This window comes from Chiloscyllium punctatum, chromosome 49 (assembly GCF_047496795.1).
Source record: "Chiloscyllium punctatum isolate Juve2018m chromosome 49, sChiPun1.3, whole genome shotgun sequence".
Lineage (NCBI taxonomy): Eukaryota > Metazoa > Chordata > Chondrichthyes > Orectolobiformes > Hemiscylliidae > Chiloscyllium > Chiloscyllium punctatum.
Window position 1 is genome coordinate 24,203,474 of NC_092787.1, and position 931,124 is coordinate 25,134,597.

Consider the following 931,124-nt stretch of genomic DNA (forward strand, 5'->3'; position numbering starts at 1 on the left):
CTTCCAAGGTATTTTTGGGGTCTGGGAGGCCTTGGTTTGGCAACATGAGACATCTAGGAGATAGTGAGGACTGCAGATGCTGGAGAGTCAGAGTAGATAGATCGTGGCGCTGGAAAAAGCACAGCAAGTCGGGCAGTATCTGAGGAGCAGGAGAGTTGGCGTTTTGGGAAGGACCCTTCACCAGGATTCTTTCTGGTACAATTGAGGATTTTTGTGGCTGATAGACACGAGTCACTGTCTATCTGGAACCAAGTCAGTTTGTGAAACCGGAACCAAGAGACTTTTTTTGTGGATAGAATTTAATAACTTCTCACTGTTACAGCTCCTATCACACAACAGTCTTACCTGTTCCACCTGCTATGTCTACCCAGTCGTAGAAACGTTGCAGACAGGAGCAGAAGTAGGCCATTCGATCCCCCCGAGCCTGCTGCTCCATTCAATATGATTGTGGCTGACGATTCAGCTCAAAGCCCTATTCCTTTCCTCTACCTGGATCCCTTGATCCCTTTAGCCACAAGAGCCATTCCTACCTCCTTCGAAAACACATAATGTTTTGGCCTCAGCCACGTTTTGTGGAGGAAATTCTACAGGGTCACCACTCTCTGGTGAAGACATTCCTCCTCATATCAGTTCTAAAAGGGTACCCCATAAACTCCAACCCCTGGTTCTGGACTCCCCCACCATCAGGAACATCCTTCCTGCATCTAACCGATCTAGTCCTTTTAGAATTTTATATCAGATTATCCTCCCTTCTAATACTCTTCTGAACACCAATGAAGCCAATCTTAATTAACTCAATCTCTTCTTATTCATCACCCCTGCAATCCCAGGAATTGATTTGATAAATTTTCATTGTTCTCCCTCTATAGCAAGATCATTCTTCCTTAGATAAGGAGACCAAAACTGCACATAATATTCTGTGTGGCCTCACCAAGGCTCTGTATAATTGCAGTAAGGCATCCTTGTTCCTGTGCTCAAATCCTCTCGCTATAAAGACTAACACACAGTTTGCCTTCTTTACTGCCTGCTGCACCTACAGGCTTACTTTCAGTAACCGGCGCATGAACCTGTTACAGAATTTCTTATGTTCCCGCAAGCTTACTCTCACACTCTAATTTCACCTTCTTAAACAATCCCTTGGTCCTCCTTTGCTGACTCCCAAATTGTTCCCAAACTTCGCGTCTATTGTTTCTCCTTACCAATTTGTATGCCTCATTTGTTTGCACCCAATGCTATTTCTAACCTCCCCAATAAGCCATGGTTTGGCCACTGTTCTCTTTGCAGACAGGAAGAACAGTTTTTCTCGTTCACCATTTGCTCTTTGAATGTTTGCCATTGCCTATCCCTTGTCACGCTTACTTTCAGCAACTAGTGCATGAGGGAACCCAGATCTTATTGAAAATTCCCCTCTCTCAATTTATAGCCATTAAAATAATGACCTGCCTTCCTATTTTTGTTCTACTAAAGTGGATACCACGCATTTATCCAAATTATATTGCATCTGCTGTGCAGTTGTCCACTCAGTCAGCCTGTCCAAATCACACTGTAAAATCTCTGCATTGTCCTTATAGCTCACGCCAGCCAGCTTTGTGTCACCTGCAAATTATGAAATATTCATTTAATTCCATCATCTAAATCATGAACATATATTGTGAATAGCTGAGGTCTTAGCACCAATTCCTGTGATACCCACAATCACTGCCTACATTTGGAACCTCAGGTCTGTTGTTTTTCCTCACAGATTTGCATGTCTCTTTTTTACATCAAATACAATCTCTAACTTCCCTCATAAGTTCTGTTTTCATTCTTGTGGTGAACAGGAATAAACAATTTTTCTAGTTCATCCATTTGCTCTTTGAATGCCTATTTATTGTCATTCCATTCAGTAACATTTCCCAAATCATCAAATTAACTCAATTAACCTCAAAAGCCTGCATATTACTTGCTTTATTAAAATATTTCCCTCTTCTCTTTAAGTAAAGCTTTTGAGAGGGCATTGTGACACAATGGTAGCGTCCTTATCTCTGATCCAGAAAATCCAGGCGCCAGCCCCATCTGTATTGACTCTGAATAGGTTGATTAAGAATAATTAAAAACTTTTTGAGACATACAATCAGTGCTTGAACAAAACTAATTAAAATTAAACCATTCTTGTTCATATTCTAAATTTTACCTTTTAATACAACCAATTAAGAAGAACATTTTTTTTTAGAAAAAAATCCATATAACGCAAGCAACTTCCATATTCCTTCATCTTTCTTTGAACAAAAAAAGTAACTTGCTAAATCACAGAGTGAGCCTGGCAGAATCTGACAAAATCTTCTAAAATTTTGCCTGTGACACATGTCAAGCTCTTTTTCCTGCTTTCTGCCTCCCTCCCTTTTGAACAAAAGAGTTACATTAATTGTCTTCCAGGGCCTTCCCTGAATCAAGGAATGTTTTAGATTAAATTACATACAGTGTAGAAACAGGCCATTTGGCCCAACAAGTCCACACCTAGACCCATTTCCCTCTGACTAATGCACTATCACTATGGCCAAACTGCACATCTTTGGACTGTGGGAGGAAACCCACACAGACACAGGGAAAATGTACAAACTCCACACAGGCAACCACCTGAGGCTGGAATTGAACCCAGGCCCTGAACACTATGAGGTAGCAGTACTAGCTACTGAGCCGCCAGGCTGCTTTGTAAAATTAAAGCCAATATATCACCTTCTTTTAAGATCCTGGGATGATGTCCATCTGGATCCAGGCACTTGTTAGCTCACAGCCCTAGCAATTTATTCCATATCACTTCTCTGGTTATGTAAGTTTCCTGAGTTCCTCCCTCTATTCCATTTCCTGATTTGTGATTGCCACTGGGATGTTGCTTGCATCTTTTACAGTGAGGACCATTGCAAACTACATCTTAAGTTTACCTGCCACCTCCATATTTTCCAGAAGTTATTCTCCAGACTCACTTTCTCAAATGCTCAATTTATTAACTCTTCCATTTTAAAATACAAATAGGAACTCTTCCAATCTGTTTCTCTCAAACTCAAATGTTTCCTTCCTCATTAATTTTCAGGTTATTCTTTGTTTTTTTATTTAATCTGTCCAATCTTCTGACCTGCCTTTGTCTTTGCACAATTATAAGCTTTTTATTTAAATTTGTCACTATCTTTAACTTTTCTAGTTAACCACAGATGATGCTTCATCAATGACCTTCCCTCCACCATAAAGTCAAAAGTAAGGATGTTCGCTGGTGACTACGCAATAAGCAGCATCATTCATGATTCCTTAGATACTGAAACAATCCTTCTAATAAGATTTGGACAAAACCCAGGCTTGGTCTCACAAGTGGCAAGTAACTATTATGTCATGCAACTGCAAAGCAATAACCATTTCCAACAAGAGAGAATCTAACTATTGCCTCCTGACATTCAATGGTATCACTATCATTAAAATCTCCCTATCAACACATTATGAGTTACCATTGACCAGAAACTGAACTGGACTAGCCGTGTAAACACTTGGCTGCCAGAGGAGGTCAGAGGCTAGAAATCTTATAGTGAATAAGTAATTGACCTCCTGACTCCCCAAAGCCTGTCAACTATCTACAAGGCACATGTCAGGAGTGTGATGGAATACTCCCTACTTGATGGGTGCAGCTCCAACAACTTTCAAGAATCTTGACACCATCCAGGACAAAGCAGCCTGCTTCATTGGCATCACAACCAAAACCATTCAGTCCCTCCATTCCTGGAAGAAGCCTGGTTATAGTCTAACAGGTGCATTCTATTTTGATCAAAAAGCATACAATCTGTGGACAGTCAATCGATGTGGCATTCTATAAATTCCTACTTTGGAAATAAAACCAGTCTGACTCCAGAACAGAGACAGACTTGAAACACACCTAAAATGCATTGTCTGACCTGAGATGTTACCTCTTTTATTCTGATAAATCCTTAAGTTATCTTTGGACAGTGATTTGAAAGAATTTACGTATTAATCAATCAAAACCTGCATCTCCATTCTAACTGATTAAATACTAACAGCCATCTAGGTTTGTCCAATACTTTTGCATCAATTGTATGGCCCTTTAATGTTTTTTACTTATAAATTCTGTGTCCAATGTATTCTCTCTCATTAGCTATATAAAGAAGGAGTGGGGCTCAGAAAGATTGTAGTTTCAAATAAACCTGTTGGACTATCTACTGGTGTCGTGTGATTTTTGACTTTGTCTACCTCAGTCCACTGGCACCTCCAAGCACTAAGAGAAGCAGCAGTTTGTGCACCATCTGCAAGATGCTCTGTAAAAATCCATCAAGACTCCTAAGACAGCCACCTCGAAGATACAAGGGCAGCCAGTACATGGAAACACCACTATCTGCAAGTCCCCCTGTAAGCCACTCAGCATCCAGACTTGGAAATATATTGCTGTTCCTTCATTGTTGCTGGGTCCAAATCCTGGCATTGTGAGTGTACCTACACCAAGTGGGCTGCAGTGGTTCAAGAAGGCAGCTTACTACCTCATTACAAAATCTTTTTTTTTGCAAGGATCTGATGCAATTTGTCAGGGTGTGATTAATACTTTCCAAGTAAGACTGCTGATCCAAAGGTAAGTGTCTGACCCTACATATTTAAAAGCCCCGGAAGTCTGATTTCCAATCTTAAATTCCCTTTATATTTTATCAATCACACATCTTTCAAATTCCCAGAACCTCCTCACAGAATATCATTAATGTGTATCATTTAAAACCAACCAGTTTTTCTCTGTGATCCAAGTGGATCGTTACTGGATCTGCATTAAGCTGAATGCAACCTAAATTCAGTAAGGTGAACCTGAGAAATATCTGACCCTCCCGACAACATTCAACTCATGAACACATTTGATAATTTCTATGGTTTCTCCTTCAAGGCGTCGGCTTGTTTTGATGGTTTCAAAAATATTTCCCTTTGAAACTTTTCACCTTGCAAAAATGCCACTTTTACATCCCAGGGATTGACATTCCCAGAAGTGTGCTGCTAAAAGAAAGTCTTAAAGAACATTTTTCCAGCAAGAGAGGAATCAACTCTAACACCTCAAATCACCCAAGTTTTTTTCTCTGACACCTTGAGCCACTAGTCTGGACTTCGCCTTGTATCCCATCAGGAAGCAATTCTGCACATATCCATATATATATAAAATAAGGCTTGCTGACCCCTATCTGGCATCTCAGAGTATGCACCAAACTCATTCCAGCTCACCTTTTGTTCAGTATCCATGATCAATTTATTTTTTAATTTATTTGTAGCCATTAAAATTCATAAGGGCTTCTACTTCTCATGGTATTCTGAGCCTGTTCCATTAACCTTATTCTTGTCAAATAATGACCTCTACTTGTCCTCCTATCTCGCTCGAGAGCACTGCTGCAAGATCCTCATTGTGCAAATACCTTTTGCAAGTTCACAATCATTTCCTAGAACCATGTTCACTTCCAGGTCCTCTTTCACAACTGATACTGTGGTTTCTGGCCTTCAATATTTTTACCTTGCTTTGTATCCATGATCCATGTTCCCATCTTGCATATTTAACCAATATTTGTATTTATTGGATGTTTCCCTGCTCTCCCTAAATTTATGATATCCTCCCATTTGCTGTCTTCTTCTGCCATTTATTTCATATTGGTGTCAACTTTGGCTGTTACCTCTAGGGCAAATAGCCTTGCCTTGTGTTCTCTATCAGTTTGTCCATCTTGAGTTAGCCCTTTATCTGATGTAATCTGGTCCACATAATTATCCAGCATATGGGGCTGAGAGGTGACCTTATAGAGATTTGTGAAATCATGAGGGTATGGATAAGGTGAATAGCAAAAGTCTTTTCCGTGGGGTGGGGGAGTTCAAAACAACAGGCGTATTCTTAAGTTGAGAGGAGAAAGATTTAGAAAGAACGTGAGGGCAACTCTTTTACACAGATTGTCGTTCGTGTGTAGAAAAAACTGCCAGAGCAAGTGGTGAATGTGGGTGCAGTCACACAATTTAAAAAATATTTGAATAAGTTAATGAATAGGAAAAGTCTAAAGGGATACAGAAAAAGTGCAGGTAGGTGGGACTAGTTTAGTTTGGGAACATGGTCTGCATGGACTGGTTGGTCCAAACAGTCTGTTTCCATGCTGTGTGACTGTATGATACCACATCACTTTCTATGACATGTTCAAAGTCATAGAGTCATAGAGTCCTACAGCATGGAGACAGGCCCTTTTGCCCAAACTAGTCCAAAATGTCCACCAATGCAAACACCACTTCCCTGCACTTGTTCCATATCCTTCTAAACCTTTCCTACCCATGTATTTGACCAAATGTCGTTTAAATGGTGTTAATGTACCCATCTCAACCACTTCCACTGGCAGCTCATTCCATATGCATACCATCCTCTGTGTAAAAATGTTGCCCCTCAAGTTTCCTTTTATTCTTTCCCCTCTAACCTTAAACTGATGACCTCAAGTTTGCGATTCCCCAACTCTAGGAAAAAGACTAAGTGCATTCACTCTATCTATACCTCTCATGATCTTATACACCTCTATAAGCTCCCCCCTCAGTGACACATAGTGCCAAATAATCTTGAGGAGCACACCCTGACAGTTTGGATGTCACATTTTTCGTTCATGACCTAGAACCTTTCCCAAACCTTTGCATTCTTTCTGACCTTCACCTATGTCCTTGGATGATAATTTATTTCTGACGACCTTGATGGATGTTGTCAGGCTTGCCAAATTTTACCTCAGACCCAATGAATGTCCTTCTCCCTGCATGCAGAGCATTCAAATGATCAGAAAATGTGAAGCTAACTTGTAAGCCAACTGATGATCACACATTACCAAAAACTGATTGATATGCATTGTAACCCACAAGTACTTGCAGTGGGTTCTTTGCATAGACTTTCCTTGCCAGGACAAATGTTAATTTAACAACTTGGTTGGTCTACCATGAAAGATGTCATCCTTTGCCATGTGATTTATTTCACACGTTCTGTTATCAAAGGAATTTTCTGCTGCTACTGTTAATTACCGCAAAGCATTTGATTGGACCTCCAGTTTCAAGAACCTGCCCATTGACTCTGAATGAACAGTGAACTATCTCCAGGCCAATGAAAGGCTCAGCCACTTCAAAATATTGATTTTACTCAGTTTTTCATCATCGATAGGTTCTTGACCCAGAAACAAACTCTAGCTTCTCACCTCCTTGGTAATAATTTAGCCTTATTTTAATGCAAACAAGGTATATTTTGTTAAAGGTTATAGTTTCCAGAAAACAGAATCTACTCATTCAGCAAACAGCAAACTGAGCCTATTTATTCAACAAACACCATTATTTAACAACCTACAGCAAACAGGGCTCATGACCAAAAGTTATGAGCTAAGTTTCCTGATGAAAGGGGGATGACATCGCAACCCAAACTGGTGAGAAGAAGATTGTTGATAATGCAAACAAGATGCTTAAGGTCAATCACAGTCATTCACATTAGTGTGCTCTCCAGGTGTTAATGACAAGGAAACTGTCCAATCATCTGAAATAACAGCGAAATATGACTAATGCTGGAAAGCTCTCTGTGGAAAAGCTGCCACAGATACTGCAGGACCTGCTGAGTTTCTCCAGCATTTTCTGTGTTTGCGTCAACCAGCTCCCTCCCTAGCCAGGATTGTGATGTCGGCAGCCTTATGTTAATGTACATCCAACTGTAGAAGTACCACAGCAATGAGCAGCTGAACAGCAAACGAAAAGCAGCTTTTCAGCGTGCAATCCCATTGAATACACTAGATTCAATTACATTGCAATTTCCTGCCAGCCCTCTCTCATAGTTGTATCAAAGTGCAATTAAATAAGGATCAGGAGCAGAAATGCATTTCTGAGCTACTGTAAAGTTTGACATTTATTAGGCTGGACAAGAAAAATAACATTTTTCATTTTGGATTGGAAATAAGGATTGTGTTTCATTGTTTTGAATGCCATGGATTTAGAATGCAAATATTCATTCAATCATTAGTTTCAAACACAAGTTTCAATAAGCTTTACTGCTGTTTGTTTCTGGCTAACTGTGCTGAAGAATTATTGCTGCATTACTTCTGAGAAATATATCTATAAGTTCTTTGGGATTTGGTTTATTCCTCAACATGTTGGCAGATCTGAAATTTGATCAGTGCCAAAGTTGTAATGGTTCTGTTTATACCATGTACTAAAAGTTAATCCTACACTGTATAATGTAAAAAGTTTATAAGTTTAAGCGCAAAATAATGGTGTCAGTGGTAGACCCTCTGGGTTGCGCAACTCATAGAATGGAGCCTATTAAGTTGGAAATTAAATGATGATAAGACCCATAATAACAGTAAAGAACAAATGGAATTTCCCTATAATACATGCTACAATTGCTAAGATCAACATAATATTACAGTTGTAACAGTTCAGTACAGCTACATGACACAGATCTTTATCTACATTAAACCACATGCAGGCTGTACCACCTTCTGTAGTCTCGGTATGATTGAGTCATAAAGAGATGGGTACAAAACACAGCTGAGGATTTGCTTTGCCAATTTCTCAGGTGACTTTCTGCATGAAACTGAAGATGTTGAGGGACATTTAATCCTCTCTTGAGTTTAGGGATTCTAATATATAGAACTCTGTACTTCTGAAATCTCCTCAACTCCACAACCTCCAAGATCTATGCAGTTTCCCAATTCTGGCCTCTTGTGGATAGCCAATTTTCATTGCTCCAACACTGCAGTTCCCTTTGCCCTGAGCTCTGAAAGTCTCTCCCTATAAATGTCTCTCTCATCTAAGACATTCTCAAAACCTACCTTTTTGGCCAGTCATTTGGTCACCTACTGCAGCTTGTTGTCAAATTCCATTTGATTACCTCTTTTTCGTAGCACCATGAGACGTTAGAACTAACATAAAGATACTTTCAGAATGTAAGTTGTTCTTGTAGTTGGGAAGCTTTCTGCGGAGCTGTAGAAAGTTAGTCCTGTAAAGAAAGTGTTTTTGTGTGTGTATGTCCATTCCATGGAAAGGAAACTTCAAAAAACTTGTAGCTTTTTGAGTCTGGGTGTTAAGGATCTCCCCTGGTGCTTTGGGACAGAGATGTCTGTTACTGGGAAGAGGTCTATGCCTAGATTTCTTATCTGTAATTCTTACTGAGGAGCTGTCTGAGATTTCTAACTTTCAGCCTTCGTCCTGCAATCTTTTATCACAGGAGAGAAGACTTGATTTTCATTTTAATGGGATGGGCATTAAATTTTTAACAGATTTCCCAAAGGGAGAAATTTCCACATTAAAAGGTAAGCTATGGAATCATCACATATGATATTAATATCAAATACCGTGGCTACAGTTGTGTAGCATTGTGGGACTAGACCAGTAATCCAGTGTCCAAATCCCATAAGGGCAATTTGCATTTGCTATTAAAAATCTGGAAATAGTAAAAGTGATGGTAAATCTGTTGGATTGTGGTTAAAAAACACAACTGATTGATGAATGAGCTGTTAGGAAAGGCAACCTGCTATCTTTACCAAATCAGGACCATATGTAGTTCCAGACTTACACCAAACAAGTTGATTCTCAGTTGCTCTGTGAAGGAGCCTTGAAAACCATTCAGTTGTACTAAAATCTCAGGTCAACTTGGGTCACATGGGGAATGACTACACTGACACAAAACCTCACCTGTGATACCCACAATCTGAGAATGAATGAATAATGTTGAGGCCACATCCACAGTTGTCACAAAAAAATAAAGATTTGAAAATAAGTACACAAACATTCTCCAATTTACCTGATTTTCAGACCCAGGTTGATATAAAACGCAGGTCATGCTTCTGAATGCAGGAAGTATGGTCGGTAAGTTCGCAATTGACATGCAATTTGGTGGTGTCACATACAGCAAGAAGGAAAGCCTTAGACTGCAGGATGAAATAGTGACAATTGGAATTTAATCCCAGGAAGTACAGAGGATCAGAGGGACCACAATGTGCATGTCCATAGATCCTTAGAGGCTGCAGGGCAGGTAGAAAAGGCAACAAAGAAGGAATATGGGATACTTGTCTTATTAGTTAAGGCATCGAATACAAGAGGAAGGAGTTTATGATGGAGCTGTGTATTATGTTAGTTTGAATTTCCTGATGAAGAGCTTATGCTCGAAATGTTGATTCTTCTGCTCCTCGGATGCTGCTTGACCTGCTGTGCTTTTCCAGCACGACACTCTTCAACTCTGATCTCCAGCATCTGCAGTCTTCAGTTTCTCCTAGTTTGAGCTTTAATTCTGTGTGCAGTTTTGGTCGCCATACAATTTGGGAAGGGTGTGATTGGTCTAGAGAGGGTCCGAGATTTATCAGGATGATCTGATATCAAGTGATTCAGCTTAGTAAAGAGGCTCAGTAGGCTGGCATTATTTTCCTTAGTCCTAAAGAAGAGTTACACCTGGAACGTCGACTTCTACACCTCCTGATGTTGCTTGGCTCGCTCTATACTTCCAGCCTCCTGCCTATCTACATTGATGTCCTTACAGCAGGGAAGGCTGAGGCTGGGCCTGATTGAGGGTTACAGTGTTATGGGGGACATAGATAGGGAGAAATGTTTCCCCTGAATAGAGGGGTCAGCAAACAGGGGCACAGTTTTAAGGTAAGGAACAGGAGGTTTAGAGGGTGTTTGTGGAAACAATTTTTCACCCACAAGTGGTGGTTATTTGGGACTCGCTTCCTAAAAGCAGAGTGAATGTGGGAATCCTCATAATGTTTCAGAAACTTTTAGATGAGCACTTAAAATGCCGTAGCATACAAGGCTATGGGACAGATGCATGAAAATGAGACAAGAAGAACATAGAACATTACAGCGCGGTACAGGCCCTTTGGCCCTCAATGTTGCGCCAACGTGTGAAAATAATCTGACGCCCATCGAACCTACACCATTCCATTTTTATCCATATGTATATCCAATGCCCATTTAAATGCCCTTAATATTGGCGAGTCTACTAACATTGCAGGTAGGCCATTCTTTGCCCCCACTACTCTCTGAGCGAAGAAACTACCCCTAAAATCGGTCCTAAATCTATCACCCCTCAATTTAAAGCTATGTCACCTTGTGATAGCCTTGACTATCTGAGGAAAAAGGCTCTCACTGTGCACCCTATCTAACCCTCTGATTATCTTATATGTCTCAATTAAGTCATCTCTCAACTGTTTCCTCTCCAGCTAAAAGAACCTCTGTTCCCTTAAAGTTTCCTTGTAAGACCTTCCTTCCATACCAGGCAACAACCTAGTAAATCTCTTCTGAACTCTTTCCAAAGCTTCCACATCCTTCCTATAATGCGGTGACCAGAACTGCATGCAATACTCCAGGTGCAACCTTGCCAGTGTCTTGTACAACTGAACCAGAACCTCATGGCTCCAAAATTCAATTCCACCTTCCAATAAATGGCATCACACCATATGCCTTCTTAACGACCCTATCAACCTGGGTGTTAACTTTCAGGGATTTATGCACCAGGTCACCGAGATCTCTCTGTTCATCTACACTGCCAAGAATTTTACTATTAGCCCAGTATGCTGCATTCCTGTTACTTCTTCTGAAGTGAACCACCTCACACTTTTCTGCGTTAAACTCCATTTGCCACTTCTCAGCCCAGCTCTGCATCTTATCTATGTCCCTCTGTAACCCATAACATCCTTCGGCACAATCCACAACTCTGCCTCCCTTAGTGTCGTCCACAAATTTACTAACCCATCCTTCTACACACACATCCAGATCATTTATAAAAATTACAAACCCCTGTGGCCCCAAAACAGATCCTTGCGTTACACCACTGGTAACTGAGCTCCAGGATGAACATTTCCCATCAACCACCAGCTTGCCAATTTCTAATCCAAACCACTAAATTATCTTCAATCCTGAAACTCTGTATTTTGTGCAATAGCCTACCATATGGAACCTTATCAAATGCTTTACTGAAGTCCATATACACCACATCAATCGCTTTACCTTCATCCACCTGTTTTGTCACCTTCTTGAAGAACTCAATAAGGTTAGTGAGGCACAAACTACCCTTCACAAGACTATCCCAAATCAAATTGTTCCTTTCCAGATGATTATAAATCCTATCTCTTAAAACCTTTTCCAACACCTTACCCACAACTGAAGTAAGGCTCACTGGCTTATAATTACCAGAGTTGTCCCTGATAAGAGAAAGATGTTTGATGATTGCCAAGGACATGATGGGCTGAAGAGCCTCCTTCCATACTGTAAAACCTCTATGACACTCTATGATTCAGATGAGACTTTGTTACTCTTTGGGATATTAAGTTCTGATGAGACCATTTTTGGGCTTCAGGAGAGCTCAGCTCAGCAACAGCCCTCTGATTTGTCAGATGGCAGTTTAACCCACACCTGGAAAGGGGAGTGCAACAGAGAAAAGGTGTCCTGGAGCTGGACACATAAACATTTCTCTCTCCCCGTCTCTGGAAAGGTGCTCTCTTTAATTTTTGTCAGAAGAGCAGAAAGAAACTACATTTGGAGACATTGAAGGAAATAATTCTAAAATGCGAAGACAACAAGAAAGGTCCAAGTACAACCCATCAACCAGTGAGCTACAGATTGATCATTGCTGTGCAGATAGCATCAAAGCAGCATGGGACAATCACAAGGACCGTGAAGCCAACCCATCTAGTGTTGTACTTTGGACCTGGTGATACTGCTTTCTCCTGACTTTAGTTTATCCTCCATTCGTGGTGTTCATGTTTAGTCTGTCTTTTTTTTCTGGATGTCTGTGCGAATGTGTGCAAATTTGAAGTTAAGAGAATTCCGATAAAAATAATTATTCTTATTTTTACTGAAGCAGCTTGATGGTGATTTGCTTTTAGCCTGGGTAATAGTCAGTCAGAGGCAAATTCACATTTTTGGTTGTTTCATTAAATCTTCATATTTGTACTGGGGACAGTTTGACTTGATTTCCAGTGAACTACTCTATGAGTTATGACCATATTTTAAAAAATGGGAATGTATAATTGTGCACTTTGCAGCAAGAGAGCAAAGAACTGAATTGAATTGAATTAGCTTTGTTGTCACATGCACTCAAATGAGTAACAGATACAGCAGCATCTTATGTACAAGGTACCTCGGTACAGATTCTTTAGTACAAGTTCTTATGAAAAAAAATTAGAAAAATAAAGACATTAGAAGTGCAGCATTGCAGATTTTAGGAATAAATTAGAAAGATAGAGAAATAAAAAGTTCAGAATTATCAGTCCTTCCAACCTAGTCCACACCTTGGCTTCAGTCCACGACAGGCCCTGAATCACCTGGGGCCAGACCTCTGGGAGATTGCTATGCCGACCCGAGAAGAAGCTACACTGGGTCAGCACTAAGACCGGGAGTTTGAGTCTGTGTTGAGGCTGAGAGTTTGAGTCCATGCTGTGGCTGGGAGTCTGAGTCCGCCCTGAGGCTGGGAGTCCAAGTCTGCACTGAGGCTGGGAGTCTGAGTCAGTGCTGTGGCTGGGAGTCTGGGTCCACGCTGTAGCAGGGAGTCCGAGTCTGCACTGAGGGCGAGATCCAAGAATGTGCTGAGGCTGGGAGTCCGAGTCCGTGCTGAGGCTGAGGGTCCGAGTCCTTGCTGAGGCTGGGAATCTGAGTCTGTGCTGAGGCTGGGAGTCCGTGTCCCTGCTGAGGCTTGGAGTCTGATTCTGTGCTGAGGCTGAGAGTCTGAGTCCGTGCTGAGGCTGGGAGTCCAATTCTGCGCTGATGCTGGGAGTCCGAATCCGTGCTGAGGCTGGGAGTTCAGGTCCACGCTGAGGCTGGGAGTCCGAGTCCACGCTGAGGCTGGGAGTCCGAGTCCACACTGAGGGCGGGAGTCCAAGTCCACACTGAGGCCGCGAGTCCGAGTCCACACTGAGGCCGGGGGTCCGAGTCCATACTGAGGCCGGGAGTCTGAATCCACACTGAGGTCAGGAGTCTGAGTCCTCACTGAGGCCGGGAGTCTGAGTCCACAATGAGGCCGGGAGTCCAAGTCCACGCTGAGGCCGGGAGTCCAAGTCCATGCTGAGGCCGGGAGTCTGAGTCCACACTGAGGCTGGGAGTCCAAGTCCACGCTGAGGCCGGGAGTCCAAGTCCATGCTGAGGCCGGGAGTCCAAGTCCACACTGAGACTGGGAGTCTGAGTCCATGCTGAGGGCAGGAGTCCGAGTCCACACTGAGACTGGGAGTCTGAGCCTGCGCTGAGGCCAAAAGTTTAGGATGTTGCTGAGAAGAAGGAAGAGGAAAAACCACAAAAGAGAAAATGAACAGGAAAAAAGAAAGAGAAATGAGCTAGCACCGACTAGATGGGTCATATGGCCTACTTATGGTGAAGAGTGTCATTGCAGCGATGTCAAATGCAACCACTAACCACATGTGGCTAATGAGGAATCCAGAAGTGACAAATTTCATCTCTGATTATTAAATAAAATTTAATAATTGAAATCACATTTGCATTGTGTATCCATGACAACGTTAAGAAACATATCAGATTCAATGGTGGAACAGACTTGATGGGATGAATGGCCTAATTCTGCTCCTATATTGTTTGGTTTTTATGATGTTGTTATTGTCTAACCTTATTGAAGCATTATTGATAAAATTGTGAGGCGGTAAACAGAACACGTAAGTGCCTGATTGTTCTGAGTGCTTTACTTTCTTGCTTACTGAATTATAGTAGCGATTTGTGAGGGAAGTTTGAGTGTGGCTAAAACAGATTGACATGGCTTATCAGTGATTTCTATCAGATAACAATGTGTTGGTCAACTATTGTACATTTACCAATTAACTTAGTGCTCTTCAGAGAACGCAGCTGAAATGATCAAACCCAGACAATTGATGCCAGTTGAACATCATCAACATCAGTGATCCATTGCAGACGAGGATGACTCTCTTCCACTCTCAAGGTGAGTCTGGAGGTGGCTGTACAGACTGATGCAGCTACCACAGGCTCTGTTACACTTGGGGTAGAAAGTGGTTACGAGAAGGGATGGGAAGGGGCATCGGTGTGCCTGGCTTCCACATTTTCCCGATGGCAAGACCTTCCCACATGCTCCTCCCCCACTTTGGATGGTCTTGGGCCAGTGTTTCCCAGGTGTCTGTGGGAATGCCACACTTCCCCAGTGAGGCCTTGTGGGTATCCGTGATGGGCTTCCTCTGTCCCCTTGGGGCTCGCCTGCCATTGTGGAGCTGGGAGTAGAGCACCTGCTTGGGGAGTCTTGTGTCACTCATGGGGATGGCGTGCCTGGCCCATCGCAGCAAATCAAGGAGGGGGTCAGTGTCTCGATGCTGGGGATGTTGGCCTGGTGTGGGTGCTTCCTTCTTCCCAGCAGACTGAATGTACAATATTTATCAACACAGGCAGCACTACCTACTTTTGATCTAAAAGGTTGGTGTCTCAAATCTTACTCCAGAAATGTAATGCAAAATTCAGGGGTGACACTGCAGTGCAGTACAGAGGGAGAGCTGCACCCTGGACAGAAATGCCACTTTTTGAAGGAGATAGTGAAGAAGGCTACATCTGTCACATCAGATGAATGTAAAAGATTCTGTGGGACCATACCCATTAAAAAAACCAGGCAGTTTGTTCTGATCTCCTGGCCAATATTTGTCCCTCAGTCAATATCACTTCAGACAGCTGGTTTGGTCATTATCACATTGATGTTTTTGGGAGTTTGCTGTTACAACAGTGACTACAAGTTAATTTGGCACTCTGGGATGTACTGAGACCATGAAAGATATAACTGTCTGGCTTACGTGACCAGCTTTGCTCTCTTCCTTCATTTCCCGACTCCTAGGTTTTCATAGTGACCTCTTCTCAGTTTTACTTTAGTCTATTTTCCTCCCTAGCTTGTCCACACCTAGCTTGGTGTGAGTCTGCACATCTGGCAACCTATTTATATTTGCTGGCTGTTTTTGTGTACCCTTCCTCAAAATATTTTCTTTTTAATAAAGTCTTGCTAAATCTTCTCTTTGATTCTCTTTTAATAGATTGTTCAAGTGTCCTGAACTGTAAACTCACTGTGAGTAAATGGCTGCACAGTTTGAAGTCAAAGTAGTTTATAGAGTTAGCTGTGTTTACATTGAGTGATTTCTCCACAACTATTTGAACCAGTGCATCTGAAACTTTTACACTTGCAACAGTGAACTTCTGTTTATGACTGACCGTCAATTTGTCTGAAATTTTGTAGACAGAGAGTTTGGTTGTTGGTTGGAGTTTATGTTCTCAATGGCCCATTTGCTTCAATCAATCTCACTTACTTCAAATGTTTAATCAAACTCCAGATAGCTAAAATTTTCCCCACATGCGCAATGCTACTAAAGATAGCTCAAGTTAACTTAAATTGGTCGCACGATTTTATCCATCACGTGATTCAATGCTTTTCATAAGTGGTTGTACCCCTGGTAAGATAATTGAAGACAATGGAAAATGTATGGAACAATACATGCCAACATGAAAAATCTGCAGGAGCTGCGCAGTGTTTCATTATAGTAGGCATGGGGCCCCAGAAAGGCTGGAGAAAATAATAATTGCACAGTTAAATAGAACATTTTCTTGTTAAGTTTTGGGGTAAGTTCAAGAAAGGAATGTCTTTTTACAACCTCAGCATGTCACAAAGTGCTTCAGAAGCCAATGGAGTACTTTTCAATTATAGTCATAGTTACAATATAACGAAAACTCCAGCCATTTTGTGCACCACAAGATCCCCCAAGCAGGAAATAGAGTCATAGAGACATAGAGATTTACAGTATAAAACAGACCCTTCGGTCTAACCCATCCATGCCGACCAGATATCCTAAATTAATCTAGTGCTAATTGCCAGAATTTGGCCCACATCCCTCTAAAACCTTCCTATTCATATACCCATCCAGGATGCCTTTTAGATGTTATGATGGTACCAGCTTCTCTCATCTCCTCTGACAGCTCATTCCATACACACACCACCCTCTGCATGAAGGGATTGCCCCTTAGGTCCCTTTTAAATCTTTCCCCTTTCATCCTAAACCTATGCCCTCTAGTTCTGGACTCCCCCAACTCAGGGAAAAGACCTTGTCCATTTACCCTATCCACGCCCTTCATGGTTTTATAAACCTATAAGGTCACCCCTCAGTCTCTGAACTCCAGGAAAATAGCCCCAACCTATTCAGCCTCTCCCTATAGCTCAAACCCTCTAACCCTGGCAACATCCTTGCAAATCTTTTCTGAACCCTTTCAAGTTTCACAACATCCTTCCTAAAGCAGGGAAACCAGAATTGCACGCAGTTTTCCAATAGTGGCCTAACCAATGTCCTGTACAGCTGCAACATGACCTCCCAACTCCTGTACTCAATACTCTGACCAATAAAGATGGCATGCCAAACACCTTCTTCACTATCCTATCTACTTGTGAATCCACCTTCAAGGAAATGAAATGATCTGAAATCCTGATTTAATGTTGCTATTGAGGGATAAGGAGACCACAGGGGATCTCTTCTGTTCTTCCTGGAATTGCATCAAGGGACTTTCTAGAGCTAAAGTGGAGCCTGGATTTAATGTCTTACCCAAAAAGGTATGTTCTCTGACCATGCAGCCTGCCCTCAACTCGACTCCCTGATGCCAGCCAGGATTGTGGTCTTATGTACAAACAGAAATTGTTGGAGAAACTCAGCAGGTCTGGCAACATCTATAGGAAGAAAGCAATTAACATACAGAATCTGGTGACTCGGTTCATGAAACATTAACTCTGCTTTCTTCCTACAGTTGCTGCCAGACCTGCTGAGTTTGTCCACAATTTTGGTTTTTGCTTCAGATCTCCGAGCATCTGCAGTTCTTTGTTTTATATAGATGTCTCTGGAATGGGACTTCACTCATCACCTTCAGACTTAAAGGCAAGAGTTCTACCAACTGAGCCGAGGCTAACACTTTGTTCAACAATCCTTTCCTCAGTATCAGAGGAATAGAGAACAAAGTTATACAAAAACATGAAAGGAGATGCAAGTATTGAAAGCACCAGAGTTATTTTCTGAGGGACATATGAGCCAATGAACTAAGAAGTGACAGATGGAGTTTAACTTAAATAAATGTGAGGTGCTGCATTTTGGGAAAGCAAATCAGGGTAGAACTCATGCATGTAATGCTAAGATCCTGGGGAGTGTTGCTAAACAAAGAGACCTTGGAGTGCAGGCTCATAGTTCCTTGAAAATGGTGTCGCTGGTAGATAGGATAGTGAAGAAGGCATTTGGTATGCTTTCCTTTATTGATCAGAGCTTCGGGTATAGCAGTTGGGAGGTCATCTTGCGGTTGTACAGGACATTGGTTAGGCTGCTTTTGGAATATAGTGTGCAATTCTGGTCTCCCTTCGATTAGAAGGATGTTGTGAAACTTGAAACAGTTCAGAAAAGATTTATAAGGATGTTACCAGGATTTGAGGGCTTGAGCTATAAGGAGAGGCTGAATTGGCTGGGGCTGTTTTCCTTGGAATATTGGAGGCTGAGGGTGACCTTATAGAGGTTTATAAATCATGAGGGGCATGGACAGGATAAATAGACAAGGTCTTTTCTCTGGGGTGGGGGAGTCCAGATCTAGAGGGCATAGGTTTAAAAGGGACCTAAGAGGGAGGAAAGGGAGGAAAGATTTAAAAGGGACCTAAGAGGCAATCCCTCCGTGCAAAGGATGGTGCTTAGAATGAGCTGCCATAGGAAGTGTTGGAAGCTGGTAAAATTACAATATTGAAAAGGCATCTCAGTGGTTATATGAATAGGAAGGGTTTAATGGGATATGAGCCAAGTGCTGGCGAATGGGACAGGGTTAGTTTAGGATATCTGGCCGGCATGGACAAGTTGGACCAAAGGGTCTGTTTCCGTGCTGTAACTCTATGAGTTTATGATTTTAAATGTCTGACAACTTGCACTCCTCCTGAATTTTAGAATGATAACACTTTATTTGAAGCATTTTCTTAATGTGGTGAAATTGGCAGTGGCAATTTTTAGAAGGTTAAAAATCACACAACACCAGGTTATGGTCCAGCTGGTTTATTTGGAAGCACTAGCTTTCAGAGCGCTGCTCCTTCATCAGGTGGTTGTACAGTATAAGATACTCCACAACCATCTCCTGAAGGACCAGCGCTCTGAAAGCTAGTGCTTCCAAATAAACCTGTTGGATTATAACCTGGTGTTGCATGATTTTTAACTTTGTACACCCTAGTCCAACACCGGCATCTCCAAATCAATTTTTCCTGATGTTACTGAAAGTTATTTTTTCATTTAGGAATTAATTACTTCTTATATTTTACACTTGCTTTGCATACATAACTTTGTATTCCTCGCTGTATTCAATCACCCTCTGATCTTTGTGATTTTGTATGATATGATTTGCCTGTACTACATGCAAAACAAAACTTTTCTTCATACTTATGTACATATGCCAATAATAAATCAAATGAAATCAAATGAATTGCAAGAAACAGTGTAATCACTGGAAAGAAGAAGGAAATGTGTGATAGCACAGTTGAAATGCCCATTAGTCCATTAGACTGATTAGGGATGGTCAACATGGCTTTGTACGTGGGAAATCATGTCTCACGAACTTGATTGAGTTTTTTGAAGAAGTAACAAAGAGGATTGCTGAGGGCAGAGTAGTGGATGTGATCTATGGACTTCAGTGAGGCGTTCAACAAGGTTCCCCATGGGAGACTGGTTAGCAAGGCTAGATCTCACAGAATACAGGGAGAACTAGCCATTTGGATACAGAACTGGCTCAAAGGTAGAAGACAGAGGGTGGTGGGTGGAGGGTTGTTTTTCAGATTGGATGCCTGTAACTAGTGGAGTGCCACAAGGATCGGTGCTGGGTCCACGACTTTTCATCATTTACAGAAATGATTTGGATGCGAGCATAAGAGGTACAGTTAGTAAGTTTGCAGATGACACCAAAGTTGGAGGTGTAGTGGACAGCAAGGAAGGTTACCTCAGATTACAACAGGATCTGGGCCAATGGGCTGAGGAGTGGCAGATAGAGTTTAATTTAGATAAATGTGAGGTGCTGCATTTAGGGAAAGCAAATCTTAGCAGGACTTATACACTTAATGGTAAGGTCCTAGGGAGTGTTGCTGAACAAAGAGAACATGACGTGCAGGTTCATAGCCCCCTGAAAGTAGAGCCAACAGATAGATAGGATAGTGAAGAAGGCATTTGGTATGCTTTCCTTTAATGGTCAGAGCATTGAGGCTAAGAGTTGGGAGGTCATGTTGCAGCTGTACAGGATGTTGGTTAGGCCACTTTAGGCTGGGGCTACTTTCCCTAGAGCATCGAAGGCTGAAGAGTGACCTCAAAGAGGTTTATGTTATCATGAGGAGCATGGATAGGATAAATAGACAAAGTCTTTTGCCTGGGGTGGAGGAATCTAGCACTAGAGGGCATAGGTTTAGGGTGATGGTGAAAAGATACCAAATGGACCTAAAGGGCAATGTTTTCACGCAGAGGGTGGTGTGTGAATTGAATGAGCTGCCAGAGAAAGTGGTGGAGGCTGGTACAATTGCAACATTTAAAAGTCATCTGGATGGGTATATGAATAGGAAGGGTTTAGAGTGATATGGACCAAGTGGTGGCAAATGGGTCTAGATTAGGTTGGGATATCTGGTCGGCTTGGACAAGTTGGACTGAAGGGTCTGTTTCCATGCTGTACAGCTCTATGACTCTATTACAGGAAAAGCTGTAGGCAGCAAATATAAATTTCTTAGTGCCAACAGTTGGTTATGACTTAAGGGTAGGAAGATATTAAACTTTTACAAAAGTGGTGCATTCAAGTAATTTTGTGCAATCTTTTATTCAACATTTGATTGATTGTTCATTGTCATCCCGACAGCAGAAATATCTATGATGGGATTTGATTGACACATTCAAAATTATATGAGCATGTTTTTGGTTAAATAATTTGGAGAAAGGTTGGTAAGCATGGGACACAGAATTCAGTTACTTGGCAGAAGAACCAAAAGTGATATTAGGATTGGGGTTCTGCAGTGAGTGCTATGATCTGGAATGCACGACCTGAATGGGTGGTGAGGGCACATTTAATTATAACAATTGGAACAGCAAAGTGGGTAAATATATGCAGAGGAAAAGTTTGCAGGGATATGGGGAGAGAGCAAATGTATTCCAATCCTGTAATTCTCACAAGTTTTTTTTTATTCTTTCGTGGGATGTGGGCATTACATTTTTAAATATTCCAAAAATATACGTTATTCATAAAAAATCTATTTGTATATATACATTGTCACAAATGCCATTCGGTCTGTACAGTTGCCTAACAAGTAAACAAACAGACCATTGGACTTTGACTCAATCCAAAAAAATCAATAACCTCTCTTATACATACAGTACTAATATTTACATTTACATGAGGCACTAGGATGGTCCGATAATTGAACAGACTGCCCTTTACTATCAGCAGAAAGACCTCAAATAGTGGCCTTTCCCAACTGTGCCTTGGTGGCAGCTGCCCATCCCTAATTGCCCAGCGGGCAGTTAAGAATCAACCGCATTGCTGTGGATCTGGAGTCACATGTAAGTCAGACCAGGTAAGGACAGCAGATTTCCTTCTTTAAAGCACATTAGTGAACTAGATGGAATTTTAATGAGAATTGTTACAAAGTCATGTAATATTAGACTAGCTTTTCTAAAAAAAATTTCACATTTTTGAAATTGCATTCAAATTCACGAGATGCCATTGTTGAATTTGAACCGATATACCCAAGAACATTATCCAGAGTTTAAGCATCACTGCCACCATCACCATCAGCTTCACCCCCTCATGCCATGTACACATCCCCACATCAGAAAATCCTGCCCCATACATTATGAGGTCCCTACAGCCCCTTGACTGGTGTCTGTCTCCCAAAAATCCAACCGTTGTCCCAATAGATGGAGCCCTTCCTTTCCTCCTCTAGGGAACCTAGCTACGATGATCAACTTGTGACTTATGGAATTTTATCAGAGACAGATCCCATCATTTCTTGCTCCTCTGTGTCATTTTGGTCACAAATGATTTTGTTCTAGTCTGTCCAACCTCTAGAATAGAGCTTCTGTTTACAAACAGTGGATATTTCCTCCCTACTCCCTCACTTAAAGGGAAAGGGTTCTTGCCAAGACAAGTACCTTAGAAGAGATTTTGTCTGGCATTGATGAATGATATATTTGAATTAGCAATTTAGGTTGAAGAAGGAGAAGGAGTTCATGTCATTTACTACAAGAGAAAATATATATCTATTGCCAAACCTCCCACTCTGAGAATGATGAGCCAGCTTTGAATCTGATACATCTGTTGGTGGTTTATGGCAGGATGCTTTTAACTCTCTGTCAAAATAAAATACATTCCCCACAAAGATCCTGGATGTTGAATTAGACATGTGACAAAATAAGAGACAAATTATGTTCTTCTGGATAACACAAAGTATAATAACAACACAGAAGGAAACCATTCAGCCCATCAATGTCCAGGTTGGTACTTCGTAGACCAATCCAGTCAGACCCAAATCCCTGCTCTAGCTCTGTAGCCCTGAAAGTTTATTTCCTTCAAGTGCTCATACTATGGAAATCATTCATTGGCTCTGCTTCTAACATCCATGTAAGCAGTGGATTTGAGATCCTCTGTGTAAAGAAGTTCTTTCCCACATTCCTTTACATTTCTTTTCCAAAATCTTAAATCTTTGTCCCCTGTTCATAACGAGAGAACTAATCCTTCTCTGACTTACATTAAACACTGTTTGTAACCTTGTGCATCTCTGCGACATCTCCCCTTGCTGTTTTTGTTCCAAGGGAAATGACTCCAGTTTCTAAATCTAACCTTGTAACGAAGAACCATTTAATTGACTCCCCTCCTTCCTTTTTAAGGATTCTTGTGCCCTCCCTGAAGTGTAGTGACAAGAACTGGATACAGTATCCTATTGTGGTTCAACCAGAAGTTTATAAATGGATCAGCTACACATAATTGAGGACTATAAGTGGTGCTGCCATGTTTGGCTTTGGTCCTTACATTTCTTCAGGAACAAATTGATCTTGCCAGGAAATAAAAGATTGGCTCAATGAATGTTTCAATGCTACATCTGGTGCCACACACAAGACTTGCATTGTGTACTGGGTAAGGACAAAGGCCAGGATTTCAGGAGATAGCAGCCAATGAAGGAATGCTGAATGTCTGCATGGGCTTTTCTGATACTGGGCAGAGTGTATATGGGCAGAAAGGTCAATGATGTTGGGCAGGGAACCACTGAACTGATTTGTTTTGCAGCGTTTAGTCTAACTGGGTATCATTCAGTTACCTGCTTTTAAATTTTATTTTTTCGTGAGAAGCGGGTGTCGCTGGCAAGACCTGCATTTGTTGCCCATCTCTAATTGTCCTCAAACTGAGCATCAGGCCATTTCCGAGGGCAGTTAAGAGTCAGCCATATTGCTGTGGGTCTGGAGTCATATCTCGGCCAGATCAGATAAGATTGGCAAATTTCCCTCGCTCAAGGAGCCGAATGGATTTTTATGACAATCAATGATAGTTTCGCAGCAACCATTAATGACACTAGTATTCAATTCCAGATTTGAATGAATCGAATTGAATTAGCTTTATTGTGACTTGTACTCAAATGAGTACAGTGAAAAGTTTATAATCACCACTTCTAGCACCAATTTAGGTACAAGGGCACCTCAGTACAGCTTCTTCAGTTATAAGATTAGTTGCAGTGTAATAATGTTAACAACACATGACACCATCTTAGGTACACAGAACCTAAGTACAATCCTTAGTCACAGAATAGAGAAATGAAGATAAAAAAGTTACATTGCAGCTATACACAGTAATAACCATAAGTCAGAAAAACAAAAAACAAAGTTAAAAAGACAAACATCGCATCTACTAAATGAATTTAAATTTTACCAGTTTCCATGCTGGGATTTGAACTTGTGTCACAAACTCTTTAATACATTATTAGGTGACCCTCTAACCTGCATTACTTTTGTTTGGTAAATTCTCCACCAGCCCTGAATGTACTCAACTTTTCCAGCTGCCTTTGAAGTTTACAGCTTCACTGATGTGGAGTAATTACCCTTGGCATGTTGGAATTGCCAGCCTGTTGATCCTGAGAAACCACATAATGTGCTCTTAACAGGTCGGGTGGCTGCCATTGGATTATGTGGGGGAATCTGCATCCAGGCATCACATTTAAAACTGCAGTGTCAACTACAATTCCAACCATAATTTGCTGCAGTTTACCTTCACATGACTGAAATATTTGGGTCAAGTTAATCAGGTAATCAACTTCTTGGTTTAAGTTCGTGGGGAGATGGTGGAATGTTTGCATAGATTCATTCAAAATGTAAATGGGAAATATTTTTGTTCTGAAATAAATCTTTGAAGCTGTTGTATAGGATAAGTTAAGACCTGAAGTGTAGAGAGTACAATAGGTTTAGGTAGGGTTTTGGATGTATACTTCCCAATGTCCTCCATCCAATAAATATTTGAGTAAATTGTGTTTTCTCATCAATACAAATTGGTTAGTATGATTAGTCAAAATCTCCATTATTGTTGTACAGAAGCTTGACTCCATCAAGATAAGTAGACCACTTGATGAGCATCCCATCCACCATCTTCAACATTCACAGCCTCCATCACTGCCACACGATACTAGCCATGTTTACCATCTGCAAGATGCACAGCAGTAGCTTACCGAAGGATCCTAAATAGCACCTTCCAAATCTGCAATCTACCACCTTGAAGGACGAGAGCAGCAGTGGTACACATCTCAAAAAAAGTACACTATCACCTGCAAGTTCCCCTTCCAGGTCACGCACCATCCTGACTCTGAACCATATTGCCATTCCTTCAGTGTTGCGTGGTCAAGATCCTGGAACTCTCTTCCTAACAGCACTGTACGTATACATTAAAATTGAAAGCATGGCCTACATGAAGAGAAGAGTCATGAGGCTGATTACTGGTATCAAAGGATTGAGTGAGGAGGAAAAATTGGAGAAACTGAGCCTCTTCAACTGTGGAAACAGTGCATGCAAACGTACAAAATAGGAGCAGAAGGTGACCATTCAGCCTCTTGAGACTGTTCCACCATTCAATAAGATTATGGTTGATGTGTTTGTGTTTCAAATCCCTCATACCCATCTATTCCTGACAAACTTTGATTCACTTGCCTAACAAGAGTCTATTTACATTTACTTTAAATATATTTGATTATCTGGCCTCTGCCAACTTCTGAAAAGACTGTGACAAGATCGTAGAGCATGCAAGATATTAAACAGCAAAAATTAGGTAAATCTGTCATGCTGTTTCAAGCAGAGAGTAGGGTGAATAAGTTAAATGATTTTGCAAAAGATAATTCACACCAGATATCCAGAAGAACTTCTTCATGTAGAGTGGCCAACTTTGGAATGCTTTTCCATGGAGAAAATGGAATGCATGCTATGATAATCAAGATGGCCGGCAAAGATAGCCACCACCTGAGCATATACAAATTGCACCACTTCCTGCTGGCATTTAGTGGGGAAGTGATGACCTAGTGGTATTATCGCTGGACTGTTAATCCAGAGACCCAGGTAATGTTCTGGGGAACTGCATTTGAATCTTATCAAGGCAGATGGTGGAATTGCATTCAATAAAAATCTGGATTTAAGAATCTAATGATGACCATGAAACCTTGGTCAATTGTAGGTAAAACCCATCCGGTTCACTAATAGGTATACAGAATACAGGAGCAGAGTTAGGCCATTCGGCCCATTGAGTCAACTCCACCAATTGATCAAGGATGATTTGTTCTCACCCCTATTTCTCCCCATATCCCTTCAACCCATTACCAATTAAACATCTTTAAATTTACTCACTGTCCCAGCAGCCACTGCACTTTGGGGTAGCGAATTCCACAGATTCATAACCTCAACTCTATTTTCAGTTTGCTACCCCTTATCCTAAGACTGTGATCTCTCATCCTAGAATGCCCCACAAGAGGAAGCATCCACTCCACGTCTACCTTATCCATGCCTTTTATCACTTTGAATGCTTCAATTTGATTTCCCCTCATTCTTCTAAATTCAGAGTATGGGCCTAAACTGTTCAATCTCTCTTCATACGACAAACCTCACATCTCTGGGATCAATCAAGTGAATCTCCTCTGAACTGCAAAACTCCGCACAATACTCCTGGAGCAGTCTCAACAATATCCTTTAGGGAAGGAAACTGCCATCCTTAGCTGGTCTGGTCTTCATATGACTCCAGTCTCATGCTAATGTGGCTGACTCTGAACTACCTTCTGGGCAGATTAAGGGTGGGCAATAAATGCTGGCCAAGGCCAGTGATGCCCCCATCCCATGAGCGAATTAAATAAATTATCCCTTTCACCTTGGCCGCGAATCAGCAAGTGAAGGGTCACAGCAATCACAATGGGATATCCTTTGCACAATAAAGAAGGTTTTTGGCTGACAACAGTCTTGATGGGGTAAAGCTCCGCTCCCACTGGCTCCTTCACGATCACTGAGAAGGAAACCCAGGTGGAAAGTAAGAAAGAAGGCAAAGAACACAGCAGACGGGAAACAGCGTTCGTGACAAAAACAGCAGGAAAGAAGCCCACTGCCAAAAACAAGCAAATTGCAAATGTAAAACTCTGAACCTAAGTACTCTTGTCAGAGCCACAACATCTGTCTGAACAGAGCTGAACCCACAATGCTCCCTGTCCATACGCCAGGCTTATTCTTAATAGAAGTTCAAAAACGATTCACAAGCATGTTTCCGGGGTTAGAGGGTTTGAGCTACATCTAGATTAGAGTGGTGCTGGAAAGGCACAGCAAGTCAGGCAGCATCCGAGGAGCAAAATGCCCGAAATGTCGATTTTCCTGCTCCTCTGATGCTGCCTGACCTGCTGTGCTTTTCCAGCACCACTCTAATCTAGAGTCTGGTTTCCAGCATCTGCAGTCCTTGTTTTTACCTGGTTTGAGCGACAGGGAGAGGCTGAATAGGCTGGGGTTGTTCTCCCTGGAGTGTCAGAGGCTGAAGGGTGACCATATAGAGCAGACCTGGGCATTTTATGGCCCGTAGGCCATATCCAGCTCTTTGGTCGTTCCTGTCCGGCCCGCATGAGGTCAATCTTAAATTAGACCATAAATGAAAAAGTATTTATGCCATTCACACAATACAACTGTGTTGCTTTTGTTTTGAAAAGGATTCTTTTTGTATTTACGTATGGACACACATGTGCGTGCGTGTGCGCGCGTGTGTGAACAGCTAAAAGTGATGCTTGCTGGCTAGCCTTCAAAATGTCAGCTCACGCCAAGGCAAGTTATGTCATATCCCACAAATCGCCAGAAACAGTAAACCGTTTTCTGATGGAGAGTTTATTAAGGAGTGCTTGTTGGACTCTGCAGAACTAATATGCCCGGAGTAAAAGGAGGCATTTGAGAATGTGCCCCTCTCCTGACACATTGTAACAAGAAGGATTGGGGACATCGCGAGAAATCTGGAGCTTCAGCTGTAGCACAGAGCAGTCAACTTTGACATTTTTTCCTTGGCTTTGGATGAGAGCTGTGACGTACGTGACACAGCCCAGCTACTCATCTTCGTACGTGGGATAACTACGGACTTTAAAATCACAGAGGTGCGGGCAGCCACCTGCTGGCAGTCATGCAGTCAATGAAAGGAACAACAACTGGTAATGATTTGTTCACGGAGGTAAATGCATGTTTGGACATGTTGGGACTAAAATGGGACAAGCTGGCGGGTGTGACAACGGATGGTTGTCCAAATCTAACGGGAAAAAATGTTGGACTCTTAAAGAAAATGCAGGATAAAGTGACAGAAATTGACCCTGTACAGAAAGTGGTATTTTTGCATTGTATTATACATCAGGAAGTGTTGTGTAAGTCAGTATTAAAAATTAACCATGTGGTTAATGTTGTAACTAAAATAGTTAACTTTATCAGCGCAAGAGCTTTGAATCACTGGCAGTTTGTTGCATCTGGTCAGCATGGATGAGTTGGACCGAAGGTTTTGTCTCCGTGTTGTATGTCTCTATGACTCCATGACTACTGCGAGTGTTGACTTTTGTCTGAATTTAATGTTTGCTAAATTCCCGCTTTCCCTGTCATAACAAAACTGTCTGGTGGATATTTCAGTTCATCTTTTTGCGCGTGCTGACATTTTGGATTACCTAGAGGTGGTGTTTATAGATTTCATAGCCAGGAGAGTAACGGCAGCTAAGACACTGAGGGCTTCAGAATGGGTAGGTGTGAGGGAAGGAAACTAGGTGGCTGAACTTGTGACGAATGATTCATTCTCATCTGTGACACTATGGAACAAAAAGCTGCAAATGGTTTTACAGAGTTTTGAATGCACAACCTAGACTTAAGGAATGTCAGGATACAGCGATATTAAATATGAAAAGCTTTCCTTCTGTGTTTCAAGGCAACTTTTTTGATTAGTTCATGGAATGTGGGTGTCACTGACTAGCCCAGCATTTATTGCCCATCCCTAATTGCTTATATTAAGGCATTTAAGAATCAGCTGCCTTAAAATAGATCTGGAGTCACATGTTGACCAGACTGAGTAAAGATGGCAGAATTCCTTCTCTAAAGAATATTACTGAATCAGATGAGTGATGGCAATTAATGTCTTCTTTAAAGGCAAATGATACATTATTGCTTGACTCATAGCACATCATCTGGCCTCAAAAAGTGTCTTAATATTAGGGTTCGCTTTGGGTTTTCTAACTTCTTGGTAGCAGCACCAATAATTCAAGTGTTTGTGAAATAAGACCTTTATATAGAGGACAGAATTAGACCATTCTGCCCATTGAACCTGTTCCACTGTGCAATCATGGCCGATATGTTTCTCAATCCCATTTTCCTGCCTTCTCCCTGTAACCCTTGACCCCTTTTTCAAATCAAGAACCTGTCTATCTCTGTCTCGATTGCACTCACTAGTGATGAAAGGGTAGTTGTCTTTTGTAAATTCTGTTTATTACTCCAGTAAGTTTTGATGTCTGTGGAACAAGCCCAAATAAATGTTTTTGATTTCCCTATTTTGTCCACAGCTTTACATTTTGCTTATTTCAGTTAGATTCCAGTTTCCCACTCACCAAATTAAGGAAACAGTTCATTGTCTGCTGTTGCTATCTGCATATATACTAATTGGATTCACCACTGTATTGTGCTGAGGAGTGAGCGAGCCAGCAGCAGGATGGAAATCTCGTCTCAACATGTTGGTATTCTCACATTAATAACTCAGCAATAAACATCTAGTGACTACATTCCCAGTGAGCTGCTTCAGCAGAAATATCTGAATAAAAGCAAAATACTGCAGATACTGGAAATCTGAAACAAAGAATCACCCTTCTTTAAGAAATGATATCAGTTTGTTGGTGACAGTTCTGAGAAGGTTTACCAGGATGATTCCTGGGATAGAGGGATTGTGTTATGAGCAAAGGTTAAACACTTTGGGATTTTAAAAGAATGAGAGATCATCTCATTGAAACATTGGGGATTCTAAAGGGACTTGACAGGGTAAACGCTGAGAGGATGTTTCCCTGAAGCAGAGGTCTAGGAGCAGAGGGCACCGTCTCAGAATAAAGAGGAGTCAGTTTAAGACTGAGAAGACACCAAATTTCTTCTCTGTGGGTTGTGAGTATTTGAAACTCCTTGTCACAGGAAGTTGTAGGGGGCATGCTTGTGTAGAAAGATTCTTGACCTGTAAGGGAATTCAGAATTATTGGGAAACACAGGGAAGCAGATACGTGGAATGTTGGATTAGCCATGATCCTGCTGAATAGCAAAGCAGGATTGAAGGGCTCTACAACCTATTCCTGCTCCTCTTTCTTCTGGTCTTCTCAAACTCTCCCCTCACCTGGAGTATGGTGACTCTCCAGGTAAACCAATACCAGTCATCTCTTTCCCTCTAATGAGAGAACAGCCCTCTAGTCTGGTAGGATATTGGCAACTTTACCTGTTCAAAGTTTGGGAGAAGATTTGTAGCTCGGATGCTCGTTGTTGTGGTTCTGTTGGCCGAGCTGGGAATTTGTGTTGCAAACGTTTCGTCCCCTGTCTAGGTGACATCCTCAGTGCTTGGGAGCTTCCTGTGCCTCATCCACAGGCTCTTTCAACAAACACATCGACCTGGACCCAATATACCAGGCACTACAGCGGACAGCTGGAACTGACAACCGGAAGCGGCAGAGACAGGCCACTATAAATGCCGGAGGAAACATCACAGAAGCGCTTCACAGGAGGCTCCCAAGCACTGAGGATGTCACCTAGACAGGGGACGAAACATTTGCAAGACAAATTCCCAGCTCGGCGAACAGAACCACAATAACTTTACCTGTTTTGTGTATTTGTGGATTTTGCTGTGCTCAAAATGTCAGCAAGTTTTTTTTTTATTTATTCAAGGGATTTAGCATTTATTGGCCATCCCTAATTGCTCTAGAGAGAGTGGTGAGATACCTTATTGAAGTGCTGGAACTCTTGTTGTGTAGAGACACCCACATGCTGTTCGGAAGGGATTTCCAGACTTTTGACCCAATGACAGTGAAGGAACAGTAACTTAATTCCAAATCAGGGTGATGATTGGCTTGGAAGAGAAATTGCAGCTAATAGGGTTCCTATACATCTACAGGCCTTGGCCTTTGAGGTGATCATGATCAAGGGCTTGGAAGGTGCAGTCAAATGGACCTTAGTGAGTAAATGCAGTGAATCTTGTAATCAAATGAGCTACTTTAGCCAGGATGGTATTGAGCTAAGTGAACCTTGTTGGAGCTGCACTCATTCAGGCATCAACTACTGACCTGTGCCTCACAGGTGATAGACATGTAGTGGGGTGGCAGGAGGTATGAGTTACTCACTTCAGAGTTCCTGACCTCTGATCTACACTTGTAGCTACAGTATTTATTTGCTTGGTATAAAGATTTGATCTTTTTAGATATTTTTATTATGGACTGAGATGGGAAAATGACTGGTTAAAAGTCAAGTATTGTTGCACTTCTTAAAAGCAAGTTCCCTTACACTCATTGGAAGTGCTCTTTTCACAGCTGTTGTTTCAAGCAGTGGGGAAACAGTGTTAGAGAGAGGCTGGATCTGAAGGCTGAGTTTAAGTGACAATTTGACTCATCACAAGTAGCTGATTGAACTGTGAAATGTGACCAGTTAACAATGACAAAGACCACCTGTCTACTCACAATTATGTGATTTGGCTTCCAGGTAGCTGAATTACTTGTGGTTGTGAATATTGAGGTCAAAAGCCAATGGACCTCAGGAAGGGAATAATTCATAGAGACTCTTACAGCATATAAACATGCACACGCACACGCACACACGCACATGAAGCAGCACATCCACCTTTGTTTCCTCCATGGGTATATGTGTTACCCATTACTGAATTGAGATTCTTGCTGGTCCATTCAGAGAATCAACCACGTTGCAATGCACCTGGAGTCACATATGCAGGTCAGACTCGATTAAGGACACCGGATTTCTGACCCAAAAGGACATTGGTGAACCAGATGGATTTTTACAGCAATTGATTATAGCTTATGGTGATCATCATCATCATTGGTGGTCCCTCACAGATGAAGATGATTCTGTTCCAATCTCAGGTTGAGTCCATAGATGGCTGTACAGACCGATGCAGCTACTGCAGGCTCTGTTACATGTGAGGCAGGTGGTGGTCATGGGAAAGGGGTGGGTAGGGTGTTGGCGTGACAGCATGCTCCTTTAGCTGTTTCTGCCTGGCTTCCATTTTTTCCCCGTTGCCAGTTTCGAGGTGCTCGACGCCTGCCCGAATGCTCCTCCTCCACTTTGGATGGTCTTGGACCAGTGATTCCCAGGTATCGGTGGGAATGCCGCATTTCCCCAGGGAGGCTTGTGGGTATCTCTGAGGCGCTTCCTCTGTGCCCCTGGGGCTCACCATGTAAAACAAAGAATAGCAGAAACTGGAGACCTAAAGGAGAAACAGAAATTGCTGGAGAAACTCAGCAGGTCTGGCAGCATCTGTGGATAGAGAAACAGAATTAATGTTTCAAGTCCAGTAAAGCTTCTTCAGACACAGTTCAGAGTGAGAGTTTTAGCCTGGCCTCTGAATTACTTGTTTCACCACATTAGCACCGTATCACCATCAGAACAGTCTGATTCCGATAAAGAGTCTTCAAACTCGAACATGAACTGTGCTTTCTCCCCACAGATGCTGGCAGACCTGCTGAATTTGGTCAGCAATTTCTGTGTTTGGGTTCATATTGTACATCTCTTTGTTTCCAACTCTGAACATCATTTCCTGAATCTTGGCCTCCAGCTCAATTTCTGTTAAGGCTTGGAAAAAAAAACAGCAATTTGGAAACCAATTATAGAAATATTCTACTTATTATCCAATTATCTGTAATTCCATTAGCTGACAGATTGGTGACTTCAAATGATGCTGCCCTAGATTCAAGCAAATCTTGTATAATTTACAAAGGAATATATTGAATGATATTTCCATAATCATGCAATACTGTACCTTATCACAGTGCTTATTATGGGGTATTTGGGAGTCTTATTAAATTAAACAATCCTCTTTGAAATTAATGGAGGAAGCTCAGTATGCTTCACATCTTAATAAACATGATCACTTCTCAGTTGCTACGTCCAAAGGATATGATGACAGGAAGGACAGTGATGAAATCAGGGAGCAATTTAGCTTTCAGTTGATCCCATTACTGGTTTACTTTTCAAAGGGTCAACAGTAATAGTAATGTTATTGGGTTAATTAAAGACCCAGGTTAATGCTGTCAGTGTTTGGGCCAAAATCTCACCAAAGCAGGTGGAATTTAACTTCAATTAATAAATACAGAAGGGAGATAGAGGGTTTGGTGATGTGGTGCAATGAGAACAATCTCTCTCTCAACGTCGACAACTAACCATTGTCTTTCGAAAGAAAGGAGGAGAATACACTCGAACCTACATCAACGGAACTGAGATCAAAAGGGTGGAGAGCATCAGGTTCCTCAGAGTGACAATAACTGACAACCTGTCCTGCCACGTAGTAGTGACAGTCAAGAAGGCACACCAATGCTTCATCTTCCTCAGGTGGCTCAGGAAATTTGGCATGTCCATGAGGACCCTCACCAACTTCTACAGATGCACCATTAAAGCATACTGTCCGGGTACATAATAGCCTGTTATGGCAACTGTTCTGCCCAGGACCATAAGGAACTACAGAAGGTGGTGTGCACAACTCAGACCATCATGGAAGCCAACCTTCCATCCATGGACTCCAATTACACAACTCGCTGCTGTGGAAAGGCTGCTAACATCATCAAAGATCCATCGCACCTCTTCTGACAGACAGAAGGTATGGAAGATTGAAAACACGCACCAGCAGGTTCAGGAACAGTTTCTTCCCAGCCATTATTAGACTGATGAATGGACTGTCTAGCCTCCAATAATGCTGACCTTACTAATCTTGATCTCTTTTGTATGCCCTGTACAATGTAATCTCTGTGCCTCCATCTAAATCTTAGGATCTGTATGTCATTGCTTACTATCTGCCTACACTGCTCGTAAACAAGGCTTTCACTGTACTTCAGTACAAGTGACAATAAATCAATCAATCAATCAATCAAATCTTGAATTAAAGGCTCATTCTCAGTAATACTAACCATGAAACCATGATTGATTATTTTCCTTCAAGGAAGTAGCTTTTCCACCCCTCCTTTACTGGGTCTACATGTGACCCTAGACCCACAGCAATCTGGTTGACTCTTAATGTCCTCTGAAATTGCTGAGCAAACCACTCAGTTTAGGGACAATTATGAATGGCGAAAATGTTGGTCTTGCCATGATGCCCAGATCCATGAAAGAATATGTGTTTTTTTTCACCAAGAATAAGAATTTCTGTTTTTACTGATTAGGCTCAGCGGACTTTTTTTTAGTGGAGCTCACAGGATGTGGGCATCACTGGCTAGGCCAGAATTTATTGCCTGTCCCTAACTGCCCTTCAGAAGGTGGTGATGAGCTGCCTTCTTGAACCGCTGTAATCCATTTCCGGTAAATAGAACAACAATGTTGCTCGAGAGGGAGGTCCAGGATGTTGACCCAGTGATATTGAATGAATGGCAAAGATTTCCAAGTTCTTCAAAAATGCAGCAAGCAAAGTGGATAATGGGGATCCTGTAGATGTAGCATATTTGGATTTCCAGTGGCATTTGATAAAGTGACACGCAAAAGGTTAATTCACAAGGTAAGCTCACATGGGGTTAGGGGTAGTTTATTAGCTTGGTTAGAAGTTTTGCTAACCAACAGAAGACAGAGAGTTGGGACAAATGGGTCTTTTTCCTGTTGGTTCTCAGACCCCTATTATTTATAGTCGAGATTAATGACTTGAAAGCACTGACAGAGGTACTATATCTAAATTTGCCAATAACACCCAAATAGGTAAGGAAGTAAATTGCAAGAAACAAGAAATTTACAAATGGATATCGATAGATTAGGTGAATGGGCCAAAATGTAGCTGATGGAGTTTAACGTGGAGAAGTGTGAGGTTATCTATTTTGGTCTGAAGAGTAGAAAGGTTATATGGAGAGAAAGGTCAGAGTGCATTGCTGCAGAGGGATCTGGGTATCCCCATGCTTGAATGACAGAAAACTAATATGCAGGTAATATAGAAGGCAAATGAAATTTTGGCATTTATTGCTAAAGGAATAGAGTATTAAAGTAAGGAAGTATTGCTGCAACTGTACAAGGCATTAATGAGACTGTACGTGGAGTATTGCATATAGTTTTGGTCCCCTTATTTGAGGAGGGATGTAATTGCATTGGAAGCCATTCAGAGGAGGTTCATGAGATCGGTTCTAGAGCTGAGGGGTTTGTCTTATGAAGAGAGATTGAGCAGTTTAGGCCAATACTGTCTGAGGTTTAAAAGAATGAGAGGAGATCTAATTAAGAGCTATAAGGTTCTAAAGGGGCTTGACAAAGTAGACATACAAAGGATGTTTCCACTTTACAATGAGAGGTCATAGTTTTAGGATAAGGGCGAACAGAGTTAAAACAGAGATGAGGAAAAATTGCTTCTCTGAATCTGTGGAAGTTGTTATCCCAGATTGCAGTAGAAGCTGGGACATTGAGTAAGTTTAAGGTGGAGATAGATAAATTTTCTCATTTGTAATAGTTTCAGGGTTATGGAGTGTGGGCAGGGAGGTGGAGATGAGGCCAGCTATGGTCATATTTATTTCTATTCATTCATGGGATGAGGGTATCGCTGACTAGGCAGCATTTGCTGCCCATCCCTAATTACCCAGAAGGCTACAAAGAGTCAATCACATTGCTGTGGGTCTGGAGTCACATGTAGGCCAGACCAGGGAAAGATGGCAGATCACTTCCCTAAAGGATATTAATGAACCAGATGGATATTTCCAACAATCCACATTATTAGACACTTACTTCCAGATTTTACTGAGTTCGAATTGCACCATCTGACATGGCAGGATTCAAACCCAGGTCCTCAGAACATTACTTGGGTCTCTGAATTAACAGTCTAAAGATAATACCACTAGGCCATTGAATGGCAGAACAGCCTTGAGGGGCTGAATGGCCTACTCCTGCTCCTAGTTCCTATGTTCTGAAGTCAGGATGTTGAGTGGCTTGGAGGGGAACCTGCAGGGGGTGGTATTCCTATGCCCTTACAATAAATTATGTTTTTAATTGGTCACACAATGTGGGCATTACTGATTAGGCCAGCATTTATTACTCATTCCTAATATCCCGGGCAGTTTCCTTCCCTAAAGTAGATTAGTAAACTAGTCTGGACTTAATGCAAAGGGGTTTGGGGTCGGAATTTCAAAACCTGGAGCTCAGGAACTGAAGGCACAGCCACCGACAGAGTTTAGGGGGTGGGTGGGGAATGGAGGCAATCAGAGCCCCACAAAGAGGGTAGAATTGGAGAGTTGTGGAGACCTTGAAGAAATGTCGAATGGGGGGAGGCTACAGATCCAGGGGTTGGGGCCTTGAAGGGATTTAAACACAAGGCTGAGAATCTTAAATCTGAGGTATTGTCAGTCTGGTAGTTAATGTAGGACAGAGGGCATACTGTGTTCATCAAACAGCAATATCCAACCAAACTGACCCCAAAGTTCAAATGGGAGTCAACAATACATTACTCATCAAGAAAGAACTGACACTATCAGCAAGAAATAGGTGTTGTGGACTTTGGGGAGTTCCTATGGGTCGAACTGTAAAGTTTATTTTTAACTAACGCTTTGCTTTGGAAAACTAATAAAGGTGAAAATTTGGTATAGGGTGGTCAATGTGAACACTGTTAGGTTATGGCTAATTTTAATGTTTCAGGAAATGGTACTGTAAGCAGCGGTCAGTGATGATGGATGTTAACTGTAACTGGGGCAGGCACTGAGTAAATACATTGGTGCACATTCCTCATGGCCCACCTTCCAAAATCTTCAAGCGAGAGATTTTGTGGACCGGAGAAGAATAAAACTTACACTTTATTCGGAGTGGTTTCTGCAGCTGTGCATTCCCCGCATTGTAAAACCATAGAAGGAGAATGAAACAGCATGGTAAGCAAACAATTTTGAATCAATGCAATAAAACGAGGCAAAGGGGCAAAGAAAATCCATCCTTACGCTCAACCGAAAATGCAATCTGAAACCTCCACAGAATTCCAAAGGAAGTTCGAAGGGGAAGGGAGGAGGAAATGTTTCCTGTTTATTTACTTTGTACAAGAAGATTCATCTTCCAGACTCTCAAAATTCTGGTAAATTTAAGGTGGGGGGTGGGGGGAGCTGGTTTTCTACTGGGGCAGTAGAAACTGTTTGAGTTGTATGAGTTTGTGAAGCCATCAAGGCATCTGAACTAATGTGCCAGTCCCTGTGGATCACAAAAGGTGTTTGGGACCAGACTTGCTGGATCATTGGGACCATACTTACTGCACCCTGTAGGAATCTTTGCAAATGTTAATATTTTTCACTCCTTGTCTAGTCTATATGGACCAGACACGAGTAAAGCCTCTAACGGCTTCCTCACAAGAATATTTACTGAGGAGTTAGTTTTTGAGTTTTATCATGGCTAATGGTTTTAATATTTGCTAACCAAATTAAACTTACTTTGCTTTTCATATCATTGCATCAAAGAAAACATCAAAACTAGCCCTCCTCAATCTTCACTCACCTTTAAACACACTTGTTCTTTCCATCCTTATGGATTGTGGGATGAAGGTGGCTTTTTGGTCCATTGTACTTGTCCTAACTCATTGAAGGATTGATTCAATAAGGACTCCCTTGCTCTTTTCCCTCAGCTCTGCAAATTTTCCTTTTGGAAGTTTTATTCTAAATCTAATTTCCCGTTCTCATGTTAATGAAATCTCAGTTTAGTATTTTGCTCAGAGAAAGTGTGGGGTGGTGGCACTGAGGTTTAGTAAAGGATTGTTACCAATTTGTGCACCTCAAGTAATCACTGGCTGAGACAGCATGCATAAAGTAATGACTTACTGAGAGTCAAGTGAGGCCCCAGCTGTCAACTTTAGAAAAATGCTGTAGTGACACAGGCTGAAAGAAAGCATTTAATGATATTAATTATGCATATTTTTGCACCACAGGGAATGAATTTAATTTGTGATGATTGACGTTTGGTAGATGTAATGGGGCTACAGAATTGGGGAAATAGGTTACAACTTGGCAGAATGAATGGGCTAAAACACCTTTCCTACTTCTGATGTGAGGAAGGGTCACTACATCCGAAACATTAACTCTGCTTTCTCTCCACAGATGCTGTACCAGACCTGTTGAGTTTTCCCAGCAATTTCCCTTTTCCGTTCTGATTTCCAGCATCTGCAGTTCTTTGTTTTTTTTTTACTTTTCCTCCTCTGTTCGGCACCTTTGTTCCCCCAACTCCTGTCCTAGCCTGAACATTGGTTTGAACACTTCGTTAAGACAAGAGTAGAAACTGAGAATGGGGGAGAGGAGAGGGTCTTTAAAAACTGCAGTGTTAAGATCTAACTGGACTTCTCTCTGTCTAAGTATTTCATAGAATCTTAGAATAACTACTACACACAAGAAGACCAATTTCCCCATCATGTCAGAAGTGTCCCGCCCAATAATTGTTCCCCAATCATAGGGTCCTTACAGTGTGGAAGCAGGCCATTTGGCCTATCAAGTCCACATCAACTTCAGATAAACCTATTGGACACTTACCTAGTGTTGCGTGCCTCCTGACTTTGTCCACCCCAGTCCAACACTGGCACCTCCACATCATGCCCAAAGATCACGGGACATATTATCTAAATAGAGGTGCATCTGTTTCCCTTTACTTATAGGTCAGCCTCTGTCACATATCTTACTGTGAAATCTCCTCTTGGTATCTGATAGGGTGCATTAACATACTTATTGAATCAACAAATGGTTTTTATCTCCATGAAATAGGGAACTGAACAACACAGCTAAAATGTATAGAAGCGACAAGCCAAATTCTCTCCCTGTCCGTTTTAACTTCATAGAGTCATATAGCATGGAAATGGACCCTTTAGTTCAACTAGTCCACTCTGACTATGTTCTCAAACTAAACCAGTCCCACCTGCCAGTGTTTGGCCCATAGTTGAAAACTGTGGTGCTGGAAAAGGCAGCAGTAGAGGACCAGGAGACGTTTCGAGCATAAGCCCTTCATCAGGAATGCAAGAAACGTTGAATCCCCTGCACCTCGAATGCTGCCTGACCTGCTGTGCTTTTCCCGCACCACTCTCTTTGACTCTGATCTCCAGTATCTGCGGTCCTCACTTTCTCCCAGTGTTTAGCTCATATCCCTCTAAACCTTTCCTATTTATGAACTTATCCAAATATCTTTAAAACGTTGTAACTGTAACCATACCCATCACTTCCTCTGGCAGTTCAGTCCACACATGAACCACTCTCTGTGTAAAACATTTGCCCCCACATATCCTTTTTATACCTTTTTCCTGTCACTTTAAAAAATGCCCCCTAGTTTTGAATTCTTCCACTTTAAGGAAAAGATCTTTGCTATTTACCTTATCTATACCTTTCATGATTTAAAAAACTCCATAATGTCATCCCTCAACATCCTACAGTGAAAAAAGTCCCAGCCTATCCAGACTATTTTTATAACTTAAACCCTCCATTCCTGGCAATAACCAAGTAAATCGTTTCTGAACCCTCTCCAGTTTAATAATATCCCTATTAAAACAGAGCAAGCAGAACTGCACACAGTATTCCTAGAGGAGACCTCACCAACATCCTGTACACCATCAACATGACGACCCAGTTCCTATACTCAAAGGTCTGGGTGATGAAGACAAGCATGCTAAACACCTTCTTAACTTCTCTATCTACCTGTGACACAAATTTCAAAGAATTATGTACCTGAACCCCTAGGTCTCTCTATGCTGCAACATTACCCAAGGCCCTACCGTGAATTGTATGATCCTGTCTTTGTTTGTTTTATCAAAATGCAAAACCTTGCATTTGTCCAAATTAAACTCTAACTTTCTACTGGTTTTATTACCATCTCAAGCATAAATATAACTGGTAGAAAAATAAATAGACAAATGCTTCATATGACATTTTCTGTCTGCTGTTTTAACCTCGCTATTGATTTGTTTATTTATAACACCTCCACTAAAATAGCCAGCAAATGATTATTATGTGAGGGTAATAAACGTTTTGTTCGCCATCACTGGAAGCAGCCATCTCCATGTGTGACAGTTCCTAAGTTTTGGTGCAAGATATTCTCTCATGTTTGGGGTCACTCTTGCAAGCAGACCTCCCATCTCTCACAATCCAGACACCTCCCTTTTCCACCCAATCGTTAAATAAACAATCACATGACCGAAGCATTTAAGTGAAAGAAAACTTTTATTCCACTGGGCGGCTACTGCAGTGTCAATGTATTTCAAATGACGCCTTTGGGATCTGTTCAGATTACACAGCCAGACTGGATAAAAACTAGTCATCCAGTCACAGACATTTAATCAGCAATTAGCATTTTTAAAAATACAAGCAGCTTTCACAGTTAAATATATTTAATTTAATAATCCTCTTTAAGCATTGTTTATACCCATACTTTGTACAGAAGGCCAACCTCCTATGTTTTCAGTCTTATAACAAACATTGCTTTCTCTCTAATATGATCATATTTACCATATGTTTACACACCACAACCTCAGACTGACCTGCTTTCAGTGATCACACTGGCATCAAATTCACAACGCCCAGTCTAACAGCTGGTGTCTGTGAGCTAGCAAACATTCTGACCATCTCCTCTCCCCTCCCTGAAAACCACCAATGTCTGTCTGCTAGATGAGGTGGTCTGGGTACCTCTCAGATCCAGCTTCTCAGGTTTTTACCTCAACTCACCCTGGCAAGGCGAAGTATCTCAAACATTTGGACGGCGGGTTAACTAACCTGTTACGCGCTTCTTCCCCGCAGTGGCTAAGTGAATGGTATTTTCCACTAACATGATTAGCCATCTGCCCAGAAACCATGTTCTGCCTGACACCCAATGCAGCAATGTCGTGTATGAATTTCAGACTCGCTGCGAGGCAAGGTACGTGAGATTGTCCAAGGATTGGTTGGTCAAAGCAAATACCGCATTCCTTTGATTTTTCAAAATGGGCAGAGTGTACGGCCCTCATCCAGCCCCTACTTGCAAAACTGAACTTCCAATGTTAGATGTGTTTCCAAATTTGGGCAGCACTTGCTGAACTATTTTGAGTGCACCAAAAGCTGCGCTGACAACCAATTTAAGAAAATAAGTTGAGTTCATAATGTATCTCCCTCTGTTTGTTAGAAGCTACATACATTCATGTGCAGGGACCTGCAAACAAACTGGATATGTTCAAGACTCACGTCTTTTTGGAATTAACCTGGAACTTGGCAAGCCGATAGTTAATTGTTGCTTCCTCCATGGCAATGCTTCAACCAATCAGAATTGATCAGGCAATTAATCAGCAGCTCTTTTCACCTGGAGTGTCACCCATTTGAAATTTGATGGCTTTGTGTTTGTCCTGGTGAGTAAAAGAGGAAACTCTTCACCAACTTATCTCTCTCCTCAGCAGTGTCTAACTTACTTTGCCAAATTCAATACATTGAACAGCAGTGAAAAACCTACCCCCATGTGACGAATTATCTTATACTCAGGCATCAGGGGTCAAAGGACACTGCGTGATCAACACAACAACTTATGTCGTGCATTTAATGCAATAATGATGTAAAAGTGCCAGTGTTGGACTGGGGTGGACAAAGTCAGAAGTCACACGATACCAGGTTATAATCCAACAGGTTTATTTGAATTCACAAGCTTTCAGAGTGCTGCCCCTTCATCAGGTGAAGTGGTTCGTCACTTGATGAACCACTTCACCTGACGAAAGACCAGCACTCTGAAAGCTTGTGATTTCAAATAAACCTGTTGGACTATATCCTGGTGTCATGTGACTTCTGACTTTAATGTAATAAGATATTCCAATGGTACCTCACTGGATAATTATCAGACAAAATTTAACACCAAACTACTTCAGCAATTATCAGGACAAATGTCCTAAAGATTGGTGCAAAAGGTCGGTTTTTAAGTGTTAATATTATGTCAATTTTATTGTTAAGGTTAAGGATGAACGAGTAAAGGATATTGCTTAAGTATTTTGAGTACATATATAAAGAGGGGCTGCACCAAAGTGACATTTTGCTCTTGCTTGGTAAGTTCTGTTTGAAATTTGGTTTTGTTACGGCCCCCTTTTAGGGGCTAGTTTGATTTAATTTGGTTTGGTTTGATTTATTGTTGTCAAATGTACCAAGATATGGTGGAAAGTATTGTTTTGTGTGCTATCCAGGCAAATCGTACATTACGTGAGGATGGAAGAGAGTATAACTAGGCTGGGAGGGGTCTCTGATGATGTTGGCTGCTTTCCTGAGGCAGCAGGAAGTGTAGACAGAGACAATGGAAGGAAGGTTGGTTTTCGTGATGGGCTGAGCTCACCTTTGTTCTTTGGCAGAGCAGTTGCCATACCAAGCTGTAATGTATCTAGATGGGATGCTTTCTGCAGTGCAATTGTTAACAGTCATTGTGGACATGCTGAATTTCCTTAGTCTCCTGAGGAAGTAGAGATATTGAATTGATTCATTTTGCTATTAGTATTCCACTGGTTTACAAGATGAAATAAAGAAAGATCAGTGGTGTTGTGGTGTAGTCAGCGGTATCCTGACTAATATGAGACAGAAGCTCCAATTTGGAGTCCCATCCTAAGATGTAATGGCCAATGAAGATGTATTCATCATGCAGCCAAGCAAGATTAGATTAGCTACAGTGTGGAAACAGGCCCTTTGGCCCAACAAGTCCACACCGACCCGCCGAAGCACAACCCACCCATACCCCTACACTTACACTTACCCCTTCACCTAACACTATGGGCAATTTAGCATGGCCAATTCACCTGACCTGCACATCTTTGGACTGTGGGAGGAAACCAGAGCATCCGGAGGAAACCCACGCAGACACGGGGAGAACGTGCAAACTCCACACAGTCAGTCGCCTGAGGCAGGAAATGATCCCGGGTCTCTGGCGCTGTGAAGCAGCAGTGCTAACCACTGTGCCACCGTGCCACCCACGAATTTGGAACCTGCCTCCTTTTCTCACCAGTGCTGCCTTGTGGATCAGACTGCCGTTAGTCAGGGATCTCAAGAAGACAAAGAAGCAGGTCAATGTGCTCAGGTAATCTTATCAAGATTTGCTAGGATACTGGAGTCTTGGGTAGGAATCAGCACATGTAATGCTGCATTCTATAAATAAACCAACCATCAAGAAAAGGATTTGGTGTGTCCAATTTCAGTTTTTGCAATCTGGCTTTGGATACATTTATCCTTAAAGACTATCTTAATCTTAAATAAGAAGACAGAACTAAAGCAATGGAAGGGTTTTCAGGAGCAGTGCTTGTATCTAGGAAGTTGAAGTTACAGAGGTCGAAAAGGGAGCAATTGAAATAGTGGATGAGGAAGATATCAGAATAGAAGGTGTTGATTTAAAGTCATACAGATGTACAGGACGGAAACAGACCCTTCGATCCAACTCGTCCATGCCGACCAGATATTCTACATTAATCTGGTCGCATTTGCCGAAATTTGTCCCATATCACGCTAAACCTATCCTACCCATCCAAATGCCTTTTAAATGCTGTAATTGTACCAGCCTCCACCACTTCCTCTGGCAGCTCATTCCATACAAGCATCACCCTCTGCGTGTGAAAGTTGCCCCCTAGGTCCCTTTTAAATCTTTGCCCTCTCACCTGAAACCTATGCCTCTAGTTTTGGACTCCAGGGGAAAAGACCTTGACTATTCATCCTATCCACCCTCCTATGATTTTATAAACCTCTGTAAAATCACCCCTCACCCTCCGATGCTCCAGAGAAAACAGCCCCAGCCCGAGGGTGACATGGTGGCTCAGTGGTAGGCACTGCAGCCTCACAGTGCCAGGGACCCGGGTTTGATTCCAGCCTTGGGCAACTGTCTGTGTGGAGTTTGCATGTTCTCCTGTGTCTGCATGGGTTTCCTCTGGTTTCCTCCCACAGTCCAAGGGTGTGCAGGCCAGGTGAATTGGCCCTGTTAAATTGCTCATAGCATTAGATGCATTCGTCAGATGGGTTTACTTTTCGGAGGGTCAGTGTGGACTTGTTGGGCCAAATGGCCTGTTTCCACACTGTGGGGAATTTAATCTAATCTATTCAGCCTCTTCCTATATCTCAAACCCTCCAACTCTGGCAACATCCTTGTAAATCTTTTCTCATAAGAATTTAGGACTGGTGGAGATTACAGAAATAGGGAGTGTTGAGGTCATGGAGGAATTTTTAGCCAGAATGAGAATTTTAAATGGAGCCTTTCACTGGCCACCCCATAGGAAGATGGGGTTTAAGTTATTGTTGTGATGTCTACCTAATGAGGCCTTGGGCCCATGCTCATCTGTAAAGATTTACTAAAGAATTGGCGAATGACAAAATAAAAATTGCCTCTTCAGTAAAACCTTACCTGATCATGAAATATTTAGCATTTATTTTATTTAATTCAATGTTCTATATTTTTCATAAATACAAGTTCTGGCATTAAATCTTCTCTTTGATGGTGTAACAGACAAATACTGAAACACTCCATTTTCACTGTTGCTTCCTGCTTTTTCAGGAAGCCTTTGATAGATTTCCACATTTAAGACCTAATTAACATAAAAGCCATGAAAATACAGGGTGGAACATAGGACTGAATCAATAATAAAGGGCGTGTGAAGTATTTCAAAGAGTTTTGAGATGATAAGAGTTTTGCAAATACTCTCATGCTTTATTATCTTACCACTCTAGGGATGGGTGTAGGCATTGAATGAGGTTTATAGACTGTTGACAATATTATGTTCTTTTTAAACCTGGTATGAGCTGACAAACACACATCTACAACATCACATCATAACCGACTTCCACCAGTACAATTTAACTCTGCTGGTGACTCAACTAACATTGAAGGTCTCATCTATGTCTTTGTTATCCCAAACTTTACAATTTTCATTCAAAAACATACATTTCTAGGGAAACTCAGCATATCTGACAGTGCCCATGGGGTGAGAAACAGAGTTACCATTTCTTGTCCAGTCGCTCTTTTTCAGAACAAAGAGTTTCTCCAGCAATTTCTGTACTTGTTTCAGATTTCTAGTATTCACTGTTGCTTTGGCTTTTTCTGATGCTACTCTGGCTGACCTCCCTGTTTCTACACTCTGCAAACCTGAGATCATTCAAGGTTATGCTGCACTTATCCTACTTTGATTCAAGCCCCTTTCATTCATTCATTCATTCATTCGTTTGTGCATTCATTCATTTATCACTCCTGTGCTCGTTGACCAACATTGGCTCCCAGTTAAGCCAATGCCTTGGACTTTGAAATTCTTTATCCTTGTTCTTAAAACTTTTCATGTCTCATTCCTCCTGGTTTCTTTGATATTCTCTATCCTTCCAGCTCCCTGGGGTCTCTTAGCTATGCCAATCCTAGCTGGCTGAACAGTCTTCATTTGAATTGCTCCTATTCCTGTGGTTGTACCTTCCTCTGCTAAGGGCCATGTGCTTTGCAATTCCCTCCCTAAATCTCTCCACGCCTTCACCATCCTCCTCGCTTTCTACCGACAAGATTCTCATTCACATCTACCTCTTTGGCCAAGCTTTTGATTAGCTGCGATGTATTATCAGATCCAAGGCATTCTATAAATACAGGTGGTTTTTGTTGTACGAAATACTGTTGCAAAGATAATTTCAACTGACTGAATGCTGGCCAAGTTTCTCAATGGCACAAAAATTAATGACAGCAGCAGACAGGCAACAGAGGCCTTTTATAGATCCTTTGATTCGACCTACCATTTGTCATCACTAATTATTATTGAATTAGCTTTATTGTCACATGTACTCAAATGAGTACAGTTGGTTCTGTTATCACACATGTTTCTTCAACATGAATTGGCAATAACATGATTGAAAACTTTAGACCATTATTTATAGAATGCGAACTTTCCTTACCTGTATTGGCTATAACACAATTCTGGTCCCATTGATTTAAATGGCGCTGCTATTATACGATTTTCTTATAACGTGGGATTGCACAGAAACGGAACTATTCCGTTATGTCAAACAGACTGTACAGTGAAAAGGTTACAGTCATTGTATTACTGCACCATCTCTGGTACAAATGTATCTACGTACAGGTACTTATGATTAAATTCGTTTGGAAACAATAAAGAATTAGAAAAGTAAAAATAAGTCTAGTATTATAGTTCAAAGGAATAACTTGGAAAAATAAAGAAGTCAAAAGTTTAGAATATCTGTCTTTCTGACCAAGTCTGTGCCAGCACCTAGCCACAAGGGTGATCTCCACCACCTCACACCTGTGCCAGATGCACCAACATAGGAGTTGCCCCACTTTAGGCTGCTTTAGGCCACCCCATCTCTGTGCTGCTGGTCTCACTTCACTGACCCCACTGAGCCCACACTGTCCCTGCAACCGCGAGTCCTAGGCTCCTCTGTCAGGTCAGGCCGTCCAAGTCGATCCAATGATCTTGTTTCCATAGTCCTTCTCAAATGAGAAAATATGAAATTCCAGTCTGGAACTATCCGTTAACACCCAATCCTCAGGAGCTTTTTGAGAACAAGTGTTCCAGATTTGCATCACTCCTTGCGTGTGAAAGAGTTCACCTCCAACTGGTCTAGCTTTAACTATACATTTCTGCATTCTCCCACAACAGGAAACCGAATACTGAGGAAAGGTTTGCAGGAGGCTTTACATTGGTGTTTGGCAACATGCTTTTTGATGAAAAATGTAAAGCATAACAAGGAAGGGGGAGCTGGCCAAGGTTAGTGTAATCTGGTCCCTTTAGGATCCTAAAAACAGCAAACAGATCAACTAATTAAAAGGAAGCCTTAAAAAGAAACAGGGAAGTCATAGAGGTACCACTTTCAGTGTCTAGACGATGGGAAATGGTCAGACAGGAATTGAGATTTGACATAGAGAAGTGTAGTGTTTCACACGGGGACAAGAGAGTGTTAGCTGCTGACTGGAGGGTGGTTTCTGCCTATGTATGTGGGATTATGGTAGACTTGTTGTAAGGGTGTGCTGCCAAAGAGAATGTCACAAAATGGTATGGAAATTGTTGGTTCCATCTCCATGGTTGGCTGTTAAGCTATCAGTTCCTATTCAGAAGGAAACGGCAGTCAAACTTTCAAATAAGACATATTGGTTGGACTTGGCTTCAAAATGGAGGAGTAGTATGATCAGTGAATCATTTACAAATAAGATACATTTTCTCACTGGTTTCTCCCTCTAGGTAATCTGAATTTGGGGGGAGGTGGGGTTGGGGGATGGAGGGGAGGGCGTTGGGGATTTGGGTGGTGGTACGGAGTAGGGGGGTGGCACGGTGGGAATGAGGGATGTTTGCATGTTGTGCATCTCCAGAAGTGGGGTTGGCAGAGTATTGGAAGTCAGGGTAGATCTTGCTCTCATTGACTCCCCCTTCACTTTGCTGATGCAATTCGATTGATCAAACACGAAGTGCTGAATCAAGGTCCATCTGCCCGCCCAGAATATAATTCTGATGGAGCTACGATGGCAAAGGGATCGTAGCTGACAATGAAATCTGACCTCCAGGTTTACAAATTACCCATTTATTTCTTACTTGGCAAATTAATTTAAAAAGAAAGACTCTATGATAAATACGCAGGACAGGAGAATATTGGTCAAAGGGAAAAAAAACCCAAAGAAAATAAAGAAAATTTACAGCCCAGGAACAGGCCCTTCAGCCCTCCAAACCTGAGCCGATCCAAATTCACTGTCTAAACCTGTCACCCAATTCCTAAGCATCTGTATCCCTCTGCTCCCTCCTCATGCATCTATCCAGACACACCTTAAATGAATCTACCGTGCCTGCCTCCACTACCTCTGCTGGCAATGCAGTCCAGGCACTTACCACCCTCTGTGTAAAGTACTTTCCATGTGTATTCCCCTTAAATTTTTCATCTTTCATCTTGAAAACATGACCTCTCGTTATTGAATCCCTTACCCTGGGAAAAAACTTATCTCTATCTACCCTGTCTATACCCTTCATGATTTTGTAGACCTCCATCAAGTCCCCCCTCAATCTCCTTTTTTCTGATTAAAACAATCCTAACCTACTCAACCTCTCTTCATAGCTAGCACCTTCCATACCAGGCAACATCCTCATAAACCTTCTCTGCACCCTCTCCAAAGCATCCACACCCTTTTGGTAATGTGCGACCAGAACTGTACAGGGTATCATAAATGCAGCCAAACCAAAGTCTTGTACAATTTTACATGACCTGCCAGCTCTTATATTTAATACCCTGTCCAATGAAAGCAAGCATATGCCTTCTTGACCACTCTATCCACCTGAGCAACCACCTTCAGGGACAATGGACCTGAACTCCCAGATTTCTCTGCTGATCAACTTTTCCAAAGGCTTTTCCGTTTACAGTATAGTTCACTCTAGAATTAGACTTCCCAAAATGCATCACCTCACATTTGCCTGAATTGAACTCCATCTGCCACTTCTCCGCCCAACTCTCCAGTCTATCTATATTCTCCTGTATTCTTTGATAGTCCGCTATGCTTTCTGGTACTCCACCAATCTTTGTGATATCTGCAAACTTACTGATCAGACCAACAATGCCCTCTTCCAGATCATTTATATATATATATCACAAACAACACTGGCCCCAGCACTGATCGCCGTGGAACACCCCTGGTCACCTTTCTCCATTTCGAGAAACTCCCTTCAACTCCTACTCTCTGTCTCCTGTTGCTCAACCAATTATTTATCCACCTAGCTAGAACACCCTGCACACCATGTGACTTCACTTTCTTAAGTAGTTTACCATGGGGAAAGTTATCAAACGCCTTACTAAAGTCCATGTGTATGACATCTACAACCCTTCCTTCATCTATCAACTTGGTCATTTCCTCAAAGAACTTTATTAAATTGGTGAGGCACGATCTCCCCTGCACAAAACCCTGTTGCCTATCACTGATAAGCCCATTCTTTTCCGAATATAAATAGACTTAATCCCTCAGTACCTTCTCCAGCAACTTTCGCACGACTGATGTCAGGCTCACTGGTCTGTAGTTACCTGGAATATCCCTACTATCCTTCTTGAACAGTGGGACAACATGAGCAACCCTTCAGTCCTCTAGCACTTCACCTATGTTTAAGGATGCCACAAAGATAACTGTCAGGGCCACAGCTATTTCCTCTCTTGCCTCCCTCACCAACCTGGGATAGATTCCATCCGGTCCTGGGGATTTGTCCACCTTAATATCCTTTCACCTACCCAACACATCCTCCCTCCTTATGTTAACATAATCCAGAGTAAACAAACTTCTATCTCTAATCTCAACATTCATCATGTCCCTCTCCTCAGTGAACACTGATGCAAAGTAATCATTGAGAATCTCACTCATTTTCTCAGGTTCAACACACAACCTTCTTTCCTTATTTTTTAGTGGAACAACACTTTCTCTAGTTACCCTCTTGCTCCTTATATAAGAATAAAAGGCCTTGGGATTCTCCTTAATTCCGCTCGCTAAAGTTATTTCATGACCCCTTTTAGCCCACTTGATTCCTCATTTAAGATTGGTCCTACTCTCCCAATATTCCTCCAAGGCCCGTTCTGTTCTTAGCATCCTGGACCTTATGTGCATTTCCCTTTTCCTCTTGACTAGTCACACGATTCCTTCTGTCGTCCATGGTTCACGAATTCTGCCTTTCCTATCTCTTGTTTTCAAAGGGGCATGCCTATCCTGCACTATCTTCAACCTATCTTTGAAAGTCTCCCACATATCAAATGTGGACTTCCCTTCCAATAGCATTTCCCAGCTCCTGCCGAGTTTTGATATAATTGGCCTTTCCAGTTTAGTACTCTTCCCTTAGGACCACTCTCATTTTTGTCTACAAGTATTCTAAAACTTACAGAATTGTGTTCACTATTCCCAAAGAAATCCCCCACTGCAACTTCTACCATCTGGCCTGGCTCATTCCTCAACACCAGGTCCAATAAGGCCCTTTCTCTCGTTGGACTATTAACATACTGCTCTAGAAAATGTTCCTTACAAATTCTACCCCATCCAGACCTCTGACGCTAAGTGTATCCCACTCAATGTTGGGAAAATCAAAATCTCCCATCATCGCCACCCTGTTGTCTTTACATCTTTCCATAATCTGTTTATCTATTTGTTCTTCTACCTCACTCTCACAGTTGGGAGGCCTGTAATACAGCCCCAACAATGTAACTGCACCCTTTTTATTTCTCAGCTCTACCCATAATGCCTCACTGCTCAGGCCCTCCATAGTGTCTTCATTTAGCACAGCTGTGATATCATCCCTGACCAGCAATGCAACTCCTCTCCCCCTTTTACTTCCCTCCCTGCCCTGTCTGAAGCATCTATATCCTATAACATTTAGATGCCAATCATGCTCTTCCTTCAACCAAGTCTCTGTGATCACAATAACGCCATACTCTCAGGCACTAATCCAAGCCCTAAGTTCATCTGCCTTACCCATTATATTCCTTACATTAAAGTATATGCACTTCAGGCTGCCAGTTTTTTTGCGTTCATCTGCTCTCTGCCTACTCTTTCTTTTGGTAATGCTAACTTCATGATCCTTACAGTCTCTAGTTTCCACCTCACTGTCTGCTAGTCTTCTCTTCTGGTTCCCAGCCCCTGCCACATTAGTATAAAACCTCCGCAACAGCAGTAGCAAAACTCCCCAAATCACATTAGTTCCAGCCTGGTTCAGGCGTAGACCATCCAATTTGTAATAGTCCCTCCTTCCCCAAAACCAGTCCCAATGTCCCACAAATCTGAACCTCTCCCTCCTACACCATCCCTCAAGCCACATGTTCGTTCTGCCTATTCTTTCATTTCTACCTGGGTAGCACGTGTTACTGGTAGCAATCCCAAGGTCACTACCTTTGCGGTCCTCCTCTTTAACTTCTCTCCTGGCTCCCTGAATTCTGCTTTCAGGACCTCATCTCATTTTTTACTTACATCATTGGTGCCTATATGCACCACAACAACTGACTGTTCACTCTCCCCTTTCAGAATGCACTGCAGCCGATCGATGACATCCCTGACCCCAGCACCTGGGAGGCAACATACCATGTGGGAGTCTCATTTTCGGCCACAGAACTGCCTATCTATTCCCCTTACAATAGAATTCCCTATGGCCCTACGAGTCTTTTTTCCGCCCTTCTGAACAGCAGTGCACTGCCTTCTCTGTCTTTTGGTCACCCACTTACTGTCTCCCTCAGCAATTCTAATCTGCGGTGTGACCAATTCACTAACCGTGCTATCCACGGCCTCCTCAGCATTGGGGATGCTCCACAGTGAGTCCGTCCGCAGCTCCAGAGCCGTCATGTGGTCAAACAAGAGCTGCAAGTGTAAGAGTCAGGGACGTCAGCCAGGTTCCTGAGCTCCCACATCAAGCAAGAGGCACATGTCACGGGTCTGAGGTCCCCTGCCATTGTAAGCCTCAGCTTTATATAATCTAACTAAAACCAAACATATATGAAAGAAAAGAAAAAAAGCCTTACCTTACAGAGTCCTTTTCTTATGGTTGGGTGGGGGATGGGTAGGAGGGTGATACTACATGTGTAGTATCTTGGGCTTAGCTGTGGCCCAAATTTATACTAAGTCCTTACCTTCCTGACACCCTCCTGGTCTCCAATGTCACTTCCACTCTGTCTCCCACTGCTCCTGGACAGGAAAAAAGATTAGTCATTGTGCCTGTTCACCACCTTCGGTGGCATGATGGCTCAGTGGTTAGCAATGCTGCCTCACAATGCCAGGGATCCTGATTCAATTCCACCGTCAGGTGATTGTCTCTGTGAAGTCGGCACATTCCTCCCCCTGCCCATGTCACCATGGGTGCCCTCCAGATGCTCTGGTTTCCACCCACAGTTGAGAGTGTGGTGTTGGAATAAAACAGCAGATCAGGCAGCATCTCCAGAGTAGGAGAATCTCCTGCTCCTTGGATGCTGCCTGACCTGCTGTGCTTTTCCAGCACCACACTCTCAACTCTGGTCTCCAGCATCTGCAGTCCTCACTTTTTCCTAGTTGATTTCCATCCACATTCCAAAGATGTGCAGATTAGGGTGGATTGGCCATGTTAAATTGGCCATGTTAAATTGCCCATAGTGTCCAGGGATGTGCAGGCCAGGTGGATCAGCTGTGGGAAATGCATGTTTACAGGGATGGGGTAGGAGAGTGGGTCTGGGTGGGATGCTTTTCAGAAGGTTGGTATAGATTTGATGGGCCAAATATCCTCCTTCTGTGCTATAGGGATTCTATTCTATTCCCTTCTATGATTTTATAAGGTACAAGTCAGGAGGATGATGGAATACTATTGGCGATAGTGAGACCAATAAAATTGTTGTAATTGTACCAGCCTCCACCACTTCCTCTGGCAGCTCATTCCATACACACACCCTCTCTGTGTGAAACAAATGGCTCCATAGGCCCCTCGTAATTATTTCCCCTCTCACCTTAAATCTATGGCCTCTAGTTTTGGACTTCCCTACCCTGGGGAAAAGACCTTGACTATTCACTGTATCCATGCCCCTCAGGATTTTATAAACCTCTATAATGTCACCTGTCCGCCTCCAGTGCTCTAGGGAAAATAGCCCCAGCCTATTCAGGCCTCTCCCCATAGCTTAAACCCTCCAACCCTGGCAACATCCTTGTCAATCTTTTTGGAACCCTTCCAAGTTAATTGAGTCTTCTCTTGGTTTGATCTAATTTTCCTAATCAATGTATTCAGAGATGTTATTACACTCTTCCAGAGCAGGTGAGATTTGAATCTAGGCCTCTTGGTCGGGGGCGGGGTGGGGGGGGAGGGGGCTGTGTGTGGGTAGAAGCATGATGTGCCACAAGAGGGCCCTTCCTTTTTTTTTATTTAAGTCTGCTAATGCTTTCCAGTTATTTTACTGCTCTCAGGAACACTCAGTGCATTAAATGCCCTTTTGTTAAAGAGCCATGGTTGTTGAAAGCCATCTCTAGGGAGATTGTGACTCTTTGCAGGGAGAGCTGTTGGAGAGGCTGCAGGCCACAATAATGTTGAAGATTGCCTGTTGACAACCAAAGACTTGTTGATGAACCCTCTTGGGGGCACTGGGTGGGATGGGGATCAATGATCTGCAGGATCTGCAAACTGTGAGATCTTCCTTCTTTATAAGTTGGCATGGAGGTAGGCAGAGCCATCTACAGTACAGGGTTAACCTCTATCTCCTAGAAGGCCAGCCAGATTGGGATTGGTCATGGCCAACAGGCAATAGTTGTCAATCAGCACGTATTGAATGTCTCTGGTCTGCCTGTCTGAAGCTCTGGCTGGTCTTTCAGGAGGCTCAGGATAGGTATCTTTGGAATCCTAGATGGCCTTCATGCATGCAGATCAGGAACCATTCCAATGATGTTGGTCTCCGCCATGTGGTTTCAACGTCCCTGTGTGATTCCTTTGCTGCTCTGTAAATATGACTGTGGCTTTCTCGGGAGGGAATGGAGAAGCATTTGGTATTTTTGTGGATGTTCCTTCTTGTTTTTTAGAAAAAAGTGATAAGCCATGGCACAGTCTGAGCTACCGTCTGGCCCATCTGCAGGAACCGCACTGGCATTGGTTGAACATTTTTTTTCTTTATTTTGTCTATTTTTGTTTCTCAGTTTGTTTATGAGTTCTGTGGCATTTTAAATAAATAAATAAATAATGTACAAACTGCTTCCCTTATTGTAGGTCTCAGAGCACCCCAGCTCACAGCTTGGTTTAAAGCAAAAATGAAACATATTAGCCTGCCTTTAACATTTTCGTGAACAAAGCGTGTTGCAAACAGGAACAAGTAACATTTTACTGTAATACATGCAGTTGCATTTAATTGGTTCCCCTTTCTCCTCTTAATGGTCCACACCATATTTAGTCAAGAAAATTGGCATAAAGATCTATTCCATACTGGTGACCAGGCTGACACTCTCGTGCAGCGCTGAGGGAATGCTGCAGTGTCAGAAGTACCACCTTTCAGATAAGATATTAAATCAAGACCCCACCTCTCTCAGGTAGATGTACAAGATCCCATGTCATTATTTTGGACAAGAGCACAACAGATTCCTCCATAATGCCCTGGCCAATAGTTACAGAGATACCCAGGGCTTCAGGTACATAATTCTTTGAAGGTTGTGCCACATGTAGACAGGGTAGCTAAGAAGGTGTTTCGCATATTTGCCTTCATTGCTCAGATCTTTGCATATAGAAGTTGGGACTTCATGTTGAGGTTGTACAGGATGTTGGTGAGGCTTCTTCTGGAGTACTGTGCCCAGTTCTGGTTGCCCTGTTATAGGAAGGATATTATTAAGCTGGAGAGGGTTCAGAAAGATTTACCAGGATGTTGCCAGGAATTGAGGGTTTGAGTTATAGGGAGAGGCTGGATAGGCTGGGACTTATTTCACTGTTGTATAGGAGACTGAGGGTTACCTTTATAGAGGTTTTATAAAACCATGAGGGGCATAGATAGGTGAATAGCAAAGATCTTTTCCTGAATGGCAAGTCTTTTCTGTAGGTTTGGACATTTCAAGACAAGGGGGCATCATTTTAAGGTGAGGAGAAAGATTTGAAAAGAACATTAGGGACAACCTTTTTTTACACAGTGTGATGCGTGTATGGAATGAACATCCAGAGGAAGTGGTGGATGCAGGTACAGTTACAACTTTTAAAAGGTATTTGGATAAAGACATGAATAAGAAACGTTTGGAGGGATATGGGCCAGGAGTAGGCAGGTGGGACTAGTTTAGTTTGGGATAATGGTCGGCATAGACTGGTTGGACCAAAGGGTCTGTTTCTGTGCTGTATAACTCAATGACTCTCTACTTCTCAATCAATAGATGTTTTATTGAGGAGCATACTGTTGTCTGTTTGATCTTGCTGTGCACATTTGACGACTACGTTTCCTACAACAGTGACAATACTTTAAAAGTGCATCATTGACTGTAAAAGGTCCTGAGAATGTTTGGAGTTTGTGAAAGGCAATGTAGAAATTCAAGTAATTCTTTGATTCAGTTCCATTATCAATTTATTAAATCTCTAAGAAACCCCCCATGGCATTGCACATGCAAGCTATTTGCTCAGATTAAGATCAGTTTTGTTATGTCCCATTGAGCAGCTGTTTAGCATGCTGCAAAATCCCATAAGCACCAATAAGCAGATTTTGATTGATCCACAGAAGCTAGATAATGCAGATACTGGACACCATAAGACCATAAGACATAGGAGTGGAAATAAGGCCATTCGGCCCATCGAGTCCACTCCACCATTCAATCATGGCTGATGGGCATTTCAACTCCACTTACCCGCATTCTCCCCGTAGCCCTTAATTCCTCGAGACAACAAGAATCTATCAATCTCTGCCTTGAAACATTTAGCGTCCCAGCCTCCACTGCACTCTGTGGCAATGAATTCCACAGGCCCACCACTCTCTGGCTGAAGAAATGTCTCCGCATTTCTGTACTGAATTTACCCCCTCTAATTCTAAGGCTGTGTCCACGGGTCCTAGTCTCCTCACCTAACGGAAACAATTTCCTAGAGTCCACCCTTTCCAAGCCATGTATTATCTTGTACGTCTCTATTAAGTCTGCCCTTTATCTTCTAAACTCCAATTAATACAATCCCAGAATCCTCAACTTTTCCTCACCTGAGACAGAAACATGGAATGCTGGAAATAATCAGTGGGTCTGGTAGTGTCTGTGGAGGGAGAAGCACAGTGAACATTTCAGGTCAATGACCTTTTATGAGAGCTGTTCAAAACCACAGAGGCAGTGATTATATTCGGGTCGGTGATGGCCTGGAGGTATTTTTGCTGAGCTATTAATCCAGGGACCCAGATAATGTTCTGGGGACCTGGATTTGAATCCTGCCACAGCAGATGGTTGAACTTGAATTCAATAAAAAATATCTGGAATTAAGAGTCTAATAATGACCGTGAATCCATTGGAGAAAACCCCATCTGGTTCACTTATGCCCTTAAGAGAAGGAATCTGCCATCCTTACCTAGTCTGGCCTACATGTGATTCCAAAGCCACAGCAATGTAATTGGCTCTTAACTGTCCTCTAGGCAATTAGGGATGGGCAATAAATGCTGGCCTAGCCAGAGGCATCCACATCTCTCTCAATGAATGCAATCAATGGACCAAAGGGCTAAAGATGTCTCGGATACTAAGAGTGAGCTGTAGTGATGGCTTCTGAATTGTGACTTTTGTCCCTCTTGTAAAAAACTGTAGAAGAAAGGAATGACAAAATGACTCTTATTAATACGTTCCAGAATTAATTAAACACAAGGTGAAATAAATGGATCATAACCACAGTGGCTCAGTGGTTAGCACTGCTGCCTCACAGCACCAGGGATTTGGGGTTCAATTCCACCCTTGGGTGACTGTCTGGGTGGAGTTTGCACATATTCCCTGCATGCGCCTGTTTCCTCCCACAATCCAAAGATGTGCAGGTTAGGATGGATTGGCCATGCTAAATTGTCCCATAGTGTTCAGGGATGTGCAAGCTAGGTCAGTTAGCCATGAAATATGCAGAGTTACAGGGATAGGGTAAGGTCTAGATAAGATGTTCTTTGGAAGGTCGGTGTGGACTCAGTGGGTTGAATGGCCTGCTTCACAAAGTAGGGATTCTATGATTTGAACCAGAAGTGAACAACAGGTAAAATTGGTATTTTGCAAATGTATACATTCATGGGATTTGGACATTGCTGGCTAGGTTAGCTTTTGTTGCCCAATCCTAATTACCCTTGAACTGGAATGTTGCAAGTATTTGTAACAGCATCATTAAGTTATGATAAAATTTCAGCTGGTTTAAGTTATTTTGATTTCGGTTCTCTTTTGTTCATGTTTCATTCAGTAGTCTGTAAATAAATTCTGTTTTGTTTACAACTGAGTAGTTGTGTCAGCTGCATCATTCACGGAATATCCACGTAACACCTGCTTAAAACAACTAGACAAGTTAGGGTCTGGGCTACCTTCTGGCCTGGTCCATAACAGAGTGATATGGGCCAAATGCTGGCAAATGGGACTAGATTAATTTAGGATATCTGGTCAACATGGGTGAGTTGGACTAAGGGTTTGTTTCCATGCTGTACAGCTCTATGACTATGTATTGTTTTTGCAAGAAGTGTCTATCTAACTGCTTGGTATACAGGGCCAGTGAATAACCCAACTGAGAACAATGCAGAGCTTTAGCTGTTTACTCAGCAATCATTTTTTGGATTTAGCGCTAATTTCTCTTCTGTGGATACTCAGAAGAAGTTTATAGTTTCACTGCAGCACAGGAGGAGGCCATTCACTCCTCAGGTCCCTACTGACTCTCTGTGGGGTAATCCATACTGTCCCATTCCCACATCCTATCCCGGTAGTCCTGCAGATTTATTTCCACAAGTGGCTGCCCAATTTCCTATTAAAATTATCAACTGTCTCCCCTTCCCCTGCTCCCCACCCAGCCTCACCCCCTTAAAGGTAACAAATTTCAAGTCTCTGTGTAAAAGAAAACATTATTTTCCGTTAAAACAAGATCCTTAATGCTGCGACTGACTAAACTGCTGAGTGGAATCCACAGGGGGAAGCAATGCTGAGGGTTAAAAAAGAGAGCCCACATTGACTGGTGGTCTGTTTGTCCAGAACTACTCAACAGGCAATCCCAGTAATGAGAGAGTGGTGAACTGCATCAGCAGTTGACCTTTGGCCTTCTGGTTTTTGATTTCAAAGTTGTGGGGGACCTACGAGGCATTCCCTCCCTCTCCCTTTTGTGTGCAATGATGCATGGCATGGAAGAATTTATGAGAGAAACTGAAAAATAACTTTTGAGACTGAAAGTAGAGCCAGTATGGAGAGTGACAGTGCACGATGTTATTGAGTAGGAGGCTGTATATTTGTAACATCAACCTGCTCTGTCCCTTAATCCCATGTCGGTGCAGGGAAGTTGAGTTTTCTCAGCCATTTACATAAATTCATGGTCAAACGTAAGGCTGAATGTAGTCTATGGTGCAATACAGCAACAAATTTCTACTAAGTAGAACCCTACGGTAGTGGTTGCAATAAGGTCAGTCAGCCGGACCACATAGAGTATGGGTTCCCAGACTGGGGCTATTAACCTGGTCCAATCTGGGAGCCCTGGCTGACATAATAAGGTTAATTGTCAAAGATGCTGATTCTTTACTGCGCAGAGTCAGCGGTGGTTCACCCTCTCTGAGTCAGAAAATTGTCGGTTCAAGTACTGAGTGCAAAAACCGAGGCTGACACTCCTCAGCAGCACTGAGAGAGTGCTGCATTGCCCCAGGCACTGACATATCCATTAGAGCTCCTCTCTCCTTTTGGAGGTAAAAAAAATATATGTATATATCCTCAATCAGCATCACTAAAATGGCTTACGTCTGATCATTACTGTTTATGGATGAGATAACTCCACAGAGGCTGATATCCCATCGCCAAGTCACCTTTTACTTAAACCTGAACAGTCCTTGACTTCAGTACTGCCTCAACAGAGTCAGGTACCAGAGTGGTCAGTATTTCTGACACTTGATCTTTTTATGCCAGCACAATTGGACCAGATTAACAGCCCCAAACTGGGAACTCAGACTCTATGTAGTTCAGCTGGTTGACCTCATTACAGCCACTACAGTGGGATCTTACTTTGTAGAAAATGGTTGCTATGTTTCCTATATTGCACCATGTGCTACACTTAGAATCGTTGAATCATAGAGCCCCTGCAGTGTGTAAGCAGACCATTCAGCCCATTCCACTCCCACAGTCCAAACACACCTGCCCCTTACGCTATCCCTGTAACCCTGCATTTCCCGTGGCTAGCCCACTTATCCTGTGCATCCCTGGACGCTATAAGGTAATTTCCCATGGCCCATCCACCTAACCTGCACATCCTTTGGAATGTGGGAGAAAACTGGAGCACCCGGAGAAAACCCACGCAGACACGGGGAGAATGTGCAAACTCCACACAGACAGTCGCCTGAGGGTGGAATCGAAGCCGGGTGCCTGGCGCTAGGAAGCAGCAATGCCACCACCTGAAGAGTAATTCACTGGCATCAAACTGATCTGAAATAGTATGGAAAGCATACTAGGAAATAAAACCTGGAGAAATGGAGTAATTTCAGGACAGCAACTACAAGAGCTGCAAAATCATTCAGACGCTCAGAGCCAGATTCACCTCTTGACGTGAGGAAGCCAAAAGAGGGACAAGGGAATTGAAGCAAAGCCATAAAAGTAATCTGAGAACCAGCAGGTGGCCTGTGCACATGAGGTTCCTCAGCAACAGGGATACAAGAAGAACATTATTGAAGAATGTCTATTCGTCAACACATCCCTCCCATGTTCCAGCCCTCTCACAGAAAAGGAAGATATCTCCTTTCGTAAACACTGCTGTCTTGTTTAGAAATGACACTAACCATATTCTTGGAAACCTTTTTTGCAATCCACAGAAGGATATTTGTGTTTGCTCTTCAGAAGCAGCTTCCCAGAGGGTCATTCATCATTCATTCTTCATCTGATTTCTTTTATATGTTTTGCTTTTTAAATTCCTTGTGTATTTTCTCTGTGAAACTAAACAGCATCCTGTAGCCTACTCAGCACTTAGTGTTATAAGAAACAGATCGTGCCTGCACGCTAGAAGTTAGTTTATGGAGCACTGGTTAGTTAAGATGTTTGAAGGTGAAATTCAGAAAGTGGAAGATGATGCAGAATACCTGTTTTATCGTTTGACCTTCACCAAGGCAAGGGAGATAAATGGGCCAAATGGACTCCTCTATATCTTAAAGAGTCTGACTTTATGTTCCAATTCTGTTTAATGCACAGTTTTTGAAAACAAAATCCACAAGAAGATGTGAGGATCAACGAAAAAAGCCAGAATTTGTTACCCATCCCTAAATGGGCTTGAACGGAGTAGCTTTCTAGGCCAGTTAAGCGCCAACCACATTATTGTGGATCTCGAGTCATCTGTGAGCCAGATCCAGTAATGATGGCAAATTTCCTCCTTTCCTGTTAACCAGGTGGGTTTTTGCAGCAACCATTGATAACTTAGTGGTGACCATTACTGAGAACAGTTTTTAACCCCAGATTAACTTTAATTTAAGTTGCACCAGTTTCTATGCTGGCTCTCGAACCCATGTCAATAAGACCATAAAACGTAGGCCATTCACTCCATTAGGTCTGTCTGCCTTCAATGAGATCATGGCTGATCTGATAATCCTCGACTCCACTTTCTTGCCCTTTCCCCATAGCCCTTGATTCCCTTGTGATTAAATATATTCAAGGCTGAGAGAGAGACAGATTTTCAATGTCTCAGCTTCTACAGCCCTTTGTGGTAAAGAATTCAATCGATTCACCATGCTGGGAGAGAAGAAATTCCACTTCATCTCTGTTTTAAACAGTGACCCCTTACTCTGAGATTGCCCTGTCTGATCCTAAACCCTCCCTCAAGTGGAAACCACCTCTTCACACCTACCTCTCAAGTCCCCGAAGAATTGTGTACATTTCAATAACTTTTTATCTCATTTGTCTCGTTTCCAATGAGTATATGCCCAACCTATTAGTCTCCCCTCACAAGACCGTCCCTCCACACCCAGTATCAATCTGGTGATCCTATTTAGACTGTCCCAATGGCAGTATATGTTTCCTTAGATAAGGGACCCAGGACTGTTCACAATATTTCCAGTTATGGTTGGACTGGTGCCTTGTTTTGTTTTAGCAAAACCTCCCTTCTTTTGTACTGCATTAGCTTTGGAATTACGACCAACTGAAAGAATTGCAGATGCGGTAAATCCAAAACGAAAACAGAAATTGCTGGAAAAGCTCAGCAGGTCTGGCAGCATCTGTGGAGAGAAATCAGAATTAACATTTCCACCCAAAATGTTAACTCTGATCTCTCTTCAGAGATGCAGCCTGACCTGTTGAGTGCTTTTTGAACAATTTCTTTTTTTGATTCCATTTGCCTTCTCCATTACACGCTGAAATTGTATGCCAGCTTTTTTGATTATGCGCGTGGACTTCCAAATCCCTCTGATCTGTAGTTTATTTAATCTTTCTCCATTTAAAAAATATTCAGCTCCTCTATTCTTCCTGCACAGCCTCACATTTTCCAACGTTAAATTCCATCTGCTAAACTTTTGCCCACTGACTTAACCTGTCCATATGCTTCTGTCCACAAAGCATTAGCCTGGGGGTCTGGGTTACTATCCTAGTGACATTTCCATCACACCTCTGTCTCCCCAGTGACAATTGACAGGGACCACAGTGATGGGACTATTAATTAGCTTGACATGAGAAGTGCTGACCTCACATAGGTTTGTGAGATACATCATTTAAATGCTCATGCGTGAACTTTGACTCAGGCATTGGGAACATGCCATCTACATCAATGGAATGCTTGGCAGCCCAGCATCACTTAAAGAGCTGTAGTTTTAAGGAAAGCAGGGTTCTGGTCTGGGTCAGTCAGGAAAGAGTTTCCTTTCACACAACCCAACAGTGACAGTCAGGCTTTGCTCAGTGCTAATGGCATGGCTGCAATGATATTGTACCTCAGAAAGCTAGATATTTGTTATCCATCTTTTCCGTAAAGTCCTACAGCACAGACATAGACCCTTCGGTCCAACCAGTCCATGCCAAACATAATCCCAAATTAAACTAGTCTCACTTGTCTGCTCCTGGCCTATATCCCTCCAAACTTTGCCAATGCATGTACTTATCCAAAAGACTTTTAAACGTTGTAATTGTACCCATATCCACCACTTCCTCAGGAAGTCCATTCCACACACAAACCACCCTCTGTAAAGCATTTGCCTGTTACGTCTTTTTAAAATCTCTCTCCTCTCACCTTAAAAATGTACCCCCTAGTCTTGAAATTCCCCACCTTGGGGAAAAGAACCTACCATTGACTCCATCTATCCCTCTCGTTATTTTATAAATTTCTCTCAGGTCACCTCTCAACCTCCTACGCTCCAGTGAAAAAAGCCCCAGCCTATCCAGCCTTTCTTCATAACTCAAACCTTCCATACCTGGCCCCATCCTGGTAAATCTCTTCTGAACCCTTTCCAGCTTAATAATATCTTTCCTATATGTGGGTGACCAGAACTGAACAAAGTGGGGGGGGGAGAGGACTTAGCCTCCACAGATTCAGCTGGGATGGGGAAAGGACTAAGTGCCTCGAACGCACAGCAGCCATTTAGACAGCCCGATCTGTGAGAAAGAAGAAGCCAAAGGACTTAATTAGAGTTACAAAGACACACCTTGCATGCTGCGATCAATGAGTAAGCACAATACTTTACAAAGCTGGAATATAAAGAGTTGATTGTGCTGAAATGGAAAACAGATGGACTTGGCTGCAGGTCTGATTAGAGTATGTAGTGACCGTTGCAAATGAAACCCCTTATCACAAGTGATGTATATGTGTCTGTCCTGTACAGTTTGTAGGGGGCTACAGGCAGATGTAGCCTGGTATCTCTCGGTTGGATATTCCAATGTTCTATGCAGATACTTTTGATACAGAGGGTTGAATCTTACTTTTTTTGGCTCAGTGCCAGTTGATTGATTTATTTATTGTCATGTGTACCGAAGTACAGTGAAAAGCTTTGTTTAGCGGAGGCAGATCATAGTAAGCAAGGATGTACAGATCAAGAAGACTTGGGCAGAGGCAAACAGGTTACATTGCACAGAGCATGTGCTAGGCAAGATCAACATTGGCAAGGCCAGCATTATTTGAGGCTAGGGTCCATTCAGCAGGTCCTGAACCAGCTGGTGTGTGTTCAAGCTTTTGTACCTTCTGCCTGATAGAAGAGATTGTATGATGTTGGCAGTCTTTCTGTGGCAGTGAGCTGTGAAGATGGAGCCCATGGCTGGAAGACTGCCTTCTGTGATGGTCTGGGCTGTGCACACCACTTTCTTATGGTCATGGGCAGAGTATTTACCATACCAGGCCATCATGCACCTGGACAGTATGCTTTCATCTGGTGCATCTATAGAAGTTGGTGAGCTAATGAAGTTGGGTTGAGTTCTTTGAAAGGTTTCTCATTGCCGGGCTTACTGAGACTTCTCACCATATCTTACCAAATGTACCTGATTGACTATTTATCCCACCTCTATGGTGTTTTTCTTATCGGATTCAAGCCCCATCTTACCATGCGCCATTCTCTGAACAAATTGCCACTCAGCAGATACCTGCTAAAGGGCCAGCATCCCTGGTGTCCATACCATCTCTGAAAGGCTGCTGGACACATGGATAAATGTTAGCAATTCAGGCATTGCCCCTCATAGAAGCCCTAGAGTATGGAAACAGGCTATTCAGTCCATCGAGTCCACAATGATGTTCCAAAGAGCATCCCACACAGACCCAGCCCCCACAATACCCCTGTAATCCCGCTTTTCCCATGACCAATCCATCCTAACCTGCAAGTCGTCGGACTGTGGGAGAAAACCGGAGCACCCAGAAGAAACCCACACAGCTACAGAGAGAATGTGCAAACTTCACCCAGTCAGTCACTCAAGGGAATTCTACAGATTCTACAGATTCTACAGATCTTCTACAGATGCACCACGGAAAACATTCTATCTAGGTGCATCACAGCCTGGTATGGCAACTGCTCTGCCCTGGATTGTAAGAAGCTACAAAGAGCAGTATGCACAGCCCAGACCATCACCGAAGCCAATCTCCCATCCACAGACTTTATTTACAGTTCTCGTTGCCATGGAAAGGCTGCTAACATCATCACTGCCACCTGGGTAATGCTCTCTTCCATCAGGCAGAAGATACAGAATCTTGAACATATGCATGAGCAAGTTAAAGAACAGCGTTTTCCCTGGTGTCCTTAGACTGCTGAATGGACCTCTCTAACTTCAAATAATGTTGTGGAGGTGCTGGTGTTGGACTGGAGTGGACAAAGTCAAACGTCACACAACACCGAGTTATAGTCTGAATAAATGTATTGGACTATCACCCGGTATCGTGTGATTTTTGACTTTGTCAAAAGATGTTGATCTTGCTTTGTGCCCCTCCTGTACAGCTGTAACCTTGTATGCTTCGCTCTGTCTGAGCACCCTGTGATCTGTATGTCCTTGTTTGCTATGACCTGCCTGCACGGCTCACAAAACAAAACATTTCACTGTACTTAGGTACATGTGACTACAATAAATCAAATGAAATCTAATCTAATTGTGACCCCTAGTTCTGGACTTCCTCAACAGCGGGGACATTCTTCCCACATCTATCCTGCCCAATTCCAACAGGATTTTATATGTTTCTGTGAGATCCCCACTCATTCTTCTAAATTCCAGTGAGTACAAACCAGTTGATCCATCTGTTGGCCCTGCCATCCTGGGAATCAGCCTGATGAGCCTTTGTGGGACTCCCTCAATAGCACGAATGTCCTTCCTCAGACTAGGAGACCAAAACGGCACACAGTACTCAAGGTGTGGCCTCACCAGAAACTAAGAAATTCTGACGAACAGTCGCTGGACCCGAAGCATTAACTCTGACAACTCGCCACATATGCTACCAGACCTACGGAGATTTTCCAGCCATTTCTGTTTGTGTTTGCAAAATATTCTGCTGGACTAACATACAGAGAAGAGGAAAACATTTTTATCTCGTCGGGTTGAGAGAATTTGGAATTCTTTTCCTTCAAAAGCAGTAGCTGCAGAATCTTTCGATATTTTTAAGTACAGGTAGATAGATTCTTGATTACCAAGTGAGATGAAAGATTATCAAGGGTGTGCAGGAATGTAGGGTTGAAGTTAAAATTAGGTCAGATCAGATTGAATAATGGAGTGAACTCTTGTTCAAATGCTCGTGAGCTCGATAAACTATGACCAGGTTATAGCTCAGGAACCGTGACAACTCTTACTGTTCTCATTTTATCAACCATTTTAATCCCTTGTTGGGCTTCAATTTGATTTATTATTGTCACATGTACCTAGGTACAGTGAAACGTTATGTTTTGTGTGCAGTACAGGTAGATCATACCATGCAAAGTGCATTAGGGTAATAGAACAGAGCAAGGAATACAAAGTTACGGCTGCGGAGATGGTGTGCAGAGAGCAAGGTCAACATTAAATTTGAAACTGAGAAGTCTAATAACAGCAGGGAAGAATCTGTGCTTGAATCTGTTAGTCCATGTGTTGCATCTTCTGCCCAACAGAAGAAGTTGGAAGACATTGTAACCGGGGTGGGAGGGGTCTTTGATGATGTTGGCTGCCTTTCTAAGGCAATGAGAAGTGTAGATGGAGTTGACAGATGGAAGCTTGGCTTGTGTGATGGAGTGGGCTGTGTTCACAACTCTCTGTAGTTTCTTACAGTCCTGGACAGAGCAGTTGCCATACCAAGCCATGATGCATCCAGATTGAATTGTGCCTCTAAAAACTAGCATGAGTCTTTACGAACATGCTGAATTTCCTTAGCCTCCTGAGGAAGTGGAGACATTGTTGTGCTTTCTTGACTGTAGATTCAACATGGGTAGACCAGGATAAATTGTTGATGATCATCATTCCTAGCAACTTGATGCTCTCATCCCATTTCCACCTCAGCTCCATTGATGTAGAGAGGGGCGTGCCCTCCACCTTGCTTCCTGAAGTAACAATTCATTCATGAGATGTAGACATCACTGGTTGAGCCACATTTATTAGCCATCCCATACTGCCTTGGTGAATTGCCTTCTGGGAGTACTAAGGTTCATATGGTATAGGTGCGGTAACCTGACGACGATGATGGAATGGCTTTTTTACTCCAAGACAGGAGATGTAACTTAAACCGATGTCATTAAACTGTGAGAATAATGGAGTTGCTTGTAATTGAAGGGAATTGATAAACCACATACATATGCTTAATCTATCTTAAATATTGATGTGCCAGGAGCACTCATGAATATGCATCACACATGGAGCTTTTGTGTTCTAAATTTCAATTTCTCCCTTCTGCAAGTTTAGATGGAAAGCAGGACTCGATGGTAATAGGATCCAAAGCATTTCATTAAAAACAATCCTATGGCTATCAGAAAGTCACCATCTGCTCCCCTAATCCTGTTTGCTTCTTACATAAAGTTGCCTTAATGTGCTACCAATGCATAATACTCAGCTGGGCAGTAACCTCGGGCCGTGTTCTGTCACACTTCATTTGCAACATTAGGTTACATATGGAAATGAGAGGCAGGCCAAGAGACTGCAAAAGGAGAGGGTAAATCTCCATGGGTACAGATAGTACACGTTTCGAGACAGGATTGAGATGGCAATGATCTCTGAGTTTAATCACTGACTCTGTCCAGAGACAAATATCCACCGTCTTTAAAGATTCTTGAAATAAATATTGGCAAGATTGAAGCACATGTTGTTCTCTGGCCCACATCTCCATGGTAACTGGAGAATGAAAGGTGGCCTTCCCACTCATCAACCTGTCCCATTTTATTGGGACCAATCATTGGAAATCAATGATGTACCCTCCTTACAGCTGCACCACCATGTGAAAGATAATAAAGACTTGTGTTTATATCTCTTTCACTACCTGTAAATATCAAAAGCATGTTTGTCCTTCACACGATATGGGTGTCACTGACAAGGCCAGCATTTGCTGTCTATCCCTAGTTGCCCTTGAGCTGAGTTACTTCTAAGGCCATTTCAGAGCACAGGCCTGAAACCAGATTATTAGTCAGTGCATCGAGGATAGGAGTTGAGAGGTCACGTTGCGGCTGTACAGGACATTGTCAGAAGTCTAACGAGACCAAGTTATAGTCCAACAGGTTTATATGAAATCACAAGCTTTTTGAGCGCTGCCCCTTCCACCAGCAGTGATCATCCCTAGGATATACATGTAACGGGACCCAAAGTTTCCCAGAGTGAATGAGGCATCTCAATGCAATCCAAAAAAGTGGGCAAGGGTCAAATCGATTGTTGTTGAACAAACAGACTAACTCTCAGAGATTATTAGAGAAAGAGATTAGCATTCCATATTCCTCCAATCCTGATTTATTTTGCAGTATTCCATTTTAAAAAAAGGATCGGTGCAACATTCTAATAATGTTCAGTCAACCGGTGATGCTGTGAGGGCAATGTTATGGAGCCTCATGTGACATGACTGTGAATCAATTGATCTTGAGTTTATTTTACGAAGCCGAACACACTTCTTGTTGTGCATGGCCAGACAGGTCGTTGGCAGAGCATTTCCTGAATTGCTAAATTCATGTTACCCCACCCACCTTCACACCAACTTGCTCCAACTATTTCCAATGTTTGGTCAGTTGTTATCTGCACACCTGCCTAACAGGCTGTTCCTCACAACTGCATTTCCATTCCTGTTGTGGTAAGCAACAGAGGCTCTCCATTGCTGTCGGATTGGCCTTTTGGTGGTCAGGGAATGCCTGATCTTTAATTAAATACCTTAATAGGTAAGGTTTATCGTTAAAATCATTACAGCAGCAGGTGCTGAATTGTAATGTCAACGCAAATAAATTGAAATGTTTATAATTCATAATGTAGTTATAGCGAACAATTAAAATACAGAGTGTGACAGACTGGTTGTGTCCAACATTCCCAATAACCTGCATGCGCAGTGCTCTATGACTATCAGCACTCACATGCGTATTATAGAGTCGTAGAGTCATTGAGATGGACAGCACGGAAACAGACTCTTCGGTCCAACTCGTCCATGCCGACCAGATATCCCAACCCAATCTAGTCCCACCTGCCAGCACCTGGCCCATATCCCTCCAAACCCTTCCCATTCATAAACCCATCCAGATGCCTTTTAAATGTTGCAATTATACTAGCCTCCATCACTTCCTCTGGCAACTCATTCCATACACGTACCACCCTCTGAGTGAAAAAGTTGCCCCTTAGGTCTCTTTTATACCTTTCCCCTCTCACCCTAAACCTATGCCCTCTAGGTCTGGACTCCCCCATCCCAGGGAAAAGACTTTGTCTATTTATCCTATCCATGCCCCTCATGATTTTATAAACCTCTATAAGGTCACCCCTCAGCCTCCGACGCTCCAGGGAAAACAGCCCTAGCCTAATTAACCTCTCCCTATAGCTCAAATCCTCCAACCCTGGCAACATCCTTGTAAATCTTTTCTGACCCCTTTCAAGTTTCACAACATCTCTCCGATTGGAAGAAGACCAGAATTGCACGCAATATTCCAAAAGTGACCGAAACTCCAGGTAAATGACTAGCCCCTAGACATGGAGTAGGTAAAGGTGCTGTTGTATCTATTGTTGAGGAGTTAATCTTTAGGAACCTCCGAAGGGGTTTCCTTTAAACCTGTAAGACACCAAGGCTAGATTGGTCATGTGCACTGGGAGCCCTTGCATATTATCAGCAGCACTGTATTGCCAATTACACAGGGGAAACAGACAGTCCAACTCCTCTTAATGGTGTTATGTGGGAGAGGTTCCAACCTTTTGGGAAGGGACTGGCTATAGAAAATCCGCCTGAATTGGCAATAGATTTTTAAAATGGATATTGGTGATCTATATTAAGAAATCAGGAAGTATGTCAAAGTATTTCAAGTGGGCATCAGGAAGATAATAGGGCCAATGTTTATGTAGATCCAGAGGCCTATCTTAAATACTTCAAGGTACAACTGGTCCCCTATGCCCTATGAAAATGTGGTTAAAAAGAGTAAGGCAAAACCAAGCCAACTATTGAGTAAAATATCCGGAAAATTCTCTCTGACCTCTTTAGAAGTTTAAAACATCTCCAGAAAATCACTCTGGACCTGATTAACGTTATCCACTATTTACCTCTGTCTTCATTTTATCAATTCAAATGTTAAACTCTTTTGATTAAATTATAAAGAAAATAAACAAAGCATCAGTCAATAACTAGTTAAAACAACCTTAGCATTTCTTGAATATAACTGTGCCAGCTCTAGTTATCATTAGTACTGGAACCCTAAGCATTGGAAGTTAACAAGTTCAGGCCCTCGGGCTCAAAATGTTTATGGTGAAAGTAATGAATTGAAGTGAAGAAAGACCTCTTTCTTTTATTGGGAGGTCATGCCAGTGCCAAGCTACAAAGAAGCAGAGATAAGGGAGTCAAAATCCACTGGGCAAGAAATGTCCCTTTATCCGGCCAGGATAACAAGATGTTGAAGGACACTTGGAAGCCAATCAAATGAAGGTTTGTGCTTTTGAAGGCTTTCCAAATCTCCTTGGAATGGGGCATGTGCATTCACCTGCCTGCCATGATCAAATGAAGCTTTATTCTGGGATAGATAACCTATTCATTGATTGCTCCTGCAGCTGCTATCAAATGTCACGCTCTCAACCTTTCACCCGATTGCCAAAGGTCTGATTTGTGTGGATAGTAGTGACTGTCAGACGCATGCATTCTCTCTGGTGCCTGATTAAAATTGATTTTAAAAACTGAAAGAACTGTGGATGCTGTAAGTCAGAAACAAGACCGAAGATGCTGGGAAAAGCTAAGCAGGTCTGGCAGCATCTGTGGAGAGAAATCAAGGTTAACGTTTCGGGTCTGTTCTCAGGAAGAGTCACCAGATCCAAAACTTTAACTCTGATTTCTCTCCACAGGTGCTGACTGACCTGCTGAACTTTTCCAGCATTTTCTGGTTTTGTTTAAAATGGATTTTCTTGCTGTCTCTATTGCTGATGAATGTTCATGTCTTTCAAATGGGTTTTGGATGCATTTTTGTGCTGATTAAGGTATTTGATGGTGGTGGCGGGGTCTGGGGTTGTGGTTGGTAATGGAGGGTGGGACTGAGCTCAAATTATTAACAGGTTTTCACTCTTGGCAGCTACATCAATGTTTGATTCTCCCAGGTAAATGCAGAAACTGGTTGCAAATGCTTATGATTATGTCACTTGGCTATTAACCCAGAAGCTTAAACTCTCTGGCACGAAGAGTGAATCCCACCACAGCATGTGGGGTACTTTAAATTATCTCAATTAAATAAATCCACGACAAAAAGGTCTGAAATTACCGGATTGTTGCAAAACCCCTCTAAATGTCCCATAGGGAAGAATATCTGCAGTCTTTCCCAAACATTCGGCTGATTAACGTCTTCAAATTCACAGAAATGACTGTCCCTCTGAAATGGCCTAGCACATCACTTGGCTGTATTCAAGAAGGTGACCACTTTCTCAAGGGCAATTAGCGTTGTACAAACTATGGCATGATGGCTCAGTGGTTAGGACTGCTGGCTTATCAGCGCCAGGGACCTGGGTTCAATACCACCCCTCGGGTGACTATCTGTGTGGAGTTTGCACATTCTCCCTGTGTCTGCATGGGTTTCTTCCGTGTACTCCGGTTTCCTCCCACAGTCCAAAGACACGCAGGTTAGGGTGAATTGGCTGTGCTAAATTGCCCCATAGTCCAAGGTTGTGCAGGTTAAGTGGATCAACCATGGGAAATGTGGGGCTATGGGAATAGGGTGGGGACTGATTCTGGGTAGGATGCTCTTCAGAGGGTCAGTGTAGACCCAATGGATTAGATGGCTTTTTTCTGCACTGCAGGGATTCTATGATTTATTAATTCTTTCCGGTGATATTTGCATCTCATAAATATTTGATCATGAAGTATGCTGGCTGAAAGGCCAATTCCACATCATTGACATCTTTGTGTTTTCCCTCAAACAATGAAAAACAGTACTGCAACAGTGTGGCATTTGAAATTCCCATAGTAGCTGCTCTTAACCTCAATGCCTTTCCTTTGATGTTGAAAGAGTTCTGATGTAAAAGTGTGTAATGTGAGGATGCTGTTGACAGTCTTGCCACAAGCGCTCCTTCAGCTGTCTTTAATGGGACCACAATTCCCCATTGGAACCTTGGTCGGAAATAGTCTCAGCAATAACTTCCAAAAGTGAAATGAGTATTTATGTAAAAAAGCAACATTCTACCACGATAGGAAAGCTTGCACAATGGCCAAATGGCCTCCTCTGTTTCTATGCTGTATGGTTCCTCTATGTGCAGGTCAGAGGTAGGGGGTTACATTTTAACACATATGGTAGACTCTGTCTGCCACAGAAAGCAATGGATCAATGCTCTTAAATCTGAGGTTGATCTTTGTTGGTCAGGACTACATATGGAGTTACGATACAGTTAGCCACGAGGGGCGGCACGGTGGCTCAGTGGTTAGCACTGCTGCCTCACAGCACCAGAGTCCCAGGTTCAATACCAGCCTTGGACAACTGTCTGTGTGGAGTTTGCACATTCTCCCTGTGTCTGCGTGGGTTTTTCTCTGGTTGCACTGGTTTCGTCCCACACCCCAAAGATGTGCAGATCAGGTGAATTGGTTATGCTGAGTTCCCCATAATGTTAGGTGCATTAGTCAGAGGTAAAGGGGTTGGGATGGGTTACTCTTCAGAGGGTTGGTGTGGACTGGTTGAGCTGAAGGGCCTGTTTCCACACTGTAGGGAATCTAATCTAATCTCACTGAGTGGAGAGTTAGGCTTGAGGGACTGAATGGCTCGCTGTAGAAATTAATTGCATGTGTTTGAACGTTGCAAAGTTCGACACTGATATTTCTTTTGATTGGTTGTCATTGCTGAAATAGGGTGTGGTTGATCCCACAAGCTTCCCAGTGTGAAACTGTGTAGAGCATTTTAATGACTGTGATATGCTGTGGGACACTATCAGCACGTGAAAATGATGGGCTGAATCGATTCTTCCTGTTCTGCTCCGTCTGCATCCTAATGGACAGTGAGTGTCTCCATGCTCTTTATGAGGTTAGAACAATCTGGGTTTCATTTCTTGCTGCAAGCTGTGGGCTCCTTCTGCCTTTGCCAAATGGAGCTCCCTAATTTTACTTCCAGGACCTTCTCAGTGAAGAGTTCCAACTCTGCTTGTTTGTATTTCACCTCGAGGCATTTTCCAGCTTCCACTGGGACTATTTTTTTTTAAAGAAGACAGTCTTTTGGAAACAGCTACCCTCACAGCTGCCTCGAAGATTTCCTTTCTGCATTCCCTTTGTACAGCACTAGCTGTTGTATTTTGTTACGGGTCCACTGGCACCCTGGAAGACTTGAGGACATTTAAAACACTTTTCAGTGTGTTAGTGAGTGAGTGTATTAACAGGCAGGGTAGTGCCATGGAGGATGGTACATGAGTGCCACAATGAAATCAGATCAAGGCAGGGATTAGAGTTGGGTCAAATTGGAAGAGGTTGTTGAGTCGGGATGTGCAGTGGTTAGTTAAGGGCTTCAGTGAGGAGACTAGTCAGGTCAGGAGTTAAGGGCTAGTCAGGTTGGGTCAGTTGTACAGGTAGAAGAAAGTGAGGATTGCAAATGCTGGAGATCAGAGTCGAGAGTCTGGTGCTGGAAAAGCACAGCAAGTCAGGCAGCATCTGAGGAGCAGGAGAGTCAATGTTTCAGGCATGAGCCCTTCATCAGGAACCCAGGATAGGTATAGGTACCCAGCAGTTAGACTGGGAACATTTCCTGGAATGTCTGAGTAAATACATTCAAACTGCCTGTGGTCTTTGATGCTAACTCCGAGTTGGAGACTTTTCCAGAGTTGTCTTGATTCACTCATGGGATGTGGGCATCACTGGCTAGGTCAGCATTTATTACCCACCCTTAAATCCCAAGACAACATTTATGAATGATTTTATAGCCACTTCAATTTATGTTTTGCAGTCTTTTTTTACTGGAAGAATTGTTACATTAGATTTTACATGAGAATACAAAGGGCTTTTTTCTTAAATTCATTCATGGGATTTGGGCCATTCCAGCTACACCAGCATTTATTACCCAGCGAGCAGTTAGGATTAAACCACATTACAGTGAGTCTGAAGACACATGCAGACCAGACCAGGTAAGGACCGCAGATTTTACTTTCCCTAATGAACATTAGTGAACTAGATAGGTTTTTACAACAATGGTTATGTGATTATCATGAGGCCAGCTTTGTCTTGAATTCAAATTTCATTGTAGTGGGATTTGAACTCATGTCTACAGAACATTAGCCTGAGGTTCTGGATTTCTAAACTACTGGTATTACCATTACACTACTGAGATAACTCCACACAGGCTGATATCCTGTCACCAAGTCACCCTTTATTTACACGTGCATCGTACTTGACACTGATTTGGCTCCCTCAGAGCCAGCTCCCAGAGTGAACATAACCTCTGACATTCCTGTTTATATGTTGGCCAGGGCTCCCTGATTGGTCCATATTAACAGCCCCTCATATTCTCCGAGGTCCACCTGCCTAACCTCATTACAATCACTACAACTGTCACCGCCCTTGGACCTGGAGTAGGAGAAGTGTCCATTGACAGTTGGAGTCAACATGTGGGATTTTTATAGGGTGCCTATATGCATCTTATTTCCAACAATCAGGAATCAAAAAATCTGGGTTATTGGTTCAACATTCCTGTGATAGAGCTGGTAGATTAACTCAATACTGTTTGATTTAGTTCCTGGGCTGTAGCTCGCTGGAAATGAACAGCCTAATGTTACTAGGGCTCATCCTTGGCCATTTAATCGCATGTTGCTGGAGGTGTGAATTATTAACAGCACAGCAAGTTAAACAGGGCATTTGGGATTCAAGAAAGCAATAACATACCTCCTTAACCAGCACAATTGAAGAATTGTGAAATAAACAGCTCAAGGATTGAAGGAAGTGTACATTGGAGTGGGTGAATTCAATGGTAAAGTAGGATAATTAGTCACAGCACACAAAAATGCCATTAGCACCTCTCTCCATTAGATTATATTTAGCCTGTGCGCACCGTAGTGCAAGCTTAGGGGCAAGGCACTTAGGCAGATCTCCATGGACTGTCAGTCTGGAATTCATTGCCTGAAACTGTGGTAAAGACCAAACCCCACAATACATTAATACATACCTGGATATGCTTTTGAGGTGGAAGGGTATGGATCAAAAGCTGGAAACTGGGTTGAGGCAGGATGCCAAATGACCTCCTTCCATGCTGTAAATTTTTATGGATCTATAATTAATAAAACGGAAGTAGCATTCGATTAAGCTAGAGAAAACCAAGAGACAGAGGGCAAAAATAAATTTGTTTCATGTTCTTAAAATCTCCAACTATGATTAAAAGCTGGAAAAATAAGATTCAAAATTGCATTGCTATGCTTTCGTGCAGTAGACTTATTGACAACACTTGATTGATTGATTGATTGATTGATTGATTTATTGTTGTCACATGTACCGAGAGTTGAAAAATGTGGTGCTGGAAAAACACAGTAGGCCAGGCAGCATCCGAGGAGCAGGAGAATCGACGTTTCGGACATAAGCCCTTCTTCAGGAATGAAGCTGGTGTGCCAAGCGGGCTGAGATAAAGGGTAGGGGGGAGAGGATTTGGGGGAGGGGTGCTGGGAATGTGATAGGTGGGAGGAGGTGAGGGTGAGGGTGATAGGCAGGAGAGGGGGTGGGGACGGAGAGGTCAGAGTCTGGCGATGGAGGAGGCCAAGGACCTGCATGTCCTTGGCGGAGTGAGGGGGGGAGTTAAAGTGTTCAGCCGCGGGGCGGTTGGTGCAGGTGTCCCAGAGGTGTTCCCTGAAACGTTCTGCAAAAATGTACCGAGATACAGGGAAAAGTGTTGTTTTGTGTGTTCTACGAGGAGACTGTACCATATAAGTGCATTAGGGTAGCGGAACATAGCTACAATGTGACAGCTGCACAGAATGTGCAGAGAGAGAGAGATCAAAGTTAACATTTGAGAGGTCTGTTCAAAAGGCTGATATGGACTGGGATGGACAAAGTTAAAAATCACACACCACCAGGTTATAATTCAACAGGTTTATTTGAAAATACAAGTGCTGCTCTTTCGTCAGGTCACTAGTGGGGCAGGATCATAGGACAGAATTTATAAGTAAAAGATCAAAATGTCATACGACTGATGGCTAAGTCTTTAATCACTTAGAATGAGGATGTGGGTTTCAATGGTTTAAAATATAAATCCTAGAATTTCTTGCAAGTCAGAGCCCTGAGATATCTTAAGGTTTTATCAGTGGATTAAAAAAGTGACATCTCAGCCCAGACAATGCATCAAACGTCTGATAACAGCGGAGAAGAAGCCGATCTTGAATCTTTTTGTACATGTATTCAAAATTTCATATTTTCAGCCTGACAGAAGAGGGTGGAAGTCAGTATAACTGAGGTAGGAGGGGCACTTTAGTTGAAGTATTTCTAACGGGTAATCCATACTGAAATGTTTTTACAGTATGGATTTTCACATGGCTTCAAGATATGTTCACTTCAGACCAGACCTCAATTTCTCTGGTGAGTTTAATTCTATTAACTGTGCAAACCATAACCTTGGATAATTCAGTGAGGAGCTGGAGAGCAATATACCATTCTTGCAACTGATGGTGGAATGGGGCATCTCAAAGAACATCTGCCCTCACCTGAAGTTGCTGTATTTTTGTTTAAGACATACCACTAGCTTCACTGTTACTTTGATGATTTTTTAAAAAGAAACAGTAATGTAATTTAACCTATTGGAGCAATTTAAAGAACACATAGATAGCTTATGAGAGCATGTTGCCAAGCTACTTGAAGTTATTCAAACCGACAGGTTCTGTGTGAAGAACCAAAAGCTTGGGTTTGAAGCAGGATTTTCTGGAACAGACTGGTGATGCCTGTGTGACAATGTAACCTTCACCACTTTAATAACTGTTCATGGATTGAAAGAACCAGCATTAACTGTTTTTGGAATAAATTGTTTCTCAAGATAAACGAGACAAGGAGACACGCTTATAAAGAGAGAATTGAAAGGAACATCTGGGAAGAAACAATATCAACAAGCTGTTTCCTGAGAGAGAGGAGGTAACAATTACTTTCACACTTGCTTGATAAACTGGATGCTTTATTGCCCAGCAGAAGAATTCAAGGAATCAATTGCAAGAAAAGCCATGTTTTAAACAGCCAACTACACCTGAATATAACAAGGAAACAGGTGGGCTGCTTCAGATAAGAAGGCAAGCCACAGACCTGAGGTCTCTAGAAATGTAATCAATGTTGGGCGTGAAAGAATCTATTGAATCATCAATAATGTACAAACTTGAAAGACAGAAACTTTTATAAGGACCCAACAGCAGAGCAAGTCAAGAGCAGAACTTTGAAGAATAACACTGCATAAGGATCAAACCGTGGGCACGTCCAGAGACAGACACTATCTGGGTGAAATCGTGACCAGATTCCATCATTCATCGGGTAATAGCCAAGTTGGGTTGTGAGGCTTAACTTGGTTGCGTGAGTGGTCTTATTTTGGTTGCTACATGCAATAAAGTCTAAATTATTGTTTGAATACTTGATTCCCTGTGAGATTTGTTAATTAGTAGCTGAATTGGAGGTAACTTGTGATAACTTACCCATAACACATGCTTTAAACAGCAAAGCTTGAAAGGTTATCAACCTGAAATGTTAACTTTGGTTGTTACTCTATCTATGGATGCTGCTGAGAATTTGCAGTGTAACTTTCAGACTTCGAGTCCTTACTGCATTCCAATTCAACTTGGACTGCCCTTAGTTTTCCCCTCTTTTCTTTCACACTGCCATCCCTATTTGCCTTAGAACTGAACCAGATCGCTTGGCTACTTCAGAGGCAAACCACATGGCTGTGGGACTGGGGCCACCACAGGCAAAGAAGGCACTTTTCCTTTGTGGCAGGGCATTAATGAACCATGTGGATTTTTATGGCAATCAATGATAGCTTTGTGGTCTCTGGCAACTAGCTTTCAACTGGTTCTGAGGAAGGGTCGGCGGACCCAAAACATTAACTCTGATTTTTCTCCACAGATGCTGCCAGACCTGCTGAGCTTTTCCAACAATTTCTGTTTTTGATTTCCAGCCTCCACAATAGTTTCATTTTTAAAATTTAGCTTTCAAATCCAGATTGAATTTAAACTCGCGCATGGTAGGACTTGGGGCCGTGTCCCCAGAAGTCATCTTGGCCCTCTGGGTTACTAATGCAGTAAAGTTACCACCGCACCATCATTCCCTGATATAAGGCCCTGAGTTTCATGTACAGTTAGATAATGTGGAAAGCCACAGAGGTCATTGCTGGGGGGAGTTATGTTTACAGGCGTTAGCACTGGATCACTCAGAACCAGCAATTGCCTCTGTCATTAAAGGGTCAATCATTTAGGATTGAGGTGAGGAGAAATTTCTTCCATCAGAAGGTGGTGAATGTTTGGAGTTCTCTCGATCAGACAGTTGTGGAAGCTCAAAGGCTGATATATACTCAAGACTGAGATTGAGAGACTTCTAGGCATAACAGGATTCGAAGAATGTGGAAATAGTTTGGGAAGTGGGATTGACCTAGAAGTTCAATTTATTGGGTAGTTTAACAAACTCAAGGGATGATATTCCAGCACCAGTTCTTTTCATACAGTATTTTAATAAAATTGTGGTTGCAAATAGACTCTTATATCATTTTAAAGTAGCCTGTCAGCAGACTGATTGTTCAACATTCAAAACAGAAGGAAATAAGTTGAAGTATATTTTCCAGGAATCAGCAAGGGATTGCCTGTGAAGGATCATCCATGAAATTCCATTAATTGAAAAGCATGGTTTGGCCTAGAGAAAATCTGCCTTCTGTTGGTAGCTCAGTCTAGGGTTTGTTACAAAGGAAGTCCCTGCAGTGGTCAGGTGCTGGATGGATAATTAGAATTCAGCCAACCCATTAAATTTTACAAGCCAGAATGTTGGCCATATCCAGCAGAGCTTAGCAACATTAGCAGCTCAAGGCTAGATGCTGGAATATATTTAGCCATCAGTAGATTAACCTGGAACTGAGGCAAGATAAATATGACCAGGTTTCGGCACTGTTCAGCCTCCTTTCCCTTTGAAGGGAAAGATATTTTTAGACGCCAATTTCTGCAATGGGATATTACAAGCATTTCCCATGTTTCATTTCGAAATAGGCCTGATCCGGCTAATTTAAGCCATAATATGCAGTGGGAGAAGCCATCTTCAATTCCTGAAAAGTCCCAGGTTTGCACACCTAATTTTGTTTTCTCTGCAGGGATATGGGAATAAAGAATAAGTACAGGAGAAGATTATTTAACCTTTCAGCACAATCAAGGCTGGTCATTGGCCTCAATTCATTTTCCCAGCCACTTCCTATATCACTTAAATCACTGAGAGATGAACAATCCTGAATATAGGAGACCATTCAGGCCCTGAAGCCTGCTGCTCTGCTTAACTAGAATATATCGAAACAACTACCTCAATGCTATTATTATTGAAAATCTACAGAGTTCTGTCTTGAATTTCTGCATGCAATGACTGCATTTCCTTGATTCTCAGGAAAAAAATTTTCCAAAATCTCACTCCTCTCTGAGTGAAGACCTGTACTCCCTGTGTTCAAGATACCCCAGTCAGGAGACACAAGTAATGGTATAGTGGTATTATCACTAGACTGTTAATCCAGAGACCCAGGTAATGTTCTGGGGATGCAGGTTCAACTCCCAACATGCTAGATGGTGGAATTTGAATTCAATTTAAGAGAAAAGAAATTTGGCGTTAGGAGTCTAATGTTGTCCATTGATTGTTGGAAAAGCACATCTAGTTCACTAATGTCCTTTTTGGAAGGAAACAGCCATCCTTACCTGATCTGGAGAATGTGTGACTACAGACCCACTACAACATTCTTTATTCATTCTCAAGATGAGGGCATCACTAGCTAGGCCAGCATTTATTGCCCATCCCCAATTGCCCAGAGGGCAATTAAGAGTCAGCCACATTGCTGTGCGTCTGGAGTCACATGTAGGCCAGACCAAGTAAGGATGGCAGTTTCCTTCCCTAAAGGACATTAGTGAATATCAGATGGATTTTTCTAACAATCAATTCATGATCATCGTTAGACTTCTAGTGCCAGATTTTAAAAATTGAATTCAAGTTTCACCATCTGCCATGGTGGGATTCAGACCCAGGTCCCCAGGACGTTATCTGGGTCCCTGGATTAACAGTCCAGCGATAATACCATGAGGCCATCACCTCCCCAAATTGGGTTGACTCTTAACTGCTCTCTGGGCAATTCAGGATGGGTAATAAATGCTGCCTTGTCAGCAATGACCTCATCCCATGAATGAATAAAGAGAAAGAAATTGGAATTAACTAACTCGGCCCAAAACTTTAACTCGAATTTCACTCCCAGGTACTGCCAGACCTGCTGAGCTTTTCCAGCAATTGCTGTTTTTGTTTCTGAAGTTCACAACATGGGATTTAAACTCACCCATGGTTTCAGCCACCAGGAATCTTCATTCCTTAATCATTACTAACCTATTCTGATTTCAGAATTCTTTATTTATCTACTACAGGTGTTGACCAAAGTAGCATTTTGATATCCTTGCAATGGTCTGTTTTTGTTTTGACTGCAGTTTTTTTTGCTTGAAATTAAGTTTTCTTGCAATTTATTTTCATTTTTCAAACCGCTGGGGTTGAAGTTTTTTTGATCAGTCATGATTGCTGGAGAAAATATCAGGGCTGTAAATTTGGGACATTTTAAGTACTGGCTATGTTTTTTCTAGTTTTATGACAAGGCTCAAATGACCCTTCTTGGGCCTATTTCTAAACATCTGTTTAGAAACCATCATTTTAAAAAACTTTTCCATTGAACCAGTGTAAAGACACAGTTAGAAGCACTTTAATGGTTGCAAAGTGTCTTGAAACATCTTCAGATTGTAAAAGACACTATAAAGGGATTCTTTATTTTGTGATTTGAGTCCAGCAGTTTATGACATCAATTTTTCTCTGAAATAACTTACACATACTGTTTTATTTACTAATTCTCCGATGAGTATTAAGTAATGATTTGGCATCCAACTAGTTTCAACAACTGTCCAGAAAGAACTTGCATTTACTGTAGAAAGTACCATTCACCTCAGGATGTCTCAGAACACTTTACAATAAATGAAGCACTTTCTGAAGAATTGTCAATATGGTACTTAAGTAAATTCTGCAGCCAATTTGCACACAGCAAGTTCCCAAGAGCAACAATGTGATGCTGATGATGCTTTTTAAGTTGCACTACACAATGATTGTTACAGGCCCACTCTCTCTGAAAACCAGCTGTCTAAAATTTGGGAATGCTCAAAAATGGACAGTGTCACTTTGTTTTATCTTACTCAAGCATTCCTGGACAAGTGGCACACGTTACATTCTTCACTCTTTGCATACAGGTACAAACGCACAATTCCAGTAACCCCTTGACTTCACTTGGTGTGGAGAGGCTCAAGTTGTCCACCATCCACAGCACTGAACCCAAAATCCAACAAAGTCCAAAATATGGCCTAGTCTTGGTCATCAGCAGGGGAGATTTGGACCAGCAAAAATGTTGCCGATGTAGGGGTGGCATGATGATTCTGTGGTCAGCACTGCTGTCTCACAGCGCCAAGGACCTGGGTTCAATTCTACCTCAGGTGACTGACTGTGTGGAATTTGCACATTCTCCACGGGTCTGTGTGGGTTTCTTCATCATTCTCCAGTTTCGACCCACAGCCCAAAAATGTGCAGGTTAGGTGGGTTAGCCATGTGAAACACCTGTTGGGATAGATTAGGGGGTTGGGTGTGGGTGGGATGCTCTTTGGAAGATTGGTGTGGACATGATGATCTCACTTTGGTCCAAGTCAAATGTTTTCCTTGACATAAAAAAAAGCAGAGAATTTGCTTATACCTGTAGAGTAGACTGATTTAAAAAAAAGTGTTTGGAATTTCCAGACAGTTCTTCATGTAGTGGACATATCATCTCTTGCACGTTCCTTTCAGTTTTGATTGAGGAGTTAGACAGTCAGGTGAAAAGACTTGAGGAGAAGTTATTAATGGTGAAATGGTCCATAGCTTAAAAAATGGCAATCTGAAAGGAAGAGAAATATTAATCTGGTGAGGGCAAAGTAATTCACTTTTGACAATGATGGCAATAAACAGTACAATCTTCTGTTAAAATTATGCTTAATTTATGTATGACACAGGTGTGCGGATATTTGCTGATCTTTGCACAATGTTCAGTACAATCTGTGAATCCTCAGTTATGAAAACAGTCCATGTCCATTTGCAGCAAACCTGGACAACACTGGGCTGATAAATGGCAAGTATCATTCACAGCACACAAATGGCAAGAACATCTCCAACAATTGAGAATGTAACCATTGCCTTTGATGTTCAATAGTGTTATGAAGGTGTAAGGGGTACTGTACCTTTAAGAGAGTTGAAAGCTAGCAAAGACTTAGAGAGACACAGAGAGTCCGGAACAAGGTAACAATGTAACACTTGGTCAGAACAGCTAGCACTGGCTGTGTTGCTCTGAGACAAAAACAAATTTAAATTCGACCAATCAATTTAAATTATGCCCCAAGATACCAAATTCCAATCCAGTCTGAATTTGGTATTTTGACAATATTAGAACCAAATGAAGTTTTTCTGATGTTTTGGGGTATAAAACTGGAAAACATTGAACAGTTGGGGGAGAATGCCAAAAGACCAAGAGATGTAGGCTGCTAGTAAGAACTCTGAGAGACACCTGTCTGGAGAAGGAGCTTGCATTAGACAATCTAGCAGAAAACTTGCCACCAGGATACATGAACACCAACTGGCCACAAAAAGACATATCCCATATCACTCGTTTCCATATATACAGACAAAGAAGGACACCACTTTGACTGGGACAACACACACATCCTAGGACAGGCAAAACGAAACATGCACAAGATTTCTTAGAGGTATGGTATTCTAACCAGAACTCCATTAATAAACACATCTATGTCGACCCGATCTACCTTTTCTTGACAAAACGTGGAAATGACATCACCCACCTTAAGAAACCAAGACCTATAAATAGTGAGGCGGGATATACCACCAGCGCTTCAGCGGAGACTCTAACTGACGGTATTACCTAGTGTGGTGATGAAACGTCTGCAAACGAACCTTTAAGCTCAGTGAGCTAACTTGCACACTCTTCCTGACTCCCCGACGCCTGTCCACCATCTACAAGGTACAAGTCAGGACTGTGATGGAATACTTTCCTTACATTTGATTTGGAAAGTGCAGCTCCAACAACACTTTAGATATAAATCAATATCTTCCAAGACAAAGGAAAGTGGAGTCGCAGGTAGATAGGATAGTGAAGAGGGTGTTTGGTATGCTTTCCTTTATTGGGCAGAGTATTGAGTACAGGAGTTGTGAGGTCATGTTGCAGCTGTACAGGACATTGGTTAGGCCACTGTTGGAATATTGCATGCAATTCTGGTTTCCTTCCTGTCAGAAAGATCTTGTGAAACTTGAAAGGGTTCAGAAAAGATTTACAAGGATGTTGCCAGGGTTGGAGGATTTGAGCTACAGGGAGAGGCTGAACAGGCTGGGACTGTTTTCCCTGAAGCGTCGGAGGCTGAGGGGTGACCTTATGGAGGTTTACAAAATTATGAGGGGCATGGATAGGATAAATAGACAAAGTCTTTTCCCTGGGGTCGGGGGGTCCAGAACTAGAGGGCATAGGTTTAGGGTGAGAGGGGAAAGATATAAAAGACACCTAAGGGACAACTTTTTCACGCAGAAGGTGGTACGTGTATGGAATGAGCTGCCTGAGGATGTGGTGGAGGCTGGTACAATTGCAACATTTGAGAGGTATTTGGATGGGTATATGAATAGGAAGGGTTTGGAGGGATATGGGCTGGGTGCTGGCAGGTGGGACTAGATTGCATTGGGATATCTGGTCGGCATGGACGGGTTGGACCGAAGGGTCTGTTTCCATGTTGTACATCTCTATGACTCTATAACAAAGCATCCCACTCAGGTTGCACCCCAATTATTACCATAACATTGACTCCCTCGTGAAATGCTTGGTGGCAGCAGCGTATACCATCTACAAGATGGTATATGCTCAAGAATTAACTCTCAAGAATCCTTTGACAGCATCTTCCGAATCCACAGCCACAGGACAAGGGCAGCAGATGCAGGGGAATGTGAACATGGGAAGTTCAGCTTCATCACCATTTTGACTTGGGAATATATTACTGCTCTTTTTGTATTGCTGGGTCAAAACCCTGGAACTCCCTCCTTAATAGAATGATGGGTGTACCGACGTTACATAGAATGTAGCAGTTCAAGAAGGCAGCTCAACACCACCTTGTAAAGGGGCGATTAGTTTTAGGCATCAAATGTCGATGGTGCCTCCATTCTATGAGAGGATATTTAAGAATGCAGGCTGGAGTGTTCATTCGGACAAAGCATGGGGATTCATCCCTGAAAATCACAATGAAAATTATTACATCAAGATAAAATCTAACCTGATTCTAGTCTCCTATCTTTAGTTTTAGCCTCGCATGATCACTTGTATATCCTAATTCTGGTTCTGCTCCATACTGTTCCAGAAATGTTTGAAAAGCATTCAAGCATAAAGAGCTTGGGGTAACGTGATGGCTCAGTGGTTGACGCTGCCATCTCACAGAACCAGGGACATGGGTTTGAGTCCAGCCTCAAGTGACTGTCTGTGTGGAGTTTGTACATTCACCCTGTGCCTGTATGGGTTTCCTACCACAGTCCAAAGATGTGCAGGCTGGGTGCATTGGCCATGCTGAATTGCCCATAGTATACAAGGATGTGTGGGTTAGGTGGATTAGCCAAAGGCTATTCAGTATGTACTCTGCACTTGTGATTGGAGTGCAGGTTTAGCAGAATTGATAGTTGGATTCAAAAGGTGAAATTATGATGAGAGATTAGATTCATGTTCGCAAACAAAGTATTCATTGGAATTTAGAAAACAGAGAAGTATTTTGATTGAAGATTTTCAAGATATTAAGGGCACCTGAAAGGATAGATAAGGAGGGAGTATTTTCACTGCTTCAGTTATCTAGGACCATTGTCCACAAATTAGAATCAGACTTTGCAGAAGTGGAATTAGAAATCACTTCTCCACACAAAGGGTGGTAGGTATTTCCAGCTCATTAAAGCTGGGGTTGATTGTTTTTCATTATCTAATGATGTTCAGCAACATTGGGCAAAGGTAGGTATACAGTGTGATGATGTCATATGTCACCCAGGATATCATTTAAAAAGTGGAACAGGACTGAAGAACTAAATAAAAATAGAATTGTGGATGCTGTAAATCAGAAACAAAAACACAAATTGCTGGAAAAGCTCAGCAGGTCTGGCAGCATCTGTGGAGACAAATTTATAGTTAACATTTCAGGTCAAGTGACCCGTCGTCAGAACTGAAGAATGAAAGGATCTGGTTCTGTTCCTGTGTCTCAATATTCCAAACTGCTGCAGACTTTGGAAGCAACTAACTGAAACTTGGTGAAGAGAAAGTGCTTGAAACACTCTGAAATGCCTGAGGCACAAACTTAAATGTTCTATTAGGTAATACTTATAGATATGATTGCAGTATATTAATGAAATGGCTGATTAGAAACATCTGATTTTCACTATGAATGGACTGCCTTTCAGAAAACTAATATTTTGGCAGATGTTAGCAACTGTCCCTCCAATGCTCAGGGTTCTTTACACTTTATCAACATCTGGATTCAATTTGTGAAGAAAGTTTAGCCCGCAGAAATTAATTAATGCACCTTTCTCTATGACATCTACATTGGTTGAAATACGTTCAAAACTGCAGTGTGTTAGAGTAGTAAATAACTGTATAATACCCAACAATCCATTTAGTTCAAGCTCTTTACCATTTTGGTTACGTTGATAAGAGTTTGTGTAGTTGTTCTATCAAATGAACATTTACTTCATCTGGTCCTGTAATTATTGTTTTGTATCTGATATCTGCCGTGAAATCAAAGTGATTAACTCCAACTCTTTAATCAGTATTGAGAATGTACAATTGTAGTTATAATTATATTCATCCACACCCCTAGCCTCAACTTCCAGCCATGCAAAGTCAAGTGGAAGAAAGTAAATGCGATTGGATTGAAAAGATTGAAGATATTTTTTAATTGATATTTGTCTCCAATAAAATAAAAAATGTTTTGTTCTGCCAATGGTTTACATTAACTGGAGTTACTGTTGGAAGGACTTATAGAACAATTACAGAACTGATGGTAACTTTCAACACGTCACTTCAGTGCTAGGTCACTGCGAGGGGTGGTGGTGGTATGGTAATGCCAATAGCCTGGATGCCCTGTGCCTCTGGCTCATATTCTGGGGGTCCACGTTCAAATCCTATCACAGCAAATGGGGAAATGTGAAGTTAATAGAAAGCCAATCTAATGGCAATCAATGTTAAGTGTTGTTTAAAAAACCTATCTGAGTCACTGATACCCTTCAGCTAGGCAATCTATCATCTTTACCTGATCTGGTCTACATGTGGTTTCAGACTGTCTGCAGTTGACTTTTAACTAGATTGTCTAGACAGCTTGTTCAAAGGCAACAAACTCACATCCCGAGCAAAAATAAATGGTTTAAAAGATCAATTTAGCTTGTAGTGCTCACCATCTCCCCATAGGTCTGTAAATCTTTTTCTCTTCACTTGCTTATCGAACTACCTTTTAAAACTGATATCCACTTTCTCACACACTGCCAGGCTCTCACTGTTTTTCTTCGTGTCACCTGTGATCCTTTTGCCGATCACCTTATTGTGGTGTCCTGTGACCCCTTGATATGTAGAACATCTCCCAACCATCTCTTCCAAGAGAACAACCCAAACTTCTTTAGGTGAATTGGCTAAGCTAAATTGCTCATAGTGTTCAGGGATGTGTAGGTTAGATGCATTAGTCAGGGGAAATGTAGAGTAATAGGGTAGTGGAATAGGTCTGGGTGGGATACCCTTCAGAGGGTCGGTGTGGACTTGTTGGGCCTAATGGCCTGTTTCCATACTGTAGGGTTTCTATGATTCTTCAGTCTATACTTGCAACTTGAGTCGTTTAATAGGTGAAGTTCTCATAGCTTCTGTTGTAAAACTCAAAGATAAACTATTCCAACCAAGCGATAAGTACTGTCCCAATAAGTCAGGGATCAATTAAGGTCAGAATTGGATGGAGGCAAAGTGGCAGAGTCCCTACCTACTTCCCTCAAACCTGATTAAATGCCCTCCCATTATTATTTTTTAATTCATTCGCAGGCTGGACCCTCATTTATTGCTCATCCAGCAGTTAAGAGTCAACCACATTGGTGTGGGTCTTGAGTCACATGTAGGCCAGACTAGGTAAATCCCCAGGGTGGGATTTGAATCCAGGTCCTCATAATATTACTGCAGTCACTGGATTAACAGTTCAGCAAATAATACCATGAGCCCATTACCTCCCCTGCAGAGCCATAGAGATAGACAAGGTCAATGCTGACTGGATTGCTTGACAGGGAGGTAGCATGAGCTTGATGGGTCAAATAGCCTCCTGCTATGCTTTGACTGACTGCGTTTGTGACGAATTACATCACTAGGTGGAGTACCACATGTGCATACTCAGAATTGGAATGTTGCTGGAAAATAGACATGGAACAGCAAGGCATTGTTCAACAAACAAATCAACAAAGTCCAGAGTTGAAATACAATTAGCTACTAAACGTCATTATAGAGAATCCAGTCAACAGCAAAAACTTCATTCCTGATGAGCTCCATCAAGAAAAGATCTGTTCTGTGTGAGACATAGTACAAACATCATGGGCTCCTACCAAGGGTTAAAAGTCCTGGCATCTAAAACAGACCTCCATCCAATTTCAGAACAAACTCAATGTGTGATTGACCATGCATCCATCTCCTTGCAGAATGTGTTAGAAGATATAACAGCAGCTTTGCATCCAAAATGATTGCCAAAACTCTTTCCCCCATCCCCCTTGTTTATTGTGTTGGAGGCTTTAAGCTACAGGGAGAGGCTGAACAGGCTGGGTCTATTTTCCCCAGAGTGTTGGAGGTTGAGGGGTGACCTTATAGAGCTTTATAAAATCTTGAGGGGCATGGATAGGATGAAGTGCCAACATTTGTTTTCCCAGGATAGGGGAGTCTAAAACTAGAGGGCTTAAGTTTTAAGGTGAGAGAGGAAGATTTAAAAGAGAACTAAGGGGCAGCATTTCCAAGCAGGTGGTAGCGCGTGTATGGAATGAGCTGTCATGTGGTGGAAGTGGTGGAGGCTGATACGATTACAATATATAAAAGCCATCTGGATAGGTATATGAAAAGGAAGGAGTTAGAGAGATATGAGCCAAATGCTGGCAAATGGGACTGGATTAATTTGGGATGTCTGGTCGGCATGGATGAATCTACTTCCCTTCTGTACATTTCAATGACTCTGTTGTTACAGCTGAGTTATGGATGGTGTTGCATTGCATTGGGGCATTAAAGAGGGAATTCGATGATTATTTAAACAGAAACACCGTTCAGGCTCATGGGAAAAAGGTCAGAGTTTGTCAAAATGCGAAGACAGCTGGGGCAAACACCGTGGGCTGAATGGCCTCTTTTTGCACTGTTACAATTCTGTGATTCTCTGGGTGGTCTGAGCACATGAAGTTCGATCACAGCAGTCCGTTTTAATGATGATTTCCTTCTTGCATTGATGACACACGTTCCGAATAACTCCATAATCACTAAAATGAACTAGTGTAAAAGCAATGATTGACACTATCTCAGAATACAATGGGACCTTAAGAATCACTACAGCATGGAAACAGGCCATTCGGCCCAATGGGTTCACATCAACCCTCCATAGAGCATCCCACCCCGACCCATTCCCCATAGCTAACCCACCTAGTCTGAACACTATGGGACAATTTAGCATGGCCAATCCACCTAGGCTGCACATCTTTGGACTGTGGGAGGAATCCCAAGCAGACACGAGGAGAACGTGCTAATTCCACACAGACAGCCACCTGAGGCTGGAATTGAACCCAGGTCCCTTGTGCTGTAATGTAGCAATGATAACCACTGAGCCATCATGCCACCAAATGGCAACTGTGTTCCCATCGCTCTCACACACATTGCCAATGACTCACTGCATCAAAATATTTTTTCTCAAGTCGCCTTTGATCCCTTTGCTCAAGGGGTGACTTGGTAGCTTCATCGTTAGCACTTCTCTCCTTCCTTAGCCTTGATGGACCACATAATCCTTGCAAACTCTCTGCTCAATACCTCTCCCTCTTGTTCCATCCTTTGCGGCACCTATTACAATAATCTTCTAATTATCCTATAACCAAGCATCTAGAATTCGTACAGTCATAGAGTCATAGAGCTGGTACAACACAGAAACAGACCCTTCAGTCTAACTCATCTATGCCGACCAGATATTCTACATTAATCTAGTCCCATTTGCCTACATTTGGCCCAAATGGTTCCAAACCCTTCCAATTCATACACCCATCCAGATGCCTTTTAAATGTTGTCATTGTACCAACCTCCACCACTTCCTCTGGTGGCTCATTCCATACATGCACCACCCTCGGCATGAAAAAGTTGCCCCTTAGGTCGATTTTATATCTTTCCCCTCTCACCTTAAACCTCTGGACTCTAGTTTTGGACTTCCCTGGAGAAAAGACTTGAACATTCATCCTATTCACGCTTCTCATGATTTTACAAACTTCTATAAGGTCACCCCTCAACCTCCGATGTTCCAGGGAAAACAGCCTCAGCCTGTTCAGCTTTTCCTAACAGCTCATGCCCTCCAACCCTGGCACTATCCTTGTAAATCTTTTCTGAACCCTTTTAAGTTTCATAACATCTTTCCAATAGCAGGGAGACCAGAATTGAAAAGTGCCCTAACCAGTGTCCTTTACAGCTGCAACATGTTCTCCCAACTCCTATACTCAAATGCACTGACCAATGAAGGCAAGCCTACCAAATGCCTTCTTCACTATCCTGTCTACCTGTGACTCTACTTTCAAGGAACTATGAACCTGCACCCAAAAGTCTTATTGTTTAGCAACACTTCCCAGGACCTTACTATTAAGTGTATAAGTCGTGCCCTGATTTGCCTTTCCAAAATGCAGCACCTCATGTTTATCTAAATCAAACTCCACTCCTCATCCCATCAGCCCATCTGATTCCCCGACACTGACAAAAACATTCAAAGCAAACTGACCATTTTTATAAAGTTGCAAGTGTTAGTTTTATTGACGACCCTGATGAAAAACTATCAGAGATCCCAGGACCCAATACTCTTCTGGCATTTAGAATAATTTTTTTTAATAATGATATAATGCTAAGGTGGGAGGGGGGGTTGAAATGTTGGGCCACAGGGCGGTTTCAGACGTCCCCAACAGTACCCTTCCACTGACACTCTCATTCGTTTGGCCAAACTGGTCCTCACCCTTAACAATTTCTCCTTTGAATCCTCCCACTTCCTCCAGACCAAAGGCGTAGCCATGGGCACACGTATGGGCCCCAGCTATGCCTGTCTCTTTGTTGGCTATGTAGAATAGTTGATCTTCCGTAATTATACCGGCACCACTCCCCACCTCTTCCTCCGCTACATTGATGACTGCATTGGCGCCACCTCGTGCTCCCGCGAGGAGGTTGAGCAATTCATCAACTTCACCAACACATTCCACCCTGACCATAAATTTACCTGGACTATCTCTGACACCTCGCTCCCCTTCCTGGACCTCTCCATCTCCATTAGTGATGACCGACTTGACACTGACATTTTTTATAAACCCACTGACTCCCATAGCTACCTGGATTACACCTCTTCCCACCCTATCTCTTGCAAAAATGCCATCCCGTATTCCCAATTTCTCCGCCTCCGCCGTATCTGCTCCCTGGAGGACCAGTTCCACCATAGGACACACCAGATGGCCTCCTTCTTTAGAGACCGCAATTTCCCTTCCCACGTGGTTAAAGATGCCCTCCAACGCATCTCATCCACATCCCGCACCACCGCCCTCAGACCCCACCCCTCCAACCGTAACAAGGACAGAACGCCCCTGGTGCTCACCTTCCACCCTACCAATCTTCGCATAAACCAAATCATCCACCGACATTTCCGCCACCTCCAAAAAGACCCCACCACCAGGGATATATTTCCCTCCCCACCCCTTTCCGCCTTCCGCAAAGACCGTTCCCTCCGTGACTACCTGGTCAGGTCCACACCCCTCTACAACCCACCCTCCCATTCTGGCACTTTCCCCTGCCACCGCAGGAACTGTAAAACCTGTGCCCACAACTCCTCCCTCACCTCTATCCAAGGCCCTAAAGGAGCCTTCCACATCCATCAAAGTTTCACCTGCACATCCACCAATATCATTTATTGTATCCGTTGCTCCCGATGTGGTCTCCTCTACATTGGGGAGACTGGGCGCCTCCTAGCAGAGCGCTTTAGGGAACATCTCCGAGACACCCGCACCAATCAACCAAACCGCCCCGTGGCCCAACATTTCAACTCCCCCTCCCACTCTGCCGAGGACATGGAGGTCCTGGACCTCCTTCACCGCCGCTCCCTCACCACCAGACGCCTGGAGGAAGAACGCTTCATCTTCTGCCTCGGAACACTTCAACCCCAGGGCATCAATGTGGACTTCAACAGCTTCCTCATTTCCCCTTCCCCCACCTCATCCTAGTTTCAAACTTCCAGCTCAGTAACTGTCTCCTTGACTTGTCCGACCTGCCTATCTTCTTTTCCATCTATCCACTCCACCCTCTCCTCCCTGACCTATCACCTTCATCCCCTCCCCCACTCACCCATTGTACTCTATGCTACTCTCTCCCCACCCCCACCCTCCTCTAGCTTATCTCTCCACGCTTCAGGCTCACTGCCTTTATTCCTGATGAAGGGCTTTTGCCCGAAACATCGATTTCGCTGCTCGTTGGATGCTGCCTGAACTGCTGTGCTCTTCCAGCACCACTAATCCAGTATTAATCCAGGGACCCAAATAATGTTTAGGGTGAACTTGGTTTAAATCCTGCTATGGGAGATTGTGAATTCAAATGTTAAAAGCAATCTGGAGTTAAGAGACTGTCTTGATTGTTGGAAAATGCCATCTTGCTCTTTAATGCCCTTTAGGTTAGGAAGCTGCCATCCTTCCCTGGCCTATGTGTGACTTCAGACCCACAGCAATGTGGCTGACTCTTGGGCAAGAAATGCTGGCCCAGCCAGTGATGCCCTCATCCTGTGAATGAAAAAAAATAGGAATGTGCACCCTGAATAACAGCTGATATTGTCAAACATATTGAATTGCATATGATCGCATCCTCCAGTTGCCTGCTTTCCTAATCAGAGGAGGACAATGAATTTGTCAAACACCTGAGTGATACATACGATCTCTGGAGTAACAGCAATAAAGACTGTGATAGATAAGCGAGAGTGTTCCCTCCTTGTTAATTGTGAACATGTGCAGGGCCAAGTATGTTTTCAATTAATCTCCTAATACTGTCCAGCAGGAGTCCCCAGATCGGGGCACATGTGTGAGAAATCGTGACATTAAAATGATTTCTTTATAAGAGATTTTTGAGCTATTTGTGTTTTCTGGGAACAAAGAGCTGTTGGGAAAATTGTCCATGGACCACTCAGTATGCATTCGATGGACCAAATAGCTCCATCTGTGCTGTATGACTCTATGACACTTTAACTGCATTCTCGACAGAGTCCATTCACTGAGTTACCAGGTTTGGAACGCTACGTAGCTATTACAGGATTTCCTCAAAGAGATAGTAAGGAGAGCTTTAAAGGGAAAAAGAAAGCATTTAGAGAATTTGAGAGAAGTAATTTCCTTCATGCATTCACAGCCTGATACATGATTGGAACGTGGGACTCAGGCAATGGCCATTCAACCCCTCAAGCCTGCTCCACTATTCAACATGATCTGGTTGTGGTCTCAGCTCCACTTTTGTGTCTGCACCCCCATATCGCTTGATTCTTGTCTGTCAAAAATCTATCTAGCTCAGCTCTGAAGACATGGGAAGTCCAGCTAGCATTGTCCTCTGGGGAAGAGAGCGCCACACTCTAATGACTGTCTGAGACAGAAAGGAATACAAATCTGAGCAAGAGGATATCTCAGTCTGCTTCCTCTCAGTTAGTTCAGGCATTTGTATTTGCAATCCAACTTTTGTGTTGATGGGAAGTGGGTTTTTTTGCTGTACTTGCACAGAATACCAATTGCTGTGTTAATTATAGAGCTGAGGTTATAATACAATTCTGTGCCAATGTGAAGGAGTTTCAGATGTGTATTTAGCCAAAGGCAATGCATGGTCCCAGCCACTACCAAGCATATAAAATCTTCTCTCCTGCAGGAGTCTGATCACACATTGCAATTTACATGAAATACAACTCTCTCCCTCATGGCATCGTGGACCTATCTACACCAAATGAACTGCAGCGGTTCAAGAAGTCAGTTCACCACCACCTTCTCAAGGGCAAATAGGGATGGGCAATAATATGCTGGCCCAACCAATGACACCCATGTTCCTGGCATAACTGAAAAAGCATTTGCATTTAGATAACACTTTCAATGTCAGGGCATTACTATTAAAAAAAAAGATGTGAGGCTGGGCTGTATGTGTGGATATTAGAGCAAGTAACCAATGGCATTTTCAAAAGAGGCATATTTTAAGGAGCATATTGAAGGAGGACCGTGAGATTTAAGGAGGGAATTCCAGGGCTTAGGGCCTGGGCAACAAAAGGCATGGCCACCAGTTGTGCAGCGTTGAAAGTTGGGGATGGTTATAAGAGACGAGAATTCCAACGCCAGTCTAGTCTGGAAATAAAGGTAGTTGAGAGTGTGGTGCTGGAAAAGCACAGCAAGTCAGGCAGCATCCAAGAAGCAGCAGAATCAACATTTCATCATCAGGGTGAAGGGCTTATGCCCAAAATGTCGATTCTCCTGCTCCTCGGATGCTGCCTGACCTGCAGTTCTTTTCCAGCACCACACTGTCGATTCTGATCTCCTGGACCTGCATTCCTCCCTTTCTCCTAGAAACAAATGTAAAAGGTTCAGGTGTAAAGTTGAAGCACTGGACTTTCTGTAAGTGTGATAAGCTTAATTTTGGGTTTTTATAACATTATTGGAAGCATTTGTCACACTTTCACCATTGTCACCTGGTTGGAATTCCACTGAGCACACATCCTTTTGTGCACTCTCCCTTGACATCAGTGTGTTTGGACCATTCTCTTAGTCATCCTGTCAGAATGGAGACCTTAGCAATTACTGACCCCATAAAGAAGGCCCTTAACAGTTCAGAATTTAAAATAGCAATTAGAAGCACTTTTAAAGCATGGGGAAAGTGCTTGCAAATGCTAAATATCGTTACCTGAGGACAGGCTGTTGATAAACAATGAATAAAAACAGAATTCATTCAGAAATACTGAAAGATAATGTTGAGCTGTCTTTTTGAATCACTGCATCCACCTGGTGTATGGATGCCACAATGCCAGTAGGGAAGGACCCAGTGACAGTGAAGGAACAGCGATATATTTTCCAATCAGGATGGTGTGTGGTTAGGAGGTGATCTTGCAAGGTTTTCTGATGAATCAGTTGTTTTGATGAGTAGTCAGATTGGACTTGAAACATTAACTGTGTTTCTCTCTCCACAGACTTACTGAGTTTCCCCAGTACTTTCTATTGGATTTCTATATATCTGCTGTTCTTGACCTTTTTTGGGGGTAGAAGTTATGAGGTTGGAAGATGCTGTTGACAAAATGTTGGTGAGATGCCTCAGTGTACCTTTTAGATATGTCATACCTATGTAATGGTAATTTTTATTTTTTAAAGAAAACTCGGATGTCTCTTAAGGAGACAGACAGAGCCTCACAAAATGCTTTCCAGGGCTATGTACTTTCCCTTTCGCATTCAACTCCTGTTGGAAGTACACTACAGATATTTGAAGAGTAAATACAAGGCACTTTTAAAATTAAGTGAACATTTTTGTGTGGCACGGTGGCGCAGTGGTTAGTACTGCTGCCTCACAGCATCAGGGGCCCAGGTTCATTTCCACCCTCGGGTGACTGTCTGTGTGGAGTTTGCACATTGTCTGTGTGGGTTTCCTCCCACACAAAGATGTGCAGGTTCAGGTGGGTTGGCCATGGTAATTGCCCATAGAATCCAGGGATGTGCAGGATGGGTTAGTTAGTCATGGGAAATGTGGAGGAATAGGTTGGAAAGGTGAGTCTGTGGAGGGAGTTTGGGATGCTCTTTGGAGAGTTGATGTGGTTTCGATGGGCTGAATGGCCTGCTTCCACACTGTAGGGATTTCTATAATTTCCTAGGGCAGACAGAATCTCCCTGGAGACGTGGCAGAATGAGAGTGATTCAAGTTAACAGATGAGGCAGTTGAAAATTAATTATCTTGACTAAAAACCTGTGATCTAGACCTGGTCTAACCCAATACTGAATTTGAAAGCATGATTCAACAGTTTGGAATAGCTGTCATTTTTAAGTGTGGAACTGTATAAAGGTCTGATTAGGAGCAAATCTTTTGTGGAGTAATCTCAGGAGAATCATCTGGACACCAACTGGGAGGTGGAAGGGGGCCTCCAGCTTGACTGGACCAGGCAGAAGGAACCAGAACTTGCTGTGCTGTAAAGGTGAATCAAAGGGACCTTCACAGCTCCCAGGATCTGTTCGACTCAGTCCATCTGTGGGAGCGACCTTCAGCTATTCCACTAGAGAATCCATTGTAGCATCTAAATCTGAGCTCAAACCTTGATCCAATCCTTCACCTGAAGAAAGTTAGTCATCAAGCCTCTCTACAGTAACTGAGACTGACTCATTTTGTCTTTGTACACAACTTTTATCCTAACTTTAAATCTTTGTATCTGTATTTTAATTATTAACTTTATCACATTTTACTTAAATAACTTAGTCATGGATTCTTAGAGCTGTACAGCATGGAAACAGACCCTTTATTCCAACTCATCCATGCTGACCAGATATCCTAACCTCATCGAGTCCCATTTTCCAGCATTTGGCCCATATCCCTCTAAACCTTTCCTATTCATTTACCCATCCAGATGCCTTTTAAATGTTGTAATTGTACCAGCCTCCACCACTTCCTCTGGCAGCTCATTCCATACACGCACCACCCTCTGTGGAAAAGCTGCCCCTTAGGTCCTTTTTAAATCTTTAACTTGCGTCGCTAGTTGTATAATAAGCAAACATTTTATCTTATTTAAAGAATAAAGAAGTGCCACTGGTCATTTTTTAAACATTGATACACTCGGAATCTAAAAGGGGCTACATGCAAGCTTCTGCAAATTTTAAATTCATGGATTACTCTGAGGATGTGCCTTGTTGTGTTTTTGACAGATGGGACACTCTGCTGTCTTGATGTGCCAGTATGATGGACATAGTGAATGTTGAAAGTGGGGGATGTGGTGCCAATCAAATGGGCTGCTTTGTCTTGAATGGTGTTGAGCTTCTTGAGTGTGGTTGGAGCTGCACTTATCTAGGTAAGTTGAGAGCATCCCATCACGCTCTTGACTTGTGCCTTGTAGATGCTAGACAATCTTTCATTAGTCATGACGTGAGTCACTCAATACAGAATTCCTGACATCCAACGTGCTCTTGTAGCCACAGTTGGTCCCATTCACGTTCTGGTCAACGGTAATCCTCTGGATGTTCAGAGTGGAGTATTCAGTGGTGGCAAATGCATCTGAATGTTGTGGGGAGATAGCTAGATTATCTCATCAGAGATAGTCACTTTATATTTAAGTTTAAATATATTCATGAAGTCCAACTTTTAATAGACAAGGAGTTTGGTTTTGATGAGTCAAAAATCTAAAAACCAACCAGTTGCAAATGTCCAAACAGGGATAGTAAGGAGATGAAATCCACCCCACAGAGAAAGAAATAGGCTACTTAAGGGGATATTATCTTTCTCGCCAACTGTTACATTATCTTCCCTGGGACGGGCACTTTCCAATTTTAAAACAAAGCATGAAATTCCTATCTAGCAACTTCCAAATCTCAGACCACTTCCATCTTGAAGGACAAGGGCAGCAGATAAGGGGAATACCATCCTCTGCAAGATCCCCTCCAAGCCACTTACCATCCTGACTTGGAAATATATTGCCGTTCCTTCACTGTCTCTGGGTCAAAATTCTGGAATTCCCTCCCTAAGAGTATTGTGGGTCTATCAGAAAAATAGTGGTTCAAGAAGGCAGCTCACCACCATGTTCACAAGGGCACTGAGGGATTGGCAATAAATGCTGGGCCAGTCAGCACACATCCATTTTCCTGGAAATAAAGTATAAAGCCTCAGTATCTGATGATATGTTTCCAGGGTGATGTTGCCGTATCATTTGATGCTCCTTACAGTGCCTGTTGATATCCCTCCTCTCTACCTGAGAGATGTTGGTGGTCAGATGGCTATCACCAGAGTACGAATGGGTCTCTTTATTCCAAAATTAATTGGAATATTTAGACTCTATCATGTTGACAGGAAGAAAAAAGATGCTCTACGTGCATGTCTGCTGAACTTATCATGGAGTCATAGGGCAATAGAATGGGTAGAGCACTGAATGAGGCCATTCGGCCAATCAGGTGCATACTGGCTCTCAACAAGAGCAACTCACCCAATTCCCTTCCTCTCCTGTAGCCCAGCAATACTTCTCTCTTTAGATAATTAGCCAAGCTCTTCTGAAGGTTTCCATAGGAGCTGCTCCCCAATCCCCTCCCTCCCTCCCCCAAGTACACAATGGATAGGATATGTTTATTGGTATTTTGCTTTGAATCTTTCATCAATCATCATAAATTGGTGCCTTCAGTTGTTGACTTTCCTCAAGAGGGAGCAGTTTTCTCCCTAAATTCTCTATCCAAGTGCCCTCATGAATACCTTCATCTTCATCATCATTTCTCCAAGGAGAACAACCTCAGTTTCTCCATATCCTCTTCCATGGCAAAAGAAAAGCTCATTTTTGCTGCTGTGTCGTCTGGTACCCTAGCAACTGGGTGTTTATTGTCACTGTCCATGGAGGTTGAGAGGGACTGTGAGTCTCGGCTGGTGATGTCACCTCTTGAGCCTTGTATTTCCTAGTGAAGAGAAGAGAGAACTGCTGTGAAATGAAGACATTGTGCCAGTTTATTGAGAGATTCACCTGCGTTATCCTGGCCACAAGACCCGTGTTAGTTGAATAAATGCTCATTGCAATTCACGTGGACCCTCAAGGGGATTGTGTGTTGGAGCACATAGATGACATGTAAGCAATCAATCACACCCTGGACTTCAGGAATTCCTGCCTTTTGGCAAGGATCACAAGTTTCTCTCCAGTAGTTTCTACTTGCCTGTGGGAAAACTATGTAAACTACTCGCTGTTGGAAACAAGGCATAAATCGCTTGCTTTAAGTGTTGACCCACAACAAGCCGATTGATGTGACCTCCACTATTCCTGGCAGTGCCCTGCCTCAGCCTGGGGCTCTGCAACTGCTACTCTGGTACATTTAAACTTCCAACGTAATGCTCCTCCACCAAATTGTTAGGCAGAATGTAACATGAGATTTGAACATGTGGATAACCCAATCATCAGTGAGCAGGGTGTCTTTCTTGCACTGATCATTACAAACATGAAGGGAAATTAAGGTTAAGAACAGGGGATAGCATATTTCCATGGGATTCAGTTTACATCCAATTGAGGAAATTCTTGTCTGACTGATCCATCTCCCATGAAGCTTCCTTCCTTCCTCCAAAAGTACTTTCTCTGTGCAATATCTGTTTGACTGCTTGAGCTCCCCTGCGTGGTGCTCTCCCTTACTATTGCCACCTGCTGTAGAGGTCCCAGCATAACCACTCGAGCTCCCCTGTTCAATGCCCTCCCTCAGCATCACCACTTGCTACTGGAGGTCTGGCACAACCGTTCGAGCTCCCCTGATCGGTGCCCTTCCTCACTATTTCCACCTACTGTAGAGGTCCTGGCACAACTGCTTGAGCTTCCCAGGTTGGTGCTCTCCCTCACCAACGCCACCTGCTGTAGAGGTCCCGGCACAACCATTCGAGCTCTCCTGCTCAGTGCCCTCCCTCAGCATTGCCACCTGCTACTGGAGGTCCCAGCACAACCGCTCAAGCTCCTCTGATCAGTGCCCTTCCTCACCATCGCCACCTGCTGTAGAGGTCCTGGCACGATTGCTCATGCTCCCCTGCTCAGTTCCCCATCACAAGGTCCTGCTGGTGCTTGAGAATATAACTAACCCACAGAACTGTCGGTGCTTTGCAAGACAGTCATCAGTTTTTATCACCTTATTTTCCATGGGATGTGGGTGCCATTACAAGTCCAGCATTGACCATCCATCCTAATTGCCCTTAAACTGAGTGGCTTTCTGGACAATTGCAAGGGCCAGATAAAGCAAACCACATTCAGGGCCCAGGACATGGGAGTTTGTATCATGGCCAGTAAATGGATCTTCAGGCTCTTGAGATCCGCTTTGTTCAGGCTGAGGCCTGAGGGCAGGATTGATGTCCTGGTCTAGGACCAGCACCATGCTCTGTAATTTCTGTCCCTACCACAACTACATTGATATGGCTCTGGGGGCACATGACAGGACCAAGTAACAGGGAAGGTTTCCTCCCCTAAGGAACATTAAGGAACCAAAGGGATCTTTGCAATAATCAATGATAGCTTCCTGGTCACTATCACTGAGACTAGCTTCATACCCTGGATATAATTATGACATTGCCACCACTAACACAATCATTCTATGAATTTGGGTTTGGGAGAATGATTGGAAAGTTGCAAATCCATTTCAGATATTTGTGAACTTATATTGTACAAAATATCAGTCATTGACTTAGGGCTTGTTAGAGATCTCAAAAACAGAAAGATTCAATGCAGTTATGGAGAATTATGTTCTAAATAAGATTCTATAATATTTTACAATGACCTAGTTGACTTAACTTGCACCTTTACTACCCCAGGGAGGCTGTAGTATTGTGGTAATATCACTAAGCCAGCAATCCAGAGGCTCAGCCTAACTTCAATGCCCTGTTATAAATCCTTACAGTGTGAAAGCAGGCTATTCAGCCCATTGTGTCCAAACTGACCCTCCGAAGAACATCCCACCATACCTATACCCCACTGTATCCCTGCATTTCCCATGACTAACCCAACCCAACCTGCACATCCCTGAACATAATGGACAATTTAGCATGGCCAGTTGACCTGCATATCTTTGGACTGTGGGAAGAAACCGGAGCACCCAGAGGAAACCTGCACAGATACGGAGAATGTACAAACTTTACACGGACAGTCACCCAAGGGTGGAATTGATCCTGGTGCTGTGAGGCAGCAGTGCTAACCACTCAGCCATGGTCCCACCCTCTGCATGGATTTTAATAGCTAGTAAAGCTCATCTAGAACACAGGTTCAACCTCAGCTGGAGTATCGTGACCAGTTCTAGGAACCAAATTTTGTGAAAGGAATTATAGAAACAGGAGGGGGCCGTTCAGCCCCTCGTGCCTGCTCTACCATTCAATAGGATCATGGCTGATCCACCATTCCTCATGTCCACTTTCCTACATTCTCCCCATACTCCTTAATAAAGAGATGAAAACATTACAGAGAGTACAGAAGAGGTTTTTGAGAATAGCCCTGTGGATGAGGGAGTTCAGTTATGGAAGCAGTTTGGAGAGGGAATGTGGTGGTGGTGGTGGTGGTGGTGATACAGTGCTTTTCACTTGTAATGCAGAGTCTAAGCCAATAGTCTGGGTACATAGGTTTGAAACCCACCATGGCATCAGATGGATTAAAAAATAAATTACTGAATAGTTCGAGGATTGAGCTCAGGGATGTTAACCCCAAACTACTATAGGAAGGGTTTGAAGGGATATGGGCCAGGTGCTGGCAGGTGGGACTAGATTGGATTGGGATATCTGGTCGGCATGGACAGGTTGGACCGAAGGGTCTGTTTCCCAGCAGTACATCTCTATGACTCTATGACTCTAATTGTTCTCTAAAAGCAACCTATCCAGTTCACGTGTATCCTTTAGGGAAGGAAATCTGCCATCCTTACCTGATCTTGCCTATCTGTGGCTCCAGACCCATAGCAATGTAGACGATGCTTCACTGCGCTCTGAAATGGCCAAGTCAACCACCCAGTTCATGTGCAAGCTGGGGATGGGGAACAAATGCCAGCCGATTTCAGAGGAAGTGATGGCTTAGTGGTATTGTCGCTGGGCTGTTAATACAGATAATATTCTGGGGCACTGGTAGACGGTAGAATTTGAATGCAATAGATATCTGGCATTACGAATCCAATGATGACTATGAATTGATTGTTGGAAAACTCATCTTTGGGAAGGAAATTGCCATCCTTACCTGGTCTGGCCTACATTTGACTCCAGACCTACAGTAATGTGGTTGACTCTTAACTGCCCTCTGGGTGAATAAGGGATGGGTAATAAATGCTGGCCAGGTCAGAGACACCCTCATCCCATGAATGAATAAAGGAAAAAGAAATCCCATGAAAGAACAAATAATCAGAGTGATGCTGTTTGCACTAAGAAAAATATCCACAATATGTGAGTTTATTTCACCATTAATCCTTAAGTCGCTTTTGTTGGATAACTGAGTGGTTTATTAGCCAAACTGGGTTTTCTAACTGTGCTCACACACTCACAGGAATTAGCTGCTCCTGAAACAATAGCAATTTCGATGTAGTGAACCAGAATTCAAATTATTACCCAGAAAGGAAGAACATTTGTATAATTTGGACTTTCAGCTTTTGCACTGCTACACTGTAGTCCCCTTTAAACTAGTATTTACCATAACTGTACGGTTTAAAATTAGGAACTGGTGAAATACTCCATTTGTGACTTCTCTTTCTAATATATTTTCATTTTCTATTCAACATCTAAGTCAACCAGGAATAAGTTTGAGAAGCATTGGCTTGCATTGTTCTATCTTCACCATCACTTCCAAGTTGGGGATTTTCATTGCAAAGCCAGTTGATGTGGGCAACATTACTGATTGCTTGGAAAATATGAAGGAGTTAGACAGAATGGATGGAGAGAAATGTTGTGGGATAATGTTTGAGTGTAGGGTGCCCTGTTTACAATTAAGTGGTTTCCCATTTAAGACAGAGATAAAGAAAGTGTTTTCTCACAGAGGGCTGTGAATCTTTGAATACTTAAGAGCAAAATACTGCGGACACTGGAGATCTGAAATAAAAACAGAATGTGCTGGAGAATCTCATTAGTTGAGAGAGAGTGAAGCAGAGTTACCATTCTGTGGAGGTTTTCACCAGAGCTGATTTGAAGAAAACTCATGTTGGACTCAAAGCATTAACCGTGTTTGTCTCTCCACATTTTATAGAGTCAGAGAGATGTACAGCACAGAAACAAACCCTTCGATCCAACTCACCAATGCTGACCAGATATCCTAAGTTAATCTGGTCCCATTTGCCAGCATTTGGCCCATATCCCTCTAAATCCTTCCTATTGACATACACATCCAGATACCTTTTAAATATTGTAATTATACCCACTTTCACGACTTCCTCTGGCAGCTCATTCAATACACGCACCATTCTCTGCATGAAAAAGTTGCTCCTTAAGTCCCTTTTAAATCTTTCCCCTCTCACCTAAAACCTTTGCCCTCTAGTTTTGGACTTCCCTATTCTGGGGAAAAGACCATGTCTATTTACCCTATCTATGCCCCCCTCATGATTTTATAAACCTCTATAAAGTCATCCCTCAGCCTCTGACCCTCCAGGGAAACAGCCCCAGCCTGTTCAGCCTTTCCCTATAGTTCCAAGCCTTCTAAACAGGCAACATTCTTGTAAATCTTTTCTGAGCGCTTTCAAGTTTCACAATATCCTTCCTATTAGCAAGGCGGCCAGAATTGCACACAGTTTTCCAAAAGTGGCCAAACCAATATCCTGTACAGCTGCAACATGACCTCCCAATTCCAATACTCAATGCACCAACCAATAAAGACCAGCGTACCAAATTGCTTCTTCATCACACTGTTTATCTGTGACTCTGCTTTCAAGGAACTATGAACCTGCACCCCAAGGTCGCTTTATTTGGCAATATACCCCAGGACCTTCTCATTAAGATTATAAGTCCTGCCCTGATTTGCCTTTCCAACATGCACCACCTCACATTTATTTAAACTAAACTCCATCTGCCACTTCTCAGCCCATTGGTCCATCTGAGCAATGTCCTGTTGTACTTTGAAATAAACTTCTTCACTGCCCACCACATCAGCAATTTTGGTGTCATCTGCAATTTGTAATGTGCTTCTGTAATTTGGACTTCTGGTTTTTGCACTGCAACACTGCTGTGCCCTTAAAAGTAGATTTTACCGTAACTGTACTATTTAAAATTAAGAACTACACAGCAATATCTTTTTGTAACTTCTCTTTTTAATATCTCTTCATTTTCTATCCAACATCTAAACCAACTGGGAATAAGTTTAAGAAGCACAGTTTTACATTGTTCTGTCTTTCTCTTCTTGAATACTGTCAAGTTGGGGGTGGATGGATAGTCAGTAAGCAAGGTCATCGGGAACAGGCAGGAATGGAGAATTGATGTTCCGATTGGAAAATCCATTTGGCTCATGGAACGGTAAAGGAGATGTGAAGGGACCGAATGGTCTCCTCCTGCCCCTGAGTGGTAGAAGGTAGGACACAACGGAAGTGGCTGGTACAAAGGAGCATTGAGCCTAAACACTGAGAGTAAAGAGCAGAAGAGTGTCCTTTGAGTGAACATCAATAGAGTTTACCATTACCAAGCATCTCTGGGCATCGGTTCCACTGCATGGAGAATGTCTCCATGCCCAAACTAAACATAAGTTCCTATTTTGGTCAGGCAGTTATGATGAATTATTTCTATGCCACTATAAACGTAAACAGTGACCAAAGTGAGTAAAAATCCGGGAGAATCTGTGCTCATGAAACCAACAGTAAGATGCTTCACAGTGACTGAGCATTGGCTAAGGCAGTTTTTTTAAGAATTTCCTTTCGTGTCTGTATTATTGGTTGAAACCCAGCTCAGCAGAGGACTTGATCATCTCCCATGGATAGCTCCAGCAAATTTGTATAATTTATTGCAAAATTCCTCGCTGCAAAGCCTGGAATAAAATCGATTTGCAAAAGGGGTCAGATGTTGCCACATTATTTACAAAAATACAAGCCAGTGAGAGAAATAAAGGCTTGATTTTTATTTTCAAAGTGGATTTCATAGTTTCACCTGGAATGAAAATGATCTCGATGTGAACAAATGAGCATTTAATGTGTGAAAGTGAAGTGGGTGCCTACCTGATGGACAAAATGAAATGCTTCTATTCTGCACAAATTCCATGTAAAAATGTCAACAAACTGCAGCGAGCTGGTGCCAATGTCTTCAACGATGCCAAAGGTTGTCAGGGACTGAGGACCCATTCACTTTCTTGGAGGCTGCTGAGGATAGTGGTGTCCTCTGTGTTGCTTCCATTGAGCCCACGAGAATGCTGCCAGTCACTGGGACCGTGCTGCCAACCTTCCGTGAAGTGCTACCATTGTTTCTGGAAATAGCTCCTCCTGCCAGCTCTGGCGATTTTGCTGGCTGTCTCCCTCAGAAAGCTGCTGCAGAGTCAGATCCAGGTATTTGACTAATCATCTCATGGAAGCTTTGAGTAAACAGACCTTTGTTACGACCATTAATCCTACGAGAAGCAATCCTCACACCCAGCAATTAACCGACAGAACTGCACCACAAGCTTTCACTCTTCTTTTAAACATAAACAAACTTTATTGTATATCAAACAAGGATGAAACAAAGTCAGCATTATAGCTGAAACAGATTTATGCTGTAAGGCCAGTTCTAATTTTTACATGCCCTCAAGAGTTCTCTAAACAGTGCAAAATTTTGAAGGTTCATTTACTTTTCATCGGACCAGCCCAAAAGTATGCCACAATCTTCCGGAATTTGCTTTAATTCTCTTTAATATTCTGGCTATTCCTCTGAGGTAGGATTTCATTGGTTTCTTCCATCAGCTTTTTGGTCAGTCCATAAAACCATTAAGACCATTACTTGTAGGAGTAGAAGTTGTCCACTCTGCCCATCGAATGTGCTCTCTCATTCAATGAAGATATATCTGATCTGATAATTCTCAACTCCATTTTCCTCCCTTTTCCCCATAACCTTCATTCTCTTACTGTCGATCTTAGCCTTCAATATACTTCGTGAGGAGACATTGAGGACGGCAGATGCTGGAGATCAGAGTCGAGAGTGTGGTGCTGGAAAAGCACAATAGGTCAGGCAGCATCCGAGGAGCAGGAGGATCGACGCTTCAGGCATAAGCCTTTAATTAGGAATCATTCCTGATGATGGGCTTATGCCCAAACTGTCAATTCTCCTACTCCTCAGATATTGCCTGACCCGCTGTGCTTTTCCAGCACCACACTTTCAACAATATACTTCATGTGCCAACCTCAATGACCCTCTGTGGTAAAGAATTCCAGAGATTCACGATCTTCTGCAATAAGAAATTCCTCCTCATCTCTGCCTTAAATTTGCAATCCTTTATTCTGAGATTATGCCCTCTGGTCCTACAAGAAGAAACAACTTTTCCGCATCTACCCTGTCAAGTCCCCTAAGAACCTTGTATGTTTCAATAGGTCATCTCTCATTCTTCTAAATGCTAACAAGTACATGCCCAACCTACTCAACTTCCCCTCATAAAACAGTCCTTGAATACCTAGTATCAGCCTAGCAATCCTTTTCTGGACTTGCTTCAATGCCAGGATATCGTTTTTCAGATAAGGAGCCCAAAACTGTTCACAGTGTTACAGCTCTGCTCAGGCTAGTGCCTTGTATCGGTTTAGCAAAGTCTCCCTACTTTATACACATTCCCTTTGAAATAAAGATCAACATTTCAATTGCCTTCCCTATTACCTGCTGAACGAGGATGATAGTATTTTTCATCGTTCTGGAAGAGGACTCCTACATTCCTCTTTTCCAAGCTTTCTGCAGTTTTTCTCCATTTAAATAACATTCACATGAAACTTTAATTTCCTCTTCACAGACCTTGACATTGTGAATGCTTCAGCTCCTTATTCAGGTTACTTGCAGATCCCCAGCTCCCTCTACACAGCTTTCCAATCTGACTTTGCCACAGGGCTCTGTGATGACCACTGCAGACTGATTTCACTGGCTGCAAGCTAAGGCAAATCTCCCAACAGCCTTTGCCTTGCAGCTTGTCACTATCCAGGACAAAGCAACCTGCTTGATTGGCACAACATCCCCCAAGCACCCACTCCCTCTACCACTGACGCTCAGCAGCAGCAGTGTGTACTATGTTCAAGATGCACTGCAGAAAATTCACCAAAGATCCTCAGACAGCATCTTCCAAATCCACGACTATTTCCGTCAAGAAGGGTAAGGATAGCAGCTACATGGGAACACTGCCACCTGCAAATTCCCTTTCAAGCCACTCACCATCCTGATTTGAAAATCCATCACCATTCCTTCAGTGCCACTTGATCAAAATCAGGGAATTCCTTCCCTAAGGACATTGTGAGTCAACCTACAGCACATAGACTGCAATGATATTAGTGACCAATGGTATTAGTGTAATTCTACTTCTATGACAGCCCTAACTATGACAACCAGTAGGCTTTCTGAACACACTGTAAGACATAGCTTTCACCTTAACAGAGTTACAACTCCCTCCCAAACTGAGCTACTTGCTTCTGTTAGCAAACACACAAAGATACATTAAGCAACAAAAAAAAATCCTGAACAAATATCCACCTTGTATTATTATCTCTGGGAATGTGCCAAGCTTTAGGATGGTTTAACCAGAAATGCAAATCAATTATTTTAGCTTCAACACAATTGTTTGAGTCTGTAATACAAATGAATAATTTCTGTCTCCAATGGGGTTATACAAGCCTCCTTCCTGCAATTTCTAGCTTTTCCCTTGCTCAATAGAGATAATGATAGACACCCCAGCTCGACCAAGAGTTCTAGAAATGAGTCATCCATTGGTCAGTGTTTACACTTCTAACTCTGATCTTCAGGCTAAACATTTTTAATTCATTCACAGGACGAGGGCATCGCTGGTTGGGCCAGCATTTATTGCCCATTCCTAATTGCCCAGAGGGCAGCTGAGGGTCAACCACTTAGCTGTGGGTCTGGAGTCACATGTAGGCCAAACCAGGTAAAGATGGCAGTTTCCTTCCCTAAAGGACATGAGTGAACTAGATGGAGTTTTCCAACAATTAGCAATGGATTCATGGTCATGAATAGTCTCTTCATTCCAGATTTTTGTATTGAGTTTAAATTCCAGTATCTGCCATGGTGTGATTTAGAGTCATAGAGTCATACTGCATACAATACACAAGATGTGGTCACACCAAGGCTCTGTATAACTGCAGTAAGACATCTAAAATGTAGATTTATCTGTATTATCCCAACATGTATCAATGTTATTCACTTCAATGTAGTAATGGATTTTACATTCTCACTTCTCTCTGATTAAAGATGTTTCTCTCGAACTTCCTCAATTATTTGTTCTCAACTCACCCGCAAGTAGAAAGATCTCCTTTATGTCCAGGTTTTGATCTGGTCTCTCCATAGCTTTCTTTTATCTAGGTAGAAGAGCACTGAACATTTCAGCTTTTCCAGACATTTTTTTCATGTATTGCAGTATAATGTGAAGGCCAATGTTAATAGTCAGCTGTCACATTCAACTCAGAATCATAGAATCCCTACATTGTGAAAGAGACCATTTGGCTCATCAAGCCGATACTAACCTCCCCTGAATAGCATCCTAACTGAAGACTCATACCCTATCCCCACACTTAGCATGGCCAATCCATCTAACCTGCACATCTTTGGACTGTGGGAGGGATCCAGAGCACCTGGAGGAAACCCATGCAGACACCGGGAAAACGTCACCCGAGGGTGGAATTGAACCCAGATTCCTGGCACTGTGAGGCAGCAGAGCTGACTCCATTGAGCCACCATGCCACCCCACAAGCTCTTGAGACTGAGAAAAGAGGATGGAATCACTTGCACCATTACTGAGATTAGTATTCTGTATTACAATCGGTAAATAAAAGGATTTGTTAAAACTTCCAAGAATCAGACAATAATCGTTCTTAGCTCAGGAAGAGACTGAGACATAGCACACTAAGAGTGGAGACACTACAGTGTAAGGGAGCTGTCTCTTCATTGTGCTGAATCGAATTGTCACCGTATCCTCACCTAACAATTAGCCTGTTTCAGTAAAGACAGATCAAACCAGGTTTCCTTCTTCATTGTAGAAACAGTTATTTTTTAATTCATTCGTGGGACTTGGATGTCACTGGTTGGGTCAGCATTTATTGCCCATCCCTAGTTTTCTCCTTTGAGAATCCCTACAATGCAGATAGAGGCCATTCGGCCCATTGAGGCTGCACCAATTCTCTGAAGAGCATCCCACCCTGTTCCTATAAACCTACATTAACTACAGTCAACCCAGCCGACCTGCACACCTTTGGACTGTGGGAGGAAACCCACACAGATACGGGCAGAATGTGCAAACTTCACACAGACAGTCACCAATGGGTGCATTCAAACCCAAATCTGGATCACTGGTTTTATGAGGCAGCAGTGGTAACCACTGAGCCACTGTACTGCCTCTTAGTTACACTTTTGAGAAAGTGGGAGGGTTAGCTGCCTTCTTGAACTGCTGCAGTCTATGTGCTGTAGGTAGACCCACAATGCCATGAGGGAGGGAGGTCAAGAATTTTGATCCAACGACAGTGAAGGAATGATGATATATTTTCAAATCAGGTTGGTGAGGGAGCTCGTGGGTGGTACTTGTCGTGCCAGATGGAAGTGGTCGTGGGTTTGGAAGCAGCTGTTTAAGGAGCTTTGGTGAATTTCTGCAGTGCATCTTGTAGATAGTGCACACTGCTGCTACTGAGCATCAGTGGTGGAGGGAGTGGATACTTGTCGATGTGGTGCGAGTCAAGTGGGCTGCTTTGTCCTTTATGGTGTCATGTTTCTTAAGTGTTGTTGAAGCTACATCCATCTAGGTAAGTGGAGAGTATTTTGTCACAATCCTGACTAGTGCCTTGTAGATGATGGACAGGCTTTGGGGAGTCAGAAGGTGAGTTACACCCTACAGTATTCCTAGCCTCTGATCAGTATTGTATCAGTATCTGAGGAATCGTGATTGGGTGCTGAACATTGTGCAATCATTGCTGAACATCCCCACTTCTGACCTTAGGATTGAGGGACCTTTGCACCTTTTCCTGTATCTTTATATCCTTTCAATAAAATGGAGCCTGGAACCGTTCCCAATATACCCCAGGTGTGACCTTACCAAGAATACAAGAAACAGGAGAAGGACCTCCCAAGGCTGCTCCAACAGTCAGTGCAGTCACCGTTAAATTTTTAATTAATGCCAGTTTTCTTCTCTAACATTGAGCCTAAAGACTCAAATACTCTCAGCGACTGAGGATTGATAGTTTTGAGGTGAAGAATCCCAAAGATTCAGAAGCATGTGTATGAAGAAATTGCTCCTCAGTTTGGACCTGTCTGTCTTAGGGCAGTATGGTGGCTCAGTGGTTGGCACTGCTGCCTCACAGCAGCAGGGACCTGGGTTTGACTCCACCCTCGGGTGACTATCTGTTTGGAGTTTGCACATTCCCCCCTGTTCTCTGTGGGTTTCCTTCAGGTGCTCCAGGCCCCCCCCCCAACCCAGTGGAAAGATATGCAGGTTGGGTGAATCAGCTGCTCTAAAAAATTGCCCCTAAGTCTCCAGGGTAGAGCCTTGGGAAATGCAGGGAATGGGGGAGGGGGGGGGGTTGGGTCTGGGTAAGATGCTCTTCGGAAGGTCAGTGCTGTCTCATTGGGCCGAGAGGCCTCTTTCTGCACCGTCGGGATTCTATGAAGTTAATCGTGAGCCCGTGACCTCTACTTCCAGACCCTCCTGTCGGGGGAGAAATCGGTCTCCGAGGTTTTACATTCTCTGGGATGAGAATCCAGCAAGTTTCCGTTCTACACATGTTGGTGCAATCTCTCATCTGAAGCCAAGGGTGTGTCACAACACAGATTGAAAGATCCATTCACTTTCTGAGAGACCACAGAGGGTGAGCAAGCAGCACCCTCTCTGCTGCTCCCAGTGTGTCCACACGGACGCAGCCAGCCTGTGGAACTCCCCTGACAGCCTCTCACAAAGTGCTAGCATTGTTCAAGGAAATGATGCTCACTGCCAAACATCAGTGATTTTTGCTGGCTGCCTCCGTCAGTAAGCTGCCACAGTCTTAGATCCTGCCACTTGCCTAATCATCTTGTGGAAGCTGAAACAGTCTATCAAGTATGTTGAACGTAAAGGATAGTGCAGTGTGTTTTGTTCTACTCAAAGTATCACTAGCAGATTGAGTAAATAGAATGCAGTGAGCTGTTGGCGCCTTAGCTGTTATTTCTGGAGCAGTGCACACACTATTTTAAAGTTGGACCTAGACAAGGAGCATAATCTCTAACAGGAGCAGGAGCAGAATTAGGATATTGAGTGGGAGAGGAAGGAGAACCTGAGGCAGGAAGGGATGTCAAGTGGAAGTGGAATTTTGAGTGGGAGTGGGGAGCTCCAGACCTCCAAAAAGAGAATGAAGGATCTCTTTGTCACAAGGGACTGTGGGTTGGTCTCAGGTGGTCTAGGCTGTGCTGTCTCGCTGTTTATAAAATGTTAAAGCCAAGATGCAGTCTTTCCTTTATGTTTCCCAAAGCCTGAGGGTGTGCCACAAGGCAGTTTAAAGAAACATGTTGACGCAGGGCTGAAATCTTTCTTTCGAATCCAAGGTGAAGGATGTGCCACTTCGGATGCTTTCAAAGCTCGTGCTGAGTTGGTGTCACTCTTTTCCGAAGGCTGGAGTGTGTCATGTGATCGAAATTACACCTAACTGTCCTCCAGAGGATCATGACGTTATTTCATTATGTCGAAAAAGAGATGGGGAAGCAGAGGTAAGAGAACGGATTGTAATGTGTATTGTCCGATGTTGCTGCTTGCTCGGTCAGTTGAGAGAATGGGTAACCGTGTGAGAGTTTTGACGTGAATATAGGATGATTTCAGAACTACAGCACTGAGCTGGTTCCACGTTGAGACGTTGAATGAATACTTGATGAGGACTAACATTGGACGAACCTTGTCATATTGAGGACAAAGCCTAAGCTAGATGCATGTTGCGGGTAATGTCTCACTGTCTACAGGTTCACTGCGAATATAGGACAGTTTAACCCTTGTGCCACCAAGGGACAAGAGCCGTAGCTAATCAGGGAATGTCTGATCTCCAAGGAAGCTTCACTCTGCCTTTTATTGATGTTGAGAGGCTGCTGAAGCTGGTTTGTGCAACTGCAAATATTTTGTTTCTCCACCTTGGGCAAGATCTTGAATATGCTTAGAGGATTACGCACAATTCAGCAACTGTTTAATTTCAAGGACCAACTCCCATTGCTTCTCAGTTGAGAGAGGACATAATTTGGGCTGCCCACTGATCAAGTTACTGCTGCTTCACCAGATATATATCGTCACTTACCCAGCAGTGATCAGTAAAACTAACCATTTAATAGCCAGGAGTGGACCTTCTTGTTCCAGTGGCTGTTGGCTGAGATTTACATGTGGGTGGCGTGAGGTTCCAGAGTCCTTCAAATTCATTGGAACCTCAGGCTGAGAACATTTGTGACAATACAGGCTGCAAAATAACCCGCTCAAGCTATTCTTGTATGGCAATATGTTGTGGATAATTGAAGTTTACTTAAGGGCACATCAGTAAGAGTGTACAAAGTTAAAAATCACACAACACCAGGTTATAGTCCAACAGGTTTATTTGGAAGCATTTGCTTTCGGAGCACTGTTCTTTCATCAGTAAGAGTGAGGGGTGTAAAAATAACAATTCATAGAATCCCTACACTGTGGAAGCAGGCCATTCAGCCCATTGAGTCCACACCAGCCCTCCAAAGAGCATCCCACCTAGATCTGCACCGTACCCTATCCCAGTAACCCTGCACTTCCCGTGGCTAATGCACCTGGCCTGCACACCCCTGGGAAATTTAGCCTGGCCAATCCACCTAACCTATACATCTTTGAACTGTGGGAGGAAACCCAAACAGACACAGGGAGAATGTGCAAAATCCACACAGACAGTCACCTAAGGCTGAAATCACAGCTGGGTACCTAATGCTGTGAGACTGCTAACCACTGAGCCACCGTGCCACCACAGCTTTGGACTGGAGTTCTGTGGAGAGGAAGGGTCACTTGACCCTAAACGCTAGCACTGATTTCTCTCCACAGATGCTGCCAGACCTGCTGAGCTTTTCAAGCAATTTATATTTTTGTCACACAATTCAGAGACATGTGGCTGGAAATGTACATGAACAGACTGTATGCACCATCTTAAACGTTCATTGTGTAAGTGTATGCCATCTACAAAATGCAGCAACTCTGCAAGGTTATTTCAACAGTACCTTCCAAGCCTATCAATATCCATGTGGCAAGATAGAAACTTGCTCAGATATGTCCTGTCCACAAAACACAGGATGAATCCAACCCAGCCAATGACAGTCCTGGGAGTCCACTCTCGATCACCAGCAATGCAATGGAAGGTGTCATCAGTAGAATAATCAAATGGCACTTCCCTGGGAATAACCTGCTCGCTGACACTCAGTTTGGGCTCTGCTATCCTCAGCTGACTACGGTTTTCATTCAAACATGGACAAAAGCGTTGAACTGCAGACTGGGTGACTGTCCTTGATGTCTAGATTGCACTTGATCAAATATAACATCAAGGAGGCTTGGAGTCAATGAAAATGAGGGAAATCTCTCCACTGATTGGAGTCATACCTAATACAAAGGTTATAGTTTTTGGAGGTCAATCAAGTAGGCTCTATTACGGTAGGAGTTCCTCAGGATAGTGTCCTAGGCCCAAGCATTTTCAGCTGCTGCATCAGTGACCTTCCCTCCATCATAAGGTCTAATCACCAATGATTGCACAACATTCAGCACTGTTTGCAACTCATACACTGAAGTAGTCCATGTCCAAATGCAACAAGAATTGGACAAAATTCAGGCTTGGACTGGTAAGTGCCAAATAACATTCACACCATACAAGTGCTAGCAATACTACTCCCATCTTGAGAGAATATAACCATCACCATTGACATCCAAAGGCATTACCCCCCACTATCAGCATCTTGGGGTTTACCATTGACCAGAAACAGAGTAGGACCCACCTGTAGATTTGTGGCTGAAGGAACAGGTCAGAAGCTGGGAATTTTATGGAGTGTAACTCACCTCCCAACTTCCCAAAGCCTGTCCACCATCTACAAAGCACAAACCAGGAGTGTGATGGAATATTCCCCACTTGCCCGGATGAGTGCAGCTCCGACAGCGCTCAAGAAACTTGACACCATCCAAGACAAAGCAGCCCGCTTGATTGGCACCACATCCAACACTTTCAACATTCACCTCCTTCAACAGTGATGCACAGTGTGTACCGTCTAAAAGATACACTGCTCCATGGCTGTTTTGTCTGCACTTTCCAAACCTCTTAGAGGCACAAGGGCAGCAGATGCACAGAAACATCCTGATTTGGAAAAAGATTGCAGTTCCTTCACTGTTCCTGGGTCAGAATCCTGGAATTTCCTCTTAACAGCTCTGTTAATACAACTGCACCAGGGCTATGATCATGGCAAATCCTTAATGCTGCTCACCACCTTCTAAGTGTGAGGCTACAGAGCTTTGGGTAACTTTGCTGACCCCAATCCTACCTTCTGGTATCAGTCTGAGCTTCTGATATCATGTGGAAAGGATGCCCACACAAACACTTTGACAGAAGTGGGGCTTAATCTAGATGAAGAGTAAGAAGATGTATTACTTATTACTTAGTAGCTAGTTACATTAATCTGAGATACATGATTGTCCCTTGTGTGACTATCAGGCTGAACTTAAGATTAAGTGTACATAACTACTTCAGCTATACATTGTTAACACTAAATACAATCATTGGAACACTACACATGAGGAACTCATTCGAAACCATACAGTGTGGAAGCAGGCCATTGGATCCATCAAGTCCACACCGACCCTCCAAAAAGCATCCCACCCAATCCCACACCCTTACCCTGCAATCTTGCATTTCTCATGACTAATCCAACTTGTCTGCACATCCCTGGACGCTATGGAACAATTTAGCATGATCAATCCACCTAACTTGTAAATCTTTAGACTATGGGAGGAAACCGGAGCACACACAGGGGGGAATGTACAAACTCCACACAGACAGTCTCCCAAAGCTAGCATCAAACCCAGGTCCCCAGCACTGTGAGGTAGTGATGCTAACCACTGAGCCACCACACCACCCCAAAATCTCTTCAAATCTCTTCTGGTAAACAGATCTTCATAGCCTGAGGAACAGAGCTTAGCTAGTAATGCCAGTTAATTTTTTCAAGTACTGTACAAAGCATAGAACATAGAACATTACAGCGCAGTACAGGCCCTTCACCCCTCGATGTTGCCTCGACCAGTCATATAAATCTGAAGCCCATCTAACCTACACTATTCCATGTACGTCCATATGCTTGTCCAATGATGACTTAAATGCACTTAAACTTGGCAAATCTATTACCGTTGCAGACAAAGCATTCCATACCCTTACTACTCTCTGAGTAAAGAAACTACCTCTGACATCTGACCTATATCTATCACCCCTCAATTTAAAGCTATGCCCCCTCGTGCTCGCCGTCACCATACTTGGAAAAAGGCTCTCCCTGTCCACCCTATCTAACCCTCTGATTGTCTTATATGTCTCTATTAAGTCACCTCTCAACCTTTTTCTCTCTAACGAAAACAGCCTCAAGTCCCTTAGCCTTTCCTTGTAAGACCTTCCCTCAATACCAGGCAACATCCTAGCAATTCTCCTCTGCACCCTTTCCAAAGCTTCCACATCCTTCTTATAACGTGGTGACCAGAACTGTACACAATACTCCAAGTGCGGCCGCACCAGAGTTTTGTACAGTTGTAGCATAACCTCATGGTTCCGGAACTCGATACCTCTATTAATAAAAGCTAAAGCACTGTATGCCTTCTTAACAATCCTGTCAACCTGGGTGGCAACTTTCAAGGATCTGTGTACCTGGACACCGAGATCTCTCTGCTCATCTACACTACCAAGAATCTTACCATTAGCCCAGTACTTTGCATTCCGGTTACTCCAACCAAAGTGAATCACCTCATACTTGTCTGCATTAAACTCCATTTGCCACCTCTAGCAATGGCACAATGGTGCTTTAACTAGAACTGTAGTCTAATTTAACAAGTCTGAAACTCAAAGCTATTCTCAGGGATAGTGACCATGAAACTATCATTGATTATTGTTAAAACTGATCTGGTTCATTCATGCCCCTTTGGGAAAGAAATCTGCCATCCTTACTTGGTCGAGTCTATGGATCCACATCAATACAGATGACTCTTAATTACCCTCTGGAATGGTCAAGCAAGCCAATCAGTCCAAGGACAATTAGGGATGGGCAACAAGTGCTGTTCACTCCCATGTCCCGTAAGAAACTACAGAAGGTGATGTGCACAGCTCAGACCATAATGGAAGCCAACCTTCCATCCATGAAGTGTATTTACACGGCATGCTGCCCCAGAAACATCATCAAAGACCCCTCCAACCCTGGTAATGCTCTCCTACAACCACTTCTGTCAGATACAGAAGCTTGAAAACAGGTTCAAGAACAGCTTCTTGCCCTGTCATTATCAGACTGATTAATGGATTTCTCTAACTTCAAATAAAATTTATCTTGCTAATGATGATCTTGCTTTGTGCCCCTCCTGTGCAGTGTAACCTGGTATGCCTCACTCTGTCTAAGCACCCTGTGATCTGTATGTCCTTGTTTGCTATGACCTGCCTGCACTGCTCACAAAACAAAACTTTTCACTGTACTTAGGTACATGTGACAACAATTAATCAAATGAAATAAAATTGAATTTGGGATACCCCAAATCACTGGGAAACTCCTTTCTTAACCTTTAAGGTGATTAGAACAAGTTCCAGGAGACACATATTCTCCAATACTCTTCAGGGATCAATGGTACCACTGTTGATTATAACTTATTTAAGTGATTTGGAGGAGAATATAGGTGGCCTGATTAGAAAGTTTTTCGGACAGTACAAAGATTGGGGGAGCTGCAGATGACGATGAGGATACAGCAGGATATAGATATGCTGGAAAATTGAGTGGAGAAATGGCAAATGGAGTTTAAGCTGGACCATTTGTGACGTGATGCATTTTGGAAGATCTAGTGTAGGAGGGAAGTGTACAGTAAATGGTAGAATCTTCAGTTGCATCAACATACAGAGGGATTCAGGTGTAGAGGTCCACAGTTCCCTGACAGTGGAAACATAAATGGATAAGTCAAGAAGGGATATGCCAACAACAGTCCTGATGGGCCGAAGGGCCTGCTGCTGTGCTGTGCTGCTCTGCTTTTTGTTCTTTATTTGATCTTTAGCCTCTGTTGCTCTCCACAATCTCAAAACCAACCATAAAGACAATGTTTCTCCTGTTTTTCTATCCTAAACCCTTGCAATTGGTTTTATATCCAGGTTCTATCACCCTACATAACAAAAAGCTTATCTATCAAATTGTCTCATGATTCCCTCTGTTCTGGTGAAAACAGCTCCAATTTTCCAACCTTTCCCTTGAATTTTCCCATGCATTCAGAACCTTAAAGATACTGAACTGAGCTTTCTGCATTATACCTCCAATAGTATGAAGATTAAAAATGTAAACAGTATTCCAACAGTGGTGTTACTTAGATTCATCTTATATTGGGCTTTCATATTGTACCTCTCTCTCTGTCTCTCTCTTTCTCTCTCTCTCCCACCTTCTCTCTCTTGCTTTCTGTCTCTCTGCCCATCTCTCTTTCTCTGCCCTTCTCTCTCTCTCTGTCCCCCTCTCTATTTCTCTGTCCCTCTCTCTCATGTCTTGCTTTGAAACCCAGTATATTGTTAGCTTTTCTTAATCATCTTATTCATGTGAGATATGCATTTTAATATCCCGTGATTCTTCAAATTCCTCACCCCTTCTAACATTTCCCCTTTTGAAGATTAATCTTTCCTATTTCTTTACAAAATATATTGCTGCATATTATCTAATATTAACTTCCCTGTGCCGTAACTTTGGTTATCAGTATGACCTTAAGAGTAAAACCCTCCCAGCTTCTTGTGATGGTCAAATTTACATATAATGTCTTTATTTTCTTTATCGTTTGCTGATTTGGACCCCTCTGTCCCTAGTCCTAAATTAAAATCATTGAAGAGCACTGGCAGAAGATAAGATACCAAATCAGAACCCTCAGAACAGCTAAAAAAAACCAGAAATGGTGGGAGGAGCTCAATAGATCCGGCAGCATCTGTGAAGACAGAAACAGAGTTAACATTTTGAGGCCATTATGACACTTTTCTAGAGCAACTGCTTTCTGTCAATCACTCTTAACAAAGTGCCCTTAATTTCTTTGTTGTTTCTTCCCTTCCAACGCATTTTTAATCAAGATTTCCATCACATTCTTAGTTTTATACAATCCCTACACTGTGGGCACACACTGTTCAGTCCATCAGGTCCACACTGACCCTCCAAAGGGCTTCCCACCCAGACACACCCCACCCCGGTAACCCTGCATTTCCCATGACCAATCCACCTAAACTGCACATCTTTGGACTGTGGGAGAAAATCTGACAACTCAGAGGAAACCCACATAGACATGGGGAGAATGTGCAAACTCCACATGGACAGTAATCTGAGGGTAGGATCGAACCTGTGTCCCTGGCACAATGAAGCAGTAGTGCAAACCACTGAGCCACCATGCTGCCCCTAATTGTCACCAAAACTTTCTTGTATGGAGCCTTGTAAAAACCTTCCTGAAAGTCCATGTACATCGCCTCTATTGCATTTCATTTTTACAATGTTTGATAGCCCTCTTGGAGAAATCTCTAAGATGTTTCTGAGCATTCTTGCCTTAGACAGAGTGAAGGAACCTGACTGTAATCTAAGTCATTTATTGTCAGAGCTATTTCTGACTGCGAAAATTTCCCTGTTGAAACAAGAAAATTATCTTTGTTAAAGTCGCCAGTAAGAAAATTCAGACCATTCCAGTATTTTTTCTGTACAAAGCTAAGAAAGTATTTACTTTCCTTGGGATTTTTCGGGGGTGGGGGGGGTGGGGGTGGTGTTAGGAAATTATATAACTTCAAAGTAGGATATTATTGCTGATCTCCTCATAACTAGCTTAAGGAAAATATATTTACAAAAATAAAATATCTGTAGAAACCTCTCGGCTCCCTAGTCCATTACTTCTTCAGGTATGACAACTGTAATTTTAATGTGTCATTTCTGCTGCAGTTTGGCCGATCTTCAATGTAGCTGAACATTAATATAATTTTCTTCACAAAAAAAAACCCGTCTCCGTTCCTGAATTCCCCTAAGTTACAAGCCTGGCATGTTATTTGGTCAAGGAAAGCAGAGACAAGCTAACATTTCTGCTGCTACTTCAAATGAAACAGTGCAGGACAGGCGCCACACAAAAAGAGCACTGTGCTGTGTCTGCATCCTTAAGAGGTTAATTCTGTCAAAAAGGGTGTTAAAACTGGAGAGGAGCAGCCATAGAACTTCAACATCATTTCAAAAATCACTGAAGAGTTTGGAAGATGTATCCTTTTCCAAAGTCCAACGAATATTGATGCACATCTCTGCAGTCACTGTTCACTCACAGAATTTGGGTTGCCATGACAATGCACACCTACACATGTATGCTGCAGTCCAGCACATTGGTGATGGAGGCTCCCACATTATTTCCATCAGTAATCTCTCTGCTCTCACTGCTTACTATTGGTGTGTGTCAGAATGAATGGCAGGCTGATACTCTGGATGTCGGAGCAAATTACTGCAGATGTTGGAATTTGTACTGAAACCAAAAAAATGCTGGAAATCACAGGGGGTCAGGCAGCATCCATGGAGAAACAGCAAGCTAGCATTTCGAGTCTAGATGATTCGTCATCAAGAGCTGATACTCTGGATGTTTTGCTGCATTAAGCAAATAAATTAGGTGGAGGATGAGAGTTATTTAGCCCCTAGAGCCTACTCCACTAGTCAATAAGATCATAGCTGATCAGGTCGTGGTCTCAACAGCAATTTTTTCCTTACATCCTAACCCCATAAGTATCTGCCTTTATTGTCCATCACACCCAATTTGCCAGAGTAGGACTTGAACCCAGAGCTACTAGCTCAGAAGCAGGAACTCTATGCGGCAGAAGAAAGATCAGCCGCATTTCCCTCTGAGAAGATTTTACTTACGTTGGCCAACAGTGGCTGTGTCATCATGCGAGTAGGAGGAACAGTTCAGACGTTACTTTAACAGGAAACATCATTCAACGTCCAGCTGCCGAAACGAATTGCCTGACCCACCCTGATTGCATTCTGCTTGTGTATCATACAGACTCAGAAAATAGGAGCAAGATGAGGTCATTCGGCCCTTCAATTCTGCTCCTCAATTCAATATGATCATTCAATTCATACTCTGTTCCTGCTTTTCCCCCATATCTTTAAGTCCAACATCTAACTCCTTCTTGAAAACATTCAATGTTTTTGGTCACAACCACTTTCTGTGGCAGAGAATTCCACAGGCTCCCCACTCTCTGAATGAAAACATTTCTCCTCATCTCAGCCCTAAATGGTCTACCCCATATGCTTAAACTGTGACTGCCCGGTTTTGGATTCCTTGGTTGCGGGAACATCCTTCCTGCATCTACAGTTCTGTCGCACTTACAAAAAGTGGAGCAAAAGGTCTCTGAGCAGAGACCATGAAACCTGTTTATAGAGAGTGGGCCCCATCATTAGATACATCAGCATGGCCACCAGCAATCACCAGACTGGAGAATCGTTTGGAATATGACGTCCAAAATAATCATCCACTGATTGATTCTGTGGTTGGTTGTGCGGACATTTGACCAATTTAGGCTTTAATTGTGGTGGGGTGGCTCTGTGGTTAGTGCTGCTACGAGGGACCTGGGTTCAATTCCACCCTTGGGTGGCTGTCTACATGAAATTTGTGCATCTCCCCGTGTCTGTATGGTTGTGCTCTGGTTTCCTCCCACAGTCCAGTGGTGTGCAGGTTAGGTGGATTGTCCAGGCTAAATTGTCCACAGTAGAAGACTCAGACCTCTGGTGTGACTATTGTCACGTACATTCTGTTGGTCTGCCATCTGACTGTGTGATTTACAATAACTACCTGCATTTGTATAGCACCTGTGCCAGAATGAAATGTGCCCAAGATACTTCATGGGAACATTAGAAAATTAAGTGCAATAGCAAGCCACAAAAGGTGTTATTCAAAGCAAAATAAAAGCTTAATTTCTGAAGTTAAGTCACTTTGGACTCAAAGCCTGTACTCTTCAGAGACACAGCCAGAGCTGTTAGGTTTCTACTGCACTCTCTGTTTTTATTTCAGTTTTCTGCAGTATTTTATAGATCAGATGACCAATAAGACCATAAGACATAGGAGCAGAATTAGGCCATTCAGCCCATCGGGCCTGCTCCACCATTCAATCATGACTAATATGTTTCTCAACCCCCTTCCCTTGCCATCTCCCTGTAATCCTTGATCCCCTTACTAATCAAGAACCTATCCATCTCTGTCTTAAATACACTCAATAACTTGGCCTCCACTGCCTTCTGTGGCAATGAGTTCCACAGATTCCCCACCCTCTGGCTGAAGAAATTCCCCCTCATCTCAGTTCTAAAGGGTCGTCCCTTCACTCTGAGGCTGTAGCCTTGGCTCCTATTCTCTCCTACTCATGGAAACATCTTCTCCACTATCACTCTACCCGGGCTTCCCTAAGTTTCAATGAGAAGAGGTAAGTTTTAGGGAGTTTTCTAAAAGGATGAAAGAGAGTCAGAGGGGCAGAGATGGGGGGCAAGTTCCAGACCCTGGGGGTTCTTGCAAGGCAATTATGATTAGGGGTTGCAACAGGAGCCATAATTAGGAGAGCTTCAATGTCTCTAAGGCTCATGAGGCTAAAAGGGATTGCAGAGATGGTGGGTGGGGAGAAGAGTGATCAGATCTTGCTACCATAAGAAATAAGAATAGGAGTAGGCCATTCGGCCCCTTGAGCCTGCTCGACCTTCAATAGGATCATAGCTGAACTAATATTCCTCACATTCATTTTTCTGCCTTTCCCCTGTGACTCTGTTTCCCTGTCCGATCAAGAATCAATCTCAGCCTTAAATATACTCAAGGACTTTCTACCCGCACAGCTCTCTGTGGCAAGGAGTTCCAAAGACTCACAACCTTCTGAGATCTTCTCATCATCTCAGTCCTAAATTGGTGCCCCTTCATTCTGAGGCCATGTCCTCTGGTCCTAGGCTCTCCCATGGGGAGACAATGGCCAGAAGCCCAGATAACATCCTTGGGACTTGGGTTCGAATGCCGCCACAGCAGATGATGGAATTTGAATTAATTTTTTTTTTAAATCTGGAGTTAAGTGTCTAATGATGACCACAAAACCATTGTCAATTGTCAGAAAAGCCTACCTGGTTCACAAATGTACTCTGGGGAAGGAAGCTGCCATCCTTAGCTGGTCTGGCCTACATGTGACTCCAGACCCACAGCAATATGGTTGACTTTAAACTGCCCTCTGGGTAATTAGGGAAGGCCAATAATTGCTGGCCTAGTCAATGACACCCTCGTCCTGTGAATGAATAAAAAAAAGGAAACATCCTCTCAGTATTTACCCTGTTAAGCCCCTTAAGAATCCTAAATGTCCCAATGACACTATATCTCAAACATACAAAATCTAAATCATGGAGAGATTTGAAAATAGGGAGGCAGAATGGAAAAATCAGGTTGCTGCTTATCTTGGAAGCAATAATTTAGTGAGCACAGGGATGATAAGAAACACGATGATGTGGCAAAATCATATTGATGTTTACATCATGAAAAAGCTATAGCTTCATTAGGATTAATAAAACAATCTTGCTGTATTCCTTCGTTCTTCGGTTTCTGGACATTGGCCAGTGTCAGAGTTCAGAATATAAGTTCCCGAAAAGAAACTGATGTTTCATGTCACTAACAAAATACTTGGAAAAGGAACCAACTAACAGACCTCTTACAGTCCAGAACTTGAGCAGTGATGGAAAGGGAATGATGTTACTGAATCTTTTTGTCTTGCATGCATCAGGACAAATCCATGAATTCCAAATTTCAAATGACCACAGCAATTAATGCCACAGCAGAAAGGGTGCTGAATGGCAAGTCAATTCTGCTTAGCTAATGGGTTGCCATGGAGAAAGAAACAGGGAAGTATTGGCTCCGAAATTCTAACATAATTCAAAAGAGGTGCAAGGTTTGAAAATATTCATTTTGTCATTAGAGGAGTCGCTGTGTATGAATACGTGAGGCTAAAGTGCTTGAGCCTTGTTTGGAGCTCGACTGATTATAGAACCCCTGCAGTGTGGAAAGAGGCCATTTAGCCCATTGACTCTGTACTGACCCTCTGATGAGCATCCTACTCAAACCCAGCCCCTGCATTTACCATGGTTAACCCACCTGATCTGCACACCCCTGGACACTACATAACCAATCCATGCCAACCTGTACATCTTTGGACTGTGGGAGGAAACAAGAGCATCCAGACAAAACCCACACAGACATGGGGAGAATGTGCAAACTCCACACAGACAGTTGCCTGAGGGTGGAGTTAAACCTAGGTGTCTGGTGTTATGAGGCAGCAGTGCTAACCACTGAGCCACCGTACATTATCTGCTTCTGGTAAGATTATCTTAAATTGGTTGTTAGTGCAATAACAACTATTCACAATTTCAGAAGACCTTTCAGATAAGTGTATATAATGGATCCGTGCCCACAATTTCTCAATACACTCTCTATGTAAATGCTGTGTCCTACTGGAGCTGCAATTTTATGAAGTGATTTTTTGGGTGTATATTGGGGCAGCACGGTGGCTCAGTGGTTAGCACTGCTGCCTCACAGCGCCAGGGACCTGGGTTCGATTCCAGCCTCGGGCGACTGTCTGTGTGGAGTTTGCACATTCTCCCCGTGTCTGCGTGGGTTTCCTCCGGGTGCTCCGGTTTCCTCCCACAATCCAAAGATGTGCAGGTCAGGTGAATTGGTCATGCTAAATTGCCCATAGAGTTAAGTGCGTTAGTTAGGGGGAATGGGTCTGGGTGGGTTACTCCTTCAGAGGCTCCATGTAGACTAGGCCTGTTTCCACACTGTAAGGAATCTAATCTAATCTATGTCATAGAGTCTTAGAGATATACAGCACGGAAACAGACCCTTCAGTCCAACTCGTCCATGCCAACCAGATATCCTTAATTAATCTAATCCTATTTGCCAGCATTTGGCCCATATCCCTCTAAACCCATCCTATTCATATACCCATCCAGATGCCTTTCAAATGTTGTAATTGTACCAGCCTTCACCACTTCCTCTGGCAGCTCATTCCATACACGCATCACCCTCTGTGTGGAAAAGTTGCCTCTCTGGACCTTTTTAAATCTTTTCCCTCTCACCTTATACCTATGCCCCCTAGTGTTGGACTCCCTTACCCTTGGAAAAAGACCCTGACTATTCACCCTATCCATGCCCCTCATGATTTTATGAACTTCCCTAAGGTCAACATGTATTGTAACTGACTACACGTGCTGTATAATCTACAATAATGATTTGATGTCATTAACTGTAACCATGCAACAAAATAACTGCACAGAGGCCGGTATCCCGTTACCAAGTCACCCTTTATTTACATGCACACAGTACATGGGATCCAAGCTAGTCCCCAGACTGAGAAGACCTTTTCAAACTCTTGTTTCTATTGGTCAGCCAGGGATCCCTGCTTGGCCCAGGTTAACAATCCCAATCAAGGATCTCATAGTTAATGAGATCCACCTGGCCCTGGTGCCAATTACTACATGGGACTAGTTCAGTTTAGGAAACCTGGTCAGCATGGGTGTGGTGGGCCGAAGGGTTTTTTCCACCCTGTCTGACTCCATTGATGTTATGAACCATTTACTTGTTCTCTGCCATCTTTTCCCAATCGTCCCTCGCAAGCCTTTTTGTATGAGTGGGAAATGTGGAACATCCTTCTATTTGTTGGCATTTTATCTTTATAAAGGCAAAGGTTCAAGAAGGCAGCTCACCCCCACCTTCTCAAGGGGCAACTAGGGATGGGCAATAAATACTGGCTTAGTCAGTGACCCCCACATCCCATGAGTAAATTAAAATAAACTTTTAAAAAGAGAAATTCAAACTTCTAATTCAAAGCTGAAAGTGTAACATGACCAGATTTTTAAGTTTTAAGACTTACTGTAATTTAAGACTAGAAGCACTATTGATTAAACGCTGATATTTAGACAACTTTATATCATAGAAGGGAATTTTTGCCATTTTACTTATAGCAGTATACCTTTCTGGTGTACTCGCTGACCTTAAAATGGGCATTCAATTCTCCAGAAATCAGTTCAAAATGATTGTTAGCTCTCAGTTGTTCACTTCAGCTTTTTTCACTTCTCGGCCTGAATTTCTTTAATCTTAGAATTGTCTCACATAGTATGATTTTCCTAGAAACTTTGCCATTGAGTTAAAGTTACACAAATCCACCAGACTTCATCTAACTATTCACAAACGTCTTTCTAATGTGAGTGTGTGCTCTGTACACTCTAGCCTGGCAAAAAAATGGGATCTTGCTGTCACAGTCTGCTCTCCCCCTTGTGAAATCTAGCTGACTAATTTCTATGGGAGTTTCCTGGAATGTCTTTGAAATCCTTCCTCTCTCAAAATTCCCGCTGACTAGCTACAAGAATCACATGGGCTATGTATCTAGTTGGAAATATTTTCCATGAGACCAAACTTTCTTTTCTCTTGGAAGGAAATGGACATTTTAAAGCACAATTGGTTACAAGCCGAATATCTCAGCAAATTTCTGGGACTTTGGAGGCTCACAATCTATGCATTATTACTGTCATTGTCTCAAAGTGAAACACCTTGCCCTTTCTCAGCAAGTCAGTCTGGATGCTGTTTTGTCTCTGACCATGAAACCAGCCAAGCTTCTTGTCAGGCAGACTTCAAAGCGGTTCAAATGACCCTCTCCATTTTATCTTGAAGACACACTTCCCCAAAACAGAATCTTATAATCCTCATAATTGCAGCAATGCCAAATATCCCATTTACTCCTCAATGACCCTGAATTTTTATACAGTTTATAATTAACAGATGTAGGGTTCCCCTTCTAATTTCTCTCTTGTGCAGGACACAATAAAATGTTTCTCTTTGGTAAGTGATCTGTCTCCTCCAATCACTTTCTCCTCTGTTCAGTCTTTCTTGCCTTCTTCCATGTTACTGATGCTTCCTGATTTCTCTCATTTATAGAGTTCTACAGCACTGAGACAGACCCTTCAGTTTAACCAGTCCATGCTGACCATAATACCCAAGTAAACTAGTCCCACCTGCCTGCGCTTGGCCCATATCCTTCCAAACCCTTCTTATTCGTGTTCTTATCCAAATGTCCTTTAAATGTTGTAATTGTACCCACATCCACCACTTCCTCTAGAAATTCATTCCACACATGAACCATTCTTTGTGTAAGAATATTGTCCCTCATGTGTTTTTTGAATCTTTCTCCTCTCAACTTTAAAATATGACCCCTTGTCTTGAAAATCCCCCACCCTAGGGAAAAGACATCTGCCATTCACCCTATCCATGCTCCTCATGATTTTATAAACTTCTATAAGGTCACCCTCAACCTCATATGGTCCAGTAAAAAAAAATTCCAGCCTCTCCTTATAACTCAGACCGTCCACGCTCAGCAACATCCTGGTAAGTCCCTTCTAACCTTCTCCAACTTAATAATATCCTTCCTATAACAGGGTGACCAGAACTGGACAGAATTTGTATTTCATTTAGTATTTTTCTTGCACAGAAGTGAAATCCTCATCACAGCCTCATAATCATATTCATTCCTTCACCACATGAGTGGGGCTTTTGCCGGGAACGTCGATTTTCCTGCTCCTCAGATGTGTGCCTGACCTGCTCTGCTTTTCCAATATCACTCTAATCTTGACTCTGATCTCCAACATCTGCAGTACTCACTTTCGCCTGATTCTTTAGTGGCCTCAGCCTTCTTACTTTTTCATTTTTTGAAATTGATAAAACCCAAGATTGGCTCCTTTGCAAATCGTTGTCTTCTGATTAACTTCAGCACCGTTTTGTCCTTTCAAGTTGATGCCTTCACTTGGGTTTGTCATATTTAAAGAATTCTTTGGTATCTCACAGAATACAGATTTTTGAAGCTGTGCTTTATGAACCAAGGATTGGATTGTCGTGAGTCTGACAGCATTTATTTGGCAAAGGATTGGATTGTCGCGAGTCTGACAGGCTTTATTTGGCAAAGTTGCTCCTTTGCTGGAATGAGAATGTTAAGGGTCATTTGACTCACACTAAAGACATTTTTGTGACCAGTCTTAAACAGGGTACATAGAGTTGGCACTTTGAAGCATCCTCCTCCTTTTCTGAACACAGTTATCTGAACTGAAGCGTTGGAGGCTCTTTACGCTTTTGTATTTCTGTTTTGAAAACAATAGTACATGTTAACAATGGTCCACATTTCTGTGTGTGTGGGGGCGGGGGGAGGTGGTGGGGGTGGGGGGGAGGGGTTGTGATGCAAACATGGTAAACAAAGAGGTGCCCCAATATAGCTGCTAGTGCGCAAAATCCCGCACTGCACCCACAGTGTAGCCCTGACCTTACTGGTATATGATGCCACACTTCAAAAGGAGTCCTGCTGTTTGTGTGCTTCACAATCTGGGGGTTGGTTAGCTCAGTTGGCTGGAGGGTTGGTTTATAATGCAAAGTCAATGCCACTAGCTCGGTTTCAATTTCTGCATCAGCTGAGGTTACAATGAAGGACTCTCCTTCCTAATGTCACTCCTCACCTGAGGTCTGGTGATCCTCAGGTTAAATCATCACCAGTTATCTCTCCCTAATGAGGGAGCAGTCCCATGATCTGGTAGGACTATGGTAACTTTACTGTATCTCTCGCATGTAGAAGCAGGGAGGTCATGCTGGAACTGGATGAAACACTGCAGAACGGAGACAAGATGTTGCATGTAGCTTTGGTCATTGTATTACAGAAAAGGTGGGATCTCCAAAGACAGCATACAGAGGAAATTTACAAAATCAGAGTCACAGAGTCATAGAGCATGGAAATAGACCCTTCGGCCCAAATCGTCCATGCTGAACCACGTTTCCTAAACTGAGCTAGTCCCATTTGCCTGTGTTTGGCCCATATCCCATGATCACTTCCATCTACGAGGGCAAGGGCAGCAGCAGGATACATGGGAAAAGCATCACATTCAAGTTCCCCTCTGAGCCACTCACCATCCTGACTTGAAAATATATTGCCATTCCCTCAGTGTTGCTGGGTCAAAATCCTGGAATTCCCTCCCTAAGGGCATTGTGGGTCAACCCACAGCAGGTGGACTGCAGCGGTTCAAGAAGGCAGCTCACCCTCACCTTCTCAAGGGCCAACTAGGGATGGGCAATAAATACAGGCCAACCAGCGATACCCAAATCCCATACATGAATAAAGAAAAATAAAATCCCTCTAAACTGTTCCAATCCATGCACTTCTCCAAATGTCTTTTAAATGTTGCAATTAAATGCGCCTCTACAACTTCCTCTGGCAGCTTGTTCCACCCTCTCATTGAAAATGCTGCCCTTTAGGTCCTGGTCAAATCTTTCCCCTCCCACCTTAAACCTATGCCTTCACGTTTTGGACTCCCCTAGCATAGGGAAAAGATCTTGGCTATTCACCCTATCTCACTCCCTCATGATTTTATAAACCTCTATAAGGAGACCCCTTAGCCCCCTAAGATCCAGGGAAAAATGTCCTCTCCGTATAATTCAAATCCTCCAGACTTTGTAACAACTTTTTAAATGATTTTGCATCTTTTCCAGTTTAATAACATCCTTCCTATAGCAGGACAACCAGACTTGTATGCAGTGCTCCAAATGTGGGCTTACCAATGTCCTGTGCAACTATAACATAACGTCCCAGCTTCTGTACTCAATGCTCTGACTAATGAAGGCGTGCTAAATGCCTTCTTCACCACCCTGTCTACCTGCCATTTTCAGTGAACTATGTGCCTGTACCCCTAGATCTCTCTTTGACAGCACTACCCAAAGCCCCACCCTTAGCTGTAGAAGTCCTGCCCTGGTTTGTCTTACTTCTCATTTATTTAAATTAAACTCCATTTGCTATTCCTTGGCCCATTGGTCCAATTGATCAAGATTATTCTGTATTCTTAGATAACAATTTTCACAGTCCACTAAGCCACCAATTTTGGTGTAATCCACAAATTTACTAACCATGCTACCAAATTCTCAACCAAATCAAAATTAATACCAACAATGGAGAATTTTAACAATCAAGAAAGATCAAGTAGACTAGAGTTATTTCTTTGTAACAAAGGAGGCTGAGGGGAGATTTAATTAAAGTGGGTAAAATTACAAGGAGCCTACATTGAGTGAAAGGAAGGCTCCATTTTTCTTTAGCAGGGATTTCGGTGAGAAGGGGACAGAAATTTTAAAGGAATTCACAGAAGGATTATTGGAGAGTTGAAGGGTAATCCTTTTCATTCAGAGAATGCTGGGGTCTTACACAATGGTAGAAACCCTCATCACATATCAAAACACATTTAGGTATGCATCTGAGGTGAATGACCTTAAGGCTGAGAGTTGGAAGGTGGGATTAAACTGGATAAATCAAAAAACAATCTCTGGAGCAATTTAGCAGGTCTGGCAGCATCTGTGGAGAGAGAAACAGAATTAACATTTCGAGTTCAGTGCCCCTTTTTCAGAATTTGAAGCATTCACTCAGCTTTCTCTCAGCTGACAGGCCTGCTGAGTTTCTCCCCACTAATTTCTGTTTTTGTTTCAGATCTTCAGCAGCCGCAGATCTCTGTTTTATTAAACTGGTTAAGCTCCTTTTTTGACTGTGGAGGATGCAATGGTCTCTTCTGTGCCTTAAGTCCTTCCATTTTTAAGTACTTCAGGAACCTGCTACTTTATTATTGACCTGATATGCCAAATTGGTTTGCCAGGAACATATTTGGTGGGCAATTAAGCACGTTGCAGAACACTCAGTCCATATTCAGCTCATTAAGTAGTCCTTAAAGAGAGACCTGCAGACCATTACCAGAAATAAAAAGAGCTGACGACAGAAGCAAGGTTCAGGGTTACTCCCCTTAGCACCACATTAAAAATATGAAACACTTCTCACTCCCAATCACTCCCCTGTTCCAATTTCTGCCTCAATTCTCCTCAGCTGAATGCACTCCCTCCTCTCCCCCTTTCTGGGGTTCCCTTTCGTTCTCTCCCCAATTTTCTCATTCTCTCAGTCACATATGCTGCTAATTTCCTTCATTAGCTCCCTTTCTTCCTTCACTTCCACTGGCAGAACAGTGGGTCAAATACAAATTGTCTTCGCCAGTGAGCTGCCTGGCAAATGTCAATCTGATATAACCAAGGCCCTTGATGATCCAAGAATAGGTCTTTTTGTTTCATTTAAGGCAAGAATCATTCATATCAAAATAGATTTCAGGGCCAGTCCGTGTCACCTTGTTATCTCAACCGTCAGTTTTCATTGAAGCTTTTCTATTTTTCTTTACAATAATCCTTGTCATCAAAAAATCCAAATTTAATTTGTGGCTAATGACTTGGGATTATTTGATTCTTTCCAGATTGCCCTTTGTCGAACTTTGTATTTTATTAATGTGAATAATAATGCCTTTTAGTGCGTCGTTTTCACAAGGCTGCTATTATCTCCATTAAACAAAATGTCAAATTTCATTTACAAAGAAAGGTTCTCGTTGAATAAATTACTGAATTCATTGCATTACATCATCAGTTCAAAATGTCACCTCTGACCGTTTAACCTTCTATAATTTTGGAGACACTGGCAATAAGTGATTTCAGAGTTTTACAGAGCATTACATTCTAAGATTTCTGCCCCTGTCGTCATAACATATTCTCCATTAATAGTCATTAAAGCATTTTTCCACTGCCATTGTAGACAAGCATGACAAGGTGCAGTTTCAATATTAATGGATTTGTTACTGTGGTGTCATGATGCAAGAGGTTACAGTATTATTTGTGCCTGGGTATGACAGGCCACTGACAATGCATATAATGAACCAATTTCGTCTACAGTTGGTGAAATACAGGGCTTGAGTACTTATGAGAAAAGGTCTCATCTAGAACATGGAACATGAAACCGTACAACACAGGAAAGGATGTTGTGGTGAACATGACACCAAATTAAACTAATTCCTCCTGGCCACCCTTGGTCCATACCCCTCCATTCCTTGTGTAGTCATATGCTCATCGAAAAGCCCCTTAAATGCCCCAATCGTATCTGCCTCCACTCCCACCAACTCTGGCGGTACATTCCATCCTCCTACCACTCTGTGCGTAAAAAAAACCACCCCTCACACATCTCCTTTGAAAACTAAAAGAATGGAACTAGCAAAAGCTCTACCCCTGGGTGGTCTCAAACCACCACCCATACAGATAATAGATGAATACACTAACCAATTGTGCCACAGAAACTGCCTTCACAAGCATGCACTGTGGATGCTGGTGTTTTGAAACAACCTCGAACAGAAATAACTGAAGAAACTCAGCAGGTCTGGAAGCATCTGTGGAGGGAAAGCAGAGCTAATGTTCCAAGTCCAGTGACTTGTCTTCAGAACAATATTTTATATGTGAGAGAAGAACAAAGTGCCTCTAGCCATCCAGTATTGTTTTCTCATATAACATTGTACTTTATGCTGGTATTCTTGAGCATCGTCCTGATGAGCACAAGGTGAGAAGGTTTGACAAATTGCATGTTTTCTTTTAATCATGATGTGTAGGTACCGGTATTGGACTGGGTGGATAAAGTTAAAAAACAGGTTATAGTCCAACAGGTTTATCTACTTGTGGAGCAGGATCATAAAATACAGAATTTATAGCAAAAGATCACAATGTCATGCATGCAACAGTTGGTTACCTGTCTCAGAATCAGCCTTCATAACTGTCATTTGAGACCCAGGATTCCTCTTCTATGACAATCACCTTGTGTGTGTATGTGTGTGTGGTAATGAAGGTGTGGCGGTCATGCCACTGAGATAGTAATCGAGGAACCAGGCTCTGTGTTCAAATCCCACTACAGCACCTATTGCCATTTAAATTCAATCAGTTACTAAATCTGGAATTGTAAGTTAGTCTCGGTTATGGTGACCATAATAGCTATCGTCAATTGTCATTAAAAACCCAATTAGTGTCCTTCAGGGAAGGAAATCTGCTATCCTTACCTGGTCTGGCCAACATGTGACTCTAGATCCAAAGCCAATGTGGGTGACTTGCAGCTTCTCCTCTGGCATGATGGCTGAGTGGTTAGCACTGCTGCCTCACAGCACTAGGAGCCTGGGTTTGAGTCCATCTCAGGTGATTGTATTGGAGTTTGCACCTTCTCCCCGTGTCTGTGTGGGTTTCCTCTGGTTTTCTTCCACAGTCCAAAGATGTGTAGGCTAGCTGGATTAGCCATGGAAAATGCGAGGTTATGGAGATTGGGTGTTGGGATGCTCTTTGAAGGGTTGGTGCGGACTCAGTGGGCTTCCACACTGTGGGGATTCTATGAAATATAGGCCAATCTATTTGCCTTTAGACTCAAACCCTGCCATTACAATCCACATCCTTACCCTTTTTAACCTTATTGGCATGGCAACAGTGTTGTCCCAAACCTGTTTTATTCTACTTGGGCTCAAAATGAACTCATTTCGTAGAATCTTGTTCCCCTCAGCCCTGTTGTCAGTCCCTGCAGGGGTGGCCACTACTAGCTCCTCCGTGGCGATGAGAACATGTCTCTGTGCTCCACCAACACCGATCCCCCCTCTCCCCCACCCCCATCAGCAGTGAGATGTCAGTGCCCCAGTTAGGTGTCACCTTGTTCTGCAAGAGGGCAAAACGTGAGTCAATGAGTGTCGCGCAAAATGTGTTTGGATGATACTCCTGCCTTAACTGGATTTTGGTGAAATGTGGATGTGAAGCTTGGAGCAGTATGTGAGGACAGTGGTCAGCCTATGAGGATTTGGGTTATGAAGATGCACTTACTGTCCTTGACTACTCCTGTAAGATCATTAAATGTCTTCCTGAAGGATGTCAGGTCCTCAGGCCCATAATATCCTGGCATTGACAACGACGTTTACCTGCTCCCACTTCCTCCTTGGTGTCTCTCTGGTGGGGGTCTCCTGCTTCCTTATGGGTCAATGATTTACCTCTTCACCTCTTGCATAAACGTCTCGCATTGCCTTCCTGTTCAAGAGATAGACAATAGACAATAGACAATAGACAATAGATGCAGGAGTAGGCCATTCTGCCCTTCGAGCCTGCACCGCCATTCAATATGATCATGGCTGATCATTCCTAATCAGTATCCTGTTCCAGCCTTATCTCCATACCCCTTGACTCCACTATCTTTAAGAGCTCTATCCAATTCTTTCTTAAATGAATCCAGAGACTGGGCCTCCACTGCCCTCTGGGGCAGAGCATTCCACACAGCCACCACTCTCTGGATCTTCCATAACCACCTACTTCTGCTGCTGCTGAATACTGCTCCCCTTTAAGAGGTGCAAGCTGGTTTTAAGTGGTGTTAGTCTGACATGGACATTGTCTCTCCACTGAGATATAAAACTGCTCAGCAGCATGCTGCTTTTTACCATCTTTGGATGGAATCTTCTCAGGAGAAAGTGAGGACTGCAGATGCTGGAGACCAGAGTTGAAAAGTGTGGTGCTGGAAAAACACGGCAGGACAGGCGGCACCCGAGGAGCAGGAGAATTGACGTTTCGGGCCTGAAGAAGGGCTTATGCCCGAAACGTCGATTTTCCTGCTCCTCGGATGCTGCCTGTCCTGCTGTGATTTTCCAGCACTACATTTTTAAACTCTGGAATCTTCTCAACCAAGTCTTTGGCAAAAGGATGGGGGAGGAATCTTTCTCATAAACCTGGTCTGTTGACAGCTCCTTGATGCCTTTCAGGCTCCAAGTGACCTGAGGTAGGATGAGGCAGACAATGGCCTGTATTGTTGAGTTGGAATAACCTTGCGATGATATCATATCGCTGCTTATCACTGAGCCTAAATAGCAGTGTGGGTGGAGTTAGAATACAGTGCACTACTCTATACTCTGGAAGATTCCTGTGAGCAATTGGACACAAACAGACAAAATAATTTAGATTAGCCCTTACCCAATGTGACCATGAATTCTGATAGACCTCAGGATATCTATCATTGATGCATACAGCAGCATTTCGCATTAATGTATAAGAAAGAGCGATTACTTTGAAGTCTAAGCCTGAAGACAGTTCCTGACTTTGCCTCTTCTCCGACAACTCTGCTCTGAATCCAGATGTATAGTATACGTGATACAAAAGGAGTTCCTGACTGCACCAACATTTATGATCCATCTCTGGTTGCTCTGAAGAAGATGGTGGAGTATTGCCTCCCTGAATTGCTGCTATGTATTTGGTGTGAGGACAGCAGCAGTGCTGATGGGAAGGGCGTTCCATGATTTTGACCCAGTGACAGTGAAGGAACAGCAGTAGAGTGCCAAGTCAGGACGATGAGTGGTTTGGTGGGGAAACTTGCAGGTGATGGTGCTGATCCATGTATCTGCTGCCCTTATGCTTCCAGATGATAGGTTTGATCGGCCTGAAAGATGCTGGTGAAGGAGCCTTGCTGCCATGGTGCACCTGATGGTACATGAGGAGCAGCTAAGTGCCCACTTAAAGCAAACTGGGGATGCCAACTGGGATCTTCCTGACTGTGGATGAGTTCCACGCTGAGGAGTTCCCTGGAGTGTCGGAGGGATGACCTTATAGAGGTTTATAAAGTTTTCAGAAGATTTGTAGCTCAGGTTGAGGTTCTGGATGTAGGTTTGCTCACTGAGCTGGGAGGTTCATTTTCAGACATTTCATCACCATACTAGGTAACATATTCAGTGAGCCTCCGAATGAAGCATTGGTGGTATAGTCCACTTTCTATTTATATGTCTAAGTTTCCTTAGAGTTGGTGACATCATTTCCTGTGGTGACATCGTTTCCTATGGTGATATCATTTCCCGTTCATTTTCTCAGGGGGTGGTAAATGGGATCCAAGTCAATTTGTTTGTTGATAGAATTCCGGTTGGAATGCCATGCTTCTAGGAATTCTTGTGCCTGTCTCTGTTTGGCTTGTCCTTGGATGGATGTGTTGTCCCAGTCGAAGTGGTGTCCTTTCTCATCCGTATGTAAGGATACTAGTGCACACTAACCAATCTCCCCTACATTAAAGACATCTCGGAAGTGACTGCCAGGCCACTCAGACCCCTTGGCATCGCAGTAGGCCACAAACCCACCAACACACTAAAACAGCAGCTAATGAACTTGAATCTGTGGAATTCGTTCCCACAGAGAGCTGTTGGGGCTGGGTCATTAAGAGTATTCAAGGCTGAGAGAGAGAAAGATTTTTAATTAGTAAGGGAATTGAGGGTTGCAGGGAAAAGGTGGAGTCGAGGATTATCAGTGTAACAACGATCACACTGAATGGCAGAGTAGGCATGATGGGCTGAATTTCCGCCACCTCCAAAAAGACCCCACCACCAGGGATATATTTCCCTCCCCACCCCTTTCCACCTTCCGCAAAGACCGTTCCCTCTATGACTACCTGGTCAGGTCCACGCCCCCCTACAACCCACCCGCTCATCCTGGCACCTTCCCCTGCCACCGCAGGAACTGCAAAACCTGCGCCCACACCTCCTCCCTCGCCTCCATCCAAGGCCCTAAAGGAGCCTTCCACATCCATCAAAGTTTTACCTGCACATCCACTAATATCATTTATTGCATCCGTTGCTCCCGATGCGGTCTCCTCTACATTGGAGAGACTGGATGCCTCCTAGCAGAGCGCTTTAGGGAACATCTCTGGGACACCCGCACCAATCAACCACACCGCCCCGTGGCCCAACATTTCAACTCCCCCTCCCACTCTGCCAAGGATATGGAGGTCCTTGGCCTCCTTCACCGCCGCTCCCTCACCACCAGATGCCTGGAGGAAGAACGCCTCATCTTCCACCTCGGAACACTTCAACCCCAGGACATCAATGTGGACTTCAACAGTTTTCTCATTTCCCCTTCCCCCACCTCACCCTAGTTCCAAACTTCCAGCTCAGCACTGTCCCCATGACTTGTCCTCCCTGCCTATCTTCTTTTCCACCTATCCAATCCACCCTCCTCCCTGACCTATCACCTTCATCCCCTCCCCCACTCACCTATTGTACTCTATGCTACTCTCTCCCCACCCCCACCCTCCTCTAGCTTATCTTTCCACGCCTCAGGCTCTCTGCCTTTATTCCTGATGAAGGGCTTTTGCCCGAAACGGTGATTTTGCTGCTCCTCGGATGCTGCCTGAACTGCTGTGCTCTTCCAGCACCACTAACGCAGAATCTGGTTTCCAGCATCTGCAGTCATTGTTTTTACCTACCATGATGGGCTGAATGGCCTACTTTGGCTCCATGTCTTATGTTGTGTTAGTCCTCTGGCCCTCTTGCCTCCTGATTGGAATGGGAGGGGTCCCTCGCTGATTACATTGAAATGATGAAACATTTGGCCCCTTGAGCCTGTTCTGCCATTTGTTATGATCACGGCTGACCACCCAACTTAGCAAACCTGTTCCTGCCTTTCATGCTCGAGCGTGATAATATTTCTCTCATTTATACAGAGTTCCAGGTTCAGTTGCTCATTGGCTGTCCTACAGTCTTGTGCCTTTGTGACTTGATCAGTGAGGAACTACCCTCCCTAAGGGCAATGTGAGTGACCCTGCACTAAACAGACTGCAACAGCTCGAGAAGGCAGCTCACCATCACCTTCTCAACGGGTGTCTAGAGATGGGCAAGAAAGCGTTGGTCCAGCCAGCCACGTCCTCATTCTATAAATGAACAGAAAGAAAGGTAAAATTGAAAACATCCAGTTCCTGGCATCACCAGCTTTGGGAACGAACCTGGGTGACCCTAACTGCCCACCCACTTAGTTTCACAAGCCCAAATAAGCATAAAACCATTCCCTATAATTTTATTTTGTTTCCTTCCCTTGGCCATAAAGCGTCCTTTATTTGAAACTTTGCTTCAAGTGGCAAGTGAGGGAGGATGAGGTGACCTTCTTTCAAGGAGCAAATTGTATGTATGAAGGTTGTGATAGCTACACAGAAATCAGTTCTGGCCAGTGTGCAAACACCCCACTAATCTTGCACTGTTTATTGGGAAGTAAATATGCAATGTTTAAAAAGTCTTTCAGTATTTGGATTTCAACAGGAAACACAGAGCAGGTATATCAGTAGAACTGCAGAAATATTAATGAAGGCTCCATAATGGGTCCATTCAGGATGGGCAGATGAAAATACCAAATCCTCCAGGGACTGTAGTTAAGCTTCAGGCTCTTGCCAGAGCTATTTCCAATCTTCCTCTCTAAACTAATGCACTACATAGAGAATTAACAGCACAGTTATCAGTGTTGGGCTGATAGGAACAACAAATGCTGCAGATACTGTGAAATCAATGAGGTAGGGGGCAGAATGCTTGTGAAAACATTTTCAGCTGGGTCTTCGATAAGGAGTTTGACACCGCGTTCCATTTGACAAGCTCTCTTCATCCTTGTTGGTGAAATTCCAAAGATATATATTTCCAAAACTTGCCTAGACTCCAACAATCTCCACAACACCTAACAGGCTCTCTCTGCCTGATAAATCTACAGGCTATATGGACTTTATTTCTAGCTCCTTTTGCCTGTCCCAGATCAGATGGCTGAAGTGGACCTTCTCATCGTGTGGTTTGATGCCACACTATCAATTTGGGATCAAGGCGGACTGTCAAGGAGGAGGCAAATTTAAGAGCTCTTTCCTGGTTTAGACTTTAAACTAACACTCGTTATTATACATTCATTCTAATCGGTGCTGTACATGACAATCATTGCTGTAATGATTTTATCTTTAAAACGTGCAAGTACTAATGTGTCTCTATGTGTTCAGGATGAAGTGCTTTTAAGATTTTCTACAGTTGGAGAGAATGCTTCTGCAGTGTTTTAGCTCCACCCACACTCTTCTATTTAGACTCAAAGGTGTGCAGCTCTGTGACATCATCACAAGGCTGCTCCAGGTTCCTGAAGCCCTCACCCAATACTGGGTATGGCAGCATAATGGTTATATTATTGGGCCAGTAAATGAGATCCCTGAAAGAGACAGGGATGAGCATTTAACTCTAGCTCATTCAATAAATCTGAAATTAACAATGGTGACCCTGCTTCTACTAGCTTGTTGTAAAAGTTTAAAAGCTCATCCTGTTCATTGAAGTTTTCAAGGGAAGTGAATCTGCCATCCTTACTCATGTAACTATATGTAACTACACTGCGATGGCTAAATAATCCTCCCTCAGTATGCCTGTCTGCCTGACCTCTCTGCAGGCCTTCTGCTTGGGCCCTTTGCTTCCTTGGTCTGTCCACCATACGTAATTGGACCAGGCTCCCAGGGGCAGCTCTGTAATTGGCCAGTGAAGGGAAGATCCTGCGTGACGTCCCAGCACAGCCAGCCCCGTGTTCCCAATGCAGAATTGAAGCTCACGTCGGCATTTTGCCCCTTTTGGAAAAGCCACCCTGAAGTTTCAGGTCAATGATCTTTCTTCAGAAGTGGAAACATGAAAACAAGAAAACAAGAAAGAATACATTTACAACGCAGGAGTTGGGTCAATCTCAAGATTCATGCAAGCACATCTTGCTGGCACATTAAACCTGAGCCGGATTTCAAGTTACCAAAAACCCCTTGGAGTTCGAAGAAGGCCTTTAGTTCCTCTTTCCACAGATGCTGCCAGACCTGCTGAGCATTTCCAACATTTTCTGTCTTTAATTCAGATTCCCAGCATTGGTAGCACTTTACTTTCGTATTGATGTCCGAAATGACCCTGTTTGAAATGCCTCAGACTAGTAGATTTCCAGGATTGAACTGAACTAACACACACACCTTCAGTTTCATGTTTCTGGAAGAAAAACTGCATTTAGAATGAAGGAGTTGGGTCAATCTCAATGTTCATTATTTCAAGGATTGTTTAAGCTGCTGACTGGGGGGGCCAGTGTTATTGGCCATCTCCAATCATCCTTAAATGTTGGTGGTGAGCTGCCTTCTTGAATCATGACAGCCTGTGTAGTGATTTGATTTGTAATTGTCACATGGACCGAGATACAGTGAGAAGTATTGTTTTGAGTGCTAACCAGACAGGTCATACCTTACACAGGTACATCATGCTAATAGAACAGAATGAGGAATATAGTGATATAGCTACAGCGAGCGTTACAGAACAAGTAGAGAGAAAGATTAGCTCTAATATATGGTAGCCATAGTGTGGAGTGTTGGACCGGAGTGAACAAGGTCAGAAGTCACACAACACCAGGTTATAGTCCAACAGGTTTATTTGAAATCACAAGCTTTCGGAGCGCTGCTCTTTCATCAGGTGATTTAATTGGACTATAGTCAAAAAGTGTGGTGCTGGGAATGCACAGCCGGTCAGGCAGCATCCGAGGAGCAGGAAATTTTTTGAGCATAAGCTCTTCATCAGAAATTCCTGCTCCTCAGATGCTGCCTGACCGGCTGTGCTTTTCCAGCCCCACACTTTTTGACGCTGATCTCCAGCATCGGCAGTCGTCACTTTCTCCTCCTTCATTGGACTATAACCTGGTGTTGTGTGTGATTTCTGATCTAATATATGAGAGGTCCACTCATAAGTGTGATAACAGCAGGGAAGAAGCTGTTCTTGAATCTGTTAGTACGTGTTTTCAAACTTTTGTAACTTCTGTCCAATGGAAGAGGGTGTAAGAGAGTGTAACCGGAATGGGAAGGGTCTTTGATGATTCCCCAAGTCAGCAGGAAGTGTAGACGGAGTCAATGGAAGGAAAGCTGGATTTGCCTGATGGACTGGGCTCCATTCACAAGTCTCTGTAATTTCTTGCGATCATGGGCAGAGCAGTTTCCACACCGAGCTGCATCTGGATAGGAATCTTTGTATGGTGCATCTATAAAATTTGGTAAGAGTCATCGTGGACACACTGAATTTCCTTCGGTACCTGAGTAAGTACGGGTGTTGCTGTGCTTTCTTGGCCGTAGTGTAGTTGCACCCAAATTTTCATTCTCTCCTATGTACTGCCTGAGACTCGTTGTGTGAGATTGCATTTCTTTGCCCTTAGTTGACACTAACACTAACACTGCCCTTCCATAAGTGCGCTCAGTAATGCAGACAGTGAGGTCTGCAGATGCTGGAGATTAGAATTGAGAGTGTGAGTTGAGATTCCTGATGAAGGTCTCTGGCCTGAATCATCAATTTTCCTGCTCCCTGGATGCTGCCTGACCTGCTGTGCTTTTCCAGCAACACACTCTCAACACTGCACTCAGTAATGGCCCACCCCCTCCTCAATAATGAGTTGACTTGCTGCTTCATTAACTCTCTCCCAGCTTCTTCAACATGTAACACAGGAAAGATTGGCTGAGAAAAGCACGTAACCCTTAAAACTGTACCTTCATTTGATGGGCTGTCAACAGTAAATGAGCACATTAAAAAGCTGAAAAAGTATTTGAACAGTTAAGCACTAAGTACACATAATTACAATATAGTTAGTAACGAATTATCCTTAGCCAGAATGATTTTATCCAAAGATTTCTTGGATAGTCTGCAGGGAGTACTCATTGCTACGTAGCAGTATGGCAGTGATGAAATGTACAGAAACTATTATTAGATTAGATTCCCTACAGTGTGGAAACAGGCCCTTAGCCCAGCAAGTCCACACCGACCCTCTGAAGAGTAACCCACCCAGACCCATTTCCCCCTGCCTAATGCACCTAACACTACGGGCAATTTAGCATGGCTAATTCACCTGACCTGCACATCTTTGTGACTATGGGAGGAAACCCACACAGACACAGGGAGAATGTACAAACTCCACACAGACAGTCACCAGAGGCTGGAATTGAACCTGGGTCCCTGGCGCTGTGAGGCAGCAGTGCTAACCACTGAGCCACCGTGCTGCCCAAAGTTCCAGGATGAGCTGCAATTGAAGTTCATTTGTTGTACTTTATTTCCCTATCAGCAGCACTGTTTTTTCTTGCTGTGGGATGCAAGGAAAATCTAATTTTGGGAACATGTTTATGCATGAGATGTATCCATCATCAATAAAAGCACTAAGGTGGATACAGATTTGGAAACTCAAAGCCAGCAAGGGAGTGGATACAATAAACTGGCACATGAAAATATTTTTTTAAATTGCATTTATATAGCGCTGTTTATGACCATTGGGTGCAACAAAGAACTTTATAGCAAATGAATAAAAATCTTCTCTCCACTTGCCTGGATGGGTGCAGCTCCAACAATACTCAAGAAGCTTGACACCATCCAGGACAAAGCAGCCATCTTGATTGGCACCACATCCACAATTATTCACTCCCTCCACCACTGACACTCAGGAGCAGCAGTATGTACAAACACAAGATGTACTGCAGAAATTCACTAAAGATCCTCAGACAGCCCCTTCCAAGCCCATGACCATTTCCATCTAGAAGGGCAAAGGCTGCAGATACATATGGAATTGTCACCATCTTCAAATTCCCCTCCAAGCCACTCACCATCCTGACTAGGTAATATATCACCGTTCCGTGTCACTGGATCAAAATCCTGGAATGCCCTCCCTAACGGCATTGCGGGTCAACCCACAGCAGGTGGACTACAGCAGTTCAAGAAGGCAGCTCACCCCCCACCTTCTCAAGGGGCAACTAGGGATGGGCAATAAATGCTGGGCCCAGCCAGTGACACCTACATCCCATAAATGAATAAATGAAAGAAAATGGCAGCATGGTGCTAGGTACATAGGTCATGCATCTGAAAGACAAGTGCATCATATCAAACAGCCCTTTCACAACAGGCAAGATACTAACTATGCCCAATTCAACTTTGCTTCCAAAACTCAAAGTACAATTTTCAACATGAGCTCTGATTCCACATTCGGATAACGGTTGCAAAATAATCCCAAATGTGCTGGCAACCATTACCTGAATGTCAGCCAGGTTCAGATTGTGGTGTATTTGTATGTCCTTGAAGATGTTCTGAACTAGTAAGGTATTATCTGAATCAAAATAAAAGTATGGAGCAAGTATGGTTATACCTGTATGTCAATTAGGGGACAAGTATCAGTGTTATTGGAGTCTTGTGATGTGTGAGTTGGAATAATATCTGACTTGAAAGGTCTGACTTGCCTGGACTCTGTCTAGCCAAAATAGCGACATGTATTATGTACATAGAGTCTCTCTCTTTGCAGATTGACTTTATATTTGTAGCAAAAATAGGTGGAAGCCATTCTCCAGTTCATTCCTCTAGATAAGGCCTTGACAAATCAGATTCAACCTAGTTTTAAATTTAAACAAACATTGGCAGTTAACTGTCATTCATCATTGAACAGGTGTGTTCCCCATGGCAGTTCCTCAAATCAATCAAAGTTGTCTTGCCAAATGATCAATCCTCTCTTCACATTCACCACAAAATGTTGTTCCACTTTATATTCTCAATCTTTAAAATGTCCTGATAAACACAGGATGAAAAGCTTTGAAAAGATGTCGGTGATATTCAAGTCCTTTTGGAGTGTAGGAAGCACAACAGTCAATTTGCATGCAGCAATTCCCACAAAAAGCAATAAGACTTACAACCTGGTTTAGTAATGTTAGTTGAAGGATAATTTTTTGGCAGACCCATGCTTGCTCCTTTGCTTTTATACCATCTGGTGTTCACATTGACAAAAACAAGGATGTAGGACCTTGCTTTAACATAGCATTTGAAACACAGCACCCCACTCCAATACTACACTGGAGCGTCAATCTTATTTTGGTGCTTAAGCTCTGGGTTGGGATTGAACTCAGAAAGCTGGTTATCAGAAGCAAATGTGAAACCAATGGAGCCACAAGAATGCACAGCTAATGCCTTCTTTCAATTTGTTAAAGCTACTTTTAAGAATTTGTTATTTTTATGACAAAACATGTATTTTCCACATGGTGCAGTTCCTGTATGAATACCTCTCTAAATCACACTACATATCTTTCTGTTATTGTAACGCAGGTATTAATTAGTTCAGGAGAGATTCATTACCAGCAGGTTCAGTTTTCATGAGAGAACAGCGCCAGTGTGAAATCACATACTAATATCTCTAACAGCATTCACAAGAGAGCTGGTCATTGTATTTGAGGCTGGTTACTAGATTTTTAAAAAATAGTTCCTTAATTCTTACTGACACAAATAGAGAGGTGCCCAGCTGAGAGCCAGAAACAATTCTCTTTTCCTGTTATCACATTCCACACACTTGCTGCGTTGCTTGTGGCACTGCTGCCACACAGCACCATGGACCCGGGCTCGATTCCACCCTTGGGTGACTGTCTGTGTGGAGTGTGCATGTTCTCTACATGAGCTTCCCTCCAGGTGCTCTGGTTTCCTTCCACAGTCCAAAGATGTGTAGGTTAGATATTGGCCACGGGACATGCAGGGTTATAGGGATAGTGTCAGAGCTCTTTGGAGGATCAGTGTGTACTTGATGGGGCAAATGTTTTGCTTCTGTACCTTATGGAAATGTAAACACATGCACAGAATCCCAAACATGCCTGTACTATTATAGTAATAGAGTATTTTTGTCTTTAAGCGATGAAAATTCACTGGAGATTCTCTAAATAACAGTTAATAGCTATTGTGGTGCAATAGTAGTGTCCCTGCCTCTGAGCCAGGTGGTCTGGGTTCAAGTTCCACCTGCCCTCCGAGGTATGTAATAACATCCCTGAACAAGTTGATTAGAAAGTGTATTTTAAATAAAATTAGAAGCAAGGTCCTTCCCTCCTTCCAATAAATTGCATGCCCCATGAACAGGTTTTGCAGGTAAATCGGTAATCGATTCAGAAACCTGGCCGATTCAGCAGTGGAGGATAAGGGAAAAAAGTAACAGGTGATTTGGTGCTGGAAAAGAAAAGGACATGCAGTGATGTGTAAAAGCATCTCTGCGTACAATGAAACAAAAAGGATTTCTTTTTCAAAAATTAAAACAATAAATATGCAATTAGTAGTGAGAGGGCACTTTTAGTGCATGGTAGTGTCCCCACCTCTGGACTAGGGATCAAGTTCAATGTGCTCCAGAGGTGTGTCACGATAACTCTGAACAAGCTAATTCGAGAATGTATAGAAATGGCTTCATATGGCCACTAATGGGAGCAACCATTGGGCCCTGAAGGATGTCCTTACATTTGCTCTTTCTGCATGTCTCCATTCCGTGCTCACTTTGGTCAGAAGAACAGAGGCATAGATGATTTCCTAAGTGGGGAAAGGCTTTGGAAATCTGAAGCACAAAGGGATTTGGGAGTCCTAGTTCAGAATTTTCTCAAGATTAACATGCAGGTTCAGTTTGCAGTTAGGAAGGCACATTCAAAGTTAATACATTTCAAGGGGGCTATACTATAACAGCAGACATGCACTGCTGAGGCTGTATACGGCTCTGGTAAGACCACGTGTGGAACATTGTGAGCAGTTCTAAGCCCTGTATCTAAGGAATGATGTGCTGTATGAGATCACATTCATTAGTGCAGGCATTTGTAAGTCAGGGGTTCATACATCAGGAAATCCCTATATATAGGAGCAAATTAAAAGTGTGATTAAATGAAACAAAATCTGCAGTAATTGGAATTGACTTTTCATGTGTTTTCAATATGCCACTTCTCAGTGACAGACCGGGGACCTGCACTCCAGACTCAGTTTCCATCAATCAAATTCCTTCACTTCCAATAAACCTTTTTTCTCCACTCCCTCTCTGCCCCTGCCCCACTACATCTCAACCCTGCAACTGTGAAGGTTCCAGAACCAGAATGCAGCCATTGGAAGTTCATAAGCACAAGGCTGTAGTGTAGTTATGATGTCTCTGGACTGGTCATCCAGAGACCCGGACTGACACTCTGGGGGCATGGGTTCAAGTCCCATCATGAGGGATGGTGAAATTTTAATTCAATAAAAAACTGTTTGATTCACTAATGTCCTTTAGGGAAGGGAATCTGTTGTTCTAATCTGGTGTGGTCACTCCAGATTCACCACAATGTGATTGGCTCTTAGCAGCCCTAGCAAATCATTCAGAATCAGAGGCAATTAGGAATTGAAGATAAATGTTGGCCCAACCAATGCCCACATCCCATCAACAAATACTTTTAGAAAGTGCTGCATCTAGACTGTCTCTCTCTCTCTCTCTCTCTCTCTTACCTGCATCACCAGGGTACATCCTCTTCAATTGGTATGGTGATGGACTAGTGGTATTGTTGCTGGGCTGTTAATCCAGAGATCTAGGTAATGTTACAGGGATCCAGGTTCAAATCCTGCCACAGCAGATGGTGGAATAAAGAATTGAATGATGGTCATGAATCTATTGTTGGAACAATCCATTTGGGTCACTAATGTCCTTACCTGCTCTGGCTTATATGTAACTCCAGACCTATGGCAATGTGGTTAATACTTAACTACCCTCTGCGCAGTTAGGGATAGGCAATAAATGCTGCCTTAACCAGGGATGCTCTCATGAACTTTTAAAAAAGAAATTCAATGTTCAAGAACCTATATTGATCTCCAGAGTTTCCATTATTGATTACCACTGCACCCTCTGGCCAGTAATTGGCCAATCCTTTGAAAATTGGATCGGTTGACTAATGCCAACACATTGTGCTTTTTCAGGTCTCAGGTTGAATCCCATCATTGGGGTCATGACCCCAAATCAAACACTATGTTAAAAAAAGAGTAATTTTCTTTTTAAAAATCTTCTCAAGTTCATAATGAAAACTGAGCCCCAAGTTAAGTCTCAAAACTTGTTCAACTTCTTTTTTTCTCATTAAACCTAATGCACTGGCTTATTTTGTATGTAAGTCTTTTATATCTTATTTCACCTTTAATTGCAATAGTAAGGGACCTGGGAACACCCCTGATCGTGTGTTTTAGTTCACAGCCATCCTGAAAGGTGGACTTGTTAATATCTTGCTGCTGAGGAAGGAGGGTCAGGAACAATGTGATGCAGTGTTGAAGCAGTTTGCTTATTTTATTTAATTAGAGCGTGTTTCCAGTGAGTCCCAGGTTAATCAGAATATATCTAAACTCAAACACAGCAAACAGGCCAGAGTGCAAACAGAGAGAGGCTTAAAAATACTGGAAAAATCAGAATCGAACGAGAAAAACCACAGGCAAAAGGAAAAGATTCAGCCAGCTGACTCTCTGGAAAGATTCAGTCAAGTCGAAACGAATACCAATCAGGCTGGAGATTGATTGTAAGACATAAGAGGTTATTTTGACTTTGGTTTATTAACAATGATGATTTAGAATCTTCAGTGTCATTTGGGAATTGACCATTCAAAATAATGCTGATGTTTTGGAAAGGATTTGGAGAAGATTGATAAAAAAAATGACTCTAGAAATCATAACCACGTAACTCAACCAAGCCAATGAACTAGGAGTAGCATGAGGCCATTCAGCCCGTCCATCATTCAGTAAAATCAAGGCTAAACTGATTGTGCATTCACATCCATATTCCCAAGTACCATCAACAACCTTTGACTCCCTTGTTAGTCAAGAATCCATCTACCTCTGCCTTTAAAGTGTTTCAATGCCATTCATAATCCACTCCTTGTGTAGAAACACTGATACTGTTTATTATGTGGACCAGTGGATAACACTCTTTTCTCTGAATCGTAACATTCTAGGTTCAAGCCATGTAGTGGATATGCATCTCAAGAACCTGCTTTGACTCTGCAATACTCCAATGTGCGTAACGATCTCCTACAACCTCTTCTCTCAGGCAGAAGATACAGAAACCTGAACATGCATCAGCAAGTTCAGGGACAGCTTCTTCCTGGCTGTTACTAGACTGATGAATAGACTCTCTAGCCTCAAATAACTCTGGTCTTGCTAACATTGATCTCTTTTGTATGCCCTGAGCAATGTTACCTGTATGCCTCTGTCTATATCATTTTCCTGTACATCCTTGCTTATCTGCTTATACTACTCGAAAACAAAGCTTTTCAGTGTACTTCAGTACAAGTGACAATAAATCAATCAACCAATCAATACACAAGTGTTTCAGGGTCAGAGACGCTGTCTTTCATGTGAGATATTAAAGTGGGGACTTTCTTGATTGGATGTAAAAGATCCCCTCGTGGCATTTTGAAGAAAATTGAGGGGAAGATCTCTCAAGCGTCAATATTTATCACTCAATTGATACTGCAAAAACAAATTATCTGTTCATTATCAGATTGCTGTCTGTGGGAACTTCTTGTATTCATTCATGGGATGAGGATCTCACAGGCTAGCATTTGTTGCTCATCACTAATTGCCCAGGGGGCAGCTAAGAGTCAATCACATTGCTCTGTATCTGGAGTCACATGTAATCCAGAGTAGGTAAGGATGGCAGTTTCCTTCCCTAAATGACATGAATGAACCAGCTAAATTTTTCCTAAAATCAACAATGCTTTCATGGTCATCATCACACTCTTAAGTTCCAGTTATTTATCCAAATTCCACCATCTGCTGTGGCAGTATTCAAACTCAGGTCCCTAGATTAACAGTCCAGTGATAATACCATGGAATCCCTAGAGTAAGGAAGCAGGCCACTCAGCCCACTGATTCCACACCCACCTTCCAAAGATCATCCACCCCAGCCTATCTTATTCCAGCAATTCCCCATGACTAACCCACCTAGCCTACACATTCCTGGCCACTATAGCCAATCCACTTAACCTGCACAGCTTTGGATGAAGACGCAGCGCTCCGAAAGCTAGTGCTTCCAAATAAGCTACAACCTGGTTTTGTGTGATTTTTAACTTTGTACACCCCAGTCCAACACCAGCACCTCCAAATAATCTTTGGTCTGTGGAAGGAAACCCATGCAGACACAGGGAGAGTGTGCAAACGCGACACAGACAATCATCCGAAGATAGAATCAAACCCAGGTCCCTGGTCCTGTGAGGCAGCAGTGCTAACCACTGAGCCACCTTGCCACCCCACTGGACCATAGCTCCTCTTGCTGTATATAAAATAATTGCTGCTAATTACAACAGTGTCTGCACTTCACAAGTACTTCTTTGGCTGGGAAGTGCTCTGAGAAATCCAGTAGGTGTGAAAAGTGTTATATGAATGCAAATTGTTCTCTTATTGTTTCTGTGTTATAACCTGAGGGGTTGAAACTTAGTTTAGACAGAAGGCGTGGAAAGAGAAAAATGGACAGATTGTGAATATGGTTCTTTTTAACATTGGATCTTCAATGGGGATGCCCTGAAAACTTTAGTAGTTGTGATTTTTGAGAATTTCTCTCAATGCCCTGTCACCTGATTCATGGAAGATCTGTAGATTCAATGAGAAAGAACATAAGGAGAGCTGCATGTTCCACACCGACTGTGAGTCAGAAAATTACATTCTGATAAAGTGATTCTGCAGCCGGAAGGTAATTCTATCCAAACTGTTCAAGTTTTGACTGAACGTGATGTATTTAGGTTTGCGTTGTTGTACAAATATTAGATCTGGAATGCAGTGACTGGAAGGGTGTTGGAGGCACATTCAGTCATGGCTTTTAAGTGAATTGGAAAAGCACCCAGAGGGAAAGACGCAGGAAATGGGTGGGGAAGAGAGACTAACTGAGCTGCTCTTGCAGAGAGCTGATTCTAGCTTGATAGGCCGAGTGGTCTCCTCTGTGGCATAAACAATCCACGATCCTCTGCTCAGCCAGTCAAAAACTGAACTACCAGAGTGGATGAACTGACAGCACAAATAAGTGGAACTGCTGAAGCCCTTTGTTCAGGTATTTCTGAGTGAAAACACTCAATATCTACCATTTTCCACCTATGGAGACTGAACAGCTGCCAGGTACTAATATAAAATCCACTGCGACCTCGCTTTGCTGTTCCGAACAGCTTCTCTGCATGATAGAAATTCAAGTAAACTCACAATCTGAACTGCGTGGCCTCAGCAATTAAATTCCACCTGGGGTTAGAGGTTTAATATTTCTGTTAAAGAAATGTCTAAGCAGAATTTCTGGTGTAGCTTTAATTGCTTGACATAACACAAAAAAAACCTTAAATTTCAGTCTTACCTGAGAATTGCATGCAAGGGACAAAGTAATAAAGTCATACAGCATGGAAACAGATCCTTCAGCCCAACTCGTCCATGCTAACCAGATATCCTCAATTAATCCAGTCCCATTTGACAGCATTTGGCCCATATCCCTCTAAACCCTTCCTATTCATAAACCCATCCAGGTGCTGTTTAAATGTTGCAATTGTACCACTTGTACCTCCATCACTCCCTCTGGCAGTTCATTCTATATATGTACCACCCCTCTGTGTGAAAATGTTACCCCTCAGGTTCTTTTTAAATCTTTCCCCTCTCACCTTAAACCCATGCCCTCTAGTTTTGGCCTCCCCTACCCCGGGGAAAAGCATCTTGGCAATTCACCCTGTACATGCTGCTTATGATTTTCTAAACCTCTGCAAGGTCACTGCTCATCCTCCAATGTTGGGTAAAAAGCCCCAGCCTATTCAGCCTCTCCCAAAATCTCAAACGCTCCAGTCCCAGTAGTAACTCTTTTCTACACCCGCTCAAGTTTAACAACAATCTTCCTATAGCAAGGAGACCAGAACTGTTAGCAGTATTCTAAAAATGGCCTCACCACTTTCCTGTACAACAGCAACATGACATCCCAACTCCTATACTCGATGTTCTTATTGCTGCATGAGATTGGTTTAACCAGCTCTTTATACTGAGTCAGTTGACAACCAATACAGCAAGAAAGTTCTAAGGATGCTAGTGATCCGAAATAAAAGCAGGAAATGCTGGAGAAACTTACCAGGTCTGTGGAGAGAAAGGAATCAACATTTCGGGCATTACCCTTCATCAGAACTGATGAATGTCGACTCTCTTGCTCCTCAGATACTGCCTGACCTGCTGTGCTTTTTCTGCCACACTCTATTGGGTCTGACTTCTCCAGTATCTGCAGTCCTCACTATCTCCTTCTAAAGGTGTGGTGCAGGAGAGTCGAAGTTTTGAGCATAAGCTCTTCCTGATGAAGAACTTATGCTCAAAACGTTGACTCTCCTGCTCCTTGGATGCTGTCTGACTGGCTGTGCTTTTCCAGCACCACACTTTTAGACTCTGATCTCCAGATCTGCAGTCCTCATTCTCTCCTCACTATCTCCTTGTGGAGAGAGAAACAGAGTTAACGCTTTGAGTCCAGTGTGACTCTTCTTCAGAATGGAAGAGGGAAGTCTAAACAAAATGGGTTTTCTGCTGGTGAAAAGTTTGGGGGAGGAGCAGTTGCAGTAGAAGGAAAGGTGAGGGAGAAGTCGGTCATAGCACTCACCCTCCTATGGTCATTGACTCCAATATGATTCCTTTGCTCTCCAACCCAAGCAAGGGCTTTAATCCTGTGTTAGATGATCCATCATAGTGCTGTCCTCAGCAAAATCCTGAAATAAAAGACACCACATAAAATGGTCCCCAGCAACTTTATTCACATCCAAAGTGCTACTATTCACCAGTGGGGTCTCTCTGTATCCCTGTCTCGTGCAGTGGCCAGTCCTCGTGTTTGCTCCATAAGACCATAAGATATAAGAGTGGAAGTAAGGCCATTCAGCCCATCGAGTCCACTCCGCCATTCAATCATGGCTGATGGGCATTTCAATTCCACTTACCCGCACTCTCCCTATAGCTCTTAATTCCTTGCGAGATCAAGAATTTATCAATCTTTGCCTTGAAGACATTCAACGTCCCGGTCTCTACTGTGCTCCATGGCAATGAATTCCACAGGCCCACTGCTCTCTGGCTGAAGAAATATCTCCTCATTTCCATTCTAAATTGACCCCCTCTAATTCTCAGGCTGTGCCCACGGGTCCTAGTCTCCCCACCTAACGGAAACAAATTCCCAGCGTCCACACCCTTTCTAAGCCATGCATTATTTTGTAAGTTTCCATTAGATCTTCCCTCAACCTTCTAAACTCTAATGAGTACAATCCCAGGATCCTCAGCCGTTCATCGCATGTTAACTCCCAACACCATCTCAGTGACTGAGCTAGGGGCAAGGCAATAGCCCAGTGGTATTATTGCTAAACTATTAATCCAGAAACCCAGGTAAATGCTCTGGGAACATGGGTTCAAATCAAGCTGAAGCAGAACTTGAATTTGAATTCAACAAAAATTTGAAATTAAGTGTCTACTGATGCCCATCTGGCTGCAGTTGGAAAAAAATCCCATCTGGTTTACTAATGTCATCGAGGGAAGGGAGCTGCTGTCCTTGCCAGATCTGGTCAACATGTGACTCAATGCAGTTGACTCTTAATTCTGAAATAGACGAACTGAAATAAATCAGTTCAAAGGCTGGGAATGAGTAACAAGGGCTAACCTAACCATTGACACCTGCGAATGGATTAAACCAGTGGCTGGTGGAAGGCTGTGGGTTTCCACTCAAGGAGACTGCAGATGGCTGAGCTATACTTCCTTCAGCAGTGTCTTACTTTGGACTTCAGCCTGTGTGAAGGGCATCATGGTGGGCTTGACTGAGTGGTAGCAGGCAGGCACTGGCAGCATGGAAAACACCTGTTTCAAAGACTCTCTACAGTACAGAAAGAGCCATTGAATCAGTACTGGCTCTCTAAAGAGCATCCCATTTGGGCCCAGCCCATGCTTCCCATAGCTAACCCCACCCAGCCTGCACAACCCTGGACCCCACAGGCAATTGAGCACAGCAAATCTATCCTGAACTACACATCTTTTGGACTGTGGGAGGAAATTGGAGCACCCAGAAGAAAGACACGGGGAGAATGTACAAATTCCACACAGTCTCCCATGGGTGGAATCAAACGCAGGGCCCCGATACTGTGAGGCAGCAGTGCTAACCACTGAGCCACTATGCCACCCTTGTTGCTGAGAAAAACTGGGACTTTATTTCAATGTACCAAACTGCAACTGAATTCAGCTGCTTCACTACCTGGTGATGTTAGTTTCATCCCTCAGAACACAGGGGTGGGAAATTTGATTCGATTCTGCACGCCGTGACTGAAGTGAGATCCTAATAAATGGAATTAAGTCGGGCAGATTAGGGATTGAGCGAGGAGCGCCTCATCATTGCTTCCCAAAACCTGCACGGTGCATGAACTGATTGTTGAGAGAAACCCATCTAGTTCTCTAATTCCCTTCAGGGAAGGAAACTGCTGTCCTTACCTTGGTCTGGCCTCCATGTGACTCCAGACCCACAGCAATGTGGTTGATTCTTAATTGGCCTTTGGACGATTAGAGATGGGCAATAAATGCCAGTGACACCCTCACCCTATCAAAGGATACAGAAGAAGGACAGTGTCTCCAATTAATTGGTCTTTTTAGTGAGCAAAATTAGGGGGCATGGTATTGGGGGCAAAGTACTAGATTGGGTTGAAAATTGGTTGGCTGACAGGAAACAAAGGGTAGTGATAAACGGCTCCATTTCGGAATGGCAGGCAGTGACCAGTGGGGTACCGCAGGGATCCGTGCTGGGACCGCAGCTTTTTACAATATATGTTAATGATATAGAAGATGGTATCAGCAATAACATTAGCAAATTTGCTGATGATACAAAGCTGGGTGGCAGAGTGAAATGTAATTAGGATGTTAGGAGATTACAGGGTGACCTGGACAAGTTAGGTGAGTGGGCAAATGCATGGCAGATGCAGTTTAATGTGGATAAATATATGGTTATCCACTTTGGTGGCAAGAACAGGAAGGCAGATTACTACCTCAATGGAATCAATTTAGGTAAAGGGTCAGTACAGAGAGATCTGGGTGTTCTTGTACATCAGTCAATGAAGGCAAGCATGCAGGTACAGCAGGTAGTGAAGAAGGCTAATAGCATGCTGGCCTTCATAACAAGAGGAATTGAGTATAGAAGCAAAGAGGTGCTTCTGCAGCTGTACAGGGCCCTTGTGAGACCACACCTGGAATACTGTGTGCAGTTCTGGTCTCGAAATTTGAGGAAAGACGTTCTGGCTATTGAGGGAGTGCAGCATAGGTTCACGAGGTCAATTCCTGGAATGGCAGGATTACCTTACACTGAAAGACTGGAACGACTGGGCTTGTATACCCTTGAGTTTAGAAGACCGAGAGGGAATCTGATTGAGACATATAAGATTATTAAAGGATTGGACACTCTGGCAGCAGGAAACATGTTTCCGCTGATGGGTGAGTGCCGAACCAGAGGACACAGCTTAAAAATAAGGGGTAGGCCATTTAGGACAGAGATGAGGAGAAATGTCTTCACCCAGAGAGTGGTGGCTGTGTGGAATGCTCTGCCCCAGAGGACAGTGGAGGCCCAGTCTCTGGATTCATTTAAGAAAGAGTTGGATAGAGCTCTCAAGGATTGTGGAATCAAGGTTTATGGAGATAAGGCAGGAAGAGGATACTGATTAGGAATGATCAGATCATATTGAATGGCGGTGCAGGCTCAAAGGGCAGAATGGCCTACTCCTGCACCTATTGTCTAGTGTCTATTGTCTATTGTCTTGACAGCGATACTCAGATCCTGAGAAAGGATAACAAAACTCAGAGAGTTGCATCTTTGGCAGCTGAACGATCTCTTATTAATTTAAGAGCTGGAATACCACTTCACTCACAACCTACAAACACTGAGCCTATTCAAACTCAATAGGCTGGGGCTGTTTTCCCTGAAGTGTTGGAGGCTGAGGGGTGACCTTATAGAGGATTATAAAATCATGAGGGGCATGGGTAGGGTAAATAGATGAGGTCTTTTCCCTGGGGTGGGGCAATCCAGAATTCAAGGGTGTAGGTTTAAGGTGAGAGGGGAATTTTGTAAAAGGGACCAGAGGGGCAAGTTTTTCACACAGAGGGTGGTGCATGTATGGAATGAGCTGTCAGAGGAAGTGGTGGAGGCTGGTACAATTACAGCATTGGATTGGTATATAAATAGGAACTGTTTAGAGGGATGTAGACCAAATGCTGACAAATGGGACTAGATTAATTTAGGATGTCTGGTCAGCATGGACAAGTTGGACCAAAGGGTCTGTACAATTCTATGACTCGATGATCCTTGAACCATAGTTCAGTGATTTCTCTTCAGCTGTCCATCTCTTTATATTCCAGCTCATTGTCACTCAGTTATCGTCACTCTTTAACCCCCCCGGTTTCCCCAAATCTGTTCAGCGTCACATGTTTTCTGAGGTCAGGTTGGTGCGGGTAAATTGTATAAATGCTACCCAATCCACTTCAATCAGCACTTAATCAAGCTTGCCTCAATTTTAATGTGATCTCATTGTCAGGCCTAATTTTGGGTGGGAGGTCAGCGTGCTGACTAATCCCAGGAGGTGACCCAAACGGAAGTCAAATTAAGTTTGTGATGCTGTGGATCTACTCAGAAAGCACCAGGGACAGGAGACGGCCTTAGCATTTCGAACACTGCGGGAGAGTTTGCTCACAGGAATTAGCCTGCTGAGGTGTTAAGAAACAAGCGCATTACAGGGCTGTACTGCCTAATTCTGTTTATTAGGATCTCACTTCAGTCACAGTGTGTGGAATCTAATCAAATTTCCTGGCCCTGTATCCTGAGGAATGAAACTGTAACTTAATCAGTAAATGAAGCAGCTGAATTCAGTTCCAGGTTGGTACATTGAAATAAAGGCCCAGTTTCTCTCAGCTATAAACAGGCCCATTCTTACACACTTTCTAAAGGAATTTAAATTGAAGACAGCTGCTGGTGTTTAAGACACTTTAAAACAAGAAGTGAATTGATATCATTTTGATGTTATATTTGGTGCAACAGCTCAGTGTTTTTGTGAGGAAATTGGAGCTGTTCAAAAACAGCCAGTCAGGTGAAAAGAGAGAATCCTTTGAAAGGGGTCACCATGAATGGGAGGTCTGTGGAGGTCCTGAAATGATGAAGATCCACAAGCAAAGCCCGGCAGAAAAGGACTCAGCTTGATCGATGAGGGTTGGACTGCACTTACATAACTCACCTGTACAGAACTGACCTCAGAAATTCTGAGAGAGAGCGAGGGGGAGGGGGAGGGGGAGAGAGAACTCCAGTTTTCAGCAGTAATCGAGAGAGGGAAAAAGCAACTTTCACTTCTTCAAGAACCCAACAGCAACTGCTGAAAGCTAAATCTAAAATGCCTGGTATTGTGGGAGCTTGACTACACCCAGTCAGGCTGCTTCTCCTGTTCCAACTTTAAAAGGATCCCAAAGGCCGCACTAGCTGTTTACTGGCTTTCTAACTAGACAGCGTTCCACCTCTGTCTTAAAACCTCTCTTCAAAAAAAAGGACAAAATAAACTCTTAAAGCCACCATATCATCACACCAACCCCTTTTACAAAGTGAAGCTCCACTACCCCCAATCTCAGACTCAGCTGTCCCCCTCCTTACACTCAGTTTCTGTTGTTTTGTATTCACTTGTGGGACATGGGTGTTGCTGACTGGGCCAGAATTTCTTTCCTGTCCCTAATTACTCCTAGAGCTGCTTCCTTGAACCACTGCAATCCATGTGCTGTAGGTGGATCTACAATGCCCTTAGGGAGGGAATTCCACCAATGAGATTTGAGGAGATTTTCCTGGTTTATTGTATATGGATGTGAAAGAATCGATACCGAATAAGGAGCACACCACATTCCAATATCATATGGATTTGTGGGCAGAATAGCTGAGGATCTCCGTAGAGTGAGACACAATATTTGGTCATCTTCAATGTCCAAATGATCATTGTAACCTGTAGCTAGTTGCTAACATGGAATTAAGTGTAAATGCTAGCTAGAGCTCATCTAGTTAATCCAGGAAGCGGTTTCCCACTAGCACACCAAACCAAGCAGGCCTAGTCTCCTATACTGGAAGATGATGCTGGCAACCAACAAATGCCATCATGGGTAGTTGCTCATACAGTGTTGGGAGGCAGCACGGCCATACAACATGAGTAACTGATTAACCAGCCCCAGTTGGTATCCGTTCCTGTGCCTGCAATGTATGCTTCCTGTTACAGTGCCCACTCAGCAGATAGGAGGTCAGCTAAGGCATCTTCATCCTCAAATCTAAAACTTGTGGTCTTTGTGTGGACATTGTCCTGGAGAATGAAAGAGAAGGATGAGATTTGGTGATGACTTTCACAGCTGTCAGTCGCTCTCACTCATGGGGCCTGGTGAGGGTCTGAAAGGTAATTGCAACCATTTACTTTTCTACCAGTCTTGCCATTCCCAGAGCCCAGGGAATGTCACTGATATCTTCCTTTGCATTCTTCTGCTCCATAACAATCCTTTGATTCTGTAACAAAGGTCAATTGCCACCTTAATTGCTTGCTTGTTCCTGGGTTTAGAAATTGCATTGGGGCACAAACTTAAAGTTGTGTTACCCAAGTTTGACCATCTTATCAATCAAAATAAAATCTTCCCTGAAGTGGTTCAACAGAAAACCTGGAGGCAATACTGTTTGTGTATGATTTTTATCATCAAGGCAAATCCGGTCAAGAGCCAAAATTGGAGTATATTTGGAATAGGTCTTTCAATGATCGTTATTTCTTCAATCCAAACAGTAACCAGACAATGGATTACTAGCTCTGCAGTAGCAATGGAAACATCAAGGGGAGGCAATGACATTATCAAAGGACTGTTAGTCCAGAGACCCAAGTAATGATCTGGGCACTGGGTTTAAATCTTACCATGGTAGATGGTAGAATGTGAATTCAACAAAAATCTGGAATTAAGAGTCAAATGGTGACCATGAATTGTCGGAAGAATCCATCTGGATCACTAATGTCCTGGTGGAAAGCACTCTTCCATTCATACCTGGTCTGGCCTACATGTGACTCCAGCTCCATAGCAATGTGGTTGACTCTTAACTACCCCCTAGGCAATTAGGGGTGTGTATAGCCAACGATGTTGTCATCCTGTGAATGAACAAAAAAATCCTAACATTTTGGTTAATTGTACTGCACAAAAATAAAAATTGTTCTGGAACTGTTTCTGATTGAGAGAATGTTTCTCATAGCGACGTAACTCGGTGTGAGTGAAAGTGAATAACATTTGATTTGATTTGATTTGGTTTGATTATTGTCCCATGTACCGAGATACAGTGAAAAGTATTTTTTTGCGTGCTAACCAGACAAACGGTAACTTATGTAAGTACATCAGGGTAACAGAACAGAATGTGGAATAAAGTGTTGGAGGTTGGAGAGAAAGATCAACTCTAATATACAAGAGGTCTGTTTAAACATTTGGTAACACTGGGGAAGAAACTGTTCTTGTATCTGTTGGTATGTGTTTTGTATTTTCTATCCAATGGAAAAGGTTGGAAGAGTGTGTAACCGGGATGAGAGGGCTCTTTGACGATGTTAGCTGCTTTCCCAAGGCAGTGGGAAGTACAGACCGGATCAATGGATGGAAAGTCACACAAAATGACACTCCTAGTTCTTCTTTATCTTGGGCAATCCCTCGATAATGAGGATGACTTTCTTCCACTCTGGAGTTGTGGGTCCAGAGATAACTAACCAATCTGGTTTTCGATCCGGACACCCTGCCACAGATGGGAGGTTGGGTGGGGGGGACGGGTGTGGTGTTTGCAGAGGTGGGTAAGTGGGAGGCCTTGGTGTATAACGCATTTCTTCCACCCAGGCCGGTCAAAAACGGCTGTCACTTTTGACGATGCGGCTCCTCCAGGTTGGCCTGACCTGGGTGAGGGATTCCCATGAGACAGTAGTAACGTTTCACTTTTTTTGGGAAGTTTTGAGGACACCCTCGAAGCATTCTGTCTGTCCTTCTGTTACTGCTCATCACCTTGAAGCTAGGAGCTGAGACCTTGAGTTGGAATTCTTGTAGCGCATGTGGGGATGATCTGATTTGCCATAAACAGCTGGTCAATGTAACTAATGAATCAATACTGCAGATGTTGGCCTGAGATAGGACACTGACAATGGAACACCTATGGTGCAATTGGATTAAGCAGATTTTGTGAAGGTGACACTGGTGATGATTTTCAAGGGATTTGAGACATCTGCTATACATTGTCTACACTTCCGTTGGTTAGAGAAGGATGGATAATACTCTTGTTCTGGACACTTTGAGCTTGGTGCCAGGTTTGAGGTCTTTGTCATCCAAAACCCTGACTATTGTTGAAATTTTTTTTGTGTGCAATAACATTTCATATTTCATTGTGTAAAATCCCTTTGCATTTCTGGAGACAAAGTGAATAGATTAACAGAAAGGAAAGCAAAACAGAGAAATATTTGTTAATGAGGTGAGGTGGAGTGTCCCAGTCCAGGTGAGTCACACTGACTGGTTCGCTACCAGTCATGACCTGGAACTGGATGATCAGACACCGCCTACTAACAAGAGAATGATGCTGCGAGGTTTCTGGCACGTGAGCCTGAGTTGGAACTGCAGGCAGGTTGAGGTGGAATTTGGACACTTGAAGGGCAGCACAAATGGAAAGAATTAGTGATGAATATGGCCTTGGGAGAAACAGCTGCTGTGTGCTACTGTCTGGAGCACAATGTGAACTTATTGTTAAGACAAAAGAAGTTTGGAACAGCTAATAGGCAGCTTTCTTTGTGCCTCTAAATTCTTTCAAATATGAAAACCCAAATCTACTGAGGTACAGCAAATCCACACAGGAGCTTGTTTGTGCTTTTCTATATGTTAGTCAACGTAAAAGGCACCACAGAGTCAGGTTTGTAGTGAGTCAGATATCTGGAATTTTATTAACAACTGATATGACTGTTATAACATCTCAGATCCTACATCTTACAAATACTGTTTAGATTATAGGCTGACTTCGATTATTTAATGTAAACTTGACTAACTGGTTGACTGACTGGCAGACTGCTGACCCCTTGCTTAATTGCTAACTAAATATACAGAGAGTAAGATGGAAGCCTCTTATGGTGTAATCGAACTGGTTTAAAGATTTATTGTCTTTCTGAGATTGATGTAAAAATACAACATTCCCCTTTTTCCCTTTAAAGAATAGGAAACCTACTCTGATAACTATGTACTAGAATGTATATATCAATACGTTATGTTTATACTGTTTGGATAATGTCACTATGATATTACCAGATCATGGGACTGCTCTCTCACTAGAAAACGATAACTGGTGGTGGTTTATTCTGCAAGTCAGCACACCTCATGTGAGACTGGAGGGAGGTTGAGAAAGGGTCATAGAATCCCTACAGTATGGAAGCAGGCCATTTGGCCCATCAGGTCCACACCAACCCACTGAAGAGCACCCCACCCAGACCCATCCCCACAGCTAATCCACTTAACTTATATATCTTTGGTCTGCAGTAGGAAACCCACACAGACATGAGGAGAATACGCAAACTCCACACAGGCAGCCACCCAAGGTAGAGATCAAACCTGGGTCCCTGGTGCAGTGAGGCAGCAATACCTACCAATGAGGCACTGTTCTACCTTCAGCTGGTGCAGGAATTGAACTCTTCATTGTTGATATTACTTTGCATTGTAAACCAACTGTCCAGCCAACTGAGCTAAACCAGCTGCTAGCTACCTTACAGCTCGGATAATACTTTGATGAGCAAACAGCACAACCAAATCTACTCCTTACACAATTATCATGACTTGACTGTGTAACTTCACTCTCTAGTATGCTATCTGCTATTGTGGTTAGATGGATATCAGGCTTTATGGATGTTTAGTTGCTGATGGTATGACATGTTGAGAATTAGCATCATCATCTTATATCAATGTGTTGTATGTTTCATCATCGGATTTGACAATGGTGTACAATCCTGCCTGGACACAAGGTTGAGTATCCCCTCCATGAACCTGTGTTTTTGTACAAAGATCTCAAACTCTTAGGCTTTGTCCTGTTTCAAGTCTGCACATTCATTGATCATGCTCTGATACCATTTTCTCCCTTGTTTCTTGCATGTGAGGTTGGGTGGTTAGAGTGTGAGATGGAAGAACTAACTGGATCTGACTTCTAAACATGAGAATAACCAATAAGGGGGAGTGACTACTTTGAGGAGTCACATGTAGGCTTAATGTGGCTATCTCAAAATATTGGGAAGTAGCTTTGGATTTAACGATCATGGACTTCACTGGATGAACTGTATATCACACAAGGCATTAGATTGAGATTAGAGGGATGAGGAAGTAATGTGTTGAGTCCCTCACTTCCTGAACATGTCTTGGAATGTTGCACAGGTGTTCTATAGACCGATATCAGACACATTTTGTTGAGGAACACCAAATGTACTGTGTTTTGAAGGTGTAAGGGGTACTGTACCTTGAAGAGAGTTGAAGGACTTAACAAGCACACAGAGTACTGGAGACTTTACAATGTAACATTTGGTCTAGCAGCTAGCAGTACCTGGGTTGCTACGAGACAAAAAACAAGTTTAAATTTGGCCAGTCAGTTTACGTTATGCCTCCAGATACTAACCTCCAATCAAGTTTGAATTTAGTATTTTGACAATATTAAAACCAATGCTTTTGGGTATAAGACCAGGAAAAATTGAACAGTTGGAGGAGAACTGCCAAGCCTCCAACATTTGCAGACTGCCCAGAGAATAGCTCTCTTAAAGGTACCTTTATCTATCAATGACCTGTGAAACAGAAATCCCTAAGAAGAAAAGAAGACAGAGAGAAGATTCAACAGCTGGCTGGTTTTTGAAATTTGAAGTTTTTGGTAAATCTTAATCGGGGTTTTATCGGACTACTATTGTAGAAGGGAAAGTCGAAGATAGGTTAGAGAAAGGAGTTGTAAGTAGTTGTAGGTTAATATTTTATGTTAGACTGAAAGAATAAAGTTGTTAAATATTTTTTTCCTTGAAAAAATGACTTTTGGGATAGTTCTTTGTTGAATTTTAACAGATTACAGCATTGGTTAAATAATTTCTGTGTGGCAGATTTAAATTAGTGGGGGGGGGGAGGATTACCTTATGTCATAACAGTTTGGGGGCTCGTCTAGGATTTGAACTGGTTTAGACAGATTTGAGTAGATTTGGGGATATGAAAAGTCCCAACAGATTTAAACACTTGCAGGTTAGTGTCCTTCATCTTAAATAAAACATAGGTGAGGCAACTTGTTTAATTTTAGTGATTTGTGGTTGATTGAATTAAAGGTGAGAGAAATGGCTCTTAAATTGCTAAAGAGGTTCTAGGATTTGAAGATGATTCTCAAATTTGCCAAGAAAGTTTAAAATGAAAGAAAAACGACAATACTTTTAGAATTAGAAAATAGTTACATTTGGGTTTAACCAAGGATAAAAGTAAAGCTGAAATTGTGAGGGAATTACTCAAACACTTAGATGTGTCAGAGAAACAGACAAGTGCAGTCGGGGTAGAAAAAAGCTTAAATTATAATTGAGAAAAATGGAGTTAGAAGATAAACAAAGGGAGAGAGAAAGAGAAGAAAAAGAGAGAGAGAAGGTTCTTAACTGAGCAAAAAGAGAGAGAGAAGAAAGGGAGAGAGAAAGAGAGAAAGGGGAAAAGAAAGAGAGAAGGTTCTTAGCTGAGCAATAAGAGAAAGAATTTGAACTTGAGAAATTGTGACTTAGTCAGCAAAATCAAGTTAACAGGATGGAGATTAAAAGAGAAGATAATGATATATACAAGTATGTCAAAACTCTGCCACATTTTGAGGAGAAAGATGTTGAGGCCTTTATTTCATTTGAAAAATTAACTAGGCAGATGAAGTGGTCCAAGGATTTATGCATAATGCTAGTTCAGACTAAACTGGTAGGCAGAGCTAGTGATGTATTTGCCGCGCTGTCAGATGAGGGGTCAAAAGATTATGAAGAGGTTAAGCAGGCTATTTTACGTGCTTATGAATTGGTACCAGAGGCATATAGATAGCGGTTCAGAAACATAAAGAAGGAACCAGGTCAAACTAATGTTGAGTTTGAAAGAACTAAACATAGTCATTTTGATGGATGGGTGCGTGCTTTAGAAATAGATAAGACCTATAAGGCTCTAAGAGAGATTATTCTGCTGGAAGAGTTTAAAACCTCACTTCCAGACATGGTGAGAATTCACGTGGAGGAACAGAAAGTTCAGGAAGTGAGAAGGGCAGCAGAATTAGCAGATGAGGACGTGGTGGTCCATAAGACAAACATCCAGCCAGAAATTTGCCCTGTGAGGGATAGAAGTTGGGAGAAGGGGAGATCCTACGCTACCAAACCAAGAGTAGAAACACTGGTAAGAGTTTACCACAGGATAAAAAAGAAGCCCAAGAGGGTGGAAAGGAGGTGAAAGACCGTAAGTGTTTCCATTGTGGTAAAGTGGGACACAGAAAGTCACAGTGCTGGTTGTTAAAGAAAGGCACTGTGGGAAAAGATGTGGTAAAAGAAGCTAAGGCAGTGGCATCAGTGAAGGTAATAAAGGAGACCCCAAGTAGAGCCGAGGAGCTGCAGGAGAGTGCACGGCCTAGGCAGCAGCTGGGTATGGAGTTAGAACCTGATCTCTACAAAGAGTTCACTTCTGGGTTAAAGTTTACTCAGAAAGAACAGGGGGAGAAGGACAAGGAGTTATAATGTTGAGAGATACAGGATCTAGCCAATCGCTGATAGTAAGGGATGAGCAAATATGCACTCTTTCCAATCTTTCACCCAAGAGTGTAGTAATTGTAGAATAGAAGGAGAGAAACTTAACATTCCCATCTGTAAGATCAGGTTGGAGTGCCAACTCAAGTCTCAGGAAGTTACAGGTGAAGTGATTGACAGACTGCCAGTTCCAGAAATTTAGTTTGTTCTTGGGAATGATTTGGCAGGATGCAAGGTGGAAGTGACACCCCAGGTTGTGGAAAAGCCCAAGGAAGACCTTGAAACTGAGGGGTTAAAACAGAAGTAGATTAGAGTTGTGCTGGAAAGCACAGCCAGTCAGGCAGCATCCGAGAAGCAGAAAAATTGATGTTTCGGGTAAAAGCCCTTCATCAGTCCTGATGAAGGGCTTTTGCCTGAAACATCGATTTTCCTGCTCCTTGGAGGCTGCCTGACCGGCTGTGCTTTTCCAGCACCACTCTAATCTAGACTTTGATTTCCAGCATCTGCAGTCCTCACTTTTGCCTAAAACAGTAGTATCCTGGTATTTTCCCAGACTGTGTTGTATCCAAAACCCACTATCATAAGCCACAGCACAAAGCAAAAAGTAAAAAGAAAGAGGAAGGAGTTGAGGCTCAATGAGCGGATATCCTGTTTGACGTAATGGTGCAGGAAAAACCTGAACAGGCAGAGGGTCAGACAGAAGTGTTCAGTCCTGAAAGGCCAAAAGACTTGCAACAGCAAGACAAGACAATAAAAGATATATATAGGTGGATGCATATTCCAAAAAGGAGGCAGAGAATATTCTGGAGGGTTATTACCTGTAAGATTGAATCCTAAGACAGATATGGAGGTCACGGCAGGTTAGTGCAGAGGAGAAATGGGCAGAAGTGCACCAGAATGTGTTACTGGTAGCGTACAGATAGGAAGTGTTACGGGTAGCACATGAACTACCTGTAGGAGGTCACCTGGGGGTACGAAAGACTCAGGCTAAGGTACAAAAACATTTTTATTGGCCTGGAATGCATAAGGATGTGGTTAACTTTTGCTGTACATGTCATACATGCCAAATGGTAGGTAAACCACAGACGGTAATAAAATCAGCTCCTTTATTGCCAACTCCTGCATTCAAAAACCCTTTCATATGGGTTATAATCGATTGTGTAGGTTCTCTCCTGAGATCTAAAAGGGAGAACCAGTCCTTGTTAACCATAATGGATGTGTCTCCCAGATTTCCAGAGGCAATTCCATTACGGAGTATCAAGGCAAAAAGGGTGGTAGAGGAGTTAGTAACTTTCTTCACATGGTATGGGCTACCCAGAGAGATTCAGTCAGACCAAGGGTCAAATTATACTGCAAGGCTGTTTAAGGTGGTTATTGATAGCTTAGGGAGAGAGCACTTTAAATCAAGTGCATATCATCCTGAATCCCAGGGAGCTTTAGAAAGGTAGCGTCAGACCTTGAAGACCATGTTGAGAGCATACTGTCGGGATTACCCGAATGATTGGGATAAAAGGTATCCCATTCGTATTGTTTTCCATTGGAGATGCTCCAATGGAATCTACTCAGTTCACTCCTGTTGAGTTAATATTCAGGTATGAAGTGAGAGACCCTTTGAAATTAATTAAAGAAAAATTGACAGGACCAAAGTTGGAGATCTCATACTTAGATTATGTACTGGAGGTGAGGGAGAGATTAAATCAAGTAAGTGAGTTAGCGAAACAGATTCTAAAGAGGGCACAGCATAGAATGAAGCAAGTGACAGATAAAAGCTCTGAGACTCAGACGTTTTCCCGAGGGGATGACATGTTAGTACTGTTACCAGTGATAGGAGATCCCTTCAAAGCCAGGTTTCGTGGTCCCTATCAAATCAAGAAAAAGTTGAGGCAGGTGAACTATCTAGTAAAGATGCCAGATGGAAAAAAAGATATTGGATATGTCATGTGAACATGTTGAAACCATGTATACTAGAGAGAAAGGATTAGAGAAGGTGTTAGTTACTGCTCTATGGAGTGAGGAATCAAATCCAGATAATGTGGATTTTGATGTGCCTCAAAACGGATTTAAAAATGAAGAGGTGCTTGAGGAGTGGGATAGGTTAGTAAGCTATCTGTCTCATGAGCATTGAACACAGTTGAAAGATTTGTTACTGCAATATAAGGACATATGTAAGAATCAGATGCAGAGGTCTATTGCTATTGTACATGAAGTAGATTTAGGGAATAATGCTCCAATGAATCAACACCCCTATCAGCTTAATTCTTACAAAGCCAGACAGGTCCAGATGGAGATGGAGGCCATGCTTGATGAGGGTATCATTAAACCATGTCAGAGCGAGTGGAGTTTGGCAATTGTCTTATTTCCCAAACCAGACAGGACTCAACGATTCTGCCTGGATTATCAGAAGGTCAACAACATCACAAAATTGGACTCATATACAATTCTGAGATTGGAGGACTGTATCCAGAAGGTTGGACAAGCCAGTTACATCACCAACTTGGACTTACTGCATGGTTAGTGGCAGGTACCTTTATCAGAGACAGCAAAAGGAATTTCTGCCAAGTGGGCTGTATCAGCTTAAAATGATGCCCTTTGATACCCTTTGGAATGAAGAATGCACCTGCCACATTTCAAAGACTCATGAACAGAGTTGTGGCTGGGTTAACAAACTGTGCAATCTATTTGGATGATGTAGTGATCTTTAGTAAGTTCTGGAAAAATCACATGGTATAGTTGGCAGAGCTCTTTGAATGACTATGAGAAGCAAAACTGGTGATAAATTTAGACAAAACTGAATTCGTGAAAGCAGAGGTGACACCTTGGGACATAACATCGGTCAGAGAAAGTTGACCCCACGGAATGCAAAGATGAAGGCAATTGAGGAATTTCCATGACCAACCTTGAAGAAAGAGATGCTTCGAATCTTGGGACTCAACAGATTCTGTTGGAAATTTGTTCCAAACTTCAGCAGTGTAGTGGCACCGTTAACCGATCAGCTGAAGAAGACCACAAAGTTTCGATGGATAGAACAATACCAGGAGCCATTCGGCCATTTGAAAGCCATATTTTTAACCATCAAACCAGTTTTAGCTACACCAAACTTTTCAAAGCCTTTTAAAGTTGCCATCAATGCTAGTGACATAGGAGTTGAAGCTATACTGCTACAGTAAGGTGAAGATGGGATTGAACCACCAGCTGGTTACTTTTTGAAGAAACTCAACATCTACCAGAGGAAATACTCCATGATCAAAAAAGAACTATTGAGTTTTGTACTGGCCTTACAACAGTATAGTGTGCATGTCACAAACAATGTGTCGGAGACGGTTGTGTACACGGATCACAATCCTTTTACATTCTTAGAACACTTTAAAGACAAGAATATGAGACTATTTTGTTGGTGTCTTTTGTTACAGACTTTTAATTTAAAAATTGTACATGTAGCACGTCGTAAGAACATAATCATAGATGTGTTATTGCTGATTTAACTGATAAAGTTTAGATGAGATTTGTATTTATCTAATGTTTTATATATATATATATATGGGAAGAAGTTAAGGCGAACTTAGATTAAGGTTATCTGTATGTTATGGTTATGTGTTTAAAAAATAAAATTAAAAAATGAAGCCATCTTTTCATTATGATGGTTCACTTTTTCTTAAGAGGGGAGGTGTTATGAAGGTGTAAGGGCTTCTGTACCTTTAAGAGAGTTGAAAGACTTAGCAAGTGCACAGCATGCTGGAGAACTTATAATGTAACATTTAGTCCAGCAGCTACCAGTACCTGGGTTGCTTTGAGACAAAAACAAATTCAAATTTGGCCAAGCAGTTTAAATTATGCCCCAAGATACTAACTGTCAATCAAGTTTGAATTTAGTATTTTGACAATATTAAATGCCAATGAAACAATCTGATCCTTTGGGGTATAAGACCGGGAAAAACTGAACAGCTAGAGGAGAACTGCCAAGTCTCCAACATATGCAGACTGCCCAGAGAATAGCGCTCTTAAAGGTACCTTTATCTAGCAATGACCTGTAAATCCCTAAGAAAAAGAAAAGAAGATAGAGGAAGATACAAAGAGAAGATTCAACAGCTGGCTGGTTTTGAAATTTGAAATTTTTGGTAAATCTTAATCGGGGTTTTAAAGGACCAGTATTGTAGAGGGTAAGGTAAAAGATAGGTTAGAGAAAGGAGTTGTAAATAGTTGTTAGTTAATATTTTATGTTAGACTTAAAAATAAAGTTCTTAAATTTCTCATACTTTAATTAGTGACTTTTGTCTTTAAATTTTAACAGATTACAGCACGGGTTAAATCACTTCTGTGTTGCAGGTTTAAATTAGCAAGGGGGGTTTACCCCGTGTCGTAACAACTTAATATGGCAGGTAAAGTGTCAACAACCAGTAGTATCTTTGCTTTGTTCCATAAAAGAAAATTTGGTGAGTTGATCACTTGCCAAGATGCATTCATATCCTTTGACGTGGATAATATCAATCACAATCTCACACCACAGCTCAGGAGGATTTTCATGTGGAATGAAATTTCTTGTGAGGTAGACAGGATAGTGAAGAAGGCATTTGTTATGTTTGCCTTTATTGGTCAGTGCATTGAGTATCGGATTTGAGAGGTCATGATACATTGGTTAGGCCACTATGGGAATATAGCTCACAATTCTGGTCTCCCAGCTATAGAAACGATGTTGTGAAACTTGAAAGGATTCAGAAAGATTTACAAGGACATTGCTGGGATTGGAGGATTTGAACTATAGGGAGAGACTGAATAGGCTGGGGCTATTTTCCTTGGAGTGCCAGAGGCTGAGGGGTGACGTTATGGAGGTTTATAAATCATGAAAGGCATGGATAGGATAAATAGACAACCTTTTTTCATCAGGGTAGAAGAATCCAAAGCTGGAGGGGCATAGGTCTCAGGTGAAAGGGAAACATTTAAAAGGGACCTAAGGGACAACTTTTTCTCACACAGAGGGTGGTGTGTGTAGGGAATGAGCTGTCAGAGGAAGTGGTGGAGGCTGGTACAATGACAACATTTAAAAGGCATCTGGATGGGTACATGAACAGGAAGGGTTTAGAGGGATATGGGCCAAGTGCTGGAAAATGAGACTGGATTAATTTAGGATATCTGATCAGCACGGACAAATTAGACCGAAGGGTTTGTTTCCATGCTAAATATCTCTATGACTCTGTGACTCTAGCAGTGTTGAGGTCAATGGGATTGACATGTTTCACATGACTTGATCAGTTGATTAATATTCTTATTGATGCCAGATTGCTGGAGTCATCTGACCCTCAGTTTCTTGCTGTTTTTCTGTGCCCATGGAGCCAATACGTATATGGTCAAGTGTACCTCAACATAAAGCTTATGGAAGAATCTTCGCCTTTGAACTTAGTTCATGGCTGAATGACCAGAAAGAATGTGCTTGCTCAAGGACCTGTCGAATGCCATTGAATTTTGGATCTGATTGAGGATTTCTAAATCATGCATGGGCTGGACATATTAGATCGGGCAAGCTGTTCCTCCTTGTAAGAGGAAGAGGAATGAGACGGCATAGATTTAAAGCAATATGCAAATGAGGCCAGACTAAAGTGAGGAACAATGTTTTCATGAATGGTTTGTGTCTGGAATGCAGATGTGGTGGTGGCAAGTTCAATTGAAGCGTTCAAGAATGAATCTCATGAGATACAGAGAAGCACATGATCATTAAATGCAAAACTACTGACCAAGATTTTCAGATAGCCATGTTAAATTTACATGCAACTCTTCAACTCACGGCTCACCTTCACTGGTTACTCTCCTGTTTGGAAGTCAGAATTGTTATTGGTTGCAATGGTTTACAGGGATTTGGGAAAATGCAGAAGATTGGCACTGCGTAGTATAGTCAGTGCCGACTTAATGTACCAAATGGCCTCTTTCTGCATTGTAATAATTCAGTGACCTGGGCACACTCTGATTGTTTTTGATCTCCTTGAGCTGTTGTGCTGGATTAGACATAGCTTGCTGGATCTGCTCTGCTTAGCAATCCCCAAAATGAATGATGTTAATTTGGAGAATACCTTCAAACCTAGATGTGACAATGTCCACTTGTAAGGCGAGAAGAATACCTCGGTTCTATTCAGCAGCCTTGCCCCACAGCAGTCAAAAGGAGAATCCTGCAATGATTTTGTATTCTCTGAGCCACCATCACGATCAGGAATACTACCTTCAGGCTATGGATCAGCTGTCATTATCCATTGGGGTAGCCAAGTTCTAAATGGGAATGTTTTTGTTGTTACATGAACCTAATTGAGATTATCTGAACTAATTCCACAGCTCTCTAGATAATGGTTGTAACTTGCCTGGTGAGCTCAGATCTGCCCTGTAACACACCGTCACTTCTTGAGTATGTTATTTGCAAATCTATCCAACTGCTTGGTTTAGCAAACATAGAAATTTACTGTTTGTTTGGTTGTCAAATGACATTGTAGCAAAAGGGAGAGACAGTTAGCAGTAGTTGGTACTCCTTGTGGAATGTTTGCTTACTGTAATCATCTGTAAAATGGATTATTGGTCTCAGCTCAGACACCTTTAGGAGATGGCAACTTTCAGAAGGCACGTCTTCTTGCACTGCCTTCCTTCTCCCCCTAGCGGATAATTCACTGGCAACTACTAAATGGTGATAGGCAAAAGTGGGGGCATAACAAGGTCATTGAAGATACTTAATTAAGTTGGGAACATGTCCTTTGTGTTACGTGAATGACAAAACCATAGTCTTTGGAATATTCCATGACGTGTTCCAAATTAAGGTGCCTGAGCATATGCGGGAGAAAGGAATACAGGTTGTTCTGCTATAACGCACGTTTCATTAACGCAAATTTGCTATAACGTGTTTGATGAATTGGGGACAGAGTTGAATAAGAATTTTAAAACGTTGGATGATGTTTGCGTGGAACAGAGAGTCATTGGACTGAATGGTCTTTTTCTGTGCTGTGTCCTATGTTGTAAGAAGAACATTTGTGCATGTCAATTTTATCAGTTGAAAATGATAAACCTCAATCTTAATATTTATGCAAATTGGGAAAAAGTCAGAGTAAGGAAAAATAGGCACTGTATTGGACAAGTGAACAATGGAAAATAGAGTAAATTTTCTTAAAAAGCATACAGTGATTCAGTCATAGAATCCCTACAATAGCCTATTGAATCCATACCATCAATCTGAAGAGCACCCCACCCTGTCCCTGCCTTTCTCATAGTTAATGAACCTAACCTACACATACCTGGACAAAAGGGGACAATTTTAGCATAGACAATCCACCTAATTTGCACATCATTGGACTGTGGGAGGAAACTAGAGCACCCGGAGGAAACCCACACAGATACAGAGAGAATGCACAAACTCCACACAGACACTCGCCTGAGGGTGGAATTGAACTGCGATCCTTAGGGCTGTGAGGCAGTAGTGCCAACCACTGAGCCACTGTGCCACCCCAGTCATGTGCAGGATAATAAATAGGCAATTATTATACCAGGAAGAACAAGTTATTTTTTGATTACAAAGTTTATAAGATACTTTCAATATCACCCGAGATGGATTTGAAAAAGAGTAATAGTAATTCACAAGGATTTTTTAAACATGCGTGAACTAAAAGGGATTTTAGCAATCCAAATACCCCACATATTAAAAAGTTTTGAATACATTTCAGATTGAAGTATAACAGCAGAGATTATAATGACTATTTTTCTTTAATGGATTTATCAGAAATACTCAGTGACTTAATACTCAGTGCATTGTCATCTTGGCTGGTCACATTACAATAACTGAGAGTATATTTTGCAATAAATTACTTTTAAGTACAGGGATGGCAATGAGGTACTGTATTCACTGCCGACATTTATTACTGCACAAAGAGAGCCCAGGACATGTTCACCAACACTGAAAGTGCACTGTAAAACAATCGAAAATGCAGCATGAAGAATCCAAACCCTTGGAGGAATTAAGTGTTTAAGCGCGAGCACTGTGCCACATCACTGTGCAAGTGGGGATCAAAGCTGGTATCAGACTTGGAGGTGTTATGAACAAGGCCAGAACCCCCCTCAAGTCATTTCAAGAAGGTAGCCTAACTTTTCTAGTCATTTTAAGCAGGTGTAAAGTGGATATTCCAGGAGAGATGCAGCTGGCCCAGCCACTCAGTTGTAAACAAAACAGAATTTATTTACAGACGACTGAATGAAACATGAACAAAAGAGAACTGAATTTAAAATAATTTAGCCTATCTGAGAGGCCACTCGGCTCTATCACAACTTAATGATGCTGTTCCAAATACTTGTAGCATTCCCATAAACAACCTCTTGGCAAGAAAAAAAGTAAAATCAAGAATGGGTTCTTCCAGGAGAGGTGTCAGAGAGAGAGAGCGAGAGAGAGAGGATCAGCATGGAGCTGCTTCTTTGGGTCCCCAGCAACTTCTTTGGGTTCCCAGTAAAACTTGACCAGCAACTGCAAACAAAACAGTTTGCTAAACCCAAACCAAACCAAGCCCTGAACTGGGAGAACTGGCCACTCCCCTTTCATTGTACAGGTGGTTTTAAGAAAACTTAAAGCTTTTTCAAGTAGTTATTTCCAAAGATATTGGAACCTCTGCCTTTTTGACCCCTCTGAGAAAAAAACAAGGACAACATAACCTTGGTAAAGGAGCACCATCGTCACAGAGCGAGCTCCTGCTTGAAGGAGCACAATTCTTTGAGAACCAGCAAGAGAAAGTAGGAAAAAGGAACTGAAGAAAGAGATGCCAATGATCTCAACACCAAGAACCAATTCCACCACCTGCCACTGTGTAGTCAGCTTGGGCTCATCATCCACACAAGGACCCACAGAGCCATGACCAGTGACACAGAATGTCTTTCATGATTGCCAATGATGACAACAATAACTCTAGCAACAAAACAGCTTGTAATGTTATCGTGACTTTAATGTACCAAGTTGCTTCATGTCAAAGTATTGTAAGCAAAAACAAGTTGACTCCAAGCTAATTGGGCAGATCATGGAAGACTCGATTTCATGGGACTTCTGAAAGGAGATGCAGCAATTGGAGGAGTTTCGGGAGAAAATTCCAGAGCTTATAGTCTCAGGAGCTGACCTGACAGTGACCGAAGATAGAGGCATTAAAAATTGTATGTTGTCAAGGTTCCCAAATGTGAGAAGCTTAGATATCTTAGAACATAGAACATAGAACATAGAACATAGAACAATACAGCGCAGTACAGGCCCTTCGGCCCTCGATGTTGCGCCGATCAAAGCCCACCTAACCTACACTAACCCACTATCCTCCATATACCTATCCAATGCCCGCTTAAATACCCATAAAGAGGGAGAGTCCACTACTGCTACTGGCAGGGCATTCCATGATCTTACGACTCGCTGAGTGAAGAACCTACCCCTAACATCAGTCCTATATCTACCCCCCCTTAATTTAAAGCTATGCCCCCTTGTAATAGCTGACTCCATACGTGGAAAAAGGTTCTCACTGTCAACCCTATCTAACCCCCTAATCATCTTGTACACCTCTATCAAATCACCCCTAAACCTTCTTTTCTCCAAAGAAAACAACCCCAAGTGCCTCAGCCTTTCCTCATAGGATCTTCCTACCATACCAGGCAACATCCTGGTAAACTTCCTCTGCACCCGTTCCAGTGCCTCCACATCCTTCCTATAGTATGGCGACCAAAACTGCACACAATATTCCAGAAGCGGCCGCACCAGAGTCTTATACAACTGCAGCATGACCTCAGGACTCCGGAACTCAATTCCTCTACCAATAAAAGCCAGTACGCCATATGCCTTCTTCACTGCACTATTTACCTGGGTGGCAACTTTCAGAGATCTGTGTACATGGACACCAAGATCCCTCTGCTCTTCCACACTACCAAGTAGTCTACCATTAGCCCAGTAATCCATCTTTTTATTACTCTTACCAAAGTGAATCACTTCACACTTAGCTACATTGAACTCCATTTGCCACCTTTCTGCCCAGCTCTGCAGCTTCTCTATATCCCGCTGTAACCTGCCATATCCTTCCTCACTGTCTACAACTCCTCCGACTTTCGTATCATCCGCAAACTTGCTCACCCAACCTTCTAACCCTTCCTCCAGGTCATTTATAAAAATGACAAACAGCAATGGTCCCAAAACAGATCCTTGCGGAACACCACTAGTGACGGCACTCCAAGATGAATCTTTGCCATCAACTACTACCCTCTGTCTTCTTCCAGAGAGCCAATTCCTAATCCAAACCTCCAACTCACCCTCAATGCCATATCTCTGTATTTTCTGCAGTAGCCTACCATGGGGGACCTTATCAAACGCCTTACTAAAATCCATATATACTACATCTACCGCTTTCCCCTCATCTACCTCCTTCGTCACCTTCTCAAAGAATTCAATAAGGTTTGTGAGGCACGACCTGCCCTTCACAAAACCATGCTGACTATCCTTGATCACATCATTCTTATCCAGATGTGCATAAATCCTATCCCTTACAATTCTCTCTAAGACTTTGCCCACAACAGAAGTGAGACTCACTGGCCTATAGTTACTAGGATTATCCCTACTCCCCTTCTTGAACAAGGGAACCACGTTTGCTAGCCTCCAGTCCTCTGGCACTACTCCTGTAGACAAAGAGGACACAAAAATCAAGGCCAATGGCTCTGCAATCTCCTCCCTTGCTTCCCAGAGAATCCTAGGATAAATGCAATCAGGCCCAGGGGACTTATCTATTTTCACCCTTGCCAGAATTTCCAACACCTCTTCTCTACATATCTCAAAGCCATCCATTCTACTTATTCGTGCCTCAGTATATCTTAGGAGGTTCTGAGGCGGAAGGAGATTACAGAGATAGTGAGGGGCAAGGCGATAAAAGCATTTTAGATTCTTAGTGCCATACAGCACAGAAGAGGACCATTGAGACCGTGCTGACCCATCTGCACTGATCTCACTTGCCAGCACTTGGTCCATAGTGCTCATCCACATACTTTTTAAAAGGTTTCCCTCCTCAACTCCCCTCTCAAGCAGTGTATTCCAGATTCCCACCACTTTCAAGATGATTTTTTTTTCTCAAATACCCTCCACACCTTCTGCCTTTCACCTGAAAATGATGCCCCCTTGTTATTGACCCTTTTATGATGGGGAACAGCTGCTTCCTATCCACCCTGTCCAGGCCCCTCATCTTCTTACACAACTCCACCAGGTGACCCCTCTCTGCCTTCTCTGCCCGACCAACAACCCAAGCCTATCCAGCCTCTCTCCATTGCTAAAATCCTCCATCACAGGCAACTTTTTAACTTTGGCAGCACCCTGGTGAATGTCCCTCTGCATGCCCTCCACTGCAATCACATCCTTCTTGTGGTGTAGTGACCAGAACTGCTCCAACTGTAGTCTCAACAAAGTCCTAATAACTCCACTATTACTTCCTTGTTCTCATAATCTATACCATGACTGATAAAGGCAAATGCTTCTCTATGCCACCTTAATGACTGTATCAACCTGACCTTCAGGCACTGTGGACACCAAGATCATTCTGTTCCTCTGAGCTTCCTAGTGCCCTGACATTCATTGAAATAAGAATGAGAGTTCTAAAACTGATGCTTTGTTTAATTGGATCGGAGAGCTCAGGGACAAACAAGATGTCTTTAATATTAATTGTTTAAGCCTAATTCTATAGGCTATATCTTAAACTGCTTAATTCATACATTGAGAAATTTGTTGTAATTACCTCACATCTGTTTATAGGATACCATCTTTAAAAATTTATTTAGAGTTCACGATGTTGTAATCTCCTTGTGGTTCACTGCTTCAGACCAGCGTGGTGTGATGTCATTAAAGGCATGTTAGGATATGGTGGCACAACCCAGAGGCCAATGTTTAGATTAGATTACTTACAGTGTGGAAACAGGCCCTTCAGCCCAACAAGTCCACACCGACCCGCCGAAGCGCAACCCACCCAGACCCATTCCCCTACATTTACCCCTTCACCTAACACTACGGGCAATTTACCATGGCCAATTCACCTAACCTGCACATTTTTGGATTGTGGGAGGAAACCGGAGCACCCGGAGGAAACCCACGCAGACACGGGGAGAACGTGCAAACTCCACACAGAGAGTCGCCTGAGGCGGGAATTGAACCCGGGTCTCTGGCGCTGTGAGGCAGCAGTGCTAACCACTGTGCCACCATGCAGCCTTGCGGAACGTTTCAGAGAACATCTCTGGGACACCCGGACCAACCAACCCAACCATCCCGTTGCTCAACACTTCAACTCCCCCTCCCACTCCACCAAGGACATGCAGGTCCTTGGACTCCTCCATCGCCAGACCATAGGAACACGACGGTTGGAGGAAGAGCGCCTCATCTTCCACCTAGGAACCCTCCAACCACAAGGGATGAACTCAGATTTCTCCAGTTTCCTAATTTCCCCTACCCCCACCTTGTCTCAGTCAAATCCCTCAAACTCAGCACCGCCTTCCTAACCTGCAATCTTCTTCCTGACCTCTCCGCCCCCACCCCACTCCGGCCTATCACCCTCACCTTGACCTCCTTCCACCTATCGCATTTCCAACGTCCCTTCCCCAAGTCCCTCCTCCCTACCTTTTATCTTAGCCTGCTGGATACACTTTCCTCATTCCTGAAGAAGGGCTTATGCCTGAAACGTCAATTCTCCTGTTCCTTTGATGCTGCCTGACCTGCTGCGCTTTTCCAGCAACACTTTGTCAGCAAAGTTAGAAATCACACAACACTAGGTTATAGTCCAAAAGGTTTATTTGAGAGTACTAGCTTTCGGAGTCCTGCTCCTTCATCAGCTAACTCCTGATGAAGGAGCAGCATTCTGAAAGCTAATACTTCCAAATTTACATTTCTTACCGCAGAGTGGCCTTCTCTCATGTTACATTGGTAAGTAGCACAGGTTCAATATTACTTGAAAATCTCCAACAGGGTTACTTAACAGGCAACCTGATAACTTGTGGTTAGAAATTACATACACACCTTTTGAAATAATCCTACAGAGGCTGGTATCTGTGACCAAGTCACCCCTTATTTACACATGAACAGTCCTTGACTTTAGTACGGCTGCATTCAGAGTCAGGGATTAGAGAGTCAGTATCTCTGACAGCCAGGCCTCCCTGATCAGAGCAGATTAACAGCCCCAGTCAGGGAGCTCCTAATCTATGAGGTTCAGCTGAGCTGACTTTGTTACAATCACGACACCTTTAGTGTTAGCATGCTGCTGCTTGGGATCATCATTGCTGCTGGCCTCATGGTTTCACCCTGGGTTTTGACTCATTAGTGTCCTCAGCTCTTAAAGCAGTAACACAGTGGTGACTGTGACCCTGGTAGAAATTGCTGTGCATGGGGTGACAATCAGAAAACACAAGGTGATGAGTGTACAAATTTGGTGCAAATAAGGAAAGGACAGTAATATTCTGGATTAAGTTACATTTCTACGGACTGGCTGCAGTGAGAGCCTCAGAACAATCAGAGCAGAAAACACAGAAGGACTTCAGCTGAAGCTGGGCTGATGCAGGAGTGAAAGTGCTGTTACACACGTGGAGGTTACTGGTCTTTGTGATGGGAGGGGATGTGGGAGTCTGAAGCTCAGTTCAGGATCCAATAAGATGCCAAGGTTGCAAATGGGAAGGTTCTGCTATATTGTCCCGGGAGAGTGATGGAATTGGTGGTGCTGAAATTTGGACTCTTGTACTAAACCCCAGAATGAGAAAATTCTCCTCAAAGAACCTTACTGACAAAAAGAATGATTGGTAATTGAGAATGCAAACCAGCTGGAGTCACTGTTCAACAAATATTAATCATTAACATTCTAATAGTCAAAGCATGGCAAGAAATATAAGTTGAACACATGCCTGTCTGTCTTTACTTGGACCCTGATACTTCTGGAAGTCTTTTCTTGGTCCCTCGAACCTGATCTCTTGACTCATGAAGTGCTTCAAGGTTTTAACTTAGGCAATTCAAGTCTCCAAAAAATGCAAAATCCGTTTAAAAGACTTCAGCTCAAAGTTTCTTACTACCTTTCTACCTTAACTGGTGTCGTTACAGCAATTTGCTTATTGCTACTCTTCTCACTCTCTACAGCTATCAGTGAATGCTCTCCGCTAAAAGCAGTTCCTTATAAAGATTTTTAAAAAAAAACTTTAGCTTATTCTTAGGACGTTTACCTTTTCCTGCAACATTCCAATGGCGATCCAATACCTATGCCTGTCTGACAATGAATCCTTCAGCCTCTGACATTTACCCATTCACTGCTAATACCCTTGGCAAGGACTGAATACTAACAGCTAACCGTCCTGCCCTTTAGCAAATGTCCTTTTGACAAATGTCGAACCCTGGTAAGTGAGTCATTTTTGTATTTTATTTTGCACTTTGTATTTAGGCAAAATTATGCATCTGTGTCAACACACGAATAAATTTTCTCCAACAACAAAGAGACCTTGGGACTGCAGGTTCATAGTTCCTTGAAAATAGAGTCGCAGGTAGAGAAGATAGTGAAGAAGATGTTTGGTATACCTGCCTTTATTGGTCAGTGCATTGACTATAAGAGTTAGGAGATCATGTTGCAGCTGTACAGGATGTTGATTAGGCCCACTTTTGAATACTGTGTTTAATTCTGGTTTCCCTGCTGTAGAAAGGATGTTGTGAAATTTGAGAGGGTTCAGAAAAGAATTACGAGGATGTTGGCAGGAGTGGAGGGTTTGAGCTATAGGGAGTGGCTGAATAGACTGGGGTTATTTTCCCTGGAGTGTCAGAGGCTGAGGGGTGACATTATAGAAGTTTATAAAATAATGAGGGGCAGGGATAGGATAAATAGACAAAGTCATTTCCCCAGTGAAGCAGAGTCCAACACTAGAGGACATAGGTTTAAGGTGAGAGGGGGAAAGAGTGAAAAGAGATCTAAGAGGCCACTTTTTCACGCAGACGGTGGTGCATATATGGAAGAGGAAGTGGTGGAGGCTGGTAAAATTGCAACATTTAAAAGGCCTCTAGGTATATGAATAGGAAAGGTTTAGAGAGACATGGGCCAAATGCTGGCAAATGGGACTAGATTAGATTAGGATATTGGCATGGACAAGTTAGACCAAAGGGTCTGTTTCCATGCTGTACATCTCTATGACTCTATAACTATTTCCTTACCAATGGGAAGTGAGTTCACAGCTTCTCTACAACAACCTAATCTTAACATACACCATATATTCACAATTCCTAACTAATGGGAGAAGTACTTGTGGTGTACCTCCAGTATATTCAGCCTTAACTCATATCATTTGTTTCCAATTCTTGTTCTTGTGCCACTTTTGGCTTCTGTTTACTGCAAATAGTAGGCTTATTGGAGCACAAATGCAAAATGTGTTCCAACTATAACCCCGATAACTTTAACCCCGATAACTATAACCCTGATAACTATAACCCCAATAACTATAACACCGATAACTATAACTAGAACTGCTGTGTTTACTTTTTGTTCCCCCCTTAAAGCTACATTGCAGTATTTCATACTTAAAGAAACTCCAATCATCATAGAATCCCTCACAGTGTGGAAACAGCACAAGTCTGTACCAACCCTCTGAAGAACATCTTCCCACCCTATCCCTGAAACCCTGCATTTCCCAGAGCTAATAAACCTAATCTATACTTCCTAGACGTTATGGGCAATTTCCCATGGCCAATCTACCTAACCTGCACATCATTGGACTGTGGGTGGAAACCAGAGAACCCAGGGGAAACCCACGCAGACATGGGGAGAATGTACAAACTCCACACAGACAGTCGCCTGAGGGTGGAGTTGAACCCAGGGTCCCTGGTGCTGTGAGGCAGCAATACTAACGACTGAATCACTGTCTCACCCAATCTGACCCCATCCTAATAATTAATGTCTTGAAGAGGAGGTGTGTGCTGCTGAGGCTATGTAAAGCTCTTGTCAGACTGGATTTGGAATATTGTGAACAGTTTTGGGCACCATATCTAAAGTATATGCTGACATTGGAGGGTGTCCATTGGAAGTTTACAAGGATGACCTCAGAGATGAAGGGCTTGTCATATAAGGAGCGATTGAGGACTCTTGGTCTGTACTGGATGGAGTTTAGAAGGATGAGAAGGAATCTGACTGAAACATATAGAATACTGAGAGGCCCAGATAGAGTGACATGGAGAAGATGTTTCCACTAGTAGAAGAGATGAGGACCTGAGGACAAGGTCTCAGTTTGAAGGGACAACCCTTTAGAGCTGAAATGAAGAGGAATTTCTTCAGCCAGAGGGTGGTTAATCTCTGAAATTCATTGTTGCAGAGGGCTATGGAGGCCACATCATTGAGTGCCTTTAAGATAGATAGGTTCTTGCTTAGTAATGGGATCAAGAGTTATGGGGAGAAGGCAGGAGAATGGGGTTGACAAACATGGTCAAATGGCAGAGCAGACACGATGGCTCCTGTATCTTATGACCCAAACTTACTGTTGGATAACTTAGGCCTTATCGGTTACACCAACGAGTCAACGAGGTGAGGTCTAACAGTGGGCAAAGATCAGAGACTGGCTGGTGGAGAAGGTGCATTTTGTTTTCCTAGTGCTTAATTGTAGGAAAGTCCTGCTCATTTAGCATTGGATGTGTGAAGAATGCATATGTATGAGAGTAGAATGGCATGGAGTTTGGAAGAGATTCAGGGATCCCATGTTGTGGAAAAGGCCAGACCACTCAAAACATTCTGAAAGAAACAGTCCAGACCATAACTTTGCTATTTGTTTTGGTAAGTGTACAGTGAAAATTACCCAGAGTAAGTTAGCTAGATTGACTACCCAGTTTTAAAACATTAATTACAAAATTATGGAATGAAACACAAAGAACAGAATATAGAATACCCACAGAACGCAGTCTATCCAAACTAGACTTAGTTATGCTGTTCTGAAAATACACAACAGCACCAATAAACAAACCCCCTTAAACACAGAATAAAAATGAAACAGAGACTTACAGGTCAAAGTTAGAAGGGCAGAAGGAGAGAGAGTCTAGCAGCCTGTTTCCACTGTCGAACTGGCTCAAACAAGACTTCAGCTTTCAGGACTGACCACTCCCCTTTCATTATACAGGCTACTTCTAAAACACAAAAGCTGTGGCCTAAAGTCTCATCTGTTTACATAAAAACAAAAAGGCCTCTGAATGAACCCTTTTCATCTCTGTACCAACCCAGTCATTTCGGAGCCCGAGCTGTTTTGCGACCCCTCTGAAGAAAATCAAGGACACAGTCTCCTTGAGAAAAGGAACAGCTTTGAGAGAGAGAGAGAGGACCGGCTTTGTGACACCTATTGACTTGATGCACAGAGCAGCAGTCAACAAAAGCAACAGAAAGCAGGCTGAAGTGTGGGGCCAAGTCAGCGGAAGTCAGTGCTCCAACAGTGAAGTTCTCTGGTCAGACTTTGCCTTGATTACTGTGTCCAGTTGTGATCCGTAGGACACAAGGGATTCAAGCATTCCATTCTTGGCGTGCAGTTCAGAGCTGAACCACAGGGAAGTTGGAAGTGAAGCATTCATTCCAGCTGAGCTGTACCCTGTTTATACTACAAAAAAACAAAATAGTGGAAAAGTTGAAACAAAGTCAGAAAATTCTGGAAACACCCAAATGCAAGCCAGAAGCTGTGGAGAGAATAGACAATCTGATATTTCAGAGAGGGACCCTGTATGAGATGAGGGGGCTGCGAGGAAAGGGGAAAGATTGATTGTCTGTTCTCTGCAGGCGCTGCCAGCTCAGCTAAAGTCTCCCCAACATTTCAAACTTGTGTTCCCTATTAAACTTACTGATCTGAAACTACAGTTCAGACCTGCTGAGTTTCTCCAATACTTTCACTTTTTGGTGTGTGTCAGAGTCTCTTAGAGTTATAGAGTCATAGAGATATACAGCACGGAAACAAGCCCTTCAGTCCAACTTGTCCATGCCGACCAGATATCCTAACCTAATCTCATCCCATTTGCCAGCTTTTGGCCCATATCCGTCTAAACCCTTTCTACTCAAATACCCACCCAGATACCTTTTAAATGTTGCAATTGTACCAGCCTCCACCACTTCCTCTGGCAACTCATTCCATGCATGTACCACCTTCTGCGTGAAAAAGTTGCTCCTTAGGTCTCTTTTATATCTTTCACCTCTCACCCTAAACCTATGCCCTCTAGTTCTGAACTCCCCCACCCCAGGTAAAAGACTTTGTCTGTTTACCCTATCCGTACCCCTCATGATTTTATAAACCTCAATAAGGTCACCCTTCAGCCTCTGACCCTCCAGGAAATACAGCCCCCGCCTATAGCTCAAATCCACTAACCATGGCAACATCCTTGTAAATCTTTTCTGAACCCTTTCAAGGTTCACAACATCCTTCTGGTTAGAAGGAGACCAGAACTGCATGCAATAGTCCAACAGTGGCCTAACCAATGTCCTGTACAGCCGCAACATGACCTCCCAACTCCTGTATTCAATACTCTGACCAATAAAGGAAAGCATAACAAACCACTTCTTCACTATCCTATCTACCTGCGACTCCACTTTCAAGGAGCTATGAACCTGCACTCCAAGGTCTCTTTGTTCAGCAACACTCCCTAGGACCTTACCATTAAGTGTATAAGTCCTGCTCTGATTTGCTTTTCCAAAATGCAGCACCTCACATTTGTCTAAATTAAACTCCATCTGCCACTCCTCAGCCCATTAGCCGATCTGATCAAGGTGCCGTTGTAATCTGAGTTAACCTTCTTCGCTGTCCACTACACCCCCAATTTGGGTGTCATCTGCAAACTTACTAACTATACCTCTTATGCTCACATCCAAATCATTTATATAAATTGACGAAAAGTAGAGGGCCCAGCACCGATCCTTGTGGCACTCCACTGGTCACAGACCTCCAGTCTGAAATACAACCCTCCACCACCACCCGCTCTCCTCTACCTTTGAGCCAGTTCTGTATCCAAATGGCTAGTTCTCCCTGTATTCCATGAGATCTAACCTTGCTAACCAGTCTCCCATGGGGAACCTTGTCAAACGCCTTTTGCTGGCCTTGTCAGCTGATTATGGCTGTGATGAGTTTCTACTCGGTTTGAAATGTATGATCTGCAACTGTGGGGACAGTTACAACAATTAAAACAGCTTCAATTGAGGGGTGCACGCTATTGATTAAATCCCAATTTCATACAGCATGAATTGACCCTCCAATTAAGTGCAAAAACAAAGTTGTGTCCTTCAGTGGACCCAGACCTCAGGTCCACTCCCACTCCAATGGTGTACAGAATGTTCCACTGAATTAATTGTGGAACAGTCTCAGGGGATGTATTGAGGGGGATGTTTCAGCCTCTAGGGCACGTCCTTTGTGACGCAGTAAGTCAACAGTCTGAAGAAAAAAAAGAGGAATTTACTGTTTTGAAACTGTTAGATATGAGTGACTACTGGTCATTGACGTTTCTTAATTGTTAGATTAAGAAATGACCAATATGCAAAACTCAGGAATATCAGGAAAGTTTAGCAATTGAAGATATGAATGCAGTAAGTGATATTTATGTGAAGCAGAGGGAAGGGAAGGTGCAGCCCCACAGAAGAGTTACTGAACTGTTTTGAAGAGTGAATGATGTTATACATGCAGGACTGTGTTAGGGAGGGAATGGTGTTATATATACAGGACTGTGTTCAAAGTTTGGGAGAAGATTTGTAGCTCGGGTGCTTGTTGTTGTGGTTCTGTTCGCCGAGCTGGGAATTTGTCTTGCAAACGTTTCGTCCCCTGTCTAGGTGACATCCTCAATGCTTGGGAGCCTCCTGTGAAGCGCTTCTGTGATGTTTCCTCTGGCATTTATAGTGGCCTGTCTCTGCCGCTTCCGGTTGTCAGTTCCAGCTGTCCACTGCAGTGACCTGTATATTGGGTCCAGGTTGATGTGTTTGTTGATAGAGTCTGTGGATGAGTGCCATGGTGTTATATACACAGGACTGTGTTAGAGAGGAAATGGTGTTATCTATGCAGGACTGTATTAGGAAATGGTGTTATCTATGCAGGACTGTGTTAGAGAGGGAATGGTGTTATATATACAGGACTGTGTTAGAGAGGAAATGGTGTTATATACACAGGACTGTGTTAGAGAGGAAATGGTTTATATATACAGGACTGTGTTAGAGAGGAAATGGTGTTATATACACAGGACTGTGTCAGAGAGGAAATGGTGTTATCTATGCAGGACTGTATTAGGAAATGGTGTTATCTATGCAGGACTGTGTTAGAGAGGGAATGGTGTTATATATACAGGACTGTGTTAGAGAGGAAATGGTGTTATATACACAGGACTGTGTTAGAGAGGAAATGGTTTATATATACAGGACTGCGTTAGGAAATGGTGTTATATACACAGGACTGTTAGGAAATGATTTTATATATACAGGACTGTGTTAGAGAGAAAATGGTGTTATATATACAGGACTGTGTTAGGAAATGGTGTTATACATGCAGGACTGTGTTAGAGAGATTTGGAGATGCCGGTGTTGGACTGGGGTGGACAAAGTTAAAAACCACACAACACCAAGTTATAGTCCAACTGGTTTAATTGGAAGCGCTAGCTTTCGGAGCGCTGCTCCTTCATCAGGTGGTTGTGTTAGAGAGAGAATGGTGCTCTATAGAGAGAGAATGGTGCTCTATAGATAGCACTGCAGCCCGGAGGGTGCGTTCCCTCTCATTAAGTCGACCGTGTGGTTGGTGGTGAAACCAGACACCCAGGCGGTGTTTTAGCTAAACAGTCCAGTCAATAGCGAGCGGCTATTTAAACAGGGGGGACCAGCGCAGAGCTGTCTCCCCGGTCAGTGTGTCTGTCTGTGTGTGTGTGTGTGTGTGTGAGAGAGACGGAGCTCTCTCCGTCCGGGCTCTCTGGAAATGCTGTAAGGCCACCAGAGAGCAGCCTGTTCCTCCTCCGGCTCTGCTCCTCAATGAGTACTCGCCAGCAAGGGAAAGGGAGTCACTTGTGGAGCTCCAAGGCCGCTCTGAGGACACTGAGCTAACTCAGTGCCGCTGGATCCTTACAGGAAACGTGCTGTGGCTATTTGGGGAGGGAGGGAGAGAGAGAGTGGGAAAGCCGTTCACTCCTTCCCCAATGAATGTGAAAGATCTGGGAAGCACCTTTTGAATAAAGCTCGGATTTAGTTACTGGAGCAAATGCATACAAATGTATTTAGCGACTCGAAGGAGAGATTGCAAACGCTCTACACTCGCAAGAAAGTAAGTCTCACTTTTTAATATTTCCTCCTTCTTTACCGATTTCCGATTTCATTCAGGATGTGCCAGAATGGTGGGTCGGGGGAAGACAGAGAGAGAGAGAGAGGGAGACGTGGATTTGGGATTGGCTAGTTCCCTAAATATAGCAAAGTGACAGGAGGATGCTGTGTGAGGGCTAGGTTTGCAGTGTCAGGGTGTGTGGCTGTGTGTGGGTGGCTGTGTATGTCTGTGGGTGTCTGTGGGTGTGTGTCTGGGTATGTCTGTATGTGTGTGTGTGTGTGTGGGTGTATGTGTACGTCTGTGTATGTCTGTGGGTGTGTGTCTGGGTATGTCTGTATGTGTGTGTGTGTGTGTGTGTGGCTGTGTGTGGGTGTATGTGTATGTCTGTGTATGTCTGTGGGTGTGTGTCTGGGTATGTCTGTATGTGTGTGTGTATGTGTATGTCTGTGTATGTCTGTGGGTGTGTGTCTGGGTATGTCTGTATGTGTGTGTGTGGCTGTGTGTGGGTGTATGTGTATGTCTGTGGGTGTGTGTCTGGGTATGTCTGTATGTGTGTGTGTGTGTGTGTGTGTGGCTGTGTGTGTCTGGGTATGTCCGTATGTGTGTGTCTGTGTCTCTGTGTGTGTCTGTGGGTGTGTGTGTCTGGGTATGTTTGTATATCTGTGTGTGTGTGTGTGCCTCTGTGTGTGTCTGGGTGTGTGTGTGTGTGTGTGTCTGTGTGTGTGGATGTGTGTGTCTGGGTATGTCTGTATGTGTCTGTGTGTGGGTGTGTATGTGTGTGTGGGTGTGTGTGTCTGGGTATGTCTGGGTGTGTGCCAGTGGGTGTGGATGTAGATGTGTGTGTATGGGTCTGAGGTTGTGTGTATGGGTGTGTGGTTCTGTGTGTTTGTGTATGTCTGTGTGTGTGCTCATGTTGTTGTGTTCACGGGGAGCTCAGGACCAGCCTTTGGGAGGGGGCATTGGCATTGTGTTAGCGCCGGCTCAGTGTCACTCTGGAGGCCAGTGCAGAGCTGGTTGTGAAAGTTCAGTATCCTGGGCAGGATGGCAGCAGCCTCAGTCTGGCTGCTTGAGGGTTAGATTTAGTGTTTGAGGTTTCTTGGTGCGGCTTTCTAAAAGGCTGTGATTCAGTACAGAGCGATCCAATGGGACACGTGGGCTGGTTCCAGCACGGAACACCATAACAGTTTCAGGACAGTCCGAGAGAGTACCCGTGGCACGGTGGGAGTGACCCTACCTCTCAACCAGGAGAGCCGGGCTCAGGTCCCACCTTACTGCAGAGGTGTGTAAGTAACATCTCTGACCCGGAAAAATAACCTCCACTGCCCTCAATATCTTAGGGGCGATTAAAAATCTCAGGAAGTCCTGAGGGGGTTCCGATGACACAGTGTTACTGCCTTCATCTCTCAGCCAGGAGGCCTGGGTTCAAGTTCCAGAATTGTGCAATAACATCTTTGTGCAGGTTTGTTAAAATAACTGACAAAACTATGAAACTGAGAAAGAGAATTTAGCATTGCTTTGAACACTGGGGAGTTCCGGATTACAACGATGTCCTTTGCTGAATTTGCACTTTGTTTTTAGCGATAGGTGTGTATTATTATCCTGCAGTGTGTTACTGTCCCCGGGGTGTGTTACTGTCCCTCAGGGTGTGTTACTGTCCCCGGGGCGTGTTACTGGGTGTGTGTAACTGTCCCCAGGGGTGTGTTATTGTCCCTGGGGTGTGTTTTAGTGTCTCTTGGTGCGTTTCTGTCCCCAGGGGTGCGTTACTGTCGCCGGGGTGTGTTACTGTCCCCAGGGGTGTGTTACTGGGTGTGTGTTACTGTCCCCAGGGGTGTGTTACTGTCCCCAGGGGTGTGTTACTGTCCCCGGGGTGTGTTACTGTCCCTGGGGTGTGCTTTATTGTCTCGTGGTGTGTTACTGTCCTGGGGTGCGTTTCTGTCCCCAGGGTGCGTTTCTGTCCCCGTGTTACTGTACCCGGGGTGTGTTACTGGGTGTGCGTTTCTGTCCCCGGGGTGCGTTTCTGTCCCCGGGGTGCGTTTCTGTCCCCGGGGCATGTTACTGGGTGTGCATTTCTGTCCCCGGGGTGTGTTACTGGGTGTGCGTTTCTGTCCCCGGGGTGCGTTTCTGTCCCCGGGGTGCGTTTCTGTCCCCGGGGTACGTTTCTGTCCCCGGGGTGCATTACTGTTCCCGGGGTGTGTTACTGGGTGTGTGTTACTGGGTGTGTGTTACTGTCCCCGGGGTGTGTTACTGGGTGTGCGTATCTGTCCCCGGGGTGCGTTACTGGGTGTGCGTATCTGTCCCCGGGGTGCGTTACTGGGTGTGCGTATCTGTCCCCGTGGTGCGTTACTGGGTGTGCGTATCTGTCCCCGGGGTGCGTTTCAGTCTTGGGTTGCATTACTGTCCCCTGAAGTGTGTTTCTGTCCTGGGGTGTGTTACTATCTCGGGTTGTGTACTGTCTCGGGGTGTGTTTCTGTCCCTGGGGTGTGTTACTATCTCGGGTTGTGTACTGTCTCGGGGTGTGTTTCTGTCCCTGGGGTGTGTTTCTGTCCTGGGGTATGGTATAATACCAGGCTGTGTGACTGTCCCCGGGGTGTGATATTATACCAGGCTGCGTTCCTGTCCCGGGGGTGCGTTCTTGTCCCGGGGTGTGTTGTTGTGCCGGTCTGTGGTTTACAGTGAGTGGTTCCATTGGCGCTTTCTCCTCTGAAGTAGATGTTTGAGAGGACACTTGTACGTTAGTGCGCCCCTCACGGTTAATGCAAGTGCAATCAGCTGGGTTTCGAGTTAACATTTCCAATTTTTCCACACTATTTCATTGAATCGTTCACCCACCCCACACTTTTGCCATAAACAGGCCCTGTCACACAGGCACCCACTCACACCCAGCCACACATATGCAGGCACACACATTCACCGACCAGACACACTCTGACACAAGCATCTGTTGGTGGTGGAGGAGGGAGTGAATGTCAAAAGTGACGGATGTGTTGTAAAGTACTTGATGCACTGGCCAAGAAAAGAGCGACCAAAAGTTAAAGTTTTTCCAATACTGTGAAAAAATCCTGTCAGAGTTTTCTGACATTCAACAGGGAAATGTGATTAATCTGCAACAGGTATAGCATTGCACTAACACACCCAGTGTCCGAATTAAGAGACATACATATGCAGAAAAGCACTCACATTCACAGAGACAAACACACACACACATATTCTCTCTCTCACTCACACACACAGACATATACACACACACACGCACATAGACACGTGCACACACACATATTCTCATATACGCGCACACATACACACAGATGCGCGCACACACATTATCTCTTTCACACGTACACACATACAAATACACACACATACGTGCGAACAGACACGCACACACAGACGCACACACAGAAATATACACACACACTAATATACACACAAATACACATGCACACATACACACCTGTGCGCACGCGCACCCGCGCTGATATGCGCACCCGCGCTGATACGCACACGCGCACCCACGCTGATAGGCGTATGCGCACCCACGCTAATACACGCATGCACATGCACACACACAAACACACGTGTGCACATGCACGTGCTCACACGCACATACACGTGCTCACACACAAACATACGCGTGCACATGCACGTATACACACGCACATACACGTGCTCACACACAAACACACGTGTGCACACACACACATGCACAAATACGCACACACATACACGCACACGCATATGCTCACATACGCATACACACATACGCATGCACACGTGCACACATACGCATACACATACAGACACATGCAAATACACACAGACACGCACACCACACAGGCACACACAAATACACACAGACACGCACACACACATGCATGCACACACGCACACACACACAAATACACACGCATACACAGACACACTTGCACACACGCACAAATACACACACAAATACAAGCGCACGCACACTGACACACAGACGCACACAGACACACACAAATACACACACGCACCCACACATGTGTGCACACACAAATACACATGCATACATGCATGCACACACACACACAAATACACACACGCCCACAAATACACACACAAACATATATATATACACACATATGCATATATATACACACATGCACATAGATACACACACATATACATTCCTTGTCTATACCTAATTACCACTGCGAGATGAGCCACCCTCCTGAACCGCTGCAGTCCCCAATGCTGTATGTATCTCTGCAGCGCCGTCAGTATCTCTGCAGTGCTGTAGGTATCGCAGCAGTGTCATAGTTAGGTCCGCGGCACCGTTGCAGAGTGAGGGGCAGGATTTTGACCTAGCAGCACTGAAACGACAATGATATATTTCCAAGTCAGGACAGTTTGTGGGTTGGAAGGGAACTTGGTGGTGGTCCCATGTATCTGTTTGTCCTTATCGTTTTAGGTGCTAGTGGTCACAAGTTTTGGAATCCTCTGTTGAAGGAACATTGAGTTACTTCAATGCATTTTGTAGCTGGAACACACACTGTTACTACTATGCATCTGTTGGTGGTGGAGGATGGAGTGAATGTCGAAAGTGACGGATGTGTTGTAAAGTACTTGATGCACTGGCCAAGAAAAGAGCGACCAAAAGTTAAAGTTTTTCCAATACTGAGAAAAATTCCTGTTAGATTTTTCTGACATTCAACAGGGAAATGTGATTAATCTGCAACAGGTATAGCATTGCACTAACACACCCAGTGTCAGAATTAAACCACACAGCTTCCAACAATTCTCGGCCTCTGCTAAATCCCTCAGTGAGGCACAAACCAAATCTTCTCTAAATAAAACAAAATGGGAGTCTCTAACTTCTTCATTTCAAAGCAATCTCAGCCAACCAAAAACAACAAACACAAGGGGGCCTCTGCCAACTGTGAGTGACACACACGCTGGCTCTATTCAACCCAGTGCGCACTGCTACCTGGAGAGATCTATAACTACAAACAGTGATGGTAAACCCCAGGGATTCACAACCTTATACTTTCCGAATGATTCAACAGAAACAAAAGAATTGCACAGAGATGATTACTTGGTTATTACACTGTCCACATGCGTCCACACAACTCATTAACAAATACCGGGTAATGATTTTACCATCCAAACTGCAGGCACCCAGAATTCCATGTCGCTGAAGAAAGCCATGCAGCCCAATGTGCTTGTGCCAGCTCTTCAAATGATCATCATTACCTCATGCCAATTTCCTGTATTTTCCCTCTGTACCTTGGCACTTTATTTTTATCTAAATAACCATCCCATGCCCCTCCTGAGTGCCTCGATTGAACCTGCATCCACTATATTTTGAGGTAGCGTATTGCACACCCTCACCACTCACTGAGTGACAAAGGTTTTACTTGCATTACATTTGCTCATTTTGGAAATCACTTCAAACCTGTGGTCTCTGGTTCCTGATCCTTTTACAAGAGAGGACAGTTTCTCCCTATCAAACTGATCATGCACAGTCCTGGTTTTGACAGTCTCTGTCAGATCTTCTCTCAGCTTCATCTCTCCACAGAGAACAGACTCATCTTCTTCGAAAGCAGAAATTACTGGAAAAGCTCAGCAGGTCTGGCAGCGTCTGTGGACTGAAATCAGAGTTAACTTTTTGTGTTGCACGACCCTCAGAACTCAGCCTCTGCAATCTGTACTCATCACTGAAGTTTCTCATCCCTGGAATCATTCTTGTAAATTGCTTCTGTACACTCTCCATCTTTCATATAATGTGGTGCACAGAACTGTAGACAATAGTCTAGCAAGTGTCTTATACACATTCATTAAAACCTCCCTGATTTTGTATTCTATGCCCTGTTATCAAAGCTGAGGACAATGTGTTAATTTTATTAATATAGCTTTATTAACTTGTCTCTACCTGTCTTGCTACCTTCAATATCTGTGTGCATATATATCCTCTGCTCCTGCACTACCTTTAGAATTGGAACCTCCTCTTTTATCTTGACTTTCCAACCAAAATGCAGCATCTCACTCTTCTCTGTATCTGCCATCTATCTGCCCACTCCACTAGTATAATAACTCACACCTCTCTTTTATTTCCAGTACAACAGTTACTCTGTACTTATCCTCTACATTTACACTATACGAAGTGTGTGTTAAACACAATATTTGGGATTAAAGTGAGGGAGTAAAGTTTGTAGGATCTCACCCACCCCACCTGGAAGTAGGACATTGATGCAGGTATAATTATAACATTTAAAACTGATTTGGACAGTTGTATGAATAGGAATGGTTTAGAGGGATATGGGCCAAATGCAGGCCAGTGGGACTAGTTTAGTTTGGGAAACTTGGTTAGCATGGACAAGTTGGACTAAAGGGTCTGTTTTCCTGCTGTATGTCTCTATAACTCTATGAATTAACACAATGTTGCAGCTTAGAAGTCTGCTGAACAACCAGCTCCCAACACAAATATATCGGCTGTAGAATTTATCCCACAGGCTGTTCCTGACGTTACAGTGTTCACCACTGTACTGTAATTCACAATCCGGGTCCTTGTCATTTCTGAATCATGAACATCAATTGGGTACAATATATAACATCAGTTTTAGCAAACACTATAACTTCAAAATGGATATTTGCAAAAAAGAGATACATCGAATTACTTTTATTTACAATTTGTTGGAATTTTATCTCTGCAATCGCAATATGCAGTTTATTTTGCACAGTGCATTACAGTTTGGTGACCAATCCAATATGAATTCATTCATCCCAGCATCCAATGGGGAGAAAGCAAACTAATGTCCCAGTTTAGATCTTTTTCTCTCTCCTCCTAGCCTGCTGTCATCTCCAGCATGTTTTTTTTTGGTACAGATTCTAGAATTCGGTACAGTTACAGTATTTAAAAGGTATCTGGATGGGTACATAAACAGGAAGGGTTTAGACGGATATGAGTCTAGATAAGAGTGTTGCTGGAAAAGCACAGCAGGTCAGGCAGCATCCGAGGAGCAGGAAAGTCTACGTTTCTAGCCGGAGCCCTTCATCAGGCTTTTCCCTAAAACATCGATTCTCCAGCTTCTCCGATGCTGTCTGACCTGCTGTGCTTTTCCAGCATCACTCTAATATTGGCTGTAATCTCCAGCATCTGCAGTCCCCACTTCCGCCTTTTAGAGGGATATGGGCCAAGTGCTGGCAAATGACACCCGGTTAATCTGGTCGGCATGGACGAGTCGGAGCGAAGGGTCTGTTTCTGTGCTGTACATCTCTATGATTCTAATCTGCGGTAATTAGCTTCGACAATAAATTGATCCCAGTTGAATGTAACTGACTTGCAATCTCTGAAGTCTGGTTGCTCTTTGCAGTGTGCTGCACGGTGACTCGGTTGCTTCATTTAGCTCCCCCCCCCCCCCCCCCGCCCCATTTATTAAAACTGCAATTTGGCAAATCTGCAAAACGTTTTGCCAGCGCGGGCCTGGGTTCTGTGTGTGTGGGGGTGTGTGGGGGTGTGGGGATGTGAAGGTGGGTGGGTGTGTGTGTGTATGTGTGTGTGTGAGTATGTGTGTGTATGTGTGTGTGTGTGAGGGTGTGTGTGTATGTGAGGGTGTGAGTGTGTGTGTATGTGTGAGTGTGGGTGTGAGTGTATGTGTATGTGTGAGGGTGTGTGGGTGTGAGGGTGTGTGTGTGTGTGAGGGTGTGTGTATGTGTATGTGTGAGGGTGTGTGTGTGTGTATGTGTGAGGGTGTGTGAGGGTGGGTGTGTGTGTGAGGGTGTGTGAGGGTGTGTGTGTGTGTGTGTATGTGTGTGTTAGGGTGGGTGTGTGTATGTGTGAGGGTGTGTGTTAGGGTGGGTGTGTGTATGTGTGTGTTAGGGTGTGTGTGTGTGTGTGTTAGGGTGTGTGTGTGTGTGTTAGGGTGGGTGTGTGTATGTGTGAGGGTGTGTGTGTGTGTGTGAGGGTGGGTGTGTGTATGTGTGAGGGTGTGTGAGGGTGGGTGTGTGTATGTGTAAGGGTGGGTGTGTGTGTGTGTTAGGGTGGGTGTGTGTATGTGTGAGGGTGTGTGAGGGTGGGTGTGTGTATGTGTGAGGGTGTGTAAGGGTAGGTGTGTGTGTGTTAGGGTGTGTGTGTGTGTGTATATGTGAGGGGGTGTGTGTGAGGGTGTGAGTGTATGTGTGTGTCAGATTGCAAACTGCATTCCGCGTCATGAGGCGGCAGCAGAGAGTGAATATTCTCTCACTCCCCTCCAACAAGAAGACAGAGACAGAGAGAGAGAAAAAACCTCCCTGCGCTGGCTTTGCGGGGCTGTTTGAGGCGTTGCACTTGGGCCGGGAGATGTGGACAATCTCGGGGGTAGGAGGACCGGCCTTGAGCTCTGCAGGAGTCAGGTTGCTGGAGAGATCCTGAACCCACCTCCTTCCAATGCCTCTCCTCTGGGACTCGGAGTTTTCTGAAGTTTCCTTTTTCCTCTCTCCGCCCGCCTTCCTCCCTCTCTCAGTCTCAGGGTTTGTTTCTGAGCACACACACATGTGTGTGTAAGGGGACCTGCAGCACTGCTGAAGCCTCTCCCCACCGCTGCTTCACTTCAATGGGATTGACAGAGCGAGCGCTTGCTGAGTCCGCTCCCTGTTCAGGAGACCAGGCAGCAGCACAGTGGGTCAGTCATCTCCCCCCCACGCCGCCTGCTTTCAGCTCTCCACGTTTCCAGCCTGCGGATGGAGTGAAGGGGCCAGATGCCTCTTGTCTCTTCTCCCCAATGGGACTCCGGAACAAAATGAAGTAACGGAATGGAGACGGCAGCCGGACTGGACACCAACAGCAAGGCTGCTGCTGCCTTTGGGGGGTGAGTCTCCAAATAGCACAGACACACAGACAGAGACACACAGGCACACACACACACTGACAGAGACACCGGCGCGCACACACTGACAGAGACACACAGGAACACATACACACTGACAGAGACACACAGGCACACACAGATATACACACAGAGACAGAGACACACACTGACACACAGATACACACACACTGACACACAGGCATACACACTGACACACATACAGAGAGACACAGACACACACACATCACAGACATACACACAAGCACACATACACACACACACACACAACTTTTTACTGCAACTTTTTGATCAGTTCCCACTCTGCCCAGGACAGGACAATGTTAGATATTCTGGGGAAGGTCGGGAGGGGGGTGGTTGAATGGTAAGGTCCACCCCTTTGGATAACTCCTGGGAAATGGGGGGGGGGGGGAGGATATGGAACCCTACAAAGCCCCCAGTACTTGCTGTGCCCTCCCGTTTAGAGGGAACCGCTGTGTTATCTTTAAAATAAAAAGCACGTTTGAAAACTCGCCCCCTTTCAGATCTGAAGACTTCAAAGGCACTGTCGAGAACGTGAAAAGTGCAAACCGAGCGAGGGAATTCCATCCTGTGGTGTTTTATTTTCCATGTGTTTGCTGCTCAGAGGCATGTGTCGGGGTGGTGTGAATCAGATGGAGATTTGTGTAAAACCCATCTTCCTATTTCCTCAGAAAGCTGACAGTTTTCACATCTGCCGCTTGCAAAGTTAGGGGACTGCTGCAAAGCTGGTGTGTGTGTGTTCGCGCTTAAAAAAAATAGCTTTAACACATCTGCCTCCACCCCCCCCCCCTCCCTGCTAGGGTTAGAAATGACAATTGAGAAACACACTCGCCTTTCAATGACCCAGACATTTGTTTTCGTTTTAAGTATTCCTGAAAAACTCTGCTAAAGAAAGATAGCATTTAACTTTAACTTTTCGTGCTCTTGAGAGCGCAGGACTGTTAGTTTCAAAAGCTCGGATGTGAAGCATTTGTAACGGGCTGCTGTGTTCTTTATTTGAGAAGATCCAGTGCTCTGAATTTGCCCAGATTGTCAGTCCTCTCTCTTCGTTTGGAGAGAGGGAGGTCAGTCATTTGGAGACGGTGCCTGGGCTCCCCTCGATGTCCAGGACTGTTCTCGGCAACATTTCCAAACTCTCCGAGAGAAAGCCTTGTTTTCTGCTCTTCCCGGTTTTCCCAGACAGCATTAATTCCCGCACCCTCCACTCTGCTGCAGCAGAAGCAGGCGGGCAGCTGCTTACCGTTCTGAAGCGTTTGCAGAGCCCGGTATGTGCCCAGAATCGGGAGTAACTTCAGGTGAGAGAGAGAGAGAGTTGCTGGGAGCAGTTCGCTTGAGCTTCCTTCCCTGTCTGTGAAAAAAGAACTCCCGGGAGAGTTGAGCAAAAAGAATTGAGTCTACTCTGGCCGCTATAATCTTGGTTCCCCCTCCCGCCCCTGAAAGCGTCTCCTCATTGACATGAATGCTCTCTATGTTACTTTTTAAAGATTTATTTACCCTAATTTCAGTTAGTTCGGAATCGGTGTCGTGTTTCATAGAGAACCAATATCCCAAATAAAAAAGTTGACCTAACTGCAGGGCAGTATCACAGCTCCCTACCCCAGCAATAACACAAACACCTCCTTTCATTCTGTTTACACTGAAAATGGTCCGTGCTTAGTTATTTGACCAGATTTGACCTGAAATTGTCGTTATATTAAATAGTGTTTTTTGCAGCTGCCATGTTAACATTGAGTAATTTGAAAAGCAGAGTGGACATTGAAAGTTTTTCAAAAGTTTTCATTTGAATGTTCATAAGGGCTAATTGATGCTGAATAATTATGCAAGAAAGTTTAGGGGTTCGGTATTGGGGATCGGTAACCAGCTTTTTGGATTAAAATATATAAAAGCAACCTCGGCGATACAATCTGTGATGTGTTAGGTTCAGTTAGAGAAGACCTCAGAAGCAGACAATGACTTGAATCCACAGAGGTCTCTGTATTGTACTCCTGGATCGCAGCCAGTCTGGAGTTAGCATTGTGGATGTTTCTGCGGAGTGGAGACTGTGACTCAAATCGACAGCGGTTTCTCCCAGCCCTGCACTGCTTCACTCCTCCTGACAGTCCTAGCCACTTTTATACAGCACTCTGTGAGGAAGAAAGCTTTAGGGGTCATCTTCCCCAGTGGAAACAGTTCTAGTTTACCAGTCTGAGAAAAGCCGCGAATAATGTCATACTGCTCGTGTGCTTCCGCAGATTTGCAAAGTTGTTTTAACCCTGTACCAACGCTACAGTAATTACAGCAAAGGCTGATACAAAGATATCAATTAAAAGCCGAGGCAGTCTACTCCCTCTTGAACTAGCTTTGCCACTTAGTAAGATCATGGTTAATCTATTTGCACTTCAAATACTAACCCCCAGCCATGACCTCCTGATAACAAGAATGTAACAAGATGTGACTTCCTGAGCTTTCTATTCCCAAAGAAGTAAAGTTTGTGTTTTGCAATGCAACTTTTGGAATGAGCTGCCAGAGGAAGTGGTGGAGGCTGGTACAATTACAACATTTAAAAGGCATCTGGATGGGGACATCTGAATAGGAAGGGTTTAGAGAGAGCTATCTGGTTGGCGTGGATGAGTTGGACCAAAAAGGTCTGTTTCCGTGCTGTCTAAATAGATGACTCTATTTGCCACATGGTTGTGGGGGAGAAGAATTGAAAACTGTAGGTTAGATTTTCTGCTTATTCATCATCTTTGAGCAGGAAGTTGAGACTGCAAAAATAGTTGTCAGTTTTACGATTTTGTTTGGTTTGCTCTGGCAGTTTTCAGGATGATCAGATCAGTTAGATGAGTGCCTCATCATTTTACAAGTACTGTTTGTTTACGCCGAGCCAGATGAACACAATTTTCCTTCATGATATAAATTTGAATGTGAATTACATAAAAAAAATGTTTTGGCTGGCAAAATGTAAATACTTTAGTAGCTAAAATTACTTGCTATTGATTGTTCCTCTACCAAAGTTACTGTGACTACACCCATAAAGCAGTGAAAGCAGAATAACTTTGTTGGCTTGCCCTTTATTTTTCTAAGAAAGACAGGAGAATTACTCTTGTAATATTTAACATGTTATGTAGTCAGAAATATTATTGGAATAAACAAACTGAAGAACTGTGGATGCTGGAGATCGAAAATGAATAGAAGCAGAAATTGCTGGGTAAACTCAGCAGGTAAAAACAATGACTGCAGATGCTGGAAATCAGATTCTGGATTAGTGGTGCTGGAAGAGCACAGCAATTCAGGCAGCATCCAAGTAGCTTCGAAATCGACGTTTCGGGCAAAAGCCGCAGGTCTGGCAGCTCCTGTGGAGACAGAGTTAATGTTTCGAGTCTAGCGAGACTTCAGAATTATTATCGGAATTATCAATTCAGTATTGTCAGATTGGTGATGGAGCATGTGTTGCTAAAAGTTCTATTGTTTGTGTGGAGGTGGAATTAAGTTGTTGTTTCCCTCTATGTGATATCTGAGCTTTGGTTTGGATGTTGGCTTGCAGGATCTCCTCCTGTAGCTTCCTGCATCCCACATAGGTTTTGTGACCGAGATGCCAGGGTAATAGCCAGCTGAAGTCTGCCAGGGCTGCTCTCCGGCAGCCACCAGGAGGTGCCTTAGCATTTCTCCCAGATGGTCTTACATTACCTAACTTTCACTTGACACCTCTTTGCTCAGAGTTTCAAACCAGGGGTGGGGGTGGGCGAAATTGTTGGCACTCCAGCATACCCCCTCCCACGAATGAGTGCCTATTTATAGAAGTATCCTAAATGGACTACATACCTTGTGTCAACCTGTAAATCCTGTGCCAACAACAGTTTTAGTTACTAAACAGTTCATATTTTACCAGCTGAAAATGTGAACTTTAGAATGCAAATTAGAATTTTTTAAAGTCACACCACCATCATCCTATTGAGGCAGCACAGTGGCTCAGTGGTTAGCACTGCTGCCTCACAGCACCAGGGACCAAGGTTCAATTCCACCCTCGGGCAACTGTCTGTGTGGAGTTTGCACATTCTCCCAGTGTCTGTGTGGGATTTCTCTGGATGCTCCAGTTTCCTCCCACAGTCCAAAGATGTGCAGGTTAGAGGATAAGTGGGTTAGCCATGCTAAATTGTCTGTGGTGTCCAGGGATGTGTAGGCAAGGTGAGTTAGCTATGGGAAATACAGGGATAGAGTGGATCTGGGTGGGATGCTCTTCAGAGGGTTGGTGTGGGCACAATGGTCTGACTGGCTTGCATCCACACTGTGGGGATTCTATGGTATCACAGGGCTGCTCTCTCATTAGGGAGTGAGAACTGATGGTGGTTTAGCCTCAGCCAGTGTAGGAATTGAATCCACACTTTTAGTGCTCTATATTACAAACCAGCTGTCCAGTTATCTGAGCTAACCAACCATTTAGCTGTGAATGTATTGCATCTTATGGGCAGTTGGCTTGAAGGCAAATACCTTCATAAATATTACAAAGCTGTTTAAAGACATTTATGTGGTAATACTTTAAAAATCATTTGTTTGTGTTGACTTCATATCGGTTGGTGCTGAAAATGTGTTGCTGGAAAAGCGCAGCAGGTCAGGCAGCATCCAAGGAGCAGGAGAATCGACATTTTGGGCATGAGCCCTTCTTCAGGACTGAGGAGAGTGTGTCCAGCAGGCTAAGATAACGTAGGGAGAAGGGACTCGGGGGAGGGGTGTTGGAAATGCGATAGGTGGAAGGAGGTCAAGGTGAGGGTGATAGGCCAGAGTGGGGGTGGGGGCGGAGAGGTCAGGAAGAAGATTGCAGGTTAGGAAGGCGGTGCTGAGTTCGAGGGATTTGACTGAGACAAGGTGGGGGAAGGGGAAATGAGGAAACTGGAGAAATCTGAGTTCATCCCTTGTGGTTGGAGGGTTCCTAGGCAGAAGATGAGGCACTCTTCATCCAGCCATCGTGTTGCTATGGTCTGGCGATGGAGGAGTCCAAGGACCTGCATGTCCTTGGTGGAGTGGGAGGGGGAGTTGAAGTGTTGAGTCACAGGGTGGTTGGGTTGGTTGGTCCGGGTGTCCCAGAGGTGTTCTGTGAAACGTTCCGCAAGGAGGGGGCCTGTCTCCCCAATATAGAGGAGGCCACATCGGGTGCAGCGGATGCAGTAAATGGTGTGTGTGGAGGTGCAGGTAAATTTGTGGCGGATATGGAAGGATCCCTTGGGGCCTTGGGGGGGGGGGGGAGGTGTGGGCGCAAGTTTTGTATTTCTTGCAGTTGCAGGGGAAGGTGCCAGGAGTGGAGGCTGGGTTGGTGGGGGGTGTGGACCTGACGAGGGAGTCACGGAGGGAGTGGTCTTTTCAGAACGCTGATAGGGGAGGGGAGGGAAATATATCTTTGGTGGTTGGGTCCGTTTGGAGGTGGCAGAACTGACGACGGATGATACGATGTACATGGAGGTTGGTGGGTGGTCGGTGAGGACCAGTGGGGTTCTGTCCTGGTGGCGGTTGGAGGGGCAGGGCTCAAGGGTGGAGGAGCGGGAAGTGGAGGAGATGCAGTGGAGGGCATCGTCGATCACATCTGGGGGGAAATTGCGGTCTTTGAAGAAGGAAGCCATCTGGGTTGTTCAGTATTGGAACTGGTCCTCCTGGGAGCAGATGCGGCAGAGACAAAGGAATTGGGAATATGGGATGGCGTTTTTACAGGGGGCAGGGTGGGAGGAGGTGTAGTCTAGGTAGCTGTGGGAGTCGGTGGGTTTATAGTAAATGTCCGTGTTGATTCGGTCGCCCGAGATAGAAATGGAAAGGTCTAGGAAGGGGAGGGAGGAGTCTGAGACGGTCCAGATGAATTTGAGGTTGGGGTGGAAGGTGTTGGTAAAGTGGATGAACTGTTCAACCTCCTCATGGGAGCACAAGGCAGCGCCGATACAGTCATCGATGTAGCGGAGGAAAAGGTGGGGGGTGGTGCCAGTGTAGCTGCGGAAGATGGACCGTTCCACATATCCGACAAAGAGGCAGGCATAGCTGGGGCCCATGCGGGCGCCCATGGCTACTCCTTTGGTTTGCAGGAAGTGGGAGGATTGGAAAGAGAAGTTGTTCAGGGTGAGGACCAGTTCAGTCAGTCAAAGGAGGGTGTCAGTAGAAGGGTACTGGTTGGTACGGCGGGAAAGGAAGAATTGCTGGAGGCTTCGGATTTGTTGTAGGTGTTGGTTGTCCTGGTTCGGTCCAAATTTCATATCGGTTGGTGCCATTTCTCAACCACAGTCAGCTGGTCTTAATACTGAAGAATGTGAGGAGAGAGAGTTCAGATTTCCATTGTCTTTGGGTGTAGAAGTGGTTCCTGACTTCTCTTCAAACTGATCTCGCTTCCACTTTAAGGTTCTCTTGTTGTTCCGAACTCTCCCATTAGGATAGATACACAGAAACTATTTCCTCTATCAGTTCCTATTATAATCTTAAGCATCTTGATGAGAGTACTCCTCAACCTTCTAAATTCAGGACATTTACACAATCTCTCCTCATAATTGCACCCTTTAATGTTGAATTCCCATTCACAATGAGATACAAACAGGCATTAGCCACAGGGCAGGCACTTCTCCAGAAGCTGAATAGATCTGCTTTTGTTTCCTGTAATGAAGGAAACTGGGGCCTTAGGTCATGCTGATCACCAAATACTTGCCAGCACTTACTTTCAGAGCTGTCTTTAGTGGGTCTGGAGTCCAGGTTAACCACTATGCAGGGGTCAACCCTCCCCCACGGTTCAAGTCCTCATGCTCCACTTCTTGGCTTTGGCCTCCCTATCTTGGTTGTCCTTCTGGTTGCAGCTACGACTACAGCCCAGGCTGCAACCTCCCAGTAACATCACTACCATGCTACTCTTTCCCACCTACAGGGTGTTCTGCTAGAACACGATGATTGTGTTCCTCTGCAACCTTCCGCTATGTAAAACCACTGTAGAAAATGGTGCTGTAGAGGATCACTCATAGAAAATCATTATCCCCTTTCAGTAGGAAGTTTGTGTTATCAAAACAACCTCCACAATTCATCAACTGCATTACAGCCAATTCGTGCTGACAAAATGTATGTTGTAGCAGAACAACCTGTACTATTTGCCTATCTCTTAAAATAAACAAATGGCTCAAAATTTCACATATCCACAGCCAGTGAAAGCTCTTACAAATTGCCAACCAATCAGCACCCTTTCGTTCTATGGTGTAAATTGTTGTGATCATTTGAAACTTGGCATTCTTTCACTTGTCCTGATGAGTGCTAGACTTAAAGTTCTGATGGCGTGTCCCTTCCTAGCAATATTAAAGCTCTCTCGTCTTACATTTCTCTCAGCAACAAAAGGCATTCATGACCAGTAAAGCTACTGGAACCCTGACTAATTTATCATGCTCTACCTTTCCCCAACACACTCGCCTCCCCCATTGTGTACCTTTCCCTTCTCCTGGCTGAGAGCAAGTAATCCAGAACAGACCTGGTATCAAACTGTTCACTATTCATATTTCACCAATTTAAGGTCAAACATTTGAGCCAGTGCAGAATTTTAGTCTAAACTTTAATGCAAGCAGTGTAGAACTGAGGCCTAATCTGAAATTTGAACATTTGTTTCCAACATTATGTAAGATTTATCATGAGTGATAAAGCCCTTTGCTGAATTTCTGTCAGTATGGTTATTGATCAGAAACATCTTGGCAATATTTATGTAAAATTCAATTATTTCACTGAGATTTAATTTATAATGTTTGACCATTGTATTAGATCCAGCCTTCGCTTTGTTCTTGCTTTAAAGGTCAGTTGGACAATCAAGATAACTGACTCAATTTTGTGAAATATGAAAATCAAGGCAAGTTGTGCTCAAGTGACTTCAGTAGATAGGGTGAACTATAGAGTCATAGCATCATAGGGATGTACAGCACGAAACAGACCCGTTGGTCCAACTTGTCCATGCCGGCTGGATATCCCAACCTAATCCAGTCCCATTTGCCAGCACTTGCCCCATATCCCTCTAAACCCTTCCTATTCATATACCCATCCTGATGCCTTTTAAATGTTGCAATTGTACCAGCCTCCAACACTTCCTCTGGCAGCTCATTCCATACATGCACCACCTTCTGTGTGAAAAAGTTGCCCCTTAGGTCCTTTTTATATCTTTTCCCTCTCACCCTAAACCTATGCCCTCTAGGTCTGGACTCTTTCCCCCCACCCCAGGGAAAAGACCTTGTCTATTTACCCTATCCATGCCCCTCATGATTTTATAAACCCCTATAAGGTCGCCCTTCAGCCTCCAATGCTCCAGGGAAAACAGACCCAGCCTGTTCAGCCCCTCCCTATAGCTCAAATCCTCCAACCCTGGCAACATCCTTGTAAATCTTTTCTGAACTCTTTCAAGTTTCACAACATCTTTTCTATAGCAGAGAGACCAGAAATGCATGCAATATTCCAATAGTGCTCTAATCAATGTCCACAACGTGACCTCCCAACTCCTGTACTCAATACTCTGACCAATAAAGGAAAGCATACCAAATGCCTTCTTCACTATCCTATCTACCTGAGACTCCACTTTCAAGGAACTATGAACCTGCACTCCAAGGTCCCTTTGTTCAGCAACAAGACTCAATATTTTATGAAATGGAGTCTCGTGGTGCAGTAGTAGTGTCCCTACCTCTGGGCTAGAAAGTTGGGTTTAAATTCCACCTATCTTGGAGATATGTCATAACGTGTTTGAGCAGGTTGATTTAAAAAATAGGGAAACATAGTTTGCAGCAGACCAAAAAGAAAGCTATGGGTAAATCATGGAAACCCTACAGTGTGGGTGTGGCTATTCAGCCCATTGACCCTCCAAAGATCATCCCATCTATCCTGCAATTTATAAGCAATTTAGCATGGCCAATCCACTTAACCTGTACACCTTTGGACTATGGGAGGAAGCCAGAGAAATGCCATGCAGATACAGGGAGAACATACAAACTCCACACCGACAGCTGTCCAAAGGTGGAATTGAACCCAGGTCCCTGGTGCTGAGAGACAGCAGTGCTAATCACTATGCCGCCCCTATTGAAATAAAATAAGTTTATATCTGTACGCTCGATAGGAATTCGGAATGGTAGCTCTTTTGAGTAATGATTACGCTTTGTATTGAATGAGAGGGAGGTTTTGCTTTAGAACAGCAGTGAATGAAGTTTTGAAACTGTCTGCTAAGTCAATGGAGGCTGCACTTAGTTAACAATGGATAGGTTTTGTAACTGAAAACAATAGGTATTTTCAGCTCTGCTGAAGGATTGGTTCAGCTGTTGACTGTTGAATAGAAAAGATAGATCTGAGTTGTAATGCAAGGAAGGTACAGAGTATCATACAATGACCAGAGGTTTATTGCTGATCTTGGGTTTGGGGTATTGAGTTAGGGGTAAGGGAGTGTATGAGAAATTATGATGCGGAGGTGCCAGTATTGGACTGGGGTGGACAAAGTTGAAAATCACACAGCATCCGTTTATAGTCCAATGGGTTTATTTGAAATCACAAGCTTTTGAAGCACTGTTCCTTTGTCAGGTTGCTAGTGGGTCAGGATACATGAGGCACAGAATTTATAAGTAAAAGATCAAAGTGTCCTATAACTGATGTGATATATTGAGCAAACCTAGATGGCTGTTAATCACTTAGAATGGGAATGTAGGTTTTGATTAATTAATATGTATATCCCAGAATTTCTTTCAAATCACTGCTCTGAAATAACTTTGGGTTTTATCAATGTATGTGGAAGGTTTGGGCAGGGTGGGTCTGTGTCCATTGGCATGTAGTAGAAGCAGAGGGGATCTTATTAAAATATAGAAAAATCTGATGAGAGCCCTGAGAGAGGACGCTAAAAGAATGTTTTCTGTTGTGAGAGAGATTATCACTGGAGGACACAGTTTATAAATGAAGGATCTCCCATTTAAGACAGCAATGAGGAGAATGTTTTCCTCTCAAAGTCTTGGATCTGTGAAACTTTTTTGCCCAGAGATTGGTGGAGGCAGGGTCTTTGAATATCTTTAAGGTAATGGTGGATCCTTGACCAACAAGGGAGCTGATGGGAGATGGGCAGCAATATGGAGTTGTGGCCACAAACCAAGCAGCTGTGAACATGTGCGAATGGCAGAGATTTTTACTCACTCATGGAATTTGGGTGCTGCTGGCTGGACCCGGGATTTATTGTCCATTCCAAGTTTTCCTTGAAGGTGGTGGTAAGCTGCCTTTTTGAACATGTGCTGTAGGTAGACCCTCAATGCCATTCGGGAGGTGAAATAACTGCAGAGTGGCTGATATCCTGTCACCCAGATACCCTTAACTTACATATGAACTGTACATGGGCTCTGACCAGCCAGCTCCAAGTCAGTCCCTAGACTGAGGAGACCTTCTGAATCGCCTGTCTACAGTATATCTGTCAGCTAGGGCTCCCTGATTGGCCCAGGGTAACATCCCCAATCAAAGATCTCATGGTCAATGAGATCCTCCTGTTTTTGGGTCCAATCACTCCAGAAGGGCATTCCATGATTTGGACCCAGCGACATTGAAGTAACGGCGATATATTTCCAAGTCAGGATGGGGAGTGACTTGGAGGGGAGCTTGTCGGTCATGGTATTCCCATGTATCTGCTGCCCTTGTCCTTTCAGATGGAAGTGGTTATAGGTTTGGAAGGTACTGTCTAGGGAGCCAAGGTGAATTTCTGCAGTGTACATGGAACGCATTGCTATTATTGAGCATCAGAAGTGGAAAGAGTGAATGTTTGTGGATAGAGTGTAAGCCTGGCTGTGCGATGCTCTAATTGGTGCTTTGAATGAAGGAGAGAATCTGCATCTGAACTTCCTGAACAAGAGTGTTTGAATTACTGTTGAACATGTTGGAGGTTTTGTACACGTGTTCACTGCTGTGGGGTCTGTATCTGTAATAAATTAGTAAAGTTCTATATAATTAAAAACAGAAACACAGAAAAGATCCATCAGCATCTGACCGGAAGATTTGCATTTGGTGTGGATACAAGTGGCCAACTTTCTAGATCTGCACAGGAGGGTCCCCCTACGATAGTGTAAAACGGCCTTAAAAACAACAGATACATGAAAGTGTCTGAGTCGCTGAAGGGTGTGTACAGTGGGAAGCTTGCAAAACATACAATGCAAGGTTGTATTGGCGGATCCGGAATTTGTTGGGAATTTTGAAGATATGTGGTGCTCTGACAGTGGGGGTGGAGAGGAGGGAGCGTGGGAGGATGAGGGGAGGCTGACCCCACCTGAAACACAGTCCTCCCTCATCCCGAGAAAGGTCGCCGTGTCCGTACGATATCAGCCGACTTGGCTGGTGCCAGAGAGAATGTCAGAGGCACGGCCATGGTTTTTCATTACCTGGAGGTGGTGCGGACGATGATGTCATTGTGTTGATTGGCCCTGGAAAAGCTCTCACTAATACCACCGCCCCTCCAAAGGCGTCCTGCCTGAGGTTGGGAGGAAAAGGCTTACAGCTCCCCTTTCTGGTTCTCATTTCTACCCAGGCGAAGCTATTGCACATAACTGAGGGACCCTCCCCACCACCAAAATCACGCCTTAGAAACAATGCGTAAACTGTTCGTGATGTAATCGTGTTATAGCCAACACACGTTTTAAAGGTTTGTGCTTTAGAAACAGTGTCCCCAATTCGTCAATCGTATTACAGCGAATTTGCGTTAATAAAATGTGCATTATAACAGGATGACTTGTATTTCGATTTTGCCTTCAGTTTTGTTTTGGAACAAGGCTTTTGGCTCTGCATTCCCAATTTCTGTTCTTTGCATCTTTCTGTCTCTCAGTAACTCTTTGTAACTCTTTTAATTCCTGGACTTCTGCTCTTTCTCAAGCCCACTCATTTTTTTTCATTCCATCCATACAGCTCAATCTCAGCATCCTCTGCCAAATCCACATTTCAATAAGCAAAATATATTTTAAAATAGATTATTTAAAATTTCTTCCAAAGAATATTTGGACTCTTGTGGCACAGTGGTATTGTTCCCACCTGTGACCTAGGAGGCCTGACCTCAAGTCTTACCCTGCTGCAGAAATGTGTAATAAGGCTACTGAGCATGCTGATTGGAAAATATCTATGCTTAAACCATCTGCGACCTCTTCTGGTGCTGTGGTAGTGCCCCTATCAGTGAACCAGGAGCTGAAAATGTGTTGCTGGAAAAATGCAGCAGGTCAGGCAGCATCCAAGGAGCAGGAGAATCGACGTTTCGGGCATGAGCCCTTCTTCAGGAAGCTCATGCCCAAAACGTCGATTTTCCTGCTCCTTGGATGCTGCCTGACCTGCTGTGCTTTTCCAGCAACACATTTTTCAGCTCTGATCTCCAGCATCTGCAGTCCTCACTTTCTTCTAGTGAACCAGGAGGCCCAGGTTAAAGACCCATCTGCTCCAGAGGTGTGTAATGATGCCTCTGAACAGGTTGTTTAGGGAAATATATAGAGTCATAAAGTCATATAGCATGGAAACTGACCCTTTGGTCCAACACCTTTCCTAAATTAACCAAGTCCCATTTTCCAGCATTTGGTCCATATCCCTCTAAATCCTTCCTATTCATATACCCATCCAGATGCCTTTTAAATGTTGTAATTGTACCAGCCTCCACCACTTCCTCTGGCAGCTCATTCCATACATGTACACCCTCTGCATGAAAAAGTTACCCTTCAGGTTCCTTTAAAATCTTTCCCCTCTCACTTTAAACCTATACCTTCTAGTTTTGGAGTCCCCTACCCTGGGGAAATAACCTTGGCTTTTCACCTTATCCATGCCCCTCATGATTTCATAAATGTCTGTAAGTTTATCCCTCAGCTTCCAAAGCTTCAGGGAAAAATGTCCCATCCTATCGTAGCCTATACCTCAAACCTTCCAGTCCCAGCAACATTCTTGTAAATTCTGTCTGTTTCCTTTCCAGTTTAATAACATCCTTCCTATAACAGACTTGTATGAAAAGGTCCAGAATTACTGGCCTTACCAAAATCTTGTACAGACATATCATGACATCCCAACTCTGTACTCAATACTCTGACATATGAATATACTGTAAAAAGGATAAAAATCCCACAATACCAGGCTATATGTGTCCAACAGGTTTAATTGGCAGCACTAGCTTTTGGAGCACTGCTCCTTCATCGGGTGGTTGTGGAGGATACAATTGTAAGACACAGAATTTAAAGCAAAAGTTTACAGTGTGATGTAACTGAAATTTTACATTGAAAAATACCTTGATTATTTGTAAACAATCATCTGTAAAAAGGAGGCTAACATTGTAAACATAAGTAAATGCCCTTATAATGACTTAGCATCTCTATATGGCTTTGTCTTAGGATGAACACATGGCTCCCAATCTGTAGTGGTAAGATGCCATTTCCAGCTACTTGTGACACAAATAGACACAGAAGAGGTGGCCATTCATTTTCTCTAGCCTCCTCCGCTGTTCAATTAGATCAGACTGTGGCTTGAAATCCACATCTTCACCTACCCATGACAGTCTTTGACTCCTTTGTTGGTTCACTGCAATAGCTTCAGTTGAGTTTCTGCTAAGTTTCTTCCCATCCTTGCAAAGTACATTCAGAATATCCAGCCACGACAATGCCATTAATTCAGCCTTTTGTGAATTGCTGGTGTGACCAATTTTAACCAAGACACAATCAGCTTTGCTAGTTTGAAGGAGGTAATTAACAGATTGCTACAAAGAATTAGAATCTTAACAAATGCAGACCATCTGGTATGATTGGCGTTGAGATTATTTGGATAATGGTTGTATTCTTCCATTAGAGAGTTTTATGAAGTGAGGGATTTTTCTCTTGCTTTAGCTTAGCAGTTGAAATTTACCCCCAATGGAAAATCTGGGTTTTTTGTTACCTGACCTTTGGTCCTATCAGTCAGTCTGCTGTTATCCATTTGACAGTCAGCTGCCAGTAATGGTTCACTAATAATTCACGTATTTTATTATTGGATGGATGGTCCACTTCCAGTTTTATTCTGCCAGTGATTACAGAGGGTGTTCCCTGTTCCCCAGTTGCCTTGAGTAAGAGCACTGGGGACTCCACCACACAGTACTTATATTCATCTGTTAAAAATCTCTGAGGGTACAACTTAATTCCTATATTTTCATGGCTGTAGAATTTAGTTAGGTGTGAAATTTTACTTCCTAGGATGGTTATAAACTGTAGTGATTGGAACGCAATCAGTCAGGCAAACTTCATAGAATATGAGTTCCCTAATTTGGGCTGTTAATCTGGGTCGAAAAGTGTGGCTTTGGAAAAACACAGGAATGATGAAAGGTTCATGCCTGAAACTTTGATTCTCTTGCTCTGCTGTGCTTTTCCAGCACCACACTCTCGACTCTGATCTCCGGCATCTGCAGTCCTCACGTTTTCCTAGTCGCTGTTGACCTGGTCCAGTCAGGGAACTCATATCCTATAAGGGCCACCTGACTGGCCTCAGTACAATCGTGAAGTAAACCTTTTGTTTTCCTTAGCCTGACTGCTGCTTTCTCCTCTTTTAGTGAGCACACATGTGAGAGAGCACACTAATGTTTCCAGAAACATTAGTGACAATTTGTTGTCGATTACCATGCATTGGTTACTAGTTAAGTTACCATCCTTGTTAACTGCAGAATCTCAGTGTTACTTCTCGTTCTGGTACACACTTTGTTATTTTAACTGATTGCAGCACGCTGTTAAGAGGGTAGAATGAATTATAACACTAAATCAGACAGTGCATTCCAAACCCATGACCTCTAACACTTTTGAAGGACAAAGACAGCAGATGTAGTGGAGCACCACCTCCAGAAAGTTCCCTTCCAAACCACACTCCATCCCATCACTGTCAGTGATTGAAAATCCTGGAATTCCCTCCCTAATGGCATTGTGTGTGTCAAGGACTGCAGCGGTTCAAGAAATCATCTCACCGCCACCTCCTCAAGGGCAATTAGAGACCAAACAAACTGAGTTAGATGATCAGCCATGATGGAATCATGGAGCAGGTCCGATGGGCCGAACGGTCTATTTCTGCTCCTATAATCTATGGTTCTATGTTAAAACAGGTAACTCTAGGCTGGTTTAACATCTGTTATTGGGAACATATTAGAACCTATAATGAAGGTGTAATAGAAATGTTATGCCTTTATAAATTTGTAATTTGATCAAGCTGAGTTCCATGGCTTCATAAAAGAGAAATCATGTCTGATTAATTTATTAGGATTCTTTGTTTCTCCTTTATCTATCCTGCTTATTACTTCCTCAATGAGTGTAATATATTTGGATTTATGGTAAATGTTTTTTATAAGGTGTCACACCTTAGTCTACTTAATAAACTACGAGTCCATGGTGTTGGAAGCGTTATATTAGCATGGTTAAAGGATTGCCTGATTAATGAAAGGCAGAGAGTTGGGATAAGGGGGTCATTTTCAGGATGGCAATCTGTAACAGGGATTAGTGCTGGGGCCACAATTGTTGACCATATACATTCGTGACTTGGATGAGGAAAGCAAATGTACTACAGCCAAATTTACAAATGCAGATGGGAAGGCAAGTGGTGAGGATGACCCAGAGAATCTGCAGAGGAACGTAAACCAGTTAAATGAGTGGGTACAAGCTTAGAAGATTGAACATAATGTGGGAAAATGTTAAAATTTTATGTACTTTGGAGGCAAGAGATACTGGGCTTTGAAGGCCGTATAGGGAAGGTCCACTAGATTGGTCCTGGGAATGGAGGGACTGCCCTAGGAGGAGAGGTTGAGTAGATTGAGGTTGTCATTGCTGGCATATAGAAGAAGAGGAGACCTTGTTGGAACATAAAAGATTCTTAGGGGACTTGACAGAATAGATACGGAGAAGTTGTTTCCCCTTGTGGGAGAATCTAGGACCAGAGGGCATCATCTCAGAATAAAGACTCACACACTTAAGACAGTGATGAGGGGGGAATTCCTTTCTCTCAGAAGGTAGTGAATCTGTCAAATTCTTGATTGCAGAGGGCTGTCGAGAATGGGTCATGAAGTATATTCAAAGCTGAGATAGACAGATTTTAAACAGGATGGGTGTTAGGGATTTTTGGGATAAATGCAGGGAAGTGGAGTTGGTGATCAGATCAGAGATGGTCCTATTGAATGGTGGAGCAGCCTTAATAGACTGAGTGACCTATTTCTGCTCCTGCATCTTATGGTCTTTAGAATAAGTGCTAGCATTACCAGTAACATTCAGATTCTATGAATGGTTTCGTTTTTTGCAAATGCTGTTTATGACTCAACTTTGTCACCTATCTATTCTTTAAATAAATAACTTTGTGCAATTGTTGTCCAGTTCTGTATTTAAGCATCATTTATTATTGCACAATTCTTGTTAGATCTGAACTGAATATTTCTTTTAAACTCTTGCTTGGAAAGTTGACACGTTAAGCCGTGGGTTAAGCCTGATGTCTTTCCTACATTGTTTTGTAACTGGACATGGCGTCTTACCCATGTCTTCCTCTTTGTGTTTTACCTGAGACTGTGGTTGGTTAGTTGATTTCTGGGACTATTAGCATGCGAGACAATTGTGGAGGCACATAGACAGACAGACAGACAGATTAAGAGGCACTAATTTAAGACTGAAGTGAGGGGGAATTGTTTCTTTGAGGGTTCAATCTCTTTGGAACTCCTTGCCACAGTGAGCTGTGGGGACAGAGTCCTTGTGTTTATCTAGGGCTGAGACAGATAGATTCTTGATCAGTCTGGGAATCAAGGGTTATAGGGGAAGGGCAGGAGAGTGGCCTTGAGGCAAGTTGGACATATCGTGATGGTACTGAATGCAGAATAGGCTCGAGGGGCTGAATGGCCTTCTCCTGTTCCTATTTTGTACTATCCTAACTTGGAACAATGACTCTGTTTTCCTTTCTCTTGATGCTGCCAGACTTGCTGAGTTTCTTCAACACTTTTTTCTGGCTTTATTTCAAATTTCCAGCATCTGCAGTTTCTTCATTTTATTTTGCCTTGTTTGTATAGTTTGTCTGCAGGCAATGGATTCATCTCCAACATGTGAAGATTCTCATGATGGTGTAAATCTGATAGCATTGTCCCCATGACCTGTCCTACCTGCCTATCTTCTTTTCCACCTATCCACTCCACCCTCCTCTCTGACCTATAACCTTCATCCCACCCCCATCCACCCATTGTACTCTTTGCTACCTTCCCCCACCCTCCTCCCTGACCTATCATCTTTATCCCCACCCCCACTCACCTATTGTACTCTATGCTACTTTCTCCCCACCTCCATCCTCCTCTCTCCATTTATCTCTCCATCCTTCAGGCACTCTGCCTGTATTCCTAATGAAGGGCTTTTGCCCGAAACATTGATTTTCCTGCTCCTCAGATGCTGCCTGAATTGCTGTGCTTTTCCAGCACCACTCTACTCCCGATAGGAAATGAGAGCCTTCCCACACCCTTAGGGAACAGTTGAGTGGTTTCATTGTCTTTGGACAAAATGTAAAGTTTAGCTTAGGCGTTCCCTTACCTAATTCATGTTGGTCTCATGAAAATTGGCCAACTTGACTGGGTTTGGCAAGGCCAGGACCCATTTTAAGCCTCCTTCAGCCCATGGAAGTGCCAGGGATTAAATTGGACAAGGAGGTTTCAAAGACCAGTATTGCGTATTTTAGATCATGGTGACAACGTGGCAGTCAGCAATAACCTGGCACTTGCTGCACAAAAGGGTGGTGGAAATGGAAATGATTTCAAAAGGAAATTGGTGCTTGACAGAAATAAGCCTGTGGGGGCTAGGGGAAATAAGAGGGGAAGCATGATCGATGGGATTGCTGCACAGAGAGCATGGACACTCTGGCCAAATGGCCTCCTCCTATGCTATTATGGCTACAAGTCCATTCTCCAGGGAGGCCTCGTTCCCTTGGCAACGAGAATGCGAGTGGATCGTTATCTGATTGGATGGTTCTTAACTGTCAATCAAAAAGCTTTCCCTTTTCCAACTTCCACATTTTCATAACAAGCGAGACTGCAAAGGTTTTTTATTCTTTAAAGCTGTTTAATCCTCCGTTTCCAGCAATGTCCTGGAGATTAATCTTAATGTCTAGGACCCTCCAAGACAATGCGCACGGTCTGTCTGCTTTACTTGCCGGCTCCCCTTGTCTACCCCTTCGGGTTTGTCCTGAGCGTAACCATGTTTTGTTACCTTCACTGAGGCTGTCGCGATAGCAAGATTGCTGAAAGAATAGAAAACATAAAAATGCTAAGTAATCACTGCAACAGCCCCAGGGTATTTTGTGTTTTCAATTCATATCAAATCCATCCAGTAGAATGAAGGCAAATTGAAAACAGAAACTGGAACCTACTGTACAATGCCCATCAAAGCAGAAATTAAAACGGAAATGAATAAAAGCTTCAAATTCTGAAATGGCACAGAAACAAAGAAAGAGAGAGAGAGACAGACAGAAAGCCACGCTTTGACTGCCTGTCAGAAGTCAACCAAAAACAAGATAAAGACATGGGAGAGTGAATTGAAAATCAACTGTTTATTTTCTCATTCTTCAGTTGGGCAGTTCCTTATCAATCACATTTTGTATGTCTTCCTATAATACTGCATTAATATTTTGTCTTAAAATATCAAATCTTCCAGGATTACCCCAATTTAATACATAGTCTTATAGAAAATAGGAGTAGGCCATTCGGCCCTTGAAGCATACTATACCATTCAATATGATCGTGGCTGATCATCCAACTCCATCCCCTGTTTCCACTTTTTCCCCGTAATCTTTAACCCCTTTAGCCCTAAGAGCTGCATCTATTGCCATCTTGAAAACAATTAATGTTTTGGCCTCAACTGCTTTCTGTTGCAGAGAATTCCGCAGGCTCCCCACTCCCTGGGGGAAGACATTTCTCCTCATCTCAGTCCTAAATGGCGTCCTCTGTATCATTAGACTGTGAACCCTGGTTCTGGCCTCCCCAGTCCATAGGAACATCCAACTTGTCTAGTCCTGTTAGAATTTTATAGGTATCTTGGAGATTCTCCCTCATTCTTCAAAATTTGTGAAGATGTGCTTTGACAGATTATCATTTTCATCGAAAGAATATTTTTTAAAAAAAGTGTTGGGAGGAAAACTTTGGATTTCATGGATAGTACCGATGGTATGTCTCTGGATTGTGACACTTGTAGCCAGCACAGACTATTCACAGGCTTCTGAATAGCAGCATAATGTTTCTACAGAGGGTTTTAAGAGTGATTCCCTCTGAAGAGGATTGTCATAATGGTTCAGGTGGATTGAATCTTCAGATGACCACCACTGGCGTCAAGGTTGTGATGCCAACCACTGTCAAGGGTTGAGAATGTGATGCTGGAAAAGCACAGCAGGTCAGGCAGCATCCGAGGAGCAGGAGAATCGACGTTTTGGGCATAATCCCTTCATCAGGAATGAGGCTTGTGGAGCCAAGGGGGCTGAGAGATAAATGGGAGGGAGTGAGGTTTGGGGAAAGGTAGCTAAGAAAGCGATAGGTGGATGAAGGTGAGGGAGAAGGTGATAGGTCAGAGGGGGGAGTGATGGACAGGTCTGGAGGATGGAACCAAGTTGGAGGCTTGGGACTGGGATAATGTGGGGGAAGGGGAAATTAGGAAGCTGTTGAAATTCACATTTATCCAGCATGGTTGCAGGGTCCCAAGGCAGAATGTGACTTGGCACCGCCCTCTGGACCTGTCCATCATTCCCCCCTCTGAACTATCACCTTCTCCCTCACCATCATCCACCTATCGCTTTCTCAGCTACCTTTCCCCAAACCCCACCCCCTCCCATTTATCGCTCAGCCCCCACCCACAAGCCTCATTCCCGATGAAGGGCTTATACCCGAAACGTCAATTCTCTGCTCCTCGGATGCTGCCTGACCTGCTGTGTTTTTACAGCAACACACACCTGACTCTGATCTCCAGCATCTGCAGTCCCCACTTTCTCCACCCACTGCCAAGGTATGGTTGAGTAGTTGGCTGCTGCCACTCTCCTGTTCTCAGTGGATCTACAGGATCTATTTGGCCTAAAGAGGTAGAAGAAAGCCACTTGGTAATCTAACGAGAAGAGGTTTTCATCTTAAGCAATGGAAAGATAATTTAGTAAGATAAGCATTGCCATAAGACTATAGGAGACCTCGAATAACAAGGTGGTCTTCCTCCAAATGCTAAGATGCTCTGCCTTTCCCCATTATTTTGTACGTCGGGGATCTGGGTTGGGTTTGATTGAGTCCTCCAAAAGTTCACCTCCTCATCCAGTCAGATTGAGGAATCCTCACTGACATAACTCCAGAAGGAACAATAAGAAGGATCATATTCAGAAAGCAAAGAAAAGGAAATATAGATGTGGTTCTGAGAGAGTAGAAAAACACAGAAATAACTAAAAAAAAATTACTTTGGAAAAGGATTCCGTTCTGAAGGAATGAGACTGTGTTTTTGGGAGTGTCACTCCACCCTTGGAAAATTAAATATTCAAAGATTAGATTTGATTCCCTTTGACCCAACAAGTCCACACTGCCCCTCTAAACAGTTACCCACCCAAAGCCATCCCTTACCCTATATTTACCCCTGACTAATGCATCTAACACTATGGGCAATTTAGCGTGGCCAATTCATCTGGCCTGCACATCTTTGGACTGTGAGGGGAAATCAGACCACCCAGAGGAAACCCGCAGAGACATGGGGAGAATGTGCAAACTCCATACCCGAGGAATTGAACCCAGGTCCCTGGCGCTGTGAGGCAGCAGTGCTAACCACAACCACCGTGCCACCTACAAAGTGACTATTTGGGCAGGAATTAAGACTTAGCATACCATTTGAAAAAAGTCACTTAAACCCGAATGCACCAGCCCCAGCTTTCTCTGGAATAAGCCCCAAAAGGACTGTGGGTGCTGCCAGACCTGTTGAGCTTTTCCAGCAATTCCTGTTTTTCTTCCAGCTTTCTCGAGTCTATTTCTTGGGTAACTAGTGAATAAGGAATGCAGTGTAATATACCTCATATCTTCACTCTCAGTGAGATACTGGTGTACACGAGTGTGTGGAGGAACAGGGCCAGTTGGATAGCACTGTCTTGATTTTTGTGTCTAGCTGCTCATGTTACAAGGACCCTAGTTAGTCCCAGCTGGGAGTACTGTGAGCAGACCTGGGTACCATATCCTTGGAAGGATAGACTGGCCCTGGAGGGAGTACAATGTAGGTTTACGAAAAGCATAGTTGGACTTCAAAGGTTGAGTTATTTGGAGAGGTTATTCAAATAAGACCTGTTCTCTCTACAATTTAGAGGGTAAGGGGTGAACTAATGGAAGTCTTCAAGATATTGGGCAGTGTATGGAGTTAGAGGAGTTAGAAGGTTATATTGCAGCTGTACGGGATAGTGGTTAGGCCACTTTTGGAATACTGCATTCAGTTGTGGTTTCCTTGCTGTAGGAAAGATGCTGTTAAACTTAAAAGGGTTCAGAAAAGAGTTACAGAGATGTTGCCAGGGTTGGAGTGTTTGAGCTATGGGGAGAAGCTGAATAGGCTGGGGCTGTTTTTCTTGGAGCATCAGAGGCTGAGGGTTGACTTCTAGAAGTCTATAAAATCACATTGGGCATAGATAAGGTGACTTGCCAAGGTCTTTTTCCCTGGGGTGGGGAGTCCAAAACTGGAGGGCATAGGTTTAGGGTGAGAGGGGAAAGATTTAAAAGGGAGCTAAGGGACATTTTCACACAAAGGGTAGTGTATGTATGGAATGAGATGCCAGAGGAAGTGGTGGAGACTGGTACAATTACAACATTTAAAATCTGGATTGGTATATGTCAAAGAATTGTCCAAGTACAAATAGAAGCCATGCAGGGATCTTGACAAACACTGATTTATTTCTCACGATATTGTGGGGAAGAGAAATTGACTGGATTGACACAAAATGGACACTTTGTCCAGTCCTCCTCCCCGAGCAGTCAGTTTTACACGGTTACAGCAGGGTAATGTTAATTACAAGACAATGCAGTTTTGATTACAGTTAGTAGAAAACCATTGGTTGTCAGTTAACAATTGTAACAGGAGGTTTAGCTAATCTACAGAAACAGGTGCTAACGGCTAGCATCCTGGCTTCAATAGGTCTCTAGGGTAGTGTTCATTCAGGTATCTTGGTACCACCTAGTCTGCGTGGGCTTTGTGGGGGTTGAGTACCTGGGGAGATAGGGAATGCCCACGGGTCTTCAGGAACAGTGATACTATTGTGAGGTAGGAAAACCAGTTAGCAGATCATCTAGGTCGTGTATTCCTTAAGTCTGGAACCTGCTTAGGTAACATCTTAGAACATAGAACAGTACAGCACAGAACAGGCCCTTCAGCCCACGATGTTGTGACAACCATTGATCCTCATGTGAGGTAAACCTAATGTATGAACTCTCAAATTTCTGTGACCATATGCATGCCCAGCAGTCTCTTAAATATCCCCAATGACCTCGCTTCCACAACTGCTGCTGGCAACGCATTCCATGCTTTCACAACTCTCTGCATAAGAACCTGCCTCTGACATCCCCTCTATACTTTCCGCCAAACAGCTTAAAACTATGACCCCTCATGTTAACAATTTCTGCCCTGGGAAATAGTTTCTGGCTATCAACTCTATCTATGCCTCTCATTATCTTGTACACCTCAATTAGGTCCCCTCTCTTCCTTCTTTTTTCCAATGAAGAATGTCCAAGCTCAGTCAACCTCTCTTCGTAAGATAAGCCCTCCATTCCAGGCAGCATCCTGGTAAACCTTCTCTGAACCCTCTCTAAAGCATCCACATCTTTCCTATAATAGGGCGACCAGAACTGGACACAATATTCGAAGTGTGGTCTAACCAAAGTTTTTTATAGAGCTGCAACAAGATCTCACGGCTCTTAAACTCAATCCCCCTGTTAATGAAAGCCAAAACACCATATGCTTTCTTAACAACCCTGTCCACTTGGGTGGCAATTTTAAGGGATTTATGTACCTGTACACCAAGATCCCTCTGTTCCTCCATACTGCCAAGAATCCTGTCTTTAATCCTGTACTCAACTTTCAAGTTCGACTTTGTTTCACTCTTAGTTCCTGAGCTGAGTGTGGTCAAGTTGAGGTGCCAGGGGCATTATGGGTAGGCTCTCTTTGGCTAAGAACAGACATGGTTTCTGTGAGCTAGTGGTGAGCAGACATAGTGGTTTGGTTTTCTTGCACAGTATATGAATAGTAGGGGTTGAGAGGGATACGAGGCTAGTTCTTGCAAATGACACTAGATTAATTTAGGATATCTGGTCGGCATAAACAAATTGGACAAAGAGTCTGTCTTGGTGCTGTACGTGTCTATGACTCTATATTAACAGGAAAAGACATGGTAGATAAAGATAAACTATTTCCATTGGTTGGGGATTTTCAAAGTAGGGGGCACAGTCTGTGAGTTAGAGCTAGAGATGTTAGGAAGCACTTCTACACACACAACGTCGGAGAGGTTTAGAACTCTCATCCACAAATGGCAGTGGATACTGGATCAGTTCTTAATTTTAAATGTGAGATAGATATTTTGTTAAGCAAACGTATTAACGGATATTGACCAAGGGTTATGGTGTTAGGGCCCAGTCAGCCATGATTTTACCGAATGGTGGAACAGGCACAAGGGGCTGAATGGCCTACTCCTGTTTCTAGACCAGTAGTTGCTCCTCAATATACTCCAGAATAATGGCGAGAGTTAGTGGTGTCACAGTTATTTTATTCATAATATCCAGGTCATTAATCTTCACGTCAAGTAATATTGTCTCATGTGGAAGAGTTGTGATTGGGGCTGTTCTCAGGCTGAAGAGACTCTTGCTCCCTGTATCCTATCCAAAAAGAAAAACTCTTTAACACTTGGGCAAACACTTGTTAAACAGCCTTGAGCTTGACAAATGACAGAAGAATTAATTGAATGGTTGAGTTCTGCCTCTCTGTACACTTCTCAATAAAACGAGAAAGCTGCAAAATCTCTTACACTGACAGCATGTCTGATGGATTTTCTAGTGCAATGCAAAAATAAAGTTCACTCTGATTAGCTCCAGGAAACATCACAATGTGTATGAGTTAGCAAAGACCGGACTCTAATAAAAGCTATAAATGGCTGTAATTGGCTTCTCAAGACATCACAAGAACTGAGTTGTAGCAATGACTAACTGCAATAAAAGAATTGAAAGGGATTCCAGAAGCCTGGATTTTCTGGGCTTAGATACAAATGATTGTACTTCCTGTCAGTGTTTTAAAATGACCAACTGGCTTTAGCTGTTTTTCCTTTCAAAGCTGTTTGAAACTTTTTCAAAAAAATAATTTATTTGAAATAATTAAGAACATACAGTGACCCCAGGAGATGATCCTTTAATTTTTCTGGCATTAATTAGTGTAATAATTCCCCAATCCAGTTTTTACCAAGAAAGTCCCTGGATGTCTCACATGAAGCAGTGATGCTCTTTATGCCTCAGTGGTTGTGTCCCTATCCCCAGACTGAGAGATCTGGGTTTAAGCCCCAACTAGTCCAGAAGTGTGTAATGACGTCCCTGGAGAGTTGATTAGGAAAAATAGGTTAATTTAAAAAAAACTAGAGTGAAGCACAGAAAATGGAACAGACTGGCTGGAAAGTTTAGAATTGTTGGGGGAGTCATCAAAAAATGACAGTTAAACCTTTCACGAGTAAAATTAGGAAAAATAACTGCACACTATCAGTAGAAGAAGTTTGGAACTGTCAAACACTAATGAAAATTGTGAAATTTTCACCCAGACAGTGTGTGTCTTTGGAACTTTGGAAAGAATGCTAGAGGCAAGAACCACCATGACGTTTAAGAAGTGGTTAGACAAACACTGGAAGCATGCAAGGCTACAGACCATGTGCTGCAAAACGGGACTAGAGCAGATGGGCACTTGATGACAACATGGAAACGGTGGGCCCAAGGGCCTCATTTTGTGATGTAAAACTCTGACTGTAAAATTGATGCTAGATTAGTTATCAATTTTAAAAGTGAAGCTGATGTATTTTTACACTGAATGGAAGAATTAGTGGTGATGTCACTAGGCTAGTAGGGAGAACTAGCCATTTGGATACAGAACTGGCTCAAAGGTAGAAGACAGAAGGTGGTGGTGGAGGGTTGTTTTTCAGACTGGAGGACTGTGACCAGTGGATCGGTGCTGGGTCCTCTACTTTTTGTCATTTATATAAATAATTTGGATGTGAGCATAAGAGGTACAGTTAGTAAGTTTGCAGATGACACCAAAATTGGAGGTGTAGTGGACAGTGAAGAAGGTTACCACACATTCCAACGGGATCTGGACCAGATAGGCCAGAACATTGGTCAGAACATGGAGTATAAGAGTTGGGAGGTCATGTTGTGGCTGTACAGTGGCCTGACCAACATCCTGTTGGAATATTGCATGCATATCTGACCTCCTTCCTATTGAAAATATGTTGTGAAACTTGAAAGGGTTCAGAAAAGATTTACAAGGATGTTGCCAGGTTGGAGGATTTGAGCTATAGTGAGAGGTTGAATAGGCTGGGGCTGTTTTCCCTGGAGTGTTGGAGGCTGAGGGGTGACCTTATAGAGGTTTATAAAATCATGAGGGGCATGGATAGGATAAATAGACAAAGTCTTTTCCCTGGTTTGGGGGAGTCCAGAGCTAGAGGGCATAGGTTTAGGGTGAGAGGGGAAAGACATAAAAGAGACTTAAGGGGCAACTTTTTCATGCAGAGGGTGGTACGTGTATGGAATGAGCTGCCAGAGGAAGTGTTGGAGGCTGGTACAATCGCAACATTTAAGAGGCATTTGGATGGGTATATGAATAGGAAGGGTTTGGAGGGATATGGGCCGGGTGCTGGCAAGTGGGACTAGATTGGGGTGGGATATCTGGTCGGCATGGACCGGTTGGATCAAAGGGTCTGTTTGCATGCTGTACATCTCTATTGGGGCGGCATGATGGCTCAGTGGTTGGGTGACTGTCTGTGTGGAGTTTGCACATTCTCCCCGTGTCTGCGTGGGTTTCCTCTGGGTGCTCCGATTTCCTCCCACAGTCCAAAGATGTGCAGGTCAGGTGAACTGGCCATGCTAAATTGCCCATTAGTCAGAGGGAAATGGATCTGGGTAGGTAACTTTTCGGAGGGTCGGTGTGGACTTGTGGGGCCGAAGGGCCTGTTCCCACAATGTGGGAAATCTAATCTAAACATGACTCTAAAGTGACTCACCACCTCATTCCCTAGGACCAATGTGGATGGGAAATGAACATTTGCCCTGTCAGTGGTACCAATGTCCACTGAATTAATTTTTAAAAATCCTTCATAATGGAGTTTCCTGCTGTATTGATGGATTATCATGTTAAAGTCAGGTTAATTGTTTAAACTAAAGGTAAGATAAACAGGTGGAGGGCAGTCGTTATTTGAACATACACGAAGAGTTCCTACTGCAGGACGAGTATACTTTTAATTTTTCTTCAGCAATGAAAGAATTGTACTGTGCAGCCTCTGAACTAATGGATTGTTACAGTAAAATAGCTAAACCAAGCCTGGGAACTAACACTAGACAATACAATTGTAAGAAAGCATTGGCTTTGTTATAATGAATAAGTGGTAATGAAATAATTTATATGCACTGAAAGAAAAACATGAAGAGTTGTGTTGCATGCAGCAGTCCCATTGTAACCAGTTTAATTGGGAAAGACTAGTTTAATTGTGAAAACTGGGTGGCATTGCCAAGTTGGGCTGTTTCCATGCTGGAGACCTCGATGACTGTGACTCTATAACTGTTCATGGAGTCCCGGTCCAACTGTTTATTCTGTGGGTGCTGTGGAGTCTGTCCATCGTATCTGTATTGGCTGTGGGCATTTGCACCCTCCTTTTAGTTACTTGAAACATCTTTTGATGTGTTTTGGGTTGCAGTTCAGCCCCACGCTCCTGATCTTTGGGCACCCAGTGCAGAGGGCGGAGGGCAGGTAGGAGGACCTCCTTGTGGGTCTGCTTCTGGGCCTGACCAGGCTGGCCATTAACAGGTCCAGGCAGCGGGCCATGGAGAGGGTCATCTCTGCCAACTATCTTTCATAATTTCATGCCCGGGTGTCATTAGAAAAGGAATACGTGGTATCCGTTGGAGTTCTTGATGGATTTAGAGAGTGGTGGAGATGGAGTGCTTTATCTCCTCATCCAACTCTATTTTAATTTAGCTCTCTCTCTCCTTTATCCACCCTCCACACATGCACACAAATATATTTAATTGTTTATGACACCCTTAATAAACTTTGCATATAAACTAATCAATTGGAAACACCGATGACTTACTGCAGATGGTGAATAGATTAAAAAGAATGCTACAGCTGATTTAGCGATAGGGGAACAAAGTGCTCTGGTGTGTTTAAAAGCACTTCTGGATTTTATTTAAAAATACAAAGAATCTCCTGGTCTTATAGTACAGTGATAGTGTCCCTCTCTCTGGACCAGGAGCCCAGGATTCAAGTCCCAGCTGCACTAGAGGTATATCACAACATCACTGATCAAAATGTTTACGAAAATAGATCCATTAAAGAATACATGAGGGCTCTTATGATAGCGGCCCTACCTCTGAGCTGGGAAGCCTGGGTTCAGGACCTACCCACTCCAGCGGCATGCTTTAGTATCTCAAACTGAAAATATCTACGTGAGGAATCTGAGGGGGGCACTGCAGGGGTGGAGTGCTTTATCTCCCCATCTGACTCTACTTTGACTTAAATAGAATGGTCTTCACCAGAACCAGAGGGGTGCCAATATCTTTGGGGGGAATTTTGCTAATGCTCTTCAGGCTTGGTTTAAACTAATTCGGCAGGGGGATGGGAACCAAAATTGTAGTTCGAGAATGCGGGGGGATAAGAGTAGTGAAGTCAAGATCACAAGAAGGCACCGGCAGGCAAGAAGTTGGTTTGAAGTGTGTCTACTTCAACGCCAGGAGCATCCATACTAAGGTGGGTGAACTTGCAGCGTGGGTTGGTACCTGGGTCTTTGATGTTGTGGCCTTTTCAGAGACCTGGATAGAGCAGGGACAGGAATGGTTATTGCAGATTCCGGGATTTGGATGTTTCAGTAAGAACAAGAAAATGGCAAGAGAGGGGGACGTGTTGGATTGTTAGTCAAGGGCACTTTTATGGCTACAGAAAGGATGTTTGAGGACTTGTCTACTGAGGTAGTATGGGCTGAGGTCAGAAACCCAAAGGAGGGGTTACCCTGTTGGGAGTTTCCTATAGGCTTCCAAATAGTTATAGAGAGTAGAGGATTGGATAGCAATGATGATCCTCGATAGGAGCGTGAGTGACAGGGTGGTTGTTATGGGGGACTTTACATTTCCAAATATTGACTGGGAATACTATCGTTCGAGTACTTTAGATGGGTCAGTTTTTGCCCAATGTGTGCAAGAGGGTTTCTTGACACAGTATGTAGACAGGTCAACAAGGGGCAAGGCCACATTAGATTTGATACTGGGTAATGAACCCAGCCAGGTATTAGATTTGGACGTAGGTGAGCACTTTTGTGATAATGACTGCAATTCAGTTATTTTAATTTTAGTGATGGAAAGGAATAGGTATATACTGCAGAGCAAGAGTTATAGCTGGGGGAAAGGCAATTAAGATGCAATTAGGCAAGATTTAGGATGCATAGGATGGGGAAGGAAACTGCAGGGGATGGGCACAGTTGAAATTTGGAGCTTATTCAAGGACCAGCTGGAGTGGATCCTTGTTATGTATGTCAGACAGGGAGGAAGTTATCGAGCGAGAGGGCCGTGGTTTACTGAGGAAGTTGAATCTCTTGTCAAGAGGAAGGAGAAGGCTTATGTTAGGATGAGATGCGAAGGCTCAGTTAGAGAGTTACAAGAAGGCCAAGAAAGACCTAAAGAGAGATAAGAAGAGCCAGTAGGGGACATGAGAAGTTGTTGGCAGATAGGATCAAGGAAAACCCTCATGCTTTCTATAGGTATATCAGGATTAAAAGAATGACTAAAGTAAGATTAGGGCCAATCAAGCATAATAGTGGGAAGTTGTGCTTGGAGTCAGAGGAAATAGGGAAGTGCTAAATGAATACTTTTCATCAGTATTCACACTGGAAAAAGTCAATGTGTTCAAGGAGAATACTGAGATACAGGCTATGAGACTAGATGGGATTGAGGCACATAAGGAGGTGGTGTTAGCAATTCTGGAAAGTGTAAAAATAGATACGTCTCCTGGGCTGGATGAGATTTATCCCGGGATTCTCTGGGAAGCCAGGGAGGAGGTTGCAAAGCCTTTGGCTTTGATCTTTATGTCGTCATTGTCTACAGGAATAGTGCCAGAGGACTGAAGGGTAGCAAATGCTGTTCCCTTGTTCAAGAAGGGGATTAGGGACAACCCTGGTAATTATAGACCAGTGAGCCTTACTTCAGTTGTAAGTATTGGAAAGGGTTATAAGAGATAGGATTTATAATCAACTTCAGAGGAGTAAGTTGATTAGGGATAGTCAACACGGTTTTATGAAGAGTAGGTTGTGCCTCACAAACCTTATTGAGTCCTTTCATAAGGTGACCAAACAGGTGGATGAGGGTAAAGCGGTTGATGTGTATATGGATTTCAGTAAGGCGTTTGACAAAGTTCCCCATGGTAGGCTATTGCACAAAATATGGAGGCATGGGATTGAGCTGAAAGAAGACAGAGGATGGTGGTTAATAAGAAATATTCATCCTGGAGTTCAGGTACTAGAGGGATACCCAAAGATTTGTTTTGGGTCCATTGTTGTTTGTCATTTATATAAATGACCTGGATGAGGGCATAGAAGGATGGGTTAGTAAATTTGCGGATGACACTAAGGTCGGTACAGTTGTGGATAATGACAAAGGATGTTGTAGGTTACAGAGAGACACAGATAAGCTGCAGGGCTGGGCTGAGAGGTGGCAAATGGAGTTAATGTGGAAAAGTGTGAGGTGACTCACTTTGGAAGGAGTAACAAGAATGCAGAGTACTGGGCTAATGGTAAGATTCCTGGTAATGTAGATGACCAGAGAGATTAGATTAGATTCACTACAGTATGGAAGCAGACCCTTCGGCCCAACAAGTCCACACTGACCCTCCGAGATCCATTCCCCTACGTTTACCCCTGACTAATACACCTAACACTATGGACAATTTAGCATAGCCAACTCACCTGACCTGCACATCTTTGGATTGTGGGAGGAAACCCATGCAGACATGGGGAGAATGTGCAAACTCCACACAGACAGTTGCCTAAGGCAGGAATCGAACCCAGGACCCTGGTGCTGTGAGGCAGCAGTGCTAACCACTGAGCCACCCTCTCGTTACTTAGGTACAGAGGTCCCTGAAAGTTTCCACCCAGTGTTAGGTTTTATTAGTAGACGGATTGAGTTTCGGAACCATGAGGTCATGCTGCAGCTGTACAAAACTCTGGTGCGGCCACATTTGGAATATTGCGTACAGTTCTGGTCACTGCATTATAGGAAAGATGTGGAAGCTTTGGAAAGGGTTCAGAGGAAATTTACTAGGACATTGCCTGGTATGGAGTGAAGGTCTTACAAGGAAAGGCTGCGAGACTTGAGGCTGTTTTCATTAGAAGAAGGTTGAGAGGTGACTTAATTGAGACATACAAGGTAATCAGAGGGTTAGAGAGGATGGACAGGGAGAGCCTTTTTCCTCAGATGGTGATGGTTAACATGAGGGACGGAGATTGAGGGGTTATAGATGTAGGACAGATGTCAGAGGTAGTTTCTTTACTCAGAGTAGTAGGGGCTACTAGACTCTCTGATATTTAGTAGTAGACTCAATATATTTAAGGGCATTTAAATGGTCATTGGATAGGCATATGGACGACAATCGAATAGTGTTAGTTAGAACATAGAACAGTACAGCACAGAACAGGCCCTTCAGCCCACGATGTTGTGCCGACCACTGATCCTCATGTATGCACCCTCAAATTTCTGTGACCAAATGCATGTCCAGTAGTCTCTTAAATGTTCCCAATGACCTTGCTTCCACAACTGCTGCTGGCAATGCATTCCATGCTCTCACAACTCTCTGTGTAAGAACCTGCCTCTGACATCCCCTCTATACTTTCCTCCAACCAGCTTAAAACTATGACCCCTTGTGTTAGCCATTTCTGCCCTGGAAAATAGTCTCTGGCTATCGACTCTATCTATGCCTCTCATTATCTTGTATACCTCAATTAGGTCCCCTCTCCTCCTCCTTTTCTCCAATGAAAAATGTCCGAGCTCAGTCAACCTCTCTTCATAAGATAAGCCCTCCAGTCCAGGCAGCATCCTGGTAAACCTCCTCTGAATCCTCTCCAAAGCATCCACATCTTTCCTATAATAGGGCGACCAGAACTGGACTAACCAAAGTTTTATAGAGCTGCAACAAGATCTCACGACTCTTAAACTCAGTCCCCCTGTTAATGAAAGCCAAAACACCATATGCTTTCTTAACAACCCTGTCCACTTGGGTGGCCATTTTAAGGAATTTATGTACCTGCACACTAAGATCCCTCTGTTCCGCCACACTGCCAAGAATCCTATCCTTATTCCTGTACTCAGCTTTCAAATTCAACCTTCCAAAATGCATTTATCCAGGTTGAACTCCATCTGCCACCTCTCAGCTCATCTCTGCATCCTGTCAATGTCCCGCTGCAGCCTACAACAGCCCTCTATACCGTCAATGACACCTCCAACCTTTGTGTCGTCTGCAAACTTGCTAACCCATCCTTCAATCCCCTCATCCAAGTCATTAATAAAAATTACAAACAGTAGAGGCCCAAGGACAAAGCCTTGTGGAACACCACTCACCACAGACTTCCAGGCAGAATATTTTCCTTCTACTACCACTCGCTGTCTTCTGTTGGCCAGCCAATTCTGTATCCAGACAGCTAGGTTCCCCTGTATCCCATTCCTCCTGACTTTCTGAATGAGCCTACCATGGGGAACCATATTAAATGCCGTGCTGAAGTCCAGATACACCACATCCACAGCTCGACCCTCATCAACTTTTCTAGTCACATCCTCAAAGAACTCGATAAGGTTTGTGAGGCATGACCTGCCCCTCACAAAGCCATGTTGACTGCATTTAATCAAGCCATGCTCTTCCAGATGATCATAAATCCTATCCCTCAGAATCCTTTCTAACACCTTGCAGACGACAGTCGTGAGACTTACTGGTCTGTAATTGCCGGGGATTTCCCTATTTCCTTTCTTGAAGAGAGGAATTACATTTGCCTCTCTCCAGTCCTCAGGTACGACTCCAGTGGAGAGCGAGGATGCAAAGATCTTCGCAAGTGGTGAAGCAATTGCATTTCTCGTTTCCCAAAGCAGCCGAGGACAAATCTGGTCCGGGCCTAGCGACTTGTCAATCTTAATGTTTGACAAAATTTTCAGCACATCAGCTTCCTCTATCTCTATCCATTCTAGCATGCACACCTGCTCTTCAAAGGTTTCATTCACTACAAAGTTTGTTTCTTTTGTAAAGACAGAAGCAAAAAATTCATTTAGATGGGCTTCAGATTGGTTCTACAGGTTGGCGCAACATCGAGAGCCAAAGGGCCTGTACTGCGCTGTAATGTTCTATGTGTTCTAATCCCCTCCCCCCTCCCGCAAACTTTCCCTCCCCTTTGCACTGTCCCAATGAGCCTTTAACATAAAGTGATAATTAATTGTAAACATTGAATGATTTAGTGGTGGAAAGAGAGCAATTCAGTTACTTAAAGAATCCCAAGGGTTCTTGTGATGTAGTGGTAGTGTCCTTACCTCTGAGCCAGAGGGCCTGACTTCATTTCCCATTTGGTTCAGAAGTGTGTAATAATATTGTTGCTTAAAAGTACATACAGTAGTAATGCACTGCTAATGAGGGGTTTTGAGATGCTGAGGTAGTGCCCCTATCTGTGAGCCAGGATGTTGCAAGGAATGTAAGGTCTCAGTTAGAGGGAGAGGGTGGATAGGCTGGGACTTGATTTACTGGAGCGTAGAAGTTTGAGCAGTGACCTTTTCGAGTTTTATAAAATAATGTGGGGTATAGATAAATGGCAGGTGTCTTTTCGCTAGGTTGGGGGATTTCAAAACTAGGGGACATATTTTTAAGGTGTGAGGAGAAAGATTTTAAAAAACGACCGGAAGAGCAAATTGTTTAGACAGAGAGTGGTTCGTGTGTGGATTGAACTTCTAGAGGAAGTGGTGGATGCAGGTACAGTTACAATTTAACACACATTTGGGTAAGTACACAAACAGGAAACATTTGGAGGGATATGGGTCAAGAGCAGGCAGGTGGGACTAGTTTGGGATTATGGTCGGTGTGAGCTAGTTAGACCGAAGGGTCTGTTTCTGTGCTGTAGGACTCTATGACTCTGTAAGTCCCACTTGCTATTGCTGTGTGTAACATCTCTGAACAGCTTGATTAGAAAATCTTTAGAAAATAAAGAATTCCCACCCATCCATCCATTTATATCTACTGCCTTCCCTCTCTCCCTCCCTTTCTCTAACATTTGTTGTGACACCATGTGTGTTGAGCAGTGCTTATAAACTTTACATTAATTCAAAGCACAAGTGATTTGGTGGTGGGAAAGAAGATAATTCAGAGGTGTGAAAAAGCATCTCTGGATATAAAAAGACATAAAGAATCCAGAGGCTCTTCTGATGCAGTAGTAGTGCCCCTATCTCTGAGCCAGAAGGGCCAGAGTCAAGTCCCATCTTTTCCAGAGGAAATAACATCTCTGAACAGGTTGATTGGAAAATATTTACATTTTTAAAAATCCATCCCATATTTTTGATGTGGGCTTTGTTGGCAATGTGAGACTTGGACTGACCGGCTCTCTCAGCTACTTCTAAGGGCAGTTAAGTGTCACCTGTGGGTTTGGAGTCACCGGTAGGCCAGACCAGGTAAGAATGGCAGATTTCCTTCTCGAAGTGATGTCAGTTGAACCCCATGTTTATACTGCAGCACTAAATGACAATTTTATAGTTACTATCACTGAGACTAGCTTTGACTCCAGATTTAGTAATTACATTAAAATTCCACGACGGTGGGTTCTTGAAACCACATCTCTAGACCCTGACCTTACTAAGCCACTGACCTTACTTCTGTCCAACCATCTTCCTACTTATTGACAGCACTGTGAAGAGTAATGTTACTAGCTGTACACTTGTAATCCATTTGTCATATTTCACTTTACGCATAAATCTAAACTGAGTAAAGATGGACTGTCGTTCCCTCCCTCATCAGCTGGTTGCTAGAAGTTAAATAAGTAAACTGCTATCCTGGACACTAACGACAGTGTCATGTGTTCCATTCACCTTACTCGATTTTAGCCATGGTTCACAGAGAGATGTTCTGCCATCCATTACAATGTTGGAGGTATATATGGGAACCATGTGTGAGTTCAGTATGAACAACTGGAGTACTGCTCTAATAATTGGAGAACATTGTATTTTGACCAAGTTTTATTAGGAACTTCCTGTTATCAAAATCTTGATTTCTTTCACAAATGGCACTACATAGAAACACATGTGTGTGTGCATGCTTGGATTGATTGACATTTATTTCCTTTCTCAATTTGAAATATTTTTGTTCTGTTGAACTCAATGCTACATTAGTGATCAAGCCTCATTTCTGAATACCTTTGATGAGCCACGTGTTACTACCAGGAACTAGTTCTCATAGTGCTTTCAAGCCTCCATATATAAGCAGCATTTACCTTCCACAGTCTTTCCCTGTTACCTCCAATTGATGATCCTCCAATTCATCAGGAATAAGGGCTTTTGCCCAAAATGTCGATTTTCCTGCTCCTCGGATGCTGCCTGACCTACTGTGCTTTTCCAGCACCACTCTGATCTCCAGTCCTCACTTTTGCCCTCCAGTTGATGACTCTGTCTCCCCCATTGATGTACCATTGTTGATGAAGGTTATGCTGGACTCTGCTGTCATACCTATTTGCCTTAATTTCCAATCATTATAACTCAGCACCAAGGGCAACCCATTCAGTCCTTCAAAGGGAGGCCAGCATTTATTGCCCATCCCCTAATTGCCAGGAGTTAGCCAAATTGCTATGGGTCTGGAGTCACACATGTAGGATGGCAGTTCCGTAAAGGGCATTAAACTAGATGGGTTTTTTCACCCATGAACAGCATTAGATTCTTAATTCCAGGTTATTTCCTCTTTGGATACACACTCCATCACATGCCATGGTTGGGATTTGAACCCAGGTCCCCAGAATATCACCTGGATTGCTGGATTAACAGCCCACTGATAACACCACTGGGCCATTGCCTTCGTCCCATGTGCACAGCTAGCAGGATGCATAGAATAGGTGAAATTGGGTCTTTTTCAGGTTGGCATGATGTAATGAGTAGAGTGCCAAAGAGATCAGTCTGAGACCTCAAATGTTTACACTTTATTTAAATAACTTAGACGTCCAGGCGAAAGGTATGAATTCCCAATGTGGCGATGACATAGTGGGAGGTAGGAAAGTAAGCTGTGAAGAGACCAAAGAGGTTGAAAAATGATATGGGTAGGTTACGTGGTTGGGTAGAAATGTGACAAATGGATTATAATGTGGGAAGAACTTGGCAGGAAAAATAAAAAAAAGCATTCCATGGAAATGGTGTGATTATTGCAGAGCCCTGAGATGCATATGGATCAGTGTGCCCTCATGCATGAATTGTAAATGATTAATGGAGAGGCACAACACGTAATTTGGAACGGTAGTAGAATGTTATCATATATCACTGAGGGCCATTGAGTAGATGGTGGGAGAGATTATGCAGGGAGTGGGTGAGAGCACATCTGGAGTACTATGCACAATATTAATCACCTTACTTAAGGAACGGTATACATGTGTAGAAAGCAGTTCCAAGAAGTTTTAGCAGATTGGTACCTGGAAAGGGCGTTTGGTTTATGAGGTAAAAACAATGACTGCAGATACTGGAAACCAAATACTGGATTAGTGGTGCTGGAAGAGCACAGCAGTTCAGGCAGCATCCAAGGAGCAGCAAAATCGACGTTTTAGGCAAAAGCCCTTCATCAGGAATAAAGGCAAAGAGCCTGAAGCGTGGAGAGATAAGCTAGAGGAGGGTGGGGGTGGGGAGAGAGTAGCATAGAGTACAATGGGTGAGTGGGGGAGGGGATGAAGGTGATAGGTCAGGGAGGAGGGTGGAGTGGATAGGTGGAAAAGAAGATAGACAGGTAGGACAAGTCATGAGGACAGTGCTGAGCTGGAAGTTTGGAACTAGGGTGAGGTGGGGGAAGGGGAAATGAGGAAACTGTTGAAGTCCACATTGATGCCCTGGGGTTGAAGTGTTCCGAGGCAGAAGATGAGGCGTTCTTCCTCCAGGCATCTGGTGGTGAGGGAGCGGCGGTGAATGAGGCCTAGGACCTCCATGTCCTCGGCAGAGTGGGAGGGGGAGTTGAAATGTTGGGCCACGGGGCGGTGTGGTTGATTGGTGCAGGTGTCCCGGAGATGTTCCCTAAAGCACTCTGCTAGGAGGCGTCCAGTCTCCCCAATGTAGAGGAGATCGCATCAGGAGCATCGGATGCAATAAACGATATTAGTGGATGTGCAGGAAAACCTTTGATGGATGTGGAAGGCTCCTTTAGGGCCTTGGATGGAGGTGAGGGAGGAGGTGTGGGCGCAGGTTTTGCAGTTCCTGCGGTGGCAGGGGAAGGTGCCAGGATGGGAGGGTGGGTTGTAGGGGGGCGTGGACCTGACCAGGTAGTCACGGAGGGAACGGTCTTTGTGGAAGGCGGAAAGGGGTGGGGAGGGAAATATATCCTTGGTAGTGGGGTCTTTTTGGAGGTGGCGGAAATGTCGGCGGATGATTTGGTTTATGCGAAGGTTGGTAGGGTGGAAGGTGAGCACCAGGGGCGTTCTGTCCTTGTTACGGTTGGAGGGGTGGGGTCTGAAGGCGGAGGTGCGGGATGTGAACGAGATGTGTTGGAGGGCATCTTTAACCACGTGGGAAGGGAAATTGCAGTCTCTAAAGAAGGAGGCCATCTGGTATGTTCTGTGGTGGACCTGGTCCTCCTGGGAGCAGATATGGCGGAGGCGGAGGAATTGGGAATACGGGATGGCATTTTTGCAAGAGATAGGGTGGGAAGAGGTGTAATCCAGGTAGCTGTGGGAGTTGGTGGGTTTGTAAAAAATGTCAGTGTCAAGTCGGTCATCATTAATGGAGGTGGAGAGGTCCAGGAAGGGGAGGGAGGTGTCTGAGATGGTCCAGGTAAATTTATGGTCAGGGTGGAATGTGTTGGTGAAGTTGATGAATTTCTCAACCTCCTCGCAGGAGCATGAGGTGGCGCCAATGCAGTCATCAATGTAGCGGAGGAAGAGGTGGGAGTGGTGCCGGTGTAATTACGGAAGATTGAGTGTTCTATGTAGCCAACAAAGAGACAGGCATAGCTGGGGCCCATACGTGTGCCCATGGCTACCGCTTTGGTCTGGAGGAAGTGGGAGGATTCGAAGGAGAAATTGTTAAGGGTGAGGACATGTTCAGCCAAACGAATGTGAGTGTCAGTGGAAGGGTACTGTTGGAGACATTGGGAGAGGAAAAAATGGAGGGCTTGGAGGCCCTGGTCATGGCGGATGGAGGTGTAGAGGGATTGGATATCCATGGTGAAGATGAGGCATTGGGGGCCAGGGAAACAGAAGTCTTTGAGGAGGTGGAGGGCTTGGGTGGTGTCTTGAACGTATGTGGGGAGTTCCTGGACTAGGGGGGGGAATAGGACAGTGTCAAGGTAGGTAGTGATGAGTTCAGTGGGGCAGGAGCATGCTGAGACAATGGGTTGGCCATGGTGGTCAAGCTTGTGGATCTTGGGAAGGAGGTAGAACCGAGCAGTGCGGGGTTCCCAGACTGAGGTTGGAAGCTGTAGGTGGGAGATCTCCTCAGGTGATGAAGTTCTGTATGGTCTGGGAGATGATGGTTTGGTGATGGGGGGTGGAGTCATGGTCGAGGGGGCGGTAGGAAGAGGTGTCCTCGAGTTGGCATTTGGCTTTAGTGGTGTAGAGGTCAGTGCGCCAGACTACCACTGCACCCCTTTATCTGCTGGCTTGATGGTGAGGTTGGGATTGGAGCAGAGGGATTGGAGGGCTGGCTGCGCGTTGTGAGGGCGAGAGGTTGGAGTGGGGGAGGGGGGTAGACAGGTTGCAGCGGTTAATGTCCCGGTGGCAGTTGGAAATGAAGAGGTCGAGGGCGGGTAATAGGCCAGCACGGGATGTCCAGGTGGATGCAGTGTGTTGGAGGTGGGCGAAGGGGTCCTCGGAAGGTGGGCGGGAGTCCTGATTGTGAAAGTAAGCTCGGAGGCGGAGGCGGCAGAAGAATTGTTCGACGTCACAGTGTGTATTAAATTCATTGATGCGTGGACGGAGGGGGATGAAGGTGAGTCCTTTGCTGAGGACTGATCGTTCATCCTCAGTGAGGGGAAGGTCTGGAAGGATGCTGAAAACCCGGCAGGGCTGGGAGGTGGGATCTGGTGTGGGTGTGGAGCTGGGAGTGGGGTCGGAGCTAGTAACTGGAGTGGGTGTGATGATGGAGGGAGTGGGGTGGTGTTCCCCTCAGGGTTCTGGGGGCCACGAATGGTGACAATGGGATATGTGGGGGGCATGTCAACAGAATGCAGGTGAGTGGCGTTGGTGGGGACAGGAGTGGTGGCAGACACGGCAGTAAGGGTGGTGGAAGTCACTGAGCGTGTGACATCAGAGATGATGTGAGGGGCAGAAGTGATGTCACGTGTGATGTATGAGAAATTGTGAGGGGCGGAAGAGGTTGTGGGAGTGGTCATGATAGGGGCGGAAGTGGCATCATTCAGTGTGGGGGGTGGTAACTGCATCAGCTGCATGGCTAATGGAGTCCAAATAGTTCCAGAGGCCGGGGGGAATCTTCTGGAATGTTTGAGGAGCGCTGGTTATGGAGGTGGGTAGATAAACGTATGGGGGGAGGTGATGGCCGAGTGGAATTATCGCTGGACTGTTCATCTAGAGACCCAGGTAATGTTCTGGAATTAAGAGACTGTGATCTTTGAGGGGAAAGCCCATCTGGTTCACTATTGCCCTTCAGGGAGAGAAATTGCCATCTGCATCTGGCCTGGCCTGCATGTGACTCCAGACCCACAGCAACGTGGTTGACTCTTATCTGCTCTCTGGGGCAATTAAGGATGGGCAATAAATGCTGGCCCAGCCCAGTGATGCCCTCATTCTGGGAATGATTAAATTAGGTGATGACCATTGAAAACAGCGGTGAGGCAAATGTAATCGGTCTTTGGCACCTTCCTCCTAAAATGTGGTGGTTGCAGAGTCTTTGAATATTTTTAAGGCAGAGGTGGAATGGGTTGGTATTAAGGAAGGTTTGGGGAGGGTGGTGTAAGGAGATAGGTTAACAGGGGAAGGCAGGAATTTGGATGTGAGGTTCCAGCTGTGCTCTTACTGAATAGCAGAGAAGGTGAGAGGGGCTGAATGGCCTGCTCCTGATCTGTATCTTGATCTGTTGTCAAGAGGGACTGCATTTACATAGCGTCAAAATGTGTGGCACTGGAAAAGCACAGCAGGTCAAGCAAACATGTCCAGCTACACCCAGGGGAGAGACCCCTACCCCCCCCCCCCCCCCCCCCCACCAGCCACTCCGAGGGGAGAGAACACCCCCCCCCCCCCCCCAGGTACCCCGAGGGGAGAGACCACACCCCCAGCTACCCTGAGGGGAGAGACCACCCCCCACCAGCTACCCCGAGGGGAGAGACCACCCCCCCAGCTCTACCAAGGGGAGTCTCTCCCTCCAGCTATACCGAAGGCAGACTCCCCTCACCCCATCCCCTCCCTAGTTACGCCGAGGGGAGGTCCCCCCTCCCCCATTTTCCTTTGAAACAGTGAATCAGGGGAGAGGTGAACAGGGCCTGATGTTTGCCATTTCATCCCAAAGCTGGTCCCTCTGACGATGCAGCAGTCACTACAGTACGGTCCCCTCAGTGCAGCATTGGAGTATCCGAATTACTTTCTACACACAAGCTGTGCACTGGGACTTGTACTTGGAGCTTGGAGGCAAAATAACTCACTGCCTTCTCAGCCACTACAGTACCTCACTGTCACAGTCCAAATTCACGAGAGCTTTATTCAAGCTGGTAAATAATTCTTACAAATGATTAGAATTAGGAATGTCTTTGCAGTAGTTCTCACAGTGTGATATGATTATCTTTCTCTGACACTTGACCTTATCCCTCGCTTTGTTCAGTAAGCATCCAGCATCGATTTGTTTGCAAGACTGATTTTCACGTGCAATTCTGTTATTGAAACAGGATAACTCAGAGTTGTGGAGTAGGGGATGAACATGTACAATAATGGCTTCAATTCACACTTCTTTGTGTCTTCAAGAGGCATGCTAAGAAGTGTATTGGAGCGAGATGGTGGCTCAAAGGTTAGCCTGGTCAGCATGGACAGTTGAGCTAAAGGGCCTGTGTCTGTACTGTCTGACTCTATCTCTTCCCCAACCAGCCTAAATCTCGCTCTTTGCTGCCAAATAAACTCATGTACAAAAAATAAAACAAAGGACTAGATAGGTAGGTTCTTGATTAGTAAGGAGGTGGGGAGGCCGTCCAGGGTTATGGAGAGAAAACAGGAGAATAGGGTTGAGAAACATCTCCGCCATGAAACTGCAGATGCTGGAATCCAAAGCAGACGGGCAGGAGGCTGGACGAACACAGCAAGCCAGGCAGCTTCAGGAGGTGGAGAAGTCAACGTTTCAGGTGTTTTATGCGACTTCTCCACCTTCTGGTGCTGCCTGGCTTGCTGTGTTCTTACAGCTTCCTGCCTGCCTATTATGAACGAACTCCCAGCACCCCAGGGACCTGTGTTCGATTCCAATCTTGGGCAACTGTCTGTGTGGTTTTGTATGTTCTCCCCATGTCTGTGTGGGTTTCCTCAGGGTGCTCTGGTTTCTTTTCACAGTCCAAAGATGTGCAGGTTAGATGGATTGGCCATGCTAAATTGCCCATTGTGTGAGGGATATGTAGGTTAGGTACATTAGTCAGGGCTGAATGTAGAGCAATGGGATAGGGGAATGGGTCTGGGTCGGATGCTCTTGGGAGGATTAGTATGGACTTGTTGGGCCAAATGGCCTGTTTCCACACTATAGGGACAGTGTGGAACTAAAAATAAATGTTATCAGTGTTCTCAAAGCAAGTTATCTGTGTTTTTCCTCTCTGTCTGTGAGGCTACAGAACTGGAAAATTGTCTGTTTGTACACGCTGAGCTTGTGAGTATTTTGTGTAGGTCAGGGTGAACTGCACAGGGTCCAGGCAGCCAAGGTTTCTGCTGAAGTCTGTTTAGTTAGTTTCAGGACACTGGCTTGCCATGGCAGTCTCTGGGGGCGTCAGTTCTGTCCTTGTGTCTGCCATAATATGTTTCCTGTCCCGGAAGCAAACCTTGCTCTTTCTGTCAGCTCAGTAAGCAAACCATTCATATACGGTGCAACCTCATCAATTTGCCGCATGAAACATCTGCCCCTGTGCCTGGTACAGCTTCAGGTCAGCTCTCGCTGTTTACACTGTGAACTCTGTGCTGAGCTGGCACATAATGTTGGAGGTTCAAATCCTGCTTTGTGACATACACCAAGGCTGACGGTACTAACGGAGATTCGTTTCTGTTGGATGGGATGAGACACAAAACCAAGGTAGTTCCATTCCCCTCTAAGAGATCTTATGGCTCAGTTTTGAAGGCCAGCGGGTGATTTCTCCCTGGTATTCATGCCAATATTTAAATCTCACTCAACATTAAAAAAGCAGATAATCCGATTGCTATTACAGCACTGCTTATGGTATCTTGCTGTGCACAAATCGACTGCTGCACTCCCTGTATTTGAACAGTGGACACATTTCACAACTGTAGCATTGGTTGTTGTAAAGGGCTTTGGGAGGGCTGGTGCTTGTGAAAGGTGCCACGCTAATGCAGGTCTTTCTTGTTCTCTGCTCATTACTTCTGGTGACTCCTTAAAGTTAACCCTTAAAGTCAACCGTTAAAGTCTTCCATTTGTTCACTTCTGAGGCAATCTATTAGGCTCACTGGTTTAATATACTTTTATATAAGTTTTGAAGAAGAGTCACTGGACTTGAAACATCAACTCTATTTTTCCCTCCACAAATGCCAGACCTGATGAGTTTCTCCAGATATTTCTCTTCTTGATTAGATTAGATCAGATTACCTACAGAGTGGAAACAGGCCCTTCAGCCCAACAAGATTACACCGACCCTCCAAAGAGTAACCCACCCAAACCCATTCCCTTACTCCCTACTAATACACCTATCACCTGAATTGCACATCTTTGGACTGTGGGAGAAAACTGGAGCACCCAGAGGAAACCCACGCAGACACTGGGAGAATGTGCAAACTCCACACAGACAGTCACCCGAGGCTGGAATCAAACCCAGATGCCTGGTCCTGAGAGGCAGCAGTGCTAACCACTGAGCCATTTGCATATTTCATGTCTCCAGCATCTGCAATTGGATATAGGAGCAGAATTAGATCATTCAACCCATCTAGTCTGCTATGCCGTTAGTTCATAATAGACAGACAGGAATCTGGAAGAACGCAGCAAGCTAGGCAGCACCAAGAGGTGGAGAGGTCAAGTATAACAGGTGAAACATTGACTTCTCCACCTCCTGAAGCTGCCTGGCTTGCTATGTTCTTGCAGCCTCCTGCCCGTCTGCTTTGGATTCCAGCATCTGCAGTTTCATGGCTGAGATGTTTCTCAACCCTATTCTCCTGTTTTTTCTCCATAACCCTTGACCCCCCCCCCCCACTAATCAAGAACCTATCTATCTCGTAGTTTGTTTTATTTTTTTGTACATGAGCTTATTTGGTAGCAAAGAGTGAGATTGGTTGGGGAAGAGATAGAGTCAGACAGTACAGAAACAGGCCCTTTGGCTCAACTGTCCATACTGACCAGGTTTCCTAAACTGAACTCGTCCCATTTATCTGCAAGTAGCCCATATCCCTCTAAACCCTTCCTCTCCATGTTCCTGTTCCAGTGGCCTTTTAAATGTTGTAATTGTATCAGCGTCCGCCACTTCCTCGAGCAGCTCGTTCCATACACACATCACCCTCTGCATGAAAAAGTTGCCCCTTAGTTCCCTCTCACCTTAAACCTATGCCCTCTAGTTCTGGACTCCCCCACCCCGGGGAAAAGATCTTGGCTACTCACCTATTCATGCCCCCTTATGCTGTTCATGCTTCGAAAGTGCCGGCGTCAGACTGGGGTGTACAAAGTTAAAAATCACACAGCACCAGGTTATAGTCCAACGGGTTTATTTGGAAGCACTAGCTTTCAGAGTGCTGTTCCTTCATCAGGTGGTTGTGGAGGTTAAGATCATGCTCAGAGTTTATAGCCAAAGGAGTCCAGTGTCACGATACAGTAAAAAAGTCTTAGAAGAAAACTTTCATCTTTTAGAATGGGATATGCTGGTTTCTGTTCTTTGATAGTGTAAATCCCAGAACTTCTTTTAAATTACATTCTCAAGATAGCCCAGCTTTTTAAACAGTAGGTGTGAAGTCTGTCTGTGTTTCTATGATTTTTGTCTCTCTTGATGATGTTGTGAATGTCGATAACCCCTCAGCCTCATATGCCCCAGGGAATAAAGTCCCAGGCTATCCAGCCTCTCCCTATAACTCAAACCGTCCAATCCCAGCAATATCCATGTAAATGTGCTAATTTCCTCTCTGGGAGCATTTCAATCCTACACGTCATCCTTCCCAGGCCATTCAGCCTCACCTTATAACTCTAGCATCCAGTCTCAGCAACAATCTTGGAAATCTTTTTTGCTCCCTTTTTCAGTTTAATAACATCCTTCCTATAGCAGGGAGACCAGAATACAGATACTCAATTAAATAAAGCTTTTTGGAAAGAGAGTAGACAAGCTGGTGTTGTGGTCAGACAAGCAGAGAAGGCTAGTGGATTAAATGTCAATTTATTTTACACAATAAATCTGGAACACACTGCCCGAGAGTGTGGTGGAGGCAGGTTCAACTGAGGCATTCAACAGGGAATGAAGTTATTATCGGAAGAGGAACAGTGTTCAGGGTTACAGGCTGAAAGCAGGAGAATGGCATTGACTGAGCTGTTCATTCAGAGAGTCAGCAAGCAGGCAATGGGTCCAAATAACCTGCTGCTGCATTGTAACAGTTCTGAGACTCCCCCATCGGGAATTCAGATTGTTACTTGCATAAGCTCACGTGTATCACATCAAGAATCTGATGTGGGAATATTCCAAAAGCATTTAATCCAATCAACTTCCCAAAAATATTTTTTAATGTCTTTCTGATTGTGGTACCTAGACTTGAAAGGGTTACATGTGTGCTTTGATAGCTAATTTGTCTGGATTTGCTCCCTGGGGCTCAATCTCAATTAGTAGCTGAAGTGAAATGAGAAGCAAATTTACTGTTGGGAGAAATCACCAGAGCCTTGTAATCCAAGTCGACAGAAGTTATGCTGAGTCTTCAAAATGCGCAGACCAGTGTTGGAGCTGGGTCCTTACAGCTTCAAAGGGGAACACGTACTTTTTGAAGGAGAAACTGGAATTTCCTTCAGGCTGCTCTGCCTTTTCCTCTACTTCAATGAAACGCAGCAAATCTGGTTGATGTGTAAAGATGGGTTGCCGCTGTTGATGTGGTCACCTTATGGCAGCGGTAGTGTGAATGGTTCCAAAGAGATTTTGGTCATGAGGACATTTTGACCATGTAAACAGAGCAGAGAGAGAGAGTGCGAGCAATATGTACCACCACCTGCCAATGCCTCTTTGACAGCACTTTGCAAAACCCACAATCTCTACCACCCCAAAGGCACAGGACAGCAGGTACCTGGGACTGCCACCATTTGCACACTCCCCTCCAAACCATGCACCATCCTAACCCTATCATTCTTTCTTCACCGGTACAGAATTGTTAGAGTGCAGAGGAGGCCATTCAGCCCATTATTTCTGCACTGGCTCTGTGAGTAAGCATTTCAGCTTGTGCTGATCCCCTGCCTTCTCCCTATAACCTGGACATTGCTTTCTTTGGAATATTAGTCTCTTCAGAAGCCTCTTTTGACAGCCTTGATTGATTATGTCCCCATCGCACTCTCAGGCAGTGCATTATACAACCAAACCATTCTGCACAAGAAAGCTTTTCCTTGTGTCAGTTTTGCTTCTTTAGCTAAATACTTTAAAACTGTGAAATAAGACCAAGAACTGCAGATGCTGGGATTCTGACACAAACAATGAAATTGATGTAGGAACTCAGCAGGTCTGGCAGCATCTGTGGATAAAAAAACACAGTTAATGTTCCAGATCCAGTTCTGGTTAGGGTCAATGGACCCAAAATGTTAATGCTGTTTCTGCTGCACAAACCTGCTGAGTTTCTCCAGCAACTTCTGTTTCTCTTTAAAACGGTGTCCTCATATTTTTGATGCTTTCATGAGTGGGAACATTTGTTTTCCCTATTTACCCTTCAATCGGATCTCCTCTTAGCCTTCTCCAAGGAGAACAATCCCAGATTCTCCAATCTATCTTCATCCCTGAAATTCCTCATTCCCCACTGAGGTACACTCACTCCTGAATCTTCTACACTCTCTCCAATGCCTTCACATCCTTCCAAAAGTACATTAGTACTGAACTGCAGCTGAGACTAAACTAGTGTCTTATAAAATATAATATAATCTCCTTTTCTTGCTCTCTAAATATCTCTTAATAAAACCTAGGAGAGTGTGTGCTTTATTAACAGCTGTCTTCACCTCTCCTGCCATCTTTGATGACTTGTACACACATATCCCAAGGTCACTGTCCGCTTACACATCCTTTCAAATTGTATTCTTGATTTCATAATGTTTCCCCATGATCATCTGATCAAAATGTATCACTTCACCGTTCTCCTCATCTGTCACCTGTTTACCCACCCCATTGACTTGTCAATGCCCTTTTGAAATTCTACACTATCTTCCTCACGGTTTACAATGTGTTTTGTACTATTTGCATATTTTGAAATTGTGCACCAAAAGTATAAGTCATTAACGTACAATTCACAGAAGACAAATGTCCAACCAATGACCCCAGCAAACATTCTCCCAGTTCAGAACATCATCCTATTAACCATAACTCTCAGTTGCCTGTTGTTCAGCCAACTTTGTACCCACGTTGCTAATGTCCATTTTATTCTATGAGTTCTAACTTTGCTCACCAGCTCTGCGGCATTGTGTCAAGTGTCTTCAGGTGTGGTGTACCAGGATGGATGCAGCTCCAACAACACTCAAGAGGCTTGACACCATCCAGGGATAAAGCAATCCACTTGATTGGCACCACATCCACTTGCTCCACCACTGACACTCAGTAACCACAGTGTGTACCATCTATGTACAGCAGGAATTTGCTGAGGCTCATTAAACAGCATATTCCAAACCTGTAGAAGGACAAGGGCAGCAGATACATGGAACACCAACCCCTGCATTCCCACCTCTCATCTAAACTGCTCACCATCTATATATCGCTGTCCATTCAGAGTTGCTGGGTCAAACCCCTCCCTGACAGTTAAAGAAGGCAGCTCACCAGAAAGTTCTTAAGGACAGTTAGGGTTGTGCAATAAATGCTGGCCCCGACAGCGACCCTCCTATCCTATGAATGAATTTAAAAATCAGCACTGCCCTAGTGAACTCTTTCTGCCACTTCATTAAACACCCCTATTCGTTGGTTAAACAAGATTTTCCCTGAAGAAATCTCTGCAGGCTTTCCTTAATGAACTCACGTTTATACATATCATTATTAATTTTGTCTCAAATTATTGTTTCTTGATGTTCCCCAGCCACTGCATAGTCTGTAGCTGCAAGGCGTATACTTACATCTTTGTTTTGGAGCAAAGACATCTCCAGTTTTTTCCCAGTACTCTTGCAATTTCTTTTTTCCTTCAAGTATATCCAGGTGACTCCATCTACATGTCTCACTGCCCCGGAAAGGTAGCCGACCTCATCACAGACCCCTCCCACCCTGGTTAGACTCTCTTCCGACTCTCTTCCAACCTCTTCTGTCGGGAAGACGATTCAGAAGCTTAAACCAGTTCAAGAACAGTTTCTTCCCCAAATTATTAGATTTCCAAATGGACCTCTCCATTGCTTTTTGTGCACCTTCTCTGCAGGTGTAACCTGTATTCCTCGTTCTGTTCAATTGCCCTATGATTTTTGTGTCTTTGTTTGGTATGATCTGCCTGTACTGCTCCTGAAACAAAACTTTTCACCGTACTTAGGTACATGTGACAACAATAAATCCAATAAAATTAAACCAATAATGCTCTCCTACAATCTCTTCCATCAGGCAGAAGATACAGAAGCTTGAACGTATGCACCAACAGGTTCAGGAACAGCTTCTTCTCGGCCGTTATTAGACTAATGAATGAATTCTCTAGCCTCAATGAGCAATGTAACCTGTTTGCCTCTGTCTGAGGCTTTTTGATCTGTACATCCTTGCGTACTATGACCTGCCTGTATTGCTCGTAAACAAAGCTTTTCACTGTACCTCGGTTCATGTGACAATCAATCAATCGATCAAATCAATTCTTTTTGAAATCTCTTGTTGAAACTGTATCCAGAACCTGATCAGGCAGTGCATTCCAATCCAAACAATCACTCTATGAAAGTCTTTCCCCATGTTGTGGTTGCACCTTTTAGCAATAGCTTCACACACCTGAACATGTTGCTATCAACCTTTCAGCCATTGAAGAAAATGCATTTTCACCTCTGTTAATTTCCAATCGCCTAATCTGTTTTTAATGATAATGAATCTTTTCTTTGCCTTCTCTGCTTCAAGGAGAAATACCCCTATTTTCTCAATCTATCTACATAACTGTAAACTCACATTTTTGGAACTCTTCCTGTAAATTTCTCCCGTCCCCTCCCCAAAGGCTTCTCATAGTTCTTGAAGTGTATAATCCAGAATTGGACTCAGGAGTGCAGCTGAGGCTGTACTAGTGTCTTTTTGCAGGTTTCGTATAACTTCTTGGCTTCCACGCTCTATGTCTCTATTTATAAAGCCCAAACTGTGGAATATGTGCAGCGAAATCTTGGCTTTCGATTTCACTAAGTCTTTAATAATCTGGAGACACTTAACAAACTCCTTTGTTTACTGGGTTTGAATGTTCTACAGAAAAGTCTCAGGGCAACGTGAATGTACTCTAATATAATGGGATTCTGGAAATACAGGATAACCATTTGGCAAATAAGGAATTTCTTAGCGTTAGCTCCAGCCTAAGGCACAGTCAGAATTGTTAATTTGAGAGATGGGAACATCAGCCTCTGTTAAGGCCAGCATTTGTTACCCTATCGCTCATTGCCCTGCAGCCTTGAGTGTTGACTTTCATTAGGAACCAGAAGGAAGGTTTTGATGTTCACACATTCCATTCCACCAAGACTTTGGCGTGGCACCATTTTTAAAGTTGACATGTTAAATACTTCAAGGTTGGTCAAAACAATGACTGCAGATGCTGGAAACCAGATTCTGGATTAGTGGTGCTGGAAGAGCACAGCAGTTCAGGCAGCATCCGAGGAGCAGTAAAATCGACGTTTTGGGCAAAAGGGCTTTTGCCTGAAAGTGTATTCCTGAAGAAGGGCTTTTGCCCGAAACGTCGATTTTTATTCCTCTCGGATGCTGCCTGAACTGCTGTGCTCTTCCAGCACCACTAATGCAGAATCTGGTTTCCAGCATGTTAAATACTTCACTCCACCTTATGTCATCATAAAATCAGAAGTTAGTACATCGAAGCTTAGAAAGTAGGAGACATTCAGGCTTGCTCTGCCAGCCAATATGATCATCCATACATTGTTACCTTAGAGTCAGAGATGTACAGCATGGAAACAGACCACTCAATCCAACTCGTCCGTGCCAACCAGGTATTCTAAACTGAAGTAGTCCCATTTGCCAGCACTTGGCCAATATCCCTCTAAACCTTTCTTAGTCATATACACATTCAGATACCTTTTAAATGCTGTAATTATACCAGCCTCCACCACTTCCTCTGGCAGCTCATTCCACACCGGACCACCCTCTGTGTGAAAAGGTAGCCCCTCAGGTCCCTTTTAAATCTTTCCCCTCTCACCTTAAACTTCTCCCCTCTAGTTTTGGACTCCTCTACTCAGGGGAAAAGACCTTGAATAATCACCTGATCTATACCCTTCATGATTTTATGAACCTCTATACTATCACCCCTCAGCCTTCAACCCTCCAGGGAAAACAGCTCCAGCCGATTCAGTGTCTCCCAATAGCTCAAACCTCCAACCTTGGCAATATTCTTTTAAAACCTTTCTGCATCCTTTCAAGTTTAACAACATCCTTCCTATAGCAGGGAGACCAGAATTGAATGCAGTATTCCAAAAGTGGTTGAACCAATGTCCTGTACGGCCAGAACATCCATTGACTTCAATCCACTGAGTCCATCTACACCTCCGAGTGCCTTGGAAAGGCAGTCAACATCATCAAAGACTCCTCCCACCCTGGTTATACTCTCTTCCAAGCTGGGAGAAAGTGAGGACTGCAGATGCTGGAGATCATAGTCAAAAGGTGTGGTGCTGGAAAAGCACAGCCAGTCAGGCGGCATCTGAGGAGCAGGAGAGTTGATGTTTCAAGCATAATCTCTTCTTCAGGAATTCCTGAGGGAGGACTTATGCTTAAACGTTGACTGTCCTGCTCCTGGGATGCCGCCTGACTGGCTGTGTTTTTCCAGCACAACACACTCTTCCAACCTGTCCCATCAGGCAGAAGATACAAAGGCTTAAACACATGTACAAACAGTTCAAGAACAGCTTCTTCCCCGCTGTTATTTAACGTCTGAATGAGCCTGTCAAATTTCACATCTAATGTTATCTTGCTTTTGTGCAATTTTGTGTAACTTGTATTTCTTACTCTGTTCTATCACCCCAACAAAACTTTTCACTGTACCTAGGTACATGTGACAATAATAAATCAAATCAAAAAACTTGTGAAGGACATCTTCCTCACTGATGTTTATCATTTACAAAACTAAATGTCAAAAAAAAAATCAAATTGCTTGATAGTTTAGACACTGTCCTGTGAATTCAGCATGAGAGACAGTGCACATCCTATCTTCCGTTCTTGGTCCAAAGCACCATGTTACCTTGTGCCAGATCCCACTCTCCTCTCCTTCTTGCCAGATGTATTGAGAGGGTTTAGTCTCTAAGTTTCATGAACTGGCACATTCTCAGAATGTTAGTAACCCTGACTTTATTGGCTTCTGTGAATTTCCAGCACTTTCTGATTTTATTTCACATTTAATTTTAACACTAGCCACCAAAGCGAAAGCAATTTCGTGGAGGCGGGTACAGTTACAAAAGTTAAAAGGCATCTGGATGGGTGTATGAATAGGAAGGGTTTAGACTGATATGGGGCGATATATTGGCAAATGGGACTACAGTACGTTCTGCTATAACATGCGTTTCATTAACACAACTTCGCTGTAACACAGTTGATGAATTGGGGACATTGTTTCTAAAGTGTGTGTTGGCTGTAATGCAATTACAATACCAACTGTTTCTAAAACGTGATTTTTCTATAATGTGGGGTTGCACAAGAACACAACCATTGGGTTGTGTAGGTCAGATTGGGGTGGCTGATTGGCATGGATGAGTTGGAACGAAGGGTCTGTTTCCCTGCAGGGCGATTCTCTTACTAACTATAACAATTGACTGATCTACAGTGGATCTGCCTTTGCGCTGCTCGTGGTGGGTCAAAGGATACTTTATTTTGAGATAACTCTCTCAACAAGTTATAACAGAATCTCAAAACAAAGTTCTTTGTAATGTAGATGTATGAAACACTATGTATTCCTAGTTGGTTTCCTAAAGCATTATTGCAGATTGGGGGTCAGTTAGCTCAGTGGGCTGGATTGCTGGTCTGTAATGCACAATGATGCCGACAGTGTGAGTTCAGTTCCTGCACTAGCTGATGTTATTATGAAGGTGCCACCCTGCCCCTTGTCTGAGCTGTAGTAACCCAACATCAGTGTTTTCTGTCTGATTTTAAAAAAAGTTGGACTATGTTGACTCTACATTTACCTTTTATTCCTGATGAGTTAGAGGATGAATCTACTCTAACAATAGAGATGTAATGGATGTGTCAAGGGCTGTTGGAATTAAATGTGTCCCGTGTGGGCAGGGTGAGATGTTTAATACGTTATCAGTACATTGATATAGGAACACAGTATCTGGTTATGTCCTGGTATCTGACTGAGCTGATAGTGGCCCCTTTTTTTTAAGCAATTTCTGCCCCCAAGCCATTTCTTAGGAGAAAGCAAGACCAGGGGAGCTAGGGCCTGCTGCAGTGTATCAGAGAATCCACACATGTAGAAGGAGGCCATTCAGTCCATCAAGTCTGCACAGATCCTCTGAACAGCATTCCTCTATTCCACATTTACCATAGCTAAACCAATTTGCATGCCCTGAACAATTTCAGCATGGTCAATACCCTGCTCTGGAGTGGTTAGCACTGCTGTCGCACAGCACCAGGGGACCCGGGTTTGATTCCAGCCTCAGGCGACTGTCTGTGTGGAGTTTGCACACTCTCCCTGTGTCTGCGTGGGTTTTCTCCCAGAGTCCAAAGATTTGCAGCTTAGGTGGATTGGCTATGGTGAAATGTAGGGTGGGTTTGGTGGGATGTTTTTTAAAAGGGTCAGTGTAGACTCAATGGACCAAATAGCCTGCTTCCTCACTTCTGTAGGGCTTCTATGAATCCACCTAGCCTGCACATTTTCAGACTGTGGGAGGGAACTCGAGTATCTGGATGAAATCCATACAGACAGTCGCCTGATGTTGGAATCGAACCTGGGTCTCTGGTGCTGTGAGGCAGTAGTGCTAACCACTGAGCCACCTTGCCAGTGAGTAGAGAAATGAGGAATGTTTAAGGCCAAGTGTCAGAGGTCAGCAGGGATTAGTCTCCTTGGGGTTGATGGACAGTCAGTGTCTGGAGGGTTACCTCCAGGTGCAGTCTGGGGGAATCCCAGTATTCCAAGCAAACTATCCCTCCTCCCTCACTCTATCTGCCCCATCTCAACGTGTTCTCTTTCCAGACAATGGAAAGCAGGGCTGATGTCATGAAGGATGACTAACATATGCTCTGGACATCTTAATGGTGGAAAAGGGGCAGGAATCATTCAAGGCATTTTAACAATTCTAGGAGGGTTGTATTTTTCCCCTGACTTAAATGTAAGGACTTTGTCACCTACATTTATCTTTTAATTCTGGAACATCGTGTCGCTAGAATTCATCAAAATTATAATTGGGACACTGCTGTTCACTATAACCTGAAAGAATTGCAGCTGCTCGAAATCCGAAACAAAAACTGAAATTGCTGGATAAACTCAGCAGATCAGGCAGCATCTGTGGAGAGAAAGCACTTAACATTTGGGTCCAGTGACCCTTTCTCAGAATTAGAACTGAAATGTTAAATCTTCTTTCTTTCCATAGGTGCTGCCAAGTCTGCTGAGTTTTTCCATCAATTTCTGTTTTTGTTGCATTGTTGTTGACATTAGATCCAAATTTTAATGAAGTTCTAACCTATAATTGTTATTTCCCCAGGAGAGCCCTCATTCTCTGTGCTGTGCTATGTTGTACTTGCTACCTGGGACTTGCACAAGTACTGCCTGAAGGTAAGATTTGTTTGATTATTAACTATTTATCAATAGAACAGTGTCATTTCAGGTCTGCTGTCTGAAATCCCCCAGCTTTGAGACCAAGACTTTACTGGATTTTGAATTACTCATCAGTGTTTACAATAATTTCCAACACAAGCCCCAGAATCCCATCTATTTCATGGTGTCATGACCGAGGTAAACTCATCAAATTTAAACCAGCCACACAGAAATGATTCACCCCATGCTGTAATCTGTTAAAATTCAAGAGGCAAAGAACGATCCCAGGGGTCAGTATTTACAGTTAAAAATTAACAACTTTATTCTTTAAATCCAGCAGGGAGCATTAAAACCAACATTTATAACTCCTTTCTCTTAAAACCTAACTTTTACCTCCCACTCTACAAGCCTAGTCTGATAAAAACAAATCCTGATTAAGATTTACAAAACACAAATCACATTTCAAACCCAGTCAGCTTTGCTGATTCTACTTTGTAGATTCTCTCCAGGTTGGCCTCGATGTTCTGCAGCACACTCCCTACAGACAGGTACCTTTTCAGGTACCTAGCAGTCTAAAATTGGTCTTTGGCAGTTCTCCCTGTAAGTGTTCAAAATGTCTGGTTTTGTACCCCAAAAGATCATATTGTTTCATTGGTTCTAATATTATCAAAATGCTAAATTCAAGTTTGATTGGATTTTGGTATCTTGGGGCATAATTTAAAGTGATTGCCTGAATTTGAATTTGTTTTTGTTTCATGGCCACCCATCTGCTGCTATTTATTTCAACCAAGTGTTACATTGTTACCTTGTTCAGGACTCTCTGTGCTTTGTTAGTCCTTGCTAGTTTTTCAACTCTTAAAGGCACAGAACACCTCTATACCTTCATAACAATGGTCTCTCACAAATCCACTGAGAATAGAATTCTTATAGTGTAGAAATAGGCCATTTGGCCCATCAAGTCCACACCAAACTCTGAAGAGCATTCCATCCAGACCCAACCCCCTACCTTCACCTTGCATTTCCCATGGCCTACATGTCCCTGAACACGATGGATAATTTAGTGTGGCCAATTGTCAGGTGAAAGGACAGCTCTTCGAAAACTGTTGGACTATAATCTGGTGTTGTGTGGCCTCCTACCTAGTCCACTTGAGTCCAACACCGACGCCTTCAAATCATGCTTAAAATGCAATGGAAGCAGGTTGAATAGTCACTTTCAAAAGGAAATGGAAGATGTGTTTGGAAAGGAGATAATTGAAGGGCTGTGGGGGAAACAGCAGGAGAATGGAGCTTAGGTTTCAAACTCTGTGTCAGTTTTGTGTATTTTGGTGCATTCTCCAGTTGTGATTACGAGCTGGTTAGGGTTAGGACACATATGTAAGAACCAATTTAAGGGCCTTATGATACTGACTCTACCTCTGGGTTAGAGGATTCATGTTGAAGTCCCTCTGCCCATAGAGGTGTGTCACATCATGAACAAACAGGTTGATGTAGTTTGTCTTTTAGAATTAGAATCTCTACAGTGTGGAAACAGGTTTTTTGGCCCAACAAGTCTACACTGACCCTCCGAAGAGTAACCCAGCCAGACCTATTCCCCTACCCTATATTTGCCTAATGCCCCTAACCACACATCCCTGAATACTATGGGCAATTAAGCATGGCTAATCCACCTAACCTGCACATCTTTGGACTGTGGGAGGAAACTGGAGTACCTGGAGGAAACCCACACAGACACTGGGAGAATGTGCAAACTCCATACAGCTCAAGGCTGGAATCAAACCCGAGTCCCTGGCGCTGTGAGGCAGCAATGCTAACCACTGAGCCACTGTGCCACCCCTAAGAATCATTTTTCTAAGAATTAGTTTTCATTTAGTTGGAGTTGGTCTGTGAAAAAGCAAAATAATCTGCCATGGGTGTTGTGTATAGGACAGACTGGCTCCTATTTCTTCCTTTGCAAGATGAATATTTACCGGATTAACAAGTTGGGCCAATTGGATACTGAAAATAAACACTGGAAATCACAGCAGGTCAGGCAGCATCCGTGGAGGGAGAGCAAGCTAACATTTTGAACCTGGGTGACATTGCTCTTTCATAGAGCTAGCACAGATGCGATGGGTTGAGTGTGGGCTTCCTGGAGAAAATTGCAACTAAACTAAACTGGAAATTGACTGGAAAGGTTAGTTGTTGCCTACCGTCAAACTGCTTTCAGGAAGACAAATGTGTGATGGTGATGATTGAAAGTTTTTGAGGGCTATAGAGAGGGAGATTGACTTGTATATCTGTGTTAAACCCTTTCCATTGCTGTGAGATGGAAATGGTCAAATAGACTTTGAGCCTTGCTCTATTACTAAATGAAATTTCTCATAAAAAACCGTGCTTTTATTATTGCCCAACTGATCAAAATCATGGCTTCTGTCCCAAAGCCCATAACACAAGCTCTGGGTGAATCACCCTTGGTTTCCATTTGTCCCCGGTTCTACTATATCTCTTGTTCCTTCCATTGCCTCTAGGTTGCTGGATTGTTTCTGAGTATCCAGACATGAGTGCACTGCCCGGAACAAAATCTTATTTGACTCGTGAGACCATACTTTATTTCCTACATTGCAGCGATTGTCTTGAAAGTATTACATGACTGTAAAATCTTATCTGTGTTTTATTGAAACAGTTAGTGTACAGAGGAACCTCAAATATCTGGCATTCGATTATCCAAATTTCGGATTATCCAGACAAGATCACAAGGTCCCAATGCTTGGGCTAAACTGTTATCCGGCATTCAATTATCGGAACATTCAATTAGAGTCATAGAGTCATAGAGATGTACAGCATGGAAACAGACCCTTCGGTTCAACCTGTCAACGCCGACCAGATATCCCAACCCAATCTAGTCCCACCTGCCCATATCCCTCCAAACCCTTCCTATTCATATACCCATCCAAATGCCTCTTAAATGCTGCAATTGTACTAGCCTCCACTACATCCTCTGGCAGCTCATTACATACACGTACCACCCTCTGTGTGAAAAAGTTGCCCCTTAGGTCTCTTTTATATCTTTCCCCTCTCGCCCTAAACCAATGCCCTCTAGTTCTGGACTCCCCGATCCCAGGGAAAAGACTTTGTCTATTTATCCTATTCATGCCCCTAATAATTTTGTAAATCTCGATAAGGTCACCCCTCAGCCTCCGACGCTCTAGGGAAAACAGCCCCAGCCTGTTCAGCCTCTCCCTGTAGCTCAAATCCTCCAACCCAGGCAACATCCTTGTAATTCTTTTCTGAACCCTTTCAAGTTTCACAACATCTTTCCGATAGGAAGGAGACCAGAATTGCACGCAATATTCCAACAGTGGCCTAACCAATGTTCTGTACAGCTGCAACATGACCTCCCAACTCCTGTACTCAATACTCTGCCCAATAAAGGAAAGCCTACCAAATGCCACCTACACTAACCTATCTACCTGCGACTCCACTTTCAAGGAGCTATGAACCTGCACTCCAAGGTCTCTTTGTTCAGCAACTCTCCCTAGGACCTTACCATTAAGTGTATAAGTCCTGCTCTGATTTGCTTTCCCAAAATGCAGTATCTCGCATTTATCTGAATTAAACTCCATCTGCCACTTCTCAGCCCATTGGCCCATCTGGTCCAGATCCTGTTGTAATCTGAGGTAACCCTCTTCGCTGTCCACTACACCTCCGATTTTGGTGTCATCTGCAAACTTACTAACTGTTCCTCTTACGCTCACATCCAAATCATTTATGTAAATGATAAAAAGTAGAGGACCCAACACCGATCCTTGTGGCACTCCACTGGTCACAGGCCTCCAGTCTGAAATTAACTGAACAAAATTCTCCCTGCCCGTGTTGTTTGGATAATTCAGGTTCTGAATGACACAGTCGGGGAGAATTTTGTTTGGTTAATTGAATGTTCTGATAATTGAATGCCGGATAACCGTTTAGCCCAAGCATCAGGATCTTGTGATCTTGTCTGGAGAATCCGAAATTTGGATAGTCGAATGCCAGATAATTAAGGTTCCTCTGTATTTGAAAGGGCCCTTTCCTTCTGGTTCTGTAATCCAGGGAATTTAAATTTCTTGCATGTATTCCTAACATTTATTCCCAGTGATACCTAAGACAACTGTTTATTGCTTTTCCCTATTTAGCTTGTGAAAGTGTTGATCAGTGTTTCAGTCTTTTTGTGATGATTAACCACAATAGTGGTGGACAGTGAAATATAGAGTATTATACCATTCATAATGAAGGAACACCATTACATTCCCAAGGTTGGTTGTGTATGAACAGAAAATGCTGGAGAAAGTCAGCAGGTCAGGCAACATCTGTGGAGAGAGATACAGAGTTAATATTTGGGGTCCAGCGTGATTCTTATTATCAGACTCGAAACATTAACTCTAGGTTCTCTCTCCACAGATGCTGCCAGACCTGCTGAGTTTCTCCAGCATTTTCTGTTTTTATTTAAGATTCTCGACATCAGCAGTTAACCACATTACTGAGGATCGAGAATTATATGTAGGCCAGACTGGATAAGGACTGCAGGTTTCTTTCCTTAAGGGCATTCTGTTTGCTTTACTTTAGTTGCCTCACATCATCTTCTGGAAACTAGCAGTTATTTCCTGTCAGTTTTGAGAGGGTATATTTACCTGTCCAATTCCATTAATGTTACTTGATTTTTTTTGATCAATAAGATTTCTTGCACAGTGAAATATTTTAGTTGTGCAATAATATTGCACAGAATCATAGAATGTACCGAGCAGGAGAGGCCATTCGGCCCACTGTGTCTGCACTGGCTCATAAAATGAGCGTTTTAAGTCAGCACCATTCCCCCACCTTTTTCCTATAATCTTGCACAGTTTCTGTTTCACTTGTGTGTTCATCTGTCACGCATGATTTCAGTCTTTTTGCCACAATCTTTTGCTGTTTATTTCCAACTGACTGTGCTCGTCAGTGCTATTTTCAGTAAGTTTTGTTGGCAATCGCAGACTTGTGCGAAAATAGCTCAGAACTAGTTTAACCTTTGTGAAAACAGTAGCTTGGGGAATAGGTTGGCAACTGAGAAAGCTGTAACGCATCCATTCCATATAGAGTGGAACGAGAAGTTTGCAGACATGGAAGCATCACACTAGCACATAAACCACGATCAATTACAGGATTGTATGTCCCTTTTGTTTTACATTGTTCTTGAAGGAGAGATTTGCAACCAAATTACTTCAATGCAAGTGATCTTTTGGTAAAGAAGGGTTCATTAGTGATGAGAAGTCGGTTGAGGAACAGATGGCCCAAGCCTTCAATCCCTTCTCACTCTAAAGCAAAAGAGACAGACTTAAGGTAGTAAATGATGAAATCTGATATATGACAACAGAATCATAGAATCCTAGTGCACAGGAAAAGGCTACATGGTGACCACTGGTGAGTTAACTTCTTGTCTGGGCTTTTTTTGCTTTTTTTTATATATTGAATGTGGTCGTGTGTTCCACTCGTGGTGAAGTGCAGTGGAAATGAAGCCCCACTATTCCTGGATTTGTTGCAAAACCTTTTAAAATATATCTGAAAAGTTCCCCAATTTATCTGGTTTTCAGACTGCCGTTGATAGAAAGCACAGAACAGGTTCACACACACCCCTACCTGAAGATTCCTTTCCCAGTTTATCCTGCCTTCAGGGTATAAGTCATGAGTGAGAATTTTGTTTTTTTCTGAAGGGCAACAGGGAACCAAAGGGTTTTTTGTTGTTGTTGAATGACAAATTCTGGATATTTCAAAATCAACTTGCTCAGACTTGTCAAACACACCTCCAGATCAAGTGGGACTGAACCCAGGCCTCTTGGCTCAGAGATAGGGACACTACATCTGTCCCACAAGAACCCTCGATTTCTGGATCATTAATAACGGGTTTGATTTCAGATTTTTTAAATTTAATTTAACTTTGTCCAGTTACCACAGTGGGTTTTGAAATCCTATCTTCAACATATTGGTCCAGGTCTCTCGATTAATTGGTGTACTAATATTGACTGTACTACTATGAGATGACCATGTTAGGTTGCCTTGACAATGTCATCACCATGTTGAAGATGTACAGTGTGACAGCTCAGTATAACAGATCTCAGTACCATGGACAGAAAGGGCATCTGTCAAATAAGAGATGTCTATAGCGAACTGCACAGTTCACTGATTCTAACATCCAAATTGTTATGTTAACCCAGAGAAGTGTGAGTGAGAAAGGTTTATGTTATAGCTTACAATTGTGATGATGAAATGGTTATGTTAATTCATCCAGGGCAGTGTGGAATGATTCCCAGTATCCTCCATAGCTTCACTCCATGTCATTTTTGGAACCACCACCTGCAAGTTCTCCTTCATCCTGACTTGGAAATATATCGCCGTTCCTTCATTGTCACTGGGTCAAAATCCTAGATTTCTCCTCTTATCATGGACTGCAGCGGTTCAAGAAAGCAGCTCACCACCACCTTCTCAAGGGCCAACTAGAGACGGGCAATAAACGCTGGGCCCAGCCAACGAGTGAATAAAAAGAAACCATCCTCAGTTCTACAGCCTTCTGCAATCTTGGTGCTGCTTCAAATCTGGCATCGTTTGCTCATTCCACATTTTCCTCATTCCACTTTTGGTGGCCATTTTTTCAGGCTTAGTTGGTGGCAGCGGTGAGAGCTCATTCCATTAGGTGACCACCTCTGGCACATGTAGAGGCGTCCCTCAGATAGAATCATGGGACTGTCACAGCTGCCATTGCTGCCTCAGAGCTTGTGACCTCATGATGATAAGATAAAGGAGCAGAATTAGGCCATTTGGCCCATCTAGCTTGCTCTGTCATCCAATCATGGCTGATATGTCTCTCTATCCCATTCTCCTGCTTTCTTCCCGTAACCTTTGATCCCCATACTGATCAAGAAAGTATCCATCTCTGTCTTAAAGTCAGTCAATGAATTGTCTCCACAGTCTTCTGTGACAATGAGTTCCACAAATTCACCACCTTCTGGCTGAATCCCCAGTTGCTCATTCTATGGTGTGTAGATTGGGAACTCGCTTCTTTCACTTTTGAGCAGTACTTGTATCTCTGTAACAGATTTGAACAGACAAATGGCCCAAAAATCATGAAGCAGGGATTCTTTATTCTACTGGATCAGATCATTACAAACATGAAGGGAAATTGAGGCTTCACAAGTTAATATTTAGATGGACTGAAGATTGTTGTTTACATTGGGTTAGGGAATTCATTGCCTATTTGCTCTTTCCTCTCCCAAAGACATTCTTTTTTTTGTAGAGAGGGTCAATTCCAGCTGCTCTTCCTCACTATTGCCACCTGCTGAAGGAGGTCTGTGGCACAATTGCTAACATTCTCCCACTCAGCTCCACCCTCACATCAACATGTAATGTTGAGGTTCCTGACATAACTGCCCGAGCTGCCCTGCTCGGTATCGTCCCTCAGCATCGCCACTTGCTGCCAAAGGTCCCAGCACAACTGCTTGAGCTCCGTGCTCGGTGTCCTTCTTCACCAACACCACCTGCTGTAGAGGTCTCAGCACAACAGCTCGAGCTCCCCTGCTCAGTGTCCTTCCTCACCATCACTACCTGCTGTAGAGGTCTCGGTACAACTGCTTGAGTTCCCCTGCTCAGTCCCCTCCTCAACCATTGCTAGCTGCTGCCGGAGGTTCCATTACATTGCCAAGAAAATCTCCTATTCACCTGCCTTCTAATGTTGTATAGAGCCAAGAAAACTGCAGATGCTGGAATCCAAAATAGACAGGTATGAGGCTGGAAGAACAGAGGAAGCCTAGCAGCATCAGGAGTTGGCGAAGTCGACATTTTGAGTGTAACCCTTCTTCAGGACTTGGGGTGGGTTTTGGGGGAACTGCAGATAAAAGGGGACCACTCCCTTTCTGACATGACTATCCTTGGCCTCCTCCATTGCCAAAACAAATAGTTCCTGTTGGAGGAACAACACCTTATCTTCCACCTGGGCATCCTACAGCCCGGAGACTCAACATTGAGTTCTCCAATTTCAAATATCCTCCCTCCCCAAGCCCTGACTCCCTTCCCAGCCCCTCCCCCTCACTGCCACTGCTTCCTGCCACCAAACGGATCCACTCCTCCCAGTGACCAACCAGATCGTACCCTCTCCCTGTTTTCACCTATCCCCACTTCACCACCCTCGCCCCCTCCACCCCCTTTATCTGCAGCTCCCCCCCACCCGCCCCACCCCACTCCCATCCCCAGTCCTGAAGAAGGGTTACACCTGAAGTGTTGACTTCTCCACCTACTGATGCTGCCTGGCTTACTGTGTTCTTCCAGCCTCCTGCCTTTCTACTTATAACGTTGTATAGTAACACAAGCAAATGTTCAGTGTATTTGTGCTGGGCAATATCGGTACATATAATTTTAAATTTGTAACATCTACAGCTGAAATACAGAACGCCGTTTATTTTCTTCAAGAAAAGTCAGCTTCATTTTCATCCTTTTTTAGGAGCAACTGATTGCAATTACTGCTTGCTGAACGCTAGAGTGGGGTATCACGGTGGCTCAGTGGTTAGCACTTCTGCCTCACAGATCCAGGGACCCAGGTTCGATTCCCACCTCAGTCGACTGTTTGTGTGGTGTTTGCACGTTCTCCCCGTGTCTATGCAGGTTTCCTCCAGGTGCTCCAATTTCCTCCCACAATCCAAAGATGTGTAGGTCAGATGAATTGGCCATGCTAAATTGCCAAAGTCAGGGGTAAATATAGGGTAGGGAAATGGGTCTGGGTGGGTTACTCTTTGGAGGGTCAGTGTGGAGTTGTTGGGCTGAAGGGCCTGTTTCCATACTGTAGGGAAGCTAATCTAGAATGGAACCCAGCTGAAATGTTTAGCTGTTTAAGGCTCTGTGCAGTTAAAGTATTCCCTGCTGGAAAATGTAGTGTAAACAAGGACACCCAGAGGGCTGACTGAAAGAGGCTAATTACTATGGTTGATGGAAGGTTCTCTAAATTGGCAGCCATTTGGAAATCCTTGCTCACTCCTTTGAGAAGGCACGAGATCATTGATGTCAGAAGAGATCTTGTCCAGAAAGACTTGCATTTATAAAGTGCCTTTCACCATCTCAAACTCACAAAGTGCTTCGCTTCCAGCTGAAGCATAGACACTGTTCCTGTGTGCACAGCAAGCTCCCACATTCAGTCACGAGAAAATGACCTACCAATCTGTTGCTGCGATGATGATTTGGGGGATAAGTCCTGGTCAGGGCGCTGCAGGGAACTGCCTGCACTTGAGTATGACCGAAACAAAGGAAATATTCTCAAAGCTTCTCAGCTTGTTCCTATCAGGACAAACACAAGAATGTCAAATTTTCAGGGGAGCAACGATTTATAGTGCACAAGGAAAGTGTGTGGATTTGTTGGTGTTGCCATGGACAGTGCGCCTGGGAACTATTCCTGAAAAGGCGTAATCTCCCTGGAGACACTGCTTTTCCTGCAGATGATGTCTCACCTGTGTCTGAACAGGACTTGTCTCGTCGAGGGTGAGGGAACACAACCAATCATTTGTGCCTTTTATGAATTTAAACAAAGGTCTGGGGAAACAGCAGTCGCCTTGTGCTTTCTCCACGACAATGCTGTGACAAATCAATTAACTAGCCAACCAATCAGAAGCCTTTCTCCTCCAGTAGAAATTATTGTGATCATTTGAAATTTGGCATTCTTGCATCTGTCCTGATGCGTGATGAAAGGCTTTAAAAATCTGTCTCTTTTCATTAGTGCTCAGGTCCTGCCTACCAAATATCTGTTTGTATCCTCTGCATCTCTTTGAAAGAGTGCCATGGGATTTTAGATGCTCACTTGGGAGAGCAGAGAGGGTTGATATTGATATTTGCTGTCATTTAGATGCAATCTAAATACATCTTTAAGGATTTTCAAAGTTTCTGGCTTAGTTCCATACTGTCTCATACCTGACTGTCTCTTCAAGTAGCTCAGAGCCTGGAGTACACCAGGCCAGTTTAGTTCACCTAGGAGTGGCTATAGATGAAGGGCTTTTGCCCAAAACGTCGATTTCGAAGCTACTTGGATGCTGCCTGAACTGCTGTGCTCTTCCAGCACCACTAATCCAGAATCTGGTTTCCAGCATCTGCAGTCATTGTTTTTACCCTCAGTGAGATGCTGCACTGGGAGGTAGCCCATCCCATTCTGGTACAAAGTGAGTAGGGACAAACTGAGTCTAGCACGTGACTGCTGGTGTCACTGTCACACAATTAGATGCATTGCTATCTCTTTATTCTTTGTTATTGATTTATAATCACTTTTATTCATTCAGGGCATGTGGGTTTCATGGTTAGGCCAGCACTTATTTCCCATTGCTAGTTGCCCCTTGAGAAGGTGGGGGTGAGCTGCCTTCTTGAACCCCTGCAGTTCATGTCTTGTGGGTTGACCCACAATGCCACTAGGGAGGGAATTCCAGGATTTTGACTCAGCATCACCGAAGTAATGGCAATGTATTTCCAAATCAGGATGGTGAATGGCTTGGAGGGATACTTGCAGGGGGTGGTGTTCCCATGTATCTGCTGCTCTTATCCTTCTAGATGGAAAGGTTCTGTATTTGGAAGGTAATGTCTGAGGATCTTTTCCGCAGTATATCCTGTAGATAGTACACACTGCTGTTACTGAGTGTCGGTGGTGGAGGGAATGGGTGTTTGTAGATGTAGCGCCAATCAAGTGGGCTGCTTTGTCCTGGATGGTGTCAAGCTTCTTGAGTGTTGGGGCTGCACCCATCCAGGGAAGGTGAATATCATGAACATGATATTGGAACTTTTTTCTATGTATGATGCTTCTAAAGTAACACTTTGAGGCATGACAGAAGGACATTTCACATAGATCAGTCACCAAGGAAGCTGGCTAGAATACATGTTCTTGAAGCTAGGATGTTTCATTCCTAATTTGACATGCTCCTGAGAAGCCACGTTCTCACTCTATCATTCACAATCATCTATCCAGTCCAGATGGACATGGTATACTTGAATTTTCAGAAGCTTTTTGATAAAGTCTCTTGTCGGAGATGATTAGCCAAATTGAAGCACATGGGATAGAAGCTAATGTACTGACATGGGTTAAGGGTCTTCTGACAGAGAGAGGACAGACAGTAGGGATAAATGGGACTATTCTCATATTTTCAGGTTGCGTTGAAGGAGTAATGCAAGGATCAATATGTGGGTCCCAGCTGTTCAGATTATATGTCAATGAATTGGAGACGGAGGCCAAGTGTGATATTTATAACTTTGCAGATGAATACAAAGTTAAGCGAGAATGGGTGGAATGAGGAAGATATTTGGCTTCAAGAGATTTGGACAGACTTTGTGAATGGGCAGATGTGATTTAGTGTGAAAAGATAGGGGGTTATTAACTTTGGTAGGAGGAAGAAGTGTATTTCTTAAATGGTAAGATGCTGGAAAGTGCAGATGTACAAAGCGACCTAGGTATCTTTTTCAGCAAGTGACTGAAGGCTAACATGTAGGTGCAGCAAGTTATTGGGAAGGCTAATGTTAGCCTTTACTGCACGAGAATGTGAGTACAGAAGGATCAGTTGACTAGGAGCTATGTGCAGTTCTGGTCTCCTTATCTCAGGAAGTATATTATTGCCAAAGAGGGAGTGCACCAAAGTTCCACCAGGCTGGTTTCTGATGCAGGACTGTCCTGTGAAGAGAGATTGGGCAAATGGAGCCTGTGTTGTCCAGTTGTAAATTGTGGCAGTGGAAAAACACATCAGGCCAGGCATTTCGGACAATGGCCCTTCATCAGGAATGTATTCTCTAGAACAGTGATTCTCAATGGTTTTTTGGCCACAGCCCCACGAGGAGCTCTTCTCAGGTTTCAGGGCCCCCCTTTCAAACAGGGATGCAACACAAACGGATAGACAGAAAAGCATTTACTATTGAAAACCAAGAAAACTTGAACATTCTGACATACTGGACAAAACTTTAAAAAAGACTGTATGAAATTAAACATCTCTCAGGCCGAATGTGATCCTTAAGCTTGGTGCTTTTCTGCAAGTTTCATGATATCGGGCTCCAAATTAGACAATGACAATCTGAGGTCACCAATATCAGTTCTGTTCCTGGATTTTGTCAAGGAAACTACCTTGCAGAATCCGCTGTTAACCAAATATGTTGCGTGAAAGGCAATTAAAAAAATTGGGCTTTTTTCCACACTGTTGTAAATTTATTCAGCAGACCACTCTTGATCCAAATATCTTTTTGAAACTGACTGAACTGACGACGTACAGTTCTGTCACTCTGAAGATCAATCCGACTCTCTTGAATTTATGCCTCAACTTGGGTGGGTTGTACTTCAGAATTCAGATTCAAAATTCAGTCTGGGATACCAAGACTTTACAGGTCATTTAATCTTTCTGGAATATCCTTGTGTATCTGCTTTAGATGTTTCACATCAACGGTAAGGTCATCATCCTTCAGTGCCTCTGTGATCATCTTCAAGTTTGGAAATTGTAAAAATTCTCAATGTCCCATATTGTGCCAATAGACTTCGAGTTTCTTAAGAAAAGAAACAGTGGTTACTGCTTTTGCTCTATAAGATCTTGTTAAACAAATTGAGTATCTGAAAGATATCTGCCAGATAAAATATGAACGCCTTAGCATCAACGAGTCTTTCTCCATGTTGTTTATCAGACATGAAGGAAACTATGGTGTCCCAGAGTGTAACAAAACATTGAAGACAGTTTCCCTTGGAAGGCCACCTTGCCTGGGTATGCAGCAGCAGCATCCAGAAGTAATCTTCATTTCCTTCACACAATCCTGAAGGCTATGGGACTTGATGTTAACAGTCTTTATGACAACTGAAAGCGAAAGATTAAGACGTCCTCTTAAGATTTTAGCTACTAGGTGCTCCCTGTGAATGATACAAAGAATAGTAAAGACAGAGGGTATAGTGCTTTTTAGTTGGGCATTGAATTCTTTGTATTGACCAACAACAGAAGAGGCACCATCAGTTGCACAAGACAATTATATTGTTCTTTGGAATATTGTTCTTGCTTAAGTAACTTTTGACTTCTTCAAAAACAGACAGTCCCTTAGTATCTGTTTTAATCCTCCTAGCAAACAACATCTCTTCCATTAGTTCATTTCTGTTCCAGAATCTCACGTAAGCCATGAGAAATCTGTGACGTTTGAGTAAGCATTTGTTTCAGTGTTGGCCTTCTCTTGAAATTATCTCAAAGGTTTTTAAGAAATCTAAGGGTTTATCCTTTTTATCTGGATGCGAGGTATCCAAATGTTTTTTCAATTTGCTTGGCCTCATGCTTTCATTTGACAATGTAGCCATGCAGTTCAAACACACGGGTTTTGCGGAAATGCAATGAAACCATACAAATAAGTATTCCACTGAATACTGCCAATACTTGTTTTTTTCGCCAAGGAATTCATGGGTAGGATCATTTTTGAAAATAATAAAAATAACCATGAAGCACTTCTTACAAGGAAAATAATGAACAAATGAACTAAGATTAAAAAAGGCCTAGAAAGAGACACGCTGATCTTCAGATAACGAAACATGGCGATAATGGATGCGAGAACCCTTGATTGAATCCGTTGACCTGGTGCTTTCTGATTCACAACTGACTCTGAAGTGAGGCTGTGTGGGAAAGGCTTAAGCAGTTAACTTACCAGGTGCGCCAAATTCAAACAGTGTGTTGGAAAGATATAATAAATGGGAGGGAAATTATTGACTCCAGTGAAAGTTGTTGCTTTGTTATTTCATTGGTTTAGTTACCAAGGCCCCTATAAACCCTTGGGGCTCCCCTTCTCACAGTTTTCAGTCTGTGGCCCCCTTCAAATGTGCCAGGGCCCCTAAGGGGGCATGTGGCTCTCGTTGAGATTGGCTGGTCTAGAGTGTCACAGAATGAGAGATGACCTCATTGAATCTTAAAGATGTAGACAGGGTAGATGGAAGTAAGGTGTTTCCTCAGGTGTGGCATCTAGAAATTTATAAATAAGGCATTTAGGATTGAAATGAGGAGAGTTCATTTTAATCAGATGGTTGTGAATCTTTGGAATGTTTTTGCTCCAGAGGGCTGGAGAAACTGTATCTTTGAGTATGTAGAGTAGACCTTTGATAGACTTCTGATGACCAATGGCAAACTAAGTTATGTGGGTAAAAGGCATTGAAGTGTTTGGTCAGTCATGATTGTAAGAAATGGCTGAGCAAGCTTGATGGACTGAATGGCCTATTCCTGTTTTTATGTTCCTACATGGTTCAACAATTGTAATAATAATTACTGTCAGTCTGGTTTTGGTTTCCAGCACACTTACAGAATTCCTCACAATTTGAGTTTACAGTTGTTTGACTTCACTTGAGGAAACACCAATTTTTTTCTTATTATATCTCTAAAGTTGTACAACTTTATTCCTGCCTCCTAGTATGTGATCATGTTTCTTACCCGAGCCCTGTTAATGAGACTGCTATGGGATGGTTTCGTTGGAGCCTCAGCAATGGCTTGATTTGTGTTGGTTAAACTTTAAATTGTTGCATTTTATCTCAAAGCATGGGGCAGTGCAATGCATGATTCTGATAATTTAATCCTTAATTTCTGTCAGCCAGTGATGGGAGCTACAGTAAAGGTGCACCTATTAAGATAGACTTAATTTACAGCAATGCTGTTGCACCATGAGAGAAAAAAAGAAAGGGAGAGAGAGAAAGGAATGATAAGAGAAAGCAAGAGAGGGACAGAGAGGGGCATAGAATGAAAGGGGACAGAGAGAGAGGGAGGGGGAGAGTGAGAGAAAGAGAGGTGGAAGAGAGAGAGAGAAGGAATCAGGAGGGAATGGGGACAATAATTGTGGGGTAAGTAGTTAATATCTGAATCAAATAACCTATCCCTCTGTTGTTCAATATCATGCAATTCACTGCAAATTTTAGGGGTTCATTTCTGTACCTATAATTCCCATTGGCACAAAGATCTTTGAGTGGAAATTTTAGGCAAATTACAAATCCTCAGGTGCAGCAGAATAAAGAGTTGAGTATTTCCTGAAAATAAATCTTTCATGGGATGGGAACAGCCTTATTTGATGCCGCCTTGTCCTTAAACTGAGTGGCTTTACTGGGCTTTTTCAGCTGGCAGATAATGACATTGCTGCAGGTCTGGAGTCACATTTAGGCCAGACCAGGGAAGGACAGCAGTTTCTAGTCCTGAAGAAAGGTTCTGACCTGAAATGTCAACTTCCCTGCTGTGCTTTTTCCATCTCCACATTTTATCGACTCCTTCCCTAAAGGACATTGGTATATCAGATTTTTTGTTTTGCAACGATTGATGGTAGTTTTGTCAGACTAGATTTGTTTAAACTCTAGATCTCATTCATTTAACTTTTACATTTTATCAGCTAACAAGGCTGGATTCAAACCCATATTCTTGGTGCAATCGTGTGGATGTCTGGATATTTCTGCTGTGTCACTGTCTTCCTTCAAGTTAGTGTAAAGAACAAGTCACCATAGTTCCAGAGGGGCATGGGACTGCTTTCTCATCAGAGAGAGATGACTAGTGATGGATTAACCTGATGGTCACTATCCCTCAGGTGAGGGGAGAGGTTGGGAAGTTGGGACCTTCATAGTAACTTCAGCCAGTGCAGGAATTGAATCTGTTGTTGGTGTCATTCTGCATCACAAACCAGCCATCTAGCCGCCTGAGCTAACCTATCATATTGTGCGCAGTTTGTTAAAGAGATTGAATTACCCTCTTTGGCTTGGGGCTCATTTTGTTGCTGATGTGTCTATATTACGGATACTATGAAAATGCTCGTTGTTATCCTCCTTTTGGTTGGTGTTGTTACAAGTGAGGTTGAAGAGCTGCACCGAGTTCTTTCCAGACCCTCTCCTTGACTGTTCATAAAGCATCTTAACTTTAACCAGAGTGGTAACTTGGCCAATTATTTAGGTTTCAGACTGCATCTGTTGTGCTATTAGAAATAGTTTAGCTATGTTTCTTCCATTAGCAAAGAATAGCTAGTTTCTTAAAGATAAAATCCAAACACGCATGAAAACACCATTAGCTCTGCTACACACCAAAACAAAGTGCTGAGGAAGCTTGAGATCCGAAATAACAACGGAAAATGCTGGAAGTGCTCAGCAGCTCTGGCAACATCTCTGAAGAGAGAAACAGAGTTAACATTTTGGATCTATGGCCTTTCAGCTGAAACATAATTAACTCTGTTTTTCTTCAAAGATGTTTCCAGATCTGCCAGCATTTTCTGTTTTTATCGAGTAATAAAAGGCTTCCCAGTCTGAATACACACCACTGTGTTGATTGTGTAAATCTTAAACTTCAGTCATAATTGGACAAGCTTTCAGTGAATATATACAGAGCCAGCACCAATCCGGTTACCATGACTTTCTCAATGATTTGAAATAATCTTGCAATCCCATTCATTCCTTTTTTGAACTGCACTCAAGGTAATAGTGCAGTCATTTTTGCAATGACAGTAGGTAGGACCCATTCTCAATCACTTATAGAATCCCTACAGTGGGGAAAGATACCATTCAGTTTTTAGATCAGAGTGTTGCTGGAAAAGCACAGCAGCTCAGGCAGCATCTGAGGAACAGGAAAATCGACGTTTCGGGCAAAAGACCTTCATTGGGAATGGAGGCAGAGAGCCACCAGGGTGGAGAGATAAATTGGGGTGGAGGGGGGTGTGTGGGGCTGGGGAGAAGGTAGCAAAGAGTACAATAGGTGAATAGGGTAGGGATGGAGGTGATAGGTCAGAGAGGAGGTGGAGTGGATAGGCGGGAAGGGAGATTGGCAGGTAGGACAGGTCATGAGGACAGTGCTGAGCTGGAAGTTTGGAACTGGGCTAAAGTGGGGGGAGGGGAAATGAGGAAACTGGTGAAGTCCACATTAACGCCCTGGAGTTGAAGTGTTCCGAAGCGGAAGATGAGGCGTTCTTCCTCCGGGCATCAGTAGTGAGGGAGCGGCGATGGAGGAGGCTCAGGACCTGCATGTCCTCGACAGAGTGGGAGGGGAGTTGAAATGTTGGGCCACAGGGTGGTGTGGTTGATTGGTGTGGGTGTCTGGGGGATGTTCCCTGAAGCACTCTGTGAGGAGGCGTCCAATCTCCCCAATGTAGAGGACACTGCATCGGGAGCAACAGATACAATAAGTGACATTGGTGGATGTGCAGGTGAAACGTTGATGGATGTGGAAGGTTCTTTTGGGGCCTTAGATGGAGGGGGGGGGGGGGGGGGAGATGCGAGCGCAGGGGTGGCAGGGGAAGGTGCCAGGATGGGAAGGTGGGTTGTTGGGCAGGTGTGGACCTGACCAGGTAGTCACTGAGGGGGAACGGTCTTTGTGGAAAGCGGAAAGGGATGGGGAGGGAAATGTATCTCTGGTGGTGGGGTCCATTTGGAGGTGGCGGAAATGTCAGGGGACGATGCGAAGGTTGGTAGGGTGGAAAGTGAGGACCGGGGGGTTCAGTCTTTGTTACAGTTGGAGGGGTGGGGTTTGAGAGCAGAGGTGTGGTATGTGGATGAGATGCGTTGGAGGGCATCTTCAACCATGTAGGAAGGGAAATTGCGATCTCTAAAAAAGGAGGCCATCTGGTGTGTTCTGTGGTGGAACTGGTCTTCTTGGGAGCAGATACAGCAGAGGCAGAGGACTTGGGAATACAGGATGGCATTTTTTGCAGGAGGTAAGATGGGAAGAGGTGTAATCCAGGTAGTTGTGGGTGTCGGTGGGTTTGTAAAAAAGTATGTCAGTGTCAAGTCAGTCGTCATTAATGGAGATGGAGAGGTCCAGGAAGGGGAGGGAGGTGTCAGAGATGGTCCAGGTGAAGTTAAGGTCGGGGTGGAATGTTTTGGTGAAGTTGATGGACTGCTCAACCTCCTCGCGGGAGCACGAGGTGGCGCCGATGCAGTCATCAATGTAGCGGAGGAAGAGGTGGGGAGTGGTGCCGGTGTAACTACGGAAGATGGACTGTTCTGTGTAGCCAACAAAGAGACAGGCATAGCTGGGGCCCACGGCTACCCCTTTGATCTGGAGAAAGTGGGAGAATTGAAAGATACCATCCAGCCTACACTGACCCTCCAAAGAGCATCCTTCCCAGAACATGGGATGGTTAGCACTGCTGCCTCACAGCGCCAGGGTCCCGGGTTCAATTCCAGCCTTGGGGGACTGTCAATGCGGAGCTTACACATTCTCTTCGTGTCTGCGTGGGTTTCCTCTGGGTGCTCCGGTTTCCTCCCACAGTCCAAAGATGTGCAGGTTAGGTGAATTGGCCATGCTAAATTGCCCATAATGTTAGGTGCATTAGTCAGCGGGAAATGGATCTGGGTGGGTTACTCTTCAGAGGGTTGGTGTGGACTTGGTGGGCTGAAGGGCCTGTTTCCACTGTAGGGAATCTAATCTCAAAACTCTGCATTTCCCATGGCTAATCCACATAGCCTGCACATCCCTGGACACTATGGGACAATTTAGCCTGGCCAATTCACCTTCACAGCTTTGGAATGTGGGAGGAAACCAAAGCACTTAAAGGGAGCCTACACTGTTCAGGGGAGAATGTGCAAACTCCATGCAGACAGTTGCCCAAGGGGTGGAATTGAACCCAGGTCCTTGATACTGTGAGGTAGCAGTGCTAAACATGAACCACCCTATTAGCTGATTGATAGGCCTTTGTTAATGAAAATTAGGTAGCTCTGGCAAAGCCAGAATTTGCTGCCCACCCCAAATTACCCTAGAGGTGATGGTGAGCTGACATCCTGAACCAGTGTCTTCCATGTGTGTGACTCTTAAGGAGGAAGTTCCAGGATTTTGATGCAGCGACGGTGAACTAACAACGATGTATTTCAAGTCAGGATGGTGAGTGGCCTGGAGGGGAACTTGCAGGGGGTGGTTTTCCCATACATCTGCTACCCGTGTCCTTCTAGAAGGAAACAATAGTGGGTTTTGAAGGTGGTGTCAGAGAAGATTTGCAGGATTAACTGCCTCTATAGGTTGTGGATTAATTTACTGTTTCTTCTGCAGTTTTTGAGATTTGAAGGCAAATTCAATGCTCACAACTAAATTTCAGTTTGATTTATACTCACACACTACTTAGAGAACACCCTTCCCAGTGAACTCCTGCCTCTGTTTCCAGGCAGTAGGTGGCATTGGGCTGCAGTGTAGAGGTGACACTCTGTGTAATGCTATGTGCCATCTCAAAATGCAATCAGTGATTGTAGTGAAAGCATGGATGAATTTCCACTGTACCTTTCTTACCTTCACCCTAAGTACTAGCATGGAAATAATTTGAGTTGAAAAGTCCTGCATGTAAAGTGAATGTCTGTTGCTGTTTTGTCAGCCAATGTGGAAGGAAACGGCAATGTTTGCAGGGAGAACAAGTCACAGATGTCTGAAATGGCAAAAAGCTTTATTTCCAAATACTAATTTGTTGTTGCAGACTGCATATAACATGTTAAGCTTTTAACCTGGTTCTCCGCGATAGACTGCATGCCAGTTGCACTCACCGAATTAAACATTGCATCAATTATCAAACCAACGATTCAAATCTAATTTAAGAACCTCCACTTTATTTTGAGCTAAATTTGTTGCTGGATGATGTGAAAGAGGGATTTCCTCAGCAGATATTGCACCGATCGCTGCCAAATCCTGACACCTGACAGATGTATCTGAAACAGATTCTGAGTGAAGAGTGTTTCTTATTATATTCTTTATTGCAGCCAGAATGTTACACAGTGCAGGGTGGAATACAGAAGTGGTACAACAGAATTAATTCTGAATCTAGTGCTGTGGTATGCTGTTCGACTTAAAAAGCATATATGTAAACTGTGACATTATTATCTGGATTGTGCTCAAAGAGATTGGGTCCTTGAGCAATCTTATTTGACTAATTAATCCTAAATCCTAATTAATCACCTTTGGGTGAGTTTTGTTTCATTGAATAAATGATGTATGCTTTATGTTCCTTGAGCACCAGCGATTGTGTTCACATGGAGATTAATTTCCCTTGGACTTAGGTCCCACCAATATCTGGATTAAAGCAGGTCTGGATTTCTGACTTTCCCTGGTGCCCTTTATCTATGGGTAGTCCAACTGTGTGTAGAAACTCTCCTCTAGAGAGACAAGTTGCCAATTAAGAATACGTTAGGCAATTTTGGCAGGGATTTCCAACTGGAAACATAGGTGCCCTGCATTCCACTGGCATCCCAATGTTGCCAGTGAAAGCGGCAATCGAAGAACTGACTGGCAAAGAGAAGAGATTGCACAAGTTACTGAGGCTTCACACCTGCTTCCTCGCCCGAGTGAGAGGGTTTTGAGAACAGCGCTTCCTCTGACAGCTTTCTTTCACCACCTTGGAGTCGATTGCAGCTACATTGCCTGTGACATTCATGATGTCAGGGCTCTATGCATCTGATCTCCAGTTTCTAGCTGATAATTGATGTTGGTTCAACATCGCAAGCTCAGTACCAGATGCAGCTCTGCCAGAGAGAGGGAACCTGAGCTCAACCCTTTGGGCTCCCAGGCAGTGATGACTGCAACATGGATTATATTGGCAAGGCATCACCTCCCTGAATATGCCTGAACATCCGTGGTCTACTCGAAGAGAAACTGCTGTCTGCAAGTCAACTGACCCACCATGGTTCCTGAAGCAGCACTTTCCAACCATCTCGAATGACAAGGACAGTAGGTATATGGGAACACCACCATCTACAAGTTCCCCTTAAATCCACTTAAAGCATGGGGAGCAATGAGACCCAAGATACAAGCAAAGAAGAAGAGTAGGCCTGCTCCCCCATTCCATAAGATTGTGGCCGATCTGATTGTTAACCTCACCTCTATATTCCTCCAACATCCCCTGATTATTTTTCACCCTCCTTGCTAATCAAATATCAATGCACCTCAGCCTTCAAAATATCATTCTGCATCAGCTGCCTTTTGAGAAAGAGAATCCCAAAGAATCTGAATGCTCTGAGAGAAAAAAACGTTTCCTCATCTCTGTCCTAAAGCTGCCTCCAGTTGAAAACATGTGGCACGAAGTGACATTCCCCCAATCAGTCATGTTGCTCAATGGTGTGTTTTGGACAGGTGCAGAGGCCTCCCCACCTTCAGGATGCACCAGCACTGCACCTCGAGACTAAGTGAGTCTGTGCATTCTACAACAGACTGTATTGGAGGGTCTTCAGGATCCCAGCGTAGTGCCCCATTGGAGGAAGAGATGAAGCCTATTCTCACTGGGACACCAGCGGCAGTTTCAGAAGGCAAGTGGCAGGGTTAGGTTCCACCTGGCAGCCACATTTTGAAGCCAGCTCGCTGATCCGATACAAAGCAGTCAAGCTTCCCTTCCACATAGCTCCGAGCCCTCTCCGTACCATTCATCATAAATGACACTTGCCCCATGACAGGTAAAACTAGGAACACAGTGCAAGCAAATTATATTCAGACAGACTCAAAAATTAAACAGAAACTTAACAATCTAAATTGTGCCTCATTCCCACAGGTATATCCTTCTTCGAGTGCCAATCTTTGTGTTTACTTTTGCTGCTACTGCAAACTGTGTGGTTTCAGTAGAGTGGGAGCGAGTCACTCCCATCATGCCTCAATGGCTGAACTGCTGGTAGCTGACATGCCCTGGGTTTCAGAGTTAGTGAGGGGCTCTGGCAGAGTCTGTCCCTGCCAACCCCTCCCGTGTTGTCCTTTGGGTTATGGGACACTGATTCAAATGACAGGTTGGAAAATGTAGGTCATGTAGCCGGAATCACCACTTTCATCTTCCCTTTTACAATCTTTTTAACCATTCAGCCGCATTTCCCTCCTAGTGATGAGGCAGTGGCATGGTGATAAAGCGACTGGGTTAATTTGACCAAATGCTCTGGGAAAGTGAGTTCAAAGCCCACCTTAGCAGCTGGTGCTAATTAAATTCAAGGAATAAATCTGGAACTGACAGCTAGTGACGGTGACTATGACAACTATCATCAATTGTCAAAAAAAATCTATCTACATGGCATTTTAGAGGAGGGGGTGTCTGCTGTTTTTCCCTGATCTGCTCTATGTGTAACTCTAGATGCATAACAAGGTGACCCTCAGTTCAAGGGGATTTAGGGATGGACAACTAATACTGACCTCAGGAAGGAATAAAGACAGTTAATGAGCTGGATTGATTTTGTTTGATTTGATTTATTATGGTGGACTGGTTGGGCCGAAGGGCCTGTTTCCACACTGTAGTGAATCTAATCTAATCGTCACAGGTACTGAGGTACAGTGAAGAGTATTGATTTGCATGCTAACCAAACATGAATTCGAACTATAAGACAGTAAGGAGTTATTATGTAGACATTATGTAGATGATCACATTTCACAGGCTGTTGGCATCAGTCAACATGAGTGAGTGTTCTATGCCAAGTGGCTTACATTTTATTCTTTCATGGGATGTGGGCATCACTGGAAAAGCCAATATTTGTAGCCAATCCCTCATTTCCTTTGGACTGAGTACTGTATTAGGTCATTGCAGAGGGCAGCTAAGAGTCATGTGTCAATGACATTATAAGACTATAAGACATAGGAGTGGAAGTAAGGCCATTCTGCCCATTGAGTCCACTCCACCATTCAATCGTGGCTGATGGGCATTTCAACGCCACTTACCCGCACTTGCCCCGTATCCCTTAATTCCTTGTGAGATCAAGAATTTATCAATCTCTGCCTTGGAGACATTTAACATCCCGGCCTCCACTGTGCTCAGTGGCAATGAATTCCACAGGCCCACCACTCTCTGGCTGAAGAAATGTCTCTTTATTTCCGTTTTAAATTGACCCTCTCTAATTCTAAGGCTGTGCCCATGGGTCCTAGTATCCCCGTCTGAGGGAAACAAATTCCCAGTGTCCACCCTTTCTAAGCCATGCATTATCTTGTAACATTCTATTAGATCTCCCCTCAACCTTCTAAACTCTTACGAATACAATCCTAGCATCCGCACCATTCATCGTATGTTAGGTCTACCAGTCCAGGGATCATCTGTGTGAATCGCTGCTGGGCATGCCCCTGTGCCAGTATGTCCTTTCTGAAGTGTGGGGCCCAAAACTGGACACAGTATTCTAAATGGGGTCTAACCAGAGCTTTATAAAGTCTCTGTAGCACATCGCTGCTTTTACATTCCAACCCTCTTGTGATAAATGACAACATCACATTTGTTATTACATAGAATCACATGGAGACCAGGCAAAGTTAGGATTCCCTGCACTAAAGGGCATTCATGAACAAGATGATAGTCATAAAGCTATTAGAAATGGGGATCACCTTGCCAGTGACTTTTCATTATCACCTAGCTTTCCAATTGCAGATTTATTAACTATATGTTAATTCCTGAGGAAGGGCTTATGCCCGAAACGTCGATTCTCCTGTTCCTTGGATGCTGCCTGACCTGCTGCGCTTTTCCAGCAACACATTTTCAGCTCTGAATGTTAATTCCACCAGCTCCCAGATATTCACCAGATCATTAACGTGTGCCTCTGGATTATGACTGTGTGCCTCTGGATATTGCCACTGTATGCTCCATCTTTGTGACATTTAAAACTTCCCATCAGTTAGCTGGGTGTCTCCTATCTCTCTCTGTCCAATGGCAAAGCATATTAAGGCTTAAAACAAAAAAAAAACAGAAATTGGAGGAGAAACTCAGCAGGTCTGACTGCATTTATGCAGAGAAAGCAGAGTTAACATTTTGTCTCCAGTGTGATGCTTCAGAACTGAAAAAGTTCAGAAAAGATTTACAAGTTCAATGCTAGGATTGGAGGGTTTCAGCTATAGGGAGAGGCTGAATAGACTAGGGCAGTTTTCCCTGGAGCGTCAGAGGCTGAGGGGTGACCTTATTGAGGTTTATAAAACCATGAGGGGCATGGATGGGTAAATAGACAGTCTTTTTCCCTGGAGTAGGGGAATCCAGAACTAGAGGGCATAGGTTTAGGGTGAGATGGGTAAGATTTAGAAGGGACCGAAAGGGCAACTTTTTCACACAGAGGGTGGTACATGCACAGAATGAGCTGCCAGAGGCAGTGGTGGAGACTGGTACAGCATTTAAAAGGCATCTGGATGGCTATATAAATAGGAAGAGTTTAGAGGGATATGGGCCAGGTGCTGCTAAGTGGGATTAATGCAGGATATCTGGTCGGCATGGACGAGTGGACTGAAGAGTCTGTTTCCTTGCTGCACATCTCTATGATTCAAACTGAATCTTCTCTAGCAATTTCTGTTTTTATCTGTTTTGGATCTCCAACATCCACAGCTCTTTGTTTTATTTTATACTAAGGCTTAACCGCCGTCCAGGCTTGAGTTGACCCCAGGTTTGTAGAGGAGGCCATTCAGCCTGTCATGTCTGCACCAGCTCTCTTCTCAGCTAATCCTACTCTGTCACCATTTCCCCAGCAAATCATTCATCTTCAGATCATGATCCAATTCCTTTTTGCGAGCTGAGATTAAATCTGCATCAGTCGGATTCCTCAGGCCGTGTTCTCGTTCCTAACCACTTGCTGAGTGAAAAGGTGTCACCTCTTGTTCTTTTGTCCATCACCATACGTTCATGCCCTCTAAGTCTCAATCTTTCTGACAAAAGAGATGGATTTTCACCTGTCTCAACCCCTCATGAATTTAAACATCTCTATGAGACCTCCTCTCAACCTTCTCTCTACAGACGACAATTAAAATTCCCTCCAGTTTCTCAGTGATTAATATTGTGAACCATATGCTGACGGTGATGGTGGAAGCAATCAATACTGACTCGTTCTGAAGCAAATGAAATAAATTACGTTATTTTCTGCAAGACATTGGTCAGTAATTTGAGTTCTGCCATGTGGTGATTGACGGAAACTTGGAAGGAAGTGGGGAACTTTGGACCAGTGGATTCCAAAACTCTCCATCACTGGTATATTTCAAGAACAATTACTAGGTCTGTTGTTGAATAATTCCTGTGGTTAGTCAATAATTCCATTGCTGTATTATTGTGTCAAAACCAATTAGTTAGACCTCAGTGTGTCTTCCTTTAGTAGTTCATTGGTTTGATATTGAAATCTCTGGTTCAGCAATATGACCTTATCACAGAGGTTGTATCATGACTATAGCAAACAATAATCTCACTGGTTTTGAGAAAACTAAAAGGACTCACTTCCAACATTCATTGTTGCTTTCTTCAGAGGAACATTATGAAAATATAAGCTTCGAGTTTACTGTGGTCTAGATTTGTGCAAAGTCAACACATCTGCATTATATTTGTTTTTACAGAGACACAATGTCAAAGTCCTGTTGCATCTCTATGTCAGCTTTGGACCAGATAATCATCAGCCTGTTGTCTTTCCCTATAAGTTGGGTTTTTTGCATCCCGGTCCTGAGGAGCTCAAGGCAAAAAGTTTCCATTTTGTGCGTCGTTTTAGCATGCATTTATTTTTGTCCTGCTGCTTTAGTGAATTCAGTGATGCAGATGTTAAAGGAGGAATTGCAGTCATTTCTTGGCTTTGTCAGGACATCATGTTCAATCCGTTCTGATTGCACGGATTCCATTGTCAGTTTTAATCATTGCAGCCATGTTTCTCACTGACGCTGCAGTTTCCTGTGCGTGGCCAACACCTGTCAGTTCGCATTGCGATATGTTTTCAGTTAAAGTAGGAGGGTTTGCAATGGTGCAGAGTCAGGGCATACCGTCAATCAGTGTCGATCAGGTGATAACTACTGTATGAAGGAAGAACTGAAATGGGAACAGGATATAGAGGGGTGACTGTGACATCACAATGGATTAGTAATTCAGAAGGATGTGGAATCCTGCCTTAGTAACTGGTGGAAATTTAAATTTAATTCATAAATCTGCCACACTAATCTCAGTGATGACCAAGTACCACAGATTGATATGAAAACCCCATTGGTTTACCAATTCAGAAGTCACACGACACCAGGTTATAGTCCAACAGGTTTAAAAGCCTGGAGCACTGCTCCTTGGTCAGGTGAAATGTTCTGAAAGCTGGTGATTTCAAATAAATCTGTTGGATTATAACCTGGTGTTGTGTGACTTCTGACTTTGCCCACCCTAGTCGGCATCTCCACATCATGGTTTACGAAAGGTCTTTGGGTCTAAAAAGATCTGCCATTTTTACCTGTGATTCCAGAACCCACAGCAATGTGGTTGACTCTTAATCTGGCCTCTCAGGATCGCTGTGAGATTCAGTCTTTGCATCAGTCTAAAAAGTGAATTAGTAAAATGATCAGGTTCCTGGCAGGGACTGTACTATGGGAAAGTCAATTGCCAAGACTGGATCACCATCTAGCTAAAAGACGGAAGTGTGGAGAGATGGAAAACAAATTGGGGCCCTACAGAGGGAAATAAGGAGGGAAAGCAGATTGGGAAAAAGAATCAAACTGTTTAACCTTTCGAGCAATTAACAGCCTCTTCTAATCCAATTCTTCTTCTCTTAATTCTAAATTAGAAAGCAAATTTGTTCTTCAACTTGTAAGTTGTGCTTAAATTGCAATAAAGGCCCTCATGCTCAAAATATTCAGGCTGGCTTTCAAATGATTAGCGCTGTTATTTTCTGACATGCTCTTGCACTATTTCTGTATAATACAGATTCTGTTATGATTAAAGAAGGATGTGGTCTGTAGAGAGAGTGAGATTGTAATTAAAATGTTTTGTTTGGAACACCAAGACAAATTGAATTCTGTGAGGCAGCTGACCTTAATTCTGCCCACATGTTGCAATACCCACATGACCAAATCTGCCATTTGTTGATAGCTCAAGACACGAGTTTGGTGGTTCAACTCCATGTCATCTCTCGTGTGTCAAGTAGAAGATTTACCCAATTTTGTCTCTGTATGTTCTTATCAGCTGCATTTGGCACGTAGAGATCTAAAATATGCAATGTATATAATTACAGTAAAGGAACCAGCTAACGCATCATGCATCTATGGGTCAGTTTTTGTGCAACATCTCCATCACTGCGAGTTGTGCAGTTTAATTTGGAGCCGTTGAACTGCCTGTGACCCTTTTTCCATCGACATTTTTAATCTTTCCAATGTCAGCAGGGAGCCAAGTGTCTCTCCAGCTGATATTAGGATTTAACTGTCCAGTGAACAGAGGTTGTCACAATTACAAAAGTACATTTGCACATTGTGTTGTGTTTCTATTGCCCAGGTGGCAGTGAACAGTTTAATTTGGGGTTTTGTGATTCTTGAAACAGAAACTGATCTAGCAGTCGTGGAACCATCACCCTGAAGGTCTGTATCCATACTTAGAATTTGAATGAGTTCCGCAGCCGTGCAATTTCCATTGACGTGGGCCTTATTCCCAACACTGTATCTTTTTGTTTTGAAATCCCTCCCTGATGTCACCTATAAGACCATAAGACACAGGAGCAGAAATTAGGCCATTTGGCACATTGAGTCTACTCCACCATTCAATCATGGCTATTAGGTGTTACAACTCCGATTCTCCTGCTTTCTCCCCATAATCTTTGGTTCCCTTAGCAATCAAAAGCTTAGCAATCTCTGTTTTAAAATATACTCAATGACCTGGCCTCCATAGCCTTCTGTGGAAATGAATCCCATAGATTCACCACTCTCTGGCCGAAGAAGTTTCTCCTTATCTCTGTTCAAAACCTTTACTCTAAAGCTGTGCCCTCGGATCCTCCAATGGATCTCTTGCCAATGGAAACATCTTCCCAACATCACCTCTGTGGTCTCCTCCAGCCTCGGTAACTCTCTGGTTTCTGCTGCATCTTCATCGCTTGGGCCACAAACTTTGTTTTCACGTTCCTCCGTGGTGTTGTTGCCATTCCATCACCTGTCTCCCCTACCATCACCGAAATCTCCTCCAACCTTGAGATCTCAGCTGTTCTTCAATTCTGGCCATCCCCAAAATCCTTGCAGATTTGGAACACTACTCATTATAGAGTCATCTAAAATTATGGGTCAAAAAAATTCAATAGTCGCATCTCTTGCTGTTAACTGATGCACAAATTAGTCAAACTTTCCACGAAGATCAGAGTAAGGCATATTTAATGTTTGAACCTGTTGACCTGTGGGGCTAATAATGTGATGATGTACCCACTAATTCAACTTTGCGATCTGGGTGTCACTGGTGGAGCCAGTGCTTATTATCCACATAGAGAAGGTGGTGGTCAGCTCCCTTCTTGAACCACCACAGGCCATATGCTACAGGCTCTCCCAGAGCACTGTGAAGGAGGGAGTTCCAGGAGTTTTACCCAATGACACTGAAGGAACAGCAATATGTTTCCAAGGCACGGTGAGTGGCTTGGAGAACTTGCACATATCTGCTGCCCTTGTCCTTTCAGATGGTAGAGGTCACAGGTTTGGAGGCTATTTTAGGAGTTTTGACAAATTTCTATTTGTTTACATTAGATTCAGCTCCAGGGTCCATTCAATCAGCATCTTTTCCTATTGTCGTATAGCTTAGTATGATCATTTGAAATTTGGAATCTTGCATTTGGCTTGATGAGTGCAAGATGGAAAAACTTCAGCAATTCTCCTCTCTTTTTCAACAATGTTTATGTTTATTATACAGTTTTTTTAGCTCCATTATACTGAAACAAGATGCTCTAATTGGCAAATGAAAATGATAATAGTGAATTTATTAAACTGGTGTAAATTGATACTGGAGCCATGATTTAATTAGGCACTGATTCAGCGTTGAAGGTTTTGGTAGGGTTTTATTTTGGAGCACATTGGATTGAAACCAAATTGGAAAGGATCCAATGTTTAATGTGCAGTACAACCAGGGTTTTATTTTCCTCCTGTAGTTTGTTCTCTTGGCTCCGTTACATAACTTACCTTGAAAAATGGTCTGTTTCCAGTCATGTTTGAAACCAGTGAGACTGCACTAGATCAGCTGTCTTGAACGCTCCAACACACACAAACACTGAAGGTTTTCTCTCTTTCTGAAATTTTTTTTCAAATCATGAATTCTCCAGTTGCTCCTAAACTGTGGCCAAGGTAAATAGGGAAAAAAATAAGACAGGAGGAGAATTTTGATTATATGCTTTTAGGAAAAAAGGTAGTCTGAGGTTACGATTTTCCTTGGCTTTATGAGACTCAACGGTGTGATCAATTGTCTGAATTCTAAACAAATGCAGTCTTCTTATAATGGGAACTCACTTTCACTTCTTCAGATAGTTGTTCAAAGGTTCATTGAAAACCTCTATAAGCACAAGACAGAGTAAGAATGTTAGAAGAGGAGAAACCTTTCCATGAAGTATCATTTGGATCCAAGCCAGTCCATGAAATGGATGAGCAAGACCTTTGAGTTCATTGACTACTCAGTCTTACAACTCATTCCATCCAAAGTGTCCAAGTCCTTACATTTTCTTTTTTTGTATCCAAACGTGCTATCACACACAACTGAACAGGTTTTAAACCATAAGACATACAAGCAGAAGTTAGGCCATTTGGCCCATTGAGTCCACTCTGCCATTCAATGATGGCTTATAGGTTTCTCAACCCCGTTCTCCCATGTTCTCCCCGTAACGATGAAAAACCTATCCATCTTTGTCTTAAATACATTCAATGATCTGTCCTCCACAGCCTTCTGCAATAATGGATTCCACAGATTCACCACCGTCTGGCTGAAGACGTTTCTCCTTATCTCTGTTCTAAAGGGACTTCCCTTTACCCTGAGGCTATGCCCTCGGGTCCTAGTCTCTCCTGCCAATGGAAACAGCTTTCCATTGTTCACTTTGTCTAGACCATTCAATATTTTGTAAGTTTCAATTAGATCGCCCCTCATCCTTTTAAACTCCATTGAGTATAGACCCAGAGTCCTCAAACGTTCCTCATATGTTAAGCCTTTCATTCCTGGGAATTTCAACCACCACATCACTGTGACTTTTTTTAAAGCTACGAACCACCACTAGTAACCTAATGTTACTTAATAACAGTGATGAGCAAGGAGGGTTCTGAGGTTTAGTTTTGAAAGAAGAAACTCTCAACATTCATGACTAGAGAGATCCGTGAAGTAAACAGAAAGAAAGAGGCAAGATTTGCATTTATCTAACATCTTTTGCAACGTCTCAAAAAGTGCAATCCTGGCAGTGAATACGTGACTCTGGAAGGGCAACTTAACCAAAACAAATGAGAAATGTGACTTGAAATTATTATTTAAACCAATTTGCATTGTAAACTATTATTGGCCCTCGACATGGGTCTGGTGCTTAATATAGCAATGTTCCGACTACTTCAGGAACTGTCCAATCTGATAAAGTGAGCGAAAGAATTGCTTGTGAGAGAGTTGAGCTGCTGAGAAACATGACTTCATCTGGCCTTTACCAGTCTGCAGGATAATGACCTGTACTATTGAAATGCTCCCAGAAAGGAAATTAGCAGATATACAAGGATGTTGCTGAGGCTGGGGCGGGGGGTTTGAGTTATATGAGGAGGCCGAATAAGCTGGGGCTACTTTCCACAGTGCATTGAAGGCTGACAGGTGGCCTTTTGGAGTTTCATAAAAATGAGGGGCATGGATAGGGTAAATAGACATGGTCTTTTTGTCAAGGTAGGGAAGTTCAAATCCAGAGGGCAAAGGTTTAAAGTGAGCAGGGAAAGATTTAAAAGGGACGAAAGGGGTAACGTTTTATGTAGAAGGTGCTGCGTGTGTGGAAAAAGATGCCAGAGGAAGTGGTAGAGGCTGGTACAATTACAAAATTTAAAAGGCATCTTGGGAGTAGGAAAGTTTTAGAGGAAATGGGCCAAATGCTGGCAAATGGGACTAATCAGTTTAGATTATGTGGGTGGTTCAGTGGTTAGCACTGCTGCCTCACAGTGGCAGGAACTCACCTCGCCTCTGGGTGACTGTCTTTGTGGAGTTTGCATATTCTCCCTGTGTCTGCATGGATTTCCTCCCACAGTCCAAAGATATGCAGGCTAGGTGGATTGGCCATGGGAAATTGTCCCATCGTGTCCAGGGCTGTGCATGCTCGATGGATTAATGATGGGAAAAGCAGGTTAAGGGGTGAGTCTGGGTGGGGATGCTCTTTGGAAGGTGGGCATGGACTCGATGGGCCAAATGGCTTGTTTCCACATCATAGGGATTCTGTGATACCTGGTCAGCAGTGTGCTGGATAACCCTGTGTGTGCCCAAATGAGATCTTTGTGTGGACTGAGTTCTTACGTCCTTTCTCATCTTATCTTTCAGATGTGGACATTCTCCAAAGGCTGGGCCTTATTGGGAAAAAAGCACAAACACTGGCATCGCCATCTTCCATGACGTCTCGCTCTGTTCCTCAGGGGGTCATTCCTTTTAAACTGGGCGTTATTCTCACACCGAGAGCTCGCATCAAAGCACCTGTAGCAGCTGTTATCCCTGCCTCATATGGCACTAACCTCACCCTCGTCCTGAGCGTGTGCTCCCACCGTGTCAACAATGCTTTTCTATTCACCGTCAGGAATAAGAGAAAGAGACTGCAGCTTGGCATGCAGTTCATTCCGGGCAAAATCATTGTGTACGTGGGACACAAACAGTCTGTCTATTTCGATTACGATGTCCACGATGGCCAGTGGCACGACATGGCCATCACCATCAGAAGTCGAAAGGTTACTCTATATACTTCTTGTGGGAAGAATCGCACTCATGCAAATTTGCATTTCAAGAAAGAGGATTCTTTGGATCCAGAAGGTTCCTTTCTTCTGGGGAAGTTGGACCAACACTCGGTGCAGTTCGAAGGAGCTGTCTGTCAATTTGATATTTATCCCTCCGCTAAGGCAGCTCATAATTATTGCAAATACATCAAGAAACAGTGCAGGCAGGCCGATATTTACCGGCCGAACCTCCTCCCCCTCCTCCCTCTTTTGCCGCCTTTTCCCAATTCCTCTGCCCCGTCTCCTTCTCCGTTGACGCTGCGGAAGAGGAGCGGACCAGCGAACAGCTTCAGCGAGAGCGTGGCTTTGCTGGGCCAGGCCCCGACGTCGCCGAATCTCAGCCCCTGGACCGTCAGGCGGACGGCGTTTGGCGCCACGGCCCCGCCCGCTGTGCTCCCCATCCAGCAGCAGCAGCAGCAGCAGGCCGCGACCACCATCCGTCCGAAGCCGCTGAGATCCACTACCCCCGTCCCGAGCGTGGGGTTCCTCCAGCTGACCCCTCACGCCGAGGCCACGGCGCCCACCCCAGCCAGATCCACGGGGAAGGGCGGGACGACGTCGGAGAACCAGCAGGGGCAACCCCGCCGAGCTCCCGCCGGCGCAGCCGCAAAGCAAGACTCCAGAGGGAGGGCCACGCCCACTGGGCACGCGACGGCGACGGCGACGCCTCCTGGGCACGCTAGGGCCACGCCAACTAGGCACGCGACGACCGCGCCCACTGGGCACGCGACGGCGACGCCTACTAGGCACGCGACGACCACGCCCACTGGGCACGCGACGGCGACGCCTCCTGGGCACGCGACGGCCACGCCAACTAGGCACGCGACGACCACGCCCACTGGGCACGCGACGACCACGCCGACTGGGCACGTGCCAGCTCCCCCTCCAACAGCCACCGTGCCGGCCACGCGGAAGACCGAACGCCAAACCGCCAAGACCTGGAAACCCACCTCGAAGAAAGCAGTGGGCCGGGAAACTGAGCCAAAACCAGCCACAACTCCATCGTACCCCAGAGTTACCTATGGCGTGGTGTCGGTAACACCTGCTGCCACAGATGGGTACCAGACCTTTGGGATGGAAAGCTTTACTGTTGACCCGATGCTTCAAGGGCTCCCAGGTATCAAAGGGGACCCAGGCCCAATGGTAAGACTCCTTTATGTCCATTGAACATTGAATGAGGGCCAGGCTCCTAAGTAGTCACATACGCATTTGTTTCTGAAATGACCACTACGCACAACAGTTAAACACTCAAATGAAGCAAAACACTGCTGTTGCTGAACATATAAAGCATATGAATGGCTGTGAATTGGGAGGGGGAATGTGCTGGGGGACCTGGGTGTCCTTGTGCACTAGGTGTGCAGGCAGTAAGGAAGGCAAGCAGAATGTGGGTCTTCATTGCTAGAGGTATCAAGTACAGTTATTACAGTTGTTCAGGGCCTTGGTGAGGCCACACTGACAATATTGTGCACAGTTTTGGTCTCCTTTTCTGAGGAAGCATGCACTTGCTCTCAAGGGAGGGCAGCGAAGCTTCATCAGGCTAATTCCGGGGATGGAGGGACTGACATATGATGAGAGCTTGATGTGGTTAGGATTGTTTTCACTGGAGTTCAGACAAATGAGAGGGGGATCTCAGAGAGACGTATAAAATTCTGACAGGATTCGACAGGGTAGATGCAGGAGGATGTTCCCGATGGTGGGTGCATCCAGAACCAGGGGTCACAGTCTGAAGATTCAGGGTGGACCATTTATGACAGCGATGAGGAGACATTTCTTCACCCAAAGAGAAGTGAGCCTTTTGGAATTAATTATCACAGGAAGTAGTTAATGCCAAAACATTAGATGTATTCAAGAGGTGGCTAGATATAGCACTTGGGGTAATTGGGATCAAAGGTTATTGGGACAAAGTAGGATTCGACAGTTGAGTTGGACGATCAGCCATGATTGTGATGAATGGTGGAGCAGGCTCAAATAGCCACCTCCTATATTTGATGTTTCTGTGTTATCTGTTAAACGTAAAGAGTGCTGGAGAAACTTAGCAGCATGTGTGAACAGAGTTCATGTTTCAAGTGCAGTCTGACTCTTCAGATTTCTGAGGAGGTTCTGACAGTTCTGAAGAAGAGTCACATTGGACTCCAAACATCCAACTCTCTCACCCCAGATGCTGCCAGATCTGCTGCGTTTCTCCAATCTGTGTTTGTGTGATAATTTGCAACAGTGTGTGCAGGTACAGTTGTTCTGCTGTAACGTGACAGGCAGCATTTGAGGAGTAGGAGAATTGATGTTTCGGGCAAAATCCCTTCATCAGGAATGAGGCTTGTGAGCCGAGAGGGTGGAGAGATAAATGGGAGGGGGTGGGGCTGGGGGAAGGTAGCTGAGAGTGCAATAAGTAGATGAAGGTGGGGTCATGGTGATAGGACAGAGAGGAAGGTGGAGCGTATAGTTGGGAAGGAAGATGTACTGGTAGGAAACCGGTTTCCTCACTCCCCTCCTCCATGCCTAATCACAGATCCGTCCAACTCAGCACTGCCCTCATGACCTGTCCATCTTCCTTTCCACCTATCCGCTCCACCCTCCTCTCTGACCTATCACCATTACCCCCACCTCCATCTTCCTATTGCACTCTCAACTACCTTACCCCAGGCCACACCCCACCCCCATTTATCTCTCCACCCCCTTGGCTCACAAGCTTCATTCTGGATACAGGGCTTTTCCAGGGGTGCTGCCTGATCTGCTGTGCTTTTCCAGCACCACACTCTCGACTTTGATCTCCAGCATCTGCAATCCTCACTTTTTCCAGCTGTAACATGACATTTGTGTTCCTCCGTGACCTCGCGATATAGAAAATCAGGCTGTAGATCGCTAATAGAAAATCGCTTTACCCATTCTGTAGAGAGTTTGTATTACCCAAACAACATCCACAATTCGTCAATTGTGGTACAGGTAATTTGCACTGATGAAACACGCATTACAGCAGAACGACCTATAGACTGTGTTCCAACCCGCAGAGAGCAAACAATGATGACAGCCAACAGCCTTCAAATCTAAGAAACAAATACAAAAGTGAAATCTGGCAGGTGCTGGAAATCTGATACAAAAATACGCTGAAGATAATTTTGCTGCTGTAGTTATGTTGGAATCGCAGTCTCATTTCTGCATTTCACTGACATAACTAATCAAAATGTGGAGATGCCAGGGTTGGACTGGGGTCAGTAAGGTCAGAAGTCACATGACACCAGGTTATGGTCTACCAGGTTTATTTGAAGTCACAAGCTTTCGAAGCATTGTCAGTTGACGAGCTACTTCACCTGACGAAGGAGCAGTGCTCTGAAAACTTGTGATTTCAAATAAACCCATTGGACTATAACCTGGTACCATGGGACATTTGACTATGAATACTCAAAAGTCATTGAGCTGAAACATTAACTGTTTCTTTCTCCACAGATGCTGCCGGAGTTTCACCAGCACTTTATTTTTATTTTTTTTTTGTTTTTTTTCCTTCACATCAAAGGGCAATGCTGACTATGCTTTTTTTTTCCTCAACTGAGAAGATTCTAATCTCCTGATTATATATTTTTTTCTTTTTTTTAATTTAACCCCCACACTACCGCCTAACTGCGGTAGTGCTTATTTTTTCCCCAGCACCCATGGTGTGTGTGTGCAGGTGTGAGACACAGTGAAAAGACACAAAGTGCATGAATCTTTATTCAATTTCCACCACCAGGAAGATGGGAAAAACACCCGAGTGGCCAGTGACAAGCACTGCCCTTAACATCAAAGGGCAATGCTGTGTGATCAAAACAGTGAAGGGGAGGGTAAGGACTAAATCAAAATAGAGTTGGACGGGGAAATCATACACTCCACTCCCTGCGGCGCCCACCTCTCCCTGAACAACTCCAGGGTGTTGGTGGACACCGCGTGCTAGCACTTTATTTTTATCGGCCTCAACCATCAAATCCAATAGGCCACTGACAGATAATAAATAAGAAGGGAATAAGCTAATCAAATTACAAAATATGTTTTGGAGAATTGGTTCCTCCACTAAGCTGAACCCACTGTTGAAGATCATAACACGACAAAAGTGGTAGCAAATGTCAGAAATTGGTTGAACTTGCCAAACAGTTTTGGTGTTTAGAATATACCAAACATGAGCCTTTCACTGGAAACTAGGATTTGATTTTGTTGGATTTCGAGAGATATCCCCCTCTCAGCTGAAGACACACTCCAGAGTAAAGTTTCCTCTGATGATGTTTGGGCAGGATCCATGGTATTTCTACAATTTAGCCCGTGTGCACTTCTTTCTTATACATCTACCATGTTTTGTGCTTTTTATAACATACAAAAACAGAAATTGCCAGAGAAATGCAGCAGGTCTGGCAGCATTTGTGGAGAAAAAGCAGAGTTAACATTTCAAGTCCAATCTTTGTCAGTTTCAGAACTCCAGCATCTGCGGTTTTTTTTGTTTTATTTTTGGGCCTTTATAAACTGTTCCCCTCTTTCCCTAGATTTGCTTTATAATTTGTCCCATGCTGATTAGTACTCCCTCACTATCTATACTGTATTGCCGTATAAATTTAACCAGTTATTCTGAAGCACAGAATATGGGAATAAAGAACAAGCAAGAGACTTCCATAATGTGTCTTTTCCTTCCATTGGCAAGTCAGTGCTGATTAAACTTACAAACAATGAAATCAAGTAAGGTGGAAAGGTGCTTGTGTGAAGTATAAATAATGCCATTGATCTGTTAGATACAATGTTCTATTACAATACTGTAAAGTACTATGTAGTTCCAAGTAACTGCATCGTTTTAACTTGCCCAGGCTATTTTCAAATCCACATTTTATATTCTGACTCCCAAATGGCAGCATCTTTATACAGATCCTCCCTTCTCCTGTGCCTTTTTGATTATAGGCTTGCTCTGTGATGCATAAACCTAACATGCCACAATCCTCTTCCCTCTGGGTCTTTTCCCAGTCACCTTATATTTGTGCCACACTGATAACTTACACTCCATCTCCACCAAGATATTTTGCAACTTTTAAACATCAATTAAATCTCTTCTTAACCTTTTCTTGTCTGAGAGGAACAATCCCACATTATCTAGCTTCATCAAAAAGCTGCAGTTCCTTAGCATTCGAACCATCCTGGTCAGTCTGCTGTGAGGTAATGATACAATAGTCTGGGGCCAAGGATTGTACACATTACCCCAACTGGAAGTTCGCCAATAATTCATAAACATGGGGTCCTTGCTTGTGCTCTCTTTGCATCAATTTCTAAAGCCCAAGAACCTTTACACATGCACATACGCGCACACCCGCACACACACTCCCTCCCAAAGGTCTGGCGGCATCTGTAGAGAGACAGAACCTTCTCAAAACATTCACTTTGATTTCTCTTCACAGATGCTACCAGACTTGCTGAACTTTTCCATCAATTTCTGTCTTTTGTTTCTGATTTTCAGCATCTGCACTTCTTTCATTTTTATTCCATACCCTTTATTATTTGTCTGATAATGATTACAAAATTGTCTTGATTTCAGATCAGGGTACTGGAGGAGAAATGACATTGGGGTTGACGATCAGTCCCCCGATCTATTTGAATGGTAGCATGGACTTAATGGGCTAAATGGCCTCCTTTATTTTCTTTGTTTTTATATGTGTCATTGCTATATAAGTGTGTGGCAACACACTTAAAAAGAGCAAAATACTCTGGATGCTGGAAATCTGCAAGAAGCACAAAGTGCTGGAGAAACACAGCAGGTCTGGCAGCATCTGTGGAGAGAGAAGAACAGAGTTAATGTTTTGCATCCAGTAACACTTCTTCAGAAATGAGAGGAGTTGAAAAATGTTCTTTTTATGTAGCAGATAGAGAAGGAGGAGGAGCAAGCAGAACAGATTGCAAGGATGCTCAGAGCCAAGGAGGTTGTGAAGGGCAGTGAAGGAAGGATAGAGATGTAAAAAGGGTGAAAGGAACGCATGAAAAGAAGAAAATGAGACCACTCTGCTGAGAGCAACGTCAACAAGATATGATGTGTATTTGTATGTATGTGTGCATATTTCTGTGTGTATTTGTATGAATGAAAGAAAGAATTGACAAGGCAAGTGAAGCTCTGAAGTTTTGGAATTCAATATTGACTCCTGGAGGCTGTAAAATGCCTAAGCAGAAAATGAGCCCACATTCCAATCCCTTTCTTTTCTGAAGAAAAATGACATCGGACTGAAAATATTAACTCTGTTTCCCTCTCCACAGATGTTGCCAGACCTGCTGAGTTTCCCCAGCAATTTGTATTTGTTTTTAAAAAGGGGCTGACTTTACCTATTTCCTATTGGAACCCTTTCTGGAATTGTTCACTTCTTTTGTCACTGAATCACAGATTTTCAGTCTGGCTACACCATGCACTACATTCATGTCAAAGTGCCAGGACACACAGACCATTTCTTCAATATTCAATGTTATAATGAATATTGCATTAAAATAACTTGTGGTACATCAGATATTTTCTCTGTTCAACCTCACGTGTCACTTTGGGTTTAAATATTACTCTGTTCTTCGGCTGTTCCAGTATTGGAAGAAAGTCCTGGCACTTCTGTACTCTTGTATTACTTTCCAGTTTTCCTTGGCATTCCATCCTCTCTTCAAAAAAACTGCTTCTGTATTATCTTGTACTCAGTATTTACTGTCCCTTCATCCAAGAAGCCTTTTCAAATATTTTTCTATTACTCAGCCCTTTAGTTTTCCTGTTGTTCAATTATAGAACATTTGTGTTTATTTTGGCCTCATTACATTCCCACATCATTTTCATGAAGAATGGTTATTTATCTCTGATGAACGTTCCAAACTGCAGCCTTGTCAGGCCTGAACCTGTTGGTAGTGTTGTCTCAGATAGAATTTGTCACACTTTAGCCACTATCTGGACCAGCTGCCTCTGACCCACAAGCCTCAGGGTGGCCAAGTTACAACACTCCTGTCTCTGAGGAACAAAGTTTTAGTTTCAGACGTAGTGCAGCCTAATCTGGATAAATACTTTGTGGCAGTACAGAGGTATTCAACACAGGTATTATCTGCCAGATGAAATGCTAAGCAGAGGGATATGAATAGGAAAGGTTTGGAGGGATATAGGCTGGGTGCTGGGAGGTGGGACTAGATTGGGTTGGGATATTTGGTCGGCATGGATGGGTTGGACCGAAGGGTCTGTTTCCATGCTGTACGTCTCTATGACTCTATTTATGGGACCAAGTCCCATTTGCCAGCATTTAGCCCATATCTCTCTCAATCCTTTCTATTCATGTACCCATCCAGATGCCTCCTAAATGTTACAATTGTACTAGCCTCCACCACTTCCTCTGACAGCTCATTCCATACATGCACTAGCCTCTGCGTGCAAAAGGTGCCCCTTGGGTCCCTTTTAAATCTTTCCCCTCTCACCCTAAACTTATGCCATCTAGTGTTGGACTCACCATCACAGGGAAAAGACTTTGTCTATTTACCTTCTCCATGCCCCTCATGGTTTTATAAACCTTGATAAGGTGACCCCTTGGGATTGCATTACACAACAACCTATTCTGTCACTCCCAGGGGCAATGACTAGCTAAAGTAATATTGTTCTCCATAAGCTCCCTGAACTGGATCAGTGATTAATGCTGCACATCTTTCCCCATAAATCCCCAATTTCCACCAAAATATTCAAGGAATTTCGAATCCACAGAGTTCAAAATAACCACAGAAGGACCACAAAATGCATTTACAGGCCTGCAAGACATTAGGTTGCCACTTCTGAATGATTTCTTTTTTTAACGTAACTGCAGAAGTTATGTTGTGGTAATATAATAGGTTTGTGGAAAATGTTGGCCTTTGCAGAAAATATAAAGTGGATTGAGTGAAATGAAATGGATCTGATCTTCAAAACAAAAAATGTGAAACACATTATTGTTAATTTGCTTCACGCCCTGTACTCGCATGGTTTACCTAAACGAAGAATGAGCGGTTATGAGTAACTAAAGTGCTTTATGTTCACGGGATGTGGACATCTCTGGTCAGGCCAATATTCATTGCCCATTCCTAATGTCCCAAGAATGATGGCTTGCTGGGCTATTTCAGAGGCCAGTTAGTTCTGTGTCAACTGCACTGTCGTGGGTTTGGAGTCACATTTAAGACAGGAGAAAGTGAGGACTGCAGATGCTGGAGATCAGAGCTGAAAAATGTGTTGCTGGAAAAGCACAGCAAGTCTGGCAGCAACCAAGGAGCAGGCGAATCGATGTTTTAGAAATGAGGTTGGTGTGCCAAGCAGGCTAAGATAAAAGGTAGGGAGGAGGGACTTGGGGAAGGGGCGTTGGGAATGCGATAGGTGAAAGGAGGTTAAAGTAAGGGTGATAGGCCGGAGAGGGGGTGTGGGCGGAGAGGTCGGGAAGAAGATTGCAGGTCAAGAAGGCGGTGCTGAGTATGAGGCTTGGGACTGAGATAAGATGGGGGGAGGGGAAATGAGGAAGCTGGAGAGATCTGCATTCATCTCTTGTGATTGGAGGGTTCTGAGGCGGAAGATGAGGCGCTCCTCCTCCAGGCGTTTTGTTGCCATGGTCTGGCAATGGAGGAGGCCAAGGACCTGCATGTCCTTGGCAGAGTGGGAGAGGAAGGTAAAGTGGTTGGGTTGGTTGGTGCGGGTGTCCCAGAGGTGTTCTCTGAAACGTTCCGCAAGTAGGCGGCCTGTCTCCCCAGTGTAGAGGAGGCCACATAGGGTGCAGTGGATGCAGTAAATGATGTGTGTGGAGGTGCAGGTGAATTTGTGGCAGATATCGAAGGATCCCTTAGGGCCTTGGAGGGAAGTGAGGGAGGAGGTGTGGGCGCAAGTTTTGCATTTCTTGCGGTTGCAAGGGCAGGTGCCGGGAGTGGAGGTTGAGTTGGTGGGGGGTGTGGACCTGACGAGGGAGTCGCAGAGGGAGTGGTCTTTCCGGAACACTGATAGGGGAGGGTAGGGAAATATATCCCTGGTGGTGGAGTCTGCTTGGAAGTGGTGGAATTGACGAAGGATGATATAATGTATTTGGAGGTTGGTGGGGCGGTAGGTGAGGACCAGTGGGGTTCTGTCCTGGTGGCGATTAGAGGGGCGGGGTTCAAGGGCGGAGGAGCGGGAAGCGAGAGCATCATCAACCATGTCTGAGGGGAAATTGCGGTATTTGAAGAAGGAGGCCATCTGGCTTTTTCGGTATAGGAACTGGTCCTCCTGGGAGCAGATGCGGCGGAGGCGAAGGAATTGGGAATATGGGATGGCGTTTTTACAGGGGGCAGGGTGGGAGGAGGTGTAATCCAGGTAGCTGTGGGAGTCGGTCGGTTTATAGTAAATGTCCGTGTTGAGTCACATTTAAGACAGACCAGGTGAGGACAAACAGATTCCCTTCCTTAAATGGCAGTGGTAATACACCGAGATCAAATTGTTGAAATCGGCAGCCAGAGACTTTCAGAAATTTACAAAGGTTTTGTTATAGATTCATAAAATATTGCAAACAACATAAAAGTGTAAGAACTAGGAGCAGGAGTAGGCCATCTGGCCTCTCGAGCCTGCTCTGCCATTCAATAAGATCATGGCTGATCTTAGTGTGGACTCAGCTCCATGTACCTACCCGCTCACCAAAACCCTTAATTCCTTTACTGTTCAAAAATCTGTCTATCTCTCCCTTAAAAACATTCTTCGATGTAGCCTCAACTGCTTCACTGAGCAGGGAATTCCATGGATTCACAACCCTTTGGGTGAAGAAGCTCCTCCTCAATCAGTTCTAAATCTGCTCCCTTTTGGGGCTATGCCCCCTAATTCTAGTTTAACCTGCCAGTGGAAATAATTGCCCGCTTCGGTCTTATCTGTTCCCTTTATAATTTTATATGTTTCTATAAGATGCCCCCTCATTCTTTTAGATTCCAATGAGTATAATCCCAGTCTACTCAATCTCTCCTCGTAAACCAACCCTTTCAAGTTCGGAATCAATCTAGTGAACCTCCTCTGCACCCCTACCAGCGCCAGTACATCCGTCCTCAAGTAAGGAGACCAAAACTGTACACAGTACTCCAGGTGTGGCCTCACCAACATCCTATACAGATGCCGAATAACCTCCCTATTTTTAAATTGCATCTTTCTAGGAATGACAGACAATATTCCATTTGCCTTCTTAATTACTTGCTGCACCTGCAAACTAACCCTCTGTGATTCATGCACAAGGTCACCCAAGATACCTCTGCACAGTAGCATGCTGCAATTTTTAACCATTTAAGTAATATTCTATTTAAATTATCAGTTTCCTCCTTACCCTTTCTGACCCCTTATCTGTTCAGAAGTCAGCTCCCCTTCAAGAAAGAACTTAAAAATATATCCTATCAGATTAACCAATTACCCATTGAATCAAATTACAAGCACTGTCCAACTTGTAATTAAAAACAAGAGAGGAAACAATGGTTGGAACTCTTCCCCCACAAACAGCAGTTGATGCTAGATCAGTTGTTAGTTTAAGTCTGGGATAGATTTTTGTTAAGCAAAGGTATTGAGGGAGATGGGCTAAAGACAGGTATATGGAGTCAGGCCACAGATCAGCCATGATCTCACTGAATGATGAAACACGCTCGAGGGCCTGAATGGCCTGCTCCTTCCTCTGTTCCTAAGGGAGGTGACAAAATCAAAATGGAATCAGAGGGGGAGATGATGCACTCCAGCCCACGTGGTGCCCACTTCTCTCCAAAAGCTTCAAAGGTAATGGGCAACACCTTTCCAAATACACTTGGGCATGGACGTCGCTATGGGCAAGGGGCCAACAGTCCGGGTTTATGGCCCGTTGCTGGAACATGTCAATGAGGGGTGACTTTAGCTAGGCCCAGGACCTTGCACGTGAGGAGTTAAAACTCAGCTTTTTAATTTATTTTAGAAAAACTACAATCACCAAATTGTCCAGTTAACTCATTACAACTGACAAACATTACCACCAGAGGCTGTATGACAGAAACCAAATTCAAAAGGGTGGGAATTGGTGTTTGAAATCCTGCTGTTCCTGAATCATATTCATGGCCTAAACCTCAGGCACAGTTTACAAAATCTGTAGATGATACAAGAGGTTGTAATTGTGTGGAGGGTAGTGTGGAACTCAAAACGACATAGATGAGTTGATGGAATGGTTGGACAGAGGATAAGGGAAATTTAAAGCAGAGAAGTTTGAATTCATTAATTTTGAGAGGAAGAATACATAAACCATACTGAAACAGAGGAAGCTGGGAATATATGTGTATAAATTAATGAAGGTGGCAGAGAGGTTATGGGAGTCATTACTAAAGCATACAGCATATCCTAAGTTTTATCAATAGGGACACAAGAGAGGACGGTATGTTCAAGCAAAACAAAATACTGACATAAGCAAAATAATTATAAAATACTGGTCTAAAATAAATCACTGAACAATATTGATGTAAAATAAATCACTAAATTAAATCACTTTAATATACTGATATAAAATAAGTCACTATGCAATATTGGTATAAACTAAATTAATATTAAATACTGCTAAGAAATAAATCAGGATATAAAATACAGGTTTGGCTCCTACTAGGAGACTTGTTATTCAGCCAGTCAGTACTAATTGTACTTACCTGTTGGCACTCATAATTACCTGGAATTATCTTACTATTATCTCCCCGCCTATATATTCTGTGCCTGTGCACTTCTCTCCACTTTACCTGATGAAGGGACAGAGTTCAGAAAGCTTATGATTTTAAACAAACCTGTTGGACTATAACCTGGTGTCGTGTGACGTCTGACCTTGTCCACTCTAGTCCAACACTGGCACCTCTACACCATGGCTCCCATTAGAATATAATGTTCAGTTCTGGGCACCATGCTTTAGAAAAATGTGAAGGTATCAGAGAGGATGCAACAAAATTGCCAAGAAAGGTTCCAGCAGTGAGAAACTTCAGTTATATAAATAGATTCGAGATGTTGAGGCTTGGAGAGAAGACGTCATTAAAATTGTTCAAACTCATGAGGGGTTTGGACTGAATTGGTGGGGGAATAAATGTTCCCATTGGGGGAAAGAGAGTATAGATTTAAGGTAATTAACAGAAGAATCAACAATGACCTTTGCCAAGCATGAGGGCTCAGGGTCTGGAATGCATTCCCCCAGATTGTTGAGGAGGTCTGTGCATTTGATGCATTGGAATGGAATTGGTTCATTGGTTGAAAAGCTTTATATGGTTAAAGGGAAAAGCAGGGGTGTTGCTTGAGGTGAACTGCTCATTCATAGAGCCAGTGTAAACATAATGGGCTGAATAGTCTCCTTCTGGGCTATAACTATTCAGTCATTCTATAATTCTTCCCTCTGTCTAAAATCTCATCCATTGGACCAAGACAGTGGAGACCCCTTCGAATATCTTCTCCTTTGTGTGCATTGTTTTTGTCCTTAAGTGCCTTAGGAAATTATTCAAGAACATTTATTTTAAAATCAGCATGTTTTGATACATTTCTAGGTAAGTGGGACTTAAACCCTGAGGTGAGGACATTACCACTACACCACAAAACCTCATAATTGAAGTGCATGTTAACCCACATTTGGAGCACTGTGTTCAACTCTGGTCTCTCTGCTGTAGGCAAATGTTGTGAAACTTGGAATGATTTACAAGGATGTTGCCAGGGTTGGAGGGTTTGAGCTACAGGGAGAGGCTGAATAGGTTGGGGCTGTTTTCCTGAACCGTCAGAGGCTGAGGGGTGACCTTATCGAGGTTTATAAAATCATGAGGAGCGTAGTTAAAGTGAATAGACCAGGTTTTTTCCTGGGATGAGGGAGTCTAAAACTAGAGGGCATAGGTTTTCAGGTGAGAGGGGAAAGATTTAAAAGGGACCTAAGGGTCAACATTTTCACACAGAGGGTGGTGCGTGTATGGACTGAGCTGCCAGAGGAAGTGGTAGAGGCTGGTACAATTACAACCTTTTAAAAGACATCTGGATGGGTATATGAATAGGAAGGGTTTAGAGGGATATGGGCCAAATGCTGGCAATTGGGATATCTGAGATATCTGGTCTGCATGGACGAGTTGGTCCGAAGGGTCTGTTTCCATGCTGTACATTTCTATTACTGTAAGTCTTTGATGTTTTTAACTCATCTGTTGTCTGGGAGGCTGTCTTTAAATTGTCTCTTAAAATGCAAAGGAACAGTTTTAAATTTACGGGTGCACTCCTGAGCTATTTTAGAAACGTAGAAGATTTTGATATTTTTATCATTACACAGCAAAAGTCAGATATAAAACATTGCTGGAGGAGATAAAAAGAATCTCATCTGTTTTTCTGTCTCCTGGTTGAAAGAGTTTGTGTGCTTTATTTATGTGGGTGAATTTTTCCATGGAATTGAGAAGTCTTTGTGCTGGATTTGATTTGCAGGAGTTGTTTGAGGTGGGACCTATTTGACTCAGAACCAATGTGTTGATTCATTCAGATTCTGAATTCCTGTCTCCACTGATCTGGGTTGGAACTGAGAATTTAAAAGCTGTCTGAATAAGTGTGGTAACCAGTCACGTCCCCAAGGTGGTAACGGGGTTTTATTAATGGAGATTCACCAGGATGTTGCCTGGAATGGATGGTTTGAGTTACAAGGAGAAGCTGGATAGGCTGGGACTTTTTTCACTGGAGTGCAGGAAGTTGAGGGGTGACCTTATAGAAGTTTATAAAATCACAAGGGGCATAGATAGGGTGAATGGCAGGTGTCTTTTCCCTAGGATGGGTGATCTCAAGACTACGGGGCATATTTTTAAGATGGGAGGAGCAAGATTTATAAAAGACATGAGGGGCAAATCTTTTACACAGAGGGTGGTTCGTGTGTGAATGTCCAGAGGAAGTGGTGGATGTGGGTACTGTAACAATGTTTAAACTAAGTGCAAGAATAGGAAATGTTTGGAGGAATATACACAGGCAGGTGGGATTAGTTTAGTTTGAGATTATGGTTGGCATGGATTGGTTGGATTCAAGAGTCTGTTTCTGTGGTGTATGATTCAATGACTCTATAACCATGGCTCAGTCACCATTTTACTATCAAACCCCCTATAAATGAAGGGGAGAGATGAGAACCAACCATCGCTGCAAATTAAAGCAGTGATTTTCAGAACCCGCAATCACATTTAATTCTTAGTTAGACCTTTCGGCAGAACTGTATGGATGCTTGGTTTCTAAATTGGCATATTTGAAATGTCATAAAGGAGGAGGAACTCAATAGGTCTGGCAATGTCAGTGGAGAGAGAGGAACAGAGTTAACATTCTGAAGAAGGGTCACAGCAAACTCAAAATGTTAACTCTGTTTCCTCTCTCCACATATGCTGTCAGATCTGCTGAGGTCCTCCAGCATTCTGCGCTTGTTTCACCTGTAAAGTTCCACAGTATTTTGCTTTTATCAGAAAGCAGGTTCTTTCATCAAAAGTTATTTCAACGAGAATTCTTGTATCATCCTGTCAGCATTGTTGAGCCAAGGATTCTAGTCAGTTAGCTTTCTCTTTTCAGATAGACCCATTGTCTTGTGTCAGTCAAGGCTTTTAAATAAAGCAGTACCACCTGTAACGTTTCAATTAAGAAAAGGAAATCAGGATATTATGGTAATTCTTGGGAAAGTGGTCACGTTGCCAGGCAACGCTTTGCAATATGAAAAGGCTTCCTCAGCAACTTTTGGTGGCTAACTGTTTGCCCAAAAAGAAGAAACAGTTAAATTTGTGATCGGGGCATATTGCTCCAACATGTCTAGCGTACTTCAAAATGGAGGTCCAGTCTATGCATTTCCAAGTTGGTATTTCCTTACTCTTGGGCTCGGTTGGCTTGTGTGGCTGGCTTTGTGACACAGAGTGACATTAACAGACCAGGTTCAGTTCCTGCTTTGGCAGAGGTCACCATGAAGGTCTCATTTCCCACTGCGTCTCCTGGGATATGGTGACCCTCAGGTTAAACCACCACCAGTCGCCACTCTCCAATGAAGGAGTGGAGCTACAGTCACTTTGAGTTTTTCTTGCTTCACCAGGGAGTTCATTTACTGTTTCTTTTTAAAATTGTCACTTCTCAAATCCATGCAACTTCTGAGTGGCAACTTAAAAAGTTATAAAAACAGAAACTGTTGAAGAAACTCAACAGGTCCGTGGAGACAGAAACAGAGTTAGTGTTTTGGATCCAGTGACCTTCGTCAGAACTCTGAGTTTGTTGACTTAAACGTTCTGTCAAGTTGTCAAAAATTTCCAAAATGTTGAGTTCCTGAGAATTTCTAAAAGATATTTTGTGAACATCTCTATCTGGGCTAATGTTTGCTACCCTCCCTAACAGGAAAATGGGTAGTGAGCTACCTTCCTGATCCACTGCAATTTAACAGGGCAAGGGGTTAGGTACAGCCACAATGCTGTTTAGGAGGGAGTTCCAGGAATTTGACCTAGTGGCAGGAAAGGAACAGAGATAAGATTCCAAATCAGGATTGTGAATGATCTGGAGGGGAACATTCAGATTGAGGGGGTGTTCCTGTACCATCTGCTCCTCAATTTGGTGCAAGTAGATCTGGGATCTCCATATCTGTAAACTTTGAGATTTTGGATTTTCTCACCCCCTGCTATAAACATCCACTTCATGACTGCATGCCTATGAGGTAACTGGAAATAACAGGAACCATGGATAGTATAGGCCCATAGCACAGTGATGCAGTGGCAGTGTCCCTACTGTAGATTAGAAGGTCTGGGTTCAAGCCCAATTATTTCCAGTGGTGAGTAATAACAGTTTTGGAATAATTTGACTCAAAAATCCACGGAGCAGGACTGCATTGATTCAGGTTATGTAGAATTAGATTCATAGAATTTTACAGTACAGAAGGAGGCCATTTGACCCATCATATCTGTACCAGTTCCTGAAAGAGCTTCTCAGCCAGTCACACTCTCCAGCCCTATCTCTAAATTAATCAGTTTTCAAATATATATCCAGCTCTCTTTTGAAAACCTTCCATGGAATCTGCCTCCCAACACTTTCCCAGGCAACGCATTCTAAATCCTAATAACTCTCCGAGTAAAGAAGTGTCTCCTCATCTCACTCTTAACTCTCTTGCAGGCAATGTTAAAATTGTGACTCCTAGTTATTGAAACGCCAACTGGTGGAAACAGAATATTGCTTTTTACTGTAAAAATTATTCATAATTTTGATCACCTCAATAAGGTCACCTCTTAATCTTCTCTGCTCCAAGAAGAATAAGTTCAATTTCTCTCATCTTTTCTTATATTTAAAATCCTTAATTTGAAAATTACGTTGATCTAGCTGCAGGAATGGCTCAGAAAAGACATACACAATCAAACAAGCAACAGTTATCAGGAGACTGCCTGGTTCGAATCCTTTGTTTGTTTGAAATAACTGCCCTCTGAGTTAAGGTGCCCTGAATTATATCACACTTAAACTTTAGCCCTTAGCCACAGAAGGTCAAACAAACTGACTCGGGCTGTAACTCTGGTTGCTATCCAGCAACTTCCTCCTCGGAACAGACACCCAGAACACAGGAACAATTTTAACTTTAATCTTCCCGATTGCAGCTGTAGCTGAAGAAACACTCGCATTTTTATCGCTGTGATGAGAATCATCACCCTGAGAAGAGACATAGCAAAGGTAGAAATTAACATAATGTGCTTTGACACTACATCAAAGCTTGATGTAGTTCAACATGAAAGGAAATCTGAAGGAAATGGAGATACATTGTATGCATTGTAAACTTATAAAATATTAATCTTCAAATGAGTACCATGTATGATATTTTGCAGCTGCCCCCATTGTACATAGTTGATTAAAAGCTTTGCATCTAGAGTGTAGCTGTACCGTTCAAAGGCATCTGGAAACGGGCTGTCTGAGGAGTTCCAGCTTGAATGTGTCATGTTACCTCAGGGCAATCGTTTCAATCAATCATTTGTTTTGTTTTGGAATCAAATGCCCAAACATGAACAAGTGAAAGTAATAATGAGTAACGAGGAACCCTTTGGAAAGCAGCACCAGCAACAATAGAATCATCAGCAATATCTGATAGCTACTTGAAGTAATAAATGCAACATTGCCTAAGGGCACTTCACAGGAGTATTATTTGTCACTACACCATGTTGGAAGGTGTAGAATCGTAGAGGCATAGAGATATACAGCACAAAAACAAACCCTTCAGTCCAAATCATCCCTACCGACCAGATATCCTAAATGAATCTAGTCCCATTTGCCAGCACATTGCCCATATCCCTTTAAACCCTTCCTATTCATATACCCATCCAGATACCTTTTAAATGTTGTAATTGTACCAGCCTCCTCCACTTCACCAGCAGCTCATTCCATACACGCACCACTGTCTGTGTGAAAAAGTTGAAAGTCACACGACACCAGGTCCAACAGGTTTATTTGAGATCACTGCTCCTTCATCAGGTGGTGACTTTGTCCACCCCAGTCCAACACCAGCACCTCCACATCATGAAAAATTTGCCCCATAAGTCCCTTTTAAATCTTTCCTCTCTCACCTTAAACCAATGCCCTCTGATTTATTACCTTGTCTATTTACCCATCTATGCTCTTTATGATTTTATAAACCTCTGTAAGGTCGCCCCTCAGCCTTCTACGCTCCAAGGAAAACAGTCCCAGCATATCCAGCCTCTCCATCAGGTGATTGTCCATGTGGAGTTTGCACATTCTCCCCACATCTGTGTGGGTTTCCTCCAGGTGCTCCAGTTTCCTCGCACAGTCCAAAGATGTGCAGGTTAGGTATGTTGGACATGCTAAATTGCACACAATGTCCAGTGTAGTCTACGTGGGTTACAGGGATTGGGCTGTTAGGTGGGTCTGGGCAGGATGTTCTTCGGAGGGTCGGTGCAGACTCGATGGGCTGAATGGCCTTCATCTGCATTGTAGGGATTCTCTGAAAGAAGGCGGAGAGGAGATTTTATTGAGTTTCTCAAAATCACGATGGGTCCGGACAGAATAGATTAGGAAGAAACTATTCCCGTTTTTGGAAGAGTTAAGAAGGAGAGTGCAGATGTTCAAAGTCACTGGCACACAACAGTGGGATTGATGTTTCCCACAGCAAGTGCTGTCTGTAAGTGCTGCACGAGAGGCCGGTAGAGACAGGTTTGATTGAAACACACCAAAGCAAAGGAGACTGTTAGGTAAAAAGGAACAAAGTGCAGGGTTACAGAGAGAAGGCAGGAATCTCATGTGTGCTGGTGAGTTGCAGATTGTTGAGATGGAGTTACTGTGGCAACATTCATGTTGCAGTCTACAGCACTGGATAGTGGAGGCTCTAGGCTTTCTTCGATTACGTGATTATCTTCTTCTGCTGCCATAGCAAGGCTCTTCAGGTGAATACACAACCTGTTTGGCCACATTCTCAACATGCCTGCATTGACCGTTGAGGCTGGGACTTGAGTTTCCAGCTAAGAGGCAGGGACACTACACACCACAGGACATGGGTCCTTGTGTCTCTCTGGAGAGACGAGGGATAAGAAAAATCAGGGCTGTGGGATTGCATCAGGATTGCAGGCTCTCGCCACAATCAGCAAGGTCAGTGACCAGCAGGACATGGAAAAGCTGAAAGAACTGGCCAGGAACAGTAATGACTGGGCAATAAAAGATGTGTAACAGATAAGCAAGGAGTAAAATGCCACAAATATAATTCCAAACTAAAGTGTACATGGGAAGTGCTGTCTCGCACAGACCCAGAGAGTATAAGGAGGCCATTCAGCCTATCGCTTTGTGCCAGCTCTCTGCATGAGCAAGTCACTTGGAGTCTTTTCCTTTCTTCTCTCTGTGAAACCCTGCACTTTGTTCCTTTCCACCTCCCAGTCCAATTCCCTTTGGAACGTTTCAATCAAACTTGCCTCCACCACCATGAATTCCTGACTCCTGGTCAGGAGCCCAAAGTCAGGTGAATTGCTGGTTTCGTGAAAAGCCAAAGTGTGGTTTGTTTGTTCTCTGACAGGTGGGGCAGTGAAAGTGAAAGTCATGGCCAACCCTCCCAGAAGGAGTTTGGAGGTGAGCTGGAAGAAAGACTGGTCTTTCTTACTTGGCATTTAATCAAAGTTCTCTAACCCTGTATATTACGCTTTTGGCAAGCTATCGTTTTGAGTCTAGCTGACTCTTCATTAGAGCTTAGCTTGCTCTCTCTGCACAAATGCTGCCTGACCCGCTGTGATCTCCAGCATTTTTTGTTTTCAGTTCAGGTTCCAGCATCTGCAGTAATTTGTTCCTACTATACTCTTGAGTTTGAAGCTCAGTATTAAATTCTATAACAATTTTCCATAATTTTCTTTAATCTTTCATGGGATATTGGGACCAGCATGTGTTCCTCACCCCCAATTGCCCTTGACCTGAGTGGCTTGCTTGGTCATGTCAGAGAGCAGCTGAGTTAACCACATTGTCGTGGAACTGGAGTCACACGTAGAACCACCCCCATTACCAATCTGAGAAGCATTATTGAACCAATTGCCAGTGCTTACATGGTCACCTTTATCCTAGTTTTGTTTTAAAGTTAATTGAATTCAAATTCCACCAGTTACCAAGGTGAGATTTGACTTGGTGTCACCAAAGCATGAACTTGAGCTTCAGGCTTGTTACTTTAGTGATATCACAATTACTGTGTTCCCATATTGTATATAAAGCTGATAGAAAGCTCTTTCCCCGGGCTAATGTAACCCATTTATGGAATAGCAGTGGCTACAAGAACAGGTCAGAGGCTAGAAATACCGCAACGAATAATTTATCTCCTGTCTTCCTAAAGCCTGACCACCATGTACAAGGCACAAGTCAGGGGTGTGATGGAATACTGCCCACCTGCCTGGATGAGTGCAGCTCCAACAACACTCAAAAAGCTTGACACCATCCAGGACAAGGCAGACTGCTTGATTGGCGCCACATCCACAAGCATCCACTCCATCTGCCACCAATGCTTAGTAGCAGCATTGTGTACTGTTTACAAGATGTACAGCAGAAATTCACCAAAGATCCTCAGAAAGCACCACCCAAACCCACCACCACTTCTGTCTAGAAGGATAAGGGCAGCAGATACTTGGGAATACCAACCTCTGCAAGTTCCCTTCCAAACCCCTCGTCATCCTGACTAGGAAATATATCGCTGTTCCTTCAGTGTCACTGGGTCAAAATCCTGGAATTCCCTCCCTAAGGGCATTGTGGTCAACCTACAGCAGGTGGACTGCAGCAGTTCAAGAAGGCAGCTCCCTGCCACCTTCTCAAGGGACAATTAGGGACGGCCAATAACTGTCAACCCAGCCAGCGATGCCTACATCTGACGAAATATAGATAAATTAAAAAAAGCTAAGTCATACAATTTTCCTTGCATGATAAACTTGTGTCTTTTGTGGTTGTTGTCCTTAAATTGGAGTGACTTTGTCTTAGTTTGGTATCCCCTGTAATTGTGAGCCATTTGCATTAAACTTCCAAATATGAACCTTTAATATATAATACAGTTAATGAGGGCCCCATCTCTGATCCCTGGTCATTTAACTTTTGTTACAAATGTACAAAGTTTCTATCATTCGGCCAACTCATTTATCTCCGGATTTTTCTTGATTCCCAAAACCTCAAACTTAAGTTGGCAGTACTTTATGCAGAATGCCGTCAAATGTTTTCAAAAATCAAGTTAAAAGTTTTTCCTAAAAAAAGTCATGAAGCTAGTTCAAACAGAATCCTGTTTTTCTGATTATATATTGACTGCTGTTCAGTGAGTTAATCCTGTAGGAAATGCTCAAGTCTACTTTTGAAGTTTGATTTCATGGCATCATTCAATATTGACGGGATTTATCAAAGATCTATGCACATGCGCACACAGGTTTTTCTGTTCCTATATCCTGTTTAAACCATTTCATTTACATTTTCTTTCCTCATTCTTCCTTCCAAATCGTACGATTTGACATTGTGCTGATGGAAATATTATCTGCTGTGCATTCAGTCATTTCACCAGCTTGTGTGTGCCTACCTAAAATCTGTTGCTCTCCTCCTCACTGCTTACTACAGTTCTGAAATTGTTCCCTGTATAGCCAAGTCTGTTAACATATCTCAAAATGCCATAAGAGCTAATCCTATGGTCACATTTACATGTGTTTTTAACTGTACTTGTAATCTGCTGCAGTGTTGATCTACCAAGATCTTTCCATTATGCCTTAATAAGTGATCTTTTTAATTTGATGTACCTGGTCTTGGATCCTTTGCAATCTGTAACATTGACAAGTGAAAATGTAACATTGATAAGTGAATGACTCACTCCCTAATTTCCCAGAGGCTGTAAAACATCTACCAGGCACAAGTCAGGATGGATCATTAAAGTAAAACAAAGACCTGCAGATGCTGGAGAGCTGAAATAGAAACAGAAATTGCTGGGGAAACTCAGCAGGTTTAAGGAGGGAGAAACAGTTAACTTTTCGAGTCCAGCGACTGGCTCTGAAGAACTACATAGTCACTCGGGTGTAATTAGAGATCATACAGGAAGCTCTAGCCTAATTTATCAGAATAAAGTCTGTGAGGCAAGGACTGTGATATTGTTTATCAGGAATGGCGTCAGAGCATTGGTACAGTGCAGGGTAGGCCATTCATCCCATCATGTCTGCACCAGAATAGACTCATTAATTGAATTTAAATTCTACCATGGTGAGATTTAAATCAAGGTCATTAAGAGTATTAGCTTGTGCTCCTAGATTTGGAGTGCAGTGACATTATGATTGCACCATTGCTAGGTACAGTTCCCATGAAGAATTCACAATTGATTTCCACCAAAGTGTAGTGACCCAAGACTCTTTTACAGCTGAACCTGACTAGAACCAATCAGCAATGGTGAGTTGCAAAAAGAAAGTAGCTTGATCATCACTGTGGCTTCTAAATCTAGTTCGGCAGCGTGGAGATTACTGGGTCGCAATGAATAGCCTCATTAATAGGTGACCTTGTCAAGTTTGTATTGTTTGCCTGAAAATTTCTAATGCTCTCCTGGAAAATCGAACTGATGTTCTGGCAAATAACCCATAAACTCTGTCAACTCAAGCAGGATTAGTCACTAATTGCTAAATTGTGAGATAGAATAATGACTGTATCACATTTCTAATAAATGTTAACTGTTTCTCTACAGGGTCCCTCAGGACCTCCAGGGTTACCAGGTTCACCTGGAAAACGAGGACCCCGGGTAAGTGCCTGGAAGATTTTGTTCTTACATTTCACTCATTGAACGTATAGGCTTGGGTACTAAACTCAACCAATAGCCAGAAACAGTGGGCACAGCTCTTTAGCGTCAGTATCGGTATTGATTAGCAGCGTGTGTATTGTCACTTCATTAAAATAAGTCGATCACCCTTAATTTAATCCCAAATTCATCTGGATATTCACTGTTAACCTGGTAAACATTTGCCCAGTTAAGAACATAGCAGGAACCCGTTTATCTTCCACAACTGGAGGGGTTGAGCTATAGAGAGAGGCTGAATAGGCTGGGGCTATTTTCCAGCGTATGAGGCTGAGGGGTGACCTTATAGAGGTTTATAAATTTGAGGGGCATGGTCAGGGTAAATAGCCAAGATCTTTTTCCCAGGGTAAGAAAGTCCAAAACTAGAAGGCATAGATTTAAGGTGAGAGGCAAAGGATTTAAAAGGGACCCAAGGGGCAACTTTTTCACAGAGGGTGGTGTAAGAAGGGTTATACCCGAAATGTTGACTTCTCTACCTTCTGATGCTGCCTGGCTTGCTGTGTTCTTTGAGCCTCCTATTTTGGATTCCAGCATCTGCAGTTTTTTTTGTCTCTAACTACGTGTGTATGGAATGAGCTGCCAGAGGAAGTGATTGAGGCTGGTACAATACAACATTTAAAAGGCATCTGGATGGTTATATGAATAGGAAGGATTTACAGGGATATGGACCGCATCCTGGCAAATGGGACTAGATTAATTTAGGATATCCTGTTGGTGTGGACAAGTTGGGCTGAAGGGTCTGTTTCTGTGCTGTACAGCTCTATGACAGTTTATTCACAAACCATAGACTGCTCAATCCTTCCGCAGATCAGCGCTTTTTCTAGTGGAAACCAGATATTTTATAAACCCACCACTCACAATCCAATCACTGAATTAATCTAAAAATTAAATAATCACTAAGGCACACCAGCGGCAGTGTAACAATAAAGAGGCACAGGATACTGACAACATTCCAGCAATAGTACTGAAGACTTGTCCCAGAACTTGCTGCTCCCCCTTGCCAAGCTCTTCCAATACAGTTACAACACTGGCATCTACTCGACAATGTGGAAAATTGCCCAGGTATGTCCTGTACACAAAAAGCAACACAAATTTAACCCGACCAATTACCATATAAAACCAAAAAACCGCAAATGCTGCAAATCAGAAAGAAAAACAGAAATTGCTGGAAAAGCTTCAGCATCCATGCAGAGAAAGCAGAGTTAATGTTTTGGGTCTGGTTCTGAGGAAGGATGTTGTCGAGGTCTTGTTGCGTTTGAACACAGACTGCTTCAGTGTCTGAGGAGTTGCGAATGGTGCTGAACATTGTGCAATCATCCCCACTTCTGACCTTATGATGGAACGAAGGTCATTGATGAAGCAACTGCAGATGGTTGGACCTAGGACACTACTCTGAGGTACTCCTGCAGAGATGTCCTGGAGTTGAGATGACTGACCCTCCACAAGCATAACCATCTTCCTATGTGTCAGGTATGACTCCACCCAGAGGAGAGTTTGCCCCCTGATATCCATTGATTCCAGTTTCTCCAAAGGCTATTTGGCTTGGGCTGACAAGTGGCAAGTAACATTCAAAAGCCTGGCCATACTATCTCCAGTTTCTAGATGAAGGGCTTATGCCCTGCTCCTCGAATGATGCCTGACCAGCTGTGAGTTTCCAGCACCACGCACTTCGACTCTGATCTCCAGCATCTGCAGTCCTCACCTTCTACTGTCTCCAATAAGAGACAATCTAACTGCTGTGCCCTTATTTCCACTGGTGTTACGGGCAGTAAATACTGCTAGCGATGCTAATATCCTACAAGTGAATAACAGAAAAGGCCAGGGAAACAAGAGAGGGAACTAAGTCAAATTAATTCACTCCAGGCCAAGTGGTGCCCAACTCTCTCAAAAGGTGTTGATGAGGGGACTCACTTTTTAAAAAAATATTCTTTATCAACCTGCTCAGTGATGTTATCATATACCTTCTAAGTAGGTGGGAGTCAAACCCAGAATTCAGTTATTTTTTAAATATCCAGAAGTGCTATCACGTACACCTGTATGGTTTTTCCTTCCACCAAATCATCCGTGGTATTGTTCATCTATGAACCACCACCAGGAAATCATCCATGTTTCCCATTGTTTAACTTCTGCGTGGAGCTCATTAAGGGCAACAGAAACCAATTTTCCTTTAATATTTTCCTCATCAATCTGTTCAGAAATGGTGTTATACATTTCTAGAGTGAGGTGAGACTTGAACCTGGATCTCCTAGCTGTGAGGTAGGGACATTAACACTGCACCATGGATCCTTTCAGAAAGCAGGTCTTTGATATTTGACAGACCTCTGAAGTGAATGGGACCGGAACCCAGCTCTCTTGGCTTTGAGAAAGGGACAGTACCATTGCGCTACAAGAAATGTGTCCCAACTAACATCAGCTGCTCTCAGGCCTACCTGGAATATGTTGTTATTCACAGCCAATTAGCTCATCAAATGCAATATTATCATTTATGCTTTCTCTGATAGCAAAATACTCCAGAAAAGCCAATTTGACACACCTAGAGAATAGGTAATGAGTGGGGCAGTAAAGCATGTCTTAAGGCATAAGTGGTAGAATCCATACCTGTAAATCAGAGGATCTGGATTCAAGTCCCACCTCCCCAGGAGTTGTATTACAATTTGACCAAATAGTTGTTTGAAATTGTCTTATCATGATAATTTCACAAATGGCGTCTATAAGTTCTTTTTTGGTCCTTGCTTTCTGTTTAATTTGACCATATTTTCTCATGGTCTATCCAACAATGTACAGGGTGCATTGCTATAATGCAGCAGTAGTGTTCTTTTGCAACTATAGAAAATCGCGCTATGGAAAACCGCTACAGAAAATTGTGCTGTGGAAGATAGCTGTAGAAAATTGCTTTACCTGTTCAGTTGAAAGTTCATGTTATTCAAACAATGTTCCCAATTTGTCAGTCGAATTATAACCAATTCGCATTGACAAAAAGCGTGTTACACCACAACGATCTGCACAAGATACAGGCCAGCATGGAATGATCCCCACTTAATGAATGAATGCAGCTCTGCACAGCACTCAGGAAGCTCAACACCATCTCGAACAACAGCTTCATGTCCCCACTTCGTCCATCCCAAAAAAAAGCACCGAACATTGTCTGCCTGCAGCAGACTTCCATTTGTAACCTTTCTGCAGGCATTTGGGGTAATAAGAGAGGAAATCTGGGCTTGGTCTTCATTTTTGAAGACAAATTGAAAGATTTCGGCAGGGCAGTTGAACCCAGATAGAAATTGATAGTGTATCTGTGATTCGAATGGTTGGTGTTCCTCCTTGTTTGACCCACATAGACATGTCTGTGCAATTTATATCTGTGCCATCCATAAGGTTTCAAATTCTCTTTGATGCACAAATGGACAGAAATCCCAACGCAAACTGTTGTAAGGCTGTATTCTTCCAAGGGCCACCTTCCCATAGGTTGGCAAGTATCTTTATGGTAGGTGTTTTGCTGCCTTCCCTCCTCGCTCTGCCGCTCAGGGTGCTTGCAGGATCTTCATAGAAAGATGAAGAGGGCAGAGACCAGACAGAGCAGGGCAAATGTTTGACTGGGCCCATTCACAGGAGGTTGGAACTGAGCCCTCAGGTTTCTTTTCAGTCAGGTTTCTGCCACCCCCCACAGTCAGGCTCAAAACCAGAAACTCAGCAGGTCTGACAGCATGGAGAGTATGGTGCTGGAAAAGCGCAGCAGGTCGTGCAGCATCCAAGGAGCAGGAGAATCAACGTTTCTGGCATAAGCCCTGCAACAGGAATGACTCTTGACTCTGATCTCCAGCATCTACAGTCCTCACTTTCTCTTAGATCTGGCAGCATCCATGGACAGAAAGCAGAATTAATGCACATCTCTTCAGTGCACTTCTGTTCAAAGGATGCAATGTGTTGACTATGCTTTCTCTCTCCATTGATGCTGCCAGCCCTGCTGAATTCCTCCAGAAACTTCTGCTTTTGTTACAGTTTCCTGGCATCCAGAGTTTTTTGGTTAATTTTACAATCAGACTGCTCCTTCATCTGGGAAGTAAGTATCAGGCAGCTTTAGGCCTGTGGAAGGAGGAGGGCAACAACAACAGGAACTCAAGTCATCCTAATTCCCCAAAAATTAAAAAAAAAGGTTACAATTAAATTTTTTGGTGTCAGCAGCCAATATGGACCACATACATAAGAAAACTGGAGGGAAGTATACACAGGCCTGAGATAGGTTGACTCCCTGGTTAGTCAGGAATCAGAGTTTATCACGGGAATGTGAAGTTGAAGGTGCCGTCATGGAATTTTCTAATTCTATTCTATAAAATGATCAGCCATGATAGTGAATGACAGAACACGCCTGAAGGACTGAATGGCATACTCCTGCTCCAGTGTACATTTGTATGACGCCTACTTTTTTTTTCACGGTAGCCCAATTTCACTGCAGGGTCCTGAAACATTCTCTAGGCCTCTTATTATCACCTGCAACCTTGCCCACCTCTCTCTCCCACTCCTGCTATGGACTGCAAAACCAATGGATCCTCAGACACTGAATGTTGTTCCCTGAAATTTGATCTTTTGCTTTAGTTTATTATCTGAAAAACAGAAGCAACAATCTTCAATATTCATTTCCCATAGTTTTGCCCATCTTACAGCTGCTTCATTTACCCAGGATTGGAATGCACATAAACGAGAAAAACTGGCCCTTGTGCATCACGTAATTTCAAGATACAATAAAACAGGTTCTCATTTCTGAATTCTCAGACTAAATGCAGCCTGGTCGAATGTTTTTTTCTCAATGGACAATGCCCGTTTGAGCATTCAGTGCCACACCTTCTCACACAGAAACCGATCTGCTGTTGTCAGTCATTGGAAAGAAATCATAGAATCCCTACAGTGTAGAAACAGGCCTTTCAGCCCAACAAGTCCACACCAACCCTCCGAAGAGTAACCCACCCACACCCATTCCCCTACCTTATATTTACCCAGACCAATGCACCTAACTTACACATCCCTGAACACTATGGGCAATTTAACATGGCCAATTCACCTAACCTGCACGTCTTTGTGACTGCGGGAGGAAACTGAAACACCCGGAGGAAACCCACGCAGACAAGGGGAGAATGTGTAAACTCCACACAGACAGTCGCCTGAGGTTGGAATTAAACCCAGGTCTCTGGTGCTGTGAGGCAGCAGTGCTAACCACTGAGCCACCATGCTTCCCTATTAAATGACTTGATGCTGCATCTGAAACTAGGATTAGGCCAAAATTGTGTCTGTATGTGGTCTTACCTCATTTGTTTATCCTGTACCTTGCCAGGCAAGCGCTGTGATTTGTAATTGAACTGTACGTTTTATTAAAACTGATGTAATCGTGAGGTGCACATAAAATTGTGAAAATAGCATCATAAGTAACTGGGGAAAAATGCACACTTTTACTGCAACAAATAAAACTTAAACAAATACTAGTGGGCAGTTATCCATATGGAATATTAAACTAAGTCGACGTAAGAACACAGGCAAGTTTCCAGTGAAATACTAGGTCTGACTGGGTACATAGCTTTACATAAACCTTCTCGTTTCTCATCTCCATCTATAGAACTCTAGAATATTTACAGCACTGTACAGGACATTGGTTAGGCCACTTTTGGAACACTGTATGTAATTCTGGTCTTTGAGCTATAGGAAGGATGTTGTGAAACTTGAAAGGGTGCAGGAAAGATTTACAAGTGTTGCAAGTGTTGGAGGGTATCAGCTATAGGGAGAGGCTGAAAAGGCTAGGGCTATTTTCCTTGAAGCATTGGAGGTTGAGGGAGTGACCTTATATGGGCTTATAAAATCATGAGAGGTATGGATAGGATGAATAAATAAACAAGGTCTTTTGCTTGGCATGGGGGAGTCCAAAACTAGAGGGCATAGATTTAAGGTGAGAAGGGGAAAGATTTAAAAGGGACCTCCGGGTCAACTTTTTCATGTGGAGAGTGGTGCGTGTATGGAAAGAGCTGTGAGAAGAGATGGTGGAAGCCAGTACAATTATAACATTGAAAAGGCGTCCGGATGGGTGTATGAATAGGAAAGGTTTAGAGGGACATGGGTAAAAGGTTGGCAAATGGGACTAGATTAGGTTAGGATATCTGGTCAACATGGATGAGTTGGACCGAAGGACCGACTGTGCTGTACATCTCTGTGACTCTGACAGAAGGATCCCAATCAGGTGCAAAGTAGGTCTCTGCAAGAATCATTCACCTACTCTCAGTCTCACCACTGTTTCTCCAGACCCTGTGATTTTATTTTGTTTCTTCAGGGTTTGAGCTAATTCCTTTCTGACAGACAGGATTTGATCGACTTCCATAGCACTGAGCTGATGGTGATACACTGGCAGTATCAGTGGGCTAGTGAGACAGGGAGGAAGAGTTTCCTGAAGAAGGGTTTATGCCCAAAACGTCGATTCTCCTGCTCCTTGGATGCTGCCTGACCTGCTGCGGTTTTCCAGCAACACATTTTTCAGCTAGTGAGACAGGGATCCAGGCTAATGTTTTGTGCTCATATTCCACCACAGCTGCTGGTCATAAAGCTGTCATCGATTGTCGTTAAAAGTCCACCAGGTTGGTCCGGCTCATAACAACTATTAAGACAGTAAGAAATAGGAACAGAAGTAAGCCATTCGGCAGCTTGAGCCTGCTCGACCATTCAATAGGATCATGGCTGATCTGATGTTCCTCACGTCCACTTTTCTGCCATTTTCCCCAGATTTCCCAATCTATCTCAGCTTTAAATATACTTTTGGTATTGTTTCACCACAGTCTTACCAGACCATAGGACTGAGCTCTCATTGGAGAGAGAGAGAGTGATGACTCATGATGGTTTAACCTGAGGGCTGCTTACCTCAGGTGAGGGGAGAGGTTGCGAAGGACAGTCCTTCATGGTAATCTCAGTTGGTGTGGGAATTGTCAGTTTTGAGTCTGAAGTGGATAGATTTTGTTACCTGAAGGATATTAGGAAAGGACCAGTAAATGGAGCTGGGTCACAGATTGGCAAGGTTCTCAATGACAGCACAAAGAGATTGGAAAGCCTGAATGGCCTCTTCCTGTTCCTGTGTGCCCAATGTCATACTGGACATCTCATGAAAGGTGTATATATTTTAGTTTATTTCTAACTGATCCTGAAGGGGCAATGGTGGAATAGGAATTCAGCCCAATGTCATTAGACACGTCCAGCCTAATCCAAGTTAATACTCTGATCGTATGGAGATTTAAACCAATCATTGAAAACTGAAAGCCAATCTTAGTAATGAAACTATCATTAATTAATGTAAAAACCCCATCTGGAACACTATTGTCCTTTAGGAAACTTTACCCTACAATTCTCGTATGTTGATCTGATCTAGTCTACAAGTTGATTAACAATAATTATACTAGTAGACTTGATAGTTGTAGTTTTGGCAGTACAGAATTGATGGGCCAAATGGCCTTTTCTGAATAGTACAATTCTGTGATTTGACTCTTAGACCTCCAACCCCCAAATGACCTAGGAAGAAACTCAATTCAAAGACAGTTAGGGATGGGTAATAAATGCTGGCAAGGCCATCCTGGGAAAGGTTGTTAATAAATCTACCGGTCACAGGAGGAGCAAACAAAAACGGAAGGAACTGCGGATGCTGTAAACAGAACCAGAAACAAAACCAGAAATTGCTGTAAAAGCTCAATGGGTCAGGCAGCACCCATGGAGAGAAATCAGAGTTAACATTTTGGGTGGAGTGACCCTTTCTCAGAACATGCCCCTGAGTGTGTCAATAAATCAGACAATCATGATCCTGTTGGATTTGAATTGAGTTTGCATTATTAATTTCATACTCATTTCAATTCCCTGCTAATTTTATAACATTTAAAAGGTTCGCATGGAGGGATTGGGCCAAAGAGTTTATTTCCATCCATACTGTATGTTTCTTAAGACAATCTTGTTATCATCTTAAGAGGTGTTAAAAAGTTGCAGGCTTGTTATATTTGTTACCATTAGCACCACGTTTTGAAGATGGTCACATTAAAAGCCTATTTTGTCCAGCAGTTTGTTTCATTTTCCTAAAAGTAAATGTCAGATCTTCAGCTGGTCCCATGCTGATTTCACAGCAGAGTCATTATGAAGACTTCATTTTATTAGCTTTTGTGTAAGTGAATCCTTTATCCCCCTTTAATGCTCTGTATATTTGTTCAGCTGCTGTATATATGGGTCGCTGATTGGAGGGCAGTGCAATTAACCATTGGCTTTACAGTTTTTGTTGTGCTGCTATGGAACTTGTATTGAGGGAAAATTAGATTGAGGTGACACAAAGTGAGATTTTAGATCTTGAGGCACTGGTTTTGTTGAAATACGTGAACTTTTCTGCAGCTGCTGGAGTTGCCAGCACTGGACGGGTGGCCTTTTTTGTATTGTGGAGGTCAGTTTCCAGGGGCAGATCCAGCTAGTTTGTACTCTCAGTGCAGATCTTCATGGGACAAGTGTGTGGGAGGTTTGACTCAGGGAGCAGTGCGTGACCCACAGTTTCTAAGTTCATTTTAAAAGCATTGCATCTCCATTTCCAGGAACACCAAATCATGAGCTTTACCCAGTAATCTTTATGGTGACTCGATGCATAACTTCTATTTGAGCTCATTAATCACACAAGCAACCTAATAACTGCAAGAGGCCAGTGGTACACGTTATGGACCAGACCAAACCCTCAAAATATATTCAGAAGATAGCATAGACTCTAAGCTTTTCTTAAAGATAAGTGCCAGATGTTGCATTCTGGATGCAAATCAATTGGTCAAATTACCTGATTTTAAGCAAAATACACATTATTCATGCATTAGAGTTAAAATACAACAAAAGAAAGAATAATTGGACTAATTTAACTCTATTGGAAAACTTAGCAGAATAATAGATTATGTAACTACTAAACAGTAAATGTTCCAGTATAGTAATATCCCATAAAGACACCTTTGGCAAAGGCAAAGTCAGTAAAACTAGACTGTATCACAGGTAGTTCTGCAGTCTAGGAGGAAAGGCAGCAAGAGAAAATTCTGTGCAAGAGAGATAGAGAGAGCGAGAGAGACAGAGAGAGAAAAAAAAACACTGGGGAGATGCATCTTTATTCAGTTACTTGCCAGTTTCACATCAAGTTGAACTTGGGATCTCTGTATGAAACCACCAGCACCACATAGTTACTCAGAGTCACTCAGGAGAAATCTCATTCAACATTGCCTGGAATTGAAGGGTATCAGGAGTAGTGGGGAATGCAAAATGCTAAAAACAAATGGATCAACCATGAACAAACTGAACGGTGGAGTAGGCTCAGTGGCTGAATGGCCTGCAACAAATTTATATGGCTATTCAGCCTGTCAAATTCAGGGCAATCATAGAATCCTGATAGTGCAGAGAGAGACCATTCAGCCCATTGAATGTGCACTGACCCTCTGAAGAGCATCCCACACAGACCCACCCCACCTTACCGTGTAACCCTGCGCATTATTCATTTTAACCACCTAACCTACACATTCGTGGATCTATGGGGCAGTTTAGCATGGCAAATCTACCAAACCTGCACACCTTTTGGATGAGGAAGGACACCAGAGCACCCAGAGGAAACCTATGCAGACATAGAGGAGACTGTGCAAACTCCACGTCAACAGCCGCCCGAGGCTAGAATCAAACCCAGATCCCTGGTGCTTTGAGACAGCAGTGCTAACCACTGAGCAACTGTGTCTGTCAAGTCCACGCTGTGTGTCCTTCTTTCCTGCTCCACCCTATCCCCGTATCCCAGCTGATAAATTACTCCAAACCATCCATTCAATTTTCTTTTAAAGTCATTCACTCCTGCTGCCTCCACAGTCTGAGAATTCCATAGCATAACATTTGTTTATGGAGAATAGTATATAATTTATAATTACTTTACACTGTATTATCACAGCATTGAGAGCAACAACATTTTATTGTGGGGCTGTTGATAAGATTTCTCCGTCGCTCCTGGCACTGTGTAGAACTGAACTGTACAGGTGTGTGTGTCACTAAGTACTGTTAGGTGGAAATGACATCGAACACTGGTCTGCAGATTACATATACAGAGAGATGACAGATCTGGAAAACCCTATGTTTTAGGGAGCATAGCAATATTGGAACAGGAGGAGGCCACTCAGTCTGTTCCACCATTCAGCCAGATCATAGCTGAGCATTCACTTAACTCCATCTACTCAGCTTAGTTTTGTCAACCTTCATAAATACCTTAGACAACCAAAAATCTATCAATAGCAGTATTGAAACTTCCAATGCCTCTTCTAGCCTCGACAGATTTTTTTTGGGGAGAGTGAGTGTTTCGTACACAGATATCCACAGGCAGCAACAGACCTTCAGAGATGTACAAGAATTTTATTGTAAATCTATAGTTAGACAAACTTCAGTTTCCATCTTTCTCTTCTGGATCTTTCCTTGTCCTGAAACTAATCTCCACTGAGCTCTTCTCATCTTTGATGTTTGTGATGAATTCTGGACATCTCATGAAAGGCGTATATATTTTAGTTTATTTCTAACTGCAGTGTTAATAATTGTATTTTAATTATATTTAATGTTATGGACAGGAGTTGGTCATTACCTTAGGATTCTTTCATACAAAGGAGTAAGGGTCTTGTGCCACAGTGGTAGTGTCCTTACCTCTGGCTTCGAAACCTGAAAGAACTACAGATGCTGTAAATTGGAAACCAAAATGGAAATTGCTGGAAAAGTTCAGCAGATATGTGTAGAGAAATCAGAGTTAACGTTTTGGGTCGAGTGACCCTTTGAAGATGGTTTTCCCCCGATTCTCTTTGATTCTGGTTTTGCTAGGGCTCCTTGATGTCACACTCAGTGAAGTGCTGCCTTGATTCAAGGGGTAGTCATTCTCATCTCACCTCTGGAGTTCACCTTTTCCATCTGTGATTGGACAAATGGTGTAGTGAGGTCAGTGAGAGCAGTCAGCTCTGTGAGAGAAAACACCATCTTGAAAGATTGGAGCATGTTTGGACCAGGTGGAGATTGCCTCCCCATCATTTATTATTCACCATCAGATGGCTATCTACCAGTCTCTGTTTTGCAGCCTTACCCGAACTAAAGCACTCACTTTCAGAGGAGTTCAGGAAATGAGCAAATTTGTAGTACTTCTAATCTGCCCGGAAATGTAGCATTGTCTAGAGTTGCTGAAGGAATGCCATGATGATGGGCTGTTGCTGGGATTCAGTTGGCTCCAGGTTTCAATAAAAGACACTGAGCGTGGGCTGGATTACACTGATTTATTTCTGTTCTGTAAACAAGATGCATGCACCGTCAGGGGCCCTCTGGCTCCTCTCCTTAATGGTTGCAGTAAATATGGCGAATCAGGATACTTTATCTGCCAATATAGCAACATCTGTGGTGACTTTGTGAATAATGCTGATTGAAAAAATCTGGGATTTAGCTAGGAGCACTTTTATAATTACTGGAGCTGGTGTTGCCTACATTATTGAAGTTCACCAGGATAATTAGCCTGGAAGAGCAACTTATGTGAGAGGTGAAGGCATTCTAGAGTTGATGTGATCTTGGATGCATCTGATTCACATTAAAGCAGATGTAGAAATTCCAGTTGTCAAGAGGAAGAAAAGTAAAGAACTTACTTTGGCAAATGAGTTATAGAAAGGCACGTTTCATTTGGTTGTTGCCTTGATTGCTATTGGAATTTTTATTTTGAAAGTTTTGATGCACTCATTTAGAAAAGAAAGGATTGGTTGTCTGAAAGATTTCACAACGCATAAATAAGGCCTAGTCTGAAGGAAAATGGAGACTGGTTTGGCAGTTTTTACGTATAAATATTTAAAAGAATTGGCTTGGCTATTTGTCAAAGATTTAAACATTTTAACCAATGAAAATAGTGAATGGAAATGCTGCTTATATTCTGTTGGATGTCCAATCAGCAAGTGGGATTAGAAAATGTTAAATGCACAGTAACCCTTTGTTAACTCACCCTGGTTTGGTTCAATTTCAACCAGTAAAAATATTTTAAAAGAAACATATAAAAACTCCTTTTTACTCCTAACCAGGTCATATATTCAAGTCCCACTCAGAGATTTGAGAAAATGACACAGGACAACATCTTTGTCCAGGACTCAGGCAGTTCTGAGGAGGTGCTTTATGGCAGGCATCTGGATGTAGGAAATACCTGCCATTTACAACTAGTTACAGTGAAACAGGGGGTTTCCTGGTCTCATAGAGTCAATGGGAATCAGAGGAAAACTTTTCCCTCTTTGAAGTCAAACCAGGCATATAGAAAGCTGGTTATAGTGGTTGGAGATCGGTCATCTCAGCTAGGACATCTCTGTAGGAGTTCCTCAGGAACATCCTAGGTCCAGTCATCTTCAGCTGTTGCATTTCATTCCAAACCATCAATTATTCATCCATTACGACAATTGCTACTTTTTGCAAGTTAACTGTGCATTAACTTATGTAACATTGTCACTGCACTTAGAGGACTTACAGTTTGGAAGCATTTTGAGATGTCCTGTGGATTCCTAACGTGCAATTGGAGGGTAGCTCGGTAATTTCTTTTGTGATGACCTTTGACCTGGAAGGAGCACAGCAAATTTGTAATTTTTTAAAAAGTTTGGTGGAATCTATAAATGTTTTTAAGAATATTTATTGAATTGAATTGAATTTATTGACACGTGTACCGAGGCACCGTGAAAAGCTTTGTCTTGCAAGCAATGTAGGCAGATCACAGAGTTAAGTTGCATAGATAAGTAAATAATAGGTAAACAGCGGCAAAAACAACGACACAGGTGCAGGCGAATGTTAAGAGTTTGTGAGTCTATTCAGTATTCTAACAACAGTAGGGTAGAAACTGTTTTGAAGTCAGCTGGTGCAAGTGTTCAGGCTTCTGTTGAAGAAAAACAGTGCCAGGGTGGGATGAAACTTTGAGAATGCCGGCAGCCTTTCCTTGACAGCGGGCCTAGCAGTTGCATTCTATAGATGGGAGGTTGGCCTTTGTGATTGTCCGGGCCGAGTTCACGACTCTCTGTAACCGTCTACGATCTTGAATGATACATATGCCATACCAGAGGGAATGCTCTCGATGGTGCACCTATAAAAGTTGGCAAGGGTATTCACCGTCATGCCAAATTTCCTCAGCTGCCTAAGGACGAAGAGACATTCTTGGGCCTTTGTAACCAGTGTGTCCACGTGAAGAGTCCAAGAAAGTTTGTTGTGGATGACCACCCCCAGGAGCTTGACACTCTCCACTCGTTCCACCTCTGTGCTGTTAATGTGTCAGGGGGCATGAGTAACATTCTGCCGAAAGTCAGTAATGAGTTCCTTGGTTTTGCTGGCATTGAGAGCTAAGATGTTCTCAGTGCACCGTTTTTCCAGGTCTTCCACATCCCGTCTGTAGTCTGTTTCGTCACCATCTGAGATTTGACTGACTATGATGGTGTCATCAACGAATGTATAAATGGCATTAGTCTGGTATTTGGTGATGCAGTCATGGGTATACAGTGAGTACAGTAGGGGGCTGAGTACGCAGCCCTGGGAGGGTCCAGTGTTGAGTGTTCGTGAGGATGAAATATTGTCCCCAATCTTCACTGATTGTGGCCTGTCGGTCAGGAAACTGAGAATCCAGTTGCAGAAAGTGGGGCTTAGCTCAAGATCACTAAGTTTAGTAAACAGTCTCGAGGGGATAATACTGTTGAAGGCTGAACTGTAGTCAGTTTAAAATCATATCTCACAAACATGATTGAGTTTTTTGAAGAAGTAACAAAGAGGATTGATGAGGGTAGGGTGGTAGATGTGATTTATATGGACTCTAGTAAGGCGTTCAACAAGGTTCTCCATGGGAGACTGATTAGCAAGGATAGATCTCATGGAATACAGGAAGAACTAGCCATTTGGATACAGAACTGGCTCAAAGGTAGAAGATGGAGGGTGACGGTGGAGGGTTGTTTTTCAGACTGGAGGCCTGTGACTGGTGGAGTGTCACAAGGATTGGTGCTGGGTCCACCACTACTTGTCATTTATATAAATGATTTGGATGTGAGCTTAAGAGGATTACAACCGGATCTTGGTCACATGAGCCAATGGGCTGAGAAGTGGCAGATGGAGTTTAATTTAGATAAATGCAAGGTGCTATATTTTGGGAAAGCAAACCTTAGCAGGACTTATACACTTAATGGTAAGGTCCTAGGGAGTGTTGCTGAACAAAGAGACCTTGGAGTGCAGGTTCATTGCTCCTTGAAAGTAGAGTCACAGGTAGATAGGATAGTGAAGAAGGCATTTGGTATGCTTTCCTCAATTGGTCAGAGTATTGAGTACAGGAGTTGGGAGGTCATGTTGTGACTGTACAGAACACTGGTTGGCCACTGTTGGAATATTGCATGCAATTCTGGTCTCCTTCTTATCGGAAAGATGTTGTTAAACTTGAAAGGGTTCAGAAAAGATTTACAAGGATGTTGCCAGGGTTGGAGGATTTGAGCTATAGGGAGAGCTGTTTTCCCTGGAGTGTCAGAGGCTCAGGGGTGACCTTTATAGAGGTTTATAAAGTCATGAGGGGCATAGATAGAATAAATAGACAAGGTCTTTTCCCTGGGGTAGGGGAGCCCAGAGGTAGAGGCCATAGGTTAAGGGTGAGAGGGGAAAGATATAAAAGAGACCTCAGGGGTAACTTTTCCACACAGAGGATGGTGCGTGTGTGAAATGGATTGTCAGAGGAAGTGGTGGAGGCTAGTACAATTGCAAGATTTAATAGGCATCTGAATGGGTATATAAATAGGAAAGGTTTGGAGGGACGTAGGCCAGGTGCTGGCAGGTGGGACTAGATTGGGTTGGGATATCTGGTCGGCATGGACGAATTGGACCAAAAGGTCTGTTTCCATGCTGAACATCTCTTTGACTCTATGACTTTGAAAACTTCAGAACAACCATAAATGGATCAATAGTAATTTTCTTGGATAGTAAGTAATCCTGGCCCATATCACTTAGCAACTGTTGACCTGGGTTGATAAGTGTGCTGCTGGAAAAGCACAGTAGGTCAGGCAGCTTCCGAGGAGCAAGCGAGTTGATGTCTCGGACATAAGCCCTTCATCTACCCTCCCAACTGTTGACTTGGAAGCATTACCAATAGGAAGGAAGAGGAAGTAGGAAGCTTTGCGGCTGTCAGACAAAGCAGAGCTAAAAGCAGAGGAACTGGACGGTAAAGGCAATCAGGACACAGAAATGGACACAGAGAGAGCAGGCAGGGATAGAAGGATAAAAACACTGTGAGGGGCAGCAGGAAAATTGCTCCCAGTAAGAGGTCAGATTTTCAGATTGGCAGAAGAGGAAACACAAGGTTCTGTGTGAGCTGGTTAAAAAGGTCTAAAACCTGGAAGCCTGTGTGCTTAACTTGGAGACACAAGAAAGCTAGATATTGTCCTGCAGTTGGGCAAGCCATAAGCTGGAGTGCAATTGGTTGAAGCTAACTCTGAAAAGCTGAACCTTTAGAACTATCATGAACTGAGGGAGGGAGCTCCGCCTTGAGGGAGAGAGGGTTTGTGGAAGCTGCTTTCCTGATGAGAATTGTACCCATTGAAACTCAAAAGTGAAATCTGATGGCAGATAGGATGACAGACTTGCCCTGTGAGAATTAAGAACTGTTTATTGTGGAATGATGTGGCCACATAGTGTGGCATGTGTGCGGAGGGTGAAGTGAATGCTCGTAGTTATATGAAACGTGTCTATTGTTTCAACTATCTGAAGTGAAATTTCCCTTTTTAATTGAATTATCATTTGCCTGTTAAATGGTGTATGCTTTGCATTACTCCTGAATCATGTTCAAGTTAAAATGGGAACTTCATGGTAATTTCCTCATTTGGTGGGGCTCATAGGTAAATTTGGCTTATGGTTCTCTCACTGGGATCAGAATGCTTTGTTCAAGATTCTACATTTGAAATGTAGTTGTAGAAATATCTCACTGGGGACAGAGGATGACCCTAAGCTTCTGGATAAATGTCATGACCATGGAATGTTGCTGGGATTTTACAAATAATATACTGTTTCTCCCTCTGTTCAGTAGGATGGTGTAGCAGGAGAAGAAATGTACATGTGCCCATTGAACAGCCAGCTGCTCTGACGGTTGTCTCTTTAGATATTTTTATTTGAAACTGCTGAAGATAAGACATAGTCCTCCTGGGGAAAACGTAACATTGTCATTAATTGTACCAAAGGATTTAATTCATAAATGTGTTGTCTCCCTGATTGATCTCATTGATACCAGCTCAGTTAGAATTCAGATCTGAAGATAAGTCATGGACTTTAAACTTATAGGATTTGGGACATTGCTTGCAATATGAAACAGATCAGTTCTACTTGTATGTGCATTGACCCTTTTTCTCTGCACAGATGTTCCCAGACCTGCTTGGTTTCTCTAGCAATTTCTGTCTTTGTGTAAATAGAATTCCAATTGTTAACATGAGTAAATTCAAATAATTTTGCATCAGCTTGAGTCAATTCAAATCATTTACAGCAGTCTAATTGGAAGCAGATTGAATCAAATCAGATGAATAAAATTCAAATACTGCTTTCAGACAATGGGATTGGTTGCCAGTCAACGCTTTTTCACATCTGAGTATAAATGTGCAAGCAATATCCTAAATCCTATAGGTTGTCGTTGTCCAATTGCTACCATTCTTGAACTGTCCTCTTACAGTCATAGAGCCACAGAGCATAGAATCAGACCCATCGGTCCAACCAGACCACAACACCGACCATAATCCCAAACCAAACTATTCCCACCTGCCTGCGTTTGGCTAATATCCCTCCAAATGTTTCCTATTCATGAACTTATCCAAATGTCTTTCAAAATTTGAAATTGTGCAACTGCCTTCACTACTTTCTCTGGTAGTTCATTTCATAAATGAACCACTCCCTGTGTAAAAGAAAAAGTTGCCCCTCATGTCCCTTTTTAAATCTTTCTCCTCTTACTTTAAAAATAAGTCTTCTAGTTTTGAACTCCCCCACCGTAGGGAAAAGACCCTTATGGATAAGGGGCATAGATAAGATGAATGATTTATAAACCTCAGTAAGGTCACCTCTCAACCTTCTACACTCCAGTGAAAAAAAGCCCCAGTCTATTTTTATATCTCAAACCCTCCTTTCCTGGCAACATCCTCATGGCTGTTGGGACAACTTAAAGTTTCACTAGGATAAGGAAAAAAAAAACTTGCATTCTTCTTTTGCATTTATCTATCATCTGTCACAACCACAAGACATTTCAACTGATTCAGCCCTTTGCAGTGTAGTTCTTGTTGTAGTACAGGAATCGCAGCAGCTGATCTATGACAGCAGGCTCCCATTACAGAGAGAGATGCCTCCAATGCTTTGGTCTTGCATTCATCAGGGCAAAGGCAAGAATGCCAAAGTTCAAATCATCACAACAATTTATGCTGGGAGAGAATGCAGTAGTCATTTGAAATTTAACATTCTTTCCATCCCATTGAGTGTAAAATGAAAAGATTTGGCATCTTAACTCTCTAAACAGCACTGTAATAATGACAAGATAGAGTTATAGAATCATAGAGATATACAGCACAGACCCATCGGTCCATTTCGTCCATGCCGACCAGATATCCCAACCTAATCTAGTCCATGTGCCAGCACTTGGTCTATATCCCTCTTTAACCTTCCTATTCATATACTCATCCAGATCCCTTTTAAATGCTGTAATTGTACCAGCCTCTACCACTTCCTGTGGCAGCTCATTCCATACATGCACCACCCTCTGCATGAAAACGTTGCCCCTCAGGTCAGTTTTATATCTTTCCACTCTCATCCTGAACCTATGCCTAGTTCTAGACTCCCCTACCCCAGGTAAAAGACCTTGACTGTTTATCCTATCCATACCTCTCATGATTTTATAAATCTTTATAAGGTCACCCCTCAGCTCCAGGGAAAACAGCGCAGCCTTTCCAACCGCTCCCTGTGGCTGGCAACATCTAAATTGACTTTTTCCATGTGAGGTTGATTGAGGGATAAATGTGGGTGAGGACTGTGGGGAGGAGTTTCCTGTTGTGTTTTGAATCTTCGAGAAACCTTTCCCTCTAAGCTCTGCTAAACTGAAATCTCTGATGTCTGGAACCTATCTTGTTGATTTTTTTTTGCACCCTATTCAATGCCTTTACATCCTTCCTGCAATGTGATGTCCAGAATTCAATGTAGTACTCTAGTTGAGGATAAACCAGTGCTTTTAAAGGGTTGCCGTAATTTCCTTGCTCTTGTACTCTATGCCTCCACTTTTAACACCATATGCTTTTCCAGCCTGCCTCAAAACCTTCAATCATTTGCTTGGAAACATCCCCATATCCTTCTGTTTCTCCACATACGTTGGACTTGTCCCTTCTGCAGTAATGCATTTCCCCAGTCTTTACAGAATCACAGAACTATCATGATACAGAATCATAGAAGTATTACAGTACAGAAGGAGTTCATTCAATGTATTATGCCTGTGCTATCTCTTTTAATGAGCAATATGACTTTGTGCCATTCTCCCACTTTCTTCCCTAACAATGCACATGATTTCTATTCAACGAGCCATCCAACATCCTCCTGAAAATCTTGATTATCTCTCCCTGCACCACACTCTCAAGACAGTGCATTCCAGGTCGAAGCCATTTGCTTTGTTTTTTCTCACATCACATTTGTTTCTTTTGGAAATCACTTTAAATCTGTGTCTTTTTGTCCTCAATTTCTTTTTCAAGCAGGAGTGGTTCCTCTCTGTCTACTCTTTCCAGACCCCTCATGATTTTTAAAACCCTCAAATCTCTTCTTACCTTTCACCTCTCCAATCTGTTGTCATTAACTGATGTTTCTCATCTCCCAAAACCATTCTCATAAACCACTTCTGCACTCGCATTAATGCATTCCTATATTGTGGTGCCTAGAACTGTACAAAGTGCTCCAGCAATAAAATTGCTTTTAAAATTTGGAATTTAAAAAAAAGCTAGACCAATGGCAGCCAATATCAATTACCATAAAAATGCATCTGGCTCACTAAAGTTTTTAGGGAAAGAAATCTGCTGTCCTTACCTGGTCAGACCTACTCGTGACTCCAGACCCACAGAAAGTTGGTAGACTTCTAACTGCCCTCTGGGCAATTAGTGATGGGTAGTAAATGCTGGCCTTGATAGTGATGTTTACATTCCATGAACAAATATAAGAAAAATAGGGGTCTAACTAGTGTGTTCTACAAGTTTTTAAAAATTCATTCACAGAATGTGGGCATCACTGGCCAGGCCAGCATTTATTACCCATCCCTAATTGCCCAGAGAGCAATTAAGAATCAACCACATTGTTGTGAGTCTGGAGTCACATGTAGGCCAGACCAGGTAAGAATGGCAGTTTCCTTCCCTAAAGGATATTAGTGAAGCAGATGAGTTTAATCACAACAATTAACAGTGGTTTCATGATCACTATTAAACTCTTGATTACAGATTTTTTTAACATATTGAATTCAAATTTCACCATCTGACGCGATGGGATTTGAATCTGCATCCCCAGAACATTACCTGGGTCTCTGGATTAACAGCCTAGTGAAAATACCACTAGGCTATTGCTCTCCCTGACCTGCCTTTTATTTTGCCTTTGCCTTTACCTAAAGTTCAACATTATCTTTTTGCTGCTGAGTCTATGCCCTTATTAATTGTAGTCTTTCTGGTTCTGAAGTCTTTCAGAGTTGTACCTTTATGGTATACTGTCTTTACATGTTTGTCCTGACAAAATATATTATTCATCTGCCATGTGTCCAGCCATTCACTAACCTGCCTGCACCCTCTTCAATCTATCACTATTCTGTCTAAGCCCAGTTCCACCAGATTTACACGAGTGAATCCACAACTAGGAATTTCTCAAACCTAGATTTTGCTGTGACAGGGCATCTGTTGTTGGTTAGATTTGCCTGTGCATTTTCAGGTTTCAACACTTTCTTTCGAGACAGATTGCTGCAGGTGGGAGCTTGGCTGATTACTGTAAAGGGTATAACCACTGGGAGCAAACAATGATGCATCTCTTTAACCAGTCCATTGGAAAGATTGTGAAATATTTAGCAAAAGGACTTGAGAGGAAGTGTCAATTAGCAAAGGGTCAATTCAATGTCAAATGAGATACAGAAAGTGAAATAAAGAGAAAGAAAGATTAGGCTGGGGGGTGGGGGGGAAGAGAGATAGAACAGGAAAGTAAAAATTTGTGCATTTTAAAACTTTCACCAATTATTAAATTAAAGGATAACACTCTATATTTGTTATGGTTAATTTTCAGAGCCAAAGGCTTTGGTTGGTCATAACTTACACTTGAAATGGCTCGACTTAACTTTATGTGGCGGGTTTAGGTAGTACTCAGAATGAAAATGTGACAATGTCATGGAAGGTAATGCATTTCAATGGTGAGGAGGCAGTGAGATGCTATTTTTTGGGTAGTTTATTGTGCATAGAGCATCTCCAGCAATGTTGTGTTATGCCTAGTGGACAGTATATCAATGTTCCTGTAAGAGACTTGCTGATGATATCATCGCTATATCACAGCACGTGACCTGAGGTATAAAAATTCACACACTATCTTACCTCTTACTTTGGCAATGGCTGAGTGGGATTATTCATATTTGAAAAATGTGGTGCTGGAAAAACACAGGCCAGGCAGCATCCGAGGAGCAGGAGAATCGATGTTTCGGGCATGAGCCCTTCTTTAGGGCTTATGTCCGAAACGTCGATTCTCCTGCTCCTCGGATGCTGCCTGGCCTGCTGTGTTTTTCCAGCACCACATTTTTCAACTCTGGTACTCCAGCATCTGCAGTCCTCAATTTCTCCCTGGGATTATTCATAGACTGTTAAACTCAAGATGATGCATCTTGACTTCAAAATCTGGAGTTTTGAGTCTAACGATGGCCATGAAACCATTGTCAATTGTTTGAAAAACCTTTCTGGTACATTTCCTTTAGGGAAGGAAATTGCCATCCTTACCCGGTCTGTCCTAAATGTGACTCCAGAGCCACAGCAATGTGGCTGACTCTTCACTGCCCCCTGGACAATAGGCATTGGCTTGACGAGTGACGCCCACATCACGTGAACAAATGAAAAAGATCACTTGGAGCAATTATTGCTATTAGAAGCTGGCTACTCCATCGGAATTTAATAGTTTAATGTTAGCCCAGACAGTCCTCAAGGAATGCAACATTTGTATACATTGGTTGTAGTAAACATCTTTGGATTCTTCAATGCCAGGATGTTTGAACTCAGCTTCTTATATTATGTGAAAACCATGGACATTGTTGCATCAGGTAAAACACCCTGGTGGAGACAAACTCACATCAAGAGCAACTTTAAAAAAATGGCATTTAAGCACATGTCTCCCTCAGACCTGAACATTGTTGATAAAGGCAAACACCAGTAATTGGTGGAGGCACAATAGACCAAATAATCTCCTTCTGCACTGTGACAATTCTGTGATTCCTGTAAACCTCCTTGCTGAGTTGACAACACCATTTGGCCCATCAGCTACAGTTTTGTTCTGTCCAAGTGCATTATATCACAAAAAAAGCCCAGTAGTTGGGAGCCTGTCCACAAATCTTGTCTTAAGTAAATAGAGGAAGCTGCTATGTAACTTGGTTTGTTGACAAATGGGCCTTAAGTCTAAAAAAAGAAAGCACAATACGTATCTGAAAAATGCATTTATTTTTCAATTTGTTTGCACCTTTCAATGACCTCTTCTTGTCCAGTAAAAAGGTATTGAAACACATGGGGAGTTAGCTCTGGATAAACGCATTCACCTTTTTCTGCTTAGTGTCCTGTCTTCAGAGAGCTGACAAATGTTCTTGCGGTCCAAGATGTTTTCTGTGTATTTTGTCCTGCAGTGCAACATCACAGAGCATCATTGTGGTCTTCACTGTTTCAGTTTGGGAACCAAGTGGGTGGGCATTCATCAACTCTCAGGGTTACCAGAGTGACCATCATCTTTATCCTTTTTCAATGTCCACTTTCCCGAACTGCACCTCAAAAATGCTGGATGTCACCAGGCAGGTTCAGTAGCCACATGCCTGGTGTTGTGGCATTCGCAAAGTAAAGTGGCTTCTGGGACATTCCCGCCACAAGAATAGGCATCTTTTCAGTGCCATCCGACTTTGGCACAGACCACAATAATGACACATTCCTTGCATTGCTTCCCACCATCTTCACTTCATCTTTAAATCGTTAACAGCCATCTGGTAAAAGACATCAAAACAGCCTCATTTCATCCACATGGACAGTGTCGTCTGTGCATTTTCGCATGTAAGGTGGACAAGACCATTTCTGAGCCGTCACTGCACACTTGCCTGTGATTTCTTTCTCTGGCGTGGACTAACAACGCTGTTTGACCTGCTGTTATGACAAGGATGCATACATTCGCTTAAGGTTGAGTTACCAGTCCAAAACTTGGGATTGCCACTTTTTATTGGTTTCCCTATTCTGCTACAGGAATGGCTGCCAACTTTGCCACAATCAAAGTGATCTTAACTCTTTCATCCCTCTTTCAGACCAAACGAGTCTCAGGTTTCTTTGTTTAAACTTTTACTAATGCATGTGTGGAAGATGTCCCCTTCAAAGATGGTGCACACTCAAACTTTACTCCAAAATCAATGGCTTAATACTTTTTCTGCAAATGACAAATTTCCAATCACTCATACCTGTATCCAATAGTGCTGACATTGTTTACAGTCCACATTAGGACATGTGGCTGTATTGTCCAATCATATTCAAACTAGTACACATGGTAATACTATCCAGTTATTTCCTTATGTGTTCACATCGAGTACATACGTGTGATTATCAGGAAGTCTTTGCTTAAGCTTCTCCTCTTTCAAAAGAGACTCCATTAATTAGGACGATATTCACTGGCTTTTAGAAGAATGGAGGAGCTGGGGAACCTCCTAGAAACCTGGAAACTTTTAATAGGACTAGGACAAACACAGAGAGGATGTTCCTTAAGACCGGGCAGATCAAAACCAAAGGGTCACAGTTTAAGGATATGGGGGAGGCCATTTAGGACTGCAATGAGGAGAAATGTCTTCACCCAGAGAGTGGGGAGCCTGGGGATCTCCCAGCCACAGAACGCAGCTGAGACCAAAACATTGAATGTTTTCCAGAAGCAGTTATAGTTTTGCAGCAAAGGGGTATGGGGGTAGTAAGCAGGAAGAGGGGACTGAGTTGGATGATCAGCCTTGGTCCTATTGAATGGTGGAGCAGATTTGAAGGGCCGAATGGCCTACAGCTGCTCCTGTTTTTTCTGATTCTAAACTAGAGTTTGGGATGTCCAAACTTGACTCATCAATTTCACTGGAAATCATTTAACAAGATTAAATAATAATATTCTTCAGCAAGGATACAGGCATGGGTGAAAACCCTTTCATTCTTCAGGAGATTGAAAACAGTCTGATTGCCAGAATTGAAAATGGATATTTGAGTCATATATTGGAATACTCAGCAAACTGTTCGATCAATGTAAACTCATACACTGCAGTAACCCACTGTGTCCTTATATAGGTTAAATGTGAGTGCATGTCTGTGAGAGGCCTTTCACAAGAAACTAATTACACTAACTCCCTTGCCTGAATTTAACTTAAATCAAAGTGTTTACACCAGCTGGAGTGGAGCTAGTTGTTCACACCAGCTGGTTCCAATTGAATTTTTTTATTACACTAACAATTTGAGCTGTTCAAAATTATCTGTAACATCACAGCTGTCTTAAGCAGGGTTCAACTAGTCTGTATATGAAACTTCTGGCATAGGAGCTAAAACATCTAATCATGTTCCATTTGCTGACCACTGGCCAGATCTCAAACTTCTGAAAGATATGATTAGTAGAATGGCTTGCTATGTAGGAGACACAGTGGGCTCAATACACTTCAGTATTGCTTAGATCTGTTCAGAAGGAAAAGATAATGGCTGTTTCAGCTGATTGCAAAGACCGAGAGTCACAATTGGTTATTGAAAGTTGGCTGGATTGGGTTATGTTGCATTTTTGGCTCATTTTCCAATTATTCAATATTGGACTGAGAAAAAAAGCATTAAACTACTTTAACACCAGAACATCTGTCAGTTTGACTAAAACAGTTTGGTGCAGCTGGCTTGCCCCAGTGTATAGTCTCCTGTAACAGAGAAATAGCTTGTGATGTTTGTGCAATTTAATGTTGCAGAAGAGCAGACACGAATGAAGGAAAACACACCAGGATTCAGATACAAATCGGGTGCGAACTTCCCTTTTGAGCTTTCTGCAATCTGTGCACTTGGCTTTATTTATCTCACATTTCACTGCATAGAATGTACAGAAATGTACAAAAAATACTAAGCTGTAAAAAAAAGGTAAATTAGTTACGTATGGGAGATGTAAAAATACTTCCTTCAGCTGCAAAGAGTTGTTTATGACTCAGACTGATTTTAATCTCAACCCCATTCAGACAAGATGGGATTGTTCGTTTGTGACAGTGGATAGAGAGGTGAATGAAATTTGCGCGTAAGTTTGTGTTGGAGCTTGGAAGAACTGGCAGAAGTGTGAGAATGAAGAGGGATATATGCTATTGCAATGTCAATAGCATTTTGTAGCATTTACACAGATGAAAGACTTCCTCATCACTGCCAGAGTTGCAAGACAACAAAAAATGCACTTCAAGGACCAGATAGTTAATTGCAGATCTTGTTTCAAAATTGTTTTATCCATCAAAAGAATTCTTTCTTTCTCTTCATTCTGTGCATGTATATCAAATTCTCATGGCATCACTTTTGAAAGCTACTTAAGTCTTGTGAACTTCTTCATCCAACTTCTTTGTTAATGGTAACGTCCAGACTGTTGATAGTGAGGTCAATGCATGAAAATCGGGCAGAAATTCTGCCAAAGATCCTCAGACAGCACCTTCCAAATCCACGACCACTTCTATTTGTAAGGATAGAGGCAGCAGATCATAGAATCTTAGAACCCCGACAGTGTGGAAACAGGCCCTTCAACCCAGCTAGTCCACACCTACCCTCTGAAGAGTAACCCATCCAGAGCCATTTCCCTACCCTATCATCCTATGTTTACCCCTGACTAATGCACCTAACCTACACATCCCTGAACACTGTGGGCAATGTAGCATGGCCAATTCACCCTAACCTGCACATCTTTGGATTGTGAGAGGAAACCAGAACATATGGAGGAAACCCATGCAGATGTGGGGAGAATGTGCAAACTCCACACAGACAGTCACCCGAGGCTGGAATCAAAGCCAGGTCCCTAGCGCTGTGAGGTAGTAGTGCTAACCACTGAGCCACCGTACCACCAAGAAGTTTAAAGGAGAGAGGCAAGAGGCAATTATACAATAATACCAATTCCATGGTCTGCTGCATCCGACAGCCCTGGTAGTGCACCTACCAAGGGGCTAGTAGATAGACTTGAAATCAGGAGTGAGGGTTATGTTATTAGAATACATGGGAACAAAACCTCCTGCAAGTTCCCCTCCAAGCCACTCACCATCATTACTTGGAAATATTTTGCCATTCCTTCAGTGTCACTGGGTCAAGCATTGTGGGTCAACCCACAGCAACCGGACTGCAGCAGTTCAAGAAGGCAGCTCACCCCCACCTTCTCAAAGGGCAACTAGGGACGGGCAATAAATACTGGGCCCAGCCAGCGATACCCATGTCTGAGAGAATAAAATACCTTCAATTCCAGTGCTCCTGTTCTCCTGCTCTAAGGTCTACCTGCACAATGCTCAGTGTATATAGTATTGTTTCAGTAGCACCAGTGGTACCTGCAGCCTGTTTGGTTTCCCTAAAGATAGCTGCCTCTTGAAGGATAATAATATTGCTACAATGGAAGTTCTTGCAAACAGAGTGGCAGGGCACACAGAGAGATCCAAGCTGCCTAATGTGGTACGGGCACATTAATGATGCTGGTCACCTCCAAATTGATTTTCACCCCCAGAATGTTCCTTATTGTAATCACATTGCTCTCTTTTATTTTCCTCTTTGTTCGTAAATTGCTGTATTGCAAACGCAAGCATAGAAGCTAAGATCAAGAATAAATGAGACAGGAGTAGGCCATTCAGCCTTTCAACTTGCTCTGTCATTTAATAAGATCGTGGACGATCCAATTGTCACCTCAAATCCACATTCCTGCCTTCCTATTGCTGAATAGGGATCTAACTTAACAGGGATCTACACATCTCCACCATAAAAAGTATTGACAAATTCAGCTTCCACCATCTCCTTATGATGAGTTCCAAAGACTCATGACGTTTTGGTCACCTGAAGGAGGTAAGTGCATTAGAAGCAGTTCAGAGAAGCTTTACCAGATTAATACCTGAAATACAGGGTTTGTCTTTTGAGGAAAGCTGAACAGGCTCAGCATGCATTGGGTGGAATTGAGAAGAGTAAGAGGTGACTTGATTAAAACATGTAAGATCCTCCCTGGGTGGAGACAGTGTTTCATCTTATGGGAGAATCTTGAACCAGGAGTCACGGTTTAAAAATAAGGAGACAATGAATGTAGAGAAGATATTTCCATTAGTAAGAGAGACTAGGACCCGAGAGCAAGGCTTCAGAGGGAAGGGACAATCCTTTAGAACTGAGATGAGGAGGAATTTTTCAAGCCAGGAGGTGGTGAATCTGTGGAACTCATTACTGCAGAAAGCTGTGAAGGCCAGATCATTGAGTGTTCTTGATTAATAAGGGGACCAGAGTTACAGGGAGAAAGCAGGAGAATGGGGTTGAGAACACATCAGCCATGATTGAATGTGGAGTAGACCTGATGGGCTGAATGGCCTCTATCTGCTCCTATATCTCATTGTCTTATGGTATTCAATTCTCCTCATAACAAACAATGACATTGTGTTAGCTTTCCTGAGTGAAGTATTTGTTTACGGTTATAAAAGGAATTGGAGGAATAAGTGGGACTGATTGTGTCTGACTGTGCTGAGAATACAGAGCTCTCCAAAATTAATTTATCAAGTAAACTTTCAGAAAAATATTGCTTACGCTCCTTAAACCTACAAAGTTGTTAAGCAGAGGCACACTGGCCACATTGCACATCAATGCAGTCAACTTGAAATTAGAATACTTACTCATTTCAAATCTTGGCCCGTGTTTCAATCTGGGGCAAATTGTTCTGAAGCAGGTACAATTTTTTGAATGTTTGAAACTTTAAGCTCTCTTATAAATCCCAGATATTAAGCTCTGCATGTGAGTTTTGAGGTATCAAGGATAATGAGTCTTTCGGTATTCACTATCGATATGCATTAGACTGCAACCTCTGTGCATGCACATTTGCACACACAAAGGCAGAAATATCTGCCTGTAATTCTGTGCAGGATGCATTGCTTGCATCCCTTACATGTTGCAAACAATAAGAAATCACTGAATTGACGAGAACTTTGATTTTTTATGGCAGCAGCTTAGGTATAAAATCCCATGAGACTGTTATATGTCGTTAAATGAGCATTTTTAGTTTTACAGTAAGTTCATAATTCTCTTCCTGAAAAACGGGTATGTGTAGATTCTAGTCAAATTTCCTCATCCCAGGTGATCCTGACAAGGTTGATACCTGATGCTGAATGTGCCTGACAGCAGTTTATAACATTTTGAATGGCATTAACAGGTCACACAGTATGACATTAAGTGAGGCCCTGCCTGCGGTGGCTGTGACAAGGTCATCCAGCTGGACCTCAAGAATAGAAGTTCCTTGATTGGGGCTATTTTCCTGGTCCACTTGGAGCCCTCGCTGACAGATAAAAAGATTCAGTGTTAGGTTTACCCTGGTACCTGATTCTGAATGATGTAGTACTGTAATCAAGGACAGTTCATGTGTAAGAGTCCAAAACCAGGGGACATATTTTTAAGGAGAGAGGAGAAAAATTTACAAAGGACACGAGGGGCAACTTTTTCACGCAGAATGTGGAAGTGCAGGGGAAGTGGTGGATGCAGGTGCAGTTACAACATTTGAAAGACATTTGGATTATTGCATGGATAGGTTTGGCGGAATATGGGCCAAATGTGTGCAAGTGGACCTGGTCTAGTTTGGGAAGATGGTTGGCGTGGATGTATTGGACTGAAGAGTCTGTGTCTGTGCTGTGTCTGTGCTGTAATAAAGAATGACTTGGTGATTGGTGATGTGATACTGACCTGTGTAGAGTTATTTCAGTACCAAGTGCTCGAGCTTAGTGACAACTGCTAGGCTGGTGTATGGCCTGAGACCAGGGACAATTGAATGAGTGTGTTTCATAGAATCATAGAATCCCTCCAGTGCAGATATTGGGCTGAATGGCCTCTGATTCTGCGCAAACCCTCAAAAGAGCATCCCACACTGTCCTTGCATTCCCGTTGGCTAATTCACCTAATTCACATTCCTGGACACTGTGGGACAATTTAGCATGGCCAATCTACCCTAACCTGCATATCTTCAGACTGTGGGAGGAAGCCAGAGCACCCAGATGCAGGGAGAATGTGAAAACTCCAAATGAACAGTCACCCAAGGATGGAATCGAACCCACGTCCCTGGCGCTATGAGGCAGCAGTGCTAACCACTGATACACTGTGACACCCTCCTCTATCTCCACACTCTCCAACAACCCAATTCTCATTTGATTGCCACAGGCAGAAATCAAATCTCACACCTGTAAACTAATAGCTGTATTTTGATTCTGAATACAGTGCAGATGGTGGCCATTGGGCCAGCAATGGCTAAAATGGCTTTGAATCTGTTAGAGTATCATCCTGGGCCTCTCAATAAAAAAAAATCCAGTGAAAAGTGGATGCAACCTCATCCTTTTCCTGAACAGAAGAAGTAATTTGCTGGAATGGCACCGACTTTTAAAGTCATTTCAGTGTCATTATAATGTACAACTTCAGAGCAAGATATTACACATCCCCTGAAATGAGATGAACCTCAAGTTTGACTTTAAGGTTGGTTAAACCTGACCACAGAAAAACCACATAACTGTCATCTCCAGCTGCAATATGCAAGGATGGATTTCATCAACTTAACCAGTTGAACCTGAGGTACTGTTTGGAAATGGAGAGGTTAGGTTCTGTAATACTTTCAATTCTGTCTATGTTTCCAAGCTCAAGTCAAGTCACTGTAGGGACTGAACCCATGCTGATGGTATTACACTGCTTTGCAAACCAACTGTCCTGCCAACCTAGCTAAACTAATCCCCACTTCCAAGGTAGAACAACAAGGGAAAAAACATGTCTGTGCTCAAGTTGATTGAATGAGCAGAGTGGGTTATGACACATTCGCTTAAAACTATTGAATGTATACAATCACTCCAGTAAAAACACTCTCCAGCATATTAAATATTGTCTTAATATTGACCCACACTAAAAAAAAACTTGAGCTAGTAACTAATGAAATAAAAGCTTACTATACAACTTTTTGATTTGAGTTGTTTTATCTGGTGTTAACACTTGTAAACATTATATGTCTATATATCTTTGTTGTCTTATGTGGACGTGATGGACCAAATGGCCGCCTCCTGCAATGTAAATTTAAATTATATTGCCACATACATTCATATGTGGTTAAACAAAAAAAAAAGAAAATGTTGCCACCTTATATGTGCACAGGTATCAATCAAATAATTAATCAAGGTACAATATTTTAAAGTCATAGAGTCATACAGCATGGAAATGGACCCCTCAATCCAACCAGTCCATGCCGATCATAATCCTAAACGAAACTAGTCCCAACTACCTGCACTTGGCCCATATTCCTCCAAACCTTTCCTATTCATGGACTTATCCAAATGTCCTTTAAACTTTGTAACTGCACTCACATTCACCACTTCTGCTGGACGTTCATTCCACACGGGAACCACCCTCTGTATAAAGTTATTGTCTCTCCTGTCTTTTTAAAATCTTTCTCCTCTCACCTTTAAAATATGCCCCCAGTCTTGAAATCCCCCACCCTGAGGAAAAGACACCTGCCATTCTATACCTCTACCTATACCCCTCATTGACCTTATAAATCTCTATAAGGTCACCTTGTAACTTCCCACAGTCCAGTGAAAAAAAGTCTCAGCCTATCTAGCCTCTCTTTATAACTCAAACCCTCCATTCCTGGCAAATCCTGATAAATCTTTTCTGAACCCTCTCGGCTTGATACTATTCTTCCTATGACAGGGCAACCAGAAGTGGACACAGGGTGTAGGTGTAGAGGAGGTTACTGAAATAACTCCTCCAAAGACCGCCATCCCATCACCAATTACCTTTTGTTTACAAATGCAGTGCCTTTGACAATAGCACTGCCTCTCACTGAGTCAGGCATTCAGGGGCCCAGCATCCGTGACATTCATCTTGGATGTCAGCCAGGGCTCCCCCATTGGACCAAGTTAATAGCCCCAGTTGGGGAACCCATACACAGTGGCTCAGTGGTTAGCACTGATGCCTCACACAGCACCAGTGACCTGGGTTCGATTCCAGCCTAGGGCGACTGTCTGCGCGGAGTTTGCATGTTCTCCCCATGGGTTTCCTCCAGGTGCTAAATTACCGATAGTGTTCAGAGATGTGTAGGCTAGGTAGATTACTCATGGGAAGTGCGCGGTTACAGGGTTAAGGTAGGGGGATGGATCTGGGTGGGATGGTCTTCAGAGGGTTAGTGTGGACTTGTTGAGCCGAACAGCCTGTTTCCACACTAGGGATTCTGTATTTTATGATGTCCAGATGGCTGACCTTGTTACAATTGCTGCAGCTACAAGCTGAGTTTTGAATGCAGTTTTGGTCTCCTTGCCTCAGGAGTCCTTTTAGGGGTTCTTTTATGGTGCAGAGGTGGAGTCCCTGCCCCTGGACCAGGAGGCCCAAGTTCAAGTCCCACCTGCTCCAGAGGTATGTATTAACATTTCTGAACAGGTTGATTAGAGGTGGAAAAAAAGGAATAGTCTTGGACTGGGAGGAGTGCAGTGAAGGTTCACTACAATGGGAGGAGGCGATTATCTCATAAGAAATTCAATGGACCAGACCAACGTTTCCAGGCAGTTTGAAGAATTAAATGTGATCTAATTGAGCCATAAAAAGTTCTTAAAGTGTTTAACAGAGTAGGTGTAGAGAAAATGTTTCCCCTCTGCATGAGGAACACAAGGAACAAGGGGGCTGCCTCTTAAGTACAGAGATGAAAAGCTGCTTTTTCTAAAGAGTCTTAAGAATTCTTAGCTGCAGAAAGTTGTCGCTGCTCAGTCAAAGAGTCTGTTCAAGATAGAGATTGGGCGATTTTTGGGCACTTTGAGAATATGGGGATAGTGTGGGAAGGTGGCGTTAAGGTAAAAGGTCGGTCACAGTCTTATTGAGTGGCGGAACTTGTTCGAGGGGCTGAATGGCCTACTCCTATTCCCATTTCTGCTTCTCTAATACTGTTTTGAGTAAGAGCTCTGCATTGATGAATATAACGAACAATTAGAATTATGAGTGAAACAAAGAACCGGGGATGCTGGAGACCTGAAACAAAAACAGAAATTGGCTCTAGAATCTCAGCAAGTCTGGCAGCATCTATGGCAAGAAAACAGAGTTAACGTTTCGATCAGGAGTGACTGGTTCTGATTAGAATTATGAGGTGTATTTAATCTGATGCAAAGTGAGCTGACCATGTGAGATTGATGTAATCTGATTTTCTTTGGGTCTTTGTGTTTTTGTTTACTAGGGACGCCAAGGACCACATGGAAACCCAGGTCGCCCTGGTCCCCCTGGCGTGAAGGTTGGTACTTTCATCAAAATGATTATCTTTGCTTGTATAGAACCTGAGCATTGCTTAAAAAAGAAGGCAATCTTTGACAAAGCTTTACATCTTATACTAATCACAAAATACCAAAGTAAAAGAGAACACATTTTATATTGAATGGTAAGAATACTACTTGCATGGGGAGTCTCCATTCCCAACCTATCTGACTGAGTATAAAATGTTTGGTATTTTTGCAAATGTCCTGATGAGTGTGGGGAAAAGTTGATGTGCTCCTTCAACAATCTGTGTGATGTAATGTTTGGCTTCACTGTTGCTCTTTGCAATTATTGTATCTCTGTTAAAACACTTACTATAAATATTTTAACTTCTTCCTGTTTGCCTGAGCTGTATCTTGTCATCTTCCAAACAATGCCAAAAGTTTTACAACAACATTGTGAACAATGAGTCCATCCAGAAGTCCCACTGGCATTTATAAGGGCTGGGAATTCCTTTACTAAGTCTAATGAAACCAAGAGGGTGGAACCTGAGGTGGCAACCCCTCTACAGTGAAGAGGATCCTGCTTCCCAGTGTCTGGAGGGACCTAGCGTATTAGTTGTGTTTGTTATGTCAAGAGACCTGACATGGCAGTGGCCTTCAAAAGATGCAGACAGGTTGACATTTGACAGGGGGGGGGGGGGGGGGGGCGTGGAGATCTGAATCCCAAACACAAAAGTCCGTAACTCTTTACTCCATGATAAAGTATGTTGGAGCAAACCTGCATGGAAGTCAAAGGCAACTGAATGAGTCTCAGTGGGGATGATTTCCTCCTGCCTTTCACGATCACTAAGAAACCACCTCACGCAGTTAAATTCTAATGATCTATAAGTTCTAGTGGCATCAGTTCTGGAGAATAGCAGCTGGCATCATTCAGAAATAGCAGCAGTGAATGAGCACTTCTCTGCCAGGCACAGCTTGGGTGCAAGGTTCATCGCCAGTGTGAGGCTGGAAAGTGCAGACCCCCCTGTTTATCTCCAAATTGTGGGATTGGTACAGTGCGGAACGTATCATGAACCAGATCTCCCCTCTCTCCTCCTCTGTATGCTTCCCTTTTACAATAACTGCAAGGATCGAACTAAATTTTAATCGATTCTGACTTTACCCAACACTTTTAAAAACGCTTAAGGAAAATCATAATTACGCAAGATCCCTTGTCACCCATTTCACTCCACAGTATTATCGCACAGTTTTCAAACTGACATGAGGAGAAGTTGCCCCACTCAAAGGGCTGCAGAATTCTCCATTCCAGAGAGCTGTAAATGCTCAGACGTGTAGGATTTCCCAAAGTAGAGGTTGATAGGTCAGCAATGAGGATGATGCTGTATGAGATGGCAGGCTTGAAGGGCCAATGCCTGATCCAGCGTCTGTTTCTTTCAGTTTATAGAGCCCTACAGTGTGGAAGCAGGCCATTCGGCCCATCAGGTCCACACCAACCCTATGAAGAGCATCCCACCCAGACACAAAACCCTATCCTATCCCTATAACCCCGTATTCCCCATGGTTAACCCACCTAGCCTCCACATCCCTGGAAACTATGGGCAATTTCCCATGGCCAATCCACTATAACCTGCACATCTGACTGTGGGAGGAACCCGGAGCAGCTAGAAGAAACCCACTCAGACATCGGGAGAATGTGCAAACTCCACGCAGGCAGTTGCCCGATGCTGGAATGAACCCAGGTCCCTGGCGCTGTGAGGCAGCAGCTCTAAACTCACTATTCTCAGAGACACTCCGAGTAACCACAATTCAAAGCCTGAGCATCATGTAGAGGTCTCTCAGGAAACCCAAAACACAAAGATCTGCTTATGATAGGAGCGTAAATAATCTTTTGTGATGAGGAAAGATTAATTCATCAGTGAGATTATAATCAGAGTGATCCATTTCCCAACAGGGAGGTAAGAACCAGTGGAAGTTGATATATAATGTGTTGCTAGTTGTGTTTGGTTACAAGCCCAGCATTGGCTGTAAACTTGGGAATCAATCACCTGCTCTTCCCAGTCCAGGAATTGGAATTTGGCAGACAAGACAGGAAAAACAGCCTCAAACAAATACAAAGGGGAAGCATAAAAATGACCACTTTTATTCCCAATTTTATTTCCACACTGGTGGATGCTTAAACTTGACTTAAATTTATAGTGGAAGTCGCGTGTAGTTTGTTGGCTGTGGTTTGCTGTGGATTTCACAATTTCATTGTTCAGACAAGCCGCGGGTCCTGGGGAATGTTGCTGAACAAAGAAACTTTGGAGTGCAGATTCATAGTTCCTTGAAAGTGGAGACGCAGGTAGACAGGGTGGTGAAGAAGGCATTTGGCACACTGGCCTTTATTGGTCAATGCATGAGTGCAGGAGCTAGGAGGTCATGTTGCAGCTGTACAGAGCATTGGTTAGACCAATATTTGAATAGAGCATACAATTCTGGTTTCCCTGCAAAAGGAAGGATGTTGTGAAACTTGAGAGAATTTAGAAAAGACTTACAAGGGTTTTGCCGGGGTTGCAGGTTTGGAGCTATTGGGAGAGGCCGAATAGGCTGGGGCTTTTTTCCCTGGAGCATCAGAGGCTGAGAGGTGACTTTATAGAAGTCTATAAAATCATGAGGGCATGGATAGAGTGAAGAGACAAAGTCCTATCCTTGGGGTGGGGGAGTCCAAAACTAGAGGGCATAGGTTTAGGGTGAGAGGGGAAAGATATAAAAGGAACCTAAGAGGAAACCTTTTCAATAGAGGGTGTTGTGTGTATGGAATGAATTGCCAGAGTAAGTGGTGGAGACTGTACAATTACAACATTTAATAGGCATCTAGATGGGTATATGAATAGGAAGGTTTAGAGGGATATGGGCCAAATGCTGGCAAATGGGACTAGATTAATTTAAGATATCTGGTTGGCATGAGCGAGTTGGACTGAAGGTCTGTTTACACATTCTCCTTGTGTCTGCGAGGGTTTCCGTGGGTAGTCCAATTTGCTCCCATAGTCCAAAGATGTGCAGGTTAGGCGGATTCGACATGGGAAGTGCAGGGTTACAAGGATAGAGTAGGGGAATGGATCTGGGTGAGGTGTTCTTCAGAAGGTTGATGTGGACTTGATGGGCTGAATGGACTACTTCCACCCTGTAGAGATTCTATGGAAAGCTTTCAATCAGATAGCCATGTGTCTGTGTGATACTTCCTCACAGAGCAATGGGGAAAGAATTAGTGTGGGTATTTGAGGTGGGGGTTGATTGACTCTTTCTTTCCTTAAGAATCTTAGGCAATTGGGTCAGGGTTGAGGTAGTACACAGATTGGTGGCCATGATCTTAATGAATGGCAGAGGAGACTGGAGGAGTCAAGTGCCCAAATTCATATATTCACCCATTTCGCTTGACAGTTTGCCAATGAGGAAGGAAGATAGATCCTTTTGGGAAGAAAAAGGGAATTATTGCTGTTAATAGTTGTCCCAACATCCATCCGGGTATTAAAAGGGATGCTATCAGCTGCAGAAACCCATCCAGATTGAGGTTCTTTTCCAGTTCTCTTTAAAGACAACCAAATGTTCTGCGACAATATAAACATTGACACCAAAGGCAGAAGCTGCTGTTTCTTGCTTACTGTTTGTACAGGCTACTGTTGAGGTTTTTCTATGATTGTCAACATTTTGTACCAGAAACCTCAAGCATTATTACTCAAGTGTTCGTCATTACAAACAAAACCACACAGCAGTTTCTCAGTACAGGAGATAATTTATGAAGATTGAAATGTAGTCATTATCTCATTAAACCTTACTATGCGACAAATTGGATGACAGATAAATATTTGGATTGTCATCCTGGAGTATTCCTTTCTGCATTAAGGTGACTGATTTCCTTTCAATGTTGTGGAGAGAAATCAAGTTAATGTTTCAGGTCCAGTGACCCTTCCTTCGAACAGTTCACAGATGCTGCCAGATCTGCTGAGCTTTTCCATCAATTTCTGGTTTTGGTTCTGATTTCCAACACCCGCAGTTCTTTCAGTTTTTATTTGATATGGTTCTTAGAGCTAAACTGTTCTGAATTGGATAATCAGCCATGATCATATGGAATGCCAGAACAGACACAAAAGGCCAAGTGGCCTCCAGCTGCTCCCATTTTCTTTGTTTCAATGTTTCTCCGTGGTGTCCTGGTCAATATTTAGACCTCAATCGAGACCACCGAAACAAACCATCTGTTTGAGATGGTGTTTACTGTATATAGGGGTTTACCGCTCAAAATTTGGCCACTATGGTATCCTCACTACAACAGCAACTACCATGTCAAAGATACTTCATTGACTGCAAACTACACTGGGGTTGTGAGTAAATTGTATTATTTCTCTTCACTGTTCACAAAGTATATATAAAGAGAATTAAAGTTTGGAAAGGAGTGCATGTCTTGGTTTCCGTGTGTGTGTGTGTGTAGTGTGTGTGTGTGTGTGTGTGTCTGACATACGTGTTATATTTCATGGTGTATTCTAATGTCATCTTATAAATTACAGCACTGAACTGTTCACAATGTGTTATCGTTTGTTAGTAAAGTCATAGTGTAGTCAGCAATTAGCTTCAGTCATTTTGCTGTCTCAAATCTGAGTGCATCACAGCGAGATTGGGGAATGGATCTTGACGAGAGCTAGTATGCACGCAACAAACTGAATGGCCACCTACTGTGTTCACTTCATCTTCTGATAAATGCAACAGTTTAACGAGTTCCAACAATCTGTATTACAGCACCGTAAGAATTTGGATGTTTAGGTTGCCGGGCCCCATTCATTTTTGTTCTGGGTTAAGTTAGCTTGAGGTAAAGTAGTCCAGATTGTGGGTTTGACCAGATTGGAGATTTCTATCCGAACAGTAATTTTTCCTCACTTTGTTCCAGTTTGACAGTAAACTGTAAGGGAGAAAGAAAGCCTCCTAGAACTTAAATCACTTTGTAGGTTTGTCACAGTCTTGATTGAAAGTTCAAACAGTGCCAAGAAATTGCTTTGGTGAATAATGAGCCAAGTTCTTGTCTGGAAGGAATCATTTTCACTGATTTTCATCTGTGCTGTTAAATGAATTATCTTATGCTGAGTGTTTCATGATTCTGATTTTTGAAGACTTCCTTCCACTCTTGTGTGCATCATTTCCCTCACAATGAGTTCAAAGTGGGATGCAACAATTGGTTTACAAATTCAAATCTTTTTCAGCGTCTGTTATATGTGCTCAGGAAATTGATTGCAACACTAAATTCTGTTAGCTTCCAAGTGTAGTTCAAACTATTTGAACTGTATCCAAATTTGCAAACCATAGAGGAAGTTGCTGGTAATATTACATCACTGATTGCTTGTATGGTGAGGATTCCTAGATAAAACTGAGATAAAATTGAATGCTTTGCTAAATGGATCAAAAGATCATTAGGTTTGTAAGAAATAGGTGCATTTTCACTTAGGCTGATACATCCGGTAGAATTAAAATCTGCGGGATGTCACAGTGAAATCACAATCTGACAGAGCAGCAGTTATACAACTGACTAGAAAGGTGACTCGAAATGAGGTGACCCACAACTTAAAAACCAGATAAGCATCAAGGCTGGGGAACAGGGCAGGTGCTAAAGGTAGTGCTGCTGGCTTGTGAGGTGGACTGCATCCTATCCCAAGACACTGACCCTGTGGTGAGTTTGGGAGGGCAGTGATTGAAATAATGCATTGCCACTGAAGACCAGGTGGTGGAAGCTGCCTGGGATTTTCCAGGTTCCAGTCAGACAGCAGTTTAAATACCTAGCAGCAGACCAAGCCACCAGCCCTGTAGGCAGGCTTAGAGAGCACCTCCATGACTGCTCAGGTGTAGTAGCTGTTGTTGGTCACTCTGACACATGCGCATGCGCATACATACATGCATGCACGTGTACAAGCATGCACACACACGCACCATGAAGCGTACTCAAAATGACATTGTGCATCCTGTCCAGTTGTGGATATCATGCACACTTGTACCAGCAGAGGGAGTCTACCAGGAATGAATAACGAAGAATTCATGTTTTCACAGCACCCCTGATTAAAACAAGGTCTTCATGTTTCTCTTTAAATGTTGACAGTCCCTAATCAGATTGAAACACTACTAACATTACATTTTCTTTCATTCACTCATGGGATATGGGTGTCAACTGGCTGGGCCTAGCATTTATTGCCCGTCCTTAGTTGCCCCTTGAGAAGATGGGGGTGAGCTGCCTTCTTGAACCGCTGCAGTCCACCTGCTGTGGGTTGACCCACAATGCCCTTAGGGAGGGAAATCTAGGATTTTGACCCAGGGCCACCAAAAGAGCAGTAATATATTTCCAAGTCATTATTGCTGACCGTTCACCTGCGGCACTTCCACACATTTAGAAGTGAATGAGGAATTGAGGGGATACTGGGATCAGATATTCAAGGCTTTCTAAAGCCAAAAATTTCAGTGAAATTCTGTTTGTCCACACTTTTAACATAATGGGGCTGCTTCACAGTGTCGCAGAGAGATGCAACACCAAAACAGATCCATTCATCCAACCAGTCCATGCTGAATGTAATCCCAGACAAAATCGCCATAGAAATTCTGAGTTTCCCGTCTCTGATGCCCGTAGAACTTTTTCCCCCAAGTCCTAAGCCAGCCAGTATTTCACAATACATGTTGTATTGTAAATAGTTACATTACACAACTTGGGGTTTTGTTGCACAAAATGATGCTGATTGATGATACAGTCTGGGATTTTGCTGAGCTGGTCAGTTTGCAATTTTCCACTGTTTTCTTAATGAGTGGGAGAACCACAACTTAGGAAGTTGGAGCAGAAAATCAAAGTCACAGCTTTTGTAAGTTAATTTTGTGAATCCAGTGTCAAAGAATATCTGCAGATTGTATGTTCTGTTTCGCTCAAGAAACATGGAGAATAGACATGATGTAGAAGTGCCGGTGTTGGACCGGGATGGACCATGTCGAAAGTCACACGACACCAGGTCTTAAAAGGTTTATTTAAAATCACAAGCTGCTCCTTCGTCAGGTAAAGTGGAGAGAAGCGCACCAAGGTAATAGGAGCAGGAGTAAACTGTTCGGTCCTTCGAGCCTGATCAGTTATTGAATATGTTTGTGGCTAAGCCTGGACAATAAGTAAGGATCTGTGGAAGTAAACAGAACCCTTTAGAATGTGCACCTTTCCATATACAGACCATGGGGCAAATGAGGAGGTGCTCGAAATTGCAACAGCGAAAAAGATCTCTGAAAATTGACATGCAAAAGATAAATGGTCAGTATTTCAGTCATTTGTTCAGAGCTGAAACGCTAAAGCGATCTCTTCCAGAGGGCAATGAGGTGGCTGTAGGAAGAGGGGTTAGTCCAGGTTTTGGTGTCACAGAATTGTGGACAGATGTGCCATCGAAGATAAGTGAGGATGGCACAATACAGCCAAGCATGGTATAATGTGACGGCAGATCCCTGGGCAGGAGTTACTACATAGCAGCAGCAGTAACAATGTGTCATTGGTCCCATTTTCCTGCTCTAGTGGACTCTCACGCTTCCATTCAATTGTTCGCCCATTGATTTACAGCACTTGTGCTTTGCAAGGCTGAAAGTGAGTTGTCAGCATCATGTGGAAGTATTAGTTATTCATGAGTCCAACCAGCGTGAGGTTTGTAATTAATTGTAGGAAGCATCTCAGCGCCAGAGACCTAGGTTCAATTCCCGCCCCAGGCGACTCTCTGTGTGGAATTTGCACATTCTTCCCGTGACTGCGTGGGTTTCCTCCGGGTGCTCCGGTTTCCTCCCACAATCCAAAAATGTGCAGGTTAGTGAATTGGCCATGCTAAATTGCCCATAGTGTTAGGTGAAGGGGTAAATGTAGGGAAATGGGTCTGGGTGGGTTGTGCTTCGGCGGGTCGGTGTTGACTTGTTGGGCCGAAGGGCCTGTTTCTGCACTGTAAGTAATCTAATCTAATCTGATCGCAGTTGAGCCTGAGAAGGTACATTCATCAAAGAAGTATCTTGAAAGTTGACCTCATTGAAGAAGGAATTGACAGGACCGATGCCCCCATTGGAGAAATATTTACTGAGGGGGGTGTGGCACACCATTTCACCAGAAGGAATCTCCTGTTCGAGAAGGTGGTGAGGAGAAAGGTTTTCTTTGAGAGGATCATGAATCTGTGGAACTCTGTTCCCCAGAGAGCAGTGGAAGAAACATCGCTAAGTATTTTTAAGGCAGGGTAAGATAGATAGATTTTGACCAAAAACAGGGTGTCAAGGGCAGAACGAGAAAGTGGAGTTGAGGCCCCACTATCAGATCTCTTTAGGCACTGCAAGGCATAACTTCTGACAGTCAATGGGTCAGTGTTTGAATGAAATAGTGTGAAAGAAAGGCCTCTGTTTGCTGCCACAGATCCTTGCCCAGACTAAGCCAAGAGTGCATTGAACACAGAACATAGAAGCGTAGAACATTACAGTGTAGTACAGGCCCTTCTGCCCTCGATGTTGCCCTGTGAAACCAATCTGAACCTCATCTAATCTACTCTGTTCCATTTTCATCCATATGTATATCCTTAAAGTTGGCGAGTCTACTATTGTTGCTGGCAGGCCATTCCATGCCCCTGCTACTCTCTGACTAAAGAAACTACCTCTGACATCTGTCCTATATCTATCACCCCTCAATTTAAAACTATGTTCTGTTGTGCTAGCCATCTCCATCTGAGGAAAAAGGCTCTCACTGTCCATCCTATCCAACCCTCTGATTACCTTATATGTCTCAATTAAGTCACCTCTTCTCCCTAACGAAAACAGCCTCAAGACCCTCAGCCTATCCTTGTTAGAGCTTCCCTCCATACCAGGCAACATACTAGTAAATCTCCTCTGAACCCTTTCCAAAGCTTCCACACCCTTCCTTTAATGCGGTGACCAGAACTGTACGCAATATTCCAAATGTGGCCGCACCAGAGTTTTGTACAGCTGCAGCATGACCTCATGGCTCCGAAACTCAATCCATCTACTAATTAAAGCTAACACACCGTATTCCTTCTTAACAACCCTATCAACCTGGGTGGAAACTTTCAGGGATCTATGTACATGGACTCTGAGATCTCTCTGCTCATCTGCACTACCAAGAACCTTATCATTAACCCAGTAGTCTTTATTCCTGTTGCTCCTTCCAAAGTGAATCACCTCACACTTGTCCGCATTAAACTCCATTTGCAACCTCTCAGCCCAGTTCTGCAGCTTATCAATGTCCCTCTGGAAACCACAGCATCCTTCAGCACCTTCCACAACTCTACCGATCTTAGTGTCATCCGCAAATTTACTAACTTATCCTTCTACACCCACATCCAGGTCATTTATATAAATGACAAATAGCAGTGGCCACAAAACAGATCCTTGAGGTGCACCACTTGTAACTGAACTCCAAGATGAACAATTTGCATCAACCACCACCTTCTGTTGTCTTTCAGCTAGCCAATTTCTGATCCAAACCGATAAATAACCCTCAATCTCATGCTTCCATATTTTGTGCAATAATCTACCTTGGGGAACCTTATTAAATGCCTTACTGAAATCCATATACAACACATCAACTGCTCTACCCTCATCTACCAGTTTGCTCACCTTCTCACAGAACTTAAGAAGGTTTTTGAGGCACAACCTACCTTTCACAAAACCGTGTTGACGATCTCAAATCAACTTATTCCTTTCTAGATGATTATAAATCCTAACCCTTATATTTTTTTCCAACACTTTACCCACAACCGAAGTTAGGCTCACTGGCCTATAATTACTAGGGTTGTCTCTACTCCCCTCCTTGAATAAGGGGAACAACATTTGCTATCCTCCCGTCTTCTGGCACTGTTCCCATAGACAATAATGACATAAACATCAAAGCCATCTGGCCCAGGAGACTTATCTATTTTTTACACTTTCTAGAATTGCTAGCACCTCCACCTTGTGAACCTCAATCCCATCTATTCTAGTAGCCTGTACCTCAGTATTCTCCTCGACAACATTGTCTTTTACCAGTGTGATTATTGACGAAAAATATTCATTTAGCGCTTCTCCTATCTCCTCTGACTTCATGCACACTTTCCCACTGTTATACTTGATTGGCCCTAATCTCATTCCAGGCATTCTTTTATTGAATGGCGGAGCAGACTCGAAGAACCAAATGGTTTATTCCTGCTCCTGGTGTCTATGTTTCTCTAAGTTATAACCTGCAGATATTCACTGACATCAGATTCAGAAAATGAATTTACAAAAACATGATAGTGACAGAACAGGCTAAAGGTGACTTGTTAGAAGTTCTGGGATTTGCTTTTAATCAAAACCTGCACATCCATTCTAACTGATTAAAGATTTCAGAGCCATCTTCGCTGTGTTCAATTCATTCGCATCAGTTGTATTGACCCTTTGATCTTTTCCTTATAAATTCTGTGTCTAAGGTCTTCCTGTCTCACTAGTACCTGAAGAAGGAGCTGTACTCTGAAACGTAGTGTTTTCAAATGAACCTGTTGGACTATAACCTGGTGATTTACTTTACCTTGTCCATTGCAGTCCAACATCAGCACCTCCACATCTAATGCTGGTGACTGGGATTGTGGGAATAACTTCCCTATGCCTCTTCGAGCAGTGCCAAGGGGTCTGTGTTCTATACACCAGGGCAGTCAGCTGAGACCCTTGATTTACAATCAGAAAGCCAATACCCTCAGGGCTGTACTGGAGAGGCAGTTTGATTAGTTGTGCTCAAATCCAGGGGTGGGATTTTAAACCTACAATCAGAAACATGCATGCTCCCAGCTGAGCCAGATGCTGCTCAAGGTATACCAGCAGTAGATGACACACAGGAGCCTGGAAGAACACAGCAAGCCAGGCAACATCAGGAGGTGGAGAAGTCAACATTTTGGGTATACCGCCACACTGCTTGGCTTGCTGTGTTCTTCCAGCCTCTACTTTGGATTCCAGCATCTGCAGTTTTTTTTGTCTCTCAGCAATAGATGCACAGCCATTTGATCATCTTGCCTCAGTGAAGATTTCACCCAGAAGCTTTAAAATTGGAATATGTACGTTTCAATCACCTTATTGAGGTTTGTAACATCCTGAGGGGCATAGATAAGGTGAATAACAGGGTCTTCTCCCCAGGATGGGGGAGATAAAAACTGGGGAGCGTGTTTTTAAGGTGAGAGGAAAAAGATTTAAAAGGGGATCTGAGGGTGACCTTTTTTACACAGAGTAGTTCTTGGGTGGAATGAACTTCCAGAGAAAGTAATGGATGTGGGTATTGTTACAATGTTTAAAATACAGTTAGATAAAATCATGAATAGGAAAGGTTTGAAGGGATGTGGGCCAGGAGCAAATAGGTGGAACTAGTTTAGTTTGGGATTACGGTGAGCATGGACTGATTGGGGTCTGTTTCTGTGCTGCATGATCTATGACACTGTAATTATGGAACCACGACAGTGCCAATAATATTGATATTAATGTGCATGTACATAAATTCACAGGTACATAATAACATTAATAGACATTGAAATAGTAGCATTAATGTACAGCTCCATTGTAATATTGTTCCACATGTATGTAGTAATTTCAATGTACAGGTGCAATGTACATATGTGACAAATGTTACTTTGTGCATGTGCTTTAATATAGCTATGTACCTGTGCATTAATCTTGGTTATATGAATATACAGGTACAACATAATATTAATTCACATATACAAATTAATAATATTAAGGCAAGCATTTACATGCATTTTTATATAAGTATTAATACAGATGTATAAATATGAATAATATTGATTCTAATATACATGTACTGGCTGTTGAAATAAATTCTAAATGAGCTACCGAACTACAGTTTCTCATTCCTATGTGTAGATGACAGCACGTAGTAATCATGGCAACACTTTTCAAATGCAAGAATCTCCCTGAAGCTAAACTGAGTGAAAAGTTTGATTCCCTCAGAGCTTTTACAGTGTTGAGGATTGAACGCATCCGTGTAAAAACCTCTTCAAGTCACTGCTAGTGTATTGATTTACTGAATTGCGAGCTAAGCTTAAGAAACAGCAAGAGGAATCCTTCGTGAATCTTCAGAATAGGAAAGCTAACCTAGCATCTGTTAACTGTTATCCTATTATCTTTACAGGGAAACAAAGGCGAACCAGGAACTTCTCCAGGGAAGGCACTCAATGGACAAAAGGTGAGAATGGAGAGAGAGAGATTACAACAGTTTGTATTTGTGGAGACATGTTGTAAGGTACTTTAGAGGAAATATTATTATTAACCTATTGTTCTCTTTTTAAAAATGATCAGTATTTAGACTGACTCCACTTCAGGAGAAAGAAAACCTGACAATATCTATCATATTGAAGTGAAATGAAACAGTGGTTTTGTTGATTGCGAAACTGCTTCAGTAGGCTACACAGGTTATCAAGTTCCTGGGTTCAATCCTTGGGCCATGCTGTTCATTGAATTAAGTGTGGTTGATGACATTCAGTGGGGTGGGGAGGTGATGGCCTAGTGGTATCTTTGCTAGACTATTAATTCAGAAACTCAGCAAATGTTCTGGGGACCCAGGTTCAAATCTCACCATGGTAGATGGTGAAATTTGAATTCACCAAAGAATCTGGAATTAAGAGTCAGATATTGAATAAACTCATCTGGCTCACTAATGTCCTTTAGAGCAGGCCATCTTTACCTTGTCTAGTTGATGTGACTCTAGACCCATAGCAATATGGTTGACTCTTATCTGCCCTCTGGGCAATAAATGCTAGCCCAGCTAGCACTACCCACATCCCATGAGTGAATAAGGAAAGGAATGTTCACAATGTCCCTCAAAATCTAACAAACTACCTGGGATCCTCCTCCTAATTCTGTCTTCTGACCTTATTGGAAATGAGAGGTATTGGGTGATTGCAGAATGGGCTGTAATTTTACCAATTTCTTGACAACACTCGCTCCCTGAACTCCATATGAATCATGCTACTCTGATTGGTATCAGATAGGGAAAGCTTGACATGAGAGTACAGACTTGGTAGGGCAAAGGGCCTCTTCTGTACTGCTTGACTCTGTAGTCCACAACAATGTAAATAACTATTCCTGTTATCCAGATGTGGACTAGGCCATTGCTCCCCTCCAGTCTCCTCCACTGTTAATAAGATCATGGTGAACCTGCATTCCCACCTCACCCTTGAACCTTTCCTCTCCTCACTTCTCCAAGATCTACCTACCTCTGCGTTACAATATTCAAAATCTCTGCTGTGGAGAAGAGCTCTAAGATCTCGACCCTTTGTGAGAAAATGTTTCTCCTTAATTCTGTCTTAAGTGGGTGACCCCTTATTTTTAAAGAGTTACCTCCAGCTTTCGATTCTCCCACAAGAGAAAATGTCCTTTCCATACGTGTGGACATGTCTAAAACCTTCTGTGCTCCAATAATGCAATCTAGCTATCAGCGTTTAGCTATTAATCTCAAATGCTCCAGCAGTTCCTTGTGGAACTTCTAATAATAATCAGCATTTTCTGAGAGGGAAAGAAAGAACATTGAGGGAAAGGATTAATTGAAAAATCAGATTAAAAATGTTTGATGCTGTGCATAACCAGGAGCAGGAAAAGCAAGAAAAAACTGATTGATAGCCAGCAGCACTACACATTACTTTTAAATGAGGCATTTTATTTCAAAAGAGGGGGGCATGGGAGTCCAGTGGTTAGCACTGCTGCCTCACAGCACCAGGGACTGGGTTCAATTCCAGTCTTGGGCGACTGTCTGTGTGGAGTTTGCACGTTCTCCCAGTGTCTATATGGGTTTCCTCCCACAATTCAAAGATGTGCAAATTCGGGTGGATTGGCCATGTTAAATTGTCCAGAGTGTCCAGGGATGTATAAGTTAGGTGGGCTAGCTGTAGGAAATGCAGGGTTACGGGGAGGGGGCAGGTCTGGATAGGATGCTCTTTGGAGGGTCGGTGTGGACTTGATGGGCTGAGTGGCCTGCTCCCACACTGTAAGGATTCAATGGCTCTCCTCATTTATTGTCCACTTCTAGTTACCACAAGGTGGTGGTCAGTCCCCAGGAACATTATTCTTGTAAAGTGGTTCATAATGAACCATTCAGGATTTTGGTCCACTGACTCTTCTGGAATAGTCAAGATAGTGTGTGTGGATTGGACATATCGGTGTTCCCATGGCATTTATCTTTCATGGTATTAGCGACCTCTGTTAACTATACTTGGGGAGATGTTGCAGTGTGATGTGCAGGTAGTGCATATGCAAGAAATGAGATTAGGGGTAGGTCAACAAGATACTAGATAATCCACCACAGCTTCACCTTCCCACCCTTTCTCTAATATCTCTGAATTAACTCACTTAGTGCACAAAACTCTGTGGTATTAAATCTACTCGATGACTGAGCAACCACATCTCTTCAAAGCAGAGAATCTTAAAGACTTTAACTGTTCCAGTGAAAATATTTCTTCTCATTCTAAAGACTGTATCTTATTATTATTCTGTATTTTTGATTATGGACTGGAATAGGAACAGGACAGTTTTTCAAAACTAAGGAATGTGGAGAGGATTGCTGTGCTTTTTAAAAGCAAGTTACCAATGCTGTTTGGGGTGGTGTTTTCATTGCTGCTTGTCCAAACAGGGGGGGAAGGGGAAATGAGCTGGAGCCAGGGGGTCAGATTGTTGATCCTGAAGCACAGGACTACCAAGTGATACACAGAACATTCAATATCCCAGAGGGAAAGTAATTAAAGTGGTTTAATCTGTACCTATATGGTGTACAGGACTTAAGAGTATTTGATAGTGAAAGTGGAAAGGAGTATGGTTATAACATTGTGTACATGATTCAAAGAAATTGAACGGTTTTGCATTACAGGTCAGTTATAGTAAAATAAAAGCACGTATGATTTACAGGGAGGAAATTGACTAAACCATCAACAATGTACACAACTTTTCGAGTTCCAAGACCCATGCTCTTTAGGAATTATAGCTCCTTCTTCCAGATGTTATGGGTAACCATCTGTCGAAAAAACTGTTAGAAAACCACACGGTTTTGCATCGTTCTCTTTTGTTTTGATTAACTTTTGTCCTTCAGAATGAGTTTACATCTGCAGTGTGTCTAGTTGCAGCCTAGTGGGCAGTTGGTTATAGAATTATAGAGCTGTACAGCATGGAAACAGACCCTTCGGTCCAACTTGTTCATGCCGACCAGATATCCCAACCCAACCTAGTCCCATTTGTCAGCATTTGGCCCATATTCTTCTAAACCCTTCCTATTCATGCACGCATCCAGATGCCTTTTCAATATGGTTATTGTACTAGTCTCCACCACTTCCTCTGGCAGCTCATGCCATACACGCACCACATGAAAACGTTGCCCCTTTGGCAACTTTTAAATCATTCTTCTCTCACCTTAAACCTATGCCCTCTAGTTTTGGATTCCCCCGCCCTTGGGAAAAGACCTTAGACCACTCTGGGAAAAGACCTTAGATTTTCACCCTATCCATTCCCCTCATGATTTTATAAACCTCTTTAAGGTCACCCCTCAGCATCTGACACTTGAGGGACAACAGCCCCAGCCTATTTAGCCTCTCCCTATAGCTTAAACTCTCCAACCCTGGAAACATTCCTGTAAATGTTTTCTGCACCTTCTCAAGTTTAACAATATCTTTCCAATAGCAGGAGTTGTTTGTTTTGCCGCTTGTGTGCCAAGCTCAAAGCGACCCTTGACTCTACAAAGTCAAACTGCCCCACTCAAAACTGGTAAAACCTGACATCCGGCAAAATCCAGCATGGAGACAGCCCTCAGGTGGCTGGTTTTGGGGGAAGTGTACTTCTATTTGCACTCTTCTTATCTCTACATTTCTAGGTATAAAAGATATGAAAGAAAGAGGAGCATTTTTTTGGCAACTATATATTTGGGGCGGCATGGTGGCTCAGTGGTTAGCACAGTTGTCTGACAGCTACAGGCACCTGGGTTCAATTCCAGCCTCGGGCGATTGTCTGTGTAGAGTTTGCACATTCTCCTTCTGCCTGCGTGGGATTTTTCTGGGTGTTCCAGTTTTGTCCTACAGTCCAAAGGTGTTCCGGTTATGTGGATTGGCCTTGGGGAATGCAGGGTAGTGGGAGTGACTCTGGCTGAGATGATCTTTGGAGAGTTGGTGTGGACTTGTTGGCCCACTGTTTCCACACTGTAGGGTTTCTATGATATATTTCCCATCAGTACCATATGTGGCTCAATGTTAACCCTATAAGTGAATGGGTTTGAGTGAGCTAAAATCTTGCCCAGTATGATTGTTGACAGAAGCTAGAAGAGAAAATATCCAGTGTTGATTTAACAGACACACGTATTTAAGATTTTTTGATGAATGCTGTTCTGATATTGATGTTTGCATTGCTGTTAAGAACTGCAGCCAGCATAGATTGCAACATTACCTCACTTTATCTTGCATCATTCAATCAGTGGAAACAGTTTTAGTCTGAGTAATGAAAATATTTTTAACATGCAAACTTGATTTTGTTGTTTCCAGGGTGATGTGGGTCGACCTGGTGCTGTTGGACTCCCAGGGCCTCCAGGTAGAAAGGTAGGTGACAGAGATTGAAAGTCATCCTCAAAACTGTTAATTCCTGCTCTCATTTTATTCTGAATTATAGGAGTAAGAACGAATTGAACTGAATTTGAGGTAGGTTTGATTGAAAATCATTGCGCGGAAGCTTAATTAGTGTCTGATATCTTAAGTTCCATTGACTCCCTTAGTAATTGCATATAAATCACACTTCTAGCTTCTGTGATGGAATACTCCCCACTTGCCTGGATGGGTGCAGCTCTAACAACATTCAAGAAGCTCAACACCATCCAGGACAAAGCAGCTCCCACTTAATTGGCATCACATCCACAAGCATCCACTCTCTCCACCACCAAAGTATATCACATACAAAATACACTGCAGCAGCTCATCGAGATTCCTTGACAGCAGTTTCCCTTTTGGAGGATCAAATTTATATTGTAAATGGCAGAACCCTTAGGAACATAAACCTACAGACAGATCTGGGAATATAGGTCGACTGTTGCCTAAAAGTGGTAACACAGCTGGCCAAGGTGATGAAGAAGGCATATGGCATGTTTACCTTCATTGGCCGGGCATGGAGTACAAGAGTTGGCAAACCATGTTGCAGCTAAATAAAACCCTTGTTAGGCTGCAGTTGGAGTATTGTGTGCAGTTTTGGTTGCCACACTATCAGAAGGATGTAGAAACTTTGGAGAGAGTGCAGAGAAGGTTCACCAGGATGTTGACTGCTCTCGAGGGCATTGGCTATGAGGAAAGGTTACAAAGACTGGAATTGTTTTCACTGGAAAGATGGAGACTGAGAAGAGATCTGATAGAGATCCACACAATTATGAGAGGCATTGATAAGGTGGATAGTCAGAGGCTTTTTTCCCAAGGTTGAAGTTTCAATTACAAGAGGGCAAAGATTCAAGGTGAGAGGGGGGAAGTTTAAGGGAGATGTGCGAGGGGCGTTTTTCATGCAGAGTGGTAACTAAATTTGAAAAAACACACATTCTGGCTGCCAGAGGATGTGGTGGAGGCTGGTACAATTGCAACATTTAAGAGGCATTTGGATGGGTATATGAATAGGAAAGGTTTGGAGGGATATGGGCCGGGTGCTGGCAGGTGGGACTAGATTGGGTTGGGATATCTGGTCGGTGTGGACAGGTTGGACCGAAGGGTCTGTTTCCATGCTGTACACCTTTATGACTCTATGACTGTATATCCCTCTATTCTGTCCCTGTTCATGTAACCGTCCAGATGCCTCTTAAATGTCACCAACATGTCTGCTTCCACCACCTCTCCTGGCAGTGCATTCCAGGCTCCTACTACTCTCTATATGAAAAACCTCCCTCACACGTCTCCCTTAAACATTCCCCCTCTCTGCCCCCTTATAATTGAAACTTCAACCCTAGGAAAAAAGCCTCTGACTATCCACATGTTCCACATTAAAGTGACATCAGCTTTACAAGTCTTGCTCAGATGAATAGGGCTTGTTAGAAGACCTTAACAGCCTTTCCTCTCCCCCCGCCAACCTTGTTTCTTTGTCACCTGCTCTGTGACCACAAAATGTTCTATTGAACAGTGGCATCATAGAGTCATAGAGATGTACAGCATGGAAACCGACCCTTCGGTCCAAACCGTCCATGCCGACCAGATATCCAAATCCAATCTAGTCCCACTTATGCCCTCTAGGTCTGGACTCCATGATCCCAGGGAAAAGATTTTATCTATTTATTCTACTCATGCCCCTCATAATTTTGTAAACCTCTATAAGGTCACCCCTCAGCCTCCGACGCTCCAGGGAAAACAGCCCCAGCCTGTTCAGCCTCTCCCTGTAGCTCAAATCCTCCAACCCTGGCAACATCCTTGTAAATCTTTTCTGGACCATTTCAAGTTTCACAACATCTTTCCAATAGGAAGGAGACCAGAATTACACGCAATATTCCAACAGTGGCCTAACCAATGTCCTGTACAGCCGCAACATGACCTCCCAACTCCTGTACTCAATACTCTGACCAATAAAGGAAAGCATACCAACCGCCTTCTTCACAATGATAATTGCACAATGTTCAGTACCCTTCACGACTCCTCAGATACTGAAGCAATCAGTGTCCAAATGCAACCACATCTGAACAACAGACCACACCCAGGCTTGGGCTGACAGGTGGTAATTAACATTCACACCACACAAATGCCAGGCAATGACCATCACCAATAAGCAACAATCTAATCACCATCCCTTGTCACTCAATGGTGTTACCATCACTGAATCCCCCACTGTCAACATCCTGGGGATTACCATTGTCCAGAAACTCAACTGAACTCACCACATAAACTCAGTGGTTACAAGAGCAGCTCAGAGGCTAGGGATACTGTGGCGAGTAACTCACCTCCTGACTCCCCAAAGCCTATCCACCATCTACAAGGCACAAGTCAAGAATGTGATGGAATACTCCCCAATTGCCTGGATGGGTGCAGCTCCAACAACACTTGACACCATCCAGGATGAAGCTTGATTGGCATGACATCCACAAACATCCACTCCCTCCACCACTGATACTCAGTAGCAGCAGTGTGTAATATCTACAATATGCGCTGCAGAAATTGACCAAAAATCCTCAAACAGCACCTTCCAAACCCCTGACCTCTTTCATCTGGAAAGAGAAGGGTAGCAGATACGCGGGAACTCCTCAACTATAGCTAATTAGAAGAGTGAGAAATGCTGTCATTGAAACATTTTGGATTCTTAAGGGGGCTTGACAGGGTAAATGCTGAGAGGATGTTTCTCCCCTCATGGGAGAGTCTTGGACCAGACGGCATAGTCTCAGAATAAAAGGCCACCAACTTCAGACTGAGACGAGCAGGAATTTCTTCTCTCTGAGGAATGAGAGTCTTTGGAACTCCTTGCCACAGAGAGCTGTGTGGGGGCAGAGCCGATGTATATATCTAAGGCTGAGATAGATAGCTTCTTGATCAGTTGGGGAATCAAGGGATAGGACAGGAAAGTGAATGTGAGGAATGTCAATTCAGCCACCATCCTATTGAATGGTACAGCAGGCTCGAGGGGCTGAATGTCGTACTCCTGTTTCTGTTTCGCATGGTCTTATCATGATCTTAATGCCTTGGTACCCTTTGTTTTCCTATTTAAGGGCTACATCTTGGTATGATGGGTCAAATGCTTCCTTCCATGAGTGGCTTTTGCAAATAACTATATAAGCAAAACCTGACATGCTGACATTATCCAGTGATGATCTACAGGCCCCCATTGACTGTGGATCTTTTAAGATTCAGTTGCTCCCCAGATGAGCATTGACTTGTGTCAACAGGGAGAGCTCTTGATGTCCATGTTGGAATTGAAAGAAAGCTTGTGAATGAGATGGAATCCCAGCAGAGCTGGGCTCTCTCCAAGCTCCTTGGCCTAGTTCCTGCCTTGGCTTCAGTTTTAATCCTTTCCCTTGCTTCACAGATCCAGAAATTCAGAGTTTGGCATTTTAATCACAACCTGTCCCTTTGTTTTTTTCACTGATCCTATTCATCTTTCGTGAACATTGGTCGCTATATTTGTCACTTCTCAGTCTTTTAGCTCAATTCCCATTCCCAAAAGCTTACATGAGAATATTGGAGACCATTTAACCCATTAGGTCTATTCCACCATCATGGCTGACCTCATTTTGGCCTCAACTCCCCTTTCGTGCCTGCTCTCCGTAACCCTTCAATCTGTAGCTCGTTAAAAATCTCTCTGTCTCCTCCTTAAATTTACTCCATGTTCCAGCATCCACTGCACTCTTGGATAGTGAATTCCACAGATTCATGATCATTTGAGAGAAATAATTTCTCCTAATCTCTGTTTTAAATCTGCCACACCTTACCCTAAAAACCAGACTCTCACTCACAAGAGGAAACATTGCCTTTACGTCTACCTTGACAACCCTGTTGAGCATCTTATATACCTCAATTAGAACTGCCCTCATTCTTCTATACTCCAGAGAACACAGACATAAACTGCTCAATCTCTCTTCATAAGACAAACCCATCCTCACAATGTGGTAATCCTCCTCTGAACTGCCTCCAATGCAACGACATCTCTCCTCAAGTAAGGGAGCCAAACCTGTAATCATTACTCCAGGTGCAGTCTCACTAGTGCCCTGTACAGAGGCAGCAACACTTTCCTACATTTATACTCTATTTTGTAATAATTCCCAAATTTCCATTTGCCTTCCTTAATTACCTGCTATACCTGCATACTAGTTTCTGGACAGCATCCTGTTACTATTTCCTTTATCGCCCCAGTAATCTTCAGCTTTCAAAGATGTATATTTTGAGTCAGGTCATGTTTGGTGTTCTGTGTTTTTAATGCCTTGTTTCTGACCATCTCCACTGCATTCTTTGATTCTTGCCTTATGCACTCACAATAGAACAATTCTCTATACTTTAACTCTCTGAAGAAAAGAAAGACTTGACTTTCTGCAAAGCTTTTCCCAGACACCCCCAAAGTGCTTTCCAGTCGCTGCTCTCTGAAGTGCAGTTGCTGTTGTAATCTGGGAATCACTGCACTCATTTTCCAGATGTTCTTGTTTATTGTGTGGTATTTTTGCTCGTTCTCTGACTGTGATATTCAGCGACTGCACCTCAAAGGAAGGAAGAATAAGTTTCTTTTGGCATGCAATGCAATGCAATGCAGCAAAGCAGATAAACCCGTGGGTCTTTAATAGAGGTATTGTCTCCTGAAGTTATATTTGTGAAAGAAAACCATGGCAGTTAAACCTCATCATTGCTGTACAAATTAGCATGAAATGACTGGTGAAGTAATGGCTGCAATGTTTCTATTCCTGATATTACAACAGTGGAAGCAAATCTTTCTGTGGTGACCTAAGGAGGGCACGCCCTTTTCTGAATCATTGGTGTTGAGGTGGAGATGGTTGAGAGCATCAAGTTCCTGGGAGTGACAATCGCCAGCAGTCTGTCCTGGTCCTCCCATGTTGCCACTATGGTCAAGAAAACACAGCAAAGCCTCCACTTCTTCAGGAAACTAAAAAACTTTGGCATATCCATAAAGATTCTTCTAGATGAACCATAGAAAGCATCCTGTCTGGATACACCACAGTATGGTATGGCAACTTCTTTGCCCAAGACCGAAAGAAACTAGAGTTGTGAACACAATCCAGTCCATTGACTCCATCTATACTTCCCACTGCCTAGGGAAAGCAGCCCGCATCATCAAAGACTCCCCCTTCCTGATTATATTATCTTCCACCCTCTTTTATTGGACAGAATGTATAAAAGTTGAAAAACATACAAACAGATTCAAGAACAGCTTTTTCCCTGCTTCTTCCTCCTCAGTGTTAAACAAAAACATCAATTGCTGGAAGAGCTCAGCAGGTCTGACAGCATTTGTGAAGAGAAATCAGATTTAATGTTTCAGGTACAGTGACCCTTCCTCAGAACTGGGGAATCTCAGAACTCTTCAATGTTACTGTTGATCTCTCTCTGCACCTTCTCGGCCGCTGTAACACTATACCCTGCACTCTTATCTATACGCCTGATGTGCTTGTATAGTGTGATCTGCGTGTACAACATGTGAGACAACACTTTGCACTGTACCTCAGCACACGTGATGGTAATAAATCAAACCAAATATGATATTGGCTTCTGCTGCTTCCACAATTAGGAATTTGTGGCCTTTTCATTTGCAGGCAAGCTTCGAGTGTTAAATTACGGAGAGTTTTCTGCACCAAGCTTTTCTCTGGAGCACTGCCTGCAAGCTTCAAATGTGAAATACGGTGGAATGTTCATTCAGGAATATAGAACAGTTCCTGATCATGGCAACAGAGAGTTGTAATAAATCTCTTTGTGATCTCCACATTCCCCGTCAGCTCATGAGCTAATTCCTTCCAATCAATCATGTGACAATCGTCTTGAATTTTTCAGAGCCATCTATATTCTGAGGACTGTTTATCGAGTGCCAGTCATTTTTATGGCAATTTACTATCATTTGAAAAGCAGCATGTTTCAGGGAATGTGGGATTCTGTGCCATTTAATGTCAGTCATATTTTCCGAAGTGTTTTTAATACAATTTTAGGTTCTGCCGGTGACCCAAACATTTGTTAGTTGGACCAGTTAATAAAAAACACCTGTATTAAATAACGCTGTTCACAACTGCCAGGCATCTCAAAATATTTCATTGCTAATGAAACAGATTTGAAGTGTAAAGGTAAAATTGCCATATAGTCCTGCTCTCTCATGAGAGAATGAGAGAGAGAAGGAGATGACTATGGTGGTTTAACCTGAGGGTCTCTATGCCTCAGGCGAGGGGAGAGGTTGAGGAGGAGAGTAACCTCAGTTGGTGTGAGGATTGAATCCACGCTGTTGGCATTACTCTGCATTGCAACTGGGCTGTTCAACCAAATCCCCCTCCTTCAGCCCCACATCTCTGCTTCATCTCTACATTTTATCCCTTCCTAACCCCAAATCACCTTTTCCTTCATCCCTATATTTTACCCCCTTTCACTCTTATAGCTCCTCTCATGACTACTGGACATCCGAAAGTGCTTCACAGGCAATTAAGTACCTTTGAAGTGTTGTCACAATTGCAATACAGAAAGCACAGCAGTCAATATATGCACAGCAAACTCCTCAAATAACACAGTGATAATGGGCAGAATTTAGAACTATCCATTGGAGCAGACAGATGTGAAGGATAAGTGTGGGGAGATGAGACAAGGAGTCCTGCAGCATGTAACTTGCCTCCTGACTCCCCAAAGCCTATTCTCCATCGACAAGACACAAGTCAGGTGTGTGATGGAATACTCCCCACTTGCCCTGGGTGGGTGCAGCTCCAACAAACTCAAGAAGCTTGAAACCATCCAGGACAGAACAGCCCGCTTGATTGGTAAACCATCCACCACCTTTAACATACACTCCCACCACCACTGATGCTCAGTAGCAGCAGTGTGTATTATCTACAATATAAACTGCAGAAATTCACCTAAGATCCTCAGACAGCACCTTCCAAACCCACAGCCACTTCAATCTTGAAGGACAAAGGCAGGAGGTACATGTGAAGACCCCTTGAGCCCACACACCATCATAACTTGCAAATGTATATCGCTTTTTCCAGAGTTGCTGGGTCAAAATCTGAATCACTATAGCTGTCTCTATAGCACGTGAACTGCAGTGGTTCAAGAAGACAGCTCACCACCACCATCTCAAGGGGCAACTAGAGACTGACAACAAATGCTGGACCCAGGGAACTATTGTGAAACCGCTTGAATTTAAGGGTGGATCAGAGATTCGCAATGGGTTCCACACCAACCCTCCAAAGAGGAACTCACCCAGACCCATTTCCCTCTGACTAATGCACCTAGCACTATGGGCAATTTAGCATGGCCAATTCACCTGGCCTGCACATCTTTGAATCGTGGAAGGCAACCAGAATACCTGGAGGAAACCCATGCAGATACGGGGAGAATGTGCAAACTCCACGCAGGCAGTCACCTGAGGCTGGAATCAAACCCAGGTCCCTGGCACTGTGAGGCAGCAGTGCTAACCCCTGAGCCACTGTGTCACCTAGGATACCAGCCTCTCTACAGTTATTTCAGTGTCCAATGGAAAGAACGCTCCTGGCTTCCCAGAACATCTTACTCTAACTTGTCTGCTTTTGACTACAGTTTCTGGTCAACTCTGGCCAATGCTCGAGCCTAATATTGTTGTCTTGGCTTCAGTCAATATTGATGCTGATCTTACTGAAATCCAAATGTCTAAGTGGGTCCTAATTCCATTCTCCCTGTGTCAGTGTGGGTTTCCTCCGGGTGCTCCGGTTTCCTCCCACAATCCAACGATGTGCGGGTTAGGTGAATTGGCCATGCTAAGTTTCCCACAGTGTTCAGGAATATGTAGGATAGGTGCATTAGTCAGGGGTAAATGTAGATTAAGAGGGTAGGGGAATGGGTTTGGATGGGATCCTTTTTGGAATTGTTGGGCCGAAGGGCCTGTTTCCACACTGTCGGGGTTCTATGATTCTGTGAAATGCCAACAAAGACTTTTTAAACAGCAATCCAACACAAGTTAAGGCTTGGTGGGCCATACCAAACGATTTACATGGTCCATTACCAAACTGTTCACCCATTCAGCAAAAAAGAATTCTTACCAGGATTTTGTGATCAGGAAAGGATGAAGGTTCACAATGAAACCAAACTCATTGGCTTTGCATTGCTCACCATGGAAAGGATGAGGAGGCCTCTTCCCAGGCAGATGTCAGCAGAGTGGCTCATAACCCTGCAGCTCCCTCCAGCACAGCATTTGGATCTCCTTAATCCTACTGGAGTGCAGCAGTTTAAGAAGGTAGCTCACCACTACCATCTCAAGGGCAACTAGACCTGGGTATTAAATTCTGGCCCAGCCAGCCACACCCATTTCTAATAAATTGATAAAATAAAGAAGACAAGTGAGAAGGAAAAACGTTGCATTTATGTAGCTCTTCACATGACCACCGGACATCTTACAGTACATTATAGCTAACACAGTACTTTTGAAGTGCAGTCAAAGTCAATTTATACACAGCAAGATCCCATAAATGGCAATGTGACAAATCCTTAATTTTTCATGATGTTGTATGAGAGTCAAATGTTGCCTGGGAGCCTGGGGGAAGCTCCCTTGGTCTGTTTGGAATGGGATTGTCCTTTGACATCCATCTCGGGTTAGTAGCCTGGTCCTGCAGTCCAATATTAGCCTTGATCTGTGCATCCTGTTCCTACAGAGAGACTTGAAGCCAGGATGTTCTGACAGGGAGCTGAGCATGCTACCAAGTGAGCTACAGCTGCCACACAATAGCTGGTCCCCATTCCTACCTGCTTTAAGGTTGCAGTCTGCAAGGTGTTGGTTTTAACAAACAAGTCACCTCAAGCCTCATCATTTCCCACTCGCTTGGGGCAGGGTTGACATATTTGGCATCTGGCTCTTCCTTTTTCATCCCCTACATAGGAATCGAATTGACTGAACGTATTTTTCTTGAAAATGTGTTGCGGTCTTGCTCGGTGTTTGAATATTTTGCTAAGCTGGTGCTTTTAAGCATGTTTCGCCGTATTCAGTTGTAAAAATACTTGTTCTGGTTCCTCTATTACAAACTGACTAATAGGTATGTCCTTCTGTTTCAATTCAGGGACAGAAAGGTTACCCTGGACCATCGGGCCATCCTGGAGACCCAGTAAGTGTTTACCTCTCTGAAACATCTACTGCAAATGTTCATAACTCATCAGCGAATCCCGTTTAGTACAGAATAGTGTTATTTCCCAAACCACACATCTTTTTGGGTCGTACAGAGCGTGCTAAGTCTGTCCACTGCCTCCACTTAATTTTCACCAGTGTACCTCGATTCCCCTGTATTCATTCAAAACTGAGATAGGTTGAAGCTTTGATTTAGATATTTTCCTAATCAAACTATTCAGAGGTGTTATCACCTGGGCCCAGTCCATCACAAGAGCCCTACACAGTGTATCCAGGTTTGTTTCAAGGTCTCTGTAGACAAAAGTGGACAGATTACTGTTTAGAAGTACAATGAAATGGATAAGATGTCTCATGTAGTTATGGCAACAAAAGCAGAAAATCTCAGCAGGTCTAGCTGCATCTTTCAAAAGAAATCAGAGTTAAGGCGAGTTCTGAAGAAGGGTCACTGGACCTGAAATGTAAACTCTGATTTCTCTGCACTGATGGTGCTAGGACCTGCTGAGATTCTCTGCACTGATGCTGCTAGGACTTGCTGAGATTTTCCAGCACCTTCTGTTTGTAATTCTGATTTCCAGCTTCTGTGGTTCTTTGTTATTTTTCATTTAATTACAGTATGGCTGCTTCACAATAAATAAACACTCACCTACCCAGAGCCTTGTCGCCACTTGAGAGAGGCAGGTAAAACTGAACATTTTTTATGATGTAGGGTGGTCAGTGGAACGGTTAACAAACCCCGAATAATTCCGAGAGGGTTTTCAATTACCGAACTATTGAAGCATAGACTTGTGAACACAGGAGAACGCTTCCTCCATAGTGTGGGTCCAGGCTAATGCGTTTGTCCCTCTGTCCAACACTCACTCTCCATTCTCACCTTCACTCAATTTTCCCTTTACTCACTCCCTATTCACCCCCTCACTCACTCCCCATTCACCCTTCACTCACACCCCATTCTCCCCTTCACAGTCTCCCCATTCTCCCCTTCACAGTCTCCCCATTCTCCCCTTCACTCACTCCCCATTCTCCCCTTCACTTCACTCCCCATTCTCCCCTTCACTCACTCCCCATTCACCCCCTCACTCACACCCCATTCTCCCCTTCACACTCTCCCCATTCTCCCCTTCACTCACTCTCCATTCTCCCCTTCACTCACTCTCCATTCTCCCCTTCACTCACTCTCCATTCTCCCCTTCACTCACTCCCCATTCTCCCCTTCACTCACTCCCCATTCTCCCCTTCAGTCACTCCCCATTTTCCCCTTCACTCACACCCCATTCACCCCTTCGCTCACTCCCTATTCACCCCTTCACTCACTCCCCATTCATTCCTTCACTCATTTCCCATTCTCCCCTTCAATCACTCCCTATTTACCCCTTCACTCACTCCCCATTCTCCCCTTCACTCCCCATTCACCCCTTCGCTCACTCCCTATTCACCTCTTCACTTACTCCCCATTCATTCCTTCACTCATGTCCCATTCACCCCTTCACTCAGTCCCCATTCACCCCTTCACTCACTCTCCATTCTCCCCTTCACTTACTCTCCATTCTCCTGTTCTCTCACTCCCATTCTTCCTTTCACTCACTCCCCATTCTCCCCTTCACTCACTCCCTATTCACCTCTTCACTCACTCCCCATTCTCCCCTTCAATCACTCCCCATTCTCCCTTTCACTCAGTCCCCATTCTCCCCTTCATCACTCTCCATTCTCTCCTTCACTAACTCTCCATTCACCCCTTCACTCACTCCCTATTCACCTCTTCACTCACTCCCCATTCTCCCCTTCACTCATTCCCCATTGACCCCGTCACTCACTCCCCATTCACCCCTTCGCTCCCTCCCTATTCGCCCCTTCGCTCCCTCCCTATTCGCCCCTTCGCTCATTCCCTATTCGCCCCTTCGCTCATTCCCTATTCACTTCTTCACTCACTCCCCATTCATTCCTTCATTCATTTCCTATTCACCCCTTCGCTCACTCCCTATTCTCCCCTTCACTCACTCTCCATTCATCTCTTCACTCACTCTCCATTCTCCTCTTCTTTCACTCCCATTCTCCCTTTCACTTACTCCCCAATCTCCCCTTCACTCACTCCCTATTCACCCCGTCGCTCACTCCCTCTTCACCCCCTCGCTCACTCCCTATTCACCTCTTCACTCACTCCCCATTCATTCCTTCACTCATTTCCCATTCTCCCCTTCAATCACTCCCTATTCACCCCTTCGCTCAGTCTCCATTCACCCTTTCATCACTCCCTATTCACCCCTTTGCTCACTCCCTATTCACCTCTTCACTCACTTCCCATTCTCCCCTTCACTCACTCTCCATTCTCCCCTTCACTCACTCTCCATTCTCTTCTTCTCTCACTCCCATTCTCCCCTTCACTCACTCCCCATTCATTCCTTCACTCATTTTCCATTCACCCCTTCACTCACTCCCCATTCATCCCTTCACTCACTCCCCATTCTCCCCTTCACTCACTCCCCATTCATTCCTTCACTCATTTTCCATTCACCCCTTCACTCACTCCCCATTCACCCCTTCACTCACTTCCCATTTACTCCCTCACTAATCATTCACCCCTTTACACCCATTTACAGGGCGGCACGGTGGCACAGTGGTTAGCACTGCTGCCTCACAGCGCCAGAGACCTGGGTTCAATTCCTGCCTCAGGCGACTGACTGTGTGGAGTTTACACGTTCTCCTCGTGTCTGCGTGGGTTTCCTCCGGGTGCTCCGGTTTCTTCCCACAGTCCAAAGATGTGCAGGTCAGGTGAATTGGCCATGCTAAATTGCCCGTAGTGTTAGGTAAGGGGTAAATGTAGGGGCATGGGTGGGTTGCGCTTCGGCGGGGCGTTGTGGACTTGTTGGGCCGAAGGGCCTGTTTCCACACTGTAAGTAATCATCTTCACTCACTCCCATTCTCCCCTTCACTCACTCCAATTCTCCTCTTCAGTCACTTCCCATTTACTCCCTTACTCCTCATTCACCCCTTCACTCACTTCCCATTCTCCTCTTCACTCACTTCCCATCCTCCTCTTCACTCACTCCCTATTCTCCCCTTCAGTCACTCCCCATTTTCCCCTTCACTCACACCCCATTCACCCCTTCACTCACTCCCCATTCATTCCTTCACTCATTTCCCATTCACCCCCTCACTCACTCTCCATTCATTCCTTCACTCATTTCCCATTCTCCCCTTCAGTCACTCCCTATTCACCCCTTCGCTCACTCTCCATTCTCCCCTTCACTCACTCTCCATTCACCCCTTCATCACTCCCTATTCACCCCTTTGCTCGCTCCCTATTCATCTCTTCACTCACTCCCCATTCATTCCTTCATTCATTTCCCATTCTCCCCTTCACTCACTCTCCATTCTCCTCTTCTCTCACTCCCGTTCTCCCCTTCACTCACTCCCCATTCTCCCCTTCACTTACTCCCCATTCTCCCCTTCACACGCTCCCATTCACCCCTTCACTCACTCCTCATTCACCCCTTCACTCACTGCATTCACCCCTTCACTCACTCTGCATTCATCCCTTCACTCAATCCCATTCTCCCCTTCACTCACTCTCCATTCATCCCTTCACTCAATCCCATTCACCCCTTCGCTCACTCCCTATTCACACCTTCACTCACTCCCCATTCTCCCCTTCACTCACTCTGCATTCACCCCTTCACTCACTCTGCATTCATCCCTTCACTCAATCCCATTCTCCCCTTCACTCACTCTCCATTCATCCCTTCACTCATTCCTCATTCACCCCTTCAGTCACTCCCCATTTACTACCTCACTCCCCATTCGCCCCTTCACTCACTCCCCATTCGCCCCTTCACTCACTCCCCATTCGCCCCTTCACTCACTCCCCATTCTCCCCTTCACTCACTCCCATTCTCCCCTTCACTCATTCTCAATTCTCCCCTTCACTCACTCCAATTCTCCTCTTCAGTCACTTCCCATTCTTCCCTTCACTCATTCTCAATTCTCCACTTCACTCACTCCCATTCACCCCTTCACTCACTTCCCATCCTCCTCTTCACTCACTCCCTATTCTCCCCTTCAGTCACTCCCCATTTTCCCCTTCACTCACACCCCATTCACCCCTTCACTCACTCCCCATTCATTCCTTCACTCATTTCCCATTCACCCCCTCACTCACTCTCCATTCATTCCTTCACTCATTTCCCATTCTCCCCTTCAGTCACTCCCTATTCACCCCTTCGCTCACTCTCCATTCTCCCCTTCACTCACTCTCCATTCACCCCTTCATCACTCCCTATTCACCCCTTTGCTTGCTCCCTATTCATCTCTTCACTCACTCCCCATTCATTCCTTCATTCATTTCCCATTCTCCCCTTCACTCACTCTCCATTCTCCTCTTCTCTCACTCCCGTTCTCCCCTTCACTCACTCCCCATTCTCCCCTTCACTTACTCCCCATTCTCCCCTTCACACGCTCCCATTCACCCCTTCACTCACTCCTCTTCACCCCTTCACTCACTGCATTCACCCCTTCACTCACTCTGCATTCATCCCTTCACTCAATCCCATTCTCCCCTTCACTCACTCTCCATTCATCCCTTCACTCAATCCCATTCACCCCTTCGCTCACTCCCTATTCACACCTTCACTCACTCCCCATTCTCCCCTTCACTCACTCCCATTCACCCCTTCACTCACTTCCCATTCTCCCCTTCACTCATTCTCAATTCTCCCCTTCACTCACTCCCATTCACCCCTTCATTCACTTCCCATTCTCCCCTTCACTCATTCTCAATTCTCCCCTTCACTCACTCCAATTCTCCTCTTCAGTCACTCCCCATTCACCCCTTCACTCACTTCCCATTCTCCCCTTCACTCACTCCCATTCTCCTCTTCAGTCACTCCCCATTCACCCCTTCACTCATTTCCCGTTCCCCCCTTCAGTCATTCCCCATTCGCTCATTCACTCACTCCCCATTCAGCCCTTCACTCAGTCCCTATTCACCCCTTTGCTCACTCTCTATTCTCCTCTTCACTCACTCTCCATTTACTCCTTCACTCACTCCCCATTCATTCCTTCACTCATTCCCTCTGCTTTTTTACACTACACCCAGGACAACTACAACACAGGGTTAGGTACAGAGTATAGTTTTCTCTACACTGTGCCTCAAACACTCCCAGGATAGATACAACACAGATTTAGATACAGAGTAAAGCTCTCTCTGCACTGTCACTATCAAACACTCCCAGGTCAGGTACAACACAGGGCAAGATACGGAGTATAGCACTATCTACACTTTCCGCATCAAACGCTCCCAGGATAGATACAACACAGGGCAAGATACAGACTGTAGCTCTCTCTACACTATCACCATCAAACACTCCCAGGATAGATAGAACGCAGGGTTAGATACAGAATAAAGCTCTCTTTACACTATCCCCATCAAACACTCCCAGGACAGATACACCACAGAGTTAGCTTCAGAATATCACTCTCTCTACACTGTTCCCATCAAATGTTCCTTGGACACGGCCAGCTTGAAGTTAGATATAGAGTAAACCTTCCTGTACTCTCAAACTGAAGGCAATTTTCCCTATAAATTTCATGTTTTCTTTTAAGCTAAAAGTAAACTGGAAATAAAACTTCCTTGACACTCTCTCTAACTAACTGTCTATTCTTTAGTAACAGATGATTGGCTGTCTGCCAGTCTCACCCTTCCATTATGATGATTTTCATGGTAGTCATTAACTTACTAAAATAAAGCACAGCCCCCATTTCAAACCAAGTTTATTTGTACAACTTATTCTTTCCAATATTTAGTGTTGAAGTTCCCTGGAAATAGCTGAATTTTGTGCAGCATGATAGCAGTGTGAACAAGCCATTAGTTCTGAAATGCAAATAGAAAATTAAGGATTGCAAGTTCACTTCACAAGAGCAGAACCACTCCTCTTTCTGAATGCAATTTTCACGTTACTCCTCTCACAGAGGATTTGGCTGCAGAATTCAGTTAGATTATTTCTGTTTATTGAAGCAACATGTCCAAAGCTCATTTCTTCTCCACTGAACTATAGATCAGGAGGTCTCCATGGGTAATGTCCTTCCTTCTAAGCTCTGAGTTTGAATCCTATTCCTGCTTGATGGCTGAAGGAGGTTGAAGAGGTTGATTGTCTGCTTGCAAATCCCTTTGAAAACACGCCACTAGCAGTCGGTAAGAGGGAGAGAGATTCCTGGTGGAAAGGACATTGGAGTCATAGGGTGGCATGGTGGCTCAATGGTTAGCACTGCTGCCTCAAAGCACCATGGACCTAGGTTTGATTCCTATCGGGCAACTGTCTGTGTGGCGTTTGCACATTCTCCCCCTGTCTGTGTGGGTTCTCTCCAGGTGCTCTGGTTTCCTCCCAGATTCCAAAGACGTGCAGGCCAGGTGAATTGGCCATGCTAAATTGCCCATAGTGTTAGTGCATTTGTCAGGGGCAAATATAGAGTAGGAGAATGAGTCTGGGTGGGTTAATCTTCGGAGGGTCAGTGTGCACTTGTTGGGTTGAAGGTCTTGTTTCCACACTGTAGGGAACCTAATCATCATCACTGTCTGTAGCTCCATTCCCCAAAGTGGAAAAGTATGGAGTTCCTGTGGGGACGGTAACACACCTTGGCCAAACTGAAAATGATACCTGAGGATTTATGCTAACTGGTAAACTGCACCAACGTTTTATTGGAAATAAGGTTTCCAGAACTCTCAATGTAGGGATTTGAGGTACAGGGGACCTCCTAACTGATCATATTTTAAAGGCAAAGCATGATGAACGTTCCACTCAAACATATTTGCGTTTCAATAATTTCTAGCACAATGTTCTCAAAATAAGTAGATCTAGCTGGTGCAGAAACATATCAGATTCTGTTTTAGGAAGTACATCTCTTTGTTACAAATATTAAGTTTTAGCAAAAACCATTACAACTACTCAAAGAACTAAAAGTGATGAGCAGCTTCCCTTCAAAACACCTTTCATTTTTAAAATAAAAATTAGAAAGTTTGACACCACATCACTTTGGAACCATAGCGTCCTGTTGAGGTATGCTTGAGGAATGATCAAGTTTTTAAATTTCTTCAGCAATTTGGCAAGCATTTGTTACTTATCCCTAATTGCCCCGGAACTGAGCAATTTGCTAGAGCCATTCAGGGGGTAGTTCAGAGTCAGCCATACTGCTGTGGATTTGGAGTTACGTGTAGGCCAGACTATGTAAGTACTGAAGAACACCATTATGTTCAATTCTGATGTCTCTGCTATAGGAAATATGGTGTGAAACTTGAAAGGTTTCAGAAATATTTACAAGGGTTTTGTCAGGGTTGGAAGGTTTGACTGCAGGGTCAGGCTGAATAGACGGGGGTTACTTTCGTTGGAGCATCAGAAGCTGAAGGGTGACCTGAGAGAGGTTTATAAAATCATGAGGGGCATGGATAGGATGAATAGTCAAGATTTATTCCCAGGGTGGGGGAGTCCACAACTGGAAGGCATAGGTTTAGGGTAAGTGGAGAAAGATTTAAAAGGCACCTAAGGGGGAACTTTTTCATGCAGAAGGTAGTATCTGTATGGAATGAACTGCCAGAGGAAGTGGTGGAGGCTGGTACAATTACAACATTTGAAAGGCACCTGGATGAGTATGTGATTGAAAGGGTTTAGAGGGATATGGGCCAAAGGCTGACAAGTGGCACCAGGTCAAATAAGGATGTCTGGTCAGTATGGATGAGTTGGACCGAACGGTCCGTTTCCATGCTGTACATCTCTGTGATTCATTGACTCTATGATGATGACTGACATCCCCAGTGAATGCCTAGGACTAGGCGCAGGCTAGGGTACAGGCGACAGAGAAATATTGCAGATATGATGGGCCAAATAGTAGTCTTCTACACCACACCAGTTCTGTGACAGAGGTAAGCAGGATAGCAATGCAGTACCACATGATAGAGGCAAGTGTTTTAGAGCTTAGCTTCCAGTTGAACAGGCAGCCAAGGCTATGAAGAGCCAGGCCAGGGGGCTCCTGAGGGCCAGGAAAGGAATTGGTGGAAAGGGATGGTGTTTGTAAAGGGATCTAAGGACAATGGTATTCTTCTGCCAATCTTCAGCCAGAGGGATGTACAGTCATTGGAACGTGGTATTGATGACTCGGTCTGAGTGGGCAGAGACAGCGGAATGAATGAATTAAACCTACAAGGAATCCCGGAAGGCACTATTGTCATCCCTAAGATCATTGCCTCTGAGGCTGCCAGAAATGAAAGTAAATAACAGCTTGAGAGTTGGATGGAGAATCTTGGTAAGTTTTACGAGTTATAGAGAGAGAATTGAGAGAAAGTACAGCGAGACATTAGGAAAGAAAGAAAACTGGGAGAGTGAGAGGGAAAATCCAACTAAATGAACATGTTGCAGTGTTTAGAAGGTTTACTTTTACTCTGCAGAGTTTTGTTTTACAGTTTTAATGGATTACTCCATCTACAGCTCAGGTCAAAATACTTTAACTGTGACAGCTGTGGCTCTATGTTGAACACTCGTAGCTCGTCAGAAAGTTTACATTCAAGTTCCAAGGCATAAATCCCTAGCCTGAAGAATCTCAGCCCAGATGGAGGGCTGCACTGTTGCTGGTGATATTTTTCAGATATGTTCATCACGGCACTATCAGGGCAACGTAAAATATTCCAAAGCACTCAGCAATAGTAGAGGCAAAAGACAGAAGGCAGAGAGTTGGGATAAAAGGTTCTTTTTCGGAATGGCAGCCGGTGACAAGCGGTGTCCTGCAGGGTTCAGTGTTGGGGCCGCAGCTGTTGACCTTATATATTAATGATCTGGATGAAGGGACTGGGGGCATTCTAGCGAAGTTTGCCGATGATACAAAGTTAGGTGTACAAGCAGGTAGTACTGAGGAAGTGGGGAGGCTGCAGAAGGATCTAGACAGTTTGGGAGAGTGGTCCAGGAAATAGCTGATGGAGTTCAATGTGAGCAAATGCGAGGTCTTGCACTTTGGAAAAAAGAATACAAGCATGGACTACTTTCTAAACGGTGAGAAAATTCGTAAAGCCAAAGTACAAAGGGATCTGGGAGTGCTAGTCGAGGATTCTCTAAAGGTAAACATGCAGGTTGAGTCCGTGATTAAGAAAGCGAATGCAATGTTGTTGTTTATCTCAAGAGGGTTGGAATATAAAAGCAGTGTTGTGCTACTGAGACTTCATAAAGCTCTGGTTAGGCCCCATTTGGAGTACTGTGTCCAGTTTTGGTCACCACACCTCAGGAAGGACATACTGGCACTGGAGCGTGTCCAGAGAAGATTCACACAGATGAACCCTGGACTGGTAGGTCTAACATACGAGGAATGGCTGAGGATCCTGGGATTGTATTCATTGGAGTTTAGAAGATTAAGGGGAGATATAATAGAAACTTACAAGATAATACATGGCTTGGAAAGGGTGGATGCTAGGAAATTGTTTCCATTAGGCGAGGAGACTAGGACGCGTGGACACAGCCTTGGAATTAGAGGGGGTAAATTCAGAACAGATATGCGGAGACATTTCTTTAGCCAGAGAGTGGTGGGCCTGTGGGCCTGCACATTGCCGCAGAGTGCAGTGGAGGCTGGGACGCTAAATGTCTTCAAGGCAGAGATTGATAAATTCTTGATGTCACAAGGAATTAAGGGCTACGGGGAGAATGCAGGTAAGTGGAGTTGAAATGCCCATCAGCCATGATTGAATGGCGGAGTGGACTCGATGGGCCGAATGGCCTTACTTCCACTCCTATGTCTTATGTGTTTATTCATTGCAAGGATTCTCACACAGAACGCCTGGGTTCAAATCATGGCCAATGATTCACTGTCCTTTAGTCCCATTCTTGTTGGCTGAACAGCTGGTTTGTGATGCCAACAGTGTGGGTTAAATTTCCAGGCCAGCTGAGGTTACTGTGAAGGTTTCCCTTTACCTGAGGCATGGTGACCCTCAGGTTAAATAACCGGGAGTTCATTCTCTCTCCCTCTCTCTTTCGAGAGAGAGAGCATTTAGACAGTAGAGCCTCCAGTGTTGTTCTCATCTGGTTCCCATGTGCTTTTCACAAATCACTCCCACGTTTACCAGATGCCATCGCATGTGGATTTGCTGTTGAGCCATGGAGAGGGCCTTGAACCCAGAATCTCTGGCCCAGAGGCAGGGGCACTACCCAAGACCTCAAGGATAAGAAGTGCTCTGCACCACAAGACCTCAGGGTATGTACTGGAGCAGAGCAAATCACAGTAGCCATTAAACTTCAGTTGGATATTGTAGCAGATGCTCAAATTGGAAAATTTGGAAAGCAGTTCACTCAATTGCATTTGCTCAACGCCTCGATTAAAATGGCAAATAGATTCAGAACCAGGCATCACAGTTTAAGGATACAGGGACAGCCATTTAGGATTGAGATGAGGAGAAATATCTTCACTGAGAGTGGTGAGCCTGTGGAATTCTCTGCCACAAAAAGTGGTTGGGGCCAAAAACATTGAACGTTTTCAAGAAGGAGTTAGGTATAGTTCTTAGGGATAAAGGGATCAAAGGGTATGGGGGAGAAAACAAGAACGGGGACTGAGTTGGATGGTCAGCCATGGTTGTCTTGAATAGCAGAGCAGGTTTGAAGGGCTGAATGGCCTACTCCACCTATTTTCTATGTTTCTATTAACACCATACAAACACATTGCGTCTCCATAGGTTAGGTAAAAACAATGACAGCAGATGCTGGAAACCAGATTCTGGATTAGTGGTGCTGGAAGAGCACAGCAGTTCAGGCAGCATCCGAGGAGCAGTAAAATCGATGTTTCGGGCAAAACATCTCCATAGGTTAGTTCAGTCAGTAGTAGTTACAAGGTTAACCTTTACAAAGGATAGCAAGCTGAATCTGAACTCCGTATTTACTCTTAACAGCCGACACAGGTTTAGCTATGATCTGAAAATCCACTCTGGTTTATAAACCGGACCATTAACCAGAAGACAAGGGTGCACCAAATCTGGAATACTGAAATCTGCTTAATTTCAGAGTGATACAAAAGCAGCCTGATTTGTTTGGTCACACAGAAACCTATCCTGCCCCTCACCAAAACAGGATAGTTTGAAAACAGCACCGATATATATCAGAATTATGTCTGTGTAAATTTAAACTAAAATTCCAGATGATTTGGACCAACCTGAGTCTGCTGAATTAAGAATAGTTATGTGTGCTATGGAATCGTGCCCCTGGGATTGCGCTGAAACATGAATTCCTTGGAACAAGGGACGTCCAGAATTTGGCTGCCAGGTTTTTACACTGAATCATGCTGCACTTGGCAGGGTTGTTCTCTAATTGTGTGCATGCATGAATACTATCGAAGCAACACATCTGCAGAATAGTTTCTGAAGACATATGCTAGAGTGTGTTTTACACTGTAATCCCAACTGAGACGTCTCACTAGTCTTCACAATGAAATGGAAATTATTGCTGAAAATACATTCGGAGGGTTGATGGAGACAAAGAGGAAGCTGAAAACAAAGAGTGACATCGTCAGTGACATTGTCCATTTCTTTTTAACAGGGGGTGCGTGGACCTAATGGGAGTCGAGGTGCCAAAGGTTATCCTGGCAGGCAGGTGCAGTAAATCTTCTCGTGCCGTGCAGTTTAACACCGAGAAAATGTTCACATTTTTACTAAATACATCTAACTGAGAGTTTAGTGAAAGGCCTCGAACCGCATGATAATGGCAGATTTAGCCTGAATGACCCAGTGCGGGAGTGGTGTAAAACATGTGTCCTTAGCATCGTATAGACACCAGAAAACACTGTGTAGATACTGAGAGACACCGTGAAACATCGTGTAGACACTGAGAAACACCTTATAATACCAAGAGACACCATAAAGACACCAAGAAACACCAGGTGAGACAGTATGGATACTGAGAGAGACTGAGAACCACCATATAGACTAGAGATACTATATAGGCATGGAGAACCATTGTATCAACACTGACAAACACCACATAGACACCGAGATACACTGTATATACACCTGCAAACACTATCTAGTCTCCAAGAAGCAACATATAGAGACCAAGAAACACTAAAGACACCTAGAAACACTATATAGACACTGCAAAACACCATTTGGACAATGAGAAACACTGTATGGATACCGATAGACATCACATAGATTCCAAGAAACACTGTATAGACACTGAGAAACAACATATAGACATGAAAAGACACCATATAGACACCTAGAAACACCATTTAGACACTGAGAATCGTTGGCTAGACACTGAAAAACACTGTATAGACTCTGAGAACCAATGTAGACACAGAGAAAACCATATTGCCACCAAAAGATACTACTTAGAAACTGACAGACACTGCCTAGATACCGAGAAACACTGTATAGACATGAGAGACACTGCATAGACATGCGAGACACTGCATAGATATCGAGAAATATGACATAAATACTGATAAACACGATATAGATACTGAGAAACACCATGTGAATACAGTATAGAAACCTAGGAAAACCATATAGATACTGAGAAACGCCCTAGACACCTGGAAAAACCATATAGACATCTAAAAACACCATATAGGCACTGAGAGAACCCGTATAGACACTTACAAACACTGTATAAATACCGAGCTGTCCAGAATACCTATTCCCAACAATGCTGCATCAATGTGAAGACAATATGGGTGACTTATCCAAAATGTGTCCCTGTTTAAAATGTGCTATAAAAATAGCGTGGAAGTTGAACATTTGTGTCAGAGTGCAGCAGTACAATTGGCTAGACATAAACTTTTCCCAAAGGAAACAATCCCTGTATTTTTACTCTCCCTGTTTCTGGAAGCTATTGTATTCAGTATCTAATGTTAATGTTGCACTGAGGTCCCAGAATGCTCATGCTCTGACAGCACTGTGTAGCAGGCACATTTAGTATCTTCTCTGCTTTTATAATCTGAGTGTGTCTGACTAATATTTTACTCAAAAGACAGCAGGACCGGTAAGTGCTGTGGAAAATTCACACCTCAAACAGAGAGATGGGTTATGTAATATTATCCAGCCAGGTGTAAAAAATGGACCTGGATTTATATAATACTTCTTGTTGACATGTGACCCACAATTCTGCTCATCAAAGCACATATTAGCTCCATGATTTAGGGTGATATATCATTTCTCTGCCTTCTTGTCAGAACAAGAAGCCAGGAGATTTGTACAAATGCAGGAAGCAATCTCTATATTGAACTGAAACTATAGCTAAAACTGATAAAACTAATGGATGATGCAGCCTTTGGGAACACTGTGTTCAACAAGGATTGATTCATTCTTCAGCATTTTGGAATTCGGCAAAACTGGTGCATTGGTGCTGTTCTGGTGCTGTGTGACGATCATGATTTTGTGCATGATTGAGTTTTTTTCTCGCCCGCTCTCTCTCTCTCTCTCTCTCTCTCTCTCTCTCTCTCTCCGAAATGTTAATCATGCTTCAGAACTGGAAAATCCACTAATCCTACCCTGACCTTGCTTTTTAGTCTGCTTCCTTGTGGGAAGGGAATGCAAAGTAAATGACCATCTCCGCCATGGCTTAGCAGTCAAATTCAGGAAGGCACCACAGAGTGGTGCGAACTTTGATGGGCGAGCTCTGCAGGGTTATAGACTCATTGAAGTGTACAATATGGAAATAGGCCATTCGGTCCAACATACCCATGCTGCCCACTTTTCACAATTAAACTAGTCCCATTTGCCTATGTTTGGGCCGTATCCCTCCATACCTACCCCACCTTACTGAATGATTCTTAAAAAGCTACAAGGGGTGGCACTGTGGCTCAGTGGTTAGCACTGTTACCTCACAGCACCAGGGACCAGGGTTCGATTCCAACCTCAGGTGACTGTGTAGAGTCTGCACGTTCTCCCTGTGTATGCGTGCGTTTCCTCCCACAGTCCAAAAATGCGCAGGTAAGGCAGTATGATCACGATAAATTGTCCCATAGTATCCAGGGATGTGCAGGCTAGGTGAATTAGATTAGATTCTCTCCAGTGTAGATACAGGCCCTTCGGCCCAACAAGTCCACACCGCCCCTCCGAAGAGAAACCCACCCAAACCCATTCGTCTACCCTATACTTACCCCTGACCAATTTACCTGGCCTGCACATCTTTGGATTGTGGGAGGAAACTGGAGCACCCAGAGGAAACCCACGCAGACACGGGGAGAATGTACAAACTCCACACAGACAGACGGGACTCGACCCTGGTGCTGTGAGGCAGCAATGCTAACCACTGTGCCACCGTGCCGCCCCATTAGCCATGGGAAATACAGGGTAGTGGAGTGGGATGACTTTCAGAGGGTTAATGTGGACCCCATGGGCCAAATGTCCTGCTTCCACACTAATGCCTTTCGCAGCCTGTTCCAGACACTCACCACCATCTGTGTGAAAAAATTGTTCCTCTGGACCCTTTTGTATGCTTCTCCTCCCATCTTAAACCTATGTCCTCTGACTTTAGACTCCCCTACCATGGGGAAAAGCTATTGGGATCTACCTTATCCATGGCTGTCATGATTTTATAGACCTATATGGTCACCCCTCAGTCTTCTGTGCTCTAGGGAAAAAAAGACCCAGCCTATCCAACCTATTCAGGTTCTTATCCTGTTGGAGGTGGATTCATGTTTAAAAAAAGCATGTCAATACTATGCCATATAGAATTTAAACAGCCAGAACTCCAGTTAACTCACATTGATTTCCATTTATCTGGGTGTATAAACTGGCAAATAATGCGTGGATGTATAAAATGCAGAATAAAATTCTTTGCCATTGCTAGTGTTAAGTTTGGTGTAATTCCTGGTGTTTCAGTCTCCAGTCACATCTGATTGGGATTTTCCAATTCAGTGCATACTTACCCAAGTCTTTACGCTTGTTTTCTATAATTTGTGGAAAATCACAGGCTGGCAGGCAATAATGCCCAACCCCCCCTCAACTTTCCAGATTTCTTTCAAACTTTGTAAACTGTTCTGTCTGCAACAGTGAAGTACTTAGCATGTTTTAGAGCCCTTCCGATGTCAGATATAATTTGAGCAGCTAATGTATGAAAGTATGTTGCAAGTGAAATACTGATACCCTCAGCTGTACTTTCTAAAAATTGTTTGCCAATCAGAAATCTCCTCAGAAAGACTGCTGCCTAGAAGCATTGACGTTTAACTCTCTGAAGCAGCTTTGGTTACTGTGGGGTGTTTGGCAAGCTTTAGATGTTCTGAAGGCTACTATTAAGAGTACAAGGAGTACATCCCTCCTGAGACAATCCCTCTCTGGTTCACTAGTGGCCTTTCCAGAAAGAGATCTGCTGCTCTCACCTGATCTGCCCTCCACGTGACTCCTGACCCACAACAATGTGGGTGACTCTTAACTTCCCTCTGAAAGAGCTTTGGGAGCCAATTGGTTCAGGGGTCATTAGAGATGGGGAACAGGTGCTGACCTCAGCAGAAATGTCTCCATCCTGTGTAAGAATAAATTTTGAAGAGTACAGAAACCAAAAGTGTCCTGTACTCCAGCTGCAGTCTCACCAGAGTGAAGGAGTTGGAATCTGTACTGAAAACAAAAAATGCTGGAGATCACAGCGGGTCAGGCATAACCCGTGGAGGGAGAGCTCCAGCTAATGTCTCGAGTCTGGATGACACTTCATCAGAGCAGTCATGTCTCTAACAGGGCCGTATTGAAACTCAGCGAGATCTCCTTAGGTACCTTCCATTACGTGTTTAGGCACGAGGGTGTTGCATGTATGGAATGAGTTGCCAGAGGAAATGGAAGAGGCTGGTAAAATTACAACATTTAAAAGGCATCTGGATGGTTACACGAATAGGAAGGTTTTAGAGGGATATGGGCCAAAGCTGGCAAATAGAACTAGATTAATTTAGGTTACCTGGTCAGCATGGACAAGTTGGATTGAAGGGTCTGTTTCCATGCTGTACATCTCTATGACTGGGGGGAGGTGGGATTTGAACCTAGATCTTCTGACCCAGAGATACAAGACCACCTTATTCTTGTACTCTTACATCCTTATAGTAATGATGTACATGTATTTGGAAAGGCAGTGACTGATTAGGGATAGTTAACATGGCTTTGTGCGTGGGAAATCATGTCTCACAAACTTGATTGAGTTTTTTGAAGAAGTAACAAAGAAGATTGATGAGGGCAGAGTAGTAGATGTGATCTATATGGACTTCAGTAAGGTGTTTGACAAGGTTCCCCATGGGAGATTGATTCGCAAGGTTAGATCTCATGGAATAAAGGGAGAACTAGCCATTTGGATACAGAACTGGCTCAAAGGTAGAAGACAGAGGGTGGTGGTGGAGGGTCGTTTTTCAGACTGGAGGCCTGTAACCAGTGAAGTGCCACAAGGATCGGTGATGGGCCCTGTACTTTTTGTCATTTACATAAATGATTTGGATGCGAGCATAAGAGGTACAGTTAGTAAGTTTGCAGATCACACCAAAATTGGAGGTGTAGTGGACAGCGAAGAAGATTGCCTCAGATTACAATAGGATCTGGACCAGATGGGCCAATGGGCTGAGAAGTGGCAGATGGAGTTTAATTCAGATAAATGCGAGGTGCTGCATTTTGGGAAAGCAAATCTTAGCAGGATTTGTACACTTAATGGTAAGGTCCTAGGGAGTGTTGCTGAACAAAGAGATCTTGGAGTGCAGGTTCATAGCTCCTTGAGTCGCAGGTGGATAGGATAGGGAAGAAGGTGTTTGGTATGCTTTCCTTTATTGGTCAGAGTATTGAGTACAGGAATTGGGAGGTCATGTTGCGGCTGAACAGGACATTGGTTAGGCCACTGTTGGAATATTGTGTGCAATTCTGGTCTCCTTCCTATCGGAAAGATGTTGTGAAACTTGAAAGGGTTCAGAAAAGATTTACAAGGGTGTTGCCAGGGTTGGAGAATTTGAGCTATAGAGAGAGGCTGAACAGGCTGGGGCTGTTTTCCCTGGAGCATCAGAGGCTGAGGGGTGACCTTATAGAGATTTACAAAATTATGAGGGGCATGGATAGGATAAATAGACAAAGTCTTTTTCCAGGGGTGGGGGAGTCCAGAACTAGAGGGCATAGTTTAAGGGTGAGAGGGGAAAGATATAAAAGAGACCTAAGGGGCAACTTTTTCACGCAGAAGGTGGTACATGTATGGAATGAGCTGCCAGAGGAAATAGTGGAGGCTAGTACAATTGCAACATTTAAGAGGCATTTGGATGGGTATATGAATAGGAAGGGTTTGGAGGGATATGGGCTGGGTGCTGGCAGGTGGGACTAGATTGGATTGGGATATCTGGTTGGCATGGACGGATTGGACCGAAGGGTCTGTTTCCATGCTGTACATCTCTATGAGTCTATAAATGCTCACATGCCATTTGCCTTCCTAATTGCTTGTTATGCCAGCATGTGAACCTGCTGTGCTGTGAGGGAACATTGTGCCATAGTGTCTCTATCTTGATGCAATGCGATGTGGGTTCAAGTCCCACCTGCCCTGGAGGTCTATCCTGACACATCTGAACAGATTTTTTTTTTAAATTCTTTCTTCCTGGTCTGAGTACACCCAATTCTTGCTGAATGTCAGTATTTCGAAGTTTCTCACCTTGTTAAAGGATGCTCGCTCCAGGGTCCATCAAACCCTCACACCCTTTGTTTGTTTTGAGCAGCATTCTGACTTTCTGATGTCAGCCTTGCACAAATCTGATTTCTTATAGACCGTGACAGCAGCAAGACTGCAGTAACGTTAGGATGGAGTGTAAAAAAAATCACTCACTATTTATCAAAGATTTATGATTTAGGAGACCATGTAAAATGTCTGTTGCAGTACACATGCGGTGAGTCATGTGTGGCCTCAATTTGAGCTCCACACCAGGAGGAACCATTTGAGAGTGGTTTGAGTGAGTCATGGGAACTGACCTTTCTTGCCCCCAATCTGACCTTTGGTGCTGGCCAGGCCATTTCTCAACCTAAAAGCTACTGATGTCCCCTCTAAGTATAGTCCAATGGTCTAACTCTTAGATCTTTACATTAGCAGCCATGATTGAATGGCAGAGCAGACTCAATTGGCTGAACAGCTAATTCTGCTCCTATGTCTTATGGTCTGAATGTGCAAGTGGTCCTGTTGGTATTGGTCCCTGTCACCTGCGAATGGGAACACATGGCGGCTTGTTCATTGCACCGAGCCAGGCAGACAGAACCATGATGGCCCAGCTCCTTAACCTTAATGCGAATGATTTTCTTTGGTGTGCTGCAGGGGGAACAGGGGGTAGATTCTCCCCACCCGACTCCGTTCCTTCCCTATTCCCACATACTCAGCTGACCCTACCTTCCCCATCCTTGATTAGAATGCTTCGAAGCCATTCTGGAAGGTCACCGGTCTCTTCCCTCCCCCCACCACCCCACTCTACCCCCACCAAGCCGACTCCTGCCAAATCCCCCTCCTTCCCACGGAGACGGATACACAATCATTCCTGGAGGGCCCTCTTGCGAGTGTGACTGATTAAGTTCTTTCAGGATCCTGGTGTGGAAGGTCACCACTCATCTTCTGTCACCACACACTCGTTCCCCCTCCCCTGCCCCATGGACTGTAGCTTCTAAAATGTCCTTTTTTGAACCAACTATTTCTTTTCTAGGGTTTGCCAGGACCAATGGGGAAGCAGGGACCAAAAGGCTTTCGGGTAAGTGATCAAGGCTCGAGCCACTTCCTGTGAAGTCGAAAGGTTCGGTTAAGTTATTTCAGTGATTAATTGCTTTGTTGTGTTCGTTAGGTCCTCTTTCTGACCGTCCAGTTGACCAAACCTCAGGAAAAGGCTCATGTTGATTTTGACAGTCCTTTTACATTATCCAGAGGTTGTGCTAACTGAGCTTCCTGATAGCAAAATTGTTCTGTTTATTTTTTCTTTGATGAAGAGCAGAATTAAGACGATCACAAATCTGAGTAAACAATTTTCAACAACTGAGCCCTGTCGAAGTAAGAGATGGGATCCATGTATTGACAATATTTGAATTTGGGTTTGTGTCTCTCTTAGCAAATGAAATGAGAACATCGGTCCATTTCCCCACTGTTTATTTCCAGCAATAGGCACGCTAAACATAATGCTATTTTGTCCTCACTTTCTCGGTGTATCTTCCTGATCGTCAGAGAGATAAAAGATCTCAAGATCATACAATCTAATGGTATGCAGACTTGAATATTAAAGCTTTTCCTGGACATAATCTCCAAAGTGAATGAAATGGATGCCATTTCTCTCCTGTGTTCTTCATCCTCAGCTTATTAAACAATGATGAGGAGAGAGGAAGGCCAAGAGGAGACTTGGCAGCATCATGAGTGAGCTATACATAGTAGATAGGGAGCAGCTCAGAAAAGAAATGAAGTAACGAGAGGGGATAGATTTAAAGTGGTGTGCAAACGAAGCGAGGGTGCTGTTAAAGAAAAAAACCTTTCTCTCACACCGAGTAGTTAGTTTAAGGAATGTTGGGGAGGCAAATTCAACTGAGGTGCTTGAAGGGGCATTGGATAATCATTTGGTTGGGAATAATATGCACGGTTTTGGGGAAAGGTAGGAGACTGGTGCTGGGTAATAGAGCCAATGCAGGTATGATGGGCTAAATGGCTTCTTTCAGCACCATAACAATTTTATGATTTAAGGAATGAAATTTTGCCTCAGTACTGAGAGATGTGGTATATTGGGGCTGTCACTGGTTTAGTAATGTGGGGAGCATGGGTTATACTCTCACTGTGGTTACTAGTGGGTTTTAAATTCAATAAATCAGGAAATATAAATGTAGTTTCAATAATGGTGGTTATGAGACCTATCACTAACTGAGTAATGTCCTTGAAAGAATCATACTCTTAACCAGGCTCTTACTGTATGGGGCGGCACGGTGGCTCAGTGGTTAGCACTGCTACCTCACAGCACTATGGTCCCAGGGTTTGATTACAGCCTCGGGCAACTGTCTGTGTGGAGTTTGTACTGCGTGGGTTTCCTCCGGGTGCTCCGGTTTCCTCCCACAGTCCAAAAGATGTGCAGGCCGGTTGAATTGGCCATGCTAAATTCCCCATAGTGTTAGGTGCACTAGTCAGAGGGAAATGGGTGTGGGTGGGTTACTGGGAGGAATGCTGGACTTGTTGGGCCGAAGGGCCTGTTTCCATACTGTAGGGAATCTAATCTACTGTGGAATAGTCACAGGAATTTGACTTGAAGATGACTCAACACTGCATTGTCCTGACATTGGAAAGGATATGTAAGACATGAATGGAACTGCGGATGCTGGAAATTAGAAACAGAAACAAAAACTCAAATTGCTGGAAAAGCTCAGCAGGTCTGGCAGCATCTGTGGAGGGAAATCTGAGTTAACATTTCAGTGACCTGTGTTCTGATGAAGCGTCACCGGACCTGAAACCTTAACTCTGATTTCCCTCCACAGATGCTGCCAGACTTGCTGAGCTTTTCCAGCAATTTCTGTTCTTGTTGATGTAAGACCATAATCCCAGTTCTGGTCTTTTATATCAAGCAGATCACAGACTTGAAGCTCCATTTCTTTATATCCATGTGAAGGGCCATTCACCATTTTCAATCATTGTCAGGTTTTTGTATCAATCAATCACATATCTGGGAGTTGTGGTATAGTGGGGCTGTCACTGGTTTAGTAATGGTGGGAGCATGGGTTATAGTCTCACTGTGGTTACTAGTGGGTTTTAAATTCAATAAATCAGGAATTATAAATGTAGTTTCAGTAATAGTGGTTTTGAGAACTATCACCAACTCAGTATTATCCTTGAAAGAATCATACCCTTACCCAGGCTGATCGATGTATGACTCCAACCTATCTCTGAAAAGCCACTCAATTCAAGGATAGTCAGAGGTGGGAATCAAATGCAAAACTTACCAGCAATGCCCAAATCCCATGAAAAGCTCATATTTGGGATATCAGGAAACCTCCATGAAGAAACAAATTCTGCAAATGCTGGAAATCTGAAAGAAGAACCAAAAACAGTCTGGAAGTGTCAGCAGTGATTCATGGAGAGAAATATAGATGATGTTTTAGGGAGTTTTTTTTGTATATGGTTGTCTGCAAGAAGTTGTTCTTCAATAAATATATGAGTGTCCTGTTGTAATATAAACCCGTGATCCTGTATTCAAAGCTGAGATTGTGGAAATGTAGGAGAGTATTTGTTCAGTAAATGTGGAGCTGTTTTAAAAAAAAATCAAAGATGTCTCAGTGGTTAGCACTGCTACCTCACAGCACCAGAGACCCGGGTTTGATTCCACCCTCTGGCGATTGTGAGGTGTTTACATATTCTCCCCGGGTCAGCATAGATTTCCTCCCACAGTCCAAACGTGTGCAGGTTCGGTGGATTGGCTATGGGAAATGCAGGGTTACAGGGATTGGATTTGGGTGAGGTGATCTTTGGAGGGTCAGTGCTAACTCGATGGGCTGAATGGCCTCTTTCTGCACAGTGGGGATTCTATGATTCTTTCAAGTGGATAATCTTTTATCTGTATTGAAGGATGGTCATGAATACCACCTTCATTGTCCCTTCAGCAAGGTTGGCCTGGCTGATTGTCAGATATATCCAGGATTTCTTCCTTGGGGTGATAAGTGACATTTTCACTGTGACCATGCTAGGTGAAGCAATTCAAGGCTGATGTTTTTGTACACTGACCAGGGCCAACCAAATACCCCTTTATAGCAATGATTGCAATCAATTATATTATTAGCCCTGATGGGTAGATGAGTGTTCCATCATCAACCTGCTCTGTCCCAGTTTGGTATTATTGTAGTTCAGACAAATTGTATTTATCTGAGGTTTCAGACCTTTGAACAAGCTCCTCAGAATTGAAAATAATAATGATGCCTTAGAATTGGCAGAGAAGCGAAACACATATTCCGAGCCAAGTGAGTGGGATTGTCTTTTCACCAAACTTCACAAATTCCACATTCACAATATTCACTTTCACATATTCAACCAGCTATATCATCCCAGAATCATAGAATCCCAGAATGAGGCCACTCTGCTTATTGGGCCTGTGACTGTCTGTATTGTCTAGTCCAGCTCTATTAGGCAAAAGTGAGGACTGCAGATGCTGGAAACCAGAGTCCAGGTTAGAGTAGTGCTGGAAAAGCATAGTAGGTCAGGCAGCATCTGAGGAGCAGGAAAATTGACGTTTCGGGCAAAAGCCCTTCATCAGGACTGCCTTTCCTGATGAAGGGCTTTTGCCTGAAACGTTGATTTTCCTGCTCCTCGGATGCTGCCTGACCTGCTGTGCTTTTCCAGCACCACTCTAACCTAGTTCAGCTCTATTACCTAGTGCCAATCTCCTGCCTTTTTCCCATATGCCTGCACTCCATCACAATCCTGTGCCTTCTTGAATGTCCCTACCACATTTCCAGGCATTGCATTCCAAACCATAACTACTCGCTGTTTGATAGGTTGTCTTTTCTTAGACATTCCTGATGAAGGGCTTATACCTGAAATGTCGATTCTCCTGCTCCTTGGATGCTGCCTGACCTGCTGTGCTTTTCCAGCGCCACATTTTTCGACACTGACTCTCCAGCATCTACAGTCCTCATTTTCTCTCACAACACCCTTGCTTTGTTTGTACATCACTTGAAAGTTCTTTAAATGGTCCTCAAATGTAGTTTTCAGCATCTTGACAAATAGTGCAAAGTGCTGGCCATTTGTCGCCTTGGATCTCTGTGGTTCTTCTTCTTCTTCACCGTGGTGTTGTTGCAGTCCTTATCGGCATTTACACTTCTCTGTTTATTCCTGCGTTGCTAATTGGCTTCCTTTCACAAATCAGATTGAAGCATTGTCTCGATGTTGAGTATGAGATTATCTTGGATAGACTGTGCCAAATGCAGGCCCTTCAGTCCATACTAGAGTTAATGCTCAATTCATGACTCCTCTTTTCTCTCCTCATCATCAAAACCCTGTGTTTAGTTTTCTCTCCAACACTTTTGTCCAACTTCCTATTAAATGTATCTTTATGATTTGTTTCCACCTTGGTAGCACACTGCACATTCTACCTCTCCTCAGTCAAAGAAGATACCTTTGAATTGATTATTGGGATTTTTTGGTGGGTTATTTTACATTGATGGCTTCCCGTACATCTGTAAGAGGAAATATCTATCGTGAGGGGATTTGCTCCCTCATTGAGAATCGGACATTTCCAATCGGTGTCTTGCCAGCAGGCAGGGATGTGATTGCATGGAGTGGTCCCCAATCACTGACGAGGAGATTTGGATGATTGTAGAATGCCCCTGTTTACTCCTCAACACAAGGTCATTCAGAAAATCCATGCACTTGAGCCTGTTTTGTAAATGGCTGTGTTGTCCCCAGTCATAGTTGTCCATGTGTCCAGAGCCTGAGGAGATCGTTCTATTGTAAATGCTTCACTGACCATCATCATTGTTATTTTTGGTTGTAGGCATTCTCATGTTCCTCTTGAGGTCTAATGCTGAGATGCAGCTCTAGGAAGTGCATGTAAGGCATTCACTCCTATTGTTAATGATCTGAGCAATGAAGGCATGTGTGCCGAACATCGTCTTCACTATCCTGTCTACCTGTGACGCAACTTCCAAAGAACCGTGTACTTGAACCCCTCGGTCTGTCTTTGACAGACACCACCCAGGGCCCTACTATTAACTGTGTAAGTCCTTCCCTTGTTCGTCCTACCATAAATACCTTGCATTTACCTAACTTAAGCTCCATCTGTGTCTCCTTGGTCATCAGGAACAACCTTCTTGCTCTACCATGTCTAATCCAGTTAGAAATTTATAGGTTTCTTTAAGATTCTCCCTCATGCTTCTAAACTTGAGTGAGTATAGCCCTAACCTATCTCTCTCTGTCCGTCAATCTGGTCATCTCAGGACTCGGTCTGGTGAGCTTTCTTCACACTCCCTCAATCCAGTTCAAACCTGTGCAGCAATAGATGAAGTGATCAAACCATTGATAGTTCCCATTTCACAACAAGTGTTTGCCCTCCTTCCAAGGCTCCTATCTGGCCAGTTCCAGCAGGTATATGGCCAGAAAATGTCACTAAACAGAGAACATAGCTTAGCAGATGTATAGTCATTTCTCAAAGGCAGACATCCTCTGCTTATCACAGTGCCTCCCCGTTCTTCTAACACCCTTCAGGACAGCTAGTTCAATTGAATGAAGGTTCAAGGATTTTCCAGTCAAAACAAAATGTGAGGGACAGACCTTACTCCATGCGCTGCACAAGAGGGAAATTATTACTGACCTAGTGATTCACAGTGTCGCAGTCTCTTGTTGAGATGACATTAGGATGAGGCGTTTCCCCAGACAATAGGACTTGAGGAAGGAGCTCATTGTAATGGTGTATAGAGAAGGTTTCAGTTTGAAGAATTGTAAAGAACTTATGGTGTTGGTAATCTTGTCTCTATGTTTTTCAAACATTGGGGAGGAGAGCCCTCATTTGGCTGGTTTGCATTGCAGTGGGTGGGTTCAATTCTCGTATTGTCTGAGATTTCCATGGAGGACTCTCCTTTAGGTGAAGTGTGGTGACCTCAGATTAAACACCGCCAGTCATCTCTCTCTCTACTGAAAAAGAAGCCTATGGTCCTCCGGGGCTATGGCAACTTTACCTTATGAGGAGGGACCCTTTGAAAAAATGCTTGCTTAAACATATCCAGTAGCCTCAGAGGAGATGGGAAGTGTGTCACCAAATCTTGTCCTAAACTCTTTTGAAGAAGAAAGTTTGATTGCTGGTCTTTGTCGTAAGTTAATTTCAGCCTGAGCAGGAGTTAATGGAAGCATGTGGAGAAGGGGAATTAGTTAGTACTCCTACTGACCCAGGCGGCAAAGTATATTGGCTAAGGACAGGGTCGGTTTAACATTAAATAGTTTAACGATAATTGCTGTCTAGGCACATGCATAGAGAAAGGTTCTTTTTCACATCCATAATGTAACCTTATCCCAGCATGAATCAGTTTCGCTGGAGGGAGAGTAAATTCTGGTGGACAAAATAAAATTGTGCAAACAAATGAAAAATTCTCAGCTGAGAAGGACTTTGTCGCCCAGTTGTTTCTGGTTTGACTGGAGCATAGTAACATTTACTGTAGTTTGTGAGTCATAAAGATAGCAATTTCATTATTATTCTGGAATGTGTACTACTTTCTTCTAATAAAATTTTAAAATGCTGTGTATAAAGTACATTAGTCTGAACAGAAGTAGCTATGTTCTTAGTGAAGCTTATTTGTTTGGAAAATGATGTTATTTCACAATTAATGTGATCAAGATAAGGAGACAGTGGAATCTTGGATATGTTCAGCTAAGCAAGCTCTTTTACTCAATGGCATAATTATTTTCCGATGCCAACGTTGTTGGGTCTGAGAATGTGAATCGCTAACTATTAGCATCTAACTTGCAGCTCCAATGTTTTTGACAGAGTAAGTCTTCTTGGACGGTGACTGCTCTTTGATGCATGTGGAAACAAGCCTTGGGGCGAAGTGGTAATTACTGTAATAGTCCCTTGGTTAGGTGATCTAAGCTGGGTTTCGTTAGTCTTGGGCTCATTCAAAGAGATAGAAATTCCTTTCCCACTCAGTTTCCACTTCTCTCTGCTGATGAGGTGGAAGTGCCGGTGTTGGATTGGACTGGACAAAGTCAGACATCCCCATGACATCAGGTTATAGTCCAACAGGTTTATTTAAAAAATCACAAGCTTTTGGAGCGCTGCCCCTTCGTCAGGTGAAGTGGTTCGTCAAATGACAGTGCTCTGAACGTTTGTGATTTCAAATAAACCTGTTGGACTGTAACCTGATGTTGTGTAACTTTTTTCTCTGTATTTAGATATTGTTCTTTTCTGATTCTACACTGATGAAAATAGTAATGGACCGCATTAATCCCCCATGCTGTGAACCAAAGTAGTGAATCAGCAAGTGGAAATGTAAAAGAAAATATGAATTTGAAGAAAATTAGCAATTCATTAAATTGGAAGCCATGATTCCTCTAATAACTGCTGAAACAATATATTAAGTTTTACAGGACATTGGTGAGTACTATGACCAGTTCTGGTTGCCCAGTTACTGAAAGGATATTATTCAGTTAGAGAGGGTTCAGAAGAGATTTACCAGGAGATTTAAGGAGGGTTTGAGTTATAGAGAGAGGCTGGATATGCTGAGACTTTTTTCACTGGAGCATAGGAGGTTGAGAAGTGACCTTATAGAGGTTTATAAAATCATGGAGAGTATAGATAGAGTTAATAGCAATTGTCCTTTCTCTAGGATGGGGAATTTCAAGACTGGGGGCACATATTTAAAGTGAGAGGAGAGAGATTTAAAAAAGACATGATGGAATTTTTTTTACACAGTGGGTGGTTCACATGTGAAATGAACTTCCTGAGGAAGTGGTGGATGTGGGTACAATTACAACGTTTGAAATACATTGGGATAGGTACATGAACAGGAAAGGTTTGGATAGATATGGGCCAGAAGAAGGCAGGTGGGACTACTTTAGATTGGGATTATGTTCGATTCGACCCAAGTATCTGTTTCCGTGCTGTATGACTCTATAACTCCCATTTCTGTTGACTGCTTTATTTTTCTTCTGGTTGTCCAGTCTTCCCCCGACTCGGAGAATTCCTATTCAGACTGTCTTCTGGGGCTTGGATGAGAGACAGAAGCAATGGGCGACTTTAATACTTTGTGTATCCTGAAATGTCAGTTGTTCTGCCAGGGTCAGTGTGAAGTTCCCTGATGCTGCATTGCCCAGACAGCTGATAGCTTCTCTCTGGTTGTGTTTATACTATGAATAAAGGGCTGATCTTTTCAGTTTAGCAGAAATAGAATTCCATTTATACTAAAGCCAGGTGCAGTGACACATGTATTGTGGCGGCAGCCTGCCCACTGTCATTGCCGACATTAAGTATAAACAGATCTCTGGTTGATACCTGCTAACAATGAATCAATCCATCCCCAGGAATAATCAGGAGCAGCATGGGATTTCTTTTTTAAGAAACACATCATGAGTTATTTCATTCAAACTGGCACAGCCCAAACGTTATTTTCAGACGTTGTTCTGTCTGTAAAGGATGAATAGCCTTTGGATTGAAAATGTATGGCATAAAAGTATGAATCATAGAATCCCTACAGTGTGGATGCAGGCCATTCAGCCCATTCCCAACCCGCTGAGGAGCATCCCACCCTATAACCCACAGCTATCATGCACATCGCTGAGCACCATGGGGCAATTTAAGACAGACAATCCACCTAACCTGCACATCTTTGTACCATGGGAACAAACACAGGGAGAACATGCAAATTCCACACAGTCACCCAAGGCTGGAATTGAACCTGGGTCCCTAGCACTGTGAGACAGGAGCACTAACCACTGAACCACTGTGCTTATGAAGCTAGACCAACGGATGAAACGTTGCTTTTGGAATAAATGTACACAGAGTGTCAGACAAACTAAATAGTCTGCAGCAATTTTTAGAGAGGCAGCAATGTAGAAAATGTCAATGGGTTGTTACCTGTTTAATATTTTTCACAAACATACACAGAAAGTGCTGGAGAAACTCGGCAGGTCCAGCAGTATCTATGGAGAGAAAAATGGAATTAAAGGTTCATGTCTGGCATGACTCTTATTCAGAACAGGAAAACTATTCTTCACAATTGGTTTTGAATATAGAACAATCGCAGTTGTTCTTCATTTTTTCCCTTGGCTTTCTCTCTTCAAATCACTTCACATGTGATCTCTTCTTACAGCTGTCATTCTAGATCATTTCCACTGAAAACAAAAAATGCTGGAAATCACAGTGGGTCAGAGAGCATCCATGGGGAGAGAGCAAGCTAATGTTTCGAGTCTAGATGACTCTTCATCAGGACTAAGTATAAAGTGGTGGGAGCAGCATTTATGCAACAGTGTTGGGAGGGGGGGAGTTCTGGGGGGGTAAAAGGTGCTGATAGTACAGATTAAGTGATCTTGCACCTGTAAGATCATTTCCGTCTTCTCTAAGTGGCTCGGGTCTGAATTCAGGTCTTTAAGAGTGAAGAACAAACAAAAATGACAAGTAATTGGAGCACGACCATTAAGCCGTTAGCATTTATTCTTCTGTCAATTCAACTGCAAAGTTTATTGAGAGTCCGTAAGTTAAGCTACGGAGGAGGAATTCTCACCACATTCACATCCAAACAGACCATAGGAACAGAAGTAGACCATTCAGCCCATCGAGTCTGCTTAACCATTCATTGAGATTTTTTTATGGATGATCTATTAATCCTCAATAAAAACTGAAATAACTGTGGGTGCTGGAAATCAGAAACAAAAAGGAAAAGTACTGGAAAAGCTCAGCAGGTCTGGCAGCATTTGTGGAGAGAAATCAAGAGATAACATTTTGGGTTAAGTGACCCTTCCTCAATTATGAGCTTTTTCAACAATTTCTGATTAACCTCAACTCTACTTTCCCGCCTTTTCCCCATAACCTTTGATTTGCCAACTGATTAAAAATCTGTCTGTCTCATGTTTGTGCTCTGAAGCTGAAAGGAAATGTTTAAGTTAGATGTGATTTAATATTCATCCCCTTAAAAGCTATTAGTGTGGAGTTTCCATCATTAAGAATTTTTTAAAAAATATAGTTGGTACAATATAGTTGAAGCAATGGTTTTCCAACACAGTGCGTAGTTGAAATGAGATGGACAAGGAAGGCCTTTACATTGTGTTTATCATAATTCTCTAGAGAACGTCCCAAAGCACTTCATTGTTAGTGAATTACTTTGATATGCGATAACTGTTATTATGTAGGCAAAAAAGTAATGGGATATAAGGTTCTTGCTTGTAGTATCTGTTTCCGTAGTTGGCGGGTTCCTGATCTCTCTTGTACTGCCAAGAGGTTCCCTGCTGAGACTGGGCTTTAATCAAAGAGCAGAAAATGGAAAGAGGAAGACACTGTAGGCTGTTCACTTTCCCTTTATAGCAGTCGGTGGCACAGTAAAGTCAGACTAAGGCTAGAGAATGAAGCACTGGTACCTTCTGAGCTGAAGAATGGTGTGCAGTGTTCATTGTACGAAATAAAGATGTGAAGCAGTACAAACTAAGCTCGGAATGTATCTTATGTGACTAAAGTAACAGATTAGAGAAACTGCTCTTAAAGCTACCTACCCTGACTAGGGTTGAAAATTTGCTTGTGAGGGTTTGTTTTTATTTTCCCATGGCATATGGTCAGCATTTATTGCCCGTCCTTGTTGTCCTGGCGAGGGTGGTATTGAGCTGCCTTCTTGAACCACTGCAGAACAGGGAATATGGGTACATCCACGGTGCCAAAGTACTCAGTGTGGGGTTTCGATAATTTATAGTAATAATTTATAGTAAATAGTATCAACTGATTACTCTTTGGGGCAGCAATTTTGATTATTAAATAATCTGGAGTTGGTTAACCTAATTCAAAACTCATGGCTGGTCATGAAATAACTCCACAGCATCCAGCATTCTGTCACCAAGTCACCCTTTATTTACATGGGGAGAGTCCTTGATACTGATCCAGCTCCCTTAGAGCCAGCTCTCAGTGAACAGAACCTCTGACACTCCTATTTATATCTGTCAGCCAGGGCTCCCTGATTAGACCAGATTAACAGCCTCAATGAGGGAACCCCTATTCTATGAGGTCCACCTAGCTGACCTTGTTACTGTCATTCCATCCTTTGCCTTTTAAGTCCAGATTGTTTTCTTGTCGTCTCTCCCGGGGCTGTTGACGGACCAGGCCCAGTTCTTCTGACTCAACCTTAGATACAGAGAGCGTGTACCAGACAATAACTTCCCCCCTGCATCCAAAATGTCTCAGAAGAACTCCATTCACCTCTTCAGGCAGTTAAGGTGTCGAGGCTGTGAGTATCCATCTCAGACCTCGAGGTTTCTGCGACACGGGGCAGAGGGGGAGATCCCATGGTTTCTGACAGCCTCTCCGGCTGTTCTGAGGGATTGGGTGAGTTTTACCCCTGCCCTGTTTGCGAGTTTGCAGCTTTCATGCAGTAGTTCAAGACTGCCTCACCTCCCAGACTTGTGTTCGTCACGGGACCTGACCTCGTGTCAATCATGCCTCATACTCATGCAGGGCCATTCCTGTGGTTTCAGCACCAAACTTCGTCCTCTGAAGTAAACTGTCCCTCTTGCTTAGAGGAATCTTGAGTCCAGCTTTGGCTTTCCTTATGTCATTTCACCCCAGCCCCACCAGATCTGGGAAGATCAGATTTAACCCAGTATGGAGTTTTCTCCCCATTAGCAACTGTGCTGGAGCTATCCCCGTAGTTGCATGAAGGGTGGTCTGATAATCACATAGGAACTGGGACTGGTTGATATCTAGTGAAGATGTAGGTTGATTCTTTAAGCCTGCCTTAATAGTTTGGATTACAGTTTCCACCAGACCATTGGACGATATGTGATATAGAGCTGTTCTTACATGTCGAATGCCAGTTGACTTTAGGAAGTACTCAAATTCCCAGCTAGTAAATGATGGCCTGTTGTCTGTGACTAACGCTTTTGGGAGCCTGGGTATTGTAAAAGATGCTCGTAGCTTTTTATTTTGATCCCTTGTTTGATGAATGAACTACATTGAGTGAATGTCCATAATGACTAAGAACATTGAGCCTGTGAATGGTTGACATGTAACCGAGTCTGGGGTTTACCTGGCAATCCCCTTGAATGTGGGGTTGCTGCTGGCAGTAGTTGTGTTCTTGTTGGCACTCTGGGCACTGCCCCACCAATGCAGCCATGTCTGCATCCAGTCCTGGCCACCGGACATAACTTCTCACCATCATCTTTATTTTGGAAACCCCAGGTAAAGGTCACCTAGTATCTGGTGGCAATTCTTTTCCTGTCTTGATTCTACATGCTGGCAGTATCTGCAATGGCTTGCCGGTTGGATTCTGAAGAAACTGTTAACCCATTTGGCTAAGGCTGGGCACTGTGTTGGGGTTTTGCTGTGAGCTGACTTAGAGTCCTTCTGTTCAAGATATGTCTTGAGTAAGGTTATGCGTTTGTCTTCCCTCAGATAGTGTTCCCCAGGCTGAGTCAGATTGGCGAGGGTGCCTACTTCCATTGGAATACCCTGCAACTCATATGCTCCACTTCCCCGCATTTTCCATGATAAAGCCAGCTGTGGTGCCTGTTTGAAGTCCAGTCGGGCTTCAGCTGGAGTGCACTCTTGCATGGTTACATCATTAATCCCACCTACCAAACAGTCTCTCAGTATCTCATTAAGGGTTAAAGCTAAGTCACATGCTTCTGCCAGTCGTCTTAATTTCGTCAAAACTCCTAACATGGATTCCCCTGGTTCTCAAACTGCTGGTAAAACCACTAAATCTCCGAATTAGAGGAGGTTTGGGATTGTAACATGCCTTAACTAAATCCGTCGATTCTTGAAAGGTTTTAGTGTTTGTGCCTCAGGGAAAGTCAGGCTCCTAATAACCAAATGACCTCTTACCACACTGTAGGGATTCTGTGATCCTGCTCCTATTTTCTGCATAACCATTTGCGTGAAAATTTGGGAGAGGTGCGAGAGCTGTTCAGAAGTGGGAGGGACTGAGGTAGTGGATTGTTGTTGGGGTTGGGGAGGGGGAGCAGAGGTGTCCTTTGAGCATAATAGGAAACATTTAAGCTGAAAGCTTATTCTTTAAAAAACAATCTACCTTTTCTCAGGCTTTATTTTTGCAGCAGTCAGATTTCAGTAAGTTGTCCATTTGATCATGCTGATTGTCAGGGGGAGAAAGGCAAGAATTTAAAGGCCCTCGCACTCATTAACACTCAGTGAAAGCTCCACTGAATCCATTGATGCCTAAGAGCTTCCAACCTCAACCTCTCATCCTGGGACCCCCTGCCCCTCCCCAGGGAAGCTGTGACCCACAGTCTGGGAAGCCTGGGAGCCGAGTTAAAACATTCAGACAGGCATGTGAATTGCAGTTGAGGATTCGAGCTACAAGGAGAGGCTGAACAAGCTGAGGCTGTTTTCCCTGGAGCATCGGAGGCTGAGGGGTGACCTTATAGAGGTTTACAAAATTATGATAGGATAAATTGACAAAGTCTTTTCCCTAGGGTCGGGGAGTCCAGAACTAGAGGGCATAGTTTTAGGGTGAGAGGGGCAAGATATAAAAGAGACCTAAGGGGCAACTTTTTCACGCAGAGAGTGGTACGTGTATGGAATGAGCTGCCAGAGGATGTGGTGGAGGCTGGTACAATTACAACATTTAAGAGGCATTTGGATGGGTATATGAATAGGAAGGGTTTGGAGGGATATGGGCCAGGTGCTGGCAAGTGGGACTAGATTGGGTTGGGATATCTGGTTGGCATGGACAGGTTGGACCAAAGGGTCTATTTCCATGCTGTACATCTCTGTGACTCTATAACTGTGGATGCTGGAAATCAGATACAAAAGCCAAAATTGCTGGAAAAACTCAGCAGCTCTGGCAGCATCCTTGGAGAGAAATCAGAGTCCACATTTGGATCCAGTGATCCTTCTACCCAACTGATGGTAGCGAGGATTGCAATGTGAATTGTAATGGCTTGCTCTGTGCCCATGTAAAACAACCATGGCAATATAATTTGAGTTCAGTTTGGAAATTTCAGCGCAGGATTGAAAAGTAGCCCTGAGAAAGCAGCCAGACCAAATGGATAAAATAAAACAAAGAACATGTGGATGCTGAAGATCAGAAACAAAAGCAGAAATTGCTGGAGGATCTCAGTAGGTATGGCAGCATCTGTGGAGAGAGAAGGAACATTTCCAGCCTGGAAACACTCTTTCTAATTTCTCTCCACAGACTTGCTAAGTTTCTCCAGATATTTCTGTTTTTGTTCCGGTCAGAATGGATGCTGGTTAAAAAACATGATTCGTTGTACATGAAATTTTTCCAATTCTGAATTCCTAATTGACTGGCTGTTGGTTTGGCAAGTATCAAATATTTATTCCGTGCTGAATTCCTGTTCAAAATGCAGGTCTCCTGAAATTAGCTGGCCATTCTGGAACACTGTGGTGAATTGGTGCTACTCTCAGAGTACAGTTCCACATCCCTAACCTACTCCCATCAAAGCCCAGTTGAGATTTGATTTGCAAGTCAAGAGCTAGGCTCTTCAGAAAGAGTGTTGGATGACTGGAATTGCTGATTTAGAGAGATGGATGTGCAAGGTAGTGCTAATCTGGGCAGCAGAATGCACTGAAGACAATGTTCATGTCCACAAAGTTTGTTGACACAAGTGCTTAGGAGGATGTTACAGTGTCTACAAGTATTGAAGAGCATTGTGGGCAAATCCCCACAAGTTACCTTCAATTCAGCTACTTATTAAGAAATCCCACTGGCAATCAAATACAAGTCGTTGTTATAACCCACATTTCATTAATGCGAATTCACTGTAACATAATTGATGAATTGGGGACACTGTTTCTAAAGCATAAACTTTTAAAACGTGTGTTTGTTTTAACGCCATTACATCGCCAATACTTTAAGCACTGTTTCTAAAGTGTGATTTTTCTATGATGCGGGGTTGCACAAGAATGTAACCATCATGTTAAAGAAGAACAATTTGTACTGAAACAACGATTTAAACTTTATTGCATGTAGCAACCAAAATAAGATCCCTCAAATAAGCAAGTTAAGCCTCACAATCCAATTTGGCTATTACCCGATCAATGATGGAATCTGGCCTCGATTTCACAAAGACAGTGTCTGTCCCTGGAAGGGCCCAGGGTTTGATCCTTATGCAGTGTTGTCCTTTAGAGTTCTGCTCCTTATGTGTACGAATGTTGGATTATTTTGCCGGTTTCTCTCTTTCAAGTCTGTACCTTATTGATGATTCGATAGATTCTTTCGTCTCCAACATTGATTACATTTCTGGAGACCACAGGTAGTGATTTGCCGCCTTATTAGAAGCAGCTCCCCTGTTCCTTGGTACATTTGAGGGTTAGCTATCTACACAAAACACAACTTTTCTTGTAATTAACCCTTTATTTCAGAACATACCATCTGCAGATGACTTAATTGCCAAGGCAGCAGATTAACAAGCAGTGTTTTCTCCTTTCGCCCAGGAAACAGCTTGTTTATCTTCCTTTAGTTTGTTCTCCCTCGAGATGGTTAATGACCGTGTTGCTTTTAATCCCCTTATAACAGTTTCTCCTCGTCCCTTTCATCTCAAGAAACAGTTTATTCCAGAAAGATTCTTTCAATCCATGAAATTATGAAAGTTATGAAGTTTATATTGTTGCAAGAGACATTGCTTTCAGGAGATGATTGCGCAGAATTACGCAGAAATTATTTCAAACCTGCAATGTGTTTAGCACCAGTGAGTCTCTCTCTCTCTGTCTCTCTCTCTCTGTCTCTCTCTGCCAAGTGCAGGCAAGTGGGACTAGTCTCATGGGATTATGGTCAGCATGGAGTATTGGACCGAAGGGCCTGTTTCCGTGCTGTATGACTGTCAGTTTCTCGCCTCACAGACACTACCAAACTCGCTGCTCTTTTTATCTCCAGTTACAGCATTGTCTCTGGTCTCGAACCAGGTCATGTTTTCTATTTTACCTAAATTCCTCTGACCTTTCTTTGCTTACTTTTAGGCCTCTGAAACACTTTCTCCAGATGTTTTCACCACCTGCTCTTTTGCTTTATTTAAAAAAAAATCTCTTTGGAAGCTGGCGAGCATAGTATATCAAACCCCGTCTGACTCTCCTTCAGAACAGCTCAGTTCCACAGAATCGTATCAGACTAAAAAGTTAACTCTCTTTCTCTCTCCACAGGTGCAGCCAGAGCTGCTGAGTTTCTCGAGCACTCTCTGGTTTTGTTCTAGATTTTCAGCATTCGTGATAATCCCATGTTCTGCCATCTTGGCACCAATTGCTTCCATATCCTCCTTTATCCTTGACTTAAGCAACTTTTCAACTTAAACGTCAACCAGGTTGATGGTTTCATTGGTGGTTTGCCCACTTCAGGAATGGGTTAGTGCATGAGAAAAATTAGCATTAAAAGTGCCAATGAAACTTTTCAACATTAGTGCCCAATATTAATACAGAAGATGTGCCAAACCAACAAACAGTCAATTAGGAATTCACAATTAGAAATATCCTAAAAAAATTCATGGGCATCTTTGTCCATTCGTCCCATCAAGTTGACACTGACCCTCCAAAGAGGGTCCCATCCAGACCCACCCCATCTCTGCATTTTCCCTGGCTAATCAACCTAGCCTGCATATCCTTGGACACTATGGGCAATTTACGTGGCCAGACCACCTATGCTGCATATCTTTGTGCTGTGGGAGGAAACCAGAGCACCCAGAGGAAACCCACTCAAACACAGTGAGAACATGCATACTCCACACAGACAGTCACCCGAGGTTGGAATTGAACCCAGTTCCCTGGTGCTATGAGGCAGCAGTGAGCCACTGTGCTGCCCAAATGAGTAACTAGAGGTCTTCAAATGGATTTGCTCCTCCAAACACACAATTTTTTTTTTCTCAGAGAGACTATTCTTTGTGAGAGTTCGTCTCCATGTGTAACTAAACAATGATGATCTGCTGCGGGACCTACCCACAGGCCCATGTGCCTGGAAGGGAAACCCAGTAAAACTTGGAATTGCCAGACTGATTACATTTTGTCCTGTATACCTTATTGTGGCCTCCTGTTTGGACCAGTGCCGTCATTTCCCAATGTTCACTGTTTTCTTTTCACTGGTTTTCCCTACCACTCTCCCAGATGGCTTGGCTGTCTGGAAGGCTTGTGGTAACTTGACACCGTCAGTTTGCAGCTTCATTTGGATATACTCCAGATCTCCTGACCACCAGGCATTCCCGAGAGTGCCTTTCCCCAACTTTTGGATTTTCCTGATACTCAATACTACAGACACATTGTCCACTTCACATTCGTTATGAGCTGAGGTTAAAAATCCAATCTGCTTCACTCATTAATTCCAGTCATGCATTCCACAGCCTCCCAAGGGAGAGGTGATGACCCTAGTGATGTGATTGATGGATAGTTAATCCAGAGACCCAGGTAATGTTCTGGTGAACTGGGTTTGAATCTTGCCACGGCAGATGGTGTCATTTGAATCTAATGAAAATCTGCAGTTAAAAGTCTTAATGATGACCATTGTTGGAAAAACCTATCTGGTTCACTAATGTACTTTAGAGAAGGAAACAGTGACACCAGACCCACAGCAATGTGGTTGACTCTTAATCCCCTTAAGGGATATGAGGGGTGGGCAATAAATGCTGACCTGGTCACTGATGCCCATGTCATAGAGTCACAGAGATGTACAGCATGGAAACAGAGCCTTCGGTCCAACCTGTCCATGCCAACCAGATATCCCAACCGAAACCAGTCCCACCTGCCAGCACCTGGCCCACATCCCTCCAAACCCTTCCTATTCATATACCCATCCAAATGCCTCTTAAATGTTGCAATTGTACCAGTCTCCACCACATCCTCTGAAAGTTCATTCCATACACGTACCACCCTCTGTGTGAAAAAGTTGCCCCTTAAGTCTCTCTCATATCTTTCCCCTCTTACCCTAAACCTATGCCCTCTAGTTCTGAACTCCCCGACCCCAGGGAAAAGACTTTGTCTATTTATCCTATCCATGCCCCTCATAATTTTGTAAACCTCTATAAGGTCACCCCTCAGCCTCCGACGCTCCAGGGAAAACAGCCCCAGCTTGTTCAGCCTTTCCTTGAAGCTCAAATTCTCCAACCCTGGCAACATCCTTGTCAATCATTTCTGAACCCTTTCAAGTTTCACAGCATCTTTCCGATAGGAAGGAGACCAGAATTGCACGCAATATTCCATCAGTGGCCTAACCAATGTCCTGTACAGCCGCAACATGACCTCCCAACTCCTGTACTCAATACTCTGACCAATAAAGGAAAGCATACCAAACGCCTTCTTCACTATCCTATCTATCCGCGACTCCACTTTCAAGGAGCTATGAACCTGGACTCCAAGGTCTCTTTGTTCAGCAACACTCCCTAGGACCTTACCATTAAGTGTATAAGTACTGCTAATATTTGCTTTCCCAAAATGCAGCACCTCGCATTTATCTGAATTAAACTCTGTCTGCCACTTCTCAACCCATTGGCCCAAGTGGTCCAGATCCTGTTGTAATCTGAGGTAACCCTCTTCGCTGTCCACTACACCTCCAATTTTGGTGTCATCTGCAAACTTACTAACTGTACCTCTTATGCTGTTATGTCCCATGAATGAATTTAAAACCAGCTTCTCAGTTCCACTCAAAAACAAGGTCAGTTTCTCCTGCTATCAAAGTGTTCACATTTAGAAAGTCCAGGCAACAGAGAAAGAGATCATTTGGCCCATCTGCTGTGTGTCAACGCTTCACATAAGTATTCTCCCAGTTCCCGTCATCTCACCCTGCCAGCATACCATTCTGTGCCTTTTGTGTTTAACCAACTTCCCCTTAAATGGTGACTTTAGAAGCTGAGGCTTAACTTTAGGCTAATGGGTTAGGGCCATTTACAGTTGACAAAAGTAGGAATGTTTTCCCTCCAAGTGGAGGTGGGGTTTGGAGAGGTGTGGGGGGGAGGCGGGGGCAGGGGGGTACAGGGGAATACAGGGGAGGAGGTTAAATCTTTGGAATTCTCTATCCTAGAGAGCTTCTGAACACATGCAGGCAGCACATTTCTGGAAACCAGTGCATCAAGGGAATAGTATGGGAAAGTGACATTGAGGAGTTGCCCAGTCTTAATCTAGAATAGTAGGACTGAATGGCTTACTCCTGTTCCTGTATTCCTAAATCAGTACCCCATTGTTGGAGATGCTGAATTGCTGGGAAGAAGGAACCACTTGGCATGATTGGTTAGAATGGGTGCTTAATAATGTCAGTCCATTGGTTTGCTGCTTGTCTTTGGGAAGGTGAGAGGTGGGGTTCTGAACTCCTTATGGCTGAGGTAGCTCTCAGGGATACCCTCGCCTGCTAGCCCCTTCTCGTGTGAAGTGGCAGCACTACTGCTCCACATGAAGAGAGAGAAACTCTGTAAGTCTCTGCTTTCTATCTCCTCAAGTCCCATCTCTCCATCACATTAAATATCTTCCATTAAATCTCCTTGCTTTGAATGCAATCAACCACAGATTCAAGTATTATTTAATTTTTATGTGGGCTTATGCCAGGACATCAGGATGGAGTGACAGTGATAAATGTTCATGATTATTTACCTAGGCAGGATTATTACCTATGAATTGCTATTGTTCTCAGATCATGGTTTCAAATCCCACCAATGCAGATGGTGAAATTCAAAGATCCTTAAAACTGAGAATTAAAAGGTTATTGTAATGTCAACTCTGGAACTATTGTTCATTGTTGTACAAAAAACCCATCTAGTTTCACTAATGTCCTTTAAGGAGGGAAATCTGCTGTCCTTACTTGTCTGGTATACACGTGACTCCAGACCCACAGCAATGTGGGTGATTCTTAATTGTGCTCTGGGTAATTAGGGATGGGCAATAAATGCTGGCTTAGCCAGTAACATCCACATTCCACAAATGAAAAAGGAAAGGCTGGAATTTAAATAAAATTTTATGGCAAGATTTATTATCAAAATATCTGTACGTTAGTACAACGGATGGAGAAGTTTTGGAAATGCAGTACTCTAATTGAGTGGCTTGAGAACAACCTATGGCTTGTTCACTAGGGGAGGCATGGTGGCTCACTGGTTAGACCCAGATTTGATTCCACCCTCGGTGTCTCTCCGTGTGGAGATTGCACATTCTCCCTGTGTTTGCATTGGCTTGCTATGAGTTCCTCCCACAGTCTAAAGACATGCAGGTTAGGGTGGATTGGCCATGGGAAATTTCCCCATAGTGTCTAGGGATGTGCAGGCTAGGTGGGTTAGCCATGGGAAATACAGGGTTACAGGGTGGGTATGGATGGTTGGAGGGTTGGTGTAGACTCAATGGGCTGAATGGCCTGCTTCCACACTCTAGGGATTCCATGATATTTTGTCTTCAGCCTGAGAGAAAGAGTCTATACACTCCATCATCAAACATACCTCTTTATCTGACCCAGATCAAATATGTTGTGGGTATGGTATCGTGTCAATGCTGTTAATCACGCTCTGCTATAATCGCACAAGATGGGCCTCTCATGTAACTTTTGTTTCTAGCAACAGTGTGTGCCCGAGCCAGCTCAATCCCTGGAGTGAGAGTATGTGCCCTTGGACTACATCGTGGAAGCCAGCACCATGCAGTCCATGGGCATATACACTTGCCTCAAGGCTTTGTTCATCACTTGTACCACCTCGCAGCACGGATGGAGCCACATAGTGCACTGACATCTCAGAGATCCCACAAGACCAACTGATAGCACTTCTCTCCTCTTTCTACAGGGCTTCATAGGCCCACGAGGGTTAATGGGTCTTCCAGGAGCAGACGGAAAGCAAGTAAGTCTTTATTTCTCTCCTCTTTTTCAGTGTATTTGTCTCGTGTTCTCCAAATGAAAGGGATAACTGGTAGGAAGCAGCATTAATGTTGAATGTTTCTCGTGACATTTCCACAGAAAAAACTGCCTGTAATATTTCTGTGGTTGCTCTACCATTGCTTTGACCAGTTTTAGCTGTGCAACATGCCTTTCCCTATCATTTGGATTCTCACTTGGGTATCTGCTGTGTCCCCGCTGCTGACTGTCAGTGACAATTCCAGGAAACAAGGGCCGCACCTCAGACTCCTCATATTTGATTATGACTAGAACTGCCTGGATTTCCATTGCCTGAATCAGCTCTCATTACACCGCCGCATTGATGCCATTTTGCTTCCAAAGCTCAATGCTCCCACACACCCCAGGCTGCACTCCGTAATCTTGAGGTCATCCAAAGCTATGTTCTCTTGATGCACGTCAAGTCCACTCCTCTATGAGCTCTGCTTGCTGTTTGCCACTGGTTCCCATGAAGCAGTGCTTCCAGTTTAACATCCTCATCCTTGTTTTCAAAGGCAGTGGGGGGGGGGGGGGTGGTGAGGGAAGTGATGGCCTAGTGTTCTGGGGACCTCAGTTGAAATACCATCATGACAGATGGTGGAATTTGAACTCAATACAAATCTGGGATTAAGAGTCATAGAATTGTACAACACAGGAACTGACCCTTTGGTTCAACTTGTCCATGCCAACTAATTATCCTAAACTATCCACCATTTGGCCCATATCATTCTAAATCCTATCCATACATCCATCCTGATGCCTTTTAACTGTAGTAATGATACCAGCCTCCACCACTTCCTCTGGCAGCTCATTCCATACACACACCACCCTCTGTGTGAAAAAGTTATCGCTCAGGTCCCTTTTAAATCTTTCCCCTCTGATGACCCTGAATCCATCGTCAATTGTTGGAAAAACCCATCTGGTTCATAAAACCCCTTCAGGGCAGCAAGCTGCCATCCCAACACAGTCTAATCTACATGTGACTCCAGACCCACTGCAAAGTAGATGACTCTTAACTGCTCCTCGGGTAGTTAGGGATGGGCAATAAATGCTGGCCCGGCCAGTGATGCCCTCATCCTGTGAATGAATAAAGCAAATTCAAAATCTTGCCCTCTGAGATAATATTTTTACTTTATCCCTGTCCTGTGATCTCTTTCACCGATGACTGTAGAATGTTCAGCACCATTCACAATTCCTCAGATACTGAAGCACTCTGTGTCCAATTGCAGGCTGGGGCTAACAAGTGGCAAGTAACATTCATGCCACGCAACAGCCAGGCAATGACCATCACCAATAAGAGACAATCTTACTACCATCTCTTGACATTCAATGGTGTTACCATTGCTGAATCCCCCAGTATCAATTTCCATTGACCAGAAACTCAGTTGGACTCACCACATAAACACAGTGACTAGGAGAGCAGGTCAGAGGCTAGGAATCCTGCACAAGTAGCACACCTCCTGACTCCCCAAAGCCTTCTATCATCAGGAGTGGGATGGAATACCACCCACTTGCCTGGACCTCCAACAACACTCAAGAAGCTTGACACCATGCATTTTGGGAAAGCAAATCTTAGCAGGACTTATATACTTAATGGTAAGGTCCTAGGGAGTGTTGCTGAACAAAGAGACCTTGGAGTGCAGGTTCATAGCTCCTTGAAAGTGGAGTCACAGATAAATAGGATAGTGAAGAAGTTGTTTGGTATGCTTTCCTTTATTGGTCAGAGATCATGTTGTGGCTGTACAGGATGTTGGTTAGGCCACTGTTGGAATATTGCATGCAGTTCTGGTCTCCTTCCCGTCGGAAGGATGTTGTGAAACTTGAAAGGGTTCATAAAAGATTTACAAGGATGTTGCCAGTGTTGGAGGATCTGAGCTGTAGGGAGAGGTTGAACAGACTGAGGTTGTTTTCCCTGGAGCGTCAGAGGCTGAGGGGTGACCTTATAGAGGTTTACAAAATTATGAGGGGCATGGATAGGGTAACTAGGCAAAGTCTTTTCCCTGGGGTCGGGGAGCCCAGAACTAGAGGGCATAGGTTTAGGGGGAGAGGAAAAAGATAATAAAGAGACCTATGGGGAACGTTTTCACACAGAGGGTGGTACGTGTATGGAATGAGCTGCCAGAGGAAGTGGTGGAGGCTAGTACAATTGCAACATTTCAGAGGCATTTGGATGGGTATATGAAAAGGAAGGGTTTGGAGGGATATGGGCCGGGTGCTGGCAGGTGGGACTAGTTTGGGTTGAGATATCTGGTCGGCATGGCCGGGTTGGACCGAAGGCTCTGTTTCCATGCTGTACATCTCTATGATTCTATGACAATACAACCCATTTGATTTAGACCACATCCAGAAGCATTCACTCCCTCCAGCACGGACGCTCAGTAGCAGCAGTGTGTATGACCTACAAGATGCACTGCAGAAATTCACCAACGATGCTCAAACAGCATGTTCTAAACCCATGCCCACTTCCATTTAGAAGGGCAAGGGCAGCAGATACATGGGAACACCACCACCTTCAAGTTCCCCTCCAAGCCACTCACCATCCTGACTTGGAAATATATCACTGTTCCTTCACTGTTGCTGGGTCACAATTCTAGAACTGCCTCCCTAAGGGCATTATGGGTCAACCCACAGCAGGTAGACTACAGCGGTTCAAGAAGGTAGCTCACCCCCACCTTCTCAAGGGGCAACTAGGGACGGCCAATAAATGCAGACTTCGCCAGCGACACCCATGTTCCACAAATGAATAAAAAAAAGGCCAGCCCTTTATTTTAAATGAGATTCTCCCATAAGAGGGAACATTCTTTCCATGTCCACCTGGTCAGATCTTCTTTGGGTTTTATATGTTTCAACTAAGTCACCTCTAACTCTTCTTAATGCCTGACGATACAAGCCTAGCCTGTCTAGCCTTTCTTCATAACGTATTCTCGTTCTAGGTATTCTCTGAACTGCTTCCAACTCATTAACATCCCTCAGTAAATACGGTGATCAGACTCCAGATGTGGTCTTACCAATACCCTGTACAACTGAGGCATAACTCTTGCATTCAATCCCCCTCATAATTGAGCAAAAGGTTTTATTAACTTTCCTGATTACTTGCTGTACCTGCACACTAACCTGTGATTTGTGCAAGACTGTTTCAGAGCATTTCCATCATTTCCAAGTTTTTCCGATTTCTCTCTGGGCTGCATCCACTCAGAAACTAAAATTCATCCCCTGCATTTTTTTTAGCGATTTACTGCTGAGAAATGATCCATGTGTATTAAAAAATGCATCTGCTAATAAAATACATTGAAGCAGCATTTTAGACATATTGCTCTCATTTTCCTTAAGTTGTAAATGTTTCAACAGCCACATTTATGGGATAAGTATAAATTGTATAATGTTAGTTGCTCAGCTTTCAATTCAGTGATTAAAAAAATCCCAATCCTTATCTTTTTTTGTCTGGACTTTAAAGAATAAAATTTGCATCTCATTAATACATTAATCTCTAATGAAAAATGCAAATGAGATGTCAGCATATTTTTATCAACTTAATTTATGTCTTCTGAACCACCTCTAACTGAACTGGGGGCCTTTAACAAAGGTTTAAGTGTGGATGTGGGATAACCACAAGATCTCGATAACTGCACCTTGTATAAGCAATTATGCATGTTGATTCCTCTTCAATGTAGCTTAGACAGTAATAGAAGTTTTTAAGATGTAATACATGGAGCTACAGAACTGGGACTACATGGTGGCACATTGAATAGCACTGCTGCCTCACAGTACCAGGGACCAGGGTTCGATTCCAGTCCTTAGGTCATTGTGTGGAGTTTGCATGTTCTCCTGTGCCTGCGTGGGTTTCCTCTGGGTGCTCCAGTTTCCTCCCACAGTCGAAAGATGTGCAGGTTAGGTAGATTGCCATGCTAAATTGCCCATAGTGTCCATGGATGTGTAGACTAGGTGAGTCAACCATGGGGAATGCAGAGTTACAGGGATAGATTGTGGGGGTGGTGGTGTAGGTCTCGGTGGGATGCTCTTTGGTGTAGATTCAATGGGCTGAATGGCCTCTTTTCACACTGTAGGGATTCTATAATTCTTCCATGGAAATTGTTGCCCAATTAAATACTGGGATTAGTGTTCCAAGAGGGTTTTGGTGAGTGAGTACTGGTCTGAGTTACAAGACGAGGCTTAGTGTAATAATCCTTAGGCCTCTATTAAATCCCATTCCAGACAGGATGGAAAATTGTGAGATGTAGATGATAAACACAGTCTCCTGACAGCAAGGATCCAAACATCAGAAAAGGGAGGAGGTCTGTGACAAGTAAGGCCTACACTTTCCAGGATGGGGTGACCATGTGTCCTGAATTTTAAGGGATTCGCCCATAATTTGGCTACTTTAGTTCCACGGACACCCAATCATCCTCATACCTCAGACAGCGAGTGGGAGGCTGAGCCTGGGAGGCTCCCTGTGCCTCTTTGCAAACTTTTGTGAGCATGTGTGTTGTTGCTAATGGTCACTGGGGAAGTTGTGTCATTCACCTGCCTCCATTTTTATAATTCTACCTGGCCATCCCTGTTTCCTAGTTGAGGAATTCCTGATCTTGATTTGTAAGGAGCTGGGCACTGCTGGTTGGACCTCTCTTGAGGTGAAGAACTAACATTTTGAAAGCGGATAGAGTAGCTAGGGCCTCCACTTGCTCACTTAAAACTGCGGCTCACTCCCAGGTACATCATTTGGATCAGATTTATCAACATTGGAGTTAGCTTTGCTTGCTGCCTGATGGTCAGTCATGGTGTGTTACTCACTACAAAGAAATGTTCTTAATCAAGGCTTAGAGCAGACTTTAGGCCTTGTCCATCTGGGTCCTAATGCCTGCCACCTCCACCATGTTTATCTTAACTTAAGTACAGAATGACAACAACAAGAAAGTTAAATTATTATATCTCCAGAGCGAGGTGCTAGTTGAAGGGGGAAAGTGTCACTCCTGTCCACACACATCACCTCAGCCAGTGCTGGAATGCCTCTCGAGAAATTCCCTTTCCCAGCTTCTATCTGATCTCTGAATTCCCATTGTTAAGATTCCTGATCCCCCAAGTCCCTGAAAGTTCCAGGTTCCCTGAATCGATGATCCAGTACCATCTATGGAATAAGTCCTCCCCTGATCTACCCCTTGACATTCAGAGTCCAGAAATCAGCCCCTACGTGCCCTAACCAGAAAGGGCAGTAATTCCACCACCACCCCCTAACCCCATCCCTTCCCTCAGCCAAAAGCCTTGAAGTATGGTTACCAGCAGGCACCCTTTCCCCCCATCTTAAACTCTCTCCACACTTCATTGTCCTTCTCCTACATCAACACCTTTGTTCTCTGAGGTTCCTTATGATTCCATTTGGGCATAGACGTGCACACATTCCCTGGAGACCCCAGCAGGAGATCCATTGATTCCTTCACATTTGCTTGATAATATTTTGATACACTGTTTGGAGCCAGCATCCCATTGAGAGAGCAAGGACAACCTAGGACAGATCTCTTTATGCCTCTCACTGGCCAGTTACTTAATGGATCAGGTGGACTTAGGACAGAGACGGCGAACAGCAAATCCTTCTTTCCTTTGAAAAGCATCACTTAATTCTTCCCCAGTAAAATTGTCTCTAGCAACTGAGCTGGAAGTTGATTGCATTTCCCAACTCAGGCAAACAAGCCATGTCCCCAGAAGAGTGAAATATACGTGCTGCTGCTTGGAAGACAGGTTATATCAGAACAGGTAAGACTTATGGTCCTGAAGCAGGTCATTTGGCCCAACCAGTCCATCTGGTGTTTATGCATCACTTGAGCCTCATTCCGTCTCCTTACCCAAATTTGCCACCCTTCCCCTGAATTCCCCCCTCCCTCACCTACCTGCCTAGCTTCCCTTTAACTGTATTTTCAAAATTGACTGCAGCCACTCCCAGACAAAACACTTCTCACTGTATCTTCCTCGATATACGTGACAAAAAATGTCATTCATTCATTTATTCATTCATTCATTCAGTGATAGCAGATTCTCATCCACACCTCACCACTCTCTGGATGAAGAAGTTTCATCTGATTTCAATACTGGATTTCTTGATTATCTAATACTGACAGCTTGTCATTATTCCCTTCCTCTCAAGGGGAAATATTCCCTCTGTGTCCAATCAATCAGAACCTTAGATCACTTTAAATAGGTCACCCCATCAACTTTCTTTGCTGAGATGAATACTAACCTGTCAATCCTTTCCTGATTTGGAAGCCCACACATATCTGACATCATCCTTCAAAATCAGCTCCACATCCTCCTCTGTAATGTCTCAGGGTCTGTTTTATACTTATGGGAACCAGAACTGTATGTACTACTCTATGTGAAGTCTAACCAAGGTGTTTGATGCAAGTTTAGCTCAACTTCTCCCCTTTTCAGTTCTGTTCCTCTAGAAAAAATAAAAAATGCAATGGTCGTTAATCTGTGATACAGCCTTTGGTGAATCAATATATTTGTACTGTGAGCTTCCTGTAAACCATCTGAAGCCAGAACTTCCAAGTAACAAGTGCCTGTCATTTATTTCCGGCCAAGATGCACTATCTTAGATTTATATGTTTGGAATTTTATTTGCCAATTATTTGCCTAATCTGAAATCTTAACAATACCCTCCAGTAAATTGCTGCAGTCCACCTCAGTATTGATAATCCCCACTAATAATAACTGCAATATTAGAAATTTTACTTTTGATTCCAGAGTCCAAATCATCGATGTGAATAAAAAGGCATTGAGCATGTTTGTCTTCATTGCTCAGTCCTTTACGTTTAGGAGTTGGGAAGTCTAAGGTTGTACAGGACATTGATGAGGGCTCTCCTGGAGCACTGTGTCCAGTTCTGATCACGCTGTTATTGGAAGGATATTTTTAAGGTGGAGAGGGTTCAGAAGAGATTTACCAGGATGTTGCTGGATACGGAAGGTTTCAGTGTAAACAAAGGCTGGATAGGCAGGGACATTTTTCACTGGAGTGTAGGAGGTTGAGGGTTATAAATCTTTATAGAAATTTCTAAAATCATTAGGGGTATAGGGCGAATGGCAGGTGTCTTTTCCCTAGTGGGGAGAGATTTCAAGATTGGGGGCATATTTTCAAGGTGAGAAGAGAGAGATTTAAAAAAAGACACGCGGGGCAATCTTTTACACAGGGAGTAGTTTGCCTGTGAAATAAACTTCCTGAGAAACTGGTAGATGCGGGCACTGTTGCAACATTGAAAAGTTTGGATAAGTACATGAATTTGAAAGGTTTGCAGGGATATAGGCCAGGAGCAGGAAGTGGGACTAGTTTAGTTTGGGATTATGGTTGGCATGGACTGGATGGATCGAAGGGTCTGTTTCCTACTGAATAGCTCTATAATAGTGCCGAACAGGTGCTTGAATGTGGGCTGAATGGTCTCCTCCTCTTCCCACAAGCACTTAATCTGTAACTGATCTAAAAACATGCAACTGATTTCAAAGTTTTACTTCACTTCAAGAGACAGTTTACAGTTATACAAGCATGCACGTCAGTGAAGGACGTTGTGAATTGGTGCACCAAGGGGATCAACGAGACAGCACAGTTTGGACAGTTTCCAAGTTCTTGTCCTTGTAGAAGCATAACTCGTCTTTATTGCTCTTAAGGAGTGTACATCTGGCGACTGTTACATTTGACATTCTAGGATGCTGGAAAGATAAATTAAGAAATTCTTTTGGATCAGTGAAAGGTTCTTAAATATGATACTAACATTTTACTGGTGTTATTACAGACATGGTATAATCATATTTTATCCAGTCCTCATGGTTTAAAATGACATTTCTCGTTGAAGCATATGTTTGTTACTTAACTCATCATCTATACATTATGACTGTGGTGATAATGTCCTATACGCTTCACAGACTGTGATGGGTTTGGGTTAATATTAGTGTCTGTGCTGTTGCACTGTAGAGCAACCTGCTATTGGTAGTTTACTAATCAACTTATTCAGAAGTATTACTGCACACCTCTGGGGCTGGTGAGTTTTGAACCTGGAGCCTTCAGGTGCAGAGGAACGGACACTGCCACTGTGCAACAAGAGTCCAAATTGAGCTGTCATTACTGCCTTCAGTGCTGCATCTTTTGCAGATTATTCTGATGAAATTGTTGTAATGAATTTGCACATATTTTGCAGTGCATTTCATTTAAGGAACGTTTCCCAAGATGTCAGCACTCCTTCATGTGAGATTCCCAGTTTTAGCTGTTCATGACCAAGCCTTCTGTCACCCTGCAACGTTTGCCTCTTTAACTTACAATCCTCAGTTTAGAAACTTTTTAAAACTAACGTTATTGCTCCTTCTGTAGCATAGTGTCATAACTTGTTTTGGATTGATGTGAAGACGTAAGTTGAGATGTTTCATTGCACTGAAGACAACGGAAGTTGTTACTAAACATGATTTGCAGCTTTTGGTTGGGACAATAGTGGATTTTTAATATCTGTTTCGAACGTAGTCAATGCTACAGGTTGTTGGAAAATCTAATCTAAGAATCTGATCATAGAGCGCACTCTGCCTGTGATGTCCTGCAATGCTGTCAGATCTATCCAGAGAAAAATGAAGGCAGATGCCTGTCTATGACACTTTGTAACCATGTGATAATAACCTTTTTACATTTTCAAGTTATGCTGAATAAACTTTACTACTTTGCAATGGTCTAATGTGCATCTTTTCTTCCTTAATTTTACAGGGAATACCGGGAGAAGCAGGGAAGAGGGGCAAGATGGGTAGGCCGGTAAAGATTTTCTCCATTTTTCTCAGCTGTTTGATCTGAAATGCTAGATTTAAATCAAATTGAAACAAAATTTGTAGAAGACTTTGAGAAGTAAAGGAGGAAAGGGAGAGTTTATTGTGCAGTATCCAACTGCACAGCATTTGTAATTTATTTATTTTCAAATTGATGATGCATTAAAAGAAGAGTGTAGAATGTGGGACTTAGGTCCAGGAATGGGCCATTTAGCTTCATCAGAATGCTGCACCATTCAATAAGATCATGGTTTTAGTCCCAGCTCTATTTTCTTATCTATATCTCCCTTGTCAGTCAAATATTTGTCTAACACAGCCTTGAATAAATTAAATGACCCAATCTCTATTATTTTCTCAGGAAGAGAATTCCATGGTTTTACCACCTTCTGATGGAAAAGCATTTCCTCCTATTGCCATCTTAAAGATGAGCCTCTTATAAGACTGTGCTCCCTGGTTCTAGTCTCTCTTACAAGAGGAAACAAACTCTCAGCATCCACCCTGTCCCCTTTGTTCATAAAGTTCATAAGATATAGAAGCAAAATTAGGCCATTTGGCCCATTGAGTCTGATCCACCATTCGATCCTGGCCTATATGCTCCTCACCCCCATTTTCCTGCCTTCTGCCTTCAACCCATTGCCACTTAAAAATCTGTCTAACTCCTCCTTAAATTTACTCACTATGGAATCCAATCAGACCATCAGGTCAGACTATCTCTCATTCCTCCAAAGGTAAATGAGTAAAGATCCAACCGTTTCAACCTGTATTCATAATTTTTAAGTTATTTTACAGGCTGTGGACGTTAACGCCTACAGTTGCCCATTCGTAATGGTCCTTTGAGAAAATGGTGGCAAGCCACCTTCTGGAACTGCTGAAATCCATGTAGTGTGGGTAAAACCCCACTGGTATTTGAGAGAGTGGGAATGACCCATTGATTAAGAAAGAGCAGCATTGTTGATTTGATTTGATTTATTATTATCACATGTAGTGTGATATAGTGAAAGATATTGTTGGGTATGCTAGCCAGAAAAATCATACCTTACATAATTACATCAGGGTAATAAAGCAGAATGCAGAATATAGTGTTACAGCTACAGAGAAGGGGCAGAGAAAGATCAGCTCGAATATATCAGAGATCTGTTCACAAGTACAATAACAGCAGGGAAGAAGCTGTTCTTGAATCTGTCGGTACGTGTTTTCAAACTTTCGTATCTTCTGCCTGACAGAAGAGGATGTAAGAGAGTATAACCGGGCTGGGAGGGGTCTTTAATGATGTTGGCTGCTTTCCTGAGGCAGTGAGAAGTATAGACGGGGACAATGGATGGGAAGCTGGTTTTCGTGATGGACTGGTTTCACAACTCTCTGTAATTTCATGCGGTCTTGGACATCAGAGGATGTTGGCTTGGAGGAAGACTTGTGATGGGTTCCAGTGGTTAAAGTCGCGGGTTTTGGAGGTGCTGTCTGTGGGGTCTTGGCTGATAGCTGCAATGTATCTTGTAGCTGGTACACACTGCTGCGACCGAGCCTCCCTGGTGGAGGGTGTGGGTGGTGGTTAAGACAGCAGCAGTGGGGGTGATTCACTGAGCAGGTGGACTGCTCTAACCTGCGTCCTGTGAGTGAGATACCCAATCAGGAGGCAATTGGAGAGTTCCCAGCACATTCCTAACTATCACACTTTGCAGTTTGCCTATTGTTAATTACCCACAGTGTAATCCTAAGACAAGATGCTGGGTATTGAAAGATGATGTAATTATAGCGCCACGTTAATTACAATCTACACATGCGCTGACATTGACTGTGAGGTTAAATGATTCACTATTTTAATGAAGCAAAAATAAAATCAGCAGCTCATATCCACAGGAGCTGGAGATAGGCTGCTAGGAAACATTAGTCTGCACAGTGCAGTCTTTGTAACAGTATGAGTCCCAATAAGAAACAGACATCCTTATGAGCTACAACAGCAAAGCTGTGAAAAGACACACTTGCATTTGCAAATAAATGTTTTTCTTGGATGGGGCTGATGGCAGAATGAGAATCCAGCATTTGGAATCCAATGAATGGATCAGAATTTTTGCATAATAGGAATGAAATGTTATACATCTGTGCTTGAAGCTACAGAGAGAGGGAATGGAAATTAAACATTGGGAGACTTTGTGCTTTGTTCAAGCGTCTGTTTGTACAGTTTCAAGCATTATGCAAAAAATACAACAATACTTGATCACACTAATGGTCACCGAACATTTGTTTGTGAAACGATGTGGAGGGGGATCTTCTCACTCTCGCAGCTAGAGCTGCAGGCTGCTGCACCATGATTCTAACCCACTATAAGCTGCTCCTGATTCGGGGTATGGCCGTGGATTGTCATGTGATTGTTGATTAATGTGCCACGTGCAGTAAAGGTGTACCATGGACTAGGAGGTACACAAAACCTTGTGCTTCAGAACAGTCACATTGCAAATGTAACTTGGGCACAAAGGGTTGGAGTTGAGAGTGTGTTGCTGGAAAAGTACAGCAGGTCAGGCAGCATCCGAGGAGCAGGAAGATCGACGTTTTGGGCCGGAGCCCTTCTTGATTTTCCTGTTCCTCAGATGCTACCTGACCTGTTGTGCTTTTCCAGCAGCACACTCTCTACTCTGATCTCCAGCATTTGCAGGCCTCACTGTCTTCACAAAAGGATGGAGTCAACTTGGTGGTGATAGCAAACTGACAGGCATTGTCCACGGGAGAAGAAAGCACGCAGAGTCTAGCTCACGCTTTTGCAACTTTTTGATGATTTCTGCAGGGTTTCCTTGTGCCTTCCATTGAAACATAGAAGATAGGAGCAGGAGGAAGCCATTCAAACCTGCTCCACCATCCATCATGACCATGGCTAATCATCCAACTCAGTAGCCTAATCCTGCTTTCTCCCAACAACCTTTGATCCCATTCGCCCCAAGTGCTATATCTAGCTGCCTCTTGAATACATTCAATGTTTTGGCATCAACTACTTCCTGTGGTAATGAATTCCACAGGCCCACTGGTCTTTTGGTGAAAAAATGCCTCCTCATCTCCGTCCTAAATGGTCCACCCTAAATCCTCAGGTTGTAACCCGTTGGTTCTGGACGCACCCACCATCGGGTATATCCTCCCTGCATCTACCCTATCTGGTCCTGTTAGAATTTTATAAGTCTCTGAGATCCACCCGCGCCCCCTTGTTCATCTGAACTCCAGTGAAACCTATCTTAACCTTGTCATTCTCTCCTCCTACGGTCAGTTCCACCATCCCAGGAATCAGCCTGGTGAACCTTTGCTGTCCTCCCTCCAGAGTAAGAACATCCTTCTCAGAAAAGGAAACTCCTGGTCTGGTGAGTCATGCCGGATTGATGTGACCATGGAGGCTGTGCAAGTGAGAAGCTCATTCCAAACAAGTGCTATAATCTGAAGCAGGTCTTTGCAGTGTAGGGAGACCATCTACTTTAAGTTGAGGATTGATTCAGTTGAACAAGCTTAAATGATTGTGGGGATGCAGGCTTAACCTAGTTTAAGGACCCCACTTGGACTCCGTAAAGCCGGGCATTAAGGGATAGAACTGGAATCGATTTTCACAAGCATTTATTTATAGTGTTATACATTGCAAACATGTACCTTTGAGCCTAGCTGACAGGTTTAGTTCTGTTCTTTCTTATGTGGCACGAGCATTTTTAACGTCTGTTCAACCTGGTCAGAGACGTCATTACATACCTCTGGAGAACGTGGGATGTGAAGCTGGATATCCTAGTTCAGAGGTAGTGACAATAACATTGCACCACAAGAGCCCTTATATGGGGCACAAGTTAATGGTCAGCACCTGCTCACAATTTAACGCAGTTAAAATACCACTACCGGGTGTGACTCAGGTTTTAAAATCTGTGATCTTTTAGCAGTACTTGATGTGATTCTGTCCTGATGGAGCTGTTATGATGGGTAGAAATCAGGTGAAAACTCCAGGCTCATTTGCAACGGGTACATTCCAATAGCACATGCAAATTATAAGTCTAGCTTTCTGCGTGCAAGTCCTCCAGTGGACCCAGCAACAGTGAAGGAGCAGTGATATTTCAAGTCAGTGATACCAAGTGAGTGACTTGGAGGATGCCTTGTAGATGGGGCTGCACCTATGACATGATGAAGGGTTTTGGAGATGCTGTCCCAGGAGCATTGGCAAATTGTTGCAGTTATCGTATGGATGGATATACACTGCTGCACCACTGTACATAGGCCAGTGACATATGTACTCTGTCTAAGCCTAGGAATTCAGTTGAGCAGCTTTCGGCTATCAGAGCCTTGAGGCAGACAGTAGCCGAGTGGTATTATCACCGGATTGTTAATCCAGAGACTCAGATAATGTTCTGGGGATCTGGGCTCGAAACCCACCATGGCAGATGGTTGAATTTGAACTCAGCGAAAATCTGGAATTAAGAGTCTAATGATGACCACGAATCCACTGTGATTGTCAGAAAATCCCATCTGATTCACTAATGTCCTTTAGGAAAGGAAGCTGCCATCCTTACCTGGTCTGGCCTACATGTGACTTCAGACCCACAGCAATGGGGTCTGGGCATTAAGGATGAATAGTAAATGTTGACCTAGCCAGTAATGCCAACATTCCATGAACAGAAAAAAGTGGTCATGACATGCGAGAAGGATGCCACCTGCCATGCTGGTACAGGAAATAGAAGTAGGTTTCCAAGGCGATGCATGGACCATCCTTTATGACTGCCATTATTGCCATGCCTGACCTTCACCCCCATGCTACGTTATGATGTGATCTTTGGCAGTCTGCTGTGAATCTGAATAGTCCACCTGCTCCAATATAGAGGGAGCTTTGAATCTCCCCTCCGCTCCCCAAACCCACTTGAGTTTAGGACACGTAACTCTGCCCTATCTCTCTCCCACCCTCCAACTCCGGCACCTTTCAGTTTGACTTGGATCAAGAGTTCATTGGATTTATAAAATGGATCTGCAGTTCCCTGGAAAGGAGAGTGTGGGTGAGTAAACAAGATTTTAAGAATAAAGGCCATCAGTGTCTTGTGCTTTTTGGAGTAGAGAATAAAGAGATAATGATAAATTTGGTTCAAATACTTACTCTGTCAATAGTGTAATTAATATTAAGCAGACCAATCATATCAATCTGTGAATCTCACAGGCTAGACATAAGCATGGGTGTATGATTAACAGATGGGTGCCCTCATTGACTAAGCTCTGGGATATCTGTTTTCTTTTGATGTATCCTTTTGATGAATCTCCCAAATATTTTGGTTATGTCCAGGCAAATCAATGGAGGGACCTCTTAGACTCATAGATTTGTACAGCACAGAAACAGACCCTTTGGTACAACTCATTGATGTTGACCAGATATCCTAAATTAATCTAGTCCCATTTGCCAGCATTTGGCCCATATCCTCCTAAACCCTTCCTATTCATATATCCATCCAGATGCCTTTTAAATGTTGTACCAGCCTCCACCACTTTGTCTGGCAGCTCCAAATTGTAACTACTGATGTTTTAAAACTATTCCTTTTTTTTTGATACATCAAGGGTCTGACTCTGAATTCTGCTGCCAATGCGGACAGTTTCACTGTATCCACTCTGTCTAGACCTCTGGTGATTTTAAACATCTCGATCAAATCTCCGTCTCCTCCAAGGAGAACAGGACGAACTTTCCCAATCCATCTGTGGAACTGTTTTTAACGTTTTGGAAATCTGTTTTCTTTTGTGTCAGAGTCAATGTGATCTTCTTCGAATGTTAAAATAACAAAGCCAAATTACTTGCAAAAATAAACAATTCTGCTGCAGAGAGTCTTCCAAACATTCCCTCCTCTGGTCTCCCATTTTGTGCCTTCAATGCCTTCACTTCTTCACCGCCCTATTCTGAACATCACGTTAATTTGAATTCTTTGACATATTACAGCCTGTAAAGTGACTAATGGTGGTAATCTCTTTTAATTGATATCCTGCCTTTCTGTGCTCTTGTTGGATGGATACTTGTCTTCCACATGACCATTCCAGTGGGCACCATTTTCTTCATGATGGAGTGCAGTCAGACCAAGCGCAAAGGAGGATGGTTGTGGTTGGTGGAGATCAGTCATCTCAGCTCCAGAGCATCTCTGCAGGAGTTCTTCAGTATCCTTAGCCCAATTATCTTCAGCTGCTTCATCAATAACCTTCCATCCATCATAGGGTCAGAAGTGTTTGCTGAGGATTGCACAATGTTCGGTATCTATTTCCGATGATATTCAGCACATCCTGGGCAACAGTCAAGCTTGGGCTGATAACTGATAAGAAGGTAATGTTTTATGTCACGCAAATGCCAGTACTGTCCTCAGTGTTCAATGGGCATTGCTGTCACTGAATTCCACTCCCCCCCCCCCCCCCCCCCCCCCCAACCCCCCCAATATCAGCATCCTACAGGTCCTATTGAAACAAAAACTAGTCCAGCCGTTTAAGGCCATAAGACATATGAGCAGAAAATAAGTCATTCAGCCCATTGAGTCTGCTTCGCCATTCAATCAAGGCTGATAAGTTTCTTTTAACCCCATTCTCCTGCTTTCTCCCTGTCTCCTTTGATCCCCTTGACAATAAAGGACCTATCTGTCTCAGTCTTAAATATACTCAATGACCTGGCCTCCACAGCCTTCTGTGGCAGTGAATTCCAGAGATTCACCACTGTCTGGCTGAAGAGGTTTCTCCTCATCTCTGTTCTAAAGGGTCTTCCCTTTAATCTGTCTGTGCCCTTGGGTCCTAGTTTCTCTTGTTAAAGGAAGCATCTTTCCAACATGCACATTGTCCAGGCCATTCAGTATTCTATAAGTTTCCATTAGATCCCCCCCCATATCTTTCTAAACACCATTGAGTGTATTCCCAGAGTTCTCAAACGTTCTTCATATGTTACACCTTTCATTCCTGGGATCATTCTCTTGGACACTGTAAACTCTGTGGCCAGAGAAACAAGTCAAAGGCTGGGAAACCTGGGATGATTAACTCACCTGCTATCTCCCATTCACCATCGACAAGGCATGACACTGGACAGTGATGGAATATCTGCGCACGCTGCTACCCCCTCCTTGCTTGAACCCGTATAACATTAGTAGTGAAGAACACAACTCCATGCAGGACAAAGTGGCCTACTTGAATGACAGCCCAATTACCACCTTCAACATGGGCACCTTGGTACACAATGGTATCTGTGTATGCTACATACAAGATACACTGCAGCAACTCATCACTGCTTCTTTGACAACACCATCCAAAGCCACAGAGTAAAAGTACAAAGCTTTGACTAGCTTTTTAAGCTAATTAAAGGCTGAAAGTCGCACTGCTGGGTCTATTTTTGGTTTCCAGTTTTAAAAGGTTTCAAAGAGAGGGCACCTCCATTTTAAAGTCACAAGTACCTACCCTGTCTGTTACTGCTGCTTTCCCGCTGTGACATGGTTAGTTCACTTGGCTGGGAGACAGAGTTGAGATGTGGTTTGACACCGACAGCATGGGTTTGATTCCCTTGTCAGCTAAAGGCCTTACCTGACTATCTGGTTAAACCAGGCGAAAATGAAGACTGCAGATGCTGGAGAGTCAGAGGCAAAAAGTGTGGTGCTGGAAAAGCACAGGAGGTCAGGCAGCATCCGGGGAGCAGGAGAGTCGAAGTTTCTGGCGTTCCTGGTGAAGAGCTCATGCCCGAATCATTGATGGCCCTGCTCCTCGGATGCTGCCTGGCCTACTGTGCTTTTCCAGCGTCACACCTTTCAACCCTCTGGCTAATTGCAATTAATTGTTTCTGTCTAAAGACAAAGCACAGGGTGAGGACTTGCTCTTCCTGCCCCCAAGCTTGGAGGAGACCACTAACTGACCCTTCTATTTCAGCAGGCTGCCGGGGTAGGTATCCACCCTCTGGTCAGCTCGAGCAAAGCTGCAGATGAGTGAGAGTTTCCAATGGAGTGCAAATTGCTGAGCCCTGATAATGGGGCATATTCTAAATTTGTCTGTGATGTATCCTTAGATAAAATAGATCTTTAGCAATTAATGTTAAGAGGGTTCATTCTGCTAGATATGCCTAGAAATTAGTGCAGCCAATAGTTAATGGCAAGGGGTGGCTCAGTGGTTAGCACTGTTGCCTCACAGCACCATGGACCCAGATTCGAATCCAACCACTGTTTGTGTGGAGTTTGCATGTTCTCCATGTGTCTGTGTGGGTTTCCTCCCACAGTCTAATGACGTGCAGGTTAGGGTGGATTGGCAATGATAAATTGCCCATTATATCCAGGTGCGTACAAGCTAGGTGGGTTAGCTGTGATAAATACAGGGGTCAGCTAGGGGGCTCAGTCTGGGTGGGATGACTTTTGAAGGTCAGTGCAGAAATGATGAGCTGAATGGCCTCTTTCTGCACAGAAGAAATTCTGTGATTAATATCTGACTAGCTACCATTGTCTTATGGCATTATTTTGCTGTTTGGACAGCTCTAAATTTTCCTAAATTATCCCTGGGATTAGCAATCCCTGTTAAAAATTGAATAAATGTCCACCTCAGCACTGATTTGGTCAGGAAGGGAGGGTCATATACTCTCAGTATCTCACATTCCTCTCACTGCACATGAACTTGAACCGTGTAACATTCAGGAATACCTATCAAACCCACAGCCCAAAACGAGCTCATCCACCTGATCATCCATATTGGGTCTGTTGGTTAACATGAGGACATACTTAGGGCATATGGCCTCAAATTACTGCAATACCAACCAGTCAGCCCCGATGGCAGTATTGTCACGCGGTGACAATGTTTCAGTGCTGCCTTGTCTAGCTACTAACATCAGGTCATGGCTTATCTGAAGTGACCTTGAGCCCACTTTCCCACCTGCCCCTCATAACTCAACTCCCTGATCAACCAAAGGTCTTACCAAACACACCCTTGAGTCTACTTAAAGACCCAATCTCCAATGTTCACTGGGAGAGAGAATTTCAATCAACAAGAGAAACAGTTCATCCTGATCATCTTTATTAGGAGACCCTGTGGTTTGATACTTCGTTCAAGATATTCCATGAGAAGGAAACATCCTCTCAGCAGTCATTCTTTCAAATTCCTGAAAAACTCCTTCAGTTAGGTGGATTGGCTAAATTGCCTACAAAGTCCAGGTATGTGCGGGCTGAGTGGGTTAGCCATGGGAAATGCAAGGATAGAGTAGGGGAGTATGGTCTAGGTGGGCTGCTCTTTGGAGGGTCTGTGTGGACTCAATTGGCTGAATAGCCTGCTGTCACATTGTGAGGATTCTGTGATTCTTTAAATCTTTGATCGTCATAGGGAGGGTTTAGAGGGATATGGGCCAAATGCTGGCAGATGGGAGTAGATTAATGTAGGATATTTGGTCGACATGGACAGGTCGGAGTGAATGTTCTGTGCCCATGCAGTACTACACTGTGACACTATGACTCTATCCAGTACCATAGCCAGTCTGACTTCCCAACTCCAATTAGTACAGGCCCAACCTGTGCAACCTCACACAACAATCTCTTCATCCCAGGATACTGTCTCGTGAAGGAGCAATCACCTGCCAGCAGTGTCATTTATCCAAACATGCTGACTGTTTGCTGCAAGGAAAGAAGTTTTACAGGAGTTGATAATTTAGCTGTTTAGGTTAGTTTACACAGAGTCACAGAATTGCTGCAGTGCAGAAAGAGGCTGTTTGGCCCATCGTGTCCTACACCAGCTCTACAAACCAGCAGGTGCCTTTCGATATACCTTGCAGACCTGCAAAGCTATAGAACTGTGCCACTCTCTTTTACACCCTCTAGGTGTGTCTTCAGTTGCTATTGTCTGGTTCGTTTCTTGATCACTGAAGTCAGGATTTCCATCCCACCGCCAAAGTCTTCATCGCAGTAGGGGCAGGAGGAGCAGGGCCTGTGTTTGTTGCGCATTTAAGGAGACTGGCCTCTTCTCCAAGTCCTGCTCGAGCCTTGATTGAAGCGAATCCTGTTTATGAAATGATTGCCTCCTCTACAATGTCTGCTGCTTTGCTTTTCTTCCTCTTGCTTTTTGGAGTCACCGATGCTGACGCTCCCGATCAGCCCCGATGGCAGTATTGTCACGCGGTGACAATGTTTCAGTGCCGCCCTGTCTAGCCATTGACATCAAACTTTGCAGAGTTGCTCAGGATCCTGCAGCCCTCCAGTGTCTCTCTCTTGATTGTTCATCTGTCAGGCTGAGGAGTGCAGAGGCCAGCTCTGGGGGCTCTCTAACCAAACACTACTGCAGCTTGAATGTATGACTTTATGGTTTGTTACGCCTCATGCAGCCTTAATACCTTAGGCTATCAATAAAACTGTGATTAGCTGCTCAACTGTTATTATAGCTGAGCAGGTTACGAGTGCCTTAACATTCTGCTGACATGAAGTTAAGTTGCAGTGGATTACAATATTTCATGTTATTGGTGGGTGATAAGTATATTCACTTACCATGGAAAAACTGTAAAGTGCTTTCACTCTTTGCACTCCAGGAATAATCCATTTGAAACTAAAAGCATTCCAAGTTAATAAATTTGCATATTAAAAAAATCTGATTGTTCCACAGTGCAGATAATTGTACATAGACCTTCTCTGTAATCATTTTTCAGAGGTTTTCAGAACCACAAGCTGGGTGGGGTTGATAAGGAGAAGCTGCTCATAAAAGGACCAGCAGTGAGAGGGCTTGGATTTGAAGTGATCTGTAAAAGAAGCAAAAGCAAGGTGGGCAGAATTACTTTCACTCACTGGGTGTAGAATGCACTGCCTGGAGGCCAGTACAATTGATGCTTTCAAGCGGGGCATTGGATTGTTGTTTGGATAAAGACCACGTGTAAGGGTATGGGGGAGAAAGCAGCAGATTGGTGCCTGATGATGATGATGACACAGTGGGCCGAATGGCCTTTTTTGCCCTTCAACACGTCTGTAATTCTGTGATGAACAACGACCTCCAAATTGTAATTTAGCCAGGAGACGTAAAAGAGAACAGAAAGCTTGGTACTTTTTCGAATGACCTGAGGATGTCCCAAAGCTTTTTAGAGCTAATAAAAAAGCTTTGGAATAGGGGAGTAGGTTAGTGATGGTTTGCGATATCAACAGAGTGGGTTCAGTCCCCACTCTGGCTGGGGTCAACATGAATTTCTTAACCTTGCTCTTCCCCGGAGGCGTGGTGACCATCAGGTTAAACCCGTCATCAATTATCGTTCTGTAACGAGGGAGTGGAACTGTGGCAACTGCTGTTTCTTTTGGGTCATAGTCACTCTTGGAATGGAGGTAATACAGCAGGCAGCGATGTGCTAATGGTTGGATAATCTGCTCCTGGTTAAGGGATAAATATTGGCAAGGAACTCTAGGTACCTCTGCTCTTCATTCAAAGAACGTTTTGGAATCTTGACTCCCGCAGCCCTTGTCCAGTGTTGGTCAGGATTTTACAGAGAATTTCTCCTCTATGTCACCAGTGCCAGGTTCTTCAGTAGTTACCAGTCTGGGTCCAAGGATCAGGTCTGCCATCTTATTGAGCTCATATTAAATAATGTGACTATTAGATTGACCCCTATCAGAGCCATGTTGTCATGCTGCCATTTTGTGCTAACGATAAGGCAGGAGCTCACAAGAGGTTGACTTTGATGAAAGGTTTTAATGAAATAAAATCAATACAATCAGGAACAATACTTTCTTTCTCCTTCGTATATTCGTTCAGTGGTACATTAGGCACAAGCAGTTTCACCTCAAGTAAAACATTGGCAGAAGTTCTTTTGTTTTATCTGCACAAGAAGCATTTTCAAACAATCCTTGAATTTGTTTTAAAATCTGATAGTTGGCCAGGGAGAATTCAATCCTATTTTTGGATGAAAATAGCACAGAGGTGGAATTCTGCCAGGATTTTCCTGGACTCTCATTTCTTGGCAGCCGAGTGTTACTCTTTACTCCAATAGGCATATGTCACAGAGAAATCAATATAACAGGGAAAGAGTCGGAAAGACACCATGAAATGACTGAAATGGAAGGGAATATTATTCACATTATTCATAGGAGTATCACTAAAGAAATAAAAACTGGAATGATTATTTACTTTTGAGACAAAATAAACAGGGAATTAACAAATGAAAATTGTAAGGCTATGAATAGCCTTTTATTCTCTGTTATGCTGATGTTTAAGCAGGAAATTTCCTTTGTGTCTTATAACTGGTACAAATGTCGCTAGCCTTTTTGTTAGACCTAATGTGGATATTAAGTCCAGGTCTTGCTGCAGCCTATTGCAAAACTATTTATCCAGAGACTCCAGGAGTGCTCTGACCACCTGGGTTCAAATTCTGCCGTGGCAGATGGTAGAATTCGAATTCAATAAATGTCTAGAATTAAGAGTCTAATGATGGACATGAAACCATTGTCGATTGGAGGAAAAACCCATCTGATACACTAATGTCCTTCCTTCAGGGAAGGAAATTGTCATCTTTACCTGGTCTGGTCTACATGTGACTCCAGACCCATGACTGGATGTGGCAGGATTGCAAAGCTTCATGCTATTGATGTGAAGATAAGATTTCTTCTGCACAAGGTCTGTGCGATGGTCACTCCTAATAATACTGTCACAGACAGATGCATCTTTGAGAGGCAGCTTTGTGAGAACTGGGTCAAGTATATTTTCCCTCATCACCTCCCACAGATCAAGTCTAGCAGCTGTGTCCTCTGGGCGCTGACTCCTCTGTGGTATGTGTTAATCAGCAGGAGGTTTCTTTCCCTCTTTGACCTAACGCCTTGATACATCATTGAGTTTGGAGTTAATGTTGAATATTCCAATGGAAATTCCTCCCCGGATATACAGGATATACACTCCTGATATGCTGCCATCAGACATATCCAGAGATGGTGATGGTGCTGCCTAGGATGTTGTGTGCAAGGACTGATTCCATGAATATGACCCTGTCAGGCTGTTGTTTGACTAGTCTGCGAGACAGCTCTCCCAAATTTCACACCAGCTCCCAGACATTGATAAGATGGCTTTGCAGAATCAGCAGGGCTGTGTCAGCATTTCAGAAATTGCTAGAGAAACTCAGCAGGCTTGGCAGCATCTACGGAGAATGAAAACAGAGTTAATGTTTTGAGTCTAGTCATCTGAACAGGAGTTCTGCTGGAAGGGTCACCCGAAACGTTAACTCTGCTTTCTCTCTGCAGATGCTACCAGCCAGACCTGCTGAGTTTCTCCACCTGTTTCTGTTTCAGATTTCCAGCATCTGCAGTTCTTTGTTTTATTTCTGTATTTGCAATTGTTGTTTCCGGTGCCCAGGTCAATGCCAGGTGGTGGACTTTTTTTTATTTGAAGCCTTTTAGTAAGTAAAACAACTGCACAGCTTGCTCACTATTTAAGTGCCAACCGTGTTGCTGTGGGCCTGAGTCACATATAGGCCAGACTAAGTAAGGATGGCAGATTTCCTTCCCTAAAGGAAATGAATAAACCTGGAAACATAGAAAATAGAGACAGTGGGCCATGGAACCACCAGATGATCATGGCTGATCATCCAGCTCATACAATCCACACAGTGTGGAAGCAGGCCATTCAGCCGATCGAGTCCACACCAACCCTCTGAAGAGCATCCCACCCAGACCAACCCCACAACTTGCATTTCCCATGGCTAACCCACCTAGCCTACACATTCCTGGACACAATTTAATCTGGCCAATCCTCCTAACCTGCACACCTTTGTGAGAGGAAACTGAAGGAAACTCACACAGACCCAGGGAGAACATGTAAACTCCATACAGTCGCCTGAGGCTGGAATTGAACCCAGATCCCTGGTACTGTGAGGCAGCAGTGCTAATCACTGCGCCACCATGCTGCTCTCAGTACTGTGTTCCCAATTTCTTTTAGCCCTGAGAACAATATCTAACTCCTTCAAAATATTCAATGTTTCAGACTCACTCGCTTTCTGTGGCAGAGAATTCTACAGGCTTCCCACTCTCTGGCGTGAACTTTTTTCACCAATGGTTTCATCATCGTCATAAGACATTTCATTTCAGATTTTTGTTAATTGAATTCTAATTCCAGCATCTACTGCGAAGGATTTTGAACCTGGATCCCCATAACATTACCCAGGATACCAGAAGCTGTTAGCCCATGAGAGTAGAATAGCCTTTTGGACATAAGGTCCATCAGCCAAGGCTGATTACTCAAGGGTTCCAGTGATGAGAAGGTAGGTACCCAGTTGTGGGGAGAAGGCAGATCTAGGATATGGCTTTCAGACGTACCTGTCCTACTGCATCAGTGCCCCTGATTTTAAAAAATGTTTTCATGGGGTATGGATGTCACTGGCAAGGCTGGCAATTATTGCCTAACTCCAGGTACGAGTCAACTCCATTGTTGTGTATCAAGAGTCGCATGTAGGCCACACTGGGTAAGGATGGCAGATTTTCTTCCCTAAAGGACATTAGTGAACCAGATGAGCTTTTCTGACAATTGGCAATGGTTTCGTGGTCATCGTAAGACACCTTTCTGGGCCACTACAGAGGAGGTATCAAATTGAGGCCACAAATTGACCATTTAAGGGCCCTATTTGGTGACACATCAAGTCCCTGATGGACTGTCTTACTCAGCACTCAATTGCGGAGTTGGGAGAGAGGGATGAGTTTCTCACCAGAATCAGAGTGTTCCATTCTTTTCCCTTTTCACCATCTCTGGGAGGGCAAAGCCATGCCCCGTATTTACCAACAGTAACTGTGATTTCTTACCTGACTCCTTCTCATGAGTAAGGTCATATAACCTAATCAGAAAACACATAAGACCCTATAAAGACAACAAGCAAAATGAACGTCATCTACAAAATACCTTGCAAAAACTGTAACAAACACTACATTGAACAAACAGGCAGAAAGCTAGCCACCAGGGTACATGAACATCAACTAGCCACAAAAAGACACACTATCACTAGTATCCTTACATACAGTTGAGGAAGGACACCATTTTGACAGGGAGAAAGTGAGGACTGCAGATGCTGGAGCTCAGAGTCAAGAGTGTAGTGCTGGAAAAGTGCATCAGGTTAGGCAGCATCCAAGGAGCAGGAGAATCAGGATGAAGGGCTTATGCCCAAAACGTTGATTCTTCTGCACCTCGGATGCTGCCTGACCTGCTGTGCTTTTCCAGCATGACACCACTTTGACTGGGACAACACATCCATCCTCGGACAAGCCAAACAGAGATACACATGAGAATTTCTAGAAGCATGGCATTTTATTAGCAAGCACATTGATTTGGATCCCATTTACCACCCTCTGAGAAAAAGAGCAGGAAATGACATCACCACAGGAAATGGCAACGGCAACTCAAGGAAACCTAAACACATAAACAGAAAGTGGGTCACTAATCCGGTGCTTCACCAGAGGCGCACTGATGATGTTACCGAGTACAATGACAAAATGCCTGAAAATGAACCTTCCAGCTCAGTGAGCAAACTTACATGCAGAACCTCAACCTGAGCTACACATCTTCTCAAAATCTGCTAACACAGAGTGAAGTTAGAGAGAAACTGTGACAATTAGAAATTTAAAAAATAAAACATTAAACTACTAAAGCATGCAACAGATTTGTTAACTATTTCAGTAGCGATGAGACAAGTCACACTGGAATTGGTCTTGAATTGCAGAATATTATAGCACAGAAAGAGGATGTTCAGCCCATCAAGTCCATGCTGGCTTTTCCAATCCAGTGAGCCCCGCTCCCCCCAACTCTTTCCCTCATCCCTGCAAGTTTTTTTTCTCCCTTTCAAATATTTATCCAATTCCTTTCTAAAGCTGCTGTTAAGTCTTTTCCACTGCTCTGTCAAATTGTGGGATCTAAATTTAAGGCAGAGATATATTTTTGAAAAGGATAGGGATTAAGGCATATGGTGAGTGTTGGGTAAGTGGAGCTGAGGCCATGAAAAGATCAACCATGATCTTACTGAATGGCAGAGTAGACTCGAGGGGCCAGATGGACTACCCTTCTTCCTATTTCTTGGGTTATGTAAATCCTATTTATTCAGTGCACAGAAAATAATAGTTTTTCTTCACATCTCCTCTAGTACTTAGTCAAATATTCCCTGCAAAGTGGGAGTTTAGGCTGAGAGTTGGAGACGGCAAAGTGTTGCCAAGCGGGAAAGTATGTCATTTGGAATGAACCTACGACCAAAGTGATTTTCTTTATGAAAATAATTGTTCTCTTCTCCCGAGCTAAGTGGCTGTGGGGCAATAGCAGGGTGAAACGTAACATATCCTGATTGGAGGTGGAATTTCACTAACCCATTCAAACAAGGATCCGGTGGAACCACTGATAGGACCCTGGCTCAATCTGGTGGTTCCTGTGGGAGTACTGCAGGACACTCATATTTGCAAAGGTTTTAACCTTTTATTGACTACTGAAAAGGAGTTTTAAAGCCTTGAGTCATGGAGGGAACTGATGGTTTAGGGGTAGTATTGCAGGGCTAGGACTCTCCCAGGCTGGTGATATGAATTCAAATCCTACCATTGGGTAATGATGAAATTTGAATTTTATATAAGTCTGGTTTTGGAAGCCATCTAATGATGACTATTTGTTAATTGTTTTAAAAACCCACCTCTTTTAGCAAAGGAAATCTGCCGTCCTTACCCAGGCTGCCCTGTGTGCAACTCCAGACACGAAGAAATATGGCTGACTCTTCAGAAATAACCCTAATGAGCTAGTTACCTCAAAGGTGAAGTGTCAGCCCAACGGTGATGGCCATATCTGGTGAACAAATCATAATTTTTAAAAACATTCATATATCGCTTTTTATGATTGTGGAATGTCTCAAAGCATTTTACAGCCAATATGTTTGCACACAGCAAGCTCCCACAAACAATGAAGTGTTTGTTTTCTGTGATATTAGTATCCATCAGGACACTCAGGAAAATGCCCCTGTTCTTCATTGTAATAGTGTCCTGACGAATGCCCTCCCTGTCAAAACTGTCCATTGACTGTAGCTGGGCTGAAACTAATCCATCCAGAACTGGATGCTATTTACCCCTCATGGCAGATGTTATTGAGGCAGTATTTACAGAATTGTTACTGCTCAGAAGGAGGCCATTTGGCCCATCATGACTGAGGCATCCCTGTGAATGACCATCTCACCCAGCGCCGTTCCTCCACATTCTCCCTATAAGGTTCTTCCTTTTCAGATAAACAGTTCCCTTTTGTATCCCCACCACAAGCGCAGACAGTGCATTCTAGACCCCAACCATTCACTGCATCACAATACCTTCCCTCAAATTACTAGTACTTATTAACTCATCTTCTCGAGCCTTTCACAAATGGAAATGACCGTCTCCTCTGTCAGAACCTTTCATGAACATCTCTATCTAGTCTCCACTTAGCTATCTTTCCTCTTCAAGAAAAACAGGCCCAACCTTCATCACAGAAATTCCTGATTCTCAGAACCCTTGTCTGCACCATCTCCAATACAATTCCATTCACCCTATAGTACAACTGCAGAGCTTCAGGGTGTTCTAACTGAGGTCAAATTGTCATAAAATCCCTAAGGTGTGGAAGCAGGCCATTCCACCCATTGATTCCACACTGAACCCCCCACAGGGCATCCCACACAGAATGACTCCCCTGTCCCTGTGGCTAACCCATGTAGCCTGCACATTTCTGGACACCATGAGTAATTTAGCATGGCCAATACACCCTAGCCTGCACACCTTTGGATTCTGGGAGGAAACCAGAGCACCAGGAGGAAACCCACACAGACACAGGGAGAATGTGCAAACTCCACACAGACAGTTGCCTGAGGGGGGAATTGAACCCAGGTCCCCGGTACTGTGAGGCAGCAGTGCTAACCACCGTGCCACCCCAAGTTGCTTATTCACATTTAACAAAATCTCCTGGCTGTTTTACTCTATATCCCTATTAAGAAAGCCAAAAATACTGTAAGCTTCATTAACCGTTGTTTCAATTTGTCCTGCTAAATTTAATGACTTATACATGTAAGCACCCAGGTCTGTGTTCCTATATCCTCTTTAGAATGGTACCTTGTATTTTGTACTGGCTAACAATGTTCTTCCTCCCGGATTTACTCATTTTGCTTGCCACCCGTCTGCCCATTTTACCAACTTGTCAATGCCTTTTTTGAAGTTCTACACTATCCCCCTCACAGTTTGCCGTGCTTCCAAGTTATTTTTTGTTAATCAACCACATATTTTGAAACCGTCCCCTGTACATCTAGCTCTGTATCATTGATATTTATCAAGAAAAGCAAAGATCCCGATACCAATCCTTCCCCTCCAAAGCTACCTCAAGTTTGAAATACACCCATGAACCATCCCTCTCTGTTTCCTGACGCCCCCCCCCCCCCGATAATTACATCGATGCTGCAATGGTTTCTAAAATTCCGTGACCTATATGCGATCACAAGTCTGTTGAGTGGCACTGTATGTTTTCGAAGTTCATGTGCATCACATCAACAACATAGCATCAACCCACTTCAATTTTCTCTTCAAGAGCCTCCAGCTAGTTGGTTACATTTGATTTTCCTATCAAAGACATTTGGACAAGTACATGTAACCCTCCAAACATTTCTTATTTGAGCCAAGTGCAGGTAGGTGGGGCTAGTTTAGTTTGGGATTATGTTCAGCAGCGCTGATTGGACCAAAGAGTCTTTTTCCATGCTGTATGAGTCTAAGACTCTATAAAATCCACGCTGGCTTTTCCTAAGTAATCTGCATTTATCTATGTGCCTAATTAGCGAGAAGGTACCTCGCCAAAAGAGTTAAACTGACTACAAGTCTCTGAGCTTACTTTTCATTGGAATAAAGTAGAAATATATTTTAGTCACTGGCAAGTAATGCCTTGAAGTGGCAGGTATCTGTAACTATCAAATTAATTCCTTGTATTAATTTCTCATCCTGGCCTGCCTCTAACTCTCAACACACTGACTAATGTTCACTTGCCTTTCTGTTAATTCACTCTCTAGGTTTTTGTCAGACATCAGTATAATTCTGATTAACAAGGTCTAACCACATCCCAGAAAATGTCTGACCAGCAAACATTCAATTGCTTTAAACCAGTCGATCATTTTGGAACATTGCTTTTTTCTTTATTCAATTGTGGGATGTGGGCATCACTAGCTGGGCCCAGCATTTATTGCCCATCCCTAGTTACCCCTTGAGAAGGGTGAGGTGCCTTCTTGAACTGCTGCAGTCCACCTGCTGTGGGTTAACCCACAATGCCCTTAGGGAGGGAATTCCAGGAGTTTAACCCAGCAACACTGAAGGAATGTCGATATATTTCCAAGTCAGGATGGTGAATGGCTTGGAGGGGAACTTGCAGGGGGGGTGTTCCCATGTATTTGCTGCCCTTGTCCATCTAAATGGAAGTGGCCATGGGTTTGGAAGGTACTGTCTGAGGATCCTGGTGAAATTCTGTCTTGTAGATTGTACACACTGCTGCTACTGATGGTGGGAGTGGATATAGTATCAGTCAAACGAGCTGCTTTGCCCTGGATGGTGTCAAGCTTCTTGAGTGTTATTGGGGCTGCACCCATCCAGGCAAATGGATGACACCATCCATTGCACTCCTGATTTTGGTCTTGGAAGAAGATTTTTTTCATATTGAATGTAATTCTCCAAGTATGGTTTGGGTAAATAGGCATCATGCCTAACATTGGATGGTACTGTGAGTGCACCACTGTATCTTCAGTGATGTAAAGATGTTTTCACTTCATAGCTGTTTCATCAAATCTCTACGGTGTAGAATCAGGCCATTCGGCCCATCAAGTCTACACGACCCTCCAAATAGCATTCAACCCCAACCCTGCATTTCTCAAAGTCAATCCATCTAACCTGTGTATCTTTGGACTGTAGGAGGAAACTGGAGCAGCCAAAGGGGGTCCATGCAAACACTGGGAGAACATGCAAACTTCACACAGAGAGTCACCCGAGGGGGTAATCAAACTCGGGTCCCTGATGTGAGGCAGCAGTCCTAACCACTGAGCCGCCATGCCACCCCAAAACTATTTGTTACCTCAGTACCCTTAGACATCATCAAGGGTCAGAAAAACATGAAGTTAATGGAGTATTCCTGCTCCTCCCAAAGACCCTGTCTCACGTGTTTCTCCCCCTACATTGGTCACATCTTTGGTGGTGCCTTCAGCTGCCTACTCCCTACTCTCTGGAATTGTGCATGCACTGGTACGTTTTTGTTGTTGTTACGGCAACCTGCTTTGGGTTCAATCATGACACATTATTGAGAAAAAGAAGAGGGCATTATGTCAATTGGCCACAGTCCGTGTCATCACAGAACAGGGTCAACATTCACGCAGTCAAGTGGAAGAAAGGGCAAATGGAAAAATAGAGTCTAGGATCTTTTTCCCCAACATGGATACAGCCAATGAAAGCACAATGTAGCTAGGTCATCCTAAAATGGCTCCTGTGTCAGGTGTTGGTGATAAATTGAGGATAAAGAGGGTGAGGCAAGATGTGGAGATTTGGAGCTCTCTATTCCCATCAGCAGTGACTTGGTCTTCCTGTATGCTCCTGCTGTTGCCTCTGCTCCGAAAAGCTCCAGACTGGAGATCCTGCCCCCTCCTCACTGTCCCAACCTGCCTTCACACAGAGGGATTACAGCCTGAAGCATTTTGTGATCATCATTGACTATGTCTGACCCTATAATGGGGGACAAGTCGTTAATGAAGCAACTTCAAATGGTTTGGCATAGGGCATAACCTGAGGACCTCTTGCAGTGATGTTCTGGTTCGTAGATGACTGACCTCCAACAATCATAAACATCTCTCTTTGTATCTTCAACCAGTGGACAGTTTTACCCCAATTCCTTTTAACTCCAGGTTTAGCTAAGGTTACTTGATGGGATACCGAGTCAATGCAGTCTTGATGTCAATGGCAAGTCACTGTCACCACATTTCTGGAAATTAACTTTTTTGTCCGTGTTTAGATCAGGCTGTAATGAAATTAGGAGCTGAATACTCGACATATCCACCCACTCTTCTGCAATATAATATCCATCCTTTCATTGGTTAGATCTACTTGGTCACTCTTATATTTTTCAGCGTGTGTATCTATTGTCCTGACAGAGCAGTCTCCTTAATGAGAGATAATAGTGAATGGATCCCACACAGCGACTCTCCTGGGTCACATAGTCCCCAGGCAGACTGCGAAGCCATTCTGCAAGTGATGCAGGGGGAAGATGACCGACACCCGCAGCAACCTTGGGTCAATATTGATGCAGCCAAAGTGACCAGGACGTACATACTCTCAATGAAGCTTCCCCTTGCTGTGCACTCGAGGTCCTCTGTCAAACTGCCATCCTGTTAAAAAGACTGCAAAAACAGAAATCTGTCCCTTCAGCCAAGTGACTGGTCACCCATCCCAATACCTGCTTCACCATTCAGTAGAAATGGGAATTAGGAGAGATGTTTGATGTGTGTACATCAGCTATTTTAATCTGTCGCCTAAAATCCCAAACATTTCCAATAAGTCTCATAAAAACAAGTGGAGGTACAATTAGTCCAAACAACAGCTCAAAGAGGGCTTGGGGTGAATTGGTAACTGATGTCTCACTGTCTTGGAAAATATTGGCAAACTTTCATTTCAAACCACGCAAAAGTGATAGCCAGGCAAGGAAACGTGTCTCCAAAAACATTTGAGCTATCATTCCTGGGAACTACAATCGAAAGAAGACCTTGATTGGTGATTCGCTTTGAGCTTGCTGCTGTCCAGACCATTCCACCCTCAGTGAGGCTTTACTACATGTATTTTTTTGACCAAACTGTTTGTTTGAACAAAATGAAAGCATTTGTGGCATTTCAGTCTATATCAACAATGTCTTCTTAGCTTTCTAAAGCAGGAGGATTGTCAAAGGCGACTGTTTTATTTAACTTCCTTGTTCCTTCATGGGATGTGGGTGCAATTGGCGTTTGTAGTCTGTGAACTGAGTAGTTTTTTCAGCCATTTCAGAGTCAGCCACATCGCTGTGGGCCTAGAGTCGCATGTAAGCCAGACCATTAAGGATGGCAGATTTCCTTCCCTAAAGATTTACAAGGATGATGCCAGGGTTGGAGGGTTTGAGCTACAGGGAGAGGCTGTGAATAGGCTGGGGCTGTTTTCCCTGGAGCATCGCAGGCTGAGAGGTGACCTTATAGAGTTTTATAAAATCATGAAGGGCATAGATATGGTAAATAGACTTCCTGGGTAGGGAAGTCCAGAATTATAGAGCATATGTTTAGGGTGAGAGGGGAAAGATTTAGAAGGGACCTAAGGGGCAACGTTTTCACACAAAGGGTGGTGCTGGTATGGAATGAGCTGCCAGAGGAAGTGGTGGAGGCTGGCACAATTACAACATTTAAAAGGCATATAGATCCATATATGCGTAGGAAGGGTTTAGAGAGATATGGGCCAAACGCCTGCAAATGGGACTAGAATAATTTAGGATATCTGGTTGGTGTGGATGAGTTGGGCCGAAGGGTCTTTTTCCATGCTGTGAAGGTGTATGACTCTATAACTCTAAGAAGATTAGTGAAATCCATTCAGGTTTTGCAACAATCTGCTAATAGTTTCAGTGTAACCATCACTTGCAAATTGAAGGATGGCACTGCTGCCTCACAGCATCGTGTGTGTGTGGGTGTGCATGCTAAATTGCCCATTGTATCTTGGCTAAGTTAGCCAGCCTTGAGAAATGCAAACGTAGGGTGAGGGTAGATGTCTGGGTGGGATGCTTTTCAGAGGGTTGGTGTACACTTAATGGGCCAAATGGACTGCTTCGACACTGTAGGGATTGTATGATTGAGTTAACTTATCAGCAGACAAGTTGGGATTGATGCTATGTCGCATGGGAGTGGACATTGGGGTTGCCAGTCTAGTGACATTGCTCCTTATTGATATGCAGGAATTTTGTGAAACTTTATTTGTGTATTTCAGAAAATTTGACTGGGTAAGATCCTCCTGTAAAGTACATTAATGCACAATGTCAGTTTTTCCCCAATGAATTAATGATCATTTCATCATCAGTCACAGAAACCACCTTTCAGTTGAATTTAAGCAGCTACCATGTTTGGAATTGAGCCTTTGTCCTCAAAGCATTAAATTGAAGTTTCGGGATTAGCAAGTCCATTGGCATTACCTATACACAATTATCTCAACAGCCCCATTGCCTCTTCACCAAGTTCCTGGCAGGGTAGCATATTCTTTGATAGAGCATATGGACATGCAGCTTAGTAACGTTAGCTTTTCATTGGGAGACTGAGACCAAGGACACTTACTCAAATGGAACTGCCAAAGGAGAGAAACTGAGTCTTTGTGGCAGAAAAACCGGGTGCCAGCTTTGGGACATCAGTCTCCCAAGAATAGCCAAAGTGTTACCCTCGAAGTAAGTGCCAGTTAACAGAAACTTAAGTCATGAGGGTAGCTTCACAAAGATTGAGTTTATTTTCTTTGAAAAAAGAGACATTGAGATAACCTAATTTAAGGCTGTCAGAACTATGAAGGAAATTGATTAATAAGCTTCAGGCGAAATACGTGTGGTAAAGAGGCCAGATTAAGCAGGTCGCGTTTCATATGATTATGATGAAATAAAAGAGAACTTTTGTGGGCGGCACGGTGGCGCAGTAGTTAGCACTGTTATCTCACAGCGCCAGAGACCCGGGTTTAATTCCCCGCCTCAGGCGACTGACTGTGTGGAGTTTGCACATTCTCCCCGCGTCTGTGTAGAATTCCTCCGGGTGCTCCGGTTTCCTCCCACAATCCAAAAATGTGAAGGTTAGGTGAATTGGCCATGCTAAATTGCCCATAGTGTTAGGTGAAGGGGTGAAATGTAGGGGAATGGGTCTGGGTGGGTTGCGCTTCGGCGGGTCGGTGTGGACTTGTTGGGCCGAAGGGCCTGTTTCCACACTGTAAGTAATCTAATCTAAACAGAGTCTTTGAATTGGTCACCCACTCTCCAGAGGGGAAATTCCATGTCTACCCAATGTTACCACAGGATGAGTCAAGCTGGTTCTCTTGTGGCTCAGTGGGTAGTGTCACTGTGCCAAGTTTCATGTCCAGCCGCATTACAGATAACCATGAAGAATGTGTTCACAACACAGACAGGACAGGTTCATTATCAATAGAAAGTTCTGGAGCTGCTCAGCAGGTCTGGCAGCATCATTGGAGAGAGTTAACATTTCAAGCCTGAGTATTCTTTGGAACTGGTCTTTTAAAAAAATTATTCATGTGGCATTCTTAGCTAGGCCAGCATTTATTACCCATCCCTAATTGCCCAGAGGCTCTGGAATCACATATAGGCCAGACCAGGTTTGCATGACAGTTTCCTTCCCTCAAGGACTTTCGTGAACCAGATGGTTTTTCTTGACAATCAACAACGATCACCATTAAACTCTTAATTCCAGATCATTATTGTATTTAAATTCCACCATCTGCCATGGTGGGAGTCAAACCCAGGTCCCCAGAACATTACCTGGGATGATAATGCCAGTAGGCCATTGCCTACCCTATAAGTTGTACTGTTGTAATTGTTTCAAAGAGGGGCAATGGGCTGACTTTATGCTCCCCCCCCAGCGTCCATTACAGCTAGACCAGCTCATGGCTATTTAATGTGTATGTTGAATAGTCAGTTCTTACATAACGCAATAGCTGGGTTCTTGAGCAGCCCCCGCATTATAGAAAAATCACACTTGAGAAACATTGCTTAAAGTGTTGGTGATTAATCGTGTTACAACTAACACACGTTTTAAAGGTTTGCGCTTTAGATACAGTGTCCCCAATTCATTAATCACGTCATAGCAAATTCGCGTTAACAAAATGTGCGTTATAGCAGAATGACCTGAAGAGGAGTTCCCTTCAATTCCAATGAAGAGCCACATTGGACAAGAAACGTTAACTCTGTTTCTGTCTCCACAGATGGTTCCAGACCCGTTGAGTTTCTCCAGTGTTCCTTATTGTTATTTCATCTCTCCAACATCCTTTATGAGATTGATCATCAATCTGTAAATCCTTCTGATACACCCATGGCAGATGATAAGAAGGGAATATTTCCTGGCCAGCCAGTACATTTGGTATCGTCAGTATAACCGCCTCACTCTGTATAAAGACTCTGTGTGGGGTTGAACAAACATCATCCTTATTCCAAAAGACCACCATAGACTTTTGTAAAACAACTTTCTGGTTATGAAAGAAGTGCAATGAAGGTTTACCAGACTGATTCTGAGGATGACAACACTGACCTAGGATGAGAGATTGGATTGGTTAGGATTCTATTCACTGGAGTTGAGAAGATTGGGGGGGTGGGTAGTCTCATGGAAACCTACAAGCTTTAAATTAGAAAGGAAGGATGATCCAATGACTAGGGAGTCCAGATCTAGGGTCACAATTTAAGGATTCAGGATAGGATTGAGTTGAGGAGATATGCCTTCACCCAGAGAGTGGGGACCTGTGGAACTCTCTGCCACAGAAAGCAGTTGAGGCCAAAACATTGAATAGTTTCAAGAAGGAATTAGATACAGTTCTTGGGACTGAGCAGTTCAAAGGATACAGGGAGAAAGTGGGAATAGGGGACTGAGTTGGATGATCAGCCATGGTCCTATTGAATGATAGAGCAGCCTCGAAGGGCTGAATGGCCTAGTCCTGCTCCTATTGTCTATGTTTCGATTTTACTAACCTGTCCAAAAGCCTACTACTTTACATTGCCTATCTCGAAGAATCAGAAAGCAGGCAGCTATACTGAAATGTTCAGAATGTCATTGTGATTTTTAATTATTCTGGAAAAACTATTTTTCTATTTTTGTGCTGATCACATGTTTCTCCTCCTCTCTACAGGGATTTCCAGGAAATTTTGGAGAGAGGGGATCACCAGGCATGGATGGAAGTCCAGTAAGTTGATACGTGTCCCTTGTCATGTTGGTAGAAGACTTTAATCTGCTGCTCCAATTATTCCTCTATTATTTGTGAAGAATGGATTTCAATATTTTTAGGATTAAATTGAGGGAAGGTTTCTTCACTCAAAGAAATGCTGGTGTGCAGAGGGACTTGGGTAGTATTTGTACAAAGGAAATGTGGAATTAGTGCAAAATAGCAAATAATTAATAAAGCTTATGGCATATTGACCTTTATTGAAGGTGTTCATGAACAGGAGTAAAGAGGTTTTGCTACAATTGTACCAATCTTTTAATGAGACCACGTCTGGAATACTACGTGCAGTTTTCAATTCCATATTTAAAGAAAGATGGACTTGCCTTGGAGATGGTCTGGTCAAGTTTCAGGAGGCTGGTAACTGGAATGAGAAAGTTAACCTGAGCTGAGAGGTGGAATAATTTGGAGCTATTCTGTTGAGAATGTTGAAGGACAAGAAATGATCTAATTGAAGCATAACGTGATTCGAAAGGGAGTTGATTGGGTGGGCCCCCCGGCTGGGGAGTCTAAAACATGGGAGTACAGTCTCAGGGAAGAGCTGAACATTTAGAACTGAGATAAGAAGAAATGTCTTCACTCAAAGGATTAGGAATCTTTGGAATTTTGCATCCCATGTGGAATGCACTGTCAGGTATTGGGTCGAGAAAGTGAGGGTTGCAGATGCTGGAAATCAGAGTTGAGAGTGTGTTGCTGGAAAAAAAACAGCAGGTCAGGCGGCATCTGAGTAGCAGAAAAATCGACGTTTTGGGCATAACGTTGATTCTTCTGCTCCTCGGATGCTGTCTGACCTGCTGTGCTTGTCCAGCAACATATTCTCGACAGGGATTGGGTGGAGGCCGGTTTAATTGAAGAGGGCATTGTTTGGCTGGGAACAGTGTGCAGGGATATGGGAAATAGACAGGAGGTTGGCATGAGGTGATAGAAATAGTTACAGGCACAATCAGCCGAATGGCTTCATTCTGTGCCATAACAATTCTGAGATTACATTTCCGTTGCAATAAACGCCAATCGATTTGCTCAATCATTTACCATATCTGCATACTAACTTTTGTGATTCATGGACCAGAATACGCAGATATCTCTATGTCTGAGTCCTGCAATCTCTCTTTATTTCCTGAATAAATCACAACACTACAGTAGAGTTAAGGCTGACGATCAGTCACTTGGATGATCCTTGCCATGGAGGGGTTATTTTAGCAGCAAAGGCTAAACAGCTTGGGACTTTACTCACTGGAGTTTAGCAGAATGAGAGGTGATCTCATTGAAACATGCAGGATTCTTAAGGGGCTTGACATGGTCAACGCTGAGAGCGTGTTTCCCCCTCATGGGAGAGTCTAGGACCAGAGGGCATCATCTCAGAATAAAGGGGTGCCAATTTAAGACTGAGATGAGGAGGAATTTCTTCTCTCAGAGGGATGAGAGTCGTTGGAACTCCTTGCCACAGAGAGCTGTGGGGGCAGAGTCCTTGTGTATACTTAAGGCTGAGATAGATGTTTGATCAGTTGGGGAATTAATGGTTATAGGAAAAGGGCAGACTTGAGGATTGATGTCAGATCAGCCATGATCCTTTCGAATGGCAGAGCAAACTCAAGGGGCTGAATGGCTTACTGCTGTTCTTGTTTCTTATGGTCTTAGGATTGTGTTATGGTGGAGAAGGCTATTTTCTTCATTCTTATTTTCCCAGAATGCAGGTTCCTCATGACAGAGGTGTAACGGTTTTAAACCACCTTTTTCCTTTCCATGTGGTCATCAGAAATGTCTATTTTTCCCATCCTTCAAGATGTGTGAGGGTGTCAGTCTGTATGTACATGTTCTTATCTAAGTACTCATTCATACACAAACTGACCTGATGTAACCAACTAGATTGAGAAAGTGCCGTTGTAAAGAGACACTCTATATTCTGAGATAAACTCATGTTCAACAGTGTTTTGTTACTGTGGGAAATGTTAATCAGTAATTACTGAGATCAGTCTAAATTACTTTGGCCTGTTACAGACTTTGTTTACCACATCAAATGACTTTACAGGATGACTGTGTGTCATTTAAAACCGTTTATTTTCCCATATTAGTGGGTAATCTACAAATCACACTCAGGGTACTTGGAAACACAGTAAATTTCATCACTTGCATGTTAAAATAATATTAATGCTTTTTGACATTTATTTAAGAGTATTACTATGCTCTTTGAATTATCCTGGGTAAAAGGCATTTGTCAGTGTATGTCTGTCAATCAAGTATCTGATTGAATACATTTGGATTTTTGTTTTAGTATCATTATGATCTGATGACCTCGGGCAAACAGTACAGTGCAGCTGTTATATACAAGAATGGGATGGACGGCTCAACCTTCAGTGAGCAAAATAATGTAGAAGCACTACAGGCCCCTTGAACAACCTAGTGATGATGTCAAGGATCCACACCTCACTGGGCATAAGTAGCACAGGGTGGGTAGAGTTAAGAAGGTATAAGAAAGAAACACGGAGAAAGCAGTCTGATTTGCATTAGGTAGCAGAGTTTATGAAATAGTCTTTTAATAATGTGACCCGTAAGATTACAGCCTGGTATGTCTCTTTAGTCGTAATGTGTAACAGATTGTGCTATAAAGAAGCCCAAACCTAAAGACAGTTCTTGCCTTCTCTTCGATCAATCTATCTTGAACCCAGTCAGAAGTGAAGGATGGGGGATTTCAAGACTGGGGGCACATTTTTAAGGTGAGAGGAGCGAGATTGAAAAAAGACATAACAGGCAAACGCTTTACACTGTGGGTGGTTCGCGTGTGATTTGAACTTTCCGAGGAAGTGATGGATGGGGCTACAGTTACAACATTTAAAAGGCATTTGGTTAGATACTTAAACAGGAAAGGGTTGCAGGGGTATGGGCCAGGAGTAGGCACGTGGGACTCGTTTAGTTGGGATTATGTTCGGCATGGACTGGTTGGACCCAAGGGTCTGTTTCCATGCTGTTGGACTCTGTAGCACTATGACACCAAGTTACTGTCCAACAGGTTTTTTTTGAAATCACAAGCTTTCAGAGCACTGCTTCTCGTCAGTTGAAGTGATGAAGGAGCAGCACTCCAAAAGCTTGTGATTTCAAATCAACCTGTTGCACTATAACCTGGTGTTGCGTGACTGCTGACCTTGTCCACCCCAGTCCAACAACGGCACTTCTGTATCATATTTTGAACCCACACTCTTGGATGTGAGCATAAAACTTCCCAACAAAAGACCAGTTTCTGCTTCCCAATATTCCCGATGGTCCTTTATGACCTTGTACTTGGAATCACAGAATGGGTACAGCACAGAGTGGAGGCTTTTCAGCCCATTGTGTCCATACTGGCTCTCTGCAAAAGCAACTCACCTCGTCCCAATCCTCCTTTTCCCTGTGTCTCTGTAATTCTTTTCTTCTTACGTGATTTTTCTTTGTGTTTTTTGAAGGCCATAGTTGAATCTGCGTCCAGCACAGCCTTAGACCATGTGTATTCCAGATACTAAACATTCATTGTGTTAGTTAAAAAAAAATCAGCCAATGATCCTGTTATAAAATTATAAATTTAGAGCAACGCTTCAGGAAATATTAATCTTTCTTGCTTTGGGAAAGCTGGAAATCAGTCTAATGTAAAGTTGCATTTGCAGTAGGGAGTTTCTGAATGCCCTGACATTTATAGCGTTGTGAATATTGGTACATAAACACAAAAAATTACCACACATGAAAAATGAATGGAATATAATATCTTGCATTGGCAATGTTCATCCACCAATAAGTCTAATTTATTTCAGTGAGATCTTATTTAATGTTGAAACATTGTTCCTTCAAATTATTGGCAGTGACCCATATTTTTCTGTTTGTTAGCTTTGTAATGTTAGTAGAATATTTTCTGTAAATTCTTACTCCAAACATGGATTTATTCATTTATTCATGTGTCACCCTAGTTTTAGTGGGGCTAATGGCATTGTCTCACTTTATCTCTGGTTTGCATCAAACTTCCCTCTGTCCATTTATTATAAACAAACTTATTTTTTAAGAACTGACACAAAAAAGACTAATTTACTGTGTTGCAGCTTAAAATCCCAAATACACACACTTTTTCATGAATAAAACAGACTAAAGCAGGCGGTTTGGCACATATAATTACATTGGAAAAATGTAGACAGGGAAAACAATTCTTTAGATCAAAGTCCAGACCACAAGGGTGAAGAGTTATTTCTGACTGTTTTTTTGATTTTAGCAATGTTGTCCACAGAGCGATGGTTGATTCTTGATTCAGTAGCTGATCAGGTTGACTTACGTCTTGTATTAGAGTCTGTAGCTTTTTTGTCTGTCCTTCTTGTGGAGAGAGTTGGTGAGAGGTGCTTCTTGTTTGCAGGCTTCTGGATATCTCAGAGTGTCCACTTGCAGGTCTTTGCCTACTTGTAGCTTAACCAATCCAAAGGCTCTTGTTAGGCAGGTTTTCCTGAACTCCTAGTGCCACTTTACCTCCTAAATTTTCCACCATGCTGCTCTAAAATGTAACATAATCTTGTACAGCTGCAGTGTACAACCACATAATCCCACTTGATCTTCAACTTGTGAAACTCTCCTGGTATTTTTAGATGTATAACTGTGCCCAGTTTCCATTCTACAGTTTATAAGTTCGAAAGGAAACGATTACACTCCATTACACAATAGATTCTCCTATACTTGGTCGAACAAACCATTTTTTTTCTTTCATTCCAGTTGATTCTAAACATCTTTCTCCACACTCACATTTCAAAACATGTCACTCTCCTGTTGCCCTCTTTCTTGGGCGACATGGTGGCTCAATGGTTAGCACTGCTACCTCACAGTGCCAGGGACCTGAGTTTGAATCCACCCTCGGATGACTGTGTAGAGGTTTGCATATTCTCCCCGGGTCTGTGTGTGTTGCTACAGTTTCTTCCCTCAGTCCAAAGATATGCAGGTTGGCTGGATTGGCCATGCTAAATTACCCATCAAGTCTAGGGATGTGCAGGCTAGGTGGATTAGTCATAGGAGATGCATGGTAAAGGGTTGGGGTGGGATGCCCTTCAGAGGGTCAGTGTGGACTCGATGTATCAAATGGGCTTTTCTCCCACTGTAGGTATTCTATGATTCTTCAGAGTCCACTTCGCATCCATAGATTACACCTCTCTTCATAAGTGACTGCAATAAACACTATAACATTGGGAAGGATGTGCCAAAAGGCTGATTTTTAAAAAATCTTGTTTAGCCCTCAGGCATGTTCAAAACGTCTGATCTGTGTTAGGTCAGTTTAATGATTGAAGCATTACAGTGAACCAGGTTGGAGACTGAGCCATTCAGTGGCTACTGTTGTCCACCTATTAACCTTTCAACTTCCAGATTAGCATCATAAGACATAGCATAACTCAAACATTAAGCCTCATGGAGAAAGGTAGACTTTTTATTGTAAAATCATAGACAACAATATGGTTTTGCACCATAAATATTGTTTGTACACCTTAGAGTGTTATTTTCTCAGATTCTATTTTTATTCATTCATGGGATGTGGGTGTCACTGGCTAAGCCAGCATTTATTACCCATCCTTAATTGCCCAGAGGGTAGTTAGGAGTCAAGCACATTGTTGTGGGCCTGGAGTCACATGTAGGCCAGACCAGATAAGGATGGCAGTTTCCTTCCCTAAAAGTCATTAGTGATCAGTTTTTCTGACAATCGGCAATGGTTTCATGGTCATTGTTAGATTCTAAACTCCAGATTTCTGTTACTGAATTCGAACTCCACAACCTGCCATAGCATGTTTTGAACCAGGTTCCTGGATCATTAGATGAAAATCAATACATATCGATGTATCCAGGCTCCATGGGCTTCATGACCAATTCCTGCTCCATTCCGGATGTGTATAGTTTCTCTGGTTCACTATGAGTGGGACATTGGGGCTGATGTGTAGGGCAAGTGGAATTTGGGATTTACCCCATGCTGGTGTTGGTTTGTTCCCTGTGTAGAAACAAGGTTGAGAAGATAGGTGCCTGCATCTGGGGGCAGGTGTTTTGATCCTGTAACTGGAGGGGGTGGGGACAGGTTTGATGGTTAATCAGCGTTTAGAAAATTGGAGTTGTTATATCGAAACTTAGAAAACAGGAGCAGGAGGAGGCCAATCGGCCCTTTAATATAATCATGGCTGATCTTCCAACTCCATGCTGTGTTCCCATTCTCGCCCCATAATCTTTGCCCTGTGAACTAAATCTAACTCCTTCTTGAAAACATTCGATGTTTTGGTCTCAACCACTTTCTGTGGTAGAGAATTCCACAGGCTCCCCACTCTCATGCAAAGTGGGTGTGTGTGTGACTGTGTGAGAGTGTGTGTGTGTGTGTGTGTGTCTGTGTGCGTGTACATGTGTTTGTGTGTGGGTGTCTCTGTGTGTATGTGAATGTGTGTGTTAATGTGTGCATGTGCATGTGTCAGGTTGTATGTGTGTGAGAAACCACAAGCATGTTGGACATCACTGCAAAAAAGTGGTCACCATTTTGATGTGTCAATGATGGGACAGTTGGCTACAAATCACATGAACATGTAACATTGAGAAATTGATCAACCGGTAAAACATTCAGACCAATCACCGTTGTCACTTACTAATCAGCTGTTAATTACGAAGAAACAAACATTAGCATTGCAGCTCCAACTATTGCTGAATGGATTTTTTCTTAAATACTTGCAGTTACTGTTTACGTTTTAAAGACTTATTTGTACTGATTTAATAAACAATAAAAACCAAAATAAATCAAAACCAAAGCAAATAAACGCCCCCACACGCTTGTCTCTAAGAGTCGCCAAGGGCCACAATCAAATGTTCTCCATAGGACTAGTCCCTGCACATGATGTTTTAGAGTTTCTATGCTTTTTAATTCTGTAACTGTGTATGTGTGTGTGTGTCTATAAGTGTATGTATAGGACTGTGTGTGTCTGTGAGTGTATGTATATGTGAGTATGTATATGATGTGTCAATGTATATGTGTGTGTGTATATGACATGTCAGTATGTGTGCGCCTGTGTGTGCATGCATGTTAACTTTTTCTCTGTTAAAAAAATAGTTGATGCTTACTTTGTACATCATATGGTCTTTGACTCAGTTAGCCACATGCATTTGTTCAGACTGTAAGCAGCAAGTGTTCTTTCCTATTTCCTTTTGGTATTCTTGTATAAATGCAAATTGCAATCTATTCGGCTGCTGTTGTTGGAGCTGGGGTTCAGGGTCATGTTCAGGAAGACAGTGGGCTGCTCCTGCAGTGGGCATATGGTTATGCTGGCCTGTTTGTCCACTGACAGACTTGGTTGGCAGACTGTTGGTCAGTTGTCTCCGTGGCTCGAGCCTATTGGCACATGACACTGTGGGTTCAATCCTGATACCAGCTGACAGTAGCTGTTTCCTTGCTGTATGCTTACAGAGGAGTGGCTTTACTCCCTATCTAACCAAGTCTATCTCTAATGGAGAGATACAGAGAGATGCTTCTGGTCCTTTGTGATTTATGAAGAGTTGCCTTTCATTTTGGTTTAGCTGGTCATCTTGGTTTGGTGTAAAGGCCCAAATGTATATGGAGCCTATAGAGAACCTGGAAGGGACCTCAAAGTCAACAGAGGCTCAATGGGTAGGACAAAAGAACAGGGCAAAAGTGAGGACTGCAGATGCTGGAAATCAGAGTGCCGATGCATCGATTTTCCTGCTCGTTGGATGCTGCCTGACCTGCTGTGCTTTTCCAGCACCACACTTATCAGGACAAGAGGACAATTCCACAGGTACCCAATGGAATCGATTACTCAGCAGGAACAAGTAGCAAAGTCAATCCCAATGACAGGCCTTTTTAATTCATTCACAGGGTGAGGATATCACTTACTGGCCAGCATTTATTGCACATCCCTAATTGCCCAGAGGGCAGTGAAGAGCCTGGAGTCACATTGAGGCCAGACCAAGTAAGAATGGCAGTTTCCTTCCCTAAAGGACACTATGAACCAGATGGGTTTTCCCAAAAAATAGTCTAATTAAACTCTTAATTCTAGAACTTTATTGAATTCAGGTTCCACCATCTGCTGTGGAAGGATTTGAACCTGGGTATCCACATCATTACTTGGGTTGCTGGATTAATGGTCCAATGATAACACTACTAGACCATTGCCTCCCCTAATGAAGAGAGGTGAGAACTCCCATCGTGATAACCGAGTTGCATCCTGCTTGATATCAGCCCCTCAATGTGGTACATTCTCTGGGTGACCACATGCCACAATGTCTGGGCACTGGACAGGGAAGGCTGGACCCTCAGCTCCAACATTGGTTTTTACAGCATTAGTTTCAGGGTCACCATCACTGAGATTAACTTTCAATCCCAAATTGTACTGGTTGAGTTTTTATGCTAGCAGCTGCTATTGGGAGTTTGCCAGTGCAGGCAGGTGCGGCTAATTTAGTTTGTGATTATAGGCCGGTATGGACTAGTTGGACCGGAGAGAGAAACAAAGTCAGCATTAACTTTGCTTTTTCTCAACAGATGCTGAAGACCTGTTGGGTTTCTTGAGTGATTTTTGTTTTTGTTTCAGATCCTGTTATAGGAGGTATATTCTGTTTCCGTGCTGTTGGACTCTATGACTGTATTGCTCATCTTCAGCATCTTGCTGTCCTTTATTTTATTTTAAGATAAAACAAAATAAGATAAAACACTGGTGCCTCCACCTTCTGAATTCCAAGTTCAGTGATGTTACCAGTACACCAACAGCACCCTATTCTAGGAATGGGACTAGTCAGTATTAGATTACTTTCAGTGTGGAAACAGGCCCTTCGGCCCAACAAGTCCACACCGCCCCGCCGAAGCGCAACCCACCCATACCCCTACATCTACCCCTTACCTAACACTACGGACAATTTAGCATGGCCAATTCACCTGACCTGCACATCTTTGGACTGTGGGAGGAAACCGGAGCACCCGGAGGAAACCCACGCAGACACGGGGAGAAGGTGCAAACTCCACACAGTCAGTCGCCTGAGGCGGGAATTGAACCCGGGTCTCTGGCGCTGTGAAGCAGCAGTGCTAACCACTGTGCCACCGTGCTGCCCACATACTGCCCAGTATGTTGGTGGAAAGACTCCATAGACTTGATGGGCCGATTAGCCTTTTATCTGAACTCGTGTATGAATTTATACTGTTGGTGTTAAAATGGTGAGGTATGGCCAAACAAAGTAGAGAGGAATAAACACAGAAATTGTTGGAGAAACTCAGCAGGTCTGGGAGTACCTGCGGAGAGAGAAACAAAGTCAGAATTAGCTTTGCTTTTTCTCAACAGATGCTGAAGACCTGTTGGGTTTCTTGAGTGATTTTTGTTTTTGTTTCAGATCCTGTTATAGGAGGTATATTCTTTAGCTGGAGAGGGTTCATAAGAACTTTATCAGTATGTTGCCTGCAATGGAAGTTTTGAGTTATAGGGAGAGTCTGGATAGGCTGGCACCTTTTTAACCGGTGCGTAGGAGGTTGAGAGATGACCTCATAGCGACTTAAGAAATAATGATGGGTATAGGTAAGGTGAATAGCAAAGGTCTTTTCTCTCGGGTGTGGGATTTCAAGACTAGAGGGCATACTTTTAAGGTTAGAGGGGAGAGGTTTAAAACAAGATATAAGAGGCAATTTTGTTACACAGAGAATGATTTTTGTGTGGAACAAATTTCTTGAGAATGTGGTGGTCAGAAGATATTTGGAAAGTTCATGAATAAGAAATGTTTGGAGGGATATGGACCAGTGCAGGCAGGTGCGGCTAATTTAGTTTGTGATTATAGGCCGGTATGGACTAGTTGGACCGAAGGATCTGTTTCCGTGCTGTTGGACTCTATGACTGTATTGCTCATCTTCAGCATCTTGCTGTCCTTTATTTTATTTTAAGATAAAACAAAATTTAGGTAAAACAGAAAGCCAGAGATAATATTGAAGCTGCAGAAAAGGGACAGAAATTGCTGGAGAAAGCCAGCAGGTCTGGCAGCATCTGTGCAGACAGAAATTGAATAGAAGTTCCAAAGAATTGTCATATTGGACTTGAAGCATTAACTCTGTTTCTGTCTCCACAGATGCTGCGAAACCTGCTGAACTTCTCCAACATTCTCTGTTTTTATTTCAGATTTCTAGCATCTGCAGTATGGCACCTTGCTTTTATTTGTAAGCTGAAGAGTTAATTTGCTTCTGAATTTTTGTCCTTTCAAGAATAAATATCCTGCATTATCTTAGTATGATGTCACAATCAATATTGAGGCATCTCCTCTAATTCAATGACAGTAATTCCCAAGTATTTAACCTAGTCCCTGTTACTTTTAAATCAATATTCTTTCGGACAGTGATTTGAGTTTAGTGAATTTCAGATAGTCACATTTGTTGAGTCAATAGAGTCATACAGCATGGAAACAGACCCTTCAGTCCAACTAGTCCATGTTGAGCATAATCCCAAGCTAAACTAGTACCACCTGCCTGCTGCTGTCCCATATCCCTCCAAACTTATCCTATTCATGAACTTATCCAAATGTTTTTTTAACTGTTGTAACTGTACCTGCATCCACCACTTCCTCAGAAAGTTTATACCACACACAAACCACTCTCTGTGTAAAAAAAGTTGCCTCTTGTGTCCTTTTTAAATCTTTTTCCTCTCGCCTTAAAAAATATGCCCCCAGTTTTATACTAATCCTAATTTGATTTATATAAACTTTACATTTCAAGTTTCATTTTATTTCATGGGGGAGACGATGACCTAAGGGCATTGTCACTGGATTGTTGACCCAGGTAATGGCCTGGGGACCTAGGTTCAAATCCTGCCATGGCAGATGGTACAATTTGAATTCAACAAAAAACGGATGTTGGAATTAGGGGTCTAATGATGACCATGTATCAATTGTCAGAAAAAACCCATCTGGTCACTGATGTCCTTTTGGGAAGGAAACTGCCATCCTTACCTGGTCTGGCATACGTGTGACTCCAGATCCACAGCAACATCGCTGACTCTTAATTGCCCTCTGGGTAATAAGGAATGGGCAATAAATACTGCCCGGTCAATGACACTGTCATCCCGTGAATGAATAAAGAAACAAAAAGCAGGAGTTCTTTGTAAGTGGAAAATCTGCAAAGGTCACTTCCCTTGGCTCTGTGGGCAAGTAACTCCAACAATAAATGACCTACACAGATGAATCAAAGAACAATTCATTGCGCTCTATTTCCTGAATCTCCATACTTTGATTTTTTTATTTGATTTATTATTGTCACATATATAAGTACAGTGAAAAGTTTTGTTTTGCATGCAGTAGGGGAAGATCATAACATATAAAGTGCCAAAGGGGAATCAAACTGCCTGGCTCTGCGCCGCAGTCTGAGCAGGCAACTCCTGGGCTCGATTCTGCAGCTCCATCTGTGTGTCATTGCCTGGGCCCACTGTGCTTGGAATGGCACCATGATGTTACATGCTAATGAATGCAACACTTGAGCCAAACAGGATCTTGACTGCATTTGATGTTTTGTAATCCGCGGCAGTTGGGAGAGTGGAATGCTCATCTTTCACTCAGAAAGAAGGACTTCAGCCCTGAGAGTGATGTTGATCAAAAGAAACTCCAGCTCTCAGTGACATCGAAGGTTTATGCTCCCAGATTCCTGGATGAATTATTTTTTATAAATATTTTTATTGAGAAGAAGATTTTGAATTTTTTACAAAAAAATATAAAATTACTACAAAATGATAGAACAATCTTGCAATATAACAACAATAATTGGAAACAAATTACTACACTACTCCACAAACTACTTAGGAGAAAAGAAACTCTACACAAACTACAATTCAATAAATAACTAAATCAAAACAAAAAGAAACTAAATTAAACCGAGTTGAACCAAGGCAAATTAAATTAAATTACATTAAGTTACAACACTCAGCACAATCCCACCAAAGCTCCCCATCACTGGGAGCATCAATTGGCATACCCGTATTTGTTTAGAACAGACACTGCAGTCATGATGACACAAAGGCCCTGACCAATATAGCTGACAAGTCTGTATTTATATGGTTCAAAAAGGGCTGCCACGTCCTATAAAAAAGTTCTGTTTTCTGGTGCACCAAACTCGTGAGGAAGTCCAGGGCGACATGCTCCATAAGTAACCTACGCCACCCCGAGAGTCCTGGAGGATTTTCCGACACCCAGCTCATCAGAATGTTCTTCCTCACGCAAAATGAAAGAATATTAAACAAGTTTCTTCCCATGCATGTCCAAAGAGGGGAAATTTGGCGAACCCAGGAGGAGGAGTACCGGATCTACCTTGACCTTGGTTCTCAAGACCTCTTCCATAACACTCGCTATAGTGCCCCAATACCTACAAAGCTTTTGGCCTGGCCTCGAGCAATGAGTAAGAGTACCAACATCTGTTTTATATTTGGGGCATATTGGGGATGCTCCCTTCTTAAATTTTGCAAGTTGCTCTGGTGCCAAATAAACCCTGTGGAGTGCCTTTTTTTGCATAGCCTGCGTCCTTTTGCAAATCGAAATCTTCCCTATGTTCTCTCAAATATCCTCCCACTCCTCTGGTGAGATCTCTACCCCCAATTCCTGAGCCAAGATTCCACACAGCCGCTCGACGTCCTTCGAGACACTACCTCTTAATAAATGATAGAGGGTGCTGACCAAGAGAGTGCCCGTGGAGCAAAGTACTCTCCTCTGCATATCTGACTTATAGGGACTAACCATTAATCTAGTCTTTTTTTCTGTATAAAGTCCCTAATCTGAAAGTAACGAAAGAGGTCATGCCTATATAGTTCATATTTCTGGCTCAGCTGCACGAAAGACATCATGACCTCCAGTCAAATAAATCTCCCAAAAGGAGACTCCTCTAGATTCGCAGAGCTTAAAGCAGGAATCCATCAATCCTGGCATTCCTACTATGTGAGTAAAAGGGGAAGATTTTTGTAAATCGCCCTCACTTTATTGCTACATTCTCCATGCTTTAATTATGTTAAGGACAATCGGACTTCTGCAATGGTCCATAACAGTCCTCATCTTATCCATGAACAACAGATTAATGAGGGCTCAATATCAAGCCAGATTGACCGCGGGTCCTGGCAAGCCTAATCAGCCACGTAGGATAGTAGGGAACTTAGTTGGTATTTCTTAAAGTCTGGGAAATCCACACCTCCCATCCCCTGCGGAAGCTGCAATTTGGCAAACTTAACAAGAGGCCGCCAATGACACCAGATAAAAGAGTCAAGCCAACTGTTAAGCTTCCATAGCGCCTGCCTGGGCAGCATCAAAGGGAACATTCACATGGGATATATAAAACAAGGAAGAACATTCATTTTAACCAAAGCTATTCTACTCAACCAGGATATCAGACGATCCTCCCAGCATTGAAAGTCCTGTCTTATCTTCTCTAGCAACTGCACAAAGTTAGCTTGATATAATTGATTGAAGGCCAGGGGTGATAAAAAATGCCTAAATACAAGAAACCTCCCTGTGACCATCTGAAAGGGAATCGGATTCCACCCCCAAGATAGGGTACTCTAACAAGACCCTGAACAGGCATGGCCTCCGATTTTGTAAAATTAATTTTACAAAATTGTAAAAATTGATTGTACCCCAAGAAAGATCCAAATAAATTAATCAACTGTATTAAACAGGGCACAGATATTGTCGGGTTAGTTAGAAAGGGAAGAACACCATCTGCGTAAAGGGTATTCTTATACCTGCCTGACCCCACCTCCGGAGCAGTTATATTGGGGTCCCTCCGGATGGCCTCTGCCAACAGCTCAATCATCAATGTAAATAGCGAGAGGGGACATTCTTGTCAGCTGCCTCTGCCAATGCTAAAATTGTCAGATCTTATACCATTAGTGAGAACTGCCTCTTTTGGATCACTATATAATACTGTTACCCACCCGGCAAAAACCCCTCCAAGATCAAATCGTTCCAGTTCATAAAAGAGGTACGCCCACTTCACCTGGTCAAATGCTTTCTCTGCATCAAGGGAGACTACCAAGCCTGGAATCGACCCTTGCTGGCACATCTGGACCATAATTAGTACTCTTCTAATATTATTGGAGGACCTGCGACCCCTAATAAAATCTGCCTGATCCTCCCTTACGATAGAGGGCAAGACTGTCTCCAGCCTCAACGCCAGCATTTTCAACAAAATTTTGAAGTCCATATTTAATAACGATATGGGCCTCTACAAAATACAATCCTCTGGGGTTTTCAATGTCTTGAGAATAAGAGAAATATTTGCTTCTCTCAGAGAGGATGGCAGGCGGTCCTGATTGTATGAATAATTATATATATCCAACATTGGCCCAGCCAGCATGTCTATAAACTCCTTATAAAACTCACTCCGAAATCCATCTGGGCCGGGTGCTTTACCACTCTGGAGCTGCCTCACCACTTCTTGGATTGTCAGAGGGGCATTCAAAAGAGACGTCTGCTCCGAAGTTACACCTGGGTGATCCAAGGTCTCACCAGTTTGTCCTCACAGCCCTCCGACCGGTACAACCCAGAGTAGAACTTCCTGAATGCTGTGTTAATCTGTTTGGGATCGCAGGTGATAGTACCAGCATACTCTGTGATGCATGTGATAAATTGGGGGGCACTCTTCTTTCTGGCCAAGTATGCCAGATACCTAACCAATTTATCACCATACTCGAATAACCTCTGTTTCGCAAAGGGAATCTCCCTCTTTGCTGTCTGTGTGAGCACAGCATTCAAAGCAGCCCTGAGGGCTGTAATCCGCTGCAACTTAGTTACAGACGGTCTGTCAAAATATGCAGTCTCGGCTGCCTTCAGCTGAGCCTCAAGCATACACTGCTGCTCTCCCTTCTGCCGCTTCCGAGTCGCCGAGTAAGAAATAATCAAATCCCTTGCACAGGCTTTGGCAGTCTCCCAGAGCACCAACTGCTTACTGGCCATATCCAAATTAACGTCCTAGAAAACTTTAAATTCTTGTGAAAAATACTCAATGGACTTGCTATCCTTCAGGAGAAAAGGATCCATGCACCAATGCCGCGAGCCTGTCCCATCACCACCGACCTTAACCTCCATGTACACTGCTGCATGATCAGAAATGGCTATGTTCCCACTTCTGCAAGATAGCATAGAATTCAAAAAGTCCGCTGGGGCAAAAAACATGTCAATCCTGGTACAGCACCTTTGTGGCTTAGAGAAAAAGCTGAAGACCCTACCCTCAGGGTGAAGACATCTCCATACATCCATCAACCCCAGCTCCCTGTTCAGGTCCACCTGGATTGCAGGATATACCTGCGAGACTCCTAAGCATCCTATCCACTTTGAGGTCCATAAGCCGGTTAAAGTCTCCCACTACAATTGTATGATGCGCCCCAAGGACCATCAACCTGGAGAGAGCATCCATTAAAAATTTGAGGGAGTGTGCCAGGGTGGCAACATACATTCAAGATCCCATATTCCTCTCCATGTATTAAAGCTTTAAGGATCAGAAACCGCCCACATTTATCCTTAATTTGGTCTAACAACTGAAATGGAAGATTCTTCTGAATGAGTATAACTACTCCTCTACTCTTAAAACTAAAGGATGAGAAAACACCTAGCCAAACCCTCCCTGCTGCAACTTTAAGTGCTCCTTATCGGTTAAATGTGTTTCTTGCAGCAAGGCCATATCGACCCTTTCCTTTCTAAGGCTTGAAAGTATCTTTTTTCTTTTAATTGGTGAGTGACTCTCCTTCATGTTCCAGGTGCACCATTTCAATGAACGGTTAGCCATAGCCGTCCAAAGCAGCCCGTGATTCCCCGGTAGGAAGAACCCTATTTATAATGCACCAAGTGAAATGAAGACATCTCCATACATCCATCAACCCCAGCTCCCTGTTCAGGTCCACCTGGATTGCAGGATATACCTGCGAGACTCCTAAGCATCCTATCCACTACAATGAACCAACACGTAACATAACTCAGAGGAGACTTTCCCCCTTAATCACAGGGACGCTCATACTACCTACAGATCCCTGTATGGCTTGTAGCTCCTTCTAGCTGGAGCCGCACCCCTAACCCAGACGAAACAAAGTACAAGAAAGTTACATGCATCTTACAACAAGAAAATTAAGAGTGGGATTCAACCCACCCGCCATAGTTTGACCCTAGGCAGTCCTGGTGAAAAAAAGAAGACCCCGATTGGGCAGATATTCTTCCGACGGCCTTGATTTTCAAGATCATCGACCTGCTCAACTAAGGCCCGTACTTACCGTTCCAGGACCTGGCCCATCGAGGATTCCACCGCGGTTTCAGAAGCCGCGGCCCATTGCTCCACCTCCACCACGTGCTGCCCAAGACACTGGATCTCCAGGTTATGCATCCGCAGCATGGCCGAGATCGGTTTCAGCCTGTCTGGGTCTCCTCCATTGTTGAATCGATCTTCGCTCTGAGTTTCACAAACTCCGAGACCAGACTCTGCTCCACAGGTAAGTCCCTGGGGAATGTTCGCGAACACCAGCGCCACAGCTAGTACTGCAGGACAGTGCCCTGCTTGGTGGGATCCTTGTGATCCTTTTTCCTTAATCGTTTCTTTTCCTTCCCTTTGAAACAAACCACTGAAACGAATAAATAGCAGTTCTAGGGGTCTAGAATCAGTGAATTGCACCACAGTGGGTAGAAAGGGAGGGTGAATGCATGATTTTGTCAGACCTACTAGATCACCGCCAACTTGGATCTCTGGATGAATGTTCCATCTGGCAGTAATCTGGATGCTGAACCAGCCTGCTCGTTATGTTGTAGTTGCCGGTTTCAAACACGCAAGGGTCTGCATGATAACCGGGTATTTGTTCTTTCCCTTCGACCAAACTGTCAAACCATAATATTGCTGCTAGGCTTCCAACAGTAATGAAGCATTTGGTAGGTTTAATTTGTTTGCTCAAGAAAGTGTGAATGCAGATTGAATGAAAATTGATTAAGCTATACATTAACTGGCAAACTGGTGCTTTGTGGTCTTGAAGCAAAATGATTCTGCACAACGCTCCCATTGATGCACTAGCTACAGCGCTCCCAAGGTTTTATTTCCTGTTTACAGTTGTGCAGTTAATCTTGTGCATTGGATTCTTGTCCTTTCGTTAGAAGCAGAAAATCTGGCTTCTTTGGCTCTAAAAGCTACACTGTTCCTTTGTCAGGAAATGAAGGATCTATGGACCAGAGGTTACAGTTTGTTACAATTGGGATAATCCTGGATTTGGTGCATGACAGCTCTTTGTTTGCTTCTTTGACATGACCATTAACTACTTTGAACATAGAACAACAGTACAGTACGGGAACTGACCCTTCAACCCACTATGTCTGTGAAAGCCACGATGCCATACTAAACTAATCCCATCTGCCTGCACATAAAAACATAAGACATAGGAACAGAAATTAGGCCATTCAGCCCATTGAGTCCACACTGACTGTCCGAGGAGCATCCCACCCAGCCCTGCATTTCCCTTGGCTCATCCCTGCACATCCCTGGAAACTATGAGACAATGAGTCTGCTCCACCATTCAATCGTGGCTGATGGTTTTATCAACCCCATTCTCCAACTTTCTCCCCATGACCGTTGATCCCCTTGGAAATCAAGAACCTATCTATCTCTGTCTTAAATATACTCAATGACCTGGCCTCCACAGCCTTCTGTGGCAATGGAATCAATAGATTCACCACTCTTTGGCTGAAGAAGTTTATCCTCATCTCCATTCTAAAGCACCATCCCTTTACTCGAACACTGTGCCTTCTGGTCTTCGTCTCTCCTGCCAATGGAAACATCTTCCCAATGTCCACTATGTCCAGGCCATTCAGTATTCTGTAATTTCAATCAGATCCCCCCTCATCCTTCTAAATTTCATTGCATACCGTCCCAGAGTCCTCAAATGTTCCTTTTATAGTAAGCTTTTCATTTCTAGGATCATTCTCCTGAACTTCCTCTGTTGAAGACTCCCCGAGAGCTTCCGTAGGTAAGGGAGGACTCACAGGAGTCTACTCAACCTTCCCTCAGTTCTTTCCCTTCAATTGTCTGGAATAAAATTCTTACAAGCAGTCCATTAAAGGTTTAGTACATGTATTTAATCATTCACTATTTAATACAGAATCACAGTTACATAGTAACAAGGCACCAAGCCCCAGTCTAAGTACAGGTTCTAAAACCTCAGCAGAGTAGTGGTACCAGAACTTACCAACCTAGTTCTCCGTTGGACTACTCCAAAGTGGCACTCAGTATTTATACAGTTTTTACCCAATCATCATGTCAGTCAAACATCTGCAGATGAACATGATGTCCTCACCACACTCCAGCTGTGTCTTTGATAAACTTAAGTTAGTCTTTTCCTGACTGTGATCGCTTAATCACATTACTGATTTTTGTGATCTAGCGTAGCGATAACAAAAACCTATCCTTATGACCATTTGTACTGACTCGGGTGACAACATTAATTACTGGGATCTCCTAAAGTTAAAAATCACACAACACCAGGTTATAGTCCAACAGGTTTAATTGGAAGCACTAGCTTTCAGAGCACTGCTCCTTCATCGGGTGGTTGTGGAGGACACAATTGTAAGACACAGAATTTATAGCAAAAGTTTACAGTGTGATGTAACTGAAATTATACATTGAAAAATACCTTGATTGTTTGTTGAGTCTTTCATCTGTTTGAATACCATGTTAGTTTGACTTCTTTAATATGTAAATTACAAAACTGTTTTTAAAAGTCACATTCTCAGGTTACCTGTAACAATGGGTGTTAGCCAGATAATATGTTGAAGGTAAAACCAATGACTGCAGATGCTGGAAACCAGATTCTGGATTAGTGGTGCTGGAAGAGCACAGCAGTTCAGGCAGCATCCGAGGAGCAGCAAAATCGACGTTTCGGGCAAAAGCCCTTCATCAGGAATAAAGGCAGAGAGCCTGAAGCGTGGAGAGATAAGCTAGAGGAGGGTGGGGGTGGGGAGAAAGTAGCATGGAGTACAATAGGTGAGTGGGGGAGGGGATGAAGGTGATAGGTCAGGGAGGAGGGTGGAGTGGATAGTTGGGAAAGAAAGTAGGCAGGTAGGACGAGTCATGGGGACAGTGCTGAGCTGGAAGTTTGGAACTAGGGTGAGGTGGGGGAAAGGGAAATGTGGAAACTGTTGAAGTCCACATTGATGCCCTGGTGTTGAAGTGTTCCGAGGCGGAAGATAAGGCGTTATTCCTCCAGGCGTCTGGTGGTGGGGGAGCGGTGGTGAAGGAGGCCCAGGGCCTCCATGTCCTCGGCAGAGTGGGAGGGGGAGTTGAAATGTTGGGCCACAGGGCAGTGTGGTTGATTGGTGCGGGTGTCCCGGAGATGTTCCCTAAAGCGCTCTGCTAGGAGGCGTCCAGTCTCCCCAATGTAGAGGAGACTGCATCGGGAGCGACGGATGCAATAAATGATATTAGTGGATGTGCAGGTAAAACTTTGATGAATGTGGAAGGCTCCTTTAGGGCCTTGGATGGAGGTGAGGGAGAAAGTGTGGGCGCAGGTTTTGCAGTTCCTGCGGTGGCAAGGGAGGGTGGGTTGTAGGGGGGCATGGACTTGACCAGGTAGTCATGGAGGGAACGGTCTTTGTGGAAGGCGGAAAGGGATGGGGAGGGAAATATATCCCTGGTGGTGGGGTCTTTTTGGAGGTGGCGGAAATGTCAGCGGATGATTTGGTTTACGCGAAGGTTGGTAGGGTGGAAGGTGAGCACCAGGGACATACTGTACTTGTTACGGTTGAAGGGTTGGGGTCTGAGGGCGGAGGTGCGGGATGTGGACGAGGTGCATTGGAGGGCATCTTTAACCACGTGGGAAGGGAAATTGCGGTCTCTAAAGAAGGAGGCCATCTGGTGTGTTCTGTGGTGGAACTGGTCCTCCTGGGAGCAGATATGGCGGAGGCAGAGGAATTGGGAATACGGGATGGCATTTTTGCAAGAGGCAGGGTGGGAAGAGGTGTAATCCAGGTAGCTGTGGGAGTCAGTGTGTTTGTAAAAAATGTCAGTGTCAAGTCGGTCGTCATTAATGGAGATGGAGAAGTCCAGGAAGGGGAGGCAGGTGTCAGAGATGGTCCAGGTAAATTTAAGGTCAGGGTGGAATGTGTTGGTGAAGTTGATGAATTGCTCAACCTCTTTGCAGGAGCATGAGGTGGCGCCAATGCAGTCATCAATGTAGCGGAGGAAGAGGTGGGGAGTGGTGCCGGTGTATTTACGGAAGATCGACAAAGAGACAGGCATAGCTGGGGCCCATACTTGTGCCCATGGCTACCCCTTTGGTCTGGAGGAAGTGGGAGGATTCAAAGGAGAAATTGTTAAGGGTGAGGACCAGTTTGGCCAAACGAATGAGAGCGTCGATGGAAGAGTACTGTTGGGGACGTCGGGAGTGGAAAAAACATCCCGAAACGTCAGTTTTGCTGCTCCTTGGATGCTGCCTGAACTGCTGTGCTCTTCCAGCACCACAAATGTATATGGGGGGTTTGTAGGGTGAATTTGTGCTTGCAGAGTTTCTTGTACTTTGCTTAAAAACTGCATGAATTCATGTAAGACTCTGTTCACTCACTTTTTAGATTAGAATCAGTCTAAACATTATGGAACAGACAGAGAATACAGGGGGCTAACACCTTCACCATATTATCTGGTTAACACCCATTGTTACAGGTAACCTGAGAATGTGACTTTTAAAAACAGTTTTGTGATTTACGTCTGAAAGAAGTGAAATATCATGGTATTCGAACAGACGAAAGACTCAACAATCAAGGTATTTTTCAATGTATAATTTCAGTTACATCACACTGTAAACATTTGCTCTAAATTCTGTGTCTTACAATTGTGTCCTCCACAACCACCTGATGAAGGAGCGTCACTCTGAAAGCTAGTGCTTCCAATTAAACCTGTTGGACTATAACCTGGTGTTGTGTGATTTTTAACTTTGTACACCCCAGTCCAACACCGACAACTCCAAATCACTCCTAAAGTTTGGTCATGTGCCCATCACCTCATATCCTTATCTAAACCAGATTACTGACTGTCTTTCATGTCTTAGACCCATTCCTTATCATTTTCCACCTCTCTTACGTGGTCAGTAAACTCTTTGTCCAAACCTCTATTGTCTTTTCTCGTACGTACTTTAAGTTTGAAGTGATTTGTCAATATATTCCTTTCCACTGTGATTTCTGTTTCTCCTTAACAACTAATTTTAAGTTTTGCAGCAACCTGAACTTGTTTTTGCATAGAGCTGGTCTTCCTGCTTTTCCCAGCAAAGCTTGAAACCTTGTAAATTTGATGCTTTATTTCTGAAGTTATTTGTTTTCTTTAATTCTATGCTTTCCCTTTGTGTCCTTTCTCACTCGCTGCAGAGTGAGTACATCCTTCCTGAGGTATCAGGCCCAACATTGCTCACAGTACTCTAAATGTCCACATGATCCATATCCCTCTTATCCCTGCCTGTTCATGTGTCTAAATGCCTGTTAAACATTGCTATTGTATTGGCTTCTACCTCGTCCATTGGCAGCATGTTCCAGGCACCTACCACCCTCTGTGTAAAAAACCTGCTTCACATTTCTCCTTTAAGCTTTCCCTCTTAAAAAGCAGATGGATTGATGCTAGAATGGTCACCGAGGAAGTGGTAGAGGTGGGTACAGTTACAACATTCAAAAGTCATTTGGACAGGTACATGGGTAGGAAAGGTTTAGAGAGTTATGGACCAAACGCAGGCAAATGGCACTAGTTCAGTTTAGGAAATCTGGTCAGCATGGATGAGTTGGGCCAAAGGCTCTGTTTCTGAGCTGTTTGACTCTATGACTGTATAGCTGTCAAGTCTTTATTGGGTATGAGAATAGATGACATATACAAGTTTACACCTCCCCTTGTAATGCTCGCAGACGGGATGGTTTGTGATGTAATGGTGTCTTTGTGTTGATGAACTAGTGCAGGCCTGATGGGCTGAATAGCCTCCTGCTGAATTTAACAATTCTGTGATTTGGTGAGTGATGGAGCAATGAGCTAATCAAATGGCCATTCTGTTTTTGCAACATTGTTTGTGGGATTAGTCCAAGCACAAGTGATTTTCTGAATGTTCTGCTGAACTTAAAAGGTCAAGAAGTGGAGTTAAGCGCTATATTAATTATGATGCATATAATAAATGTGTATTATGTATAAGATTATTATAAGTGAGATTTCCCACAGTTCTCACTTGGTAAGTAAGCCATCACTAAAAGCTTAATTTGTGCAGTGTTAATTATGATATATATGAATGCAAAACACTGCAGATGCTGGAAATCTGAAACAGACAACGAATTCTGGAGAAACTCAGCATGTCAAGCAGCATCTCTGGACAGAGAAAGAAATAATGTTTCAGGTTATTAAAGCAGAAAGTGCTGGAGAAACTCAGCAGGTTTGGCAGCATCTCTGGACAGAGAAAGAGATAATGTTACAGGTTATTAAAGCAGGAAGTGCTGGAGAAACTCAACAGGTCTGGCAGCATCTGTAGAGAGAGAGAAAGAGGATTAATATTTCGAGTCAAATATGACTCTACCTGACAGCATTCTGAAGAGAAGTCATTCTTGTCTTGAAGTGTTAGCTATGATTTATGTTAAATCATTGATTTTAATCTCCCTCTAACGTGACGGTGTGGTAAATGGCCAGAATAGATGTATACAGACACATGCACTGTCAGAAACAAGTGGGTTTGCAGTTTGATGAAGTTATTTGGAATTTGGGTTGAACTGTAAAGAGATGACGTAAAAATGGTCAGACACCTGCAGTCAGCGAGATTCCTGAACTGAAATGGGATTCTTTTCAACCATAATGACCACACTGAAGGCATGTTTATATTGCTGCTGGACTAGAACCAGGACTGCTGGTTGCAGCATGTCAGAACTATGAGTGTCACCATCCACACCCTTGTCTTTCTAGTTACATCAATGAATGAAACACTTCAGAGTGCACCAAACTCACAATACCATTTTTCCCTGGGAATGTCATTTACTAAAATTACGCCTCACCTATGCTCATCTTTCCTCTGATGGGATCTGTTACTAGCAAGGCCAACATTTGTTGCCCATCCCTCATTGCCCCTTGAACAGAGGGGCTTGCTCAGCCATTTCAGAGGGCAGTTTAGAGTCAGCCATGTTATTATGTATGGAGTCACATGTATGCCATGCCACAAGAGAATGGCAGATGGGCCAAAGGGTCTCTTGGTCCATAATAGTTTGACGACTCCCTTCCATAAAGAGCTTCAGAAAACTAGATGGGTTTTTTTTAATGGTCATGGTCTCCATTATTGAGACTAGCATAATATCTGGAATTAGGAGTCTAATGATGCCCATCATTAGACAATTGCCAATTGTCAGAAAAACCCATCTGGTTCATTAATGCCCTTTAGGGAAGGAAACTGCCACTCTTACCTGATCTGGTCTACATGTGACTCTAGACATAGCGCAATGTGGTTGACCCTTCACTGCCTTCTGGGCAATTAGGGATGGGCAATAAATGTTGCCTAGCCAGCAATACCCACATCCCGTGAATGAACTTTTAAAAATCTAAATTTATTGTTAACATTTCACCAGCTGCCCTGGTGGGATTTGAACTATATCCTTAGTACGTTAGCCTGTACCTCTGGGTTATCAGTCCAGTACCATCATCAGCACACCACCATTTGGTCGTCAAGCTTGTAAAACATCACTGGGTGTGGCAATTGGACATCTCTGAGGATAAAGCTAAGAGCTTGGGAAAAATAAAATGAAGGGATTTTCAGACCATTCGAATTGAACATTTGGTGAGGGATAGTCACACGCCTCCCTGTGCAATCCCGAGGTGCCTCCCCTAGCTTTTAACCCTCACAAAGGAGCATGGGTAGCACAGTAGCTCAGTGGTTAGCACTATTGCCTCACAGCACCAGGGACTCGGGTTCGATTCCACCCTCAGGCAATTGCCTGTGTGGAGTTTGCACCGTGGGCTTCCTCTTGGTGCTGATTTCCTGCCAGTTAGGGTGAAATGGCCATGCTAAATTGACCATAGTGTGCAGGCTAGGTGGGTTAGCCATGGGAAATACTGAGTTGCAAAGATAGGGTAGCAAACTGGATGTGAGTGGGTCAATGAAACTTGATGGGCCGAATGGCCTGCTTCCACACTGTAGGGATTCTATGATTCCAATAAATGTAACAGTTGAATCATCAAAGTAGTTGCTTTTTCCCCTGCTACCTTTGTTTATTGGGGATCCTTGGATTGGTGCTGGATGCTAAACCCCCTTCTGTTTTAACCACTCCCCGACACGATTTGTAAACTTGAGGCATGGAGTTATGACTTTGATGAGAACAATGCAACATGTTGCACAGGAACTAACTATTGATTACTGTGGTCAGGCCCAAGCATGACAGCCATTTTCTGTCAGACGTCATGTTGCAAAAGGAATCCCTTGTTCATGTTCTGCTGTTTCTGTTTGAAACATTATTTAATTTTCTTTTCTGTTACTCAGCACTTCCCCTGTGCCTCTTTCAGTGCTAGACAACACCTTCAGCTAAACAACGGTGGTGAAATAAACATCATGTAGGGGAATTATTTAATTAATCTAGTCTACAGCTTGAAGACAACTTCATTCTTTATAGCTTCTAGCTGGCGTCACTATTTATTCACCAAGTCAGAACTGATTGGATGGCAGCTTAAGATCCATGTTGAAATTATTTGCATGGATTTTGTTAGTCACCGTTTTGTAATTTTCATCAAAGAACACTTTGAACTCTGTAGAGAATTTAGCCAGCGGTGGTTTAGTGACAGTCACTGAACTGCGTACTTACTGTAATGTTCTCCAGATTGAGGTAACTGCATGTTTGTTTCTGATCAGGCTGGAAAAGCGAAATCTCTCTTCAGTTCCTGGTAAACAGGGATATCACAGTGAACCTTGTTTTTGGTGTGACAATGTGATTACCCTTTAGGTACTGCAGTCTTAGCCCTGCAAGTCTCTTTGAAGATAAAAGCACCAAAGTTCCAGAGTATTGCAGGCTGCTGACTCATTATGAGAGATAAAAGCAAATTACTGCGGATGCTGGAATCTGAAACCAAAAGAGAAAATGCTGGAAAATTTCAGCAGGTCTGGCAGCATCTATAAGGAGAGAAAAGAGCTGACCTTTCGAGTCTAACTGACCCTTTGTCAAAGCTAAAAGAAAGGGGAGAAATAGGGAGGTACTTATATTGGCCCCTTTTTTAGCTTTGACAAAGGGTCAGTTAGGCTCAATACGTCAGCTCTTTTCTCTCCTTACAGATGCTGCCAGACCTGCGGAGATTTTCCACCATTTTCTCTTTTGGTTTCATTATGAGAGACGGCTGATACTAGTTTAACTTGAGGGTCACCATACCCTCATGCAACAAGGTCAGCCGAATGGGTCTAATAGAATATGAGTTCCCTGATTTGGACTGCTTAAGCTGGTTTCCCAGTGAGGGAGCCCTGGCTGGCAGTTATAAACAGGAGTGTCAATGGTTCTGCTCACTCTGAAAGCTGGCTCTGAGTGAGCCGGATCAGCATCTAGGATGCTCTATGTCTAAATAACAGGTGGGTTGGTGATGGGATACCGGCCTCCGTGGAGTTATTTCACCTCAAATGAGGGAAGTGGTTGGGAAGCCCGGACGTTGACAGTGGCCTTTCAGTAACCTGCTGCTAACCTACAACCCGCCCTCCTTCATATTGATCACTCCCACCATTGGTTTCGATGTCAGAGGCTGCCTGGGCTACTAAGCTCTCTGATTCTCCCTCCCCACCCCTCCCCACCATCTCCTCCTTCGATAAGACATTCCTTAAATCCACCTCTTTCATCAAGATCTTAACTCACTGACGGAATATCTGCTTACGTGGCTCAGTGCTAAACTTAGATGGAGCACACATCAACTGCTTAATTGGGGAATGCGGCTATACAACTGTAAGTTTTTGTTGTTGTTGCACCATCATAGGCTTGACAGTCAAAAGGTCTGCTGCCAATTGTCAGATAAATGCCAGACTTCACATTGGAAACTTAGTGATTGTTGCTGGTATGCCTTCACGAAATTGGTGCACCCTTATTCCTAAATGTCTGTGTCCTCGACCATAGAATCAGTATAGAAGCAGGCCATTCAGCCCATCAAGTCCATACCACTCCTCCTAAGAACATCCCACCCAGACCCATGCCTCTACCCCTGTATTTCCCATGGCTAATCCACCCACCCTGCAAATCCCTGGACATTATGGGTAACTTTGCATAGTCAACCCATCAACCTGCACATCTTTGGACTGTGAGAGGAAACTCGAGCAAACCCACGCAGACACGGGGAGAATGTGCAAACTCCACACAGCCAGTTGCCCGAGGCTGAAATTGAACCTGGGTCCCTTGCACTGTGACGCAGCAGTACTAACCACTTTATGGTCTTGTGTGGCCTTAACAGTTGTAAAATTATTTTGGCACTAACAGTTTGATAACCATTTATATATGTTGTTTGAGAGTGAACTGGAAGGGCCAAACCACTAGCAGCTTTTACCAAATAATTATGTCTTTCACTTCCAACCTTAAAGAGGACGTCCCCAGAATAATGTGCTATAACTGTATTGTTACAAGGTTGAAGGGATGTACTATTCCTTTAAGAGAGAGAGAATGCTGTTCTGAACTGAGAGCTTGTATGTGACTAGGTGGCAGTCCCAGAGTATACTGAAAAATTGAAAATATGTATCATTGGCTCTAAAATGGATACCTGAGTTTTGGTTGCTGTTTTGACAACAATTCAAATGTGAACAATTTTTAATTTCTGCCCCAGGATACTAAAACCAAATTGAGTTTGAATTTATTGTTTTGCCAACATTGAACCAATGAGATGATCCAATGTTGGGGGGGGGGGGGGGGGAGTATAAAATGCAGACATTTTGAAAATTGGTCAGAGAGCAACTGCTGTAGAGAGAGAGTGCGAGAGAGAAACTGGAGAGTTACTCTCCAGGAAAGAAGGAAACACTCAGTATCAAAGATATCGTTTCATGTGAAACATACTCGCAGCAAAAAGAAAAATGACACAGGGTGATCCTCAGCCGGAAGAAGGAAGACACAGAAGAAGACAGTGGCTGCGTGGTTTTGAAATTAAGTTGATGTAATTTTAATAGGTGTATTATTGGAACAGCATATTGTTATAAAGTTGGAGGCCGGTAGTAAGCAGTTAAGAGAAAGGGGGGCTTAGAGTTGTGAATAGTTGTGGCTAATGTTCAATTTTAGAGTTAAAAAATAAATTGATGTTCTTTTCTTTAAATAGTGAACTTTTGGAGTTCTCTGTCACTCATATTTTAACAGATTATAGGGCGAGGCGAGCTTTTCTGGATGTTCGGGTTTAATTAACAGAGAGGTTCACTGCTGTGTCAGAACAGTATGGAGTTTTGAAATCCACCTACTGTACAGTCAGCGAGACAGCAACTGCAGACGGTGGTAAAACCTTCCTTCTGCTGAACAAACAAGAACTTATTAACATTCAAACTGTGTGATCTTTGTTTTAATTACAAACCTGCTAATTAAACAGAGAAATCTGCAGGCCACAGTTTCTGCTGTGTGGAGGAGGGTACTGTAAAAGCCACAATCTGCTTGTCTATGCCCACATTTCCATTCTCGAATTACCTCATGGAAATCAGATCCATGATTCACTTATGGGCCCATGAGGCTGATTTTCCCGATCTTGGTGTGAACCAGTCAAACCGTCACCCATATCAGCCCCAGATGGTGATACCATTGCTCTTCCAGCAATGGAGGTATTCAGTTTTCAGGCAACTATCCCTTGGCGTAATTGCGCATTTCCATGGAGCAACAGGAACATGGAGCTATATGGAAGGACAATGTGGAACAATGAAAGGGAAGTGGTACAAGGGTGAACCAAAGTGTCTTACAACCCCCTGCAGAGCCTTGGAGGCTTCAGTGAAGTGAGACTCAGGTTTTGCACTCTAGAGACTGTCCTGATTGAGATCAAACCTTCACAAACAGGCCACTATCTCTGGTCGTAGAATCTTCATGTAATGCAGGGGCTGCATGGTGGCTCAGTGGTTAGCATTTCTGCTTCATGGTGCCAGGGATTCAAATTTGGTTCAGTCCTCTGTCTGTGTGGAGTATGCATGTGCTCCCTGTGCCTGTGTAGGATTCCTCCCAGAGTCCAAAAATGTGCAGGTTAGGTGGATTGACCATGCTATATTGCCTATAATGTGTAGGTTAGGTGGGTATTGCCATGGGAAACGCAGGGTTAGTGAGTGGATGGGATGCGCTTTGCAGGGTCAGTGTGGACCTGTTGGACCAAATGGCCTGTTTCCAGGCCGTAGGGGATTCTATAATCTGTCCCATGGTCGTCAACCTCCTCCTTGCTCCCCCTATGAATTCCTGGCAGCATCTGCATCCAGCACAGAATCATGGGAAAGGGTGGCCAAGACGAATTTTGGGTCAGTAGAGCCTGAGGTATTAGTAGCGAGGTGGGCCCAAAATGGACCCATGGTGGCAGTGGAGTGGAGTTTGGGCTGGTGCAGTACCCGGTGGCATCTGCACTGGTGAGGACTCAGTGGCAAGGGCATCAGTGGAGGCAAGATGGCACTGAAGTGGGGACTCATTCCCAGCCTTCTGGCCCATGGTCCATGATGAAACACTTAACAAGAAGGACTGTAACATTGAACACTTTTACTTTATTTATTTATTTTTCTGCCTATATATTCTATGCTTTTTTTTTGCGTTTCAAGATGGCACCGAAGAGTGGTGACACTATGCAACAATTTTCACCATATTTTGTAATAAAATGCATGGTGACAAAAAATAAATTAAATGAAATTGATGACAGAGCTAAAGCTTACCTGTGGTTAATCCCATTGAGGGCGTTGACAGAGCCAATAGAGAAATATAAAAGCCACAATCCTCCAGGAGAGATGATGGCTGAGGGTCGTCATTGCTAGACTGTTAATCCACAGACCCAGGTAACATTTTAGGGACATGGGTTCAAATCCCACCACAGTGGAATTGTAATTCAATTAGAATGCAATGACGACCATAAATCAATTGTCAGGAAAAGCCCATCTGGCTCACTCATCTCCTTTGTGGAAGGAAATCTGCCATCCTTACTTGGTCTGCCCTACATGTGACTCCAGACTCACAGCAGTGTGGTTGACACTTAGCTGCCCTCTGGGCAACTAGAGATGGCCAATAAATGCTGGCCTGGCTGGCAATGCCCTCATCCCATGATTGAGTAAAAAAGAGTAAGTACCAAAATGGAGAGACATCCATGTGACAAGGTCACATCTATTGACTCTGACTTCCAGCATCCACAGTCCCTACTGTCTCCAATGTCCATGTGACATATCAGAAACTGATTAAGGATAAAGCTCCAACAATGTTCCCTCGAATTCTTTAGATGCAGAGATTGAAATGGATCGAAAAACAAAGAGTAATTGCCAGAGGAAACTGAGAATGATGACATGAAAATGAGAGCATCATCCCCAAATTCATCCTGTTCAAACTAACAGCATAACCTTGAGAAGTGAGACTTGGCTCCTCTTGATTTATAGGAAGTAGAAGTAACGAGGCAGTAACTCAATAAAGAGCTCTTTGAAAAGTTTAATATCAAAATGTTTTCACTTTTAAAGATTTTGGACGCCAGCATCTCCTTGGGTTTCTCTTGAACCCAGTCCAATCCAAGTCCTGCTCCAAGTTGAACTCTCAGCCAGAATTATATAAATATTAACGAGATAGAGAACCAATCAAAAGTGATGGATAAACAATGCAAATCTGTGTAAATTAATCTCCCTATCATTAATTTTAACACTCATAAAGGGTAGAATTTTCCCCTTCTTGGTATGGGGTGGCAAGAATTGTGGGAGAACACAGCAACAATGGCAAAAAAATCAGGATCTCAGTGTTGTGAAAAAGGTTTCCAATTTTCTCCTTAATCTTTAAGCAGTGACGGCAGAATCTCACTATTGAGTAACGACTGACCATGTTTCCATGTATTTGCATCTTATTACTAACCAAGCCTGCCTTACTTGGGAGCTACTTCCGATTCTGCACTCCAACCCCAAGAAACTAAATGTGTAACACAGACCAGGTCCCTGCTAGCTATGGCTCTCCAACTGCTTATCCCAGCTGTCATCTCACTGTTTCTTCACCGCATGCATAACGGACACCATCCTTCTCTGACCTTCATCCACAAAAGTCAACAATCACCAACCATCAGCTTCAGAACAGCATAATGCCTGCTTTTTGAACAACTCTCACACCACTTCAACACTCCACTTCAGAGTTCAGAGATGCCTGCGTCTTACACCTTGCCAGGTTGCTATCCCAAAAGGGACACATGCATCTTCGAAACCTGTCTGATTCACTAATGTCCTTCAGGGAAGAAAATCTGCCCCCCTCACCTGGTCTGGCTTACATATGAATCCAGACCCACAGCAATGTGTTGATTCGCAATCACCCTTTGAAATGGCCTAGCAAGCCACTCAGTTGTACCAATTGCTACAAAGTCTCAAAGAAATGAAACTGGACAGATCACCTGGCATCAACCCAAGCACTGGAAAAGACAATGCCAGGAACAGCCCTGTTGACCCTGCAAAGGCGGGGGCAGTGGTGTGGGGGCAATAATAGTTTCCCAGACTGAATCCTGGGAAGGCAGGACTGGCACATGAAGAGAGACTGAATCGGTTAGAAGAATGAGGGAGGAATCTCATAGAAACCTTTCAAACTCTAACAGGACCACATAGGGTAAACACAGGAAGGATGTTCCCATTGACTGGGGTCACAGTTTAAGGATACAAGGTGGGCCATTTAGGACAGAAATGAGGAGAAGTTTCTTCGCCCAGAGAATGGGGAGCCTATGGAATTCTCTGCCACAGAAAGTGTCTGAGGCCAAAACACTGAGTATTTTCAGAAAGGGGTCAGATATATTCTTAAGGTGAAAGGGATCAAAGGGACCCCACATCATATCTGCAACAGCATCCTGCCTTCACTCTGTCCTTCCCTTCTCCACCAATGCTCTGGCTTTTCATAAAACCGTAATCAGGGAGAGATTGTAAAGCCAGCTGTCACTGTATTCCTGGAATTGCCTTCACATATTAAACCCTTCTTTTATCAGACAAACTTTCAGTCAACATCCTGGGGGTTACCATTGAGCAGAAACTCAATTGAACTCTCCATATAAATACAGTGGCTAGGAGTCTTGCAGAAAGTAACTCACCTCCTGACTCCCCAAAGCCTGTCCACCATCTACAAGGCACCAAGTCAGGTGTGTGATGGAATATTCCCCACTTGCCTGGATGGGTGCAGCACCAACAACACTCAAGAAGCTTATCACCATCCAGGACAAAGCAGCCCGCTTGATTGGTACCACATTCACAAAATTCCACTCCCTGCACCACTGATGCTCACTAGCAAGTGTGTACTATCTACAAGATGCACTGCATTAATTCACCAAAGATTATTATACAGCACCTTCCAAACCACAGTCATGACTAATAGCAGCAGATACATGGCAACACCACCCCTTTCATCTCCCCCTCCAAGCCACTCATCATGCTGGAAATATATCGCCACTCCTTCCATGTCGCTGGGTCAAAATCCTGGAATTCCCTCCCGAAGGGCATTGTGGGTCAACTGCATATTAACTGCAGCAGTTCAAGAAGGCAGCTCACCACCACCCTCTTTTTGGATGGGCAATAAATGCTTGACCCAGCCAGCAATACCCACAACCGGTGACAGAATAATTAGTGAATTGCTGCTCCAGTTCTCTTGTTATGCAGTGATGGAGGCTTTGTGGTTAAACCTTTACCCTGGTAATGCAGAGGACCCACGTTAATTGGGCTAAGTCTGTGTTTTTACACACGCAGAGTCATCAAGCTGTACAGCACAGAAGCAAACCCTTTGGTCCAACTCATCCATGCTGACCTGATATTCTAAATTAATCTAGTTGAATTTGCCAACATTTGGTCCATATCCCTCTAAACCCTTCCTATGCCTGAAACGTCAACTTTCTGCTCCTTGGATGCTGCCTGACCTGCTGTGCTTTTCCACCATCACACTTTTCAACTCTGACTCCCCAGCATCTGCAGTCCTCACTTTCTCTCAGCCGCTGAAGTAGTAAGCAGGATGGAAACAATTGTAAGCAAGGGAAGTTTGTAAATTTATTAAGATATAGGAAGCCAACTAAATTTGCGCCAATAAAATCCAATCACAGGCTGTCTTTAGATTGGACGATGATCATCCTTGTGGAAACATTTGCGAGTTAGGAATTTGTTAAATGTAGCCCGCTGATGTTTTCCTCTGTGTGTGGTGTACTTGGAGCTCCAAATGCATCATTACATCTCGCCACACATTGTGAGTTCATACATAATTAAGCAGTGTTGATGAAGTATTTGATTGTGCCACAGTGCCACAGTTACAGCTTCACCAGTATTAGTATAATGGAGCAGCAAGATGTTTTATTGAGATGATAATTCTTTGCAGAGTTTTGATTGCACAGCAAAGTAATTGCATTTTTATTTTGCATTTATGTATTACAAAAGGGCTGTGATTCAGTCTGTGTTTTTACACACGCAGAGTTATCAAGCTGTACAGCACGGAAACAAACCCTTTGGTCCAACTCATCCATGCTGACCTGATATTCTAAATTAATTTAGTTCAATTTGCCAACATTTGGCCCATATCCCTCTAAACCCTCCTATTCATGTATCCATTCAGATGCCTTTTAAATGTTGTAATTGTACACATAGACTTAAAGTAAGGGGCAGAAGGTTTAGAGGGGATGCCAGGACCCCCAGGGAGTAGTGAGAGCCTGGAACTAGCTGCCTGTCAGGGTGGGAGAGGCAGAAATCCTCATCACATTGGCAAAGTATTTAGATGTACACTTGCGATGCCAAGACATGCAAGGTTATGGACCAAGTGCTAGGTTAGAATAGGTAGGTGCTTTCATTTCTGACTGGCACACACTGAACGGGCTGAAGAACCTTTTTTAAGCTGCGGACCTCAATGACTCTGTGACATACAAAGCGTGTGATTCAGTCTGTGTTTGGACTGAACTCGATGTCATTCAGACCTTTATTTACAGGATTAAACCTCGCAGCGATTCCACTAACAGAAACATCAATGAGACACAGGTTCGGTATTTTACTCAGGATTTTCAACCTGGTTCATTTCCAGTTTGCCCCTCCCAACAAAATAAAATCGGTGGCCACTGGTTACAGTTCTCTCTTTTACTGTGGGGTTCCTATCGCCCCACTGCGGATCAAAGGGCGTAAGGTTTGCAAAGCTCTGTAGGCCACACCAAGCAGGATAACAAGCAGGTCTCTGTTTTGGAGACTGAGTGAACGTTGTCTGAACTTCATTTGTTTGCACGCCTTCCCTCAATAAGGGTGCTGCAGATTACACAGGGCACAGAGGAAGCTAGGTCATCCCCTTTCGAGCCTTGCCTTTAGAGATCTAATCACTTTCAAACTGTTTTATTTGTTTAGGAAAGAGCCAGTAATCTTCTGATCTTTGCTTACAGGGAGATTTGGGAGCCCCAGGACCTCCTGGCGTTCGTGGGCTGGTTGTAAGTACCAAACATTCCTTCCCTGATTCAATGCCACTCTTTATTTTGCATTGAGTTGGATCATTCTGCATTCGGCTCTCTCTCTCAGCTTTAAAAATGCAGAGAATCCTGTCACTATTCAGACGTTGCATTATAACTGTTTAGTTAGCCAAAAGTGGCAGCTGAACACCACAACCATCACAAATATTATTTAATAGATCAGATTTATTCATTACTGTTTCACAGTGAGCTATTCAAACACTGGGTTTGCAAATACTCAAATCTTTTAACTCACTAACAATACTTTGGTTTCAAAATACCATTGAATCATTCTCAGAAAGATATATTTTAATTCTTGCTTTGGTTGCATTCCTCTCTCCTGGCATATAGTCCTCCCTGGAGACATTCCAACCAGCACACAAGCTCTGACTGTTGCACTAACAATTAGGAGTAACTTTATTCTCATAAAACTAAAACTATAGATTTAAGTTTTTGGACAAAACACAATGAACTCTAAAATTTCGCACTTTCGTAATATTTCTATTTTGCTCCCACTTCCTCTTCTTTCACAGTGTCTCCCCTACCAATTGCTAAAGAGAAATACAAAGACTTTTATTTGCATTAATGTAGCACCTCTCACAACCACTAGACATTTCATAACACTGTGTGGCCTGTTAAACAGTTTCGACGTACAGTCAATGCTGTAAGGTAGAGAGTGCAGCCAACCCTTAACACACAGCAAGCTCCCACAAAAGCAGTGTGGTAATGATTTGATCAGCTGTTGCTGTGATGTTGATTAAGATAATCATTGATCAGGATATTGTGAGGCAAACCCTCTGCTCTTTGAAACAGTATCATGGGATTTATAGCTTCTACCCAAGTAGTCAGGTGGAAGTCTCAGTCCACCATTTTAAACCTGATGTGGAGGTGCCAGGTGTTGCACTGGGGTGGACAAACCAGAAAAGTCACACAACATCAGGTTAGAGTCCAACAGGTTTATTTGAAATCACAAGGTTTCAGAGCACTGCTCCTTCGTCAGGTGAGATGGTTTGTCAAACATAGAAAACGTAAAAACATAGAAGCTGGGAGCAGGAGACAGCTATTTGGACCTTCGAGGCTGCTCCACCATTCATCACAATCATGGCTGATCATCCAACTCAGTAGCCAAATCCTGCTTTCGCCCCATAACCTTTCATCCCATTTGCCCCAAGTGTTATATCTAGCCATGTCTTGAATACATTCAATGTTTTGGCATCAACTACTTCCTGTGATAATTAATTCCAAAAGGCTCACTACTCTTTGGATGAAGAAATGTCTCCTCATTGCTGTCCTAAATGGTCCACCCTGAATCCTCAGACTATTACCCCCTAGTTCTGGACACACCCACCATCGGGAGCATTCTCCCTGCATCTACCCTATCTAGTCCTGTTAGAATTTTATAAGTCTCTCAGATTCCCCCCTTATTTGTCTAAACTCCAGTGAAAACAATCCTAACCACGTCAAGCTCTCCTCATATGTCAGTCCCGCCATCCCCGGAATCAGCCTGGTGAACCTTCGCTGCACTCCCTTGAGAGCAAGAGCATCCTTCCTCAGAAAAGGAGACCAAAACTGCACACAATATTCTAGGTGATGAACCACTTCACCTGACGAAGGAGCAGCACTCTGAAAGTTGCGATTTCAAAGAAACCTGTTGGACGATAACCTGGTGTCGTGTGACTTCTGGCACTGTTTAAACTGTGAGATGGTATCGCCCTGTACTGCAGAAGGATGCAAGCCATGTGTAGAACACACATGCTCTAGCATAGCAGCTGGACACATACTGTTGTGACCAGCAACGCTGGTGAGTTTAACTTGAAGCACCCCACATCTCAGGCTTAGTCAAAGAGTGATTGCAGACATCTGGCTTTCATGCGAACCTCAGCCAGATTCAGGAATTGGACTCATGTTAGTTAGATCGCAGTGAGTTGCAAACCAGGCTTCCAGCCCATTGAGCTAACCAGCCGTCCCCCACCCTTGAAATATGCAAACATTTGAATCTACATTGATCAGCATGTACTTCCTACCTTTAACATTGTAACTCTGATAAAGAGTGATTGTAGACATCTAACTAAACAGGTGTTTTGGGTTGTAGTGATTGGAACCAGGTGGATCTGACTGACCATGAGATCCTTGATTGGGGATTGTTAACCTGGGCCAATTAGGGAGCCCTTCACCAATTTCCTCATTTCCCCTCCCCCCACCTTACCCCAGTTCCAACCTGCCAGCTCAGCACCATCCTCATGACCTGTCCTACCTCCCAATCTTCCTTACCACCTATCCGTTCCACCCTCCTCTTCAACCTTCATCACCACCTTTATCCACCTATTGTACTATAAGCTACCTTCTCCCCAGCCCCATGCCCTCCCATTTACCTCTCCAACCTGGAGGCTCCCTGCCTCATTCCTGATGAAGGGCTTTTGCCCGAAACATCGTTTTTTCTGCTCCTCGGATGCTGCCTGACCTGCTGTGCTTTTCCAGCACCACTCTAATCTTGATTCTGATCTCCAGCAACTGCAGTCCTCACATTCGCCCAATTAGGGAACCCTGGCTGATAAATATAAACAGGGGATTGGACTCTTATGCTGCAGTGATAATATCCCTCCTCTGGGCCAGGAGGCCTCAGTTCAGGTTCCACTTTTTCCTAAGGTTGTAATAACATCTCTGAGCAGGGTGATTAGAAAATATCGAGAAACAAGAGATTCAGCAGGTCTTCTCAGTCTACGGACCGGCTTTGAGCTGGCTGGTCAGAGCCCATGAATTGTGCTCTTGTGAATAGAGGGTGATTTGGTAACAGGATAGCAGCCTCTGCACAGTTATTTCACTCAGTGTGTTGCATTTACTAGGCCGTTTATTTAACAATGCAAGTTGGCTTTAGTGGAACAAAAGTGGGAAAGCTGTACTGCTCTTGCTTCAATATGTGCCGCTTTCTTTATTGAAACCATTGCTCAAAGCTGATGTCATGCAAGTGTTGGGAGGTGATGTTTCTTTCCTGTGTGGGACAACTGAAGAAACTGTTGAAACCACCAAATGCTGGCAAGGTTTGTAGAATGAAACCACTGGACAGCATTCTTTAATTAGACATACAGCACCAGGAAGGTAGCTAACAGAGACCAACAGATTTCTGAGTGGGGACTATCAGATAGAAATCCAGCAGCATGTGGTGTACGGACTTAATCAGAGAGTGAACTTCTGTAAAAGTTGACAAATTTGCTTCAATAAGGATCCAGATCCTGAAATGATTCAAATGGGCAGTGATGCGCTCCATGTAACCTGCACATTTTTAAGATGAGAGGAGAAAAATTTTAAAAGGACACGAGGGGTAATTGTTTTACAGAGAGAGTGGTTGTATGTCACAGAGTCATAGAGATGTCCAGCACAGAAACAGACATTTTGGTCCAACTCGTCCATGCTGACCAGGTATCCTGACATAATCTAGTCCCATTTTCCAGCACTTGTTCCACATCTCTCTAAACCCTTCCTATTCATATACCATTCCAGATACCTTTTAAATGTTGTAATTGTACCAGCCCCCACCATTTCCTCTGGCAGCTTATTCCATTCACGCACCACCCTCTGCATGAAAAAGTTGTTCCTTAGCTCCCTTTTAAATCTTTTCCCTCTCACCTTAAGCCTGTATTGGAAAGGTTTGGAAGGACATGGGCCAGGAGCAGGCAGGTAGGTCTAGTTAGTTTGGGATTATGGTCGGCATAGACTGGTTGAACTGAAGGGTCTGTTTCCGTGTTGTATTACTCTAAGCTGATGGAATAAAGGTCAACATTCTTTTTTTAGAAATTACTGGGATGAATCCAGAGGAAGTTGACCTGCATTTTCACTCCCGACAAAATAAATGAATTCAGGGCACAGCACAGGTTATCTCACACAGTTCAAAGTGCATTTTAATCTGGAACTAAGATACTCTTCATTCATCCATTCTGAAGGTTTCTGAGTTACAATCCATCATTACTGTGTGATTCCCAGGGTGGTGTGGTCATCAGACACTGGCTATAGGCACTCTGCCAGCTTAAGATGATGCACAAAGAATGAACAAGGGGAGGAATTGAGCTGGCTGCAGTTTTAAATACAGTTTGCTGAATAAATCTCAGAGTTACAGGATCAAATAAGGCAAAAAGGAAATATGTTATGGACCAGGCCAGACCCCCTCAAAATATTTCAAGGAAGTAGCCCAGACCCTAACTTTGCTAATTGTTTTAAGCAGGTGTAAAGTGGATATTCCAGGAAAAATGCAGCTGGTCAAACAATTTAGTTTTAACCAAAACAGAATTTATTTACAAGATTACCAAATTAAATATAAATAAAAGAGAACAGAATACCGAATAACTTAACTTGTCCAAAACCCAACACATTATACCAACTTAATGATGCTGTTTCTAATACTTGTAACAATCTCCATAAACACCTCTAGGCACTAAATGTAAAATCAAACACAGGGTCTTATAGGAGAGAGAGATGTCAGCATGAAATACCCACTTCCATGTAGCTGTTTCTTGGATCAGCAACATCAAAACACTACCTGCCTGCTTGCAGTGAATAGCCAAACTGTCAAAAACGAAATCAAAGCAGAGAAAGGCTGAACTGGGAGAACTGGCCACTCCCCTTTCATTATACAAGTGTGTTTCACAAAGACCTGAAAGCCTTTTGCCTGAGGCAATATCTGTTAGCTTTCATCAAACTGGCCATAAAATCCTTCCAAACCAGACCTTTTGGAATTGCTGCTTTTACGACCTCTCTGAAAAAGAAAGCCAAAGACAACATAACCTTGTTAAAAGAGCAGCATCATCACAAATTTAACTGAGACCTTGTTCCAGGGGCACAGAGGCCCAAGTAGCTTCATTTTGTGCTGTAACCATCCAGTAGTTCCATTGCATATTCAAACAAAGAATCCCCGATAGTGTGGGAGCAGGCCATTCGGTCCATCGGGTCCACACCAATCTTTTGAAGGACATCCCACCCAGATGCACCTCCCGACCTTAAAATAAGTTTAGCAAAAATACCTGGGACTTGCTGTTCCTAAAAATCCATTTGCCGATGGGTGGCTCACCCCTTTTTCCGTGAGATTTGTTCATCAAACACTCATTTACATTCTTTTCAGAAGTGCATTAACAGAATTTGGCTGAACGATCTCACACAACACGACTTGTTCTTTGATTTTCTTATGCAACAAATAATCAGATCTGTGTGCTTTTTTAACTAATTGGAAAATGGTACTGTAAGCATTAAGAATGTCGCTCCTGTTTTAAATCTAATGCTACTGGAACTCAGAGCTTATAATTTTTTCACTGATTTTGAAATGTTATATCAATCTTGTCACTCCTACTTAATTCCCTTCATGCTCCGGGGCAGAATATTAATAGAACAAGGGGTAATTATCTGATTTTCCTTTAACTATCTCCAGGTGGTTCTTTTTAAAACACTTCAAAAATGTAATTTTAGTCAGTTCTATGCACTCATGTGCATAATTGCATTTTTAGACCTGAATAAATAAGCAGAAGTACACAGAACAATTTTTTTTACTCACGGATTAATAAAATTCCAGCAATTTATTTCTAGTACCTTCGATCCCATGAGCTCACGCTGTGCACCAGGCTTTCTGGTGGACTGATTCAAGTATTAGCTTAATCAAGGAAAGGTTTTCTCCTCAAATAGTCACTCAAATGACAAACAAAATCCACAACTATTCTCTTTCTGAGTTCTTGTACTGAGGGATTTATCTCTTACCCAAGGGTAGAGTAAATCCCATCCGTGGGATTGATGAGGAGCCATACTGGTTGAGTTGGCCCTGATGAGGTATGTGCCCCTTTCTTGGAACCAAAGAATCCCTACAGTGCAGAAAGATGCCATTCAGCCCATTGAGTCTGCACGAACCCTCCAAAGGGCATCACTCTGTAGTCCCCTAACTCTACATTTTCAACTATGGCTAACCCATCTAGCCTGCACATTCCTGGACGCTATTGGGGAATTTAGTATGGCCAATCCACACCGACCTGCACATCTTTGCACTGTGCGAGGAAACTGGAGGTCCTGGAGGAAAACCACACCGACAGAGTGGTTCAAATGTGGAATGAACTTCCTATGGAAGTGGTGGATGTGGACACAATTGTAATGTTTAAAGGACATTTGGATAAGTTCATGAATAGGAAAGGTTTGGAAGGATATCGGCCCAGAGCAGGCAGCTGGGACTAGTTTGGTTTGAGATTATGGTCAGCATGGAGTAGTTGGACTGAGGGTCTGTTTCCGTGCTGTGTCTCTCATGACTGTTTGACTGTATGTCTATGAACTGTACTCAGATAGATAAAGGGTTATTTGCAGTCAACAGTGCGGAGCAGACATCAGGGGGGCGGATACTGGTGAAATGGTGAGATACACACCATTAATGCAGAGAGATGTGGAGTGATGCATTTTGGAAGGAGCAATGAGGAGGAAAGATATAAATGCCAACTATAAACCAGTGAGCCTGACCTCAGTGGTGGGCAGTTTGTTGGAGGAAATCCTGAGGGTCAGGATGTACATGTATTTGGAAAGGCATGGACTGATTAGGGATATTCAGCATGGCTTTGTGCATGGGAAGTCATGTCTCACAAACTTGACTGAGATTTTTGAAGAAGTAACAAAGAGGATTGATGAGGGCAGAGCAGTAGACATGATCTACATGGACTTCAGTAAGGCGTTCGACAAGGTTCCTCATGGGACACTGGTTAGCAAGGTTAGATCTCATGGAATACAGGGAGAACTAGCCATTTGGATGCAGAACTGGCTCAAAGGTAGAAGACAGAGGGTGGTGGTGGAGGATTGTTTTTCAGACTGGAGGCCTGTAACCAGTGGAGTGCCACAAGGTTTGGTGCCGGGTTCACTACTTTTCGTCATTTATATAAATGATTTGGATGTGAGCATAACAGGTATAGTTAGTAAGTTTGCAGATGACACCAAAATTGGAGGTGTAGTGGTCCGCAAAGAAGGTTACCTCAGATTACAATAGCATCTTGATCAGATGGGCCAATGGGCTGAAAAGTGGCAGATGGAGTTTAATTCAGATAAATGCGAGGTGCTGTATTTTGCGAAAGCAAATCTTAGCAGGACTTCTACACTTAATGGTAAGGTCCCATGGAGTGTTGCTGAACAAAGAGACCTTGGAATGCAGGTTCATAGCTGCTTGAAAATGGATTTGCAGGTAGATAGGATAGTGAAGAAGGCCTTTGTTATTCTTTCCTTCATTGGTCAGAGTATTGAGTACAGGAGTTGGGAGGTTATGTTGTGGCTGTACAGGACATTGGTTAGGCCACTATTGGAATATTGCGTGCAATTCTGGTCTTCTTCCTATCAGAAGGATGTTGTGAAACTTGAAAGGGTTCAGAAAAGATTTACAAGGATATTGTTAGGGTTGAAGGGTTTGAGCTATAAGGAGAGGTTGAATAGGCTGGGGCTGTTTTCCCTGGAGTATCGGAGGCTGATGGGTGACCTTATAGAGGTTAATAAAATCCTGAGGGGCATGGAGAGGATAAACAGACAAAGTCTTTTCCCTGAGGTGGGGAAGTCCAAAACTAGAGGTTTAGGGTGAGAGGGGAAAGATATAGAAGAGACCTAAGGGGCAACTTTTTCACACAGAGGGTGGTACGTGTATGGAATGAGCTGCCAGAGGAAGTGGTGGAGGCTGATACAATTGCAACATTTAAAAGGCATCTGGATGAGTGTATGAACAGGAAGGGTTTAGAGGGATATGGGCTAGGATCGGGATTGGGTTGGGATATCTGAGCGGCATGGACAAGTTGGACCGACGAGTCTGTTTCCGTTCTGTACACCTCTATGGCTCTAAATGAAACCGCACAGTTCCGGGGGAATGGGTGAAGTAAAAGAGAGATCGGAAATCCAAACTGTTGAAATCATCAGGGTAAACTGATAAAGTCACAGGAAATGAAAGGAAACGAAGGGTCTGACATAGAGATCACAGCAACACTTCATAAGACCTTTCATCTCAGTGTGATTAATATGCCCGATTATGGATATTATAAAACTCACGTTGGCCTCACAGTGGGAACAAGTGGAGATGCACGAGATTGGAACCAAAGTTAGGGTCTCAAGGTACGTGGAGAGATGAGAAAAGCCATACTTATTCTTTCTTGAGAATACAACATTACAGGGAGGTTTGATCATTGTGTTCACAGTGATCAGGAGCTTTGACAGAATAGATTCATCAGGAATTGGTTCTCTGGTGGAACAGGTAATAACCAAAGACCATAAAGTCAAAATGTTTCATGAGAGTGGGGAATGTTTTTACGCCATCGGTTCTGTTTTAGAATGTATCGCTGTACATAAAATGGCAGAGGAAGCAGACTAAATATAACTATCAAAAGAAAATTACGTAATACTCGAAAAAGAGAACTTTGTACTGGCTGTGAGGAAAAGAACAGGAGTGTGGGACCAATTGACTAGCTCTGTCTCAGATCTGTCAGACTGAATGGCCTTCTTTTGTGATTAATCAATCTGAAATCAATATAAAGCAGAAGGGCTCCAGTTATCAAGGTATGGACCATGAGGCAAAAGAAGCAGTGAACTACAGGATAGAGTGGGACAAGTACATCATTCACATGCAGAACGCAGGGGCATCAAAGAATAAATATTTGAACCTGCTGCAAGATCTGATGGCAAATAAATATTGTTGGTTTTGTAAGTAATTCCTTGCAGATTGAATGTTAAAAGTACTTACAAAGGCAGGATCTCATTGAAATTAAGTCAGAAGTCACATGACACCAGGTTATAATCCAACAAGTTTATTTAAAATCACAAGTTTTCAGAACGCTGTCACATCATCAAAGGAGCTGGTATTATGTGACTTCTGACTTTGTCCACCCCAGTCCAACCCCGGCACCTCCATTAAATTAACATCTTGGTGTTTCGGTCCCCAAATTGATCCATGTAGCGACAACATGTTAGGTATTTGTGTGTAATTAAACAAACATTTAGTGTATTATCGCCATTCAACCATAAGTCAGTAACATTTCTCATTGTCTATGTGTGTTGTGTACTTATAAACACCTTTAGCACATATTAATGAATGTGTTTATGACAATGTCATTCCTTTCATATTTTAATTCAAAATTATAGTCTAGTGCAATGAAGGGAAGTTAGCAGTTGGTAGGTATTGGGCTGGAATCTCCCTCTGGGGATGACCAACAGAAGTTGGGCCTACTCCAGGTCCTAAATCCAGTCCCAGGGCAAACAGTTACCCACTACCTTGGAGTGGCCAGAGGGCGAGGTCTCTGTTCAATTACGAAGTGGGTACACTGGAAAAGAAGGGATGGGGGCCACGGTTTGCAATCATATGTTTTTCAGTCCAAATGTAGCAGTAGACAACACTTTCTCCTTTTGACATATCTGTTTCTTCCTCTTGTAGCTGATTAGATTGAGATTTAGTTTTTATTGTCATGTGTACTCAAGTACGGGATACAGGAGTACAGTGAAATGTTCACAGAAACAGGGGAATAAAGAAATAAGTTAAGAAGATAGGCAACAATCTTCTTAGCATAAAAATAGATTCTCAACTTTGTCAAAAAAATTAATGTTTGCCTTGCCGGACACTCCAGCAACCTGGTAGTATCAGTGAACTGTGTTCACACTTATATTTCAGCAATTAGTAATCAATTAATTCCTACTTGATTCATTGTTTCACCATATAGAAAAACATTCTTCAGTTGAGTGAAACATTTACCCTTTGAGCAAGAGATTACGTAATGATGTTTGGCATTGCAGCCGCTCATATTATGTACCTGAGCTGGGGACGTTAATGCCATGCATTGCTTAGGACATATGGGAATTCCATCGTCTGATGGAGCTGAAGACCAGTTGAGATAGAATGATTTGTTTCACATTTGACCAGTTTGTTTCAATCTTGTAAATGGTCACAGATTTGAATTGACTCTTTTTGTTCTCGGCAGGGGGATATGGGGCGTCTTGGGAAGATGGGCTTGCCTGGACAACGAGGACCGAAGGTGAGGTGGATTATTCCAACTCTTCATTTGTCAGTGTAACCTAATGCTGAGTGATCACTATTCTGTTATATTCTGTTTCGAGGCAATGGCTGAAATTTCTTCAAGGATTAATCTCACCAAAGAAAGCTCCCATTTATTCATTAAACCCGTTGATCCAACATAATGGGTTCATAACTCGAATCAGACAACATTTTCTTTTCGATTTCCGTAAAAGGAAGGGAGGTAGATCACACACAACCAACCCATGCATGTGAAACCCAAAATAAAATGTTAACTGTTGGAAATGATACTGTGATTGGGCAGCATTTGCTGAACAATTTGGAGTGCTTATGTAGCTGGATGAACAATTTATTTAATTTAATCAGTTGGACTTAGAAATGACTCATTTGCACTTGCTAGCAAAGACGTGCAGGAACTGTTCTCTGCAAACAAAAGGAATATGTTCAAGCCTGGTTCAAATGATCCAGCAACTCGGGAAGCCTATAGTTCCCTAATGTTTCTGTTATGGTAAGACCTTGGCCAATCAGAATTGTCTGTTGATCAATCAACATCTCTTTCTCCCGTACCATAAATTGTTGTGATTGTTTGAAATTTGGCATTCTTTCATTTTGTCTGATGAGTGTACGATGGAAAGCTTTGTCAACACATCTGTCTTTTCAGCAAATGAATAAGTTAAAGTTGCTAGACATAATGCAAATTGACTCTCTGACAATCATTAATAATAATGAGTCTTTCAATGCAAATATTGCTAGTACATTAGAAGATTTAAAACTTTCATTATGTTACTGCACTAACCACTTGTATTTAAATCATAGCCGTAATATAAGAAAATGTTCTCAGATGCTTCACAGGAATATGGCAAAGTAAAGTTAGGTAGGGAGATAATAGGACAGGCAGCCAGAACCTTAGAAATAGAGGCAGACGTTTGGCGGTGTCTTAAAGAAAGATGGAAGTAGACGTGAAGAAGGAGAGAGGTTTAGGGAGTGAACTGCAGATCTTCAGGAGACTAGAGTTAGATGAGCACAGATATCCTGGAGGATTGTAGGACCAGTAAGGTAAAGTGAGCCAGGAAAGATCTCTTCTCCCTCTCAGAGGGTTGTGAATCTTTAGGACTCATGTCCACAGAGAGCAGTGGGGGCAGAGTCCTTGTATATATTTAAGATGTGGAGGTGCCAGTGTTGGACTGGGGTGAACAAGGTCAGAAGTCACACGATACCAGGTTATAGTCCAACAGCTTTAGAACTTCACCTGACGAAGGGGGAGTGCTCCACAAGCTTGTGATTTCAAATAAACCTGTTGGACTGTCACTTGGTGTCATGTGACTTTGACCATGTATATTGAAGGCAGAGACAGATAAATTCTTGATCAGGAGGGGAATCAAGGGAAAGGGCAGGGAAGTGGATGTGAGGAATGATGGATCAGCCCAACTAGGTGATGAACAATCTAGTCCTGTTCCTATTTTCTGTGGTCTTGTGGTAATAGTTGCTGTAGTTTGCCCACACTGGGAACTTTGCAGATGTTGGTCTTGTGCAATTTCTTTAAAGTCAATGTTTTAATAAATGACAGAGTAAACACATGGAGCATGATTTATACAGATATCAGTTGCGCAATATGAAAGCTAAAAATGTGTATTCAGTGCATAAAGTGTGTTTGATTTCCACTATAACAGAGTTTGTGATATGAATGAAAAATGCATTGGATTATCTGAATAACTAACAAGAAAATACAAATGTAACATAACTGAAATTTGGAAAAAAGAGTAGCAAATTCATGTCCAAAATTGGATATTTTACCATGGGTTTGATTCTTTTCTGATATAGTAGAGCAAATACGCATCTGAAAGCACATTGTTCATCAGCAATGTATCAATCAATATATACTGCAATTGCTGTTCACAACTGAAAATGGACTCTATGTGATTTAATACAAACATCAAATTGTCTTTTCTTGGATGTAATAGTACAGCCATTCATGTAGACTTAAAATTGTGAAGTACTTTTGATGTACACCGCAGCTAAAAGTAAGCACTATTTCCTCCGCAAACATCCACACTACTGACCGCTTTGAATAAACATACCACAGTTCGTTGTGTGGAAGTGTTTGTCTTAGTTTTTTACAGCCAAGTGTCATGTATAAATAGAAGCTTGTAGTCATGTCAGAAAGTCTCCAAATCACACTCTTAAGAAATTCTGAGTTTCTGCTCCAATTATATCAATAAAGTTATGGATGGGAGTGTAAACTGATTCTATATTTCACTCCCCTCCTATTAAGGCTCAACAAACTTTCTTTGTGAGCTATACAAAAACCATGAGAATAGAGATACAAAATGCTGCTCAGATGCTTGATGTATGGGATGCAGTTTCAGCAAATCCTGATGGAACTATGCGTAACACAAACAAAAATTGCTAGAAAATGCTCAGGAGGTCTGGCAGCATCTGTGAAGAGAAACAGAGACAGAGTTAATGTTTCGGATTGATTGCACTTCCTCAGAACTAAGTTAAAATCACACAACACCAGGTTATAGTCCAACAGGTTTATTTGGAAGCACTAGTTTTTGGAGCGCTGCTCGCACTAGTTTTTGGAGCGCTGCTCCTTCATCAGGTAGCTAGTTGGGCAGGATCATAGGACACAGAATTTATAGCACAAGATCATCGTGTCATGCAACTGAAACGATATAATGAACAAACCTAGAAGATATAACAGCAATCTAGGTTTGTTCAATATATCATATCAGTTGTATGACACTATGAAATTGTGCTATAAATTCTGTGTCCTATGATCCTGTCCAACTAGCTACCTGATGACGAAGCAGTGCGCCAAAAGCTAGTGCTTCTAAATCAACCTTTTGGACTGTAACCTGGTGTTGTGTGATTTTTAACTTTGTCCGCCCCAGTCCAACACCAGCACCTCCTCACCATTCCTCAGGACTGATTATCTTACAACGGTAACTTTCTCAGCACCAATGGGCAGAGAAACATTCTGATGAAACGTTAATTCTGTCTCTCTCCTCTCAGATATTGCCAGACCCACTGAGCATTTCCAGCATTTCCTTTTGTTTTAATTTCAGATTTTTAGCTATCACAGCTCTCTGTCTGTCTTAAAATAAAAAATAATGATCTATCCTATTGGAATGTAACTCCGAAAACCTTCACTGAATGAGTGACTCATTATCTCCTCCCATTTTACTGTGGGCAGTCACAGTGCTGGTTAGTCACCCTTTCCCTGTTGTCCCCAGTCAGCCACCCATTCATCTTCCAACCCAGCTCTGTTTAAATCTCTCATGTCTGCCTTCAGGCTGTTCTCTTCTCCTTCTCCCATTTCCATCTCTCACCATACTATTTTTCCTCTCTGTCCGTCTGTCTTTCCCTCTCTCTGTCTTGAGTCCTGCATGTTTCATTTGCTTCAGGGCTGTTTTCTTTGATACTCCCACAGTCTTCATTGGCCTCCAGCCGTGCCAGTTCATGACTTTGTCTTTCTCTTCATACATCCATCTCATTGTCCACATCCCATGAGTGACCTGTCACTATTCCTCTGTTCTTGAAATTGCCCAGGTTTCTGCACTGCATGGTGAGCCTGGCTTGTAGATTATTCAGTTTCAGCAAGATATCGCAGTTACTCCAAACAGAATAAAATCATTGTTTAATTTCTATTTCGTTGCTTCACTGCTCTTTCACCATTGATCCAAGTACAGTCTGTTCTGCTGTAATGTGTATTTGTTCAACACGAATTGGCTTTAATGCAATTGAAGAATTTAGACCGTAATTTGTAGGGCACAAACTTTCCTTACCTGCATTGGCTATAATGCGATTCTGGCCCCATTAGTTTAAATGCTACTGCTATTGCTCGATTTTCTTATAGCATGAGATCACATGAGAACAGAACGATCGTGTTATATCAGAACCTATTGTACTTGAAACTGCGCACTTTCTCCGAGTCTTCGTCTTTATATCTTCACTCTGATCCTTTTCTCTAGGTTCAACCATAAGCAGGATCTTTGATATAATACTGATCCTCAAACGTTTGGCTCCCAGCCTGTTGTTCCAGTTCACCAGAAAGCCCGTCATGTTCTCTTCATTCCACCGCATAAATCGTGTACATTTACAAATGTCGGTACAGTGAGTGACATTGGGGGTTGAGCTTCAATGAGCATCTATCCAACAGGAGGTCCATCTGAATAAAAACAGTTTAACCTTGTTTCTCTGTATTTCTGAATATCATCCACTTAAGAGATCAAAGTTGGGACTCCTGAAGTGAGTAACTCGCTTCCTGACTCCCCACAGGCTGTCCACAATCTACAAAGCACAAGCTGAGAGTGTGATGAGATCTTCCCCATTGACCTTGATGTGTGCAGCTCCCAACAGCACTCAAGACACTCGACACCATCCAGAAGAAAAGAGGTCACCCACCATTCACCTCCTCCCTAGTAGCAGCAGTGTGTACCAACTACAAGATGCATTGCAGCAGCAAAGACAGCACCTTTCACACACACACCGTCTACCACCCAAAAGGACAGGGACAGCAGATGAAGGGGGGATATCAACACTTGCAGGTTCTCTTCAAAACCACAGGCCATCTTCACTTGGGACCAGATCATTCATTGTCATTGGATCAACATAATTGAGCTCTCTCCTTAATAGCACTGTGGGTACGCTCACACCTCAAGGTTCGCAGCTATTCAAGAAGGCAGCTCATCCTCACCTTCTGCAGGGTAACCAGGGACAGGCAATAAATGCTGGCCCAGCCAGCCATACCCACATCCTGAGAATAAATGCAAACACAAACTAGGATAGGCCACGAGGAAATTTGACCTTTTTTTATATTTTACATTTGGTCAGTTCTGCTATAACGTGGTAGTTCTGTTCTCGTGCAATGACAGCATCACGTAATAGCAGCACCACATAAACTAATGGGGCCAGAATTGCTTATTAGCCAATACACGCTTTAAAACTTTGCGTTTTAGATCAGTGTCCCCATCAGTCATGTTATAATGAATTTGTGTCAGTGAAACGTGCATTATAGCAGAATGATCTGTATTTGTAATATCTTCAGGAACCTGGCGGTTTCTGTCTGTAACATGTTCATGTTAATGAATCTGACTGTCTGTTTTCCTAGGGGCTGATTGGAAACCGCGGAGAACCAGGACTGAAAGGTGATAAGGTGATCTGAATACCTCCTTATTGCACTGTGATGTGATGTTCATACTTCCTTACAGCACTTGAGTTTAATATTCTCCTATTGCACTGCGATATAATACTAAGATTTGCATTGCACTACTTCTAATATTGTCTGGCTTGATATTCACTTCCTGCACTGAATTATTCTAATGCTTCATTATGGCAGAGCATATTGCACTCCGTTAAAAATAGTTCCTCTGACCACTTTGGCTAATATTAATTCTTTCTCAAGCATGGTGTTCAATCGATCTTCACTATCTGTTGTTAACTATATGTTAATTACTCTGCTATGAGACACAAGGCCATTTTTAATAAAGTGCCGAGGATACATATAAAGAGAGACTGTTAGATCTCTAATTGGTAGCTAACGAGCAACCATACCGATGCTGCAATCTGTGAATAAGTCTGTTATTAAGAATTAGCATCTGTTTTCATTGGGAACATAGGAACAAGACAGGCCTTTCAGTCCATTGAACCTGTTTCACCATATAATAAGATTTTGGCTGATTGAACCCTCCAAGGCCTTTTTCCAAAACTATCCCCCTTACCTCCTTCCTCCACCAACTGGTTTCAAATGGGAACTGTGATTTCCCTTTAATACTTCGAAGCACTCAGTTACAAAAGAATATTCAATGCTGCTTTGTTGTACTGTGCAGTTTAATATTTGGCAGCATGAATTAACTCTCCATATAGCACATGATTAAAATTTTCATCCAATCTTATTGTTCCCATTTGTGTTCCTCTTGTCACAGAACACCCCTGTCCAAGGAGCCAGAAAAGCAATTTGCTGATCCCACTCTTTTCTCTCATTCACAGTGTGTCTGTGTGTGTCTGTGTATGTGTCTGCATGTGTCAGTGTGTGTGTCTATATGTATGTCTGTCTGTCTGTCTGTCTGTTTATGTGTGTATCTGTGTGTGTCTGTATATGTATTTATGTATCTGTGTATGCCTGTTTATCTGTCTCTGTGAGTGTGTGTGTCTGTGCATGTTCCTGTTTGTGTGTGTCTGCATATGTGTGTGTCTGTATATGTATTTATGTATCTGTGTGTGCCTGTTTATCTGTCTCTGTGAGTGTGTGTTTGTGCATGTTCCTGTTTGTGCGTTTGTGTGTGTGTGTCTGTATGTGTACCTCTCTGTACATGTGTGTCTTTGTGAATGTATATGTGTGTCTGTCTGTGTTAGTGTGTCTGTGTCTGTGTGTGTGCCTGTTTGTGTCTGTCTCTATGAGTATGAGTGTGTGTGTCTGTATATGTTTATTTGTATATGTCTCTGAAGGTGAGTGTGTGTATGTGCCTGTTTGCAGGTCTGTGTGTGTATCTCTGTTCTGTGTGTGTGTCTGTCTCTGAATGTGAGTGGGTGTCTCTGTGAGTATGTGTGTGCGCGTGTGTTTGTGTGTGTGTGTGTGAGAGAGAGAGTAGGGGGATTATTGCACTGAGAGCCATGTGTTATCCCATTGGTGCATTGCCTAGTTACAACAGCCATGTGAGGCTGTAAAATGGGGGATGGGATCGTGCTGCTACCACTGGTCTATGACTCATCAGCTGGATCATATGGAAGGATTTTGTTGCAGTGGGAACATATTGACTGTGTTACAGAATTCCGTACAGTAAAGAGGGGGTGGGGGTGCTTTGGATGATGCAGTGACCTTCTCTCTGCCTTGCCACACTGTAAATACGCTCCCTGCAGCCTGCCACGTGGTCAGGGCAGCTGGCCTCCATAACTTGCCCAGCACTCAATAACTCTGTACTGAGTGGTGATTTCAAGTGAGTTATTCGTTTTCGAACAGTCTTTTCCCTTTCTCTATTTGGTGAAGTACTCAGCCCCTACTCATCTCTGGCCACTTCAGGGAACTCAGTCTGTAGGGAATAAGAAGGAAAAAGTCACAAACTACCACTCTTTGCTCAACCATCAATGAGTTATTCCAGCCTTGCAACTGGTTGGTACTAATACCAAGCCTGATTCTGCACACAGTTTGCATATACATGCCATTATATCACTAAGTTAGCAAGACTAAGCTTGGCTCGTCCTTATAATTGTTCCTCTCTACACTTATTCTATTTCTTGCTTCTTTAATGTGGTAGTTGATTGTGCTTTATATGATATTCCTTTTCCAAGGTAAGCATGTCTCTTTATATTAATATCTTCTTGGGTAAAGGAATTAGTGCTGCTATTTTTATTTAATGAATCGATGTTGCAGTAGTTACCATGAGACTGTGCATAAAAATCACCACATTTTATGTTAAATCATTGCAGCACAATGAACAATGTAATTAAGGTTGCATATTTCAAGATTATGCAACAGTACAGCTGTTCAGGAAATATTTTTCACACATTCTTCTGAAAGATCATTTACAGTCTTCTGTTGTAAACAGGTCTTTTATAAATACTTTGTGTTCTGCAAACATTTTGCTTTTGTACTTTTGCAAAATGCAACATAACTCTCATAGCAATCTTGTTCACAAAGAAAGGCTAATTATTGAGCAGAGTATTACCATAAAGATTCTGTACAGTGTTTGTTTCGATTAGTATGTGTTCCTAGCTTGGCTAAAAATATTTAAACTCTTGTACATTCACGGTCATATCAATTTCCAGTTGAGCTTATAAATTATTATTAGTTAGAAGTATCATTCTTATTGCTTGCCTTCTTATATCCTTGCATTTTACGAGATTTATTAACAAAGTTTTTTGGGTTTCTCTTAAAAGTTAAGACTAATTTGTTATTTTAAGGAATTAGCAACATTGTTCGATGAATATTGAATTGACAGGTTTATGAACCAAACCTAATCAGCTGCTGGTGTGATTTGAACCAACATTCCCAGGGTGATATTAGATTATAAGGCTAAGTGTCATTACCGTTATGCCAGCATTTCTGCCAAAGCAGGATCATGCAGAACACAAGCCAATGGAAACCAGGCTTTTCTTCCTTTCCTTTTCCACTTTCTTCTTCTCTGCCACCATCCTCCAGGACCTTGGATATGAAACACAATGCAACTTGATACATAGGAGCGCACAAACATAACAATTAAATCAGGAGTAGGCCATTCGGCCCCTTGAACTTGTTCTGTCATTCTGTAACGTCATGGCTGATCTGTTCACTCAATATTCCAGTCTATTCCAACCCCCTTGCTTGTTAAGAATCTATCGATCTCGGCTTCAAAACTTTTTCAAATCTCCGCTTCCAGTAGGAGAGAGTTCCAAAGACTCACGACCCTTTTGAGAAAATATTTCTCCACATCTCTGTCTCAAGTGGCTGACCACTTCAGACAAAGATCCCTAGTTCTAGATTCTCCTACATGAAAACAAATCCCTCCACATGTACCCTGTCCAAACTCCTTAAGATCTTGTAGGTTTCAACCAAGTCAGCCCCTACTCTGTCACAGGTTCTGTGCAAGATATGTATCTTCTTCTACCAACCCTCGAACACTGGCCGTTTGAGAGCTGAGAGTGTAATTATAGTTCAAGCGTCTAATGTTTCCCGGAAGTCATTTGTACATTGTAGAAACTGTCTAGTTTCCAGCAAAAATCTCCCTGTTTCTACAGTGGAACACTCACACACAAGCCCAGTTTTGTCCACACTAAGTGTAGTGAATGGAAAGACGATGGATTCCTGTTGGGTGATTCACTGTGGAGTGTCGTTCTCTCCGGATGTCTCACCTGACTGCTCCTCGACTTTGGAGAATTATCCCGCAATCCTGTCCCATTCCCCCCACCCTGTCAATGTTGTCAGTTCACTCAGTCACTTGTGTCCTACTGTGGCAGGGCTTATGAGAAGCTTGAGAGAATTCTATGGGAAGGAAACACAAAGAATAAAATGGAAAATAATTGAGTCAAGTCTGAGACTGGAGGAGGGTTGCAGAGTCATCAAGATATATGGCATTGAAACAGACCCTTTGGTCCAACTCATCCATGCTAACCCGATATCCTAAATTAATCTAGTCCTATATCCCTCTAAACCCTTCCTATTCATATACCCATCCAGATGCTTTTTAATTGTTGTAATTGTACCAGCCTCCACTGCTTCCTCTGGCGGCTCATGCCATACATGCACCACCCTCTGACCCTCAGGACCCTTTTAAATCTTCCCTCTCTCACCTTAAACCAGTGCCCTCTAGTTTTGGACTCCCCCACCCCAGGAAAAGACCTTGTCTATTCATCCTATCATGATTTTATAAGGGTTTGATTGAAGGGTGATCATAGAAAAGCTTGATATGATGATGTGAATGAGGGCAGAGGAAGTGCTGTACAACCACACGCTGACCACCAAAAGACGGTTCTATGCTGTAGCGAAGTTTTGATCAAAGTGTAATCCACGTTTAGCTAATGTTTGACCTGGCATCCAAAAAGACCCTGAGATATTTACCAACTTCTGACCTGGACCCGAGCATGTTACCGAGTGGTACTTGATTGGGACTTCTCTTCATTTTCTGCTTGGAAAGCAGGCTGCTTTATATTCTCGATAACCTCCACCCTCCTCCAAAATAAACCAGCACCCTCAACCTCAAGCCTGTCTCTGAGAACCTGAGAAATTTAACCCAAATATGCTTTAAAAAGGATGTAATTTGGGGCACGAAAGGTTGTTTGTTGAGGATTTATTCTTTCCAAAGTTTTCATGAAAAGATCCTAAAAGAAGACTGTTAACAATATTGTTCACTTTCCGATAAGGTCAGCTTTCAACTGGAAAATGTGGTGGATAATGAATTGGAAATTTAATGTCCCTCCTTCGTCCTTTCCCTCCTTCGTCTCTGAGCTATAAGTATACGCCTCAAACACACGAGTTTCCAAATGGGATTTATGGATTTGGAACAAGTGCCAGTTGCACTTGGGGAAAATGTGAGGGGAAGTAGTGTTTGCCTCAGCACTGTGCAGTAGTTTTATCACTAAAGACTTACTTAGTTCTCTGGGGAATCCAGGTTCAAATCCTACCACGGCAGGTGGCAAAGTTTGAAGCGAAGTCTGGAATTAAGGATTTAATGGTGACCGTGAATCCATTGTCAAAACCGTCGGAAAAAACCCATCTGGTTCACTGATGTCCTTTAGGGAAAGAAACTGTCAATCTTATCTGGTCTGGCCTACATGTGACTCCAGACCCACAGCAGTGTGGTTGACTCCTAACTGCCTTCTGGACAATTAGGGATGGGCAATAAATGCTGGCCTAGCCAGAGATGCCCTCATCCCGTGAACAAATGACCAGGCTTAGTGCCTCCCATATCTTAATTGACATAGTAAGCTCCATTCTTGGATTTTCCCAGTTGCCATCTGAAGGATTTATGAAATAAGAACATGAAAAAGGGCTACCTGAGGGAAATGTCAAACAAACTACCATGCATAAGTTAACAATAATTGCCACCCAAAACAGTTGTGATATGAAATTTTCTTTTGGATTGTCTTGCATGTTGCAGGTAAGGTTAAAATATGTTTGTATGCCTGTATGGCTTTTATCTATGGAGAAATGTTGGACTTTTAGCAGGTGGGACTAGATTGGGTTGGGATATCTGGTCAGCATGAAAGGTTGGACCAAAGGGTCTCTTTCCATGTTGTACATCTCTATGACTCTATTTTGTTTTTATCAGTTGGTACTGATCAAGTTAAAATGATAAGAAGATATTCCAACCGTTTCACCCCACGCAGAAACATTTCACCAGCAGAGATCAGTAACGGCAGAGTAATTTTTTTATATGCAGAACTTGAGTATTTCTGAAAATGGGCATATTTCATCTTGCATTCATCAGAACATTCACAACAATACCAATGTAAAGGTGTTTCAGAATTATAACAGATTATAATATTACATATTATTGATTATGCCCATAACCAATTAGAAATCGCTTGCCAACCAATCAGCACTCCCCTCCTATGCAGTTTAAATGTTAAGTTTCCCCTTGAATTTGTATTCTTGCAAAGTATCCTAATAAATGCAAAAAACTCTGACATAATATATCTCTTTTCAGCAACACTCATTGAAGGTTGTTTTACAGAATACCATATTGGTTTTTAATGATTTAATTTCTGCGCAATACTAAGTGCTTTAGAAGAGACCTGGGCAATATTTTGGTTTCAGTGTAAACACATAGCCTTAGTGTGGCATCTCAACACTTCAATACTTCGGAGTTTTGCTTCATCGATGGTGATGAGGAAATCTCCAAACATTGTCTTGTTATTTCATGCCTATGTTTAGCAGTCATCTTGGTATTTTCCCATGGTTCTGCAGTCACAGTACTGTAATGCTACACTGTTACTCTCCACATAGAGTTGTGAGGCTATATGCTTATCTGAGATCAATGTGATGATGTAATACATTAATACTGATGTGTCCAGTATGCTTAGAATTGCAAGCTAATGGTCTAGCTTGTTCATTGCATTGAAATTGACAAGACAATGTGACAGATCTGTGTGCTGTTCTGCTGTGTTTAGAGAATGAGGCAGTACTCTAACACTATACTGTCTTGTACTGTGAGTTTAGGGTGATGAAGGCATTCCAGGAATACCAGGAGAAACGGGTTTCCCTGGCGATAAGGTAAGTTCTTTAATAGTCCAACAAGTGTGAACTTTTAGAAATTTGACTAGTTTAATTTAGCCTGGTATTTAAATGAAAACATCAATGTCTGCTGAAGACTCCTAGTGGTATTAAAGTCATCTTTTTCTTGACTAGTCTCTACTCCTCATCTTTTAAGCCCTGTCATGTGCACATAAGCACTGTTGCCATTTTCTTGTTATGTTGATGATATTCAGTCTAAGATACAAGAAAGAGAAGAATGAGCAAATGATAATTTCACACTTTTCCAGCTACTTACCTTTCTGAGTTTTTCTTATTTGTAATAATTAGTTGTGATCTTGACAGATAGTCAGAGAGATTTACACCACAGAAACAGACCCTTTGGTCCAACTCATCCATGCTGACCAGATATCCTAACCTAATCTAGTCCCATTTGTCAGCACACGGCCCATATCCCTGTAAACCCTTCCTATTCATATACCCACCCAGATGCCTTTTAAATATTGTCATTGTACCAGCCTCCACCACTTCCTCCGGCAGTTCATTCCATACACGCACCACCCTCTGTGTGAAAAAGTTGCCCCTTGGGTCCCTTTTAAATCTTTCCCCTCTCACCTTAAATCTATGCCCTCTTGTTTTGGACTCCCCTTCCTTGGGGAGAAGCCCTTGGCTATTCACCCCATCCATGCTCCTCATCATTTTATAAACTTCCGTAAGGTCACCCCCCAGGCTCCAACGTTCCAGGCAAAATAACCCCAGCCTATTCAGCCGCTCCCTGTAACTCAAACTCTCCAATCCTGGAGCACATTTTGATTCTCCGTTCCATCAGTGTTAGATCTTTTAAAACTGAATCACTGGACAATAAACATTTAACTTTTGTTAAAAGCTTTGAAAACAACATGAAAATGGAGCAAACTGTCCTGTTGAGAAGTGATGAGGTTCCCTTCTGATGCATTATTGCACTTACCTCAGAAAGTCAGGGTATGTTCCCAACAGCTAGCTGACATCACAGCATGTGATTTAATTACCTACAATATGGAAACAGGCCTTTCAGCCCAACAAGTCCACACCGATCCTCCGAAGAGTAACCTACCCAGACCCTTTTGCTTCTGACTCATGCAGCCAACCTTTGGGCAAATTAGCATGGCCAATTCACCTGATTGTGGGAGGAAACCCAGCAGACACAGGGAGAATGTGCAAACTCCACACAGACAGTCATCCAAGGCTGGAATCGAACCTGGGACCCTGGTGCTGTGAGGCAGCAGTGCTAATCACTGAGGCTCCATGCTGCCCCAGATACTCCAATAAGAAAAGTCTCCATCATATTCTCAGTCAGCTCAGTTCATTGGTTAGTTATGTATACAATATAATAGTAACATAAACATTGAACCCAGAGTAAACATGTTTAATGTAATTAATAAACTTCAAGATATCTGTCCCAACAAGAACCCAGTCTTTGTGATGGATGTTACAAGGGCTAACATGTAGGGTAGCATGAAGGCAATTATCACAGTGACAATGGTGTCTTACCCTAAGGGAACCAGATCATATCAACTCCATCAGTAGAAAGTCCCTGCCCATCCCTCAGAAACTATGAACAATCAAGACAAGACCTTCATGACATTGAGGGAAAAGGAGAAGAGGAGTGCTGGAATGAAGGAGGCAAATTAGCATTTTGAACCTGCTCAGTACAACCATGGGCAGTCTGGGAGTTGGTTAGCTCAGTTAGCTGGACAGCTGGCTTGTGATATCAACAGGTCACACACGCACTGCAATCACCATGAAGGTCCTGCCTTCACAACTCCTCCCCTCGCCTGAAGCACGGTAACCCTCAGATTCAACTCGCCACCAGTAGCCTCTCTGTAATGAGAGAGCAGCCCTCTGGGACTAGGGAAACTTTACCTTTGGTTGATCCATGTCCAAGCTCCATACACTTGCATTTTCTCAATATCCCTTAATAACTTTGACTTAAATCCTTTAATCATTGCTTTACAATTAACAATCAATTGAGCACCAATTAATCTATTCTGAAAATTCATTCCAAGCGTCGACTATACTTTGTGTTTCCTAGCTTCACTCTCTAGATGGCTGGCTGGAATTTTTAGAGTATGCCTCTTTCTCTGAGACTCCACAATTGATGGAAACTGCCTAACCTGTTCCACTTAATATTTTGAAAACTCCAATCAAGTCGCTCCTTAACCATCTCAATTCCTGGCAAATTTATGTCACTTTCCTTTGTAATTTAATCCTTGGGGGTCCAGGTATCAATCTGATATGTGGACACTTCTAATGTGCAGTAAAACTAGTCCACCTGCTGACTGTAGTATCTTAGCTAATCGTTAAACCCCAACCCACCGATGATTTAAAATAGGCAAGAAGACTTAGGTCAGAAATGTGGGTTTGATGGAGTAGGTTTTTGTAGGTTGCACCAGAGTCTAAAATTATTGAAAGGGGATCATCAGGACATTTTGCGCCTTGATTAGACTACCAAATCATCAGAGCTTATTTTGTACAGATTGTAGCTCCATCATCCAGCAGCTTTAGCCAGGTCTCTGTCAGCAGAGAGTACAGTGGTGGCTGGGGGGGTCGTGAATTCTAACACAGCCCCTAGGCTCCCAGCCTGTGACATTCCCAATAGTGATACGGACGTCCAGCATGTTCCCTGTTGCTGCTGAGAAGCAACAACTTCAAGGAGGCTCTTTGGAAATATGTGGGGTTGTGTGAGAGATAGGGAGAAGGGGATCAAAACAGCCAGGGTGGCTCACTTGTCAACACTGCTGCCTCCTAGCGCCAGGTACCCATGTTCGATTCCACCCTCGGGTGACTGTCTGTGTGAAGTTTGCACATTCTCCCCATGCCTGTGGGAGACTCCACCCACAGTCCAAAGATTTGTAGGTTGGGTGGATTGGCCATGTTAAATTGCCCATATTGTCTGGGGATGTGTGGATTAGCCATGATGAATATGGTGTTACAGGGATGGGGTGGGTTGCTGTTTGGATAGTCAGTGCAAACTTGGTTGGCCAAATTGCCTCTCCCTGCACTGTAGAGATTCAAATATACTAATAAGTAAGCCCGATCTGTAACCAGTGGTAAATCCCATTGAACATTTTAGCATGAACTTTAAGATTGAGGAATGAGGAATTAAGATAGGGAATGATACATGGAGATTGCTGGATAAGGGAGGCATAATATGTATACATTGAACAAAGTCACGAGCCATCCCGATTTACATTTTCTTTGGTCTTGGGATATCTCTGTTGGGGCCATTTTTATTTCCCGCTTTTAATCATCCTGCAAAGGTTACCCTTTGAACTGCTGAAGCAATTATCATAATGGTGTCCCAAAATAGTATTAGGCAGCAAAATCTGAGGAACTGGGTCAGTGGCAATGTAGGATTGATGTCCAATGGAAGATGTTAACTGGTTTCAACAGAAAATAGAAAGTGGATTTATTCACCCAATATTGTCCCTCCTGTGGTTGAAAGGGTTGGTGAAGGAATCTTGGTGAGCTGCAGTTCTAGAAGTGCAGGAGAAACTCAGCAAGTTTGGCAGCATCTGTGGAGACAGAAATATAGTTAATGTTTTTGCTGGAGTTCAGCTTAATGAAGAGGGGGAGTGGGAGGGGGGCAGGAATCTCATAGAGACTTATAACATTCTAACAGTACCAGATAGGGTAGATGTTCCCGATGGTGGGAGTGTCCAGAACCAGGGGTCACAGTCTGAGGATTCAGGATGGACCATTTAGGACAGAGATGAGGAGACATTTCTTCACCTAAAGAGTGGGGAGCTTGTGGAATTCATTATCACAAGAAGTCATTGATGCCAAAACATTGAATGTATTCAAGAGGCGACTAGGTATAGCACTTGGTGCGAATGGGATCAAAGGTTATGGGGAGAAAGCAGGATTAGGCTATTGAATTGGACGATCAGCCATGATCATGATGAATGGCAGAGCAGGGTCAAAAGGCCCAGGAGCCGCCTCCTGCTCCTATCTTCGACGTTTCTATTTTTGTTTCTATGACTCTTCCTCAGAACTTGCTGCAGTGCATCCTGTTTAGACTGCCCACACAGCAGCCCCGAAAGGGAGCATTTGAAGTCTAGTGGCTGAAAGTTCACACGCATCTGGCTGAGTCATATGGTTGTATTCCGGGAATTTTTTAAATTGTGGAAAAACTTTGAAAGATCAGGATTATGGAGTCTTTGTTATTCATTCAGAGGACCTGACTGGGCCAGCATTTATTGCCCATCTTTATTTGCTCAATGAGAAACCACATTGCTGTGGGCCAGGAGTCACATGTGGGTATCACTTTCCCCTTGTATCCAGCCTCTCTCCTGTTCTTGTGGCAATAAAATGTTTAGATTAGATGGATCAGATTCAATTGGATTAGGTTAGACTTTATTCGATTAGATTAAATTGGATTAGATTAGATTTGGTTCAATTCGATTCGATTAGATTTATTGTCACATGAACTGAAATACAGTTAAAAGTATTGTTTTGCATGCTTCTCACAAAGCGTTGCCATTTTCCCAACGCCATCTTGGATTTCTGTTTAATTAGCAAGAACTTTTATTCAGTTGGTGTTTGGCAAATGGTTCAATTCCCACTCCTTGGCTCCCCTTCCTGCTGCTGCGCATCAGCCAGGGTCTTGGTTCCAGGATCCTACTCCTTCGCTCCTGCCTCTTCTGCCATGTTTGAGTTGGAGGCCACCGAAGTTCTGCACCCAAAGTCTTGAACCGGCAGATCGACTGCGTAGAAGTAAACCCTGAACCACAACCACTTCAGGATCTGCTCAAGGGCATATTGCAAGAGGACAGAAGACTTAGCAAAACCTGTGGTCAATAAAAAATTATCTATAAGAATTGGAAAGAAAATCAACATTTCTGGTGTAGCCCTTTTTCAGGACTGAAGAAGGATTACACCCGAAACGTGGACTTCTCCACCTTCTGATGCTGCCTGGTTTGCTGTGTTCTTCCAGCCTCCTGCTTGACTACCTTGGATTCCAGCATCTGCAATTTTTTTTGTCTCTATAAGATCATAGAAGCAGTCATAGGCCAATCAGTTTCTTGAGTCTGCTCTGCCATTTGCTGTGATCATGGCTAACCTGATAATCCTCAACTCTGCTTTCCTGGGGACCTGGGTTCAAATCCTGCCACAGCAGATGGTGGAATTTGAATTCATAAGAATCTGGAATCAACAATCTAATGATGACCAATTGTCGGGAAAAATCCATTTGGTTCACAAATGTCCTTGAGGGAAGAAAACTACCATCCTTACCTGGCTGGCCTGCATGAATTTCCAGAGCCACGGCAACATCAGTGACTTTTGATTGCTGTTTGGGAAATTAGGGATGTGCTAGGAAATTACGTGGCCTAGCCAGCAACACCTTCATTCCACAAATGAATTTTTTTAAAAGCTACTGAAAATCAGCCACAACCCTGTCAATTTTTGAGGAATTCTTTCCTTAGTTCTATGCGATGCTGCAGGAAATATGAAAGCACTCTTTGGACCTAACTGATCCTAGAGGAGATATGATTTTATCATGATGGATTCTTTTGCTGAGAATGTGCTTTTTTTTTTGCTTTTTCCTGAATGTATTTGCTACGGAAATTTTGTTGGATGGTTTAATTTCATGCTTTTCCTATTTTTAAAAGGATTCCATTATATAGCAAGAAGTTGACAATAATTCAGTTTCAAAAGAGATTAAAGTCAAAAGATACAGGAGTCCCCGATTTACAGTTTACAAGTGTTCAGACTTAGGAATGAGGTCCCATGTTAATATTAATTTTGAAGATCTGATATCAGACATTTGCTCATTCTTACAAACAGCTATTTAATATTATACTCAATTGTGTTCCGAATTGTGTACAAATTGATTTATCAATGTATTCAGGAATAGAACCTGTTTGTAACCTGGGTACTATCTGTACAACAGTTGATTCACCAATGTAAAGCTAGTGTTACAGGACAAAAATCAGCAGGAGTCAACTTGATTTGATTTAATTTATTAGTGTTACATATATGGAGATACAGTGAAAAGTATTACGTGCTAGCCAGACAACTCATACCTTGTGTAAGTACATCAGGGTGGAAGATCAGAATTCAGAGTAGTGTTATAGCTACAGAGAAGGTGCAGAGAAAGATCAACTCTAATACATGAAAGATCTGTTCATAAGTCTGATAACAGCAGGAAAGAAGCTGTTTTTAAATCTGTTGAAAAATCACTTTGAAAAATCAGAATATTCCTGGAAGAGAAGAAGAAATACCAGAAGACACTCACTGCATATTTTAATTTCATTGCTGCAAGAAACCTTACGCAGCTAAAGACTAAAAGATTATGGAGGACGTCCATCTTGAAGTTGCCATATGCATCCCTGCTCTGGGAAACCTCTCCAGATGAGATTAAAATGAGCCCTTAACCATGAAAAACATTGAGCGTAGATTGTTAAATATATTTTCAGATCTGGGCCACTTGTTAATGGAAAGATCTACTCTTGAAATTGTTCCAGAACTGCTGGTAGATCTAATTAATGTTTTCTGTGATAATGAGTTGAAAGTATATTCGTTGTAGTCTGAAATCTGGTCCATGAACCTTTCAACTGTATTGTTTTGCAAAGCCCAAGATATTTTTAGCTTGGTTTAAAAGGAGAGGCGGTTGGACTGAGCATCATTTAATGAAGTGATAATGTGCTTCAGTTCTGTCACTTGACTAAATCTATTACTGCTATGGTGCTGTCACCTCATAACCCGAAGTCTGCCTTGTTTTTTTTAATATCAATGAACCTAGCTCACGATGTCTTTTCAAAGAGTACAGGCAGCTGTTCCCAGAGAAGCTCAAATCATGCCTTTGAAATATGCCATGGAGATGTTAGTCTGTGCAGAGACTGGGTCTGCGGAATACACATAGGAATCAGCTCTGGTGTGGTTGAAGCATATAGTCAGGAGCCCGAAAACAAAATGGTTCAATTACCTCCCTAACAATAAACTCAAAGCAAACAAAGGCCACTCGCTCCATCTCATTCCATTATGAGTTTGTTGCTATATTAATGGACATCCCCTCATGCAAGCTGGGGAGGTGATGGCCTAATGGTGTTGTTGCTAGACTGTTAATCCAGAGGCCTTGGTAATGTTCTGGGGACTGGGATTCGTATCCCCCCATGGCAGATGGTGAAATTTGAATCTGATAGAAATCAGGAATTAAGAGTCTAATGATGATTGTGAATCCATTGCCAACTGTTTGAAAAAACTCATCTGTCCTTACCTGGTCTGGCCTGCGTGTGACTTCAGACTCACAGCAATGTGGTTGATTCTTAACTGCCCTTGGGGCAATTAGGCTCAGGCAATAAATGCTGACCCAGCCAGGGATACCCACATCGTGTGAATGAGTTTTGTTTTAGAAATGAAATCAGGTCTGGAGTTCTGTGTGCAGATTGGTCTCCTTACTTTAATGAAGGATTTGGATCTAGTTCCTAGGGTTAAAGGGATCAAGAAATATGGGGGAAACAAACGGGGGCAGGGGATGCAGTTCAGTGATCAGCAGTGATCATCTTCCATAGCAGCGCAGTCTCCAAGGGCTGAATGGCCTCCAACTTCTCCTATTTTCTTTGTAAATTGCAATGGAAGCCCAGCCAGTGATGTCCTCATCTTGTGAATGAACAAAATAAAAGCTCCTTCCCCACCCGACCCGAACATCTCTCCAATCCTCGGCTCTGTCAATGAGGCCAGTTTAATAATATCAGTATACGTGCTGTTTTAATTCCTTTTCAAAGGCATCGCTGAAGTAAAAGTTTTTTTTTGTGTATTATCCTGCTCCTTCTTTCACTGCTTAAAGTGTCAGCTGGCTGAGTTGGTTAGGGAGTGATGTAGCGTAAAGCTAACTGTGGATTCCATCCCCGCACTGACTGGTAGTTCTGTCTCTTCATCTCATCCTACTCCCTGCTTGTGGAGAGGTTACCCTTAAGCTACATGTGACCAATTGTCTGTCTGTTGGGCCCTTTGTGGAGTATGGGTCGATATAATGCCAGACATCATTTGGAGTCTTCACTCTTGTTTGACGATTGTGTTTGGGTTTTTTTGTTTTGTCTAATTTGAGACTCACTTTCCAAATATATTTCTTTGGATCAAATTCCTTTCTGGTTGCAAATTGCAGCCACACTAAATTCATGTCTGTCTTTTGAAATTTGCTTTGTGAACATAATGTGCATTAACCAGAGTGCTATGATTGATAGCTTAAGTAATTAATAGCAATTGTATTATTTTGCATAAGCAAACCTGCTGCTGACTTGGCTTAAACTGCTGTTGTGTCACCACAGGGCAACCCAGGGATCCAGGGAATGCCTGGAATGAGGGGAAAACCTGGAATCACTGTGAGTCCCTTAATGTTTTTCATTCTTATAATACACCCTCAGAGAGGAAAACCAGTAAAACAAAAAGGAAGTCCCATTTGGGAATGAGCAGCCTGGTGTTTCTGGAGCTCCATCCTGAAGTATCCAAGGTGGTTTGGAGTGGTCTGTCTCATCCTTCAGTGATGTGGAGGTGCCGGTGTTGACTGGGGTGGACCAAGTTAAAAATCACACAACACCAGGTTACAGGCCAACAGGTGTTTGGAAGTACAAGTTTTCAGAGCACTGCTCCTTCGCCAGGTACTGGTGGGGCAGGATCATAGGACACAGAATTTATAGCAAAAGATCATAGTGTCATACAACTGATTCGATTTTTTGAACAAACCTAGATTGCTGTCACGTCTTTCATCCTTTAGAACAGGTTGCGGGTTATGATTTATTAAAATGTAAATCCCAGAACTTCCTTCAAGTCACATTCCCATGATAACTTAAGGTTTTATGGAAAAAGATGACATCTCAGCTTAGACAGTGCGTTAAAAGTGTGAGGTTAGAGTCTGTCTGTATTTCAATCTTGAATCAGACTGGTTCTATTTCCAAAGTCGGAATTTATAAAATGTTACATGGATTGACTGCCTACAGATTGTGTGCTTTTTGAACAAGATAGAATGGCATCCACGCACACACACATGGAAGTCTATGGGGCCAATTTGAATTTGCAGAGTTGTATTTGCAGATGCATTCTATTTTGTTCAAAAAGCACACAATCTGTAGGCAGTCAATCCATGTAGCAATTTATAAATTCCTACATTGGAAATAGAACCAGTCTGATTCAAGATTAACTCTAACCTCACAACTTTAACGCACTGTCCAAGCTGAGATGTCATCTTTTTACATAAAACCTTAAGTTATCTCAGGGATGTGACTTGAAAGAAGTTCTGGGATTTACTTATTAATAAATCAAACCTGCAACCTGTTCTAAAGGATGAAAGACTTAACTGCAATCTAGGTTTGTTCAATATATCGCATCTGTTGTATGACACCGTGATGTTTTGCTATGAATTCTGTCTCCTATGATCCTGCCCCACCAATATCTGATGAAAGAGCAGCGCTTCGGAAGCATGTACTTCCAAAGAAACCTGTTGGACTATAACCTCATCCTTTAGTCTCCCTGGTTATTCCTTCTCTCTCCTCACTGGCGCATCTTTGAAAAACAGCACTCATCAACCACATGCCATCCCTACAGTGTGGAAGCAGGCCATTCGGCCCGTTGAATCGACACTGACCTCTGAAGAGCATTCCCCTACCTTATGCCTGCATTTTACATGGTGTATCCACCTATCCTGCACATCCCTGGACACTGTGGCTGGATAGCTGGTAGGTGAAGCAGTATGATGCCAACAGCGTGGGTTCAATTCCCATCACTGGCTGAGGTTACCCTGAAGGACTCACGTTTTCAACCTCTCTCCCCTTGTCTGAGGTATGGTGGCCTTCAGGTTAACTCACCACCAGGTGCCTCTCTCTCTCCCTCTGTAATGAGAGAGCAGCCGAATGGTCTGGTAAGACGAGAGCGACACTCACCACACTTTCCAGCCTACCCGTAATAACCTTTGATTCCTTTTCTGGTTGCGAAGCGTTCTCCCCCGCCTTAAAAAGATTCAGTAATCCCATGTCTTTGGGACATGTTTTGTTACCATGAAAGACTCTCCTTCCTAACTTCACCCCTCGCCTGAGGCATGGTGACCCTCAGGTTAAACCACCACCAGTCATCTCTGTCTCTCTGAGAAAGTAACCCAATGGTGACTTTCCTTTCAATTAGTGAGCTGGTTGTGGGGGCATAGGGAGTTGTTAGGCTAAAATTTCAAATTTTGCAGTTGATATAAAACTTGGAAATGTAGTAAACTGTGATGATTAGAGATGTGTCGAGGACCATAGATAGTCCAGTGAAATTGGGGCACATGATTCATGAAATTTGTGAAGCAATGCGTTCTGAAGATAAAAGATAAAAAGTACAGAGTGTTTGGTACAACTTTAAACATTTTACAGTGACAGGTATACCTGAGGGCCCACATACACATCCTTTGAAGGATTAGAGTTAAGTTGATAAAGCAAATGGCTCACACAAATACATAAATTGTTAAAAAATCTCAGCAGGTCCATGGAGAGAACTCAAAGTTAACGTTTCGGGTCCAGTGATCCTCCTTCAAAATGGAAAGCATTTGGCTGCTTGACTTTGTAAATAAAGGCATTGGGTAGTAAAGCAAGGATGTTTTGCTTCACACTTATGAATGATTGTTATTTACATTTTTAGGGCAAAATTGGTGAAAAAGGTCCAGTTGGAATACCAGGACCTCCTGGTCTTGAGGTAAGTCTGAGGTTGTTTCATTAACCGTTGAGATTTAAACTGAGCAAACACTGAATGTGAAACAGAAACCAAATTCTTTCAGGTTTAGTCTTTCTGACATTCTGTTTGAAATGCCTTTTTCTACAAGCAATGTTTTTGTAGCTTCTAAAGTGCGAGTGTAAAACCTACAATATTAAAAATGATGAAATAAGTGTCATGTGGCATGTAAGATAAAGTAGCATTTTCAAAATTGTCCTGAAATGTGAAGCTGGAGACAAGTGCTCACATATAAAACAAACACAGGGCATGTGCTGAAGAAACTCAGCAGGTCTGGTAGGATTTGTGGAGAAATAGAGTTAATATTTTGAGTCTGATAAGAATGTCCTTCAGAACAAGTTACACTGGACTCGAAATGTGAAACTCCACTTCTCGCTCCATAGATGCTGCCAGACCTGCTGAGTTTCTCTGACTTCCTCTGTTTGTTTCACATTTCCAGCATTTGCAGTATTTTATTATTATTATCCATAGTTAAGGTTATCTTTGATGGATGCTTCTGGAGAAATAATCCCGAGCTCCAGCCTAATGCTCGGGGGTGCATGGGTTCAGATCCCACCAGGGCAGGTGGTAAAATTTGAATTCAATTTTAAAAAAGCTACAGTGACCAGAACTGTTGCAAAAAAATGGTTTTCTAATGTCCTGTAGCGAGGGAAATTTGCTGTCCTTAAAGGACATACCCAGAGAGTGGGGAGCGTATGGAATTCTCTGCCACAGAAGATGGTTGAGGCTGAAACATTGAATATTTTCATGAAGGTGTGAGATAGAGTTCTTGGAGCTAAAGGGGTCAAGGGGTATGGGAAGAAAGCAGGAACAGGGGTCTAAGTTAGATGATCAGCCATGGTCATATTGAATAATAGAGCAGGCTCGAAGGGCTGCATGACCATCTGCTCTCCATGTTTTTCGTAATGAACCAGGTTAGTTTATGTGTGAGAGAGACACACACAGACAATCATATTTACAATCATATTTAATTCCAGATTTTTCAAATGTTGAATGCAAACTTCAACCATTCGCCACAGCAGGATTTAAACCCATTTCAAATCTGGTTTCTAATCACCCAAAACACACAGCTCAGCTTCTGATCAAGAGATGCCCTACCAGCAGGTTAATGCTGGGGTGTTAGTAATGCTACTGCAAGCTGTAGATAATCCAGGTTGGCAGGCTGGCATGTGGTGCCAGGTGTTATTCACTGGAGCCTGATCCAACTCCTCTGTCCTTGGCCTGTATGTCCACTTTCTCCTGATCACAGGATGTTACAGTCCAGCAGCAGCTCATTCAGCCAGTTGAGTCTGTACTAGCTCTTCAAACCATTACCTCGTGCCAATTTCCTACCTTTTCCCCTATACCCTGATGCACGACTTCCATCCAAATAATCATCCACTCTGGAATGCCTCAGTTGAACCTGCCATCCCCCACATTTCCAGGCAGTGCGTTCCACACCCTAACTACTCGCTGAGTGAGTTATTTCTCATATCACCCTTGCATTGTTTGCACATCACTTTAAAGATTGGAACTTGTGGAGGTGAAAGGTAGAGAAAATTAAAATGAGAAAGAATTTCAGTTGAAATAATAATGAGTGTGAGGATGTATAACCTGAAATTGTCAGACCAGTAAACAAGGGGATGGTGCATGGTTTGCGGTGTGATCTCAGGCAGCTGCTCCCCCTACTGGACTGTGTTCATCTGTTGAAATGACAAAACCTGAAAAACAGTTCAAATGCCCCATTTTCCTGGATAAAAAAATCCATTAAAATCGTAATTCATGGCAAGATGAATTGGTGTTGAATAGACTTTGGCAAACGAGGAGGCCTTTCATTTTGTTCAGTAAGATCACAGTGGATCTGTACATCAATTACATTTACCTGTCTTTTTGTTTCAAATGCTTGGTCATACTTCCCGATCAAAACTCTACTCATTGTGGCTTTGGGGAGTTTCTGTTGACGAGACACACCCCAAAGATGCTGAAGAAACTCAGCAGGGTGTGGCAGCATCTGGTCTGAAGATTCGAAATTTAATTTATCTGTCTCTGTCTCTGTCTCCACAGCTGCTGTCAGAAGTCGCACAACACCAGGTTATAGTCCAACAGGTTTATTTGAAATCACAAGCTTTCAGAGTGTTGCTCCTTCCCGTTGCTGGACAAACCACTTCACCTGATAAAGGGACATTGCTCTGAAAGCTTGTGATTTCAAATAAATCTGTTGGACTATAACCTGGTGCCATGTGACGTCTGACCTTGTCCACTCCAGTCCAACCCTGACACCTCCACATCATGACCTCCACAGCTGCTGCTAGACTTGCTGTGTTTCTCCAGCATTCCCTGTGCTTGTTTCAGATTCCCAGCGTCTGCAGTATTTAGCTCTTATTCAGTTGCCAGAACAACTGTGGCCCAAAGGCCAAGCCAGACTGCAAGGTTCTTCTACGCTGTGTGTGAGAACGTGCTTACTGCATTCACTCAGCAAAAGTTGACACACAGCCTGGCTCTAGGTTAAGATTCTGCCTCCTCATTTTTCACCACCCCGCCCTCTTCGCCCAAAAAAACTGACAACTTCCTTCATTCTGTCCTCTTCAATCTCTTTGCCATTTTGGACACTCGATCGGATTAACCCTTGACCTTCAACTCCCAGGCCCAATCTGTCTGTACAACTTAACCCTCCAAGTCCCGATTAATTCCTGCCCCCTCCAAAGCCAGCGCATCCTTCCTGAGCTGCCCAGTGCTGAGTGCAGTGACTGGAGATAGTATCTGATCATACATCTAAACAGCACCACTTCCTCCCTGTACATTCTAGTCATATTCTACCCCTTATCGTAATAGCTCTGGCTCAGTGAGTAGCGTACACGCCACTGTATTGGAAGGTTCTAAACCAAGACCTGGAATACAAATGTCTAGGAGGTTACTCCAGTGCAGTAGAGAGGGAGCACTGCACCATTAAAGGTTCTGTCTTTCAGATGAGATGTTAAATCTAGGTCCCATCTGTCTTCTGGGGTAAGAATGAAAGATCCCATGGTCACTGATTTGAAGAAGAGCAGGGCGATTTTCTCCAGTATTTTGGCTGATATTTGTCCTTCCACTAAGTTAGCTGGTCGTTGTCACATCATTGTGTGTGGATCTTGCTATGCACAAATGGGTTGTCATATTTGTTGTCATTACTACATTGACCACACTTCAGAGACTGTACCTCCATAGCTCTTCGACATGTTTGGTGAATGTGAAAAGTGTTAATTAAATGCAAATCTTTGTTTTTGTTTTGTTTGCATTGATTGTTTCCTGTACCTTTCTGGAAATAGCTGCAAGTTTTATCTGTGGATCAGTAATCTCATAGAATCTCTACAGTGTGGAAAGAGGCCATTTAGTCTGTCAAGTCAGCACTGGCCTTCCAAAGAGCATTGTACTCATACCCACCCACATCACCCCGCATTTCCAATGACCAATCCATCATGCCTGGACATCCATGGACACTGTGGTTAATTTAACATAGCCAACCCACCTAATCTGCATATCTTTGGACTGTGAGAGAAGACCAGAGCACCTGGAGCAAATCCACACAGACATGGGGAGAATGTGAGTCTGTGCTGGAAAAGCACAGCAGGTCAAGCAGCATCATTCCTGATGAAGGGCACTCGCCCAAAATGTAGATTCTCCTGCTCCTCGGATGCTGCCTGACCTACTGTGCTTTTCCAGCACCACACTCTCAACTCTGATCTCCAGCATCTGCAGTCCTCGCTGTCTCTATGGGGAGAATATGCATACTCCACACAGTCACCTAAGGGTAGAATCGAACCCAGGTCCCTGGCACTGTGAGGAAGCAGTGTTAACTAGTGAGTCACCGGCAACCTTCCATTAAAATGCAACTTTTAAAATCCACTTTTGTTTGGAGGCAGTGCTGCTAGCCAACAGATCCATGTCCACCAGCAGCCGTGAAGATCAGTTTATCCAGCAGTCAACAATCACATCAATGTTTCAGTACATCAATTTTTCAACCTCTATAATGTAATTGCCCAGGTTAAATACAAAGAAAAACACTGCACGTGTCAAAGACTGAAAGGGGTTACAAAAACAGAACTTGTTGGAGGTCAGGTGAATTGGCCATGCTAAATTGCCCATAGTGTTAGGTGCATTAGTCAGAGGGAAATGGGACTGAGTGGGTTACTCTTTGGAGAGTCGGTGTGGACTTGTTGGGCCAAAGGGCCTGTTTCCACACTGTAGGGAATCTAAGCTAAAAAGTGCAGCAGGTCTGACAGCATCTGCGGAGAGAGAACCCGAGGTGACACTTCCAGTCCAGTGGCTCTTCAAGTAAACAACTGTGACCACACGTAATTCATCACAACAGCAGTTCAAATAATGCAGACCCAAGAGCAGACTGTGCTAGCCCTGACAGCAGGAAGTGTATAAATGCAAGCGACACTCAGCATAATCAGCAACCATGACAGAACTACACCATGTAATGTTGATCAGAATGAACAGAGCGTCAGGACAGAGAACTAAACACAAATGGTGAGATCTATAGTATACAGTATGATGAAAATGAACAGCATTAAACTTTGGAGAAGGGAAATGTTACCAGATATATACACAATTCTGCAAATTACACAATCAAATGTAAGATCCTAACATCTCAATGACTCAAAGACAAGTTCTAAAAATGCAGCAGATCTGATGAAGAGTTACGGGGTGTAGCATTGTTTGCACTTGAAGAATGGAATGTAAAACAGATGTAATGAGTTTTTTCCTAAGTAATTTTAAAATCCATCATGCCAATCCTCTTTGTTGTGTGCATCCTGCATTTTGTTATAATTCAGCTGGACAGTGGGAGAGCAAGAGACTGGATCTGACCCCTGAGCAAAAGATTTGAATCTCGTGCTGTGTTTAAATTGGAAAATTGTTTCCTGAATGCCTCGAACTTTAGTTACTATAGAAACAACCATGTTTATGTTGTGTAGTTAATTCCACATTTACCCTCTTTGTAGTGTCCAGTTGTTTCCTACAGTAATTGTTTTAAAGGGACTGCTCACAATGGGATGAAAAAGGTTTACAGCTGCTGCTGAGAGAATGCTCCTCAGTTTTTATTTATTTAATCATTAGTAGGATGTGGGCATCGCTGGCTGTCCCTAGTTGCACCTTGAGAAGGTGGGCGTGAGTTGCCTTCTTGAACCGCTGCAGTCCACCTGATGTGGATTGACCCACAATGCCCTTCGGGAGGGAGTACCAGGATTTTGATCCAGCGATAGTAAAGGAATAGCAATATATTTCCAAGTCAGGATGATGAGTGGCTTGGAGGGGAACTTGCAGAGGGAGGTGTTCCCATGTATCTGCTGCCTTTGTCCTTCCAGATGGAAGTGATTGGTAGTGGAGCGAGTGGATGTTTGGGGATGTGGTGCCAGTCAAGTGGGCTGCTTTGTCCTGGATGGCTTCAAGGTGCTTGAGTGTTGTTGGAGCTGCACCCATCCAGGCAAGTGGCGAGTATTCCAGCACCCTCCTGACTTGTGCCTTGTAGATGGTGGACAGGCTTTGGGGGGTCAGGAGGTTGGAAATGTACAGTGCAATTATGAGTGGCTCATGGGCTCAATATGCTAGTTTCCAAAATATGTGACGTCTCTGATGATAGTATTGCTTATTTTGCATTAAAGTTGCATTTCTATTGACATACGCAGAGTATATGCTCCAGTCTTCTCTGCATTGTCTTTCTTACAGGAGCTAACATACCCAGTGAGAACTGGGTGTTAAAATCAATTACAAACAAAAACAGAAATTGCTGGAAAGGCTCAGCAGATCTGGCAGATTCTGTGGAGAGAAAGCAGAGTCACGTCCATATGTTCTTCACTTCTTCAAAGAAATGCTTCCTGAAAATCTACAGACCCCTCCCAAGCTGTTCCACCTTTAAGCAGCACATGCAGTCGAGCAAATGGCTTTGCTAACTTGGAATCAAATGAAGAATCCTTCTTGATTTTCTCATCATTCTCCATTTCCTTCGATTTCAAGAGGATTTCCAACCCCTCTTGGATTTTGGTGGATACCTCTGCTGCCTCTTGGGTGACCCAAGTATGTTAGACTTGATAGAAGTGAATTGGTTAGCTCAGTTGGCCAGACCGCTGGTTTTCAATGCAGAGTGATGTTAACAGCATGAGGTTTAATTCCTGCACTGGTTGACATCACCACAAACGGCCTACTGCCTGTGGTGACCTTGAGGTTAAAGCCACCTCCAGCTGTCTCTCTCTAACAGGAGAGCAGCCCTTGGGGACTGTGAGACTCTATCTTACTTGACCCTACAAAGAAACAGTGTGTGTTTTGGCTTGGAGTTCATACTGTTGAGTTTGATCTTGGACTCAGTTCAAACTCACAATATGCCCATTCTCTGTCTTATTGCTAAATAGTATGTTATCCAAGAAACCACACACTGCTTTCATCCCATTTGGTATCTGATCCATGATGCCTTGTAACATTGTAAGAGCAGTGGACAAATCAATTGGTGATCTTCCATAATGATACAATCCTAATATAAATAGGACACTGCTCCTTCCTCTTGCCAGGTAATTCTAATTTTTGTTTTGTTCACTCATATATGGGTGTCTCTGGCTGGCCAACATTTATTTCCCATCCCTAGCTGCCCTTGAAATGAATGGCTTGCTGGGTCATTTCAGAGACTAGCTAAGAGTCACCCACATTGCTGTGGATCAGCCAGATCAGGTGGCCATTGCAGATTTCCTTCTCTGAAGGACATTAGAGAACCAGATGAGTTTTTCTAATAATTGGCAATGGTTTCATGGTCATCAGTAGATTCTTAATTCCAGATTTTATTATTTTGTTAAATTCAATCTCCACTATCTGCGATGTTCACATCCCCAGATCATAAGCTGAATATCTGGATAAATAGTCAGTGATGATACCACCTGACCGTCACCACCTCATTGCAGATATGCACGTGACAAATGTATCTCATTGAACACCTTCTCATTGGCTAAATTAGAAATCAAATCTTCTCTAGTAGACTGTGGATAAGTATAATTTCCAATCCCTTTATTTACCATCTGTTTGTTATCTCCACATGTCCAGATGGACTGCCTTTTGAACAATCACATTAGGGCAGTACTTGTTCTTAACTGCCCCGTTCTCTCTAATCTGTACCATTTCTAACTAGCATTGACAAATGTTGGCTGTAGTTTTGTCTCTTATCTCATCTTCTTGATGCCTGGTCATCCTCATTCAAAGACTTTGCGTTACCTTTGTTCTTCCCTAATGTTAGATGTATTCTGACTGATACCCGTTGTGAATAGCTAGGTTCAGTTGAATCGTGCTTTCTTAAACTAATTTCTTCTCATCAGTTGTTCCTACCAACTGCTATTGATGTTAAGTAATAGAATTCATCATCATATTTCACTTGAACATCTGTCATAGGGAAGGGGCTAGAATCCATTACTTAGACAATCACGGTATAATGAGGCAGAATCACAGTGTTTTGTGAAAGGGAAATCATGTTTATTACATTAGAATGGTTCTTTTTTAACAAATTAGCATGCATGATGGATCGAGGGAAACAGGTAGATGTGGTGTATTCAGATTTCCAAAAGGTGCCACATTAACGGTTGCCACATCAGATAAGAGTGCACAGTACACGGGGTAATGTATTAGCATGGATAAAGGAATGTTCAGGTAACAGAAAGCAGAGTGTAGGGACGGAAGGGTCCTTTTCAGATTAGCAACCTAATCTGTGCAGTGCCACTGGGTGCTCAACTGTTCACAGTCCGGTTTATGCAAGGGAACGAGAATGTGTTGTGGAAAATTGCTACCTAGATAGGTAGGGATGTAGGGAGGAGCTAGAGAGTCTGCAACGAGATATAGACAGGTTAAGTAAGTGGACCAGAACTTTGCAGATGTGATGTACAAAACATAGAGGAGAGCGTTGTACATTTTGGAGGGGAGAGTAGAAAAGCCATACACTAATAAATGGAGAGCAGAGAGGTCCAGGTGCACAGAATGTTGGTCTGCAGGTACAGCCAAGTGATTAGAAGGCAAATGGAACGTTCTCATTTATTACAAGGGGAATGGAATACAAAAGTAAGAAGGTCTTATTGTAGTTGCACAAGTCATTGATGAAACTATATCTGGAATACTGTGTGCAGTTTTAGTCTCCTTATTCAGAAGCAGTTCAGGGAAGGTTTGCACTCAACTCATTCCTGGGATGAAGGGTTTATTTTATAAGAAAATGGGTTGCATCTACATCCATTGGAGTTTAGAAGAATGAGGTGTGACCTTATTGAAATAAATATGATCCTGAGGGGGACTGGACGGGGTGGATACCAGAAGGATGTTTCTTCTTGTGAGGGAGACTAAAATTAGGAGACAATGCTGACAACATCCTGTCAAATGTCCTCTGCAAAAGATGTTGGAGATCACCGCTGTGATTCCAGCATCTGCAGTAACTTGCTCCTGAATCTCCTCTGCACCCTGTCTAGTGCAGTCACATCCTTCTTACAGTGTGGTGATCAGAACAGCACACAGTGCTTCAGCTGTAGCCTAACAAGCTCCACCGTAAGCTATCTGCTCTTGTATTCCATGTCTTGAACAATAAAGACGAGTATTCCAAACACCTTCTTAATCACTTTATCCACCTATCCTGTTGTGGACATGCACACCAAGGTTCCTCCGATCCTCTGTACTTCTTAGGGTCCTACCATTCATCGTGTACTCCCTTGAATTCTTAGTGACTCACAATGTATCACCTAACATTTTTCAGGATTAATTTCCATTCACCAGTGTCCAGCCCATCGATAATCATGCTGTGGTCCAAGGCTTTCCTCCTTGTGTCATCTGTGAATGTACTGGTCATACCTTGTACATTCATGTCTAGATCACTATTGTATGCAACAATGGTGAGACATCTCGCAGAAATCTGAATCCTGAGCTATGCCATTAGAGACCTTCACAAAAACAATCTCTGACCATCACCCTCTGCCTCCTGCCACTGAGCCAACTTTGGATCAAAGTTTCCAAACTGCCCTGTACCCTCCAGGCTCACCTTCTTGATCAGTGTCTAATGTGATACTTTCTCAAAAGTCTTACTGAAGTCCGTATAGACTACATCCAATGCATTACCCTTATCTAAGCACCTAGTCACTTGCTTAGAAAACACAAACAGACCAGTCAGACATGATCTCCCTGACATGACCATACTGACTATCCTTGATTAATTCTTACCTCTCCAAGTGGAGATTAATTCTATCCCTCAGACTTTCTCCACAAGTTTTCTTATCAATTGTCTGTCGTTCCCTGCTTTATCGCTACCACACTTCATGAAGAATGTTACCAGTTTAGCTGTCCTCATGTTCTCTGGCACCTCTCCTTTGCTAGAGAGGCTTTAGAAATGAATGTGAGGGCACTTGAAATCTCCACTCTTGCCTCCAACAGCAGTCTGGGTCTGTGGACTTATCTAACATTAAACCTGCTAATTCCTCCTTCCTCTTTCCACAAATGAAACTGCATCAGAACATTATTTCAACGAGCCAACACACACTGCAGCACAGAGGAATTACGCAGAGCAGAGGAAAATCACCTATACAGTGCATTTTAAAAAAACAGTACCCAATGACCACAGTCTGCCGATATCTCAGCAACAACCCCAAAAAAAGCAGACAAAACACGTCCAGAAACTCTAGCTACTCTCCCCTACATCAAAGACATCTCAGAAATGACTGCCAGACTACTCAGACCCCTTGGCATCATGGTAGCCCACAAACCCACCAAGTCTAAAACAGCAGCTAATGAACTTGAAAGACCCTAGTACAGACAACAAGCAAAACTAATGTCATTTACAAAATATCATACTCACCAGGATCAGAGTGTTCCATTCTTTTCCCTTCTTGCCATCTCCGGGAGGGCAAAGCCATGCACTGTATTTACCAACAGTAACTGGGATTCCTTCTCATGAGTAAGGTCATATAACCTAATCGAATAACACATAAGACTCTATAAAGACAACAAGCAAAATGAACGTCATCTACAAAATACCTTGCAAAAACTGTAATAAACACTACATTGAACAAACAGGCAGAAAACTAGCCACCAGGGTACATGAACATCATCTAGCCACAAAAAGACAAGACCCTGTCTCACTATTATCCTTACATACAGATAAGGAAGGACACCACTTTGACTAGGACAACACATCCATACTAGGACAAGCCAAACAGAGACACACACGAGATTTCCTAGAAGCGTAGCATTCCAACCAGAACTCTATCAACAAACACATTGACTTGGATCCCATTTACCACCCCGTGAGATAAAGAACAGGAAATGACATTACCCCCACAGGAAATGACATCACCAACCAAAGGAAACCCGGACATATAAATAGAAAGCAAGAAACACCAGCAGTGCTTCATCCGGAGGCTCACCAAAGATGTTACCTAGTATGGTGATGAAATGTATGAAAATGAACCTTCCAGCTCAGTGAGCAAGCCTACGTCTAGAACCTCAACTTGAGCTACAAATCTTCTCAAAACTCGCTACCTCCTCCCTCTCAATTGTCATTTGTTCAACTACATTAGAATCATAGAATTCCTACAGTGCAGAAACAGGCCATTTGAGTCTGCACTGACATTCTGAAGAGTATCCCATCCAGACACAGATCCACACCCTATCCCTGTAATTCCACATTTCCAATGGCTAATTCACCTAGCCTGCACACTATAGACAATTTAGTATGGCCAATCCACCTATGCTGCACATCTTTAACTGTTGGAGGAAACTGGGGCATCCAGAGGAAACCAACGCAGACAGGGAGAGAATGTGCAAACTCCACAAAGACAGTTGCCTGTGGCTGGAATTGAACCCAGGTCCCTGGCGCCGTGAGTGTGCTAACCCACTGAGTGAAACCCTAGTCACTGTCCTCTTCCCTAATTTTCTGTAAACTGCCCCCAAACACAGTTTAAGGGCAATTAGGGACATAACAAATGCTGACCTTAGCAGAGATTACCATATCCCATAAAAGGCATAAAGAAAAAATGCTGACCAAACATTTGGTCAAAGCAAGAGGTCTTAAGGAGCAACTTTGCAAAAGAAATGAGGGGAGAGACCCAGAGAGGGAGTTTCAAAGCTTAGGCAGCTGGTGGTGAAGCGAAAGAAATTGGTGGCAGAAGAGGGGTGTGGAATTGTCGAAGCTGAAGGATCTCGGAGAATTTTAAGATTGGAGGAGGTTTCCCAGATAGTGCAAAATGAGACTATGAAGGGATTTGAAAACAAGGATAAGAATTTCAAAACCGAGACACTGCTGACTGGGAGCCAATGGAGAATAATAATAGAATAATAAAGGGCTGACATCTTTGCGCTCTGAATAAAACTTAGGTCAGTTTTTGGTCTGCCTTATTCTGTTTGATGTTTATGTTGGATTGGAACTAGTAGCAGCTGTTTCTTTATGTCTGTTGTTCTGAATAATGCGATTTAATAAAGGCACTGATTCAGTTAGCAATGATACAGCAATCCAGCTCCTCCATTCCACTCTTCACCAGTGTTCAATAAAAATTAATACAAGATGACAATATTCCCCCGCGTGTGAGAGATAGAGGACTTGATAAGTTTTAATTAAAACTATCTGGTTTGGCAGGCTGACGTAACAGAAAATAATTTATTTTCTGAGCACATTGTTTGAAAGTTAGCTTTCCTTCTCCAAATCTGACCACCCCCCTTCGCCAAATACAATTGAGAGATGTTTAACTCTTTCAGTATGGAAAGATTTTCTTCAACTGCGTTTATATTCTTATTTGTATTCATAGAAGCAGAATACTGACTGAACAGGTTACTGAGCATTCAATTGTTTTCATTTAACCAGATTCACAAACCAAAAGGCAATAGCTAGGCAGCTTTTTAATCTGCAAGGGACTTGAGAGTGGAGTTAAGGCCACAATCAAATCAGCCAAGATCACATGGAATGGGAGAGCAAGCTTGAAGGGCCAAATGGCCTACTCTTTGTGTTTCTGATGTACTTAACATTCTCATATTCAATACGTTATGTTCTAAGCAAAGGTCAGTTAGCTCAGGTGGTTGGGCGGCTAGTTTGCGATACAGCGTGACACCAAAAACATGAATTCAGTTCCCACACCAGCTGGATTACCATGACAGAGCATGCCAGCTGTGCAGTTTCGGCTGGATTAGCCGCGCTAAATTGGCCCATGGTGTCCAGGGATGTGCAGGCTAAGTGGGAAATGCAGGGTTTACAAGGTTGGGCTAGATGTGGAAGATCAGTGTAGACCTGATGAGCTGAATGGTCTGCTTCCACACTGTAGGGGTTCTATGACTCTCCTTGGTAACCTCTTGCCCTTGGCTGAGGCATGGTGACCCTCAGGTTAAACTCATCACTAGCCTCCCGTCTCTCTCTCTCTCTCTCTCTCTCTCTATATATATATATATATATAATAAGAGAGCCCTGTGATTTGATCGTGCTGTAAGGACTTTACTGATGTACAGAGGTTCTACATTGGAATTAGGAGCACTCAACCCCTGGCTATTGGAGGTCTTGTGACACAGTGGGTAACATCCCTGTCTCTCGAGTCGAAGCTCCAAGTCCCACTCTGGGAAGATATGTACATAACACGACGTGACAGTTTGATCATCAAAGTGCAAATCCTTCCACCATATGCAGATGGTAGGAGTGGGTGAGATTCCTGTCATCCCCATGATGGAAAGCACATTGGAGCCTATACCGCCACTGTCCATTGCCCCAGACTGTAGCCGCTTGGACTCTGTTATGAACGGAATCAAAACGTTGGAACTTCCGAGTGAGACTGGGATGTACCTACACCACAAGCACTGTATTGGTTCAACTTGCAGACTCACCACTATCTCTCTCAGGGCAGTTAGGGGTGGGCAATAGACGTTGGCCCAGCTAGCGATGCCTGTGTCCCAAGGGTAAATGTAATAAGCTGTAACACCCGTTCACACAGAAGTCATGCATCCAGATCCCAGCAAAGTGATAATATGCACAAATTGGATAATAACAGTCCTCTGATAGAAACCCCTCACATCTTGCACAATGATTATGAGCACATGTATTATTCAGCTCGAAAAACAGCGGTTTCATGGAGCAGAAATAGTTGCTCGGATTTTCAGCTTCACCTTGTCCAGTCATTCTGTTGCAGGATGTTCCTGGAAATTGGACATTTAATTGTTACAGACTCTGATGTCATGTTCAGTAATGCTGCAAGACATTAGCCGTGTGTTTGCCAACTCGAAGCATATATGCCCAAGTGTGTCCATATGTGTAACAGTGTTTGCTCCACACTTGGTGAACTTACAAAGTAATAGCTGGAAGAATGCCTTTCCAAGCTTTCAAATTACATATGACTAAGCAGCCGTATTAAATTTTTCATTTCTCTTTGTGGCTCAAAGGTCTTTTAGATTTGGGCAATCCTTTATGTATATTTTTAATACTGCGGTGACTCAGAGAGGAATGCAGTCTCGCCCCACATGTGATTTGTTAACAGCAATGTCAACTGTATTGCTCCAGTCAGCATTAGCTGAATCCATGTGGAGGGGAAGAGGTTTCAGCAACCCCAGGCTGTGCCAGAGGAGTGATTTTAATTTGGAACTGGAGCTGGTCTCCAAGCATTATACTTAAGTGACTTGGAGCTAACACAGCAACCCTTTTCTATTGGCCATGCACATGTTTAGTCAGATGCACAGATCCGGTTTCTCCATCCACATGATGTGAGGATACGTTACATCTAGTTACGACGCAGAGGATCGCAACAATCAAACTAGAGCAGGGGACCACATGTAAAACTTGACAGAACAGTGCAGAGGTGAGGCGGTGGCAGAAGGGCATCAGCAAGGTGGTCCCAATGGCAAGAGATGGCACCCGAACAGTGGGTGACTCCAACATTTGGGAGTCCGGAAAAACGGTTGGGCAGCGGCAGTGTGAAGCCTTGAACTGGAGCAACGGAAAACAGCAAGGATGGACTCTCGTTCAGTTATAAAACTCAGAAAGAACGGCGGAGGCTATAAATCAGAAACAATAACAAAATTGCTGGAAAAGCTCAGCAGGTCTGCCAGCGTCTGTGCAGAGAAAACAAAGTTAATGTTTCAGGTCCAGTGACCCTTCCTCAGAACTGCCACATGCGCACACATGCACACGTGCACACACACGCAAACATGCGCACACACCTAGAAACACCCAAGCACAAGCATGCACACACAGGCAAACATCACCCCCTTCCCCCCTCCTAAATTGGAGGCAAGTCAACCTTTGGCCAAAAAAATGGCTAGCTGAAAAATCATTGTGGCCATGTTTTGCCCCAATCCAGTCCCGATCAGGACCCAACTTTGGCCCTAACATCATGTTTCCCACAACTGACCCTGTTTGACTTTGCCGTCATGCTTCTGACCTTTGACCCTGGTGCCATGTTTCCAACCCAATTGGCAAAATCCTGCCTCAGACATCAAAATGATCATTTTCCAATGACATCAGGAGATATAATGTTGCCAGCCCGCCCCCTCCCCACTCTCCACCCCTTATATTCCCATCCTACTCCCAGGGTAGGGGTGAAAGGTTTCTGTACTTTGGCACCTGGACTCCTCACTGAACACACTTACATATCTTGGGAAGTGATGGCCTAGTCGTATTATTGCTGGACTATTAATCTAGAGACCCAGGTAACGTTTTGGGGAGCTGGGTTTGAATCCCACCACGGCAGATGGTGGAATTTGAAATCAGTAATCATTTGGAATTGAGAATCTAATGACCACAAATCCTTTATTGATTGTTGGAATAACCCATCTGATTCCCTAATGTCCTTTAGGGAAGGAAACTGCCATCCTTACCTGGTCTGGCATACATGTGACTCCAGACCCACAGCAATGTGGTTGACTCTTACCTGCTCTCTGGGCAATTAGGGATGGGCAATAAATGCTGCCTGGTCAGCAATACCCTCATCCCATGAATGGAAAGAAAAACCATACTGCACAGTTAGTGCCTCAGTAAAGATAACAAACAGATAAATTAGAAGCAGGAGTAAAACCATTAAAGCATTTAAACTGAGACTATTAGTCCTGGCGATCCAGGTTTGAATCCTGCCATGGCAGATGGTGGAATTTGAATTGAGTAAAGAACAAAATTTGGAAATAAGAATCTAACGATGACTGTGAACCCATTACAGCCTTTTGTAAAAACCCTGCCTGAGATATCAAAATGATCATTTTCCAGTGACGTCAGGAGATATAATGTTGCCAGACTCCCTCCCCCCTCGCCCCGCCACATTCCTATCGTACTCCCGGCGAAAGCTTGACTCACTGATGTCCTTCAGGGAAGGAAATCTATCATCCTTACCTGGTCTGGCCGACATGTAACTCCAGACCCACAGCAATGGGATCGACTCTGAACTGCCCTCTGAGTTGGCCTAGCAAGCCACTCAGTTGTAGCAATTTCTACAAAGCATCAACAAAGAAGTGACTATCACAAACAGCGTTGTGGGTCAACCTACAGCACATAGACTGCAGTAGTTCAAGAAGGTAGCTCAATACCACCTTCTCAAGGAACAACTGAGATGGGCAATGAACGCTGGCCCAGCCAAAGGCACCCACATCCTATGATTGAATGAAAAACTGCCATTCCGCCCGTCTAATTGGCTCTACTATACATTAAGACCAAAGCTGATTGATTGAAAGGTCAAATGCATGTTTCTGCCTATTTCCGATAATCTCCTCTTCTGTCTTAACAAGAATCTACCCACTTCTATCTTAAAAATATTCAAAGATTCTGCTTCCGCAATGTGTTTAGGAAGAGCGTTCTATAGACTCACGACGCTGTGAGAGAAAAGTAGTTGCCTAATCTGTGTTTTAAATGGTTGTCTCACTGTGAGCCCAGGTTCTAGGTTTTCCCGTAAGAGCAAACATCCTCCAGCTACCTGTTGAGACCCGTCAGGATCTTATATGTTTTAATTCAATCTCTACGCTGCCTCAAAACATGTCCACGATTCTGACCGAGCATTCCCAGTGTAAGGATGGAGCTTGCCCACGCGCTATTCTTGTATCACCTCCGAGCAAGCTTCCCAGTTTTATAATTAGTTGTGAAAAGCCCAGTAGATGTCAGATTGAGGCCAGCCATTAATTTCATAACCAGATCCAAAGTATGCGGAGGACACTGAAATACTGCAGAGGGGTACAGATAGGTTAAGTGAGTGGGCAAGGGTCTGGCAGATGGAGTACCGTGTTGGTAAATGTGAGGTCATCCGTTTTGATAGGAATAATAGCAAAAAGGACTATTAATTAAGTGGTGAAAAATTGCAGCATGCTGCTATGCAGAGGGAGCTGAATGTCCTTGTGCACAAACCACAAAGGGTTGGTTTGCAGGTGCAGCAGGCAATTAAGAAGGCAAATGGAAATAGTCCTTCATTGCTAAAGGAGTTGAGTTTAAAAGCAGGAAGGTTATGCTATAGCTGTAGGGTGCTGGTGAGGCCACACCGGGAGTACTGTGTACAGTTTTGGTCTCCTTACTTGAGAAAGGATGGACTGGCACTGGAGGGGGTGCAGAGGAAGTTCACTAGGTTGATTCCAGAGTTAAGAGAGTTGGCTTTTGAGAAGAGATTGAGTAGACTGGGATTATATTCATTGGAATTTAGAAGAATGAGGGGGGATCTTACAGAAACATATAAAATGATGAAGGGAAGATATAAGATAGAAACAAGGAGGTTGTTTCCACTGGTGGGTGAAACTACAGCTACAGTCATAGCCTCAAAATAAGAGGGAGCAGATTTGGGACTGAGTTGAGGAGGAACTTCTTTACCCAAAGGGATGTGAATCTGTGGGATTCTCCGCCCAGTGAAGCAGTTGAGGCTTGCTTGTTGATTGTTTTTAAGGCAAAGATAGATTTCGAACAGTAAAGGGATTAAGGGTTATGATGAGCAGGTGGGTAAGTGGAGCTGAGGCTATGAAAAGATCAGCCATGATCTTATTGAATGGTAGGGCAGGGTCAAAGGACCACATGGTCTACTCCTGCTCCAAGTTCTTACATTTTTATGTTCTTACGTTTGTTCTTATGGATCGAGACGTTAGTGAGACACTTCAGTTGGAAAAGTTTGGACAATGTCCCAGATGTGAAAGGATAATCACAGTCATATTATGAACTCACTTGTTAGTTAATACTTAGAAATTAACTAGCCAAAGGGCAGACCTATAATTGCACATAGTCTTAAACCTTAACTCTTTCCTGTTTTAGGGGATTTTGGGTAGCTGTATTTAGGGCCATGAAATATTTGTTGAATATTCTATTTCTCGGTCATAAATTGTGAGTGAACTCTTGTTAATCTGTCATTGGCACTATCAATGTTGGAAGTCATTCAGAGTATGCCATGTCAACTTGAATTGCATCAGAAGTTCTGATGAAGGCATTCACTGGACCTGAAACATTAACTCTGATTGCTCTCCACAGGTGCTGCTAGACCTGCTGAGCTTTTCCAGCAATTTCTGTTTTTGTTTCAGATTTCCAATGTCTGCAGTTATTTTGGTTGTTTGCATCAGAAATATTCAGAGAACAAACGGATACAAGAGCAGGGAGGTTTTGATGGAGCTATATATGTTAGTTAGGCCATAGTTAGAGTACTCTGTGCAGTTCAGATCACCACAATATAGGAAGGATGTAAAACATAGAGAATTTTTATGGGGAATTGGCAGGGGAGATGTGGAGAAGTTTTTTTCCCTTAGTGGGAGAGTCTAAGAGCAGAGGGCATCATCTCAGAATAAGGGGTCACACATTTAAGACAGAGATAGGAGGAATTGCTTCTCTTGGAGGGTGATAAATCTGTGGAATATTTTACACACACCATGGCTTATGAGAATATTCAAGGCTGCGAGATTCAGGATTTTAATAAGTCAGGTTTATGGGTAAAAGGCAGGAAATTGGAGAATCAGATCAGCCGTAATCTCATTGAATGCTGGAGCAGATATGATGAACTGAATGGCCTATTTATAGTCCTGTAGTGAGATCTCAGAAGGTTAGTGGGGGGCGGAATAAGTTTGCAGAGGACTGTGAAACTTTGCAAAGGGACATAAATAGTTTAAGTGAGTGGGCAAAGGTCTGGCAGATGGAGTGCAATGTTAATAAATGTGAAGTAATCCATTTTGTTGGGAATAACATTAAAAAGGACTATTATTTGAATGGTAAAAAAATGCAGCAAGCTGCTGGGCAGAGGGACCTGGGTGTCCTTGTGCATGAATCACAGAGGGTTGGTCGCAGATGCAACAGGTTATTAGGAAGGCAAATGGAATTTTGTCCTTCATTACTAAAGGGATTGAGTTTAAAAGCAGGGAGGTTATGTTGCAGCTGCATAGTGTACTGGTGAGGCTACACCGGGAGCACTGTGTGCAGTTTTGGTATCCTGACTTGAGAAGGGATGGACTGGCACTAGAAGGGGTGTGAAGGAGGTTCACTAGGTTGATTCTGGAGTTGAAGGGGTTGGCTTATGAGGAGAGACTAAGTAGATTGGGGTTATGTTCATTGGAATTTCGAAGAATCAGGGGGATCTTATAGAAACATATGCAATTATGAAGGGAATAAATAAATAGAGAAGATGTTTCCACTGGCAGGTGAAACTAGGGCAAGAGAGCATAGCCTCAAAATTAGGGGAACAGATTTAGGACTGAATTGAGAAAGAACTTCTTCACCCAAGAGTTGTTAATCTATGGAATTCCCTGCCCAGTGATGTCTGCGAGGCTTCCTTCATAAATGTTTCTAAAGCTAAGATAGATAATTTTTTGAAAAACAAAGGAATTAAGGGTTATGGTGAGAGGGCGAGTAAATGGAGCTGAGGCCACAAAAAGATCAGCCAAGATCTTATTGAAAGACAGAGCAGGCTCGAAGGGGGCCAGATCTGTTTCCCCTCTGCCTGACTGTGTGGTTCTGTAATTGGATCATTATCTGAAGAGTAACATTTTGCAGGACAGAGATGAGGGAGTGGGACTAGATGTTGAAGAGAACCAGTACAGACATGATAGGCTGAATGGTCTCCATCTGAGCTGCAATCATTCTGTAATTCTATAAGATTCACACTGAGTGGCTTGTACAGTCAGGAAGAAATTAAGTAGAAGTATCATTATATAATAATAGCCAAAATGATAAAAAGGTGTCTACTGAAATGCTGAAGAAGTAGCAGTGAGTAGTTGGAAGAACAGTATTGGAGAGGGAAGATAACTAGGCTAACTCTTACTGTCTTTACCCTGAGACCATGTCTTTCTATAACTTCTTTTTCTCTATTCCTCGCATAAAAGATGTTTTGAAAGGAAGTTCAGTTTTGAAAGCGTTTCTCTAAGGACAGCCGTGTTCTGCAGACACAAACAGTAGGAACTGGAAAGTGATCAGATGGCAGGAACCAACAGTCTTGCTCCCAGCTGAACACACTAATTCAAATTTCATTAAACATCCTTCACAGGCTCATGTACACTTGGTTAGCTGTTGTAACATGCATGCTGTTGCTATTTGTAATGGAACAACAAAATTTAGCATCAGTCATTTACGATCAGAAGTGCTTTCTGAAATTACTTTTATACACATACAGTTTGTTTTTCATGTTTTTGTTTGATGGAATTCTGTATTTTGGCAAAATAAAACCTTTTTTTTAAAGGAAATTCTTTTTTGCAGCTTTTGTTCCTCTGTGCCCTGCTATCTCGATCTGTTACACCAAGTGGGCACAAGCTGCCTGGAGACAATTAGGATTTTCCCACATCCAAACCCCTAAATCAACATTTAGCTTCAATCTAGTTCTAATCAGAATAAGAGTTCATGCTTTTAAAGTGGTAATTTTTTAATGATGGTTTCATATTATTGCTTATTTTATATGGTTTCAAAGTTATGTTTAGACAAAAACAGAAATTGGTGGAAAAGTTCTGCAGCTCTGTCAGCATCTGTGGAGAGAAATCAGAGTTAATGTTACAGGTCCATTCTCAGGAAGGGTCACCAGATCCAAAACGGTGACTCTGATTTCTCTCCACAGATGCTGACAGACCTGTTGAGCTTTTCCAGCAATTTCTGTTTTTGTCTTTAATTTACGGCATCTGCAGTTCTTTCGGATTTTATGTTTTTATATGGTTCCATATTTATGCTTATTTTTCTATTTGTCTTATCTGTCTTCCTTTGCACTCTCCACAGTTGGTCTCTGAGCAGTAATTCTCTCCCAGCCACAGATCAATGACTAACTCTGCTAGACAGCCACAGACGTGATTGTTAATATTCTGGGCAGTTTATGGAAATTAATTGTCTTGAGAAGCAGTGGCTTCGCAGCACTGATGACTAAATGGGACTGAGAATTGTCTGGTTTCAAATAGCGATGTCAGCTTATAATGAAGCCAACACCAGCCAGTAGAGAACAGCAGGCTGAACAATGGCTAGAACAGTATGATGTGGAGGTGCTGGTGTTGGACTGGGGTGGACAAAGTTAAAAATCACACAACACCAGGTTACAGTCCAAAAGGTTGATTTAGAAGCACTAGCTTTCAGAGCGCTGCTCCTTCATCAGGTAACTAGTGGGGCAGGATCCTAGGACACAGATTTTATAGTAAAAGATCAAAGTGTCATTCAACTGATGTACATCACATCAGTTGTATGATACTGTGATATTTAGAACAATATATGAATGACGTGAGTCTGTTTTCAAGAGAATCTAGTTGGTGTTGACAATGTGCTTGATTGGTTTGACTCTCATTCACGCTTTTGTTACGTTGAGACACAGTTATTCCAAAGCACTTCTGGCCAGCCTGCCTCTCTCAAAAGTCATTGAAAATTCTGCTGGCACATCTGAACTTTCAGCAAATTGTTTTCTTTTATTACCTCTGCACTCATGGGCAGACATTGGCTCCTGCTCAAATAGGCATGTTACAATTCACATCCTTGTCTTTAAACTCCTCCAAGATCTTGCTCCTTTTCTGTCTCTCTCTCTCTCTCTCTCTCTCTCTGTAAGCTCCTACAGCCCTATAATCCCTCACAGACCTCTCTGCTCTCTAATTCTGATCTATCCTCAATTATATTTGTTCTATCATCGCTAGCCATAGCTGATATTGCCAAGCTTCGAAGCTCTTGTGGTGCAGTGGTTGTGTCCCTACCTCTGAGCCAGGAGGTCCGGGTTCAATTCCCACCTGCCCTAGAGGTGTGTCACAATATAGAATCCCTTCATTGTGAAAGAAGACCATTCAGCCCATGAAGCCCACACCAACCCTTTGAAGGTTATCTCATCCAGACCACCTCCCCTTACCCTGTCACTGTGGCTTGACGAACCACTTCACCTGGTTGTTATTTGAAGGGAGAGCTTTCCAAAAGCTTATGATTTCAAATAAACGTGTTGATTATAACCTGGTGTCGTGTGACTTCTGACCTTAACAAAATGGCAGACAGCCATTCTCTGGTTCATTCCTCACGGCAATGTTTGACCAATCAGAGTCAATACACCTGGTGTAAATATAAACAAAACTCAACAATTAACTGTGAAGCATTATCTAACTGCTACATTCTCCATGGCCTATGACAGTCCATTTGCCAACCAATCCACACTGTCTTCTCATATAGTGTAAAATATTGTTACCCTGGACATTGCTATTCTTGCAAATTGTCCTGATGAGTATTGAAATAACTGCACAGAGGCCAGCATCCCATCACGAAATCACCCTTTATGTACATGAGCACAGTAAATAGACTGTGACCAGCCAGCTCAGAGGCAGTCCCTAGAGTGAGGAGAATCTCTGAGACTCCTGTTGATATCTCTCAGCCAGGTCTCCCTCGTTGGCCCCAGGTTAACAACCTCAATTAGGGATCTCATACTCAATAAGGTCCACCTGACTAATCTGATCCAGTCACTAAAGGTGTACTAGTCAGGTTCTGTACGATGTAACTATGAAATGACTAAAATAAATTTAAAAATCTGTCTCTTAAGAAATCAAATTGTAAACTAATTGTTACTACCTTTTATTCTCCATTGTTTAAGTGCCCAGCTTTTTCTCTTACTCTGCTATTTTCCTCTTTCTCTTTGCCCTTCCTGTTGTAGAGATAGATAGGGTAGTGATTCCCCTGGTTAGAGAGTCAAAACCCAGGGGCAAAATATAAAAATAAAGAGAATCCCATTTAGGACTGACCTGATCAGAATTTCTTTTGAGGGAATCTGAAATTCTTGAATCCAGAACCATAGTCTTTCAGTGTATTGAAAGTTGTTGTAAATATATTTTTGATCATCAGTGACTTCAAGGGTTAAGGGAACAGTGTGGGTAAAAGACACTGTAGTGTTTAATCAGCTGTGATTGGTATTAAATTGTGGAGAAGGCTCGATGGGCTGATTGGCCTCCAGCTCCTGTTTTCTAATATACACTCTTTTATTTCAAATGAGACTCAGATTTGAGTCCAGATTTATTAAATTAATGAAGTTTTAATTGCCAAAGTGGGATTTGAACTCCTGAGCCGAAAGCATGAGTCCAAGTTGTGAATTACTTGTCTAAGATAGCAAGTGAGGTGGACAGGGTCATTGTCAAAGATGAGCCGGGACTGGACTCACTTGATTTAAACAGTAGAACGTTTCCTCTCTGCATTGCACACAATATGGTAACTCAGTTGATCTAGGAAAGAGGACTGTGAATTGTACATGGAATAATAACTGCTGTTACCCAGTACCAGGATTTTGCAAGTTCATTTAATTGGAGTCTTTCAGAATAGTGAGACGTGTCCTTGGGCTCACCATAGACTAGAAGCTGAATTGAACCACATCAATACTGAGGCAACAAGCACAGGTCAGAGGCGATAAAAATTCTGCAACTTTTCTCAAAACCTGTCTGCCTTCTACAAGTCAGGAGTATGATGGAATACTCCCCACTTGCCTGGATAGGTGCAGCTCTAACTGAAGAAGCTTGACACTATCAAGGACAAAGCAGGCACCACATCCCAAAATCCACTCCCTCCACCACCAATGCTCAGTAGCAGCGGTGTTTACCATCCACAAGTAGCACTGCAGAAATTCATCAAAGATCCTATGGCGGCACCTTCCTAAATTATGACCACTTCCATTGTGAAGGATACGGACAGCACAGGAGACACCATCCCCTGTAAGTTCCCCTTCGCATCAATCACTGTTTTGATTTGGAAACATATTGATGCCGCTTCGGTATTGCTGGGTCAAAATCTTGGAATTCCCACCCTAAGGGCATGATGGGTCAACCTACAGCAGGTGGACTGCAGTGATTCAGGAAGGCAGCTCACCCCCACCTTCTCAAGGGGCAACTAGAGATGAGCAATGAATACTGGGCCCAGCCAGTGACACCTACTTCCTATGAATGAATAAAACTAATACTAGGCTTTGTGATGTCAGACGCTCGAAGATAAGTCATAACAACAACTTGGGGATGTCATTATTGGTAAGTTTTCATATTTAATCTTACAAAATTTGCAAACCACCAAATCTTAATCAACTATTCATGCCTGAAAAAAGTACCTCCGAAGAATGGTTGTGAAAGATTATTTATTCATTCCTGCCTTTCCATGGCCTTCATGCTCCAGTTTTTATGGACTGCCCCAGCGTTGTGTTCTCTGCAAGAGCAAGGCTGTCAGGAACAATATTGAATCGTTGAATAATACAAAACTGAAGGAAGCCACTCTGCCCACGTGAACCTTCTGGCCCCTCCAAAAGAAGTCCAGTTAGTCCCACTCACCCAGCTGTCTGTTTTAATGGGGATATTGATAGCAGGATATAATATTAGTAATAAACTGGGGAGATCTTACTCCTCGTGATAACTAAAAATGGGCAATAAAAGAGGTGTCCCTCACATCCTGAGCAAGAAATTCTTTTAATAAAATGATGGATGATGTGGTCAGAACTTTCTACCTGACTCCAACATCTTGCTGCTAGTCCAGAGATGAAGCAATCTTACAGATTTGAAGTGGGCACCCATTACTGTTGGTGTGCCAACACTGGCACACCCAAACTGCCTTAACATTAGATCTTTCTCTCAACAATATTGCCTTGACCTATTTCCTTGGGGTGAGCTGTACAGGTTAACCTTGCTCCTTGGGTTTCACAATACACCAACATTATTAGACCCCAGAATATTGGGAATATGCAAGGCTTCCCAAAGTTTGTGCGATGGGGAAGATTTCTGATTTTTCCCAACATTCTGAGGTCTTTAAAATGCACCACCTCATTTTTTTTAGCAGAGCAGAGGATAGTGGTGAAATTGTCCCAAAGGATTTCTCAATCCATTCTACCAGAATTCACACCATGGATCCAACCTCAAGCCGTTGAAATCCTAACCAACACCAGATTACATGTGAAAGAAAATCACCAAAAGGACTCTGTTGATTTGTGTGATTATTTGCAAATATCTTCCCAACAGTCATTATTAAACTTCACATGTTCCTAAGCTTTCCCAGTGCTTTGGACATTGTAATGGGCAGTCGTCAACTCAGCAGCTCTGAAGTTGCTCTGTGTAGCTGCAGTCCGACCCTGTGCTGTATTCTCTTTCCTTTGTCTGTGCTGGACACACAGCTGTGTTTTACAATTTCTTCCTTTTTCTCAAGCTTTTGACCAAAGCCAAAGGAGCTGGAATGAAGCAGCCAGCTGTTCTGTGGGATGCACTGTGTGGGTTGATATTAGTCAACATGCCCATCTGAGAGTACACCCTTCCCTTTCTCACAGCCTACTTCAAACCCTGGCTGCATCACTGCTCTACTGTTGGTGGATTCGGCCGGACCCGACTGAACTTGCACTAGAGGTGACATGACTGACCTCTCCCTGGTCTGAGAGGTTGTTGAAAGCCATTGTATTGACATTATCATGGAATGCCTATAGTGTTGAAGAAGGTGATTCAGCCCATCAAGTCCACACTGACCCTCCCTAGAGCTTCCCACTCAGACCCACGTGCTCTGCCTGTAACCTGCATTTTCCATGGCTAACCCACCTAGCCTACACTATGGAGCCATCTCCCATGGCCAATCCACCTAACCTGCACATCTTCAGTCTGTGGAAAGAAACCCACGCAGACCAGGGGAGAACATGCAAACTTCACACTGGCAGTCGCCCGAGGGTGGAATCAAACCTGGGTCCTTGGCACTTTGAGGCAGCAGTCCTAACCATTGAGCCACTGTGCCGCCCACCTGTGCCAACATGGCTGCTGTAAATTGGGAGCTCTGAGGTGGATATTTGCCCCTGTATGTGGAGAGGGTAGGTTAGAGTACAGGGGGGTGGGAGGAGCAGGCAAGTGAGGAAATTTGTGCTGTCGGCTATCAGTGGACTGATGGCGACTGTGGTGATCCCTAGGGTTAGTACCCCACAGGTAGCATCATGGAAGGAAGGGCGTACGTGGGGAGTTAATGTCAATGATCAGTGGGTTGGCTGTAATTGTGTGGTCAAGCTGAAGAACCACCGTGGTGCCACAGTCAATGCCAATGGCTGCCATCTAGTGGCAGGCTGGTCAGCAGCCAGATCTCCGGGCTAGCTCAGAATCCCATTCCACCCATTTCTCCTCAGTAATTGAGAAATTTGAGAAGTGCACTCTCCCTCAGCCACAGGCCCTCCAATTTCAGGATCCACCTGCCATTGGACCAACCCCTTCCCCCCACTGCCCATTGATTGGTCAGTTCAAGGAAGATAACAGCTGGACAACTGCTCCTGATGAGGAGTTGCAACATGATATCAGAGTCCCAATATCAAACCCCCAACTCCTCTCCCTCTCTCTCTCCCTTCCTCCTCCATTTTTATTTATTCAAGGGATGTGAGCAGCACTGACTAGATCAGTATTTATCGCCTATCCTCAATTGCCCAGAGGATAGTTAACAGTCAATCACATTGCCGTGCGTCAAGAGTCACACATAAGCCAAACCAGGTAAGGATGGCAGTTTCCTTCCCTAAAGGACATTAGTGAACCCGATGGATTTTAAAGGAAATGGGTTTCTGTTTTTTTTTAAATTGGAATCTTCCCATCTGTGATGATGAGATTTGAACTTACGTCTACAGGGCATTAGGGGTTCTGGGCTATAAGTCCCAGTGACATTACAATGAGCCCACTGCCTTCCAGAGTGTTCCACACCTTATTGTGATGTTGATAACCATGGATTTCTGTGTTTTCCCGTGGTTATCTTTGACAAGGTATTGGAGTGATTTATCTTTACCTTCTGCAAGTAACTGATTAATTGATTGACTTCATTTATTTTGCTTGCAAGTAGTACAGGCAGATCATAGAGTGAAAAGAAAACTGTTCAGAGTGAGGCATATAGGATCAGGAATCTCTCCCATTATGACTGCCTGCTATTGGCACGTGTTGAAAGGAGTCTTAGGTTTAGCAACAATCGGTTTCTCCATGTTGTGAACTCGCCTTCCCAGCAGTTAAGTTGGAGAGTGGAACTTAAACCCAGAGGCAGGGATGCTGTTGTATATATACATGTTGAATCTACACTGCAAATATGGGCAGTTTGTTCATACTGAACAAACCATACAAACTGCTTTCTTAGCGATTATTACCAAGAACACTGCAGTGTTAAGCAGATTATAGACATTATGGTATAAGTAAAGTAGTGGTTGGCTTTTTCATTTCATATAGTAATAATAGAGGTTAAATGATAATTTTTGCCATATTGAAGGTTTTCATCATTTCCAGATGATATTGGAACCTAAAGTAGTGTTTCAAGCTACTCTACCAGTGATTCTTTAACATCAGATTGCTGTTGAATTCAGAATCAACTTTCACGTTTAAATTCATGAGAGTTTCTGTAGAGGCTGTCTGAATACAACAGGATGATTCATCCTTCTGGGGGGGTTGGCAGTGGTTAATCCATCCTTGGCTTTGTGGAATTAGATTCTGATTACAGATCTGCCTTCAGTTTATTGACTTAACATAATTCTTATCAGCAACTAACCATCCCTTAGTACCTTCTGGATTTAAAACCTCCAAATCAAAGTCTGAGCATTGAAATTGCACCATTACTTGAAATAAACATTGGCTGCTGCCTTGTGTATGAACACTCAAATTTTTTATTTACTTTCTCACGGATGTGGTTGTGAGGCCAAGCCAAGCTACCCGCCCCTGATGGCTGTGGAGCAGATGATGGCGAGCTGCCTCTTGAACTGCTACACGTGGTGTGGGAACACCCAAAGTGCCCCTCAGGAGGGAATTGTTTTTCTTTATTCATTCATGGGATGAGCACATCGCTAGCCAGGTCACATTTATTGTCCATCCCTAATTACACAGAGGGCAGTTAAGATTCAACGACATTGCTTTGGGTCTGGAGTCACATGTAGGCCAGACCAGGTAAGGATGGCCGTTTCCTTCCCTGAAGGATGTTTATGAGCCAGATGGCGTTTTTCTGACAATCGACAACAGATTTGCAGTCATCATTAGACTCTTAATTCCAGATATTTTATTGAATTCAAATTCCACAATCTGCCAAGGTGGGATTTGAACCTAGGTCCCCAGAACATTACCTTGATCTAAAGTCTAGCGTTAGTACCACTAGGCTATCACTTTCCTTTCCCTGAATGCCTCAATTGAATTGACAGAATTAGAGAATTGTTACAGTGCAGAGGGGGCTGTTCAGTCCATCATATCTTCCATATCCTTTTCCACAGTAAATACTGATGCAAAATATTCATTTAGTATCTCCCCCATTTTCTGTAGCTCCACACAAAGACTGCCTTGCTGATCTTTGAGAGAATAGGGCCCTTCAAAGATCAGCAAGGCGGCCTTTGTGTGGAGCCACAGAAAATGGGGGAGATACTAAATGAATATTTTGCATCAGGATTTACTGTGGAAAAGGATATGGAAGATATAGACTGTAGGGGAATAGATGGTGACATTTTGCAAAATGTCCGGATTACAGAGGAGGAAGTGCTGGATGTCTTGAAACAGTTAAAGGTGGATAAATCCCCAAGACCTGATCAGATGTACCCGAGATCTCTATGGGAAGCTAGAGAAGTGATTGCTGGGCCTCTTGATGAGATATTTGTATCATCGATCGTCACAGGTGAGGTGCCGGAAGACTGGAGGTTGGCAAACGTGGTGCCACTGTTTAAGAAGGGTGGTAAGGACAAACCAGGGAACTATAGACCGGTGAGCCTGACCTCAGTGGTGGGCAAGTTGTTGAAGGGAATCCTGAGGGATTTATTTGGAAAGGCAAGGACTGATTAGGGATAACAAACATGGCTTTGTGCGTGGGAAATCATGTCTCACAAACTTTATTGAGTTTTTTTGAAGAAGTAACAAAGAGGATTGATGAAGGCAGAGCAGTAGATGTAATCTATATGGACTTCAGTAAGGCGTTCGACAAGGTTCCCCGTAGAAGATTGATTAGCAAGGTTAGATCTCATGGAATACGGGGAGAACTAGCCATTTGGATACAGAACTGGCTCAAAGGTAGAAGATAGAGGGTGGTGGTGGAGGGTTGTTTTTCAGACTGGAGGCCTATGACCAGTGGAGTGCCACAAGGATTTGGTGCTGGGCCCTCTACTTTTTGTCATTTACATAAGTGATTTGGATGCGAGCGTAAAAGGTACAGTTAGTAAGTTTGCAGATGACACCAAAATTGGAGGTGTAGTGGATAGCGAAGAGGGTTACCTCAGATTACAACAGGATCTGGACCAGATGGGCCAATGGGCTGAGAAGTGGCAGATGGAGTTTAATTCAAATAAATGCGAGGTGCTGCATTTTTGGAAAGCAAATCTTAGCAGGACTTATACACTTAATGGTAAGGTCCTAGGGAGTGTTGCTGAACAAAGAGACCTTGGAATGCAGGTTCATAGCTCCTTGAAAGTGGTGTCGCAGGTAGACAGGATAGTGAAGAAGGCGTTTGGTATGCTTTCTTTTATTGGTCAGAGTATTGAGTATAGGAGTTGGGAGGTCATGTTGCGGCTGTACCAGACATTGGTTAGGCCACTGTTGGAATATTGTGTGCAATTCTGGTCTCCTTCCTATCAGAAAGATGTTGTGAAACTTGAAAGAGTTCAGAAAAGATTTACAAAGATGTTGCCAGGGTTGGAGAATTTGAGCTACAGGGAGAGGCTGAACAGGCTGGGGCTGTTTTCCCTGGAGCGTCGGAGGTTGAGGGGTGACCTTATAGAGGTTTATAAAATTATGAGGGACATGGATAGGATAAATAGACAAAGTCTTTTTCCTATGGTCGGGAGTCCTGAACTAAAGGGCATAGGTTTAGGGTGAGAGGGGAAAGATATAAAAGAGTCCTAAGGGGCAACTTTTTCATGCAGAGGGTGGTACGTGTATGGAATGAGCTGCCAGAGGATGTGGTGAAGGCTGGTACAATTGCAGCATTTTAAGAGCCATTTGGATGTGTATATGAAAAGGAAGGGTTTGGAGGGATATGGGCCGGGTGCTGGCAGATGGGACTAGATTGGGTTGGGATATCTGCTCGGCATGGACGGGTTGGACCGAAGGGTCTGTTTCCATGCTGTACATCTCTATGACTCTATGACTGTATGCCTCTTCAAATGAGCATCATGGTCTGGTGCCAATCTCCTGCTTTCCGCCCCATACCCTTACACATTATTTTATTTAAATAATCATCCAATTCCCCTCCCGACTTCCTCAATCAAACCTCCTTCCATCCCATTCCAAACAGTGCATTCCAGATCAGAACCCCTTACTGTTTTATTTTTCACACATCAGCCTTGCCTCACTTGTGCATCACTTTAAACCGAAGACCCCCTTGTTCTTGATCCTTTCATGAGCAGGAACAGTCTCTCATGATAGGGAGAATTTAATTTCTACTGTGCATCAGGGCGTGCTGTGATCTGTGTACAGTGTGGTTTTCATTGCTGTGTGTTGTCGCTGAGTAATGGAGAGCCCACTCCGTGCATTCCCAAGGCAGTGGCAGCTGGGTTTGCTCAAGTGCTCTGGTCTAAATCCAAAGGCAATGGTACTTTCTGTGGGTCAAACCAAAGTTGAAGTGCTGCAGCTTCATCTTGAACCAAAATATCGGCAGGGACAAGAGCCAGACAATCTGTTACTGTGCAAGAACCAATACATTACTGAAGACAGGGAAGTGCAGAGCCAGCGTTGTCATCAACAGCCTGTTGGTTTCTACATGGTTTCATTCAAGCCAGTTCCAGGAATTTGGTAGTGATCAGAAGCAGGGGCAGAGAAAAGGCTCCACGTTACTGTTATTCACAAAGTTGTTCCCCAACATGATGGATCAGTGGTTAGCACTGCTGCCTCAGCGCCAGGGACCCGGGTTCAATTCCACCCTCGGGCGACTGTCTGTATGGAGTTTGCACATTCTGCCCGTGTCTGTGTGGGTTTCCTCTAGGTTCCCCAGTTTCCTTCCATGGTCCAAAGATGCGCAGGTCAGCGTGGATTGGCCATGCTAAATTCCCCCATATTGTTCAGGGATGTGTAGGCTAGGTGGTTTAACCATGGGATATGCCCCATAGTGTCCAGGGATGTGTAGAATAAGTGGATTTGCCATGGGGAATGCAGAGTTATAGGGTGGGGGGAGTGAGTCTAGGTGGGATGCTCTTTGGAAAGTCACATTGGGCTGAATAGTCTGTTTCCACACTGTAGAGGTTCTGTGACTTGCTCATTGTCAATAAGGGCTGACTTAGTGATAGGCTACCGGCTTCTGTGGAGGTATTTCGTTTTGGTCTTCTTTGAGATGGTGCCACATGGTCTTTACTAACGTCTGAGAGAGCGTGACAGGGTCTTGGTGTGGCAGCAGGTAGAATGGGACACAGTGTTCTGTTGCGGCTGTGAGAGAATGTGATCCACTGAGGCATGACTGACACACGGTCAAAATTAGCAGAAAGCGACTTTGAAAGAAAGTGCGGATAAGGAACAAATCCATTTCAATGTTACAACAATGTGTAAAAGCAATTTTCTTTATAATTTTAAAGCTGAGACAGATACGTTCTGGCTAAGCAAAGGTATGAAGGGATATGAGCTAAAGGCAGGTATTTGGATCAGCATCTGATTGAATGGTGGGGACGAGTGGCCTGCTGTTTTACTAATTGTGCATCCTACTTAATGTTTCAATTCGTAGCAAGGACAGAAGCTTATTAAATAATCATTGTCATGCACAAGTAAGATCAGGAGGAGTTCTGCTTGCAATTAAAAGGTCTGCATGCACATTGGCAAGAATACAGAGAAAAGAAGCGAAACTGAACTTTGGTGTAAATGCCGTGATTTACGAGTTAAAGTCAGTCTAATGAGAAGGCAATCAATGGGAGTCCACATTGAGATATATAACATATTTCCCCAGATGAAGTTAATCCAGAATGTAGTTTCATTATTGTAAAACAAAGAACTGCAGTGACTGGAAATCTGAAGCAAAAACAGATATTGCTGGAGAAACTCAAGAGGTCTGGCAGCACCTGTGGAGAGGAATTACTGTTCTGAAGAAGGGTCACTGGACCCAAAATGTTAACTCTATTTCTCTCTCCACAGATGCTATCAGACCCGTTGAATTTCTCCAGCAATTTCTGTTTTATATCATTTTAAATATTTGACCTCATGTGGTGTGTCAGTGCAATAAATTCTGCTGAAGGAGAATTGAAAAAATAGTGGAAAAAATAATTTAACCAAAGAGTGACAGATATTTGAAATGATCTCTCTACTGGATCCTGACCCAGAGTTAAGGGTCATGAAACTGCTGAATTCATTATCCCAGAGTGTGGCTGTGCTAGGACACTTGAGTAAGTTGGTGTGATTTAATCAGAACAACAATTCGAAATGCAGTTGACTATTAGATTGAATATGTTGGAGTTTTGGAGAGACCAGCTTCTGAACCATTTTGTCTTTAATTTTCCCTTTAAATTTAACAACTGCATAGACTTTAAAAGTTTTTCAAGACTGGACATTTTGAGTTGTAAGGAGAGGCTGGATAGGCTGGGACATTTTACCATGGAGTGTCAGAGGATGAGGGGTGACCTTGTAGAGGTTTGTAAAATCATGAGGAGCATGACCAGAGTAAATAGTAAAGGTCTTTTCCCCGGAGATAGCATAGGTTTAAGGTGAGAGGGGGAAAATTTTGAAGAGACCTGCAGGGCAACTTATTCCAACAGAGGGTGGTACATGTATGGAATGAGCTGCCAGAGGAAGTGGTGGAGACTGGTACAATGACAACATTTAAAAGGCATCTGGATGGGTATATGAATAGGAAGGTTTGGAGGGATATGGGCCAAATGCTAGCAAATGGGACTAGTTCAGTTTAGGAAACCTGGTCGAATTGGACAAGTTGGGCCGAAGGATCTGTTTCCATGCTGTATGACGCTGAGATATTTTAAGAGACTGGGTATTCTCTGATATGGTAAAGTTTTGGGTTCCAAAGTGTGATTTGTTTACCTGATGGTGTAGCTAATCCTACATTTATGTGCATAAAGCTGTGATCTTTGATTGAAAAGCACCCTACAGCCTGAATCTCGCTTCCTCCTCATGGTGAACACTGGATCCGCCCTCCAGAAGGGCCAATGTTGGACTCCAACAAAATCCACTGTGGCATGAAGGAGACACCTACACCATATTTGGGACTTCCAGCAGACCTGGCAATCCAGTTTGGAGTCCAGTAATGGGAGGAAGCAGAGCGCTGCCCATTGCATCCCCATTCCCTATCATTGCCCCCACATCTACCCCCATCTCCGACCCCATTGTGCCCCATCTGCCCCCATCTTCCCTCCATCGTGCCTCCACTTTCTCCATCTTACGCAATCTCTCCACATCTCCTCGTCATGCTCCCATCTCCCCCTGTCAGACCCCTATCTTCCCGCCATCATGACCTCACCTACCCCCCCCATTGCTCACCCACGTCCTCATCACACCCCATCACACCCCATCTGTCCCCATTGCACACCCAACACCCTCTATCTCCGTCTGCCATCAGTTCCTCCCTTATCTCTGCCTCATCGTGCCCCCATTTTCCCTCATCAGGACTCCATCCCTCCACCATCACACACATCTATCTCCTCCATCATGATGCCATGTCCCCACTTCATACCTCCATCTCCCCTCAATGCACCCAATCTGCCCCCCCTCGCGCTCCCAACACACTCCATCTTCCCCCCACATTTGCCACCATCTTCCCCCATCATGCCCCTATTTCCCCCATCACCCCCCATCAGGACACCAACTTCCATCCCATCGCTTCCCCCCATCATGATTCCATATCCTTCCCCCTCCATGCTCTCCGCATTGGCCCTTTATCTTCCCCTCCATAGCCCCCCCCCACCAAACACCTCCCCCATTTCCCCCGATCACGCCCCTCATCCCCCTTTTACTGCAGCTGCCAAGCTCCCACAATCTCTTGGTTCCTCCTCCCATCTTGAACCAAGCCAAAGGAGCCGAGAGCAACGTGCATTGTCCCTGCTAAGGATTTGACAGCTTCAAGACAGAGATGAGGAGGAATTACTTCTCTCAAGGGGCTGAATGGCTTCGTCCTGCTCCTGGTTCTTGAGTTCTCGTGTCCAAATGTAATCAATCCCTTAGAGTCAGTTTAGCTGTCAAATGGAACTTGCACAAAATTACTCATAGCCTATGGGCATACTGAATGAACAAGGAGTTAAACACTGTGGTAATATTAAGGAAAATAAAATGGTTAGACTATCCATTTCATAATTTCAATTACTGTAAATGGTACAAAATGTATTTTATTAAGTGCATCTGTGAAGGGCTGTGAACTCACAAACTGTCTTGTTTTTATCTCATAAATATAGGGTTTCCCAGGAGACATCGGGCTTCCAGGGCAAAATGGTCCAGAAGGCCCCAAGGTGAGTCCCTTTCCAATCAGGCATGCCGTCGGCCAACTAAAGCAGCCAATTGAAGGCTTTGCCACAGGGTTTGCTTTCCAGAAGATTGCCCCTGTCCAAACGATGCTGCTTGTGTTTTTCTTTGTGTTGTTGCTCCAGTTGTTTTAAAAAAAAATTTCTGGAAGGCTTTGTGAGGTAGCTGGGAGGTCAGGCCAGCTGTGGAGGCCCATGGCAATAATCAGGACCTCGAGTTGCTGGCTAACTTTAAGAGACATTTTCTATGTCTGATATTGTCTTTTTTAAAATTCTTTCCCAGGGAAAACCAGGAGCACGAGGCCTACCTGGGCCACAGGGCCTGCCTGGTCTAGAGGTAAGTACTGAGGGAAAGCTTTCCTCTACGATATATATGAACTGGACATTACCTTTTCTCGTAGAGCAACGGTTCAAGTGAAGCCTGGCCCCTTCCCTCAGATGCTACAGGGAGGGGGCTCAAAAATCCCAAGGCCAAGATTCCGAAGAGCACAGTAGGGGCAGGGGTGTGGGGGTGTTCTCCCCAATGTTCCTGGGACCTCCCCGATTTCTCCCTCAATCATTATGGCTGAAACATTATTGGGTCATTTGTTCAAATGGCTGTTTGTGGGATCTTGCTGTGCACAGTTTGGCCAACCTTTCTTCCCACACTCCAGCAGTGGTCTCACTTCAATCAATATTTCATTGGGCATGGAGCACTTTCACACGTCTTTCAGGTGGAGGAAGGTACTATACAAATGCAAGTTGTTTTATGTCTTGAGCAGCAGCAATGGTACACCAGAGCAAAACTGTGAAACTCTCTGAGTTGTCCTGAGTCTGCGGAAGGTGCCATGTAGAAACAAACGGATTTCTAGTGAGTGAAAAAGAGGTGAAGATCTATTGAACTCAATCTACAATCAAATAGTTAAATAGCTAAATTGAAAAGTGGGCTTAAAATCTACATAGACAGAAAAAAAAGGACTGCAATGCTGAAAATCAGAAACTGCTAGTAAAATTCAGCAGGTCTGGCAGCATCTGTGGACTGAAAGCAGAGTTAATGTTTTGGATTCAGTGACCTTCCTCTGCTTTCTCTCCACAGATGCTGCCAGACCTGCTGAGATTTTCCTCCAATTTCTGATGTTGTTTCTTAACAGTCACTTCATTTGCAACGACAGAGTACGGGGCGAAGGTTTGAAAGGGAGACCGCAAACTGGACGGAGAGGTTTAAGCTCTTCATTCACTGCCAGCCTGCTTTAAAGCCTTAGCAAGATGTCAGCACCTTAAACAGAACTTCCAAAATTTACTGAGGTGAACTTCAGTGAAGAATTAAGAGTGTTGAAATACAGGCTGTGTTTACCTTGCTGTGCAGAGTGCTCAGTTGTATGTTGTATCATCAGACATTTCAACACAAAACATATCCACAACATGGGATTGGTCAGGAACTCCAGAACCTCAACTGGACACACTACATAAATGCAGTGGCTATAAGAGTAGATCAGAGGCTAGGAATACTGCTGCGCGTAACCTACCTCCTGACTCCCCAAAGCCTGTCCACCATCTACACGGCACAAGTCAGGAGTGTGATGGAATACTCCCCCTTGCCTGGATGGGTGCAGCTCCAGCAACACTCAAGATGTTTGACACCATCCAGGTCAAAGCATCCTACTTGATTGGCACCACATCCACAAACATCCACTCCCTCCACCACCGACGCTCAGTAGCAGCAGTGTGTACTATCTATAGGATGCACTGCAGATATTCACCAAAGATCCTCAGACAGCACTTTCCAAACCCACAACCACTTCTATCTAAAAGGACAAGGGCAGCAGATACATGAGAACACCATCCCCTTCAAGTTCCCCTGCAAACCCCACACCATCCTGACTTGGAAACATATTGCCATTCCTTCACTGTCACTGGGTCAAATCCTGGAATTCTCTCCCTAAGGGCATTGTGGGTCATCCCACAGCAGGTGGACTGCAGCGGTTCAAGAAGGCAGCTCACCTCCACCTTCTCAAGGAGCAACTAGGGATGGGCATTAAATGCTGGACCCAGCCAGTGACACACACATCCCACAAAATGAATTTTTTTAAAAAAAGGAAAGGGAGAATTAGGAAATTTCACAGGAACGATGGTTTTGAAGAAGCTTTTAGAAACTGCTGGTGAGACACATTCTGAACACTGAGTACAGTTTTTGTCTCCTTATGTAAATGTTGTGGCTCTGTTTGCCGAGCTGGGAATTTGTGTTGCAGACGTTTCGTCCCCTGTCTAGGTGACATTCTCAGTGCTTGGGAGCCTCCTGTGAAGCGCTTCTGTGATCTTTCCTCCGGCATTTGTAGTGGTTTGAATCTGCCGCTTCCGGTTGTCAGTCCCAGCTGTCCGCTGCAGTGGTCGGTATATTGGGTCCAGATCGATGTGCTTATTGATTGAATCTGTGGATGAGTGCCATGCCTCTAGGAATTCCCTGGCTGTTCTCTGTTTGGTTTGTCCTATAATAGTAGTGTTGTCCCAGTCAAACTCATGTTGCTTGTCATCTGCGTGTGCGGCTACTAAGGATAGCTGGTTGTGTCGTTTCGTGGCTAGTTGGTGTTCATGGATGCGGATCGTTAGCTGTCTTCCTGTTTGTCCTATGTAGTGTTTTGTGCAGTCCTTGCATGGGATTTTTTTTTACTACTATTATAGGACAAGCCAAACAGAGAACAGCCAGGAAATTCCTAGAGGCATGGCACTCATCCACTGATTCAATCAATAAGCACATCGACCTGGACCCAATATACCGGCCACTGCAACGGACAGCTGGAACTGACAACCGGAAGCGGCAGAGACAAACCACTATAAATGCCAGAGGAAACATCACAGAAGCGCTTCACAGGAGGCTCCCAAGCACTGAGGATGTCACCTAGACAGGGGACGAAACGTCTGCAACACAAATTCCCAGCTCGGCGAACAGAACCACAGCAACGAGCACCCGAGCTGCAAATCTTCTCACAAACTTTGAACCTTATGTAAATGAGCTGGAGGAGGTTCATTAGCCTGATACCTGACACAAAGGGGATGTGTTGTGAAGGAAACAGGCTCCGATTGTATCCACAGGGGTTCAGAAGAGTCGGAGGTGATGGGATTTAAGTGTGTAAGATTCTGAATAGTCTTAACAACGTGGACATGGAAAGGACTTTTCCGCTTGTAGGCAATCCAGAACAAAGGGAGCAATGTTTGAAATGATAATGGGAATTTGAAACACAAACACCATCTTCCTGAATGTTGAAGCAGGCTTGAAGGGCAAAAGGGGCTCCTTGTGCTCCTGTTTCTTTGGGCATGAACCATCAGCAAACTGTTCTGTTTAAATAAGAAGACCTGAAATTACAGCCGTAGAGGGAAGGATATGGGGAGAGATCAGAACAAGGGGGCCTCGTTCACTTCCTAGAATACCCCTACAGTATGGAAGCAGGCCATTTGGCCCATCAAGTCCGCATCAACTCTCCAAAGAGTATTCCAGCTCCAACCGCATATTTTCAATGGCTAACCCACCTAGTCTGCACGCTATAGCATAGCCAATCCACCTTAATCTGCACATCTTTAAATTGTGGGAGGAAATTGGAGCAAGCCCACACAGACAGTCACTTAAGGCTGGAATCAAACCCGGGTCCCTGACACTGTGAGGCAGTGGTGCTAGCCATTGAGCCACTGTGCTGCCCTAGGTCATAGGGAGCAGGACTGAAGGGAGTTCACTGGGGAATAAGATAAAATCTCGACAGGGTATGAAGTATAAAGGTCTGCAGTTCAGGCTTTAATAAACAGGGTGCAGCTGGATGTGAATAAGAAAAAGCTATGTGGAAGAGCACAACAAGGTGTGGGTTACAGCACAGATGGCAGAAACTTCCAGAAGATGAAGTGGATGCTCAGTGATTCACTTCTTGTGAATCAGCAGGGGACAGAGCGTGTTCAGAATTGATTGATGATGGTTTTCCTGGACAGTCAGATTCAGGGGTCGAGGCTGAACAAATGTCGATTGTTTTCTCTCTCTCTGAACAACATCCAGCATAACCAAGGGTTAAAACAGCTCAGATCACAACTTGGGGTGATTCTGTCTCTCACTGTCACTCCTAGCCAACAGCTGGGTCTGATGTGAATATGGGAATACGATCTGAGAGATTTCAAAGAAAGAATAGGAAAAATTTATGGAAAACTCTCCTTGTAAAGTACATTTGGTTTATTCAGTGTAACTTCCAAGATCAGAGATAAATCATCCCAGTTTGGATCACCAGTCAGTTCAATAGATGTGAAAAAAACCACAAGCAGACATTGAGTTTTTTTTCAATTGTAACTATGAAAGCCTAAGGAAAAAACATACTTTTCCACATTTTAGCAACCAGCTCAAGGAAATGTCTGTCTCCAAAAAAAGGCAGATTTAGCACAAATAAAATCATTCTCTAATGTTTGCTTCTTAGCAAATGGAGCAGTTAGTCTCATCCACGTTTTCAAATTCCTCGGTTTCTTTACCTTTGTAACCTCCCCCATGTCACTGCCATCAGAGATAGCTGTGCTTCTTCTAACTCTGGCCTCTCCAGCATCCCTGGTTTTACTTGTTCTGCCCTGTTAACTTACCAGGTCCGAAGTTGCGGGATTCTGTCCCTAAATCCCTCTGCCTCTCTACCTGCCCTTTAATCTATGCCTTAAAATTTATCACTTTAGTCCAGTTTTTGTTCATCAGACCTCATGTCTCCAAACCCATGGCTCAAGGGCATAGTTCATGCAAAGCTCCTTGGGATGTTAGATTGCACTGAGGGTGTTATATGAATGCAAGATGTTTTTGTTGTTACTTCAAGCATTGTAATACCTCAAATAAAATGATGTTGCAGACTTGAATTCACTGATGTTGGTGAGATAGTTTTTAATAAGGCAGAGAAACAAATTAAACATGAATTCTGCATTTAAGACAGGTGTCTCAGTGATGTCAAGACAGAATAGGATGTGAATGATAGTCTGCATTGGAATCAGTAAAGCACCCATCAGCAGTGATGGGAAACTTGAGGTGATCATTGCATTTCGTTCCTGCTGGAGATAATATTGCTGCAACTTAAGCACACCAGAATGTTTACTGTTCCAGAAGCATCATGCCAATCAGCAGTGACCATGTGTAGATGTTGTTTCACCTTTCCTCAGTTGTGGACATTGCCGCTGGGCCCAGTATTTATTGCCCATCCCTAGTTGCCCTTGAGAAGGTGGTGGGGAGCTGCCTTCTTGAACCGCTGCAGTCTGTGTTGTGCAATTAGGTGACGAATGGGGGAAACTGCTGGGGGAGCGATGGTACTATCACTGGATTATTAATCTAGAGACCCAGCTAATTTTCTGGGGACAAAGGTTCGAACCCCATCACAGCAGATGGTAGAACTTGAATCCAACAAAAAAGTGGGATTAAGAGTCTAACGATGACCATGAACCTGTTGCTGATTGTTGGAAAAGCCCACCTGGTTCACTATTAGGGAAGAAAATCTGTTAGCTTTACCTGGTCTGGCCTACATGTAACTCCAGATACACAGCAATGTGATTGACTCTTAACTGCGATCTGGGTAATTAGGGATGGGCAATAAATGCTGGCCAAGTCAGCGACACCTGTATCATGTGATGAGTGAGAAAAATGTTCCTGGATTTTGACCTCGAGACAGCGAAAGGTGTGTCTAAATCCACCTGATAAGGGGCAAAAAAACAATAAAAATAAAACCAGCGATGCTTGGGAAGACATGTTCTGGTCATACTGGAGCTCTGTTTTCAGGCATCCAAGGCAAAGTGAGCCAATGTGCATCAATCACATGTTTACTCTCTGAACTTGCAGGTATTTCCATATATCTACTGCCCTTGTCCTTCTAGATGGAAGTGGTCCAAGATTTGGAAGGTTCTATCTGATGATCTTTGGTGAATTTCTGCAGTGCATCTTGTAGATAGTGCACACAGCTACTCCTGAATGTCAGTCTTGGAGGGAGTGGACGTTTGAGGATACGGTGCCAATCATATCCTGGATGCTTTGTCCTGGATAGTGTCGAGCTTCTTGAGTACTGTTAGAGCTGCACTCATTCAGGCAAGTGGGAGTATTCCATCACACTCCTGACATGTGCCGTGTAGATGGTAAACAGGCTTTAACAGGGTCAGGAGGTGACAAAATGATGGGCACCAGTTTGGTTGCAGTTCCAGGTCACACCCAGGAAGATGGGGACGTATATCCTCGTGAGTAAACCGCATTATTCAATGACTGATGCTTTTTATGTGATTCATTACAGGGCGATGAAGGTCGAATGGGACCACTGGGTGATCCAGGCCCTGAGGTATGTCTGTATTTTACATTAATGATAACTCATTCCTTCTAATGTTCATAAATGAATCAAAACATACTCCCGGAAGCTTAAGTAAGGATCAGATAAAGTCAGTTCTCTATGATGTAAAAAATATTTTTGGCACAGTGAAGCGAATGAGTGTGTAAGATTAAAAAAGCACGCAGATTAATAATTTAAACAAGTTATAATATAAGTTACCAACCTGTCAGTGATACACTGGCACCATTGAGTAGAAGAGTGTGGATTCACAGCTGAGAGTCTTCATGGTGTCTTCCTCAGAAAATTAGCAAAATGCTCGTCATGATGGCTCAGTGGTTAGCGCTGCTGCCTCACAGCACCAGGGACCCGGGTTCGATTCCAGCTTGGGCGACTGTCTGTGTGGAGTTTGCACACTCCCCCCGTGTCTGTGTGGGTTTCCTCCGTGTGCTCCGGTTTCCTCCCACAGTCCAGGTGAATTGGCCATGCTAAATTGCCCATAGTGTTCAAGGATGTGTAGGTTAGGTGCATTAGTCAGGGGAAAATGTAAAAGTAACAAGGCAGGGGAATGGATCTGGGTGAGATGTTGTTTGGAGGATTGGTGTGGACTTGTTGGGCCAATTGGCCAGTTTCGATACTGTAGGGATTCTATGAAATGTTAGCGAATAGGATCAGCTGCTCACACAAAGGAAAGCCTTAAACTCAGAGATAATGAGGACTGCAAATGCTGAAAAGTCAGAGTCGATAAAGTGTGGAGCTGGAATAAGAACAGTATGTCAGGCAGCATCAGAGGAGCAGGGGAGTCAACGTTTCAGGTTGGGATCTTTCTCAGCCTTAAGCTCGGAATTTAGTAAAATCTGACTGTTTTCAATGCTGCATGGTGACAGTACATAGAACCTTATCACAATTATGTGACCATTACCAGTGTTCATAAATCTCCTAAAAATGCCAAGATAAGATACTTATTCAAGCAAATTCAAATTGAGATCTAATTGCAACTATGGAAAAATATTGTACATGTAGGCAAGTCATCTACACAGATCTGTAATGCAATGTATTCAGTGTATTGTCACACACAGTCTGAAATTTGGAATTAAAGAACCTGAGTATTGTTCATAAAGCTACATCAAAGCTTTTCATCTTGCAATTGTTCGGACATTTGGCAAGAACTCAAATTCAAAAGGAACACAATATTTGCGGGAGAGGAGATTGCTGGCAAGTGGACTCCCTTTATGTTCACTCAAGGAATGTCGGCTTTGCCAGCTGGGCCAGCATTTATTTTCATTTCCTAAATGGGATAGGAGAGGCAATGATGGTAGAGATTGCATGGAGAATGCAGCCATTATTGCAGATTGGCAGTTAACTGCCAGGTTTTTTTTCAAATCTAGCCAGGCAAGTTGTCTCTGATCAGTCAAGGTACTGCCCAGAGAAATGGACTAGTGATTGGCTGGCACTGAGTTGGTTGGGTTGAACCAAGTACAGAGTGTGAACCTGTTTCTTCATGAACAGCTTTGATAAAATGTGTCTTCTATCAGAATGACGTAATTGGAAATATTCCACAAAGCTATCATATTCCAGTCATAACTGTAAAGCTTTAATCAATGACCATATGCATCTGTAATAATATGCTTGGTCATACAGTATGTGTGAGCGTGTGTGTGTAAGCGTATATGTGGGGGAGTATGGATGTGTTGGTGTGAGAGAGAGGGGAGTGAGTATATGTCTGTGTGTATAGGGGTAAGTGTGTAGGTGTGTGAGAGTGTGTGTGTGACAGTGTGAGAGTGGGTCTGTGTGAAAGTGTGTGGGGGGGTGTGAGAGTGTGGGGGTGGGTGTATGTCTGTGGGTGTGTATGGGAAGGGTGTGTACGTGTGGGGGTGGCAAAGCTGGATGTGTTTATGTGTAGATGTGAGAGATTGTGGGAGTGAGTGTGTGTGTGTGTGTAGGGGTGAGTGTGGGGGGGGGGCTATGTCTGTGTGAGAATGGGTGAGAGTATGGGGGTGTGTGTGTGTGTGTAACCATGTGATATGTATGCATGTGTATGCGTGTGAGCATGTGTGTAAGTGTATGTGTGCACATGTGTGGGTGGTGTGTAGGTGTGTGTGAGATTGTGGGGATGGGTGAACGTGTATGTGTGTAGGAATGAGTGTGTAGGTGTGTGAGAGAGTTGGGGTATGTGTGTGGGAAGGTGGAGGTGGGTGAGTGTGTGGGGTGTGTGTGTGAGAATGGAGGGCTGTGTGAGAGAGTGTGGGAGTGTGTGTGTGTTTGTAGGGGTGAGTATGTAGGTGTGTGTGAGAATGGGTGTCTGTGAGACAGTGTGGGAGTGGGTGAGTGTGTGTGTGTGGTGGATGTGTGTGTGTTTGAGAGTGTGCGGGTGGGTGAGTGTGTAGGTGTGTGTGAGTTGAGATGTATGTGTGTGAGAGACGGTGAGGATGGGTGAGTGTGTGTAGGTGTGTGTGAGAGTGTGGATCTGGGTGAGTGTGTCAGGGGGACGTGAGAGAGTGGGAGGGTGTTTGTGTATGAGTGTGTGGGGGTGGGTGAGTGTGTGTGTTGGGGGGGTGTGAGAGTGTGGGTGTGTGTGTGAGTATGTGGGGGGTGGGTGAGTGTGTGTGTGTGTATGGGGGCTTTGTAGGTGTGTGTATGTGGGGTTGGGTGAATGTGTACGTATGTGTGAGCGTTGGGGTGTGAGTGTGAAGAGTGTGGGGGTGTAGGGATGAGTGTATAGATATGTGTGAGAGTGGGGGGTGTAAGACAGCATTGGGCTAGGTGAGTGTGTGTGTAGTGGGGGTGTGTGTAGGTGTGTGAGTGAGTTGGGGTGTATGTGTGAGGGAGGGTGGGGATGGGTAAATGTGTGTGGGGGTGTGTAGATGTGTGTGATACTGGGTGGGTGTGTGTGAGTGAATGTGTGAGGGTGTGTAGATGTGTGTGTTTGTGTAGGGGTGAGTGTGTAGGTGTGTGTGAGAGTTAGCTCTGGGTGTGTGACAGAGTGGGGGTGGGTGAGTGTGTGTGAGATGTATGGTGTATGTGAGGGTAGGTGTGTGTGTGTGAGAGTGTGGCGGGGAGATGAGTGTGTGGGGAGGGTGTGTGGGTGTGAGAGTGTTGGGGTGGATGAATGTGTGTGGGGGCGTGTGTGTAGGTGTGTGAGAGAGTCTGGGGGTGGGTGAGTGTGTGGGTTGGGGGGGTAAGTGTAGAAGTGTTAGTGTGGGGGTGTGCGTGTGAATGTGTTGGTATTTGTGAGAGAGTGGGGGTTGTTTGTGTGTGTGTGTGGGGGGAGGAGGGAGTTTGCGCTTGCTCCTCAGAACGAGGGAAGCTCACAGCAGGAACTTCAATGTGGAGTGTTATCCCACAGGGAGGGTGTTTCCCTGCAGCTTATACCCAGTTCTGGCTGCACAGGAACCTCTTTTCTTCCTCCCAGCTTGTCTGATTTGGGAAGATTTCTGATGGGTTGAACGATGACTTGGGGGATAAGAGCAGAGTGAGATGTGAAAGAGAGAGAGAGTTGGTGTTGGGCGCTGATTGAGATTTGAACAGCAAACATTGAGAACATTTTGAGGAGCTGAATGCTGAACAGGGTGTGAAGAAGTCAGAATGGGATTTGAAACAGTGAGTCCTAAGCAACTAAGGGGGAGGTGATGGCCTAGTGGTATTATCACTGGACTGTTAATCCAGAGCCTAGGAGAAAGTGAGGACTGCAGATACTAGAGATTAGAGTCAAGAGTGTGGTGCTGGAAGAACATAGCAGGTCAGGCAGCATCCGAGGAGCAGGAAAATCAACGTTTCGGGCAAAAACCTTCATGAGGAGTGAAGGGCTTTTGCCCAAAACGTCGATTTTCCTGCTCCTCGGATGCTGCCTGTTCTGCTGTGCTCTTCCAGTGCCACACTCTCGACTGTTAATCCAGAGACTGTTCATCTAGAAACCGAGCTAACATTGTGGGGACCAGAGTTTGAATCCCTCCACAGCAGATGGTAGAATTTGAATAATTCTGTAATTAGGGGTCTAATGACTACCATGAATCAATTGTCAGGAAAAAAACTACTGATAAACTTTAGGGAAGGAAACTGCCATCCTCAGCTGGTCTGGCCTACTTGTGACTCCGGACTCAAAGCAATTTGGGCGATTCTTAATTGCCCTCTGGGGAAGGTTAGTGAGCATTATTTGAAATTTGAAAAAGAGATGGTTGGGTTGAAAATGTAGAGATGAAAGACAGAGTTGAGCTTAAGGGAGGAAGCGCTGTGCGTCCTTCTGAGGAAGGAACACCAAGAAGGCTGTGAGTACTCGGCTTGAGATAGAAGCAAGCTGCAAACTCTGTGGAAGTCACACTCCATTTCCCTGTATGAAGGAGCTTTGGTTAACATTTAAAGGAAGTGAAGAAAATTTGGAGCAGATTCTGAATGTGATTTGTTAGAAAGGATAGCATGGAGGAGTTGATTTGGAGGTTTTGAGGACACAAGGGATGTAAGAGATTTGTGAAAGGGTGTCATTGAGCAAGACGTGGGGGAAGAGAAAGTCAGATGTCACACAACACCAGGTTATAGCTCAACAACTTTATTTGAAATCACAAGCTTTCAGAGCACTGCCCTTCATCGTTTGACAGCGCTCCAAAAGTTTGTGATTTCAAATAAACCTGTTGGACTATAATCTGGTATCATGTGGCTTCTGACTTTGTCCACCCCAGTCCAACCCTGGCAGCTCACCATCCTGGGGGAAGAGAGTTCTCCTTGAGATGCAGGAAAGCCCTCAGTGAATGTGGTTTGGAATGGGCTGCTGAATCATCCTTTGCAAACAAGTGTCAACATTATTTTTGGACTGATGTTTTGTGCGATCAAGTTTGTGGCTGTATAATCGACTTTGGCAATGCCCACTGGGAAGCAAGATGCAAGGCTGTTAATGTACCAGTAACTGTCCATGAAGAACGGGTGCAAATTGTAGAAGAGCAATGATGAGGAGTTATGCATGGCCTTTAGCAAAATAAAATGTTCCAAATCACTGCTCATGACCTTGATAAAACAAACTTTGAAACCAAAATGTGTTAGGAGACATTAGGACCAGTGGTCTAAAGCTTGATCAAAAATGATATTTTTCAAGGGGATGATGGTGAGACTTTGGAGAGAGCTTAGGGCTCAGGCTACCAGTGATAAAGAGGTTAACATCAAAAGGCCAGTATTGAATGAGTGCAGAAATCCCTGAACTGCACTTAGATTTGGGATAGACCACAGTGCCAATGAAAGTGGCATCTATATTGCGATCCGTCTGTTGTCATCTGATAACCCACTTATTCCATTTACCAATTCAGTTGCAGCATCAGCATAAGATCTTTATTCACTGAGAACACAGCAGGGCATTGGCTACAATCTACCATTTGAGCAAAAAAATCAAAGCAAACTCAGGCACAAGTTCTCAGGAGTTGATTGAAGTGCTTTTTTCATGTAAAAGTTTAGCTATGAATATTTTGATGTTGAGCGAGGTCAGGGACATTCCTACTGAGAAATGAATATTCCTTGGCACCTAATACTGACATCAAAGTTAGTCCAGCTCATTCAGGCTCACAGGAAATCTCCCCCTTACACTGTCTCAGCTCCACAAGGACACCCTCTTGCAGTATCAGTTTTCCCATTTTCCCACATCAGCCGTTCTTGTGTTGTGCCCTAGCCCCGTTTTATGTTGAACTCCAGCCAACTTCGTGCAGCAAATCTCTGGCTTGAGGTTGAACTGACGTCTTTCACAGGGGATCCTATAATGGAAGGAAAGAGGAGAAAAACATGCTGACACCAAACTAATTCAACCTCTGGGCATTTTTCAGAGGGCAAGCTTTCCAGCCTTGCTACCCATTCAGTTCAGAGCAAGACTGGGGTCCCCTGGGGAGGAGCATTCACCTGCAAGAACCCTACCAGCCACTCTGTTTGGCTAGGAGTTCTTCAGTCTGTGCATCGTGCCAAGTTTGAGCAATGTCCACTCGAGGGACTTCAGGTACCGGCTGACCTCCAACCTCCATCTTTTGGCCTTTTCGGATGTCTAAATGGTCTATTTTATCCATAGCAGGGGAGGTCTGTGCCAAGCGGAGAACCTAGCAGCTTTAACTGTGGGTGTTGGTATCAGTGCAGTTGGCAGATCCCTACCTTTAGGGTTTCCTGGTTACCCCAACCAGGAAGAGTTTGCTTCTGTATCACAGCCACAGGTTTAACCTATAACTAACTTTCAATTCCCTGTCTTGTGAATTTGATAACCTCTTACCTGATTAGTCACAGAACAGAGCTTAAACCATTTCAGCTTCAAATAAGAGGGCAGCAAGGTGGCTCAGTGGTTAGCGCTGCTGCCTCACAGTGCCAGGAATTCAGGTTTAGTTCCATTCTTAGGTGACTGTCTATGTGGAGTTTGCACATTCTGCCTGTGTCTGCGTGGGTTTCCTCCAAGTGCTTCGGTTTCCTACTGCAGTCCACAGTTGTGCAGGTCAGGTGAATTGGCCATACCAAATTGTCCTTTGCTTCCAGGGATGTGCAGGCTTGGTGGATTAACCAGGGGAAATGCAGGGTTACAGAGTATGGGACGGGTTTGGGAGGGATGCTCTTCAGAGTGTCTCTGTGAACTTGATGGGCCAAATGGCTGGCTTTCACACTGTAGGGATTCTATGCTTCCGACCCTTTCAGGTTTCTAACCAAACACTGCTGGCTTGGAGTTTCACACTAAAACCCTTACACCAAGCTAACTCCTTTCTTAACAGTTCTAAAGGACCTCCTTTCTTCAGGAGAAGCTGTTTCACAGCTGTTCTACTAAGACTCTGTGAACAGAAAAACAGACACCTTCCAAGATTTGGGATGTTACCCTGAGGAAAAAAAAACTGATCCTTCGAAACAGTAAACAAACTAATGCATCTCAAGTTTGCACTGTCTGTTTGTAAAACTCTCCTAATAAAAACAAATTCCTAGAATTATCCCAGAGGCTCACTCTTGCACACTAGTTTAAAAAAGGCATGCCTTCAGGAATACTAACAAGTTAATCATTTAAATCCCCTCATATTCACATAAAACCCATATGCCACCAGTTCAAAATCCAAATTCTGAAGACTAAAACCCATATGCCACCGGTTCAAAATCCAAGCTGTAAAGTATATGATACAAAAATATATACAAATCGCATACCTTCCATCACAATGTTAACATGAAGTGAGTCCCATAATGTTGAGGTATGTCACATTCCAAAAGCTGCCTTAGCTTGTTCTGTGATAACACAGACCAAAAAATTAGGTGCACCCATTAGAGTGGCCAGTTCAGGTGGAGGTAGCTTACAGATCAGCCATGATCTCACTGAATTACAGAAGAACCCAGTGGGCTGAATGGCCTCCTCTTGCCACTGTGTTCCTGGTGCTGTTTAGAGCTGTTGTGCTGATTAACCATGTGGGCCATTGTCAGAAATGTGAGAGATGAGCAGCTTGGGAGCTTCTCTTCACTTTCAAAGTCAGTTGTATTGTTCCAGCAAAGTTTTGACATACCAAAGTAGTCCTTCCAGTGACCGAATGTGTTTTAAAATGCAGAATGGTTTTTGAAACTAATTTGCACGATCCAACATTTCGCATTAATTTTGTTCCAACTCTGTGTGTTTTTCACAGGGACGTCCTGGGAGGCGAGGATTTCCTGGGAAACCAGGACCCGATGGCCCAAAGGTAAGCCATTAGCTTGCTCTCACAGTCTGGGTCACATTGGGTCTGCATTATGTATATTTAACTCAAGGTACACCTGTTATCTGTAAAGTCCAAAATGTATTTAACAAGGTCAGGATTTGCTTCCTCAAACAAGCCTGGCTTACATCTGCTCAATATTCACTGATATCCTTTCTGATCGTACTAATATGATTCTCTAGCATCCTTATGGGAACGAAGGACGTTATTTGGGCCCATTGAATCCATGATGATTTCCTGCACAGCAATCCAGACATCCCATTCATCCGCTCTGTCCTCACAGCCTTTCTTTATTTCCTTTCCTTGGGGTATCATGGGGGTTCAGTTGTTAGCGCTGCTGTTTCATTGAGCCAGGGACCTGGGTTTGATTCCACCCTCTGAGTAACTGTGTATGGAGTTTGCACATTCTCCCTGCATCTATGTGGGTTTCCTCTGGGTGTTCCAGTTTCCTCCTACAGTTTCAAAATGTGTAGTCTAGATGGATTGGCCATGGGAATTGCAGAGTTACAGAGAGAGAGTAGAGGGTAGGTCTGGGTGGGATGCTCTTCAGAGAGTTAGTGAGAACACGATGGGCCAAATGGCCTGCTTCCACACTGTAGGGATTCCAAGTACCCATCCAATTTCCATTTGAAATCCATGCTTGTCTCCATTTCTGATGCTCCCTTGGGCAATGAGTTCCAGCTCGTTGCCACTCATTGCATGAAAAATACTGTTCCTCTTCAAATCTTGCGTGATCATCTCTCACCCAGAGCCTTAGCTTTGTGTTCCCTGGCCCTTGTTCCATGAGCTTAGAGAAACCTTTTGACTTTGTCTGGCTTACTGAAATCAGTCACAGTCTTGTGCATTTCCAATCAGTTTCTCCAGGGAGAACAACCGCAGCTTCTCCTTGTTGCTAGAATCCTTTTCAACCCAGGAACCATTCTGATAGATCACCTGTCTAGGGCCCTCACTTCCTTCCTAAAGACCAGAATTGAATGATATACTCGGGATGTGGACTAACCAGAGCTTTATAACAATTCAAAGTAACCTCCATGATTTGGACTCAGTACCTCAATTCATGACGTCTGGGATCCCACACGCTTTACTGCCCCCTCTCATGTGATCCTACCTCAGTTTCTGAGATGGATGCACACGGAGCCCCCTGTGTTCCTTAGTACACTCTTGACTTGTGCCCCTGTTACCTTGCAGTAGTGTTGACAGTACTGAACACAGCTTGTTTCTGTCAAAGGCCCAACTGCAGAAACAACTTGTCCAGAGTTCAGAAAGGAATTGTAGCTCTGGGATACAAACCCAACCCTTTCCTCCCAACCTCCACACTGAGCCAGGCTGGTCTTGGCCTCAGCTTAGCTGGATCAGATTGAACCAGAACAAGCCAAGTCCTGCCTGAGTGTTCACTTGCCTGTACTGTGGGATACATGAACAGGAAACAGTGTGTGACAAACTCTTTTGCTCGCAACATTGACTTTCCTGCTCCTCAGGTGACGTCTGACCTGCTGTGCTGTTCCAGCCTCACATCTTGTGATTGAGGTGCATAAGGAGGAAGTGTTAGCAATTCTGGAAAGTGCAAAAAAAAATAAGTTCCCTGGGCCGGATTGCATTTATCCTGGGATTCTCTGGGAAGCCAGGGAGGAGAGATTACTGAGCCTTTGGCTTTGATCTTTATGTTGTCATTGTCTACAGGAATAATGCCAGAGGACTGGAGAATAGTAAATGATGTTCCCTTGTTCAAAAAGGGAAATTATAGACCTGTACCCCTTACTTCGATTGTGAGTAAAATGTTGGAAAAGATTATAAGAGATAACCCTGGAAATTATAGACACGTTCACCTCACTTCAGTTGTGGGCAAAGTGTTGGAAAAGATTATAAGTGATAGGATTTACAATCATCTAGGAAGGAATAAGTTGATTAGGGATAGTCAACATGATTTTGTGAAGGGTAGGTTGTGCCTCTCAAGCCTTATTGAGTTCTTTGAGAAGGTGACCAAACAGTGGATGAGGGTAAAGCGGTTGATGTGGTGTATATGGATTTCAGTAAGGCATTTGATAAGGTTCCCCACAGTAGGTTTCTGCACAAAATACGGAGGCATAGGATTGAGGGGGATTTAGCAGTTTGGATCAGAAATTGGCTCGCTGAAAGCAGACAGAGGGTGTGGTCGATGGAAAATATTCATCCTGGAGTTCGGTTACCAGAGGGGTACCGCAAGGATCTGTTTTGGGTCCACTGTTGTTTGTCATTTATATAAATGACCTGGATGAGGGCATAGAAGGATGGGTTAGTAAATTTGCAGATGACACTAAGGTTGGTACAGTTGTGGATAATCATGAAGAATGTTGTAGGTTATACAGACATAGATAAGCTGCGGAGCTGGGTTGAGAGGTGGCAAATTTAACGTGGAAAAGTGTGAGGTGATTCACTTTGGAAGGAGTAACAGGAATGCAGAGTACTGGGCTAATAGTAAGGTTTTTGGTAGTGTAAATGAGCAGAGAGATCTCGGTGTCCATGTACATAGATCCTTGAAAGTTGCCACCCACGTTGAGAGGGTTGTTAAGAAGGCATAGGGTGTGTTAGCTTTTCTTGGTAGAGGGATTGAGTTTCGGAATCATGCTGCAGCTATACAAAACTCTGGTGCGGCCACATTTGGAGTATTGCGTACAGCCCTGGTCCCCACATTATTGGATGGATGTGGAAGCTTTGGAAAGGGCTCAGAGACTTATGAGGATGTTGCCTGGTATGGAGGGAAAGTCTTCAAGGAAAGGCTGTGAGGGACTTGAGGCTGTTTTCGTTAGAGAGAGGTTGAGAAGTGACTTAATTGAGACATACAAGATAATCAGAAGGTTAGATAGGTTGGACAGTGAGAGCTTTTTTCCTCAGATGGTGATGGCTAGCACGAGGGGACATAGCTTTAAATTGAGGGGTAATAGATATAGGAAAAATGTCAGAGGTAGTTTCTTTACTTAGATAGTAGTTGGGCCGTGGAACGCCCTGCCTGCAACAGTAGTAGACTTGCCAACTTTAAGGACATTTAAATGGTCATTGGATAGGCATGTGGACAAGAGTGGAATAGTGTAGGTTAGATGGGCTTCAGATTGGTTACACAGGGGTCGGCGCAACATCGAGGGCTGAAGGGCCTGAACTGCACTGTAATGTTCTACGTTCTATCTGTTGGCTCCGACTTCTAGCATCTTCTGTCCCTACTGTCTCAAAGTCACAGGAGACAGCGAGTCACCCCCGTTTCACTTCAATTTAAAACTGCATACTCTGCTGAAGCTAGAACAAGCTGTGGTAGTTGTCCAGGAACCAAGGTGGCTAGCAGCCAGCTGCAGGGCACACTTCTAGTCCTCTCCCAGTTCCCAGCAATGTTTGAAGTTAGGCTGGTCCTGTCTTCCTCACAACACCCAGTTTGAGGGACCACAGCTGAGAGTTTTCTAGTTAGGACCACTGCTTTGACAGCAACTGTCATTGAAATGCCAGGAGGAATACTAATGAAGAGCTGTATTTTGGGCCACTTACCAAACGGAGTTAAAATATACCCCGAAGGCCTGTCTGAGCAAAACAAATTCATGCATTTCTGAGCATTAAGTGTTCTGTAAACTTGAACCAATTTTAGTTTTATTCTTTTGCTACACCCGTCCATTCTGTCATAATGTGTGTTTAATCTTTCAACAGTTGTGCACTTAACACTTCTTCTAAACTATAACCAAACCAACCATTATCCCCACAGCTGTGAATCAGAGTCCCATGTAATCACTTCAGGATGGAACATGGAGTTTAATCTGCGTAACACACTAAGTAGCCTGCATTTTCGCTCCAGGGGTGAGAAATCAGGAGCTGGGAATCACTCTGAGTCCCCAGACCCATGGAAAGGGGTTAAGGCAATGGCGTAATTGGGGGGGTGCATTTTGCTACCCAATTAAGGTTATCAGGCCGGACACCCAGAGGGGTGGTCTGTTAGGGAGTTCACAGCTCAAGAACAGCATGAGGCTGGGGAAGGTGGTGGGTAATTGTGGCATCATGCTGGGTGACATACAACACTGTTCATTGTATTTTTCTTGTAAAAATACATTTGAAGGTAAATTCTATAAAATTCTATAAAACATTGAGAGGGTATTTCAACAGAAAGGTGTTCTCGCTACCCCCCCCCCCCCTCCCCCGACCACCCCACCCCATTTCAAAACACTTGATGAGAAAATTCCTAAAGTAGCCCCATATTGGGGTGGGGGTTATTCCATTGGGCAGCCTCCCAATCAGGAAATTTGGGAAGGTCTGGGACTCCGGTCTGGGTCTGGATGTCCCCACCATCCTCACCGCTCACCCCCCCAAACCCCTGCAGCATTGGAAAATCCCAGGCGATATCCCAGACCTCACCTCAAACACGACTGTCAATAGGTAAAATGGTTTGCTCCTGACTCCCAGCTGCTGCTGCTCAGAAACCCAGCAAGGAGGCCTGCATCATGACCGGAGAGGGGAAATCCGGCCAGTGTTCCAATGCTTTGGGACACCCTTCCCGACCTTAGCGATGAGCTGAAGGACCTGCGGTTTGGGAAATCTGTGATGATGGCTTTTACAGCACAACAGTGGACAGGACCGAGGGAGCATGCTGGCCATTCCGCACAACAGGCCTGCTTCCCGACTGAAAACTCCAACCGTGTGGAATTCCCTTCCTCAACACACAGTGATTGCAGAATCTTTAACTATTTTTAAGGCGGAGATGGACGGGTTCCCAGTTCTTAAGAGAGATGAAAGATTATCGGGGGATGTGCAGGAATGTAGAGTTGAGGAGAACAATCAGATCAGCCACAGTCTTATTGAATGGGAAAGCTGGCTCGAAGGGCTGAGTGGCCTTCTTCTGGAGTTTTGATTGAAACTTCCTTTGGTTTTACCCAATACAGGAGTGAAAACCACTAAAACTGGCCAGTGAGATATACTGGTCTGGGTCATGTGACATCCTAGAAGGAAAAACTAGTTAAAACTTGCAAATGATGCATACTGGTCCAGTTTGTCTTCTGTATCTCAGAGCAGTCCTCCAGTTCGACCAGTAGATTCAGTTCCATGTGAAGTGTACCATACATTTATTTTCAAGTATAGAGGACCAATACACTTGATTCCAAGGAAAGAGGATCATTACATTTCAGTTCCAAATGTAGAGGACCAGTGCATTTGATTCCCAGAGGAGCAGCAGATTTGATTCCCAATATAGAAGGCCAGTACATTTGATTACCAGATCTGTATAGAGGACCAGTACATTCATTTCCCAATATAGGAACAGTACGTTTGATTCCAAGTATAGAGAACCTGTACTTTTCAATTCCAAATGTAGAGAACTTGTATATTCAATTCCCAGTATTAAGGGCCAGTACATTCAGTTCACATTACAGAGGACCAGTACATTTGATTCCAAGTATTAAGAACTGATACATTGAATTTCCAGTATTATGGACCAGTCTATTCATTTCCAAGCTTTACTATTTTCATATATCCTGCAAGGAAAATAGTGGGAAAGTTGCAATGTCAATCTTGTTTGTTCTGTATTAACTGTGTGATATTTTAGTGATAAAACAGTGACCTTATGCCTGAAGTACAGGAAGGTTTGCAGAAATTCCAAGGAGTTTTACTGTCTAATTGTGGGGAGAAAATTTTTGATAATCCCGAAAGTGGGTGTTGGGCCAGTAATGCTCAGTAACCTGCACCCACTCTGTCTCCTGGGTGCTGCCTTTCTCAGTGAAATGCTACTAATGCAATCCCATGCTCACTATTCTCTGAGTAGCTCATGAAGGTGAGACATAGATCCCTGAGAAGCTAGCCACACTTAAAACTGGCCCGTGGGCTCAATTCAAAAGAAAGCTGCACAAATACATTTTGTTTTCTTCCCAGAGACAGCACCATCTGAAGTTGTCATTGTTTTCTCTCTCTGTCTCCCTCTCTCTCTCCTTCCACTCTTAGGGTGAACCCGGCGATACTGGGAAGGTGGGAAAGGTCGGAGAACAGGTAACCATTAATTGTCGTGTTCTCAATGCATAAACGGAATTGTTGCTGAACTCCGGTTAGTCTGTAGATGCAGAAAGCACTGGAACAGCTCAGCAGGTCTGGCAGCATCTGTGGAGAGATATCAGAGTTAACCTCGGTTCTGAAGAAGGGTCACTGGACCCAAAACATTAATTCTGATTCCTCTCCACAGATGCTGCCAGACCTGCTGAACTTTTCTAACAATTTCTGTTTTTGTTTTTGATTTACAGCATCCGCAGTTCTTTCAGTTTTTATCTAGTCTGTAAATAGTTCGTGTCTCAAAGATGCTGATGGCACCATTTGAGTGCGTGGTCTGATGAAAATACATAACATAAATGACTGTGAGAATTTACAAATCTTGGCATATAAAAGGTGGCTTATGAAATGGCAAAATTCAATGTGCCAATCAAAAAAAAATAGATTCTGGGGGCGATATTTGATGTTCAAATTGAGAGGGGTTTTTTTGAGTATTATGTTTGGATCTCAAATCCATTCAGATGAGACAGAAACTGAAATAATTTTCTCCTTTGGGACATACAGAAACTTAACTGCTCAATCCAGAGTCAACTAAAAGGCAGGCTTGGGAAATAGGCCACTGTTGGCCAAGCTGTGTAGAATGTTTTATTTCCAGACTGTTGTCTGGAGAGTTTGCACAAATGTTGTAATCATTGTGTACTTTTTTTTGTGCTTTTCGTTCACCATGCAGACTTCTGTAATTAAAGTTATTAAATATACTTCAGAGGTTACCAACAGCATACGATTGGGAGTATAATTATAGGCTGAGTGATACTTTTTGCTGTGTTGCTGTAACATAGCATGTTCCCCTCCAAGCCACACACATGATCCTGACATGAAGATCACTTCCTATTCCTTCATTGACCTTGGGTCAAAATTCTGGAATTCCATCCCTGACTGCACTGTGGGTGTCCCTACACCCCAAGGACTGTAGCGGTTCAAGAAGGCAGCTCACCACCACCCATCCAAGGGACAGTTAGGGATGGGCTATGCCCTGACGCAAACATCACAAATTTAAAAAGCGGTCTAGTTTATTGACATGTGGCTCAGTGATTAGTACTGCTGCCTCACAGAGCCAGGGACTCTGGGTTCGATTCCAATTTTAGGCGGCTGTCTGTGTGGAGTTTACACATTCTCCCCATGGGTTTCCTCCAGGTGCTCAAGTTTCCTTCTACAATCCAAAGATGTGCAGGTTACGTGGATTAGCCGTGGGAAATGCAGAGAAAGGTGGGTCTGGGTGGGATGCCCTTTGTAGGGTCATTGCAGACTTGATGGGCCTAATGGCTGTTTCCCACACAGTAGGGATTCTGTGATCCTACAATCGTCAGTGCTGTACGGAAGGTCATCCGGCTAAGATGAAGAGGTCTATGACTGAGGTCTGGCATTTAGCTGGGGGAAGAGTCCACTGGGGAATCATTCCATGGCCAATGATGAGTTCTTCACTCTTCCTACAATGGCAAATACCTGGCAACCACTTGCCTGCTCACTCTTTAAAGCAAACGTCACCCACCTGTGGGTCCGAGCTGGAATGTACCAGCAAAATCCTGGCAAATTAAGTTTTAATTTGTTAAATTACAGCATTGTTGCTGTGACTGCAATCAAAGATAAAGCATTGAAGAAAGAACAAGCACATTCCGAATCATGCTGCACTGTGATCTGAAGCAGGAAGAGAGTACTGTCATGGTCGTATCTTAGACTAGGAATCCGGAAACCCAGGCTAATCCCTCTGGAGACAATCTGGGTTCAAATCACACTCTGGCAGATTGTGATATTTGAATTCACCAAGAGTGTGGAATGAAGGTTTCTCTGAAAGAAACAGTGACATCTATCATAAAAAAAACACCATCTCTTCACTGATGTCCTTTAGGGAATGAAATCTTCTCTCCTTACCTGGTCTGGCTACATATGACTCCAGACCCATAGCAATGTGCTTGGCTTTCACTGCTCTCTGGGTAATTAGGGATGGGCAATAAATGTGAGCTGGCCAGTGACATCCACATCCTAAGAGCAAATGCAAAACAAAAACCCAGAAACATTGTAGGAACAAATTACGGCAAATGCTGGAATCTGTACTGAAAACAACAAATGCTGGAGATCACAGTGGGTCAGACATCACAGCTGACGTAAACTTAAATGAAGAGTCATTTAGACTCAAACTGTTAGCTTGCTCTCTGTCTCTCTCTCTCTCTGTGGATGCTGCCTGACCCGCTGTGACCTCCCGCATTTGTTGTTTTCAAGTCAGGAACATTGTCCAGTTTGATTCTAAGTTTGGTTCTAAACAGTAAAGATGAGTTAGATGTGTTGGAAGGTGTGTCCATATTTATAAACTAAAAATTTGCAGTGATATATAGAAAGAGCAGGAGGAGAGTAACTAGTTGGATTGTCAGTGCAGACTTCATGGGCCAAACGGCCTCCTCCTTGTGTTCTTTCATAAATATTGCTTATTGCCTATCCCTTGATAAGGTGATCATGAGCTACCACCTTGAACTACTGCAATCCATATGCAGTCGGTAAACACACAGACCCATTATAAAGGAATTTCCAAGCTTTTGACTGTGAAGGAATGACGATATATTTCAAAATCAGGACAGTGTGTGGATCTTGTAGGTGGTGGTTGTTCCCCTGTATCCTCTACCCTTGTCCCTTCATGCAGTAGAGGTCTCAGGTTTAGAATGTGCTGTTAAAGGAGCCTTGATGCAATGCATCCTGCGCATGGTACACACTGTTTGCACTGACTGAGCATTGGTGATGGAAGAGTGCATATTGGTGGTGATAGATGGAGTGCCAGTCATGCCTCTGCTGGATGGTGTGAAAATTCTTGAGTGTTGTGAGAACTGCAACCATCCAAGCAAGTGGGGAGTATTCCATCACACTCCTGACTGGTGCCATGTAGATGGTGGACAGGCCTGTGGTATAGGCTTAGGTGAAGGATCCCAATGGGAACTGCAATTCTGATCCATTGGACTGCTGCCAACCTACTTGAAAACGCATTGAAACGGGCAACAATACAGGAGAGGAAATTCTGGTGCTACAGGATTCTGAATCCTCTAAAGAGAAACGTCTGTCCGATAGCAGTACAACACATTGTTCCCAGGGATGTACATGGGCTAGGATTGGTTTTCCTGTAGGTTTTCAGCAGTCTAAAAATCCCACCTCCACTCATTTCGTGGGGGAGTGACAATAGGAAAGGCATGAACTCTTAGCCACTTAAAACAAAATCTCAGGAAAGTGAGGATGAAATTACTCCTGATTAGTAATTAGTGAATGATGTAGCAATGACAGAAACAGAAATGGCTGGAAGAGCACAGCAGGTTTGGCAGCATCTGTTGAGAGAGATTTGAGTTAATGTTTCGAGACTGGTGATCCTTCCCCAGAACTGAGGGAATTAACTCTGATTTTCTCTTCACAGATGCTGTCAGATCTGGTGAGCTTTTCCAGCAACTTCTGCTTTTGTTTCTGATGTACAGCATCCTCAGTTCTTTTTTTTTAATATATGAACAACAGTTGAGTTTCCAAAGAAAATCCCTTACCTTTTTTTTAGAACTGTTACTTCCATCTTGGGTGACAATCAGAGGTTGAATGGAACAAGGAAATCACGCTCATTAGCTGCCTTTGTCATTACAGTCAGACTTGAGTCAACATGGTAGAGTCATCATGCCTGTGGTCTTTGATACTATTCCAGGGGAATTTTCCTGTCCTTACTATTGTAATGCATGGAAATCCTTTTACAATTCACACACACACACAGATCCAGTCACTAGTCTATTTTATCTGTGGAATTTGTTCCTGAGGGCCGAAGGGCCTGTACTGTGCTGTAATGTTCTATGTTCTATGCAGAGGGCTATGGAGGCTGAGTCATTAAGTATAGTCAGTGTTGGGATGGACAGATTTTTAATCGGGAAGGAAAGGGAATGAATGAGAGATGGTTCCACAGAAACATATGAAATCTAGAGCATGGGATTGCAGTATCAGAATAAGGGGCTAGATATAGGGGGGGGGACATCATGGCTCAGTGGTTAGCATTGCTGCCTTACAACACCAGGGACCTGAGTTCAATTCCACTGTCTGTGTGGAATTTGCACATTCTCCCTGTGTCTGTGCAGATTTCCTCGAGGTGCTCTGGTTTCCTCCCACAGTCAAAAAGATGTTAAGTTAGGGTGGATGGCCATGCTGAATTGCCCATAGTGTTCAGGGATATGCAGGCTGGATGGGATATGTAGAGTTACAGGGATATGGTGGGTCTGGGTGAGATACTTTTTGGACGATTGGTGTGGACATGATGGGCTGAATGGCCTGCTTCCACACTGTAAGGATCTTGTGATATTTAGGATGGGGTGATGAAAAATTTCTTCACTCAGAGAATTGGGAATCTTTGGAATTCTGTCCTTAGGAAAGCCTGGGATACTCAATCATTGAGCATGTTTAAAACAAATGTTGATAAAGGTTTGGATGTTAGGAGACATGGGGATATTTTGGGAATGTGATAAAAGGTCAGCCGTAATTTTATTGAACTGATGGACAGCTTGAAAGGGTCCAGTGGCTAACTCCTGCTCTTATTTGTTACATTCTTGTATTCTTGAAAACTGCTCATTTGGAAAACAGTACAAATGCTGCTTTGACTGAATCCCCAAATAAGAGGTCAGATGTTTTAGTCCCTGTTATTCAAACATTTCCATTTGTTTTCCTTTACAAGGGACAACCAGGATTCATGGGACCCATTGGCGAACTCGGAAAAGTTGGAGAAAAGGTACGTCAAGTTGCAGCCAACTATTTATGTTTAAAGCGAGTTATTGGAGGATAATAACGGTTTTAATGAGACTTGGGACATCAGCGTGTCTTAACGGATCTTTTTAAGTAAAGGTAGACAGTCCAGTCTAACCTGGTGACTTTTTAAAGTTGATTTATTATTGTCACATGTCCCTAGATAGAGTGTAAAGCTTTGTTTTGTGTGGAGTGTAGGCAGATCTCATCATAGAGTCATAGAGATGCACAGCACAGAAAAGACCCTTCAGTCCAACTCTTCCATGCTGACCAGATATCCTAATCTAATCTAGTCCCCATTTGCCAGCACTTGGCCCATATCCCTCTAAACCCTTTCTATTTATATACCCATCCAGATGCCTTTTAAATGTTGCAATTGTACCAGCCTCCACCACTTCCTCTGGCAGTTCATTCCAAACACGCACCACCCTCTGTTTGAAAAAGTTGCCCCTTAGATCCTCTTTTATATCTTTCCCCTCTCATCCTAAACTTATGGCCTCTAGTTCTGGACTCCCTCACCTCTGGGAAAAGACTATTTATCCTATCCATGCTCCTCATGATTTTATAAACCTCTATAAGGTCACCCCTCAACCTCTAATGCTCCAGGGAAAACAGCCCCAGCCTATTCAGCCTCTCCCTATAGCTCAAATCCTCCAATTCTGGCAACATCCTTGTAAATCTTTTCTGAACCCTTTCAAGTTTCACAACATCTTTCCAATAGGAAGGAGGCCAGAATTGCATGCAGTATTGCAAAGTGGCCTAACCACTGTCTTGTACAGCCGCAACATGACCTCCCAACTCCTATACTCAATGCTCTGACCAAGAAAGGAAAGCACCCCAAATGCCTCTTTCACTATCCTATCTATCTGCAACACTACTTTCAAGGAACTATGAACCATACATTAGGGTAATAGAACAGAGCAAGGAATACAATGTTATGGCTGTGGAGAAGGTGCACAGAGAGCAAGGTAAACATTAAATTTAAAGCTTCTGGAATGAGGGACTCGTTCCTGTGCCTCTGTCTTGTTAAAATAGGAAAAAGTGTGGATTGCAGATGCTGGAGAGTCAGAGTTGATAAAGTGTGGTGCTGGGAAAAGCACAGCAGGTCAGGCAGTATCCAAGGAGCAAGAGAGTTGATGTTTCGAGTTTAACCCTTCAGGACTGAAGGAAGGTTATGCCTGAAACGTAAACCCTCTTGCTCCTTGAATGCTGCCTGACCTGCTGTGCTTGTTCCAGCAATCTTGTTAAAATTCCAACAAGTTCTCAGTTTCACCCTCAATCTGAAGGTGATGCAGCCACTGAGCCACTGGTACAGAATGATTCGGTCAAACTATCAGCGATAGTTGACAGAGGACATTCTGTGTCAAAAAGTGTGGCGCTAGAAAACCACAGCAGGTCAGGCAGCATCTGAGGAGCAGGAGAGGTGACGTTTCGGGCATATGGAGGGGGAGGCCCAAGGGGGCTGAGATGTAAATAGGAGGGGGGTGGGGCTGGGGGGAAGGTAGCTGGGAATGTGATAGGTAGATGAAGGTGGAGGGTGATGATGATAGGTTGGAGTGGAGGGTGGAGAAGATAGGTAAAAAGGAAGATGGACAAGGAGGACAGTTGAAGAAGGCGATGCCGAGTTGGAGTGTTGGATCTGGGATAAGGTGGAGGAGAGGAGATGAGGAAACTGGTGAAATCAACATTGATGCCATGTATTTGGAGAGTCCCAAGGCAGAAGATGAGGTGTTGCGGTTAGATACGAGCTTGTGGTATTACACTAACAGAAATTGAGAGGTTATCCAGGCATGTTAGTGTAAAGAATATAGCTAACTGCAGGGCAGCTAGAACCAGACTCGGTGCCCTCCAGAATGAGGAACTAACAGTGATAAGTGACATAAAAGGAAACCCAATGTATGGGCCCATTATAAAGATTGTCACTTTACAGAATGTTACATAGTATAATAATGAGGGGCAGAGACAGGGTGACAGGAAGAAACTTCTCCCCTTGGTGAAGGGATCAATGACAAAGGGGCATAAATTTAAGGGAAGGGGCAGAAGATTTTGAAGGGATGTTAGGATGACCTTGTTCACCCAGAGAGTGATAGGTATCTGGAACTCTCTATCTCTAAGGGTGGGAGAGACAGAAACCCTCATCGCAACTAAAACGTACTTAGGTGTATACTTGTAATACCAAGGTGTACTGGGCTTTGGTAAATGGGTTTAAAATAGTGAGGTGGTTATTTTTGACTGACACAGACTCGATAGGCTGAAGGGCTTTTGTGGGTGCTGTAGACCTCCGTGACTCTATTTAGAGCACAGACTTGACCCTCTCAGCCCAACAGTCTCCTATCCCTCGTCATCCAACTCCATCAATGTATCCTTCAAGTGCTTATCTCACCCCCATGTTTGGAAAGAGTTTCTACTGAGCTTCACAGATAATGTGCATCAGTAATCTTAGTCATTTCCTCCTGCATCAGTGGTAACTCATTGGGCTTGGCTGTGATGTCTGAGTCAGGACCACATGTGATTGACCCCCAGAGATTTGAATACAGTCATCTTAAGTTGATAACCCATTGCGATGCTAAGAGAGTGCTGCACTGTTCATAGTACTTATTAGTATGTCTCTCCTGTCAAGCCACTGTAACGCCAATGGGGAATCACTCATTTATCTACCAGTGGAGCTCGATGAGTGTCAGTTGCCGTAGTAACAGGCAGTGGCCTGCCCAGCTGGAATTCATCATGTGAGAGCAGACCCAGGAAGCCAGAGCCTCTTCTGGCACGGTGGTAGTATCCCTAACTCAGAATCGGGAGGCCTGCGTTTAAATCCCACGTGCTCCAGAGGCATGTAATATAATGTCTGACCACATTGAGTTAGCTATAAAGGGTCTCTTGTGGCTGTGTCCCTGCCCCGAACCAAGAGAGCTGGGTTCAAGTCCCACCTGTTCCAGAGGTGTGTCATACTGTTTCTGATTAGAAAAATAGGCTAAATAAAAAAGAATTCAGACCCAGGGAGGGCTTGAATGGGATGGTGGTAGTATCCCTACCTCTGAATCAGGAGGCATGTGTTCAAGCCCCACCTTTTCTAGAGGTGTGGGATACCATCTCTGAGCAGGTTGATTAGGAACATATATGAAGCAGACCCAGCCCTCCAACTCCATTCTGATGTAGCCCATACCACTCCCTCGCTTTGATGGCTTGCATTGCCTGTATTGGGCTCTATCTGTAAATTTCTAATTAGCTTCACAGGTGATTTACTACTGGCAGTTAGTAGTTTCAGAAAACAGTCATGGTGATTTGGTGGTGAGAAAGTGTTTTAGTTGTGTGTGATAACACTTCTGAATAAAAAGAATTCACAGACACAGGGTGGGTTGTTTGTGGTAGTGGTAGTGTCCCTATCTCTGAGCCAGAAGGCCCAGAATTGTTGCACCTGCCCCATAGGTGTGTGGTAACATCTCTGAATAATTTGATTGGGAAAACAAATACTCAAATAAAATGGACCCAATGTCCCCAGTCTTCCCTCCCCTACCCCAGGCAAAAGCAGCTCCAAACCCCTAACAGAGCACCACGACCCCTGAAACGAGCGCCATGACCCTGACCCTCACCCGAGCATCACAATCCCTAACCCAAGGACCACATCCCTGATCCCTGACCCGAGCACCATGACCTCTGACACAAACACCATGAACCTGACCCTGACCCTCACTCGAGCATCACAATCCCTAACCCAAGGACCACATCCCTGATCCCTGACCCGAGCACCATGACCCCTGACACAAGCACCATGACCCCTGACACAAACACCATGACCCCGACCCTGACCCTGACCTGAGCATCACAATCCCTAACCCAAGCACCACGTCCCTGATCCCTGACCCGAGCACCATGACCCCGACCCTAACCCAAGCACCACTTCCCTGATCCCTGACCTGAGCACCACGATCCCTGACACAAACACCATGACCCCGACCCTAACCTGAGCACTGCATCCCTGATCCCTGATCCGAGCATTATGACCCCTGACACAAGCACCATGACCCTGACCCTAACCCAAGCACCACTTCCCTGATCCCTGACCCGAGCACCACGATCCCTGACACAAACACCATGACCATGACCCTGACCCTAACCCAAGCACGTCCATGATCCCTGATCCGAGCACCATGACCCCGACCCTAATCCAAGTACCACGTTCCTGATCACTGACCCGAGCACCATGACCCCTGACACAAACACCATGACCCCGACCCTTACCCATGCACCACGTCCCTGATCCCTGACCCGAGCACCATGACCCCTGACACAAACACCATAACCCCAACCCTAATCCAAGCACCACGTTCCTGATCACTGACCCGAGCACCATGACCCCTGACACAAACACCATGACCCCAACCCTGACCCTGACCCAAGCATCACAATCCCTAACCGGATCACCACTTCCCTGATTCCTGACCCAAGCACCACAAGACCTGACTGAGCATTATGACCCTGACCCAAGCACCAAGACCCTTGACCCAAGCAGTGCATTACTGACCCCTGACCCAAGCACAGTGATCCCGACGTCTGACCTGAGCACCACGACCCCTGACCTAAGCCGACCGTCCCTGACCCGAGCAGAGTTCCCCGCCCCGACAAGACAAGGCCAGTGTCCTTGGTTTTTGAACTGTAATTTGCTCACTTTCCCTGCTTAGAGCAAACATAGAACTCAGTGCAATCGGGGCAAGCACACCCCCTCAGCAGCTGTCACTTGGTAGAAACACTTGTGGCTTGTACTTGAATGTAAATAGTCTCTTGCCATACCTAATAAGTGTTACAATTCTGCATTTGGCTGGAGACTTCTAAGGGTGCAATACGCCAAAGCAAAATGTGACATTTTCACTATATTTTCTGTGATGTCAGACTTGAACTGTCTTGTAATCTACTTATAAATAATTTATGAATCGGTGTACTTTTGCAAATAAAATCGTACACAGAACCATTGCCTGGTCTTCCAAGAATACCTGATGTTCAAATAGTTTTGTGGCATGTATTGGAGAACTTCCACTAAATGACATCTCTTTGTGTTTCTGCAGGGTGACCGTGGTGAAACAGGTCCTCCAGGGCGTCCAGGAGTTAAAGGGGCAATGGTAAGGGGTAAACCCATTCTCACTGGCCCTCTCTTCTTTACCTCTGTCCTTCTCAAAGTCGTGCTCTGCCTCTGATCTGTGCAGCTAAAATCCTCCTCCTGCTCCTTGGAGGGCAGTCTCTATCTATGATGTAGTTTAATTTTTTGAGTTGCCTGCCCTAATGGTAGCTGGTCTAATGACAATTAGGGTAAAGATACAAGTCCACCCCTCGTCAGTGGAGGGATTGAACCCTGTGTCAACAGCAATCTGATCAAGACCTGCCATCCAACCAACTGAGCTAACCAGCTTCAACCGAGGGCAACTGAGCTGGATATAGCATTTACACAGTGAACAGCTTCATGGTTCTTGGTAGATTCCACAGGATAAACAATGCACAGCCTATTTACTCCTACCCATAGACATTGTGAAATACACCATTGAATATTCAGGCTTCAGAACAGATCTTTCAGTGACCAGTCCTTCTATTATTTTTGCTTTCAATTTTAATCATCCAAACTGCACTGTGAACTGGACATGTTTTTATAGGAAATGGTTTTGAGCAAAAAATAGATCTGCAGCCTCAGAGTGAAGGCTTCCACCTGTTGGAGCTATCAAGTTAATCCCAAGTTGATAGTCCCCAGAGATCTATACTTTATTTCCCCTTTAAGGCAAGTGGGTCACCTGAGCTAAAATATCAACCCCTCAGACTTGAACCAGCATCTTCAGCAGAGGAAAAAGTGGAACATGTTAAAAACAAGAAATATTTTAATATGATAGCTTTTCATTCAGTTCTGTAAATATTGTCACAGTCATTGTACATTGTACTAGACGTGGGGGCTTCCAGTACTGAGGTATTAGTGACAGTGCATTTACTGTAAACCACATATATCTCAATAGTATTTTATAACCTTGAGAAGACAATAATCTGGGATAAATTTAATAGGTGTATGGACAAAGTATAGGCTAATAAATGACCAGCTAAAATAAAATTGGGTTTGACTAACTTTGTCGGGGTGCATGATATGATGTGGAGGTGCCAGTGTTGGACTGTAATCCAGAAGTCACATGACACCAGGTTGTATTCCAACAGGTTTTTTGAAATCACAAGCTTTCTGAGCGCTGCCCCTTCATCAGGTGAAGTCACCTGACGAAGGGGCAGAAGTCCAAAAGCTAGTGATTTCAAACACACCTGTTGGACTATAACCTGTGTTGTGTGATTTCAATGAGGTCTGTGACAGTGTAAGGAAGTTGGTTGGCGAGAATAGTGTGGTGGATGTTGCATATATGAACTTCTGAAAAGTGTTCGATAAAGTGCAACACAGCAGACTTGTGAGTAAAATTAAATCCAATGGAATTAGACAGGTAGTGGCTACTTTTGGCTAAAAGACTGGGTGCAACATAAAAACTGAAAGAATTGCAGTGACTGTAAATCCGATGCAAAAACAGAAATTGCAAGAAAAGCTCAGAACTGAAGAAGGGTCACCAAATCTGAAATGTTAGCTTTGATTTCTCTTCACTCAATGCAGCCTGTTGTGGTGAACAGTTGGATTTCGGTCTTGTAGAGGCTATATGGTACTGCTTCACAAGAGACATTATTGCATTCCACAGATTCACCATCCTATGGCTGAACAAATTCCTCCTCATCTCAGTTCTAAAGGGTGTCCCTTCACTCTGAGGCCTCCTTGGGTCCTGGTCTCTCCTACGAGTGAAAATATCATCTCCACGTACATTCTATCCGGACCTCTCAGTATTCTATACGTTTCAATCAGATCCCACCCCCTCATCCTTTGAAACTCCATCAACTACAGATCCAGAATCCTCAACCGTTTCTCATATGACAAGCCCTTCATCCCCAAAACCATCCTTGTAAAACTCCTCTGGACCAACTCCACTGCCAGCACATCCTTCCTTAGATACGGGGCCCAAAAAGTTTCTTAATATTCCAAATGCAGTCTGACCATAGCCATAGGCAGCAGAGATATCTAATGTTACATTTTGTAATAGATTAACCATCGAGAAACAGGTAGTCAATCCAAGTTAAACAATATGTGGGATCCTTGACTTTATTAATGTAGACATTGATTACAAAAGCTATGGAATGCATCAATGATGAATCTTTCTGGGACACTGGGTCAATCTTGGCTGGAGTATTAGGCCCATATCTGGGCATCATATCTTGGGAAAAAGCTCAAGTCCTTGGAGAAGTTGGAGTCGATGTTTATACTGGGCCAGGGGATATCAGGTAAACAGTGAGACTGGAGAAGGTGGCATTGTTTTTGACAGAGCAGAGACATTTAAGAGGACACCTAACATAAGACATAGGAGCAGGCATCGACTATTAAGCCCCTTGAGCCTGCTCCATCGTTCAATACAATCATGGCTGATCTAACCTTGGACCCAACATCACTTTCCTGCTCACTTTCCATAACCCTTCAGTAACTGATGAATGGGTTGGAAGGTGATGGCCTAGTGGCATTGTCACTGCACTGTTAATCTATGAGACGCAGGTAATGTCTTTGGGACATGGGTTTGAATCCCACAATGGCAGATGGTGGAATTTGAATTCAATAAAAATAAATCTGAAATTAAAAGTCTAATGATGACCATGAATCCATTGTTGTTTGTTGGTAATACCCATCTGGTTCATTGCTGAAGGAAACTGCTTAGTCTGCTCCAAATGTGACTCCAGACCCATAGCAATGTGGTTGACTCTTACGTGCCCTCTGGGCAATAAATACTGGCCTGGCCAGTGACATCCTCATCCTGTGAATGAATAAAAATGAAATTGCCCATCTCCTCCTTAAATTTCCTCAGTGTCCCAGTGCACACTGTACTGTCACAGTGTTCAAAATGGTTTACGGTTTTGACAGAGTAAATAAAAAAACTGATGGAAGAGATGGTCCATGGATCTCACAGATTTAAGGTGATTTAAGAAAGAACCAGGTGTGACATGAAGAGATCGGTTTTAATGCAGGAATTGGGAACACTGTGCCTGAAACTGCCAGAGAAGCAGATTCAGGAGCTAACCGTCAAAAGTAAGGGAAAGTGGGGGACAAGAAAAAGCATGGGATCAATTGAACCACGTTACCAAAAGAGCTAGTAGCAATGCGATGAGCTGAATGGCCTCTCTGTGCTGTAGCCATTGCAGAAACACAAAACCAAGGGAGCAAGAGCATTCGAAAATGCCAGGCTCATCGACAGCTATGAAAGGAAAGATTGTAGACTAGCTGGAGTCTCAAACTCTGCTTCAAAATTCTACTTTGAACACAAGGACCATTTCTCAAAGACAGTCCAGTCCTGCAAGGTTTTCTGTCAATATGTTAGGGAATCTCTGATAAAATGCTCCATCTGGTGGCTAAACTCAATATGCCTTATTATAACTATTCCCATCGAGGATGGCAGAGTCTGAAAGCAGGATTTAGATTCAGGGTGGACTCAGTGAGTGTTCAAGTGCGTTAAAAGCTCATTCACAGTCTCTGTCAGCCATGTCAATGTGCCCCGCATTTATCCCAATCCCACCTGGTTCAACCTGAACTGAAATGATATAGAGTTATTAGATGCAATGTTGTTGCAGTGTAGAGAAGAAATTTGCTGAGTTAATTAAAACCGTTCAGAGTCTCACTCCGGGTGCAATGCTGACAGTGAAAATTCCATCCTGCAGTTTTAAAATTTGCTCATCTTTCAAGCCCTGCATTCCTGTAGAACCTTCTACAACCTGTAATCTTCCTGAAGTGCTATCCAGCCAATTAAGCCAATGATACAGCAGCATGGTGGCTCAGTGGTTAGTACTACTGCCTCACAGTACCAGGAATCTGAGTTCAATCCCACCTTCGGGTGACTGTCTTTGAGGAGTTTGCAGATTCTCCCCGCATCTGCATGGGTTTCCTCCAAGTGGTCTTCTTTCGCACTACAGTCCAAAGGATGTGTACGTTAAGTGGATTAGCCATGAGAAATGCAGAGTTACAGGGCTAAGGGAACAGGAGTCGGTCTGGGTAGGATGCTTTTTGAGGACTTGATGGGCCAAATGGCCTGCTTCCACACTGGCGATTTTTATGATTCTGTGTTGGATGTGTAGGCACAATGCAGCAGCCAACTTATGCACAGCGGGATCCTGCAAACAACAGTGCGACGTGGATCAGATCGTACATGCTGTTGATACCAATTGAAGAATGAATGTTGGTCAGGACATTTCAATTATTTCCTAATGCTAGTCACCCTTGAGAAGGTGGTGATGTACAAGTTGCTCTATTCTGAACCATTGCTGTCCCTGGAGATAATTCCTGTTCATCCACCCAGAAAAAGGTTCACTTTGCACAGTTGCAAAGGATGCATTCTTATCCAATAGGAAGAGTGAAGACAACACACATTTAGAAATAAATTTCTGTCAGAATTCAGTGTGGGGCCACGAAAGGCTGGAACCGTTTCAGCATAACCAGATCTCCAAACTGATCAGGTGGACATTAGGAGGGAGAACAAAATTAGACTTTGCTGCCGGTTTATAAAGAAAATATAGAGGTTGCAATATTCTGCTGAGCGCTCATAATTAACTTATAGTCAGTTCATACAATTGAAATTGAGTTGTGTGTGATATTGTCCCCAGGATGCTGTGTGACAGAAAAGTCGCTTGGGTTTGCTCCCACATGATTCAGAGTACAGCAATTTCCTGACTTTGTTTCTGCTGTTTGAGAGATGCATTCCAAGTGGACACTAGCTCATCTATGCTGCCCAGATATCCTAGCCTAATCTAGTCCCATTTACCAGCATTTGGCCCATATCCCTCTGCCCATCCAGATGCCTTTTAAATATAACTATGCCCTCTAGTTTTGGATTCCCCCATCCTGGGGAGGAGACTTTGTCTATTTACCCTATCCATGCCCCTCTTGATTTTATAAACCTCTGTAAGGTCACTCCTCAGTGTCTGACACTCCAGGGAAAATAGCCCTCGCCTATTCAGTCACTCCCTATACCTCAAACCCTCCAAGCCTGGCAACATCCTTGTGAATCTTTTCTGAACCCTTTCAAGTTTCACAACATCCTTCCTATAGGAGGGAGACCAGAATTGAAAGCAATATTCCAAAAGTGGCCTCACCAATGTCCTGTATAGCCACAACATGACCTCCCAACTCCTATACTCAATGCTCTGATCAATAAAGGCTCTACAGCCATACTCTGTAACTTTCTGGGTGAAAAATAGTGTTGAAGCTTAAAATGTAACCAAATGGCTCTCCTTAACGGAATGGTATAAGTTGTCTTGTTCCTGCAAAGCTTGGGTCAGTACATTAAAAACACTGAACCATAATTGATTTTCATTGTAAATGAAGGAGCCACTAAATGTGAAGGCCCCCACAGTCCCATAGAATCACAGACTGCTGTCCCATTGGAGGGTGCAAGAGAGATGGCTGATGGTTACTGTAGCCCCAGCGTCACCAATCATAGATCATGGTGACCTCAACCGCTCCAAGAATTGAACCTGTGCCTACGGTGAATGCTGGAAATCTGAAACAAGTGGCAAGGAACAAGCTGGAGAAACTCAGCAGGTCTGGCAGCGTCGGTGGAGAGAGATCCATTGAACGTGTGCTGGGTGGTATAATTCTGCATCACAAACCAGGCATCCCCATGACTACTCTAACCTGGACACCAGAACAGATTTGAAAACGTACTATTTATTGAGTTTTCCTTTTTGTGCTACTTTCAAACAGTCCACATTTACCCAGCATTAAAACGGTCAGGTTTCTTCGAAAATCTCACATTCCAAGAAATCCCTTTGGAATCGAGCTCTTTACCACCAACGTAATGGAAGAATTCAGTACTCCTGGTGCATGCCTGCAGCATGTATCAAGAGGTTTTGAACTGTGAACAATGATCTTCTGTTCTCTGATTTTAATGGACAGAAAATCAAAGACTGGGGATGCAGTTTTCCACTGTGCACCACCAACTTACGTCAGAAGCAAGGAAATGGAAAATCTCCCCTGTATTTAGAGCGACTAACATTGACTGCAGACCATTACCAATGCCTCAGAAGCTGTAGTTTCCACACTGGAGCATCTACAGATTTGGATGTTTTTTTCCGAGTCTCCTGTGACATGCAGTAATTATAATGTATCATTTCTTGAGACCGGAGAGCTAGTTGCTAAGCTCTCTCACACCATTTCTTTGCCATTACCTGATTGACGTTATTACTTCTGGAAAGGTCTGCATTTATTTGGACCCTTACCCATTCTCCTGGCATGGGTCTCCTGCTTCTGACCCAGACGTTGCCCAGCTCAACTCCCACTCCAGGACATGAAGACCACGGAAGGAGATTGTTTATCAGCCTGTGGATGCTCTGCAATATTCTCAGCAAGGGCAAACATGGGAGTGTACAAAACAAACAGCGATCTCTCACAAGTATGTCAGTGTAGCCATGAGACCGTAAAAAAACAGGAGTAGGCCATTCTGCCCCTCGAGCCTGCTCTGCCATTCAGTAGGTTCATGACTGATCCAACATTCCTCATGTCCACTTTCCTGCCTTTTCCCCATAACCTTCAATTCCTTGACTGATCAATAATCTGTCTCAGCCTGAAATATACAGAAGGACTCTGCCCCCACAGCTGTCTGTGGCAAAGTTTTCCAAAGACTCACTCTTCTCTGAGAGAAGAAATTCCTCCTCATCTCAGTCCTAAATTAGTGCCCCTTTATTCAGAGACAGTGCCCTCTGGTCCTAGACTCTCCCATGAGGGGGAAACATCAACGCTGTCAACCCCTTTCAAAAGTCTGATGTGTTTCAATGAGATCACCTCTTGCACTTCTAAACTCCAGTGAATAGGCACCCAACCTGTTTAGCCTTTGCTCATAAGACAGATCCTCCATACAGCGATCATCTTAGTGAACCTTCTCCACACTGCTTCCAATGAAATGATAACTTTCCTGAAATAAGGGGAACAAAACAGAATTGAATTAGCTTTATTGTCACATTTACTCTGATGGGTAAAATGAAAAGTTTACAAGTCACCACTTACAGTGCCATCTTAGCTACAAAGGTACCTAGCTACAAAGTCTTGAGTGCAAACTCTTAGGGAGGGAAAAAAATTAGAAAAATAAAGAAATGAAAAATTCAGAATAACAGTCTATCCACAATAATAAAAGAAAGTCCATTTAGTCTATTTCACGGCTCCGGGTTTGAGGAGCTGACCATGCATTGGAATACTCGCAGTACTGCAGATGTGGTCCCCCCAGCACCCTGTACAGTTATAGTAAGACTTGCCTAATCTTATACTCCAACTCCTGTAGAATAAGGGCCAACATTTCATTCACCTTCCTGTTTCCCTGCTGCCAATGGGTCCTAGCTTTCTGTGTCCCTGTTTGATCAGCGAATTGATGTGCGGCAGGATCGTGAGAGGGAATATGCCTGCAAAACAAGAACTGGAAAGTGGGATCAGGTCGAATCAGCTAGTATGGATCCAATGGAATGCATAGCCTCCTTGTATTTTCAATGGGCATACAAGTGTGGTGTCAGGAATGTTGGCTGGTACTAACGCCAGGCTAAGAGTAACTTTCTTTAGATTCTGATTAAAACAAAACCCTGCAGAGGCTGGCAGTCAAAGTGAAGAAACTCAACAGGTCTGTGGGGAGGGAAACAGAGTTAACGTTTCAGGTCCAGTCCAGTCTTCTGCGCCCAATGATGTCCCCTTCTCCCCACCTCCGGGGTGGGGTGGGCAGGATCATGTCTTCTGAACTGAGTTTCACCTGAACTCGAAAAGGTGCCAATCCCGGTGAGTTTTGTGGAGGGTGTCTCTCTCTCTCTCTGCCCTCTCCCTATCTTCCCAAATCGGCCTTCATACCTACACACCATGTTCCTGTGCCTACCCCTTCCCCCCACTAGCCTCAGGTGGATATGCCAATCATTCCCAGGGCACCCCCTATTCCCCCCCATTCCACAGATCACCGGTGCCCTCTGTAAAGCTCAGCCATGCACCTGGGTCAATGCTGAGCATCCACAGCTGCCCTGCACAGTTTGTTTTATTTGCCTTAGGCATATTGGGTAGAGGGTAACTGTCACCGCACTTAGCTATTACAGATCTGGAGGTTGTGGTGGACAGTGGGATGTGTGCGGTCGCTGCCCACAGAGTGTGCCCTGAGATGTTGGTGACTGATAGGGGAGTGGGCAGTGAGCTACGGTCACCAGGTACCCGCTCCGATTTCATATCAGGGATTGTCACCATCCAGTTTCCATCCAGCAAGTGGGAAAATGTGAAACTCTATCGATGGGGAGAGATGGCATAATAATTCGATGCTAATGCATGCAAATAAATCTCTCAACTACAGTACAACCTCGGTTTTCCAAACATCCGTTATCCAAACAAGTTCTCAAGGTTCTGATGCTTCGGCTGCTCCCCGTGCTATCAGATCAGTTATCCAAACATTTGATTATCCGAACAAAATACTCGTCGCTCGTGACATTCAGATAATTGAGGTTGCCCTGTAGTGGGAATCTCGTCTTACTATTCAACGCACAGTTAAAAAAAATGAGGCTTTTTGTTATGGAGTCACAGCATAAAAGAGGCCTTTCAGCCCATCAAATAACGTCAACCTATCTGCACCAGTCCCACAGTAGACCCATATAGCTTTGAACTTTAATCTGCCAGAGCAATAATGCCATTGGGGCCTTTACCTCCCTGTAGTTAATATTTATCCCGTACCCCTTGTACTGAAATAATTATGGTCCTTGTCATTGTGATTTAGTATAGCTACAGTAAACAGAATGATTTTGATAAAAAAATACGTTTTTCGGTATATGTTTTTGTGTGTGTTTTGGGTATTGTCCACTCAAGACAGAAATGAGAATTTTTTTTTCTCTCAGGTGGTCATGAGTCTCTTCCTCAAAAGATGGTGCATGTTGACCCTTTGAATATCCATAAGGCAGACGTGGATAGGTTCTTGGTAAGCGAGGGGGTGAAAGGGTTGGTCAGAAAGTGGACATGGCCAATGCAAATCAACCATGAGCTTATTGTACAGCAGAGCAAACTCATGGGGCCGAATGGCCAGCTCCTGCTCTTAACTCATCTGTTCCTCTTTACTGTTTACTTCAGTCTGGTGTTGCCCTCAGACTGTAAAGACACGAACTATTCCCTCAGCTTTGAGGCACCATTCCCCCATTGAAGAGGGAATGTACCTCCACATCATTTGAGGGACACACTGGTCAAAATTCCAAGTGTGACTGTTTTGGCATTTGGGAGCAATCCTGGGTCCCACTTTCAATCCCACAGAGTGCAAATTCTACATAATCTGCTTGTCATAGAGCTGTACAGCACAGAAACAGACCCTTTGGCCCAACTCGTCTATGCTGACCACATATCCTAAATTAATCTAGTCCCATTTGCCATCACTTAGCCCATATCTCTCTAAACCTTTCCAATTCATATACCCATCCAGGTCCCTTTTAAATGTTGCAAGTACCAGCCTCCACCACTTCCTCTGGCAGCTCATTCCAAACACGCACTACCCTCTGCATGAAATGTTGCCCCTCAGGTCCTTTTTAAATTTCCCCCTCTCACCTTAAACCTATGCTCTCTAGTTTTGGGCTCCCCCACCCTGGGGAAAAAGTCAAGCTCCTCATTTTGGTGAGGGAAGGCTGTAGGGAGAAAGTGAGGACCTGACGTAACAGTCACCATGGCAACAGTAAAAGTAAAGCCTTGAATAAAAAGGAAGTGGACTTGCCTTATTCATCCCCAGGTGTCCTGCAGACTCACAGGTTCCACAAAAAGCATTCTGTGCTCTTCCAAAGATCACTTGGTGACATTTCTGCATTTATGTTTACTTACAGTAAATTCTGCAGTAAATATGGAGAGGCATTGGTCTAGTGGTAACATCGCTAGACTGTAGCTTTAGGTAATATTCTGGGGACCTGGGTTCAAGTCCCATCATGGAATTCAATAAAACCTGGAATTGAGAATCTAATGATGGCCAAGAATCCATTGTTGATTGTCGGGAAAATTCCATCTGGGTCACTAATGTCATTTAGGGAAGGAAACTGCCATCCTCATCTGGTCTGGCCTACATGTGACTCCAGACCCACAGCAACGTGGTTGACTCTTTTCTGCCCTCTGAGCAATGGGCAATAAATGTTGGCCTAGCCAGCAACACCCTCATCTGTGAATGAATAAAAAAAATTCTGAATGTGTTAAGTCTTATTCGTCCATGGGATGTGGGTGTCACTAAACCACATGGATCTTTCCCTGTCGGTCAACCATGTTTCTGAGGAAGAGTTACTGCTTTCTCTGCACAGATACTGCCAGACCGGCTGAGCTTTCCCCCAGCAATTTCTGTTTTTGTTGCTGACTTCTGTCACCCACAGTTCTCTTCCTTTAAAAACATTTTTATGGTCATCACTAGACTCTTGATTCCAGACTACTTTTAGTTTTAATCTGCCATGGCAGGATTCAAACCTGTGTCCCTGGAAGTTACCTTGTTCTCTGGATTAACAGTCTAGTGATAATACCACAAGGTCCCTCACCTCCCTGGAGTTAATATTTATATCAGAAGTCACATGATGGTTATAGTCCAACAGATTTATTTGAAATCACAAGCTTTCAGAGTGCAGCTCCTTTGGCATGATGCAAAAACTTGTGATGAAGGCCTTATGCCTGAAACATTGATTCTGCTGCTCCTTGGATCCTGCCTGACCTGCTGTGCTTTTCCAGCACCACATTTTCGACTCGTGACTTCTGATTTTGTCCACCCCAGTCTAACACCGCACCTCCACAATATTAATATTTATGTAGCGACTTGTATTTTGTGCTGAAATAATTATGGTCTGCCTCAAAGTGAATTAGCATAGCTACGGTAAACAGATTGATTTTGATAAAATCAGTTATTCGGTATATCGTTTTTGTGTGTGTGTTTGTTTTGTGCTCTCTGGAATTCTGAATGTACTTTTAACTGCAACCCATGTTGCAGGTTCATGCCAGACTTTCATTTTTAATTTAGAGAAATTGTATTGTGCTGCTGAGACCCGTGAGATTTACGTTTCCTACTTTACTCTCAATAGTTGTCCCTCATCCATATTCAGATTGTCATCCCAGTGCTATGTCTGGAGTCAGTGCTGGGTTTGAAATGCGCTGACTTTGCTATTTGTGTCTCAGGGAGCTGGAAGGAGAAATGGTTATAAAAGCTGTAGCAGAGCTTCTGAACAAAGTCAGCAGTAAGATTAATGCCTGGATGTGATGACAACACATGGTGTATGCATCAGGCTTTTGAGAGAGATCATTTCCGCCGATTGGTGTGCCTTCAAGGCGAGGTGCTGGTGTGGATTCCCAGCTTTTCTGATTCCCAGTTTTTCCCCTACGGCTGTCTGAGAGCTGCCAACCCAGCGGTCAGTTCATTCGGGCTTCCCACTGAAGCCTGATCTGAATGCAGAGTCCAAGTCGTGTAGAAGCAAGCCCCTCACTTCCTTGCTGGCGGTGGTGAATACGCCCCACCCTGAGAGACAGAGGAAAGAGTTTCCGAAGAATTTGCTGTTTTTGGAGCAGTCAAATCAGCTCACCTGACACCTGTCCAGTCTGTTGATAATTGCTCAGAGAGTAAGGCTCCAGAACAGAACAAACGAACACACACACACACACACTGGCCTTACTGAAAAAAGCAGAAATATTTATTGAAATTAACTTCCTTCACAACCAGGAAATGGCAGGATAACGGAGGTTGTACTGATGGCTAGTCATAAGTGTTAAAAGGAAATTCGTTTCACGTGGACACCATTTCTCATTTCCCGCAAATTGAGCTTTGTAGTTCTGTTCTATAAAATTCAAATGAATGAACTCTTGTACTTAAGAACAGTTTCCAACTGAAAATGCCAAAATCCACACACTGTCTCTCATTTAGTGTCAGTCGGACGTGCCAGGGTTTCCTGTGTGAAACAGATTCTACTTGTTTTGTTTAGTCAGTTCTTCCAATCTGTCCAAAATGAACGGTGGTTTCTATTTTAAAACATTTAGTGAATTTTAATTTTATTTTGTGGTGGTGGGAGGTTCGTTTATGACTTTATAATTGTAGGCTCTTGAATATTGGTATGTGTTTTTTCTGATTACAGTCACCCCCCAGCCTGTCTGTAGGATTCCAGTTGCTTGTTTTAAGAGTGTGCATGATGTCTGTTTCATTTACATAATCTAAATGGTAGCTCAAAACTGTTAGCCGCTTAATCCTGGCTAGACAAACAGGAGGCTGGAAGAATGCATCAAGCCAAAATGTTGACTTCTCCACCTCCTGATGCTGCCTGTCCTGCTGCGTTCTTCCAGCCTCCTGGTTGTCTACTTTGGATTCCAACATCTGCAGTTTTTCGTCTCTAACTTAATCCTGGCTAGCCTCTTTGTCCGTGCAAAAGAAAAATAAATTAGGGCGAATATGGCTAAGCTGACCCTTGTAGATCCCGATGAGGGAAGAGGGTAAATGCAGTATATCTGACCATATACCATGGTGAGCAGTGGTGAGATTCATCTTAAGATACAACCTCGACCCCCAGCCTCTCATATTCCGTTCTTACACCTTCTCTCATTTTTCTACCTTGCTTTTTTCCTTTAAGACATTACTTAAAACCTATCTCTTTGATCAAGCTTTGTTGGGGGTCAGTCATCGCAGCTCTAGGACATCTCTGCAGGAGTTCATCAGAGCCATGTCCTCAACCCAAACATCTTCAGCTGCTTCATCAATGACCTTCCCTCCATCATAATGTCAGAAGTAAGGTCCTGGACAGTGTTGCTGAACAAAGGAACCTTAGAGTGCGAGTTCATAGTTCCTCGAAAGTGGAGTCGCAGGTAGACAGGATTGTGAAGAAGGCGTTTGGTATGCTTTCCTTAATTGGTCAGTGCATTGAGTTGGGAGGTTATGTTGTGGCTGTACAGGACATTGGTTAGGCCACTTTTGGAATACCGCGTGCAATTCTGGTCTCCCTGCTAAAGGAAGGATGTTGTGAAACCTGAAAGGTCTATAAGGACATTGCCAGGGTTGGACGGTTTGGACTGTAGTGAGAGGCTGAATAGGCTGGGCTGTTCTCCCTGGAGCATTGGAGACTGAGGGGTGACCTTATAGAGGTTTATAAAATCATGAGGGGCATGGATAGGGTAAATAGACAAGGTCCAAAACTAGAGGACACAGGTTTCAGGTGAGAATGGAAAAAATTAATAGGGACCTAAGGGACAACGTTTTCATGCAGAGGGTGGTGTGTGTATGGAATGGGCTGCCAGAGGAAGTGGTGGAGGCTGGTACAATTACAGCTTTTAAAAGGTGTCTAGATGGGTATATGAATAGGAAGGGTTTAATGGGATATGGACCAAGTGCTGGCAAATGGGACAAATTGGATTGGGGTATCTGGTCGACATGAATATGTTGGACTGAAGAATCAGTTTCCATGTTGTATATCTCTATGACTCTAAGTGGGGATGTTCACTGATAACTGCACAATGTTCACCACTGTTTGTGATTCCTCAGATATTAAAGCAGTCCCCCACTATCAACATCCTGGTGGTTAGCATTGACCAGAAACTCAGCTGGACTCAGTACAATGGCTACAAGAGCAGATCAGAGGCTAGGAATACTACAGCGAGTAATTCACCTTCGGATTTCCCAAAGCCTGTCCATCATCAGGAATTTGATGGAGTACTGCCCACTTGCCTGGATTGCTGCAGCCCTGATGACGGGCTTTTGCCCGAAACATCAAATCTCCCACTCCTCAGCTGCTGCCTGACCTGCTGTGCTTTTCCAGCACCGCACTCTCGATTATAATCTCCAGCATCTGCAGTCCTCACTTTTGCCTGAATGTGGCCCCCACAACACTCAAGAAGCTTGACATCATCCAGGACAAAGCAGCCCACTTGATTGGCACCACATCCGCAAACATCCACTCCCTGCACCACTGATGCTTAATAGGAGCAGTTTGTACTATGTACAGCATGCGCTGCAGAAATCCACCAAAAATCCTCAGACAGAACCTTACAAACCCATAACTATTTCCATCTGGAAGGAGAGGGGCAGCAGATACATGGGAACACCCCACCTTCAAGTTCTTCTCCAAGCCACTCACCATCCTGACTTGGAAATATATCACTGATATATTTCCACTGTCGCTGGGTCAAAATCCTGGAATTCCCTCCCTAAGGGCAAAGTGAGTCTACACACTGCAGGTGTACTGCAGCAATTCAAGAAGGCAGCTCACCCCCACCTTCTCAAGGGGATGGGAAATAATTGCTGGCCACTCAGCAAGACCCACATTTCATAAGTGAATAAGAAAAATTAATGCACCTGGAATTAAAAACGAGGCTCAGTGACAGTGACCATGAGAATTCTCATCGATTATTGTAAAAATCCATCTGGATCACCAGTGTTCTTTCAGGAAGGAAATCTGTCATCCTTACCTGGTCTGACCTACAAGTGATTCCAGACCCAGAGCAAAGTGAATGACTTTAAACTGCCCTCTGGCTGAGGAAGACACTCAGTTCAAGGGCAATGAGGGATGGGCAGCAAATGTTAGTCTGGCCAGCAATGCCCGCATCTTATAAAAGAATGAAAAAGAATTCTTGTAAATTGTTAACTCCTAAAGCTCCTTGTGGATGTGCCTTCCCCATTTTTCTCACCAGTGCTCAATGTTGGCACTGACCCTAAGAGTGAGCAGGTATTCCTCTATTTGATTAGATTAGATTCCGTACAGTATGGAGACAGGCCTTTCAGCCCAACAAGTCCACACTGACCCTCTGAAGAGTAACCCATCCCCCTACCCTATTTTTACCCCTAACTAATACACCTAACACTATGGGCAATTTAGCATGGCCAATTCACCTGACCTGCACATCTTTGGATGGTGGGAGGAAATCCACTCAGACACGGGGAGAATGTGCAAACTCCACAGAGACAGTCGCCCAAGGTGGGAGTCAAACCTTGGTTTCTGGCGCTATGAGGTAGCAGTGCTAACCACTGAGCCACTGTGCCGCCCTGCATGGTGAGTATTTAGTACTCATATGGGGAGGAATGGCCTCTAGACTCTCAATCCACAAACCCAGGCCATGTTTAGCGGACTTGGATTCAAATCCTGCCACAGTAGGTGTTGGAACTTGAATTCAATTTAAATTTGGAATTAAGAGTCTGATGATGACCATGAATTGACTTTTAGGGGTAAAAGCCCTTCTGGTTCACTACTGTTCTTTAGGGAAGGAAACAGCGGTCTTTACCTGGTCTAGACTACATGTGACTCCAGATCCACAGCAACATAAAGAGGTACAGCACAGAAACAGACCCTTTGATCCAACTCATCCATGCCAACCAGATATCCCAATCCAATCTAGTCCCACCTGCCAACACACGGCTCATATCCCTCCAAACCCTTCCTATTCATATATCTGTCCAGATGCCTTTTAAATGTTGCAATTGTACCAGCCTCCACCACTTCCTCTGGCAGCTCATTCCACACATGTACCACCCTCTGCGTGGAAACATTGTCCCTTAGGTCTTTTTATATCTTTCCCCTCTCACCCAAAACCTATGCCCTCTAGTTCTGGACTCCCCCACCCCAGGGAAAGTACTTTGTCTACTTATCCTATCCATGCCCCTCATGATTTTATAAACTTCTGTAAGGTTACCCCTCAGCCTCTGACACTTCACGGAAAACAGCCCCAGCCTATTTAGCCTCTCCCTATAGCTCAAATCCTGACAACATACTTGTAAATCATTTGTGAACCCTTTCAAGTTTCACAACATCCGATTATCTCTAACCTGCTCTCTAGGCAATTAGAGATGGGTAATAAATGCTGGCCTAGACAGTGACACCCTCATCCTATAAATGAATAAAAAAGTATTCCTACCTGTGACAAGTACAATAGTTCACCAAGCAAAAGAATGATGTGCTTTCCTGGGAAGTACATGATTTTGATGAGAGCTTTATGCAACAAGCAAGCTGCAATAATTATTTCAGCTTTCTCCATTTACAGAAAGTATTGACTGATATTCCATCTTTATAACATCTCCTTTGTTAAATTCACACTTTCTTTAACAGCTGAAGAGTGACATGTCACCAAAGCTTATTGTCTTGCACTGGTCAGGACACATGCAAGAATGTCAATTTCTAAGTAATCATAATAATTTATACAAGAAGACAAAGGGGAGCTGATTGGTTGGCAAGTCAGCGCATGGAATAACATGGAGAATAGGAGTAGATCATTCAGCCCAATAAGCTTGTTCTGTTATTCAACTTCTATCTCAGTCCTATTTTCCCAAATTATCTCGTGATATCTTTAATATCAAAACATCTATCAATCCCTGTCTTGAACATTGAGTCTGACTGAACAAGATGAACAAGGCAGCTTGTGTAGCCCATTGTTCTCGCTTTCTGGTGAATCGGTGTTGAACTGCCAACCAGTAAGCATACTTTTCCCCGGTAGCATAAATTGTTGTGATTGTTTGAAATTTGGCATACTTGTATCTGTCCTGATGAGTGAAGGATGGAATGTTTCAGCAACGTGCAAGTTCAGTCCCAGACTTACCTATTCTCTGTTTGACTTTCAGGGACATCCTGGACCTCCAGGAGAGCTTGGACCTCCAGGACCAATTGGACCACCTGTAAGTAACCCAATCATTTTCTGGATTACATTTTTGGATCTCTCAATGTTAGGGAGCCTTGTGAATGATTTCATTGGAGAAAAAGACACAGCTTAATCTTTTTTTTCTTGAACTGTCTTTCAATGCTTCCATTTATTCTTTCAACAATGTTAAAGTATAGATATTTGAATCAACCAGTTCAGACATAAGAACATGAAAACTCGGAACAGAATCAGACAGTTCAACCCCTCGATTCTGCTCTGCTACTTAAAATGATCAGGGCTGATCTCAAATTGCTCTCTAAATGGGGGAAGACTTTGGAAATCTGAAGCACAATGGACTTGGTCTAGTTCAGGTTTCCCTTCAGGTTAACATGCAGGTTCAGTTTGCAGTCAGGAAGGTAAATGCAATGTTGCATCATTTCAAGAGGGCAAGAATTCAAGAGCAGGGATGTACTTGTGAGCCTGCATAAGGTTCTGGTCAGATCACATTTGTGTGCAGTTTTGGGCCCCATATCTAAGGAAGTATATGCTGGCATGGGCAGGGATCCAAAGGAGTTTTGCAGGAATGATCCTGGGGATGAAGGGCTTGTCATACGAGGAGCGGTTCAGGACTCTGGGTCTATACTCAATGGGGTTTAGAAAGATGAATTGAAACTTGCAGAATACTGAGAGGCCTCGATAGGGTGGACGTGGAGAAGATGTTTCCACTAGCAAGAGAGACCAAGACCTAAGAGCACAGCCTCAGAGTGAAGGGACAGCCCTTTAGAAGTGAGATGAAAAGTAATTTCTTCAACCCTTGGGTGGTGAACATTGACTCTGTGGAAAGAACTCATTGCCACAGAAGGCTGTGGAGGCCAAGTCACTGAGTGCATTTAAGACAGAGATAGATAGGTTCTTGATGAAAAAACGGGATCGGGGTTACAGGGAGAAGGCAGGAGAATGGGATTGAGAAACATATCAGCCATGTTCAAATGGTGGATAAGACTCGATGGGTCGAATTCTGCTCCTATATCCTCCCTACCTTTTATCTTAGTCTGCTTGGCACACCCTCCTCATTCCTGAAGAAGGGCTTATGCCCGAAACATCGATTCCCCTGCTCCTTGGATGCTACCTGACCTGCTGCGCTTTTCCAGCAACACATTTTTCAGCTCTGATCTCCAGCATCTGCAGTCCTCACTTTCGCCTATATCTTATGGTCTTATGTCCTCACCTCCACTTTCCCATCCACTCTCTTCACTCATTAAATGTCTGTCTATCTCCTCCTCACATTTATTCAGTATCCCAGCACCCAGTTCACTCTGGGGGAGTGAAGTTGCAGATTCATGAGCCTTTGTGAGAAGTAGTTCTTCCTCATCTCTGCCTAAAATCTATCACCTCTTCTCCTGGGACTATGGCTCTTGTTCTCAATCGCTCTACAAGGGGAGGACGCCCACTCTATGTCTGTTCTTGCACACCTCTGGGTCAGGTGGGACTTGGACCCAGATCTCCTGGCCTTGAGATAGGGACATTACCACTGCAGACCCTAGAACTGTAAGTGCTCAGAAAGGTTATTGGTTAACAAAGAAAAGGGATGTTAAAGTATTGTCTATTGAAGTAAAGCAATGTGAGATATAATCTCAAATCCAGCCCTGGTATCTAGCTGTGCTCCCTCAGCACGAAAGATATGTGGCTCTGCAAAATTACTCATTTTTTTCTGTATATGGCTAAATGTTTTTGTTCAGCCTTAATACTGATAAATTGGAGGAAACCACATTTTGTGGATTAATAGAAAATAAGAGCTGGTGGCACGGTGGCTCAGTGGTTGACATTTGACATTGCTGCCTCACAGCATCAGGAACCTGGGTTCGATTCCAGCCTCGGGTGATTGTCTGTGTGGAGTTTGCACATGCTCCCTGTGTCTGCGTGGGTTTCCTCCCACAGTCCAAAGATGTGCAGGTTAGGTGGATTGCCATACAGTGGTGTCCAACGATGTTCAGGCTAGGTGGATTAGGCTTGGGAAATGCAGGCTTATAGGTTGGAGTGGGGGTGGGATGCTCTTTGGTGGTTCGGACTCCACACTGTAAGGATTCTGTGATAAGAGATTTTGGGAATTCTTTGTGAAACTTAGGTTCAGATTTCTTTTGAAAGAGAGGCAGAGAAATGAGAGGCAGGTTGGATGAAGATTAGTTGAACCCATTATTAATCAGTATTAAAATGGAAGCTGAGCTACAGGCCACACAGTGCCTAACAACTAAACAAGTTATTCAAAGTTGCCAGTGACACAGCATGGTTAGTTTACAAGTTTCCTTTGATGGCAATGGGAAAGTGCCTTTATTCCCTGCATTTGCTCAGAGGGTTTGAAAGTCGATGACCAGATTTACGAACTCTTTCTACCAAAAAAACAGCTGCAATTCTGTGTAAACACGTCTAAATAATTCTTCAAAGACATTTGACCTTGCCTCCCTCCGAAATGAGCCAGCAGCAGATTAAAGTAACAGTGGTCACATTACTGGATTAGTCATTACGAAGCCTCAGTAATACTCCCAAGGACACAAGGCCCACAGCTGAGGAATTTAAATTCAATTTATGTCTCAATCTGAAATAAGATGCTTACATCGTTAATACTGACCATGAAACTACCAGATTGTCATAAAAGCTCACCTGGGGTCACTCGGGCCCTTAAGGGAAGGAAATCCGCTGTCTGGCCGACATTTGATTCTTAACCACCGTGTAAATTTGCTGAGTAAGAAACTTGGAGCTTTCAACACTGTGTGGACTGTTGGATTTCCAGAAAGTGACTGATCAGTACTGTTTCCAGTAGGATAGGGATTAAACAGTAGCCTTGCCTGCAATGCTTTTTTTCCAGAAAAGATTTGTTTTTTAAATTCAGAGAAGAAACTCTAGTACTGATACACAAAGTGTGTTTTCTGGTGCTCCTCTCGTCTGACATCTATACAGTCATTAAGCCAGCTCGGATCAGTCGACGGGGACAGTGATTAATAACAGGATATCTTTACATCCAGCAAAATAAATTTCTCACTGACAACATGCACCATTGCACCATTATATCATCATACAGCATGAAAACAGACCCTTCGGCCTAACTGGTCCATGCCAATTAAGTATCCTAAACTGAACTAGTCCCGTTTGCCAGCATTTGGCCCATATCCCTCTGAACCCTTCCTATTCATATACCCATCCAGATGCCTTTTAAATGTTCCTTGATGGTAAACCTCCTCTCCCCCTTGATGATAAATATCAAATCACCTCAAAAGGAGATTTAGAAGAATATGGAATTTAGAAGAATCTTACAGAAACATATAAAATTATGAAGGGAATAGATAGGATAGAAGTAGGGAGCGTGTTTCCACTGGTGGGTGAAACTCAAACAAGAGGGCAAAGCCTCAAAATTAGGGGGAGCAGATTTAGGACTGAATTGAGAAGGAACTTGAGAAGGATTGTGAAGCTATGGAATTTCATAGGCAAAAGTGAGGACTGCAAATGCTGGAAACCAGAGTTTAAATCAGAGTGGTGTTGGAAAAGCACTGCAGGTCAGGCAGCATCCGAGGAGCAGGAATCCTGATGAAGGGCTTTTGCCCGAAACATCGATTTTCCTGCTCCTCGGATGCTACCTGACCTGCTGTGCATTTCTAGCACCTCTCTAATTTAAGCTATGGAGTTTCCTGCCCAGTGAGCAATTGAGGCTTCCTCATTCAATGTTCTTAAAGCTAAGATAGATAATTTTTTGAACAGTAAAGGGATTAAGGGATACGGTGAGAGGGCGGGTAAGAGGAGCTGAGGCCACGAAGAGATCAGCCGTGATCTTATTGAATAGCGGAGTGGACTCGAGGGAACAGATGCCCTACTTCCATCCTAGTTCCTATGTTCTTATGAAACATCCTGGATCGTGCCCTGTGTCAATGATTTCTGGTTATGGGCCAGTCAGCCAATAGGATTCAAGTCTTCCGATCCCCTCTACCTTCACCCCCTCACTTCAGTTAGGTCTCATGTGGAATCTTTGTGCTTTTTGTCAGTGTAATGATTTTCCCAGATGTATTGCCTAGGCTGTCCAGTGTTTAGATTGCAGTGTGGGACCATCATCAAGCTTCTCCAATATGGAGGTCACCGACTGGGTTCAAACTGAACTGACCCTCTCTGAGATTTAAGACCACTTCCACACTAGGGGTAAATATCAGTGATTCCAAAACACCCCCTAATCAGCTTTGACTAGATCTCTGTAGTACTGGCTTTAAAGGTATTTCAGTCTGTGTGGACGCTGACTCAGAGCAACCAAAGGGCAGTTCTTTCAAAAGCTGCGTGTTCGGTCCATAAAGACCATAAGGTATAGGAACAGGAATAGACCATTCAGCCCGTCAAGCCTGCTCCACCATTCAATAGGATTACAGCTCCTTTGATATTGCTCACGTCCATTTTCCTGCCCTTTCCCTGTAACCCTTGATTCCCCAACTGATCAGGAATCTATCTATTTCAGCCTTATGTATACAGAAAGACTCTGCCCCTCTCGGCTCTCTGTGGCAAGGAGTTTCAAATACTCACAGTTCCTCGGAGAGGAGAAATTCCTCTTCATCGCTGTCTTAAATTGGTGCTCCTTCATTCTGGAAATGTGTGTAAGTGTGTGAGCATATATGTTTGTATTTATCATAGAATCCCTACAGTGCAGGAAGATGCCATTCGGCCCATTGAGTCCACACCGACCCTCCGAAAGACATCCCACTCAGACCCAGCCCACCACCATGTCTCCATAACCCCACATTTACCATGACTAACCCAACTAGCCTGCACATCATGGACACTATGGACATTTTAGCACAGTCAATCCACCCTTACCTGCACATTCTAGGACTGTGGGAGCAAACCTGAGCACCCAGAGGAAATCTACACAGACACAGGGAGAATGTGCAAACTCCACACAGACAGTTGCCCAAGACTGGAATTAAACCCCGGAATTAAATCCTTGGCGCTGTGAGCCAGCAGTGCTAACCACTGAGCCACCCTTGTGAATTGTGGATGTGGGAAGGTGTGTGTGTGTGTTGGGTTATACACATTGACTTGCAGGGATCGTGGTGACATTTCAAAAGACTGTGAGTGAATACCTCCTGTTGGCTGATCAAGGCTCACTGAACTACATAGTCTATAAATGCCTCTAGAGCCTCATTATGCTGGTCCTAAAACAGATGAAACCAAATGATTGGAACCAAAGCAACCTTTCCCAAGAGTACGGCATTAATATCACTGTTCCATTGCACAAAAGGCCTTCTTTTTCACTGAGCCGTGTCTTTCTGTGGCTTGAAGAGGATCTTTTAATGTAATAACCTGGTACACTCACTGTTAAAGAAAACATTTCCTCTTCATCTGAAGGTAAGAATGTGAAACATTACAGGGTAACACCTCCCCATGGCACTTTTTGATCTAAGCTCATCGCCAGGTCAAAATAAACAATCTACTCCTGCCATGGATTATCCACTCCCTTCCTAGTTAAATATTTAAACGCTCTGAGCAGTTTTTGTATAGTGTCTTTAATAATGACAACCATGTTCAAAGATGACTTTTATTTCACGTATGCTTCAGTTATCATCAGAAATCATCACTGGCTGTGAGGGCAGATTTGTGGAACATAGCTACAGTTAAAACTACTGTCGTATTTGCTTAATGTGTGCTAATAAACCAGAATCTGAGTTGCCTTCATCACCTTTGTACATGCATGATTTGGAGGTGCCGGTGTTGGGCTGGGGTGGACAAAGTTAAAAATCACACAACACCAGGTTATAAACCAACAGGTTTATATGGAAGCACTAGCTTTCAGAGTGCTGCTCCTTCATCAGGTGCTTGTGGAGTATATATATTATAGGCAATTTTTTACTTTGTGCAAGTACAGAATAATTGTGCTTACTTATGTTTCTCCAAAGTGGTTACCACAATAATTTGCTTAAACAAAATAATATTTTGTATTTTAATACAATATTCTATTTTTTGTTATGTATAGTATCAGTTGAATTTTTCCTCCTTTTCTTGTGTGCAAAATGAATGTTAAAGTGTAAATATTTTAATCAAGACGGAGCATTTAATATTCTGTCTTTGCAATGCTTTGCTTCCTAGTCTCTGTATATTTTGTGATTACTTTGTGTTCACGTGTCCTAAATCTTTACTTGGAAGGTTTCTATCCTTGTTCGCTGCTTCTCCAGCCATTTGTTCCCTTGGTTTCCCTGCTTTTTTTATCTCCAATTGTTTGCTTCTCGAACTTCCTCATTTCTTTTACTTCCCTTCTCCATTCCGTCAACGTTTTCCTGCACTCAGATAATTAGCACACAATGGCTGAGATTGGAGAAAAAGCAGACAAAGGCTTTGAAAGTCTTAGCAGTAGTTTGGGTCAGCGAAAGAGGTTTACATTCATTTAAAGAACTGTCACGTTCATTGGGATGTCAAGGATGACCTTGTGGCTCTTTCGTAAGCAAGCAAACCTAGGTCCCACAGACACTGTCACCCACAGCTCATGGGCAAGAGGAGATGGTTTTCCATGAATTCAAAGATGCCTGAGGGAGTGGGTTTGGGATCTGACCTTAGGACACAGAGGGAATAGTATTAACAACAGACAACCTGATAAATGAACATAGGAGGTATTTTCCCTACTATTCCGTGAAATAGTAGCTAAAAATGTTGACACCTCCTACTTGATCTAGTATTGTACGCAACTGAGATAGATGGGATAAGAAATGGCTGGTGATGGGATAAGAAATGGCTGGTGATTTTGACTGGCCTGGGAGTATTTATGTAACATGCATATTTATCACCAAAAACGGAACTGTTTTGTTCTCTAGCACTGACCTCCATCAGCTTTATTAGTACAAAAATCAGTTCAAGGCTTGTGTTTATGCAGCAGTAAATCAAAACTACACAGATACCAGTCCCTGTTATCTGTGTTTATTTTCTGTCTTTCAGCTTGTTTTTTTTAAGGACTGACCTCTTTGTCTTGCACCCCTGCTGTGTGTTCTCTGTCCCTCACTCTCTCTACTTAATTGTCCCTCTCATGCAGGTTGCTTTGAATAACCCCTTTCAATAATTTTTGGTTACCATCCGTTGCCGAACTATGTTCCTTCATATGGCGAATCAACTCAAGTGACCCAACGGGTACCTGTGTGACCTCTCAGTTCCAGGATTTAAGTCCCACTCCTAGGTTTGAGCAGAGAAGCTTAGAGCAACATTCCTTCCCAACACTGAGGGTGTGCTGCACTCCAGAGGGACCATCCTTTGGATGAGATAGTAAACCATGGGCCCCCAACTGCCTGCTGAGAAATTCCCAACACACCATTCAAAGGAAATAAGCACATTCTCTCATCACCAGCCTGGGACTGATACTTGCTCCTCAATCAACATCATCCCCCAAAACAGATAGTCCATCATTGGCGCCTTTGTTGTGTGTGGGATTTTGCTGTGCGCTAGTTGCCTGCCACCTTTCCTCAAGGAGAGGCTACACATCAAAACGTATTTTGTTTGGCCCCACTTTGGGACTCTTAAGATCGTAAAATGTTATAAAGCTGCTTCTTCCCGGCTGTTATTAGATTTCTGAATGGACCTCTCACATTTTTAAATTTAATGTTGATCTTGCCTTCTCTGCAGCCGTAACATTGTATTCCTCGCTCTGTTCCATTACCCACTTTGTATGATATGATCTGTCAGTACTGCACGCAAAACAAAATGTTTCACTGTACCTAGGTACGTGACAATAATAAATCAAATCAAATTGTAGTGATTGGAACCAGCTGAATCTTGTTGATTTCGAGATCCTTGATTGGGGTTGTTAACTTGGGTCAAGATCCTTGATTGGGGCTGTTAACCTGGGTCAAGCAAGAAAGCTCTGACTGACCAATATAACCAGGAAATTAGAGTTACCTCAGTTGATGACCGACTCTGAGCTGGTTGGCGACAGCCAGTGTTCTGTGCTTTAGTAAATAAAGGGTAACTTGGTGACAAGATTCTGGCCTCTGTGCTGTTATTTCATTTTGCCTCCTAAGTTTAAAGGACATCAAGGAAAGGATGCAAAATATTCTTCAGGGGAAGGGGTTGTGGTACACATTGGTAGCAATAGCATAGCAATGGCAGGAATCGAGGTGTGTTGATAAGATTTAGAGAAGTTGTGGAAGAAATTTAAAAGAAAAGAAAATACTCTGACCAGGAGATTAAAATCTCCTCAGTTCAGGGACTGATTCTGAGCTGGCTGGCCACAAGAAAGTTAAGCATGACTGGGGAAACTTGTTTCTGTGTAGTTATTTCACAAGTCAGTCAAGTCTTGCATTTTGTTGAGTTGCTGAGTTCCAGGTGATGATGCTAATCACAATGTCCTCCTTCTGTGTCGGTCTCAGGGTGCCAAAGGAGTTCGAGGAGCACCTGGAATGAGAGGGACAAAGGGCCGCAGGGTAAGCACATGATTTCCAATGCAAGTTGAAGTTAATTACACGAAGACCTCTTTTATTTTATATGGAGAACTGGGAAGCAGTGAGATATTAACACTCAGTATTCACAATCGATCACTGCAGGGGGGACTGCAAATCACAAATGTCCAAAAGATCAACACTCATACATACAAGCGTGATCCCAAACAGGAATATAATTTTTAAAATCCCACATGCAATCGTTTCTCGTACAAATAAACAGCTACTTTATATTAAACAAAAACTCAGCAGGTCTGGCAGCATCAGTATAGAGAAAGCAGAGTCAATGTTGAGTCCAATGACCCTTCAACAGAGTCTGTCACTAAAGAAGGGTCACTAGAACCAAAATGTTAACTCTGTTTCTCTCTCCACAGCTGCTGCTGAGTTTCTCCTTTATTGTTTCAGATTTCAAGCAGCAACAGTTCTTTGGTCTATTTTCAGAACTTTGCATTGTCCTGAAACGTGTTCCAACTTGCGCACAAATCAACCTGCAAATGGACTCCTCCTAAAGTCTGTTTGCAACCTACAGGGACTGCCTGTACTGATAGGCCAAACTCCTACGAAAGAATATTGTGATGCAGGAGAGAAACATTGAAAACAGGAATAGGCCATTCAGCCCATCGAGCCTGCTCCTTCTTTCAATATAGTCATGGCTAATCATCTATCTCAGTCCCCTGTTCCTGCTTCCTTCCCATTCCCTTTGATCCCTTTAACCCTAAAAACTATATCTAACTCCTTCTTTAAAACATTCAATGTTTTGGCCTCAACTGCTTTCTGTGACAGAGAATTCCACAGGCTCCCCATCCTTTTGGTGAAGACACTTCTCCTCATCTATATCCTAAATGTCCCACCTTGTCATAGAGTCATAAAGATGTACACCACAGAAACAGACTCCTCGGTCCAACTCATCCATGCCAACCAGATATCCTAACCTAATCTAGTCCTATTTTCCAGCACTTGGCCCATATCTCTCTAATCTCGGATGCTGCCTGGCCTGCTGTGTTTTTCCAGCACCACATTTTTCAACTCTGGTCTCCAGCATCTGCAGTCCTCACTTTCTCCTACCATATCTCTCTAAACCCTTCCTATTCATATACCCATCCAGGTGCCTTTTAAATGTTGTAATTGTACCAGCCTCCACCACTTCCTCTGGCAGCTCATTCCATACACACACCCCACCCTCTGGTGAAAAGGTTGAGTCTTAGGTCCATTTTAAATCTTTCTGATTTTAAATCTTTATGACCAAATGTTGCTATTTGGTCATATTTTGTGCGTCACACAGAGTTGCTCACTTTCCCAAATGTGCACCATCTCCAGGCGGGATCAGTTTGACATTGAAAGATGGTAGATCTTCATGACCTCAATATTCATTCACAAAAGCAGAGGAGATAGTGCTGTATTAGTGTCATGAGCTTTTCCATATTAGGAATATTACTAATGACAGTATTTGGAAAGCACTGTGTATCTTGTGGAAGTACTTGGATAAATGTCAGTATTCCCTCAGTATACACACATGCAGCTCTATATCTTTGTCTCATTGCATTTGAAAGCTCAGGTCTCAGCGCAGTTATTAATATTTTAAAAATGACGATTTTAGCATCTGGTCACCATTGGCAATGATGATGCAAACCACTTTCTATAGTAATTTCAATATAAAATTGCTGAGTTTGACAGCTGCCTGTTGTTATTTTCACTGGTCAAGCATCTAACCAGAGATACAAGTGTTACCTCGCTCCAACGTCACCAGAAAGAATAATTGAGATATCAAGATATCCATTCAGACATTTGCAGTTGATAGTTTATTGGTACCTTGGGGTAATATGGCGGCTCAGTGGTTAGCACTGCTGCCTCACAACACCAGGGACCCAGGTTCGATTCCACCCCTAACCAATTGCCTGTGAGGAGTTTGCACATTCTCCTCGTGTCTGCGTGGGTTTCCTTCGTGTGCTCTGGTGTCCTCCCACAGTCCAAAGATGTGCAGGTTAGGTGAATTGGCCATGCTAAATTGCCCACAGTGTTCAGGGATGTGTAGGTTAGGTGCATTAGTCAGGAGAAATATAGACTAATAGGGTAGAGAAATGGGTCTGGGTGGGTCACTCTTTGAAGGGTCGGTGTGGACTTGTTGGGCCAAATGGCCAGTTTCCACACTGTAGGGATTCTATTCTATGATTAACTGGACTGCCTTCCATATTCTCTGATTTGATATAGCTTCCTGATCATATTCCCCACTAGATTTTAAAGAAATTAATTTGTCCGTTATCTATCTTTTTAAACCTATAGTCTTCACTCACTCCCAGCCATTGGAAGTACAGTCAGTTCTTCATAGACTTCAGGGTCTTGAGGAGTCGAACACTTAAAATCTTTACTCTATAAAGTGAAAATGTGACAAATAAATGTGGTATATTTGATTGCTTAAAGGAGGGAGAATACACTTAATTTCTGAAGCATATAAAGTGATGCTCTGCAAAATTGTAGGGTTTGCTGAAAAAAGACTTGTGCTACACACCCCTTCCAATAGTTGTTTCTCGCAGTGAACTGTCTCCATATTGTTTGATGGCAGGGAGATTATATTGTAATAAGCAATCTGTTAAGCCAAACTGCTTGTGAGTTCCACATGGTAAATTAAATTCACAACATGTTTCACAGTAAAAAAATGGAAAAATTATGGTGATGACATTTCCAATAGAAACCAATTACATCAAAATATCCAGTCCAACCAATGTGTGGGCAGAGAGGAAGGCTTTTCCAATGACTTCATTTTTTGCTTTGGAACATTGCTCAGATTATTTCTTTATTGTTACAGTAAAGCACTCACTATAACCAGAACCTTTCATAGCTCTTTCGTTGGAACAGCATTTAATGAATTAGAGAATAAAACACATTTGCAATAATCCCACTTTCTAAATGGAAACAGGTTTTTACAAGCAACTGAAGAAGAGTTGCATCTCTGTTTGTCTCCCACACTCCCCATCTCCCTGTCTGCGACCCCAGTCAAACCATAGGATTATCAGCACACAAATAATTAATGCATCCACCTGAATATTTTATTCCTGTTTACTCCTACCTGCTTGAAGTTATTTGTTAGCTCAGATTAATTCTTCACTGATAAAATGAACAACCATTTAATGCGCTGCTAACGTTCCTCAAAATTGTGGGGTTTTCAGCAGTTTAGGTATTTAATATTGGATGTTTTGTTCGGTGCATATTCACATGCCCCAAGACTCGTTTTAAACCTTTGCTGGAGTTTTCTGTCTTCCTACCACTACACAACATTGCTTGTGAATTTCCATTCTTAGTTCTGAACAACTCTCTCCCTCCTTCTGTAAGCCTGCCCCTCTTTGTATTTTGTCTGATGTGTGTCTCAGAATAGCTTGTTTCTTTTGTTTTGCTTCATGTTTAACTTTTATAAAGACTAGCAAACTGAGCCACGGTCGATCATATTGTGCATCAAAGGTTAACATTTTAAGTCCAGTGGTCCTTTGTCGGAATTTCTTCAAATGGTCAATCAATGCTGGCCTCACCAACAACATCCATATTGTACGAACAAGCAATTTTAAAAAGTGAGGGATTCAGAGCTAAAAATATGAAGTGATAAAATATTGTGTTGAGAAGGTGGCTCCTAACCAGTTTGTCCAGAGCAATTAGGAATACGCTTAGCCAGTGATGTCTACATCCTTTGAATGAACAAATTTATGATTAAAATTTCCTATCAGTTTTTTTAAAGATAAATAATCCTGTGCTAAGAGTTGGGTGCCACAAAGAAATACTACATTTGGGGAAAGAAGACATAATTTACTTGGGCATTGTCACAACTCACTGCGGTAGTGTGCAGAAAATCAAGCCCCATTATTCCGGGAGTCATTGCAAAGCATAAAGATTTTAAAACAAAGATTTCCCAGTTTTCCTGATTTTTAGACCTAGGTCAATAGGAAACATAGACCAGTTTCCTGTTTAATAAGAATTATTATAATTAATGAGGTTTTAGTTACATGTAAACATTTATAAACTCATTCGTTGTAATATTTCTAATTAATACCAACCCCTTTATAATCTCCCCCTCAAACCCCACAGACAGACATACAGACAGGCAGAGAGAAAACAGTTATGGGCAGAGGAAAGCTGGGAATTCACATATTGCTGAGATCCTTCTGATTCTCATGCTGCTCAGAATGTTGCCTTTCATCTTTCTCCAGATGCTTCCCCTGATTTGCAAGTGACACAGACTGGCTGGTTTGCTTCTATAAAATCTCTGACTAATCAAATAAAATTCACAGCTTACAACAACTGTTTTGGATCTCCATCAGCACACCAGCGTTCTCTGCAGTCAAAACCCATTTTAAACCTGTTCATCTGAAAGATGAAGCTAAACATGAAAGCTTCTGGTGCTGGTGGAGATCTCCCCATCTTGTCCCTAGCTCCAAGTTGTTCAATTATCTGGGATCACTTTCATAGTTGTTGGAAATAATAAGGTTTTTACCATTACCTCATAGAGCAGTTAACTTCTTGTTGCCACCCAGGTGCATTTGTATGCAGAATACATCATCTGTTCCAATATGTGTATAACACTTCAATTACCACTAACTCAAACTGTGAGACAAACAGTGCTTGCCATGCTTATCGTGTTACTTCATAGAATCATAGGATCCCTACTGTGTAGAAGCAGGCCATTGAGTCCACACCAACCCTCTACCTTAACCCTGCATTCCCACAGCTAATCCACCTAGCTTGCAAATCCCTGGACATTATGGGGCACAGTCAGTCCACCTAACCTGCACATCTTTAGACTATGGGAGGAAACCAGAGCACCTGGAGGAAACCCACACAGACACAGGGAGAAAGTGCAAACCGCACAGTGACGGTCACCTGAGGGTGGAATCAAATCTTGAGTCCCTGGCACTGAGGCAACAGTGCTAACCACTTAGCTACCCCTATAACAAAACTTGCTGTAATTGTTTAAAACACTGGTTCTTAAACCAGTTTATCTCCATTTCATTCCACAATGTTAAAATGCACAAAGATGAAAAGACATGGTCTTTACAGCATTTGCTATTGTTGTGTAACCTTTGCTTTAGACTCTGTCAGAGTGTCACAGTGTGACCGACCTTGGGTAACAATGAAACAAGCACGACTCTCATTTTACGAACAGGTTTGATGAACGACAACTGACTCTAAAGTCTGAGCACAACTGGGTTCTGCTCACTTCCTGTTGGCTGATGAAAGCGGAGAATTCCGAATGTTTCATCCACACGGGACGTGGGGTCAATGATACAGGCAGTAAAACAGATGCCTTTTAATCCATTCAGCGCTTTCAGTTGGTGATAAACACTTACCTAGAGAGGTTTTCTGAAATGACCCATCCTCAATAGATTTATAACAGGTCAAATATGAAGTACTTGGTGCAGAAATCTCATTAAAACAATAAAAAGAAAAGGCTGTTTGCCATCACACAGTGATTTAGAACTGGAATATTTGATCTGTGAGGTCCTACATTGCTTTTAAACTGCATTGATTTTATGCTTTATCGCCTTGTGTTTTTACTTTTGTGAGCATTTGAATTAGCACATGAATGCTTTAACTCATTGGCTTTCTTCCTTTCAACATCTTTATAAATGCAGAGAATAATCTGCTTATGTATAGTGGGCCAATATCTCTGTCAGATGCAGAGAAATACCAAAACAAAACTCGAAATTTTACGGCACTTATATCATTCAGAGTCATTTCCTGGCTATAATCTTTGCGTTTACAAGCGTATTTTCTGTCTGAATTGGCTAACTCCCCTGAGTTACATGCAAGTCTCTGAAATCACACTCTCAGGTTCTTCCCAGACCTCATTATCTTGAATGCTCAAAACTTTGTTTTTAGACCATAGGATTATAAGATATAGGAGCAGATTTAGGGCATTTGGACCATCGAGTCTGTTCCATCATTCAATCATTCTCCTGCCTTTTCCCCGTAACCCCTGATCCCTTTACCAATCAAGAACCTGTCTAACTCTGTCTTAAATACTCTCAATGACTTGGCCTCCACTGCTTTCTGTGGCAATGAGTTCCACAGATTCCCCACCCTCTGGCTGAAGAAATTTCTATTCATCTCAATTCTAAAGGTCGACATTTCACTCTGGGGCTGTGCCCTCCGGTTCTAGTCTCTCCTACTCGTGGAAATATTTTCTCCATGTCCACTCTTTCCAGATTTCTCAGTATTCTGTAATGTTCAATCACATTCCCCCCATCCTTCTAAACTCCACTGAGTACAGACCCAGAGTTCTCAACCGCTCCTCATTTATCAAGCCCTTCATCCCCGGGATCATTCTTGTAAACTTCCTCTGAATCCCTTCCAACACCAGCACCTCCTTCCTTAGATACAGGACCCAAAACTGCTCACAGTATTCCAAACGTGGTCTGACCAGAGCTAATACAGCCTCAGCAGTACATTCCTGCTCTTGTATTCTCATTCTCTGGAAATGAATGCTAACATGGCATTTGCCTTCCTAACTAGGAGAAGGTGAGGACTGCAGATGATGGAGAATCAGAGTCGAAAAGTGTGGAGCTGGAAAAGCATTGCACGTCAGGCAGCATCCGAGGAGCAGGAGAATCGATGTTTCAGGCATTAGGCCTTCATCGTTCTTGCTTTTCCATCTCCACACTTTTTGACTTTGCCTTCCGAACTGCCACTGCCTGTTAACCTGAAGGGAATCCTGAACTAGGACTGCTAAGTCCCTTTATGCTTCAGATTTCTGAAGTCTTTCTCCATCTAGAAATTACTCTACACCCTATGATTTGTACCAAAGTACACAACTCTGCACTTCCCCACATTGTTTGTGAATGACTGGGTATTGGGAGGCACTAGCCCTGGTTTAGTCACTGGGTTTGAGACACTAAGGGAGCACATTGTTGTCCGGGAAATACATCTTCCACTGCTGGGACATCGCCGAGCCAAGTTCATTGAAGCATTTTTTAAACAAATCTCACGTAATTCATGGATGGAAAATTACTAATACACCATGAAACACCAACTGTACCTATATCTGGTGCTGTATCTGTTTAAAGTCACTGAGCCCAGCATCTACATGCTAGGTTCATGTTACCTCTACCTCTGTGTATACAGCTTCTTATCGACGGGTGGTTTAACTGCCAATTCCCACCAGGTCATCTGACAGCATCTGTCATCTGTAGCACCTGTGCGGATCATAGGCAATATGTCCACTTCGGTAAAGGCCAGCAAGAAGTAGGACCACATCAGACTCCTCTGGGAATGACCCAAGAAGCATCCTCCAAAGATTCCAAGGCTGGAGCTTCTCACTCCTGAAGCTGGTCAGCACCATCATGATCATTGTCTGGACAAAATTGGGACTGCCATTGATTGTCATTCCCCATCACAGAGGAGTGGCTAATGGAGCAGGTGGAAGTTTAAGTGGAGATTCAATAGCGGGGTTAGACATCATGAGGCATGTGGAAGGTGTCTTCTGCATGTCTTTGCCTGTGGTTCCTTGGACTGAGAAAGACGTCCAGCCTGGAATTGTGGGTCCTCCAGGAACTGAGCATCCCGATGCTGGATCTGATACCCTAGCACACAGCTGTGTTTGATGGGGCAGGCTGGAGGATGCTTGCATTGACTCCTGGTCTGCATCCATTGTCTGCTCCTGCATCTCTCCTCACCTCCCCTCCCCCCCCCCCCCCCCCCCCCCCCCCCCCCGCCAAAACCTGACGGATGGGTCGCAAATGAGGCGACACCACCAAGCCAGGGGTGCATTGAGGAAATGCTATTCTCTGAAAAAGGCTGGGCTACAGGCAAAGGGCAGGTGAGTGGGACTGGCAGAGCTGCCATTACAGAGAGCTGGAACCAAACTGATGAACCCAGTGCCTAAAAAAAGCAACCTTTGAGTCAAAATATTCCACAACAGCTGGAAAGGGTCATCTCCCTTTATTCATCCCACTCTCTTCAAACCACATTCGCAGCAAGAAGTACTGTACCACCCTCTGGACCTGTACTTCCCCTAATCCTCTTCCTACAATTTAACATCCTAAATACCACATCACCCAACACTGCCAATGCTATCGTTTCAGCTGCTGGAGAGATCCTCCTGAATCCATCCTCCAATCATGTTTGCAGTGAATAGTGAGGACAAGGCCTAATTTAGACCAGGCACCATGGGTCAATGTTGTCAAAGTGGTAAAGTCACTGAGCTTCGGAACCTAGCAACCTCAGGCCCACGTGATTAGTAGGTTCCGATCCTACCCGGGCCAGCAATGAAATTTGAATTCAGTAAAAGATCTGGGATGAAAAACTAGTCTGATGTCAGCCATTGTCATAAAAACCAATCTAGTGTCCCCTGTAGGGAAGGAAATCTGTCCTTTTTATCTACTCTGGCCTACATGTGATTCCAGACCCACAGCAATGTGCCTGACTCCCAATTCCATGAGGGATGGACAACAAAAACTGGCGTAGCCAGAGAGGAGATCATCCCACAGATGGACCAAACAAAAACATAAAAGTTGGATATCTGGGATTTCTGCTCACATCAAAATAGTGCAGATTCTGGAGATCTGCAATAAAAAAACAAAAATGTTCGACAGTTCTGAGAAAGAGTCAAAGAGAACATCGGGTCAAGGATCTTTGTTCACCTCTCAGGCATCAGCAAATTCACAGCAACATCAACATTGTTTCCCAGGGAATAAACTTTGAGAAGTGAAATGTCACTTCATGTGACTGTCTTTTTTAAAAGGAAATGTAATTTTCCGATATTTGCATCAGTGATTTTTAAGGAGCTGGGGAGCGAATGGAAGTTTTTCAAAAAACTTGAACCTTCTGACAAAGGTAGTTGAGGTGTAATAAATTCAGCATGAGGTTTATGGAGCTTTTCTGATGTTGCAGTCCAATTCAATGTCACTATCAGCTGTGATTTCACAGTGAGTTGTTGGTTGTATCCAGTGTCAGTGCTGTCCTAGTTATCAAACTAGTAGAACTTCCCCTGTCTGGTGATGTAAAGTGTTTGCTTATCAGTGTATCAAATTTTATTGAATGCTGGTTTTGGCTTAATGATACACTTGAGAAGGCAACTATGTGAAAAGCTGAGGGATTTTTCAGGCAGGAGATTATTTATTATTCCTGCTGAACGTTGTTGTGTTTGTCCCACTCTCATTTCATATTTTTGTGCCCCAAACCAATCCCATAAGCATTTTTAAATATCTTAAGGTAATTGTCGATCATGTCTTTTTTTGGAAACTTCACATTATTTTTGCATCGTTTGACCATTCAGAGTAGCACGTTCCACATTCTAATAGCTTGTGTTTCTGTGAGTATCTGCTTTGTGCGCCTGGTGCTTGTTTAGAGACCAATGACTCGGAGTCACTGACCAATTTACGCTTGGCTTAAATCGATCGAAAACCCCTTCACTTGTAATTAACTGTCAGATGTAGGCCATTCAGCCCATCGGGTCTCTCTGCCACTCAGTGACTGGTCTGATCATCCTCAGTTCCACTTTCCAGCCTTTTCCCGCAATCCTCGATTCCCTGGAGAAACTCAGCAGGTCCAGCAACATCTGTGGAGAGAAAGCACAGTCAACGTTTCAGGGTCCAGTGACCCTTCAGGATTCTGGACATGAAATGCTAACTCTGCTTTCTGTCTCAGACCAACTGAGATTTTCCAGCAATTTTTGTTTTTGTTTCCGATTTCAAGCATTTGCATGTCCTTGCTTTATTGTTGATTCCCTTCCTGATTAAAAGTCTCTCTGCCTCAGCCTTAAATACACTGAATGACCCAGCCCAGACAGCCCTCTGCAGTAAAGAATCCCACAGATTCAATCCCCTCTGAGAGAAGAAATTACTCCTCATCTCTGTCTTAAATGGGTGATCCTTCATTTTGAGGTGATGCCCTCTGGATGGAGACTCTCCCAAAAGGAGAAAATAAACTTTTTGTGGCAAGTCCCCTCAGAATCTTGTGTGTATCAAAAAAGTCACCTCTCATTCTTCTAAATTACAGCGAGTAAGCTCATAAGTCTGTGTGCCCGGGATCAACTTAGTCATCTTTCTCTGGACTGTCTCCAGTGCCAGCATACCTTGGACAAGGGGGCTAAAACTGTTCCAGTATTCCAACTGTGGTCTGACCAGTTCCCTATAAAGTTTTCACAAAACCTCCCTCCTTTTATATTCCATTCCTTTTGAAATAAAGCCAACATTCCATTTCCCCACTGTGAACTGATATACTTGACAAAGGGGCAGTGTTCCAAAAGCTTGTGATTTCAGAGGAACCTGTTGGACTATAGCCTGGTGCCGTGTGACTTCTGACTTTGTCCACCCCAGTCCAATAGTGGCACCTCACAGCTTTTCCACATCGTAGCTGTGACTGCACTCCAGGTGCACCTCCAAGGCTCAAAGTGCCTGGTGGTCATGAACGGGAACTTATGTAAATGCAAGCCTTTCAGGGTTTTGTTTGTTTTTAAAGGTATGAAATACTGCGGAACTGAACTTGAATCCATACCCCTGCCGGAATTACACTCCATTCCGAGGCTACCAATTCCAACAGGGACGGTGGGGGGTTGGGGGGGATTTTCTTGAGATAATTGGTCTGTGGAGCGAGAGGTGGGGAAAGGTGCTATTCCAAAGAATTTGCGAACAAGTCACGAACTTCTGAGCAAAGTAACCTCGATTTTTGCCAGATTTCAACTCCGACGCTGCCTCCCTCAGGTCTGGAAGCTCCTTGCTGTTCATAGTGAGCTACAATCAGTCAGCATCTATTTATGGGACAATTACAGAGCTCTCCATAGATCCAAAACCTTCACATTTGGAGTTTGGGGATAAACAATGAACATCCCCACTAAAATGATATCATAAACTCATATATTGTACTGAAGTTCTTCCCAATTAACATTGTTCAAACTGCGGGGTAGAAACAATGACTGCAGATGCTGGAAACCAGATTTTGGATTAGTGGTGCTGGAAGAGCACAGCGGTTCAGGCAGCATCCGAAGAGCAGCGAAATCGACGTTTCGGGCAAAAGCCCTTCATCAGGAATAAAGGCAGAGAGCCTGAAGCGTGGAGAGATAAGCTAGAGGAGGGTGGGGGTGGGGAGAAAGTAGCATAGAGTACAATAGGTGAGTGGGGGAGGGGATGAAGGTGATAGGTCAGGGAGGAGAGGGTGGGGTGGATAGGTGGAAAAGGAGATAGGCAGGTAGGACAAGTCCGGACAAGTCAAGGGGACAGTTACTGAGCTGGAAGTTTGGAACTAGGGTGAGGTGGGGGAAGGGGAAATGAGGAAACTGTTGAAATCCACATTGATGCCCTGAGGTTGAAGTGTTCCGAGGCGGAAGATGAGGTGTTCTTCCTCCAGGCGTCTGGTGGTGAGGGGGGTGGCGGTGAAGGAGGCCCAGGACCTCCATGTCCTCGGCAGAGTGGGAGGGGGAGTTGAAATGTTGGGCCACGGGCCGGTGTGGTTGATTGGTGCGGGTGTCCCGGAGATGTTCCCTAAAGCACTCTGCTAGGAGACGCCCGGTCTCCCCAATGTAGAGGAGATCGCATCGGGAGCAACGGATACAATAAATGATATTAGTGGATGTGCAGGGAAAACTTTGATGGATGTGGAAGGCTCCTTTAGGGCCTTGGATAGAAGTGAGGGAGGAGGTGTGGGCGCAGGTTTTACAGTTCCTGCGGTGGCAGGGGAAGGTGCCAGGATGGGAGGCTGGGTTGTAGGGGGGCTGTGGACCTGACCAGGTAGTCACGGAGGGAACAGTCTTGGCAGAAGGTGGAAAGGGGTGGGGAGGGAAATATATCTCTGGTGGTGGGGTCTTTTTGGAGGTGGCGGAAATGTCGGCGGATGATTTGGTTTATGCGAAGGTTGGTGGGGTGGAAGGTGAGCACCAGGGGCGTTCTGTCCTTGTTACGGTTGGAGGGGTGGGGTCTGAGGGCGGAGGTGCGGAATGTGGATGAGGTGTGGACAAACAGTACCGAGTACAGATTCAAAAACACCAGCAACGGTTCTCCTTCAAGATCCTCCGCCCCACGCTCGCAGCAGTGCACCGGCTACAGTCAGCCCTGCCTCAGCTGAGGGCCACACTCTATCAGAATTGCAAAGGACCCTCTCTGTACTACATCCTCAGGAGAATTCATACTCTCAACAAACAGTATTTCAATACCATCTCAAACATCAAAAACTGTAAGTACAACAAACTTTTATCTACCCTTCTCCATAACCAGCGCTCCTCAAACATTGCAGAAGACTCCCCTGGCCTCGGAAACTACTCAGGCGCCATTAGCCATGCGGCTGATGCAGATGCCACCCTCACGCTGATTGATGATGTCACTTCCGACCCCCATCATGGCCACTCCCACAATCACTTCCGCCCCTAACAATTCCTCGTGCATCACACGTGACATCACTTCCGCTCCTCACATCATCGCTGATGCCACACACTCAGTGACTTCCGCCACCCCTACTGCCATGGTCACCACCACTTCCGCCCCCACCAGCACCACTCACCTGCATTCTGCTGACACGCCCCCCACAGACCCCACTGTCACTATCCCCACCCCCCAGAACCCTGAGGGGAACACTACCCCTGCTCATGACTCCACCCCATTCCCCCCACCACCATACCCACTCAAGTTACAGAATCCGCTCCCACTCCTAGCTCCACACCCAGATCAGCTCCCAGCCCTGCCATGTTTTCACCATCCCTCCAGATCTCCCCCTCACTGAGGACGAACGATCAGTCCTCAGCAAAGGATTCACCTTCATCCCCCTCCGTCCACGCATCAATGAATTTAATACATGCCGTGCCGTCGAACAATTCTTCTGTCGCCTCCACCTCCGAGCTTACTTTCACAATCAGGACTCCCGCCCACCTTCTGAGGACCCCTTCGCCCACCTCCAACACACTGCATCCACCTGGACACCCTGCGCTGGCCTATTACCTGCCCTCGACCTCTTCATTTCCAACTGCCGCCGGGACATTAACCGCCTCAACCTGTCTACCCCACTCCAACCTCACCCTCACAACGCGCAGCCCTCCAATCCCTCTGCTCCAATCCCAACCTCACCATCAAGCCTGCGGATAAAGGGGGCACAGTGGTAGTCTAGCACACTGACCTCTACACCGCTGAAGCCAAACGCCAATTCGAGGACACCTCTTCCGACTGCCCCCTCGACCATGACCCCACCACCCATCACCAAACCATCATCTCCCAGACCATACAGAACCTCATAGTCCAGGAACCCCGCAATGCTCGGTTCTACCTCCTTCCCAAGATCCACAAGCCTGACCACCCTGGCCGACCCATTATCTCAGCATCCTCCTGCCCCACTGAACTCATCTCTACCAACCTCGACACTGTCCTATCCCCCCCCTAGTCCAGGAACTCCCCACATATGTTCAAGACACCACCCACGCCCTCGACCTCCTCCAAGACTTCCATTTCCCCAGCCCCCAATGCCTCATCTTCACCATGGATATCCAATCACTCTACACCTCCATCCGCCATGACCAGGGCCTCCAAGCCCTCCGTTTTTTCCTCTCCCGACGTCCCCAACAGTACCCTTCCACCAACACTCTCATTCGTTTGGCCGAACTGGTCCTCACCCTTAACAATTTCTCCTTCGAATCCTCCCACTTCCTCCAGACCAAAGGAGTAGTCATGGGCACATGTATGGGCCCCAGCTATGTCTGTCTCTTTGTTGGCTACGTAGAACAGTTGATCCTCTGTAATTACACCGGCACCACTCCCCACCTCTTCCTCTGCTACATTGATGACTGCATTGGTGCCACCTCGTGCTCCCGCGAGGAGGTTGAGCAATTCATCAACTTCACCAACACATTCCACCCTGACCTTAAGTTTACCTGGAACATCTCTGACACCTCCCTCCCCTTCCTGGACCTCTCCATCTCCATTAATAACAACCGACTTGACACTGACATTTTTTACAAACCCACCGACTCCCACAGCTACCTGGATTACACCTCTTCCCATCCTACCTCTTGCAAAAATGCCATCCCTTATTCCCAATTCCTCCACCTCTGCCATATCTGCTCCCAGGAGGACCAGTTCCACCACAGAACACACCAGATGGCCTCCTTCTTTAGAGACTGCAATTTCCCTTCCCACGTGGTTAAAGATGCCCTCCAACGCATCTTGTCCACATCCCGTACCTCCGCCCTCAGACCCCACCCCTCCAACCATAACAAGGACAGAACACCCCTGGTGCTCACCTTCAACCCTACCAATCTTCGCATAAACCAAATCATCCACCGACATTTCCGCCACCTCCAAAAAGACCCCACCACCAGGGATACATTTCCATCCCCACCCCTTTCCACCTTCTGCAAAGACCGTTCCCTCCGTGACTACCTGGTCAGGTCCACGCCCCCCTACAACCCACCCTCCCATCCTGGCACCTTCCCCTGCCACCACAGGAATTGCAAAACCTGCGCCCACACCTCCTCCCTCACCTCCATCCAAGGCCCTAAAGGAGCCTTCCACATCCACCAAAGGTTTTCCTGCACATCCACTAATATCATCTATTATATCCGTTGGTCCCGATGCGGTCTCCTCTACACCGGGGAGACTGGGCGCCTCCTAGCAGAGCGCTTTAGGGAACATCTCCGGGACACCCGCACCAATCAACCACACCGCCCCGTGGCCCAACATTTCAACTCCCCCTCCCACTCTGCCGAGGACATGGAGGTCCTGGGCCTCATTCACCACCGCTCCCTCACCACCAGACGCCTGGAGGAAGAACGCCTCATCTTCCGCCTCGGAACACTTCAACCCCAGGGCATCAATGTGGACTTCAAGAGTTTCCTCATTTCCCATTCCCCCACCTCACCCTAGTTCCAAACCTCCAACTCAGCACTGTCCCCATGTCTTGTCCGGACTTGTCCTACCTGCCTATCTCCTTTTCCACCTATCCACTCCACCCTCTCCTCCCTGACCTATCACCTTCATCCCCTCCCCCCACTCACCCATTGTACTCTATGCTACTGTCTCCCCACCCCCACCCTCCTCTAGCTTATCTCTCCATGCTTCAGGCTCTCTGCCTTTATTCCTGATGAAGGGCTTTTGCCCGAAACGTCAATTTCGCTGCTCCTTGGATGCTGCCTGAACTGCTGTGCTCTTCCAGCACCACTAATCCAGAATCCTTTGTTCAAACTTCAGCAACTCCTGTAATAAAGAAGGGAGGGAGAGAGTTATCCACAGTATTTTCACCATTAACCCATGCCCTGCTGTTTAAACCCCTTATATTTATCATTCTTCTACCCGTTGTCAAGAACAGTACAATGTTTATACATTGACTGAGCATGGGTGTTGCAGGCTCGGCCCAGTATTTATGGCTCATACCTAGTTGCCCCTTGAAAACTGGGGGTGAGCTCCGTTCTTGAACTGCTGCAATCCATGTGCTGTAGATAGACCCACAATGCCCTTAGAGGGGGAATTCCAGGATACTGACCCAGCAACATTGAAGGAACGGCGATACATTTCCAAGTCAGGATGGTGAGTGGCCTGGAAGGGAAGAGTAGAGACTGCTGTCCCCATGTATCTGCTGCCCTTTTCCTTCTAAATGGAAGTGGTCAAGGGTTTGGAAGGTGCTGCGGGTTTGGAAGGTTCTGTCTGAGGATCTTTGGTGAATTTCAGCAGGGCATCTTGTAGATAGTACACACTGCTGCTACTGAGCATTGGTGGTGGAGGGAGTGGATGTTTGTGGATGTGGTGCCATAAGCCCTTCTTTAGGAATGAGGTTGGTGTGTCAGGCGTGCTGAGATAAAAGGTAGGGGGGAGGGGATTTGGGGGAGGGGCGCTTGGAATACGATAGGTGGAAGGAGGTGAGGGTGATAGGCCGGAGAGGGGGTGGGGGCGGAGAAGTCGGGAAGAAGATTGCAGGTCAAGAGGGCGGTGCTGAATCCGAGGGTTGGGACTGAGATAAGGTGAGGGTAGGGGAAATGAGGAAGCTGGAGAAAACTACATTCATCCCTTGTGGTTGGAGGGTTCCTAAGTGGAAGATGAGGCACTCTTCCTCCAGGTGTCGTGTGGTCAGGGTCTGGCGATGGAGGAGGCCAAGGACCTGCATGACCTTGGCGCAGTGGGAGGGGGAGTTAAAGTGTTCAGCCACGGGGTGGTTGGGTTGGTTGGTGCGGGTGTCCCAGAGGTGTTCCCTGAAACATTCTGCAAGTAGGTGGCCTGTCTCCCCAATGTAGAGGAGACCACATCAGGTGCAGCGGATGCAGTAAATGATGTGTGTAGAGGTGCAGGTGAATTTGTGACTGATATGGAAGGATCCCTTGGGGCCTTGGAGGGAGGTGAGGGGGGAGGTGTGGGTGCAAGTTTTGCACTTCTTGCAGTTGCAGGGAAGGTGCCGGGAGTGGAGGTTGGGTTGGTGGGGGGGTGTGGATCTGGCGAGGGAGTCGCGGAGTTAGTGGTCTCTCCGGAACGCTGATAGGGGTGGGGAGGGAAATATATCCCCACTGGTGGGGTCCATTTGGAGGTGGCGGAATGACGGAGGATGATACGATGTATCCGGAGGTTGGTGGGGTGGAAGGTGAGGACCAGTGGGGTTCTGTCCTGGTGGCGATTGGAGGGGCGGGGTTAAAGGGTGAAGGTGCTGGAAGTGGAGGAGATGTGGTGGAGAGCATCGTCGACCACCTCAGAGGGGAAATTGCGGTCTTTGAAAAAGGAGGCCATTTGGGTTGTTCGGTAGTGGAATTGGTCCTCCGGGGAGCAGATGTGACAGAGGCGAAGGAATTGGGAATATGGGATGGCGTTTTTACAGGGGGTAGGGTGGGAGGAGGTGTAATCTAGGTATCTGTGGGAGTAGGTCGGTTTGTAGTAAATGTCTGTGTTGATTCGGTCGCCTGAGATAGAAATGGAGAGGCCTAGGAAGGGGAGGGAGGAGTGTGAGACATTACAGGTAAATTTGAGATCGGGGTGGAAGGTGTTTAGTAAAGTGGATGAACTGTTCAACCTCCTTGTGGGAGCACGTGGTAGCGCCAATACAATCATTGATGTAGCGAAGGAAAAGGTGGGGGGTGTTGCCAGTGTAGCTGCGGAAGATGGACTGTTTCACATATCCGACAAAGAGGCAGGCATATCTGGGGCCCATGCGGGTACCCATGGCTACTCCTTTTGTTTGGAGGAAGTGGGAGGATTAGTGTGAGATGGCATGGGGCTAAGTTGATGATGGCAGTGTGCGGTTGGGGGCTCGAATTCAGAGCAGATTTAGGTTCAGGCTGGGGTTGTGTCCAGCAGCAAAGAAAGGGGAAGGTATGCATGTTTGTATATAGGTGTGCTCATGTGTACGCATCTGTGTGTACGTGTGCATACATGTGTGTGTCTGGTCCCCAGAGGGTGGGGAAGTTGTCAACTCCATACCGGGATGGTGGGATACCCAGGAAAGGGGGAGAGGAGGTTATCGGGTCTGGGGAATGTTCAGGCCTGGGGTCTGTTTGGGGTATGGGGGATGTTCGGGGTCTGGGGGCTATTTAGGGTCTGGGGGAGGTGTAGTTGGAGTTGTGTAAATTGAATGGTCCCTCAGATGTTAGTCTGGGTCTTTAATAGTGTAGCCTGTCCTGATTATAGAGTTAGTTATGTGTCGCAGAACCCTCTGACTGCTCCAAGTTAAATTAATGTAGAGGGTTCGCACAGTGGAATCTTTAATTTCCTGGGAAATTCCCTCGGAATCTGCTCTGAACTGGATTCATCAGGGTCCGTGTCTACCACCCCACCTACGCTGTAAAAACAATTGTCCAACCACTGGAAAATACGGGCCATAGCGTCCGGCAAGAATTGAGTTGGAATTTGTTTCCTCAATCTTGGAATGAAGGAGCTGTGTAGATACACAATATTAATCCTCAGGATTGAGCCAAGCAATTTCCATGGATTCTTAACTTCCAAGTACATGGGAAAGACAGTAAAAGATAACAATGGGCATAACATGCAAATAATTGAGTGAAATAATTTTCTGATTCTTGTGACAAACCCTTTTGAGAGGCCAGAAATGATTTGGCAATCTTTCTAGCAGGCTGGCCAACACCAACACAGCTGTTTAATATAGAAAAACCATTTCCTCTGGTGACCAGCATTCTACAGTTATCTGTAAACCTGCATTCAGACAAAGCTTTCACTTTCAACACTCAAACAAGGCTGCTCTCAGTAACACTTAGACAGACACCACACACACAGACAGACACACACTGACACCAACAGACCCACACAGGGACACAGACATGCACTGAAATACACAGACACACATGGATACACGTAACACACAGACACACATGCATACACTTAACACACAGACACACACACATGTGGACATTAACAGGCACAGGCCCATACAGAGACACAGGCATATGCACTCACACACATACTAACAGACACACACACATATGCTCACAGACGCTGTCTCTTTCTCTCTCTCTTTCTCTCTATATCTACCCCTTTCTTTCTCTCTCTCTCTCTCTCTGTTTCTGTGGTTGGAAAGTGGTACCATCTTCATCCAGTAACTTCCATTTGTACCACATTCCAAACATGATGAACCTCTATATAAGACTCAGATGAACCTTACAAATTACAGCCATCCATAAACATGGGGCTTCATAGAGTCCTACAGCATGGAACCAGACCCTTCAGTCCAACCAATCCATGCTGACCCTAATCCCAAACTAAACTAGTCCCACCAGCCTGTTCCTGGCCCATATCCCTCCAGAACTTTCCTATTCATGTACTTACCTAAGTGTATTTTAAACATTGGAATTGTACCCACACCCACCACTTCCGCTAGAAGTTCATTCCACACACAAACTACCCTCTGTGTAAAAAGGTGTCTTTCATATCTTTTTAAAATCTTTCTCCTCACCTTAAAAATATGCCCCCGCTCTAGAAATCCCCCACCCTAAGGAAAAGACACTTACCGTTAACCCTACCTATGCCCCTCATAATATTATAAACTGTTTAAGGTCACTTCTCAACCTCCTGCATTACAGTGAAAAACGTCCAGTCTTTCCAGCCTTTCTTTATAACTCAAATCTTCCAAAGCCAGCAACATCCTGGTAAATCTCCTCTGAACCCTCTCCAATTCAATAATATCCTTCCTAGCAGTTGCACCAGTCTCTCACGCCGTGCTGAGTAATTAGATGGGGCTAAGAATTTAGGGACAGCTCCTTGGAGAACGTAAAATGTAACTATCACTGGAACAGCAACTTCTGCTTTGTCTCTGTTTGTTCCTGCTCCATCAACATGTGGCATTCCTGTCCTGATTAACAATCTGTGCTGCAAAGCTTTGAGGATCATTTGTATGAGCTTTAACATGTCGCAGTTTAGTAAGCTGCAGTGCTGCTAATGACAAAGGATTTTCAATGTCTGCAACACTATTCAAGAGAAAGAGATTTGAGAAGGTGGCGACTGAGTGAATAGAAGCATTGATTAGATTAGATTACTTACAGTGTGGAAACAGGCCCTTCGGCCCAACAAGTCCACACCAACCTGCCAAAGCGTAACCCACCCAGACCCACTCCCCTGCATTTACCCCTTCATCTAACACTACGGGCAATTTAGCATGGCCAATTCACCTAACCTGCACATTTTTGGACTGTGGGAGGAAACCGGAGCACCCGGAGGAAACCCACGCAGACACGGGGAGAATGTGCAAACTCCACACAGAGAGTCGCCTGAGGCAGGAATTGAACCTGGGTCTCTGGCGCTGTGAGGCAGCAGTGCTAACCACTGTGCCACCGTGCCACCCATTGGAATGGCTACTACACAGAAGGAGCTCCTTCAGCCCATCGAGTTTGTGCTGGATCTCTGCAAATGGGCCCCACACTCTTGCCTTTTCCTCATAGTCCCATAAATCTCTGCTCAGGTGATTATCCCAACCTGCCATGCCCGGGCCACTTGGTGTGCACAAATGTTTTTTCTCTCCTTGTTGCCTTGCTTTAATCACCTTAAGGCTGGGCCCATGCTTCCCAATCCTTATTTCTATGAAAACAGCTTCCTTATCTGTCCTGACCAGACTACCTCAACCAAATCTCTGCTCAGGCTTCTTGTCTTTAGAGGAAACAACCTTGGCTGCTTCAGTGAATCAGCATCACTGATGTCCCCTTGTACCAGGGACTCCGCTCATAAACCTCTTCTGCACTGTCTCCAAGGTATTCATGTCTTTCCGAAGTGCTGTCCCTGGGCTTGGATGCAACGCTCCAGTTAAAGCAAATAGGTGGCAAATTAGGGTGGCCCAATGGTTATCACTACTGCCTGACAGCGCCAGGGACCCAGGTTCGATTCCCCCCTCGGGTGACTGTCTGTGTGGAGTTTGTACATTCTCCCCTTGTCTGTGTGCGTCCCCTCTGGATGCTCCTGTTTTCTCCTACAGTCCAAAGATGTGCAGGTTAGGGTGGATTGGCCACGCTAAATTGCCCATAGTGTCTACAGATGTGCAGGTTCAGGTGAATTAGCCATTGGAAATACAGGGTTACAGGGGAGGGGATAAGTCTGGGTGGGATGGGTCAAATGGCTTGCTTCTACACTGTAGCGATTCTATGATTCTAAGCTAAGAGATACAAGACTTGGGAATGTTCCTTGGGGATAGAAGGTCATTTCTGCAATTGGTAGAATTGGTTAGTTATTGAGGGAAAGTTGCAGCATGATTGTACTGTCCCTATTAGAAAAGGGAATTCTGCATATTGTATGCAGCAAACAGCGATGTATGTTGTGTGATACAACAGCATCTCAGCAAATATATAACCCCTTCAGGCCTAAGGGTCTCATAAAGAGCCATGAATTGCCAGCAGCAGGAATTACCTGACGAGAGTTACTCAGTGACTGTGCAGATTGTACTGGGAATGCTGACTGGACCATCCAGGAAAAGAAGCCAGGACTTCCAACCCCATCAGAAAGGGGAACAGTCACAAAAATGAAACATCCCCCCCCCCCCACCAAACAGTCCAACCACCAGCCCCCCAGCTCCTCTGTTAAGATGGATTTGTACATTGAAGAGTATAAAACCGGCAAACCCACATAAGGGGAGGTAATGGCCAAGTGGTATTATCGCTGGACTGTTAATCCAGAAATTCAGCTAATGTTCTAGATTCAAATCTTGATTCACCTAGATTCAAATCTTGCCACGGCAGATTGTGGAATTTGAATTTAATTTTAAAAATCTGTAATTAAGAGTCTGATGACCATGAATCCGTTGTAATTGTTGGGAAACCAATAAAGGTCATTAGTGTCCTTTAGGGGAGGAAACTGCTGTCCTTACCTGGTCTGGCCTACATGTGACTCCAGGCCCACAGCAATATGTTTGACTCTTAACTGCCCTCCAAGTAATTAGGGATGGGCAATAAATGCTGACCTTCAGCCAGCGATGCCCTCATCCTGTAAATGAATTTTAAAAACCATGGAAGGGAGGGATGAGCACAGGGGCTCCAATTCTTCAGAGGTTTTGATCCACATTCCATCTCAAATCCTGAACGTCCACTGGGGTTGAGAATTTCATGGGCGTACACCCCATGGGCTTCACTGTTTCAACTGTGTGCGTACTGAGCTGCCTGAGAAAGCCTGACCCCAGCCAAGTACAGGTGACAAACTCGAACACACCCGATGCTACCCTTAGATTCCAAAGTACAGGTAGTTCTTCTGTAGCGTGATGGTTGCATTCTTGTGTAACCCCACATTATAGAAAAATCATGCTTCAGAAACAGCGCTTAAAGTATAGGCTATGTCATCACATTACAACCAACACATGTTTTAAAAGTTTGTGCTGTAGAAACATTGTCCCAAATTTATCAATCATGTTACAGCAGATTTGCGTAAACAAAAAGCGCCTTATAACAGAATGACTGTAATCTGTTGGAGCAAATTACTGGAAATGCTGAAAGCTGAACTGAAAACAACAAATGCTCGAGATCACAGTGGGTCAGACAGCATCCATGGAGAGAGCTAACATTTCAAGTCTAGATGACTCTTCAACAGAGCCTCCAGTCCTCTGCCCTGCATCTTTAAATGTCGCTGTATTGTGCTGCTTTGTCACCTAGATGTTTTCAGCCTGGAAAAATTCAGTGTAGGTTGGTGATTGAATTTATTCAAGGTTAGCTGAGTTGGATATTTTTCCTGGACAAATGAGGATAGAGTTACTGAGGGGCAGTATCGTCAGAAAGTAAGATTAAGGTTTTGCTTATAGTTTCTTTTTAAGAAAGCAGTTGGAAAAGAGATTTCTGAAAGGATGCAAGGGATATTCTGCTGCTTTTCCACCTCTTTTCCATGGAGTTATTGGGGTGGAACTAGAGATTGCATCTGATGTGAGGTGATGGCCTGGTGGTATTATCACCGGACTGTTAATCCAGAGACCCCGGGAATGTTCTGGGGACTTGGGTTCAAGTCTGACCAATGCAGATGGTGGATTGTGAATCTAATAAAATTCTGGAATTAAGAATCTAATGATAACCATGAATCCATTGTTGATTGTTGGAAAAACCCATCTGGGTCACTAACGTCCTTTGGGGAAAGATACTGCCATCCTTACCTTGTCCAGACTCCAGACCCAGAGCAATGGCTACGTAAGCCATTCAGTTCAAGGGCAATTAGGGCTGGGCAACAAATGCTGTTCTTTCCAGTGACACCCATGAAACAAACAAAATAAAATGATGTCTTAGTTATGAACACTTTGTGTTTTACACCATCCAGGACAAAGCAGCCTGCTTGATTGACACCCCATCCACTCCCTCCACCACCAACGCTCAGTAGCAGCAGTGTGTACTATCTACAAGATGCATTACAGAAATTCACCAAAGATCCTCAGACAGCACCTTCCAAATCCAAGACCACTTTCATCAAGAAGGACAAGGGCAGCAGATAGATGGGAACACCACCACCTTCAAGTTACCCTCCAAGCCCCTCACCATGGAAATATATCGCTGTTCCTTCAGTGTCTCTGGGTCAAATCCTGGATTTCCCTCCCTAAGGGCATTGTGGGTCAACCCACAGCACACAGACTGCAGCGGTTCAAGAAGGCAGCTCACCCCCATCTTCTCAAAGGGCAACTGGAGGGGGGCAGCAATGCCCACATCGCATGAATTCATTTTTTAAATGTTAGCAGTCACTTTGATCCCTCTTTTGTGACCCAGCAAAGAAGTGGATTATATCAGATACATGATATGCATCTGTAATTTAACTGGGCAGACACAGCAGGAATCTGCTCATTAGCTGAAAATGAAATCTGTTAAATTTACTAACTCTGACATGCTTTATTAAAGATTAGTGGAGGAAGTAACAGTTTGCTGAATTGTTCTCAGTAACTAACACATTAGCGCCTCACTGTGTCACTCACAACTTGGCAACGAAACCAGGTTTGAAAATATATAACTTAATCCAACTGTTCAAAGGCTGTCTCCATCCAGTGAAACATTTACAAACAAAGATTACTGAAATGTTTTTGCAATTAGATATTTAGCTGAGAGCTTAGTGCTTTAGCAAATTTGTGATGAAATTATTTTGAATGGTCTTGATTTGTTTTTGAAATGCATGTAATTTATTTGAGTTCCCTCTGCAGACAGCGGATGTGTTATCTACTGTAGGGAGCATAGCCTTCAATCTTTGAATGAAATATCCTTCACATAATATGGATAAGTGAGTTCATTGGATGAGAGAAAAGGAAAAGAGGAAACATGAGCCAAAAAGGGTGGATGTGAAGATGACATTGGTAGAGTGTTTGATCTGATTGTTCCTTCTGCTTGCACCAGTTCAAGGAGGTCTGAGCCTCTTGAGAGAATTTTGCAAACATTCACAAAAACTGGAAATGGAATCATAGAGTCATACAATGTGGAAACAGACCCTTCAGCCTAACCCATCCATGTTGGCCAGGTTTGACAAACTGAACTAGTCCCGTTTGCCTACTTACATTTGGCCCATATCCCTTAAACCTTTCCTAGTAATGTACCTGTCTGAATGGCTTTTAAATGCTGTAATTGTACCACCACTTTCTCTGGCAGTTTATTCCATATGTGCACTGCCCTCTGTGAAAAAGTTGTCTCTGAGGTCAATCTTAAATCTTTCCCCCTCACCTTCCCAGTTGCAGTCTTGATGAAGAATTTATCACGAAATCAAACTTGCACGGAATCGCAAAGCTGTGAACATAATCAAAAGGTGATCATTTTAATGCTGGAGCTTATGTAGCAGAGTGAAGCCAAGTGATCTTGATTCATGTCCCAGCTCCTTATCGACACCAGGTTTGCTTTCGGTCAGGTCCACTCCGAAAGGAAACACGAGCCCTTAAGAAATAGGAGCTGGATTGGGCCATTTGGCACATCAAGCCTACCTGGCCATTCAGTGATGACTTACCCCCCACTTCAGCTTCCTGCATTATCCCCAAATCCCTTCATTCCCTTAAAGCCCAGAAATCTATTAATCTGTGTCATGTTGTCCTAACGCAGTCAACCTTCCCCGATATTGTTAACAGTCCAGCCAGCTGCTTGAGTTGATGAAACAAGGCAGGTATTTGTGTGGAACTCAGTGTCTGAGGGTTGTTTTTGCAAGTTCTTCAGCAACTCGTAGTTTCTTGCACATCCAACTAGGTCCTGCCTCATTACAAAGAATCAGTCTTCTTACTCATGTTCTCCCCATGTTCTTTAATAAATCTTTTCTTTCATGTCTAGAAACTTCCTGTGCTGCTCCTTCACAGGAATATTCTTGCAGTATTCTTACCCTCCTCTTCAAATTCTCTCAGAACTCTCGCCATCTGTTACAATTACTTGGCAACTGCCCTTCCTATGTCTGGAGGGTTATCTTCCAGCAATACAAAACCTGCTCCTTTTCATGAATATCCCACTTCGAGTGTGTGTGGGTCACTCAATCTAAGCTGGTCTTTTATCTACAGCTGCCACATTGCTTGAAAATGCTGCAAACCCTATTTCTCTGGCACCTTCTAGGATCTCAAGACACGAGTGTCTTAGGAGTTAAGGAGCACATTTGGAGTGCAGCCATTTTGATACAATGTGAGATTTGCCTCCCTAATGACTGATGCTCTTTAAGAAAGGAAATCTGCCACCCCTACCTTGTCTGGCTACTCCAGACCTACAACAATGTGGTTGACTCTTTACTGCTATCTGGGCAATTAGGGATGGGCAATAAATGTCCCAGCCAGCAACACCCATATCTTACAATTTAACTTTTAAATATTCCTCATAGCAAGATTCTACAAATGCAGGTAATCTGTTTGTCATAGAATCTGTATAGTGCAGATAGAGGCCACTTGGCCCACTTGTATTCTAGGATGCTAAACTGCACTGTCCACCTATCCCCATTTCCCATGTCTATCCCACTCAACCCTGGACACGACAGGGCAATTTAACATGATTGATCCTTCTAAGCTGCACATCTTTGGACTGTGGGAGAAAACCCACACAGACAGAGGGAGAATGTCAGTGTGGAGCTTGCACAGCTCGCTCAAGGGTGGAATCGAATCTGGATCCAGTGCCACCCTCAATGCATGCTTGTAACTATTGACCAGGATCCCAGGGAGGACTCCCCATGCTCTTTTTAAACGCAACGGCCACAGAAGCCTCTGAATGGGCACCAGGGTCACACTTCATTGTCACATCCGAAAGACAGCACTTCTGATAGCGCTGCACTCACTCAGCACTGCACTGGAGAGGCAGCCCAGACATTTCTCTTCTACAGTGCAGTTAAACCCCACAGCCTTCTCGTTCAGGTGCTGAACAAATGCTCCTGCATTTATCCTTCTTCATGGGACCCGAAACGTTAACTCTCTCTCTCTCTCTCTCTGTCTGTACAGAGGCTGCCAGACCTGCTGAGTTCCTCCAGCCTTCTCTGTGTTACTTTCAGATTTCCAGTGTCCACAGTTCTTGGATTGATTTTCCTGCAGTTGTGTTGTTTGAGTGGCTCGGTAGCTGATGAGGTAATGATGAGGGATCTATAGTGTGCACACTGTGAAAAGAAAGCGCCAGCTGTGTTCATGCTGCTGTGGTGTTCGGTTAGCTCAGTTGGCTGGATGGCTGGTTAGTGATGCCAACAGCGTGGACTCAATTCTCACACCAGCTGAGGTTACCATGAAGGACTCTCCTCCTCAACCTCTCCCCTCGCCCGAGGCATAGAGACCCTCAGGTTAAACTCCCACTCGTTGTCTGTCTAATGAGAGAGTAGCCCTATGGTCTGGTAAGGTTGTGGTGATTTTTTTTATTACAGGCATTTTGGAAAAGTCACAAAATGACCACTGGAATTCTGTACGGTCCCCCCTCCTTCCCACTCGCATCTACCCCATTGTTCATGTGACACAATAACAAAAGCCCAGGGTCAATGTGAGTAAAAGTTGTAGAAAAATTCCAGGTGAAAATGTCACTAAAGGCAGTGATTTGCATGTGGTTTGCAGTTTTGATTGTTATCTTATTGTAAATTAATCTGTGCACATAAAATGTCAAGTACTGGTGAGGGGGAAAGTTTAAAGGCAGTGAGCAAGGGAGGTTTTTACACAGAGGGTGGTAGATGTCTGGAACACGTTGCCAATGGGAGGTGATAGCAGCAGAGTCTATAGCAACGTTTAATGGGCATTCAGACAGACACATAGTCAGGCATGGCATAGAGGGTCACAGACCACGAGCAGGCCAATGGGATTAGTTCAGAGTGGCATCATGGTTAGTACAGACATGGTGGGCCGAAGGGCCTATTCCTATGCCTGCAACGCTTTATGTAATTGGGAGCAGGGGTAAACTGAAATAACTCCAGAGAAGCCAATATTCTGTCACCAAGTCGGCCTTTATTTACACATGAACCATCCTTGACTGTATAGCACCTAGTGCAGAGTTAGGTACAGTCAACCTGTTTCTATTTGTCAGCCAAGGCTCCCTGATTGGGTCCAATCAGGGAACTCAGATTCTCCACCTGGCTGACCTCATTACAATCACTCCGCCATTCATTAAAATTCCGGCTGCTCTGATTAATCATATCATCCCTGATAACCTTTCACCTCTCCCCATCCTCGCTAACCAAGAATTGATTGGCCTCTGTCTTGAAAATATAAGGATTCTAGTTCCTTCATCTATCGAGGAAGAGTTCCAAAGACTCTCAACCCTGTGTGGGAACAAATGTTTTCTCATCTCTCTCTGACATGTGATGCAGTTGTGTTTTGCATTTAGTACACAGCTGCTGCAGCCCATCCAGTGTGTGAATCCTCCAGCTATGATTGTTTTCCACAGGCTAATGGATATTCTTTAATCCATTGTTGAAATGGTCTTTCCGATAAGATCATCTGAGCTCAGCTCGTCCTAGCCAAATTAGTTAATTGCAAATGGACAGCCTAGAACTGTTGTAATGAGATGATGATTGATCCCAGTGGAACTGTGTCAGGCTGGACTGATTACACTGCTGGGAAACAAAAATAGACCCATGTGCTTGACTAGCTAAGGCACTGTGGCCTTATTCACAAAGTTTGCATTTAGGGAGCTTTTTTTTTGTTGTTGGTTCTAACATTTCTCTGCAGGAGAGTGTATAATCGGTCCATCAGAGATCGAGAGAGACAGAGAAGTGGGGTGCAGAAAGCTGACTTGCTGCCCAATCAGATCAATGTCCATTTTCCAGGATGTTTGTCACAATTGTGGCCTGGAACACACATCATGGGGCCAGGTGCTGCTCACATCCAGGAGCCTGACCCTTGACACAAGCACTCTGACCCTGACCTGAGCACAGTGACCCTGACCTGAGCATGAGAAGGGGTTGAGTATGAATAATCTAATCAATTAAAGAGCCAGCCCTTACAAGATAGTCAACCTTTAGAAAGCATATTTGAACCAGCCTGTTTGGAAAAGACTCTTAAGCGGGGTGTCTTGTACGCAGAGCCTCTGGTCTAGGAATACAGATAGTAGCAGTGTGCTGCAAGACCATGAGTATCTCCTTGATATAAAAATATTTCTCATGAACCAATTGGCCAGGCAGTAACACAGCTCCAAGGTGGGTGGGCCCAAAACCAGGATGCTGTCTGTCAGAGATCAGCACATGACCACAAGATCCTGAGTCCCTCTTGCTATGCACTCAGGATATTTTCTAGCCAACCTGTTCAGGCATGTTAGTACAAATCTCTGGAGCAGGTGGGACTTGAACCCAAGCCTCCTGCTTCAGATTAACCAAAGAACAGAAATCACTGGAGAAACTCAGCAGGTCTGGCAGCATCTGCAGAGAGAGAAACAGAGTTAACATTTCGCTTCCAGTTCTGAAGACAAGTCACTGGACTTGAAAAGTTCGCTCTGTTTTCTCTTCACAGCTGCTGCCTGACCTGCTGAGTTCTCCTCCTCATTCAGAGGTATAAGCACTACCACAGCACCATGAGAACCTTCTGCATGTGTGCAGAATTCTTCATCAACCATTGCCCTCCAGCTATTTATCCTTAAACTTAATACAGCCGTCGTACTATTGACGCATTCATGTGTCACTGGAGGACAGAACAGGTTCAAGGGGCAGAATGGCCTAATCCTGTTCCCATGTTTATTGGTAGGACTTTACAAGTGTCCACTGTTAATGGGGGAGTTTGCCCCATCAGGATATGAGTTGAGAGTGTAGTGCTGGAAAAGCACAGCAGATCAGGTAGCATCTGAGGAGCAGGGGAATCGATGTTTCGGGCATAAGCCCTTCATCAGGAAAGTCCTCACTTTCTCCCATCAAGATATGACATGGCTGCAGAAGGGTAATGTCCATGAAATGGAAACTTGGGTCTCGCACTCCCCAACTGCCAATGGTGCAGCTTTAGCTCAAGTTTCTTGTTAGAACTGACTCATGTTGCTTTGATAACTGGAAAACTTATGAATCAGTTCAGTAGAAATCCCTTGCAGTGATTTTGGGAAAAATAGCATTTCAACAAAAATCTGTACGCAGCAGGACCCTGATAATTACTACTGTATGACAGTAACAATTTGTATTGATTTTTTAATTAATTTGTGGGATGGGATGTGGTGTCACTGGCTGGGCCTGGCATTTATTACCCGTCCCTACTTGCCTATTGAGAAGATGGGGATGACCTATCTTCTTGAACTGCTGCAGCTCATGTGCTATGGTTTGACCCACAATGCCCTTAGTGAGAGAATTCCAGGATTTTGAACCAGCAACAGTGAAGGAACGGCAATATGTTTCCAAGTCAGATGGTCAGTGGCTTGGAGGGGAACTTGAAGGTTGTGGTATTCCTGTGTATTTGCTGCCCTTGTCCTTCTAGATGGAAGTAGTCGTGGGTTTGGAAGGTGCTGTCTGAGGATCTTTGATGAATATCTGTGGTGCATCTTGTGGATAGTACACACTGCTGCTACTGAACGTCGGTGGTGGAGGGAGTGAATGTGGTGCCAATCAAGCGAGCTGCTTTGTCCTGGATGGTGTCAAGCTTCTTGAATATTGTTGGAGCTGCACCCATTCAGACAAGTGTCTTTAATATAATGGGATGTGGCATTTCGCACAAACATCACAAGAAGAAGAGAAACCAGGAGAACCAAACCTTGGTTGGAGGTATTTTTAAGAAGCGGCCTCAAGGAGGAAAGCGAGGCCAAGGTATGTAAAGGTTTATGGAGAGGATTCCAGAGTTTGGGCCCAGGGGTTGAAGGTAGACTCACTAATCGTGCAAGTACAGGACTTAAGTACAGGAGCAGTGATGTCTTGCTGCAGTTGCACAGGGGCCTTGGTGAGAGCACACCTGAAGTATTGTATGTAGTTCTGGTCTCTGGAGGAAGGATGTTCTGGTTATAGCGGGAGTAAATTGAAGATTTACAGACTGGTTCCTACTCTCTGCTGCCTTTTCCTTCCCACCTGCCATTTTAAGATCAGTAGTTAGTGCTTACTGATTTAAAAGAGATAGTTTGTTACTGAGTTAGTCTGGATTTATCAGTCTGACATGCCCTCTGTGTTGTTTCTGGCAGTAATCACTTGGTCACTCTTGCCAAGAATACAGAGAGAATTCCTTATCCCTGTCTGTTTCCCTCAGTAAATCTGGCACTTTCCTTTCCACTGAGTTTGTCTATTTGATAATTTCCATATGAATCCAGCTAGAGAGCCTCTATTAATTAAGACACATGGAACCATTTGGACTCTAGCACTTACCTAAGGGTTGACATAGTGGTATCTAATGATCTCAGTCTGCAGCTCCTGGGGACTTGCCACACACAAATCACTATCTTGTTAAAACAAAGGTCCCTCATCCATTTTAAAATATTTCTCCTCTCCCCTTAAAAATATGTCCCTAATCATGAATCCCTCAGCCTAGGGAAAAGATACCTGCCATTCACCTTTTCTATATCCAGCATGATTTTATAAACCTCTGAAAGGTCATCCCTCAACCTCCTTCGGCCCAGTGAAAGAATCCCTATCCTTACAACTCAAACCATCCATTCCCAGCAACATCCTGGTAAGTCTTTTCTGAACCCTCTTCAGCTTAATAATATCCTTCCTGTAACAGGGCGACCAGAACTGGACATCGGAGTCCAGAAGAGGCCTCATCATTGACTATCAGGAAGGAAAACCCATCTGGTTCCATACTAAGGGAAGGAAACCCACTGTCCCCATGTGGTCCGGCCTACCCACAGTGATGTGGTTAACTCATTGCTGCCCTCTGAAGTAGCCCAGCAAATCTGCTCAGAAGTGAATGGGCAACAAATGCTGGCCTTGCCAAGGATGCCTATATCCCATGGAAGAATAAATTGAAGAAGAATGGAGGTGGTAGGAGTGATGACCACTGTAACAGTGAAGTCTGTGTACAAGCCATGCTGTTTGCTCCATTTAAGTCTCCTCTTTTTTTAAATTGCCCCTTTCATTCTGCGACTCTCCATATCGTGTCCTCTGTTCACACTGCTATATTTAACTGATCAAGCAGCCCCATAATGTTTAAGTTCTGGAAGTGAGCGGTTAATCTTGCCTACAGGGTCAGTCATGTCCAGTACATCTTTGCCTGTTCATCTTGCCCAGAATGGAAATAGCATTCCTCGAGGACAAAACCAGCCTGATTATGTTATCCAGAAATATGCAAATAAAATCCCATGAGCAATCTCAAACAATTTGTTTCTTATAACATCAACTGGTTATGATTTTATCTCAATATCTTAGGCATTTGAAGAATTTGTCTTACCTCCTTTAACATCTGCTTTTGATGGTCAAAGTGCCTGTTTACACAGCTGACTATTCCATCATTATCCTTTATTATCTTGGAGCTTACCTTGGACTTGAAGCTGCTTCTATCAAGAGCAACAATATAATATTTACCTGTGAACTAGCCACCAGTTACTTAATATGCCAGGTATACTCACATTTAAACTGCTCCTTTGTCATTCCAACCTATGATGACATTTTTTATTTTTTAACATATTTTCATGGAACATGGGCCAGGTCAGCAATTGTTGCTCATTCACAGAACCCCTACAGTGTAGAAGCAAGCCATTCAGCCCATCAAGCCCATATTCGTCTCTGATCAGCATCCCACCCAGACCCATCCCTCTTCCCTATACCCCAGCATTTCCCATGTCTAACCCACCTAGCCTGCGCACCCCTCGACACTGGGGCAATTTAGCATGGCCAGTCCACCTAACCTGCACATCTTTGGACTGTGGGAGGAAACTAGAACAGCCAGAAGAAACCCATGCAGACAGGGGGAGAATGTGCAAACTCCACACAGACAGTTGCCCCAACGCTGGAATTAAACCCGCGTCCCTGGTGCTGTGAGGCAGCAGTGCTAACCACTGAGCTACTGTGTTGTTCCAGATTGCCCTTCAACTTACTTATTCCTTTATTTTCTTAGTTTATATTAAGAAAGACTTTAATGTTAACTATTTACTTTATTTCTTTATTTTTCTACTTATTCTGTGACAGTTACCTTTTTAAACTTTGTTTCTTTTCCTACTTTGTAGGATTTTTGTAGTTGGGTACTGTGTGTGGCGACATTATAGACTTGTCACTGTACTCCTGGACTTAAATACACATGACAATAAAATCTAAATCTAACTGAGTGTCTTACTGAGCACATTTGAGAGGGTAGTTAGGAATCAACCATATTTCTGTGAGTCACATATAGACCAGAGCGGGTAAGAATTGCAGATTTCCTTCCCTAAAGTACATTAGAGACCCAGATGGGTTCTTACAATAGTTAATAATGGTTCTGTGGTCACCATCACTTTCAATTCCAAGTTTATAAATGGAATTGAAATTTCAGTGCTGCAGTGATGGGGTTTAAACTGCTATCCCCAGCACATTCATTAAGGCATCTGGTCTTCCAGCTCAGTGACAGTACCATGGTAAAATCCCACCTTGTCATTAAGTAGTGGAATGAGTTTCTTAGCTCTGCACCTCCTCTAGCTCCACAAAGCACTGAGATTTCTGCTCCCCTTGGATTCTAGCCTCTAGAGTATCCCCTGGTTTTAACTGCTCTGTCATTGGTGGCTGTGCTTGAGTTTCCTTGCTGTGTAATCTCCCCTCTGCAGCTGTGCCATTGCAAAAACACCAATAGCAACTGGTATTTTGATGTCGCCTGTGACATAACAAAATGTCCCAGAGTGCTTCACAGGAGCATTACGACACAAAATATTATGTCCAGCAACGGGAGGACACAGTGGGTAAGCTTATTGAAAGCTTGCTCAAAGAAAGAAGTCTGAGGGAATGTGTCAAAGGAGTTACAGAGAGGAAGGATACTCCAGAGTTTGTGTCACAGGCAGCACACACAGTCACAAAAGATGAAGCACTCAAAGTTAGGGGCATTCCAGAGACCATAATTAGAGAGGAGAGGTTGGAGAGATTAAAGTGATAGGTGAAGGGGGACAGTAACAGGGCGAGCATCAAGTTAACCTCTAGTTTAACCAGGAATTAGCGTGGGTTGGTGGGCACGGAGAAAACACAGGAATGCATGTTATTTGCAGATAGCCTTCATGACCTGAAGTTTACAAAAAGGATAGAACGTGGGAAACCAGCCAGGAGTTTGTTAGAATTGTTGTGGCAATAATGAGCGATTCAGCAGCATGTAAATTTGTGTGAAGACATGGTGAACCATTATAAAGAAACTTGTATTTCTCTCCGTCCAATGAACTGGCGACTATCCTTACATCTTTTTGAGCCCCACTGCCCAGTTGCCCATACGTTGGATGCTTGCAGTGGAATGTATTTGTTTCTTAAACAAATTGTGATTGGTGCATTCTTTTTCTACTTAACTTGCATAATGACAAGTAAAAGATTTGGATCAGCAAAATATGTGATGCTTATCATCTATTAGAAAAATGCTGTTATCTGGTAAACTCCCACCCCCTTCCCTGTAAGATGGTTGAAAGGTTTTCTGTAAATAACTGGTGTTCGGGAATATGTTCGTCTCTGTCTGTCCTGCATTCACATCCAGCTCTCCTGCAATTTAATTGCAATAAAGATGAAGTTCAAACAGTGCAGCAAACTTTCATTTCATCTCAGCATCTCTGCACAACTGTTCTTGCTATTCACACTGTGATTTGTTTAGGAAGTGTTGGTTTTAATGCCCCACATTGTGGTATTGGGCAGTGTCAGGGAATGACAATGCAGTGATCTGAGCTAGGTGACTGGGGAAGTGAGGTCAGATCTGACCAATATACTACTAATCAATCTGAACCTAAAAACTAGGACTCAGTGATGATGAACATGGAGCAACGATCAATACTTGTAAGAACCCCATTGGGTTCACTGATGTTCTCAGGCAAGGAAATCTGCCATCCTTACCTGGGGTGCCCTATATGTGACTCCAGACCCACAGCAATGGAGTTGTCATTTAGCTGTGCTGTGAAATGGCCATGTAAACCAGGATGGAAGGCGTGTGCAGGCATATAGGGGGAAAAGACAGGACATTAGCTGGAGGTGATAGAACTGTTGCAGGCACGATCAAAAGGTCTCTTTCTACACCATAATGATTCTGTGACGGGTAATTAGGGATAGTGGGGGCTCCATCCTATGATTATTCCATAGGTTTGGTTGTGGCAGAAAATGCAACTGCAGCTGCCTTTCATTTCATAGTGAGGAAACAAAGTGTGTGCACGTGGGTGTGGGCATGGTGTCTAGATGGGTCTAGACATGGGGTGTGGATGTGGCGTCTAGACGAGTTTAGACGTGGGGTGTAAACATGATGTTTAGATGGCTCTAGATGTGGGGTTTGGATGTGGCGTTTAGATGAGTCTAAACATGGCATCAAGATGGGTCTACACGTGGGTGTGGACATGGCATCTAGATGGGTCTGCAAATGGGGTGCAGAGTTGGCATCTAGATGGGTCTAGACATGGGGTGCGGATGTGGCGTCTAGATGGGTCTAGACGTGGGGTGCGGATGTGGCATCTAGATGGGTCTAGACGTGGGGTGCGGATGTGGTGTCTAGATGGGTCTAGACATGGGGTGCAGATTTGGCATCTAGACTGGTCTAGACGTGGGGTGTGAATGTGGTGTCTAGACATGGGGTGTGGACATGGCATCTGGACGGGTCTAAACATGAGGTGTGGATGTAGCATCTAGACTGGTCTAGACATGGGGTGTGGATGTGTCTAGATGGGTCTAGACATGGGGTGTGGATGTGTCTAGATGGGTCTAGACATGGGGTGTGGATGTGTCTAGATGGGTCTAGATGTGGGGTGTGGACGTGGCATCTGGACGGGTCTAGACAGGTGGTGTGGATGTGTCTAGACTGGTCTAGACGGGTCTATACGTAGGGTGTGGACATGGCATCCAGATGGGTCTAGACTTGGGGTTGTTGTGGGGAAAATCATCAGCCTTGGAGTCAGAGTCGGAGTTCAATGACAGAGTTTATTGTACAAGGGAATATTGGAGCTCCAGGAAGAGAAAGACACCAACAGCACAGTGGTCAGCTGTGATTCTTCTCTCAATCCGGACCACATGTCAAGTTACTTTTATATATTTTGTAATAATAGGTCAGTGATGAGGTTATTGTCTTTGTAACATTGTTTGTTTATCATAAACGTTGCAGAATCGTTAATAGTTTTGGTGCAGTCATTGTCAGTTCCAGTGCAGCCTTTGTTAATTTCAGTACAGTCATTATCAGTTTCAGCATAGGAGAAAGTGAGGACTGCAGATGCTGGAGACCAGAGTCGAAAAATGTGGTGCTGGAACCCCACTGGTCCTCACCTTCCACCCCACCAACCTCTGGATACATCATACCATCCTCCGTCATTTCCGCCACCTCCAAACAGACCCCACCACCAAGGATATATTTCCCTCCCCACCCCTATCAGCGTTCCGGAGAGACCACTCCCTCCGCCACTCCCTCGTCAGATCCACACCCCCCACCAACCCAACCTCCACTCCCGGCACCTTCCCCTGCAACCGCAAGAAATGCAAAACTTGCACCACACCTCCCCCCTCACCTCCCTCCATAGCCTCAATGGATCCTTCCATATCAGTCACAAATTCATCTGCACCTCCACACACATCATTTACTGTATCCGCTGCACCCGATGTGGTCTCCTCTACATTGGGGAGACAGGCCACCTACTTGTGGAATGTTTCAGGGAACACCTCTGGGACACCCGCACCAACCAACCCAACCGCTCTGTGGCTGAACACTTTAACTTCCACTCCCACTCCGTCAAGGACATGCAGGTCCTTGGCCTCCTCCATCGCCAGACCCTGACCACACGACACCTGGAGGAAGAGCGCTTCATCTTCTGCCTCCAACCACAAGGGATGAATGTAGATTTCTCCAGCTTCCTCATTTCCCCTCCCCCCACCTTATTTCAGTCCCAACCCCCGGATTCAGCACTGTCCTCTTGACCTGCAATCTTCTTCCCGACCTCTCCGCCCCCACCCCCTCTCCAGCCTATCACCCTCACCCTCACCTCCTTCCACCTATTGTATTCCCAGCGCTGCTCCCCCAAATTCCCTCCCCCCTATCTTTTATCTCAGCCTCCCTGGCACACCAGCCTCATTCCTGAAGAAGGGCTTATGCCCGAAAGGTCGATTCTCCTGCTTCTCGGATGCTGCTTGGCCTGCTGTGTTTTTCCAGCACCACATTTTTCAACTCAGCGCAGACATAGTCAGTTTCAATATCTGCGTGGAAGTCCATTGCTGAAGTAATGGGCGCTAATTGCTCTTCCTGAGAAGGACGATTACTGCAGCCCTGGCTGTTATCACTCTGTATTGAGTCCATATCAAACTGTTAACATTTCTATCAAAGGTGTTAGCTAGACCCAGACACTTCAGCAGACAGTGTACACCACTCGTGTATTCTCCCCCCCACCGCCTTAAACTAATCAACTAGGCTTTAAGTGCATTGTGCTGGCATTCTAGTGGCCCCAGGCAGTGTCTGTGTTTGTTCTGCTGTCTCTCTCCATATTGTGGTCTGGTGGCCATCTTGTGTGTCAAGTGGCCAACTGATGGCTCAGTGGCCAAAATGTGTGTCCATGTACCTAGTGTCACCCTTCCCCATGCCATCTCCCCCTTCAGGGTGTAGACATGATGTTTAGATGGGTCGAGAAATGGGTTGGAGACGTGGTGTTTAGGTGGGTCAAGCCATGACATTTAGATGGGTTAGAACATGATGGAGAATCCTTCTGCTAATTAAGCCAAACACTCAGAAATGCTCACCTCACCCCATAATCTGTTGAAGTATGAGTGACAGAGAACTCAACTTTTTAAAGAAAAAACAAAGTTATTCTAAATGAACATTAAATAACAACTGTGTACCTCGTTTCTCTTCAATGTTTGTTATCTGCCTCCAACTCTACAACAATATACTGTTCCAATAAAAGCCCATGTTAAAACTACATCAACTTAATTTCAAAACCATACAGTGGCTATCAATAGTATTTGTCTTCATCTGGCTGAAGATTTCCCTGGGTCATCTTCGGTCTTTTGCTGCAAAGATGTTTCATACGAATAAGGTACCTTTGTTAGACAGTGTTTTGCTGCTGTGTCTTACTCTGTCAGTGGCAGTTGGTCTCCCTGTCTAACTGTCAAAATGTCTGCTTGTTTATACCCCCAGCATTGGATCATCTCATTGGTTCGATATTGTCAAAACAATAAATTCAAAATCGATGGGTTTTTAGTATCCTGCAGCGTAATTTAAACTGATTGGTGCAACTCGAGTCATTGTCAAAACAGCAACCCAAAACCCAGGTATTTGTTTTACAGCCAAATGTTAGATATTTATACTTTTCCAGTACACTCTGAGACTGCTAGTCAGTCACATGACAGGTGCCTGCACACTCTCATTGCAAAACAGCTTTCACTCTCTCTTAAAGGCACAGTACATACCTTCAACTTCATAACAGATGTGTCTAGACATGGGCTGTAGATGTGAAGTTTAGATGTGGGGTCTGGACGTGGTGTGTAGATGCAGTGTATAGACATGAACTCTAGATGTAACATGTAGATGTGGCTTTTCAACATGATGTGTAGACATTAGGCCAGATCTTTAGGTCCCACTAGCCTATTTGCCTTTTCCTGAGTCCCTTCCATGTGCTCCTCTCCACTCACCCCTGCTAACAGGCCACACCATGGCAGACAGTGGGTGGGGGTGACCATAGGGCTAGCTGGTTACCAGGTTGCAGTCTTGGTGATAACCTCTTGAAGGGAGGAAGGTTTGGATTGTCTGGTTGCCCTCCAGGTTCAGAGAGGTGAACCTAAAGGCAACCTCCCTGAGGCAGAAGTGGGGGAGATGTCAGGGCACAGAACAGCTCTCCCTTTCTGTGTAAGAGCATCAGCAACAATGTAGAGACCCCCTTGGATAATGCAGTAGTCCACACTGTGGTCTTGCAGCAAAAACCATTGTAATTGAAGTGCAGCTGAGGTGTTGATGGAGCAGTGAAATTGTCACTGGCCTAGGCATTTAAAAACCTAGGCTGATGTTCTGAGGGCATGGGTTCAAATCCCACTGCAGTTAATGGAATTTGAATGTGACTCATAAAATCTGGAATCGAAAGCTAGCCTTGTTGATAGTGGCCATGACAACAATCATGCTAATAGACAATAGGTGCAGGAGTAGGCCATTCTGCCCTTCAAGCCTGCACCATCATTCATTATGATCATGGCTGATCATCCTCAATCAGTATCCTCTTCCTGCCTTATCTCCATAACCCTTGATTCCACTATCCTTGAGAGCTCTATCCAACTCTTTCTTAAACGAATCCAGAGACTGGGCCTTCTGGGGCAGAGCATTCCACACACCCACGACTCTCTGGGTGAAGAAGTTTCTCCTCATCTCTGTCCTAAATGGCCCACCCCTTATTTTTAAGCTGTGTCCTCTGGTTCGGGACTCACCCATTAGCAGAAACATGTTTCCTGCCTCCAGAATGTGCAATGTTGTAGAAACCTGTCTTGTTCACTCATGTCTCAAGCTTACCTGGTCTGGCATCCATTTTGAATCTCATTCACAATCCATTGCACCCGATAAACAAGCTACAAGATATCCGATTGGCCCCTCAATTTTGAGAGCCTACCCATCTTTGGATGTTGAGAGCCTCCCATTTTTATTATGAAGTTTGTCTGACCCTCCCTAGTTAAACCCAATTACAGTAAGCTCCAATAATACCACTAGGTATTCCACCATAGAAAAGGTGGTATATGAATTCAATAAAAATCTAAAATTACAAGTCCAATGTTAATCATGAAACCATTGCCAGGAAAAAGCCATCTGGTTCACTAACATCCTTTAAGGAAGGAAATCTACCATCTCTATCTGGTCTGGCCTACACATGACTCCAAACCCAAAGCAATGTGGTTGACTCTTAACTGCCCCCTGGGCAATTAGGGATGGGCAATAAATACTGGCCTAGCCAGTGACGTCCTCATCCTGTGAAGAATCTTAAAAATGTGTAGAAAAACTGAGGTGATGACTGTTTCCCTTAGAGTGTGGATCTCTGACCCCTCGCCCACTTCAAACCCAGGAGCAGACACTAAAAATCAACTGAGATCCTAAGCAGGAGAGTTGCAGGAGAAGTCTAGTTAAATGAATATGAAAGCCTGGAATTCTCGCTGTACATTAACCTTCCCAGAAAATTTTAAGCTGCTAGATCTTTTCTGTGGTCCAAATTATTTTTAGTTAAGAATCAAAATGGAGCCTTTAACATCAAATAGAATGTACAACCTGAGAATATGTGGCATGTGCAGGTGAATAAAACATAACTGGCTGGGAATTCCAAGACCTGAATCAAATAGCCTGCTGTGAGATGTAGTTTTGCAGTTGGGCGGCACTTACTGAAGTATCATGAGATTGCTGATAGCTACAGGAGCAACAATTGAAGGTAATCAGTTGAGCTCGTCACATGGCTCATTAACACTTTCTCATAGTAGCATATATTCAATAAAAAGTTTTGTTCTCCACAAATGTTGAGGTAGGCCTGGAGTCAGGGACTCCTGGTTGTGATCATGGTAGGCCTGGAGCCAGGAGCTCCCGGTTGTGATCATGGTAGGCCTGGAGCCAGGAGCTCCCGGTTGTGATCATGGTAGGCCTGCAGCCAGGGATGCCCGGTTGTGGTCACAGTCAGCCCAGAACCAGAGATTCCTGGTTGTGATTATGACAGGCCCGGAGACATGGACTCCTGATTGTGGTCACAGTCAGCCTGGAGCCAGGCACTCTTGGTTCTGGCCACTGTAGGCCTGGAGCCAGGGACTCCTAGTTGTGGTCATGGTAGGCCCAGAGCCAGGAATTCCTGGTTGTGGTGACAGTATGCCCGAAGCCAGTGACTCCTGGTTATTGACAGCGGTAGCAGTGGAGGCAGGGACTCCAGGTTGCGGGGTGAGTGTAGGTTCGGCACGGGAGCCTGCATCGGTGATGAATTGGGCCCATCCATGAAGAGATGGCGCCTAAAGAGTGCAGACCCCTACAAGTGAGGCAGTGGAGGAGGAGTGAGGGGCAGGTGTCGACTCAAGACTCATGGCCGAGGTAGCAGAATGAAGTTGGATGTTTTTGGATCTACCTCTTTATTCTTAAACTGTTCAAAATGTCACTGAATTGTGGCCCATTTGAAGCTTTCCTCTGTAACTGACTATTATTAACAGTAAGATGTAAGTGACAATAAATCATCCAGTTCAATTCAAACAAAAAAACTGCATTCTAATGCTGTGCCTTTTGAATTACCCAGGAGCCCGCAGTTCTCCATGGCTTTCACATTGGCCAGACACTGATCAATCGAAGTCAAAAATCCCTCTTGTCCTGTGGCAACATAAACTGTTGTAATCGTTTGAAGTTTGCTGTTCGTGCATCTGTCCTGAAGAGTGCAAGACAAAAAATGTTTCCCTTTTCAGCAACATGCAAGAAATAAAATTGGACTTTTCTTTCTATGTAACCTAAACATTTGCTAGTAAGAGGAACTGAAGATGACTATGTGGTTGTTTAGTTGAAGTATGTGAATTTGTTTCAACTTTTCTGTACACTGAATGTAACATTATCTGTGGAATTATCCATTTGCAACTAACAGCCCTGAATATTGGAATATGTACCATCTGATCTTAGCAAACCACAGAGAGCTCCTTCGCACTTTTTTTTTCAGCGAGCACATCAATGTTTATAAAATTTAATTTGAAGCAAATCTTTGAAAGATGTCTTTGAAAGGCTGCATCATTCAGATAGCCAACAAAGATTTATATTTGAGTATTAATGGAACAGGGAGGATCCTAGAAAGCAAAGCCCTAAATTACACTATGAGCAAACCAGAACATTTCAGAAGTAAGGACACAGGAAGGAGGAGTAAAGGGAGGAATTGCAGTTCAACACTGACTGTGCTGAAGCTGAAATTTGGAAGAAGTACAAGGGAGAGGTGCTGCTATTCAAATGGTCTGCTCTGTGTTTCAGGGTGCACGAGGTTCTGATGGTCTGACAGGGGAGCCAGGTCCGAAAGGTATCAAGGTATGTAAACCCCGGGGGAAATCAGGAGCCTAGCTCATAGGCAATCCCCCTTCATTTCACAATTGCAAGAAGTTTCCCACTTCATCATTTAACCTTAGAGCAGAGTTAATAAGAGGTCACATATTTGCTCAATTGGTTTTTAACACATCAGCTTAAGAGTCAAGTTTTCCAAGAATTTTTTCAGTACAGCAGTTCAGAGGCTGAGATCTAGTTCGAAAGAATCTGCCACTAATATTAAGTGATTCCGTATGAAGCAAAGGGGTATTTGTTCATTGACTTTTTTTGCTACCTGAGCAACATCTGCAAAAGATGTTGTACATCACTGACCAGCATTCCAGTCTCAGCTTTACTTATAGTTTTTAAAATAACTGGTAAAATTTATTGAAATGAACTTTTAAGTTCCACGTGTAGTTGGGTGTACACTAATGGTGGTCACACTGCTAGTGAGGGTTAATCTAAATAAAGAGAATGAATAGTCAGTCTAGTAGTTCCTGCCTTTGGGTTTGTGCATAAATATTCCACTAGGTCCAAAGTGACTGAGCTCTTCATGTTCTTGTTGCTTCAAGTAATTATTTTAACTCTTTTTAATATTAGGGAACTGTAGGGAAACCAGGCCGGACTGGACCAGGTGGACAGAGGGTATGTGAAAGCAAAGTAAAGACAACCCAGTATTATTTTTGTTTCATTATTTATTGAAAATATGTAATTTTATTTCTGGCAAGCACTTTAATGTATGAGGCACATCATTAAACCTTTGCCTCTATTTACAGGGTAAAAGAGGGGAACCAGGAGAAACAGGAGCAACAGGTTTTCCAGTAAGTCATGAAGCAATCACCAGAGGCCATTCTGCCCATATGTCATTGCTGACTTCATGAATGCTTTTGAATGACATGTTTTGAACGAGTAACCTGGAGTTAATCAGCAATAACAATGCAATTTAACATAATGGTAATATAGTGTGATGTGTAATATGTAACAATATTATACAACAGCAATATAACATACATGAGAACAGTAACAATATAGCAGCAATGTAATACAATGTATACTATAAGACTGCACAGTGGCTCAGCGGTTAGCACTGCTGCCTCACAGTGCCTGAGACCCAAGTTCAATTCCGCCCTCAGGTGACTCTGTGTGGAGTTTGCACATCCTTCCTGTGTCTGTGTGGGTTTTCTCCAGGTACTCTGGTTTCATCCCACATTCCAAAGATGTGCAGGGTAGGGTGAAGATTGGCCATGGGAAATTACCATAGTGTCCAGGGAATATGCAGGCTAGGTGGGTTAGCCATGCGAAATGCAGAGTTACAAGGGTAGGGCAAGAGTCTGGGTGGGATGCTTTCTGAAAGGTCAGTGTGGACTCGATGGACCAAACGGCCTGCTTCCATGCTGTGGGGATTCTACATTAATATGCAAAAGCCCCTGAAACAGAGGTTGAAACCTGTCCCTTCAATCCAAGCAAAACCACTCTTAAGTTCCAAAATCAGAAACTACTAGAGAAGCTCAGCAGGTCTGAAAACTTCTGTGGGGATAGAAGCATAGTTAATATTTTGAGACCAGCAACCCTTCTCCAGAACTGAAGTTTCTCCGGCAATTTCTGTTTTTGTTTTGGATTTCTAGTATCCTCAGTCCTTTGTTTTATTTGGCTGAATAAGCTGTTAAAAGAGCAGTTTCTGAGCATTGAAGAAGTGCCAGTTTGATTGTGCATACAAATGACGTGTTATTTTGTATTTGGATAAAATTGGCTTCAGTCTGGATCAAATTGGCTTAGAGATGGCAGAGGAAGTGTGAGAGTGATGATGCTCATTACAATTTTGAGTAGAATTTGAATTCAATTTTATTGTCACATGTACTGAAGTACAGAGATACCAGAATACAGTAAAAAGTTTACAACGTCATCTCTCATGATGCCATTTTAGGTACAAAGTACCTAGGTACAAATCTTAGATACAGAATAGAGAAATAAAGAAAAATAAGTTAGATTACCATAGTATTAGTTCAAAAATAAGAAATAAAGTTAAAAGGATAAACGTTGCAGTCAGTTAAACAGTCTTTGTTCCCCCAATTCTACAATTACCAGACATTTTGCTCAAGGTGTTTGTCAATGCAATGTCTCAGTGAGTTTGCTTCCATCTGGGTGTTTTACCAGACGTGCAAAGCTTATATTGACCCCTGTAACATGAGGAACTGGGCTGGGATGCCATGGTATTGAAGAATGCAATGGACATTTGTTCCATTAACTCATTATGTACAAATACTGCATTCCTCAGGCACTTAAGTAGCTGGACTATTGAAAAGCTATTAGTTTACCACAGAACAGCATGCTTCCTGTGGAGTGTCATGCTACAAGTGCTCCTGCGATAAGATGGAGTCTGAGATCATAGTACCCTCAGTTCATATGCCGAGGTGCAGCGATGTCTTTTAAGCGATGTCTCTTAAAGGTGTGTTAACATATTGACCTTGAGATGTAACCTGTCAAGTCAGAGACAGATGTGAAAGAGCCTGAGATGGTATTTGTGCATCAGAAGAAAGCTGTGCTACCTGTGATAGAGATTTGAGCAGTCTGATGGCTTTAGGTTCATTTCCTTTGCAAACTTGATTTAATGTGATTTGATTTGTTATTGTCACATGTACCTAGGTACAGGAGAAAGTTTTGTTTTGTGTGTAGTACAGACGGATCATACCATACAAAGTGCTTTAGGGTAGTAGAACAGAGTGAGGAATATAATGTTATGGCTGCAGAGAAGGTGCACAAAGAGCGAGATCAACATTAAATTTAAAATGTGAGAAGTCCATTCAGAAATCTAACAACAGCGGGAAAGAAGCTGTTAGTCTGAAATTAGGGCTAAATGCCTTTTCACCAAATTAGGTCATGCTTTCCACTTTTAATTCAGTTTTCCCAAGGGCAGAGCTGGGGAAAAAAAGGGGTTCTTTTAATAGAGACCACTGGAGAGTGTCACCAATCAGGTAACTCAGAGTTTTATGTTTTCCTGACCATGGAGCCCAGTGGTGTAATGATGTTACTTCGATGCAAGCTGTAGCTCAGAGTAGCGCCGTCTCCTCTGAGACAGAAGGTCATGCGTTCCAGTCTCTGAGCTAACTCCAGTGCAGTTGTGAGGGAGTGCGGCACTGTCAGTAAGGTCAGTGCGGTAAGGTTCCATGTAAAAATCTTGACAAAAAGCAAGGAGTTGATCTGATCAGTGTTTCTCCCTCAGCTAATGACACTGGAGTAGATTATCAGGTTGCTATCACATCATTGATCATAGGAGCTTACAGTGCACAAAATGATTGCTGTGTTTCCTCTTCCCCTTCAAAATAAAGTATTTAACTGGCTGCAAAGCGTATGGGAAGCCTTGAGGTTGTGCAAAAAAAAACAAGTTTTATTTTGTTTCCTGGCACTAACTTGGAACAGTGATCTGCCAATGACACTCCTTTCATGGCTGCCAAGAGAGCAAAGTTTCCAATTGGTCAATCTCACAGCCCCTAGCGACATACCAAAAGCTCTGAGATTGCGACTGCCAATCACAGCTCATCACCAGTGAGCAATAGATTGATTCGGCCTAGTTACCTCACCAGCCTGATTCAGCAATGATCCAATTTCCAGGCTTTAGTCTCTTCGCTGCTGGTTAGAATGTGCATCTCCACTTCCTGAAGAACTTGTCTTTGGAATTTCATCCTTTTAAGACAAAAAATTCTGATTGGCCAATGAGAAGCAAATGGACAGAGGAAGTGAGAATAAGGTCAGGCCAGTCCTGGTCCATTGGTCAGTCCTCAACGTGCAGTCAGTCCAGGCCAATCCTGTTCTAGTGGTCAGCCCTTGCCCAGTGGTCAGCCCAGGCTAGTCCTGGCCCAGTGGTCAGCCCTCGTACAGTGGTCAGCCCAGGCCAGTCCTGGCCCAGTAGTCAGCCCTCACCCAGTGGTCAGCCCAGACCAGTCCTGGTCCATTGGTCAGTCATCGACATGCGTCAGTCCAGGTTAATCCTGTCCCAGTGGTCAGCCCTTGTCCAGTGGTCATCCCAGGCCAATCCTGTCCCAGTGGTCAGCCCTCGCCCAGTGGTCAGCCCACGTCACTCCTGGCCCAGAGGTCAACCCTCGCCCAATGGTCAGCCCAGACGAATCCTGGCCCAGTGGTCAGACCTCGCATAGTGGTCAGCCCTCTCACAGTGATCATCCAAGCTTGTGATTTCAAATAAATCTGTTTCACTATAACCCAATGTCAGTGACTTCTGACCTTGTTAATTTAGTTAGTGGCACAGGTGATTTGGTGGGGTTTTTTTAAACATTGCATTCGAGAGATGGGCACCACATGGGCTGGAGTGCATGATCTCCCCCTCCAACTCCACTTCAGTTTAACTCTCCCTCTTTCCCTATGCTTCCTTTATTTGGTGATTCAGTAGTAGGTCTTCAATAAACCAGAGCTATGTTCTTCCCTGGGTTATTGACTTCTAGACAGGGAAGAAAATGTGCAAACTGATATTAGCCCTAAACTATCGATTTCCTATAAAGCACTTGTAAATCTCTTGAGAGTCTGTTGTTACTTAATTCACCATCTGTATATTGTACTGTGAATTATAGACTCCCCACAGTGCAGGGTGAGGCCATTCAGCCCATCAAATCTGCACTGACCCTCCAAAGAGTATCGCACCCGCCCCCAGGGCTCTTTTTAACCACGGATAACCCACTTCACTTGGACTGTGCTGACCAATCCCCCTAATCTGTGCATCTGCAGGATGTGAAAGGAAACAGGAGCACCTGGAGAAAATCCATACAGACTCAGGGACAATATGCAAACTTCACAGATAGTCCCCCAAGGGTGGAATCAAACTCAGCTCCCTGGCACTGTGAGGCAGCAGTGCTAAACATTGAGCCACCGTGGTGCATAGCCTGTACAAGATGCATTACAACATGAAGTTCTGTAACATCAAATACCAAGGCTCCTTCAACAGCACTTTCCAAATGTACGACCTCCACCAACAAGAAGGACAAGGGATTAATATTAATAACAATATAATGGGACCAGCCTGATGGCAGAGGGGCAGAATAACCTACTCCTGCTCCTAACTCCTGTCTTCACCTCAGTGCACCACTCCCTGAAAGTTCCCCTCTAAGCAACTCACCATCCTGCATTGGAAATATATCGCCATTCATTCAGTATCACTGGGTAAAAATCCTTGCAACTCCCTCACTAACAGTGTGGTCCATCTAATTACACCTTAAATGATGCAGGAATTCATGAAGAAAGCTCCCTTGCACATTCTCAAGGGCAATGGGTAACAAATGCTGATACTGCCAGCAACACCCACATCTCAGGGCTTAATACAGAAAATTGGCTGGATGAACAGAGAGACACTTTGTATGATACGTGTGACTGTTTTAAATTCAGCTGCTAGCACTTAAATATTTCAAAAAGCCCTTTGCTATTAAAAGTAGCAATCAATAATGAAAGGCTTTCCATCAAATGCATTTGAAGCTGTGAATTTGGACAGGCTGTTTAAAATAGAATTAACATACCTTTATAATTAATATACATAGAGTATAATTTGTTAATTTGTTCATTCTGAATGCATTTCATCATTCAGTCCAAACTAAACGAAATGGTCATATGTTTTATGCAGAAGTTGTTATAGGGTATAAAATATTCTGCTGTCCCTAGTTCAAAAACCACAAATCATTTGAATGTATCTCAAATCTTGATAACAAAATCCAATTACTCAGATGTATTCTGGGTTCCAATCAGGAATCTACTTTAAGATGTTGTGTTTGGATTTGATATTCTGTCCAAGAAGAGTGAATTGGAAGTGGTTTGGCGCGTTGGAATGTTATTCGTTCATCACCATTTTGATTTTAAATATTTTGCTTGGACCATTGAACTGCGTACAGCCGGAATCGATGGGAAGTGGTTTAGACCTTGGAACCTAGTGCGTCAAGCCAGGCTACACATTTAAATGTCCTGCTTGTTTAGTGCTTCCATACAGAGGGAGTTAACAAGATAATATTTTAATGCATTGCAATCCTAGATTCAATCAAGATTATTCTGACAGCAAAATGAATTAATCTGTTGTCGTCTATAGTGGTTACAACAAACTACTGTTCGTTTACCTACAAAAAGAGTTTTGTTTCTCTTCCAATTATTTTCTTTTACACATTAAACAAATTCTGTCTGAATCTTCCAAGTGAAAGATTCTACGGTGATATTCCAGGGCAGGGAAACCTTTCGTATCCAGTTAATATACTTCACTCAACTGAATCCAACCAGTTTACATAAAATCATTGAATTGTTGCACCGCAGCAAGAGACCAATCAGTTCATCATGTCTCTGTTACTGTACATGCTGATGTACTGTACATCATAGCAGCCTATCTCCTGCCTTCTCTGTATAATCCTGCATGTTTCACATTATAATCCAATTCCCACTTGAATACCTTAATTCACTCTGCCTCCACCACACTCTCAGACAGTGCATTCCAGATCCTAACCACTCGCTGAATGATGATCTCTCTTATGTCTCCTTTGCTTTTTTATGCCATTTATGTTAAATGTGTCCCCTTCTTCTCAATGCTTCCACCAAAGGGAAAAGCAGCGAGAGAGAAAATAGCTCCAAGAGAGGGAGGGACAGATTAAACTAAACAAAGCCAATTCAAATTATTGACAGATTTTATTCAAAAGTATAATTCTCTGTTTCTTTTAATGAGATTTTTGATTTTAATGCTTTGTGAGCATGGACGTCCAGTTGTGCAGAATTTTTTTTACTCACCACCTGACCCTTCCAAAGCCTGTCCACCATGAAGTCAGGAGTGTGATGGAATACTCCCCACTTGCCTGGATGGGTGCAGGTCCAACAGCATTCAAAAAGCTCAACAGCATCCAGGACAAAACAGCCCGCTTGATTGGACCACACTCAACATCTTAAGCCCTCCCTTTACCACTGACCTACAGTGGCAGCGGTGTGTGCTACATACAAATTGTATTTAGCAACACACTAATCCTATGCCAACACTTTCCAAAACTATAATTTCTATCAACTAGAAGGACAAGGGCAGCAGATACGTGAAAGCATCACAATCTGCATATTCCCTCCAAGCTGATCACCATCCCAACTTGGAAATATATCGCTATTCCTTCACTGTCACTGGGTCAAGATCCTGAAATTCACTCCCGAAGGGCATTGTGGGTCAACCTACAGCATATGGACTGCAGCGGTTCAAGAAGGCAGCTCATCTCCTCAAGCTCACCTTCTCAAGGGCAATTTGGAATGGTCCATAAATGCTGGCTTTGCTGTTAAGAACAGAGAATAATGATCTTATTTTAGTGTTACAGAGTTAAGCCAGAAGTCTAAAATACAGCAGAGACCCTTAACATGCCAATAATCCAACTGTCAAGCAATTAATTGGGGCTAATGGTCTGTGCTGCATGTTCTTTTTTTCTGTTTCCTGACATTAGAAAAGTTGTGCCAGTACATATTTTTCTCCTTTTATGTTTTAATAATAAACATTGTTTAGTCTAGCCCCTGGAAGGCAAGTATTCTGTCCTTAGTGCATGATGATCCTTTTCTTTTCTTCAAGTTACCAACACATTCATCATTAGTTCTCGAGTTTGCAAAGTCTTTCATTTTAAACAGCCTCTGTCCTGTTCCTCACAGAGCACGTGAATGGGACTTTGTACAGATTGGTACTGAGAAAAATCTTGTGGCTGGCACAGTAATAGTGCGTAAGAGTATACCAGGAATGGAAAATCCAGTCAATTTTCAAAACAGAAACTAAGTTAGAGAGGAAACTGGAATGGCTTCATTGAAACCAAACAACATTTTAATATAACTTTGTTCAAGGCTGTCGTGGTTTCATTATTTTAGTTTGTTTACCCAACCTTTGACCATTGAGAATGAACTGTTCTGTTGTTGCAGGGTATTCCTGGACCTTCTGGTGCTCCAGGAGCTAAAGGAATCCCAGGAGAGCCAGTAAGTACCTTCACAAGATGCAACTGCATGAAAGCATGATCTGATCAGGAGAAGGAAGTTCTATATTGAATTCTAAACTTTGATTTGATTTATTGGTGTCACATGTACCTAGGTACAGTGAAAAGTTTTATTTTGCGTGCAGTGCAGGCAGATCATACCATACAAAGTACATTAGAGTAATAGAACAGAGCAAGGAATACAATGTTACAGTCCATTCAAAAATCTAATAACTAGCAGGGAAGATGCTGTTCTTGAATCTGTTGGTTCAAGCTTCTGAAATGCAACAGTATGAATGTGTGGAGTCGGAGTAGGCCATTCATACGCCCATGAGCCTGTTCCGTCATTCAGTATGATCTGATTATAACCTCACTCCCCATGTTCCTTCCTACTCCTGATAAGCTCCTCACCTCGCCACTCCCCTTTCTTATCGAAAAAACCTATCCACCTCTGCACCAAAAATATTCAAGGACTCAACTTTCTCTGCCTTTTCAAGAAGGGAGCACGAAAAACCGGCAGTCCAAAAACTGAGAGATAAGGCTGTGTCTGATCTTCGTTGCAAACAAGGTGTATACAGTAATACCTGTGAGTGGACTTCAGGTTTCCCCATTCTGGATTAGTGGTGCTGGAAGAGCACACCAGTTCAGGCAGCATCCAACGAGCAGCGAAATCAACGTTTCGGGCAAAAGCCCTTCATCAGGAATAAAGGCAGTGAGCCTGAAGCGTGGAGAGATAAGCTAGAGGAGGGTGGGGGTGGGGAGAAAATAGCATAGAGTACAATGGCTAAGTGTGGGAGGGGATGAAGGTGATAGGTCAGGGAGGAGAGGGTGGAGTGGATAGATGGAAAAGAAGCTAGGCAGGTAGGACAAGTCCGGACAAGTCATGGGGACAGTGCTGAACTGGAAGTTTGAAACTAGGATGAGGTGGGGGAAGGGGAAATGAGGAAGCTGTTGAAGTCCACATTGATGCCCTGGGGTTGAAGTGTTCCGAGGCGGAAGATGAGGCGTTCTTCCTCCAGGCATCTGGTGGTGAGGGAGTGGTGGTGAATGAGGCCCAGGATCTCCATGTCCTCGGCAGAGTGGGAGGGGGAGTTGAAATGTTGGGCCACGGGGCGGTGTGGTTGATTGGTGCGGGCGTCTCGGAGATGTTCCCTAAAGTGCTCTGCTAGGAGGCGTCCAGTCTCCCCAATGTAGAGGAGACTGCATCGGGAGCAACAGATACAATAAATGATATTAGTGGATGTGTAGCAACGGATACAATAAATGATATTAGTTAGCAACGGATACAATAAATAATATTAGTAGCAATGGATACAATACCACTCTACCGAGGACATGGAGGTCCTGGGCCTCCTTCACCGCCGCTCCCTCACCACCAGATGCCTGGAGGAAGAACGGCTCATCTTCCGCCTCGGAACACTTCAACCCCAGGGCATCAATGTGGACTTCAACAGCTTCCTCATTTCCCCTTCCCCCACCTCACCCTAGTTCTAAACTTCCAGCTCAGTAACTGTCCCCTTGACTTGTCCGGACTTGTCCAACCTGCCTATCTCCTTTTCCACCTATCCACTCCACCCTCCCCTACCTAACCTATCATCTTCATCTCCTCCCCCACTCACCCATTGTACTCTATGCTACTCTCTCCCCACCCCCACCCTCCTCTAGCTTATCTCTCCACCCTTCAGGCTCACTGCCTTTATTCCTGATGAAGGGCTTTTGCCCGAAACGTCGATTTCGCTGCTCGTTGGATGCTGCCTGAACTGCTGTGCTCTTCCAGCACCAGTAATCCAGAATTTGGTTTCCAGCATCTGCTGTTATTGTTTTTACGTTCAGGTTTCCCCAGCCAAATACATAAGCCAGACTGAGCACTGAGAATGCTGGAGAAACACAGCAAGTCTGGCAGCATCCGTGCACAGATAAACAGAGGTAATGTTTTGGGTCTGGAATACTAGACTGGACCAGACCGGACCCGAAGCATTAACTCTGTTTCTGTCTGCACGGATGCTGCCAGACCGCTGAGTTTCTCCAGTATTCTCTGTATTTGGTTCAGATTTCCAGCCATTTTGCCTTTATTCCACAAATCCTAAACAATATCAAATTCTTCATTTGGACATATTGATACAAAGGATTAACCTTCAAACAACGGGGAAAGGTTAAAGGATCGTCAACAGAACTGACTTGGGAAGCAGCTCTGTTGAAGAGTCATCTAGACTCAAAACATTTGCTTGCTCTCTACAGTTGCTCCCTGACCCATTGGGATCTCCAATATTTGTTGTATTCATGGAAAGCTGCACCATGTGCAGACATTTGAGATCATTAGTTGGGGTCTGACAGAACAAATTTGTCACCTCCTTATCATGAAACCTAGAATCTGATTTAGGAGTTGCCTGTTTGTAGTTTTGGAATTTTTTTAAACTTATGCACGTCTGGCCTGTCTCCTTTGTGCCAAGGGATGTGGATTTTGGCCACGGGGTTTCGGATCATTTCCACTGATGACTGCACTATTGAGTCTCTCTCTCTAGCCTCTTCTTATAATTGACAGGCTCCTCTCCACTGACACCTCATCCTTGTTAGTCAGGCCTTCCACCACATTAACCCTGCATCCTGGAACTCCGTACCTGTCACACTCTGTCCCCTTGAATTCAATCGCTCTCCATTTTTAAAACCGATGCCTGTCTTTTCTCGGCTATATGTGTTTCCTCCAGCCCCTGATTCCTCACCTCAATGCCATCCTTGGATAGTGTCATATATATTCCATAGACTCCCAGCTCTACCTCTCTCAACTCCATAGACCATGAATCATTGTGTAACTTCCTCCGAACTAAAAACCTGGGAGCACTGATGCTGCCATCTCCATCCTTGACAGTGGCCACAGTCTGAGAGGAAACCAAACAGTCAACAAGCTTTTCCTTCTATTTGACTTTGTATCCTCTCCACCGACTGGCACCTCCAAAGTATCACTGCCTCCACTCCTACCTCAGTCCATTGACCACAGAATCCCTCATATGTGCCCTTGTTGTATTGAGTCTTTATTACCCTCACACATTCCCTTGTTTGTTCCAGTCTTTAGTACTGTAGTTCTCTCTAGGCCAGCTTCCCATTCCCCACTTTCCATTGATAACCCATGTGCTAAATGTTTCTGTCCATTTTACATTGTACACCATTTTATATCTTGCCCATTTTATCCATCCTCGCTTTTGATAATATCTCTTGTCTTGCACATCCACACATTTGAAATTCTAGTCCTTTTGTTCTAATTCCTCCATAACGTCATCCCTCTGCAACCTTACGGAGTTCATTGTTGGACTCTGATTGACTGAGGTGTTGCCGTGGAGACACCAACAGTGAATCATGGGCCCCACAAGTCTTAATAATGGAGCAAGGCCTAAATGTGTTCCACGTTTACAGAGAACAGATCTGTGTATGTGAATATACGTCCCTGCTAAAGACGTACATGAGCCATGCTATGAGCGTAATTGATTGTCTTAAATTGGATATTTTGTGGAGCTATTGACCCTCCCTGGATTGTTAGACCATAAGGCATAGGAGCAAAAATTAGGCCATTCAGCCAATCGAGTCTGCTTCGCCATTCAGTCATGGCTGATAAGTTTCTCAATGCCATTCTCCCACTTTCTCCCCATAACCCTTGATTCCCTTAATAGTCAAGAACCTATCTATCTCAGTCTTAAATATACCCAATGACCTGCCTCCACAGCCATCTGTGGCAATGAATCCTGTTCAGCCTGTGTTGCTCAGTCACTAAATCACATAGGTAGATGGGGTCGGTCTGGGTGTATAGTCTTCCGAGAGTTGATGTGGACTTGATGGGCTGAATGGTCTGTTCCCACACTGTAGGGATTCTATTCTGTGATCTCCTTCAGTTCAGCCAACCTCTCACTGAGCAGATATGCAGCTCCCTTTAGCTGGGCAGTGAACACACAGAGAATGCAAGCCTTCAACTTAGAATAAGCCCTGAACAATCTCAATGGAAGAGTGTTCTTGTGCCTTATTGACAAAAAAATAGGGTTTATGACACAATGTCTGAGAGCTAAAAAAGCAGAACTGGAATACTTCAACAGTGGTGTCATTCAGGGAAGTGTGTCCTCTCTCTCTCAATACTTAGCAAATGGGCAATGTGACCATTGCAGTCAAATGTACAGTACACAGGGTAATATGTATAACCACATGAGCTTGCTTTGGTATTTAATGCTGCCTGTTGCCCCCGGTCTGTGATTTGTAGCTCAGCATTTACCATCAGTAAATATTCTTCAGTGGAAGGTTCTTTGTAAGCTGACCTAAGCTCAAATTGTGAAAATCGTTTAAATCTTCATTTTACTTTTCCAGGGACCACCAGGGCCTGAGGGAATGATTGGGTTGCTGGGGGAGATGGGACCAAAGGTAAGATGAAAACTCATCTTTTGTTTAAAAAAACATTCAATTGATTAAAATCTATTCTGAGTGGGAAAAAAAAGACTATTATTGTTTAGAAAAAGAAAACATCTGGTTCACTAATGTCCTTTAGAGAAGAGAAATCTGCCATCCATACCCAGTCTGGCCTACACGTGACTCCAGACCCACAGTAAATGCTGGCCCAGCCAGAGATGCCCTCATTCCATGAATGAATTTTTTAAAAATTGTTAACCATCCTAGTCTACATATGACTCCAGACCCATTGCAATGTGGTTGACTCTTAACTGCCCTCTGAAATGGCCGAACATGTTGATGAGTTTGAGGACAGTTAGAAATGGGCAACATTGGCTGATTTTGTCAGTGATGCCCATGTTCATGATAGAATAAGAAACATTCAACTGAAAGAAGCAATCTGGGAAAGGCTTTTCACCAGCTCCTTTACAGACTCCCGGTTAGAGGCAGAAATAGTTGTCACCAGCAGCAGCTTTTCCTGTTTCTCTTTGAAGGTTGGAATCAGAACCCTCCAGACACAAGGAGAAACCTTCTCGGGCAATGAGTGTTTAGGATCTAGAACATGCTGCTGGAGTACAGTCAAATTGAGACTTTCAATAAGGGAATTGGCTTATTATGTAACAAGGATATGCTGTGGGATCTTGAGGCGCAAGTGCATAGCTCCCTGAAAGTGGCAAACCAAGTGGATAAGGTGATAAAGAAGGTGTATTACACGCTTGTCTTCATTGGTCAGGGCACTGAGTATAAAAGTTGGCAAGTCATGTTGCAGCTTTGTGAAACTTTAGAGAGACCACATCTGGGTATTGTGTATAGTTCTGGTCCCCATGCTGTAGGAAGGATGTGGATTCTTTGGAGAGGGTGCAGTAGAGTCTTACCAGGATGTTGCCTGGATTGGAGTGTATTAGCTATAAGAAGAGGTTGGACAGACTTCAGTTGTTTTCACTAGAGCATCGTAAGCTGAGGGGCAACCTGATAGAAATATATCAAATTATATAAGGCATAAATACGGCAGTGTTGGTTTCCCAGGGTGGAAACATCAAATATCCAGGGGAAGAGGCTTGACATTGAGAGGAGGAAAGTTTAAAGGAGATGTGTGAGGCAAATGTTTTACACAGAGAGTGGTAGGCGCCTGGAACACTTTGTCAGGGGAGGAGGTAGAAGCAGATACGATAGCAACATTTAAGAGGAACAGAGACGGAAATAGAGGGATGTGGACCATGGGCAGGCTGATGGGATTAGTTTAGAGTAGCATCATAGTCAGTACAGACATGATGGGCCAAAGGGTCTGTTCCTGTGCTGAACTGTTCTATGATCTACATGTAGGGCTAAGCAGAGAAGGCAGAGGAATGGTCAAAGCAGACACAATGACGTAAATGTCCTCCTTCCATAATGGAACACCTCTTTAATTCTGTCAGGAGCTGGTAAAAACCAAGGCCCCCTCTGCATCTTGACAGGACCAAGCTGAGCAGAGGAGAGTGTGTTTCAATGTGTTGTACTGACTGGTCCAGCATCTTCCTTTGTCAGTCCTTCCCACCAAACAGAGTCCAATTGCCACAGATTTCATTTACATTCAGATCATGTTGTGGGAGGTTTTCACTAAAGGCTCTTCCTAATTCTCTTTCCCTCTATATTTCAGGGGCTTCCTGGCCCAACTGGAGAACCTGGACTCCCAGGTGAACCTGGAGAGAAGGTACAACTTTCTAATCATTACATGACGGGATTTTCTGAGGATAATAGCAGCTTTTGTTTCGCTGCCTGGCTTCCTGATTACAACCCAGTCCAACTGGGCAAGCAGACAGAATAAGCCAGTGCTGAGTGCTGGGCCCATTCTTTCTGAAGAAGAGTTGGTGGCAGAATCTCTCTCACAGTCACTGTGTGTGTGTGTGTGTGTGTTTGTGAGAAGTGTTTGTATGTCTGTGTGTGAGTCAATGTTTATGTGTGTGTGAGTGAGAGTGTCTGTATGTCTGTGTATGAGTCAGTGTTTATGTGTGCGTGTGAGTGAGGGGGGGGGGGTGTGTGTATGTGTGTGTGCATGCACGCATGCCTGCTTTCTATCAGATATTTTCAAAAGTTCCATCTTCAGGAAGTCTCTAATTCTGAATGGTAGAAAGCAAAGTTCAAAAAATCTGACGAGTGTGCCTGCTTCTTCATCAGGGATAGACTGTAAGCAGCAGTAATGAGGCAGCTCCAAGTTTCCAGCTACACAATTTCTGTTTCCACAGTCTGTTTACTGGCTGCCAGTGAAATTTACATCAGACCAGATGTGAATCTCCGGCATCAGGAGTTTCTGCATAACTATTTTCAAATCTGCCCTTAATATATGCTTGTAACAAATTCATTCATGATTGCTGTGGCAAGTAGTACAAGTCCTCATGTGGAAGGGAGCATGCTGCTTCAAACTCTGCAAAGGCTTGGTGTGTTCAATGTGCTGCCTTGGATCCACACAGGCCATTCAGCCCTTTTATGTTGTACTGTTGTTCACTTAGATTATCATTCATCTCTATCTCACTCATACCACGCACCCACCCTATGGTCCATGTGATTCTCTTCATAAAATACTTTTCATCACATTTGGAAAATTCCACCTAACTCGCGTCTTTTGAAAAAGGGATTCCTGACTTTGTAATGAAGTGATTTCTAATTTCGCTGCTGAACGGGGGGATGTGGTGGTGTAGTGGTAATGTTATTGGTAACCCACATTCCTAGACTGAACTTCTCAGGGTGGCATGGTGACTCCGTGGTTAGCACGGCTACCTCACAGCACCAGGAACCTGGGTTTAATCCCACCCTCAGCTGACTGTCTATATGGAGTTTACACAATCTCCATGTGTCGGTATGGGTTTCCTCCCACAGTCCAACAATGTGCTCGTTAGGTGGATTGGCCATGTTAAATTGTCCATAGTGGTCTGGCTGGGTGGGTTCACCATAGGATTACAGGAGTGGGTCTGGGTGCAACACGTTTTGGAGGATTGGGGTATAGACTTGATGGCCTGCTTCTGCACTGTAGGGATTCAATGAACAGAGTAGCCCTAGTTTTACAAATAGTGCATCCTCTTGCACTGGATCATCCCAAGAGAGGAGGCAGCCTGAGTTAACTTTTAATCATTATAAACACCTAGATGAGATGACTGTCCACTTGCTGAAGGGAATACTGGACAACTTTAATTTGAGTTCATGTTAATGAAGCTTCCACAATCTTACCAGACTGTAGCGCCACTCTCTCATTAGAGAGACACAGCTGGTGGTGCTTGAACCTGAGGGTCACCACACTTGAGGTGAGGGGGGATGGGGTTGAGAAGGAAAGACCTTCAGAGTAATCTCAACATGTGTGATAATTGAACCCACATTGTTAGTGTCATTCTGCATCACAAACCAGCCACCCATCCAACTGAGCTAGCCCCACAGTACAATATCCCAGCAATGCTCCCCTATTCACCGTGCTGGTAAACCTGTTTTCATTCAGAATAATGAAGCGAGTCTAAATTTTAACCAGATTGTGGTTTGTTTTCTGTGAAATTCAAGGAGATTATATGGCCGATTTGGGAAAATTAATTTTTGTTGCTTGGTTCTGAAAGTGCCAAATCGTATCATTGTCGTCATTATATATCATACAAAGTGGATCCTGTTTGACTGATGGCAAAGCGTGTTGTTTACTGCCACGCAAAACACAAACCCTTTTACAAAATTTATGAGGCTGTTGATACTCCTTTAAGGCACTCCACTTCCAAAAATAAACACAGTTATCCTGCCAGTAAACCAAAGTTATTTTGGAAGAGACCCTAGCTGCTATTTACTTAAACTTGTTGAAAACTATGAGGACACATGAGAGTAATACCGTTCAAGGCTGAGTACATTATAACTGTACTTATGTTTGCAATATTTATGGATTGGAACTTAGACAATGTTGCATTAAGAACAAAATTGAAGTTGAACTGTAAATCCTGCAACAGATTATAATTGTTTTGGTGTTAATTAGGTCAGGGTTTAAACCTTAGATTGCTGACTTTCTTAACTAAGCAGCTCTGAATGGTTGGGCTAACTGACCTGACCATTTCTTAGCTTCAGTTTTAAATGCTTGTATATACATATAAAATGTTAAATGCATTCTTGTTTTCAGTCATTATATTAGTGTTCACCCTGGGGCAAATTCTCAAATACTTGATTATTCTTTAAAACTCCCAAACTTAAATGCATCCCAACGGACAGACTTGAAGGAAAGCACATGGTTAAGAATAGCCAAAAGAAGCATTTCCAGCTTTTCCTGTTTTTATTGAAGTCACCTTTTCTGATAATATTCATAGAATGATTGAATCCCAACAGTGCGGAAAGAGGCCATTCGGCCCATCAAGTCTGCACCAACCCTCCAAAGGGCATCCCATTCAGACCCAACTGTAACCTTTATCCCTGTAAGCCTGCATTTCCCATCAGTAACCCACCTACCTGCACATCCCTGGACTCTATGGTGGTCAATCCACCCTAACCTAGCAGAAAGATCACCGTAGGTGTGTGGATTGGGAGGACATTATTAGGTACCACAAAAAGCCAAGGAAAGGGACCCACAAGAAATCAGCAGCAAGTTGCTTTGTGACAAACACCCAGCCGTCAAAGGGCAGAGAGAGTAGGCCGTCTTGAACACCTTCAGGGTTGGATAAGGCTAACCTGCACATCTTTGCTTGCCGGTGACCCAAATCACAAAAGGCACACTTTTAAAATGATTCCCATGTCCACCAGATGAGAGATTTTGGTGAAATCTCCCCAGATCGTCACCACAAGGTGTCGAGGGGGAACCCTCTCACCCACTCACAGACTTAAATCCTGGCTGATGAGCTTCAATCCACATTGGAGTGGCGATTGAGTGGAGATTCTAGTGCAGTGTCCAATCAAGTTCCTTCATGCTTTCGGTTTGACTCGGAATGGGAAATTTGTTTTACCACAGTTCCTGAGGAGTACCCAATTTGAGCATTAGAAACAGAAGTAGGAGCATTTGGCTCCTTGGGCCTGTCTATTTGCTGAGCTGAAGGTGATTAATCCGTCACTCAGTGTATGGTGTGAACACTCCTCGGTAATGTGCAGCACTATCTGTGTTTCCCTCCAAGTGCATAAGGAATTTGGACTGGGACCTGACGATGGTGCTTGAATGTGGAGGCATCTTATCCAACCCTGAAGCTGTTCTACCCTCTCTGTAGTAGTTCAAAGAATCATAGAACCCCTACAGTGTGGAAACAGGCCATTTGGCCCAACAAGTCCACACTGACCCTCATAAGATTGTCCCAACCAGACCCAATCCCCTACTACTCTACATTTCCCCTGACTAATACACCTAGCGTACACATCTCTGAACACTATGGGCAATCCACCTAGCCTGCATATCTTTGGATTGTGGGAGGAAACTAGAGCACCTGGAGGAAACCCACTCAGACGTGGGGAAAATGCGCAAACTCCATACTGACAGTCGCGCAGGGGTGGAATCGAACCCGGGTCCCTGGTGCTGTGAGGTAGCAGTGCTAACCACTGAGCCACCATGTCGCCCTCAAAGCCTGCACCTTGATGGCTGGGAGTTTGTCACAAGGTGCTTAGACAGAGTGAGGCATACTGATTACAACTGCACAGGAGCTGCACAAAGCAAGATCAACGTTATTTGAAGTTAGAGAGGTCCATTCATCAGTCTGACAAAGGCAGGGAGAAGCTATTCTTGAACCTGTTGGTATGTGTGTTCAAGCTTCTGTATCTCCTGCCTGACGGAAGAGGTTGTAGGAGAGCATTACTGGGATGGGAGGCGTCTTTGATGAAGTTGGAAAGCTTACCGCAGCAACAAGAAGTGTAAATGAAGCTCCCCAATGAAAGTGGCCACTTTGTCCTTCCCCAAAGACTATTATAGATACCATGCAATCTATGGGTCAGCCATGTTACCCTCTGGAGTAGGCCGCCTAGCCCAGAGGTAAGGACATGACCACTGCACAATAGGATCAGTCCCCCCTCCTGTGGATTATGTCTGTCTCAGTGAGCTGACCCCTCACTGTGCTATAGAATGAAATTATTGCCAATCATTGAGACATCGTCACTGTGGAGTTTGAAAGGAGAGGCAATAAATAATACATTCAATTTATTTTTCTCTGTGAAGAAAATAACTTTATATGACCCCAGTGATCTCCAAGGTTTTATTTATTTTCAGATTTGGCAGAAGATGCCGCAGTCTTGCATGTCCAGAAAATGCCTGTTAGCAAATGCTACAGAGTCCTACATTGCAGCTCGACATTGTTCCATGATTGCACTCTTCAAAACAACTGAAATGTAAATTTACCGGGTGACATCCCAAGGAGTTTGTTTCTCTTTTTCCCGAGGATGTGGTTCTTTCTGAGATTCCTTGGTGGTCTTAGCTGGGCCGGTGCAATCTGAAACCAGCTAGCGGGAGCTTCACTGTTCTTTCTATGGTATTGCCACTCACCCTGTGCAAAAGCAGTCAGTCTCGGACAGGTGGACCTGTGTCACCGAGTACAGGGTTACACTTACACAAATTGGGATCTGTCACTATCAAATCAACACAATAGATGTTTGAACGATTTTGGATTTGGGCAATTTACTGGATTGAAACTTTATGCACTGCCTCTGAGGCTCCAGGATTTATTCACACGGACAAGCATTTCCATCCTTCCCCAGCTCCATGCTGCAGCTTGTGAGGGTAATATTCATGTATTTCGAAACTGGACACTTACCAGAACTTGAGTTGAACTTTTCATTGGAAAATACAAAATGTTGTGGATGTTTTCCTTTGCTGTAAAGAGAGATTTCAGAGAATACTTAGCTGAGAACCTGTTGGGTGCTACCATATGCTCAGTGCAGCCTTGAATGACCCAGTGAGTATAATCATTCACTGAATGAATAGTTACATCACAAGAGTAGGTCATTCAGGCTCGATGAGAGCAGACCAAGAAATCTCATTTTGTCCTCTAAGAAGGTTTTGTAAACGATGCCATTTCTGTCTATTCCTTGGGGTATCAGCCAAATTTGCCTAAGATTAATGTACAGTGTTGGTATTAGTATACAGTGTATGAATACAGGGCATTAATATACACAGTGAGTGTATTTTTGAGAACACTGTCAGATAAATTACGTTTTGTTGTCAGTAACACCCATGCACCAGAAGTAATTAATGAAAGTGGCTGAGTCATGATTTGTCCTGAGTTGAATGATGCTCAAAGTATTTGAAATTTAGATTTCACGTGTTAAGATTTTCACTTTGTAATTCTCACCTTTGGTGTGATCTGCAGGGTGCAATCGGACTGCCCGGAGCCAGAGGTGAGCCAGGGCTCATGGGCCAAAGGGTAAGTGGTTGATTACATTGCATCTCTGTCCTCCCTTGTGGTGTGAAAGAATGTTCCAGAGAGAAAGCTCTCCTCTGTAGTGTAATGATCAATACTCTCCCCTCAGTCAACATCATAAAATTAGGTTATCTGGTCATCACCACCTGGCACTTTGTGGCTTCTTGCTGTGCGCAGATAGGTCGATTTCTCCACTGCGTTTCATAAAGTACACTGCTGGCTGTAAAGCAACTTTGAGCTGACTGGGGTTGGGGGGAGGGGGTGGGGTGCAACCAGTTTGTAATAACATTTGCTAGTACTTTAGCGGTCACCATTACACAGGCAAGCTTTCAAAGGCAGAATTTGAATTCATTTACTGCTCAGGAGGGATTGAAACCCACAGCCCGACAGGGGGCCTCTGATTTATTAACCTGGTGATCTTACCACTGCCTCAGTGAGTGAGTGCACTAATATCATATTGATTGGAAACTTAGTAATATGTTGTGGTTCTGTTCGCCGAGCTGGGAATTTGTGTTGTAGACGTTTCGTCCCCTGTCTAGGTGACATCCTCAGTGCTTGGGAGCCTCCTGTGAAGCGCTTCTGTGATGTTTCCTCCAGCATTTATAGTGGTTTGTATCTGCCGCTTCCGGTTGTCAGTTCCAGCTGTTCGCTGCAGTGGCCAGTATATTAGGTCCAAGTTGATGTGCTTGTTGATTGAATCAGTGGATGAGTGCCATGCCTCTAGGAATTCCCTGGCTGTTCTGTGTTTGGCTAGTCCTATAATAGTAGTGTTGTCCTGATACCCAGCATGAGCAAAACCAATGTAGTGTACAAAATCCCATGCAAGGACTGCACAAAACACTACATAGGACAAACAGGAAGACAGCTAACGATCTGCATCCATGAACACCAACTAGCCACGAAACGACACGACCAGCTATCCTTAGTAGCCACACACGCAGATGACAAGCAACATGAGTTTGACTGGGACAACACTACTATTATAGGACAAGCCAAACAGAAAACAGCCAGAGGATTCCTAGAGGCATGGCACTCATCCACTGATTCAATCAACAAGCACATCAACCTGGACCCAATATACCGACCACTGCAACGGACAGCTGGAACTGACAACCGGAAGCGGCAGATTCAAACCACTATAAATGCCAGAGGAAACATCACAGAAGCGCTTCACAGGAGGATCCCAAGCACTGAGGATGTCACCTAGACAGGGGATGAAACGTCTGCAACACAAATTCCCAGCTCGGCGAACAGAACCACAACAACGAGCACCCGAGCTACAAATCTTCTCACAAACTTTGAACTTAGTAATATATCCTTTTTCCCTTCATCAGCCTGTTCAGAGGTGTCCTTATACATCTTTGAAGCCTAACTGTAATCCTACCCCTAACATAGGTAGGACATGAACATAGGGCTCCCATGCCCTCTCTGCCATGACAGTCCCCTATTAGTTTGCCATTACACGCAAAGCTACTTCTAACTTGCTCATCAGCATCTGATGACCAGATGCAACTGACTCCCTCAAAACATAGAATCCCTACAGGGTGGAAGCAGGCTATTCATCCCATCAAGTATACACTGACCCTCTGGACAACATCTAGAACCAGCCCCCAATGCTGTCCCTGTAACCCTGCATTTCCCATCTACATATCATTGGACTGTGGGAGGAAACCCACGCAGACTCGGGGAGAATGTGCAAACTCCACATAGACAGTCACCAAGGCAGGAATCGATCCTGGGTCTGTGAGGTAGCAGCGCTAACCACTGAGCCACCAGTGAACAAGCTGAATTTAAGATCACTGAATACTTCTCCTTCTTTATCAGGGAGAGCCTGGCCTGGTGGGAGATGATGGACCAGTTGGAATCGATGGACTCAAGGTCAGAATTTTCTTGATGAGCCTGCTTAGGAAGTAACATAGAATCTGTGGATACTAGAATTCTGAATATCCATGTGAATATCGGTTGAAAGAACATGCAGCCATTGATTTGACAAAAGTGTAATGTTTTATTCAAACAAATGGGATTCCTTAAAAACAAATCCAAAATTTGCGATTTTGTGAAGGCTTGAGTGCAGGAATTGCTGTATTTCATTCATAGAATCCCTACAGTGCGGAAAGAGGCCATGTGGCCCATTGCACCTAGACTGAACTCTCCAAAACACATCCCACCCAGACCCACTCCCACCACCCTGTCCCTGTAACCCTGCATTTCCCATGGTTGACTCACCTAGCCTGCACATCCCTGGACACTGGAAGGCAAGTTTAGCATGGCCAATCCACCTAACCTACACATCTTTGGATATTCGTGGAGTTAAGTTAAGGCCCACAATCTAGACTACAGTCCGGTGAAGTACTGAGGGAGTACTGTAATGTCGAAAGTAATCCCTTTCAAGTTAAACTTTAAACTGAGACCCCGTCTGCACTCTCTGGTGGGCATGAAAAGATGCCACAGTGTGATTCAGGAAAAGGTCAAAGGAAAGCTATCTATAGCATCTGATAATTATCCTTAAACCAAGACCACAGCAGGTTATTCGATTGTTTTTCTCAGTCTGTGTGTGTGACAGCTTCTTTAGCACAAAATGGTTGCTGCATTACCCACAATTCAAAATTGACAACATGTCTCACATATTTCATTATCAAAAAGTATGGCGCTTGAAAAGCGCAGCTGGTCAGGCAGCATCCAAGGAGCAGGAGAGTTGATGTTTTAAGTATAAATTCTTCATCAGGAACGTTTTGGTGGAGGCCAAGAGGGCTGAGAGATAAATGGTAGGGGGTGGGACTGGGGGTGAAGGGCTAGCCATGGGCCCTAGCTATGCCTGCCTCTTCATCGGCTATGTGGAACAGCATCTTCCACCGGCGCCATTCCCCACCTTTTCCTCCATTACATTGATGAATGTATCAGCGCTACCTCATGCTCCCATGAGGATGTTCAACAATTCATTAACTTCACAAACACCATCCACCCTGACCTCAGATTCGCCTGGACCATCTCGGACACCTCCCTCCCCTTCCTGGACCTCTCCATCTCCATTTCAGCGACCAATTCAACACAGACACCTACTTCAAACCCACTGACTCCCACAGCTACCTGGACTACATTACCCCTCACACCCCATCGTGTAAAAATGCTATCCCTTACTCTCAATTCCTCTGCCTCTGCCACATCTGTTCCCAGGAGGACCAATTTCACTCCAGAACATACCAGGTGGCCTCCTACTTCAAGGACCGCAATTTCCTGTCCACGTGGTCAACAATGCCCTCCAGTGCATCTCCACCATTTCCTGCACTCCACCCTTGAATCCCACCCCTCCAATTGCAACAAGAACAGAACCCCACCCCCAACTGTCCTCACCTTCCACCCCACCAACCTCTGGATACAATGCATCATTGTCCACCATTTCTGCCACCTGCAGTCAGACACCACCACCAGAGATATATTTCCCTTCCCACCCCTTTCAGCATTCTGCAGAGACTGTTCCCTCCACAATTCCCTCAGTAGGTCCATGCTGCCCACCAACCCACTCTCCACTCCTGGCACCTTTCCCTGCCACAGCAAAACGTGTGAAACCTGCACCCACACCACCTTCCTCACCTCCATCCCAAGGCCCCAAAAGATCCCTCCACATCTGGCAGAGACTTTCCTGCAGCTCGAAACACCTCACGTATTGTCTCTCAATGTGGTCTCATCTACATTAGGAAGACAGGATGCCAACTTGCAGAATGTTTCAGAGAACATCTCCAGGACACAAGCACCAATCAACCCCACCGCTCTGTGGCCAAACACCTCAACTCTGCATCCCACTCCGCCAAGGACGTACAAGTCCTGGGCCTTCTCCACTGCCAAATTCTAGCCACACAACGCCTGGAGGAAGAACATCTCATCCTCCGCCTTGGGACCTTCCAACCACACAGGATCAAAGTCAATTTCAACAGTTTCCTGATCTCCTCACCCCAACCTTATCCCAGATCCAACCCTCCAACTCTGCACCACTCTCTTGAACTGTCCCACCTGTCCATCTTTGCACCTATCTGCTTCACCCATCACATCGAGCTCTCACCATCGCCCCCCACCTTCATCTACCTATTGCATTCCCAGCTACCTTCCCCCAGCCCCAACCCCAACCCCCTCCCATTTATCTCTCAGCCCCCTTGCTGGCCCATCTAAATTTCTGATGCTCAAAACATCGACTGTCCTGCTCCTCGGATGCTGCCTGACCGGCTGTGCTTTTCCAGCACCACACTTTTTGACTTTGATTCTCCAGCATCTGTAGTCCTCCCTTTTCAGATACATTAGCAATGTTAAAACCTTACAGTGTTAAAGGGACACTGGAAGTATGGATGCAAAGTTAGATAAGAGATAGAAATCAGATAGAAGTGATGAAGCAGTCTTTCGGGCTGGAGAGAAATGTTGCGGTCGTGATCTCTAATAATTAAGATCAACACTAATGGGCTAGACTTGGTTGCATAAACTGCAGGCTCCAACCTGAAAGTATAGCTGAAAATGAGGACCAGATTTGGCAGTGCTGTGGAACAACCGAAGTGCACTGCATATAACAATTCCCCACTCACTGTCAGAGTTTATATACAATTTGCCTCCTCCAGGACTCTAAACAATTTACTTAATCTCTCAATAAGAGGCAAATCCATCAATGAGAATTTAGCAGCCCTGCCAGCAGCATTGACTCGTTCCCAATTACTGATACTGGAAAAGCACAGCAGTTCAGGCAGCATCCAAGTCGCTTCGAAATCGACGTTTCGGGCAAAAGCCCTTCGTCAGGAATAAAGGCAGTGAGCCTGAAGCGTGGAGAGATAACCTAGAGGAGGGTGGGGGTGGGGAGAAAGTAGCATGGAGTATAGTGGGGGAGGGGATGAAGGTGATAGGTCAAGGAGGAGAGGGTGGAGTGGATAGGTGGAAAAGAAGATAGGCAGGTAGGACAAGTCCGCACAAGTCATGGGGACAGTGCTGAGCTGGAAGTTTAGAACTAGGGTGAGGTGGGGGAAGGGGAAATGAGGAAACTGTTGAAGTCCACATTGATGCCCTGGGGTTGAAGTGTTCCGAGGCAGAAGATGAGGTGTTCTTCCTCCAGGCGTCTGGTGGTGAGGGAGCGGCGGTGAAGGAGGCCCAGGACCTCCATGTCCTCGGCAGAGTGAGAGGGGGAGTTGAAATGTTGGGCCACGGGGCGGTGTGGTTGATTGGTGCGGGTGTCCCGGAGATATTCCCTAAAGCGCTCTGCTAGGAGGCGCCCAGTCTCGTTTTTTCCTCTCCAGACGTCCCCAACAGTACCCTTCCACCGACACTCTCATTTGTTTGGCCAAACTGGTCCTCACCCTTAACACTTTCTCTTTTGAATCCTCCCACTTCCTCCAGACCAAAGGGGTAGCCATGGGCACACGTATGGGCCCCAGCTATGCCTGTCTCTTTGTTGGCTACGTAGAGCAGTTGATCTTCCGTAATTACACTGGCACCACTCCCCATCTCTTCCTCCGCTACATTGATGACTGCATTGGTGCCACCTCGTGCTCCCGCGAGGAGGTTGAGCAATTCATCAACTTCACCAACACATTCCACCCTGACCTTAAATTTACCTGGACCATCCCTGACACCTCCCTCCCCTTCCTGGACCTCTCCATCTCCATTAATGATGACCGACTTGACACTGACATTTTTTACAAACCCACCGACTCCCACAGCTACCTGGATTACACCTCTTCCCACCCTACCTCTTGCAAAAATGCCATCCGGTTTTCCCAATTCCTCCGCCTCCACCGGATCTGCTCCCAGGAGGACCAGTTCCACCACAGAACACACCAGATGGCCTCCTTCTTTAGAGACTGCAATTTCCCTTACCACGTGGTTAAAGATGCCCTCCAACGCATCTCGTCTACATCCCGCACCTCCGCTCTCAGACCCCACCCCTCCAACCGTAACAAAGACAGAACGCCCCTGGTGCTCACCTTCCACCCTACCAACCTTCGCATAAACCAAATCATCCGCCGACATTTCCGCCACCTCCAAACAGACCCCACTACCAGGGATATATTTCCCTCCCAACCCCTTTCCGCCTTCCGCAAAGACCGTTCCCTCCGCGACTACCTGGTCAGGTCCACGCCCCCAAACAATCCACCCTCCAATCCTGGCACTTTCCCCTGCCACCGCAGGAACTGTAAAATCTGCGCCCACACCTCCTCCCTCACCTCTATCCAAGGCCCTAAAGGAGCCTTCCACATCCATCAAAGTTTTACTTGCACATCCACTAATATCATTTATTGTATCCGTTGCTCCTGATGTGGTCTCCTCTACATTGGGGAGACTGGGCACCTCCTATCAGAGCGCTTTAGGAAACATCTCCAGGACACCCGCACCAATCAACCACACCGCCCCGTGGCCCAACATTTCAACTCCCCCTCCCACTCTGCTGAGGACATAGAGGTCCTGGGCCTCCTTCACCGCCGCTCCCTCACCACCAGACGCCTGGAGGAAGAACACCTCATCTTCTGCCTCGGAACACTTCAACCCCAGGGCATCAATGTGGACTTCAACAGTTTCCTCATTTCCCCTTCCCCCACCTCACCCTCGTTCTAAACTTCCAGCTCAGTAACTGTTCCCATAACTTGTCCGGACTTGTCCTACCTGCCTATCTTCTTTTCCACCTATCCACTCCACCCTCTCCTCCTTGACCTATCACCTTCATCCCCTCCCCCACTCACCCATTGTACTCTATGCTACTTTCTCCCCACCGCCCCCTCCTCTAGCTTATCTCTCCACGCTTCAAGCTCACTGCCTTTATTCCTGATGAAGGGCTTTTGCCCGAAACGTCGATTTCGAAGCTACTCGGATGCTGCCTGAAATGCTGTGCTCTTCCAGCACCACCAATCCAGAATCTGGTTTCCAGCATCTGCAGACATTGTTTTTACCTGGTTCCCAATTAGTGCTGAATCAAGGTAAATGCCAAAGACCATTTGCTAGATGTTATGGTGCAGCATGGTTCACCTGTCAAAGGTACTTGCTCAGTTTATTCAATTGTATTCAATTAATGACTCACCCAGTGTTGAGTGTTTCTATCTAGCCTGCTAAGAGAGTAGAACAGACCATTGTTCCGCAGTCACTCCGCAAATCATGACCTGAAACTTTTCAAATGTTTGTCCCCGGCCACCCCCCTTTCACCTCCACCCTGAGACAGATACTTGTAGATAGGGTAGTCTCGACATGGTTCTCCATGGTCTTCAGAGATTCAAACTTCACTGATCATCCAGAAAACCATGAGGATTCGGTTTTCTGAATGCTGCAATATGGCACAGTAACTTTTTCCAAACATAGCTGGTGTCACCCAGTAGTCTGAACCACTTGATGTGCACTGCACATGACAATGCCCCACCCACCATCAGTGATTGTGTTCATGTTGCCTCTTCCAGAACTCTGAGCAATTTATTTCATCTCATGGAGAATGAGGACTAAATCTTAGACCATAAGAACTACAAGATGACGAACATCGAGTATAGGAGTTGGGAGGTCATGTTGCGGCTGTACAGAAGTGGTTAGGCCACTTCTGGAATATTGCGTGCAATTCTGGTCTCCTTCCTCTTAGAAGGATGTTGTGAAACTTGGAAAGATTCAGAAAAGACTTACAAGGATGTTGCCAGCTTTGGAGGGCTCATGGGAGAGGCTGAAAAGGCTGGGGTTGTTTTCCCTAGAGCATCGGAGGCTGAGGGGTGACCTTATAGAGGTTTATAAAATCATGAGGACATGAATAAGCTAAATAGACCAGGTCTTTTCCTTGGTGTGGGGGAGTCCAAAGCTAGAGGGCATAGCTTTAAGGTGAGCAAGGAAAGATTTAAAAGGGACCTCAGGGGCAACCTTTTCATGCACAAGGTGATGCGTGTATGGAATGAGCTGCCAGAGGAAGTGATGGAGGCTAGTACAATGACAGCATTTAAAAAGCATCTGGATGGGTACACGAATAGGAAGGATTTAGAGGGATATGGGCCAAGTCCTGACATATGGGACTAGATTAGGTTAGGATATCTGATCAGCATGGACAAATTGAACCAAAGGGTCTGTTTCCATGCTGTACATCTCTATGACTATGACTCTGTATACTTCCCACAAGGTAATCATGAAAAACGTCGGAACCTGTATAACATGGACACTTAGGCTGATCGATCTCCCATAGAATTGCATAAAGAATGGAAACCAAGTGTCGTCTTCAATTGAAGCATGGTTAGAAAGCAGGGTGTAACTTAACCAGGGCACACATAATAAATATGTTTCCATTTTGAATGCACAATTTACAGTAATCACACCCTCCTTTCTGTGATAGTAGAGCAGTGTTCCTCACTGGGCTGGGGGGATTGGAGGATGAACTGAAGAGTCTACTGTGTCCCATGTTAAATTAGATAACATAACTGTGAATGTAGGAACTTATCTTGGGGAAGACAAAGTGACAGATCCATGCGGATGAGAATTTGTCTACATCATTTATTGTTAAACTGCAAACCGGCTGCACATGAAAGCAGACGATCTGTGGTTGGACCATTGCCATTCTTTAAGCTGGGAGATGCAAAATGCAGAGCTTGGAACTTGGGAACAGGAGGAGGCCATTTGGCCCTTCAGTGCTGTTCTGCTAGTCAATGAGATCATGACTGACCAGCTCCCATTTATCCAATTCTTCAACACCTCATTGTGTCCTGAAATTTAACCATAGCAAGAAACATCCATGAAAGCTCTTTCCATGATAAACATGGACATAAGAGCTTGTAGATTTTCATCAACCGCAATTCAAGGTCTTGCACTGTGACGCAGGGAGAGTGTAGACAAGTGTAGCCTTCAGATGACATGAGGTAAGAGAGTGAGGTATAATTCGACCAAGGCATTCAGCTAAAGTTCTGTCCTGTTTTTAAGTCTTACATTAGGCCCTTATTTTTATGTTTCCTTTATAAATTCCAATATCCACATTTATAATGGAAGTTGGGGGAGGTTTAATTGTGATGTGACGAGCTTACACAGGCAGTTTCTATAGCAAAGGAATTTATAATGGAAAAAGTTTCTGGGAAGCACATGAATACAGCATTTTTAATGTATTATATCAACGTAGATAACCAACCAGTTTCATTCCACCTTTTCACTCTCTCTTGTAGACTCTTGATGTGCTCTCTTCTCAGCTTATCCCTGCACACATTTCTTTATCTGTTTTCAAAAGTGCAGTCTCCCAGGTGGCTTGTTAAAATATACCTGTGTCCTTTAGTTCCATGGTTACAGCGGAAGTCTAATAAACCAGCTGAAATCTACATTGCCCAGTGCTGTCTGCAGTATTTCAGAGATCTGGAATATATTCAGTCTCAGTATAAGAAAACTCCATTCCCCTAAACTTTGCTTTTGATAATGGTAAGCTCCCAAACCATCCAGGTCAATCCTCCCTCCACTGTCTTGACTGAATCAACAGGAAGGCAGAATGCAATTTATCTCTAGCTGTCTACATCTCATTGTCAAAGTCTTCCAACAGAAATAATTTGAAGTCTGTGTCAATTCCTGAGACAAGCTAAGGAATTACTCTCCTCTCATGAGATGTGGGCATCATTGGCAAAGCCAGCAGTTATTGCCCATCCCTGTTTGTCCTTAATCTGACTTGCTTGTCAGGCCTTTATGAACCTTCAAACATGGAACCATGTGGGTGAGGATGGCCAGGTATCTTTCCCTGAAGGGATCAGGTTCTTAACAACAATTTCTGGTAGTTTCATGGCCACCATTTAATTTTAATTCATTTTGGATATCAGTGTCACACAGTTTAGCATTTAACACCCAAAGGGCAGGAAGGTGTAAACCATGTTGCACTGGGTATCGAGTCACTTGTCAGGCCAGACCAGGTAAGGACAGCCGTTCCTCTTCCCCCACGCTCCCAGAGGGGCGTTAGTGAACCAGATGGGTTCCTTCTCCCCTATATTGATACTATTAGAGAATTAATTCCAGTTTTTTTGTAAATTGGATTCAAACCTGTTATGATGGGATTTGAAGTTATGTCCCTCAAACATTACCTGGGTCTCTGGGTTAATAGTTCAGGATAATATCACTAGGGCATCATCTCTCTGACCTTTAACAAGGTGCCAGACTGTTAGCCTGGTCCACTGGATGGCATTACCGCCACGCCACCACCTCTCCATTGCGGAGACAATATCTAAGCGAGCTTGACAGCATTGCAAATGCGTATAATCTCAGAGCTTCATTTTTTATGCCTTCCACACATAAATAATGTTCGAAACACAACACTTATAGGTCACTCCTGCCTTGAGCAGCACCCAGTCTGGCCCATCGATAGGATCTGGAGGTGCCTTTGGGAACTGGACATTGAGCAGGTCTCTGTCAACTCAAAACCACCCCTGATTGCTGCTGTTGTCCCAGGGAAATAAATAGCAGGGAGATCGCCAGATCCAGTGACATTCCAGATCCCCTTGTAAAATCCCAACAGAAGAGTAACGTCTTGAACAGTGAAGAAATCCCACAATGGGCTCTCAACATGTCCCAGGCTGCAGTTAGAACCCTCAGGAAATAACCAGTGAGTTCAGAGCCAGGGGGTCACAGTTTAAGGATACGGGGGGAGGGCCATTTCGGACAGAGATGAGGAGAAATGTCTTCACCCAGGGAGTGGGGAGTCTGTGGAATTCTCTGCCACAGAAAGCGGTTGAGACCAAAACATTGAATGTTTTCAAGAGGGAGTTAGACCTGAAACAAATAGAGAAATTGCTGGAGAAGCTCAGCAGGTCTGGCGGCTTCTGGGAAGAGAGAAACAGAGCTGATGATTCAAGCCCAGTGACCCTTCCTCTCTCTCCATGGAGGCTGCTGCACCTGCCGAATTTCTCCAACATCTTCTGTTACTGTTTCAGGATCTTCAGCATCCACAACTCTGGTTTAGTTTGGGTTCAGGTTCTGGGGGGTAAAGGGACCAGAGGGTATGGGGAGAAAGCAGGAATGGGATGCGGAGTTGGACGATCAGCCATGATCATGTGGAAAGGCGGAGCATGCTAGAAGGGCCGAATGGCCTACTCGTGCCTCGGTTTCCAATGTATCTATGACTCAGTTCACTCCACCAAGAAATGAGAATATCCCAATGTTTCCAGGTGTTATCAAAAATATATTGTGTAATTCCAATTCACAAGCTAAAATGCAGATTTAAGAAAAAGAAATTCATAGATATTCCCAGTTGGATGCTTTGTTGGTCTCATTGATCAAGACCAGAAGTCACACAACACTAGAATAAAGTCCAAAGGGTTTATTCAAAATCACAAGTTTCCAAAGCACCGCTCCTTCATCAGGTGACATGACAAAGTCAGGTTACCTGATGAAGGAGCAGCACTCTGAAAGCTTGTGATTTCAATTAAACCTGTTGGACTATAACCTGGTGTTGTGTGACTTCTGACTTTGTCCCTGGCACCTCCACATCATGTTGATCAAGATAAATACAAGTGAAGAACAACCAGTTCTGAAGAAGAGTCATACTGGACCCAAAACATTTGTTTCTCTCTCTCTCCCCCCCCCCCCCCCGCCACCACAGATGCTGTCAGACCTGTTGAGTTTCTCCAGCACTTACAGTTTTTATTTCTTCTCTCCAGCATTCGTGGTGCTTTGCTTTTATTTGCAGGATGACAGGGTAATTCACCAGGACAGCTACAATGTCCATCTTGCAGGACACGTTCCATCTCCCTCCTCATTCCTTATCTCACTAATCTAGTTTCTGGTTTCTTTTTAATAATTGGACCACCATGCTGCTCCTCATATGTCAGCTTTTACAAGAAAGAATGATTTCCATTCCTTTAGTGCCTTTCACGCTCTTGGGAAGTCCCAAAACGTTGCACGGGTAATGACAACAACTTGCATCTGTATAATGCCATTTACCTTGTAAAGCATCTGAAAGTGCATCCCACCAGCGATAATCTGGGTTTTACATTGACCCAAGTGTGGAGATATTAGAACAATAGAATCATACAGCACAGAAATAGGCCCTTCAGTCCAACCAATCCATGCCGACCATAATCCCAACTGAAACTAGTCCCACCTGCCTGCACTTAGCCCATATCCCTCCAAATCTTTCCTATTCATGAACTTATCATTATAACTGTAACCACATCTATCACTTCCTGTGGAAGTTCATTCCACACATGAACCATTCTCTGTGTAAAAAGTTGCCCCTCGTGTCTTTTTTCAAATCTTTCTCCTCTCTCCTTAAAAATATGCCCCCTAACTTTGAAATCCCCCACCCTAGGGAAGAGACACCTGCCATTAACTTTACCTATATTCCTCCTGATTTTATAAAGTCAACTTCCTATGCACTAATGAAAAAAATTCCTTCGTATCCAGCCCCTCCTTATAACTCAAACCTTCCATTCCTGACAACATCCTGGTAAATCTCTACTGACCCCTCTCCAGCTTAATGATATATCTCCAATAAAGTGATCAAAACCTTGGAAGGTAAAGTCAGCCCCTCAGAGAGGTTGACAGTGGGAGAGGTTTCAGGGAAGCGATTTCCAGATTGTGCGGCATTAACAACAGAATACATAGCTGTCAGTGTTGGGGAATTCGAATCGAGAATGTTTAGGAAGCGAGGTTTCGGCAGAGTGCAAAAATACAGGAGACTTGTCAAAGGTTTCATGTTTCTCTGATGATCCTCTTGAGTACTGATGAACCAAGACACATTTCATCTTATACATTGTTTCTCGTTACTTTGGTACTCTTGTAAACGGTCCTGATGAGTGCAAGATGGTAAGATGTGTTTTTTCCACATTGCTCAAACTCAGTACAACCAAGTGGCTACCTTTGTCTTGTTGAACAATTTACTCCTCGCTCACCATCCCCCTATCTCTTTTGCACGCTAGGGTGACAAGGGAGACCGAGGGGAAGAAGGAGATAAAGGAGACAAGGGGCCAGAGGGATTGAAAGGAAAAGAAGGGCCCCCAGGAGTACCAGGAATGACCGGAGTTCAAGTAAGTGCCATTTCAGTATTTCTCAAAAAAAATCATGAATATGGAACATTCCAAAATAATCCAGAAAATAAAGACATTAAGAAATGCACCAAGACTCATAGAGTTACCCACGGGATTTCTACCTCAACGTCAGAGAAAAATAAATGAATAAAAGAGGGCAGAACTCAAGAAAGTCACCGTCATGAAGGATCTACATAGAGGCGATGAGGAGAAGTATTCTGGTTCATTGTCAGAAAGACAAAACAAACATCTGTAGGGTTGCAGAGAAGGGTCAGGCTGTGGGACTGAATAAGTTCCTCCTGCAGAGGGCAGGTCTAGGTTTGATGGGCCAAATAGCCTCTTGTATCCATCCTGTGATTGTGTAAGAGAAGAATATGGCCAAGGACAGCCTTACGTCCTTGTCATGTCAAAAACAAAATGTTATTCCTGTTCAGGAAGAAGAGAGGTTTCCTTCATTATCTTAGGTCCATGTAGACACACGTTTTATACATAGTGGGGATTTTATGTATTGTAAAGTATACATATGTATATACCATATTAATATAGAATAAGTCCTTTTGTGTGTGCAGGCCTCCACCTATTAGATACAGAATAACCAACAACTGATTTGGTCACTGAGTGTTGAACAGAACTTGTCAATCAGAGGGGAGGGGAGTAAGCCCCCCAAGGTGAGGAGTAAAACCCAGGGGGGAGGTTGGTGAAATGAGACACCAAGGGGGAAGTGAAACCCCAGGGGGGCAGTTGGAGAACCTGCAAGGAGGTGAGGTGAGAACCGGGGGGGGGGGGGGTGAAACCTCGAGTAGTTGTGGTGAAGTTAGACCCCAAGGGTGGGAGGTGAAACCCAGGGAGGAAGTGGGTGGGGAACCTGATGGGGTGGGGTGAGGTGAGACTCCCAGAGATGGGGGCAGTGAGTAAGACTCTGAGTTGGGGGAAGGGGGGGTGGGGTTGGATGCGGGGAGTATGAGAACCTGAGTGGAGAGGCGTCAGACCCCAAGGGAGGAAGAACACCAGACCCAGGGGTGGGAGGGAAGGGGGTCGCTGGTGGTGTGGTCGAGGCAGGGTATGAGACCCTGGGGGCACGGTGAGAGCAGCACTCCCACTCTAACAGACTGGCCTCTACCTTTAACGACAGTGCTCCCATGAACGCACCCTCCATCTCACAGGTTTCCCACACCTCCTCCCAGCACCCCCTCATTGCCCACACCAGCTCCACACACACACAACACACAACACCCACCCCAACGCCTCCTCCCAGCGTTCCATTCCCAGCAATATCCTGGTAAATCTCTTCTCAACGCTCTCCAGCTTAATAATATCTTTCCATATTAACCGTTCAAGAGAACTCTTAAAAATACATTCTTTTCACTGTAGTTTGATATAGTGACCATTAAATGCTGCCTTTTTTCCACTCAATAAAACTCCTGGTCGCCATGTCTTTTTGAGTGGGTCATGGTAAGGTATCTGAGCACCATTTCCTAGATAATCTCCATTAAAATTCTCAATGGGGATGAGTGTGGGAGCGTTGCCAGGCTGTGATCTTTATCTGTGGTTTGAAATTGTTCAGGAACACTGTAAACCCTTTGTTAAAAAGAATGACTTGTTCAGAGGAGAATACTGTGTATCTTTTGGAAACTATTTTAAAATGCTGAATTTAACTACAAGCAAGAGGTCCTTTCTCCCCAGTGAATCTCCACTCTGTCTAACATCTATGCATTTAGGAAGTTGTTGAGCAACTTCAGAAGCCAGGTACCCTGCATCTGCAGATTGTTTCAATCTGACATTTTATAGCACTGCACAGTCAGGTTAGTGAGGGCACAGATGCCAGACGGACCAGGGGACGCAGGCTACACTGTTGTGGAGCTGAAATCATTCCCAAAAATGGTTCAAACATCCAGAAACAGACACAAACTAATGCTCGCAAATGTGGGTGAAGTGCACATGGTGAGTTTGGGAAACTCTTTCCTCAACTTGGTACCTTTCAGTGTAAATTGTACAGATCTCAGCCAGACATATTCCCACTTAAATCAGTAACATCATTTGACCAATGCATTTCCAAGGTAGGAGAATTTTGATTTTTTTCTTTTGCTTGTCTGTAATTGGCACCTCAAAGGATCCCTTTGAGAATGTAAGTTGGGATTGCATTCTAACGTTACAATCAAACAAACCTGTTGCAAAAACTTAAAAACCTCACTATCTTTTAATAACAACCTAAATCTCAAACTCTACATTTCACTTCTGTGCGATAAATGAAGTTAATTCTTTTATGAGTTGTTTCACTTACAAACCCTCACTAAAGCTTGAGACCACAAAGTGTGTTCAGCGCTGGAGTTTCCCTCTGTACAGGCACTAACATAGAATCAGCTCATCGTGTTGGGAGTGAGGATCACTTGGTTAAATGGTGTGTATTTACAGGAGTTGGGCCTGAGCACCAAGAACATGTCATTAGTCGTGCTGCTGGATTCTCTCATTTTGAATGTCAGGTTTCTCCGCATGTCGGCCTATCCCACGTACTCCTACTCTTCAAGCAAGCACCATTGCCAAGATCCACCTCTTGCTTTGTCCCGCTTCCATGCATGATATTTCCGATGCCCCAAGTGACTGCCTCAGTTGAACTTGCCCCCATCACCTTTCCAGACCATGTACTCTAGACCCTAACTACTCACTGTGTGAAAAAGGTTTTTCACCTTTGCTTTTTATGCACATCACTTTAAATCTATCACCTCTAGTTGTTATTTCTTTTACAAGAGGGAACTCTTTCTCCTTGTCTACTCTGTCTAGTGCTCTTGTGATTTTGAAAATCTCTATTTTCAGTCCCAGCTTCTTCAATCTATCCTCATCACTGAAGTTTCTCATCTCATGGAACTTTTCTTGTAAACCACTTCTGCACTCCCTCTCTCCAGTCATTCCCATCTTTCCTCCCGTGTAGCACTACTCCAGCTGAGGGCTTAAAACAAAAGTTGCCATAGTCCCCCTTGGAGTATGGGGCTTCTCTCTTATTAGAGATAAAGAGATGACTGATGGTGGTTTAACCTGAGGGTCACTACATCTCAGGCGAGGTTGAGAAGGAAAGTCCTTCATGGTTGACCTTAGCCAATGCAGGAACTGAACCCAAGCCCTTGGCATCACATAGACACACCAGCCTTCCAACAAACTGAGCTAACCAACTCCCATTCGCTAAACGCTAACAAGTGATAGGATACACTTTAAAAAGATTATTTTGTCCTTGGTTTCTGAAGAGAGGTGGTAAAGGCAGAGTTGCTGGTCTAGTTTAAGTTTTCCAATAGTTAAGTTATTCTAAATTCCATTTTCTTTTGTCCATGTTTCAACTGTTGTGTTTAAATAAATTCTGTTTTGCTTAAACCCAAGTGATTTGACCAGCTGCATCTCTCATAGAATACCCACTTCACATCTACCTTTAACATCAGAACAAGTTAGGCCCTAGGCTACCTTCTTAAAATACTTTGAGGAGATTGGGTCTCGTCCATAACACAGGTGTCTTGTATATTATACAATGGAGAAGAGAATTCCCACGTGTCAGTCACTTTACACCCGGGGGAGAAAAATCAGTTAAAAATCAGTAACACAGATAATACTGGATCTCCATTTTGAAGCACACGAGATGAGTCTGACTAGTTAATAGAGTGTGTCATTCACTAGTTTAATTCGTTTCTCCTTCAGAGTACAGCCCACAATGACAATCACTCACAATGTCCTTTCTCATTGCATTGTTTGAAAGCTGATGAATTTGAACCAAGTTGGCAGCCAATTATTGTCAGACATGACAATTGGTTTGAGAGACTTGCAGTTGCTCTCATTTTGAACAAATTAATGGACATGAGAGCTTGCAGAAATTCAGTCGATCACAAAACTGTCATGGTGCAGAAGGGGACCATAGTATCTGCACTGGTTCTATTACCCAGGCCAATCTCATGCCTTTCCCTCCCTATCCCTGCTGACCATTTCTATCCTAACAATCATCCAATACCCCTCTTGACATCTCCATTGAACCTGTCTCCCTCACATTTCCAGGCAGTGTATCCCTGACCCGAACTATTCACTGAGGGAGAAAGGTTTCTCTTACATCACCCTTGTTTCATTTGCACATCACTTTAAATGGAGAGGAGAAAGGGTTAAATTTTCTCAACTACTGAAAGGCTTGCTTGAACTCCCCACTGTTTTATTTCATTTCCACAGTGGAGCTTGTTCAGTCTTGATGGACCCTGTTAGATTAACTGTTTCCGTTAAGTTTCAGAAGGTGGGAACTGGGCCAGTGCAATCTGGAATATGTTTGTTCTTAGCACGAGTTCATGTCAGCCTAGGTTTGCACAAATCAATTTGGGATTTGATGTTCGCTCTTCCCTATAGAGATGGTGAAGACCTCTTCCAGGTCTCATTGTTACTCATATACAGGGGAACCTCAATTATCCAAACGTGATGGGCAGGCACTATTTCGTTCGGATAATTGATTATTCGATTTATCGATTAAATGCCTTTCCTCTGGGGTTCGGAGTTTTTAGAGTTTGCTCCCAGTTCAGGAGACTGCAGCAGCACAAAGCACACGAGACCCCGCCCCTGACACCGCCCACCGTCCTCCAACCCTGTCAAACACCTCCCCCGCCCAAACCCCGTCCAAACCCATCCTCCACCCGCTCCTTTTCTGGGGCAGCTGGACTGTACACCACCAACAACAGCTTGCAGCTGACACACACACACACACACACCTTTTGACTGCAACGTTTTGACTGCAACGTTTTGACAGGTTCCACCTTTGCCCTGTACAGAACAATGTTGGAGAAATTATCTGGGGAAGGGTGAGGGGGTGGTTTAGGATACACCCCTGTGTAGATCTCCAGGGAAAGTGGACGGAGAGAGAGAGGGCCGGCAGTCAGTTATTTGGAGACGGTGCCAGTTTAATCACTGTAAACAAAAGACGCGATCACTGTTGGAAATGCATCTTTAGTGTGTGTTTCCATCGGGACCTCAAGATCTCTTTCAGATATTCTGATTTTCGGATAATTGAGGTTCCTCTGTATCAACCTGCTCCGTCTTAATGTCAGAAATCTCAGCACAACATTGTTTACCAGGGAAAACTGAAAGAACTGCAAATGCTGTAAATCAGAAACAAAGAGCTCTGAGGGAGGGTCACTCGACATGAAATGTTAACTCTGGTTTCTCTTCACACATGCTGTCAGACCTGCTAAGCTTTTCTAGCAAGTTCTGTTTTTGTACTGTTTTCGAGAGGTGAGGCTGAGGTTACAGTCACAGGTTTGGTACATACCCATCTGGACATCAAGGTGTTGATAGCAATCCACCCAATCAAGGTGTATATTTGCCAGTCTGGAGTTTTATCTCCTAATTATTGCGAGTGATAATTTGAGGTGTCTGAGCATACTGTTAGGTTGCCTGGCAATATTAAAATGTTAAAGCCCTCAGTAGAAACCCCAGGACTTAGAAAGTGACACCCACTTCCTGCAGGGTCTCCGGGGAACAAAAGATTATAAGTGTCATAGAAGCATAGATTGTAGCTACAGGAGTAGGCCATTCAGCCCTTCAAACCTGCTGTGCCATTCAGTCTGATCATCTTACTCAGTCTCCTGTTCCCATTCTCACCCCATGCCTTTTTATTCTTTTACTCCCAAGAACTTTATCAACAGCTTTTTGAAATACAACGCAACGCATCAGTTTGCGATGCCCACCACTGCCCAAAGGTGGCTGGGTAAATGGCTGCTACCATCCCCTTTTCCAACTCAATCCCAGGATGATTTGGTCTGTCATGCCCATACCGGCCCTTCAAACGACCATCACTGCCTTGTGCCAATCTCCTGTTTCCCGCCCACGACCCCCTGCCCCCAAGTCTACAGGAGCCAGCTGGTCTGTAGTGGTGAAAGAAAACCGCTTGGTGGAGGGTTCTGAAGTCAAATGGCCCTCAGTGAGATATTCATTCAGAGGGGTGGCACAGGCACAATGGGCCGAGTGGCCTCCCTCTGCTCTGTGACAGATGGCAGTGGAGTAGGATCTTAAGCCAGAGCTCATCCGTTCTGTCTGTTTCTTTTCCTTTTTTTCCCTCTTGCGATTTTTTTTCTTTATCCTCACTTCTTTCCCTCTACTTATCTCCATTCCTTGGAAAGCATAGGTGGTGGAGAGCTGAGCCAGTGCAGACTTGGGGACTCCCAGTCTCCACGTGCAGGACAGCGCAGACTCCCAGTCTCGAGGTGAGGTGCAGTGGGGTCTCCCAGTCTCGAGGTGGGGGGCAGCGTGGACTCCCAGTCTCGAGGTGAGGTGCATTGGGAACTCCCAGTCTCCACGTGCAGGACAGCGCAGACTCTCAGTCTCGAGGTGAAGTGCAGTGGGGACTCCCTGTCTTGAGGTGAAGGGCAGCGCAGACCCCCAGTTTTGAGGTGAAGTGCAGTGGGGACTCCCGGTCTCGAGGTGAGGTGCAGTGGGGTCTCCCAGTCTCGAGGTGGGGTCAGCGTGGACTCCCGGTCTCGAGGTGAGGTGCATTGGGAACTCCCAGTCTCCACATGCAGGACAGCGCAGACTCCCAGTCTCGAGGTGAAGGGTAGTGGGGACTCCCGGTCACGCAGTGAGGGGCAGCACAGACTCCCGATCACGCGGTGAGGGGCAGTGCGGATTCCTGGTCTCGAGGTGGAGGGCAGCACGGGCTCCCAGACTCGAGGTGAATGGCAGTGTGGACTCCCGGTCACAAGGTGAGGGGCAGCGCAGACTACCGGTCACGAGGTGAGGGGCAGCGCAGACTCCCAGTCTCAAGGTGAATGGCAGCGTGGGCTCCCAGTCTCGTGGTGAACGGCAGTGCGGAATCCTGGTCTCGTGGTGAACGGCAGTGAGGACTCCTGGTCACAAGGTGCGGGGCAGTGTGGACACCCGGTCTCAAGATGAGGGGCAGCATCGTCTCCTGATCTTGAGGTGAGGGGCAGCGCGGACTCCTGGTCTCGAGGTAAGGGGCAGTGTGGACTCCTGGTCTCGAAGTGAGGGGCAGTGCTGTCTCCTGGTCTTGAGGTGAGGGGCAGCGTGGACCCCAGGTCACGAGGTGAAGGGCTGAGCTGACTCTCTGTTTTCAAAGGACTGTGATGCTGAACTTATCACTGTATTTCTTTACTTTTCTAATGTATCCCTAAGATTTTGTACCTAGGTACCTTTGTACCTAAGATGCCACCAGAAGTAGCAATTTTGTACGCTTCTCACTGCTCTCCTGTGACCTTGTATTTGAGTACATGTGCTGATAACATCCAATTCTGATTCTAATGCCAAGTCTGTGATTGTCAGGTTATGGAGATCAGAACAGCTCCCAGCCTGAATCTGTTGCTGATCGAACTGGAACAACTCCATGAACCTGAGCTCCAATTTACAAACACTTGCAGCCCTCTAAAGGAATATATCGACATGACTGACGTTATAGTGGCAGATCCTAAATAATAAAGAACGTTTCTGGCAAGCCGGCGACTGGTGTTTAAAGCTTTGGATTTCACAGGAAACCCAGTGCCAAATTCCAGCCTCACTCCATTAACATTGGGATACACTGCTCCCAGTGGCCAATTTACTGAAGTGCAGCTGTCCTCAGGAACATGTACATTACACGTGCCTGATGTCAAGTTGGATTGATACAGATTGCAGAGACTGAGGGGCCCAGACGATTTCTATAACATAGACAGACACAAGCCTTACATTGCAAGAGAAAGAATTTGTTAAACGGACAAATGGTGATTGATACAGAAGATTATAAAAGTGAATGGAGATTACTATTGTTAGCCTATTTGGCAAATAGCCATATAATAGACTTTCATTGGATCATCTCAGTTTACTGATAGTTTCCAAAATAACCAGTAAAACAGAATGATGTCATCTTTTCCTAAACCACTTATTTTGTTCACTTAACACTGATTAAAGCCTGATGGGACAATCACATAACCCAGTCAGTGACGGTGGGGCAGGTGGTAGAGGAGTATTTTTAAAACAAGAAAACATTTTTGGAAGTAGCATCCCACAAGTATTCACTAATCCCTAAATTACAGTGAAAGCTTTTTTGATCTGACTCATAATACGCCAATGGTTTGGGGATTAACCGATCACATTTACTGGCCTTGGAGTCACATAGCGACGAGTACCACTTTAACACTGACCCGCAAAAAGATTTTATGGAATTGGTTTTTTAAGTTGGGCCTCAGTACAGCACTAAACTTGAGCGACTGTGAGATTCTGCACATTAGGAGATATTTTACACTTTGTTAAATTGTTTGAAGCAATAATTTTAATTTCATAGAATGCCTACAGTGTCCATTTGGACTGACTCCACTCTGACCCTCTAAAGCATCCACCCCCCCTACCCTGCATTTCCCATGCTCACCCACCTAGCCTGCACATCCCTGAACACTATGGGTAATAAAACTGTACCTAAAAGGCATCTGGATGGGTACATGAATAGGAAGGGTTTAGAGGGATATAGGCCAAATGCTGGAAAATAGGACTAGATTAGGATATCTAGCCAGCATGGACGAATTGGACTGAAGGATCTGCTTCCATTCTGTACAGCTCTACAACTCTGTGACTGTATTAATGCATGTTACTCTGCTTACTGTGCAGGTCTATCCAAATGTCATTTACTTCAGCTAACTGCTCTCAGTAAGTTACAAACGGTTCCAACTAGTTACAAGCTGCAAATAACTCTTCCAGCAAAAAAATCATTTGCAATTTGAGAACCTTCCTATGCTTCTGCACCATCTCCATGGTGATGTAGTCTGCTCTGGACTGTCCTCAAACTGACCTTTACGTTAACAATTTATTTTTGGTTCTGATGAAGTAAATAGATTTAACAGCCTTTCAGGGTTGTCTGAATGCTTCTAAACCAATTTAGCTCTACCTCCCAAAAGAAAAACATCCCTCAGGAATTCTATTGTTCTTGCAAGCAAAGCAGACATCATGTCCCCAACTCTTGAACAAAGCAAACCTGTTGTTTCATAATCCCATCTCTTCTATTCTGACTTGAACATGGCTCACCTTTTAAACTGCCATTTTTTTGAGCTATTTCAGCAATTTCTAAAGCCCAAAATTTTAATACCTTAACTTCTTAATCATCGTTGACTCCCTGCACTGTGGAAGCCCATCACGTCCACACCAATCCTCAGAAGAGCATCCCACCTCATCCCTGTAACCCTGCATTTCTATGACTAACCCATCCCTGGACACTATGGGCAATTTTCCATATCCAATTCACCCAAACCTGCACAAGTTGGACTGTGGGTGGAAACCGGAGTACCCAGAGGAAACCCCACACAGACATGGGGAGAATATGCAAACTCCACATGAGGCTGGAATTGAACCCGAGTCCCTGGTGCTGTGAGGCTGCAGTGCCAACCACTGAGCCACCATGCCACCTCAAGCTTCCCCTTAATTCTTAAGGCAACACAGTCACAATCTCTTAACCTATTACTTGACTTAATTTAAGTAGCAGGCTCCAAGCTTGCTTTAATTTCATTTATCGCATTTCCTAGAATTAAGACTTTAATTCCCAAAACCAAAAGCTGTACTCGAAAACACACGGACAAAATATTTGCAACTATAGTTTATGCTGCCCAATCATAACTTCTCTCTGAAAGAAATTGTATTTTTGGGATGTGAACATCACTGCAAACACCATCAATCATTGTCTATTTCCAACGGCACTTGAGAGGCTGATGGTGATTTTCTTTTTTGCAACACTGCAGTCCATTTGATGCAGGGACATTTATAATGCTGTTAGGAAGGGAGATTCAGGATTTTGACCCAGCGACACTGAAGGAATAGCGATGTCAGGATGGCGGATGTAGAAGTACTCAAAAGCAAGAAGGGTGTAGAAGAGTAGGCAGAGATAAATTGTTTCTACTGGGAAAAAAGGTCATGAACCAAAGGCTACAGATTGGATGTGATTGGCAAAAGAACCAAAACTAACATGGGGGGAATGTTTCTGACCTGGAATGCATTGCCTGATAGTGGGATGGAGGCAGACCCAACCATTTAGTTATCATTTTTCTTCTCTCATTTTGTATAGCCTTGGATGTAGTTCTAAAACAATAGATTGGCTAGTTGTTGGATTCGGAGAGGAATTGTACCTGAGGGAAGCTGGAACATTGGACAGTTTTGTGAAGGTAAAGGATTTGCAGGGTGAAGGGGAAAGCATGAGGGGTTTGGACTTAGTAAAGTTGGTCTTCAGAGACCTAGTGTGTACTCAATGGGCTGAATGGTCTTCTGTGCTACATTTTGTGAGCCTGGGGAGTTACTGGTATACCCTTGTGCCTGTTGCCTTTGTGCTTTAAGGTGGTAACGATGACAGCTTTGGAAGGTGCTGTCAAAGGAGCCTTGGCAAATCACTGTGCAGTGCCCCCTTGTTGATACCACAGTGCTCATGTTAAGATCATTTCCACCAATGGATCTACTCTTAGCATAGATTCCTTGTCTGAAAATGATTTCAAATGCCCACATTAAAGGAGATCAGTCTGGGAGGCCAGTGACAGTTTACTTGTGTGTGTGTCCCCACCCGCCATTGTCACAAATTTTCAGACAGAAGAATTAACCCAAGGGAATGCCTGCGATTAATTTCCTGAACTTAAATCATTTTCGGAGCAAGATGACTGAATGTCACCGTTCATGATAATTTATCTCCTGGATCCGTGAAGTAAATTTTAGATATTTTTAAGATTTCTTGCTTCCCACAAGGCTGTCATGATCAACTCCGCAAGACTATTTATTGGAAATAGGAAATAACTATCTCCGCCCCCTTTACTATTTCTGAAGATGTGGGTATCACTGGCAAGGCAGCAATTTATTACCCTGAACTGACTCAGCCATTTCAGAGGGCAGGTAAGAGACATTGCTGTGGATCTGGAGTCACATGTAGTCCAGGTCAGGTAAGGATGGCAATTTCCTTCCTGAAGGGCATTAGTGTGATACCAGATAGGATTCCCCTCACCCTCAACAATGGTCATCATTAGACTCTTCATTCCAGATTGGTGGGATTTGATCCTAGGTGCCCAGGTGCTGCAGACTGTTAGTCCAGTGAAAATACCACTTGGCCATCAACTCCCTAAGGCTGGCACTGACACAGAATAATAAACAGCAGAATAGGAGGCCATTCAGCCCAGTCCCTCCTATGCTGCACATTTCCTGTGTTTCTATTGCCTTAATATTTCACCTCAGTTTGTATCTATTTCCACATTCCGAGGGTAGAATTCCTTCTCCTGTAACTTCCACCTTCGTCCCAAATTCCCATTGCAGTTGTTGACCACAGCAGTATCCCTCCCAGAAACTCTCTGCTGGGTTTTCTCAATCAGCAGAGGGCACGCTCAGAGCTCTGTCCCACCCATCTCTCACATTAGTACTGCCTTTTTCTGTTGCCATGATTACATGAACAAGTCCTCTGACAACTTATTACAGTTTTAACAATGATTGTGAATTGGCAACAAAAAGATGTCTCCATTGCCTATATTCAGGGAAGCTATAAAATGAATAGCTCGCTTCATACATGGTATTCCCCTAAATTATCAAAAAGATATTCAGGAAATGAGGAAAAGGTTCACAAGGGTGTTACCATGAATGAGAGGAAAACTTGAGCAAGGCTGTTTGGAAAAGAAAGGGCTCAAAGGTGGCCGAATCGATGTTTTTAAAATCACGAAGAAATTCAAAAAAGATGGATGTGGGAAAACAGTTTCCAATCCAGGGTAAGTCCAGAAAAAAGGAGGGGTGAATATAAAATTACCATCCTGAAAGGAAAGCAAAATAAATGTGTGAGGGAAAAGAAATCAGACTGGTGAAAGGTTTTACATTAATACCAGTAAGTGCTCCACAGATTTCCTTTTAGAAAACAGTATGCCTTTTCATTCCTGAAGACGGAAAAAAATTCTTCATTCATTTGTGTTTTGTGAAATGTAGGATCCAGGGAGAATGAGATAAGATTGACTTATTTTCACTCGGGGGGAGTGTTTTGATTCTGTTGATGAGAGTAAACATCCTAATGGGATTCTTCATATGACTCCTCACCCTTTGAACACTATGTATACATTTGCTGTGATCTCTCCACAAACATGTGTGTTTGAGGCAATCAGAATAGACCACCTCAGCAGGTCTGACAGCATCTGGAGAGAGAAACACAATTAATGTTCAAAATCCAATATTATTTTTTCAGCATTCTGAAGATGCTTCATCTTCTCCTGATATTTAAAGAATGTTACATACATACACGTATACATACAACACTACACCTGCATACACACATGTACAACACACCGGTGTACACAGAAACACAATGTACATACAACACAACACCTGCATACACATGTGTAACACACACAGATACACATGTATATACAGAACAACACTTACATATACAATACACACGCAGATGGACATATTCAGACACACATGCACATATAGTACAACACACATACAATACACACATGTTGTCATGTTGTCTGTGGGGAGGCTTTGGTCTAGAGGTATTATTGCTGCAGAAACTCAGCTAATGTCCTGGGGACTTGGTGTTCAAATCCTGCTATGGCAGAGGATGGAAATTGAATTCAATAAAGAGTGTGGAATTAAGGTTCTAATGATTAACCATTGATGATTGTCAGAAATACCTATCTGGTTCATTAATGATCTTTAGAGAAGGGAACATAGGGATGGGCAATAAATGCTGGCTCAGCCAGCATTACCCTCATCCTGTGAATGAGTTTTTAAAAACTGTCGAAGCAGGAGTTGAGCTTACACCTTTTCCAACTCTCAAGGAAATCAGGGCGTCTCAGAATGGTGTTATGAATGTAACTCATTTATCAGAGTAAGATGGGCTGTGAATAAAGGGGAGACACACTACTTGGTTTTCTGGAAGGTATTTGACAAGAGGCCACATAAAGTTATTGTACAAAATCAGAGGTTTAGAAGGAGGTTACATAGTAATGTGGATAGACTTTAACACCTTGAGATTGTGAACCCAACCCCATTCCTTCTCTTTCTTTTAGCTTTGCTTGTTGCCATCTCTGTCACCATGTCCTCTCTCCCTGCTTCCGCCCCACTCCAATGGGACTGTGTGTTCTTTCCAGTCTCACAGTTAGACACACCATTGTTATGCCATTCTCACATTCCAATCACTTAACCTGCACTTTCAACGTCCTCTCTCCCCCAGCACGCCAGCTCCCCCACCAACTATGGCATAAATGTTGTCCCCTCCACACTGCAGTCAGCTCTGATAAAGAGCCATTTAGACTTGAAACGTTAGCTTGCTCTCTCTCCATGGATGTTGCCTGTCCTGTTGAGATCTCCAGCATCTTTGGTTCTCAGCATAGCTACAGGATTGACTGGTGAACCGAAACCAGAGAGTATCTATAAATGGATCTTTGTCTGATTGGCAGGATTGTTCAGTGGAACCCTGCAGGGTTACTGAGCTGTCAGTGACAAAGATGAGGGGCTCAAAGGTTTGGTGGCCAAATTTGTAGATAACATAAAGATTGGTCAGAACATGTGTTGTGAAGGGGACAATAGGAGGATGCAGATGGATATAGATTGACAGAATGGGCAAACATCTGAGTGAACGATGTGTCCTCTAGTTCTAGGTTTCCTCCTCCCCTCCAAACATTCTGTTAGCACCCACACAGTCATGTTCCCTTCAGGATCACAATGGGTTCACTAAGAACACTTCTCATCCTGCCAACCTCCAATGGGTTCAACCATTCCCCACAATTCCAGCTTCGTCTAAGAGCTAGGCATTACAAAGTGACTTAAAGGGAGAAGGAGATGTCAGTGGTGAGGTGAATCCAAATGTTAGGGCCCAGGCAGCTAAAGACAGATCTGCCCAGGGATTAAAAATCAGATACAGATTCCTCAATCACATTCTGGAACTCCCTCATTTCAGCCAAGTTGACTTTCACCAAAGTATTGGAGGGAATATCATACAGTACTGAGGTACATTAGGGCAGCCTGGTGGCTCAGTGGTTAGCACTGCTGCCTCACAGCGCCAGAGACCTGTGTTTGATTCCAGCCTCGGGTGACTGTCTGTGTGGAGTTTGCACATTCTCCCCGTGTCTGCGTAGGTTTCCTCCGGGTGCTCCGGTTTCTTCCCACTGTCCAAAGATGTGCAGGTTAGGGTGGATTGGCCATGCTAAATTGCCCATAGTGTTCAGGGATGTGTAGGAAAGGTGAGATATGCAGGGTTATGTGAATAGGGTGTTTTTGGGTGGGATGCTCTTTAGAGGGTCAGTATGGACTTGATGAGCTGAATGGCCTGCTTTCACACCATAGCAATTCTATGATTCAAGTGAAGGAATGATTGAGGGGAAAAGGGGACCTCGAGAATTATTATCCCATAACCCATCCAGTAAATGGAGTGACAAAGCAGCTGAAACCAACATCCCCACAGATTGTCGGTTCCGTCCATGATTATTCTACAAGCTGTGCAGAACATTCTTCATCAGAGTTTGTTATTTCTCATCTAGGGACCCGAAGGAAAACCAGGGAAACCTGGAGAGAGAGGAAAACCTGGCAGAAAGGTTAGTCATGCTTGCATTTATTTTTATTGAATCATAAAAAGGTTACATCTCACATGAAGGTTTAACTTGTGGGACTAATTATTAAGGCCAGAAGCCAAGGGGGTTGACTTTCACAGGAGTGATGTTTCTGAAATGTTTGTGCTGAATTGGAACCAAAGTAAAATCCTAAAGAGACCTTCACAACAAAGTGACATTAAAAAAAGACACCCAAAAATTCACAGTAATTACCTTACATGCATTGGTTCATTTATTGCTGAATATTTATATTTGTATGGGAGCTTGAGTATTGCTGAAAGAAATGATATATTTTGTTGAAGCTTTTTGCATTGCATTCATCAGAACTTTTTGCAAGAATACCAATGTAAAGGTGGAACGTTTTAGACTGCATGGGATGAGAGTGCTGATTGGTTGCAACATGCACTCTGGTAGAATTTCAGTGGCACTATCTCAACCAATCAGAGGTGCCTTTCCAACCAATCAACTCTCACTTCCTATATAGTCTGCAATGTTGATGCCCTTTTATACGGGTATTCTTGCAAATTGTCTTGACGGGTGCAGCACAGATGCTTTGAAGAAATGCGTATTTTGCTCAGCAGTCCAATAACATTTATGCAAGATCTAACTTTTATTCATTGATACCTATCTTTCTTAATACTTATACGTTTACAATGAAAATGACAATTAACATCTCCAGGACTGTACTCGGGTTCTGAAGCTGTTGAGCTTTTGGTCCCTGGAAGGTGCATGTGACTTTTACACAAAGTAAATGAAAAATTAGGGGTTTTTTTAAACCCAAGGTCATGGAGTCAGCTTGTGCATGAGGTTAGCTTTTATATGGGTATTTATGTTATTAATCAGTTTTTATTCCAAGATCTCAGTCCCTCTGCAAAATCACTGTACAGGTAAATACCTCGCTTGCTGTATATGTCCAAGACCATAATGAGGCCATAAGAAATAGGAACAGGAGGAGGCCTTTCTGCCCTTTGAGCCTGTCCCACTATTCGATAAGATCATGAACGATCTGACACTCTACATATCTACATCCTGCCCTTTCCCTGTAACCTCATCAAGAATCTATCTATCTCAGCCTTAAATGCGTACAAGGAGTCTGCCCCCACAAGGAGTCTGCTCCTGTGGCAAGGAGTTCCAAAGACTCACAACCTTCTGAGAGAAGAAATTCCTCCTTATCTCAGTCTTAAACTGGTGCCCCTTTATCCTGAAACTCTGCCCTCTGTTCGTAGACTCATCGAGGTGTCATAGAATCCCTACAGTGTGGAAGCAGGCCATCCAGCCCATTGCATCCACATGGACCCACACCCCTAACCTATCCCTGTAACCCTGCATTTCCCATGGCTAACCCACGTAGCCTGCACATCCTAGACACTATGGGCAATTAAGCATGGCCAACTCACCCTAACCTACACATCTTTGGACTGTGGGAGGAAACCAGAACATCCTTTGATCAGAAGTTGGTGCACTTCCTTGTTCTGTCTTCTAAACTGATGATGTGTTGTTCTAACATTTAAGATTTAAATCCAGTTGAAAGTACTGAATTGATTCACAACCTGCTAATATAATAGCGACAAAGTATTGCATAACATAATCGCTTGAGTGTCCATGAACTCCTGTTGAAAGTTATATTATGAAATTTATATGTAGTATTGTAATCTTTAGTAGTACTTATGTGTGAGATATTAAGGATGTGTAATTTCCTCTATGATCTTGGACAGGATCCAGAGACAATGTGGAAAACTATTCAGTTTCTGGAAACTAACATCACTCTACCCCTCAACTCTATACACACAGCAAATCATACTCCACAGAATCATTACGGTGCATAAGGAAGCCATTTGACCCATCGAACCCATACCCGTTCTATCACCTAGTACCCATTTCCTGCCCTTTCTCCCTATATATCTGCACACCATTACTATCCAAATTCCTCCTGAGTGCCTCAATTGAACCTGCCCAACCACATTTCCAGGCAGTGTATTCCACACCCTAACTAAATGTAAAATTGCCATACTCCCAGAGGATTACTGTTTCATTAGAGAGAGACAGGTAACTGAACAGTCACCCTGCCTCAGGTGAGGTTGTGAAGGGTAACCTCAGCCAGTGCAGGAATTGAATCCACACTGTTGTATCACACTGCATTATAAACCAGCCATCCAGACAACTGAGCTGTCTGACCCCAGTCCACTAATTACTCGCTGATCGAAACAAAATACTTCATTTTTACATCACTTTCAATCTATGCTCTCTCTTTCTCAGGTGGATGCTATTTCTGTACAAATTATTTATGCATGCTTAAAACATCAGCTGAATAATAAGAAATGGATTAGGTCAGCTGTGGAGCGTGTTTGGTTTATTTAAATTCCTTGCAAATGGAAGTTTTGTTTTGCTGTGGTCATGGAAAGTTGCCCTCTCTGTCTGAAACACAGCTTGTATCCCATGGAACATTGCTCACAACCTCTCACAGGTCACCCTCATACTCAGACTCCTCACACCAGCTCAGCTCTGATACTTCCTCTTCTGCACATGTCAAGTTATTCAATAGATTCAAGACACTTTACTCTTAAATAGTCTTGTTTGTGGTTTTTTTTTGCAGTTTGCACCCAGTGTGCTGGAATTGTAATGCATTTGTTGTGTGATGAAATCTTTGTTAACCCTTCCATGTGTTATGCCCTGTAGGGTAGTAAAGGTCACTTGGGACATCTAGGAGAGACCGGACCTCCAGGAGATCCAGGACCTGAGGGAACCCAGGGACCAAAGGGATCCCGAGGCACACGAGGAGCTCTGGTAATCACTTTGTAACCTCTCTTGCTAAAGCAAACCACCCCACCACCACTACCACCCCACCGTCCCCGTCCCCCCTGACAACCTGTTGATGTGGAAAAGAATAAAGACTTATCTGTAAATTGTGAAAATTTTGGCAGGAACCCCCGACCCCCAAACACGTAAATGGACGTACTCACAAACACACACGCACGCACACACACACTCACAAGCTCACACTCACAATCACAAACTCACACACACACCTACACTAACACACACACACAAACAAAGACTCTCTCTCTCACACACTCTCACACATACAGACACTCACAGACACATACACACAGACACACACAATCGTACACTCACGCATGCACACACAGGCTCGCTTTCACACACACTCACAGACTCTCACAAACACACACACTCACACTCTGTCTCTCACACACACACTCTCTCTCTCTCTCTTTCTACCACTGAGGCCTCAGAGCAATTCCATTGTGTGCTTGAGGAGAGACATAAATGCTGCATGTTACTGAGGAATGTCCCCTCTCCAGAGGAAGTTCTCAACTTTGGGGAGGTGATGGCATGGTGGTATTATCATTAGCTTGTTACTCCAGAGACCAGGGAATGTTCCAGGGACCTGGGTTCAAATCCTGCCAATGGAAGATGGTGGAACATTAATTCAGTAAAGAATTTGGAATTAATGGTGACCATTGTCATTTGTTAGGAAAACTCATCTGGTTCACTAGTCTCCTTCAGAGAGGGAAATCTACCATCCTTACCTGGTCTGGCCTACATGTGACTCTACACCCACAGCAGTGTGGTTGACCCTTCTGGATAATAAATGATGCCATCAGCCTGTGAATGAATTAACAAAGGACTGACCACCCTGAACTCAGCAAATTGCCTGGCTTCAGGATGAGTAATGGAGGCATTAGTAATGTGCACATTAAATCAAAAACTGTATACGTGCCACCTGTTTAATTACCTCTACAGTATAATGCCAGCCACAGGACAGGATATTAAATTAAAATTGGAGTTTGCCAATGTACAATATCAATGACAGCTCTGCACATTGAACATTCTGCCCACTAAATGGTACTCAGAGACAGAATGGTGTTGCATGTAGCACATTGGTGATACACACACTTGTGTATTGGTGAAAAGAGAGGCATAATTCTTCATTTTTCTTCTCGCACTAATCAGAACAATTGCAAGATTACCAAATTTCACATGACCACAACAATTTGTACCGAAGGAGAAAAGGGTAGTGGTTGGTTGACAGGTCACCTCTGATAAGAATCTGGTGTCATAGAAATAAGCCTAAATCTCAGCAGCAGCTGCAAAATCCATGCTCCTCTCAGTCCACCACTGTACAACATAATGTTCAAGCCTTGCACGTTTTTTGAATTATCCGGGGACTAGGGCAGCCTTTAGTTACTTGTTTCTTTCTCCATGACAACACTGCTGCCCAGTCTGAGTTGACCAATCAGCGACCTTTTCTCCTGTGGATAAAATTAGTGTAATTCTTTGAAATTTGGCATCCTTGCATTGGTCCTGAATGCAGGAGGGAAGGCTTCAATTACACATCCCTCTCTTTTCAGCAATATCCATGTGGGAAGTGAGGAATGATGAGGATGTAGCACAGAACAGGTTGCTGCCTGTAAATGATCATTTACTGAGAATGCAGTAGGTTCTCCTTGTGCAGCAGCACAGTAGATACAGAAGGATAAACTGTTGTGTTGCAGCAGGCGATACTGCAAGGTGTGTTTAATATACAGTACTTTTCCAAAAAAGAAGTGTAATATGTGCTGATTGTATTTCTCAGAATTAATAGATTAAAATTGCACCTCAGCAACAGATTAACTCTATTCATGAGGTATTGGATTAAGTACATTGATGGAGAAAGATATGTGTGTAGCTTTCGCCTTTTGCAGTAACTGCTGGAAGTCCAGTTGAACTTACAAATTCAAATAGGTAGATCCCGACTGCCACTTTAACAAGGCAAATCAAAAATGAATTGAATTTATTTTCCACTGACTGGATGAATGAAAAGATTTCAGATTTACGAGCCCTTGATTATCTGATCAGCTTTCCTTCCCTTCTCTGTCAGGGAGCTCCAGGTCGCATGGGGGCTCAGGGTGAACCAGGAATCGCAGGCTATGAGGTAAGGACACACTTGATGCTGCTTTACACCACAGTACGACCACTCACTGCACAAACAAAACCTAGGACGGCAGATGCTGGAAATCTGAAATAAAAACAGACATGGGTGGGGAAACTCAGCATTAATGGCAGCAACTTTGCAGAGAGAAACAGAGCTGTTTCAAGTCCAGTGACCCTTCTTCAGAACTGGGAAAGGGCAGGAAAGTGGAGGCAAGGAGTGTGGGGTTTTATTGTGTGGTGGAGCATACCTGAGGCAGCCAACTCCTGTTCCTATTCCCTATGTTCTTTCAGTACTCCAGGTGTGGGCTCACCATGGCTCTGTATAGGTGCACATCCCTCCTTCTGAACTCAAACCCTCTTTCTGAAGACCAGTGCACCATTTGCCTTCCTATTTGCTTCCTGCACCTTCCTGTCTACTTTCAGTGACTGCTATAGAAGGACACCCAGATCCCTTTGTACATTGACACTTGCCAATATATCACCGTTTAAATATTATTCTGTCTTTCTGCTTCTCACACACACAACTTCACATTTAGCCTCATCTGCCCATGTGTGCCCATTCACTCAATCTGTCTAAGTCATCTCGAAGTCTCCTTGCATTCTCCTCACAACTCACAATCCTGCCAGAACCTTTGCTGTCATAGGGTAATACAGCACAGAAACAGACTGTTCGGTCCAACCAGTCCATGCTGACCATAATCCCTAACTAAACTAGTCCCACCTGCCTGCTCCTGGTCCATATCCCTCCAAATCTTTCCTATTCTTGTATCTATCCAAATGTCTATTAAAAGTTGTAACTCTAATCACAACCACCACTTTTTCTGGAAGTTCATTCCACGTGCACACCACCCTTTGTGTGACAAAGTTGTCCCTCGTGTCTTTTTAAAATCTTTCTCCTCTCACCTTAAGAATATGTCACCTAGTCTTTAAGTTCCCCAGCCCTAGGGAAAAGACACCTGCTATTCATCTTATCTATACCCCTTATGATTCTATAAACCTCCATAAGGTCTTTGAAACTGAAGCAGCAGGAGAAAACCTTAGTGTTATGGTGTTTCTCTCTCCACAGATACTGCCAGACCTACTGGTTTTCTATAGCCATTTCTGTCTTTGTTATGTGCAACTAATTTTGGTTTCTCAGCAGTCCCTGGGGCACAGCCATGATAATGGCTACGAACAAAGATGAACCATTGATGCTGGACCAGTGGAAGTAAAAAATGGTCAATGTCTTCTGCATTCTGGAGCAGGATTCGAAATCCGACTCCAAAACCTACTGTGGGAAGTTCATAAGTACACAGGAGATAGGAGCAGAATTAAGTCATTCGGCCCATCGAGTCTGTTCTGCCATTCGATCATGGCTGATGTGCTCCTCACTCCCATCTTCCTGCCATCTCCCCATATGCCTTCAACCCATTACCAATTAAACATAGTCTAACTTCTCCTTAAATTTACTCACTGTCCCAGCATCCACCGCACTTTGAGGTAGCGAATTCCACAGATTCCCAACCCTTTGGGAGAAGTAGATTCTCCTCAATTCTGTTTTAAATTTGCTCCCCCTTGTCCTAAGACTGTGATCTCTCGTCCTAGAATGCCCTACAAGAGGAAGCATCCACTCCATGTCTATCTTATCCATACCTTTTATCATCTTGAATGCCTCAATTTGATCTCCCCTCATTCTTCTAAATGCCAGACTGTAGACTGAATCTCTTTAATCTCTCATCATACGACAAACCCCACATCTCTGGAATCAATCTAGTGAACTGTCTCCATCTTTCCTTAAATAAGGGGACCAAAACTCTGCACAATATTCTAGATCCGCTCTCATCTCCAAAGCTCCTTCCTGTAATATACTTCATAACTTCCTGTTAAAGCCATAACTGTGCCACATGGTTTAACTGGAGTCAGGAAATGTTTCACTTGTGTTACAGCAAGGAAAAGTGAGAATGGTGTATGCTTTCTAGTGTCAAGGGCTGAGCAGAATTAAAATAGAATAAAGTGCGGCACCATATAAATGACGGGGAGTGAGTTTGCAGATCCTTGAGAGGATAGAGAGGAGAATTGCCAGTTCCAGAGGGCAATAAGGTAGGTCAGAGAAGCTGGTGAACTGAAGAGACACCTAATAGAGGATTATGACTAGTTTAGATGAGGTAGCAATCATGAAACATCTTCTCATTAGCTGATGTTGCAAGGGAGAAGGAAGGTAGATTTAAGATTTTGGGAAAGAGAGGGTGAACGTGAGGAAAAACATTTTTAACTGAGAAAATGGTAACCATCTGGTGTACAGGATTATGGGTACAGGGTGGATGGGTGATGTTGAAGTTTTCAGTCAGCCATGGTGAGCTTGAATGATGGGCTGAATGGCCTTGTCCAGTTTCTATATCCTGCATTCCTAACCTGGAATTTACTGGAAGAGTGTGGAATCAAACACAATGAATAATTTCAAAAGGAAATTTGTTGGGGCACCTTGAAATTAACTTTCAGGGTTATAACAGATTAATGTGCTTGGTAACTCCTGGTTTACTTTACAGAGATCCAGGATGGAGTTCAAGGGCCAAGTGGTCTCTTTCTCTACCATAATGTGTTTTGTGACTGAAAAAAGAACCCAAGAACTTTGACTTGTTTTAAAGCTTCAAACACTTTGAGTGATCCCCAGAAGCGCCCCCCCAGCCAGCGGACAACATTTGATGCTTTGATTTAAAGCTGTGAACCTTCACACAAGAGCCCTTCCTTTCCCAATTGATGAAAAATGTTTTTTTCACCCAAGTGTCTAAATATTTACGAAGGGTCATCAAATCCACCCAGTCCAGTCAACCTCCTACACCAGTACATTGCCAACCCTCTCTCCCTGGATAATGTAACCACTGGCAAGAGGCAGCAAAAGAGCCACAAAAGGAAAAATCTCATGGATATTGTGAGAGAAAAAATTGGAAATATTATGCAGATCCCCCATGGCAATAAATTATAGCCCAAAAGAGATTGCAGTCTCCTCTGACTCACTACAATCTCAGCAAATTTACAACTTAATCCTCCCTCTTCTCAAAACTCTATTTACATCTATCTGGTAGGAAAAGCAGACAGAGACAGTCCAGGGTTCCCCCAGATCAATCAATCACTTTAACCATCCACTCACTGCCTTTCCTCTCTCATGTAAAAGGTGAAGTCTGGTGGTGGTTTAACCCAAGGTGTCGCCACACCTCAGGTGAGGGGAGAGGTTGAGAAGGAGAGTCCTCCTTGTTAATCTCAGCTAGTGTGGGAATTGAGACCACGCTGTTGATATTATTTTACATTGTAAGCCAGCAGTCCAGTCAAATGAGCTAACTGACTCCACACCCTACTGGGTTTTTACAGTGATGGGGTGAAGTCTGACTTTTTATTTTATTATTCACTCACTGGATGAGGGCGTCGCTGGCCAGGCCAGCATTTATTGCCCGTCCCTAATTACTCAGAGGGCAGTTAAGAGTCAACCACATTGCTGTGGGTCTGGAGTCACATGTAGGCCAGACCAGGGAAAGATGGCAGTTTCCCTCCCTAAAGGGGATTAGTGAAACAGGAATGCAATAGGTAGATGAAGATGGGGGGTGTGATGGTGATAGGATGAGCAGAGGGTGGAGTGTATAGGTGAGAAGGAAGTTGGACAGGTAGGACAGGTCCTGAGGGCGATGCTGAGTTGGAGAGTTGTATCTGGGATAAGGTGAGGGAGGGGATATGAGGAAACTGGTGAAATCAACGTTGATTCCATGTCCAAGGTGTTCTTCCTCCAGTCGTCAGGTGGCTAGGATTTGGCAGTACCACTGGATCATCACCTCCCCTTAACGGAAACATTTGAACTTGATGGAAGTGGCCATTGGATCATCCAGACCCCAACAGGGAGGGATCAGAAATGAGACCCATCACTCATATTCCATAACTCTCACACACTGTCTGCACTAAATTAATTGCACGTCTGAATCGACAGAGAAATGGTATTCCAGGTCAAGCTGGGTCCTGTACCAACTGCTATCAAACCCCAGCACACCAACATTGGGATCATACTTGACATATCATAACATGTTTGCAGTCTGCATCAGTTACATCCCGAGGCTGGAGAAGTGGGGATAGTTTTCGTTGGAGAGGGGAAGGTTGTGGGGAAATTTGACAGAGGCGTTCAAAGTGATGAGGGGAATCTGGCTACAGTAGCCAGTACAAAAGTGATGGAAGGAATCGAGAAGGAGAGGGCACAGACTTCAGGTGATTCTACTGGATATCAAGAAGCTGATCAGCGCAGTGAGTGGTCAGGGTCTGGAATGCACTACACCTCCGTGAACCAGGTGTCAATCAAGACATTCAAGAGGATGTCAGAAAGGTACGTGAAAAGGAACAAGTGTGCAGAGTTACAGGGAGACGGCAGGAGAATGGTAATAGATGGAGAGCCAGTGGATACACAATAGGCTGGCATTTCTGATGGAATTGTTATTGACACTTTATGCTCACCCATCCCCTTACTAAGATCACTACAAACTGAATTAGCAGCCAGTAAGGCAACAGGTAACAAAATCCCATCTGGTTCATTAATGTCCTTTAGAGAAGGATCTCTGCCATCCTTACATGGCCTGGCTGACACGTAACTCCAAACCCACAGCTATGAGGTTGTTTCAGAAAGAAAAATCACAGCAACTTGGAAATTTACAACACCCGATGGACCAGAGTGTATCATTCAATGGTTTCACTCGCTTTTCCTTCAATAACTTACCATCCTTAGCAAAATGGCCCACCCAGCCAAGGGCAATTAGAGACAGGCATAGTCAGTGACGCCAACATTGTGTGAAAGAAATAATTAATGCTTTTAGCTGTTGACTTTAACTCAGTTGTGAAATAGAATTAGAATTCGGTTTGAGTGTCACATGTACTCAAGTAAGGAATACAGTGAAAAGTTTACAATGTTGTCCCACACAGCGCCATCTTAGGGTACAAAGTACCTGGGTACAAATCTTAGATAGAAAATAGAGAAGTAAAAAAGGTTACATTACTTTACAGTGATTCATAGTATAAGTTCAAAAATAAGAAATAAAGTTAAAAGGATAAACATTACCGTCAGATAATCAGATTACAGATAAACATTACATTGCAGTAGAAAAGTGCATTTAAAAGTCATTTTTGTCTTTTATAGGGACATAAAGGACCACCGGGACCAAAAGGACCACCAGGCCCAAAAGGTGAAAAGGTAACAACCATCTTATGTTTGAACGTAACTTTTATATTGGTCAGCACTGGAAGCTTCATGGAGCTAAATTGTGCTTTGCCAGTGACAACAGGTGAAGTGGGAGAGTGAATGACCTATAACAACTGAACAGCCAGATTTTCAGCTCACCTTTGCGCAACTCCGTCACTTTAAATGTCCTGCTCCTGTCGGTCACCATGGTGGCACATGCCCCACGTTCACTTTCAATGTGTCCAGGTAAATCATTGAACAGACTATTACATGAACTGGGTCAACATCTCGTTCTGTACTCACTAAACCAGAAGGCCTGCAGCCCCACACATCTGCAAAGGGCTTTGTGCATTGGAGACTGGGCTGAATCAAAGGTTAAATGGTCTTTTTGCTCACTAGTTGGTAGCTCGTTGTTTTATGTACTCATAGAAGTCTCTTAAGATCTCTTGCACCTCACAGAATCCCTACACTGTGGAAACAGGCCATTTGGCCCAACAAGTCCACACCAACCCTCCAATGAGTAACCCTCCGAGACCCATTACCCTATCCATTTACTTTACATTTACCCATGTCTAATTCACCTAACCTACACATTCCTGAACACTATGGGCAATTCACCTAACCTTCACATCTTTGGATTGTGGGAGGAAGCTGGAGCACCCATAGGAAACCCACACTGACATGGGGAGAATGTGCAAATTTCACACAGACAGTAACCCGGGTCCCTAGTGCTATGAGGCAGCAGTGCTAACCTCTGACCCACTATGCCACCCTTGTTTATCCAGTGTATCGCTACTCCCATTGAGAGAAGGCAAGGGATGAGGGTCACATTCTGATCATTATTATTTGACCTCTATTTCTGGAGCGAAGTACTGGTGGGTTAGCACTGCAACTGTGACACGGTGTTTCTGAAAGGTGAAATTCAATAGCTGCGCAGATCCTGGTGACCATCAAATGTGGATTTGTGAATTTCTCTCTTATTTCAAAAAATTTACTTTATTCATAAAATTATTTTGATATCTATACAATTGGTGATGCCATACATATGTATACATTCCACTTCTTTGCGTACAGAGATCAGAATTAATCATTTGTATATACACGTCTGTACATTGACCTTCCAGGTATTCTGCTGAGGCGTCAGCGGAGCCCAATTACTGAGTGGGCCCCTCTGTTCTTCTTAGACAGGCAGACCTTACACGGTGGTCTTTCCCCACCACGCCTTGACAGCAGCTGCCCCAAGCTTCAGCGAGTCCCTCAACACGCAGTCCTGGACCTTGGAATGTGTCAGTCTGCAACACTCAGTCGGGGTCAATTCCTTCAGCTGGAAGATCAACAGGTTTTGGACAGACCAAAGAGCATCTTTCACCAAGTTGATGATACTCCAGGCACAGTTGATGTTCGTCTCAGTGTGCGTCCTGGGGAACAGACCGTAGAACACAGAATCCCGCGTCACGGCGCTGCTCGGGACGAACCTCAACAAACACCACTCCATTCCTCTCCAGACTTCCTTTGTGTACGCACATTCCAGAAGGAGGTGTGTGACAGTCTCGTCCCCTCCACAGCCGCTTCAAGGGCAGCGTGCAGTGGGGCAGAGAGTCCGGGTGTGCATAAGCAATCTCACAGGCAGAGCCCTTCTCACCATCAGCCAAGCCATGTCTTGGTGCTTGTTGAAAAGTCCTGGCGATGAGGCATTCTGCCAGATGACTTTGACAGTCTGCTCAGGGAACCACTCGATAGGACCCACCCTCTCCTCTTCCCGAAGGGTCTCAAGGACACTACGTGCTGACCACTTGCTGATGGACTTGTGGTCAAAGGTGTTTTTCTTCACAAACTTCTCCACAAAGGACAGGTGATACGGAACAGTCCAACTACTTGGAGCATTCCGCGGCAGTGAGGCCAGGCCCATCCTTTGCAACACCGGGGACAGGTAGAACCTCAGTACGTAGTGACACTTGGTGTTTGCGTACCGGGGATCCACGCACAGCTTGATGCAGCTGCACACAAAGGTGGCCGTCAGGGTGAGGGTAGCACTGGATGTGTTCTTCCCCCCGTTGCCCAGGTCTTTATACCTTGTGTCCCTTCGGACCCGGTCCATCTTTGATCTCCACATGAAGTGGAAGATGGCCCAGGTGACTGCGATGGCACAGGTTCTGGGAATAGGCCTGACCTGTGCCACAAATAACAACACTGAAAGTACCTCACACCTGATTACCAGGTTTTTTCCTGCGATGGAGAGCGACCTTTGCTCCCACCAGCCTAATTTCTGTCTCGCTTTCCTGATCCACTCCTCCCAAGACTTGGCGCACGCCCCAGCCGCTCCGAACCAAATACCCAACACCTTCAGGTGGTCAGTCCTGATGGTGAAGGGGATCGAGGATTGGTTGGCCCAGTTCCCGAAACGCTCTTGCCTCGGTTTACCTTGGCCCCCGAGGCCCGTTCGAACTGGTCACATATGCACATCAGTCTGTGCACGGACAGTGGATCCGAACAGAAAACGGCGATGTCATCCATATACAGGGAGGCCTTAACCTGCAGGCCCCCGCTGCCAGGAATAGTCACTCCTCCCAGGCTTGCATTCTTCCTGATGGACTCGGCAGATAGCTCTATGCAGCACACAAACAAGGCAGGAGAGACAGGGCAGCCCTGCCTGACTCCAGATCTGACTGGGAAGTTATCTGATTCCCACCCATTAATTGAGACTGCACTGACAATACTGGTGTAGAGCAGTCTGATCCATTTGCAGATTCCCTCCCCAAAGCCCATTTTGGAGAGAACATCCTCATATACGTATGCAATATCCTGTCAAAGGCTTTCTCCTGGTCCAGGCTGATGAGGCAGGTGTCCAATCCTCTGTCCTGCACTCCTCATATCCCTGAGGAGTGTGAGACTCTCAGCGATCTTCCTGCCCAGTACAGCACAGGTTTGGTCAGGGTGAATCACCGACCCTAGAGCAGACCTGACCCGGTTGGCGATGACCTTTGACAAGATTTTGTAATCCACGTTTAATAGTGAGATTGGTCTCCAATTTCTAATTTCCTCCCTCTCTCCCTTTCGCTTGTAGATGAGGGTGATGATGCCTTTCCTCATGGATTCACTCCTGGTACCTGCCAGAAGCATACTGACATACACCTCCAGCAGGTCCTGACCACTCAAGTCCCATAGAGCAGAATAGAGCTCGACTGGTAAACCGTCGCTTCTGGGAGTTTTATTCTTTTCGAAGGACTCGAGGGCCTTGGTCAGCTTATCCAGAGATAATGGCTGGTCCAGCCTCTCCCGTATTCTGTCATCTAAGACCTCCGTGATAGAGGACAGGAACGACTGGGAAGCCATGCTGTCAGTTGGCTTCAAGTGATACAGACTGGCATAGAAGGATTTGCTGATCCTCATGATGTCAGCCTGGATTTGTGAATTTCATGTTTTTAACATTTGTTGCTGAAATAACTGCACAGAGGCCAGTATCCCATCACCAGGTCACCCTTTATTTACATGTACACAGTCCACTGGCTGTGGCCAGCCAGCTCGGAGTCAGTCCCTAAACTGAGGAGATTCTAACTCCTCTGTTAATTTTTCTCGTTTCTTTTTTTTTCTCTTCCCTGAATTGAGGAGATTCTAAATCTCCTGGTTAATCTCCTGTTAATATTGGTCAGCCGGGGCTGTCCTGATTGGCCCAGGTTAACAATCCTAATCAAGGACCTAGTAGTCAGTGAGGTCCAACTGCTTCCAATCACTACACTTGCATTCTGCATTGAAACGTACAGATTCCTGGGGGGAAGGGTCCTGACAGGATCGATGCGGAGAGGTTGTTTTTCCTTGTGGGTGAGTCTAACAGCAGAGGGCATCATCTCAGAGTCAGGGGTCATAGAAACATAGAAGATGGGAGCAAAGGGAGGTCAATCAGCCCATTGAGCCTATTCCGCCATTCATCACAATCATGGCTGACCTTCCATCTCAATAGCCAAATCCTGCTTTCGCCCCATAACGTTTGATCCTATTGACCCAAATGCTATACCTAGCCATGTCTTGAATATATTCAATGTTTTGGCATCAACTACTTCCTGTGGTAATGCATTCCACAGGCTCACTGCAATTTGAGTGAAGAAATGTCTCATCTCTGTCCTAAATGGTTGACCCTGAATCCTCAGAATGTGACCTCCCCTGGTTCTAGACTCACCCACCATTAGGAATATCCTGTCTGCGTCTACCCTGTCTGGACTTTTCCCCCTAAGAATCTTGTACAGTCCAGACAGAGATGAAAAGGAATTTCTTCTCTCAGAGGGGAGTAATTCTGTGGAATTCTTTACTTCAGAGGGCTGTTGAGGCTGGGTCATTAAGTATATTCGAGGCTGGGATAGAAAGATTTTTCATCATTCAGGGAATTGAGGGTTATGATTTGATTCCTTTGAAGTCACTTGAATTTGCATTGTTTTCCCATTGGAGATATCCCCAGCTCAAGGGGAGTTGGTTTGGGTTTTATAATGTATTGCAGTGTTGTCAGGAGACACAGGGGATTGAAGGACTGAAGATTATATTGTTGGTTATGTTTTTTGATGGTCTTTTAGAGACCAGCTGATTCTCATGAAGTTAAAGGAAAGCACTGCATCTTGAAATTAGAATTTGTCTTCTAATAATTTTCATACGATCAAATTAAAGTGAAACGTAGAACAGTATAGTGTGGGAGTAGGCCATTTGGTACAGTGAATCTGTGCTGGCTCTTTGAATGAACAATCCAATCAGTACGTCTCTCCATCTTTTTCCCTGTGTCCCTGCAATTATCTTCCCCATGAAATATTCACTTGATTCCCCTTTGAATACTTCTGTTTAATCTGTTCATCCTCACCACTTCTGGCATTAAACAGTTTTTGCTGATGACCTGCCTAGTTCTTTTACAGGTTGCTTTGAAATAAAACTGACCTCTTTGCCATAATGCATTTACTCTGCCTGTCATAAAACCACAGGTATAAATATTTCATTCATTAACACAACAGGTTTTCTCCCAGGCACTCAACTTCAATCACACGGAATTGATATAACTAAGGTCACTGTTTCAAATGAACTTACTGACCTTGAAACCACAACTTCTTGAACTGACCCACATCCATCTTCGTCTGTTGAAATCTAATTCCCAAAATATATTATACATGTTTCTCACAAGAAATATAGAATTACCAGAGTGCAGAGTGAGGTTAGTTGGCCCATTAATCTCATGCTCGTTCTCTGGGTAACAATCCAGTCAGTCCCATACCCCCACTCTATCCCGGCAGGTCTACTTCCTTAAAGTGTCTATCCAGCTTCCTTTGAAACCATTCATCGTTTCTACCTCCAGGTTCCTCCCTGTTGTTATTTGACTGATTAATGGACCTCTCTAACTTCAAATGATATTGATCTTGCTTTGTGCACCTCTTGTACAGCCGTAACCTTGTATGCCTCACTCTGTCTAGATTTGGAGACGCCGGTGTTGGACTGGGGTGTACAAAGTTAAAAATCACACAACACCAGGTTATAGTCCAACAGGTTTAATTGGAAGCACACTAGCTTTCGAAGCGATGCTCCTTCATCAGGTGATTGTCACTCTGTCTAAGCAGCCTTTGATTTGTATGTCCTTTTTTGATAATGATCTGACTGTACTGCTTGCAAAACAAGACTTTTCACTGTACTTCGGTACATGTGACTACAATAAATCAAATCAAAGTCAAATCAACACCCTTCTGGGGAATGGGTTCCAGGTCTTCCTAATACAGAACAACTTTGATTATCCGAACATCAGTTATCCAAATTTTAGATTATCCAAACAAGATCTCAAGATCCGTTAAAAACGGCATTCAGTTATCTGTTAAATGGCATTATAACGTGCATTGCCAGATAACTGAGGCATGTTTGATAACCGGTACTCAAATTACCGCTTGTTAACGATAGACCAGTTATTGGTTAAATGGCATTATAGCATGCATTGCCAGACAACCAAGGCATGTTCGGATAACCAGCACTCTGAAATTACCACTTGTTTACAATCAGCTCAGTTATCCAGACAATCAATAATCTGAACAAAACACTCTCCGCCCGTCTCATTTGAATAATCGAGGTTGTTCTGTATTCCCCTCTATTTCCTGCCTATAATCTGTCCCCACATCTTTGTACCTCTCGCTATTGAGAGCAGTTTTCTCTTTGTCTACCGTAATCAAAACCCTTTATGATTTTGGATGCTTCCAAATAATTTCCACTTACCCTTCTCTACCATAGCCTCCAATTAGGTTGACTTTTGACCTGAGTGACAATCAATTTATATGATACAAAACACCTTTGTCAGAAAGTGTTAGCAATAGGGTTAATGTTGCAATTCAGGAAGAGGGGAAGATATTTAAGATAAATGCAGTAAACCACATCAGCAGTAAATTTGGGGGCTATGATGAGGGACTCATTCATTTGGGCCTTCAGTAAAACCAAATCATATTTCAGAGTGTGACAATCACCGTCAACATATTTGCAAACAGCCACTCATTTCTGGCTTCAGAAAAGATTCATTTTCTAGATGGTTTGAATAAAATTCAACAGTGAAATTGGAGAGTGAAGCAAGCAGCTCAGGTTTCCAAATATAGCAATTGTACATTGTAAAGAAAAAAGTTATTGTGTTCACTGGAGGGGAGATGGAAAAGATCGAGCTCTTAAACCAGCTTTGAGAGTAATTACTCCCATTTTCCAGTTGTTCTGACGTTCCGGGTTTTATTTGGTTGGTTTAAAACTCAATGAGTTCTCCAGACATTCGTGAAATGGGACAGAGTTCTGCAGTTCATTGCTGATTCACCTCTCCAGTATCTGCGATTAGAAACAGCTGTATTGGACCCACGAGAGACAAACTCCACAAGTTTCGCGAGCGGCCCTGAAGGCAGGAGCAACTGCCAAATTCTGACAGTCAAAATTAACTTGCTGTCTGCACACGAGCCAGAGGGAGAGGAAGATGCCGCTTCACTGGAAGATTAGGAAAGAAAATAGTTTCATAACGTCTGCTGTTGTGACTCACATGGAGCGGAGTTTGCAGTAAAAGTTTGCAAGTTCACAACTTTGCAGTAAAATGTGGAGAGCCAATTTCTCGTCACATTTTTGGGAAAGTCCAATAGGATTATGGGATGGTGCAGCACAGAGAGAGGCCATTCGGCCCCAACTCTTTGAAAGGGCTCTCCAATTAATCCCAGTAGGCCTGCAAATTGACTTTTTTCTTCTTCCCTGCTGGCATTGGGTATTGCTGGCTGGACAGTCTTTATTGCCCATCACTAATTGCGCTTTGAGAAGATGATGTTGAGCTGCTTTCTTGAACCACTCCAGTCCATACATAGGTACACCCTTAGGGAGGGTATTCCAGGATTTTGACCGAGTGACAGTGAAGGAACAGCAGCATATTTCCAAGTCAGGATGGTGTGGGGTTCGGAGGGGACTTCCAGAGGGTGGTATTTCCATGTATTTGTCCTAGATGGAAATGGTCAGAAGCTGCTGTCTGAAAGTTTTTGGTGAATTTCTACAGTGCACCTTGTAAATAGTGTACACGGCTGCTTCTGAGCATTGGCAGAGGAAGGCGTAGATGCTGCAGGTACTGGATAGAATACAGATCAAGAAGGTTACTTTATCCTGGATGGTCTCAAGTGTTGTTGGAGCTGCACCCATCCAGGCAAGTGAGCAGTATTCCATCACACTCATGACCTGTGCCTTGTAGATGCTGGGCAACTGTTTGAGTGTCCTCACTAAGTTGAGATGCTGCACTGTCGGAGAGTCAGTGCTGAGGGAGTGCCGCACTGTCGGAGAGTCAGTGCTGAGGGAGTGCCGCACTGTCGGAGAGTCAGTGCTGAGGGAGTGCCACACTGTCGGAGGGTCAGTAATGAGAGAGCGGCCACTGTCAGAGGGTCAGTGCTGAGAGAACGCCGCACTGTCGGAGAGTCAGTGCTGATTGAATACTGCACTGTTGGAGGGTCAGTGCTGAGGAAGTGCCGCATTATCAGAGGGCCAACACTGAGGGAGCACCGCACTATCGGAGAATCTGTGCTGAGGGAGTGCCACACTATCGGAGAGTCAATGCTGAGGGAGTGAGCACTGTTGGAGCATCAGCACTGAGGGAGTGCCACATTGTCAGAGGGTCAGTGCTGAAGGAGCGCCACACTGTCGGAGGGTCAGTGCTGAGGGAGTGCCGCACTGTTGACGGGTCAATGCTGAGAGGCATTAAAGGAAATTAAAATCAAGATTTTTCTCATTGCAGGGTGAACATGGGGATGATGGGAAAGTGGAAGGTCCTCCTGGCCCCCCTGGAGATAGGGTAAGTCCCATTTTTTAATACAAACATTGATTATTTTACTAATAAGCCAAATCTTCCATTAATATTGTCTTCAATAACTCTCAAGGCAATGTTAATCTTTCTTTTTATAGCCCTACCTACCTTTGATGCTCACCTTAGTAAATTATATATCCATATTTGGACTCTGCTCTATTTTTCCATCCAACGTTAGTATTTTTATTTCCAAAAGGCATTGCCTCACATTTCTCTGCGTTGAATTGCAAGTGGAATCATTCTGCTTTTTCTGCAAACTTCATTCTGGAAATAAAACACTGCAGAGGTTGGAAACCTAAGCTAAAAACAGAAACTGTTGGAAATAATCAGTAGGTCAGTCAGCATCCAGGGAGAGAGAAGCAGATTAATGGGTAGCATTGAACGGAGATGATGGAGTCTTACCCCAACAGCTGTGAAACCAGTGCACTCTCCATGTGTCTTCCTTTCAGCTTGAGGTCTTGCTCCAGGATCAGAAGTCAATATCCCCTTGTTCCATTCCCCCAGTCATGGGCTCGAATTGCTCAGCAGTACCACTGGGAGTGGTGGCCACTGCCAGTAATGCAGCCACCGGATGCTTAATGTTGCTGAAGGCCACAGGTGAGTGATAGCGATGAGGGTCACAGGGCAGGGTCAGCAGTAAGGACATCACCCCTTGTTCGGACCCCAACTATTCACATTATACCTTAACGATGCGGATGAAGGAACTGAGGGTGTTGTTGCTAAGTTTGCAGGTGACATAAAGATGGGGAAGAAGTGTTGAGGAAGTGGGGAGACTGCAGAAGGTCATAGAGCAAGCTAGGAGTGCGGGCAAAGAAGGGGACAGATGGAACACAGTGTGGGACAGTGTGAGGTTAGAACAGAAAGAATAGAGGTGTAGACTATTTTCTAAATGGGGAAGGGCTTCAGAAATCGAAAGCACAAGTGGACTTGGGAGGCCTAGTTCAGGATTCTCTTCATGCTAACATGCAGGTTCACTTGGCAGTTAGGAAGATAAGTGCAATGTTAGCATTCATTTCAAGAGGGTTAGAATACAGGAGCAGGGATGTACTGCTGAGGCTGCATAAGGCTCTGGTCAGATCGCATTTAGAGCAGTTTTGCACTCCGTATCTAAGGAAGGTGTGCAGCCTTTGGAGGGAGTCCTGAGGAGGTTTACAAGAATGATCCTGGGGACAAAGTGCTTGTCATTTGAGGAGCAGTTGAGGACTCTGAGTCTGTCCTTGATGGACTTTAGAATGATGAGGCGGATTCTGATTGAAACTTATAGAATACTGAGAGGCCTGGATAGAGTGGACATGGAGAAGATGTTTCCATGAGTAGGCGAGACTAAGACGTGAGGGCATACCCTCAGAGTGAAGGGATGACCTTTTAGAACTGAGATGAGGAGGAATTTCTTTGGCCAGACCTGGGGAATCGGTGGAACTCATTGCCACAGAAGGCTGCCATTGAGTGTACTGAAAACAGAGATAGATAGGTGGAATAACACAGCCGCTTCACATCAATTGTGTCTGGCTTCCAGCATCTGCAGTCCTTACTGTCTCCAAGAGATAGATAGGATCGTGGTGTCATTAACGTCATTACCAAGGGTTCAGAACTCAGGGCTCGAGATTATTTCATTACCGTCATTACCAAGGGTTCAGTACTCGGGGCTGGAGATGATGTTATTACCATCATTACCAAGGGTTCAGTACTTGGGGCTGGAGATGGTGTCATTACCATCATAACTAAGGGTTCAGTACTCGAGGCTGAAGATGGTGTCATTATCATCATTACCAAGGGTTCAGTACTTGGGGCTGGAGATGGTGTCGTTACCATCATTACCAAGGGTTCAGTATTTGGGGCTGAAGATGGTGTCATTATCATCATTACCAAGGGTTCAGTACTTGGGGCTGGAGATGGTGTCATTACCATCATTACCAAGGGTTCAGTACTCGGGGCTGGAGATGTTGTCAGTACCATCATTACCAAGGGTTCAGTACTCGGGGCTAGAGATGTTGTCAATACCATCATTACCAAGGGTTCAGTATTTGGGGCTGGAGTTGGTGTCATTATCATCATTACCAAGGGTTCAGTATTTGGGGCTGGAGATGGTGTCATTATCATCATTACCAAGGGTTCAGTATTTGGGGCTGGAGATGGTGTCGTTACCATCATTACCAAGGGTTCAGTACTCGGGGATGGACATGGTGTCATTACCATCATTATCAAGGGTTCAGTACTCGGGACTGGAGGTGGTGTCATTACCATCTTCTCATCTCTTCCTTGCCGATAAAGTGCAATGGCCATTTCTGGTCTGTATTCTTTGCATGGGCTTTTGTAAATTACTGCACTGGGGATCCCGTATAGGCCAGGAACACAGCTCCTCTCCCTTGGAGCAGCCCCAGAGAATCCTGGGTGTTTGAGGCTCAGTGGGGCAAACATCAACTGCACCCAGAGGGCCAACAAATCAGCAAAAAGCACTCAGCCTGAAACGTGATGGCATTTCAGTACAAACTGTTGTCCTTGACCAACAGTTGCAGATGCCACATTCTAAGCTTCAGGTTCACATCACTGTAGTTTGGGGCAGCTGTCGGACAGGCATAGTGGGAACAGTCCCTGTCTGATCAAAAACAGAAGTTGCTAGAAAAGCTCAGCAGGTCTGGCATTGACCCCTCAATTCGGACCCAAAATATTAACTCTTATTTCTCTTCACAGACGCTGCCAGACCTGCTGAGCTTTTCCAGCAACTTCTGTTTTTGTTTCGGATATACCGCATCCGAAGATCTTCTGGATTTTATTTAGTCACTGTCTAGTGCCCCTCAGTAATACGTTGAGGGGCAGCAAACTGTTGATCCCTCTGGGCTGTGTGCCTTACCAAGACTCTGTGTGTGTGTGTGAATAGCGAGAGGGTCAAAAATACATTGTGGCACCTCAGCATGGACTGTATTGTTTCAAGAAAAGCATTGTTTTGCTGCCTCTTTTAGAATGCTTCCTGTAAATATTAACACTGCAATCATGCTGAGCGAAACAAGTGGATTTTTATTGCAGGTTCTGGAATATTTATAACATTTTTAAATGTAATATGCTCCAAGACCAGATGATTGTCTGTGGGGGAATCACAGTGGAGCTGAGTCAAAGATTTTCCAGGCTAGTGTTCAGAGAGTGCACCATGCAGTTGCATACTTAGCCAGTATTGATTATGAAGTATTTGCTATCCCTTATCTAATATGCTGCTGGCTGTTCTCCACATTTGGAGTTTTGTGTGCAGTTTTGGGTCCTATATCTTAGGAAAGATGTACTGACAGTGGAGCTTGTTCAGAAGAGATTCAGAAGACTGGTCCCAGGAATGAACAGCTCAGCACATAAGGAAAGCTTGAAGACTGCTTCTATACTTGATGGAGTTTAGAAGAATGAGGGGGGATCTAATTGAAACTTACAGAATACTGAATGACCTGGACAGAGTGGATGCTGGAAAGATGTTTCCATTGGCGAGAGGGACAAGGACCCGAGGACACAGCCGTAGAGTAAAGTGAAGACCTTTTAGAATGGAGATAAGAAGAAACGTCTTCAGCCAGAGAGTGGGAAATCTGTGGGATTCATTGCCACAGAAGGCTGTGGAGGCCAGGTCATTGACTATATTTAAGACAGAGATAGGAAAGTTCTTGATTATGAAGCGGATCAAGGGTTATGGGGAGAAAGCAGGAGAATGGGGTCGAGAAACTTATTAGCAGAAAGTGAGGACTGCATATGCTGGAGATCAGAGCTGAAAATGTGTTGCTGGAAAGGCGCAGCAGGTCAGGCAGCATCCAAGGAGCAGGAGAATCAACGTTTCGGGCATGAACCCTTCTTGAAGAAGGGCTCATGCCCGGAACGTCGATTCTCCTGCTATTGAGAAACTTATTAGCCATGATTGAATGGCAGAGCAGACTTGATGGGCTGAATGGCCTAATTTCTGCTTCTATGTCATGGCCTGGGCGGAACACAGCTCATAGCTTGAATATGCATGAATCTTCCCGCTGGTGATGTAGAGGGAGTGTCCTGTAGCAACACCTGGTTTGGAAGTGTGCTATTTATCTCATTCAACATGGGGCAAAATCCATCAGTAGCCTAATCCCCACAGTAAACCTCCTTCTTCTGGAAGCAAGAACAGTTCAGTGAGAGTCTTGAAGACTGAAATCACGGTTAACTGACTGAGGGGTGACCTCAAAGAGGGCATAAAATCATGAGGGCATAGATAGGGTGAATAGCCAAGGCCTTTTCCCCAGAGTGGGGAAGTCCAGAATTAGAGGGCATAGGTTTAAGGTGAGAGGGGAAAGATTTAGAAGGGACCTAAAGAGCAATTTCACACAGGGTGGTACGTGTATGGAATGAGCTGCCAGAGGAAGTGGTGGAGACTGGTACAATTACAACATTTCAAAGGCATCTGGATGGGTATATGAAGAGGAAGGGTTTAGAGGGATATGAGCCAAGTACTGGCAAATGGGACGAGATTAGGTTAGGATATCTGGTTAGCATGGACGAGTTGAACTGAAGGGTCTGTTTCCATGCTGTACATCTCTATGACTCTAAATGGCCTATCGCTGCCACTAAAATGAAGAGAAATGAAATCGAGGAATTATAGACACCTCTGCCAACTCTCTGGACACTCTCATTCTGAGCACAATGTCAAAGGCCATATCTGAGCTGCAAGCAGTGCGCTGATGTAACCTAATTACAGCGGTAGTCAGCATGACAATTACAATACGTCTGCAGTGAATAACAAAGACAATTCAGTTTCCGATTGCTAAATTGTTCCCAGAGCACTTGGGTTAGTGCGCATTGAACTCCCAACAGATGCTCTTGAGATAACTTCTAGCCAAGGCTCGCAATTTCAAACTCCAAATAATTTACTTAACTCTTGCTACCTCACCCCAGCTTTGGCAATGATCCAAGTGCTAAAGGGTTTCTACTCTACTTGCTCTGGCATATTGTCCCCAGCTGGTTTGTGAAGAAATAGCTCCCGGACTTTCAGGAAAATTTTAGCTATCCAAAGCAAAGCATAGGCTAAGAAGCAGAGGCTTGGTTAGCTCAGTTGGCTGGATGGCTGGCTTGCAATGCATGAGTGACACTGACAGTAAGGATTCAAGTGCCACATTGGCTGATGTTACTGTGAAGGATGGCATGGTGGCTCAGTGGTTAGCACTGCTGCCTCACAGCATCAGGGACCCAGGTTTGATTCCACCCTCAGATGATGGCCTGTGTGGAGAGTTTGTACGTTCTCCCCATGTCTGTGTGGGTTTCCTCCCAAGGTTAGGTGGATTGGTCATGCTAAATTGTGAAGCTAGGTGGGTCAGTCATGGTGGATGCAGGGTTAGGAGGGTGGGATGTTCTTCGGTGAGATGGTGCAGGCTGAATGGCCTAATTCCACACTGTAGGGATTTTATGATTCTCAATTATCTCCTCTCAGGTCAAACCATCATCAGTTATCTTTCGCTCTCATGAGAGAGCAGGGGGCTGTGGTAATTTTTACCTTAGTTAGGACATGAAGGTCCCTTTTACAGGGAGATCAAAGAATTATATTTACGTATATCCTTTCACAACCACTGGATACGGTATAGCCCTCAATAGCCGGCGGAAAACAATCACTGTTGCAATCAGCAAACTCAATAGCCAACCACTGCACACCAAGCTCCTTGAAACAGGAATTGAGAAATAAAGACTTACGTTTATGTAGCACCTTTCACACCTAGCAGACCAGCCGCTGAAGTACTTTTTGAAGTGTAGTCGCTGCCGGTCATGTAAGAGGCAGCAACTGTAAAGTGGTTGTGAGATGATGATCTGATTTTGTGATGTTACTTGTAAGAGATTGATGCTGGCCCAGAGAGAACTCCCTTGCCCTTTCCTACCTACCCACCTCATGTCCCAAACCAGGAAGGGTACTTTCCAGCAGTGCAGCACCCGCCCTCAGGCCCACTCTGGAATGTGAACCTTGAACTCTAAGCTCCTGGAATGAGATGTGATCCCAAGACCTTCCCATCAAAGGGGAGAAGGTAAATTTCAATCAGAAATCTTCTGTCACGACTGATTTTCCATGAGCAAATAGGAGCAGAGGATCATCTAATTACCCCTGTTCTAGGTTCAGCTGTAGCATCCCTCACTGCACAGTCATGTGAAGAAGACAGATGGTATGTTGGCTTTCATAGTAAGAGGATTCAAGTACAGGAGCAGAGGTGTACAGCCTGCACATCCCTAGACATTTTAGCATGGCCAATCCACCTAACCTTGGACTATGGGAGTCCAAGGCATGGGCAGAATGTACAAACTGCACAGACAGTCACCAAGGGTGGAATCAAACCTAGGTCCCTAGAGCTGTGAGTGTGTCATCCTTCATGGTAACATCAGCCAGTGTGGGAATTGAACCCCTGATATCAGTGTCATTCATGCATTTCAAACCAGCCATCTAGCCAACTGAGCTAACCAAGTCCCCAGTTTCCTAGCCAATGCTTTACTTGGTATAACTAAAACTTTGCAGAAAGTGCAGAAGCTATTTCTTCATGAACCAGTGTGCCCTGGTGAAACAGAAATGGACCCTTTGGCTCATTGAGTCTACAGGTCAAAGAACAGCGCATAACAATTCTAATACCATTAGGTATAGTCCTTAAGGACAAAGGGATCAAAGGGTGTGGGGAAAAGCAGGAACAGGAGACTGAGATGGATGATCAGCCATGATCATACTGAATGGCGGAGCAGGCTTGATGGGCTGAATGGCCTACTCCTGCTCCAATCTTCGATATTTAGCCATAATTCTGATAGTATGCAAACGTCTGTTGCTCACTGTCCTGACTGTACAGAACAACTGGGCATCCACAACTGTCTGGGAGAGAGAATTTCAAAAATCACACAATCCTTTGAGTGAAGAGACCCATCATAGGTGTTCTGAACAGGTGCCCCCTTATTCTGAAGCTGTGACCCAACGTGCTGGATTTCCTGATCAATGGGGGCAAATATTCTCTCACATATAGCCCTGCTCGAAGATCACCTCTGAATGTTTTATCCACTATTTCTGGCGAAAGAGGAGAAATGTTTGAACTAACGCAAGTGTTATGTTTCCACAGGGCCCAATCGGAGAGCGAGGAGAGAGAGGTGAACCTGGAGATCCTGGTTATGTTGTAGGTTATTCAATATTCCAGTGTCTGTCTGTCCCACTGATTTGATTTGATTGATTCGATTTATCATGTGAAAAGTATTGTTTTGTGCACAATCCATCTTCATTGATCAACACGATTTGGTCACCTGGTATAGTATGTGACAGTGACAAGTAAAATCATATATTACATAAATACATCAGGGTAAATAGAACAGAATGCAGAATAAAGTGTTACAGGTGCAGAGAAGGATCAGCTTGAATATATGAGAGGTCTGTTCATAAATCTGATAACGACAATGAAGAAGCTGTTCTTGTATTTGTTGGTATGTGTTTTCAAACGTTTGTGTCTTCTGCCCAATGGAAGAGGGTGTAAGAGAGTATAACCGGGATGGGACAGGTCTTTGATGATGTTGGCTGAGTTCCCAAGTCAGTGGGAAGTGTAGACCGAGTCAGTTGACGGAAAGCTGGTTTGTGTGATGGGCTGGGCAAATGGGACTGTACACTGCCCTGTAAAAATGGCCGTGACAACCCTTCTCCAGCTGGTAGTCACCATCACTTGTGGTTCAGTTATCTGTGATTTAACCACAGCAACAGGGACTAGGGTTCAATTCCAGCCTCAGGTGGCTGTCCGTGTGGAGTTTGCAAATTCTCCCTGTCTCTGTATGGGTTTCCTCCGGGTGCTCCAGTTTCCTCTCACAGTCCAAAGATGGGCAGGCCAATTTGATTGGCCATGCTAAATTGCCCATAGTGTCCAGGGATGTGCAGGCTAGGTGGGTTAGCCATGGGAAACATGGGATTACAGGGATATGGTAGTTGTGGTGGGTAAGTGCACTGTCCCATTAACTCACAGAGCTGTGTTGGAGTCTGCCTTACTGCCTGCTTCCACACTGTAGGGATAATATGAGCTACCTTCTTGAATTGCTGTAGAGAGATGCATAATATTAGGGAGGGTCGTCAAGGAAGAGAGAGGCTTAAGCGGTGGTGGGGGAGAGATTGTTCTTACTCATTCAAAGGGATGGGGGTGTGGCTGACTAGGCCAACATTAATTGGCCATTTGTAATCATCTCAGACCAAGTAGTGGAGAGCTACCTTCTCCTACCATTACAGTCCATGTTGTGTCAATACTCCCACAGTGCTGTTAGTTTCCAGGGTTTTGACCCAGCGAACACTGAAGGAGCGGCAATGTATTGTCTGGATGGTGAGGGATTTGCAGGAATGGTGTTGCCATGTATCTGCTGCCCTTTCCTTTCGAGGGGTAGGTTTGGAAGGTGCTATCAAGCCCTTGACAACCAAAAGCACTGGCAGGGTGATGAGCAAAGAGGGGAAGTGAAGCCTGTTAAGACACTGTCGGCTAGTGTTAGAATGGGCAAGTGCACTGTCCCATTAACTCACAGAGCTGTGTTGGAGTCTGCCTTACTGCCTGGACTGCAGGAAGAGCTCCCTGCATTACTTTGACTTGAATAAGCATTACTCTTGATGAGTGGATTGGACAGTCAGACAGCAGCTAAAGAGAACAGGGAAAAGCCCTTCTTTCAGAAAGGTGTGTTGTACACTTCTGCAATTAGTGAGTGAATCTCAGTCATTTCTCCTGGGGCTGGCACAGTAATCACCTGAGCTCATTTCTGCCACTTGATGCAATTTGGATCTGAACTGGTCTTTTGTTTGGTGACAGATTAGTCTGACAGATGTACAAATACTGTCACAGGCTGAGATTTCATAGGTGTGAAAACTGGCATTGAGTCACAGGACTCAAGGTGTGCAGACAAAATGATGACCATAAAATGTCTGCAGCTGAGGGAGCCAGTGATGAAGTGGTAATATTCCTACCTCTGAGCCAGGAGGTTGATATGGTTTGATCTTGATTTTATTGTCATGTGTACTCAAGTACAGTGAAAAGTGTACAATGTCACCACACAAGGCGCCATCTTAGATATAAGAACCCAGGTACAAAATCTTAAGAACAAGGTCCCACCTGCTTCCCAGAGGGGTGCAATAACATGTCTGAACAGGTCGACTAGAGAATATCAATGTAATGGAATTAAGAGGCTCTTGTGGTGCAATGGTAGCATCCCTCCCTCTAAGCCATGAGGTCTGTTCCAGAGGTGTGTCCTAACATGTCCGAAAATGATTGCGTGTTTGTCAGGTGACATTGTACTTCAGTTAGATGGCAGTTATTGTTGTTGCATGGGTAATGACAGGTACACCTGTATCCTCCTCGTGAGTGTTTCGATATTCCTCCTCCAAAGGCCAGTTTCCGTCCAGTGAGCCTGAAGCCCCTAGGCGGGACCTCTGTGCTCGGGTCAGATTCAGGACTGCCATGTTGGTGTCTGGGCCAGAAACAATGGTGGGGCCTGATTTCCGCCCGTGCAGTCGTTACCTCTAGGTTTGACTATTCGGGCTTGTCCAGTTGCCCAACTATCCACCTCGCACCTAACCTGAGTTTGATTGGGGTTCGACTGCCCCAGTCCCCGGTCACACCAAATTCTATTCACTCCCATATTCAGCAACCAACGTTGTTTCCCCAAACACCGCCTCCTGGATTTTAAAATCCTCATCTTTATTCGCAAGGTCCTTTGCAGCCTACCCTCACCCTGAATCTTCTCGGATTGCAGCTTGCACTTGGGTTTTGCCTGTGTGTTTGTGAGCACCAATCAGAATGGTGGGAGCGTAAACTTCGGGATCAGGGGCATGAACAGAGATCTCCACAAATGGGTCAAACAGTGTTTAGCTTAGTGCTAAAGAAAATACTGGCAAGGTTTGTGAAGGTTTGTAGCTGAGGTTGAGGTGTAGGGTGTAGGTTTGCTCACTGAGCTGTAGGTTTGATATCCAGACATTTCATTACCTGGCTAGGTAACATCATCAGTGGCAACCTCCAAGTGAAGCGAAGCTGTTGTCTCCTGCTTTCTATTTATATGTTTGTCCTGGATGGGGTTCCTGGGGTTTATGGTGATGTCATTTCCTGTTTGTTTTCTGAGGGATTGATAGATGGTATCTGCATCTATCAATACTGGCACTTCACCTCATTGGTACATCCATCAAAGGCCCTGATTGACACCTATCCCCCAATGGAAACCAAAATAATAAACCTGGCGAGTACCAGCCTGCGACAGGGTGGCTTAATGGTTAGCACTGCTGCCTCACAGCGCCAGGGATCCGAGTTTGATTCCAGCCTCGGGCGACTGCCCGTGTGGAGTTTGCACGTTCTCCCCATGTCTGTCTGGGTTTCCTCCGGGTTCTCCAGTTTTCTCCCACAGTCCAAAGATGTGTAGGTTAGGTTGGATTGGTCATGCTAAATTGCCCATAGTGTCCAGGGATATGCGGGCTAGGTGGATTGGCCATGGGAAATTGCCCATAGTGTGCAGTGAGGTGGGTTAGCCATGGGAAATGTGGGGTTACGGGTCTGGGTGGGTTGCTCTTCAGAGGGTCAGTATGGACTGAATGGCCTGCAGGGACTCTATAACTCTTGGTGTGATCTGAACCTGTGTTGTTTGGCTGAGAGATAGGGACATTGCCACTGCACCATGAAAGCCCTAGATGGTCTTGGTTATTCTTTCTTTCCTGTTGGATATTTCTGACACACCTCTGTAGCAGGTGGAACTTGAACCCAAAACTCCTGGTCTAGGAGTGGGGACACTACCACAAATGCCTTTCTTTCCCTCTTAAATATGACCAACAACATGCATCAGCTGTAACAGAGGGCTCATTTGGGTTATGATCCCAGGACATCTTGCATGGTCGTTGTCCAACACATCCCAGAGAGAGAACTATGTTCCTAAACCATTGTGGAGCAGAGTCCTCTCCTGTATATTGCAAACAGAAGTTTCCACTTTGATCGTTTCCCTGTGTGACAATTTATTACTGGTTTATCCCTCAGCGATCACTGACAGCACAGAGGATTATCACACGTGGCTTCCTAACTGGCTTCTACTGGTATACCATTTCTGTTATCCCTTTCTATAAAAGGTCATCCCCATATTGAATGAGAGCAATAGGCAGTGCACAGACATAATGTTACTTGAGTGTTTAGATTAAAATTCACAGAGTGTAATCAAACTTTGTTGGATTTGGCACCGTTAGTATTGACTGGTTTCCATCCACTTACAGGGCCAGCGAGGGCTGGATGGAGAGAGGGGGAAACAAGGTCAGCAAGGTTTACCGGTAAGTGCACATTGATACTTTATTAAAACCCACAAGCTGGTGTAAATCCTCCCTGAGATTAAGATTTCATTTTATTAGAATGCAGAACATTTCTTATCCAGCTCTGTAAACTCTTTGAGTGCTGCGGATTATTTGTGTGATTGAGAGTTCCTCTGGATGGGAAAGGTTTTGCAGTAATTGATTCCACATGTAAGAACACAGACTTACAAGCGATGCAGATAATTCCTTCATTGTTTGTTTTGAATTTCTAGGGTAACCCAGGACCTCCAGGTAAACCAGGTGTGAAAGGTTCGAAGGGTCAAGCGGTAGGTGACTGTAGCTCAACTGCCCTACAACAAACTAAACATTTCATCTAGCCAGCTCAAGTCTTGGGAGTGCTACTTTGGCATATTGTACCTGCTGCAGTTTAACTGCTCCTGCACTAATATTTCACCTTTCTTAAGATTTACAGAAACAGATAGTTAGTATTAGTTATCATCAAGCGCATAAAAGCAGGGGGCTGCTGGTATGAGGCAAAGTTAAGACTGAGCAATTCAACAGACTGCCTTTACAAATAAATGTATGTATTGTCACAAGTCACTGGAGCATTGCGCCGGAAATCAAATCCCACAATCCCTGGAGTTGTCGCAGTTGTGCAAAGATTCAGTCAAACTATCCAAAGTCCCCAGTTCACCAACTCAGATCATATAAGTGGCTCTCTAGGTTTCTGAACTTAAAAACAAGTAACTGTTTATTATAGACAAATTGAGCTCCTCTGTATCCAAACTGCCTTATGCTTACATATAATGACTGACAGGTAATATCCAACATCAGTTTCTCTTGTCCTTAATTCTTATAAAAACTACTATTCATATATTATCTGCTTACATATAAAGCACAATACTCTAACAATGGTTTTATTGGATTTTCTACAAAATTGACATCTCTTTTTAAATCTGTAATAAATTATCTATTAAAGTAAGACTTCCATGTGGTTTTCCCAGGTGCAGTTCCACATTTTAAAAACCTATGTGCCTTCATGCTAAATCTCTCTGTACTTTGCCTTGTACTTGCAATACCCTTTTCTTTAAAATGTTCTTGTATCTCTGAATGTATTATCTCACATTCCTTGCATTGAACATTATTTGCCACCAGCCAGCCTACTACGTTGCTGTGTCCATATCCGCCTGCTACAATAGTTCACCTCATCTTCACCCACAGAATGGTCTTACCCACTTTATCTTTAGACTGCTATATTTTCAAAGTAAGACCGTAAGACATAGGAGCAGAAGTAGTCAATTCAGCCCGTGAGGCTGCTGCACCATTCAGTGAGATCATGACTGATCTGATATACCTCAGTTCCACTTTTCTACCTTTACCCCATAATTCTTGATGTCCTTACTGATTAAAAACATCTATCTCAGCCTTGAATATAATATCATGCAATCCCTACAGTATGGAAGCAGGCCATTCAGCTGATCGAGTCCACACTGACCCACCGAAGTGCACCCAGACCCACCCAACTACCCTGTAACGCTGCATTTCCAGTGGCTAATCCACCTTGTCTACACATCTTTGGACTTAATAGACTTTGAATATTAATATAGTTAATTACCTAGTTTCGACCACCGTCTGCAATAAAGAATTCTGACAAAGGGTTTCAACCCGAAACATTGACTTTCCTGCTCCTCGGAGGTTGCCTGACCTGCTGTGCTCCACATCTATTGACAAGGAATTCCACAGATTCACTCCCCTCTGAGAGAAGAAATTGCTCCTCATTTCTGTCCTATTTGGGTGACCCCTTATTCTAAACTGACGCTCTCAGGTCCTAAATTCTCCTACAAGTAGAGACATCTTTTCCACGTCTTTCCTGTCAAGTCCTCTAAGTCTTGTATGTTTCAATAAGACCATCCCTGATTCTTCTAAACTCCAACGAGTACAGGCCCAATCTACTCAATCTTTCCTCATAAGACAGTACCTCCATCCTCAAGATCAGCTGACTTAAACTTCTCTGGACTGCCTCTAATGCCAGTGTATCTTTCCTGAGATAAGAAACTCAAAACTGTTCATAGCATTCCAGCTGAGGTCTGTCTAGTGCCTTGCACAGTCTTAGCAAAACCTCCCCATTTTTATACTCCATTCCCTTGGTAATAAAGTAAGGATAAATGTGATAACACTGAAAATGCAATTTCCACTGCTAAAATGACTAACAAACTCTTGACCTTCAGTAAAAACTGTAGCCTTCAGCATGTTTCAGTCTTCGTCTCCAGAAATGACTTCATTCTTCATATCTCATTTTACTCTTTGTCCCAGTTAAGATTTGCCATCAGAAAGATTGGTGTTCTTTGTGTCTGTCTGTGTGTGTTTAGAGTAGAGTGACGGTGGTGCGGAATGGCATGTAGTTGGGGTGGAATGAGGAAGGACTCAGAAAATGGTATCTGAAGATGATGAACAATGTCCCCCTTGTCTTCCCAGCACCGTGCCAGTTTGCCAGATGGGAAAGATGTTGTTAGATCATCCACTTGCCTAGTGCCCAATTCACCGATATCAGTTGTGTTCCTCTATGGTTTAAGGTGGTGTTTTGCCAGTCTGGGAGTCACTGCCTCTCAGCAAAGATGGAGAAGTCCACGAAGACCCTTCAGTGGGCTCTGAGGGAGGACTGGGGAGTTGGTGGGGAGTGGGGGGGTCACTCTTCACCTCTTGAAAGGGGTCTCTCCCTAGAACACCAGCCCCAACGCCAATGGTCACAACATGGGTACCCACCTGTCCTCAGCAACAGAAGACTCACTTCCTCCTCCTCACTGGGACCATCTTGATAGACCCCAGCTGCCCCAGACCCTACTTACCTGATAACCATCAATATATCCCAGCAATGATCATCGGTTTACATTGAGGCTGGAATGTCAAGGCTGCGGTAGAGAGGTTTTTAATTAGTAAGAGAATTGATGGTCATGGGGGAAAAACAGGAAAGCGGAGTTGGGAACGATCAGATCAGCCACAATCTCATTGAATGGCGGAGCCGACTTGATGGGCTGAATGGCCTCCTGCTCCTATTTCTTCTGGTTATAGCGACGGTGCTGTTAGGGTGACTGAGCCAACTGTGAGGTGCAGCCTCCACTATCAGTCCCAGTGCTGAGACCCGTACCACCCAGCTAACCAAACCCGCACCACACGGTGCAGTCCTGACCTGATCAAAGCCAACGTGAGCAAGATTGTCACAGGAAAGCAATACACTTCCCATTTGCTACTGAGTACTCCAACTTGCATTCCAACCGGAAATAATGAAAGAGCACATGTTTGGCAGGTCTGGATGGGATTGGCGGCAGAGTGAGATTGTGTAAGGTTAGGACGTTAGTAGTCAGCAGCTTAATGAATGATAACTGAGAGAGCAGGCAGACTGAGCCAAACTACAGCGTATCACGTCAGTCTGGCAGAATCGTTCTCTCAGTGTGAACGTTTAATAGAATTTACATCTGGGGAAAAGTAGTCACCAAATGTTCCAGTTATGTATTAACTTGCAGCTTTTTGTGAAATCTGAATCCAGAGAAACAGGCCAAATAGCATCAGGGGGATAGATCCTGGTCAAGGCTGCCTTCTGATCTACGCAGTGATCTGACTGAGGTTTCGACCGCCTTTATTTTTGCATGATCTGTGTCTGAGACATTCGGGGTGGAAGCAGACCGGTGGAAACAGACAAATCAACTCGTGGGCACGGAGCCAACCATTCTGTAATTAATCAGGCAACAGGAAAGGGGAGCAACTTAGCAACAGCTAGCACCCTTCCTGCTACTTACTCGATACCTCACTGGACAAGATTGGGAGCTCACTATCCACCAAGTCTAATCTTTATTCTGTTCGTTGAGTTATTACAATGCACAAGAATTCACTCAGCCCATCAACTTCTCTCTATATAGGGTGGTATTCCCTCTAATTTAAGACCATAACACCTTGGAACAGAAGTAGGCTGCACTGATCCAGTTGGTTGACCTCATAGAATTGGCCGTTGATCTGGTCCAATCAGGGAACCCTGGCTGACATAAAAAAAGGCTGAGTGTCAGGGATACTAGAACATAGAACCAATCCGAAGCCATCCTATCCGACACCAACTGACCCTGACTCTGAAGCATTGGTCACCGTGTCTATCAAAGGATTAATATTTTCTACATCAACCTGTTGAGAGATATTTTTACACACCTCTGAAGGAGATGGGATGTGAATGCAGGCTTTCTAATCAAGGACTGTTGGTTAGTACATAAAAGGGTGGTTTGGTGATGAGATACCAGCCTCTGTGAGGTTATTTCAGGCCATTCAGCCTATCGAGCCTGCTCCACCATTCAGTGAGATCATGGCTAATCTAATCATCCTCAACTCCACTTTGCAAATGGAGACCTCCAGCCACTGGGGGGGAGCTGTGAGGCCCATGCATGCCAGTGTCTGGAGAAATCAGAGTGTCAACCACATAGTTAAAAATCACACAACACCAGGTTATAGTCCAATAGGTTAATTGGAAGCGCTAGCTTTCGGAGCGCTGCTCCTTCATCAGGTGGTTACACAACCACCTGATGAAAGAGCAGTGCTCCGAAAGTTAGTGCTTCCAATTAAACCTGTTGGACTATAACCTGGTGTTGTGTGACTTTTAACTTTGTAAACCCCAGTTCAACACCAGCATTTCCAAATCATGTCAACCACATAGGGCTTAGGGGGAATGTCACTGTTCAGCAGGACAGATACCCAACCCATCCCCTACTGAGAGCCTTGAATCAACACCGCCTACCCCTTGTAACAGGTTTAACCAACCTATTCAAATGTTCCGAGACACATCTCTGGGGCAGGTGGGGCCAACCCCCCTCCCCACCCCCCTGATCTTCTGTGTCAGAGGTAGGGACACTGCCGCTGTACCACAGGAGCCCCACTGAGCGGGAGTGTGGTAAAACTGGAAGTAAAGGGTTCCCATTGCATCAGCCAGGAATCGAAACCAAGCTGCCCACCTGACAGGTGAGAATTCTATCACTGAACCACAAAAGCATAGGAGGCAAATCGCAACAGCTATTTTATTGTTTGTAAAGATCATCACCAAATCGCCCACCTCCATTTCACCAGTTAAAATAAGCAAAGTATAAGCGCTGACCACCATACCCAGAGATGGTGCAAGATTAAGGATAAGGTAAGAGGGAAGGGTTACATTCGAATGGAATTGTGGGGGACGTAGTACACCCAGTCCCCATGTTGCTCAAATCTGTCTAAAGGCATTGAGAGCATTGGTGGGCATTATGTGTCCACCCTTCAAAGACATCCAGACATGATCTTACTTGTCTGCCATTTTTTAAAATATGTATCCAGGATTACTTCACACACAACTGACTGGCTTTATTCCCATCACCAAACCTCCTGTGTAATTTTTCACCTATTATCCACTGCCAGTAATCACCTGTGTTTCCAATTAATAACCAACTTACATGTGGGGTCCGTTAAGGGTAGTGCTAATGACATCAAAGATGAGGGAAAGGCGGGGAGAACGGGGCAGGAATAAAACAAAACCGAGTTGGAAGGGCAGATAAAACACTGGCAGTTCCCATCTCTCCAAATTCCTCAAGTATTGATGGACACCATGTGCTCTCTCCCCAAGGGCATCATTATGATGTCTACCTTATAAATATTTAAAATCAACATGTTCAGACACACCTCTGGAGTAGGTGAAACTTAAACCCAGACCTCCTGGACCAGAAACAGGGACACTACCTCTGTCCCCACAACAGCCTTCTGCTGTATATTTTTTTTGCCCCTCATCAACCTGTCCAGAGGTGTTATTACATATCCATGGAGCAGGTGGACTTGAACTCAAGCCTCTTGGCTCAGAGGTAAGGGCAGTACGCCCATGCCTCAACAGATCTTGTTTATCTACCTTATCTCCACCTGTCATAATCTTGTACACCTGTATCAAATATCTCATCTTGATCTCCCTTGCTCCAACTTCTCCTTTCAAACCTTGGAGTTCAACTCAGTCATCCAGGGAAACGTTCTGATAAATCTATCCTTCTCTCGGAGGCTCACATCTTCCCTAAAAGAGCGATGGATTGAATTAGAAGTAGTCGTGGCCTAACCAGAGCTTGACAAAGGTTAGGCATAACCTCCCAGAACATCTGTCACTTCAAAAGCATGACTCCTGAATGCGTGACTCCTCTGTTCTGTTTGTTGTGATCATTGGCCATAATTTCAGCGATTACACTTTCCAGATGATGAGTCTACTTCTTGACCTTCATCAGCCTGACACCAAAATCTCATGTTTTATTTCATTCATAGAATTCCTCAGAACCCAGAAACTGAATTGTTTGAGGACAAGAAGTTAGCCAGCTATGGGAAGTTGTAGACTCTCTGGAAGAGTTGTGTTTCAACACTTCTGTCAGATTGTGCCAGGGGACGGTTTGCAGCAACAAAGAAAGGGTTTAAGTAGTTCCAAATCCTGCAGCAGTGTTTTGCTCTCTCACTAAGTAATTACAAACCTTTCCACTGTATCAATTGCTAACCTCCTTTCCCTATAAGCAAGCCAGCAGTTTGAACATCGTAGTTGATGAGCAGAGTTTTGAAATTTATAATGTGTTCCATGTGGACTGGCACCAAAAGTTTTTTTATTGAGAATTGGAAAAATGACAACACTCGAAAGCCAGTCTTTCATTGAAGGGAAGCCCAAAGTTTCATCACCCTGCCCTTCCGTAGGAGATGTGAACAATGTAATATCTTCCATGTGTGGCTGTGTTTCAGGTCAGTCTTTAAACAAGTCTGAAACCAGGCCTCTGTAACATAGAGACATAGACAGTGGGAGCAGGAGTAGGCCATTCGGCCCTTCGAGCCTGCTCCACCATTCAGTATGATCATGGCTGATCGTCCAACTCAGTGCCCCGTTACTACTCTCTATCCCATAGCATTTGGTCCCTTTAGCCCTAAGAACTAGATCCAACTCTTTGAAAACATTCAATGTTTTAGCCTCAACGCCTTTCTATGGCAGAGAATTCCACAGGCTCCCCATTCTGAGTGGAGAAATCTCTCCTCATCTCAGTCCTAACTGGCCAACCCCATGTACTTAGATAAGGAACTGTGGCTGCTGTAAATCAGAAACAAACAGAAATTGCTGGACCTGGCATCCCAGGAATCAGTCTGGAAAATCATCTCTGCACTCCTTCCATCGACAGAACATCCTTCCTCAAATGAGGAAGAATACACTCATTTATATATTCCTCAAACTACTGTAAGGAGGATGTTCATCAGCAACATCCATTAGTGTGAAGAGTGCAGTGTGTTTGAGTGGCAGTTCCTTCATCTAATAGGTAAAAGATAGGTCGTCTAATGGGTCCCAGTAAAGAGATCTTGTGGTGCCCTGGGTAGTGTCCCTGCCTCTCTTCTAGAATCTCTAGGTTCAGGTCTCACTGGAGGACATGATAGCCAAGACTGGGTGCCCTCATACTCCGACTGAGCAGATGGTTTAATATCTTGGCACTCTTACGCTGAGTCTACTCCATTCATGTGACAATGGTTTGCCTTCATTGGTCAGTGCATTGAGTGCAGGAGTTGGGATGTCCTGTTACAGCTGTATAAGACACTGGTGAGGCCACATTTGGAGTATTGTGTACAATTCTGGTCTCCTTGCTATTGGAAGGATGTTATTAAGCTGGAAAGGGCTCAAGAAAGATTTACAAGGGCGTTACCGAGACTAGAGGGTTTGACTTATAAGGAGAGGATGGATAGGCTGGGACCCCTATCGCTGGAGAATAGGAGGCTGAGGGCTGACCTAATAGAGATTTATAAAATCATGAGGGGCATGGGTAAGGTGAATAGAAAAGGTCTTTTCCCTCCCCCGGGGGAGTCCAAAACTAGAGGCATAGGTTTAAGGTGAGAGGAAAGAGTTTTAAGGGGGTACTAAGGAGCAACTTTTTCTCTCAGAGGGTGTTGCATGTATGGAATGAGCTGCCAGAAGGAGTGGTAGAGGCTGGTATATTTACAGCATTTAAAAGGCATTTGGACAGGTACATAGGTAGAAAAGGTTTGGAGAGATATGGGCCAAATGCAGGCAAATGGGACTAGTTCAGTTCAGGCAACCTGGTTAGCATGGAAGAGATGGGCCAAAGGGCCAGTTTCTGTGCTGTCTGGCTCTACAACAGTTAGTAGGAGCTGGAGAGCATTCTAATCAGCCAAATAACAGGCCAAATGTTGGAGCCTCCACCATTCTTCTCCTTCGCTCTAGGCGGTAAAACGCAGGTAAACGTATGCACTTTGAACTCCCTGAGTAAACATCAGCTCTACATGTCTGTGAGGGGTTAAACAGCAAACTGGGGGATTAGGGAGGAAAATTTTCAATTCTTTCATGACCCTGAAGAGGGCACTATATAAATGCGAGACTTTATTTCCTTTAACCCTCTCTTTGTTGTTTAGGGGCGCAAGGGAAAGACAGGTTCCCAGGGCGTGCAAGGGAGTCCAGGCCCACCGGTAAGTGTTATCTGTTAAAGCAAAACTCAACCCACACTTTCATTCACCAGCCCCATTGGGTCATTACACGCTGAAACCATTACATTGGCTACAAAGGGACTTGGAGTTGGCCGGTGGTTATGATCCAAAGGCTGTGCAACAGCAAATACTAATACAATATTGCAATAGTAACGGTCTCCTAGTTTGTTCTAAGATCTTTCTGAACTAAAAAACAACGCATAGTCCAGCACCACTGCACTTCAAGATAGTTAGACCTGTAACTAATGGCAGGTTTTGTGTCGAACACTCAGGGTCCTATCGGGCCACCCGGTTCCAGAGGTGTCATTGGTCGACAAGGTCACGAGGGTCCTCCAGGATTGGATGGTGCTCCCGGAATCACTGGCAAGCCTGGAATACAGGTGGGTTTTGAACCTGGTCAAATGATAAAGACATGTTATATAAAATTATTTCACAAGATGCGACCATCGTTGCCAAATGCCAACATGTGTTGCAGGTTCCCCTATTGTGCTTGAACTGACTGGCTTGTTCAGACATTTCAGAGGGCAGCTCACCAATAGCTGATGCCCAGTTTGGGGTCTGCCAGGGCACTTAGCTCAATACAGCCTTGGTCCAAACTCAAGGGACGGTGAGAACACAGGCCTGGACATCAAGGCTGCATTTGACTGCATTTGGCATCAAGGAGCCTTAGCCAAACTGGGGTCAATGGGAATCGGTGGTAAATTCCCATTTGGAATTAAACCTGGCATTTAGGAAGATGGAGAAAGTGAGGACTGTAGGTGAAAGAGAGTCAGAGTCAAAAAGTGTGGTACTGGAAAAGTACAGCAAGTCAGACAGCAACCGAGGAGGAGGGGACTCGACGTTTTGGGCATAAGCCCTTCATCAGGAATGCGGAGGGGGAAGGAGGATGAGAGATAAATAGGGTGCTGGGGATGGGTTGGGTGGGAAGGTAGCCGGGAAGGTGATAGGTAGATACAGGTGGGGGATGATTGTGATAGGTCGGAGAGGAGGGTGGAGCAGATAGGTGGGAAGGAAGATGAACAGTTAGGACAGGTCAAGAGGGCGGTGCTGAGTTGGAGGGTTGAATCTGGAATGAGTTGGGGGAGGGGAGATGAGGAAAGTGGTGAAGTCAGTGTTGATGCCATGTGGTTGGAGGGTCCCAAGGCGGAAGATGAGGCCTTCTTCCTCCAGTTGTCAGGTGGCTTGGATTTGGTGGTGGAGGAGACCCAGGACTTGCATGTCCTTGGGGGAGTGGAAGGGGGATTGAAGTGGTCAGCCACAGGATGGTGAGGTTGTTGGAGGGTCAGTCATCTTAGCTCCAGGACATCTCTGCAGGAGTTCCTCAGGGTAGTGTCCTAGGCCCAACCATCTTCAGCTGCATCATCAATGACCTTCCCTCCAATGTCAGGTAGGTAGTGAGGATGTTCACCGATGACTGCACAATGTTCAGCACCATTCATGCACACGTAGAGGATGCACATCATCATTCATCTTAAGATCATTGGTGTTAACATTTGACAAACCTACATTGGGTTCCAGTGTAATTTGTTGAGATCAGTCAAAATTATTAGGTAGACACTGTCCAATAGCAGAATCACAACAAAGGTGGGATGTGAAGTTTTGAGTTTTGCACTGATCGATCACGTTTCGCTCACGGCAGACGGCTAAAGGAACTGATTGTTTGACACAATCCTCCCCTGGCAGTGAAACTCCAAGGACACATCATCCCTGCTCATACCCCATTGAAAGAAATTACCGCTTTCCTACAAGTTAGAAGTTTTCAAAATCATGAGGGGAAACCAGAGGGCTCAGATTTAAAAGGTTTTGCAAAAGAAATAAAAAAACGAGGTGAAACAAAAATTAACCTTTTGGACAGTGAGTATTGGAAATGGGTGAAATCAGGTACAACTGATGCATTGAATAGAGCAATGGATAATAAATCAAAACACTGTGCAGAGGTCCTGGTTAAAGTGCTCGAAAGAGTTAGCACGGGACAAATGGACTGAACGGCTTCATTCTGCATCTTATCAATTCTATAGAAAGTATCCAGCTCAGCCATTTTATATCTCATAGAATCCTTACAGTTTGGGGGAAGGCCATTTGGCCCATCGAGTTCACACCAACCTCTGAAGGGCAACCCAACCCCATCCTTGAAACCCTGCATTTCCCATGGTCAATCCACTTAGTCTGCATACTCCTGGACATCAAAAGGCAATTTAGCATGGCCAATCCACCTAACCTGCACATCATCAGACTGTGGGAGGAAACCAGAGCACCCAGAGGAAACCTGCACAGATACAAGGAGTAATGTGCACACTCCACATAGACAGTTGCCCGAGGCTGGAATTTAAGGGTATTGAGGCCGTGGACAATACGCTCGGTCAGGGAGGCAAAGGTGCAGAAGAAACTGATCCAGTTGGAGCAAGAAAGGGTAATGGTGCTCTGGTACAGGAGTTCAAAGTCCGTGAATTGCGATGTGGCCCACCCCATCTATTTTGTTCTTGATTGATCTGTGTTCTGCTTACACTCCAGTGAATTATCACAGCGACTGATTCTAGAATTACCTGTTGGCGGTTAGCTCTGTTAACGTGTAGACTTCCCTTCAACCTCAGGGAGAACAGGGGGATGACGGGAATGTCGGATTCCTCGGGAAACCCGGAGGCCGTGGTCGTGTTGGTGTCCCAGGATTACCTGGATCTCAGGGATCCCCTGGCTTTAAGGTGAGTGGGACAGAGCTCAGCAACCTAAATGCGACATGTGCAATAACTCAGTAACTGGAAAAGCAAAGGCTTGTTCTTGTGATCTGTCCACACAAAGCAGAGGAGCTGTCGAATCACTGTGGTGACAGGCTGTGTCACTAACAATAAATTGGTTCACCACTCACATGAAAAATACAATACTCAGGAGGACTCCACATTTTTCAGTCTTTCACAGGCTGTGAACATCACTGGCTCGGCATTTGTGGCCCATCCCTCACTCCCCTTGAACTGAATGGGTGCAGGGCTATTTCAGAGGCCTTTCACACCTTAACTCACACCCATTTTACATCTCCTTTTCTTCAGCACTTTTGGATGAGTGCAGCTCCAACAATACTCAAAGACTTGGCACCATCCAGGACAAAGCAGCCCAGTTGATTGGCACCACATCCACAAGCATCCACTCCCTCCACCACCAATGGTCAGTAGCAGCAGCATGTACTATCTACAAAATGCACTGCAGAAATTCACCAAAGATCCTCAGACATCACCTTCCAAGCCCATGATTACTTCCATCTAGAAGGACAAGGTCAGAAAATATATGGGAATACCATCCCCTTCAAGTTCCCGTCCAAGCCAATCACAATCCTGACTTGGAAATATACCACTGTTCCTTCACTGTAGAGTCATAGAGGTGTACAACACGGAAACAGACCCTTCGCTGGGTCAGAATCTTGGAAATCTCTCCCTAAATACATTGTGGGTCAACCCACAGCACATGGCCTACAGCGGTTCAAGAAGGCAGCTCACCCCCACCTTCTCAAGGGGTAACTAGAGTCAAAAAGCTATACAGCATGGAAACAGACTCTTCGGTCCAACTAGTCCACACCGAACATAATCCCAAACTAAACTAGTCCCACCTGCCTGCTCCCGGCCCATATCCCTCCAACCTTTCCTATTCATGTAATTATCTAAGGGTCTTTTAAACACTGTAATTGTACCCAAATCCACCACTTCCTCAGGAAATTCATTCCACACACAAACCACTGTCTGTGTAAAACATTTGCCTGTCATGTCTTCTTTTAAATCTCTCTCCTCTCACCTTAAAAATATACCCCCCTCGCTGTGCCCAGCCACCGATGCCCAACTCCCACAACTGAATAAAAAATAATAGCCCGATGTATTTTGCACTGGAATCTACATCTCCTGTTCCTTTTGCACCCTCCTCTGCTTCTGTCAACACCTTTCATTCAGGGGAAGAATCACATTGGACTTGAAACTTAACTTGAATCACATTGAACATTAACTCTGTTTCTCTCTGCACATACATTGCCAGACCTGCTGAGTTTCTCCAGCATTCTGTGTTTGGTTCAGATTTCCATCATCCACAGTATTTTGCTTTTATTCATGTGTCTTAGCATATCTGAACAGTTCCACTAAAAATATTAACAAGACTTCTTCCGCAATCTCCAGTGGTTCCAGGAAATTCTGCACCCTCATACAAACCTGTCAAATATAGACTGCGAGCTGGTGATAGCTATCCTGACACCTCAAGCCCCCCAGAAGAATGTTAGAGCTTCTTCCTGACTGAGTGCTGATGTGGGACAGAAAGAGGCCATTAGACTGAAGAGTGCGGTCGAAAGAGCAGACTCCCCTCCCAAGCCAATCTAGGGCCAGTATTGCAGCTCAAAGCCAGCTCCACTGGAGGAATGTATGCTCCACATGTGACCACCGAATGATGGTGGGAACACCTCAGGGATTTCCCTCAAAGCATCCCCACGTAGATGTCAGACATTCCAGTTGTCTCCTGGCTCACAACCTAGTGGCATAGGGAATGCCTGGTTTGGAAAGGCACTGAAGAGTCCGCCAGGGATAGGCAAGGGTGAGGTTGTGGCATTAGAGGGAGCATACGGGCCTCCAAACACCGTGTTTGACCCCACCCTCGGAGAACCAGCATCCCCCTACCCCAGCAAGTAAACCACTCCCCCCCACCCCCCCAATCTTGTGGCAGAGTCCGTGGATCAGACTCTGCACTGGTCAGCTAATCCGGAGTCCTTTTACCAGGAATAGGAGCAAGTCAACCTCGATCCTGAGGCAGAAGCAGAGCGCATTACAGCAAATCCAAATAATTTCCTGCTACATCTCAAAGCACAGAAACAACCCAGTGTGACTTGTTTGCCATGAACCTTACAATAGATCTGATGTGGTCAGTTGCCATTTTGCAACATTGAAAATAAAACCAGACATTTCTCTCCATCTGTTAAACAAATTGTGAACTAATTATTTTTTGTGGTGTGGACTGATAACAAGTAAACCCCCAGAGTTTACATGATTCACATTTTATTTTATCGTGTTCCCTGTGGTTAGCTGGGGTACTGTGATCTAATTGTCATAGATTCCAGAAATTGAGCACTGAACAAGCCTTAAGGATAACAAATGTTCCTCGTTCCAAAGCTAGAGTGACCCTTTTGGTTAGGATCAAGGAAGAACTATGATCAAAAATGAAACAGCACTTCATTGTGGTACAGTCCTGAAATAGCATCTCTCTTTGCTCCTTTGGAATCCACATTTACAGTGTTAGACATCACGCAATACCAGGTTACAGTCCAACAGGCTTACTTGAAATCACAAGCTTTCAGAGCACTGCTCCTTTGTCAGGTGAAGTGGAGGGAAGCACGTAGATTTAAGGAGCATCTTAAAGGAGGGGAGATAAAGAGAGAGAGGCAGTGTGGAGCTTGATGTCCAGGCAACTGAAGACATGACCACCAGAGATAGAGTGATTCTGCTTAGGTGTTACACAAGAAGCTAGAAATTGAGGAGTTTAGACCTCCCGCAGGGTGACAGGGATGATGTTGGGGGTTGTGTTGTGGGACTGGAAGAGATGACAGAGAAATGAAGGAGGTTAGGTCGAGGCCATCGACAAATTTGGAAATGAGGATGCGAATCATAATTAAAAATCACACAACACCAGGTAATTAAACTTGTTGGACTATAACCTGGTGTTGTGTGATTTTTAACTTTGTACACCCCAGTCCAACACCAGCACCTCCAAATCATGCAAAACATAATGTCATGCCATTGCTCGAAACAGACTGAAATGGGACAGGTTAGAGCCTGGGAGGTCACTATCATCCACAATCAGATCTGTAGCCCTCAGTAAATAGAGACATTAGAAAGAAACATTTGTTTCTATAAATTGCTTCTCATGTCCACTGGACATCCCAAAGCACATCATAGCCAATGCAATGTTTCTGAATAAGGAGCAAAAAAAGAAATGTAGCAGCAAGTTCTTATAGACAGCAATGGAATAATAACCAACTCACCTGCATTTTGTTATGTTTATTGAGGGATAAACATTGAGCAGAACAACTCCTCTGACCTTCTTGAAAAAAAGCAATGCCGTGGAAACTTTTAAATCCCACACCAGCAGATAGACAGGGCCTCGATTCACTATCTTGTCCAAAAAACAGCACCTCCAACAATGTGGCAGTCCTTCAGTACTGCCTTGATTTTCACATTCAGCCCTCAGACTGGGAGTTGAACCCAACACTCTGACTCTGAAGCAACTGAGCTATCACTGAGTGACAGCTGTCAGCCCCAGGAAAGGCCAAACTGTCCATTAAATAATTTGAGGTTAAGTATCTATCAGGGAGGCATATTCATTGGGTAATCATTGCACATAACATTATGTCTTACAGTCCACTTGATATCTTCCTGATTCAGGCCTCATTCCTGATGAAGGCCCTTTGCCCGAAACGTCGATTTTCCTGCTCCTTGGATGCTGCCTGACCTGCTGTGCTTTTCCAGCACCACACTCTCGACACTTGATATCTTCCAGCACTAGCGGAGACCATCATCGGCCTCAGGAAAGCTAGCCAAATCTAATTTGATAATGTTCCTTTGATGTTTTTCACTTTTTCTACTGTCAATTAGTTAACTAGTTTACTTGTTTTAATGTTTACTCGAAGGAGTATAGAGTGTAGAAAAGAATGGGTGATTTCCTGGTTGACACAGTGCCACAGAGATCAGTGCTGGGCTCTCCATTTATATACATGAGTTGATTTAACTGAATTTGATTTATTATTGCCATGTGTACCTAGATAGGGTTTTCTAAATTTGATTCAAAGGTAAGGAGGGGAGAAAGCTGTGAAGAGGAAATAAGGAGATCACGAAGGGAATGGATAGATGAAGTTAGTACGAAACAACAGTCAATTGGAATATGATATGGGAAAATGCGATCTTGTCCGTTTGGCAGGAAAATTAAAAAGGAAGTGTGTTATCTAAGTGGTGAGCAATTGCAGAGCTCCGAAATGCAGAGGTCCTAGTGTATAATTCACAAAAGGTTAGTACGTGGGCACAGCAAGGAATGCGGAAATACAATCAAGTGTCATGATTCATCACGAGAGGCAATGAGTACAAAAGTATAGAGGTTATGCTTCAGTTATAAAGGGCCCTGATGAAACCACATTGGGAGGACTGTGTGTTATTGGTCACCTTATTGGATGAAGGATGTGACTGCATTGGAAACAGCTCAGAGAAGGTTTACCAAATTAATACCTGCAATGGGCAGGTTGTTGTATCAGGAAAAGTTAGACAGGCTCAGCCTGTATCGGCTGAAATTTAGAAGAGTAAGAAGCAACTTGATTGAAACATAAGACCCTGAGTCATAGAATCCTGCAGCGTGGGCACAGGCCCTTCAGCCCAAACTGGTCCATGCTGACCAAGATGTCCATCCACGCTAACCCCATTTCCCTGCACTTGGCCCATATCCTTCTAATGCCTTTCTATCCATATATTTGTACCTGCCTCAACCACTTCCATTGGCAGCTCATCCTATATAGGTTCCCTTTTATCCTTTCCCCTCTAACCTTAAATTATTGCTCTCTAATCCTGGGAAAAAGACTGAGTGAATTCACCTATCCATGCCTCTTGTGATTTTATACACCTCTATAAGATTCCCCCTCAGTCTCCTACACTCTAAAGGTGTAGGACATACAAGACCCTGACAGTCTGATACTTTATCAAAAACCCCTCCCACCCCAGTTATAATCTCTTCCAACCTCTTCCATCAGGCAGAAGATACAAAAGCTTAAACACATGCCAAGTTTCTTCCTTACTGTGATTCGACTTATGGATAGAACCCTCAAATTTTTAATTTAATGTTGACCTTGCTTTCCGTGCACTTTCTCTGCAGCCAATACATTGTATTCCTCGCTCTGTTCTGTTACTATAATGCATGTTGTATGGTATGATCTGCCTCTACTGCAGGCAAAACAAAACTTTTCACTGTACCAAGATACATGTGGCAACAATAACTCAAATCACATTGAAATAAAAGATGTATAAGACCCTGGATGGGTATAAGATGTTTCCTGGTGATGGAGAATCCAGAATTAGAATCACTGTTTGAAAATTCTCACCTAAGATAAAGATGAGAATTTTTTTCTCATAGGAGGATAGCAAGTCTTTGCAATGATCTTCCTCAGAAGGTGGAGAAAGCAGAATCTTTACTTTTAGGGAATATATGGATAGATTCTCACCAAACAAAGCAGTGAAAGCTTATTGAAGCTAGGAATGTGGAGTAATCAGATTGATCTTAGTGAACAGCAGAACATGCTAAAGGGGCTGAATGGCCTTATCCTGATCCTAACTGGAATGTTTGTATATATGAGACTCTGGTGGTGGGCTGTAGAGTTAGAGTTCAGGTTGATGGTTTTGATTAACTAAATCCCCAACTACCTCACTTCATTTATCCACCATTGTTCCACGTAGGATCACAGAGTCCTACAGCATGGAAACAGACCCTTTGGCCCAACCAGTCTATGCCAACCATAATCCCAAACTAAACTAATCCCACCTGCCTACTCCTGGCCCATATCCCTCCAAACCCTCTCATGATACATTTGAGTTCTAATGAGTCATCAATGTAAAACATTAACACACTCTCTCTCTCTCTCTCTCTCGCTCTCAAAGAGGCTACCAGACATACTGAGTTTTTCCAGCACATTCTTTTTTCCTGTCACGATTCAATCCATCTCCCATTGTGAAAATGTCTGTTGAGCCTCAGTATCCATCCTTGCAAAGGATTGGCTCCACTTAAGTGATAGAGCACTGTTTCTGACATTTTTGCTGGAAACTTTTTGATTTTTTTTCTATTGGGTCTAAAAGTGGCCTATTATTGCATCATTATATTTACCAGTCTTCTTCATTTTAGACATCACTGAACTCTGTCACTTCCTGTTTGATTCAAACAGTTACTTTGATACTGTAACAGGTACGGATATACTCAGAGTCATACAGCAGAGAGATAGACCCTTCGACTCAACAGTACATGCCAACCCTAATCCCACCTGCCTGCTCCTGGCCCATATCCCTCCAAACCTGTCCGAATAATGTACTTATCTAAGTGTCTTGTAAACGTCATACCAATGGCCTGTTAAAGACAATCAAAATGCCCTCACCTTGATATTCAATGTTATTACTTTCACTGAATCCCCAACTACCAATATCCTGGAGATTCCCACTGACTTGAGACTGAGCTGTACCTATTCCACCCATTGAAATACTGGATGCAGCTCCAACAACACTCAATAAGTTCGACACCATCCAGGATAAAACAGCCCTCTTGACCTGCATCACATTCACAATCAAACACTCCCTCCACCACCAATACTCAGTTGCTGCAATATGTATCAGCTACAAGATCAAGTCATGGAGTAATACAGCATGGGAACAGACCCTGCAGCCCAAAGTGGTCCATGCTGACCATGGTGTCCACACAGTTATCTCCAATTGCCCACATTTGGTCCATATCCCTCTAAACCCTGTCCATCCATGTACCTATCCAAATGGTTTATAAACATTGCTATTGTATTCCTGATGAAGGCCTTTTGCCCGAAACGTCGATTTTCCTGCTCCTTGGATGCTGCCTGAACTGCTGTGCTTTTCCAGCACCACTCTGATCTAAATGTTGCTATTGTACTTGCCTCAGCCACTTTCTCCAGCAGCCTATTCCATATACACACTACTCTCTGTGTGAAGAAGTTGTCTCTCAAATCCTTCTTAAATGTTCACCCTCTCACCTTAAACCCATCCCCTCAAGTTCTCAATTCTCCATCCCTGGGAAAAAGACTATCTGCCTTCATCCTATCGATGCCCCTCATGATTTTATCCAGCTTATTAAGGTCACCCATCATTCTACTACGTTGCAAGGAATAAACTCCTGGCCAACCTTTCCCTATAACTCAATATCCTCGTAAATCTTCTTTGCATTCTTTCCAGTTTGACTATGTCTTTCCTATAAAAGGGTGACCAAAACCATACACAATACTCCAAGTGCACTGCAGAAACTCACCAAAGATCCTGATACAGCACCCTCCAAATCCACAACCATTCCATCCAGAAGGACCAGGACAGCAGACGTGTGAGAATGGTTCTTTGTGGTCAACCCTTCTGTAAATCTGAGCTTCTTTATCTATTGTGTTTGCCGCAGGGAGAGAGAGGCTTGCAGGGCCAGGCGGGACCTCCTGGGATCAAAGGGATAGAAGGAGGAATGGGCCTGCCTGGAAAGAGAGGCGATCCAGGTTCCAAAGGTCAACCGGTGAGTAACACATTTCACCCAAACTGACTTCAGTTGCTTTGGCTAACCGAATGCGACCTTACATTGTGGTAAAAACGATCGCAGAATTTCACACTGGCCTCCTGATCATGAATTGCAACACAGACTAACATGAGAGTGTAAGGGACGCAGGCAGGAAGACCTTAGATGGCCCTGCACTTTTCACCAGCAGGAGGCAGCACAGAGCCAAACTCTTGCCCCAGATAGCTCTCCCCAGGCAAGAGATATCCAGTTTCATTGAGTGTGTAGCCGAGGAGCAGGGCCTCTAGTGTACCTGGTCTATGTAAATGTTTTGTTTTAATTCAGTCAGGGAAGTGGCATTCTTGGCTGGGCCAGCACTTTTTATTGCCTGCCCCTAGTTGCCCTTCAGAAAGTCGTAATGAATTGCCTTCTTGAACCACTGCAGTCCAGCTGCTCATTCTTCATCGGATTTATGGAGCATTTCATCACAGAAGCATTTATTGCCCATCCCTAGTTGCCCCTTGAGAAGGTGGGGGTGAGCTGCCTTCCTGAACCGTTGCAGTCCACCTGCTGTGGGTTGACCCACAATGCCCTTAGGGAGAGAATTCTAGGGCTGTGACCCAGTGGTACTGAAGGAATAGCACGTAGTCCCAAATCGAGATGATGAATGTCTCAGAGAGGAACTTGTAGGGGCTGATGTTCCTATTTAGGAACCAGTCCTTGTTCCCTTCAACACGTTTGCAGGTTTAGCAAGTGCAGTTGAAAGAGCCTGGAGGAGTTACTGCAGTGCATCTTATCGATGGTACACACAGTTCCTGGAGCTGCAGGGACTGAATGGTAAAGTAGTGGAGGTGCCACACAAGCGGGCTGCTTTGTCCTGGATGGTGTTGAGTTTCTCAAATGTTGTTGGAGCTTCACCCATCCAGGCAGGTGGGGACCATTCCATAACACTCCTGACTTGTGCCTTGTAGATGGTGGTCAGGCTTTGAAGAGTCAGATGGGGGGTTTACACGCTGCAGGAATCCCAGCTCCACATGAGCCCCCAATTATCTCTACCCTGGAGATCACCGACTGTGGGCTGCCCAACAGTGACCAAAGTTAGCAGAGAATGATAAGGTTCATTCAGTGTCGGACTCAGATCATGACTTCAATTTTGTGAGGGATTTATACCAGTTTCTCAGTTTTCTTTATGGCCTGTAGGTCCTCATTTAAGATGCTGATTGGGTGATTTTGTTTTTAGGAGGGTCCTGTGGAATTCTGTTCACAGAAAACGATGTAAAAACATTGAGTGTTTTTAAGGCTGAGTCAGACAGATTTGTGATTGATGGGGAGGGGGTCCTTGAGGGTGTGCAGGTAAGTGGGTTTATGCCACTTTCAGACCAACCACGATCTTATCGAATGGTGGAATGGGCTGGAGCTTCTGACATCTGCTCCTAACTTGTATTTTATCACAATCTGATGATCTTGCCACTTTGCCCATCATCCAATCACACACCCTCCCCAGTGACTGATGACTGTGACTAATGTGATGACTCTCTGCGTCGCTAACCAAAGTTCTCTCTCTTTTTGGTTTTGAGTTTAGGGGGACCCTGGAGAATCTGGCTTCCCTGGACTGATGGGAGTGTTTGGACCAAAGGTACAGTCAGCAAGAGCGACTTGTGAGCTTTCCAACCATCTCCCGTTCTCTGTAATTTAATAGGACACCCCGTTGAGCCCATCCTGCCATTCATTGTGACCCATTCCACTGCAGCCCAGTGTATCTTACCCGAGAGAGTGAAATCTCTGTACTTTACCAATATCTGCAGCTCCCTCTCGCTTCGAAGTAGGAAGCTGACAGGTGATCTTATAGCAGTTTATTAAATCCTGAGGGCTGTAGATAAGGTGAATGGCAGGTGTCTTTTCCCTAGTGTGGGGGATTTCAAGACTCCGGGACATTTTTTAGGTGAGAGGGGAAAGATTTAAAAAGGACATGAGGGGCAAAATCTTTTTACACAGGGAGTGGGTTCGTAGCGTGGAATGAACTTCCTGAGGAAGTGGTGGATGCAGGTACAATATTTAAAAGACATTTGGTAAGTACATGAATAGGTTTGGAGGGATAAGAGCCAAGTGCAAACAGGTGGGACTAGTTTAGTTTGGGATTATGGTCAGAATGGACTGGTTGAACCAAATGTCTGTTTCTGTGTTGTAGGACTCTATGACTCTATAAGTATTTTCGCAATAGCTTGTAAATTTATAAAGTATGTTTTTGAAGATGTATGTTTGCAGTGGATTATGAGGCAGTTGGACCTTTGCACAGGTTTTTTCCATTCTCCCTTCTCTTTGGCTATGAGTTCTTTGTACAGCTGATGTCATCTTTAAGGAGCAATCGCAGTCCTGTACCTGGTTATAACTGGATCATCCTTGGGCAGATGGATTGTCTTAGGTCCCACTATTTTAATAGTAGCTGATAGGGCCACTGGTGAAAAGTGGACCACAAACACATCTTTGGCAGGAGACGCATGTATCTGAATAACAAGAAGTAGTTTATTACATAACAGGTTACATTAGTTTGAGATTGGCTAACAACATTAACTGCAGGTAAGAGGCATTGTGATCTTCTTTGAGACAGTAACTAAGTCTGTGTTACATGGATTTAAAACCCAACACATGGACAAATATAACCTTGAGAAAGCGGAAGGCTTAATTTTTAATTCTCACTGATCCTTCTGTTATAAAAGTTCTGGCCGACATCTGTATTTTGGCAGAATTGGCTATATTAATGACTGGGAGGTCTGCACACTGGGGAATTTATTTTATGTAACAATGGTCTTGTGGAAAATCCATTATTTCTGCTGCAGTAGAGGATCTGAGTATGCATTCACAGAGGTCAGTATGAGCACAGTCAGCACTTTGGTAATGTAAGAAATGATCAGAACACTTGGTTAACAATGTGAGAGCAGACTGTTTAACCTGACACATCCACTCTGCTTCATTACACAGGAGTCAACAATGTCAACCCCATTTACCTACTCAATCCTCATACAGTCCAATATTTCTCTTGAAGTTGTGATGTGGAGGTGTCACTGTTGGACTATGGTGTACAAAATCAGAATTCACATGCCACCAGGCTATAGTCCAACAGGTTAATTTGAAATCACAAGCTTTCAGACACAGAAGCAGCAAAGGAGCAGCGCTCCGAAAGCTTGTGATTTCAGATAAACCTGTTGGATTATAACCTGGTGTGGTGTGAATCTGACTTTGTTCTCTTAAAGTTATTAGCTAGTTATGAACTAGTAACCCAGCCCCAGCTAGCATCATCTGTGGAGGGAGATGCACACAGATTTAATACTTGAAGTCTGATGCGACTTCTTCTGAAGAGATGCTGCTGGACCTGCAGAGTTTCTCCAGCATTTACTCTCTTTATTACAATATTCTGTTTTTACTTTAATAATCCAGACCCTCAGGTTAATATTGTGGTAAGATGGGTTCACGTCCCACCTTGCTTTATGGTGGAATTTGAATTCAGTAAAATGGGGGATTAAAGCTGGCCTCATGGTGACCATCATTCAATCGTGATAAAAACTCACCTGGTTCCCTAGTGCCCTTTAAGGGAAGGAGACCTGCCCCCTTTCCAGGCCATGTGACTCCAGACCCAGAGGATTGTAGGTGACCTTTTACCTGCCCTTAGAAATGGCTGAGTGAGCCACTCAGTTGAGGATAGACAACAAACGCAGACCTAGGCAGTGACATCAACAGTTCAGCAAACAGGAAAAGATTCTTGTTTAAAATGTGAATCCATTCTTCTACAATTGGAAAAGGTAAATTCTAGTCACCGACTCGGTGAAGATTTGCCTTTCTGGACTCACTTTCTGCACACATCCCACAGCAAGAACTCCCCAATGGTAAGGGATACACCTTCCCCCGCCCCAGTAATAGTAACCCACCCCCACCACTGTTTCAAAGACTTTCAAACACTTCCCCCCATACCGAGGTTATTATGGGATAGCTAACTAAGTGTTTGCTCGCCTATATGTGGCAGGCAGCCTGCCAGTCTCGCTGCCTGCCAGTCTCGCTACCCGCCCAGCCTCCGAGTTATGAGGATGAGTTTGGGATGTGGTCGGGGAGATGGTCAAGTGGCCAACACACCCCCTCCCCCCAACACACTAAAACCACTACCCTGCAATATCCAGCCCCCACATAGCTGAAGGGAGAGGAGCATAAGTATGCTATCAAATTGAGAGGGCTCAGAAACGATTTACCAAGATGTTGCCAAGACTAGAGGGTTTGAGTGATTAGGAGAAGCTGGGACTTTTTCACTGGAGCATAGCAGATTAAGGGGATGACCTTATAGAGGTTTGTAAAATCATGAGGGGTATAGATAAGGTGAATAGCCAAGGTCTTTTCCCTAAGCTGGAGAGTTCAAAACTAAGGGGCACATCTTTAGAGTGAGAGGAGAAAGATTTTAAAATGACATGTGGGGCAACTGTTTTACATTGAGCTTGGTTCATGTGTGGAATGAACTGCCAGAGGAAGGGTTGGATGCAGGTACAATTACAACATACAAAAGAAATTTGGATGAGTACATTAATAGGAGGAAGGTGTTCTGAGGAAGGGATTTAGATAAAAATATAGGAAGCATGGTTAGTAAGTTTGTGGACACCAAAATTGGTGGTGTAGTGGACAGGAAAGAAGGTTACCTAAGATTACGAAGAGATTTTGATTAATTGGGTCAATGGCCTGAGGAGTGGCACATGGAATTTAAGTTGATAAACATGAGGTTTTGCATTTTGGCAAAACGAACAAGGGCAGGACTTATACAATTAATAATAGGGACCGAGGTAATGTTGTAGAACAGAGTGACCTAGGGGTAGAGGTACATAATTGTTTGAACTTTGCATCACAGGTAGACAGGGTGCTTAAGAAGACGAGTAGCACACTTACCTTCATTGCTCAGACCTTTTGAGTGTAGGATTTGAGACATCATGCTGAGATTATACAGGATATTGGTGAGACCTCCTGTGGAATATTCTGTCCAGTTCTGGTCGCCCTGCTTTCTGAAGGATATTATTAAATTGGAGAGGGTTCAGAAAAGATTTACAAAATGTAGTCAGGAATGGAGGGTTTGAATTAGAAAAATAGGCTGAATAGACTGGGACTTTTTTCACTGGAGTGTAGGAGGTTGAGGGGTGACCTTATAGAGGTTGATAAAGTCAAAGGGGGCCATAGATAAGGTGAATAGCAACGGTCTTTGCGCAAGGATAGGGGAATTCAAAACTAGGGACGTGTTTTTAAGGTGAGAGAAGAAAGATTTAAAAAGGGCATTTATGCACAGAGGTTGGTTCATGTGTGGAATGAACTTCCTGAGGCAGTGGTGGATGTGGGTGCAGTTACAACGTTTAAACACATTTGGATGGATACATGAATAGGAAAGGTTTGGAGGGATATGGGTCAGGAGCAGGCAGGTGGAACTAGTTTAGTTTGGGATTATGGTTGGCGTGGAATGGTTGGACCAAAGGGTCTGTCTTCGTGCTGTTTGACTTTATGACCTGAAATGTTAACTCTGATTTTTCTCCGCAGATGCTGTCAGACCTGCTGAGCCTTTCCAGCAATTTCTGTTTTTGGTTTACAACATCCGCTGTGGCTTTTGTCATGAATAGGACAGGTTCAGAGGGATATGGTCCAGGTGGGACCTGATTCAGTTTGGGAAAGCAGGTCGGCATGGACGAGCTGGACCGAAGGGTCGTTTGCCGAGCTACATGACTGAGCCATGGCTGACACACATATGTCATGCTGTTGTGTGTTGCTGCTTCACAGGTGGACGTGCCAAAGGAACCAAAGCAAAGAAATGCTGGTTGCCATGGTAACCCTCTGGAGTAAAACCTGCTGAGCTGCAGGGTGAGAGCATCCCCCCCCCCCCCCCCCCCCCACTGCCACATACTTTTCCCCATTGCTAGGCAGTCCACAGGCTCTCGCTCTGTCACCAACACCAGTTCACAGGTCAGAAAACCTTGGGCAAAAATCAGTAACTACAGCAGTAGTAACTACAGCTACAGCATTGTGTTTTTGATATGAGGAGGTCTGCAGTTTATTCAGTGTGTAAAAATGCACACATTTTACGAACTGCATGCAGCGATGTTTTATAAGCGCAGGAATCAGTGACAGTTGGAAGCTCAGTGAGACATTTTTCTAGTTAGCGATATTTGAGACCTTTTTCTCATCTCACTTGCTCCTCTGCTGCAGCTCTCAGAGCCAGTAGCTCTCCGGCAGCTAGAATATGCTTCTCATTATGTTCCCTGATTGAAGATACTGATTCCTCGAGCAGACAGAGCTTCTTTTATACAACTGATTTCTCTCTCAAAATTCCCTGCACCTTACATAGCGACAGCATAGTTGGAAAGACCAGTCCTGCAGAGGTCACGCAAAGTTCTGTTTAAGTTCCCTTTGCATCCAAGCTTGAATGATTTGCTTAAGGGAGTGGAAGTCAGGGTGAACATCATTACCCTGAGCAAAAGGTTACTGGAGAGCTGAAGGGACTGTGAGCCAAGCCTTGCATTTTAACCGCATGGCACTCTAATCAGTTCAAAATGTGATAAGTTCCAAATAACAAGACTCTCCAGGATTTAAATCCAGGCAAAGTACAGCAGATGCTAGAAATCTGAAACAAATACAGAATGCTGGAGAAACTCAGCAGGTCTGGCAGGGAGAAGGAGGGTTATCTTACAAAACAGACACAGACAGCAAACACGAACACACACGCGTACAACACATACAGTCAGGTCTTCTGTAACACAATGGTTGCATTGTTGTGCAACCCACATTATAGAAAAATTGTGCTTTAGAAACAGCGCTTAAAGTGTTGATGATGTAATCGTGTTACAACCAACACACATTTTAAAAGTTCGTGCTTTAGAAACAGTGTCCCCAATTCATCAATCACATTAACAAAATGCATTTTGTAGCAGAACAATCTGTACATACATACAACACACACACACAACACAACACAAAGGCACACACAAATACACCTCACATATGCACACACAACATACATGCACATACAACATGCAACAAGACATACACATACATACACATACAACACACACATACATATACAACACATGTACAACACAACACACATATAAGCATGCACACATACATGAGCATACAACACAACACACACAGAAACATGCAAATATACATTCAACATGGGCAGGAGTGAGTGTATTCCAGTCTCTGGTGGCACCATTACAAAAGAAATCCCTTCATCAACAAGTTGATGGTGACATGTCAAATTGAATCTGCACTGTCTTACTTAACATTTCAAAATGAATAAATGTTCAAATCAAAACCACTGGCCAACAGGCTTGTCAACAATTAGTTACTACTGACTTCAAGGAAACATGCTTGAGGTTAGTGAACCTTGTACAATCTGCACGTAGAACACAACACAACACACACAGACACACACACTGTTACACACAGTGGTTTGGGCTTCACACTGGAGATGTCACATGGACAAGGAAGGTTAGGATGAAGTGGATTTGAACTCTGCAGAAAGATTGGATCAATTTTTATAAAGTTCAGAGACTCTCGTGCACTTTAGAGTTTTCGCCTCGCATGGAGGAATTAACACTCAGCCGAGCAGTATCTCTCACTGTGACCTCAGAACAACTTAGGCTCCAAGTCCTACTCCAGAGCTGGTTGGCCATCTTGGTAACTAACCTGCAATCCCACCCAGTGCTCCCTCACTACACCCTGAAGGCAGAGACATCAGTGAGGATACACAAGTCAAACCTGAAGCATTTAGCAGTGTTGTTTAAGGTCATTGTATGACAGACATCTCCAGAACCCACACTCTTATCTTTATCCATGCACACACCCGTTGGAATGATCATTTCCAGGATGTCGCCATGAGTTGATTAGTAACTTGTAGGAGTCACTGACTGTTTACTTGAAATCATTTGTATTTAATTGTTGACAAATTTGTTGACAAGTGTTTTTGATTTGAATGTGTATTTTTTCTGAAATGTTAAGAGTGCAGATTCAATTTGACATGTCACCATCAACTTGTTGATGAAGGGGTTTCTTCTGCAATGGTGCCACCGGAGACTGGAATACACTCAATAAACCCTCACTCCTGTCCGGGCAAATGTTACATGTGCGTGCAGATGTCCAGTAATTCTGAATAATTATTCATATACACGCTGGTGCACAGCCATGAGCATTTGCTGAGACCTGTGCTAGCAGATTAAATCTGTTTTAAACTACTCCAGGCTGTAATCAATATTGTCTCGTTTTCTGTAAACAGCCTCATTATGTACACGCAGGACAGTTTTGAAATGTTTTGCTATTTGTGTATTCAAGCACAAGCAAATATTTAAATAATATGTGTGTCACTCTTGGTCAGCACAGAGTGATTTCCTCTCTATTGCAATCATCAGGCTTTACCCAATGGGAACAGTTGACATTACCCCCAGCACTAAGAGACAATTGCATATATACAGATGACTGCATTCACACTCCATAAAACTAATTGAACTCAGAGTTTACTGAAGTAATTCCTTTCCTTTGAAGGAAGTAATTAATGTAGGTTCTGTTCCAGAAAATTATTTCTTACAATACTCCACATATCAAAAGAATAAATCCCTTTAGCATTTACGTAATCTTTCTTGCAAAGTCTGGGACTTGAGTGTCATAGAGTCATATAACACGGAAGCAGGGCCTTTGGCTCAGAACCCTCTAAACCTTTCCTGTCCATGTACCTGTCCAAATGTCCTTTAAAATTGTACTTGTACCTGCCTCTCCCACTTGCCACTGGCAGCTCGTTCTGCACATACACCACGCTCTGTGTGTGAGAAAGGAGAGGGGGAGTCTGTAACATGGAGGACCAGTCCATTAGCAGTTTTGTTGTGGTGCTGTTGACATCTCACAGCCCAGGCAGGAAGAAACATGTCACATGGAAGCTGGGAATGTGGAGACAAGAGCAGAAAATGTTTTGGATACACTCTAAAGAGCAAAGTCAGGCTTATGGGGTAGTATCAACATGCAAGGAAACCATTCAGTCCATCAAATCTTCTCAAAGTCCAACTGCCACACCCTGCTCTCTTTCCCTCCATTCTATTCCTGCAATTCCTTTGTCTTCCTAAGATACTGATTCATTACCCTATTGAAGACTGCTTCCTCCAGACTGTCAGATCCGGTACTACAAACCTTGTTGAATAAAAAATGTCTCTCCTCCTCACCTCTGGTTCTTTTGTCCATCATCCTTAACTAGTGGTATTATCACTGGATTGTTAATCCAGAGACCCAGCTAATGTTCTGGGGCAAAAGTTTAAATCCCACCATGGCAGATGGTGGAATTTGAATTCAATAAAAATCTGGAATTAAGAAGCTAATGATGACCATGAATCCATTGTTGGGAAAAACCCATCTGGTTCACTAATGTCCTTTAGGGAAGGAAACTATCTGGTCTGGCCTTCATGTAACTTCCCAGCAATGTGGTTGACTCTTAACTGGACAATAAATGCTGCCTAGCCAGGGAATTCCACAGTCTGTGAGAGAATTTAAAAAAAATTAGAAGTCTGCATATAAGCAAAATTCTGCTTCTGAAACAAGCACAGAAATGCTGGAGAAGTCCAGTAGGTTTGGCAGCATCTATGGAGAGAAAGACTCTAATGTTTAGAGTCCAGTGTGACTCTACTTGAAGAAGTCATATTGGACTCAAAATACTAATCAACGGGTGGTGCTGGCTGAGTTTCTCCAGCACTTCCTGTGCGTGTTTCTGATTTCCAGCATCCATATATTATGTCTTTATCCTAGCTCCCAAAGAGATCAGCTCAATTCCATGTCCAACTCTGACTCGCTCATCTCTGGCTTTCAGGAACATTCCAACGGGTCTCAAGGGGCTGGCTCACCTTTCCAATGAGCTATCCCACTCCCCCAACCCCCTGCAGCCTGGGTATTGACTTGGCACAAACCCGCCCCAGGTTGAACTGCAGCTCCCTTTTCCTCTTCGGCAACATCAGAGGGCTGTGCCTCCCTTTCCAGGGATTTCCGGGGGATGGGGATAGTTGGTAGGATTCCTCCCAAGCCAGTCAGATCAACGTTTGTGGATTTTGTCTGTGCAAATAGCTGTAATGTGAAAAATTCAAAGTCTCCTGCCCACTGCCTCACTTAGCTCCTTCAAAACATTGTTCAAAACCTCCACATCATAAAAACAGAGATAGGAGTGGGCCATTCAGCCCTTCAAGCCTGCTCTGCCATTCAGTATGGTCCTGGATGATCATCCGTCTCAGTCCCTAATTCCTGCTTTCTCCCTGTACCCTTTGATCCCTTTAACCCTAAGAAATATATCCAACACCTTATTGAAAATAGTCATGTATTGGCCGCAACCACTTTCTGTGGCAGATTCCAACCAAACGTTTAGACAGTTCTGGTCGCCCTGCTATCGGAAGGATGTTATTAAATTGGAAAAAGTGCAGAAAAGATTTACCAGGATGTGGCTGGAAATAAAGAGTTTGAATAGTGAGGAGAGACTGCACAGGCTGGGACTTTTTTCTCTGGAGTGTAGAAGGTTGAGTGGTGACGTAATGGAGGTTGATAAAATCATGAGGAGCACAGATAAGGTGAATAGCAACGATCTTTTCCCTAGAGTAAGCGAGTTCAAAACTAAAAGACAGAAGTTTAAAGTGAAAGGGGAAAGATTTAAAAGGAACCTAAGGGGCAACGTTTTCACACAGAGGATGGTGCGTATATGGAATGAGCTGCAAGTGGAAGGGGTGGAGGCTGGTACAATTACAGCATTTAAAAGGCATCCAGATGGGTATACGAATAGGAAACATTTAGAGGGATATGGGCCAAGTGCTGGCGAATGGGACAAGATTGGATTGGGATATCTGGTCGGCATGGACGAGTTGGACCAAAAGGTCTGTTTCCGTGTTGTACAACTCAGTGACTGTCTGAGGTTTGTGAACAGGAAGGATTTAAAGGAACATGGACCAAATGCAGGTAAGTGGGACTAGTTTAGTTTGGAAAAAAATTGTCAGCGTGGACAAGTCGGACTTAAGGGTCTGTTTCCATGCTCTGTGACTTTATTACCTGTCCGAATATCTCCTTGGATGAACTAATTCTCTCTGTTCACGAATGCTGGATGGGTGACGTTTGACTATTTTACAGGTGCTACATCAATGCAGGTTATCGTTATAATTCTATAACTTAATGCCCACATCCGAACAGGCCGCAACTCCAGAAATCCTTCTGCGCACAGGAATGTTCTGGATTGATTGTAGTTTGCCAGCTCACAGTCTTTCATCTATCAGGAGACAGGCAGGAGGCTGGAGGAACACAGCAAGCCAGGCAGTGTCAGGAGGTGGGGAAGTCAACGTTTCGGGTATATCACCTTCTGATGCTTTGCTGTGTTCCTCCAGCCTCCTGCCTGTCTACTTTGGATTCCAGCATCTGCAATATTTTGTTTGTCTCTTTCATCTATCAGTGGCCAGAAGTCCTGCTCTGGCGATTGTAGAAGCCTTTACAATCTGAAGGCCATGAATTATTTACCCCAGTGTGTGTCTGTGTACCCTGCCATTTGTGGTCACATGATCATGTTTTCTATTGCAATGGATCCAATTAGAATCCAGAACAGAAAGATCCACCAGCTGAAATCATCTTCTTTTTGCGCAGGGTCATCCAGGAGATGTTGGATTTACTGGGATCCAGGGTCCAAAGGGACCTCCAGGATTAATGGTAAGTAATCAGTTATTGCAGGGACACACATCTAGGGAGTGACTGATTCAGGTCAGTGGTTGTTTGAATATCAGAGTGAGCATGTTCCACCTCAATAATGCCACCCCCCTGCCCCCAGTTATGGGAATATTGTGAACAGTCGAGGCTTTGGACCTGTTACCTGAATGTGGGGCTAGTGTGGCTTTGGTAGTACAGACTTGATGGACCAAAGAGCCTGCTCTGTTCAGCATGATTCTAACTACATTGAGTGATTCCCCAAAGCAGTGTCCTTAAGGAGTGTAGTGATTGGAGCCTGGTGACTATGAGATCCTTGATTGGAGTTATTAACCTGGGCCAATCAGGGAGTACTGGCTGAAAGAAAATAAACAAGGCATTGCCCCTCTTCCGCGGTTACATTAAAGCCCAGGTGTCCTTGGAGAAGGAGCACGCGGTGTCCACCAACACCCTGGAGTTGTGACTGGCCACTCGAGTGTTTCCTTCCCTTTGGAGATTGGAAAAAAGAAGAAAGAGATAAACAGGAATAAAAAGAAAAAAATAAATAAATAAACAAGGCATTGCCCCTCTTCCGCGGTTACATTAAAGCCCAGGTGTCCTTGGAGAAGGAGCACGTGGTGTCCACCAACACCCTGGAGTTGTTCAGAGAGAGGTGGGCGCCCCAGGGAGTGGAGTGCATTATTTCCCCCTCCAACTCTATTTTGATTTAGTCCCTACCCTCCCTGTCACTGCTTTGATCACACAGCATTGCCCTTTGATGTGAAGGGCAGTGCTTGTCACTGGCCACTCGGGTGTTTCCTATCTTCCTGGTGGTGGAAATCGAATAAAGCTTCGTGCACTTTGTGTCTCTCACTGTGTCTCACACCTGCACACACACACCATGGGTGCTGGGGGAAAATAAGCACTACTGCAGTTAGGTGGTAGTGTGGGGGATTTAAAAAAAAATAATAAACAGGAAAAAAAGGGTGAGCGTCACACAGCATTAAGAAAAAAAAAGAACAGAAGTTCACAAAAAAAGGAGGAAAAAAAATAAACAAGGCATTCTAAATCTCCTCAGTTCAGGGACTGACACTGAGCTAGCCAGCTAGTGTACTGTGCACATGTAAATAAAGGGCGCGCTGGTAATGTGATACCAGCCTCTGTGCAGTTATTTCAAGGAGCAAGGAAATATTTAAAGGGTAATATATAGGTCTGCAGGTGAGCAACACAGTGTTGCTTAATGAACAATTCAAGGTCCTGCAAACAATCCATTGTACTATTTCAATAAAATTGTTGGAAATTGGATTTTAAAATGATTACAAGTGTTACTTTGGTAAACCATAAGAAATAAGAACAGGTGGAGGCCATTCGGTCCCTTGAGCCTGGTCCACCATTTAATAGGAGCGTGGCTGATCCGAAATTCCTCAAATCCACTATCCTGCCCTTTCGCTGTAACCCTCGATTCCCCACTGATTAAGAATCTATCTACCTCAGCCTTATACACAAGGAGTCTGCCCGCACAGCTGTCTGAGGCAAGGAGTTCCAAAGCTCTGAAAGAAGAAATTCCTCCTCATCTCAGTCTGAAATTGGCCCCTTTATTCTGACTTTCCCCTGGAAGGAAACATCCAGCATGTCCACAAGGACCCTCACCAACACTTACAGATGCACCATAGAAAGCATTCTATCCGGATGCATCACAGCTTGGTATGGCAACTGCCCTGCTCAGGACCATAAGAAATTGCAGAGAGTTGTGAACACAGCCAAGGCCATCGCGCAAACCAGCCTCCCATCCATTGACTCCGTCTACACTTCTCATTGCCTTGGGAAAGCAACCAGTGTCATCATCAAGCCCTCCCAGCCCGGTTATACGCTCTTACACTGTCTTCTGTCAAGCAGAAGATACAAAAGCTTAAACACATGTACCAACAGGTTACAGAACAACTTCTTCCCTGCTGTTATTAGACTGCTGAATGAATCTCTGACATTTCAAATCTTATGTTGATATTGCTTTTGTACACCTCCTGTGCAGCCGTACCTTTGTATGTGTCGCTCTGTTCACCTTATGGTGTGTATATCCTCGTATGCTATGATCTGCCTGTACTGCACACAAAACTTTTCACTGTACGTAGGTACATAAGGCAACAATAAATCAAATCATAAAAACAAATTAAACATCCTGTCAGCATGTACACTGTCAAGCCTCTTCAGAACCCTATAGTGGCTCCACACAAAGCCAGTGTAAAAATGTGTGCCTCAGCAAGGTTAGAATGAACATGTAATGCTGTTGGGGACTCTGCTTACCATTCTGAATGATTGAATGGATGTGCAGAATCTGTGTACATTTGAAAATTGACTCTAAAAGTGTTAAAATGATTTAATCACTCCCAAAAATGTTGGTTACAGCATTTCACTGGACCTTTGCAACTTTCACAATAAATCTCACTTAACCCAATGTGGAAACAATTTTAGTCGTGGAGATGAAATAGGGGGAGTTTTGATTTGCACACACAACTTGGTAATGTGCGGTTTAGAAGCTGGGAATAAACACTGTCTCCTCTACATCCAGGGCAAAGAAGGCATCATAGGGCCCTTTGGCATGGCGGGTCCCATTGGGCATCCCGTAAGTAATTTTCACTCTGTTTTTGTAAAGTTGAGAAATCTCAGTTGTAATTGCTGATATTTGCTGTTCTGCTGTGTGATAGTTAGAGCTCAAACTTGAGGATTCTTTGTTTGTTTTTTAGGGACCAAAAGGTTATAAAGGAAATCAAGGTGATACGGTAAGATTAATTCATCTAAAAGAGTTGAATGGCCATCTTTCTGGGCTCGTTTACTGAGCTTTTCAGGTTGAGGGACTGAAGTGTTGTTCAGTGTGGATCTGGTCATTCGTATTGATTCTTGCTGATCAGGATAAACAGCGTCACTGATGGGGCACAGATCATTCCCCAAATGACTTGGGATAACATGGGTAGCCCACCAGGTACTGCACAGGGAAAAGGGGGATGGGATCAGCGGGTGGTGCAGTGTGAGGTCAAGGGGCAGTGTATTGTGGAGGAGGGTTGGAGGAGCATTACAGTGAGGTTTCAGGCAGCAACGCAGTGGGTGGGGTCAGGCAGCAATGCAGTGGGAGGGTCAGGCAGCAACGAAGTGGGTGGGGATCAGGCAGCAATGCAGTTGGGGGGTCAGGCAGCAACGCAGTGGAGGTGTCATGCAGCAACGTAGTGGGGGTGACAGGCAGCAACGCAGTGGGGGGGGTGTCAGGCAGCAACGCAGTGGGGGTGTCAGACAGCAACACACTGGGGGGGTCAGGCAGCAACGCAGTGGGGGGTCAGGCAGCAACAGTGGGGGGTTAAGGCAGCAATGCAGTGGCGGGGGTCAGGCAGCAATGCAGTTGGGTCAGGCAGCAATGCAGTGGGTGGGGTCAAGCAGCAATGCAGTGGGCAGTCAGGCAACAATGCAGTTGGGGAGCCAGGCAGCAACGCAGTGGGGGGTTAAGGCAGGAATGCAGTGGGAGGGGTCAGACAGCAATGCAGTGGGAGGGGTCAGACAGCAATGCAGTGACGCGGTCAGACAACAATGAAGTAGGGGATCAGGCAGCAACGCAGTGGTGGGGGTCAGGCAACAACGCAGTGGAGGGGTCAGGCAGCAGTGCAGTTGAGGGGGTCAGACAGCAACGCAGTGGGGCGGGGGGGCAGGCAGCAATGCAGTGGGTGGGTTCCGGCAGCAATGCAGTGGGGATGGAGGTCAGGCAGCAACGCAGTGGGGGGGTCAGGCAGCAATTCAGTTGGGGGGTCAGGCAGGCAGCAACGAAGTGGGGGGTCAGGCAGCAACGCAGTGGGGGGGTCAGGTAGCAATGCAGTGGGTGGGGTCAGGCAGCAAGGCAGTGGGAAGGTCAGGCAGCAACGAAGTGGGTGGGGATCAGGCAGCAATGCAGTTGGGGGGTCAGGCAGCAACGCTGTGGTGGGGGTCAGACAGCAACGCAGTGGGGGTGTCAAGCAGAAATGCAGTGGGGGGGGGTCAGGCAGCAATGCTGTGGGGGGGGGGAGGGTTAGAGCAACGCAGTGAGAGGGATCAGACAGCAATGCTGTTGGGGGGTCAGCCAGTAACGCAGTGAGGTGTCAGACAGCAACACATTGGGGGGACAGACAGCAACGCAGTGGGAGGGTTAGAGCAACACAGTGGGGGTGTCAGACAGTAACGCAGTGGGGAGGGTCCGGCAGCAACGCAGTGGGGGGTCAGACAGTAACGCAGTGGGGGGGTTAGAGCAACGCAGTGGGGGGGTCAGGCAGCAACGCAGTGGGGGGCGTCAGCCAGTAATGCAGTGGGGGGGGTCAGACAATAACACAGTGGGGGGTCAGGCAGCATCGAAGTGGGGGGGTCAGACAGCAATGCAGTGGGGGGTCAAGACAGTAACGCAGTGGGGGGGTCAGGCAGCAATGCAGTGGGGGTGTCAAACAGTAACGCAGTGGGGGGGGTCAGGCAGCAACGCAGTGGGGGGGTCAGACAGTAACACAGTGGGGGGGTCAGGCAGCAACGCAGTGGGGGGTCAGATAGCAACGCAGTGGGGGGGGTCAGGCGGCAACGCAGTAGGAGGGTCAGACAGCATCGCAATGGCAGGGGTCAGACAGCAACACGGTGGGGGAGGTGTCAGGCAGCAACACAGTGGGGGGTAGAGTGGGGGAGTCAGGGGATGCTCTGTGAAACTCCCAGCTATTAAAACCAGATGATGAACTTTGTGAATCATTTGTCCATATCTGACTGATGTTGAGGCTAATTCTTTAACGAAGGTGAAGTGAAAACGTGTGCCTACTGGCTAATGGTGAAATGGATATTATTAATTTTAAAACCCAGGAACCTTTGTGTACTGTGGTTTACTAATCATTATCTTTTATTGTTTTCCTTGTTGCACGGCTGGATGTTAGGGACCACAAGGACCCAAGGTGAGGTTCTCCTTTTTGTTCTTCCTTCAGACTGAGGTGAACTTTAGTTGAGCCACTCCTTTGCAGGTTGTGGTGGGTAGGAATCAACGATCTATTAAATGTGATTTATCAACTTGGTGTCAAGTTATGTCACAGTCACCTCCTGCTCCATGGCCCTAGCCCCCTCATGAACTTGCTGAGCACACAACGTCTCAGGAGCCTGACTGTCACATTCACCAACATTCTAAACATCTCTCTCTCTCTCTCTCTCTCTCTCTGCCTCTCTTTCTCTCTCTCTCTCTCTCTCTCTAACTCTCTCTCTTCCTCTTTCCCTCTCTATATCTCTCTCGCTCTCTCTCTCTCTCCCTCCTCCGTCACTGCCCTCCCAACTCGGCCAACATCACTCTATTCCTCAACCCCCCAAACTGCTACTCCATCTCCAACTCCCCCACTCCCCACCAACCTCTGTCTCTCCAAACTTCTTGAATATGTTCTTACCTCCCAAATCGGTGCCCAATTTTCTAACAACCCCCATGTTTGAAACTTCCCGACAGCCCCGCGATCCGATCAAATACAATAGAATATCCTTTTATTGTCACATGTACTCCATTGTAGGAGTGCAGTGAAAAGCATTTACAACGTCTGCCTTCTTATGGCGCCATATTATGAGTCCCAGCATACAATTCTTGGACATAGCAGAGGAATAAAAGTAGTTGCATTACTTACAGAGTTTAAAAATTCATTATAAATAGGACATTACAGTAAGGTGGGAAATTTCAAATAACCAATTCAGCGTAGCAGCTCAGCACAGGGTCTCCACACATGGTCTCAGCGCCTGTGCCAGACCCCAATCAGAAAGGTGTCCCCACTACTCTCGAAGCCACAGACCGCTCCATACCAGCATTCAGCTGCTCCCAGGAAACTTTCAGGACTGTCTCCCCCCGAACCAATCACCACCTGGGACTCACTGCTCCCGGACTGCTTCCGTATGGTGTTCCGGAACTCACAGCCCAAACGGCGTTCCAGGACTTACTGCTCACACGGCGTTCCAGGACTCACTGCCCACACGGCGTTTCGGGACTCACTGTGCACACGGCATTCCAGGATTCATTGCCCACACGGCGTTCCAGGACTCACTGCCCACACGGCGTTCCAGGAATCACAGCCCACACGCCATTCCGGGACTCACAGCCCACACGGCGTTCCGGGACTCACAGCCCACACGGCGTTCCGGGACTCACTGCCCACACGGCGTTCTGGGATGCTGCCCACACAGTATTCTGGGACTCACTGCCCACACGCGTTCCAGGACTCCCTGCCCACATGGAGTCGCAGTTAGATAGGATAATGAAGTAGGCGTTTAGTACTCTTGCCTGTATTGGTCAGAGCATCGAGTATATGAGTTGGGAATTCATGTTGCAGTTCTACAGGACATTAGTTAGGCCACCTTTGGAATACTGTTGCAATTCTGGTCTCCCTGCTGTAGGAAAGATGTTGTGAAACTTGAAAGGGTTCAGAAACAATTTACAAGTACGTTGCCAGGGTCAGAGAGTTTGAGCTATAGGGAAAGGCTGAATAAGCTGGGACTATTTTCCCTGGAGTGTCAGAGGCTATGGGCTGACCTTATAGATGTTTATAGAATCATGAGGGGCATGGATAGGGTAAATAGACAAGGTCTTTTCCCTGGGATTAGGGAGTCCAAACTAGAGAGCATAGGTTTAGGGTGAGAGAGGAAACATATAAAAGGGACCTAAGGTGCAACGTTTTCACACAGAGGGTAGTGTGTGTGTGGAATGAGCTGCCAGAGGACGTGGTGGAGGCTGGTACAATTACAGCATTTCAAAAGCATCCAGATAGGTAAATGAATAAGAATAGTTTGCAGGGATATGGGCGAAGTGCTGGCAAACAGGACTAAATTAATTTAGGATATCAGTGGGCATGGATGAGTTGGACGACTCTATGACCCTTCCCTAGAATTCAACATCAATGTCCATTTGTGGAAGAGAGTTCCAGATTTCTGTCACCCTCTGTGTGATGCATTGTTTTCTAATTTCATTCCTGAAAGAGTTGGCTCTAAAGATTTGCCTCTTCCAGTTGGTATGAGACTTGCTAACCAGCAGAAATGGTTTCTCTCTGTTCACCCTATCTACTCCCCCAATATTTTGAAAATTTCAACCAGCTCACCTTTTAACTCTCTTAGCAATATGGAGCTAGCATTGGGATGTTATGGCACGGTGGACCAGAAGCCCTGGGTTTAGGTCTCATCTGCTCCAGGGGGTTGTCATGACACCTCGGAATGGGTTGATTAGAAAATATTGACAATGCTAGTTTTGTGGAATCACTCCTAACCGCTCAAGTCTGAATACCAGTCTGGTGAATCTATAGTGACCTCTCTCCAAGTCTAATACCTCTTCCCTAAGCCACTCACTGGACTTGAAATATTCACTTTGTTTTGGATGTGGGTTTGCTCGCTGAGTTGCAAGGTTCATTTCCAAGACGTTTCGTTACCTTACTAGGAACATCTTCAGCGGACCTCATGCAAAGCAAGGCTGAAAATTCCTGTTTTCTGTTTATATGTTTGGGTTTCTTTGGATTGGTGATGTCATTTCCTGTGGTGAAGTCATTTCCTGTTTCTTTTCTCAGAGGGGTAGTAGATATGGTCTAACTCGATGTGTTTGTTGATAGAGTTCCGGTTGGAATGCCATGCTTCTAGGAATTCTCGTGCGTGTCTTTGTTTGGCTTGTCCTAGGATGGATGTGTTGTCCCAGTCGAAGTGGTGTCCCTCCTTATCTCCTTATGTAAGGATACTAGTGAGAGAGGGTCATGTGGTTTTGTGGCTAGTTGGTGTTCATGTACCCTGGTGGCTAGTTTTCTGCCTGTTTGTTGTCCAATGTAGTATTTGTTACAGTCCTTGCACGGTATTTTGTAAATGACATTAGTTTTGCTCGTTGTCTGTGTAGGGTCTTTCAAGTTCATTAGCTGCTGTTTTAGTGCGTTGGTGGGTTTGTGGGCTACCATGATGCCAAAGGGTCTGAGTAGTCTGGCAGTCATTTCCGAGGTGTCTTTGATGTAGGGAAGAGTGGCTAGGGTTTCTGGATGTGTTTTGTCTGCTTGTTTGGGTTTGTTGCTGAGAAATCGGAGGACTGTGTTCATTGGGTACCCATTCTTTTTGAATACACAGTATAGGTGATTTTTCTTCTGCTCTGCATAGTTCCTCTGTGCTGCAGTGTGTGTTGGCTCGTTAAATTAATGTTCTGATGCAGCTTCATTTGTGAGTGTTGGGATGATTGCTTCTGTAATTCAATATTTGGTCCGTATGTGTTGTTTTCTTGTCGATGCTGGTTTGAAGTTCCCCATTGGCTGTTCGCTCTACTGTGACATCTAGGATTGGCAGTCTGTTGTTGTTTTCTGACTCTTTAGTGAATTTTATGCCAGTAAGGGTATTCCAACCGGAACTCTATGAATAAACACATCGAGTTAGACCCCATCTACCACCCCCCTGAGAAAAGGGACAAGAAGTGACTTCACCACAGGAAATAACATCACTACAGGAGTTAACATCACCAACTCAAAGAAAACCAAACATATAAATAGAAAGCAGGAATTTTCAGCATTGCTTCACCTGAGGCCCACTGATGATGTTACCTAATAAGGTAACGAAACATCTAGAAATGAACCTTGCAGCTCATCGAGCAAACCTGCATTAAAAACCTCAACCTGAGCTACAAATCTTCTCAAAACTCGCTAAGACCTATGAGCGCAATACACTAAAACTGGCCTGAAAATGGGAAACAAATGCCATCCTACAGAGTGACACCCACGAATAGCTGTACCTCCTGCACAAATGCCTAAGGAAACAGGTACTACCTAAATGTCTTCAATACATACCTCCCCTTAACACCCCACTAGCCACAAGAATACGGCCACAGAATACTTCAAGAAATGATTAATGATGCCCACAACAGACTCTGTAAATACAACCAGGAAAGTTTGCTTCAAAAATCTTTACTCAATCATACAACAGACCATGAATGGATAGACACAGTACAACAAGCCAGAGATATTAGACAGCGAAAACACAGAAAATGAAGAAACTAGACCTGCAGAAAAAATTAGACAAACTTACCCATAGTAACAACACTGACAACACAGAAGTATGGATAAAAAACTTATCTGACCAACCCTTAACAGATACTGAAAAAGCCGTCTTAATAAGAGGATTAAATTATAACTGCCAGGATGCGGACAAGAAAGATTTCTTAGCAACATTAGAAACAACACTAAAAGACAACCAACTCACAGAAGAAACCTTTCAATCCATTAGACAGGTAGTCGCACCAACATTAAGCAGATAAAAGGAAGGAAACACACTCAATACACAAGAAAGGAAGGCACTAGAAAGACTAGAAAAAAGATAAAAACATTGTTATCCTACCTGCAGACAAAGGACAGGACTCTTGACAGTCATTCTAAATCGAAGAGACTACATTGAAAAAGTGAACGCACTACTTACAGATACCAACTCTTACCAACAGGTGGCAAAATAGCCAATCCCACAACAAGAGAACTGAATCACAGCCCTACTCAAAACACTTCAGAACTCTGGAGAAATAAGTAAGACCGACTTTCAGAAAATGAAACCAGACGGATCCAACACACCACACTTCTACTGATTATCCAAATTTCACAAACCAGGAGCTCCCCTCAGGACCATAGTCTCACCACCTGGAACACCAACTTACAGACTGGCCAAGGAGCTACACCAAAGACTAAAACCCTTAGTAGAAGACTCACGCCACTCCATCCACTCTACCCAAGAATTCCTGAAGACCATCAAAGACATTAAGATAGAAGAGGATGGAATAATGGTCTCCTTTGATGTAACAGCCCTGTTTACATCAATCAACATTAACCTGGCCAAGGGAACACTAACTACACTATTAGAAGGCCCAAAGACACATACACCAAACGCCACTAACTTCATCAACAAGGACAGTATCATCAGGCTAGTGGATCTATGCCTGACCACACACTTCACCATCAACAACAAAACCTACAGACAAACCAACAGAACACCTGTGGGATCTCCAAAATCAGGGTTCTTAGCAGAAGCAGCAATGCAGAGACTTGAACAAACAGCTCTGCCAACCATCCAACCCAAACTTTGGGTCCGCTAGGTGGATGACACCTTTGTCATCACGAAACGAAACACATTAGAGGAAACCTTCAAGACCATCAATAAAACCCTTACTGGCATAAAATTCACTAAAGAGGAGAAAAACAACAACAAATTGCCAACCCCAGATGTCACAGTAGAGCGAACAGCCAATGGGGAACTTCAAACCAGCGTCTACAGGAAAACAACACATACAGACCAAATATTGAATTACAGAAGCAATCATCTCAACACCCACAAACAAAGTTGCATCAGAGCATTATTTCAATGAGCCACCATACATTGCAGCACAGAGGAACTACGTAGAGCAGAGAAACGTCACCTAAACTGTGTATTCAAAATGAATGGGTACCCATCCGCCGATTTCTCAGCAACAAACCCAAAGAAGCAGACAAAACACGTCCAGAAACCCTAGCCACTCTCCCCTACATCAAAGACACCTCGGAAATGACTGCCAAACTCCTCAGACCCTTTGGCATCACGGTAGTTCACAAACCCACCAACACACTAAAACAGCAGCTAATGAACTTGAAAGACCCTGTACGGACTACGAGCAATACTAATGTCATTCACAAAATACCATGCAAGGACTGTAACAAATACTACATTGGACAAACAGGCTGAAAACTAGCCACCAGGGTACATGAACACCAACTAGCAACAAAAAGACATGACCCTCTCTCACTAGTATCCTACATACGGATGAGGAAGGACACCACTTCGACTGGGACAACACATCCATCCTAGGACAAGCCAAACAAAGACACGCACGAGAACTCCTCAAAGCATGGCATTCCAATCTGAACTCTATCAACAAACACATCGAGTTAGACCATATCTAACACCACCCACCCCCCACCCCCCTGAGAAAATGAACAGGAAGTGACTTCACCACGGGAAATGACATCATCAACCCAAAGAAACCCAAACATATAAATAGAAAGCAGGAATTTTCAGCGTTGCTTTGCCTGAGGCCCACTGAAGATGTTACCTAGTGTGGTAATAAAATGTCTGGAAATGAACCTTCCAGCTCAGCAAGCAAACCTACATCCAAAACCTCAACCTGAACTACAAATCCTCTCAAAACTCATTAACTTTGTTTCTCTCTCTTCTAGATCTGCTGAGTTTCTCCAGCTATTTCTGTATTCATATTTATAGTCAAATTGTCTTTACTTGGGCTTTGTACTGGAAAATGTACTCATTGGAATTTAGGAGAAATGGTGGAGGGGAGGTGGAGGGATCTTACAGAAACATATAAAATTATGAAAGGAATAGATAAGAAAGAAGCAGGGAGGTTGATTCCACTGGCGGATGAAACTAGAACAAGGGGGCATCGCCTCAAAATAAAGGGAAGCAGATTTAGGACTGAGATGAGGAGAAACTTCTTCACCCAAAGAGCTGTGAATCTATGGAATTCCCCACTCAGTGAAGCAGTTGAGGCTTCCTCACTGAATCACAGAATCCCCACAGTGTGAAAACAGGTTGTTTGGCCCAACAGGTCCACCCCAGCTTGCTGAGCATCCCACTCATACTCCACCCCCCCCTACCCTATCCCTGTCACTTTGCATTTCCCATGGCCAGTCCACCTAACCTGCACATTTTTGGACTGTGGGAGAAAACCAGAGCACCCAGAGGAAACCTGCACAGACACAGGGAGAATGTGCAAACTCCACACAGACAGTCACCTGAGGCTGGAATCGAATGTCCGAACAGGAAATTAAGGGTTATGGTGAGCGGGAGTCCACAAAAAGGTCAGCCATGATCTTACTGAATGGTGGAGCGGGCTCCAGGGGCCATATAGCATACTCCTGCTCCCATTTATCATCTTATGTAAAATGATGGGATACTGTATAATTTGGGTGGGTAAATGAGGCGGGAATCCTTACATCCTTTAACATATACTTAGATGAGGGCTTGAAATGTCATAACATTCAGGGCTATAAGCTCTCAGTGCTGGAAAGTGGGTCTAATATGGATTTAGTGTCTCTCTGATGATGCAGACTTGATGGGCCGAAGGGCCTGTTCTGTAACGTTTGACGATTCCACGATTAATTTCTCTTCAGGGTCCTGTCGGCCCACGAGGACTCCCAGGACCACCGGTGAGTTCATACATATTCACTTTATCTTGAAAAATCCATTTTCACTGCAACAATATCAGTTCATGTTTTAAAACCCTTTGTGGTCAGTTTTGTACTCAGAAGTCCTAATGATCCATTCTTTAAAAAATCTCCAACATTCGCTGGTTGGTAAGCTCACCTCTGATCTTTTCAACAGGGCCCTCCCGGAATTCAAGCCACATTCGTAAGTACTTTCCTTTAAAAGTTTACAGATAGTTATATGACCCATGCACTCTGTATTCTGTTCACAGGCACACACTGGCAGTATGTTAGTGAAATAAAGGCTTGGGGGACTTGACCGGGGAGGTGCAGAGGGATTGTTTCCCATCGTGGGAGAGTCTAGGACCAGAGAATCTCTGAATAAGGGGTCACACATTTAAGACGGAGACAAGAAGGAATTTCTTCTCTCGGAGGGGAGTGAACCTGTGGAATTCCTTCCTGCAGAGGACTGGGTTGTTCAAGGCTGAGATGGATTTTTAATTGGGAAAGGGAATGAAGGATTAAGGGGAAAGTGGAGTTGAGGATGATCAGATCAGCCATGATCTCAATGAAGGGTGGAGCAGACACAGTGGGCTACGTCTAACGGCTCTTTGGTGATGGGGATTGTTGCAGCAACACCTTGCACAGGATGGTGAGTTGTTACAAATGTCTTCATCCAGAGGGTGGTCAGCCAGTGGAAAACAGTGACCCCCAATTCTAGAGTTATGGAGATTTTAACAGCACGCAAAGACACTTTTCTGCCCATCATATCCTTGCTAGTCATTAAGTATCTACCATACTGTAACGCCAGTCACCAGCACTTACCCCATGGCCTCGTATGCTGTGATGTTTGAAGGGCTCAACTAAATGCTTCATAAATAGTTCTAGATATTCCCATAGAGGAAAAATCGTTTTCAAATCCACCCTGTCAGGATCTGTGAGAATCTTAAATCCATCAATCTAGTGGTCTCTTATCCTACTGTGCTCATGTGGATACAAGCCACAGGAAGCAGCTGAGGCTGAAACATTGAATACTTCCAAGACCGAGTTAGATCTTAAGCCTAAAGTGATCAAAGGATAGAAAGCAGGAATGGGGGCCTGAGTTGGATGGTCAGCCACGATCATATTGAATGGGAGAGCAGGCTCGCAGGGGTGAATAGCCTACTCCTGCTCCTATTTTCAATGTTTCCTTTGGGCAGCCACATGGCTCTCAATCTGCTACCGAATCATTGAATGGTTCACAGAAGGAGGCCATTCTGCCCCTAGTGTCTGTGCAAGCTGAAGGAACAATTTCCAGAGTGCCAACTCCCCTGCCTTCTCTCTGTAATGATGTGGAGATGCTGGCATTGGACTGGGGTGGACAAAGTTAAAAATCGCACACCGCCAGGTTATAGTCCAGCCGGTTTATTTGGAAGTACTAGCTTTTGGAGTGCGGCTCCTTCATCAGGTATCTACCTGACAAAAGAAAGCTAGTACAGTATTTCCAAATAAAACCTGTTGGACTACAACCTGGTGTTGTGTGACTTTTAACTTTCTCCCTGTAACCTTTCATAATCTTCCGTTTCAGATAATTGTCCGATTCCCTTTTGAATGAATCAGCCTCCATCACATTCTCAGGCGATGCATTTCACTCACTCAGTGAAAAAGCTTCTGCTTGTCTAGCTCCTGTGACTAAAACGCCTTAAATCCGGCTTCATCTTCTGGTTTCTCCACCAGTCGGATCAGTTTCTCCAACTCTAGTCCACCCAGACCTCCCCATGTTTATGAACATCTTGATCAAATCCCCTCTCAACCTTTTCTCGAAGGAGAACAGTCCCATCCTCTCCAATCCATACCATCCTTTGGCTCCTTCGTGTTTCTCATGAGAAATATTTGCAATGTTTTTGCATATTGTATGAATCAAGGGGAGTCATAGAGTCAAAATAGCATGGAAAAAGGCCCTTGAGCCCAACTCGTCCATACTGACCAAGTTTCCCAAACTAAACTAGTCCCACTTTGCGTTTGGTCTGTATCCCTCTAAACCTGTCTAAAGATCTTTTAAATGTTGTAATTATACCAGTCTCCACCACTTCCTCTGGCAGTTCATTTCATACACGCAACACCCTCTGTGTGAAAGTGTTGCCCCATAGGTCCCTTTTAAATCTTGCCCCTCTCACCATAAACCTATGCCCTCCAGTTTCGGACTCCCACACCCTAAGGAAAAGACCTTATCTATTTACTCTATCCATGCCCCTCATGATTTTATAAACCTCTATAAGGTCATCCCTTAACCTCCTACACTCCAGTGAGAAAAGTCCCAGCCTATCTAGGCTATCCCTAGAGCTCAAACCCTCCAGTCCCAGCAATATTCTGGTAAATCTTGTCCGAACCCCTCCACTGTAAGAATGTCCTCCCTGTACACTTCTCCTTAGACTGTGAGCCCTCCCTGCCAGCTTCCCGACTGCTCAGCTAGGGGACGATGCTCCAGCAGGGAAGGCCACCACGAAAATAGCCTTGGCACTTCACGGAGTGTGGAACATTAGCTGTTTGGCCCATCACCACTGGGCTAGCCCCTCTCGTGGGTGTTCCCCCCACCCACCCCGGTCTGAGGCTGAAGCATGCTCTGTTCTTATTTTCTGTCGTTTATTGTCTTCAGAAACACGAGGAGCTAGGTGCAGCTCTGCAAGCATTGATCGAATCGAAAACTGCACTCAGGACTGAGGTAACTGCAACGCTCCTCACCCAACCCTGATCAGTCAGATCCTGTATGTTTGAGAATTCCTGTAGCATAGCCCATCATAAAACAAACCACTGAAGTAATCTTTGCCAGTAATAGTTAGAAGTTACCCCTGTTTTCTCATGCAGAACTATCAGAATTCAGACGTACCTTTGCTTGACCAGGGAGCAGAGATCTTTAAGACCCTACACTACCTCAGTAATCTGATCCACAGCATTAAGAATCCACTGGGAACCAAAGACAATCCAGCTCGTGTCTGCCATGACCTCATGAACTGTGAGCAGCGAATGAACGACGGTGAGTCAGTGGCTAGGAACTAAGCTCCTTCCACAAATACAGTGACTTCATGCCCCAGCGCTAATGGAATAGAAACAAAATACCGTGGATGCTTCAAATCTGATGCAACCACAGAAAGTGCTGGAGAAACACAGCTAGATCTCTGGTTGCTTGAATAACTCAGAGACAGTGCAAAGTTTGGAGAGCCCAGAGATTTCCATTCACATCCTGTAGTCAAGCTGTGGCCCGAATGCGGAGCAGAGGGACAGTTCTAACACAGGGACAGGACCTGCTTTCTGTTACTTTGTCACAGTGTTTTCGATTCCCTCTCCCAATCCCGAATAAGCCCAGCATCCAATCTCTCTATGGTGTCCATTCTCTCAGACTGACCAGTCTATAATGTCCACCCTCTCGGACTGACCAGTCTATAAAGTCTTCCCTCTCAGACTGACCGGTCTATAATGTCCACCCTCTCGGACTGACCGGTCTATAATGTCCACCCTATCGGACTGACCGGTCTATAATGTCCAACCACTTGGACTGACCTGTCTATAGTGTCCATTCTATCAGACTGACTGGTCTGTAGAGTCCATTCCCACACACTGACCGGTCTATAATGTCCACCCTCTCGGACTGACTGTTCTATAGTGTCTATTCTCAGACTGACTGGTCTACAATGTCCGTTCTATCAGACTGACGGTAACATCAACTCTCTTGGACTGACTGAACAATAATGTCCATTTGCTCAGGCTGACCAGTCCACAATGTCAACCCTCACAGACTGTCCAGACAATAGTGACCATTCTCTCAGACCGATGGGTATATAAGTCTACCACCTTGGACTGACTGGACAATAGCGTCCAGGCTTGCACACTGACTGGTCTGGTGTGTCTACTCTCTCTCACTGACCAAGGGTCAGTCTCTTAGGCTGATTGGATGGTAGTACCCAGTCTCCCTGACTGAACAACTGTCTGGTATATTTGCAGTGCGGTCCTGCCCATAATCTATTGCAGGTGATTTTAGGCAGCACAAGTTAACTCCCAACTCAGATCCCATTGTCTCGATGATGTGAAGGGTGCAGTCTCCTCTCAGTCTCCCCATTGCTCCAAAGAGTCACAATCTAGCCTTTCTATTGTATTTGTTCTTCAGGCACTTACTGGATTGATCCTAACCTTGGCTGCACCTCGGATACAGTCGAAGTGATTTGTAACTTCACAAACGGTGGGCAGACCTGTCTCAAACCCATCACTGTCTCCAAGGTAGTGCTACAGTTTTGGTTTTTCTAACTTTATTTTTAATGCCTTAACGATCTACACAGTTTTGTTCCTTAGCTAAACCCTGTATATTTAATCAGCAGGGGCTGATCAGACCTCCCGGTCACCGCCTATTTCAATTCCCCTTCCCACTCCCTTTCTAGCGTGACCATCCTTGGCCTCCTCCATTGCCATAACGAACCACACCACAAATTGGAGGAACAACGCCTCATCTTCCACCTCGGCAGACTACACCCGGAGGACTCAACATTGAGTTCTCCAATTGCAAATAACTTACCTTCCCATCCCTCGATTCCCTTCCCAACCCCTCCCCCTCTTTTCCCATCCTCCAACTCTCTTCCCATCCCCTGACTCCTTTCCCAGCCCCTCCCTCTCCCTCCCCAGCTCCTCCCGTCCCTTCCCATCCCTGACTCCCTTCCCAGCCGCTCGCTCTCCCTTCCTATCCCCTGACTCCCTTCCCAGCCCCTCCATCTCCCTTCCCAGCTCCGCCCCCTCCCTTTCCACCCCCCCAAATCCCTTCCCAGCCCTTCCCCCTCCCTCCATCCTGCGACTCCCTTCCCAGCCCCTCCCCATCTCTTCCCATCCCCTGATTCCCTTCCCAGCCCCCTACCCCTCCCTTTCACTCCTCCATGCCACCAACTGGACTCCTCCCTCCCATCGACCATCCAAATCGTACCCTCTACCTGTCTTCACCTATCCCACCTCACCACCCTCACTCCCGCCACCCCCTTTATCTGCAGCTCCTCCCCTTGCCTTGAAGAAGGGTTACGCCTGAAGCATTGACTTCTCCACCTCCTGATGCTGCCTGGCTGTGGTTTTCCAGCCTCCTGCCTGTCTGTTTATTCTGAATGCCTGGCTAAGAGAAGCTGGTGGGAGCTGGTAACAGATTAAATCTACACCTTTTCCTGGATAGAGTCAATTATCCAGATGCAGAAAGACAAAAGGACACAATATGCACAAAACAAGGAACAGAGGAGGCCACTCGGCCCTTGCAGCCTGCTTTCCCATTCAATAAGATCTGATTTTAACCTCATAATCTACATTCCTGCACATCCCCCGATAATCTCCCATCCCCCTCGGTTATCAGGAATCTATCTACACTAAAACCAAAAGGATTGCAGATGCTGTAAATCAGAAACAAAAACAGAATTTGCTGGAAAAGCTCGGCAGGTCTGGCAGCATCTGTGGAGAGAAGTCAGAGTTAACGAATCAGGGTCAAGTGATCCTTTCTCGGAATCTGTCTACCTCTGCATTATAAATATTTAAAGACTCTGCATCCATGGCCTTTTGAGGAAGGAAATTCCAAACATTCACAACCCTCTGAGAGAATTTTTTTTCATCTCTGTTTTAAATGGGCAACCCCTTAATTTTAAACTCTGACCCTCTCTAGATTCTGTCACAGGGAGAAATATCATCTCCACATCCATCTGGTCAGATTTCCTCAGGATCTTATATGTTTCAATTAAGGAATCTCATAGAAACCTAGAAAACAAAATCAAGCAGGTTAGAAGCAGGAAGAATGTTCCTTATGGTGGGGGGGGCGGTACAAACCAGGGGTTACAGTTGAAAGCATATGGAGTAAACATTTCAGCACTGTGATGAGGAGAAATGTGTTTACCCAGAGAGTAGGGAACCTCTGAAAGTCTCTACCACAGAAAGCGGAGAGGCTAAATAGTTGTGTTTTGTCAAGAACGGCATACATACAGCTCTTGTGGCTGAAGAGATCAGGGGATATAGTGGGGGAGGGCTGGATTAGAGTACTGAGCTCAATGAGATGGAGTAGTCACGAGGGGCTGAATAGAATCCTCCTCCTCCTCCTGTCTCCTATATTTCCTTATCATCTCTGAATGTTCTAAACGCCAGAGGATATGGTTCTAGATTGTCCTGCCTTTCCTCCCAAGACAATCCACTCATTCCATGATTTCGAACCTTAGTTTTGATGGAAGCTGAGTTGATGAGTTTGTGTGTCCAGGTGCAGGAGGGTCATTGCCAAAGTGCAATACTAGAGATTGGAAGCAAAACCTGGAAAAGCAGTGCAGATGAAAGTGCACACATACAGTCATAGAGATGTACAGAATGGAAACAGACCCTTCGGTCCCACATGGCAGAAGGAGACAGAATAAACAGTTCAGGTCCGTGCCCTTCCATTGGAGCGAATTGAACTGAAGCATTAACTCAGTTTCTCTCTTCACAGAGACTGCCCTGACCTACTGAGTCATTCTGAGCAGATCCAGGCACTGCACCTTCAGGAAAAAGTATTAGACTTGGAGAGAAAGCAGTATAGATTCACCAGAATAGTACCCAGATTCCAGGGGTTAGGATAGATTCCACAAAACTAGCATTGTCAATATTTTCTAATCAAGCTGTTCCAAAATGTTATGAAACCCCTCTGGAGCAGGTGGGACCCTAAACCCAGGGCTTCTAGTCCAGAGGTAGGGACACTACTCACTGCACCTCCACAACCCAATGCTAGCTCCATATTCCTGAGAATTAAAAGGTGATTTGATTGAAATTTTCAAAATATGGGAGATGTAAATAGGGTGACAGAGAGAAATGATTTCTGCTGGTTAGAGTCTCATACGAGCTGCAAGAGGCAAATATTTAGAGCCAACTCTTTCAGGAATGAAATAAAGAACTATTGCATCACACAGAGGGTGATAGAAATCTGGAACTCTCTTGCCCAGATGGCCATTGATGTTGAATCTGAGACTGATAGATATGTGTTAGGCAGAGGTATACAGGATATGAGGTATTAGAGGAAGTGAGGATATGTGGTATTACAAAGGTATTACAGGATATGAGATTCCATTTGACATTAAGTCATATCAGCAATTATCTCATTGAATGATTGAATGGAATGGATGGGCAGAGTGGCCTCCCTAAGAGTGTTCCATGTATTTTATTAACCGTTACTCTTTACAGCTCTAAGTCCTGGAAGAGACAGAACTTGTACAGCTTTAGGATTAGGGTTCTAAGACCTCAAACTGCAATGGTGCTGGAAATCCTTCCCTTCCACTCGTCAGGACAAAAAGCAAGAATACCAACATTTCAAAACATTGCAGAAAGGTAAAGAAAAGGGTCCTCGTTCAATCAGGAGAAAGTAAGGACTGCAGATGCTGGAGATCAGAGTCAAAAAGTGTGGCACTGGAAAAATACAGCAGGTCAGGCAGCATCCAAGGAGCAGGAGAGTCGATGTTTTGGACAAAAGCCGAAACATCGACTCTTCATCAGTAAAGTCCTTGAATTGTAGAGCGGTCTGGAATTGGGTATTCCTGCACTGGTCCTGATGAACATGAGAGGACAAGGCTTTACAACATGTTCAGCAACGTTTTCAGCAAGGCCAGTGACTCATTGTTTGATACTACCAACAGCAGAGTCTGTGCTGTTTTGTATTTTCACAGTTTCAGAATGTGAAACCAATAACGTGTTTTGGAATCTGAAGGTTGCTGTTTGAAGTGGCAGTACTGGTCAGGAACTCCAGGTGGCAGTGCTGAGACCAAATAGCGCCATCAAGCAATACTGCATTGTTGTCAACTTTCTCTAAAATACAGTACTCCCATCAAGTTGTTGGTTTTAACAATGTTAACCTAAAATCCTTAAATGCCGGACGTGGGGTGGAGGGGGTAAGGAGTAAACAATAAGTGTGGATAGAGCCCGGAGAGAGAGAAGGACATTGTTGCCTGCTCCTTTGTCTGTCCAATTCTCCACTCTCTTTGGGCTCTATCCTCACCTAATGTTTGCTCCTTAGTACCGCACCCTATCTTCTGTATGAAAAACAACCTTTTCCCAGCTACCATCAGTTCTGAGGAAGGGTCACTAGATCCGAAACGTTAACTCTGCCTTCTCTCTCCACAGATGCTGCCAGATCTGTTGAACTATTCCAGCCATTTATGTTTTTGCTATCTAAAGTGCAGCTAAGTGGACAAATGAAGGAGTGGATAATAATGTTCTCTCCCTCCAGGCTCTATCCACACCTATCGAATACTCCTTACCCCCCTCCCTCCACCACCCTATCTTCTGCATCAAAAAACAATTTCTCCCTAACTACCATCTGTTCTAAGGGTCACCAGACCCGAAATTATAACTCTGATTTCTCTCTGCAGCTGCTGCCAGACTTGCTGAGCTTTCTCAGCAATTTCTGTTTTTGTTTCTGATTTCCAGCATCCGCAGTTCTTTCAGTTTATATGACAGACTCTCACTTGCACCCAGATGGTTGAAACTCCTATTAAAAGGTGCAGACTCAGTTATCAATCCGATCCAGTGCGTCTGTGATACTCCAGCCTGAATGTAGAAGCCCCTGGTCAGTAGTCATCTTGAAGCTTTATGCACACTGGTCATCTGTACGATAGCAGCATAAGTAGACATTCAGCCTATCAAGTCTACATTGCCATTCAATAAGATCTTGACTGATCTGATAATCCTCAACTCCACTTTTCTGCCTTTTCCCCAAAACTCTTGATTCCCTTTCTGATTAAAAACCTGCCTAGCCCAGCCTTGAACATACTTAATGACCCAGCCTAGACAATCCTTTGTGGTAAAGAATTCCACAGATTCACTAAAACAAAACTAAAAACTGCAGATGCTGGAGATCTGAAACAAAAACAAAAATTTGTGGGGAAACTCTGCAGATGTGGCAGTGTCTGAGGGAACAGAGCAGAGTTTTGATGAAGAGTCACAAGACTTGAAATGTTAACTCACTGGCAATTTCTGTTTTTCTCCTTCCCACTTATTTTTGTGTCATCTACAAACTTGGCTGTAGGATATTCACTTTCCTCATCCACGTCATTAATATATATTAGGGGAAAGTGAGAACTGCTGATGCTGGAGAGTCAGAGTTGAAAGGTATGGTGCTGGAAAAGCACAGCAGGCCAGGCAGCATCCAAAGGGCAGGAGAGTCGATGTTTTGGGCATAAGCCCTTCATAAGTATATGTTGTCAATAACTGTGGCCCCAGCACTGATTCCTGGGGCACTCCGCTAATTACAGGTTGCAATCCTGAAAATGCCCCCCTTATCCGAATACTCTGCCTTCCATTAGTTAAAAGTCAGAAGTAACACAACACCAGGTAATAGTCCAACAGGTCTATTTGAAATCACAGGCTTTTGGAGCGCTGTCCCTTCATCAGGTGACATGCAGGGGCTAGTTCAGTGTCAGATGAAAGAGTGTCGCTCTGAAAGCTTGTGATTTTAAATAAACCTGTTAGACTATAACCTGGTATCGTGTGACCTTTGACCTTGTCCACCCCATCCAGTCCCGGCACCACCACATCATGGCTTCCACTAGTTAGCCAATCCTCTATTCATGCTAATATGCGACCCCTAACATTATGGGCTCTTATTAAGTGGCCTAACATGTGGTGCCTTATCAAACACTTTCCAAGTGACGAGCCCCTTGCAGAGATCAAGTTGCTATGGTTATATCCATGATCCATGCATGTTGGAGAATGCAGTTGTGGGTAGTGATGGGAGAGACTCCGATTTTCTTAATACCACATGGTTAGCCCGAGAACTCTCTGGACCTTACTGGCTGCTGTTGGTCTGTGTACTAGGAGGGTGTAAAGAGTGATAATTGACCCGTTCACCTGGGTCCTAAAGTGGTCTTGGCCGCTGAGTTTCTGGATCAGATGCAGAGGTATCACCAACTGTGCCACAAGTTGTTCTTGGCTTAAGTTGTGAGGTTGAGGTACACTAATTGTATTTTCATTTCTACGAGTTTAAAGTATTGAGGATGTGACCTGATTTCAAATGGCTAAGGGGCAGAGTGGAGGGAAACCATTGCCTTGGATTGGTGAGTCCGGAAAGCAAGGGGAATAATTTTCAAAGTGGAGCCAGGCTAAAATCAGCAAGCTCTTGGAAGCCAGTGGAAACCTGCAAAGAGTGATCCCAGAAAGAAAGGCTGCATTTGTGTAGCACCTTTCAGCACAACCAGAGGTCTTAAAGCACTTCGCATCCAATGAAATCAGTTCGACGCCCGTCACCATGGCAGCAAGTTTGTTCACAGCAAGCTCCCACAAACAGCAACGTGACAATGCCCGGGGAACCTGATTTTGTGTCATTTATTGAGGGACTGATATTGTTCAAACATCAAGAAAGACACCCCTGTTCTTCTGCAAAATAGTGGTCTTGGGATCTCTCACATCCACTCGTGGCCCGTCTAACAGCTCGTCTGAAAAAGAGAGAGGGGTGATGGAGGCGACTGGGATTTTTAAGTCTGAGGCGAGTAGATTCTGGGAAGGGGGAAGGGTATCAAAGGAGAGCCCCCAGGGTGGGAGAGTGAAGCTGGGGTATAAGTTACGGAAATGATTCAGAGGACTGAAACAGAAGCCTCTTGGTTCTGCATTCTGAACAGTAAAGGTTTAAATAACCCTTTCATGTTGTTGAATAAACAACAACTGCATATAGTTACCCAATAAATATTGTGACGATGCTTTAACCTTGTCCCTGTTGGCAAATAGTTCTGTAGAATCTTGAAACAAATGTATTACTTTATATAGTTAGGAGTGGCATAAATACAACAATTTAAACCAGGACTCAACCTGTAACTATGTAAATTCTGACAAATCAATGCTGTAACTAACACATTAAATCCAAACTCACCCTGTGCTACGCAGTTATGCACAACGAATGTTAGAGCTGTCACATTAGCCCTGGTTTTATTGTATAGCTCTGAAGGCTTTAGGGCATATGCTATTTTTTAAATTACGTGTTCACAGGTGAGGGTGTCATTGCACAGAGGGCTGTTAAAAGTCAATCCCCTTGCTGTGGGCCTGGTGTCTCTTGAATTCTAATGTCATCATAGTGAGATTTGAATATACAACCCTAGAACATTGACTGGGTTTATAGTCCAATGAAATTACCACTAGGCCACTCCTGACCCACCCTCAATCAGAGGATCATTGCAATGTCTCCCATTCCTTTTCCTGGTTGGACGACTGGTTTGCGATGCAGAGTGATGCTAACAGCACAGGTTCAATTCCCACGTCAGCTGAGGTTACCATGAAGGTTGCTCCTCCTCAACATCTCCCTCACCTGAGGTGCAGTAACTCTTGGGTTAAACCATCACCAGTCGTGTCTCTCTAATGAGAGAGCAGCCCTAGGGTCCAATAAAACCATGGTGACTGTATCTTTTCCTTCTGCCTCTGGTATCCTTAAAGGATTTATCCCTGGCTACCTCCTGTCTCCCATCCCTGCCCCTGGACATCATTATCCAAAGACACACCAGCTGTTTTCATGTATACGCGCTCAGCACCCAGCTATCCCTCCCATCCATCTCCGTTGACCCTATCATTCTTCAGAAATTGCCTTCACTACTTGTCCAACACCCAGTCCTGTATGAGGGGAAGATCAGCCATGATCATTTTGAATGCCGGGGCAGACTGGCAGTGCAGAATGGCCTGCTTCTGCTCTGAGTTTCTATATTTCACGCAATCAATATTGGGAAGATTTCGTCTTCAGTCTCTGCCTCAAGCTCCGAATTCCATTCCTCTGCTTAATGCTGCCTCCAACCTAATGTTCACACGAAGCCTAAAACTTCCCATTTCCAACTCCATAACATCACCAGAGTCTGCCTGTCATCCAGCCCCCTGCCCTGACTGCGGATTCCCTTGTCTAATATCACACCACCACCATATTCAACCATTTTAACCCACTTCTGGCTACTTTCCGACATTCTATTCCTACCCTGACTCAGAGCAACTCCCATTCCCCCTACTCCACCCCCACCCATGCCCACTCTCAGTGTCACTGACCTACACTTGCTCCAGATTGGGTAGCTCCTTGACTGTAAAGTTAGCCTTGTTTTCAGATTCCATCATCGCTTCACCCTTCATCTCCTCCAGTCCTATAACCCTCCAAACCTGGTCTCCCGAGCATTCCAATTCTGCCCTCTCCTACAAATGGCCATGCCTTCTGCTGCTCCAGGTTTAGCTCTGGGATTCTAAACCTCTGCATATCACATGAGTCTGAGAGATGTACAGCACAGAAGTACAACTTGTCCATGCCGACCAGATATCACAAACTAATCTAGTCCCCTTTACCAGCACTTGGCCCATATCCCTCCAAACCCTTCCTATTTATACGACCATCCAGATGCTTTTTAAATGTTGTATTTGTACCAGGTTCCACTACTTCCTCTGGCAGCTCATTCCATACACACACCACCCTCTTTCCAAGAAATATTCTTTCCACGAGCTAGCACAACTCAGATGGGTCAAATAGCCAATTCCTAGGTTTAATTATGCTGTTTTAAAGTATGATAAATGTAACTTTAACCTTAATACTGTATGGATTTCCTCTGTAGTTACAGATCAAACACTGTGCATCAGTACTACAACCCAGTTGTAACCTTGGTTACAGCAGCAAACACTTCGGAAAAGTTATGCAGTAGTTATTGGAACTATTGCTTAACTGTGGGTCTGTGTATCCTTTAGAGACCTACCCTACTGGGTCAACAATAGTTCTGGACAGTTGAAGCAACCCTTTCAGTATTTGTTGCAATATATTGCAATCAGTTACCATCTTAGACCACAACTGAGTGTCTCGCATGACGTTTCCGAGGTCAGTGAAAACAACCACACTGCTGTGGGTTTGGAGTCACATGTAGGTCAGATCTGGTAAAAACAACAAGTTTCCTTCCCGAAAGGACATTTGTGATCCTGACAAACATTTGTGACAAGACAGTAATTTACTCAGCACCAATATATATTTGTAACTGTTTTTATTCCAGATTATTTAATTAATCAAAATGTAATCACAAAGGTAGGATTTGAGATCACTTTTCAGGTTTAAGTTTAGGCATTACTAGTCATGTAAGGTAGTGTACTGGTAATGTCACTGGGTCCAAAGTCTAGAGACCTGGTTTAATGTTCTTGGGATGTGGGTTCAAATCCCACCATTCTAGTTTTGTTCCTTAAATTACTCACTATCCTGACTTGGAAATATATCACCATGCCCACTGTTGCTGAATCATAACCCAAAAACTCTGCCCCTATCAGCACTGTGGGAAGTCACACAACACCAGGTTATAGTTCAACAGGTTTATTTGAAATCAGAAGCTTTCAGAAAGCTACCTTTTTGTCAGGTGAAGTAGTTCGTCAAGTGACGAAGGAGCAGTGCTCCGAAAGCTTGTGATTTCCAATAAACCTGTTGGACTATAACATGTGACTTCTGACTCTGTACGGTCCAAGTGGAGAATGCATGATGCTGAATTGTTCCTGTCACAAGGATCAGTTCTGTTTTGCTATCGCCCTTGTTACATGGCAGACAAAGAGAATTTGAAGGGAATAGACAGGCAATATCTTCAGAGAAAGCCCAGCATTAATATTGCAACATGACATTCTTGGATCAAAACTGGGATATGTTGGGTAATCAGCCAAGGTCATAATAAATGATGGACCAGGCTCGAAGGGCTGAATGGCCTACGACCATATTTCTATCTAATGGGATTTTAAAGAGACCAGGTGGAAAAGTAACTAAAGGGGACTCCTGTGTTAGGACAGGAGTCACAGGAGATTGAATGAGAAGGTGGTTGTTGGAGCAGAGTGGCGGGGAATACTACCGGGTGACAAGTGGAAACTCAAGGCAGGACCCTATGGCTCCTCTTCAAGGTTATTGGCTCCTAGAGACCCAGAGCTAACAACAATGAGATGGAACTGGATGGTTCGGATCTCAGCCGCAGAGAGACGGGCCGAATGGACTCTGACTATGCCATAAACATTTTGAAACAGGAGATGAAACCAAAGGAGGGCTAAAAGGATGGCCAGCTGTACTCCCAACAGTGAAACGGGATGATCACTAAGATATTCAAAAAAGGGGAAATAAAACAGAGGGGAAGACATTTTTAATGTTTTTCTTTCAGATGTTCAGTGTTTTTGTTATTTACTCATCGGACATGGGTATCACTGGCTGGGCCCAGTATTTATTGCCCCTTCCTAGCTGCCCCTTGAGAAGGTGGAGGTGAGCTGCCTTCTTGAATCACTACAGTCCGTGTTCTGTGGGTTGGCCACAATGTTCTTAGGGAGGGAATTCCAGGATTTTGTTCCCGTGACAGTGAAGGGACAAAGATATATTTCCAATTCAGGACGGTGAGTGGCTTGGTGAACTTGCAGGGGGTGGTGTTCCCGTGTATCTGCTGCCCTTGTCCTTCTAGATGGAAGTGGGCATAGGTTTGGAAGTTGCTGTCGGAGGATCTTTGATGAATTTCTGCAGCGTACCTTGTAGATAATACACACTGCTGCTACCGAGTGTCGGTGGGGGAGGGAGTGGATGTGGTGCCAAATCAAGTCTTTGTCTAAGATGGTGTCTAGCTTTTTGAGTGTTGTTGGAGCTGCACCCATCCAGGCAAGTGAGCAGTATTCCAGCACACTCCTGACTTGTAGATGGTGGACTGGCTTTGAGAGGAAGTCTTTTAAATTCATTTACAGGATGTGGGTGTCATTGGCCAAGCCAGCATTTATTGCTCAGAGGGCAGATATGAGTTAACAACATTTCTGTGGGTCAGGAGTCACATGTAGGCCAGACTGAGTCAGGATGGCAGAATTCCTTCTCTGAAGGACAGTAATGAACCAGGTGGATTTTCCCCAACAATCAGGAATGGTTTCATGGTCATCATTAAAGTCTTAAATCCGGATATCCATTGAGATTGATCTGGTTGGCTCCACTGTCTACCATTGGTGAGATTTGAACCGGACCCCAGAACACTACCTGGGACAGTAGATTACTAGCCCAGCAATCACATCATCAGGCTGTCATCTCCTCAAGAAGGGAGGGGAGTTATTAGTTTGTGGACAAGACTTTCTGTTGCTTGGTTTCCTTATTCAGTCATGGGATTTGGCATCATTGGCTAGGCCAACATTTATTGCCAATCTCGAATTGCCCAGAGGGAAGCTAAAGTCAACCACATTGCTGTGGGGCTGGAGTTCCATGTAGACCCAGGCCAGGTAAGGACAGTAGAATTCCTTCCCTAAAAGACATTAATGAACCAGATGGGTTTTTCCAACAATTAACAGTGGTTTCATGGTCATCATTAGACCTTTAACTCCAAATTCTTTATTGAATTCAAATTGCACCATCTGCTGTGGCAGGGTTTGATCTCATGCAGTTCCTACTCTAAATGTGACGGCTTTCTCCTGACTCTTTGCTTTCAGTTGGAGTTTTCAGTCGGACGGGTCCAGATGAACTTCTTACACTTGCTCAGCTCGGAGGCAATCCAACACATCACCATCCACTGTCTCAATGTGCCAGTCTGGACAGATGGGAGCTCAAAAAAACCCTTCAAACAAGCTGTCAAGTTCAAGTCCTGGAACGGGTTGATGCTGGAAGCCGGAGGACAGCTGGAACCCAAGGTGGTGGTAGACAACTGTCAGGTAAAGGCCTCTCTGCCCTTCTGAATGGAACTAGAAGTGATTTTGTTGGGGTTTGAATGGGCATTTAAGGGAAATAAGCCTGCAGGGCTTATTCTTAAGGTGAATAGAGCAAGATTTGATAGGGACCTGAGGGAAAAACTTTTCACGCAGTGGGTGGTGCATATGTGGAATGAGCTGCCAGAGGAAGTGGTAGGGGTTAGGTGTTGTTACATTTTAAAGACATTTGGACAGGTACATGAATAGAAAAAGAGGTAAAAACAATGACTGCAGATGCTGGAAACCAGATTCTGGATTAGTGGTGCTGGAAGATCACAGCAGTTCAGGCAGCATCCGAGGAGCAACGAAATCGACCTTTCAGGCAAAAGCCCTTCATCAGGAATAAAGGCAGAGAGCCTGAAGCGTGGAGAGATAAGCTAGAGGAGGGTGGGGGTGGGGAGAAAGTAGCATGGAGTACAATAGGTGAGTGGGGGAGGGGATGAAGGTGATAGGTCAGGGAGGAGAGGGTGAAGTGGATAGGTGGAAAAGGAGATAGGCAGGTAGGACAGGTCTGGACAAGTCATGGGGACAGTTACTGAGCTGGAAGTTTAGAACTAGGGTGAGGTGGGGGAAGGGGAAATGAGGAAACTGTTGAAGTCCACATTGATGCCCTGGGGTTGAAGTGTTCCGAGGCGCAAGATGAGGCGTTCTTCCTCCAGGTGTCTGGTGGTGACGGAGCGGCGGTGAAGGAGGCCCAGGACCTCCATGTCCTCGGCAGAGTGGGAGGGGGAGTTGAAATGTTGGGCCACGGGGTGGTGTGGTTGATTGGTGCGAGTGTCCCGGAGATATTCCCTAAAGCGCTCTGCTAGGAGGCGCCCAGTCTCCCCAATGTAGAGGAGACTGCATCGGGAGCAACGGACACAATAAATGATATTAGTGGATGTGCAGGTAAAACTTTGATGAATGTGGAAGGCTCCTTTAGGGCCTTGGATAGAGGTGAGGGAGGAGGTGCGGGTGCAGGTCCTTTGACGACCGACTTGACACTGACATTTTTTACAAACCCACCGACTCCCACCGCTACCTGGATTACACCTCTTTCCACCCTATCTCTTGCAAAAATGCCATCCCGTATTCCCAATTCCTCCGCCTCCGCCATATCTGCTCCCAGGAGGACCAGTTCCACCACAGAACACACCAGATGGCCTCCTTCTTTAGAGACCGCAATTTCCCTTCCCACGCGGTTAAAGATGCCCTCCAACGCATCTTGTCCACATCCCGCACCTCCGCCCTCAGACCCCACCCCTCCAACCGTAACAAGGACAGAACGCCCCTGGTGCTCACCTTCCACCCTACCAACCTTCACATAAACCAAATCATCCGCCGACCTTTCCACCACCTCCAAAAAGACCCCACCACTAGGGATATATTTCCCTCCCCACCCCTTTCCGCCTTCCACAAAGACCGTTCCCTCCATGACTACCTGGTCAGGTCCACACCCCCCTACAACCCACCCTCCCATCCTGGCACCTTCCCCTGCCACTGCAGGAACTGCAAAACCTGCACCCACACCTCCTCCCTCACCTCTATCCAAGGCCCTAAAGGACCTTCAGTTTGGGAAACTTGTTCAACATGGACAAATTGGAGCGAAGGGTCTGTTTCCGTGCTGTATAACCCTATGTCTGTAGCTATGGGGATAAAGTTGGAATGGGGGGAAATGGAGACAAAAGCAGAATTGTTATGGTACAAGAAGGAAACCATTCAGCCCATCGTGCCTACGCCTGTACCTCAAAATGCGCCAGCCCCCTTCTGCTTTCAGCCCATGCCTTTGCTCATTATTTCTGCCGAAATAACCATCCAGTGCCCTTCTTGAATGCCTCAAATGAAGCTGTGTCCATTACATCTCAAGGCAGTGCATTCCAGATCTACCCACTCACTGAGCGAAAGGAATAGGTCACCATACAGAGAGCTGGAATGCACTCGATGGATCGAATGGCCTCCTTCTCTGTGGTAAATGCCTTGGTTGACTCCGAGTACAGATCACTGAGAGAAATCCAACAGCTCTTTTATTTGTTCACATTCACTTAATTGGCCAACGGATTCACAGTCAGAGAGAGTGTTAACATTCCAAACGGCCCAAGACTTTTCGATCTGAGCTGGGAGAACTTAGGAAAATAGAGTCAGAGAGATGTACAGCACGGAAACAGACCCTTCGGTCCAACTCATCCATGCTGACCAGATATCCTAAATTAATCTAATGCCATTTGTCAGCACCCGGCCCATATCCCTCCAAACCCTTCCTATTCACATACCCATCCAGATGCCTTTTAAATGTTGTAATTGTACCACCACTTGCTCTGGCAGCTCATTCCACATACGCACCACCCTCTGCGTGAAAGCGTTGCCCTTTAGGTCCCTTTTAAATCTTTCCTCTCTCACCCTAAACCTATGCCCTCTAGTTCTGGACTCCCCCACCCCAGGGAAAATACCTTGTCTATTTACCCTATCCATGTCCCTCATGATTTTATAAACCTCTATAAGGTCATCCCTTCAACCTCCGACGCTCGAGGGAAAACAGCCCCAGTCTGTTCAGCCTTTCTGTGTAGCTCAAATCCTCCAACCCTGGTAACGTCCTTGTAAGTCTTTGCTGCACCCTTTCAAGTTTCACAACATCATGACGGCTGTCAAACAAATGCAGAGTCTGGGAAAAGTGGGGAGTGTGGAGAAGAGTGAAGAGGGAGGGTTAATGGATGGGAGGCAGGGCTGCACAGGCTCAATGGCAACAGAGAAGAAAACGCAAAAACAATTAGCTGTTCTTTGGTCTTTTTCACCTTGGAACATCTCGGGATGCTTCACAGGGTCAGCGCTGTATTCCAATTTAACACTGAGCCACTTACAAAGCCATTACAGCTGTTGACCAGAAGTTCAGTCAAAAAAGATATTTTTAAAAGTGTGGAAGCAGGCAATTCAGCCCACACTGACCCTCCAAAGAACATCACTCAAGTTGCTCCCCTCCACCCTGACCTGCACATCTTTGGACAGTGGGAGGAAACCCACACAGACACGGGGAGAATGTGCAAACTCCACACTGACAGTCACCTGAGGGTGGAATTGAACCCAGGTCCCAGGCACTGCTAGGCAGCAGTGCTAACCACTGCACTACTGTGCTGTCCATCTCAGAGCAGAGAAAGGGAGGGGTGAGTGGGAGGGTATGAAGTGAATTTTCTAAATTTCCGCAAGCCCATGACTTTGGTGCTTCCTATCGTAGATGTAAGTAAAACATGCTGACAGTTCTTGTTTTCATTGGTGTTGGTTTTCAGATAAAAGATGGACGATGGCACCAGACACACTTCCTGTTTCACACCCAGGATCCCAATCAGTTGCCGATAGTTGGTATTTATAACTTACCACAACCAAAGCCTGGACTACATTACCACCTTGAGGTTGGGCCTGTCTGCTTTCTCTGAGACCTTGGATTGACCATCTTTAACCCACATCAGAGCATAGTTATCCTTTACTGTGTATTCAAATAAAACTCAAGGAATTGCTGACATGATGTGTGGGAATATCACATTACCCATCAGAGAAGGCTACGCAATAGCTTTCTTTAAAATCAGAAAAAAAAACTGTAAAGAGACATTAAGAGGACCTGTTTCGTGGGGAAGAATTTAGCCTAAAGCAACTAAAATTGAAGATTTTCACCCTCTAGCCTAAGAGTCTGTAGGCTGCTGTGTATGAAGGAATGGATCGAAGTGGTTTGCAGAAGATCCATTTTAAAGAGAGAGAAAGGGGGGAAAATAACAAATTGATTTGTAGTGGCTTAGCCAGCATTCTGTTCAGCAGTCCCAAGTTATGGGATACTCAGAAACGTTGATTGCATGTAGTCGATAGAGCTGGTGACCTGCATTGTCTACTAAGCAATCTCCAATGTGCAATAGTAAAGGGAGAAACTAGAGGAACTATCAAGGGTTGATAAAATTCCCTAAATCCGTGACACTTCATCTGAAGTGTGAATGATTCCAATGTTTAGCTCTCAGCCACCAACCGCCTGAACTAATTGGTCAGTCCCGGGCATGGTGAAACCAAGTGATAAAGGAGGTTGGGTCCAGTTTCCTAGTGATTATGACATGGTGCTAGTGGGATGAACTTCGTGGGGTGATTTTTTTTCTACCTCTCATTGTCTGGAAATGGTGCTCACGTTCTTGTGTTTTATTGTCGTTATTCACATGTCGTTTTCGAATCACTGGTGCTATGTAATTACCACGAGGGTGGTGGGGGGTGGGGGGAGTTGTCCAGGGTGGGGGGGGGGGGGGGTAGGGGTGTGAATGGGAGGGTCAATGTTTCGAGTGTGGGCCCCTCCCACTGACACCTGCGAAGGAAACCTTAAGTACGACAGTAATTGTTAAGTTAATGATGTCTAGAGTGCCTTTAATATTCGAAGAGATTATTTAACTGTGCTTCAGAGAGGTTCCAAACCCTACTGTTCCTGAGTGCCTGAGTGACCAATATTTGTTTCTAAAATAAAACGAAGGAAGGGAGTTGAGGAAATCGCTGAGAGTTTTTGCTGTTTTGTCGTTTGTTATCTTTGTTTTACTCTGTCCTGAACGCTTTTGTACAAAGTTCCCCAAAAGCTGTAATTAATATTTAGAGAAGCTTTTAATAATTAAAGAAACCTGAGTCTTTCCTGAAACAAAGATAGATTTTTTTTGCATCTTCTCCGCACATTGTGTACAATATTTCTGTTGTATACAGTGTGTCAATATTTTACAATCTGCTATTTAATGTTATTTAAATATTTTTAAAACTTCGGTCTAAAGGAGGAACCATTGCCTGGTCCCAACACAGATGTCTATGTTTTGAAATAGACTGGTCCTTTGTGTGTAGCAGGTGTAAAGATGTTGCTTCAACACCCAACTGGTCTTGGAGAATAATGTAGAGTTCTTTCTGTTTATGCTTGTCTATTGTGTAAATTTGGTGCGTTGAAGAGAATATTTCAGTGTTTCAAATCTAAAGATATGCAGAGTCTAAATGTACTGTTTAGGAAAATGCTTTAAGCGCTTTTTAATTCTTGAATTTTTTTTACTTTGAAGGAAATATGTGAAAAATCTAGAATTCTAATACATTATTTTAAATTTATTGCATTTTTTAAACAAAAATCTAAGAATACAGTTGAAAAAAGCCAGCCATCAGAATACCTCATACATTTTGGTTCCATTCTGAATACATTTCAGCTTTGTTTATTTTTATTTTTTTCTGTTTAAAGTTTGTTTTTTACTTCATTTTTGGATTTTTTTTCCATCTATTCCATTTGCTTTTTTTGTGTGTGTCTGTTGCTATAGAAACAGAGTAGCCATAAAATGGCCATCCGCAGACGTCAGTATCATAATTGCCTTAGCCACAGAGGTTTAAACATTCTGTGCAGAGTTCACTATTTAGCTGTGAATTATCTTACTCAGCCTTTGCTAGCCTTGATGGGGCTAAGACTCTTCCATTGTTTGAAATTAAAAGTTTCTGAAATGTTACTGAAATAAATATTTCAAACTGAAGCAACGAAACCCGGCCTGAACGTTTTGTGTATTATTCAAGAAGCATACAGACATCAGAAATGGGAGTGGGCCAATCAGCTCTCCAGATTGCCAGGAGAGTGGGAATTGAGAAACATTTCAGTCACGGTCGAATGGCAGAGCAGAATCAATGGGCTGAAGGGCCTCTCATTCTGCTCCCATATCTTATGATTAAGCCTGTCTCAATATTCAATAAGATCTGCCCCAAGCCTCGACTTCTCTTTCCTTTCAGCTCATGGTAGCCCTCACCTCCTCAATATGTCAAAAATCAATCTACCACCCAACTTCGGTCCAACTCCTTCATACCGACCAGATATCCCAACCCAATCTAATCCCACCCGGCCCATATCCCTCTAAATCCTTCCTATTCATATACCCATCCAGATGCCTTTTAAATGTTGCAATTGTACCAGCCTCTACCACTTCCTCTGACAGCTCATTCCATACACATACCATCCTCTGCATGAAAACGTTGCCCCTTAGGTCCCTTGTAAATCTTTCTCCTCTCACCCTATACCTACGCCCCTCTAGTTCTGGACTCCCCCATCCCAGGGAAAAGACCTATTTACTCTATCCATGCCCCTCATGATTTTATAAACATCTATAAGGTCACCCCTCAGCCTGCGACGCTCCAGGGAAAACAGCCCCAGTCTATTCACTCTCTCCCATTAGCTCAAATCCTCCAGCCCTGGCAACATCCTTGTAAATCTTTTCTGCACCCTTTCAAGTTTCACAGCATCTTTCTTCAAATGCATTCAGTGATCTAACCTCCACAACTCTCTGAGCTGGAAAAGTCAAGGTAATCACTACCAAACTGAAGTAATTACTTTTTTCCTTAGTTTTAAATTATTCTGTCACAGCACCCTTCATCCAGGATTCCCCACCTTCTCAACATCTGCCCTGACAGTTATTAGAAATAGCAGAGTCATATGTTTTAATCACATCACTACATTTTCATACTCTGAATTGTTTAAATTATTCATTCGTTGGATATGGTCAGTATTTATTGCCCATCCCTAAATGCCCAGAAGGTATTAAGAGTCAAGCACATCACTATGTCAGGTATAGACAGGATAGATCGAGTGAATCCTTAGAAGAGTATAAAGGCAGTAGGAGTATACTTAAGAGGGAAATCAGGAGGGCAAAAAGGGGACATGAAATAGCTTTGGCAAATAGAATTAAGGAGAATCCTAAGAGTTTTTACAACTATATTAAGGACAAACTGGTAACTAGGGAGAGAATAGGGCCCCTCAAAGATCAGCAAGGCGACCTTTGTGTGGAGCTGCAGAAAATGGGGGAGATATTAAACGAGTATTTTGCATCAGTACTTACTGTGGAAAAGGATATGGAAGATATAGACTGTAGGGAAACAGATGGTGACATCTTGCAGCTGGAGGTCTTGAAACGCATAAAGGTGGATAAATCCCCAGGACCTGATCAGGTGTACCCTAGAACTCTGTGGGAAGCTAGAGGAGTGATTGTTGGGGCCCTTGCTGAGATATTTGTATCATCGATAGTCACAGGTGAGGTGCCAGAAGACTGGAGGTTGGCAAACATGGTGCCACTGTTTAAGAAGGGTGGTAAGGAGAAACCAGGGAACTATAGACCAGTGAGCCTGACGTCGGTGGTGGGCAAGTTGTTGGAGGGAATCGTGAGGGACAGGATGTACACGTATTTGGAAGGCAAGGACTGATTCGGGATAGTCAACGTGGCTTTGTGCATGGGAAATCATGTCTCACAAACTTGATTGACTTTTTTAAGGAAGTAACAAAAAGGATTGATGAGGGCAGAGTGGTAGATGTGATCTATATGGACTTCAGTAAGGCGTTCAACAAGATTCCCCATTGGAGACTGGTTAGCAAGGTTAGATCTCACAGAATATAGGGAGAACTAGCCATTTGGACACAGAACTGGCTCAAAGATAGAAGACAGAGGGTGGTGGTGGAGGGTTGTTTTTCAGACTGGAGGCCTGTGACCAGTGGAGTGCCACAAGGAGGTACAGTTAGTAAGTTTGCAGATGACACCAAAATTGGAGGTGTAGTGGACAGCGAAGAGTTAGCTTGGATTACAACAGGATCATGACCAGATGGGCCATTGGGCTGAGAAGTGGCAGATGGATGTTAATTCTGATAAATATGAGGTGCTGCATTTTGGGAAAGCAAATCTTAGCAGGACTTATACACTTAATGGTAAGGTCCTAGGGAGTGTTGCTGAACAAAGAGACCTTGGAGTGCAGGTTCATAGCTCCTTGAAAGTGGAGTCGCAGGTAGATAGGATAGTGAAGGAGGCATTTGGTATGCTTTCCTTTATTGGTCAGAGTATTGAGTACAGGAGCTGGGAGGTCATGTTGCGGCTGTACAGGACATTGGTTAGGCCACTCGGCACTGGCTATACACCCAGCACTGACTAAACACCTGGCACTGGCTACACACCTGGCATTGGCAACACACCCGGCACTGGCTACACACTCAGCACTGGCTGCACACTCACCACTGGCTACACTCTCAGCACTGGCTATACACCCAGGACTGGCTTCATACCCGGCACTGGCTACACACTCAACATTGGCTACAGGCACTGGCTACACACTCAGCACTGGCTACACACTCGGCACTGGCTACACACCCGGCACTGGCTACACACCCAGCACTGGCTATACACCTGGCACTGGCAACACACCCGGCACTGGCTACACACTCAGCACGGGCTACACACCCGACACTGGCAACACACCCGGCACTGGCTACACACCTGGCACTGGCTACACACCCAGCACTGGCTGCACACTCACCACTGGCTACACTCTCAGCACTGGCTATACACCCAGCACTGGCTACACACTCAGCACTGGCTGCACACTCACCACTGGCTGCACACTCACCACTGGCTAAACCAGGAACTGGCTACACACTCAGCACTGGCTACACTCTCAGCACTGGCTACACACCCAGCACTGGCTACACACTCAGCACTGGCTGCACACTCACCACTGGCTACACACTCAGCACTGGCTACACACCCGGCACTGGCTACACACCCAGCACTGGCTACACACCCGGCACTGGCTACACACTCAGCACTGGCTACACATTCAGCATTGGCTACAGTGCACAGCACAGGCTACACACCTGGCACTGGCTACACACCCGGAACTGACTACACACCCAGCACTGGCTACACGCCCAGAACTGGCTACAGACTCACCACTGGCTACACACCCAGAACTGGCAACCCCCCACTCATTTATGACTCCATTCGGGGCTAACCGACAGTTTAATAATCACTGGCACACTGTGAGGGATCATATACAAAACCATAATAATATGCAAATGTCATGAAGCGAGTAATCCAGAGTCTTGGCTGAATGCTCCGGGAACTTAGTTCAGTTCCCCTATAAGCAGCTAGTGCAGGCTAAATCCAGTTATTAAAGAAAGAACTGACAATGGCATGCACTGGTGACTGTGAAATTACTGCTAATTGTCATAAAAATCCATTCGGGTCACTAAACGAAGGCACTCCCTCAGCACTGACCCTCTGACAGTGCGGCACTCCCTCAGCATTGACCCTCTGACAGTGCGGCACTCCCTCAGCACTGACCCTCTGACAGTGCGGCACTCCCTCAGCACTGACCCTCCGACAGTGCCCTCTCCCTCAGCACTGACCCTCCGACAGTGCCCACTCCCTCAGCACTGACCCTCCGACAGTGCCCACTCCCTCAGCACTGACCCTCCGACAGTGCCCACTCCCTCAGTGCTGCAGTGGGGGTTTTGTAGTGAGGTCTATGAGTGTGTAATAATGATGTCCACTGTATGAGGCCAGACACAAGGACACGGTACAGTCAGTTCCCAGAGCTGCTCAGAACATCATGTGATCGCTCAGGATGAAACCTTCCCGGTCTGCAATGTTGTTGGTTTTGGTGACTGTGTGTCTGTGAATGTTGCAATTGGTTGTGGCACATATTCAACAAGATTTCCCCACACCTCGGCAGGAAAGACTCATCCTGTCATTTACTAGAAACGCCGTCAGTGCTTCGTCGGCAATAAGCAGGACCCCTTTCTCTATAAATACTCCCTCTGCTCCCGACTCCTGACTACTACCACAACAACAGCACTCAACAAAGCAAATCCAGGAGCAGAAATGACGGTCCACCCCACGCTGATCATCATCGCAGCCAGCCTAGTGGGATCGTTCTGTGCCCCACCACAGACCTGCAAGATGCTGAAACCCAGAAAGATTGAGCTGACAAGCCCCACGGTAAGTGGGAGAGGGCACAGGGGTGCACTGGTAACCCGCAGCTTTCATCTGAGGAGAAAGGGGCAGACCTGCATTCACATAGCACCCTCTCACTGCCTTGGGACACCTCATGCCCTCTCCGCAAGACTTTGGGTTTGCAGCCAATGAGCTGTTTTCTGAACGGTGGCGAGTGAGGTTTGGGAGTGCAGGAAATGCAGCTGCTGGGCTGTGCACAGCAAGATCCCACAGGCAGCAATGTGAGAGTCTAGAAAACGATTCACTTTCGGAATGATAACCGGTTCATCCGAACCACGGGCTTCACGCCAAGACCCAGGAAAGGTCCAGCGTGATCTTGCAGGCAGTGCCACATTGATCAGCACTGACCCTCCGACAGTGCAGCACTCCCTCAGCACTGACCCTCCGACAGTGCGGCACTCCCTCAGCACTGACCCTCTGACAGTGCGGCACTCCCTCAGCACTGACCCTTCGACAGTGCAGCACTCCCTCAGCACTGACCCTCTGACAGTGCGGCACTCCCTCAGCACTGACCCTTCGACAGTGCAGCACTCCCTCAGCACTGACCCTCTGACAGTGCGGCACTCCCTCAGCACTGACCCTTCGACAGTGCAGCACTCCCTCAGCACTGACCCTCTGACAGTGCAGCACTCCCTCAGCACTGACCCTCCAGTAGTGCGGCACTCCCTCAGCACTGACTCTCCAACAGTGCGTCACTCCCTCAGCACTGACCCTCCAGCAGTGCCCACTCCCTTAGCACTGACCGTCCAACAGTGCCACGCTCCCTCAGCACTGACCCTCCGACAGTGCGGCACTCCCTCAGTACTGACCCTCCAACAGTGCAGCACTCTCTCAGCACTGACCCTCCGACAGTGCGGCACTCCCTCAGCACTGACCCTCTGACAGTGTGGCACTCCCTCAGCACTGACCCTCTGACAGTGCCCATTCCCTCAGCACTGACCGTCCAACAGTGCCACACTCCCTCAGCACTGACCCTCCAACAGTGCAGCACTCTCTCAGCACTGACCCTCCGACAGTGCGGCACTCCCTCAGCACTGACCCTCTGACAGTGTGGCACTCCCTCAGCACTGACCCTCTGACAGTGCCCATTCCCTCAGCACTGACCGTCCAACAGTGCCACACTCCCTCAGCACTGACCCTCCAACAGTGCAGCACTCCCTCAGCACTGACACTCCGGCAGTGATGCACTCTCTCAGCACTGACCCTCTGAGAGTGAGGTACTCCCTCAGCACTGACCCTCCGACAGTGCGGCACTCCCTCAGTACTGACCTTCCGACAGTGCAGCACTCCCTCAGCACTGACCCTCCGGTAGTGCCCACTCCCTCAGCACTGACCCTCCGACAGTGCCCATTCCCTCAGCACTGACCCTCCGACAGTGCCCACTCCCTCAGCACTGACCCTCCGACAGTGCGGCACTCTCTCAGCACTGACCCTCCGACAGTGCGGCACTCCCTCAGTACTGACCTTCCGACAGTGCCCACTCCCTCAGTACTGACCCTCTGACAGTGTGGCACTCCCTCAGCACTGACCCTCCGACAGTGCGGCACTCCCTCAGCACTGACCCTCCGACAGTGCGGCACTCTCTCAGCACTGACCCTCCGACAGTGCCCACTCCCTGAGCACTGACCCTCCGACAGTGCCCACTCCCTCAGTACTGACCCTCTGACAGTGTGGCACTCCCTCAGCACTGACCCTACGACAGTGCGGCGCTCCCTCAGCACTGACCCTCCGACAGTGCGGCGCTCCCTCAGCACTGACCCTCCGACAGTGCGGCACTCCCTCAGCACTGACCCTCCGACAGTGCGGCACTCTCTCAGCACTGACCCTCCGACAGTGCGGCGCTCCCCCAGCACTGACCCTCCGACAGTGCGGCGCTCCCTCAGCACTGACCCTCCGACAGTGCGGCACTCTCTCAGCACTGACCCTCCGACAGTGCGGCGCTCCCTCAGCACTGACCCTCCGACAGTGCGGCACTCTCTCAGCACTGACCCTCCGACAGTGCCCACTCCCTCAGCACTGACCCTCCGACAGTGCGGCACTCTCTCAGCACTGACCGTCCAACAGTGCCACACTCCCTCAGCACTGACCGTCCAACAGTGCCCACTCCCTCAGCACTGACCCTCCGACAGTGCGGCACTCTCTCAGCACTGACCGTCCAACAGTGCCACACTCCCTCAGCACTGACCGTCCAACAGTGCCACACTCCCTCAGCACTGACCCTCCAACAGTGCCCACTCCCTCAGCACTGACCCTCCGACAGTGCGGTACCTGTTTCCATCACATTTGTTCTGATAATTCAATTCCAACAAAGGAGCCTCTTAAATGTCCACTTTACACCTCTATCTTCACCCCCTCTCGTAACAGCGATAGGGTTCACCTCGTCCTTACCTCTCATCTCACCAGTAGCCACATCCTAAGGATCAGTAGCCACCATTTCTGCCATCTCCAGAGAGATGCCACCACCAGACTCACACATTCCCTCCCTTCCCTTGCCCACCTTCAGCAGGGACTCTTCACTCCAGTCCTCTTCTTCGTCAGTCCCAACATTCCCCCACCTCTCCACCCCCATGGTGGCCCACTGAAGGTATTATACTTGTCCATTTACCTCCTCAATATCCAAGGACCCAAACATACCTTCCAAGTGAAGCAGCACTTTACCTGCACTTCTCACAATCTAGTCTACTGCACTTGCTTACCACAATGTGGTCTCCTCTACTTTGGGGAAACAAAGCATAGACTGGGTGATTACTTCACTGAACACCTACGTTCTGCCCATAAAAATGACACTGAGCTTCCAGTTGCCTGCCACTTTAACACAACACCCTGTTCCCAGCCAACATCTCTGTGTCTCAGGCTTGCTCCAGTGCTCTGGTGAAGCTCAGCACAAACTGGAAAAACAGCACCTCATTTTCTGCTTTGGAACTCTGCTGGCTCTGGACTCAATATCGACTTCAACAATTTTAGGGCTTGTGAGATCTTCTACCATGTCCTTACCCCAACCCCACACACCAAGCCTTGTTATCACATGGGCTGCCATTACACACAGCCCATTGTCCGCTCCCAACAGTCTCCATTAACAGCCATTGCCCCTCCCATCCAGAACGTTACCCAATCCTTTGTCCAAATTCTCTTCTCCCTGTTTGGGCTCTATCCCCACTGATTGTTCACTCCTTACTCCTTTCTCCCTCCAAACCCAGTCTTCTGCACAAATCCAATTTTTTTCCTTGAACCATCAGTTCTGAGGAAGGCTCTCTGATTCCTCTCCAGCTCCCAGACCTACTGAGTGCTCCCAGCACATTTCAGTTTTTGTTGATTGGGCAATTCTCAATTTTTGCAAACAGTCATTATTGGAGCGTTGCAGATCTCCGTTCTCAGGCCTCAGCAACGCCCCAGCGATAGGAATGATGTGGGTGAGGGCAGTCACTGTATTCTCACCTGATTTGTTGTCTGTACGAAGACGTGAAGCAAAGTGAGCTGTGGGGAAGCTACAAAGAGACAATGAGGGAATATCGAGGGAATATTGATTGGTGAAGTGAGTGGGCAGTAACTGGGTGATGGAGTACATTGTGGGAAGTTGTGAGGTTGTCCACATTTGTAAGAAGAGTAGACAAGCTGTGTACTAACGTTTATGTCAGGAGGCTGCGGAACGTTACACCCAAACATTGGGAACGGGGCCATTCAAGCCCTTCCAACCTGCTCCGCCATTCAATATGATCACGGCTGATCCTCAAACTCAACGTCCTGCCCCTGAAACTTACTCCAAATACTTTGAGCCCTTTTAGCCCCAAAGCTAAAGTGCAGAGGGATCTGGGTGTCTTTGTACATGTGTCACAAAAGGTTAGAGTGCATCCACAGCCAATCATTGGGATGTTCCAGTAGAACGTGAGGGAGGGATTAAAATGAAGGTACAGATGTCATGTTGCAAACAAAATTCCTAGGATCCCCAAAAACCAGGCATAATGGCCCTCCCACCCAGATCAAGCACCACCACACCCCCCCCGTCCCCTGGGGAATCCACTCTAACCTGTACATCTCTGGGTCATGGGAGGAAACCAGAGCACCCGGAGGGAGACACAGGGAGAATGTGCAAAGTCCACAGAGACAGTCACTCGAGGGTGGAATCGAACCAGGGTCCTAGTGCTCTGAGGCAGTGGTGCTAACCACTGAGCCACTGTGCCACCCCAAAGCTGGTGGGGCCTCACCTAGGCTATTGTGTCGAAATCTGTTTTCCTTACTTGATGAATAGATACTTAATGACTTTTATGGGAGGGAGTTCTGAGCTCACTCAGCTGGTCCCTGGGTGAAGAGGTTTGTTTATGAGCAAACATTGAACAGTTTGGGCCTGTACTCGAAGAAGGAGGAGAGGTGACTGGATTGAAGTATACTCGATTCCAAAGAGGCATGAGAGCACCAATGCTGAGAGGAGGTTAGCTCAGTTCAGTTCCTGCACCGACTGAGGTTACTATAAAGGACTCTCCTCCGACCTGAGGAATGGTGACCGTATTTACTCCAAAGTGAATTTTGACACCAGTTCTCTAAAACATTAAAATAAAATAAAGATTAAAGATATTAAAGAATAAACAAAGAGAAGGCAAAGAACACCAATTTAAACTTCTCAAGTAAAAGCAGAAATTGCTGGAGAAACTCAGCAGGTCTGGCAGCATCTGTGGAGAGAGAAACAGCGTCAATGTTCTGAGGAAGGGTTACTGGGCCTGAACCATTGACGCTGTTTCTCCCTCAGTGTTTATCTCCCTCTCGGCTTGTCATCAGCAATCCCTTTGTTTGACTGTTCTTTCTCTTCTCTCTTCCTCTCTCTCTCTCAGCATCATCTCCACAGGTTCTCTACAGTCCTTCACCCCCATACCCCAACCCCACCCCACCCCACCCTCACCTCTCCCCTACCCAGGGTTAGAGTTAGGGTCAGAGTCAGCGTTAGGGTTAGGGTCAGGATCAGGCTTATGGTTAGGGTCAGAGACAGGGTTAGGGTCAGGTTTAGAGTTTTGGTTAAGATTAGAGTCAGGTTTAAGGCTAGGGTTAGGGTCAGGATTAGGGTTAGGGTCAGGGTTAGGATTAGAGTCAGGGTTAGGGTTAGGGTTAGGGTCAGGGTTAAGGTTAGGGTCAGGGTTAGGGTCAGGATCAGGGTTAGGGTTAGGGTCAGGATCAGGTTTAGGGTTAGGGTCAGGATCAGGGTTAGGGTTAGGGTCCGGGTCAGGCTTATGGTTAGGGTCACAGACAGGGTTAGGGTCAGGTTTAGGGTTTTGGTTAAGATTAGAGTCAGGGTTAGGGTTAGGGTCAGGATTAGGATTAGGGTCAGGATTAGGGTTAGGGTTAGGGTCAGGATTAGAGTCAGGGTTAGGGTTAGGGTTAGTGTTAGGGTCAGGGTTAGGGTCAGGATCAGGTTTCGGGTTAGGGTTAGGGTTAGGGTCAGGGTTAGGATTAGAGTCAGGGTTAGGGTTAGTGTTAGTATTAGGGTTAGGGTTAGGGTTAGGGTTAGGGTTAGGGTCAGGTTTAGGGTCAGGGTTAGGTTAGGGTCAGGGTTAGGGTTAGGTTGGGGTTATGGCTAGTGTTAGTATAAGGGTCATGGCTAGGGTTAGGGTTAGGGTTAGAGTAAGAATTCAGGTTAGGGTTAGGGTCACCCTTACACACAGCCTTCACTCTCTAACAGCCCCCTGCTCTCTCAGTTATCACTGAGTGACTATGACAACGTTCAAGCCTGGATAAGGAGGTGAGGTGGGGGATGGGGGGGGGCGCGGTGTCACATTGGGACAGAGTCTCAGAATCACTGTCCCTGTCATTCCAGGTGCTCTGCTCGTTTCCACCAGCAGGTGGTGCCAGCAGACCATGACCAATGTCAGATTGATGCCACCACTTTGTTTAGCCCCCAAACCGTCTCCAAAACAGACTGCCTTTTCCTCTGGTGAACACAGTGAGAGTTGTTAAACTTCCCCCCTCTTCCCCCCCCCCCCCCCCCACCGACCCTCACATGGGGCAGGTTCAAGGAGCTGAGTGACCTTTTACTGTTCAGACACTCGCTGGCAGGTTATTTGACTGCGAGTTATTTCCAAACTCAGTCCAAATCCTGCCCTCACCCAATCCCCCACAAATACACTTGGATTAATCATCGGAGAGTTCAAAGGTGACCATAAATTCCTCAGCTTGCTGTAAATTCCAAATTGGTTGACTCACTCCATCAGGACATTAGACACAGGAACAGAAATTAGGGCATTTGGCCCAATCTGTCTGCTCCACCATTTAATCATGGCTGATAGATTCTTCAACCTCATTCTTCCGCTTTCTCGTCAGAATGCTTGATCCCTCTTACAATCAAGAACTTATCTATTTCTGTTTTAAATATACTCGACCTGGCCTCCCCAACCTTCTGTGGCAGTGAATCCTACAGATTCCCCACTCTCTGGCTGAAGGAGTTCCTCCTCATCTCCATTCAAAAAGGTCTGCCCTTGACTCTAAGGCTGTGCCCTCCCACCAATGGAAACATTTTCCCAACATCCACTCTGTCCAGGCCTCTCAGTATTCTGTAAAATTTCAATCAGATCCCCCTCATCCTTCTCATCTCCATCGAGTGCAGACCCAGAGCACTCAAACATTCCTCCCTTTGTTGGAGCTAGGCCTGAAGCCTTTACCTGTTTCCAGGTGGCTAAGTGGCTCATGTCCCACATCGATATGGCCAAAGTCCCCCTCCACCCACCCTCCTCAGTTTGCAGTCACCACTTGGCTGAGGACCAATCAGGGTGGACAATGCCGTAATCTGAGAGCAAGTTGATCCAACAGTCACTCGATGGCCGGGGGAGGTTAGTGCACATTCGACAGCAGACAGCTTTGGTTCCTTTGCCACTTTACCACCCGGCCCAGAGGCATGAGCTAATCCAAATGCCCCACCTAAGTTCAGTGAAGACGACACCGGCCTGGGATCTTCCTGTGCTGTGCTGTGTGACTCAGTACTGTGTCACGGGGAGTATTTAACAATACGAGCTGTTGGGAGGGCAGTGACCTCCTTTATTCGCTGACTGGGCCAGCATTTATTACCCATCCCTTATTGCCCAGAGGGCAGTTAGGAGTCAACCACATTGTTGTGAGTCTGGAGTCACATGTACGCTAGACCAGGTAAGGATGGCAGCTTCCTTTCCGAAAGGACATTAGTGACCCAGATGGGCTCCATTTGGTTACCTCCACTGATCCCCCCCCCACCCCACCTTCAATTCATGGTCATCATTAGACTCTTAATCCCAGATATTTTCGTTAAATTCAAATTCCACCATCCGTAATGGCAGGATTTCAACTCAGGTCCCCCCCAGGCAGTTTCTGGGTCTCGAGGTTGACGGTCCAGTGGTATTGCCATTAGAGCCATCACCCACCAACACTGCACCCCCCACCCCCACCCCCCCGCCCGCACCCCAGATCCCTACCCCCCACTCCCATAGCACTATCTGAACAAATACCGTGTCACTGTCCACTCTTGGAACATGGCAGATGTTGTCCGTCCCTAACTGACCAGATGGGCCAATGGGCTGAGAAGTGGCAGATGGAGTTTAATTCAGATAAATATGAGGTGCTGCAATTTGGAAAGCAAATCTTAGCAGGACTTATACACTTAATGGTAAGGTCCTAGAGTGTGTTGCTGAACAAAGAGACCTTGGAGTGCAGGTTCATAGCTCCTTGAAAGTGGAGTCGCAGGTAGATAGGATTGTGAAGTAGGCATTTGGTATGCTTTCCTTTATTGGTCAGAGTACTGAGTACAGGAGTTGGGAGGTCATGGTGCCTCTGTACAGGACATTGGTTAGGCCACTGTTGGAATATTGTGTGCAATTCTGGTCACATTCCTATTGAAAAGATGTCGTGAAATTTGAAAGAGTTCAGAAAAGATTTACAAGGATGTTACCTGGGTTGGAGGATTTGAGCTACAGGGAGAGACTGAACAGGCTGGGGCTGTTTTCCCTGGAGCGTCGGAGGCTGAGGGGTGACCTTATAGAGGTTTACAAAATTATGAGGGGCATGGATAGGATAAATAGGCAAAGTCGTTTCCCTGGGGTTGGGGAGTCCAGAATTAGAGGGCATAGGTTTAGGGTGAGAGGGGAAAGATTTAGAAGGGATCTAAGGGGCAATGTTTTCACACAAAGGGTGGTACGTGTATGGAATGAGCTGCCAGAGGATGTGGTGGAGGCTGGTACAATTACAACATTTAAAAGGCATTTGGATGGGTATATGAATAGGAAGGGTTTGGAGGGATATGGGCCAGGTGCTGGCAGATGGGACTAGATTGGGTTAGGATATCTGGTCGGCATGGACAGGTTGGACCGAAGGGTCTGTTTCCATGCTGTACATCTCTATGGCTCTGTGAGTGTACGGACTGTGTGAGTGTACGGACTGTGTGAGTGTACGGACTGTGTGAGTGTACGGACTGTGTGAGTGTACAGACTGTGTGAGTGTGTGGACTGTGTGAGTGTGTGGACTGTGTGAGTGTGTGGACTGTGTGAGTATACAGACTGTGTGAGTGTGTGGACTGTGTGAGTGTACGGACTGTGTGAGTGTACAGACTGTGTGAGTGTGTGGACTGTGTGAGTGTACGGACTGTGTGAGTGTATGGACTGTGTGAGTGTACGGACTGTGTGAGTGTGTGGACTGTGTGAGTGTACAGACTGTGTGAGTGTACGGACTGTGTGAATGTATGGACTGTGCGGGTGTACGGACTGTGCCACCTGGGAGGGTAGTTGAAGCAGGAAGCCTCACAATCTTTATAAAATGCTTGGATGAGCATGCGCCACGTCATAATATTCAAGGCTTTGGGTCTTGTGCTGCAAGGTGTAAGGTTAGCTTTGACAGTACAGACTCAGTAGGCTGAATGGCCTCCTCTACATTGTGTCATTGTATCACTTAAAAGTATTCAAATTCTCTCTTCAGGAAGAGAGTTCCAAAGTTGGGAGAAATATTTGACCCCATCTCTGTCTCTCGGGGTAACCTTGTATTTTTAGACAGAGGTTCCAATTCAATATTGTCCCATTGAAGTAAGCATCCTCTCCATGTCCACACTGTCAATCCCCTTCAATGCTGTATGTGTCATCTCTCACTCTCCCAAACCCTGGTCAGTATAAACCAAATGTGTCCAACCTTTCCTCATTACACATCCAACTCATTCAGGCTTCAGCCAGTGTACTCAGTCAGAGACCTGCTTCCAAATACATTTATCCTTCCTCCCTTAGGTAAGGAGACCAATAAGCTCCACTGTACTCTCGGTGTGGTCTCACCTACACTCTGTGGGGCAGGGGACAGTGGTGCGATGGATAATGCGTCTGACAACAGATCAGGTTCAGCTCCTACCTGACTCAAGTGAAACTTGCAACTTCGGGACGGCACAGTGACTCAGTCGTTAGCGCTGCTGCCTCACAGCGGCAGGGACCCAGGTCTGATTCCAGCCTCAGGCGACTGTCTGTGTGGAGTTTGCACATTCTCCCCGTGTCTGCATGGGGGGGGTTTCCTCCCACAGTCCAAAGATGTGCAAGTTTGGGTGGATTGGCCATGAAAAGATTGCCCCATTGTGTTCAGAGATGTGCAGGGTGGGTTAGCCATGGGGAGTGTGGGGTTACAGGGTAAGGGTCATAGAATCGCTACAGTGTGGAAACAGGCCATTCGGCCCAACAAGTCCACACTTGACCCTCCAATGAGTGACCCATTCCCCAACCCTATTACTTTACATTTCTCCTGACTAATGCCCCTAGCCTATATGTCCCTGAATACTATGGACAATTTCCCATGGCCAATCCACCCTAATCTGCACGTCTTTGGTCTGTGGGAGGAAACCGGAACACCTGGAGGAAACCCACACAGACACAGGGAGAATGTGAAAACTCCACACTGGCAGTCACCCAAGTCTGGGATTGAACCCAGGTCCCTGGCGCTGTGAGGCAGCAGTGCTAACCACTGAGCATCAATGGTCAGTGATGAGTTGATGAACCGAACGCTCTGCTTCCCCACTGTGAGGATTTTGTTTAGCGGAATCATAACCTTTCCACTTTTCGTAGCCTGTGTGACACGCCCTGTGTGTTTATGAAGAGAAACACTGAGGTATCTTCCCCATGTAACATTCCTTCTTAACCCTCTTCATTACTGACAGTTCACAGGAAAGTGGTACCTCCTCCGCTGGGCAACCCAGTATGAGCCATACCGCCAGGAATTCGGTCAAGTGGACAACACCTTTATCCTGATCAGCCCCGTTGTCCAAATGAACAAAACGTTGATAAAAGGCTACATGAGAATGTAAGACCATTTTATATTCCCCTCCTTTGACAGTGGTTTGGTTTCTCATTGATGCTGGAGGGACTGAGATCTACGAGTCAGCAGGAACAGGAGGAGGCCATTCAACCCATCGAGCAATGCTAAGAAACAAAGCGTAGGCCATTCAGCGCTTCAAGGCCTGCTCCATCATTCAAATATAAGTTCATAAGTTCATAAGATATAGGAGTCTGGATTAGAGTGGTGTTGGAAAAGCACAGCAGGTCAGGCAGCATCCGAGCAGCTGGATAATCGACGATTCGTGCAAAAGCCTTTCATCAGGAATGAAGGCAGGGAGCTTCCAGGGTGGAGAGATAAATGGGAGGTGGGGTTAGGGCTGGGGAAAAGGTAGCAAAGAGTACAGTAGGTGAATGGGGGTGGGGCTGTGCGTGATAGGTCAGAGAGGAGGGTGGAGCAGATAGGTGGGAAGGAAGATTGGCAGGTAGGACAGGCCATGAGGATGGCGCTGAGTTGGACAGAGCAGAATTGGGCCATTCGGCCCATCGAGTCTGTTCTGCCATTCGATCATGACTGATGTGCTCCTCACTCCCATCTTCCTGCCATCTCCCCATATGCCTTCAACCCATTACCAATTAAACATCAGTCTAACTCCTCCTTAAATTTACTCACTGTCCCAGCATCCCACCGCACTTTGAGGTAGCGAATTCGACAGATTCCCAACCCTTTGGGAGAAGTAGATTCTCCTCAATTCTGTTTTAAATTTGCTCCCCCTTGTCCTAAGACTGTGATCTCTCGTCCTAGAATGCCCTACAAGAGGAAGCATCCACTCCATGTCTATCTTATCCATACCTTTTATCATCTTGAATGCCTCAATTTGATCTCCCCTCATTCTTCTAAATGCCAGACTGTAGACTGAATCTCTTTAATCTCTCTTCATACGACAAACCCCACATCTCTGGAATCAATCTAGTGAACCTCCCTCTGAACTGTCTCCAACGCCACTACATCTTTCCCCAAATAAGGGGACCAAAACTCCGCACAATACTCCAGCTGCAGTCTCACCAATACCTTGTGTATAAACCATGTATAATACCTTGTATATGATCCTCAATCAGGACATGACTGAACCAAATGGGTTTTTACAGCAATACAGGGTGATCCCTGGTTCAACATTAAGTCTAGCCTTCAGTTCCAGATTTATTAATCTCGTTTTCATCAGGAGCTGAGTTGGGGTTCGAACCCATGACCCCAGAGGGAGAGGCTCAATGACTGACCCAGTGATGTTAACAGAATGGCGTGTGTATGAAACATTCACAATAGGGTTCGAGTCAGATGGAGAGATGAATTCAGGGAACTCTGAGTCGTGTCGTGTGTAAACCCAACCAATGGTTTCGCCAGTAGAATCACACAGAGCAGAAAGAGACCATTCCGATTCCCACACTCATGTCCCTTCCCTGAAAACATCGGTGTTTCTTCTCTTCAGTCATCGATCTGATCTGGTCACTTCTGAAACTACGGGAAGGAAAGCTCTGCTCTTTTTTATCAACCACCTCAGACGTGTTCCGTCTGGTGCCTGACCTCCCACCAACGGAAACAATCCCCCCTTATTTACTCTATCCAGAACATTCCCAATTCTCCTACTCAACATTTCCTCAACTCTCTCTGCTCGAGAGTCAAGAATCAGCAAAAGGGTTTGTCATACAGTCGTGATGTACTATTCAATGGTAATATTGTGAGCAGTTTTGGGCCCTGTATCTAAGGAAGGATGTGCTGACATTGGAGGGGGTCCAGAGGAGGTTCACAACAATGATCCCAGGGACGAAGGGTCATTTGAGGAGCGGTTGTGGACACCGGGTTTATACTCTCTGGAGTTTAAAAGGAATGGGGGGGTGCAGTGGGAATCCAGTTGAAACCTATAGAATACTGAGAGGCCTGGATAGAGTGGACATGGAGAAGATGTTTCCATGAGTAGGAGAGACTAAGACACGAGGGCATAGCCTCAGAGTGAAGGGATGACCTTTTAGAACTGAGATGAGGAGGAATTTCTTTAGGCAGAGGGTGGGGAATTTGTGGAAAGTGTTGCCACAGAAGGCAGAGAAGGCGAAGTCATTGAGTAGGTTTTAGACAGAGATAGATAGGTTCTGGATGAGTAAGGGGCTCAGGGGTTATGGGGAGAAGGCAGGGGAATGGGTGGAGAAACATATCAGCCATGTTCAAATGGTGGAACAGACTTGATGGGCCAATTGGCCTAATTGTGCTCCTAGAGCTAATGATCTGATAAATCAGTTGTTTCAGGGTCCTGAAGAGTTACCTGGATAACTCAGACCTCAGGGCGAGTTTACGAATTTGTGTCTTCTTTTGGAACGCTGCTTGATCAGATTGTCAGAAAAACTCCATCAGAAGAAAAGGAAAAGAACGCTTAAAAACACAGGCTTGGCCTCAACCATGTCGTGGCCAATTCTTGGCATTGCCCTTTAGGAAGGATATTGAAGACACAAGAGAGGGCACAAGAAAGATTAATGAGAATCCAGGCTCCAGACACCAGAGATTTTCATTACTGCACAGAGTGGGGATGGATTTACTGGAGAAGGTTTGTCTGGAGGTCTGATTGAGGTGTTCAACTGGACAGAGGAGAGAGGGAGAAACTTTCCTGGTAACAGGAGACTGGGAAGCAGGGGCCAGAGACTGGAGGTGACTGGCAAAAGGAGCAGCAGTGACCCGAGGAGCTAGAGTTCAGAGGGAGTTGGGAATCACCGTCCATGAATTACAAAGTGGGAATATCCGAGCTCAGCGGGAAATAGGGAAGGCAAGTGGATTATTGGCCTTCAATTCCAAAAGAAAGGAATATAAAAGTCAGGAGATTTTGTCAAAACTAGACAAGGAACTATTCAGACCGTAGCTGGAATGTTATGATCTAGTTATCGAAAGAAAGATTGGAGGCAGTTCAGGTAAGCTTCACCCAGCCTGATCCCAGGGGCTGTCTTATGAGGAGGGGGGTGAGTAGTTTGGGATTGTGTGAATTGGAATATGGAGAATTGAGGGCGCCTTTATTGACACCCACAAGGTGCGAGGCAGAGTAGATGGGGAGGAGCTGTTTCCCCTTGAGGGCCAGAGGGCATCATCTCTGGGGGGTGGCAGAGACGGAGGAGGAATGATGAAGGGCTTTTGCCCGAAACGTTGATTTCGCTGCTCGTTGGATGCTGCCTGAACTGCTGTGCTCTTCCAGCACCACTAATCCAGTAGTAGACAACTTCCCATGGCCAATCCACCCTAACCTGCACATCCCTGGGCACTATGGGACAATTTCCCATGGCCTATCCACACTAACCTGCACATCCTTGGGCACTATGGGACAATTTCCCATGGCCACTTCACCCTAACCTGCTCATCTTTGGGCTGTGAGAGGAAACCGGAGCACCCAGAGGAAACCCACGCAAACACGGGGAGAATGTGCAACTCCACACAGACAGTCGGAGAGTTGCCCGAGGCTGGAATCGAACCCAGGACCCTGGTGCTGTGAGGCAGCAGTGCTAACCAATGAGCCACAGTGCTGCCCAGATGGAGGGCATTTGGCCTGCTGTGTTTGTGGCAGCTCTCTTTACAGCAGCTATTTAACTTGTCTCCCTCTGTCATCCCATTGCCATCGACCTGCAAATCATTACACCCTCCTGAGCATATATCCCATTCCCTTCGGAAAGCAATGACTGAAGCTGCCTCCGCCCATTCCCAGACAGCTGAATCCAGATCCTAACCACTTACTGTGAAAGGAAGATTCTCCTCTATAGCATAAAGCCATTCAGGCAGAAGAAAACCATTCTGCCCATCAAGTCTACCCGGCCATTCAGTGGAATCTTGGCTAAAGTGATAACCATCAACTTGATTTTCCTACCTTTCTCCCATAATCTCTCCCCCACAACCTCTCCTGCATAACCTTTACCCCATAATCTCTCCCCCATAACCTCTCCTGCATAGCCTCTCCCCCATAACCTCTCCCCCTAACCTCTCCCCCATAACCTCTCCTGCATAACCTTTCCCCCATAACCTTTCCCCCATAACCTCTCCCGCATAACCTCTCTCCCATAATCCCTTCCTGATTAAAAATCTCAGCCTAGAATAGACTTCATGACCCAGTGTTGACAGCCCTCTGTGGTGAAGAATTCCCCAGATTCACTCCCCTTGGAGGGAAGACATTCCTCCTCCGTCTCTGCCACCCCCCAGAGATGATGCCCTCTGGCCCTCAAGGGGAAACAGCTCCTCCCCATCTACTCTGCCTCGCACCTTGTGGGTGTCAATAACTGCTGTGCTCTTCCAGCACCACTAATCCAGTCTTTGATTTTCAGCACCTGCAGTCATTGTTTTTACCATGGGAAATTGTCCCATAGTGTCCAGGGATGTGCAGGTTAGGATGGATCAGCCATGGGAAATTGTCCCATAGTGTCCAGGGATGTGCAGGTTAGGATGGATCAGCCATGGGAAATTGTCCCATAGTGTCCAGGGATGTGCAGGTTAGGATGGATCAGCCATGGGAAATTGTCCCATAGTGTCCAGGGATGTGCAGGTTAGGATGGATCAGCCATGGGAAATTGCCCCATAGTGCCCAGGGATGTGCAGTGTAGGGTGGATTGGCCATGGGAAATTATTCCATATTGCCCAGGGATGTGCAGTGTAGGGTGGATTGGCAGTGCTAAATTGTCCCATAGTGCCCAGGGATGTGCAGGCTAGGTGGGCTAGCCATGGGAAATGTGGGGATAGGATAGAGAGTGAGTCTGGGTGGGATGCTCTTCAAAGGGGCAGTGTGGACCTGATTGGCTGAATGGTCTGCTTCCACACTGTAGGCATTCTATGATCTGTGCTGCAACCATTGAATGTTGTCAGCAAATCCCGACCCAGTGATAATGGTGCCAAAATGATGGGAGTGTGGGAGTTTGTGCTGACAGTAATTCCAACCTTACTTTACCTTAGAGGAAACAACTGTATTTCAGAGATGGAGGCTTACCGTTTATCCAACAACGGCCTGGAATTCACCTTCGAACGTAAGTACTGGATTTCAGGATTAAACAAGCAAAAATCATGGATTGATTTAATTTGCTTACAGGGTGTTGGCATCGCTGGTTGAGCCCAGCACTTACTGCCTGACCCTAATTGCCCCATGAATGTGTGGGGGTGAGCTGCTTTCTTCAATCACTGCAGTGTAGGACGTTCACTCAGAGAGTGTTAGACTTTCAAATGTGGAGGGGCGCATGAGGGGAAAGAGACTGGATGAAGCCCGAGTTCTGAACGAGCAAGAGGCAGGTGGTGGGGGTAAGAGTCTATTGCGGAGGTGAACGAGAGCAGGAGAAGGAGAGAGGCTTTAACACACAAGAGGGTTGGGAGATGGGGCTCACTCGCTGAGGGCGTTGTCAAGGGGCTGTGTCAACAGGTTCTCAAATGTCAGCTTCTGACCCCAGGTTAGCACGGTGGCTCACAGCACCAGGGACCCAAGATCGATTCCCCCTCAGGTGACTGTCTGTGTGGAGTTTGCATGTTCTCCCTGTGTCTGCGTGGGTTTCCTCCGGGTGCTCCGGTTTCCTCCCACAATCCAAAGATATGCAAGTCAGGGTGGGTTGGCCATGGGAAATGTAGAGTGATATGGTGCATGGGTTGTCTGGGTGGGGGTGCTCTTAAGAGTGTGAGTGTGCACTTGATGGGCCAAATGGCCTGCTTCCACACTGTAAGAATTCTATGAAGACCTGCTCCTTAAGCATTTATCTATTAAACAGACAGAATGATGGCTTTCTCTCTCTCTCTTACACACACAGCGAGGCCATACATGGTATTCCGGGTCCTCAACACAAAAATTCCAAATTGCCTGATTATCCACACACAGGAGAGGAGACAAGGCAAAATGTACAACACAATCGCACTCTACGGTGAGTACTCACTGCCAAACCCCTTCCCTAATCACTGTACGGTGAGTACTCATTGCCAATCCCCTTCCCTAATCACTGTACGGTGAGTACTCACTGCCAATGACCTTCCTGAATCACTGCACGGTGAGTACTCACTGCCAATCCCTTTCTTCAATCAATGTACAATGAGTACTCACTGCCAATCCCCTTCCCTAATCACTGTACAGTGAGTATTCACTGCCAATCCCCTTCCCAAATCACTGTACGGTGAGTACTAACTGCCAATCCCCTTCCTTAATCACTGCACGGTGAGTACTCACTGCCAATCCCCTTCCCTAATCACTGTACGGTGAGTATTCACTGCCAGTCCCCTTCCTGATTCACTGTACAGTGAGCATTCACTGCCAATCCCTTTCTTCAATCAATGTACGGTGAGTACTCATTGCCAATCCCCTTCCTGAATCACTGCACGGTGAGTACTCACTGCCAATGACCTTCCTTAAACACTGTACGGTGAGTACTCATTGCCAATCCCCTTCCCTAATCACTGTACGGTGAGTACTCCCTGCCGATCCACTTCCATGAATCACTGTACGGTGAGTACTCACTGCCAATCCCCTTCCCTAATCACTATATGGTCAGTACTCACTGCCAATCCCCTTCCTTAATCACTGTACGGTGAGTACTCATTGCCAATCCCCTTCCTGAATCACTGCACGGTGAGTACTCACTGCCAATGACCTTCCTTAAACACTGTACGGTGAGTACTCACTGCCAATCCCCTTCCCTAATCACTGTACGGTGAGTACTCCCAGCCGATCCACTTCCATGAATCACTGCACGGTGAGTACTCACTGCCAATGACCTTCCTTAAACACTGTACGGTGAGTACTCACTGCCAATCCCCTTCTCTAATCACTGTACGGTGAGTACTCACTGCCAATCTCCTTCCTTAATCACTGCACGGTGAGTACTCACTGCCAATCCCCTTCTCTAATCACTGTACGGTGAGTACTCACTGCCAATCTCCTTCCTTAATCACTGCACGGTGAGTACTCACTGCCAATCCCCTTCTCTAATCACTGTACGGTGAGTACTCACTGCCAATCCCCTTCCTTAATCACTGAACGGGGAGTACTCACTGCCAATCCCCTTCCCTAATCACTGCACGGTGAGTACTCACTGCCAATCCCCTTCCCTAATCACTATATGGTGAGTACTCACTGCCAATCCCCTTCCTTAATCACTGAACGGGGAGTACTCACTGCCAATCCCCTTCCTTAATCACTGCACGGTGAGTACTCACTGCCAATCCCCTTCTCTAATCACTGAACGGGGAGTATTCACTACCAATCCCCTTCCTACATCACTGTACAGTGAGTACTCACTGCCAGTCTCCTTCCCTAATCACTGTACGGTGAGTACTCACTGCCATTCCCCTTCATGAATCACTGTATGGTGAGTACTCACTACCAATGCCCTTCTCTAATCACTGCACGGTGAGTATTCACTGCCAATTCCCTTCCTTAATTACTGTATGGCAAGTTCTCACTGCCAATCCCCTTCCATAGTCAGTGCTGAGGGTGCGCCGCACTGTCAGAAGGTTAGTGCTGAGGAAGTGCCACACTGTCGGAGGGTCAGTGCTGAGGAAGTGCCACACTGTCGGAGGGTCAGTGCTGAGGGCGTGCTGCACTGTCGGAGGGTGAGTGCTGAGGGCGTGCTGCACTGTCGGAGGGTCAGTGCTGAGGGTGCGCCGCACTGTCGGAGGGTCAGTGCTGAGGGTGTGCCGCAGTGTCGGAGGGTCAGTGCTGAGGGAGTGCCACACTGTCGGAGGGTCAGTGCTGAGTGAGTGCCACACTGTCGGAGGGTCAGTGCTGAGGGCGTGCTGCACTGTCGGAGGGTCAGTGCTGAGGGCGTGCTGCGCTGTCGGAGGGTCAGTGCTGAGGGAGTGCCGCACTGTCGAAGGGTCAGTGCTGACAGAGTGCCACACTTTCGGAGGGTCAATGCTGAGGGAGTGCCGCACTTTCGGAGGGTCAATGCTGAGGGAGCGCCGCATTGTCCGAGGGTCAGTGTTGAGGGAGTGCCGCACTGTCGGAGGGTCAGTGCTGAGGGAGCACCGCGCTGTCGGAGGGTCAGTGCTGGGGGCGTGCTGCACTGTCGGAGGGTCAGTGCTGAGGGAGTGCCGCACTGTCGAAGGGTCAGTGCTGACAGAGTGCCGCACTGTTGGAGGGTCAGTGCTGAGGGTGCGCCGCACTGTCGGAGGGTCAGTGCTGACAGAGTGCCACACTTTCGGAGGGTCAATGCTGAGGGAGTGCCGCACTTTCGGAGGGTCAATGCTGAGGGAGCGCCGCATTGTCCGAGGGTCAGTGTTGAGGGAGTGCCGCACTGTCGGAGGGTCAGTGCTGAGGGAGCACTGCGCTGTCGGAGGGTCAGTGCTGGGGGCGTGCTGCACTGTCGAAGGGTCAGTGCTGACAGAGTGCCGCACTTTCGGAGGGTCAGTGCTGAGGGAGTGCCGCATTGTCGGAGGGTCAGTGTTGAGGGAGTGCCGCACTGTCGAAGGGTCAGTGCTGACAGAGTGCCGCACTTTCGGAGGGTCAGTGCTGAGGGAGTGCCGCATTGTTGGAGGGTCAGTGCTGAGGGAGTGCCGCACTGTCGAAGGGTCAGTGCTGACAGAGTGCCGCACTTTCGGAGGGTCAGTGCTGAGGGAGTGCCGCATTGTCGGAGGGTCAGTGTTGAGGGAGTGCCGCACCGTCGGAGGGTCAGTGCTGAGGGTGCGCCGCACTGTCGGAGGGTCAGTGCTGAGGGCGTGCTGCACTGTCGGAGGGTCAGTGCTGAGGGAGTGCCGCACTGTCGAAGGGTCAGTGCTGACAGAGTGCCGCACTTTCGGATGGTCAGTGCTGAGGGAGCGCTGCATTGTCGGAGGGTCAGTGCTGAGGGAGCGCCGCACTGTCGGAGGGTCAGTGCTGAGGGCGTGCTGCACTGTCGGAGGGTCAGTGCTGAGGGAGTGCTGCACTGTCGGATGGGCTGACCCTGAGAGTTGGCTGTGAATGGTTCGATGAGTGTGAGTTGATCACTGTATATGAGAAGACAGTAATGGAGTGAGTGGACAGGCTTCACTCTTTAACCATCTTGTGTCTGATTGAAACAGGTCGAAATCCAAATGGGCTGGAGAATGGGCGTAAGATCTTTGAAGATCAGATTCTGTGCGTGGGAATGAAGAAAGAAAGGATTATGGTTCCAGCTCGAGAAAAGGTTGGCTTCCTTTCTTGATCTTCCTCAGAAATGGGTGGAATGTAGTTTGAATGATGTAAGTCCAAAGAGAAAGGTTGAAATTCTCCTCACCTTTGGTCCCTCGCGATCTGACTGTCCCCTGGTTGTCCTGTCAGTGCAATGGAGTCTCTGGAACACTCTGTTGTTGGTTTCCTCACTCGTACTAAGATCCGTTCACTCACCAAACCCCTTCCCCACCCCCGCTTACTGACCTCAAAGGGTTCCCCGTCTGGCAACCCCTCAACCTTCAAATTCTCAGCCTTGTTTTCAGACCCTTACCTGTTCTTCCCCTCCCCTCCCCAACTTCGCTGCCACTTTGATCTCCTCCAAACACACAATGCTTTAAGGTCTCTGCTGTCCTGCACTCCCAGTGTCTTCCCCAGCCCCAGCTGTGTCACCCACACTCTGCCTTAAAGCTTAACTAAGTCAGAAATCACACCACTCCAGGTCATAGTTCAACAGGTTTATTTGAAATCACAAGCTTTCAAGAGCGCTGCCCCCTGGTCAGGTGAAGTGGTTCATTAAGTGACAGCGCTCCAAAAGCACAGGATTTCAAATAAACCTGTTGGACTATAACCTGGTGTCATGTGACTTCTGATCTTGTCCACCCCTGTCCAACCCCAGCACCTCCACATTAAAGCTCAGCACATGGCAACAACGTTTAACATTGACATGATGCAGTATAGAAATTCAGCAAGGCTCCTTAGACAGCACCTTCTGAACCCATGATCATCACATGTACCATAAAACATCGGAGCAGGAATAGGCCATTCTGTCCAGTGAGTCTCCTCTGCCATTCAATGAAATCTTGTCTAATCTAATTGTCCTCAACCCACTTTCCTGCCTTTTTCTCTATAACCCTTGATGCCCCCTCATTCCTGATGAAGAGCTTATGCCCAAAACGTTGATTCTCCTGCTCCTCGGATGCTGCCTGACCTGCTGTGCTTTTCCAGTACCACACTTTTCGACTCGGACTCTCCAGCATCTGCAGTCCTCACCTTCTCCTGATTAAATATCTGTCTATCTCAGCCTTGAATATTCTTAACAACCCAGACTCAACAACCTTCTGTGGTAAAGAATTCCATGGATTCACTCCCCTCTGTAGGAAGATATTCCTCCTCATCTCTGTCATAAATGTACCAACCCCATACACTATGCTCCTAGACTCTCCCACAAGGGGAAACAACCTCTCCACTTCTCTCCTGTCAAACTGCTAAGAATCTTATATTTTCAGTAAGGTGTCCTCTCACACTTCTAAACTCCATTGAGTACCATCCAGAAGGACAAGGGCAGCAGATACATGGAAACCCCACCCCCTTCATCTACCCCTCCAAGACACTCAACATCCTGACATGCAAATATGTCGCCATTCCTTCAGTGTTGCTGGATCAAAATCCTGGAATTCCCTCCCTAAGGGCATTGTGGGTCAACCCACAGCACATGGACTGCTGCGGTTCAAGAAGGCAGCTCACCTCCCACCTTCTCAAGGGGCAAGTAGGGACGGGTAATAAATACTGGGCCCAGCCAGTGATACCCACATCTTATGAAATAATCCAAATCATTTTAAACTCCCTCTTTCTACTTCTCCGTCACTCTAACTCATTTTGCTTTGTAACTCTTCCTTTCTGAGTGAGAACACCCTGGCTCAGTGTCAGCAGTTGTCCTGCTAAGTGCCTCACGAACAGCTTAATATGTAAAAGTTGCCACACACACATTGTTGTTAAATTTAAATAACAGATGAGAAACCTGTTTCATTGCTTCACATCACTTACCTTTCCCGTGTTTAGCTCAAACATTTGGCAACTGAAGCACATTCGAAGAGTTAGTTATTGAGGTTTTACCCATGACACATGGTTAAAAAAAATTCACACGACACCATATTATAGTCCAACAGGTTTATTTGGAAGCACTAGCTTTCAGAGTGCTGCTTCTTCCTCAGGTACTGGTGGGGCAGGATCACGGGGTACAGAATTTATAGCGAGCTACCTGATGAAGGAACAGCATTCCAACAGCTAGTGCTTCCAAATGAATCTGTTGGACTATAACCTGGCATTGAGTGATTTTGAACTTTGTACACCCCAGCCCAACACTGGCACCTCCACATCATGCATGGCGGCAGTCTAGCTGTGGGATCTTGCTGTGCACATATCAGCTGATGCATTTCCCTGCGTCATCGCAATAACCAGCTACCAATCACTGCAGGGCATCCTGATGTGGTGGAAAGCCCTATACAAATGCAAATCTTTCTTTCCAACTTCAGATTCTTCTCTCAGACAGCTGAGCTGCCGTTGGCTGAAAACCTGGGAATATTTGGATGAGGGGTGCTGCAGAGTGGGTGAATTGGGTGTTTGGAACCCTTGTGTATCAGGGTGAAATAAATTCGTGTCACCTTAACTATGACTTTTGTTTGTTTCTTCAGGATGAGTGCGACCCACAAAGTACAGAGGACGCGATCTAACGGAAATGAAGAAATTAACTCTCCTTGTCAACACAAGCTTTGCAAAACCCACTGTCTGGCAATGCATTTCCAAAACCAAGTTTTGAAACTAGAAACAAAGAGTTGTTTGCAATATTTCAGTGTTAGTTCTCTGAACTGCTTTTCCCAGAAAATAGTCTTGTTTGCTAATGGTCAACCGCAGAATGTTCCCCTGGGTCTGCAGCTTCCCATAGAACACTCCCACTCCCTCCATCATCGACGCTCAGTAACAGCAGTGTGTACTATCTACAAGATGCGCTGCAGAAATTCACCAAAACTCCTCACACAGCACCTTCCAAACCCACAACCATTTCCATCTAGAAGGACAAAGGCAGCAGATATATGGGAACACCACCTTCAAGTTCCCCGCTAAGCCATTCACCATCCTGACTTGGAAATAAATTGCCGTTCCCTCACTGTCACTGGGTCAAAATCCTGGAATTCCCTCCCTAAGGGCATTGCGGGTCAACCTACAGCACATGGACTGCAGCAGTTCAAGAAGGGAGCTCACCCCCACCTTCTCAAGGGTCAGCTAGGGATGGGCAACAAGTGCTGGGCCTAGCCAGCACCACCCAAATCTCATGAAATAATCCAAATCATTTTAAATTCCCTCTGTCTACCTCTCCATCACTCTACCTCATTTTGCTCTTTTACTCTTCCTTTCCAATAGTGAGTTTTGAGAAGATTTGTAGCTCAGATTGAGGTTCTGGATGTAGGTTTGCTCACTGAGCTGGAAGGTTCATTTTCAGACGTTTCGTCACCACACTAGGTAACATCATCAGTGAGCCTCAGGTGAAGCACCGGTGGTATGGCCTGCTCTCTATTTATGTGTTTATGTTTCCTTGGGTTGGTGACACCATTTCCTATGGTGATGTCATTTCCTGTTATTTTTCTCAAGCGGTGATAAATGTGATCCAAGTCAATGTGTTTGTTGATGGAGTTCCGGTTGGAATGTCATGCTTCTAGGAATTCTTGAGCGTGTCTCTGTTTGGTTTGTCCTAGGATGGATGTGTTCACCCAGTCGAAGTGGTGTCCTTCCTCATCTGTATGTGAGGATACTAGTGAGAGAGGGTCATGTCTTTTTGTGGCTAGTTGGTGTTCATGGTTCCTGGTGGCTAGTTTTCTGCCTGCTTGTCCAATGTTGTGTTTGTTACAGTTCTTGCAAGGTATCTTTTTTGTAAATATCATTAATTTTGCTTCTGTAATGTAATGTCATTTACAAAATAGCGCAGAAAACTTGCCACCAGGGTACATGAACATCAACTAGCCACAAAACGACATGATCTTCTCTCACTATTATCCTCACATACAGATAAGGAGGGACACCACTTCGACTGGGACAACACATCCATCCTAGGACAAGCCAAACAAAGACACGCACGAGAATTCCTAGCAGCATGACATTCCAACCGGAACTCTATCAACAAACACATTGACTTGGACTTGATTTACCACCCCCGAAGAAAAAGAACAGGAAATGACATCTCCACAGGAAATGATGTTATCAACCCAAGGAAACCTAAACACACAAATAAAGAGCAGGCCATACAACCAGTGCTTCACTGGAGGCTCACTGATGATGTTCCTTAGTTTGGTGACACAACATCTAAAAACAAACCATCCAGCTCAGCAAGCAAACTTCTTCCTTTCTGAGTCACAACACCCTGGCTCAGTGTCAGAAGTTGTCCTGCTAAGTGCCTTGCAAATATTTTGATATGTAAAAGTTGCCATACAAATGCACATTGTTGTTAAATTTAGAAATCAGACAAGAAACCTGTTTTGTTGCTTCAAGTCACTTACCTGTCTTCACTGGAACCGGAACCCTGGAACTTGCTCCCAGACAGTATCTGCCAACATCCAACAGACTGCAGCGGCTCAAGAAGGCAGCTCACCCCCACCTTCTCCAGGGGCAACTGGGGACGGGCAATAAATACTGGGCCCAGCCAGCGGATTGGAACAATAAAAGTGTTTGAAATGGATCTGGTATCAATGTGGTGTTGGTAATTTTCAGTCCGAATGTAGGCTGACTGTGGGTTGGCAGACCCGTCCAGGGGAAAGGGAGTTGAGATGCGGGAGCAGAACTGACCTAGAGATGACCACGTTGGCACTGAGCCCAACTGATATTGAGTCAGGGTCTCATGGGGCATCAGAGAGCTGCCACACGGATCACCACTGACAACAAGTGGTGCTGAGTGAAAGACTGAACCCAAGTCGGGTTATGACTGAAAGGTGTTTTTCCAGTCTTCATTCTGTATTTGAATAGCGCCACACTTTGAATTTGATGGGGAGGCAGGGGGGATTCACAGTAAACCGTTACACATGGAAAATGGAGGTCTGTGTTGAGCATGGGCCAGTGCACCCCCAGCGCCAGTTTTACTGGTTTTTCTAGAAGATTCTAAAGTCAGACGCCCCCACCCACCATTTGGCTACACCATCCATCATAGCCCATCTGATTGGCTGCACATTGTCAACAACTTTTGGGCAGGAGGGCAAAGGGGACTAAGATCTGGCTCATTCCAGAGGTGTCCCAGAATCCATACAGTGTGGACACAGGCCATTCAGCCCATTGAGTCCATGCCAACCCTCTGAAGAGCATCACACCCAAGCCAATCCTCCTATCCTATCCTTGTAATCCTGCATTTCCCCCCAGGCCAATCCACCCTAACCTGCACATCTTTGGACTGTGGGAGGAAACCAGAGCACCCGGAGGAAACCCACACAGACACGGGGAGAACGTGCAAACTCCACACAGACAGTCGCCCGAGGCTGGAATCGAACCTAGGACCCTGATGCTGGGAGGCTGCAGTGCTAACCACTGAGCCACTGTGCCTCACAGTCAGATTACAACAATTTTCTAGATGCTTGCACTTTATTCATAATCAGTGTTGGAAATGAATACAGGATGTCACAGTCATTGGTGCAATATCTCTGAGAGTCAGCAAGAGACTGGCATTGACTTCACAAGGGTGGGGTTTTATAGATAACTGCGGGGTTGGGGGATGGTGTTCAGGGTGATATTTTGAGTGTTTGTCAGAGTCTGTCAGAAAGGTGGCGATGCTTGGTCATAGCGCGAGCCTGGTGTCTGGAGTCCTTTAGCATGGGGAGGCTGTTGAAGGAGGGGTGGGACTGCATCTACCAATAGTTTCAACAAGGAAACTCTCAGTCCCCCTCCCTCCCACCACCCACCACCCACCATAGACACAATCTGAAAAAAATTACAACTTGAGAACCTCTTTAACCAGGTTATGACATTTACCCTTCCCCCCCCCCCCCCCCTCCCTTCGTCCCCCTCCTTCTCTTCCCCCATCACCCTCCACTCCCCTGCTCCTCCTCCACGCTCCTGGTCCTGCACCACCTCCGTCCCCTCTCCATCCCCACAGCCAACAGGTCCAAAGTTCAACTGTAAACCCAGATCTTCTAGTCCAGAGGTAGAGTCGATACAACTCCCCTTTTAGATCACAGTTTAAGGCCATTTTGGACTGAGATGGGGAGAAATATCTTCCCCCAGAGGGGACCGAGCCTGTGGAACCCACTGCCACTGAAACCAGTTGGGACCAAAACATTGAATGTTTTCAGGAAGGAGTTGGATGTAATTCTCAGGGACAAAGGGATCAAGGGACATGGGGGAGAAGGCAGGGACAGGGGACTGAGTTGGATAATCAGCCATGATCATAATGAAGGACCAAATGGCCTACTCCTGCTGCTATTGTCTATGTGAACGAGAGGCAGGGAGATGGGGAGGTTTTAAGTGAGTGGTTGTGACCTGGAATCTGAAAGGACAATGGAAGCAGATTAACCAAGCTTCTCTGAATCACACTGGGGAAACATTAAAAAAGGCAAACACTCACTGGGTAAAAGAGGGGGACAAATTGGATCTTCTTTTTTCCTAAGGAGCTAGCAGAGGGATAATGGGTCAACTGGCCTTCAGCAATCACACTGCAATGGCAGCTCTGGCTCTGAGCAGCCCTGTTCTGCTGTAGAACGTGGGGTCAGGGTAAGGAAGCATCCCTTTACAAGAGGAGGAAGGGAGAAGGAAGTCATGGATCTTGGGAACGGTTTCCTTCAGTAACACCTCAAAATGTGGTTTGCCTTTGAGCTGGAAGGTGTTGGTTAAATTAGTTTATGTCTGTTTTCTGCCTGAGGTTTGCACAAAGAATGACAAGAGTAAATGTCCTGATGTGGAGATCCTGGTGTTGGACTGGGGTGGACAAAGTTAAAAATCATACAGCACCAGGTTATAGTCCAACAGGTTTATATGGAAGTACTAGCTTTCAGAGCGCTGCTCCTTCGTCAGATGGTTGTAAATGAGATCATTTATTCTCCAACTGAAAGCACAGGGAACAGGAAGGCTGGGAAAAGAATAGTCAGACCCCAGATTGTCGCCCCATTTGTTGTCAGTTATTGATCTAATCTTAATAAAATGTATGAACAAGTTCCAATTATCTTCCATACTGTCCTCCAAACAGATCACAATGTGGAGCAATTATATTGACCATTGCATAGGGGGAGGTGTAAGTAATGTCTCTGGGCTTGTAATTCCAAAAGCACCAACATCTCCTGGAATTTAAATTCAATTCATAAAGCTGGAATTAAAAGTGAGACTCATTGACAATGATCATGGAAGCGTTATTAAAAACCCATCTACCCACTTTCAGGAAGGAAATCTGCCCTCCTTACCTGGTTTGGTCACATGACTCCAGATTCATAAGCATTTGGGTGGGCTCCTAATGAAATGACCCTGGCAGTTTGAGGGGAGTGAGGGATAGACAATAAACACTGACTTGGCAGTAAAGCCTTCATTCTGTGAAAGAATATAGGGCAGAAGGTGTCAGGTCTGTCAATCACTCAACCTTCAATAAAGCCTTAATCTTCATTAATATCAAGCTGCCAACTATTTGCATAATTATTTATGGAGCACACGTACATGTAACTATGAGACTGTTTTAAACATCTAAAGAGGAGGGATGTGTGGGGAGAAGCTGGAGGTAGTGCATGACAGCCTTAGGACAGCCAACACAGACACAATGGGCTGAATAGCCTCCTGCAATGCTGTAACAATCCTGTAATTCAATGGTTCCTTTCAGTAAAATGTCAATATTGAGGGAAGATAAAGCAGTGACCCAACTATGTGATAAATCATTGATGCCACCACATCTGGAATGGAAATTATAGAATGTTTACGGCACAGAAAGAGGCCACTTGGCCCATCTAGTCCGTGATGGCCGAGAAACAAGCCTAATTCCAGTACTTGGTCTATAGCCTTGCAGGTTACCTTTTTATACGAAGGTACATTCACAGTCTCTGGGGATGGAGGGGAGGGAGAGAGTAGGGAGAGGGACGGGACACGCAGCTAGGATTTTCTAAGCATTGTGAGAATTACTCGTCAATGTTCACCATTCAACTGGGTCCTTGCATCTGACCACTTCACCATGACAACTGTCAGACCATAAGACCATAAGACATAGGAGCAGAAATTAGGCCAATCAGCCCATCGAGTCTACTCCACCATTCAATCATGGCTGATAGGTTTCTCAACCATCTCCCCTTCATCCTGCCCCCTCAGTAATCACCCACGATAGGCACTAGGGTACATGGAGAAAAAGGTGCAGGGGCCACCAGGGAAGAGAAGCTTCCGGAAAGCTATTCTCCTCCAGTGCTCCCCCACCTCTTCAATGCCCCCAGGACATTTGAATCAGAAGATTCCAGAACCCAAGAGTTTTCCATACAGACACAACCCCAGGACACACTGCAATGAGGATCAGAATGGGCCATGGATTCCAACACAGTCAGATAGCCCATCAGTGCAGCGGCTCATTGGTTAGCACTGCTGCCTCTCATCGCCAGGGTCCCAGGTTCAATACCAGCCTTGGGTGACTGTCCATGTGGAGTTTGCACATTCTCCCCTTGTCTGCATGGGTTTCCTCTGGGTGCTCCAGCTTCCTCCCACATTCCAAAGATGTGCAGATTAGGGTGGATTGGTGATGCTGAATTTCCCATAGTGCCTAGCGATGTGCAGGTTAGGTGGGATTAGCTGTGAGAAATGCAGGGCTGTGGGGATGGGGTGAGTCTGGGCGGAATGCTCCCTAGAGGGTTGGTGTAGACTCAATGGGTTGAATGGTCTGCTTCCACATGATGGGAGTCTATTCTGATCTGAAATGTCAGCTTAACAGGGATCATGTGTGCCTGAGTCACAAGGTCCTGGGTGGAAATCCCTTCCTGGGGCTTGAATGTAGATGTCACAATTGACCAACACAGGACCAGGGGAGTGCTGTCCTGCTGAGGAGGTGCTATACCAATGCTGTCCAAACCTTCTCCCAGTGTGGTCGCTTTTTGAGGCTTACAGTGAGATCTTTGAGGGAGGAGAGAGCAGAGACCATTTGGAGAGGGGGCACCTCACTGTTGGAACATTCACAATGCCATTAATGCCATGGGGCTTGTAGTAAGTAGAGCACAGTTAGCCTGGTGGATCACATTCAATATGAGATTCCCTGATTTGGCGCAGGTTAGCGTGGATTGGCCATGCAGGGTTCCAGTGCTCGGGTCGAAGGATGGGTCTGGGCGGGATGCTCTTCAGAGGGCTGGTGTGCACTTGTTGGGTTGAATGGTCTGTTTCTACACTGCAGGGATTCTATAATTGTATGAACCTGGGCCAATGTGGGAGCCCTGGCTGACAGATATAAGAAGGGCTTTTGCCCGAAACGTTGATTTCGCTGCTCGTTGGATGCTGCCTGAACTGCTGTGCTCTTCCAGCACCACTAATCCAGATATAAACAGGAGTCTCAGGAATTCTCCTCACTCTAGGGACTGGCTCTGAGCTGGCTGGTAAGTGTAACTAAACTGGGTGACAGGATACCAGCTTCCACAACGTTACTTCAGGCTGGCACGACACTGTCTGAGGAGATGCTAAACTGAGGCTTTGTCAGGTGGACCTAAAAGATCCCTTGGCCACCATTTTGGAGAAGAGCGAGGACTTAATCCCAGAATCTGGTCAGATCCTTAATGCCTCAATCAGTCTTGTTAATGTTGATGATCTGGTCAATCCCCTGTGGCTGTTTGTTGGAGATTGCTGTCGGTAGATTGGATATCCATTTCACACATGACAACAGCGGCCATGTTTCAAAACACAATTTCAATTAGCTGCAAAGTGCTTTGGGATGTCTGGCGGTCATGAAAAGGAGCGCTACATAAATGCAAATCTTTCTTTCATAAACTAAACAAGACCAGACAAAGCAGGAGCCCACGGCCAAGGTCTGAGGGTCCCCTTTGAAATGTGTCCAAACGCAATGAAGCTGACCTTGTTCAAGAAGGGAGAGAGAGGGTAGCAATCCAGCAGGGAAATATCAGAATTGTAGAGAACAAGCTGACAACCAAAAAGCAAAGAAAACAGATTAATGTAACCTTCAGCCTCAATCTTCACCCAAAGCAACTTTCAACATCTCTGTCACAAATATCTCTGTTTAAATATTTTGTGTTTACCCAACTAGACAGCAACAAGAACCTTGTGATAAGGTGATAGCTTTCTCTCTGTGTTGTCCAGTTACCCAAATGCTGTTGAGTCACACGAATGTTATCAGATTTTCCTTAAAGGCAGCACATCCCTCTCGCTCCACGGTCTCAGAGGGACCAGAGACTAAAGCAAATCAAATTGTGCAGGCAAAACCCAATGCAGCTCAAACTGAGGGGGAAATGCAGGAGGTACTCTGGCACGGTGGTAGTGATGCTCCCTACCTCTGGGCTAGGAGGCCCGAGATCAGGTCGCATTTGCCCCAGAAGGTGTGTTATAGCATCTCTGAACAGGTTTTATTTATTCATTAGTGAGATTTGGTTGTCGCTGGCTGAGCCCAGCATTTATTGCCCGTCCCTAGTTGCCCCTTGAGAAGGTGGGGGTGAGCTGCCTTCTTGAACAGCTGCAGTCCATGTGCTGTGGGTTGATTCACAATGCCTTTAGGGAGGGAATTTCAGGATTCTGACCCAGTGACAGTGAAGGAACGGCGAAATATTTCCAAGACAGGATAGTGAGTGGCCTGGAGGGGAACTTGCAGGGGGTGGTTTTCTCATGTATCTGCTGCCCTTGTCCTTCTAGATGGAAGTGGGCGTGGGTTTGGAAGGTGCTCTCTGAGGATTGTTGGTGAATTTCTGCAGTACATCTTGTAGATAGTACACACTGTTGTTATTGAGTGTTGGTGGTGTAGGGAGTGGATGTTTATGGATGTGGTGCCAGTCAACTAGGCTGCTTTGTCCTGGATGGTGTCAAGCTTCTTGAGTGTTGTTAGAGCTGCATCCATCCAGGCAAGTGAGGAGTATTCCACCACACTCCTGACTTGTGCCTTGTAGATGATGGACTGGGTTGGGGAGTCAGGAGGGGAGTTATTCGTCATGGCATTCCTGGCCTCTGACCTGCTCTTGTGTTTATATAGTGAGTCCAGTTGAGTTTCCGGTCAATGGTAATCCTCAGGATGTTGATAGTGGGGGATTGATCCAAAACTAATTTCAATTCTGATGTGACTTGAACCAATTTTCTCACCACCAAAGTTGATGATAAGGGGTCAGAGGTGAAAGTAGATGCTTGACTTCATAGAATCATGTCATCCATACTGCGCAGAAAGAGGCCCAACGAATCTGCACCAACCCCCCAAACAGCATCCCACCTCGACCCAGCCCCTTCCCTATCCCCATGATCCCACATTTCCCATGGCTAATCCACCCAGCCTGCACATCCCTGGACATTAGAGGCATTTAGTGTAGCCAAGACACCTAAACTGTGCATCTTGACGATGGCATCCCAATGCCTCCCCAGTCAGAGGACAGTTCAAGGAAAAATGGCCACTCACCTTGTCCCCAGAACAGTGCAGCTAGCATTGAGTCATTAGGCAATCTAAGACATTTTGGGCCATCTGTCTGTGACTGACTAGATTAATTGAGAAGGGGCTCTCCCTGCGGCCAATCAGGATGGAGGGTAGGCAACATTCTGAGAATATCCCAAGGCCTTCTCCCGTTCCCTGCCCTCTAACCTGACACAGCTCCACCCACAGGCCAGCCTATTAATGACAGGCTGGTTGCTGCGGTCATTTTGTTTTATTTCAAAAGTGTTAGAAGTGCTGGGAGGATGCTTGAGAATGGGGATGTCTATCTCTCTCTTTCTCTCTCTCTCTGTCTCACTCACTCACAAGGGCAGACTGCATCTCCTATTGGAACCCCACACCCCCACCTTCAAGAACGTTCCCACCGTCCCCAATTTACGGTAATAGCACCCATTGGGCATACATTGGTCAACCCAGGCACAAGCACAGTGAGTTGATCACACGCGTGGAGGGATTTTCTCATGAGGAAAGGTTGGGTATAGTTGGGCCTCTCCTCATTGGAGTTTAGAAGAATGAGAGTTGACCACATGTAAGTCCAAAGATGCCCAGGTTAGGTGGATGGGCAATGATAAATGCAGGGTTACAAGGTTAGGGTGGGGTTGGAAGCTCTTTGGAAGGTCAGTGCAGACCCAATTGGCCAAATGGTCTCTTTCCAACTGTAGGGATCCCATGATTCTTAGGAGACTTGACAGGTTAGATACGGAGAGGTTGTTTCCCCTTGTGGCAGAGTCAAGGACCAAGAGGGCATCATCACAGAGTAAGGGGTTACCCAGTTAAGAGAGAAGTGAGGAGAAATTCCTTCTCTCAGTGGAATTATCTCCCAAAGAGACTAGGTTTTGTTCAAGAAGGTGGAGGAATCAGATCAGCCTTGATCTTATTGAACGATGGAGCAGGCCTGAAGGGCTGAATGGCCTACTCCTGCTCCTGATTTGTTTGTCCATATCATTAAAGACTGGGTCCAGTCACTCTCAGTCTTCTCTGTCTCCAGCAAGAGAGCTGAGTCTCCAGCCTACTCAAACCTTCCTGATTGTTGTACGCAGTCTGTCGTAGGAACATCCTTATAAGCACCTCCCGCTCTCACTTTTCCAGGGTTTCAAAATCCTTTCTGGACATTTGGAAAACATGTAGGTTTGCTCACTGAGCTGGAAGGTTCATTTTCAGTCATGTTGTCACCATACTAAGTAAGATCTTCAATGAGCCTCCAGACAAAGCTTCATCCAGACACTCATTGAAGATGTTACCTAGTGTGATGACGAAACAACTGAAAATGAACCTTCCAGCTCAGTAAGCAAACCTACATCCAGAACCTCAACCTGAGCTACAAATCTTCTCAAACTCATTTGGAGAGCAGTTAGGGACAATAACCCAAGAGCAGTCTGACTGAGATTTCCAAATAAATTTAATTTGATATTCCTGCTTTTGTACTTAGTTCTCTGGAATAAACCCAAAAGAATTGTTTTTGTTCTCTTATCATCAACATGCACCATTGACATTAATTTATCAGCCAGGGATTGTGTAAACTGATTTTGTTTGGGATTTTTTAACAGGTTTAATCAGGACACGGAGATTTGCAGATTTTATCCTGATGCATTTCCAGTGCTAAATGATATTTCCTGACAACTGGGTTATAATTGAATCTTATGCTGAGTTTTTTTTATTAATTTATGGGATGTGGGTGTCACTGGCTGGGGCCAGCAATTATTGCCCGTCTCTAGTTGCCCTATTGTAGGAATGATGCCATATTTCCAAGCCAGGATAGTGGGTGGCTTGGAGGGGAATTTGCAGGGGCTGGTGTACCAATGTACCTGCTGCCTTTGTCCTTCTAGATGGAAGTGGGCGTGGGTTTGGAAGGTGCTGTCTGAGGATCTTTGGTGAATTTCTGCAGTGTATCTTGGAGATGGTACACACTGCTGCTACTGAGTGTTGGTGGGGGGGGGAGTGGATATTTGTGGATGTGGTGCCAATCAAGGGAGTTGCTTTGTCCTGGATAGTGTTCGGCTTCTTGAGTGTTGTTGGAGTTATACCCATTCAGGGCAAGTGACGAGTATTCCAGCACACTCCTGACTTGTGCCTTGTAGATGGTGGATAGACTTTGGGGAGTCAGGTGGTGAGTTACTCACCACAGTATTCCTAGTCTCTGCCCTGCTGCTGTAGTGACTGCATTTATTATGGTGAGTCCAGTTGAGTTTCTGGTCAATGGTAACCTCCAGGATGTTGATAGTGAGGGAATTCAGTGATGGTAACACCATTGAATGTCAAGGGACTGCGGTTACATTGTCTCTTGTTGGTGATGGTCATAGACTTATACTTGTGGGGCATGAATGTTACTTGTCACTTGTCAGCCCAAGCCTGGATATTGTCCAGATCATGTTGCATTTGAACATGGACTGCTTCAGTATCTCAGGAGTTGCAAATGGTGCTGAACATTGTGCAATCATCAGCGAACATCCCCACTTCTGACCCTAGGATGGAGGGAAGGTCATTGATGAAGCAGCTAAAGATGGTTGGGCCTAGCACACTACCCTGAGGAACTCCTGCAGAGATGTCCTGGAGCTGAGATGACTGACCCTCCACAAGCACATCCACCTTCCTATGCTTCAGGTATGACTCCAACCACCAGAGAGTTTGTCCCCAATATCCATTGATTCCAGTTTTGCCAGGGCTCTTAGATGCCACACTCGGTTGAATGCAGCCTTGATGTCATTCTCGCCTCACCTTTGAAATTCAGCTCTTTTCTCCATGTTTGAACCAAGACTGGATTGACGTCAGGAGCTGAGTGGCCCTGGTGGAACCCAAACTGGGTGTCACTGAACAAGTGCTGCTTGATAGCTCTGTTGATGACCCCTTCCATCATGTTACTGATGATCAAGATTAGATTGATGGGGCAGTAATTGGCCGGGTTGGATTTGTTCATTTTATTATGTGCAGGACATACCTAGGTGATTTCTAAACACTGTTTGATTGATGCCAGTGTTGTAACTGTACTGGAACTGCTTGTCTCGGGGAGCAGCAAGTTCTGGGGCACAAGTCTTCAGTACTGTTGCCAGAATATTGTCAGGGCCCCTAGCCTTTGCAGTACCCAGCGTCTCTTAACATCACGTGGAGTGAATCGAATGGGCTGGAGACTGGTATCTGTAATGTCGGGGACCACTGGAGGAGGCTGAGATGGATCATCCACTCAGCACGCCTGACTGAAGATTGATGTGAAAGCTTCAGCCTTTTTCTATTTCGCTTCTGAGTAGGAGCAAATTACTGCAGATGCTGAAATCTATACTGAAAACAAAAAATGCTAGGAATCACTGCGTCAGGCAGCATCCATGGAGAGAGAGCAAGCTAACATTTCAGATCCTAAACCCACTTTGATTTCCAGCATTTTTTATCTTTCAAAAGGCTTTCAAGAGCTGGTACAGGGTGGGGAGACAGAAGTGCACCCAAAACTGGGAAGCGTTTGTAGCCATGTCAACCGGAAACTGAGCATGTGAGAGTAACCACACCGTCTCCCCTGCAGACAGGAACCTGCACAACAGGCAAGACACTGTCTCAGTGTTATCCTACGTGATGTGTGTCTGGCCCACATCTAACTCCTTTACTGTGGAGCTCATCAAGACACCTTCCACACTGCCTGGAAATCAGAAATCAGAGAATCCCCACAGTGTGCAAACGGGCCACTTGGCCCATTGAGACCACTCCGACCCTTTGAATAGCAAATCCCTCCTCATCCCTGTAACCCTGTATTTCCCATGGCTAAGCTAGCTAGCCTGCACATCCCTGCATACTATGGGTAATTTATCATGGCCAATCCACACAACCTGCACATCTTTGGACAACAGGAGGAAGCCGGAGCACCAAATGGACACCATTTGCACAGACACAATGGTACAAATCTCATGGCATAGCTGGAGAAAAAAAATGCGCTTGTGAAACCTACCTATCATTGCTCTCATCCTGCAGGGCACCTTTAAATGCAGTTACCTGCAGCTGTGCAGAGAACCCTTGGACAATACTGTGTCACTGCACACACAAGTTCTGTTCCTGCTATTGCAAAGGATGGTGAGTAAGTGAGTGACCTTGTAATCCCACCATTAATTCAACGAGTGCAGTAATTAGAATTTTAGTCTGCACAGGAAGGAGAGCTTTATATCCAGTGACGAGGAACATCAGGCAGATGTTTAAGACTGGTGGAGAGATGGACCTGGTCACATTGCTGTGGAATATTACTCCATCCAGCTCCCTCGGTCTTCTGTATTACAACCTCATGTTTCAATAAGGTTACCTCTTGACCTTCTAAACTCTAACTGTCTCAAATCGTCCTCAACACGATAACCCTTCCATCCCAGGGGGAGAACCCTTCACTGCAGCCAGTGCGGGAATTGAACACACGCTGTTGGCATCTCTCTGAATCTAAAACCAGCTGCCCGGCCAACCCAGCTAACTGACCCCCTCACCAATCATCGTGCCCATGCTTTTCATTACAAATCATTTGAAAGAATCCTTTGCAAGGAATTCAGTGGCGTTGTGAAACATTTACATTGGTGACTGGGTAGGTGGGAATTATTAAACTGGTGCCTTATTGTGGAGCCCATCTATTTGCAGAGTGAGGGGGCATGTGGACAGATCAGGGGAGTGGAACTACTCAGAGAGTTCTTTCAGGGACAACAGGCTCATTCAGTGAAACACCATTTTATGATTCCATGATAGGATATTGTATACTTGGGTTGTGAAAGTCAAACTGATATAAGCCTGATCCAGGCAAAGTACTAGCAATATCTCAAATATACAAGCAGGAACAAGTTTTTAAGAAATATGAGCAAGGTTCTGCTTGAGCTGTGACAATAGGGGTGCATCAGTCTCCATGCAATGACACACCACTCTGTTTATATAACGTCACTCCAGTTTAAAACCAACACACAACGTAAATGAGAGAAATGAGATGCCAAACTCATGACCTCTACCATCTCGAAGGACAAGGGCAGCTGATATAAGGGAACACCGCCCCCTGGAAGTTCCCCTCCAAGCCATTCACCATCCTGACTTGGAAATATATCAGCGTTCCTTCAGTGTTGCTGGGTCAAAATCCTGGAATCCCCTCCCTAAGGGCATTGGGGTCAACCCACAGCAGGTGGACTGCAGCGGTTCAAGAAGGCAGCTCACCCCCACCTTCTCAAGGGGCAGCTAGGGACGGGCAATAAATGCTGGGCCCAGCCAGCGATGAATTTAAAAAGTGTAATCCTTTGAAGATGCAGATTTTAACCACCTGTCAATTTTCTTTAATTGATTCATGGCCACAGGATCATACAGTACAGATGAGGCCCTTCATCGATTACATGCCAATCTATTGAAACTAATCCTTTTCCCAGCACTAGGCACAGCGCTTTGCATGTTGTGACATTTCAAGTGTTCATCCACATGCTTTTTAAAGGTTGGAAAAGTTTCCCGCCTCAACTCCTCTCCCAGGCAGTGCATTCTAAATACCCACCACCCTCAGGGGGGAGAAATGTTTTCCTCAAATCCCCCCTAAACCTCCTGCCTTTTGCTTTAAAATGATGCCCCCTTGTTATTGACCCTCCAACCAAGGGGAACAGCTGCTTCCTATCCACCCGGTCCATCTCACACACCCCTCTCTACCCTACCAATGACCCAAGCCTATCCATCCTTACTTCATTGCTAAATGCTCCATCACAGACAACTTTTTAAACTTGTGGCAACATCCTGATGAGTCTCCCCCGCACCCCTCCAGTCAAATCCATCCCATAGTTTGGTGACCAGAACCGCGTAAACAGAGCAGTGTGAAACTCCAACATAACCCTCCCTGGCTCCTTACAATCTGATGAAGGCTGGCCTCTTACATTCTTCTTATCGACCCTGTTAATGTGTTCTGCCTCCTCTGGGAATCTATTCAAGGGATGTGGATGCCATTGGTGGGACCAGCATTGGTTTCCCACGTTGAGTTGCAGAGAGTCACATTCTCTTAGTGGAAGTGGGTACTATCGATGCTGGAGATTAGAGTCAAGATTAAAGTGGTGCTGGAAAAGCACAGCAGCTCAGGCAGCATCCGAGGAGCAGGAAAATCGATGTTGCGGTTCCTGATGAAGGGCTTTTTGCCCAAAATGTTGATTTTCCTGCTCCTCAGATACTGCCCGACCAGCTGTGTTTTTCCAGCACCACTCTAATCTTGAGCCACTTTCTCTTGCTGGGTAAAAATGGGAGACTGGAATGGGCCATGCCAGGGTGTAGTGACAGCTTCAGCGTATCGCTGCGGGACTGGAGTCTCAGATAAACTCGGACCAGAAGCAGCAGAAGGTTCCCTCCTCTCCAGGACAGGGCTGAACCAGGTGAGATCCCACACTAATCCAGCTACTTCCCAGTCACTGTTGTTTTAATTGCTGCCAGGTTTTATTTTTGAATTGTCAGACCTGGTGAGGATTTTGGAATCGTCTGCCTCAGGGGTTGTGGGGGCCTGGGGAGGTGGTAATTGGATATTTTTAAGGTAGAGGTATTTAGATTATCTTTAGGTGGCGGAGTGGAGGGTTATTGGGGAGAGGGAATGTGAAATTTGAAACACAAACCAATCAATAAATGATCTTATTGAACGGGGTTTGGGGGGGGAGTAGGTACAGGGAGCTGGATGGTCGATCCAACCCCTATTTCGTATGCTGATATAATATCCTTCTATTTCTCATTCCCTTGTGTATTTATCCTGCTTCCCCTAAAATCCCTCAACCTCTCCCTGTGTTGGGGAGCTCCACATTCCCATCATTTTCTCTGTAATTAAAACTCTCCTGAATTCCAGAAATTGCTGGAAAAGCTCAGCAGGTCTGGCACCATCTGTGGAGAGAAATTAGAGTTAACATTTCAGGTCTGGTGACCCTTCCTCAGAACTTCCCTGGTTCTAAGGAAGGGTATCACAACCTGAAACATTAACTCTGATTTCTCTCCACAGATGGTGCCAAACCTGCTGAGCTTTTCCAACAATTTCTGCTTATGTTTCTGATTTACAGCATTCACAGCTCTTTCGGTTTTTATGAGGTCAACGTTTTCAAGAAAGAGTTAGATATAGTTCATAGGGCTTAAAGGGTCTGAGAGAGAAAGTAGAAACAGGGACTGAGTTGGATAATCAGTCATGATCATGTTGAATGGTGGACCAGGCTTGAAGGGCAGAGTGGCCTACACCTGCTCCTATTTACTATGTTTCTATGATCAAAAAATTATCAAACATGCATGGAGTCAGAGAAAATGGGTGATTTGTAATGAGTACTTTGCACCAGTATTCACCAAGGAGAGGGACACGACCAATGTTGGGGTTAGGGATAGATTTTTAATTACCGTAGGTCAAGTTGGCATGAGGAGGAAGGAAGTGATGGGTATTCTAAAAGGCAATAAGGTAGTTAAGTCCCCAAGTCCAGATGGGATCTATCCCAGTTACTGGGGGAAGCTAGAGAGGAAATAGCTGGGGCCTTCACAGATATCTTTGCAGTATCCTCAAACACAGGGGATGTCCCAGAGGATGCTTTCCTTTATTGGTCGGAGCACTGAGTACAGGAGTTGGGAGGTCATGTTGTGGCTGTACAGGACATTGGTTAGGCCACTGTTGGAATATTGCGTGCAATTCTGGTCTCCTTCCTATCGGAAAGGTGTTGTGAAACATGAAAGATTTCAGAAAAAATTTACAAGGATGTTGCCAGGGTTGGAGGATTTGAGCTAATGGGAGAGGTTGAACAGGCTGGGCCTGTTTTCCCTGGAGCATCAGAGGCTGAAGGATGACTTTATAGAGATTTATAAAATCATGAGGGGCATGGATAGAGTAAATAGACAAAGTCTCTTCCCTGGGGTGGGGGAGTCCAGAGCTGGAGGGCATAGATTTAGGCTGAGATGGGAAAGATATAAAAGAGACCTAAGGGGCAACGTTTTTCACACAGAGGGTGGAATGAGCTGCCAGAGGAAGTGGTGGAGGCTGGTACAATTGCAACATTTAAAAGGCATCTGGATAGTTATATGAATAGGAAGGGTTTGGAGGGATATGGCCTGGGTGCTGGCAGGTGGGACTAGATTGGGTTGGGATATCTGGATGGAAGGGTCTGTTTCCATGCTCTACATCTCTATGACACTATGACTGGAGAACTGCTAAAGTTGTCCCACTTGTTTAAGAAAGATAGCAGGGATAATCTAGGTAATTACAGACATGTGAGCCTAACCTCACTGGTAGGGAAGCTACTGGAGAAGATACTAAGGGATAGGATATATATCCATTTGGAAGAAAATGGGCTTATCAGTGATAGGCAGAATGGTTTTGAGCAGGAAAGGTCATGTCTTACAAACCTAATAGAATTCTTTGAAGAGGTGACAAAGTTGATTGATATGGGAAGGGATGTCGATGTCATATACATGGACTTTAATAAGGCATTTGATAAGGTTCCCCATGGTAGGCTGATGAAGAAAATGAAGTCGCTTGCGGTCCAGGTGTTCTAACTAGATGGATAGAGAACTGGCTGGGCAACAGGAGACAGAGAGTAGTAGTGGAAGGGAGCTTCTCAAAATGGAGACCTGTGACCAATGGTGTCCCACAGGGATCTGTGATATACAGAAATGATTTGGAGGAAGGTGTAGGTTGCCTCATTAGCAAGTTTGCAGATGACACTAGGATTTGTGGAGTAGCAGATAGTGAAGGGGACTGTCAGAGAATACAGCAGAATATACATAGATTGGAGAGTTGGATAGAGAAATGGCAGATGAAGTTCATCCGGACAAATGTAAGGTGATGCATTATGGCAGATGCAATTCCAGAGCGAACTATACAGTAAATGGAAAAATCCTGGGGAAAATTGATGTACAGAGAGATCTGGGTGTTCAGGTCCATTGTTCCCTGAAAGTGGCAACGCAGGTCAGTAAAGTGGTCAAATAGGCATTGACATGCTTTACTTCACTGGACAGGATATTGAGTACAAGAGTTGGCAGGTCATCTTACAGTTGTATGAGACTTTGGTTCGGCCACATTTTGAATACTGTGTATAGTGCTGGTGGCCACATTACCAAAAGGATTTGGATGCTTTGGTGAGGGTGCAGAGGAGTTTCACCAGGATGTTGCCTGGTATAGATAGGGCTAGCTATGAGGAGAGGTGGAGTAGACTGGTATAGATAGGGCTAGCTATGAGGAGAGGTGGAGTAGATTAGGATTATTTTCATTGGAAAGAAGGAGGTTGAGGGGGGATCTGATTGAGGCCTACAAAATCATGAGAGGTGTAGACAGGATGAATAGCAAATTCCCCTCCAAGCCACTCACCACCCTGACTGGAAATATATTGCTGTTCCTTCAGTGTCACTGGATCAAAATCCTGGAATTCCCTCCTTAAGGGCATTGTAGGTCAACCCACAGCAGGTGGACTGCAGTGATTCAAGAAGGCAGCTCACCACCTCCCCCCCACCCCCCCAACTTCTCAAGGGGGGCAACTGGCGATGGGTTATCAGTGCTGGCCAGCCAGGAAGACCCAAGTCCCACAAATGAATAAAAATCAACTCCTTGCCCCTACATTGACTTTATTTCAGAATCTATCAATGAGATATTGTGGGAGTAAAGTCTGTACAAAATAAATCTGGATTTCTGCATTTAACGGCACTTGTGTAGATGTTCAATGTTGTCTGATTTATTCTGTAATAACAATGATATCCATATACCTGGCTATTAATCACAAAATCCAGATTGTTTCTGTTTACTTGTGACAATCCCACAATCTCTGCACTATATCCGTTATAACTATGCTGTGTCTCTAAATCCTTGCAGGTGATTTCTGTTCAGTCTTTCTCACACACCTGGCAGTATAACCCTCTGGTTTTGCTAAAATGCTTTTACAAAATGCTGCTCCTTTGTACTGATCTTCCATTGTACAGTGTTCCCTGTAATGGGCACTGGGTCGGCGACAATCCAACATTTTAAAAAAAGCTTCAGTAAGTTATATTTATATGACATATTTAACATGCATCTAGTTGACCTGTCACAGGAAGGATATCATTAAGCTGGAGAGGCTTCAGAAAAGAATTACCAGAATGTTGCTGGGAATGGAAGGCTTGAGTCATCAAGGAAGGTGGGATAGGCTGTGCTTCTTTCACTGGAGTACAGGAGGTTGAGTGGGGACCTGATAGAACTTTATAAAATCAAGATAGAATGGCAGTCTCTTTTCCCTCGGATGGGGGAATTCAAGACTAGGGGGGGGGGGGTCATATTTTTAAGGCGAGAGTACAAAGATTTTAAAAAGACACGAAGGGTAAATATTTTTTCGCAGAGGTTGTTTGCGTGGAATGAACTTCCTGAGGAAGTGGTGAATGTGGGCACAATTACAACATTTAGAAGGCATTTGGATGAGTACATGAATAGGAAAGGTTTGGATGGATAAAGGTCAGGACCATGCAGATGGGACTGGTTTAGTTTGGGATTATGGTTAGAATGGACTGGTTTTAAAAAAAATTCATTCATGGGTTGTGGGTGCTGCTGACCAGGCAGCATTTATTGCCCCTCCCTAATTGCCCAGAGGGCAGCTAAGAGTCAACCCCATTGCTGTGGGTCTGGAGTCACGTGTAGGCCAAACTGAATAAGAATAAGAGTTTCTTTCTTAAACGTTGTTAGGGAACCAGATGGATTTTCCTAACAATGGAGGATGGATTCGGGTCATCATTAGATTCTTAATTCCAGATTTTCTTTCATTGAATTCAAATGCCACCATCTGCCATGACAGGATTTAAACGCAGGTCCCCAGACCTTTATTTGGGTCTCTGGATTAACCCTTAGTTGGAATGAAGGATCTGTTTCTGTGCTGTGTGATTCTGTGACTGTACAATAGAACATCACAAACTGCTTCATGGAGCAACATAAATCAAAGTGACACCAGGTAATGTGAAGGTATGTTAGGGCAGATGGACGAAATCCAGGCTTCAGAGGTGTCTTAGAAAGTGCCTTCTCAGCAAGGAGGGGGAAGTGAAGGGTCCGTGCAGAAAGCTCAGCCACCAAGGATGGAGCAAGTGAATCAGGAATTCTCAAGAGGGCAGTATTGGAGGAATCCAGCATGTAACATGCTCCCTCACATCTACTTCGAAACAGTTACATCTGCATCTCTAATTACGCAGAGGGCAGTTAAGAATCAACCCCATTGCTGTGCGTCTGGAGCCACATGTTTAGATTCCCCATAATATAGAAATAGGCCATTTGGCCCAAAAAGGTCCACACCAATCCTCTGAAGGGTAACCCACCCAGATCCATTCCCCTACCCTATATTTACCTCTGACTAATGCACCTAACACTATGGTCAATTTAGCATGGCCAATCCACCTGAATGCACATCCTTGGACTGTGACAGGGAGCCAGAGCACTCTGAGGAAACCCACACAGACACAGGAAGAATGTGTAAACTCCACACAGACAGCTGCCCGAGGCTGAAATTGAACCCAGGCCCCTGGTGCTGTGAGGCAGCAGTGCTAACCACTGAGCCACTGTGCTGCCCACAGTAAGCCAGACCAGGTAAGGATGGCAGTTTCCTTCCCTAAAGGACATTAGAGATTCAAGTGGGTTTTTCAAATGGCAATGGATTCATGGCCATCATTAGACTCTTTAACTCCAGATATTTATTGAATTTAAATTCCAACATATGCCATGATAGGATTCTAACCCAAGTCCCCAGAACATTACCTGGGTCTCTGGATTAACAGTCCAGTGAAAATATCACTAGACCATTGCCTGCCCTGTATCAATATTTCAGTGTCTAATAGCCATATTCACTAACTAAACAATGAAAACGATCTATCAAGCCAAATTACATTCTCGGATCGACCCTGTCCAGTGGTACTTTCAGCTGTGATTATTATAATGGCAGCAGCAAACCATAAGCTCCCTGTGCTTTCAATTAATTCAAAGAAAAAGGCACAAGAGTTTAATGTACTCATTTAGAGTCATAGAGATGTACAGCATGGAAACAGACCCTTCGGTCCAACCTGTCTATGCCGACCAGATATCCCAACCCAATCTAGTCCTACCTGCCAGCAGCCGGCTCAGATCCCTCCAAACCCTTCCTATTCATATACCCATCCAAATGCCTCTTAAACGTTGCAATTGTACCAGCCTCCACTACTACTTCTGGCAGCTCATTCCATACATGCACCACCCTCTGTGTGAAAAAGTTGCCTCTTAGGTCCCTTTTATATCTTTCCCCTCTCACACTAAACCTATGCCCTCTAGTTCTGGATTCCCCCCACCCCAGGAAAAAGATTTTGTCTATTTATCCTATCCATGCCCCTCATAATTTTGTAAGCCTCTATAAGGTCACCCCTCAGCCTCCGACAGTCCAGGGAAAACAACCCCAGCCTGTTCAGCCTCTCCCTGTAGCTCAAATCCTCCAACCCTGGCAACGTCCTTGTAAATCTTTTCTGAACCCTTTCAAGTTTCACAACATCTTTCCAATAGGAAGGAGACCAGAATTGCACGCAATATTCCAACAGTGGCCTAACCAATGTCCTGTATAGCTGCAACATGACCTCCCAACTCCTGTACTCAATACTCTGACCAATAAAGGAAAATACCAAACGCCTTCTTCACTATCCTATCTACCTGCAACTCCACTTTCAAGGAGCTATGAACCTGCACTCCAAGGTCTCTTTGTTCAGCAACACTCTCTAGGACCTAACCATTAAGTGTATAAGTCCTACTAAGATTTGCTTTTCCAAAATGCAGCACCTTGCATTTATCTGAGTTAAACTCCATCTGCCACTTCTCGGCCAAGTGGCCCATCTGATCAAGATGCTGTTGTAATCGGAGGTAACCTTCTTCGCTGTTCACTACACCTCCAATTTTGGTGTCATCTGCAAACTTACTAACTGTACCTCCTATGCTCGCATCCAAATCATTTATGTAAATGACAAAAAGTAGAGGACACAGCACCAATCCTTGTGGCACTCCACTGGTCACAGGCCTCCAGTCTGAAAAATAAGCCTCCACCACCACCCTCCGTCTTCTACCTTTGAGCCAGTTCTGTATCCAAATGGCTAGTTCTCCTTGTATTCCATGAGATCTAACCTTGCTAACCAGACTCCCATGAGGAACCTTGTCGAACACCTTACTGAAGTCCATATAGATCACATCGACCGCTCTGCCATAACCCCCCACCGCCCCCCAACCTTACTAGTTTAAATCCTCCCGAGCAGCTCTAGCAAATCACCCTGCCAGTATATTAGTCCCCTTCTAATTTAGGTGCAAACTGTCCTTCTTGTAGAGATCATTTCTACCCAAAAGAAATCCCAATGATCCAAAAAATGTGAATCCTTCTCTCATACACACAGCTCCTCAGCCATGCATTAATCTGCTGTATCCTCCTATTCCTGCCCTCACTAGCTCGTAGCATTGGGAGTAATTCAGATATTACTACTCTCAAGGATCTCCTTTTTAAATTCCTGTCTAACTCTCTGTAATTTACCTTCAGAATCTCAACCTTTTCCCTTCCTATGTCGTTGGATCCAATGTGGACAGTGACCTTTTGCAAGCCCCTCTCCCCCTTGAGAACATTCTGCACCCTCTCTGAGACATCCTTGATCCTGGCATCAGGGAAGCAACACACCAGTCTGATTTCTCGCTGCTAGCCACAGAAACGTCTGTCTGTACCTCGGAATAGAGAATCCCCTAACACAATTGATCTCTTGGAACCCGATGTACCCCTCATTGCATTAGAGCCAGTCTCAATTTCAGAAACTTGGCTGTTCGTGCTACGGTCCCCTGAGAATCCATCACCCCTACATTTTCCAAAACAGCATACCTGTTTGAAATGGGTATATCCATAAAAGACTCCTGCACTAGCTGCCTATCTCTCTTACCTTTCCTGGAGTTAACCCATCTATGTGACTGTACCGGAGACATCCCCCCCTTCCTATAACTGCCATCCATCACATACTGTTGCTGTTGCAAATTCCTCATTGCTTCCAACAACATAGGAAGGGAAAAGGTTGAGATTCTGAAGGGAATTTACAGAGTCTCTCCAACTGATCCATTGAATCTGATAAGATTCGCAACCAACAGCATTTATTGCAGATATAATCCGCAGTAACCCTTAAACTCTCTTTAAACTCCATCTGACAAGAAGCACGTATCATTCTACTAAAGGCCGTTGCACATACAGAATGGTACAAAGCAAGTGTCAATAAGACATGTTATGAGGTAAAAACAATGACTGCAGATGCTGAAAACCAAATACTGGACTAATCCAAGACATGTTATGAGCCTAACTGATTATCTAATATTGTTTGTTGATGCTGATACAGGAACACTTGGGATTGTTCTGCAAGTGTTGTCCAATTGTAGAATCAGTGGACATTATGCTTTACATTTTGCAGACATCAAACAAACAGCACCCTTGTCTCCGGTCATATAAACTGCTGTGACAATTCAAAATGTGGCATTCCTGCCTCTCTTCTGATGTGCGCAGCTTTGGCTACATGGTTGACCTTTCAGAGAGGCTCAAGTCCTATACCACTAAGTGAATATCAAATTGTAATTTCAGGATGACATGCTCACGTTTAACCTCAGGAAGCCACTGGACAATGTGCATATGGAGCTTACAGAAGTCAGTTGCAGGTTCACAGATGTTCAGCACTGGTGTACATTTCAAGATTGAATGAATTTGTCCATTTAGTCTTGGGTTCAGGTGAGTCAGGTTGTCAAGAATACAAAATCCTCAAGGTATGTTTCACCAATCTGGTTTTAGCCTAGGTCAAGCAAATCCAGAACCACAAATTGAGTTATTCAGCCATCTCCTGCTACACTCATCGGAGATCAGTTTATCCTTCCAGCCTTCTCGAGGCCAGTAAACCGCTCCAGCTCAAAGACCTTTACAATGACCTCTGACGCAGTTCCACAATCATTACTAGAGTTTCTCTTTTGCAAAACAAAGCTGCGCACCAGAGTCAAAATCAAGTACAGGTGAACATGATTTTGTAATTATACTGACCTCAGTTTTATTCTTAAGTTCATATAAAAACTACCAACTTGTTAGAGATGGAGGCGAGGTGATTGATCAGAATGGTACGAGGATGTGTGTCCTCAATCTCATGATAGAGGTGTGCAAAACCAGAAAGGATTCTGACAGAGAAGATGTGTGATATTAACAGATGGCAGCAGCAGAAAGGGCAGCAATTCAAAGAAACAGATTTAATTAGCGAAAGGACCAGAAATGAAATGAGAAACATATCTTTAATACGGTATGGCGATCTAGACTGGAGAAAGATGGAGTGACCCAGTCATCGATCTCCTGCCTCTGGGCCAGAAGGTCCTGTGTTCCGGTCCTTACCCAGGTTATGCAGGAAACAAGCCTCTGGAGCATGAATGTTAGCGTCTATTGGGGTCTCGAGGCCGGATAAACAGGGTTAGTGCAGGAGGGCATCCATTTTTAATACTGACCTACCAAATATGAAATCAACACAAGTGATCAACCTGTATTGTGCCAATCCTGTGTAACACTTGTGTATAACTGCAATATAACTTATTTTCTGCATTTCTCTATTTTCTAAGGTTTGTACCTAGGTACGCTGTACCTAAAGATGGTACCATATGTTGGTGACGTCGTTACCCTGTAACTAATCCTGTAACTGAAGCTGTAACTAGGTGGCGGCTTATAGACTAAGATGGTGCTGAAAGTGGCGGCTTATAAACTTTTCACAGGACAATTCAATATGTGAGCCAATAAAGTTAATTCAGTTCAGTACAGGAAAAGCTGAAAGATGAAGAGGAAAGCTGATGACCTGGAATGCACTCAAGGAATAATGCCAACAGATTCAATAGTGATTTAGATACATACACGAAGGAAAACAAATTGCAGGGATCTGGGTAAAGAGCACAGGAACTAACTGGACAGTGCTATTAAAGATTGGTATTATTAAAATACATTCTTATTCAGAGTTTGAACTAATTCAAAAATAAATTGAGTGGTTTTGATGTGACAGAACCAAATGAACCTGATTTCTGGGCCACTGATTCAATTCATCATTTGAGAAAGTGTATTGTGCTAAGAGCTTTGATGATCTTACAAAATTCCCAATGGAAAAATGCCATCCAAATGTATCTCTGGAAATGTTTTGAATCACTCCTGTTTTACAAAGAGCTCAAGATCACACATCTGTTCGGTTGGAACCAGATCCAAGACAAAACATAAAACTGTTAATGCAGCAAATCCAAACTATGATGCCACATACATTTGGCAACATTCAAAAAGGAAGATAGTGCAACATTTTGGATAGATTCCATCAGAATTGTGCCTGAATAGAAAAGGTTTCCAACCCATTGACCTATTTTTCCCTCATGCTGACCACATAATTGCAACGCTCTATGTTTGAAAACTGTTCTGCATACTTTGTCTAAATGCTAATTACACTGACTGCAAGATCCTGACAACTTTTACATTAAAACTCACCACTCAATTGACATATCCTGATAGAAAGCATCAAACTTTTCATGGGTTGTGTGAATTGCTATTCTACTTTTATTTATTTACCATATTTGCTCTGCCTTTTTCACAAAAAAATGTTTAGAAGTAGGGGACAAACATTATGCTGCAATTAAAAACTAAAGAACGATGGGGGATATCTGACCACGACGTTAATGATGTAGTTTATGCTGAGAAATCTCAGGCAATCATTTGAGAAGTCAAGCAAAGACCATCCCAAAGTCAGGAGGAAGTCACACTTACAGGTGTTGAGGCAAGTTTTCTGCTGGGCAGAGCTGAGGTGCCTACTCAGGGGGATGATTGCTTGCTGCCAGCCTCATTAACATGCACCCTATCCTGGCAGCTGCCAACTGAATTAGCTTTATCACGAGAACTCTTGTTATCATAGCAGGCAACTGGCACTGCAGCTTGCCAGTGTACTCCTTCAGACCGCCATCTTGGATGCATTGCATCAATGTTTCAGTGCACTCAGGCAATGGCCACACTCACCCGTCTGTGGATGCTGACCTCAGACATGTGCCAGCTCCTCTGCACGATCATGGCGTGTCTCTGATACTCCTGCATTTTGTAGAGCATTGGTGACCATCAAGGAAATGCTGCAGTGAGACCACAGAGTGCACATCGACAGGCAGCCAACTCCAATATAGGATCAGGCTCTGTCACAACTGCTGGTTTGCTTCCTCACTTTGCACCCACCCCGACGCATCCTTGCTTTGCTTTGCCCTTTGACCCCTCAGTTGGAGCTTAAACACTTAGTCTTGTTGTCCTTGCCAGCTGTTCAGAGCAGACCTGAATGTTCCAGACATACCTCACCCACATCAGAAGAAAGTAGCCCTGCAAATCAGATCTCTAAAGATCTGCGGTTGCTTTCCAGAACTGTGCATCCCACTCGAGCCCCGACTACTTCCCATCCCACCTCCACACCAACATACCAAATCACACTCCCCACCCAACCCATTGTCCCTTAAAAGCCCTAATGTCAGAGGAGTGTCAATTCTTGCACCTCCACTTTCCACACTTAGTCCATACATTCCATGTCAATTCAGCCCGCATGTCATGAGCAGACTGTTTTACAGACCCCCTCATGTTCTTCACCTGCAACCTGAAAACACACTTTGGGTTTGTACCTACACTAGTCACCACTCAGTTCAAATGGCTTCAGAGTTTGGGCTCCCTCGAGTACCTTTCTTTCAATTACCAATGAAGAGTGAGATACTAGGTTTGGGAGCCAGACTTCAAAGCAAGGCCCCACCTACCATTTGTAAAAAGGTTCATGGCAGCGCCATGAAAATTAGACTCTTGATATGTGATGAGCACAACACACCAGGTATAAATGTTTGCTAACACTCTGCAAGGCTTTCCTAATTTCACAGCTTTGGCAGATGGATCAATTGCCATGGTTAGTCAACAACACCATTGTTCGGTCAGAGATAGGAAAGGTGCCAGGTGAACTCCCGATCTTTGTCTCTCCTCATCCACCCACAAACCAATTACTATGCTCCCCATCGAAAAGATGGTGGCTGGCAGAAACTTGCGTGCACACAGACAGTAGTAATGCCTTTACAGCACCACAGCTGAGCCTACTGTCTTGAAGGCTCTCCCCATCCCTTTCCTGCTGGCTGCTGCCACTTAAGGTCACCTGCCTTCACAGTAGACCCTTCCCTACCGGTCACGCTGGTAATAAATACAGTGAAAGGAGTGCCATCAGTGACTGCTTCTAAACTACAAGCAATGGAATCAACTCAGCACTGAACTCCGATCAGGAGTCACTTGGACAAAATGCAGACCAGAAAAGATTGGAGATAAGCATTTACTACTACACACTTGGGAGTAAAATTAGTGGTACCTTGCACAACCTCAAGTGCTTCCAAATCTTGCTCTCCTCAAAGTTAATTAGAAAAGGAGGACATGATACAGAGACAAACTGATTGGTACAGCAGATGAATGGCTTCCATCTGCTCCTACGTCTTAGTCTTTTTGAAGTGATACATGTCAGAAATGGAGCGGTATATGTGTGAGTAACAAGATAATCTATTCATTGATGTTGGTTAAGGTATAATGATTGGCATGGGAAGCAGGGAACACACCACTACTCTTCTACACCCACAACAGGCACAATGGGAACTCACCTTAAGGCCTAACCTGAAAAATCAGAACCACTGACAATATGGCACTCCTTCAAAAATACACAGGTCATGTGCTCAAACTTCACAACCATGACTTGAGCACGCACACACACACACACACTCTTTTGGACTCCAAGGCAAGTGCACTACCCTCTGATCCACACCATTACAGCATTACAGTCTTCAGTAATTCACTCCAATGGTCAGTTATGCTTCACATCTTGAAGGAAATCAATGCAGACACTGAGAACATGAAAGCTCCACAGAAACAAGTGCCGGAGGAATGGAATTCAAACCAGGGCCCCTGACACTGAGGCAACAGTACTAACCACTGAGCCATGTCACCCTTTCTCCAAGACCTTTGCAAGCCTGATCTTATCCTTTGTTTGCTGAGCAAATTGTTATGAAGACGTAGAGGTACTGTACCTTTAAGAGAGTTGAAAAGCCAAGGACAAAGCACAGAGTCCAGAACAAGGTAACAACACAACACTTGGTTGAAACAGCTAGCAGCATCTGGGTTGCCATGAAACAAAAAAAAACAAACAAATTTGGCCAGTTTAAAGTATGCCCTAAGATACCAGAATCCAATCAAATTTGAATTTAGTATTTTGATAATATTAAAACCAATGAAATGATCTGACGTTTGGGGTATAAAACCAGACATTTTGAACAGTTAGGGGAGAACTGCCAAGCCACCAAGTAAAGACTGCCAGCAGAACAGCACTCTGAAAGGTACTTGTTTAGAAGTTTGCGCAGAAATTGAAAAGACAACAGAGGAAAATCTGCAGAGAAAGATATAAAGAGATTTGACAGCTGACTGGCTTTGAAAGTTGAAATTTTTGTAAATCTTAAATTGGAACCTTTTAAAAATCGGACTACTATTGTTGAGGAGTTAAAAGATAGGCTTAAGAGAAAGGAGTTGTAAATAGTTGTTGGTTTTGAATATTTTCTATTGGACTTAAAGTTGTTAATTTTTACTTTAAATTGCCTCTCTAATTTTAACAGATTACAGCACAGGGTGAAGCTTGTGTGTTGCTGGTTTAAATTAGCTGAGGGGTTTACCCAGTGTTGTAACAAAATCCATCCATTTCTTACACAGAAGAAATCCTGGCAGATTGCTTTTGCCTTATCCTAGAGCAGAAGCAAAAGGGGGAAAAAGATAATTTTAGTCACCAACCAGATTGGGTACAAACTCTAGGTCATTCTGACCACATGACCTGAACTTTGCAGCATGCTCCAGGAGACAATATCAAAACACCAAAGAATAATACCCAAAGATTTTATTCACAGAAATAACTTTATTAGAAGACTGTTCCCTATTTGAACACAAATACATAAAGGGTCGATTATCAGTCTTGCTCTACAACACAAATAGGATCACAAAAAAAAACACAGGAACATTTGCTTGCATTGATTCTGCACAACTTGTATTTCATAATTTAAGAAACTTAATCACAGGCTGCCTTTGGCAAAATCAGGTTTCACTGTTAAATCCCAAAACAAATTGTGACCTTGATTCATTTATCAAGTGAAAGGATTGAGCTAAAGGACAGCATAGTGGGACATTTGGATCTGTTCTCTGGAGATACTGCACCAACAGAAGAGGACTCAGAGCACAGCCCTCAAAGAGGGAAAATCAGGATCTGCAGAGGCACTTCACGGCTGGAGGCCAATAATCACAGTTTACAGGCCCTCATCTTTTTCGTTAAAACAGCTTTTTGTTAAAAATAAACAAACATTCATACTTTAAAACTGTATTTCCATGGTCAACTGGCTCATAACGTGAAAATAATCATCCAGCAGAAAATACCTTCTGGCCCCAGTAATATAATTATAAATTCTGTGTTTGTGAAGGAAATCACCCACATAAAACAAAGCTACTTCATTCTCTTTCTTTCCCTCAATCCTCAGAAAAAGTGTAAACAGTGCAGATTCCAGGTTTGCAAGTCAGATCAGGAAGATAGGCTGCAAATGCCTGAGAAAATCTTACAGCGCACTTAGTGTGCAGGACAATACCAACAGGATGTTAGCATCTTTTAAACAACACAAACAAAAATAAATAAATACCCACAGAAGGTTGCAGAGCAGCAGTTTCACATCCCTGGTAACTTTTGTAGATAAACAGCTAAAACAGAAAGAGTCTCAACAAGGTAGAGATCAAGCCATTCTTTTAGTCAAACTTCTTTAAGTTTAGGTGATCACGGTTACAGTTACACACAATTTACTTAACACAAACTTCCAAAATAAATACATAAATTAGATGGGGGTGGGGTTGAAGAGGGAGAACACCTGAAAACTCAGCTTGCACTACATAAGATCCAGTTTGTAATTGTAATGTGATGTTTAATGAAAAACAATTAGCTCAGAAAAGTGCCCTTTTTTAGAAACAAAATCAACACAAGGCCTTCAACTGCTACAAATATAGGCAACACTTTTTTTAAAAATTAAAAGTCAAAACTACACAGAACATTTGCTCATCTGCAGCACAAACCACACTCCAACCACAATCCACTGTGGTGACGTGCAAATGAACAAGAACTGATCTTGCTAAAGGAGCACATGATTTGAGATGCTAGCTGCATTTCACCAGATGGATATAGAATCTGGTCCCAAAGTTCTGCAAGTCCCACTGTACCATAACTTCTTGAACCTCTTTGTTCACAACATCCTTCCACACTTTCAAACCATCTTGCTGTCTTCCACCACTACTGCAGGCTTGTCACCTGTACCACCCTCCTATCAAACCCTTGCAAAAACAGAAAAGGCTTGTCTATCTGACCAGCTCCAACAGCGCACAGACAGATTTCACGCTTTCTTTTAAAGATTTATAATTCAAGAAATGCAAGAACAGATTTGCAGCACCAGAATGCAGATCTCTCTCGCCTTTCTGGTGAAAAATAGATATTTCTGATTTTGTAGCTTACATGAAAAGCAGTAGCTGTTAGAAACTAGTAACACCTGCTGGATCAGATTTGCCAGTTATCAATACTCAATATCAACTTCCATCATTTGTCATCAGTGGAATACTCCAAATAACGTAGCTTACTTTCCTGAGCACCTTTCAGACGGAAGTTAGTGCCTTGTTACTTATTGCCCGTCAACTACTTGTCCCACACATTTCTGCAGTAATATGCTACATTACATGGAAAATGGCCATACTTCACAGGAGGAAACTGGCCTGTGCTGTACACATGCTTTTATTCCTTTCATTTCTCATTCAAACCAGAGTTTGGAATTAACAAAAAAGTCAAAATGACTGATAAAGTTAATTAATGCTTCCACACATTAGAAAGGGCTCAAGAGGATTTAAAACTCATACAAAATGAACTGCTAAATTATAGGACGTGCAAAAGACAGCAACACAATCTGCCCTCATTTAAGTCACATTTATTAATAAATATCTGGTTAGCACAGCAAGGTGTATAAAAATAAATAATTTAACCCCTTTCTAAACACGAGACAATCATTTAAGATTTCCATAAGAGAGCTGACCACCCACACAGCACAAAGTGAAGCAGATTTAAAAGAAACTGGAAAGGGTGGGTTTAACTTCACTCATGATGGTCTAATATAATCTTACATGGACCCCTAATATTTGGTTCCTTTACCAGATGATTATATGTCCATTATCAGATTATAGGCCTTTAGCAAACTTGTAAACAATAAATAACATAAATATCCAGTTTACATCTGCAGTACATGATAAAACCAGACATCATGATAAAATTAACCCAGCTAATATTGAAACTCAAGAAATGTGCAAATGTGACAAAAGAATGACAATACTTTTGTCTCCAGAAGTTTAAAAAAAGGAAACCAGAATCCTTTCTGGAGCTTCCCAGTTGTGCAGATCAAGTTACAATTTCAGAGGGGAAATCCACAGTCACATTACATTCGATTGCGGAAGTTCTAATGCTCCACAGACCCAACCTGTTCATCAAAAAAACATTTGATCTTCCATTCCCCCTCGATACAAATGATGAATGCCGATGCTAGATGTTTAACACCTTGATGCATTCCTATGATATTCCATTTGCCTTTTTAACACCAGCATCAACCCACTTACTTTAAAATTTAGGGCAGCACTACTATTAAAATCAGCAGATGAGGAATACCACATGATTGCAAGAAGTGTTTTTCACATGGGTATTTGTAATATAGTGTCATGTAACAATTAAAGAGCTTCAAGTGGTCTTTGAATAACTGATGCAGTGGAGACAGTGCTACACAAATCAGCTCCAATAAGGATCCAAGCTGCATTTTTCAACTTCTGTCAAAAATCAAAGGTTGATCAGAAAATAAACCTGCTGACTCGTGTTGGGGAAATGGTCCCTTTAACCCTCTTCCCCATGGTGTCCTTACTTAACTAGTGTTTTATGACATTCACAGAATGAAATGGTTGAAACCCCAGGATGATCACCCAAGATTAATCAGCTTCAAGTCCTTTCTGAGTTTCATCGTGATGTGACTCCAAGTGTCATTTTCAGGTTTTCATACACTACATAGCTAATGCTCACAGCTGGAATAACTTTCATGAAATTGGGTGCTAAACCACGGTATAGTCCAATTGCTCCTTCTGTGCTCAGAATGTGCCTGAAGAGTCCAAGCATTGTGGGCTGAGGTGCTCCCTCAGTGGTAGCTGTAAAGTAAAAGAAAAATAAATGCATATTTATTTGATGCAAATATCTGCATTAAATTAATTGCAGAAACATAAACCCAACCAAATAATAGCTTTTGATAAGATCAACCTCAAAGCTAACACTAAAACATCTTCTACCGTCATATTAATGCATGATACTAGAAATACTGATCAAAACTTTGCCTAGCCTCCATGTTGCTAATTAGGTAAACATACTGGGTTTTCAGTTAAACAACAGGGCAGGTCCCAGAGGTAAACCCTACCCTGAGCAGAACTGTCTTATATCAGCTACGACAGCAGTTCACTGTAAAATAATTAGTGTCCAGCTCCTGGAGATCAGAGCGAGCAGAGTTGTGAACTCTGGCTGACTCTCTATCAGGCTCAGCTACAAATATATTCATTCAATAGGCTCCTATCTTGTAACTTGTAAGATTACAACAGGTTTGCTGCAATCTTCAAAAATATGCCCCACCAAAAGTCTTCATCTTCAAAATGGAAGGAAAGGTAAGAGCAGGAAAAAAACTTGCAATCAATGAGGAGGAGTTTGGTTTCATTCACAGTGACCTACAATGACATTTAGCAAATCTGCACTTTTGCAGAATTACCAAGTCACCTCTTGGGAGCAGATTTAAATAAACGTACTCCTAATCTTGGCTGCTTGCGGTAGGCCAGGTTCAGACTTCTATGGATTGAAGACAGTTCAATACTTAGTCCTACAAGAGGCTTTCTAAATGACAAATAATCCACTGATTGAGCAGTATAGAGGGTAACTGCCTCGCTAATTGGGAAGTAAATTTCTCCCAATTATTTGAGGAAAATCAAAAGTGCAAGATGGTTACCTTGTGCCTGCATTCGTGTCCTGACAAGTGCTAATGGGTAACTAGCTAGCTGTCCACAGGTGCTCGAAACAGTGCCACAAGCCAAGAGAACAAAAACACCAGGATCCACACTGTCAGTAGCATAGCGCTGCAACCAGGAATTCTTCAAAGTCTACAGAAAAACAAACAGTTTTGATTAATGAAATACATAGACAATTAAAATGAGCATCAACTGCACAGTGCAAGGTAACAGCAGCCTTATAGCAGCCAATGGAACTAGAAATAGAGTCAACAAACCAAGAGCGGCAAATAGCTTTTTTTAAAAAATGACTGCATTAAAAATTCTGCAAGTTGAAAATCTCACCTCATAAATAGCCAGGTCTATTCCAGCGTAGGGGATGATGCCCAGCATATTGGGAACATATCCTTTGTAGAATGCTCTAGCCCCCTCTTTCTTAAATATATGTTTTGCACAATTGAGCATTCCTGAGTACTGCCCAGTTTTCCGCAATGCCAATCTTGTTTTTAGCACCTGAAGTGAATACCCAGAGTTATAGCCAGAAGCACAAATAAGTGTTCATTTTAAATGAAAGCCTTGTAAATTGCTAGAGATTGTAACTCAGAATTAAACATTACCTCCATTGGATAGATTGTACTTTGTGCAATTAGTCCAGCTAGTGACCCTGCAATCAATCTCTCCTGAATTCCTAATGGCTGCTGGTCACTACCAATTAGTCTTTTTATCTGTAAATGAACATTTGCAATTAAAGTTATGGCCACATTGAACAGTACATCAGACAGATTATGCTTGCTAAAATGTCATTATCAACATTTTCATTCCAGTGTCTCTCGTCAGTCTGACTGGATCACTAATCATTAGGATTACATTTGTTATGATGTCAAAAAATGGAGTCAGTAAAACTATTGGCAATTTCACTTTTGTCTGAAACCTAGGTTATGACCATGATCCCTGTTACCTGCTCATATGCCATGAACTTGAGAGCAGATTCTGGTGCAATTTTGATTGCATTTATTCCATTTCCTCTCCACAACGATCGCAATCCTCCTTCTTTAATCATGTGGCTAAATCCTCCTGCGATGCACATATTGTTTGTTTTGGAAGCATGTACCTGTTCAATAAGAACACAATCATTATTGCAACTTACCAGATATCATGTTCGACGTGATTGTGACTATTAGAAGCAAGGTGCAAGAATGTGAATCTGCTTTTTATATGTTTAAATGATTCAATGCCATGGATTAAAGGAACAGCAAACACATTAAAAACACTCCTCTCTCTCCCCCCACCCTAATCAATTACATTGCTAATCTTGCAATAACCAATGTTAAAAAGCTTCATCTTAATTCAATACAGCTCCCCCATTCAGGAAGTTGATTAAGCACGATCATGACACAGACCAAGGGGGAGGCAAAATTTGATTCTCCAGCCCATGCTAAATGGAGCTTTTTCTAATAATCTCAACACCCAGGTTGGAGGCAAGGGAACAAAAAGCCAGGGACCCAACAGACATCTATCATATGACCCATTGGAATCTAAAAGGATAGGTCCAAGAGGTAATCAACTGACTTTCTAAAGTACAGTCTCCAGAAACATAGCCAAAAGATTCAAAGCCTTCATAAGTAGGAGCATTCATAAGTAAATTTTGCCAAACTAACTGATGGACCAAGTATCAGTTTGGCATCATATGTCACAGGCTCCAGCTCTCCTTCAGTTTTCACAAACACTGATATTTTTGCAGTATTGTTTCTTATTTAACTAAAGAACATTTCATTCTCTGCTCATTTTCTTGGTAACAGGAACCAATGCTTTTAATATATTTTAAAAATCACTATGTTTGAGATGCAGCAAGACCTTCCTGCTAAAGTAAATGCTATATAGAGCATATGAACATTTTTAATAAGGCTCTGTTTTCAGAAGCATAATAAATTGGAACAAAGTTAATTTTATACCAATGTTCAACCCTTCACTCATTTGCTAACAATTAAATTTTAATGGAGAGAACACATAACTGAGGTGGATTTCACAAAGGACTGGACTACTGATCAACATATTTATCAGTTGTGCAAGTATTTATTCCAAGAATCCCTTACTAGTTAGGCAATCATGTTAAATTTACTTTAGCATTGATGGAAGAATGCCAAGTCAGCCATAATTTTCTTAAAATTAAATCAATGTTACTCATGCCTTTTTTCCAGAGCAATATTTAGACCATTAGTCAGAGATCAGCACCCTGCTCAAGAGTTAACAGAGCAAAGCAGAAAAGCTATTACATAGCCAACTAAAAATGAATTCTACCCATTTATTTATACCTGACTGACTTGGTAGGTAGAGTTGTGAATTATGAACTACGTAATATGGTTCGCTGCTTCACAAATCCTGCAGGCGAAGGGACGGGACATTTAGGGAAAGAAAGCCTCCAGCAAGCTAATTAAGATGGGAAAAACTGCTTAAAACTGCTCTTTTTCCTCTGAATCAATTGTTCCCTTTCATTTTCAAAAACAGGAAAACAACAGATGAAGTGGTTCTGTCCATAACCATCAACATTTAAATGAATCCAAAAAACCCCAAGAATTTCAGAAACAAAAATGGAAATAGCTTGGAGAAACTCAGCAGGTCTGGCAGCATCTATGGAGAGAAAACAGAGTTAATGTTTCAGGTCAACTGACCCTTCTTCAGAACTGATTGCTGCTAGGAAAAGATTGGTATATATGCTGAATGGGGAGGGGAGGGAGGTTAAAATCTTTGTCTGAGGAGAGCCAGAGACAGAACACAGGACAAGGTGCTCAGGCCCTAAAATGTATCCATTTGACGTAAAACATGCAAGTCACAAACTCACTAAGGGTTATGCATAATTACACTACATATTTCTTGTAGTTGCAGCCATATCTCTTATTGGTTGCTGTATTTTCTGACTGTTGAGGCAGGTAACCCAGGTAAACTGCAGCTAAGAGTTTACTCTTCAAATTCTCCTGCAGCTGGCTTGTTTTCATTAAGCTAGCTGATCTCATCTAGCATGACAAGGATATAGCAACTGACTCCAATGCATCAGTGATAGAAATCAGAGAGAAGGGAGAAAATGCATCAGCCCCACTTCCTAGTCCTGATTAAGACTCAAGAGCCAGGTTTTTGATGAACCCAGAGAATCAGAGATACACGCTTTTGAGGCATGCACATGTGTGCTCAAGAGGGGAAGAAGGTGAAAGAGAAGTCAGTTAGTCATTAAATAACTACCCAATTCCTCAATCATTCCAAGTGCCCAGTGGGCAAATTAATCAGTCTGCATACAGACTAAACAAGCAAAGAGCGAACAGTGAGGAAACAGAAGGTTTCTGATCCAGTGACATTGGTGTTTTAATTAAGTAGCTGACATTTGCAACAAAATGGAAAACTCACCTGCATCAGCACCTTGAGCCGGTCAAGGGGAGCAGTGCATGTTCTGGACACAGCACCTGCACCTCCCCCTGCCACCAACTGCCTCCACCACATCCCGGTTTGTTTTTCTTCCTCTGTGAACTCATCTGGGATTGTTAAACTCTCACCTACATCAAAGATCTGGAACACAAGGTGAGGAAGCTTTTTAACTTCATACTTAGACACCTCTACCAAAATAGCCCATAAATAATTACAGTAGCAACTGACGTAACAATCTTTTTCAGTTAAGGTAAGAGAGATATTTTCACTCAAATAAACAATGGCATTTACTGTTTAAAGATAGCTGCTTTTAAAAAGAAAGACAGAAGCAAATGATCTCAAAAAGGTTTTCTGATTCAATCTATAAACACATGCGCTAAGTCCAAAGGTTAGCTAAACTCAGACCTGTCGCTCAATCCAACTGCTGAGCGATGAAAATGCTTCCTTCACAAGTAATTAATCAGATTCTTTTGTACTTTAATGCTGTAGGACAATGCTTGGATCCCAAATTCCTTGCAGCATAATTGAGCATTTTAAACATGCTCCAAGTTCTATTCTCATCACAACTTGTACTCTACACAGACAACCTACCCCTTCCTGAATCAAATGCACGCAAGTTCAGGTGACAACACACACCTGAAATAACAAATTCTGTTTCACACAAAAGAAACAATTTACTAAATCAAAACCAAGTTTGAAATCATTCATTAAAAAAATTCCGAGGCACTGAATTCCAGGATCCATTTACTCTTCTCCCTGCAAACCTGTGACTATGGATTTTTCCAAAGTTACCTTTTACCTTGTGACATAATTGCGAAGGCACCATGGCAACTTGTGTCAATAGTTATGCTCCTTCTGATTTCAGATCGTACTAGGGGTCAACTGTACAGGCAAACATATTGCAAAGAAATAGGAACATCCAATTGCGACATCTGACATTGAGACATTGCCAAGTATCAGACTCAGAACTCAGAAGTTCATGAACAAGTAATGTAATCAATGTAAAGTTGAAGTCAAAATTCCAATCCATGAATCACCAGGTCATTCCAGTGTAAAACCAGAACAATCTGCCTATCCTGTTAAACGTTACTTGGTCTGAGAGAGCGCGCAGCTCAACTGGTCGACACAAAAGCATGAAATATAAGGGTAAAGAAAACAGTGAGTCCTTCGTACCTGTGCTGGCTCTGAAATACTATTGGCTTATTCTATTTACTTCTCTTTGGCCTATACACAAATGTATTTCAATCAAATATTTTCACATTATAAGCAGTGCTCTCCAAATTTTCCCCATCGGTGGCCACCTTTCAGGTTCAAAAACTTAGGACTCTGTGGTGAAAAGTGTGATTTATATTGGGGAAATGTATGACAGCAACAGTAGGGCAGCTCCATGACATCCATTGCTACCTCAGAGCCTGCAACACAAACCTGGATCCCAAATCCACCTTGGGAAGCCCGGTTATAAGCGAGCAAAGATTCTTCCTCTTTTCACAGGGGCATTCCTTCCATACATCAGTATATAAACTAAATCTCTCACTTCATTCTTTTCTACTTCAAATTACACTAATTCTTTTCTTAATTCATTTGTAGGATGTGGGCGTCACTGGTTGGGCCAGCACTTAATGCTGTCCCCAGCTGCCTTTGAGATGGTGGTGCTGAGCTGCCTTCTTGAACTGCTGTAGTCCACCTGCTATAGGTTGACCCACAATGCTTTAGGGAGGGAATTCCAGGATTCTGACTCAGTGACAGTGAAGAAACTACAATATATTCCCAAGTCAGGATGGTGAGTGGCTTTGGAGGGGAACTTGAAGGTGGTAGTATTCCCATACGTCTGCTGTCCTTATCCTTTTAGGTGGAAGTGGTTGTGGATTTGAAAGGTGCTGCATGACTATCTTTGGTGTACATTTTTGGTTAATCAAATTACTGACCACTAAAATTACCTATTTAGTTCAAAAACCTAGTGACCTCTATCACATCTTCTCAATTATCTATTGTTCCAAGAAACAATACCAGAATTCATTTAATTCCCTCATTGTATCTAAAGCCCAATTTCCCCCCTGGATTACCTTTGAGGCATCATTTCCATATTAAATTTTTGCTAAATGAGATCTTAAATCACATGATTTATCCAGGTTTTATATAATTTCAAAAAGCACAAGAATATCATTTCACAATATGAAATTCACAGGGGAGAAGGTTCTGTTTTGATAAGGTGCTGTAACAACTGATGACTGAGAATGGGCAAAAGTCAAATGTTCATTACTCTCTCTGATTATCTGATTAAAATTTTATTAGAGACTTACACCATGCTCCTTTGGAGCACACATATAGGAGTCAAGATGACATTGGAGACAGGTGAACTGAAAAATATTGTAACTGAGAAAATTGCTACACCTAGATATTCATAGATAGTCAGTCATTTTCAGTAGATTATGTTCTGGACTTACTGTGGAGTGCTTCCAGTACAGGATTATTTCAGGAATGTTGTCTGCTGGATGTAAAAGATGATAATCTCGCCACTCATTCCAGTCAATCGTCATTGTTCCATTTTTATCCATGCTATTAAAACAGAACAAGACAAAAAAAACTTAAAATTGACACTGTATATTAACTTCCATTAAATGGTAAGTTTTATGATCTACATACACATGACAATTCAATATTTTAAAATGTTAAAATACTGTATTATCAGCTATTGTTGCAGGAATAGGAGGGGAATGTTTATCAGCATGTAATTGACTAGCATTATAGGATGGAGTTGTGCAGGGGCTGTTATTCAAATTCATTTTACAAATCAGGAAAGGGTGAAGCTGCATAAGATGGAAATAAAATGTGCTTAGTCAATTTCTATGAAGGAGAGGAAAACAGAAAGCAGACAGGCATTCACAGGTACTTACTATACAATAGGGCCCCAGAGGTGCCCTCTCCAAATTCTGAGGACAGAAAGCAAAAGATGCAGAAAACAGCACAGATAAAGCATTTTATACATTTAAAAAGAAAGCATAGAATAATCACTACCTCATCCCCATCACTACAAATTGTACACCGTCCCTAGGAAAAGCTGCCACTGATATTCTGTTACAAAAGAAGTGCAATTTCGTTTGAAAGTTATTTTGACACTTCCCTTAATACCACTTGTACATTGGGGCACCTTGGGTCAGCAAAGCTACGAGACAATTCTCTCAAGTCATTGTAGGAATGTCATTAAATTAGAAGCTCCTAGATATCCCGCAAAGGATAGTCTCAGGGCTAAGTGATCAGGAATCTCTTTTGAGCAAAAGATTATTACAGACATTTCCATTACACTAAGGAACATAGCGAGTAGCAAAATGGAGTCCAGAGACATGCTGATCTTGTCAATATGTGCATAAGGTAGATAGCAAATGCATTTTTGTTTCAAACTATGCTGTGTTTTTTTAAGGATACCACAAACTTAAAATTAATGTAACAACATCTGTGCATTAATATGCCACAATTACAAGATCAAAGGTATTCTGGATTAAGAGGTTTAGAGTTTTTACAAAATCAAAGTCAACTGAAGGTTGTGCAGTAGTGCTTTTGCTTGAGTACCAGCTACCCTAAGTGATGAGCTACAAGTTTGATTGTAAAATTTATAGCCTTAATGCAAAGGGAGGCACTAAGTCAAGGCCATAAGCCAAACTGAAAAAAATGCATCATAACAGTTCTATCCTCATGTACCACCATACAAGCGATGTTTAGAATATAACCATAGCACAGACGAGGAAATATATACTTTATAGCTGAACAAAACTTCTTAATAAAAAAAGACAAAATTCATAATTATGCAGGACATGTATAATGGATTTGTTTTAAAAAAAAGGCTATCCATCCTCCAAGTAACATGACTCACCGTTTCAGGATCTTTTCTGCCTGCTGCTCTGAAATATGTACTCCAAGGTCACGTAATGACTGCATGATTTCTTGTGCATCAATTTTACCTGAAAAACAACTGAAATATGTAACTATCTTCAATTATACTTCTTACTGAGCAATAAAGACATCTGCATTACACTAGAAGGCTCACTGCATTGCAGTGTTTAGGATTTAAGGAAGAAGGAGTTGATTTAACTGTGTATTATTAGATTGATACAAACGGTACTGGAAACTGAACAAAGTTCTTACCATCATTTTTTTTGTCCAGGCTTTTGAAAACTAGTCGGAGTTTCTTCTCATGATCTTTTAAATAATGCACAAATTCTTCAAAATCCAGTTGGCCATCACAGTCTTTGTCACCAGCTTTTACAACTTTCTGTTTTAAAAAGACAAAAGAAACATTTTTTTTTAAATGGAAAAATGTGATTGTGTGAAATTGATTCAGGACAAAAAAATCCATAGTACCCTCATGCATTTTGTCCCCCATACAGGCAATTCAATCTTGAAACATGAAGATCAAAGTCTATGTCTGCAATTTTAGGTCACTTATTAAGATTAATTGCAATCCTTTAGGAAGTCACACTTAAAATGGATTTATGTAACCATTCATAATTTTGTCCCATATCCTTATTCAGATCAGTTTCAGGTTTCTGTAATATGGATGATTTCCCCTTTACTGGAGACTAAACAAACCATATTACCAGCATTCCAATAACACCTTGACCACTCAGATGAATTAAGCATTGGTCCATCATTCAAGCTTGAATAGAATATTGATCAATGCATAAACTGTAAAGGTACATGGTATCATCTTCAGGTCACTGTATATTCTACCTATACCTAAAAATCATTTGCATTAAAACTGGAGGGTATAATCCAAAACAAACTGATAGCTTTGTCTGAATGGTATTTCTTTTCCAAAATTAAAACATGTAATAAGTTGCTGTTCTCTAACATTGCCAATTTCACCGTTAATGAAATCACCCCATACCCAAACGATCTATGCACACATATCTTGTGCAACAAGATAATTCATTCACAATTGACAAGTTTAAGCTAAACAGCCTCCTGCTCCACTGTCAAAATTTATCCCTTAGCTTCTATTTCCTTCCCATTTCTGAATACAGTTAGTTAATCAAGATGTACTTTGGAGCATGACTCTTAAATAGTTAGAGTTGCAATTATAGCCGCAATCAACACCAAAGGTCAATCTCCAATAAAACTTTGTATTCAAGGATCAAGTTCCTCAGGGAGTAGAATTCAATGTCAGCTGATGGTAAGCAGATCAGTCTTAGCAATCCAGACAACTCCACTAACACAGGCATGGTTCAGTTGTGAGATTTATGATTTTTGTTGTTCCTTACTTCAAAGCAGATGCACTGTATAAACTGGTTCAGATAAATAAAGACATTAATCCTGAAGGTAGTTTAGTGACCCAGGACTGCAAGATTGTATAGTCTCACATTCTGTGTGCAGTGGGTTTAGTAAAAAAGAATTCAGTTTTGGCACAGGAGACTTTAAAAATCATTCAGGCAATGTGCTGAGTACAAACTCCAAACATTGCATTGGAGCAGATGAGACACACTGTGCAAGGGCTGCTTGCCTTTCTTGACCAGGAAACAGTATGGAACACTGGAAAGAGAAAGTTTTTCTAAATTGTTTCTCAAGTTATTGGGATAACTGCCAATATCTACCAGCAATATTAAAAGAAGCAATATTAAACTGTGATACTAATGCAGGGACACAGTTGCAACATTAAGAATAAACCTATGTATTTGATAAGAGTCTTTCATGTTACTTGGAATCCTAAGGTGGGCTGGCAGTCACATACAAAGAAAGCATTTACATACCTTGAGGTACATATGCAAAAAATTAAAGATCCTAATCAATTATTGAAACAACTTATCCAAAGATGATAATTTAATAGGAAACCTTTCAAAAGGTAAGAGAAATACAAATTCTTATCTTTTGGCTACTCAGAACACTTTAGTGATAGATATTTCCAAAGTTTCCTCACAGATGCTATAGTTCCTTTGAGGCAAGGTTCTACTGAGGGACACCTACTGCACGCTCTCAATATTTACATCTTTATTTGGCCACAAAGTATCGCATGATAAAATGCGCAAAGTAGTAACGATGAAACACAGCCACAAGAGAAACCAAGACAAATGCATTATACCACGCATCAAATTGGAAGACTAACCACCTACTCAAGAATTCTCATTTAAGTTGTGCAGCTGTGGGGAGACCAGAAGGAAGTCTATTTGCTGTGATATTGTCAGTACAGCTTCCAGTAACAGGACAATGATATTGTTAATAGGAACCCGTAAGCAGGAATCTTTTAGTCTGTTCCACTCCACAGTGACTCATTCAGAAGGCAGTCAAAGTTGCGTAAGTATGGAACACATGGAAAAAAGAGGAAGCATCCTCTGAACAGCCATTAAATAGTACAGAATTCCTTAAAAAAACCCTCAAAATTCTCTAAAAAACCTGAAATGATAAAAAGTATTCTCAAACAAGAAACACTTCATGAACATGCAGATTTACCTGTCTCCACTTACGATAGGTTGATAACTCCTGTGAAGGGATGAAAAGGCTAAGCCTGAACAAAGATTTTAACTTAGCAGGCAGCCGTTCTGATTCAAAGTATTCAAACTCCCTTTCCAAATTATCCAGAACTGGCACAGTTAAACATAAACATAACATTTTGACCAATTTATCCAAAAGTATAATTCTTTACAAATTCAGATATATAAAATAAATAAGTTAAATTAAGTAATTATGATGTAGGCAGCCACCACTGAGGTACTGCTGAAATGCCGGCTGACTGAGAATCACATTACTGGAAGGCATTTACGTCACTTTTATAGCAGAGATCCGCTTTGCCTGCCCTTCCTGTATACGTAGTCTCTACACTGCTCTCGCCAGATCGGAGCACAGGTCTACATAATATTATCACACAAGAAAATCCTCAGCAAGCCTTAACAACTCAGTTAAAAAAGTAATTACACTAACATCGGATTCAGTGATGTACACTGGCCAGAATGGTATTGATTATATACTGATCAATAATTGGCTGGCAATTTTCTGGCGTTTTGCAAGGAGCATACTGACGTTAAAACATACGCACATGAATAAAGTTCATTAACATAAGTGCTGTGACAAGTTCAAATAGTTCAACATATCATATTTTAATAGATACTGTGGATTGCCATGTGACCAAGCATGTGTACACTATTTCAAAACATTTACTTGAACTCCACCAAGGTTAAAAAGTTTGACCATAGGTAATGCAATGACCCTGCACTGGAATGCCATATAGGGTACTATACGGCCATTCCATAGGAGAATGGTCTGTGCTTTTGTACCAAATGGATCAAAGATGGCTGTAAACATATCACATCAAGATCAAGAGGCAAAAGAGAGGTGCAGCCATATCAGTCATTCCAACAAGCAAGTGACTGTTGGGTGATCAGTGTCTAGATTTAGGCATGGATCAAGTTGCGTCTTTCATAGTACTGGAGTTCACAAGTGCAACAGATCAAAATTTTCCATGTGCAGAAAATTTATTTTCCATTTTGCACCTTAATTTCACAAAAACCTAAGTATCCCAATGACGAGGGGTAAATACACAATTTGTACCATTTATACAGAACATCATATATATGCAAAGATAAGCTGAAGGAGGGAAAGTAAAGGACAGTGCTGATTTTTTTTATTCAGTGCATCAATCCTTGCTTTCAATGTATGCCCATGAACCACTTGCAAATTTTTTGAAAAAGTTGGTTTTAAGCTGGCATTGCTTTAATTTGAATGTCATAAACTGCCACCTTGAGTTTAATTCAACTTAGTCATCCTGGTAGTAAACTCAATTTTGAACTTATGATTCTGCTGCTCAGGTAATGAAACACAGATGGACAATGGCTGCCTCAGTAAAAAATACCAGCAGGATGGCACCATGCACAATGCCACAACTTAGATCAAGATACCAACTTTTAGTGAGTATAAACACAGGGAATTAAAAATAAATTCCAATTTTAAAAAAAGACAAACAGTAGCCCTAAGATTTCATGGTTGGGAAGAGTTGGTTCGACTGTTCTTCAGTGATAGTTTTAGTAGGCCATTTGATACCTTGCTTTGAGGCGATGGACCTTAACTGTTGAGGTTTAGGTGTTCTAAAAATGCTGTGGATATTCCAGGATACTGACCCAACAATCAACAAAATGTGTAAGACTGAGGATGTTGTTACATAGATGGTGCTTGGCCAAAGTGAGGACTGCAGATGCTGTAGATCAGTAGAGTGTGTGGTGCTGGAAAAGCACAGCAGGTAAGGCAACAGAGGAGCCGGAGAATCGACGTTTCGGGCAAAAGCCCTTCATCAGATGGTGCTTGAGCTTCCAAGCACCTACTGCGCTCGTCTTTCAGAGGACAGAGATTGCTGGAATGGGTTGTGCTCTCAAAGGAGCTGGCAACAGCACATCCTACAGATATCACAAAGGGTAGGCATTCTGTGTTGGTGGAGAGAGCTGACGTTGAAACAAGAGAAGGCGATCAGATGGACTATTAAGAACATAAAACAGTACAGCACAGTTCAGCCCTTGATGTTGTGCTGGCCTTTTATCCTACAAGATCAGACTAACCAACTTACCCTTCATTATACTAACTCCAAATGTGCCTATCGAAGAGTCGCTTAAATGCCCCTAATGCATCTGACTCGACTACCACTGCTGCAGTGCATTCCATGCACCCACCAGTGTAAAGAACCTACCTCTGACACCTCCCCTAAACCATCCTCCAATTACCTTAAACTTATGCCCTCTTGTGATAGACATTTCCGCCATGGGAAAAAGTCTCTGGCTATCCACACCTGTAAACATATTGCACACTTCTATCAAGTCATCTCTTATCCTTCTTCGCTCCAGTGAGAAAAGCTCTAGCTTTCTCAAACTTTCTTCATAAGACACTACCTCCAGTCCAGGCCGCATCCTGGTAAATCTCCTCAGCACCCTCTCTAAAGCTTCCACATCTTTCCTATAATGAGACCAGAACTGAATACAACATTCCAAGTGCAGTCTAACCAGGGCTCTATAGAGCTACAGCATAGATTTTAGATTAGATTGGTGCTGGAAAAGCACAGCAGTTCAGGCAGCATCCGAGGAGCAGGAAAAGCGATGTTTTGGGCAAAAGCCCTTCATCAGGAAACGTCTGTACCACTCTAAATCTAGACTCTGCTTTCCAGCATCTGCACTCCTTGTTTTTACCTAGAGCTACAGCATAACCTTGCGGCTCTGAAACTCAATCCCCCGCTAATGAAAGCCAACACACCATATGCCTTTTAACAACTGTACCAACCAGGGTGGCAACTTTTGAGGAATCTATGGACATGGATCCCAAGATCCCTCTGTTCCTCCACACTGCCAAGAATCCTGCCTTTAATCCTATATTCTGCTTTCAAATTCGACCTTCCAAAGTGAATGACTTCACATTTTTCTAGGTTGAACTCCATGTGCCACTTATCAGCCCAGTTGTGCATGCTATCAATGTCCTGTTGCAACCTACAACATCAACCTTTGTCATCGACAAACCTACCAACCCACCCTTCCACTTCCTCATCCAAGTCAATTATAAAAATCAAAGAGCAATGGTCCCAAAAACTGATCCCTGCAGAACATCACTGGTCACCGAGCTCCAGACTAAATACAGGTTTTCCCTGTATCCCATGCCTCTTTACTTACTCAATGTGGAACCTTATCAAACCTTTAGCCCCCCTCACCTACATTCTTGAGGAAGAGCTTTGCTTGAAATGTCGATGCTCCTGGTCCTCAGATGCTGTCTGAGAGATTATGCTTTTCTAGCGCTGCACTTTTTGACTCTGATCTCCAGAATCTGCGATCCTCACTTTCTCCTGGAACCTTATCAAGAACCTTACTAAAAATCCATGTACACCATATCCACTGCTCTACCTTCATCAACGTGTTTTGTCACATCAAGGAATTCAATAAGGTTTGTGAGGCATGACCTGCTCCTCACAAAGCCATGCTGACTATCTCTAATCAAGCTATGGTTTTCCAGGTAATCACAAGCCCTGTTTCAGAATCCTCTCTAATACTTCGCCCACTGACTTAAGACTGACTGGTCTAATTCCCAGGATTATACCTTTTCCCTTTCTTGAACAAGGGATAACATTTGGCACCACCCCAGTGGACAGAGAGGACACAAAGATCATTGCCAAAGGCACAGCAATCTCTTCCCTCGCATCCTGTGGGAACCTAGGGTATATCCTGTCCGGCCCATGTATCTATCCTTGCATTTTTCATAATTTTCAGCACATCCCCCTTCCCAACATCAACCTGTTCTAGCATATCAGTCTGTTTCATGAATTCTCTCCCAAAGGCAGTAACTAGGTCTAGTGACCAGCTTTAAGAGTTCTTGTTGGCACAGAAATGCTTGCTGCCTTGATGTCAAGGTCAGTTATTAGGATAGAACATTTCGAACAAGACCAAATATCTGACCTTTACAAAAGTACATAGTGGCTTACAAACAATTTCAGATATTAATGATTGACTCAAATGAAGACAATGACGACTTGCATTTATATATCACCGAAAACCTCAAAGCACTTCACAGCCAATGGAATGCTTTTGAAGTTTAGTCACTGTCATAACAGAGGAAGCCCATCAATAAAAGCTACCACAAACAGCAATGGAACGAACGATCAGGTAATTTGTTTGGTGAGTTGATTTGTGAAATACATATTGGCTAGCAATCTAATGACATTCCTTCCAGGTATTTTAGTGTTAACCTGCTTAATTCAAATAGGTTAATGCCTTTTCTAAAAATAGAAATTAAATGTAATGAATGCTTTAAGCAGTCATCCCTTAAAACCTTAAATTTCTAAACACTATTCTAACCCAGTAGTTTAAGAAATCAGTTGAATTCCTAATTTCTTTTGGAAAGGCAATGACTGACATCAATTTGAACTACTGACATATGACAGGCCAATGATCTCCTTTTGTACTGTAATCATTGTTAATGTTTGGAAATACATTCCGACAATGGATGGAAATCTGAATGACAAATCACTTACATGGAAAAACGACAGAAGCTACCCCATGACAAGGCACTGAGCTGACTGGCCACTGGAGAAGTCACATGGTACAGATCAATAACATGATATTCAGCAATTTCCCACATGGATTGCCTGGCTTCCAATGGAAAATGAAGATAATTTAAATAATATTTTACTTTAACCAAACTGTACTGGTCATGAATGCAATCAATATAAAATGGTCAGATACTGAATTTGTTTGAATTAGGAATCAGGAAACAGTAGCTCTCCTTCCTCCACTGATCTGTACATAGTGGATTCTTAAAATCCACTATTCATAGCCAAACATCATTCATACTAAACAATGATTAAAATTAACTGGCTTCCCCTCCCCTGTAGAAGTGTTATGGAATCCTTTCTTTTACGCAGAAGACTCAAGCGTCTGAATGTAGAAGCAGCCAGGTTTTCCAGACAATCTGTGTCTATTAAAACAAAAAACGTTGGCTAATATTTAATAAATACCTTGCTGCACAGGTTCTCCTGCAAAGTAAAAAGGGGAAAAAAAAGGGGTGATAGCCTCAAAACTTGCTCCTGATCACCAACTGGACTGTCAAAACTAACCACTTGCTCCAAGAGAAGAAACTTTCCAAAATGATGAGAATTGAGACTAGAGAGGAAGCAGATTAGGGAAGCCTTTTGGGTCAGCGTGAGAGAGTTACGACAAATGTTTCTGCAATTTGTCATGCATCAAGGAAACAGCACAGCCCCAAATAATTCATCTCAGTTTAGTGATTAGTTAATTCTATCCTAGGAACAGAACTCTTTTTCATTCCCAAACAAGCTGCAGACATTCCAATTTTGTACAAAGGCCATTTTCTACCACTATTTCAATGGAGGTCATAAATTAGGAAAACAATTAATCAGTCCAAGCTGCTTAAAATATCTCCGCCACGACCCAAATATTCTGCTATACTACTTGCATGGATCGAAAGATATAGAACTCACGCCATCACTTTTGTCAGTCTGTGCTGGTAGCTTGCTGAGAAGCACCCTTATGACTGTTAATTAGAAACACTTCTCTCTCTCTATTATAACAGTGACCACACATCAAGAAAAGCCACTATTTTGGGACATCCAAACACTTGGAAAATGTATTTTTATAACACAAGTTATTTCTTTCCAGTTAAAAACCAATGTTTCAACAATTTATTGAAGAGAAAATTTTAAATTTTTCTGCAATCACTTTGTTTCAATGATTTTCATATGAACTAAACCACAACAGGCTCTTTCTGTTCGATAAGCATTAGCCGAAAGGCAAAGTACTTCAAATTTAAAGTACTTCAATTTCCCAAGGTTCATGCTTGAATTCATTCTATCCTGCTATATTCCTTTCGGATTGTAATGAATCCTCTTCTACGGTCAACAAGTTCAATATTGAAGATGGAAATCACTCACAACTCAGCATGCTTATGAATGACAGATTCCCAAAGCAAAGCAACTCTCAAACCATTCTGAACTTAGTCGCTGCGGGAGGATCTCAAAGACAGAAGTGCTTTTAGGATGTCCTCAAAAACATCCCTGAAGAGGACAAATAGCCCAACTACTCATGGGAAACCCTGGATTTGAAACTGACCAAGATGGAGATGGCTCATTTTGAACATACCAAACACCAAGATTTTTGTCAGGATTACGTTAAGGTAAAGTGCTAGAGAGCGCGTGCAAATTTACAAAGTAGTCATCTAACCAACCCAGAAGCACCGCAATATAGCAGATCTTTCTGACTTATTAACCATCTCGGAACACCATAATACCATAAGATCTGACCATTAAAGCCATTCAGCCTATCATTTGATTTGTTTCTCACCATCATTTTCCTGCCTTCTCCCCATGATCCTTGATCCCCTTACTAACCAGGGACCTCTACCTTAAAGGCACTTAGGGATTTGGCCTCCATAGCCCTCTGCAGCAATGAGTTCCACAGATTCACCATCCCCAGCTGAAGAAATCCCTCATCTCAGTTCTAAAAGGTCTGTCCCTTCAGAGACTGTCCCCTCAGGGCCTAGTCTCTCCGACCAATGGAAACCTCATTTCCATGTCCACTCTATGCATACCTCTCAGTATTCTGCAAGTTTCAAATCAAACCAAACACCCCCTCATCTTTCTAAAGCTCCATCAAGTACAAACCCAGACTCCACAACCACTCCTCATATGACATTGGACCCCCCACCCCCACCCCAACACATCCTTCCTTAGGTATGGGGCCCAAAACTGCTCACAATATTCCAAATGTGGTCTGACCAGAATACAGTCTCAGCAGTACATGTTTGTGCTTGTATTCTTGAAATGAATGCTGACATTGCACTTGGGTGGACAAAGTTAAAAATCACACATCAGGTTATAGCCCAACAGGTTTAACTGGAAGCACTAGCTTTCAGAGCACTGCTCCTTCATCAGGTGGTTGTGCTCTAAATCATCAACATTGCACTTGCCTTCCTAACCACCCAACTAAAACTGTAAGTTAAGGTTAAGAGAATCCTGAAGTAGGATACCATGCATTTCCAAGGATATCTCAATGTCATGCTTAATAGTAGACTCCAAAATCCTACTAAAGACCAAAGTCAGGCTAACTGGTCTACAGTTTCATGTCTTCTTTAACAGGAGTGTTACATTAGCCATTTTCTAGTCCTCTGGTCACTTTCCCCAGCATGTCTATTGATAGCTATTACATTCACTTCTGCCCCGATTCTCTCGACATTCTGATATGCTATTATTGCCTTGCACTGTGAATACGTTGTTTGGAGTGGATGCAGCCATCCTTGATCCTGAGGGACTGTCACTTACATGGCGGTAATATAAAGTGGAATCCTGTGTCAGTCACTAATGACTGGACCAAACCAAAAAAACACTAACAAGATTAACTTTGGGCAAGTTATTACCCATTTCACTGATATGGTGTGTTGCAATCCATTTTTACAGCACTTCTAACATAAAAACAATGTGCTTCACACAACCACCTAATCCACATGCCATCTCCTTCAAATTCCCTTGATCTGAACCGTGAAATTTAGTGCAGAACTGAAAGAGCACTATGTTGTCTGTGGTACCATTTTTTAGACAGAAATTAAACCATAGTCCCATCTTTCCCTCAAGGTTTGATGTAAAATATCCCAAGACAATTTCAAGGGCAGAAGATCTTCGCTATTAGGGTCAACGTTTAGCTTTCTCTTAAAAACAGACTATCTGGTCATTCATTCCTCTTTGAAAACGTGGCAGCTGTATAAGGTCCCACGGTGCGACAACAGTGAATGACTTCCTTTAAAAATCAGTTTAGGGATGTGTGCAAACCTCTCAAAACAGCACGTAGTGCTCAATCTTAGGTGGCTTGAAATGATGACAGTGTGTTTTAAATAGTGAGTGTTTTTACAATGGAGCTGATCATAAGCTGACTATGGAAAGCATTAACAGTTAATCACACTGGACTAGAGTCAGATGTGTCTGACCTGCAGTCAGTGTCACACACCAGGAGTTTTACCAAATAATTTAACACCAGTCCAGCAGCTTGCATGACCATCCCACGTTATCAAATATTGGCACATTTATCAACTTTTTTCACAATTTGTAGTGAATTTAAACAATTTATCAGCTGATAACCCATCACCACAAGTATCACTGGCAAACCCAAACCCTAAAAACCCTTTCACATTCTGTACTCCAGGATTCCAGTCTAGAAATTTTTTGCCAATACAAATAGCCCCATAATTCAGTACCATAATTTAGAGTTTTACTTTACAGTTTAAGTACAGGATAAGATTTAAATTGAATCGGAATGAAGCAAAATGGACCAACTCAGGCTTTCTGATCTCTCTAGTCCACCCTCCATGCAAGTTTAACAATTAACTAGACACAGCTCATTAAAATTCAACTGAAGTGAATTATCTTAACTTCAACTGCTGCATGGAAAAAAAAAGAATCTCACGTGTGGACTTGGTTACTTAGCTGTGCATATATGCAACAACAAAAAAACACGTCCCTTACTGAGAACTACCAATCACAGTAGCCTGCAGATACCCAACACAAAATTAGTTTTTGGCATTAGCAATACCTGGAAGATTCTTGCTTCCTCCATTATGGCGATTCTGGCTCAGACACATTCTTGAGACAATTTTATCTGTGATGCAACACTGTGGTGAAACCAGAAGTGTCTGTCACTTTTGCGTTTTGACACACACACAATGCACAAAAGCTATTCAGTCGTAAAAATCATTTAGCTGAAAATGCTCCAGATACAAGCAAACTATGAGAGCCTACTGATGAAATAGAAGCTCCACATCACAGCCAGGATTTCCAGTCCAAAACCAAGACAATTTAGAACAGAGTTAGCTCGTTTTTACTTCAATTTAAATCTCACGTTCCCTTGCTTTGACTTCATTTATATGTGCATCAACATTTGTTGAGACTAGCTTTGCCAGAGATCTAAGTAGATGCCTCAAGGAGAATTGGAGACTATTTGTGGACCCAAAGTCATCTTTGTGAACCTTGCCACCAACCCTTTTAAGTCCTGGTTCACCCTTTCAGGTTCCAAAAGTCATTCATGCTGCTATTCTCCTGCTCCCCTCTGCCTGTACAATAGTGTTCAAAGAAAACAGCTAATGCTGGACACAATGGCACAAAGCAGACCATTGTACACCATGTTTAAATGATGGCATCACAAGATTTATGTTCCAGTGCCTCTATCTTAAAAGGTCATTTTATGCAGGATGCAGGAGAAGCAGACCATTCAGCCATAGAGACTGCTTTGCCATTTGATGAGACCAATGGCAGATCGAATAATCCTGAACTCAACTGCCTTTTTCCCATAATCCTGGATTTAAAAAAAAACTCTGTACATTTCAACTTTGAATATTAATTACCCAGCCTGGACAGCCTTCTGTGTGAACAAATTTCACAGATTGACTAAGACAGAGAAGAAATACCTCATCTTTATCTTCAGTTGGGTTGTAGCAGTGTTTTGGGGTTCTCCAAAGAAACATTGCCTCTCAAAGCACTTGGCACAAAAATTTGGACAAGTTGGAGTTTCTAGATATTTGGATGGCTATTTGAGAAATTACAAAAATTCTTATACTCTCTACCGTCCTCTCTGGATAGGGGCAGAACCCCAGAAAGATGCCTTTTTAGCACTGCCTAGTGTCAAGATGGCACTGAAGTAGAAGCGCAGCATGTAGAGCCCATCTAATCCATCCGCCTTTTACTTTGTTTTCCTTTTTTTTAAAACAAACATTTCCATTTATCATCTTGCCTCTTTTAAACAGCTTCAACGGAAGGAGTCTCCTCTCAGCCCATGCCCAGTGATGTGGAGGTCTCGGCCAAATGGCAAACTAATAGCAGCCTTGTTTTAGAGGGGCGGTCTCAGCATGGAGATCTTGTACTGGCATGGAGGTCTTCTTCAGCTGGAGCTTCTGGGTATTCCAGCCTGGCAGTCTTCTCTGGCATGGAGGTATCGAGCCTTGTATTCCAACAGCCTGGTGTGGCAATAGCCTTGCCCCAAAGGGACAGTCTCAGTTTGGCGACAACTTCTGGGCATCTCATTTTATTCAGCTTTCTACAAACTGAAATCGATCAGAGATGAACTTTGCATTAAATTTTACCTTTTCTTCTTATTAAATGACAAGTCATGGATACTGGTGGAAGTGAGGACTGTAGATGCTGGAGATCAGAGCAGAGAGTGTGGTGCTGGAAAAGTACAGCAGGTCAGGCAGCATCCAAGGAGGAGAATTGACATTTCTGGCAAGAGCGCTTCATCAGGAATTTGTTTAGTTTTATGCTAGTCAGTGAGCTAACCACTTAATTACCCACACCTCCTCTTCAAAAAGAATGGAGATGGTTGGGAAGGGAAACAAGACAAGCAAATGTTTTGCTTGTACAGTGCCTTGATAGCACCAATTGCTGGAAACAACAGTTTTTTGTTAGTTTAACAATTTAAGACAATGGGGTTAACCAGATAGGTTTTTCAATATTAGACGATGGATTCATGATCATTAGGCTTTTAATTCCAGATTTTTTTTTGCCATGGTAGAATTTGAACCTGGGTCCCCAGAATATTATCCAGGAATAATACGATTAGGTCATCACCTCTCCCTTTCTCTTACCCTTTTTCCCATTCTCGTAAATTGTTCAAATATTAATTCACTCCCCTTTTAAAAACTAACAAAAAAAACATTATTTCTACTGAGTGGCTAGTCAGTGAACTAACATGAAACTAAACAAATGCCTGGTTGTGAGAAATAAGAATCTCTAATGTGCTCAATGCCTTTTAATAATGCATTTGGCTGAGTCCATTCTAATATTTTTACTTGCTTTTCATTTTATCAGGGTTTCTTAGAAACCATATGTTCATATAGCTGGAAAAGGCAGGAACCTAAAAGGTGCCATGCCATTAGAACTGTTACCTAAGTGTAAGGAGGTTGATTTAACATTCACTTCACAAGGTTGTTTACACGTGGAACCACAGGAGATGGGAGAGATACTAAACAAGTTCTTTGCAACACTTTTTTACTTTTGAGAAAGACACAGAGGCTAAGGAACTCAGGAAAATAAATATTTGATGTTTTGAAAATAGTCCACATTACAGAAAAGGTAGTGCTGGAAGTCTTTAAAAAAAAACGAAGGTGAAAAAATCTCTGGGATCTGATCAAGTGCGTTCCAGGATGATGTCAGGCAAAATTAGGGAAGATTTTGCAGGGCCCCTAGCAGAGATATTTGTATCTTCTGTAGCCACAGGTGAGGTGCCAGAGGACTGGAGGATGGCTAATGTTGTGCCTTTTTTTTTAAAAGAAAGGCTGCAAGGAGAAGCCTGGGAATTATAGATAGCAAGTCTGACATCAGTGGTGCGTAAGTTGCAGCAAGGTGATTCTGAAAGATAAGACTCGCATCTATTTGGAGAGGCAACGACTGATTCAAGATAGCATAGTTTGGAGCATGGGAAATCATGTCTCTCAAACTTGACCACAAGTATTTTTTTTGAGGATGTAACTAAAAAGATCGATTAAGACAGAGCCATAGATGTTGTCTACATGGACTTCAGCAAGGCCTTTGACAAGGTTCCATATGGTAGACTGATTAGTGAAAGTTAGGTAAAAACAATGACTGCAGATGGATTTAGGGAAAGCTTACCAATTGGATATGAAATTGGCTAAATGGTAGGAGACAATAGTGGTGGAGGTTTGCTTTTCTGACAGGTGGCCTGTTCTACAGGGATCAGTGCTGGGTCCACTGCTGCCTGTCATTCATTTAAATGATTTGCAAGAGAATTTAGAAGGAGTGGTTTCCAAAGTTGCAGACGACACCAGAAATGGTGGTATAGTGGAGAATGAAGGTTATCTAAGATTACAAAGAGATCTTGAGCAATTGGGTCAACAGGTGAGTAGCAGATGGAGTTTAATTTGGATAAACACAATATATTTCATTTTGGTAAAACGAGCAAGGGGAGAACTTATACACTTAATGGTACAGGCTTGAGTAGTGTTTTCAAACAAAGAGATCCAAGGGTTCAGGTACATAATTCATTGAAAGTCGCACCACAGTTAGACAGGGTGATTAAGGAGACATTTAGCACATTTGCCCTCATTGTTCAGACAAATGAGTTTAGGAACTGAGAAGTCATGTGGAGGTTGTACAGGACATTGGTGAGGGAACTTTGCAGTACTGTGGACAGTTCTGATATATAAAGGATATTAAATTGGAAAGGGTGCAGAAAATATTTAAAAGAATGTTGGCGGGACTGGAGGGTTGAGTGATGGGGAGGCTCAGACTTCTTTCACTAGAGCATACGAGGTTGAGGGTTGACCTGGTAGAGATTTATGAAATCATGAGGGGCATAGATAAGGTGAATAGCAAAGACTTTTTTTTCCCTCTAGGGTGGAGAACTTCAAAACTAGGGGGCATATGTTTAAGAGGAGAAAGATTTAAAAAGGGACCTGAGGGGCAATGTTTTCCATAGAGGATGTTGAGCATATGGAACGAACTGCTGGAGGAAGCTGTATATGCAGGTACAGTTACTACAATTTAAAACATTTGGACAGGTACATGAATAGGGATATGGGCCAAATGCAGGTAAATGGGATTAATTTAGTTTTGTAAATTTGGTTGGCATAGACAAGATAGACAAAAGGGTCTGTTTTTGTGCTATATGACTATGACTCAATTAACTTGGTGACTTGTTATTGTGCACTCTGTAGCCAAAATAAGTCAGCACTGGAGAAAGCATATGATGGGGCACAAATCAATTGCAGTCTGGATGGTTTGAGCTTTTCAGTATTGTCGCAGCTTCATGCATCCAATCTAGCCCATTTCACCTTACCCATATATTCAACCAGAAATCTGAGCAATAAAGCAATGGTAACCACTACAACATTCTAAAATCATGATTTTTATTCATGTACCTGTCCAAATGTTTTTAAGTGTAGTAACTGTACCTGCACATACGGCTTCCTCCAGCAGTTCGTTCCATATACTCACCATTCTCTATGGAAAACATTGCCCCTCAGGTCCCTTTTTAAATCTTTCTCCTCTCTGGATAAAGGACCAAAATAGATTTGGTGCAGTAAAACATTTAGACCATAAAATACAGGTGCAGAATTAGGCCATTTATTGACATCTGCTATGCCATTTGATCGTGGCCAATACGTTTCTCAACCCCATTCTCCTGCTTTTGAGAAAGTATAAGGTATGAGTAGCTAGGGAAAGTTCAGTTTTGCATTGTGTAACAGCTCAGCTAGCATGACTTTAACCAGATAAGAACTTGCAGTAAACAATTAGATGCTGGAGACAAGGGTAATGGGTTAATGAGATGCAAAGTATCCATTATGTAATACCAGTTAACAAGGTGAAAAGCATCCATTATGTAATGCCAGTTACCAAGTTTAAGATCACCCATTATACAATGGATGAACCTTTACTGTTGATGCTCACTGACTATAACAGTCACCCAATCAATATAGTTGTTGTCTTATTTGGATGCTGCTTCCTATAGTGACTATATAGTTCCTTAAGAATCTGCTGTTCGAGAGAGGACAGAGAACCCATGTTTTTGTGTACATGGGCAATCATTCTCTCTCCCTCCAGGGCCCAGAATAAAGATGAAGGAAGTAAAGCCATACTGTGTCTTTGAATGTTTGCTTCAACTAACACAGGGATAGTGTCTTCCCATTTTTCTTTCTCCCCATTACCCTTGATCCCTCACTAAAATCAAGAACTCTTTCTTGTCCTTAGATGAATGGAAGTGCACTAGGACAGAGTGGGGGTGCTGCACCAACCCTGACCTGTGCACTGTAACCCAATATGCCCTTTCAATTCGGAGCCTGCTGGACTCTATGTGAAGGCCCAAAAACTTTGGCAGCCAGTTTTCAAAGAATCTCACTGGCTGCTCACCTTCAGGGAGCCCAACAATTCAGAGATTTATCCTCTGACCTCAATTTTCGAGGTCGTTGATATGGTCATGCAAGGCCCGCCCCTCTCGCTCCAGCACCTGGATTCAACTGGATGAGAACTCCATTGCAGCTTCCGAGGCATTAGTTTGACCCTCCACCTCCTCCAGCCTCTCCCAGAGGCCCTGGATCTCCTGCAGCATAGATTGGACCTGGGTACGAAACTCCCCACAGATCTCCTCAATCACAGCCCCAACTTTCAAGGTAAGTCTCTCCATCGCCACAGCCAATGCCTGAGTGTCTGTCAGGTCCAGGGGTGGTGTCAGGAGAGGCTGCTGCTGCAGTCTCTGGTGTTATAGGTGCTGCAGGGAAGGAGTGCCCCTTCTGCTGCTGTTTGCTTGCTCCTTTGGCATCCTTCCCACTCCCAGATATTAATAAATGTGTTCTGTAAGGTTTTAAACTAATAGTTCCACCACATAAGTTGGCCAGGGATGGCAAAAAAACACCAGTATGCCTTGGCTGTTAGGCAGAGCTGTCCACAACAATTCTACAGAATCACCGCCATCTTGCCGAGTCAAGAACCCTTTCTTAAAGAGGCTCAATGACTTGGCCTCTACAGTCTTCTGTAGCCAGTAATTTCAATGATTCACCACTGTCTGGCTGAAGAAATTCCTCATCTAAAAAGATCGTCCCTTCACTGAGTGCACCCTTGGATTTCAAGTTCCTTTGGGCCAGGAAAAGCACCACTGCTACTCTAGAAAACTTGGGTCTGACTTACACTGGGCACCCCCTACATGACCATAAACAAATTGATCCCAACACAATTTTGGGCAGTAATCAGGAACTGTTTGCATTAGGTCCCAGCAAGGACATCTTGCAATCCAAACTCCCCTTCCAACCGGAGTCTCCCAAGTTTGAGCTGTAGTCCCAACTAGAAACAAGGTTTGATTAACAAAATCTCTTAGCAACAGCTTGCTTTTCCTACAGCCCCTCCGTCCATGTTTGAGCTGAAAGGAAGCTATGTAATATACAGGGGGCCAGTTCTGGGTGCTCTAAGTGGCACAATAGTGACATTGCAAACTGCTGTAAACATCAAAAGGCAAAAAGTAATTTCTCAGTTTGTGATGAATTATCTAAGACTTGGACACAAAGCAGACTCAAGATACCAGGGACCAGGTTTTACAACCATGATGTCAATGGCAACCAACTTACAGTAACCTTTTTTCTTACAATCAGCATACTGATTCTTTTTTCCACTTATTAATGTAATTTCAGCAATACCACACAAGTGCAAAATAGATTATTTCTTCCCAAAGTTTCAGCTGTTTCCCAAAATTCTCTAAAGGAAGAATCTTCTCCATGATTGGCAACCCACCAAATAACTTTGCACCTTCAGTTTTCCGATATTTCACCCATCCAAGTAACACAGATGAAACAATTGCGAGGAAGAATTTTCAGCCTGGCTCTCACTCAATTGTTATTTTTCTCAAGGTAATATAGACGTGCAAGAGCTCAATATAAGTAGTCAGACCCCTTGGCATCATGGTAGCCCACAAACCCACCAACACACTAAAACAGCAGCTAATGAATTTGAAAGACCCTATAATGATAACGAGCAAAACTAATGTAATTTACAAAATACCATGCAAGGACTGTAACAAACACTACATTGGACAAACAGGCAGAAAACTAGCTAGCAGGATACATGAACACTAACTAGCCACAAAAAGGCATGACCCTCTCTCACTAGTATCCTTACATACAGATGACAAAGGATACCACTTCATCTGGGACAACACATCCATCCTAGGACAAGCCAAACAAAGACACGCACGAGAATTCCTAGAAGCATGGCATTCCAACCGAAACTATCAATACACACACAGAGTTAAAACCCATCTACCAGCCCCAGAGAAAAAGAACTGGAAGTGACTTCACCACAGGAAAATGACATCACCAACCCAAGAACCCAAACATATAAATAGAAAGCAGGAATTTTCAGCATTGCTTCGCATGAGGTCCATTGAAGATGTAACCTAGTGGGGTGACGAAACGTTTGGAAATGAACCTTCCAGCTCAACGAGCAAACCTACAGCCAGAAATTGATGGAGAAACCGCAGAGGTCTGGCAGCATCCATAGGGAGAAAGTAAAGTCAGCATGGAGTCTGGTGACTCTCCATCAAAATGAAATGTTAACTCTTAGAGAAGCTGCTGTGTTTCTCCAGCAATTTCATTTTTGTTTCAGATGTTCAGAAGAGTATCTGTGGTTTTTGGGTTTATTAACACACTTTCTAAGATGACTCAGGAGTCAGTGTCAAAAAGCAATTAAAGTGGCAGGCTAGACAAACCAACAGCAATATCAAAAAGTAGAGACCACTTATCTTTCTAGTTGAGATAAGTGGCAATTTACAGATCAAAATATGCAGATCAAATTGTAAGACTGTTGTTATTTCAAAATGCATTTCCAACTGTTACTCTAGACCTTGGAGACTTGGAAAACTAGAAAGCAAAAACAAACATTTTACGATGCTAAAGAAACCCAGTTACACTTTAGATGGAAATGCTATTTGCGGAAGGATATGTTCTACTGCATCTCCACTTCAAATTTAAGAATTATTCCCTTTGGTGCAAGCAGCTCATAGCAAACTAAAGAATTACTTAATTGCATAACATGCAACAACTCGAGCTTATCCATATTTCGCCAAGAGACCATAAAACATTCAGGATAAATAACCACCACAACTGATAACTACACTGCACAACTAAATGCAAATTTACACTGTTAAATTATCCCCAAATTGCAGTAGAACAAAAGGGATCAATGCACCTGAAGGAAACAGCTGCATTTTGGATTTTTTGATTAAACCAGTTGGTACAATAATTCTTGACATTCAGTTTTGTTCAAAGCCGTTTTCAACAATGCCACTACATACCCCTCAAGCATAAAAACAAAACAGACCAATCAGGACTAAATAAATCTTACGAAAATGACTAAAATTAAAGTTCGGTTTCGCTAAGAAATTCAATTATTGGTTCCCTCAATTTTCCAACTTGCCAAAAATTCTCAAAAGAGCAACTTTTAATGTTGAAAATACAGCTCAGTAGTCTTTGCAAGATTTCTCAAAGTCAAGGTTGATTGCTAAGTCTCTTGTCGTACGAAGTATATTTCGATCGCAGCTTAGAGTGAACAGGCAAAGGAGGCAGTCCTGAATGAACTCTAAAACCTGCTCAAGTAATACTCCATTCTGCGAAGTCATCAAGCCTCAGACCTTGCATAGTCACAGCTGGCATAATAAAAATTACATCCAAAGATGCAGAAATTGTTTCAAGATGGCTAAAACAATGTAGATTTTAAACTGAGTCAACAACAGGGATATGTTTGCGGGTTAGACTGATAAGCACTGCACTGCGACAAGTTAATTTGTTTTTTTGCTTTAGGTGCATCATGGCCATTGTTCCAAAGAAAAACAATCACAAGCAAGCATACATCATTACCCATTAAGCCAATAAATGAGTAAGTGTGCTTACTCTTATGAAGGACAACAAAAGAAAAAAACTCCTGTGACGGATTAAACAATGTATTCTGATGTGTAAGGCAAAACACATTTCATACCACACAGGCAATCATTCTTTTACGTTTACTGTAAAACTTGCTGTATAAAACCTTTTCTATAGCAAAAGGGAGAAGCAACATTCATTTTTCAAAACACATTAAATGCAAAGAGTTTTATAAATAGTTATTTTAACTTGGCAAACTTTTTTCACATTAATAAATGTATAACAGCTCCAGGGGTGTTTGCTCAAGGAATTAAAATTGGATCTTGGACATGCAACATACCCTCTAAAGTTTTTGAAACAAAGCTGCATTGCTCTTGGACCACAAGAATCTTCACACTACCTTTACTGGTTCCTGCACATCTTTCTTTGTCTGCCAATGGCGCTTTCCGTCAGCATCATTCCCATCCTCTCTGTCTCTGGGTTTCCCCTGTGTTTCAGTTGCATTGTTCAAGTTACAGGCCTGTTCCTTCCCCATACCTGCATTCTGACACACCACATTCAGGAACAGGTTATATAGATACTCATAAATAGTCTTAAGCATCCTGTATCTTAAGAATTTAAGACTAAAAAATTTGTTTGACTCCTGTTCGGGAAATGCTGCAGCACAATACACTGTGCTATATAAACTGAACAACAGGCCACAAAGGTTGTGAAAGTTAATGCAGAGGAGAATCATTCTCCCTGCAGTGTCGCAAAACCTGCAGACTCAATGCAGTACTTTACTAACCATTCACAGACCAAGATACTAAGATGCTTTATTAAAGAACCACCCTTTAGCCAATCAAATTATCGATTTTGATGTTGAAGCACCTTTGGAGTCACTGTTGATGACAAGCTGCTGAGCAGTTTATGTAAATCCACCCAATTTTTCATGTGTTAGACTAGAATATTTGTATCAGACAAGCTCATGGAAAATACAATCAACATTAACTAGCACCTTTGTTTCCACGGGATGCATCAAGGAAACAGGCAAAGCTTGTTGAATGGTTACTCTACTCAGTACAAAACTGTATAAAAATCGTAATTAAGCAGAGGTTTTTCCACAGGTCATAATCATTTTTAACCTACATTTACCACAAAAGAATTTAATTCCCTTCTTTTGATTAGGTAGGCAGCAATGATGCAAAACTGGCATAAAACAAAGTGATAATGACAAAGTCAAATTCTGAATAAAATAACTCCAATGTAATACATCTTTAATCTGTATCAGTTTTAGAAAGCTTATTTTAAAGTGAAACGTAAGATGGTCAATATATTGTTTAGGTGGCCAGATTTCACACCAGTGATGCAACATTAAAATCCAAAGCTTTTTTTGAATGCGTAAAAAGGTAAAGTCACCACAGTTTTACCAGACCATAAGGCTGCTCTCTCATTACAGAGACATGACTGGTAGTGGTTTAACCAAAGGGTCACCACACTTCAGGTGAGAGGAGAGGTTATGAAGGAGGGTCCTTAACTTAACCCACATTGTTGCCATCACGCTGCATTGCAAGTCAGCTGTTCAACCAACTGAGCTAACCAATTCCTCTTTTCAGTACTAACCAACAAGAAATAAGTTCAATTCCAGATCTGCGTACTTTAGAATTTGTATAGTTAGAGAGTCAAAGAGCTGTACAGAACAGAAACAGACCCTTCGGTCCAACTTGCCCATGCCAACCAGACATCAGAAATAAATCTAGTCCCATTTGGCTCGTTCTCCTTGTATTCCATGTGATCAAAATCTTGCTAACCAGTCTACCATGAGGAACCTTATTGAATACCTTACTGAAGTCCATATAGCTCATGTCCATCGCTCTGCCCTCAACCCTCCTGATCTCCCTCTTAAGTATATTTCTACTGCCTTTATACTCTCCTAGGGATTCACTCAATATCTGCTGTCTATATCTGATAAATGCTTCCTCCTTTATCTTAACCAAAACCTCACTCTTCGTGTTCATCCAGCATTCCCTGCACCTGTCAGTCTTGCCCTTCAGCCCAACAAGAACATAGTCTCTGGACTCTCTCATTTTTAATGTTTCCCATTTCCTGCTGTTCTTTTACCTTCAAACATCCATCCCCAGCAAGTTTTGAGAAGATTTGTAGCTCAGGTTGAGATTCTGGATGTAGGTTTAATCGCTGAGCTGGAAGGTACATTTCAAGACGTTTCTTCACCGTATTAGGCAACATCTTTCGTGGGTCTCCAGGCAAAGCACTGCTGATAATTCCTGCTTTCTATTTATATGTGTGGGTTTCTTCGGGTTGAATGTTGCTTGCCCCAAAGTGCTCCCCCACTAACACCTAGTCATCTGCCCTGACTTATTTCCCAACAGTAGGTCAAGTTTTACACCTTCTCTAGTAGGTACATCCACACACTAAATAGAAAGCTTGCTTGTACACACAAACTCCTCTCCATCCAAGCCCCTAACACAGTGAGTGTGGTAGTCAGTGGAAGTTAAAATCCCTTACCACAACCACCCTATTATTCTTACAGATAACGGAAATTTTATTTCTCAGTTCCATCCAAATAACGTCCCTGGACACATTCCCACGAATATCTTCCCTAAATACAGCCATTACATGATCCCTGATCAAAACCACCACTCCTCCTCCTCCTCCCCCCTTGATGGAACCAATGGCATATCTGAATCAAGATGGCAGGTGACTTATATGTGAAAGTATAAAGTATATACTTATACTCAAGCACCTGCTTCTTTTGCCATCATTATATTATTGTATTAGTTTAGATAAATTAGAATCCACATTCAGCTTACATTGAAGAGGAGCTGTAGCAAAACAACTTGTTACAGCATCCAATGTTCAGTAAGGAGCCATGAATTTTATTGTATTAAGGCCCATCCTTTCACATAACAAGGAAATGCAAAATTCAGTTTGAAATGTAGCATTTTCTAGCACTTTCATTATGAAATATGCATAACTATGTACGGAACAGAACATTGCTTATGGAAGCAGAGAAAGGTCTAAAATGTAAAGGGTAAAGTTGTCAAACTGAATCATAGGGATGCTCTCTCATTAGAGATACAAAGACAACTCAATCATAGAATCCCTACAGTGTGGAAATAGGCCATTCGGCCCATTAGTTCCACACCAACCCTTCAAAGAGCATCCTACGCAGACCTGTCCCCACCACCTTATCCCCGTAACACTGCATTTCCCAAGGCTAATCCACCTAGCCTGCACATGCCTGACACAATGGGCAATTTAGCCTGACCAACACACCTAACCAGCACATCTTTGAACTGTGGGGGAAAAAAATTCCTGCTGACCCTGAGAACATGCAATCTCACACATACTGTTGCCCAAGGGCAGAATCAACGCTAGGACCACAGCGCTTTGAGACAGCAGTGCTAACCACTGAGTCACCGTGATGCCCAACTGAGAGTCACCCCACCTCAGGAAAGAGAGTGAGGTTGAGAAGTGGAGAGTCTATTTTTGAACTCACACTGTTGGCATCACGAGAGGATTAGAGGGCAGTTAGAACAAGTGCAAAAAACAAGGATGGAATTCCCCAGGCCTGGGGAAAGAAGGGGCATTTCATTGCACAGCAGGTTAAAGACTGACAAGACAAATTGTGCTGAACAAGAGTTATGAAAATGGACAAAAAGTCTACATGCAAATCTAAATGAGGAATAATCTTGCTGAGCCATAAACACAACTGCTCACATTTGCAGCATCAGCACTTGCAAGATAAAAGAAAATGACAAGAAGGCACATACTCTAATACCATTCCCTGAAAATGCCACACAATTCTTCAAATTTTAATGGACTTTCAGCATTTTTGTAATAAAGGGTTTTAGAAGTGGGACATAATATAAATTAATGCCCCGAGTTCAAATCAAAATTAACAGATATCAATAAACATCAGCAAAATGCACAATGAAATAAGACCCTGCAACACAGCTGAATTCAAACAAATGCAGCAGCTAAGAGGCACAGGAGACACTAGAGTAAGCATCAAGATAGTTGTACAACCTGCATTTGTATAGTAGTTACAATGTATGCAAACATATTGGCTAATGGGACAAGATTAAACGAGGATATTTGGTAGGCATGGATAAATTGGACTGGGTTTTTCCATGCTGTACAATTCTGACTCTACATACACATCTAAACCTATGTTCTGTAAGTAATTACTCCCTACTGTTTCCACAACTATTCTTAACATGCAATTCAGCTTTTTGTTGTGTGACTAATTAAATAACATGATCCAAAAATACCACGCCAATTCTGGAAGGACTAAACCTCAACTATATTTTGGAGAGACTACTAGAGTGAAGAAATGGCAGTAAGACTGCTAGCAGCAATATGGAGATAAACTAAGAATCTCAATGTATAGCATTTTCAATTGCATCTAATTTATTTACTAGAGCACCATGAAATACACCTAGTGACATGTGTAAGATGGATTAAAACCTTAAGGACATAGGACTGCATATTCTTTTTCTTTATACTGGATACTACACCATTTTAACATTGTATCTACACATGTGCATGAGAGGGAGCACAAGTGGTTGCAAAAAGACTATATGCTTGACATTGTATCTTCACTATTTTTCTTAGGACTACCATTCATTTTATAATGAAAAAGTAAATCATATGTGACATGCTACAAACAGCACTAAACTTGTGCTCTAGAGTTCCAAAGCAACTCCGCCAATATAAACCTTGTGCTAGTCACTATCGTGATAGATAGCCCCAAGAGACCACAATACTAATCTTATCCAATACTTCATGACAACAATCAAGCAAAGCTAAAGCATTTTATAAACATCATCTCAACCCTCGAATGAAATTACAGGTTTTAATTTCTATCCAGCCACATTGCAACATGGTCAGTTATATTTCACTTTTGGTGCTCCCTCAAAAAACAAAATATTAGAATTTTAAAAATACCAACACTACGCAACAAAAAAAAATCACAAGTACAGCCTTAAAAACAAAATCTTGGATAAAATTATCAAATTTGCCATTTGCAGTTAAAATAAACAGTCCACTGAAAACAGAAATAAATTCAGTAGCATCAACATCTGAGTCAAGGAAAAAAATTTAAGAATAAAGGTCACATTCTCAAGTTTCAGATTCAGACAATAATATCAAGAAAATTTACTGTAACAATACCATTTATCCCGTGGCATTTAGGTTTTGCTATTAGTTCCGCGAATAGCTGACTTCGCCTTTAATTCAACAGTCTTATTCGTGAACAAAATGTGCTTGTGTGCAATTTTTTAAATTAGAAAACGCGACAATGTTGATGGGCTTTAAAAGAAATATTCTATCCTACATGATATCGAGAGTATATGCTTGACTATAGGTTGACCAGGGCTCAAGATCTCTCTCCACACAATCACTCCCTACCCAACTCTGGGCTCTTTGAACACAGTCTCAAGGTCTACTTAGTCATTTTCAGGGCTCCTTTCTCCTCAACAATTTCTTTGTTAGATTATTCTATCATCATTTTCTGATATAGGAACACTTATGAAACTGTTGGAAATTCAGAGATGCAGTCTCCTGGCCTTGACTCTTGGTTTAACAGAATCAATCCTTCCAGATCTCACAACTAAATTAAAATAAATAAATAAGCAAAAAAACTCAAAGATGGGTTATAACTGTACTTAAAATCAATCATATACACAAACAGTTCTGGCCCAATTCTATATAGAATGGATTGCCGTGCTTTGATAGAAACTTTGTAATAAGATTGTAAGGCATATTACGAACTAGAGCTAAGGACTGAAAGGATTGATATTTAACTGGCTCAATACAACCAACTTTTCTTACTTAGCATCTTGCTCAACCTCAAGGTACCTCAATACAAGCCTCCTGCTACAGTGAAGAATCTAGGTTCACTCACACTGAGCTCAATGCATTTCCCCAAGCACTTCCCAAGCAACACATTCATCACAGCCAGGATCATTGACTGATCACCACCATCACGCCAGAACACACTGCGACTTCACCACAATCAGCTTTCTTCTCCCCTGCTTTTGCTGCTCTTCCAATCACAGAAAAATAGAATTAACAATTCAAGTCCAGCAATCTTTTCAAACATTAACAGTTTTTCATTCCCCAAAAGCTGGCAGAACTGATGAGTTTCTCCAGCACTTTGTTTCTGTTTCAGATTTCCAGCATCCAGAGTTTTATTTTCTTTCAAAATAAACCTCTTAGATCAAGTAAAGAGAATCCTACAAGTTGAAGAACCAGGAGCATCTCGGTTCTAAATGTCCTCTCAAAAACTGATGAACCACCTGATGAAGGAGCGGCACTCCGAACGTTAGTGCTTCCAACTAAACTGTTGGACTATAACCTGTTGAGTCGTTTTTAACTTAAACCACCTTAAAACAGCCTTGAGCTGATTGCTTAGGCTCACCTATTCTAATGTTTCCAAATATGACTCAAGTGTCTTTTTTTCCCTCTTCATAACAAACCCAAGAAGTGCCATGGCATACTCTCCTATGGTAAAGGCATAATATTGATGCAGTTGATGTCATAAGCACTTGGAATGACACTTCAGGATCTTTTATGACCACCTGATAAAACATAACTTCAAAATAACTTGCCCAAAAGACAACACACCATGGAACACCAAGCAATTTGGACACCATGAAAGAAAAACAACGCGGACACTGGTATTAACTGGGCACACTAGGCAAAGCCTGCAGACAGAAAAAGAGTGTTACAATCCCGTGTTTCTGACCTCATCTGACAGGAGGCTTGACTTTTTCAGTATTTCTTTGCTGTTGTGTGTTTTAGATTTCCAGTTTTTTTTTGTGTTTTGCTTCTGAACCAATGTATCCCTCTGAATTTGCAGGACCCACAACAGCTGACAATTATCTAGTATGTACTTCATCATTTCAAATGCTATCTTTCAGGTGATACATTAAAATCTCCCATGGTATCAAGCCAAAGACTAGATGTATTGAAACAGCATCTTTAGCGTAGAATATCATGTGGTATGTCACAGGAGCATGAATAAACTGACCAATTTATTCCTTAGAACTGCACTTAAAATACAGATGTATAGTCATCCAATTATAACCAAGACAAATGGAAACATCAGGACGGGTTACTCAAATGGAAAGAGATTCAAAGAGTTCAATCATGCACTTGCTTCAAGTCCAGAATTTTGGCTCTAAATAATTAAATATGCAGCTTCAAGACGTTGCTGAAAATGATCAGAGATTTCGGCCATCAACCTGATATCTCAGTCACTACTAAGTGATCACCGTTTTGTAGAACGGACGCTTTGAAGGATCAGCTTCTCTCCCTCCAGCCCCCCCATACAATCCCAGATGCTGCCTCTCCAGTTCAAGACCCAACCGCAGGTCCTGCCTCGACAGCCCCTCCACCCCAGACCACGACCCTCCGGCTCCCCTCGCCCCCTCCACCCCAGACCACGACCCTCCGGCCCCCCTCGCCCCCTCCACCCCAGACCACGACCCTCCGGCTCCCCTCGCCCCCTCCACCCCAGACCACGACCCTCCGGCTCCACCCCCCCCACCCCCCGGCTCCCCTCGCACCCCCCTCCCCCAAGACCCTCCGACTCCCCTCGTCTCCCCCCCCCAGACCCTCCGACTCCCCTCGTCTCCCCCCCCCCAGACCCTCCGACTCCCCTCGTCTCCCCCCCCCCAGACCCTCCGACTCCCCTCGTCTCCCCCCCCCCAGACCCTCCGACTCCCCTCGTCTCCCCCCCCCAGACCCTCCGACTCCCCTCGTCTCCCCCCCCCAGACCCTCCGACTCCCCTCGTTCCCCCCCCCCGCACCCCCCTCCCCCAAGACGCTCCAACTCCCCTCGTTCCCCCCCCCAGAACCCTCCGACTCCCCTCGTTCCCCCCCCAGACCCTCCGACTCCCCTCGCTCCCCCCCCCAGACCCTCCGACTCCCCTCGTCTCCCCCCCCCAGACCCTCCGACTCCCCTCGTCTCCCCCCCCCCAGACCCTCCGACTCCCCTCGTCTCCCCCCCCCCCAGACCCTCCGACTCCCCTCGTCTCCCCCCCCCCAGACCCTCCGACTCCCCTCGTCTCCCCCCCCCCAGACCCTCCGACTCCCCTCGTCTCCCCCCCCCCAGACCCTCCGACTCCCCTCGTCTCCCCCCCCCAGACCCTCCGACTCCCCTCGTTCCCCCCCCCCGCACCCCCCTCCCCCAAGACGCTCCAACTCTCCTCGTTCCCCCCCCAGACCCTCCGACTCCCCTCGCTCCCCCCCCCAGACCCTCCGACTCCCCTCGCTCCCCCCCCCAGACCCTCCGACTCCCCTCGCTCCCCCCCCCAGACCCTCCGACTCCCCTCGCTCCCCCCCCCAGACCCTCCGACTCCCCTCGCTCCCCCCCCCAGACCCTCCGACTCCCCTCGCTCCCCCCCCCAGACCCTCCGACTCCCCTCGCTCCCCCCCCCAGACCCTCCGACTCCCCTCGCTCCCCCCCCCCAGACCCTCCGACTCCCCTCGTCTCCCCCCCCCCAGACCCTCCGACTCCCCTCGTCTCCCCCCCCCCAGACCCTCCGACTCCCCTCGTCTCCCCCCCCCCAGACCCTCCGACTCCCCTCGTCTCCCCCCCCCCAGACCCTCCGACTCCCCTCGTCTCCCCCCCCCCAGACCCTCCGACTCCCCTCGTCTCCCCCCCCCAGACCCTCCGACTCCCCTCGTTCCCCCCCCCCGCACCCCCCTCCCCCAAGACCCTCCAACTCCCCTCGTTCCCCCCCCAGACCCTCCGACTCCCCTCGTCTCCCCCCCCCCAGACCCTCCGACTCCCCTCGTCTCCCCCCCCCAGACCCTCCGACTCCCCTCGTCTCCCCCCCCCAGACCCTCCGACTCCCCTCGTTCCCCCCCCCCGCACCCCCCTCCCCCAAGACCCTCCAACTCCCCTCGTTCCCCCCCCAGACCCTCCGACTCCCCTCGTTCCCCCCCCAACTCCCCTCGTTCCCCCCCCCCCAACTCCCCTCGTTCCCCCCCCCCCAACTCCCCTCGTTCCCCCCCCCCAACTCCCCTCGTTTCCCCCCCCCAACTCCCCTCGTTTCCCCCCCCCAACTCCCCTCGTTTCCCCCCCCCAACTCCCCTCGTTTCCCCCCCCCAACTCCCCTCGTTTCCCCCCCCCAACTCCCCTCGTTTCCCCCCCCCAACTCCCCTCGTTTCCCCCCCCCAACTCCCCTCGTTTCCCCCCCCCAACTCCCCTCGTTTCCCCCCCCCAACTCCCCTCGTTTCCCCCCCCCAACTCCCCTCGTTCCCCCCCCAACTCCCCTCGTTCCCCCCCCAACTCCCCTCGTTCCCCCCCCAACTCCCCTCGTTCCCCCCCCAACTCCCCTCGTTCCCCCCCCCCCAACTCCCCTCGTTCCCCCCCCCCAACTCCCCTCGTTTCCCCCCCCCAACTCCCCTCGTTTCCCCCCCCAACTCCCCTCGTTTCCCCCCCCCAACTCCCCTCGTTTCCCCCCCCAACTCCCCTCGTTTCCCCCCCCAACTCCCCTCGTTTCCCCCCCCAACTCCCCTCGTTCCCCCCCCCAACTCCCCTCGTTTCCCCCCCCCAACTCCCCTCGTTTCCCCCCCAACTCCCCTCGTTTCCCCCCCCAACTCCCCTCATTTCCCCCCCCCAACTCCCCTCGTTTCCCCCCCCCCAACTCCCCTCGTTTCCCCCCCCCCAACTCCCCTCGTTTCCCCCCCCCCAACTCCCCTCGTTTCCCCCCCCAACTCCCCTCGTTTCCCCCCCCCCCAAGACCCTCCGACTCCCCTCGTTCTCCCCCCCCCCCCAAGACCCTCCGACTCCCCTCGCCCCCCCCCCAGACCCTCACCCTCCGCCCCCCCCTCCCACCCCAGACCCTCACCCTCCGCCCCCCCCCTCCTACCCCAGACCCTCACCCTCCGCCCCCCCCTCCCTCGACAGACACTGACCCACCGGCTCCCCTCCGTGCCCTCCTCCCACCCCAGACCCCCCCCGCCCCCGCCACCCTCACCCTCCGTCCCTCCCCCCACGACCCTCACCCTCCGTCCCACCTCCCACCGAGACCCTCACCCTCCGCCCTCCCACCCCCCACCCCCCACCGTCCCCCGAGACCCTCACCCTCCGCCCTCCCCCTCCCACCGGAGACCCTCACCCTCCGGCCTGTTCACCCCGGACGCAGACCGACCTGCCTTCCCCAGTCCCAGCAGCAGCTTCCTCCACATACCCAGCCAGCCTGCGGCCTAGCGGGACCGGCGTTTTGAAGCCTGCCAGCGGCGAGGGCTCGCACTCACCCTGAGCTCGGACTCGGTGCGGTAGACGCCGAGCCGCTGCAGGCCTGCCGCCAGGTCGTTGACACACAGCCCGCCGTCCTGGTTGACATCGAGCTGCTGGAAGAGGAGCTGCAGCCGGCGCTCCTGCTCCAGGCGAGCCGCCGCCGCCGCCGCCGCCGCCTGCTGCTGCTGCTGCTCCGCAGTGTCGACCCGCTCACACTCACACCACGGGCCGCCCGAACAACGGCAGCAGGCGGCGGCTCCAACTCCTTTCATCGCGGTTCGGGTTGAAGAGGGAACGGGATGTAGGTGACCGTTAGCCGCTGGCGGGAAGCTCTCGCGGGGCCGGCTCTCCGCTCCTCAGGTGATGGAAACACGAGAAGGGGCGGGACGACAGACCGTCATGACCGACAGCAACCGGCTACCAATGGGGCTTCGGGGCCGCGCCAGAACAACCAATCGACGGGAGGGGAGGCGGTAGCCACCGCGTTCACCAATGGTAATGCAGCTCTCTCCGAAACAGCCAATTAGATGGTGGACGCAAACGTATCTGACAGCCCAGTTCGCCAATAGAACTGCCTGGGATCCGCCACATGAAGGGAGGGGGTGGTTCGTGGGCGGTTGGGAAAACGAGAGCTCCGTTCAGCAATGGAGATGCAAACGTCCCGGAGCAGGTTGTCGTTTGGGGGTGGGACAGACTGAGCCGGAGATCATCATGATTGGCAGTTCCCTTCACCAATAGAACCTCGGAATTGAGCTGAGGCAGCCACTCATGTGGACAGATTGGCGGACCGATCTGATCGACGGTGCCTTTCACCAATGGTAATACAAAAGCTTCTCCAGAGCAGCCAATGAAACGTGGCAGCTGGCGCAGAGGCGATGCCTGGACGGAGACTGACAGCGGTAATGACCAATAAACGTGCCCATTCTCCCGAAGACGGAAGGGCGGGATGATTTGGCGGTCGTTAGGATTGACATCAACATTCATCAATCCACATTCAGAACTCTGTCCGGTAAGCCAATAATATATGGTGGGTGGGCTGTGTTTTTGATTGATAGAATTGAGGTTGCTGAGCCGCTGGTCAAACTATTAACCAATCGAATGAAGGTTATCAAATGATTGATAACTATGTTATCCAATAGACGTTGGCCAGTGAAGAAGCCTTGGGTACTCCCAAGCGAGGGAATTGTCAAAGTGCAGAAGGGGAACATTTGGCCCATAGAGTCTGTCCTCTTTGTCCATGACTATTTTAGTGCCCTTCCCTCCACCTGTAACCCTGCATATCATTCCTTTCCAACCTTGGCCTTAATGAAGACATTAAGTTATTATTTGAACAGAAATAACGGATAGAGGTAAAGGGAAATTTCCAGGGAATGCTCATTTGGAAAGGCAGCAGATACTCATTTGGCTGAATGGCCTCCTTCTACTCCTGTAACCGCAAGACTGTAAGAAATAGGAACAGCTGCCTCTACCCCTCAAAATCATAACCCCTCACCATTTTCTGTCCAACACGATCAATGAACACTTTTTAAAAAACTGTAAATGCCTCTTAAAAGCAGGAGTATTAATAACCAATGATTCTGAATTTTAAAAAATCCATTCATGGGATATGGGCATTGCTGGTAGGGCCAGCATATATCCCTCATTGCTCTGTGTTAAGACACATTGTTCACTCTCCAAAAGTGCGGTGGATGCTGGGACAGTGAGTAAATTTAAGGAGGAGTTAGACTGATTTTTAATTGGTAATGGGTTGAAGGGATATGGAGAGAATGCAGGAAAATGGGGGTGAGGGACATATCAGCCATGATCAAATGGCGGAGCAGACTTGATGGGCCGAATGGCTTAATTCTGCTCCAATATCTTATGAAAGAATGTGTGAAACTATCACTTAGTGCTGAGGGATCCAAAGCAAATAGGGACATGCCAAGCTCTGATCTACTTCCATTGTATTCAAAATTCACAATTGACCCATTTGGAAGTGTTACACTAATGGGGGATCTGAACCTGGGTTTTGTAGCTAAGCGGTAGGGACACTACCACTGCACCACAAGAACCCTTTCATTTCATTGTATTATTTATCCTTGCTTCCATTATAGTTTTTTTAAAATCCTGAAGTGTCATCATACACAACCAAACAGCTATTTTCCCAGCCATGGTGTCTTGTCATCCATTGTCCTCTACCAGTAAATCACTTTTGCTTCCAATTAATCTGTTTACACACAGAGCCCTTTGAGGTCAATGCAAACCAGTAAAGATAAGGGAGAGAGGGAGGGGGCAAAATGAAAATGGAGTTGGAAGGGGGGATAAACCACTTCGGCCCCCTATGATGCTCACTTCTCTCCAAAAACATCGAGAGGCTTCCATTGTATTAAACCAGGTTCAGAATCCAAATGTGGGATATGGGCATCCAAACATCCAGAGTGCAATTGACACCTGGATTGCTGAGAGAACGTGAGAATGAGCCAATTAACCTGTTTAACAAAATCAAGTGTCCATGAGAAACATCCAGTGCGGTGGAATTGACTTTTTTGTTTGACATTATGTATCTTGGCAACTTGGCATGAATGGAGAGAACTGTATGGGTACAGGGGTGGTGATCCAATTAGAGTGTACAAAACAATTATACTTTACAATACCTGACCAACCTGCCATCTAGTGCGTACATGTCTCATGCTAGAAAACTGTGTTTGCAATGGCCAACACAAAAGCCGTTTACAAAATGTTATGAGCTCTGTTGTCACCATCACCTGGATGCTCAGTACACAATCCCTTTGTTTCAAGCACCTCTTTAATGCCAGTTAAATCAAAGATCAGTCAGTTCCAAAACCACAAAGCTCCACAATTGTTATCATAGTTTATATTTCTTCCCCCTTTTAAAGTTTCTTTCTCTTTTTGCAAACCGCAGAGCACCTTCCAAAATTATTTTGCAAAACAACAATATTTGTTCTGTATTGGTGAGTGTGTTTGCTGCTCAAAGGCTTTTAGAGTGCAGTTTTACTCAGTCATTGCAAAGAAAATTAAGGTAGTGGTGAGGTTAATTTCTGAAGAAGGGTCCTGAAGAAGGATTACACCTGAAATATTGACTTCTCCACCTTCCTGATGCTGCCTGGCTTGCTGTATTCTTCCAGCCTCCTGCTTGTCTATGTTAATTTCTATAGTTGATAAAGATTGTTGAGTGAGAAGTTATTGCAAACTGATACATTTTGTGCAACATCTTATCAGCCTGGTGTTTCCTTTGAAGTCTAACCTTTGAAGGTCATGCATTCAAATAGGTGCATCAAGCTGGTCAGGGCTTGGTGGTGTGCAGGGACATGATTTGATTTTTGATTTGATTTGATTTATTATTGTCACATGTACTGAGATGCAGTGAAAAGTTATAGGGTCATAGAGCTCAGAAACAGACCCTTCAGTCCAATCAGTCCATGCCATCCATGATCCCAAATTAAACTAGTCCCACGTGCCTGTGCTTCAACCATATCCCTCCAAACATTTCTTAAATATGTATTTATCCAAAGGTCTTTTGAACATGATGATTGTACACACATTCACCACTTTCTCTCGTGGTTCATTCCACACACACATGAACTGTCTGTGTATAAAGCCCCCATGTCTTTTTAAAACCCTTCTCCTCCCACCTTAAATGTATGCCTCCCCAGACTTGAAATCCCCCACCGGAGGGAAAAGGTACCTGCTATTCACCTTATCCATGCCCCTCATGATTTTATAAACCTCAATAAGATCACCTCTCAACCTTCTACACTCCAGTGAATAAATGTCCCAGCCTATCCAGCCTTTCCTTATGATTCAAACCTTCCATTCCCACCAACACCCTGATAAATCTCTTCAAAATCCTCCCCACTTAATAATATCCTTCCTATAACACAGAGATTGTATTGTATTGTATTCCAGACACATCATACCTTACATAATTACATCAAGGTAATAGAACAGAATATAGTGTTACAGTTACAGAGAAGGTGCACAGAAAGATCAACTCTAATATATGAAAGTCCGTTCATAAATCCGATAATAGCAGGGAAGAAGCTGTTCTTGAATCTGTTTTGAAGGATCCTTTGGGTGGATTGACTGAATATTTTAAACCGTCTCTGTAATGGTGCACATATGGTGTCCTTAATCTGTGAAATGATGAAGTAAATTCCTGCTGTCAGGGCTCTCACTGGGACTAGTTCAAAAATAGAATAATATAAATAGATTAGCAGCTGAAATAATCCTCCTGTCATCACTCTGTGCCCTATTTCACTATGCTGCCTTCTGAAATCGTACCCAAGGCTACACATTATCACCAACCTTTCAGAATAAAAAGACAAATTGAAAATGCCAAGCAGCTCTGGCAGCATCAATAGAGAGGGACACAGAGACAGGGTTTCATGTCAATGACCGTTCCTTGAGGGTTTATTAGCCAATCCACAGGCTCTGGTCCAGAAACAGCTCAGAGACGCCTGTTCTCTGCCCCCTCCCACTGTTACCCAGCTACCTGCCTCTAGCTGCACCACCCCGCTGCTCCCCCACCCAAGGCCACGTGGCCAAGGGGTTGTCTGGCATTAAAAAGGTAGTCACGCAGAGCATTGTGGGAACCAAACGATGGGAACTGGACTCCTCCATGGAAATGTCAATGATGTGGCAATAAGGTTCAAAATCCCCTAAATGTCAGAGATGCTGTCCAGTAAAAAAGACCCATTTGCTTCAAGAAAGAAAGGATGGCTTTCCTTCCTATACTGCCTCTCAGAAATCAAGGACATCAAAGTTAGTTTGCAGGACAGCAAGAGGCCACTCAGCCCATCTGACCAATGCCAGCATTAATGCTTCACATGAGAATCCACCCAGCTAATTTGTCTGATCCCAACAATATGTGCTTCTGGTCCTTTCTCACACGTGTGACTTATCAAAGTCTCTCGAAATGCCTCCATCCCTTTCGCCTTGTGGGAGCTAGTTCCACCTTATCCCCACTATCAGTGTCCCGAATTCCTGATTGAATGTATTCGTGGCTGTCACATGTTTATATCCCCAAGTCTGGCCTCCCCCAGCACTGGAAACATTATCTCTACATTAACCCTATCGTAATGTAAAGTCTTCTATTGGGTCACCCTAAAAGCCCCAGTCCATTCAGTCTTTGATGATAATTTGAGAGCCTCTCAGTTCTGGGTTCATCCTTGTCATTCAGTTTTGCACTTTACCCTGTGTCCCTGTAATATTACATGGAGATCCGAAGTGGTCACAATATTCCAAGAGTGGCCTGACCAATGTTCAGCACCTTTTTGGTGTAACTCCTTCTTTGAATCCTGTCCCTCTCTTTGTCCAGCTGGGTAGTGTTCAAGACAGAGGTAGTGGTTTCAATTCCCACTCCAAAGGACTGAGTGCGATGCCCTGGTGAGGGAGTGCCACACTGTCAGAGAGGTTATCTTCTGGGTGAATTGACAAGCCAGGACCCTGTCTGAATTCTGGATGTAAAAGACCCTGTGACAGTAAGAGGGGCAGGGGAATTCACCTGCTGTTCTCACTGTTGTGGGTAAATCACCACAAGCTACCTTTAATTCAGTATTTACTAAGAAATCTCACAATTAAGTACTGGAACACTGATTTTTAACTTTACTGCATGTAGCAACCAAAGTAAGATCCCTCAAGTAAGCAAGTTAAGTCTATTTGGATATTACCCGATTAACAATGGAATTTAGCTACAATTCCAATTTGAGGGGAGGTGATGGTTGAGTGGCATTATCACGAGACTATTAATCCAGAGACTCAGGTAATGTCCCAGGGACCTGGCTTCAAAACCCACCAGGCCACAGGATGGAATGAATTCAGTAACAATCTGGAATGATGACCTTGAGTAAATTGTCAGCAAAGCCCAGCTGGTTTACTAATGACCTGCAGGGAAGGAAATCTGCTATCCTTACCTGGTCTGGCCTATGTGTAACTCCAGACCCACGGCAATGCCGTCGACTCTTAAATTGCAATTAGTGATGAGCAGTAAGTGCTGACCTAACTGTCATCCCATGACTGAATTAAAAAACAACAGTGTCTGTCTCTGGAATTATCCAAGGTTCAATCCTTGTGCAATATTATTAGAGTCATAGAGACGTACAGCACGGAAACAGACCCTTCAGTCCATCTCATCCATGCAGTCCAGATATCCTAAATTAACTGAGTCAGCATTTGGCCCATATCCCTCTAAACCCTTCCTATTCATATACCCATCCAGATGCCTTTTAAATGCTGTAATTGTACCAGCCTCCACCACTTCCTCTGACAGCTCATTCCATACACGTACCACCCTCTGTGTGAAAAAGTTGACCCTTGGGTCCTTTTATATCTTTCCCCTCTCACCTGAAATCTATGCCCTCTAGTTTTGGACCCTCTACCCTGGGGAAAAGACCTTTACTATTCACTCTGTCCACATCCCTCATGATTTTATAAACCTCTATAAGGTCACCCCTTAGCCTCTGATGCTCCGTCTGATAACCTCTGTCTATTCAGCCTCTCCCTACAGCTCAAACCCACCAACCCTGGCAACATCTCTGTAAATATTTTCTGAATCCTTTCAAATTTCACACCATCTTTTCTACAGCAGGGAGACCAGAATTGAACATAGTATTCCAAAGGTGGCCTAACCAATGTCCTGTTTTTAAAAGCTCTGCTGTTGGGGTGGCACAGTAGCTCAGTGGTTAGCCCCTGCTGCCTCACAGCAACAGCAACCTGGGTTCAAGTCCAGCCTTGGGCGACTGTCTGTGTGGAGTTTGCACATTCTCCTCGTGACTGCATGGGTTTCCTCCCACAGTCCAAAAATGTGCAGCTTAGGTGGATTGGCCATGCTAGATTGCTCACAATATCCAGGGATGTGCAGGTTAGGTGCATTAGCCATGGGAAACGCAGGATTATTGGGAAGGGAGATGTATCTGGGTGGGATGCTCTTCAGAGAGTCAGCATGGACTCATTGGGCGGAATGGCCTGTTTCCAGAAATAGGGATTCTCCGAAGGATTCTTGTGTTGGATTGTATAGATCTTCATCCTTCAGATCTATGGGGTGACATTATTGATAATCCTTCAGATTCTTTGATCCAGAATATTGATTACTCTTTTGGAGTCCTTGAGTCAGCAGCTTGTTTCTTCAACAGAAATATTTTCTATGTTCCTTTTACATTTGGTGTTAGCTGTCTGTTCGAAGACACAGCTTTCCTGTGATTAATTCCTTAATTTTTTCTGGAGGGTAATCATTTGCCCTTGTGACATAAAGCTACCAGTTATCAAGCAAATGTCAAAATAGTTTGCTTGGTATAACCTTGATTCTTTTCCCAGGTCTAGCTAGTCACTGTCAATCCCCAATACAGTGACTTGCCTTTGTCCCTTTGCAATTTATTCTGTACAGAGTTATAATTGATCCCTTCATATGTAACTGTTTATCTTTGTTAATCCTTTTAATTGATGAACCATTATTAAAGTTCTGAAGTTTATAATATCACTTTTTAAAAACATTCGGGGGATGAGGGTGTCGTTGACCAGGCCAGCATTTATTGCCTATTCCTAATTGCCAGGGGACATCTAAGAGTCAACCACATTGCTGTGGGTCTGGAGTCACCTGTATGCCAGACCAAGTAAGGATGAACCAGATGGGCTTTTACAACAATCGACAACAGATTCATGGCCATCATTAGATTCTTAATTCCAGGCATTTATTGAATTCAAATTCCATCATCTGATGTGGCAGGATTCAGACCCAAGTGCCCAAAGTTTTATCTGGGTTTCTGAATTAATAGTCCAGTGATAATACCAGTAGGTCATTGCCTCACTTCAGCCAATATTTATCCCTCAAGTAACATCATTTAATCAGTTATAGAGTCATAGAGATGTACAGCATGGAAACAGGCCCTTTGGTTCAACCTGTCCATGCCGACCAGTTATCCCAACCCAATCTAGTCCCACCTGCCAGCACCTGGCCCATATCCCTCCAGTTGCCTGATCATTAGAGAATTTTACAGGATAGAAGGAGGCCATTTGACCCAAAAGACCTACCCAGCTAGTCCCACTCTCCAGCCCTATCTCTGTCATCCTCGAAGTTAATGACTTTCAAATACGTAAGGTATTTTCTGTTGATATGGTTGGGAGCCTGCTCTGTGCAAACTGCATTTCCTTTGTGTCGATAGTGACTCTGGGGGTGGGTGAGGAACTTCAGTTATGAAGATAGATTGAAGACACCGGGACTGTTGTTTTTGGAGAGAAGGCAGCTGAGAGGAGGTCAGACAGGGGTTTTCAAAATGATGAATTTTCAAAATTACTCTGCGGAGAGTAAACAGGGAGAAACCATTCCTGCTCATAAAAGGATCAGTAACGAGTGGGCATAGATTTCAAGTAATTTGCAGAAAGAGCAAATGCAAGGTGAGAAGATTTTTATTGACACGGTGAAGAATGAGGCTGTTTGGAAATGTAGTCGAAGAAGATTCACCTGGGGCATCCAAGGGGGCATTGGGTTAGGATTAGGGTTAGATAGAAATAATGTGCATGGGCACAGGGAGCAAGCAGGAGACTCACACAAGGCCCACTCGAAGAGCTTGTACATGATGGGCTGAATGGCCTCGTTCTCCACTGTAACAATTTTGCGATTCATTGGCTGCAGTGTGCTTTGTGTCCACCTAGTAATGAAAAGCATTCTGGCAATGCAAGTGTTGTTTTTCACAAGACTCGGGGAATCTCTCAAAGAGGGGACGGCCTCACTTCTGCATGTCTGCAAACTTTCCCCTGAAACCGTACAAATCGGGGGTTACATTTAGAAAGAGGTGTCCCTTCCAAGATGGCGGTGGGATAGCAGGGCTGCTTGTTGTCTTAGGCCCAGGGCTCATCCACTCCCATCCACTTCCTTTCTCTTTTTCTCCTTTTACTTCTGCTCTTTTTCTTTTGTTTCTCTTTTCTTTGGCGGATTAGTTGGCGGGATCGGGGCAGCAGCGAGATTGGGGCCTTGAGTGGTAATGATAGCAGCACCCCCCCCCCCCCCGACCAGCAGTCAGAGGTGGTAGTGGATCTGGCACCTCCTGGTGATTGGAGGCTGTGCCAAGAATGTCCTTGTTCAGGGGCAGCAACGGAGGTCTCCAGCGATCGGATGTAGCAGCAGCTGATTCTTCAAGATGGCGGCTTCTCAGATCAGGGTGGTCCTGAGTGGGAGTCTTGGTGCAGGAGTCTGGCCTGACAGTAGAGGCAGGGGCTCCTGGTTGTCGTAGGCCCAGTGCAAGGATTTCTGGTTGTAGTAGGCTTAGAGCGGGGACCCCTGGTTGCAGTAGGCCCACAGCAGGGACTCCTGATTGCTGTGGTCCCAGAGCTGGGACCCCTGGTTGCAGTGGGCCCAGAGCAGGGACTCCTGGCTACAGTGGGCCCAGAGCAGGGACTCCTGGTTGCAGTGGGCCTAGAGCAGGGACTCCTGGTTGCAGTAGGCCTAGAGCAGGGACTCCTGTTTGCAGTAGGCTCAGAGTGGAGACCCCTGGTTGCAGTGATCCCAGAGCTGGGACTCCTGGTTGCAGTCGGCCTAGAGCAGGGACTGCTGGTTGCAGTCGGCCTAGAGCAGGGACTGCTGGCTACAGTGGGCCCAGAGCAGGGACTCCTGGTTGCAGTAGGCTCGGAGCAGGGACCCCTGGTTACAGTGGGCCCAGAGCAGGGACCCCTGGTTGCAGTGGGCCTAGAGCAGGGACTCCTGGTTGCAGTGGGCCCAGAGCGGGGACTCCTGGTTGCAGTGGGCCCAGAGTGGGGACTCCTGGTTGCAGTGGGCCTAGAGCAGGGACTCCTGGTTGCAGTGGGCCCAGAGTGGGGACTCCTGGTTGCAGTGGGCCTAGAGCAGGGACTCCTGGTTGCAGTGGGCCCAGAGCAGGGACTCCTGGTTATCAGCAAGGCCCAGGTGGCAGTGAAACTGGAGACGTCTGGTTGCAGGGCAAGTGTGAGTTCAGCACAAGGTGGGCCCAGTCACAAAGAGATGGCACCTAAAGACTGGGTCCATGTATATGGCGGTGAGGTGGTGGAGGAGGGGTGGCAGCACAGGACTCATGGTGAGGACAATGGAACAAATTTAGACTCTCCTTTGGTTATATCCTTTTACACATTTTATTTTTAAACTATTCAAAATGGTGCTGGATTGTGGCAATAATTGAAGTTTTTCTCTGTATTTTACTGTGTTATTTACTGTAAGATGCAAATGACAATCAATCATTTCATTCATTCATCCATCTTGTTACTTTCCACAATAACTGAGGAGGCTTTTTTGCATCTGTGTGACCTGAGTCTGCAGAAAAGGTTACGCTTAAATATTTAGACTTCACAGAGTCTTTTCTTGTCTGTGTGTGTGAGAGAGACTGTGTCTGTGTGTGTGTGAGAGACTGTGTCTCTGTGTGTGTGAAAGAGACCGTGTCTGTATGTGTTATGAGACTGTCTCCGTGTGTGTGAGAGACTGTGTATGTGTGAGAGACTGTGTCTGTGTGTGTGTGTGAGACTGTGTGTCTGTGTGTGTGTGTGAGACTGTGTGTCTGTGTGTGTGTGTGAGACTGTGTGTCTGTGTGTGTGTGAGACTGTGTGTCTGTGTGTGTGTGAGAGACTGTGTCTGTGTGTGTGTGTGAGACTGTGTCTGTGTGTGTGAGAGACTGTGTCTGTGTGTGTGTGTCTGTGTGTGTGTGTGAGAGACTGTGTCTGTGTGTGTGTGTGAGAGAGAGACTGTGTGTGTGTGTGTGAGAGAGACTGTGTGTGTGTGTGAGAGAGAGACTGTGACTGTGTGTGAGAGACTGTGTCTCCGTGTGTGTGAGAGACTGTGTCTGTGTGTGAGAGACTGTGTCTGTGTGTATGTGAGAGAGAGAGACTGTGTCTGTCAGTGTGTGTGTGAGATTGTGTCTGTCTGTGTGTGTGTGAGATTGTGTCTGTGTGTGTGTGAGAGACTGTGTCTGTGTGTGTGTGTGTGAGAGACTGTGTGTGTGTGTGAGAGACTGTGTGTGTATGTGAGAGACTGTCTGTCTGTGTGTGAGAGACTGTGTCTGTGTCTGTGTGTGTGAGAGACTGTGTCTGTGTCTGTGTGTGAGAGAGACTGTGTCTGTGTCTGTGTGTGAGACTGTCTGTGTCTGTGTGTGAGAGAGTCTGTGTCTGTGTGTGAGACTGTCTGTGTCTGTGTGTGTGTGTGAGACTGTGTCTCCGTGTGTGAGAGACTGTGTCTGTGTGTGTGTGAGAGAGAGACTGTGTCTGTGTGTGTGAGAGACTGTGTCTCCGTGTGTGTGAGAGACTGTGTCTGTGTGTGAGAGACTGTGTATGTGAGAGAGAGAGACTGTGTCTGTCAGTGTGTGTGTGAGATTGTGTCTGTCTGTGTGTGTGAGAGAGAGACTATGTCTGTCTGTGTGTGTGTGAGACTGTGTCTGTGTGTGTGAGAGAGAGACTGTGTGTGTGTGTGAGAGAGATTGTGTCTGTGTGTGTGAGAGACTGTGTGTGTGTGAGAGACTGTGTGTGTGTGTGAGAGACTGTGTGTGTATGTGAGAGACTGTCTGTCTGTGTGTGTGAGAGACTGTGTCTGTGTCTGTGTTTGAGAGAGACTGTGTCTGTGTCTGTGTGTGAGACTGTCTGTGTCTGTGTGTGAGACTGTCTGTGTCTGTGTGTGTGTGTGAGACTGTGTCTCCGTGTGTGAGAGACTGTGTCTGTGTGTGTGTGAGAGAGAGACTGTGTCTGTGTGTGTGAGAGACTGTGTCTGTGTGTGTGAGAGACTGTGTCTCCGTGTGTGTGAGAGACTGTGTCTGTGTGTGCGTGTGTGTGAGAGACTGTGTCTGTGTGTGTGTGTGTGTGAGAGACTGTGTCTGTGTGTGTGTGAGAGAGAGACTGTGTCTGTCTGTGTGTGTGTGAGACTGTGTCTGTGTGTGTGAGAGAGACTGTGTCTGTGTGTGTGTGTGTGAGACTGTGTCTGTCTGTGTGTGTGAGACTGTGTCTGTCTGTGTGTGAGAGAGAGCCTGTGTCTGTCTGTGTGTGTGTGAGACTGTGTCTGTGTGTGTGTGAGAGAGAGATTGTGTCTGTCTGTGTGTGTGTGAGACTGTGTGTCTGTGTGTGTGTGAGAGAGACTGTGTCTGTGTGTGTGTGAGAGACTGTGTGTGTGTGTGTGAGAGACTGTGTCTGTGTGTGTGTGTGACTGTGTGTGTGAGACTGTGTGTGTGTCTGTGTGTGTGTGAGAGAGACTGTGTCTGTGTGTGTGAGAGAGACTGTCTGTGTGTGTGTGTGAGACTGTGTCTGTGTGTGTGTGTGTGAGAGACTGTGTCTGTGTATGTGAGAGAGACTCTGTCTGTGTGTGTGGGAGACTGTGTCTGTGTGTGAGAGACTGTGTCTCCGTGTGTGTGAGAGACTGTGTCTGCGTGTATGTGAGAGAGAGACTGTGTCTGTCAGTGTGTGTGTGAGATTGTGTCTGTCTGTGTGTGTGAGAGAGAGACTGTGTCTGTGTGTATGTGAGAGAGAGACTGTGTCTGTCTGTGTGTGTGTGAGAGAGACTGTGTCTGTGTGTGTGTGAGAGAGAGACTGTGTCTGTGTGTGTGAGAGACTGCGTCTGTGTGTGAGAGACTGTGTCTCCGTGTGTGTGTGTGTGAGAGAGAGACTGTGTCTGTGTGTGAGAGACTGTGTCTGTGTGTGTGAGAGAGAGACTGTGTCTGTGTGTGTGTGTGAGAGACTGTGTCTGTGTGTGTGTGTGTGAGAGACTGTGTCTGTGTGTGTGTGTGAGTCTGTGTGTGTGTGTGTGAGAGACTGTGTCTGTGTATGTGAGAGAGACTGTGTCTGTGTCTGTGTGTGTGAGAGACTGTGTGTGTGTACCTTTGTAACCTTTGCCTCCAAAATGTAGCAATTCACCAAGTCTTGCTAAATTCTGGTACTATCTGACTTGGTCCTAATCAGTTTGGTAATAAATCTATTGGGCTTCTGTACCGATGTGCAATGTACAAACACTGTTGAAAGTGTTTCGTGTCCCATGGAATTTTCCCCGGTGTGTTTATCCCCCGAACAACCCTCATGAGACTCGGCTGTTTCTTGTTTTAATTCCTGCCTCGTGATCCAGTTCAGGCACACTGCGACCAATCACTTCATCAAATTAACATGCTTTGCCAGGATTGTGTGCACAGACGGTACGCTGGGCTTTGCAAGGATGATCCCAGGAGAGTGAGTGGATGGGGAGGGTTGAGATTCTGAAAGGGATTCTTAGGAAGACAGCGAAGATTTCTCCACCCCACAAGAGAGGCTGAAACAGATAGCCATGAACAAAAGACAATGAATCCATACAGGAATTCAGGAGAAAGCTCTTGACCAAAGACCTTTGTGAACATGGAACCCACTACCATGAGGAGAGGCTAAGGTGAAGGACTGAAGGAGAAGCCACACAATGGAATAGAAGGAGATGGTGATGGGCTGAGGGGAGAAAGGGACAGTAGGAGCCACAGACGAAGCAGAAACACTGTGTTGTGTGTTTGTAGAAGTATGTTCGACTGTCAATCCAAGAGTCAGATCACATGACATGTCTGCCATTTTGGAGGGAAACAGCTCGGTCTCATCTTGGTACCATGTCGAGTGAACAACCCATATCATAAAGCTCCCGCTGCTGTTAAACTCTTTGGCCTCTTCCTCAGTTTTATTCTTGTGTTACATTTCAATCAAAACAGGAAGGCTGATGTGTTTAACAGCAGCAGGAGTTTTATTATAGAGGGAATTAAGGTTAGACTGAGCTGCTTCCCTCCAAAATGGCAGACTTGTCACATGATCCGACTCTTAAAATGACAGTCCAACGTACTTCATAAATTACACAACAATTAGCAGTATCCTGTTGGGCCGAATGGCCTGGTCATGAGGTGTTGACGGTGTAGTGGTAATGTCACTGGGCGAGTCATCCAGAAACGTGTGCTAATACCCTGGGTTTGAATCCAACCATAGCAGGTGGTGAAGTTTGAATTGAATAAAACATGTCTGGTCTAATAGCAACTGTTGTTATAAAACCCCACCCAGTCCATTAATATTCTTCAGGTAGGGAAATCTGCCATCTTTACCTTGTCTGGCCGATATGTGACTCCAGACCCACAACAATGTGGTAGACTCATAACTTCCCTCTAGGCAATTTGATTTATTATTATCACATACAAATATACAGCGAAAAGTACCCAGGCACAACACAAGTACAGCAGGGTAATGGAACAGAACGCAGAACATAGTGTCACAGCCATAGAGTGCTGGCCTAATCAGTCACACCCATATCTGATGAATGATTTCAAAGATAAAACCCTTTGTACTTCAATGTTAAGCCAAATTTAACAATTCTCCCGGTAAAAGAAACGCAAATGGTAAATAGGAATGGGCATATAATCATTCCCTAGGTGACTTAACAAGTAAATGTAGACAGGCAGGAGGCTGGGGTAACACAGCAAGACAGGGCAGCATCAGGAGGGAGGGGAACACAGCAAGGCAGGCAGTATCAGGAGGGAGAGGGACACAGCAAGGCAGGCAGTATCAGGAGGGAGAGGGAACACAGCAAGGCAGGCAGCATCAGGGGGGAGAGGGACACAGCAAGGCAGGCAGTATCAGGAGGAGAGGGACACAGCAAGGCAGGAGTATCAGGAGGGAGGGGGACACAGCAAGGCAGGCAGTATCAGGAGGGAGAGGGACACAGCAAGGCAGGCAGTATCAGGAGGGAGAGGGACACAGCAAGGCAGGCAGTATCAGGAGGGAGAGGGAACACAGCAAGGCAGGCAGTATCAGGAGGGAGAGGGACACAGCAAGGCAGGCAGTATCAGGAGGGAGAGGGACACAGCAAGGCAGGCAGTATCAGGAGGGAGAGGGAACACAGCAAGGCAGGCAGCATCAGGGGGGAGAGGGACACAGCAAGGCAGGCAGTATCAGGAGGAGAGGGACACAGCAAGGCAGGAGTATCAGGAGGGAGGGGGACACAGCAAGGCAGGCAGTATCAGGAGGGAGAGGGACACAGCAAGGCAGGCAGTATCAGGAGGGAGAGGGACACAGCAAGGCAGGCAGTATCAGGAGGGAGAGGGAACACAGCAAGGCAGGCAGTATCAGGAGGGAGAGGGAACACAGCAAGGCAGGCAGTATCAGGAGGGAGAGGGAACACAGCAAGGCAGGCAGTATCAGGAGGAGAGGGACACAGCAAGGCAGGAGTATCAGGAGGGAGGGGGACACAGCAAGGCAGGCAGCATCAGGAGGGAGGGGAACACAGCAAGGCAGGCAGTATCAGGAGGGAGAGGGAACACAGCAAGGCAGGCAGTATCAGGAGGGAGAGGAACACAGCAAGGCAGGCAGTATCAGGAGGGAGAGGGACACAGCAAGGCAGGCAGCATCAGGAGGGAGAGGGACACAGCAAGGCAGGCAGTATCAGGAGGGAGAGGGACACAGCAAGGCAGGCAGCATCAGGAGGGAGAGGGAACACAGCAAGGCAGGCAGTATCAGGAGGGAGGGGGAACACAGCAACACAGGCAGTATCAGGAGGGAGAGGGAACACAGCAAGGCAGGCAGTATCAGGAGGGAGAGGGAACACAGCAAGGCAGGCAGTATCAGGAGGGAGAGGGAACACAGCAAGGCAGGCAGTATCAGGAGGAGAGGGACACAGCAAGGCAGGAGTATCAGGAGGGAGGGGGACACAGCAAGGCAGGCAGCATCAGGAGGGAGGGGAACACAGCAAGGCAGGCAGTATCAGGAGGGAGAGGGAACACAGCAAGGCAGGCAGTATCAGGAGGGAGAGGAACACAGCAAGGCAGGCAGTATCAGGAGGGAGAGGGACACAGCAAGGCAGGCAGCATCAGGAGGAAGGGGGACACAGCAAGGCAGGCAGTATCAGGAGAGAGAGGGACATAGAAAGGCAGGCAGCATCAGGAGGGAGGGGAACACAGCAAGGCAGGCAGGATCAGGAGGGAGAGGGACACAGCAAGGCAGGCAGCATCAGGAGGGAGAGGAAGACAGCAAGGCAGGCAGCATCAGGAGGGAGGGGAACACAGCAAGGCAGGCAGTATCAGGAGGGAGAGGGAATACAGCAAGGCAGGCAGTATCAGGGGGGAGAGGGAATACAGCAAGGCAGGCAGTATCAGGAGGGAGAGGGAATACAGCAAGGCAGGCAGCATCAGGAGGGAGAGGGATACAGCAAGGCAGGAGTATCAGGAGGGAGAGGGACACAGCAAGGCAGGCAGCATCAGGAGGGAGAGGGATACAGCAAGGCAGGCAGTATCAGGAGGTGGAGAAGTCAATATTTTGGGTATAAACCTCCTTATGGACTGGGCGGTGGGGGTAAGCAGTATGGGTAGGGAGAGGGAGCGGCTGGGAGGGAGTTGGGGATTTGGGAGGGAGGTTATTTGAAATTGGAGAACTCAATGTTGAGTCCTCCAGGTTGTCGGCTGCCCAGGTGGAAGATGAGGCATTGTTCCTCCAATTTGCAGTTTGGTTCATTGTGGCAATGGTGGAGGCCAAGGATGGTCATGTTGGAAAGGGAGTGGGAAGGGGAATTGAAATGGGTGGTGACCGGGAGGTCAGGCTGACTCTTACGGGCCCAGTTACCAATTGGAGCAGCCCCAACTCCATTCCCAGACCCTTCCCTTCCCTTCTATTCCTCTGACTGACCTTTCCTTCCAGCCACCAACCGGATCCATTCCTCCCATTGACAACCAGGTCATACCCTCTACCTGTGTTCACCTATCACCATCTCACCACTCCACCCCTCACCCCACCCCATAACCCTTCCCATCCATCCCTCCACCCTCCCCCTTTATCTGCAGCTCCCCTCACACACATCCCACATTGACTTCCCCACCTCCTGAAGCTGCCTGCCTTGCTATGTTCTCCCAGCCTCCTGCCTGTCTACTTTCGATTCCAGTGTCTGCAGTTTTATTGTCTCTCAGTAAGTGAATGAGCTGCCGGAAGCAGTGGCAGAGTGTTGTAGAAATATAAGCAGTCAATCTGTCTGGTCTGGCCTAACATCTCTCAGACACACACACCAATCAACCCCACTGCCCTGTGGCTGACCACTTCAACTCCCCCTCCCACTCCCACAGGGACATGCAAGTCCTGGGTCTCCTCCACTGCCAAGTCCCAGCCAACCAACACCTGGAGGAAGAATGCTTCATCTTCTGCCTTGAGACCCTCCAACCCCACAGCGTCAATGTGGATCTCACCAGTTTCTTCATCTCTCCTCCCACCACCTCATTCCCAGATCCAACCCTCCAATTCAGCACCGCCCTCTTGAACTGTCCCACCTGTCCATCTTTTTCCCACTTATCCACTCCAACCTTCCCTCCAACCTGTCAACATCACCCCCTCCCACCTGCATCTACCTATCGCCTTCCCACCTACCTTCCCTAGCCCCTCCCCCACATTCCTGATGAAGGGCTTATGCCCGAAACTCCGACTCTCCTGCTCCTCGGATGCTGCCTGACCTGCTGTGCTTTTCCAGCACTATTCTTTTCGACTCCATGTGACTCCAGCCTGCCCTGTGGGTAATGGATACTGAGTGATATCCACATCCCATGCAAGAGGAAATGAAAACCTCATTCTCATAATCTCTGATGGTTGCTCCACAGTTGGGATCGTTTACAATGGACATCAGATGGCGAACCAGGAGGATGGGAGTAGCTGAGTAAACAAATGCAGAAGCATCTCAAAGAGGTTTTGTATCAGACAGATCCACACTAAAGAGGTAAAAACAATGACTGCAGATGCTGGAAACCAGATTCTGGATTAGTGGTGCTGGAAGAGCACAGCAGTTCAGGCAGCATCCAAGGAGCAGCGAAATCGACGTTTCGGGCAAAAGCCCTTTATTCCTGATGAAGGGCTTTTGACTGAAACGTTGATTTTGCTGCTCCTTGGATGCTGCCTGAACTGCTGTGCTCTTCCAGATCCACACTAAAACCCATTCCCCGCTTCAGATGATCACCAGTTTGAGTCTCTGTTGCGTCTGAAGGCGTTATGTCAAACTGAGTATTGTCTTCCTCTCTCTGCACCAAATACAGGAACCTGCAGTGATGGAGGTGGGATTAGTTTAGAATGACATCATGGTCAGCACATGATGGGCTGAAGGGCCTGATCCTTTGCTGCACTATTCTTTGTTCTGTCTGAGTTTCAGGAAGGAGGGCGACACTGCCATCTGGTGTATGAGGGAGAAACAGCAGCTAACACAACAGCATCAATTTAAACACGAAGCTGAATACAGCCAATCTGTAATCAAGACAGAAAATTCCGGAAATACTCCTTGGCATTTAGTCAGTAAAGAAGCCTTGATAGATTCGCAGTTGGCTTGTTTAACAAGGGCCCTCTTGGGCTCAGTGGTAGTGTCTCTACCCACGGACCAGGAGGCCTGGGTTCAAGTCCTGCCTGCCTCAGAGGTGTGTAACAACATCACTGAACAGGTTAATTAACCATGATGTGGAGGTGTTAGTGCTGAATTGGGTGGGTGAGAACCTGATGGAGGGGCAGCACTCTGAGAGCTTGTGATTTCAAATAAACCTGGTGTTGTGTGACACTGGAAGTTAATTAGCAGAACAATTGAAACAGAAAGAGGCTTGATGTCTCACTGTATAAAAAACTTTATTCACAAAGCTGTCACTTTTTCTGTAATAATAAAAAAGAAGCCTTGATTATTATGCTCAGGTCTCTGCAGTTTGAACTCACATCCCTCTGACTCAGAGTTCCATCCAGTGAGCTAAGGGTGGATCTGTCAGTCACACTGACACCTGCTGGGTTTTGCTGCTCTGCTGTAGGGTTGGGTCTCCCAACCCCAGGTGACATGATCTGAGTGAAATGGACTTGCTGTGAATTTCCCAGAACCATCGAATCCCTGCATTGTGGAAGCATTGTGAGCCCATCGAGTCCATACTGACCATCCAAAGACCAGCGCATCCAGACCCATCCCCTACCCTATCTCTGTAGCCCTGCACTCCCCATGGCTAACCCATCTAGCCTGCACATCCCTGGACATTATGGGACAATTTGGCATGGCCAACTCCCCCGAACCTGCACATCTTTGGGAGGAAACCGGAGCACACACAGGGAGAATGTACAAACTCTTCACAGGCAGTTGTCCACGGCACAGTGAGGCAGCTGTGCTGCCCTCGAGAAACCTCAGTCCCTCTGGAAGTTTGAGCTGAGCAAGTATCGGCCTTATGTCAGCGACACAGCTCCCTGCAGTAATAGTTAACATCAAGTGTTCCTGGACAGAGGGGTTAACTTCTTCATCAGCTGCTCCCCACACAGTCTGTGGCTGATATGGGAAAGAGACATTCAGTAACCAGGAGAGAGAGAGAGCAAGAGAGAGGAATGGTTGGATAGGCAATCAGTTTTCCCTCACTAAACTCTCCTAAAACAAAGACCACACACTAAATTAACTGGGTGGTCTGTGGCTCTGGCAGTAACTAGGCCCTGGATGTAAACATGTGTGTTTCATTGAATCTGATCATTAGTCTTCTTGAATATTAAATGTGGGCTGTCTAATTGTCTGGCTGCTGTCCGATGCTGCAGGAGCCTGTAGCCTGGCTCCGTGTGCCCAGTGATACCCTCTGGAGTGTTACTGTCCTACTTTGACCAGCTGGGCTGGCCATCTGAGTACCCCGGGTTGTTCCATCCAGTCCAAAACTTAAGGACAGCCAAGAAAATGGAGGAGACCTTTCGGCCCTTGTTTCACCACTCCCTGAGATCCTGGCTGCTGTGTGACACGGCGGCTCAGTGGTTAGCACTGCTGCCTCCCAGCACCAGGGACCCAGGTACAATTCCAGCCTCCAGTAACTGTCTGTGTGGAGTTTGCACATTCTCCCCGTGTCTGTGGGGGTTTACTCTGGGTGCTCCCACAATCCAAAAGATGTGCAGGTTAAGTGAATTGGCCATACTATGTTGCCTGAAGTGTTCAGGAATGTGTAGGTTAGGTGCATTACTCAGGGATGCACATGGAGTAATAGAGTATGACCTGCTGTGCTTTTCCAGCACCACTCTGATCTAAACTCTGGTTTCCAGCATCTGCAGTCCTCACTTTCTCCTAATTGATCTCAACCTACTGCGAATCCTCTTGCAAGGATGCCTTCCTTGAAGAAGTTCTCCTCCTGGTTTTAATTAAGTCCAGGTGAATGCATTTTGAGTTCAGACTAAGCCTTCTGAGTGGTTTTATGACCCAATTATCCTTTAAAACATGCAATATGGAGTCAATGTTATTTTTCAGTGCTGGCCAGCTAAAGATCACCTCAGTTATAGGGGATTAGGATCATTATCCAGCCTCCGATTCTCCTGAGGTGAACTAATGAGCAAAGGAAATGTGTCACCGCTGGAGGGAAGTGCTTGTTTGAAGCACAAGGCAACACGAAACCAAGCTGGTCATAAAAAGGCACAGCCTCCTGACAAATGCCAGTACCCACCAGCAGCTCCTCTTAAACAGACTCTTTTCAGTTTGAATTCATCCAAAGTTGTTCTGCTTGATTCCTAATTCCCACTGAGTGTCCTTGACCACTCCCCATCTCCTGAGCCATTCTCATTTCAGCTACACCTCTATTTTACAATCTCCTTCCTAGTGTTCACCCCTCACCCCACCCCATAACTCTTCCCATCCATCCCTCCACCCTCCCCCTTTATCTGCAGCTCCCCTCACACACATCCCACATTGACCTCCCTCCTCCCTGTCTTTGTAACATTCTCGAGGTCAAAGGCCCCCTAAGGTCTTTGTAATCCTCCAATTCCAACTGGCCTATTTTGATTTTTTTTTCACTTTTAGTGGTTATTGTAAGAGGAATAGTACACAGTCACACCTGCAATTAATCACGCTCATTGGCTTGGCCTCCACAGCCCTCTGCAGCAATGAGTTCCACAGATTCCCCACCCTCTGGCTGAAGAAATTCCTCCTCATCTCAGTTCTAAAGGATCGTCCCTCCATTCTGAGGCTGTGTCCTCTTGTGCTGGTGACAAACCCTTCGTCCCCGGGATCATTCTAGTGAACCTTCTCTGGACTGCCTTCAACACCAGCCCATCATCCTTGAATACGGGGCCCAAAACTGCTCAAAATATTCCAAATGTGATCTGACCAGAACCTTATGCAGGCTCACGAGTACATCCCTGCTCTTGAATTCTTGCCCTCTTGAAATGATGCAACATTGCATTTACCTTCCTGACTGCAAACTGAACCTGTTAACCTGAAGGGAAACCTGAACTAGACCAACTCCATTGTGCTTCAGATTTCCAAAGCCTTCCCCCATTTAGAGAGCAATTTGAGATAGCCTTGACCATATTAAGCGGCAGTGCAGAATCGAGGGGTTGAACTGTCTGATTCTGTTCCTAGTTTTCATGTTCTTATGTCTGAACTGGTTGATTCAAATATCTATACTTTAACATTGTTGAAAGAATAAATGGAAGCATTGAAAGACAGTTCAAGAAAAAAAAGATTAAGCTGTGTCTTTTTCTCCAATGAAATCATTCACAAGGCTCCCTAACATTGAGAGATCCAAAACTGTAATCCAGAAAATGATTGGGTTACTTACAGGTGGTCCAATTGGTCCTGGAGGTCCAAGCTCTCCTGGAGGTCCAGGATGTCCCTGAAAGTCAAACAGAGAATAGGTAAGTCTGGGACTGAACTTGTCCTATTGTGATTCAACTTTCTAAAGCATTTAAAAAATAGTCTATGCTTCTATTCTTCCTTCTAAAATGCGTAACCTCCCATTTTCCCACATTCTATTCCATCTGACACTTCTTTGCTCACTCTCCCAGTCTGTCCAAGTCCTTCTGCAGCCTCAACGCTACCTGTCCCTACACCTAGCTTTGTGCCATCTGCAAACTTAGCAACAATACTCTCAGTTCCTTCATCAAAATTGTTACTGTGTATGAAGAGTTGTGGTCCCAACACTGACATCAATGGAAATCCACAAGTGACCGCTGCCATCCTGAACGACCCTTATTCTCTGCCTTCTGCCAGTTGACCAATTCTCTACCCTTGCTCCTAACACCAAGGGTGTTGGCAGCGTCCTGTGCAGCACCTTGTCAAAGGCCTTCTGGAAATCCAAATAGATCACATCGACTGGCTCCCCTTTGTCTAATTTGCATGTTACCTCCTCAAAGAATTCAAACAGATTTGCCAGGCATGACTTCTCTTGACAAGACCATGCTGACTCAGCCTTACTTCCAAATACTCCGCTATCTCATCCTTAATAATGGAGTCTCTGTTCTTACTAATGACCAAGATCATGCTATCTGCCCTATAGATTCCTGTCTTCTGCCTCCCTCTCTTCTGTAACAGGGATGTTATTCCAGTCCATGGCCTTGTGGACAGTGGAGGTTGGGTCACTGAGTTCACTGAGGACTGAAGGCATTAGACTTTTGATAGACAGGGGAAGATAAGGGTTATGGAGTGGGTTGGAAATAAGAACACAAAGTTGACACTTTAACCAGATTAACCACAATCTTATGGAACTTAAAAATGAGGAAAGATATCATTTCACTGGAGGCAGTTCAGAGATAGTTCACTTTGGACAGCATAGTGGCTCATTAGTTAGCACTGCTGCCTCACAGCACCAGAAACCAGGGTTCGATTCCAGCCTCGGGCGACTGACTGTGTGGAGTTTGCACATTCTCCCCGTGTCTGCGTGGGTTTCCTCCAGGTGCTCCGGTTTCCTTCCACAGTCCAAAGATGTGCAGGTCAGGTGAATTGACCATGCTAAATTGCCCACAGTGTTCAGGAATGTGTAGGTTAGGTGCATTAGTCAGAGATAAATTAGATTTTAGATTAGATTTGATTCCCTACAGTGTGGAAACAGGCCCGTTGGCCCAACAAGTCCACACCAACCCTCCGAAGAGTAACCCACCCAGACCCATTTCCCTCTAATAAATGCACCTAACACTATGGGCAATTTAGCCAGGCCAATTCACCTGACATGCACATCTTTGGAGTGTGGGAGGAAACCGGAGCACCCGGAAGAAACCCACACAGACACGGGGAGGATGTGCAAACTCCACACAGTCAGTTGCCCGAGGCTGGAAATGAACCTGAGTCCCTGGTGCTGTGAGGCAGCAGTGCTAACCACTGAGCCATTGTGTAAATGTAGAGTAATTGGGTAGGGGAATGGGTTTGGGTGGGTTACTGTTCAGAGGGTTGGTGTGGACTTGTTGGGCCAAATGGCATGTTTCCACACTGTTGGGGGCTCTGTGATTCTCTAATTAATCCCTGGTACTGAGGAATTGTCTTATGAGCAAAGGCTAAACAGGCTGGATGTCTATTCACTGGAGTTTAGAAGAATGACAGGAGATCTCATTGAAACATAACAGATTCTGAAATGGTCAATGCTGAGAGGATGTTTCTCCCTCATGGGAGAGTCGAGGACCAGACGGCATCATCTCAGAATAAAGGAACACTAATTTCAGGCAGAGGAATTCTGTGTCTTTGGAACTCCTTGCCACAGAGAGCTGTGTGGGGGCAGGGTCCTTGTGTATATTTAAGGCTGAGACAGATTCTCGATCAGTCGGGGAATCGAGGGGTACAGGGAAAGGGCAGGAAAATGGACGTGAGGAACGTTGGATCAGCCATGATCCTATTGAATGGTGGAGCAGGCTTGAGGGGCTGAATGGCCTCCTCCTGTTCTTATTTCTTACTGTCCTGATGGCCTTTTCTATCAGGGTCAGTGACTGGTGATCAATGCTTACTGGGTACAGGTACTTCTTGGATAACGTGTGTTCCAGTAGCGTGATTTGTTTATAATGTCACTGAGCAATTAAGGAACAGTATTGCTTACCTCTGTTTGCAACATTGCGATTCCCGGGAGGGTCGTTTTGTGCGCTCCACTCTGTGTGTGCACCAACGTCAGCTGCCAACAGAGCAGCTTTCTGAGAGAGATACGTTGGACAGCTTCTTTGTGAAAGGTACATTACTTTTAGATTATAGCTTTTCTTGAAAAAAATGGAGGGGCATATTGACAAGAACGTTAGCAAGAAGCGTCCTGGTGATATAATTGCAAAAGAGAGGCTATAACATCAGAAGAGAAGCTCGATATTATAAAGCATTTGGAGCGTAAGGAGAGAATACGCTTAACAGGAATGAGGGACTCTACCTTTCACACCATGATGACCCTCTGTCCCAGCATTAACAATATATTTTTAACTGTACTGTGCAAAATTTACTTTTGTTTCATTGATAAATATGATTTATACCTTCAGTCAGACTGTGCTATACTTTGCGTTAGATCTTTGGGTGATTTTTGAGCGATTGTGGATGATATTCTGCCCTTAATCCCACTTTTCCATATTGGGCCCATTATTTATGTTATGCAATTTTCTATGTAGCAAGGTTTCACAATAACCTATAAGAGTGTTATAAGAGAACTACCTACATGTGGCATGGGTACAGTTCAAGGCACAGTCCTGGAGAGTCCTGGATTGACCACACCTGGAGTAATTGTCAGCATTCTGATCACTGCATCTTAAGAAAGACATATTGACCCTGGAGGGAGTCAGGTAAGGTTTGGCTGAATAAAGTTTGGACTCTTGAGTGTAAAAGACAGAAATGTGTGAGGTGATGCATTTTGGGAGCTCTAACATAGCAATAAAGCACAGGGTGACCAAGCACAGAGGATCAGAGGGGGGTTGGTGTATATGTCCATAGATTCTTCAAGGACAGCAGGGCAGGTGGATAAAGTGCATAAGAAAGTATATGGGACACTTGCCTTTATTAGTGAAGATTTTGAATACAAGAGCAGGTGGGTTATGAAGGAGTTGTAGGTAACTGGTTAGAGCACAGCTAGAGTACAGTGTGGGGTTCTGGTCACCACACTACAGGTAGGATGTGCTGGACAGGGTGCAGAGGAGATTCACCAGGATGTTGCCTGGGTGTTTCAGCTATGAAGTGAGACTAGATAGGCTGGGGTTATTTTTCTTGATGATTCCTGATGAAGGGCTTATGCCCGAAACGTCGATTCTCCTGCTCCTGGGATGCTGTGCTTTTCCAGCACCACACTTTTTGACCCTGACTTCCAGCATCTGCAGTCCTCATTTTCGGCTGTACAGATGTGGAGGAGCCAGTGATGGACTGGGGTGGACCAAGTTAAAAATTCACAGAACACCAGGTTATAGTCCAACAGGTTTATTTGGAAGCACTAGCTTTCAGAGCATTGCTCCTTCATCACATGGTTGTGAAGCAGGACCATAAAACACAGAATTTATAGCAAAAGATCACAGTGTCATGCAACTGAAAGGATATATTGAACAAACCCAGATTGCTGTTATGTCTTTTATCTTTTAGAATGGGTTACAGGTTTTGGTTCATTAATATGTAAATCTCAGAACTACCTTTAAGTCACATTCCCATGATAACTTAAGGTTTTATAAAAAAAAGTGATATCTCAGCTCAGACAATGCATTAAAGTTATGAGGTTAGAGTCTGTCTGTATCCCAAGCTTGAGTCAGACTGGTTCTATTTCCAAAGTCGGAATTTAAAAAATGTTATATGGGTTGACTGCCTGCAGGTTGTGTGCTTTTTGAGCGAAACAGAATGTATCTGCAAACATTATTCTGCAAGTGCAAGTTCACCCCATAGACTTATATGTGTGTGTATGTCTATGAGAGAGAGTATGAGTGTGTGCATGTGAGTGTGAGTACGTGTGAGAGAGTGTGTGTTTGCGTGTGTGCGTGCTTGGTAAAGTGTGCGCTTGGGTGTGATGGGGTATAAACCTGTGAGAGGGTGTCTGTTTGGGTGTGAGTGTGGGGGGTATGTGTGCATGTATGAGAGAGAGCATGTGTGTTAGAGGGAGGGGCTGAGTGAGTATCTAAAAGAGTGTGTGTGTGTGTGTGTGTATGAGTGAGAGAGAGAGTGTATAGTGCAGTGGGTTCACCTGTAGGTTGACATGAACCTAAGGTCCCAGTTGGGGCCATCCGAGGGGTACCAAACTTGGCTATCAGTCTCTGCTCAGCCTCTGTGCATTGTTGTGTATCCTGGAGTCCACCTTGGAGGATGGTCACCCAAAGATCCGAGGCCGAATGTCCCTGACTGCTGAAGTATTCTCCGACTGGGAGGGAACACACCTGTGTAGCGAATGTTGTGCAGTGTCCATTCATCCGTCATTGTAACATCTGCTTGGTCTCATCAATGTACCATACCTCTGGGCATCCTTGCCTGCAGCATATCAGATAGACAACGTTGGCAGAGTCACATGTGTACTTGCCACGTACATGGTGGGTGGTGTCCCCACATGTAATGGTGGTATCTCTGTCAACACTCTGACACGTCTTGGTATGGTACCAGTGTATGGTACTGTGGGAGAAAGTGAGGACTGCAGATGCTGGAGATCAGAGTCAAGATCAGAGTGGTGCTGGAAAAGCACAACAGGTCAGACAGCATCCGAGGAGCAGGAAAATCAACGTTTCGAGCAAAAGCCCTTCATCAGGAAGCTGTGGTTGATGCTGTCCTGAAGGCTGGGCGGTTTGCTGCGAACAATGATCTGTTTAAGGTTTGGTGGTTGTTTAAAGGCAAGAAGTGGAGGCGTAGGGAAGGTCTTGGTGAGGTGCTCATCCTCATCGATAATGTGTCACAGGCTGCGAAGAACGTGTTGTAGTTTCTTGGCTCCTGGGAAGTACTGGACATCGATGGGTACCCTATTGGTTGCACCCTGAGTCCCTCTCCTGACGAGGTCATTACGGTTTCTCGCTGTGGCACATCGGAACTGGCAATCGATGAGTTGAGCATCGAATCCTGTTCTTATGAGGGCAACCTTGAGCACCTTCAGGTGTCCATAATGTTCCTCCTCATCTGAACAGATCCTGTGTTACGCAGACTCGGTCTTTTCAAACCAGAGGAGCAGTTTTCACCATGACCACTAGGTGGTAGCATGCCCATTAATTGAGGTCAGGAATGTCACTGGGATTCCAGCAGCTCGTCTCGCTGGTCCTTTGGAGGGGGTGGTTGTGGGGGGTGGGGTGGGGGTGGAGATTGGAGACACGAGTTCATCAGCATCTCTCCCGAAGAGAGCTTTGTCATTTCTGAGACTCCAGTAAATCGCAGATGTTGTGGTGCAGTGGGCTGCCTCTGAGCTAGACTGGGCTTGTTTCTCACAGCCAATGTTTTTATCCATTCATTTCTGAACTTGGGCGTCACTGGCAAGGCTATTCCCTAATTACCCAGAGGCCAGTTGAGCATTCACCACATTGGGACTGGAGTCACGATTAGGCCAGACTGGGTTCTGACGGCAGATTTCCTTCCCTAACAGATGACACAGAATGTTCTTGTGAATCAGATGGATTTTTCTGACAGTCAACAGTGGTGATATGGTCAGCATTAAGCCATGCTTTTTTAAAAATTCCAGATTTTTATTTCGGAATCAAATTTCACCTGCTGCCCCAAGCCCACATTACATCAGCCCAGAGCTCGGGAATGTGGGTCCTGTGATGCCCACACTGTGAAACGGCTTTGCCCTGTGGACGGTATGTCTGGAACGTGGCCAAATACGTTGACTGTCACCCGTAAATTCTTCAATGTGTGTCTGGTGGGAGGGGAGAGAACGAGAGTCTCTGGGTCAGCAATACCTCATGTGAATAGTGCCCCACACTCAGGTCCAGGTTGAGTTAAATCAGTATGTCTCACTTACAAAGCCCTTCCAGAACAACGTATGCAGTGGAAAAAAGACAGAAGTAAATGTCTAGCCTGCCTCTCTCACTGTGGAAAGTCTTTGTGAGGCATGTGATTCATTCTGAATTCCAGACAAATGCGTGTCCTCAACCCCTTAGCTTTGTTACCTGCAGACTTGATTATTCAATGCATTCCTGTGCATTATCCCATCTTCTACTCTCCAGAAACTTGAGGTCTTCCAAAGCTATCTCCGAACTCACAACAAATCCCATTCTCCTGTTCCCCTGTGTGCTTGCTGCTCTACATTATCTCCTGTTTGTTTTTACAGAGGCAAGGAATACTGCAGCGAGTAACTCACCGCCTGACTCTCCAAAGCCTGTCCACCAACTACAAGGCACAAGCCAGCAGTGTGATGGAATACTTCCCACTTGCCCTGGGTGGGTGCAACTCCAACAACACTCAAGAGGTTCGACAACATCCAGGACAAAGCAGTCCCCGGGACCACATTCATAAATATCCACTCCCTTCAGCACTGATGCTCAGTAACAGCAGTGTGTACCATCTACAAGATGCACTGTAGATATTCACCAAAAATCCTCTGAAAGCACCTTCTAAACCCATGACCTCTTCCATCTAGAAGGATAAGAGCAGCAAACACATGGGAACACCATCCCCTTCAAGTTCCCCTCCACGCCACTCACAACATTGATTGGAAATATGTTGCCATTCCTTCACTGTCGCTGGGTCAAAATCTGTACCACACAGACTGCAGAGGTTCAAGAAGGCAGCTCACCACCACCTTCTCAAGGACAGCTCGGGACAGGCAATAAATGCTGGGCCCAGCCAGAGGCACCCAAATGCCATTAGTGAAGAATAACAAAAGGCTTTGTTGTATCATGTGTAGTGATGGTTTGGATCAGTTTGATGTGTAGTGATGGTTTGATGTGTAGTGATGGTTTGGATCAGTTTGATGTGTAGTGATGGTTTGAGATAGTTTGATGTGTAGTGATGTTTTGGGTTGGTTTGATGTGTAGTGATGGTTTGGGTTGGTTTGATGTATACTGATGGTTTGAGTTGGTTTGATGTCTAGTGATGGTTTGGGCTGGTTTGATGTGTAGTGACAGTTTGAGTTGGTTTGATGTCTAGTGATGGATTGGGCTAGTTTAATGTGTAGTGATGGTTTGAGTTGGTTTGATGTAGAGATGGTTTGGGTTGGTTTGGTATGTAGAGATGGTTTGGGTTGGTTTGTTGTGTACTGATGGTTTGGGTTGGTTTGGTATGTAGTGATGGTTTGGGTTGGTTTGGTTTGTAGTGATGGTTTGAGTTGGTTTGATGTGTAGTGACGGTTTGAGTTGGTTTGATGTATAGTGATGGTTTGAGTTGGTTTGATGTGTAGTGATGGATTGGGCTAGTTTAATGTGTAGTGATGGTTTGAGTTGGTTTGATGTGTAGTGATGGTTTGGGTTGGTTTGATGTCTAGTGATGGTTTGGGCTGGTTTGATGTGTAGTGATGGTTTGAGTTGGTTTGATGTGCAGTGATGGTTTGAGTTGGTTTGATGTGTAGTGATAGTTTGAGTTGGTTTGATGTAGTAATGGTTTGGGTTGGTTTGGTATGTAGAGATGGTTTGAGTTGGTTTGTGTAGTGATGGTTTGGGTTGGTTTGATGTGTAGTGATGGTTTGGGTTGCTTTGATGTGTAGTGAAGGTTGGGGTTAGTTTGATGTATAGTGATGGTTTGGGTTGGTTTGGTATGTAGAGATGGTTTGGGTTGGTTTGGTATGTAGAGATGGTTTGAGTTGGTTTGTTGTGTACTGATGGTTTGGGTTGGTTTGGTATGTAGTGATGATTTGGGCTAGTTTAATGTGTAGTGATGGTTTGAGTTGGTTTGATGTGTAGTGATGGTTTTAGTTGGTTTAATGTAGAGATGGTTTGGGTTGGTTTGGTATGTAGAGATGGTTTGGGTTGGTTTGTTGTGTACTGATGGTTTGGGTTGGTTTGATATAGTGATGGTTTGGGTTGGTTTGGTATGTAGTGATGGTTTGGGTTGGCTTGGTTTGTAGTGATGGTTTGAGTTGGTTTGATGTGTAGTGATGAATTGGGCTATTTTAATGTGTAGTGATGGTTTGAGTTGGTTTGATGTGCAGTGACGGTTTAAGTTGGTTTGATGTGTAGTGATGGTTTGAGTTGGTTTGATGTGCAGTGACGGTTTGAGTTGGTTTGATGTGTAGTGATGGTTTGAGTTGGTTTGATGTGTAGTGATGGTTTGGGTTGCTTTGATGTGTAGTGAAGGTTGGGGTTAGTTTGATGTATAGTGATGGTTTGGGTTGGTTTGGTATGTAGAGATGGTTTGAGTTGGTTTGTTGTCTACTGATAGTTTGGGTTGCTTTGGTATGTAGTGATGGTTTGGATTGGTTTGGTTTGTAGTGATGGTTTGAGTTGGTTTGATGTGTAGTGACGGTTTGAGTTGGTTTGATGTAGTGATGGTTTGGGTTGGTTTGTTGTGTAGTGATGGTTTGAGTTGGTTTGTTGTGTAGTGATGGTTTGGGTTAGTTTGATGTATAGTGATGGTTTGGGTTGGTTTGGTATGTAGAGATGGTTTGAGTTGGTTTGTTGTGTACTGATGGTTTGGGTTAGTTTGATGTAGTGATGGTTTGGGTTGGTTTGGTATGTAGTGATGATTTGGGTTGGTTTGGTTTGTAGTGATGGTTTGAGTTGGTTTGATGTGTAGTGACGGTTTGGATTGGTTTGATGTGTAGTGACGGTTTGAGTTGGTTTGATGTGCAGTGATGGTTTGCGTTGGTTTGATGTATAGTGATGGTTTGGGTTCAAGACAGACTGGTTGAAGAGAAGGCAATGTCAAGAACTGACTTCAGGCTTAGACTTCAAAGTAACAAGATCTAAATTCATTAATACTGTCTTTTAATAATCGACACACTGGGGTCTTAGTTACATTAGGTAACTTACATGTCTTCTTTGCATGCTCATGTCCACATCGTATCTGGTCTGGTGTGGTTATCTGGAGTTGTAAAATTTCTGGAATGTTACCGACACTGTGATATTTATACTCTGCGATGTGTAGCTTTGTGACATGGTTTCAAGGTTGCTCTGCAGTCCAGAAGTGCTTACACAACAATGACGCTTCAGCAATACCTCACTGATTGTACAGTAATGGGCTTTGGGCTGTCCTGTGGTTGTGAAAGACAACAACAAACTTCCATTTACATATCTTAACTTTTAACCTCATGAAAGGCCTTACAGTGTTTCATTGGACCATTTACAGGACAGCATTTGGCTCTGAGTCGCATTAGGAGATCTTTGGACAAGGGGCAGGGGCTTTAAGGAGTGTCTTAACAGAGGTACAAGATTTTTTGTGTGTCTTTCTCTCTCTGTAAGGTAGATGAACATGTCCAAATTATTTTAACATTAATACCAATCTATCTGAAAACAATTAAATACACTATTGTGGTCGTAAATTGATCCACATGTCCTTTTTTATGGCATTTAAATGTATTTTGCTAGTTAACCATTCTGCAATCCAATTTTTCCAATCTGTAAGATATTATGAATCCCTCCTGTCGGGGTCTCTGGTGTGGTGTGGTGTGAATCAGACTGGTTCCCTCTCTGCTGGCTCTTTCTGGAATAAATGAGGTCATGATAATTGCTCAATTATTGAGTGAATACAGAGTTCAGTGTAATCAGCCCACTGCACCCTTAGTGATTAATCAGGACTGACAGGCCCAGCTTTGATTTGACCTGACCATGTCCATTCCGAAGGCACACTGTGACAATGGGACTTTTTCTGTTTGTGTTCAATCGTGCTCCTCTGAGAACGTACTCCAGCCGTTCAATTGTGGAACACACATTAATCATTTACTATCAGTAGTGGGCTGAGTTTGATTTCCTCTGAAATTGCGACTCTTTCGACTCCTGCTTGTGACTCCAAGCCACCAGATGGCGCCACTCACTGCAGAGTTTTACATCAATGGCTTGGAGGCACTGGTGTTGGACTGGGGTGGACAAAGTTAAAAATCACACAACACCAGGTTATAGTCCAACAGGTTTAATTGGAAGCACTAGCTTTCGGAGCGTTACTCCTTCATCAGGTGGTTGATGATGGTGATGAACCACCTGAAGAAGGAGCAGCACTTCAAAAGCTAGTGCTTCCCAATAAACCTGTTGGACTCTAACCTGGTGTGGTGTGATTTTTAACTACTTTCCACAATGTGCCTTTATGAAGGGCAAGCCTGTTAAAGAGCCACCTCTCATGTAGATTTGGGACACTTATGTGTTTGGTGGGACCCATAAGACAAAATGGAGAGGAGTGTTATTTTGGATCCTTTGGTTCCGAATTTACCCCTTCCTGTTCTGAAAGCCAGTGAACAAAAAGTGACTGAGGGGAGATTTGATTGACAAAAGTGTGAGGTAATGCCTTTAGAATCCCTGCAGTGTGGGAGCAGGCCATTCAGCCCACACTGACCGTCCAAACAGCATCCCACCAAAACCCACTAACCCTGCATTTCCCATGGATAACCCACCTACGGGCACTTTAGCATAACTAATCCACCCTAAGCTGCACATCTTTAGACTGCGGGAGGAAACCGCAGCACCTGGAGGAAATCCACACAGACAAAAGGAGAATGTGCAAATGCCACACAGATCATTAGCAAAAGGTGGAATTGAACCCTGGTCCCTGACGTAGCAGTGCTAACCACTGAGCCACCACAACACCCCCTGGAGGGAGGACACGATGAAGACTCAAGAAAGTACGGAGAATCAGGGCGATGTCTGTGTATGTGTTCACAGGTCCTTGAAGGGCAGCAGGTCAATAAAGTGATTACAAAGGCATATGAGATATTTACGTTCATTAGTGGCGGCATTACATCTAAGAGCAAGGAGGTTAAGATGGAGCTTTTCTTTTTAATTTGTTCATGGGGTGTGGGAATCATTGGCTAGGCCAACATTTATTATCCATCCTGACTACCCAGAGAGCAGTCAATAGTCAACCACATTGCTGTGGGTCTGGAGTCACATGTAGGCCAGACCACATAAGGATGGAAGATTTTCTTCCCTAAAGGACATTAGTGACCCAGATAACATTAGTTAGGCCACAGCTGGAGTACTCTGTGCTGTGGTGGTCACCACATGACAGGAAGGATATGATTACACTGAAGGGGATGCAGAGGAGATTCACCGGGGACAGACAAATTCAGTTCTCCAAAAAGGTTGGATAGGCTGGGGGTTAGAGCAGGGGATTTAGATGGGATTTGAGGAGAATTGTTTTCACTCAGAGGATGGTGGCTATCTGGAACTCACTGCCTGAAAGGGTAGCAGAGACCAGAACCCTTAAAACATTTAAGAGGTATTTGATATGCCACAACATACAAGGCCATGCATCAAGTGCTGGAAAATGGGTTAAGAGTAGACAGATAGGGTGGATGTTGTGAAACTTGAAAGGGTGCAGAAAAGATTGACGAGGATGTTGCTGGGATTGGAGGGTTTGAGCTACAGGGAGAGGCTGAATACGCTGGGGCTGTTTTCCCTGGAACATTGGAGACTGAGGGGTGACCTTATCGAGGTTTATTAAATCATGAGGGGCATGGATAGGATAAATAGGCAAAGTCTTTTCCCTGGGGTCAGTGAGTCTAGAACTAGAGGGCATAGATTCAGGGTGAGAGGGGAAAGATATGAAAGGGAGCTAAAGGGCAACTTTTTCACACAGTGGGTGGTGCATGGATGGAATGGGCTGCCAGAGGAAGTGGTGGAGACTGGTACCATTACAACATTTAAAAGGCATCTGAATGGGTATATGAATAGGAAGGGTTTAGATGGGTCTGGACCAAGTGCTGGCAAATGGGACTAAGTCAGATTGGGGGGGGTGGGGGTTGTCTGGCCAGCACAGACAGGTTGGACCTAAGGATCTGTGTCTGTGCTGTACGACTCTATGATTGGTGACTGTCGTCAGTATTTCCATGCCACTGCGAGGGCAAACGTTTAATTCTGGAGTTTATGAATTGAATTTAAATTCCACCAGCTGCTGTGTTGGGATTTGAGCCCATATCCCCAGAACATTAGCCTGAGCCTCTGGCTGAAGAGATGCAGAGGCAATGTGAGGAAGAGTGTTCTCCAGTTCACAGAACCCCGACAGTGTGGCAACAGGCCATTTTGGTCCATCAAGTCCACACCGACCCTCCAAAGAGTATCCCACCCCGACCTACATTCCCCTACATTTACCCCTGACTAACGCACCTTATCTACACATCCCTGAACACTATGGCCAATTCACCTAACCTGCACATCTTTGGATTGTGGGAGGAAACTGGAACACCTGAACGAAACCCACACAGATACGGGGAGAATGTGCAAACTCCACACAGACAGTCACCTGAGGCTGGAATTGAACCTGGGTCCCTGGCGCTGTGAGGCAGCAGTGTTAACCACTGAGCCACCGTGCCACACTGTATGTAATTGAGGAGAGAAGAGGCGGGATCAGTGAATAATTTCAAAGGGAAATAGATCGGGCACCTGAGGGAAATGGCCTTATAAGGTGAGGAAACAAATGGGACTGGATTGCTCTGCAGAAAACCAGTATGGACTTGATGGGCTGAGTGACTTCCTCTGTGATTCATGTTGAGGTATTCAGTCCACAGGAGATGTACCCTCACCATCTCCAAGTGCCCCACTTCTCGACCTCCAAACCTGAGCAGCTCTGGGTGCTGTTGGAGTGGATACTGATGCTGCCCTTGTCCAAGTGTCCAAACTTCCTCAGCAGCAGCATTGGGTTGCAATCACCAACCGGAGAATGGAACGTTTCCCTCCTTCGTGTGCAGTGCCTGTGAAAGCTGCAGCATATAGTCAGCTAACACGGCCCACACCCTGTGACTGAACACAGAAAATGCTCCACATTATGTTAAGAGCTACACTTAGTCATTTGGAAACTTCCTTCATTTCTCCCAAACCTTGAAGGAAAACACCATTTAAAGCTTGTGTATGTTTCTGGGCAGGATAAAGAGGCACTGGAGAAAATGTGGTTGCCTTTTTATTTCGACAAGGATGATGCAAGTTGAGAGATACTTTTCACTCAGAAGGTGAAGGCCGTTGTAAAGTTGTTCTAAGATCTGGTAGAGTAGATCTGGAGAAAATGCGGGGGACATCAGATCGAGAAACCATCTGAATAAGATGGTCACAAATGAATTAAATAGAAAACAGGATGTAATTTGGGGATAAATACTTGCTTAGAGAATGTTGAGAATCTGGAATTTGCTACGCAATGGAGTACTTGAGGTGAACAACATCAGTATCTTTACAGGGAAGCCAGATCAATACACGAGGGGAGAGAGCAGTAAAGGATGTGGTGAAGGGTGAAATGAAGAGGTGGGAGAGGAGGCTCCTGAGGGACATAAGAATCAGCGTACTCCTGTGAGGCCGAATAGCCTGTTTCTACACCAATGTGTTTTCTAAAATATGTGTATAGGCACACAGCAGAAGCCTGGTCATTTAGGGACAGTTATAAGTGGGCTTTAGCTGTCCCACTGCAGAGTGAAGGAATGAGAAATAAAAGTAAGACATTCTCAGGTATTGTGTGAAATTGTATGACTGTATGCTGGATTGTATGAGACTCATTTATGTCTAGATTGAAAGAGGTAAAATAAGCTCAGGGCCATGATCCCAGTTACCTTGCAACAAAAGCTGCTCTCTCTGTAGGGAATTGATGGCTTTGTAGTTTTGTCAATGTGCTTTGTAATCCAGCAACCCAGACGAGTGCTCTGGGAGTCGAAGAGTGTGGTGCTGGAAAAGCACAGCTGGTCAGGCAGCATCCAAGGAGCAGGAGAGTCAGGTGGCTGTCTGACCTGCTGGGCTTTCCCAGCACCACACTCTTCGACTCTGATCTCTGGCAGCTGCAGTCCTCACTGTCTCCTCGTGCTCTGGGAATAGGGATTCAAGACTCATGGTGGTCTCTGGTAGAATTTAAATGCAACTGACCAAAAACGCAATCTGGGACATAATGTTAATCATGGTAGCCACCAATTTCTTTGGGTCGTGAAAATTCTATTCAGTTCATTAATGCCCCACTAACAAAAGGAAATCTGCCATCATTACCCAGTCTGGCCTACATGTGTTTCCAGAATCACACATAGTCAATGTAACAACCCTCTTGAATGGCCATCAAACTGCTCAATTCAAGGACACTTAGGGTTGGGCAACAAATGCTGGCCTTGTCATTGACGTCCACACCATAGAAACGATTAAAGTAATTGAACCAATGAAAGTCCAACTTCTGCAACGGCTGACCATTTCCAAAACACAATGTCATCTGCCTAAAGGGAGGAATAGCCAATGTTAATCTGTCAATCAGTCCAAAATATGGAATAAACACAGACAAGTTATACAATTCTGAATCCTGATGAACTCATACCCAGCTTCCAATCTATAGACTCCAATTAAACAACTATTGTCTCGTCTTCACATTTAGAGCAGTTATTTGGCCAAGTGTCAATGGTTTAGTCACTATCTTTAAATAGCATGGGGCCAAATCCTGAAGGGAGGGGCCACGCATTGTGGAATTTGATCACCCACTGGGTGACTTCACTGAGCTGATTTTATTTCATGAGATCACTGTTGCTTTTGCCTCATGGTCCTGATTCTCTGAACATCAAGAGTCTGATGGAATACGTCCAAAAAGAACAAAAACCTCTCCACCTCCATCCACCCCACCCTTTCACCCTGGAGGGCTGGGACACACCTTCTGATTCTTCCTTGAACAAGGGCCTATGGGCCAACACCTTCTTCCAACGGACTGAACTCCTTCGTGCTCTGAACAATATCTCCTTCAACTCCACTCACTTCCTCTGAATAAAAGGGAAGTGTGGATGGTGAGGGTAACCTTGGGCTGGAATTACATGTTCTCCCTGTGTCTGTGTGGGTTTCCTTCCACAGTCTAAAAATGTGCAGGTTAGGTGGATTAGCCATGGTTAATGTCAAGGGATGGGTGGTTCTCGGTGGGATGCTTCTTGGAGGGTTAGTGTAGACTTAGAGTCATATAGATGTACGGCATGGAAACAGATCTTTTGGTCCATGTTGACCAGATATCCTAAATTAATCTGGTCCCATTTGCCAGCATTTGGCCCGTATCTCTCTTAACCCTTCCTATTCATAATTCCATCCAGTGCCTTTTTAATGTTGTAATTGTACCAACCTTCACCACTTCCTCTGGCAGCTCATTCCATACACACACCACCCTCTGCATGAAAAATGTTGCCCCTCAGGTCCCTTTTAAATTTTTCCCCTCTCATCATAAACCTATGTTGTCCAGTTTTGGACTCATCTACCCTGGGGAAAAGACCTTATCTATTCACTCTATCCATACCTATCATGATTTTATAAGGTCACCCCACAGCCTCCGCTGCTCCATAACCCTAACCTATTCAGCCTCTCCCTATAGCTCAAAACTTCCAAACCTGGCAACATTCTTGTAAATCTTTCTCAAGTTTCACAACATCCTTCATATAGCAGGAAATTAATGCAGAATTCTGAAAGTGGCCTAACCAATGTCCTGTACAGCCGTAACATGACCTCCCAACTCCTGTACTCAATGCACTGACCAATAAAGGAAAGCAAACTAAATGCCTTCTTCACTATCCTATCTACCCGTGACTCCACTTTCAAGGAGCTATGAACCTGCACTCCAAGGTCTCTTTGTTCAGCAACACTCCCTAGGACCTTACCATTAAGTGTGTTAGTCCTGCTCTGATTTGCTTTCCCAAAATGCAGCACCTCACATTTATCTAAATTAAACTCCATCTGCCACTCCTCAGCCCACTGGCCCATCTGATCAAGATCCTGTTGTAATCTGAGTTAACCTTCTTCATTGTCAACTACACCTCCAATTTTGGTGTCATCTGCAAACTTACTAACTATACCTCCTATGCTCATATCCAAATCATTTGTATAAATGACGGAAAGGAGTGGACCCAGCACCGATTCTTGTGGCACTCCACTGGTCACAGGCCTCCAGTCTGAAAAACAATCCTCCACCACCACCCTCCGTCTTCTACCTTTGAGCCAGTTCTGTATTCAAATGTCTAGTTCTCCCTGCATTCCATGTGATCTAGCCTTGCTAACCAGTCTCCCATGAGGACCCTTGTTGAACGCCTTACTGAAGTCCATATAAATCACGTCCACCACTCTTCCCTTACTTCTTCAAAAAACTCAATCAAGTTAGTGAGACATGGCTTCTCATGTACAAAGCCACCTTGACTATCTCTAATCAGTCCTTGCCTACTCAAATATGTATTGAAGAGCCTATTGGCTTCCATCTGCACTGTAGGAATTCTATGGTTTCTGCAATATGTCTGATTCATGTTACATGGAATATTCTTTACTCCAATCCCCCTCAGCTCTCCTCCTTCATATCAATCCCATGTTCAGCTCTCACTCCAAATGAGAAAATGTCATTAATGTTGCTTATAATTTCCACCCCTCCCATGCCCATTTAAATTCTTCCCTGATTTTGCTGGGGACTTCAGAACGTCAATTGGTATGCACCATAAGCAAAGATCTAAAGACGAGGTACACTGGACTTGAAAAGTTAACTTTGTTTCCCTCTTCACACATGCTGAGTTTCTACAGTGGCGGGGGGGGGGGGGGGGGGGGGGATGTTTCTTCCACAGGTGATAGATGTTTGATTACTAGCATGGACACGATAGGCAGAAGGGCCTTTCCCCATGCTATAATATGTGTCAAAGTAGTTGGCTTACCTGAGGGAGAGAATTCCAAATCTTACGATCCTATCTGAGAGAAAAAAAATTTGTATTTCTGTTTTTAATGGTTAACCCTTTTTGTTTTGTTTTTCTTCTTTTAGCTGGAAGCTCTCTGATTCCCATAGCTACCGTAGTTATATAACCTGCTGTAAGGAGTCTGCTCCATTCACATGGTTTCACCATGCTCTTTGTTGTGACCATGCTGTCTTCTATAGTGCTGCTCCTGACATAACTTCCCTTTCACTTGATTGTGAATTCCTATCCATTGTGGTTGATCAGAGCCCTAATTGTGTCTGTTCAATTTCCTGCACTGACCCGTCCTCTCCTTCCCTATTTTATTCAGTATGTTGTATATCTGCTTATTATGTGGAGTGCACTGGGAGTAAATCTGAGTCTGTCCATCCACTTCAACTGAGGTTTACAGTTAATAACTAAATCATACCAGAATATCAGTAAAGTCTGGGAAGACAAAATACAGAAAGGGTGATCTCGTATTTAACTCAAAATGTTGACTGTGGCTCTCTCCACAAATGCTGTCAGGCCTGCAGAATTTCCCCAGCACTTTAAATCATAAAACCCTTACAGCATGGAAGCAGGCCATTCAGCCCACACCAACCCTCCAAAGAGCATCCCACCCAAGCCTACTTCCCTGTGACCCTGCATTTCCCATGGCTGACCCACCTTTGATTTGTGGGAGAAAACCGGAACACCCAGAGGAAACCCACGCAGACACCGAGAGAGTGTGCAAGCTTCTCACAGACTGTCTTCTGAGGGTGGAATCAAATCCAGGTCCCTGGTGCTGCGAGTGAGCAGTGCAAACCACTGAGCCACTGTGCCAACCACTTGCAGTTATTATTATCAGGTGTGTTTGTGACCAGTGCCATAGCTGGGTGGAACACCGTGCAGAAATGCACAAAATCACACCAATGAGAACTAAATCGACCCCTTTTTTCAGGTCAATCCAGATACTCATTACACAGAATCCCAGACATCAGTCTTCAACTTGACTGTTAGCAATTTTTTACCTACTGTCAATGTATGTCCAAAAAACCATTCAGTTCCTGTTCAGGGGCTTTACCCTACACTGGGGGACCATTAAAACAGAACCTTGCCCAAAATATCCATTATTTATCGCTCAGTGTAAAGTGACATAAAGGAATCATGAAAGGAAACAGGAATATCACTGTGACAGACACACGTTTAATTAGATTAAGACAAAGATCTATGAATGCTGAAGGTCTGACACAAAAACAGAAATTGCGGGAGAAACACAGCAGGTCTAGCAGCAAATATTAACTCTGCTTTCTCTCAAAGAGACCTTGGAGTGCAGGTTCATAGTTCCTTGAAAGTGGAGTTGCAGGTAGATAGGATAGTGAAGAAGGCATTTGGATTGCTTTCCTTTATCGGTCAGAGTACTGAGTACAGGAGTTGGGAGGTCATATTGTGGCTGTACAGGACATTGGTTAGGCCACTGTTGGAATATTGCATGCAATTCTGGTCTCCTTCCTATCGGAAAGATGTTGTGAAACTTGAAAAGGTTCAGAAAAGATTTACAAGGATGTTGCCAAGGTTGGAAGATTTGAGCTACAGGGAGAGGCTGAACAGGCTGGGGCTGTTTTCCCTGGAGCTTCGGAGGCTGAGGGGTGACCTTATAGAGGTTTACAAAATTATGAGGGGCATGGATAGGGTAAATAAGCAAAGTCTTTTCCCTGGGATCGCAGAGTCCAGAACTAGAGGGCATAGGTTTAGGGTGAGAGGGGAAAGATATAAAAGAGACCTACGGGGCAACTGTTTCACACAGAGGATGGTACTTGTATGGAACGAGCTGCCAGAGGGAGTGGTGGAGGCTGGTACAATTGCAACATTTAAGAGGCATTTGGATGGGTATATGAATAAGAAGGGTTTGGAGGGATATTGGCCAGGTGCTGGCAAGTGGGGCTAGATTGGGTTGGGATATCTGGTCGGCATGGACGGGTTGGACCGAGGGGTCTGTTTCCATGCAGTACATTTCTATGACCATGACTCTATGCTGCCAGACCTGCTGAGTTTCTCCAACGATTTCTGTTTTGGTGACACATCTTATAGTGATGATGAAACAGTAAGGAAGTTTGCAGATCCATAAAGGACTGCAACTAAACCAATTGAAACCAACACAAATACATTCACTAAAATAAAACAGATACTGAGAGGATGTTTCCCCCTCATGGGAGAGACTAGGACCAAAGGACACAGATTCAGAACTGAAGGGCCAACTTGAGACTGAGAATAGGAGGAATTTCTTCTGTCAGAGGGTTGTGAACTCCTTGCCATAGAGAGCTGTGGGGGAAGACACATTGTGTATATTTAACACTGAGATTGATAGATTCTTGATCAGTCAGGGAATCAAGGATTAGGGGAAAGGACAAGAAAGTGGGCGTGAGGAATGTTGGATCAGCCACGATCCTGTTGCATGGCAGAGCAAGCTCGAGGGGCCGAATGGCCTACTCCTGTTCCTATTTCTTACAGTCTAACTGCGGATGCTGGAAATCTGAAACAAAAACAGAACGTCCTGGTGAACTCAGCAGGTCTGGCAGCATCCGCAGACAGAGAAAGTGAAACAGATTGACCTGAAGCACAGAATTCCAGCAGGAATTTGCAGCAGAAGGCAGAATTAGGGAAGCACAGTGTCACGGAAACCATTTGCACGTTTTGCAGATGGTCCAAGAAGCCATCTTGAGTGCATTGGGAACACACATCCCAGTTACTATCATAACGTCCTTGCCTTTATACCCGACACCACTACTTATAAAGCCCATGGTTCCATTTATCTCTTACTTAACTGTTGTCTCAACCAGGTTTGCTACCTGCAACAATTTGTACATTTATACCCCTGGATCCCTTTATTCCTGAACTCACTTTAGATTTAAACACTTTGTGCCAAAGAGAGCTTTTCCTTTCAAAAGGTAACTTGACCTCAAGCCAAGACTGTTCATCTGTGTCAGCTGTGGGGAAGGAACTTCCATTCATGAACTGGCCTCTATAACTATAACAGACACATGGTCTCCTTCCACACTGTGATCATTCTGAATGAAGGATCACGGTTTAAAAATAAGGGGTCAACCACTAAAAGCAGAGACAAGAAATCTTTCTTTTCACAGAGGATCATAAAAAGTGTCTGGAATTCTGTCCCTCAAGAGGCGGTGGAAACAGAGATTCATAGAATTTTCACAGCACAGATAAAAGCCATTCAGCCCATCATGTCCGTGCTGGTCATCAAGCCTGTATCTACATAAAAAAAGCATTGCTGGAAAAGCTCACCAGGTCTGGCAGCATCTGAGGAGAGAAATCACAGTTAACATTTCAGGTCCAGTGATCCTCCCTCAGAAGCCTCTATGTAGCCTAATTCAATTTGCCAGCAATGGCCAGTAGCCTTATATGCCATGGGGTTTCAAGAGGTCATCAAAATAATTCCATTTCAGACTCCACCACCTTTTGAATGGTTGGTTCCTGATACCTTTTTTCCTCAAATGCCCCCTAATTATCCTGCACCTTCCCCTAAAACTGTGCCCCTTGCAAATTGAGTCCTGTCCGAAGAGAAGACATTCCTCCTGTGCTGTTCATAGCTTTGTACTCCCCAACAAGGTCTCACCTCAGCCTTCTCTGCTTTGGGGAGACAGCACCAGCTTCTCTCATGTCGCTTCATATCTTAGGGCGGGTTGAATGCCAGCCTCAGGTGACCGTACGGAGTTTGTACATTCTCCCTGTGTCTGCGTGGGTTTCCTCCAAGTGCTCTGATTTCCTCCCACAATCCAAAGATGTGCAGGTTAGTTGAATAGGCCATGGGAAATTGCCCCATAGTTTTCAGGGATGTGTAGGTTAAGTGCATCAGTCAGGGGTAAATGTAGAGGAATGGGTTTGGGTGGGGTACTCGTTGGTGCTCGGTGTGGACTTGTTGGGCCGAGGGCCTGTTCCCACACCGTAGGGATTCTATTCTATGAATTGCTCTATCACAGGCAACATTCTGAATGTGTTTGAGACAGAGCTATAAGGATTCTTGATAAACAAGGGGGTGAAAGATTATCAGAGTGGGGTGAGGGGTATGGCATAATCAGATCAGTCACAATCTTAATAAACAATGGAACATACTTCAGAAGACAAATGCTTGACTCCTGTGCCTAATTCATGCGTTCACATGAGCCACTCAGAACAGGGATGTCTTTGGTTCATCCCTATCTTTCCAAATTATTCCAACCAGGATAGCAGGAGCAGTAATAGAGTTCGAGAACAAGGACCTTGAGTAAAGGCACTGGTTAGACTGCAGCAGGAGTATTGTGGACAGTTGTGGTGCCACATTAAAGGAAAAATGTGAATGGATTGAAGAGCACAGAAGCAGGTTAACAGATGGTTTCAGGGACAAGGTATTTTCTGTTATGAGGATGAAAATTGGAAACTGTTCTTCTTGGAAAGAAGAGAGGAGATTTGATGGGATTTCAAAATCATGAGCAGGCTGGATAGAGTAGATAGGGTGAAACTACACAACTGTCGGCTAATACACTTACAACATTGAAAAGGGATCTGGATGGATACATGAATAGGAAAGGTTTAGAGGGATATGGAGCCAAATGCTGGCAAATGGGACGAGGTCAGATTGGTGTGGACAAGTTGGCCTGAAGGATTTGTTACCGTGCCGTAAATCTGTATGACTCTATTTTGACAACGCCTTCTCGTAAATGGAACAAGAGCAAGAGGGGGTGAAAATCTTTTTCACTCAGCGTGCAGTAGGGATCTGGAATACACAGCCTAAGAATGTGGTGGGGGCGGGTTCAATTGAGGCACTCAAAAGGAGCATTGGATGATTGTTTGGATAGAAATGGTGTGCAGGGTTTGGGGAGAAAGTAGATGATTGGATTCTGTTGTAAAAACAGAAAAGGTCACCATAGTCCTACCAGACCATACAGCTGCTCTCTCATTGAAAAGAGACATTTAGTCACCAAGCCTAAGAGAAGGGGAGAGGTTGAGAAAGAGTGACCTCAGCTGCTGCAGGAATTGAAACCACACTTTTTTTATTGTGAAAATATACTTCATTCATAAAAAATCTTTATCTACATTCACAGGCACTGAAGTAGTTCTGTACAGACTTTGCGTATCAATAAAAAAACAAACATTGGAATTGGACATTCCATGCAGTTACAAAAACCAAAGGCATTTCTTATTCATGCCGGAGAGGATTTATATATATTGAGGCAAAGAGAGGGTCTAATAACTGAACAGACCCTCATTATACTTCAGTGGAAGGACCTTACATGGTGGTCTTTCCTCACTGAGCCTTGGTGCCAGCTGCCTTAAGCTTTGGTGTATCCTTCAGCACTTAGTCCCAGACCTCAGAATATGCCAGTCTGCAACAGTTGGGAAGGGTCAATTCCTTGCATTGGGAGACCAACAGGTTTTGGGCAGACCAAAAAGTGTCTTTCAGAGCATTGATGGTCCTCCAGGGGCAGTGAATTTTTGTCTCAGTATGTGTTCTGGGGAACAGCCTGTAGAGCACAGAGTCCCATGTCGTGGAGCTGCTCGGGACAAACCTCGACAAAAACCACAGGAAGTCTCTTCAGCCTTCCTTTGCTAAGACCCATTCCAGAACAAGATGTGTGACAATCTTTTCAGTAGCACAGCTGCTTCGAGGGCAGCATTCAGTGGTGCACAGAAACCGGAGTTCATGAAGGACCTGGCGGGCAGTGTTTTATCACTGCCTACATCTTGGAGCTTGTTAGGAAGTTCTGGCGTTGAGGCATTCTGCTAAATGATTCCTTGAAAGTGAATTCACAGGTAGATAGGCAGTTTGTCACACTGTCTTAATTGGTCAGGGCATTGAGTATATGAGTTGGGATGTCATGATGCAGCTAGACAGGACATTGGTGAGGCCACTTTTAAAATACTGCATACGATTCTGGTTGCACTTCTATAGGAAGGATGTTGTTAAACTTGAGATGGTGCAGAAAATATTTAAAAGGATGTTGCCGGGACTGGAGGGTTTGAGTTACAGGTACAGGCTGAATAGGCTGGAGTCTTTGTCTGTGGAGAGTCAGAGGCTGAGGGGTGACTTTATAGAGGGTTATAAAATCATGAGGGGCATGGATAGCGTGAATAGCCTACGTATTTTTTTCCAGGGTGGGGGAGTCCAAATTTAGAGGGCATAGGTTTAAGGTGAGAGGGGAAAGATTTAAAAAGGAGCTGAGGGATAACCTTTTCATGCAGAGGGTGGTGCATGAATAGGAAGGGTTTAGAGAGATATGGGCCAAATGCTGTCAAATGAGACTGGGTCAGATTGGGATGGCTGGTTGCTGTGGATGAGTTGACCCGAAGGGTCCATTACTGTGCTGTACATCTCTGGGACTCTATTTTAACACGCCACGCTACAGGATGCACCATCTCCTTTTCCTGAAGGGTCTCTGTGTCACCACATGCTGACCAGTTCGCTTTACAAGTTTTTCCAAAAAGAAAGGTTAGAGTGGCATGGTAGCTCAATGGTTAGCACTGCTATCTCACAGCGCCAGAGTCCTGGGTTTGATTCCAAACTAGGGTGATTGTCTTGTGGAGTTTGTACATTTTCCCCGTGTCTGGGTGGGTTTCCTCTGGATGCTCCGGCTTCCTCCCACAATCCAAAGATGTGCACGTTAGGGTGGATTGACCATGCTAAATTGCCCATAGTGCTCAGGAATGTGTACATTAGCTGCATTAGTCAGGGGTAAATGTAGAATAATAGAATCTCTACAGTATGGAAACAGGCCCTTTGGCCTAACAAGTCCATACCGGCCCTCCAAAGAGTATCCCACCCAAACCCATTCCCTTAACCTATTATTTTATATTTACCCCTAACTAACACATCCCTCAACACCATGGGCAATGTAGCATGGCCAATTTACCTAACCTGCACATCTTTGGATTGTGGGAAGAAACTGCAGCACCTGGAGGAAACCCGCTCAGACACGGGGAGAATGTGCAAATTCCACACAAACAATTGCCCGAGGCTGGAATCGACCCCTGGTCCCTGGTGCTGTGAGGCAGCAGTACCCACCACTGAACCACCTGCTGCCCAATAGGGTAGGGGAAATGAGTCTGGGTGGGTTCGTCTTCAGAGGGTCAGTGTAAACTTGTTGGGCTGAATAGCTTGATTCCACACTGTAGGGATTCTATGATATGGAATGGTTCACTTGAACCCACACTGTTGGCATCATTCTGCTTTGCAAACCAGCCGTACAGCTAATGCTGCTTGTTTGAAGAGTTGAAGCAGGCATGATGTGCCTTCTAAGATGTAGCATTTTTGCAATTTCTGGAGATCCAAAGATCTTCTAGAGGGCTAACATGGATGCGATGGGCTGGATGGCCTCCAACTGTAATGTTGTGCATTTGCCCAGGTTAAACCTCAGTGGGGCATTAGAAATGCGATATAATCAACTGGAGGTCAACCATTCCCTTTCCAGTGACTAACCAACAACAACTGATACAACCAATACAGGAAGACCAACAACATGCTAATCCACAGCGGCCTTCAGATGACCAATCAGATTCAAGTCTGATACTAGCCTATCAGAGGCGTCGGCTACGACCTATCAGAGAAGGAGGCTGACCCCCACCAATCAACCGCCGCGAGGGGACGCACGGACCATTGGAGAGGTCGCATCCGTCCCAGGCCGGACCATTCAGCGTCGTGATACGTTGACGGTTGTGACGGTCAGGGTCGGTCGCGGCCAATCGGAGTCACCGGCGGCAGGGCGGCCGGGCCAATGGGCGTCGCGCTCTGAGGAGGGGGGGCGGGCTGGAGGAGAGTCCGCCGCTGACAGGAGGCCGGAGAGAGAGCGAAGGCGGGCAGTCAGTCAGTCGGCAGCACGGGGTACAGAGCGTCCGTGTGCGGATCCGCGTCCCCGCCGGAGGGGGAGTTAAAGGGAGAGCCCGAGACACCCCCCCCCCCCTTCCCTCACATCCCCACCCGCCCTCAGTTACCGCTGAGTGGCCCATGAGGAGCCGGTCCGCCCCGCACGGCGCCCATGCCCAGCTCCGGGGGCAACGGATGCGGCCCGAGCGCCGAGCCGTGCGTCCCCGGACCTGAGTCCCGCACCGAGTCGGCGGCCCCGGGCTGAGTGAGCGGCGCCGGGCCTGTGTGTGTCCGCGGGCTTGGACCCGGGAGGGAGGGGGGGGGAGGTGTCTCCCGCTGCTCCATCTCCGCCTGTCTCTCACCCCCCTCTCTCCCTGTGCTGCACACCCCCCCCCTCCGGGCGGGAGGTAATCCCGAAGGTTGCAAGGGGGGTGTGGGGAGCGGGGAGTCGGTTTGTCAGTCACTCTCTGCCTCCCCCGAGCCGCCCGGGCCCCATGGCTTTCATCATGAAGAAGAAGAAGTTCAAGTTCCAGACCATCTTCAGCCTGGAGGAGCTGGCCGCCGTGCCGTTCGTCAACGGGGTGCTCTTCTGTAAAATCCGCCTCCTGGATGGTGGGGATTTCACCCAGCTTTCAAGCAGGTAAAAATAAACAACCGCCCCCCCTCAACCCACCCTATGCCCTGTTAAGCCCCCCCTTGAAGCCCCTTGGTCTGATGCCCTGTTAAATGTCTGATGCCTTGTTAAACCCCTGATGCCCTGTTAACCTCCTGATGCCCCTTCGTCCAATACCCTGTTAAACTCTAATGTCCTATAGTCTGATGTCCTGTTAAACCCTGATGTCCTGTGGTCTGTTGCCCTGTTAAACCCTGATGCCCCTTGGTCCAATGCTCTGTTAAACACTGATGCCCCTTGGTCAGATGCCTTGATGCCCTGTTGAACCCTGGTGCCCCCATGCTTTGCTGTTCTGTTGTGACCCTGATGTCCTTTATCTTGATGCCCTGTTGAACCCCCAATGCATCCCTCAGCTCACTGCCCAGTCGAATCCCCAATGTCCCCTTGTTCCCTGAGTCTTGTTTCCATCAACTCTATTCCCTACCCACTCTTACTGACCTGTTCCATCATGCACAACTTCTCCTCCTCCCCCCACAAATCCAAACTTCGATATTCTGTTGTAGACCCCTATTAATCTTCCACGCCTGCATGATCAGTCATCCTTCCCCAGTGCTGAGTTGCCATCACTCCCTTTCCTTGCGTCCCAGTGTCCACCCCTTGGGTGGAGAGACCAATTTTTTTCCCTTGCTGACACCCTGTCCTCCTGACCATAACTTGGTGGTACACAGAATTGTACATAATTTGCCAAACTGTTTTTTTTGTGGTTGAGCTTGTGTAAGTCCAGAAAATTAGTTTTCTTTTCAATGAGAACTATTTTGTCCAGAGGAATAAATGTGTCGGAGCAATTGACTGGCTGCCACTTGACCTCCATTTTGGCTCTAATTGGGGCGTGATTGTGATAGTATCCTCAATTGTAAGTTGTAGAAGAAGATTGAGTGTCATTGCAAGCATATAAACCTCGCTTTGTGCTGTGTTGGTTTATGCCCAGATGAGGCTGTACAGGAAAGTGTCAGTGTTGTTTTCTTTTGCAGTTTAACTATTGGTGTGGTCTTGATGCCAGTGTGTTGTTCATTGTGCAGCACAGCCTATTGAACACTGAACTAAACAGTACCAGTCTGAAGAATTCAGTGTTAACACTGGGCTGTTCTCTTGGGGTATGCTGTTTCAAATCCTACTCAAGAGAGATAGAAGCAGGCCAGACAAAAGGGGTCACAAAAATCAATGGATTACTAGCCCCAGGGCAAAACTGAAAGTGAGGAATGGTCAAAATGTGGGCGGCACGGTGGCACAGTGGTTAGCACTGCTGCCTCACAGCACCAGAGACCCGGGTTCAATTCCCGCCTCAGGCAACTGACTGTGTGGAGTTTGCACGTTCTCCCCGTGTCTGCGTGGGTTTCCTCCGGGTGCTCCGGTTTCCTCCCACAGTCCAAAGATGTGCAGGTCAGGTGAATTGGCCACGCTAAATTGCCCGTAGTGTTAGGTAAGGGGTAGATGTAGGGGTATGGGTGGGTTGCGCTTCGGCGGGGCGGTATGGACTTGTTGGGCCGAAGGGCCTGTTTCCACACTGTAAGTAATCTAATCTAATCTAATCTAAAAAAATTGGGATTTTGTTTCTGGAAGGAGATTGTTTTACAGCTATGTAAGTTAGTTAAAGGTAAGTCTGCAGATGATTTAAATTAAACTGTAGGAGCAGAACCCGGACACAAGGTCGAACTCAAGAAAGGCAAGTTCAAGGCGACGGCAGTTTCTCAAAGCTGGCAAAATGCTTGGGTTACTCAACATTTGTGAAGAGTGAAGCAGGTTAACATTTTGGGTCAGTGACCTTGCAACAGACTGGTGCACCTTCTGAAGGCTGACCTCTGGGCCTCACAGCAACAGGAACCCGGGTTCGATTGTCTGTGCGGAGTTTGCACGTTCTCCGTGTCTGTGTGGGTATCCTCCGGGTGCTTCAGTTTCCTCCCATAATCCAAAAATGTGTAGGTCAGGTGAATTGGCCATGCTAAATTTCCCATAGTGTTCGGTGCATTAGTCAGGCCTAAATACAGGGTAGGGGGATGGGTCTGGGTGGGGTACTCTTTGGAAGGGCAGTGTGGACTTGCTAGGCTGAAATGCCTGTTTACACACTGTAGGGAATCTAATCTAATCTAGTGTAGCACTGTCAAAAACCTAGGATTATATGCTCAAATTTAAACTTCTATAGTGCCATTCACAGTCCTGAAGATGCTGGAAAAGCTCTTTTAAAACCAAGTGCTTTTGGAATATGACAACAGTCTCAAGTGGAGAACTTGGCCCATCCATGTTTAGTAAGATTTCAAAAGCAAGATCGAGATAATCTGCTTGTGATCTGTTGTTCATATGGCATGGTATTACCTGAACATTCAAGAGGGGATAACATAGACCATCTCAGGTGCTCATTATTCCCTTTATGCACATATGCTGAATGTATACAATTACTTGTTCACTTGTTGCATTTATGAGATTAGTGTGTTCTGCCCTTATGTTAGTTGACATCTGTAGTACATGTGGTTAAAATGTAACCTTTCTCTCAAGGCAGTGTCTTGAAATCTTTGAGATGAAAATCATAGAATCCTTACAGTGTGAAAGCAGACCATTCAGCACAATGAGTCCACACCGACCCTGTAAAGAACATTCCACCCAGATCTACCCCCCTATCCTTTCCATGTAACCCTGCGTTTCCCATGGCTAATCCACCCAGCCTGCACATCCCTGAACAAGATGGGCAATTTAGATGGCCAATCCACCTAACCTGCACAGCTTTGGACTGTGGGAGGAGACTGGAACACAAGGTGGAAACCCATGCAGATACAGGGAGAGCATGCAAACACCACAGAGACAGTCACCCGAAGCTGGTATTGAACCCGGGACCCTGGTGCTGTGACACAGCAGTGCTAACTGCTGAGCCACCGTGCCTCTTAAGGGAACTGTCTCGTGAAGGAAATGTTTGCTAGAGCAGAGTCTGCGAAGATGTTCCTGTTCCTGGAAAAGACTAAAACTAGGGTTCACTAATACATTCAGTCGTGAATTTGGATAAATCTTTTTCACTCCCTCCCTAATGGCATTGTGAGAGTCCCTACACCAAAACCGTCTGCTGAGTTTCAAGAAGCCAGCTCACCAGCACTTTGTCCAAGGCAACTAGGAATGAGTGATGAATGCTGCCCCAGCCAGTAATGCCCATACGTCATGACTGTATGATTGACAGTAGTCGATGCAGATAGTTTAGATGCATTAATAGGGAAGCTTGAGGCGAGTGAGGAAGAGGAAGTGTTGCTCATCAATTTAAATGGAAGGAATATGAGGACGCATGCGTGGAACATATGCAACAGCATGGAACAGTTGGCCTGAATGCATTTTCAATATGAAGTGGACTTTGTTGGAAATCTGGAGGATTTTGTTTACAATTTGCATTTTTAACGTGGCATTATGTCGTTGTTGTCAACTGGTGAATGATGTAATGTTGATTTGGACTGCCACCCAAAGTTATTTACTTTTTAACTTGGCTAGTTTTAATTTCTATTCCTGTTTATTCCCCAAAGTGATAACTTTTTTTGCAATAAATAACGTGTTTTGTTCGGTCACTATCCATTATCCGTGAGAGTAGGTGTGTTATTGTTTGTCTGTGAATGCATTACAGCAAAACTTAGTCCTGACATCAGTTTTGTGCACAGGTTCTTCCAGCTAATTTAATTCCCTGTCTAATTCTTAGGCTTGTTGAAGCCAATTGTAGCACATGTCATTGCCACTTCAGCTGGCATGCCATAAGCATGTAATTAAGCTTAGGTTTCTGATCTGTTTGGCTCTGTATGACATGAATATTTGCCCTCTGTCGGGGAGCTCAGAGAATGAATCAGGACCATATGTAGAAAAAAAATCTGTGCCTGCAAATATTTTAGCTGTTCTACACAAATCAAAAGTTGCTTTCACCGTGTAACAGTGTTACTAGTAGCGTTTGAAGGCATCGTATGGGTTTTGAGCAATTTGTCAGATTTGTGCTATCTCTGACATCTGTTATGTACATGCCTTGTCCTTGAACCTGTTAATACTTGATCAAGTTTGATCTTTTGAATTAGATTTTGTTCTCAAATCCTTTGGAAGTACAGTGCACTACCTGGTTTTGTATGACAGCTCATTTTTGTCTTTTCATTGTTGGTTGTTGAGAGCATATTGTGACTGATTTATGTTCTGTTCCAGTTATCGGGATATCCAAACTATTTGGCATTATTCTTAAGACATTTTTATTTAATGCTGTGCTGCAGAAAATGAAATGTATTGGAAATGAACTCACTTCAGTGATGGTTTCTGCCTACCAGAAATGTAGAGAAGAAAGAGCATTTCAAGAGCGAAAAGTTTTCTGGCTAAACCTGTTAAGTGCAAGTGATTTGCATTCTGAGTTTCTTAATTGATAACAGAATAATTGAAAGTAAGATATTAAATAATTCAGTGGAAAAAAAAATTGTGGACACTGAAAATTCGAAACAAAAACAGAAATTGGGCAAACTCAGCAAGTCAGGCAGCATCTGGAGAGAAAGCAGAGTCAACAGTTTGAGTCCAGTGACCCTCCTTTTGATAAATAATCGAGGCTGTGCTAAGCGTGACACTGGAAGCCATTTCCGATCATTAACTGGTACTGCAGTGTGATGCATTTGCTTGAAGCTGTATGAATAATTACTCAGAACCCTGCTTTATGTAGGCAAACGCTTTTTGTACGTCCTTTGCACTTTTTTTTTCAAAAAACATGGTTAAAGAGTCAGCCTTCTGCATCCCCATGATAACACTGACCAATCAGAACCTGTGTCCTTGGTCTGAGAATTAAAAGAGACAGTTAACTGTTATTGCTGTAACGCCATGTCAGTTATGGCTCAACCAATCAGCACTTTCTTCTCATTTCCCCCTTCAATTTTTTCGTGTATCCTGGTTCTGAGAGTGCAAAGTGAAAAGCTTCAACTTCAAGTTAGCTATGATTAAAGTCTAAACTAATAAGCATTTATTTTTAAATGAATGAAGCAGGTTACAACAAATAATGCAGCTCTGTTTCCATGAGCCAGCAAATGGAAAGAATTGTAGGCAGGTATATTGGCATTAGTGGTGCTGGAAGAGCACAGCAGTTCAGGCAGCATCCAACGAGCAGCGGATGCTGCCTGAACTGCTGTGCTCTTCCAGCACCACTAATCCAGTATTTGATTTTCAGCATCTGCAGTCATTGTTTTTACCAGGTATATTGGCATTGTTGGTCTTCATTGGATGACTGACGTTAGAGCAGTCACGAAGTATCTGATGCAGAAGGGGCTTCTGTGGTGGCAATAAAGCTATGGGGCATCAGGAAAGTCATGGTGTCTGTACAGTGTGATAGCAAGTATTATATAGCTTGTATAATCAAAACAAAGATAAGATTATATTTTTCATATTGTGGTTGTAGACTGCTGCCTCACACTATTTTCAGCACTAAAGTATTGAATGTTAAAACCATCCGAGATACTGCATTGCACACGTGATAATGTGAGCAGTATTGTATCAGTTTCATGGCATTTTACTTCATGTTTTGTCAAACTTGCAGACTACTTCATTACTTCCAGGATACTTCAGTTTAGCTTTGGGTCCAGTGTTATTTTTAATTAATTCACAGGATGTGAGCATTACTGGCCAGGCCAGCATTTATGGTGCATCCCTAATTGCCCAGAGGGCAGCAAAGAGTCAACCACGTTGCTGACAGTCTGGAGTCACTTGTAAGCCAGACCAGATAAGGAGAGATGTCCTTCCCTAAAGGACATCAGTGGACCAGGTGGATTTTTTCCGATAGTCAGCAAGGATTATCATTCGTTTCTTCAAACGTTTTCCCCCACTGCATTTGAAAATGTACGGTTTTTAAGCAAGTTATCATCATGGAAAAACAATACATGCAGTAATTTTCCATAATAAGTAGCAAAATGCTCAACATGAAAGGAGTACAGCTGTACAGAATGATTTCACCTTGTAGGTCAAATCCATCTCGAGAAAAGCAGAGTTAACCTACTTCAGGTCAAAAGCTATGCATTAGTACTGATTCATACTGGTTAATGGAATTGAACCTTGGTCCCTGGCACTTTGAGGCAGCAATGCTGACCACTGAGCCCACTTTTAGAATACTGCATTCAATTCTGGTCTCCCTGCTTTAAGAAATATGTTGTGAAACTTGAAAGGGTTCAGAAAAGATTTACAAGGATGTTGCCAGGGTTGGAGGGTTTCAGCTGTAGGGAGAAGCTGAATAGGCTGGAGCTGTTTTCCTTGGAGTGTGGGAGGCTGAGGGGTGACCTTATAAAGATTTATAAAATCATGAGCATGGATAGGATAAATAGACACCAGGGAGGGAAGTCCAAAACTAGAGGGCATAAGTTTAAGGTGAGAGGAGAAAGATTCAAAAGGGATCCAAGGCACAACGTTTTCACACAGGGTGGTGCGAGTATGGAATGAGCTGCCAGAGGAAGTGGTGGAGGCTGGTACAATTACAGCATTTAAAACATTTGATTACACCTGATGAAGGAGCAATGCTCTTAAAAACTTGTGATTTAAAATAAACCTGTTTTCTATAACCTGTTTTCATGTGACTTCAAACTTTTAAAAGGCATCTGAATAATTACATGAATAAGAAGGGTTTAGAGTGATATGGGCCAAATGCCAGCAAATCAGATTGGATTAATTTAGGATATCTGGTCGGCATGGACGAGTTGGACCGAAAGGGTCTGTTTCTGTGCTGTGCATCTCGCGCTCGCTCGCTCGCGCTCTCTCTCTCTCTCTCTCTCTCTTTCTCAAAAAGAGAAATTTTATTTGCGCGAAGGGGTGTCACATCTGAAATTTTATTCTCGAGACAAGTTGTAGAAATTAGGTCTATTATTCTTGTAGAGAAGTTGAGGTAGATCTGACGAGCACATTCAAGAGTTAGGAGTACAGTGTAGATAGCAGAAAATGTTTCTACTAATGGAAGGATCAAGAATGAGAGAGTTTAAGTATTGGATAAGAAGAACTGGCAACAAGGGAAAGACTTTTCCGCAAGACCAGTGGTTAAGATCTGGAAACATTGCCTGAGAATTTGGTGGAGGTACGTTCAAAACAGGTATTCAAAAGTGAATTAGATAGTTATTTGAAAAGGAAGAATGCTCAGATCTATTTAGGGAAAGCAGCCAAATGAGCATGTCACCCAAGTGACAAAGAGGTGGTATCAGCAAGATAGGCTGAATGGCCTCCTTCTGTCCTGTAACAATTCTGTGACTAGATACAAAACGGGTGCTCCGGTTGCCTCCCACAATCCAAAGATGTGCAGATCAGGTGAATTGGCCATGCTAAATTGCCCACTAGTGTTAGTGTTAGGAGGGAAATGGTTGTGGGTGGGTTACTCTTCGGAGGGTCGGTGTGGACTGGTTGGACTGAAGGGCCTGTTTCCACACTGTAATCTTAATTGTCTCACGGTATTGCTAAAGTCCTGCAGGAAAATTTCCTGAGTGATTTCTTGCCCTTTGCATTAAAGACTGGCTTGCATTTATATATACAGTAATACCTTTTATTACCTTTCAAAATACTTTACAAGCAAAGAGGTACTTTTGAAGTGTCATTGCTATAATGTAGGAAATGTGGCAGCCAGGTTGGACACCACAAACAACTATGAGAATGACCCCATAATCTATGTCTCTGATATTGATTGAGGGATAATTAGTGATCTGGACATCCAGGAAGACTCTAGTGCTCTTCTTGCAGTCATGCTATGCAATCTTTTATGGCCACCTCAAAGGACAAAAGGGACAATGTGTTGATGAAACAACTCTTAACAGTGCAGTATTTTCGCACTATTGCAGTGAGCTGCGTCTGAGTGGCTCAGATATGCAATTTCTTCTCCTTGATTCAGTCAAAGCTTAGAACAGCAGAACTGTTACCTGAAGCTCAAGATGAAGGAATTTGGAATTCATGTCACTTGCATTTTTCAGATTTTGACCATGTCTCTGTCTTTTTTAAAATAACTGCATTCTCTTTTACCTGGAGTATAATAGCCAGGTTGTTTTGTCATCCATTTCAATGCACTGATCTCCAGTATTTGCAGTTGATGAATTACCCACTAATTGGAGATTGGAGGGCTGTTGTTGTATTCAGGTTTTTTTTTTGCTTCTTATCAAGCTGATTTGTTCTTTAGATTAGATTAGATTACTTAGTGTGGAAACAGGCCCTTCGGCCCAACAAGTCCACACCGCCCCACCAAAGCGCAACCCACCCATACCATCTACATCTACATCTACCCCTTACCTAACACTATGGGCAATTTAGCATGGCCAATTCACCTGACCTGCACATCTTTGGACTGTGGGAGGAAACCAGAGCACCCGGAGGAAACCCACGCAGACACGGGGAGAATGTGCAAACTCCACACAGTCAGTCGCCTGAGGTGGGAATTGAACCCGGGTCTCTGGCGCTGTGAGGCAGCAGTGCCAACGACTGTGCCACCGTGCTGCCCATTTTGGATATATTTTGTAATTAACTTCCTCTTGAATGTTCTCTTGTTGGACAGGTGCTACCTCTGCTGATTTTTGTTCTTGAATCACCTGGAGGTAGATGGGAACAGGCGGGTGGATAGCATTGTGAGATTTTAGTTATTGTTTTGATCCATGGCTCGAGCAAACATTCCCTGGAATGCTTTGGAATTGCGATGGGGTTTGGTGGAAAGGGGGAGAATTTGCGATGTTGATCCCTCAACCATGTTGTACAAGAGCATGCTGGGATGAGACATTTTTCCCTTGTAACACCTTTTTCAATACTTATGAGTGTATTTAATCTTTTAATTTTGTGGGTTATAAATTACTTTTGACTGCACTTGTTATTAGTTTTGCTAATTTTTCTGAGTAATGTAAAGGTGTGTTTCAGCGTAAAGCACAATTTAGTATATGCAATACTGCTGAACCCATTACTTTATTTACCTCCTCTACTGGACTTCCAATGTATTTATTAGACTGAGGTAGCTTTCCGGAACTGTGGCTTTTGAATACTTTTGATGAAAAGGCGTCCTTTCATGTGGATTAATAATCATGCACTCACCCATCCAAATTATGGTGTGTAAAAGTGTGTACTACAGATGTTGGAATCTGTACTGAAACAACAAATGCTGGAGATCACAGCAGGTCAGACAGTATCCATGGAGAGAGAGCAAGCAAACTTTTCGAGTCTCGATGATTCTTCATTAGCTACTTGAATGCCATTCTCTGTGGTGCTCCATGTGCATTTTGCTCCTGGTTGAGAGAACCAGCTCATTTCATTCCGGAGTTGTGGCAACTGCACTCCACGCACGTTTTGCTGTCACTTTGATGGGTTGGTTAGCTCAGTTGACTGGATAGTTGGTTTGTGATGTAGGATGATGCCCAACAGCATGTGTTAAATTCCCACGCCAATTCCGATTGCCATGAAGATCCAGCTTTCTCAACCTTGCCCTTCACCTGAAGCATGGTGCTCCTTTAGTTAAACTCCTCGCCAGTCGTACTCTCTACTTTGATTGCAGCTGTATGGTTTCTGGGACTATGGTAACTTTTATCTTATGCTTCTTTCATAATTTGCTGAGGAAATGCTATATTAAGTATTTCTTGATTCTCAAAGCTAATTGGTTAAAATTGTAGGAAATCTATCCACTCTTACATCTCCACTGATAATTTCTAGCTTACTTTTCTTGTGGAGCACAGCCATTTCCTCCTTATTCTGCTTCCAGCGGACCAGCAATATCAGGCCCTGTGTGGAGTAGTTAATCTACTAGTATTTTGTATCTGTTCTTGGAACTTTGATTTTCTTGTTAATCTGTTCTGTAAATTTATTTCAGTGAAGAACAGAGTTAATATTTCTTACATATATTTTAAACAATACTGACTAGGTTGTAGTACTTGTTCAGTTGTGAAATGTTTTTGAGGTTGTGACAGATATTTTTGTGACTCCTGCAGTTGTTTAATCCTAAACCCTTGTCCTGTATTTTTCTGCTCCCAAACTGGTTAAGTTAACATCAGTTAAGATTTTTATTATTTTGATGGTATTTGTACAAAGACCTTAATTTAATTTGTATTTTCAGTCTTTGTTTCTAGGATAAGTTTTGTTTCTCAACCCTGCTCAACAGACACAGACAAAAGATGGGTGTCACAATACTGGATTATCAAACATGCAAGTCTAAAGCCTACATCCCATTACAACACTAGAGGAAAAACTGCTTTCATGGAGGGGTACCTGCCACCTCCAACCAGTTTCGTGTTAATGTAGTTCCAAGTCTGAACTTAGTTAAAGCCTAATACTTTCAGGTGATCACCAATAGTTATACAATCCATAGAGCACTACTACTTTCCCAGAGAAAGAACCAATAAATACAATATATGCCAGAAAGGGCAATTTCTAAAAAAAAAAGTTAATTTCATAATTTCAGTTTCAATTTGAAATTGGGTCCAACTGATCATCTTTGAAAGTTAGGATAATGTATTTGGACTTGTAATCAATAATCCTTGATCTGTGTTTATATATTATTGATTTATTGCTATTTTGGTTGCAACTTTGTTGATCAGACCATGAGATTGTCACACACCATTTCCTGATTATTACTATTGGTTTGTGTATTGCATCGTAACATTTCCCAATTTATATAAATCAGTTTGGAAGAGTTGTACTTCCCGACTGCTGTTTGTGTAATAGCGAGGTGTTATTTGAGGTTTAAGCTTTAGTAGTAGTCTCCTTTCCCTGAGGTTAAAGCACTCAATACTCTGTTTCAAAGGGAGATGGATTTATTTGCCCTAAAGAGGCCACTTCAAAATCATATCCCATTGTTGTTTTATTAATTTGTTCATCGGGTGTGGGCACCACTGGCTCGGCAGCCTTTATTGCAGATTGCTAATTGTCCAGAGTGCAGTTAAGAGTCAATCATGTTGCTGTGAATTTGGAATGACATGTAGGCCAGACCAGGTAGGCCAAATTTTCTTCCCAAAAGGGCATTAGTGAACCAGATGGGTTTTTACAGCTATTGGCAATGTTGCATGAGCTCTTTTTACTGCGGATTTTTTTAAAATTCAAATTTCACTATTTGCCGTGGTGGGGTTTAAACACATGTCATCAGAAAATTAGCCAGGACTTCTGTATTACTTGTCAAGTGACATGATGTTTGCTATCTCCTATTCCTTGCATTTCCTGTAAAGTATACAGATGAAAACAAATTTGCTTTTCATTGGACACGACAAATTATGCAGGTAAACCGATTTGGTCCACAATAGCAAGGTGTTGTTCGCACACGACATATCTATTAAACGTTTTGTAAAAAAGATTTTTCTTTCTCTAGTGCTAAGTCATCCTAGGATGTGATGCTTGTTTGATACCTTATATTGCCTTGTACAAAACATTGTCCTTCACACATGGTGGCACAGTGGTTAGCACTGCTGCCTCATAGCACAAGAGACCTGGGTTCAATTCCCGCCTCCTGCAACTGTCTGTGTGGAGTTTGCACATTCTCCCCGTGTCTTTGTGGGTTTCCTCCGGGTGCTCCGGTTTCCTCCCACAGTCCAAAAATGTGCAGGTTAGGTGAATTGGTCATGCTAAATTGCCCGTAGTGTTAGGTGAAGAGGTAAACATAGGGGAATGAGTCTGGGTTGCTATTCGGAGAGTCGGTGTGGACTTATTGGGCCGAAGGGCCTGTTTCTATGTTGCAAGTTATCTAATATGTGAGGCTAGAGAATGAGTACAGATGATTTGGCTGGAGGGGAGGTGAGGAGAGCTGATTGTCATCCTTAAGATGTGTGTGTAAACACACATGCAGGCAAGAGTTAATATATGAAAATTGAAACTGAGGCAAGGCCTGTTTAATCTCCTGCCCCTTGCCAAGGACATGGAAATACTGGTAAGCAACTTCAGCACTGCTGCTGCTGCTATTAACTCCCTCTTCCCCATAAAAAAAATCAAGCGAATTAAATAAAATCCTGAACTGAGATTCTGTATTGCGGAAGCTAGAGCATTTGCCCATGGATGCAAACAAAAGCTATTGTAGCTTTTAACTCCAAAATCATCAGAAGAGGAAAGAATCTGATTTTTAAGTATTTGGCATCGAATGAGGTCTATGCAGAGTCTTCACTGGAATAGGTGTTTACATTCATGTATATCTGCTTGAAAACATTTGATTGATTTGTACGTGCTCAGTCATTCCATGTTCTGTTCTGCAGAAGTCGAGGTTATCTGTGATCACAGGGCTCATGAGCAGTGGTTGGAAAGGTGACATTGGTTCTGTGGCTTTAAGTAGATTCTCATTGCAAACTTTGCAATCTGTTGAAATGTTGACAAATGCTAGCTTGGGTGACCTAGCTTTTTGCTGTGCTTGCATGCAAGGACAGTTTGTGCAGTGACTCGATTTTAGAACTCCTGTTGTGTATTTTGTAAATGTTCACAATTGAATTATGATGAAGGATCCAAATAATTAATGGCTATGTGTCACTCTACTTAATCTGTCAAAATCCAGATCCACGATGAACACAGCTCAGATAATTGCTGTAGTGGTTGATGTATTTTAATTTTTGTCTTTCACTTTAAACAAGTCAGATGAATTGTAATTAACTGATGTACACCTGAATCTAGCTAGGGTCTTTGAGTCCTTGAGTAATGAAAAAGTCTAATATTGAAATTCACTGATAAAATGATATTGTTTTAATTCAGTGCGTGCATTCATTGCGTTCTATCGTTTCACCATGGTGCAAATATATAAAAAAAACACCCTGCATGAATGAACTTAGTTCTGACTTAGTTTTGTTTCACTTACACAGTATCTAGAATTGAAATGGCAAGCCTTCTGTTGTAAAAGAAGATTGAGGAGTGTGATAAGCTTTGTAGGGCTTTTTGCACTTTATATTAATAACCAGCATATACATGGAGAGGTGAACATGGGTTCAAACTTTCAACATGTAATCTGTCAGATAGCTAAGGGCCTTAGTTCTTGTGAATAACCCCAAGATCATTTTGGATAATGAATACCCAGTTCCTTCTAAACATTATGCACTTAACTGGCATTAATGAATGTATGTTCCGTCTCTATATATAATTCTAATTATTCTACTTCAGCTGGGAGAAATGTTTTGGATTTTCACCAAAGTAATATATTGATTGTGGATAAATGAATGGAGTGCCAGCCCTGTCTGTTTCTGAAGAACTGGTTGAACAGTTCTGATGGAGAATTTGAAACATGAACTCTGCTTTCTCCCCATAGACGCTGCCAGACCTGCTGAGTTTCTCCAACAGGTTTTGTTTTTGTTTTTGTTCTCTAGCAACTGCAGTTCATTATTTAATTTTTGGGAGATATCCATCATCAGACCACATTTTAACCCATTCAGTAGGAGTGGATTCTGTTGCAAAAATCAGTCATGGGTGAAGATTGTGAGGTCCATCAAATTGTGATCATAAGCAATTGTTTTATAAGATCTTTCTTTCTCTCTCTTTTCACATTGCTTTGTCATCTTCTGTCATTTTGAAGGTTAGGTGAGTGTTGGTGACCTACACTGCCTCATGACTTGCTTTAGTGCTGCTTCACTCTCAGCCAAATGAATATGCAGTTCAAATACAGTGAGATGAGCAATGCATGTATTTCTGCTGCTGTAGATTGTTTTTTAATCAACCTGTTCAGACATGTTATGGCATACTAGAGCAGGTTGGACTTGAACCCAGGCCTCATGGCCTAGAGATATGGACATTACCACTGCACCACAAAAGCCCCTATTACTTCCATTATAATACAATAAGAATTTTCAAATTCATGTCTGATTTTCATTCGTTCACCCAAAAGAGTTAATTTGAAATGATTAGTCATTGTTCAACCACTCAGAGAATCATGGAAAAATCTTGTGTGCTTGAAAGTTCTTTGGGGATTACTGTCTATTTGGTTTGTTTCATAATATATCCATATGTAGTTTGTCAAAATAAAGATCTCTCTCAGTCTGCTGTGAAGAAAACAATTGAATCCAACAAGTGAAGATATTTTTGAGAACTGCAACGGGAGTGGAACAATTATTCTGGACAAAATCCAATATTATTTCTAAATGTCAGTCCCAGATGACTTCAAGTTACCAAGTTTTGTTGAAAAACAACTGCTTTACTCTTTTATACCAGATTTTGTGGGGTTGGGGCAAGGTGTGGAGGGTAATGGATTACCTGTTCAATTTTTTTTGTAAATAATTGAGGTTAAATTTACAAATGGGGAGCAGGGAGTAAAATGCAAATGTAATTTCCTGAATTTTGTATTGGACTATGTTGTAACTTTTGACTTTTGGGATGTACATAGTGTTTAGATTATTTTATTTTGTAAAATGGACCATTTAATTTGTGTTTTCTTTACTTCCACAAGTTCGTAGCTTTTTAATTGAGTAACATACTTCATTTAAATGAAGGATATGTAATAATAAGAGCTTGAATCAATAAAAAAAATGGTTATTAATTTAACTGGAAGGGTTGCATTGTAAAACATGTATGTCTGTATACACTGTTGTCGAGGGGAGACTTTGCTGTGTGGAGCAACATTGCTGCTTCACATGGAAACCCAATCTCCTAGCTTGTCAGAAAAAAAAACTTGGGGTTCCATCCCTCTCTCCGGGAAGTGCTGCTCAAACCTTTTGTGTTTTGTCAAAATATTTCATAGATTTTGCCTGAGACAAAGTGCAGACTGGATGACTGCTTTGCTGAGCACCTATGCACGGTTGACAAAAATGACCCTGAGCTTCCAGTTGCCTGCCACTTCAACACACCACTGTGTTCCCATGCCAAGGTTTCTATCTCAAGCCTGCTGCGATGCTCCCCCCAGCCTCAATGCAAGCTGGACGGACTACATTTCATCATCTGCTTAGGCACCTGAAAGGCTTCAGGACTCTGAGTTTGATAATTGCAGAATATGATCATGATGATTGTCTTCCCCATCTATAGGCCCTGTGTTGTGAACGTGTTCCCTGCTCAGCCAATCCATTTTTCAGTTGTTGGTAATTCTTGTTGGCACTCTCACTAGTATTTAACACTCTCGGCCTTCTCTCTTTGGTTGCCTGTCACTCTCGTGCACTGTCACTTATTCGCTCACACTCCCCCTGTGTCCCTACTCTATTTCCCCATCCCATTCCTCCTCGATTCCAAACCTGTCTTCAGCATAAAAACCTCCCTTTCCCAGCTATCTTCAGTTCTGATGAAGGGCCACTGAACTCAAAATGTTAACTGTTTTCTCTTTACCAACATTATCAGGCCTGCTATGTTTCTCCAGCAGTCTGTGTTTGTTCTTATTTCAATTCTCAAATTCTCTAGTGGCTCAGTGGTAGAGTCTCTACCTTTTGAACTAGGAGACCAACGTTCAAGTCCCACTTGCTCCAGCACAATGTAATATTATCTCTGAACATGTTGATTAACGATATCTACACACAAAATTATGACTCTTGTGATGTAGTGGGTCGAGTTTCAAATCTCTCTTCCTCCAGAAGTATGTCCAGAGCAGGGCTGATTAAAATGTCTGCATAAAATTATCCTTAACTTGATAATAATAGGCACCAATTGACTGCCTTGGTCCAAGGGCTCACACAGTTCATTTGAAAAATCTAAGTCCTACCTAATCCTTCTTGTCATTGCTAATGTTCTCACTGACCTAGATTGGGCCTGGACTCCTGATTTGTTTTTAAGTTTGTGTACAATACCAGACAGTCTGCATGAAATATCATGTATTATTTTTTTTCTAATTCATTGTGTTTCGTTAACTGTTTAGTTTCTGTGCTGTCTCCCTACAGCACTGTGCCATGTTACTTTCCATTCCTACTCTTCAGATGTTTGTTAAAATTTCACAAAGTAGAATACTATGTTTGTTAGAAACCTGAAATGATGACAAAGTACTGGGAATGCTGAGCAGGTCGGCAGCATCCACAGAGGGACAATAGAACAGTATCAAATTTCAAGCTGACACACTTTCATAAGTTGGTACCTATCTCTTTGCTCATGTTTTGGGTCACCAGCCCCGACATATCCTTATGTTGGTCAGTGCCTTGTTTTATGCTGTTCCTGTGAAATGCCTTGGAATATTTTATTCTATTAAAAGCACTATATAAATAAAAGCATTTTTTTGTTTCTGGCATAGCCTTGTCATATCTCCCTGGGGGTAGCGTGCTGGAAATCAAGTCCCTGCTGTTTCAGGAGTTGTCACATAAGTTAAAGCTTTTATCAATGTGTGCAAAATCCCCAATTTGAAGGTTCGTAGACCTAGTTTGACTGAGCATGGACCAGTTTTTGTACTTAAATAGTGATGCTTGTTATTATGAACAAATAGTTGTTTACCTTCAGCTAGAATCTATGAGCTGTCAGCAGTTTAACTCTCTAGTTAAAACTCTAACCTGATTATAAATCTCCTCCTACAGACACAGTAAGAAAACAATTGGTGTTATGAGTGGAGGAAAATAAAACTCAAGGAAGTTCAAGGCTTCTCTCCACAAGCTTTACTGAGATGATCCTCCTGTTTATTAGAGCTTGTTCTTCATTCTTTTACTTTTCTACCTGCTTGGAGGAGGCACAGAGTGACTGGCTCACAAACTATAAAATATCTGATTTATAGTTTAAAAGTAGCATCTGTTGAGAGAAAATAAACTGGCTTTCTTCAGACATTAGGTACTTTCTTCTACAGAGAGACACACCAACCCCTTTCCAGAGGTCTGAAGTCATAGTCATAGACATATGTACAGCATGGAAACAGACCATTTGGGTCCAACTCGTCCATGCCATCCTGCCGACTACGTCATCTGCTACATTTCTCGCCATGCTTTCAGTCTAAATTGTTTGGGATATATCATGCTTGAGGTGGTATTTGCCTAACAGCATGCAATACCGCAAGTTGTTTTGGGACGGCTCGGTGGTTAGCACTGCAACCTCACTGCACCAGGGACCCGGCTTCAATTCCCGCCTTGGGCGACTGTCTGTGTGGCGTTTGCACATTCTCCCCGTGTCAGCGTGGGTTTCCTCCGGGTGCTCCGGTTTCCTACCACAGTCCAAAGATGTGCAGGTCAGGTGAATTAGCCTTGCTAAATTGCCCGTAGTGTTAGGTGCAGGAGTAAATGTAGGGGAATGGGTGGGTTGCTCTTCGGAGGGTCGGTGTGGACTTGGTGGGCTGAAGGACTTGTTTCCACACTGTCGGGGATCTAATCTAATCAGATATCCCAACCTACTCTAGTCCCACCTGCCAGCACCCGGCCCATACCCCTCCAAACTCTTCCCATTCAGAAACCCATTCAGATGCCTTTTAAATGTTGCATTTGTACTAGCCTCCACCACTTCCTCTGCTAGTTCATTCCATTACATTCCCCCCCTCCCCCCGCGTGAAAAAGTTGCCCTTGGATCTCATATCTTTTCCCTCTCACCCTAAACCTATGCCCTCTAGTTCTGGACTCCCCCACCCCAGTGAAGACTTTGTCTATTTATCCTATCCATGCCCCTCATGATTTTATGAACCTCTATAAGGTCACCCCTCAGCCTCCGACACCAGGGAAATCAGCCGGAGCCTATTCAGCCTCTCCTATAGCTCAAATCCTCCAAACCTGGCAGCGTACATGTAAATCTTTTCTGAACCCTTTCAAGTTTCCCAACATCCTTCTGATAGGAAGGAGACCAGAATTGCACAGGATATTCCAAAAGTGGCCTCACCAACGTCCTGTACAGCCGCAACATGACCTCCCAACTCCTGTACTCAACACTCTGACCAATAAAGGAAAGCATAACAAATGTCACCTTTACTATCCTATCCACTTTCAAGGAGCTATGAACCTTGTACTCCAAGGTCTCTTTGTTCAGCAGCACTCTAGGCTCTTACTATTAAGTGTATAATTTCTGTTAAGATTTGCTTTCCCAAAATACAGCACCTCGCACTTATCTGAATTAAACGCCATCTGCCACTTCTCAGCCCATTGGCCCATCTGGTCCAGATCCCGTTGTAATCTGAGGTAACCTTTTTCGCTGTCCACTCCACCTACAATTTTAGTGTCATCTGCAAACTTATTAACTATGCCTCTTACACTCACATCCAAATCATTTATATAAATGATGAAAAATAGTGGATCCAGCACTGATCCTTGTGGCACTCCACTGGTTACAGGCACCCAGTCTGAAAAACAATCCTCTACCATTGAGCCAGTTCTGTATCCAAATGTCTAGTTCTCCCTGTATTCAGTGACATCTATCCTTACTTGCCAGTCTCTTTGTGGGTGGCACGGTGGTACAGTGGTTAGCACTGCTGCCTCTCAGCGCCAGAGACCCGGGTTCAATTCCCGCCTCAGGCGACTGACTGTGTGGAGTTTGCACATTCTCCCCGTGTCTGCGTGGGTTTCCTCCCACAATCCAAAAATGTGCAGGTCAGGTGAATTGGCCATGCTAAATTGCCCATAGTACTAGTATACTACTACCATAGTATTAGGTAAGGGGTAAATGTAGGGGTATGTGTGGGTTGCGGGTCGGTGTGGACTTGTTGGGCTGAAGGGCCTGTTTCCACACTGTAATCTAATCTAATCTCCCATGGGGAGCCTTGTCGAATGCCTTACTGAAATCCATACAGATAATGTCTACCGCTCTGCTCTCCTCAATCAGTCCTTGCCTTTCCAAATACATGTACATCCTGTCCCTCAGGATTCCCTCCAACAACTTGCTCACCACCGACGTAAGGCTCACTGGTCTGTAGTTCCCTGGCTTGTCCTTAAGAAAACAGTGGCACCACATTAGCCAACCTCCAGCCTTCCAGCGCCTCACCTCTGACTATCGATGATATAAATATCGAGGCTCAGCAATCACTTCCCTAGGTTCCCACTGAGTTTGAGGGTACACCTGAAAGATGTCACCATCTACTTTTCTACATTCTATATCTTCCATGTCCTCCTCCACAATAAATACTGATGCAAAATACTCATTTAGTATCTGCCCCATGTCCTGCGGTATTCTCTCCCTAGTTACCCTTTTGTTCTTAAAACCTTTTGGATTCTCCTTAACTGTATTTGCCAAAGCTATCTCATGTCCCCTTTTTGCCCTCCTAATTTCCCTCTTAAGCATGTTCTTTTAAGGATTTACTCGATCTATCTTGTCTATACCTGACATATGCTTCATTCTTTTTCTTAACCAAACCCTCAATTTCTTTAGTTATCCTGCATTCCCTACACCGATCAGCCTTTTCTTTCGCCCTAACAGGAATATACTGTCTCTGGACTCTCGTTACCTAATTTCTGAAGCCCTCGCATTTTTCAGCTGTCTCTTTACCAGCGAGCATCTGCCCCCAATCAGCTTTTGAAAGTTCTTGCCTAATAATGTCAAAATTGGCCTTTCTCCAATTTAGAACTTCAACTTTTAGATCTGGTCTATCCTTTTCCATCATTATTTTAAAACTAATAGAATTATGGTCGCTGTCCCCAAAGTGCTCCCCCACTGACTCCTCAGTCACCTGTCTTGCCTTATTTCCCAAGAGTAGCATCTGCAAATTGAATCAGAAAGTTTTCTTGTACACACTTAACAAATTCCCCTCCATCTAAACCCTTAAAACTATGGCAGTCCCAATCTATGTTTGGAAAGTTAAAGTCCCCTACCATAACCACGCTATTATTCTTACAGGTAACTGAGATCTCCTTACAAGATTGTTTCTCAATTTCACTCTGACTATTAGGGAGTCTATAAGTACAATCCCAATAAGGTGATCATTCCTTTCTTATTTCTCAGTTCAACCCAAATAACTTCCCTGGATGTACTTCTGGGAACATTGTCCATCAGTCAGCTGTAATGCTGTCCCTTATCAAAAACTCTACTCCCCCTCCTCTCTTGCCTCTCTTGCCTCTCTGTCCTTCCTGTAGCATTTGTATCCTGGAACATTAAGCTGCCGGTCCTGTCCATCCCTGAGCCACGTTTCTGTAATTGATATGATATCCCAGTCCCACATTCCTAACCATGCCCTGAGTTGATCTGCCTTCCGTTAGGCCCCTTGCATTGAAATGAATGCAGTTTAATTTATCAGTCCTGCTTTGTCCCTGCCTGCTCTGATTGTTTGACTCGCTTCTTTTCTCAGCTGTGCCTATCTCAGATTGATCTCTTTCCTCACTATCTCCTTAGGTCCCAACCCCACCACCTCCCTTCTGGCAATATTGTTCACATCCATAAGTTCTTCAGCTATTCAGGAAGCCAACCACATAGTTCTTGGCAGAAAGATGACCTTTGTCATCTATGGCTGGTCAGCAGAACTTGACAAAGTATTGACAGGGGTTACTCAAATAGTTTGACATTTCTTTTAAATCAAGTAAAGAAATTTCATTTGTAGAGAATTGAGAAGCAACGAGGTTACACCAGTGACATGCCACATTAGATCAGATTATCAACAGGTTAATGTGAGAGGTAGATTTTAAGGAGTGTTTTAAGGAGTGCGTTAAAAGAGGAAGGTGAGAAATAGAGGTGTTGAGAGGTAAGTCCAGAGCTCAGGACACCAACACTTGAGGACACGACCTTTGGGGGTGGAGCAATTAAAATTTCAGGATGCGCAAGAGCCCTGTGAATCGAGAGGAGGTTGTAGAATGAGGGAACAGCAAGCTAATGTAGGGATTTGGCATCAGACAGAGATAAGAATTTTAAAATCAAAACATTGACATTTGCCCAGGGTCAAAAAATCAGTGAGCACAGTTATAATGTGATGAGTTTCAGTGCAAAAATGGTCATGAGCTTTAGATATTTTGAGAGATTTTGCATTGTATAAATGGTAGAAAGTATTTCAAATGCTGAATCAGAATATACCCTGAATCTGAGATGAAGCAGCGTCTAGCTCTGCCTTGAAATGAATTGGCCTAATTTCAAATTCACACTCACTGGTTTTGTGGCGATTTAAAGTAAAGATCATGTATATGTTTGCTTTTCTGAACAGTATTCTAGCTAAGTGATTCTGGCCTGAGGTCCTACTTGTGCTGTCAATTGACAACACAATCTGATGAAACTCTGGTTGTAATTAGCCATTTTTGTGTTCGCTTTCCAGCATGAACACTTGAGAGGATTTGCAGATGGGAGGGAGGAAAGTAACTTTTATAAGTAGTTTGAAACGTGGCATTTATTTAGATAAAGATGGTGAATTTGACACACAGATGTTTTCATTTGCCTCCTAAATGCCACATAGGTTTAGGGTAAAAAAAATTGCTTTCTCACAGCTCTTTACTTTTGTATCCAGAGATATCACAGGCAATTTGAGTGCGGATCCTGCAGAGTTTTGGGTATATGTTTGTACCTATTCATGAACTTTGTATGTCCTGTATATTTATTTTTATTTTATAACTATTTACATGCAGAAATTGTGCAGTATTATTCGTGATTGTTTATGCAATTAGTTTTGCTTATTTCAGTGTGGGTGTTTCTTTCAGAAAAATGATATTATCCCCACCTCTTAAAGTAGTAATAAATCAGAGTAAATGAAAAACTGCTAGTGTTGCAAACCAAAAAGGCACAGTGCTGGGAATACAGAACTGGTCAGCCAGTCTGTACTTGTGGGAAGAATGTGTAAATTGCCACTGTGATAAAGAGCTTTCACCAAATTCATACTGGTGATTGGTTACACTCAAAATGTGTTTGTCCCACCAATGCTGACAGATCATTTGTGTTTCCAATACGCTGTCTTTTGTTTAATATGTCACCAATTGTCCAAGAAAACCGTTGTTGCGTGGAATGCATGTGAATTCAAAGAAACAGCCTAAATATTTAACGTGTCCTTTTTCCCCCCATTAAATGCAGTTTAAATCCGTTTTTTTTTCTTACTGGGTTTCCTTTAACAGAATTTGAAGGAAAATGTGCTCAAGGGTACACCATATGCTTGCTGCCTCTTCGAGTTCTTCGCTCTGCTACTAATTATCCAGTTGGGAATTCAGTTAATTTGACTTATGAGTTAAAAATCTATTTGCATTAAATTGAAACCTTTTCAACTGTATGATTTACTTCAAGAAATTTGGGGAGTGAGGATCCCCGCACATTCGGATCCCTTTGGGTTTTTGGGGCAGAGCCGCCTTTTTCAGAGTTGACGTAGTTCACGGAATGGCAGTGATGTGACCTTGCGTGTCTACCCTAAGGCAATAGCAGCAGATGTTTCCTTACTCAGCCTCATCCTGTTGAACACTTTCTGCACAGTCACCATAACCAGATGGGATGGCTGAAAAGCATTGTAGCATCTCAAGCTCAGCATTGTTTTCAGAATGTGCCTGGGGAAATTCCTAACATGAAAGATGATATCCCTGTAGAACTGATATGGCAAATGTAATTATTTAACGCCTAAGCTAAACTTTGAGTTTGTTTTGCAAAATCTGATGGGTAAATGTATCATTTTGTCACAGCATAATATGTTAGGATGGATTCCGTGCACAGTGCAGTTAAAATATTTTAAAATGATAAAGATCAGCAGTGTATTTCTGCTAATGAAGTTTGTTATAAATCTTCAAAAATAATGTTGAAATTCATTATGAATGCTTCAATAATTTTTATATATCCTGCAAAATTTGACTTGTCTGATGACGCTGTTTCCTGACCAGTGTGAGACTTATTGAAAATGAGCTTTGTACTATAGCATGCCTTGTTTTGCCTTTGCTGTTTCTTTGGTGATGAGCAGGTGTTGCTTCAGGTCATAGTTCGGAGGTGACAAGTGTCAGCAGATGCTAGCGTTCCTAAGGGTGCTATTAGATGTTTGCAGTTTAGCAAAACAATTGAATGGCTAATGGTACATGCATTGTCCCATCCTGCTGTCTTCAACTACATTCAAATTCTGATGTAAGGAAATCCATCAGGATTCAGCTGTACCAGGCAGCTGATGGTAGTGCCCGTCTTTAGCAGATCTCTTTGAATATATAGACAAAGGGCTGATACGTCACCCTGCCTGCCGTTTAATTGGAATGGAAGTTGGAGCTCTGCAGTGCTTTGTACAGTGTGACTGCTGAGACTGAGCTATTGTTTGTTGGAGGATGGAGGAATGATGCGCAATAACATTGTATACAGTTCTTCGTTGTTTTTACAAGGCTGCCATGTGTCCCTTTTCTGAAGGGAAATGTCCCTGATGCCGTGAATTTTGAATGTGGTGATGAGCTGCAGACCATGGGATAATGGGTAAACAATTTGTAATTTCATAGAGAGAAAACATTGCTTTCTTTGGTGATAACTTTACTTATTGTGATTAAAATATGTAGTTTACTTGAATGTGTAAAGATGTGGAAGCTGTAAACAAAAAGTTATTTTTTAATTAGGATGAAGTAGTGTAAAATGAGAAGGCATTCTGTGCAAAATGGATGTTTTCATACTTGCCTGTGATTCTTCCATATCAAAGATATTTGACCTTAGATCAGTGACCGTTCCTTTGGAATTGTCATGATTTGGAGATGCCGGTGTTGGACTGGGGTGTACAAAGTTAAAAATCACACAACACCAGTTTATAGTCCAACAGGTTTAATTGGAAGCACACTAGCTTTCGGAGCGACGCTCCTTCAGGTGATAGTGGAGGGCTCGATCGTAACACAGAATTTATAGCAACCTGGTGTTGTGTGATTTTTAACTTTGGAATTGTCAGTGGTTTTATTAAGTTTCTGTTTTATATAGAGCTTTCTAAGACCACCAG

At 44.0% G+C, this 931,124-nt stretch overlaps 4 protein-coding genes across 14 annotated transcripts in view; 3 read left to right on the forward strand and 1 right to left on the reverse strand.

Moving 5' to 3' along the window:
• The first annotated feature begins 109,223 nt into the window (after positions 1–109,223).
• Positions 109,224–762,839, forward strand: col27a1b (collagen, type XXVII, alpha 1b). Of its 5 annotated transcripts, none has more exons than XM_072565909.1 (61): positions 109,224–109,312; positions 242,749–242,819; positions 273,945–275,530; positions 296,497–296,550; positions 328,294–328,347; positions 340,473–340,526; positions 344,854–344,907; positions 354,033–354,077; positions 365,644–365,697; positions 372,737–372,781; positions 393,433–393,486; positions 402,244–402,288; positions 428,105–428,158; positions 461,685–461,729; positions 471,695–471,748; positions 476,861–476,905; positions 483,383–483,436; positions 491,725–491,778; positions 494,063–494,116; positions 527,803–527,856; positions 528,152–528,205; positions 534,120–534,164; positions 541,751–541,804; positions 547,760–547,804; positions 552,531–552,584; positions 557,656–557,709; positions 574,213–574,266; positions 582,605–582,658; positions 623,417–623,470; positions 624,065–624,109; positions 624,241–624,285; positions 631,370–631,423; positions 635,764–635,817; positions 637,478–637,531; positions 643,110–643,163; positions 644,985–645,038; positions 656,021–656,128; positions 670,600–670,653; positions 673,345–673,452; positions 675,548–675,601; positions 680,744–680,797; positions 689,028–689,084; positions 696,167–696,220; positions 700,303–700,356; positions 700,608–700,661; positions 708,760–708,813; positions 709,104–709,211; positions 711,423–711,530; positions 718,999–719,106; positions 720,668–720,721; positions 730,744–730,806; positions 733,346–733,399; positions 733,521–733,556; positions 735,699–735,716; positions 742,935–742,970; positions 743,146–743,172; positions 745,603–745,668; positions 745,812–745,980; positions 747,109–747,218; positions 758,376–758,594; positions 761,888–762,839. In XM_072565909.1, exons 1-61 carry the CDS (start codon positions 109,269–109,271, stop codon positions 762,032–762,034), a joined length of 5,376 nt encoding a protein of 1,791 aa, XP_072422010.1. In that variant the 5' UTR covers positions 109,224–109,268; the 3' UTR covers positions 762,035–762,839. The 5 variants fall into 5 exon arrangements, 4 of the variants coding, with proteins under 4 accessions (XP_072422010.1, XP_072422009.1, XP_072422008.1 ...); XM_072565908.1 differs by lacking the exon at positions 109,224–109,312 and adding an exon at positions 180,936–181,335; XM_072565907.1 differs by lacking the exon at positions 109,224–109,312 and adding an exon at positions 189,536–190,154.
• A 5,285-nt stretch (positions 762,840–768,124) lies between these two features.
• On the forward strand, positions 768,125–791,571 carry LOC140469414 (alpha-1-acid glycoprotein-like). Its single transcript, XM_072565911.1, has 6 exons — positions 768,125–768,385; positions 778,527–778,669; positions 783,608–783,678; positions 784,444–784,554; positions 787,682–787,785; positions 790,223–791,571. The coding sequence occupies exons 1-6, from the start codon at positions 768,269–768,271 to the stop codon at positions 790,259–790,261; spliced, it is 585 nt and encodes a 194-aa protein (XP_072422012.1). The 5' UTR covers positions 768,125–768,268; the 3' UTR covers positions 790,262–791,571.
• A 27,449-nt stretch (positions 791,572–819,020) lies between these two features.
• Positions 819,021–861,122, reverse strand: slc25a25b (solute carrier family 25 member 25b). Of its 6 annotated transcripts, none has more exons than XM_072565912.1 (11): positions 860,754–861,122; positions 830,760–830,886; positions 830,488–830,575; positions 829,514–829,549; positions 829,064–829,175; positions 826,602–826,760; positions 824,164–824,316; positions 823,823–823,930; positions 823,551–823,718; positions 823,208–823,358; positions 819,021–822,368 (listed from the first exon to the last, which is right to left on the reverse strand). In XM_072565912.1, exons 1-11 carry the CDS (start codon positions 861,006–861,008, stop codon positions 822,184–822,186), a joined length of 1,542 nt encoding a protein of 513 aa, XP_072422013.1. In that variant the 5' UTR covers positions 861,009–861,122; the 3' UTR covers positions 819,021–822,183. The 6 variants fall into 6 exon arrangements, with proteins under 6 accessions (XP_072422013.1, XP_072422015.1, XP_072422016.1 ...); XM_072565914.1 differs by lacking the exon at positions 860,754–861,122 and adding an exon at positions 850,879–851,142; XM_072565915.1 differs by lacking the exon at positions 860,754–861,122 and adding an exon at positions 833,058–833,350.
• Positions 861,123–906,855: 45,733 nt separating this feature from the next.
• LOC140469419 (early estrogen-induced gene 1 protein-like) overlaps positions 906,856–931,124 on the forward strand; it is a 113,923-nt gene continuing 89,654 nt past the window's right edge. Inside the window, exon 1 of one of the 2 annotated variants that reach the window (XM_072565921.1) lies at positions 906,856–907,528. In XM_072565921.1, coding sequence (XP_072422022.1) covers positions 907,383–907,528 — 146 coding nt within the window. In that variant the 5' untranslated portion in view covers positions 906,856–907,382. The remainder of the gene's footprint in view (positions 907,529–931,124) is intronic. The other variant, XM_072565922.1, reaches the window with a different exon arrangement.

What these genes read in the sequence shown, in the direction of transcription:
- col27a1b (XM_072565907.1), top strand. Translation starts at nt 190,099, where the DNA reads ATGGAGACGGCAGCCGGACTGGACACCAACAGCAAGGCTGCTGCTGCC. An exon ending in GGGGCAAGATGGGTAGGCCG is followed by an intron (nt 402,289 to 428,104) that starts GTAAAGATTTTC and finishes TCCTCTCTACAG; the next exon opens with GGATTTCCAGGAAATTTTGG. An exon ending in CTGGACCAGGTGGACAGAGG is followed by an intron (nt 624,110 to 624,240) that starts GTATGTGAAAGC and finishes CTCTATTTACAG; the next exon opens with GGTAAAAGAGGGGAACCAGG.
- LOC140469414 (XM_072565911.1), top strand. Translation starts at nt 768,269, where the DNA reads ATGACGGTCCACCCCACGCTGATCATCATCGCAGCCAGCCTAGTGGGA. An exon ending in CCTGGAATTCACCTTCGAAC is followed by an intron (nt 783,679 to 784,443) that starts GTAAGTACTGGA and finishes TTACACACACAG; the next exon opens with CGAGGCCATACATGGTATTC. An exon ending in TGGTTCCAGCTCGAGAAAAG is followed by an intron (nt 787,786 to 790,222) that starts GTTGGCTTCCTT and finishes TTGTTTCTTCAG; the next exon opens with GATGAGTGCGACCCACAAAG.
- slc25a25b (XM_072565912.1), bottom strand. Translation starts at nt 861,008, where the DNA reads ATGAAAGGAGTTGGAGCCGCCGCCTGCTGCCGTTGTTCGGGCGGCCCG. An exon ending in GCACCGAGTCCGAGCTCAGG is followed by an intron (nt 830,887 to 860,753) that starts GTGAGTGCGAGC and finishes TTTTTAAAACAG; the next exon opens with AAAGTTGTAAAAGCTGGTGA. An exon ending in GGCTCAAGGTGCTGATGCAG is followed by an intron (nt 824,317 to 826,601) that starts GTGAGTTTTCCA and finishes CTTATTGAACAG; the next exon opens with GTACATGCTTCCAAAACAAA.